This window comes from Rana temporaria, chromosome 5, assembly GCF_905171775.1.
Source record: "Rana temporaria chromosome 5, aRanTem1.1, whole genome shotgun sequence".
Lineage (NCBI taxonomy): Eukaryota > Metazoa > Chordata > Amphibia > Anura > Ranidae > Rana > Rana temporaria.
In genome coordinates this window covers 44,896,543-46,022,698 of record NC_053493.1, presented here as the reverse complement: position 1 = coordinate 46,022,698, position 1,126,156 = coordinate 44,896,543, and the positions used below count along the sequence as shown (strand labels likewise).

Below are 1,126,156 nucleotides of genomic sequence, written 5' to 3'. Positions count from 1 at the left end.
CTCCAGGCCATTTCATGTGGCCCTTGCACCACTCCTGCAGCTGCAGGAGAGCTCCAGCCCTCCTCTGGTCGTTCTCCAGACCCTTACTTTCTGCTTTCAGGCAATGCATCCATCCTCTTCCCAGCAGCAGCATAAGGAAAGGGGGGTGCACTATGATGTAAGAGATAGTGGGGGACTCAACTTCTGATGGTGTGGTGGCGCTTGACATCAAATGTAAGGGGAGGAGATGCGCTGGACATCTAATCTTACAGATACAACCGGCCCTTTTAAAGAACAATCATAATGCTGATGCGGCCCGCGATGAAGTTGAGTTTGACACCCAAGATGGATAAAACTCCAGCTGTGGCTATTTTATTTTGGCACCTGGCTCCTCCAATTGTCAAAATACTTGGATAGTGGCTGAAATTGACTGAATGCAGCCACTTTTAAGCCGGCAATTTTCCATCTGGCTGTTCTGATTTTTCTATCTAGGGATCTTGGGAAGCAGGCGGTTGACGACACCAACCACTGAGCGAATTTCATCCAATTTCTCAGGAACTGGCAAAAATTTGTACAGTGTATGACCAGTTTTTGATAAATGAGATTTTTTTTTAACCAAAAAAACACCCAGATGATTGACCAAAAACAATTATAACAAAAAAGACTGACATTGCCGATCTCTCCTTTTGAAAATACACTGCTGATCAAATGGCTTCCATACGTTTTGAGCCACTGACCTGGAACATATGTGAAGATCAGGAGTTGTAACTTAATGTATTCCATGCTTATTCCAGATCATAAATGATGATGGTCTGCAATGGGAGACCCAGTATTTCTCTCAGTACTGTACCGGGTTTCATATACGGTATGTTGGACTTGTGCCAATCGCGGTTAAATGCCAATAATGTTGTACAAAGACTTTACAATCAGATTGTAAGGTGAGTGGCTTCATTACCCCTTAAAATCTGTGCTTTGCCAATGTAGCGAGTGCTCCCTGAAGTTAACCCCTGCAGCAATTTGTACTCACCTTTTCCTCCCACCCCCCCACCACACCATTCGTTGTTGAAAGGAAAGGAAAGACATCCTATGTAAGGTTCATGTAGATCCTAGCCCAAGCTTTGAAGGGCTCAGGATTCTCTCATTGTCTCCATGTGATAGAGCTGGCCAGTCACCAAGCACCATGGCTGTCACATGGGTGCATACTGCCCTATACTGTTAAGTACAAGGTATTTTTCTTGGCTCCCAATCAGAGTGGTGAAGGAGCAAAGGGAAGATGAGCATGTACTGCTGCAAAGTGAACCTGTTGCTGGCATGATATGGTACAGACACTTATTCCATTCCTCTTTCGAAATAATTGTTCTCAAAAACATATGAAAATAAAGCACAAGGCATATGTACCATACCCATTAAAGTTCAATAGCCACTTTCTATTGCAGTGCTGCTTTAAGTTTACCTAAGCTTTAATACCTGAATGATACTACTGGCTGGCTGTGTAATTGCTTAGCAGCTAACAAAGATAATAAACACTGGAATACTTCCTTGAATGTCCCAGTTGGATGAAGTAGATTATGTGAATCGGATTATTCTATCTTGTTATTAGTATTGCTGATATATAGACATTGGAGGGCTGTATGCTGACAATGTCATGTATATGATACACCATAGACTATGTAGCAGTTAGTGACACTACTAGACTCTTATAGGCAGAAAATATTATTATACAGACTATATCTGGGTGGTGGTGTTAAATGATGTATTATTTTTAATAAAACTAAAGACACTTTATATGCAGTTCAAAAACAGCAGCAAAAAATAAAATGTGTTATCTATATCTTTTGCTAACGTGTATTATTAAAAACCGGTAAACCAACTGCAATTAAAGTTGTTTTTATTATCATTATTTACATATGCATATTTACTGGGACTTGGGAAATGATCATTTAAGTACCAGTTTAAAACATGTTGGATCCTTTAAAGAGACCCTGTCGCCTGATAAAAAAAAGCATGCATTCACCTGTAAAGAAGATATACAAGAATTTCCTCCCCTGCTGCTAAATGCTGCTCTGATCCTGAGAAAACGTCCCCTGAATTCTGCATGGAAATGGAAACGTCCAGAAAGGTCAAGCTCCATGGTCACCAGCCGCGCTCATTGGTTCCTTTTGCTAACCTCCACACCAACACTGTCTCCTGCGGTGAACTCTGTATTGCAGTCTATGGGCCAGATCCACATACATTTCGATCGGCGCAGCGTATCAGAGATACACTACGCCGCCGTACCTTACCTGGCGTATATTCGAATCCTCAGCGAGTTTGCGCCGTAAGTTACGGCGGCATAGTGTATTTTTGGCGGCGGATTTCAAATTGGGTGGGTTGGGGGCGTTTTTCATTTAAATGAAGCGCGTCCCCGCACCAAATGAACTGCGCATGCGTCGTCCCGAAATTTCCCGCCGTGCATTGCGCTAAATGACGTCTCTAGGACGTAATTTTTTTAACTTAGACGTGAGTTATGTCCATCCCTATTCACGGACGACTTGCGCCAAATTAAAAAAAAATCGAATTTAGACGCGGGAACGACGGCCATACTTAACATGGCAAGTCTATCTATACGCCGCAAAATACCAGCTTTTACTATACCCCGGAAAAAGCCGACTACAGACGACGTTAGAAAATGCGATGGCCGCGCGCACGTTCGTGGATCGACGGAAATAGCTAATTTGCATACCCGACCCGGAAAACGATGAGAACTCAACCCAGCAGGCGCCGAAGTATTGCATCTAAGATCCGAAGGCGTACGAAGCCGTAGGCCTGTCGGCTCGAACCCGGATGCTGTTGTATCTTGGTTTGAGGATTCAAACTAAAGATACGACACAGGTAATTTGAAAGTACGCCGGCGTATCAGTAGATACGCCGGCGTACTTCGTCTGTGGATCTGCCCCTATGAGATGTCTATATTTGCACTATACAGATGTCGCCCATGTAGTCACTTCTTTGGTAGCATGAGATGCACAGGAGGTATAAAATGATCTCCTCTGATTAATTACTGGTCTGTGGGAGTTCACAGGCTTGTAACTGTCAGAACGGTAAAAGTTATACATTTTTGCTGCTTAGCAGATGTTTCAGGAAAAAGCATCAATAATCAATGATGTGCCAGACTTTAAACAGATCTTCAACATTTAGGGCATGTTGGTCTGCGAGCGGGCGGGGGTCACACTGGCAGCATTTAATGGGCACACTGGCAGAATTTGATGGGCACAATGGCAGCATTTGGCACAGGGGCAGCATATGATAGGCACACTGGCATCATTTGATGCGCACACTGGCAGCATTTGATGGAGCACGCTGGAAGCATTTAATGGGCACACTGGCAGCATTTGATGAGCACACTGGCAGCATTTGGCACAGTGGCAGCATATGATGGGCACACTGGCAGCATTTTGAACAGTGGCAGCATATGGGCACACTGGCAGCATTTGATGGGCACCCTGGCAGCATTTAATGGGCACACTGGCAGCATTTGATGGGCACACTGGCAGCATTTGGCACAGTGGCTGCATTTGATGGGCACAGTGGCTGCGTTTGATGGGCACAGTGGCTGCGTTTGATGGGCACAGTGGCTGCAATTGATGTTTTTTTTTTATTTTTTGTTTGCACCCTCCATAAATTTTGAGCACCAGCCGCCACTGTAGGTCACACATCCTATTTACAGGCCAATGCCGCATACACACAGTCGGAATTCCCGACCAAAAATGTTCGATGTGAGCTTGTTGTTGGATAATCCGACCATGTGTATGCTCCATCGGACATTTGCTGTCGGAATTTCCGACAACAAATGTTTAAGAGCTGGTTCTCAATTTTTCCGACAAAGGTTCTTGTCGGAAATTCCGATCGTGTGTAGCCAATTCCGACCCACAAAAATCCATGCATGCTTGGAATCAAGCAGAGGAGACGCACTGCCTATTGAACTATAACATCTGTTTTAAAGATATTGTTGTTGTATACAAATTCTCTGGAACTGCCCCCTAAGGGCAAACTATTGACATTGTCGTCTGTCCCTCAGAGCCCTGAAAGAAAACAAAGGTAGGCATCCTGACTAGACTAAATACCTAAGCATTTTTTTAAAGATTTGAACTTCAGCAAATAAATCAGCAATGCAAAAGTCCCTTTGAAAATCTGGGTTCTGGCTCTGCTAGCCAAAGTCCACAAACCCAATAAAAGATGTGGAGTCCACTCAACTAGTACCTGTAGTCAGAGGCGGCTCCAGGCTTTGTGAGGCCTTAGGCAAAACTTAGACATGAGGCCCCATTAATGCCCATAATGGGAAAAAGTATTATATTTTTAGTGCAGAGTCCTTGCATGAGGAGATTGGTACCACACATCCGCAGGCAGTACCATCATTCTTCCCGATGCTGGGCTCTCCCCTTCCTCCGTCAAACAAATTAGGCGATCGCGAGGCCCCTGTGAGCGCGAGGCCTTAGGCAACCACTTTATTTGCCTAATTAAAGAGCCGCCTGTAGTGACACCATCTCTGCAGCATCAGGAGTAACACATCCGCTTCATCTTAGAATAGTAGTTACTTACTTGCTTACAGAAGCCTCTGTGCATAAGCCATTACCTGCCCCCAAGGCAACAGTTCAAAACTAAATTTCCTGGGAATTAACAAGGGTCACCCCTGCACTGGGCAAAAGTTCAGTCCTTGTATGTAGAATCTGAAGAACAACTTCACAAAGGTTTCCTTTTTCACTGGGTACATTTCCTCTTGTGGCAAGCCAATGACTCCTCGAGGATACAGCAACAACTCCCCTGAATTCACTTCAGCATAACATGTTTCAGGCATGAGCCAAAGTACCCTTCTTCTCTGTCACAAGCAGATCAAGGAAGGGGTTTAGGACCGCTTTAAGTTGCAGTTCCGTGATTTTTAAACTTGTAACTTGAAAACAGACTGGAGAAGCTTTAGCAAAATGTCTTTCCTCCGGGACTTGCATAGAACAGTAGTGAGCAGATGTCCTCTGCCACAGCAGCAGCTCACATAAACTTGGCTTGATGAGAAGTAGTGGCTATTAAGCCAAAGGTTATTGCAAAGTGTCTTTTAAAGCGGATGTGCCACTAAAAAAATATATTAAAAGCCAGCAGCTACAAATACTGCAGCTGCTGACTTTTAATATAAGGACACTTACCTGTCCTGGAGTCCAGCGCCGATCGCAGCAGATGACGAGCCGATCGCTCGTCACCCTGCTGCTCCCCCCTCCATCCTCGGTGAGGGAACCAGGAAGTGAAGCGCTCCGGCTTCACTGCCCGGTTCCCTACGGCGCATGCGCGAGTCGCGCTGCGCCCGCCGATTGGCTCCCGCTGTGTGCTGGGAGCCGAGTGTTCCCAGCATACAATGGGGGACGGACGGGAAGGAAGGAAAAAACCCGTCCTTTGCCCGTATCGTAGGGCCGGAAGTGGGTGCAGATACCTGTCTGTAGACAGGTATCTGCACCCCCCTCCCCCCTGAAAGGTGTCAAATGTGACACCGGAGGGGGGGAGGGTTCCGATCAGCGGGACTCCACTTTAGAGTGGAGATCCGCTTTAAGCACAAGGGGTTTACCCCCTTCCAGGTTGTAGCCCTGGGTGGTTGAAGAAAAAAGTCCTCATAGTAGAAGTCCTTTCTCCAGAATATAAAAAACAGACCACAGGTACCCCTTCTTCGATTTGCAAGGATAGAAGGGACAGGGGATTTGGCAATAAAGAGGGATTGCCCCGCAATAACAACTGTAATGAAGAACACTTGAACTCTTCTTTTCAGAAGCTCCAGGCACAGCAGCCTCTAATGCCGCATACACACCATCACTTTATGTGATGGAAAAAAACAACATTTTCTGTGAAGTAAAAAACAACGTTTTTGAAACTTCAATTTTCAAAAACGACGTTGCCTACACACCTTTCGTTTTTTCACAATGCTCTAGCAAAGCGAGGTTACGTTCACCACTTTTTTCCATTGAAGCTCGCTTCATAACTAGCTTCTGGGCATGCGCGGGTTTAAAAACGTCGTTTTAAACTACACACGGTCAATTTTTGTGAAACAAAAAACAAAGTTTTGAAAAACGACACAAAAAATTGAAGCATGCTTTAATTTTTTTGGTCGTTTTTCACAAGACATAAAACAACGTTTTCCCCCACACACGGTCATTTAAATTGACGTTTTTAAAAATGTCGTTTATTTTCATCACATAAAGTGATGGTGTGTACGCGGCATTAGATTCAACAGAACTTCTCAACAGCAAATACTCAGCTGGAACTGACAGAAATTACTTGGTTCAGTAGTAAAAGTCAGGGTGCGGAATCCGACCCTGTCTGCATATTCTTATCAGTATAATTGCATATGGCACATGATTGGCTCCCAGAATTGACACCCCCTCTCCTAGTCTGAGTTATTTTGTACAGAATATAATGTATTATTCAAGTATTGTTGCATTCATTTTTTTTTAGGTTTTTCCTCCTTGGAGTTCAGTTTTAGGTTTACCTAACACTTCCCCTGGCCATGGCCAAAGTACAGGTTCTACACACGATAGGTTAACCAGAGGACAACAGTCTGATGGACCGTTTTCATCGGTCCAAACCGATCGTGTGTAGGCCCCATAGGTTATTTAACCCTAGGGTTAAAAAAAAGCCAACTTGCTTTAAAATAACCTATGGATTCCTTCGGTCCATCGGTTAAAAATCCATGCATGCTCAGTATCAAGTCGACGCATGCTTGGAAGCATTGAACTTCGTTTTTTTTTAGCACATCGCTGTGTTTTACGTCACCGCGTTCTGACACGATCGTTTTTTTAACTGATGGTGTGTAGGCGCGACTGACCATCAGTCAGCTTCATAGGTTAACCTAGGACAACGGTCCTTCAGACCGTTTTCCTCCAGTTAACCTATCGTGTGTACGAGGCCTAAGTCTATATCTCATTGCTAAAGTACACAAGAATATTTTTGGATCTACCTAGCCCAGAAATTTCAATTTTGGATGGATGATCATGGGCCCTTTAAAAGTTTTATTATTTTCTGCATTTTTTAGAACATGTTCAATGGTATTCAGTTATTCATGAAACCAGAGCATGGACGTCACGTGTCTGCAGCTTCCACATTCTACCACCCATTGTATGCTTTTTCTGCCCATTTTATAATGTACTTTTGTTCCATTCAGTGCTGCCTGACCAGTGTCCTAACATGCCCTGCACAGGAAAAACCTATTTTATGATTTGTTTGCATGGATTTATACAGAACATTTGTGCCACAAGCTCCACTAGATTCAGAGCAAAATTCCATTGACTTACAAAGCGAGATTGTTGAGGCAGCCATGGACTGAATCACACGGCTTTTAGAATTTCACCTCCCATGACTTTAGGACATTAAATAGAAGTGAACTACAGTATATTTGATTTGTTTTAACGCTGAACTCCATCCAAACTGCAGGGGCCAACTGTTCGCTTAGATTTAGGGGGCATGAAAAGGGACATTTACTTACTCGATCTTCCGCTCCTTAGCAGTGCCAGACCACTCCTCACAGCGTCTTCTCCACTGTGCTCCACTGGTCCTAGATCCTGGTGTCAAGACATATGCAGGATCCACAGTCCTGTACTGGATGGGAGGACACCAGGGGACAGTCCACCAGAACATGGGGGAGCTCTGCCTGTTGTGGGGACAAGGCCGTTGTAAATGGTAGCAGCAGGAATCAGATCGGCTGTGGCTCTCAGTGGGTAGGTGACACAGCTGATGCTGACCAATTTAACATGCGAGCACAGTCCCAAACACATACTGGCCCGGATTCAGATAGATTTCTCTATCTTTGTGCGGGCGTAACGTATCTCTGATACGTTACGCCGCCGTAATTTTGGGTGCAAGTTCCATATTCAGAAAGGACTTGCGCCCTTAGTTACGGCGGCGTAACGTATCTCGTCCGGCGTAAGCACGCCTAATTCAAATGGGTATTATGTGGGCGTGTTTTATTAAAATGAATCGTGACCCTGCGTATTTGACGTATTTTTTGAACGGTGCATGCGCCGTTCGTGAAAAAATCCCAGTGCGCATGCTCGAAATGCCTCATTGGTTTCGACGTGAACGTAACTTACGCAAAGCCCTATTCGCGAACGACTTACGCAAATGACGTAAAATTTTCAAAATTCGACGCGGGAACGACGGCCATACTTAACATAGGATACGCCGCATATACCCCTCATATAGCAGCGGTAACTTTACGCCGGAAAAAGCCTAACGGCCCTTCATTTGCATGGGGTCACGATTCATTTTAATAGATCACGCCCACCTCCTTCCTACTTTGAATTAGGCGGGCTTACGCCGGCCAATTTACGCTAGGCCGTCGCAACTTACGGAGCAAGTGCTTTGTGAATACTGGTCTTGCCTCTCTATGTTACGTCGGCATAGCGCATATGAGATGCGCTACGCCCGCACAAATATACGCTGCTCTACCTGAATCCAGCCTCTTGTTTTTAATGTGAAATGTAATGCCGCGTACACACGACCATTTTTCGGGTTCTAAAAAATGACTTTTTAAGGGTCTAGAAAAAACAAAGTTTTTTTCAACCCGATCATTAAAACGGCCTTGTCTACACACGATCATGAAAAAAAAATGCTCTAGCAAAGCGCGGTGACGTACAACACATACAACGGCACTATAAAGGGGAAGTTCCATTCGGATGGCGCCACCCTTGGGGCTGCTTTTGCTGATTTCGTGTTAGTAAAAGACGATTCGCGCTTTTCAGTCTGTAACTGCGTGATGAATGTGCTTACTCCATTACGAACACTAGTTTTACCATAATGAGCGCTCTCGTCTCATAACTTGCGTTTTTTTCACATTGTTAAAGCCCACACACGACCATTTTTTACAACCTTAAAAGACAAAGTTAAAAACGTCATGAAAAAATAGAGCATGTTTGAAATTTTTATTGGCCATTTTTTAGATCGTGAAAAATGCTCTGGAGCCCACACACGATAGTTTTTAAAAATGGTCGTGTGTACGCAGCATTAGACAGGACAGGACAATTTGGTTTGTTGCAGGCTGGCTGGTAAGTGAGCTGGGAATTTTGTCTGTTGTTTTTTGCGTCGCCCTTCTATGTGCTCCTGGCTGCAAAGAACAGTAAGGCCCCGTACACACGACCGAGAAACTCGACGGGCAAAACACATCGTTTTGCTCGTCGAGTTCCTTGTTCGGCTGTCAGAAAACTTGTCGAGCCAAATGTTCCCATTACCCAACGAGGAAATAGAGAACATGCTCTCTTTTTGGCTCGATGAGTTTCCCGACGGGTTTCTCGGCGAAAAGTGTACACACGACCGGTTTTCTCGGCAGAATACGTCTCCCATCGAGTTTCTTGCTGAATTCTGCCGAGAAAACCAGTCGTGTGTACGGGGACTTACAGGTTGGAGAAGTTGCCATTTGTTTGTACAATACACACAGACATTGATAATTTGGATTATTGTATCTCGGCTCCAACCTTTTTGAAATTGACATACTACAGCAAAGATGCATTTAATGTTTAGCTTGTTACTAGAATAATCTACAAATGTGGATATTAAACAATTCTGATGAAAATATGGACCAGCAAACAGATAAATATATACATTCCAAATTAAAAAATTTACAACAACAACAACAACTGCGTTCTCTTAAAATTGACTGCTGTTTTGACTGCTGTTTTCCTTTAAAATAAGGGTATCGATTTATATAAACACATACAACTATTATGGGCCCATGTTAAATGTCATAACTATAAAATAAAGATGCCTACTGCCCCCTAGTGCATCATCTTCCTACCAACTCTATCTATTATACCTACGTTTTAAACAAGTTGCTTTTTGTTCATTTGCATCTGCCTAAAAGTCATTTTATATGTTTTTGTAACTAAGGAAAGTTTGTGTTGGTTGCTTCATCAGAAAGTGCTGATTTCATTAGTAGTTCCAGAAAACCTGCAACTAAAGTTATCAAATCATTAAAAAAACAATAAAATTGTTCAGCGCCATAAAAAACGCAGTCTCTGATTGGCTAATAAATATACGACTCCTCACTTAATAGCTGTCTTGTGTTTTTCCAGCTAGTCATTTGTGCATTTTCCCAACAGACTATAATTGTTGTTAGGGTTTCACAAGCCCTCGTTTCATCATTCCCTATTTTTACAGCTTTAGACCACTGAATGATCTTATCCAATATACTGTACATGTAAACCAATGAGGCTAATGCTAGAGAGGGTACATTTTCTCAGGCTTGGTTTATAAATGAACCCCGGCAGTGTGTAGTGGGAATGGGAGCATTGATCTGTATAAGGATAATAGCAGAGATCTCTATTAGCCTAAGGCCTCGTACACACGGACGGACTGTCCGATGGAAACGGTCTGCACACATCAAACCAAAATCCCCGCGGACAGGATACGCGGTGACGTGGCTGCGCCGTCGCCGCGACGATGACACGGCGACGTGCGCGACCCTGGAAGGTCAATGCTTCCACGCATGCGTTGAATCACTTTGACGCATGCGAGGGCTTTCGGCCGAACGGACATGTCCGGTAAGTCGTACAGATGACCGAACATGTCCGACGGACAGGCTTACAGCGGACATGTTTCTTAGCATGCTAAGAAACATTTGTCTGCTGGAAACCTGTCCGATCCGCCGGAAAATTGTCCGGTCGGACGTACAGACGACCGAACATGTCCGCTGAAACTGGTCTGCGGACCAGTTTCAGCAGACATGTTCGGTCTTATGTACGAGGCCTCAAGGAACATGTCCTTGGCTTCTCATTTCTTCTGCAGCAGGCCACCATTCTCCAACCAAACCTGGAGCATTAAAGGGATGATAAACACTGGCTTCAAATAATTCTATTCAAATATTCAAAAATGTACCTGCTATTGTTCTCAGCCTCCTCCAAATCTTCTAATTTCTCTTTTTGTAAGCTGACTTACTTTTAGAGGATGGCCTTGTTCGTTCTCAATAGTCTCACTCCGTGACGGCTGGTGTTAATTTTTTTTTGGGGGGGGGGGGGGGCGCAAACAAACTGAAAAAAACAAGCGCAGCCACTGTGCCCATCAAGCGCAGCCACTGTGCTCATAAATTGCCACCACTGTGCCATAAAACACAGTTACTCTGCCCATTAATTGCCGCCAGAGGAGGCATGTGCTCAATGCTCTGCCAGAGAGAGCCTGTTTGCTGCCTGCAATACAGCAGTATGCTTGGGCAGGTGCCCGTCTCACCCAACCAGGTCAGGCCTTGTCCTTCCAAAAACACTCAGTCTGCGAACTCCAATCACAGTCTGTCAGGATGACAGTCTCTGGTTCTCACACAGGACACCGCTGCACTGGGACACCGTCCGATCACTCCGTCAGAGATTCTGCCTCTTTCCCTCAATGGCGCTCCGCCTGGGTGTAGATAGGCCTCCGGGAAGACACCTCAACAGGTGCCCTCCTGAGTTGAAGAGGCGGTCCAGAGAGAGCGCGCCAAACACGTTCTCCTTAAATTACCTCCCCCAGCAGGCTGTGTAGGGAGAAAAGCATTCTGGGATTGTACAATTGCTCTCTGGGTATTGTAGTCTATGAATAAACCAGGGCAATGGAGTCTCTTTCTCCCTGTACTCAGTTTCCCAACATTCCTTGCTGTACCAGTGCAAAAGTAAATAGAAGTTAGCTAAAACACAACTTGGCCACCGGAGGGAGCTGAGATCCTTCTGGATCAGCAGATGGTAGTCTTTTAATCACATAAGAAAGGTGATACCTCGCTACATATTGAAGCCTCAATACTTCCAGCTGTATCAGTTTACCTCATAAAGGGGATTCTAATTTATGTCCATTAAGTTATAATCAGGTAAGTATTTGTCATTTTGCCCAGTAAAGGAGAGGATGGCCAGAGAGGGATCACTTTCATACAGCTGGTCAGCTTAAACAGGTTTTGCAATACATACAAACCAAAAGGTGATGTTCTCAGTTCTCACAGATCCCTGCTTGCCATTCATGCACTGACAGCATGGCACAGCAGTGAAAGATGCCGATCAATGATCTCCCTGCAAGTGAGAGAGAAAAGCGGAGCTGTCTATTTTGCCGGGAGCTACTAGAGCTGGGCTGGAGTAGGTGAGATGCAAGGAAGCTTTTTTAGGGGGGAAAGATGAGGGCTGTGGAAGGAGATGTACACAGATGTGGGGATGGAGGAGAGTGATGAAGAGGTCATAGCCAAGGAGGAGGGGTGGAAGTGAGATGTGGACAGTCTGTATTTAGTGCACTTATGTAGTGCACTCTTCAACCCTGCACATTGTACACAGCATACCCCTGAACTCTGCACGTAGTGTACTGCTGAACTCTGCACTCTCTATGCTACGTACTCCTGAACTCTGCACTCTCTATGCTACGTACTCCTGAACTCTGCACTCTGTATGTAACGCACTCCTGAACTCTGCACTCTGTATGTATGCACTCTGTATCTAACGCACTCCTGAACTCTGCACTCTGTATGTATGCACTCTGTATGTAACGCACTCCTGAACTCTGCACTCTGTATGTAGTGTACTCCTGAATTCTGCACTCTGTATGCCACATACTCCTGAACTTTGCACTCTGTACACCGCAAACTCCTGAACTCTACACTCTGTACACTGTGAACTCCTGAACTCTTCTTGCGTTGTACTCCTGAACTCTGTACATAACACAACCCTAATGCTGTTGTGTCCCATAATGAAATTGAGTTTGACATCCCCGTTTTATAGGAATTCTACGGTCACGGCTTACATTTTCATTTTAAAAATAAACATTATAATAAAAATACAAACAGTGGTTATATTTGACGATACAATATAAGCTTGCTATAATTTTCTGCTTCTCCTCTGCTGTTTACTTTCCATTTCTAAGGACTATATATCCCATGGTACCTTACTGCCTGCAAGCATTCCTCCTGAAACTCCTCCTCCCAGTACCTCTGTAAACCAGAAGGCGGGCTCTATGAAATGTGTGACACAGCAGTGCCTACTCACAGGGTATAGTGAACACGTGAATATGTGTCACAGAATTCAAGTTACGTAAATGTGTGGGGATCTTTACAAAGTAAGTTAATAAACCTCAAGATCATTCAGATTAATAGGAGATGGCTAAAAATAATTGAAATACAATGTGGAAATGAATATATAATTTTACATTTTTTTCTTTCTTTCTTCTTTATGGTAGTGCCCTTTATTTAAGCTGATAAATACAGGGGGTCCCCGGGTTTACGAACCTGTTAGGGACTTTCCTCCTGTTTGTAGCTTGAAAAATGTTCATAAGTCGGATGCGCAGACCGGCAATTACGGAAATTTCCGATGTTCCATTGAATGCGCGGCCAATTACGGACATTTCCAGAGGCTCCGTCTGGCCGTGCATGCGCAGAACACCAGACGGTCAGCGGAAAATGGCAGAGGGTTCCCGCAGCTCCCGGTTAGTAACTAGGAGAAGTTCCTAACTCTGGCGTTCGTAAGGAGGGGACCCCCTGTAATTATGATTTTACATTTTGACCACAGATACGCTTTTAAGCAAAGATTTGACAGAAATGTATAAGAATGTATAGCATTGTGCTAAGGGCTAAATGAGAACGTTGAGTATACTTTCTTACAGACTATGTACAATCTGCATATATGAGGTAGGTGTTAGCTCCCCAAGGTTACCCATTCATGTTGAGAAATCTTTATACTGTTCCTTTATATTTTTCAAGGCAGCAACCCAGCTGCCATCTCTTGTTCTATGCTTCTGAGTTCAGATTAGGTCGGCTTGAAAAAAGTTTGCATTTATTCTTCCATACAAGAAAAAAGAAAAAGCAATTACAATGCATCTCAAACACATTTGTACACTAGCCCTTAATACAATGAAATCCGTCTACCCGGACCCACACCCACACAGATTTCAAACTGGGAGCAGCAGCTGTGTCCATGCAGCCTCTGAATACCAATAGACATCGATGGGACTGCCTGCATGGAACACCTGTGCATCCCTGTGCAGGTAAACACGACCCACACACAGGTGCGTGCTTTATATGCCCATGTGAATGAGGCCTAAAAGTGGTGCTATTAAGAATTACAGTACCTCAATCTGCCACAGGTGTCAGTAAAGCTGCCGAAACAGGTGTCAGGGATATTTGAATCAGGTGCAGGCCATTTAACAGCTTAGCTACCACCCCACGCAGATATACTGTGACAGGGCAGCCGCTCTGTGCCAGATCACGTACCTAGTACCTAGGTGATCGGACACAGCAGGAGCTATTCAGCTGGTCCGGGCGGAGATCAGCAGAACGGCAGTCTGCCTGTGTAAACAAGGTGGATCGCCGTTCTTTGAGAAAGGAAGACAGAGATCTTGTGTTTCTGCTAAGCAGGAACACCAATCTCTGTCTTTCCACAGTAAATGCATCCCCCACACAGTTATAAAGCACTCACAGGGAACACAGTTAACCCTTTGATCGCCCCTGATGTTAACCCTTTCCCTGCCAGTGTCTTTAGTACAGTGATAGTGCATTTTTTAGCACTGATCACTGTATTGGTGTCACTGTTCCCCAAAAAGTGTCACTTAGTGTCAAATTTCTCCACCGCAATGTCGCAGTCCCACTAAAAATCGCTGATCGCTGACATTACTGGTGAAAAAAAATCCACATTTATTAAATGCCGGCAACGAACCAATTCCAACCTATTGGGGAAAGCAATCGATTCCTACCACCTCTCAATGGTTGTTAGTAAAGGTTGATGATCTCCATTTAAATAGCATTAGGATTAACATGTAGGAATAGGGGGCTGATCAGAAGACATTTCAAGACATGGGCAAAATGGTTTGAATTTAAAATTGTACTATGGATTTATTTCAGACTCCTAAGTGAAGTATGGCAGAATACGATATACCGTACTACAGGGCTCAAAATTTCAAGTCCTGAGCTACTAGCCAGGCCTCAAGAGTTACTCGCCACCAGTTGCCCCACCTAATTCATACACTGCCCTGCGCCTAATTGCACCCGTAAACACGCCCTCGTAGATTATCTCATGGAATGACAATGTTTTATGCATAATCAAGTTACAAAATTAAATATTACCAACAACTTTAACAAAATGGGACAGGGCACTGGGGGCAGACCAGAGGGACAGGGCACTGGGGGCAGACCAGAGGGACAGGGCACTAGAACTGGGTCTCTTCCCCATTCTCTTGCCATTCATCTCATCATCAGGAGCCTGTGTGTGCGGCTCCACGCTTGCATGTCCTCACTTCCCCCTTTTATTCAGGCTGGCAGAGAGGAGAGGAGCTGCAGCATAGCGGGAGGGAGTACAATCCAGCGCTGATATCCACACAACTGCACAGCCGTTGACACCATAGCACAGCGCACACTGACAGCGCACAGCACACATTGAGACCAGTCTGTTCACAGTTCTCAGGCTAAACTGTTGGACACCTACATAGAGCACAAGGAGAAGAAAACTGCACAAACTAGAAGGCTGCCGCTCTCATGTCAGGGCAACTTTCAGTGAGCGCTGCACCGGAGTGGTAATTTTTGCAATCCTCCACCTCACTCATTACTTTCTGCTCTCCAGCTACATTGGTCGGGGCCCGGGGGAGGGGTGCAGGCTCAGAGAGGTCATACTGTTAGGTCCCATGGCTTAATGAGAATTGTAAGGAGAGCACCTGTGTACTGCTCTGCCTGTGCGCGGCTCAACAGACTACTTTTCCCGAGCATGCACCTTTCCTCTTCGGCTGCCAATCTCATCAGGACTCTTAGGCCCCATACACACGAGAGGATTTATCCGCGAATACGGTCCAGCGGACCGTTTCCGCGGATAAATCCTCTCGAGGATTTGTGCGGATTTCCATGCGATGGAGTGTACTCACCATCGCATTGAAATCCGCACCGAAATCCTCTGGCGATGACGTGTCGCGCCGTCGCCGCGATTATGACGCGGCGACGTGCGCGACGCTGTCATATAAGGAATTCCACGCATGCGTCGAATCATTACGACGCATGCGGGGGATCCCTTCGGACGGATGGATCCGGTGAGTCTATACAGACCAGCGGATAGATTTGATAGCATGTCATCAAATATTTATCTGCTGGAAATCCATCCCAGGGGATAAATATCCGCGGAAACAGATCTGCTGGAGTGTACACACCATAGGATCTATCCGCTGAAACCCATTCGCTGGGATTTTTCAGCGGATGGATTCTATCGTGTGTATGGGGCCTAAGTGTAGGCACAGATTGGAGGGAGATTGGTCATGCAGCCCTGTCATCACTCGCCCCCAGCTTAAATCCACTCGCCAAATGCTAGTAGGCGAGTGGAAATTTTGAGGGCTGCCGTACTAAATATATTTAATATCAATTTTTCACAGGATTTTCTCCTATTCTTCTCCCCCTTTTTTCTATTTATTTATTTGTTGTTTTTTCTCTCTTCTTTGATTTGGTTTTCCCCTCCCCCTTCCTATCTTTTTTTTTTCTGAAGGGGAGAGGAAGGGAATTAAAGGTTTGTGTTTGTAAAAAAAATATGCTGAATTACAGGATCAAAACAGGTTGACATCTTTTACTTTAACTACATTTGTATTGGGATATAGATGAGTTATAGTGATGTGAATTCATACTGTTTTGATACTACTTGGGTGTTTTGATATAGATTACACTGTATTGTTTTTCGATTTTGAAATAGCAATAGAAAATTATTTAAAAAAAAAATACTTTTGCTATAACTTTTGCGCAAACCATCATTATACGCTTATTGGAATTTTTTTTTACCAATGATATGTAGCAAAATACATATTGACCTAAATTTATGATGAAATTCGATTTTTTACATTTTTCATTGGGTATGTTTTAGCAGAAAGTAAAAAAATATTGTTTTGTTTTTCAAAATTGTCTGTCTTTTTTTTGTTTACAGAGCAAAAACTAAAAACTGCTGAGGTTATCAAATACCACCAAAAGAAAGCTCTATTTGTGGGGAAAAACGACATACATTTTATTTGGGTACAGTGTCACGCGACAGCGTAATTGTCAGTTAACCACTTAAGCCCAGAGCCTGTTTTTCACACTCGGTGTTCACAATATAAAAAAAAATTGGGCTAACATTATATATATTTTTTTTCTAACACCCGAGAGAATAAAATGGCGGTCATTGCAATACTTTTTGTCACACTGTATTTGCGCAGCGGTCTTACAAGCGCACTTTTTTTGGAAAAAATCACTTTTTTGAATTAAAAAATAAGACAATAGGGATGAGCCGAACACCCCACCTGTTCGGTTTGCACCAGAACCTTTCGAACAGACCGACCTTTTGTGCGAACATTTAGAACCCCATTGAAGTCTATGGGACTCAAACATTCGAATTCAAAAGTGCTCATTTTAAAGCCTAATATGCAAGTTATTGTCGTAAAATGTCTTTGATACATGTTCCCTGGGGCAAGACCCGGGTTCTCAATGTAAATAAGTTTTAATTTAAGCATCATTAAAATCACTGCTCCTGAATCTTTAGGTGCAAACTACAGAGCACACAGCCAGTACACACCAAGTAGCTTTAGGTGCAAACTACAGAGGACACAGGCAATAAACCACGTAAGAATACTGCAGCTAGCACAATCACCTGCCTGCCAGTAAATTAGAAAGAACTGATCTAGCTAAACTATACAGTGTATAAATATATGTACAACACCTGGGATGTATATATATCCTCTACACACTGTAACATTAACTGACTAGCCTGCCTGCCTGCTCTATCTACCTGCAAAAAATGACACTCTTTCTCTCTGTCCTTATTTAACCACCGCAACACACTACACAAGGCCGACCTGCAGGCGGCCTTTTATAGTGTGAGGCGTGTACTAAACCCCCTGAGCCATAATTCGCCAAAGCCACCCTGGCTTTGGCCAATTATGGCTCTCCGTTTTTTGCAGTGCAGGCTTGGCCAATCATCAGCCAGCGATGCCGCAGTGAATTATGGTCTGTGAAACGTAACTCGAATTTGGCGCGAACGACCCATTTTGTTCGTATTTCGACGAACGATCGAACATACGATGTTCGAGTCGAACATGAGTTTGACTCGAATACGAAGCTCATCCCTATAAGACAACAGTAAAGTTAGCCCAATTTTTTTATATTGTGAAAGATAATGTTACGCCGAGTAAAATGATACCCAACATGTCATGCTTCAAAATTGCGCCCGCTCGTGGAATAGTGTCAAACTTTTACCCTTAAAAATCTCCATAGGTGACGTTTAAAAAATTGTACAGGTTCCATCTTTTGAGTTACAGAGGAGGTCTAGTGCTAGAATTAATGCTCTCGCTCCAACGATTGTGGCAATACCTCACTTGTGTGGTTTTGAACACCGTTTTAATATGCGGGCGCTACTCATGTATGCGTTCGCTTCTGCTCGCAAGCTTGCCGTGACGGGGCGCTTTAAAAATATTTTTTTGTTTTCCTATTTATTATACTTGAATTTATTTATTTTTATACTGTTTAAAAAAAAAATGGGTCACTTTTATTCCTATTACAAGGGATGTAAACATCCCTTGTAATAGAAAAAAGCATGACAGGTCCTCTTAAATATGAGATCTGGGGTCAAAAAGACCTCAGATCTCATATTTACACTAAAATACAATAATAAAAAAAAAAATTGTCATTTGAAAAAATGACAACAAAAAAATGTGCCTTTAAGTGACATTTTGGTGTCGCTTCCGTCCTGCTATGCTATGGAGACGGACGGTGTCAGGCCCAAAGCTGTGTAACATTTCTGATGGCTGCCCTGATCCCTACACATGGGACACAGCCAGTCCTCCAGGCAGAAAAAAGCAAGCAATGCCATTGTCTCTGTAGGGACAGGTTATTGTTGCTTTACTAAGAAAGTAAACCTGTATTAGTTCTACAAAGGAGGATTTTTTTTCTGTGTTCCCAACAGTCTTTCTGGACCATACTATGCCTACTGTATATTTATTATATTATGAGATAAAACCAGCTCAGATTTCTTTTTACCAGATACAATTAAAATGTACCCTGAACTAACACTAGATGGCAGGCAAGCTTCAGTTTTCGCTAAATCTGTTCTATATTTCCTTGTGTAACTAACATAACTGTCTTCATACTGTCCACACTCACTGCAGGAGCATCAGCTGTTCAATTTATTCACATAGAACACGAGAACTCCTCTTTCTGAAAGTACCCAGATTGGGTAACTGGTAAAAAAAGTAGTCCTATAAAAAGGAAAAAGTCCTGGTGATAATGTAGTATCCGTTCGTCTGTCTATCAACACAGCAATTAAGAGCACCACAAGCCGCCTGCATGTACTTTAACCACTGGTTAAAATATGGGGCTCCTATCATTTATGGTTCCAGAGATACGGGGCTGCTTGCACAGCCTGTCAGAAGCTACATGCAGAGCGGCCAGTTTAAATACAAGCTGACACACTCTGCAGCAGACTGAGAGGATGAGATCACAGTTCTTATAATAATTGTATATTACTTATGGTAATTAACCCTTTGCCACCCAGGACAATTCTAACACTTCTCTCCTACATGGAAAAATCTTCATTTTTTTTTTTGCTCGAAAATTACTCAGAACCCTCAAACATTATATATATATATATATATAGTTTTAGCAGACACCCTAGGGAATAAAATGGTGGTCTTTGCAACTTTTTATTGTTGCACGGTATTTGCGCAGCAATTTTTCAAACTTTTTTTTTTGGAAAGAAACTGTTTCATTCATTAAAAAAAAACACTAAAGTTAGCATGATTTTTTTTGTATACTAAGCGATGCTTTACATTTTTTTTACTGGTTACGTGTTTACAGTTACAGAGGAGGTCTAGTGCTAGAATTATTGCTCTCGCTCTAACAATGTACTCAAGTCAGTTAATAGGTTGACTTGTGTAAAACCAGCTAGCCCATACATAGATTGGGCTATGGCTGGTCTCCGCTTAATTGGAGTAATTTCATCCATGTATGGCCCACTTAACCACTACACAGTCCCTAAACATCCTTCCACAAACCTTTACATTTTTCCTTGCCAGATTCCTACATCCTCCTCACCTGTACATAGTGCCCGCTGTCATACTCTCCACACTTCTGTCCTGTACGTACTGCTCACTGTCATACCCTCCACACCTCTATCCTATACATAGCGCCCGCAGTCATACCCTACACACTACTCTCCCGTACATAGTGCCAGCTGTGATAACCTCCACACTCCTCTCCTATACATAATGCCCACTGTCATACCCTCCACACTACTCTCCTGTACATACTGCTCACTGTCATAACCTCCACACTCCTCTCCTATACATAATGCCCACTGTCATACCCTCCACACTTCTCTCCTATACATAGTGCCCACTGTCATACCCTCCACACTCCTCTCCTGTACATACTGCTCACTGTCATACCCTCCACACTCCTCTCCTATACATAGTGCTCACTGTCATACCCTCCACACTCCTCTCCTGTACATACTGCACACTGTCATAGCCTCCATACTACTCTCCTATACATAGTGCCCACTGTCATACCCTCCACACTTCTCTCCTATACATAGTGCCCACTGTCATACCCTCCAAACTCCGTGATAGGCGGAACACAGGCACCTATCACGGAACAGCACAAGGAGGAGGCGCGGCTTTTGAATAATGGACGCCTGCAGTACAGGAATAAGGTATGGCACAGTAAGGCATGTTGACGGCACAGTGAGGCATGTTGATGGCACAGTGAGGCATGTTGATGGCACAGTGAGACATGTTGATGGCACAGTGAGCCATGGGATGGCACATTGAGGCATGTTGATGACACAGTGAGGCATGTAATGGCACAGTGAAGCATGTAATGGGCACAGTGAGGCATGTAATGGCACAGTGAGGCATATAATGGGCACAGTGAGGCATGTAATGGGCACTATTCCGCCTATCACGCATGTCTTGTCATTCTCGACTTCGGACGAGAGGACCTCCGTGATAGGCGGAACACAGGCACCTATCACGGAACAAGGAGGCGTGGCTTATGAATAATGGACGCCCGCAGTACAGGAATAAGGTATGGCACAGTGAGGCATTTTAACGGCACAGTGAGGCATGTTGATGGCACAGTGAGACATGTTGATGGCACAGTGAGACATGTTGATGGCACAGTGAGGCATGTTGATGGCACAGTGAGGCCAATGGGCAGAGATGAGTGAAAGGTCCACCTCCTCCATTAATAGAATCCTTTTTACTGATGAATGGAGGAGATGGGTGGCCTTGACGAGTGCCTGTGATGGGTCCAGCCAATCATAATAAACCTCACAGCAAATGAAGATTATAGATGAGGGGGTATGGAGGGAAAAGGCAAAGAACAATGACACAACCAGCAGTTTAATAAAACTTAGGCTTTAAAGTAGTACAGGCAAAACTTTTCTTCATTTTTGGATAGCGAATGGGAGAGGTTTAACCGATCTGTGGGTTTTTTGCCATCTGTGTCCCAATAGGGAGCGTTCACCTCACTTCCTGTCACATAGCCAAAACAGGAAGTGAGGGTAAATCCCTCCAACGTGAGGGAATCCCTGGTTGTCACCAGGCTCACCAGAACCAATGTTCCCATTAGATTTTCCCTCGATTCCTGTTTCGGGGACAACCTAAAATTTAGGATTTTCTTTTACTTTCACTTTCGATGAAAATGGTAAACATGGCAAATAGAGAATGTCAATCCCCCCCAACGGGGAAACAGATAGCATAAAAACCTGACAGGGGTTCTAACCCCTCTCTATTATATCCAAAAAATGCCTTTCATTTTACTTTAAACATATGATTAGAGGGCCGTGTAATGAAGGAATCATTCACCCAATGTGCTTCATCACTCAGATTAAAAGCCTGCAATGTGTGGTTAGCAGTTCTGAAGAGGAAACTATTTACTTCCCCCCATCCATTAATAAAATATCTTGGTGATAAGTTTAGAATGCTGGAAGTTCTCTCCGGTTATGTAATATAACTGTCTGCTGACACTTCCATTGATGTGTATGCTCAGTGCCTGGTAACTCTCTATGAGATCTATTAGCGGAGATAGGTTCAGGCTGGGAGCGATCCTGGTGGGTTTGCGTCTACACCACAGTAAGCAGCTGAGACCATCTTATAATAAGATCTGTGCATTGTGAGGACGGTACACATATGCAGATTGCAGATTTCAGGAAGAATTCCTCTGGACAGCTGACATAAATCCATATCCTTCTGATCATACATTTATTATGAGTCTCTTCCACATTCCCCCATTTATTTTTTATAAATCAGATCTAAGCTGTCATTGAAATACAACTCTGGTAGGTTTCTATGTGGACTTATTTGTGAACAAATATATCAGATTTTATTTTAGATTATATGTAGCCTGGTAATAATCCATCTATACAGGTATATGTCAAATGATGGACTAAAGATATGCTGCCACACAGACCATGGTCAGGCCATTAAAGCTGAATTCTTGGCAAACAAAAAATATAAAAATATTTTTCAAAAGCCACACAGGTTATAAATCCACTTTGTGTGCCCCAATTGGCATTGCAAACCCAGATATTACACTGATGACATCATCACTGTGCTTTACATAGCCTGTGTAGAAAGCAGAGCTGTGGGAGGGGCCACATCAGGCACAAGACCAGTCATCCTGCACAAGGGGAGAGAGCAGCAGTGATTGGTCTTTAGTACAGGAAGCTCCTGCACAAAGGAACAGGTTTGCCTGTGAATTACTGCATAGATCTGGAAGAAATTCCCAAAGCACGCCAAGTTTCAAGGAAGAATACACATGACGAATGTACAGTGGAACCTTGGATTACGAGCATAATCCGTTCCAGGAGAATGCTTGTAATCCAAAGTATTCGCATATCAATGCGAGTTTCCCTATAGAAGTCATTGAAAAACGAAAATTTGGAAATTCGGGAAATTCGAAAATTCGGAATTCCGAATTTTCGGATTTCCAAAAAAGCAAAAAACTAATAAAATGGAAAAAACAAATTTTCCGAGTTTCCGAAAAAACGAATGAAACGAAAACAAAGAATTTTCGGAAATTCAAAAAATTTGGAAATTTCCCATTTTTGAATTTTAGATTTTCGAACTTTAGATTTTCGAATTTTAAAATTTTTCAATTTTGAATTTTTCAATTTTTGAAATTCTGAATTGTCGAATTTTTCATTTTTCGAAATTTCGAATTTTCAAATTTTCACATTTTCAAATTTTCAAAATTTCGAATTTTTGAATTTTCGAAACTTCGAATTTTCGAATTTTCGAATTTCGAAATTCCGAATTTTCAAATCATTGAATTTTCTAATTTTGCAATTTCGAAATTACGAGTTTTTTAATTTTTTAATTTTTGAAATTACGAATTTTCAAATTAAAAATGTTTTAATTCGAAAATTCGGAATTTCGAAAATTCTAAAAAAATGTATTCAAAAATGTGGAATTTCGAAAATCGAAAAATTTTAGAATTTCGGATTTTTGGAAATTTGGAATTCGAAATTTCGATAATTCCGAATTTCGAAAATTCGGAATTTCGGAATTTTGAAAATTCGGAATTTTGAAAATTCAGAATTTCGGAAATTCGGAATTTCAAAACTTTCCAACTTTCCAACTTTCCAACTACAGTTCTTTGGCTGAATTTAGCAACACATTTAGCCACAGAGACATGAGTGAAGCAACAAACAACAAACTTGACATCTTACACAATAAAATAGTACCGTATTTATTGGGGTATAGCGTGCACCCCTAAAGTTGCCCCGAAATTCCTGTAAAAAAAAATGTTATAAGATTTTTATACTTACAGTTTTGGTGTCTTTCCCAGCGTCCATCGTCCGGTCCAGCGTCCGTCTGCGGCCTCGGTGGCCTCGGTGGTGTCCTCCCAGCTTCTCCAGCGCGCGCCTCGAGTCGAATCCCCGCTTCCCGCGCTCAGTTCGAACGCCTCCGCCGACATATACCGAGTGCAGTACACTCGGGTACATTCGGCAAGGCTCGGGTTCGCTCGTGCTCACGCTCTGTGACGTTTATGCGTGAGCACGAGCGAAGCCGAGCCTAGCCGAATGTACCCGAGTGTACTGCAGTCGGTATATGACGGCGGCTCCATTCAAACTGAGCGCGGGAGGCGGCTATCGGCGTATATCGCGCACCTACGATTTTCCCCTTATTTTAAGGGGAAAAAAGTGTGCGATATACGCCGATAAATACGGTATATATATTAAGCTGTATGCATGTATATAATTAAACTGAAAACATAGCCATTGACTGGGGCTCGTTCACACTTGTGGTTGGGGGGGGGAGACAACCACGAGGGTAAGCCCCATGTTTACTGCCCCCCAACAAATACCCTTTTACCTAATTAAGTAGTGACCAGGGGTATAAACAGTGGCGGCCACTCCTTAAGGGACGCAGGGGTGCCGTTCTCCTAATTTCCATGCACCTGGCCCCTAATCTCCATGAGGGCTGTCGGACGCATGGATTTCTATGTGTTTTTTTAAGCACATGATTAGAGCCGAAGGCTCCAATTGGATTAAAAAAGGGTGGGCTCGGGACGCAGAGCACTGCGCCCAGAGCCCACCCAGTTGTGACATTAGCGAATCAACATTCGCTATTGTCTTCCTGCTTGTCCTCCCGGCCAATCAGGACAGGAAGCAGGCCCTAAGACTGAATTGGCCAGGGGGGGAGAAGCAAATGGATTGGTCAAAAGGGAAACCGTTCGCCACCTGGATGGGGTAAGTGCAGGGCTGGCTGGTGGGGGAATGGGCAGGCTAGGGTAAGCACGGGGCTGGCAGGCGAGCGGGCAGGCGGGCTGGTGGGCAGGGGGATGGCGGGTTTGTTTTCCGCCCCCCCAAAAATGGAGCACCAGCCACCACTGGGTGTAAATATCCCGCAGCTGTGCTGCTTTGCTTTATGGCCGCAGCAGAAATTACTGTATACAACATTTCAAGTGAATGAGGCCACTCTGCCACCACCCCACAACTGTGTGCAATATGTACGGTGGTGCAGCATTTACAGGGTTAAAACAGGCAGAGGGGAGGTGAGATATTGCTTCCTCATACCTCTGAATGCCTCTGAAAAGTGATCCGAGCATGGGTCACTTTTCAGAGGCGTGGCAGTACTTGCTACTGACGGAACTGTACGTGGTAATTGTATGGTTCTGCTTACTGTGTTATTAGGACTTTTTGTGGTTGGGGTGGGGTATATGGTGAGAAAAAGGCTTGACAGGAGCGGAAAAGACTGGTGTTAGGGCTTGCAGAGATTATAGTAAAAGTTTTGGGGTTGAAAAAAAGGGGGGGGGGAGCTCCGCTTCAATCGAGGCTACGGACCCAGGTCCCGTCCATTTCCAATGCAGTATTGATATATTGTAAGGCTTCGTGCTGCCCTCTATCCCCACCACCCAAGGTGCTGACCCCACAAGTGCCAATTTAAATACTGCCCTGATTTCTTGCATGTTCATGGTTTACATCTGTGGTTTGCTTAGCGCAGATACACACTGACATCTAAGATGTGTTTCCCAGTGAGACAGTTTCAGGCTACATATGAGTTCAAATGATGCAAGTTATGGGTCACTGCAGAGAATTCATCTCTGTAATGACTGGTATGCACTATAGCATTTGACACAAAGTGAAAGCTCTGGGATGTTTCACGTTCTATTCAATTTCACAGCAAGTTAAGGTGAATCATCTTTACAGTGGCCAACTGTGATAACAGTAACTAGAAACAGTGCCGGCATACCAAGAAATGTATTCTGATCACTAATGTGTGCTAACATGAAAGAAATGGAAAAAGTGGTAAAATGGAAAATCAGGATATTGTCTTAAGAAAACTGTAACCAATACAACCTTTACCACATTTTTCTCTAATTTGAAGTTCAGTACTTGACCCCATCCTGTATGTTTCTACACCCCCCCCCCCCCCCCCCATTACATCACACACAGTGACAAGACAGTTCAAACAGAGCATAGCTCTGCATTGTAAAAACAGCATTATTTTTGGTTTATTCCTGCTTGGATACACAGTTGGTCCTGGAAGGGTACAAGGTAGGGTGACCACATTTCCAAACTACCATTCAGGGACCATGTCCTAGTATGCATCACATACTAGCACATGATGAGAAACTTACCTTAGAAAGAAGCCCTCCAGAGCCATGCTGTCACCATTGAGAGGGCTGACATCTTCCCCCGGTCTTCCTTCCAGGTTTGTCCTCCAGCTACATGAGTGGTTAGGGGTGCAATAACATAATCTTGCGCATTTGCGTGGCAGCCACCATTTATGGCATGGGCTCTGAAGGTCCGGCACCATCACCGGCTGCATGTACTCTGAATATCTCCTCAACTATGCATGTTTAGGAGTTATTAACAGTACCTACAGGTAAGCCTTACTATAGGCTTGCCTATGGGTACAAGTGGTAGAACAGCGTTTACTACCACTTTAAAGTGATTGTAAATGATCACCATGTAAAACAACCTATAAGAATACCTCAATAAATTCTATTGGTGAGATTAAAATATATACCCAATTAGGAAAAAAAAAGGGGGGCTATGTAAGATTAAAGTGTAGAACACCTACTGACAAACCCTATTGTAGATGGTCAAGAATATTAAATTGTTCAATGGCATAATGGCAGGTTTATTGCATCATTAGTTGAGAATCAGTCAACAGGCATATTGTCAGAGAACAAACAAACTAGACTTGTGTTAAAGTGGATGTAAACCCTCCATACATCCAGTGAAGTGAACAGCCTCAGATGATACACAGAGATTAACCAAATCTCCCTATATAGGTATTATATGTATATCTGCTGTCTTCACATTTATATACTGTTTAGAAAGTTGAGATCGTGTTAGGATATTTTCTCTTCCTGGTTAACACAGAGTGTGATGTCCGGGCATGCAGCCAAGATGGCTAACATTGCTGTTTGGAGGAAAGGCACATACCCCCTCTGCTCATAGGCAGAGACTCTCAGAGCTGTTTTGTAATAGGAGCTGTTCTCTGCTAATCTATTTTAGCAACCTCCTTTGACAAAAGAGTCAGGCTGCTTTTGTCTAAAAAGTTAAAAAATATGTCAGGAGTTCTCAGGTTGATAACAGAGGAATTGTTCAGAAGAGAACTATAATGCCCCGTACACACGATCACTTTTTGTCATGAAATAAAATGACATTTTTAAAAACGTCATTTAAAATGATCATGTGTGGGCTTCACATCATTTTCCGTCTTCTGAAAAACGACAAAAAAAAAATTCGAACATGCTTACATTTTTTATGTCATTTTTGAAAATGTAATTTTTCGTGTTGTAAAAAATGATAGTGTGTGGGCAAAAACAATGTTTTAAACCCGCACATGCTCAGAAGCAAGTTATGACGGGAGCGCTCATTCTGGTAAAACTACCATTCATAATGGAGTAAGCACATTCATCACGCTGTAACAGACAAAAAAGCGTGAATCGTCTTTTACTAACAAGTAACCAGCTAAAAGCAGCCCAAAGGCGAATAGAACTTCTTCTTTAGAGTGCCGTCGCTTTGTTCATAATTTTTCAAAAACGATGGTGTGTGGGCAACATCATTTTTAATGATGAAGTTGGAAAAACGTCGTTTTTTTTCATGATAAAAAATTACATTTTATTTCATGCCGAAAAGTGATCGTGTGTCCCAAAGTAAGACTTAGCTCTTTAAAAAGTGATAACAAAATACTGCAGATATATGTGCCCAGCTCAAATTTCATGAATCGGCTTTACATCCACTTTAAATACAAGTGCTTAGGAAACACTTTTGAACAAAGGGGTAGATTCAGATAGATTAGCGGATCTTTAGGTCCGTGTAATCTATCTGATTTACGATCCGCCGGCGCAAGTTTGAGAGGCTAGTGCAGTATTCAGAAAGCACTTACCTCGAAACTTGCGCCGGCGGATCGTAAATCCCCCGGCGGAATTCAAATTCCGCGGCTAGGGGGAGTGTAGTATTTAAATCAGGCGCATCCCCGCGCCGATTTAACTGCGCATGCGCCGTCTGCGAATTTTCCCGGCGTGCATTGCTCCCAATGACGTCGCTAGGACGTCATTGGTTTCGTCGTGAACGTAAATTACGTCCATCCGTATTCGCGACCGACTTACGCAAACGACGGCCATACTTAACATAGGATTGGCCGCATATAGCAGGGGTAGCTATCCGCCGGAAAAAGCCGAATGCAAACGACGTAAAAAAAAGCGAAGGGCGGGCGTACGTTTCTGAATCGGCGGATCTCCTCATTTGCATATTCGTTGCGTATACAAATGGAAGCGCCACCTAGCGGCCGGCGGGAGATTGCAGCCTAAGATCCGACGGTGTAAGTCACTTACACCTGTCGGATCTAAGGGAGATCTATGCGTAACTGATTCTTATGAATCAGTCGCATAGATCCCACCGTCGGATCTCAGAGATACGACGGCGTATCAGGAGATACGCCGTCGTATCTCTATCTGAATCTGCCCCAAGGTCTTTGAGTAAGCTTCTGGTGAAAGTCAACAGGAGGGATATTAACCAGATAATGCACAGTACAAATATGGGGCAACTTTTCTTCATTATGAAAGGACCCAGAACATACCTTGGCATTGTGTTACAGAGAATACACAGCCATTCACATAAGCCTTTGCTCTCAAAGAAGCAAATTATAATATCCCTCCCACAGTCATACAAATATGCACATTTCAGGGTCAATTTGAAGTTGAACCTGGTTACCTTAAAGGGTCACTAAAGGTTTTTTGTTTTTTTTCCGCTAAATAGCATCCTTTACCTTACTGCAGTCCTAGTTTCATGTCCTCATTGTTCGTTTTTGCTCTGATGTTGCTGTAATTCTTCTCAGTTCTGGACACTTCCCGGTTGTCTGTTTCCTGATGACCACAGTACTGGGAGATTCTAGTTTAATTTTCCAAACCATCACTGCTCTATGGCTCTGTCTAGCACAGAGGCAGGATAACATGCAAAAACGAAACTAGATACGAAACTAGAGGTACATTATATGATTGATTTGTATCTATTTTTAATCAATTTTAAAAGGAATCAGTTAACTATTATGTCTCAATACCCTGTAAACAGTCATTTCAGCAAATTTTTTTTTTTACAACTCCTTTAAGTGTGTTTTTGGGAGAGAAACCAAAGGACACAAGACAGCCTCACAATTAAAGAAGCATACTGTACAAGATCATGCACATACTGCTCTTACTGTAAATTAATGAGTATGGGTAGGCAAAATGTTATTTTCAAGTTTGGATAGAGTAGAGAAGGATTAAAACCCCTGCCAATTATTTTTTTGCTGGATATGTACCAGTGGGGAAATATCTTTTTGCGTTTGGTCCCAGAAACATAACAGGAAGTTACAGGAAATATCCCAAAGTGAGGAAAATCCCACATTAGACAGTTGTACCTAGAACAGGTGAACTTGGTAATGGATTTTCCCTCACTGTTATGAAGACAACTCAAAATTGTGGATTTCCCCTCACTTTCTTTCTCAGTGACAATGGTCACCAGCCCAAAGAGGGGTGAGTTTTCCCAAAGAGGACACAGACAGCAATACAAACTTAGAGGGTCTAACCCTTCCCCACTCTATCTAACTGGAAATACTGTATAATTTAAATCCAGTGATGCAGTTCAGCAAAGACAAGAATGCTAATTTATTGGTTGTTTTGCCATGTATATACAGCTATTAATGTTAAAAGTTTAGCTGAAGATATTTTTAAAAAGAGTACTGTCAGGTAAAAAATGAAACACAGCCAGGGCCAGATTAAGAACATCATGGGCCTGGTGCTGAGGATTTTGGTGGGGCCTTTTAGGCTGCATTCACACCTCCGCGACGAGTAACGCCGCGTACGCGGCGTATTTTGCCGCGAATAGTGTAACTTTTTTTTTACAAATCCTTCCTATTGCTTTGTATGGCCGAACGCCAATGCTGCCTGAAAAAAAGGGTCCGGGACTTTTTTTCATGCCGCAGGTGTACGGCGTCTATGAGATGTGAACCATCTCATAGACAGCAATGGGAATTCTCCCCTCCAGCGGCACGAGTGGCCGGCGTCGGGCGTTTTGTCGCGGAGGTGTGAATGGGGTGTAATAAATAATAAATAAATGCGTGGGAATGACATGAACGCAGCCCAGCCAAGCCAAGTGACCAAAGGCACAGAACCCAGAAGGAAGACCGGGTGAAGATGGAAGCGCCCGGGCCCCGCCTGATTCATCACAGCACTGGAGGGCTCAGTCTGAAAATTGAAGTGTACACTAATGTGCTAATATGCTGTGCATACTTGTACGTTGTGGCATAACCTACCCCAGGGCCTCTAAAAAGTAGTAATGTCAGGAAAGTTTACTACCGCTTTATTATCACAGGATCCCAGGAGCCTCTCATGGGGCCCCCTACTGACCCGGTGGACGGTGGCCCTTGGGCAGTGCCTAAGTGCACAGTTGCCAACATTTAAAAAATATTTTCAGGGCCACTTTTTTATATAAGTGCTATATTTAGAGTAGCTGAGATCCCCGATGTTCCTCTATACATCATAGTAGTAATCACAAAATTAAATGAGTACTAATAATGGGGCAGAACAAATATGAGAACTGAGATTTCCTTTAGTTGAACTAACAAAAGTGTGTCCAGTCTAGAGCTGGTAACATTGAGGGTATTCAGTATAATTTTAAAGAACTGTTTTTGTTGGTAAGCGACATAGGGGAGGAGTATGGATGGTATATAAGTGGGAAGTATGTGCAGGCGAGGGAGAGGAATGTGGAGGGTCTAACAGTGGGCACTATGTACAGGAGAGGAGTGCAAAGGGTACGGCAAAATGCACTATGTACAGGAGAGGAGTGTGAAGGGTATGACAATGGGCAGTATGTACAGGAAGAGTGTGGGGGTATGACAGAGGGTAGTACGTACCAGAGAGAAGTGTGGAGGGTATGATGGGGCAGTATGTACAGGAGAGGAGTGTGGAGGGTATGACAGTGGGCAGTATGTACAGGAGAGGAGTGTGGAGGGTATGACAGTGAACACTATGTATAGGAGAGGAGTGTGGAGGGTATGACAGTGGGCACTATGTATAGGAGAGGAGTGTGGAGGGTATGATAGTGGGCTCTATGTATAGGAGAGGAGTGTGGAGGGTATGACAGTGAACACTATGTATAGGAGAGGAGTGTGGAGGGTATGACAGTGGGCACTATGTATAGGAGAGGAGTGTGGAGGGTATGACAGTGAGCAGTATGTACAGGAGAGGAGTGTGGAGGGTGCGACAGTGGGCACTAAGTACAGGAGAGAAGTGTATGACAGCAGGCACTATGTACAGGAGAGGAGTGTGAAGGGTATGACAGTGGGCGCTATGTATAGGAGAGGAGTGTGGAGGGTATGACAGTGGGCACTATGTACAGGAGAGGAGTGTGTAGGGTATGACAGTGGGTACTATGTATAGAAGAGAAGTGTGGAGAGTATGACAGTGGGCACTATGTACAGGAGAGGAGTGTGGAGAGTATGACAGTGAGCACTATGTACAGGAGTGGAAGGATATTTAGGGACTGAGTAGTGGTTAAGCGGGTCATACATGGATTGAAATTACGCCAATTATGCAGAGACCAGCCATAGTCAATCTATGTACGGGCTAGCTGGTTTTACACAAGTCAATCTATTAATCAACTTGAGTACAACCAGCCTGTTTTTTTTTCTTAAAACAATCAGTGCTGCCAGCTAAAGTTAGCAACACTGATCATTGTACGCACTGGCAGAACACAATAACACTGCAGGAGTGATTCCCCCATCCACAGGTCAGCAGGTGAGAGGGTGTGTGGGGACAGGCTGGGGAGAGATACTAGTCAGTGGCTGGGTAGGCACTGGTAGTATCAGAGCCAGATACACACAGGTTACATACGCCACGATCGTTAGAGCGAGAACAATAATTCTAGTACTAGACCTCCTCTGTAACTCTAAACATGTAACCTAAAAAAAAGTAAAGCATCGCTTAGGATACCAAAAAAAATTGTGCTAACTTAACTAACTAACTGTTGTTTTATTGAATGAAACATTTTTTTCCAAAAAAACATTCTTTTAAAATTGCTGCGCAAATACCGTGCTAGAGCTGCACAATTAATCGTTAAAAAAATCGTGATCTCGATTCAACCCCCCTGACGATCTCCAATGCAGAGTTTGCTGATTCTTTCATATAACAAGTGGAGAGACTTTCAGCTGTCAAAAGAAAATATCCGGGCAGTCTGCAAAGTTTTTAACAGGAAACATTGTAACTAACGCTTCCTTCTTAGATCAAAGGGATACACTTCTGTGTGTAAAGAACAAATCTGGGCAGTCTGCCAAGTTTGTAAACAAAATGAAACATTGTAACTAACTAACATTGTAACTAAATTTAACCACTTAAAGTCCAACACTTGTTTCTTAAGTTAAAAAGCAATATTATTTGCTAGAAAATTACTTGGAACTGCCAAACATTATATATATTTTAGCAGAGACTCTAGGGAATACAATGGCTATTGCTGCAATATTTTATGTCACACTGCATTTTCCCACTTCAATGAATAATAAAAACCATAAAAACAAAACAGTGAAGTTGGCCCATTTTTTTTGTTTGTTTTTGTTTTAATGTGAAAGATGATGTTACGCCCCAAGAATCGTGAGAGAATCGTGATCTATCTTCTAAGCAAAAAAATTGCAATTCTCATTTTAGCCAGAATTGTGCAGCTCTGTACCCTGCAACATAAAAAGTGCAAAGACCACCATAGAGTAATTTTCTAGCAAAAAACAAATGATGATTTTTACATGTAGGAGAGAAGTGTCAGAATTGGCCTGTGTGGCAAGGGGTTAATTACCATGAGTAATATACAAATAATTATTATAAGCACTGTGACCCTATCAGTTTGCTGTAGTGTGTCAGCTTGTATTTATATTGGCCGCTCTGAATGTAGCTTCTGACAGGCTGTGCAAGCAGGCCCGTATCTCCAGAACCATAAATGATAGCCGTCCCATATTTTAACCAGTTGTGGGGTAGATCTTCAACTGCCTACCCCCAAATGTGGGGTTTCTGTGACCTCTGGTCATCGAGCTACAACCCCCCAAATTCGATCTTCAAAAAAAAAAAAAATTCTTAAAAAAAAAATATTTTTTTTTTTTTTTTTGGGCAAATGGGCCTATCTTGAGAAAGGGGCCTGGAGCTGCAGCTCCATCAGCCCCATTGTTAATCCGGCCCTGAACACAGCAACAGGTCCTAAAGAGACCCTATCATCTGACCTCACAATTTTTTCATCCTTGCAGCGCTGGATTATAATACGGCCTCAAGTGTTTTCTTTTCCAATGGCTTTTATTGAAATTTTCAAAGAAAGGGTACAAAGAAAACTCAGCAAAATACGACACATTAGACACAATGCTGTGTTCCCCCACAATCAATAGGCACATACAAGAGAGAGAGAGAGAAAAAAAAAGGAAGAGGATACACTCGCATTATACTGTATGCTCCCAAAAACATTTATGCATGTCAAATAAAATACAGCTAAAGAGTTAGTCAACTTGGCCATCCAATGAATTGTTTTATCACAACCAATGAAGAGCTGAGAGACCTTTATTATCATTACCTTAGTGATTAACAATAGCTAAATCCATAGCCAGTGACAGTTTTTGCAGATCCTCATAATTAGCAGACATATATAATAAGGTCATGTGACTCGAGTGTGTGGGGCAACCGCCCCTCTCAGGTGCCATGGGGGCAATTCCACAGCACTGGAAAAGAGAATACAAACAATGAGAAGAAAAGAAAAGGATGAGAGGAGAGAGAACATAGTGACCGACCAGCTGATCCAGGAGGACCCAAGTGTTTTAATGTTCACAGCTGTTCTGCCTGCAGTAGGATATTAATTAAGCTGTTTTGTCGGCAATATCAAAGTTGACCACAAGATGGAGCCAATGGTAAATTTACTGTTTTTGCAGAAACTAGAAACTGTTCACCTTTAACAAAAGTTCCCATTATTCTAGAGTCTAAGGAAGAGAAACAGTTGCATCCTGGGAACTCAGACACCATCTTAGGCCGCGTACACACGGTCGATCTATCCGATGAGAATGGTCCGACGGACTGTTTTCATCGGTTCACCTCTGAAGCAGACTGATGGTCTGATGTGCGTACACACCATCAGTTAAAAAAACGATCGGGTCAGAACGCGGTGATGTAAAACACACGACGTGCTGAAAAAAACAAAGTTCAATGCTTCTAAGCATGCGTCGACTTGATTCTGAGCATGCGCGGGTTTTGAACCGATGTTTTTGTGTACTAACCATCGGTTTTGACCGATGGTCAGCCGTCCATCGGTTCGATTTTAAAGCAAGTTCTAAAACTTTGGTCTGAAGGACAAAAGTCTCATAGGCCGTACACATGGTCGGTTTGGACCGATGAAACTGAACTTCAGTCCGTTTTCATCGGTTTGGACCGGTCGTGTGTACGCGGCCTTAGAGACTGAAAGAAGGAACCAGCTAAAACTAAAATTTGCATCTATTTGCATCTGCTAAATACAGCATCGCTGGTGAGAATTACTTATCATCATCTACAGCCTAACTTATTCATTGTATTTCTGTATACTTCATATATTTATTATATGCATCTGTATCTGTTTTTTCTCAATAGTTCCCCCCCACCCTGTTTTGTCAAAAAGCTTTAGAATTACATTCAGTATGACTTATTGCAGAACAGGACGGTTTAGCTGAATGTCAAGCTACATACAAGAAAATATTTAACAGCGGTGCAGGTTTCTTTAGCATCTGACTCTTCAAGGAAATTTGGGATAGCTGTCATTGTGGGACACTGCTGCTGCTCTCCCTCTCCTCACTTCTATATCAATGCTGCTTGTGCTCAAGTTTATGTTGTCTTTTATGCTCAAACTGATGGTGGGAGCATGCATGGCCAGTAGGAGCCAGCAGCAGCAGTCAGGGCCTAAAATGTGAATGCAAATGATCCTTGTATCTCTACTAGCAACTGCTCTGTATTTATTTACCATTTACATTACTGTTCATCCCAGTAGTACTGTGCATGCACTAAATTAATACAGAGCGCCAAAAGAGTGACGATTAGAGTTGAGTGGACACCTGGATGTTCGGGTTCGGCGGGTTTGGCTGAACTTCGGAAAAAAGTCTGGGTTCGGGACGTGTCAATGGGGACCCGGACTTTTGACTACTAAAATGTCTCTAAAAAACTAATGGAAAGGGCTAGAGGATGGCAAGTACTCTGCAAACAAATGTGGATAGGGAAATAACTTAAAAATACATACAAATAAACTTAGAACTGTCCCTGCACAAAGTGTCATTTCTGAAAGGAAAAAAAGTCATTTAAAACCGGCTTTGCGGCTATAATGAATTGTCGGCTTTGGCAATTCAGAGAGGATTCATTCATAAAAATAAAAAATAAAATAGCGTGGGGGTCCCCCCAAATTCAATTACCAGGCCCTTCAGGTCTGATATGGATATTAAGGGGAACCCCACCGTCAATTAAAAAAAAAAATGACGTTGGGTTCCCCCCAAATATCCATTCCAGACCCTTCAGGTCTGGTGTGGATTTTAAGGGGAACTCCACCCCAATTTGTTTTAAAAAATGGCGTGGAGTTCCCCCCAAAATCCACACCAGACCCTTATCCGAGCACGTTAACCTGGCCGTCCGCAGAAAAGAGGTGGGGACAGAGTGCGGCCCCCCCTCTCCTGAACCGTACCAGGCCACATGCCCTCAACATGGGGAGGATGTCCCCATGTTGATGGGGACAAGGGCCTCATCCCCACAACCCTTGCCCGGTGGTTGTGGGGGTCTACGGGCGGTGGGCTTATCAGAATCTGGAAGACCCCTTTGACAAAGGGGACCCCCAGATCCTGGCCCCCCCCTATGTGAATTGGTAATGGGGTACACCGTACCCCTACCATTTCACGAAGGAAGTGTAAATTCTTGTAAAAAAAAACACACAGACACCGTAGAAAAAAGTCCTTTATTAATAAAGAAAAAAAATCCACTCTCGATCCGACTCCCCGGTCCAACGTTGCCTGTATCCATCGACGGGTGATCTTTCCGGTCCAGCGATGAGAAATCCATCCATCCAGAGCAGCATCGCCGACCTTCTCTCTCCGCTGGAAACAGCCCAGCCGAATGACGCGGCCGGAGTTTTGACATTTCTTATATAGGGGAGGCGGGGCCACCCGTCACATGACCCCGTCCCCCTCTGACGCACACTCTGCTACATCACTGGGAAAGCCCAGACATTCCCCTTGCGTGAGAGGGGGCGGGGTGACGTGACCCCTTCCCCGCCCCCTACTGGTTAACCTCTTCCCTGCCAGTGTCATTTACACAGCAATCAGTGCATTTTTTACGTTGCTTTAAAATTGCCACCACAAGCTCTGTGTCTGTGCCCGTGGGACCTGCGGACTCGATCATGTCACGGGGCTGCAAAATGGGGAGATGTAAACAAGGCGTTTCCCTGTTCAGCCTAGAGACGGGACAGTGATCTACTGCCCCCTGTCATCGGGAGCAGTGATCAGTCATGTCACTTGTAGCCCAGCCCCCTCACAGTTAGAATCACTCTTAACCCCATTCATCGCCCCCTAGTGTTTAACCCCTTCCCTGCCAGTGTCATTTACACAGTAATCAGTGCATTTTTATAGTACTGATCGCAGTATAAATGACAATGGTCCCAAAATATTGTCAAAAGTGTCCGATGTGTCTGCCTCAATATCGCAGTCACAATAAAAATCTCTGATCGCCGATATTACTAGTAAAAAAAAAATTATAATAAAAATGCTATGCAACTATCCCCTATTTTGTAGACGCTATACCTTTTGCACAAACCAATAAATATACGCTTATTGCGTTTTTTTAACAAACATATGTAGAAGAATACATATTGGCCTAAACTAAGGAAAATGTATATATTTTTTGGGGATATTTATTATAGCAAAAAGTAGAAAATATTGCTGGAGAGCAGGAGAGTGATTTTGGGTTGTAATGCAGCGTACACACGACCATTTTTCGGGTTGTAAAAAATTACGTTTTTAATGGTCTAGAAAAAACAACGTTTTTTTCAACCCGATCATTAAAACGGCCTTGCCTACACACGATCGTAAAAAAAAAAATGCTCTAGCAAAGCGCGGTGACATACAACACGTACGACGGCACTATAAAGGGGAAGTTCCATGCAGATGGCGCCACCCTTGGGGCTGCTTTTGCTGATTTCGTGTTAGTAAAAGTTTGGTGAGAGACGATTCGCGCTTTTCAGTCTGTTACAGCGTGATGAATGTGCTATCTCCATTGCGAACGCTAGTTTTACCAGAACGAGTGCTCCCGTCTCATAACTTGCTTCTGAGCATGTGCGGTTTTTTCACGTGGTTAAAGCCCACACAAGTACATTTTTAACGACGCTAAAAACGACAATGTTAAAAACGACAATGTTAAAAACATTGTGAAAAATTAGAGCATGTTTGAAATTTTTAATGGACATTTTTTACATCGTGAAAAATGCTCTGGAGCCCACACACGGTCGTTTTTAATGACATTAAACCCGAAAAAGGTCGTGTGTGTGCGGCAAAAGAATTATCATTTTACTGCTGTTTTTAAAATCAGGTTTTCGCTGTGTGTGAGAAGCAGCAAGAAAAGTGTTCTGTCATCCCCAGTGGGTGCACTCCAGGGTTGCAGGCAGAAAGGAGTGCAGTAAACTGGTGCACTACATACAGTAAACAGCTAGACGGAAATATGTAACTGCTCAGCAGGTGGGCCGTGCTCCCTGTACACAGCTCATATTTTAATTTTCTATTTTTACTAGAGTGTAAATTTCAAGAGAAGAAAAAAAATTAAAACATTTCTCTTTAATGCATAGAGATAAGTTCACAGCAGATGCCATAATTCACATCCTGCAGCAACCTCTAAACGTGCGGCGTTATGAAAGACACGAAAAAACATAAAGTAAAAGCGCTCCATGGAGAAATGAGCTTTCTGACCAATTAAAGATAAGATTATCATTTGGTGGAATTCATCAGGAATTCCTTGCTGCCAAATGAGATGTTTACAACTCAACAGGGATTAAAAGATTCAACCAGGATTGAAAACAACTTCTCAACTCCTTACTTCAAACAAGTCATAATAACTGGGACATCGGTTTACCAACGTCTGCGCTTACATTTTAGCTGAAATACTTTTGCTTGTTAAATTATTTACCAGTGTTTACACTGCATGAGCTGCGTGACTTTGTTTACTGCGTCTTCAAACAGAAACCTTAAGGTCCTTTGCTTGGTGTACAATTATTTAGGAAACAAAGCGGCTGATTTACAGGTACAGGGCAATGTCCAAGGTGCAGTTACCATAGCTTCCAACCAGTGCCGGGACAAGGTCATCCAGCGCCCAGGGCAAAGATGCCAAACTGCGCCCCGCTTTCCCTTAGGGTTAGGGTCAGCGTGCCCCCCATCTTATCAATAAACCGTTGCGCCGGGGAAGCCGTCCCTCCTGCCCACCCCTGCTCCCAACTGTCCCTGATTTCGAGGGACTGTCCCTAATTCGGAGCAATGTCCCTCTGTCCCTCTTCTAAGATGGAATATGAATGGTCGCTATAGTTTACTGTGTGCCATTGCTTTTACATTATTGTTATTATTATACAGGATTTATATAGCGCCAACAGTTTGCACATCGCTTTACAACACAAGGGCAGTCACATCTTGCTATTTGGTCACAGTTGTGCATTGTTTCCAATGGGTCCAGTAGACCATAGGAAGGGTACTACTCAGGGCAGTGACAGGGCGGACTTTTCAGGCAATAACAAGGACATAGAATATTTAGAAAAATATATACGTTTAATTACAAAATACATAGATTAGATTACAATAAAATATGGTGAAAAATAATAAAGAATGCAGTCAAGTGTATTCAATCGTCTCGCCTACGCGTTTCGCCTAGCGGCTTCTTCAGGACGAGAAAATGTTTTAGGCACTAGAGTATCGCTGATTTCAAATCAATTGAGTTGTTAGCCATCCACGTGCGTCAAGGACCAGGTGGAGTAAAGGATGTACAGGTGAGATCAATGGTGGTAAAAGCCCATTGAAAGGAGAGAAAAAAGAGTCTTCTAAGACTGGCAGCAAGTCATTATGTATCAGGATACATCAATAAATGAGTTCTGTTATAAAGGTAAGAACCAGATCAGACCGGGACCAGTGAGGCAAGGAGCAGGTGGGAAAAGCCAAAGGGGAAACAGATCCAGCCATAAGGCAGCCAACACTGCTATGTCTGATTAGTGGACAATCCAAGCAGGTGGAAGCCTCACTGCAGAGAGATCCTTGTGTGTCCCGGGGGGTAGCCTGTGCTGTACGCCCAGTAGACCATAGTTACATATAGGTAGATTCAGTAACATTGCCGCAACTTTGCGGCGGCGTAGCTTAAGGAATTTAAGCTACGCCGCCGTAAGTTAGCGAGGTGAGTACATGATTCACAATGTACTTGCCTGCTAAGTTACGGCGGTGTAGCCTAAAGCGGCGGGCGTAAGGGCGCCTAATTCAAATGTGTTTGAGGGGGGCGTGTTTTATGTTAATAGTGCTTGACCTTAAGTTTTTTACGTTTTTTTCGAACTGCGCATTCGCCGGGCGCCTACATTTCCCAGTGTGCATTGCGGGTAAGTACGCCGCATGGGCCTATTGATTTTGACGTGGACGTAAACGTTGTAAATCCCGATTCACGGACGACTTGCGCAAACGACGTAAAAATTTTGAATTTCGACGCGGGAACGGCGGCCATACTTAACAGTTATATTCCAACTAGTGCCTAGCTCTAACTTTAGGCGGCCTATCTCTAAGGTAAACGATGTAAAAGTTCTGCGTCGGCCGGGCGTACGTTCGTGAATCGGCGTATATACTCATTTACATATTCTACGCCGACCGCAATTGAAGCGCCACCTAGCGGCCATCCGAAATATTGCAATCTAAGATAGGACGGCGCAAGCGTATCTCTGTTTGAGCATACACTTAAACATAGGTTGGCTTATCTACTGATAAGCCGGCCTAACTCTTACTGAATCTACCTAATAGTCAGGTTGAAAAAAGACACAAGACCATCTAGATCACATGTGTCAAACCCAATCTGGCCCTCCAGGCCATTTAATGTGGCCCTCGCACCTCTCCTACAGCTGAAGTAGAGTTTCAGTCCTTCTCCGGTGTTCCTCCAGACTCTTTCTGCCCAGCAACGTCCCCCGCTTCTTCCCAGCAGCAGCACAAGGTAGGGGGGTTGCACCGTATTGTAAGGGAGTGTGGAAGACTCTTGACTTCTGATGGTGGAGTGGGGGCCTCTATATAATGGGGTGCTCTGAACATCTAGTCTTACAGATACAACCGGCCCTTTAAGGGCAATTATAATGCTGATATGGCCCGAGATGAAATTGAGTTTGACACCCTTGATCTAGTTCAACCAATAGAACAAAAAACACATTATTATTATACAGGATTTATATAGCACAAACAGTTTGCACAGTGCTTTACTTTTAATGAGGGCAGACAGTACAATACAATTCAATACAAGCAGGATCAGAGGGCCCTGCTCATTAGAGCTTACAATCTAGGAGGGAGGGTCAAGTGATACAAAAGGTAATAACTATGGGGGATGAGCTGATGGAGAAAGTAAAAAGGCAGCTTATTACTTAGGATAGGCTTCTCTAAAGAGATGGGTTTCAGGGATCGTCTAAAGGTGTGTAGAGTGGGAGACAGCTTGACAGATTGGGGTAGGGAGTTCCAGAAGATGGGAGAGGCTCTTGACGCAAGCATGGGAGAATGTGATGACAGAGCTAGAGAGCAGGAGGTATTTTGAGAACTGGAATGAATGGTTTGGATGCTATTTTATGATAATGCCCTTGTTTTTTTTTGTAGATCATTGTTGTTTGGCATATAACCTCTTGGCCCTGGCTCCACACAAATATGCAGCCTCTCGGTAAATGGGACTTAGAGCTGAGTGGCAAGTGCAAATACAGCTGTGCCAAGAGTGCGCCCTGTGTGCTCCCGACACAGTTATCATGGCTAATGAAAAGCTCCCAACCGCTACTTGTGATTAGGAGCTTTCTGATCATGTGACAGCCAACCACGGCAGTCACATGATCATAAACCCCGCCTTTAAGGGACAAAGGGGCACGGCTCCAAGGAGTTAAAGCAGTATTAAACCCAAAGGCAAACATTTATTACATTGCAGCTTACCAAAGCAACTGTTTGTTGCTTTGTATAAAGTACGGCAAAATATGTAGTATAAAACTCCATAGGTAGTCCACCTATCCCCATGGCAATGGCATAATGACCAATCCACCCACTGCCATGGCAATGGGGCCAACCACTCTATCACCATGTGGGGATAGACCCTTTTATATTCAGGGCAGCAGGATCAATCCCTTTGTTTCCATTGCACCAAGGCAGATTCACCCTATACTATGAAATTGAGGCTCATTCCTCTGTCAGTAAGGCTTAGGGACAGTTCTTCAGGTGCCATGGCAACAACCCAAAACCCTCTGTTACCATGGCAATTGCTTGATATTGTCAAAGTAAAATAATATAACTATTGTTCAAGAATACGTTTTTGCCTGTAGGTACTAACATTTTCTGCATAAGAGAAAGGCACATTGTAATCTCTATACAGGTACTCCTCACTTAACGACCAGGTTCCGTTCCATAGACCAGTTCATTATACGAGTTAGTTGTTAAACGAGGAGTCACAAGGAATCAATAATTTAAGCATTCTTAACTACTGTATTGTACTGTATTGTCACAAATATCACTTCTACCCCAACGCAGGTGGTCAGACACTTTAGCTGGCTACTGTGTGCTTCACCTATACAAGTAGGTCTACCGGTACTTGGTTGCCCCCAGGACTTATACATAATGATATAGTGCCTGGCCACCACACCAGGGAAGACATGAACAGAGCAAACAACAGACTACTTGCAGTTTAGCAGACAGATAGCGTGGTTCTATGACAGTCCAGGTAAAAGGCAGGCAGAGTTCAGGGAATAGTCCAATATCTGATCCAGGTCATACACAGGGAAATCCAAATAAATAAAGCAGGACAGACAGGAAGGCTTGATCAGGAACAATACAGGTATACTGGGCCAAATTCAGGTACAATTGCACCCGTGTAACGTAAGCCGTTTACGTTACACCGCCGCAAGTTTTCAGTTTTAGTGCCCGATCCACAAAGCACTTACCTGGAAACTTGCGGCGGTGTATCGTAAATACGTCCGGCGCAAGGCGGTCCAAATCGAATGGGCGGGTACAATTTAAATTAGGCGCACTCCCGCGCCAGACCTACTGCGCATGCTCCGTTTCTAAATTCCCGCCGTGCTTTGCGCGAACTGACGTAATTTTTGCGATCGGCGACGTGCGTAGCGTACTTCCATATTCCCGGACGTGTTACGCAAACGACGTGAAATTTTAAATTTCGACGCGGGAACGACGGCCATACTTTAGACAGCAATACGTTTGCTGTCTAAAGTTAAGGCACCCAAAACGACGACTAACTTTGCGACGAGAATCTAGACTAGTGGCGATGTAGCGAACGCGAAAAACCGTTGTTGATCGCCGTAACTCCTAATTTGCATACCTGGCGCTGGTTTACGACGCGAACTCCCCCCAGCGGCGGCCGCGGTACTGCATCCTAAGATCCGACAGTGTAAAACAATTACACCTGTCGGATCTTAGGGATATCTATGCGTAACTGATTCTATGAATCAGTCGCATAGATAGTCTGAGAGATACGACGGCGTATCTGAGATACTCCGTCGTATCTCCTTTGTGAATCTGGGCCTAAGTGTCTATCACAAGCAAGGGATAGAGTGTTCTTTTTTCTTATGTCAGGCGACTGACCAGATCAATCACCTTCCAGGTGAACACAGACAGGGGGAAAGCAACAGCCAACCCCCGAATGCTGGAATGAGTAGCAGGAGCACTATGTGTTCCTGACATGTATTGTGAAAAAAGGGTGTAAACACAAAAGTGTGGCTCAATAACATTGTTTTAATTTGCACGAGTACAGTACAGAACACGAATGAAAATTCTGTACTATACAATACAATGATGTACAGTGCGTTGTTCAGGTGGAGAGAGCTGGTCGTAAGTCCAAGAAGTCGTTAAACAGGTAAGTCGTTAAACAAGGAGTATCTGTATATCGTTAACATTATTAAATGGGGTTTACAATGTCGTGTTCTACCCAAAGATTTTGCCACTATCTGAAACTTCATCCTCATTCTTGTGAATGCTTAGTGCATAAGACAGAGCCTGAGTGATCGGTCCTGGCAGTACTTGGGACCCCTATACCTTCTCTCTCTTTATCTTCTGGCAGATTTCTAGCTTCAGCTCTACATCTCCTAGTCTAGTGGAACATAATGGAGTTGGTTTACTAAAGGAAAATAATCTGTTGCAAGTGCAATGTAAACTACACTTTGCACTTTTGCATGGTAAATAAACACCAATATGTTACTTCTTTTTGCCCTCAAGTTTTTTAAGCCCTGCTTCATGATCAACAACTCCCCCTCCATTTTAAGGGTCCCACCCTAGCTGTTCTTCCGATGATCAATGTTCAGTGTCTGCTCATCCTCCTCTTCCCCCATGAACAATTAATATCAGTCTCAATGGCACAGTGTAGCACCATACTAATCCTAGCTTGAGGAGGACAATATAGCAGTAAAACGCCATTGTTCTACATACAGCAATATAGGAACTGTTGTGACCTCTGCAACCTGCATTTATAGTCCACTGCAAATTATTATATTTTGTAATGGAAGTTTGGAAGCATTACAATTGACCTACTGTTGTGGAAAACATTGGATTCACAATGATCAGCCATAACTTCATGACCATCCACCAAATATTGAGTAGGTGCCCCCTCTTGCCCCCAAAACAGCCCTGACCCATCAAGGTATGGACACCATTAGGCCCCTGAAATTATACTGTGGTATCTGGTACCTGAAAGGAATTGTACACTCTGATGAACACGCTGGTTAATGTAGGCAGACCACCAGGGACCCACAGATCTGTGAGAGACAAAATGAGACACGGGAAACAGGCTTGAGTGTGTTCATAAGATCTCTGACTTTATTAAGGAAACAGTAGCTTATATGCAAAAGAAAGAAGGGAGGGGCTGTGTTTTAATGCATATGTTTTTAGAAGTTATACAAACTCAGTACTTTCTTATCATGATTTAAACTGCTGACTTAAAGTGGAGGTCCACACAAAAAGTGAACCCCCGCTTTTTGGATCCCTCCCCCCCTCCGGTGACACATTTGGCACCTTTCAGGGGGGTGCAGATACCTGTCTGAGACAGGTATTTGCACCACTTCCGGGTCTGATCCCCGCGGGGAATCCAGCCTGTGATGTCACTCCCCCCTGCTGTCTTCTGGGAAACACTGTTCCCAGGAGAGAGCGGGGACCAGTTACGGCGTGCCGTGATCCTCGCGCATGCGCAGTAGGAAATCGGGCAGTGAAGCCATCAGGCTTCACTTCCTGATTCCCTCACCGAGGATGGCGGCGGAAGCAGACGAGGACCGAGCGATTGCTCAGCCTCGGCTGCTGACATCGCGGGCGCGCTGGACAGGTAAGTGTCCATTTTTTAAAAGTCAGCAGCTGCCGTATTTGTAGCTGCTGACTTTAAAAAAAAAATTGGCGGAACTTCCGCTTTAACAAGAACTAGCTGATGACTTTGCTGACACAACAGGCTGCTCAGTGAATCAGCTTAACCACAGTGACTCACAGGGTGTTTTTCTATGCAAACTGTTAGTAAAGGTAGTTATGTCAAAACACATACATTCAAAAGTTAATGTCTATTCAAAAGGAAATGGAGGGGAATCTAAAATGGAGTCAGTTATTTATACATTCTATTACAGTATCAAGCTGTCAGTAGCAGATCCTTTAAGTCCATGAAGTTATAAGGTGGGGCCTCCATGGATAGGACTTGTTTTGCACATCCCACAGATGCTTGATTGGATTGAAATCTGGAGAATTTGAAGGCCAAGTCAACACCTTGAACTTGTTGTTTTGTTTCAAAAGCCAATCTTAAACAATCAGGTAATACCCTTTTCATAAAAAAATATACTTGATCAGAAACAATTTTTAGGTAGATGGTACGTGTCAAGTAACATCCACATAAATGGCAAGACCCAAGGCTTCCCAGCAGAACATTGCACAAAGTATCACACTGTCTACGCTGGCTTATATTCTTCCCATAGTGCATTCTGGTGCCATTTATTTGCCAGGTAAGGGATGCACAAGCACCAGGCCATACACATAATGTAAAACAAAACATGATTCATCAAACTGGGCCACTTCTTCAATTGCACTGTGGTCCAGTTCTGATGCTCATGTGCCCATTGTAGGTGCTTTTGGCTGTGGACACAGATCAGCATGGGCACCCTGAACAATGTGTGGACTATGCAGCCCCATATGCAACAAATTGTGATACCTAATTTTTCTGTTTTCAACTCATCAATGTCAGGGACAACTTGTTTAATTGTTACCTAATACATCGCACTGACTTTGAGATGCCATTGTGACGAGATAATTAACGTTATTTATACCCTGTCAGGTCATAAAGTTATGACTGACTGACCGGTGTATAATATATTGTAATTCCAGGGAGACAACTAAATACTGAGCTAAGTAAGAAAATTCAATAAAAAGAAAATAAATCAGCGCAAAAATTACAAATTTTGTATAGCAGCTGAACACCAGGGTCAATAATCACAAAATCCCTGTAGAGAAACAAATACAGATGGTGCAGCGCTCAAATAAAATAATAAAAGATGAATAGAAAGTCCATAAAATCGCAGTACACCTCCAGTGAGTGCCAATGTAGACAGACAGATGACTGTGTAGGTAACTTCACACGTGCTAGACACACATCCACCACCACATGAAATGGCCTCTCACCTCACCACCTGGACCCTTTCATTATGGAGGGTCAAATGCGCTTTATGTGTGAATATCAGCAAATCCAGCAGTAGCAGACGTCACAGAGAAACCGACAGGTCATCCCAGGTCATGTAATAAACAAATAGAAAAAGGAATTTACCCCACGGGGCTTTGTACAGCGAAGGTATAAAAGTGTGAAAGATGTAATTGAATAAAACATGGTTTATTTTGTAGTTGTCAATAACATACATTTTAAATGCAATAACGATTAAAAGAAAACCCTGCTCTTTGCAGGCACCGGCTCCCCTGATCCTTGGAGGGCGTCCATTGTGCGGTTCCTTGCAACCCCCCTGGAGTGTGGTTGCTTCCCTCTCTCCCCCTGGGGTTGTGGGTGGCGCTGGTGGGGATCCCTTTGGATTTCCTAACGGCTCTACACATCTCTGGTTATTACAAAACCAAACTCCATTCGTTAACGGTAAACTTTATTCTTGGGTCAATTTATGTGATATACATTAATATGTTGTTTGATCGCAAACTTTTGTTATATGCATTTTTGTAGAATCAATCATCCCCCCAAAGAGACCACTTGGAGGTCGAAACGCGTCGGGGCACACACACCACACAGCATAATGCAATGTTGTATATAATTGTCCAATATTGTGGATTCTGTATTGCATCACCAGATCCAGAAAGGGTTTTCTTTTAATTGTTATTGCATTTAAAATGTATGTTATTGACAACTACAAAATAAACCATGTTTTATTCAATTACATCTTTCACACTTTTATACCTTTGCTGTACAAAGCCCCGTGGGGTAAATTCCCTTTTCTACACGATTCAATCTTGGGGTTCACAGCATTCTTGTCTCTTCGCATATGTGTCTTTTCATAGCCATGTAATAAACAAATGCCAACACATAGTGCTCTCCGTTTGGAGAAACGGTTTAATCGTAATAAAAGATAAAAAACACTCACAATGAAGGCACCGCGATCGGTGCCGATGTATACAGCGTGTATATTGAGCAAAGTGATATCCGCGGGTGACGTCACGACGCTCCTTCCGTAAGAAAGTAAGAAAATTGATTGTTATTCTCTGAAAGTAGACTTCTGATTATGTAGCGTTGATGGTTAAACCTGGGAGACTTTTATTCTGTTCTAGGGAAACAAGCTATTACAGGTAATAAAGTTCTTGGTTCTGATAATGGTAATAAAACATCCATTAAATGATAATTTGATAAATCTGTGGCTGAATTAAAAAGTAGCATTTTATATCTACCTGGTGATTAGGTTTTATGATTTACATAACTAATGAGAATAAAATATGTATTCATAGTAAGATGCCTGGATCCATTTGCACATTCCAGAAGAAGTCAACTTCAGTAGAAGGCCATGTGACTATTAATGGAAAGCCAAATAATTATCAGTTTACTGTATATATTTTCTATTAATCGTTTCCTCTCTATGATCATATTACAATGACCGTCATAGAACAGTGACACCTTCTACGCAGTAAATGGCATTTATCTGTGCGGGTCAGCCACTGATGCAATGTTAACGTCTAAGTGCTAATTAATGCACATATTCATTTGGCAACTGCAGAAATCTTTTACATGAACTCTGGAGAGGAATGTAGAAAGATGTAACGGCTTCGTTTTGTGACCTTTCACATCGTCTAATAGTGTAATAACACGTCCATCATGTATATCAGTTCCCAGCTGCCTCATGTGATTTCACATTATTAAACGCAGGTAGAACACTGTGGACAAATTAATTCCATTTCATTTCGAGCAGCGTGTCATATTAGAGGCACTGAGCATGCAAGTGTACTGGAAACACTCCGATAATCTGCAGAATTAAAAGGAAACTTTAGTGTATTTCAGGAAGTACATATTTATAGTTACTGTAATATTAATATGAAAGTCATTTTCAAGGTGACATTCACATTTTTTATTTGTTTGCTGTTCCATATTTCGATCACCTTAAAGGTTTCTAAGGCCCGGATTCACATAGGAGATACCACGGCGTATCTCTGAGTCTGAAGCGTCGTATCTTGGCACCTGATTCAAAGAATCAGATACGCCAAAATTTCTCTAAGATACGACCAGCGTAAGTCTCCTACGCCATCGTATCTTAACTGCATATTTACGCTGGCCGATAGGGGCGTGTACGCTGATTTACGCCTAGAAATATGTAAATCAGCTAGATACGCCTAATCACGAACGTACAATAAAAAGGAACCAAAAAGGCTGGCGCTGCGCTGAATTAAAATTAATAATTGATTGTTAAATGACCTAAATGATAAGCTGCTAGCACTATAAATTGTGTACAACAATTCGACAAAATATACAAAAACAAGGGGAAATGCAGCGCTATTCTGTGATAAATAAATAATTAATGTGATTAATAGTGATTAAAATTCGTGAAAAATAAAGAAATAAATAAAATAAATTAAAAGTTCATTCTGGAGTGCAAGGTGAGTCCAGAAAATATAAACAAAGTTCCAAAAAAACGTGAAGGGAGAAAGAAACAATAGCTTAATCCAGCATAATTTTCTCAGAAGAAGGCTGTTTAACCCCCTTGACGGTGAATGAATGAATGAATGAAAAATTTATAGAGCGCAACACATGCGAACTGAATCGCTTCTGGGCGCTAGTTGTTTGTGACTCATGACCTCAAAAGAGCAGAGTTTTGATCCGTCTTCTGAAAATCAGGTGGTTTTCCTCCAACCGAATGCTGGTTGGTAAAGCGTTCCATAGTCTAGGACCCTGGAAAGCAAACCTTCTTTCTCCTTTGGATTTGTATTTAGTTTTTGGTACCCTGACCAGATTTTGGTCGGTGGATCGCAGAACGCGATTCGAATTGTGAGGTTCTATCTTGTCGCAAAGATATTGCGGAGCCTTCCCATGGATGCACTTATGTGTAAGGCAGAGTGCTTTAAATGCAATTCTGTCTTTTACTGGCAGCCAGTGAAGGGTTCTCAACGAAGGTGAGATTGATTCCCATTTTTTTTTCCCAGTCACCAGTCTGGCGGCCGTATTCTGTACGACTTGCAGAGATTTGGTACTTTGGGAGTCCGAGGTACAGTGCGTTGGCATAGTCCAGTCTGGAGTTTATGATTGTTCCCACCACGACTGCTACGTCTTCTTTAGGGATAAATGGAATAAGTCTGCGTAGTAGGCGCAACAGATAGTGCGCTCCGCTGACTACTGACCCTATTTGTGCGTCCATTGTCATGAAGGTGTCAAAGATGACCCCGAGACTTTTGACTTTGGAGCTAGGGTTGATGATTTGCCCCAAAATGGGCGGTGGAGTCCAAGTTGTTACCACTTGACTCTTTCGGCTGGCCTGAAACACAAGGAGTTCTGTTTTAGAACTGTTGAGTTTAAGATGGCTGTTGGTCATCCAGTTGTCAATCAAAGCAAGACATTTCTCTAAACTTGGATGATGATTCTTTTTGTTGCCGATGCGCAAGTACAGTTGCGTATCGTCTGCATAAGAGTGATAGAGTAGTTCTTGGCTACTGATAATATCAAAGAGAGGGCGAAGATAGATGTTGAAAAGCACCGGTGACAGGGGGGATCCTTGGGGATCCTTGCGGTAAACCCGAGCGTGACTCGGGGTTGGTTTTCAATGATAAAATCGGTATCCCCGAGTCACGCTCGGGGTGGACGTGCAGAGTGTGCAGCGGCGCGGCTTACCTTCTCGCTGGATCCACAGGCAAGTTACTTACCTTGTCCCTGGATCCAGCGATGCCACCCCGCTGTGTGAGCGAGCGGGACCTCCTCGCTCGATTCACAGTGTCCCCGTGTGCCGCCGATTCTCCGTTCCCTGCGACGTTACGACGCACGGGGGCGGAGAACGGCGCCAAATTCAAAAAAGTAAACAAACACTTTACATACAGTATACTGTAATCTTATAGATTACAGTACTGTATGTAAAAAATACACACCCCCCTTGTCCCTAGTGGTCTGCCCAGTGCCCTGCATGTACTTTTATATAATAAAAAATGTTCTTTCTGCCTAAAAACTGTAGATTGTCCAAAAGTGTCCCTTTATGTCAAAAATGGTTTTAGATCAGCTAGAAAACAGCGATAATAAATTATAATCACTTGCAGAAATGTGCGATAGCGATTTGTGGGGAAATTCGTCATAAAAAAAAATAATAATAATGACAGCGACAATTCTGCAACTGAGCAAATTTCAGTGATTTTGAGTTGATTACATTATTGAATAATTTTTATTATAATTATATTATTATTTGTTATAATTATTTATTATATTATAATTTATAATTTTGTTTTAAAAAAAAAAATCATACCTGGGATGCCTACAAGACTCTTGCTTGGTCAGATTTAAGTGAGTTATTTCTAAAAATTACAGGCCTACAGTATAAAACGCCAAATTTCCTTGCAAAATAATTGTACCGCTTTTGGTATGTAATTCCAGACAGAATCATACCGCCAGGGAGGTTAAGAAAGTGATGAGATAACTCCAGATTTGATGATAGAAAAGACTCTGCAGTACATCCGTAAGAAAAAATTGCCTGCTTACCAGAATGGAAGACTGTTTTACACCAGTCTCATGGAGCGTGTGGGAAAATAAGGTCTTCCCGCAACCGGTCTGCCTGGATGATCAGAATGGGGCTCAGCATAAGGTCCAAGGTGCACCATAAACGATAAAAAAAGAGGGGATTCTCATAGCGTATAACGTTTCATAAAAGAAGTGGTTTTAATATAAGGTTGCACTTACAATCATGTGATGAATTATGGGCAAACAAATCAAGGAAGAAACTTTCTCTCCGATAGTCCAAAGTCCGATGCTTAGATCAAACACACCGCCGGCGTTCAGAACGGAACGCGGTGACGTCATCGCGTTCCGTTCTGAACGCCGGCGGTATATACCGTATATACGCGAGTATTTCAGCACATTTTTTTGTGTGCTGAAAATGCCCCCCCTCGGCTTATACTCAAGTCTCCTTCCTCACTGTGTCCACCTGCAGCGATCTTCCTGTGCAGTGATATGTAGTCCAGTCTAGGTACATGGTCTCTGGCTGTCAAACATTACTGCTATTGTTTCCGTGAGCAATTACATACTGTACGTGGCACAAAAAGACTACCAATGTGCAGCCTTACGATTTCCCGCACTGTGATAGTCCAGTCGGCGGCCATGCAGTGTACCAAAGCCTGCCCACTGAACCATGACTCCCTGCTGGGAAACTGAGTCAGTGTTCCGTCACGGACAAGGACTAGGAGGAGGCGGGGCTTTGGCACACATGGCCGCTGACTGAACAACATATCACAGTGCAGGAGATCGTAAGGCTGCACATTGGTAGTCTTTTTGTGCCACGTATGTAATTGCTCACGGCAGGGCTGCACTGGGACAAAAATTTGGCCCTGGACTTCATCCAGACTGGCCCACTTTGACAGGTCTTTCCCATGGCGGCTGGACAACTCCCGCAACCCCCCCCCCCCAGGCCACCCAAGCCCCCTCTCCCCCTTCACTAGCCACTAGCCGTTCTACTTTATTAGAGTAGAATGGCTGGTACTGGTACTTTTATAGGCAGTACCAGTGGGGAAGCTAGACATTATTTCACCGGGGGAAAATAATCAGTTCGGTGCCCCTCCTTATGGGACAAGCTTAGGCAGAAGTGAGAAACTCCCAGCTGTCTATCCCTTTCCCCATGCTCCTCTGGTCCTCCCCCTTCTTCTCTGTTCCCCCCAGGTGAGTGCTGCGGGAAGGGAGAGGAGGTGAGCGCTGCGGGAAGGGAGAGACAGAGGAGCGGAGGGGGTCGGCGGTCCGCTGTCACTGAAGCCGGCCCACTGAGCCATCGGCCCACCGGGAAACTCCCTATAGTCCCAATGGCCAGTCCTTCCCTGGCTCACGGAAACAATAGATGCTGTGCAGTAATGTTTGACAGCCAGAGACCATGGGCCAGATTCAGGTAGATCTGCGGAGGCGTAACGTATCGCATTTACGTTACACCGCCGCAAGTTTTATGGGCAAGTGCTTGATTCACAAAGCACTTGCCTGTAAAGTTGCGGCGGCGTAGCGTAAATCCCTCCGGCGCAAGCCCGCCTAATTCAAATGATCTGGGTAGGGGGCGTGGATCATTTAAATTAGGCGCGTTCCCGCGCCGAACGTACTGTGCATGCTCCGTTTTGAAATTTCCCGCCGTGCTTTGCGCGAAATGACGTCGCACCGACGTCATGTTTTGAACTTTGACGTGAGTTACGTCCTTTCCTATTCACGGACGACTTACGCAAAAAAAATATTTTTAAATTCGACGCGGGAACGATGCCCATACTTTAACATGGCAAGTCTATCTTTACGCCACATAATAGCAGCTTTAACTATACGCCGGGAAAAGCCGACTAGCGACGACGTAAGAGAATGCGACAGCCGCGCGTTCCTTCGTGGATGGCCAGAAAAAGCTAATTTGCATACCCGACGCGGAAAACGACGCGAACTCCACCCAGCGGGCGCCGAAGTATTGCACCTACGGTCCGAAGGCGTACGAAGCCGTACGCCTGTCGGATCGAAGCCAAAAGCCATCTTGGTTTGAGGATTCAAACTAAAGATACGACGCGGCAAATTTGAAAGTACGGCGGCGTATCAGTAGATACGCCGGCGTACTTCTTCTGTGAATCTGGCCCCATGTACCTAGACTGAAAGCTAGAGGAACAGTTTTTTTTTAGTTAATGGCAAAAAAGGGCACTAACTCACTGGGCAAGCATCCCAGAGGTTTAAACATAGCCGATGCATTAAATAATAAAGTACATAAAAACATGTAGAATAATAGTGACTCCAGAAGTGCAATTTACAGTATAAATTTATACATGTATTCTCTGCATTATCTGAATGCAGCAAAAATATATTTACCATTTTTGATTTTTTTCACTTCTGCAGATGCCTGTAAACCCCCACAGTAAATGCAGAGTTACATAATTGAGGACAGTGAGGTGTGCAGATGGGCACAGTGAGGCTGCAGATGGGCATTGTTGACCCTCGTTTCAACTTACAGTAGTTTCTGCATTCTCACCCTAGGCTTATACTCGAGTCAATAAGTCTTCCCAGATTTGTATTGCCTAACGTTTATGACCAGGTTGTCTGGTGTTATTTTTTTGTATGTTTTTCTGTTTGTTGGTTTGTCTTAAAGCGGGGGTTCACCCTAAAAAAAATGTCTAACATTACATCCAGCATACTAACGACATTTACAGTATGCAGGTCTTTTTTTTTTTTCGCTGTACATACCGTTATATTGTGATTTTCTCCCCGGCTTCCGGGTTCTGATTCCCGCGGGACTGGGCGTTCCTATCCCTGGGTTAGATGATTGACGTCTGGTGAAACAGTTCCCATGTCGCACAAGGCGCGTCACCAGATTTCCGTAAATAACCGAGCTGCGAGTCGGAGTTATATGGTGCAGTCAGCTGTACACGGCGGGCGCAGGCCTGCATACTGTAAATGTCGTTAGTATGCTGGATGTAATGTTAGACATTACAAAAAAAAAAAAAAAGTCTTCCCAGATTTTTGTGGCAAAATTAGGTGCCTCGGCTTATATTCGGGTCGACTTATACTCGAGTATATACGGTAAGTAGCCGAGTCTAATAAGTATACCCAAAGATTGGGAAAAGTAGTAAGTGTAAGGGACCAAACTGACAACGCTAGAAATACTCACGATAATTGTGCATGGAAACCAAAGGACAAGGACTGTATAAAAGGGTCCACTATGGGAGCTGAGGTTGGGGCACACTGAGGGAGCCAAGAACACTTGTGCCTCATTCAAAATCCCAATCTTTTTTCCATTCCATACCACTAGGGATGGAGGCACATGTGTAAGAGTGTAAATGTGAGTCTCATATACAGTCCCAAACCCTTTTTCCATTTTAAAGGGGTTGTAAACCCTCATGTTTTTTCACCTTAAAGCATCCTTAAAGGTGAAAAAACTCCTGTATTCCCCCGCAGAAGATGCGCTCTTCCTCTCTGCCCGGGGTTCTCGGCTCTTGATTGAATGGATTAATAGAAGCGCAGCCAATGGCTCCGGCTGCTGTCAATCAAATCCAATGATGCAAGTCCTACATTCTGCGTCTATGGACGCAAATGCTGGTTTCGGAAGCGCGCCAGCAAGGTAAACCCCCCCGGGAGAGCACTTCTCCTAGGGGGTTATACGATGTGGAGAGCAGCTACCAGCGCCACCGGAAGACCCCAGAAGTCGAGGATCGGGGCCACTCTGTGCAAAACTAACTGCACAGTGAAGATAAGTATGACATGTTTGTTATCTATGTAGCGCTCACCCCCGAAGGAGCCGCTGAGAATAGATGGGATGGCTGTCTTACCTCATAGCTCTTTCCGTACGTCTAGGGGCGAATGATGTCTGCAGCAGCAGTAAAGAAATATCCACGAATAAATGTCTTTTATGTGCTCTTTATTACCCAGCCGGGTAAAAACAGTTAACAGGTGATGAAAGGGATAGAGATGAGGAGGAGAACAGCAAATTCAGGCATAGTATCTGGAACAGTCCTGTTCCCAATGCGTAACACTTTAACACTTTCTTTACCACTCCTGCTTGATTGGGCTCAGCGTGCCCGGATAGGCCTCTCTCACTGACCTAGCAGCCGGGACACCGCTCGAATCTCTTTAGGACCAAGTCTCTGCCACAGACCTGACGAAATTGTGGATACGGAGGGAACCCTCCTTTCAATAAATTTGCGCCTGAATCCTCTTTGTAATGTCGCTACAGGTACCAACTGAAAGAGGAGTCAATCCTTCAGTGTCCGGTCACCTCGATCCCCGGTGGTTCGTCAGAATCCTATTGGACCGCCAGCCTCTCATTGGCGCTCCTCAGATGGACTCCCCACCGAACAGCTACACTCGCCTGGGATATTCAAAAGTGGAAACCCAGTCGACTACTGAGTCCCCATCCTGCTTGAATGCTCTGGACCAACTTAGGCCCTAAGCCAGGAACACCGCCCGACACGCTCTCCCCGGCCAGGTAGGCCATAACACAGAGCGCTGTGGTGTGGCCACCCTAAAGGTGGGTGCCACACAGGAAGATTACCTGCTAAAAATGGCGTCTGTTCCCTAAGTACCCTCTCCCAGCATGCCCAGCGAGAAAAACTCCTCCCTGATTGGCTTCTGGCAAAAGGCACCCAAACTTGGACTTCACTGGCGCCACCCATCGCCTGGGGTGGTATAACACCCCGGCAACAACAGAATGAGCCCACAGCACAGCACAGCCCAGCTGAAACAGAGACCCAAATTTGGACCAATTTACAATGGTCAGAGTCACTTAACTCTCTGATCCCCTCTAAATTTTAACTAGCACCGGTTATGAAAAGTAACCAGGCGCTACATTTAACAAAAAACAAAGCCTTACAATCACTTTAAACCTAAGAACAATGTTTAAAGCTGAACTGCAGCTTTTGTTACACTTTACATACCAAACTATGTCCCTTACTAACATGTGAGGCCACTGGATGTGCTGTATAACCATTTGACCTCCAGAAGATTTATCCCCTCCCCCCCTTCATGACCAGGCAATTTTTTGCGATACGACACTGTACCCAAATAAAATGTATGACCCGGATTCACAACGGAGTTACGACGGCGTATCTCCGGATACGCCGTCGTAACTCTGAGTTGCGTGGTCGTATCTATGCGCCTGATTCATAGAATCAGTTACGCATAGATTTATATTAGATCCGACTGGCGTAAGTCTCTTACGCTGTCGGATCTTAACTGCATATTTACGCTGGCCGCTAGGGGCGTGTATGCTGATTTACGCCTAGAAATATGTAAATCAGCTAGATACGCGAATTCACGAATGTACGCCTGGCCAACGCAGTACAGATACGCCGTTTACATTAGGCTTTTCCCAGCGTAAAGTTACCCCTGCTCTATGGTGGCGTACATGCGGCGTACCAATGTTAAGTATGGACGTCGTTCCCGCGTTGAATTTTTAATATTTTACGTCGTTTGCGTAAGTCGTCCGTGAATGGGGCTGGACGTCATTTACGTTCACGTCGAAATCAATACGTCCTTGCGGCGTACTTTGGAGCAATGCACACTGGGATATTCCACGGACGGCGCATGCGTGAAAAACGTCAATCACGTCGGGTCACATAACATTTACATAAAACACGCCCCCCTGTTCCACATTTGAATTAGGCGGGCTTACGCCGGCCTATGTACACTACGCCGCCGCAAATTACGGAGCAAGTGCATTGAGAATACAGCACTTGCCCGTCTAAGTTGCGGAGGCGTAGCGTAAATAGGATACGCTCCCCCGGAACAAAGATACGCCGATCTACGAGAATCTGGCCCTATGTGTTTTTTTCCCCCACAAATAGAGCTTTCTTTTTTTTTGGTGGTATTTGATTTTTTTTTGCGCTATACACAAGAATTTTTTTTCGACAATTTTGAAAAAAATAAATACAATTTTTTACTTCCTGCTATAAAAAAACAGCCAATAAAAAAATGAAAAAAATAAAATGTATTCATAAATTTAGGCCAATATGTATTCTGCTACTGTACATTTTTTTTTGGTAAAAAAAATTCCAATAAGTGTATATTGATTGGTTTACGCAAACGTTATAGCGTCTACAAACAATTGGATATTTTTATTGAACTTTTTTTATATTAGTAATGGTGGTGATTGGCAACTTACAGTGCCTTGAAAAAGTATTCATACCCCTAATTTTCCACATTTTGTCATGTTACAACTTAAAATGTAAATGTATTTTTTTAGGATTTTATGTGAAGACCAACACAAAGTGGCACATCATTGTGAAGTGGAAGGAAAATGATAAATGGTTTTCAATTTTTTTTAGAAAAAAATACCTGTAAAGGGTGGCATGCATTTGGCCTGAATTCCAGCGGTGGGGGTGTTTTTTTGAAGCACCTGATTAGAGTCAAAAGGTGGACAGAGCATTGCGCTCGCAGTCCACCCAGATTTGTTAAAAAAACAAATGAATATTTTCTTTTCTAACATTGAACTGCCTCTCCGCCAATCAGGTAGCGTGGTTTAATACCCGCTAACTGATTGGCTGAAGGCATAGGCAGCCCGATTGGATGCCTATCAGACCGAAGAAGAGAGGAGGGGGAAGCATGGAGGACATAGGAGTCGTCTCACAGCTTGCCGCCGCCACCTGCTGCCTGACCCACCACTAAGATGGGGTAAGTGCCGGGCAAACAGTGGGCAGGCAGAGGTCACAGTGGCGGAATTTTATGGGCACAAGTGGCGGCATTTGATGTGCACAGGTGGTGGCATTTTATGGGCAAGAGTGGCTGAATTTGATGGGGCACAAGTGGCTGTATATGATGGGCACAAGTGGCGGCATATGACGGGCACAAGTGGCGGCATATGACGGGCACAAGTGGCTGCATATGATGGGCACAAGTGGCTGCATATGATGAGCACAGTGGCTGCATATGATGGGCACAGTGGCTGCATTTGATGGGAACAATGGCTACAATTGATGGCACAGTGGCTGCATTTGATGGCACAATGGCTGCATTTGATGGGCACAGTGAGGCTACAATTGATGGGATTTTGTTTTCAGTGTTTTTCAGTTAGTTTGCGCCCCCCAAAATATTTTGGGCAACAGCCACCACTGGTATGAAGGAAAGGTGGGAGGACAGCTTTAATTGCAGTCAATGGATGTATAGACACATCTGTCAGGCCTCGTACACACGATAGGTTAACCAGAGGACAACGGTCTGAAGGACCGTTTTCATCGGTCAAAACCGATCGTGTGTGGGCCCCATAGGTTATTTAACCATAGGTTAAAAAAAAAGCCAACTTGCTTTAAAATGAACCTATGAATTCCTAACCGATAGGTCAAAACCGATCGTTAGTAGGCACAACCATCGGTTAAAAATCCACGCATGCTCAGAATCAAGTCGACGCATGCTTGAAAGCATTGAACTTCGTTTTTTTCAGCACGTCGTTGTGTTTTACATCACCGCGTTCAGACAAGATCGGTTATTTAACCTATGGTGTGTAGGCGTGACTGACCATCAGGATGTAAAAAGGGGGAAATACTGCGCTGATCTAAATATCAAGTGAGCAGCCACACAAGCAATATGACAAAAATTGAAACTAAAATAGTGAAACAATATGCAGCGCTGAAAATTCTTATAAAGAACAAATTATGCATCAATGTGATGATAACACAATAACCTGTGAATGAGTGTCCATTTGAAACAACCAGCACAAAAAGAAAAAACACAAAGAAAAAAGTCCATCAATATGGGGTGTATGACCACATCCTCATCTTTGGAAAAACTTTCTGCACGGTAGAATCGGAAATAGATGGAATACTCTTACCAGATGTCGTGGATCTGCTTGTCAGCGACAACAGATCACAAAGGCATGTAAGGGATCGGCTCGGCTCTGCTCGGCTGGATGTTGGTACAATGGTAGACTCACCACGGGGTATCCTGTTGGATGGCTGTAGGCCTAGACTGGAACCTCACCGTAGGTGTACTCGCTCCAACTCGAATCCGTGGACAGGAACCAAGGGTCCGATTCTTTAAACGCCAACTGGTGATACGAACAGTGGTGTCCACTGATGCAAGGTGCACACTGGTATGGAGTTTTGAAAAAACTTTGTATCCAAGCAAGTCATGCAGGGAAGAGAAAGAAAACAATGCTTCGGATGGTGCAGGTAAAAGAGGATAGGTTTTATTGAAATAAAACCAATGACATGAAAGTGATCACTTCAGTAAAAAATTGAATAAAAGCAATATGGGGTGCAGGTATAGCAAGCCCGACGCGTTTCGTCCAAGTGGACTTCAACTGGGGCATCTACCTTCACCCCCATATTGCCACATATATATAATGAAATTGCTTAGTCAAACCAGGTGGGCGGACCAACCAGGTAAGCTCGGTAATTAACCAATCTGATCCGGCAATGCTCCCGACCAGATGGTTACCAATCATCAATCAGCTTTTAAACAAACAGGAAATGAGTAAACAAAACCTTATCTGAAAAACATACAGTTACAAAAAAGGAAAACAAATATTACATCATTCCCATTGTGCAACATGTGTTAAACCCATGAATTCATTATGCAGCCTGTACTAATTTCATAGACTCATATCAGTGATTATTTGGAATAAACAAAAAAGGGGGAAGTGAAAAGTGGGGAGGGATGTTTGCCACCTGTATCTGGGCTGCAATGGATACTCTCCATCTTTCTCTGTTGGAACGATCCATATTGAATCCTCCCATGGATCGAGGTTAGCCTGCATCTAATGCAGGAAGTGTTGACCAATGTCTTGTCTGGGGACACAAGCCAGTGCGCCGCTCGATCTTACTTGCAACGCTAACCTGGCGTCCCCAGACATCCCAGAACCACCCTGGAGCGCAACGCCTGTGTGCGGATTCACGCCGCGTGTGACGTCATCACGCGACGGGAAAGCACACGGCGCTTGGTGGCCAATGGGAGCGCGGCACCATTGAACACATGGCATCCGATGACCAATGGGGGCGCGGCTCCTCTGACGTGTGAGTCTAACAGAAAGGCGCCGCTCAACCATCTCCATCTGGGTGTTGATTTAAAATGTACTGGCAAGGCTGCCAGACTCTTAACATATGAGCGATGAAGTGAATCCTTCACGCTCATAATGTGATCATCCCTGCGTGCTCCTATGTTAAAGAAAAACGTGCATGGGGAATAAAGCGTGGAAAAAAAGGGGGAAATGTCGCCCTCAAGGGGGGAAAAAGGGCAGCACAACCCCAGGACCTTTTACTCAAAAAACATGTGTCACAAAGTGCAAAAAATATGTATATCTATGAATTGTAAATATACATCTCTCAGAAATGTCAACCATATAAAATGTGAATCAAAAGTTGCTGGATCTATTAAGGATCACAGTTAAAAAATATTTTGTATATAAACTCTGTGGTTGGTAAACGCAAAAAAGACAAAAATAAATTAAAATAACTCAAATATTAATAAGATTAGGCCTTGTTTATGAATGAATTAATATCCCATTCTACGTTCATACCGAATGGTTGGTATGTGCGTAATTCATGTATCCAGTATGTTTCTAACTGCGATACACCCCGTATGCGGGATTCACCTCTCCAGTGGGGTACAAAACGATCAATAACCAAAAACTGAGTCCCATGGGGATTTTTGTCATGATATTGCAAATAGTGTCGTGGAACACTATGGTTGGTTTTGCCCAGCAAGATGTTAGCTATGTGCTCGTTCACTCGAACCGTAAAGGTTCTAATAGTCCTCCCGATATATTGTTTCTTGCAAGGGCAAGTTAGAAGGTAAACAACGTATCGGGTGGCACATGTCGTGAAATGTTTCATCTGGTATATTTTAGAGGTGGTCGTAGACTGGAAAGTTTCACTTTTCCGTCTGCCGCTTGTGTTGTGCAGACACACATTACACCTGCGGCAGGGGAAAAAAGCCTTGCAGTCCTGAAAAAAGGTGACCTGTTTCGGGGCATCAATGACATTCGGGGCTATCTGTCCTTGAATGGATCTAGCCCCCCTGAAAATGACGCTCGCCCTATCTGGTATGACCGGACCGAAAACTCTATCATTTCTTAGAACACCCCAGTGCTTTGCAAGTATTTCTTTAATTTGCCTGGACTGGACAGAATATGTGGTGAAGAAAGACCACCGGAATTTGTCATCCGTGGCTTTCTTAGGGCGAACCTCCAGAAGCGAACTGCGATCCAAATGTAGGCTTCGCTCAATTTCTGCTTCCAGTTCTCCTACTTCATACCCCTTCTCTACAAATCTGTCTTTCAGGACCGTAGATTGGGCAATAAAGTCTTCAGTCTTAGTACAATTCCGCCTAAGTCGCAAAAACTGGCTCCGAGGGACGGATTTTAACCACTGGGGATGGTGGCAGCTATCCAGCGGTATGTAGCCGTTACGATCGGTTGGTTTGAAGTATGTACTAAATTCTAGATGTTGTTCGACTACTTTGATCTCCAAGTCGAGGAAATGCACAGAGGTAGAACTAGCCTCATGGCTCAGTCGAATACCTCTGTCATTGTTGTTCAATGTCGACATGAAGTCATTAAGCGATTCTAGGTCGCCTTTCCATAAGAGGAGGATGTCGTCTATATATCTGGCCCAAAGGACCAGTTCTGGTCTTTTAAGGGCATAGACGACATCCTCCTCCCATTTGGCCATGTAGAGATTGGCCAGACTGGGGGCAAATTTGGCCCCCATGGCCACACCCCTAGTTTGCAAATAAAAATTGTTTTGAAACCAGAAATAGTTATGTTGGGCTGCAAAAATGAGGAGCTGCATGATGAAATTACGTTGTATCACCGACAGGGTAGTGCTCAGAGACAGATAGTACTCCACTGCATCAAAACCCAATCGGTGAGGAATACACGTATATAATGCGGTCACATCGGCAGTGGCCAGAATCATGTCATCACTAAAGGAAACTGATTCCAATAGCCGGATGGTATCACCCGTATCCTTAAGATAGGATGGCATGAGTCTGACCAATGGTTGGAGATGGAAGTCCACATATTTGCCTATCCTGGATGTGACCGAATCAATCCCACTGACTATCGGGCGGCCAGGGGGATTAATTGGGTCTTTATGAACCTTGGGGAGGTAATATATAGCTGGAATCCTAGGTACAACTGGTATCAGGAAATCACGCTCTTTTTTATTCAGAATCCCCAAAGAGAAACCCTCATTGACCAGCTCAACGAGGCACTTCTTATATTGGGAAGTGGGATTGGTATGGATCAGAGAGTAGGTTTCTGAATCCCCCAATATTTTATCCATTTCTTTGACATAGTCAGCCTTGTCCAGCACGACTAAGGCTCCCCCCTTGTCGGCCGGACGGATGACTAGGTCCTTTTGTTCACAGAGTTTTTTTAAACCTCTCTTAATTTTTGGGTCAGTATATATTTTTTTATTTTGGAGTTTGTCAAGGTCTTCCAACACCAAACTCCGGAAAACATTAATGGCCGGAGCAATGGCTCCCGGAGGGTTGAATAAGGAGGGGTTGGCTAGTCCCGTGTGGATATGAGCATCCGGGGGTTTAGGGACAGTAGGAGCAGTGATGAAAGGAGGGGATAGAAAATGTCTCTGAATGCTCAGCTTGCGGGTAAATTTCTGTACGTCTATAAATGTAGAGAATTTATTAAGTGTCCGTGGAGGGACATACTTCAAACCTTTATCAAGAATAAGCTTCTCTTCATCTGTTAGAACAACTGAGCTGAGATTAAAGACACCCGCCCCACTCACACCTTTCTTTTTTTTGCTCTGGACCCTGTAACCCCCTCGGGTGCCTCTTCTCCTCTTGGGCTTCCCGGGTAATCTTGCATCACCCTGTGAAAACCCTCATTATAGGAGGGCCCTGAGTGGCCCTGATTGTAACTATATGGGGACCGGGATGTCCAATCGTCATCTCTGTTGTGATGGCTATAGTACTCCCCGTTTCCATAGTCCTCTCTTAGGGGGGGAAATCTATTGTAGACCCGAGTGGGTGTTCTATATTGATATTCACGATTATCTCGATTATCGTAATGATAATCCCCACGACCATCCCGGTGATCAAAGGACCTCCTAGGACTCTCGTGGTATTGAATATCACCTAATTGTCCCCGAAAGGAACCTCCATCCCTTCCTCTGAAGTTCCCACCTTTATTGGGGGGGGGGTGTACAGGGTAGGGTTTGGGTTTGGAGGGTTTATTCTGTTGTCCGAAAGGTTTAGGGGGTCTATTTTTGGGTAAAAGAGAGCCATTGGATGTCCTATTAGGGCCTTCTTTGGTCAAAGGAGCAAAAGTAAGGGTTCTTTCTATATTCTGACTCGCAGATGCCGTGACCTCCATTTCTGATGTTTCAGCATCAGAAATCAAGGATTGGGAAATCTTTTTCTGCCACGTAAACACTGAGCTAGATCTATAGTCGGTCACATCCCTGTTATATTTTTTCTGTTTTTTTAGTCTTTGGTCTTTCTCCTCTTTCTCCAAGTGACTTTTGAGGCTTGTAGAAAGGGAGATATATTCCGCAGAATCTTTATATGGAGTCAATTTTTCTTTTAAATCTTTGATCTCCTTATCAATGAGTGTCAATCTGGTACGCTTCTTTTCAATTAGAAAACCCAGCAGCTTGATACCAACTTGATTGAAATATTGATACCATGACTCAATGTCAGAATCACCTTGTTGGGGGGACACATCCCAACGTAGGCCCCTTGGAACCATGTGTTCTTTCACATACTGCTCCAAAAAGGCCTTGTCCCATTGTATGTGGACCTCTGTAGTCATCAGATTTTTCAATCTGATGAACAGACCACTGATCTCAGTATCTGGTCCGATGGTGACAAATACACCATCTGCACTAAAAGTTTTTGAAAGTCTGTACTCAAACACATCCATATTAATGGAAAAATAGAACAATGAAGATAGCAGCAATAAAAATGTGTCAAAAATGTGAGAATGTAAAAAGGGGGAAATACTGCGCTGATCTAAATATCAAGTGAGCAGCCACACAAGCAATATGACAAAAATTGAAACTAAAATAGTGAAACAATATGCAGCGCTGAAAATTCTTATAAAGAACAAATTATGCATCAATGTGATGATAACACAATAACCTGTGAATGAGTGTCCATTTGAAACAACCAGCACAAAAAGAAAAAACACAAAGAAAAAAGTCCATCAATATGGGGTGTATGACCACATCCTCATCTTTGGAAAAACTTTCTGCACGGTAGAATCGGAAATAGATGGAATACTCTTACCAGATGTCGTGGATCTGCTTGTCAGCGACAACAGATCACAAAGGCATGTAAGGGATCGGCTCGGCTCTGCTCGGCTGGATGTTGGTACAATGGTAGACTCACCACGGGGTATCCTGTTGGATGGCTGTAGGCCTAGACTGGAACCTCACCGTAGGTGTACTCGCTCCAACTCGAATCCGTGGACAGGAACCAAGGATCCGATTCTTTAAACGCCAACTGGTGATACGAACAGTGGTGTCCACTGATGCAAGGTGCACACTGGTATGGAGTTTTGAAAAAACTTTGTATCCAAGCAAGTCATGCAGGGAAGAGAAAGAAAACAATGCTCCGGATGGTGCAGGTAAAAGAGGATAGGTTTTATTGAAATAAAACCAATGACATGAAAGTGATCACTTCAGTAAAAAATTGAATAAAAGCAATATGGGGTGCAGGTATAGCAATCCCGACGCGTTTCGTCCAAGTGGACTTCAACTGGGGCATCTACCTTCACCCCCATATTGCCACATATATATAATGAAATTGCTTAGTCAAACCAGGTGGGCGGACCAACCATGTAAGCTCGGTAATTAACCAATCTGATCCGGCAATGCTCCCGACCAGATGGTTACCAATCATCAATCAGCTTTTAAACAAACAGGAAATGAGTAAACAAAACCTTATCTGAAAAACATACAGTTACAAAAAAGGAAAACAAATATTACATCATTCCCATTGTGCAACATGTGTTAAACCCATGAATTCATTATGCAGCCTGTACTAATTTCATAGACTCATATCAGTGATTATTTGGAATAAACAAAAAAGGGGGAAGTGAAAAGTGGGGAGGGATGTTTGCCACCTGTATCTGGGCTGCAATGGATACTCTCCATCTTTCTCTGTTGGAACGATCCATATTGAATCCTCCCATGGATCGAGGTTAGCCTGCATCTAATGCAGGAAGTGTTGACCAATGTCTTGTCTGGGGACACAAGCCAGTGCGCCGCTCGATCTTACTTGCAACGCTAACCTGGCGTCCCCAGACATCCCAGAACCACCCTGGAGCGCAACGCCTGTGTGCGGATTCACGCCGCGTGTGACGTCATCACGCGACGGGAAAGCACACGGCGCTTGGTGGCCAATGGGAGCGCGGCACCATTGAACACATGGCATCCGATGACCAATGGGGGCGCGGCTCCTCTGACGTGTGAGTCTAACAGAAAGGCGCCGCTCAACCATCTCCATCTGGGTGTTGATTTAAAATGTACTGGCAAGGCTGCCAGACTCTTAACATATGAGCGATGAAGTGAATCCTTCACGCTCATAATGTGATCATCCCTGCGTGCTCCTATGTTAAAGAAAAACGTGCATGGGGAATAAAGCGTGGAAAAAAAGGGGGAAATGTCGCCCTCAAATTGGGAAAAAGGGCAGCACAACCCCAGGACCTTTTACACAAAAAACATGTGTCACAAAGTGCAAAAAATATGTATATCTATGAATTGTAAATATACATCTCTCAGAAATGTCAACCATATAAAATGTGAATCAAAAGTTGCTGGATCTATTAAGGATCACAGTTAAAAAATATTTTGTATATAAACTCTGTGGTTGGTAAACGCAAAAAAGACAAAAATAAATTAAAATAACTCAAATATTAATAAGATTAGGCCTTGTTTATGAATGAATTAATATCCCATTCTACGTTCATACCGAATGGTTGGTATGTGCGTAATTCATGTATCCAGTATGTTTCTAACTGCGATACACCCCGTATGCGGGATTCACCTCTCCAGTGGGGTACAAAACGATCAATAACCAAAAACTGAGTCCCATGGGGATTTTTGTCATGATATTGCAAATAGTGTCGTGGAACACTATGGTTGGTTTTGCCCAGCAAGATGTTAGCTATGTGCTCGTTCACTCGAACCGTAAAGGTCCATCAGTCAGCTTCATCGGTTAACCTATGACAACGGTCCTTCAGACCGTTGTCCTCTGTTTAACCTATCGTGTGTATGAGGCTTTAGTGTGTAGTTTGACAGTCCATAAGACATTTACAAAAAAAACAAACAGAAATAGGACCACAATGTAGTAATGTCTGCTTTAAAAAAAAAAAAAATCATATCCATAAAATCATGTACTTGTCTGCTACTTATCAGCATTTTCATATATTTTCTGGTTTTTTTCTTCCTTGCAGAGTAGCAAGTCACTCCGGGTTGCAAGCAGTCAGCCGTGTATAAAAAAAAAACTATAAATAGTATTTTGCAATAAACAAGCAAAAACTATTTCCTCCTCCTTGCTGGATTTTAGAGCAGCGGAATTAAAGTGAGCTCAGCAAATCCTGAAAAGACTGGAGCATTGCCAGAAAAAGAAAGTCTTCTCATTGACAAGTGCAACTGTGCGCTATTAACAAATACAATTATCTGTCAGCCGAAAAAGTGTTTAATAAACACAAATGATAGGAAGCGTAAAAGTAGCAACGAATTAGAAGTCGCACAAAAACATACTTACAATTATCCAGGAACTGGAAGCACAAAATCATGTAGTGGTCACATAATGACTGTAATGCCGCGTACACACGATCAGAATTTCCGACAAGAAAAGTTTGATGTGAGCTTTTGGTCGGAAATTCCGTGTGTAGGCCCCATCGGACATTTTCTGTCTGAATTTCTGACAGCAAAAATTTGAGGGCTGGTTCTCAAATTTTCAGACGGGAAAAGTTCTTGTCGGAAATTCCGATCGCCTGACGCACAAAAATCCTACGCATGGTCGGAGTAATTGAACTTAATTTTCTCGGCTAGTCGTAGTGTTATACGTCACCGCATTCTTGACGTTCGGAATTTCTGACAACATTTGTGTGTATGCAACACAAGCTTGAGCCAACATTCCGTCGGAACAAAACCTATGGTTTTCTTGTCGGAAATTCCAATTGTGTGTACGTGCCATTAGGCTGAATGCACACAATTGATTTGGTCTGTCAGCATCAGATCCCTGTGTTTTCAGGTACAGGGAAGGTACATGTGTAGCGTCTAGCTCTGCCGTCAGTAGCCTGCAAAATCTTTGACAGGCCAAAATCCATTGCAGCCAGTAATGTCAGTCAGTCAATGGCCCTCAATGGAATCATTCGGATTCTCTTGAGCTTCATTAGGAACCTGGGGATCTGGCTCCTAAACCAATTCCATTGTTTGTGCACTCTTATTTATGAACCCCTTCTGGCAATAGTTAAGAGGAACCTCTGTAGTTGGGACAGAACATCCCTGACTTGGCTGGGGGATTTTAATTTAATAAAAAAAAAAAATTTCCCAAGTATCCTGTTCATTCTACAGATGCTCCTAATCATTTTGGTTAAATCATGTTTTTCATTAGCTGCGTGGCTTGATTTTGATGTTTGCCTGGTCTAACAACAATCCCCAGCTGGCATTCTCCATTTTTAGGCCAGAATTCTTAAGGCTTAGGATTCCTGAATTTATACCTATCCTAGAAAGCTTTTACCCTACAGTATCAATGGCTAGTTCTGGGTTTATAGGGAGAAGTACATGGGCAGAAGGAACTTAGCTCATGCTTCCTGGCTCCAACCGGAATTTCAGGGCCTAGCTTATGCAGATTTGCCACTCATTCGGCCCAGCCTGGCTTTATGGGTTATCATGAACAGTGATAGCTCCGAGGTGCTCAGAAATCCCCCCTCCCCTATTGGAGGGTGCCTCTGGTTTACACCGGGTGAATGCATTACCTTCTTTAGATCTTGGACCACGGACAGTTATGCCACGTACACCTGATCAGAAATTCGGACAAGAAAAGTCCAAGCTTTTGTTCGGAAATTCCAACCGTGTGTAGGCTCCATCTGAATTTTTCTGTCGGAATTTCCAACAAGAAAAATTTGAGAGCTGGTTCTCAAATTTTCCGACAAGAAAAGTTCTTGGAGGAAATTCCGATCGTCTGTATGCAATTCCAACACACCAAAAACCACACATGCTCGGAATCAAGTCGACGCATGCTCAGAATTGTTGAACTTCATTTTTCTCGGCTCGTCGTAGTGTTGTATGTCACCGTGTTCTTGACGGTCGGAATTTAGTGTGACCGTGTGTATGCAAGTTTGAGCCAAGATTCCGTCGGAAAAAATCCATGGTTTTCTTGTCGGTTTTTCCGATCATATGTACATGCATTACACTTGTCTTTACGCATTTTCTTAAGGATAGTTAATGGATTTCTATACAGAAGATAAGGGAGAGCTAGGGTCTCTTCCACATAAACATATGGAGAAACAAACAAACCCAACACTTGTTACAGTCCCAACCTAAATTTATTAGGCAGGCTGGACTGCTCATGACATTTGAATTACTGTTTGCCTCTAATGCCGCGTACACATGGTCGTTTTTCGGCATGAAACAAAATGATCGTGTGTGGGCAAAAACGACGTTTTAAACCCGCGCATGCCCAGGAGCAAGTTATGAGATGGGAGCACTCGTTCAGGTAAAACTACTATTCGGAATGGAGTAAGCACATTCATCACGCTATAACAGACAAAAAAGCGCAAATCGTCTTTTACTAACAAGGAATCGGCTAAAAACAGCCCAAAGGCAAATAGAACTTCCCCTTTAGAGTGCTGTCGTACGTGTTGTACGTCACCGCGCTTTGTTCATAATTTTTCAAAAACTATGGTGTCTGGGCAATGTCGTTTTTAATGATGAAGTTGGAAAAACGTTGATTTTTGGACATGCTGAAAATGATTTTTTTTTTCATGCCGAAAAACAATCGTGTGTACGCGGCATAAGACCCCTCCAACTAGGACCCTATATATGATGTACATTGTTTTTTTTGTTTGTTTTTTTACAAAAGGACATTACGGTTGCCCTATTTTTCAGGAGGGAGTGGAAATGGGACTTGGGTGTAACATTTATAGATCCGCAGTTAATGCAGTTTTTGAAGCTTATCCATACTGTCTCTAACACCACTATGACTCAGGAAACCAGCTCTAAGCTCCTTTAATGCTGGTATAGGGTAGGGTGCCTTCCCAGCTGGGAAGATTTATCTGATGGTGCATCCTTTGTGCTGGAGAGGATACGGGATGGGGTGAAACTTACCACATGTATGGTGGAACTGACCAGTCATTCAACTAAAATTAAAGCCTTCATTGATGTGAATCTCCCAGACACCTCTTTCTTGTTCTTACTTCATTTACTCCCAATGCCTATGAACAGTATAAAGCAAGCTTGCTACCACTCCCTCTCAACACAGCTAAGGACTCGATTCCATTACATTGCATAGGATGCATTAAGGTGAAAAAAACAGGAGGATTTACAAGCCCTTTAACCACTTCCAGACCTTAGGTGTTTTTCAGATTCGGTGTTTGCAAGACTAAAACATTTTTTTCTGCTAGAAAATTACTTAAAACCCCCAAACATTATATATTTTTTTTTCTAACACCCTAGAGAATAAAATAGTGGTCATTCCAATACTTTTTGTCACACCGTATTTGCGCAGCGGTCTTACAAGCGCACTTTTTTTGGAAAAAATTCACTTTTTTGAATTAAAAAATAAGACAACAATAAATTTGGCCCAATTGTTTTATATATTTTGAAAGATAATGTTACGCCGAGTAAAATGATGCCCAACATGTCACGCTTAAAAATTGCGCCCGCTCGTGGCATGGCGTCAAACTTTTACCCTTAAAAATCTTGATAGGCGACGTTTAAAAAATTCTACAGGTTGCATTTTTTGAGTTACAGAGTAGGCCTAAGGCTAAAATTATTGCTCTCGCTCTAACGATCGCGGCGATACCTCACTTGTGTGGTTTGAATACCGTTTTCATATGTCGGCGCTACTCGCGTATGCGTTCGCTTCTACGCGCGAGCTCGTCGGGACGGGGCACTTTAAAAAAAAATTTTTTTGCTTTTCGCATTTATTTTTATTTATTTTAGAATTTTTAACACTGAAAAAAAAAAAAATATCACTTTTATTCCTATTACAAGGAATGTAAACATCCCTTGTAATAGAAAAAAGCATGACAGGTCCTCTTAAATATGAGATCTGGGGTCAAAAAGACCTCAGATCTCATATTTGGGCTTAAATGCAAAAAATAAAAAAAAAATGTCATTTTTTCAAATGACCAAAAAAAAAAATTGTCTCTTTAAGAGGCTGGGCGGGACTGACGTTTTGACGTCACTTCCGCCCAGCCGAGCTATGGGGACGGGCGAAGGAGATTTTTCCTTCAGTCTCGTCCCCGCTCACCAGCCGACAGCATCCGATCGCCTCCGCCGCTACGGACGGCTCCGGTAAGTGGCGGAGGGCGCGGGAGAGCGGCGGGAGGGGGGGGGGGCCCCTCTCCCGCCACCGATAACGGCGATCTCGCGGTGAATCCGCCGCGGAGACCGCCATTATCGGATTCCAGACCGCGCACACTAAAGATGGATACCTCGGTTGTGACAGCAGCTGCTGCCGTTACCGAGATATCCGTCTTTAAAAATAGGACGTACATCGTCGTGCGCAGGTCTGGAAGTGGTTAAGTTTGATTAATTTATATAGTGTATTTCTCACTGTGGATGCAAAGCATTTTATTTGCTGTGGGCAAGGCCATCTTGGGCATGCTCAGTTGGCTTCCTGGGGACCCAAAGCACTATATGCTGTTGGTGCAGCCATCTTGGGTGCATTTAGTTGAATATCATACTAAAACCAGTTTTAGACAGAGTCCAGTTAGCAAGAATAACATGCCACAAATTTGTGGCAGTGTTGAATTGTAGTTCTTGTTAACTTGCTACACATTTTCACTGGCACGCTGTACACTTGCAGAGCATTTGAAGCACAAGTTCTAGTTGATCTTTTTCCAATTTGTAGCAAATTTTAGTGGCAAGTCTCTAGCAAGAGCAAAGTTGTAGTAGTGAGTCTACAGCAAGAGCTTTGCAAGTCACAGTGACCCCTGTGGTGGGATGACTATTGCACAACATAACTGAACCAGAACTTGCAGCAGACTTTCAGAATGTTTGCAAAGAAGGTTGATCTGAAGTCATTCAATGCAGACTTGCTGCAATTGTGCAACAAACTTTTGAAACCTGACAAGTCTAGCAATAGCTTAGCAAGTCATTTTCAAAATTGCAGCTCAATCGCTTGCTGTCTGGGAAGCCAATTAACCTACCAGCAAGTTTTTGGAGTGTGAAAAAGAACTGGAGTAACTAGAGGAAATCCACAGAAGCCCTGGATGAACATGCAAACTGCATCCAAATGGCATCCTGACCAGGACTGAAACGGAGGACCCCAGTGCTGCAAAGGTGAAGTGTAAACTACTAAGCCACCTTGCTGCTCTTTGTCCTGTAAGTAACTGCATGAGGCACTGTAAAGTGAGATAAAGTAAAAAATGTATGACAACTCTCCTGTGTATGTACCCAATGTGAAAGCTGAACAGAGAACAACAGTATAAAAGTTTCTGTATTGATACATAACGCCCTGTGGAAATATATGTTAGGAATATTCTGGAGAGGAAACATGTTTCTCTAGACTCTGGCAATTGATAGAAAGTAACTGTGTGTGACATACAGTATAATAAAGCCCAGAAAGAGAGAAAGAGGCATAGTAGGAATCCAATAAATGATTGAAAGTGAGAACACAAAGGCTCCACTGTTAATACAAAGTGTTGTGTCTCTCATTACTGCCCCACGCTGTGTGAAGAAGGGAACAGCAGGCAGCCATCGGGGGAACAGCAGGCAGCTATCGGGGAAAGCAGGCCCCCATCTCTGAGAGTTGGATGTTGTCATCTTCTTTTCTATTTAAGCTTGAAGCTGTCTATATTACAGAGAAAACAAGGACAACTCTCGTTAGGATTCAAAAACAAAATTGAAAGTTAACTTACAAAACATTATTTTATGCTCATTTGAATTTTTGGTTTTCAATGTAGAAATACCTGAACTGAAGGTATCCTCCAATCTCATGTGAACAGTCATGCCAAATGTTATCTCATACTTGTTTGTGTGACTTTTATTTTAATTTTTTTTAGCATATCCCCCAATGTATTTTTGTAACTTTGCATTCTACAAGTTTAAAGTGGCCTGTATGAATCCGCTTTATTTGTTTATCCCTGCAGTCTATTGTGTTTTTCATAAGAGCTTTGTGGATTGTTAAATTATCAATAATTCATTAAATGCAATTACCCAGATGTTACAAAAGCACAACACCACTTTCCATATCATTTAAAATCATTTTAATTCTCCCTTTAACTATAAAACCACATGAAGAAAAGATAAAGAGGAACGCTTTATGATCATAGATATTGCGTGATAAATATTTATAATACCAGTAGATAACAGGAAGGGAATGAAAATAATGAAAGCTAAGCCTTTCTGAAGCACTCCTTAGGTTAATTGATGGCGTTTGGCGAGCAGGCGTGTGTGCCTCATACTCACACTCTCTCGTTAGTTGCGCCTGACTGGCGGGTTTATTTCATTTGTGACAGACTCTTTTGCATAAATGAAATTTAATAAATTCTAAGTGCTGCTAGATGCTTATCGTCAGAGAGTTTTCAAAACTGACAATCATATCTGTATTGGAGAAATTAAAGAATACGCATAACCACCGACACTCTGGAATTCTCGCCTGCCCAATTCCTTCTTCACCATGCCAAATCGCTCCCGAGGAGATACTGCCGATCCCTAGCTATGCACATGGTAAATGCCGCACGTATGTGCATCCCGCTCAAATGGCTCTCCCCACATCCCCCTTCTCTGACGGACTGGTTTAAATGCCTTCAGAAGATAATGGAGATGGAGGAATTAATCCATCAATCCAATGACACACCTGCGAAGTTCACGGAGACCTGGGCCTGTTGGCTGCATTTCACTTCGACTGACGAATACAAAAGCATTAACCCCTGAAGACAGCGTCTGGAGTTCCCATGACATCAGCCCCCTGACGAGCTGTGGCGGTTCACTCCCCCCTCCCCCTCCCATAACCATGACACTCTACTTCGTCCGGACCCCCCCCATCTCTACCCTTCCTCTTAGCCAGGAAGGTGCTCATATGAGTCCGTAGGATGCCGGACTGGTTGCCATAGGCGGCAGGTTGTTACTACGGACCAGCCTAGGGAATGTTGGCAAGGGTAGCTGTTTGTCTGCTCAGGGTTTGCCATTCCCACGTTCGCGAACCCATGGGGGAAATCATAAGCGGGAATCGGCATCCCTGACAAGGCTCTTCCCATATTTTGACACACTGGGGGGGGGGGGGGGACAAATCGGTGACTGATAGCTATACTCTGTCAATCGATCCCGCTAGTTGTGTTAGTTGCCTATTGTTACCTCTATTGTCTGTTGGCATCCATTATGACGACAAAGTCAATCTTATTCTCAGTTATCCTTTTCTGCTCTAGATATATTGTGGCGGCTGCGCCCGCAAGTGTTTCACACTGTTGGTTTATGTATACTGTTCTTGTAACTGTCATTGCTGATGAATGAAAAATAAAAACTTTTGGGGAAAAAAAAAAAAAAAGGAGAATGGCTGCATAGAATGTTTTATTTTCGAACAATGCAAAAGTGCCAAAATGACGACTGTGTAATGTGTTTGTTGTTAAGCAAATGAGGCTCAAAAGATATGAGGAATTACACATCGGTGATCACCGGACCGATCGGATCAGCCATTTTTTATTGTTCTCTTCAGACTTGTCATCAGCCTCCTACACCCACACCTTTGATAAATGCAGGTTCCCATGGAGCACACACCGGCAGACCCAAAATGTTGAAGAATTAAAGAATTTCTATTCACAAATTAAACCAGAGTGTTACATAGTTACATAGTAGGTGAGGTTGAAAAAAGACACAAGTCCATCAAGTCCAACCTATGTGTGTGATTATATGGCAGTATTACCTTGTATATCCCTGTATGTTGTGGTTGTTTAGATGCTTATCCTATAGTTTCTTGAAACCATCGATGCCCCCCGCTGAGACCACCGCATGTGGAAGGGAATTCCACATTCTTGCCGCTCTTACAGTAAAGAACCCTCTACGTAGTTTTACAGTTAAACCTATTTTCTTCTAATTTTAATGAGTGGCCACGTGTCTTATTGAACTCCCTTCTGCAAAAAAGTTTTATCCCTATTGTGGGGTCACCAGTATTTGTGAAATTGAAATCATATACCCTCTCAAGCGTCTCTTCTCCAGAGAGAATAAGATCAGTGCAGGGACACGCGTCTCTCAAGCCATCTCTCAGGTCCCAATTGAACCTTCTAGAAATCTACATGCATGGGCCATGAAGAAGGGGGTTCTTTTTTTTTTAATTTTCATTCTTTATTATATTTTTATCTCATACAATTTTCTAATAATTCATTAAAAACAGAAAAAAATTTGTTCCTTATATATATATATCATAATTTTAGTACAACTACAAAAAGTGAGATCTCCTGAGTTGATATACTGGGAGGCAAATAATAGCATTTACTGGAGTTGAGGAGCCCACCGGGCCAGTAGTTATAGCTACTTAGTTATAGTAGCTATATAATATTATAATTTCTACTATTTGTCAATCCTCCTCTCTTTTTATTCCTCCCCACTTAGTACTACTCCATTAATCAATTTTACTGTTGGTTTCGTAAATCTATTCCATCGCCCGGTTGTCTCCCTTCCCCCATCTAAATCCAAAGGCTACAATAGTCATAGCTCTACCAAGATATCCCACATGTGACTTTTCAATCAGCTATTATATTTGGTTATTCTCTACCCCAGCTATAATTCTTACCCCCTAGAGAGAAGCACCCCTTTTCTCCAACCATGGTTTCCATATTTCCTCAAAGTCCTTAAGATTACCTCTTTTTATATAGACTGCTCTTTCTTTACAGATTGACTCGTTTATTACCCTGGTCCATTCTCTTACTGCCAGTGGCGTTGTTGCCTGCCATCTCATGGCTATTAATTTTCTGGCTTGAAACAAACATCTCAATATTGCAACTGTAGTACTTCTTTTCTCCTCCCGTTCCTTCCTGTAGCCTAGTACACATAGGGCCAGATCCACAAAAACCTGACGTAACTTAAAAAATCCAATTTAAGTTACACTGCCTTAAAGTTTCTACCTAAGTGCCTGATCCACAAAGCACTTATCTAGAAATTTCAGGCTGTGTAACTAAAATTCCGCCGGCGCAAGGCGTTCCTATTCAAATGGGGCGAGTCCCATTTAAATGAGGCGCGCTCCCGCGCCGGCCGTACTGCGCATGCGCGCCGGCCGTACTGCGCATGCGCGAAGTTACGTTACGCCGAGTTTTGAGGATCGCGACGGCTTAAAGTTGCGTCGGGGATAAAAAAAATGACAGCGGCATGCATTCCTGAGGGAGAACTCCATGCCCATTTTCAAAGAAAAAAACGGCATGGGTTCCCCCCCCAGGAGCATACCAGGCCCTTAGGTCTGGCATGGGTTGTAAGGGGACCCCCCTACGCCGAAAAATTGACGTAGGGGGTCCCCCTACAATCCATACCAGACCCGTATCCAAAGCACGCTACCCGGCCAGCCAGGAAGGGAGTGGGGACGAGCGAGCGCCCCCCCCCCCTCCTGAGCCGTGCCAGGCCGCATGCCCTCAACATGGGGGGGTTGGGTGCTCTGGGGCAGGGGGGCGCACTGCGGGCCCCCCCACCCCAGAGCACCCTGTCCCCATGTTGATGAGGACAGGACCTCTTCCCGACAACCCTTGCCATTGGTTGTCGGGGTATGCGGGCGGGGGCTTATCGGAATCTGGGAGTCCCCTTTAATAAGGGGGCCCCCAGATACCGGCCCCCCACCCTAAGTGAATGGATATGGGGTACATCGTACCCCTATCCATTCACCTGGAGGCAAAAAGTAAGTTAATAAACACACAACACAAGGCTTTTTAAAATATTTTATTATTCTGCTCCGGACGCCCCCCCTGTCTTCGTTATTAGCTCAATTACCAGGGGGGGCTTCTTCTTCCGCTCTCCGGGGGTCTTCCGCTCTCCGGGGGGGCTTCTCCGGACTCCGGGGGGGCTTCTCCGGACTCCGGGGGGCTTCTTCCATCTTCTCCCCTCTTCCGCTCTTGACTCGGCGAACCCCGGTTCTTCTGCAGCTCTCCGGTGCCTTCTTCTTCAGCGCTGGCTGCCTGCTATGTTTGTGTGTTAGCTCGATTTCAAACAGGCAGCCAGCGCGGTCTTCTGTGGCGTCAGGGTCTTCTGGTCTTCTGTTCTTCCGATGTTGCCTCGTCGCCTGTTGTCGCTGTAATGATGGAAGCGCGCCTTGCATCACATTTATATAGGCATCACCGTCCCATCATGCTCCGGTAGGTACCCACGTGGTGGGTGCCTACCCACGTGCACCCACCACGTGGGTACCTGCCGGAGCATGATGGGACGGTGATGCCTATATAAATGTGATGCAAGGCGCGCTTCCATCATTACAGCGACAAGAGGCGACGAGGCAACATCGGAAGACCAGAAGACCAGAAGACCCTGACGCCACAGAAGACCGCGCCGGCTGCCTGTTTGAAATCGAGCTAACACACAAACATAGCAGGCAGCCAGCGCTGAAGAAGAAGGCACCGGAGAGCTGCAGAAGAACCGGGGTTCGCCGAGTCAACAGCGGAAGAGGGGAGAAGATGGAAGAAGCCCCCCGGAGTCCGGAGAAGCCCCCCCCGGAGTCCGGAGAAGCCCCCCCGGAGAGCGGAAGACCCCCGGAGAGCGGAGAAGACCCCCGGAGAGTGGAAGAAGAAGCCCCCCCTGCTAATTGAGCTAATAACGAAGACAGGGGGGGCCTCCGGAGCAGAATAATAAAATATTTTAAAAAGCCTTGTGTTGTGTGTTTATTAACTTACTTTTTGCCTCCAGGTGAATGGATAGGGGTACGATGTACCCCATATCCATTCACTTAGGGTGGGGGGCCGGTATCTGGGGGCCCCCTTATTAAAGGGGACTCCCAGATTCCGATAAGCCCCCGCCCGCATACCCCGACAACCAATGGCAAGGGTTGTCGGGAAGAGGTCCTGTCCTCATCAACATGGGGACAGGGTGCTCTGGGGTGGGGGGGCCCGCAGTGCGCCCCCCTGCCCCAGAGCACCCAACCCCCCCATGTTGAGGGCATGCGGCCTGGCACGGCTCAGGAGGGGGGGGCGCTCGCTCGTCCCCACTCCCTTCCTGGCTGGCCGGGTAGCGTGCTTTGGATACGGGTCTGGTATGGATTGTAGGGGACCCCCTACGTCGATTTTTCAGCGTAGGGGGGGGTCCCCTTACAACCCATACCAGACCTAAGGGCCTGGTATGCTCCTGGGGGGGAACCCATGCCGGTTTTGTTTTTTACAAATTGACGTGGAGTTCTCCCTCGGGAAAGCATACCAAATGCCGTCGCTGGAATGGGCCTTTACAAGGTGTGACTAACTTTACACTTTGTAAAACGAGCCCTAATTTTACACTTGCAAAATAACACTTACGGCGCAAAAAGGAAGCTAGAAAGCTTTGTGGATCGCCTTAAGTGCTAATTTGCATACTAGCAACGGCATTTCGACTCGAAATGCCCCCAGCGGCGGATGCGGTACTGCATCCTAAAATTAGGCAGTGTAATTCAATTACACATGCCGGATCTTCTGTGTAACTTTGGAAAAAGCCTTTTGAGGATCGTTTCCAAAGTTACACACAGACTGAACAGCAGTTAAGTCGGAGTATCTCTTTTGAGGATCTGGCCCAATGTGTGGCCTCCATCTCCAACGGTGTTCCAAATAGAAGGGGGTTCTTTAACCACGTTACCTCCGCAAGTTTGACCTCCCTTCATGACCAGGCCATTTTTTGCGATACGGCATTGCGTTACTTTACGTGACAATTGCACGGTCATGCAACGCTGTACCCAAATAAAATGTATGTCCTTTTTTCCCCACAAACAGAGCTTTCTTTTGGTGGTATTTGATCACCTCTGCGTTATTTATTTTAAAAAAAACAAAAAAACAAGGCCAATCTGTATTCTGCTACATACTTTTGGTAAAAAAATCCCAATAAGCGTATATTGATTTTTTTAATAATTTCTTTATTTTAAAGTATCAAGTAAAAACATACAAAATAAAACATACAGTACTTTTTACATTTTACATAATATGTTTCACAAAAGTACAATCCCACATCTGGTTAAAAAAAAAACGCAATATATTTTACATTCTGCTATAAAACATATCCAAAAAAAAATCGAATTTCTGTATAAAGTTAGGCCAATATGTATTCTGCTACATACTTTTGGTAAAAAAAAAAATCCTAATAAGCGTATATTGATTTTTTTTTTTATAATTCTTTTATCTAAATATCAAGTAAAAACATACAAAATTAAACATACAGGCGCAGATCCACAAAGATCTGCCTATCTATAGGCAGGCGTAGCGTATCTAAGATACACTACGCCGCTGTAACTTACTTTTTCTTCTTGTGAATCCTCAAAGAATCCGCGCGGTAAGTTACAGCGGCGTAGTGTATCTATTGCGGCGTAAGGGCGCGCAATTTCAAATGGGAGTGATGGGGGTGGGTTCTATGCAAATACGTCGTGACCCGACGTAAACAAAGTTTTTTTTGAACGGCGCATGCGCCGTCCTTAAAATATCCCAGGGTGCATTGCAATTGGATTCGACGTGAAAGTAAATGACGTCACATTCCTATTCAAGAACGACTTACGCAAAAAATTAAAAATTAGACGCGGGAACTACGGCCATACTTAACATTGAGTACGCCACCATATAGCAGCTTTAACTATACGCCGGAAAAAGCCGAACGGAAACAACGTAAAAAAATGCGACGGCTGCTCGTACGTTCTTGGATCGTTGGAAATAGCTAATTTGCATACTCGACGCGGAAACGCCACCTAGCGGCCGCCGAAAAATTGCATTTAAGATCCGACGACGTATGCCTGTCGGATCGATCCCAGATGCCGTCGCATCTTGTTTTGTGGATACAAAACAAAGATACGACGTGGGAAATTTAAAATTACGCCAGCGTATCAATAGATACGCCGGCGTAATCCTTTTGTGGATCTGCCCCACAGTACTTTTTACATTTAACATAATGTTTTACAATAGTACGATTCCACATGTTCCAAAAAAATATATATATATATATATAAAAAAATATATATTATATATATATATTTTACTTTCTGCTATAAAACATATCCAAAAAATTTAATTTATGTATAAATTTAGGCCAATATATATTCTGCTACATACTTTTGGTAAAAAAAATAAAAATAAATCCCAATAAGCAGATATTGATATATATTTTTTTATAATTCTTTTATTTAAAAGTATCAAGTAAAAACATACAAAGTAAAACATACAGTACTTTTTACATAATGTTTCACAAAAGTTCAATTCCACATCTTGTTCCACATCTTGTGCCAAAAAAAAAAAAATTGGATTTTGCATCCATGCTTTTTAATTTGTTATCTAAGATGCATCACCCCCAGATGCTGCATTACTGAAGGATCACCATGTGATCTACAAGTGGGGAGCAACCAGGGGCAAAAAAACAGGCCCCACCTATCCATCACCTGGACCCTTGAAATTCGGGTCCCCGCAGCCAATCTTCTTGCACTGCTTGACTCTGCACCACCTACATTAAAAGCTTTCGAGTTATCCTTTGTGACAAATGACCACCGCTTGTAATAGGAGTGTTTGTATTCTCATTCACACTTCTCCATACACTGTTGTTTTTTTGATTCATTAATGCACACTGAGTTATGGCAACACATGGGCCCATAATAAGCCTCAAAACATTAAAAAACATGAACTTACCTGCATTGTGGTGCACTGAAGTTCAGGTGTATTGATTGGCACTGTGTATGTAGATTGGGGTGCCATTCGGAATGACTGACAATGCACATATAGAGCATACAGTGGGGCAAAAAAAGTATTTCGTCAGCCACCAATTGTGCAAGTTCTCCCACTTAGGCCTGTAATTGTCATCATAGGTATTCATCAACTATGAGAGACAAAATGTGGAAACAAATCCAGACAATCACATTGTCTGGTTTGGAAAGAATTTATTTGCAAATTTTGGTGGAAAATAAGTATTTGGTCAAAAGCAAAAGTTCATCTCAATACTTTGTTATATATCCTTTGTTGGCAATGACAGAGGTCAAACATTTTCTGTAAGTCTTCACAAGGTTGTCACACACTGTTGCTGGTATGTTGGCCCATTCCTCCATGCAGATCTCCTCTACAGCAGTCATGGGCGTCCGCTGAAATTTTTTCAGGGGGGGGCGCTTCGGCAGCGGTGACACACAGTCACATTTAACCCTTTCTTCGACCGCTAGTGGAGGTTAAAAGTGCCCCCCCAAGTTAAAATGTAAAAACGCCCCACTGTGCCCCCTGCATCTTTCAATTTCTCTTTGTCACTACTGTGTACCCCCTCTCCACAACTGCACCTCTGGACACCTTTACATTACACAGCACCCCACAGCTCTGGACCCCTTTAAATTACACAGCACCCTGCATCACTGGATCCCTTTACATTACACAGCACCCTGCATCACTGGATCCCTTTACATTACACAGCACCCTGCATCACTGGATCCCTTTAAATTACACAGCACCCTGCATCACTGGACCCCTTTACATTACACAGCACCCTGCATCACTGGATCCCTTTACATTACACAGCACCCCACAGCTCTGGACCCCTTTAAATTACACAGCACCCTGCATCACTGGATCCCTTTAAATTACACAGCACCCTGCATCACTGGATCCCTTTACATTACACAGCACCCTGCATCACTGGATCCCTTTACATTACACAGCACCCTGCATCACTGGATCCCTTTACATTACACAGCACCCCACAGCTCTGGACCCCTTTAAATTACACAGCACCCTGCATCACTGGATCCCTTTAAATTACACAGCACCCTGCATCACTGGATCCCTTTACATTACATAGCACCCTGCATCACTGGATCCCTTTACATTACACAGCACCCTGCACCTCTGGACCCCTTCACATTACACAGCACCCTGCACCTCTGGGCCCCTTTACATTACATAGCACTGCACCTCTGGATCCCTTTACATTACACAGCACCCTGCCTCATCGGACCCCTTTACATTACACAGCACCCTGCATCACTGGACCCCTTTACATTACACAGCACCCTGCATCACTGGACCCCTTTACATTACACAGCACCCCACAGCTCTGGACCCCTTTACATTACACAGCACCCTGCATCACTGGACCCCTTTACATTACACTGCACCCTGCACCTCTGGACCCCTTTACATTACACGGCACCCTGCATCACTAGACCCCTTTACATTACACAGCACCCTGCATCACTGGATCCCTTTACATTACACTGCACCCTGCACCTCTGGACCCCTTTACATTACACAGCACCCTGCATCACTAGACCCCTTTACATTACACAGCACCCCACAGCTCTGGACCCCTTTACATTACACAGCACCCTACACCACTGGACCCCTTTACATTACACAGCACCCTGCACCTCTGGACCCCTTTACATTACACAGCACCCCACAGCTCGGGACCCCTTTACATTACACAGCACCCTGCACCTCTGGACCCCTTTACTTTACACAGCACCCTGCACCTCTGGACCCCTTTACATTACACAGCACCCCATAGCTCGGGACCCCTTTACATTACACAGCACCCTGCGCCTCTGGATCCCTTTAAATTACACAGCACCCTGCATCACTGGATCCCTTTACATTACACAGCACCCTGCATCACTGGATCCCTTTACATTACACAGCACCCTGCATCACTGGATCCCTTTACATTACACAGCACCCCACAGCTCTGGACCCCTTTAAATTACACAGCACCCTGCATCACTGGATCCCTTTAAATTACACAGCACCCTGCATCACTGGATCCCTTTACATTACATAGCACCCTGCATCACTGGATCCCTTTACATTACACAGCACCCTGCACCTCTGGACCCCTTCACATTACACAGCACCCTGCACCTCTGGGCCCCTTTACATTACATAGCACTGCACCTCTGGATCCCTTTACATTACACAGCACCCTGCCTCATCGGACCCCTTTACATTACACAGCACCCTGCATCACTGGACCCCTTTACATTACACAGCACCCTGCATCACTGGACCCCTTTACATTACACAGCACCCCACAGCTCTGGACCCCTTTACATTACACAGCACCCTGCATCACTGGACCCCTTTACATTACACTGCACCCTGCACCTCTGGACCCCTTTACATTACACGGCACCCTGCATCACTAGACCCCTTTACATTACACAGCACCCTGCATCACTGGATCCCTTTACATTACACTGCACCCTGCACCTCTGGACCCCTTTACATTACACAGCACCCTGCATCACTAGACCCCTTTACATTACACAGCACCCCACAGCTCTGGACCCCTTTACATTACACAGCACCCTACACCACTGGACCCCTTTACATTACACAGCACCCTGCACCTCTGGACCCCTTTACATTACACAGCACCCCACAGCTCGGGACCCCTTTACATTACACAGCACCCTGCACCTCTGGACCCCTTTACTTTACACAGCACCCTGCACCTCTGGACCCCTTTACATTACACAGCACCCCATAGCTCGGGACCCCTTTACATTACACAGCACCCTGCGCCTCTGGACCCCTTTACATTACACAGCACCCTGCACCTCTGGACCCCTTTACTTTACACAGCACCCTGCACCTCTGGACCCCTTTACATTACACAGCACCCCACAGCTCGGGACCCCTTTACATTACACAAGCACCCTGCATCACTGAAACCCTTTACATTACACAGCACCCTCCACCTCTGGAACCCTTTACATTACATGGAACCCTTTACATTACACAGCACACTGCATCACTGGACCCCTTTACATTACACAGCACCATGCACTGTGCAGGGCATTAATACATGAGTTTCCATGACCAGTGCAGGACATTTACCCCCCCCCCCCCATGCTGCATAGTAAAAAAAAAAATCACAGAAAGTCATCACAGTTAATAATGCCATACGGAATGCAGTCTGAAGATTATGAACTGTGAATGTGATTTTTTTTTTTTTATATGCAGCATGGTGGGGGGGTAAATGTCCTACACTGGTCATGGTAACTCATGTATTAATGTCCTGCACAGTGCATGACATTAATACATGTGTTATTACTATGACCAGTGCAGGACATTTAGGACATTTTGTGATGAAAATAGATGTTGTTGGTGCTTGCCTGGTTTGTTCCTCGTCGGCGGCGCTGGCTCCTCCTCTCTTCACTCCTCTCATCAGTGCCGTCCCAGTCAGCCCTGAATGATAATCCCCGCCCGCCGTGAGTGACGTCACACCGCCAGGACGGGCGCCGGGCGGGGGTGTAAACTAAGGTTAGCAGCTCGGCAGCACGATCACACGATGATCATATTGGCCAGGCTGGAGCCTGGTGTCGGCAAACAGGGGCGGGCCGCAGGAGCGGAGTAAATACACTGACAGACTGCAGACTCAAATAATCATTGCAGTGACACTCTTACACGATCCCAGGGGGGGTCAAGCGACCCCCCTTGCCCTATGGAGCGGACGCCCATGACAGCAGTGATGTTTTGGGCAAACATGGACTTTTAACTCCCTCCAAAGGTTTTCTATGGGTTTAAGATCTGGAGACTGGCTAGGCCATGCCAAGACCTTGAAATGCTTCTTATGAAGCCACTCCTTCATTGCCCGAACGGTGTGTTTGGGATCATTGTCATGCTGAAAGACCCAGCCGCGTTTCATCCTCAATGCCCTTGCTGATGGGAGGAGGTTTGCACTCAAAATCTCACGATACATGGCCCCATTCATTCTTTCATGTACACGGATCAGTCGTCCTGTTCCCTTTGCAGAGAAACAGTCAAAAAGCATGATGTTGCCACTCCCATGCTTTACAGTAGGTATGGTTTTCTTTGGTTGCAACTCAGCATTCTTTCTCCTCCAAACATGACGAGTTGTGTTTCTACCAAACAGTTCTACTTTGGTTTCATCTGACCATATGACATTCTCGAAAATCCTCTTCTGGATCATCCAAATGCTCTCTAGCAAACCTCAGACGGGCCCGGACATGTACTGGCTTAAGCAGGGGTACACGTCTTGCACTGCAGGGTCTGAGTCCCTGGCGGCGTAGTATGCTACTGATGGTAGCCTTTGTTACGTAGCTCTCTACAGATCATTCACTAGGCTCCTCTGTGTGGTTCTGGGATTTTTGCTCACCGTTCTTGTGATAATTTTGACCCCATGGGGTGAGATCTTGCGTGGAGCCCCAGATCGAGGGGGATTATCAGTGGTCTTGTATATCTTCCATTTTCTAATTATTGCTCCCACAGTTGATTTCTTCACACCAAGCTGCTTGCCTATTGCAGGTTCAGTTTTCCCAGCCTGGTGCAGGTCTACAATTTTGTTTCTGGTGTCCTTCGACAGCTCTTTGATCTTCACCATAGTGGAGTTTGGAGTGTGACTGTTTGAGGTTGTGGACAGGTGTCTTTTATACTGATATCAAGTTCAAACAGGTGCCATTAATACAGGTAATGAGTGGAGGACAGAGGAGCCTCTTAAAGAAGAAGATACAGGTCTGTGAGAGCCAGACATCTTGCTTGTTTGTAGGTGACTAAATACCGTATTTATCGGCGTATATCGCGCACTTTTTTGCCCTGAAAATTTTCAGGGCAAAATAGTGGGTGCACGATATACGCCGATACCCGCTTTCCCACGCCGAGTTTTGAATACTGCGCCGACATATACCGAGCGCAGTACACTCGGGTATAGTCGGCCAGTCTCGGCTTCTTCCGCGGTCACGTCCTGGACGTACAGGACGTGAGCGCGACAGTTGCCGAGCCTGCGCGAGTGTACTGCGCTCGGTATATGCTGGCGTAGTATTCAAAACTCGGCGCGGGAAACGAGCGGGGAGGACGCTGCGAGGACGCCGCAGAAGGACGCCGGACCCGCCGAAGAGGACACCGGACCCGCCGAAGAGGACACCGGACCCGCCGCAGAAGGACAACCAAAGCCGCAGAAGGACGCCGGACCCGCCGAAGAGGACACTCGAAGCCGCAGAAGGACGCCGGACCCGACGAGGCCGCCGATGGACGCCGCGCAAGACACCAAAACTGTAAGTACAAAAATAACTTTTTTTCCACAGGATTGGGGGTCACTTTAGGGGTGCGCGGTATACTCGGGAGCGCGTTATACCGCGATAAATACGGTACTTATTTTCCACCATAATTTCAAATAAATTATTTTCAAATCAGACAATGTGATTGTCTGTCTGAATTTGTTTCCACATTTTGTCTCTCATAGTTGAGGTATACCTATGATGACAATTACAGGCCTCTCTCATCTTTTTAAGTGGAAGAACTTGCACAATTGGTGGCTGACTAAATACTTTTTTGCCCCATTGTATATGTAAAACTAGACCCTGTTGATGTTAAACTATAAGTTTTAGGCTATATTTTTTTATGTGAAATTGTCTATTGTTCCATGCAATACATTTGAAAAAGGAGAAGACCAGAATAGAAAAGAATAGAATTAAAAAACAATAGAATAGAGTAGAAATAATATCATTTTCCAAAATTCAAATATAATCAATTCAAATTTGAATAGGATAGAAAATAACACAATAGTATAGAACAAAAAAAAACAGAATAGAATAGGATAGAATGAATATAACCATCTTCCTATTCTAAGCTATTATTTTCTATTCTATTCAAATTCAAATAGATTTTATTATAATTTGGGGAAATGGTTATATTCTTTCTATTCTATTCTATGTTTTTTAATTATATTTTTTTTCTATTTGTTTATTCTATTCTATTATTTTATTTAAAATGTTTTGAATGTACTGTGAAAGGATTAAAATCCCTGTCAATTTATTTTCTCCCTTCAGTGTGATTTTGATTCACGTACCCTTCTAGAAACACAACAGGAAATTAAAGGAAATCTTTCAAAAGTGAGGAGAAATAGCCTCTTAGACAGTTGTCGCAGGAACATGTGTTGTGTCCCCATTGGGAGATTCTCACCACCTGCTGTGGAGACTACCATAAAAGTTGTGATTTTGTTGCGATTTTGCACAACTTTCTATCCTGTGTAGACACGTGCAATGCTGAAAAAATGTGTTTGTTTTTGTTTTATAAGTTTGTTTTTCCTTACATTTTTCGGGTCATTTGTTATGATCGCAATATAGTTAATTTGTGAATTCGTAATTTTAAAATTTCGTAAATTCATAAATTAAAGTATTCGTAAATGTGAAAAGCCGAAAATAAGAATAACTAACTAACTAATAATAACTAACTATTAACTTAATACATTTGGCTGTTGGTGAACGTAAAGAATACAAATTTATCCAAGGTTACAAATTATCAGAATTAAGGAACGACAAATGGAATAGAACAAATTAATAATAAATAATAATAATAATAATAATAATAATAATAAAAAAGGTTTTATTAGTATTATTGTTATTTATTATTATTATGATCTTTATCATTATTCGTTACGTTCCATACGGCATTCTTTATTTCGGATAATTCGTAACTTTGGATAAATTCGTATTTATTACCTTCACTAACAGCCAAATTTGAAAGGGAATTCAAATACCTACAATTTAATAGTTAAGTTATTATTTTAATATTTCATATTTTCAAATTTTCGGGTTTTTGGATTTTAGAATTTCCAAATTTTGTAATTTACAAATTTTTGAATATTCTAATTTACAAATATTCAGAAAAATTTCTTCAACAAGTTTACGTTAATTGGGCTATTTTTGAATTGACAATTTTTTTTTAAATTTTTTGAACTAAGATTGGAACTAACCAAATTGCACATGTCTAATCCTGTACCAACAGTCACCAGAACAAACAGAGAGGATAGATCTCCACAGTGGGAACGAAAAACTTGGCAGTGGTTTCAGCACTTCTATACTTTACCCAAAAGTAAAAAAAGTGTACGAAAGGGTGTTTATTCAAAACATAGGATTTTATATTGAAAAATTCTGTTCACTAAATGACTTCTGATGTTTCTTCTTCATGATGGAGATTAAAAATTCATTTCATAAAAATATATATAGTGCCTGCAGCTGTCAAGTAGTTGGGATTCCAAAGAGTTTTTGAACATGTCCAGCCGAAACATCAGGTCAATGGGGGAAAAGCAGCTGCAGAGGTCATACACTAGTGTGCAGGTAAGGATGGAACAAAGCCTTTAATCGTTGAGATATTGGCGTGAACATGTCAGACATATGTAAGGAGAATGTATAATTAGATGACTGAGTGACCTTGGAATTCTCAAAGATTATTTATATTAGCAAACCAGCAGTAACAGTTTTTTGAAAAGGTTATGTTAAAAGGTCATAAACTTCTTAAATCAGAATAATTTCTGGATGGCTCTTGAGGATAGCCTACTTGAAGATTCAATCAATATCTAAAGTAATGTTATTGCGCTGGAAATTTTATTGAACTTTTCTGCATGGGCATCTAGAAGGAGCATTATGGTGAAATAACGTTAAAAGAAATATAACTTTACAAGTTTAGAGTCTACTTTGCAGGTTTAAAATTACTTTAAGCCAAAATAATTATTTTGAAAACTTTAGATAAAGTAGGAAATGAATAAAAACCCAGTCAATTTTTTTTGCTCTTTGTGTCCCACTGGAAAAGTTCCATCTATTTCCTGTTCTGTGCACACAACTGTAAAGTGAAAGGATATCTCTCCAAAGTGAATAAACAGATTTCACCTGAGATGATGGGCCAGATTCACATAGGTTAGTGTGATTTAAGATCCGCCGCCGCAAGTTTTTGAGGCAAGTAGGTAATTCACAAAACACTTACCTCAAAACTTGCGGCGACGGATCTAAATCCCCCGGCGGAATTTAAATTCTGCGGCTAGGGGGAGTGTAGTATTTAAATCAGGCGCGTCTCCGCGCTGATTTAAATACCGTCTGCAAATTTTCCCAGCGTGCATTGCTCCCAATGACGTCGCTAGGACATCATTGGTTTCGGCGTGAGCGTAACTTGCGTCCAGCGCTTTGGAGAATCGACGTACGCAAACAACGTAAAATTTCAAAATTTGATGCGGGAACGACGGCCATACTTAACATTGCCTGCGCTTCATAGAAGCAGGGGTAACTATACGCCGGAAAAAGCCGAACGCAAACGACGTAAAAAAAAGCGCCGGGCGGTCGTTCGTTTCGGAATCGGTGTATCTCCTCATTTGCATAATCGTCGTGTAAATAAAGCGAAACGCCACCTAGCGGCCGCCTGGGAATTGCAGCCTAAGATCCGACGGTGTAACACAGTTACACCTGTCGGATCTTAGGCATATCTATGCGTAACTGATTCTATGAATCAGTCGCATAGATACGACCGACGTAAATCAGAGATACGACGGTGTATCAGGAGATACACCGTCGTATCTCTTTGTGAATCTGGCCCGATATCTCCTCTTTTTCTGTTTTGCTGCCAACTCAAATTTAATTTTATTTCCCTCACATTCGATATAGTGGTTAGTTCCTGGAATGGGGCTTTAACTAAAGGTGTACTTTAACAACTTAAGAAAGAAGCTTAAAAATATATTACTAAAGAACAAAACATGAGGTATTATGATTTCTGTAGCCATAAAACATAAGTTGTGTACAGAATATCAACCCCCTCAACGAATAACAATACTTTAAATCAAAACGACTCAAAAAATATTAAAAGCCAGCAGCTACAATTAATATACGGTGGTGGATCTCCTATCAACTTTATTCTCAAGTAGTCACCATTAGAATGGGTTCACTTACTCATTAATAAGACTTATTTTCACCTTTTATTTAACTCCCTTTCTGGTTGTCATTACTAGAAAGAGTTTAAACACCTATTTGGACTCTATATGGACTACTGTATGTTTATATATGCCATTTTTGTATGAGTTTTTCTTCACTACGGTGTACACATTTGGTGATGTTTATTATTTAATATTTTTGATTCTTGTTATCAGAATTTCCTCACACTATAGCGCTACACTTTTTTTTACATATTTTTTGCTCTATACCTCTGAGAATGATAGGAGCAACTTTGTGACAAAGCACTCATGTACCCGGATCATGTTCAGAATATAGAGAATAATGCATAGCTGTCTTAATAAGAACCTCTATATTAGAAGGCAATGGGCTATTTAATCTCCTCAATTTATAGGCTTATTGCCTTCTCTAATTAAAAAGTAAAAACAAGTATTCTAGCTGCATGAAATTATTTATTATCATCACACGGAAAATATAAACTGACATTATTACAGTCGCATTTCTGCAAAATAAGCATTTGTTACATAATTAGAAAAATCATCCAGTGGAACAAATTTGATAAGTCAATATTCAGAAAGTATATGTGTTCTTGGAAAAGGCCATTGCTGCTGGTTCCCTATTCTACTACAGGCACCTGGACACTTGGGGGAAACAACATTTTTTACCCTTGAACCCTGGACCTAGAGAGCCATTGGGTCTATTAAGACTCCAACAGGGACTGAGGTTTGTTGGATTTGGATTTGGGCAGGACGCGACCTGGTTATTACCATACCGAAAGGCCCTGGGCCCATCTTTTCCCTATCCCTCTGGGCTTGAGGAACGCTCAGACGCTACCCTATCTCTAATAAAACTCCTGCAACCAGGAAGGGTCTGTATGCAGAAAGGGACATGGTTTGTGTATATAAAAAAGAACCACGATTTTACTGCTCTTCATCCATGGCCCCTGATGGCGGTCTACAACCAGAAACGCGCCGGGCATATATATATATATATATATATATATATATATATATATATATATACACCATCTACTAGTAGAGTTATCTGTCTATCTTCCACCCCTCGTGGCACATGTGCTGTTTTATTGTTATTGTTTTGTATTTGTATATTTGTTGTTATTACATGCACCTTGGGTGCTTGCTGCATGTACCATCATTAATTGCCATTATGTGTACCTATTTCTATTAAAAAATATTTTTTACTTCTAAACTTTGTTTGGCCTTTAAAGTACCACCTAGGGGGTGATACTCTCTTTTTGCCTATTCTACTACAGAGGAATTTTCTCTTATAGTACCATCCCGACTCATAGTTGAAAGGAAATAGTATGTATTCCAGATGACCATCCTTTCTTATAGATCTACCAACAGGGCCATCAGATATCTGGAGACACCAAATGAACAAGACACGAGAGGCAGGTTGTGTATTCGGAAGATGTCTGAATTATGGTAGCTGTGTCTGAGCTTTTATTCAGTTTACCAAACAAAGAAAGGCGTGATTATAAGAAGGCACACGTAGGCATACGAGTCCTTCTGCTTACACAAGCTTATTCTATTGTGCAAAGTATCATGTGACTTAAAGGGCCAGATTCAGGTAGAATCGCCGCATCTCGGCGGCGTAACGTATCTCATTTACGTTACGCCGCTGCAAGTTTTACGGGCAAGTGCTTGATTCACAAAGCACTTGCCTGTAAAAGTTGCGGTGGCGTAGCGTAAATCCTCTGGCGCAAGCCCGCCTAATTCAAATGATCCGGGTAGGGGGCGTGGATCATTTAAATTAGGCGCGTTCCCGCGCCCATTGTACTGCGCATGCGTCGTCCCTAAAATTTCCTGACGTGCATTGCGCTAAATGATGTCGCAAGGACGTCATTGGTTTCGACGTTAATGTAAATGGCGTCCAGCGGCATTCACGGAAGACTTACGCAAACGACCTTAAAATTTCAAATTTCGACGCGGGAACGACGGCCATACTTAACATTGGCTACGCCACCTACACGTATCTCTTACGGAAACTGCGTAAATTTACTGCGACGGGCAAGCGTACGTTTGTGAATCGGCGTAACGACTCATTTGCATATTCTACGCTGACCGCAATGGAATTGCCACCTAGCGTCCGGCCTAGAATTGCAGCCTAAGATCCGACGGTGTAAGTCACTTTGACCTATCGAAACTTAGGGAGATCTATGCGTAACCTGATTCTATGAATCAGGCGCATAGATATGACTGGCCGGACTCAGAGATACGCCGTCGTATCTTCTTTATGCATCCGGACCAAAGTCTTTACAAGTTAAAATAGACAACATGAGGAAGAAAAGATAACAATTCCAGGAATTGGCTGATCACAGCCAACCAAACTTCCTTCCTATGTGCACACAGTTTTATCACAAGACAAGATACTGCCAAACAACATATATTTACTTAATCAGCAAAATGATAACTTTAACCACTTAAGGACCCCTTCACGCCGATATACGTCGGCAGAATGGCACGGCTGGGCACAATCACGTACCTGTACGTGTCTCTTTAAGCCCAGCCGTGGGGTCGTCACCACATACCAGCTGGCAGCCTGATAGCGTGTAAGCTGTGTAATGCTTTGTATTTTCTATGTTGTGCTGAAGAAGTTTTGTGGAAATAAAATACCATAATTTACCGCACTATCAAGTCCTTTTCTTTCTTCTTAAACAGTGAATATTACTGGATGGATTTTGAGCCCAAAATTTAAAAAGGAGAAATTAAAAAGCTGTTTAAAAGGTTATAAAATCATTGAACCGTCCCGGTGGCCATACATGGAGAAAAGCCTCAGATTTTTTTTAGAAGTGAACCTGGTTGATTATCACAGCTTGTGGATATTAGGCAAGTTTGATCCCTATAGCCTGGGGTCCATCGTGTTCGGTAAGGGGCCATCTGGTCTTTTTGCTTATTTTTTTCCGTTTGGACATCAGGTCACTGCAACATCATCTTTTACGAACCCCAGGGGGCTACATCAGAAGTCACCTTATTTTTACATTTATTTTCACATTCATCACGCTTGTGTTGGGACTTTAATTATGTAAATTATATTTTTAGAGCTGATGGTTCAAATGTTTTAGGAAAACTCTTGAGACTGTTATTGATTTTTCACTCACTACATATATTTAACACAGATTTAATGTGTTTGCACATGATTATTTTCCTCAGGTGATACACAGAGATGAAACAAATCCTCCTACATAAGTTGTACCTGTTTATCGGCTTCCATCTTTTATCTGTTGTTCAAAATACATGGATCAAAGGCGATTTCTGAGCTCCAAAAGGCAGGGAGGTGGGGATCTGATGTCACACACTCCACAGCAAAGAGGCAAAAGCTGAGTGTAATCTGAAACCAAAGTGGAGGGAATGGTCACCCCTTCCTATAAAATGACTCATAGGGAAACATTCACATCTAAAAATGTTAATCACAGTCTACATGCTGGAGGGGGAGGATGGGACTGGCCCCCAGGATTCTGTGGCATCAAAAGTGACTCATGCAGATAGCAGAGGGAGGAGAGAGGAGTCAGAACACTGTTTTATATACTACAGGGGAATATGTTTTATAATTTTTTAATTTAAGAGGTTTACAGCCACTTTAACACCACATTACCTGGTTCCTCTTCCTCCAGTCATGTAGGTCCTGTTATTATTTATTTTCTTCATAGCTAGGGGCTTATCTGGATCTAGAAGTAATGAAGGTCATGACTAATTTGGAGTTTATTTCTGCAGTCGTTTTGTGTGCATTTATGGAGCTATGCAAATTGGTAATTGACTCCTGTCTAAAGGGGTCCCATTATACTGTAAATGTCCCTGAGATAGAGACCTTGGACTGGAAGCTCCTAGAGCAGTATTTCTCAACCAGGGTTCCATGGAACCCTAAAGTTCCTCCCAAGGTTGCCAGGGGTTTCTTGAGCAATGAGCAATTTCTGTCTCTGAGAACATTGCCACTAACAACAATGCTCTTTTAAATTATCTGTGAGGTGGAAATGTTCCCAATGACCACAAATGAATGGAGGATTTTTCCCACTTACCATGACACTAATGTACAATGAGCGGTGGCTACAGTAAATATTAGCAGGGGTTCCTTGAGACCAGAAAGTTATTTCAAGTGTTCCTCAACCTTAAACAGGTTGAGAAAAGCTTTAGTAGAAGGTAGAACTGATGGGAATGTATAATATTTAATGTGCTGTATACAATAACACTGCTATATAAATAAATAAATAATAGATTGTTATTATTATACATTTGTTTTTGCCTTTAGTTACTCTTTACATCACAGTTCTAGCTGAAGGATCACTTTAAAAGGCAGATAAGGATACATTTTTGCTCTGATCCGAGCTATTGAGGAGTAAAAAGAATGGAAAGTCAGACTACACATTATGAACTTTGTTCTTTGATGGCATTTAACAGAACAATTGAGCAATCCCTTCAGGGAAGGCTATCTTAGGCTAAGAGAACACAAATTGTCACCTGTCACTTGGCAAACAGGCAGCACCTTTGTTCGGCATGATGCTTCTATATACAAGAACTATTTTACACAAAAAGAACAAAACTTACAGAGTCTTGCAGGGTACATAATAATGCAGAGAATATAATTCTATCTTTGTCACCATCGTGGAATGATTCTAGTTTTGTCTGTGTGTTGTAAAAGTACCGGGAATAAAATGGTTTCCGCTAGATAGGTTGATGAATTGTTGGGAATGTTCTTTGCAGCTTTTTGTGTTTTTTTGCAATATGGTATCAAATTTATCTTTGCTAGAATTTTTTTATAAACAGGTGAGCTATACATACGTTCAAATCTTCCCACTTGTTTTTCATTTTAGACAGGTTGGGAAAGGATTAGAACCTTGCTGCCACCAAGGTAAGGCTTATGTTGGAGGCAAACATGACATTTACGCACCCTCTTGACTGCTATAGTAGCTAGGAATGTACTGTATGTTTACTTCTTCAGCCAACTGTTGGCTTCCTTGTGGAAGTGACTCAGGTGGCTGTAGGTGGCTAATTACTTCCATGGGTAAGGGAATGAGTTCCCTCCTCAACCCTGCATCATATATCCCAGTTTCCTGAGCACCATTGACAGGAGACAGGATTACATCGTTGGAACCATTTTTTTCATTTTTTTTTTCTTTTTAATAAAGGACTTGTCCCAAACTGTCTTCTGTGGTTTTTAACATTTTGCCATTTTTTTGGTGTGAAATGGTAGGGGTACAATGTACCCCGTTACCAATTCACAAAGGGGGGGGGCGAGGTCTGGAGTTCCCCTTTGTTAAGGGTGCCAGTCTCTGAAGGGAGGGGATCATGCTCCGCTTCAGTATGTCACAGTACATGTTGGCATTCATGGGTCCCTCAATGAACTGTAGCTCCGCAGTGCCGGCAGAACCCATGCACCTCAAGACCATGACACTCACACCACCATGCTTGACGCTGAGCACATGCACTCAACTTCTTTGGTCGACCATGGCAAGGCCTGTTCTGAGTGGAACCAGTCCTGTTAAACCGCTTTATGGTCTTGGCCACCATGCTGCAGCTCAGTTTCAGGGTCTTGGCAATCTTCTTATAGCCTATGTCATCGTTATGTGGAGAAACAATTCTTTTTTTCAGATCCTCAGAGAGTTCTTTGCCATGAGGTGCCATGTTGAACTTTCAGTGACCAGTATGAGAGGGTGAGAGTGATAACACCAATTTTAACACACCTGCTCCATTCAAACCTGAGACCTTTTAACCCTAACGAGTCACATGACACCGGGGAGTGAAAATTAGTAATTGGGCCCAATTTGGACATTTTCACTTAGGGATGTACTCACTTTTGTTGCCAGCGGTTAAGACATTAATGGCTGTGTGTTGAGTTTTTTTGAGGGGACTGCACATTTACACTGTTATACAAGCTGTACACTCACTACTTTACATTGTAGCAACGTGTCATTTCTTCAGTGTTGTCACATGAAAAGATATAATAAAATATTTACAAAAATGTGAGGGGTGTACTCACTTTTGTGAGATACTGTATATTGGATGAGTACAGCCAAAGCTTTTAGGTGCCCTGCAGTGGCCCCTGTTTAAAGTGTTTTATTATCTCAAAATAAATAGAGATTTAATGACAGCCACTCCAGATAACCTATCATTAAGAAAGGACATTGACAACTGTGTAAATTGTGTTTTTCTAAAGATCTCCTGTGTTTCCTTTCTGTTGCTCTTCACTGTCTGCTGCACAGACAAGCTTCATAATAAGTCAATCAGAGGTTAATCTCCATTTTGTCGATTTGTTTGTCTGAATTTTTTCCCGAAACGCACCAAAGTAATCAAAGGCTCACGATGACCCCAATTCTTCGAGTCAACATTTCAATGTTTCCCTTATTTAAACCATCAACAATATGGATAGATTACATGTGTTTATGTCAAAAACATATTTGAAAGTGCAAAAAGGCAAATGACAGAGTCAGTCCTTCCGCTTCCAAATTATCCCCTTTCAGCCGCCCACCACTGATAGAGCAGCGTGAATGTTTTATCTAATTTTGACTGAAAAAAAAGGATAATTGAGATGTGTTTTTTTTCCAACTTGCTTGAGGATGTACTGTGTACACTAAATGGAAAATATGACCATGTGGAAGAAAGAAATTCATCAGAAAGAGAAGAGAGAATAAACTTAAAATTACAGAAAATGCTTTTAAAGCTCCACTGAAGCCACCATTTTTTGTTAGCTTTGCATTGAGTAGTAAAGGGTTAGTACCTCTGCCGGGTTCTTATTACTGTGTCTAGTGGGGGCATTGACTTTCAACTCCTGTCCTCCTGTCACTGGCAGTTCTGGACCAAAGTTTCATCTCATCTGCCTTCCTGTTAGCCATCAGCCTGGCTCTGTGCATGATAAACCTAATATTTATTTACTTCATACTATGTACTGCACTGCTAAATCATGATTTTTAGAAAATGTCCTCCTCAGCACATCTTTGTGGAGTCTCCAGGATGTCTTCCTCCTCTCTTCTTGCATTTCAACTTGGACCAGTGTATCACTGCTCTGCTTTGTCAGTTTGTTCTATATAAGTAAACTGTGCTGTGGAATTAAATGATGTGAATGTGAACGATTAATGTGAACTAGGGTTGTCCCGATACTAGTATCGGTATCGGGAACGATACCGAGCATTTGCGCGAGTACTTGTACTCGCACAAATGCTCCCGATGCCTGATCCGATACCTGGGACGGGAGAGAGAGGCAGCGTGTAATGCCTGTGTCATGCTCAGACGGCGGCCATGCAGTGTACAAAAGCCGCGCCTCCTCCTCGTCCTTGTCCATGATAGGGGAACACTCAGTTTCCCAGCAAGTGAGTCAGTGTTCTGCCTATCATGGATATCCTCGTCCCATGGATGTGAGGATGTCCGTGATAGGCGGAACACTGAACACTAACTTACTGCTGGGAAACTGAGTGTTCCCTTATCATGGACGAGGACAAGGAGGAGGCGTGGCTTTTGTACACTGGATGGCCGCCATCTGACTGAATGACACAGGTATGATCAGAGGTATGCAGATGACACTATGCACTGTCCTGAGTCTCAATATGTTCAGTGCATTGGGAGTCCTGGAGCCAAAGTCTGTGACTGACATAGCAGAAGGACAATACCAAGTTGTCAAAGGCTCTGTGATCCTCAATATGCTGCATAGGTTTACAGACAGGACGGCTCACTTGTCATTGTAGCTGGATGAAATAATTACCGGTAGGATGCATAGTAACATAGTGCCAGCGGTCTGCAGAGGGGGTTTTACAATAGTACTCCTCTCATGTAATTTATTTAAGTGCCAGATATCAGTACCAACCACCTGTCAGTGCCATCCATCAGTGCCATCCGTCAGTGCCAGCCATCAATCAGTGCTGGTCTGTCAGTGCCATCTGTCAGTGTCCAGCCATCAGTGTCCAGCCATCAGTGCCCAGCCATCTGTCAGTGCGATCTGTCAGTGCGATCTGTCAGTGCCATCTATAAGTGCCAGCCATCAATGCGTCACTGTCACATGACATTAAAAAAAAGTATCGGTAATCGGTATCGGCGAGTACTTGAAAAAGAGTATCGGTACTTGTACTCGGTCTTAAAAAAGTGGTATCGGGACAACTCTACCTACAAACCAACCCTGTGAATGATTACTCCATACATGATATGTTACTTTATATCTCATGATAAAGTCATGATACACAATTTATGATAATAAATGTGAACCGCAAAAAAAAAAAAAAAAGTAAAAACAAACCAACAAAAATCAATAGTCCAATGAGTCCGACTGTGAACCGTGCTATTTGTAGTCAAACCAGTAATGCAGGCATGGTTTTGCTTTGTGTCTATCTGTTAACGTTCTTGCGGAAAAACCAAGGAAGCTTAGGCCGCGTACACACGATCAGTCCATCCGATGAGAACGGTCCGAATGTGATGTGATGTGTAGGATATCCGACGAAAAAATCCATCGGATTAGATTCCATCAGATATCCGATCGTGTGTACGAGGCTTAAGTCTATCCAGCAATGGCTCAGCCTATGTGTTCTACCGCTCCACTCTCTGCTGCCGTCTTGCGGTCCAAGCCTCGATCTCAATGCGGGTCAGGGTCCGCATGTGGCGTCAGCGTCGCTCCACTAGCCTCAATGCGTTTCACATTAATTATGCGTCATCAGGATGCTTCCTGTTGCGCAATGATGGCTATTTATTTTATTATATAAGTACATGTGATGGGAGTTTGGTGAGACCAACAGAGAACACGGAGGAATATCGCTGTATCAGTCGGGTGCCACAGGAATAATCCAAACAACCCATGCATTGATCAGGCTTATATTATACTATCTGGTGAGTGCGAATTTCAGATGGTGGTGGAACAATCACTTTTGATTTGGGTGAATCACCATACAGCATAATCATTTGCAGGGAATCACTACTGGCACAGAATAACTTCTTTTGGACTTTATATAGGTTTTGGTCATGGTCAGATGCTCAGATGCTTGGACAATTTACCCACCAATTTATTGTTTAATTTTTCTAACATGTTGAATTAAAAACTATAATATTTTATATATGGGATATTGCAGCTACATATGCACATAGATTTAAACATTTTCTGTAATTAAGGGAAGCTAATTTAGCTGCAGCAATCCACATATCAGGGATTTATATTCCCTTATTCGTTGTTTATATGGTTTGTTTTGCACCAGTGACACACACTGGATTTTATTAAAACACATAAAACATATGTATTTCACTTACTTGCTTTTGTGTCTATAAAAACCAGTACCAGATGTATGCAGTGCTTCAGAAGGAACGATGGCTGCCTTCGCTCCGAACCCGATGTGGTGTGCGCTTCAACAGTTTTCTGTTTCAAATACCGCTTTATACATTGACATACCTCCTTAGACCCAGTCTATCCAGACAGTATGTTCACCTGCTGACTTGGCACCATCCACAGGCAGCTTAACTTTTCAATAAGACACAAGAGTTGAATTGAACGCAATTTTACTTCAGCCAATTGCAGACGCAACTACTTCTTTCCAAACACTGAAGGGACCGTGGAAGCAGAGGGAGGACCAAGGTTACCATAGAGGTAATAGAGGTGGAAATCAAGGGAGAGTGGGAAGACCATATTATCCTTATAGACCTAACAATTATGCTAATCACAATCATGGTTATCAGCAATATGGTAGCCAAAGAAATCAAAGGAGGAGCCCAGGTCCGGTTCATCAAAGATATGAGAACCAACGTGACTATGGTCATCAAACAAGTCCCCCATCAACATACTATAGACATGAACCACAGCAAGATTACTATCATCAAACAAGAAGCCCCTTACCAACTTAAAATAGTTATGAACCACTGAGGGATGATTGGGATGCTAACAGAACCCTGAGTAATTTTTTAGAGGAGTGGAGATAGGAATGGACCCCCAAAAGGATGGATAGAGACAGCAGGTCAAGTAGAAGTCCACCAGGAAGAGGGGATGCAGAGCAGGATATAAGAAACAAGAGAAAAAGAGAACACTAGGAGAGGGCATTTTTAATCTAACGGAAGTACCACTCACCACAGGTCATCTTAGATATGAGAACCAACGTTACTATGGTCATCAAACAAGAAGCCCTCCATCAACATACTATAGACATGAACCACATCAAGATTACTATCAAACAAGAAGCCCCTTACCAACTCAAAATAGTTATGAACCACTGAGGGATGATTGGGATGCTAATAGAACCCCAAGGCATTTTTTAGAGGAGTGGAGATGGACAGAGACCAACAGAGACCCTTGCATCTTTCATCAAGTGCTGAACTGACCTTTATGGATTCTGAGTCATGGGGAAAGCAAAAGAATTGTCAAAGGATCTGCGGGAAAGGGTAGTTGAACTGTATAAAACAGGAAAGGGATATAAAAAGATATCCAAGGAATTGAGAATGCCAATCAGCAGTGTTCAAACTCTAGTCAAGAAGTGGAAAATGAGGGGTTCTGTTGAAACCAAACTACGGTCAGGTAGACCAACTAAAAATTTCAGCCACAACTGCCAGGAAAATTGTTCGGGATGCAAAGAAAAACCCAGAAATAACTTCAGGTGAAGTACAGGACTCTCTGAAAATATGTGGTGTGGTTGTTTTACAAGATGCACAATAAGGAGTCACTTGCAGAAAGATGGGGTGCATGGTCGAGTCGCCTGAAGAAAGCCATTGCTACGCAAATGCCACAAAGTATCCCACCTACAATACACAACAGCACAGAGACAAGCCTCAAACATTCTGGCACAAAGTCATTTGGAGTGATGAGACCAAAATTTAGCTTTTTGGCCACAACCATAAACTTTTCATTTGGTGATACCATTCCTACTGAGGTGGATCGCTGATGTTTTGGGGGTGTGTGAGCGACAAAGGCACAGGAAATTTGGTCAAAATTAATGGCAAGATCAGCCAGGAAGCTGCGCATGGTACGTACTTGGACATTCCAACATGACAATGGTCCAAAACACAAGGCCAAGTCGACCCGTCATTGGCTACAGCAGAATAAAGTGAAGGTTCTGGAGTGGCCATCTCATTCTCCTGACCTCAATATCATTGAGCCACTCTGGGGAGATCTCCAATGTGCAGTTCATGCAAGACAGCCCAAGAATTTACAGGAACTGGAGGCTTGTTGCCCAGAGGAATGAGCAGCTTTACCATCTGAGAAGATAAATAGCATCATCCACAAATACCACAAAAGACTTCAAGCTGTCATTGATGTTAAAGGGGGCAATACACGGTATTAAGAACTGGGGTATGTAAACCTTTAATCAGGGTAATTTGGGGAGTTTCTGTTGTGATTATGATTTAAAAAGAGTAAAAACAGTTGATAATAAATAGCTTCAGCCAAACAATAACAACGATTGAAAGAAAAGTTTTCGTGCATCATTCGTATTCTCTGGAAAATGGGCAAGAAATCATGAATTCTGTCAGGGTATGTAAACTTATGAGCACAATTGTATGTCACTAATGGACTTTGTCATTTGAGAACCTTTTTTTTTCTTTTTTTTTATATTCTGTGATCGTTTGTTCATAATTTATTTTTAGTGTTTATGCAGCGCTGTCACATTCACTCATTTTATACTTCTTTCCAGTCCCTTCATGTGTTATGCCTCGTACACATGACCGAGGAACTCGTCGTAAATGAAACATTGTTTTCCTCAACGAGTTCCTTGTTAGGCTTGTCGAGAATCTTGACAAGCTTTCTTTGCGTACACACTGTCAAGACAAAATCTCGTCGTTCTCAAACGCGGTGACGTACAATGCGTACGGCGGCACTATAAAGGGGAAGTTTGATTCCACTGGCGCCACCCTTGGGGCTGCTTTTGCTAATCTCATGTTACTGCGTGTTAAGTAAAAGTTTAGTGAGAGACGATTTGCGCTTTTCAGTCTGTTACAGTGTGACAAATGTGCTATCTCCATTACGAACGCTACTTTTACCGAAGGCACGCTCCCATCTCATACTTTATTTTGAGCATGCGCGGGTTTCTAAGCATACACACGAACGTGTTTCTCGTCGTAAACCAGCCCGACGAGAAACACGGCGAGGAAATTGAGACTCCCGACGAGGAAAAATAAAACTTGTTCTCTTTTTTTCCACGACAGTTTTCTCGACGAAAAACATACACACAACCGTTTTCCTCTGGAAAAAAGCTCTGCCGCCAAGTTTCTTGATGGATTTTGTCGAGAAAAACGGTCGTGTGTACGAGGCCTAAGAGGACAGTGATTTTCCTAAGCCCTTTCTCTGTGAAGTGCTAACACAACATGAAAGAAACAGGGCGTGTCTAACTAGGACTGTACTAACTAGCACTAAACAGGAGAGGAGGACAGAGGGAGATACCATCTCACATAATTAAACAAGTTTTAGTGGCCCAAAACTGTCACTGCTTGTCAGCATAATACAGGACAATAGCAACCTGAAGCACTTCAATACAACACAGAAAAATTATATATACACCGTAATTATCGGCGTATAACGCGCACTTTTTTCCCCTTAAAAACAGGGGAAAATCGTGGATGCGCATTATATGCCGATCCCCTGTCTCTGAGTGCCACCGCCGACATATACCGAGCGCAGTACACTCGGTTACACTCGGCTATGCTCGGCCACGCTCGGCTCCGCTCGCGGTCACGCCCTGGGAGAGGAGCCGAGCCTGGCCGAGCATACCTGAGTGTACTGCGCTCGGTATATGTTGGCGGCGGCGCTCGGAGACAGTGCGGGAGAAGCGGGGAGGACACCACGAGGGCCGAAGATGAACGGCGGACCGGACAAGGCCGTCGATGGACTCCGGGCAAGACACCGAAGAGGGACATTTAAACTGTAAGTAAATTTTTTTTCAGGAAATTTCCCTCCTAGAACTGGGTGCGCGCTATACGCCGGTGCGCGCTATACCCAGATAAATACGGTAGGTGGGGCAGAACCGACAGCAATGAAAATGTAATACGAGTTTTAGCCTTTCCCTACTTTATTCAAACTAAAATAAAACTTTTTGGCTTGACGTGCACTTTCTTTTAAATATACAAAACAAAGATTTCCCTTCTGCCTTGCACACATTTTTAGACACATAATAAATGAACTTCACAGCGCCACGGAGACTTGCAAAAACACTTTGATGTAGTGCTGAAGGTCTGATATAATATAGAGCACCGGAAAACAGAAATAAAAACAGTGAATGAAGAGCGGTAGAGAACGCAGAATGGTATTGATGAGTTTGTTACGGCCCTCAGAAATGAAAAGGCGATCCTGTAACCTTGGACTGGGCTCATACGAGGAGCAAGAGAAAAAAATGTGGCAAGAAGCAATCAGGCAAAGTTTTGGGAACATTTCTTGAAATAGTGATTTTACCTTGGAGAGAAATACGGAAATATACTTCACAAGAATGCAATCCATACTGTCTACGCTAGTGCTTCCTAAATTATACAGTGGTTTCTCGAGAGATATTTGATTTAAAGGGATTTCCTAATTCACTCATAGATCTATCCAGTTCTCTTCTTTAAAAATGTGTTGAATTTATTCTTTGAACCCCTGTAAAGAAAATGTAAATCCATAACGGAATGCTATTTAAAGCAGAACTAAACTCTCTCAATCAACATGAACTATTTTTAACCACTTGACAACCAGGCCAATTCTGACACTTCGCTCCTACATGTAAAAATCATAATTTTTTTGCTAGAAAATTACATAGAACCCCCAAAGATTATATACATTTTTTTAGCAGAGACCCCAGAGAATACAATGGCGGTCATTTTTTTATCTCACATGGTATTTGCGCAGCAATTCTTCAAACGCGTTTTTTTTTGGAGAAAAAAAAGTTTCATGCTTCCAAAAAATAACAGTAAAGTTAGCCCAACTTTTTTGCATAATGTAAAAGATGAAGTTAAGCAGCGTAAATAGATACCTAACATGTCACGTTTCAAAACTGCAAACGGAATGGCGCCAAACTTCGGTACTTAAAAATCCCAATAGGCGACGTTTTAAAATGTTTTACTGGTTACACGTTTTGGGTTACAGAGTAGGTCTAGGGCTAGAATTATTGCTCTCACTCTAACGTTTGTGGTGACACCTCACATGTGTGGTTTGAACACCGTTTTTATATGTGGGCGGGACTTACATATGCGTTCACTTCTGTGTGCGGACACACGGGGACAGGGGCACTTAAAAAAAAAAAATGTATTGTTTATTTTACTTAAATATATTTATTTTGACACTTTAAAAAAAAAATTTGATCACTGTAAACATCCCTTGTAATAGGAATATGACATGATAGGTCCTCTTTACAGTGAGATATGGGGTCAATAAGACCCCACATCTCACCCACATCTCACCTCTAGGCTAGGAAGCCTAGGTGGCGCTGTTTTTTTGAATGCAGGTGCATGACGGCATAACATCGAGCCCGGCCTCCAGCGATCATAGAGACTCCGGCGACCATGTGGTCCGCCTGAAATCTCTATGGTCAAGAACCGGGGCCGGCGGATCCTGTCACTGACTCACCGATCGCACAGGTGAGTTGGTAGAAGCCCTGGAGGGCAACGGGAGGGGGGACGTCCCCTTTCACCGCCCGTAAGAACGATCAAGCAGTGGAACAGCTGCTATGATCATTCCTATGGTGTGCAGAATCGCCCGCAGAAAGCCCATGCCGTTAATTTACGGCCAGCGGTTGTTATGCTGCTAGCCTTAGTAAATAGATAGGAAGGTATATTATATTTACTTGCTTTAAACAGTTTTTTTTACATTTCTTCAATTTCTTTCTGGTTTCTGGCCTAGGCCAAAATGATGTCATACTTCACAGGAATCTACATTGGAATATTATTTCTCTCATCTGGAGGAGGGGAGGAGGGGCTTTCTCAGCTAAGCACACCCTCCTACCTGCATGCATGAGTTAAAGAGGAAGTAAACCCTGTATTATTAAATGATATTAACAAGACACTAACAGCGCTGGAATGAGCCTATAAATTGGCTTATGAGTCTATCACCCATATACTGCAAATATTACTTGAATAATTGTCTTTTGGACTATATATGTAACGGTGGATACCCCTAGTCAATATTTTACAAGGATTCCTACTCCTTACAGTCCCATTACTAATAGTCCATGCAATTCCTCAGATATCGATTCTCTTGTTGGAAGCAATCTCAAGGTGTAGGCACTAATCTGCTTGAATGCTGATAGGATCTCTCTGTGATATCCCCCTTAAGATTTTGTACTCACCAGAATGTAGTACGTTTAAAGCATTGGATACAACCACTTGCAGTGATCACACATCGGCTCTCCTCCTCTGGTGTATGGTGGTGATGATCTGTATGCTATAATCTGTGTAGCTTGGCAGACATGCAGGGAAGCAAAAGAAACTTTGCATGGTGTAAAATCCTTTTTATTTAAATAAAATACCCCTGCTACCCGCTCATGCTTACACAATAAAAGATAAAATAGGCTTGTCATAAATTAAAGAGAACCTGTCACAAATAGTACATTTTACATAGGGGACTTTTTGTCCCATGTGATATAAACAGCATTTTAGTGAAAAAAATGTTGAACCTGCCTTGCCTCCACAAATGTGCGCACGCAAAGGAAAACGCACTCTTTAGGATGCCTATGTACATATTGTCGTGCATACTGGAGTGAGAACAATTATTCACAGTTAACTCTAAAGTGATGACCTGTAGGGGCTTTCAAAGCATCACCTATAAAAAATACAGGGTACCGAAGTTTGTCATTGTTTTTCGGGCACATGCAATTTTAAAGCTTTGACTTGTTGGGTATCTACTTACTTGGTGTAACCTCATCTTTTATATGTTAACCATAAATAGTGTAATATACAGCTTCCCTGTCCCTGCTGAAGAAAATCATCCCCACAACATGATGCTGCCACCACCATGTTTCACGGTGGAGATGGTGTCTTCATGGTGATGTGCAGTGTTAGTTTTCTGCCACACAGTGTTTTGCTTTTAGGCCAAGAAGTACAATTTTGGTCTCATCTGACCAGAGACCCTTCTTTCACATGTTCGCTGTGTCCCCCCACATTGCTTCTTACAAACTGCAAACAAGACATCTAATGGCTTTCGTTTAACATTGGATTTCTTCTTGCCATTTTTCAGAAAAGGCCAGATTTGTGGAGTACATGACTAATAGTTGTCCCATGGACAGACTCCCCCACCTGAGCTGTGGATCTCTGCAGCTCCTCCAGAGTTACCATGCTTCTCTGATAAATGCTTTCCTTGTCCAGTCTGTCAGTTTGGGTGGACGGCCATGTCTTGATAGGTTTGCAGTTGTGCCATACTCTTTCCATTTTCAGGTGATGTGGGATGTTCAAAGTTTGGGATATTTTTTTATAACCTAACCCTGCTTTAAACTTTTCCACACATTATTCCCAAACCTTTCTGGTGTGTTCCTTGACCTTTGTGATTCTGTTTGCTCACTAAGGGTCTCTAACAAACCTCTGAGGGCTTTACAGAACAGCTGTATTTATACTGAGATTAAATTACACACATGTGGACTCTATTTACTAATTAGGTGATTTCTGAAGGCAATTGGTTCCAGTAGATTTTAGTTAGGGGTATCAAAGTAAAGGGGGCTGAATACAAATGCACACCACACTTTTAAGATTTTTATTTGTAAAAAAAAAAATGAAAACCATTTTTATCATTTCTCTTCCACTTCACAATTATGTGCCACTTTGTGTTGGTCTATCACATAAAATCCCCAAAAAATATATCTACCTTTTTGGTTGTAACCTGACAAAATGTGGAAAATTTCAAGGGGTGTGAATTATTTTTCAAGGCACTGTAATGGGTCTCATACGCTTCTTGGGTATTATAGTATAGGCATGTGAAATATCAATTGATGGTTATTTTCTTTTACATTTGGGTAGATGAATGTTACAAATGTAATGTTACCATATCAGGATTTATGGGACAAACATTCCTCTCTCTTAAGAAGTATCACTAACAGGTATACTATATTACCAAAAGTATTGGGACACCTGATTTTACATGCATATAGGGTTCAACATTGAGTTAGCCCACTATTTGCAGCTTTAACAGCTTCAATTCTTCTGGGAAGGCTGTCCACAATGTTTAGGAGTGTGTCTATGGGAATGTTTGACCATTCTTCCAGAAGCGCATTTGTGAGGTCAGGCACTGATGTGGATGAGAAGGCCTGGCTCGCAGTCTCTGCTCTAATTTATCCCAATGGTGCTCTATCGGATTGGGGTCAGGGCTCTGTGCAGGCCAGTCATGTTCCTCCAACTCAAACTCGCTCATCCATGTCTTTATGGACCTTGCTTTGTGCACTGGTCCAAATCATTTGGTGGAGGGGGGATTATGGTGTGGGGTTGTTTTTCAGGGGTTGGGCTTGGCCCCTTAGTTCCAGTAAAGGGAACTATTAAAACGGTTGTATACCCGCTGAACTTTTTTTTTTTTTTTTTTAACACTGTAAAGCAAAAGGCATAATAAGCTAGTATTCCCCTGCATACTAGCTCATTATGAAATACTTACCTTAGAACGAGGCATCAGTAACTTACCTGGTCCACGCCAAGGGAGATGACATCTTACCTCGCCGTGTCTTCCGGGTATCGCGGCTCCGGCACTGTGAGTGGCTGGAGCCGCAATGTCATCACTCCCGCGCATGCACTCCCATGCTCATTGCGATGGGAATATCTCCTAAACCGTAAAGGTTTATGAGATATTTTTTTACCTACAGTTAAGCCTTATTATAGGCTTACCTGTAGGTAAAAGTAGAACAAATCCCTATACAACCGCTTTAAGGCATCAGCATACCAAGATATTTTGTATAATTTCATGCTCCTAACATTGTGAGAACAGTTTGGGGATGGCCCCCTCCTTTTCCAACATGACTGTGCACCAGTACGCAAAGCAAGGTCCATAAAGACATGGATAAGCAAGTTTGGGGTGGAGGAACTTGACTGGCCTGTACAGAGTCCTGACCTCAACCCGATAGAACACTTTTGGGATGAATTCGAGCAGTGACTGAGAGCCAGGCCTTCTTGTCCACATCAGTGCCTGACTTCACAAACACGCTACTGGAAGAATGGTCAAACATTCCCATAGACACACTCCCAAACCTTGTGGACAGCCTTCCCATAAGAGTTGAAGGTGTTATAGCTGCAAAGGGTGGGCCAACTCAATGTTGAACCCTATGGACTAAGATTGGGATGCAATTAAGTTGATGTGCATGTGATACTTCTAAAGAGAGATCAATGTTTGTCCCATAAATCCTGATATGATAACATTACATTTGTAACAATCATCTAACCAAATGTAAAAGAAAATAACCATCAATTAATTTTCCAACATTCCCATAGCCACACTCCTGACTTTCCAAAATAGTTGAAGCTGTTATAGCTGCAAAGGGTGGGCCAGCTCAATATTGAACCTCACTGACTAAAGGCCTGTACACACGGTCTGACTTTTTGCCAACAAACTTCAAAATCTGCAAGTTGTCAAATTTGTCCGACCATGTGTACGCTCCATCGGACCAACTTTTTTGGGTTTCATCGGACAAAAAGTTCGGTCTGCAAACGGACAAACTTTTCGGCAACAAAAGTCCGATGGTGGCTAGTCCGACCGTGTGTACAGCAAGCCACCTGACTTTTGTACAAAGTGCAAATACGCATGCTCAGAACCAATGTTAAAATCAACCAACAATAGCAGAAGTTAACCAAAGGGTGGCGGTAAAGAGCAGAAAAGAGCAGAAAAACCATGTGATGTTGGGAAAGTTTTAGAAAAGTTTGCGCAAAAGTCTGAGCGTGTGTATGCTATGGGGGTGACTGGACAACTCCCTTCGGACAAAAATCCAAGGGAAAGTTTGTTTGATGTCCGACCGTGTGTACGAGGCTTAAGACTGGGATGTGATTATAGTTAATGTGCGTGTAAAGGCAGGTGTCTCAATACTTGGTAATATAGGGCCAGATTCAGCAAAAACTGCGGCGGCGTAACGTATCGTCTTTACGTTACACCGCCGCAAGTTTTGAGCGCAAGTGCCTGATTCACCAAGCACTTGCGTGTAAACTTACGGTGGTGTATCGTAAAGACGTCCGGCGCAAGCCCGCCTAATTCAAATGGGGCATGTACCATTTAAATTAGGCGTGCTCCCGCGCCGAACGTTCTGCGCATGCTCCGTTTGGAAATTTCCCGCCGTGCTTTGCACGAAATTACGGCGCCCCGGCGTGTTTGTGAATGGCGATGTGCATAACGTACTTACGCCGAATTTTTTTTTTTTTTAATTCGACGCGGGAACGACGGCCATACTTTAACATGGCTGGTCTAAAGTTAAGGCATGAAAAAGCAGTCTTAACTTTGCAACGGGAAAAAACGACTTGCGACGACGTAACGCACGCGAGTACCTTCGTGGATTGCCGTAAAAGCTAATTTGCATACCCGACGCTGGAAAACGACGCAAACTCCACCCAGCGGCAGCCGAAGTATTGCAGCCTAAGATCCGAAGGCGTATGAAGCCGTAAGCCTGTCGGATCTTAGCCAAATGCCGTCGTATCTTGTTTGTGAATCACAAATTAAGATACGACGCGGCAAATTTGAAAATACGCCGGAGTATCAGTAGATACTCCGGCGTATTTCTTCTGTGAATCTGGCCCATAGTGTATATTCAAATTGAACAACAAGCCTTAACTTCCTCTAATTGAAATCAATAATGGGAATGATAATTAACCCTGTCATATTGAAAGAAGATTAGGTAAGTGTGTCCCGCTGATAGTAAAATCCAAAATGCATGATCCATGAGTTACTGCAAATATACAGTACTATACAAAGAGTGCGTGTGATGTGTATTGATTGAGGAATAATACAGTAATGCATTGTTGTGTTATTTTATGAGTGCTATAGAAGTGCTTAAAAGGTAAAAGTACTGTAAAATACATTACAGATGGAATGCATTAAAAAACAACAACACAATAAGGCCTCGTACACACGATAGGATAGCCAGAGGACAACGATCTAAAGGACCATTTTCATCAGTCCAAACCGATCGTGTGTAGGCCCCATAGGTTATTTAAACTTAGGTTAAAAAAATGAGAACTTGCTTTAAAATTTAATCTATGGACTGGTAACCGATAGGTCAAAACCGATCGTTAGTATGCAAAAGCATTGGTTAAAAACCCGCGCATGCTCAGAATCGAGTCAACGCATGCTTGGAAGCATTGAACTTCGTTTTTTCAGCACGTCGTTGTGTTTTACATCACCGCGTTCTGACACAATCGTTTTTTTAACTGATGGTGTGTATGCACGACGGACCATCAGTCAGCTTCATAGGTTAACCTAAGACAACGGTCCTTCAGACCGTTGTCCTCTGGTTAACCTATCGTGTGTACAAGGCCTAACACAGTAACACATTAATGTGTTGTTAAGCTGTTTTACACACAAATGTATACTTAGAGTAATACATAATTTATTGATATGATACTTCTATACACACATTCTATTCTCAAGCACACATACGCTAACTTGATGCATTTTTAAAGCACTAATACAGTAACATGTGTTACTGTATTATATTTATTTAAAGATAGATTACCCATGCACTAATACTGCACTTTGGCATTGACACATTATTGTGCTACTGTGTTCTTTTTTAATATGTTCCATCTTTTTATTGTACAATACTTTTACCTTTCATGTATCTTTCCAGCACCCATACAATAACACATCAATATGTTACTGTGTTATTCCTCAATCAATACACATCACTCACACTCTACAGTAGTACATTTGCAGTGATACATTGATGTGTTACCGTTTATATAAATCAAACATGCAGCTATAGTTCTTTGTTGTCTTTCATTTCATAGTGGATTTTACTATCAGCATAACACCCACACATATTTTTTCATCTTTCTGCTTTCAGCATTATACACACGTGTAACTATATTAATCTGTCGTCACTTACTTTTGTTCATTCACTCTACACTGGATTTCGCTATCGGCAGAATTCCAGTGTAATTCCTCTTGCCTAATTTTTTTAAGGACCAATAATTAATAGTCTTTAGGACTAGTAATTACTATTCCTTGGCTTCGACTCTAGAAAAATTATCTGGAGAGCATAAATGTTGTTTATATTCCAAAATAATGTCTTCTGTATATATAAAGGCATTATTTGGGAATAATGTATGTAGCACCCTCATGGTATTTAATGACCCTTTAGGACCCTCCCACACCCAGTTGCTGTGGCACGCTCAACCCCCCCACCCCCCTACTTTGGGGGAAGGTGTGGTGCGAGGTTGAGTTCCTGCACCTTTTCCCTGAGAAGAATGCCCTGGGTGACACTATCAATTAGCACTGCGGTAGGCTGGGGACGACGACGACGTAAGAGGCATGTAATGCCCTACTGCCTGTCCTTCTGGGGGGGGTGACACCATGTTTCACCGCACCGGGTGACACCAACCCTAGTGACGCCACTGCTCAGAATCCTAAATTTCTTCTTTCTAGAGTGGCTACCACAATTCAACATTCGGCTAGTGCCTTTTCACTTACAACAGATCAGGTCTACAGTATCTGGCCCTTTTATGAAAGGCTGAAAAGTGCCATGTTTTTCTATGAGTCCTAAAACTGGCAAGAATTTTACCAGCTTCTTAAAAAAGAAAAATGCATTGAATAACGAGGGAATATATTGACTAATAGATGCAGTTTCTGCTTTCTTATGTTCAGCCTGACAGCATCAATTTCCTCAAGTGTCAAATAAGAAGGAATAAGTTTGGTTATTTATTGGCATTCCTGCTACCAGAGTATCTGTCAAGAAAATCAGCCTCACCCACATACATAAGCAATCTTAGCCTGACTTATAAATCATAATCCAGGCCTCTTTCTGCCTCTGTCCGATGTCATTTGTCAGAATATCACTCATGATTAAGGATCTTTTGGCATTGGTAGCAAATATTAATAACACATTCTATTCATTGCATTCTATTTTATGTGTGATAGGCCAAGCAGCCACAAGACGTCACACTTGATAGACCTGTCTATTTTTTGTTGCAGAAGAGATACAAATTGAATAAAAAAGGATTACGGCTATCAATCAAACATTCAACGATCAGGACATCCAATCAGGGATTTGCTTATGTCATGAGAGATCCACTTGGTCCTTTAAAACAGTGGTCCCCAACCTTTTTGGCACCGGGGACCGGCACTGTGGATGAAAATTGTGCCAAGGGGGTCTGGGTGACGATGTGGTTATTCGCAGCCAATTTTGTCAGGAAATGGCTGGTGTTCAACTCACCATAATGCAGAATCTGCCACCAGATGCAGCTTGCCACGGTGCCTGTCACCAGATTGCCACTTGCCACATCGCCTGCTACCAGATACAGATTGCCACAGTCACATGCCACCAGATGCAGATTGCCACATGCTACAGTCACATGCCACCAGATGCAGATTGCCACATGCCACCAGATGCAGATTGCCACAGTCACTTTCCACATGCCACCAGATGCAGATCGCCACCAGATGCAGATTGCCACCAGATGTAGATTGCCACAGTCACTTGACACATGCCACCAGATGCAGATTGCCACAGTCACTTGACACATGCCACCAGATGCAGATTGCCACCAGATACAGATTGCCACAGTCACTTGACACATGCCACCAGATGCAGATTGCCACAGTCACTTGCCAAATGCCATCAGATGCAGATTGCACATGCCACTGGCTCCTGCTTTCTAAATGCAAATTGTCACTAAGTACAGTGAGTTCCGCGTAAGAAAGAACAGTGGTGATGCGGGCGGGCCGTGGGAGATGATGTCATCTCTCTGCTCGCCTGTTTCACCCCTAACAGTGTAGTGGCGTGGCTGTGTGGGCGGAAGTGCGGTGGGGCAGTGTGGGCTGAAGTGCGGCGGGGCTGTGTGGGCGGAAGTGCTGTGATGGTGGTGATCTCTCTGCTCACCCGCCGCACCTCAGATAGCGCAGACTTCGCGGCCCGCCGGTAAACAGGCTGCAGCCCGGTAGTGGGCCGCGGCCTCGGGGTTGAAGACCCCTGCTTTAAAATATACATTCCATTGGTTGCTGTGATTGCTTTCCAAAAAAATAAAGGGTAAAAGGGTTGTTTTTAGGTCACGTTTATATTAGATTTTTTTAATGTTTAAAATAATAACTGATCTTTAGATCATTTTACATGATTCTGTATAAAAAAAATCATTTTACAAATATATGATTAATGCAGGGAGCTTCTGTGACAGCTTCTTGACAAAAAGAAAAAAAAAATGAGCATTTTCTTCTCCTTTCTTGATTACTTCTCTGTCTTCAACTGAAATTCATATTGGTAAATCTGAGCAAGAAAAGGGGAGGCAGGTGCAGTTCTCTGGCTCATTCATCTTTGTGCGTGTTAAGATTAGACTTGATTAGCAGGAAATCAAATTACTCAGGCCATTCACAGTATAAAAGCAAGTCAGCAGAAAACTAGGCAAAAGTGGGGCCAATGGCTGGCTGAAATCATAAATATGAAATACTGTATCCATATGAAATATTTGCTTAAAAATGCATGTGCCGAACATGTGTTGTGATGTACTACTTTGCCATTCACAAATAAAGATTTTATAAAAAAATAAATAAATGCATGTGCCTGTGAAACTGCAAAAAACGTCAGTACCCTATATTTTCCATAGGGTACTGACTTTTAAAAACACCTACAGGTCATACGTTTGTGTGTAGGAACCCCCGATGTGTGCATTTACATTTGTACGTGTATGTATGTGTGGGTTGGGCTCCAAATTGAATGGGCACCACTGCCGAAGCGCCTCTAAAGTGCTTCGGCAGCGGGGCTACACGGGCACATTTAACCCTTTATTCGGCCGCTATCGGGGGGCTAAAAGCGCCCTGCTAGTGGCTGAATAGTGCCACTAAAATGACAGTAAAGCGCCACTAAAACTATCAGCATTTCACCGTCAACGCCCGCCCACCCCAGTGTGAAAGCAGCCTAATGCCGCGTACACACAACCATTTTTCGGGTTGTAAAAAATTACGTTTTTTTTAATGTCATTAAAAACAATCGTGTGTAGGCTCCAGAGCATTTTTCACGATGTAAAAAAATGGGCATTAAAAATTTCGAACATGCTCTAATTTTTCACGTCGTTTTTTAAGTCGTAAAAAATGGTCGTGTGTGGGCTTTAACGACGTGAAAAAAACGCGCATGCTCAGAAGTAAGTTATGAGATGGGAGCGCTCGTTCTGGTAAAACTAACGTTCGTAATGGAGTAAGCACAATTATCACGCTGTAACAGACTGAAAAGCACGAATCGTCTTTTACTAACATGGAATCAGCAAAAGCAGCCCAAAGGGTGGCACCATCCACATGGAACTTCCCCTTTATAGTGTCGTCGTACGTGTTGTACGTCATGCACTTTGCAAGAGGATTTTCTTTTCACGATCGTGTGTTGGCAAGGCCGTTTTAATGATCGGGTTGAAAAAAACATTGTTTTTTCTAGACCCTAAAAAATTTCATTTTTTACAACCCGGAAAACGGTCGTGTGTACGCAGCATTAGACCCTTTTCACACTGGAGGCGTTTTTCAGGTGCTTTAGTGGTCAATTTACTTCCATAAACAAAAATTGCACCTTTACCTAAATGGGTTTCAAGTAACACTAGAGTAGAGTATTGGTTGGAAGTGCTTATTGCTTAAAAGCAAATGTGTCTGTCCCTAGAAAGAAATATATTCACTTTAAAAGTTGTAGATAATTGCTACGTACTTTGCTGTGAAAATTTGTGTTGATTAATGAAAATGGCTTTGAAATGGCTTTGACCTATTATTAAACTTCATATATTCTGTGTGCTGCTCATAAAGTAGAATTATAATGTTTTTTATTTTTTTATTTTATTTTAGGGACAAATATGGAACTCTTTATTTGACGAACACAGATGATTTAAGAGCAAAGAAGAAATAAATGAAACGATACCCATTAACGTATAAAAATCACAAGAGCCACATTGCTTGTAAAATACTGATTAACCACAAATGGAAGCCTCCCCAAGGGAATTAGAAGCAAAATTCAGCAGGAGCTCCAGAGTATAAAAGAGTAGAGAGGCGCCTCTAAGTGTAGCAATATGGTTACATTTAATGAAGGTACAACATTAAGCAACTCACATGGTTGATGATTAACAGAGGCACATCTAAGTATGCAGGCATCCGAGGGGGAATTGGCCCACATAGACCGTCCTCCTCAACGCTGGCTCTCACCACTGTCAGTCTGCAATCGTGACCGGGAAGACTACCCTGTAGTAGAGCGATCTGGAAGCAAAGCTTGAACCGCTCGTGGAAGGGAAGACATCCATGGTGGTGAGGAGGATGGTCTATGTGGACAGCTTTACCTCGGATGCCTGCATACTTAGATGTGCCTGTTTTTATCATCAGCCATGTGAGTTTCTAAATGTTGTACCTTCATTAAATGTAACCATATTGCTACACTTCGAGGCACCTCTCTTCTATTTTATACTCAGTTGTGACATGACGTTACTCTTATATCAAGACATCGCTTGTATATCAAGTCAAAATGTATTAAAAAATTTTGCTTGCTTTGCAAAAAGCTCTCAAACCAAATTACTCTCAAACCAAGGTTTTACTTGTATATGCTAACAGGCAACCCCCTACAGGCACTTTGGGAGCATTACGAGCCATTTCCACTCATCATTGATTTAACTTCAGTGTGGGTTGGTGCACAAGGCCCTACATGCCTGTTTTGTTCATATTCCCATCACACACATTCCTGGATTAAAGGCGCATCTGTAGTGGGTGCTGCAGTGATCACCAGATGGACACTGGATATATCACAAATAAATACACATTCACCAGCACACCCCGGATCACAAATTGCAGTCTAAAGCTTTTATTGCAGAAAGATCACATCATAACAGGATAAGTGCAATGTTTCGGAGCCACGCAGGACCCTTGATGAAGGGATCCTGCATAGCTCTAAAACATTGCACTTTTCCTGTTGTGATGTGATCTTTCTGCAATAAAAGCTTTGGACTGCAAATCGAGATCCATGGTGTACTGGGGAACATGACTCGAATGCCATTTTGAGAAAGTAGCATTTACTAACACCACCAGCTTGTCTTGACTTATTGCACTGCACTATTAACTTAAGGCACAGAGGGAAGCCACCAAACTTCACTTTCCAAGGTCCTGCACACTGCAACTTACAGACTCCGTCCCTAGGAAGGTTCTCTACAACAGTAGGCTTCGACATGGATACTAGACCTGCCCTAAGTGATGTGCATGAAGTATTAAGCTGTCCCTCACTACCAGGACCTCTGTCAGCAGCCACCATCACCGCTTCCTTTGCCAGCTGGCTGCTTCTCCTTCTCCTAACCATAAAGGTCAACTGTAATGTTCACTCCTCAACGAAAACTTAGAGTGTTAACAATGGCTTTACTCCTAACTCCCCAATTCTTGGGATACACCATGAATACACTTCAGCTATACACCTTTCCCCACAATTAGTAATGGAGGCCAGACAAATTCTTTAAAGGAGAGTGTACTTCTCCTGTGAATCACAGGAGTGGTCTGTTCTGCACTCCCATGACCTGTTTTCAGCCAACAGTGGGCTAAAGCTCGCTGTTGGATGACATAACAGAGCCGGTCTAGGATGGAGAAAGATCACGACTGTAACAGTCAGGAGTTAACGCCGTTTACGATATTCCATTCCACCAACCCAAAACAGCTTATCCGACACTCCACAATCCAGCAGACACGATCCATATGGATTTTCCCCCAGAATAACGAGACACAGAGCTCTGTTCTCTGGTTCCAAACAGAATGAACTCTTTTTATGGTAAACTCAGCTTGTTATATACAGTTACAAAGCATGCTGCAGCAAACACAATGGGTGCTTAACGAGTCCCCCTCAATCCACATCTTAGGCACATCTTAGGCCCCGTACACACGGTCGGACAAAACCGATTAGAATGGTCCGACGGACCGTTTTCATCGGTTCACCGCTGAAGTGGCCTGATGTGTGTACACACCATCGTTCCAAAAACAGATCGGGTCAGAACGCGGTGACGTCAAACACACGACGTGCTGAATAAAACAAATTTCAATGCTTCCAAGCATGTGTCGATTCTGAGCATGCGCGGGTTTTGAACCGATGCTATTCTGTACTAACCATCGGTTTGGACCGATCGGGCAGCGGTCCATCGGTTCGGTTTTGAAGCATGTTTTAAAATTTTGGACCGAAGGAAAACAGACTAATGGGCTCTACACACCGTCGGTTTGGACCGATGAAACTGAACCTCGGTCCATTCTCATCGGTTTTGTCCGACCGTGTGTACGGGGCCTAAAACAGACTTTCTGACTCCGCGATAGCTATTCCCACCTGCTACATAATCCACATTCCTTTAGTGAACATGAGTCAGACGTCTGACCTTTAGAGTGTGTAAAGTCACAACACATATTATCATCAATAGAACTTCACACAATGAAAGGTTCTTGAGAGGCAGACTTAATTAGCACAATAGACAATAGAATGCAATCACAGCAAGCTTTTATCATTACAGCTAGGTAGACTTAATTAGCACCTTAACAGTCTATGTTCCACATTGAAGGAGACACTCTATTGACCTGTTGTGTTCAGAAGGAACAACTTGTAATATTTCAAGATATCCTGCAATACATAAATTATCATTATTGTCCCATCTCATGTAATCCATGATATCAGTTCTCAGTTATCCTATGCCCCTAATGGACATAGGATGACCCTAGACCAGTGGTTCTCAACCTGGGGGTCGGGACCCCCTTGGGGGTCGAATGATGATTTGCCAGGGGTCACCATATCCTGGGCTGTTCCTGAAGCCCACACTGCTCTCCCAGCCTTTTTGCAGCTGCCAAGAAGGGCTGTCCCTGGAACTTGTGACCACCCAGCTGGGCTGTTCCTGGAGCCCACAGCCACCCACTCAGCTTCTTCGCAGCCGTCCATTCAGTTTACAGCATGGCTTGGGGGCAGAGAATAGATGTCAGCTGACTGGTGAGGAATGTGAAGTGGGAGGGGCTGGAGGAGACCCTATCTCTTGATTTTGGCATAGGTGTCACTGCTACGAAACACCACAAAGTCGGAGACAAAGTGAGTACCTGTGATTATAGTTGCCATTAAAAGTCCCCACTACAGTTCTCAGATCAGCAGGTGACCTTGATTAAGAGCACCTAAGTTGGCTGATCAGAACTTCCCCCAACATTGCCACAAACCCCAACTCCCCGCCAGCACTGCCACTCATCCCATTCCCCCCACACTCCACCAAGGATTAAGAGAAGGAATAATGTAAGGGAGAGGAAAAGAGGGGGAGCAACAAAGAAAAGGGAAAAGAAAGAATAAGAGAAAGAACAAGAAATACGGCTAGAGAGAGGGATGGGGGAAAAAAACAAGAAATTATTATAGAGAGAGATAAACGAGAAAGTAAGGAGAACAAACAGAAATAGTGGCACATCCTAAAATGTACCAGAAGGGGTTTTAATACTGTACGAGTGGAAGGGAATCAGGGAGCGCGAAATGTCCAAATTCCTTTTCTTGCCTTGGGTGCGACAACCCACGCTACGAAAATAATTTTACTGTTAGGGGTCCCCACCACTTGGAAAATGTTATCAAGGGGTCACGGCACTAGAGAGGTTGAGAAACACTGCCCTAGACCCAAGAGTCATTAGTGAAGCTGGCACAGGAGTACCCCGCTTCCTTCAAAAGTCTCTGTGTATCACGGGCCATTCCGTTACATCTCTCCTCTTTCGGTAGGAGACTAACACAGGAGGCGACCCCAGACAGGTTGACTCCGAAGTTAGTCCATAGTTCCATTCCTCCAATGTTGGTATCCAACAGTACCCCAAATAAATTGCTCCAAACAGAGCATTACTCACCCAGCTAACCTCTGCCTCTCTCAGAGAACATGCCTGCCGCTGGGGAGAGTGCTGGACTGGCCCTTCTCCCTGGAGTCCTTTCAGCCGCTGGAGAGAAGACAGGGTGACTGGGCTCAGTTCATCATGCTGTTGGGGATCTGGGCCAACTGCCCCCCCATCCCTGGGGTATACCAGTGGAGACTGAAGTCCCATCCACTTGTGGTAGGTGAAAATCCCCCGGTGCTTGCAAAGCAAGGCTGACATCCTCCTGTCTCAGTGCCGCACCATTTTCTGGGGTTGTGTCAGTGAAGACTGAAGTCCCATCCATTGCCACAGGAACCCCCTCTCCTGCTAGCTGAGAGTAGAGGCTTGTGGCACTCTGCTCTGTTGCCAGCTCATCTGCTGGGTATGCATAAACCGTAACATCCTCTGGACAGTCCATTAAGTCCATGCATTCTGTGATCTGTGGCTGGGGAGATGAGCCAACTGCCCCGGCCCCCTGGAGCTCCACATCATCCGCTTCGGCTTTAGGGATGGCAATCTCCATCTTTTCCACTGCCAATTCATCAGCCAGGATTTCAGAGCTGTCAGCTGAAATTTCCTCATAGTCCCAGGCAACGGGAGCCCCACCCTGCTGTTGAGCAGAGTCTAGCAGCTGTTTGTAGGCGATCTCCAGCTCCCATTCCTGAATGGCCAAAAACTCCAAATCTTCTTGTAACCAGTGCCCTTCCGAGACATTAAATTTTTGCTCTCTGTGCTTCATTATTTCCTCCAAGTGCCACTCCCGATCATCGTCGAAGTCAGGGTCACTGGATATCCTCCAATACATCAATCCCAGGCCATCATAGTCATAGCCTTCCGTGGGGCTGTCATCTGCTGACCACGGGCACTCTTGGGCTACATACCACCGGAGGGCTTTGTAGCTCTCGTCCAAGCGCATCTCTGCCCGGATCAGCCTGCTTAACTCGGCTGTCCACTCCTGCTTCTGTTGTTCCCCCAACAATGAAATTCGTACGTCATACTGCGGGCAGTACCTTACATGGATGGAGGGGAGGATCTTTCCCTGGTGTTGCTGCTCAAGAGCTAGCGCTTCCTTCCAGAGTTGGCAACGGATCAAATCCGACCATCCTAGCAGGGCCTCCTCTGATACTGGTCCTCTGTGCTGTATCCACATCTCTTGTAACCTCCTTCTGAATTCCTCTTCCATGGCGACTGGTATCTATACCTCTCCTCTCTCTTCAGTTGGTGCTGCTGTGACTTCTGCTGCTGCAACACCTCTTTGATGTAGCCAAGTTGCATCCACAGCCGCTATAACCAGGTCTATAATCTCCGGTGGAGGGTTAGGACCATACTGTGCCAGTCCTCATTTAACAGCCCGATCAAAACTTTCTTCCTCGAGTGTCCTGTCTGTTTACGCTGGGCCTTTCAGCTCTATCCATTTCAACAAGTTCTGCGATAATGTCCCTTTTCTTACTGTTGCTGGCCGGTCTGCCCTGGCTCTCCAGTAAGTCCTTGAGGGAAGAGAGCTTCAGCCGTTCATACTGTGTCACCATTGTCCTGTGTCCTTGTAGCTGTTCTTCTGGCTATGGAATCATCCCACTGCTAGCCAACAATTGTAAGGGTCAGGGGTTAACGCCGTTTACGATATTCCATTCCACCAACCCAAGACAGCTTATCCGACACTCGACAATCCAGCAGACACGATCCATATGGATTTTCCCCCAAAATAACGAGACACGCAGCTCTGTTCTCTGGTTCCAAACAGAATGAACTCTTTTAATGGTAAACTCAGCTTGTTATATACAGTTACAAAGCATGCTGCAGTAAGAAAAGGGACAATGACACACTCCACCCACAACATCACACAATGGGTGCTTAACAAGTCCCCCTCAATTCACATCTTAGACAGACTTTCTAACTCCGCGATAGCTATTCCCACCTGCTACATAATCCACATTCCTTTAGTGAACATTAGTGTTGCTCACGAATATTCGTATTGCGAATATTCGTTACGAATATTGCATATTCGATTATTCGCGAATAACTTGAATATCATGGCCAAAATTCGCTATTACGAATATTCGCATTTTTTCAAATTTATTTTTAAAACAGATCACATCCTAGTGATCTCCATCAACGTCTAAAAGCATTGCTGGTATGATTAGAGACCCTGGGCCGAGTAGCTAAGCTGAGGCGATCCTTTTATGTATTACGAATATTCGCGAATACTTTCTCCGCCCTTCTTTTGCATCAGAGCCAATCAGAGTTCTCCTACCACAGTTGTCAGAGGTTAGCAACCTCCATAGCAACCAATAGGAACCTGACTGCACGACCAGTATATAAGATCACTCCCAGCAGTATTTCAGTGCAGATTCTCAAGGTGGCTAGAGAGAGTGGAGTGTTTCTGTGCGTTTTTCCAGTGTATCACATCTTCAAAGAATTTTCCATCTTTTGTCCCGTGTCATCATTTGCATTTCACCTCTTTAATGAGAATAATAACTGTTTAACATAGACATTTAAGAGATGTCAACGTAAACGGTTTACTTGGCTTTTTTTTAACTCAACAGAATTAGGGGCCCCAGTGTGCGGTTGATCTTTACCTAACTCAATACAGGTCAGTCTAGAGGAGAGATCTGTATTTTCCAAATCTATGGTTATTCAATATTTATTAAACTAATCAATATACAAATTGGTCAAAGTAAACCCTCAAATCTATATAATAATGTATTTATTTTATTAATACCTTGTTGTTTGTTGCAGGGTCCATTACGTAAAACCACACTTTTTCCAAAGGGCAGGTGAAATTGAATGTTTCAGAATTTCGCAATCAATTTCGCATTAGCGAAATTTCGCCAAATTTTTTTTTTTATAAAATATCACGAATATTCGATTTTAGCGAATATTTCACGAATATTCGTCTATATATTCGTGATATATCGCGAAATCGAATATGGCGTATTCCGCTCAACACTAGTGAACATGAGTCAGACGTCTGACCTTTAGAGCGTGTTAAGTCACAACACATATTATAATCAATAGAACTTCACACAATGAAAGGTTCTTGAGAGGCAGACTTAATTAGCACAATAGACAATAGAATGCAATCACAGCAAGCTTTTATCATTACAGCCATGTAGACTTAATTAGCACCTCAACAGTTCCACATTGAAGGAGACACTCTATTGACCTGTTGTGTTCAGAAGGAACAACTCGTAATATTTCAAGATATCCTGCAATACATGCATTATCATTATTGTCCCATTTCATGTAATCCATGATATCAGTTCTCAGTCATCCTATGCCCCTAATGGACAAAGGATGACCCTAAACCCAAGAGTCATTAGTGAAGCTGACACAGGAGTACCCCGCATCCATAAAAAGTCTCTGGGTATCACAGGCCATTCCGTAACAATGACAATATGGTCGGGATCCACCCAAGAGCCTGGACCAACAGCCTGAGCCAGCCGCTCCCGCCCCCTTCATAGCCTAGCGCTCTAGTGAGTGCGGAATGTGCAGAGCATACAGCGGTGACTGACAGTCACCACTTTCTGCTCAGAGCAGTGGGGAGAACTGAGTGATCAGCAATGTTTGACTGCTCAGTTCTCAGCCTAATGCCACGTATACACGACCGTTATTCATGTCATGGAAAAAAACAACATTTTTCTTGACGTGATTCCTCTCAATCCTGCCTTGCATACACACGATCGTGATAAAAAATGCTTGAGCAAAGCGCGGTGACGTACAACACGTACGACAGCACTATAAAGGGGAAGTTCCATTTGAAAGGCGCCACCATTTGGGCTGATTATGCTAATTCTCCGTCTCATAACTTGCTTCTGAGCATGCATGAAAAATTACGAGAAAAAATAGAGCAGGTTCTAAATTTTTAATGGCCATTTTTCTCGTCAGGAAAAATGCCCTGGAGTCTACACACAACCGTTTTTAACGAACAATTAAAAAAATAGCATTTTTCTCGTCATGAAAAACGGTTGCGTGTACACGGCATTAGAGATGGTGGGGGACAAATGCAGCACCGAATCAATGCTGCATCCTCCAAGATAAGTATGATTTTAAAAAAATCTCATACTTCTCTTTTAAACAAAAACTTAATGGATCTGTATATTATAGTTGGGGCATTATATAAAAATACTTTAACAGAACTATTGACTACATCGAAATGGCTGTACTTCACATTACATTTGGCTGGGAGAACGAAGATTTGCAGTCCAAAGGCCTCAACTGTGGAACGGTTTTCCAACCAGTATCTGAACGGAAGTGAATCACCAGGCCTTCAGAAAAAAACTCAAAACCCACCTATTCTGAAGGCAAAAAAATAGAAGGAAATGGATACTGTAACGGGAGGGCCAACGGGAATCCAGAAGCTCTTACAAAGTATGAGACAGGAAATAATGGACATATCTTGGATTGCTTTAACATGGTCGGTAATTCACAATATTTTCCAGGATATCTTGAACTATTACTGGTTGTTAATTCTATACTCAACAGATTAATTGAAAGAGTGACTCATTCAATGTGGGAACACATACTGTTAGGTGTTAATGTCGTCTGTTGTGATGTAAATGAATCTAGTATGGCTTCTAAGGATCTGTCATTGTGTTGTGCTAATTGACCCTGTATTGTGTGAAGGTCTATTGATGATAATGTGTGTATTTGCAAGTTAACAGACAGTCTAAAGGTCAGACGTCTGACTTATCAGCTGTAGTTAATTAGCTCATGTAAAGTATGTCAGAGTTGGTGCCAGAATGTCTACCAAAAAGATGTGTATTGGGCTCATTGTGTGATGACGTGGGTGGAGTTGAGTCATTGTTCATTTTGGTTACTAACTGTATATAAGAGCCTGATTTTCTCATTAAAGAGTCTATTCATGTGGAACCTCAAACAGAGCTGTGTGTCTCGTTATTGGGGTTCGTTTGCCTGACTGTGGAGTGTCGATAGCTGTCTTGGGTTTGGGAATGGAATATTTTAAACGGCTTTAACCCCTGTCCCATTTGGGGTTCCGTTACAGATACCAAGCGCCTTGAGGCGATTCAGTTCGCATGTGTAGCGCTATACAAGTTTTTCACTCACTCACTCGCTGTGCAAGGATTTGGCCATGCTATCTGTGACAGAATCACTTTGGGCGGGGGGCGTGGAAAACCTTGTTTTAGCTCCCCATGCACCTCCTATGTCTAAGTCACCCTGTGTCTCTAATAGGGGCACAGGATGACCGAGAAATCCAGTCTGATCTGTGCTAATCGGACTCATTGTACAGCCACACTGGAATGTTGTGTATATTATATATATATAGTATATTGCCTCATTTTGGTTGGGTACGCTTTGCTGGGTCGTTTGGGGTGTGGCTGTATTCCAATGTTCCATTGTGTCTGTCAGCCTTGGATATTATGGGATGTGTATGTAGATTAGCTGTGAGATTGGTGCGGGCGAATTCCTCCTACAGCTTTCACTGATGGGTGGACAGTCTACCCCACCCAGAATGCAAAGGTGGGGAGGGATTGTTCAGAGTATTACCTGTGTACCTGTGTTTTCAATAAACAGTCCATGTTCAGCAACCAAACGAGTATCGTCTTGTTTTGTGCTTGTTAGTGGTTGTAATATCTGATATCTAGATTCAGACTCGGAGGAAGCGGTATGTGACGGAAGCACTCAAGCGGAGTGTGGGACGTTTCGTTACACTATCCCTCCAGTGGTGCTGCCCATATCTTTTAGCTGGGAAAGTCCATCCACGTGATTGCCCAAGATGGGGTGTTATTAATGTGTAATGCTGCTGAAAGAACGGTTTACATAGCACACAAGTCCTCTCTGTCCTACTCCAGTCCAGTCCAGTAGCCTTCATAAAGGGAAGTTAACAAAAGTAGTATAACATAGGCACCTGCCTATAGATAGATAGATAGATAGATAGATAGATAGATAGATAGATAGATAGATAGATAAAACATACCAATATTGTGCTCATTTTGTTTTGCTTTGCCTTTATCCTCTGTGGGCTCGATTCAGGTAGGGGCGCGCATTTTAACGGCGGCGCAGCGTATCATATTTACGCTACGCCGCCGCAACTTACAGGAGCAAGTGCAGTATTCACAAAGCACTTGCTCCGTAAGATGCGGCGGCGTAGCGTAAATGGGGCTGGCGTAAGCGCGCGTAATTCAAATGTGGAAGGGGGGGCGTGTTTTATGTTAATGTGTGATGACCTGACGTGATTGATGTTTTTTAAGAACGGCGCATGCGCCGTCCGTGTACATATCCCAGTGTGCATTGCTTCCAAGTACGCCGCAACAACGTCATTGGTTTTGACGTGAACGTAAATTACGTCCAGCCCTATTCGCGAATGACTTACGCAAACGACGTAAAAAAATCAAAAATCGAAGCGGGAAGGACGTCCATACTTAACATTGCGTGCGCCTCATATAAGCAGGAGCAACGTTATGCCGAAAAAGCCTTACACGAACGACGTAAAAAACTACCGCCGGGCGCACGTACATTTGTGAATCGGCGTAACTAGGTAATTTGCATACTCTACGCCGAAAACAACGGAAGCGCCCCTAGCGGCCAGCGTAAAAATGCACACAATATTACGCCGCCGCATTCAAGTTACGTCGGAGGAGGAAGCCTATTTTTTCGACATATCTGCCTTGGAGAATCGGCGTAAAGATACGCCGACGCAGATTTGAAATTACGGCGGCGTAAATGCTTGCTGAATCTAGCCCTATGTATCTAAGCATCTCCTGTGTTTTGCCTGCACAAACAACACATAAAGCTGCCTGGGAGCGATGACCGGAATGTACTATCAGTAGGACATGTTAGATTGTATGGGTACATAATCTGATAATTCCTCATTCCCATACTGAGACAAATTCCAGTGATACTAGTAAAGTCCTCATTTACATTTTATATGAATTTATTTTTTTCAATTTTTTAGACGTCTATTTTCTTTCTAAAGACGAGTGGATATAGAAGGTCCCTTTTGAATTCCTCTGCTAAATAGCTATAATTTCAGAACTAGTCATTTAGTAGAGAAGTACCCTTATGTGTGTTTTGTGTTTTTTTTTTAAGGTTTACCAGACGAAAAATGCGATCAGAGGGACTGCAGATTGTACACTGTCAGTGGTGCGTTGGTTATTCAGCGAGATGTGCCTCCGGCTTTATAGAGTATAAAATTTTGCCTCAGCCATGGATTTCCTGCACTGCTGGGACAATTTGTTTATTGAAGACGACAATGAAGAGGATTAGACAGGCTAAACGTTACAAACGTAGTTTGTCAAACAGAATATTGTAATTCTTCTAACAGTACATATGCAGAAGGCAAATGGATTCTTAAGGGCTTTTTGTATTATCAGGACAGATTTGTTTTATGTTTGGTGTTTAGATGTGCTGTTTGTGTTCTTTGCTGTGTATTAATGTTCCGAGATATCTTTAATCTGTGTTGCCATATGGATTCAGCACTGCCTGGATCAAGATGGGTTAAAGCCTGAGCAACTTACTAGTAACTGCTTAAGGACCGCCGCACGCACTTATACATCAACAGAATGGCACGGACAGGCAGATGGGCATACAGGTTTGTCCCCTTTAATTTGCCGCCATGTGGTCGCGCGCACGCCGCCGGCAGCGTGCTCGTGACCCTGTCGTGAGCTCCGTGACCGCGGGACCCGCGGACTCAATGTCCGCCGGTGTCCCGCGATCGTGTCACGGAGCTGAAGAACGGGGAGATGTCAGTGTAAACACAACATCTCCCCGTTCTTCCTAGTGACATGTCACTGATCGAATGCTCCCTCTCATCGGGAGCAGCGATCAGTGACGTGTCACTCAAAGCCACGTCCCCTAACAGTTAGAATCACTCCCTAGGACACACTTAATCCCTTCAGCTCCCCCTACAGGTTAACGCCTTCACTGCCAATGTAATTTTTACAGTTACAGTGCATTTTTATAGCACTGATCGCTGTAAAAATGACAATGGTCCCAAAATGGTGTCAAAAGTGTCCGATATGTCCACCATAATGTCGCAGTCACGATAAAAATCAATACATTTTGTTTGGGAGCCACGTTGCATGGCCGCGCAATTGTCAGTTAAAGCGACGCAGTGATGAAACGCAAAAAGTGGCCTGGTCTTTGGCCAGCCAAATGGTCCGGGGCTTAAGTGGTTAAAGAGGATCTGTAGCGCTACGCTGGAATTTTGCCCAGGTTCTTCCTCAGTGGATTGCCTTGCTGGACTAATCCTCTCCATGAAAAGACCCAGAGCCCAGTGTACTCAGAAAATATATACAGTTACCCAGCATGCCATCAGGGCCCAGCTCTCTGAGATTGGCCAGGGCTGAATCAATATTCATGTTGCCATCTGCATAGCTCCACACCTATGATCCAGAAAGTTCTCACAGCTTTCCTGGAAGGCAGAGGGAGTGAACAGACTAGCAGTAGCTGAGAACACAGAGCAGACCTAACTAGTTATAGTCAGCTGCAATGAATACAGTGAGCAACTCAATTTACCTAACACAGCAATTGCAGCCATACCTCCCAACATTTTTAGATGAGAATGAGGGACACCTACTAACAAACGTATGTAGGCATAGGACACACCCCTGCCACACACCCTTAAAGGAGAATTAACCAAAAAAAAAAAGGTTAATTAAATCAACAAGGGCTTTTGTTTGCCACTACTGTTCCTTTATATTGGTTTTTAAAATTTACAAATGCAGCAATTTAGAAATCGGATGAAAGGTTTAGCACTGGGAAACACTTTTTGAAAGATAAAAAGTGCAGTTACCAAGTCTCCATACCATATACACCTTCCTTTTTCTACTGATGGCTGGGTGAAGCATGGAATGAAGAGGATTATAAAGAAGTCAAGTATATGCAGGGAGGAGGAATTACAAGAAGATTTAAATTTAGGAACACACCACCAGTATATACATTCTAAGGCATACACTGGTGACTGCTGGTTGGGTCAGATCCTTAAAAAATACATTTCCTTTTTTTAAGGAGAAAAAATATGTACAAAACTGCAATAAATTGTTTTTTTTTACTAGTGTAGCAAGGTCCCAGGCCTTCTTTTAACTGATGAGAACCTCCAGGGACAACTGACATCCTTCTGTATGTAGTGGGTTGTGAGGCATGGTGGGTGAGAGTAATTAAAGTTATTGGGCGCCAGTAACTTCTTGAATGCAAAAGAAAGCTTATTTCTCTTAACAAACTTTTTTTTTGGGGGGGGGGGGTTAGGGCCTGGACACCCTTTAGTTGCAAGCTTAATTGGCAGACTCCAAGACTTCAATAGGAAGACAGCCATGCAGGGAAAGGCATCAAGCAAGATGCCACAACTGCATGTGTAGGAATTCTGTCTTCTATGGTAACAGTTCCAAACACAAGGCTCAACAGTTCCTTCACTTTCGCTACAATCTCTCTTTGTAGTTCTTCAGCCCACTGAGCTCTGGGTCTCTCACTAGACCCACTGATTCACTGCCACTGAATCCCTTGAGCTCCAATCTTCACAGTGGTATTTTCCTCAAGCATCACCCCCGCTTCTCTGCTCTCTAGATACTTCTCAAGCTTCACCCATGTTGGCCTCCCTGGCTTGACACACAAGGCTGCTCTGCAAGCATCACCTCCGCTGGCAGGGTCCCTGGCTTGATTCCAGATTCTTCACCGTCCCTGGTTGGTGAAAATATTCCCCCGGTACTTGCTTCAGTTACTCACTGTGGTCCCTTACTGGCGACAGCTTCCCCTCCACCTGCGACCACGACGTGTTCTCCAACCGACAGAACTGTCACTTTTGGTTGGACTGCAAGCCGCAATACCAACCCTGCACTGCTCTCTTGCTTCTGGATAGACCCTCACATCGCCTAGCAGCCAGATGTCCCCGGGCAATACATCACACGTCCACCCAGACAACCATCCAGGTGGCCAGAACATAGATCACCTGACTCCACCCGAATATATAGGCTCTCCCAGCAGGCCAAGGGATTCAAGAAAACCCCTGCCCATTGGCTGAGATACACCATATACCCATACACTGACCTTGCGTTGCCCTTCTCATATCTTGTACCATCAAGTACCTGGCCACCTAGTGGTAGAAGAGAAAAGTACCACAAAGCCAAACTTAGGGAGAAATCAATTGATCTCTAACAATCAACCAGGACTGCTGACAAGTAGATTTGTGAGGAGCAACCCTGCCTAAACTCCAGGGTGCTACACTAGCCAAAGATATGAAATGATTGTTGTCTGTTGGCTTGCATGTAGTAAACTTCCACCCCCTCACTGCCCTCATGGGGGGAAAGATCATTCTGATAGGTTTCAGAAACATGGGTAATGACTTTTGTTCCATCAAGATAATAAGATTATATGGAAATTTCTGACCAACATCTGTGGTCCATAGCCACATTTATAATCACAACACCTACATTGCTAAGGAGTCTCTTGTGTTCACAATGAGTTGCATATTCTTTTCTCTTCCTTCACTCAGGGATGGACTGGCCATCGGGAATACCAGGAGATTCCCGGTGGGCCGATCATCTCCAATGGCTCAGTGGGCCGGCTGTCACCGTGTCAGTATCTCTCTCGTGTCTGTGAGTACAGCAGGCATCTCCCACTGTGTGTATCGGAGCTTAGTGTGTTAACTTTGGCCGCGCTGTGAGAAAAGTCCCACCCTCCTCCTAGATCAGCTCGTGTGATAGGCAGAACAATGCGTCTATCACACATGCTGATTTAGAAGGAGGACGGGACTTTTCTCACAGCACGGCCAAAGATTTCACACTAAGCTTCGATACACACAGCGGGAGATGCCTGCTGTGTGTGAAGTGTAGAGGAGGAGGGAGGGGAGCGCTGCAGCCACACTGGCAGCGTGTGTAATAAGTTCTCTCATGTCACGCTGCTCCCCGCTGGCCCCTCCTCTCTTCTCGTCCATCCCCATTTGCTTGTGACATCATCTGGGATGGACGAGAAGAGAGGAGAGGCCCCCAGGGCAGCGTGACAGAACTTATCACAGATGCTTCCTGTGCTACTCTGCATACTGGCTGCCAGGTAAACGCTGTGCCCCAATGTGCTCCAATATGCTCCAATATGACCTGATGTGCTCCATCTCCAATATGTCCCGATGTGCTCCAATATGCCCCAATGTGCTCCAATATGCCCTGATGTGCTCCATCTCCAATATGCCCCGATGTGCTCCAATATGTCCCAATGTGCTCCAATATGCCCTGATGTGCTCCATCTCTAATATGCCCCGATGTGCTCCAATACGCCCCAATGTGCTCCAATATGCCCTGATGTGCTCCATCTCCAATCTGGCCCGATGTGCTCTAATATGCTCCGAAGGGGTCCAATATGCCCCAATGTGCTCCAATATGCCCTGATGTGCTCCAATATGCCCCGATGTGCGCCAATATGCCCCGATGTGCTCCAATATGCCCCGATGTGCTCCGATATCCCCCGATGTGCTCCGATATGCCCCGATGTGCGCCAATATTCCCCAATGTGCGCCAATATGCCCCGATGTGCGCCAATATGCCCCGATGTGTGCCAATATGCCCCAATGTGCTCCAATATGCCCTGATGTGCGCCAAGTGCCCCCAGCCCAGATATGCCATGTGCCGTGTCCTGATTTGCCATGTTCCCTGATGTCCTGATGTGCCATGTGCCTTATGTCCTGATGTCCTGTGCCCTGATGTCCTGTGCCCCGGTGAGCTGTGCCTCAATGTCATGTGCCCTGATGTGCTGTGCCCTGATGTACTGTGACCTGTGCCCTGATGTTCTGTGCCCTTTAACCTGATGTGGCCTGATGTGCTGTACCCTGATGTGCTATTCCCTGATGTGCACTGTGCCCTGATGTGCCCTGATGTGCTGTGCCCTGTTCTCTGATGTGCTGGGCTCTGTACTGTGCCCTGATGTGCACTGTATTTTGATATGTTGTGCCCTGGGTGGGTCTGGATGAAGTCCAGGGCCACATTTTTGTCCCAGTCCAGCCCTGCCTTCACTCCACAATGCTTTATTTTCTTTCTGTACAATGTATATAAGGTAAGTGAAATAAAACTGTAGACTTGTAGCAGTAAGCAGTAAACACAGATCTGAACTTTTGGCCTTTGAGATAAGAGCCTCTTAATATTTCTTGCAGTGTAAAAGGTGTATGTTTGAAGGATTAACCATGGGCCCCCGGAATGGAATTTTAATCAATACAATAAATAGGACTAATCAAGAAATCTATAGCGTTAAGTGAAAAGTACTGGTGCGTGCAATGTTGCTGAGCTATACTGATTTGTCACACGGTTGTTCAGGAGCAAAAAGAATCAGCTTATAAAGTTGGGGGAAAAAAATGCTACTGTTTTATTTTTTTACAGATTTTTCTTATATACTGTGGGGTTACGAAAGGCAAATCCACTTTGCCCTACAAGTGCACTTGGAAGTGCAGTCGCTGGAGATCCGAGGGGGACATAAAAAACAGCATTTTATCTTGCACATGATTGGATAATAAAATCAGCAGAGCTTCCCCTCATTTCAGATCTTCCCCTCAGATTTACATTGACTGCACTTCCAAGTGCACTTTCAGTGCAATTTCAAGTGTAGTTTGCACTTGTAGTGCAAAGTGGATTTGCTTTTTGTAAATAACCCCATGTAAGTTATTAAAACCAAAGTTTAGGTATGAATTTTAATGCATAGATATAGCTTGGGCCAATGTAAGTAGGTAGGTGCCATACTTGACTGATGCCTGTGTAAGTGCAAATTAGTGTAGTACCGTAGTCACTAATATTCACTAGTCCAGTACTGAGCGGCTGGCTGCCTTTCCACATGCTACTAACCACAGGGTGCTTTCTCAGCATGATCTCTATTTACAGAAAGATGTGCATTTTTTCTATGAATACAAGGCAAACTGGACAAAGTGGAGAGGCAGTGTGGTGATGTCTAAATCTCCACCTTGTTCAATAAAGAATGCCTTGTATTCATTAAAATAAATATTAGTATTTCTCTAAATGGTGGCAGTGCCAGTGACCCCCTGTGGTTACTATGCAGAATTGCAGCCGCTTAGCTCAGGACCCAGAAGATGCTGCTATCACTGTTGCAGTGGTGACTACTACAGTGGATTTGCAGCTTCCACAGGGATTGGTCTGCTATGAGATATGTAAACTTACATTGCTCCAGGATGTAACTATGCAGAAAAATTATACCTAATCTTCAGCTTTAAGAGGTAAGTAAACCCAAGAACAAAAAGACTACTAGATACCGTAACTACTAATCCCCCCAGATTAACAAAGGCGGTCATTGTTTTAGTTCAGCCAATGACAACTATGACTTATCTCACAATGAAGTAAGGGAGCATAGCCTCACAGGAACAGTTACTTACAGGATCAACAGGTGAAAAAAGTAAAAAAATGTCTGACAAATAAAACTAATTCAGCCACACCTCATATAAGGACTGTTTTTTTTGTGTTTAAAGCCCACCTTTGCACTTTTTCACTTGTGGTTGGGAGGGGGAGATACAAAAAAAAAACGTACAGTTGAGCTGTGTTTTTACCACTCCACCTTTCCATGTAGTCTCTGTTTAGGTATTCTTGAAGCTGCCACGTGTACTGTGGCTATTTGAATACAATAGGCAGCAGGGGAGATTCCTCCATCCTCGCTGTTGGCGGGGGAATCTATTGAAATCTAAGCATGTATGACTAGCATAACTTTATTTTCATTTATTTTCAACTTTTTTATTTATTTTCAATAAAAGTGGGCTAAGAAGCCCCAAAACAGTACTCTTGGTATGACTAATCTCACTGGGAAGCACTACACTTGAGCTAACAGCCCCACCCCTCAAAACATCACATAGGTTATGCGTGGGGGGGGGGGGGCGCCGGGGTTGCCTAAAGCACCCACATTTACATTTTCGTTTGCTCAATATGCGGACAGTGTGTGTTCAGAACATGTCTGGGAGTGTGCGGGTGCTCATTCATCCCTTAGTGCATAATAGCATACAGCCACATCTTCTAATTCATATAAGTGGACAGCTGTGGGGCCATGTGCATGGAGCCATAATAAGATTAATATCAAAATATGACAGGGCAATACAGTTTCAGCCACAATGTATTATTTATGGTGTTGACGTCTGTGTAATTTAAATTAGATTAAAAATTATTGAACATCTGAAATTGTTATTTAGCAGACAAATGCAAAGGCGGTATCACATTTCCTTATCTCTGAAATGTCCCGTTACCCCCAAATGAACTGCAAGCCCTCCTGGGCAATCTATATTTATGAAGCGCTAAATGTAGAAAAAAAACATGCATGCATTGTATCATTTTGTATAGATACAGGCAAAATTATCAGCCAAGTAACATTCACCAGTTGTATTATCATCCTTTATTTAAAAGGCATGCAAAATTAGCAAAATCACTAAAGCAGAACGCTAAGCAAACTCATAATCTCAAACATTTGTGGTACGTGTATGTCCTATGTTTTCCTACAGTTGCAAGTTTCCTCCCCAAAACCCAGGTAATGGTATGTGCCCATCTGAAGTCTGAACCTGGATTCAGACCTGCCCTAGTGTGGCCTATGCAGAAATCTGAACCTGGATTCAGACCTGCCCCTAGTGTGGTCTATGCAGAAATCTGAACCTGGATTCAGAACTTGTCACTAGTGTGGCCTATGCAGAAATCTGAACCTGAATTCAGAACTTGCCCTTAGTGTGGACTATGCAGAAATCTGAACCTGGATTCAGAACTTGCCCCTAGTGTGGACTATGCAGAAATCTAAAACTGGATTCAGAACTTGCCCTTAGTGTGGACTATATAGAAATCTGAACCTGGATGCAGAAATCTGAACCTGGATGCAGAAATCTGAACCTGGATTCAGAACTTGCCCCTAGTGTGGACTATGCAGAAATCTGAACCTGGATTCAGAACTTGCACCTAGTGTGGACTATGCAGAAATCTGAACCTGGATGCAGAAATCTGAACCTGGATTCAGAACCTGTTCCTAGTGTGGACTATGCAGAAATCTGAACCTGGATGCAGAAATCTGAACCTGGATGCAGAAATCTGAACCTGGATTCAGGACCTGTTCCTAGTGTGGACTATAAGGGAGGTTGTCGTGCTGACGTCACTGCGTATTGAGGACGTGCCTCGTTTGTTTGCCGGCCGGCTATTTTATACATGCTGTTTTTAAACGTCTTAATTGTAAGTGTTCTACTTACTTTATTTTATTAAAAATCCTGGCGATACCTCACTATGAGAGTCTGTATATATTTTTTATGTGACCTGGCTACCCGATCCCTGGATCTAAAGGACCTTTGAGAACGCTTCCTCGCTGATTACCGTTAACACACTACTATGCAATATTGATCCCTAGAGGGTCTCTTAGTTCCGGTAAGGGTCAGTGTGTTCTTTCTGGTGGTGGTGCCCCTTTTTCTTTTCACAGTGTCTGTTATTACTAGTCACTGGGAGTTAGCCAGAGTGTCCGTTCACCATACTTTTTTGCACTATTGTTTTCTTTGTTTTTCTTTTTTACTGGGCCGAGTCCTTTGAAGTTGGAGTTTCTGCAACAATCCAGATTGGATACTTCATTGTTTACATCGTGGATGGCTCATTTTGATCCTTGGGATCTATATTTCTGGTAAGGGTCAGCTTGAATGTGTTTACCCGGATACAGATCCAGCATTATCCACAAGAATTGATCCAGCATTATCCACAGAATTGAACTCATTTATTCTTTTTGGATTAATACACATTTGTTTTCTTCCTTGTTACATGTGTACACATATTGGGACTTTGTATACAGTTGACTGTGGGGTCATCATTAAGAGGTGTCTTTAGCACACTTTTTTATTTTTTTGTTTTTTCATATGGTCACCCATATACCCCCTTTTTTAGCGCAACTCCCATTCTTATTATCCGTTTTTATGTTGTATAACATTTTTGAGTTTGCTGCTGTTCTAGAACCTGTTGTTTTGGTATGCACATTTTTTCACTTTCTTTAGTGTGGACTATGCAGAAATCTGAACCTGGATGCAGAAATCTGAACCTGGATTCAAAACTTGCCCCTAGTGTGGACTATGCAGAACTCTGAACCTGGATTCAGAACTTGCCCCTAGTGTGGACTATGCAGAAATCTGAACCTGGATGCAGAAATCTGAACCTGGATGCAGAAATCTGAATTCAGAACTTGCCCCTAGTGTGGACTATGCAGAAAGCTGAACCTGGATTCAGAACTTGCCCCTAGTGTGGACTATGCAGAAATCTGAACTTGGATGTAGAAATCTGAACCTGGATTCAGAACATTTTCCCCTAGTGTGGACTATGCAGAAATCTGGACTTGGATACAGAAATCTGAACCTGGATTCAGAACTTGCCCCTAGTGTGGATTATGCAGAAATCTGAACTTGGATGCAGAAATCTGAACCTGGATTCAGAACTTGCCTCGAGTGTGGACTATGCAGAAATCTAAACCTGGATTCAGAACTTGTCTCTAGTGTGGACTATGCAGAAATCTGAACCTGGATTCAGAACGTGTCTCTAGTGTGGACTATGCAGAAATCTGAACCTGGATGCAGAAATCTGAACCTGGATGCAGAAATCTGAACCTGGATGCAGAAATCTGAACCTGGATTCAGAACTTGCCCCTAGTGTGGCCTATGCAGAAATCTGAACCTGGATTCAGAACCTGTTCCTTGAAAAGGAGAGACAACTGTTTCCATAATTTGTCAGTAGTTCGGTTCTAGGTTTATGAACTATACATGGTGTGCAGGGGCAAATGATAATGATGGCGCATACATCATTCCCTGTCCAAGTAGAGCGCCCTTAAGCCTCATACACACGTTTGGACTTCTGTCGTACTTCTCTGTGGATTTTGGTCCTAAGGAGCATTGGCTGTGAGTTGTTCTGCAAACACACAGCAGAACTTTTTCAGCTCTTTACTGCCACCCTTTGGGCAACTTCTGCTATTGTTGTCCTATCTTTAGCATTTGTTCGGAGCATGCGTACACACGATCGGATGATCCTCCATTGGACATTTGTTGTCGGAAAGTTTGAGAACATGCACAGTGAACATTTGTCCATTAAAAAACCGAAAACAATTGTCCGATGGAGCCTACACATGGTCGGATTGTCCGATAAAACACATCCGTCAGACTGTTGTTGTCAAAAGTCTGATGGTGTGTATGGGTCTTAACTGGCCACTAGTGTTGTTGGCCAGTGGAAAAGCACATACAATGATATTCTGGAATGTTTTAATATCTTTTAATCAGCAGCACAGTGTCAGGGTAGCAGGATGATGCCCAGGGCAGCCCTATGACCCCAAGCCATAGCTTATGTGGTCTAAGCAGAAATCCGAACCTGGATTCTTGTCTCTCATTGGGTCAGTAGTGGATCCTTCATATCTCTGCCAGTTATGGGTTTAGCTTTCAGTTTTGCAAATTTTCCTCTAGTGCAGGGATATGCAATTAGCGGACCTCCAGCTGTTGCAGAACTACAAGTCCCATGAGGCAAAGCAAGACACCCACAACCACAAGCATGGCACCCAGAGGCAGAGGCATGATGGGACTTGTAGTTTTGCAACAGCTGGAGGTCCGCTAATTGCATATCCCTGCTCTAGTGTGTGTCAGAACGACTCTGTCTGGGACATTAATCTGTAATCTCCTCTATGGTGGGAACTGATGTGAATAGTTCAGTGTTCTTTTTACAATGCAACTAAAAAGTTATTTGCATGTGTAGAGATGATCACCTAGGGAGCAACTGGAAATAATTGGGTTCTCCCCCTTGCCTCTTGGCGAAATGCCTTGTATCTGAACACAACAGCTCACCGACAAACCTCCAGTCACTTGGGCCTTTTTATCTTTTATTGCTGAACAAAAACTGGACAGAGAGTATAGAAGTTGAAAGATACTGAAAAAGCACAAAATGGGATGACAGATATATACTGAATCATCAGTAGGTCCTATGATAGCGACCACTAATAACAGATGCTGGTGGAAGGCCAGATAAACCTGTGACCCTCCTAAGACAGTCACAGGGCTTCCTTGCTCCTGAATCTGACTTTTGTCCCTCTGTAAGCAGAAAAAAACTGAGCTTCTGAGCAATGATCACTTTTCCAAGATCCAAATGGTAGTTCTTATCCAGCTCTCCATTGACACTGCTCAGGTAAGGCTATCTGTGTTCAGCTCAGCTCAATTGAAGCAGACACTTCACAAGTGGCTTGGTATCCAAGAAACATCGTCACATACATTATATTACCAAAAGTTTTGGGACACCTGCCATTACACGCACATGAACTTTAATGGGATCCCAGTCTTAGTCCGTAGGGTTCAATATTGAGTTGGCCCACCCTTTACAGCTATAACAGCTTCTGTAAAAAGAAAATAGACTAGGGGCTAGTCATGGACTTTACGGGCATTATATGTTGGTAAAGATACAGATCAGCACCAAAAAAGGATTTTATATAAAAATGTTATTTATTACAAAAATATATTTTTTAGACAAATTAAAAAATATATATACATTCTCCAAGAAATATGCATAAGATCATAGAACAGCACAGCGTATGGCAGGGATTATAGAGGCTAAAGCATAGAAGGTTTACATCTGGTTATAGTATAATGACTTTAAGATCAAAAGGTCATAAAGAAATAAAAAATAAGTAACAAAATTGTGGTGCGGACACCCGCTTTAAACCATCAATGTGTAGTTTATCTCCTAGAGAAAGCCTGCAGAGTAATCCACTGGAGATCTTAGATGCTGACGCTGGACTGGTAGTGGCCCGACATGTTTCGCGCTTAATAGATATGCGCTTCTTCAAGGGACCCGTTTAGATCAATGTGCTATAATAATGGAGAAGAGGACATAAATATATAGTATAGTTTAACAAGCATATGCATACAAACAGATGTGTAAATTTTGGTTGTTTTTTTGCTATAACAGCTTCAACTCTTCTGGGAAGGCTGTCCACAAGGTTTAGGAGTGTGTCTGTGGGAATGTTTGACCATTCTTCCAGAAGCGCATTTGTGAGGTCAGGTACTGATGTTGAATGGGAAGGCCTGGCTCGCAGTCTCTGCTCGAATTCATCCCAAAGGTGTTCTATTGGGTTGAGGTCAAGACTCTGTGCAGGCCAGTGAAGTTCCTCCACCCCAAACTTGCTCATTATCACGTACCTGGTGCTGGAGGCTAATGGAGAGAGGCCTTCCCTTGCGGCTAAGTTCCAGACTCCCCTGAAAGTGAGAACAGGAGCAGTCAGGCTCAAAGTAGCACAGGTCGCCAGTAATGTTGTTTGCAGAGGAACTCAGAAGGGTTTCTGATGTGCTAAGTAGTGGCTGCAGACAGGTGGTGCCTGTGAGACGTGGCAGGCTTATAGTAGCACTGAGATAATGGGAAGTCAGTTCAGGCCAGAGTTCGGAGCCAGAAGGATCACAGAGTAGGCAGTGTCAGAGGGGAAGCTGAAGTCAGACACTGGAGACAGTAGAGAATATCTGTGAACAAGCCAAGGAAAGGTCTGGAGAAAGGCAGGAGAATAGTCAAGGACAAGTTGGGTTGGTAGCAAGGATTTTCAGGAACAAGGATCACAGGAACACAGTACAAGCTGAAGTCCTTCTCCTACCATTGGTTCCCTGACACTCATCCATTGGACCTTGCTTTGTGCACTGGTCCAAATCATTTGGTGGAGGGGAGATTATGGCATGGGGTTATTTTTTAGGAGTTGGCTTTGGCCCCTTAGATCCAGGCGTCAGCATACCAAGACATTTTGGACAATTTCATTCTCCCAACTTTGTGGCCTGGCTCGCAGTCTCCACTCTACTTCATCCCAAAGGTGTTCTATTGGGTTGAGGTCAGCACTCTGTGCAGGCCAGTCAAGTTCCTCTGGCCCAAACTCGCTCATCCACGTCTTTATGAAACTTGCATTGTGCACTGGTGCACAGTCATGTTGGAACAGGAAGGGGCCATCCCCGAACTGTTCCCTCAAACTTGGCATAATGAAATTGTCCAAAATGTCTTGGTATGCTGACGCCTTAAGAATTCCCTTCACTGGAACTAAACACCCCCCCACCATCATCCACCAAACGATTTGGACCAGTGCACAACATAAGGTCGATAAAGACCTGATGTGATCCCAGGACATGATCCGGAACTCAGCATTGGTCCGACTGAGGACCAAGATGCCGGGCTGTGCTAGTAAATCTGGGACAGTTGACATTGTTGGATTTTCCATATGGTGTTTCGCTGCAGTATTATGTACAATGGGTTTGGAGAAATCAGCTCAGCAGCAATATGTTCCTGGGAGCTATTTAATACTAAACTTCTGAGAGAGAAAGAGGGACACACTTTAGCAAAAAGATATAAAGACACAAGGACACCCCCTGCCAGGCCCCTAATTATGTGGCCATGAAGAAGGATAGCAACAGGAGCTAAAATCGGCGCATGCCCCTAGGAGTAGGACGTGTGGCTCCAGGCAGGCAGGCAGGATCTCAGCATTCCAGCCAGCATCCAGCATCCAGCACTCCGGTATCCAGGACCACCAACACCCCTCGGATCCTGACCCAGTCAGCCTATGGTTCCTTTTCCCTTTCCCCCAGCCCTCCCAGTCCTCCCCTCTCTAAAACAGCAGCCGGCCGCAGCCACCAACGCATCCTAGGCGCTGACCATCAAGCCAGACAGGCAGGACAGACCGTGGCTGCGGCCTGCATTCCATCCACCCGCCCACTCTTTCTCCTCTCCCCCTACCTCCTACCTTCCGACCTTCTTCCTCCCCAGGTACCGCCAGCCACAGAGATCAGAGGCAGAGATCCCCAGTGTGCCGACGGAGCACACTGTAAGGTAAGGCCCGCTCCCCTACAACGATCCGTAGTCCGCGGCGGCCACTGTAGGAAAGCCCGCGGCTGTGGCCTAGCGGCATGCCGCACAGCCTCCGACGGTCCCAGACACATTCAAGTCCCGGTTCCCAGACCCCCCCGCCTCAGGAGCCTCTCCGGTTTCCCCCTCCCGTTCCCTGGAGCCCCCCCCCCGAGCCAACGGCCTCCTTCCCTGACAGGAAAGTCCGTGGCTCGGGCCTAGCTTCGTCCGGCGGCCATCTTGCTACACCCGAGGAACAATAATCACCTTGTTCCTCACCCCCCTCACTATCCACAACTACACCATCCACAAGCAGCACTCACCTGTGAACCCCCCCCCACCCTCGAGCCACCAACAGCACCAGAACACAGCACTCCCCCACTCACTCTTTTTTTTTCTCCCTCCGTGTCCCAACACTGCTCACCTGCAGTGCCTACACCAAAGGACTGTTGGCCGCATAACGTTGTGAAAAGCAGGTACCCAGACCATCAACTCCAACAGGTAAGAACCCACGCTTCGACAGCCATAGTAAGTTGATCCAGGGTTTTCCCCGATCGCCCTTGAGGGATCAGGAAGGAATTTTTTCCCCCGCCGCAGCTGATTGACATTGCTTGGTAGGGTTTTTTTTCGCCTTCCTCTTTATCAACTGGGGGGTTAATTTGGGGATCCACATATTGCCACTCATCAGCGTCACCAGAATTTTCCACCATCGTTTATCAACAGCGCGATCACCACTAACCATTTTCACCATCTTCGGCGCATCTGCTATTATGGTTAACATGCAATACTCTGCAAAAACCATTTGGGGTCTAAGGACAACCACCTCAACATTACCAGATGTCACCAAAAAACTAAAGAGCAACTGCTAAGAACTGATCGACGATCGACAGTCAAAAATAATACGCCAACATTTCAGCTAAAACACATATCATGCGCCTTGATCAACACAAGACCTGCAGTAAAGCGCTGACAGGAAATCCACGATTTCATCATTCAACACAACATTGACTGCCTCTTCATCACAGAAAGCTGGCTAACATTGGATTGTAACACCATTCTAGGAGAACTGGTGCCAGAAAATTATGGTATTCTAACCGAAAACAGAGTGGGGCAAAGAGGAGGAGGTCTAGCGGTGATCTACAAGGCTCACCTCTCGCTCACTAAACCAGATCTACAGAGCTCACTACCATTCATGGAAACCCTCACTTTGCAACTTCAAACAAATCCCCAGGACACCGTTCACATACTACTCTCTTATAGACCACCTGGACCAAAAACCCATCTCCTCACATCATTGACAGAATTCATCTCCACCTATACCTTAAACATCAAACATCTCCTGCTACTTAGGGACTTCAACCTCTGGGCCAACTCCTCACAGGACCCCGTCGCCGACGCCAGCATTGTCCACTTGGAAGGATTGGGTCTGCAGAAACTGGTATGCGGACCCACACACATTTAAGGCCACACGCTCGATCTTATCTTCAAACAAGATTTGGATATTAACATACTGGGAAATGAGCCCCTACCTTGGACAGATCACCATGCAATCAAATTCAAAATCACTATAAACGACAAACCCATTGACAACACACTGGACAAGATCCCAGAAGAAGCTCCACTCGGAACTCTTCAAAACGACATTATTGTACAAAATAAAAACAATAGAACAACGTCAAACAGCACTCAACTCCATCAACAAAGCTCTACTACAGACAGCAGACATAGTAGCTCCGAAACGTGGAACGATCATCCGGAAAAACAACTCTGGTTGGTTCAACGACAATCTCACGTCGTTGAAGCAAGAACGCAGAAGAGCGGAAGCAGCCTGGAGAAGACGCTCAATGGAGGAAAACCACACAATTTACAAACTAATTACTAAGAAATATCACCAAGATATCTTTAAAGCAAAAAAAGATAATTTTTCTAATATCCTCGCAAAAGCCCGTAACCGTCCCCGCAAACTCTTTAACTTAGTCGCTCAGACCATGAACCCAGCCTGCTTAGAGGCTCCGAATTTTAAATCACAAGAGTTTTGCAAGGAATTATCGGATTATTTCATTAACAAAATTGAAAAAATTTGTGAAATTATTCAGCAAAAGAGAACCTCTACCGACTCCCCTTTAAATCAAAAAGGCAATTTTTACAGAAATATGCCGCAATCAATGAAATTTTCACTAAAGTCTATCATCATCGACATCACCAAAAATATCATTGGTACCCTGCGAGACAGTACATCACCTAATGATATCATTCCCACTAAACTGTTGAAAGAATGTGCCGATATTTTGGCACCAGCTATCACGCACCTCATAAACCAATCATTTAAGAAAGGCATGGTGCCGACCCCCTAAAACAAGTCATAATTAAACCTATTCTAAAAAAAAACACCCTCGACCCCAAAGACCCAAACCATCGTCGACTCATAACAGGCCTAAACATTCTCTCTAAGGTAATGGAGAAAGCAGTAGTGCAACAGCTACAACATCATTTAGACACCCACAAACTACTGGATCCACTTCAATCAGGTTTTCGTCCTGGACAGAAAGAGCACTTCTCAAAATATGGGATGACTCTCTCGAAGCAGCAGATGAAGGAGAATCTTGTCTTCTGATACTTTTGGACCTGAGTGCAGCTTTTGATACAGTAGAACACAAATTGTTGCTGACCCGCCTAGCTGAAGTAGCTAGAGTGGCAGACTCTATCCTGGTTCTCCTCCGTTCTGGAAAACCGATCACAGATAGTGAAACTAGGTCCTTTCACTTCTGAAAAATGCACAGTGTCATGTGGAGTCCCTCAGGGGTCTCCCTTGTCGCCCGCACTATTCAATATTTATCTCCCCCTCTCCTCGAAATAATCAGTAACCAGAATTTACTCTACCATGACACCCAACTCTACTTTCGTATCAGCAACAAAAAGGATCATTATCTCGGGCTAGAGAAATGCCTTACTCTGATAGAAAATTGGATGACGGAGAGTTACTTTAAACTCAATGGATCAAAAACAGAACTTCTTCTGCTCCACGCCAACCGAAAGAGACTTGCTACGACAACATTGACACCCCCGCCCATTTTGGGACAGACCATCACCCCTAGCACCAAAGTCAAAAGTCTCTGAGTCACTTTTGACTCCGACATGACAATGGGTGCACAAATAAGTTCAGTAGTCAGCGGATCCCACCATCTGCTGCGCCTGCTACGTAGACTCATTCCCTTCATCCCAAAAGAAGACATAGCAGTCGTGGTGGGAACGATAATAAACTCCAGACTCGACTATGCCAACACCCTTTACCTCGGACTCCCAAAGTACCAAAATGCTCGTCTACAAGTCGTCCAGAATACGGCGGCACGACTTGTAACAGAAAAAAAACCTGGGAATCAATCTCTCCCTCAGAGCCATCCACTAGTTGCCCGTAAAAGTCAGAATTACGTTTAAGGCACTATGCCTGACACACAAATGTGTTCAAGGAAATTCGCCCCAATATCTATGTGAAAAATTTAAATGTCACAACACCAATCGCGTTCTTCGATCTACTAACCAAAATCTACTCCAAATACCCAAGGCCCGATACAAGTCCAAATGAGAACTAAGATTTGCAGTCCAAGGACCTAGACTATGGAACGCTTTACCAACCAGTATCCGAACGGAAGTGAATCACCTGGCCTTCAGAAAAAAAACTCAAAACCTATCTATTCTGAAGACAAAATACAGTAGGAAATGGATACCAAGCACCCTGAGGCAATTCAGTTTGCATGTGTTGCGCTATACAATATATATAAGTTTCTCACTCACTCACTCACTCACTCACTCACTCACTCACTCAAGATGCAAACAATTATTGGTTGACCCCATAAATGCTTTTTGACCACTCTTGCTTTATACTGGCTGTTCAAAATAATAAATGCAATGATATAGAGGTTGGATGAAATGTTCAGAGCAGTGTAAAGCCTCGTTGTCTGGGCTGGGCTCAGCCCTTCCTTCTCTGAGCTGGCCGCTCAGCCGTCGGCTAATTGCCAGCTTCTATCTCTCCACAGTGACTCACCTGTTGATGATCCAGCTCGTCAGTCCTGCCTACTTAAGCCTTCCAGTTCACTTGCTCTCTGCCTTTGCATTGGTCAACATCACAGAGACTTTCTCCTGCGTTCCTGTTGAAGACTTACTTGGCTGATATACCTTCTGGCTCCTGTTTTCTGTTCTACTACGTATATCTCTGGCTCTCTGTCTTTTGGCTTGGCTGACTGTCAGGGATCGGATGGGAGACTGATTTGATGAGGTCGGCCTCTCTTATATCTCCTGTGCTGGCTCCGCTGAAGGTGAGAAAGAGGAAGCCGAAGGACAAGAGGGACACGAGTGCCTGGAGCAGGAGGTCCCGGGAGAACAGCTTGGCAGGGTTCAGCGGCCTGGAGTAGACTGTGGTGAGCTGAGCTAGAACAGGTAACAGCCAGGCAGGTAACCGAGAGTTAACAGCAACCAGGAACATAGACAGGAGCAAGGTCTCAGGGATAGCCAGGTTCGTCAGCAGGCGGGCAGTGAGGTACCAAGTCATAGATAGAGCCAGAGTCAGGAACGGAGCCGGGTCAGAGATGGGCATCAGTACAGGAACAGAACACAGAGCCAAGGTCAAGAGCAAGCTGGGTCTAAATACAGGGAGGACACACAGGATCAGAGCAGGATTCAGGAACACAGCTGAAGATCAGTCAGCAAAGCACAAGAGCCCAGAATCCCTTTAAATAGGCTGTCTGGCGCCAAACGGGATTAGGCTTGTACGTGTGCGTGTGCGTGCGTGCATGCGGGCCAGAGCTCGCGCAATTGCGAGCTCTGGCCCGCATGCGCGCGCCTGTGTGCCATTCTATGGCAAAGGCTATGCGCTTGCGCACGTCTGTGTGCAAAACGTCTCACAGGAGTTCCCTGACACTGACTATCCGATCCGGTTCCTGAACTCTGGCTATGTTTTGACTACGCTTACTCTGTTTATCTTTTTATTATTATTATTATTAAACACGTGTGATTTAACTGTACTTCTATCTCGGCCTGATTCATGGTTTCTGACATTAGTACACACGATCGGATTTCCATTGGACAAATCCGTGGATCTCTGTCAAAAGGGGCATTGGCCATGAACTTGTTTTGCATACAGACGGCAGAACAACATTCACAAAACAAAGTGTTTTTTCTGCTCTTTAGCGCCACCCTTTGGGCAACTTCTGCTAATGTTGTCTGATGGTTAGCATTGGTTTGGAGCATGCGTGTTTGTACTTTGGATTTTAGTCCAACGGACTTGTGTGCACATGATCAGATAATCCGCTGAACACATTTGTTGTCGGACAATTTGAGAGCATGGACAGCCAAAATTTGTTGCTGGAAATTCCGACAACAATTGTCCGATACAGCATACAGACGTTTGGATTATCCGACTAAACCCTTCCATTACACAATTGTTGTTGGAATATCTGATCGTGTGTACAGGCTTTAACAATTTTGGCATTTAAGTAGTACATTTTCATACAAGTCTATACATCAGATTAAAAAGAGGGACAAAGGAGGAGGAAAGAGGGACAATAGAGTTGGCTCTAAAGAAGGGAACAGTCTCTCCATATAAGAAGGTTGGGAGCTATGGTTATTTTATTTCATTGGCAGCTATGATGGTATTTTATTCTTGATGCGCAGCCAAACGCATAGCTGAATAGCAGGCATATTATTTAACAATTTGTAAACGTGCATATTGCATCATTAACCATTTACATTTTATATAGTGTCCTGTCGCACTGTTAAATGTACTGTAAAAAGCTACCAGTAACCTTTTTGACTTTAGGTGTCGATGCGCTCACTGTGTCAACACAAACCATCATGAAACATTACTGCAGTGTGAAAAAAAACTCCCAGCTAGCAATTAATATGCTTTATGTGTGCTGCAATGCTAAAATCCTTCATTTGTTGAATGCCATAAGTGCCCATTAAGGGCGGCATCAATTCTTGCCAAATGAAAGAAGCATTTATGGTTTGTGGAAAATTACAGAGGAAAGAGTGAGAAATAAATCCTCAACTATGCTTTACTGTGACCTGGAAACCCGAAGGTACTCTCCCCGCATCAGTACATGCAAGCATGAGCAAATAATGAAAAATCCACACTGTAGATACAAGCACATATAAATAAGTGCCATGGTAAACCAATATGTAGCAAAAAAAAAAGCACTTATTATCGCTCCCTCGACAGCAGATTTTTTTTCAGTAATATGAATTATTGTATGTGTGAACAAAATTGCAATTAAAAAAAAATCAACTTGGGCAGCATAATGGATAAGTGGTTAACACTTCCACCTAGCAGCAGTAGGGTCGTCAGCTTGAATCCCAACTATGGCACTAACTGCACAGAGTTTGCATGTTCTCCCTGTGCCTGCGTGGGTTTCCTCCAGATACTCTGGTTTCCTCTCAGATTCCAAAGACATGCTGGTAGGTTAATTGGCTAAGTGCCACCTCATCAGTGACCATCAGTGCTGCCTCGCAGTGCCACCTCATCAGTGCCCATCAGTGCTGCCCCATCAGTGCCACCTCATCCGTGCCCATTAGTGCCACATCATCGGGGCCCATCAGTGCTACCTCATCAGTGCAGCCTTATCAGTGCCCATCAGTGACCACCAGTGCAGGCTCATCAATGCCCATCAGTGCAGCCTTATCAGTGCCCTTCAGTGAAGCCTATCAGTGCAGCCTAATCAGCGCACATCAGTAGAGAAAAAAATTACTTATTTGCAAAATTTTAGAACAGAAAAACGTTTTATTTCAACATTTTTGGTCTTTTTTCCATTTATTTAGAAAAAAACTAAAATCCAGTGCTGATTAAATACCAAAAAAAGAAAGAAAGGTACTATTGGTACCATCGGGGTAGAAGGTGGCGATTACGGACTGTTTATTTAAATGGTATGAAGCAACATCTGTGTAAGTACTGGGTACACTTCCTTTGAGAGTCAATCAGCGGAAAGAGAAAGGAGACTCAGCTGCGTAATCTATTTTAAAACTATAAGGAAGGAAGGTCAACACCTTTAACCACTTCCCGCCCGGCCTATGGCCGATTTACGTCCGGGAAGTGGTTATGAAATCCTGACAGGACGTTCTAGAATGTCCTGCAGGATTTCATGCCGCGAGCGCCCGTGGGGGCGCGCATCGCGGCGATCGGTGATGCGGGGTGTCAGTCTGACACCATGCATCTCCGATCTCGGTAAAGAGCCTCCGGCGGAGACTCTTTACCACGTGATCAGCCGTGTCCAACCACGGCTGATCACGATGTAAACAGGAAGAGCCTCTGACAGACGCGAGTAGAGGATAGCCGATCGGCGGCTCTCCTGACAGGGGGGGTTCGCGCTGATTGTTTATCAGCGCAGCCCCCCCTCGGATCGCCACACTGGACCACCAGGGATGCCAACCCTGGAGCACCAGGGTGGGCAAAAAAAAAAAAAAAGCCAGAAAAAAAAAAAAAAAGTTAAAAAATAAATAAAAAAAAAAAAATAAAGAAAAAAGATGCCAGTCAGTGCCCACAAATGGGCACTGACTGGCAACAATCAGTGCTGCCACCCCAGTGTCCATCAGCGCCACCCCAGTGTCCATCAGCGCCACCCCAGTGTCCATCAGCGCCACCCCAGTGTCCATCAGTGCCACCCCACAGTGCCCATCCATGCCCAGTGCCCACCTAGCAGTGCCCATCTGTGCCACCCATAAGTATCCATCAGTGCCGCCCATGAGTGCCCATCTGTGCCGCCTATGAGTGCCCAGTGCCGCCCATGAGTGCCCATCAGTGCCGCCTATGTGTGCCCATCAGTGCCGCCTATGTGTGCCCATCAGTGCCGCCTATATGTGCCCATCAGTGTCGCATACCAGCGCCGCCAATCAGTGCCACCTCATCTGTGCCCGTCAGTACTACCTCATCGATGTCCATCAGTGCCATCTCATCGGTGCCCATTAGTGCCGCCATATCAGTGCCCGTAATTGAAAGAGAAAACTTATTTACAAAAAAATTAACAGAAAAAAATAAAAACGTAATTTTTTTTTCAAATTTTCAGCCTTTTTTTAGTTGTTGCGCAAAAAAAAAAAATCGCAGAGGTGATCAAATACCACCAAAAGAAAGCTCTATTTGTGGGGAAAAAAGGACGCCAATTTTGTTTGGGTACAGTGTAGCATGACCGCGCAATTGCCATTCAAAGTGCGACAGTGCTGAAAGCTGAAAATTGGCTTGGGCGGGAAGCTGCGTAAGTACCTGGTATGGAAGTGGTTAAAGACCTCATTCATATACCTATATACAGAGCTTTTTTTCTCAGAAAATAGGTGCAGGAACTCAACCACGACCCCATTCAGATTTCACAAAGAGTAGAAGGGTGTTAAAGGGGCATTAAACACCAGGATTTCATTACATACAGAGTGCAGAGTTCAGGGGGGTTACGCACAGAGTGCAGAGCTGTCACTTGTAAACACAGAAACCAGACTTCTGTGTTTACAAGTGATTGTGGTGAGCAGGTGCCAAAGGTGGTGGAACTGAGTTCCCCCAAGTTCCCCCTGAAAAAAAGCCCTGCCTATATACCTAAATATACAAAAACACTTACCACCCCACGTTCACACAAGAGACCAGGGAAATCATTCAATAGAGCTGACGATGAGGGGCAGGTCAGGAAGAGGGGGAGCAACTCCAAAATCACCCTGTCTAAGCCTCCCTGATCTGTATAATTCTGTCCATATATGTAAGCATTGATGTTAGAAAATGGGAAATGTATATATTGCAGCATAAGAATCTGGGGGTTGAAGCATGTAAGCTAAATGAAAACAAAAACGATGACCGAGGTTAAATTTATGACATATAATGTAAGAGGACTGAATTCTCCGGAAAAAAGACATATGGTACTCAGAGAGCTGGAAAGATATGCTGTAGAGATTGTCTTTTTACAAGAAACGCATCTACCCCCGGATTCAAATACAAGAATGTATTCACGGGCTATCCCAACCTGGTATTATGGGGATTCCCCAAATAAAAGGGCAAAAGGAGTTGCCATTGGAATAGGGAAAAATATAAGGTTTGAGTTGGAAAATAGAAAAGTAGACCCAGAAGGTCGATTCTTGTTTTTTAAAGGGATCATACAGGGAATTAGGTATACGTTGGTGAATGTCTACTGCCCCAATAAGAACGCTAAAAGATATTTAAAAGGTATCCTAGATGCCAATGCCATAGAGGAGTTTAAACAAGGGCATTTGATTGTCGCGGGAGATCTAAACTTCTTAATGGACCACGGTCTCGATAGTACATCTGGTGCACCGATGAGAGAAAGTAAACAATTGAAACAGATTAGAAAAAACAATGCATAATAACCAGTTAGATATTTGGCGAATAGCCCATTCAAGTAAAAAAGATTATACATTCCACTCGCCGGTGCATGATACATACACGAGACTGGACTACATCTTGGTCAATCACGCAATCTTAGAGTATGTGATGGAAACCGCAATAGAGATAACAATTTCGGACCACGCCCCGATAACAGTAAAAATAAAATGTAAGGATAGGGATGGAAGGAAAGGGACATGGAGGTTAACCACCTAACGACCGCCGCACGACGATATACGTCGGCAGAATGGCACGGCTGGGCAGATGGACGTACCGGCACGTCCTTTACATCTACCCAGCCGTGGGTCGCGGACCCGATCGCCGCTGGTGTCCTGCCATTGGTCCCTGGAACTGAAGAACGGGGAGAGCCGTGTGTAAACACGGCTTCCCCGTGCTTCACTGTGGCGGCTGCATCGATCGTGTCATCCCCTTTATAGGGAGACACAATCGATGACGTCACTCCTACAGCCACACATCCCTACAGTTGTAAACACACACTAGGTGAAACATAACCCCTTCAGCGCCCCCTGTGGTTAACTCCCAAACTGCAACTGTCATTTCCACAATAAAGAATGCATTTTAAATGCATTTTTTGCTGTGAAAATGACAATGGTCCCAAAAATGTGTCAAAATTGTGCGAAGTGTCCGCCATAATGTCGCAGTCACGAAAAAAATCGCTGATCGCCGCCATTAGTAGTAAAAAAAAAAAAAAATAATAAAAATGCAATAAAACTACCCCTATTTTGTAAATGCTATACATTTTGCGCAAACCAACCGATAAATGCTTATTGCGATTTTTTTTACCAAAAATATCTAGGGGAATACGTATCGGCCTAAACTGAGGAAAAAAATGTTGTTTATATATTTTTGGGTGATATTTATTATAGCAAAAAGTAAAAAATATTGCATTTTTTCAAAATTGTCGCTTTGTTTTTGTTTATAGCACAAAAAATAAAAACCGCAGAGGTGATCAAATACCACCAAAAGAAAGCTCTATTTGTGGGAAAAAAAGGACGCCAATTTTGTTTGGGAGTCACGTCGCACGACCGCGCAATTGTCAGTTAAATCGACGCAGTCCCGGATCGCAAAAAGGGGCCTGGTCCTTTACCTGCATTTTGGTCCGGGACTTAAGTGGTTAAACGAAAACCTGATACAAGATATAAAAGTGACCAATAACTTAATAATGGAAATCGACCAATTTTTTTACTATAAACGACACTTCTGATGTCACAAAGGCCACAATCTGGGAAGCCCACAAGGCGTATATTATAGGTAAATTAATCTCAAAAGGGGCAGCAAAGAAAAAAGAAAGGGAAATAAATATGAAACGGGCAATAAGGGAATTAAACGACTTGGAACAGCTACATAAAACTTACTCTAATAGGGAAATATATCAGAGAGTGGTGATAAAAAGAGATCAACTAAGGGAACTAATGGAAGAAGAGACTAGGAAAGTATTTAGAAACGTGGCAAAAGAAAGATATAGATGGGGCAATAAACCAGAAAGATACTAAGCAAAAGTTTCAAGGAAAAAAAAACTTTAAACTATATTGTGAGGATAAAAAATGAAAAAGGAGAAATTAAGTATAAAACAACTGATATCTCTAAGATTTTCAAGGAATATTATAGTTCTTTATATGCAATTAGAAACAAAGAAACAACACAGGAGGAGAACCGCAGGAAACTTAAAACACAGCAATATTTAACAGAAGTAAATCTACCAAAGATAACAGTTGACAATACAGAATTCTTAGAGAGGCCAATAACACAAGAAGAACTTAATGACGCCCTAAAAAAAAAAAAAACAGGGGGGGGGGGGGGAGCCCAGGGCTGGACGACTTTACGATAAAATATTATAAAAAATTCAAAGAGCAACTAGTACCAATATGTACCTATTTTAATAATATAGGAGAAAATTAAGAATTTAGAAAGTAATCTCTCTTAGCAGACATCACAATAATATCTAAAGTAGGCAAAGATAAATCAATCTGTTCCAGCTACCGCCCCGTTGCGCTATTAAACGCAGATGTAAAATTATACGCAAAAGTACTTGCCGCAAGGTTAAAAAACTTGATGCCAGACTTAATAAATGTAGATCAAGTAGACTTCATTCCAGGAAGGGAGGGTAGGGACAATAGTATAAGAACTATGCTACTAATGTGTAGGGACCAAATATAATAAAATAAATTAAAGATTATGGTGAGCTCACAAACTTTAAGATAAACCCCACCAAAACTGTAATTTTAAATTTAGAAATAGAGAATAAAGAAGCAATAGCATTACAACAGGAATTCCCGTTCCCCTGGGAGACAGAGGCACTGACCTACTTGGGAATGAAATTAACCCCTACTATGCCGCGTAAGTGTAAATATGCGCCGTCGTATCTATGCGCCGGACTCTGAAACCAAGATACGCCTGAAAATAGGCTTCATCCGACCGATGTAACTTTCCTATGCCGGCGTATCGTGGGCGCATATTTACGCTGGACGTAGGTAGCGCTCCCATTGATTTCCTATTCAAATATGGAAATGAGGGAGATACGTCGATTCACGAACTTACTTGCACCCGGCGCATAATATACGCGGTTTGCGTAAGTCGTACGTCCGGCGTAAAGTTATTCCCCATAGATGAGGCACAACCCATGCAAAGGTATGGACCAGGGAACACAAGCCGTCGTATCTTATGTCGTTTACGCTGTACGTGAATATGACTAGGCGTAAGTTACGTTAACGTCGTAGGCAGTGATCCGTTGTATCTTAGGGAGTAGTTCCGACGTGATTCTGAGCATGCGCACTGGGATGCATCCACAGGCCGGCGCATGCGCCGTTCGTTATTCGTATCTTTATGGCGCTCGGCCCATCATTTGCATGGGGTCACGCCTCATTTGCATGGCTCACGCCCACTTCAACTTACAAGGACTTACGCCTAAGAAACCCAGCACAGATTTGGTGGCAAGTGCTTTGTGAATTCGGGGCTTGCCTCTCTGCGCTGCGGCGGCATAAATATGCGCCGATGTATGTGAATCCGGGCCTTTGTTAACACAATACCCAAACCAATTAGGGATGATAAAACACTGAACACAATTTAAAAACTTTGCAATCTTAAAACGCCTATGAAGCACGGAACCTCTCAAATGTACGATATACTGACAGAATTGGAAGGAAGCGGGGCACTACCATTTATAGAAAAATGGGAACAAGAACTAGAAATAAAGTTGGATGAAAGTCAAATGATAGAAGCAGTTTATAACTATGCAACTCATATCACCAAAATAGAAGCCAATTATAAATGTATGGTTAGATGGCATCTGACCCTGGAGAGAATCAACCAATTCCAGCCAAATAGTTCCACCCAGTGTTGGAGAGAATGTAAACAAAGAGGAACAACATTACACATTTGATGGGAGTGCCCCAAAATAAAAGGGTATTGGCATAATATATTAGATTACGTTGAGGAAATAACAGGGAAAAGGATCTCACAAAACGCCTGGAATGTGCTGTTTCACGGGACTAATAAAACAAGAAAGCAATACAAAGAAACTCTAATCCCTTCCCTGCTCAATGCGGCAAAAGGTTTAAACAAATGGAGAAGTACGTACGGTAGAAGCTATGATAGAAACTGAATAATTCTGATACAAGCTATGAGGGAGGAAATATTCAAATCTAGGGAGGGATGGGGGGGGGGGGAGGGAGAAACTAATTATAGGATGTTTGGTAAAGATTTTTTCTTTTTATGTACAGCCATGGCCAAAAGTTTTGAGAATGACACAAATACTAATTTTCACAAAGTCTGCTGCCTCAGTTTTTGAGATGGGGAATTGCATATACTCCAGAATGTTATGAAGAGTGATCAGACGAATTGCAATTAACAGCAAAGTTCCTCTTTGCCATAAAAATTAACTTAATCCCATAAAAAAAAAATTCACTGCATTTGTGAAAAAGGCTTCAGGGTGCCCAAGAAAGTCCAGCAAGCGCCAGGACCATCTCCTAAAGAGGATTCAGCTGCGGGATCGGAGTGCCACCAGTGCAGAGCTTGCTCAAGAATGGCAGAAGGCAGGTGTGAGCGCATCTGCACACACAGTGAGGTGAAGACTTTTGGAAGATGGCCTGGTGTCAAGAAGGGCAACAAAGAAGCCAATTCTCTCCAAAAAAACATCAGGGACAGATTGATCTTCTGCAGAAAATATGGTGAATGGACTGCTGAGGACTGGGGCAAAGTCATATTCTCCGATGAAGCCTCTTTCCGATTGTTTGGGGCATCAGGAAAAAGGCTTGTCCGGAGAAGAAAAGGTAAGCGCTACCATCAGTCCTGTGTCATGCCAACAGTAAAGCATCCTGAGACCATTCATGTGTGGGGTTGCTTCTCATCCAAGGGAGTGGGCTCACTCACAATTTTGCCCAAAAACACAGCCATGAATTAAGAATGGTACCAAAACACCCTCCAACAGCAACTTCTTCCAACAATCCAACAACAGTTTGGTGAAGAACAATGCATTTTCCAGCACGATGGAGCACCCGTGCCATAAGGCAAAAGTGATAACTAAGTGGCTCGGGGACCAAAACGTTGACATTTTGGGTCCATGGCCTGGAAACTCCCTAGATCTTAATCCCATTGAGAACTTGTGGTCAATCCTCAAGAGGCGGGTGGACAAACAAAAACCCACTAATTCTGACAAACTCCATGAAGTGATTTTGAAAGAATGGGTTGCTATCAGTCAGGAATTGGCCCAGAAGTTGATTGAGAGCATGCCCAGTCGAATTGCACAGGTCCTAAAAAAGAAGGGCCAACACTGCAAATACTGACTCTTTGCATAAATGTCATGTAATTGTCGATAAAAGCCTTTGAAACGTATGAAGTGCGTGTAATTATATTTCACTACATCACAGAAACAACTGAAACAAAGATCTAAAAGCAGTTTAGCAGCAAACTTTGTGAAAACTAATATTTGTGTCATTCTCAAAACTTTTGGCCACAACTGTATATGTAATTTGTATGATGGAAACCACCTTTAATTCAATAAAATAAATATAAAATAAAAAATAAAAAAAATACCAAAAAAAAATCTATCTATCTAAAAAAAAATATGAAAAGAGAGAGAAGGAGGCACAGATTTGAGATGAGGGGGGATTTTTTTCTGAACGTGAATATTTATGCTGGAAGGGGGAGATGGGGGAGAATTTGTGCTGGGAAGGGAGATGGTGGAGGATTTGTCATGGGGGAGGATTTGTGCCGAGAGATGTAATTTTTGCTGGGAGGGGGAGATGGGGGAGGATTTGTGATGGGAGGGTGGATTTATGGTGGGAGGGGGAGATGGGGAAGGATTTGTGCTGGGAAAGGGGAGGTTAAGGCAAGTGTTTGTGCTGAGAAGGGGGATTTTCACTGGAAAGGGTTATATGAGGGTGAGGATTTGTGCTGAAAGGGAGCATTTTTGCTGCTAGGGGGAGATGGAGGGGGTCTGAAAGGGGTGTGGTTTACAGATGATAGGGCGGGTCTTAAATAGGAAGGGGTGTGGCTTTGACAGGAAGGGTGGGTCATATTTAAATTAGGGGGTGCATGAATTTAGTCTAGGGCCTAGGGCAGAACAAAACCTATATACACCACTGGTTCATTACAATAAAAGTTTGCTACCCATGTACTGTCAGTTTATCACATCTGTCGGATTGTAATTGATCTTGTATCCTTGTCATGCCAACAAAAATAACAAACCAAAGAAGCTTAACAACAAATACTACAGGAAACAAGACAGGAGACACAGAGAACCTAAACAAATATTAATTGCGAAGAGAGAACACACAACGCAGCTGTGATAACATTATTTTAGTGTAATTCTGCAAATATTGTCATTAACTAACTCAAAGAAACAAGTGCAACAAACTAAGAACACAAACAACAAATCAGCCAAAGTCAATAGAACATCTCATCCAGGTTTGCAAAGTTTAAAATTAATCATTAAAGTAAATGTCTTATGTAAAGTAGAAGAATTGCATTCCTTGACTATCGTGGAAATTTTTTTTTTCTTGTAAATGTGTTTACCCAAAAGTGTTTATAATCTTCTTTCATGTGTTTGCTCCTAAAAAAATGATAGCCTTATTTGTACTAATATATTGTGTTGAAACAGTTTTCAATAAAATGAGAAAAATACTCACAGGAAGTCTAAAGCAATTCTTGGCTATATACCGTGATGAGATTAGTTCACATTATTATATTATTATTATATATAAAGAGGAACTTCAGCATTGATAAAAAAATAAATAAAAATTGAAAGACATCAGCTGCAAATACTGGTACAGTAATACTGCGAGCAGTGGCGGCTGGTGCTCAAAATTGGGGGGGGGGGGGGGGCAAACGTAAAAAAAAAAAAAAATTGCAGCCTCACTGTGCCCATCAAATGCAGCCACTGTGCCATCATTTCGCACCACTGTGCCATGCCATCAAATGCAGTCACTGTGCATTGGCAGCACCACAAGGCCCAGAACATAGATGTCCACAGAGCTACAAGTCCCAGCAGAGCCAGAGGCAGAGCATAGATGTCCACAGCACTACAAGTCCCAGCAGAGCCAGAACATAGATGACCACAGCACTACAAGTCCCAGCAGAGCCAGAGCATAGATGTCCACAGCACTACAAGTCCCAGCAGAGCCAGAGCATAGATGTCCACAGCACTACAAGTCCCAGCAGAGCCAGAACATAGATGACTACAGCACTACAATTCCCAGCAGAGCCAGAGTATAGATGACCACAGCACTACAAGTCCCAGTAGAGCCAGAGCATAGATGACCACAGCGCTATAAGTCCCAGCAGAGCCAGAACATAGATGACCACAGCACTACAAGTCCCAGCAGAGACAGAACATAGATGACCACAGCACTACAAGTCCCAGCAGAGCCAGAATCTAAATGTCCACAGCACTACAAAGTCCAAGCAGAGCCAGAATCTAAATGTCCACAGCACTACAAGTCCCAGCAGAGCCAGAACATACCACAGGACTACAAGTCCCAGCAGATCCAGAACATACCACAGCACTACAAGTCCCAGCAGAGCAGAGGGACCCGCAGGTCTCGTGGCTGGTTGCTGTCCATACCATCTAGCAAGTATCCAATTCATTCCATATATGAACAGCAGCTAGGAAAAGGAGATTACACCCTGGCACTTACCTTTCTGGGGTCAGCGCAGCCGTGCTTCTACCGTCCCTCGATGTCCCTCGATGTCCCTCGTCCCGTCCTCCATGACGCTTCAGCCAATCGGTAACCTGATTACCAGAATCAGATTACCTGATTGGCTGAGATGCCTGTCAGTCTTATCCAAGGAACGCACACACCGTGTGTTCCGAGGATAGACTTCTGGGAGACGAGGGCTGTTCTCGGAAAGCCTATCAGAGCCGCTGGCTCTGATAGGCACTTCCCCTCAGCCAACCAGCTGCCGTTATTCAGGTACGCCCCAAGATCCGGCTATCTGAATAGACCAGCGGCAGCTGTCAATATCATACATTCATGCAATGCAATACATGAATGTATGTTATTTGCGAGAGGGGGTGGCGCTGCAGTGCCCTCTATAGACGGCCGCCATCACTGCAGCTAGTAAAGAGTAAAAACTACATTTTAATAAAAATAACAATTCTTAAAGGGCCCGTTTTTTTTTGTGACCGGGCGCCCCCTATGGACGGGCCGCCACTGACTGCGAGTAATGCAGTTTATGAGCGTTTCACAATGCGGTCTATTATTTTTTTTTAATCCTGACTCAGGATTCAAGCCAATGCGGTGTGCAGTACTGCATTTGGCCAGAGGTGCAGGGACACCTGTGACACTCGGATGCTCTCACGCCACTTGGAAACACTCCGTTCCTGAGTGTCTTTATGCTTCTCTGAGTGTCTCCGAGTGCATCCACGCGGCTCTGATGTTTCCAAGTGTCTCTAGTGCCCCGCCACCTCTGGCCACATGCGGTACTGCATACAATAACAGTCACTGTGGAACAAATTATCTTAGTTTCTATGTGGAAACTTGCTTTGATATACGAGTGTGTTGGGTTACAAGCACCCTTCTGGAATGAATTATGCTCATAATCCAAGGTACCACTGTACGTACAAGTGCTTGGAGTCCAGTGGTAAATTCCCACAGCCAGTTCTTTTTACCATTGTGGGTCCTCGGCACCCCCATCTTAGATTTGGGAGGTGGCTGTGACTTCATTAGGAATCATTAGCCAGCTCCCCACTGCATATGCAGATCACATGGCACTGCAGGACTGGTCTTTCAGCCTACTGGCAGTGTGATGTATCCCAGGAGGCTGAAGGCAGGAGGCATAGATGCCACTTTCACCTAGGTGAGAATTCAGAAAGTGGGAGCGGGTACCTGTCAAAAAATACCCGCTCTCAGTAAAAAAAAAAAAAATTGTTAGAGGTGGGGGTGGAGAGGAGGAATAGCGGCACTCTCACTTTTGAGAGAAGGTCCACTTTAAAGACATAGGCCCGGATTCACATACATTGGCGCATATTTATGCCGGCGTAGCATATCTAATATACGCAGACGTAGCGCAGAGAGGCAAGCACTGGATTCACAAAGCCAGTGCTGCCAAATCTGCGCTGGGTTCCCTCGGCGTAAGCCGTCGTAAGTGGAAGTGGGCGTGAGCCATGTTAATGAGGCGTGACCCCATGCAAATGATGGGCCAAGCGTCATAGAAGTACTTAAAGCGAACGGCGCATGCGCCGTCCCGTGGACGTATCCCAGTGCACATGCTCAGAATCACGTCGAAACTACTCCCTAAGATACAATGGATCACTGCCTACGACGTGAACGTAACCTACACCCAGCCCTATTCACGTACTACGTAAACGACGTAAAATACGACGGCTGTGTTCCCTGGTCCATACGTTTGCATGATTTGTGCTTCATATATGGGGAACAACTTTACACCGGGCGTACAACTTACGTAAACCGTGTATATTATGTGCCGGGCGCATGTACGTTCGTGAATCGACGTATCTCCCTCATTAGCATATGTGAATAGGAAATCAATGGGAGCGCCACTTGTGGCCAGAGTAAATATGCGCCCAAGATACGCCGGCGTAGGAAAGTTACGTCGGTCGGATGAAGCCTATTTTCAGGCGTATCTTGGTTTCCGAGTCCGGCGCATAGATACGACGGCGCATACAGTATTTACACTTACGCGCGTATCTCCAGATACAACGGCGTAAGTGCTTTGTGAATCCGGGCCATAGTGGGGAATTCAATGAAGCTGCTGCCCCACTTTTCTAGCATTAATCCTTCTTGTTAATGTATTTCATCAAATTGATGAAGAATTTGCAACTCTTTTAGTTCAGACAGCGATGCGTGCATCAAGCTCAGGTAGTTCTAAAGTCGCTGTGTTGCATTGGATGGGCCGTTTTAAACTGTGTTGCATTGAATGCGCCAAATCTAAAAGCGCAGAAAGTTAAGGCCAACACTCTTTTTGCGTTCTGAGATAAAAACTCTGGCTCAGACAGATTCTGCAAAAGTGTCTCCCGTGCATTCTAAAAGTGGTGCAGCATGAGCCAAATTCAAGTACAAATTCTAGACAGGTACATGAATTTGGCACATTCTTCACTACTTTTAGAATGCATGAGAGACACTTTCGCAAAACATCTGCCTGAGCCAGCCTTTACGAATTCCAGGGATAGAATGTCTGAAAGCCTATGTTAAATGAGTTGTAAAGACAGAAGGTTTTTAAAGACATTATGCATTAAGATAAAAAAAAACTTCTGTGTGTAGCAGCCTCCCCAGCACCCCCTAATTACTTCCCTGATCCCCATCTCTCTCCAGCGATGTCCACGAGTGTCTTAGCCACCGATCCAGGACTCTCCTCCTGATAGGCTGAGACACAGTAGCGGTGCCTCCCGCGGCTGTCAATCAAATTCAGTAAGCCAATCAGAAGACAGAGGGGTGGGGCCGGGGCTCCATGTCTGAAAAAGCAGCTTGGTATGGGGGCACTCGACATGAAGTAGGGGCCAGGAGCACAGATGAGGGACCCAAGAAGAGGAGGATCCGGGCTGCTCTGTGCAAATCCACTGCACAGAGGAGGTAAGTATGTTTGTTATTTTTAATTTACAATCACTTTAGGGCACAGTAAGAAAACATATTTAGTACATCTCTGCTATATATGCACATTTCCCCTTTTTTTTGTCCCTTAAAAATACTGCAAGCTCCATGTCTGAATAAGCAGCTTGGTATGGGGGCACTAGACATGAGGTAAGGGCCAGGAGCAAAGATGAGGGACCCAAGAAGAGGAGGATCCGGGCTGCTCTGTGCAAATCCACTGCACAGAGGAGGTAAGTATGTTTGTTATTTTTAATTTACAATCACTTTAGGGCACAGTAAGAAATCATATTTAGTACATCTCTGCTATATATGCACATTTCCCCTTTTTTTTTGTCCCTTAAAAATACTGCAAGTATAGAAAAAAAAACATGGCACATTTTCTGCACTGAAGTTTCAAGCTGTGTTGCCAGCTGTGCCTGCTGGACCACAGAATTCCCATACCCCCACCCCTCTCTTTCCCGCTTAATGCAGGGCTCGACAAATCCCGGGCGCCAGGTCGCCATGGCGACTAGAAATAGGGTCCTGGCGACTTTGCTTGGAAGGGGGGCAAAAAACAAAACAAAAAACTTTTTTTTTTGTGAGCTGGCGCCATCTGGTGGTAAGCCATTGGTATTACAAGTTATTACCACCAGATGTGTAAGCTGGCGTCATCTGGTGGTGGCCGTTGGTATTACAAGTTAAGCATTCCAAGTTAAACAGCAATTCTAATGTAATTTTTCACTATTTTCACTGCCATCTTCTTCCCTCTAATTAGAACCCCCAAACATTATATACATTTTTTATCCTAACACCCTAGAGAATAAAATGGCGATCGTTGCAATACTTTCTGTCATGCCGTATTTGCGCAGCGGTCTTACAAGCATACTTTTTTGGGAAAAAATTACACTTTTTTTAATTAAAAAATAAGACAACAGTAAAGTTATCCCCATTTTTTTTAATATTATGAAAAAGATAATGTTACGCGGAGTAAATTCATACCAACATGTCACGCTTCAAAATTGCGTCCGCTCGTGGAATGCCTACAAACTTTTACCCTTTAAAATCTTCATAGGCGACGTTTAAAAAAATCTACAGGTTGCATGTTTTGAGTTACAGAGGAGGTCTAGGGCTAGAATTATTGCTCTCGCTCTACCAATCGCGGTGATACCTCACATGTGTGGTTTGAACACCGTTTACATATGCAGGCGCTACTCACGTATGCGTTCGCTTCTGCGTGCAAGCTCGTCGGGACGGGGCGCGTTTTCTGGCTCCTAACTTTTTTAGCTGGCTCCTAGATTCCAAGCAAATTTGTCAAACCCTGGCTTAATGTGAATACATTGATTTTTGCTCCAGCAAAACGTTGCTTCTGCCTTAAAACCCAAGAGCCAACCTGCACAATGTGTGTAGGTGAAAGGGATGTAGTGTTTTTTTCCCCCAAATTCCAATTTTGCCTTTTTGTGATTGTGTAGTGCAATGGGTTATACTTAGCCTGCCTGTGTGCACCTGTTAATTTTTACTAAGCATGCAATGTACTTTCTCTGCCACTTGCTGTACAAGCTTGCTCCAGCAGGGTGTGCTACATAGGTGGCTCTCTGTGTTATGATTGTTTGATGTCTTGATCTTGGGGCGACCTGTTTAGTTGGCTGGGAAGATATTAAATATTTATAACACTTCCTGAGCCTTCTTCCTTTCTTGGCTTTTGCCATGTCATGCTTTTCCTTAGCAGTGAAGCACATGCTATAAATGTGTGTGTATTAAGCTATCTATTTATCTGGAGAACACCAACATTTGGCTAGACTGATTATTAAAAAGTTGGAATTTTTAATGTACTACAAATAACAGATGCTTAGCTAAACTGATCACTGAATGTCTGGTAAGTGTAAATCCACAAATCATTATATTATTGTTAGAAAAAAAGAACTGCCTTTTTTGCAACTATCATTTTATCAGACGGAGACACATCAGGTGACAAAATATTTCCTTGCCCATTACTGTGAAAATGTGTTGTCAATTTCCTAAACTACCTCTCATCATAGTTCATCACTGTCTAAAACAGTGGTTCTCAACCTGGGGGTCGGGACCCCCTCGGGGGTCAAATTACGATTTTCCAGGGGTCCCCGTATCCTGGGCTATTCCTGAAGCCTGCACTACTCTACCAGCCTTTTTGCAGCTGCCCAGCAGGGCTGTTCCTGGAGCACGTGGCCGCCCACTTAGCCTCATCGCAGCTGCCCATTCAGTTCATGGCATGGCTGGGGGGCAGAGACTAGAGGTCAGCTGACTGGTGAGGAATGTGAAGTGGGAGGGGCTGGAGGAGACCCTATCTCCTGATTTCGGGATAGGTGTCACTGCTACGAGACACTACAGAGCTGGAGACACAGTGAGTAACACTACCTGTGATTATAGTTGCCATTAAAAGCCCCCACTACAGTTCTCAGATCAGCAGATGACCTTGATTAAGAGCACCAAAGTTGGCTGATGAGAAGCCCCCACTGCACTGCCACTCATCCCATTTCCCCCACTCCCCACCAAAGAGTAAGAGAATAAATAAAGAATACACGAAAAGAAGGGGAGAAACAAAGAAAAAGGGAGAGAAAGAATAAGAGAAAGAACAAGAAATACGGCTAGATAGCGGGGGATGGGGGGAAAAAAACAAGAAATTAGGATAGAGAGATAAAAGGAAAAAAAAGGAGAACAAAGAGAAAGAGTGATACATACTAAAATGTACCATAAGGGGTTTTAATACTGTACGAGTGGAAGGGACTCGGGGAGAGATAAATGTCTGTGGGTTTGGGGGCGCAAATTACTTGTCTTGCCTTGGGTGCTGACAACCCACGCTACAAAAATAATTTTACTGTTGGGGGTCCCCACAACTTCAGATATTTTATCAAGGGGTCACGGCACTAGAAGGTTGAGAACCACTGGTCTAAAATATTCACTTTCAGAGATATTGTTTTATGTAGTCTGGGCACATAACTTTGGCACCACAGACTTGCATGCAACTCTCACATATTTTTAGGAAATGACACCTTAAATATTCAGTATTTCTTACCCTGACACTGCACAATAGCTGATTGGGTAGCCAGTTCATTAATAACTACCACTGCCACTGCTGTGAATGTTCTTTATAGATGAGTCAACTGCCTTCACAAGACACTCTCAACACTCTTGCAAACCTTGGAAAATGCAGGTTTGCGGCCTGGCCGGTCTGCACCCAAGCGGGAGGATTCCCAGAAGGAATGTCCCTACTCATCAGGAACCTCTCCCTATCGCTTGCAACATTCCCTGACAGGGAGACCTGCCCTTAACATGTCCACTTACAGGAATGGGTGCCAATCCCAGATGCCAGGGTCTCAAATAAACTCTGCCTTACCTAAGATGGCCACCAGAATCACATGGGCTGCCAGAATCCAATTGGATTGCTGTCCCAGTGACCCAGAAAACCATAGAAGAACCGTGTTCCTCTCAACTCCCTCTCCCTCTGCAATGCTGCTGCAGTTGAGCGCCACCTGCAATGGAGAAAATACAGAAGACTGCATCTGCCCACAAGCTTTGTAAACAAGAACTGGGGGGGTGGGGGGGGGTGCTGAGGCAGTGATCTTGACACAATTGCCCATTATCCTGAAAGAAAAGGATATGAAATGATGTGTGGTTAGAGCTGGGCAGTCTAGGAATTATTTGTATGTACTGTATGTATATATGTGTTTTATTGCTGCCTACATCTCTTAACCACATGCCGACCGCCTTCCGGTTGACCGCGGCAAATTGGCTCCCCCGCACAAATCGCAGTAGCTGTACGGCGGCCACTTTAAGGGGTATAGGGGGCGCACGTGCGCTGCCACGTCACTGAGGAGCCCATGCGCGTGCCCGGTGGCAGCGATGGGCACCCGCGATCAATCCTGACAGAGCAGGAACGGGGATGTGTGTGTGTGTAAACACACACACATCCATGTTCTGTCAGGGAAGAGGAGACCGATCGTGTGTTCATAGTATATAGAAACACTGATCGTTCTCCTCCCCCAATCAGTCCCATCCCCCCACAGTTAGAACACACAGAGAGGGAACACATTTAACCCCTTGATCGTCCCCTAGTGTTTACCCCTTCCCTGCCAGTGACATTTATACAGTAATCAGTGGCTATTTTTTAGCACTGTGCGCTGTATAAATGTCAATGGTTTAAAAAAGTGTCAAAAGTGTTCGATCAGTCTTCCGCAATGTCGTAGTTCCGATAAAAAGGGCAGATCACCGCCATTACTAATAAAAAATAAAAAAATTATAAAAATGCCATAAATCAATAACCTATTTTGTAGGCGCTATAACTTTTGCGCAAACCAATCAATATGCGATTATTGCAATTTTTTTAACCAAAATATATTAGAAGAATACATATTGCCTTTTTTTTTTTTATTGGGATATCCATTATAGCAAAAAGTAAAAAATATTGTGTTTTTTTCAAAATTGTCGCTCTTTTTCTGTTTATAGAGCAAACAATAAATACTGCAGAGGTGATCCAATACCACCAAAAGAAAATAGGACATCAATTTTGTTTGGGTACAATGGCGCACGACCGCGCAATTGTCAGTTTAAGCTACGCAGTGCCATATCACAAAGAATGGCCCAGTCAGAAAGGAGGTAAATTCTTCTTGAAGTGGTCAAAATAACATACATCTTAGGCCCCATACTCACGAGCAAACATGTCTGCTGAAACTGGCCCGCAGGCCAGTTTCAGCAGACATGTTTGGTCGTGTGTGGGCGCGAGCGGGCCGAATTCCAGCAAACATTTGCCCGCCGGGCCTTTTCCCAGCAGACAAATATTCCTGGACTTGTTTTAAAACAGCCCGCTGGAATTCAGCCCGCTCGGACATGTACGGTCGTCAGTACAGACCTACCGTACATGTCCAGCCGCCCGCCGTGCCTCGCATGCGTCGAATGACTTCGACGCATGCGTGGAAGCATTTTAAAGGCGGGCCGCCCACGTCGCCGCGTCATTGTCGCGGCGACACCGCGTCATCGACGCGGCGACACCGCGGACACGCCCCGCGTATTGTTTACGCGCGGACTTCTGTACGATGGTGTGTACAACCATCGTACAGAAGCCCTCTGGCAGACATGTATGGTGAAAACGGTCCGACGGACCGCTTTCACCATACATGTTTGTCCGTGTGTACCCGGCCTTATACTTACCTGCTCTGTGCAATGGAATTGCTCAGAACAGCCCGAACATCCTCTTCTGGGGCAACGCTCCCCACTCTTATCTATATACACATACACATACTGTATATATTTTTTCCTTATATTGGTTGAACTGGATTAGGGATGAGCCGAACACCCCCCTGTTCGGTTCACACCAGTACCTGCGGACAGACCAAAAGTTTAGAACCCCATTAAAGTCAAAGGGAATCGAACATTTGAAATCTAAAGTGCTCATTTTAAAGGCTAATATGCAAGTTATTGTCCTAAAAAGTGTTTGGGGACCCGGGTCCTGCCCCTGGGAACATGTATCAATGCGAAAAAAGTTTTAAAAACTGCATTTTTTTCGGGAGCAGTGATTTGAAATGACTTTTTATCCTTCAGAAATGACACTTTGTGCAGGGACAGTCTAAGCACGGCAAACAAGCGCTGCTTCACAGACATACTATACACACCCCCTAGGTACGAAATTTAAAGGAATATTTCACTTTTATTGTTTCACTTTAAAGCGGGGTGTTCACCCTAAAAAAAAAAATGTCTTTATCTACCATACAAATGAGCATACTAGCGTCAGCTGCAGTATGCCTTTTTTTTTTTTGCAGTGTACTTACGGTTTAATCCGTAACTTTCGTTTCAGACTCCGGCCGGGAAATGGGCGTTCCTATGAAGAGGGGTACATGATTGACGTCCAGCTATGGCGCGACATTCCTTCCGAAAAAAGCCGAAATAGGACGCGGACATATACGGCGCCTGCTCAGTCAGCTCCTAGTCTGTGCGCAGGCGCCGTATAGCGCCGTGAAGAGCCGAGTCCTACTCCGGCTATTTTCGGAACGTGTGACGCGCCATAGCCGGCCGTCAATCATTGGCCCATTCCCCGCGGGTGTCTGAAACGAAACTTACGGATTAAACCGTAAATACAGCACAAAAAAAAAAAAGTCATACTGTAGCTGATGCTAGTATGCTAGTTTGGATGGTACAAAGTTGTGTTTTTGGGTGAACCTCCGCTTTAAGCATTATTAAAATCACTGCTCCCAAAGCTACCTGCCTTGTGGATTTTCAAGAGAGTGAAAACAAGGACAGTAAAAACAGGATCCAAACCATCCAATAAGGGATGAGTCACTACCGTGATTCATTCGGTTGTGTGGAAAAAAGTTCAGTTTGAGCTACTGAACCCAAGCAGTAGGCCTTTTCCATCAAAGGGGCTAACAAGACACAGGAAAAAATGTGAACAGAAGCCAAGAGCTTCACTCGCTGACTGCCTCAGGAAATAAAAAAAATTCAAACACAATATTTTCTATTTACCTAACAATTTTTTTTTTTATTTAACTGATTATTTTAAATAATACAAAATGATATGCAATACTTTTAAGCACCAATAGATTTCTTGGCTTTTAAAGTTAATGAATAGCAAGACAGGTAAGTATGTGAAAAGTGAGATAGTCAGTCACCCTGGATGCAGCAAGTTACCTCACCGAAGTTACAAACCTTTCCTGCTCCTCATATACTGCCCATAGGGATCATCCTATTCTCATCTTCACATCCTTCACTGCATGTCAACTGAAAGTGTTACTAAACCAAGGACCCTTCATTTACTATATCTGGTCTCCCACAGTACACAGAACATGGAAATGCAATTATTTTAGTAAGTATAAGCTGCTAAATACCTTTTTTATCAGCAGTATATAGCAGTCTTGTGACTTCTATCAGGCTGTCTGGCTGAGCACTAGTTAAGGCTTGTAGAAAGAGTTTTCATGCTCCTCTGACTGTCCTATAAGCAGGGCCGGACTGGCCTACCGGGATAGCGGGAAAATTCCCGGTAGGCCGCCTGCTGTCTGTCAAAAACCAACCAGTTTAGCTGCCTGTGTGGCCGGGCCACGGCGGCGGCCGCCATGACATTGCGGCCGCACTTTTCAATTAGCCCTCTCCAGTGACTGGTTGGTAATGTCCTCTCACCTCACTCACATGATGTGACATAATCAGTGTATGCTTTTAAAAGCAGCGGCGGCCGGCCGCCGGCGATTTGCGGCCGCCATGCTCGCCGCTGCTCTTTCGCGGCTGTGTGAACTGTCTTTGCCCTTGGAGTTGGAGCGATCGTGTCACGTGGTCTGAGGGAGGGGAGGAGCCGAGCAGGAGAAGAAACGAAGGTCAGAAGTTCTTCCTTCTTCCCGTGCGGCGCTAGCACCGCCCAGTGCAGAGTCACGTGACTCACGTGTCTGTCTTCAGCCGCAGAGGAGAAGAAGATAACGCGCGGGCGAGGTGAGGAAAAAAGTTTGAAATCCTGCTGTATCTCTCTCGACTCTCTCACCATATAACGGTGCACCCCCCGGGCCCCCCCTCCTCTCTCTGCCAGTGCCACCTACCTACCTTTGCTGCCCCTGGAAAATCTAAATTGTCTGAACAGTCTGTCTAATAATCTCAGAGGGGGGGGGGGGGGTTGACCATGGAATGGTGAGAGAGAGAGAGAGAGAGAGAGAGAGAGAGAGAGAGAGAGAGAGAGAGATAATACAGTCCAGATTACAATTTGCAGGGGCAGAAAGGGTAGGTGCAGAGAGGGGGGGGGTTGACCATGCAATGGTGAAAGAGATTATACAGTCCAGATTACAATTTGCAGGGGCAGCAAAGGTGACAGAGAGAGAGGGGGGTTGCCCCTGCAAATTGTAATCTGGACTGTATTATCTCTCTCTCTCTCACCATTCCATGGTCAACCCCCCCTCTCTGCACCTACCTTTTAACCACTTGAGATGGACGTCCTCGGCTTTGCGCGGTGATATCTGAATGATGCCTGCAGCTAGAGGCATCATTCAGATATCACCGTCTTCAGCCGGCGATTCTGTGCAACATAAGAATGATCATAGCGGCGGTTCCGCCGCTTGATCATTCTTATAGGCGGCGGGAGGGGACATCCCCCCCTCCCGCCGCCATCCGGTGCTTCTCCGGGCTCTCCCGTGCCTTCGGGGGCCCGGAGAAAGAATTGGCTGGCGTTCATTGTGAAAGCATAGAGATGACTGGTGACCAGATGGTCACCAGTCATCTCTATGACCGTCAGAGGTCCGGGCGCGACGTTATGACGTCACGCCCGGTACACTGAAGTAAACAAAGCCGCAATCGCGGCTGTCGGGATTAGATTGGTGAATTTTTTTCACCGATCTAATGCTTGTAAGCCTGGAAGAGAGATGTGGGGTCTTATTGACCCCACATCTCTCCATAAAGAGGACCTGTCACCAGGGCCGGACTGGCCTACCGGGATACCAGGAAAATTCCCGGTAGGCCGCCTGCTCTCCGTCAAATTAACCTGCTCAGCGGCGGGTTAAAAATCAGCGGCGGGCCGGCCGCCGGCGGGTTGTGGCCGCCATGCTCGCCGCTTCACTCTCCTTCCTGCACCGCTGTGTGAAGTGTGTGGACTGGAGCGTGTTTGAGGGAGGGGAGGAGCCGAGCAGGAGAACCGAACGTCCCATCGTCCCGTTCCGGCGCCAGCACCGCCCACTATGTTTCTCCACGTGTGAAGGCAGAGCCGCAGAGGAGAAGAAGTGAACGGCGCCGGCCACCCTTGGAGCAGGGGCAGAAAAGGTAGGTGCGGGGGGGTTAACCATGCAATGGTGAGAGAGATTATACAGTCCCGATTACAATTTGCAGGGGCAGCAAAGGTGACAGAGAGAGGGGGTTGCATGGTGCACGGTGCACCCCCTTTCTCTGTCACCTTTGCTGCTCCTGCAAATTGTAATCTGGACTGTATAATGTCTCTCTACCCAGTCCCCTGTCACCCAGCCCTCTGTCACCCAGTCCCCTGTCACCCAGTCCTCTGTCACCCAGCCCCCTGTCACCCAGCCCCCTGTCACCCAGCCCCCTGTCACCCAGCCCTCTGTCACCCAGTCCCCTGTCACCCAGTCCCCTGTCACCCAGCCCTCTGTCACCCAGCCCTCTGTCACCCAGCCCTCTGTCACCCAGTCCCCTGCTGTCACCCAGTCCCCTGCTGTCACCCAGTCCCCTGCTGTCACCCAGTCCTCTGTCACCCAGCCCTCTGTCACCCAGCCTGCTGTCACCCAGCCCCCTGTCACCCAGTCCCCTGCTGTCACCCAGCCCTCTGTCACCCAGTCCCCTGCTGTCACCCAGCCTGCTGTCACCCAGCCCTCTGTCACCCAGCCCCCTGTCACCCAGTCCCCTGCTGTCACCCAGTCCTCTGTCACCCAGCCCTCTGTCACCCAGTCCCCTGCTGTCACCCAGCCCTCTGTCACCCAGTCCCCTGCTGTCACCCAGTCCCCTGCTGTCACCCAGTCCTCTGTCACCCAGCCCGCTGTCACCCAGTCCTCTGTCACCCAGTCCTCTGTCACCCAGCCCTCTGTCACCCAGTCCCCTGTTACCCAGTCCCCTGCTGTCACCCAGTCCTCTGTCACCCAGTCCCCTGTCACCCAGTCCTCTGTCACCCAGTCCCCTGTTACCCAGTACCCTGGTACCCTGCTGTCACCCAGTCCTCTGTCACCCAGCCCTCTGTCACCCAGTCCCCTGCTGTCACCCAGTCCCCTGCTGTCACCCAGTCCCCTGCTGTAACCCAGTCCCCTGCTCTAACCCAGTCCCCTTCTGTCACCCAGTCCCCTTCTGTCACCCAGCCCTCTGTCACCCAGCCCTCTGTCACCCAGTCCCCTGTTACCCAGTCCCCTGCTGTCACCCTGCCCTCTGTCACCCAGTCCCCTGCTGTCACCCAGTCCCCTGCTGTCACCCAGTCCTCTGTCACCCAGCCCTCTGTCACCCAGCCCTCTGTAACCCAGCCCTCTGTCACCCAGTCCCCTGCTGTCACCCAGTCCCCTGCTGTCACCCAGTCCTCTGTCACCCAGCCCTCTGTCACCCAGTCCCCTGTTACCCAGTCCCCTGCTGTCACCCAGCCCTCTGTCACCCAGTCCCCTGCTGTCACCCAGTCCCCTGCTGTCACCCAGTCCTCTGTCACCCAGCCCGCTGTCACCCAGTCCTCTGTCACCCAGTCCTCTGTCACCCAGCCCTCTGTCACCCAGTCCCCTGTTACCCAGTCCCCTGCTGTCACCCAGTCCTCTGTCACCCAGTCCCCTGTCACCCAGTCCTCTGTCACCCAGTCCCCTGTTACCCAGTACCCTGGTACCCTGCTGTCACCCAGTCCCCTGCTGTCACCCAGTCCCCTGCTGTCACCCAGCCCTCTGTCACCCAGTCCCCTGCTGTAACCCAGTCCCCTGCTGTAACCCAGTCCCCTTCTGTCACCCAGTCCTCTGTAACCCAGCCCTCTGTCACCCAGCCCTCTGTCACCCAGTCCCCTGCTGTCACCCAGTCCTCTGTCACCCAGCCCTCTGTCACCCAGTCCCCTGTTACCCAGTCCCCTGCTGTCACCCTGCCCTCTGTCACCCAGTCCCCTGCTGTCACCCAGTCCCCTGCTGTCACCCAGTCCTCTGTCACCCAGCCCTCTGTCACCCAGCCCTCTGTAACCCAGCCCTCTGTCACCCAGTCCCCTGCTGTCACCCAGTCCCCTGCTGTCACCCAGTCCTCTGTCACCCAGCCCTCTGTCACCCAGCCCTCTGTAACCCAGCCCTCTGTCACCCAGTCCCTTGCTGTCACCCAGTCCCCTGTCACCCAGTCCCCTGTCACCCAGTCCCCTGTCACCCAGCCCTCTGTCACCCAGCCCTCTGTCACCCAGTCCCCTGTTACCCAGTCCCTGTCACCCAGTCCCTGTCACCCAGTCCCCTGTTACCCAGCCCTCTGTCACCCAGTCCTCTGTCACCCAGCCCTCTGTCACCCAGTCCTCTGTCACCCAGCCCTCTGTCACCCAGTCCCCTGTCACCCAGTCCTCTGTCACCCAGTCCTCTGTCAACCAGTCGCCCAGTCCTCTGTAACCCAGTCCCCTGCTGTCGCCAAGTCCTCTGTCACCCAGTCCCCTTACTGTCACCCAGTCCTCTGCTGTCAGCCAGTCCCCCTGCTGTCGCCCAGTCCCCCTGCTGTCTCCCAGTCCAAGTGACAAGTGACACGCTGAATCTGGTGACGGGATGGGTAGCAAGTCACACACTAAATCTGGTGGCAAGTGACATGCTGAATCTGGTGACAAGTGGCAAGTGACATTTCCGAGTGTCTCCGATGCTCTCCGGCGCCCCCACCTCTGGGAACATGCGGTATTGCATGCAATTGAAGTCAATGCGGAACAAATTATTTTCGTTTCCATTAACTTCAATGGGGAAACTCACTTTGATATGTGAGCACTTTGGATTACGAGCATTCTCCTGAAACGGATTATGCTTGTAATCCGAGGTTCCACTGTGTAACATATATATATATATATATATATATCTCCCTAGCCCTATGTGCTTTCATATCTGTCTTATCTTTATATAATACGCTCTTTAAATGTTTATTTAAAATGTATGGTTTTCTCTTTTATGAACAAAAAAATAATGACGTTATGATGTTGGGCTGGTATAATAATGCTATGGGGCTGGTATGAAATGTTTTCCAGGGCTGGTTTTTACTCCCAGTCTGGCCCTGCCTATAAGGCTACATGACTCCTGACCCTTTGTTTGAACAGTGCTGATGTGCCGATCACATGCATCCTCCCTAAAAAATAAAAATAAAACTCTCTATCAATACACATCAAACTGAGCATGTGCACAGACTCTGTTCTATCAGCAGATGGATTGGGGACTGTGGAAGAAGGGGATGATCAGAGAAGACAGAATCAAACAGCCTTTTTACACAATTAACCCCTGAGGTTTCACAGTGAGTATAACAAGCATGCTTTACTGCATATACAGACTGATTTTACTGTTGTGGGTTTAGTAACACTTTAAGGGCCCCACTCAATCAATATACGCTTATAGGGATTTTTTTTTACCAAAAATATGTAACAGAATAAATATTGATCGAAATTTATGAAAAATAAATAAATTTTTTCATTGGATATGTTTTATAGCAGAATGTAAATGTAGCACTACCCCCGAACGAAGCTGCTGATTTAGATTTTGGGTTTTGCACGTTACCTCTAATGCCACGTACAGACGGTCGTTTTTTGTGATGAAAAAAAAAAGAAATTTTTAAAAACGTCATTTAAAATGACCGTGTGTGGGGAAAACGTTGTTTTATGTCTTCTGATAAAACGACAAAAAAATTATTCGAGCATGCTTAAATTTTTTAAGTGTCCTAAAAAATGACCATGTGTAGCAAAAACGACGTTTAAAATTACGCATGCTCGGAAGCAAGTTAGGACTCGAGTCCCCTGCTGTCACCCAGTCCTCTGTCACCCAGCCCGCTGTCACCCAGTCCTCTGTCACCCAGTCCTCTGTCACCCAGCCCTCTGTCACCCAGTCCCCTGTTACCCAGTCCCCTGCTGTCACCCAGTCCTCTGTCACCCAGTCCCCTGTCACCCAGTCCTCTGTCACCCAGTCCCCTGTTACCCAGTACCCTGGTACCCTGCTGTCACCCAGTCCTCTGTCACCCAGTCCCCTGTTACCCAGTCCCCTGCTGTCACCCAGTCCTCTGTCACCCAGCCCTCTGTCACCCAGTCCCCTGTCACCCAGCCCTCTAATGCCACGTACAGACGGTCGTTTTTTGTGATGAAAAAAAAAAGACATTTTTAAAAACGTCATTTAAAATGACCGTGTGTGGGGAAAACGTTGTTTTATGTCTTCTGATAAAACGACAAAAAAATAATTCGAGCATGCTTAAATTTTTTAAGTGTCCTAAAAAATGACCATGTGTAGCAAAAACGACGTTTAAAATGACGCATGCTCGGAAGCAAGTTAGGACTCGAGTTTGAATGGAACAGAGTGCCGTCGTACGTGCTGAACGTTGGAAAAAACGATGGTGTGTATGCTACGTCGTTTTTTAAAATGAAATTTGAAAAACATCGTTTTTTTTCATCACAAAAAACGACCGTCTGTACGTGGCATAAGTTTGTTGTCCAAGGGAGGAAGTTTGAAGAAATTGCAATGTCCACACAAGATGTTAAACCTTCAACTGTAGGCTTTATTTTTGTTGCATAAAACTTGTGAAGGAAGCAGAGAGAATAGAGAGAAGGGGAAGGTTCAGGTATGCGGTACAGAATGCACAAAAGTATTCAAAGTTCCAATATTCACCACTCACTCCTGAGTGGGAATTGCTCTCCCGGATAGACACCTGTCACATGGCCTAGCAGCCGGAGTGAAGCACGGACAGTATAGAAACAGTCTCTGCCACAGAACGACTGAGAACACAGAATGGATACTCAGGAATCCTCTTCCACAGGATTTAAAGTCCTGAACTTCCTGCCTTACAGCCAAAGAGCCTTTAAGCCAATCTGGCGGACTGTAAGGTGTTGTAGGTTACGGTGCATCCTTCAATAAGTTACCAGGCCTCTCCCAAAGTACCAGCCTTCCGCTCGCTCCTTTCCAGGACAAGGTCCTCCCCTGGCTTCCTTCATTGAGTGGCTTCTTCCCGCAGGACAAACAGCACAGGATCGCCTCCAAGGCATAGGCCCCAGCCAAGATAACTGGGTCTACTTGTCAGGAACACAGCCTCAGACCAACGTGGTCCCGAGACTGAGATCACGCGCACCCACCTCGTGCCAGTAGGGCCACGAGGCGAAGGACCCCAAAAAATGGCATCTGCCCCTCAAGTATTTCCTCCCAGCATGCACAGCGGGGTCACCACTGCCGAGGAGAGACACCCAATACACCATGGTACACCTGTGTTCCAACCTGGGCTTGAAGTGGTAACGCCACCTACAGGCAACAAGGGAAAATACTCCCAGGCAGTACCAAGGCCAGAACAGAGGCAAATTTGTATATAATTCAACAGGTCTGGGCCCAACTATTGGCCCAGACATCCCTTAAATTTGAAATAGTGCCCCCATCTTTGGGAGCAGGACGCTACATAAAAAATATTGTTTTTTCTTTTTTTTTTTATTGACGGTCCCTTTTATGTTTATAGTGCAAAAAAAATTAAAAAGTAGTGGTGATTAAATGTCACCAAAAGAAAGCTCTATTTGTGGGGAAAAAGGCCATACATTTTATTTGTGTACAGTGTTTCATGATCGCGCAATTCTCAGTTAAAGTAACGCAGTGCCCTATCACAAAAAACGGCCTGGTCATGAAGGGGGGGGGGGGTAAATCTTCCAGAGGTCAAGTGGTTAAGTCAAGTGTTCTCCTGGAGCTAAGCAGCTCCAGCAGCACCTGCCAAGCACTACTTATCTTGGCCCAGATTCTTAGAGGAGATACGACGGCGTATCTCCAGATACGCCGTCGTATCTATGCGCCTGATTCTTAGAATCAGTTACGCATAGATATCTGTTAGATCCGACAGGCGTAAGTCTCTTACGCCATCGGATCGTAACTGCATTTTTAAGCTGACCGCTGGGTCGAATTCCGCGTTGAGTATGCAAATTAGGTAGATACGCGAATTCCCAAACGTACGCCCGGCTGACGCAGTAAAGTTACGCCATTTACGTTAGGCTTTTCCCGACGTATAGTTGCCCCTGCTATATGGTGGCATAAATGCGGCGTAACAATATTAAGTATGGCCGTCGTTCCCGCGTCGAAATTTGAAAAAGTTACGTCGTTTGCGTAAGTCATCCGTGAATGGGGCTGGGCGTCATTTATGTTCACGTCGAAACCAATGACGTCCTTGCGGCGTACTTTGGAGCAATGCACACTGGGAAATTCCACGGACGGCGCATGCGCCGTTCGGGAATAACGTCAATCACGTCGGGTCACAGTACATTTACATAAAACACGCCCCCCTGATCCAAATTTTAATTAGGAGGGCTTGCGCCGGCCGATTTACGCTAAGCCGCCGCAACTTACGGAGCAAGTGCTTTGAGAATACAGCACTTGCCCGTCTAAGTTGCGGCGGCGTAACGTAAATCGGATACGTTACGCCACCGCAGAGATACGCCGCTGGACGGGAATCTGGCCCTAAGTCTTCTCTACATCCCCAGCTCCTGAGGGTGGTTGAATCATGCTGTAAGCACATCCAACTACCCTCACAGATCTACGGGCAGCCCCATTATTACCTAAACCATTTAACATTTAGAGGCCTTCTTATTGAAATGCAAGCCTGCAGGTCATTTGCGAAGTCGGTAACATTGAAAGGTATTCTGAATTTACAGCATTTGGTTCTCAGGGTCCAAATGACCTGCTTGGAGAAAGTTCTACAAAAGCTCTTCATTGCTTTGCTCTATAAAGTTGACCTACTAGCTTGTCACTCATTGTCCACACGGTGCTTTGCACTTTCTTATTACTAGATTAAGCCTTAAGGCTTGTGCTATCAAACCTCTTTCCTTGGGAAGCTCTACAAAGTACTGTCAGGATGTGAGCAGTGAATTCTGCAATGGTTTATCCTAAGTAATTATGCAAATCAGCCCGCTGAACAGAGTTTCAATGACTTCAGCAGAAAAGTACTTTCTATTTCAGTCTGAATTATGAATGACTCAACATTATTATCTCAGCAGTTTTAAGACATCCAGTAATGTACGGTGTGAAGAAAAAATATGTTTTCTGAGCTATAAAATTGATGTTTTCCCCCCTGCTCCACTGTGGGATGGCATTTATTTTACTCCCGGTGACAGGGCAACATTTAGAAACAAATAAGACTCACTACTGCTTTTAAGAAATATAATTAAGAAAAAAAAACTGCTAATGATTTTCCATTCTACAGTTCTTACAAAGAATTCCTTTATGCTATTAAACTTTATGAACAGTTCAATGGAGCTAGTTAGCATTTCTGTCTTAATGTAACATATTGGAAATGAAAGGATGTGAAAGTCAGCGGATACATTAACCACTTGAGACCCGCACTATTGACAAAATACGTCAACAGCGCGGCTCTCAAGTGCCAAGTGGACGTCTTTGGACGTATTTTAAAGTGCATTACCCGCACGCGCCTCTTGGGGGGCGCGCAGCGGGTAAACACTGTCCCGGCGCATCGCTGAAGAGCCGATGCGTGTACCTGGCGGCCGCGATGTCCGCCGGGTACACGCGATCGTCGGGAACACAGCAGGGACGTGGAGCTCTGTGTGTAAACACAGAGCTCCACGTCCTGTCAGAGGAGAGGAGACCGATCTGTGTCCCTTGTACATAGGGACACAGCATCGGTCACCTCCCCCAGTCACCCCCCTCCCCCCACACAGTTAGAACACACCCAGGATGCACATTTAACCCCTTCCTCACCCCCTAGTGTTAACCCCTTCCCTGCCAGTCACATTTATACAGTAATTAGTGCATTTTTATAGCACTGATCGCTGTATAAATGTAAATGGTCCCAAATTTGTGTCAAAAGTGTCCGATACGTCCGCCGAATTATCACAGTCCCAATAAAAATCGCAGATCGTCGCCATTACTAGTAAAAAAAAAATAATAAAAAAAAAAATCATAATTCTGTTCCCCATTTTGTAGGCGCTATAACTTTTGCGCAAACCAGTCGCTTATTGCAATTTTTTTTTATTTTTACAAAAATACGTTAAAAAATACGTATCGGCCTTAACTGAGAAAAAAAATTGTTTTTTTTTTTTTAAATTGGGATATTTATTATAGCAACAAGTAAAAAATATATATATATTTTTTAAATTGTCGCTCTTTTTTTGTTTATAGCGCAAAAAATTAAAACCGCAGAGGTGATCAAATACCACCAAAATAAAGCTCTATTTGTGGGGAAAAAAGGACGGCAATTTTGTTTGGGAGCCACGTCGCACGACCGCGAAAATGTCAGTTAAAGCGACGCAGTGCCGGAAGCTGAAATTTCGCCTGGGAACGAAGGGGGTTTATGTGCCCAGTAAGCAAGTGGTTAAAATGGTATTCAGACTTGGATTCCCTTTTGATTTTATTCTAAAGATGTTGGCTTAGAGAGAACTGTACTGTTCTGTTAAAGGGACACTATTATTTAAATTAGGGACAAAAGTTACTGTAATGTATCAGTAGGAATAATGTCATCAAGGTCTGTACTTACTGTCAAATCTAATAGATCTAAGAATGTCATAGTAGATAATGCCAGCAAAGCTCACACTATTAACTTTGCCCTTTTGTTCCTCTAAACTTTTAAAACAAAGAGCCAGATCACTCCATCATACTGTTGCTATGCTAATACAGTCAGACCTCGTACACATGATAGGTTAACCAGAGGACAACGGTCTGATGGACCGTTTTCATCAGTCCAAACCGATCGTGTGTGGGCTCCATAGGTTATTTAACCTTAGGTTAAAAAAAAGCCAACTTGCTTTAAAATTAACCTATGGATTCCTAAGCGATGGAAAAAAAACGATCATTAGTAGGCCTTCGGTTAAAAATCCACACATGCTCAGAATCAAGTCGACGCATGCTTGGAAGCATTAAACTTCCTTTTTTTTAGCACGTTGTTGTGTTTTACGTCACCGCGTTCTGACGCGATCGTTTTTTAACTGATGGTGTGTAGGCGCGATGGACCATCAGTCAGCTTCATAGGTTAACCTATGACAACGGTCCTTCAGACCGTTAGAGAAAGGGGAACTGCCGCTCTAGGTGAGTGCACTCAGCAATCAGTGTCCTCTCAGAAGCGTGGGTGCTGGCAATGCCCAAATCGAAGACTGGAGAAAAGACTGGACAGCCGCACTTCCACAAAATTCTTAAAAAGTTGCTTTTAATTGTAAAAAATGGAAACAGCACTACAAGTCACAGCAGACAGTGGGGTGGATAGCTGATGCGTTTCGCACTGGGGTATCAGCGCTTAGTCATAGCTAATGGTATAGCATAAAGCTATGACTAAGCTGGTGATGGTGTATAGGCAAGACTGATGAAAGTCAGCTTCATCGGATATCTGATGAAAAAATCCATCGGTCTATTTTCATCGGATGAACCGATCGTGTGTACGTGGCATAATTCTAATTTAGAAGCTCCTGAGGAAGCGATTTTTGAATCGCGAAACATGTTGAGCTACTTTTAATGTTTCAAGAACCCTGGTAGTGTTCACCCAGGAGACACTCTTCTTCTATTCCAGCATGGGCATTCTCATCATGTATATCCCTGCATCAGTGATAATTATCCATTGAGTGCCTTCCTGTGGTTCTATACGTGGTTTCTTCTCTTTATTTGTCGTTTTATGTATTCCATTGGATGCATTTAGCATAAATTTTGTATATATTCATGTATTATTAAAATATTTTAAAGTGGTGCCTACAAAGTCCATTTTTTCTTCACAATCCTCCATTAACCAGTATGTGGCACTGTAGCTAATTAGGGTGTTGATTGCCACCCAAGGGCATAAGTAATACATTTTTTGCTAGAAACGACTATAAACGATCCTGTGTACATGTACTGATAAGATGACATGGAGGAACGTTCAGAAGCAGTTGAAAAAAATGCCCAACTGCTCCTAAACGTCAGTTTACCAGCAACTGGGTACACAAGGCCTTAGTATGCAGGCATCCCCCGCACCACTGGCTCTCACCGCTGTCAGTCTGCAATCGTGACCAGGAAGACTACCCTGCAGTAGAGCGATCTGAAAGAGAGGCTTGAAGCACTTGTGGAGCGCAGAGTGGGATGGATGACGTCGATGGTGGTGTGGAGGATGGTCTATGTGTACAGATTTACCCCAAATGCCTGCATACTTAAATGTGCCTGTTTTAATCATCAATCATGTGAGTTGCTAAATGTTTTACCTTCATTAAATGTAACCATATTGCTACACTTAGAGGTGCCTCTCTTCTCTTTTATACTCAGTTGTGACATGATGCTGCTCTTATATCAAGCCATCACTTGTATATCAAGTCAAACTGTATTTAAAAAATTAGCCTGTCTTGCAAAACGCTCTCAAACCAAGGTTTTACTGTAGATGTAAAAAAAAGGCCCCAACATCAGCGGTCAGAAGAATAGTGTCCTATGGTTGGTGTTGGCAGAAGGAGAAATAGTGTCTGATCACTGCTGTCATTGGGAGAAATAGTGACATATTGTTGGTATCCATAAAAAATAAAGCTGCGCCAGAAAAATCTTAACTGGAAAAATACATTCAAAAAAATGATTTCTGATGTTAGGGCAAGTCCATAAAATGCAAAATGTAAGTATGTAATTCCAAATTTCAATAAGTTCATGCAGATGCAGAATCCTGGAAGCACACACCACCAAAAGTGACAGATATTTCAACACTGAAGTGACACCCTTCACCAAGATGCAAGGCCGCTTACCATAGGGCAAGCTTGATATGCAGTCGGCTATAGCCCAGCCCTCAGAGGTTTGTTGGAGACCTTAGTGAACAAACAGAATTATGAAGGCCAAGGAACACACCAGACAGGTCAGGGATAAAGTTGTGGAGAAGTTTAAAGCAGGATTAGGTTATAAAAAAAATCCCAATCTTTGAACATCTCACGGAGCACTGTTCAATCCATCATCTGAAAACGGAAAGAGTATGGCACAACTGCAAACCTACCAAGACATGGCCGTCCACCTAAACTTACAGGCAATGAGAGCATTAATCAGAGAAGCAGCTAAGAGGCCCATGGTAACTCTCGAGGGGCTGCAGGGATCTACAGCTCAGGTGGGAGAATCTGTCCACAGCACAACAATTATGCCCTGTACACACGATCGGTTCGTCTGATGAAAACATACTGATGGATTTTTTCATCAGATATCCGATGAAGCTGATCGTGTGTACAGGGCATTAGTCGTGTACTCCACAAATATGGCCTTTTTGGAAGAGTGGCAAGAAGAAAGACATTGTTGAAAAAAAGCCATAAGAAGTCCCATATGCAGTTTGCAAGAAGCCATGTGGGGGACACAGCAAACATGGAAGAAAGTGCACTGGTCAGATGAGACCAAAATTGAACTTTTTGGCCTAAAAGCAAAACGATATGTGTGGCAGAAAACTAACACTGTACATCACTCTGAACACACCACCCCTACTGTAAAACATGGTGGTGGCAGTATTATGCTTTTCTTCAGCAGGGAAATGGAAGCTGGTCAGAGTTGATGGGAAGATGGATGGAGCCAAATACAGGCCAATCTTAGAAGAAATCCTGTTAGGCCTTGTACACACGATCAGTCCAAACTGATAAAAAAGGAATGAAGTTCAGTTTCATCGGTTCACAGACTGATGGTCTGATGGTCTGATGTGCGTACACACCATCAGTTCAAAAACCGATCGAGTCCAACGCGGTGACGTAAAACACAACGACGTGCAGAGAAAAATTAAGTTCAATGCTTCCAAGCATGCGTCGACTTGATTCTGAGCATGCGTGGGTTTGGAACTGATGCTTTTGTGTACTAACCATCGGTTTTGACCGATCGGTTAGGCGTCCATCGGTCCGATTTTAAAGCAAGTTCTAAAACTTTGGACTGAAGGACAAAAGACTGATGGGGCGTACACACGGTCGGTTTGGACCGATAAAACTGAACTTCAGTCCGTTTTCATTGGTTTGGACTGATCGTGTGTACGAGGCCTAAGAGTCTGCAAAAGACTTGAGACTGGAGTGGAGGTTCACCTTCCAGCAGGACAATGACCCTCAACATACAGCCAGAGCTACAATGGAATGGTTTAGATCAAAGCATATTCATGTGTTAGAATGGCCTATTCAAAGTCCAGACCTAAATCCAATTCAGAATCTTCGGCAAGACTTAAAAATTGCTGTTCACAGACGTTCTCCATCCAATCTGACAGAGCTTGAGCTATTTTAAAAAGAAGAATGGGCAAAAATGTAATTCTCTAGATGTGCAAAGCTGGTAGAGACATCCCCAATAGGACTTGCAGCTGTAATTGCAGTGAAAGGGGGTTCTACAAAGCATTGACTCCAGGGGGGCTGAATACCAATGCACACCTCACATATTTATTTGTATAAACTTTTGAAAATTATTTTCCTTCCACTTCACAATTATGTGCCACTTTGTGTTGGTCACATAAAATCCCAATAAAATGCATTTACGTCTTTGGTTGTAACATGACAAAATGTGGAAAATGTCAAGGGGTATGAATACTTTTTCAAGATACTGTAATAATCCAACAGTGTGAACAGCTCTTTAGTGGATTCTCCCAAGCAGGGGCATTACTAGTATAGTAAAAAACCTGAGGCACCTTTGCGCACCCCAAAGAGAGTAGTATTGTGGTGTGCTAAACGTGCTGCAGCAAACAGTGGGTGTGGCCAGACTGAATTTACAGTGGGTGTGGCCAGACTGAATTTACAGTGGGAACAATAATACAATTATGCAATTATGAAAAATGTCTTGAACAGTGGAATCTAGGTAAGTAGGTGATTCTAGGCAGATTGGATTTTCCTGCAGATGGCCCTAGGTAACATCAATATGTGATGCTAAGCCCTCATGATCGAAAGAACTGAAATCCATATTATAAAAGCATCAGGCCAGGGGTAGGGGGAGGAAAGTGCTAAAGATGCTGGGCATCTTTCAGCTAGGAAACTAATCTATTTGAGGGAGGAGATTGCCCAACTGTGCAAGACTGAAGAAAAGGCAGCAGTTCAGCTTTAAGTGTGAAACATGCGAGGTATCGGGGCAGTTGGTTGGCTGGAGTTGGTTGGCTGGAGTTGGGTGGGGGGGGGGAAGAACTTGTGTAAAGACCACAGGAATATAGGTTAAGGCTTGGTTCACACTGACTTTGGATCTGACTGGTGAGACCCCCAAGTCACGTGACATGTGAAATCCCATTTGAGTCAATAAAAGCTGTCTTAATTAGCACTACTGAAGTCCCTCCTACTTTAGAAAAAATTCCTGTTCTACTTCAAAGCGACTTCTATCCAACTTGTGCCCATGGACCTTAATAGAAGTTGCCTTCAAGTCTGATCGGCATCTTAATTGATGTGATTTGGATCCAACATTACAGGAAAATTACCCAGGCATTCCGTGAAGTTGCTTCAAAGTCGCTTCAAGTCGCACTGAAGTCACCTGGCAACGTCGCACTGTATGTTGCATGACTTTTACTTTGGGGCAGTGTGAACCGAACCTTAGTTAAAGCGGGAGTTCACCCGGAAAAATTTTTTTAACAGTAGATTGGGCCTAATTACGTGAAGCAGAATCAGGTGTTTTTGATTAAAATCAATGCAGTACTTACCTTTTTTGAGATAGATGTTCTCCCACCGCTTCCGGGTATGGTCTTCGGGACTGGGCGTTCCTATTTGATTGACAGCCTTCCGACGGTCGCATACAGCACGTCATGAGTTGCCGAACGTCAGTGCGGCGCTATACGGCGCCTGCTCACCGACGTTCGGCTACTTTCGGGAACTGGTGACGCGCTGTATGCGACGGTCGGAAGGCTGTCAATCAAATAGGAATGCCCAGTCCCGCAGCCCATACCCGGAGGCCACGGAGAACATCTATCTCAAAAAAGGTAAGTACTGCATTGATTTTAATCAAAACACCCGATTTTGCTTCCCGTAATTAGGCCGAATCTACTGTTAAAAATTGATTGTTTTGGGTGAACCTCCACTTTAAATATAACTGGATCATTGAAAATTCACTAAAAACAAACAAAAGAACAACAAAAAAAGAAACAGTAGTCGATTGGCTGGAGTTGGGTAAAGCAGTAAACACGTGTGTTTTTTGTTCCTTGACTGGAGTTCAGCTATTTTTCTGCATCCACAGCTATCACTGTCAGACAAGCCCATATATTTGTTTTTATACAGCTTGACCATAAAATAATCAATAGAAAGCATTCATTTCAGTTGATAAAACTGGTAAGATAGAATAGGTCTGCTATCTATTATATGGTTATGAAATTATGTAGAAGCCAATATGTACTGAGAGGCTCTATGACAAGCCTTTTATATAGGGTTGATATAGAGCCACGGCTATAACTATTTAATTCTAAAACATTAATGCCACAGTGCCAGCCATGAATACTCAGGAATAGTCTCATTTGTTAGCTCTGCTGTTTTGCAATAAATAGTTTAAAAAGTAATTACAAACTTTTTATGTTCTTTTGAAAGAAAATGTTTAAGAGAATTTTTTTGTGAGGCCCCGTACACACGTCCGAGGAACTCGACGGGCAAAACACATCGTTTTGCTCGTCGAGTTCCTTGTGAAGCCGCCGAGGATCTCGGCGAGCCGAAATTTCCCATTGAACAACGAGGAAATAGAGAACATGTTCTCTATTTCCTCGCCGAGATCCTCGTCGGCTTCCTCGGCCAAAAGTGTACAGACGACCGAGTTTCTCGGCAGAATCCAGCTCCGATAGAGTTTCTGGCTGAATTCTGCCGAGAAACTCGGTCGTGTGTACGGGGCCTGAGAAGTATAAAGTTAGTCTGCATGTAATGGCTGTGCTGCCATAGCTGCCTTTTATTTGTTTATTATACCCATGGTATGTTTGCTACTCCTCTCCAGTTGTATCTCTAGTTAGTACAGTCCCTAACTTGGCTCTCCTTGCCTTTCCCAGTTGCACAATAGTTTCTACCGCAGACAGGGCTTTAGAATGTCATTGTCTTCTGACACTTCAAAAGTCTGGAAAAAGTGTCTTTAGTATAGTACTACTTATCTAAAGTAAAACTACATTGGGTTTAAGTTCTGCGTCTTATTAAAGAGTTAAGCTGCTTGTAGATACTGCCAGGCCAGCAAGTGGTCATCCACTACTAGGTCTAAGGAGATATGCCCAGGCAGGGTACTAGTTATAAGGAAAAGGTGTGATTAGGGTAAGGTCAAATGTTATATCTAGGGGAGTGGTTGTGGAGAGTGGGAAGTTTATGTCTAGTTGTGATCATTATAAACAGAGCAAAAAGAAAAAGTGAACAGATAGCCAGAAGTATTCCATAGTTGCAGACTGCTAGGTCTAGAATTGAAAATTCAGACAGCACTTTCCCTGTATACACCCCTGTTTTCAGCACTTATGCCGCGTACACACGAGCGTTTTTCGTGACGAGAAAAATGAAATTTTTTCAATTGGTCATTAAAAACGATCGTGTGTGGGCTCCAGAGCATTTTTCTCTACGTGAAAAATGGGCATTAAAAATTTAGAGCATGTTTTAATTGTTCTCATCGTATTTGTGAAAAAACGGTCGTGTGTAGGCTTTAACGACGGGAAAAAAACGTGCATGCTCAGAAGCAAGTTATGAGACAGGACTCGGGAGCACTCGTTCTGGTAAAACTAGCATTTGTAATGGATATAGCACATTGGTCACGCTGTAACAGACTGAAAAGCACGAAGACTGAAAAGCGCGAATCGTCTCTCACCAAACTTTTACTAACACAAAATCAGCAAAAGCAGCCCAAAGGGTGGTGCCATCCGAATGGAACGTCCCCTTTATAGTGCGTACGTGTTGTACGTCACCGCGCTTTACTCAAGCATTTTTTTCACAATCGCGTGAATGCAAGGTAAGCTTGACCAGAATCACTTTGAGAAAAACGTTGTTTTTTCCCATGACGGTCGTGTGTACGCGGCATGATACTCAGGAAGCTAACTTATTTTTAAGCACAAGTTTTCACCTAAATTGGTAGGCATGCATTTTTGATTACCTATGGTGGAGAATTGTCTCTGGTGACCACACTTTCTCGAAGATTGAGAATGGCATGGTCTACCTCTTCATCTTTGGTTTAGAATAAGAGGGCTGGAGTATTGTGAGCATTGTGAGTATTGTGAGCATAATTTGTATTCTCATTCTGAAGTTTTTCTCAATGTCAGTGAAAATTTGCTGTTTTGGCAAAATTAACTGGTGCAAATAAAGAAGGTAAAATTAAGGTGGTTGTTATGGTTTTAAGGGTGCAATGGGCTTTTAGTTACTGAGGGTCAAAGATCTATTCTTGTACCAAACAATGACCCCCTTATTAGTCTTATTAATTATGTTTTTCACAACAACAAATAAAAAAACTACACATTGGTTGCAAAACATTACTTTTTTTAACAGAAAAAGGTTTATTAGACAATTCAGCACTACAGTTCAATCAGTTTACAGTAATACAATAACGTACAGGTTCAGCCTGCAATACATCTGTGGTCAAGCGGGGGTTCCCGCCCATTCAATAGCGAGGAGACACAAATTTAGCTAGATTCCAGTCTTACACAATAAGCAGTTCATGTCATCAACCTATCATCTCTAGCAGTGCAATGATATATGAAATCATGTGTAGAGAACTGGGGAGGGGAAGGGGGGGGAAAGGGGAGGGGGAGAGGGAAGGAAGGGGAAAGCTGCGGAAGGCCGATGAAAAAAGGGGGGAGGGGGGAAGCCACACCCCAGAGGTGATATTATCATCTATATTCTATTATCATCTATATTCAGATGGGGGTAGGGTAGAGAGCATCACAGGCATCTATCCACGCAGACCATATTTTGTCAAACTTCCCCCGGGCATTGTCTACTCTCATAAGTCAGCCGGTATAGAGGCAACACCGAGGCAGGGCCGTTTGAAGGAATTTGGGGGCCCCAAGCAAAATGGACATGGAGGCCCCCCCCCATGCACGCACGCAAAGCCTACAAGAAACACAGCATAGCGATACAGTGTAAGTTCACCCACACTGTGCCATGCCATCAAATGCAGCCACTGTGCCATCAATTGCCACCACTCACTGTGCCCATTAATTGTCACCACTGTGCCATGCCATCAAACGCAGTCACTGTGCCCATCAATTGTCGCCACTGTGCCCATGAGCTGCTGGCTCTGATAGGCACTTCCAAAGCCAACCAGCTGCGATTATTCAGATGGCCGGCGCTCACCATGGGGCCGGCCATCTGAATAGTGGGCGGCAGCGACAATACATGGATTCATGCAATGCATGAATCTATGTATTGTTGATCAGTGGCGGTGCAGGAGAGAGAGGGGGCGACTGGGCATATCAATTATGGATACTAGGATAAACATCTTGTACAGTGGACACAGTATATCTAATGACATCTAATTAGATATATCTCATGGTGAAGAGCCCCTACGGCCATGGTCAACTGAGTAGTTTCATGAGTCACGTTGGCAGGCTGTAGAGGTTTTCCATCAATAGCCTCAATGGCAAGTGGAGTGGCATGAAGCTGCAGCGGAATCGGGTACTTAGACACAAAGGCACTGTCTATGAACAGGCCTGCAGCCCGAGAGTCGATTAGAGCCTGTGTATCGATGGATGACTCAGACCACAAAAGGGTAACCGGAACTAGAGGCTTATTCTTTAAGGTAACTGGGGATGTAACAATGCCACCTAAGGTCTGTCCCCTACAGGTGCAAACGTTTCCAAGACGGGTAGGAAAAGACTTCAAGAAGTGACCTATCTCTCTCTCTTCCTAAAGGCCCTCTCATTCACAGAAAGACATGTGAAGCACAACTGCATGGGTTCTACTTCACTGGCAAACTCGTACCAGGAGGCATGGGAGGTGAGGAAGGAAAGGGTGGGACTGCCAAGCTTGGAGCCAAATGTACAGGAGGCTTCCCCAAGCGCTCATTAAAGGAAGGTCTCTGTCGATGACGATACGCTGACAGCCGTAATCACCCGCCTCCGCAATGATCCGATTTTTCGGACGGAAGAAAATCCTATTTTTCTTCCATCTGGCAGATCGGATCAGGTGAACACGGACATACGGTCCGTGTTCATCCGATCCCCCCATAGGGGAGAGCGGAGGAAAGACAGGGCTGTCCCTGCACAGTCAGCCGACGGCTCTGCTGGGATTTTACGAAAGGGGCCTTATGAGGAATATTGGTAATGTAATACATTTAAATAAAATCATCCCTTTTTGGAAAATATAGTAAAGTCACTCAGCAGGCTACATACAAAATGTTTTCTTCTGCACACACCAATTTGCTCTAATTCAGGATCATTAGGGTCAATGGGTGCTAAGCTGTGTTAGTGCCGATGACTGCTCTGGTTACACTTTTTTTTTTTTTTTTTTAATGTTCACATTTCCCTACATTTACATGTACCCTATGTAATTTTAATAAATAGAAACTTTTTCTCAAATATCATTTTTTTTATTAAATTGGGGTCATATTAGGTCATCAGTTTAAATGTACAGTAGAAAATGCGAGGTAAGCTTCCTTTTTTTTTTTTTAGAACTTGTTTTTCAATAAATTGTTTCATTTATATAGCATTCTGGATAGTGCATTACAGTGTACAGAGCCAATTATTTCATCGTAAATCAATAGAATATATGGATTGGGCTTTTCCTCTGTGTCATTCTTTTCCGTAGTTAAGATTACTCTGTTCCTGTTGTACATTGTACACTAATTTTCCTCTATTTACTGAAACCCATGTTTAATGGTCCATACTGGTCTTCTTGTTCGTTCCAAGTGTATCATTGTAGAAAATTAAAGTGAACCTGTTGGTGCAAGATACAGCAAATGGATTAAGCTACAAAAGGCACGGTATGATATATTCTTATTGTTCATTTCATTTCTTTCACTGACTGTGCTCTGATCCCAGGGAGAACCTCAACATAAAATACATTCACTGTCACTTAAAGCCTATCTAAACCCAAAAACAAACATTTAATATACTGCAATTTACCAGTCCTTAAAGGGTTTGTAAAGGAATCTTTTTTTAATCTTAATAACTTCCTTTACCTTAATGCAGTGCTGTTTTCATGTCCTCATTGTTCGTTTTTGCTCTCAAGTTGCTGTAATTCTTCTCTGATCTCCACACTTCCTGGTTGTCTGTTTCCTGATGACCACAGTACTGGGAGCTTTCTCTCGGTGGTTACTAATCAATGAGGTGTGATTACTGTGTGTCTAAAACCCCTCAGCACCAATCAGTTTTGTTTTCCAAACCATCACTGCCCTGTATTGGCTCTGTGGCTATGTACATCACAGAGCAGGAAACAGCTAAACTAAAACTGTAGGTACATTATATGATTGATTTTTATCTATTTTTAATCATTTTTAAAAGGAATCAGTTAACTATTATGTCTCTATACCCTGTAAACAGTCATTTCAGCCAAAACCAAATGTTAAATTTAAATTTTTTAAATTGGTCATTAAAAACGACCGTGTGTAGGCTCCAGAGCATTGTTCTCGAAGTAAAAAATAGGCATTAAAAATGTAGAACCTGCTCTATTTTTTCTTGTCGTTTTTCATGTAGTGAAAAACCGTTGTGTGTATGCTTTAACGATGGGGAAAAAAACGTACATGCTCAGAAGCAGGTTATGAGTAGGGAAATTTGCATAATCAGCTCAAAGGGTGTCGCCAATCGAATGGAACTTCCCCTTTATAGTGCTTTCGTACGTGTTGTACGTCACCGCGCTTTGCTCGAGCATTTTTTTTTTTCACGAACGTGTGTAGGCAAGGCAAGCTTGACAAGAATCACGTCAAGAGAAACTTTGTTTTTTTTCCATGACATGAAAAATGGTCGTGTGTGTACGTGGCTTTAGGGAGAGTTCAGCTCAAAGTGTTACTAAACCCACAACAGTAAAATCAGTCTGTATATGCAGCAAATCATGCTTGTTGTACTCACTGTGGAACCTAATGGATTACTCCTCTGCATTGTCTAAAAAGGTGGTTTGATCCTGTCTTCTCTCTTCCTCCCCTTCTTCCACAGTCCCTAATCCAGCTCCTGAGAGTACAAAGGCTAGGGGACAAGCTTCTCATTTTGGTGTGTATTGCTAGAGAGCTTTTTATTTTCTTGGGAGGGTGAATGTGATCAGCACAGGGCCAATCAGCACTGTCCAGACAGAGGGTCAGGGGTCCTGCAGAGTAGAAAAAAAACTCCCCCTACAAGCTTTTAATCAGACACTAATAGAAGTCACAAGACTGCTATATACTGCTAAAGAATAAAGGTATTTAGAAGTTTATATTTGCTGCATCTGTGTACTGTGGGAGACCAGATATAGTGAATGCAGGCTCCTGGGTTTAGTAACACTTTAGTTTGTTAGTCAGTTGGAGGAATAGTACCCCATCATTGGTGTCAGTGGAAAGAATAGTGCTCCATTGTTGTTACTCCCACTGGACGCCAGGACATTTTCTACTCCTACTGGCCACAGACCGGCCCCCCTAAACTCTGAAGGACAGTAAACTGGCCCTTTGTTTGGAAAGTTTGGTGACTCCTGATTTAAGTTGTGGGGGGAAGGTGGGAATTACCAGAATAACGGAATATATAATTAGAAATGCTTTTGCGTATTCTTCCAGCTCAGAGTTGCATTATGTGACATTGAGCTATAGTTGTTTTATTTATGTAGAGGCATGTATTTTAGTATTAGTGTGTATGTTGTAAAGGTGTTACATATAATTTTTAAATCCCAAGCAGGCCCGTCGAAACAGGAAAGGCAAAACAAGCAACTGCATGGGGCCCCGAGCTGACCTGGGGCCCCAGCAGAGCGCCGCCGCGCCGCCGCTTTCTTTAAATGCTGCAGCCTGTAGCGTGGCCGAGCTCCTTTCCTAATTCCTCCTGCAGTCCAGCCGGGTACCGTAACCGCGTGGTACAGGAGATTCAGTTTCCTGTTCCCGGCCGGACTGACAGGAAGTACACACACTTAGTGCTCACTTCCTTTTAGTCCGGCCGGGAACAGCAAACGGAATCTTCTGCAGCGCGGTATGCGGTAAGGGGGGGTAGAAAGAACATGGGGGGAGCCGGGGAGGCAGTCAGAAGAAGTACTAGCTGACGTTCGGCAGCAGCAGCTGTATGCAGTAGGGAGGGGGGCAGCAGCTGTATGCGGTAGGGAGGGGAGGGGGGGTTAAAAAGAACATGGGGGGAGGCATTTCGAAGTAGTACTAGCCGACGTTCGGCAGCAGCAGCCCCCCCCCCCACTTATCTGGTTTATAGCAGAATAATTTTTTACACTTGTCAACTTACCCCCGCTTCTCAACTTAAAACTCAGCAACACCCCCTCCCCCGCTTCTTGCTTGGGGCCCTCAAATTCCTTCAAACGGCCCTGCTCCCAAGTACATTCGAAAGGCACAGTTCTATAATGAGTGAGAAGCAGAAAAGTTTAGCAAAGTCTGAGGTGATTATGTTAGTAATGTACTGTAACTCGGAGGTCAGACACCGCCGGGTGTGTTCTTGGCAACGCTCGCCCGTGTCCTCATCGATACGTTATTACAATAAACAAGGCGCTCTGTTTTTTAGGAAATGCAGGATGCTTGCTGTTTTCTGCTCTGAATATTCTGCTGGCTCATATAAATAACAATAGGAGGAAGAGCGCGGCGAGGTGGAATAAAAACAAACACACAGTGAAAGTAGATCTGGTTCTTTGGAAGGCTTGCTCCTCCATATGCTATGAGGCAGAGCTCCAGCAACCCTGTTGTATACCGGTAATTTACTACAGATGGGCTTCTCTCTCTATAACCCTAGCTGTTTTTCATGTCTACGTCTTGCTGATCCAGAATAAAATATCTGTATTGATGCCCATCTGCGTTCCCGAGCACTATCAGCAGCATTGTGTCACCTGTAACATTATATTTAACAGACATTTTCTCTGGGTTAATATCTACTTTTCAAACTGGACATTACGTTGTTCATATTACTGCTAGAATTTAGCATTTAATCGCACCTGTGTCCTGACTATGGACTTTAAAGCAATCACAAACTCTTACATATACCCAGTGAAGTGACTAGCCTCAGATGATACACAGACATGACTCAAACCATCCATTATAAGTTGTATCTGTTTATCTGCAGTCTTCTCTCCTCTACAGCCTGCTTAAACCACAGATTTCTCAGCTCCTGCAGGCAGAGGATCTGACATCACATGCCGCACAGCACATATAGGAGAGCTGAATGTAATCAGAGACCTGAGTGGAGGGAATAGACACCCCCCTACAGAGTCTCAATGGCAAATATGAACAGCTGAGGCTGTCAATAACCTTCTTCATGCTGAAGTGGGGCAAGACCGAATTTGTAATCACTTGCTGTCCACCCTATAGCAGTTTTACTGCTACTAGGTGGCAGGTGTGCACGGGATGACGTATATATATGTGATCCCACACTTCCGGGTAGGGGTTGCACTTGTACGCTGCTGGTGGCTTGCTTCTGCTGTCATTACACACACAGTGGAAGCACACGGGTGCTCGATGTCTGTCGGCACCCGCCGATCATCAGGCAGAGACACAGAACTGCGATCCGCCTATGTAAACAAGGCAGAACGCTATTCTGACATTGAGGGAAGGGGTGGAGTTTGTGTCCCAAAGCCGGGAACATAATTCCATCTCTTCCCCCTAGTAAAAGCACCTAAGGCCCCGTTCACATAGGTGCCTCCATCTTGCGGATTTTGCTTGCTCAGCGGGGGGATCGCTCCACCAACAAACAAAAACGAAATATGTACATATACATCGCTCTAAGGCAGTTCCTCTTACCCTGCTGCTCTAAAAAGACTCTATCCCATGTTGAGGGGGCGAGCCCTGTATGCAAACAGATACATAGAAGAAAAGAAGGCTGGATGGCCGCACTCCTGTGCAATTTCTTTATTTAAGTGCCGGATACAAACGTGAACTACAGATATCAGCTTACATGTTTCACACCAAGGTCGGGTGCTTAGTCATAGCTTAGAGTAAGCACCTGACCTTGGTGTGAAACGTAAGCTGATATCTGTAGTTCACGTTTGTATCCGGCACTTAAATAAAGAAATTGTGGCCGTCCAGCCTTCTTTTCTTCTAAAAACTAAACTTGAATGGCCAGCTTTACTCGGTTGGAGAATGATTTCTGGCACAGAAAATCAAATCTAATGCATGGGTCGAATTCTGAACAAATTTTCTTTGAAATACCATTAATTTTCTGCGTTTAGTGATCCGATGATGCCACCATTGATTTAGAAATTCGACCAACCATCCTTCAAATTCATGTTATGTACCTACACATTTTTATTTTTTCGTGGCCAGGGAATATATTTTTCTTTCTGGGAATTTTCTTTTCTTGCTTCATGCTCATTTCTTTTGTGATTATATTTCTCACACGATACTTCCAATATTCATTAGAAAATCTTTTGTTTTTCAAATAATTTCCAACATACCCGATCATTCAAATTCGATGGCCAGACAAAAATCATCTGTTGCTGCAGCCCACTAATGGTGCCAAATCCAAACAAAATTTTTTAGTTTTGATTTTCAAAAGAGAATTCTTTCGGAATTCGACCCATGTATGGCAGGCCTTGGATCTACTGTCTGCCATTGCTGTCAACTACCAGATTTCATGTTGGGGCTGCTTTACTAAAACTGGAGAGTGCAAAATTTGGTGCAGCTCCACATAGAAATCAATCAGCTTCCATGTTTTTTTTTTTGGTCAAAGCTTAATTGAACAAGCTGAAGATAGAAGCTGACTGGCTACCATGCACAGCTGCACCAGATTTTGCACTTACCAGTTTTAGTAAATCAACCCCTATTTACCAGGCTCTTGACTGTGCATCAAAAAATGTAGCTCGGAATTTAATGGGAATGTGTATGCTTTCAAATTTTTTAAGATAAAAATTTAAAAGTGATCAGCTTGATGTAAATACAGTAATTATGACAATCTGTGTTATTATTTTGAAAGTCTTCTTATTTCTGTATGTATTTGTAATGATAAATGTAGCTGTATTTGCTCAATACACTGTAAATGGGGCTATATGTGTGCCAAGTTTCGGGTCCAGGGGACCTACGACCGGCCGGTACCGGGTCACCAAATTCACAGGAGAAATTACCGTATAAAGTGGAAGTAAACCCTCTGATCAATTAAGCCAAGGAAGCTACCATCTTGGCCTCTGTTTAATCTGCAACTGCCATGATGCTGCACATGTGATCAGTTATGACACCAGCCATTGGATGGCTTGACAGTTTGGTTGAGAGCACAAGTAAATGTGACAGCTAGAATTTCCGGCATGGCAGGAATGTTAACTGTTTTTTGAAACTATAAAATTGATGGGTTTACTTCCGTTTTAACATGGGAGTCTATAGAAGGGGTGCCCGGGTTTGAAAAATCGGTGCTCCCTGGCCGTAGGTCCCCCGGACAACAAACTTTGCACACTTGTAGGGGAAGAGTGGGGCTACACGTGTGCCAAGTGTAGGGTTCAGGGGGCATACGGCCGACCAGTTCGGGGTCCCCAAAGTCCGGGAGATCAGGCGCAAAAAGGTGACTCGAGTATAAGCCGAGGGGGGCATTTTCAAAAATGTGCTGAAAGACTCGGCTTATACTTGAGTATATATGGTACATTAGAAATATATGGAAGCTCAGGTATGCTACTGGATGGGCCAAGTGCCAGCTATGGAAATAAAATGTTGCCAGTCTTGTTCTTATGCCTTGTACACACGATTTTCTGATGGGATAAAATCTGATGGAATTTTCCGCCAGAATTCCTTTCAAGCTGTCTTACATACACACTGTCAGACCAAATTCCGACCAGCCAAAACACAGTGACGTAAAACACTACGACGAGCCGAGAAAAATAAGGTTCAATGCTTCCCGAGAATGCATCGACTTGATTCTGAGCATGCATGCAACGGAATTTCCGATAGGATTTTTTTCCATAGGAAAAAAATAAAACATGTTCTATTTATAAACTCCGATAAAAAAGTCTGATGGGGCCCACACACGGTCGGAATATCCGATGAAAAAAATCCGCCAGACTTTTTTCATCAGAAATTCTGATCGTGTGTACAAGGCATTAGTCTTTTTATGCAAACCTTAGGCCCCGCACACACGACCGAACATGTCTGCTGAAACTGGTCCGCGGACCAGTTTCAGCAGACATGTTCGGTCGTGTGTACGGCCGATCGGACAGGATTCCAGCGTACATTTGCCCACCAGACCGTTTTCGAGCGGGCAAATGTTTCTAAACTTGCTTAGAAACATGCCCGCTGGAATCCTGTCCGTCGGACATGTTCGGTCGTCTGTACAGACTTACCGTACATGTCCGAGCGGCCGCCATCCCTCGCATGCTTCGAATGACTTTGACGCATGCGTGGAAACATTGAACTTCCAGGGCCGCGCGGATTTCTGTATGATGGTGTGTACAGCCATCATACAGAAATCTCCGGCGGACCGTTTTCATCGTACATGTTTGCCCGTGTGTACGAAGCATTACCCATCCTTTTCATTATGTAAATTTGTAGTCAGAGATTACAATATCACAAGAAACTGTTCATAAGCCAGTGGATTTAATAAGAAATGTTTACATTTTCTTCTTGATAAATTCAGTCATTATCGGCAACGGAAGACCCTTGCAGTATCTAACCGCTGTTCATCCTAATTAGCGGACTGCATTCTTTAGCGCTTTGAAGATAGTTTAATACTTCCATGCACCTAAAAGAGTTCTGAAAATTTCATGTGGAATGTAAGCAGATTAAACAATTATCAAAGTTTATAGCTTCCCTCTCCAACTTTTATCTTCGATTCCGAGCAACAGGCAACGAAAGTTCATCTCTCGTGGGAGCAATTATTAGAGTTTAGTTTAAGCTTTCACAAATTTTATAACCTTTACTGGCATTCAAACAGCGCTTAAAGGTCATTATATATTACATTACTGGCCAAGGAAAATTATTTCAAACCTTCATCTAATACAAACATAATTATAGGTCAACAAGCTCTACCTTTGCTTACAGTAATAGCAACATCAGAAACATATTAATTGCAAATATGTCTGCTAGAATAGATGAGCAATGTGTTTAATATGTTAAAAAAGTAGACAATAGACCAGTGGTAGCCAACATGTGGCTCACCAGTGCTCAGTGTGCATGCTGGCTGACAGTGACTCCTATAGGTCCTCTTCACCTTCAGTGCTGGAAATATTGGCTCAGTGATCCTATCACTAAGCCCAGGAGAACCTAAGCTTCTGCTCCCACTACAGAACACTCTGTAGCAAGCACTGACCTGAAGAAGACCCTTCTGCCATGCATTTCACCCTGATTGGGCTTTTTTCGTAAATCTCCATGAATAAGCCCAATCAGGGTGAAACACGTCGGAGGGGCCTGGCTGACAGACGGGGACTTTTTTGGGAAGCCAACTTTTGGCTAAAGACTTACTAGGTGACGTTACCAATGTGAGGTTTCAAAGTGTCGTAAATTTCGACGAATAAGCCCAATCAGGGTGAAACACATTGGAGGGGCCTGGTTATCAGACGGGGACTTTTTGGGAAGCCAACTTTTGGCTAAAGACTTACTAGGTGTAGTGTTGAGCAGAATACGCCATATTCGATTTCGCGATATATCACGAATATATAGCCGAATATTCGAGAAATATTCGCTAAATTCGAATATTTGTGATATTTTATCGAAATGAAATGTTTGCGAAATTTCGCTATTGCGAATGCGAAAATAATTGCGAAATTTTGACAACTGCGGTAGGAGCACTCTGATTGGCTCAGAATATTCGTGATATTTTATCGAAATTTCGCAAAATGCGAATGCAATATTTATTGCGGAATTTCGACAACTGCGGTAGGAGCCCTCTGATTGGCTCAGAATATTCGTGATATTTTATCAAAATTTCGCAAAATGCGAATGCGATATTTATTGTGGAATTTCGACAACTGCGGTAGGAGCCCTCTGATTGGCTCAGAATATTCGTGATATTTTATCGAAATTTCGCAAAATGCGAATGCGAAATTGATTGCGGAATTTCGACAACTGTGGTAGGAGAACTCTGATTGGCTCTGATGCAAAAGAAGGGCGGAGAAAATAATCGCGCAATATTCCTATTGCCGAATATTCGCAATATTCGGCAATATAAAATTATCGCTTCAGCTACTCGGCCGGGTCGGCCCAAGGTCTCTAATCATACCAGCAATGCTGTTAGACGTCGATGGAGATCACTAGGATGTGATCTGTTCTAAAAATAAAATTTAAAAAAAATCTGAATATTCGGAATAGCGAATATTGACAGCGAAATTCGAGATATTCGCGAATACTCGAATATGCCATATTCGAGCCGAATATTCGCAATACGAATATTCGTGAGCAACACTAACTAGGTGACGTTACCAATGTGAGGCACCAATGTGTACTTATGCTGTATTAATGAAAAGTTAATTAACATATGGAGGGTCTTCAGGTCAGTGCTTCCTACAGGGTGCTCTGTAGTGGGAGCAGAAGCCCTGTTTGGGACACTGGTCTGTGCCTATGGCATTCAGTTGCCTTTAATCTCATCAACTCTGTTCAGATAAAATAAATGGTGAGGTCATTTTACTCTCCAGCATTTTAAGGTAATTATCTTTGCACTAGTGGGATAATTTTAGGCCTAAAAACTGATTTTACAGTTGGTGAAAATTTGTTGAACCAATAGATTAGCATTTTGGCTCATTGAGCTGCTTAGGTAAATTCTGCTTTGAATAAAAAAATCAAAAGTATAGTTTGATATATATTTTATATTACAGATACAGATGATATGTAGATAAACTTGTGTAACTGTACAGAATATAGTAAATTACCTTCCCCAAACCTACTTTTTTCAAACATTTCAGGAGGTATTGCTTTTTAGGAGATCCTTGGTGCCTGAATTGGGGGAGGGCTCTTTTTACATATTTTGTTTGCATGGCACCAAGAGTCAGGGACCACAATTACCAGAGACACTCTGATGTGGCAGCATGGCTTCACATGTATTTGCAAATGTATTGCACAAAAACCTCTGATTTTCGCCTAAAATTTTGAAATGTTAAAAGAGTCTTTTTTTTAGTAGGCAACAGGAACAATCTGGTAAATTAGAGGACATAAACAATAAGCAAAGTACTGAATTAAAGTAAGAATAAACTCCCATCTCTGACTTTTACCTATAGGTAAGCCCAGTGGCGGCCCGCTCATTACGAATGCAGGAGCGTCACCCCCCTAATCCATGTGCCCGGCCCCTAATCTCCATGTAGGACACCGGAGGCATGGATTTCAATGGGGTTTTTAATTGGCTTAAAAAAGGCTCTAATTGGCTTTAAAAAGGGTGGGCTCGAGGTGCAGAGCACTGTGCCCCGTGCTCGCCCACTTGTGTGACATTAGTGATTTTTTTTTCCGCTAATGTCTTCCTGCTTCTCCTCCCTGCCAGTCAGGAAGCGGGTCCTGAGACCCAATTGGCCAGGGAGTCTTAAGGCTCCCGGGCCGATTGTGTCAGGACCCACTTCCTGTTCGGCCAGGAGGAGAAGCAGGAAGACATTAGCGAATACTAATTCAGGAGGAGAAGCAACCGCCCCCGACTCGGCTCTTCCCTCCACAACCTCCTCACATAAGGTAAGGCCATGAATTGCTGCTCTCTTGTTCAATTGAGTGCTGGGGGGGGGGGGTAGGGCAAGCGAGTGACGGAGGGATAGTGTAAGTGGGGGTGCCAGGTTTGTTTGCCATCACTGGGTAAACCTATAATAAGGCTTATCTATAGGTACTGTAAATATATCCTGAACGTGCACTGTTTAGAAGATATTTACTGTACATGCAGCCGGCCATGTTATTGCAAACCCAGAAGGAAGACTGGGTGAAGATGGAAGTAGGGGAAAAGGGAATAGCCGCTCCAGGTGGGAACCCAAACGAACATCCACCGCTGCAGACAACTCAGGTGCAGGCAATGCACTTTAGCAAAGCAGGAACAAAAATTGTCTCTGGACAGCCGCACTCTGAAAAAATTGCAGCCTTTATTAAATGAAGGACATCACTACAAGTCACAGCAAAGTAAAATAAAACCCAACTGCAGCTACTGTTTTGCACTGAAACTAGTGCTTAGTCATTAGTTTCAGTGCAAAATGCGTCAGCAGTTGGGTTTTATTTTACTTTGCTGTGACTTGTAGTGATGTCCTTCTTTTAATAAAGGCTGCAATTTGTTCAGAGTGCGGCTGTCCAGAGACAATTTTTGTTCCTGCTTTGAAGATGGAAGTACCTGTAGCAGTGACAGCGCAGCCTGGAAGGCTTTGTTTTCAGGTAACTTTAACTTATTGTGCAAGTATGTGATGCATACTAGCACATTATAATATCGCTTTTCAGGTTAGAAAAATTTAAATACCCAGCAGTCTACTACCTCTTTAAGGACTTTGTACACATGTAAGGATGCTTTAGAAGGCACACTGGGGCAATGTACCTAATCTATTTTGGCATCTAAATTGAGGAATTGCCCAAAGATAGTGGCTTCACTCATTAATCACTTGCCGCGAACAGAGGCGTATCTAGTGAAAATAGAGCCTATGGCAAGCACTAAAACTGCGCCCCTGTCGAAACATTTGAAACCCATCTTTCAGATAACCTTAACAAAAAAAACAGCTAACAAAACTAGTGATATTTATCATCCCTTGTGATACATTGTGTAGTGACATATCCTCTTTATGGAGAAATCTGGGGTTTATTAGACCCCTGATCCCTTCTCTGCCCTCCAAGGCCAGGTAAATACAGAACCAATACTGGAAGTTATGAAATCTTCATCACTTAAGGCCCCAGTTTTTACAGAGGAGAGGGAGAAACTGATGTTCCTCCTTCTTCGTTGTGCGCTGCCAATCCGACCAGATGAAATGGGAGAGCCTGGGAGAACAGGGGAGGGCTGTGGCTGAACGCAGCAGGGATAGCGCTGCCATTGTCCATTAGCAAAGCTGCTGAAAAGGAGATCCTGCCTATGCTCAGGAGGAGAGAAGAAGAGACCCTCAGACCCCGGTAAGTGCCTTGCTGCCCAGCCACTCAACAGCGCCCCCTTCATATGGCGCCCATGGCACTTGCCATGGCCACCATACCCTAGATACGGCACTGGCTGCGAACCATCGTAGCTGTACCTTTAAGCGGGATAGAAGGCGCACGCCTGCTGCAGCGGGGGGTGCTGATGCTCGTGACCGGAACTGAGTCCCATAGAACAATGTCTTTCAAAAGCATTCCTCTTGTTTTCGCAGGGACATGGTAAGGTCACCCATAGTCTAAAAATGTATTTTTATGTTGATTACAGTGGCTAGGAAGTGGGCTGAAGAATTATTGTATTGTTCTTCTGACACCCTGGTCACTGTTCCACTTGGGTGTCATTCTTCAACCTCCTGTGATAGGACATCAAACACCATTACTAAGAATGGAATGGCTAAAGAGAGCACACAAGGGGTAGGATTCCATCTCCCGTCTGGTGTGTAAACACTTAGACTACCGTGATGAAAATCTCGTAAAGATGCACATTAAAAATCCATCTAAGATAAATGTTAAAACATTATCTCAAATGGCTATTACCTGAAAATGACTATAATTTTCCTTTAGGTGATCTTAAATAACCACAGTAGGAATTTCTAATTCTCTGTTATTTCACTCTCTGCCCACTGAAGAGATACTTATTCTCTAACTGGATTTTAGAGTACCAGCCTGTATGATGGATGTGGTTCAATGTACAATAGCTTGGCTCTTTCCGAGTCCCCTTTGTACTGACAAGTCGTTTGAGGCACCACGCTACATAGATTTTTATAAGCCGACATGAAATTTGGTGCAGCCCAGTGCAATTATGTTATATAGAAGACACAATAGAACAGTCGGTGCTCCATATTCACCTGCATAGATCTCTAGACACGGTTTTAACTTACTGTAACATAAAATATATGCTTAACTGCTTCCCGACCGCCGCACGCCTATATACATCAGAGGAATGACACGAGCAGGCAAATGGGTACGTCCCTTTGAATTTGCCACCTAGCAGGAGTGTGCCAGCGGGTCCCACAAACCCATGGTTTGTGGACTCTTTCGTTTTTCTACAGACTGAATAATAAACACTGATTTGGGTTGTTTTCACCAAAGAAATGTAGCAGAATACATTTTTTTCTTATCTCATTTATTTCCCTCTTCTTCCCCCACTCCCGTTTTCCATCCTGTAGACTCTCCTCATTAAACATTCACGGATACATATATGTACCTGTGGGTGGGTGCGTTTACATGCGCATAGAGATACATATTTATATAAAAAGATTGTTGTTTGGACAAGTATTCATTCTTTATAGTAATATTAAGTTTTATATTTATTTTTATTACAGGGTCTTTATCCCCACTAAAGGAGGGGGACATCCCTCTTGACTGGGTTCCATCTTGGCCCCGCTAGGCCTGATCTCTGGTCCTCCCCTCGTTGTTTGCCCGCCTTCCCCCATTTTTCCATTCTGCCGCCAACCCCCCTCTCCTGCCTCTGTTCCTGCCTCTTCCCCCCCCACCTTGTGGCGCAGCCCAGACACGCAGTTTGTGACCTCTCGTAGGTCTAGGGGGTGTCTCTCTCTCTTTTGCCTCCCTTCGGAGTCTTTTCCAACTGACCCAGGGGGTCTTCTGTCCTCCTTCTCCCCCCCCCCTCGGTACCCTAGAGTTGTATCCTGATGGTGTGGCTCGGTGCTCGGTCCCGGTCTGCTCTCCGACATGCGTCTTGGTAAGTGGCATTTTTTGGTCCCAGTCACTGTCGTTTTTCTCAACACTGGACATTCATCTGCAATCATCACTGTGGACTCACCACTAGATATTCTCCTGCCATACAGTGCCTCTAAAAAGTATTCATACCCCTTGTAATTTTCCACATTTTATCATGTTACAACCAAAAGCGTAAATGTATTTTATTGGACTTTTATGTGATAGACCGACACAAAGTGGCACATAATTGTGAAGTGGAAGGAAAATGATAAATGGTTTTCAAATGTTTTTTACAAATAAATATCTGAAAAGTGTTGCGTGCATTTGTATTCAGCCCCCTTTACTCTGATACCCCTAACTAAATTCTAGTGGAACCAATTGCCTTCAGAAGTCACCTAATTAGTAAATAGAGTCCACCTGTGTGTAATTTAATCTCAGTATAAATACAACTGTACTGTGAAGCCCTCAGAGGTTTGTTAGAGAACCTTAGTGAACCAACAGCATCATGAACGCAAAGGAACACACCAGACAGCTCAGGGATAAAGTTGTGGACAAGTTTAAAGCAGGATTAGGTTATAAAAAAATATGCTAAGCTTTCAAAATCTCACGGAGCACTGTTTGATCCATCATCCAAAAATGGAAAGAGTATGGCACAACTGCAAACCTACAAAGACAGGGCCGTCCACCTAAATTGATGGGTCGGGCAAGAAAATAATTAATCAGAAAAACAGCCAAGAGGCCCATGGTAACTCTGGAGGAGCTGCAGAGATCCACAGCTCAGGTGCGAGAATCTGTCCACAGGACAACTATTAGTTGTGTATATGACAACGCTGGCATTTATGGAAGAGTAGCAAGAACAAAGCCATTGTATAAACAAAGCCATAAGAAGTCCTGTTTTGCTGTGTCCCCCACGTGGCTTCTCGCAAGCTGAAAACATGTGTTTGAAGGTGCTCTGGTTAGATGAGACTAAAATTAAACTTTTTGGCTTAAAAGCAAAATAATATGTGTAGTGGAAATCATCCTAACTGTGAAACATGGTGCTTGCAGAATCATGTTGTGGGGATGATATTCTTCAGCAGGGACAGGGAAGATGGTCAGAGTTGATGGGAAAATGAAGGGAGCCAAACACAGGGCAATCTTAAAAAAAAAAAAAAAACTGTAAATCTCCAAAAGACTTGAGACTGGGGCGGTGGCTCACTTTCCAGTAGGATAATATTCCACGGCTTTGCCTGATGTAAATCCAATCGCGTGTACGAGGCTTTAGAATAGTCCAGTCAAAGTCCAGACCTAAATCCAATTGAGAAGAATGGGCAAATATATCACTCTCTAGATGTGCAAAGCTGGTAGAGACATACCCAAAACGACTTGCAGCTGTAATTGCAGTGATTACTACAATACTACAAAGTATTGACTCAGGGGGGCTGAATATATATCTTTTTTAAAATATTTATTTGTAAAAAAGTGGGGAGATTTCATTTGAAATCCTTAAATATTTATTTTACTCTGCACCCAGGATTTTACATTTGGGGATATATTCATTTATGGAAGTTAGATAAGAAAGGACTAGTGTGAAGAGATAGTACATCCAGAGATTTTAACTCAAAGACACTTAAAAGAGAAGTATGGGAATGTTTTTTGATTCATAGTTACCTCGGTACCGATGCTGCATCTGTCCCGCTACCTTCAAGTCTGAGAACTGAGCGATCAAACACAGCCGATCGCTCGGTTCTCAGAGCTCCCTGAACAGAGAGCCGGTGACTTTCAGTCACCACTCTCTGCTCTGCCCCCCCTGCTCACTGGAGAGTTGGGCTGTGGAGGGGGGCGGGAGAGGCCGGCTCAGCCTCTCAGCAGCTCGCTGAGAGGCTAAGCCGGGTGTCCTGGTTCAGGCATGTGGGCGGATCGCCACAATATGATCACGATCATTACAGAGCCTGGACCGGCTCTGTGACGTCAGCTGACAGCGGCCTTCAGCCTGCTGTCTGCCGAAAATGGGTCACAGGTGTGCAGAAGGAACTGCACTCCTGTGATCCACAGGAAAGGTATAGTCAAACAAGTGGTTTACTGCCTCTTTAAAAAAGAAAATAATAGTCATGATCTTCAGATTTTTTGGACAATATAGGAAGAGCAATTTAAATTAGATTATTTTTGAAAGAAATAAAACCCCCCCAAAAAAACTTCAAAATATAAATAACGTAAAACCCCAAAAAACACCCTTCAAAACAGAAATAATGTAAAAACAAATACAACACTGCAATTTAATTTTGAAAATAAAGAGATGTGTTACTCTAATGTGCATTGACATACATAAGGTGATGTACAGTATGTCATAACTGATGTGCATAAAAATACAAACATCACCCTTCATGCTACTGAAGATTCTCCTACCATTGGTCATTCTGCTACCATTGCCACTGAAGATTTTTCCACCACTGGTCACCATTGGCTGCCCATATATATGGGGTGCAGGGGAGCTGCCCTCCTAATCTATGCGCCCGGCCCCTAATCTGCATGCAGGAAAGCACATGATTAGAGCCTCTAACTGGCATCAAAAAAAGGATGGGCTCTAGATTCAAAAAAGGGTGGGATCTGCGCCCTGAGCCCACCCAGCTGTGTGACATTAGCAAATTAATATTCAATAATGTCTTCCTGTTTCTCGTCCCAGCCAATCAGGAAGCGGGCCCTAAGACCCAATTGGCCGGGAGCCTGAAGAGCCGATTGGCTGGGAGGAGAAGCAGCAACCACCGGGACACAGATGGAGGGGGAAGTCGCAGCCATGACCTGGATCAGATAAGTGCCGATCGATTGGTGTGGTATGCAACCCCCAACCGATGGAGCACCAGCCGCCACTGCTGGCCACTCTCCCCTCTGTAGCTACTCTATATATCCTCCTCCCACTGGTCATTCTCCTGCCACAATCACTGTGAATTCTCCTGCCACTGTACATTCTTCAGTCCCAATCAATCATTCTGTGGGCCTGCACCCCTCCTTCATCAAGAATTTAATGATGGCACAAGGCTTCTGCTCGGAATCCATTATTCACCTCATTTGCAATGGAAAAGAAAAAGAGCTACTATAGAGGAAGAAATACCAACATGTGAAATTTGAACAACCTACGTAAGTTAATGAAAACATTATGCCCACTTTTGCCTTACTTTTGTTACAGCCCTCATATAAACATGCATGAACATTCCTGCCAAGTCAGCACATGGAGTAAAACAGAAGCAGTTGCCTAAGAACATTCATTTTAGAAAATTTGCCCAACAAAGGCTGGTCATCCAAAGGTTGTCGCCTGCACACATAAAATCATTTCTCCGTCTGGGTCATTTAGTGCTATTTGTAATTATAGGGTGACTTGGATCAGGCACTATTATCTTTAATCTATAAGAGATTGAATAACGACTTGGATAAATTCACAGATAAAGCTGAACTCTAGGCAAACTGCCAAATACAATGATAAAATACTTATACTGGAAGAGAGCTGTTTTACCTGCTAAAGGACACAGGATATTGTAGTGACATAGGGGCCCATAGTAGGAACCACAGTGCCCAGCAGACCATGTAATTGACACAACCAGAAATGTGAAATAGCAGCTGCCAGCTGTGCCCAAAACAATCACACTGAGCTAGCATTTAACACACCACTGTCTAGGAAAGTAAGTAACGCTGAATATACATTAGTATTAGTAGAATTTAGTTAAAAAAAAAATTGTTTTAGGAACGCCTGTTTGATTTTCTAATCATTATTGAGGTCAAAATGACATGCCTGGGGTATTGGCCAAGTACCGGATGTTATGCTATTTTCCCAAAAACACTCTTACCTATTAAAATAAATCAGACCAAACATACTTCTTGGGTTTTAAATAGACATAGCAGCCCTTTTATTACAAATAACAACCATGAAAATCGTTTCTTACATAATATAACCGGCAATAAACATAATATATATCATAAACTCTAATGCCTTGTACACACGAACGGAATTTCCGTGTGCTCCGATGGACTTAGAAAGAGAACATGAAATTCCGTTCGTCTGTATGGAACTCCGACGGAGAAAAAAACATGCATTCTCAGAATCAAGTTGATGCATGCTCCGAAGCATTGAACTTAATTTTTCTCGGCTTGTCGTAGTGTTGTACGTCACTGCGTTCTTGACGGTCGGAATTTGGTGTGACAGTGTGTATGCAAGACAGCTTGAGTGAAATTCCGTCTGAAAAATCCATCGGAGTTTATCCCGATGGATATTCCAATCATGTGTACAAGGCATCAGACTAAAATGTAACTGCCTGTTTTTGTGTTATGTCTAGGATTTTTGAAAGCACCCTTGATAGCTGTATCTGGCACCACCTTGCCCTTTTACGGCCACCAGCAGCAACTTACACTGACTTACACCGAACTTACACTGACTTGAGGACAATTTTTTGGCAACTTCTCCAGCCGATACAGCCAACTGCCCCAATATGTCTTACTTCCACCCTTATTAGGGCAGGAACACCCATACTAGAGATGGGTCAAACCCGTTGTTCACCAACGAACGTAACCATCCACCGTCTTCAAAAACCCTACAACCTCTGCCTGCGGCTACGACCATCCTAATCCCACTTAAGAACTGAACATAATAGAACGATCGATCAACCCATAAAACAGGAGAGGGAGGGAGAATCTTGTCCGGCGCTGTCCCCTGGTCCAACTGATGCTGGAGGGTCGCTTCCCACCAAGTAACACCCTGCCCCACCCCAACCTCCTCCAATGAGATAAGATCTCATCATTCTTTCCCATAGTCACCAATTTTAACTTAACCCTTTTCTGACTATAGCCTCTCTGGACAAAACCCATCATGTGGCCCTCCCCTTATGCCGTGCCTAAGCTCCGGGCCTGTACTTTTGTTTTAGACCGTAGTAACAAGTCATTTGGAGGAGCAAGACAAAAAAGTTTTCTTGAACAAACTAATTTCTAACAACATATGTGGTTTTTGGTGAAGTCTACTTGTTCCAAAATAAAATGTTAAAAGAAAACAAAATTATGAACAACTTTTAAACAATTTATGAATAAAGACTAAGTTTAACGTATATCCCTACAGGGTGATACTGTGGATATACTGGTATTGAATGTGCCACTGTCCCAATAATATGTAGATTTTTGACTAGAGACTAGTCTCTATAAAATAAAATTATCTCGCTTCTTATCATACCCAGGGCAGCCATCAGGAATTATGGGGCCCCTTACACAGCTTCAGGCATGGGCCCCCTGGAGCAGAGTACCGGGGGGGGGGGGGCTGCTGCCGCCTGAAATTGAGAAGCGCTAACTGAGAAAAAGAAAAAAAAAAGGGAAATAAGTAAAAAAAAAAAATATATATATATATATATATATATATATATATATATATATATATATATATATATATATATATATATATATATATATATATATATAAAAGGGGGGTTGCCATCCGGGGCCCTGGGGACCTCTGGGCACTTTAATAAAAATAAAAATAAATAAAGAATATATATAAAGGGGGGGTTGCCATCTGGGGCCCTTTATTAAAGAAATTACAAAAACAAGGGGGTTGCCATCCGGGACCATGGGGACCTCTTGGCCTTTTAATTAAAAGAAAAAAGAAAAAAAGAAACCTCTGGGCTCTTTAATAAAAAAAAAAAAAAATATATATATAAAAAAATATATTTTTTTTATATAAAAAATAAATAAAAAAAGGGGGGGGGGGGTTGCCATCCGGGGCCCTGGGGACATCCGGGCCCCTGGGGATCTCTGGGACCTTTAATAAAAAAAATATATATATAAAAAAAAGGAAATAAAAAGAAATAATAAGAAATAAAAAAATGTGTATAAAATGTTTTAGGGGGGGGGGGGGGGTTGCCATCCGGAGCCCTAAGGGCCCCTGGGGACCTCTGGGTCCTTTAATAAAAATAAAAAAAAGATATATATAAAAAAATAAAAAAAAATAAACATTTATAATAAAAAAGGGGGGTTGCCACATGGGGCCCTGGGGACCTCCGGACCACTTACAGGTGTACTGCCTGTACCCCCCTGATAGCGGCCCTGATCATACCTATCGTGTGCCTTTAAAGTCCAAAATTACTAGTCTCTAGTCAAAATCTACAACTTTTAAACAATGTTGTCAATTTTTTTATACATATTTTTGCACAAAAAATCTAACCAGCTTTAATCTTCTTCTTTTACAGGTTAGTTTAGAGACCCCCCCCCCCCAACTCAGATGCACGTTGCCAGTGACAGGGTCACATTAAATTACTAGCAGTGCTTTTACTGCCCTCACTGGATGGCAGAACAATGCACATAAACAGCACACAGTTGGGCATACTTGGCATTGTTAGGATTACTAAGGCATAAAATCAAATTGCAGCATTATCTTATAATATCATTTGCTAATTTGACGCTGTAGACTCTCCTTGTGAAATCAATGCTTTTTTTTTAAAGGGCATCAAATTAGTTAAGCAAAGGTCTTGTTATAACCAGAAGCAAAAAAAAAAAAAAAAAAAAGTTTACCTTTCAATACTATTCTTCAATAAATATTAATCTACACTACATCATAATTAATGATTTCAGTTGAATTATAATGAAATAAAATGTAACTGCTTCACGACCACCCACCACACATATACTGCAGCAGGGTGGCCGCTCTGCACCAAATCATGTACGCGATCTGACACTTCCAGGTCACGCTACTGGCGACCCGCTCTTACTGTGATCACACACAGCGGGAGCCCGGCAGTGGGTGCCACGGACTCGATGTCTGGCGGCACCGCCGATTGTTTTGTACACAGGCAGAATGTAAACAAGGCAGATCACCGCTTTGTCAGTAGAAAAGACATTGATCCCGTGTTCCTGCTAAGCAGGAAAATGGGTATATGCCTTCTCTTAGTAGAAGCACCTCCCCCACAGTACATACGCATTGACTAGGAACACTCCCCTGCCAGTCTCATTAGTACAGTGACAGTGCATATTTTTTAGCACTGATCACTGTATTAGCGTCACTGGTCCCCGAAAAGTGTCAAAAATGTCAGTTAGTGTCGGATTTGTCTGCCGCAACCTGGCAGACCCGCTATAAGTCAGAAAAAGAAAACTCTATTTGTGGGGGAAAAAAAGACACATAGCTGGATTCACAAAGAGTTACGCCGGCGTATCAGTAGATAGAGTGCACAGAGTGGCCACGATCCTCATCTTTTGGGGTCCCTTGGCGGCTAGCTCGGCTCCTCCCCGCAAGAGCTAACCCCCCCTCTGGGAAGCGCTCTTCCAAGGGGGTCAGCTTGCGGGGGGCGCTCCCGTGATACAGTCAGTGGCCATAGCCACCGACTGTATTACTCGGCCCTGCCCCCGCCAGGTAATTGATTTGATTGACAGCGGCGGGAGCCAATGGCTGCACTGCTATTAATCATCCGATGAAGAGCCGATTAGAGCCAAGAAGCCCGGGCCGAGAAGCCAGCGCTTTCACGATGTGGGACTTTCGAAGGCTCAGGTTAGTAAATGGGGGACTGGGGGAGCTGGGGGGGGGGGGGCCTGTAAGCATTGGATGTTTTTTTTTTTTATGTCACAATGTACAGTATAAGATTTTCTATCATCTGTGCCCAGTCTTGCCACACAGAGTTAATCCAGCTCTGAGCAATCATCTTTTATTGTTCAGTGAAATACAACAGACTTCCAGATAAAAACCAAAGTCCTTTTTGGGTTTACATCCACTTTAATGCATAGGATGCATTAAGGTGAAAAAACACGAAGCTTTACAACCCCTTTAAAACAAACCTATTATGCATCTTACCCTTTAAAGTAAAAGCCTTGCATAAGAAAGATCACCAGAAGGTATCTTCTGTTTTCTACTTTAAGCCATAAAACTCACCTCTATGCACCTTCTGGGCTAAACCCCACCAACCTTGAGAGCCCTTAGATGAAGGATAACAGTAGGGCAGAGCTTAGCACACAATTCAGGCCCATGGAGCTGGCCATACACCAGTACATTCTCCAATGGACATTCGTATGACAATTCGTAAAACATTTGTAAGAAAAATTTCGGTACATTCAATGACTTGACAAATATAGTTTGAAAGCACTTCAAAAACGTTATTGTATTGAACATTCCATTTTGGGAAAAATGGACATTCCCAAACGAAAACTACATTCCATTTTCAACCGAATGGACTTTCCCAAACGAAAACTACATACACTGCTAGAAATTTGTTTGTTCAAGAAATATTTCCCATTCTGCTCCTTCAAAATTTGTCATCACTGCGGACAAAAACAAATGGCGTTTTGACCCTAAGGATTCAACACTAACGATTAGAACATTGAATGAATGTTCTTAAAATGAAAAATTTCCTACAGATGTCTACTAATGTATGGCCAACTTTAGGCTTAATCAGGGAAGAACACAGAGGAGTTTCTGGTTAGTAAAAGTTACAGCAATGAGCTTGTGGAACTTGCTGTTAGGCAGGACTTCATTTAATAAAATTATTAAAACTGATAAGTTTGCCTTAATAATTATTCATATCCATTTAATATTAATATCCATTATTATTTATGGACATACTGCATTATATGGTGTCTTAAGTAACACACTGCTGGAGTACACTTTTTCTTCATAAGGATTTCCCCCCAAAAATGTTCTCTAACGTGTCTAACTTATTTTGCAGAATTAAACTTCAAAGTACCCATACATTTTGTTTAACTGGATTAAATAGTCATGCTTTGTACGCACGACCAGTTTTCCCGTCGGGTAAACTGCCATGAAAGCTTTTAGCCGGGAAAAGTGGCCGTGTGTATGCTCCATGGCAGTTTTCCCGACAGGAAAATCGTCGGAAATCTCTTTTCCTGAAGACTTGCAAGACGAAACAGCTGTCGAGGCGTTACTAGGTTACGCATTAACGCCCCTTTGGTCCCTCTGGCTTCTTGTCGTCTAAGGTGGAACGCACGCCAGAGAACCTCCACTCTGGACATTGTTTGTACATGGTTTCACCACTCTCTAGCCTCAGTGCCTTGTGCCGGGTCCTTTGGCACCCCGTCATGTAAGCAGGCATTTGGCATTTGGATTTTTTATATTGATTTTATTAAACGGGATTACACTATTGCCGTTTTATCTTCATTTCCACATATCCTGATCCGAGCCCATGGTAAGACAGGGTTTCTTTCCACATGCATCATCTCCACGTATGCCAGCAACTGGTTTGCTACAAGCGCTATTGACTTATTTTTTAACTAAAATAGCAAATTTTTTCTGGTAAGCTGGCATCCTTACTTCGAGCACGATTTGGGGGTTTTGGTTTACAATTTTGGTGAAGGTGAACATAGCAAGTTGTCACTTCCGGATATCGATTCACAGGACTCACTTCAGAATCTTTTTCACAAGGACTTGTTTGTGTTGATTTATCAGGACTGTCATAGCCCTGTTTTATTCTGGATTTAGCACATGTTTATTTTTATGATGTTTTAATTTGTATTACTTGGCACATTTATTGTGGGTATTATTCAAATTGTCTTCTTCCATTTGTTTTTATTTAGTGGATGAATATCACTGATTTTTTAAATGTGTGTATCATTTTAGGTTTATAGACAGGCTGGTGTTGTTTTTTATATTTAGAATTTATTATTGTTGTTTAATATAATTAATTATATTAATCTTACTAGCGCTCCCATCAATATATTAATTTATATATATTTGGTTCTACCTTGGTTCCATGCTCTGGAATGTCGGGTATAGCAGCTTTTTTAGTAGCACATTCAAATTCACTTACTTTATATTATTTTTTTGGCGCGAGATTCCCCCTTTTTTTCTAAGCACATCTTTGTACCTTGAAAAGCATAACTAATACTTCCTGAGCTGGCTGCTGCTACCAGGAGCGAACTGACCATTCGGGCACTGCCTGAGGGCCCCATCAGGGTTTCCAGCCTCAGTAAAATCTGTGTTTTTCTTTCCAATGAAAGAGGAGTTACACTTTAAGGACAATTATTAGAGCTACATAACTGACAATTTGTATTCTGGTGGCCAAAGCTCCATATTGAAAAATACCAGCACAGATCTGTTGGTGCAGAGAACTTATGCCTTGTACACACAGTCGGACTTTTGCCCGAGTCTGACGGAAGTCCGAGGGAAAGAAAGAGAACAAGTTCTCTATTTAAGGTCCGTCGGAATTTGGACAAAAAAAGCCAGTCTGTCTTTTTTTCTCGGAAAGTCCGGCCGTGTGTACGAGGCATAAGGCACCAGTATTTAGAATGCGGCTTCTGTATAGCTGTTCATTATAAAAATGAGAATAATCGAAATAAAAAGCTGCTGACTGTCTGCTGCTGACTACTCAGCAATGGCAGCCGGAAAGTATTAAATAGAAGCAAATTCTGCCATCTCAGTAAGTTAAAAAAAACACTGTGATCTTACCTCACATTGACAGATCTGCTTTATCAGAGAGAAAACAAAATCCTTCTGACCTTTAAATGGCAATTGGATAAATCCCTGGATCAACATACTACTTTATATTGTTATAAATAAATAAAAGTAACCCTTTATAGTTTGCTGTAGGTACCATGCTACTTCAGGAACACAGGAATGATGACTCACTTTGTTAAAGGATGCTTTTGTCACTTGATAATTTGGCAGCTAAAGCAAGATATGTGTTGGCATACGATCTGCTTTATATTAAGAGTTATCATCTACTTTCTGTTTCTACAAATGTAGGCTCAGGTTAGAGCTAGGACTGCCAAGATTGCCCATCTGGACTTACTAAGAACTACCCATGTCCTTATGTATGAAACTGACAGGTCTTGGGACACACCATTCTTGTGAGCACCATGGTACACCTTCACCCCCCCCCCATGGCTTTTATAGTGGAGAGAGGCTCCCAAGTGCTAATATTGCTCTCACTGCACAAAAAACAAGTCTTGCTTCATCTATCACAATGTAGAGCATTGCAGCACCCAGAGCAATCACAGATCTGCCCACTGTGATTGGATTATCCTGCAAGATTGGGAGGTCGGTGTGGGGGGTGACATGTGCTGGGGGTGAGTATGTACTGGGGGTGGCCTGTACTGAGGGGTCTGTGTTGGGGGGTGGTCTGTGCTAGTGAAGGTCGGTCTGTACTGAGGGATCTGTGTTGGGGAGAGAGATTGGACAGTGCTGTGGGGGTTGGTTTGACTGTACTGAGGGGTCTTTGCTGGAGGGGAAGCGTTAGTACTGTAGGTTTTGTATTAGGGTGGTTTGTCTGTGCTGGGGGTTGGTCTGCTCTGTACTGAGGTGTCTGTGTTGGGGAGGGGGAGGCATTAGTACTAAGGGGTCTATGTTGTCTTTGGTACTTTGTTTTTTCATTTTGGTTTAATGGGGTTAGGCTTTACTTTTGTTGGAGATCCCAGTGGGAACCTCTCTGTTTGTAAGCATGCATGCTGTGATGTCAGTCTCATAAGTCTTGCATACCTACCTGACTCAGCCGTAGAGTGGAGTGAGAGGTGGAATGTTGAAGAAAGAAGATGTAAACCATGTAAATTAGGGATTAGACCAGCGAGGATGTTGGATGTGACAGCATTGAGATTATGGACTGCCCAAAATGTACCGCGTGTGAACAAAAAACACTTTGAAGCACTATATGGTTTGAACAAGCCTGCAAATACAGCAGGGAGTGTGTGGGGCTGACAACAAAATGAGGCAAATGGGAAAAAGGGACAAAAATACTGATAAAATAAGGAAAATATTCTGGGGAAAAATAGGGAAAATATTGGGTGAACATAAAGTGGAGCTTGGTAGATGTCAGAGCAGATGCCAATGTCATAAACCAGAAACGGGCTTACAGTTCGACCCGCCCCTAAGAGGATGTCAGGGATGACAAAACACATTGGGATTGGCCTGATACTGACTTGCTTTGTATGCTTACAAGTTGCTTCAAGCTACTTTTTACTATTTTAAATAAAAGAGGGAAAGTTTAAATGGGCCTCACTATGTTGTATCACATGCACTTATGAACATTATACATTTTGGTCCATCACTTTTGGTAAGAGGCTTATGCTGAGCGTTTACATCCGGTAGTGGCTCTCATCAGTCAACCTCATCTGCACTTTTGCATTTTCTGGATATTTCACATATTTAACTACTTCAATACCGGGCTTTAAAACCCACCTCCATACCGGGCCTATTCTGACACTTCTCTCCTACATGCACAAATAATCATTCTTTTGCTAGAAAATTACTCAGAACCCCCAAACATTATATATTTTTTTTAGCAGACACCCTAGGGAATAAAATGGCGGTCATTGCAACTTTTTATCTTACACGGCATTTGCGCAATCATTTTTCAAACGCCTTTGGTTTCATGAATTGAAAAATAACAAAACAGTAAAGTTAGCCCAATTTTTTTGTAAAATATGAAAGATGATGTTACGCCGAGTAAATAGATACCTAAGATGTCATGCTTTAAAATTGCGCACACTCATGGAATGGCACCAAACTTCGTTACTTAAAAATCTCCATAGGCGACGCTTTAAATTTTTTACAGGTTAGCAGTTTAGAGTTACAGAGGAGGTCTAGTGCTAGAATTGTTGCACACGCTCTAACGCACGCGGCGAAACCTCACATGTGTGTTTTGAACAACGTTTACATACGTGGGCGGGACTTACGCGTGCGTTCGCTTCTGAGCGCGAGCTACCGGGGACAGGGGCGTTTAAAAAATGTTTTTTTTATATGTATTTTTTTTTTTTTACACTTAAAAAAATAAAAATACATTTCGATCGCTTTTATTCCTATCACAAGGAATATAAACATCCCTTGTAATAGGAATAGTGTGTGACAAGTCCTCTTTAAGGAGAGATGCGGGGTCAATAAGACCCCACATCTCTTCTCCAGGCTGGAAAGAATGAGATTGTGAAAAAAAAACCACAGATCTCATTCTTACTAGCCGCAATTGCGGTTTGTTTACTTACGGGTACCCAGGCGTGACGTCATCACATCGCCCCCGGACCTCCGACTGTCATAGAGATGACTGGTGACCATCTAGTCACCAGTCATCTCTATGCTGCACATCCGGCGGAAGGCGATCATCTCTCTGGATGGCGGCGGGAGGGGGGGATGTCCCCTTCTGCCGCCTATAAGAACGATCAAGCGGCGGAACCGCCGCTATGATCGTTCTTACGGTGCGCAGGATCGCCGCTGGAAGAAAATTATATCTGAATGATGCCTCTAGGTGCAGGCATCATTCAGATATCCCCGCACAAAGTACAGGACGTCATATGACGTCCACCCGGGATAACAGATCCCCTTTTTGGACGTCATATGACGGCGTGCGGTTTTAAAGTGGTTAAAGGCCTTTTTACATATATTTTATATACAGTGGAACCTCAGATTGCGAGTAATACGGTTAATGAGCATTTCGCAATACAAGCACTGTATTTCCTAAAATCCTAACTCGGTTTGCGAGAGTTGTCTCGCAAAACCAGCAGGAATCAGGCCAAAGCGGTGTGCAGTACCACGTTTGGCCTGAGGTGGGGGGGCGCTGGAGTCGAACGGCGCCGATTGCAGCCGATCGGCGCCATTCGGAAATGCACGAAAAGGCAAACCGCAGTGATCTATGCCAGAAAGTGGGAGCAAATACCTGTATTACACAGGTATCTGCTTCCTCCTCCCCCCTGAAAGGTGCCAAATGTGACACCGGAGGGGGGAGGAATCCAAAAAGTGGAAGTTCCATTTTTGGCTGGAGCTCCACTTTAAGTTTGCTATATATTATTTCTTGACCTAGTGTGTTTTTTTTTTTGGTGATCTTACAGTCACAAATGCTAATGGTTGAAAGAGATGGAAAAGCCTGGAAAAAGTGACATAAATGTGTAGAGGGGAGTGATAAGAGAAATAAATCATGGAATTATGGAACATGGACATGAACTCTTAGGAATGTAGTCTATTTGTTGCCAGCTTGTTGTCATAATAGCTTGTTTGTAACAGTTGCCAGTTTGCCAGCCCATGTGTTGTCGGGAATGCCATTCTTTTGCCCAGCGGCGACTGGTGGTTTTTTTTTGGGGGGCACCACCACCCGCTGTCCTTACCCTGAATGCGGGCGGTAAAGAGCGTGGCAGGCTTGGGGAAAGTTGCTCTGGTGTCCTCTCCTGGATCAGCTTCTGCAGTGTCTCCTCGCTTCTCCTCCCAGCGCTAGGCGTCCAATAGAATCATCTGGCGTTTTGGCCAATCGGGTAACAGGTTTCATACCTGCTTCCAGATTTGCCAGGAGGAGGCTCAGTCTTGCAACAGCAAATTTTCATTCACTGTTGCAACACACCTGGGTGGGCTCTAGATGCAATGCTCTGTGTCCAGGGTTCACTCTATAAAAAAACTGGTCCCTCTAATTTAATATGCCCGGTGACCCAAAAGGGGCCGGACACATGAATAGGGGGCTGCCAGCCATGGATAGATTCATGCTATGCATGCTATGCATGAATCTATCCACTGCATATAGGCGGTGGCAAGGATAGGGGCGGCGGCGCCTGGGCGGCCCTAATGGATAGGCCGTCAATACTTTTGCCTATAAATTGTCATAGGATTATCTTACTATTTTATCCCATACTGTCTGTCAAACCAAAGCACTGTTAGCTTTTGCTTTAGCACACTATATATGTAACTATTAAACAATTAAAATTGCACTACAACCACTGCCTCTATTTTGTCATGGGCACTCCATGAATCCTTATCATTTCCCAACCACTGTCCCATCCTCAATCTCGGGTTCACTAACTTTGAAAGGTTTCCAAGTATGGCTACGACAGTTAAAGCATACCTCCCAACATTTTGAGATGGGAATGAGGGACACATACTAGCAAACGTATGTAGGCACAGGACACGACCCCCTGCCACCCCCCTTAAAGGAGAATTAACAACCAAAAAAAAGGTTAATTAAATCCACAAGGGGCTTTTTTTTACCACTACTATTCCTTTATACTGGCTTTTAAAATTTACAAATGCAGCTACCGTATTTATCGCGGTATAGCGCGCTCCCGCGTATACCGCGCACCCCTAAAGTTGCCCCCGAAATTCCTGTAAAAAAAAATGTTATATGATTTTATTACTTACAGTTTTGGTGTCTTCCCAGCGTCCATCGTCCGGTCCGGCGTCCGTCTGCGGCCTCGGTGGTGTCCTCCCGGCTTCTCCAGCGCGTGCCTCAAGTCGAGTCCCCGCTTCAGTTCGAACGCCTCCGCCGACATATACCGAGTGCAGTACACTCGGGTACATTCGGCAAGGCTCGGCTTCGCTCACGCTCACGCTCTGTGACGTTTATGCGCTAGCTCGAGCGAAGCCGAGCCTAGCTGAATGTACCCGAGTGTACTGCACTCGGTATAAGTCGGCGCAGGAATTCAAACTGAGCGCGGGAAGCGGCTATCGGCGTATATCGCGCACCTACGATTTTCCCCTTATTTTAAGGGGAAAAAAGTGCGCGATATACGCCGATAAATACGGTATTTATAGTTTAGATGAAAGGTTTAGCACTGGGAAACCCTTTTTGAAAGATAAAACGTGCATTTTATATACAAGTATATAGATCAGACCAAAATGAGGGACAAATGAGGAGAAAAGAGGGACAGAGGGACATTGCTCCAAATCAGGGACAGTCCCTCAAAATCAGGGACAGTTGGGAGCTATGGTTAAAGCTGGGCTGTGAAGAAAAGCCTTCTCTATAATTCCCCAGACAGCCCAGGGCAGTTTTTTGTAGTTGGCATGCTTACCAACAAGTTGCTTGCTTCTTTTTCATTAAACTGTCTCAAGCTAACACCATGGAGAGTTTTTAAATAAAAATAGATGACAAATTCCTAATAATTAATCCTGACAGCTATATAGAAAATGAGACATGGAAAATGTGTTTTGTTGAAGGTATAATATGATTTGAAGCATGAAAATTCATTATGAATCAATTCGTGTGACACGAGGAACGTAATATGTATTTGAGAGCAGCTCAATCTTGTTTATTTTGCAAAAGAGTAATTGGCGTTTAATAGCAGTACGTAACATTTACAAATTACATGAAGAGTTTTTTTGTTGTCCTCTAATAATTTTAAAGAAGTCATGGCTGGTAAGTCTGAAAAAAAGATGGGAAATGGGTTTTGTGACAAAACGATACAGTATCTCAAAAAAGGGAGTACAGTACACACCTCACATTTTTAGTAAATGTTTTATTATATCTCAGATTCTACTTTGGCCAATCATGGCTCTCACAGCACATTGCACAGTGATTGGCCAAAGAATGCAGGTCAGGTGCATTCTTTGGCCAATCAGCAGCCGTCAATGCACTGCGATCTTGCAGTGCATAATGGGGTGCTCCGCAGTGGGCAAACTCTATGAAAAAACAAACACCCGATGTTCGAGTAGGGGTGTACTCACTTTTGTTGCCAACGGTTTTGCAATTAATGGCTGTGTGTTGAGTTATTTTGAGGGGACAGCAAATTTACACTGTCAGGCCCCATACACACCATAGAATCTATCCGCAGATAAATCCCATCAAATGGGTTTCTGCGGATAGATCCTATGGTGTGTACACGCCAACGGATATTTATCCGCAGATAAATCTCCCCTGGAATGGATTTCCAGCAGATGGATATTTTCTGACATGCACAACAAATCCATCTGCTGGAATCCATTCCAACGGATGGATCCGCTCGTCTGTACAGACTTACCGGATCCATCCGTCTAAAGGGATTCCCCGCACGCGCCGTAATGATTTGATGCATGCGTGGAATTCCTTATATGACAGCGTCGCGCCCGTCGCCGCGTCATAATAGCGGCGACGGCGCGACACGTCATCGGCAGAGGATTTCAGCGCGGATTTCAATGCGATGGTGTGTACACGCCATCGCATAGAAATCCTCTGAAATCTTAGAGAGGATTTATCCGCGGATACGGTCCGCTGGACCGTATCTGCGGATAAATCCTCTCATGTGTATGGGGCCTAAGGCTCCTTTCACACTTGTACGACTTCAAAGTCGCACGATTTTACCACGATTCGCGGCCGCAATTTCAATGAATGCCTGTGTAAGTGGCATCAAAATAAGACCAAAGTAGTGCAAGGACTACTTTGAAGTCGGAACTACTTAAAGTTGTGCCAGTATGAATGGTAGTCATTGAAAATCATGGAGAATGACTTGTCATACGATTTTGCAGTCCAAAATCGTGAGACAAGTCGTATAAGTGTGAAAGGGCCCTAATTCCCTGTATACACGATCAGTTTTTCCGTCAGGAAAACCACATTTTTTTTTTCAGCAGGAAAACGGCTGAAATTTGTCTTGCATACACATGGTCACACTAATCTTGTCTAAAATTCCGAACATCAAGAACGCGGTGACGTACAACACGTACGACGAGCCGAGATCAATGAAGTTCAATAGGCAGTTCAGCTCTTCTGCTTGATTCTGAGCATGCGTGTTTTTTTTTGCGTCCTAATTGTATACAGACGACCGCGATAAGAATTTTTCCTGTCACGAAAATTGAGACCCTGCTCTCAATCTTTTCTTGGCAGGAAAACTGACAGAAAAAGTGTGATGGAGCATACACAAGGTCGGAATTCCTGACAAAAACTTCACATCGCACTTTTCTTGTCAGGAAAACTGATCGCGTGCACGAGGCATTATACAAGCTGTACACTCACTACATTACATTGTAGCAAAGTGTAATTTCATCAGTGTTGTCACATGAAAAGATAAAATAAAATGTTTACAAAAATGTGAGGGGTGTACTCACTTTTGTGTATATACAGTATTTCACAAAAGTAAGTACACCCCTCATATTTTTGTAAATATTTTATTATATCTTTTCATGTGACAACACTGATGAAATTACACTTTGCTACAATGTAAAGTAGTGAGTGTACAGCTTGTATAACAGTGTAAATTTGCTGTCCCCTCAAAATAACTCAATACACAGCCATTAGGCCTCATGCACACTGGACGTTTTTACAGCAGCTGTTTTTGGCAGTAGATGTTTTTTTCTATTGTCAATAAACTCTCCATCATGTTATCCTATGTGTCCATGTACACATAGGCTGTTATCAGAAGTTTTGGGCAGTGGTGTTTTTGAGCAGTAATGAAAACCCAAAACTAGTGGGTTCTGAGAGACGTTTTTCAGCTGTAAAAATGCTCTAATGTTGATAAACGCCGATAAACGTCAATAATCGCTGATAAACGCTCACCAGCATTTTTTAACGTTTTTGATTCATTGGAAAAAAAATAATTTCTTCAACCAAAAAATGCTAAAAAACACTGACACGGAAAAATGCAAAAAAACGCTAATAAACACTAAAAAACACTGAAAAAGCTGAAAAAAGTTGAAAAAACTCACTGTAAAGCCACTGGCCTTTTTATAACGTTATTTTAACGTCCAGTGTGCATGAGGCCTTAATGTCTTAACCGCTGGCAACAAAATTGAGTACAACCCAAAGTGAAAATAGGCCCAACTAGCCATTTTCCCTCCACGGTGTCATGTGACTTGTTAGGCCGCGTACACACGGTCGGTCCAAATCGATGAAAATGGCCTGAAGTCCAGTTTAATCGGTCAGTTGTCCTTCGGTCATAAATTTTAGAACTTGCTTTAAAATCGAACCGATGGACCGCTGCCCGATAGGTCAAAACTGATGGTTAGTACACAAAAGCTTTGGTTCAAAACCCGCGCATGCTCAGAATCAAGTCGACGCATGCTTGGAAGCATTGAACTTTGTTTTTTTCAGCACGTCGTGTGTTTTAAGTCACCGCGTTCTGACACGATTGGTTTTTGAACTGATGGTGTGTACGCACATCAGACCATCAGGCCACTTCAGCGGTGAACCGATGAAAACGGTCCGTTAGACCATTCTCATCGGTTTGGACCGACCATGTGTACGCGGCCTTAGTGTTACAAGGTCTCGGGTATGAATGGGGAGCAGGTGTGTTAAATTTGGTGTTTATTGCTCTCATTCTCTCATACTGGTCACTAAAAGTTCAACATGGCACCCCATGGCAAAAAACTCTTTGAGGGTTTGAAAAAAAGAATGGTTTCTCTCTCTACATAAAGATGGTCTAGGTTATAAGAAGATTGCCAAGACCCTGAAACTGAGCTGCAGCACGGTGGCCAAATCCATACAGCGGTTTAACAGAACAAGTTCCACTCAGAACAGGCCTCGCCATGGTCAATCAAAGAAGTTTCAGTTCTCAGCCTCATATACAGAGGTTGTCTTTGGGAAATAGACGTATGAGTGCTGCCAGCATTGCTGCAGAGGTTGAAGGGGTGGGGGGTCAGTCTGTCAGTGCTCAGACCATACGCTGCATCAAATTGGTCTGCATGGCTGTCGTCCCAGAAGGAAGCCTCTTCTAAAGATGCACAAGAAAGCCTGCAAATAGTTTGCTGAAGACAAGATGACTAAGAACAGGGATTACTGGAACCATGTCCTGTGGTCTGATGAGACCAAGATAAACCTATTTGGTGTCAGATGGTGACAAGCATGTGTGGCAGCAACCAGGTGAGGAGTACAAAGACAAGTGTGTCTTGCCTACAGTCAAGCATGGTGGTGGGAGTGTCAGGTCTGGGCTGCATGAGTACTGCCGCCATTGGGGAGCTACAGTTCATTGGGAGAACCATGAATGCAAACATGTACTGTGACATACTGAAGCAGAGCATGATCCCCTCCCTTCGGAGACTGGGCAGTATTCCAACATGATAACGACCCCAAACACACCTCCAAGATGACCAAAGCCTGCTAAAGAAGCTGAGAGTAAAGGTGATGGACTGGCCAAGCATGTCTCCAGACCTAAACCCTATTGAGCATCTGTTGGGCATCCTCAAATGGAAGGTGGAGGATCGCCAAATCTCTAACATCGACCAGCTCCATGATGTTGTCATGGAGGAGTGGAAGAGGACTCCAGTGGCAACCTGTGAATTTCTGGTGAACTCCATGCCCAACAGGGTTAAGGCAGTGCTGGAAAATGGTGGCCACACAAAATCAGGGCCGGTGCTACTACTAGGCGGATAAGGCAGCCGCCTAGGGTGCACTGCCACCTTGGGGTGCTGCTGACCCTTGCCTCACCTCTTTCTCCTCTTTGTCACTCCATAGGCTCCCGGCAGGGCCGCTGATAGAGGGGCCTGGACAGCAAGGCGCTCAGTGCGGCGGGCGGGTGTTGTTAATTGCAGAGCGGTGTGCAGCTTTCCTCCTCTCCCTCCTATGGCTTTCACATGCTGGAGGGAGAGGGACAGACCAGTGTGACAGGCAGCCAATAGCGCTGCTCTTCTGAGTGGGAGGGCATGACTGCTAAGTTGCTCCGCCTCCCACCACCCCTTAGCCAATCAGATTGCCCAGCCCACCACATTTGATCAGAAGATGCTAGTGACCAGAGCAGGGCGGGAAGCAGAGGATCTGACATACCTGAGAATGAAGAAGGTATGATCATGTCACACACTTGGTAATGCAGAAGTCTAATAATCGGTGTGTTCTCCTGTCCTGTGTGTAGATTAGACAGTGATTGAGGGATGACTTCCCCTCCGTCTTCTCACACTGCTTCTTATATGTGTTTTTATTTACACATGCGATGTCTGTGCGAAGCGATTTCAGCCATACACATAGTATGGCTGATATCACACCGCATTCGGTCCAAACTTTTTTCTGTTCGGACCAGAATCGGATCGCATGGGTGTTCACACATATGCGAACCGATTCATGTCCAAAATGTCAGTTCGCAGTGCAATGCGCAAGCTGAAATGGGGATGTCGTTAACATATAATGGCACTCCCCGGCAGTTCGCATATGGCAGTGTGAAATGCCGTGCGAATCCGGTGTGATGCGGGAACCCGCAGTGGATTTGCAGGGTTCTCGCATCGCACCAGTGTGAACCGGGCCTTATAGTTATATTTGGTAAATTCCTGTTTGCAGTGATCAATGTTTTTCCACACTGGTCACTGCTAGGACACACTTTTACAATGTCTGCAGTCTCTGACCATCTCTTGTCTTATAACCACAGTCTCTGACCTTCTCTTCTATTATATCTGCAGTCTCTGACCATCTCCTGTACCATGTCTGAAGTACTTTTGATAACAGAAAACCAGCCTAGTGCATTATCCTTTGAATAGTTTTTATTAAAAAGGTAAAAAAAAAAACTACTCACAAACGTAGATGAAGGCTCACAATGTAAACAGTAGCAGTAACGAGTCACAACTGAAAAACACTCCAAATGGTCACAGAGGGAATGATGAGGGTCACTGCTGACTGACGCGTTTTGAAGGACAACCTTCTTTCTCAGAGCCCAGCCCTTACTTTCCTTTTCTCGTTTACCATGTCTGAAGTCTCTGATCATCTCCTGTAGTATGTCTGCAGTCTCTGACCATCTCATGTACCATGTCTGCAGTCTCTGATCATCTCCTGTAGTATGTCTGCAGTCTCTGACCCTCTACTGTGGTATGTTTTGCAGTCTGTGACCATCTCCTGTAGTATTTTTGCAATAAAGGGGCTACAGGCACAGTAGGTGGTGAGGGAAGGTATACCTAGGCATGGGGGATAGTGAGGCATGGGGGGCCCAGGCATGTTGGGTGGTGAGAGAAGAGGGCTGTAGGTGCAGTGGGTGGTAAGGCAAGGGAGGCATAGTATATAATGAAGAAAGGGGTCCCAGGTGCAGTGGGTGGTGATGGAAAGAATTAACCACAAGTGATGGTTAATAAAGGCAAGGCTGTAGAGAAAAGGTTAATGTAGCATACAGGGCAAGGGGCATAATCCAGGGCCCACCAAAATCCTCAGCACGAGGCCTATGATGCTCCTAATCCAGGCCAAACGACCAGGCCGCAAAGGTCACACTTGCAATCGGGCCCTGGTGTTCCGCCATCTCTGGCTCCAACAAGACTACATGTATTTACACTTCCTAGTTTATACACTTCCTAGTGTTTACTGGAATTTGTGGTGCCAACTGATATGTGGATTCAGGACCGGCTGGATCCATCTTGCTGACTGATTATATAAGTCTGTTTTGACTTGGGTGGTATACACCTCACCAAGTCAACACCATCTGGTAAGTCTCCCCCTTACATCGGTAGTGGTGTTTCTATCCTCTCACAGAGAGGGTCACATCCATGTGGGACTCTTCATTTCAAAATTGCATTTTTTTTCTACACTTTTGGACTGTAATCTGTGTGGTCACAATAGAGGACTGCTTCGTTCTGATTTTTTTTTTTCACGGATTACACTCCGTCACTTATATACAGGGAGTGCAGAATTATTAGGCAAGTTGTATTTTTGAGGATTAATTTTATTATTGAACAACAACCATGTTCTCAATGAACCGAAAAAACTCATTAATATCAAAGCTGAATATTTTTGGAAGTAGTTTTTAGTTTGTTTTTAGTTTTAGCTATTTTAGGGGGATATCTGTGTGTGCAGGTGACTATTACTGTGCATAATTATTAGGCAACTTAACAAAAAAAATATATATACCCATTTCAATTATTTATTTTTACCAGTGAAACCAATATAACATCTCAACATTCACAAATATACATTTCTGACATTCAAAAACAAAACAAAAACAAATCAGTGACCAATATAGCCACCTTTCTTTGCAAGGACACTCAAAAGCCTGCCATCCATGGATTCTGTCAGTGTTTTGATCTGTTCACCATCAACATTGCGTGCAGCAGCAACCACAGCCTCCCAGACACTGTTCAGAGAGGTGTACTGTTTTCCCTCCTTGTAAATCTCACATTTGATGATGGACCACAGGTTCTCAATGGGGTTCAGATCAGGTGAACAAGGAGGCCATGTCATTAGTTTTTCTTCTTTTATACCCTTTCTTGCCAGCCACGCTGTGGAGTACTTGGACGCGTGTGATGGAGCATTGTCCTGCATGAAAATCATGTTTTTCTTGAAGGATGCAGACTTCTTCCTGTACCACTGCTTGAAGAAGGTGTCTTCCAGAAACTGGCAGTAGTACTGGGAGTTGAGCTTGACTCCATCCTCAACCCGAAAAGGCCCCACAAGCTCATCTTTGATGATACCAGCCCAAACCAGTACTCCACCTTGCTGGCGTCTGATTCGGACTGGAGCTCTCTGCCCTTTACCAATCCAGCCACGGGCCCATCCATCTGGCCCATCAAGACTCACTCTCATTTCATCAGTCCATAAAACCTTAGAAAAATCAGTCTTGAGATATTTCTTGGCCCAGTCTTGACGTTTCAGCTTGTGTGTCTTGTTCAGTGGTGGTCGTCTTTCAGCCTTTCTTACCTTGGCCATGTCTCTGAGTATTGCACACCTTGTGCTTTTGGGCACTCCAGTGATGTTGCAGCTCTGAAATATGGCCAAACTGGTGGCAAGTGGCATCTTGGCAGCTGCACGCTTGACTTTTCTCAGTTCATGGCTAGTTATTTTGCACCTTGGTTTTTCCACACGCTTCTTGCGACCCTGTTGACTATTTTGAATGAAACGCTTGACTGTTCGATGATCACGCTTCTGAAGCTTTGCAATTTTAAGAGTGCTGCATCCCTCTGCAAGATATCTCACTATTTTTGACTTGTCTGAGCCTGTCAAGTCCTTCTTTTGACCCATTTTGCCAATGGAAAGGAAGTTGACTAATAATTATGCACACCTGATATAGGGTGTTGATGTCATTAGACCACACACCTTCTCATTACAGAGATGCACATCACCTAATATGCTTAATTGGTAGTAGGCTTTCGAGCCTATACAGCTTGGAGTAAGACAACATGCATAAAGAGGATGATGTGGTCAAAATACTCATTTGCCTAATAATTCTGCACTCCCTGTATATGTATGTTTACAACATTTGATATGTGTTTTTTAACTGAATTTCTCACAAGAATAAGCGCTACACTTTTTCATATAATATTTCTTATGCATAAAAAAACTAACTTTTCATTGAAGTTTTATAACAAGCTCCCTGACAAGGGATAAGCCCTCATTCACACATTTGAGCCATTGATCTCTGTAAACAAATGACGTTAGAAAACATGAGAAAAGGAGAAATGAGTCCCACCTGCTGTTTGGAGAGAACATTACATAATATTTTGTATTAACTTGCCAAACTTTTTTTTTTTTTTATTGCCATAACAAAGAAAATATGTATAAAGCACTTTTTAAAATCAGTTGGGAAGATAACAGAAACCCTGAAAACATGACCTGTTGAGGAGCAGAGTTGAGGAACACTGCTTCATGTGCTCCAAGTGAAGATATTATGCTGTAAAATATGATTACGTTTTTTCATAATCTTAAGAGTTTTATTTTCCATACTTCTACTGATATAGACAATAAACTGGTGGAGAGACAGCTGGAACCAGGCACAGAGCTGGAAGTAATTCCAATATTGCAAGAATAAAAGGTTCCGGGATTCATTGTTTCTGATGGTGACCTGTAGGTTGAGTGAGAATTTGATGCCGTTTTAGTTCTTTTCTTCGGGAACGCTCGGGGGAAGAAATTTCCTTCCCACTCACATGACTCCATTTCACAAGGGTAAGTTTCCATTTAGAGGTGAGACTCCGGCTGTATGAATACCAAGCACAAGAGTCTACGAGTTGTTTTATGAAACCTGACATTTGCTAGTCATTACTTTCTCCGTGGCACGGGGGAACGTGAAAAGTAGTGTATAAAATATTTAGGCCGAGCAGGTAATATTGATCTGTTTATCTGGTGCCGTCCATCACTCCGCGACTTGCACTGAGCACAGCAGCGGGATTTGATGTTTTTATATGAAGAGTGTAATCAAAATATGGAAATATAAAGAAGTAGCGTCAAAAATTCATTGCCTTTGCTCAGAAATCAATCAAATTTTTTTCCACAGTCCTAGGAAAAGTGTTTATGCGAATGTTTTTTCCCTTTAAATGAAAAGGCAACTTTATTACTGAATGACATGAGCGATGTCCACTCAGTGGGTACAGCAAGGTGGAAGATGTCCAAGGCTTGTTCAGCTGCTATCACACGGCAGGGCGCAGAAGTACATGCTGAGTAATTTCCAGTTTGAAGTCTGTTTTTATGTATAGGTTTCTGATATGTTACAGCAAAATAAGAGTGGTAATGCATGCACCTTAAAGTGAATCAGTGGTTAGGCTACAGAGAGTTAAATATTCTTATATTGTTCATCAGCAAAAAATGAGCTTTAAAACATCACCTGTAGCTGAGGGCACTGTAAAAAAAGCTTTTTTTGTAAAATTAAAAGCAGAAACACTCCTCTTTACTCTCGCCCTCCTCCCCTTCCTAAACTATATTTTTGTTTTTACATTAGAGATCAGAAGGTTGGAATGCTGCTGAGTTACTACTGGGAATGGTGGTCTGAATGACCTGTGCTGCTGAGTCACTGCTGAAAATGGGGGTCAGGATGAGTTGTACTGCTGAGACACTGCTGGGAATGGGGTCAGGTAGGGTTGCCACCTGTCCGGGATTCACCCGGACAGTTCAAGTTTTGAATCATGTGTCTGAGTTTCAGTCCACCTGAAACCCAGACACAATATTCAGAAAATAATGTGGCTCAGGAGGGTGAGGGGGCACTATGCACGACACATTACTATTCCCTTCGGAGCACCCAAAGGTGTCCCAGGTATGTTACAATCTTATAAAAAATTGTTGTGCGCCGCTAAAGTGTTTGGGTTCGGCTTGAGTAAAAAGTGGCAACCCTAGGGTCAGTATGAGCTGTAGTGCTGATTCACTGCTGGGAATGGGGGTCAGGATGAGCTGTACTGCTGAGTCATTGCTGGAAATTGGGGTCAGTATGAGCAGTACTGCTGAGTCATTGCTGGAAATGGGGGTCAGTATGAGCAGTACTGTTGAATCACTGATGGGAATGGGGGTCAGTATGAGCAGTACTGCTGAGTCACTGCTGGGAATGGGGGTCAGGATGAGCTGTGCTGCTGAGTTATTGCTGGGATGGGAATCTGAGCTGCAGAGAGAAAGATCTGAAGATCTTCAGTGCTCCTCCAGATTTCTTGTAGCCACAGAAGACATGTTTTAACACTCATTTATTGCATAATAAGAATATGTAAATACTATAATGCAGGGCCGTCTTTAATATTCATTGGACACTGGGCAAACATTTTCATGGGCCCCCCCATGCAATTTCGATCTCCACCCCAACATTCCAAAAGACTAAAGCCTAAGACTTATTAAAAGAACTTTAATAATGTAAACATAAAAAAATGGTCCACACTAACTGATTGGTTGCTAGATGTTACTGCACATCCCTATCACGCGCTGGTTGCTAGAGGTTACTGCACATTATTACTGATTGGTTGCTAGAAGTTACTGCACATAATTGCCGCTCACCCATTGGTTTCTAGAAGTTACTGCACATCATTACCACCCTCTCATTGATTGCTAGCGGTGTTGTAGAATCTTATATTAGCCAATGTATTTCATATTATTATTTCATATTATTCATATTGATTTGCATATGTTTTACTGATTATATAATTATTATTCATATTGTTATTATATTGTAGTGGTCTTATCAATATTATTAATAGTAAACAATAGTTATTAAATCTTTATTAGTGTACAATATGTTATTATATTTACATATAGAATGTGTTAATTTTTAAGTGTTGAACTTTAAATGACCTCTCTGCTCCATGACAAGTACTTGTACACAGGTGTTCTTGAAAATGTATTAACCCCCCTGGCGGTATCCCCGAGCGTGACTCGGGGTTGACTTTTTCTACCAAAATCGGTAACCCCGAGTCACGCTCGGGGTAGATATGCAGAGCCTGCAGCGTGCGCTGGCTTACCTTCTCCTGGATCCAGCGATGTTACCGCGCTGTATGAGCGAGCGGGACCTCGCTCGATTCACACAGCGTCCTCCTGTGCCGCCGATCTCCGTTCCCTGCGACGTTACGACGCACGGGAGCGGAGATCGGCGCCAAATTCAAAAAAGTAAACAAACACTATACATACAGTATACTGTAATCTTATAGATTACAGTACTGTATGTAAAAAAAAAACACACCCCTTGTCCCTAGTGGTCTGCCCAGTGTCCGACATGTCATTTTATATAATAAAAACCTTTCTTTCTGCCTGAAAACTGTAGATTGTCCATAGCAACCAAAAGTGTCTTTTTATGTCAAAAATGGTTTTAGAGCAGCTGGAAAACAGCGATAATAAATTATAATCACTTGCAGAATTGTGCGATAGCGATTTGCGGGGAAATTCGTCATAAAAAAAAAAAATAATGACAGCAACAATTCTGCAACTGAGCAAATTTCAGTGATTTTGAGTTGATTACATTATTGAATAATTTTTATTTTAATTATATTATTACTTGCTATAATTATTTATAATTATTTATTATATTATAATTTAAAATTTTGTTTTTAAAAAAATGTCATACCCGGGAAGCCTATTAGATTCTTGTTTGGTCAGATTTAAGTGAGTTATTCCTAAAAATTACAGGTCTACAGTAGTGTTGAGCAGAATATGCCATATTCGATTTCGCGATATATCTCGAATATATATTCGAGATATATTCGCTAAATTCGAATATTCGTGATATTTTATCGAAATTAATTGATTGCGATTTTTCGCTATTGCGAATGCGAAAATAATTGCGATTTTTTTAATAACTGCGGTAGGAGCGCTCTGATTGGCTTAGAATATTCGTGATATTTTATCGAAATATCGCAACATGCGAATGCGATATTTATTGCGGAATTTCGAGATATGCTGGAGGAGCGCTCTGATTGGCTCAGAATATTCGTGATATTTTATCGAAATATCGCAACATGCGAATGCGATATTTATTGCGGAATTTCGAGATATGCTGGAGGAGCGCTCTGATTGGCTCAGAATATTCGTGATATTTTATCGAAATATCGCAACATGCGAATGCGATATTTATTGCGGAATTTCGAGATATGCTTGAGGAGTTCTCTGATTGGCTCAGAATATTCGTGATATTTTATCGAAATATCGCAACATGCGAATGCGATATTTATTGCGCAATTTCGAGATATGCTGGAGGAGCGCTCTGATTGGCTCAGAATATTCCTGATATTTTATCGAAATATCGCAACATGCGAATGCGAAATTGATTGCAGATATTTCGAAAACTGCTGTAGCAGCACTCTGAAATCGAATATGTATGATATTTTAACCAAAATACATATTGCGATTGCGATTTTTCGATCGCGCATGCGCAATTGCGCGAACAACACGCGACCATTTCCTGGAGCCTTGCCAGTTTCCAACTTATGATCGCAGCGCAATATTACAGCAACATGGTTGGAAGCAATTTCACTAAGTCTGAGGAAAAGTTGCTGATTTGTGTAAGTATTTTGACCACTGTTATTTCATCATCTTCAACTGCATTTAAGTCTAGTTTAAAAGTTAGTATATATGATCAGATATTAGTATTTAACCAAAAATGTGTCTCCTGCTTTTACAAAACTACAAGTCCCAGCATGCCTGGACAGCTGCAGACACCCTGGTTGGCAAATGTGTATTTAGGCACTTTTCCTTGTTATTTAGCATAATGAATTTAACATTTTATTGGACATAGGACGTATGCGAACGTCCTGACTTCAGTGTCCTCAAGGCCCAAGGACGTTCGAATACATATTGCCCTTTAGATGTTGCAGAACTACAACTTCCAGCATGCCTGGGAATGCTGGCACTTCTAGTATTGTAAGTTCTGCAGGCCCCCATTTTTCAGGCCTTTATGCACGGGTCTCTAAACTGTGGCACCCTAGATGCAGCAAAAGTAAAATTCTTAGCATGCACTGACAGACCGTGGCTGATGGGAGTAGTAGTTTTGCAACAGCTGGAGGTGGACTGGTCTTGAAACCCAGAGTTAGGTAACAAACCCGTAGTGTTTTGCAACCATTCTGCCTCCAGCTGGTTATTTTCTGTTGAAAAGCCTGTGGCGTGCAAAACACAACCCAAAAACTCCACCCGGTGCAAGGAAAAATTTGCACACACCTAAAGAGTGACATCACAAAAAACTGCGACGGTTGCATACGTCAGTGGTCCTCCGAAAAGGTCCCGTCTCTGACCCCCCAGGGCGTTAGGCTCCTGACAGGGAAAAGAGTTACTGTGGTCCATACAGCCGAAGCCATATGGACCCATCTCGGTCCAAGCAGCGCAATCAACACGCGAACAACACGCGACCATTTCCTGGACCCTTGCCAGTTTCCAACTTTATGATCGCAACGCAATCGCAGAGCAAGATGGTTGGAAGTAATTTCACTGTATCTGAGGAAAAGTTGCTGATTTGTGTAAGTATTTTGACCACTGTTATTTCATTATCTTCAACTGCATTTTAGTCTAGTTTAAAAGTTAGTATATATTCATAATTATGCAAATGATAATGGCTGCTATATTTATGTAAAAAAGGTGGCGACCGAAATGGCAGTATATAAAATCTGTCATGTTACCCCTGTCATTGATTAATAAGGCGAGAATGCTTCCAATTGTTGAATAGCATACATTTATGTCATATATCCATAAGGCTGTCAACAAAAGTATTACAATATACTTTGTTCTTCATCTTGCAGAAGTTCCTGGAAACAGGATACGATGAGCTGCGGAGGCAGCAAGAAAAACAGGGAGTTATAAGCTCCCTGATTGAGGAACTAGGCGAAGAACACACTCGCATGGCGATCCTCAAAAAGTGGTCCGACCTGAAGAGGCGCCAGATGAACCGGGTCAGGCGTATCCGGAATAAATATCATCCTGGTAAGTTATTGGTCACAGTTATGTTTTTTTTTCCCTAAAGTGTATTTTGTGCGTGTACTCGAGAGAGGAGCCGGACTGCAGGAGTTGGGAGTAGGCAGGCCTCCCCCAGAGGTAATCTGCCACCTTTCTCCATGCCCCGGGTGGCAATGGCGGGTGTGAGGGGGTCCTCCCACACAGACCGTCCTACCTGCTCCGCTTCGAAGCCCCACGGGGCAGAGGGACTCCCTATAAGGGAGTGAGAGGATTTGCCCGCTCAACCAGCCCCGTTAGTCCTTCGCCTCTCTTTTTAGAGACCGCATGGTCAGAGTGCGTGCATGTTAACCCAATTGCGAGTGCGTGTGTAAGTGTGGTGGTTTTTGTGGGAGGGAGGTGGGCATACTAAGCGCAGGCTTACCTCGCATAGCACACCCACCGGGGGCCGAGCTGAGACCACCAAACTCAATTCACATGTAGCCGAGAGCGGGATCCGAACCCCTAGCTGCAGAGGTGAATGGCTTGTCAGCGCAGTGGCAATCGCGTTGAGCCAGCCCGGGTCCCTTGGGGACAGTTATGTAAGGTCATATGTAATTAATGTAAGGTCAGATGTTGTTAACCAAGACGCCATGTTGTTGTAACATATATCACCACCAGCCAAGGTATTCATAGTACTGTTGGAAAAAAACATGGGACAGCAGACAGGAACACAGAAGTTATGTGGGAACATACTTTTCCCATTGCTTTGCATGGGACTTTAAACAAAAAGCCCGACCCTCACCAATGGGGTTAGTTAAGGGATAAATTAACGATCCTATACTTTAAGTGGACGTATAGATAACATGTGACCAAGTGTTATCGAAATATCTACAGCTGTTATGAAATAACATGTATTTCCCATAGAGTTGAATGGGACTTTAAAGAAAAACCCTGACCAAGGCAAATGGGGGTGGGTATGGGTTAAACCACCAATCCTATATTTGTGGCTGACATATAAGTAACCTGTGTGCCAAGTTTCATGTAAATATCTTTAGCCGTTTGGACGTGATGGTGGAACATACATACATACATGCACACACACGTTGAGTTTTATATATATAGATTCCCACTAAATTCCTGTGTTAGGCGTGGGGTTGTTATAGTAATCCTGTGTACTCCATCAAGTACTTTTTTTTAACATGAGATCGTCTGAACAAAACAAAGGAGACAAAAACAGCTCATTTTACCATGGTGGCAGCCCAGCTCACGCTCAGTCCCCTGTAGTGCCCACAAGACCCTTTAATATAACATTGTCCCATTGGTTAACTGTCTATATAAATTAATTTGTATTCATATACAATACAGTAGAGTACACAGAATTTGCATACGTCATTAGAAAACATTTTTATAATATATGAACATTGTGTTATTATAGGAGCTCCGCTACCAACTGTGCGCCCCAAGCGCACAAGGCGACAGGCCGCAGAGGAGGAGCAGGAGGAGGATGTGGAAGAGGAGGAGAGGGATGAGGAGGAGCAGCCAGGGCCATCCACATCACCACCCCCAGTTCCTGTGGAGGAGCAAGAGGAGGAGCTGCACCCCCCCCCCGAAACTTCTGGTGAAGTAGTGGGTGACGAGGAAGAGGAGCAGGATGAGACGGTTAATTATACCGTCAATCAGGAGGGTAAATATGTGCACATATATTAATAAAATTTCAACAATAAAATGTAGCTCTAAAAATGGACAGCATTTAAAGCAGGGCTGTGGAGTCGGTAGATAAATTTTTCGACTCCGACTCCTCAGTTTTATGTACTTCAGACTCCGACTCCCCGACTCCCCCGACTCCCCGACTCCGACTCCTCTGTATTAATATGCGAATGTATTTTATAGATTCCTTGAGGGAAAGAAACGCAAACTACCACAGGACTACTGGCTGGGAAGCCAACAGTCTACTGTATTGCACAGTTTAAGCAAAAGACAAACACAATGAAAACAATCAAGTGACTGGATAGTAGCAGCAGGCTTAAACATCAGGAACATGATCTTTAACAGTTCAAAAATACAGACCACATTATTTGGCTGTTTTAGAACCAAAACAAAGCTTATCTATAATGAACCCAAAAAAAAAATATGAAAAACCTAGAAATGGTTTATATTAATCTTGAAATGTAGTTCTAGGCTTAGCAAATGCAAATAAATGCAATGTAGAGTTCTAAGGAAGAGAATTGCCTCTGCCAGATCCTCTTTCATAGAGTCTCTTAAGTCAGACTTTATTATTTTTATGGCTGAAAATAATCTTTCGTAACGGTCTTTGAAATCCAAATGTTTTTTTCTTATATCCTAACAGTTCTAAAAAAGCTAGAGGTGAAACAAGCTGCCATGAAAAACCTGACGAAGAGAGTAATGGCAAATGAGCAGCAGATACTGTTTTTGATGCGCCAAAATCAACAACTGGTGCAACAACTGGCGAAAAACATGGATGAGGTGACAGAGCTTCAGAAGTTAATGTCCTAATTTTTTTTTTTTTTTTTTTAATAAAAAATGTTATATTTTGCAAAGGTTTCATTTCTTATTGAAATTGTTAGTTTTTTAAACACATCTAACTTCACATCTAACACATCAACATCAACATCAACATCAACACATCTAGCTTAATAATAACCGAAAACATTTTATACTATTACTAGCTGAATACCCGGCGTTGCCCGGTCTTCCTATCTTAACCTTTTGGGGAGGAAAATCATAGTAATATAAATATACCCATCTTTTATATAAGGGTGTTGGTAAGGGTTAATTTAACTGTTATATATTTTTATTTGGCATATAAGTAATATGTATAGCGGGTATTATTGAAATATCTCCAGGCGTACAGAAGTTATGTGGGAACATACATTTTCCATTGATTTGCATGGGACTTTAAAGGAAAACCCCGACCCTCACAAATGGGGGTAGTTAAGGGATAAATTAACTATCAGTGGTATCAGTGAACAGCAGTGGTAATAGGAGTATATATAGAGTGGGAATTAACTTTTTACATAGGTGTCTTGACTGAGCAGCAGCAGCAGTAGTAGTAGTAGTAGTAGATACAGAGTCATATCACTTGGGCAGGAGGTGCCATGATGAACAGCAGTGGTAATAGGAGTATATAGAGTGGGAAATTACTTTTGACATAGTTGTCTTGACTGAGCAGCAGCAGCAGCAGCAGCAGCAGTAGTAGTATTAGCAGTAGTAGTTGATACAGAGTCATATCACTTGGGCAGGAGTTGCCATGATGAACAGCAGTAGGAATAAGAGTATATAGAGTGTGAAACAACTGCTGACATAGGTGTATTGACTGGGCGGCAGCAGCAACAGCAGAAGCAGCAGTAGTAGTATTAACAGTAGTAGTTGATACAGAGTCATATCACATGGGCAGGAGTTGCCATGATGTACAGCAGTCTTAATAAGAGTATATAGAGTGTGAAATAACTGCTGACATAGGTGTATTGACTGGGCGGCAGCAGCAGCAGAAGCAGCAGTAGTAGTATTAACAGTAGTAGTTGATACAGAGTCATATCACATGGGCAGGAGTTGCCATGATGTACAGCAGTCTTAATAAGAGTATATAGAGCGTGAAATAACTGCTGACATAGGTGTATTGACTGGGCGGCAGCAGCAGCAGAAGCAGCAGTAGTAGTATTAACAGTAGTAGTTGATACAGAGTCATATCACATGGGCAGGAGTTGCCATGCTGTACAGCAGTCTTAATAAGAGTATATAGAGTGTGAAATAACTGCTGACATAGGTGTATTGACTGGGCGGCAGCAGCAGCAGAAGCAGCAGTAGTAGTATTAACAGTAGTAGTTGATACAGAGTCATATCACATGGGCAGGAGTTGCCATGATGAACAGCAGTAGGAATAAGAGTATATAGAGTGTTAAACAACTGCTGACATAGGTGTATTGACTGGGCGGCAGCAGCAGCTGAAGCAGCAGTAGTAGTATTAACAGTAGTAGTTGATACAGAGTCATATCACATGGGCAGGAGTTGCCATGATGTACAGCAGTCTTAATAAGAGTATATAGAGTGTGAAATAACTGCTGACATAGGTGTATTGACTGGGCGGCAGCAGCAGCAGAAGCAGCAGTAGTAGTATTAACAGTAGTAGTTGATACAGAGTCATATCACATGGGCAGGAGGTGCCATGATGAACAGCAGTAGGAATAAGAGTATATAGAGTGTTAAACAACTGCTGACATAGGTGTATTGACTGGGCGTCAGCAGCAGCTGAAGCAGCAGTAGTAGTATTAACAGTAGTAGTTGATACAGAGTCATATCACATGGGCAGGAGTTGCCATGATGTACAGCAGTCTTAATAAGAGTATATAGAGTGTGAAATAACTGCTGACATAGGTGTATTGACTGGGCGGCAGCAGCAGCAGAAGCAGCAGTAGTAGTATTAACAGTAGTAGTTGATACAGAGTCATATCACATGGGCAGGAGTTGCCATGATGTACAGCAGTCTTAATAAGAGTATATAGAGTGTGAAATAACTGCTGACATAGGTGTATTGACTGGGCGGCAGCAGCAGCAGAAGCAGCAGTAGTAGTATTAACAGTAGTAGTTGATACAGAGTCATATCACATGGGCAGGAGTTGCCATGATGAACAGCAGTAGGAATAAGAGTATATAGAGTGTTAAACAACTGCTGACATAGGTGTATTGACTGGGCGTCAGCAGCAGCTGAAGCAGCAGTAGTAGTATTAACAGTAGTAGTTGATACAGAGTCATATCACATGGGCAGGAGTTGCCATGATGTACAGCAGTCTTAATAAGAGTATATAGAGTGTGAAATAACTGCTGACATAGGTGTATTGACTGGGCGGCAGCAGCAGCAGAAGCAGCAGTAGTAGTATTAACAGTAGTAGTTGATACAGAGTCATATCACATGGGCAGGAGGTGCCATGATGAACAGCAGTAGGAATAAGAGTATATAGAGTGTTAAACAACTGCTGACATAGGTGTATTGACTGGGCGTCAGCTGCTGCTGAAGCAGCAGTAGTAGTATTAACAGTAGTAGTTGATACAGAGTCATATCACATGGGCAGGAGTTGCCATGATGTACAGCAGTCTTAATAAGAGTATATAGAGTGTGAAATAACTGCTGACATAGGTGTATTGACTGGGCGGCAGCAGCAGCAGAAGCAGCAGTAGTAGTATTAACAGTAGTAGTTGATACAGAGTCATATCACATGGGCAGGAGGTGCCATGATGTACAGCAGTCTTAATAAGAGTATATAGAGTGTGAAATAACTGCTGACATAGGTGTATTGACTGGGCGGCAGCAGCAGCAGAAGCAGCAGTAGTAGTATTAACAGTAGTAGTTGATACAGAGTCATATCACATGGGCAGGAGTTGCCATGATGAACAGCAGTAGGAATAAGAGTATATAGAGTGTTAAACAACTGCTGACATAGGTGTATTGACTGGGCGGCAGCAGCAGCTGAAGCAGCAGTAGTAGTATTAACAGTAGTAGTTGATACAGAGTCATATCACATGGGCAGGAGTTGCCATGATGTACAGCAGTCTTAATAAGAGTATATAGAGTGTGAAATAACTGCTGACATAGGTGTATTGACTGGGCGGCAGCAGCAGCAGAAGCAGCAGTAGTAGTATTAACAGTAGTAGTTGATACAGAGTCATATCACATGGGCAGGAGGTGCCATGATGAACAGCAGTAGGAATAAGAGTATATAGAGTGTTAAACAACTGCTGACATAGGTGTATTGACTGGGCGGCAGCAGCAACAGCAGAAGCAGCAGTAGTAGTATTAACAGTAGTAGTTGATACAGAGTCATATCACATGGGCAGGAGTTGCCATGATGTACAGCAGTCTTAATAAGAGTATATAGGGTGTGAAATAACTGCTGACATAATTGTCTTGACTGATCCAAAGGAGTCATGGGAGAAAATCATGTGGTCAGATGAGACTATAATATAATTTTTTGATCATAATTTCACTAACCGTGTTCGGAGGAAGAATAATGATGAGTACCATGCCAAGAACGCCATCCCTAATGTGAAGCATGGGGGTGGTAGCATCATGCTTTGGTGGTGTTTTTCTGCACATGGGACAGAAAAACACTGCACTGTATTAAGGAGAGGATGACCGGGGCCATGTATTGCAAGATTTTGGGCAACAACCTCCTTCCCTGAGTTAGAGCTTTGAAGATGGGTCGAGGCTGGGTCTTCCAACATGAGAATGACCCAAAGCACACAGCCAGGATAACCAAGGATTGGCTCTGTAAGGAGCATATCAAGGTTCTGGCGTGGCCTAGCCAGTCTCCAGACCTAAACCCAATAGAGAATCTTTGGAGGGAGCTCAAACTCCGTGTTTCTCAGCGATAGCCCAGAAACATGACTGATGTAGAGAAGATCTGTGTGGAGGAGTGGGCCAAAATCCCTCCTCCAGTGTGTGCAAAGCTGGTGTAAAACTACAAGAAATGTTTGACCGCTGTAATTGCAAAGAAAGCCTACTGTACCAAATATTAACATTGATTTTCTCTGATGTTGAAATAGTTATATTCAGCACTGTAAATACATCAGGTCCGGGGCTTCATCAGGGAATGCATGGCAAGGGACCCTTCAGCGCCCTGAACCGACGACGGGTGCCAGAAAGTCACCGCCGATCCAGGACTCATTCATCTTTATGAATGTGAGTCTGTCCACGGAGTCTGTGGACAGACGGGTCCTCTTGTCCGTGACCACCCCACCTGCCGCGCTGAATGTCCGCTCAGATAGTACGCTGGAGGGGGGGCAAGACAATAACTCCAGCGCATACTGAGCGAGCTCGCGGCAGGTGTCCAATCTGGCAACCCAGTACTCCATGGGGTCGTCGGTGCTCATACTGTCAGAAGCACCGACGGACGCCATGTAGTCTGCCACCATGTGGGCCAGCCGCTGGTGGTGACTGCTGCTGCTGCTGCTGGTGGTGGTACTGGGTCGCTCGGTTTGGAAGAACATCCTCATCTCTTCCATTAGGTCCCCTGCTCGGCTGCAGCTGGGTGCAGCCACCTGCTGGGTGAGATGAGGGGGGACAACTGGAGGCCGGGGAGTTGCCTGCTCCAACCGTCTGACAATGGCTGCCTGCAGTTCCTCCATCCGGTGCTGCCTCCGGCTGGCTGGGATGAACTGCTCCAGTTTCCCCTTGCACCTGGGATCCAAAAGGGTGGCCATCCAGAAATCATCCCTCGTCTTGATGGTCTTAACCCGGGGGTCCCTCCTGAGGCATCTCAGCATGTGGGCAGCCATGGGGAAGAGCACAGCCCGCTGTGACTCCTCAATGCTGGCCAGGTGAATGAGGTGCGACTCTTCTTCCCTGAGGCGCTGCTGGTCAAACTCAGACATGCCCAACCCCCGGACTATCGGTGCCCCCAACACCGGCTCTCCCTCCTGACCAGGCCCTGACTCCGGGACGACACCAGCAACCACCTCCTCCTCCTCTTCATCATCATCCTCCTCCTCCTCCTCCTCGTCCTGGCCCTGGTCTCGGTGGAGCATTGCTGACTCCTCCTGCTCCACCAAGGCACTCTCCCCAGCCTCGAGCAGGCGATCTAGTGTCCTCTCCAGCATGAACAGTATTGGCAGCACGCTATTGAGGCCGATTTGCTCACTGCTGACCATCTTGGTCGCCTGCTCGAAGGAGGACAACACTTGGCAGACCTGGTTTATCTGCCCCCACTCCGCACAGGCGATGAAAGGGAGTTGTGGTGAAGCCCTCTCAGTGCCTAGTTCCATCAGGTACTCCCTCACCGCCCTTTGCTGCTCCCACAACCTCTTCAGCATGTGGAGGGTGGAGTTCCACCGCGTCACACTGTCCACAATCAGCCTGTGAAGGGGCAGATTGTACTTCCGCTGCAATTTGGACAGGGACGCGGTAGCGGTTGGGGAGCGCCTGAAGTGGCTGGCAATCCTACGCGCCTTTGCCACAATGTCACTCAACCCTGGATAAGTGCGCAGGAACTTCTGCACCACCAGGTTGAGGACATGTGCCAGACAGGGCACGTGGGTCAGACTGCCAGCATGGAGGGCGGCGAGTAGGTTGCTGCCGTTATCGCAGACAACCATACCTGGCTGGAGCCTTCGGGGTGTCAGCCACTTCTGGACCTGAGCCTGAAGTGCTTTCAGCACTTCTTCTCCAGTGTGTCTCCGGTCCCCTAAACTAACAAGCTGGAGCACGGCCTGACAGCGCACGTGCCCCACACTTGAGTAGCTACGGGGGCGCTTGCTGGGAGGCTCAGCAGCTGCGGAGACAGTGGCTTGAGGGAGACCAGCAGTTCTCCCCTGGACACCCCGGGGCGGCACCACAAGATCGGTTGCCGCCGATCCCTCACCGACGCCTCGGAGGGAAACCCAATGGGCCGTGAAGCTGATGTAGCGTCCCTGCCCATGCCTGCTGGTCCAGCCATCCATTGTCAGATGAACCCTGTCGCTGACAGCGTGATCCAGCGACAGGGTTACATTCTGCACAATGTGCTGGTGTAGGGCAGGGACACCAGTCCTGGCAAAGAAATGGCGGCTGGGGACACGCCATTGGGGTTGGGCCTGCTCCAACATCTGCCTGAAGGGGTTGCTGTCAACTATGTTGAAGGGCAGCAGATGTTGGGCAATAACCCTTGCCAGGAGCCCATTGAGGGAACGCACACGTCGGTCTCCAGGGGGGAAGGGAGTGGTGCGGTCAAAGGCGTCTGAAATCGACGCCTGGCGCCGGACGGCAGTGCGGGACACAGACGTGGAGGGTGCTGTGGAAGTAGAGGTCTGGCTGCCGGTACCAGTACCTCTACTAGAGGGAGCGGGGGGGCATGACCTGCTGGAAAGAGATGAAGATGTGGCAGGGGCTGCTGTACCCTGCTCACTTGTGGTGGTGGCGCTGCTACCACCACCACGCTTCATCTCGTCATACAACGCCCAGTGGTTTATCCTCAGGTGCTGGTTCAGGGCTGTGGTACCCACCCGAGCCAAACACTTCCCTCTCTTCACCCTCACTTTACAAATCCGGCAGATGGCCACGGTAGGGTTGTCTGCCACCAGGGTAAAGTAATTCCAGACAGGTGACTTCAGCACCGCCCTCCTGTCAGATGGGGTGACGGTTACTTGCACCTGCTGGGACTCGGTGCGCACAGGTGGAGCTGCCTGCTGCTGCTGCTGCTGCTGCTGCTGCTGCTGCTGCTCCTCCTCCTGACACCTCCTGCTGCCATCACCAGTGGAGACCCTGACGATGGTCTCCCTGGTGGTGACCTGGCGCACCGTTTCACCAGGGTGCCTACCTTCCCCGTCGTCACTGACGTAGTGAGCCGACGCGTCAGATGGCAACCATGATGGGTCACCCTCTTCGCCCCCAGAGATGTCAGACCAAGGGCTGAAATGTGTTGGTCTGAGGGAACCACCTGACATGGAGCCTCTAGCCTGGCTCCGCTGTCCCCTCACCCACGCCTGGGTCTGACTAGGTGCTGCTGTTTCCTGCACCAAAACAGCAGCACCAGTTTGAAGGGATGTCTCTGGGATACTGCCAGCAGGTATCCCATCCTCCTCATCCATCCCTTCAAAAAGGTCCTGACCATCAGGACAGAGCTGGAGGTCTGCCTGATGCATGGCCTCCCCCAAGAGATCCCTATCACTGTCGCTGTCGAACAGTAAGATGCTGGACTCTTGGGGGCTGGGGGGGGGTAGTACAGGCACCGGTGTAATGGTGGTACTACTGTGAGTCGGGACCGACGACTCAGTGGCACTGCTGTGCCCCATGTAGTCCACCACTACTTGAGCCTGAGATGGCAATATCGGGCGGCTGCCCGATGGGAAGAACTCCCGGATCAGGCGTACTCCCCTTGCACCCGATCCTCTACCACTAGTAGGGGCACGAGAGGTACCCCGTGCTGGCAGCGATCCAGCACTGGGAGTAACTCCCCTACCCCTGCTGCCACGGCCACGGATGCCGCTCATAATTGCTGATATGTGTGTGGGGGGGTTAAACTTTATTGGGGGGGGAAAATGTGAACAAAATGTGTTTTTGTGTATTTTTTACAAGACAGGCACGCAGACAAAGACGTACACAGACAGCTACTAAACTATAAGAAAAGTAGTACACCAGACAAGGACTACAAAATTAAAGAAAAAAAAAAAAGCACTAAAAAAACACTAACTTTTTTTTTTTTTTTTTTTTTTAAACACAAAACACAGACACTAAACACACACTAAGCTAAGCTAGATGAAATAAATGTACACTAACAGTGTGTACACTTACTACACAAAATTTAACTAAACTGAACACAAAACTTAGCTTTTATAAAAGCTCTTTAGGGAAAACTAAACAAAATGTGAACTGAGATGCCTATCAAATATCACTGAACAGCGAACCTGCAAGATCTAACAGTAACACAAGATGAACAAAACTTAGCTTTTAGAAAAGCTCTTTTATAAAGCTCAGCAAAATGTGTTCTGAAATCTCTTGCAAATATAACTGAACAGCGAGGATTGCAGGATCAAACAGTAACACAAATGAAAAAAACAGCACAAAACAGCACAAAACGTAGCTTTGAAAAAAGCTCTTGGGTCTATTGCTTTGAAAAAAGCAGTTGATATACTGGAAAAGATCCACTGGAATCACTAAATAGCAATGCTGGTGATGATCTAAATCAATCAAGAACAAAGACACAGGAAACCAGGAACACAGAAACAGCCTCCACACTCTATAGCCAGCTTCTGAATCTGCAATGAAATGGTGCTGGGAGTGAGCTTATATAATGTCCATGCAGGCAGGTTCCTATTGGTTGCTAACCTGTGACGAGTGTGGAAGGAGAACTCTGATTGGCTCTGATGCAAAAGGGCGGAGCAAATAATCGCGCAATATTCCTATTGCCGAATATTCGCATTGCGAATATTCGGCAATATAAAATGATTGCTTCAGCTACTCGGCCCAATGGCTCTAATCATACCAGCAATGCTTTCAGACGTCTATGGAGATCACTAGGATGTGATCTGTTTTACAAATGAAACTGTAAAAATCGCTCTGATGCGGAAGATCGGGGCGAGGAAAGTAATCGCGCGATATTGCGTTTGCCGAATAATCGCATTGCGATCTTTCTGGAAAATTCAATGAACGCTTCAGCTACTCGGCCCAGGGTCTCTAATGATACCAGCAATGCTTTTAGACGTCGATGGAGATATCTAGGATGTGATCTGGTTCAAAAAAAAATTGTAAAAAATCGAATATTCGGAATTGCGAATATTCACCGCGAATTTCGAAATATAGCGCGATTTCTCGAATATGCTATATTCGAGTCGAATATTCGCAATGCGAATATTCGTGAGCAACACTAGTCTACAGTATAAAACGCCAAATTTCCTTGCAAATAATTGTACCGCTTTCAGCATGTTTTTTCAGAAAGAATCATACCGCCAGGGAGGTTAAGATAGTTCATTTTAACTTCACTAATTAGAGAAGGAACATTTTGTCAGTTAAAATGTATATAAATTATGAAGATAAGATAAGAGTAAGCTTATTACAACAGGTGGTTTAAAATAATTAGTCAGTTTTGAGAAAGTTATGCACAGAACAATAATCAAGCTTGACGGAGTCTATTTGTGCCCTATTAAAACTTAAAATACATTGTATAAGTTACATTAATATTTAGACAATATTTAATAAAGTAATTAGCTATGTGTGTGTGTATGTGTGTGATATATATATATATATATATATATATATATATATATATATATATATATATATATATATATATATATATATATATATATATATATATATATATATATAATGTATGTATGTATTTGTACATGTATGTATGTATATATAATATAGATAATACAGTACATTTTATGGAACCAAATATATAGATACATACACATAGAATTAGTAAGACATAACAGATAAGGTAACAGGTTTCCAAGAATTGGCAGAAAAGACCCTTTCTGGTTCAAGGTGAGAACAATTCACTATTGTTTCAATTTGGTTATAGGATAAGAATACCAATATTTAATATGCTTGCATTGTAAGAAATTGTATAAATTAGACCTGTAGCTTGTAATACTTTGAACATAAACCTGTATGTTACCGGTTGTTAATAAACCTGCATTGTTAAAGTCCTGCCTGGTTCGAAACTTTGTTATTCTACATCAGCGGTTACTGCACATCATTACTGGTAATGGATTGGTTCCTAGAGGTTACTATACATCATTATTGCTTGCTGATTGGTTCTTAAAGACTACAGCAGGTCACTACTGTTCACTGACTGGTTGCTGAAGGCAGGGGCGGTGCAATCATTTTTGTCTACACAGGCAAAGGTGCATTTTGATGCAACACCCCCCCCCCCCCCCCACACACACACACTCCCACCATCCTCCTGGGAGTGGTTGGATTAAATTGAATATTGAGTGTGACCTAATACAACAAATATTCTGATTAGAAATAATGAAGAGACCTTGTGTGGCAATTTTATAGGCTGTATTTTTTGTTAACAAAAATCCATTGAAAATTACATTTCATCCAAGAATATCTTGTCCACAGAGTGACAGGGCTGCAATTCACTTCAAAATGAACAGCGTAGTCACCCTGTTAGAATCAGAAAAATAAAATATCTACTGGCAGGATCAATAAGTAATAAAAGTATTTTAATGGAGGACTCTTAAAAACAAAGACCGCTGCGTTAATGTCATTGACTTACTACGTCATATATATGACATTTACACATTTAATTACATTAAGTGGATCTGCATGGTACATGTGGAATTTACTGTATATCTCAAATGTTAAAAAAAGGCTGTAGGTCTTCTTTAACACTAAACTCTGGTTTAAAGAAAAGTACAATTAACCTTCTGTTGCTTCCATCCTCCTCCAAACCTCCAAATTCTTTCTTTTTGTTGGTGCCGCAAGCTCAAAGAAGATGATACAAGGAGGCAGAGAAACACAGTAAAGAACAATTTCATGAAAAACAGATAACAGGGCAATTCAGTAATAGACGCATATGGAATATCTTTGGAGTAGAAGGATATAAGTGAATGTCACTTTAAGATTAACATGCAAACAGAGATGACTGATATCCTGCTTTCTATAACTTGTTTAGGTATACCTTTTTTTATCTTTATTTGAAATTCCAAAGTTTGACAATATCTTGAATTATTATGTTATATTGGAAAATTAATTGAAGAATTCTTAAAAATTCTTAAAAAAATTATTTCAGCCCAGAGTTGTGTTACATTGTCTTGAATTATGTAGAGATGTTTATTTGTTAAACTTAACATTGTATCCACATGCATGCTATATTCCTTTTGTTTGTGACATCACAGATCAATCTTCACTGTTTTAAATTCATTGAAATTCAAGTTGGTGCGAACTCTTCTCTGTAATTGATATGGGTTTTTTTTTCCCCACATAAAAATGTGAATTGTCCTTGCTGAGAAGCAAGCCAGTCATCTTGACTGATGGCTTCCATAGAAGGCCCTTAGGGAAATTACCTACAAATGTATGCATCATATATAAATTTTAAATAGAAAGCCTACATAAACCAAAGTGTTCTTCATCTGAAACAGGCAAGGTTATTGTATTTTACCTTTTATGAAGTTAGGGGACTATTTAAAGATAGTCTGATGATTTAAAGTTAAGGCATAACTAAAGGCAAAACTTTTTTATTTTTTGGTAGAGTGGAGAGGGATTAGAACATCTGTCAAGTTTTTATTGCTGTCTGTGCCCAGAAGTTTCACACTCTCTATGTTTAGTCACTGAAGGTAATACGAAAATCCCACATTTTGGGTTGTCCCCAGAACAGGAATAGTGGTTCTGTTTTTTCTCTCACTTCCTGTTTTGGCTATGAGACAGGAAGTGAAGGGAAATCTCCCCAATCAGACACAGATAAAAAAAAAAAACTTTACAGGGATTATAGCAAATGTAACCGCTTTCCGACTGCCAAACGCAACGTACAGTTAGGTTGCTTTGAATCTGCCGCCTAGCGGGCGTGCGTGCGCTGCAACGGGCTCCGTGACCACGGGACCTGTGATCTCGATGTCTGCCGGTGTCCCGTGATCATGTCAGGGAGAGACTTTGTAAACAAGGCATTTCCCTGTTCTGCCTAGTGACAGGACACTGATCTACTGCTCCCTGTGATCGGGAGCAGTGATCAATGTCATGTCACTTGTAGCCCAGCCCCCTCACAGTTAGAATCACTTTCTAGGACACACTTAACCCCTTCCACGCCCCCTACGGGTTAACCCCTTCACTGCCAGTGTCATTTACACAGTAATCAGTAAATTTTTATAGCACTGATTGCTGTATAAATGACAATGGTCCCAAAATAGTTTCAAAAGTGTCCGATGTGTTCTCCGCAATATTGCAGTCATAATAAATATCGCCGCCATTGCTAGTAAAAAAAAAATTATAATAAAAATGCCCTAAAACCTATTTTGTAGACGCTATAACTTTTGCGCAAACCAATTTGAATATACGCTTATTGCTTTTTTTTTTTTACCAAAAATATGTAGAAGAATACATATCGGCCTAAACTGAGGGAAAAAAAAGATTTTTTATATATTTATAGATATTTATTATAGCAAAAAGTAAAAAATATAGCTTTTTTTCAAAATTGACGCAGAGGTGATCAAATACCACCAAAAGAAAGCTCTATTTGTTTGGGAGCCACGTTGCACGACCGCGCAATTGCCAGTTAAAGCGACACAGTGTCGAATTACAAAAAGTGGCCTGGTCATTTGGCAGCCAAATCCTCTGGGCTGAAGTGGTTAAATACATTGACCTGGGATTTTAAATTAAGCACATGACATTTAAATGGTAAAATGATCAATACACAGGGTTACACGTTTATTAATTCATACATCATCATAGCAGAATTCAGTTAAAAATATTATGATGTTTTTGAGCTAATATGTAGTATATATATATATATATGCATTCACATTCAAATTCGGCGTGTAGGGGGCGTGTTTCATTTAAATGAAGCACGTCCCCGCGCCGAACGAACTGCGCATGCACCGTCCCTAAAATTTCCCAGCGTCATTGGTTTTGACGTGGACGGAAATTACGTCCAGTCCCATTCACGGACAACTTACGCAAACGACGTCAAATTTTCAAAATTATACGCGTGAACGACGGCCATACTTAACATTGAGTACGCCACCATATAGCAGCTTTAACTATACGCCGGGAAAAGCCGAACGGAAACGACGTAAAAAAATGCGACGGCCGCTCGTACATTCGTGGATCGTCGGAAATAGCTAATTTGCATACTCAACGGGGATTACGACGGGAACGCCACCTAGCGGACGCCGAAAAATTGCATCTCAGATGCCGTCGTATCTTGTTTTGAGGATTCAAAACAAAGATACAATGTGGGAATTTTGAAATCAGTACATACGCCGGCGTAATTTCATTGTGAATCTACCCCGATCGTTTTTAATGACCAGTTAAAAAAATAGCATTTTTTTCGTCATGAAAAACGTGTGTACGCGGCATAAGGGTAAGGAAGAGGTATTACCCTGGTTAGTTGTTTTTTTTTTTCCATATGTATCCAGATAGGGACACTTCCTGTCCCATAGCCATAACAGGAAGTCAGAAGAAATCCATCCAAAGTGAAGGAATCCCCGGTTGTAGCCAAAACTAGTGTCCCCATTGGAATATTTTCCCTTTATAACTGTTCTAGGGACAACCAAAATTTGGGATTCTATTTCACTTTTGGTGATAACAGTAAACAGAACAAATCAAGAGAAAGAATCTCACTAATAGGGACACAGACATAAAAAAAAATGAGATAGGGGTTCTAACCCCTCCCCTCCCCACCTCTCCCAATCTATCCAGAAAAATAAATAAGAATAAAATAGAAAACAAAAAAAAATATTATTTTTTTGTCAGATTTACAAGTTCATCCATTTTTGTCTGACTTTATAGTTTTTTGTATACAATCTTTTTTCATCAGGTAAACATTACAGAGAGCATTTTTTTCCTAACACTCATTTAACAAACCTTGCCTTGGCTTTCTAACAAGAGAGTCCAGCAGTATCACTAGGTGCCCATTTCTGCCAGATTTTGAAGACTACATTATTTTTGTTTCTATGAAAAGATGATATTCCTTCATTGACTTATTTGTTTTTAGTACAGCTGTAAGTAAAAGCCTATGAAAAGCACAGCTATCACAAAGCTTATCCCGTCTTTCTGCAAGCGGTAAACATGAAATATTAATTTGTAATGTTTTATTTGAATGTGCTTGAAAGAAGTATATATTCCCCTATCTTGTAATCACAGATCTGGTTATATCTCTTGGAATAATGTATTAAAATCAAGGTAAATTATGATCCTGTGTTAGTCGTGAGAAATATTCATAATAGGACTTTTTGGCAACATAGAAAAAGTATCAGACACTGGCATAGAAACACCGCACACACTTTTACGTCGACAGAATGACATGGCTGCGCAAATGGGCATATATATAAGTCCCATTTAATTTGCGAGCCGTGTGGTCGCGTGAGCTCCGTGACCGTGCCTGCGGGAACCGCAGACTCGATGTCTGCCGGTGTCCCGCGATCGGGTCACAGAGCTGAAGAACGGGGAGATGTCAGTGTAAACACAACATCTCCCTGTTCTTCCCCTGACATGTCACTGATCGTCAATTCCCTGTCATCAGGAACAGTGATCAATGACGTGTCATGGCAAGCCACGCCCCCTAACAGTTAAAAGCACTCACATTTTTATAGCACTGATCGCTGTACAAATTACAATGGTCCCAAAATGTTGTCAAAAGTGTCCAATGTGTCCGCCATAATGTCGCAGTCATGATAAAAACCGCAGATCACCGCAATTACTAGTAAAAAAACATTATTAATAAACATGCCATAAAACTATCCCCTATTTTGTAGACACTATAACTTCTGCGCAAACCAATCAATAAACGTTTATTGCGATTTTTTTTTTTTTACCAAAAATATGTAGAAGAATACGTATCGGCCTAAACTGAGGAAAAAATATTTAATTTTTTATTTTTTTTGGATATATTTATTATAGCAAAAATTAAAAAATATGATTTTTTTTTCAAAATTGTCGCTCTACTTTTGTTTGTAGCGCAAAAAATAAAAACTGCAAATACCACCCAAAGAAAGCTCTATTTGTGAGGGAAAAAAAGGACGTCAATTTTGTTTGCGAGCCACGTAGCGAGACCAGTTAAAGCGACGCAGTGCCGAATCGCAAAAAGTAACCTGGTCTTTGGCCAGCAAAATGGTCTGGGGTGGTTAAAGGGGGAACTTTTTTTTATTTTGCACAGGGTAAGAGAGGGCTATAACGCCTTTTTTTGCCCTCTCTGTTTTATTTGTGAGATTTCCCTGCCAAAACAGGGAATTTGTCCCATAGCCAAAACAGGAAGTGAGAAAAAAATCAATTTTCCACTTTCGGCACTTTCGGTTAAACCTCAAAGCATTACAAATAGAGAGGGTGAATCTCTTTAAGGAGGACACAGACAGTGCTCAAAACCCGATGTGTTCTAATCTCTCTCCACTTTATTCCACTAAAATTATATTTTAATACTAAAGCTTTAAATGTTTTTTTACCTTAATGCATTCCTTGCATTAAGGTAAAAAAATATATATTCCTCTGTCCTCCCCTTTCCCTGTGTGACAGGAAAAGACTAGATCCAGCGCTGTGCACAGCTGAATCTCTTCTCCCCTCTCTTCCTCTTTACACAGGGAGTTGCGCCGCAGCAGGAGCCATTGTCTCGTGCTGCTGTCAATCAAATGCAATGAGGAGGAAGTGAGCAGCGGGACTAAGTCCCACTGTGTGTGTCTATGAAGCCTAGCTCCATAGACAGCTCAGGAGCTAGCGGACACCATGTGCCCCCACAGCAAATGGCTTGTTTTGGGGACACACTAAGAAGAGGAGGAGCCAAGATCGCCATCAGGGGACCTGAATAGAGGAAGATTGGGCCACTAATTTGCAATGCCACTGCACAGAGCAGGTGAGTAAAACATGTTTGTTATTTTAATAAAAAAAAATGACTTTGGTAACACTTGAAGTGCTCACAGCTTTGTTTTGAATGCATCCAAAAGTGTTTTTTTTAGGTTATATGTTAATGGGTAGACCCATCGTGACAGCTTATCTCTTGTGGATGTCAGTGGTGACATTTTGGCACAGTAGTTTGTATCTCTGTGTCCTCCTGCACTGCCATGACAAATATGTCACTTTCTTGTAATTGGATCTCCTGTTTACCGTATATACCCGAATATAAGCCGAGGCAGCTAATTTTACCACAAAAAAATGGGAACACATATTGACTCGAGTATAAGCCTAGGGTGTCCATCTGCATGCCTCACTGTGCCTCACTTTGCCTCACTGTGTCCATGTGCATGCCTCACTGTGTGCATGCCTCACTGTGTCCATGCCTCACTGTGCCCATGCCTCACTGTGTCCATGCCTCACTGTGTCCATGCCTCACTGTGTCCATGCCTCACTGTGTCCAGGCCTCACTGTGTCCAGGCCTCACTGTGCCCATGCCTCACTATGCCCATGCCTCACTGTGTCCAGGCCTCACTGTGCCCATGCCTCAATATGCCCATGCCTCACTGTGTCCATGACTAGACTGACGTTTAACATGGGAGTCTATGGAAGGGGTGCCCAGCTTTGAAATCTTGGTTCTCCCCAGCCGTTGGTCCCCCAGACAAAAAACTTTGCACACTTGTAGAGGAGAAATGGGACTACATGTGTGCCAAGTTCTGGGTCCAAGGGACCTAAGACCGGCCATTACCGCCGGGTTCCCAAATTCAATGGAGAAATGACCAGTTAACATAGGAGTCTATGGAAGGGGTGCCCAGGTTTGAAAAATCGGTGCTCCCCGGCCGTAGGTCCTCCGGACAATAAACTTTGCACACTTGTAGAGGAAGACAGGGGCTACATGTGTGCCAAGAAGACCTATGGCTGGCCAGTACCGGGTCCCCAAAGTCTGGGAGATCAGGCGCAAAAAGGTGACTCGAGTATAAGCCAGGGGTTCGCATTTTCAGCACAAAAAAATGTGCTGAAAAACTAGGCTTATACTCGAGTATATATGGTATGTTAAATTATGGAGACTTCCTCAGGGGAGTGCAATGTCTTCATAGAGTTTGTGACAGCTGTTACAGCTGGGCATAAAAGAAAATTCCGGTAGAGATAGGGAGTTGGAGTTTTCAAAAAATACATTTAACTTGCCAGCAACCATGAAAAAGAGAAATATCAATTATAAGTAGAGTTGTTCCTTCCTGTTTCAATCATTTGTATTGAAAACATTTTAACGGAACGTGGAGTTATATGCAAGAACATTCAACAATACAATCTCAATTTTGTGGTGAGAAATACAAAAAAGTTGGTCTGCTTATAGATCATAACAAACGGATTCCATCTTCAGGGTATAATAGAGCAAATCACCACAATAGGATGAACATGGTACTCTCACCATACCTCACAACTGCAGATATATAATAAAAAGACCATTTAAAAGCAAAAAAGTAATACAGACCTGCACCTATCGGAGAGATATAACAGTATTAGGCCCACCACCTTGGAAATAAGCCAAAAGATAAACGAATGCTTCCTGAAGTATAGTACAATATTCCAAAAACAGAAATAGTTAATTTATAATAAATATTCAATCTATCATTGTAGAGTGTATTCAAATTATGTTGTAGAATGCACATCAGAGAAATAAGTACCAGAAAAAAAAAAAGAATGGGGAAAAAGAAGGCACTAAATGGAAAAGGGAAGGAAAGAGATGGATCCACTCAATCCAACCACCAAGGCCCCCAAAATATCCCACTTCAGGTTAGTGATTGTAAATAGTTAATCCAGGGATTCCAGACCCTCTCAAATCTAGTCTACTTGTCTAGTTTTCATGGGGCATAACCCCCCCCAAAAATTGTTTCGTAGCTGCATAGTTAATTGTAGAGCTATAGTCACCCTGACTGCCAGGAGGATAAAAAAAAGAGGGGTTGAAGATGTCTGAGGATCCCATCTGAAATTTCACTAAAGTGTGCCATCTTGCGTTTATAGCTATATTAACACCTGTAACGGTATATAGGAGGATGAAAAATCCTGATCCGGTAGCGTTGGACCCTCAGGCAGAACCACCAGACATGGTACATAGTACCTTACTGATTGCAGCTTCTATAACACAGAGGCAAAGCATCAGGATACATTTTTGCAAGTCTCGATGGATATCAACGGGAACGTTTTCTGCTTCGACTACTGTAGCATCATGTTAGGAATTCCTTTATGCACCATGGCTGACCTTTGAGCCCATTTTTCCTCCTCTATCTCCACCTCCAAGTTCAATTCCCTAGCTATCATGTGAGTTTACCCAGGGGTCTGGAGAAAAGAAAGATGTCTATATTTTAGAGATGTCCCCCTTTGTTTCAGGGCCCCTTAGAAAGTTGTGGAGTTATTGTGGGCCTGCATGCAATAAAAACCTGAAATGTCAAAATATGCAGCAACAGTATATATATTTTTTAATTTTCTATAAATAAAAACCCATGCTTGAGCTCTAGTCGGGTGACTTTACCTAGGCGAAGATGATGCCATTCCTTGGGGACCCCCAGGTCACCAGACCTAGTGTCCCCATTGGAAGATTTCCCCTCTGTTACTTTTCTGGTGACAACCAAAAATTTTGGATTTTCTTTTACTTTTACTCTCAATGACAATTATAAAAACAGGGCTAATAGAGAGGGTAAATCTCCTTAACTGAGACGCAGGCATCAATAAAAACTGACAAATGTTCGAATCCCTCTGCTCTCTATCCAAAACGAATAAACAAGTTATACTTTAAGAACCTGTCCCCAGCCTGTGACTGGACAGTGAAAGGAGAAGCAGCACACTGATGAACTCATCATCTCTTTTCTCAGCATGTCAGTACATGTGGTGACTGACTCTTTGTGCTGCTTCTTTCTCTCCCTCTCTGAGTTCTGCTGTACGGGGATTAAAAATCCCATACTTGGTCACTTTCACATACTTGCTCACTTTAAAAATATATGTTTAACAATGTATTATTGGATCCTTAGCTGCATTCATTGGTGCCTTTTATAGCTGCTTTATTATTGTATAGAGAAATATCAATGACTCTAATACAAATTATATTTAACTTCCCTTTTCTAACAATTCTTCTGAAATAATAATCAGTGTTCTATTAGTAATGAAGAAAGCAATGATAATCCCTCCTTTTGTTTTTAGTTCATGATTCCACCAGGAGCGAATGTCTAATGGCACTTATGGTGAGATGCAATCAGTACATTGTGGTTTATCTTCCAGAAGTAGACCTGGGAGACCGGAGTGGCTCCATATGCAGCGTAAACCATTCACTGTGCTCAGAACACAGACCCGACCATAAAAATATTTCATTGCATCCATGATGAGGCTTTTTATTTATGAAGAAAATGTTGCACCAGCTACTTTGCCTCACGGGAAGCGCAGAAGAAAAACCTCAATCTCCACCAACTGAAATCATAATGAGGGGAAAACAGCCTAATTTCCATACCTGTGTAGAGCCAGAGCCTAATGCAGGCTCACCGGAGCGACAGATGGCTCTGAATTTTCCCCTTTGAGAAATGGCAATTTATTCCGGCTGAATTTGGCAATATTCACACGTTGGGGCGCTGTGTCTATGTGGACGAAGATTGCTGTGTTTTTTCTTTTTTTTGCTGTTTAAGATTTTCTTTTTTTTCTTGGTGTCACTTTGTCAGCAGATGGGGCTGTAGCTTTGAGCGTCCTCTGGATTTGCATCAGGGAATCATTTTAGATAAAGAGCCATTCACAAAAGTGGAATATACAGTATATGGTATTTGTATGTCTATGTGTTATTTCCTTTTTTTTTATATAAATTATATATTTATTTTAATGGATCCATCCTTTCTTTGATCCTGTCTAATTGACAGGGCCGGATTAACATAGGGGCTATTGGAGCTGTAGCTCCAGGCCCCTTCCTCAAGATAGGCCCTCGACTTTGAGGGTTGTAGCTTGGGGATCAGTGGTCACAGAGACCCCACATTGGGGGGTATGTAGTGGAACATCCACCCCACCACTGGTCAAAATATGGGGCTGCTATCATTTATGGTTCCAGAGATATGGGGCTGCTTGCACAGCCTGTCAGAAGCTACATACAGAGCGGCCAGTATAAATACAAGCTGACACACTCTGCAGCAGACAGAGGATGAGATCACAGGGCTTATAATAATTGTATATTACTTATGGTAATTAACCCCTTGCCACCCCGGCCAATTCTGACACTTCTCTCCTACATGTAAAAATCATAATTTTTTTGCTATATAATTACTCAGAACCCTAAAACATTATATATTGTTTTAGCAGACACCCTATGGAATAAAATGGTGGTCTTTACAACTTTTTATGTTACACTGTATTTGCGCAGCAATTTTTCAAACGTGTTTTTCATTCATAAAAAAAACACTAAAGTTAGCACAATTTTTTTTGTATACTAAGCGATGCTTTACAGGTTACATGTTTGGAGTTACAGAGGAGGTCTAGTGCTAGAATTATTGTTCTCACTCTATCAATTGTGGCGTATGTAACCTGTGTGTATCTGGCTCTGTTACTAGCTAGTGTTGCTCACGAATATTCGCATTGCGAATATTCGACTCGAATATAGCATATTCGAGAAATCGCACTATATTTCGAATTTCGCGGTGAATATTCGCAATTCCGAATATTCGCATTTTTTCAATTTGATTTTTAAAACAGATCACATCCTATCGACGTCTAAAAGCATTGCTGGTATGATTAGAGACCCTGGGCCGAGTAGCTAAGCTGAGGCGATCCTTTTATGTTGCCAAATTGAAAAAAAAAAAATTGCGATTTTTCGCTATTGCGAATGCGAAAATGATTGCGAATTTTCGATAACTGTGGTAGGAGAACTCTGATTGTCTCTGATGCAAAAGGGGGGGGGCTTTGTGTATGTGTATGTTATGAATATTTGTATGTTTGATATTATTATTTTTTGTAAGAAGGAAAAAATTGCGCATACCTTAAAAAAGGGGAGAATACAGCAGCAACTCAAAAATGTTATACAACATAAATTAATACAAGACAGAAAATGGAGTCGCTCTACAAGAATAAAAAATATGTCTAGTGACAAGACATGTGGGCAAATTATAAAATAAGCAAGCGCAAATAACTTGTGAAATACACAGTGAAACAAATATATAAAGAAATATAGTCCCAATAATAGAAAAATAATCTTTCATAAAAATGTCTTTGATATGTGAAGTGAAAAAAAGTCCAAAGCATGCAGCATGAACGTGTTCAATCTTCAAGGTGTTTGATTGACAAACGGCTGTGACAGATGGATAGAGTAATATCCGCAATTATTTTGTATTGTAAAATATCAAGAATATTCTGAGCCAATCAGAGTGCTCCTTCCGCATTTGCCGAATATTCGCAATTATTTTGTATTGTAAAATATCAAGAATATTCTGAGCCAATCAGAGTGCTCCTTCCGCATTTGCCGAATATTCGCAATTATTTTGTATTGTAAAATATCACGAATATTCTGAGCCAATCAGAGTGCTCCTACAGCATTTGTCGAAATTGCGCAATAAATATCGCATTCGCATGTTGCGATATTTCGATAAAATATCACGAATATTCTGAGCCAATCAGAGCGCTCCTCCAGCATTTCTCGAAATTGCGCAATAAATATCGCATTCGCATGTTGCGATATTTCGATAAAATATCACGAATATTCTGAGCCAATCAGAGTGCTCCTACCGCAGTTATCAAAAAATCGCAATTATTTTCGCATTCGCAATAGCGAAAAATCGCAATCATTTAATTTCGATAAAATATCACGAATATTCGAATTTAGCGAATATATCTCGAATATTCGAATATATATTCGAGATATATCGCGAAATCGAATATGGCATATTCTGCTCAACACTATTACTAGCCAGGGCCTTCCCAGCCACTGACTAGTATCTCTCCCCAGCCTGTCCCCACACACCCTCTCACCTGCTGACCTGTGGATGGGGGAATCACTCCTGCAGTGTTATTGTGTTCTGCCTGTGAATACAATGATCAGTGTTGCTAACTATAGCTGACAGCACTGATTGTTTTGGGAGAAACCTGACAGGCTGGTTGTGCTCAAGTCAGATAATAGATTGACTTGTGTAAAACCAGCTAGCTCATACATAGATCGACTATTGCTGGTCTCTGCTTAATTGATGTAATTTCAATCCATGTATGGTCCGCTTAACCACTACTCAGTCCCTAAATATCCTTCTCTTCTGTACATACTGCTCACTGTCATACCCTACACACTGCTCTCCTATACATAGTGCCCGCTGTCATACCCTACACACTCCTCTCTTGTACATAGTGCCCGCTGTCATACACTTCTCTCCTGTACATAGTGCCCACTTTCCTACTCTCCACACTCCTCTCCTGTACATACTGCTCATTGTAATACCCTCCACACTCCTCTCCTGTACATAGTGCCCACTGTCATACTCTCCACGCTCCTCTCCTGTGCATACTGCTCAATGTCATACCCTCCACACTCCTCTCCTATACATAGTGCCCACTGTCATACCCTCCACACTCCTCTCCTGTACATACTGCTCACTGTCATACCCTCCACGTTTCTCTCCTATACATAGTGCCCACTGTCATACCCTCCACACGTCTCTTCTGTACATACTGCCCACTGTCATATCTTCCCCACTTTTCTTCTATACATACTGCTCACTGTCTTACTCTCCACACTCATCTCATGTACATACTGCTCAGTATCATACTGTCCACACTCCTCTTCTGTACATACTGCCCACTTTCATAAACTCCTATTGTACACAGTGTTGGCTGTCATACCCTCCACGCTCCTCTCCTGTACATACTGCTTGCTCTCATACCCTCCACATCCCTCTCCTGTACATACTGCTCACTGTCATACCCTCCACACTCCTCTCCTGTACATACTGCCCACTGTGATACCATCCACACTCCTCTCCTGTACATACTGTAACCCATTCTTACCCTCCACACTCCTCTCCTGTACATACTATAACCCAACCTTACCCTTTACACTCCTCTCCTGTACATACTGCCAACTATCTTTCTCTCCACATGCCTCTCCTGTACACATTGCCCACTTTCATACCCTCCACATTCCTCTCCGGTACATACCACCCTCTGTTGTGCATACTGCTCACTGTCATACCCTTCAAACTCCTCTCCTGCATATAGTGCCTTCTGCCATACCCTCCACACTCCTCTCCTCTCCTCTCAGTGCCCACTGTTAGATCCTCCACATTTCTCTCTATCACCTGCACATACTTCCCACTTTTATACCATCCATACTCCTCCCTTATGCCTCTTACCCACAAAAGCAGTTCTTTAACCTCCCTGGCGGTATGATTCTGTCTGGAATTACGTACCAAAAGCGGTACAATTATTTTGCAAGGAAATTTGGCGTTTTATACTGTAGGCCTGTAATTTTTAGAAATAACTCACTTAAATCTGACCAAGCAACAGTCTTGTAGGCATCCCGGGTATGATTTTTTTTTTAAAACAAAATTATAAATTATAATATAATAAATAATTATAAATAATTATAACAAATAATAATATAATTATAATAAAAATTATTCAATAATGTAATCAACTCAAAATCACTGAAATTTGCTCAGTTGCAGAATTGTCGCTGTCATTATTTTTTTTTTATGATGAATTTCCCCACAAATCGCTATCGCACATTTCTGCAAGTGATTATAATTTATTATCGCTGTTTTCTAGCTGATCTAAAACCATTTTTGACATAAAGGGACACTTTTGGACAATCTACAGTTTTTAGGCAGAAATTACATTTTTTATTTTATAAAAGTACATGCAGAACACTGGGCAGACCACTAGGGACAAGGGGTGTGTGTATTTTTACATACAGTACTGTAATCTATAAGATTACAGTATACTGTATGTAAAGTGTTTGTTTACTTTTTTGAATTTGGCGCCGATCTCCGCTCCCGTGCGTCGTAACATCGCAGGGAACGGAGATCGGCGGCACACGGGGAGACTGTGAATCGAGCGAGGAGGTCCCGCTCACTCACACAGTGGGGTGGCATCGCTGGATCCAGGGACAAGGTAAGTAACTTGCCTGTGGATCCAGCGAAAGGTAAGCCGCGCCGCTGCACACTCTGCACGTCCAGCCCGAGCGTGACTCGGGGTTACCGATCCTAACATGGAAAACCAACCCCGAGTCACGCTCGGGGATACAGCTAAGGGGGTTAAAATCATACTAAATGTCCTCAATGTTACCAGTTCTAGAATGGGCACACTTTTGTTAGTTCAACTAAAGGAAATCTTCTTAGTCCTCAAATTTGTTCTGCCCCATTATTAGTACTCATTTAATTTTGTGATTACTACTGTGATGTATAGAGGAACATAGGGGATCTCGGCTACTCTAAATATAGCACTTGTAAAAAAAGTGTCCCTTTTATATTTTTGAAATGTTGGCAACTATGCACCACCGGGTCAGTAGGGGGCCCCATGAGAGGCTCCTGGGATCCTGACCTGTGATAATAAAGCGATAGTAAACTTTGCTAACATTACTAGAGATAGGTTATGCCATAGTGTACACATATGCACAGCATATTAGCACATTAGGGTACACTTAAATTTTCAAACTGAGCCCTCCAGTGCTGCGCAGTGATCAATCCGGCGGGTCCCGGGCACTTCCATTTTCACCCGGTCTTCCTTCTGGGTTCTGTGCCTTCGGTCACTTGCCTTGGCTGGGCTGCGTTGATGTCATTCCCATGCATGCTCATGCGCATCCTCTATCTCTCATCCTCCCTCTCTTACCCCTCACCCCTCTCTCATCCCCTTTCTCTCTTTCTCATCCTCCCTCTCTCTCTTTAATTAAATTTGTTATAACAAAAAATTGTTTGCATATTTATTTATTTATTATTTATAAAAGGCCCACCAAAATCCTCAGCACCAGGCCCATGATGTTCTTAATCTGGCCCTGCTAATTTATTTATTTATTTATTTATAAAAATGCTTATTGGGAGCGCAGTCATTACCCAAAAGGCCTCGATGCGCTCATAGAACCGACATATACAAATACAAACAGTCTCCCATTACTGTACGATAATTATATAAAAACACATACTAACCATTTAAAAACTGAAGTACTAATATCTTACCCTAATTCGGACCATACACTTGAGAAAATAAAAAAGTTTTTAAAAACTTCCTAAATTTTAATAAATCCGTCTCACATCTTATGTATAGAGGTAGAGAATTCCAGAATATAGATCCCTGCACATCCAGTGTCCTCCCTCCACATGTAGTCTTTCTAAACCTAGGGACAGTTAAATTGACCTGATTAGCAGATCTCAACGCTCTGTTGGGAACATAACAGGTAAATTTTTCTTGTAGGTACCCTGGGCCTATCTTGTGGATAGCTTTGTGGACGATACAACCCACTTTGAACAAAACCCGATCAGCAACCGGTAACCAATGCAGGGCTTTCAGAGACGGTGTAATATGCTCCCGACGACCCACACCAGTTAGTAACCTAGCTGCAGCGTTTTGGATCAGCTGAAGCTTATGCAGAAGGATTTTTGGACACCCCATGTATAGCGCATTACAGTAGTCAAGCCGGCTACCAATAAAAGCATTAATCACGTGCACTTTGTCCACCTCGTCAATAAAATGCAGTGTAGAACGCAGAAGTTTCAGTTGGTAATAGCATAAGCTCACCACCTGATTCACCTGCGATTTTAATGACAATTTGGAATCCAGAATGATTCCCAAGTCCCGAACCTGGGTAGCCGGGGTAGGGGATGGCATAAACGAAGCCGGCCAGGAAGGAAAATCATTCAGACTGGCCTTACTCTGATTGCTAATAACAATACACTCCGTTTTAGAGCCATTAAGTTTTAAATAGTTGGCTCCCATCCAGGACTGTATCTCCTCCAGGCAGGATGCCAGATCCACCTGTACTTCCTCCTTTTTAGGCAGCTTGAAATAAATCTGCGTGTCATCTGCATAAACATGAAATCTAAGATTATGCCGCCGAATAATATACAACAGCGGCCTCATATAGATATTAAATAATATCGGCGATAACGCCGACCCCTGAGGAACCCCGCAAGACAAGGAGCTATTAGATGAATAATACGTCCCTAGTCTTACCCTCTGAGTCCTATTCTGTAGGAATGAGGCCATCCATGTCAGTGCCATGTCCTCAAACCCGGCCACAGACACCAGCCTTTCCAAAAGTCTGGCATGATCTATAGTGTCAAAAGCAGCCGACAAATCCAGCAGTATTAACGCTGAAGCCTTATCGCTGTCCATGGCCCATAGGCAGTCATCTTTCACTTTAATCAGGGCCGTCTCTGTGCCTCTACCAGGACGGAATCCAGACTGATACTCATCGAAAATATCATTGGACTCCAGGTGTGGCTGAAGTTGCCACACAGCTGCTCTCTCCATAATTTTAGCTAAAAAAAATTGAATGCCTGTCCCTTCCCATCAGCCTTAAGTGAATCTGTGCTTTGCCCATGCAGGGAAAAGCAACAGAACCATTCTAATGGCAGTCCTACCAGCTGCACTACTCGCCTTCCTTCACTCTCCTTGGCTGCTGGGAACACAATGAATGATCCCTATGTAAGTTTGGGATTTGAAGCTTGGCCAGGGCTAATAATAACTTTCCAAGGAGGGGTTATGGGGGGGTCCAATTCACCCCCAGAACCAGGCCCGGACTGGCCATCGGGCAAACCGGGCATACGCCCGGTGGGCCGCGGCCACCGAGATGCCACCAGGCTGCAAGCCGCGCCGCTCATCTAGCCTCTCCGCGGCCGCTCGGGTGGAAGTAAACACTGAGGGGGAGGAGCTAGATGAGAAGCCTTCGGCCTCTCCACGGCCGGGGGGTGTGACTGCAAAGGGGGAGGAGCCAGAGCCGACACCTGCTGGCTGCTGCTACAACACCGGACCGGATTCAAGAAAACGTGAGTGCAGCCCCCCCTCCCCCCCCCGCTCCTGTAACATGGATAGGAGGAGCAGTGGGGGCGGCTGCATATAAAAAATCTTTTTCTCAATCTCCCTTCTGCTGTATTGGAACGCCTGAGGCTGCGAGAGGTACAGTAAAAGCAGCAGGCATTCCAATACTGCAGAAGGGAGACGATGGAGAAAAAGATTTTTATATGCAGCCGCCCCCACTGCTCCTCCTCCACCCTCCATACACTTTGCCTCCTCGTGATCTCCACCTCCCCCCAGTGCTCTCTGCAACCCCCCCCCCAGGGCTCTCTGCAACCCCCCCCCAGGGCTCTCCAAGACCCCCCCTAGGGCTCTCCACCTCCCCCCAGGACTCTCTGCCACCCCCAGTGCTCTCACCCTCCCCCCAGGGCTCTCACCCTCCCCCCAGGGCTCTCTGCCACCCCCAGTGCTCTCTGCCACCCCCAGGGCTCTCTGCCACCCCCAGTGCTCTCTGCCACCCCCAGGGCTCTCTGCCACCCCCAGTGCTCTCTGCCACCCACAGTGCTCTCTGCCACCCCCCAGTGCTCTTTGCCACCCACCAGTGCTCTTTGCCACCCCCCAGTGCTCTTTGCCACCCCCCAGTGCTCTCTGACACCCCCCAGTGCTCTCTGACACCCCCCATGGCTCTCAACCTCCCCCAAGTTCTCTCCACCTCCCTCCATGCTCTCTGCTACCCCCCCTCAGTGCTCTCTGCCACCCCTCAGTGCTCTCAACCTCCCCCCAGGGCTCTCCGCCACCCCCCCCAGTGCTCTCTGCCACCCCCCCACTTGGCTCTCTCCCACCCCCCCCCAGGGTTCTCCACCTCCCCCCAGTGCTCTCTGCCACCCCCCAGTGCTCTCCACCCCTCCCCAGGGCTCTCTGCCACCCCCCCAGGGCTCTCCACCTCCCCCAGTGCTCTCTGCCACCCCCGCAGGGCTCTCTGCCACCCCCCCCCAGGGTTCTCCACCTCTTCCCAGTGCTCTCAACCTCCCCCCAGGGCTCTCTGCCATACCCCAGTGCTCTCCACTTCCCTCCATGCTCTCTGCCACCCCCCCCAGGGCTCTCTGCCACCCCCCCAGGGTTCTCCACCACCCCCAGTGCTCTCTGCCACCCCTGCAGTGCTCTCTGCCACCCCCCAGTGCTCTCTGCCACCCCCCACAGTGCTCTCTGCCACCCCCCATTGCTCTCTGCCACCCCCAGGGCTCTCTGCCACCCCCCAGTGCTCTACACCTCCCTCCATGCTCTCTGCTACCACCCCAGTGCTCTCCGCCACCCCCCAGTGCTCTCTGCTACCCCCTGCAGTGCTCTCTGCCACCCCCCAGTGCTCTCTGCCACCCTCCAGTGCTCTCAACCTCCCCTCCAGTGCTCTCAACTCCCCCCCCCCAGTGCTCTCTGCTACCCCCCAGTGCTCTCTGCTACCCCCCAGTGCTCTCTGCTACCCCCCAGTGCTCTCTGCCACCCCCAGTGCTCTCTGCCACCCCCAGGGCTCTCAACCTCCCCCCATGGCTCTTTTCCGCCACCCCCCCAGTGCTCTCTGCCACCCCCCAGTGCTCTCTGACACCCCCAGTGCTCTCTGCCACCCCCCAGTGCTCTCAACCTCCCCCCAGGGCTCTTTGCCACCCCCTAGGGCTCTTTTCCGCCACCCCCCAGTGCTCTCTGCCACCCCCTAGTGCTCTTTGCCACCCCCTCCAGTGTTATCCACCACCCCCATGCCACCCCCCCAGTGCTCTCCAACTCCCTCCATGCTCTCTGCCACCCCCAAGTGCCCTCCACCTCCCCCCAGTGCTCTCTGCCACCCCTCCAGTGCTCTCTGCCACCCCTCCAGTGCTCTCTGCCACCCCCAGGGCTCTCTGCCACCCCCAGTGCTCTACACCTCCCTCCATGCTCTCCGCTACCATCCCAGTGCTCTCCGCCACCCCCCAGTGCTCTCTGCCACCCCCTCAGTGCTCTCTGCCACCCCCAGGGCTCTCTGCCACCCCCCAGTGCTCTACACCTCCCTCCAGTGCTCTCAACTCCCCCCCCAGTGCTCTCTTCTACCCCCCCAGTGCTCTCTGCCACCCCCCAGTGCTCTCTTCCACCCCCCACTGCTCTCTTCCACCCCCCACTGCTCTCTTCCACCCCCCAGGGCTCTCAACCTCCCCCAGGGCTCTCCGCCACCCCCTAGGGCTCTCCGCCACCCCCCAGGGCTCTCCGCCACTCCCCATTGCTCTCTGCCACCCCCCAGTGTTCTCAACCTCCCCCCAGGGCTCTTTGCCACCCCCTTGGGCTCTTTTCCGCCACCCCCCAGTGCTCTCTGCCACCCCCCAGTGCTCTCTGCCACCACCCATGCTCTCTGCCACCCCCCCTGGTGCTCTTTGCCACCCCCCTCCAGTGTTATCCACCACCCCCATGCCACCCCCCAGTGCTCTCCAACTCCCTCCATGCTCTCTGCCACCCCCAGTGCTCTCTGCCACCCCCAGGGCTCTCTGCCACCCCCCCAGGGCTCTCTGCCACCCTCCCAGTGCTCTACACCTCCCTCCATGCTCTCCGCTACCACCCAGTGCTCTCTGCCACCCCCCGCAGTGCTCTGCCACCCCCCAGGGCTCTCTGCCATCCTCCAGTGCTCTCAACCTCCCCTCCAGTGCTCTCAACTTCCCCCCCAGTGCTCTCTTCTACCCCCCCCAGTGCTCTCTGCTACCCTCCAGTTCTCTTTGCCACCCCCCAGTGCTCTCTTCCACCCCCCAGGGCTCTCAACCTCCCCCCAGAGCTCTCCGCCACCCCCCATTGCTCTCTGCCACCCCCCAGTGCTCTCTGCCTCCCCCCAGGGCTCTCAACCTCCCCCCAGGGCTCTCAGCCACCCCCTAGGGCTCTTTTCCACCACCCCCAGTGCTCTCTGTCACCCCCCCAGTGCTCTCTGCCACCCCCCAGTGCTCTTTGCCACCCCCCAGTGCTCTTTGCCACCCCCCTCCAGTGCTCTCAACCTCCCCTCCAGTGCTCTCAACCTTCCCCCCAGTGCTCTCTGCCACGCCACCCCCCAGTGCTCTCTGCCACCCCTCAGGGCTCTCTGCCACACCCCCAGTGCTTTCAACCTCCCCACCAGTGCTCTCTGCCACCCCCCCCCAGGGCTCTCTGCCACCCCCCAGGGCTCTCTGCCACCCCCTAGTGCTCCCTGTCACCCCCTAGTGCTCTCCACCTCCCCCATGCTCTCTGCCACCCCCCTAGTGCTCTTTGCCACCCCCCTCCAGTGTTCTCCACCACCCCCATGCTCTCTGCCACCCCCCCCCCAGTGCTCTCCAACTCCCTCCATGCTCTCTGCCACCCCCCAGTGCTCTCAACCACCCATCAGTGCTCTCCACCTCCCCGCATGTTCTCAGCTGGAGGTGCCGGTTAGCATGTCATAGGCTGCTCAATCAAAAATGCCCGGGCCTATTTTTTGTCCCAGTCCGGGCCTGCCCAGAACAAACATGTCGTTACAGCTAGCGCTGACAGTAGATGTTCACCTGAAGCACTGCAGCCATGTTCCTTCTACCTGTCAGACTTCAAATACAGTCAGGGGCAGTTCAGAGTGAAGGAGGCACTTTTTAGAGCTTTCTCAGCTCCAGCCATATTACACATCAGAGGGAGGATTCCCCTTCAATTTGAAAATGCATGGTCTGGTGTCATGGCTGGGCTCCTCTACCTAAAGAGGAACTGCAGTCTGCTGACATAATTTGTAATACAAACATCTTTGCCATTCTGGAGCTTCCCTCCAACCACTTTGTATATTATTTTATATATACTGTGATTCTGTACTTGCCAAATATGCTGCAGAAATCTCCCTCCACTGAGTCTGGCTGCAGCCATTTTAACTGTGGGCAGCTGAAGCTGCTGCCTGTTCACTTCCTGAATTTACACAGAGAGGCACACCTCCAGCTCTGAAGCCCTGCAGCTCTGACTGGCCCTCTTATGACTCACCCCCCTCCCTTCCTGGCAAAATCTCACGAGAGTGAGCGAGAGAGAGAGAGAGAGAGAGAGAGAGAGAGAGAGAGAGAGAGAGAGAGAGAGAGCTGTGCCTGAAGTAATAAGTCTAGGCTTTTTACCAGACAAGAAGCAGGAAGTGGGCTGTATAAGGTATTTACTGGCAGGAAAAAAATGTTTTACTATCCAAAGTTAAAATAACAAGGGCAGAAGATTTAATAGATGGAAAGATGAAAAATGCTAAAGGTCTGCTTTAAGACCCCTTTAACACTGGGGTGCTTTTTAGGCATTTTCGTGCTAAAAATAGTGCTAGTAATGTGCCTGAAAAGTATTTCTCAAGCCACACTAGTGTGAAAGCCGGTGTGCTTAACAAGGGGGCCCCCAGATCCCGGCCCCCCCACCCTATGTGAATGAGTATGGGGTACATTGTACTCAGGAGGGGGGGGGGGCGCTCGCTCGTCCGAACTCCTTTCCTGACCGGCCGGGCGGCATGCTCGGGTAAGGGTCTGGTATGGATTTTGGGGGAAACCCCACGCCGTTCGGCATACAGGGTTACCCTTAAAATCCATACCAGACCTAAGGGCCTAGTATGCTCCTGGAGGGGAACCCATGCCGGTTTTTTATTTAAAATTTGGCGTGGAGATCCCTCTCATGATTCATGCCAAACACACTGCCTGGAATTGGTGGGAATCCAAGTCGGAATCCCGTCACTTCTTTCTCGCGCTCGCTGTAATGTGTTTTTCCTTTTCCAGCCAGCGCGAGATGTACAGCAACCTGTAGTTTGTTTGGGCCAGCTTGGCCTAAACAAACAATTTTTTTATTTAAATCAAAAATCATCTTTTTATTTCTTTTATATACAAACAACAAAAACAGCATACAATCCAGCCCGTATTGAGAGGGAAGACAACCCCAATCCCCTCGGTTTCCATGCTCTCACTCCCCCTACCCCATCGCTTCCTCATCCAACCCCTCCTTTCTCGTCATACCTCCAAAATATCAAACCACTTTCTCCATATTTTTTCATATTTCCCCAAACAGCCTCTATGTAAGAAAGTATACTTTTCCTTAATTAAAGTTTCCCTTACTTGTATTTTCCATTCAGCTATAGTACAGTAGGTGTATGTGGTGATAACCACTTTTGTGCAATGAGCTTACGAGCCTGGAATAGACTTCTATTTATTGAAACAATATATTCCACCGGGATTCTTGATTCATCCAGTATACCCAGAAGACATCCCCCAGGCTCAATAAGCAACCCTATGTCAAGTACACTATTGATCATAGATACCACCCCAGCGATGAAGTTTAGGGCATCTCCATAGCATGTGTATTGAATTAGCTACTCTCCCTTTACATCTTAGACATTGGCTTGTATCTCTACATTTCCATTTGAATAATTTCTCTGGAGGATAAATAATTGTGTTAAATTTTGTGTTGGAGATAGAGAGGACTGAGGTATTGCTGATAATGCCTGTGCCCACTGTCTATCTGAAATTGGCCCTATATCACCTGACCTGGCTGATCTTGCTGTTATAGCCACAGTTTTTTTAAATTTGACAAATAATATATCATATAATTGTGATATCAGACCCTTTTTTTCCCCAATCTTATACAACAAGGCTATTACCACTGACTTAAGAGTGAATTAAGAGTTATTCTTTAAGACAAATGATAAAATACTACATAACTTCATAACTTAGTCATTAACCACTTCCATACAGGGCACTTATACACCTTCCTGCCCAGACCAATTTTCAGCTTTCAGCGCTGTTGCACTTTGAATGACAATTACGCGGTCATGCTACACTGTACCCAAACGAAATGCTGTACAGTTTGTTCCCACAAATAGAGCTTTCTTCTGGTGGTATTTGATCACCTCTGGGATTTTTATTTTCTGCAAAAAATAAAATAAAAAAGACCGAAAATTTTGAAAAACAAATGCTTTTTTTTTGTTTGCGTTACAAAACTTTGTAAATAAGTACGTTTTCTCCTTCACTGATGGGCACTGATGGGGCTGCACTGACGGGCACTGATAGGGCGGCACTGATGAGGTGGCACTGATGAGGTGGAATTGATGGGCACTGATGCTGGGCACTAATATGCAGCACTGATGGGGCACTGATAGGTGGCACTGATAGGCGGCACGGATGGGCACAGCTAGGCATCACGGATGGGCACAGATAGGCTGCACAGATAAGCGACACTGATAGGCACAGATAGGCGCATGGATAGGCACTGATAGGTTGCACAGATGGGCACTAATAGGTGGCACGGATGGGCATGGATGGGCACTGATAGGTGGCAAGGATGTACTGTAATATATTGTACTGATGGATGCCAATCAGTGCCAAACAATGCCTGCCAATCAGTGATGCCCATTGTGGGCACTGATTGGCATCCATTGTGGGCACTGATTGGCATTCCTGGTGGTCTAGGGTGGCATACCTGGTGGTGGGAATCCCCGGTGGTCTGGTGGCATCCCTGGTGGTCTAGTGTGGGCATCCTCAGGGGGGGCTGCGCTGATAATCGATCAGCACAAACCCCCCCTGTCAGAGGAGCAGCCGATCGGCTCTACTCGCATCTGACAGACGGGAGTGAGGAAAAGCCGATCACGGCTCTTCTTGTTTACATCGTGATCAGCCGTGATTGGACACGGCTGATCACATGGTAAAGAATCTCCATCAGAGACTCTTTATCTAGATCGGTGTTGCGGGGTGTCAGACTGACACCCCGCAAGAACGATCACCGCGATGTGCGCCCCCGGGGGCGCGCAGCGGCTCAATATCCTGAAGACGTCATATGACGTCTGGTCAGGACATTGAAACCACTTTGCCGCCGTCGATTTGTAATAGGGCGGGCGGCAAGTGGTTAATAAAACATCACCTCCAGCAAGTCTCACTGTATACTATTTTTTTTTATATATATATGCTCAGTTTTAGAACACAACTTAATTTCCATGCTGACTTTATTTTCCAAGTTCATTGTGCTTAGCTATTTCATTATCATAGTGTAGAGGCGGATTACCATATATAACAGCATTAAACATTTACTGGAAAATGTTCCTTCTCGCGCTCAACTACTTTTTAACTTTGTTAGCTGAACTTTTCTGGCAGTGGAAACGGAGGCAGACTTGTGCGGCAGCGAGTCTATAAGTTCCAAACCTGAAATAATATTTTGATGAAATCAGCACTGCTATTTCTGGAAGGGCTGTGTTCCCGGATATTTTATCAGCCGACTGTTGTGATAGATGTGTCCTTTAAGCTCTCTATCTTTTCAGTTTATTTGCACGTTTTGGTCGAAGGTTCAATCACCGCGGCAAGATGTAATTATGTTCTCCGGGGGCACGGGTGGCATATACCTTAATGCTGAGCTTTTGAATGTGATCTTTTTCCATGGGCACAGTAAAAAAATTGAATATTTGTGGGGATGAAAGCCACAAAAATGTTTTACAGGAGTCAGGTTAAAGGAATAACGTCTGTCGGGAATCCTTGGATGACCCTATTTCAAACTTATGTTTTAAAGACAAATACTGCTTTATATTGTGTCTATTTACATTGTTAACTAATTAATCTATAAGAAGGTATAAGACATATTCTTATTGTTATATGTAGCCTTGGATCCACCCTAGGCTGTATGTCTAGAATTGCCACATGCCAGAGGCAGATATCTAAATGAACAATATGAAAGAGATCAAAGATCACAGGGGTTTGGCTTATTTTTTTTAACTAGCAAGGCCTAACTAAATAGTAAGGTAAACGTAGAAAAATGTATAAGGTGGGATATCTGCGCTAAACACCAACTGGGTATATATATATATATATATATATATATATATATATATATATATATATATATATATATATATAAATATCAATTAATATATATATCGCAAAGGGGAAAGAGGGTGCTGCAACTAAAAACCGAAATATTCGGCTACTAGATATGTACAAAAAAATAGGTGTAAAACTAAAGCAAAAAAATTATAAACTGTGATCAAATGTATACAAACACATTAAACTGTGATAGAATATGTGACAGACTCACCCGGGACATCCCCGAACCATCTTATGTCTAAAATCATCCTATGTCCACTAGGGGCATAGGATGACTGAGAAATTATATCTTGGACTACCTGAGATGGGATTATTATGTAATTATTATCCACAATATATTTCAGGATATCTGTAAAGAACTATTTACTGTTTGTTGATTCTGAACTCAACTGGTTAATTGTAAGAGTGACTCATTCATCATGTTGGAACACATACTGTTAGATGCAAATTGACACTGCTATTGTGTGAAGATGTCCTGTGTTTACACTTATAATAATGTGTATTGTATAGCAGGTGAGCGGAGACGGGACGTCTACTCTGAAATGTCATAACTGAGTCGCCTAGTCTGGGTAAATTATTAGTTAATTAGCTCATGTTAATTTATGTTCTGGTTACCTCCTCTTTAAACTGTATATAAGGTTGCATTCTTGGTTCCATTAAACACTCCATGTTTAGCACACAAACAAGTCTCGTCTCGTTGTGTGTTCAGAGCAGCTGGAATATCTAATATCTATATCTAATCTGACAGGAAGCGGTATATGACGGAAACACTCTAGCGGAGTGTGGCACATTCCGTTACATTGGTGGCTAGCAGCGGGACGCTTCCTGCAGTCAGGGACATCCAACCTCCACCTGGATCCAAGGTTCGGATAGCAGGAGAGAAGAGGTACAGATACCAGTCACCATGGAAGAGGAATTCGGAAGGAGGTTGCGAGAGAAGCAGATACAGTACAGAGGACCAGTATCAAAACAGGTCCTGCTGGGATGGTTTGATTCTATTCGCTGCGAACTCTGGAAAGAAGTGCTAGCCCGTAAGCAGTGACACCAGGGAAAAGTTCTCCCCTCCAACCGGGAAAGGTACTGGTCTCAGTATGGATTGCGGTTGCTGTTGTTGGGAGAAAAACCACACAAGGAACAGACAGCTGAATTAAGCAGGCTGGTCTGGGCAGAGATGCGGCTGGATGAGAGCTACAGAGCTCTTCGATGGCATGTATCCCAAGCATGTCCCTGGATAGAGGATGACAGCCCAATGGAAGGCTTAAGCTACGGCGGCCTGGGACTGTTGTATGTGAAGCTGACAGGGGACTCTAAATTTAGGAGTGATTTGGAGCAGCGGTTGGATGAAATCTCGGAAGTGCACCGGGCACTGGCAGATTTGGTGTTTCTGGCCGTTCAGGAATGGGAGCTGGAGATCGCCTACAGATGGCTGCTAGACTCTGCTCAGCGCCAGGGCTGAGCTCCCTTTGCCTGGGACAATCAGAAAATACCAGTGGACAATGCTGAAATCCTGGCTGAAGAGGCGGCAATGTGGCAGAGTAACAGTGTGCTTTGCCAACCTGCCCCCGCAGCTATGGACGCAGAGGTCTTATGGCTGATGCAGCAAGTGCTGACTGACCTTGATGATCCTGTTTCTGCATGGGATGATCTTGGATGGAGGAATGTTCCTGTCCAGCAGTATGCCAGAGAATCGTCAGCGGAAAATCTGGATATTGCCATCCCCAAAGATGAAGTGCTGACAGCAGGGCAGAGTACTGCTAACCTCTGCCCAGCACCGATAGCATCTTCTGGGTGCCACGGACAGGAGATGGTGAACCCCTATCCCCAGACACCAGTTGCAGAGACAGGGGATTTTATCGACTTTTCTGCTGAGTTATAACAACTTGATGAGCCTCCAGCAGAAGAGCTGGTAGCAGGGCCATACTTCACTATGCTGTGCCCATCACCAACAGCAGTATCTGTGGAGTTGCAAGGAACTTCCCCAGCTCAAGCGCTGGTCACCAGTCAGAGGGTTCAAGACCTCTGCCCCACCCCTGTGGCAGTTCCGGAGGCATCAGGGTGAGAAGGTGGCGATCACTTCCCAGCAGCCGATACAGGGGGAGAAGGGAGAGATGGTGTTCATCGTCCCTCCCCAACAGTTAGCCAGAGTGGAGAACGTGGTCTTTCCTCCTTAGCAAATATCCGTGCATCTGGGAGACAGTACCACACAGACATGTTGTCCCAGCAGCCAGATGAGGGGCCGGAAAAGGAAGCAGCCAGCTCACCTCCCCAATGGCAGCTACACAGTTTGGGTGTGGAGGAATCCAGCCTTCTTCCCCAACGGTTAGCCGAAGCGGATGATGTGGAGTTGCCAGCAGAAGTGCTGGCAAAAGGGCAGGGTGCTGCTGGCCCCTGCCTACCACCTACAGTGTCTCTACAGCTTCAGGAAGCTGGGGCGGTCGGCCCCTCTGCCTAGCAGCAGACCAAGCCCCGGAATGTTAAAAACCACCCAGATGAAGCGCTGGCATCAGGTGATTGGACACCCAATTAAAATTGAGTTCCTCCCCTATATAACCCCTTCTAAATGGAGGGTACCTCAGTTTTCTAGCAAAGCAATAAGTGTCCCACGTTTAGCTCTGAAGAGGGGCGGGAGCTCTGTGTCCCCTGATGTATTCCCAAGAAAAGGATTTTACAGGTAAGCTGTATTAAAAAATTATATTTTCTTGCTCATACATCACGGGACACAGAGCCTTTAATTACTTAATGGGATGTCCCAAAGCAATGCTAAAATTGAGGGGAGGGAGACACAGATCAGAATAAGACCACCATTGGGCGAGAGGATCTATACTGCTGCCTGCAGTACACTACGCCAGAAGGCGGCATCCTCGTACCCTCTCACATCTACCTGGTAGAACTTAGTAAATGTATGGACTGAAGACCAAGTAACAGCCTTACAGATTTGAGCCATGGAGGCCTAGTGATGCACTACCCATGAAGCACCAACTGCTCTAGTCGAGTGCGCTTTCACCTGGAAAGGAAGAATCTTCTTTTCTGAACCATAGGCCTGAATAATGACTTGTCGATTCCAACTGCCTGGCCCTTCCTTGAGCCCTTTGGCAGAATAAACAGACAATCAGTCTTTCGTATCTGAGCCGTAGCTTGTAGATAAACTTTTACTGCTCTTACAACATCTAGACAATGTAGACTCTCTACCTCCCCAGACAGCGGATCTGTAAAAAAATGGTAGGAATATATCTTGATTCAGATGAAATCCTGAAACCACATTAGGTAAGAAAGTTGGGTGAGGACGCAGCACCACCCTGTCATCATGAATAATCATATATGGTTCTTTATACGAAAGAGCCGCCAATTCCAATGCCCTCCTTGCTGAGGATATGGCTACGAGAAAAAAAAGTTTCTTTGTTAAAAGAGTTAAAGAAGCATGGTGTAATGGTTCAAAGGGTCATTTCTGTAAAACAGACAATACCAAATTCAAATCCCTTGGGCACACAGGGAACTTATTATCATTCAGGCGTAGTGCTCCCTGAACAAAGGCCCGGACTAGGGAATGAGAGGCAATCGGTTTTTGAAAGAATACCGACAAGGCCGAGATTTGGCCCTTGATAGTGCTCAAGGCAAACTTCATATTTAAGCCCAACTGAAGAAAGGCAAGAATCATATTAATGGCATACCTCCTAGGTTGCCAACTTCTGGGTTCACACCAGAAAACGTATGCCTTCCAGATTCTGTAGTAGATGAGCCTGGAGGCTGGCTTCCTAGCATTATTCAGAGTGGACAGGACTGGACCTGAGAGACCACGTCTTCTCAGAATGTGGGTCTGAACAACCAAACTGTCAAATTTAGACTTTGTAAGGCAGGATGGAATATTTGATCCTGCGATAGTAGGTCTGAGTGTAGTGGGAGAACTCAAGATCTTCCTACTGCCATCCTTACGATTTCTGCATACCAGCGTCTCCTGGGCCAAGCCGGAGCGACCAAAATCATAGGCTTTTCTTCCCTCTTGACTCTCTGGGAGAAGTGGAACTGGAGGGAACGCATAAATCGGAGAATAACTATCCCATGAAATTGTCAGGGCATATGACCCTTGAGCACAAGGATCCTTTGTTCTTGACACAAAGTTTTGTGTTGAACCTGGAAGCCAACAGGTCCACATCTGGGGTACCCCATTTTTTACATATGATTTGAAATTTGTTGGGGTGTAGAGACTATTCTCCTGGACTCAGCTGCTGGCGGCTTAAAAAATCCACCTGACAATTTTCTACCCCTGCAATGAAGACCGCAGACAGGCAAGGAATATGCCTTTCTGCCTAGGCCAGGATGTGATTCACCTCTCTTTGAGCATCCAGACTTCTGGTGCCCCCTTGGTGATTGATATAGGCCATGGCTGTAGCATTGTCGGACTGAAACTGAACAGGACAACCCTACAGTCTGTAAGACCAGACTCTGAGGGCCAAATGAATTGCCGAATCTCCAGAATGTTGATGGGTAGGAGCTTTTCGGCTCCAGACCACTTCCCTCGGCCAGATGCCTCCTCTAGAACTGCCCCCAAGCCAAGAAGGCTGGCGTCTGTGGTTACCAATTTCCAGGTAATCGGAGTAAAGGATTTTCCTTTTGACAGATTTTGGGGGAGCAACCACCAATTGAGGCTCTGGCAAACCTTTGGAGATAAGATCATGAAAAGATCATGATAAGCTGTGAAAATGTGGAACAGACTCCCTCCAGAGGTGGTTCTGGCCAGCTCAGTAGATTGCTTTAAGAAAGGCCTGGATACTTTCCTAAATGTACATAAAATAATTGAGTACTAAGATTTGTAGGTAAAGTTGATCCAGGGTAAATCCGATTGCCTCTCGGGGGATCAGGAAGGAATTTTTTCCCCTGCTGTAGCAAATTGGATCATGCTCTGCTGTTTTTTTTGCCTTCCTCTGGATCAACTGTGGGTATGGAGTTGGGTGTATGGGATTGTACTGTGTTTTTTATTTTGTTTGTTTATTTTTTGTGGTTGAACTGGATGGACTTGTGTCTTTTTTCAACCTGACTAACTATGTAACTATGTAACTATCATAGGAAGGTCCAGGGCCTGAACATCTTTGTTCCAAGCGGACAGAATTCTGCCCTGTAATGGCCTTGAGTGAAACTGGGTGTAAGGGACAGCCTTGAATGAGGCCGCCATCTTTCCCAATAACTTCATGCATAGACGGATCAAGTCTCCTATGGCTATTGCCTTTGGATCAGGAAGTAATACCTTGCTTTGGGATGTGTCTATAATCATGCCAAAATACTCCAGCCTTCTTTGAGGCTGTAAGGAGGATTTTTCCAGATTGAGGACCCAGCCTAGATACTCTAAATACTCCACTGTGCTGTGCAGCGGACTGATCTATAATTAAAAGATAGTCCAGATAGGCTGTTACTGCTATGCCCCGTGCCCTTAGCCTTGCCAGGGCCGGAGGCCAGTATCTTCGTGAACACTCGAGATGCCGTAGCCAGCCCGAAAGGAAGGGCCACAAACTGAAAGTGCAAGTTCCTTACTTGACTTGGTATCAGCCTTCTCCAATCCCTGTACAGCAGATCTAATGCCGCGTACACACGGTCGTTTTTCGTCATGAAAAACAACGACATTTTTCAGCATGTCCAAAAAACGACGTTTTTCCAACTTCATCATTAAAAACGATGTTGCCCATACACCATCATTTTTAAAAAATGATGAACAAAGCGTGGTGACGTACAACACGTACGACGGCACTCTGAAGGGGAAGTTCTATTCGCCTTTGGGCTGCTTTTAGCTGATTCCTTGTTAGTAAAAGACGATTCGCACTTTTTTGTCTGTTACAGCGTGATGAATGTGCTTACTCCATTATAAATGGTAGTTTTACCTGAACGAGCGCTCCCGTCTCATAACTCGCTTCTGGGCATGCGCGGGTTTAAAACGTCATTTTAGCCCACACACGATCATTTTTTACAACCCGAAAAACGACATTTTAAAATACTACATTAAAAAATGCAGCATGTTCGAATTTTTTTTTTGTCGTTTTTCAGAAGCCAAAAAACTATGTGAAGCATGCACACCATGATTTTAAATGACGTTTTTAAAAACGTCGTTTTTTTTCATGCCAAAAAACGACCGTGTGTACGCGCCATTATTTATTTATTTATTTATTACTATTTGTTTGTGAAGACGGTGGTGCCAAAGTGCTTTGTGACAGATAGCCCGGATGTTCTAGCGAGGGTAGTATAAATAAAGAAACTGCGGCGGAGCAAGAGGTGAAATAAAGGAGAAAAGAGAGGAGGCAAAAAGGAAAAAGAGGAGGGAGAGAGAGACAGAGATCAGTGAGTGGATAAGCGTAGAAAAATAGGCCTATGATTGAAATGCTTGGCAGAATAACCAAGTCTTCAGCTTCTTCCTAAACATAAAAAAGCTTGGGGAGATATAAATGTTAAGAGGGATTTGGTTCCAGAGAGTAGCCCCCGCAGAGCCAATCTGTTTTCCTCCTATAGAAATTAGCCTGTCGGTGTTGCCCATGATTAGGGCTTTGTTGGCTGAGGGAGACAGCGTCTAGGTAAATAGTGTGGAGTCAGATCTGATAGGAACTGTGGGCCCAACTTGTTACTAGCCCCTGTAGATCAGGCAGAGGTTTTTAAAATCGGCACGTTTTATAACAGGGAGCCAGTGGAGTTCTTTGAGCACAGGGCTGATGTAATCTTGCTTTAGACATACAAGAAGGGCTTTTTTTATCACTAACTTCTCTGTCTGTGTTGTAGAACAATCCCAAAAGGGAGGTAATTCCAGCCAGTGAGGTGTTCCTTAAAAGCGCTGCAGTTCTAAACTTGGGCCCTTCTAAACAAATTAGCGTGACTGCTATGAACAGGACTAACCAGGGAACATTGTGAATATGGATCAGTAAATAAATCAGCGAATCAAATCTGCACCAGTTACTCCATTCTGCTTCAATTACTTCAGCTCAAATGCCAGAGAGCAAATGGCACTTCAAACGTAATCATGTATTACAAAGTTTCTGCTGTTCCCAAAGCACTTGAGAAAAACTCCAGACAACTAGTAAAGTGAATCGTTCAGTTGATGCTGCTATTCAGGAAACATTGTTGCTGGGCTGCATCAGAGCTGTCAAGTCTCCTGGGAAACCTGGGAGAAACCTGTTATTTGAGAATATTCTTACAATCTACCTAAAGATGTAACAAGTGTAGCACCCAACTAGTTAGGTAAGGTTGCTAGGAAATTAGGCAAAAGTATTTATTAATTTTTTTGCTCCTCTTTAATCCGTGATCGTTCTTAGCTGTTCTGGGTTATTTTACAGGCTGCGGGTTTGATTGCTCTCCCCTGCTTTCTAAAGGGTTCTAGAACATACAAAAGTATTGGGATGCCTGTTTTACACAAGCATGAACTTTAATCGCATTCCAGTCTTAGTCCGTAGGGTTCAATATTGAGCTGGCCCACCCTTTACAGCTATAACAGCTTCAGCTCTTCTGGGAAGGCTGGCCACAAGGTTTAGGAATGTGTCTATGGGAATGTTCGATCATTCTTCCAGAAGAATATTTGTAGGTCTGGCTCACAGTCTATGCTCTAGTTCATCCCAAAGGTGTTTCATCGGGTTGAGGTCAGGCCAGTCAAGTTTCTCCGTCCCAACCACCCCATTTCTTTATGGACCTTGCTTTGTGCACTGGTGTGCAGTCATGTTGGAACATCCCGAAACTGTTCCCACAACAGTTTGGGAGCATGTAATTGTTCAAAATGTCTTTGTATGCTGACACCTTAAGAGTTTCATTCACTGCAACGAAGGGACCAAGCCCAACCCCTGAAAAACAACCCCACACCATAGTCCCCCCTCAACAAAATGTCCTGGACCAGTGCACAAAGCAAGGTCCATAAAGACATGGATAATCAAGTTTGGGATGGAAGAGCTTGACTGGCCTGCACAGAGTCCTGACCTCAACCCGATAGAACACCTTTGGGATGAATTAGAGCGGAAACTTGAGCCAGGTCTTCTCGTCCACCATCAGTGCCTGACCTAAAAAATGCTCGTTTGGAAGAATGGTCAAACATTCCCATAGACACACTCCTAAACCATGTGGACAGCCTTCCCAGAAGAGTTGAAACGATTATAGCTGCAAAGGGTGGGAAAACTCAATATTGAACACTACCAACTAAGACTGGGATGCCATTAAAGTTCATGTGTGTGTAAAGGCAGTAGTCCCAATACTTTTAGTAATATAATGTGGGAAGCTAGGCAACCTGAATATTTATTGTGCTTCAGTCAATCCATGGAGAGCTGTGCCCAATAGTGGTTGGAGAGCACATACATAGTATGAGGCCTGCAGCAGCCAGGTTCTACTGGGACACTGTCCCTCTGGGCAGACTGCTGGAGTTTGTTGCATGTTCTTCGATTACCCAGCTGTGACCTTAGGACCTGGTCTGGAGAGTTTACTGAAGAGTGCCTAATGGAAATTGGAAAGGGTCTGACTGTCCTGTGGCATTGTGAGCATTAAAGTGATATTAACCTCTTGCCGACCAGCCACCGTCATTATACTGTGGCAGGTTGGCTCTCCTGCACGAATCGCCGTAGCTGTACAGCGGTCCGTGCATGGGAGATAGGGTCTCTCCCCCTTCTGGTCTGCACATCCCCCACCTTCTTTGTCCATGCTGACTCCTCCTCCATGATTAGGTTCCAATTTCTGCGGGTCTTTCATTGTTGCCTTAAAAGACTAGGCCTCCCTTTGCGTGATTTTGCAACCCACTCTTTTCGCATCGGTGCTGCTACCGCTGCTTCTGGTATGGGTTTCTCCGATACAGAGCTCCAGCGTCTGGGTAGCTGGGAATCATTTAGTTTTTCTTTGTACATCCGCCCACATCTGTTGTTTTAATTTCAGGTCTTTGCTCTAATTTGGATTGTTGGAGATTCCTTCATTCACTGGGCAGCTTGTTGGAAGTTTGGAGCTAAGGAATTTATTTTTATTTTTTACCTATGATATCGCCAGGATCCGCTGGCTTGGGCTCCGTGGGTTAAGCTGGCCTCAGGCCCTCCCAGAGTGTTTTATTCCTTCGTTCTCATGTTTCTGGCCCTTTTATCTTGATTCTTCATGCTGGGGGGAATGATGTGGGTTATACGCGCTCCGTGAATCTTATCTTCGCTATCAAGCGAGACATTGCACATTGTTATGCAGTCTATACCAACTTGCTTCTCATCTGGTATGAAAGTGTGCCTCATTTGCTGTGGGTCCGGGAAATTTCTGGCCCACACTTGGAACACTTCTGTCAAAAGGTTAACGCCCAGGTCGCCAAGTTTGTTCGGCAGGTCGGAACAGTGATATGGAGGGGGCTGATATGCTGCGACCGGATGGCGTTCACCTTAATGATATCGGTTTGGACATTTTCTTGACCTTGCCAGCAGTAAAGTTACTGTAATGGGCTAAGCTCTTGATGGAAAATTGGAAGTAAGCTGGCTGTCCAGCATATATGGTAAGGACAGGCCTCCCCATTTTGGAATTGCGTGCTTACAGTGCAACTGTGACTGGCACTGGTTTAAAGTGTTAACATGTTATGTGTTGGAATTTAAATAAATCTGTGGCCTTGCCCTTTCCAACCTAATGGTTGTAAGTGTGTTTATTAATTGGGGTGAGGGGGCAAGGATGTGGGGGGATTTTATCCAATTATGTTACAGTTGATTCGTACCTAAGCCCATTGTGCCTCAGCAGTCAAGAGGCATATTCTAGCCACATTTTGCACCCCCCCTCCCAAAAAACAAACACACATGAAAGACAGTAAACTGGCTCATTGTTTAGGAAGTGTGGAGACCCCTGATCTAATACTATAGGTTACACACCATCTTTTTTGATTAATACCAGAAAGGTTCCTATGGGAATCTTTGCATCTTTCGTTTGGAAAGCATTTTATCGAGGGTTACTGGGCCGATTTGGTGACAAAACAGAATGTTCCGTATCCTCTAAACACAAGGTACTTCTGCAGAGGTGACCTGTCAATTTTCTGCATTTCCAAAACAAATTCATCTTCCTAAGAAAAACAGCCAGAGTAAGACAGATGCTGCCTCCCCCCCCCCGGCATTGGTCATGGATCCACATTACTGTCACAGCATGTCACCATCCTATAAATGAAATTATGTGCTTTCAAGGGATGTTAATTTATGTACAGCCGGCTACAAGTCTTACTTTGACTAAGTGAATGCATTAGCCACATTTAAAGCACATTTTCTTATCGCTCAGGAAAGTAAACAAGTGATAAGACGCCATAGCGGGAGCAAAGCATTGAACCCCCCCAGTGCCGTGTACATGGGCTGTTGTGTTTTATGCCAGCTAAGTAGCATTTGTGAAAAGAAATTATTTGACATTTTATGACTAACTGTATGCATCATATTTGTCATTTCATTTATTCTCTGTGTTTTCTGAAACTCTTTACGCCTTTCTGGCAAGCATAGGAATCAGTGGCAGTGCGTCCATAGTGGGCGCAGGAGCGCCGCCCCCTCTCTCCTGCACCTGTCACTCAACAATACATAGATTCATGCATTGCACCTGATTCCTATGCTTCACCTGATTGGCTGAAACGACATCGAGGGCGGGAGAAGACATCGAGGGAGCGTGAAGGAGGATGACTGACCCGAGAAAGGTAAGTGCCGGGCAAACTGTCGGTATTTGATTGGGCAATCTGACGGCATTTTACGGGGCACACTGGCGGCATTTTACGGGGGAAACTCTCTGCATTTTACAGGGCAAACTGGCGCCATTTTATGGGTCAAACTGCCGGCAATTGATGGGCACAGTGGCGACAATTGATGGCACAGTGGCTGCGTTTGATGGCACAGTGGCTGCGTTTGATGGCACAGTGGCGACAATTGATGGCACAGTGGCTGCATTTGATGTCACAGTGGCGACAATTGATGGGCACAGTAGCGACAATTGATGGGCACAGTGGCTGCGTTTGATGGCACAGTGGCAACAATTGATGGGCACAGTGGCTGCGTTTGATGGCACAGTGGGGACAATTGATGGCACAGTGGCGACAATTGATGGGCACAGTGGCTACCTTTGATGGCACAGTGGTGACAATTGATGACACAGCGGCTGCGTTTGATGGCACAGTGGCGACAATTGATGGCACAGTGGCTGCGTTTAATGGCAGAGTGGCGAGAATTGATGGCACAGTGGCGACAATTGATGGGCACAGTGAGGCTGCAATTGATGGGTTTTTTTTTCGTTTGTTTGCGCCCCCCCCCCCAAAAAAAAAATGTTGAGCACCAGCCACCACTGATAGGAATTTAATAAAAAAGTAAGAAACCCGAGGACGGTTAAACATGTTAAAAAATTATTTACTTTACAAGTAAAGTCCTGTTAAATACACACATGAAATGTGTACTTTTGTCCATCCAATCCTGAGATGTACACAGCTCTGCCTTAAATCACAGCCAATTTTTTTTCTACTGCTGTTAAAGTGGAGCTCTGGGAGTTAAATCGGTGGTTCACCCTCCTTAACAACAGTATAGCATTAAATTCGGCATAGTAGCGCGAGCTACAGTATGCCTGTCTGTATTTTTTTATCCCCGTACTCACAGTGCTATTGTACATTGAAGATTCCGTCTGCCGCGGGGAATGGGCGTTCCTATGGAGAGGGAGGATGATTGACGGCCGGCTCTGGCACGTCACGCTCCCCGAAGACAGCCGGAGTAGGTCTCGGCTCTTCACGGCGCCTGCGCACAGGCTATGCGCAGGCGCCGTGAAGAGCCAAGCCTATTTCGGCTATTTCCGGAGAAGCGTGACGTGCCAGGGCCGGCCGTCAATCACCTTCTCTCTCCATAGGAACGCCCATTCCCCGGAATCTTCAATGTACAATAGCACAGTGAGTACGGGGATAAAAAAATACAGACAGGCATACTGTAGCTCGCGCTACTATGCCGAATTTAATGCTAGAGGAAAAAAATATATATATTTTTTTCTATATAGGGTGAACCCCCGCTTTAACTTTTCTGAAAACTTGAACTGGTCCATCTTGACTCCATGTAAGTATCCATATACTGTATGATATCTAAGGCTGCATTCACATCTAGGCAGACGAAATCGCGGCGTTTTGTCGCCGCAAATCGCGGTAAAAATAGCGGCGTTTTGTACCGCGATTTGCGGCGACAAAACGCCGGTATTGTCCGCCTAGATGTGCCCCAAGATGACCCCCTCTATGGAGATGATTCCCATCTCCTAGCCGAACGCTCGAAGACGCCTGAAAAAAAGGTCCGGGACCTTTTTTCACGCGGCAGGCGACAGGCGTCCGGCGTTCGGCATGGAGATGTGAACCATCTCCATAGAGGGCAATGTGTTTTCACCCCTCTGGCGGCAGCGGCGTAGCGCTACAGGCGTAAAAACGCCTAGGTGTGAATGCAGCCTAAAGGGCCAATCACTGTTGTAGCCCATGCTACATACAATGATAAAAAAGAAAATAGAAAAAAGAGGGAGCACCAGCCTTGTGCATTATCCTTTGATATATTTCTTAAAAGAGAAAGTATTAAAAACTACTCACAAGCATGGGAAAAAAAACACAATGTAACAGTCTTTGGCTTATGACAATTCGTCTACTGATAGCAGTCTCCAGATCCTAGAGAGAGGACATGCGAACCACTGCTGGCTGACGCATTTCGAAAGAATTACCATCTTCCTCAGAAGGGGGTGGGGGTGTTCTTTTACTCGGCACCACTGCCATTCAAAGAATTACTTGTGCCAATTTTTAATGAATACAAGGCATTCTCTAATTTGACAAGGTGCAGATTGTGACATCATCTGCCCCGCCTTTCCACCTTATCCATAAATTTGGAGAAAAGTTATTTCTTGGAGTTCTGCTTTAATTGACTCAAGAAGGTGCCTGGACCTTTGCCTGTGATTGGACATTGCAGGAGAAGCAGCAGACGAATGGCACTGCTCCCGAACCATAAGTGACAGGGACACCAAACTTGGGGAGTACCGAGAGGGGACCCATGACTAAAACTTATCTGATTTTGGGGTCAGCCAGCTAGCCTAAGTAATCTCCCCTGTTGTAGTCCTGGGTCCCCTTAACAAGTTTGGTGTCACTGTCACATATTGTTCAGGAGCAGTGCCATGTCAATTTGACCAAGATTCCCCATACAGCTAGTGTATTTACATGCATTGAGAAGTGAAAAACTTTATTGCTTCACTTTATGCACATTTTCGTTTTACATACATGCTCTGATTCAATTGTGTACTAAAAGTGGGGTACAGTATGTCTGTATATATTCTTTGCAGTGGGAGATCCTGTGTGTAAATTAGGCCTTGGAGCTCATTTACATGTGTGAATCAGTGTTTTTATTTATGCCGCTGGAACTGTGTGTGGGCAGCCTGAGTTACGCTATTTGGACACAGCAACTGTTTGAACACAACCACGGATCCTAATTTGACAGGTGTACGGATGCAGGTTATGGCCTCCAAATACTGACAGTGTGTATTGACACCTGCACACCTATCAAATTAGAACCTGCGGCTGTGTTCACACAGCTGTCGCAACAGTGGCGGCTGGTGCTCAAAACAAACGAAGAAAAAAACAATTGTAGCCTCACTGTGCCCATCAAATGCAGCTACTGTGCCCATCAATTGCCACCATTGTGCCCATCAATTGCCGCCACTGTGCCCATCAAACGCAGCCACTGTGCCCATCAATTGTCGCCACTGTGCCATCAATTGTCGCCACTGTGTTATGCCATCAAACACAGCCACTGTGCCATCAATTGTCACCACTGTGCCCATCAATTGTCATCACTGTGCTATGCCAAACACAGCCACTGAGCCCATCAATTGTCGCCACTGAGCCCATCAATTGTCGCCACTGTGTCCATCAATTGTCCCCACTGTGTCCATCAATTGTCCCCACTGTGTCCATCAATTGTCACCACTGTGCCCATCCATTGTCACCACTGTGCCATGCCATCAATTTTTGCCACTGTGCCCCTCAATTGCCCTGTAAAATGCTGCCAGATTGCCCCCCGCCCGGCACTTACCATTCTCTGGTCAGCCATCCTCCCTCCACTGTCCCTTGATGTCTTCTCCCGCTCTCGATGATGCTTCAACCAATCAGGTTACGGGTAACCAGACCCGGTGAACCTGATTGACTGAGACGCGTGTCAGTGTTAACCAGTGAACGCACACACCCTGCATGTCCCCCTCTCTGCAGCAGCTGGCGGGAGGAAGAGGGACAGACCCCCCCCCCCGTGTGCACCCTACAGGAGGAACGGTGGTACCCCCTTATCGGCAGGACTGCCTGGTTATATGGCATATCATCACCCCTCTAGAAAAAGCTGTCCTCTGGTAACATTACAGTGTAATACAGTACTGAGAGCAACTGCCCTATGCTGCAGTGTGCCACTTGTTCATTCATTGTGACAATTTCAACTGTGAGCAATACATACCTTCCAACATTTTGAGATGTGAATGAGGGACAACTATCAGCAAAACTATCAGCAAAATTATGCAGATATTATGCAAAATTATTCAGACATAAGACACACCCCTTGACATATCCCTTAAATGAGAATTGTACAAAAAAAACAAGATTGGTTAAACCCACAAGTGCTTTTTTTACTATTATTATTCCACTATTCCACTATTATTCCTTTATATTTGCTTCTGGAATTTACAAATGCAGCTATTTAGAAATCAGATGAAAGGTTTAGCACTGGGAAACACTTTTTGAAAGCTAAAAAGTGCATTTTATATACATCTATATAGATCAGACCAAAATAAGGGGCAAATGAGGAGGAAAGAGGGACAGCGGGACATTGCTCCAAATCAGGGACAGTCCCTCGAAACCAGGGACAGTTGGGAGCTATAGCAATATTATAAAGTTTTACTGTGCCAAGGCCTAAATGTGTGTGTTGTCCCCATCGAGTGGGTACGTTGGACAGGTCCCGCCTACATGCTGGACTTTTTATCTATTTCGTATTATGAAAAACGTAACAGAAGGATCCAAAACACGAAAAGGTGGGCAGGAACTCCCCAAACTTCGGAGTTGGACAGGAACAGGGTAGAAAATGATGGCAACTTCTGTAATCAAAATCACTTAAAGAGGAAGTAAACCCTCTCTAAAAAAAAAAAAAAAAAAAAAAACACCCTGGAAGACAAAGGCATAATGAGCTAGTATGCATAGTTACCTGAGATCGAAGTCCCTGCAACGGTCCTCGTTCCCTTCCTCTGTATCGTGGCTCCGGTGATGTGACTGGCAGGAGCCGCAATGACATCACTCCTGCACAGTCACGGCGCGATCACCGTTGCAAATGGCACGCTCAGTGCGCCTGCGCCGTTGTCTGCGCCGTAGACATCGGTGCCTGTATTTTCTGCAAATATCTCCTAAACCTTTTAGGTTTGGGAGATATTTCTTGCACCTACAGTTTAGCCTTAATCTAGGCTTACCTGTAGGTTAAAGCGGTTGTAATGGGTTTACAAACACTTTAAACTCGGTCAATTATTCAACATTTGTAACTAAAATGCTACTTTTGGACTATTTTAATATCCTGTACATTTTATTTGGATGATAATGTGAGTTGTTAGAGTGGATGTAAAGCCACTCTCATCCTTTCTAGACTACTGCCATAGTGCTGATCTATAAGGATATAGATGCCTCCTGCATGTATCCTTACCTGTCAAATGTCTCCCCTCTGTCTGTTGTAAAAACTGAAAAACTGCAGATTCTGTGGGCGGGTCTGTTGTCTGGAGCTCGGTGGGTGGAGTCGTGATGTCAGTAGTCTTCCCGCCCACCTCTACACTCCCCTTGTCAGCATGCATTTTCTCCTGTGTATTCCTTACACTAAATTCTGCTATGATCAAAATCCAGAAAAGTAACCACATGACTTCAGAAAAGGAGTGGGGGTGGGAATTAAAAAATAATGCCTGTCTCAGGCTAGTGCATGAGATATGTAAATAACCTGTCATTCACAGCAAGGGGTAAGAACGGACAAAAGTTTTCTCCTGTTTGTCCGTTTATCTCACTGAACAATAAAGGAGGATTGCTCAGCACTGGATTAACTCTATGTGGCAAGACTGGGCACAGATGATAGGAAATCTTATACTCTAAATCAGTGTTTCTCAACTCCAGTCCTCGGGGCGCACCAACAGGTCATGTTTTCAGGATTTCCCTCAGATCAAACTGCTGTGGTAATTACTAAGGCAGTGAAACTGATAAAATCACCTGTGCACAATAATGGAAAGCCTGAAAACAAGACCTGTTGGTGCGCCCCGAGGACTGGAGTTGAGAAACACTGCTCTAAATTGTGACATAAAAAAAAAAAAATTCGGGTTTTCATCCACTTTAAGGGCCAGATTCACAAAAGAGATACGACGGCGTTTCTCTGAAACGCCGTCGTATCTCTCAGAGTATCTATGCGACTGATTCATAGAATCAGTTACGCATAGATAGCCCTTAGATCCGACAGGTGTAATTGTCTTACACCGTCGGATCTTAGGATGCAGTACCTCGGCCGCCGTTGGGTGGAGTTTGCGTCGTATTCCAGCGTCGGGTATGCAAATGAGGTTTTACGGCGATCCACGACGGTTTTTCGCGTTTGTTACGTCGTTGCTAGTATAGTTTCCCGTCGCAAAGTTAGTCGTCGTTTTACCTCCCCTAACTTTACACAGCCCATGTTAAAGTATGGCCGTCGTTCCCGCGTCAAATTTCTATTTTTTTTTCTTGCGTAAGACGTCCGGGAATACGAAAGTACACTACGCACGTCGCCGTTCGAAAAAATTACGTCACTTCGCGCAAAGCACGGTGGGAATTTCAAAACGGAGCATGCGCAGTAGGTCCGGCGCTGGAGCGTGCCTAATTTAAATGGCACACGCCCCTTTGAATTACGCGGGCTTACGACAGAGGCCGCCGGGGTAAGTTTTCACGCAAGTGCTTTGTGAATCAGGCACTTGCGATGAAAACTTGCGGCGGTGTAACGTATATACGATACGTAACGCCGCCGCGATTCTACGTGAATCTGGCCCTAAGTACTGTAGCTAAAAAAAGAAACAGGGTTGGGTGACACCATTTAGTCTATTAAAACGCTGTGTGTTGTCGGACTTAAGAAAATTAATTAAGTAATTTATTAATTAATCAACATATGATTTTTTCTGTACTTGTAGAGTCTTTAAAGGGATAAAACATGGAACTGCATATTTTATTTTATTTTTCCTTGACATACATTTTAAGTCTTTGCATTGAAACAAGAAAACCCAGACTGATGCATTACAATTCAGAGAACACTCTTCCCCACAAAAAGCATCAGATTTTTAATTATTTATCAAATATATTGCTTTATTCATCCTAGGCATACTTGTTACACAGGACAGGAACATACAGCCCCTTAAAACCTTCCTTCAGGACCATGGATAGCGTCATTACACCAAAGACATTGACCACCCAGCTGCCATCTTGCCTCGCCATCACTTTGAATATTTAAAAACATTACCTGGTAATGGTCATCCCACATTCAATCACAAACCTATATGACTACAATCTTGATGACCACTAAAGATTACTTGTGGGGCAATTTATTTTTAGACATCAATAAAAAAAAAAAAAGAGATATCACTTTGGCCACATTTGTAATATGCAGGAAAAGCACAATACGTAGTAGACATCAAAGAGCCATTTATTATTTTTGTATATGGATCATTGATGCCTATGTGCACCCTTATAGAAATATAAAAAAAAAATCATATATCCAGAGCCACGTGTTTGCCATTCTCCTCAGTATGATCATGTGGCTTTCATCTGTTCATTTGCAATTTTTATGCTGCACAAGCTTTCGTCCATGTGAGCTGAATAAAATGCACAAGCCATAGGAACATTGTTGTATGGAGAGCTCCGGTTAGTGCACAGGTTTGTTCGGAGTCTCTTCTGTAGCCAGTAGAAGAGCCATTGTCCATTCACTACTGTTGTCCAGCTACGATGCCCAGGACCTACTACGTATTTCCACCATAGGAAGATGACCGTGAGTGTCCTTTATATTTCAGAGTGAAGAAATCTTTCTTCCTGATCAGTGATCATGAGAAGCTCTCTTTCTGTCTCCAGACAGGTAGCTCACAGCACTTTTTTTTCTTGGAAAATATATGTAAAATTTATGGGTCTGACACCAGAAACCAGTACTGATGTAATGTTCCACACACAGGACTCAGCATTGCTCGGATACAATGAAACCTTCTTTTTCGCCAACAGGTTCTACTTCAGCGTAAGCGGGATGTCCAGATCCTCTCCGGAACTTCATTGCTGGCCACCGGCTGGGACGTCGCTGTCAAAATACAACATTACGCCTTTTAAATGAGAACTTCAAGAAATGTCATGTTTTTAAATGAACCTATACTTCCTGTCCACCTTGGCCAATTGGCTCTTGATGTCTCCCTCTAACTCTAAGTGACTGGCTTACCTTAATTTAGAGACCGGCTCACGACTAAATACGTCGGCAGAATGGCACAGCTGGGCAAAGTGACGTATATTTACATCACTGTAAATTTCCCACCGTGCGCGGTCTCTCGATGCCAGTACAACTAGAACCAGCAACTTGAAGAACACTAATGCCGCGTACACACGGTCGGAATTTCTGACAACAAATGTTCGATTGGAGCTTGTTGTTGGAAAACCCGACCGTGTGTATGCTCCATCGCACCTTTGCTGTAGAGTTTTCATCAACAAAAATTTGAGAGCTGGTTCTCAAATTTTCCGACAACAAAAAATATTGATCATCACTTTTCACCCAAACTTGCCCTAGTGCAGTGATGGCGAACCTTGGCAGCCCAGATGATTTGGAACTACATTTCCCATTATGCTTATGCACTCTGCAGTGTAGCTGAGCATTATGGGAAATGTAGTTCCAAAACATTTGGGGTGCCAAGGTTCGCCATCACTGCCCTAGTGTGTCTAGTAGACTGTAGCAGGGGTGTAGATTGTAAGCTCATTTGAAAACAGGCACTGATCTAAAGGGCTTGGTATTCTCCAGAGCTATATCGACGATGGGTTCACACTGGTACAACACGGGAGTCGTACGACTGTGGATTGGACTTTGCACTGCCACTTGAAGTCTGACTTCCATCCAACTTCAATGAATGGGATCCGACTTTTATCTTGACAATACCAGGCCCTTTGTGTCTGGTATGAATCTTGAGGGGAAACTCCACACCAAAATAAAAATAAAATGGCATAGCAGCCCAGCAGGGTAGGAAAAGGGGGGGTGACGTGCGCACCCCCCCCTTGGATGATACCAAGCCACATGTCCTCAACATGGGGGGTAGGGGCTTTGGGGAAAGGGGGGGGCCTGTGCCTCTTCCTGACAACCCTGGACAGTGGTTTTGGGCAGGGGGCTTATCGGAATCTTTAAGCCCCCCTTATCCTTGGTGGTCCCCAAATCCCGGCCCCCCACCCTATGCAAATTAGTATGGGGTAAATTGTACCCCTACCCATTCACCTAAAAAAAATCACATAGGGTGGGGAGGCTGGGACCTGGGGGCCCCCTTGTTAAAGGGAGCTTCCAGATTCCGAAAAGCCCCCCACGCGCAGACCCCCTCAACCACCGCCCAGGGTTGTCGGAAAGAGGCCCTTGTCCCTCGCTCGCCCCCCCTTTCCTGACCTGTTGGGCTGCGTGCTTGGTTAAGGTTCTGGTATGGATTCTGGGGGGACCCCACACTGTTTTTTGGGCATGGTAGTTCTACTTAGAAACCATACCAGACCGAGGGGGAGCTCAGTTTTTTTATTTTATTTTGGCATGGGGTTCCCTTTCAAGATCCCTGTTGCAAGCCAAAGTCGGATCAATTAAGACAGTGATCTGACTTTGATCCGACTTCAATGATATTGTTTGTGCTGAAGTAGGATCAAAGTTGAAATAAAGTAGTGTAGGAACCTTTTTCAAGGTCGGACCATGTGCTCCCAATTTCGGAGCGTTTTTCGTACCAATGTGAATACAGCCTAAAAAAAAAACATAAATTTCAGTTTATACCAGCTGCAAAGAAAATGTGTACAAAGTCTAAGGTCTCATTCACACCAGCCCACAAGCTAACACTGGCAGCATTGGGGGGGGGGGGGGTGCACCTGCACAGATGTCAAATTTGGAGCAGTAGCTATGTCTGTGCAGCCGCTGTATCCTAATTGCCATGAATAGGACTGTGTGCATGCAGATGCATGGAACACCTAAACAGACCATCCCCGTGTAAGGTGTAGTATGCCTGTGTGAATGAGTCCTATGTCTTTCTCAGTCCTTTATTCTTTTCTGCTGGTATTTAACTATTTAAGAAGTGTAGTGGATCTCAGCCCCTTTCTATCCCAGCCTCAGAAATCTCCATTCCTCTTAGGATCTGGGTGCTTACATACATACAGTACTGTGTATATTTATTTTTAACATCAGCTAACTTTATTGTTTTTGTTTTTCCTTTGCATTTAAAGCACATTTCCACTTAATACGCACAGCAACGCATTGCTCTTTTTTTCATTTATAAAACTAACTATAGAGTAGAAATGGAGATCGTCTTCTAAACAGAGCGATGCCGCTCCTGGTCTCTGGAGAGCCGTGTGATCAACATTCTGCCCAAGGTTGTCATTCTCACTGAGACTTGACAGATATTTAAGAAGTCATTGTGATGGCAGATAGAAACCCCTTTATCCGACAAAAGACTGATTTGATGTTCATGAAAGAAACATGTCTGTGTACAGTACGCCAGTGGAGGAGACTACACAGGAATAAATGTTTATGGTATTAGAAAAATGCTGGCAAGGCACAGAATGTAACATTCGGGCACCATTTGAGATCAAGCAAACAAGCTTCAGTTTAGGGGGATTATGGGGGAGATTTACTAAAACTGGAGCACTCAGAATCGGGTGCAGCTGTGCATGGTAGCCAATCAGTTTCTAACTTGCTTGTTCAATTAAGCTTTGACAATAGAATCTCGCAGATTTTGCACTCTCTAGCTTTAGTAAATCTCCCACTATGTCTTTTTTTATCTAAAATATACAGTACGTTGTTTTAACCACTTCCAGACCTTAGGTGTTTTTCAGATTTGGTGTTTGCAAGACTAAAACAGTTTTTTTCTGCTAGAAAATTACTTAAAACCCCCAAACATTATATATATTTTTTTCTAACACCCTAGAGAATAAAATAGTGGTCATTGCAATACTTTTTGTCACACCGTATTTGCGCAGCGGTCTTACAAGCGCACTTTTTTTGAAAAAAAATCGCTTTTTTGAATTAAAAAATAAGACAACAATAAATTTGGCCCAATTTTTTCATATATTGTGAAAGATAATGTTACGCCGAGTAAAATGATACCCAACATGTCACACTTAAAAATTGCGCCCGCTCGTGGCATGGCGTCAAACTTTTACCCTTAAATATCTTGATAGGCGACGTTTAAAAAATTCTATAGGTTGCATTTTTTGAGCTACAGAGTAGGTCTAGGGCTAGAATTATTGCTCTCGCTCTAACGATCGCGGCAATACCTCACTTGTGTGATTTGAACACCGTTTTCATATGTGGGCACTACTCGCGTATGCGTTCGCTTCTGCGCGCGAGCTCGTCGGGACGGGGCGCTTTAAAAACATTTTTTTTGTTTTCTTATTTATTTTTATTTATTTTATTACTTTTTACACTGAAAAAAAAAATAAAACAATTTGATCACTTTTATTCCTATTATAAGGAATGTAAACATCCCTTGTAATAGAAAAAAGCATGACAGGTCCTCTTAAATATGAGATCTGGGGTAAAAAAGACCTCAGATCTCATAATTAGACTAAAATGCAAGAAAAAAAATAAAAAATTTAAACTGTCATTTTTTCAAATGACAAAAAAAAAAATGTTTCTTTAAGAGGCTGGGCGGGACTGACGTTTTGACGTCACTTCCGCCCAGCAAAGCTATGGGGACAGGCGAAGGAGATTTTTCCTTCAGTCTCGTCCCCAGTCAGCAGCCGAACGCACCCGATCTCCTCCGCCGCTACCGACGGCTCCGGTAAGCGGCGGAGGGCGCGGGAGAGCGGCGGGAGGGGCCCTCTCCTGCCATGATAATGGCGGGAAGACCGCCGTTATCGTGTACAGGACCGCGCACACTAAAGATGGATACCTCGGTTGTGGCAGCAGCTGCTGCCGTTACTGAGATATCCATCTTTAAAAATAGGACGTACATCGTCGTGCGCAGGTCTGGAAGTCGTTTTAAACAATGGATTTGTTTTAGGTGAAGAACTCTCTTGCCGCGTACACACAAACGTTTTTAATGTCATGGAAAAAACAATGTTTTTCTCAACGTGATTGTCAAGCCTGCCTTGCATAAACACGATCGTTAAAAAAAAAAATTCGAGCAAAGCACGGTGACCTACAACACTTATGACGGCACTATAAAGGGGAAGTTCCATTCAAATGGCGCCACCCTTTGGACTTGATTATGCAAATTTCCTTTCTGATAACTTGTTTCTGAGCATGCACGTTTTTCCCCCCGTCGTTAAAGCCTACACATGACCATTTTTCACAACGTTAAAAAACGACAACGTGAAAAACATTGAGAAAAATTAGAGCATGTTGTAAATTTTTAATGCCCATTTTCACGTCGTGAAAAATGCTCTGGAGCCCACACACGATCGTTTTTAAAGACCAATTAAAAAAATTGAATTTTTCTCGTCATAAAAAACGGTCGTGTGTACGAGGCATAAGGGTTAGCTTACACTTGCTTCAAAACAAGGCTTCGGACACGCTTTGTTAAAGCTCTCTGAACTCCAGTCAAAGCTCCTGTCACTAGATAAAACGGTTAGCTTACAGTCTTGTTTACACCATGGGGCAGATCCACAAAAGCATTACGCCGGCGTATCTCTTGATACGCCGGCGTAATTTTAAATTTCCCGCGTCGTATCTTTGTTTTGTATCCACAAAACAAGATACGACAGCATCTGGGATCGATCCGACAGGCGTACGTCTTAGTACCCCGTCGGATCTTAGATGCAATATTTTGGCGGCCGCTAGGTGGCATTTCCGTCGATTTCCGCGTCGAGTATGTAAATTAGCTATTTACGGCGATCCACGAACGTACGTCCGGCCGGCGCATTTTTTTACGTCGTTTTCGTTCGGCTTTTTCTGGTGTATAGTTAAACCTGCTGTTATGAGGCGTACTCAATGTTAAGTATGGCCGTCGTTCCCACGTACAATTTTGACATTTTTACGTCGTTTGCGTAAGTCGTTCGCGAATAGGGATTTGCGTAGAAAGATGTCACCGTCTGAAGCATTGGCTTTTTCCAGGTTAATTTCGAGCATGCGCACTGGGATACCCCCACGGACGGCGGATGCGCAGTTAAAAAAAACGTTGTTTACGTCGGGTCACGACGTATTAACATAAAACACGCCCCCTTTACATCCATTTGAATGCCGCGCCCTTACGCCGCCAAAGATACACTATGCCGCCGTAACTTACGGCGCGAATTCTTTGTGGATTCTAAATAAAAAAATAAGTTGCGGCGGCGTAGTGTATCTTAGATACGCTGCGCCCGGCGGAAGATTACGCGCAGGTACGTGGATCTGCCCCCTTGTGTTTGCTTTGCTTTGGCTCAAAAAATTATACCCCATGTAGCTTTAGTGGTGCTTCAAAGTGTCTTCAAAGCCTCTATAGAGCTCGATGACAAAGCTCATTTGAAGCACCTGCAGCTTTTGAGAAGCTGCCAAGCTTCAACAAAGCTTCAAAAGAGCACCACCAAAGCTTCATAGAAGCACCACCCTAACATCAAAAACACATCATAAAAGCTTGTTGAAGCAGTACGAGGTGTAATGTCGAAGCAAGTAAAGCCGAAGCAAGTGAAGCCCCACCAAAGACTCATCGAAGCCTCACCAAAGACTCATCGAAGCCTTACCAAAGGCTCATCAAAGGTCCACCAGCCTGGGGTCTCGGGGCCTTGCAGCAAGCATCTCAGCCTCTGTGGTAATAATCCTCTTACAGAAGTTCACAATATATGGGTCCCCAATAGAGTGGATAAAAAACAGCGATAAGAAAATCAAGCCGGCCAGCTCTCGATAGCAAGGTACTGGCGTAAACACGGTGATGTCAGCTTGCTGCTCTTTCCTACGCGTTCCGGCACTCAAAGGATGTCATCTTGGGGCACCACACTATTTGGGACCCATATATTGTGAACTTCCGTAAGAGGATTATTACCACAGAGGCTAAGAGGTTTGCTGCAAGGCCCCGAAACCCCAGGCTGGGTTATAAGCTACAGGCGTTTTTGATCTCCTGAATAAGGGATCATACTTATCTGGTAAGCGGCAGTGCAAGCTTATGGTGGAGGCACTTTCCTGGTTTCACTCCTTCTGCTGCATTTTGGATCACATATGGATGACATTTCTGACATTTTCTCATGGACTGTTACTTTTCGTTTTCACTAACCCACAGACTTATGAGTTATTTTTACCACATAGGCCTTTTTTTCAACAACGTTTTTTTCATTCCGAAAAATGATCGTGTGTACGCGGCATTAGAATTTAATAGCACAGTTTTTTCCATTCACACTATACAACCATGCCTCTTAAAGACAAATATATTTTTACATAGTTACATTGGACCAGCTTGGATATATACCATACCTGGCCAATGCCGCAGGAAGCTGGGAACAACTGCAGTAGATACCGCGATTCCAGTGCATCGAACACTTGCTTTCAGTCTTGTGTCGGGTCTCTGAACACAAAAGGTCAGCTGTTCAGCACAGGCACTGTGCAGAAAATTCTTTGCATTTTCTGAATGAATGCAAAATGTTCTCTGACTGGATGAGGTGGAGAAGTGGGGCGGTGATGTCACACTTTCCACGTCGACCAATAAGAGAATGCTTTGCTTTCATGCAGAAGATACAAAGCATTCTCTGAATGACACCCATGATGAGTGGCCAGCCTACTATGTTCACAATGCAGCAGATTGGCTGCTCGGCATGGGACCCCATAAGTGGAAATCACTGGAGTAGCAGTGGCTACTAAAGGGATTAACAGCATTTTGGGGCATCAGTACCTATGGCATATACATAGTAACTATGTAAAAATATACCATGCCTGTAATTATCCTTTAAAACTGGTATTTTGGCTATACCTCCAAATTGGCATTCTAGTGCAAACTGCTTTCCTAGAATCACAGACCATTAGGATTAGCAAGTATGCATATGCCGATTGTATACGGTTTCTGGGGTCTGTAAACTCCAAATCATACAAAGCACCAGGCACTAATCGTCATTCAGCATGTAAAATTGTACTGACAGTTTAACTAGGTTTCAGAAAACTGGAGGTTGGCAGTGCTTTATACCCAGTACTGTAAATGCAATCATTTTGCTAGTGTGAAAATATGAAATGAAAGGGAAGCAGATTACCTCAATAAAAAAGAGGCTAGCAGATGATGTCGGATGATGGTACATGTAAATTGTTACAAGGATGGCAGCAGCAACAACGAGAACCAGTACGAGTATCCCTATAATTAATCCCGTGTGCAGCGTGCCGTGCGTCTTCTCCTCCGCGCTGTCATCTGTTGAGGCTGCAGTATAAGAAAACATGACAGTATAAAATGAACAACAATACTTTGCTCTCCTACCACTCTGTACATTTAATCAGTACAAGCCTCATTCATGCATTGTATATGAAAGGTATAGGTAATGGAAATTTCCATCAGGAGTCTTACAGTACAACAAACGTGCTGGATGTCTGATGGTTTAATATGAGCAAGGGCCAGGTTTGACGGGCTTGTGTCCATAGGCAAATGCAGTGTGCTATTTTGACATCAGTTTGAGACCCTTCAAAAACAAATCCAAATTCCTTGCCAGGTGCAGTTGACCTTCTGTCTTCAAGCTGCTTTTGCATTTCCAAAATCTTGTATGGAAAAAGAAGCAGTTCTGGCACGAGCAAGAGCCGTTTGACACTGGCCTTCTTAACTTGGGCCTGATGGAGAAACATAATTTTTCTTTGCTTGTGGCTCACTAATGTAAAAGGAAGCCTCCTCCAAGAACTGGTCAAGGAGTCATATAAGGAAAAATGTATATGTTTGATTTACCTTAACTGACCTAATGCTTGAGGAATGCAGGATGATAGAGCCCACTATCCCCCTTAAAAGGTGATATCACTGTCCAAATAACTTTGATTGGTCATTTACTCACATACTAGCCTGTGTCTACCATAGCCCAAACTAGAATAAGCTAGTCCTCTAACAGAATGTCGAGAAGCAAGCGTCTGCCCTGATCATCTGCCAACCTCTAAAAACGGGTGGGGACTTTGGGAAGATCATCTGAATTCTACCTGCAGCTAATTCTCTTTATATATTATTTTGATATTATTGCATTTGTACATGTGTCACTATATCTGTCATTATTCAATTAAATGTTATATACAGTGCCTTAAAAAAGTATTCATACCCCTTGAACTTTTGGGGGGCACAGCAAACATCGGGAAGGTGCTCTGGTCAGATGAGACAAAAATCAAACCTTTTGACCTAAAATCAAAACGCTATGTGTGGCAGAAAACTAACACTGCACATCACCCTGAACACACCATCCCCACCGTGAAACATGGTGGTGCAGCATCATGTTGTGGGGATGCTTTTCTTCAGCAGGGACAGGGAAGCTGGTCAGAGTTGATGGATGCAGCAAAAATACCGGGCAATCCTAGAAGAAAACCTATTAGAGTCTGCAAAAGACTTGAGACTGGATCGGGAGGTTCACCTTCCAGCAGAACAACGACCCTAAACATACAGCCAGAGCTACAATGGAATGGTTTAGATCAAAGCATATTCATGTGTTAGAAAGGCCCAGACCTAAATCCAATTGAGAATCTATGGCAAAACTTGAAAATTGCTGTTCACAGACGCTCTCCATCCAATCTGACAGAGCTTGAGCTATTTTGCAAAGAAGAATGGGCAAAAATGTCACTATCTAGATATGCAAAGCTGGTAGAGACATACCCAAAAAGAGTTGCAGCTGTAATTGTAGTGAAAGGTGGTTCTACAAAGTATTGACTACAAAATATATACTGTACTATTGACAAAGTATTACATTTTGAAAAACATTTATCATTTTCCTTCCGCTTCACAATTATGTACCACTTTGTGTTGGTCTATCACATAAAATCCCAATAAAATAATTTATGTTTTTGTAACATGACAAAATGTGGAAAATTTCAAGGGGTGTGAATATTTTTTCAAGGCACTGTATATAATTACAATTGTTTGTGTGATCTCTCTCTGCACGTATGGAAAAAACCCTAAAAAGTGTAATCTGTCACATAACCAAAACAGGGCCTTATTCCACCTTGAAGGCAATGCAAAATTGTCCCATACACTCCTACACCTTCATTAATGATTGTATCCTAATAATTAACATTGAATATTTCATTTTTCACATAATTAAAAGATTGAAGTAAATATGTCACAAACCTGATCAATTAAAGCCCAATTCCAGCATTTTTCAAATGAAAAAGTTATCCCATCTGTTACAAAAATCATAATACTCAGCTCCTCTCTTACACTGCCCCCCCGCAGACCCAACAATCTGTGATCCAATGCTGGTCTTCATCCCTGTTGAATGTCATCCAGCTTAACTGAACACACTTTCTGTGAGTGCAGGATGTCATGAACCTGTCACCATTGTGCTCTGTACTACTCATAGAGAATGATGAAGAGAACATCGTTATTTTTGGAATCAAATTCTTGTATCTCTTTTGCCTACTGAGTTCTTTTTGGTTTGATGTATACATTTCTATAAAAAATACTAATTTACTACCAAAAATATTATATTACAATTAACTTTTTTTTCAACCTCTAAATGATTGGATTTCCTATTTCCATCACTCAAATAGAAAATTAGCAGTGGAAAAAAATATATACCCCACAATCACTTACCTTTCCTTTTTTTATCTCTCCTCATTCCATTAAAGTGTAACTGAAGGGAAAACCTATCTTTTTTTTTTATAACCCCTGTCAGTTTTTTTTTTTTGCTTTTTTTGCCATCTGTGTCCCAATGGAAAGACTTCCCTTCAGTTCCTGTCCAATAGACAAACAGGAAGTGAGAAGAAATTCCTTCAAAGTGAGGGAATCCTGGTGTGTCACCAGAACAGTGTCCCCATTGGAAAATGTCCTCCTTTTGGTGTTCTAATGTCAACCCAAAATGTGGAATTTTCTTTTACTTTCAATTTTGATGACAACAGTAAACAGAACAAATTGAGAGGGGGAATCTCGCTAATGTGGGCACAAACTGCAAAAAAACAAAAAAAACTGACAGGGGGTCAAATCTCTCTCCACTCTATCCAAAACGAAAAAAAAAAAAGTTTTGCCTTTGTCTACACTTTAAGGCTCCATGCACACTGAAGCTGATAAACTGCAGTTTATTGGCGGTTTGGCTTTTTTTTTTAAAAGCCCATAAATTGAACTCTATGTTAGCCTATGTGCCCATGCACACCTGGGCGTCTTAATGAGCTTTGGAGGTTTTTTGGCTTTTTTCTGAACGCCCGAAATTTGCGTTCAAAGTGCCGTTTTTTGGCGGGGAAAAGCGTGACAAAACGCAAAACGCAGAAAAACGCAGAAAAACACTCAAAAACACTTAAAAACGCTCAAAAACGCCGGTGCCAGAGTTTTTTTGTGTTTTTTAATCCATTGAAAAAAAAAAGTAAAAAAAAAAAAAAAAAGCTACACTGAAAAATGCTGATTAAAGCTATTACAAAAATGCTAAAAAACGTTGAAAGGCTCCCTGCAAAGCTACTGGTGTTTTTTTTATAGCTTTTATCAGCTTCAGTGTGCATGGAGCCTAAATCATGAGTCTTCAAACTACGGCCCTCCAGTTGTTCAGGAACTACAATTCCCATCATGCCTAGTCATGTCTGTGAATGTCAGTGTGTTACAATGCCTCATGGGATGTGTAGTTCTACAACAGCTGGAGGGCCGTAGTTTGAGGATCCCTGCTTTAAATGTTTGTGATAAGACTAATGATTTTTAACACATTTATACAGCACATGTTTGTTTTACTCTGTATTTTATTGGAAGTGTAATAAATATGATTGACTTGAAAGTTTTACCTTTATGCTGCCAATTTTTTTAATATTTCACATACATGTTAAAAATATAAATAAAATGTGGGAATGCTGCGCTGTGTGTTAGAAATATATCTAAAATCTAGGTAGCGAACACATAAGCAGTATACACAACTTACAGCATAAAAAATAGTGGAAGTGTAGCACCTTTAACCACTTGCCGCCCGCCAATGACAGATTGACGTCGGCAAAGTGGTTGTAGAATCCTGACTGGACGTCATATGACGTCCTCAGTCTGACACCCCGCAACACCGATCTCGGTAAAGAGTCTCTCACGGAGACTCTTTACCACGTGATCAGCCGTGTCCAACCACGGCTGATCACGGTGTAAACAGGAAGAGCCGTCGATGGGTAGAGGAGAGGAGAGGAGAGCCTATCGGCGGCTCTCCTGACAGGGGGGGGTTCGCGCTGATTGTTTATCAGCGCAGCCCCCCCTCGGATCGCCACATGGACCACCAGGGATGCCCACCAGGGAAGGGCAAAAAAAAAAAAAAAAAAGTCCAAATAAAAAAAAAAAGTCTGGGGGGAAAAAAAAAGATGCAAAAAAAAAAAGATGCCAATCAGTGCCCACAAATGGGCACTGACTGGCAACAAGTAAATCAGTGCCGCCGCACAGTGTCCATCAGTGCCGCCCCACAGTGTCCATCAGTGCCACCCCACAGTGCCCATCAGTGCCACCCCACAGTGCCCATCTGTGCCACCCCACAGTGCCCATCTGTGCCACCCCACAGTGCCCATCTGTGCCGCCCATGAGTGCCCATCTGTGCCGCCCATGTATGCCCAGTGCCGCCCATGAGTGCCCATCAGTGCCGCCCATGAGTGCCCATCAGTGCCGCCCATGAGTGCCCATCAGTGCCGCCCATGAGTGCCCATCAGTGCCGCCTATGTGTGCCCATGAGTGCCGCCTATGTGTGCCCATCAGTGCCGCATACCAGCGCCACCAATCAGTGCCACCTCATCTGTGCCCGTCAGTACTACCTCGTCGATGTCCATCAGTGCCATCTCATCTGTGCCCATCAGTGCCACCATATCAGTGCCCGTAATTGAAAGAGAAAACTTACTTATTTACAAAAAAATTACAGAAAAAAATAAAAACGTAATTTTTTTCAAAATTTTCGGTCTTTTTTTAGTTGTTGCGCAAAAAAAAAAAAATCGCAGAGGTGATCAAATACCACCAAAAGAAAGCTCTATTTGTGGGTAAAAAAGGACGCCAATTTTGTTTGGGTACAGTGTAGCATGACCGCGCAATTGCCATTCAAAGTGCGACAGTGCTGAAAGCTGAAAATTGGCTTGGGCGGGAAGGTACGTAAGTGCCCTGTATGGAAGTGGTTAAACACAGGCCTACCAATTTTCAAACATAAAACATGTAAACACATACCGTAAGTATTGTTAATAGATCATAAAGGACAGCCCATATTTAATAATTATATCAAGCAGGTAGTAGTCCATGAGAGAGCCACCAAACGAGTGAGTATACTTCAGGGAAAAAGTGTCCAATGGAATGGACTGCCACCAATGGAAAGAATGCAAACTCACCAAATAAAGTAGCTGCCGTTACAGCAGCATGAAAGCCTTAAATGCACATAGAGGTCCCTCTGGATATCATGCAGTGGACCTCTTCCACCAAAAGATCATATCAGGATCCCACTGGGAATAAAATAAGCTCATCCAGAGCCGAGAAGAGGTCTCATATGCCGCGTACACGCGATCATTTTTCGGCATGAAAAAAAAACGTCCTTTTTCAGCATGTCCAAAAAGCGAACTTCATCATTAAATACGACGTTGCCCACACACCATCGTTTTTAAAAAATGATGAACAAAGCGCGGTGACGTACAACACGTACGACGGCACTCTAAAGGGGAAGTTCTATTCGCCTTTGGGTTGCTTTTAGCTGATTCCGTGGTTAGTAAAAGACGATTCACGCTTTTCTGTCTGTTACGGCGTGATGAATGTGCTTATTCCATTATGAACGGTAGTTTTACCAGAACGAGCGCTCCATCTCATAACTTGCTTCTGAGCATGCGCGGGTTTAAAACGGCGTTTTAGCCCACACACGATCATTTTTTACAACCCGAAAAACAACATTTTTTTAAATGTTTTTTTTTGTCATTTTTCAGAAGCCGAAAAATAATGTGTAGCCCACACACGATCATTTTAAATGACGTTTTTAAAAACGTGGGGCCAGATTCACAGAAGAAATACGCGTATTTTCAAATTTGCCACGTCGTATCTTAATTTGTGATTCACAAACAAGATACGACGGCTTTTGGCTAAGATCCGACAGGCTTACGGCTTCGTACGCCTTCGGATCTTAGGCTGCAATACTTCGGCCGCCGCTGGGTGGAGTTTGCGTCGTTTTCCAGTGTCGGGTATGCAAATGCGCTTTTACGGCGATCCACAAAGGTTTTCGCGTTCGTTACGTCGTCGCTAGTCGTTTTTTTCGCAAAGTTACGGCTGCTTTAACATGGCTTAAATTTAGACGAGCCATGTTAAAGTATGGCCGTCGTTCCCGCGTCGAATTTCAATTTTTTTTTTTTGCGTAAGACGTCCGGGAATACGAAAGTACGTTACGCACGTTGCCGTTCAAAAAAATTACGTCACTTCGCGCAAAGCACGGCGGGAATTTAAAAAACGGAGCATGCGCAGTACGTCCGGCGCGGGAGCAAGTCTAATTTAAATGGTACACGCCCCATTTGAATTAGGCAGGCTTGCGCCGGACGCCTTTACGCTACACCGCCGTAAGTTTACACGCAAGTGCTTGGTGAATCATGCACTTGCGCTGAAAACTTGCGGCAATGTAACGTATAGACGATACGTTACGCCACCGCAGTTATATGTGAATCTGGCCCAATAGTGTATTAAGGTTTATTCCAAATGTTAAATACATAGCAAGTGCAAAAAAGTAAAACAATAACAACTCACACAGATTACGGTTGGTGACCCAGAATCACACAGCAGCGAGACATCAGTGCCAAATGTCACCTTGACGCTTTCATCCGAAAGGACATCGTCAAGGGGTTCCGTGTTTGACACAATTATTAAACATGGACTGTCCTTTTTTTTTAATCTAATAACAATACTCACGTGTTTACATGTTTTATGTTTGAATATTGGTACACCTGTGTTTAAAGGTGCTACACTTCCAATATTATGTTAAAATATACATTTATGGCTTGAATATTTACTGGGGAACCCCCCAAAACTTTACATTTTCTGAAAGTAAAGGACCTACAGAATAACATGTTAATTGTCACAATTTTTTATGTCATGTAATGTGCGCAAATGTTTATGAAATCTATACAGTGCTTTCAGTAAAAAATATATTAAAATGTATTTTAGTGCACACACTAAATAATCTTTACATTTTTCAATAATTATAAAAAATTAGATTATGTTGAGTAATAAATACAAAATATGTCAAAACTACAATAGCCAAAATGGCCAAAAAGCAACCTTTTAAAAACCTTCAACCATTGGCCTTGTACACACGAGCGGATCTGTCCGATGAAAACGGTCAGCGGACTGTTTTCATCGGACATGTCCGCTCGGAGATTTTGGTCTGATGGTTGTACACACCATCAAACCAAAATCCGCGCAGACAGAATACGCGGTGACGTGACGACAACGTGAAGGCGACGTGACGGCGACGATGACGCGGCGACGTGCGCGAACCCGGAAGTTAAATGCTTCCACGCATACGTTGAATCACTTCGACGTCATGCGCGGGTTCTCGGGCCAGCGGACATGTCCGATCGGTCATACTGACCATCGGACATGTCCGGCGGACATCGTTCCAGCGGACAAGTTTCTTAGCATGCTAAGAAATTTTTGTCCGCCGGAAAACGGTCGGCTGGACAAATAGCCGCTGGAAAACGGTCCGGTCAGCCGTACAGATGACCGAACATGTCCGCGTAAACTGGTCCGCAGACCAGTTTCAGCGGACATGTTCGGTCGTGTGTACGAGGCCTTAAGAGTGGTTGGAAGGTGTCCTTTCCCTGCGCACACTTTGTACTATAAGGTGTCTATATTTCTCATCCCTGAAAGCTGGGAGGTATATGGTAAAACTGACCCAGAAAACAGTAATGGTAAACCAGAAATTACAAAGCACTTACGCCGACGTATCTCGAGATACGCCACGTAAGTGTAAATATGCGCCGTCGTATCTATGCGCCGGACTCTGAAACCAAGATACGCCTGAAAATAGGCTTCATCCGACCGGCGTAGAGTGGGCGCATATTTACGCTGGACGTATTTGGCGCACCCGTTGATTTTCTATTCACATACGCAAATGAGGGAGATACGCCGATACACGAACGCCCGTCCGTCCGACGCAGTGCGCGTAAAGTCCTACGTCCGGCATAAAGTTATGCCCCATAAAGCAGGTGTAGTACGTAGTACGTGAATAGGGCTGGGCGTAGGTTACGTTCACGTCGTAGGCAGTGATCCATCGTATCTTAGGGAGTAGTTCCGACGTGATTCTGAGCATGCGCACTGGGAGATGTTCATTTATTAATTATTATTACTAGTCAGCCAACATTAGAATTCTTCTATAGCTTATGGGCGGAGTATTTGACCATAAATGTCTGCTCGTGGTGATCGTATGTTTTTAGCTGCTTTCTCTCTATGTCGAATCTTTTCTCTCTATGTCGACTCTTTTCTCTCTATGTTGAATCTTCATGTCTCTATAATGTCGAATCTTTTCTCTTTATGTCGAATAATCTCGGAGTTAGGTTAGGCACATTCAACCGCAGATTTGATAGAGACAAATCGCTATTGTCACCGTCATGTCGAATCTTCTATCTATATTGAACTGCTATTGCAACAAAACGAAAATAAAGCATTTTTTATTGTCGGATCTTTCGGATTTTGGACTCTGCACATTCGTTATCGTTTGTTAAAAGGAACGCAAAAATCCCCGGATGAAAATGCATTCAGACAAAAACGAATGCACATGTCTAATTTCCATCTGCTAAGGCAGCAGGGGAGTGTTGGCAAGATATAAGTGGATGGGTGGGGATCTCCTTTACAGAGACACAGTTTTTTTGGCCCTGAATGGGCAAGGTGTTTTTTTACTTATTCCCTTCCATCCAATTAAAGGAAAGGCCTTCTGTAGGACTTGTTCACACCAGATCCACTTCAAAATGCACAAATCCACAAGCAATGCTCTAATGCTTATGGCCAATCATCTTTAGATGCATTTTAAAGGATCCTATTCAACTGACTTAAGGTGGTCTTATTTGGCTGACTTTTGGCAAATGCCTGCTTAATTATTGTCCATTCCATCAGATACAGTCACTGTTTGGTTGTAGATCAGTGGTTCTCAACCGTTCTAGTGCCGTGACCCCTTGATAAAATTTCCCAAGTTGTGGGGACCCCTAACAGTAAAATTATTTTCGTGGCGTGGGTTGTCTGCACCCAAGGAAAGACAAGTAATTTGTGCCCCTAACCCATGGACATTTAGCGCTCCCTTCTACTTGTGCAGTATTAAAACCCCTTGTGGTACATTTTAGGATGTACCACTCTTTCTCTTTGTTCCCATTTATCTCTCTCTTTCCTCATTTATTTTTCTTTTTTTTTCTTCATCCCTCTCTCTAGCTGTCTTTCTTGTTCTTTCTCTTATTCTTGAGTGGCAGTGCTGGCAGGGAGTTGGGATGAGTGGCAGTGCTGATGAGGGGTGGAATCAGTGGCAATGCTGGGGGAAGTTCTGATCAGCCAACTTAGGAGCTCTTGATCAGGGTCATTTGCTGATCAGAGAACTGTAGTGGGGACTTTTAATGGAAACTATAATCACAGGCAGTGTTTCTCACTGTGTCTCTGGCTTCACTGTGTCTCCGACTTTGTGGTATCTCGTAGCAGTGACACCTATGCCAAAATCAGGAGATATGGTCTATTCCAGCCCCTCCCACTACACATTCCTTAACAGTCAGCTGACCATTAGTCTCTGCCCCCCAGCCATGCCCTGAATGGAATGGGTGGCTGCAAAGAAACTGAGTGGACGGCCACGGGCTTCAGGAACAGCCCAGCTGGGCGGCCACAGGCTCCAGGGACAGTCCTGCTATGTGGCTGCAAAAAGGTTGGGAGAGCGGTGCAGGCTTCAGGAACAGCCCAGGATTCGGTGACCCCTGGCAAATCATCATTCGACCCCTGAGGGGCCCGACCCCCAGGTTGAGAACCACTGTTGTAAAAGTGCCTGAATACAATAGCCAGCAGTGGAGATTCCTCCATCCATGCTGTTTGGCTTGGGTGGGGAATCAACTGATTTTCTCGTGGACTAAATGGGAGAAAATTAGAGGTTTATGGCCAGTGCCACATTTAAATGCAAAATAACAGGTGATCGCATCACAAATGTAGCAGGCAGGACTTATTTTCAACACACCTCAAGGCAGTGTGTTGGTGTAAATGGCTTTCTTTAAAAAAAAAAAAAAAATGGATTTTCTCATGCCTGTGCATTTTGGCTGTATTGGCAAATGCAGCTAAATGCTTGACAACATATTGGCCGAGAATGAACCCTTCACAAATATTTCCACTTTTTTGTTTTTATACTTTTATAAAAATTACTTTATAAAGAAGCTTCTGTTTGCTAAAACATCGGTTGGCACCAGCTGCCGCAGGCTACAATCCAAATAGAGAAGTCTGTGGTCCATTTGGAAAAGAAATTAAAAAACAGGCTGGATAGGGAGACAAGGATGGGGGCCCAGTATGTCACAGACTGAAGATCAGGTCATGAAAGAGGATATCACGTTAATCTACTGTGATATGTTATATCTGTATAACTGGGAGCCAGTTCTGTCATTTCAAAGTGACAAAGCTGAGCATTAAAAAATCGTGATTAGAGCCTCCGGGAGGGAGGCTTTTGTACCTGAATTATCAGAGGACCACGAGAGCAGACGTCAGGTTAATGAAATATACCATAGGCACATAAGGAGAGACTTTTATAAACAGTGTAGCAAAATAACAAAACACAGTAAGTAACTGGTGATTTCCATAATCAAAACTTCATTCCTTCACCTCAAGGTTATTCTCCTCAAGAGGAATTGATTTCAATCTGTTTTCACTGAAGACAATAAACAAGGCTGTCAACTAAGAAAATAAGCTGTGCCGCACACACAAGCAACAGTTTCTATGTATAAGCCCCACCATGCATGGATTCCTGTGGGCCTAGTTGCCAAAAAAAAGTTTATTAGACCCTGAGCAGTCTTTGTTGCAAATGCAGCGCCCCCTTACTTTCAGTATGGGCACTACGCTAAAGTTAGTGGGAAATGGGAGAGTTATTTTGCTCCCATTCACAATTTGCTAAAATTGGGCTGCTGTCATTCCTGAGCTGTCCTGTAGGTCAGTCTGCACTCCAGGGGTACCGATTCCACCCCTGGGCGACAGTTGGCGTTAGAGGGGTTCTGGCAGAGCCACTTTTCCCCAGCAGCCAATTAGAGGAGTTTACCCTCGCGGAGCATGCTGGGGGAGAGTATATCTTTTTTTTTTTTTTAAATATATTTATATAAATATATTTGGATAATTACACCCCCCCTCCCTCCCCTCATGGCTCCCAGGAGTCTCCTGCCCGTCCTATGAATAAACAATACCATAAAGTAAGTATTGAATAAAGAGGTTGACCTCTTTTATTCGGCCAAAGGAGAGGTAGAGATATGGAGAAGAGTAGGTCAAATATGGCTAGGAGAGATGCGGGTGGGGAGATAAGTGCTATGTCTTACTAAAAAGAAATGCAAGAGGGAGCAGAGAATGGCAACATCCCCGCGTAGTCATACCCTTACTCTCTCCGCGTAGCTCCATGTTTTTTTATATTCCTTCCATTTTCCCCATTTCTCCCTATATTCGGTACTCTTCTCCAGATATCCATCCCTTAGCTCCTCTAGTCTATATGTTTCCTCCACTGCATCTATCCAACTCCAAATTTGTGGGCTTTCCGTCTCCTGCCACTTTTTAGGGATAAGTCTCTTGGCAGCGTTTAAAAGGTGAGGGAGTAGGGACTGCTTGTATTTTTTTTACGCCTTCTTGGCTGCAATGGAAGAGGACGGCCCATGGGTCTTTCTTGATCTCCTCTCCCGTAATAATCTGTATTTGGCTCAGTATTATGTCCCAATACGTTTGAATTTTAGGGCAATGCCACCATATATGGGCCATCGTTCCTCTTTCTAGGCAACCCCTCCAGCAGTCTGCGGTATAACCTACTTTGAATTTATTTACCTTATCAGGGGTAATATACCATCCTGAAAGGCACTTATAATTTACTTCAGCTGTCCGTGTATCTATCGCAGAAGTGTGAATTAATTGAGTAATCCTTGAAACAGTATTTGCCCCCCTCATAACCCCCAACTCTCTTTCCCATTTGTCTATAAAAGGTGCTTCACCCCGAGATCCCAATTTAACCAGTAACCCGTACAATTTAGTAATGGTGCCCCTCGAATTTGTAGATTTACAAATTTTCTCCAGTGAAGTCAGCTCCGCCTCCGTCCGTAATGGACGGGGGAGGTGCCGCACAAAGTGAGTCAACTGGAGATAATGCCACCTATCCAGATTCCAACAATCCGTTTTGGCTTTCAAATCTCCATAGGTCATTATCTCTCCGTTTTTTATAATATCACCCAAGTGCACTGTGCTTCTCCTTATCCAATTCCCCCCTATTTTTTTTTCCCCGGGTGGGAAGTAGGGGTTTTCTTTTAGATTCATTAATGGGGAATTAAATTTCCCTTCTAATTGTGCCTGCGTCCTATCCCACATTCTTAAAGTGTCACGTGTTATATCGTGTGTTTTGTGATCTAGTGCTCTGTATTGTGCAGGGATCCAAATAAGATTTTTCAGATTATTGTTTGTTAGCGCCTTCTCTATTTGTACCCACCTTTTGTCTATCCTATCCCTCGCCCACTCTACCGCCCGCGATAGGACCGCCGCCTTGTAGTAACTTTTAATGTCCGGGACTCCCAGGCCGCCAAGTGGCTTACCCTGTTTTATTATGGAGAGGGATAGTCTGTGCTTTTTATTTTTCCACACATAATTTAGTAACAGGGTGTTGAGGATTCTCAAAAACTGCTGAGGAAGAGCAATTGGGAGTAATAAGAATTTATAGAGGATCTTGGGGACTACCACCATCTTTAACATATTTATGCGTCCAAACCAAGATATGGGTTTATTTATCGTTTTTTTTAATTCGTTCTTGATCTCATTTAATAAGGGGACATAGTTAATTTTGTACATCTTCTGTATTGTATTGGCAAGTTTTATTCCTAGGTACTTGAGTTCTTTGGTCCAAGGGTACGCGCATACTTCCTTAACCGAATTTATCTCTCTTTTATTTAAATTAATATTCAAGATCTCTGATTTGGTTACGTTAATTTTAAAGTTGGAGATAGCGCCGTATTGTTGCAATACTCTGGTGAGGTTGGGGATAGATTTAACTGGGTTGGTTACGTAAAATAGTATATCGTCGGCAAAGGCCGATAGTTTATGTTCCTCCCCTTCCACTCTCACTCCGTTGATGTCCGAATCGTTGCGAATGGTGGCCAGCAACGGCTCTAAGGATAGAATAAAGAGGAGGGGGGATAATGGACATCCCTGCCTCGTCCCGTTTTTCATCACAAAAGATTCTGATAAAGAGCCATTGATTTTTATTTGTGCGGTAGGGTGGTGATATAATGTTTTTATCCAGCTGGACATCCTGCTTCCTATTCCCATCACGGTGAGGGTTTCCATCATGAGCCCCCAGTCTACCCTGTCAAATGCTTTTTCGGCATCGACTGACAGGAGTAGACCTGGGGGCTCATTCTGCCTTATGGTCTGGAGTAAAAGGATTGCCCTTAGGCTGTTGTCTTTACCCTCTCTGTTGGGGACAAAGCCTACCTGGTCGGGGTGCACCAATAAGTGCATAACCCCTTTCAGGCGGTCCGCCAGAATTTTTGCAAAGAGTTTAATATCTGTATTTAACAGAGAAATAGGTCTGTATCCCGAACAGAGAGAGCTATCCTTGCCTTCCTTTAATATTATTGCGACCACTGCCGCTGTAGCTCCCCTGCTAGTTTCAAATTCCGACCCCAGTCCGTTAAAATATTTACACAGCCTCGGTATCAGTATGGTACTAAATCTCTTGTAGTAGAAGGTGGAAAACCCGTCTGGCCCCGTACTCTTTCCACCCTTAGTGGAGTTTATGGCCCTTTTTATTTCTTCCTCAGTTATGGGGCGATCGATGGTAAGGCTTTCCATCTCCTCTAATCTAGGAAGTCCTGCATTATCGAGGAACGCACGTGTCTCAGTCTCCCTTTCCCCTTCCTGCCGTCTTGGGTGTTTTATAGTGTATAAGTCCTCATAATATTTTTTAAAAGTATCCGCAATATCGCTAGTTGCATAAACTAGTTCCCCATTTTTACCCTTGACTTTCTCGATATAATTCCTGGCTTTCTTTTTTTGGGCCATTTTAGCTAAAAGTTTACTTGGTTTGTTTCCCCATATATATCTCTCTTTGGATATACAGTTTAGTTTAAACCTTGCTTCTTGTTCCATGATCTCTTTAAGTAAATCTCTTTTTAAAATTAGTTTATGGTAAGTCTCTTTAAGTCCCTGCGCTTTATGTTCGCGTTCTAAGGTCTCTATCTCTTTCCTCAGGGTAATAGTTTTTCTTTTTCTCTCGTTTTTTTTTTTGCGTCCTCAGCGATTAAAATCCCTCTAATGTACGCTTTGTGCGTCTCCCAAAGGGTTGCGCTAGTAATACCCTCTGTATCATTCCTGAGGAAAAATTGTTTTAATTCTGCCTCCACCCTGCTTCCCCCTCCTTCCTCATGGATCAGGCTGTCATCCAGGCGCCACATCGGCCGCTGACTCCTTTGTCTAGCTAATGTAATTTTCATAGAGACCGGAGCATGGTCTGATACAGTCATAATTCCAATTTCCGTCTCCGTGATTGAGTCAATCAGCCTGTGGTCCGCTAGGATGTAGTCGATTCTAGAGTACGTCCCGTGGGGGGGGGGAGAAAAACGTGTAGTTATGTTCTTTTGGATGGTTAATCCGCCAAACATCCACTAGTTGACATTCCTGAAGCTTATGTTTAATTCTCTGCAGATGCCCACTCTCTGTCTCCCTCCCACGGGACGTACTATCATCAGTTGGGTTCAAAACAAAATTTAAATCACCCATCAGGATTATAAAACCCTCGGCGAAATTATTCAGTTTTCCCAGGATTTTGTTTAAATATTGAGTTGGACGTACGTTTGGGGCGTATATGTTAGCTAATGTGTACATAATATTATCGATTCTTAATTTAAGAAACAGGAATCTCCCTTCTGGATCCGACAACCTTGCCTCCAAGGTATACCCAAACCCTCTTATGAACCCAATCGCTACTCCCCTTGCGCGTTTCGAGATGGAGTCAGCGTAGAACCAAATAGGGTATGCCGGGGAGTAGAGCTTGATGTTTGTATCCAGAGTCAAGTGGGATTCCTGGATAAAGACTACATCCGCTCTAAGTTGTTCGATCTCTGCTAAGACCTTTAATCTTTTTCCTACTGAGTTTAGTCCCTTTACATTATAGGATAGAAATTTTACCTCTGTCATTTCTAATAACTAAATCACCTCCTTTGACACAAAGGACTTTACAGGTAGATCCTGGGAGCCATGATCCCCTGTCCGCCCCCCTTTCCCTCCCTCCCCCCCTTCCCATATCCCCCCCCCCCACCTAGGCCTATCCATCGCCTCTGAACCGTAGGGATCCTCGATCTCCCCTACCCGTCGGTTCTCATGGATGAGGTAGAGCCTCCAAAACATCCCGCCCTCCCATTTCCCCCCCCCCGAGGTATTCTTCTGGGGGTTGATCTTACATGGGTAGGGTACGGACCTGGCCTCCTTACTCCCCTTCTCAATCTCAATCCCCCCTCCCTCCTTCCCCCCTTACCCCCCCTTCCCCCTTGATCATCCTAGCTCGACCTTCGTCACACCGCTTGAGGAGGCGGTCTGTATCAAATGAACTATTCATCCCAACCTGGGATCTCCAACACCGGCATGTCCAGTTTGCGACAAAACCCTACCAAGTCCTCAGGAAATATCAACTTTGCAGAAATCCCTTCTTTACGGCCGATCAGACATGCCGGGAAACCCCATTGATACTTAATATTAAGCTGGCGCATCTGTTCCAGGAGAGGTTTGAGAGATCTTCTCCTGGCCAGAGTCTCCCAAGCCAAGTCCGTGAAGATCTGAATTTCAGTCCCGTCATAGCGTAAGGGGGCCTTTCTCCTGAGTTTTGTCCAGATCTCATCTTTGTCTTCGAAATGTCTGAACCTCACAATAATGTCCCTAGGCCATCTACCTTCTCCCTCTCTCATCTTTCCTACACGATGTACACGTTCCATTTTGAGGGAGCCCTCCGTGCCGTTATCGAGGAGGGGGAGGAATAGGTCGTTAAGAATTTTTCTCAGGTCTTCCCCTTTCTCCTCCTTAATAGATCGCACCCTTAAATTTTGTCTTCTGTTACGGTTCTCTTGGTCCTCTAGTCGGTATTGTAACCACCTCTGGTTTTGTTTCATCGTCTGATGTTGGATTTTTAGGTCCATTAATTCTAAATCCTGTTTTTCCATTTTTTTTTCCACTTCCTCCACCCGTTCCAATAAATGGAATAAATCCTTTCTTAATGCGCTAATTTCTTCTTTTATCGCTGTTTCCACTCTTCTTAACATCCCATCCAGTTCCCCCCTTGTGAGGATATGAGTGTCCAGTCTGGGGTCGTCCATTTGACTAACCTCATGTTCACTTTCTATTGAGGTGTCCGTGATTGGGGTGACTGCCCCCCCTACACCCTTTTTAGTTGTACTAGTTTTTTCTGTTTTTTTTGACAGGCCTGGGCTCTTGGAACTCCCCTCAGATGTCATGTAGTGCCTGATCGTACTGGTGGGGGGATTATCTTTGGGGTTTTTAGGGGCGGCCCCCCTCGTAGACTTATTCATATTGTATTTCTTTGTCCCTCTGATACGTTTCCCCAGTTTGAACAGCAGGTGGTCGCCTCCCCGCCCCCCTTTTTTTTTTTTTTTTTTTTTTTTTTGGCAATGGTTTTATATTAATTTGGGAGGGGAGGGTAAAACCAAGCAGCTTTAACCTCACCTTCTGGGGGTTACACTGACGCTCTAGAGGGCCACGGGGTCATCTCCCATTTCTCGAGCTATGGACAAGGGAGATCTCCCACGCACATGCGTGCTTCAGTGGGGATGTTTTACCCCCCACTGAACCAATATCACAAACCAGACAATGCTCAGAACGTGGACACACAGTCAAATGGTGGGGGGTGGGGGACAAAAAGCTGGAAAGATTAAATAAATAAGTAAATGAATGGCTCCAATATCTCCACCCGTGCTTCAGGTCCTACCCGTTGTGTTTTGACGGTATTTGGCACCAAGGGGTATATAATGTCTCTAGTCAGCCGGAACCCTTACAGCCGCGCCCCCTTACTGATGTCCTCAATATTTATGGGATATTTTTGATGTACAAATTAACCGTCCGTGGATTTTTACTTCTTATGATGCATTCAGAGACAGACTGTGTAATGGTTATAAGTTGTATCTTAATGGGTACTAGGCGGCTGAGCCTCACAAAGTGCCCAGAACAGTATTGTACAAGTTAGTTCAAACCAGTTCAAACTATTACCATAACCAATTGCTCTGGCTAAATTGCATAAATTGCATATAGGATGAGCCTTACATTGCAGTGGTATGCTTGCTTATCTTACCACCTCATCCTGCTGTCAGGGCACAATCCCAAGTTGATCACAGAGATTTACCTCCCTAGTCCCATGTCATTTTAATAGGAGAAGGATAAGCAAAGGGTTGATATTACCTGGAAGGTGAATTTTCTTCTTTTTTTTTTTCCTGTTACACAGCTGGATGTAGAAAGCAGCAAATATCACGGCAGGCAGAGGGTGTAACGGTCGGCCGCTTTGTGAATGGAGGCGCCCGTGCCTTCCTCTGCACTATTCCGTGCCTACCTTCTCCTCGGGGGGGGCTGTGGTTTAGGGGGAGGCTGGGTTCCTGGAGAGCGGCGTGGAGCAGCGTGTCGGGTGTCCGGCGTACTCAGCCCCTAACAGTTCCGCAGACTCCCGCTCTGCATCGTAGCTGCTGCTGCCGAGACGCCGTCGGATCTCCCTCCTTCCGTCTTCTGCTCGCAGCTCAGGCCCGTAGCATGGGGAGAGTATATCTGACGCCATTTTCTGTGGTTCTTCGCGGGTTCCAGGTGCGGCACCCACCTTTAGGGTGTGCGCATCCAACGGACCCTGGCGATATGGCCTACCAGGCCGGGGTCGCACGCTACACGGAGCTCCATGTTGCTGAAAGGGGCCCCAGTGACTTACTGGGTCCTCAGCTCTATTGAGGACATCCCAGGCTGTATGTCGTTCGATGGGGGGTCAGCTTGAGGAGAACCTGGAGGCAGGTTGTCCAAGAGGGCTTGAAAGAACCATCGGGGATCTGGTGACCGGGACATTGACAGGTACACTTCAACTGTCACCTGGTGACCCTGACCTAATTTACTGGGAGGATTCGCTCAATTTGTTTAGCTCATCCAAGTACTAGGCCTGTGGCAGAGGTCCCTAGAGCCAGGTCTGTGGCAGAGGCCTGTTCCTCCCAGCAACCTAAAGTGACACTTTGGCTGCCAGGCTTGTGGCAGGAGTCTGTCCAGGGGCACTTCACCCACTCTGGCTAGAGTGGCGACGAACTGAAATTTCTACTAATAAGAGCAGAATTGCTTGGTTCATATCCAGGCCTGATACTGCAAAGTTCTCTCTTGCTTCATAAACCTTTTCGCTCTACCTCATGTTGATGTTGGCCATGTTGGGCCTGGAAATAAAGCATTCAGAAAACCTTATTCGCTGATTGGACATTCGTTTACTGCTCTACTCACTACAATCACCCCTAGACAACGGTAAGAGGTAACTTAATACGCCAATCCCAAAACAAACCAGCGGCTCCTGAGGGGGTAACGCTACACAAACTTAAAGTAAATATGTAATTTTTGAAGACTAGTGTTGTGGAGTAGATTAAAACAATGTAGGAAAAGCATATACTTTACCTACATTTTACATCAGGATATCTGGTATTTGGCACAACCAATGCTCACTTTTAGCTGGAAAATGTTACATTACTTTTTTTCATATCATGTCTGGTAAAGTTAAAATATGAATTAGATTTCCATCTATAAGTTGGGAAATGGCATTGTGTTGCAATTGGTGTACTGGATATGTTTTAACAACAGTTCCATGTTTCTTTCATGTGTGCAGCATAGCCAACAGACAGAGGCGGCTCTTTAATTAGGCAAATTAGGCAGTCGCCTAAGGCCTCGCACACACAGGGGCCTCGCAGCTGCCTTGCTTGCCCAAAGCATTACCCCAGTTTTGAGGGACAGGGGACCTTAACGCTGCTGTGCTCAGGCAGCGTTAAGAGCCCTGACTAAGGAGCGGGGCCGCTAGCGTCCCTAACAACCAGTGAATATCGGTGACACCACACCTTGTGACGTCAATGATCCAGCATGCCCTCAGTCAATGTCGTAACAAGGGGCGGGTTTACCAGGTGACATCACTGGGTGGCCCCACCCCTTAGATATTAAAGAGCAGGATCTGGGGGCCGCCTTGTTAAAGAGGGCCTTCAGATTCCGATAAGCCCCCTGCCCACAGACCCCCACAACCACAAGCCAGGGTTGTGGGGAAGAGGCTCTTGTCCTTGAATTGTTTTTCCCATCATGGGCATGAGTGGGGCCTCATGTCAAGTTTTGCCTTAGGCCTCACAAAGCCTGTCAACAGGTATTGGAAATTGCAAAAGCAGAAGATTTCTATAAAACCATACATGATAGGTTAAACTGCAGGTTTTTTTTGTGATTAGCAGCCAAATTAGTACCCGTGAGTGTCAGAAGCCTGAGATCTGCAAGATGGCATTTTAGGCACGGAGTGAAGCTTAAGGATGGCCGCCGAAAAGGTAAGCATGCATCATATTCTTTTACAGGCTAGGCTTAGGCCCCGTACACACGATAGAATCCATCCACAGATAAATCCCAGCAAATGGGTTTTCTGCGGATAGATCCTATGGTGTGTACACGCCAGCGGATCTGTTTCCGCGGAGAAATCTCCTCTGGGATGGATTCCAGCAGATCGGATATTTGTTGTGCTGCACAACATATCCATCTGCTGGAATCCATTCCAACGGATGGATCCGCTCGTCTGTACAGACTTACCGGATCCATTCGTCCAAAGGGATTCCCCGCACGCGTCGTAATGATTTGACGCATGCGTGGAATTCCTTATATGACAGCGTCGCGCCCGTCGCCGCGTCATAATCGCGGCGACGGCGCGACACGTCATCGGCAGAGGATTTCCGCGCGGATTTCAATGCGATGGTGTGTACACTCCATCCCATCGAAATCAGCGGAAATCTTTGAGAGGATTTATCCGTGGAAACGGTCCGCTGGACCGTATCTGCGGATAAATCCTCTCGTGTGTATGGGGCCTTAGTTTAATTTTTAAAGGTTTGCTTTAATAGGAACGCTTAGATATAGTATATGTAACTTTCCAAAATCCTTCTTTAATTCTCCAACTGTAAAGTGGAAATCTGCATGCAGTCAAGAGTTATACACTTTGCTTCATGCCTGGACCCGGCAGATAATTATTCAGCATGGCCACAAGCATTTTTGCATTATACTGTAATGGTAATCTAGATACAGACTTGGCATAAACATGTTAATTTGTGAAGTTCTGAATGTCCAAGCCCTAATTTAATTAGCAAAGTAGTAAATTAATAAGTAAAATAATTAAATGTGCAATTCAAAGCCTGGATTAGTTAATTCATTAAATAGGTCTGTACTTTCATCCAGGGACATCATTCCAAAATAATAATGGTCATAGATAGAAACTTATAGTGGTAAAAGAGCACCATGTGGCGTCCCAGGGTGGTATGTAACAGAGCAGCAGTGAGAGGACCAGAACTGCCTATCATATAAAAGGGGCAGCATTACTCCACGGGCAGACTTTGCAGCATGCACCGGAAGGTTGAAGCTGAGGTTCCTATATGCAGCTTCAGTGTGCTTATATTAGTGACTATTGTGGCTTATCTCCACTGTGCAGCAGTCTAAAAAGTGGTGAAGAGAAGTGGAGATGCTGTTCTTTACTTCCCATCACAGCACGGTCAGATATTGCCAGTGATTCAACTAAAAATCGCCAGTTTAATAAGGTGCAAATGTAAGAATATTTGCTTCTCTACCTCAAAGAGGTGGTGATAGAAGGACGAATATATATTATATATATTGTGACAGTTCGAAGTCCTGCCACTGTGGAAATGGATATAGAAATGATACAGGGTTCACACTAATACATAGTGTGGGGCTCCAGGGTGTTTATTGTAAGTGGAGAAAACTGTGTTTTTCCATTTTTCTATATTTTTTGTAATCCTGGATCGGAGCCTGGAGCTAGAAGGCTTCAAAGTGTCTCAGCTGGGACAAAGTCTTCAATCCTGGGTTTGGGTCTTGCTGGAGACCTGTAGACCATGTGAGTGCACAAGTGTGTAGATTCATTATAAGAAAGGCATAACCATAGATCAAATGTCCCCTTTGGAGACAGAGCCCTCTCCGGGGAGGGCTGCGTGCTCCACCCAGGGGGCACATGTGTTCCTTCCATCGAGACTGTACCCCATATTGTGAGATTCCTTGCTCACAGGATTGGCAGAGTTGGGACAGCTGCACGAGCCTGGGGAGACTGAGAAAGCAGAGGTGACTAGCGAGTCCAAGTGACTGGAAGATGTCTGTAAGTCTCTGGAGTTATGTGAGAACCCAGGGTTACTGGAGATCCCATATATAGAATCCAAGGAGTGGGACCCGTGTAGCAGGGTTTCTGCATCTGTACTGGCTAAGTGAACCAAGAAGAGTTGGGTGAGCCATGTCTAAGAGACCAAAGTAATGAGCACATTGGTGCTGCTGGAAAGATAGTCTCAGCATTTATCTGTTTAATTTTTCTGCTTGAAACTGAAATTCCCTGTACTTGCAACTGCTGTGTTGGGCTTTTCTTTTCCACTTTGCCTAATAAAAGTAGGCAACCAAGCCCTTAACCACAGTCCTTGAGTTACTACAAACGCATTTACCACATGAGCTAAACATTCCCCATGTGACTATATATCACCATGCTCCCTATGACTCTAAAAGTTGGGGACCTTTTTTAATTCCTGAAAAAAAAACCCTACTGCCCCATACACAAGATCAGAAATTCCGCCAGCAAAAGTCCGATGTGAGTTTTTGAACTGAAATTCCGACTGTGTGTATGCTCCATCAGACTTTTGCTGGCGGAATTTCCGCCAGCAAAAGATTGAAAGCTGGTTCTCACATTCCGATCGTCTGTATCAATTCCGACGCGCAAAATTCCGACGCATGCTAGGAAACAATTTGACGCATGCTCGGAAACAATTTGACGCATGCTCAGAAGCATTGAACTTAATTTTCTCGTTTTGTCGTAGTGTTGTACGTCACCGCGTTCTTGACGGATGAAAGTTCAGAGAACTTTTGTGTGACCGTGTGTATGCAAGCCAAGCTTGAGGGAATTCTGTTGGAAAAAACATCCAAGGTTTTTCTGATGGAAAATCCGGCCGTGTGTACGGGGCATCATGCTTAGTGGTTTGTGTTCCTTATATCTGGGTGTAGTGTGGGTAAATTCCCACAATAGAACCCCTGTAAATTCCCATTCTTTATGAAGAGAGTAAAAAATATACTCAGTACAATTATTTATGAATATTCCCTCTCAGATAGGGATGTTATTAACTTGATTTTTATTTTTTAACTCCTATTTTTTCCACCTTTACATTTTACTTTTCATTGAGCACTATTTCAGCGCTTGGCCTCACACATTTAATACGTAGAGAAAACCAAGATATAAGTCCAATGTAGATGTGCTTTTATGCTTTTAATAAATGATATATGCTGTGGCCACGTTTTCAATGTTATTAAGGATTCCCCTACCTGATAAGCCCTGCTGCACCCCAATATGAGCTGTCATCCAGGGGTCAAGTCCTGGGGAAAAAAGTGTGGGAACTCCCACCCAAGATCCACTCCCCCAAAAAAAAAAAAATGATACACATATGCATAATTACTAAACCGCAAGTTCTTTCTAAATCCCACAATAACTCGCGGCAGACCTCCGCAATGTCTCCTGTGAACAATGACAAAAGCTCCCAGGAGACATTGCGGCATCGAGGAAGTGATGGAATACCCGCACATTACCTGATGAATCCATATACAGGAAGCGGCCAGTAACATAAAGGATTACTAAGGTTCGCCTGTGACAGTGACTCGAGCTGGGCGAAGAAAGATTGGCTTGGGCTCAGCTGCTCTAGTCATGCAAAGGGAACTGAGTTCCTGCTGTGAAAAAAGTGCAGGAACTCCGTTTCCACGCGTTCTTGCAGGACTTGAGCCCTGCTGTCATCCATCCATCCCCACTCACATCTTCTTCTGTGATACATCCCACATTGACTTTCACTAATGCCTAGTACACACGAGAGGATTTATCCGCGGATACGGTCCTCCGGACCGTTTCCGCGGATAAATCCTCTGAGGATTTCGATCCGCTGGATTGTACTCACCATCGGATCAAAATCCGCGCCGAATTTACACCGCGCTGACGTGTCGCGCCGTCGCCGTGGCGACGTGCGCGACGCTGTCATATAAGCAATTCCACGCATGCGTCGAATCATTACGACGCATGCGAGGGATGGTTTCGGACGGATCGATCCAGTGAGTCTATACAGACCACCGGATCGATCCGCTGGAGCCGATTCCAGCGGATAGATTTCTTAGCATGCTAAGAAATTTTTATCCGCTGGAAATCGGTCGGCCCGAGAAAGATCCGCGGAAAAATATCCGCTGGGTTGTACACACCAGCGGATCTATCCGCTGGAACTGATCCGCAGATAAATTCCAGCGGATAGATCCTCTCGTGTGTACGGGGCCTTAGGCCGCTGATTGATGTATTCCAACCTGATCCATTCCACTGGAACCAAGACTCCATAGGAGTACTGGACTTGGAGCCCCTCCGTTACATCTTAAAGTCCCTTCTGACCATGGATCCTTATTCCCGGCTTTAAGGTTTGATGAGCCTGAACTTAGAGCGCAATGAGACTCTTTTCTTCTTTTTAGTATGCATTTTAATAACCTGTTGGAGTCGTGGCCATGAAGTCCATGAACTACAGTTCAAACTTTGTGATTTACATGAATTGATTCTGAGACATGGACATGTTGTATTGGTAGGTTTAATGGACTTCCATTGAGCCTCCCAATGGTTCTCCATTTGATTTATCCTTAATCCACTGCAGAACTATTATGATGTCACCCCTCTGATTCCTTATCTTGCCCTCCTGTTCGCATGTTTACTGTGAAAACTAGTTACACTGAAAAATATATTTATCGTTTCACTGAACACATAACTGCATTAATTGTTTTTTCCTGCTTAACATTCAGATTTAATTATCCTCCACATTTCAGAACCTTTCAATACCTAAAAGATCTTATGAAAAGCGATGTTTCATCTATTTACATTTTTCCACTGAACATGTACCCTGCTTTGAATTTTACTTCATAACAATATCTTTATGTTGCCAGCATTACAGAAAAGGTCAGCACTGGGTATTTTGCCTGGGATGAAAAACGATATTTCAGATTTATTTTTTGGTGGTAGATTTTAAATGAGATAAAACAATGACATTTCCTGTGAAAATGAAAAGTCTAAAGCTGTATCTTCTGCTGTTATATTTCCTTGTAAGTTGTCAAGTCCATGATATGTCACTTTGCTGTAAAATCTTAAACTCTAATCAACAGCTTCCATAAGCAAAGGAATATCGGGATGAAACGTCAACCCTGCCACAGTATGTGGAGAGGGGGGCACAGGATGTGCTGCATGGGTATGAGGCATATGCTGTGTCTCCATTGTCCCTAAAGGCAATGCAACTCCTCCTATTCCCTGGTGGCTTTATAAAAAAAAAATATATATATATATATATATATATATATATATATATATATATAAAATCAGCCATTATATCATGATCACTATCCTAATGTTGAATAGGTCCCCCTTGTGGCACCAACACAGCCCTGACCTGTTGAGGCATGGACTCCAAAGAATTCTCAAGGTATGCTGTTATATCTGGCACTGAGCTGTCAGTAGCAATCCTATAAGTTGAAAGGTGGGGCCTCCATGGATCAAACCTGTTTTTCCAGCACATTCCAAGATGTTCAATTGGATTGAGATCTGGAGAATTTGAAGATAACTTCTTCCATAACTTCTTCCATCATTTCTCTCGTTATTAACTTCCTAAGCATAGATTGCTCTAGTTTTTCAACCCCCACACCCCCAGAGGCCCCCTGTTCAGCAACTTCATCGGTAAATATTATTTTTACCAAGCTGACAGCCCCCCCCCCCAGCCCGGGTCCTGTACTTTGCCTGGCGGCCAGTACTTTGGTTCACCCCAGCAGCAGTGACACCCAGCATCCCCCCCCCCCTTTTTCCCCTCCATAGCCGTCTGTCTTTTGATCCAGGGTTTTGAGCCGATCGCCTTCAGGGATCAGGAAGGAATTTTTTTCCCTGCCGCAGCACATTGGCCAGCTTGCCTAGGGTTTTTTTGCCTTCCTCTGGACCAAAAAAACCTAAACTCCCCTTGAGCTAGGATTCTCGAATCCTCTCTCACCTTACGCCCGCACTCCAGCCCTCGGTGACGGGCAACAATGGTTAAGTTGCGATACTCTGCAGAAACCATTTGGGGTCTGAGACAATTCGCAACTACAATACCTGCCGCCACCACAATAGCCTTAAAATCAGATCAACTTTTGAGGTTCGATCATCGATCGATCATCAAAAATTTCAATCATTCAATACAGCTCAGGCACATATCTTGTGCCTTGCTTAACACTAGATCAGCAGTTAAACACCGATCAGAAATCCATGATTTCTTACTACAAAACGATCTAGACTGCCTCTTTATTACGGAAAGTTGGCTGTCGGACGATTGCAACACCATTCTTGGAGAATTGGTGCCAGCAAACTATCGTATCTTAACGGAAAATAGAATAGGGCAAAGGGGAGGAGGCCTGGCGGTGATTCATAAGTCGCATATTGCAATCACTAAACCGGTCCTTCAAAATCCTCTACCTTTTATGGAAACCCTTACGCTTCAACTTCAAGCTCATTCTCAGGAGACCGTTCACATTCTCCTCTGCTATAGGCCCCCGGGGCCCAAATCGCAGTTGATTTCAGCATTAACGGAGTTCATTTCCACTTACTCCCTTAGCAGCAATCATCTTTTGCTGCTCGGGGATTTCAATTTGTGGGCTAACTCCTCACAGGATCCCATCGCAGATGCCTGCATCGACCACCTGGAAGGATTAGGACTTCAACAACTTATACGCGGACCAACTCATGCTTCAGGTCACACACTCGACCTAATTTTCAGACAAAATCTGAAAATAAACATTTTGTGAAATGAACCTTTGCCATGGACAGACCACCATGCAATTAGCTTCATAATCCCCAGAACTCCATTAGTCATGAAAGTACCCAAGCCGGTGACAATACACTGGGCTAGATCTCACAAGAAGCTCCACTCGGAACTCTTCAGATCTACCCTGGGAAACCGAATTGGGGCTATTCCTCCCCAGCTAGCAGCCTCAGATACTTTGGATGCCATTAATGCAGCTCTGCTACAGTCAGCCGACTTAGCAGCACCAAAGCGCAAACTCCGCAGCCGGGAAAAAAAGTCCAGCTGGTTCAATAACGAGCTGTCGCTATTGAAGCAAGAGCGCAGGAGGGCGGAAGCCGCCTGGAAAAGAAGTCCGTCAGAAGAGCACCTCAACTTCTACAAAGCAGTAACAACGCATTATCACAAGGAAATTTTCAAAACCAAAAAACTTCACTTCTCCAGGGTGATTAACAGCGCAATGAATCGCCCACGCGAACTCTTCAGGATGGTCACCCAGACCATGAACCCTGGATGTCTAGAAGTCCCCACTTCAGACACCCAAGAGTTCTGCAACGAACTATCGGATTTCTTCATCAACAAAATTGAAAAAATTCGGGTAAGTATTCGGCAAAACAATACTCCACACAGCCCCGTCTTCAATCAAAACAACGACAGAACGCCTCTACAATCAACTAAGTTCACTTTGGAACCCATCTCCATTGATACAACAAAAAAATTCATTGGTGTGCTGCGCAACAGCACAGCACCAAATGACATCATTCCCACTAAGCTACTGAAGGAATGTGCCGACATCCTGGCGCCTCCGATCACGCAGCTTATAAATCAGTCATTTAAGGAAGGCATAGTGCCTTCCCTGTTGAAAGAGGGCACAATCTTGCCGATCTTGAAAAAACCTAATTTGGATCCTATGGACCCAACTCACCGCCGTCCCATAACAGGTCTAAATGCTCTGTCCAAGATAATGGAGAAAGTGGTGGTAAATCAGCTGCAACAGCATCTGGACACCCACAACCTACTCGATCCATTTCAATCCGGGTTCCGTCCCGGACACGGGACAGAAACGGCCTTACTGAAAATATGGGACGATGCACTCGAGGACGCAGACGAAGGAGAATCGTGTCTCCTGGTTCTGCTGGACCTAAGCGCAGCCTTTGACACAGTAGACCATAAATTGCTACTGAGACGACTAACAGAAGTCGCCGGAGTCTCAGAAGATACCTTACCATGGTTCTCCTCTTTTCTTGGAAACCGATCACAAACAGTGAAATTGGGATCCTTCACGTCAGAAAAACGCACGGTGCCATGTGGGGTCCCCCAAGGATCCCCCCTATCACCAGTGCTGTTTAATATCTATCTTCGTCCTCTCTTTGATATTATCAGTAGCCATGAACTACTTTATCACTCTTATGCAGACGACACGCAGTTGTATTTTCGCATCTGCCATAAAAAGGATCATCATCTCAGATTAGAGAAATGTCTCTCTTCAATAGAAAACTGGATGACTAAGGCCCCATACTCACGACCAAACATGTTTGCTGAAACTGGCCCGCGGACCAGTTTCAGCATACATGTTTGGTCGTGTGTAGTTACGAGCGTACAGAATTTCACCGTACATTTGCCCGCCGGGCCGTTTTTCAGCAGACATTTATTTCCAAACTTGTTTTAAAACCGTCCGCTCAAATCCTGTCCGAACGTACATGTTTGGTGGTGAGTACACAAAACCAACGTACAAAAACCCCGCGCATGCTCAGACTAAATGAGGCCACGGGAGCGCTCGTTCAGGTAAAACTCACGTTTCTTTGGGATATGGCACATTCGTCAATAGAAAGATTAATTCTAGCAATAGAACACTGAAGCAAAACACACAATAACCAATGCTTGATGCCGTCGTTTTATTCATTCTTCTCTTGCTATAACTAATCAGTTATTTAGCTCATGTTATTTCAACTGAGTTGTTCCATACTGAAAAGTGACATTTGTTAGCTGTGATGTAGTAAGATTTTTGCAAACTTTTATTGGCCCGACGTATCATATTTTTAGTGGTCCTCCACATTTCAAATTTTTTGCTTTTAATGTTTAATGGTTATCTTTCCCACTTTCTTTAGGTGTTTATAGTTATGTCACCATTTAGAATATTTTAATAGGAAATAGTTTTGATTTAGCTTTTGTTTGTATATTTAACATGATTTTTTTGAAGGTTGTTTAAATTGTCTACCATGTTGGCACACCAAATGACCCCCCCCCCCACATGAGTTAGTGAATAGTTTAGATTAAACATTTTATTTGTTTGTAATGTTTGATGCCTAAAATAATACCCACAGTATTACAAACAATAGGCACGTTTTTCAAATCAACAAAAAGGCTTTTATTTGAGCAAATTATAAAAAGGATCAAAAACAGAATGGCAGCACTTGAACAGCTAGCAACATACATGCAAACTTGCATTTCAAACATGGTGAAGGATAAACTAGCCAACCTCAGGAAGCACACAAAATAAAATCTGAAGCAGCAGCACATAACCAAAGGAACCCAAGCTGTGGTAGTCCAAACAAGATGCCATTTGTGGGGGATCAAATGGAAGGCAGGGCATCAACGTCTCCTCTTCCTTGCAACCTTCCTTCCAGGCTGCCTTCCAGCGGGTCTTCCCTGGGCCCTTGCAGGTGGGGATGATGTGGCAGCAGGAGTATGATGTTCAGCAAGCCGGGCCGGGTCACATAGCCCAGTGTCTGGGGTCAGCAGCTCCCTCTGCATCCACCAAAGGGCCTGGTTGATGATGCCCTTGGCCAATTGCCTCTGCTCCTCCGTGCCTTTATTGAGGTCATGTGCCACGGAGGCACTGTAGGCCTCAGTGGGGTTGAGGGGGGCCCTCATGATGGCACTCGCCTCCTGAATCATTTTCAGGCTGGCTTCCTCCACTGCCCCCAATTTCTTCTTACGGCCTGGTGGCCTAATATAAAGGGGAGGAGCCTGGCTGGTGGTGCTTGTCCTGGGGAGCTGCTGAACGCCACTGGGCCCGGCCTCCTCCTGGCTGCCACTGACCCCTTCGTCCTGGCTGACAGTGAGGAGAGGATCTGCCACCTCCTGGCTGGTCTCTTCTTCCTGTGTAAAAAAAAGGGACATGTTGTAATATATTTAGGAATATACTCACTCACATTTTCATGCTTGAATCTTATTTTTTGCCTTGAATTTAAACTTGAAAACAGACTCACCCTCTGACCCCTGCAGTTGTCATCCCTGACACCTATTTGTTTGCCCACGATTTTAGATTTTTACTTCCCAGCTTGTATTTTATTAACCAATATCAAGTCAAGAATCAAACAATAATTAAGATTATTACATAACTAGTTATGAAACTACTATACCTCATCATCGTAGAGGCGCAGATCTGCCTCTCTGTCAGCCAGGCCCTCTTCATCCGACTCTGCAGGGCTGTGGTGATCTGGGGAAGTCCCGCTGGGAGGTAGCGTGGAGGAAAGGTTGGGATTCAGACTTGACATTGATGCCCTGCCTTCCAGTTGATCCCGCAAAAATGACATCTGGTTGTAATACCACAGCTTGGGTTCCTTTGGTGGTCTTGCTGCTGCTCCAGATCTTAGCTGCTTTTGGTGAGCTTTGTACGCTCTCCTATATGTGCCCCTGAGGTTGGCAAGTTTATCCTTCACCATGTTGGCACTGCATTCTGGCACCCATGTCCTCATGTATGCTGCTAGCTGTTCAAGTGCTGCCGCTCGTACGTCCTTGTTATGATAATGGTCCTGCTTTGAATCCCACAGGATGGGCATTTCCCTGAATTTATCCAGCAAATGCTGGATAATGTCTTGGCTCTGCAGGAGATCCATTGTGAAATTAGGATTTACTCTTTTTTTTTCTAGATTGAAAAAATAAAAAGAAACCAAAAACACAATTAAAAAAAGCCTCAGCATTTACATTGATAGAATATGTTGTTTAAAAAGTAGTACCTATATAGAAATACAAACACAGTGTCTCTTGTTTAGAAAATGCTGGCCAGCTCTGCCCCATTGGTTGGTTTTAGCTAACATTTTTTTTATACATGCCGCCCCTTTGGTTACATTGCAGGAAATAATATAAATCTACAACCATACACAATTATTACAAATGACAGCATTCATCAAGCCACTATTGCATGTGTAGATATCCTGCCCCTCAGCATTGATTACATGAAAGAAACTTCCTAATGACCTCTGTCCAACCAACACAGAACAATACTTGGCCTGATCTGAATACACCCTACATAATTGATAATGAGTCACAGCATTTTTGATCTCTCTATTTTGTGATGTCTACAAAAGCATTTGGGTATGAAAATCACATTCTGGTATCCAAGAGACATAATAGCTTAATAAAACTGTGCAACCAACAGACCAAACCCCCATCCCATTGCTCTACATTTTAGAGCCCGCTGCTGATCCCATGTTTAAATTTCTTACCTGCCTCTCTCACAATCCTCGTTTCTTCCGCTCGCTGAATTAACACGTAACCTACGTAATCACGTCAAGCGCCTTTTATACACTCCGCGTATGTATGAAACGCCGCCCTCGTCACCTTTGCCATGCCCCTAATCAATTGAAAAAGTAAATATGGCGTTAACTGTGTAGGTTCTGGAATCGCGCGAATATTCTCCGCGTAACGTACGTCAATACGTTGTTGGCATTCGCGACACTCCGCATATGCAATAATCCCCGCCCTCATCTCCGCCCCTGACGGGACATTTCCTCGTTTCCACGCCCCTAATCTCTGTGGGAAGGAAAGATGGCGATGTCACACGAGCGGGCACGGAGCTCTCATGGCGCAAGTGAAGGGACAGAGGCTGGACCGTCCCGATCCAGGCCTAAAAGATATAAAGCCACTAATATGGCGTTCGAAGAAATGGTGGAGTTGGTTTACATCATGAGGAGGAAGGATTATGATGGTGAATGTGGGCCCTACAAAACACCGAACCGTAGGAAGTCACACATAATGGACAAGGTGGCAAGGAGAATGAGGAGAATGTTTGGTGTCACCAGGTCAAAGGAGCAACTACGGAAGCGTTGGTCCGATTTAAAATTGAGGGAGCCACATCACATGAAGAAGATACTAAAAATTCTGCGTAAAAGTAAGTCCATATTATTTAAGGGGGGGGGGGAAATGTCTGCAATAATGTGTTGACATGTATTTTTTCACATCTGCCTCCTTGGCCTGCTTGTACTTTTGAACACGTGTAGATACTGTATTGTGTTTATGTCAAATAACAACCTTAAACAAATTTGGTGAAATAGTAAACACGCGTAATATGACATTGTTTAGCAAAAATGTGACGTTACTCCAGGAACAACACACCTGGACATGGCTGACTGGCCCCAAACTTGGTTTTCCAACATTGTTGACTAGCAAAATCACAGAAATTAAATTGAGTGAATGTGACAGGCAAACAAGATTCATTCTCCAAAATGCAAATAAAGCTGATGTTTTAACATCTTGAAATGCAAAGCACCTGTGTCTCAAAAATCTAAGTATATTTATTTGGAGGGTCGACGAGAATTAATGTTTTGGGGTGACATCCATTTGTGTCACTTCTTTGCAAAAAAGGGGCAGGATCAGAGCTTGGCCTAGAACTACGCCAAAAATGGAGGATTGCTGAAAGAATAAACAACCAAAAATCATCATAAATGTATCGTCTATGCAATGTGTGCGATTTATGATATCCAATATCTGTGTGCTGATGAGTATACCTTTTGTTTTTTATTATTTCTTATAGGGGAAAGAAGACGCCAGCAATTGGAGGAGGCAGAGAGGGCCAGACACCCGGAAAATCAAACACCTCCACATGTTGAGCAGGAGGAGGCTGGGGAAGGAAGAGAGGAGGATGTGGAAGGAGAAGAGGATGTGGAAGGAGAAGAGGATGTGGAAGGAGAAGAGGATGTGGAAGGAGAAGAGGATGTGGAAGGAGAAGAGGAAGGAAGAAAGGAGGAAGGAAGAGAGGAGGAAGAAGTTATTTTGGACTTAGAATTTATATCAGATGAAGGGCAAGTGGCGGAAGAACAATTTGGCGAATTGCAAGAAGGTGGATTGATGGATGAAGGAGGAGTCGAAGATGATGGGGAGGTGGTGGAAGAAGGAGGAGTGATAGAAGATGATGGGGAGGTGGTGGAAGAAGGAGGAGTGATAGAAGATGAAGAAATTGGGGATGTGGAAATTATCAGGCCATCAGGTCAGTGTCACCCCTATATTAATAGGGCCAAACATATGCAGATAGGCTGGAAATTATTTACATATTTTGAATGCCAATTTGTTTCTTTTTAGGGGATCAAGATGGAGTAGCACATTTTTCACGTGCAAGTGCTTCTATCATTATACAGCAACTAATGGAGTGCAGCACGGAAATGGACATTATGCAGGAAAGGATGCTAGTCATGGAGCAGAATGTGCGAAATGTCATTTCAGAGTGTAGCACGGAAATGGAGAACATGCGACAAAGGATGCTAGTCATCAACCAAAATTACAAAAATATCATGGACATGATGGGCCGTGTCAAAGACTGAACCACAGAAGCCCATCCCCCGCCCATCCCCCGCCCACAAAACCCTTTTTAATTTTTGTACTTTAGAATACGCCAAAATTTCTAAATGCACACACAGTGTGCCAATATGTGCTAGCTGCCATCACAGACTATCTATTGTCTGTGCTTTGTGGGTACAAACCCCTCCTCGATCCTCAAGTAGTTGAGAGGAAGGGTTTGCTCCCACAAAACACAGACATTGATCACCCATGATGTCAGATAGCACATGTGGCCATTTGTCTGTTTAACCAATGACATTTGGCGAGTTTGCACTGAATGTGTGCATTTAGAAATTTTGGCGTGTTCCAGTGTGAAAGCACACCATCCATATGACTGACTGCTGTTATTGTTTTTAATTTTTGTTTGGTGTTGATCTTTTTTGGTTTGTAAATGTTTCCAGTTTCAGATCACAAAACGAACAATAAATCTCACCTAAAGAAAGAAGTTAACTAATTTTGGTAAAAAATTCAAAAATTTTTGTGTTGTGTTAAAATCTTGTTGAAAAAATTAGACACAAACAAATGACAAGCCCAAAAATTCTTGCGTATAGTTTTAGTGAAATTATTCTTACATTGTGTTTCGATCATTATTATTGATAATCACTGTCAATAAAGACAAAAAAATAAATAATTAAAAGCCAATATTTTGTCTCAAGAATTTGCAGGAAATGTTTTCTGCCTAAAAATACACATTTCTTGTTAAAAAATGAATAAACTAAAAAAAAAAATATGAGACATCAAAAGCAGAAAAATGAGTGGCTTCTTATTTCTAGACTGAATACCCAGTTAGTAGATGAGTGAATAATGTGCAAATGTGGTTAGTTTATACATCTGAGTAAGTAAATCTGGCACTAGAAGTGCACTATTTTTGGAGATAACCTGGAAGACAGAAAAATAGAGAAAAAGCAGTAATGACAAACAACTGTATAAAGTCCAATGGTCTAATTATTTATTAGTTGTGAGAATATTCCTTTCTTTGGGGGCCGAATTAGAAAGAAATATGATCTGGCATAGCAATGGCCCCCCGACCCATGAAGTACTCAACATATTTGTCGCGTACCTCACGAGCAGATTGGGGGGCCAAGCCAGCGCGACCAGTGTCCAGGCCAGGAATGTTCTCTGAGGGTAGTCCTGCCTCAGAGCCCATGGAGGCTAGGTACGTCTGGGAGTGCCTGCGTAGAAAATTGTGCAAAATGCAGCAGGCAAATATAATGGTGTTCAATTTATATTCCGCCAAATGTATCGATGTCAGGAACAGGCGGAACCGGTTGCTGAGGATCCCAAAGGCATTCTCGACTACCCTCCGAGCCCTGGACAACCGAAAATTAAACACACTCCTCTCTAAGGTGAGGGTCCTCTGGGGAAAAGGCCGCATTAGGTGAGGTCCAAGGCCGAAAGCCTCGTCCGCTAGGAACACAAACGGAAGTCCTTCCACATTATCTTCATCTGGTGGCAATGCCAGACCACCAGTTTGGAGACGATCATAGAAATCAGTCCGTGCGAACACTCCCCCATCTGACATCCGGCCGTTCTTCCCCACGTCCACATATAGAAACTCATACTGTGCCGACACCACCGCCATCAACACGATACTATGATAACCCTTGTAATTATAATAGTAGGACCCCGAGTGGGGTGGGGGCACAATGCGGACGTGTTTCCCATCTATTGCTCCACCGCAGTTAGGAAAATCCCACCGCTCGGCAAATTGGGAAGCCACAGACTGCCATTCCTGTGGTGTGGAGGGAAGCTGTGGGGACAAACAAAAAAAGAGATTTAGTACTTTGGCACATAAACATTGCAAACATAATCCTACAAGCATCCTTGTGCAACTTTACATTTTTAAAATAGCATTTGCAAATTATGAAGGGAGAATTTCGGGGCACAAATATATAGGCCCACTTAATTAATAAGAGACTCCACAGCCCTCTGATGGGGACAAAAACACTTTGAAGGGGGGGTGGGGGGTGTTAAAACTGTTTTTAGAAAAAAAAAAAAAAAAGTGGCATGGTGGGGGTTGGCCCGAAGATAGCATGCTGGACAGGTTAATATTGGGTAAGATCAAAATATGCAGGTAGGCCAAAATAAAAAGAACATGTAAAAGCTGATATCAACATGCATAGTGAGAAAAGGGAACGTTAGTTAAACACACAGCATATCTGGGAAATAAAATAAAAAGTTAGTTTGCCACATTATTAAAGACACATTGTGAGGTTAAAATGAGGAAACTTACCTTCATATACTCCTCGTGCATAACTTTAATGATGGCAGCACACGTGTCCGGTATGATGACCCCAAGCGCCTGCGGAGAGATGCCTGTCGAGAACTTGAGGTCCTGCAGGCTCCTCCCAGTCGCCAGGTACCGCAACGTGGCAATAAGCCTCTGCTCGGCCGTGATGGCTTGGCGCATCACAGTGTCCTGCCTCATGATATAGGGGGACAGAAGATCCAGCAGACTGTTGAATACGGGGTCCGTCATGCGGAGAAAATTCCTATAATCATTAGGATTATTCTCCTGGATTTCCCTAAGCAGAGGCATATGTGAGAACTGGTCACGCTGGCGCAACCAATTCTTGGTCCAGAAACGCCTCCGCCCCCTGTTTCTGGCCAAAGTACTGGAATAATGAACATATCCAGCAGCCATCCCATAAACAGCACCAACTCGCGAAAATTGACGCTGCTGCTCCATCATGGCTTCAAACCGGCCGGCTGGTCAGTCAAGAACACACTCCAACAGAAAGCACAATCAAATCCAGCGGTACCTGCAAAGAACGCACGACACACAGATACGAACGCACAGTACGAATCTGCTAAGCAGAACGAACTGCACGCCTGTACCCGAATGCCAACTACGTACCCACAAGCACACGCACTGAACGAGAAAATACTACCTGCTAAAGCCTGGAGACCGAGAAGCGCGAATCAGCTCTAACCAAACCTTCACTAACACGAGCAAAGCCGTAACTAGCAAAAGCGGAACAGAGGGTGTCGCCATTGACTTTGGCCTTTCCCTTTATAGTGACGTCAAACGTGGATTACGTGCACGCGTTCAGGTCCGCAGGGAAATATCGTCCGCTGGTGTGTACAAGCCAGCGGGCCAAATGAAAAAACAGCCTTGTACGCCGGAAACAGCCCGTCGGACATTTCGAACGGACATGTTTGCTCGTGAGTACTCGGCCTAAGAGTTATCTCAAACTCAATAGTGCTAAAACAGAACTCTTTATCTTCGATGCCAGTCGGAAGAAACCACCGACAACAAACTGGACACCATCTCCCATCCTGGGACAAATCATCGCCCCTAGCTCCAAAGTCAAAAGTCTGGGAGTCACGTTTGACACCTTCATGACAATGGACGCACAAATAGGGTCAGTAGTCAGCGGGGCGCACCATTTGATGCGCCTTCTACGCAGACTAATTCCATTTATCCCCAAAGAAGACGTAGCAGTCGTGGTGGGAACTATCGTGAATTCCAGACTGGACTATGCAAATGCCCTTTACCTCGGGCTACCCAAGTACCAAATCGCTCGTCTTCAAGTCGTACAGAATACGGCCGCTAGACTGGTGACTGGGAAAAAATCTTGGGAATCAATCTCACCTTCACTGAGATCCCTTCACTGGCTGCCAGTGAAAGACAGAATTGCATTCAAAGCACTCTGCCTGACACATAAGTGCATCCATGGGAAGGCTCCTAGATATCTATGCGACAAGATCAAACCGCACAATTGCAATCGCATGCTGCGATCCACCGACCAAAATCTGGTCAAGGTTCCTAAAACCAAATGCAAGTCCAAAGGAGAAAGAAGGTTTGCTTTCCAGGGCCCCAGGCTTTGGAATGCTTTACCAACCAGCATTCGGTTGGAGCAAGACCACCTGTCTTTCAGAAGGCAGATCAAAACCCTGCTTTTCTGAAAGGCATGAGACACAAACAACAAGCGCCCAGAGGCGATTCAGTTCGCATGTGCCGCGCTATATAAGTTTTTCATTCATTCATTCATTCATTCATAGCTCCATGGTCCAGTTCTGATACTCACGTCAGGTCAGCATGGGCACTTTGACCGGTTTGTGGCTACGCATCCTCATACACAACTAACTGCGATGTACTGTGTGTCCTGACCCCTTTCTATATGAACCAGCTTTAAAGGGGTTGTAAACCTTCATGTTTTTTCACCTTAATGCATTAAGGTGAAAAAACATCCGCTACTTACCGCCCCCCCCCCCCAGCCCCCTTTTACTTACCTGAGCCTGTGCTTGCTCCTTGGCTCTTCTCGGCCCACTCTTCATTGGATAGATTGATAGCAGCGCAGCCATTGACTTGCGCTGCTGTCAATCAACTCCAATGATGCGAGGGCCGGAGGCAGGGCCGAGTCCTGTAGTCGGCAGCTATGGACGCCGATACAGGACTCGGGAGCACGCCCGCAAGGTAACCCCCTTGGGAGAGCGTATCCCAGGGGGGGTTACCAGAAGCGGGGAGGACCCGAGACAGTCGCCGAGAGACCCCAGAAGACGTGGACCGGGGGCACACTGTGCAAAACGAGCTGCACAGTGGAGGTAAGTATAACATATTTTATTTAAAAAAAAAACATACAATCCCTTTAACTGTTTCAGCAATTTGAGGTACAGTATCTCTTCTATTGTATCAGACTACATGGCTTGGCCACTATGGCCCTATCACTGGTTTGCAGGTTTTCCTTCCTTGGACCACTTTTGGTAGATTCTGACCACTGCAGATCAGGAACATCCCAAGAGAGCTGCAGGTTTGGAGTTGCTCGGAAACAGTTATTTAGTCACTACAATTTGGCCCTTGTCAAAGTCACTCAAATCCTTATGCTTGTTCATGTTTTCTGCTTTTAACACCGCAACTTCTGGGACAACATGCTCACTTGCGGCCTAATATATCCCACCCACTTTCAGGTGGCATTGTAATGAGATACTCAATGCTACTCACTTTACCTGTCAGTGGTGATAATGTTATGGTTGATTGGTTTAAATACCCTATAGTTCAATCAATTAAAGCTGCAAATATCCTTGATTCAACACAATTCAACTCCCTTCCCTCCCATGAAGTCAATGGTACTTGTCCATCTGCTGGGTAACTATAGGCAAAAAGTGCTGAAGCTCTAATTACTTGGACATCTTTTAGTGAGAGGACAGTGAAGGCGCAGCAATACACTGTTAAGGCCATTCTGTAAGCCCAACTCATCAGACACAAGGAACCACCTCATTCAACTATCAAATGTGCAACCTGGGGTTCAGCTTCGCCCCAATACCTACAGAAGCCTTTTCTGTGCTTTCCAATATAAAGAACCCCTTAAAATAACTTTCTCATCTCAGGGAACCCCTAATGAAAATTACGATATCTACAACTCATGATAAATTAGTGTGAAGGTCACTGGGAAGAATGTTCCCTAAACATTATGGTCACTGGGAAGAATGCTGCCTACACTTGTGGACACTGTGAAGAATTATCCCCTTTCAGATATCTAAAAAGATCAATGGTATCAGTGTTAACCTATCAAAGAGGCAGAATTTGCTCATTGCTCAAGGAACCCCTGGCAACCTCTGGAGGAACCTTGGGGTTCCATAGAACCCTGGTTGAGAAACCCTAATCTAAAACATATGTGAACCCTAGAATAAAATGTAATTTGTTGTGACTTTTCAGTCCTTTTGTTCTAAGTCTAAATATAGTCAGTTAGTACAGAAAATATCTGTTGATCTTGCCCGAAATACAGTGTCCCTCTCAAGCCCTGTGAATTGAATTGAAATCACAAACAACATTATCTTCTATCCAAGTTACCTTCTGTAAATGACTAATTCCCATGTCCCAATGTAATGGAAATAAATCAAGAATGCAGCCTAGGGTGACAACCATGGCTCCTCCAAAGATACAGTGTAGGCGAGCGTAGTCACCCAGGGACAAAAAAGTCTCTTTGTCTGTCCTGGTAGCTACTGTTACCAGGACAGAAGAAGATGGGAAGCCAAGTTACCAAAGAAGGAGGTAAAGGGAAGTCTTTCAATGAAGACATCTATTGCAGTTATAACTAAGAGAAGATTTCCCTTACTTTGGATTATTTTTTTCTGGGTGGAGTGTGGCTAGGTTCACTTCACTGGCACATTCTTGGTTCCTAGTGGACAAATCTCCAAATCTTGTGTCCAAGATGAGTTGTGAATTTAACCTGTTGCTGAACTGGATTCGATTTTTAAAATCTTAAATTAATTGTCTCCCCTCTTTGAGACACCCATACCCATGACCTCGAAACTCTTCCTCCTGGGTCTCTCTCAACCAAAAATAGCTAAACCCTATAAAACCTACTCCTCATGTCCTTACAGCAGCGAGGTGCTTAATAACCCTCCACTGAAAGAAAACAGTGCCCCCATCCCAGGAGGCCCCTTACGCCAGGGTCAAAGACGTAGAGTTAATGGAAAAAATGACGGCCAGGATACGGGACAAACTGGACGACCACAACGATGTCTGGCATTCTCTGGAGGACCCGCCGTGAGCCAGTGACAAAGTCATTGAGGTACCTTGGTGTTCTACCCTATCTGGCTTTCCCTTTCCTTTCTCCCCTTCTTTTCTTTTCTCTGTTTCTCGTTTATTTTTGGTTGTTTTGTGTGTACATTTAAATTAGATATCAATATCGAAGTGCTGCACATTACATAGTTGATCTGAAATAATTCCACTGCTGCTGGAATGTGTAATATTGAAGATCAGAGGTTGATATCCCTCCCCCACCTGCACTATGTATACTTTAGACAAGTTGATATAATTATTTCTATTTTTGTCTGTTTACTACATCTGAACATGTGTACTGCTGTTTTGTTTTTATTGACATACGAAAAAAAAAAATTGTTATTTAAAAACAAAAAAAAATTAAATTAATCAAATAAACAGTATATTTGTTATAATTTCCTCTGGTACAGTTTATATGTTTTGTATACTGTACCTGCTGTGGAATTTATTTTTATATAATTGATCTTTGTATCTTGTTCTGCTTAAAAATGTTTTCCTTTGAACCTACCTAGACAGATGACAGTGCTGTCCTATCTTCTTCCCTATAACTCATTACATGCATCTTTGTTAATGTGCCCCCAGTTAGGTTTCTGTGTTATGATCTTGGTGTCCATGCTTGCATTTTAATGATTCACATTCTAATTAGTTGCTTCATTGTTACAAGAGATTCCATCACTGACAAATTATCCAGGAGATCATCATAGGTCTTCTTTTTAAATTGGAACTCTTGTGCAGAAAAAGACGGCAGGGAAAACAAGATGAATTAATGAACTTTCTTTTCATTTGTACAAATGTTGCTCAGTTGGAAGCCTATGGGCAACATGTGACCCTTCAAAGTCTCCTGCATTGTACTCCTGAGCTTTAGAAAGGTAAACATTCATTTTATGGCTTCCTTTGTGATTGCTGTAAATTGCAGAAGAGAATGGAGATCCCTTCACCTCCAATGCACTTTACTCTCTTTTGCGTATACCCACCTTACTGTTTCCCAAGCACTACATCCATCTGATGAATTCTTCCCCTTCCCAGGCTCTTTGTTTCACCAACTTCAAAAGTGCCCTTCCTACCTTTCCCAGATGCTGCAATCACTCTGGATCATTGCTACAATGACTCCCCCATTTTATTTTATGTTAGGCCCCGTACACACGACAGAATCCATCCGCTGAAAAATCCCAGCAAATGGGTTTCAGCGGATAGATCCTATGGTGTGTACACTCCAGCGGATCTGTTTCCGCGGATATTTCTCCCCTGGGATGGATTCCAGCAGATCGAATATTTGCTGACATGCCAAACAAATCCATCTGCTGGAATCCATCCCAACGGATGGATCCGCTGGTCTGTATAGACTCACCGGATCCATCCGTCCAAAGGGATCCCCCGCATGCGTCGTAATGATTCGACGCATGCGTGGAATTCCTTATATGACAGCGTCGCGCACGTCGCCGCATCATAATCGCGGCGACGGCGCGACACGTAATCGCCAGAGGATTTCGGCGCGGATTTCAATGCGATGGTGTGTACACTCCATCGCATAGAAATCCACGGAAATCCTCGAGACGATTTATCCGTGGAAACGGTCCGCTGGACCGTATGCGCGGATAAATCCTCCCTTGTGTATGGGGCCTAACAGATAACCCAGCTAGAGAACTCTCCTAGTTATTGCTGTCATCAGGTGTCAAATTGATCAGTCTAGTTTGTAGATCTGCAGTCCCCCAAAGCAGCCAATGGGAGTGTCAATTTGCAAGAATCTGTTTTATAGTTTTTCATTCAGAAGGGCAATTACTTGAAACCAATCTTTGATTTGCCACATGACTACTTTTAAGTAGAACTTCACCGAAAAAGTCCCCTAGGTTTATTCCCACCTCCAGCTTGTAACTGAGGTACAGTCTTTTGGGGGGATGTGGGGAAATACTGTTTTTTTTGCGGTACCTACCCATACTTCCAAGATCCTTGTCTAGGTGAGGATGATGCCCCTTGCCCAGCCCCCTCCCCTTCTGCAACTTCCTGGGTAATGTTGCACATCCCAGAAGGTTGCAGGGCCATTCACAAGGCACCGCATGAACTCGTGTATGCACAATGGGGTCCTGGCTATGATTCCCTTAGGAAGCCACAACCAGCTTTAATATCCAAGATGGCAGTGCCGAGGACTTGCAGTAAGAAGAACTAACTGAATTAAATACCATTTTCTGTTTGTGCAACAAAGTCTACTGTGTGTAGGGGAGGTGTGTAATACTGTAGTAGTTTATACTCTTGGAGGTATCATCCCTAGAATTACAGGAAGTAAAGGAACATCTCAAGAAATGGGAACTCCAGGAGTGTAATATAAACAAAAAAATACAGTATTAAAATATTAACAAATTTTTTCGGACATATCCATCAAAACAGATTAAAATCAATTGTATAGTTTACCCATGCAAAGTTACCTGGGTGTGTGGTCTCAAGATCAAATTGCCTAGGTCAACGTGTTTCATGGGGAACCCTGCTTCTTTAGGATCTGAGATCTCAGCATAAATGATAATTAACTTGTTGGAGAGTAGTCGATAGCAGTGGTCGAGTTGAGTCTTTTTATTGCACGTATAGATGGGATTTAAGTTATAGGATACATAGCAGTCACCTTTGAGTGTGAGGTGACTCAGAATTGGTGTTTCTCCACGGGCCCTGCAGACCTTGCTATTGACCACTCTCCAACAAGTTTATTATAAGCAAATTTTTAGATCTCAATACACAGGAATCACAGGTTAATCCGTACAATTGATTTTAATCTGTTTTAATGGATATGTCCGAATAAAGTGTTAATATTTTAATACTGTATTGTTTGCGTTTATATTACACTCCTGGAGGTATAAATCAAAGTCCCCATTTCTTGAGTTGTTCCTTTACTTCCTGCATTTTCTGTTTGTGGCGCTCAGGTACATTTAAATTCCACTTTAAACTGTATCTACAGCCAACACTTTGTATTAAAGTATATGTGAATACTTTCCTTGTAAACAGACCATTTAGTTAAAAATAGTGGGGCAGATTCACAAAAGAGATACGACGGCGTATCTCCTGATACACCATCGTATCTCTGAGATACGATTGTCGTATCTATGTGCCTGATTCATAGAATCAGGTTACGCATAGATAGCCCTAAGATCCGACAGGTGTAAGTGACTTACACCGTCGGATCTTAGGCTGCAATTCTAGGCCGGCCGCTAGGTGGCGATTCCATTGCGGTCGGCGTAGAATATGCAAATGACTAGTTACGCCGATTCTCGAACGTCCGCCTTGCCCGTCGCTCTAAATTTACGTTGTTTCCGTAGAGATACGCCGCGTAAAACTAAAGCTGCCCTCTAGGTGGTCTAGCCAATGTTAAGTATGGCCGTCGTTCCCGTAAGTCGTCCGTGAATGGCGCTGGACGCCATTTACGTTAACGTTGAAACCAATGACGTCCTTGCGACGTCATTTAGCGTAATGCACGTCGGGTAATTTTAGGGACGGAGCATGCGCAGTACGTTCGGCACGGGAACGCGCCTAATTTAAATGGTCCCCGCCCCATTTGAATTAGGCGGGCTTGCGCCGGGCGGATTTACGCTACGCCGCCGCAAGTTTACAGGCAAGTGCTTTGTGAATCAAGCACTTACGCTGTAAACTTGCGGCGGTGTAACGTAAATGGGATACGTTACTCCGCCGCAGCGTAACACATTTCTATGTGAATCTGGCCCAGTGTGTATACGTGTGTGTATATATATATATTTTCAGTATATATCATTATATCGTTTTTTCTTTTTTTAGGAGTAATCACAAATTTATTTATTTTTTTCCTTGCTTTTTGTTCATTTGTTTATAAATTTTTTTTTATGGGGGTTTTTATTCTGCTCTCTCCTGATACATTGACATGAGGGTGAGGGAACCTTTATGCCATTCGTTGAATTTGTTCATTCTGCCCCCCTATGGGTTGTAGGGATGAGGAGCTATTTTTGAATGCATGGTAACCAAAGTGAATACCTCCACTTGGGGGCACCGTGAGGGGCACACCCCGAGACACTGAGTACATACTTCTTAAAGGAAAAGTGAGTCATTATTACCCTTACATCTTTGGATGGGGGATGGTGATTGTTATTTTTCCAGATGCTTAATATGTATTCATTTGTATTTTGATTTATTCTAGATTTGATACTGTAAATTACCCTGGAGAAGAATGTTTCACATTCGAAACGCGTCGGATTTTCCGTCTTATTTGCCATCGGCCCTTTGGTGATGGGCATCATAGGACAGACAGTATCATTGTTATATATTTTCAAATCCAATCTTTTTATAAATTTCTATGCTATTTTGTGAATTGTATATTTTTCATTTTTCTATTGTATTTATATTTTGTAATAAATCCATATATTTTTTATGACTTTTTGAGTTTAATATTTGTTGCCTTAAAAATCCCGCCTCTTTTGAGTTTTTTTTTTCAGTTTTCAGGAGTAATTACATAACCTCTGCATGATTGGCTTAGAGAGGTGGGGGGTGGAAACTGCAGGGGGACATGTCAGTATAGGGTGATAAGCAGCAATGCAATGATCTTCCCAGTGAATGGCTGTGCAAGGCGGGGTGTCAACACAAGTCGAACCACTGGTGGATGGGCAGGCTGGCTGTGCTCCCAGCACAGTTACAAAACTGACCAGACTGCTAAGGATGTGCTTGATACCTGATATACCTGTGCTCAAATCTCAATAGCTTATACATACAGTATATAACCCATCTAACATGGACAGTTTGAAATAGGAAAGCAAGGGGGGGGGCTGGAGATATGCCGTCGTAAGTCTTTGAGAATCTGGGCCTATGTATGTAATTGCATTATCTTATTAGTTTACAGTATTTATCAGAGAATTGGCGAGCGTAAGCATGCACCAACAAGTGGAGACCTTTCATTTTTAGAAGTCTTCATAGAGCTTGAATAGAACCTGCTTCTGTAAGATGATTACAAAATGGTCACCACATGGTCTAAGCGTGGCACAGCAAAAGCCCAAACTGCCAAATATTTTTTAAGGAGCTCTCCAAGAGCTCTTATTGATTAATCACATTCTTCCCTGCTCCAAAAACAGGTCCTCCTGATTACACTTTTACAAAATCTAGCCTTGAAGGGATTAACGACTCGACATTCATCACGTTCGAAACTATTAAAGATGCCTGCAAGGTTTACAGATTGCATTGAAGTTTTGCTCACAGCAAACATGAATTTTATCTTATTAAAAAATCTTTTGCTGGCACCAAATGCAATGAATAATTGAAGTCTTTTTGAAGAGCCAGTTCTCTGATTTGAAGGTATGTTTTAAAACACAAATGGGAAACCTGTTTACTGATTTGGCTCCATGAGGCTTTAAAGCCTTCGTTTTGTATCAAATATAAGTAATCTGCCCTCGGGATGTGAATCCATAATGAGGTAAAGTCTTGATACAGTTGAGTCACGCTAACTGTTCTCATAAATCATGTTCTCTCACATGAAAGAAAGTCAGATCTTAGCAGCTCTTTTGGTTATTTTATTGATTTCCTCTCTTTGTTTTCCCGACACTGATCAGTTATGTTGAATAATTTAAAGGGCAGATACACTGGGTTACTCATAGACTAAAGACACATGGGGTAATAACGGTTCATTTGTAAAGACGTTTACAGGCAGGGTACACCTTCATGACAAGAACAGATCTAAATATATGCTAAATATGCAAAAACAAAAGCCCATGGGAATTTCATAAGAAACTCCAAACAGAAGAAGAAATATAAAAACACTGAATTTTATTACATAAATATAGAGGGGTAGATCCACAAAGAAATTACGCCGGCGTATCTATCGATACGCCGGTGTAATTTCAAAATCCCTGCGTCGTATCTTTGTTTTGAATCCTCAAAACAAGATCCGACGGCTTCTCGGCTAGATCCGACAGGCGTACGGCGTCGGATCTAAGATGCAATTTTTCGGCGGCCGCCAGGTGGCGTTCCCGTCGTAATCCGCGTCGAGTATGCAAATGAGCTATTTACGGCGATCCACGAACGTACGTCGGCCCGTCGCTTTTTTTTCCGTCGTTTGCGTTTGGCTTTTTCTGGCGTATAGTTAAAGCTGCTATACTGAGGTGTACTCAATGTTAAGTATGGCCGTCCTTCCCGCGTACAATTTTGAATTTTTTACGTTGTTTGCGTAAGTCGTTCGCGAATAGGAATTTGCGTAGAATGACGTCACCGTCGTAAGCATTGGCGGGTTCTGGTTTAATTTCGAGCATGCGCACTGGGATACCCCCAGGGACGGCGCATGCGCAGTTCCAAAAAAACATTCCAAAAAAACGTTGTTTACGTCGGGTCACGACATATTAACATAAAACATTCAAATCATGAATATTCTCAATACATTTTGAGAATCTCAGTTTAATTTGTCAGGAGAACCATTTTTTGACCAGAAATCTATAAAGGAATTATATATTAAAGGTTATTAATCCAATCCACCGATACATTTCACATGTATGATGTGAAACTGGTCCCTTGTGGTTACCGTGGCATTTTGGCCCACTCTTCCACAGCTCTCGGGACAGACACCTTACGGAGACCCTCATGCATTCACTGAATGAGATCCCACTCCCATCCCCTCTTTTTGCAATTTGGTTTGTGTGTATGGACTAGATTTTTTTAATAATGTCAATAAATGTGAAATCTTTGGGGATGCCATAGTTCAGCTATTTACATTTATTATGCTACTGTTGATATGTCAAATACAAATACTTGACAATGTTCATCCTGTTCATCCTTGCACAAAGGAGCAGATACCGGTCCTGCTTATGGGTTAAGGACCTTTTACAGCTCTGCCCAGCTATCCTAGAGTAACTGCCTGTCTCCTGGAATCTCCTCCATGCTCTTGAGACTGTGGTGGGAGACACGGCAAACCTTGTGGCAATGACACATATTGATATGCCATCCTGGAGGAGTTGGACTGCCTGTGCAACCTTTATAGGGTCCAAGTATCGCCTCGTGTTACCAGTAGTGTCACTGACCCTAGCCAAATGCAAAACTAGTGAAAAACAGTCAGAAAAGATGTGTAGGGAAAAAAATGTCAGACACCTCCACCTGAAAAAACATTCCTGTTTTGGAGGTCGTCTCATTGTTGCCCATCTAGTGCAGTGTATAGTTTGAGCAGTGTATATATCATTAGAACAGATGTTAGGAGGGAACATTTTTAAGAGTAATTAGGTTTTGCTTAAAATTCTATTTTAAGTTGACAGAAATTATGATTTCTTAGTTAAAAACCTATCTGCGGCCGCACACTATTGTTCCCTTTTCTATGATGAAAACGGGGGCTGTTAATTTCACGTATGCCACATACATATGAGAGTACAATTGGCAATAAGACTGCAGTAAGTCAGGACAGTTCGAAAAAATGGCTGTGAACTTGTGAACTTGGAATCTGAAAGCTGTGATCAATATCTCCATTTTTCTTTGCTACGGTTTCACTCGATAACCCCTTCTGTGAACAAGGCAACTACATTTGCTCATGCACAGAATAATAGAGTATGTTGCGGTTTGGTTATATGCAGTAAAATGTCCAGTTGTGGATATGGTTTTCTTAAGGTAACCACTAGAAAATCTGAATTTTTTTAGTAAATGGAATGATACAGAATATGAAATTATCTTTGGAAAACAGTTTTTTAACTACTGACAAAAATTGCTCAGATAGTGAACTCTCCACCAGGCCCACAAATATGGAGAAGATATATAGTTTAGCAGGGAATTGTAAGACTAAAAGCCATGCATGTGCTTGGAAAGGTTTTTTGTGATCCATACTATATACAGAGGTCATGAAATGCCTCACCCTTCTCCGAGGTAGAATGCAAAAGTCTCACTGTGCTTTTGAACTAGAGAGGTAACTATCAATCTTTAAAGCTAGCCATAGATGGATCAAAATTGGAATTTGAATCCATCTATAGCAGTTCCCATTTAGCAGAAGTCAATCTAATAATCGACTTCTGTTGAACAGGAATAGGAATTAGCTTCGTATTCGAGTCGAACTCATGTTCGACTCGAACATTGTATGTTCGATCGTTCGTCGAATTATGAAAGTTTTGGGCCGTTCGCACCAAATTCGAGTGGCGTGTCATGGCCCATAACTCACTGCGGCATCGCAGTGCATTGCTGTCTGATGATTGGCCAAGCATGCACTATGACCCGCATGCTTGGTCAATCACAGCTTGCAAAAAACGGAGAGCCCTAATTGGCCAAAGCCATGGTGGCTTTAGCCAATTATGGCTCAGGGGGTTTAGTACACGCCCCATACTATAAAAGGCCGCCTGCAGGTCGGCCTTGTGTAGTGTGTTGCGGTGGTTAAGAAAGAGAAGACAGAGAGAGAGAGAGTATCATTTTTTGTAGGCCTGCCTGACTAGAGCAGGCAGGCTAGTCAGTTAAAGTTACAGTGTGTAGAGGATATATATGCATCCCAGGTGTTGTATATATATTTAAACACTGTATAGTTTAGCTAGATCCGCTCTTCCTAATTTACTGAGAGGCAGGCAGGTGATTGTGCTAGCTGCAGTATTCTCACGTGGTGTACTGCCTGTGTCCTCTGCAGTGTGCTCCTAAAGCTACGTGGTGTGTGTACTGCCCGTGTCCTCTGCAGTGTGCACCTAAAGCTATGAGGTGTATGTACTGCCATTGTCCTCTGCAGTGTGCACCTAAAGCTACGTGGTGTGTGTACTGCCCGTGTCCTCTGCAGTGTGCACCTAAAGCTACATGGTGTGTGTACTGTCTGTGTCTGTGCTATTTTTCTCAATGATTTTCATCCATATTGCAGGGACCAGACATTACATTAAAGCCGCAAGCATTTTTAAATTACTTTTTTCTTATAGTAATCTCATTTTGTGCAGGGACAGTTATAAACACGTGCCACTTCACAGGCATACTATAGACACCCAGCAGGTACGATATTTAAAGGAATTTTTCATTTATTTATTTTTCACTTTCAGCATCATTAAAATCACTGCTCCAGAAAAAACGACTGTTTTTAAAACTTTTTTTTCCATTGATACATGTTCCCTGGGGCAAGACCCGGGTTCTCAAAGATGTTTTACGACAATAACTTGCATATTAGGCTTTAAAATGAGCACTTTTGAAATCGAAAGTTCGAGTCCCATCGATGTCAATGGGGTTCTTAAAGCGGGGTTTCACCCTAAAAGAAAATTCTAACATTGCATGGAGCCGACCTATGAGACCGACAGTATGCTGTTTTTTTGTTTTTTTTTGCGTACATACCATTTTAGGGCTATTTTCACCCCCGGCTTCCCCGCGGGAGTGGGCGTTCCTAATCACAGGCTGTGATTGACGTGCTTCCGACCTGCGCATACTGCACGTCACGAGTTGCCGAAAGAAGCCGAACGTCGGTGAGGTCTCATAGGTCGGCTCCATGCAATGTTAGAATTTTTTTTTAGGGTGAACCCCCGCTTTAATGTTTGCGTGAACGGTCGGTCCGTTCGAAGGTTCTGGTGTTCGGCTCATCCCTAAACAGGAATTTTGGAAAATTGTTATTCAATCAGTGGATGATCAGTGTATTCTGACAGCGGAGACATCCCTCTGTCAGAATACAATAGCACAATGGGAAAGATTCCTTCATACACCTTGCTTAAGAACTAAATAAATATGTACTATCTTGCACTACCTCTTCAATTACATGTATATTATTTAATCACTTAATTCTATTAGGTGGCTGCAAACAAAATGATTGTGTTCCCACACTCCTTAGTTAGAATAGATAAACAAAATTACTAAAACCAGCCTAATGTCTGATTGGCAAAAAAGACTCATCTATGGCAAGCCTAGCTCTTAAGCCCCGGACACATGGGCAGAATATCATCCGAAATCAGCCAGTAAAGTAGAAACCAGCCAACATTTGGCCTGTGTGTACAGGTCCTTATCCAGCAGAAGCTGATCTCACAAACCAGCTTCTGTCGAAGGAGAATGCTGGAAAACCAGCCAATGACTGCTAATGATCGGTGTGTTCTGGCAGGGGGGGCAGAACGTCAATGTGACGTTAAAAAGGGGGTGGTGCCACTGGTGACATACCTGGGTGGCCCTGCCCCTTGCCTATAAGAACTGTCAAAGCAAAAAATCTCCAAGAAACGATACAGTGGATCAGTAGCGATACACATGATTAATGCAGCTAGGCTCTGCATACCTGTCCACTGGAGAGCTGTGAGGTCACCATCTATTAAGGAGTGGGTGACACGCATTGACCACATTTCAGCGATGGAGGAGCTGATATACAACGCACAAGATAGAATTTCCAGATTTACATATATCTGGGATGATTGGCTTAAGTTTCGAGATTCTTCGGCTTACCGTGATCTTACACAGACTGTGAGCTAAAAGCGACTTTGATGCCCAGTCCGGGAAAAAAACGAAAGGTTTGGTGGACCTGCACTGATACCTAGATATAGAAGCCGGAGAGGGTAGTTGGTGGTTTTCCCACCCCCTCTCCCGAATACGTGCATTCAGAATTCCTGTCAATGATTCTCCCCCCCCCCCCTTTTTTTTTTTTTTTTGTTTTCTTCTCTCCCCTCTATTTCCTTTTCCCCCTTCCCCCCCTTACTGATCATCCATTTTATTTTCTCCTTTCTTTAAGTTGTACGGGATCTACTGGTAAGGTTTAGTGAGGAGATAGACCTGCCTTAGGGGTTACTTCTTTCCACTCCTGTAGGGGTTTGGATCTTTTCCGGGAAAGAAGCGATAATGTAAAGATTTAAAATGGATATGGTAGACCCATTGGTCTACATTACCGGGACGAAATTCATGGGAGCTAGTCTAGACTCACATAAGCCTTATTGCCGGGTAGGTTACCTAACTTGTATGTTACATATGTTGCTGCTCATGTTATTTACTGCAGTCCTGATTGGATATTCTAGGAATGCACTATATGTACCTGTGTCCTACATGCAAATGAAGCTCCTTGGTCTGTATGTTTTGACTTATTTCTGATGATGATGCTGAAGATGCCTGTAAAAACTCTTCTTTTTCAATAAAATCTTTATGACACAAAAAAAAAAGAACTGTCAAAGCGCAGAGCAGGCATTTGGGAGGGAGGCCTCCCAAGAGGTGGAGCGTTTTAATTTTCAGGTCTGGTGGGTGTTGTGATTTACATAGAGGGACGCTATTTTGTTATTTTTTTAATAATTGTCAAAAACAGTTTCTTGTGGTTATTACTCTTTGACACTTTTTTTTGTAAATGTACCCCTACCCATTCACATAGGGGGCGTTATCTGGGGGCCCCCTTGTTAAAGGCGGCTTCCAGCTTCCGATAAGCCCCCCTGCCTGCAGACCCCGACAGCCACAGTCCAGGGATGTCGGGTATAGGCCCTTGTTCCCATCAACATGGCACCCATCCCCCATGTCGAGGGCATGTAACATGGTATGGTTCAAGAGGTGACGCTTGTTCGCCCCTCCGCTTTCCTGACCTGCTGGGCTGCATGCTTGGATAAGGGTCTGGTATGGATTTTGGTGGGCCCCTACGCCGTTTAGAAAAAAATTATTCAAATTAATTTCAATGCGGCTTCCCCACTGACAGATGAATGTAAAGAAAAGAATGCAGGCAATTGCCCAGCAACAGAATTTATTTTTTAAAACGGTGTAGGGTCCCCCCTCCCCCAGTCCATACCAGGCTCTTAGGTCTGTTATGGACTTTAAGGGAAACCCTATGCCATTTTTTTTTAGCATTTTTATATTGCTGGGCAATTACTGGCATTCTTTTCTTCACATTGATCTGTCAGTGGGGAAGCCACATTGGAATTCATTTGAAAACAAATACATTAAACTAATTTTTTATGAAAACTAAACTAAACAAATTCCAAAACCAATGTAAACGAATTCCATTATGAAACTAAATTAGTAACATAACAAATCTATCCGAAACAAAACAATTTTTTTTTTTTCGTTCTGCAATCTACACATGTCTACCAGCCATTACAATATCAGCAAACCAAGCCTTACCTCTGTTGTCTTTGAGGTGTAGCGCAATCTTTGTGTCATCTGAAAAAGAAACATGACAGCTATTTGTTATAGGCACAATATAAAGTGGAATCAAATACTGAGTATGTAAACTACAACAATAAACTTTTCTTATTTCCTTTATTTTGATCTGTTAAATATACCAATGACATGTGGTTTTGTTATGTCTGTTTGATAAAAAATTAAAAGACTGGTGCTAGCTTTTTAGTGCATAATTATAAACAATCTCTGTGATTTTATGTGAAGGCCAAGATATTTATATCAAAAAAAGTCCCCAATCACCATACTGTTATATTAATTGTAAAATAATTTTTTCTTCTTTTAATTGAAAAAGTGCTTCTCCACGTGCCCAGGTGAAATATACACTTACCAGATGGCTGCGGCTGATAAGCAGCCTACAAGCCTGATGTATTAAATCCTGTGTATTTGATTGTAGATCTTCTCCATGAAGGTTAAAATACCATCCAGCTTTAAGATGGCACTGTCTTAAAATCCCATTCACTCATATGAGTAAACAAGAACCCAGAAACAAATCATAGTGCAGTATACTTTATTTATAAAGTGGAGTCCAACAAAAATAGTAAAAATACACATTCACATTTTGTGGGTGCCAATAGGGCACCGGCACAACCCACTCGACTGCTATTGTATCCTGCTTCGCCGATCGTGATGCCAGAGCCAGCGTGTATTCCAAGAGCCGGCATACGACGTGGGTAGAAGACTGAATGTGACTCCGGCAGCTCAGTTTCTATGCATTTTTACACAATACGCTTCCTCACGAGTAATTATAATTATGCACTAAAAGATTAGAGCCTGTCTTTTAACTTAATGTCAAGTTGGAAAAGTTTTTACACTTAAAGGGGCAGCTGGGTCTATTCTATTCACACCATTTTATTTACAATATATATATATGTGCAATTATTGGTAATTTTACCCTAACGAGTAACGACAGCGCCTTGCAAGGTTTTTATATCTGTTTGATAAGTGCAAAAAATGTAAAAAGAAAAAAGTCTGCGGATATGGCCAGAAATCCAGTGTTGTTCTGTGCACTTTGCATTATATTTTCAAAACAACGTTATCAGGACCTATGTTACGACTACCTACAAGACACCTCCCTCCTATGGTGTGGTGAAGAGGAGAGGTGTGTGTGTTCTGTAGTCTTGTCCTAGTCCATAGATAGGGTATAGTGAGTGAGCATGGTCCCTCTAGGATTTAAAATATTTTACTACAGACAGGATCATCAGGTAAAAATAAATGAAAAAAGCCTGAAGAAAAAAAAAAAGTAGACTAATGCAGCTTCAATATCCAAGGACTGCTAAGCTGAAATATATTATACTTTTGTTCTTGGGTTTAGATTTACTTTAAAGCCCAACTCCCGGGAAATGTAAAAATTCAATGCAGTAGGGATGTGACCACACTGCAAGGGTTAATTGCTCGTTCAGGTCTAGGGGACATAGAAAAGAAGATCCACCCGTGCTGCTAGACTGATCCCCATGGAGTCTTTCCCCCCAGTGCTCCAGTGGTCTACAGTCCTGATGTCATCAAGATCAAAGCAGGGTCCACAGCCCTGCTTTTGACGTGATGACGCCAAAAGGACAGTCCACCGCTGGAGTGCGAGGGACTGCTATCTGCTGGGGGAGCAGATGATTGAGTAAGTAAAAGTTTTCTCCTCTCCCCTAAACTAGATGCAGTTAACCCTTGCAGTGTGGGCAGTCCCACTGCACGGGAGGATATTCAAATTTACTGGAGTTGGGCTTTAATCTCTATCCCGCCCACCCTGGCATCCCCTTTAAAAGTTCTTAACACCCAGGGGGGTGGACAGAATCGGTTATCATGTAACAAAGATGTGCTGGGGGGGAACAGAAGCGTGCTGGTGCTTGCAAAGCCTTGCTGCAGTGTACAAGGGTGTGCTGGAGGGATACAAAGGATGCTGGGAGGTGCAGAGGTGTGTGTGAGGGGTACGTCCGTTTAGTTTGACACGTCTTCAGTAAGCGTCAAACGAAACGGATGTAGAGGCGTCACCTGGTCACGTACTGAGGTCACCTCCGGTTCCCTTTGGCTCACTGCGGTACAGGGTGGAACGCACGCCAGCGCACACGAGTTGGGACCATCTCCACCAATTTGATTCTATGCCATCCAGCCTCAGTGCCGGGCCTCCTAAAGTAAGCAGCCATTTGGCTTTTTATTTTAAATTTTTTAAGTTCAATAAATGGGATTACACTATTTCGGACCTTATCTTCTTATTTGTATATGCCATCCTGAGTCTCCATGGGTTATGAGGTTGTTCCATTATCTGCTTATTTCATCTGTTAATAGCAAAGTCCAACTTGCTATGAAGCACATTTGACCACTTTTTTCAGTAAAAGGGTCAACTACTTGTGTGAAACAAGGATTGGTGATAAAGCATCAGTGGACAGGAGACATCTCTAACAGAAGAGAATTTCCCTTCCTAGGGGTAGATTTCCTCTCACTTCCTGTTGTCTCCTTCTGTTTGCAAGTAGGAGTCGTTTCTTTACGGTATTACGCTATGGTCCTCTTTTTCATTTTCTGACCATCCGAGACCACAGGCACCACTTCATACATCTTACAGAGGGTCCAGAGGGAGACCTAAAATCCTCAGGTGTGCTGAGATCACTGTAATGGTGACTACATTACCACATTTGGGTTTCTTCCTGGTGGATGAATTTCCTTCTATCCTCTCTCGGTGTCCATTCGGATTTCCTTTCAAGGAATTATCTATCCTGCAAGGACTTAATTCTATTTATTTTTGAAATATCTTGGATGTTACATTCACACAGCGGGACTTTCTTATATTCACTTATTTTTGTCACATTATTTTATTCTATCTTCCAGTGAGAGAATTTTTTCTCATTTCACTATTCAATATTGTATATCTAAGATCTATTATTTTAGATCTTTTTCACTTGTTTTTTTGAGCGCTGTACTATTTTTTACACATGTTTTAGGAATTTTTTGTATCACGATTTTTTGGTACTGGCAGCTTAATATTCATTCATTTATTTTTGGTGTTCATCACTTCATCTTTTTATCTAGCGCAGTGTTTTTCCTTCTGAAAAATTTATTTTCTTGTAGAATCACACCCATTTTAAATGCCCCACCCTTAATTACCCCTTAACGCTTTTCCTCCCATCCCTTTAAGAAGTTTCAGATTCCGGGGGGTGGTGATTGCGGTCATGTGACCACCGCGATTGGCTGTCACAGTGGTCACATGATCAGAATGTTTCTAATTGCAAGAAGCTTTACATAACCCGCTGGTGCACACTCTCAGCACAGCTTTGTTGACACGTTGGTACACATATATGCAGCCTCTTGGCGGGAGGGCACATATATGCGTATGGCCGGCGCAAAGGTGTTTATACGCTCTCTGCCTAAAATGGCTGACAGAAAACAAGAAAAAAAAGGCGTCCCTGAATTTTTTTTGGAAAGGTTGGCAACTATGCAGGAAGGGGGCCCGCTGCAGAACACGTGAAAGGGTCCTGCTGCTAGGACCATAACAAAGAGCCCCACTATGGGGGAAAAGGGTCCTGGAATCAGTAGAAGGGCACCAGGACCAGTGGCAAGGACCTGAGGACCAATGGAAAGGGCCCTTGCATGGGGTCAGGGGGGCACTTCATTGTTTCTACGGGGCCCTGAAGGTTCCAGTTACTCCTCTGTTGCACCGCTTACCCATTCCCCTCTGCCCACTCTGCCATTCACAGAATGTATACTATTACACTCACACAATGCATTGTGTTCTGTGAATATGCAGTGGAATTATGTAATTTAACTGCTCCACTGCCTGCCACAAAATGCATTGTGTTGTGGGAGTGTAGCAATACAAGTTCTATGAATGGTGGAGAAGGCAAGAGAGGGCAGGCAGGTGGCACAGTTTGTCGCAGTAACAGTGGTTTTGCACAGAGCAGCCCAGATCCTCCTCTTCTCAGGTCCCTTGTTCTCCCCTTCCTCCTGCCAAGTGTCCCCACAAAACGTAGCTTGTTATGGGGAAACCCGAGCCAAGCGACAGCTCTGTGTGTCCATTCAGACACAGTGCCATTGTTTGGCCCCGCCCCTCTCTCTCCTGATTGGCTAACCAACTTTGATTGACAGCAGCGGGAACCAATAGTGCTTCTACTGTGTCTCAGCAAATCAGGAGGGGGAGTCCCAGTCTGCCGAGGCACTCGTGCACATTGCTGGATAGAGTTAGGCTCAGATAAAAATTAGGGGAGGGGGGGGTCTGCTGCACACTGAAGGTTTTTTATCTTAATGCATAGAATGCATTAAGATAAAAAGCCTTCTGCCTTTACAACACTTTAACTTACCTATTTTCAGCCCACTTGGGTCACGCGATCCCCTGTGTCAGCCAGTGGCAGCTGCAGGGGAGAAGTGAGTGCTCGCCAATGGCTGGAATACCCAGGAGTGGTGATGTGACATCACCCATCGGCTCCTATGGCCCATCTGTTGTATTTATTGTAAGTTAACAATCATAAAGCGGATATTAGAAGGGTGCTGCGTATATGGTGTGTAGGAGATGTTTAGAAATTAGTAGGTTATTTTTTAAAAGCATACCTTTTGTAATAAAGCACATTACGTAGAAATGGTGGTATATATTCAGTTCAGTGATAAATAGCTAAAATCAACAGTTTTTATATGCCATTCAGTTTCTTAAAATATTCCAAAGGCCACAGCTTCAAAAAAGGAAAATACAGCGTTTCATTGTACTATTTGTCATAGCACACTGTTTATATCAGCTATATTTCCTTTAGTACTGTGCATGGTGTATTAGTTTTATTTACAGCACTGCTAAGCTCTCTTCCATATCATTCTTTTATTGCCAAATGCTTATTGAAAGAGATCTATCAGCTGCCATGAGAATGTTTGTATTTGCTATAAAAGCATAATCTGATCAATGCTCTGTTTGCTTTTATGCTTGGTTGTATGGCATATTCATAATTTAAAAGGCAAAAATAAGACATGCAGGGCTGTAACTATAACAGCTCCACAGTCCTGAAAGCAGCATGACCCTGACTCTCCAGATGTCCACTTTTATTTGCATACATGATGGTGGATACAACCAAGGGTCATAAAGATGGACCAAGCTTCACCAAAGCTCACAGCTCAGTGCCAAAGAGCAGTCTGGCTAGTAAGAGACCAACATTTTCTCTTTATAGTTTAAAGAACTCCAATAAGATCTCCTATATTTCAACTTGCCAATACAGGCAGGTGTAGGCAGGTGCATTTTGTCCTCCCCACTGTAGGTGGAGATTATCAGCTGGCTGCTGTGCAGAAGGGAATGGAAGTTGAGAGGAGCTTATTTCCTCTGAAGCCTCCATAGGTGCCATCAAGGGAGAAACAGTCCAGTTGGATGCTTCTGCACTGGCTGACCCAAGCAGCCATCTTTATTAAGGGCAATGCTAATAAATAGCACTGTCCCACTGCAGTTGGTAAGCATTTGGATAGTGTATGAACAGTATTCCTGCTGACTAGTATGTAGCGCTAGGGAGAGGAGGAATAGTACAAGAATGCCACACCTGGCTCAGCTATCTGGGAATTCTAGAGAGTTGGATCAAGGACCTTCCTATCAGTTCTCTAAAGGCTCCCACACCACTGTTATGCCTATCAGCCACCCTCTTCCCTTAGATGCTGATTGGATAATATAAACCAAATCAGAGTATCTTTCAAGTGAAGTGATTATGTTAAAATACTGCCAACATTTTTAAGAGCTATTGTACGTGGGTTGCCTGTGATATTAAGGTTCCTTTGCCATATTGTCTGGAACTGCTTGCCGCTGTCTTCCACAAGTTATTTGTTACATTATTTATTATTATTATTTATTACAGGCATTTATATAGTGCCATCAATTTACACAGTGCTTTACATACATATTTTACGTTCACATCAGTCTCTGCCCTCATGGAGCTTACAATCTAAGGTCCCTAACTAACATTTATACACTAGGGCCAATTTAGACAGGATCCAATTAACCTACCAACATGTCTTTGGAGGGTTGGAGGAAATCGAAGTACCCAGAGGAAACACATGCAGGCACAGGGAGAACATGCAAACTCCAGGCAGGTAGTGTCGTAGTTGGGATTCAAACCAATGACCCTAGTGCCAACAGACAGAAGTGCTAGCCACTGTGCATCTACTTACACAAATAATAAGTGTGTCACCTTCCTTGGTCTCAGTGTACCTTTATTCTATCTTGGGTACCAAGAAACTGGCCCCGTCCACACCCTGCTCAACTTCTAAGAAAAAATCTAAGCATGGGCAGTGCTACGATTCTAAAATATACAGGTTAATCTTGGTCACCTTGAAGAAACGTGGTGGAGGTTGTACTTAAAGGTGAGTGGTGCTGTTTCCTGTTCCCTGTATCATCTATTTTCTCTCCCTTCACCTCCTTCTTTGCTGTGTTCCTCTCTTGTGTCTCCCCTCCCCTTTATCTTGCTGTAATTCACAGAATTCAGCCATTGGTCAAAACTTTTGGGATTAGAATTAAATTAGCGTTTTTTTCTTTCCCTCTGAAGACGAATTTCATTTTAGTTGTCACCAGAAACTTGTCCTGATTAGAAGATTTCCCTTGCCTTTTTAATCCAATTGAAAAATGGTAAAAGTGAATCTCTTAAATGGAGTCGCAGACAGCAATAAAAATTCTAGCCATATTCTACTATGTCCCAAAAAAACAAAATGGATATAGATATACTGTAAAATAATCATAACTACAGTTTCATAAACATGATGGCTCTTTAATTTACAAAAATATTTACTAAATTCTCAAGATCTCTGAGAAAAATAAATGTAATTATTAGTGGGGGTGTTAATGATGTCCAAGACTAAAAAAAATTCACATCCAAAGCTATATTTTTCATACTGGTAGACACAATTTTTGGAAAGGAGTCTTGAGGCTTTAGTAGAAGACCTGGAGTATATATATGTCCTTCCTGTGAGGGTGTAGCAATTTTTCTGTCTGAGCTCTTCAAACCCAAAGTAGTAATTTGGTATTTTAAGTCCCTGCCTTTAACTGCCATGTTTTAAGCTTAGTTTATATTCTACCTGCGTGTGCAGATGCCCCTTTCATTCAATATATCACTGCCAAAGAGGTAACTCCCAACCAGGGTACATTGGTGTGAAAAGAAGCCAGTAGTATCCAAAACGAAAGAAATGCATGAAGCTTAACAGAGGATAAGCGAAGGGCATGCATGACAAGGTGGAATGCTGTGGGTTAAAATTAGGGGATTTGGTTTTAGACGGCAGTGCTCTTACTTGAATGGACGAGCAGATGGGGTGATGGGAGGAGAGGAGAGATCGTAGTTCAGGGGGAGGATTGAAGGGGACGTCACTTGCAATTTGAAATCGCCCTCCTGCCCACCCTGGTGGCCTGGATTAGTTGATATTTTTAGCCCAAGTGGAAAGGTTAGAGGTTGAGGTCCTTGACGAGGGTCGAAAACATTGGTCGATTGGTGAAAGTATGGAGTCCTCCGGTTGGTCTTGTTCAGTTTTGACTGACCGGGTGTTAGGGTGGTAGGGGTCTGTGGTCAGTTAGTATAGTCCTCAAGGCAGTGTATGGCGGCTGGGGACTGAACTTAGCTTTACAGTATCAAAGACTCCAAAGTTGTGGGTGATGGTGTCGTCAAGGATCTGCAATCATTTTCTTCTTCTTCGATCTGGAGTGTTTATTAATATTCAAGTTTATATTAGATTTTTGATTTAATAAAAGGCCGAACTGGTGTCGTTATTGAAGAATGGGGGGGTGGTATTGATTACTAACGAATAATGTTAATGGGTATATCTGAACTACCTTAGTCATGGTAAGTAATCAGGTTCCTAGAAATGGCTGAATTTTTAGTGGGTCTTTTTTGCTGGAAGGCAGGATTAATATTTCTTTGTCATTAAGTGCATGATATGTCAAGGATAACCCCATCAAGAGCCAAAGTCACTGAAAAGAGTGATGCCTTTCGCTGACAAATTTTGCAAAATTAGAGATATCACTGATATGTTCCTATTAATATGCACCCAAATCACATTGAATAAACTCATTTGCCGCGTACACACGATCGGTCCATCCGATTAAACCGGTCTGATGGACCGTTTTCATCGGTTAACCGATGAAGCTGACTGATGGTCAGTCGTGCCTACACACCATTCGTTAAAAAATTGATCGTGTCAGAACGCGGTGAAGTAAAACACAACGATGTGCTGAAAAAAAGTTCAATGCTTCCAAGCATGCATCGACTTGATTCTGAGCATGCGTGGATTTTTAACCGATGGTTGTGCCTACTAACGATCGTTTTTTTTCTATCGGTTAGGTTTCCATCGGTTAAAATTTAAAACAAGATTTTTTTTGTTAACTATGGATAAATAACCGATGGGGCCCACACATGATCGGTTTGGTCCGATGAAAACGGTCCATCAGATCGTTCTCATCGGTTTGACCGATTGTGTGTACACGGCAATACAGTTGACTGAATGCTAGTAAATCACACTTGTTCCTAGCCAATCTGTTTTATGTATTTTTTTTAGCCCCTAAAATCCAGAAAAACTCACCCAAGTCTGCTGTCACCTGATCTTTGGCATTGGTCACTGGTGATCAATGATACCTCCCTATACTTTCTGTTGATCAGTTGTGAGTCCACTCTTGTTGTGATGTCACAAAAGAAGACTATGGGATCCTGTGATTGACACTTGTGGCATCCATTGGCCAACACCCACATCACCAGCAAACACGTCACCATTGGGCAGCACTCCATGAAGGGCGTCACCAGAAAGTGAGGTGCCCATTGAAGGCCAGACCCTCCCATACTACCTTCTAGAGGAAAACAGTTCTTGGACTGTCACATGACCAGAATTTTAGCCAGGCAACCAGGTTTATATTTGTAGACTTTTTAAATTAATAATAGATTAATCACATTGGAAATAGTGCATTTTTTTGGAGACAAGCTTTAAAATGTATAGCTAGCCAAACAGTTTCTTTGTCATCAATACAGAGAGTTTAGGGAATCCAGCATTTTATGATTATCAGCAGAGCTCTTCTAATGAGGACATCTGTTCTAAAGTCGCGTACACACGATCGGTTTGTCTGATGGAAAAAGACAGATGGACGGTTTTCATCGGACAAACCGATCGTGTGTGGGCCCGTCAGTCTTTTTTCCATCAGTGTAAAAAAATAGAACATGTTTTAAATGTTTCCTATGGATAAAAAAACGATAGGAAATTCCGATCGTCTGTGTGGAACTCCATCGGAGAAAAATCCACGCATGCTCAGAATCAAGTCGACGCATGCTCGGAAGCATTGAACTTCATTTTTTTCCGGCTCGTTGTAGTGTTTTACATCGCCGCGTTATTTTTTGATAGTGTGTATGCAAGACTGATGAAAGTCAGCTTCATCGGATATCCGACGAAAAAATCCATCAGATTTGTTCCCATCAGAAATCCGATCGAGTGTACACGGCTTAAGAGGAATTCTCCTCCATTTTGGAAAGACATCTTCTCACTTCCTGTTAAATGGGTAAATCTCTCCAATTGGTCAAGGAGACTAAAAAAAATCAACACGATTTTAACCCTTCACTTCAATATCCAAAACGAAACAAAAAGGATTTAACTATAGATAACTATACAGGGGGTCCCCTACTTACAAACATCCGACTTACAAACAAATCATACTTACAAATAGAGGGAGACAACAAGAAGTGAGAGGAAATCTACCCCAGGGAAGGGAAATTCTCTACTGTAAAAGTTAATATGGGAAAAAGGTGTCTCCACTGATGCTTTATCACCAATCCTTGCCTCCCTAATAAGCCTAAATTTTCAAAATCCAATTGTTATTGGGACAGAAAGTGAGGTGAAATCTTCTCAACAGGGGCACAGACAGCAAAACAAATGTTACAGGGGTGATAACCCTTCCCTATGTTTTCCAAAAAGCTAAAAAACACTTAAAAAATGTACCTGTTCCGACTTACAAGCAGATTCAACTTAAGAACAAACCTACAGAAATCTTGTTTGCAACCCGGGTACCCCCTGTAGTTACATACAGTAGTTTGTAACGTTGAATATAGACACCAGTCCATCCAATTCAACCTGTGCTTTTGTGTGTGTTTATGTCAATCATAACACTGCCTTACACGGACCTGTGTGAGCTTCACCATTCCAAGAAAAATATTTTCCAACTTACCTTCTGTGGGGAGGCTGCTTGGCAGGTGTGATGTTGTTAGCTTTGCCGTTGTAGTAAAATGTCTGACGGTTGTGCCATGAGGTCCAGAAGTGGTGTGATGTGGGACTTGGGTAGTTGGAAATAAGTCTTCGCATACTTTATCTTTTGACTAATGGAAGAAAAAAAATGAAATAAAAAAGAACTGTCATTACAAATAAGTATATAAATAAATAAATAAATTAGGAAACAAAAGCAAGTTGGGGTTAAATAGACCTCCGATTGATTTTATGTTTACGGAAATAACAAATGTGCTTTCATTCAAGATTGTAAAATGTTTTCACATTTGAAAAGAAATTTCTGCCTTTGCAGCTTCTTCTTTTTTTTTGTATACATACAGTACTGAGCAAAAGTTTTAGGCAGGTGGGAAAAAAATGCTGTAAATTAAGAACGCTTTCAGAAATAGAAGTGGTAATAGTTAATTTGTTTGATCAATTAATCAATGGGAAGTTCATGAACAGAAGCGCAATCCAAATCAAATCATTATTTGGTGTAACCACCCTTTGTCTTAAAAAAATATTTTACTGACAACCTGAAAAATTACAGAACTCCTATTAAAACTAAGACAATCGATATTTAAACAGCATAAACACATGACTGCTGAGGCGCAATGGGCCCAGGCACAATTAACTGTAACATAGAGTCCTGGAAGTGATGGTTTGGCCACCGCAGAGCCCTAATCTAAACATCATTAAGTCTGTCTGGGATTACACACAGAGACAAAAGGATCTGAAGCAGCCTACATCCACAGAAGATCTGTGTTTAGTTCTCCAAGATGTTTGGAACAACCTACCTGCCGAGTTCCTTCAACAACTATGTGCAAGTGTACCTAGAAGAACTAATGCTGTTTTGAAGACAAAGGGTGATTACACCAAATATTGATCTGATTTGGATTTCTCTTCTGTTCATTTACTTTCCATTTTGTTAATTGATAAAAATAAACCATTATCACTTTTATTTCTGAACACATTCTCAATTAAAAAATTTTCACACCTGCTTAAAGTGGTACTAAAGCTTTGTTTTTTTTTGTTTTTAAATAACAAACATGTCATACTTACCTTCACTGTGCAGTTCGTTTTGCACGGGGTGGCCCCGATCCGCCGGTTCTGGGGTCCCTCGGCGGCTCCTCCCCACAATAGATAACCCTCTCTGGGAAGGTCTCTCCCGAGGGGGTTAGCTTACGGGCGCGCTCCAGTGCCATACAATCGGCTTCCATAGCCCCCCGGCGGCCGCGTCATTGGATTTGATTGACAGCAGAGGGAGCCAATGGCTGCGCTGCCATCAATCTATCCAATGACGAGCCGACAAGACCTGGGGAAAGCATCGTGCCCACGGAAATTCGGGGCTCAGGTAAGTAAAACAGGGGCTCGGGAGGGGGGGGCGGTGACTGCAAGGTGCATTAAGGTGAAAAAACACGAAGGTTTACAACCACTTTAAATCCTTTGCAGAGTAATGTATATTTTCATTTATTATTTTATTTAAAGGGACAGCACAACAATGTTTGACAATTCTTGTCTTTCCAGGAAAACATTGTCAGAGAAAAGAAACACAGTCTTTAACTTGGTGTTAAGGATAAATAATGTAAGTTGTGTGTGTGAAATGTATGGTCAATGTCATTATGCGGCATTATGCAGGGTTAAAGAGTTACATTATCTCTCCCTGAACTGTGCTTCCATTATGAATCCATTAGTGGTGAAGAGTTTGAAGTATTCACTTTGAGCCTCCTGTACGGAGCAATGGGTCATACGTGAACGCTTTTAGTCTGGAAAAGGTACAAAAAAGTATACAGCAGTCTCGGAATACAAATGACGCTCTCCAGCATTCGCTAACAACCATTTAGCAAAAACCATCTAATCGTTAATTAGCTCTCAGGCAGAACTCGGCCTTATTTTTATGGACGTCAAAACAAGAAATAATTAGATGTTCATCGATTTCAAGAAACAATGGATTGAATGCAAAGGTGTTCAAAGGGGCAAGTTGTTGAGGAATTACTTATTTTGGAAGCATGTGTCTTATAGATCTTTGTCTTTGTATACATTCTTGTTAAAGCGGGAGCTCACCCGAAATTTTTTTTTAACCTTAGATTAATGCTCATTTTGTCAAGGGGAATCGGGTAGTTTTTTTAAAATCTAAGCAGTACTTACCGTTTTAGAGAGCGATCTTCTCCGCCGCTTCCGGGTATGGGCTTCGGGACTGGGCGTTCCTATTTGATTGACAGGCTTCCGACAGGCTTCCGACGGTCGCATGCATCGCGTCACGAGTAGCCGAAAAAAGCCGAACGTCGGTGCGGCTCTATACGGCGCCTGCACACCGACGTTCGGCTACTTTCGGAAAAACGTGACGCGATGTATGCGACCGTCGGAAGCCTGTCAGAAGACTGTCAATCAAATAGGAACGCCCAGTCCCGCAGCCCATACCCAGAAGCGGCGGAGAAGAACGCTCTCTAAAACGGTAAGTACTGCTTAGATTTTAAAAAAACTACCCGATTCTCCTTGACAAAATGAGCCTCAATCTAATGTTAAAAATTAACTTTTCGGGTGAACCTCCACTTTAAGGAGTTTATTTTCATGAATGTATTAGTAACACTTTTTGTTAGTTTTTATTGTTACAGCCAGAAATCAATCCAAGATAAAAATGAAGAGCCTATATAAAAAAATAAAATAACAAAATCAACTTTGGCTGCAATATTCAGGTTCAATCCAGATTTTTTTTGCATTACTTTTTTCTGCAGCTTGATGTCCTCAGTCTGATGGCCAGCATCATTCAACTCACTTCCTCTGAGCCAAGATCGTCCTGGACCTGCTCCAGCCTGTGACTGGACAGTGAAAGGAGAAGTAGCACAGTAATGAGCTCATCTCTCTGTCACTCTGCTCTCTCCACCAGGTCAGATTCAGGGACCTACACTACTTGTATTTCAAAAGAAAATACATTTAAGGATACGTGTCTTTTATATCTGCATGGGGCTCATCTTTGATAAAAAATAAAGTTGTTGAAATGACTAAATATAATCAATAATTTTTATATGTCCTTATTTATATACAGTAAATACTAAAGCAGAATTCCTAGCAAACATGTATGGTATATGCTTTTTTGCTTACCAAAGTACTATAAATTAAAAGGGTTAGTAAAATATTATTTTTTTTCCTTTAAAATAACAAACATGTTATACTTACCTCCACTGTGCAGTTCGTTTTGCACAGAGTGGCCCCGATCCACGTCTTCTGGGGTCCCTCGGCGGCTGTCTTCGGTTTCCTCCGAAAGTACTGACCACAGTCATGCGAGAGAGCTCGCATGGTGGTGAGTAATTGCGGGCGCGGTCCCGTGATACAGCAAGCGGCCATAGCCACTCACTGTATCACTCGGCCCCGCCCCTCGGCACGCCGCGTTACTGGATGTGATTGACAGCAGCGCCAGCCAATGCCTGGAAGTGAATTCCACATCCGGACCTTACCGCCCTGACAGTGAAACACCCCCTACACATTTTAAGATTAAACCACTTCTCCAATTTCATTGGCCCCGTGTCTTCTTAGACCCCTTTCACACTGGGTTATTTTTAAGGCGCTTTAAGAGCCCTTTCACAGTGCCATCAATGTGATGGGGGAGTTACACTGACTGCCATTGTAATAGAGGAGGCAAGCAGCACTGACCACCAATTTAATGGGGGCATGTTCACAATGTCCCCCAATGTAATGGAGGTGATGGTCTACACTGAACACTAATGTAATGGGGGGGGGGGGGCTACACTGACACCAATGTAAAGCAGAAAGAAGGCACTCCACTGACTACCAATGTAAATGGGGAGGGGGAAACACAGACCACCATTGTAAAGAGTGGGGACTATACTGAACACATATAGGGGGGGTGGGGGGTGGGAAGGACTACACTGACTTACAATGTAACAGAGAGGGGGACTAGACTGACCATCAATGTAATGAAGAAGGGAGGGAAGGAGACTGCACTAATAACAAATGTAGAGGAGGGAGGGGGGCTGCAATAACCACCAATATAACAGGAGGTACTACACTGATCAATGGCAATGGTGCTAAACATGACCGTATCTGGAAAATAAAGAAGATTTTCCGGTTTACATTACCTCATCTGGGCATCCATTTTCTACCCAATCTTGCCGGTGACGATCAAACCCACTTGAACATCTGTAAAAAAAAAAAAAAGGAAATGTAGGATGTAAAGTAGATACCGTATATGCATGAATAAATAAAGACGCTCAGCCAGATTCACGTAGAGCGGCGTACATTTAAGCGGGCGTAGCGCATCTCATATGCGCTACGCCGACGTAACATTGAGAGGCAAGAGCAGTATTCACAAAGCACTTGCTCACAAAGTTACGTCGGTGTAGCGTAAATGGGTCGGCGTAAGCCCTCCTAATTCAAAGTAGCAAGGCAGTGGGCGTGTAGTATTATAATGAATCGTGACCCCATGTGAATGCATGGCCGAATGAACGGCGCATGCGCGCGCATGCTCAGAATCACGTTGCAAATACTCCCTACGATACGACGGCTCAATGCATACGACGTGAACCTAACTTACGCCCAGCCCCATTCACGTACGACTTACGTAAACGACGTAAAATCCGACGGCACTTCCGACGTCCATATCCTAAACGACTTAGACCAGGTGTTTGGTGGTTTAACTTTACGCCGGAAAAACGCCTTACGTAAAACGACGTAGATTACAGCGACGGGCGCAAGTACGTTCGTGAATCGGCGTATCTAGCTCATTCACATATTCGACACGTAAATCAACGGAAGCGCCCCTTGCGGCCAGCGTAAATATGCACCCAAGATACGACGGCGTAGGAGACTTACGTTGGTCGTATCTTGGCAAAATTCAGGCGTATCTCATTTTAAGAATGAGCGCATAGATACGACGGCGCACATTCGGACTTACGTCAGCGTAAGTCTCTGTGAATCAGGGCCACAGTTCCTGATTTATCGGCCTACAATAGCACATATGACCAGAGCTTTTTTTCTCAGAAAATAGGTGCAGGAACACAACCACGTTCAGATTTCAAACAGTAGAAGGGTCTTAAAGGGGCATTAAATATCAGGATTGCATTACATACAGAATACAGAGTTCAGGGGGGGGGGGGTTACACACAGAGTGCAGAGCTGTCACTTGTAAACACAGAAACCAGACTTCTGTGTTTACAAGTGATTGTGGTGAGTAGGCACCAAAGGGTCTGAGCCAGAGGTGGTGGAACTGAGTTCCCCCAAGTTCCCCCTGAAAAAAAGCCCTGCTTATGACATGCCAAAGCTACAAAATAAATAAATGTCCATTTAGCATGCCTGTAGCAATACTTGACACTTATTTTAATGTCCTTTCACGCAGGCTGAACAAATGAATACGGATTCAGGTTACTTCAGTGTGCACATCCGCCTTCAGTTCAGTTTGCACTTAAAGTGGAACTTTGGACTTAAGGGGCCAGATTCACAGAAGGAGTACCCCGGCGTATCTACTGATACACCGGCGTACTTTCAAATTTGCTGCATCGTATCTTTAGTTTGAATATTCAAACCAAGATACAACGGCTTCTGACTTCGATCCGACAGGCGTACGGCTTCGTACGCCTTCGGATCGTAGGTGCAATACTTCGGCGCCCGCTGGGTGGAGTTTGCGTCATTTTCCGTGTTGGGTATGCAAATTAGCTTTTTCCGGCGATCCACGAAGGTACGCGCGGCCGTCGCATTCTCTTACATCGTCGCTAGTCGGCTTTTCCCGGCGTATAGTTAAAGCTGCTATTATGTGGCGTATAGATAGACTTGCCATGTTAAAGTATGGCCGTCGTTCCCGCGTCAAATTTAATTTTTTTGCGTTAGTCGTCCGTGAATAGGAAAGGACGTAACTCACGTCGAAGTTGAAAACATGACGTCGGTGCGACGTCATTTTGCGCAAAGCACTGCGGGAAAATTTCAAAACGGAGCATGCGCAGTATGTTAGGCGCGGGAGTGCGCCTAATTGCAGTACTACTCTTATTGGGGCACCCAAAGGTGTCCCAGGCCTTTTACAATCCTATAGTGTAAACTGAAAAAAAAATTGCTGTGGGCACCACTAAAGTGTTTGGGTTTGGCTTGGTGAAAAGGTGGCAACCCTAGTGCACCCGATGAAGAGGAGGGGCCTGGAGTGCCCGCGGGGGACCCCAGAAAAAGAGAATCAGGGCTGCTCTGTGCAAAACCATTGTACAGTCCAGGTAAGTATAGGCATGTTTGTTATTTTAATGCAAAAAAAATAAAAAATTCACAACCACTTTAAGGATTTCAGCATCTCTTTATTTCAAAACAGTATACTGCGTCTCCGTAAGACTGGAAATGTAAATTTCTGCTAACCACACTGCTTCAAAGTTGTTATTTTCTTTATATAGGAAGAGCATTTTAGTTTCCCCAACGGCTAATACACCTTATCAAAGAATATCATGCACAGATAATTGAACGGATAAGGAGGAATAGTACATGAGCACAGCAGGGAGAACTATAGAAGCGTATATGAACTAATAACACATCCATAACCGGATATGAGGTGCAGTGATACAAGGTAATATTTCCCATGGTACCAGGCTAATATTCCAGAAAACATATAACCTGTAATGATAAACTCAGACCTTTCTTTCATTTATATAGGAACAGCATAAAGGCATTCAGTAGCCACTGAGCATTGAAAGAGAAATCCTCAATTGTTATACACACTGCCTGGATCTTTCTAGGATCCTGCTATTACAATGAAATGTGATATCGGTTATACTGTACAGTGGATCACACAATACACCAGTGGGGATCACTTGTATTTAAAGTGTAGCTAAACCCAAGATCAAAAATGTAATATAATAACAGCATACCAGCCCTTACATGGGGTAACTACATTCTTTTTTTCAGGCTTTTTCCTATTAAAGCGGAGGTTCACCCATAGAGAACACATTTTCCCCTTAGATGAATGCTCGTTTTGTCTAGGGGAATCGGCTAGTTGTTTTAAAATATGACCTGTACTTACCGTTTACGAGATGCATCTTCTCCGCCGCTTCCGGGTATGGGCTGCGGGACTGGGTGTTCCTTCTTGATTGACAGTCTTTCGAGAGGCTTCCGACGGTCGCATCCATCGCGTCATGATTTTCCGAAAGAAGTCGAACAACGGTGCGCAGGCGCAGTATAGAGCCGCACCGACGTTCGGCTTCTTTCGGCTACGAGTGACGCGATGGATGCGACCGTCGGAAGCCTCTCGGAAGACTGTCAATCAAGAAGGAACGCCCGCTCCCGAAGACCCATACCCGGAAGCGACGGAGAAGATGCATCTCGAAAACGGGTAAGTACGGATCATATTTTAAAACAACTAGCCGATTCCCCTAGACAAAACGAGCAGGAATCTAAGGGGAAAAGGTAAAAAAATAAATAAATGGGTGAACTCCCGCTTTAACCACTTAAGCTTTGGAAGATTTACCCCCTTCATGATCAGACCTTTTTTTGCAATACAGCACTGTGTTACTTTTACTGCTTCAGCTCCAGACCATTTTGGTGGTTAAAGACCAGGCCACTTTTTGCGATTCGGCACTGCGTCGCTTTAACTGACAATTACTTTGTACCCCTACTCATTCACATAGGGGGGGGTGGCATCTGGGGGCACCCCTTGTCAAAGGGGCCTTCTAGATTTCAATAAGTCACCCCCCCCCCCACACCGCCCGATAGATTTTGCCATTTTTTTATTTTAGCATGGGGTTCCCCCCAAAATCCATACTAGACCTAAGCGTCTGGTATGGATTTGGATAGGGACCCCACACAGTTTTCTTTAAATTTTGACATAGGGTGCTGTTCTCTAAACCCTTGTGTTTTTTCACCTTGACCAGCCCCCCAACCCCACCCCCCGTTTTACTCACCTGAGCTCGTTCATTCCCTCGGTGGAGACAAGCTCTTCCTCTGTGCCCCAGGTTCTCAGCTCTTGACTGGATAGACTGATGCCGCATACACACGACCGTTTTTCGGGTTCTAAAAAATGACGTTTTTTTTTAATGTCGTTAAAAACGATCGTGTGTGCGCTTCAGAGCATTTTTCGGGTTCTAAAAAATGGCCAACATTTTTTTCAAACAAGCTCTATTTTTTCACAACGTTTTTAACATTGTTGTTTTTAAGGTTGTAAAAATGGTCGTGTGTGGGCTTTAACAACGTGAAAAATCCACGCATGCTCAGAAGCAAGTTATGAGACGGGAGCGCTCGTTCTAGTAAAACTACCGCTCGTAATGGAGTAACCACATTCATCACGCTGTAACAGACAGAAAAGCGTGAATCGTCTTTTACTAACACAGAATCAGCTAAAGCAGCCCAAAGGGTGGCGTCATCCGCATGGAACTTCCCCTTTATAGTGCCGTCGTACGTGTTGTACGTCACCGCGCTTTGCTAGAGCATTTTTTTTCACGATCGTGTGTAGACAAGGCCGTTTTAATGATCGGGTTGAAAAAAACGTTGTTTTTTCTAGACCCTTAAAAACTTAATTTTTTAGAACATGAAAAACGGTTGTGTGTACGCGGCATCATAGCAGCGCAGCCATTGGTTCCCGCTGCTGTAAATCAAATCCAATGATGTGGGCGCCGGGGGGGGGGGGGGGGGGGGGGTAGAGTACGGCATTCTGTGTCTATAGATGCAAATGCTGAACTTGGGAGTGTGCGCACGCAAGGTAACCCCCCCGGAGAGCGCTTCTCCCAGGGGGTTTACCAATGCGAGGAGGAGCCGCGACCCCAGAAGACGAGGTTCGGTGCCACACTGTGCAAAACGCGCTGCACAGTGGAGGTAAGTATGATGTTTGTGAAGTTTTAGTGTCACTTTAAAACCTGTAGCAGACCTGAAGGGCCTGGCATGGATTGAGGGGGGACCGCCATATATATATTTTTATGTCGACATCCTTTTGTTTACATTTAGCTGTTAGCGGGGAATACCCCGCAACTGCAACCTGCATAGATGTGAACCTAGCATGCATAGATATATATTTTTTGGTGTTTTTTGGAGAAGCATGTGAAACTCTTTTGGACTTATTTTTGGAAACAAGGTGCACTCCTCCTTTTTTAATCAGGGTTAACGTCTTCTTTTCCACTTCTGTGTAGGAACAAAAACTTAACATAGGGTCTATCCCTTTCCTACTCTTTCCAAAACTGAAAAAAATATGTTTTTCCTAGAGATGCACTTTAACCACTTAAGCCCCGGACCATATTGCTGGTCAAAGACCAGAGCACTTTTTGCGATTCAGCACTGCGTCACTTTAACTGACAATTACGCGGTCGTGCGACGTGGCTCCCAAACAAAATTGGCGTCCTTTTTTTCCCACAAATAGAGCTTTATTTTGGTGGTATTTAATCACCTCTGCATTTTTTGCGCTATAAACAAAAATAGAGCGACAATTTTGAAAAAAAATTATATTTTTTACTTTTTACCATAATAAATGTCCCCCAAAAATATATAATAAAACATTTTTTTTCCTCAGTTTAGGCCGATACGTATTCTTCTACATATTTTTTGTAAAAAAAAAATCGCAATAAGCGTTTATTGATTGGTTTGCGCAAAAGTTATAGGGCCAGATTCACAAAAGAGATACGACGGCGTATCTCCTGATATGCCGTCGTATCTCTGAGATATGATTGTCGTATCTATGCGCCTGATTCATAGAATCAGGTTACGCATAGATAGCCCTAAGAAATGACAGGTGCAAGTGACTTACACCGTCGGATCTTAGGCTGCAATTCTAGGCCGGCCGCTAGGTGGCGATTCCATTGCGATCGGCGTAGAATATGCAAATATGCAAATGACTAGTTACGCCGATTCACGAACGTCCGCTTTGCCCGTCGCTGTAAATTTACGCCGTTTCCGTAGAGATAAAACTAAAGCTGCCCTCTAGGTGGTCTAGCCAATGTTAAGTATGGCCGTCGTTCCCACGTCGAAATTAGAAATTTCACGTTTTTTTGCGTAAGTCGTCCGTGAATGGCGCTGGACGCCATTTACGTTAACGTCTAAACCAATGACGTCCTTGAGACGGCATTTAGCGCAATGCACGTCAGGAAATTTTAGGGACGAAGCATGCGCAGTACGTTCGGCGCGGGAACGCGCCTAATTTAAATGGTCCCCGCCCCATTTGAATTAGGCGGGCTTACGTCGGGCGGATTTACGATATGCCGCCGCAAGTTTACAGGCAAAGGCTTTGTGAATCAAGCACTTACTCTGAAAACTTGCGGCGGTGTAACGTAAATGTAATACGTTACGCCGCCGCAGCGTAGCGCGATTCTATGTGAATCTGGCCCATAGTGTTTACAAAATAGGGGGTAGTTTTATGGCATTTTTATTAATATTATTTTTTTACTAGTAATGACGGCGATCAGCGTTTTTTTCGGTGCTGCGACATTATGGCGGACACTTCTGACACATTTTTGGGACCATTGGCGATCAGTGCTATAAAAATGCATTGATTACTATAAAAATGCCACTGGCAGGGAAGGGGTTAACACTAGGGGTCAGGGAAGGGGTTAAGTATGTTCCCTGGGTGTGTTCTAACTGTAGGGGGGGTGGACTCACTAGGGGAAATGACTGATCGCTGTCCATACATTGTATGAATAGACAGTCAGGCATTTCTCCCCTGACAGGACCGGGAGCTCCTATTGGCTGCTGGGAGAGATGACGTAGATCTACGTGATCTCGCCCAGCAGAGCCGACCTGCTGCCGTAAAACTGCGGCGGCTGGTCGGCAAGCAGTTAATCTGACCATCTGAGAAGGCCGCTCATGTCTTGATGATTACAGTTTTTTTTTGTTAATTATGACGAGTCTTCTGTTTCCCAGTACTGTCCTCTATTTAACAACATTATCCAGAAATGTGCACAGCACTTGACCTTTATACTCACGATAGCACTTTCATTAATCAAGAACATACCAACTTCCTGCCAGAAATAAATTAAAGTGCAAATAAAAAATGCAGCCTCTGGACACAGAAGAATAAATCCCATCTGTAAACAACAGAATTATTGTTATGGATGTGTACGCCATTTCTACAATATGAGGAGCTGGTAACGGGAGTAAAGCTGTCAGTTTGATAAATGCACAAAATTAATTTTAGAAGAGTTTTGGAGATACAGGTCAAGTTCATTGACCAGCCTCTTGTAGGAATTTTCTGCTCTCATATCTCATCAGGACGCTGGCTTGATACTCTTGTGCTTTCTTATGTTAATCAACTTGATTTTGTACAGTTTGGTGTTCTGGACGACAGGGGATTTATCTTCCACCCATAAATCATTCCATCTTCTATAGATCGACGTGTGAAATCCTGGAAACTCTATAGTTTCAGGAAAAGCTTTAGGTTTATTTCACTGTCCAAATCTCATTTGAATCTGGTTATTCATCACAAACTCTGCTTTGTCTTAACGATTACCTGCCAAGATAAAGTTACTTAATGCAGATCTAAACCCAATTACTAGTAGACTCCAACAGAAGCTTAAATCGTGATGTCATTTTAATTCAATCTTTTTAAATCTGCAGTGTTCATTAAGAATTACATGGTGATCTGACATGAAGGTCCCTGCTTAGACACTTCCTGTTAGGGACAACTGTGTCACAATTCCAGTATGCTCCTGCGTTGCAATCCAGTCATATGTACCCCTGATTAAAGGCAACAGGTGGCTATGCTGATGTAGCGCCTATGTACTTTATGGTACTGGTGCTATTTAAATTTAAGGGTGGATCAGAGTGTAGTTACACACTGATCCAAAATTGTTAGTTGTAAAATAGGGTCTCTGTCTCAGCTTGGCTGTGCTGTAGGCTTGGAACAGAAGGTGTACTGTAGGCCTATAATACACCTCCCGGCGCCAAAATGGACAGAAAATGTACAATAATCAATAACAGAGGGTTGTCAATGAATCGATCATCTGTGTATTACAGTAAATTAAATTAAAAAAAGCAGCCGTTTAATAAAATACAAACATATAAAAAGAGATTAAAATCTATAAAAAACAGAAATTGTCAGCATAGAAAAAATCACAAACAGCGCTAATAGTGGTATGTTCTAGCGTAAATCCCAAAAAGGAACCACTTATACACTCGGTGCAGAATAAAAGAGTGTGTCAGTAAAATAAAGAAAAGTCCATTGATACAGTGTCCGATATAAGGAAGAAATCAGATAGCAAACACCTTCCACCCGAATTCCTTAAAGGGCACCACGTGGGACAAAGTAAGCCCCCTCTGGGGTGCGAACTCACCGAAACACAATGAATACAAGGCGATGTATAATATCTCCAAACTGACAAAACTCTTCAGGTAGGGTAATCAGAAACATCTGCTAGTAGTCTCCCAAACAGACCAAAAAAACACAGAGAAATGCCATAGCGTAATTCCGTTTTTAATGGTAGTGTAAAACAAGAACCCCACAGCACAGATTCCCCTCAATCAATGCGCGTACATGTAAATAAAATCAATAGCGCAACATAGTCACCATCTCCAAGGACTGGAGTAGCATCATACTGGCCTGGTGTAATCTCGTGGGAGACAGACTGTCCTGGTTCCAGCAGAGGCTCTGGTGGAGCGCATAGGTCACTTCCTGAGCGTCGTGATAAGCCACGCCCTGACGCGTTTCGTCATAGGACTTCGACAGAGGGCGTGACTTCACGACTGCAGACGCTAATATAAATAGGCAAACCCATTGAGCACCGCTCCAATCGCCGTGTAGTGGAGGGCGGGCATTGGTGCTTGTCCCGCCTACCTCTAATCACTGCCAGCATATGGGAACGAGCAAACAACGGTCTCCACAGAATAATCTGTCTCGTACACCACAATGCGGCACAGCCACTCAACAGAGCAGAGGGGCAGCATGTGGAGTTTTTTGAGGTCTGTTATTACTCCACATGCTGCCCCTCTGCTCTGTTGAGTGGCTGTGCCGCATTGTGGTGTACGAGACAGATTATTCTGTGGAGACCGTTGTTTGCTCGTTCCCATATGCTGGCAGTGATTAGAGGTAGGCGGGACAAGCACCAATGCCCGCCCTCCACTACACGGCGATTGGAGCGGTGCTCAATGGGTTTGCCTATTTATATTAGCGTCTGCAGTCGTGAAGTCACGCCCTCTGTCGAAGTCCTATGACGAAACGCGTCAGGGCGTGGCTTATCACGACGCTCAGGAAGTGACCTATGCGCTCCACCAGAGCCTCTGCTGGAACCAGGACAGTCTGTCTCCCACGAGATTACACCAGGCCAGTATGATGCTACTCCAGTCCTTGGAGATGGTGACTATGTTGCGCTATTGATTTTATTTACATGTACGTGCATTGATTGAGGGGAATCTGTGCTGTGGGGTTCTTGTTTTACACTACCATTAAAAACGGAATTACGCTATGGCATTTCTCTGTGTTTTTTTGGTCTGTTTGGGAGACTACTAGCAGATGTTTCTGATTACCCTACCTGAAGAGTTTTGTCAGTTTGGAGATATTATACATCGCCTTGTATTCATTGTGTTTCGGTGAGTTCGCACCCCAGAGGGGGCTTACTTTGTCCCACGTGGTGCCCTTTAAGGAATTCGGGTGGAAGGTGTTTGCTATCTGATTTCTTCCTTATATCGGACACTGTATCAATGGACTTTTCTTTATTTTACTGACACACTCTTTTATTCTGCACCGAGTGTATAAGTGGTTCCTTTTTGGGATTTACGCTAGAACATACCACTATTAGCGCTGTTTGTGATTTTTTCTATGCTGACAATTTCTGTTTTTTATAGATTTTAATCTCTTTTTATATGTGCTGTAGGCTTATCCTGTTGTACTGGAGTGTTCTTCCAGCCCCAGTGCTGCAGGTGGCAGCAGTGGAGTCAAGGTCTGGGTGCTCTTTCCCAGCAGCCAATCAGGAGGGTTTGTCCTCGCTGTGCATGCTGGGGAGGGGTATTTATGGGGCAGACGCCATTGGTTCTGGGTCTTCTTCGTCCAGTGTGGCACCCACCTTTAGGGTGGCCACACCACGGAGCCCCGGCGTTATGGCCTACCTGGCCGGGGCATGCGTGCCCCGCGGTGTTCCTGGTTCCGAAGCCATCTTGGTCCAGAGCATCTGAACAGCGACGGGGACCCAGTGAGTAACTGGGTTCCCACCTTTGAAGATCCCAAGCTGTACTGCTGTTCTGTGGGGAATCAGTCTGGGGAGCGCCATTGAGAGGCTGGCGGTCCAAAAGGGCCTGGACAAACCACCAGAGATCGAGGTAACCGGACACTAAGGGATTGATCACCTGTCAGTCGGTACCTGGGCGACAAGTTGAAGGAGCTGTGTGAACCCAGGCTCAGCGACTGCCATGAGGAAAAAAACAGCTGATTGGTTCCAGTATTTGGCCCCCCTGCCTCCCCTCCTGTCCAGCTGTAAATTCAAATGTGACAGGGAGGCGGCATTGACAGGGTCGCCACTGCCACCTCTAATGATTATGGTAGTGTTGGGGTCCCTTCATGTCACACATGCTGGCTCCTTTAACTCTCCCACACATGGGGTGTTCCCAGTATAGGGGGAATCCAGGGAAGTCTCAGTACCACCCAATGTGTAGAAATCCCCCAACCCTGTCAGTATCCTGGACTGTATAATCTTCTCATCCCATCCACATACCCCCTCCTCCCACCCATGCTCCTCTCACCACTTGCTGAACTTGCTTGCAGGATTTCTGTCACCCAGACTGGCTCCAGGTAGAAAGCATGCACCCCCGGCCGTGCCACCGCCATGACTGAGGACAGGTTAGGGGAAGTAATAATTTTAAGAGAGAGGTGTGGAGACACCAGAGGAGACTGAGAGGCAGAGGGAGGTGAGGAGACACCAAAGGAGACTGAGAGGCAGAGGGAAGTGAGGAGACACCAGAGGAGACTGAGAGGCAGAGGGAGGTGAGGAGACACCAGAGGAGACTGAGAGGCAGAGGTAGATGAGGAGACACCAGAGGAGACTGAGAGGCAGAGGGAGGTGAGGAGACACCAGAGGAGACTGAGAGGCAGAGGGAGGTGAGGAGACACCAGAGGAGACTGAGAGGCAGAGGGAGGTGAGGAAACACCAGAGGAGACTGAGAGGCAGAGGGAGGTGAGGAGACACCAGAGGAGACTGAGAGGCAGAGGGAGGTGAGGAGACACCAGAGGAGACTGAGAGGCAGAGGGAGGCGAGGAGACACCAGAGGAGACTGAGAGGCAGAGGTGAGGGGAGGAGACGCAACCAGCTCACAGAGTGGCAGGGGCAGGGAAGACACAGGCAGGCAGCATGGAGGGGTCGGAGATTAGACTGTCCTCTACTCAGCGGCCCCATCACTAAAGGCGCATGTGTGTACAGACACACAAATGGGCAGGAGGCACAGAGAAGGAGACACAGAGAGTGTAATCAGTGGGGGGGGGGGGCAAGTGGAGGAACCGATCCCCTGTATGCAGCAGCTGAAAGCAGTGGGAGGAAGAGGGGAAGACAATGGCTTTCAGCTGCTGCATACAGGGGATCAGTTCCTCCTCTTACGCCCCCCCCCCCCGTTTTAGGGAGGCAGCACTCCCTGCGACCTCTGCAACCCCTGATGGTACGCCACTGAGTATATACTATATACCCAAGGTGGATCACTGTAACTATGTAAATATATCCATACCTGGAATTATACATTAACTGCAGGTGCCTAGAGGTGAACACCACTACCAGTTTTTTTATGGTGACAGCTTCTCTTTCATTATACTGATGTGCATTTCTTTGGAAATGTAAAATATGACACTTAGGGCTTTTAATATCAAAAATCCAAAACATCATCTTTAGAGGACTTTGCTACAAAAATAGATTCTTTTCGATTTAAATGCATGATTGAAAAGCCAAAAGTGATTAGCAAAGCATAAATGATTGATGCTCTTTCAGAAGAAAAGTCTTTGACATAGTGGACATAGCAGCAAAGAAGAGAGGGGAAGCAATCACAGAGGTGACCGACATCAGACAGAATGTTCCTCCTAGTAATAGTTTCCTTTAAAGCAATCACCAAAGGATTGAGTAAGGTCAAAAGTTATACATGTTCAAAGAAAATGGGACTGAGATGTGCATTTTTATAAAGAATAAAAACTTCATAAAGTTTACAGAAATACTTTTTTTTCAGCTTATATCAGTGTTTAAAAGTGAAAACCTTGAAAAACAACCCATTCAGTTCAAAACTGAAATGAAAGTCAAAATTTTTTACAAATTACAAATACCCTTTTTCCTCCCTTTTTAAAAGTGAATACATTGCCTCTGTTCTCAGCTGCATAAGAGCTGGGGGGGGGGGGGGGGGGGAAGAAGCAACAGCACACTGAAATCTCCAGTGAATGGCTGTGCGGAGTGGGGGGGGGGCGTGTCAGCACAAGTCTGATCATTGGAGGACAGCAGGCTGAGTTCCCAGCATAGCTAGGGAACTGACCACAACTGTATGCTTAGTGTGGTCAGTTTCTAATAGAAAAGCAGGGGGACTGGCAGGAACACCAGGGAATTCACACAGAGGAATGAATGAATGAATGAATGACTTGTATAGCGCTACACATGCGAACTGAATCGCCTCTAGGAAGCAATATAATTGGAACAGGATACTTTTCCATACAAGTACATGGTACAGCACGCACAAATCAGGAATATAAAATGCTAGGGTGACAAACACTTTAAAGTTGAATTGTTTAACTGCTTACCGACCAGCTGCTGCTATTATACTGCGGTATTTTGGCGCAAACCTTCATAGGTGTACAATGGCCGCTTTAAGAGCTATAGGGCCTGTGGCGTGACGCCGGATCCGATGTGCATGATCGGCAGCCACTATGTCTTCTGGGACCTGTGTGTCTCCGAAAAGACAGCGGGGGAGGACAGAATAGGCACCGGAAGTGGCGTAGATCACCAAGGTGATCTATGCCAGGAAGTGGGAGCAAATACCTGTATTAGACAGGTATCTGCTTCCCAGTCCCCCTGAAAGGTGCCAAATGTGACACCGGAGGGGGGGAGGGTTCCAAAAAGTGGAAGTTCCATTTTTGGGTGGAACTTCACTTTAAGGCAAATAGACTTTACCCTTTGAAAGTGCAGTTGCTCCCGAGCATAGTAAATGTGGTAAAGCTTTACTTTGCAAGGACTACCCAATCATGTGCAAGGAAAATAAAAAAAACAGCATTTTTTTTCTTGCACGTGATTGGATGATGAAAGTCAGCATAGCTTCAGCTCATTTACTAAGCTCTGGAGCAAATGCACTTTGCAAAGTGAACAGTCTAAAGTAAAACCTTGGATTGCAAGCATAATTTGTTCCAGAAACATGCTTGTAATCCTGAGTACTTGTATATCAAAGCAAATTTCCCCATAAGAAATAATGGAAACTCAAGTGATTCGTTCCACAGCCATTTATTCATAAGTCCTTCAGTTTATAGTCCATATAAAAATATTATAGCAATGTGACCAGGTTGTGTTACCATAAAATGTCCATCCACCAATGGAAGCCTCCACAAGGGGATTAGAAGCAAAATCCAGCAGGAGCTACATAGTATAAAAGAAAAGAGAGGCGCCTCAAAGTGTAGCAATATGTTGCTAAATGTACATTAATTAAATGTAACCATATTGCTACACTTAGAGGCGCCTCTCTTCTCTTTTATACTCAGTTGTGACATGACGCTACTTGTATATCAAGACATCGCTTGTATATCAAGTCAAAATGTATTTAAAAATGTTGCTTGTGTAGCGCCACCCCCTCAGGAGCCGCTTATTGAATTGGAATTGGCGTATTAAGTTACCTCTATGTGTTGTCTAGGGGTGAAGGTTGTGAGTAAAGCAGTAATTGAATGTCCAGTCTGCAGGTGAAGTTTTCTGAATGCTTTATTTCTTGGTCCAACACGACCAACATCAACTTGAAGTGGACAGGAAAGGTTGATGAAATAAAGTGAACTCTGCAGTATCAGGCTTTGAATAGTGAAAAGCAATCCTGCTTTCCTACAGCCGTAAAACTACGTCAACACTTTAGCCAGAGTGGGTGAAGTGCCCCCGGACAGATTCCTGCCACGAGCCTGGCAGCCAAAGTGTCACTTTAAGTTGCTGGAAGGAACAAGTCTCTGCCACCGACTTGGCTCTGATTAATTTAGGATGCCAGATGAGGCCTCTGCCACAGGCTCAATGCTGACAATGTGAACAGCAGAGCGAATCCTCCCAATCAATCACGTTGGGGTCACCGGTTGACAGTGCAAGTGTACCTGTCAATTGTCCGGTCACCAGATCCCCGATGGTTCGTTCAAGCCCTTTTGGATAACCTGCCTCCGGGTTCTCCTCAAGCCGATCCCCCACCAAACGGCATACAGCTTGGGATCTCCTTAAAAGAAGGGGGACCCAGTAAGTCACTGGGGCCCCTTTGTGGCATCAGTTGCTCCGAGCCAGGAGGGCCCAGAGTCAGGAACTCCACGTAGCGCGCAACCCCAGGCCAGGTAGGCCATAGTGGTGGGGCCCGCGATTGTGCGCACACCCTAAAGGTGGGTGCCGCACCAGGAACCAGGAACCCGTGAAGAACTCAGAACAATGGCCTACGCCTCTCATTGGCTGCTGGGAGGTAGCCACTTCTCCTGGACCTCTCTGGCGCCATCTACTGCCCAGGGATGGCACCACATCCCTGGAACGCAGACTGACCCACAGAACAATCCAGAGTTTGGCGACAGCCAAATTTAACAAAATTAAGAATGAGAGCAACTTATCTCTCTCATTCTCCCACTAACTTTAGCGTAGTGCCCTTTCTGAAAGTAAGGGGGCGCTACACTTGTCTTGCAAAATGCTCTCAAACCAAGTTACTCTTAAACCATGGTTTTACTGTACTTGCAGTCTATTTAGTAAATCAGCCCCAGTCTCTCATCTGCAGTAAGTATAACATAAGTAACAGGGACACATTCAATGGAAATCAAATGGGTGGCAGTGTTCCTATCAAAGGAAATTGCATTTGTTGTACTCGGTGAGTGATATGGAATTTGTTTAACAATGTTTGGAATTCCCAAACACAGCCATTAGCTATAATTACATCAATAACTGTCTGTGAAATTTCGTTAAGATTGGATAAACCAGCCTCATCAGTGAAATTGCAGTATGGTTTCCTGAATGACAAGAACGCCTTAGAAAATAATTACCCGAAATCTCACAGAAAGGAAGCTGTTTAAATACATCCCAGGATAACCTTTTCCCTGAGCTGAACATCTTAGAGAGGACTTTGTAAAGTTTAGCCATTTCATATTCATGCTGAAATCCCGAAGATTAAAGAGAAAGCGAGATTGTGACTTATTAGTCATGAACTTATGCAATATAGTTAAAGCCAAATTTTTTTTTTTTTATTAGTTTGGATAGAGTAGGGAAGGGGTAAAACCCCTGCCAGTTGTTTTTGCCTTCTCTTGCCTATTGGGGAGATTTCCCCTCGCTCCATAACCTTTATATACAACAGAAAGTTGTAGGAAATCCCTTCAAAGTGTTCTGTTTCAAATGCTGCTTTATGCATTTACATATCTCCATAAACCCAATCTATCTGGACTGTGTGGTCACCTGCTGACTTGGCACCATTCACAGGCAGCTTAACTCTTCAATAAAACACAGAAGTTGAATCCCACACAATTTTACTTCAACTATTTTCAGTACAGAGTTTTTGCAGTTTTACAGTCTTTTAAAGAAGACGATGGGCTTTGATTTACTAAAACCGGAGAGTGCAAAATCTGGTGTAGCTCTGCATTTTATGTCAAAACTGAATTGAACAAGCTGAAGTTAGAGGCTGATTGGTTACTATGCACAGCTGAACCTGATTGTGCATGTGTAAGGGATGTCTAAATCAGGTACCCCAGAAAAAAAATAGGTAGATTCAGAAAGAGTTAGGCCGGCTTATCTACAGATAAGCCGACCTAACTCTGAATCTGCACCGACCTATGTTTAAGTGTATTCTCTAACAGAGATACACTTAAACATATCTAAGATACGACGGCTTGCGCCGTCCTATCTTAGATTGCAATGTTTCGGATGGCCGCTAGGTGGCGCTTCCATTGCGGCCGGCGTAGATTATGTAAATGAGCTTGTACGTCGATTCACGAACGTACGCGCGGCCGCCGCAGTCGAATTACGTTGTTTCCGTAAGGCCTTAGGCGGCCTAAAGTTATTCCACCTATGAAGTGGAATAACAATGTTAAAGTATGGCTGCCGTTCCCGCCGCGAGGTTCAAATTTTTTACGTCGCTTGCGCAAGTCATCCGCGAATCGGGAGTTACGTCGTTTACGTCCACGTCAAAATCAATAGGCCTGTACAGCGTCCTAAGCCGCAATGCGCACTGGGAAATGTAGGCGCCGGCGCATGCGCAGTAACAAAAAACTTAAAAAAACGTGAGGTCAAGCCTCATTTCCATACAACACGCCCCCCTCCAACCAATTTAAAATAGGCACCCTTACGCCCGCTCGTTTGAGGCTACGCCGCCATAGATTAGCAGGAAAGTAGATTGAAAATCACTACTAGCCTAGCTAATTTACGGCGGTGTATGTAGAAGGTGTGGGGGGTGGTGGCGCTGTCTCAACTGGAGGCTATAGGTACCAGAAAATTGGTACTAAATGAACTTTTATCAGACCCAATGGAGCTACCTCAAATAGGTCTAGGTGTGGAAAAAGGTAAAAGTGCCTCAGTGAAGTGCTCAGAGAGAACCCGAGCACTATGCTATATAACAGAGTGGCGTATTATACAAAATATGACTAACAATCAAAATATCATGGGTCCATAACAGAACAATAATACAATAAAGTGCAAATGATATATGTGTATATGTATAAGTATATAAATATGTAAAGCGGCCTCGCCGCTGGCAATCAAAGCCGGTGTACAACAATCAAGTGCAATGGGCTAAGTGTACACAGAGATTCCAGATCCACAGTCCAGTGAAATCATCTGAAAGTACACAGAAATACCAAATAAATAATCCAGTGAAAAAAATCCAGTGAACAAAATGTAAATGTTCCAGTGAACAAAATATAAATATACGCAATAAAGTGTACAAAAAGTGTACAAAAAATAAATTAATAAATTGATTAGTGGTCCATAGGTGTTAAACTATGTAAATACACAAAGTAAGCATATGGTAGTTCGTGACTATGTGCATCCAATCACAGTGTGTTCACAGTCAACAATTCATGTGACTTCTCGCAGTGGTCCGGTGCTCCCCCTTTGGGCCCCCACTCACCAGAGGCACTCACCCCTGCAGGGGTAAAGTGCATAAAATGATGATTTCCAGATACCTCGCCTTTTCGGGTTGTCCGGATGTATTTTGCTGGTGTGGTCAATACCGGGCCTGTTGATGTTCAACTTCCTCCAATGGGAAAAAATAAAAATAAAAAGGGACTTCTCATAGGGTAGTAGTTCCAAACAGGGGTGGTTTTATTAATGGTACCGCCGCGAAGCTGGCATGTACCAAAGTAAAATGTATATACAAGATTAAAAATTATAAAAAGTCATCAAACTGGGAAAAGGATTCCGATTCAAAATAATAAAAAGCAAGATGAGAGCAGGTAGGCAGCTAGTAAGCGTAGCAAGCCTCCCAGCACAGCACTTGTGACCAGTTGGAGCGATCCACGCCAGCCTGAGGAACGGCGTGCGTTCCACCGTGTGATCAGCTGTGGTCCACTGGTTATCCCGGAAGTGCGTGCCGGCTTGCGTGTGTCCGCTCTACGTACGTTTCGTCTCTTTCACGTCTTCAGAAGCGGGTACACGCATGCCGCTGACAGTGATTTAAATAGCAGACGCCACCATGGAAAGGTCCCTCCCACTACGCGGCGAGAGCCAATCAGTGAATAAGCTGGTGAGCACCCGTCCAATTAGGCTTGTTTAGTTGGAGACCCGGGGTGTTCCTAGTTTCCATGGTAGACGCCAGCTGACAAACAGATGTAAGCATATATACAATAAAGATCAGTACGACAACATACTAACAGAGTAATGCATATTACTATAGACATTGTCTCCTAGTGAATCCCATAGGCAACGTGTGGTTAACGAGGTTGGGTCGTGCCTGGAATCAATGCAGCAAGCATAGTGTAGGAGATGCTGTAACAGTGTATACAGATGTGTGCATGCCAGTGTGTACAGATGTGTGCATGCATGTGTAGGGGCAGAAATTGCCCTCTTAGCATTGGCAGAGAAAATTATGTCCACTAAGGGGTATATTGCTCAAAAGGGATTGTACACAATGCACACACCTTCGAATCAGGAAAGTATGCACAATGCACACACCCTCAGGTCAAGAGGGTGAGGGTGACTGGTCCCATGGTTGTCCCCTAAAGGCAACAGCGCTGTTCTAGTATACATACATGGGCAAATAGGACATACGTAGCGTATGCATAATAATAGATGGCATCATGTATACAATCGTTCATAGTGAGTCCAAAGGGACTATGTACAGGGAAGTGAGGGCATTAGTTGATAGTGCCTCTTAGGACAAGTATGTGTGTGAGCCCAGAAGTGGGAGCACAAATGGAGAACACAAGTGAGTGTGTGGAGTGTATCAAAAGACATATTGATAAAATAAAGAAAGAGTAAAAGGGTGCATAGTGGCACTTGGGGCAGGCTCATGGGGACTTTCTAAGTATTAGATGGTATAACATAAACAGGATCGGTCATAGGCTATATAAGCAATTGTCATGTATGAAGGCTATCTTTGGAGCGACATGCTCCCATCCTATGAAGGAACCTTTGCAATATCATTAACTAAGATGAGTACAACATATGTATTTAGAACTTCAGTAACTCAGGGGTTGGCGAGGAAGCAATTGAGATCTATATCTTTATTCAGCCCATGGGGCACCAAGGATCCCAAACGGTATATCCAGCTCGTCTCGTTTTGGGATATAGCAGTGGTCTTATTACCCCCCCTCCAATTATCCTTAATTGTGTCGATCCCATAGAAGATCAAGCCAGTAGGGTCTTGTTGGTGGAATTCTTTAAAGTGTCTTGAGAGGTGGTGTTTGGGGAAACCTGCTCTAATCCTGTTGATGTGCTCACGGATTCTTATTTTCAGGGGTCGTGTGGTTCTACCCACATATTGCAGATGACACGGGCACTCGATGACATAGGTCACGTGTGTGGTTTCGCAGGTGATGAGTTCCTTGATTTTGTATTCTTTAAAATCATTCCTTGATTTGAAACTTGTTTTCCTTCTCGGTTGTTTTTTAGTGACCCTACATGCTAGACACCTCTGGCATTTAAAAAATCCCTTAAGATCAGGGCAGATGTTGACGGGCTGGGGAGGGTCTATAACATTATGTACAAGATGGTGACGGAGGGAGGGGGCTCTTCTGTAGATGAAACTGGGTTTTTTGCCTAAAACTTTAGTGAGGGCATGGTCTTCCTGCAATATCGGCCAATATTTTTTGACTATATGCTCAAACTCTCTGTACTGGGAATTGAAGCCAGTAATAAATGCCACATCAGTTTTATTCTTTTTGCTCTTCCTGTTTAGGGACAACATGTAATTTACGGCGGTGTAGCCTAAACAGGCTAGGCTACGCCGCCCTAAATTTAATTTAATCTACCTGAATCTACCTAAAAGATTATAGTTTTGCTAATGGAGAAAGTAAAACCCATGGCATTTCTATTAAATCTCCAGTAGATGGCAGCATAGAGTGAAAAGCCTGAATGACTTAGAGCACATTCTAATGGAACCATTGCTAATAGCACAGGAACCAAAAGACTGACCTTTGTTTCTGGTGGGAACGCAATAGCAGTTGCTACCCAGTCCATCAGTCTGAAAGTCATGTGTTTGTGTCATTGCAGGTAAGAGGGAGCATAGTTAAGGTTATAAACAGGGTGAAAGTGATTTAATTAACATATCAACACATGTACAATTGTTTATTATGTTCATTGAGGACATTATTCCTGTATATGTGAATGTTATTATTATAGATATAGATGTGTATTATTTTGTATGAACACAATAGCAGTTGCTACCCAGTCTATCAGTCTGAAGGTCATGTGTTTGTGTCATTGTAGAAACTTTTCAATATAAAAACACTTCTGGTTTCACCCGGCCCGCTCCCTTCTCACATTGGAAGTATTGACCATACTTTCAACATATGTGCAACACACGCTCCAGTTTTAGTAAACCAACCTCAGTGACTTTTCAGTACCGTCTCTGTAAATACCTAACATTGACCAAGGGAGCATTGAAAAAACTGGGAGAGTCTAGCTAGGACTGAACTAACTAGCTTAAAAAAAGTGCCTTAACCAAAGCTCTCTTTATTTTAAATTAAACTTGTAACATCCAGTAATACTCACCTTAATATGTATTAAAGCTAGTTCTGGCTGTGACAACAAGGCCACTAAAGCCAATGTGCATGCAGGTCTATGACTAATTTTGTTGCCACCCCTTTTGGTCAACATTATCAATCCTGCACATAATTGGTCAGCCATGTCATCAGAATAGGTGTAGAATACCACTAAAAGAGGTCTCCTCACACATTCTAGTGCTCGAGATCAGAAGAATGGGAAATTGTGGGACTATGGCTATTGATGTTATAAACTTATAGGTAGATTCAAGTAGAGTTAGGCCGGCTTATCAGTAGATAAGCCGACCTAACTCTGAATCTACGCCAACCTATGTTTAAGCGTATGCTCAAACAGAGATACACTTAAACATATCTAAGATAGGACGGCTTGCGCCCTCCTATCTTAGATTACAATTTTTCGGATGGCCGCTAGGTGGCGCTTCCATTGCGGTCGGCGTAGAATATGTAAATGAGTTGATACGCCGATTCACGAACGTACGCCCGGCCGCCGCAGTCGATTTACGCCGTTTCCGTAAGGCATTAGCAGGCCTAAAGTTATTCCATCTATTAGTTGGAATAACAATGTTAGTATGGCCGCCGTTCCCGCCGCGAGATTCGAATTTTTTACATCGTTTGCGTAAGTCGTTGGCGAATCGAGATTTACGTCGTTTACGTCCACGTCGAAATCAATAGGCCCGTGCGGCGTACTTAGCCGCAATGCATCCTGGGAAATGTAGGCGCATGTGCATTAAATAAAAAACGTAAAAAAAACGCGAGGTCAAGCCTCATTACCATTAAACACGCCCCCCTCCAAGACATTTGAATTTGGCGCCCTTATGCCCGCCTGCTTTAGGCTACGCCGCCGTATATTAGCAGGCAAGTACATTGAGAATCATGTACTTGCCTAGCTAACTTACAGCGGCGTAGCCTAAACACGCTAAGCTACGCCGCCGTAACTGTAGGCTCGTGTACCTGAATCTACCTATTAAATTTTTCCCCATAAATTTGTGCTGTAGTTTTTCAGAGAAAACAGGTACAGAATGTAGAGAAGTCAGAATTACAATGGTATCGACTATGCCAGGGTTCGAAAAAATCCGTGCGCCCTGTCGCAATTGCGACTAGAATTAGCGACCTGGCGCCCAAGGAAGCTTAGGCCTGCAGAAGGCCGCAAGGTCGCGGCCTCAATTACCGGCCTGACACAATCGCGAGGCGGGGGAGGTGGTGGCGCACGGAGACACAGGATACGGTAATTGAGGCCGTGGCTTTGCAGCCTTCTGCAGGCCTAAGCTTCCTTCTGTGATCTGGCGCCATCTTGTGGTAGTAAAGTAAACCAGCAATTCTAATTGAGCTTCCCCAGTGTTTTCACTGCCATCTCCTTCCCTCTAATTAGAACCCCCAAAGATTATATATATTTTTTATTCTAACCCCCTAGAGAATAAAATGGCGGTCGTTGCAATACTTTCTGTCACACCGTATTTGCGCAGTTGTCTTACAAGCACACTTTTTTGGGGGAAAAATACACTTTTTTTTTATTATAAAATAAAACAGTAAAGTTAGCCCAATTTTTGTTTTATATTGTGAAAGAAAATGTTATGCCGAGTAAATTGATACCCAACATGTCACGCTTCAAAATTGCGTCTGCTCGTGGAATGGCGACAAACTTTTATTCTTTAAAATCTCCATAGGCGACGTTTAAAAAATTCTATAGGTTGCAGCATGTTTTGAGTATCAGAGGAGGTCTAGGGCTAGAATTATTGCTCTCGCTCTACCAATCGCGGCAATACCCGACATGTGTGGTTTGAATACCGTTTACATATGCGGGCGCTACTCAGGTATGCGTTCGCTTCTGCGTGCAAGCTCGGCGGGACGGGGTGCGTTTTCTGGCTCCCAACTTTTTTATCTGGCTCCTAGATTCCAAGCAAATTTGTCAAACCCTGGACTAAGCTGTTAATTGAGCTGACTTCTTGAGGCAGGAGGTTTTTTTTTTTTTTTTTATTAATTATACTTACCTAGCTGGATGCAGCATCAGTCCCCTGCTGTCTCTAACACTGAGACCCGATCGCTTGGTTCTCACAGCTCCATTTGTGCAGTTACTGTCAATCACCGCTCTCTCCTCTGCCCACCCCTGCACTCACTGGCGTGCTGGGCTGTGAAGAGGGTGGGAGCGGTCAGGTCAGGCTCTTAGCGGCTTGCTGAGAGGCTAAGCCAGGTGATGTAGCAGGCATTTGGATGGATCCTGACTTCATTGTCGCGATCTTGCCCGAGCCTGGACCGGCTCTGTGACATCAGCTGACAGCGGTCTTCAGCCCACTGTCGGCTGCAAACGGGTCACAGGAGTACAGAATGAACTGTGGTCCATAAGAGAAGTACAGCCAAACAAGCTTTACCAAAATGAAGTTGATGTGGTTTACTACAACACAGAAAAATACGTATAAGTGGAACAGAACACTGAGCATTGTCACTGCAACAAGTGCCCCCATTAGAAGATTCCCCCCTCTCTACTCCTGCTGTCAAATGACAATGGTCAAAGGACAAATAGAGAGACTGAATCTCCCTAGCCAGGAGGTAGCAAGCAAAAACCTGACCTGAGGTTCTACCTCTTACCTATTCTAGCCAAAACAAACAAAACATATTTTTTTGACCATAGATGCAGAGTCCTATTTATATCAAAATTACAGGTTTTTCCTCATAAGGCACCCTATGTCCATCTACTTACCGTACCATACTCCCATGCCATTCCACTCAAATGTAAATGCAATAAAAAAAAAGTCCTTTAGCTGGATTCAGGTACACGTGCCTAACGTTAGGCAGGCGTAGCGTATCTCATATACGCTACGCCGCCGTAAGTTAGAGAGGCAAGTGCTGTATTCACAAAGCACTTGCGTCCTAAGTTACGGCGGCATAGCGTAAATGTGCCGGTGTAAGCGCGCCTAATTCAAATTGTGAAAAGGTGGGCGTGTTTTATGTAAATAAAGCATGACCCCACGTAAATGACGTTTTTAACGAACGGCGCATGCGCCGTCCGTGGACGTAACCCAGTGCGCATGCTCCAAATTATGCCGCAAAGACTTATTGGTTTCGACGTGAACGTAAATTACGCCCAGCCCCATTCACGGATGACTTACGCAAACAACGTAAAAATTAAAAAATTTGACGCGGTTCCGACGTCCATACTTAACATTGGCTGCGCCATCTTTTTGGTGGAATATCTTTAGGCCTGAAAACGCCTTACGTAAACGGCGTATCTTTACTGCGACGGGCAAGCGTACGTTCGTGAATAGGTGTATCTCGCTGATTTACGCCTTCTAGGCGTAAATCAGTGTACACGCCCCTAGCGGCCGGCGTAAATAGACAGCTAAGATACGACAGCGCCGGATGTCCCCAGGGGCCCAGAGGCCCATAGGGCCCCATATGGCAACTCCCCCTTTTTTAATTTATTTTTTATTAAAAAAATATATATTTTTTTTATATATTTTTATTTTATTTTTTATTAAAGGGACAATTTTTTTTTTTTTTTTAGAGGTCCGGAGGTCCCCAGGTGCCCAAAGGGCCCCCGGATGGAAACCCCCCTTTTTTTTATTAATTCTAATATATTTTTATTTTATTTTTTATTAAAGGGCCAATTTTTTTTTTTTAGGGGTACGGGGGGCCCGGAGATCCCCAGGGCCCCGGATGACAACCACCCCTTTTTTTATAAAAAAAAATATATTTTTTATATATTTTTTTAATTTAATATATATATATATATATATATATATATATATATATATATATATATATATATATATATATATATATATATATATATATATATATATATATATATATATATATATATATATATATTTATGTTATTATTATTATTATTATTATTATTATTATTATTAAAGGGCCCAGGGGTCCCCAGGGCCCCGGATGGCAACCCCCCTTTTTTATAAAAAAAAAATATTTTTTTTATATTATTTTATTTCTTTTTTTTCTCTTTTATTTATATATATATATATATATATATATATATATATATATATATATATATATATATATATATATATATATATATATATATATATATATATATATATATATATATATATATATATATATATTAAAGGGCTCAGAGGTCCACAGGGCCCTGGATGGCAACCCCCCCATTTTTTTTTTTATAAATGTTTATTTTATATATATATATATATATATATATATATATATATATATATATATATATATATATATATATATTTTTTTTATTATTAAAGGGCCCAGAGGTTTCTTTTTTTTTATTATTGTTATTAAAGGGCCCAGAGGTCCCGGATGGCAACCCCCCATTTTTGTATCTTTATATATATTTTTCTTTATTTCTTCTTTTTTTGTAAAGGCCCCCCCCCCCCAGGGCCGGCCTTTGTGGTGTGCGAGTTGTGCGACCGCACAGAGCGCCATGGGCAACAGGGGGCGCCATGCGGCCATCACAGCTCGCAGCAGAGATCCCCGCCACCAGCACAGCGCTGGTCGCGAGTGAGAAAATTAGCAAGGGGATCGGAGCTCACCGAGAGCTCCAGACAGAGAGAGAGATGAGCTGGGCGTGTCAACATTTCTCCCCTCCCCTTGCTGCCTATACAACCAGTTAAGAGGAGAGGAGCTGCTTCTACTCCTCCCTCTCCTCTCGTCCTTTGCTCCTGTGTCTGCCCCGCCCACTCTTCCCGACATTGTTCTGCTGCCTAAGGGAATGTGGGCGGGAAGATTCAAGCCCAGCAAACAGAAGGGAAAGATGGAGGAGTCTGATATCCATCCATCCAGTCCCTCCTGGCAAGTGAGTACTGTACGCTGATGTAGGGGTGCCCTTCTTCATTCCCTTCTCTCTCTCTCTCTCTCTCTTCACCTTTCTTTCTCTCTCCCAATTATCTATCTATCTATCTATCTATCTATCTTCCTTTGTTTATATCTATCTATCTATATTTCTATCTACCGCTATCCATCTTTATCTATCCATCTTTATCTATCCATCTTTATCTATCCATCTATCTATCTTCATCTATTTATCTTCATCTATCTATCTATCTTCATCTATCTATCTACCTATCTATCCATCTTTATCTATTTTTCTATCTATCTATATTTATCTATCTATTTATCTATCAATCCATCTATCTTTATCTTTTTATCTATCTTCATCTATCTATCTATCTATCTATCTATCTATCTATCTATCTATCTTTATCTATTTTTCTATCTATCTATATTTATCTATCTATCTATTTATCTATCAATCCATCTATCTGTATCTATATATCTATCTTCATCTATCTATCTATCTCTCTCTCTATCTCTCTATCTATATTTCTATCTACCTCTATATATCCATCTTTATCTATCCATCTTTATCTATTTATTTATCTATCTATCTTTATCTATCCATCTTTATCTATTTATTTATCTATCTATCTTTATCTATCCATCTTTATCTATTTATCTATCTATCTTCATCTATCTATCTATCTATCCATCTTTATCTATTTTCTATCTATCTATATTTATCTATCTATCTATTTATCTATCAATCCATCTATCTTTATCTATTTATCTATCCATCTTTTATCTATCTATCTATCTATCTATCTATCTATCTATCTATTTATCTATCTATCTATCTATCCATCTTTACCTATTTTTCTATCTATCTATATTTATCTATTTATCTATCAATCCATCTATCTTTATCTATTTATCTATCTATCTTCATCTATCTATCTATCTATCTATCTATCTATCTTTATCTATTTTCTATCTATCTATATTTATCTATCTATTTATCTATCAATCCATCTATCTTTATCTATCTATCTATCCATCTTTATCTATATATCTGTCTATCTACATATCCATCTTTATCTATCTATCTATCCATCCTTATCTATTTTTCTATCTATCTATATTTATCTATCTATTTATCTATCAATCCATCTATCTTTATCTATTTGTCTATCTTCATCTATCTATCTTTATCTATCTATCTATCTATCTATCTATCTATCTATCTATCTATCTATCCATCTTTACCTATTTTTCTATATGTATCTATTTATCTATAAATCCATCTATATTTATCTATTTATCTATCTATCTTTATCTATCTATCCATCTTTATCTATCTATATGTATCTATCTATTTATCTATCAATCCATCTATCTTTATCTATCTATCCATCTTTATCTATATATCTACCTATCCATCTTTATCTATCTATCTATCATCCATCCTTATCTATTTTTCTATCTATATTTATCTATCTATTTATCTATCAATCCATCTATCTTTATCTATTTATCTATCTATCTATATTTATCTATATTTATCTATCTATCTATCTATCTATCTATCTTTACCTATTTTTCTATCTATCTATATTTATCTATCAATCCATCTATCTATCTATCTATCTATCTATCTATCTATCTATCTATCTTCCTCTATCTATTTATCTATCTATCTTCATCTATCTATCTTCATCTATCTATTTATCTATCTATCTATCTATCTTCATCTATCTATCTATCCATCTTTACCTATTTTCCCATCTATCTATATTTATCTATTTATCTATCAATCATCTATCTTTATCTATTTATCTATCTATCTATATGTATCTATCTATTTATCTATCAATCCATCTATCTTTATCTATCTATCTATCTATCTATCTATCTATCTATCCATCCATCCTTATCTATTTTTCTATATATCTATATCTATCTATCTATCTATCTATCTATCTATCTATCTTTACCTATTTTTCTATCTATCTATATTTATCTATCAATCCATCTATCTTTATCTATCTATCTTCATCTATTTATTTATTTATCTATCTATCTTCATCTATCTATTTATCTATCTCTATCTATCTATCTATTTATCTATCTATCTATCCAACTTTATCTATTTTTCTATCTATCTATATTTATCTATCTATCTATTTATCTATTAATACATCTATCTTTATCTATTTACCTATCTTCATCTATCTATCGTTATCTATCTATCTATCTATCTATCTATCTATCTATCTATCTATCCATCTTTCTTTCTTCCTTTGTTTCTATCTATCTATCTTCCTTTGTTTCTATCTATCTTCCCTTGTTTCTATCTATCTATCTATCTATATCCCTCTCTCCCTCTTTCTGCCTCCTCTTTCTTTCTTTCTTTCTTTTTTTCTTTCTCCTTCTCTCCCTCTTTCTTTCTCCCTCTTTCTTTCTTTCTCCCTCTTTATTTTTTTTTATTTCTCCCTCTCACCCTCTTTCTTTCTTTCTTTCTTTCTTTCTTTCTTTCTTTCTTTCTTTCTTTCTTTCTTTCTTTCTTTCTTTCTCCCTCTTTCTTTTTCCCTCTCCCTCTTTCTTTCTCCCTCTCTCCCTCTTTCTTTCTTTCTCCCTCTCTCCCTCTCTCCCTCTTTCTTTTTCCCTCTTTCTTTCTCCCTCTCTCCCTCTTTCTTTCTTCCTCACTCCCTCTTTCTTTCTTTCTTCCTCACTCCCTCTTTCTTTCTTTCTTCCTCACTCCCTCTTTCTTTCTTTCTTCCTCACTCCCTCTTTCTTTCTTTCTTCCTCACTCCCTCTTTCTTTCTCCCTTTCTTTCTTTCTTTTTCTGTCTTTCTCCCTCTCTCCCTCTTTCTTTCTTTCTTTCTTTCTTTCTTTCTTTCTTTCTTTCTTTCTTTCTTTCTTTCTTTCTTTCTTTCTTTCTTTCTTTCTTTCCCTTCTCAATTTCTTTCTTTCTTTCTTTCTTTCTTTCTTTCTTTCTTTCTTTCTTTCTTTCTTTTCTTTCCTTACTTCCTTCCTTTCTCTCTCCCCTGACCACGCCAGTTCTCCTTTACCCAATCCCCATCTCCTACCCATTCACCCCCTTTTTCAACCCTCCTCCTACTCCCCTACCCCATGGTTCCCAGCCCCTCAGTCTCATTTTTTCAGGGGCTAAGAAAGAACCCCAAGGCAGAGCATCTTACTATTGCTACTGCTTGTGTGGGTGGGATATGTGCTGCACCAATCCCTGCTGACCCTCCTCTCCTATTCATCACATGTGATTGGTGCAGTACACATCCCACCTACACAAGCAGCAGCAGTAATAAGATGTTCCAACTTGGGGTCCTTCCTTAAGCCTTGCGGCACTCCGCAAGAGAGCAAAAAACTCTGGAGGGGAAAGTCATTCCAGTGTGGATCTAACCTCTCTTTCCGTCGGAGGCTCCAGCATTCAGAGCGGAGGAGGGTTTACCTTCTTCCTCCTCCGTGCCTAGTGGATTTGAGATGGCCGGCTCCACCCACCTCCTCCTGTCCCCCCATCTTCTAATCTCATCTTCTTCTCCAGCCCGCAGCATGGTGTTGAGAAGGCCCGGGAAGACAGACAGTCAAGTGTTGGTGAACTTGTGTGCCAGTGAGTCAGTGCCAACTGCCGTGAAGTTAGATAGGTAGGTCACAACTGATTTGACAATTGTATTTGAATTTACACCTTTGTGACAGTGAGATTCTGGTAGAAACATCAAATGTAAAAAAAACACATGTAATGCATAAACTAATGTATATTTAGGGCCGGTTCACACATATGCGATGTCCGACATTGGGACCAAAGTCACACAGGACCCTTTTTTTGGTCCGCAGCAGAATCGGATTTGCATGGGTGTTCAAACCTATGGATCCGATTCTTGTCCAATCTGACAGATCGCACTGCAAACTGATGAATTTTCCTCTATGTGTATGTTTAGGTGACCAGGGGGCGAGGAGTGAAGATGGGGGGGGGGGCGCCACAGGATTAGCTCGCACAGGGCGCCTGAACACCTAAGGCCGGCCCTGCCCCCCCCCCGCTTCTCAAGTCGCAGCAGCACCCCCAACCATGTGTGGTGCATGCAGCACAGTGGGACAGCATTTTCAGTACTAAAACAGATACCTTCTGACTGGCTGCCAAGCTCTGCCTCTATTGTACATGTTGATGTGTCGGTGGGAAATCCAGCTATATATAGTTCATGAGCATAGAGGGAAGCATGTTTGATTCCTTTTGAGAAGAGCTTATGAAGTTCTTTCTGATTCACCGTTAAACAGATGGACATTTTGATGGTGTGAGCTCCTGTCCGGTAGGTGGTGGGATTGCACCTTTAGCACTAAGTGATATACATTGATGGATTTATTGATTATTCCAGATTGCGCATAAAGATACCGACAATTTTTCTCATGTTTTATTGCTTTTGATTTTGAACATTAAAAATAAACACAGTTTGGCTAAGTACAACATTTTTTTTTCATTTCTAGAGACACAACGGTTCTCTTTAATCTGGCAGTCATGTAATATTTATAAGACACACTCAGCTTGTGGAAGTGTGAAGGTGCCTGTGGTTTTATTGTTTCTGTATTAATTAAAAAAAGGAAAATCACATTTAATAAGCTCACTTTATATTCCAAAGACTTGTATTATTTATAATGGATTTTACATCGAAGTCTCCTATTTATACATTTAATAGGATTATATGTTCTGACATATCCCGCTGTGAACTGTATAAATAAATACAGAAATAGATTAACCCGTGATCTACATGGTTCATGGATTGCGAATATCTTCAATATGTCAAAGAAAGGATGATGCTTTATAGGGCCGCAGCATCAGCGGCTTGGTCCAAAAGTGGTTTTAAATATTTATACACGTTCATATACTACCCTGCTTACATACATCAGTCTATACTTCTTCAAACTCCACTTCACTTACACTTAAGGGAATACATAAATGTTTTGCATATATTTACTTTTTTTTATTAAAGGAGAAGTACAGTAAGGCTTAGTACACACGATAGGTTAACCAGAGGACAACGGTCTGATGGACCGTTTTCATCTGTCAAAACCAATCGTGTGTGGGCCCCATAGGTTATTTAACCATAGGTTAAAAAAAAGCCAACTTGCTTAAAATTTAACCGATGGATTCGTAACCGATAGGTCAAAACCGATCGTTAGTAGGCACAACCATCGGTTAAAAATCCATGCATGCTCAGAATCAAGTCGACGCATGCTTGGAAGACGCTGAAGACCTGGCTATTCTGCCAAGCGTTTCAATCCTAGGCCAATTTTTTCTACGTTCATCCACTCGCTTATTTCTAGTCTATTTCTCCCTCCTCTTTTTCCTTTTTGCCTCCTCTTTTCTCCTTATCTCCCCTTTTGCTCTACCGCAGTTTCTTTTATTTATACTACCCTCGCCAGAACATCTGGGCTATCTGTCACAAAGCGCTTTGGCACCACCGACTGGTGGTATATGTGCGCTTCACAAACAAATAGTAATAAATAAATAAAAAGCATTGAACTTCGTTTTTTTCAGCACGTCGTTGTGTTTTACGTCACCGCGTTCTGACACGATTGTTTTTTTAACCGACGGACCATCAGTCAGCTTCATCGGTTAATCGATGAAAACAGTCCATCAGACCGTTCTCATCGGATGGACTGATCGTGTGTACGTGGCTTAAAGCTCATTTGGCTGTACTTCTCCTGTGGATCGTGTTGGGGACTTTCAGAACCGGATGGCTGAGAAACTCCTGACGGAGCTCCGAGAACACACAATGACACCACACAAGATGAGATCAAAACATGTTTGGTTTATTCACGGGAAATCCCAAGCTTATATGCAGTTAAAACAGAAGGAGGTAAACCATTTGAAACTGGTCTAAATAAGAGTTAAATTCATACGATGCATTCCAGCAATGTTTACAAGTCAAGATGTTCTCGAAGGGAACTGTTTCTGCTGATTAGGCTTGTACGTTCAAACACAATCTCATGGCTATGAGTCATCCACATTTAGATTTAAAACAAAGAAATATATACAGCATAAACACATCATTAAAGGAGAAGTCCAGCCTGGGCTTTTTAGGCTGGGCTTCTCCATTGGGTCACAGGAGTGCAAATTGTCTTGCACTCCTGTGACCCGTTTTCAGTGGGTCGCCAGCTGCCTTGATTGATGGCAGTCTCAGAGTTTCGGCAAGCCTCTCCCTGCCCCTCTATGGCTCCACGCTCTACTTATTATTATGCAAGATGCAAAGTTAGTGAAAACTCCTATGGAACCAGGCTGTCAAAACAGCAATGAAGCAGAAAACTTGATACCCAACAATGACATGTATCGCAGAGCAATCTGCAAGTAATGTTGCCACTGTGACAAGACCAGACATAGCCGCAGCAGTGGGCATACTATGCAGGAAAGCTTTAGTTCCCTGTCAGCGTGACTGGAACACAGTAAAAAGAGTGATGCAATAACTCAAACAAACAATTCAGATGAAGTTACCACTACCAGCAACATCAAATCCAAAACTGGTCAGAATATGTGGATGCTGATTGGACCAGGGACAGCACAGACCGCAAATCCACAAGTGGATTCATCTTCCAGTATGAAGATTGGAACCATAAGTTGGTCTAGTCGAAAGCAAGCAACTGTCGCTCTAGCTTTAACTGAAGCAAAGTACATTGCAGCAGCATATGCATATCAAGAAGCGATATGGATCTGTCAACTTTTTGTGGACATTGGGATACACAAGTCAAAACCAATTCCCATTTTTGAAGACAAGCAGGGATGTATAAAGCTCACGCAATCAGGAAGGGTCAATCCTAGGACCAAACACATTGATGTCAAGTATCCCCTACTGAGGGACAATCAAGAGTAAGGTGTTATTGACATTCAATACTGACCCGTCAGAGGGGATGACTGCTGATGCACTCACCAAGCCTTTGTTGAAGGAATGTCTTAGTTATATCCAGAAGAAGCTGAATGTAATTTGACAAAGCATATACTGTGGAGAAGGGGTGTTGGAAGAACAAGAGCAAAGTTGCTTATATAAACTGACAATATATACATTTGCATTGTACCTGTCTATACCAGCAGGTGGCGCTGCAGTATTATAATGTGTATTTTATGGTAATGTAATTAGAGTAATGCCTCGTACACACGACCGGTTTTCATGACAAGAAAAATGCAATTTTTTTAATTGGTCGTTAAAAATGGTCGTGTGTAGGCTCCAGAGCATTTTTCTCGACGAGAAAAATGGGCATTAAAAATTTAGAACCTGCTCTATTTTTTCTCGTCATTTTTCTTGTCGAGAAAAACGGTTGTGTGTAGGCTTTAACGACAGGGAAAAAAATGTGCATGCTCAGGAGCAAGTTATGAGACTGAAAATGAGCATAATCAGCCCAAAGGGTGGCGCCATTCCAATGGAATTTCCCCTTTATAGTGCCGTCATACGCGTTGTACGTCACCGCGCTTTGCTCGAGCATTTTTTATCACGATCGTGTGTATGCAAGGCCGGCTTGAAAGGAATCACGTCGAGAAAAGCGTTGTTTTTTTCCATGACATGAAAAACGGTCGTGTGTACAAGGCATTAGTGTTTGCTTTCCTTGTGTTCTTGTATGCTCCTTGTTACTGTTTCATGTTTCTCATGCTGTAAGACATGTATTGCAATCCTCCATAAAAGCAAAGCTATTGCCACAAACAAGAAGCTTCCAGTGTATGATTTCAATACTCTGCACAACATTGCTATGATGTTGCTTACCAAAGTTCTATAACTTGTTTCTGCTATTTAAAGGGCGCCGCGCTCAGTAGATATAATGTGACCCCTTTATTGATGTATTCCACTGTTTCAATAAAATTATGACACGTCTGCTTAATTGCCAGTTAAAAGATATAAAATACGGTGGTAATAAAAAAATATTCAATTTAGGAGGCAACTCGTGACGCGCTGTATGCGACGGTCGGAAGCCTGTCAATCAATTAGGAATGCCCAGTCGGCAGAAGACATACCCGGAAGCGGCAGTGAAAATACGGTATGTACGGGGATAAAAAAAAAAAACAGCCGATTGTCATTCTGAAACCGTGGCTGAATGTAATGTTAAACAATTTTTTTTGGTTGAACCCCCGCTTTAACCCCTTTAGCGCCCCCTAGTGGTTAACCCCTTAACTGCCATTGTCATTTTCACAGTAATCAGTGCATTTTTATAGCACTTTTCGCTGTGAAAATGACAATGGTCCCAAAAATGTGTCAAAAGTGTCTGATCTGTCCGCCATAATGTCGCAGTCACGAAAAAAATTGCTGACCACTGCCATTACTAGTAAAAAAAAATATTAATAAAAATGCCATAAAACTATCCCCTATTTTGTAAACGCTATAACCTCTGCACAAACCAATCAATAAATGCTTATTGCGATTTTTTTACCAAAAATATGTAGAAGAATACGTATCGGCCTAAACTGAGGAAAAATAAAAAATTTATTTTTTGTGGATATTTATTATAGCATATAGTAAAAAATAGATTTTTTTTTTAAATTGTCGCTCTATCTTTGTTTATAGCGCAAAAAATTAAAACCGCAGAGGTGATCAAATACCACCAAAAGAAAGCTCTTTTTGTGGGAAAAAATGCACGCCAATTTTGTTTGGGAGCCACATCCCACAACCGCGCAATTGTCAGTTAAAGCGACGCAGTGCCGAATCGCAAAAAGGGGCCAGGTCCTTTACCTGCATAATGGTCCAGGGCTTAAGCGGTTAAAGCAATGTTAAAAGTCTTGCTGGAAAAAATAACTCCAGAATTCTATTAGAAGGGTTTAATACTAACCTTTCCTGAGGTAGGTGCTGTTCCAGATCCCCAGGTTTACAAGTGACAGTTGGCCGAGTATATTTTCCACTCTTTGTTGATTACTTATCCTGATCGGAGCCAATGCACTTTACTTTTCGCCATCTTGAGTAACTCAGCCAGTATATTTCCAGCCAATCAGTAAATAAATCATTCATCACAAATGCCACAGTAAATGAACTGGTGTACCCGATGAGATCTTACAGAAAATTGTACTTTGCTTCTCCAGCCAGTGAAACTTCCAAAACTCTGAAGTCATTTGAGACACATTAGTCCGGCTCGATCTGCCTGAACAGATTTAGTTGCTGTTATTCTTGCCATCTACACAGCAAAAGCAACATGGCTGCAAATTCACGGCGAGACTAAATGAATGCCTGGAGCTGTGAGGCAGTCCATTGTTTCGGCACCCCGGGCTCATTATTTCTGCTACTCTTCTGGATTTATTGGGACATAAAATCTACTACCAACTTTCTGCTCTGAGCTTTTGCTTCTGTCTCTTTTTTTTTTTTGCCAGTGCTGTAAAATGCCAGCGACAACTTTTTTTTCAGCCTGAATAAAACCTGAAAGCTGAACTACGGCCACATTTAAAGCGGAGTTCCACCCAAAAATGGAACTTCCACTTTTCGGAACCCCCCTACGGTGTCATATTTGGCACCTTTCAGGGGGGAGGGAGGGGCAGATACCTGTATAATACAGGTATTTGCACCCACTTCCGGGGAGAGACTCCCACGGGAGTCACTTCACTTCCTGCCCCCCCCCACTGCCTTCTGGGAAACACACTGATCCCAGGAAACAGCGGGGACCACTGGGAGGGCACCGCGCTACTCATGCATACGCAGTAGGAAACCGGGCAGTGACGCCGCAAGGCTTCACTTTCTGATTCCCTCACCGAGGATGGCGGCAGGGGCAGCCGAGAGACGAGCGATTGCTCGTCTTATGCTGCCGACATTACAGACACCATGGACAGGTAAGTGTCCATTTATTAAAAGTCAGCAGCTGCAGTATTTGTAGCTGCTGGCTTTTAATTTATTTTTTTGCGGGACCTCTGCTTTAAAATATACACATGAATGCAACTCTGTATTAATTAATACATCATTAAATGTATTTGTTTTAAATTAAATACCTGTAACTACCTGAATCTGACCTGGTATGAGCCTACAATCCCTCATACAGCAGAATATAGACTGAGAAAGGAAGAAGCTCCAATCAGTTGTGCTGAAGTACACATATGTAAGCAAGGAGCATGTTGATAGTAGGAGACAGCAGATTGGTGAGCTAGTCATCCAACATTTGTTGTCGGAAAATCTGACAACAATTGTCCGATGGAGCATACAGATGGTAGGATTATCCGACAAAAGACGTCCTTCGGACAATTGTTGTCGGAACATAAATATGCTTTGATTCCATTCCATTGTAGCTCTGGCTGTATGTTTAGGGTCATTGTCCTGCTGGAAGGTGAACCTCCACTCCAGTCTCCAGTCTTTTGCAGACTTAAAGCCCCATACACACGATCGGAATTTCCGATGGAAAAAGTCCGACTGACTTTTTCCATCAGAAATTCTGACCGTGTGTATGCCCCATCAGAGTTTTTCCATCGGATCGTGTGTATGCTGCATAACAGGTTTTCTTCTAAGATTGCCCTGTATTTGGCTCCATCCATCTTCCCATCAACTCTGATCAGCTTCCCTGTCCCTGCTGAATAAAAGCATCCTCACAACATGATTCTGCCACCACCATGTTTCACAGTGTAGCATAGGTAAGATTGTACCATGCTAGTTCCCAGGTATATTTGTTATTTATGTACCCCATTGTAAATGTTACTGCTATTTGCATATTACCATAAACTTTAAGTTGTGGGAAAATTCAGTTTGATGATAAATAATGTTTATCTAACTACTGTATGTAACAAAATTTGTCACATAATTTCTGTTCTTTTGTCTTTTCATTCATATTTTCGTGTGAATCTCTCTCTCCTTTCAGCTGCTTCACAAAACAATGATATCAGTCACATTTAATTTCATCCCAACCTTACCCTCTCCAGTGACATGGTGTAAGCATACAGGAAGGATGAAATAAAAAAAAGGGAAACTATTAATAAAACCAAAAGCTAACAATCAGTATCTGTATTTCCATATGTTCATTCCACTTTGTAACATTATAGTTATTGAAAAATGTGAGGTCCACTTTAAAGAACACACATTTGTATTTATGCGCTCAGTTTTACCATAATTCACATTTTACAAAGCTACACCATTTTGTTTCAGACTGTAAAAATTTACTCTGTGAATAAAAGTGAAATGTTTTGTTTTATTTTATCTTTTTTTACCACACTAAACCCACCTCAATAAACTCTATTGATACGCAGACCCTTCTAGTTAAGTGCTGTCCCTGTGCCACTAAACAGGGTTATCACATTCTCAGGAATACACGTTTTTTTCATCTCTTATTTGATGGCAGAAATATTTTGAAGAACTGTAAAGATAAATAATAATTATACTGTACAATAAATTTGACTCTGCTCCTCCTTTTCTGCCCTCTTCTAACCTTCATCTCTTCTCCATTTCATTCCCCCTCCTCCACTGCCCTCGCTTCCCATGATTCTCCCCCCTCTGGCCTACGCTAATCCGCTCTTCTCCCTCCTCCTGTCTTTTCCCTAATCTCTTCTCCTGCTCCTCTCCTTTCCATCTTGTTTCTTCCCCTAACCATCCTTCTGTCTCCCACTCCCATTCTCTTTCCCTCTTCTAATCTACTAATATTCTTTTATTTATCTTTATTCCTCTACACATTCAACCACTCCATTTCCCTCCTAATTCTCTTCTCCTCTTCTTATTCCCTGCTCTTACCTAATATGCTCCTCTCCTTCCCTACCCTAAATGTTCTTTCATGTCTTATCTGCCCTTCTTCCCCTAATCCTCTCCTCCCTTCCTTCTCTCCTATACTGCCCTTTGCTGTCTCTCCTCTCCTCTGTCTCTCCTCTATCACTCCTATCCCCTCCTCTAGCTCTTCTCTCCTCCTCTTCCTTCTTCTCCCCCACTAGCCTTTCTCATCTCTTCACTTCTTCATCTCTCCTCCTTCTCTTCTGCCCCCCCCCCCCAATCCTCTCCTTTACTTTATTTTCCTACTTTGCTTGCCCCCTTTCCTTTCATACAGTACTTGCCCTTCATTCTACACTTACTTTGCCTCCACTTTTCTCCTGCCCTCTCCTTCTCTTCTGCCCTCCCCGTCTTTTCTCCTTCCCTCTCATTCTCTCCTGTCCTCCCCATCTTTTCTCCTGTTCTTCCCATCTTTTCTTCTGCACTCTCATTCCTCTCACCTGCCCTATTCGTCTTTTGCCTGTCCTCTTCTTCTCCCCTGCCTTCCCTGTCATTTCTCCTGCCTTTTCATTCTTCTCTCCTGCCCTCCCCTTTTCTTCTGCCCTCTGATTCCTCTCTCCTGCCCTTCCCGTCTTTTTCCTGCCCTCTCCTCTCTTGCCCCCCCTGTATTCTCTTCTGCCCTCTCATTCTTCACTTCTGCCCTTCCTGTCTTTTCTCCTAGCTCCTCCTTCTCTCTTGCCCTCCCTTTTTTTTCCTACCCTCATTCCTCTCTCTTACCCTCCTCATCTTTTACCTGCCCTCTTCCTTTCTCCTGCCCTCCCAGTCTTCTCTCCTGTCCCCTCTCCCAGTCTTCTCTCCTGCCCTTCCTCCCAGTCTTCTCTCCTGCCTTCCCAGTCTTCTCTCCTGCCCTCCCAGACTTTTATTCTCTCCTCTCATTCTTCTCTTCTGCCCTTCCAGTCTTTTCTCGTGCCCTTCCAGTCTTTTCTCCTGCCCTTCCAGTCTTTTCTCTTGCCCTCCCAGTCTTTTCTCTTGCCCTCCCAGTCTTTTCTCTTGCCCTCCCAGTCTTTTCTCTTGCCCTCCCAGTCTTTTCTCCTGCCCTCCCAGTCTTTTCTCCTGCCCTTCCAGTCTTTTCTCCTGCCCTTCCAGTCTTTTCTCCTGCCCTTCCAGTCTTTTCTCTTGCCCTCCCAGTCTTTTCTCCTGCCCTCCCAGTCTTTTCTCCTGCCCTCCCAGTCTTTTCTCCTGCCCTCCCAGTCTTTTCTCCTGCCCTCCCAGTCTACTTTCCTGCCCTCCCAGTCTACTCTCCTGCCCTCCCAGTCTACTCTCCTGCCCTCCCAGTCTTTTTTTCTCTCCTCTCATTCTTCTCTTCTGCCCTTTCTGTCTTTTCTCCTGCCCTCTCCTTCTTCCCTCCTGCTCTCTCATAATCCAATCCTCACTTTCCCTTCTCATTTCCCCCTTTCCTCCTTTCTAGCCCCAACATTATTTTTTCCACTGCACTCAACTTTCCTCCACCTATCCTCCTCTAATTCTTACCCCCTACCCGAATCCTTTCCACTTCTCTACTCTTCTCCCTACCCTTTCTGTCCTTTCCATCTCCTCTCATTTCTCTTCTCCTTGAGAATTATTTATCTTATTTACTTTTTCAAGGAAATCCTTTTAGAAAGAATTACAAATAAGGCAACAAGTACATCACCATTAAATTGAAATGAATACCGAGATGCGCTAAGATAGATCAAAAAAGCTATTCAACTAAAAACTGCAGTGCTGTTGAATACATTACAGATATATTTCAATGGAATACTCTTTGTGTGGAATAAGATTGATGACTCAATCTGCTTTTGTTTATTACAATCCCAGCAGATATATTTTGGTGTGGAACATTCGTTACTGTGAGTGACCACATTACAAACGTACATGGAACTCTTACAGTTAACTAGATAAAGGCACACAGCAACATATCAATATCTTAGATAAAAAAGTATTGAAATGGTCCCTTTAGCAAAACAAACAACTGTTTAGGAGGTAGAGAAATAATACCCAAGTATGACCCTAGAATTTCCAATATATCATTAAAACCTATCCCTGTTATGCTGCCATGGATCAGAGACCTGCGTTTGAAAGTTATTGAGATCAGGAGCCTCCAAACTTTTCAGTACAAAGGTAAGTCCCCCCTTACATAAGGGTCCTCATAAGTGTCCCCCAGTACACCAAAGTCCCCATCAGAGTCTTCCTTACATCAGGGTCCCCATCAGTGCCCCCCTTACATTGGGGTTACAAACAAAGTTCACTTACATCAAGGTCCCCATCCCCCAACCCTTTTAGAGGTTGGCATATTGTTGCACAATTAAAAGTTTGGTGCATGCTTTTCTGTCCATCCCTGTATGTTTTTTATTTGAAGTGGAGACCATAGGCAGCCTCCGCTGACCTTATTCCTTTAAAGGGTTAGTTCACCTTTACAGAACTGAGACAGTACAGCCTCAGCCCCCACCCAGTTCCTGCTGTACTTACATTTGCCAAACCTGAGCTGTCAGGGATTCCACAGCTTGTCCATCAGTCTGGAGCTTTGAAATGCCCACGCTTCTCAACCTTCCCTGTGCAGCGCTCTTAGGAAGGACTAGATCAATTCACTTTGATGACGCTGACCAATCAGAATTGATTTGGTCCGTTGCAGAAGTGCTGCATTGAGAAGGGGGGAAAGGAGAGCAGGTTTCACGACTGCTTAACTGGCTGCAGGGATCCTGACTGCTCAGCATCATCAGCGGTACTTAGAAGGCATCAGGTGGGGATTGGGGAGGCTGTGCCATCTTAGTTCAACTTTACGTTTTTTTTTCAAAGGTCAACTTAGGGGCAGATCCACAAAGATCTGCCCGGCGCATCGTATCTGAGATACGCTACGCTGCCGTACCTTACCTGGCTTTGGTTCGAATCCATAAAGATTTTGCGACGTAAGTTACGGCGGCGTAGTGTATCTCAAGCGGCGTAATGGCGCGGAATTCAAATTGGGCGGGTAGGTAGCGTGATTCATTTAAATGAAGCGCGTCTCCGCGCCGAACAAACTGCGCATGCGCCGTCCCTAAATTTCCTGCCGTGCATTGCGCGAAATGACGTCGCACGGACGTCATTGGTTTTGACCTGGATGTAAATGACGTCCATCCTGATTCACGAACGACTTACGCAAACAAAAAAATAATAATTAAAATTATACGCGGGAACGACGGCCATACTTAACATTGAGTATGCCACAAAATAGCAGCTTTAACTATACGCCGTAAAAAGCCGACTAGAGATGATATAAAGGAATGCACCGGCCGCTCGTACATTCGTGGATCGTCGGAAATAGGTAATTTGCATACTCGACGCGGAAAACAAAGGGAACGCCACCCAGCGGACGCCAAAGAATTGCATCTTAGATCCGAAGGCGTACGAAGACGTACACCTGTCGGATCTAACCCAGATGCCGTTGTATCTTGTTTTGAGGATTCAAAACAACGATACGACGCGGGAAATTTGAAAGTACCTATCAGTAGATATGCCGGCGTACTCTCTCTGTGGATCTGCCCCTAAAACTTTAGGCTGTTAATATAAGAATACACCACTGACCCTAGCTGTGGGCTTGGGTAAACTATTGTAGTGGGCCAGATATGGCCAACAGGCTGTAATTTAGACCTGATAAATCAGTCCTACATTGCCAAATTATTGCATAATATTGCAAACCACAAAAAACAAATCGCAGGCACCTTTTTTTCCACCAAATCATCTTATGTGCACCTATTAAAAGCTTTGAGTCCAAATGTACTCTGTACGGAAGTTCTCAACTTTTACTGTGACCCACCCCCTGCCACCCAGTGAAAGTGACTCAGTGACCAGAAGCCACAACCTCATTTGAAGAATTTATTCAAGTTTTTCCAGGCACCTAGTTGCTGTTTGTTGGGGAGATTTACTTTCCTGTAGACACATCAAGAAATGATCAGGAAATCTCACCTAAATGAAAGAAGTCCTATGTTTGAAAGCTGTCACCAAAACAAGTGTGGAAGATTTCCCATATATTTCTATTTTAATGACAACTCAATTTTCCCTTACTTTCAGTCTTGGTGAAAATGGTCAAGACGACAAATAGGTATTAGAATACCTGTCAGGTCTTAATTGCAGTATGTGCCCCCATTAGGGAGATTCACCCTCTTTATTTGTCCTATTTACTATTATCATCGAAGGAGAGAGAGTAAAAGAAAATACCAAATTGTAGGTTGTCAGCAGAACAGTAATAAAATAATAGAGAGAAAACTTCCAATGGTGACACTAGATCTGGTGACAACTAGAGATTCCTTTACTTTGAAGGGATTTCCTTTCTCTTCCTGATTTGGCTATAGGAAAGGAGGTGAAGGGAATCCCCCCCCCCCCCTCCCCAAAAAAAAACCTGACATGGGTCATTTTCTACCCTACTCTATCCAAAATGAAAAAAAGTTTTGCTTTTATGTTGTGCACCTCCTAAGTGGGATCCCCCACCCTACACAGACAGGCACACTGAATCTTCACAGGCACACTTGAGTCAGAAAACAAACTACAGGGACAACTCTTCCTATATACAGTCTCTATATAGGCGATTAAGTTCGCATGTTTTGCGCTATATAAGTTTTCATTCATTCATTCATTCATTCATATATACAGCTCTTCTTCCTCGAGCACTCATTTGCTTACAGAACCCAGCTGGAACGCTGTGAATTATTCAACAGTCACTCAGTCAGATGAAGCAATAGCCCATTACAGTTAGGAAGGAACCCGAGGCCCCTTGATAGTGTAGTAAATGTTCAGTGTCCAGCTTGCATTACTTCTGCGGATACTGATTCCAGCACCACCTCTTCAAGCACTGCCAACCCACTTGGCTGTAGCTGCCCCTTTCATTAGCTCTCCAGGCTAACTTCTGCCCACAGTCCTCCAGATTGACACTCACCAGCCCACCTGGCTGACTCTCAAGAGATCTCCCAGATGTGTTGACCTGCTCCTACTGTCTTCTCCTTTCTCCCATGCCTCCAGGAGGGTTTTCTTCTATCTGTTATGGTGGCCTTTTCCAGCTCCCGAGCCCCAGGCCTGAAGTCACCCCCCAGACTAGGGGGTGCCCACAAAGACCACCGACAGCCTCCTCAGCACCCCATCTCCATATTTCTCCCAACTGCTCCTGCTGGCATGACTCATGTCTATTTTGAGGTGGCCTGCCCCCTTCCAGCCCATTGTTGCTGGGGATTGGTCAAGGACCTCATAAATATGAATGGCAGCCCCTCCTTACTCCCACCCTCTAGCTCTGGAAGTTTCTACCAACTTCGAGACCAGGGGGAAGTGTCAGAGAGAGCTGGCAGAAGAGTCATCCAACCCCTGAGTCATTAAATCTTGACCCAGATTCACAACCCAGCCCTGGCTCTCAGCCAAACCAACATTTTCCTACACTAACAACTACTTCAAGCACATACTAGAGGGTGCTACATTTAGTTCTTTAGTATGCTCTTTAGATATATTTACATCTATGCATTGCGGCAACATATGCACTGCAACATATGGTGACACGCCAAAGTGCATTGCAACAAAGATTTTGTGATATGTTCAATATTTAGGGCAATTTTGTGCATTGAAAGCCCATTGACTTCAATGAGCTGCCTTAATGCAGCTCATGATAACGTGTGACACAACACCTGCCAATGCATAGTACAAATGTAAATGAGCTCTAATTGTTTTTGCAATTGAAAACTGGTTTAAGTTGCCAGACACGTGCTGTGCGTTTTAGGGCTTGTTCACACCTATGTAGTTTTTATTTCCTTTCTAGCCAATCGAAAATGGCAACTAAGGACAATGCACATCGATGAATGACAGGTAAAAGGGTGAAAAGTGGATGGAAAATGGGCAGCGGGTGACCTCAGCGTTATAATCACAATCTGGCTTTGCATGAAATGTAATGCCCTGTCTTGCTTTATTCTAAAATGCTCAAATGGTTTAATGCACTCCATTTATAAAGTTAATAAAGCTGCACTAAGTAATCAAAGTTAGTAATACATTTCCTCCATTTAAAACAATAAGCTCTGTCTGTAATGATGGCAGATGGTGTTGTGCTGCATTAGCCTTAAAAAACATGTGTCTATCATTAAAATTGCATGCCCCTACAGCACATAATTGCATTATGATATTGTCCCAGCATTGCAAAACTACATCATCTGGTAACTTTATATTGATTTTGCTTAGTCTTGTAACCATTAGAGCTCAACTACACATGAAAGGATAAAAGATTTTAAAGCAACCCTATCAAGCTATACAAAATCTTTAAGGAAGGTCCGTGGAATATAAAAGCTCTTGTTGTCAACCCAAGTCGCCAACAGGAACAACCTTAAAGGGGAGTTCCAGCCATTTGTATGTTTATTAAAAGTCAGCAGCAACAAAAAGTGTAGCTGCTGGCTTTTAATAAACAGGCACTTACCTGCTCCAGCGCTCCAGCGATGCGCCGGCCGGAGCTCCGCTCCTCTCCCCCCCTCCCCGGCCGGCGTCTTCATTTTCAGTGTGGGCACCCGGCCGTGACAGCTTTCGGCTTCACGGCCGGGCACCCACTGCGCATGCGCGAGCGGCGCGGCCCGGCGCCGCACCGTGTAATTGGCCAGGAGATCGCCTAGGACCTGTGACCTGTCCTAGGCGATCGCCTACAGCAGCCACTTCCTGAAGGCGATTAAGCTTAGTCGCCTACAGGAAGGAGGAAGTGGGACAGGAAGTCCCACTCGTGCTGAAGCCCCCACTCCCCCCCCAAAAAAATTACATGCCAAATGTGACATGTAAGGGGGAGAGGAGTGGGTTAAGAGGAAGTTCCAAATTTGGGTGGAACTCCTCTTTAAGAACATTGGATATGGGGAAGCCTACATGTTTAAGCTTGAGTTACACTTTAAAATAACCCTATTAAAAAATAAAAATGTCTGCACTGGAAGAGCTCTTAAAATTACTTCTGTGGTGGTCCATGTTTTCTACCTTCTCATCTGTTCCAGCAATCCATAAGTCTCTTTGGTATTTGACACCCCTAGGAGTGTTTGATGCCTTTTCTCCCGCTGCACACCGTAGTTCTATCCGCTGCCCCCCTACATCATTACAGGACACAGCAGTGCCTAGGGTTTAGCGGAAACACATTATGGGCGATTCAAGCACTTTCAGGGGTGTCAAAAGCTGTACAGAATGATGGAGGCTGCAAATAAAGGAGACCAGGCCACCAGAGAGGTGAGTATAATAGATTTCTTAGTGCAGAGATCTTTTATTTTATTTTGAACAGGGTCACTTCAAAGTGTAATTTCCCCTTGATCACATCACAAAAAATGCTTTTAAGATTGTTTGTGTTCCTGTTGGAAGCTTGGTGACACCATTGACACTGGGACAGGACATAAGGGAAAAATTCACAAGAAAGTCCCAGACGGCAGTAAAAATGTGACAGGAGTTTTAACCCTTTCCACACTGTCCCAAATGACAAACAAAACAAAAAGTTTTGGCTGAAGACTTATTTTGAAAAGAAATGAAAGCCCAACTCTAGCCAAACCATTAACTTTTTTCTAAAATGTAATTTTGGAAAGAACGCACTAAAGTTAGAGCCTTTTTCGCTGTTTCATTGCCATATGTGTTTCATTGGGGAGACTTCCCGGCACTTCCTATCAGGACAAGAAGTGATGAGAATTCTCTTCAATGCAGAGCATCCCTTAACCTGAAAGACTGAGGACATCTAGTGAACAAAAGGATGTACAGCATTAGAGAGGAGTACAGGAGTTGGAGCTGTCTGGGGCATTTATAAATAAATAATAAAAAATAATAATATATAGAGAGAGAGAGAGAAAGAAAAAGTTCAACCTGCAGCACCTTTTAAATTGATTAAGAGAGTAAAAAATGCATAAAAGAGACATAAAAAATCCCGATATTTCAGATTTATCAAGATCTTTGCTATACCTGTTTAAGGCTCTTACTAGATCTGAAACACTGTGATTTTTTTATGTCTCTTTTATGAGTTTTTTACTGTCTTAATAAATGTACAAGGTGTTGCAGATTAAACTTTTTCTTATTTTTTCTATATACTGGAGTCTGGGTGATTTCCATTGTCTGCTCTGCACCTAAAGGATAAAGGATCAAGTTATATATATATGTGTATATATATATATATATATATATATATATATATATAGTATCTCACAAAACTAAGTACACCCCTCTCATTTTGGAAACATTTTATTATCATATGACAACACTGAAGAAATGTAACTTTACTACAATGTAAAGTAGGGAGTATACAGCTTGTATAACAGTGTACATTTCCCCCCTCAAAATAACTCAACAAACAGCCATTAATGTCTAAACCGCTGGCAACAAAAGTGAGTACACCACTAAGTGAAAATGTCAAGATTGGGCTCAATTAGCCATTTTCCCTCCCCCGGTGTCATGTGACTCATTGTGCTACAAGGTCTCTGGTGTGTTAAAATTGATATTATCGCTCTCACTCTCTCATATTGGTCACCGGACGTTCAACATGGCACCTCATAGCAAAGAACTCTCTGAGGATCTGAAAAAAATAATTATTGCTCTACATAAAGATGGCATAGGCTATAAAAAGATTGCCAAGACCCTGAAACTGAGCTTCAGCACGGTGGCCAAGACCATACAGCGGTTTAACAGGACAGGTTCCACTCAGAACAGGCCTCAGCATGGTCACCCAAAGAAGTTGAGTGCACATGCTCAGCATCATTTCCAGAGGTTGTCTTTAGAAAATAGACATAAGGGTGCTGTCAGCATTGCTGCAGAGGTTGAAAGGGTGGGTCAGCCTGTCAGTGCTCAGACCATACGCAGCACACTGAATCAAATTGGTCTTCATGGCTGTCGTTCCAGAAGGAAGCCTCTTCTAAAGATGATTTGCAAGAAAGTCCACAAACAGTTTACTGAAGACAAGCAGACTCATGCCCCGTACACACCATCACTTTATGTGATGAAAAAAAACGACACTTTCTGTGAAGTAAAAAATGACGTTTTTGAAACTTCAATTTTCAAAGACGAAGTTGCCTACACACCATCGTTTTTCTCACAATGTTCTTGCAAAGTGAGGTTACGTTCCACCACGTTTTACCATTGAAGCTTGCTTCTGGGCATGCGTGGATGAAAAAACGTCTTAGAAAACGACGTTTTTTGCTACACACGGTCAATTTCTGTGAAGTAAAAAGTGCACTTTTGAAAAACGACACATAAAATTGAAGCATGCTTCAATTTTTTTTGGTCGTTTTTTACAAGACATAAAACGACGTTTTCCCCCACACACAGTCAATTAAAGTGACGTTTTTAAAAACGTCATTTTTTTTCATCACATAAAGTGATGGTGTGTACGCGGCATAAGGACATGGATTACTGGAACCATGTCCTGTGGTCTTATGAGACCAAGATAACCTTATTTGGCTCAGATGGTGTCAAGCGCGTTTGGCGGCAACCAGGTGAGGAATACAAAGACAATTGTTTCTTGCCTACGGTCATGCATGGTGGTGGGAGTGTTATAGTCTGGGGCTTCATAAGTACTGCTGCCACTGGGGAGCTACAGTTGATTGAGGGAACTAAGAATGCCAACATGTACTGTGAAAGAGAAAAAAAGAGAGCGGAGGGCGCACCGACCTCGTGTGATACTGATAAAATATATTTATTCCAATAGTAAAATCAATGGTTATACTCACAAAATTGGAGTTAAAATCAGGCTTTAAAAATAAGTACAGCAGATGTCCAGCATCGTCAGTGGAACACGAATAATCGCTTGAACCAATCAGTTGATGTAATAGCTGACGCGTTTCGGGGGCGTACCCCTTTCCTCAGAGCTAACGTGGTCTGCAGTGCTCCCTCGCCGTGGTGATTGTGGGAATATATATACACACACACACACACAAGCACATACACACACGCCCACACATGTGGACAGGCAGACCTATGCTGATAGGTCAGTGTCAAGGTGTACTCCTCCCAGGTAAGAGTGGGGCGTTTTTTCATGGCCCCCTCCTCTAAATCCTCAGAGCACCTATCCCTTACATGAGGGTGGTCTCAAAGCAGCAATGCAGTCTAAATTGTTTATTTCTTAATCTGTCATTTCATATAGACTCTGTCTCCCATCATTGGCTTACAATGTATATTTATTTATGGGCCGGGTATGTGGAGAAAGGGGTGCTCGTCTGTGTGATTCCCAAGTGGAGAAACAAATGGGGCTTACCTGACTTCCCTTTTGCGCCTGTCTCCACAGGATCAATGAAAATGCTCCATATCTGTCTGCTGGAACGCACGCCAGCCATATAGGACGGCGGTGCGTTCCAGCGATGTACCGCGCGCCGTGCACAGTGTCAGTGAGACGTCTCCCTATGTGCAGAGGGGAGACAGACTGCTCCAAGCTCTGCAGCATAAGGGCTGTGACGTCACTGCCACTCTATGGTAGCATTGCACTATAGAAGGTGGACCTCGATGTATGCCCTCTAGTGGTGGAGGGTGCAGAGGTCACTTGTGCTCAATAGTAATAAGATCCTAAGGGGAAAGTAACCCTCAATGTCCACCCTCTAGTGGTTGGAGGGTGGAGAGGTACCATTAGAGTCTAGTGACCAATCTACCATCCTTCATCAAGGATTCGGGACACGCCTTGGAAATCCTCACCTCATACAAGTGGGAAAGAGGATACAGGTGGTTATCACTGGATGTGGTATCACTGTTTACATGTATACAACATGAGTTTGGGCTAAGAGCCATAGAATATTACCTGGCGGAAGCACATCAATTCAACCCGCGTCAAGCACAATTTATTCGGGACTGTATCGAGTTCACCCTCACCCACAATTACTTCTCTTTCCTAGATTGCTTCTACAGACAGATAAGAGGTACTGCTATGGGGGCCAGGTTTGCTCCCAGTTACGCAAACCTATTCATGGGGTACTGGGAGTCCAAATACATATGGGCTAACAACCCATTTGCAAAGAACCTGATATTATACTCCCGCTACATAGATGACATCCTAATTATATGGAATGGCAGCGACAAAGAGTTGGATGGATTCCTGACACATTGTGACAACAACCCGTTCGGAATTTCATTCACACATGTAGTGGACCAAGAGTCACTGATATTCCTAGACCTAGAGCTGAGGGCAGAAGAGAATGGCAAGATACTCTCTAAGACCCATTTCAAACCAAGCGCAGGAAATTCATATTTACACGCCTCAAGTCAGCACCATCCAAGATGGATCAAAAATGTACCATTCGGACAGTACTGTCGTCTTAAACGAACTTGCACCCAAAAGGAAGATTACGAAGCACAGAGCATCATATTAAGAGAAAAATTCAGGGAAAAAGGGTACGGTGAATCACATATTGAGGAAGCCTTCCAAAAATATTTCCAGCTCTATGAGAAAGATGGGACAACAGGTGAAAAAAACGTAAAACATATTGAGAATGAAACCCAGATGGTACGGTTTTGCACTAGATATAATAACAGAGCCCCAACTATACAAAAAATCTTCAAAAGAAACTGGAAAATTTTGGCAGCTGATCCATTCTTAAAGACCTGTATCCCACCCCACCCCACCCCAATCTGGTATTCAGAAGACCTAAGGATCTGAGAAGTATGGTTGCCCCAAGCAGGGTGAAGAAAAACATCAACAAAAACAAAGGATTGGAAAGTCCCTGGACCACAATTTTTGATCAAAAAGGAAGCTACAAATGTGGTGTGAACACCTGTGGCAATTGCATACATATGCAACACAGGAAAAGAGATGTCATTGGGGTGGATGGAAGACGCCACATGATTAAACAGTTCATCAATTGCGGAATTGCCTTTGTGATATACGGCATTATATGCCCATGTGGCCTACTATATGTGGGACGTACATCACGTCAATTAAGAACTAGGATGAATGAGCACAGGAGTAGTATTCTAACTAAAAAAGACAAAGGCTCTATACCAAGACATTTTAGAGAAGCTCATGACAGTGAAGTGGAGGGCCTAAAAGTGTTTGGCATAGAAGCCATCCAAAACGGTCTGGACAGTGGGAAAAAATACCAGATCCTCTGTAAAAGAGAGGCCTACTGGATCTTCACCTTGGGCAGCATGGTCCCGAATGGGTTAAACGAAGAGATCGAACTGCACACTGTGACATGAGTAACTGTACACCAGTGGGACAATAATGAAAGAGGTCGACCAGATTCAAGTCCACCTAGTACCACACTACATCCCCCCTGTTTAATTGTCATCCACCACTAGGGCCTCTTCCTCCTCTTTTCTTCCCCCTTTTTTAAAAAATTATATGAATATACATCAGAAACCTAATTAGATATTAATACATTATTATGAGCAAATAGATACAATAAGTAATTATAACATTAATTTCAACTATATTATTTAAAACTATTAATTACAACAGTAATAGATACAAAACAGTAAATACTATGTTAGGCATTAATGTAACATTATTGAGGGATTTTTGTCACTATTTATTTGTATGTTGCATCTTGTTGTCATTTAGATGTCTAGAGGGTCTGCAGTCCCCCTAATTTAGCCACTATGTGGGATGTGGGTGTCTATACATGGGCACAGATATGCACACCACTATTGATACAGCGTTTCAACTGTAATTCCCTTTGCACGCAGCCCCATCAAAGTTCCTGTGGAGTTCGGCTAAAAGTATTAACCTAGAAAAATAATGTGTCTCTAATGGTACCTTTCCACCCTCCAACCACTAGAGGTTGGACATTGAGGGTTACTTTCCCCTTAGGATCTTATTACTATTGAGCACAAGTGACCTCTGCACCCTCCACCACTAGAGGGCATACATCGAGGTCCACCTTCTATAGTGCAATGCTACCATAGAGTGGCAGTGACGTCACAGCCCTTATGCTGCAGAGCTTGGAGCAGTCTGTCTCCCCTCTGCACATAGGGAGACGTCTCACTGACACTGTGCACGGCGCGCGGTACATCGCGAATGCGGCGCGCGCGGCACGGCGCGCGCACGCGCACTAATCGCTGGAACGCGCCGCCATCCTATATGGCTGGCGTGCGTTCCAGCAGACAGATATGGAGCATTTTCATTGATCCTGTGGAGACAGGCGCAAAAGGGAAGTCAGGTAAGCCCCATTTGTTTCTCCACTTGGGAATCACACAGACGAGCACCCCTTTCTCCACATACCCAGCCCATAAATAAATATACATTGTAAGCCAATGATGGGAGACAGAGTCTATATGAAATGACAGATTAAGAAATAAACAATTTAGACTGCATTGCTGCTTTGAGACCACCCTCATGTAAGGGATTGGTGCTCTGAGGATTTAGAGGAGGGGGCCATGAAAAAACGCCCCACTTTTACCTGGGAGGAGTACACCTTGACACTGACCTATCAGCATAGGTCTGCCTGTCCACATGTGTGGGCGTGTGTGTATGTGCTTGTGTGTGTGTGTGTATATATATTCCCACAATCACCACGGCGAGGGAGCACTGCAGACCACGTTAGCTCTGAGGAAAGGGGTACGCCCCCGAAACGCGTCAGCTATTACATCAACTGATTGGTTCAAACGATTATTCGTGTTCCACTGACGATGCTGGACATCTGCTGTACTTATTTTTAAAGCCTGATTTTAACTCCAATTTTGTGAGTATAACCATTGATTTTACTATTGGAATAAATATATTTTATCAGTATCACACGAGGTCGGTGCGCCCTCCGCTCTCTTTTTTTCTCTTTTATAGTTTCATGAATTCCCACGATTCTGAGGAGGGCTGCAAGACTCTAGATGATAACTTTTAATTGAACTGCACCACTTCATAGTACTCCCTATAAAATATCAGAGCGCAGGAGACTTGTTCTTGTAAACATGTACTGTGACCTACTGAAGCTGAGCATGATCCCCTGGGCCGCAGGGCAGTATTACAACATGATTACGACCCCAAACACACCTTCAAGATGACCACTGCCTTGCTAAAGAAGCTGAGGGTAAAAGTGGTGGACTGGCCAAGCATGTCTCCAGACCTAAACCCTATTGAGCATCTGTAGGGCATCCTCAAATGGAAGGTGGATGAGTGCAAGGTCTCTAAGGCCCTGTACACACGTCCGAGGAACTCGACGGGCAAAACTCATCGTTTTGCTCGTCGAGTTCTGTGTGAAGCCGCCGAGGATCTCGGCGAGCCAACTTTCCTCATTGAACAACGAGCAAATAGAGAACATGTTCTCTATTTGGCTCGACGAGGAACTCGTCGGCTTCCTCGGCCGAAAGTCTACACACGCCGGGTTTCTCTGCAGAATCCAGCTCCGATCGAGTTTCTGGCTGAATTCTGCCGAGAAACTCGGTCGTGTGTAACATCCACCAGCTCCGTGATGTCATCATGGAGGAGTGGAAGAGACTCCAGTGGCAACATGTGAAGCTCTGGTGAACTCCATGCCCAAGAGGTTTAAGGCAGTGCTGGAAAATAATGGAGGCAACACAAAATATTGACACTTTGCGTTTAATTTGGACATTTTCACTTATGGGTGTACTCACTTTTGTTGCCAGCGGTTTAGACAAAAATGTGAGGGGTGTACTCACTTTTGTTAGATAGATATAGTACTATTGTATAGGATAGATAGATAGATAGATAGATAGATAGATAGATAGATAGATAGATAGATAGATAGATAGATAGATAGATAGATAGATAGATAGATAGATAGATAGATAGATAGATAGATAGATCTTGATTAGTCAAAAAATATTTATAATAAAAGACTTAAATGTTATACTTCAGTGTTTAATATTGATGTAAAAATATGGCAACACATTCAGAATTATCCATCTTTCAATAGGATGTTCCAACAATGCAAATGCTCCACAGTTCTCCTTTAGCCGCAAGCTACAGATTTTCTAAACCTACTCATTATTATTCCTGCAAAACACATTTTGTCAGATTATATATTTTATCGATTTACATTAGTTTGCTACTTGATTGCAAGACATAAATCTAGGCCAGAACAGCTATATATAGCCTATATTAGATGACACAGTAAACACAATAAACAAGTATTATCATACAAACAATATACTCAGTGATATTGCTTTGTTTCCTAAGGGAGGAAATGGGAGGGAGATATGGATCTAAACTTCCATTATCATATAATAAATGTATTACCTAAAATATGCACTAAAAGAACACACTTGATGTGGTATATCTAAAGAGAATGCAGGAGTCTGAACATCCAGTGTTAAGTAATTATAGTTCTACAGACTTACTTATAAAAGATGTATATTTATACCCTAATTTAACTTAATTTTATAGTTGTATTAAATGCAAAAACAAAAATATTACATTGCAGCTTACCTATTCTTAGATGTGGTGTCTTCATTGGTTTTAATTTTTAGGCTTGTTTTCCTTTATTTTCACCTGATGATCTTGGCCAGTAATGCAGCGTACACACCATCACTTTATGTGATGAAAAAAAACAACATTTTTAAAAACGTCAATTTAAATGACCGTGTGTGGGGGAAAACGTCGTTTTATGTCTTGTGAAAAACGACAAAAAAAATTTAAGCATTCTTCAATTTTATGTGTCGTTTTTCAAAACGTTGTTTTTTACTTCACAGAAATTGACCATGTGTAGCAAAAAACGATGTTTAAAACAATGTTTTTAAACCCGCGCATGCCCAGAAGCTAGTTATGAAGCGAGCTTCAATGGAAAAAAGTGGTGAACGTAACCTTGCTTTGCTAGAGCATTGTAAAAAAACGATGGTGTGTAGGCAACTTCGTCTTTGAAAATTGAAGTTTCTAAAACGTCGTTTTTTACTTCACAGAAAATTTCGTTTTTTTTCATCACATAAAGTGATGGTGTGTATGCGGCATAAGTCTTTTATTTTTCAACTTACTTTAGCAGACCAAGCGGTCCATACAAAGTGTCAGCTAAAGTGTTGGGGCAAAACATTTACCACTGACAGGGATGCTTACAGTAATAGGCTTTTATTTATTTATGTAAAAAATGTATCCCAAAAGGAAAATAAAAAAACTATTACTGTAACTGCAAAAAAGAGTGTTAGCTGTGTAGCACTACCCCCGAAGGAGCTGTTGGTTTAGATTTGGGCCTACCGTTATCTTACTGTTCCATATGCTCGTTTCAGGGGACCTACTTGAAGAGTTGTCCACAAAAATTGTTGGCACCAAACACAAAGGGGCAGATCCACAAAAGGATTACGCCGGCGTATCTATTGATACGCCGCCGTAATTGTAAAATTCCCGCGTCATATCTTTGTTTTGTATCTACAAAACAAGATACGACGGCATCTCGGAGGGATCCGACAGGCGTACGTCTTAGTACACCCTCGGATCTTAAGGTGCAATATTTCGGCGGCCGCTAGGTGGCGTTACCGTCGAATTCCACGCCGAGTATGCAAGTTAGCTATTTACGGCGATCCACGAACGTACGTCCGGCCGGCGCATTTTTGTACGTTGTTTTCGTTCGGCTTTTTCCGGCGTATAGTTAAATCTACTGTTATGAGGCGTACTCAATGTTAAGTATGGCCGTCCTTCCCGCATAGAAATTTGTAATCTTTACGTCGTTTGCGTAAGTCGTTCGCGAATAGGGATTTGCGTAGAATGATGTCACCGTCGGAAAGCATTGGCTTTTTCCAGGTTAATTTCGAGCATGCGCACTGGAATACCCCCACGGACGGCGCATGCGCAGTTAAAAAAAAACATTGTTTACGTCGGGTCACAACGTATTTACATAAAACACGCCCCCATTACATCCATTTGAATTCCGCGCCCTTACGCCGCCAAAGATACACTACGCCGCCGTAAATTACGGCGCAAATTCTTGAGGATTCGAAAAAAAAAAAAGTTGCAGGCGTAGTGTATCTTAGATATGCTGCGCCCGGCGGATTCTTGCGCGCAGGTACGTGGATCTGCCCCAAAGTCTCTTTCAAGGTTTTTTATTGAACAGTCCTCCAACAGAGGGGTAGAGGGATGGGGAGAGACTCAGGTACCTTTGCTTTGCAGATCACGGGTACAACTTAGATCCAGAGGATTAATTCAGTTCCACACTGGATTTTAGCCACCACCAGATAGGCCCACTCTCACTGGCCTAGCAGCTGGTGCGAAGCTCGTCAAAGTCTCTGCCACAGACTTGATAAGTGTTGTCAGGCCGCCCCACGATCTTCTGCCACAAGATCAGGTAACCACTCGCACACTTTGTATAGTTCCAATAAAGTACATGACTCGTGGAATCTTTCAAGAATCTTTCAGCCAGGCTGGCAGCACAGTGAGGTCAATTTGCCAGGATACGTCCTTCAATTGAATCCCACTGGTTCAGCTTCCTTCCGTAGGCAAGGTAGCAAAGGACCATCCCTGGATCAGTAGGCCCCTGAAAACTCCTGGGCCTACTCTCAGTTGCGAGGCCTCGGACCAGCCAGCCCAGAGGCTACAAAACAGCTCACACATGCTTGAGGCCAGGAGGGCCATTAGGTCAGGATAGGAAGACTCCGCCAAAACGGCGTCTGTTCCTTAAGTACCTCTCCCCAGAATGCACAGCGGGTTGACCACGCCCTCTGAGCTGCTTCTGGGAAAGAGATACCCAATGCATCCAGCCTGCTGCCTTTCCAACCTCGACCTGTGGTAACAGCGACACCCACCATCAAGGGGAAATTTGTGCAACCCAGCTGAACTGAAACAGAACCAACAATTTAGCATACAGTAGGTGTTTGTGATATTGTGTTTTTAGCACGACAGCATCGCGCTGATTCTCGGCGACATGGTGCCGAGATCTCGCACTCACTGGAATAGTGACAGCACATCCCAGCAAGCGCGTCATAGAAGTGACGGGAGATCCGACTTGGATTCCCGCCAATTCTACACGTGTGCGGCGTTTGTTATGAATCCTGAGGGGGAAGTCCCCGCCGGATTTTAAATAAAAATCCGGCATGGGTTCCCCCCCTCAGGAGCATACCGGGCCCTTAGGTCTGTTATGGGTTGTAAGGAGAGCCCCCCTACGCCGAAAAAAACGGCGTAGGAGGTCCCCCTACAATCCATACCAGACCTGTATCCAAAGCACGCTACCCGGCCGGCCAGGAAGGGAGTGGGGACGAGCGAGCGCCCCCCCCCTCCTGAGCCGTACCAGGCTGCATGCCCTCAGCATGGGGGGGTTGGGTGCTCTGGGGCAGGGGGGCGCACTGCGGCCCCCCCCACCTCAGAGCACCCTGTCCCCATGTTGATGAGGACAGGGCCCCTTCCCTACAACCCTGGACGTTGGTTGTCGGGGTATGCGGGCGGGAGGCTTATCGGAATCTGGGAGCCCCCTTTAATAAGGGGGCCCCCAGATACCGGCCCCCCACCCTAAGTGAATGGATGTGGGGTACATCGTACCCCTAACCATTCACCTGTAGGAAAAATGTCAAAGTTAATAAACACACCACACAAAGGTTTTTAAAATAATTTATTTTTCTGCTCCGGAGGCTCCCCCTGTCTTCTTTATTAGCTCTTTTACCAGGGGGAGCTTCTTCTTTGACATCTTCGGGTGGGTGGGGGCCGCCGTCTGGTTCTCTTCCACCGCCGGGGGGGGTCGCTTTTAAAAAAGCCCCCACCCCCCGGCGGGTTTCCTCCGGCGTCTTCGGCGGGGGGGGCTTCTTCTTCCGCTATCCCGACAGGTCTTCTCCGCTATCCGGGGGGTCTTCTCAACTCTCCGGGGGTCTCCTTCTATGTTCGCCGCTCTCCGCTGTTGACTCGGCGCACCCCGGTTCTTCCTCTCGCTGTCCGGTGCCTTCTTCTTCCGTGCTGTACGTCTTCTTCTCCTTCCGTGCTGTGAGTTCTTCTTCCGTGCTGTGACGTCATGTTCTTCACTTCTCTTCTTCTCCCGATGTTGACACGTCGCCTTTCCTCGCTGCAATGACGTGTGCGCGGCTTGCATCGGACCTATATAGGCCTCACAGTCCCATCATGCTCTGTACCTACCCATGTGATACCTACCACGTGGGTAGGTATCACATGGGTAGGTACCAGAGCATGATGGGATTGTGAGGTCTATATAAATCCGATGCAAGCCACGCACCCGCCATTGCAGCGAGGAAAGGCGAAGACGCGGGAGGAAACCCGCCGGGGGGTGGGGGCTTTTTTAAAAGCGACCCCCCCCCGGCGGTGGAAGAGAACCAGACGGCGGCCCCCACCCACCCGAAGACGTCAAAGAAGAAGCTCCCCCTGGTAAAAGAGCTAATAAAGAAGACAGGGGGAGCCTCCGGAGCAGAAAAATAAATTATTTTAAAAACCCTTGTGTGGTGTGTTTATTAACTTTGACATTTTTCCTACAGGTGAATGGTTAGGGGTACGATGTACCCCATATCCATTCACTTAGGGTGGGGGGCCGGTATCTTGGGGCCCCCTTATTAAAGGGGGCTCCCAGATTCCGATAAGCCTCCCGCCCACATACCCCGACAACCAACGGCCAGGGTTGTCGGGAAGGGGCCCTGTCCTCATCAACATGGGGACAGGGTGCTCTGAGGTGGGGGGGCCGCCCCCCTGCCCCAGAGCACCCAACCCCCCCATGTTGAGGGCCTACATAGCCTGGTACGGCTCAGGAGGGGGGTGGGGCGCTCGCTCGTCCCCACTCCCTTCCTGGCCAGCCGGGTAGCGTGCTTTGGATACGGGTCTGGTATGGATTGTAGAGGGACCTCCTACGCCGTTTTTTTCGGCGTAGGGGGGCTCTCCTTACAACCCATAACAGACCTAAGGGCCCGGTATGCTCCTGAGGGGGGAACCCATGCCGGATTTTTATTTAAAATCCGGCGGGGACTTCCCCCTCAGGATTCATAACAAACGCCGCACACGTGTAGAATTGGCGGGAATCCAAGTCGGATCTCCCGTCGCTTCTATGACGGCTCTGTCTCCATCGCGGCAAGCCAGCTCGGCGCTGGCTCCTGCGATGGGGCTCGTAGGTGGTCAATCTCGCCGAGAAAGGGAGCGAGATTGACACAATATCGCGTGCACCTACTGTAATCCTTCTGAGCTAAATTACAGCTCAGACAACTGAAATTTAACACATAGCGCCTACTGAATGGGAGCATGGTGCTACAGCTGGAATTTGGATTAAACCTGTGATGCCTAGTACACACGATTGGTTTTCCCACCGGTCATTTTCAAACTACTTTCCGCCACTGGCCCCCGGCATCTGTTAGCTGTTTTGTGAGTTTGTCTTTATTCAATAAAAATATTGTGAAAGAATATCGGATTGCCTCTCGGGGGCAACACCAACCTCTGTGCTCCACCATCCACTACATAAATCTGCTTGCCAGAGCCCAAAACCTGACACTTCTCTCAGGGGGATGGATGGCTCACAGTCCTTCCAAAAAGGCATGGATGGCTTTCTCACAGCAGGGCATCTCATATATACCAAGAGTATCTCAAAAATAGAAAGAAGAGAGAAGAAGAGACCCAATAGTGTAGCATTTACTTTGTCCATTTATTTAAAAAAGCACATATATTCACATAAAGGATGCAACAGGTTAAAGTGGATGTAAACCCCAATTTTTTTAAATATTTTTTTATGTCACAATGTAGAGTATAAGATTTCCTATCATCTGTGCCCAGTCTTGCCACACATAGTTAATCCAGCTCTGAGCAATCCTCTTTTATTGTTCAGTGAAAATTAACAGACTTCCAGATAAAACCCTGTCTAAATAAAAAGTTCTTTCCTCTCTCCTTGCTTTGAGTGACAGGTTATTTACATATCTAGCTTGGACATGTTTATCATATGTTATGTTATGTTTATCATAATATGAGGTGATCCACACACAGTATAAAAAGTGAGAAATCCACCCCTCCCCCACATAACACATCCTGGTAATATACAATGAACTGTGGATCACCTCATTTTATGATAAACATAACATAACATATGATAAACATGTCCAAGCTAGATATGTAAATAACCTGTATAATCCACTTTAACATTAAAACCTAGAAAATGCTGCTCATCCAAGCTGGCATGACGACATCACCGCTTGACCCTGCCCTTATGCGTTTCTTCCCAAATAACGTCGTCCGAGGGTTGCCAGATGCAACACTTTTCTTTTATTCATTTTATGTACAGTTTCATAGTATTCTGATATCAGTGAGTGCTGCTGTTACTTATAATTTTCTTTTTTCACTTCCTCACTATCGGTAGCTGGTGGGATCGGCTCATGATCATGTGACCACTGTGTAGACCAGGGGTAGGCAACCTGGGGCCCTCCAGCTGTTGTGGAACTACATTTCCCATGAGGCATCGCAAGGCTTGCAGTTACAGTTATTTCCAGAGGCATGATGGGACTTGTAGTTCTGCACAGCTGGAGGGTCCCAGGTTGCCTACCCCTGGTTTAGACTAATCACAGTGGTCGCATGATCGCTGATCTTTCCCACATACCCCCACTCCGAGGCATTCAGATTTTTTTTTAAAGGGAAGTCGGAGCAGTTGGATAGGGGTTAATACTTGTTGCCAATGCATCAAAATGCATGTTATATGCTGCCATTGCCCGAAAAAAAGCTGAAACATTTATATTAAATGTTTTTATTTATATTAAACCTACTCTTTAGCGGCACACAGCTAATTTTTTTATAGTATAAACTATATACATTTATTTTGCTATTAAATAACATTTCTAATCATATGAAGTTAAAAACAAGTGTCCCACTTTACATGGTAATCCACAGAGTTCCCCTTTTACATCTGAATCCGCAGAGTTCCCCTTTTACATCTGAACTCACAGAGTTCACTTTCACTGTAAGGTAAGACTCTGCAGACTCTGATATAAGGGAGAACTCTGGGGCCTCTAATATAAGGGATGCTCTGGGAACCCTGATTTAAGGGGGGGAACACTGAGAACACTGAGAACCCTGATTTGCCTTAGTGTACTTACTCAGAGGCAGGAGAGAAAAGGGGGAGACTTCAGTTACAGACAGAGATGGATGGTGAGCTCACTCACGCCTTGGCAGTCAGCACCTCTCATCCATATCTATCTGAGGCTGCTGGACTTTTCAATCCCTGGTGCTATGCCTCAGAAAAGGAAAGTTGGGGCTGGAAATTTGGAGTGTGGGCAGACTCAGAGAAGTAGGGGTGGGGGGTAGAGGTGCAGATCAAACCCTCTCTCCTCTCCCGTCTGTGTGTGTGTTTTGGGGGGAAGAATGTTAGTGCTGGCTCTTGGCACTGTGAAAGAGTGTAACAGACACTCTCAGCTTAGACACCTGCAGCCAGAAACCCTACTGGGAAGCCATAGTCCAGTCTAAATAATGTGTCCGGGTTTCAGGCAGCTTGAAATCTGGACACATGATTCCAAACCCAAACTGTCCGGCTGAATCCCAGAGAGGTGGCAATCCTAATGGGAACAGACACTATCCTTTATAAGCATGTGTTAATACTCACCAGGGTACAGTATATGGGCCCTCAATGTCTATGTTATCATTTATTTCTACAACTTCCAAGAGATAGAAAGAGACACTCCCAACAGCATTCTCCATAGGAAGCACAGCAGGCATATGTAGAACATACACGCACGGCGTCTCAGGTCGACGTTGGGTGCTCCATGGCTTATCCATCCCGCTTGGCTGGCTGGATGTGTTGGACTCCCGCCGGGGGCTATCTTACCTCGGGCGGGTGTTCGTTTCGTCCCACCATTTAGCCAATGCGATGACGCATGACGCTGGCGGGGACACGCCCCCAGGATGTGTGTATATAGGTCGGATGGCCTCGGCTGGCTTCACTCCACATTTTTTCATCTGATGAGAGGCTCCATGTTATCCACACTCACTGGTAATTGATGATTCCCAGATTAGGACCTACACCCTATGACCCCATAGTGATTGATACTTCATTCATTCACTCTTGTTTTTTCCTTTACCAGTACTCAATGTGTGCCCCATGTGCGCCCACCTCACCTTTTGGTATTGTGCTGTGGCCGCCTTTGCCTTTCCTCGCTAATGTCCCATGTCCTCCTATCCTCAGCCCTTTCTCATCATTGGTCTGTCCTTGGATTGTGGGGGGATCCATCCCCGCCTCAACTCCGGGGTAGACAGTTTAAATCCAGGACCATCATCCCATTCCATTTTTTTTGGGAACGCATGGGCCATTCTACTTGGGGCTCAGCCTATAGGTAATGTTTTATATCATTAGACTTGTTTGTGCTGCTACTATGACCCAACCATTGAGACCGCTTAGACTCACCTGTCTGTTCATCCATTCCCCCCTCTTTTCTAGCTAATTGTCATGCACCCCACTCCTGATGACTGGCTTTAAACTCCAAGAAACGCGTCGAGTTCACGCTCAGGGATGCCAAGATATGCTTGCCCAATCATGTGTTGCATCATATTGTTTTCTTTTATAAACCTTGTTTTTTTTTTTCTTTTGGATAACTATGCCCACTGTATCTATATGTCAATTTACTGTGATTGATTTAATGGTCATGTCCTGGATTTTGAATATTTATTTGTCAATGTGATTATGACTACATGTATTATGCCTTTGTTTGCATGATCTTTGTATTGTATATTATGATACATATTACATTATTAATTATACATTTGACTCCTTGATTTTCTTGTTTCGGATTGATCACTGAGCAATTCCCTTTGACCACAGAGTTTTCCCTGACGGGACTGTGATAGATCATTTACTCTGGTATATCCTCAATAAATTCATACGCCCGTCCATGCCCCATTCAAAGTCCCATGGCCCATTTCTCTTGTTCTCTATCATTACAGGGATGGGGGCACGGTCCAGGCATCTCTGGTTTCCAACAGATCACTTTCTTTCTCTTACAAAATAGATATGGTTGCTCACATGGGCAAATACAGTTAAAGGTTGTAAACTAAAACATGAAAATGAAAAACAAGACCTAATATTTAAATGCAACTGATCAATCTTATGAATATAAATTATAAAAACACAGCACACTGCCCTAAAAAGGTTGATCTTTGAGAGAACTTGACCTTAACAAAATGTTTATTCAAAAGGAAGACCTTTGACCAATGTTAATCATCGATTATCTTTACCAGCCCTGTACTGTCATTTAAAATTCAAATGATAGGATGACCCTAATGATAGAATGAGTTTAAAGGGAAGATGAATTGGTTTAAGAGGCCTCTCATTTGTAACTTTCCAGAGAGGTCATCAACTCCAAGTGCTACCAATAAGCCTTCATTTTGTCATCTCATTAAAGTGAGTGATTGCCCTAATGTGCTATAACTAAGGCCTGGCATCAGATTCATTCTGATAAGAAGTCTATGCAGATTTTGTACAGTGATGGTTATGTCCTGTGAGGTATATTGATTTTATTAGAGAGCAGGAATATCATTATATTGTATGAAAATCTTAAAGTGGTAGTAAACCGCCACTGAAGTTAAAATGAAGTGGGCCCCCTGCAAGGTTAAAGTGATATAAAAGCCTTGTTTTTCTTTTTTTAAATAACAAACATGATATACTTACCTGCTCCGTGAAATGGTTTTGTCCAGTCACACACAGAGCCGTGGCTTGGCCCCGCCACTCCTTCTCCTGATTGGCTCACTGGGCGTGATTGACAGCAGTGGGAGCTAATTGCTTCCGCTGCTGCCAAAAGCCAATCAGGAGTGCGAGTACCCGGAGAGGCAAGGCTCTCTTGGACATCGCTGGGTCGAGAGGGCGAGAGGGGGTTTAGGTAAGTATTTGGGGGGGGGGGGGGGGGGGGCTGCTGCACACAGAAGGTTTTTTACCTTCATGCATAGAATGCATGAAGGCAAAAAAACTTGTGCCTTTACAACCACTTTAAGTCATAATGTACTAGTATGCACTGCATATTAGTACATTATGACAGACTTACATGTAAGGGCTCTTTCACACGGCGCGGATCCATATTGATCCGCCCCGTGTGTGTCCGTCTGCTCAGCGGGGATCATCCGTAAATCCCCACTGAGCTGTCGGCGGACAGGGCGGTCCCCGCACACAGTGCAGAGACCGCCCTGTCTCTCCTCCGCTCTCCCCTATGGGGAATCGGATGAATACGGACCGTGTTCATCCGATCTGTTCCGCCAGACGGAAGAAAAATAGGGTTTTCTTCCGTCTGAAAAAGCGGATCTTTGCGCAGGCGGATCTTTACGGACGTTAGCGGATGCATCATCCGCTAACGTCTGCAATCCCATAGGGAAGCATTACAAGTCCGTAAACAGACTTGTAAAAAACGGACCGTTCGTCCGCCCGTGTGAAAGGGCCCTAAAGCAGATCCCTCCGGCGTAGCGCTGCCATGGATGCCCGGTGCTGACTTCTTCACCCGGTCTTCCTTCCGGGTTCACGCACTCTGGCTGTATGAATTGCCAGAGCCGCTGTGATGGCAGCATCGCTTGTGAATATCTCCTAAACAAGGGCAAGTTTAGGGGATATTCACTGTACCTACTGTACAGGTAAGCCTTATTATAGGCTTATCTGTAGGTACAAGTTCAAAAGTAGAGTTTACCTCCACTTTAATTAGAACCCAGCATGAAGGTTTGCCATCCTCTCAGCCTGATGGAAAAGGCTGAGAGGATGGTAGGACCTGATGTTGGGTCCTCGTGTGTAGATCCCACTTTTCAGTGAACCAGGCACTCAAAGATCCTGGGATGGGGAAAGAGGTGCACATGTCACATATAGTTAATTATGTCTATAACCAGTCAACTGTTTTGATTATTATGGATTTTGCTTATATATTTGAATACAATTACAGTGCCTTCATCTAGGCTCAATCTAGTTTTTAGCTTCGCTGCAGTCAGTGGGGCAGTGATCTATTTTATTTTTCTATGGTTTGGGTTTCCTAGCTGGGTGTTTGCTTTCTCTCACCTGCTGGAAGAAGCTTTCAGAACATAGGGCAGGGAGAGTCAAATGACCAGTATGAATATTTAGCTTGCCCCAGGCAATCCCTGAAAGGTGGCACCCAGAAGATGGCTGGGGAGCTGATAAACCTTTGGGAGTCCTTTCCAGAGTTCCAGTTCTCTTGGGGCTGCTGCCTGGCAGATAGCAAGTGAGACCAGAAATTGCAGTCTGGGCCTCAACAGGTGCTGAGCCGAGGGTCTGAAGTAGATTTCTAATGGATTTTAGCTGAAATACACTATCCTGGAGTCTTGGTCTGGAGAAGGATCTTTTTTCTTACTCACTGAGGATCTACCTGTGGAAGATTCTCCTGGTACATTGTGAGTAAAGACTTTGCTGTGGACTTCTGGGTGTGCAAGTGCTAGAAGGACACAAAGTGTCCGGGACATGGCCCAGATATGGTCTGGGATTTCTCATATAGAGCCCTAGATACACTGTTACCTCCAGGAAAGGCTGCTTAGAAAAGATTAATGAGAAGACATCCTTCTGGTATTTCTGCTATCAGCAATAAATTATATTTGCACTAACATACAATTGCTCAGGATAAGCTTTCGGGGTGTTTTCCCTTCTTCAAGGTCCAAGCAGTACTGATTCACAATTTTTTTGGCAGACACTACAGTATACATCAGAGATGACAAGCTTCACACTTCGATATACAGAAAACCGACTGACCGATGCAGCTATTTTCATAGTTCCAGTTTTCACCCCCAACACACTAAACAAGCCATCATACACAGCCAGGCCATCAGATACCATCAAATTTGTTCAGACCCAGAAGACAGAGATAAACATCTCAGAACACTGGCAGGCTCTTTCCATAAGTAAGGTTACAAAGACAAAACCATCAACAACAGCATAAACAAAGCCTTGAAAACCTGGAGAGAAAATATCCCCCAATACACAGAGAAAAAAAACAAATAACCAAGTCACCACATACAACCCAAAACTAGAAGGGATCAAAAAGATAATCAAAGATTTACAACCCATTATAACAGAGTATGAAACTCTAAAAGGAATATTCCAACAACCCCCATTATTGGCTTTCAGACAACCACCCAACCTCAGACACAAACTAATCAGCAGGAAACTTCACTCTGATAATGAAGTCACTAATAATGGAAGGAAACCCTGCAATAAAAAACGCTGCCAACTGTGCAACCAGATCAATCTATCCAAAAGTGTCACACACACACAAATGGGACCTTCAATATCATGGGATCATACTACTGTACCTCAAGTAATGTTGTGTACCTTATCTAATGCAAAAGGTGTGGCAAAGGATCTTATGTTGGTGAAACAGGACAGAAGTTGCAAGCGAGGATGAATTTACACAGACATACCATCAAGGAATATAAAGAAGACAGTTTATGCACACCTGTGGGACATCCCTTCTCACAACCGGTCCACACGATAGAAGACCTCAATGTTTTAGGGCCAGATTCACATACAAATACGTTACGCTGCGGCGGCGTAACGTCTCCCATTTACGTTACACCGCCGCAAGTTTACAGCGTAAGTGCCTGATTCACAAAGCACTTACCTGTAAACTTGCGGCGGCGTAGCATAAATCCGCTCGGTGCAAGCCCGCCTAATTCAAATGGGGCGGGCACCATTTAAATTAGACGCGTTCCCGCGCAGAACGTACTGCGCATGCTCCGTCCGTAAAATTACCCAGCGTGCATTGCGCTAGAAGTGAAGATAGAGGGCGCTAAGTAACACACATATTAAAAAATAATGAGTGTAAGGTGCCAAAAACAACTAATCAGCAAAATGATTAGCAATGTATTGCTAATACCTACAAACATGTAGAGTAAAAAATACAATATTTAGAATATAAAACAAATTATATACAGTAAAGTCCCATATATTGCAGACGGCGCTGCACATTTGGGGAAAACACAAAGTGTGATTCAATGTGATCAAATGTATATCAAATCTATAAAGTCCCAATATAAAAGAAAATATTGCAATCTTCTTCCTTTGTTGTGATCTTCCTAGAAAGAGAGAAAGTGCCACCACCACACTTAAAATCTTCAATTCCACCAAAGGTGCTTTGTAAATATAATGCTCTTACCAGAGCTTGTTGACCACTTTAATGAAAAAGATAGTCATACAAGCATATGCAGGATTGTGCCTGTGTACATGAAGATATGTATATATCAATCTTAGATCCAGGCGTTCAGAAGGTGCCCACCCGGCACTGAGGCCGTAGACCTGCTACCGCCAATCTGCGGTTCGAATTTTGGGCTCAAGGGGAGGAAGCTGCCGCCGTCACACCACCACGAGATCCTCGCTGTCAAACGCCACAGAGCGGGGGGACGTCACGTGACCAGGACCGCCTCCGACGTACATTTTGTTATTAGAACGTCTTCAGGGGGGCGCTAAATGACGTCGCAAGGACGTCATTGGTTTCAACATTAACGAAAATGGCATCCAGCGCCATTCACGGACGACTTACGCAAACGACGTGAAATTTAAAATTTCGCCTCGGGAACGATGGCCATACTTAACATTGGTTACACCACCTAGAGGGCATGCTTAGTTTTACGCGACACATCTCTACGGAAACGACGTAAATTTAGATCGACGGGCAAAGCGGACGTTCGTGAATCGACGTAACTAGTCATTTGCATATTCTACGCCGACCGCAATAGAATTCCAGCCTAAGATCCGACAGTGTAACACAGTTACACCTGTCGGATCTTAGGGCTATCTATGCGTAACCTGATTCTATGAATCAGGCGCATAGATACGACAATCGTATCTCAGAGATACAACGGCGTATCAGGAGATACGCCGTCGTATCTCTTTTGTGAATCTAGCCCTTAGTTCTTAAAGGGAATTTCAGAACTATTCAGGAAAGGAAAACGTTTGAACTAAGAATGATAATTCTTTTTGACACAAAAACGAATGGCCTAAACTTAGATATTGGTTTCCTTACCCATTATACTACAGTTTTATGACCCCACTCTGTGACTAGCATCCCCCTCAAGTCTATAGCTCTCCCTCTGTCTTATCTAACTAACTCTGCTGCTATCTTTATTACCATTAATTTGTATGTGTTTGTTTTTCTTTTTCTTTCTCTTTCTTTTTCTTCCTTTCCCTCTGAGATTTTTTTTTTTCTCTTGTTTTGTTTTAACCTTCTGCCAAAAAATGTGTGAATCAGTACTGCTTGGACCTTGAAGAAGGGGAAACACCCCGAAAGCTTGTCCTGAAAAATTGTATGTTAGTGCAAATAAAAAAAGCATCACGGACAGTACTCAATTTTCTCTATCACAATTGCACTAATACGGCTTTAATCACGTCAAGTAGCAATAATTTCTTAAAAGGTATTCCCTAGAGCACATGTTGTTGTTGGTGTGAATGGAATTGTGCTTGTGAATGGCAGCCTCTGTACTAGACATGGAGACCTAAAATTATATTCAGTGGCCTCTCCAGGGGTGAGCGCTAAACAACCATTTTATATGTAAAATACAGCAACTAACCATTTGGGTTCCCTGGGATTGAGGAAGCAGGTTTAACCCAAGAAACACGTAGACGGATGGAACCCTGGTTTATGAAATTGTATTTGCCTATGTTTACTGGTTTCTTCATTGATTATAGTGTTATTGATATAAAAGATATTTACCATACAGGTATAGGGTTAATTTGTACACCTTTAAGAAACATGGTATACTTCTGCTATTTTGCTATTTTTTTTACCTTCTTAAAAAATTTTGGAAGAAGAAATATTTGAGTTTTGTGAGATATTCTTTTCTTAAAATGGTTGTAAAGGCAGAATTTTTTTTACCTTAATGCATCCCCTGCATTGAAATTAAAAATGTCCCAGTGATAGTGTCACCCCCTTATCTTCTTAAATACTTACCTGAGTTCTATCTCAATCCAGTGCTGTGCCCACCTGCAGCGGCGCTGCTCTCTGTTACTCTCCTCACAGGACACAGAGGCAGCAGTGGGAGCCATTGGCTCCTGCTGCTGTCAGTCACAATCTATGAGGAGGCAGCAGAGGTGGGGCCAAGCAGAGTTTTGTGTGTCTATGGATGCACAGAGCCCGGCTGAGAAGTGAGCAGACATGTGTGCCCCCATAACAAGTGGCTTGGTATGGTGGGACACGCAGAAAAGTAGGGGCCTAGAGCACGAGGGGGGGGGGGACAAAAAATGTAGGGCTGCTCTGTGCAATTTCATTGCACTGGGCAATTTATTATTATTTCAGCAAGAAACAAGTACAGCCTTTACAAACATTTTAAGAGCAGGTTCACACCGGGATTGCACTGGAACTCATGGGTTCAAGATTTCAAGGAGGCAGAGAGTAACCAAGCCTAGAACAAGGCTTACCTATAGGTTAATGGTGTATCCTGGCCTAGGCCAACAAGGCACAGGCATAGGGCAGCACTTTGCAGGGGGGCAGCACAGAAAGAGCCTTCGCCGACTTGCACTACACTGTTAGTTTAGCGCCAGTCTTATGGGGCAGACTGGGCTGAAAGGAAAATTAGTCTAGCGTCCCCATAAAGCGGCCGCACTGCTTCCTGTATGCAGGCTGCCGGCATTCCGCAACTGTGGAGGGGGGGCGCCGCTTCTAATTTTGACTGTCCTATCATCCTGGACCACAAACCTTCCTCACTGTGCTATATATTTTCTGCTGCACCATTGGCATGGTTATATCTTCTTAGTCCTCTCCATAAAATTATCAGAACTTTGTGCTTAAAGTAGATCTATAGGCAATACTTTCTTTTTTTTGTACCTTTCCTGTCCCATTGCAGAGATTTCCCTTCACTTCCTGCCCCATAGCCAATCAGGAAGTGGAAGAGGAAATTATGCAAATTAAGGTAATCCATTGCCCCCCCTCAGGCCCTCAGAACTAGTGTCCCCACTCTAAAATGTTAGGGCGGGTCCTAAACAAGAAGGGGTGTGACTTTGACAGGAAGGGATGGGTCATATTTAAATTTGGGGGTGCACGCGTTTAGTCAGGCCTAGGGCAGCACAAAACCTAAATACACCACTGCTATAGGTACTGTAAATATCTCCTAAACGGGTGCCGTTTAGGAGATATTTACTCTTTACTATGCTGATAATGTCTCTCTGATGGAACGGCCGCCTGTGCCATTTCTTCAGCAACATGTCCTGTGACCGGCGGGAGTGACATCACGTGGCTCCGACCAGTCACACAGCCAGAGTCCGTGGCCCTGGAAGAAAGACGGGTGAAGGTTTATGTGGCCTGCAACGCGGACGGCGCGGGCTTCGTTTGCAGGTAAGTGTCACATTATCCCTTTACTTTGCAGGGAAAAAGAAAGAACAAAAAAAAAAAAAATCAGGGTTTAAGTGGTTAAGCTTTGACAAAAAACCTGGAAGCTGATTGGCTACCATGCAAACTGCATCAGATTTTGTACTCTCCAGTTTTAGTAAATCAATTCAATAGTGCTGTAGCAAACTAAATGTCATCCAGTTAGGGTTTACATCTACTTTAATCAACATGCAATTATCTCAATAGTATCTTTTAATGATCTGAACATACTCCATCTACACAATACATTTAGAACATTTAATAAATCCAGCATTTTGTATTACAGCTAATGCTGTCATTTCCTTTGGTAGCAGCTTTCATTAAGATATTTAACAAGAGGTTTTAGTATTTGAAGTCAGAATATTGTTCATCGAAGGTTTTCTAGCTCCTCTGTTTTCCAGCATTCTACAAGGCATTTGACTGGAATATAAAATCATCTATTATTAAATGCTAATTCCTATATAGTTGTATGCAGTTTGTGCACACAAATTATCTTGTTACATTAGAACACCACTAGGCTAGGACTGGAATACTCTGGGTGGGGAACAATTTTCTGCTCTATAAACTCTTGAGCTATCTATCGCCTGTTATCAGAAATATGTTTCAGACACTGCATTTCATAATATAACTATTTAAAATATATATTTAGATTTTTTATCAAATGACTAGGATTTATGTTCGGATAATCTATAAAACAATTATTTAAAATTCTATTTTGTGAGCCATAGATTGCATAATCATAAAATATGGAATTATAAAATATATCAAGTATCTGGAAGTCTCAATGTCACTCTCGGAGTGTAGACATTTTTTTTTTCAAAGTCTTCAGGAGTTTTCCTGAGAATCATGTTGGACTTGATTTTCTCATTTTTATTTGCTTTTATATTTTCATGAGTCTACTCTACTTCCAGATTTATAATTCTGCATCCAATAGCTATCAACACATCAGACAATATGATCACCAACAAAGATGAATGACCGCTGTGAAAACAATATTCCCAGAATAAAATTACCTATTTTATTTGGCAAATAATATGAAAAATCTACATATGCAGTCATCTAGCACTCAAAGCTAAATTTAAAGAGTTTGTTACCCCAACACTTCATATTCCTGATATGTGCCTGCTGTACCAAGTACTTGTATGAGGAAGTATCCTTTTCTCTTTGTATTGCTTTCTTTATGTGAAATCCCTGGTGTTCCTGCCAGTCCCTCTGCTTTCCTATTAAACACTGACCACACTAAGCAGGAGAGCTTACCATGGTCAGTTCCCTAGCTATGCTGGGAACTCAGTGTACTCTCCTCCAATGAACAGACTTGCCCTGACACCCCACCCCACCCCACTGCACAGCCATTCTTTGGGAAGCTCAGTGTACTGCTGCTTCTCCTCCCCCCCAGCTCCTATGCAGCTGAGAACAAAGGGAATGTGATCATTTATAAAAAAAAGGGAAAACAATATCATTGATGAATATATATATATATATTGTGAGGGGTTAGCTCGGTAGCGGGGTGTGCGACCCCTTGGATGGGTTCACCACACACTGAACTTATACAGACTGGCAATTAAAAACGGTTGAAAACAAAGTTTCTGGTTTATTTTTCCATCTTGCTGGAAAACAATTTCAAGTATCCAAACAGCATAAACAAAATCAAAACATAAAATAAATCCTAGCCACGCTGGGCGTCTACCTTCCACACAGGAACCTATCTATGAAGTCTAACACAGCCTACCGCTGGATAGACAGTGCCGCTCCTACAGCACAAACAATAGTCTTTGGACTTTTTATCACACAGAAAAGTCAATGGTCTCCTCACCTCTCAGGAGACTGTCTGGCACTGCTTCTCCTGTTCACACAGCCTTAGGAGTGATGCAGCCAACAAGTGGTAACCCTCTGGACTTCTTATAGAGGCTTAATGGGCCTCATTCTGAACAGCTGGAGTCTTCCAACTCCCTTTAGACCTTGTCTGGCTATTTCTGGCAGCCGACGCCTAATAATGATTGGTGTATTGTCTAACCAGGCAGAAACATATGTCCCAGCAGTGACAACACCCATAGATTTAACTGACTTCCTGTCACATACCCCCCCCTCTTGTTTCAACCCTAGGGTTGGGACACAGGTTACCAGGCAGGCATGCACTCGGGACAACCCATCTGCCTTCCCCACTTTAGCACCGGGGCGATGCGTTACCAGTTCAAGCTTTTTAATTTTCTTCTGAAGCTCATCTACCATGCTCTGTTTACTGTCCAGAAGGGACTTGCTCTGTACGCTGCTCATCAAATGTTTCACCCTTTTTCTCAGTTTTTCATTTTCCTTGTTTAATTCATGTTTTCCCTTCTGTTGCTTTTTAATGGTTCTCTGCTTTGTTCGCAACTCTTGGTTTAGGTTTTCCAGGTCTTCTGTGAGGTTATTCTCTCTAGCCTTGCTAGTTTTTAGGGCCTCTTTAAGCTTTAGTTGTAGCTCATTTAAATCTTCAATCAGTGCCTTTAAATCTTTAGTCTGTGCCCTCCACTTTAATGGGGCGTGATCCGTCACCAGTTCAAACGGTCTACCCACGAGGTAGTACCGGAGAGAATCCAAAGCCCATTTCACCCAGGGGATTTGTATTTGTGTCATTATCTCTTGTTTTATTGAATTGATCACCAACAGCAAATTATCATATTCAGTATTCAGGCCGCACAGCTTCACGTTATTGGCTTCATACTGGGCTTTCTTTTTTTGACGGCCAGCTCTGGAAGCCAGCTTGTTTTTCTCCTTACGAGATCGCGGCCTGGCAGTGACAGGAAGCTCCGATACGGGTGTTAGGTCACTGATTACTTTATTCATTTTACGCAGTTCACCACCAATCTGCAGAAGTTTTCTTGGATTTGGAGTCAGGTCTTCCACACCTGTCCTGCGAGATTTGTTCACAGTGTACTTGCCGTGATGCCGACCCTTCTTCTGGTACATATTTCTGGGAAGCGTGTCTCTGTCCCATTCAGACCGTCTCAGTATCCCTTTATGTTGAGAAGGCATTAATTGCTCGCTATATTCCCAGAAATACCTTCGCTTTCCTCTTTTCCTCGATGACACGGCAGTTATTCCTTTCAAATCTTCAACAGAATCATTTTCATAATCTGGCTCTGAAAAGGTATCACTGATATCATGTTTGTCATCTTCATTGTCTTCTTCCACCTCTCTAGTAAACTCCACCTTATTATGTTTGTGGTACCACACAGGATTCATGCTCTCCATGAAATATTTCACATCGCTGTAAAGCTTAATTCCGTCAGCTGTGCCTTTACCTTTCAGTGGGGAGGCAGACATTGCACTTTTTCTACAAATTTCCTGCATTAGATCTTCAATACCTTCTTTGGTAAGATCCATTTCAGTCGTCTCGTCTCCCCTGCTATCTTTTACCACAGCTTTGTAAAGTCCTTTATCTTCATTTGTAAACTTTTTCATTACAAGTGTCCCTGACCCATTTTGATTATCAAATTGTCCATTAGATAGTGGTTTCTTGTCCACAGACCACTTGAGCGTGGTCTCTGTTTTGGTATTTTTAACTTTGCACATCATAATAACGTGGCAGTCTTCTGTGACCTTCTTTTGGGACTCATCATAAACTTTATCAAAATCTTCCCCAGTAAGGGTAACAATGAGCTGGTTTGATGCTTTTCCATTCACTACTTTTTCAGTATACGTTCCTTTATCTTCTTCACCAAAGTCTTCCATAATTATTTCAATAAGTCCATTTTCCTTGTCAAATGTTATTTTTCGTTTCGGTGTATTTTGGATGACTATGTCATTAAGAATCATCTCCAAAACTACATCAGAGGACAGTTTTTCTACTTGTAACCAGAGGCGCACATCTCCATTCTCCAGTACATCCACATTCCAGCCTGAGATTTTCCGTATCAGTGGATGTCGTACATCCTGGCTTTTGCGCATCAGTTCCTCTAGTTCTTCCTTTGTTAGCATGTGACTAGCAGATACTCCATCTGTATTTGGCACTTCAACAGCATAGGTGCCTACATCTTCCTCAGAAGGGTTTGTTAGAATAAGTTTAGACTTATTTCCATCGGTAGAAATGTCTGTTCTCTCTGAGTCTGGAGCTCCCTTGTAGTCCTTTGACCAGAGGAACTGTGGATTGTCAACTGGCTCTGGGTTTTCAAATGAAAGGTAAACAAATCCTTCCTCGTCTACCCCAACCTCAATTTCATTCGTGCCTCTTTTCCCGGTTGGCTCATCATCCGAATCACTGGCAATGTGATTTTGAGCCTCTTCATTTTCAGAGTCACTAGCATTACGACTATTGCTACCATTTTCTACATCGCTGGATGTTTGCTCCCTAGGTTCATCATCTTCTGAATCATCAGAGTCACGCTCATCTTGGACTGAGTTTGCACCACCGTCATCTGAGTCATCCAGACAGTCAGATTGTCCACCGCAAACAGCACTGATTGGAACACAATTAAGATTTTTACACTGATACTCGTTACTTTTGTACATCTGCAGTTTGCAGTGAACTTCATCGCTGCCATCATGGCAGTCCGTGCGACTATCACACCGCCAGAAGGTTGGAATACATTGATCTTCACTAGCACAAGCCCACTGCTCATTTTCACAAGTGATCTTCTCCAATTTACAGTCCTTTTCATTACTTCCGTCTTTACAGTCTTTTGCACCATCACATTTCCAATCCATTAGCAAGCATTCACCAGATGGACATTTAAATTCCCCACTTTGACAGCGGACGTGTTTAGTGACTGTACAGTTTTGTTCATCTGAATGGTCACCACAATCACGGTCTCCACCGCAGTGCAAAGTATAGGGAATACACTGTTCATTATTACACTGGAACTTGTTACTGCCACATTCCTTACGTTCACAGCCTTGTTCATCAGGCTCATCAATGCAGTCTGATTTACCATCACAGATCCAATTCTGAGGCACGCAGCAAGTCTTTGAAAGACACCAAACAAAAGGATCTGTTGGTCTCCAACAGTTTTTTTCATCAGATCCATCAGAACACTGTGGCACCCCATCACAGCGGTATTTCTTCTCAAAACATTTTGTACTACTTTCACACTGAAAAAAGTCTTCATTTGTCTTTTCCTGCTTTTTGGCTTCAGCACCACAAAAACAAGTATTTTCCTTGGCTGCATCTCGAACTTTAGGTACACAAGTGGCTCCACCCACTATGATCACGTGATCAATTTCCTCCATGTTCCTTTCAGCACCACTCAAAGCCTTTTGCACAGGTATGGGGACTCTTTCAAATGGATCTTCACAGAGCTCCTCACTGTTTAGCTGAGCAAGAGTGGGGGTTTTACTGATAACTTTTTCATCCGGATAGGGACTTGAAAAGTCATCAAGACGAAGATAATCCAGCTCTTTTGTTCCCCATGTTTCCAAACTAGTTAGCTTTCTGTACTTGGTCAGATCCTCACAATATGTATCCCACCGCTCTGAGTGAGATGTTAAGGGTGGACTGTTTCCAAGGATACCAGTAAACAAATTAAATATTTCAAAGTCTCTGGACTCCTCCAACAACAGACAATTCTCTGCTGGGCTTTGTTGCTGTGTCATGATGGCCTCCATTTGCTGCTGGTGTCTCTGTTCCCAGCCTGCCATGCTCTTTCGGTGAGCTGCAAGGCTCTCTTGGTGAGCCTGTTGTTGAGCTGCAAGGCTCCGCTCCAAATCTGCATTCATCTGCTGTTGATTTGCATTTGATAAAACCAGCTGTTTCAGTATCTCCTCCATTTTGGATTCACTTTAGTTGCCCGCATTCTCCACCATATGTGAGGGGTTAGCTCGGTAGCGGGGTGTGCGACCCCTTGGATGGGTTCACCACACACTGAACTTATACAGACTGGCAATCAAAAACGGTTGAAAACAAAGTTTCTGGTTTATTTTTCCATCTTGCTGGAAAACAATTTCAAGTATCCAAACAGCATAAACAAAATCAAAACATAAAATAAATCCTAGCCACGCTGGGCGTCTACCTTCCACACAGGAACCTATCTATGAAGTCTAACACAGCCTACCGCTGGATAGACAGTGCCGCTCCTACAGCACAAACAATAGTCTTTGGACTTTTTATCACACAGAAAAGTCAATGGTCTCCTCACCTCTCAGGAGACTGTCTGGCACTGCTTCTCCTGTTCACACAGCCTTAGGAGTGATGCAGCCAACAAGTGGTAACCCTCTGGACTTCTTATAGAGGCTTAATGGGCCTCATTCTGAACAGCTGGAGTCTTCCAACTCCCTTTAGACCTTGTCTGGCTATTTCTGGCAGCCGACGCCTAATAATGATTGGTGTATTGTCTAACCAGGCAGAAACATATGTCCCAGCAGTGACAACACCCATAGATTTAACTGACTTCCTGTCACAATATATATATATATATATATATATATATATATATATATATATATATATATATATATATATATATATATATATATATATATATATATACACACACACAAAAATGTTTTGCATTTAACCACTTCAGCCCCGGACCATATTGCTGGTCAATGACCGGCCCACTTTTTCCAATTCAGCATTGCGTCGTTTTAACTGACAATTGCGCGGTCATGCAACGTGGCTCCCAAATAAAATTGGCGTCCTTTTTTCCCCACAAATAGAGCTTTCTTTTGGTGGTATTTGATCACCTCTGCGTTTTTTAGTTTTTGCGCTATAAACAAAAATAGAGCGACAGTTTTGAAAAAAATGAATATTTTTTACTTTTTGCTATAATAAATATCCCCCACAAATATATAAAAAAACGTTTTTTTCCTCAGTTTAGGCCCATATGTATTCTTCTACATATTTTTCGTAAAAAAAAAAAAAGCAATAAGCGTTTGATTGGTTTGCGCAAAAATTATAGTGTTTACAAAATAGGGGATAGTTTTATGACATTTTTATTAATATTTTTTTTTTACTGGTAATGGCGGCGATCAGTGATTTGTATCGGTACTGCGACATTATGGCGGACACTTCGAACACTTTTGACACATTTTTGGGACCATTGGCATTTTTATAGCGATCAGTGCGATAAAAATGCATTGATTACTATAAAAATGACACTGGCAGTGAATGGGTTAACACTAGGGGGCAAGGAAGGGGTTAATCATGTTCCCTGGGTGTGTTCTAACTGAAGGGGGGTAGGACTGACATGGGGAAATTACAAATCGCTGTTCATACATTGTGTGAACAGACGATAGGTCATTTCCCCCCTGACAGGACCGGGAGCTGTGTGTTTACACACAACTCCGGGTTCTCGCTCTGTAACGAGCGATCGCAGGTGCCCAGCGGTGATCGCACCCGCTGGGCACGCGCGTCGGGATCAGTGGCGAGAGGGGGGGCGATTTGCTAGGTGACGTAGATCTACTTGACCTCGCGCAGGGGAGCCGACATGCCGCCGTATAACTGTGGTGGCTGTTTGGCAAGTAGTTCATTTGAGTCCATCTGATCATCCCTCACAGCTAACTACCCCTTGTTCTACTTGACCCTCCCTTTTAGATTGTAAACTCTAACAAGCAGGGCCCTCTGATCCCTTCTGTATTGAATTGTATTGTGACTGTACTGTCTTCCCTGATGTAAAGCGCTGCGCAAACTGTTGGCGCTATATAAATCCTGTATAATAATAATAGCTCGCAAATGGAGAGAAAGTAGGAGCCCAAATATAATAGGCTGGATATGTGAAATGAACAAAATACAATATATGGAAAAACAGACTAGAGAAGAAGGATACATAAATAGTCAAATGCCAGTAATATGGCAAAAATGGGATGAATTTCGGCTCTGAGGGGATTAAAGAATATATATATATATATATATATATATATATATATATATATATATATATATATATATAAATAAAAATCAGTAGAGACACGAAGAGGAAATGTAAGTGAAACAGAATATGGGAGAGAAATGAGGGGGGACAGGGGTAAATTCCTTTACAATATATATATATATTTTAATGGATGTGAGGATCAATGGATATGGAAGATAGTAGGATAAATGATTAAATATTTTTGTTTTAATAATAAAGTAACTAATAGATATTCATCAAGATTCTATATATTGAATAATTAATGGAAACAATGTATATTGCAAACGAATCTTGGATAAATGTAAACATTTTTGTGTTTGAGAAAAAGATTAATAAAAAGAAATTGAAACACAAAAATGTTTTGCCTTTTATTTCTATTCTAAACGGAGTGGGTGGTTTTACAAGGTGATCGTTTACAATCACTTTAGTTTCCTAAGGCCCCTTTTACACCGTCATTCCAATCAGGTACGCCTGTAATTTTTTTTTTTAGACGGACCTGATTGGAAGCTCTATGGTGTTCTATGGACATACAGATGTAAAACAGACCTCCAGGTCCGTCCGGGTCTGGAGAAAAAAACAGAAAAGGACTACGACCTTTTTTCTGTTTTCAACAACCAGATCAGAGCTAGACTTATGTAAACAGACAGCGCAGCCCATTTACACCCAGCCACTTATAGAGCTGACAGGGATCTGCCCGTGTCTGCCAGGCAGAAATTGAATGGGTACAGATGTGGCATCCATCCCGTTCGAGTCTGATCAGCAGGGAATCTGCTCACAGATCAATTAGACACTGGATCTCTCCTCTGCCCTTCAAAACAGCCGATCAAACAAAGATCGGTTTAATCGACTGCTTTACAAGAGTATTTTGTCACTTCCAGTTTCTGATGTCACAGAAGGGGAGGAAAAACAGAAGTTCTTCTCACTCTATCTCATGCATCTGATGTGACAGGTCGCATCGTTACCTGGCTCACCGACCAGTAAAAGTGGAGGGCGGCCTGGGGGGAACCCCCTTCTGCTGCCCGTATGAGCCAGTTCACGCCATGAATCCTGGATTTATACATGTCACATATGTTGTGCTCTTCATTTTTTTTTCTTGTATTAAAATATTCTTTACTAAAAAAACAAAAACAAAACATAATTATTGCTTGGGGGTGCTTAAGATGGGAAGTAAGTCCTCTGGGGACAGAAGCGCAGAATCTGAAGTTGGGCTTTAATTACCTTCTAATGAACATCTGTCCTATAATTTTTTTTTAAAGGGCTTAATAAAGCTGGAAATATCGGTAGGGCCCTAATTAGGTTGGGGCTACTCCCATTATTCCAATATTTTTATTAACATATAAGATCACAAATGCATATTATAGGCATACACCTTATGTACACAGTTGATCTGTTTACTTGTACTTGACATTTCATTATTTTGTAGACTGAAGGTAGGTAGGTATGCTGAATCTCCACCAGAACTCATCTACTCATCTACATGTGCACTGTTTACTCTTACCTAGAACAGCCTGGTGTGCACAGCATCATGAACAGCCTGAATTTACTAATTATTAGTCAACAAAGCTTTGAGCCGATTCTTTGAAAATGAGCTTAGGACAAACAGCTAAACACACAGTTCAAATACTTTTATGGAAACTACTAAACTTGGAAAAAGATTCATAATTCTGTTTAGACAACCTTATCAGCCAGGTGCCTCTACCAGAAAGCAAGGGGCACCAAAGGGAGATTGATTTAGGGTGCACTCACATTGGGCATGGTTGAATTGAACCATGTCGAATTTGATTGTCCCCTCTTCCTACCCTTCCACTCACACTGGGCAAGTGTTCCCACACACACATACATTATCATCTCTGCCGACCAGACCACATGGATCTATTCCTCTGTGCTCAGTGGCAAACTGTCCTAGACCACAAGTGAACTATGCCAGGAATCACCTCTTCTAGGTGCTTCTGGGCATGGTACGCTTAACTGTTTCTGGGCATGCTTTTGAACAGGAATGCTATGAACCCAACCAAGGGGATGAACCATGCGCAGACATGGTTAAAACTGCCAGTGTAAGTGCACCCATCAAGACTAAAACACGTGCAAGAAGCCTCAAAGTGCTGCACTTCAGCAGTAGACACTGTTTAGGCCTTGACATTGTTCCCTTAAATAGTAGTCCTATCTGTAGCTTTAAATAAGTGTCACGATTGTCTTGTCTACCCCAATGCAGGTGGTCAGACACTATAACTGGCTACTGTGCGCTTCATCTATAGCAGACCCCTTTCCCTTAAGGCAAGCAGGCCTAAAGGTACTTGGTTGCCCCCAGGAGTTAAACACAATGCTACAGAGTTTGGCTACTACCCCAGGGCAGGTGCAAACTGAACAAAGCAAACAGGTACTTGCAGTTTAACAGATAGGGCCAGATCCATGAAGCAGTTACGCTGGCGTATCTATTGATACGCCGCGTAACTGCTAGGTTGCTCCGGCGTATCTTTGTTTTGTATCTACAAAACAAGATATGCCTGAAGCTGGGCTAGATCAAACTGGCGTACGTCTTAGTACGCCGTCGGATCTAAGGTGCATATTTACGCTGGCCGCTAGGTGGCGCTTCCGTCGATTTCCGCGTCGAGTATGCAAATTAGCTAGATACGCGAATCCACAAACGTACGTCTGGCCGGTGCATTTTTTTCGTTGTTTTCGTAAGACTTTTTCCGGCGTAAAGTTACCCCTGCTATATGAGGCGTACTCAATGTTAAGTATGGACGTCGTTCCCGCGTCAAATTTTGAAAATTTTACATCGGTTGTGTAAGTCGTTCGCGAATAGGGCTTTGCGTAGAATTACATTCACGTCGAAAGCATTGGCTTGTTGAGGGTTAATTTGGAGCATGCGCACTCGGATACCCCCATGGACGGCGCATGCGCTGTTAAAAAAAAACGTAATTTACATTGGGTCAAGACGTATTAACATAAAGCACGCCCCCATCTCATCCATTTGAATAGCGCGCCCTTACGCCGACACAGTTACACTACGCCGCTGTAACTTACGGCGCAAATTCTATGTGGATGCGGAAAATACGCTGTAAGTTACGGCGGCGTAGTGTATCTGAAATACACTACGCCGGACGGAAACATGCGCTACGTGGATCTGGCCCATAGTGTGGTTCAAAGACAGTTCAGGTAAAGGCAGGCTGAGTTTAGGGGATAATCCAGTCCAATCTGGGTAATACACAAGGAATCCAACAGCAAGCAAGGCAGACTAGCAGGAGACTTGGTCTGGGACATTGTAGGTAAGTCTGTCTCTATCACAAGCAAGGGATAGAGGGCCATATCCACAAAAGAGATACTCCGGCGTAAGCCGTCGTATCTCTGGTTCTAACTTTGGAACTGATCCTCAGAAGCAGTTTTCCTAAGTTAGGCAGAAGATCCGACATCTGTAAGGGACTTACACTGCCGGATCTTAAGATGCAGTACCGCATCCGCCACTGGGGGCATTTCGAGTCGAAATGCCTCTTCTAGTATGCAAATTAGCACTTAGGGCGATCCTCAAAGCTTTTGTGCCTAGTTTTTTCGCCGTAAGTGTTAGTTTGCCTGGTGTAAAACTAGGGCTGCTTTTACAAAGTGTAAAGTTAGTCACACCTTGTAAAGGCCCATTCAAGCGACGGCATTTGGTATGCATTCCCGAGGGAGAACTCCACGGCAATTTGTAAATTCCAAACCGGCATGGGTTCCCCCCCAGGAGCATACCAGGCCCTTAGGTTTGTTATGGGTTGTAAGGAGACCCCCCCTCCGCCGAAAAATCGACGTAGGGGGTCCCCCTACAATCCATACCAGACCCGTATCCAAAGCACGCTACCCGGCCGGTCAGGAAAGGAGTGGGGACGAGCGAGCGTCCCCCCCCCTCCTGAGCCGTGCCAGGCCGCATGCCCTCAACATGGGGGGGTTGGGTGCTCTGGGGCAGGGGGGCGCACTGCGGGCCCCCCCACCCCAGAGCACCCTGTCCCCATGTTGATGAGGACAGGACCTCTTTCCGACAACCCTTGCCGTTGGTTGTCGGGGTATGCGGGCGGGGGCTTATCGGAATCTGGGAGTCCCCTTTAATAAGGGGGCCCCCAGATACCGGCCCCCCACCCTAAGTGAATGGATATGGGGTACATCGTACCCCTATCCATTCACCTGTAGGCAAAAAGTAAAAGTTAATAAACACACAACACACGGCTTTTTAAAATAATTTATTATTCTGCTCCGGATGCCCCCCCTGTCTTCGTTATTAGCTCAATTACCAGGGGGGGCTTCTTCTTCCACTCTCCGGGGGTCTTCTCCGCTCTCCGGGGGGGGTTTCTTCTTCCGCTCTCCGGGGGGGGGGCTTCTCCGGACTCCGGGGGTCTTCTTCCATCTTCTCCCCTCTTCCGCTCTTGACTCGGCGAACCCCGGTTCTTGTGCAGCTCTCCGGTGCCTTCTTCTTCAGCGCTGGCTGCCTGCTATGTTTGTGTGTTAGCTCGATTTCAAACAGGCAGCCAGCGCGGTCTTCTGTGGCGTCAGGGTCTTCTCTTCCTTTCTTCCGATGTTGCCTCGTCGCCTGTTGTCGCTGTAATGATGGAAGCGCGCCTTGCATCACATTTATATAGGCATCACCGTCCCATCATGCTCCGGCAGGTACCCACGTGGTGGGTGCCTACCCACGTGCACCCACCACGTGGGTACCTACCGGAGCATGATGGGACGGTGATGCCTATATAAATGTGATGCAAGGCGCGCTTCCATCATTACAGCGACAACAGGCGACGAGGCAACATCGGAAGAGGGGAGAAGAACAGAAGAGAAGATGACGTCACAGAAGACCGCGCCGGCTGCCTGTTTGAAATCGAGCTAACACACAAACATAGCAGGCAGCCAGCGCTGAAGAAGAAGGCACCGGAGAGCTGCACAAGAACCGGGGTTCGCCGAGTCAACAGCGGAAGAGGGGAGAAGATGGAAGAAGACCCCCGGAGTCCGGAGAAGCCCCCCCCGGAGAGCGGAAGAAGAAACCCCCCCCGGAGAGCGGAGAAGACCCCCGGAGAGCGGAAGAAGAAGCCCCCCCTGGTAATTGAGCTAATAACGAAGACAGGGGGGGCATCCGGAGCAGAATAATAAATTATTTTAAAAAGCCTTGTGTTGTGTGTTTATTAACTTTTACTTTTTGCCTACAGGTGAATGGATAGGGGTACGATGTACCCCATATCCATTCACTTAGGGTGGGGGGCCGGTATCTGGGGACCCCCTTATTAAAGGGGACTCCCAGATTCCGATAAGCCCCCGCCCGCATACCCCGACAACCAACGGCAAGGGTTGTCGGGAAGAGGTCCTGTCCTCATCAACATGGGGACAGGGTGCTCTGGGGTGGGGGGGCCCGCAGTGCGCCCCCTGCCCCAGATCACCCAACCCCCCCATGTTGAGGGCACGCGGCCTGGCACGGCTCAGGAGGGGGGGGACGCTCGCTCGTCCCCACTCCCATTCCTGACCGGCCGGGTAGCGTGCTTTGGATACGGGTCTGGTATGGATTGTAGGGGGACCCCCTACGTCGATTTTTCGGCGGAGGGGGGTCTCCTTACAACCCATAACAGACCTAAGGGCCTGGTATGCTCCTGGGGGGGGAACCCATGCCGGTTTTTTCTTTGAAAATTGGCATGGAGTTCTCCCTCTCAGGAATGCATGCTGAGCGACGCTGTCATTTTTTTTTTTAATTATTTGTTTTGCCGGCGCGTCTTTTTTTCACCCGTCGCAACTTTAGTGTCCCGTCGCAATCCACAAAGCCGTCCGGCGTCAATTACGTTCGCGCGATGCACGTCGGGAAAATGACGTCACACGCATGCGCAGTACGGCCGGCGCGGGAGCGCGCCTCATTTAAATTGTAAACGCCCCCCGGAGAGGAGGAACGCCTTACGACGGCGGCACTTAACTTACACGGCTTGAAATTGTTACGTAAGTGCTTTGTGGATCAGGCACTTAGGTAAAAACTTTAAGTCAGTGTAACTTAACTGCTGAAAGTTAAGTTACGCCGCCTGGCTGAGGATTTGGCCCAGAGTGTTCAGTTTGCTTATATCAAGAGTCTTACCAGATCAATCGCCTAACAGGTGAACACAGACAGGGGGAATGCAAGAGCCAACACCCGGCTGCTGGAATGAGGAAAAGGGGCACTATGTGATCATGACACTAAGCTTTTAGAAGACGTCAGCAGGTTTCAGTTAGCTTTAATGCAGCTAGGATTCTTTTTGAAGCTTATTTGAAAAGCTTTGTAAATACATAATATTCTTCAGATTGGGTTTACTAGCATTAAACAACATTTGCATGAAGCTTGGTAGATTGCACCTGTGCAATTTCCTCCCATAAGATTGTATTTCTTCCTCCCACCCACAACTGACTAGTGTGAAATACCACAAAAATATAAAAATAAACCGGTGGCTCAACATGCTAGAAACCATATAAAACAAATTTATCCATTTTGGATGGAGTTCTTCAGAATAGCAATGAATGTTATTGTACAATAACAGAATAAAACCGGGAATTTGTGAGAGTATTACACATAGAATAGTCTTAAGACACCGTTCACATACTTGGGTGAGAAGTCATTGCATGAATTACCCAGCAAATCTAACGTTCCTGTGACAAATTCGGTAGCACAGTGTGAAACATGAATACTTTTTACAAACTTTGTTTCTCTGGTTATGGAAAGTACAGCTCACGCTAAGCCTTATGGAGCCTAAACAGAAGTGAAGCTAAAGTACTCCTGATTCATGAAGCTTATTTTATTTAACCCCTTCAAGTCAAAACAGACCTTAATGCCCAAACCCAATTTGGACATGTGTTAGTATAACACAGCCTTTTTCAAAATTTTCAACACAGAGGAACCCTGAAAATAACTTTACAGTCTCAGGGAACCCCTACCAAAAGTTACTATGTCTACAACTCATGACACATATATTGTGATGGTCATTGGGAAGAATTTTCCTTACATTTTGGGAAGAATTACCTCCTTACAGATAGCTAAAAAGACCAATGGTGTTAACAGGAACTGATCTGAGAGACAGAAATTGCTCATTGTGCAAGGAACCCCTAGCAAACTCTGGCGGAACACTAGGGTTCCATGGAACCCTGGTTGAGAAACCCTGGTATAACTGTACACTTCGTCGCAACTGCTTAGTGTTTCTAAATATTCGGAAACCCCTAAAATTAGAAAATCTGAAATTACTTTGGGGAGGGGGGAGTACCTGCATCTATTACATGAGAAAAAAGCCCTGTGTATAAGGCCCCTTTTACACCAAGGTGTTTTTCAGGCGGTTCAGTGCTAAAAATAGCGCCTAAATACCGCCTGAAATACTCCTGCCCTGCAGTCTTCAGTGTGAAAGCCCGAAGGCTTTCACATTGAAGCGGTGCGCTAGCAGGACTGCTCCAAAAGTCCTGCTAGACGCATTTTTGGAGCGGTGGAGGAGCGGTGTGTTTACCGCTCCTCCACCGCTCCTTCCCATTGAAAACAATGGGACACCATGGTAATACTGCAGGCAATGCGCCTCTGCAGAGGAGCATTCGGGCAGTATTAACCCTTTTTCGACCGCTAGCGGGGGTTAAAATCGCACCGCTAGTGGCCGAATACCGCCGCAATTCGTGGCAATTCCGACGGTATAGCGGCGCTAAAAATAGCGCCGCTATTCCGTCAGCGCACCTCCCGCCCCAGTGTGAAAGGGGCCTTAGTATGGCCCAGGTAATAATATTATATATTGTTCACAAGCTCTAACTCTCTCTCTTCCTTTCCTCTCTCTGTCTCTCCTTTTTCATTTCATTACCTTTCTATTTATCTCATGTAATATATCTGGCCTGCCTGATAGGATTATATTAGTGTGTGAGTATGTGGGCCTTATGATGATTTTGAAATGAAGCAGAAAACTCCTGGGTTTAAAAAAACATTTTAGCAGATAGACAATCATTTCATCAGATAAGTGAAAACATAATTACGCAGAGGAATCCCAATCTCACTCTACCTTTGGAGATTATTGCACCAGCTGCAGTTGAAGCCGATCTGGGATCTGACACAAGTGCCACAGCTGCTAAACTGGAGACAAGCTGGAACAAAAAATAAATAAAAATAAGGTGCCGATTCATACAACTGTAAGTCCAAAAAGAGAAAATAGTAAATTGCGCAGGTGGTCACATACAAAAAAATTCAAAACTAGTAAAAAAAAGCAGCAAGAAGACTAAGTGAACCTAGTTAGAAACAATTAAAAACAGACTGTGCTGCGCTAGACAAACAAAAATTTAGTGAGCAAACATAACCCAAAAAAAACAATAAAAAATAAACAATATGAGACTGATGAAAAATACAAAAAAGTGTCCTTTTATATCTTAAAGTCCACATGAAAGAGTGTATTCACCCGTTTTTGTGCGCAGTGTTGTGCGTATTTGTGCGATTTTCTGCTCAAATGTAAAAAATAAAAAATAAAATAGTAATAATATATGTAAAATAAATACAGAAATAACAAAAAACATTATAAATAATAAATAAATAAAATAAATGAATAACATGTAATGATACATAAATAATAATTGAACCCTACTCTTCAAAAAATTATAAATAAATTGATTGTATTTATTTTTAATAATAATAAAAAAAATACATAAACACCCAACCCCCCCCCTAATTTTTTTTTTACTATAATAATAATAATTTATTTATTTGTTTTGTGTTAGGGTGTTTAGCTATTTATTATTACTATATATTACACTGTTTAATATACATCGTCCTTTCTATTTCTGTATGTGGATGATGGCACTGTAATTATTTTGACCCCCTTGCGCCTAAAGGTAAAACAAATCTTAATGCTATACAATTTTTTTTTTATAGTGAGCAAACATAACCCCCCCCCCCCAAATAAAAAACAATGCGAGACTGCTGAAAAATAAAAAAGTGTCCTTTTATATCTTAAAGTCCATATCATTACATTGATTTTCCACTGTAGAGTACCATGAACGAGTGTATTCACCCGTTTTTGTGCGCATTTGCGCGATTTTCAGCTCAAATGTTAAAATGTAAAAAATAAAATAGTAATAATATATGTAAAATAAATACAGAAATAACAAAAAACATAATAAATAATAAATACATAAAATAAATGAATAATATGTAATAATACAAAAATAATAATTAAACCCTACTCTTCAAAAAATTATAAATACATTATTTTTATTATTTTTTAATAATAATAAAAAAAATACATAAGCATCCAACCCCAAAAATAAAATAAAAAATTACTATTACTATAATAATAATAATAATAATAATAATTTATTTATTTGTTTTGTGTTAGGGTGTTTAGCTATTTATTAATAGTATTATTATTATTATTATTATTATACTATATACTATATATTACACTGTTTAATATACATTGTCCCTTCTATTTCTGTATGTGGATGATGGCACTGTAATGATTTTAACCCCTTTGCACCGAAGGGTAAAACAAATCTTAATGTCTTAATTTCTCACTCCCTGTTCCTCCTCAGTAAGCTTGCCCCCATAATCTGAGCCGTTCTGGCTGTGGGTTAGTCAACCAAAACTGACTTACTGAGGAGGAACAGGAAGTGAGAAATTCAGACAAAGAAAAAAAACTATTAAAAGGGAAATTGTAGGAAAAGGTAAGTGAACCAACAATGCACTAGCTTAAATGAACCTATTTAGAAAAAAAAAAAAAAAAACGTTACACTACCTTTAAGGTTATGTTAGAATTAGGAGTTAGGGTACTACTACTATAATAATAAATAAATGTAAACGAAATACACAAATAAATACAAATAATCATAAGTAATTAATAACAAATCCAATTAATGAATGCTAAGCGATAATAAATAAATAATTAAACCCTAACTTAAACCTATAACCCTAATATAACTAATAAAATAATAATAAAAGCTAAACACTCTTACACAAAACAACTAAAAAAAATATTATTATTATTAATATTATTATTAATTTTTTTTAAGGGTTATAGGTTTAACCACTTCCATACCGGGCTTTTATACCCACCTCCATACCGGGCCTATTCTGGCACTTCTCTCCTACATGTACAAATCATCATTCTTTTGCTAGAAAATTACTCAGAACTCCCAAACATTATACATATCTTTTAACAGACATCCTAGGGAATAAAATGGCGGTCATTGCACGATATTTGCGCAATAATTTTTCAAACGCCTTTTTTTAAAAAAAAATTCAAGACATGCAACCTGTATAATTTTTTAAAAGTCGCCTATGGAGATTTTTAACGGTAAATGTTTGTCGCCATTCCACAGGGGGGGCGCAACTTTGAAGCGTAACATGTTGGGTATCAGTTTACTCGGTGTAACATTATCTTTCAGAATATAAAAGAAATTTGGCTAAATATACTGCTGTCTTGTTTTTTAAAAGTGCACTTGTAAGACCACTGCGCAAATATGGTGTGACAAAAAGTATTGCAATAACCGCCATTTTATTCTTGAGGGTAATATATAATGTTTGGGGGTTCTAAGTAATTTTCTAACAAAAAAAATATTTTTAACTTGTAAACACCAAATCTCAGAAAGAGGCCCTGGGCTTAAGTGGTTAATACTGCTTTGAAATTCAAAATATGTTCTTTATTGGTGGCACAGGTGGGGAGGCAGGTAATTGTTTTCTTTGAAGGAATCCCTTTTTATTTATTTTTTTTATATTTTTTTATATATATATAGAGTGTGCAATGTATGCAGAATGATCACTAACACAAGCAAGATCCAAGTGATGGCAGCTTCACTGCTATAAAATACTGTACAGTATATCCTCCATACTGTATATCCATCCATACTGTATATCCTCCATACTGTATATCCATCCATACTGTATATCCATCCATACTGTATACCCATCCATACTGTATATCCTCCATACTGTATACCCATCCATACTGTATACCCATCCATACTGTATATCCTCCATACTATATACCCATCCATACTGTATATCCTCCATACTGTATATCATCCCATACTGTATATCATCCCATACTGTATATCATCCATACTGTATACCAATCCATACTGTATATACACATGGGTTCAATCTGCCACGTTGCTTCTTCTATGCAGTAGAACCTTTCATAAAAGTAACCCATATATTGTTAAAAATTGCATTTTATTTATATTGAATTACCACTGAGTTCATCTTTAATTTATTGGATTGCTTCTATTGTTTCCTATACTGTATGTTCTACAAGACATCCTTCTACACTGGGCCCCTGTCCTCAATGTAACAGCAATAGTACTTTGACAGCTTTATTACATGATTATTACATGATAAACCCAGAGGAGCCCCCATATTAAATTTATCTTCGCAATATCATTTTAAAAGATGTGGAAAAATTAATTCCTCTCTTTTTTTCCTTCAATCAGATATACCTAATGCAGGGAATATTAAAGAAGGGACATTTGCAGATAAATCAATGCGCTTTGTAAAAAAAATGGTGGTGTCAATCGTTGTATATTTAATTTAAAAACAGATCAAGCTAATTAAACAAAGGTGTGACAGAAATGTGACATTTACAGTTAGAAGCATTATACGAGTCAGATCATAATGTATTCCAGTGCATGTCTGATCTATTCCATATTAACCTCCAGCACATGATGCTCAATGTACAATGTAGGGCATGTGTAATAAAAAACAAGTTATGATTCCTCTATTGCAGGGGTGTCAAACTCAATTTCATTGTGGGCCACATCAGCATTATGATTGCCCTCAAAAGGGCCGGTTGTATCTGTAATATTAGATGTCCAGCACATCCCCTCCCCAAATATTAGATGTCAAGAGCCACCCCACCATCAGAAGTTGAGTCCCCCACTCTCCCTTACATCACAGTGCACCCCATTTCCTTATGCTGCTGCTGGGAAGAAGCTGGATGCATTGCTTAAAAGCAGAAAGTAAGGGTCTGGAGGAGGACCAGAGGAGGGCTGGAGCTCTTTTGCAGGTGCAGGAGAGGTGCGAGGGCCACATGAAATAGCCTGGCCCGTATTCGGCCCATGGGCCTTGTGTTTGACACCTATATCCTACAGCATTCCTTCCCCTTAGGATATGTAAGAGGGCATTTGTGGTATTCGTAAAGGCTCATTCTATTTCCCATAGAGAAAAGTTACCCATTGCTGAATGAGAACAGATTTTTTTTAAAATCTGTATTAGACCCCATTCACATCTAGGCGTTTTTACGCCTGTAGCGCTACGCTTCTGCCGCCAGAGGGCTGGAAATACATGTCCCTCTATGGAGATGGTTCACATCTCCACGCCGAACGCCGGACGCCTGTCGCCTGCGGCGTGAAAAAAGGTCCCGGACCTTTTTTTCAGGCGTCTTCGAGCGTTCGGCTAGGAGATGGCAATCATCTCCATAGAGGGGGTCATCTTGGGGCACATCTAGGCGGACAATACCCGCGTTTTGTCGCCGCAAATCGCGGTACAAAACGCCGCTATTTTTACCGCGATTTGCGGTGACAAAACGCCGCGATTTCGTCCGTCTAGATGTGAATGCAGCCTAAGTGACAGCAAACAATAACAAACAAGTTAAAGTGTTACTAAACTCAGGACCCTGCAGTCACTATATCTGGTCTCTCACAGTACACAGAAATATAAAACTGCTAAATGTTTCTCATCAGCCTACCTGACTCCACTAAGTCTGTAATTTTCGGACATGTTATGGGGACAATGCAAGAAGGGGAGGATCTGTGTATACAGAATCAAACAGCTTTTTTACACAATGCAGAGGGTTAACCCCTTAGGCCCCGTACACACAACCAAACATGTATGCTGAAACTGGTCCGCGGGCCAGTTTCAGCATACATGTTCGGTCGTGTGTAGGCGCGAGCGGGCCGAATTCCAGCAAACATTTGCCCGCCGGGCCTTTTCCCAGCGGGCAAATATTCCTGGACGTGTTTTAAAACCGTCCGCTGGAATCCTGCCCGCTCGGACATGTACGGTCATCAGTACATGTCCGAGCGCCCGCCGTCCCTCGCATGCGTCGAATGACGCATGCGTGGAAGCCTTTAAATGGCAGGCCCGCCCACGTCTCCGCCGCGTCATCGTCGCGGCGATGATGCGGACACGCCACGCGGATTGTTTACGCGCGGACTTCTGTACGATGGTTAGTACAACCATCGTACAGAAGCCCTCTGGCAGGCATGTACGGTGAAAACGGTCCGACGGACCGGTTTCATCGTACATGTTTGCTCGTGTGTACCGGGCCTCAGAGTATAACAAGCATGCTTTACTGCATATACAGAATAGTTTTACTGTTGTGGGTTTAGTAACACTTTAATGTTGGCTAAAAAGAATGTCCACTTTCGTTAAAGTGGACCTAAACTCAAAAGGTGAAGATTTACTATGTTGTATCATATAGGGGACATCCAGAAATCATACAGTTGTGCTCATAAGTTTACATACCCTGGCAGAATTTATGATTTCTTGGCCATTTTTCAAAGAATATGAATGACAACACAAAAACGTTTCTTTCACTCATGGTTAGTGTTTGGCTGAAGCCATTTATTATCAATCAACTGTGTTTACTCTTTTTAAATCATAATCACAACAGAAATTACTCAAATGACCTTCATCAAAAGTTTACATACCCCAGTTCTTAATACTGTGTATTGCCCCCTTTAACATCAATAACAGCTTGAAGTCTTTTGTGGTATTTGTGGATGAGGCTCTTTATCTTCTCAGAGGGATAGGCCTTGTTGACTCCTCTCTAAATGTGGTGTTTATGGTTTGTGGCCAAAAAGCTAAATTTTGGACTCATCACTCCAAATTACTTTGTGCCAGAATGTTTGAGGCTTGTCTCTGTGCTGTTTGGCGTATTGTAAGCGGGATACTTTGTGGCATTTGCATAGTAATGGCTTTCTTCTGACGACTCGACCATGCAGCCCATCTTTCTTTAAGTGCCTTCTTATTGAGCATCTTGAAACAGCCACACCACATGTTTTCAGATAGTCCTGTATTTCACCTGAAGTTATTTGTGGGGTTTTCTTTGCATCCCAAACTATTTTCTTGGCAGTTGTGGCTGAAATCTTAGTTGGTCTACCTGACCGTGGTTTGGTTTCAACAGAACCCTTAATTTTCCACTTCTTGATTAGCGTTTGAACACTGCTGATTGGCATTCTCAATTCCTTGAATATGTTTTCATATCCCTTTCCTGTTTTATACAGTTGTATACAGTTCAACTACCTTTTCCCGCAGATCCTTTGATAATTCTTTTGCTTTCCCTGTGACTCCAAATCCAGAAACGTCAGTGCAGCACTGGATGAAAGATGCAAGGGTCTGTCAGGAGTCCAGAAACTCATTGACCTTTTATACACACATACTAATTACAAGCAAACAGATCACAGGTGAGGATGGTTACCTTTAATAGCCATTCAAACCCTGTTTTGTCGACTTGTGTGCATGTTATCAGGCCAAAATCACCAGGGTATGTAAACTTTTGATCAGGGTCATTTGGGTAGTTTTTGTTGTGATTATGATATAAAAAGAGTAAACACAGTTGATTGATAATAAATGGCTTCAGCCAAACACTAACCATGAGTGAAAGAAAAGTTTTTGTGTTATCATTCATATTCTCTGGAAAATGGCCAAGAAATCATAAATTCTGCCAGGGTATGTAAACTTATGAGCACAACTGGATTTGTGCCTAATCAGTTCTCTTAAAAACCTACCTTTCATCTTAAGTTCCTGATATCTCTGACAACCAGTCTCACCAGATTTGGAATGATATTTGGCGATGTCATTACTGTGCTGCTTGCTGTTCTCCTTGCTGGAGAAGAAGCTGTACCTGGGGATCTGCAGTGCAAGGACTTCCCTGCTTCTTCCTTATTTATTCTGTTCTGTAAATTGTTTTTTGTTTTTCTCCTCTCAGTAACTTTTCCCTCTAGAGGTCTCCTTCCAGAAACACTCTTTCTGCTGCCTCTGCATCATTGTTTTTCTTCACCAGATTCAAGTAAGGAAGCATTGCAAATCAATTCAGTTTGTAAAACTAAAATTTTTCTTAACACTTCTATTTTTATTCTGGGGAAAAAAATATTTTACACATGGCTTCAAAATGAGGTACCGATTAGTTTCTGACAGGTGTTGCTGCTGGGCACTGATTGGTACTGTAATGGGCACTGATTGACACTGTGGTGGGCTCGGATTGGCACTGTGGTGGGCACTGATTGGCACTGTGGTGGGCACTGGCAGACTATTATTGCTTTATTATTGCTGGGTACTGATTGGTAGCCGATTGGCAGATCTGAAGGGGCTGGTCTGATAATCACTGTGCTGATTATCAGCACAGACCCCCCCCCCCGACAGGGAGAGCCGCTGATTGGCTCTACCTGTCAGTGCGTACCGAGGAATGATGTTTACAGGCACTTCCTGGTTCAATCAATCAACTGTGATTGGTCACATCTGATCACGTGGTAAGAAGCCTCTGATAGAGGCTCCCTATCACGATCGGAGATGCAGCGTGTCACCGGGATCGCTGCGCGCCCCCACGGGCGTGCGCCGGCATGCTATCCTACTGAACATCATATGATGCCCAGTCAGGATAAAATAACTACTTCACGGCCATCAATCTGCTATAGGCCAGGCGGGAAGTGATTAAATCATTCTGAGAAATAGACAATGTAGTAAGTGCACTCCCCAGATGTTCCAGAGTTGGTTTATTCCATTTGCCATGGCAGATGTTGTTTTTATTGTAAAGCAGGGGTCTCCAAACTTTCTAAGCAAGGGGCCAGTTTACTGTCCTTCAGGCTTTGGGGAGTTGGACTGTGGCCAGTGGGAGTATAAAATGCCCCAGAATCAGTGCCCCATCATTGGTTTTAATGGGATGAATAGTGCCCCATTGTGTCAGTAGGGGGAATGGTGCTCCATTATTGGTGTCAGCTAGAGGAATAGTACCCCAAGGGCCAGATAAAGGCAAGCAAAACCCACATCAGGCCCCCGGGCCGCAGTTTGGTGACCACTGTTGTAAAGCGTCCCCCAAAACCCTCCTTAGCAGTTTATATTTGCATGACACTACTGCTTTATACATTTTTTTCACAACATATGTATATCTTTAAATACACGATCATGTGCATCTCTTTCCTTTGTCTACTGCCAGTGCTTTAAGCTCCTCTTGCTTGCTAATAGGCTACATCGATCAGAACGATTCCATTTATGAAATGGACACTTCATTTGTCATGGTTTGTACTTATTTCCAGTTGACTATGCATTTGTTCATTCAATTATTCATATATTTATTTACAGAATTTAAGTTCTGATAAAATTCACATTTGTCAGTATGTGTTTCCCAGTGGCACCCATTTAGATGTTGCTTTTTTTTTTTTAAAGCTTTTTCATATGAACCAGAATTGTAATGAAAGTTTAGTGACCCTTTAAATGACCATACAATGAAATATCTGCTAACAATTACATCTTCCTGTCTTGCATTTAAAACAAACATCCATAAAACTGAGTAGCAAATCATGTCAGTCCATTCATCTAAGTAATGCAGCACTTTTAAAAATGATATGACATCAAATATAGAAAAAGCGCACTGTGCATAAGAATTCTGTAATGGATCTTGCTTGCTTAGTCTTGATATGATCTGTACAAACTTTGTTTTCTCAGAAGTCCCCTGCATTATGATAATTCCTCATACTCTGAGCCACTTTACTGATCATTAAATCAATAGACTGCATAGTGTCTTTTCTAGAGTGACGTATTATCCAACAACCAAACCACTCACTTGGAAGAGGTAACATTTCCACCGCTGAGTAGTTAGTTATCCTAGACATTTCCAACTCCACTCTGTGATACTCGAAAATCGTTCTTCTGCGAACATCTAGAAAAACACAGAATTATAAAGTGTTAGAGGAATTTATCATATTTATTAAAGCTGAAGCAGGTAAATTATTATTATTATACACAATTTACCGTATTTTTCACTCCATAAGACACACTCCCCCCCCCCAAAATAGACGGGAAATGCCTGTGCATCTTATGGAGCTAATACTGACCAGCCGCCGCCGTGTGACAATATCGGGCACCTCCCCTTTTCTTTCCCCGCTATATCTTCTGGGTCCTGTAGGCTGGCTGGGGTTCATGTCACTGTCGAACGCGCAGTGACGATTTTTCGTCCCTGCTGGATCGGTGACGTCAGACGCAGATCGAACGGGAGATACAAGAGGCCGGCATCTCCAACGTGTCATCTGCTGGAGTGACCATGCGATGTATATACATGTATATACATGGCGACAGGTATCTAGTCATTCTCAGGTCTTTCTTTATCAGACTGCACCTGCAGTGCTGTGCTCACAGCCTGCATGGTGAATTTGTTATAAGATGGTGATATTTCCTATGAATTGTATAGACTGAATTTGATGACAGGGTGATATTTGTTTTCTGCCTGGAAGATATCTGGCACACTTTAAGATGCCTATTTTAAGGCATCAGCTTTGATTTATTGTGATTGGTTGTATGAATTACAAACCATAGTATAATAATTGGGGATGTGGGCATCATCTCCTGTGCTCCAAATCAGCAGAATTTGGTGCAGATTTTTTTTTTGTTTCCCTCCTCTAAAACCTAGGGGCCAGATTCACGTAGAATAGCGGCAGCGTAACGTATCCTAGATACGTTACACCGCCGCAATTTTTCATCGCAAGTGTCTGGTTCACCAAGCACTTGCGATGAAAACTACGCCCGCGGCCTCCGGCGCAAGGCGGGCCAATTCAAATGGGCGTGTGTCATTTAAATTAGGCGCGCTCCCGCGCCGGACCTACTGCGCATGCTCCGTTTCCTAACTCCCGTCGTGCTTTGCGCGCCGTGACGTCATTTTTTTGAACGGCGACACGTGTAGCGTACTTCCGTATTCCCGGACGGCTTACGCAAACGACGTTACATTTTGAATTTCGATGCGGGAACGACGGCCATACTTTAGACAGCAATACACTTGCTGACTAAAGTTAGGGCACCAAAAAAAACGACTAACTTTGCGACGGGAAACTTGACTACGGACGACGTAGCGAATGCGAAAAACAGTCGTGGATCCGCCGTAACTCCTAATTTGCATACCCAACGCTGGTTTACGACGCAAACTCCTCCCAGCGGCGGCCGCGGTACTGCATCCTAAGATCCGACAGTGTAAAACAATTACACCTCTCGGATCTTAGGGATATCTATGCGTAACTGATTCTATGAATCAGTCACATAGATAGAAACAGAGATACGATGGCGTATCAGGAGAAGCACCGTCGTATCTCATTTCTGAATCTTGCCCTAGGTGTCTTATAGAGTGGAAAATATGGTATACAGTATAGTGCCAACAGTTTACGCATCGCTTTACAATTTAGAGGGGGGGGGGGGGACAGCACAATTACAGTACAATTCAATACTGGAGGGTCAGCAAGGCCCTGCTTGTAGAGCTTACATTCTAAAGAGACATAGTTGTATGTTGTATTTGTCATAGGATTTGTTTCTGAGATTTACTAAAACTTGTGCATACAGAATCTGGTGCAGTTGTGCATAATAACTAATCTGCTTCCAGGTATATTGTCAAAGCCTAACCACTTAAGGACCAGAAGGATTTACCCCCTTAATGACCAGACCATGTTTTGCAATACGGCACTGAGTCCCTTTAACTGACAATTGAGCGGTCTTGCGATGTTGTAACAAAATTTGCATCCTTTTTTCCCACAAAAAGAGCTTTATTTTGGTGGTATTTGATCACCTCTGCGTTTTTAGATGTTTGCGCTTTAAACCAAAAAAAAAAAAACGAAAAGTTTGAAAAAAAATCTTATTTTTTACTTTTTAAATAAATTTTCCAAAAAAAAAAAATCTATTTCTTCATCAGTTTAGGCCAATATGTATTCTTCTACATATTTTTGGTAAAAAAAAAAAAATCACAATAAGTGTATATTGATTGGTTTGCGCATCTACAAAATAGGGGATATATTTATGGCATTTTTTTTTTTACTGGTAACGGCGGTGACCAACAATTTTTAGTGTGACTACGACATTGCGGCGCAATGACACTTTTGGGACCATTGACATTTATACAGCGATCAGAGCTTAAAATAGCCACTGATTACTGTATAAATGTCACTGACAGGGAAAGGGTTAACACCAAGGGGCGATCAAGGGGTTAAATGTGTTCCCTGGGAGGTGTTTCTGAATGTGGGGGGAGGGGACTGACTGGGAGTACAGAGAGATCGCTGTTCCTAATCACTAGAAACAGCAGATCTCTTTCTACTTCCCTGACAGAATGGGGATCTGTTTGTAACATTGACAGATCCCTGTTTTGGCTCTCTGAGGAGCGATCACGAGTCACCAGCGTCAACATCGCGGCCGCCGGCCACGCGCACCGACTTCAGCGGCACTCACGTACCCCCTGGAGCCCTTAACCTCCCTGGCGGTATGATTCTGTCTGAAAAAACATGCTGAAAGCGGTACAATTATTTGCAAGGAAATTTGGCGTTTTATACTGTAGGCCTGTGATTTTTAGGAATAACTCACTTAAATCTGACCAAACAAGAATCTAATAGGCATCCCGGGTATGACATTTTTTTAAAAACAAAATTTTAAATTATAATATAATAAATAATTATAAATAATTATAGCAAGTAATAATATAATTAAAATAAAAAATATTCAATAATGTAATCAACTCAAAATCACTGAAATTTGCTCAGTTGCAGAATTGTTGCTGTCATTATTTTTTTTTTTTTATGACGAATTTCCCCGCAAATCGCTATCGCACAATTCTGCAAGTGATTATAATTTATTATCGCTGTTTTCTAGCTGATCTAAAACCATTTTTGACATAAAAAGACACTTTTGGTTGCTATGGACAATCTACAGTTTTCAGGCAGAAAAAAATGTTTTTATTATATAAAATGACATGCATGACACTGGGCAGACCACTAGGGACAAGGGGGGTGTTTTTTTTTTGCATACAGTACTGTAATCTATAAGATTACAGTATACTGTATGCAATGTGTTTGTTTACTTTTTTGAATTTGGCGCCGATCTCCGCTCCCGTGCGTCGTAACGTCGCAGGGAACGGAGATCGGCGGCACAGGAGGACGCTGTGTGAATCGAGCGAGGTCCCGCTCACTCACACAGCGTGGTGACATCGCTGGATCCAGGGAGAAGGTAAGCCAGCGCACGCTGCAGGCTCTGCATGTCTACCCCGAGCGTGACTCGGGGTTACCGATCGTAACATGAAAAACCAACCCCGAGTCACGCTCGGGGATACCGCCAGGGGGGTTAAAGCAGCCAACGTACACCTACGGCTGGTCGGCAATAGTGTTGCTCACGAATATTCGCATTGCGAATATTCGACTCGAATATAGCATATTCGAGAAATCGCGCTATATTTCGAATTTCGCGGTGAATATTCGCAATTCCGAATATTCGCATTTTTTCAATTTGATTTTTAAAACAGATCACATCCTATCGACGTCTAAAAGCATTGCTGGTATGATTAGAGACCCTGGGCCGAGTAGCTAAGCTGAGGCGATCCTTTTATGTTGCCAAATTGAAAAAAAAAATTGCGATTTTTCGCTATTGCGAATGCGAAAATGATTGCAAATTTTCGATAACTGTGTTAGGAGAACTCTGATTGTCTCTGATGCAAAAGGGGGGGGCTTTGTGTATGTGTATGTTATGAATATTTGTATGTTTGATATTATTATTTTTTGTAAGAAGGAAAAAATTGCGCATACCTTAAAAAAGGGGAGAATACAGCAGCAACTCAAAAATGTTATACAACATAAATTAATACAAGACAGAAAATGGAGTCGCTCTACAAGAATAAAAAATATGTCTAGTGACAAGACATGTGGGCAAATTATAAAATAAGCAAGCGCAAATAACTTGTGAAATACACAGTGAAACAAATATATAAAGAAATATAGTCCCAATAATAGAAAAATAATCTTTCATAAAAATGTCTTTGATATGTGAAGTGAAAAAAAGTCCAAAGCATGCAGCATGAACGTGTTCAATCTTCAAGGTGTTTGATTGACAAACGGCTGTGACAGATGGATAGAGTAAAGAATCACCACCAATGCAAAACACTTTTTATTTTCTATTGTAAAATATCAAGAATATTCTGAGCCAATCAGAGTGCTCCTTCCGCATTTGCCGAATATTCGCAATTATTTTGTATTGTAAAATATCAAGAATATTCTGAGCCAATCAGAGTGCTCCTTCCGCATTTGCCGAATATTCGCAATTATTTAGTATTGTAAAATATCAAGAATATTCTGAGCCAATCAGAGTGCTCCTTCTGCATTTGCCGAATATTCGCAATTATTTTGTATTGTAAAATATCAAGAATATTCTGAGCCAATCAGAGTGCTCCTTCCGCATTTGCCGAATATTCGCAATTATTTTGTATTGTAAAATATCACGAATATTCTGAGCCAATCAGAGTGCTCCTACAGCATTTGTCGAAATTGCGCAATAAATATCGCATTCGCATGTTGCGATATTTCGATAAAATATCACGAATATTCTGAGCCAATCAGAGCGCTCCTCCAGCATTTGTCGAAATTGCGCAATAAATATCGCATTCGCATGTTGCGATATTTCGATAAAATATTACGAATATTCTGAGCCAATCAGAGCGCTCCTCCAGCATTTCTCGAAATTGCGCAATAAATATCGCATTCGCATGTTGCGATATTTCGATAAAATATCACGAATATTCTGAGCCAATCAGAGCGCTCCTACCGCAGTTATCAAAAAATCGCAATTATTTTCGCATTCGCAATAGCGAAAAATCGCAATCATTTACTTTCGATAAAATATCACGAATATTCGAATTTAGCGAATATATCTCGAATATTCGAATATATATTCGAGATATATCGCGAAATCGAATATGGCATATTCTGCTCAACACTAGTCGGCAAGCGGTTGATTGAACAAGCTGAAGTTAGAAGCTGATTGGTTACTATGCACAAGAGAAAAATATAAATTGCGCTACCTTAACCACCCTTCTTGACAAACGCAGACGTATGCAAGTGGGTTATCTCTAGTGATATATGTGAAAGCTGGCTGCTATATCAAAAATTACCTATGATGACCACTGGGGTGCAACATGCAGCCACCTCAAAATCCCTCAGCAATCATAGTGATGGTGATTTTAAAGAAAACAAAAACAAATGACACTTAGATCAAAAACCATCAACTAAATATGAATTTTGGCTTTGAATGGGTTAATAAACAGTCCGAAATGTTGACAGTAGAGAGTCCATAAACAGCAGATAAGATGTCAAACACCCGTGCATCTGTGCCACATTACAGATTAGTTGTAAACGTGTCCAAAAGAAGAGAGTGACATGTCCTCCACCAGACTTATAGTTTGGCTTTTTACCGAATTCCCACAATCCCTTATGACATGGGATCAAAAACTGCATATAATAGGTCCCAATCTCATAGTTTCAGATATGCAGTCCTAATGGATCTCGTTTCCAAAGAAATTTCAGCAGTATCAATGCCCACCATGTAAGAAACAGTGACAGCTCCACATAGTGCATTAAATGTGTAGAAATGTATTTAAAAAGTTAAAATTGCACTTACAGTTATGCAGTTTAAAATTCGCCTTGAATTTAATGTGCTGGCCGGTACACAAAACTCTCAGGCCTCGTACACACGTCCGAGAAACTCGACGTGCAAAACACATCGTTTTGCTCGTCGAGTTCCTTGTGAAGCCGCCGAGGATCTCGCCGAGCCAAATTTTCCCATTGCCGACAAGGAAATAGAGAACATGTTTATATGATAATAAATATAATACATTTTTAGCGAACACATAAATTAAAAAATGTTTTTTTATCTGCTTAGAGCTCAGATTTTAATTTGTGAAGATTAATTCTTTGTAGAAAAAAGGGGTGGAGATAAGGGCCGTCTAATGTGAGCCACCCTCACTGCGCGTAGCTGGAGAATAAATGTGAACACTAGTGATATTTATAAAATAAATGAATAAATTAATAAATATGCAAGAGCTGCTGCTTTAAAAATTATAGAATCCAAAATAGTTAATATGCAAATACAGTGATACCTATTATAAATAAGGTGCCAAATGTGATATTAAACAGCGCTCAAAAAAATATGTGAAAATGTAAATATCAACAAATATAATATTGGTACAGTGACATAGTGAAAAATAAATAAATAATCCACCCTCTAAGTGAGTCAATATATAAGTGTCCAAAAATCCGTGCAAAAATCGCATCAAAAAATACCAGGTTGGCAAATAAAGTCCATGAACTGTCTAAGTGAACAAAAAAATATATATAAATAGTTCATAAATGGAGAGCAAAGGAAAAGAAAAATCCTTCCCGATCTTCAATAAGTGCTTTCACCACACCACAGTGACTGCGTGCTTCCACCACCCATCAGAAATGCAAACTCACCGCAACAAATGGCCTGACACTTTCGTGTTTAGGCACACAGGCTTGTTAACTGACCCCCTCAGTTTAGTTGATAGAACTCCTTCTTTTCATATAGAGTGGAGCATTCAGTTAAACAGATGGAGATCCGAAGCAAAAAGAAAACTCCAAGATAACAGCCATATGCAAATAAGAAAAAGAGAGCACAATAGTGTGATACTGTAACACAACTTTTAATAACACACTACAAATCTCCCAAAGAATGCACTCACAAAGGTAACTCTTGTTACAAGCAGTGTATAAATCCAAAAACTGACACGGTGTAAAACAAAAAATAAAGATATCCTCCAGGTGAACTAGTGGTCACAGCGGACCAACGAATAGCCCAAGTGTTACTCACAGCCCTTGTGCAGGTGTACTGGAGCTGCTGCTTAGGTAATTGAGCTGGTGGCAGATTAGACCATTCCACGTTCAAGCTTAGAAAGTTAGGTGTGCGGTTGTGACTTCAGTAATCACTCCCCGACATGTTTCATCGAAATGATTTCTTCATGAAGAAATCATTTCGATGAAACATGTCGGGGAGTGATTACTGAAGTCACAACCGCACACCTAACTTTCTAAGCTTGAACGTGGAATGGTCTAATCTGCCACCAGCTCAATTACCTAAGCAGCAGCTCCAGTACACCTGCACAAGGGCTGTGAGTAACACTTGGGCTATTCGTTGGTCCGCTGTGACCACTAGTTCACCTGGAGGATATCTTTATTTTTTGTTTTACACCGTGTCAGTTTTTGGATTTATACACTGCTTGTAACAAGAGTTACCTTTGTGAGTGCATTCTTTGGGAGATTTGTAGTGTGTTATTAAAAGTTGTGTTACAGTATCACACTATTGTGCTCTCTTTTTCTTATTTGCATATGGCTGTTATCTTGGAGTTTTCTTTTTGCTTCGGATCTCCATCTGTTTAACTGAATGCTCCACTCTATATGAAAAGAAGGAGTTCTATCAACTAAACTGAGGGGGTCAGTTAACAAGCCTGTGTGCCTAAACACGAAAGTGTCAGGCCATTTGTTGCGGTGAGTTTGCATTTCTGATGGGTGGTGGAAGCACGCAGTCACTGTGGTGTGGTGAAAGCACTTATTGAAGATCGGGAAGGATTTTTTCTTTTCCTTTGCTCTCCATTTATGAACTATTTATATATATTTTTTTGTTCACTTAGACAGTTCATGGACTTTATTTGCCAACCTGGTATTTTTTGATGCGATTTTTGCACGGATTTTTGGACACTTATATATTGACTCACTTAGAGGGTGGATTATTTATTTATTTTTCACTATGTCACTGTACCAATATTATATTTGTTGATATTTACATTTTCACATATTTTTTTGAGCGCTGTTTAATATCACATTTGGCACCTTATTTAAGATTAATTCTTTAAAATAATTTTTTACCCTATACAGTATGTTACTAGTATAGTCAGCCAGTTGTTTGCATGTTTTTTTCAGTTTTTCAGATGACCCCGTACTAATGGATTTTGAAGTTTACTATTTTGGCAGTGCTGATGACCTGGTAGCTCCAGTGCTGCACCTGCATACACCGAGCGGTGCTGAGAAGTACAGTTTTGCACTGAAGCAATGCCCAGAGCTATGATGGAGCCAGTCACCCCTTTCCGAAGAAGTTAATTAACTGTTTTATGTATCGTCCCAGAGAAAGGAAAATATAATAATGTTTTCTGTATAATTAGTCCTGCGTACGTGTCCTTGCCAAGTATCTTCGCTAGTTTGTGTTTTCTGAACACCGGCAATGGTGCTATGAGACTGCTGATCACTGCTAGGAGCCTGCTTTAAAAAGTGAATTAGCTGAGGCAGTTAACTTTGCCTTTAATAGTCTAGCATTCTGAAGAAGAAAGTCAATATACACCCCTGAGCTTACTCAATAACAAAGTACAAGGAGCAATATTAAACAGAAACTGTTGCGCTAAAAATCCCTAAATAACATAGAAAGTCCAAACTGTACTGAAACAGTCCAAGTGACAAAAATAGAAAGCAAAACAATGTGATGTTTAATTCAAGCGCTTGTAAGTAGATAATCCAAAAACATCCTCCACCATTAGGGATGAGCCAAACACCCCCCGGTTCGGTTGCCAGCAGATTGCGAACAGGCAAAAAATTTGTTCGAACACCGTTAAAGTCTATGGGACACGAATATGAAAAATCAAATCATATGAATATGATTATCTACTTACAAGCGCTTGAATCAAACATCACATTGTTTTGCGTTCTATTTTTGTCACTTGGACTGTTTCAGTACAGTTTGGACTTTCTATGTTATTTAGGGATTTTTAGCGCAACAGTTTCTGTTTAATATTGCTCCTTGTACTTTGTTATTGAGTAAGCTCAGGGGTGCATATTGACTTTCTTCTTCAGAATGCTAGACTATTAAAGGCAAAGTTAACTGCCTCAGCTAATTCACTTTTTAAAGCAGGCTCCTAGCAGTGATCAGCAGTCTCATAGCACCATTGCCGGTGTTCAGAAAACACAAACTAGCGAAGATAGACTTTTTCAAAGGGTGTTGCGCGGCTTTTTGAATTTTCCGCAAACAACCTAAATTGTTCACTGTTCGGCGAACAGGCGAACAGGCAATGTTCGAGTCTAACTCATGTTCGACCTGAACAGATAGCCCATCCCTATCCACCATGTCACCTCACCAACATTCAGAAAAAAAGGTGTTTTTATTTTTGCAAACATTATGGTATGGGAATGTCTGGAGTCTCTATTTAGGACTGCAACCCAGTAGGTTACAGTTTCCAGGTAAGTGTGATTTAAAGCTTTTAGTTCTCGATGGCTGGTCTGTCCTGCAATGTCTAAAGCTGGCCACACACTGTTAGAACTTTAACCATGGGTGGCCCTGGCGGGAATGCCCGGGTGGAAAAGCTTTGAAAAATTGAAGGAGTCAGCAGAAAACTGGTTGCCGTTTATGTATTCTGACAGCCAGCTGCCAGCTTATCCTACCTCTGGGGTTCCCCGCTAGCTTCCCAGGGTAGGGGACTTACAGTATACACTTATGTAAAATGCTTATTGCTGTCCTTGCCCACATTGGGGATATATCATGTTTTTTCAATTCCTATGACAGCAGGACAAGAATTAGGTAGAGGGGTTGTAACCTGGACAGAGACAGACATAGACAGTGATACTGTTCTTATAGAAGGTCTAACATTTTCCCATTTCAATAAAAAAAAAGTCAGAAAGTGGAGGTGAGTTTCCTTAGCAAGAATACAGACAGTATTAAAGTACCCTGAACTAAAGTTTTGATTGGGCTTGGGCTTTACCGGGCTACTTTTCATTAAAATGTTAGACTCATGTTTTAGAGTGGTTCTCCAGACAATTTTTTATTGAAGTCCTATTTGAAGTTAACACCTTTTTGGGAAAAGATTCCAGCCTTATCATCTCCTTCCTATAAATAACATTGGCAAGAGGCGGGTAAAACACTGGTCAGGTGGTAATTTTAATTTAAAGCATTCATGATTGTACAGAAATCAAGTTTTTATAAAGAAATACATACTTGGAATCTGCTGAATCTTGTGCACCACCACAAAGGCGTCTGACAGTCCCACTTTCACAGGGTGATTGGTAGAGCTTATCTCCATTACCGGTACCGGGATCTGCAAGACAAAGTTGCATTTATGTTACAAAGTGCGGCTCTGGTGACTAGGATAACGGCTCATGATAATAGACATCAGTACAGTACAGTATCATCATAATCATTCTGCTTTATTGAAGGCACTCATGCATCTGGAAAACAGACAAATCAGATATTGTGTAGTCTTTTCTCCGGGTCTCTGTTTTAATTGTCTGCACCCATTCATCTTGGTGAATAACTACTGCTCTCTACACACTGGCAAATTCCTATCACACATCTCCTATGTCAAATAGTTTCTCACTGCACTCTGTATTTTAGAATCTGTCTTTCGAATAGTTCTGTTTTGGATCCACTGTGTCTAAAGCCTAGTACACACGGTTCAATGAAAACTGGCCGACTTTTGGCTCTTGTGTAGGGCAGCTTTGTGCACTGTTTCAAATGATTTGGTGGAGGGGGGATTATGGTGTGGGGTTGTTTTTCATGGGTTGGGCTTGGCCCCTTAGTTTCACTGAAGAGAACTCTTAAGGTGTCAGCATACCAAGACATTTTGGACAATTTCATGCTCCCAACTTTGTGGGGACAGTTTGGGAATGGCCCCTTCCTGTTCCAACATGACTGCGCACCAGTGCACAAAGCAAGGTCCATAGACATGGATGAGCGAGTTTGGGCTAGAGAAACTTCACAAAGTCCTGACCTCAACCCGATAGAACACCTTTGGGATGAATTAGAGCGGAGACTGCAAGCCAAGCCTCCTTGTTCAACACTAGTGCCTGAACTCACAAATGCACTTCTGGAAGAATGGTCAAACTTTCCCATAGACACACTCCTAAACCTTGTGGAGAAGCAGCAAACTGATGATCTATTTTCAATGTTACTCTACTCTCGCCTGTTAACATGCCTATTTGCCCACTTGTTACCATATGAGCACTACAGCACGACTGATTGACTACTTGTACCACATCTCCCTATCCAAGTCTAAGATGTGTTAAACAGTGGATTGCAAGAGTCTGATACCAGGTCATTTTTCACATGCTTATTCTGTTTACATTTACAAAATATATTTAACCACTTGCTTAATGGGCACATATCCCCCCTTCCTGCCCAGGCTAAATTTCAGCTTTCGACACTGCGTCGCTTTAACTGACAATTGCGCGGTCGTGCGACTTGGCTACCAAACAAAATTGACGTCCTTCTTTCCCCACAGATAGAGCTTTCTTTTGGTGGTATTTGATCACCTCTGCAGTTTTTATTTTTTGCGCTTTAAACAAAAAAAGAGCGACAATTTTGAAAAAAACACAATATTTTTTACTTTTTGCTATAATAAATATCCCAATTTCTTTTATATTTTTTTCTCAGTTTAGGCCGATACGTATTCTTGTACAAATTTATGGTAAAAAAACATCGCAATAAGCATATAGTGATTGGTTTGCGCAAAAGTTATAGCGCCTACAAAATAGGGGACAGAATTTTGCTATTTTTATTATTATTTTTTTTACTAGTAATGGCGGAGATCTGCGATTTTTATTGTGACACTTTTGACACATTTTTGGGACCATTTACATTTATACAGCGATAAATATGCACTGCTTACTGTATAAATGTGACTGGAAGGGAAGGGGTTAACACTAGGAGGCGAGGAAGGGATTAAATGTGTTCTCTACTAGTGACTCTAACTGTGGGTGGAGGGGACTGACTGGGGGAGGTGACTGATCTGTGTCCCTATGTACAAGGGACACAGTATCGGTCTCCTCTCCCTGACAGGACGTGGATCTCTGTGTTTACACACATAAATCCATGTCCTTGGCTGTGTAACGGCCGATCGCAGGTAGCTGGCCGACATTGCGGCCGCCAGGCATGCGCATCGGCACCTCAGTGACGCGCCGGGCATGCGCGGCCGGAGGAGCTAAGGAGGTCCGAGGATGTCAATAGACGTCCTCCCGGCATTGTAGAGCCACCTTGTGGCCGTCATTTTACAATGGCCGGGCTCCAAGTAGTTAATAATGCTGTATTAATAAATCTATAGATTCAATAATCTGTGTTCTATATCTTCCTAGAATTCAGCTTTAACCCCTTCACACGGACATCACACAAACATGCAACCCCACTGGACTGGCCTTTTTTCTGTGGGCCGCATATTTGCATACCTCCCTTTGTGCTGGTCACCTGATCACTGCGATTGCCTCTGACTATCACAGTAATCAGTCAATGTGGAGCCCGCACCCATGTTTTCTTTTTCTGTGAATGAAGGAGACGTATACATTTTATCTCTCTCTGCCCTTGCACAGAAAATAAAATTAATTAATTAATAATAATAATAATAAATACGAAACAATACCTAGATCAAGGTTCAATCTAGGTCAGTGCCCGAATTTGTGTTTGGGTCAAGGTCAGGGTCAGTATTTTTTTTTTGGGGGGGGGGGGGGCAAAATGTTATTATTATTTTTTTATTATTATTAGTATCAGTGTCAGGTAGCGTCAGTGTCAGTGTGTTTTAGGTTGAATAAAAAAAAAGCAAAATGCACACTATTGTTTCTGGGTTGTACTACGGGTGCATACAACACCTAACAAATACATATGTGGTATGAATGCAATCGTTAGGAGCAGGAGAATTTATTTTGGGTTGTTCTTTGGTGGTAGGTTATGGTAGTACTAAGAGATATACAGCTAAATGAAAACATAATTTCTTTTTTTTTTACTATTTTGAGCCACTTTTTCTTTGATAATAAAAAAATCAGGAGATATCCATTACCATTTACCACCAAATGAACCGATTAAATGTACAGTTTTACAAACAGATGTCAAAGTCACAAAATTGGGCTTAGGAATTTAGATTTGTTTTAAGGCCCGTACACATGATCCAATTTTACGACAATAAATTGTCTGATGGACGCGTTGTGCCGGATAATCCGACCGTGTGTATGCTCCATTGTTGCCGGAATTAACAACAACAAATGTGGTCTGTTCATGCTCACCAACTGTCTGACAATAAATCTGTTATGTCGCATTATCCGATCATGTGTACACAAATCCTTCCAACTAAAATCCAAAGTACAAACACGCATTCTCAGAACCAATGTTAAACATCAGACAACAATAGCAGAAGTTGCCCAAAGGGTGGCGGTTAAGAGCCGAAAAACCACGTGGTTTGGTGTATGTTGGCTGAAAATGTCCTGCCGTGTGTATGCAGAACAAGTTCACAGACAACACCCTTCGAACAAAAATCCACTGAAAAGTCTGATGGAAGTCCGATCGTGTGTATGTGGCTTTAGGTGCAAAGGGGTTAAATACATTTTAACTTGCATATTTTTTATTTCATTTTGTGTTTCCCTCTGGTATTCTCCTTTAATGCAGGTCCTCTCTGACAATCACATGAGCCTTATTTGAGACTCACAAATTCTTATTTTTGCATATTCTAGATAATAAAGATTTTTCATGTTGTGTATTTGATTGTTATACTCATTTATGAAGAGCAATACAAAGAAAGCATAAGCACCCCCATTTATACTGACTAATAAAGAATACAAATAGAGTTAAAAGAAGAAGAAGAAAAGGATAAAGCAAATTTGTTGGAGAATTCTTATTCAAATTTCCATGTATAAGTAGCAATCTTGTTTTCTGACCTTGAAAGAATTGCATTTGAAGTTAAATGACTACTTAATAGATTCAGAGGAAAAAAGAATGACTCAATTAATACATATCACACAGCCTCTGAGCACTCATAGTCACTTTCTGTTCTTAGATAGATAAATTAACTTTTAATTAAAAAGCAAAATAAAAGAACAAAACAGAGTCTCTCCTAATCTGTTTATTTTGTATCCAGAAGATTTTAAAAAAACTTTAAGGAAAAAACATTATTTGCTGTTTCTCAGGGAAATGATATACCAACAGATATACGGACTTTTTAACAAGTCTTTTTGACCCCAGATCTCTCATTTATCTTTAAAAGTAAAATAATAATAAAAAAATAATAATAATTTTGACTTCAAGAAAAAAAAAGGTTGATGGCAGAGAACCGGAAGTGACGTCAGAAGTCGCTCCGCTTCTCCAAGGGCATAGAGGCAAGTGCGGACCAGATCACTTCTGGGTTTACCAACAGCCCCAGTAAACCCAGAAGACACCAGGAAGGGGAGTAGACTTCTCTTGCTGCCTATATAAGTGATCTTGCAGTGAATCCCCTGCTGGGACCACTTTTATCGGAAAGCCGGTTAAGGCAGCTAGCCATCAAATTAATGAAGTACATTTACAGTTAGGCGGTCGGCAAGTGGAAGGAATTATTAACCTCTCCCCACTCACATTTTGCATATAATAGCATTAATATATCTCCTACTTGCAATATGAGAAATACAATATATATATATTGTTTATATATAGTTTATACTTTATATAGTTTACAATATAGTATACATTTATCTGGAATATAATAAATGTCATACCTAAAGCTCAGTTTTGTGTATTTATTATATTCTGTATACATACATTATATTGTCAAAATTATTGGGACACCTGCCTTTACACGCACATGAACTATAATAACATCCCAGTCTTAATCCGTAGAGTTCAATATTGAGTTGGCACACCCGTTGCTGCTATTCCAGCTTCAACTCTTCTGGGAAGGCTGTCCACAAAGTTTAGGAGTGTGTCTATGGGAATATTTGGAAGGATCCATCTTCACCTGCTCTTTTTCTTGGTTCAGAATCTTCAGACTTCTTGATTGCCCAGGCCAGGATGATGTATGGGCATGGAGGTTATTTTGTACTTGCCATAGGTGTGCGCAGCCTATTGCATTAGGGTGTGCACCAAAGCTCAATCACACATGCCTTTCTCTGCAGACTCAGCTGCACTGGACAGTGGATGGATGGCGAGTCTGTGCTGAGTGGCTCCTGTTCATTCACAAACTGAAGAATAGTAAAAACAGTTCGTTATGCTTCAGTTATGATTGAACACAGTGAGTGAGTGTGTTCACTGTGTTCATTTAGAAAAGAAAGGGGCTGGTAAATTACATATTGATTAGCCCCTTCCCCCACTCTCCATCCTGATTAACCCTCCCCCTTGAAAGGGGAGAAAGGATAGAAGCCAGCAGCAATGCAGTGTGGGAGCGCAACATGGGGGAAGCCCGGACAGTAGGAGGCATTGGCACCACACAGAGTGATTAGGGTGTGCCCAGGCACACCTGGCATACCTCATGCGCATGCCTATTATCCTTGCACAGACTCACGCTGAGAATGTATACTTAGCTGGCATGCCAGCATTTTTTACTAATCCAACTTCACTTCCGCTTTAAGTCTTGTATGATGGCTATTCTTTCACACCTTCTTTCCCTTCATTCTAGTAAATAATACCAATTCCTCATGCTGAAGGAGTTAATGGACGCTTGAATTTATGCCATCATTACATTCGTTTTCCATGTGATATTTTATTTATTTTTTGTCCTTAGATAGGACGCACTGACATGTACTGCAGGAGAGTGTCCTTGTAGCTGACAATTAAAATTAATACATGTGGTCCTATTTATTCAAAACACATATTGTTTAACATCCATTATGTTAATGAATATTTCTGTTTTAATGAACATGCACGTTCAATGACTGAACAAACTAGGGAACAGTCCTATGGTTTGCAGCTGTAATCACTCTAAACATTAGATATTACAATTTAAACAATTTTAACCAATATCCTAACTGGGCTTCCAATAAAAATAGACTAACTTTTTATTAACTCAAGCATGGCTTTGGGGGAGTTTCAAGCTAAAGAAAGCCTGTCAGGTGTTTTTAGAGCCTTGCATTAGAAGACAGTACACTCTTATTAAAGGAAATGCATCATTTTTCTAAGGCATTTTTACTCAAATAATTAATTCAACAATATGATCAAACAGGTTATCACAATGACATTTAGCTTCATGCTGATGATATTTTGATTTCAGTGAAGTGTCTATTGAGAAGAGGAAATTGAGCTTTTGTCAGGTGAATATAAAGTAATACTTTTGACTTAGTTAACTTATCTATTATTTATTTAGTATCTATAATAATCATTGTTATTTTAAACAATAAGAGACAATCATGACTGCAAATGACAGGTATTATGTAATGCCATCCATTTTTATAGGATTATCGGTTCAAACCCCAATTAAAGTGCTAGTTGTGCAGAGCTTGCATGTACTCCTCATGCTTGTCTGGATTTCCTTTGAGTACTCTAGTTTCCTCCTACGCTCCAAAGACATGCTGGTAGATTAATCTTGCATAAAAATGGTATAGCGCCAAAAATAACTGTGATAACGTATAGATATATATCATAAACTTATTGTGAGAAGTCCATTAAAATTAGTAAAATCTAATAAGTAAAATTCCAAAAAAAGTCAAAAAAATGCTAATAATGAATAATGCAGTCCAAACGCATATAGAAGTGAAGAGAAGTGATTCTGATGCAACCACTCCAGTGAATACGAATATATTGTGTCCATATGACTGAACCACCACCATCAAGTGAATTGCAAACTCACCAGAACATAATATGGCTGCCGTGAGAGCAGTATGTGCGCCTTACAGAATACATGGAGTCCAGCTATGAATAAAAGAAGCTCACCCGGAGCCCAGATAGATTTTCCATAGTGTAGTATGTTTAATGTTCCAAAAAGTATAAAAAAAAAATAAGATAAAAGTCACTCACATGAAAAGCCGCTGGCGACCCGGAATCGCACAGCGGCAAGACGTCAGCACCAAATCTCCTACCCAACACGTTTCTTCAAATAGGATGTTATCAAGGGGTCATTTGGGGGCAAGGATTTATGTAAATGCATAACATACAGTATGTAGCACTGCATACATTTTCAGAACTGCAAATAATGAGAAAATAAGGTTTTCAACAGTGAATGTCTATTCATTGTATACTAAGAAAATTATTAAGGGATAATTTACTATAAAAAATAGCATGGAAAAACAAAAACAATTGAAAATCAAGCTTAATATGCCATACCACATAAAATCTGCATCTTGACCTAAACAGCAAATTATATTACAGTGCAGCCACACAATATATAACGGAGCAGCTTAACCCCCAATTTCCTTATGTACAGTATATTTCCTACATAACTATCTACTACCAGTTTCTGTCTACTAGGGTCAGTAGTCAGCGGATCCCACCATCTGCTGCGCCTACTACGCAGACTCACGCCCTTTATCCCGAAAGAGGACATTGCAGTTGTGGTGGGAACAATCATCAATTCCAGACTCGACTACGCAAATGCCCTCTATCTAGGACTCCCCAAATACCAAATCACTGCAAGTCATTCAAAATACGGCCGCTTGACTAGTGACTGGGAAAAAAACACGGGAATCAATCTCACCTTCACTGAGATCCCTTCATTGGTTACCAGTAAAAGACAGAATGACTATCAAGGCACTCCGCCTAATACATAAGTGTATTCAAGGCAACGCCCCCCAATATCTATGCAAAAAAATAAAAGCCCATAACCCCAATCGCGTTCTGCGATCCTCCAATCAAAACCTACTCCAGATACCCAAAGCCAGATACAAGTCCAAAGGAGATCGAAGATTTGCAGTCCAAGGACCCCGCCTGTGGAATGCACTACCAACCACCATCCGACTGGAGTCAGACCACTTGGCCTTCAGGAGAAAGATTAAAACCCATATCTTCTGAGGTCAAGGGGTCCCTTACCCATGAAATGGATACAGCGCCCAGAGGCGATTTAGTTTGCATGTGTTGCGCTTTACAAGGCTCTCTCTCTCTCTCTGTCATGTTTTTCCCCCATTTTATTTATCCGTCGCCTCCTCCTCACATGTAGACTCTACAAACCCCTTCTAATATCCATCCCCTCATATTCAGCCTTCACACCACCTAAGGTGAAGTCCCCTCATATTTAACCATCATCAGCTTCCCTGATGAATATTCAATCACCTTCAATTCCTTTGCAAAGCTCTCGAAACATGTATCCAGCTAATTCAGCCCCAATAAAAAGCAATATATTGACTGTTATACTACTGTAAACACCAATTTAAATGCCCATTGCCTTGGTGGTCAGTGTGAAAGTACTCTTTACATGTGTGGTCAATATGGAATGCTCTGTTACATTGACGGTCAGAGAAGTAGAGCTCCCTGTTATATTGGTGTTCAGAGAAAAGGTCCCATTAAAATTGTAGTCAGTGCAAATGCCCCCATTATATTATTGGTCATTGTAAATACATCCTTGACAGTAATAGTCTGTGTAAAATACTCCATGACCTTGTTGGACAGTTTTAATTGACACAATACACACTTTTGTGGTCAGTTGGAGAAGGGCCCCCTCTTACATTTGTGATCAGTTCTAGAAGTGCCCCTACACTGGTGGCTAGTTGGAGAAGTGCCCCCAAACATTTGTGGTTAGTGTTTGAAGGGCCACCTTATATTGATTGTTAGTGGGAGAAGTAACAATTAAATTGGTGGTTTGTGGTGTCATTCAGGTAGCTGCAGAGGAAACTTTTTTAGGAGAAATTGGGGTTGATTTACTAAAGGCAAATAGACTGTGCACGTTGCAAAGTGCAGTTGCCCCAGAGCTTAGTAAATGAGATAAAGCTTCACTTTGCAAGGAATACCCAATCACATGCAAAATAAAAAAAACAGCATTTTTGCTTGTACATGATTGGATAATGGAAGTCAGCAGAGCTTCTACTCATTTACTAAGCTCTGATGCAACTGCTCTTGCAGAGTGCAACTGTACATTGCAAAGTGCAGTCTATTTTCCTTTAGTAAATCAACTCCATTATCCCTCAAAATATGCTGATATCAATGGACAGAGCTGCATGTAGAGCAAGTCTAGAGTCCAGAGGCTGGGACTTTCATTTAATTTAAGTGATTTGGTCAATGTCTAACCTCTGTGGTCCTGGGACTCAATATAGGCAAGGGTAGTCCTTGACTGTATTGAGTCCCAGGATCTCAGAGGCCCCTTTCTGAGTTCAGATGACACTTCCACCCATGCCAACTGCATTGACAGCGGTTTTGATATCTGTTACAAATCTAAGCATACAGTCATTTCACACTTGTCAGTTAGTATGGATACTGAAAGGGGTGCTGTAGATCGGGGGTGACAAAAGCAGCTTGACCAAAGTGGGGACACCAATAGAATTATTTTACGGGGATTTCTAGTTACATCAATGCCAGTATGTCTGATGTTCTGGGGTCATTCCATTGTGATGGGGTTAATTACATGTCATTTAAAATACAAAGATTGCAAATGCATCTGAAAAAAAAATCCAATCCAAAGTGAACCTCGAAGCTCTTGGGTCGATTCCGTAATCCCTTATTATAAATATTATTTTGCATTGTGCTCAGCTTAATAAAGGTCATCTGCCATAGGTCTACAGTCAATAAACTATTTTAGCATACATTCAAACAAAGAGGTAGGGGCAAGTTCACCATCTTTGCTTATGTAAAGTGGATTGTGCTGAGTTCTATTTTTTATTTACAGTATATTAGATTTCCTCTTAAAAGCCACAGTGTTTATCATACTCAGATGCTGAAAAGAACATGAGTAGCAGGGTGACCTTGTAACTGTCCTGATGATGAACATCTGCCATCATTCATTCTGTAATTGAAAAATATGACTGTTAGGTTTTAATAGGGACAAAATTAATGAAACTAAAATAAAGGACAGATGTACAAGGAGAATAATATGGAAGACGCCACTGCTGCCTTCTCCATTTGGAGATATTAGTGATTTGGCTGTGATGATGATCCAAAGGCTTTGAGGCACTGACCTGGACCAAATATGTAGACCAGGTATTCTAAATTTACTGCGACTTTCTAATCTGCATGCTTGTTTCAGAACACTTAACTTCCAGTGACTCAGAAACAGTGGCATTCCTTGTATATTTCACAATCGTCAGAATGACCCTCAATATAAGAGGCATTCCCCCTTCCAAAGACCTTCTTCTAGTGGACAGTGAGAATAATTCCACATCCCTCCCACTGACAACCAATGTAATGGAGCATTCTTCCCACTGACCTTCGAGGTAAAGGGGTGGTCAGCTTAAAAATGATGCCTCCTTACATTTATAGTCAGCTGAAGCATGATGGTTTCTTACATTAGTGGTCAGCTGAAGAATGATGCCTCCTTACATTGGTGGTCAGCTGAAAAATGATGCCTCCTTACATTTATGGTCAGCTGAAACATGATGGCTTCTTACATTGGTGGGCAGCTGAAGAATGATGCCACCTTACATTTATGGTCAGCTGAATAATGATGCCTCCTTACATTGGTGATCAACTGAAGAAGGATGCCTCCTTACATTGGTGGTCAGTGGGAAAAATGTCCCCTTTGCAGTAGCAATCAAGTACATGCTATCCATGCACTACACTTTATTTGCAGGTTTCCTTAAATCTTACATTAATATAATTGTGTTGGCATGATATATATTTTAAATACCGTAGTTTAATTTCTACAACTGAATTGGCTTAAACAAAAGAATTTATGGTTAAATCTGATTACACAGGAAATTGAAGGGTTGCCAGCATTTGAGGTAGGGGAACACAGAGGAAGGGCTTTTCAGAAAGAAATGAGCTATATCGTACTTTGGGCATGTACTCCACGAGAGCCTAATGACTCCACTGGAAGCATCAACTGAGCCATGCACCAAACATTAGCTCTCTACTGTCAAATTTTCCTATTACTTTTAGTAACCTTTCATTGAGTATGTAGAAGCATAGATTTCTTTTGGCACTTAAAGCAGGTATTTTTCTTTAGCTGAATTTTGTTCGACTGTATGTGTGTATGTGCAGTACTGTTTCTTTTTCTGTACAGATTTATTACCCTGTTCATTATGTTGATGTTTCTTTTTAAATCAGTAATGCTAACTTTTTTTTACATCGTATAGTTGTGTAAATGGCTATTTCTTGGAAATTGTTATAAACCTTTGTCTAGAAGTAAGTACACAAGTGCACCAGACAGTCTGTCTACTTAAAAGAAAATTATAGAGTCTCTGCAATCTCTAATTACACAAAAGTCTTGCATCATTTTTTTTTTAACATCTCACACTAGTTCACCCCACAGAATCGGTGCTCTTTGACCCAGCATTGGTCCTCCTCCAGGTTGAATGACACCCAGTGTCAACCCAATTCCTGTCAGTCCTGGGTGAGAGATTTGATGGAAAATTAGAAGACATAGAAATGCCTTAGGCCTGGTACACACGAGAGGATTTATCCGCGGATACGGTCCACCGAGGATTTGCGAGGATTTTGATCCGATGGAGTGTACTCACCATCGGATCGAAATCCGGCGACGTGCGCGACGCTGTCATATAAGGAATTCCACACATGCGTCGAATCATTACGACGCATGCGGGGGATTGATTCGGACGGATTGATCCGGTGAGTCTGTACAGACCAGCGGATCAATCCGTTGGGATGGATTCAAGCGGATAGATTTTAAAGCATGTCTTAAAATTTTTATCCACTGGAAATCCATCCCAGGGGATAAAAATCCGCGGAAACAGATCCGCTGGATTGTACACACCAGGGGATCTATCCGCTGGAGCCGGTCCGCGGATCAATTCCAGCGGATGGATCCTCTCATGTGTACGGGGCCTTAGGATTACAAGAGTACCAGGTGGTAAGTGTGGATCTTGCTAAAGTGCAGCCTTCAGAATGCCTGGCTGTAGACAGACGACAATTCAGACAGAACCAAGTAAAGTACCAAATATTAAAGCTTTGCTCCAAGATAAGCAAATCTTGTCTAAATAGAAGAGTCATGTGTATTCTTCCATGAATCTTGGTGGGCTTGGTGCATTTCTTCCAGATCTGTGCAGTAATCCAGTGTGAAACTTTGCCTCTATGCAGGAGCTTCCTGTAACAAAGACTGGTCACAGGGTGACTGGTCTTGTCTCCGCCTGCTGGGCCTCTCCCACAGCTCTGCTATGGTATGTACAGCACAGTGACAATATCATTACTATGTTTGCAAGGAAATAACTGGGCTTGTAAAGGCATTTGGCACACACAAGGAATATTTACAGTATATGTTGCTCCTGAGGAATGTATTCAAATTAACATTTTTGTCCCTGAAGTTAAGCTTTAAAGCAGAGTTTTGGTTTTGTCAGGCGAGTAAACTGTGCAGTTGACTAGGAAATAACAGGATTAGGACAAACAGCAGAAAGATAACCAAATAAATAACCCAATCAAGTCACAACCAAGAGTAACTGAATAGTAGCAATCAGTGGGGAAGTTGCTTTCAAGCCAGTGGCTGGTGATCTGGAATTGGATACTAGAGAATAGCAAAATCATAACCAGAGTAACATATCAGAGTAATCTCAGGAATATTTTAGCAAACCCAAGTAACAGATACCTGATCAGAGCACTATCTGCATGGAGTTTGCATGTTCTCTCTTGTATGGGTTTCCTCCAGGGTTTCAGGTTTCCTCCCACACACAAAAAATATGGCTCCTGTCTAAATTGTCTCTGGTATGTGTATGCATGCATTTAAGATGGGGCCCTTAGATTGTAAGCTTCTTTAGGGCAGGGATTGATGTGAATGTACAGTAAAGCGCTGTGTAAAATTGTTGGTGCTATATGTAGCGGTACCCCATAGGGGCTGCTGATACTTGTGGTCCGTCTCTCACCCTGTACAATGACAGAGTTCTCAGTCACTCTTAGGCAGAAAACCAGTCCTTGCACTTTGGTTTTTGCTTTTATTGGGGAAATTCAACTTGGATGGGGTAAGGGTAAGTATGGGATGCCCACTTGATTGAAGAAAAAAATTAAATTTGGGGCTAAAACTATATACACTCCCTTACTTCAAGCACATTACTTGATTACTGCTTATTCCTTACATCCAGCTCCAGCGCAACATTGGATTACTGTTTATCTCGGACCAGCCAGTACCGTTGGTAGTCCTAGTGCTAGCTGTCCACGTGGCTATTGATCCCAGGACCGCATCTTCAGGCCCTGCCTGCCCTCCTGGCTGCAGCTGCCTCTCTCCACTGCCCCCTACACCAAGGTCTACTCCACTGGCTCTGTGCCCATCACAGACTGCACTCTCCCAGTCCACTCAGGCATGCCTCCCAGTCCTCCTGACTGTGTGAACACTCACCAGCCTTCTTGGCTGCCTCTGTGGAACGCCAGAAGACTTTCCTGGCAGTGTCCTCCTACTGTCACCTCTTGCTCCTCTTGTGCCTCCTGGTCAGGACACCCCTGTGGGTTGTAAGAGGGTCCCATCCCAGGCACCCAAGCCCAGGCCCAAGGTCACAAGATTGAACAGCTCCCTCAAAGGCAATGACAGCCTAACACTTCATCTCCAACTTCCACCCGAACACAACTCCTCCCCAGCTGAGCTGACCCTGAGTATTTGAGGGGGCTGCCCCCTGCCAATCCAAGTTGGAGATTGGTCAGGGCCCTCAGAATACTCCAGGCAGCTCCACCCCTCCGCTCCTCCTTTCTTTCCAGAAGATTATAGCATGTTCTGGAAACAAGTGGGAGATCTCAGTGATGCTGCCTGGGAGCCATCCAGCTCTTCCTGGCTTCCTGCCAACCCAGAATCAAACAGACAGGCTTGGCTACCATCCAAGCCTGCCTAAATTTACCTACTCTAACAAAAATCTATCTGTACACACCTAGCACAACTAGAGGGTGGTACATATATAAATACTTATAATAAATGAAGTTTGCATGATCTAGGAAGGGTCCCAAACTGATGTAAAACTTATACCACTGACACGAGCATAAAGACTGATGACACGATCCTAATGTAAGTGAGGGGAGGCAGCGAGGTGTCAGCAGACTACATGTGGTAAGCAGCTGGACGCAGATCATTAAAAGCTAATTATTATTCCTAGCAGTGGCCTTAGAATAAGTCGAGAAAAGATAGCAATTGACTGACCCTGGACTCTTGAAAGCTTAGCCTTCACCATGATTGGAAAATTCTCATTTCTTTATCCACATTACAGCAAAGGAGACATCCTAATGGTTTAATAATAAGCTAGAAGAAGCCTTCGTACTCGCAAGGTAGTTACTGCAAAAGGTATTTGTATACTTGGTAGATAATGTTTATAATGAGGAGATGTTAAGGGAGCTTGGTTCACATTTACATCAGGTCTCAGCGGAGTCTGAAGAGCTTCCTAAGGCAACAAATAATATCAATCAATGCAAGGCTCATGACCATGTGTCCTAAGCCGCTATGATGAGAAAAAGAGGAACTTTTCATACAAAAATACCTAGGTAAAGGCCCGCCCCCCCGGACACACCTAACTGCACAGTCCTGTAAAGGAAACAATCAGGTAAACCATTTAATTCATTTTCATCACAAGTTATCTATTTTACTAGCATTTGAAAATATCAAATCTGATGATTTTAGAGGTTGAATAAAATGTTATGTGCAATATAACACTTTTATTACGTAAATAATACTTTTTTTTTATAAAGATATATACCCCAGATAGAAAAAAAGATGGACAAAACGAAGAGGAAATAGAGATAAAGGAATCTAGTTCTAAAAGAAGGGCACTTGTGACATATTGAAGCCCAGTAGTGTATTTAGGTTTTGTGCTCCCCTAGGCCTGACTAAACTCGTGAGCCACCTAATGTAAATACAACCCACTCTTTTCTGTCAGGGCCACACCCCTTGCTGTTTAAGACCCGCCCTGAAATTTTGAAGTGGGGACACTAGTTCTGAGGGCCTGGGGGAGAATGGATTCCCTTAATTTGCATAGATTTCCTCTGACTTCTTGTTTGGCTATAGGGCAGGAAGTGAAGGGAAATCTCTGCAATGGGACAGGGATGGTGAAAAATAAACTGACAGGGGCTATAACCCTCCCTTGATCTATCCAAAATGAAAAAAACAGTGTTGTCTATAGTTCTACTTTAAGCACACATTTCTGATAATTTTATGGAGAGGACTAAGAGAGGTACAGCAGAAAACATATAGCACAGTGAGGAAGGTTTGTGGTCCAGGCTGATAGGACAGTCAAAATTAGAAGCAGCTTGCATTACACTAACAGTGTAGCACAAGCCGGCGTGGACTCTTTCTGTGCTTCCCCCCCTGCAAAGTGATGCCCTAGGCCTGGGCCTTGTTGGCCTAGGCCATGAAACAGCATTGCTGAAAGTCCCGCTACCGGCTTGCCTTGCTCCTGTCCCACAGACCCACACACAAGGCCCTGATGTGCTCCCTTGCACCATGACATCACACAACGCGCTCAGGCACTGCCTCTGCCACTCGGATGGTCTCAGCATGCGCAGATTCCGAGCTGAGCGTCACAGCCATATTTTTTACTGGCAACCTTTTTCTGTCACTGGCATTTACTGGCAGGAGAAAAGTGAATTCCAAGAGTTGCCACTCTCATGTAGGCTGTATCTGCTTGTACTACAGTGGTGAAAAATGTTGCAAGAGATGTGGTTATTAGCATATTCACTAGTCGATAGCTTGTCAATCAGAATCTGGCCACACCTAGTCCTGTTCATGGCTTTGTGGACTGACAGCACTTCCTCTATTGCTGAAACTCTCCCACTGTGAAGTGCAGTGTCTGCGAGGGGGAACATGTAAGACACAAGTGACGGAGTCAGTAGGTGAAGGAAGCTTTTTGTTTACATTATGGGCCATATGCATCACATAGTAACTGGATTTGGTTTTTGTTTAGACTGTCATACTGGAACCTTCAGTTGTACTCTAACTCCAAAATCCTGTTTTAGCAGTTGTACATTGTTTTTCAAATATGACCGGACAGTACAAAGGGCACAAGAGTTTCATCATACAGTAGAAAGAAAAACTTTAATCTGGCTTGATCTGACACCTTCTGCCCTTGATGCTCCTGGAAGGAAATCAGGGAAGCTTATTTAAATGCTTTCCAGAATTAGCCTCAATGCACTAGGTCAGAAACACTAAGCGGAGCATGCCTTCCAACTGTTATTTTAAGGAGTGTCCTAGCAGAATGCACAGGAACGATTTTATGGGGTTGATAAAGTGTTTCTACAGTCTTCTACATTTTGTACACAGTTTTTTCCAATAGCTGGGGTGTCTACCCCAGTGAACCATACTTATTATGTGCCCAGTGCTCTACTTAAAAAATTATCTTGGTAAACTAACTTTCTTTTTACAAAGTAGGTAATTTTACCATTTATTTTAACCTATGCATAACCACCAGAAACACATAATTAGATTCTGGAGATTGGATTGTGGCATTTAAATTTGAAATACCACTTTTGATTTGAAACTTGAAGAGGGAAGCAACAAGGCATGAAGGTTATTGAACATATTATTGTTACCCATGCATAGATAAGTAAATGAGCCACTCTAGAGATCAGAGTAAGATTTGGTTTTTGTTTAGACTGTCATACTGGAACCTTCAGTTGTACTCTAACTCCAAAATCCTGTTTTAGCAGTTGTACATTGTTTCCAAATATGACCGGACAGTACAAAGGGCACGAGAGTTTCATCATACAGTAGAAAGAAAAACTTTAATCTGGCTTGATCTGACACCTTCTGCCCTTGATGCTCCTGGAAGGATATCCGGGAAGCTTATTTAAAGGCTTTCCAGAATTAGCCTCAATGCACTAGGCCAGAAACACTAAGCGGAGCATGCCTTCCAACTGTTATTTTAAGGAGTGTCCTAGCAGAATGCACAGGAACGATTTTCTGGGGTGGATAAAGTGTTGCTACAGTCTTCTACATTTTGTACACAGTTTTTCCAATAGCTGGGGTGTCTACCCCAGTGAACCATACTTATTATGTGCCCAGTGCTCTACTTTAAAAATTATCTTGGTAAACTAACTTTCTTTTTACAAAGTAGGTAATTTTACCATTTATTTTAACCCATGCATAACCACCAGAAACACATAATTACATTCTGGAGATTGGATTGTGGCATTTAAATTTGAAATACCACTTTTGATTTGAAATTTGAAGAGGGAAGCAACAAGGCATGAAGGTTATTGAACATATCATTGTTACCCATGCATAGATAAGTAAATGAGCCACTCTAGAGATCAGAGTAAAATTCTGCTCCAAGAATGAACAATGACGATCGACTCCTTTCAGCGGTATTCAAAAAATTTCACATATCAGAGCTGCAAATGCAGAGGATCCAAGCCAGAAACTCATACCGGCACTAACAAACAAACCACATCAACTCTGCCAGGTAAGGTGGAACGCAGTGCCAAGTTCCCTGTTAGAAGGATAAATTCACCATATTGCCATTGTCCTATGGACAATACAGAATCTAGGAGGATAAAACTCTCCATCTGTGAACAAAGAAACCCAAACTCCAACACACAAGGTGGTTAGTTAAGCCAATATTTAGATAAAAGAACATCTGTTGTAATTTAGAGAAGAAGCAATCCTGATTAATTAGAAGATTTAAATCAGGTTGCTATAGTGCCAAACATTTTCATGGACAAAAATCCTTCTCTGAAGGATTCCTGAAAATGGAATGGTCTCATATTTTCAAATGAGGAATGTTTAAGGTACAAGAATTGGCATATATATGTTACATCTATCTCATGGCCAAGTTGTGTTTTCAATTGGACACTCTCCAAAACTCCTGACCAAGCAATTCTATGCAAATTAGCAGATTCTCCAAGTCAGACACCAAAACTATTAATCTTGCTGGCCTCATTTCAGGTTCTTTGTGAGGACCATGCTGTGCGTGTACCCTGCCCACATTTACTACTAGCTTATTGGAGCACAGTGTTTTTTTTTTGTTCCTTCCAAACTTGTTGAAAAGAGGGTTCATACCTTCCAGTGCCAGGAAGAGGGTTTTCTAGCACCAAAGGTAACATTGGTGTGCTGTCTCTTGAAAAATATTGCACATACTAAATATCATAAAGTAAACAGTAAATCAGAATTATAAAGTGCAATAAACAAAGTGCAACATGCAAAAAATTAATGATTAATAATAAATAAATACATTTTGGTAACCAAAGCGAAGTTGCCAAAGTGCGAAGTTGCCAACATGGAATGGTCTCATATTTTCAAATGAGGAATGCTTAAGGTACAAGAATTGGCATATATATGTTACATATATCTCATGGCCAAGTTGTGTTTTCATTTGGACACTCTTCAAAACTACTGATCCCCCCGATGCAGCCACCGATGACCACTGTCACCCAGGGCTGGACTGGGACAAAAATTTGGCCCTGGACTTCATCCAGACTGGCCCACTGTTATTCAATAAAATGCTGCCCCCACCCCCTCGAAAAATCCCGCCCACCAAAAGGCCCCTACATCCATTATTGTATATCATGAGAGGGTGAGAGAGAGGGGAATGAGAGAGAGAGGGAGGGTTGAGGGAAAGGGGGTGAGAGGGGGTGGGTGAGAGAGGGGGTGAGTGTAAGAAAAAGAGGGTAAGTGTAAAAGAGAGGGGATGAGTGTAGGACCCCTTTCACACTGAAGCGATTTTCAGGCGCTTTTGGGTTAAAAATAGCGCCTGTAAAGTGCCTGAAAAACTAGCAGTGTTTTACCGTCAATGCCCGCCCCAGTGTAAAAGCAGCCTAAGAGTCAGGGAGTGAATGAGACAGAAGAGGGAGCTGAGAGACAGAGGAGGGGTCTGAGAGACAGAGGAGGGGGCTGAGAGAGAGAGGAGGGGGCTGACAGAGGGGGGGACTGAGAGAACCTCAGTTTAAAAAAACATATATATATTCTTTTTTAAACGGCCCACTGAGCCATCGGCCCACCGGGAAACTCCCTGTAGTCCCTATGGCCAGTCCATCCCTGCTGTCACCTACCGCTGGAGAGCTGGACCACTGCAAAAGTCCAAATCTCATTTTTTTTAACCTTGCAGCAGAAAATACCATATAAAAAAAGAGAACAGCAAATGTGTTACAGTAAGAAATCATGACGACTCAATTGGGCCTTGAATCTAAACTCCAGACACCCAGAATAAAGCATGTGCACAAAAAACAACTCCATGCTAATAAGTGTTCAAAGGATTAAAAAAATTATAAATCACTTGAAAAATTAAGCTTCACATGATAAATTGCAGTTGCTCAAGAGCGCCCTTTTCAACTAGTGTGTCCCAAAATCAACTTCTGCCCAGGGCTACAAAAAGGCATGGACTGGTTCCGGTAAAATGCTTTGACTTCATAATCTTCATTTTTTAAAATTGTCTTGCTTTGCAATTAGACCAGATTTATCCTGTATTTTGACACCTAAAGCTTCCAGCATGCTAAAAATCCATGTAACCAATAATAAAGATAACGCCAGCTAATTCTCCTTAGAGCATATTAGGTACTGAAAGTTTAGAAATGTAAAAAGTCTATAATTATACCAAAAGCAGCTGTTGTTTTTTCAGATATACTCACAAGCTCTGAGTACGGAGGACTATGACGCATAGGATCAGGAACCTCAAGCGTTTACTGCGTGCTGCATTCATGCACCTTATAAAGAACTGATCACTTTTATATTTCTCTACTGTATATATAAAGGAGTTGAACATTACTGTTTTTCTGTGTACATTAGGTGACTCATTCAGAAAGAAGCATTTATTAAACAAATTCATATAAACGCACAATGGCTCCCAAATATAGATTTATTTATGTAAATGAGGGAAGCGTGGGGGCCTAAAGAACACCTGTAAAGAGTAAAATTCAGGCTGCCTTTGATAAAGCTCAACACTGGGTAATAAATATTTTTCTTAAAAAAAAAAAGCATGAGAATCACAAAATTGTACAGAATTGTTTGGCAAGTAAAAACCCAGAGTTTAAAATAGGAAAGTATATTTGGCTGCAATACTTATCACCTCTCGTGCACTGTCACCCAAAGTAAATTCTCTCCACCTGAGGATCTTGACAGACTTCTAGGCTGAATGACGTCCAACATCATTTAAAGTGGTAGTAAACCCTTAGGCCTCGTACACACAACCGTTTTCCTCGACAAAATCCATCAAGAAAAATGCTGGCAGAGCTTTTTTGCCGAGGAAAACGGTCGTGTGTATGTTTTTCGTCGAGAAAACTGTTGTGGATCTCGACGAGAAAAAAAAGAGAACATGTTTACGGAGAATTACGGAAGTAAACAAGAGGACGTCCATGGACGTCCACCCGGCAATTGAGCGCCGCGCTGTAGACGTCTTTTGTCTATAGCGTGGGCGCAAAAAGGTTAAAGTCCAGTTTTTCTAAAGCTTGTCTAAACTGTTAGAAAAAAAAGGGGTAAATAGCTGAAGTTACACTCTGCAGAGCTCAGTGAGGAGAGTTCTGAGAGCTGATTGGAGGGCAGGGATACATCCCCTTCACACAGCAGACAGGAACAGAGCTGAGATTATCAATCAGCTGGAGGCCCCTCCCTGTCAACCTTTCTCTCTTGGTGTCACGAAAACTTGTCAGACGGCAGAGAAATGAGGAAACAGCCAGTTCACACGTGTGCGCTGCAAATTCCGCACCACATCCAAATCGCACACACTGTTCATGCAAACCACTGCAGATGTGTATGTTAAGTTAACAACACCCCTAAACAGGTTCCTGCACGATTTTAGTGCGAATTGAGCACCAAATATTATTATACGGAATAATGGCTCTAATCGCTATGCTGAATAATGGCATGTGATTTCAACAGGAGGGCGGTGCAATTTTTGTTCAAAATCAACCCCGTAGTGCTCTTAATTGAGATTAGTACACTCTATGGAGGTACATGCTTTGCTCATATTTCATGTCTGAGGTTTACATTCACTTTAACCTGTATGAAAACATACCTACTATATTTACTGTATCTGAAGGAGATTGCACAATCAGACTATGACCCATGTGGCCAGCTTAAATCTTCCACCTTCTATTCAAAACATAAAAAGGTCTTAGCTGGTCTTCTACTTTAATGAATAGCCCTGGTGATTTTCAAGTCGTATTATTTCTTGCTGAGCACATAAGAACTTTAAATTGCAAAACCTCTCAGTTGTGACTTATTAAAGAAAGTGCACCATTTGAAGAAAATCAAGACCGAGAAAATGATCCAGGCTAGATTACAGTGATATGAGATCTTTATAACTGTAATTGTCTTTAACCTGTATATTAGGAAGTCGAATATAATATATTTTGGGCTTAAAGTGAAAGGAAATTAGTAAAAAATATCTGATATGTTTATATGGAATACCCAAGCGCTGCTATGTGTGGTGATGAAAATAATAAAAATAGTGTATAAGCAGGACAGCTGCAAATATTCAGAAGTGATTTCACATTTATAATCAATTACAGTGCCTTGAAAAAGTATTCATACCCCTTGACATTTTCCACATTTTGTCATGTTACAACCAAAAACGTAAATGTATTTTATTGGGATTTTATGTGATAGACCAACACAAAGTGACACATAATTGTGAAGTAGAAGGAAAATAATAAATGTTTTTCAAAATGTTTTACAAAAAAATATGTGAAAAGTGTGGTGTGCATTTGTATTCAGCACCCCGGAGTCAATACTTTGTAGAACCCCCTTTCACTGCAATTACAGCTGCAAGTCTTTTTGGGGATGTCTCTACCAGCTTTGCACATCTAGAGAGTGACATTATTGCCCATTCTTCTTTGCAAAAGAGCTCAAGTTCTGTCAGATTGGATGGAGAGCATCTGTGAACAGCAATTTTCAAGTCATACCACAGATTCTCAATTGTATTTGGGTATGAACTTTGACTGGGCCATTCTAAAGCCCCATACACACTATCAGTTTTCCTGACAGTTTTCTCTTCAGGTTTACCAAAACCATCTAATATGAGGTAAAACCTCAAGAGTTTCAATTTGTATGCAATCAGGCAGGCCCTTGCACTACATGGTTTTGGTAAACCTGAAGAGAAAACTGACAGGAAAACTGATAGTGTGTATGGGGCTTAACACATAAATATGCTTTGATCTAAACCATTTCATTGTATCTCTGGCTGTGTATGTATCCTGTCCTGCTGGAAGGTGAACCTCTGCCCCAGTCTCAAGTCCTTTGCAGACTCTAAGGCTGCGTACACACGGTCGGTCCAAACCGATGAGAATGGTCCGACGGACCATTGCGCCGTCCTATCTTAGATTGCAATTTTTCGGATGGCCGCTAGGTGGTGCTTCCATTGCGGCCGGCGTAGATTATGTAAATGAGCTTGTACGCCGATTCACGAACGTACGTACCTATGAGGTGGAATAACAATGTTAAAGTATGGCCGTCGTTCCCGCCGCGAGGTTCGAATTTTTTAAGTCGTTTGCGTAAGTCGTCCGCGAATCGGGAGTTACGTCGTTTACGTCCACGTCGAAATCAATAGGCCCGTACGGCTTACTTAGCCGCAATGCGCACTGGGCAATGTAGGCCCCCGGCGCATGCGCAGTAGCGAAAAACGTAAGAAACGTGAGGTCAAGCCTCATTGCCATACAACACGCCCCCCTCCAACCAATTTGAATTAGGCGCCCTTACGCCCGCCGCGATTACACTACGCCGCCCTAAGTAAGGAGGTAAGTGCTTTGAGAATCATGTACTTGCCTCTCTTACTTAAGGCGGCGTAGTGTAAACACGCTAGGCTACGCCGTCTTAACATTGCACGGCCGTACCTGAATCTACCTAATAGTGTTTTACTTTTAGGCCAAAAAGTTAAATTTAAGGCTCATCTGACCAGAGCACCTTCTTCCACATGTTTGCTGTGTCTGCCACATGGCTTCGCAAACTGCAAACAGGATGGCTTCTTTCAAATGGCTTTCTTCTTGCCACTCCTCCGTAAAGGCCAGATTTGTGAAGTGCACGACTAATAGTTGTCCTGTGGACAGATTCTTCCACCTGTGGATTTCCTCTAGAGTTACCATGGGCCTCTTGGCTGCTTCTCTGATTAACGCTCTCCTTGCCCAGCCTGTATATTTCCTTTTTAGGTGACTTCTGAAGGCAATTAGTTCCACTAGATTTTAGTTAGGAGTATCAGTAGAAAGGGGGCTGAATACAACTGTACACCACACTTTTCAGATATTTATTTGTAAAAAAAAAGAAAACCATTTATAATTTTCCCTCCACTTCACAATTATGTTCCACATTTTGTTGGTCTATAACATAAAATCCCAATAAAATCCATGTACTTTTTTGGATGTAACATGACAAAATGTAGAAAATTTTAAGAGATATGAATACTTTTTCAAGGCACTGTATTTATTGAATTAGCGCATTATTATTCTTTTACCTAATATCTGATATGTTGACTACCCTGGTTCCACTGGGCTCTGATGGAAAAATGGGCCCAGCAACAATAATGACTGTTTTTATAGCTTTTAGAGCTATAGTAAACTTCCACTTAAAGTGATTGTAAAGTCCTGTTTTAAAAAAAAAAAAATACCAAACATGTTATACGTACCTCCTCTGGGCAGTGGTTTTGCACAGAGCAGCCCAGATCCTCCTCTTCTGGGATCCTTCTTTGGTGCTCCTGGTCTCTCCCTCCTGTTCAGTGCCCCCACAGCAAGCAGCTTGCTATGGGGGCACCTGAGCCGAACCACAGCTCCCTGTGGCCAGTTAGACACTCAGCCTGGCCCTGTCCCCTTTCTCTCCTCATTGGCTGACTGACTTTGATTGACAGCAGCGGGAGCCGATAGCGCCACGCTGTTGTCACAGCCAAAGAATAGGGGAGTCCAGGGTAGCCGAGACACTCCTGCAACATCGCTGGATCTAGATGGGGCTCAGGTAAGTATTAGAGAGGCTGAAGGGGGCTGTTGCACACAGAAGGCTTTTTATCTTAATGAACAGAATGCATTAAGATAAAAAAACCTTCTGCCTTTACAACCACCTACAGTTAGGCTTATAATAAGGCTTACCTGTAGGTACAGTGAATATCTCCTAAACGTAAGCTGTTCAGGAAATATTTACATCGCTCCAGTCAATGATACCATTGCCCATGCAGAGTATGCTCTGCAATCAAAGCACCATTGATGGTGCCCTGAATGCAAAGAGCACTGTGCTGTGATTCCCAACTCACTCCCATGTACATTTGCAGAGGTGACGACATTGTCTCCCGCCCATCCAAACAGCTGGAGAGTGTGAGCCCAGAAGAAGACTGGGTGAAAATGGAAGCGCTGGGAGCGTTGACAGCGACAGTTGGAGGGCCCCGTTTAAAAGGTAAGTCTGCCATAATGTGCTAGTATGCAATATATACTAGCATACTATGGCAATACCGGTATCCGTATCAGTGCAACACTAGTATGAACCCAATCTGAGAGTAGCTCAGGGCAGTTGCTGGTGTTTTTTGCTGGAGACTGCATCCCATGTGAGGGGGATTCCTTGCCTAAGGACTGGGAAAGACAGGACAGCTACAAGAGTCTGGGAGACTAAAGCTCCCAGAAGAAGTGGCTGGAGGGAGCCTGGAAGGTTTCTTGAACATGAAAATGAGGTCACTGTACTCCAACGGCCTCCACAGTTACCAGATCAATCCAATTAAGCATCTTTGGGATGTGGTGGAATGGGAGATTCGTATCATGGATGTGCAGCTGACAAATCTGCAGCAACTGTGTAATGCTATCATGTCAATATGGACCAAAATCTCTGAGGAACGTTTCCAACACCTTGCTGAGTCTATGCCATGAAGAATTAAGGCAGTTCTGAAGGCCAAAGGGGGTCCACCACGATACTAGCAAGGTGCACCTAATAAAGTGGCTAGTGAGTGTATATCACTGATGATAAATACATTTACTTACTTCCTTGTATCCAAACACTATCCGGCCATCGTTGATTATGGTGGCTTGAAAAGTGAAGCTCCCAAGGCTGTAGTTATCTTGCAAGTGAACGTGATCCCACTGAACTACTAGTGCAGTACCTGAAAAATAAAAACAAGCTATAAGAAAAAGCCTGGTACGTATGTCAATCCAAAAAAATGTGGGGAAAAAAATTGCGCTAGTTAGAGAAATTTAGACCATGTAGCAGCCAGCACACAAACAAACAAAGTCAAGTATAAACAGAAAACAATAAGTGCAGCGCTAAAGTTGATATTGAGTGGAAAAATGTTGCCAAAATCACATATCATTGGAAGTGAGAACAACAGAGGACTGTGAGGAATGTGAATGTGAATTCACTCAGCATGGGGGCAATGCTTGTAATGAGTCCATGTGTGTATAACCTAACAGGTGAATGGAAACACCGACCAGGTGCAATGAACAATGAAAAGTTCAATGAACAAATGGAAACAGTTCATAGGTATGCTTCCCAGTGGAAGGATAAAACACTTCAAACGTAATGCTGGTTCAGATAAAGAAAGTAGCAGTCATGGCTTGTCTGTAACAATCTTCAGAAAATCATAAAGAGGATGGATACTCTTACCAGCTACGGTGGACTTGCATGTTAGTACTAACATCAAGTCGGATACAGCATGGTGGTCACAGCGGACCCTGGGCTCTGTACGGATGGATCTGTGGGATGGTCTCTCCAACTGGAACGATGGAACCGATCTTGTCAGATACCTCTCTCAGGAACAGAAACCCAAATGGACAGGGCTGATGACTCATGGATCAACACAGCATGTGTGGAAAGGAAAAAAAATGCTCCAATGGTGCAGGTCAAAAAAAACCGTGAAGGCTTTATTTGTAAAAAAATTAAACAATAAAATCACGTGAATAGTTATAAAAGGCAGTATGGGGTACTAAGCATGTTACCCGACTAGTTTCGGCTCTAAGCCATCAACAGGGGCATGTATCTGTACCCCCACACTGCTAAATTTATATGTACCAAACAATCCAAAGCTCCTCCCCAGGGAGGGAGGAGACAGGAAGTTAAACAATCATGGTAATGCATGGCATAAGCTGATGCGTATTTTACATATGCAAAACATGTCATACAAGTATACATCATAAAACCATTAAATAAAAATGCACATATGTAGCACAAAAATATAAAAAATGGCTTGCAGAGGGTAAAATTTGACTTATACCAACTATTTGTGTAGCAAACCGTTTATCACAGTATATGTTAAAACATGTCAATGCTGAGTGTCCAACTGGAAGCTGCAATCCGCCGCCAGCCATAACACATCACCCCTTCTGGAAGAAGCACACACTCTCCAGCACCAACATATATAAAAAAACGCACAGAAGCCCAGAACTTGAGCTAACACAATACACAGCTCCTGGAAATCAATCCGGAGCGTGTATCAGTGTACAGGGGACACCCTACATGATTGGAGGACAACGGAGAAGGCTAGGGGGCGGGGCCGGTGACGCGAACCGATAAACATCCAATCGCTGTCATCAGCCACAGCGGCGCCCCCAGGTCAGGTCCGTATACTGAAGACTAATGGAGGGGGAGGGCCCCAAATCGCAACCTATTAACAGAGAGGATCGTCGATGACTGACAAGCATCAGCGATCCGACGTGAGGTGCAGAGAAAGGGCGCGGTGACGACGAATCGACAGCACGGCCGCCCACTGAACTACCGCCGACACCACGTGCGCTCGTCATGTGACATAAACACCATCAGTCTAGGGAAATGAACAAAAGCTCCGGACGTACAGCGAATTACGTGATAACGTCATAATCGGAGAGCCAATCAAATGGGTGTATCAACAGCCGAGGGCTAATAGAGACAATTCAGCTCTGGGGGACACTCGAAGGGTAGGATGGCAAAACATTGATGCAAGAAACAAAAAATGGTTTGAAAATAATCTGTGTCAGTAGACATCCAAATAAACACAGTGAGAGTGCCTTGATGGAATCATATTTGATGGTGAAACTTTATATTAGATATTCGGTGCACATCAGAATAGGACATGGATGTCACAACAGCCCAATGAATGGACGCACGTCAAAAATAATTTGTGTCAGTGGGCATCCAAATAAAAACAATGAAAGTGCCTAGATGGACTACATGTTTAATGGTGAAACTTAATATTAGATATTCAGTGCACACCAGAATCAGACATGGACGTCACAAAGGCCCAATGGAGGGACGCATGTCGAAACCGGGGGGCACTGAAATCTGTGGCTTTTGAGATAACCTTTTCAAAAAAAGGAGAAACATGACACTTAGGAGCTCACGCCCGGTTGATGAAACAGTTGACATCCCAGTCAACGTTCATGCCGTGGGGCGTGTAGCTCCTAAGTTCATGTATCCAAAAGGTCTCTAAGCGGGAGACCCCCCTCACACAGGAGTCACCCCGCCAATGAGGCACAAATTTATCGATAACTTGGAAAGAGGTACCCCTAGGATCTTTCGCATGGCATTCCAAGTAGTGTCTTGAGACTGTGTGCTTGGGGCAGCCCTTCCTAATCTTACCCAAATGCTCATTCACTCGAATGGCAAAGTTGCGAATGGTTCGGCCCACGTATTGCAACTTGCAGGGACATGTAATCAGGTACACTATATAGCTAGTGAAACATGTAGTAAAATGCTTCATCTGATACGTGCGGTTGGTTACAGTGGAAACAAAAGTATCCGTCCTCCGTCGGCCCAAAACATTGACAATGCATGGGTTGCACTTCCGACAGGGATGGTAACCTTTAGTTTCTGGAAAAAATACAACTTTTTTTGGTGGATCTATGACATTGGGTGCAATTTCACTTTGTACGGATTTTGCTCCCCTGAAAATTACACCTGCCCCACGCATGGGAGAGACATATGAAGCCCATTATGACTTCCGCCCATACCCTCACTACTATGGGGATGGCGAAGACCACCCTAGAGGTTCTCATGATGGGTGGTATGAGGAACCGGGTTTTCCCAGACCACAGGGCTTCCACCCTCCCACTTATCACATACCTCGCAGCCAAAGACCAAACGAGGTATCAGAGGTGGCTGGCGTGTTCAGCGCCAAAAAAAGAAAAATCTCAGAGGCATAGGTCTATTTAACCTCAGTTCAGTTACCCTTTCTGAAGATGAACAAACTGTCCTTGACAAGGGTCTGAAATTTGTTCCTCCCAGGAAGCTCAATGGTTTTTCCACTTTCATCGATGTGCAAAAATTTATTCGTAAATTGAATATACAGAGACACTTTTTATCCCAATCTATGTCCACCCAACAGGGTGGAACTTTGACGTCGTCAGCCATTCCCCCCCCCGTCATATTCAACTCTACCTCACATGCAGTGACCACACACTCTGTCACTTCTAACTCTACCTTGAATGTAGCGACCATACACTCTGGCTTGTCCAATCCCTCTTTATTCAACCCTGCGGCTAACACAGCCCACTCTGTCAACGTGTTCCGCAGTTTGGTTTTGAACGATTTAGACAAGCTACCCAAAAAGAGAATCCATCAAGATCCTACTATACAAGCGGGTCTACAGACCCTCTGTGCCAAGAAAAATATCATCATTCGCCCAGCCGACAAAGGCGGGGGAATGGTGATATTGGACAAAGAAGCGTACCTCCAGGAGATGAATAGATTGCTGGGTGACAACACCACATATATCATCCTCCCTGGAGATCCCACCTCCAAATACAAAAAGGCCTTAACAGCCTTAATTAAAGAAGGTTCAGCCCTCAACATCCTAAACAAAAAGGAAGCAGAATACCTAGTCCCTTTGGCACCGCGTATTCCGGTCATCTATTACCTGCCGAAGGTCCATAAGGACGTTGTCAATCCCCCTGGGCGACCCATCGTCAGCGGGATTGACTCAGTGACATCGCGTATCGGCAGGTATATAGATTTCTATCTTCAGCCTCTTGTAAAATCGGTTCCCTCATATCTGAGGGATACTAAGGACACTATTAAATTACTTGAGTCTGTCCATTATGAGGGTGAAATATTGTTGGTGACGGCTGACGTTTCCGCCTTATATACATGTATTTCCCATCAATTGGGCCTGGCCGCGGTGGAACTGTTCCTTACACGTAACTCTTCCCTTTCTGTGATCCAGAGGAACTTTGTTATGGAGTTACTGAACTTCGCCACAAAGCACAACTACTTCTGGTTTCAGGGGCAGTTTTTTTCCCAAGTCAAAGGCGTGGCGATGGGGGCCAAATATGCCCCCAGCCTCGCCAATCTTTTCATGGCCCAGTGGGAGGAGGATGTCGTCGATACCCTACGTAGACCTAGACCCGAACTGGTTCTCTGGGCGCGTTATATCGACGACATCCTCCTCCTTTGGAAGGGCACGAGGGAGTCTCTTGACTCCTTCATGTCCTTCCTTAATGACAACGATCGTGGTATCGTTTTGTCATACGAAGCCAGTTCCACCTCGATCCACTTTTTAGATCTAGAGATCTTGGCAATTGATGGTCACTTCGAGTTTAAGACTTACTTTAAGCCAACTGACCGGAATGGCTATATTCCGGTCGATAGCTGCCACTACCATCAATGGCTGCGATCTGTCCCTCAGGGTCAATTCCTTCGTATGAAGAGAAATTGTACCAGGAGGGAAGATTTTGATTCTCAGTGCCAGATTTTAAAAAAGAGATTCTTGGATAAAGGATACAGAACTCATGATTTGGACGAGGCTATTAACACTGTTTCTAACCTTGAAAGGTCTTCTTTGCTTATGGACAAACCCAAGAAAGATAGGGACGATAGGTTTAAATGGTCCTTCTTCACTGATTTTTCTGTACAACATAATGACATAAAGAAAATACTCAATAGACACTGGAAGGTCCTCCGTAGTGACAAGATTCTAGGACCCTCCTTACCTGAAAGGGCAGGTGTAATTTTCAGGGGAGCAAAATCCGTACAAAGTGAAATTGCACCCAATGTCATAGATCCACCAAAAAAAGTTGTATTTTTTCCAGAAACTAAAGGTTACCATCCCTGTCGGAAGTGCAACCCATGCATTGTCAATGTTTTGGGCCGACGGAGGACGGATACTTTTGTTTCCACTGTAACCAACCGCACGTATCAGATGAAGCATTTTACTACATGTTTCACTAGCTATATAGTGTACCTGATTACATGTCCCTGCAAGTTGCAATACGTGGGCCGAACCATTCGCAACTTTGCCATTCGAGTGAATGAGCATTTGGGTAAGATTAGGAAGGGCTGCCCCAAGCACACAGTCTCCAGACACTACTTGGAATGCCATGCGAAAGATCCTAGGGGTACCTCTTTCCAAGTTATCGATAAATTTGTGCCTCATTGGCGGGGTGACTCCTGTGTGAGGGGGGTCTCCCGCTTAGAGACCTTTTGGATACATGAACTTAGGAGCTACACGCCCCACGGCATGAACGTTGACTGGGATGTCAACTGTTTCATCAACCGGGCGTGAGCTCCTAAGTGTCATGTTTCTCCTTTTTTTGAAAAGGTTATCTCAAAAGCCACAGATTTCAGTGCCCCCCGGTTTCGACATGCGTCCCTCCATTGGGCCTTTGTGACGTCCATGTCTGATTCTGGTGTGCACTGAATATCTAATATTAAGTTTCACCATTAAACATGTAGTCCATCTAGGCACTTTCATTGTTTTTATTTGGATGCCCACTGACACAAATTATTTTTGACGTGCGTCCATTCATTGGGCTGTTGTGACATCCATGTCCTATTCTGATGTGCACCGAATATCTAATATAAAGTTTCACCATCAAATATGATTCCATCAAGGCACTCTCACTGTGTTTATTTGGATGTCTACTGACACAGATTATTTTCAAACCATTTTTTGTTTCTTGCATCAATGTTTTGCCATCCTACCCTTCGAGTGTCCCCCAGAGCTGAATTGTCTCTATTAGCCCTCGGCTGTTGATACACCCATTTGATTGGCTCTCCGATTATGACGTTATCACGTAATTCGCTGTACGTCCGGAGCTTTTGTTCATTTCCCTAGACTGATGGTGTTTATGTCACATGACGAGCGCACGTGGTGTCGGCGGTAGTTCAGTGGGCGGCTGTGCTGTCGATTCGTCGTCACCGCGCCCGTTCTCTGCACCTCACGTCGGATCGCTGATGCTTGTCAGTCATCGACGATCCTCTCTGTTAATAGGTTGCGATTTGGGGCCCTCCCCCTCCATTAGTCTTCAGTATACGGACCTGACCTGGGGGCGCCGCTGTGGCTGATGACAGCGATTGGATGTTTATCGGTTCGCGTCACCGCCCCCGCCCCCTAGCCTTCTCCGTTGTCCTCCAATCATGTAGGGTGTCCCCTGTACACTGATACACGCTCCGGATTGATTTCCAGGAGCTGTGTATTGTGTTAGCTCAAGTTCTGGGCTTCTGTGCGTTTTTTTATATATGTTGGTGCTGGAGAGTGTGTGCTTCTTCCAGAAGGGGTGATGTGTTATGGCTGGCGGCGGATTGCAGCTTCCAGTTGGACACTCAGCATTGACATGTTTTAACATATACTGTGATAAACGGTTTGCTACACAAATAGTTGGTATAAGTCAAATTTTACCCTCTGCAAGCCATTTTTTATATTTTTGTGCTACATATGTGCATTTTTATTTAATGGTTTTATGATGTATACTTGTATGACATGTTTTGCATATGTAAAATACGCATCAGCTTATGCCATGCATTACCATGATTGTTTAACTTCCTGTCTCCTCCCTCCCTGGGGAGGAGCTTTGGATTGTTTGGTACATATAAATTTAGCAGTGTGGGGGTACAGATACATGCCCCTGTTGATGGCTTAGAGCCGAAACTAGTCGGGTAACATGCTTAGTACCCCATACTGCCTTTTATAACTATTCACGTGATTTTATTGTTTAATTTTTTTACAAATAAAGCCTTCACGGTTTTTTTTGACCTGCACCATTGGAGCATTTTTTTTCCTTTCCACACATGCTGTGTTGATCCATGAGTCATCAGCCCTGTCCATTTGGGTTTCTGTTCCTGAGAGAGGTATCTGACAAGATCGGTTCCATCGTTCCAGTTGGAGAGACCATCCCACAGATCCATCCGTACAGAGCCCAGGGTCCGCTGTGACCACCATGCTGTATCCGACTTGATGTTAGTACTAACATGCAAGTCCACCGTAGCTGGTAAGAGTATCCATCCTCTTTATGATTTTCTGAAGATTGTTACAGACAAGCCATGACTGCTACTTTCTTTATCTGAACCAGCATTACGTTTGAAGTGTTTTATCCTTCCACTGGGAAGCATACCTATGAACTGTTTCCATTTGTTCATTGAACTTTTCATTGTTCATTGCACCTGGTCGGTGTTTCCATTCACCTGTTAGGTTATACACACATGGACTCATTACAAGCATTGCCCCCATGCTGAGTGAATTCCCATTCACATTCCTCACAGTCCTCTGTTGTTCTCACTTCCAATGATATGTGATTTTGGCAACATTTTTCCACTCAATATCAACTTTAGCGCTGCACTTATTGTTTTCTGTTTCTACGTATGTCAATCCATCAGTTAAAGTTGAAATAAAAACTTATAACAAAATTTGTGCTTCAATGTGGTGTTGCCAACCGGCCAGATTGAAACTTACTGACACAACACTCATATTTTACAGCCACATTTTTACTGGCATTTCTAAAAAGTTACAAATTTATAGCTGGATTCAGGTAGGCGGCGCATGCTTGCGGCGGAGTAGCGTATCGTATTTACACTACGCCGCCGTAAGTTAGCAAGGCAAGTACTGTATTCACAAAGTACTTGCCTGCTAAGTTACGGCGGCGTAGCGTAAATGCGGCGGGCGTAAGCGTGCCTAATTCAAATTAGGCTGAGGGGGCGTGTTTTATGTTAATATGGGTTGACCTGACGTGATTGACGTTTTTTAGGAACGACGCATGCGCCGTCCATGTACATATCCCAGTGTGCATTGCGGCAAAGTACGCTGCAAGGACCTATTGGTTTCAACGTGGACGTAAATTACGTCCAGCCCTATTCACGGACGACTTACGCAAACGATGTAAAATTTTCAAATTTCGACGCGGGAACGACGGCCATACTTAACATTACTAGTCCAGCTATTTGATGGAATAACTATACGCCTGAAAATGCCTTACGTAAACGGCGTATCTGTACTGCGACGGCCGGGCGTACGTTTGTGAATAGGCGTATCTAGTGATTTACATATTCTACGCCAAACTCAATGGAAGCGCCACCTAGCGGCCAGCCTAAAAATTACACTTTAAGATACGACGGTGTAAGACACTTACGCCTCTCGTATCTTAGCCTAATTTAGGCGTATCTGGTTACCAGAATACGCTTAAATTTGCGTCGGCGCAGATTCAGACTTAGGCTGGCGTATCTACTGATACGTCAGCCTAAGTCTTTCTGAATCTGCCTATTACAGTTTTAAGTGCAAATGTCAGTTTTAAGCTATAAACAAATACAATATGCAATTAGCAATGTGATTTAAGCAAAAAACATATTTCTTATTTTATTTTCAATATACTGTAGTAAGTAAGTAGCTCAGGGACAGGACTCAGGAGGGCAAGAATGGGTGACACACACACACACATGAAATTGACTCCTACAGTGACACCAACAGCAACACAGATAATGATGACACTTCACCGACACGTCCCCTCCTGAGTCACAGAGACACTATCTCTTCATGCTAGGTGGTCCCTTCAGTCCACTCCAGTCCAAACAGCACTGACAGTCCCACTCCCGGCTTGCCTTGCTCCTGTTACGTAGACCCACACACAAGGCTCTGGCGTCAACCGAACACACTTTAACAGGCACTCGAATGGTCTCGGCTGGCTCCAGACTGGAACTGCGCATGTGCATGTGCAGTTCCGAGCCAAGGGTGACAGCCATATTTTTAACTCGCAACCCTCCTGTCACTGGCATTTACTGGCAGGAGAAATATGCCAGATTTTTACTGTCTGCTAGTAATAATAATAATGATAGTTGGCAACACTGCTCCAATGGTGAAACCTGCTCCTCTGACTAATGTTTGAGGTTTCAGTATTTTTTTCACTTGGATGTTATAAGTTGCAAACGTTGTTGTAAATACAGCTCTATTTGACCATTATTAAACGTGAAGGTGAAAGAAAATTCCAAATGGACACAAGAACAAGCACAGAATAGAAATCTACCCGTGGGGAAACTAGTTGTGGTGACAACCAGGGATTCCTTCACTTTAGATGGATTTCTATTCAATTGCTGATGTAGCTGTGGGACAGGAAGTTAAGAGAAATATCAAGAATGGAACACAGATGGGAAAAAAAACCTGACAAATAATAACCTTCCCCAATTTACCTACTGAAACTGATACTAGAAGAACTAAAGAAAGAAAAAACACGCTGGCTGTTTTTATATGACTTTTTTTTACTAACAATTAAAATAAACCTGGACTCCATTTGGTTTTGGTCTGATACCCCTTTCTTTATTTCTATGCTTTGAGGTTTTGTTTGGTGTCTACTGAGGGAAACCATGCTGTGTGGGAGCCATCTCGCCTAAGCTATTAAGCTTGCTTGACATTTTCCTTCATCTGACTACATGTGCAAGTCTAGAAGTTAGACTTGCACATGTAATCAACTCATTCACATAAAAAATTGTTAACATAAAGGCCATGTACTCAGGAGGGGACTAAACATGGGGGCATTTGCCCCACATCCCTGTACCAATAAGATGACCTTTATTAAGCTGAGCACAATGCAAAATAATATTTATAATAAGGGATTACGGAATCGACCCAAGAGCTTCGAGGTTCACTTTGGATTGGATTTTTTTTTCAGATGCATTTGCAATCTTTGTATTTTAAATGACATGTAATTAACCCCATCACAATGGAATGACCCCAGAACATCAGACATACTGGCATTGATGTAACTAGAAATCCCCGTAAAATAATTCTATTGGTGTCCCCACTTTGGTCAAGCTGCTTTTGTCACCCCCGATCTACAGCACCCCTTTGAGTATCCATACTAACTGACAAGTGTGAAATGACTGTATGCTTAGATTTGTAACAGATATCAAAACAGCTGTCAATGCAGTTGGCATGGGTGGAAGTGTCATCTGAACTCAGAAAGGGGCCTCTGAGATCCTGGGACTCAATACAGTCAAGGACCACCCTTGCCTATAATGGGTCCCAGGACCACAGAGGTTAGACATTGACCAAATCACTTCAATTAAATGAAAGTCCCAGCCTCTGGACTCTAGACTTGCTCTACATGCAGCTCTGTCCATTGATATCAGCATACTTTGAGGGATGGATGAAGGAAACTGTACAACAAAAGAAAAGCTGACGTTTCGCACTATGCCTTAGTGCTTCTTCATAAGCTTCAAGCTATGAAGAAGCACTAAGGCATAGTGCGAAACGTCAGCTTTTCTTTTGTTGTGCTGTTTTTTGCTGTGGCATGTATTTTGTGATTTTTAATTAAAGGAGGAGTTTTTTTGGAGTGCGGCTGTCCCAGCTTTTTTCCTTCATCCTAACCTGCATTTTGATTGCACTGCCTGCACCCTTGGCTCGGACCACAGGAATCAGATTACCTGGTTCTCTTTGAGCGGTTACCCACTCTCTCACCAACAAGATGTGCTGAGCTGGGGGCCTTGAGTTAAGATATTCCCCTGATTCAGGTATCAATAAGAGTTGAAACCATATGAATACAGAAATAAGGGCCAGACCAAAACTGGATGAAAGAGACCAAGATTATTTTAATTGTTGCTTAAAAAAAAGTAATTTTATATGATATTTATACTAACAATTTATTATTATTATTATACAGGATTTATAAAGTGCCAACCGTTTGCGCTGCTCTTTACAACATGAGGGCAGACAGTACAGTTACAATACAATTCAATACAAGAGGAATCAAAGGGCCCTGCTCGTTAGAGTTTACAATCTAAGAGGAAGGGTCAAGTGATACATAAGGTAATAACTGTGGGGGGATGAAGTAGACATAATGTAAATACCATTATTAGGTGTGGGTAGGACAGGCTTCTCTGAACCTGAAATCAAACAAATTGGGGTAAGGAGTTTCATAGGATTGGAGAGGCTCTGGAAAAGTCCTGGAGACGAGCATGGGAGGGGGTGACGGGGGAACTAGATAGCATGAGGTCTTGAGAGGAACGGAGAGAGCGATTATGCTGTTTTTTTTAAACTAAGCTAGTGAGGTAGCTGGGGGCCAAATTTTTGATGGCTTTGTAAGTTGCTGTTAGTATTTTGAATATAATTTGGTGGGTGAGTGGAGGGATTGACAGAGAGGAGTAGCAGACACAGAGCGATTGGTAGGGTGGATGAGTCTGGCAGCAGCACTCATGATGTATTGAAAGGGGATAGCCTATGTAGAGAGAGGTAAGCCAGCGAGAAGGGAGTTGCAGTAGTCAAGGTGAGAGATGACCAGGGAGTGAATTAGGAGCTTTGTTGTATGATTTGTTAGAAGGAGGCATATTTTGCAGATGTTGCGGAGGTTTGGACAGTGATTGGACGTGGGACTTAAAGGAGAGTTTAGAGTCTAGGGCTACACCTAGGACCTTGGCATGCAGGAATGGGCTTATAGTTGTGCCATCGATTTTAACAGACAGATCAGGGGAAGGGGCACGTGGTGGAGGAAAAATTATAAGTTTGATTTTGGATAGGTTGATAGTGGATAGTGGTGTGACATCCAGGCTGATATGTCTGTTAGTAAATTAGTGATACGTGAGAAGTCTGAGGGAGTGAGCTAAGGGGTAGAGCAATAGATGGTATTGAAAGCCATGGAAGGCAATCAGCTGACCCAGGGAGGAGGTGTAGATTCAAAATAGGAGATGTTCAAGAACAGAATCTTGGTTGATCTCAACAGGGAAAGGAAGAGGAGAGGAGGAATTAGAATTGTAAGTAACGCTAAAGGTGCGGTTGCATAAGTAGGAAGAGAACCAGTAAATACTACAGTCACGGAGACCAAAGGTGTGGAGTTTTTTGAGGAGGAGGGGGTGGTCAACCGTATCAAAGGCAGCAGAAAGGTCCAGGAGTAGGAGTACAGAATAGTGTCCATTGGTTTTGGTCGTTAGTAGATCGTTTGTTAGTTTTAGGAGAACAGTTTCTGTGGATTGTTGAGGACGATTTTCAGACTGAAGGGGATCAAGAAGGTCGGTCAGTCGGTTGTAGACTAGACGTTTAAGGAGTTTGGATAAAAAAGGGAGCAAAAAGATGGGGCGTAGATTGTTAAGATTGGTTGGGTCCAGTGAGGGCTTTTTATATATGGGCTGACTAGTGCATGTTTTAGAGAGTTGGGAAAGATGCCAGAAGAGAGGGAGAGATTGACAGTGTGGGTTAGAGAGTGTAGAATAGAGCCAAAGTGTGAACGTAGCATTTGTGAGGGAACAGGATCCAGAGGGCAGATGGTTAGCTGGACTTTAGTAAGTAGTTTAGCAGCCTCTTCTATAGTGGTGGGGTTGAATGGGGAAGTAATAATTGTACCTGTGTGCATGAAGTGTAAGACGTGGATGGTATCTGAACAGCAGAGATCTCCTCACGAATGGTATCAATCTTCTGTTTGAAGTTATTGCTGATCTCCTGTGCAGTGAGTGAGTTAGTGGGTGGAGGCAGAGGAGGGCAAAGTAAAGCGTTGGTAGAGAAAGGTAGAGAAGAGTTGATGGGGACGGGATGATAAGTTGTTAATGAGAGTGATAAAATAAGTCTGTTTGGCGGTGAAGAGGCTAGAATGAAAGCGAAGGGAGCTGTTTTAAGCCCCCCGAGCCCATGGGAATGGTTGCAGAGGGGAAGTTTCTAGGTCCCCCCCTTTCATCTCACACACCTGGGGAATAGTGGGTATGTGTCCAGGCCCAGGGGGGGCGGGCTTATCTCCCTCTCACACCTGTAAGGTAAGGGTTATAGGTGAGGTAAGCTAGGGACCAATAAAGGACAGGATTTAGGTCACATGGTGCAAGGGAACGTTCTGGAAGGTGGGAAACTTATTTAAGGCAGGTTGAGCAAGCTGTGGTGACCAGATTATCAGGTAAACCCTTACCTGTGAACTCCCTCCCCCCTCCTTTGTCGCGGCCTAATTATTATGTGGTACCCCCTTTTGGTTTTGTGAATAAAAAATAGGGGTTAGTTAAGAAAGCGTTAAATCCAGACTGAGTCGTAGTGGCTGGGTTGAGGACTGTTGGTGGTTTTAAGTCAATGAGTGATGTGTTTATTCGTTATATTGCAATGGTTATTTGATTAATAAAATATTGATGGAAAATAAATAAAGATAAAAATAAGTACAGGTCTAATCATTGGAGGAGAGCAGCCTGAGTTCTCAGCACAGCTAGAGAACTGACCAGGCTGCGCTCTCATGCCTAGTGTGTTCAGTTTTTAATAGGAAAGCAGAGGAACGGACAGGAACACCAGGGACTTCACACAAAGGAAGTAATACAAAGAGAACAGGATACAAGTCATACATGGTACAGCAGGCACACATCAAGAATATGAAGTGTTGGGGTAACATTCTTTAACCTGACACCTGGAAGCATGTGCATGTCTGGAAGTTCCTCTTTTGAATATGAGTTTGCATTTGGAAGAAAATATTCTGATAAGGACAAAAAAAGTAAAACATTTGCAAACAGTGTTTTAATAATCCCCTTACCGGCCATTACCTGTCTAAGGGAAGGGTTTCTTTTCCCTTTAGTGTGTTAGAAAGAGATTTTGTGAGTCGTTAGCCAATACACAGAGCTATTATCTATAGACTTCATTAAGTAAGCTATTAGTATAACATTCTTTGTTACAATTGCTTCCAGAACAATGTGTTTTTGTCTTTTGTTTAAAGCACCAGAAGCAATGGTTCGCTTTTGCTTATTATTTAGGTTATAATGGTGATTCTATCTCAATGTCTCTTTTGCCTCACAGCCAAAGCAATGTGTTGTTCAGCACTGAATGACGATTTACCTTAATAGTGTTTCCTTTGCTTGATAATATTACTCGTGGAATACTCTGTGTGCTATATAGAATGAAAGAACCAACAATTTTTTAGAAGGATTTCTAAAACCAAAACTTATATATATAAACACTGAATGAAATTACACTTTTCTTCAATGTAAAGTAGTGAGTGTACAGCTTGTATAACAGTGTAAATTTGCTGTCCCCTCAAAATAACTCAACACACAGCCATTAATGTCTAAACCGCTGGCAACAAAAGTGAGTACACCCCTAAGTAAAATATCCAAATTGGGCCCAAAGTGTCAATATTTTGTGTGGTCACCATTATTTTCCAGCACTGCCTTAACCCTCTTGGGCATGGAGTTCACCAGAGCTTCACAGGTTGCCACTGGAGTCCTCTCCTTCTTCTCCATGACGACATCACAAAGCGGGTGGATGTTAGAGATCTTGTGCTCCTCCACCAGAGCTTCACAGGTTGCCACTGGAGTCCTCTCCTTCTTCTCCATGACGACATCACAAAGCGGGTGGATGTTAGAGATCTTGTGCTCCTCCACCTTCCATTTGAGGATGTCCCACAGATGCTCAATAGATTTTAGGTCTGGAGACATGCTTGGCCAATCCATCACCTTTACCCTCAGCTTCTTTAGTAAGACAGTAGTCATCTTGGAGCCTGGAGGTGTGTTTGGGGTCATTATCATGTTGGAATACTGCCCTGCGGCCCAGTCTCCCAAGGGAGGGGATCATGCTCTGCTTCAGTATGTCACAGTACATGTTGGCATTCATGGTTCCCTCAATGAACTGTAGCGCCCCAGTACCGGCAGCACTCATGCAGCCAGACCATGACACTCCCACCACCATGCTTGACTGTAGGAAAGACGCACTTGTCTTTGTACTTCTCAACTGGTTGCCACCTTACATGCTTGACACCATCTGAACCAAATAAGGTTATCTTGGTCTCATCAGACCACAGGGCATGATTCCAGTAATCAATGTCCTTAGTCTGCTTGTCTTCAGCAAACTGTTTGCAGGCTTTCTTGTGCATCATCTTTAGAAGAGGCTTCCTTCTGGGACAACAGCCATGCAGACCAATTTAATGCAGTGTGTGGCTTATGGTCTGAGCACTGACAGGCTGACCCCCCACCCCTTCAACCTCTGCAGCAATGCTGGCAGCACTCATATGTCTATTTCCCAAAGGCAAACTCCGGATATGATACTGAGCTTGTGCACTCAACTTTTATGATTGACCATAGCAAGGCGTGTTCATAGTGGCACCTGTCCTGTTAAACCGCGGTATGGTATTGGCATACATCGGTATGGTCTTGAAACTGTACTGCAACTCAAGTTTCAGGGTCTTGGCAATCTTCTTATAGCCTAGGCCATCGTTATGTAGAGCAACAATTCTTTTTTTTCAGATCCTAAGAGTTCTTGCCATGAGGTGCCATGTTAAACTTCCAGTGATCAGTATAAGAGAAAGAGAGCGATAACACCAAATTTAACACACCTGATCCCCATGAACAACTGAGACCTTGTAACACTAACGAGTCACATGACACCGGGGAGGGAAAATGGCTAACTGGGCCCAATTTGGACAAAATTTTATTTTGATCTAATCTATATAGTTGTATATAAAATGCACTACTTATCTATCAAAAAGTGTTTTAAAGTGCTAAACCATTCATCCATTTTCTAAATTGCTGCATTTCTAAATGTCCAAAAGCCAATATAAAGGAATAGTAGCGGTAAAAAAGCACTTGTGGGTTTAACCAATCATTTTTCTGTACAATTCTTCTGTGCGTGGCAGGGGGTGGCAGGGGGTGTGTCCTATGCCTACATACTTTTGCTAATAGGTGTCCCTCATTCCAATCTCAGAAAGTTGGAAGTATGCATTTACTTATTCCATCTTTAACCGCTTGTCAACCGCACACCGTCAAATAACGGCGGACGGAAGACTCTATTGTTCTGACAGGACGTCATATGATACAAGACCGATGCTGTGTCTCTTGTACATAGGGACACAGATTAGTCACCCCCTTCCCCCTACAGTTAGAACACTCACTAGGCTACACATTTAACTCCTTCCCTGCCCCCTAGTGGTTAACCCCTTCCCTGCCAGTCACATTTATACAGTAATCAATGCATATTTATAGCACTGTTCACTGTATAAATGTGAATGGTCCCAAAAATGTGTCAAAAGTGTCCGATGTGTCCACTATAATGTCGTAGTCCTGAAAAAAAACACAGTTCGCCGCCATTCCTATTAAAAAATAAACTGAGATAAAATTGTTATTTTTTTTAAAAAAAAAATGGCATATTTATTATAGCAAAAAGTAAAAAATATTGTGGGTTTTTTTTCAAAATTTACGCTCTTTTTTTTGTTTATAGCCCAAAAAATAAAAACTGCACAGGCGATCAAATACCACCAAAAGAAAGCTCTATTTGTGGGAAAAAAGGATGTTTATTTTGTGTGGGAGCCACGTCACACGACCGCGCAATTGTCAGTTAAAGCGACGCAGTGCCGGAAGCTAAAATTTCGTCTGGGCAGGAAGGGGGTGTATGTGCACAGTAGGCAAGTGGTTAAATATCTCAGATTACAATTGTGACTTTCTAAGTAAGACATCTTAAAGCTGGCCATACTGTACACTAGTAGATTTTTGAATAAACTTTTATAGGATGATTCGTATGAAATTCCAAGTACAGTTTATGACTTGAGGAATGTTGTTTTTAAGTACTTCAAAATTTCATTTGCTTTTAACATTTGGTTTTGTATTAACCACTTAAGGACCGGACCAATATGCTGCTACATGACCCAAGGGGTTTTTACAATTCGGCGCTGCGTCGCTTTAACAGACAATTGCGCGGTCGTGCGACGTGGCTCCCAAACAAAATTGGCGTCCTTTTTTCCCCACAAATAGAGCTTTCTTTTGGTGGTATTTGATCACCTCTGCAGTTTTTATTTTTTGCGCTATAAACAAAAATAGAGCGACAATTTTGAAAAAAGTGCAATATTTTTTACTTTTTGCTATAATAAATATCCCCCAAAAACATATATATATCAAAAAAAAATTTTTCTCAGTTTAGGCCGATACGTATTCTTCTACCTATTTTTGGTAAAAAAAAAATCGCAATAAGCATTTATCGATTGGTACAAAATAGGGGATAGTTTTATTGCATTTTTATAAAAAAAATTTTTTTTACTACTAATGGCGGCGATCAGCGTTTTTTTTTCGTGACTGCGACATTATGGCGGACACTTCGGACAATTTTGACACATTTTTGGGACCATTGTCATTTTCACAGCAAAAAATGCATTTAAATTGCATTGTTTATTGTGAAAATGACAGTTGCAGTTTGGGAGTTAACCACAGGGGGCGCTGTAGGATTTAGTGTTCACCTAGTGTGTGTTTACAACTGTAGGGGTGTGTGGCTGTAGGACTGACGTCATCGATCGAGTCTCCCTATAAAAGGGATGACTCGATCAATGCAGCGCCATAGTGAAGCACGGGGAAGCCGTGTTTACATACGGCTCTCCCCGTTCTTCAGCTCCGGGGAGCGATCGCGCGGCTATAAACGAATAGCCGCGCCGTCGTCCCGGATCGCTCCCCGAGGGAATCCGACAGCCGCATGTAGCAGGGGGGGGTCCCGATCGGACCCCTGACCCACATCTAATCAGGCACGTACAGGTACGTTGATGTGCCTGTCCGTGCCATTCTGCCGACGTATATCTACATGCGGTGGTCGGGAAGTGGTTAAAGGATGCATTCACCTTTGGGATAATGTTACATGTTCTACCCATTTATAGGGTGGAACACGTAACATGTTCCCAATGCTGCAGCAGCTAATCGATCCCCCCGTGACAGCAGTATGGGGAGGAGTTCCCTGTACCAGCTGTCACTTTTTGAAATCAGCATGGCCGTGCAGGGCTCCGCCCACACGGCTGCATCAATCATTCACACAATTCTGGGTGTAAATGAACTACAAGCCCCAACATCCTTTGCGGCCGTTGGCTTGTAGTTCTCAATGAACTGTGGGGCACCGTTGGAGTTGGTTGATTTTTCCTGTCAGTGTATCTGCTTGCCCATAAGAGCTGTAAGGCCCCGTACACATGACCGGATCTGTCCGCTGATATTTGTCCGACGGACAGTTTCAGCGGACAGATCCGGTCGTGTGTACAGCCGACCGGACCGGATTCCCGGCCGAGCGGACTTTTTCCAGCAGACTAAAATTTCCTAGCATGCTAAGAAATCTGTCCGCTGGAAACCTCTCCGTCGGACGTGTTCGATCGTCTGTACAGACTCACCGGACATGTCCGATCGGCCGCCATCCCTCGCATGCGCCGTACCGAGTTGACGCATGCGTGGAAGCTTTGAACTTCAAGGCCGCCCACGTCGCCGCGGCCACGTCCCCGCGTATTGTTTACGCGCGGATTTCTGTCTGATGGTGTGTACACCACCGTTTTCAGCGGACTGTCCGTCCGTGTGTACGGGGCCTAAGGGACAGATCTGCAGGAGACCTGCATTACACTAGGGATCTGCTGATCTCTGGTGCAATGCTTTACAGGCTCCAAAAAAAAAAAAAAAAAAAAAATTTTTACCTGCAAATAAAATTTGTATTTATTTTTTTATTTATTTATTTTTTAAAGTGAACTTATCCTTTAAATGGAATTCCCTGAACAAAAAACACATTCACTGTTAGAAATGTGTTTGTTCATTTGGATACTAATATTTATAGGCAAAGTTGATCTAGGGAATATCCGATTGTCTTTTCTGGGTTTAGGAAGGAATTTATTTTCCCCCCAAATGGAGCAAATTGGCCAATGCTTTATTGTTTTTTTTGCCTTCCTCTGGATCAACTGTGGGTTTAGGTTTCTGTATATGGAGGTTTTCCATTTGTTTGTGTGTTTTCTTTTTTCTTTGTAGGTTGAACTGGTCCTTTGAGTTTTCTTATCACTGTGGTTAAAAATTAACAACCAATTTGACCAAATGAATTTTTAGAAAATATTCTACTAGTGCAGCCTTTTTCAACCAGGGTGCCTTGTGGTTTCTTCGGGAATGCCAAATTGTATACAAGCCAGTGGGTGGATGAAACCTGCCTTTTTCATTGTACATCATTACAACCTTCAAGCTGCCAACCTCCTAACAACCAATGACATCATCAGTTGATAAGGAGGATGTCACTTGTGTTACACGTTTACAGACTTCTGAGACGCTATGTTACATAGATACAAAGCAAACTGAAATATATTCATAATTAGAATATTTTACAGCTATTAATGGAGATTTCACATAAACTCAGAAGGCAATACTTGCCTGCATATCATCCTTGTTTGACCCTCCCTTGCCTCTCTCCAACAGCTTTGGGTCATTAGCTAAGTGATGGAGAAAAAACTGAGGGAGAAACACTGGTATCAGTGTGCAAAAGTGTATTTGCTTTGGAAGAATAAATCACCTCTAATGCTACGTACACATGAGCGGGAAAAAAAAAGATGGTTTTCCTGACGGAATCCTTTCAAGCCTGCCTTGCATACACACGGTCACACAAAAGTCCAGTGAATTTTTGACTGCCAAGAACATGGTGACGTAAAAGACTACGACAAGCCAACAAAATGAAGTTCTATGCTTCCAAGCATGCGTCAAATTGTTTCCGAGCATTCGTGTTTTTTTTTTCCGTCAGAAAAGCATACAGACGAACGGTTCTCCCGCTAGGATTTTTCCCTGATGAAAAAAAGAGATCCTGCTCTCTTTTCTTTCCCAGCAGTTTTCCTGTGGGAAAAAGTCAGATGGAGCATACACAGAGTCAGGATTCCCAACAAAAAGCTCTCATCGCAGTATTTTAGATGGGAAAACGGGTCGTGTGTATGGTCGTGTGTATGGGGCATCGCGTTGGGTGTCCTATGTGTATTGATGTTGCTGCATTATCCAAAACTATCAGAATCGTCTTTACATTTTAGAATGGGGAGCCTCAAGACTGCCTTGAAATTGTTCAAAATTTTAAACGAAAATTTACTGAAAAAAGGTTGAGAAACACTGTACTAGTGTATGGCCAGCTTAAGGTTGGGCTTAGTGGCCTATAAATATAAAAGCCAGCACACAAGGTTCAGCACTGAATTCACAAAACACAGCATTACATACCGTTGTCAAAGTATCTGACCGTAGAATTCCGGGACACGCTTGGATCAAAATTCGCCATCAAGGGAGCAATATATTGAGTTGCTGTGAGCATCCGATGCACAACTTCCCCCGTATAGATAAAACCTGAGGAAAGACACACAAATTAGAACACTTTTCCTTTATCCACTTCAACAGCAGGGAATTGAAAATGCTAACACAAGCTTTGTGTGTTCTTTGCAGGAGCTTACTTATCGCTGGCGTGATCTATAATATGCCACAAATTTGCCAATTAAGGATACTTTATATGTGTTTGGTAGAATTACAGAGGTCTGAGTACCGCAAAGCAATGGGAATCACATCTGCTCAGAAGACCAGAGATTGCTCAAAAAGCATATGTTCCAACATATTGCAGGACTCGTTCTCTACTTTTATGCTGTGTTTGCTAACTGGTTTCCTTTGCATTAATTCCAACGCATTCGCATTTTTGTATTTCATTTTATGCTGCTTCAATTACCTTCTCAGAAATATAAAATATCCCCTGAGTCGTTCATGGCTATGAAGCAGATTGTCATGAGAAATGTAGCTGACAATTTAAATACACAGCTTCTGCCTAAACAGACGACTCCTCTTTGGGTTTGCAGGGTTTGTTCCCCAATTGGAGTTTTATATTCGGGGCTTTTTTTTCAGGGGGAACTTGGTGGAACTCAGTTCCACCACCTCTGGCTTAGACCCTTTGGTGCCTGCTCACCACAATCACTTGTAAACACAGAAGTCTGGTTTCTGTGTTTACAAGTGAGAGCTCTGCACTCTGTGTGGAATGCAATCCTGGTATTTAATGCCCCTTCTTAAAATCTTACTGACCACACCCACTATTTTAAGTGATTTGGAGGGTGCGTGTAGGGGGAGGGGTTTTGTGGGGTCGTGGTTAATTTCCAGCACGTTTTGTTTATTGATAAAGATTGAAGGCCCTGACTCAAATCAGGGAAGCCTGTTCTGCCTACTGAGTCAAATTTTGAGAGCAAGAAAATGACAATGTTCCTGCTTCGTTTCCCGTGCTAAGAGACTGGGTGGAGCCTGTGCGGCTCCTTTTACTAACAACATGACATCACAAACATAAGCATACAGATTGGTCAGTTCATATAGTTCAGTCCCTTATTACACGCCCCTGTGACGTCTGTTCTTGGCATTCTGCACATGTTTCAAAGTCTTCAATTAGCACAAACAGTCCATATATGGCATGGAGCCCTCATGGCACATTCTTTCCTTCCACAATCGCCATATTTATTTTACTCGATGGAGGGAGTCATGGGAGGAGCTGTTTTGGAGGGGTTTGAACACATCTGTTCTTGATAATAGTCTTTTTTCTTCCATTTCAAGTTGTAACTTTAAAACATTATATCTGACATAACCTCTTTTAAGGAGAATAAACACTTGGGGCCAGATCCACGTACCTCGGCGCATCTCTAAGCCCGGCATAGCGTATCTCAGATACACTACGTTGCCGTAACTTACAGCGTATTTTCCGTATCCACAAAGAATTTGCGCCGTAAGTTAGAGCGGCCTAGTGTAACTGTGTCGGCGTAAGGGCGCGCAATTCAAATGGATAAGATATGGGCGTGTTTTATGTTAATGCAACTTGACCCCACGTAAATGAAGTTTTTTTTTGAACGGCGGTTATCCCAGTGTGCATGCTCGAAATCACGCGCAAATAGTCAATGCTTTCGACGTGAACTTAATTTACGCAAAGCCCTATTCACGAAAGTTTTACGCAAACGACGGAAAATTCAACACTGGCCCGATGTCCATACTTAACATTGCGTACGCCTCATAGAGCAGGGGTAACGTTACGCCGAAAAAAGCCTTACGTAAACAACGTCAAAAAATGCGTCGGGCGGACGTACGTTTGTGGATTGGCGTATCTAGCTAATTTGCATACTCTAAGCGAAAATCAACGGAAGCGCCACCTAGCGGCCAGCGTAAATATGCACCTTAGATCCGACGGCGTACTAAGACGAATCTAGCCCAGCTTCAGGCGTATCTTGTTTTGTGGATACAAAACAAAGATACGCCGGAGCATCCTAGAAGTTATGCGGCGTATCAATAGATACGCCAACGTAACTTCTTCGTGGATCTGGGCCATGTAGTATATATTTTCAAACATGCATATGTATTATATCTTCTATAGATAAAGAAATAAAAACAATATAAGACTATAAAAAGAAAAACAACATTTCAGTGGTTCTAATCATAACACAAAATAAGAATTTTAGTGAATTCCATCACATTATATCTTTTGTTCTCCTTTGGGACACAGACCTGTTCCTTGTCACAATTGTGAGAGAAGGAGCTTGACTTTTCAGCCAGGCTATTGTTATCACCAATCTAAGTTCTCCATATATCACAATGGTGAATTTACTTTGGCCAATGCTAACAGTAGCTCGGATCAAAGTTAAACTAAGGCCAGCCATACACGGAGCAAATTTCTTTCCTGCAACCATGGGTTGCAGGAATGAAATTTGCTTGATTCCCCCAACACAGACAATGTTAATGCGGGAATTCCTCCTGCCGGGCCATTGTCTTCTCCAGGCTGTGGGGCGGGGGATGGCAGTGGAGGTCGGAAGAAGCGATCCCCACTGGGAGAAGATAGTGATTATTGCTAGCAGCTATAGCAGCCGCTAACAATAATCACAGGTAAAATCTGGCATGCTGGTTGTACCCAAGTTGATTGGTCAATCTATCAACCTGGTACATTCAGCCTGCCCATACACGGTTCGAATCTCAGCCAGTTCCTGCCGAACCGGCCAAGATTTGAACCATGTATGGTCTTCCTAAGTCTCTACCATCTTTGCCGCCAGGTGTGGCTGTAAAATATTGAAATTTGAGAGCATGTTTTATACCTTCCAAGATTTGGAAAATTGCCAGGCCAGCATACTTAGGTATTAGCACATTTGTGATCCAAAAGATCCAAAAGAGATACTGATTGATTCTGGGAAATAGAATGAATAGAGACCGGGAACACGGGTGTATTGCCCTTCACTGAGCTGACACCGTTGTATGCTTCCTGTCTCTGGCTCGTCCCCACCATCCTAGATCTGTCAGCTCACATGCATTGGACACAGCCATAACTTGAGCGGGCTTTTCATCCATCTAGTGCCCTTGCCCTGGGTGTGTCTGAGTACACCTGGCCGCATTGTCTTTTAATGTTATTTTATTTGTGCTGTATGTAGTCAGCTCACTTACATTTATATGTACTTCTGATACCAATAAAGATATTTTTAACTGTTGGGAGAAGACTGCAGATTGCCCAATCCGTTTATCCTGTAGAACTATTTGGGTTCTTTCCCACTACATTCTTTCCTCATATGCTTTCCTAGTTCAGGATCTAAGGTAAAGGGCACCACCCCAACTGGGGTGAGTCGGTATCCCCTCTCCCAGTGCTGGGTACTACATTCACCCAGCACTACGATCCCATGAGATGATCTGGTACCCTTTCTTTCTTCCAGCATGCATAGCTATTAGCACTAGAGCTGCACGATTTTGGCTAAAATAAGAATCACATTTTTTTTGCTTAGAATAAAGATCATGATTCTCGCGGTGTAACATCATCTTTCACATTATACCAAAAAAATTGGGCACACTTTACTGTTTCGTTTTTTTAAATTCATTAACCACTTAACCCCCGGACCATATTGCTGGTCAAAGACCAGAGCACTTTTTGCGATTCGGCACTGCGTCGCAACCTGCACAGATGTCTCTGAAATTGCTGCCAAACTCACACTAACATGCAGGTATGAAATTGTGCGAGTTTAGCTGAACTCGCAAGCTTTCATTCCCTCTGTCAGTGTGAAAATAGGCTAACTGAGTTTATTCTATATATATACATATATATATATATATATATATATATATATATATATATATATATATATATATATATATATATATATATATATATATATATATCACTGAAATGTATACACTGAGTGGATTTCCCTAATGCCTCTTTCACACGGGGCGGATCAGTAATGATCCACCTCGTGAACCTCCGCTTGCTCAGCGGGGATCGCTCCGTTGATCCCTGCTGAGCCGGCGGATGACAGGGCGGTCCCCACACACTGTGCAGGGACCGCCCTGTCTTTTCTCCGCTCTGCCCTATGGGGGGATCGGTTGAACACGGACCGTGTGTCTGTGTTCATCCGATCCGATCCGCAGATGGAAGGGAAAAATAGGGTTTTCTTCCGTCTGCAGAATTGGATCATTGCGGAGGCGGGTGAGATCGGGTGTCAGCGGATGTTCATCCAGTGACATCCACGATCTTATGGGGACCAATGTATGTCCCTTTTTCATCCATCCGTTTGCAGATAAAAAAGGTACATACATTGGTCCCTATAAGATCGCGGATGTCATCGGATGAACATCCGCTGACATCCGATCTTACCCGTCTCCGCAATGATCCGATTCTGCAGACATAAGAAAACCCTATTTTTCCTTCCGTTTGCGGATCGGATCGGATGAACACAGACACACGGCCCATGTTCATCTGATCCCCCCCATAGGGGAGAGCGGAGAAAAGACACACTGTGCAGGGACCGCCCTGTCATCCGCCGGCTCAGCGGGGATCAACGGAGCGATCCCCGCTAAGCATACGGAGGTTTACGGGGCGGATCAGACTAAGGACATTGCATTGTGAAAAGGAATTACTGCAGGAGAAGTAAATATTACAACCAAGCTGCATTTTTTGGCTGCTCAGTCTTGTGTAGAATAGTTCTCAACAGCGACAGTGAACATTTCCTACACACCAACACTGACAAAGTGGCCAAAGCCACCACAAAAAGCCACCACAAAACGTGTTGGAAATGTTAAAATTGCTTCCATAAAGCCTTCTTGATACACACAATTGGTAAACCTCATAAAGAAAAAGGAAAACCACTGCGCTCTGGTTTATTACTGTAAGTAATACCACAAGCTGGTAGAATTGAGATACACAAACTCAAAAAACATAAAAATGAAGTGCAGTGCTAGAAAAACCACAACATATTACATCCATGGTAAAAGAACCACCTTAAATGATAAATAGACATAAACCAAAAAAAAAACTATCAGTCAAGTTAGTAAGATGGGCAGAGATAGAATGTTACCAGTCTATCCTTTGAGGAACAACGCGGATACTATTAGGTTTAGTTGGTCTATGATCACAAATTTTTCTAATCAACATTTTGCCATTAAAAATTGTCTTTAAAAACATTGGGCTGTTTTAAGAGTGACGGGATTATAGGTCCGTTACCTCCAGATCAACCAGTAGTGGTATATAGAGGGGCAAAAGAACACCAACATAGAGTGGCTCCCAATATCATGGACCCACCCATAAATGTATATATTTTTTTAATTCCATGAAAGGTTTCTTCCCATGCTGCAAATATATCAGATGGGGCAATGTACATGTGGCAAACAATATGTTGGACCCACTATGGGTATGCTACATGTGCTTCTCGCAGAACATATAGGCAATATTAAACATGGTTTCAAAGGCCACAGTCTATCCAAACATTATGTGAAATACCATTAAAAACAATAACAGATGGTACGCTTTCTGTGGCATTAGAGAAATACATTCCACGTTGGAGGGGCAGTCATATCAGAAGAGCCATCTCTAGATTAGAGACACTGTGGATTTTTAATTTGAAAACCTAAGTCCCTGGGATGTACATTTTTTAAAAAAAAAACCTTTAGGTATATTTTTTGAATGCACTTGATTAATATTAGACAATAATACCCTTTTATAGAGTTCAGAGTTTATGTAAATGGCATTCCTAGGGTTGTTAATATTGGACCCATTTTTTTTAACATGCTTGTGTGTATATATATATATATATATCTATATATATATATATATATATATATATATATATATATATATATATATATATATATATATATATATATATATATATATATATGCATTATATCTATCTATGCCAGCAGGTGGTGCTGTGGTATTATAGTGTATAGTTCATGTAGTCTATGATATGAGAGGAAGTACCCTATGTATCTGTGTGCACGTGTTTGTGTTTAGCTTCCTGTGTTCCCTCCCGTTCCATGATGATGAAGACATGTTCTTATATTTCTCGATGACAGTAAAGTATTCTCTGTATCCAAGAGGCTTCCATTGCATGATTTTAATACACAGCTAATAGATGGCACTATAACAAGCATATGGGTGCCAACATACTTTGATATTATCCCTCAGTCCTGAGGTGGTGCTGTATGGGCCTCAGTAGCAGTATATGCAAAACGCCATAAGTCAATATGGAGGTGGTACACTATTTAAAGGGTCACTAAAGGAAAAAAAATGTTTTGCTGAAATGACTGTTTACAGGGTATAGAGACATAAAAGTTAACTGATTCCTTTTAAAAATGATTAAAAATAGATTAAATTCAATCATATAATGTGCCTCTAGTTTCACTTTCGGTTTTAAACTGGTTTCATGTTTCTGTGAAGTAAAGAGACCCACAGAACAAAAACAAACAAATCCAGGGCAGTGTTTTGTTTTTAAAATGAATCTGATTGGTTCTGTTAAGTTTTAGACACACAGTAATGACAGCTTAGACCACCGTGAAAAGCTCCCAGTACTGTGGTTATAAGGAGCCAGACAAGCAGGAAGTGTGGAGATCACAGCAGAATTACAGCAACTTCAAAGCAAAAACGAACAATAAGGACATGAAACCAGTACTGCAGTAAGGTAAAGGAAGCTATTTAGCTAAAAAAAAAATCCTTTAGTGACCCTTTAATATGTGATGGCTCGTCTCTAACTTGCCCCCCAGACAACGTAATCTCTAATAAATTGTGTAGGGTGGGGCCTTCGAAAGTGATGTCATCACGCACTATCTTCCTCTTTATTTGTCCTCTCCAAAAATGTTGTTGGAGAAATTTTACAGCTGTTCTGGGCTGTCTATGGAGGACAAGCAAAAATGTTATTGGAAATACATGGACATATGCCTACCCCCAAGGCAATGCCTAATTTTATAGTTGTGGGAGGGCAGGTACTTTTTTGTTTTGTTGCTTGTAGAAGTTTGGGCTTGATGGAGGACTCCATGGACTTTACTACTAAAGTAAACCTGGCCACGGTTGGACTTACATTCGAATGTTCATTGTTGTCAGAACATTCTTTCCTACTATCATTGAATTACCAAATTTTGTTCAAAATCCCCTGAAATTTCGTCCAGATCTGCTATTTGAATAAAATCCCACATTTCATTGTGATTTTTTTTTAACAGAAACCACATTCACAGTTAGGACTTTGTTAGTTTGAGAATAATTCTCTATCCTGCTCTTTTAAACTTTCTTGTCACAATTATGGAAAGCTGGTGTATGGCCAACTTAAAGCGGAGGTCCACACAAAAAGTGAACCTCTGCTTTTTGGAACCCTCCCCTTTCAGGGGGGAGGGGGGTGCAGATACCTGTATAATACAAGTATTTGCACCCACTTCCTGGAATAAACTCCTGCGGGAGTCATGCCCCTTCGCGTCACCCCCGCTGTCTTCTGGGAAACACTCTGGTCCCAGGAGACAGCGGATAACAGTGAGGACGTGCTGCGCAACTCTCGCACGCGCACTAAGGAACTGGGCAGTGAACCTGCAACGCTTCACTTCCTGATTCCCTCACCGAGGATGGCGGTGGGGGCAGCCGAGAGACGACTGATTGCTCGGCTTCGGCAGCTGACATCGCGGGACACCCTGGACAGGTAAGTGTCATTTATTAAAAGTCAGCAGCTGCAGTATTTGTAGCTGCTGACTTTTAATATTTTTTTTCGTGGGACCTCAACTTTAAGTGACACTTATGTGCCAATTTCAAAATCAGTGGTATGGCCTTACCATGACTATAATACAGATTTTCAAAGAAAAATAATCTTTTGCTGCATTTATCAAGTATAGCTATTGTATGTGCTTTAAAATGGGGTATCCTCTTCACTTGCTTTGATATATTAAAGCAAGCAAACCCCCAATTATTCGAAGTCATTTTATAAATGGGGGAAAAACGTGCTGGAGGGAAGAAAGCCCAGCCACATGACTTGGCAAGGTCATGTGACCAAGCTTTCCCCCTATCATGGAGTGTTCTCTGCAGCGTTATGCTGAGCATACTTCTGTATTGTGCTGAGAATATTTCTTGATGCAAGTTATTTGGCCTATTTGTAATTACTAAAGTTTAGTGGGTGGGATTTTTATTTTTGCTTTATGTTTTGTGTAGGGGTGAATCAGTTATTATGGACAAAATAAGAGGTAGATGGGGCCCAAGATGGTGGGGCCCAAAAAATTTGCTTACCTTGCTGGTTATCAGTGCCCCTGATGGAGTCTCAGATTTCAGCATTGCCCATTATGCTTGCAACGTTACCCAAAGCTATCTAATTTGGATGTTGGATCCCCTGATCAGCATACCCAACATCTACAAGCACAATCACCGGTCTCAGTCCCCGTACAACTGAATTGTCTGCTGTGATTTTTATTGAGGATTTCCCGTTCTCATTGCAAAATGTTAAATAAAAAATGTGAATGACCTATTTAATATTGCTCATAATGTTTTTTTCTCTAAATAATATGAGTATTCCCAACCTCCCATTGTTTAACAGGCTGATAGCTCTACTAATTGCAGCCATTACTTAATTTCATGAAGGCACTGATTAAAAGAGTCTTCAACATTCCCCTAATAATTCAGAGCGGGGTACAGTTTGCTAACTTTTAATGCAATTTGCAAATGTATTTGTTATGGCCGCACAAAGTACAAAGTAATTGAAATATAATTTTGAACAAAGATTTATAACAGGCTGCAGCACAGAGAAACACCCTCGCTATTTTTGTATTAAATGGGATAAAAGGGTGAAATGAAGGCTCAACGCCTGCTCTTTACATAATATTTAGTCCTCGGTAACACTGACACATCACATTGATTGAAAATATAATTTATAGAGTATTTTATGGGTTGTACCCTTGAAATGGATTTCAGCTAATTAAATGACAATCCATTGGACATTTCAGCTGTATTTACTTCCATTTGCAAAAAAAGGTCATTTATGCTGAACATAATAAGACAAATGATTGGGAATATCATTTTATTTGCTATGCTAATTTGCAAATCACTCAAGTGCAGACAACACTGACATTTTAATGGATGCAAGAGGTTGGACCCCCTCTACCACTGGCTTTTCACATTTCTCTTTTATATTTTTAAATTTCATATCTCTATTTAAAGCCAAATACCATCCAAACTGCTATTTAATCATTGGCTGGACAGCAAGTTTACTCAATTGAAATATAAATTACAGTTCTCTATATTTCTGTACTACCCACAAACCCATGACAAAGGTGTAATACTCTCACAAACAGAACCTGCGCTCTGAAGAGTCCACCATGAGCATAGCAAAAGAGTGTCACCAACACACCAAGGATCTCCATAATGAGTCCAAAACTTTATTCAGCAATCACATTGTTACAGCAGACAGCACGGTTTTAGAGCCACGCATGACCCCTTCATCAAGGGTCCTGCGTGGCTCCGAAAGTTACTATCTGCTGTAATGATGTGATCGCTGAATAAAGCTTTGGCGTGTTGGTGACACTCTCTTGCTTTGACTAGACACAGTTCTGGCTGGTGGTTGCTTTAGCACCCACTTTTATGCACAGCCATTTCTACAGGAACATGCGTTGGGAATAGTGCGTTGGAATCCGCCATGGGCATGACACCATTATAATGGGATACCTGTTTCTCAGGGACAGTGTTTAGCATCAGCGAGAGGTTCTGGAGGAGTATGGAAAGTGCAGAGACATGTCGTCTTTCCTGGAAAACTCCCCATTTGGGTACAAACCAGCCAGGCTGTATTCTGCTCCTCGAGACAGATGCTGTCAGCTAACCTGAGACTTTCATCTACTGCACATGTGTCAAACACAAGGCCCGTGGGCCAATCTGGCTGGCCAGGCCATTTCATGTGGCCCTTGCACCTCTCCTTAAGCTGCAGAACTCCTTCGCTTGCGCCCCTACCTTGTCTCAACAGTTGGCAGCACAAAGGAGGACAGAACTTCTCAGACAGATACTGGGCCTCTCTGTGGAGTCTCAGTATTTAGCAGACTCTGGCAACTCAATCCAGCCCTCCTTTGGCCCTCCAAACCCTTTCTGATTTTCTGCTTCCCAACTCCACCCCCAGGTTCTTCCCAGCAGCAGCATAAGGGGGTTTCACTGTGATGCAGGGGAGGGGGGCTCTTGACATCTGATGTAAGAGGAATGGGGTGCTCTGGACATATCTGGATACAACCAGCCCTTTGAGGGCAACCATAATGCTGATGAGGCCTGCAATGGAACTAAGTTTGACATCCCTGAACTGCTGACACATCACCTGTGAGAGGATGTGCTACCCGCCAGGCCTGTTGTGTATTGCTAGACTTCTGTTACAATATATTCCTGTTTCCTGCCTGACGCACCATGCTGCACCTACCCACAAACAACTGTAGACCCAGTTGTTGAAGAGCTTTAAGTAGTCTTAGATAAAAAAAATAATATAGAATCAGGGAGGCAAGTAAAAGCAGCCTTTTTTACAGGCACCTTTAAAAACCCTAGTCATAAGGTCTCTTATCTTTATATAAAAACAATAGATGCTCCTTTGGACCCATCTGAACCTTCATCTCGCTCCACCATGCCTCACCAATGTGGAGACAGTGCTCTAGTCTAAAGTGAAGCTCATAGTCAATTGCAGTTCCTCTACCATAAAGAAGATTCTTTATACTGAGATCAGAAATATCAGGAATATGTTAAACCTAGAAGTCTGAAAAAACTCAGCGTGCTCTTGAGCGCCTGTAGCGCAAGACCAAGTCCCAGAAAGATTTCAGCCAGTATAAATCTGCCCTCCAAAAATACAATTCCAGCCTCCTCACTGTCGAGCAGACCTATTTCATCTCTCTCATTAACACCTTATCATCCCATCCCCATCAACTCTTCTCTACCTTCAACTCTCTACTTCGTCCCCCACTGCCTCCACCCACCAACTCACTCACTGCCCAGGAGATCGCCAATCACTTCAAACAGAAGATTGATCCAATTTGATGGGAAATCTCTACTGTTCAGATATCCTCCAGGCTTTACACTTCATGCCCACAGGTACAATCATTACTTGCCTCTTTTAACCCCACCACTATAGATGAGGTTGCTAAACTACTTGCTAATGCCTATCTTACCACCTGCCCTCTGGATCCTGTTCCCTCACAAATGATACGTTCACTCTCTAGCTCTATTCTACACTCTCTAACCCACACCTTCAATCTTTCCCTCTCTTCTGACATCTTCCCCAACTCTCTAAAACAAGCACTTGTCAGCTCCATACTTAAAAAGCCCTCACTGGACCCATCCCATCTTAACAACCTACGCCCCATCTCCTTGCTCCCCTTTTTATCCAAACTCCTTGAACATCTAGTGTACAACCGACTGAGTGACCACCTTGCTGATAATAGCCTTCTTGATTCCCTTCAGTCTGGATTTCGTCCTCAACAGTCCACAGAAACTGCTCTCCTAAAACTAACAAACGATCTACTAAGGGCCAAAACCAATTGACACTATTCTGTACTCCTGGACCTCTCTGCTGCCTTTGATACGGTTGACCACCCCCTCCTCCTCAAAAAACTCCACACCTTTGGTCTCTGTGACTGTACTCTTTGCTGGTTCTTTTCCTACCTATCCAATTGCACCTTTAGCGTTATTTACAATTCTACCTACTCCTCTACTCTTCCTTTCTCTATTGGGGTCCCTCAAGGCTCTGTTCTTGGACCTCTCCTATTTTTAATCTACACCTCCTTCCAGGGTCAGCCTCCCATGGCTTCCAATACCATCTCTATGCTGATGACACTCAAATCTATTTCTTTACCCCTTAGCTCACTCCTTCAGTCTTCTCACATATCACTAATTTACAATTGGATATATCAGTCTGGATGTCACACTACTTCCTCAATCTTAATCTATCCAAAACTGAACAAACAACTACTTACAAAGCCATCCACAACTCTGCCCCAAGCTCTATCACTGACCTAGTCTCTAAATACCAACCTAATCGTTCTCTTAATTTTTCTCAAGACCTCCTGCTCTCTAGCTCCCTCATCACCTCCTCCCATGCTCGCCTCCAGGACTTTTCCAGAGCCTCTCCAATCCTATGTAACTCCTTGCCCCAATCTGTCTGATTATCTCCAACTCTATTAGCTTTTAGACGATCCCTGCAAAAACCTCCTCTTCAGAGAAGCCTATCCCTCCCACACCTAACAACTGTATTTTCATTTTCTCCATCTGATCATCCTCCCCACCACTTTTGTTTCACTTGACCCTCCCTTCTAAATTGTAGGGCCCTCTGATCCCTCCTGTATTGAATTGTATTGTAACTGTACTTTTTGCCCCATGTTGTAAAGCCCTGCGCAAACTGTTGGCGCTATATAAATCCTGTATAATAAAGATAATACTCTAAAGGCACAGCAGAGAAGCTGTTGGACCTCCATACTATCTGTATTGTTTCAGGATCCCATCTGTTCTCTGTGAATTGAGCGATTTATCCTGCTTACTGTCTAAGCATCTTTCTTTACTTCAGTATCCCGCCTCTGACAGGCAATACATTTCCTTCCTGGGGATCATATTGACTTTTACCATATGTGCCTTTTAATTACCGGGCTGAAGGCTGATGTCTGGGAAATAAAAGCATCTTATTTCCAATCGTTTCACAGAAGATGCTAATCTATATTATAATACAGCTCTGTGTCTCTTTGTTAGGTTTTCTCATGATTGGCAATACAATGAGTGGGTTTCTAGGCATCTGTATATTCATAAAATCCTGTGATCTTGTTTTTCTTCCTTCTAAGTGCTGTAGATTTTCTTTTTTTGTATAGAAAATTAGATTTTATTCTCCGCAGGATATCTTCTTGATGATGGCTAGACAATTTCTAACTATTCTGTTCAGCAGAGCTTAGCCAAACAACAAGGTTTCTTCAATCCCATCTCATCTTCTGTCTGCTACTGCTAGTGGAGGTCACCACGGGGCCAGGCCTCAACTGCCAACACTCCGCAGATTGCTCCTGAGAACAGGTGGTGAGAAATCTGCCTGTCTTTACTCAAACTGGTCACCACCAAGACTTGCTGCGATCTCAACTCGACTAAACTGACATGAAGCACACAAAGTGAAACGTCTGCTCCATTTTCTCCATGTCTCTCCCCAGTTAACCTCTGCAGTAGTTTCAAATACAATGATTTTTGGTGCTCTGTATGACCACTCTTTGAAGTGCCAGAGACTAATTCTTCTGGGACATATAACACCATAAAAAGATGGTCAACCTAATACATTTTAGAGATTATTTTTTCTTTAAAATATTAAAATTTATGTTGGTTACACATCTTTATCGATGTCTGAATTGCTTAACCAAATAAGTAAAATGACTGAATCATAAACTACCTATGGCCTCACACAGAGAAAAGCAAGAGGATCCGCAACCCTATCACTTTTTTTCTCCTTAAATAATTTTTATATCTTTAACATACATATACAGCTTTTATTTTGTAAACTGTTTTAATAAAGAACCCCCTGTTTTTTTTCCTTTTAATATAGATAGATTGATAAGCATTTTTTCTAATTAATACATTTTTTTAAATACTGCAATACCATCAGTATATAATTGCCACTATAGGCTGAAGATGGCAGTTTAATCTACATGTAAGCATGTTGAAATAGCCAGAAAGGTACTGTCCTGGTCGGGAGGATAGAAGTTAACGCCTTTCCCAATTCTTTGGTCTTTTGGCAGGTTATTTTTCGAGTCTGGCTCACTAATCCTGTGACACATAAAAAAGTGGTCAGGTAAGAGAGATCCACGGTCAGAGTTCCGGCTGTGGGACAGAGAGTTCCGGGAGTTCCCCCAAGAAGAGTCAGAGGAAGAGAGATAGCTGTAACCGGGGCCCGTAAGGGAGATAGACAGAGAATTTTACCCGTGAGGTGCAGAAGGAGGTCTTCTATCATTATTGGGATGTAAAGTCATATGAATCTGGGGTTTGCCCTGAAGACACTGTGATAGATTATTCTAAAATTCCTATTTTCAAATTAGGCTAATTCTTTTTATTATTAGAATCACTGAAATGTTTTCTCTTTCCTATATTCCTTATACTGTTTATTTGTTTTTATACTCATTATGCATATGTATGTATGTATGGGTATGTGTTGCAATGCAGATATTATGTTTTAAAGAAAGTTATGAACTCAGCATTGAAAATATGAAGAAACAGATATTATGTTGTAAAAGTTACCATTTGAAATGGAGATACAAAGGACTATTATTAAGAGCAGATGTCATCCCCCCCCCACACTTCGCTCTCACTCCCAAACCACCCCTCCCTCCTAAATTCCTCAGTTGTAACAGGAAAGCCGCCCCTCCCCCTCCTTTTCACTTGGATCTCCGTGAAAGCTTGTGTGTGACTCTTGGAAGGAAACCAGCAGAGCTGAATGAACTTTTTATGCCTGTATCTGAACAGTGCACAAAAGACTTACACGTGGATGATGTGGGCAGCATGCTCAAACATGAACTTTCATTTCTTCTTGTCCCTTGCTTCTAGACAGTCCCTACCATTGTCTGAAATCAAGATGGCTCCTGGACTATGGAATATGTGCCATGTTCTACAGATGTCACAGGGAGGGGGAGGGTAAATGGGAGTAAAATATATAATGTGAACCAATCAGCATGCATATGTTTTGTGATGTCATTTTACCAATAAAAAGAACTGGGCAGGCCCAGTCACTTCCTGTTGGGCTGAGAAGCTGGAAGAGGTGAGATGTGAATCTTTGTCTGGTCCACATATTTCACCATATTAATTTGAATCAAACGGCAGAATGGGTTAGCCCTGAGATTGGATCAGGGGTCAAATCGCTATCAACACCAGCACTGGAGCATGCCTCTGAAGAACTTACATATGCATGACAATGACTCCAAAGGACTGTAATTGCTCGGACTTCACATTTGCAGTTGTGCCGGGGGCAGTATGAGTCTGTAGTTAGGAGTAGGGATGCATGAAAAACTTTGCACTTGTACATTGGAATGTTCATTTTGCACTTTTGTTCAGTTCAAGTATTGAAACGTTGTTCTTGTCTGAAGTTACTAAAGAGGTGTATTGTACGTAACTGGCACACATAGTTTACTGAGTGGGTCTTGAGTGGAAAAAATAGTAGTGGTATAGTCACACCATTGTCATATCTTTCTTTAATTCAGGAGCCTAAAGTCGGTGGAGTGCCATTAAATAAATGGCCAGTTATAAAAAAAAAACACAGAGACAATCCCTTAAAAAGTCACACGTGCAACACACGTGCAAACTGTGCCTATTTATTACCTTAATAAGTTATACCTAAGCTTAGGTACAAAAAAACATAAAAGAAGCTAACACAATTTGCATGCAACAAATAATAAAATACTTATAATAAAGGTGCAGCGCTTTCAGTTACACTTAAACAAACATAAGCCCGGATTCACGTACGAGTTACGCCGGCGTATCTCCAGATACGCCGTCGTAACTCTGAGTCCCAGCCATTGTATCTATGCGCCTGATTGTTAGAATATGTTATGCATAGATTTGTGTTAGATCCGACCGGCGTAAGTGTCTTATGCCGTCGTATCTTAACTGCATATTTACGCTGGCCGCTAGGGGCGTGTACGCTGATTTACGCCTAGAAATATGTAAATCAGCTAGATACGCAAATTCACGAACGTAAGCCCGGCCGACGCAGTACAGATACGCCGTTTACGTTAGGCTTTTCCCGGCGTAAAGTTACCCCTGCTATATGAGGCGTACATGCGGCGTACCAATGTTAAGTATGGACGTCGTTCTCGCGTTGAATTTTGAAAATTTTACGTTGTTTGTGTAAGTCGTTCGCGAATAGGGCTGGGCGTCATTTACGTTCACGTCGAAAGCATTGGCTTCTTGCGGGTTAATTTGGAGCATGCGCACTGGGATACTTTCACGGACGGCACATGCGCCGTTCGTAAAAAGCATCATTTATGTGGGGTCACATGAAATTTACATAACACACGCCCACATCTACCACATTTAAATTAGGTGGGCTTACGCCGGCCTATTTACGCTACGCCGCCGCAACTTTGGTTTGAGAATACGTCACTTGCCTGTCAAAGTTGCGGAGGCGTAACGTAAATAGGATACGTTACGCCCGCACAAGGATACGCGATTCTACGTGAATCCGGGCCATACTGTATATAAACAGCAGAAAAGTCCTCCAAGTAATGCACCGTACACAGATTGTTTTTTTAGTGCCTTTTTACTTTTTGCAGAAATGCACTACAGTCCATTTAACATTATTTCCTATGGGACACGGTCACATCTATGCTTTTCAACCGCTGCGTTTTTGGAAAGGGGCAGGCACTTTTTTAAATAGACTTTCTTTTCAGAAATGCATCAAAAGAAAACTGCATGGGTGTGTACCAAACCCAAATTCTTGAAAAAGTGTAAAAAAAAAAAAATACAGTTAAAACACCTTAAAGTGATACTAAAGCTTTGTTTAAAAAAAAAAATAACAAACATGTCATACTAACCTCCACTGTGCAGCTCGTTTTGCACAGAGTGGCCCCGATCTTCCTCTTCTAGGGGCCCTTGACAGCTCTTGCGGCTCCTCCCCGCATTAGATAACCCCTAGGAAAAGCTCTCTCCTGAGGGGGTTACCTTGTGGGCACAGTCCTGAGTCATGCACTCAGCGTCTATAGATGCCAAGTGTATGACTCAGCCCCGCCTCCCAGTGCCCGCATCATTGGATTTGATTGACAGCACCGGGAGCCAATGGCTGTGCTGTTTTCAATCTATCCAATTAAAGCCGAGACTCCGTGGAGAGAAGGACAGCGGGGACGCGCCCACAGAAATTGGGGCTTAGGTAAGTAAAACGGGGGGGCTGGGGGCCGGATACTGCAAGGTGTTTTTTCACCTTAACCACTTAAGACCCCGACCTTTATGCAGGTAAAGGACCTGGCCAGTTTTTGCGATTCGGTCGTGCGACGTGGCTCCCAAACAAAATTGGCGTCCTTTTTTTCCCCACAAATAGAGCTTTCTTTTGGTGGTATTTGATCACCTCTGTGGTTTTTATTTTTTGTGCTATAAACAAAATTAGAGCGACAATTTAAAAAAAAATTCAATATTTTTAACTTTTTGCCTTTAATAAAGATCCCCCAAAAATATATAAAAAAACGTTTTTTTTCCCTCAGTTTAGGCCGATACGTATTCTTCTACCTATTTTTGGTAAAAAAAATCGCAATAAGCGTTTATTGATTGGTTTGCGCAAAATTTATAGCGTTTACAAAATAGGGGATAGTTTTATTGCATTTTTATTAATAATTTTTTTTACTACTAATGGCGCCGATCAGCGGTTTTTTTTCATGACCGCGACATTATGGCGGACACATCAGACAATTTTGACACATTTTTGGGACCATTGTCATTTTCACAGCAAAAGTGCTATAAAAATGCATTGTTTTTTTCCTGTGAACATGACAATTACAGTTTGAGACTTAACCACTAGGGGGCGCTGAAGGGGTCAAGTGTGACCTCATATGTGTTTCTAACTGTAGGGGGGCGGAGATAGACATGTGACGTCATTGATCGTGTTTCCCTATATCAGGGAACACACGATCAATGACACTGCCACTGTGAAGAACGGTGAAGGTGTGTTTATACACACCTCTCCCCGTTCTTCAGCTCAGGAGGACCGATCACGGGACACCGGCGGCGAAAGATTGGGACCGCGGGTCCCACGAGCGAGGTCATGGAGCTTCATACCAGGTCGCGTGCGCATTCCGGCGGTGCGCCCGCGTGACCCCATCAACGTATATCGGCGTGAAGGGGTCCTTAAGTGGTTAAAAGGGTTGTAAACCTTCCCGTTTCATCCTATGCATTGCAAGGCGAAAAAACATCCAAACATCTGATAATTGCTGGCCCACCAGCCCACCCCTCCCCCTGTTTACTCACCTGAGCCCTCGAAAGTCTCTTGATCTTGGCCCGGTCTTCTCGGCTCTTTATTTGATAGATTGATAGCAGAACAGCCATTGGCTCCCGCTGCTGTCAATCAAATCCAATGACACAGGTGCGGGGGGGCGAGGCCAAGTCCGGCATTCGTGTCTATGGATGCAAATGCTGGACTCCGAAGCGTGCCCACAAGGTAACCCCCCTTGGGAAAGCGCTTTCCAGAGGGGGTTATCTGATGCGGGGAGGAGCCGAGACAGCCGCTGAGGGACCCCAGGAGTCGAGGTTCAGTACCACTCTGTGAAAAACAAGCTGAGGTAAGTATGATATGTTTGTTCTTTTTAATTTTTTTATTTTAACCTTTACAATCACTTTAATGCATAGAATGCCCTTTTAAAGTCTGCTCAGAGATTATGAAGTGGTTCCAAAAGAAATTTCCACTAGAGTCAAGTGATCAAAAGCGCTCATACAGCATATTGGTGTGGCTAAACTGTATGACCCCAATGTTCTAAAACCTGTATCTTGCAGACACACTTCCGGGTTAATAGGTCGCTCCTCCAGGGCAAAGAAAAACGGCATATGCCCAAATTCCTATAAAAATATCCCATGTGTAATTTTCCGAACTACAGGCCACCTATAATATGCAGGGTTCTGTAGTTCTGATTCCACATCTGGAATAAAAGACGCAACTTGGTAAATATTCATTCTAATATAAGCTATTAAATGTTGACACTGACAATGAAGAATATCTGTCAAGGTTGAATTCTATTTTAACAACATTTGGCAGTGAAGTATGGCAATAAAATATCAGAGAGAGAACATCTTGATCTAAACATGCACTCGGAAATTTCCGTGTGTTTAACCAGCTCGTTATTAAGTTGTCGGCAATATCACACAGTGTCTGTTCCCATTAGCATACAAGAGCTCTTCTTTGCTTATGCTATCCTGGTTCTTCCAGGATATGATTTCCCAGCTGTGGTCTTAGATATCCTTGACATATCATGTTTTAAGGATTTCCAGAAGCAATTAAGCCTTCTCTGGGCAACATTTGCAGTGGCAGCAATGGTATTCACGGCTTCTCTTCTGAGAGTCAGAGGCTCTGCCATGCAATAGAGCTAAGCGGAGAAGGAAGCGGACTGCTGTCAGGGGCCAGCATGCGGATGTATTAACTATGGATTATTCAGCTGAATCATAAAGGAAATGACCGAGGCATAATATTTTGATAAATCCACAAAGTATTCATTCTGATCCACTTACTAGATTAAATCAGATACATGGCCTTTACCTGATTTAAAAACATCTCCAGTAAAAGTCATTTTATTTTAACATGTCTACATGGCAAGTCCATAGCTAAAACTCAAAAAAAAAAAAGGGTAAGGCCCTATAGGACCAAACACACTGAGTGCATATCGCTGGTAATCTGCCATATAATCGTTTGTCAGATGATCCTAATGAGACTTTTGTTTTGTCTTTCTTTAATTACCGTAAATACTCAAGTATAAGCCGGCGCGACTATAAGCCGAGGCACCTAATTTTACCACAAAAAAACAGGGAAAACGTATTAACGCGAGTATAAACCTAGGGTGGCAAATGCAGCTGCAGAGGGTCAACAATGCCCATATGCAGCCTCACTGTGCCCATTTGCAGCCTCATTGTGCCTCACTGTGTCCATCTGCAGCCTCACTGTGCCCATTTTCAGCCTCACTGTGCCTCACTGTGTCCATCTGCAGCCTCACTGTGCCCATTTGCAGCCTCATTGTGCCTCGTTGTGCCCATTTGCAGCTTCACTGTGCTCATTTGCAGCTTCACTGTGTCCATTTGCAGCCTCACTGTGCCCATTTGCAGCCTCGCTGTGCCCATTTGCATGCCTCATGTATCCGGTCTCCCCTGTGTCCGCTGTGTCGTGCAGTCTTAACTGCAGTCAGCGGCCGTCCAGTGTAACAAAGCCATGCCTCCTCCTCATCCTGGTCTGTGATAGACAGAACACTGATTCAGTTTCCCAGCAGTGAGTCAGTGTTCAGTGTTCCGTCTATCACGGATGAGGATGTGGGGCTTTGTTACCCTGGACGGCCGCCGACTGACTGCATGACACACCTGGAGACTCGAATATAAGCCGAGGGGGGCTTTTTCAGCACAAAAAAAATTGCTGAAAAAGTCGGCTTATACTCGAGTATATACGGTACATTGTCATTATAGAACAGCCATTTTCAGCTAGGGTTCCTCCAAAGTTTGCTAGGGTATCTTGAGCTGTGGCTGACTGACCTCCCATCTGATAGTACCTACATAGTTTTGGGTCCAGCACCAATTAACAGAGGCAGCAGCATGGCACCGATGATTTTATTTGCTGTCTGTAAATCCTAGTTCACACCAGAGCGACTTCAAAATCATACGATTTGGTGCAATTTGAGTGTGACTTTGATGTGCGATTTCGTTGCGTCTTGATGCAATTTAGTTGCCACTTGATGCAATTTTGTTGTGACTTTAATGTGACTTCTGGTGATTTGTTCTTCAACTTGGTTTTGCCCAATCAAAACAACACAGAGTGTGTGACATAATTCCTTTTCCTTCTAGGCTGAGTTTCATTTCCATTTTATGTTCTTATTAACCAGTTTGTGCTGGTTAATGAGAACATAAGTCATTACGGCTGCTGTCACATTATTAACTTATGAGGAGGTGGAGGAGGAGGAACATATGAAAAGGACCAGGGGAAAGCGTAGATACTGGATCCATCCAATCATTGCCAATAGGCAAACAAGAGAACAGTTCTGGGTCATTTATGAAGACCTTTGTGCACATTCTGATAAGTTCTTCAATTACACACGCATGTCAATAACAAGGTTAGCATTATAGTTAGAGGTGACATTCTGACCAACACTGTAAGAACATTCTTTCAACTGACCACCAATGAAACAGGAGTTCCCTGAGACATGAAAATTATTGGGTTCCACTGGGGTAAAAAAAGTTGACAAAAGCTGTCATAGAGTGTTGGGGTGAACTGCTGAGGTCCTCTTTAACAGTTCACTTCCAGGGTTGGAGATTTGAGGGGAAAAACTTTTACTTGCTTTATATTTAGATTCTACATCTGTAGTAGTCACCTTCTTCTAAATGTGAGGCCCTCTATGGTAGGAGATCTTTTTAGGTCAAGTGAAGTAAGGAGACCACACCAGTAACTGATTCCTACAATGGGGAGCTCCATTGAGGAATCACATGGCAGGCCTAGTGGTCACTTATGCCCTGTACACACGACCGGTTTTCCCGTCGGAATAAACTCTGACGGTTTTTCTGCCGGAATTCTGCTCAAGCTGTCTTGCATACACACGATCACATCAAATTCTGTCAAGAACGCGGTGAGGTACAACACTACGACGAGCCGAGAAAAATTAAGTTCAATGCTTCTGAGCATGCTTCGACTTGATTCTGAGCATGCGTGGTTTTTAGTCCGTCGGAATTGCATCCAGACGAACGGAAATTCTGATAGAAATGTTTTTCTTCGAAAAAATTGAGAACATGTTCTCTATCTAATTCCGTTGGAAATTCTGATGAAAAAATGTCAGATGGGGCATACACATGGACGGAATATCCGATGAAAAGCTTTGGTTGGACTTTTTCCATCGGAAATTCCTCTCGTGTGTACAAGGCATAACAAATAGAAAAAGGCATTGTATCCTCAACAGCCCCTGGACTCCCCTTCTCCACCCATCAACCAACACCCTTTCTCTTGATTGAGGAAAAATCTGTATCTTATGCTATGCTACAGTCATAGACTTGATGCAGTTATGTAAGCATTCATTGTAAGCTTCTTCCTCCTCTTAGCACATCACAGCTGAAGAAGAAAATCCAATACACAGATGATAAAATCTAATCACCTGACTGCTTAGTGAGTTCTTATCAACCTGTCTGTGGCTTACCAGCTTGTGTTTAAAATGTATATCATTAGTCCTGGATCACAGACTCAACGTGAATCTACTGTACAGTTAAAGTGTTACTAAACCCATAGTAGTAAAATCTGGTCTGTACATGCAGTAAAGGATGTTTGATGTTTGTTATATTCACTATGGAGCCTAAGGGCTCTTTTACACAGACTTGTCCATGTGCGGGTTCTGCTTTGCTCAGCAGGGATCACTCGGTCGATCCCCACGAGCAGGCAGATGACAGGTCTGTCTCTGCACCCTGTGCAGGGACCGACCTGTCAGAGCGCCGCTCTCCTCTATGGGGGGTCGGATGAAGACGTACCGTAGAGTCCGTTTTCACCCGATCCGCCAGATGGATGGAAAATAGGGTTTCCATCCGTCTGAATTTAGCGGAGCGGGTGGGAGCAGATGTCAGCGGACATGTCACTGCTGACATCCGTTCTGCATGGAGCGTCTGTTCAGGTCCACCTAAAAAACTAATAAAAGTAAGGAGTGAATTCTTTGCATTGTGTAAAAAGGCTGTTTGATCCTATCTTCTCTGGTCCTCCCTTCTTTTACTATCCCTAATCCATCTGCCAATAAAACAGAGCCTTGGGGCTACTCTGCACATGCTCAGTTTGGTGTGTATTGCTAAAGAGCTTTTTTGGGGGGGAGGGTGCATGTGATAAGCACAGGGCCTATAAGCACTGTCCAGCCAGAGGGTCCGGAGTCATGCAGCCTCATAGGACAGTCAGAGGAGAATGAAAACTCCTCCTACAAGCTTTAACCAGTGCTCGGTCAGTCACTAATAGACTGCTATATACTGCTGATGAGAAAAGGTATTAAGCCGTTTATATTTTTTTAAATAATTGCATTTCCATGTTCTGTGTACTGTGGCAGACTAGATATAGTGAATGCAGGATCCTTAATTTAGTAATGTGTCTATATATTTCCACAAAGCCAGGAACATTAGCTGCCACACATGGCAGCCAGGTTCCCAAGGATCTTCTAACCTGCAATCATTTAAAGTGGTGTAAAAGGCAGAAGTTTTTTTATTTTTTATTATCTTAATGCATTCTATGCATTAAGATAAAACACCTTCTGTGTGTGGCAGCCCCCCTCAGCTCCCCCAATACTTACCTGAGCCCATCTCTATCCAGCAATGTTGCACGAGAGCCTCGGCTATCCGGGACTCTCCCCCCTGATTGACTTGTCTCCCACTGCTGTCAATCAAAGTCAGTGAGCCAATGAGGAGAGAGAGGGGCAGGGCCAAACTACGGCTCCGTTTCTGAATGGACACACAGAGCAGTGGCTCGGCTTGGGTACCCCCACAGCAAGCTGCTTGACAGAAGGGCGGGCAATAGCGCCATCGAGAGACCTGAGAAGAGGAGGATCTGGGCTTCTCTGTGCAAAACCATTACACAGAGCAGGTAAGTATAACAAGAGCAGGTAAGTACTGTATAACATGATTGTTAAAAAAAAAAAAAAAACAAGACTTTAATATCACTTTAATGACTGGACACTGACAGATGACACTGGTCCCAGATTGGAATTTATTGGTCTATATTTTTTGTCAGACTCTACAACAAATGTAAATGTTCTTATAGGCTGGAAGCAAGATTGGGAGAACGTCATAGTAAGTCCCAGGTTACAGAAGCATCTGCAGGGGATCATTGCAGAAACTCAGCTGGAGCAAGAAATAAGGTATTTACACCTCACTCATGCACCCCTAGACATAATGAGCATTTAACCATTGCAGTGTGGGAGCCCCATTGCAAGGATGTATGCAGTGGCGTCACTAGGGTTGGTGTCAACCGGTGCGAAAAAAATGGTGTCACCTCCCCACCAACTATAGTCCCCCCTCAGTACAGCCCCCCTGCACTAACTACAGACCCCCCTCCTGCAGTATAGATCCCCCTCCCTCACTACAGACCCCCCTCCATCAGTATAAACCTCCCCTCTCAGTACAGACACCCCCTCAGTCCAGACCCCCTATCAATACAGACACCCCCACCTCAGTGCAGAACCCCCATCGATACAGACACCCCCATCTGAGTGCAGACCCCCCTCCATCAGTACAGACCCCCCTAGTGCACAGGGCAGCGGGCAGTGTTAGTGGTGCTGCTACCCATGGGTTTCACCCCTCTGGCGGGTGGCACATGGGTGAGGGCCGCACCCCTCGCACCTGCCTAGCAACGCCACTGGATGTATGTTTTAAAAATTCATGGAGTTGGGCTTTAAACTGTGTACTTTTTTGTTTTAAGACAATCATTTAGGCAAAAAATCTGAAAGACAACTGAAAAACTACAAACTATTAACATTAGATTGCACACTAGCTCTGAGCCAGATATACTGTAAATATGAACAGATCTGAATACAGAGCAGAAACTCCTATGACCTCCCAGGTTTTCTCACATTTAATACTTTAATAAGCTACCTATGTTTCGTGAGCTGTAATCCTGTGTTTGCTCAATTCGCAATATATTTGTTTAATGCCTCCAGTTAGTTACACGTCCACGTCGTTATTCCCTCTGAAGCTGTTTATCATGCAGGCACTCGTTTCAATGTCTCCTACCAGCAGAAGAAGTGATTGCTCTTCACATGACCAATTTCATAAACATACCAGTATGAGCCAATCCAACATCTTATCGAGCATTCCTCCTGTGGGCACGGCGTATTATTTGTTTCTCCAACATACTTCTCACTCATCATTTATCCTATTTGTCCTTCAGACATATCATCTATAAATCTGTTCTTCATAATGACTGCGTGTTCTATTGCCGCTCTCTAGATACTTTAAGAAGTCTCTGATGCGCTCTGTTTTCTTGTTTATATGGCAAACTTACAAGCTTTTATTTATTAAGGAAGAGCTCAATTTTAATTGAAACACATTGTACTATTATAACATGAGTGTACATCAAATATGAACTCCAGGAATATAGCTTAATACATGGATGAAATATTTATACTGGAGCTATTAAAATGGACACCAACTGTCAGAAAATGCCTACCAGACATTTGGCTAATAGAAATGTGCATACACATAGATTGGCTAATAGAAGCGTGCATTCAATGAATGTTAGCACCAGACAGACTTTTCAAAGGGGCTCATGCTCCAGTGCTGACAGTTTTTTCAGCTGTTCCCTGAGCCCCACTATTATTATGCTTGTTCCGTGGTTGCTAACTTGGCTTGCCTTTGACCTGAACTTGGATCCTGTTTCTGCTCTGTTGCCAGTTCCTGACCCCGGCTCTGTTCTTGTCCACGTCTCTGCCTTATGTCTCAGTACATGAAAAATTGTACTGGGAAGATTTGGGACTTTGAGTGAGGCTGCAGACAAGGTACGGGTAATAGAAGGAAGTACAAATTTATTGATCAAAAAAATGCTATTTCCTACTTCCTTGCCCAGGGATGGAGACTTCTTTGACATGTTGGCAGTTTTCCCCTGCCACCCAAAGTGCTGGGCAGCTCAGTTTGTGGCAGGTTTTGATACCAGGTCCAGACAGAGCACACTCAGGACATGTTACCTGAGATTTAACAGTTTTGCGTTTTGTTATGGATCTAGCATTTTTGATGTGTTTATTGCATGTCCACGGCCTCACTTTGTTTTTCCATTTGGGAGCTGCGATGCGCTCTGCGCGATACCTCCTCCCCATCCTTCTCTCCGCCCCTGTGTGGGCGGGGGGCTGTTTGGTTTGGGGGGGGCGGCGCACACAGTGCATCGGCGCCACATATCCTGCCCAACCTGTGACGCCGGTCCTGGCGTCACTACGCTGAGCGTGAGTACCTTCCATCTCATCTGACATTGCCAGGGTTACAGGAGTGGCAGCTGTGGGCGGAATCCGCCCACTTCGGAACTCTTCTTGGTGTACGTCTAGCCCATGTGACACTGACGGCTTGTCAGCGAGCACCTGTGTAGGGCGGTTATATAAAGGTCCTCCCCCCGCTATCCATCTCCTATGAGCCTGCCACATCGTACCACACTATCCCCTCCTCTGGACGTCCTGGATCCGTAGACACGACCATTAGGTTATTATACCTACCCTCATGTGTGGGTTGGTTGTCTTTTGAATGGTCCCTACAACTATTGATTTTTATCATTTTATTATTTTTAGACTCCAGTTGGCTATTCTCATTGGTCCTTTTTCTGGCTACAGCCTACTCGCCAGCACACTTAACCCAGTGCTGCCTTGTTTTGGGAGGAATCCTTGCTGTCCCTTCCTGGTGTGCGCTGCATTGCTGTCTCAGCTCCCGTGGCGGACATACTGTTTGGGCCGTGGCTCTATGCATGCCGCATTCATTAATTTTAGATTCAATGTGAGTACCCTAGGTGGACATTTTTCCATCTCGTACTGGATATAATATAATCATTAATAATTTTTACCCATTATATCTTACCTTAATTTATATATTCTTTTTAGATAAGTCAAGCATCTGCCCCTGAGGAGTGTTACATACACGAAACGCGTCGGGCTAGTATGGATGCTACACATACTTCATGATGATATATTTGATGAATCATACTTTCCATGTTTTTTACCAGTTCTTCACACTTTATCATTGCGTCAAATACTGTTAAGATGACACCTGTACATATGTATACTCACTCTATGCATTCATCTATCCATGCAGATGACCATGTGGCACCTGGCTAGGCACTGCTGTACCCTTGTTGCTCCTACCACATATGCACATATTGATGTGTTCCAATATGTAGTAATGTCATTTATTTGAAATGTATGTCTTCATTTACATGCTCTCTGTTATGTTGATACATGTTTTGCATTTTTTGATCAATAGATTTGTACTTCCTTCTATTACCCGCACCTTGTCTGCAGCCTCACTCAAAGTCCCAAATCTTCCCAGTACAATTTTTCATTTACCTAATTAGGGATGGAGGTGCTATACTCATAGACCTCATCTAAAGTCCCAAATGTCCCCTTTCCTATTTCCTACTTCCTTATGTCTCAGTACCTCGCTGCCCACCCATTGCTGACCTCGACTAGTCCTGTGACCACGCTGCTGTTCCCATGTCTGCTCTCACATCTGGTCAAGTGGCTGTCATTTGTATCAGCTCTGCCCATTGCAGCTAGTTCCTGTTTCAAGCCTGCTAGAAGCTCTGACAAGCCTTGCATCTGTACCCGCAGCCTGTGTAGAGTGCCGCTTTTACTCCTGCTGGATCAGCTACCGCTCCTGACCCGATGTCCTGCCAGCCTGCCAAGGTCTGTACTTCCTGCTGCAAGCACTCCTATCAACACCTGCCGACACTTGTGTTCCTCCTGTCCCTCGATACCCTTTGTTTCACCTTTATCAGGACTTGGGCTGGAAATACAAGAGAGGCCTACCTCGTCATTTCAGTCTCCGATCTGGTACATGATACCCACATACAGATAAGTAGATGCTGCTCACCCCAAATAGTATACAAGGAAGAAAGTAAATCCCCCAGGGTTTTTTTTCCAGCAAGGAATAAGTCAAACAAGTACAAAAGCTGTTATAAAATAATAATTGTGTTGTGACAAAAATTAAAACCAACATAACCAGACATGATTTGGCCCACTGCTGGCCTTGAAAATCACTCATAACGTCCATAATAATAATTATGTTATGAAAACTACGAAAGGGTCTTGTGTGTCTTTGGTTCCAATTCAGGTGCAAATTTAGGCAAAAATTTGGACCTGAATTGGTGAATAGGGATGCACCAGACCGGACCCCCTGCTGTGAATCGCAGCCGCAGCATATGTGAACCCAGCTAAAAAAACAAAAACAAAAAGCAGACACCATATTATAAACTAAGGGCCAGATCCACAAAGAGCCGCCATAACTTAAATATTCTGATTTAAGTTACACTGCCGCAAAATTTCTACCTAAGTGCCCGATCCACAAAGCACTTACCTAGAATTTTTTCGGCTGTGTAACTTAAATCCGTCCGGCGCAAGGCGTTCCTATTTTCATGGGGCGAGTCCCATGAAACGTACAATTTAAACGTACTGCGCATGCTCACGACGTCATTTTCCTGACGTGCATAGCGCGGTTTTACGTTACGTCGAGTTTTGAGAATCGCGCCGGGTAAAAAAAGTTGCGTCGGGAAAAAAAAAGATACGGCGGGAAAAAAAAAAAAAATAAAAAAAAAAATAACAGCGTCGCGGGTAAGAAGGGTCTACTTTTACAAGGTGTAAACAGTTTACACTTTGTAAAAGCAGCCCTAATTTTACGATTGCAACGTAAGTATTTACGGAGATTTCACGAAGCTAAACCGCTTCATGGATCTCCGTAAGTGCTCATTTGCATACGCGATTCGGCATTTCGACTCGAAATGCCCCCAGCGGCGGATGCGGTACTGCATCCTAAGATCCGGCAGTGTAAGTCCCTTACACATGTCGGATCTTCTGCCTATCTTTTGGAAACTGATTCTGTGGATCAGTTCCAAAGATAGAAACAGGGATACGACGGCATATCAGTAGATACGCCGGCGTATCCCTTTTGAGGATCTGGCCCTAAATCCCCCTATTCTTTACAGCCAAGGAAGCTACCACCTTAGCTTCTGTTTGCAAAAGGTTGATACAAGAACAAATATGGGTCCTTGCATTTAAAAAAAATGTATGCAATGGTATATTAATTAATAAAGAGTTTTATTGTTTTTATATATATATATATATATATATATATATATATATATATATATATATATATATATATATATATATATATATATATATATATATATATATATATATATATCTGCCTGGAGATCTGCTAAACATAAGTTTTTAAATGTCATCACTTACAGCAATAATCCAAAAATGAAAATAGTCATACCTCATTTAAAGGCCATATGCAGAACTATATTAATAATTTCTTTGTGCCTAACTGTGCACCCCGAGCAGCTGTTATACAGCTCAGATGAAGCCTAACATCATACAGAAATGTATTTCAAATTGTACACAGATGTTTAAAGTAACCTTGCTGAAAAAGTTAAAGGCTGGCCAGCCTGTAAGGGCTCATTTACACTTGCTTTGGCTTCAACACACATTAAAGCACCTGCCGCTTCCACATGCTTTTATGATGTGTTTTTGATGCTTCGGCAGGGCTTCAATAAAGCTTTGGTGATGCTTCGGTGGAGCATTATTGATGCTTCTGCGATGCTCTTTTGAAGCTTTGTTAAAGCTTGACAGATGCCCTGCATGTGTGTGGATATCTCATACCTGCAATTTCTCCAAAACAAAACAAAACTGAATTAAAGGGGTTGTAAAGGTTCGTTTTTTTTTTTCTAAATAGGTTCCTTAAAGCTAATGCATTATTGGTTCACTTACCTTTTCCTTAAATTTCCCTTCATAGGGCTAGATTCATAAAGCCCGCCGTAAGTTTGTGCGGGCATAGCGTATCTTTGATACGCTACGCCGCCGTAACTTAGTGAGGCTGGGGCTGGATTCACAAAGAACCTGCTCCCTAATTTACGGCAGCGTAGCGTACATCTGCCGGCGTAAGCACGCCGAATTCAAATTCTGAAGAGGTGGGCGTGTTTTATGCAAATAAAACATGACCCCACGTAAATGACGTTTCTCACAAACGGCGCATGCGCCGTCCGTGAATGTATCCCAGTGCGCATGCTCCTAATCACGTCGCAAATAGTCAATGCTTTCAAAGTGGACGTAATTTACGCAAAGCCCTATTCGCGAACGACTTACGCAAACTACGTAAACGACGCAAAAATCGACGCTGGCCCGACGTCCATACTTAACATTGGCTATGCCTCATATAGCAGGAGCAACGTTACGCCGGAAAAAGCCTTACGCAAAATACGTAAAAAAATCCGCCGGGCGCACGTACGTTTCTGAATCGGCGTATCCAGCTCATTTGCATATTCTACGCTGAAATCGACACGGAAGCGCCACCTAGCAGCCAGTGTAAATATGCAACTAAGATACGACGGCGTAAGAGACTTACACCAGTCGGATCTTAGCCTAATTTCGGCGTATCTTGCTTTCTGAATACAGAAAGAAGATACGCCGGCACAGATTTGAATTTACGCGGCATATCAATAGATACCCCGGCGTACATTCTTGCTGAATCTAGCCCTAAATGTTTTTTTTCTTTTTTTTCTTTGTCTGAATTCAAACAAAGGAAAAAAAAACATTTTGAAGGGAAATCAAAAGAAAAGGTAAGTGAACCAACAATGCACTAGCTTAAAGGAACCCATTTAGAAAATAAAAGATGAACCTTTACAACCCCTTTAAAGCCTCTTGAAGCACCACTAAAGCGACATGGGGTATAATTTTTTAAGCAAAGTCAAACCAAAGCAAACACAAGGTGTAAACAAGACTGTAATTCCCCTGTATACATGATCGGATCTTTGTCCGTCCAAATTCACATCGGAATTCTGACAGAATTCCATCGGAGGAAAAGAGAACATGTTCTCTATGTAAACTCTGATGGAATTAATCGGAATTTCCGATGGAATTTCTCCGATGGGGCATACACACGAATTTGTCTGACTTTTTCCATCGAAAATTCCAATCGTGTGTACGCGGCATTAGCTACCCATTTTATTTAGTGACAGGGGCTTTGATTGGCATTCAGAGAGCTTTAACAAAGCATGTCCAAAGCCGTGTTTTAAAGCAAGTGTAAACTAACCCTAAAAGAAAAAGCGTAAAGAAGAAATTTGACGACTTCTCTTCTTACATCAATGGAGGAAGGCTGTCTTTTTTCAGGTTTTCAGGTTCTTGCAGCCACCCCCCTGATAATGTGCCACCAAGTGCCTCTTTCTCCAGCTGCAGTGTGGAAGGTGATGCCTGCTGGGATGTGTAATGTACATTTCCTAGGAGGCTTCATGGGCAGATTCATGTCATTGTTGCCAACTTTGCCGAGGCAAAGATGGAGGTATGCGGCAGGCTAGACTGGAAGGGTAAAAGGAGGTAAATTAACACACCCACACAAAAAGTCAGCTTTTTTAACTCACGTGGTAGTGTGAGGTGTTACCATGATGAAAATTTTATTTTTGGTGTGAAGGTCAACCCACTGGATAGATTAGTCTTTTGGAGATATTGGCACCAATGCCATCTTATTTATTTCCCCGTCTCCCATTAATTTCAACATAATGAATAAATTTCACTTAATTTAAATAAATTTCACTTAATTTAAATGAAATGGCAAAAGCTTGCTGAAAATTTTCCTAGATTTTGGAGAAATGAACAACCACAATTTCCTTCACCCGTATAAGGAATTCATCTGGAACTATTTTGCCAGACTACTCAAAGCAATGGAGTGCCTACAAACTAAGCAAAGGATTAAGAACAGAAATATTCTATTTCCCTAGAACTCCACACAAAAGGATTCAAGCATTCATGCTAAAAGAAGATGCAATACTATGTCAATATTTCAATGGGTTGGGGCGAGACTATGAGATGAGCAGAGAGGCATTAACAGCTACGATCACTGTCATTAAAAAAGAGGGAAAGGACAATACGAATTGTTCAGGGTTCCGACCTATCTCACTCCTGAATGCAGATACCAAACTGTATGCAAAAATTTTGGCCGAACGAATGAAGGGGGTGATGACTGCCATTGTCCACCCAGACCAGGTTGGTTTCATACCTGGGAGGGAGGGAAAGCACAATGGGGTTAGGGCACTTCTCCTCATGGAGCAGATCAAAGAAAGAGGGACCCCCGGTCTATTCCTGTCAGTAGACGCTGAGAAAGCGTTTGATAGGGTAGACTGGGGGTTCCTGATACAAACACTAGAATGTATAGGAATTGGCCCAAGGATGATCAAATGGATCAAAACGCTCTATTTCCACCCATGTGCTAGGATCAAGATCAATGGATCTTTATCCGCACCCTTCGAGATGAGAAATGGAACCAGGCAGGGTTGTCCCCTGTCCCCTCTTCTATTTGTCTTATCATTGGAACCCCTGCTGGCAATGGTCCGACAAAATCCAGAAATATATGGAATAGAGGTTGGAGAAGATGAGCACAAATTATCCGCCTTCGCAGACGACATTCTATTCTATATAAGCAGCCCAAGAGTCACTCTCCCGAAGTTAATAGCTACCTTAAAACAATATGGTGAGGTGTCAAACTTTAAAATGAATACAGAAAAGACGGAGATCCTAAATATCAACATTCTTAAAGAAGAAGAACAATATCTGCGGAAGAAATATAATTTTAAATGGCAAAAAGAAATAAAATATCTGGGAATAAAACTGGCAAATTCCATAAAGAAAATATATAGAATAAACTTTATCCCCCTGCTCAACGAAATAAAAAGTGAAATTAAAAACATATTTAATAGACCAATTTCGTGGTTCGGGAGGATAAATGTAGTAAAAATGGTTCTCATCCCAAAAATTCTATACAAGTTTCAAATGGTCCCAATATACCTACCACCGTCATTCATCAAAATAATTAACTCCCTCATAATGAACTATATTTGGAATAATAAAAAACACAGGGTGTCTGCTCAAATCCTAAAACGGGCCAAGAAAAAGGGAGGCTTAGCTGTACCCGACATCAGATTGTATTATAATGCTTCGGTTCTCTCACGGGTAATAGAATGGGCTAAAGAATCCCAGGACAAAAGATGGTTAAATATTGAATGCACATTAGCGAGGGCACAGTTAGGGAGATTAATTTGGAATCCACCACAACACAGATTCTTACACTCCTCAACACACACAATTACTCATAATGCATGGAGGATCTGGGATAGACTTCACAAACAATTAAAAACAGAATTCAACTCACCCTTTATTGATTTAAAAGAAAATGAATATTTCATTCCAGGGACAAAAGAAGTAGGGGGAAATTGGATCACAAATAGAACACAGTTAAAAGATATAACACTAGATGGCAAAATTAGGACACTTCACGATATTAAATATAGGATTGGATTTAGGGCGCTCGACGAGTGGAGATACTTGCAGTTAGTCTCATTCGTCAAGCGCCTACCACACCCTTTGAGGTCACAAGAGGATTACACCTTATTGGAACAATTGTGTTGCATCGAAAGCTCAAAAGGAAATATATCTAAAATCTATAATTACTTGCAGAAAACGGAAGAGTTGGACACGCCAAAATACATCCAAAATTGGGAAACAGACTTAGGGGTCCCAAGGGGGAAAACGACCATAGGAAGAATCCTGAAAATGACTCACACCTCGGCAGTAGATGTAAGAACTGCCGAGATGAACTACAAATGTTTGACGAGGTGGTACGCCACCCCAGATAAAATGGCAAAATTCAGAGGGGGAGAGTCAGAGAAATGCTGGAGAGGTTGTGAGTCAAGAGGAACAATGGCACACCTTTGGTGGGACTGCCTGAAAATTAAAGCCTATTGGAAAAAAATCTTGTCCCTGATAAATGTAATAACAAAAAAAGAAGTGGAAGATAACCCATGGGTAGTTCTCTTTCATGGGGGGGAGATTCCAGAGAAGGAGTACAAGGGTTCACTGATCCCTCATTTGCTGAACGCAGCGAAACGATTGATTCCCCTTAAATGGAGAGACGCGAAAAGTCCGCAAATGTGGGAGTGGATCGACTCCGTAGAGGACACTTATAGGAGAGAGAAATTAAAATACGGGAGCTATAAACATAAGGAAGGGGAAAAGGATATATGGGTACCCTGGTTGGAATTTAAAAAGTCCTGGAGGTTCGCAGAAAACCTGAGAGAGGAATAGGAACGCATTTTTCAATTAAGAGAATGAATTCTTATAGTGGAGTCGTGGGATGGTCCAGGGAGGGGGTGGGTAGAGGGGGGATTTAGTTGGGGAGGGGGGAGATGGGGTGCTGGGTATTTTTTTGTCACGCAGATAAAATCTTTTAAAAATTCCGTACTTACTATAAAAGAGTGAGTTCTAAACGGTGAGAAAAAAAAAAAAAAAAAGGAAAATATAAAAATAAACAAATAAATAAAATAAAAATAATAACAAGTATAAAAACTTGCAAAAGAAATACACCACAAATGATGCTAAACCAGATGTAGAGACGGAATTATGAATAAAATCATGAGCAAGTCTCTCGCTGTGGTGAAGTCTGAAGTGGCAAACAAAAAAACAAAAAAACAAAAAAAAAAGAAGATGCAATATGCTTACCTTTGTGGTGGCCCATGCCTTGAACGCCATTGATTCGCACTTGAAGCTGCAAGTATTCCAAGTATGAATTTGCAGTGGTCAGGGAGCAGTGAAGCGGTGGCATTCCAAGACAAGGGATGCCAGAAAGATATATTATCTCTTGCACCTAGAATGCTTTTGTATCCAGGAATGCTGTGCTGACAAGGTCACTTTAAAGGCCCGTACACACGATCGGATATTCCGACAACAATTGTGTGATGGCAGGGTTTTGTCGGATAATCTGACTGTCTGTATGCTCCATCGGACAATTGTTGTCGGAAGCCATGCTCTCAAATTGTCCGACACCAAATGTGTTCCGCCGGATTATCCGATCGTGTGTACACAAGTCCGTCTGACTAAAATCCAAAGTACAAACACGCATGTGCCGAACCAATGCTAACCATCAGACATTAGCAGAAGTTGCCCAAATGGTGACGCTTTGTGAATGTTGGCTGAAAAAGTTCAGCTGTCTGTATGCAGAACAAGTTCAAAGCCAACGCCCTTCACAGCCAACGCAGGAAAGAAAATAGCATAATCTATGGAGGCGGTAGACGGTTTGAATCCCTTAGGCCCCGTACACACGTCCGAGAAACTCGACGGGCAAAACACATCGTTTTGCTCGTCAAGTTCCTTGTGAAGCCGCCGAGGATCTCGGCGAGCCAAGTTTCCCCATTGACTAACGAGGAAATAGAGAACATGTACTCTATTTGGCTCAACTAGTTCCTCGTCGGTTTCCTCGGCCAAAAGTGTACACACGACTGGGTTTCTCGCCAGAATACGGCTCCGATCGAGTTTCTGGCTGAATTCTGCAGAGAAACTCGGTTGTGTGTACGGGGGCCTTACAGTTCAGCAGGGACCAGACAAGATTTGAACCATGTATGGGCAGACTGAATGTACCCAAGTTGATTGATGGATCATTGTGGGTACAACGAGACTGTTGGATATTACACATGATTATTACTAGTGGCTATTATAGCCGCTAGCAGTAATCACTGTGTTCTTCTGGCGTGGGGGAGCACGCAATGGCTCCGTGGGAGGGATTCCCCCATCAACACTGACTTCATCATCATCATCTATGGCCAGCTTTACACCTTGAGAACAGAGTACCACAGTGATGCTTCCTAAGGAGGGTGGAACCATGACAACCTTCACTCACAGTATGTCTTCAGTCTTCTGGGTTCAATGACTCTTGGACATTTGTGATGAAAATAAATTACTGCAGGTGACAGCACCAGTGAAAGTACTGCACTCTTTTTATACACACTAGAGAACATTTGAAAAAAAAAAAGCCTAGAATTGCGCTTTAAGAATATAATGTTTACTCCATAGTCAAAAGGGAGCATTTATGTTAATTCCACAGTTCTTTTGCAGCCATTTTCTATAATGAAAAGTTACTCAAAAAGAAATTTAATTGATTTCTTCTCATAAAATATTAAATTCAATTTTCTTATCACTTATTCTTTTTCTACAACCAGAATAAACTTGCAGAGAGCTTGGCAAGAAGAAAAAAAAAATTCTGAGACTTTTAATGGTATTAAGGATTCCAGACAATGCTTTTTATATTAATCCAATTCCACACTATTTTCTTAATTTAATTTCAATGCATTCATTTGAATCAAGCGCGAGTGACATAGAGCTGTTTAATCAGACACTTCCTCAACCTTAAAAATGTAACCAGCTGCACAGCACCCGACACAAAGACAAAGACGGATTCATGAAAATGGAACAAATGGAAAATAGACTGACTGCGAGAGGTTTATTTATTTTTCTTAAATAAATATTAAGGCATATGTGTGTATTATATTGTTTGCAGATAGAGACGGGAAAATGGCATTTATGTGGTCACAAATATTTGGAGGACAATAAAATCAGCAGACTATGTTATTAGCTAGCGGGCAAAATGAGTCTTCATAATGGACAAGAGATTTCCTATATTACCAGAAAAAAATGCCTTTAAAAAAAATTATAAAACGTATATACAATCTACATGAACCATTTTGTAATTTAATGATGCAGGTCATTACATCGCTGCCCAGTAATCCATTTATCCGTGCCAAAGGCAGCAGGGTTAGAATGGGTAGCTAGCTTTTTCCTTATTTTGTTTAACTCTAGACATGTGCAATTTGTTTCAAATTCGATTTTTTTTTTAACAAATTTCAACAAATTAGTTAATTGGGAAATATCCGAATTAACGAAAACCTGTTTAACAAATTTTTTCGAATATTCGTAAATTCAAATATTAGAAAATGTGTACATTGGTACAATCGTCAATTTGTAAATTTGTAGATTCGTAAATTAGTAAATTCGGAAATCTAAAATAATAAATAACTAATAATAAATTAACTATTACTAACTATTAAATTATAGGTATTGGAATTTCCTTTCAAATTTGGCTGTTAGTAAACGTAACAAATACAAATTTATCCGAAGTTACGAATTATTTTCCAAAATAAAGAATGCCGTATCTAAACGAATGAAACGTAATGAATTAATAACAATAATTAACAATAATAATAATAAAAAAGTTTTATTATTATTATGTATTATTAATTGTGCCATTTCATTTGTTTAGATGCAGCATTTGTTATTTCAGGTAATTCGTAACGTCGGATAAATTTGTATTCATTACATTTACTAACAGACACATTTAAAAGGAAATTACAATACTTATAATTTAATATGGGATGAAAGAAAAATCCTGGATTTTTCTTTCATCCCATGCTAATTGAGCACAGCCAGCACCCTCTTGGTTTGTTGGGACGGAAGCAACGGGGATTAATTGTTTTATAGAGCGGTATACTTTTCTTCACTTATAATTTAATAGTTATTATTTCAGATTTTCGAATTTTTAGGTTTTCGGATTTTCGAATTTCGAATTCCCAAATATTACGAATGTACGACTTTACGAATGTACGAATATACGATTGTACGAATTTACAGACATTTGTGGTTAAATTTAGCCAGAGAACTGTAGGGGGAAAGGGTTCAAGATGAGAGGTTGAACTTTGCAGGGAGAAGGGCAGAGAGAGAGTCAGGAGGTGAACTAAGGAGTGCTGTGCTGCTGAACACTAAGCCCCCCTTTCCCTTTAGGACATATTACCGTGGACCGTTCTTTCCATTGACCCTTTCACTTGCACGAGAAGAATACAAGGCTTACTTTGTGAACAGAGATAGTGCGACCTTTCACGTCCACCCCCATTCCTTTGATATTGGTTTAACCTTTTTATTTTGTTTCAACAGAAATTCTCTTAAAGGGCATATTGTTAAAGTGTTGCTTAATCCAGGACCATGCATTCACTATATATCTGGTCTCCCACAGTACAAGAACAAGGAAATGCAATAGTTTTAGTAAATATAAACTTCTATATACCTTTTTCTCATCAGCAGTTAGAGCAGTCTTGTGACTCCAATCCATGTCTGGTTAAAGCTTGTAGGAGGAGTTTTTTAATTCTCCCCTGATGAGGCTGCAGGACCCTTGACCCTCTATCAAGACAGTGCTGATTGGCCCTGTGCTGATCACATGCACTCTCCCAAGAAAAAAATAAATCTCTGGTAATACACACCAAACTGAGCATGTGTAGCTTGCCCCCAAGGCTCTGTTCTATCAGGAGATGATTTTAGGACATTGGAAGAAGGGGAGGTTCAGAGAAGACAGGATTAAACGGCCTGTCTACACAATGCAGAGGATTAACCCCTTAGGTTCCGCAGTGAGTATTACAAGCATGTTTTACTGCATATGCAGACTGATTTTACTGTTGTGGGTTTAGTGACACTTTAAGGCTCAGTTCAGTTAATGACAGGTCACCATTAGTAGCAGCAGGAGGACCCAACAATCCAGCAGCTCCTTGGGAAGTCATTGCTGCACCCCTTTTTTTCATTGCCTGACCTATAGACGCAATGAGAAACAGGAGAGAAACTCTCTAAAATTAGGAAAATGTCCTCTCAGGCAGTTGTCACCAGAACAAGCGTCATCATTGCAAGATTTCTACTCAACTTCTGTTCTAGTAGCAACATTTGGGGTTTCCTTGTAATTCAGTCCCACTGATTATGGTCAAAAGCACAAACAGAGCAATCCTGGCCAGCAGGGACACAGACCGTAATAAAAACCCGACAGGGATTTAACCCTTCCCTACTCTATTTAAGTTTGACTGGCCAGCAGAGATTGGTTAGCCCAGCTATATAAATGAAAAAGCAATTAATAAAAAATAAACCTTTAAAATAGTATTAAACCCTCTGAATATTTTTAGCTTAATACAATGATCATAATAAAATAAACATTAGCCAGTAATCTACTGTATTTGTTAAAATTATTACCACACCACTTGCATTTTTTTAAATTTCAATGCTGATGGCTTTGCTTTCTTAGTGGTGCTTTCCTGATATATTTCCTGATAACATATCAAACATGTTTTACTTACCTCCTCTGTTGCACATAGCAGCCTTGATCTCCTTCTTCTCGGGTCCCTCTTCGGTGCTCCTGGCCCCTCCCTCCTGTTGAGTGCCCCCACAGCAAGCAGCTTGCTATGGGGGTACCCGAGACAAGCTGAGCTCCCTTTATCCATTTAGACACAGAGTTATGGCCCGGTCCCGTCCCCTTTCTCTCCTCATTGTCTAACTGACTTTGATTGACAGCAGTGGGAGCCAATGGCAACGAGGAGGGGAGTCATGGGCAGCTGAGGCATTCCTACAACATCGCTGGATCTAGATGGGACTCAGGTAAATATTAGGGGGGCTGAGAGGGGATGCTGCACATAGAAGGCTTTTCCTAATGCATGAAGATAAAAAACCTTCTGCCTTTACAATCACTTTGAAAGTGGTCAGTGCAGTCTTGAGCCAGTCTGTTATATTGAAGAAGGGGGAGGAAGGAAGGGGCAAGGCAGTACCTTGCTTTATAGGCTATGGATCTGTGTGTAGGGATGTGTGTTTCTATTTGGAGGAAATCCTCCAAATACATGCACTATTGGCTCCTGAAGAAGCTACAATGTTGTGAAACATGTAGAGCTATCCATGCTGGTGTAAGAAAAATCTAGCACCTGGAGGGACTGGAAGCACGTAATTTACATTTATACAAGCCTCATGGTGTGTGGTATATGCACATTACACCATGTTTAATAATAAAATATTGAATTATATTGATTGAAATTGATTGGTGTATGTGCCTCCAAAGTCCATATTTCAGATTTCTTTAAATTATGCACAATTTCAGGACGTGGCACTGACTAAGACTAAGAGTGCTCATGGTACCACCCAGTGGGCACTACACCTATATGAATATTAATTGCTACTGAAAAAGGGTTAAAAAACTGAGGGTTTAATACCACTTTTACATCTACATCCCAGTTAAAAGCAAACAATAGTGCCTACGTACAGTACCTACTGTTCTTTTTGCGGTGTTCAAAAAAAAAAAACACACCATAGTGAACCAGAAGGGTGCATGTGAACATCCACACAAAAAGTGCACTTAGAGTGTGTCAAGTGGCCCTCTGCCAAATAGGCAGGACCCCTCCCTGACCCCTTGGAGTGGCTCCTAACAGTGAAAAGCCAAAATGCTCAGGAGACTCCACTTCTCATGATCAACCAAAGCTGACCAACGAGTACTGGGTGGGGGGATCACCAGGAGGAGAGACCATCAAGGAAGGGGAGAAAGGAACCTAAGGGTCACACATTCTCCCTCTTGAATTCAGGGTAAGCCCAAAGACATACACCCTACAATCCTTAAATAAAAAGGTGACACCAAAAAAATGCAGTGGCAGAGAGTAAGAAAAAATAAATACAAGGTGCTGAAATGCAATACTATGGCTAGGCAACTGCAGAATGCGGAGTACAAGTGCTATATTATTCACTACTGACTTGTCTCATACTATATAAAGGACAAGTCTGCCCCAGTCTAGGTCCACTTTAACTGTTAACTTAAAGGTGCGTCAAACAATGTGTGGATGATACATCAGTTTTAAACTAAATTAAAATATGTAAAACATTCATTTAAGATTCATGCTTTACTACTCACTGCAACCTGTCCTACAAATGAGCAGCTGTCCTTCCCGGAAGGGGCCAGTTCTGCACAGCATAGGGGAATTATGGGAAAATGTTACACAAGGAAGGTCTCTCCCATTAGTAAGATTGGTCTGTTCCCACACAAAGAGATATCTTCAGGCTTCTAAATCACATTAAAGAAAAAGTATGTAAAATATGCTAATATAGGCATAGAAATTCACATATCCCTTAAAACGAACCAGTCGGAAGCATTTCTTCCCCTAAAATACCTATAAGTGCGTAGCTGCTTGCAGTTCTGTCTGTACATAGTGTGGAATTTCGCACTTACAGATTGTGAATATATTACACAGTACCCAGCAATACAGATAAAACAGGAGTACTTTGTCACAGCCTGGCAGGATTACTGCACATTTGGGTTTTTTGAAATATGTGAAAATGCAATAAATAAAATCCAACAACAAACATGAACCAGCTTCCTAACACATTATGGTAATAGGTGTTTCAGCATATAACTGATACATCGTTATCCTTAAAGCATAACTTAGCTCATTCATTATACAATCCTCAGCCTCTTCGTTTTTTAAATGATATAGGAATTTAGGAACGTAAATATTTTATTGTATAATGCTTTTTGTGGGCAATATTTCAGCCTGCGTTCACCTTTCTGGCCTAGGCCAAAATGACAATGCTGCTCCACCCCACAGACTCCTGGGATATCCTTGTCATACATCCCAGGAGTCTTCAGGATTTTTTTTTTATTGTGAGAATATGGCAGTAGTAAGAGGTGGGGCTTTTTTGTACTTACTCTGCCCTTAGTAAAAAGGGCTTCCAGCCAACAACCTTATGCAGCATACACACGGTCGGAATTTCCGATGGAAAAAGTCAAACAGAATTTTTTCATCGGGTATTTCGACCGTGTGTAATTCCCCATCTGACTTTTTCTGTCTGGAATTCCGACAGATTTAGAAAGAGAACATGCATGCTCGGAAACAATTTGACGCATGCTCGGAAGCATTGAACTTCATTTTTCTAGGCCAGTAGTTTTGTTGTACGTCACCGCGTTTTTGACGGTCGGAATTTGGTGTGTCCGTGTGTATGCAAGATGGCTTGAGCGGAATTCCGTCGGAAAAACTCGTCAGAGTTTATTCCGACGGGAAAAACGGTTTTGTGTATGCGGCATTAGGCTTCATGTACACTACAGCTCCTAAACTTGAATTTAGGAGCTTTTGGTGTGTTTTTTTGCCAAAGCTCCTAGACTCAACTCCATAAAATCCTATCTGTCAATGTACACATAGGCTTTTACCAGAGTTCTGGAGCTTCTGTGATTAGGGGAACTTCAACCTCCCTCTCCTGAACGCGGAAGCTAGAGAAATTATCACGGTGTGTACACTGCTTAGTGTGGTCAGTTTTTGATAGGAAAACAGAGTATTGGGAGGAACACCAGCAATTTCACACAAAGTAATACAAAGAGAACAGGATAATGTTTCATACAGATACATGATATAGCAGGCACATATCAGGAATTTAAATGTTAAATGGTACTTTTTTTTTTTACTTGCAAAGATCGAGCTAAAGCAACAGGAACACCATGCTGTCCTGTAAAGATATAACAGCGTAGTGTGCTAAACCTACCTACCAACCAGTTAGATACCAACCCACCACTCTTTCTGTTTTAACAAATCTACAACTGTATTTAGAATAAGATTCTTTAAATTCTCTGCAACCAGTGATGTCCCAAATGATTGTAGGGACAGAGCAGCCGTTTGGGACCGGTACCTTCTAGTTCCATGTCCTTTTTTAGGGGGGCTGCACATGCAAAGTGTGTACTCTCTTCTGTCCCCTGATGAGCTCAGCAGATGCAAGGGGGAAAAGTACACACTGAGCATGTGCATCCTAAGGCTGCATTCACACCTGAGCGTTTTGTCGCCTGAAGCGTGACGCTCAAATACGCTAGAGGGGAAAAAATACATTATACCCTATGGAGATGGTTCACATCTGCACGCCGATACGCCTGACGCCGAACGACTGAAGCTCAAACAAGTTCCAGACCCTTTTTTGTCGCGCGTATCGGGCGGTTTGGGCGTTTTTGAGTGTTTCCATTTCCCATAGAAAGTAATGGAAACGCTTGATTCGTAGTGTGGATGAGGTCTTTGAAGCTACTTTTGACTTGCTTTGTTTTGCATTGTGTTTCTTTGGGCACAGCACGTCCTACAGAGATCTACTGTATAGATAAAACAGGTAAAGCGCACTACTCATAAGAACACATGTTTGAGCAAATTTTAATGCAAAAAAATAAGTACAGTATTTTACAATACACTAATTTGGGTACCAATGAAATATTGTCATATGGGCACCCAACCCCTGCTCGATATTTCATAGGAATACATTAGAGCAAGGCAACACTTAGGGCCCTTTCACACGGGCGGACGAACGGTCCGTTTTTTACAAGTCCGTTTACGGACTCACAATGCATCCCTATGGGATTGTGGACATTAGCGGATGAGCATCCGCTAATGTCCGTAAAGATCCGCCTCTGCAAAGATCCGCTTTTTCAGACGGAAGAAAACCCTATTTTTCTTCCGTCTGGCGGAACGGATCGGATGAATACGGACACACGGTCCGTATTCATCCGATTCCCCATAGGAGAGAGCGGAGGAAAGACAGGGCGGAATCTGCACAGTGTGGGGGGACCGCCCTGTCTGCCGACAGCTCAGCAGGGATTTACGGATGATCCCCGCTGAGCAGACGGACACACACGGGCGGATCAATACGAATCCGCTCCGTGAGAAAGAGCCCTAAGTAAGGCAGCTAAACTGCCATTAAGCTGAGAACTTTCTGTCACTGGGTGTTACCCTTGGGAGGAGATCTGCCAGTCAAAGTCACCAATTAAACTGTTCTACAAGCCATCCTATGAGAACAAACAATTTTGGATTGCTTTTATGTTTAATTTGTTTTTAGTGGGACAAGTTACGCTTTAAAGGGACAAACACAAGTTTGGTGGTGTTTGACATTTAAATTGTGAATTAAAGCCCAATTCCAGCTTGGGCCAACAATTTTAAGATAAGAAGCGGGGCTCCAACTGCTAAACCTATGCGGGCTATAGATTATACAATTGTCCTTCCTTCCACTATGGAGAAAATAAAATCACTAAATTCCACCATCAACACAGTCAGTTTTGATGGGGGAATGCCTCCCACTATGCTATTGTGTTCTGCCAGGGAAGCGGGGGGTGGGGAGCTTTCCTGGCCAGCAGAATACAATTGTTTCTGTCAACGGTTATAGCTGCTGGCAGTAACCGCATGTGAAAAAATAGAAAATGCTGGTTTTCCCCAAGTTGATCAACTGATCAACTTGAGTTACAATCAGTGTCATGGTCTGGGGTCAGGCTTGGAGACCAGTAGCTATAGCAGTAGGGGGTCATCTACCAACCAACAGGATTTATATACAGGCAGGTCACCCTGGCAAATAACACAGGCTCATCTGAGGTGCGGAGTCAAAGTACTAACTGATGGTGGAGATGGGTTTGGCTACATGTTAGTACCAGGTTGCGGTCCTCAGGATCACCCCACCAGGAGGTGAGCAAGCCGGGGTCCAGTAGCTGATAAAGCAGGCAAGAACCAAACAGAAGTTTAGTCAGTAAACAAGCCAAAGGTCGTTGACAAGTCGTTGCAGGTTGGGATCAAGCTGAAAGGTAGTTGAGGAACAAGCGAAGGGTCAGCAACTAGTGGTAACAAAGATATGGACGGCAGCAGGAAAAATACTGGCTAGAGAGAGCGCAATAATCTGGCAAACAGGAAGTGCAGAGACATGGCTTAAATCAGGATGTTCGTGGGAGGGGCAAAGAGTTCAAGGTTCAAGACAAATAAGGTTCAAGGCAGGATCATTCAAGAAACTGTCCAGGGAACTAGCTCAGCGAGAAAAGTCATTGCCAGACACAGCAGAGGTCCCAGGTTCAAGTCCAGGCCCTGACAACCAGCCTGCCTGTACATGGTTCAAATCTTGACCGGTTTCTGCTGAACCGGCCAATATTCAAACTGTCTATTTCCATTCCAAATCTGCTCTGTCTTTCTCCCATACAGCAAAGGCAATACATGTAGAGACTGGATAAATAAGGAGCAAAACAGAATATGCAAGCTGGAGGAGGGTAAGGGAGCCATCTATACACCCCAGGCTCACCTCTGCTCAAACCAACTTAGTGGAATTCTCAGTGAACAGAAAAAGAAAGATGAGAAGTAAGAGAATGGCCATACAAATTGCCACAGGCCCACAATGTACCGATTCCCTAAAAAGCGGCAGACTGAAGTCAAAGAGATTTTGTGAGTGCTGAAATTCAGCAATGACCTCTGGGAGACATTACTCAATCCTAAGTTCAGTAAGATAACAAGACTCCTGGGACTCTGATCGGGAACTTCACATATGCAATGCTCACTCATACCCAATATTTCTTTAATATTCAACTCCTTAAAACTGAACTGTAGCTAATCTACAAGATGCCACGCAATGCAGCAGGGCTAGCACTTTTCCTGAAAACTTCACTCTTTGGTTCTCTTCTTTTTAATAGCTTTGATTTATGTAAACTCAGCAGTACCCACTACATGGTCTGGAGATGTAATATTTAGAAATATGGGCGTGTTGGTGACTGCACTGTTCTAACTCACAGGGGCTTGTGCACACAGTGGCCACAGACTTTCACTTGGTGCCATGCATACAATTTTAATAGGGGAAACCGCAAATTATTTCAACTACAACTACTTGGAATCCACATGTATAAAATACATTTGATAACTGGGCATCAGAAATAAACATATACTGTAACTTTAGTGGAGTGATTACATCTGCTTCGGAATTTTAAAAAACGTGTATATCACTCGAGTTCTCAGCATCTCCCCTAAAGTAAATTAGATCTATACAAAAAGGTTATGAACACCTGGCCACAATGGGACAACATTTTAGACCACAAAAGTTGAGTGTTTTCACACCCCTGGGAATGCCATCATCCCTTTAAATGTATAAAGAAAAAATATACCGTATATACCCGAGTTTTTCAGCACATTTTTTTGGTGCTGAAAAAGCACCCCTCGACTTATACTTGAGTCAGGTTCTCCTCTCCTGCTGTGTCAGTCTTGATGAGGATGGAAAGAAACCTGATTACGCTGTACATTGTCCCCTCTGATTCACAGCAGGGCTGTATGTATAGGAGGTCCGCGTTGTCCTTGCCATCCATGGTAACAAGGAGGCTTTGTTACAGTGGATGGCGAGGACAGCGTGGACTTCCTGTACATACAGTACAGCCCTGCTGTGAATCAGCGGGGACAATGTTTCCTTCCCTCCTGATCAATACTGACACAGTGGATCAAAGGTAAATGAGCACAGTGAGGCTGCTTATGGGCACAGTAAGGCTGCTTATGGGCACAGTGAGGCTGAAAATGAGCACAGTGAGGCTAAAAAAATGAGCACAGTGAGGCGGCAAATGGGCACAGTGAGGCTGAAAATGGGCAAAGTGAGGCTGAAAATGGACACAGTGAGGCGGCAAATGGGTACAGTGAGGCTGCAGATGGGCATTGTTGGCCCTCTTTTCCACTTACAGTAGCTGCTGCATCTCCCACCTTAGGCTTATACTCGAGTCAATACGTTTTCCCTTTTTTTTGTGGTAAAATTAGGTGCCTCGGCTTATATTCAGGTCGGCTTATATTCGAGTATATACGGTATGTGGATTGGGGTTTTATAGGCATCCAGGCTATGAATTCATAAATTTTTTTTTTTTATTATCAAATATTATAACATATCAGTTAAAAGAAACAAAGACATTTTTTAAAATGATAAGTGATCATAGCAACAGCTTGGGTATTGTAGTCTCTGATTCTGAAGCATTTCAAGACTAGTGTTGAGCAGAATATGCCATATTCGATTTCGCGATATATCTCGAATATATATTCGAATATTCGAGATATATTCGCTAAATTCGAATATTCGTGATATTTTATCGAAATTAATTGAATGCGATTTTTCGCTATTGCGAATGCGAAAATAATTGCGATTTTTTTAATAACTGCGGTAGGAGCGCTCTGATTGGCTTAGAATATTCGTGATATTTTATCGAAATATCGCAACATGCGAATGCGATATTTATTGCGCAATTTCGAGATATGCTGGAGGAGCGCTCTGATTGGCTCAGAATATTCGTGATATTTTATCGAAATATCGCAACATGCGAATGCGATATTTATTGCGCAATTTCGAGATATGCTGGAGGAGCGCTCTGATTGGCTCAGAATATTCGTGATATTTTATCTAAATATCGCAACATGCGAATGCGATATTTATTGCGCAATTTCGAGATATGCTGGAGGAGCGCTCTGATTGGCTCAGAATATTCCTGATATTTTATCGAAATATCGCAACATGCGAATGCGATATTTATTGCGCAATTTCGAGATATGCTGGAGGAGCGCTCTGATTGGCTCAGAATATTCCTGATATTTTATCGAAATATCGCAACATGCGAATGCGAAATTTATTGCAGATATTTCGAAAACTGCTGTAGCAGCACTCTGAAATCGAATATGTATGATATTTTAACCAAAATACATATTGCGATTGCGATTTTTCGATCGCGCATGCGCAATTGCGCGAACAACACGCGACCATTTCCTGGAGCCTTGCCAGTTTCCCAATATTACAGCAACATGGTGGGAAGCAATTTCTCAAAGTCTGAGGAAAAGTTGCTGATTTGTGTAAGTATTTTGACCACTGTTATTTCATCATCTTCAACTGCATTTAAGTCTAGTTTAAAAGTTAGTATATATGATCAGATATTAGTATTTAACCAAAAATGTGTCTCCTGCTTTTACAAAACTACAAGTCCCAGCATGCCTGGACAGCTGCAGACACCCTGGTTGGCAAATGTGTATTTAGGCACTTTTCCTTGTTATTTAGCATAATGAATTTAAATTTTTTTTGGACATAGGACGTATGCGAACGTCCTGACTTCAGTGTCCTCAAGGCCCAAGGACGTTCGAATACATATTGCCCTTTAGATGTTGCAGAACTACAACTTCCAGCATGCCTGGGAATGCTGGCACTTCTAGTATTGTAAGTTCTGCAGGCCCACATTTTTCAGGCCTTTATGCACGGGTCTCTAAACTGTGGCACCCTAGATGCAGCAAAAGTAAAATTCTTAGCATGCACTGAAAGACCGTGGCTGATGGGAGTAGTAGTTTTGCAACAGCTGGAGGTGGACTGGTCTTGAAACCCAGAGTTAGGTAACAAACCCGTAGTGTTTTGCAACCATTCTGCCTCCAGCTGGTTATTTTCTGTTGAAAAGCCTGTGGCGTGCAAAACACAACCCAAAAACTCCACCCGGTGCAAGGAAAAATTTGCACACACCTAAAGAGTGACATCACAAAAAACTGCGACGGTTGCATACGTCAGTGGTCCTCCGAAAAGGTCCCGTCTCTGACCCCCCGGGGCGTTAGGCTCCTAGGCTCCTGACAGGGAAAAGAGTTACTGTGGTCCATACAGCCGAAGCCATATGGACCCATCTCGGTCCAAGCAGCGCAATCAACACGCGAACAACACGCGACCATTTCCTGGAGCCTTGCCAGTTTCCAACTTATGATCGCAGCGCAATCACACAGCAACATGGTTGGAAGCAATTTCACTAAGTCTGAGGAAAAGTTGCTGATTTGTGTAAGTATTTTGACCACTGTTATTTCATCATCTTCAACTGCATTTAAGTCTAGTTTAAAAGTTAGTATATATGATCAGATATTAGTATTTAACCAAAAATGTGTCTCCTGCTTTTACAAAACTACAAGTCCCAGCCCAGCCCAGCATTTAAGTCTAGTTTAAAAGTTAGTATATATGATCATATATTAGTATTTCACAAAAAATGTGTCTCCTGCTTTTACAAAACTACAAGTCCCAGCATGCCTGGACAGCTGCAGACACCCTGGTTGGCAAATGTGTATTTAGGCACTTTTCCTTGTTATTTAGCATAATGAATTTAAAATTTTTTTGGACATAGGACGTATGCGAACGTCCTGACTTCAGTGTCCTCAAGGCCCAAGGACGTTCGAATACATATTGCCCTTTAGATGTTGCAGAACTACAACTTCCAGCATGCCTGGGAATGCTGGCACTTCTAGTATTGTAAGTTCTGCAGGCCCCCATTTTTCAGGCCTTTATGCACGGGTCTCTAAACTGTGGCACCCTAAATGCAGCAAAAGTAAAATTCTTAGCATGCACTGACAGACCGTGGCTGATGGGAGTAGTAGTTTTGCAACAGCTGGAGGTGGACTGGTCTTGAAACCCAGAGTTAAGTAACAAACACGTAGTGTTTTGCAACCATTCTGCCTCCAGCTGTTTTTTTCCTGTTGAAAAGCCTGTGGCGTGCAAAACACAACCCAAAAACTCCACCCGGATGCAGTGAAAAATGTGCACACACCTAAAGAGTGACATCACAAAAAACTGCGACTGGTACATACGTCAGTGGTCCTCCGAAAAAGGTCCCGTCTCTGACCCCCCGGGGCGTTAGGCTCCTGACAGGGAAAAGAGTTAGCAACGCATATCTCCCCTATACGTGTATCCTGTGTTGTTAATAATATATTCATAATTATGCAAATGATAATGGCTGCTATATTTATGCAAAAAAGGTGGCGACCGAAATGGCAGGATATAAAATCTTTCATGTTACCCCTGTCATTGATTAATAAGGCGAGAATGCTTCCAATTGTTGAATAGCATACATTTACGTCATATATCCATAAGGCTGTCAACAGAAGTATTACAATATACTTTGTTCTTCATCTTGCAGAAGTTCCTGGAAACAGGATACGATGACCTGCGGCGGCAGCCACAGAAAAGGGCTGTGGTCAGCGCCCTAATCGCTGACTTTGGCGGCCATCATGACCACAAGGCCATTGTTAAGAAGTGGTCTGATCTAAAGAGGCGCCAAATGGGTAATGTCAGACGTCTTCGGGCTAAATATCATCCAGGTAAGTTATTGTTGACAGTTATGTTTTTTTTAAAAAAAGTGTATTTTGTGCGTGAACTCGAAAGAGAGAGGAGCCGGCCTGCAGGAGTTGGGAGGCCTCCCCCAGAGGCAATCTGCCACCTTTCTCCATGCCCCGGTTGGCAATGGCGGGTGTGAGGGGGTCCTCCCAACCCAACCTCGCATAGCACACCCACCAGTGGCGGGGCTGAGACCACCAAACTCAATTCACAGGTAGCCGAGAGCGGGATCCGAACCCCTAGCTGCAGAGGTGAATCAGTTGTCAGTGCAGTGGCAATCGCGTGGAGCCACCGCAGCTCCTTTGGTGACAGTTATGTAAGGTCATATGTAATTCATGTAAGGTCAGATGTTGTTAACCAAGATGCCATGTTGTGCTAACATATATCACCACCGGCCAAGGTATTCATAGTACTGTTGAAAAAAGACATGGGGCAGCAGACAGGAACACAGAAGTTATGTGGGAACATAATTTTCCCATTGCTTTGCATGGGACTTTAAAGAAAAACCCCGACCATGGCAAGTGGGGGTGGGTAAGGTTTAAACCACCTATCCTATGTTTGTGGCTGACATATAAGTAACCTGTGTGCCAAGTTTCATATAAATATCTTTAGCCGTTTGTACGTGATGCTGGAACATACATACATACATACATACATACATACATACATTTATGCACACACACACGTTGAGTTTTATATATATAGATTACCACTAAATTCCTGTGTTAGGAGTGGGGTTGTTATAGTAATCCCGTGTGCTCCATCAGGCCCTTTTTTTAACATGAGATGGTCTGAACAAAACAAAGTAGACAAAAACAGCTCATTTTAACATGGTTGCATCCCAGCTCACGCTCAGTCCCCTGTAGTGCCCACAAGACCCTTTAATATAACATTGTCCCATTGGTTAACTGTCTATATAAATCAATTTGTATTCATATACAATACAGCAGAGTACACAGAATTTGCATACGTCATTAGAAAACATTTTTATAATATATGAACATTGTGTTATTATAGAAGCTCCAATGCCAGTTATCCGCGCCAAGCGCAGAAGGCGCCAGGCCGATGAGGAGGAGGAGGAGGATGCGGCAGAGGAGGATGCGGCAGAGGAGGAGATGGATGAAGAGGAGCAGCCAGGGCCCTCCCACTCCCCAACCCCAGCTCCTGCTGAGGAGCAAGCTGAGGAGATTCCCCCCCCCACCACCCCAACTTCTCAAGCGGAAGAGCAGGAGGAAGAGAGCGGTCCTGTGAGCCTCGCTCAGGAAGGTAAATATGTGCACAATGATTAATAACATTTCAACAACAAAATGTAGATATAAAAATGGACAACATATAAAGCGCACCTGTCAGATTGTAGAACCATAATATGGTATTGATGCTAGAAGTATACAGGTAGTGCATAATTATTAGGCAAGTTGTATTTTTTGAGGATTCATTTTATTATTGAACAACAACCATGTTCTCAATGAACCCCAAAAACTCATTAATATCAAAGCTGAATTTTTTTGGAAGTAGTTTTTAGTTTGTTTTTAGTATTAGTTATTTTCGGGGGATATCTGTGTGTGCAGGTGACTACTATTACTGTGCAGAATTATTAGGCAACTTAACCAAAAAATAAATAGATACCCTTTTCAATGATTTATTTTTAACAGTGAAACCAATATAACATCTCAACATTCACAAATACACATTTCTGACATTTAAAAACAAAACAAAAACAAATCAGTGACCAATATAGCCACCTTTATTTGCAAGGACACTCGAAAGCCTGACATCCATGGATTCTGTCAGTGTTTTGATCTGTTCACCATCAACATTGCGTGCAGCAGCAACCACAGCCTCCCAGACACTGTTCAGAGAGGTGTACTGTTTTCCCTCCTTGTAAATCCCACATTTGATGATGGACCACAGGTTCTCAATGGGGTTCAGATCAGGTGAACAAGGAGGCCATGTCATTACTTTTTTTTATTTAATACCCTTTCTTGCCAGCCACGCTGTGGAGTACTTTGACACGTGTGATGGAGCATTGTCCTGCATGAAAATCATGTTTTTCTTGAAGGATGGTGACTTTTTCCTGTACCACTGCTTGAAGAAGGTCTCTTCCATAATCTGGCAGTAGGACTGGGAGTTCAGCTTGACTCCATCCTCAATCCGAAAAGGCCCCACAAGCTCATCTTTGATGATACCACCCCAAACCAGTACTCCACCACCACCTTGCTGGCGTCTGAGTCGGACTGGAGCTCCCTGCACTTTACCAATCCAGCCACGGGCTCTTCCATCTGGCCCATCAAGACTCACTCTCATTTCAGCAGTCCATAAAACCTTAGAAAAATCTTTCTTGAGATATTTATTGGCACAGTCTTGACGTTGCAGCTTGTGTGTCTTGTTCAGTGGTCATCGTCTTTCAGCCTTTCTTACCTTGGCCATGTCTCTGGGTATTGCACACCTTGTGCTTTTGGGCACCCCAGTGATGTTGCAGCTCTGAAATATGGCCAATCTTGTGGCAAGTGGCATCTTGGCAGCTGCACGCTTAACTTTTCTCAGTTCATGGGCAGTTATTTTGCACCTTTGTTTTTCCACACGCTTCTTTTGTTTGATGATCACGCTTCAGAAGCTTTGCAACTTTAAGAGTGCTGCATCCCTCTGCTAGATATCTCTCTATTTTGGACTTTTCAGAGTCTGTCAAATCCTTCTTTTGGCCCATTTTGACAAAGAAAAGGAAATTGACTAATAATTATGCACACCTGATATAGAGTGTTGATGTCATTAGACCACACACCTTCTCATTACAGAGTTGTACATTACCTAATATGCCTAATCTGTAGTAGGCTTTCGAGCCTATACAACTTGGAGTAAGACAACATGCATAAAGAGGATGATGTGGTCCAAATACTCATTTGCCTAATAATTCTGCACTCCCGGGATGTGTTAGACACATAACAAGTGTATACACATCATAATGATTGATTAATAAGCAAAAAAAAAATTTTATTTATTTGGTAACGTTATTTTAAATCCAATTTTTTTTTTTATTATATCCTAACAGTATCAGGAAAGATGAGGAGGCAGACCGCGCTGATAAAGACAACCCACCAGAGGATCCAGGCAAATCAGCGCCAGATCCGCTATCTTATTCAGCAAAATGTGCTGCTGGAGCAGCAGCAATTAAAAAATATTGAGAAGCTGGAGCGCCTTCAGAAGCTCAATCAGAGTTATATCTGAAATTATGTTTTTATTAATAAATATTATTTTTTGGAAATGTTTCATTTCTTTTTGAGATAGATTTGTAGGTTTTTCAACACATCTAACTTAACATCAAACAAATCAACATCAACACATTTAACTTCATAATAAGCAAAAACATTTTATACTATTATTTTATTTAACAGTAACCTAGGACAAACTAAAGCACACGACACAGACACGACGAACACAAAATAAACAGTTGAAAAATGAACATAACAAAAGCAACAATATATATATATATACAAAGAGAGAGAGAGGGAGAGCAAGAAAGAGAGAGAATGCAGATGAGCTCTTGCAGACAGCCCAATGGTTGCAGTATAAATGCCGCAAAACAGTGTTTAACATAAGGTTCATTGTTATAGTTACACTTGCTGTTTAGATCCGGTCTGGTAGCTTGTAGCGGAGGCTGTTGGTGGATCCGCTGTGCCAGAGAGGTCATGAAGCTTTACTCAGCATGGAGGCAGCAGCAGGAGTATTAAAATATAATATAACTAGACAATGCATTTCCTGAGGAAAATGCGAGTGGGAATGCTGAATAGCTTAATTGGTGAGCCCCTTGCCAAAGACATTCACCATAACCACTACACTATCTTTAGGACACACAGCTTCTTTCTCTATCTGCAAAGTATAGCGTATGCTGACTTCCTGGTCGCCCCTCCCCCCTCAATAGGTTTCCCCTCCTCCCCAGGTCAGTGAGGAGGAATATTGCACTGAGGTCAGGAAAGTGATTTATAGAAAGAAATAACATTACAAACGCTTTTAATTCACAGATCTAATACATGATTTAAGCCTCCAAACAAAGCTTAATAAATCCTCAAACGTACATGCAATTGATACAACGACTACACCGTTTGAAATACACGGCCCTTGTAAACGCATCGATATGAAATTTATGTAGATAAACTTAAAAATGTGGCCATGTCTGCGATTTAGAAAAGAGCGTCTTTGTGAGTTCTGCAGCAACATTTTTTAGATAATTTAACATGAGAGTCTATGAGACATAATTTCTGGCTGTTGCTCCAATAACTAAAACTAAAATACGTATCGCAGACTTGATCACATTGCCATAAACCAGACAAGCATAGCTACGTTTTGATCTAAAAATTGTGTATGAAAAGTAGATCTTGTGGGCGTGAGACCAATTTGTTTCCCCTTTTTGTAAAGATATTTTTAATTACAAAGATCTAGAATGTTAAGGTCACATGACAGACTCTAAATCCCCTCCATAGGATTACATTATAACCTATCGCATTTTTGTGAAAAATTCGCAAAACGTAAATTGCGTTTTCACCAAAAAATTGTAAACGCTAACTATCTGAAAAGTCATAGCCGGATAGCTAAATATTTTGTGACCGCTTTACAGTTTTTTCAGTGTCTGTAAGTGAAAGTATGAAGTAGCTGAAACTTTTGGCAGGGCATGTGAATTCAAAGGGGAAAAGGATGTTCTCATTGACTTCAATGTTAAAAAAAGGGTCTTAAAAGCTAAAAATTTATAAAAGTGTAAAAAGTAGGAAAAAACTTGAACAAGTCCCATCATTTGCTGAAAGAGACGAACATTTTTACAGTTGAATGGTCTCAATAGCTGAAAGTATGCCGAAGTTACGCTGAACCAAAAAACGTAAGGAATAATAAGATTACTAAATTTACGGATATCAATACTGGAAATGTTTATTAAAGCATTCACACTAATTAAGATTAATACATTTACGGGTATCCATACTAGGAATGCTTATTAAAGCATTCCCACTAAGTATCACACAGGCACGATTTACAAGCAGTAGTGGTAATAGTAATACATAGCATAAAAACACTTGGGGAATACTTTACAGCATTAGTAGTGGTCATAATAGTCAATAGTGTACCAAAAAATTGGGACACAGGTGTCTTGACTGAGCTGTAATAGTAGTAGTAGACATTGACAATACAGTGTCAAATCACTCGGGCAAGAGGTGCCATGATGAACAGCAGTCTTAATAAGAGTATATAGGGTGTGAAATAACTGCTGACATAGGTGTCTTGACTGGGCAGCAGAAGCAGCAGTAGTAGTATTAACAGTAGTAGTTGATACAGAGTCATATCACATGGGCAGGAGGTGCCATGATGTACAGCAGTCTTAATAAGAGTATATAGGGTGTGAAATAACTGCTGACATAGGTGTCTTGACTGGGCAGCAGAAGCAGCAGTAGTAGTATTAACAGTAGTAGTTGATACAGAGTCATATCACATGGGCAGGAGGTGCCATGATGTACAGCAGTCTTAATAAGAGTATATAGGGTGTGAAATAACTGCTGACATAGGTGTCTTGACTGGGCAGCAGAAGCAGCAGTAGCAGTATTAACAGTAGTAGTTGATACAGAGTCATATCACATGGGCAGGAGGTGCCATCATGAACAGCAGTAGGAATAGGAGTATATAGAGTGTCAAATAACTGCTGACATAGGTGTCTTGACTGGGCAGCAGCAGCAGAAGCAGCAGTAGTATTAACAGTAGTAGTTGATACAGAGTCATATCACATGGGCAGGAGGTGCCATCATGAACAGCAGTAGGAATAGGAGTATATAGAGTGTCAAATAACTGCTGACATAGGTGTATTGACTGGGCAGCAGCAGCAGAAGCAGCAGTAGTATTAACAGTAGTAGTTGATACAGAGTCATATCACATGGGCAGGAGGTGCCATGATGAACAGCAGTAGGAATAGGAGTATATAGAGTGTCAAATAACTGCTGACATAGGTGTCTTGACTGGGCAGCAGCAGCAGAAGCAGCAGTAGTATTAACAGTAGTAGTTGATACAGAGTCATATCACATGGGCAGGAGGTGCCATCATGAACAGCAGTAGGAATAGGAGTATATAGAGTGTCAAATAACTGCTGACATAGGTGTCTTGACTGGGCAGCAGCAGCAGAAGCAGCAGTAGTATTAACAGTAGTAGTTGATACAGAGTCATATCACATGGGCAGGAGGTGCCATCATGAACAGCAGTAGGAATAGGAGTATATAGAGTGTCAAATAACTGCTGACATAGGTGTCTTGACTGGGCAGCAGCAGCAGAAGCAGCAGTAGTATTAACAGTAGTAGTTGATACAGAGTCATATCACATGGGCAGGAGGTGCCATGATGAACAGCAGTAGGAATAGGAGTATATAGAGTGTCAAATAACTGCTGACATAGGTGTCTTGACTGGGCAGCAGCAGCAGAAGCAGCAGTAGTATTAACAGTAGTAGTTGATACAGAGTCATATCACATGGGCAGGAGGTGCCATCATGAACAGCAGTAGGAATAGGAGTATATAGAGTGTCAAATAACTGCTGACATAGGTGTCTTGACTGGGCAGCAGCAGCAGAAGCAGCAGTAGTATTAACAGTAGTAGTTGATACAGAGTCATATCACATGGGCAGGAGGTGCCATCATGAACAGCAGTAGGAATAGGAGTATATAGAGTGTCAAATAACTGCTGACATAGGTGTCTTGACTGGGCAGCAGCAGCAGCAGAAGCAGCAGCAGTAGTATTAACAGTAGTAGTTGATACAGAGTCATATCACATGGGCAGGAGGTGCCATGATGAACAGCAGTAGGAATAGGAGTATATAGAGTGTCAAATAACTGCTGACATAGGTGTCTTGACTGGGCAGCAGCAGCAGAAGCAGCAGTAGTATTAACAGTAGTAGTTGATACAGAGTCATATCACATGGGCAGGAGGTGCCATCATGAACAGCAGTAGGAATAGGAGTATATAGAGTGTCAAATAACTGCTGACATAGGTGTCTTGACTGGGCAGCAGCAGCAGCAGAAGCAGCAGCAGTAGTATTAACAGTAGTAGTTGATACAGAGTCATATCACATGGGCAGGAGGTGCCATGATGAACAGCAGTAGGAATAGGAGTATATAGAGTGTCAAATAACTGCTGACATAGGTGTCTTGACTGGGCAGCAGCAGCAGAAGCAGCAGTAGTATTAACAGTAGTAGTTGATACAGAGTCATATCACATGGGCAGGAGGTGCCATCATGAACAGCAGTAGGAATAGGAGTATATAGAGTGTCAAATAACTGCTGACATAGGTGTCTTGACTGGGCAGCAGCAGCAGCAGAAGCAGCAGCAGTAGTATTAACAGTAGTAGTTGATACAGAGTCATATCACATGGGCAGGAGGTGCCATGATGAACAGCAGTAGGAATAGGAGTATATAGAGTGTCAAATAACTGCTGACATAGGTGTCTTGACTGGGCAGCAGCAGCAGAAGCAGCAGTAGTATTAACAGTAGTAGTTGATACAGAGTCATATCACATGGGCAGGAGGTGCCATCATGAACAGCAGTAGGAATAGGAGTATATAGAGTGTCAAATAACTGCTGACATAGGTGTCTTGACTGGGCAGCAGCAGCAGAAGCAGCAGTAGTATTAACAGTAGTAGTTGATACAGAGTCATATCACATGGGCAGGAGGTGCCATCATGAACAGCAGTAGGAATAGGAGTATATAGAGTGTCAAATAACTGCTGACATAGGTGTCTTGACTGGGCAGCAGCAGCAGCAGAAGCAGCAGCAGTAGTATTAACAGTAGTAGTTGATACAGAGTCATATCACATGGGCAGGAGGTGCCATGATGAACAGCAGTAGGAATAGGAGTATATAGAGTGTCAAATAACTGCTGACATAGGTGTCTTGACTGGGCAGCAGCAGCAGAAGCAGCAGTAGTATTAACAGTAGTAGTTGATACAGAGTCATATCACATGGGCAGGAGGTGCCATCATGAACAGCAGTAGGAATAGGAGTATATAGAGTGTCAAATAACTGCTGACATAGGTGTCTTGACTGGGCAGCAGCAGCAGAAGCAGCAGTAGTATTAACAGTAGTAGTTGATACAGAGTCATATCACATGGGCAGGAGGTGCCATCATGAACAGCAGTAGGAATAGGAGTATATAGAGTGTCAAATAACTGCTGACATAGGTGTATTGACTGGGCAGCAGCAGCAGAAGCAGCAGTAGTATTAACAGTAGTAGTTGATACAGAGTCATATCACATGGGCAGGAGTTGCCATGATGTACAGCAGTCTTAATAAGAGTATATAGGGTGTGAAATAACTGCTGACATAATTGTCTTGACTGATCCAAAGGAGTCATGGGAGAAAATCATGTGGTCAGATGAGACTATAATATAATTTTTTGATCATAATTTCACTAACCGTGTTCGGAGGAAGAATAATGATGAGTACCATGCCAAGAACGCCATCCCTAATGTGAAGCATGGGGGTGGTAGCATCATGCTTTGGTGGTGTTTTTCTGCACATGGGACAGGGTGACTGCACTGTATTAAGGAGAGGATGACCGGGGCCATGTATTGCAAGATTTTGGGCAACAACCTCCTTCCCTGAGTTAGAGCTTTGAAGATGGGTCGAGGCTGGGTCTTCCAACATGAGAATGACCCAAAGCACACAGCCAGGATAACCAAGGATTGGCTCTGTAAGGAGCATATCAAGGTTCTGGCGTGGCCTAGCCAGTCTCCAGACCTAAACCCAATAGAGAATCTTTGGAGGGAGCTCAAACTCCGTGTTTCTCAGCGATAGCCCAGAAACATGACTGATGTAGAGAAGATCTGTGTGGAGGAGTGGGCCAAAATCCCTCCTCCAGTGTGTGCAAAGCTGGTGTAAAACTACAAGAAATGTTTGACCGCTGTATTTGCAAAGAAAGCCTACTGTACCAAATATTAACATTGATTTTCTCTGATGTTGAAATAGTTATATTCAGCACTGTAAATACATCAGGTCCGGGGCTTCATCAGGGAATGCATGGCAAGGGACCCTTCAGCGCCCTGAACCGACGACGGGTGCCAGAAAGTCACCGCCGATCCAGGACTCATTCATCTTTATGAATGTGAGTCTGTCCACGGACTCTGTGGACAGACGGGTCCTCTTGTCCGTGACCACCCCACCTGCCGCGCTGAATGTCCGCTCAGATAGTACGCTGGAGGGGGGGCAAGACAATAACTCCAGCGCATACTGAGCGAGCTCGCGGCAGGTGTCCAATCTGGCAACCCAGTACTCCATGGGGTCGTCGGTGCTCATACTGTCAGAAGCACCGACGGACGCCATGTAGTCTGCCACCATGTGGGCCAGCCGCTGGTGGTGACTGCTGCTGCTGCTGCTGGTGGTGGTACTGGGTCGCTCGGTTTGGAAGAACATCCTCATCTCTTCCATTAGGTCCCCTGCTCGGCTGCAGCTGGGTGCAGCCACCTGCTGGGTGAGATGAGGGGGGACAACTGGAGGCCGGGGAGTTGCCTGCTCCAACCGTCTGACAATGGCTGCCTGCAGTTCCTCCATCCGGTGCTGCCTCCGGCTGGCTGGGATGAACTGCTCCAGTTTCCCCTTGCACCTGGGATCCAAAAGGGTGGCCATCCAGAAATCATCCCTCGTCTTGATGGTCTTAACCCGGGGGTCCCTCCTGAGGCATCTCAGCATGTGGGCAGCCATGGGGAAGAGCACAGCCCGCTGTGACTCCTCAATGCTGGCCAGGTGAATGAGGTGCGACTCTTCTTCCCTGAGGCGCTGCTGGTCAAACTCAGACATGCCCAACCCCCGGACTATCGGTGCCCCCAACACCGGCTCTCCCTCCTGACCAGGCCCTGACTCCGGGACGACACCAGCAACCACCTCCTCCTCCTCTTCATCATCATCCTCCTCCTCCTCCTCCTCGTCCTGGCCCTGGTCTCGGTGGAGCATTGCTGACTCCTCCTGCTCCACCAAGGCACTCTCCCCAGCCTCGAGCAGGCGATCTAGTGTCCTCTCCAGCATGAACAGTATTGGCAGCACGCTATTGAGGCCAATTTGCTCACTGCTGACCATCTTGGTCGCCTGCTCGAAGGAGGACAACACTTGGCAGACCTGGTTTATCTGCCCCCACTCCGCACAGGCGATGAAAGGGAGTTGTGGTGAAGCCCTCTGAGTGCCTAGTTCCATCAGGTACTCCCTCACCGCCCTTTGCTGCTCCCACAACCTCTTCAGCATGTGGAGGGTGGAGTTCCACCGCGTCACACTGTCCACAATCAGCCTGTGAAGGGGCAGATTGTACTTCCGCTGCAATTTGGACAGGGACGCGGTAGCGGTTGGGGAGCGCCTGAAGTGGCTGGCAATCCTACGCGCCTTTGCCACAATGTCACTCAACCCTGGATAAGTGCGCAGGAACTTCTGCACCACCAGGTTGAGGACATGTGCCAGACAGGGCACGTGCGTCAGACTGCCAGCATGGAGGGCGGCGAGTAGGTTGCTGCCGTTATCGCAGACAACCATACCTGGCTGGACCCTTCGGGGTGTCAGCCACTTCTGGACCTGAGCTTGAAGTGCTTTCAGCACTTCTTCTGCAGTGTGTCTCCGGTCCCCTAAACTAACAAGCTGGAGCACGGCCTGACAGCGCACGTGCCCCACACTTGAGTAGCTACGGGGGCGCTTGCTGGGAGGCTCAGCAGCTGCGGAGACAGTGGCTTGAGGGAGACCAGCAGTTCTCCCCTGGACACCCCGGGGCGGCACCACAAGATCGGTTGCCGACGATCCCTCACCGACGCCTCGGAGGGAAACCCAATGGGCCGTGAAGCTGATGTAGCGTCCCTGCCCATGCCTGCTGGTCCAGCCATCCATTGTCAGATGAACCCTGTCGCTGACAGCGTGATCCAGCGACAGGGTTACATTCTGCACAATGTGCTGGTGTAGGGCAGGGACACCAGTCCTGGCAAAGAAATGGCGGCTGGGGACACGCCATTGGGGTTGGGCCTGCTCCAACATCTGCCTGAAGGGGTTGCTGTCAACTATGTTGAAGGGCAGCAGATGTTGGGCAATAACCCTTGCCAGGAGCCCATTGAGGGAACGCACACGTCGGTCTCCAGGGGGGAAGGGAGTGGTGCGGTCAAAGGCGTCTGAAATCGACGCCTGGCGCCGGACGGCAGTGCGGGACACAGACGTGGAGGGTGCTGTGGAAGTAGAGGTCTGGCTGCCGGTACCAGTACCTCTACTAGAGGGAGCGGGGGGGCATGACCTGCTGGAAACAGATGAAGATGTGGCAGGGGCTGCTGTACCCTGCTCACGTGTGGTGGTGGCGCTGCTACCACCACCACGCTTCATCTCTTCATACAACGCCCAGTGGTTTATCCTCAGGTGCTGGTTCAGGGCTGTGGTACCCACCCGAGCCAAACACTTCCCTCTCTTCACCCTCACTTTACAAATCCGGCAGATGGCCACGGTAGGGTTGTCTGCCACCAGGGTAAAGAAATTCCAGACAGGTGACTTCAGCACCGCCCTCCTGTCAGATGGGGTGACGCTTACTTGCACCTGCTGGGATTCGGTGCGCACAGGTGGAGCTGCCTGCTGCTGCTGCTGCTGCTGCTGCTCCTCCTCCTGACACCTCCTGCTGCCATCACCAGTGGAGACCCTGACGATGGTCTCCCTGGTGGTGACCTGGCGCACCGTTTCACCAGGGTGCCTACCTTCCCCGTCGTCACTGACGTAGTGAGCCGACGCGTCAGATGGCAACCATGATGGGTCACCCTCTTCGCCCCCAGAGATGTCAGACCAAGGGCTGAGATGTGTTGGTCTGAGGGAACCACGTGACATGGAGCCTCTAGCCTGGCTCCGCTGTCCCCTCACCCACGCCTGGGTCTGACTAGGTGCTGCTGTTTCCTGCACCAAAACAGCAGCACCAGTTTGAAGGGATGTCTCTGGGATACTGCCAGCAGGTATCCCATCCTCCTCATCCATCCCTTCAAAAAGGTCCTGACCATCAGGACAGAGCTGGAGGTCTGCCTGATGCATGGCCTCCCCCAAGAGATCCCTCTCACTGTCGCTGTCGAACAGTAAGATGCTGGACTCTTGGGGGCTGGGGGGGGTAGTACAGGCACCGGTGTAATGGTGGTACTACTGTGAGTCGGGACCGACGACTCAGTGGCACTGCTGTGCCCCATGTAGTCCACCACTACTTGAGCCTGAGATGGCAATATCGGGCGGCTGCCCGATGGGAAGAACTCCCGGATCAGGCGTACTCCCCTTGCACCCGATCCTCTACCACTAGTAGGGGCACGAGAGGTACCCCGTGCTGGCAGCGATCCAGCACTGGGAGTAACTCCCCTACCCCTGCTGCCACGGCCACGGATGCCGCTCATTATTGCTGATATGTGTGTGGGGGGGTTAAACTTTATTGGGGGGGAAAATGTGAACAAAATGTGTTTTTGTGTTTTTTTTACAAGACAGGCACGCAGACAAAGACGTACACAGACAGCTACTAAACTATAAGAAAAGTAGTACACCAGACAAGGACTACAAAATTAAAGAAAAAAAAAAAAAGCACTAAACAAACACTAACTTTTTTTTTTTTTTTTTTTTTTAAACACAAAACACAGACACTAAACACACACTAAGCTAAGCTAGATGAAATAAATGTACACTAACAGTGTGTACACTTACTACACAAAATTTAACTAAACTGAACACAAAACTTAGCTTTTATAAAAGCTCTTTAGGGAAAACTAAACAAAATTTGAACTGAGATGCCTATCAAATATCACTGAACAGCGAACCTGCAAGATCTAACAGTAACACAAGATGAACAAAACTTAGCTTTTAGAAAAGCTCTTTTATAAAGCTCAGATCAATATGTGTTCTGAAATCTCTTGCAAATATAACTGAACAGGGAGGATTGCAGGATCAAACAGTAACACAAATGAAAAAAACAGCACAAAACAGCACAAAACGTAGCTTTGAAAAAAGCTCTTGGGTCTATTGCTTTGAAAAAAGCAGTTGATATACTGGAAAAGATCCACTGGAATCACTAAATAGCAATGCTGGTGATGATCTAAATCAATCAAGAACAAAGACACAGGAAACCAGGAACACAGAAACAGCCTCCACACTCTATAGCCAGCTTCTGAATCTGCAATGAAATGGTGCTGGGAGTGAGCTTATATAATGTCCATGCAGGCAGGTTCCTATTGGTTGCTAACCTGTGACGAGTGTGGAAGGAGAACTCTGATTGGCTCTGATGCAAAAGGGCGGAGCAAATAATCGCGCAATATTCCTATTGCCGAATATTCGCATTGCGAATATTCGGCAATATAAAATAATCGCTTCAGCTACTCGGCCCAATGGCTCTAATCATACCAGCAATGCTTTCAGACGTCTATGGAGATCACTAGGATGTGATCTGTTTTAAAAATGAAACTGTAAAAATCGCTCTGATGCGGAAGATCGGGGCGAGGAAAATAATCGCGCGATATTGCGTTTGCCGAATAATCGCATTGCGATCTTTCTGGAAAATTCAATGAACGCTTCAGCTACTCGGCCCAGGGTCTCTAATGATACCAGCAATGCTTTTAGACGTCGATGGAGATATCTAGGATGTGATCTGATTCAAAAAAAAAATTGTAAAAAATCGAATATTCGGAATTGCGAATATTCACCGCGAATTTCGAAATATAGCGCGATTTCTCGAATATGCTATATTCGAGTCGAATATTCGCAATGCGAATATTCGTGAGCAACACTATTCAAGACACTCTCTTCTTCAAGGGAACAAAGAAGGTACAGAAGAACCCAAGGGATCACTATACATTGATGATATAAAACACATCGCACTAGGGGAAAGCCCACTCACCACCAAGTAGCTGGTTCAGGGACATCGTGTTTGACAGGATCACAGACACTCTTAGCAAATATTGTCAGCCTTGGGGGTGTCTGATGATTATTTGATATCTGACAAAGGCAGCATTATAACTTATGGACACTTATCCTTGTAACTTACTGCACAACTTTGGGCTTCCATATTTTACCCCAGCCTGCAAATGTTTTTTGGTTAAATGGCTTCAAAATTTGCGAAGAGCGGCGCCTGTTAGGCGATCTTGTCAAGCAAGATGTCTATGGACCTGCTGCATGGTGGTGATCTCTTGGGTACTTCTGTATCTTATCTGTTCCCTTGAAGTTAGAGTGTCTCGAAACACATCAGGATATGAGAATACTATACCCAAGCTGTTGCTATGATCACTTATCATTTTAACGTTTGTTTAAGTTATTTTTAACTGATGTTTTATATTATGTGTCAATAATTTTTACATTTTTATAAATTTAATAGCCTGGGGAGCAATCAAGCTGAAACAGAAAAGAGCCGTTCCCAAATTGTTGCCACAGGGTTGGAAGTGCACCATTGTCTAAAATGTTTTTGTATGCTGTAGTACTAACAGTACTACCTAGTGGAAACTAGACATGTGCACAACAAAAAATTTAGTTTTTTTTTTTGTTTCGTTTCGTCTCGTTCCGTAGATTTGTAATTTCGTAAGACGCATGTTTTCCTATTCGGACCCGTTCGTATTTTCGTAACAGTTTTATTTTCGTTGATACTGAATGATTCGTAATTCTGTCTAATTTATTTTCGTTGATTCAAAATTCGTAATTTTGTTAGATAATAATTTTCGTTTATTCGGTACACTATTCATAATTTAGTAATTGTTACTTATGTGAGATTGCCTTTTCCATTGATTTGTAACATTGTTTTGTTTTGTTTTCGTTGATTCGTGTCTATTACCGTGCTTCGAATGTATTCGTAATTTTGTACTTTCGTAAATACATCGCTGGGCGGCCATTCGCAATCTCGTATTTTAGTTTCATTTTCAACACCCGGCTAATCCTTATTAAGATAGACTTTCTCTTAAGCCCCAACAAACTTTAAAATGAGCAAGTTTTCCAAAAAATCCGACCATGTGTACGCTCCATCGAACAAACTTTTTCGGTTTTCATCGGACAAAATTTTGCTTTGCAAATGGACAAACTTTTCGGCAACAAATGTCCGGCCAACTCCCTTCGGACAAAAATCCATGGAAAAGTTTGTTTGAAGTCCGATCGTGTGTACGAGGCTTTACATTGTCCAATGTGACTCAGCACAAAAGACATAGGCTGATTGGCTAAGATATTACAGTAAGTAAGATACATCACTCACTGCCCATTCGAAAGAACGATTCAAGTACACAAATTTACAAACAGACAAAGAAACGGATTTACAAAACACACAAATGAAAATACGAAATTACGAACACACAAAGCATTTAAAATATGGAATGCAAGTCGTTCGTTATAGATGTAATTTTCGTTCTTTTGCTGTTTCGGTGTTTCGTATTTTAGTAAGTTTGTCCAATCGCAAGTTCGTATTTTCGCTTGTTCGTTATTTCGCTTATTCGTAATTCTCGTATTTTAGTACTTTCAGCTATTCGGATGTTCGAATTGATCCGAACGTACGAATACTAACAAATTCGTACGAAAATACATTCGTTACGAACCGAATCGCACATGTCTAGTGGAAACACCTGAACTCAAAATTTGGAAGGATGTCTACAAACTTGTAACCTCATAGAAGTTAAGGAAGTAATCAATGTGACGGCCGTGGCTCGGAGATTCTGAAAATTAATTAGCTGGTAATAGGTTATTTTAGCTTTGAGGTTAGGTAGGCAAGGTAGGTATATTTGTGAAAGCGTAGTTACTCTTGGAGTTGTATACAGCAAAGGACTAGACATGTGCATTTCATTTCGTTGTGTTTCGTTTTTTGGATGGAGATTTCATTTCCAGAGAGTTGGATGTATATGAATCTCCGAATGGACAACGAATGTCAGCAAATCCGAAAAAAGTTATAACGAAATTAAAGAATGCATAAATTTAATTTGGATGACGTCACATGATGCAATAGTCGGTTAGGCCCATAGGAAAATACATTTAATTTTCAAATTTGTTTGAGAATTCGGATTTGGATAATAAATGGATACAAATTTTGTTCTATTCGTTAATTTGGATGCATATGACACCAGCCAATATTGTCCAATGAGCTCATGCCATTTTTCTTGGGGGGTTGAATTAGAGTCCGAAAATATCAAATCCTTCCAATTCCAATTTGTCTGATTCGATAATATATTCAATTTAAAGCAATCTTCTGGAAAAAATGCAATTTCTTTTTTAAATCCACCCGGACAAACTAATATACAAAACGAATGCTAAAGATACGGAACGAAATTTCAAAAACTAAACGGTTTAGCATAACCATTATGACAAAACGAAAGTCTTTAATTAAGAAATGCATCCAAAATAAAATGAAAATTTCTGGCGTGCACATGTCTACAGAGGACTGCAAAGTTCAAAAATCATGCAATGGGGTTAATTTACTAAAGACAAATAGGCTGTTCATTTTGCAAGGTTGTTTTCTTTTAGCTCAGTGAATGAGCTGACTTCTATCATCCAATCATGTGCAAGCATGATTGGATTTTTTTTCCTTGCATGTTTTCGGGTAGTATTTTTCTTACATTTACTAAGCAAAGGGCAAATGCTCTTGCAGATTGAAAATTCCCTTAAAAAATTTGCATCAACCCTGAAAAGTGTAGTATCTCATAGCAATGAATGAGAATAACATTATACAATAAGTCTAATTTGTTATATTACAACCCATGTATATAACATGGCGGTAGTTTAGCTATAATTTATGTTACTGTAGTTATATAGTGTAATACTACCTACCGGCTATCTAGATAGTGAAGATATGTGTAGCGCCTGTGTACTTTCAGGTACAGGTGCTATCTTAAATTTAGGGGGGGATGAGAGAGTTAATTAGCTCTCATTCAAGTGATTTGCACAAATTAGGCCTCTGTTTCAGCTGGGCTGTACTGTCGGTTCATTTTGTGTTCCTGAGGTGCTTTTCCACCCCAGGGGGGCAGGTGGCAGCAGTGGTGTCCAGGCTGGAGTGCCTCTTGCCAGCAGCCAATCAGGAGGAGTTTTCCCTCGCTGGGCATGCTGGGGGGTGGTTCTTCTGGAGCAGACGCCATTTGGCGGGGTCTCTTTTGTTCCGGGTGTGGCGCCCACCTTCAGGGTGACCACACATCGCGGCCCCCGGCGATGCGGCCTACCAGGCCGGGGTGCGCGTGCCACGAGGTGTTCTGTTCCTGGTTCTGGGACCATGTTGGCCCGGAGCATTTGAAGCTATGGCGGGGCCCCAGTAATCGACTGGGTCCCCAATTCTGACAATATCCCAAGCGAGGTAGCTGTTCGGTGGGGAGTCCGTCTGAGGAGCGCCAATGAGAGGCTGGCGGTCCAACAGGGCCTAGACAATCCACCGAGGATCCAGGTGACCGGACACTGAGGGGTAGAAGTTAACTACTTGTCAGTCGGTAACCTAGCTGAAACTACCTGAGCAAGATTCAGGCAAGAAGAGTTCTACTGAGGAGAACAGTCTCCATGATCTACGTTCTAGGGAAGGGTCTGTGGCAGAGACTGGTTTCCCTCAAGTTTTCCGAGTGATACCCTGGCTGCCAGGTCGGTGTGAGAGGCCTGTCCAGGTACACTATACCCACTCCGACTGGAGTGGTGACGAAAGTAAAGTGACGTGGAAGCAGGATCGCTTCCGTTCTGTTAGGCCTGAATCTGCTACTTCTCCTCCTCACCCATCTTTGATCTATCTGCCTCAAGTTTTACTGTTTGCCGTGTTGGGCAAAATAAAAGCACAAGAAAGACACCTGCTGTTTGGACATTCCATCATTGCTACTCTCATCAACTACCCTAGACGTCGGAGCCATAGAGGTAACATGCCATCCCTAAATCAAACCAGCGGCTCCTTCGGGGGTGAGCGCTACATATAATTAATTCTGTTTAGATATTTTATGTTATTATTTTTTATTTATAGTAAATTCTAAGTGCCAGTTCACACTACAGAGACATGAAAGTCGGCACGACTTTGCGAAGCAACTTGAGGCAACTTCTAGGCAACTTCGAGGCAACTTCAAGTCGCCTCCAGGACAGGCAACTTTACCAGTGGCCAATCAAACAAAAATCAGCTTTGTGGAATGGAGGGATTTGCCTGAGAAAACGATTTCCTCTTCCTGTAAAGTTGCTTCAGTTAAGACAGTGATCCGACTTTGGAGGCTACTTCCATTGAAATCAATGGGTACAAGTCGCCTAGAAGTCGCCTTGAAGTAGCACAGGAACCTTTTCTGAAGTCAGAGCGACTTCAGTAGTGTACATTAAGACGGCTCTCATTCATTTTAATGTAATTTCTCATGTCGCGTGACTTGGGGCGACACAAGTACGATCCCAAGTCGCGGTAGTGTAACTTTACGTAAACTTTACCACCTGTATCCTTGTATAAGAAACTAATGTATTTATCTATTAAATGTGTAATCAATAAAAACTTTTGACAAGGAGAATTACATTATTGGAAGTTCGATCCATTAAGAGGTTAATTCTAAATGGTTGCAGTGGGTTATTTCTTTGCATTAGTGACTATTAAGCCCACGAGTGCTTCTTTTGCAGTTCCAAAGAAGTTTTTTTAAGAGACAACATGTGCCTAAGCCTAGAGCTCCTTAACTCAAGCTCCCAAAAGCAGCCAAACAAGCTACTATGGAGGTGGATTCTATGCTACTTTAGCATTTATTTAAAACTTGGATGAAAACACAGAACGATCTGCTATTAACCTTTGATATGTATAGCCATTAGACTGTAGCAATAATTTAATTTTCAGTGCAAGACTACAGAACAATTTTGTTATCCTAATGGATTTCCAAAAATGCCACCGGTAGTGAAAGCCCAACATCATCAAATTATAATAAGTAGGAACTTCCCAGTGGATACTTTTTTTCAGATAATAAGTCAGGCAAAGCGCATAGAATATAAACAAAGTCTGGAGTTTCCGGCTACTAAAATCTAATTTTCTACTTTGTTATTGTTTTAGTTTCTAAACTGAAGTGTGCGGAAGTTCGGAAACTATCATTGGCATATGTTGACATTAATTAGGACAGAAAATTGAGGGAAATATTTACTCTTTCAACAGAGGAATTTCTAATTTGTTCTGGGTTATATGGAGGAGAGAAAAGAAACAACGTTGCAAATTGATTGACATTGTAGGACACTCAAGAGTTTTATTAGAGTCTAAACGGGTCACATGGAGATGATTCAGTTTCCAAGACAACCATTAGAACTACCAACTCTATAATACCCTTACAAAAAAGAAAGTAGAGGAAAATGATACTGCTATGTACAATGCTATCATTTTTTTTATAAATATAGAAATGTTTGTTAGTTTTATAAAAAAAAATGTAAGCTCGCCTCCAGGCAAGCTGCTAAATATTAACTATATTACCAAAAGTATTGGTACGCCTGCCTTTACACGCACATGAACTTTAATGGCATCCCAGTCTTAGTCCGTAGGGTTCAATATTGAGTTGACCCACCCTTTGCAGCTATAATTCAACTCTTCTGGAAAGGCTGTCCACAAGGTTTAGGAGTGTGTCTATGGGAATGTTTGACCTTTCTTCAGAAGCACATTTGTGAGATAAGGCACTAATGTGGACGAGAAAGCAGTCTTCGCTCTAATTCATCCCAAAGGTGTTCTCTCAGGTTGAGGTCAGGACTCTGTGCAGGCCAGTCAAGTTCCTCCACCCCAAACTCGCTCATCCATGCCTTTATGCACCATGTTTGTGCACTGGTGAGCAGTCATGTTGGAACAAGGAGGGGCCATCCCCAAACTTTTCCCACAAAGTTGGGAGCTTGAAATTGTCATAAATGTCTTGTTATGCTGACGCCTTAAGAGTTCCCTTCACTGGAACTAAGGGGCCAGGCCCAACCCCTGATAAACAACACCACACTATAATCCTTCCTCCACCAAATAATTTGGACCAGTGCACAAAGCAAGGTCCTGAGTCCTGACCTCAACCCGATACAACACCTTAGGGATGAATTTGAGCAGAGACTGCGAGCCAGGCCTTCGCGTCCAACATTAGTGCCTGACCTCACAAATGCGCTTCTGAAAGAATGGTCAAACATTCCTATAGACACACTCCTAAACCTTGTGGACAGCCTTCCCAGAAGAGTTGAAGCTGTTATAGCTTCGGACAAAGACTGGGATGCCATTAAAGTGCATGTGTGTAAAAAGACAGGTGTCCCAATACTTTTGGAAATATATTGTATGTGTGTTGTTCATTCGCTACTGGAGACACAAACAAAAGCCCAATTATAGCTACGTAGTTATAAAAGGAAAACATTATAGCTACGTAGTTGTTGGATAAAATTTCCCATCACGTTCACTCCCAGTAATAATGGTCACCTGGACAAAATAGAGAGAGTAAATCTCCCTAGTGGGGACACAGATGGCAACTCAAGCTTGACAGAGTTGCTAACCCATCACCACCCCATCCAAAACTAAAGAAGTCTGTTTTTGCTTCAGACACACTGTAATAATTTAGCATTTTATTATAGTACTGTATATAATTCATCCTTTAGCCATAAAGAGGCACTCTGGTCTAACTGGAGAAAGAATGCCTATAAAAGGTTTTGCAAATGGAAGAACACTCAGTTGGCAGGCATAGTTTATTTTTACCACTACATCCTTTAAAATCCTGACATCTGCCTGCAGCATGCAAAATAATTAATTAGGAGACTGACATTTTTTTCTTTGGTCAGGACTAGCACGTGCCCAGCATTTTAAGGTGCAAGAGGTGAGTTATGTAGGGCTCGTAAGGCTATGGACTCTCCTTTTGTGATGTGTTGGTGCTTTGTATTTAGCCCAGTGCTGACACATTAAGTGAGTCCCCTACTTAGAAGCACCCAGCATTTCTCTTTGGTCCTGGTTGCTGAATGGAGCTGGGGAAAAGAAATGAAAGTGATCCTGTTGCTTTGCTCTGCATGGGAAAAAGACAAGTTAGGTAGATTCACAAAGAGTTAGTAGGCCGGCTTATCAGTAGATAAGCCGACCTAACTCAGAATCTACGCCGACTTATGTTTAAGCGTATGCTCAAACAGAGATACGCTTAAACATAAGTAAGATACGACGGCTTGCACCGTCCTATCTTAGATTGCAATATTTTGGTGGCCCTTCCATTGCGGTCGGCGAGAATATGTAAATGAGGAGATACGCTGATTCACGAACGTACGCCTGGCCGACGCAGTACTTTTACGCTGTTTACGTAAGAGATAGGCCGCCTAAAGTTAGAGCTAGGCCCTAGTGGAATAGTAATGTCAAGTATGGCCGCCGTTCCCGCGTCGAAATTCGAATTTTTTACGTCGTTTGCGTAAGTCGTCCGTGAAGCGGGATTTACGTTGTTTACATCCACGTCGAAATCAATAGGCCCGTGCGGCGTACTTAGCCGCGATGCACACTGGGAAATGTAGGCGCCCGGCGCATGCGCAGTACCGAGAATACGTCCAAAAAAAAATAGGGTCAAGCCTTATTAACATTAAACACGCCCCCCGTCCACACATTTGAATTTGGCGCCCTTATTCCAACCGCTTTAGGCTACGCCGCCGTAATTTGGCAGGAAAGTACATTGAGAATCATGTACTTGCCTAGCTAACTTACGGCGGCATAGCCTAAACACGCTAAGCTACGCCGCCGCAAGTTTAGGCAGATGTACTTGAATCTACCTAAAGTGTGTTTTAGGATCTATTCTTAGTGCATGTGTTTCTGTTTTTATTTTAAATGGCACTCCAAAGCCACTCCACGATGCACTAGATTTGCAGCACACTACAGTGCGTTTAGGTGAACTGTGTTGCAAAAAATGGCACTTAACCCTTTTTGAAGTGTTCTGGTGTGTTAGCAGTCCATTCAAATGAATTAGTTGCACTAATGAAACACATGGTAATGCATGTGCTATAACGCAACGTACCAGAACATGAAGGTATAAATGGACCCTTAAAGCGGAAATCCATTTTTTTAATATATTTTTTTATATTTTTATATTTATTTTTTATGTGCAATACCACTGCAGAGAGCAGGCAAGTATAAAATGTTTGTTAGTTGTATTTATTTTTTATTTAAAGGAGACTTTAATATCACTTTAACCAGTCAGTGGTCATAAAGTTATGGCTAATCTTGTATATCATCTATCTACTGTATAGACTGCTATGTTTCTTTTTTCATCTATCTATCTATCTATCTATCTATCTATCTATCTATCTATCTATCTATCTATCTATCTATCTATCTATCTATCTATCTATCTAATTATTCTATCTATCTTATCTATCTATCTTATCTATCTATCTTATCTATCTATCTTATCTATCTATCTATCTATCTATCTATCTATCTATCTATCTATCTATCTATCTATCTATCTATCTATCTATCTATCTATCTATCTATCTATCTACAGTATCTATCTATCTATCTATCTATCTATCTATCTATCTATCTATCTATCTATCTATCTATCTATCTATCTATCTATCTATCTATCTATCATCACTATCTATCTATTGCTATCTCTCCCTAATTACTTTTTTAGACAACTAAATCAAGGAATCAATGCAATGACATTGACAGAACTTCAGAAAGTCCTTTCTGTTCCGATAATGCTAGTTTATATTTTTAGCTCTTATGCTGTGTTGGGATTATTGGGCTAAAGCTTCCCTGAGCCTCACGGGAAACTCTTGGAGTGCTCTGAATCACCAAAACCAAATAATTAGTAACATTTCAATGTCACTAAAGCATTTGAAATTCCATCGTTTCTACAGAGAAGGACATTTAAGGACCAAGTATTGTAGGAAACACAAAATACTATTTTTTAAAAAGGTAATCATTGGGTTTATAAACTTTAATTGCCTCTAACACAGGGAATGTAGCGGAGTGTGTTTAATGATCTAAAACACATAGACAATTTCCTGGGGATTGAAGTATACAGTATCTCTACCCAGTCAATCCCAAAATCAATAAGCAGTCCCAAAACGTTCAGTAGCACTGAGATAACACTGTCTGGGAGCTCTTATCTAGCTGCTTACAGAATTTAACTGACAAATTGTCAACTTGTTCAACTTTTGCAGGTTTTCTCTGCATGCGTTAGCTGGGGAAATGCATTTTCTCTGGAGAATTCAAATGATTTCAATCTGATAATGGTACGAATTGTGATTCGATGTGATAAAAGGCTGACAAAGTTTACATCTGATAGGCTGTTTTACAACGCTAGCACTTGGTTTTATGCAATCTTTTGTTTTATATACTGCTAAAACGAGGAATACGTCCCCTTCCTCACAGCAAATGTTTTTTTTTTTGGATCCCTATTTACCAGTATAGAAAGAAGGACTCCTGCACTGTCTATAAACTAAGCTAGGGGGCACTGCTGCAGACACCTGGTGATCTGTCCTAACCAGAGAAAAACTGAATGAATAAATAATGATGCCTGCCTACAAAGGGAAGGGAAAGGGATGTGACTGATGGGCACACTGAGTGAATAAATACTAGATATGTAAATCACAATAAGTGGTACACTCTATTTAATAGATTTTATGGGAGACTTCTTTCTCTCTTGATTTAAATTAGCCCTTTGACTTTTTATGTTTTCTAGAAAAATTGTTGTCAAAATATGTATATATTTGTTTTTTTGAACATATTGGCACTCATTGGGGATGTGTGTTGGGTGTCTCTGGATTGTACAGCTCTCTACCTCCCCTTTTTCACCTCGATGCCTGGCGGGTTCTCGGGGTTCCCCAATCCCTCTCCCATCCGCTGCCGGAGGGAGGAACACGAGTATATCCTGTATTTCTATGCCCACTGGGATGTAAATTTACATCCAATAGGGCTACCCCCTGTCAGCGGTGGTTTTTTGATCCTTATGTTACATTGCCCAGGTTTTCTCCATTCAGTACTGGGCATTAGAATATTTTTTTAGAGGGAACCCAATTCCCTCCATATACGTCCCTCCAAGTTATATCAGTAGAGCTCTCTCCCCTCTCTCTTTTCCACTCGTGGGATTTCTCGGAGGAGATAGGGGCCATCTGATATATTTCCCCCTTTTTACAATCTTTTTGAGTCTTGATCCGGTCCTTTAAAATCCAACTGTACCATATCCGGGTGAGTCTCCCCTTTTTGAGGAGTCACCGGGTTTCTGATACAGTGTAGCCCATAAGCAAAATGTCTGCCGCACTATTTCCGGTTCGGGGAACTATGGAATAAACTGTGACATATATGGCCCCCTTTTTTTTAGGGGATGTATTTGACACTTTGAGCATTCCCCCCCCCCTTTTTTTGGGGGATTATGCTGTTTATGCTGGCGGCTGCCAGTCTCCCTGGTTGAGTAGATACCCATAATCAAGATGGCCACGACGTAGTTTACGGTTCCGGATACGACGTTCGCGAAACTCTTCGAACGATGGCTTTCCATGCGGGTCAAGCCTCGATGAAGCGGCACACGTGATACTGTCGAATAATCGATCGTACAGAACGGTCGTCAATAGGAGAGGAACCCACCACCTGGAACGAGGACAAGGTGAGTATTTAAGGGCGCCAAGGGGGTACTTCGGCATAATTTTCCTCCTATCTGTGGGTTAATCAGGAGGGTTTTTCTTGGAGGCTTTTGAACGCTTTTCTTTGAAGGCTTTTGAGGCTCTCTGCCTCCATTAACAAAGACACCCCTTGCCTCTCCATCGGTTGGGGTTTGAGATATATGGGTCCTTACACGGATACTTTTTGGGACTTTTTTCATTCAAATATGGTGAGTACCTTCATGGAACGTCACATCGATGAGTGAAATACTCGTTTCTCCTCTTTGGGGGACATTTTATTTTACTCATTGCTTAATACATTTGTTGGATCCATATCCTCATACTATATGTATATATATATATATATATATATATATATATATATAGATAAAATGGAAACAACTGCGCTATGTTCAAATGGTAGAATCTGGGTTAATAAGCAGCAATTAATATGTGAAACAACATAGGAGAAATAGGAAAAAAGTGTAACTGCGCTAAACCAAAAATTAGTGTTCCTCTTTAAGGAGCACAAATAGAGGACATAAAGCCCAATGAAAAAATACTGTATATTGTACCTGAAAAATCAATAACAGACACAAATACAGTGATACATGTAAATAACAGTGATATAACAGTGATATATTATGGCTCCAACCAGCTGGGAACCTAACCAACAAATAAACGTGTATATAGATCAATATCCTCTCCATCCGATGCAAAGAGAGTTGCAATGTAAGTGAAGATAAATTGATCATGCAAAATAATTGACAAAAACCGAGAAAACAAAGAAAAAAGAGCAAACTCAATCATCAATTGTAAAATAAATGTCCCAGTGAGTGAAGACAGTCCATAGAAAAGTGTCAGATTTAAACACCCGTGCACAATCCAACTGATAAATACTTGTGGTCCCAGCGAACCTCATGTGAATCCACCACCGTTGATACAAATCTGCTTACCAGATGCAAAGGTCCTCATGGACCAAACCCAGCATATCACTCCAAATGGGGAACTGGTTAGTGGTATATTCACGATACAGCAGAGCTTCACACATAGGCTCAATGGCAGCGATCATATGAAAGAAAAAAATGCTTCCATAGCATAAAACCAGGGGTATTTTATTTAAAACAGGCACATAGGTATACAACTCACATTTCAGATGATTTTCATAGGCATTCAAACCTGTAGCGCCGGCCGGCTCTGGACCATTTGGCTGCCAAATGACCAGGCCACTTTTTGCGATTTGGCACTGCGTCACTTTAACTGACAATTGCGCGATCATAAGACGTAGCTCCCAAACAAAATGGACGATCTTTTTTTCCCCACAAAAAGAGCTTAATTTTGGTTGTATTTGATCACCTCCGCGGTTTTTATTTTTTGCGCTATAAACAAAAATAGAGCGAGAATTTTGAAAAATAATCGATATTTTTTACTTTTTGCTATAATAAATATCCCCCAAAAATATATATAAAAAAATTTCCCTCAGTTTAAACCGATACGTATTCTTCTACATATTTTTGGTATAAAAAAATCGCAATAAGCGTTTATTGATTGGTTTGAGCAAAAGCAAGAGCATCTACAACATAGTGGATAGTTTTATGGCATTTTTATTAGTATATATATTTTTTACTAGTAATCTGCGATTTTTAATCATTACTGCAACATTATGGCGGACATATCGGACACTTTTGATGCCATTTTGGGACCATTCAGATTTATACAGCGATTGGTGCTATAAAAACGCACTGATTACTGTAAAAATGTGACTGGCAGTGAAGGGGTTAACCACTAGGGGACTAGGAAGGGATTAAGTGTGTCCTAGGGGGTAATTCTAACTGTGGGGGCGTGGCTACGAGTGACATGTCAATGATCACTGCTCCCGATGAAAGGGAACATACAATCAGTGTCAGTGTCAGTAGGCAGAACGGGGAGATGCATGTTTACACTTGCCCCTGCCCGTTTTGCAGCTCTGTAACCCACATTGAGTCTGCAGGTCCTGTGGGAACGGTCACGGAGCTCGCGATAGGGGCGTGCCTGCATGGCAGGAAGTTCAAAGCGGCATAAATATACGTCATTTTGCCCAGCCGTGCCATTCTGCCAACGTATATAGTCGTGAGACGGTCATTAACCGGTTAATAAAAATAATGAAAAAGGTTTTGAAATACAGCTAATGTAAGTACCTAAATCTATCTTGATGTCAGACCTCTGTAAACCCCTGATGGAGGGTCAGTACTAGGAGCTAATCAGGCTTTATCCCATGCACCTGTGCTTGTAGGGGAGATGCTAACAGTAGGAGAACAGAGTAAACCGAGGGCTAAGCTAATCTCTGTGTTTCTTCGCCTCTTTAGTTCAATCTGCAATTTAAATAAAGCGCATATTGGACCTTTTCCTATGTTACATAGTTATATAGTAGGTGAGGTTGAAAAAAGATGCAAGTCCATCAAGTCCAATCTATGTGTGTGATTATATGTCAGTATTACATTGAATATCCCTGTATGTTGTGGTTATTCAGGTGCTTATCTAATAGTTTCTTGAAACCATCGATGCCCCCTGCTGATAAAACACCACAAATATCGCCGCACATGGCCCGGTTTTTCAACTCTCTCAGGGAGGGAAACACCTTGAGTTTGGACCTGAACTCTGCATATATCTCGGTGATTCCCAAACCGGATAAAGATGCTAGTGAAGTGAGTAATTACCGCCCTATCTCGCTTATCAATAATGATATCAAAATTATGACCAAGATCCTGGCTAATAGGGTGGCTAGTTTTATTGCTACATACAGTACATTCATAAAGATCAGGTGGGTTTCATCCCTGGGAGACAGGGTCCGGACCAGATCAGACGGGCCATTGACATAATTTCGCTTCTCAGATTGCAGTGGGATGGGGACCACCGCAGAAAGGTTTTCTTCTCTCCATAGACCTCCACAAGGCCTTTGATTCGATTGACTGGGCGTACCTGTCTGATATCTTGGGGAGGTGGGGCTTCGGTCCATATTTCTTAAACTTGATCCAAGCACTTTATTCGAACCCCACTGCCCAGGTTCACCTAATGGGCAGATTCTCAGACTCTTTTTACATCGGCAGGGGTACCAGACAGGGATGCCCGCTCTCCCCCTCCTCTTTGCTATGGCCATAGAGATGCTAGCAATTGCTCTTAGATCGAACCCGGACTTTAAGGGAGTGACTTGTGGACAACAGGAGCATAAGTGTGCACTGTACACGGACGACCTTCTCCTTTTTATCACCTCCCCCCTGACCTCCACCCCTGTGACTCTTAAGACACTACGGGCTTTTAGTGAAATTTCGGGACTGAGAGTTAATATGACTAAGTCAACAGCCTTGAACATTACTGTCCCCCCCGACCTTCTTAATCAGCTTTCTAATAATTTTAATTTTAGCTGGGCTTCGGGGACGATTCCTTATCTAGGCATTAAACTGACATCAGACGTAAATAGTCTTTTTAAAGCCAACTATCCCCCTATGATACACAAATGTAGGGGCGATTTGCATACGTGGTCGAAGTGTGGTCTATCCTGGTTGGGAAGGATACATGCAGTGAAAATGACTCTTCTCCCCTGTCTGTTATACCTATTCTGTTCCCTCCCGGTCCCGATTAAGAAACATTTCCTCAGTAAACTGCAGTCACAAATAGACAGGCTACCCCCTTGAATACCATTGATTACCTCCTTTGGTGCGATCCCAGGGCCAGGCCCACAATAATGTCCCCCACTCTCTCGTACTCTGTTGTCTTAAGCTCCAAACTCTTTGGTTTACACTCCCTGATGTCCTCCCTGAAGCCTCTAGCACACTTATTCCATAATGAAGCTTTCCCTCCGGGACTGTGTATCGAGGAATTTCGGTGGTGGATGGACAAGGGTCTCTACCGGATTGGCCACTTCCTTTCTCCGGCGGGTCCGATTTCCCTGTCATTCTGTAGAAAGAAACTGGATATGCCAGATTCTGAACTATTCAGATTTTCCCAAATCTCCCATTTTATACACTTAATCTGGACCAATAAAAAGGTGCCCCCCACAATAACACCCTATGAGCTTTGGTGCTCTAACACATAGGATCAGAGGGGAGGCATATCCTTGATCTATACAGCACTCGCGACTAAAGTGGAAAAGCCAACCTATGCCCGGGCCTAGGCATGTGCATTTCATTTCGTTCCGAATCGAAATTCGGACAAATTTTTCATTATTCGGACATTCGGATGCATACGAATTCCCGAATTGCAATATTAATGAATTTACCGAATCCGAACGAACGTTTTCGATTCCGAATCGAAAACCCGCGGACGAAATTCGATCGGAATTCGAATTTAATTTTTTTTTCGAATTCCGATCGAATTTCGTCCGCGGGTTTTCGATTTGGAATTCGAAAAAAATTTTTTTTTTTTTTTTTTTTTGGGAATTCCGATCGAATTTCGTCCGCGGGTTTTCGATTTGGAATTCGAAATTTTTTTTTTTTTTTTGGAATTCCGATCGAATTTCGTCCGCGGGTTTTCGATTTGGAATTCAAAATTTTTTTTTTTTTTTTTTTTTTTTTCGAATTCGGATCGAATTTCGTCCGCGGGTTTTCGATTTGGAATTCGATTTTTTTTTTTTTTTTTCGAATTCCGATCGAATTTCGAAATTATATTCGAAGAGAGAATTTTCGAATCCGACCGGATTTTTTGAAATTCAGTCGAAAACGAACGAGTTCCGAAAACGAATTTAACACATGTAATGAACCTAACTTAACGAAATTAATTAAATAACGAATTAAAACAAACGAAACGAAACGAAATTTTCCCTTTTGCACATGCCTACCCGGGCCTGGGAGGAGGACCTGGATGGCTCGTTGGACACCACAGAGAGCGTATAAAGGTATTCTCAACATTTCTTTAATAGAAGCTAGTCTAAAAGTGTTACTTAGTTGGTACTATGTTCCTTCCAGGCTGGCAAAGATGTTCCCAGGAACCTCGCCGGTGTGTTTTAGGGGTTGCGAGCTGGAGGGGTCTATGCTCCATACTTGGTGGTCCTGCCCCCGCATTAGATCATTCTGGCAGAAGGTTTACCGTACCATTAGCTCCTTTACAGTGGTGGTGGTAACTCCCCACCCAGGCATAGCTCTTTTAAACCAGTGTATTCCTGATTTACCCAAACATTTCCAGGCTTTATCGTTTTTCATACTTTTGGGAGCCAAAATGTCCATTGCCAAAGCCTGGAAGAAACCCACTGTATCCTTCCGGGGGTTCAGGAGGAAAGTCTCCTGGATTATGGTGCAAGAACAGATAGTAGCTAAACTTAATGATAAAACAGAGAGATTTATGGCTATTTGGGAAACCTGGGCCACCTTCTGTAACATTTCTCTCATACCGGGAGTGCAGCCCGGAGACTCGACCACTAGTGCCACTTCTTGATGGAGCAGGCACGCGTCTCTTCTTTTCATTCCTTTCCTACACTTTTCTCTCCTTCTTCTTTCTGCCACCTCCCTTGGTGTTTCCATTGATATTCAGTTTATTTTTTATTTATTTATTATTGCTGAGACTGAATTCTCTCGGTGCCAACTCTCATGGCTGAGTTTACACATTTAATGCTATTGCCATCCTCACTCATCCACCTAGTGGTAATTTGCTGATGGCCAGGGGTGGGGGCATTGTGTATGCTTTTACCGAGAGGCAGTGTGATCCCGTTGGGGCATTTTCTCAGAAATGTTTTAGGGTTGTTAACTGTTCTATGGCGGGTAGATTTGCCTTGCTTGCGGATGGCCGCCTATTATACTCACTTATGTCATTGGTGAAAGGTTTACGTGATTTTCACCCCAGGATATGGAAGCTACTGTCTTTGTGAATGCCATTAATTTGTTGTAACTTTCCTTTGGATACCTGTTATTTTTTTGAAAATCTTCAATAAAAATTATTGAAACTAAAAAAAAAAAAAAACACAAATATCTGGCCAAGTACAGAGCAGTACCACTCAGACTTGTTGAACCCAAGACAGTTGGCAGGTTTAGATGCCTTGCTTGTCTATAAACATTTGCAGCAGGTCATAAAATATTTTTTCTAACATCCATGAAAAAGTTTCAAGAGATTTTGTAAATTTAAGCACAGTTCACATGTTTGGGATATGTGAGAAAAATGGAAAAACCTTTTAAGAACTATAAAAACCATCAGGAGGACTCTGCTTCCCTTCCTTCATTATACCCTGTAAGTCATTTACATTGATGGGCACTTAAATATCAGTAGGCTTCCATTTCATTTTATACTGTAGCTCTCCGTCTGGCAACGAAACTCTTTACATAGCCAAACATGACAGAAAATCACCATTAGGACGGCACAAGTCTCTTCTGTTGTTGAAAAAGTAATAATACTTCTGCCTGGTTGGGGTGTGATTTATTTTTTTATTATGCTATAGGTGGTACCGAGTGGTACGCGCATTTAGGGCCCTATCTGTTTAGAGACAAATGCCCAGAATGCAGATTACTTCTGCATTATTAAAAATGTTGTCCCACCCCTTCCTGATGCTAAGCCCTGACTCCTGTCAAATGTTAGAGCCTCCATTGCCTACTGAAGCTCTTGCACTTGACAGCAGAATGAAAGGGGTGGGGCTAATATCTAGGAAGGGGTGTGGTTTAGGAATACATGTACAGCCTGGAGCTAGAGTACACGCGACACCAGGGTCAATCTGAAGATTAATACAGGCTCCTGCAGGTACCACAGGGTACTTAAACTTCATCACTTTTAGGCCAGGTCGGGTTCACTTTAAAACTACATTGGGGACAGAAAACCAGTAATTCTGCCTTGTTTAGGAGATTAGCCAATTTGCATACTGGCAGCATTCCCAGCTTCTGAAACTGAGACAACATTTTTAATAGCTTATATGTAGAGATCTCAACAGCTCAACCATTAGAACATATACAGTTTAAAGTTTTTGTAGCACATTTATTTCCAGAAAGCATTATGGTTCTGGAACGTTACTCAAGTCACGTGGCCAGTTTAGATGCAGTATTTATTAGTTTATTATTTATAGGTATAGAATTGGGTATATGGGATTGTACAATATTTTTTATTTTATTTATTTATTTTTTATGGTTGAACTACTGTAGATGGTCTTTTTTTCAACCTGACTAACTATGTAACTATCTCACCAACATGGCTGAAATTCCAGTGATCTACAGTAACAGTTTATCTTTATTGTGTTGGTCCCATGAACATTCTTGTAGGATCGAAAGGAATGTACAGTGAATCTATCTATTCATCTATCTAAAGATACAATAGATATATACAGTATCGCACATTTTTTTATATATTTTCATGTGACAACAATGAAAAAATTACACTTTGCTAGAATGTAAAGTAGTGAGTGTACAGTTTGTATAACAGTGTAAATTTGCTGTCCCCGCAAAATAACTCAACACACAGTCATTAATGGCTAAACTGCTGGCAACAAAAGTAAGTACACCCCTAGGTGACTCATTAGTGTTACAAGGTCTAAGGTATGAATGGGGAGCAGGTGTGTTAAATTTGGTGTTATCACTCTCACTCTCTTATACTGATCACAGGAAGTTCAACATGGCACCTCGTGGCAAACAACTCTCTGAGGATCTGAAAAAATAATTGTTGCTCTACGGAGCATATATAAAAAAAAGGAGGCTTCAATAGTGTAATAACATCTAAACACTTTATTAATAAAAGGAAAAAAGGTGGGTACTCACAAAGGCATAAAAAATTCCAAGTATAGTAGAGATAAGTTTGCAGGCAAACAGAATTCGAATCACCTGCACTTCCAGGGTTATGTGGGAAGTAATGATGTCAGCATGTAGCTCTGTCCGACATGTTTCGTCATATGTGACGTCTTCCTAGGGCACGGGCGATGCACTGAGCCATCACAGTTTATACCATAATACGGAAACCAAGCCTCATTTTTGTTAGACAACCATATTTCGCTGAGTCCATACCTTAATACCACTATATCGCATATATATGTAAAAGAGCCAAGACTCAATATGAATTAAGGATCAAGCATCGATGTGATAATGGGTCAAACCACATGAATTAGAGAGGGCCGGAATCAATAAATTGAATCCAAAAATAAAACATAAAAAATTAAGAAATAAAAAATAAAATTGAAATTAAAAGTTGTGAATAAAATCATAGCACGCTACAATAGATCTAAATTCAATTAAATTAAACATCATTGTGGATATTGTAAAAACTTGGATATCATCCAAATCTACAGAAATTATTTTCTAAAATGAAAATTCATTAATGGGAGGAGACTATATCACATATGGCTTGATATTGTATGCATTGTCAATAAAAGCATTAATCTCCACATCATCTGCATTTAACCCTAATGGTCTAAGGCATTTGATCCTATAGATCCAACTCATTTTGAGTTTTGAAATCTCATGTCTTTTGGATCCTCCTCTCCAATGCAACCTAAGTTTATCTATCCCTATAAAGGAGGTGCCTTTAGGGTTTTTATTATGGACTTCAAAATAATGTCTAGAAACTGGATGACCTCTAAAATCCCAATATGTTGATTATATCTTACCTGTAAGGCCGCGTACACACGGTCGAACATGTCCGCTGAAACTGGTCCGCGGACCAGTTTTCGCGGACATGTCCGACCGTGTGTACGGCCTAGGGGACAGGTTTCCAGCGGACAAAAGTTTCTTAGCAAGCTAAGAAACTTGTCCACTGGAAACATGTCTGTCGGACATGTCCAATGGTTAGTACACCTAATCGGACATGTCCGCTGGTTATGACGTGTAACCAGCGTCCCGAAATCCCGCGCATGCGTCAAATTGATTCGAAGCATACATGGAAGCATTGCACTTCCGTGTTTGAGAACGTCGGTGTCTTCTACGTCACCGCGTTCTCTGTCTGCGGGGATTTTGGTCTGATGGTGTGTACACACATCAGACCAAAAGCTCCCAGGAGACATGTCTCCTCGTGTGTACGGGGCCTAAGGGTTGTACTGTACGTCCAACATATTGGAGTCCACATGGACAAGTTAAAAGGTAAACTACATTAGGAGTCAAACATTAAGGGACTTCATCTGAAATTCCTGAGAAGTATTGATGAAAGTAAATGTAGTAGTTTTTCTGACTTTGATAGCATTAGTAGAACATACAGCACACTTCTTACGTTTGTGAAACCCTATAAAATTTAGAAAAAAACATCAATTTATTATTGTTGGGGGGATCACAAACACCGGGAGCCAGTGTGTTTTTAAGGGAGGGAACTCATCTAAAAACCACCTGGGGTCTGTCAGGAAGAGTAGAACCAAGAATGTGATAATTTTTCAATTTATGCCAATGTTTATTTACAAGTTTTTTAATCATATAATGTTGATGAGAGTATCCTGTGATAAATGGCCAGGAGAAATTGGTTTCTTTATTAGTCATTTTGGGTTTCTCAACCAGAAGCTGGTCCCTGTCCAAATCTTGAACTTTAGACAATGTCTGGCTGAATACATCAACTAAATAACACTTCTCGATAAACCTATTAGTCAAGATGTTAGCTTGTATATTAAAGTCATCTACTCTAGTACAATTGCGCTTTAGGCGCATATATTGACTTTTAGGGACCGAATCCAACCACGAATGGTGATTACAGCTATCACAAGGGATATCACGATGGATAAATTAATTTCTGTCTGTAGGTTTAAAGTAGGTGGAGGTTAGGAACTGGTCTCTCTCAGATCTAGAAAATGAAAAGTATTTAAATCTGCCTCTTATTTCAATTCAATCCTTCTATCATTATCATTTAAGTACTCCATTAAGGTGTGTAAGGATTCCTGTGTGCCATTCCATAGAAGGACGACGTAATGTACCTAGCCCACAAGACTTGGATCTATTGTAGGCATAGGTGACGTCCTCCCCCCATTTTCCCATAAACAGAATGGCCAAAATGGGGGAAAATTTGGTTCCCATGGCCACGCCTCTGTGACAGGAGTCACTGTGGACAAGGGGGCCCATGAAACCCAGAATCCCCTGGGAAACCCTTGTTTCAGCTCCCCATGCACATCTTATGTCTAAGTCACCCTGTGTCTCTCTAATAGGGGCACAGGGTGACCGAGAAATATAGTCTGATCTGTACTAATTGGACTCACTGTACAACCACACTGGAATGTTGTGTGTGTGTGTATATTTATATCGTATTATGTCTCATTTTGTTGTGTACTCTTTGCTGGGTCGTTTGGGGTGTGGCTGTATAGCCAAGATAGTATTGCCTTGTTTGTGTATATTCAGACCGAAAGGAAGCGGTATATGACAAAAGCACTTAAGCGAAGTGTGGGGCATTTCGTTATAGTCCCTATTCTGGAGATAATATTTATTTTTAAACCAGAAGAAGTTGTGCGTACTGGTGTATTTTAAAAGTTCCATAATGAATGTTTTCTGTTTAAAGGGTAGAGAGGATTCCTTATTGAGAAAACATTTAACAGATGTAATCCCTCATTGATGAGGAGTTATCGTGTACAATGATGTAACATCTGCAGTAACCAACCATCACCCTTCTTTTTCAGTAAGTTGATGGTATGTCTACTATCTTTGATATATGCGGGTAACAATTTTATAAGCGGCTGAAGAAAGCCATCAATGTATTTCCCCGCCCGAAATATGATGGAATTTATCCCACTAATGATGGGATGGCGAGGTGGGTGTACAGGATCCTTATGGATTTTAGGTAGATAGTATGATTAAAACGAAATTTCATGTCAAAATTAACACTGATACGTGGAAGTGCAGCCAACTTGGTGTACAGTGGCGGACACAACAACTTTAATGCAGAAGAGACATGGTGGGGCTGATTTACTAAAGGCAAATAGTTTATGCACTTTGCAAAGTGCAGTTGCACTTGCAAAGTGCAGTTGCACTCTGCAAATGCAACTGCTCCAGAGTTTAGTAAATTAGCAGGAGCTCTGCTGACTTCCATCATTCAATCATGTGCAAGCAAAAATGCATTTTTATTATATTATTTTCCTTGCACGTGATTGGATATTCATTGGAGATTCAAGATTTACCTCATTTATTAAGCTCTGGAGCAACAGCCTTTTGCCTTAATAAATCAACCCTGGTACAGTCTCATCTGCATTAAAAAAAACTGTCTGTTCACCTATTTTTATTTTGTCAATAAAGTTCCACTTTAAATTAACCCCATTGCGCCATAGCTTCCAGTATACCCAGAAATGATGGACACCACTGTAGTCCCGGTTCACGGCAAGCCACAGAACCCAAGTGAAAAGTTTACGGGGAGTATTTTGCTCATAAATGTATAAAAATGATAAGTCAGCCAGCTCTAAAGTCTGACTTTGTGAAAACAAGCAGAGCGTTCCCCACCATGCCGGCTGATGAAATAGAATATATGAATGTTCTATTCCAACATCTGAGAGTCTGAAAGTCGAAGCGTCTCACAAGATGCCCTGCATTAATTCTCCAGAGAAAACAAAAACTTCCAAAAGTCACTTGGAAGAATTCCGTCTTCAGCAACCAACTACAAAACACGACACCGGGCCAACGTGAAGTGGATTGTTGGCTGACAAATTGATACATGAAAGCAGTTGTTAAATTTAACATGTTTTATATTTTTAATGTTTAATCTTTAACATTGCTTTTTTTCATTTACTGCAATTCAGCCTGACTTGTAATATCCGCTACAGATGCTGCTACACAGCAGTGGTTCTTAATGACTTGAAAATTCACTGACTTACTTTACTGTGAATACAAAATATCTTTTGTGCTTCTATTGACAAAGCAGAAAGCATTACCGACTGAGTGAACAAACAATGCTAAGCTGGCCACGCACATCACAATCTTATTGTGCAACCTCCTTCAAACTGACCATATACTTGACAATCCAAATGTAGATTCTCTTGTAGAGCTACTACGTACTATACAGTGCAAGGATCTGCCTCAAAGGGTACTGCATTTTGTGCTAGAAAATTACCATCAATTACCCTCAAACATTATATATATATATATATTTCGTATTTATCGGCCTATTGCGCGCTCCGGCGTATAGCGCGCACCTCTAATGTGGACTTGAAATTCCTGAAAAAAAAATGTTTTATTACTTACCGTTTTGGTGTCTTGCCCGGCGTCCATCGGCGGCCTTCGTGGTGTCCTCCCCGCTTCTCCCGCGCTGGTCTCTGAGCCTATCGCCGCTTCCCGCGCTGTGTTTGAACGCCGCCGCCGCCATATACCAAACGCAGTACACTCGAGCTCGGCTCCTCTTGGCTTCTCTCGCATAACCGCGAGGGGAGCCGAGCATGGCCGAGTGTACCCGAGTGTACTGCGCTCGGTATATGTCGGCGACTGCGTTCAAACACAGCGCGGGAAGAGAGTATCGGCGTATTTTCGCGCACCCACGATTTTAAGGGCAAAAAAGTGCACGGTATATGCCAATAAATACGGTATATATTTAGCAGAGACCCTAGAGAATATAATAGCAGCCATTGCAATATTTTATGCTACACTGTATTTGCGCAGCAGTCTTTAAAACGCAGTGTTTTGGGGAAAAAATACACTTTAATGAATAAAAAAAAAAAGAAAAGAAAAGTTAGTAACATTTTATTGTATAATGTGAAAGATGTTGCTACGCCGAGTAAATAGATACCTAACATGTCACGCTTTAAAATTGTGCGTGATCGTGGAATGGTGACAGACTACGGTACTAAAATAATTTTTAAATTGTTTACAGGTTACATGTTTAGAGTTACAGAGGTCTTGCACTAGAATTGTTGTCCTTGCTCTAGCGATCTTGTCGATACCTCACATGTATGGTATGAACACTGTTTACATATGCTGGCCCACTCTTTTTTTTTTTAATCACATTTATTCCTATTACAAGAAATGTAAACGTCCCTTGTAATATAAATAAGCATGACAGGTCTCTTTATTGGGAGATCTGAGGTCAAAAAGACCCCAGATTTCTCATTTACTTTTAAAAGCAAAACAAAAAAAAAATGTTTTGCCTTTAGAGGAAAAAAAATCATTCCTTTACGGCCGAGAGGCGTCAGAAGTCACCCCAGTCCTCCACGGGCATAGAGCCAATTGGGGGCTATCTTGCCCTCACTCGGCTTCCTGCCCAGCAACCGATTGGACAGGATTGCTTTTGGGTTTACCGAAGGCTCCAGTTAACCCAGAGGACACCGGGAAGTGGCAGGAGGGGGCACATTCCCTGCTGCCTATAAAAGTGATCTTGTGGCAAATCCGCCAGAGCTTCACACAGCTGCCCCCTTTTTTAAATTGTGATAGCAGGTGCTGGGAGAGGATCCCCCATCCGCTGTCATGGGGGGGCAGGGTGCATGGAGAGGTGAACAGTAACATGGTACACCCTAAACACTACTTAATTACCATAGCTGAACTTAGCCTTTAACAACAATGGGCTAGATTCAGGTCTCTGGAGATACGCAGCCGTAATTTCAAATCTGCACCGTCGTATCTGTACGCCGATTCTCAAAGGCAGATACGTTCAAAAAATAGGCTTCCTCCGCCGACGTAACTTGAATACGGCGGCGTATAATTGTCTGCAATATTACGCTGGCCGCTAGGGGCGCTTCCGTTGTTTTCGGCGTAGAATATGCAAATTACATAGATACGCCGATTCACAAACGTACGTACGTACGTAAGTACGCCCGGCGCAATTTATTTACGTTGTTTACGTTAGGCTTTTTCGGCGTAAGGTTGCTCCTGCTATTAGGAGGCACAGCCAATGTTAAGTATGGACGTCGTTCCTGCTTCGAAATTTTAATTGTTTACGTCGTTTGCGTAAGTCGTTCACGAATAGGGCTGGACGTAATTTACGTTTACGTCGAAAGCAATGACGATTTGCGGCGGAATTTCGAGCTCGCGCACTGGGATTCTTTCACGAATGGCGCATGCGCCGTTCGTAAAAAAACGTAAAATACGCGGGGTCACCATAATTTAGATAAAACACTCCCCCCTCATCATCATTTGAATTCTGCGCACTTACGCCGGCCCCATTTACGCTACGCCGCCGTAAGTTAGGAGGCAAGTGCTTTGTGAATACAGCACTTGCCTCTCAAACTTACGGCGGCGCAGTGTAAATACGATACGCTGCGCCGCCGTAAGATTTGGCGCAGCTACGTGAATCTAGCCCAATGTAGCACGAAGGCCTATTCAAACAATCTATTTAATTGTTATACAGCTAAGCCTATGCAGTGGTTGATAAATGTAAACGAGATTGTACAATCAGATTACAATATATAGTTTGTGGTCAGTTTTTATCTTGTAGCACACATAAGACAGAAGAAATGTGCAATTTCTAGTCAATCATTCCTCAGTGTGTGCATTTATTTTAATAAACTGATTTTTGCTGCAGACTGAAATCACCAGAAAAATCAATCTGTGGAACAGCAATTTTTTTTTAGCTGTTTTCTGTCAAAAAAAGCTCTCAGTTATTTCACCTTCAGAAAATATATGTGTGCATTTCCTGTAAATGGAAGCATTGCTTCTGTATAGACTGGCACTAGTGTGGGTGAAATTCATCCAAAAGTCATTTGTATTTTTGGAACCAATGCATGCACTTAACCCGGCTTTCTCAACCTTTTCATCATAGAGGAAACCTTGAAATAACTTCCCGGTCTCAGGGAACCCTTCTAAAAATGACTATATCTACAGTACAACTCAGGATACATTAGTGTGATGGTCAGTGGGAAGAATTCTCCATACACTTGTAGTCATTTGGAAGAATTAGGGTAGGCACCACAAAGTTTACATACATACACACACTATTATAAATTCATGTAAACAAACATTTTAACCACTTGCCCACTGCTGCACGAACATTTACGTCGGCAGAATGGCACGGACAGGCAAATGGGCGTATTTATATATATGTCCCTTTAAATTTGCTGCCCCTCCTGCGAGCTCCATGACCATGCCCGCAGGACTTGATGTCTGCTGGTGTCCTACGATCATGTCACAGAGCTGCAGAATAGGGGGATGCCTGTGTAAACAAGGCATCTCCCTGTTATGTCTTGTGACAGGACATTGATCTTCTGCTCCCTGTCATCGGGAGCAGGGATCAGTGTCATGTCACATTTAGCCCAGCTCCCACACAGTTAGAATCACTTCCTATGACACACACGCCCCCTAGTGGTTAACCTCTTCCCTGCCAGTATCATTTAAACACTAATAAGTGCATTTTTATAGCACTGATCACTGTATAAATGACAATGGTCCCAAAATAGCATCAAAAGTGTCCGATGTGTCTGCCGCAATATCACAGTCATGATAAAAATCGCAGATCGCCGCCATAACTAGTAAAAAATTATTAATAAAAATGCAATAAAACTATCCCCTATTTTGTAAACGCTATAAATTTTGCGCAAACCAATCGATAAACACTTATTGCGATTTTTCTTACCAAAAATATGTAAAAGAATACGTATCGGCCTAAACTGAGAAAAAAATAAGTTTTTTTATATCTTTTTTGGGGGATATTTATTATAGCAAAAAGTTAAAAATATTGTTTTTTTTTTCAAAATTGTCGCTCTATTTTTGTTTATAGCGCAAAAAATAAAAACCGCAGAGGTGATCAAATACCACCAAAAGAAATCTCTATTTGTGGGAACAAAAACACATCGCACGACCGCGCAATTGTCAGTTAAAGCGACGCAGTGCCGAATCGCAAAAACTGGCCATGTCCTTTGCCTGCGTAATGGTCCGTCTCTTAGGCCCCATACACACGAGAGGATTTATCCGCAGATACGGTCCAGCGGACCGTATCCGCGGATAAATCCTCTCGAGGATTTCAGAAGATTTCTATGCGATGGCGTGTACACACCATCGCATTGAAATCCGCGCTGAAATCCTCTGGCGATGACGTGTCGCGCCGTCGCCGCTATTATGACGCGGCGACGGCGCGACGCTGTCATATAAGGAATTCCACGCATGCGTCAAATCATTACGACGCGTGCGGGGAATCCCTTTGGACGGATGGATCCGGTAAGCCTGTACAGACGAGCGGATCCATCCGTTGGAATGGATTCCAGCAGATGGATTTGTTGTGCATGTCAGCAAATATCCGATCTGCTGGAATCCATCCCAGAGGAGATTTCTCCGCGGAAACAGATCCGCTGGCGTGTACACACCATAGGATCTATCCGCAGAAACCCATTTGCTGGGATTTATCTGCGGATGGATTCTATCGTGTGTACGGGGCCTTAGGTGGTTAAATAAAACAGATTTTTTTTAGCTAAATGAACAAAAGATGACCATTGTAAGAACCCCTGTCAATGATAAATGGTGTGTCTCAAACCTTTAACTACATGTGCAGGACAGCTTGTTTTGGTTAAAAAAACTGACTTACTGACAGGATCACAAGGCGAAAATAAAAGAAAGAAAGCCTAAAAAGAAAACAAATGCAGCCATCACATCTATATCGTTTATAATTCTTTGTCTCTTTAAACTGCAATTTCAGTTTTGTGATTAATGCTGTCCATTGCAAGGATTTGATCCATTTGCAATCTCTTGCCTGACCTTTTTCTGCTCAACAGAATAAAGGGACTAAAACTGATAAAAACAAATGTAGCCGGTATCTTGTAGCAGTGAGGAAAATGCGAGTGTAGGGTTTCGTTATGCAGTGACAGACCTTTTCAGACTCTACATGCTATCAGCAGTACAGACGTTCTCCTAATTAACAGTAGAACACCTACAACCAGCAGTGTGTAAACTGCAGCACAGATGTCATCCCAGAAAAGAAGCTTCTAGGGCAGGTTTTATAACCCTTTTTAACACAGCAGAACCCTTTAAATAACCTTCAAATCTCAGGGAGCCCCTGACAATAATTACTATATACAGTATGTATATCTACAGCTCATGGTACATTAGCGTGAACACTAAGTTGAGATGTAAAAATAAACCAAGGAATAAGGAATCTGGTGTTATCTATGTACTGTATTTGAAACCTAGAGCTGCTCTAACCGACAAAATAATTTTCAGTAATAATAAAATGAAACAAACAATTAATAATGGGCAAAAAATAAATTGAGACAGTGAACACTGGAATGGTCCCTCACATTGGTGGTCAGTGAAGACTGTCGTTACAATGATGTTCAGAGAAAAGTGCTTCCTTACAAAGGAGGTCAATGAAATGCTCCGTTACCCCAGGGGTTGCCAAACTTCCTAAGCAAAGGGCCAGTTTACAGTCCTTCAGACTTGGGGTGGGGGGGCAGACTGTGGCAGGGAGGAATAGGGGCCCAGTATTGATATCAATGAGAAGAATCATGCCATCGATGGTGTCAGTAGGGGGATTGGTTCTCCATCATTTATGTCAGTTGGTGGAATAGTGTCCCAAGGGCCAGATAAAGGAAGGCAAAGGTTTGGAGACCACTGATCTACTCCCTTGCATTGGAGGTCAGTGGAGAATGGCCCCTTTAGAAATGTGTTCAGAGGAGAAGAACCCTCCTATTTTGGTGGCCACTGGGAGATGGGCCCCTTAGGCCCCGTACACACGACCAAACATGTATGCTGAAACTGGTCCGCGGGCCAGTTTCAGCATACATGTTCGGTCGTGTGTAGGCGCGAGCGGGCCGAATTCCAGCAAACATTTGCCCGCCGGGCCTTTTCCCAGCGGGCAAATATTCCTGGACGTGTTTTAAAACCGTCCGCTGGAATCCTGCCCGCTCGGACATGTACGGTCGTCAGTACAGACCTACTGTACATGTCCGAGTGCCCGCCGTCCCTCGCATGCGTCGAATGACTTCGACGCATGCGTGGAAGCCTTTAAATGGCAGGCCCGCCCACGTCGCCGCGTTATCGCCGCGACGACGACGCGGACACGCCCCGCGTAGTGTTTACGCGCGGACTTCTGTACGATGGTTAGTACAACCATCGTACAGAAGCCCTCTGGCAGGCATGTACGGTGAAAACGGTCCGACGAACCGGTTTCACCGTACATGTTTGCTCGTGAGTACCCGGCCTTACACTCATGCATATGAGCTAACAAGGAACATGCTGACAGGGGAGATGGCAGAGAAATAAAAAGATTATGTTAAAAGTCTGCTGCTCCATCACTATCCAATCACAGGCTGGTGACAGGAGTTCAGTAGGTGAAGGGTCCTCTCCATACATTGGTAGTCAGTGGAAAGAATACTTTGGCCTTGTACACACGGGCCAGAATCTTGTCAGGAAAAAAACGTTGTTTTTCCCGACGAGATTCTTGGCAAGAATCTCTTGCCGCCTGAGGCCGCGTACACACGGTCGGTCCAAACCGATGAGAATGGTCCGACGGATCGTTTTCATCGGTTCACCGCTGAAGTGGCCTGATGGTCTGATGTGCGTACACACCATCAGTTCAAAATCCCATCGGGTCAGAACGCGGTGACGTAAAACACACGATGTGCTGAAAAAAACGAAGTTCAATGCTTCCAAGCACGCGTCGACTTGATTCTGAGCATTTTCGCGGATTTTGAACCGATGCTTTTGTGTACTAATCATCGGTTTGGACCTATCGGTCAGCGGTCCATCAGTTCGATTTTAAAGCAAGTTCTAAAATTTTTGTCCGAAGGACAACAGACCGATGGGCCGTACACACGGACGATTTGGACCGATGAAACTGGACTTCAGGCCGTTTTCATCGGTTTGGACCGACCGTGTGTACGCGGCCTGAGTGTACACACTGACTTTTCAAAATAACCGCAGTTCTTTTGAAAGGCAAGAACGCGGTGACGCCATTGCGTACGACGAGCATGCGCTCGTCACATTCGATGCCGTCGCCGCCATCTTGCTTCACCCTACCTATGCCGTGGAAGATACCGCGCATGCGTCAAAGTCATTTCGAGCATGCGTGGGTTTCCACGGCGACAGGTAAGTATACACACTCTTGGGTTTCAAGAATCCCAACGAGAAAATAGAGAGCAGGATCTCTATTTTTCTCGTCAAGATTCTGGCCAGATTTCCAGACGAGAAACCTGAAAGCCTCGTACACACGCTCGGTTTACTCGGCAAGAAAGCTCTGCCAGCAGTTTTCTTGCTGGTTCTTGCCCAGAAAACCGAGCATGTGTAAAAGGCTTCACAGTGGTGGTCAGTGAGAAAAAGATACTGTAGCTAAAAAAAACTGATGTAAACAGTTACTTATCAGAGAATCAAAAATTGCTCATTGCTCAACAAACCCCTGGCAATCCCTGAGGGGACCAGAGGGTTCCATGGAACTGTGGTTGAGAATGGCTATTCTAGGGTGAAAAGCAAGAAAATTGGTATTGACTAAATATTAAGGCCCGGATTCTTAAAGCACTTACGCCGACGTATCTACTGATACGCCGCGGAAGTGCACGGATGCGCCGTCGTATCTATGCGCCTGATTCTGCAAGTAAGATACGCCTGAATTTTGGCTTCATACGACCGACGTAAGTTTCCAACGCCGTTGTATCTTGGGCGCATATTTACGCTGGCCGCAAGGGGCAATTCCATTGATTTGAGCGTCGAATATGTAAATGAGCGAGATACGCCGATTCACAAACGTACTTACGCCCGTCAGAGTAATCTACGCCGTTTACGTAAGGCGTACGTCCGGCGTAAAGTTAAGCCTCATAAAGCAGGTGTAAGTCATGTTAGGGTATGGACCAGGGAACAGCCGTCGTATTTTACGTCGTTTACGTAAGTCGTACGTGAATGGGGCTGGGCGTAGGTTACGTTCACGTCGTAGGCATTGAGCCGTCGTATCTTAGAGAGTATATTCGACGTGATTCTGATGCGCCGTTCGTTTGGCCCTTCATTTGCATGGGGTCACGCTTCATTTAAATGGATCACGCCCACTTCCTTCCTACTTTGAATTAGGTGGGCTTACGCCGACCAATTTACGCTACGCCAGCGCAACGTAGGGAGCAAGTGCTTTGTGAATACTGTTCTTGCCTCTCTATGTTACTTCGGCGTAGCGCATATGAGATGCGCTACGCCCGCACAAATGTACGCCACTCTGCGTAAATCTGGGCCGTAATGTTTAATTCCTGTGGCATAATCATATAGGACTCATTCAATAAATTTTCCCACATCCAATTCGCATGACAGGTGAGTGTGATCGCCTCTCAATGGAGCTGGTTTACACAGGCCTGCGGTGGCCGCAGAGCAGATTGCAAAAGGGTCCTGTGCGTGCTTGGGTCTGGTTCAGGTGCAAATTCAGGCAAAAATTCTGACCTGAATTGCAACTGAACCGGTGAAGATACACGCACCGGACCCCGGGCATGAACCTGTGGCCGCACATATGTGAACTCGGCCTCAATAACTGGAAAGACACAAATAATTGACATCCTGTACTACTGATGGTCTTCTGTTGGCTGTCTTGTGTAATGCATTGGTAAGCTGTAGAGACTAGCAATGTACCAAGATAGATAGAGACCAACAAAATTATACAAAAATCAGTAAAGGCCAACAGACTGCCATGCTACAATAGGTATTACTGTAATACTAAAAAAGGAATGTGTCAGATATAAAAATAAAAATAAATTATGTACAAAAATCCTCTCCATTCACTGGATTTGGTCATGGTTGATGGAATAACTGTGCATTTTGAAATGGTAAATTCAGAGGATTTGCTGTAAGACGGACATAGCGTTAATAGCCGGGCTAAACGAGAAGAGAAATATTGAGCACTGGAGTCTTATAATGATGTCACTTTATATTGATTGATAGCAAGTTATGCATTAGTGCTCCTTCTATTCACACTTTGGCTCTTCTCTCTAAAAGCCGGCTCTCAGCCCATCTCTCTCTCTAGACTGGGCAGTGGAAATGACCCCATGAGTCACTGAGCAATTTGCCATGCCATTGGTTGGACGCAGGTGCCTTAGGTTAAGGCTGTCTTTTGTACCTTCTGTGAAATGTTCCCTGGGAAGAAAGTATATAAAAACTGCCATTTTCGTCCTCCCAAAATCCCAGCCTCAATGCATTCTAAATCACTGGCTTAATAAGAACAAATGGATTAGATAGACTATAGCCAAAACTCATGGTTGGCATGATCCTTTTCAGTCAGTGACTCAAAATATTTAAGCCAGAGCATCAGCACATATAGAGTGGTGCTGGGGTGGGCTTTATCCCCCAGATTTTAATTGCAACCCCCGCCCCAAGGTTTCAGAGAACAGTGTATCCATTGAGCCATGATCCACTCCCTGATCAAGAGTAGGGATGAGCCGAACACCCCCCTGTTCGGTTCGCACCAGAACTTGCGAACACACCAAATGTTCGTGTGAACTTTAGAACCCTATTAAAGTCTATGGGACTAGAATGTTTGAAATCTAAAGTGCTAATTTTAAAGGCTAATATGCAAGTTATTGTCCTAAAAAGTGTTCTGGGACCTGGGTCCTGTCCCAGGGGACATGTATCAATGCAAAAAAAAGTTTTAAGCAGTGAATTTAATAATGCTAAAAGTGAAACAATAAAAGTGAAATATTCCTTTAAATTTCGTACCTGGGGGGGTGTAAAGTTAACATGTGAAATATTGCATGTTTCCGTACTTAGAACTGTCCCTGCACAAAGTGTCATTTCTGAAAGGAAAAAAAGTCTTTTAAAACCGGACTCGAGGCAATAATGAATTGTCATCACTGGGGAAGCCCAGGAAGGGGGAAGACTGGGCTTACCCAGTGATGTAGCAGAGGGTGCGTCAGAGGGAGCAGGGTCACGTGACGGGTGGCCCCACCTCCCCTATATAAGAAATGTCACAGCTTCAGTCGCGTCATTTTCTGGGCTGTGTCCAGCGGAGAGAGGAGGTCGGCGATGCTGCGCTCTGGATGGATGGATCTTCTCATCGCTGGACTGGAAATCACCCGCACCCGTCGCTGGATACAGACAACGTTGGAGCAGGAAGCCGGGACCGAGAGTGGATTTTCACAGCTGGATTTTTTTTATTTATTTTTTATTAATAAAGGATTTTTTTCTACGGTGTGTGTGTGTGTGTGTGTGTGTTTTTTTCAAACTATTTACACTTCCTTCGTGAAATGGTAGGGGTACAATGTACCCTATTACCAATTCACATAGGGGGGGCAGGATCTGGGGGTCCCCTTTGTTAAAGGGGTCTTCCAGATTCTGATAAGCCCCCGCCCGCAGACCCCCACAACCACTGGGCAAGGGTTGTGGGGATGAGGCCCTTGTCCCCATCAACATGGGGACATCCTCCCCATGTTGAGGGCATGTGGCCTGGTACGGGTCAGGAGAGGGGAGGGCCGCACTCTGTCCCCCCCTCTTTTCTGCGGCCGGCCAGGTTAACATGCTCGGATAAGGGGTCTTGTGTGGATTTTGGGGGAACTCCACGCCATTTTTTTTTTAATTGGGGGTGGAGTTCCCCTTAAAATCCACACCAGACCTGAAGGGTCTGGAATGGATATTTGGGGGGAACCCCACGTAATTTTTTTTTTAAATTGATGGCGGGGTTCCCCTTAATATCCATTCCAGACCTGAAGGGCCTGGTAATGGAATTTGGGGGGACCCCCACGCTATTTTTTTTTTTATGAATGAATTTGCTCTGAATTGCCAGAGCCGACAATTCAAGTCCGGTTTTAAAAGACTTTTTTTCCTTTCAGAAATGACACTTTGTGCAGGGACAGTTCTATGTACTGGAAACATGCGCTATTTCACATGCTAACTTTACACCCCCCCAGGTACGAAATTTAAAGGAATATTTCACTTTTATTGTTTCACTTTTAGCATTATTAAATTCACTGCTCCCGAAAAAACTGCCGTTTTTAAAACTTTTTTTTGCATTGATACATGTCCCCTGGGACAGGACCCAGGTCCCCAAACACTTTTTAGGAAAATAAATTGCATATTAGCCTTTAAAATTAGCACTTTAGATTTCTCCCATAGACTTTAACAGGGTGTTCCGCGGCTTTTCGAATTTGCCGTGAACACCCCTAATTGTTCGTTGTTCGCCGAGCAGGCGAACAGGCAATGTTCGAGTCTAACATTAGTTTGACTCGAACTCAAAGCTCATCCCTAATCAAGAGCCCCAAGCCCAATTTTCTCTGCAGTGATTGGTTGAACCACTGGCATCCTGACAACAAAGATGTCCCATGCTTGACCCACCCCTCAACATTGAAAAAAGGATTAAAGTGGAACTTCCTGCATCCAAACATGCAGCCTGCTCTGCCACCCAACTCCCATCCTCTGCCTTTCCGGCACAACAAGTGTTGGGGGCACTGTGATGGGACAAATGATGCAAGACAGGACTCTGATGCAGAACATTTATACAAGGGTGCATTCTGATGGGGACAATTGATTTAAAGGGTGGCTCTGATGGGGACAATTGATTTAAAGGGTGGCTCTGATGGTGACCCTGATGTAAGGGTGGGACAGGTTCTGTTTCATCATGCTAATTCCAATGAGAGCCTCATACATGTGCTTTCCTGGGCAGTCATATAGAGATGCGGGGAACTAGTGTTCCCTATTCACTCCTGCACCACCTCTGCACTACCTGAATGTAATGTCAGACATTGCTTCTGAATCATGCCTGGGTGAACAAAAAATAGACATGACTGAAACCTTTAAATAATATAAGGACACAGATTCCTCAGTTCCTTTCTCTGCAGCCTCATCTGCACTGAAAATGAATGGAGAGGAGACAGAGGCTCCTCTTCATTCATAAACTGAAGCATTGTAAACACAGTTTACAATGCTCAGTTATAAATGGACAGAGTCAGTGACTTTGTCCATTCAGAAAAGGAAGGAGCCGGTAAATTACATATATATACCGACTCCTTCCTCCGCTCTCCATCCTGAAAGATCTGGGACAGGGGAGGGGCGGAGGAGCATAAAGGGGGACCGGAGGGGGATACAGGGGACAGTCAGGGACAATCGGTATGGCAGTGGAGGGAGTTACAATCACTGATCTCCATGTGTGGCTTTCATTAAAGCAGCTGAAACCCGGGGGGGGGGGGGGGATTGGGAGAAGCGGCTGTCAGATGCTTTATTGAAAGCCCCACAGGGAGATCGGTGATTGTATCTCCACTCCCCACCACCGCCGAACCAAACGTCCCTGACTGTCCAGGTATCGGATCAAGCATCAGAGCATTTACTTGTGAAAATGCTCGTATCGGTGCAAACCTAGTCAACAGTAAATGGCTTCATTCATGCTTGTGATAAACATACATCTATAGTCAGACAACAAAGTTAACTAAAAAAAAAAACAATAAAAAACAACAAACAAACAAAAAGAAAACCCAACCCCCCCCCCCCCCCCAAAAAAAAATGGACTACTCTGTCCAAAATGATTGTACCGAGCAGGTAAGTATAACATTTTTTTTTTTAATTAATTTTTTTTTATTCTTCCCTTTAGAATCCCTTTAACCTGATATAATTGCTATAATTTAGAATTGATTATAGGGTACTAGAATCATCGGGATGCTTTAGACCTGCCATCATAGGAAGGATTGCATACAATAATTATAGTTTACTTTTATTGCCCACATTTTCATGTCTTTACCAGGTAAAGGTTAGGATTGTAGGAGGTGTTGCTGGCCTAAAAGATATATTATTGTGGACACTATGCTCTTGTTTTTATTGGCAGGCTATGCTTTTATTTCATGATTTCGAATTTCACATTATAATGAATTTTTACTGAATTGGGAATACTCTTAAGTGAGGTCCATATCACTTTGCCTCTATAATGTATCCTAGGCTTTACCAGTACTAGAAAGTCATCCTACGAATGCATCAGTCTGGTAAATCCGATGTGTTGCCAAACATGCAGATATCCTAATTGCCAACTGCAGCATCGTCGGAAGAGACTCAGACTCACAAGTGCCAAATTAGAGCTTTCCTGACACATCATCCAACTGAATTACCTGGTATGCTGCAATGGATTTGATTGGTCCTATGGTGATAATTATGTGCACCTACTCAGGGATTAGAACAGTTTAATTTAAATACTGCAAACTGAGCAGACAATTGGTCCAGAGCCAAGTAGCTTATTGCAGCATTTTTATTTTGAAATGTATTTTAAAATTGTGAAAATGTGTACTGTGTTTGTTTGATTACTGTTTTTTTTTTTCATTTTAAAGTGTTTTTCTTCTTTGATTCCTAGGCACCTAGGCATTGACTTCAAGTCTTCTTCAACCTTGCATCACAAGAGCTGTTACAGTAGGCTTCATTGCAGTTGATCCAATCAGGCCAATTATGTACTGTATTCCACACCATATAATTAGGCAAATTAGGCGGTCGCCTAAGGCCTTGCACTCACAAGGGCCTGGCGACCACCTAATTTGTCTAATTGAAGAGCCGCCAACAATGACTCCAGCACTGAGATAGAGAGAACTGACACCAGCATCGAGATAGAGAGCACTGACACCAGTACCGAGATAGAGAGCACTAACACCAGCACTTTAAAGCTTTCAATATATGCAATTTATACAGCTACATTTTTTAACCCTTGAATTATTTTTCCCATTATGAGCGTGAGTGGGACCTCATGTATAGGTTTTGCCTAAGGCCTCACAAAGCCTAGAGCCGCCTCTGCATATGATTCTAGGTTGCGAAGGATATGGAGCCAGGATGTGGAGCTATGTAGAAGCCTTGTAAAAATGGCCTCAAAGTGGAACAAAACTTTCCTACCATTTTCAACCAAGGAAGTTGCCACCTTAACCTCTGTTTGAACTACCATGATGCTGCACATGTGATCAGTTATGACACCAGCTACTTGATGGCTTGGCAGTTTGGTTGAAGACACAAGTGTAGCACTACCAGCCTCTCGGGTACCAAGTGTCCTTCGATGAGCAGATAGGCCTCTCCTGCAACACCAGCCTCATGCTCGGTGTCCCCCAAACAGGTTCTCCATCGACCGTCTTCCTCCACTTTGGCGGACAGCACAGGACAACTTGTAAATTTGTAGACTCAGTCTGCTTACTGAGCCTACGAGGTAGATCAATGCTCCGGACCAACGTGGTCCCGGAGCCAGGAACACAGCAACACACACACCCCGGCCAGGAGGGCTACAAATGGGGGTGGTGGGACGACTGCCCGGGTGGAAGGCGCAGGGCGGCAACGACCACAACCAATGGCGTCTGTCCCTTAAATATCGCTTCCCAGTATGCACAGCGAGGCGATCAACCCTCCTGATTGGCTACCGAGGAGAAGTATCCACACGACCCTGATTCCACTGCTGCCATCTACCGTCTGGGGGGTGAATGAAGTCCCCAGACAGCAGCATAGGCGCACAGTACAGAAGAGGTTGGAACAGAGGCCTTAAATTTAGCCAAATAAACCTGGTCAGAGTCAATTAACTCTCTGACCCCCTTCTAAATTTACAACAGCACCTGCTGTAAAAGTAGTAAAGTACTACAAGTAAATGTGCCAGTTAGCATTCCTGGCATGCTGGGAATTTAACTGTTTTTTTTAAACAGTTAAATAGATGGGTTTAGTTCCCCTGTAAGGTCTGATGCTAGATGTTCCCATAGGTCTTGCCAGTCCATGTGCTAAAAATGAAAGCCAATTGGAAAAAATGTAATCCCAGTATCGTAAAAAAAAAAAAACACTGCATGCCCTCTAAAAAGTCCTCTACACACCTTTTGCCTTGTTGCACTTTATTTAGGTGATTGAAACTGAAACTTCAGTTTAGCTTTAACTTTAAAATACAGGTAATTCCATGGAGTTTTGATCATCTATAGAACACTGGTTACTCTTAAATCCAAGGGCTCACTATAATCTATTTATCTATCTTGCCTCATCTGCCTTTCTACTGCTCTGCCACTGTGATAGATGACATCACAAACAAAAAGTAAGTGTAGAAAAGTAATAGCAACTAGGAACCCCACATTGTGCTCATATACACATTAGTACATGCCCTCTAAAAACAGGTGGCACAGGATTAAAAAAAAGGAATGCGGAATTCTGGATAAATACCCCTCCGATGAAAATGTTGAGAGTTATTAATAATGTAGCAGTAAAACTGGTCAAGCATCACACACTCTCATGAAACCAGTTCTACAGGGGGAATGCAATGAGGATCGTAGGCCAACATGGGCTTTGCATCTTGCATTCTGTTTATGTATATGGGTCGTTAATATTCCTAAGGCTTGCTAGTATTATAATGCATACCAATAATTTTGATTATATTTTGACCTTGTCAAGTGCATCAGTGCCTTTATCTATGAACATTAGCATCACAGATTTTATACTAAATATCCTTTATGCAATACAAGGACCAACGAGAGAAAAAATGCATTATATTATAAAAAATATAATATAGATTTCCTATGTATATCATATCACATCATTATGTTGTATTAAGTGAGTTATTTTGTTTACCGTATTTATCGGCGTATAACGCGCACTTTTTTCCCCTTAAAATCAGAGGAAAATCGTGGGTGCGCGATATACGCTGATCCTGCTGTCTCTGGGCGCCGCCGAAATAGACCGAGCCGAGGCCGAGTGTACTGCGCACTCGGCTAGGCTCGGCCACGCTCGGCTCCGCCCGCAGGACAGCGAGAGAAGCCGAGAGGAGCAGACAGGAAATCCGGCTCTGTACAGCTCGGCTGAGGCGCCAAACTCAAAAATACACGCCGGGCAAGACAGCAGACGTACACTTCCAAGCAAGTCTGCAGACGGACGCCGGACAAGGTCACCGATGGATGCCGGACAAGGCTGCCGAGAGGAGCCAGGCAAGCCGCAGATGGACACCCACAAGGCTGGATGGACTCTGCGCAAGTCCGCAGACGGACGCCGGACAAGGCCGCCGATGGAAGCTGGGCAAGACAGCAGACGGACACCGACAAGGCCGCACCGACGAGCATTCAAAATGTAATTTTTTTTTCATGTAAGTTCTTTTTTCCTTAAAACTTCCCTTAAGCTTGGGGTGCATGTTATACGCCGGTGGGCGGTATACGCAGATAAATACGGTATATTTTCTTATCATCAAAAAAACAAAAACATGTCTTTACAGAAATACAGGAGCTGCTTTTTCTGACTATCTTTTAGAGGTGAAGGCTCAAGGACTTTTATGTTTAACCTGGCTTCACTAATTAGTCAGAGATTGCTAGTTGTTCCTTAACCAGTGAGTAATGATAACTGCTGCCACCTAATATGACTACAAATAACTACATTAAATACTAGTGCCAAAGGACTTTTTCTGACAGCGATCACCAATGTATTGAGGCATTTCTTCACTGACCATCAATGTATGAAGATACAGTATTTTTCCACTGACATTTTTGTGAGAGGACTAAAGGCTCATACACACGGTCAGACATCCAACAAAATTTCCCTTGGATTTTTGTCCTAATTGATTTGTCCTGCCACACCCATAGCATACACACAGTCAGACTTTTCTGCAAACTTTTCTAAAACTTTCCTAACATCACGTGTTTTTTTTGCTATTTTCTGCTCTTTACCGCCACCCTTTGGTTAACTTCTGCTATTATTTGTTGCTTTTAACATTGGTTCTGAGCATGCGTATTTGCACTTTGTCCAAAAGTTGGTTGGATTGCTGTACACACAGTCAGACAAGGCACCATCGGACTTTTGTTGCCGAAAAGTTGGTCCGTTTGCAGACCCAACTTTTTGTTGGATGAAACCCGAAAAAGTTGGTCAGATGGAGCATACACACGGTCACACAAATTAGAAAAGTTGCAGATTTTGAAGTTGGTTGGCAAAAAGTGTGACCGTGTGTATGGGGCTAAAGTCTGTCTTTTCTTTCTGGCCAATATTTTCATTTTTTGTACGGATTGTTGTAAAATATTAAGGGTGTGAAATGTTCTAGGTATACCAGATTTTTTATTTTTTTATTTAAAACTTTCAAAAGCTAAAAGGCTAAGTTCACCTTTTTTTTTTTCTAAATTCCAGCTCTCCATGTACCAATATAGCATTCACATACTTTTTTGCCAAAAATACCAAAGCTTTCCATAAAATCTACAGACACCTACCTTACTGTCCTACATCCATGATTCCAATCGTATCTATTGCTTCTGTCTTACATCCTTACAGACTTTAGGTCACGACACAGGAAGGAGTTGACCAGCTGACCTCATTAGCACACACCCTGCATCATCCACAGGAGCACGTTTTTTAAATGAAATGCAATCAATCACCCTTCTCACTAAATACACAATCGGATTGCATAGTGTATGGCCATCTTTATACAAGTATATAGAAGAGAGTGGACAGAAATACTTAGCTGTCAAGCCCCTATCACATCTCTGCATAGCGGGAACTCGTATTCCCACATGCAATTTTTTAGCGAGGGGGGAGGCGTTGTGGAGAATTTTCACTCATCACACATAGGGCAGCCCATCCACATGCAACAATCGCCATAAGGAAGCTTCAGAACTTTTTTTTAGAGCAGAGCTGCGTTTTTTACTGCAATTTTAGTGCAGCAGATTTGTGAAATGCAAGGAAACACACAGATGTGAATGGAGCCTCACTGTTCTTGTGTTATCACACCAATTTCACTTTCAGGTCCCATTCACATCTAGTATAGTGGGAGTGAATGTTTTGTGGATCGTTTTTCCTGTGACACATAGGGCAGCCCGGTAATTTAAATGGGCTATGCTATATGTGGCTCATGGGATATGTTGGAATTTTGTGTATTGCGTGTTTTTTACTGTGCGTTTGCAGCATTTGCCACTCATTTTTTTTCACATGCCAAAATGCCCTTGGTCAGAGACCTCATGTTATAGGGTAACAATTCTCTGCCCCTGTTTTCCAACTGTGCTACTGTGTTGTCAACTTTTCACAGGTCTTCCAAAAAAGAAAGTAATCCCTGTGCTGTATCTATGGAGAAGCCCTAACCCTATAACAGCCTGTAACACAACTCACATTGTATATCTTATACAATGTCCTTGTGGACACCAATATGTTGGATGGACCAAACAACCACTTAAGAAACATTACTGAGCATTTTCAGAATATTAAAATAGGTTTCAAACACATAGTATATTTCTGAGAATCTATCCGTTTTCTCAGTGACTATTAGGGGCAGTGGTGGGAAGATAATATATACTTATTCTTGCTCTGTAGTCATTGTTTAGGTATATTTTGAGAATATTTCTGCCTGTGTGACTTTATAGTGGGTTTCATTATTTATTATCATTCATAATATTATTTTATCATCCATTTTCCATGTATAGATATGTAGAGTATTTTATTTATGTGCATTAGAGTACATTTGTATTGTTTATCCTATGGCAACATTGAAAAATGGAGGTTAATTGATTAAGAAAGCATGTGTTAGTAGATAAATTATATAAGTAATCTGGTATACACTGATGATTATGAGTTGTGGAATACTTTCATTAGTTGGCAAATAATTTTTTGAGCCTCTCTGTTTTTTTATTTAGGAATCCCCCATTCGCAGTGTGATCAAAAATTGGAATCGATTTATGCTTGATGTATAGTAAGGGCTAAATTATGTAGCCAGGTGATAAAAGCCAGAGGTCCGTGGTGTTCACCCATCCCCTTGATAATGTCGACGATGACAAACCGCGTTGGAGTATGAATATGGAACAAGTTTTTGTAGAAACACGTATATATTGTTTAAGCACGGAGAGGAGGGCGATCAAGGATAAGTTCACCTTTTTTTAGATTGTGACAGCAGGAATGGGGAAAAGATCTCTGGCCTGCTGCCACAGTGGGAACTTGGGGGGCACTGAGGGCACATGTTACATGTTACACCCTGAATGTGAGTGTAACATGTAACATGTTATAAAAGGAGAACTTATCCTTTAAAACACTAAATCACACGATCATGCTCGAAAGGCCTGCAGTTTGAAAAAAAGATAGCCATTGCTGGCCTTTTTCTCAATGCCAGTTATTTTGAGTCACAAACCCACAAGTGAAGTCCGAATGGATTCCTCATACAGGTACCTATACTTGTAATAGAACAGTGACTCAGAAAGTATTGAAGGCTCTGGGACAACACAAAAGTCAGGAAACAAGTATTTTCAGAATGAGGTCACCAGTGGAAGCTAATTTATTATTCTCAGTACAGGTTTCCTTGACTTGAACAAATGGCATTTTTCTAGAGTTGTATTCTACTGCAAAGTTCCGGCAGAAAAATAAAAATAGCAGTTTAAAGTGGAATTGTAGTTAAAAAATGCTATGAGATTTTTTCTAGCAGAAAAGACTTGGCAAAAAAATAAATAAAAAATTCCCAGCATCTGTAAGGTAAATGGAGCCAAGTGCTGGGACAAAAAAACAGGGTTTTTTGTCCACAGGAATTCGGGGGAATGCAATTCCGGCACCTCCAGCACGGAATGTACAGTATGTAATGACAAGGGTTACTAGAGTGTGCTGGAGGGTCTATTGATGCTGGCTGCTGGGGGATCTATTGTTGTTTGTGTGGGGGGGGGGGTCTAGTGTTGCTGGGGAGGTTATGTGTTGCTGGTGGATGATCTATTGTTGCTGGAGAATCTACTGTTTAGGGAGGGATCTATTATTGCTAGTGGGGGTCTATTGTTGCTTGGATGGGGGGTATTTTTTGTGTGGTGGCTCTATTGCTGCTGAGGGCATCTGTTGTTGCTGGGCAGGTCTTTTGTTGATGGTGGGTTTATTGTTGATTGGGGGGGTCTAGTGTTGTTGGCTTTTCTTATTATCAGTTTAAAATTCCAAACACATTTCTTGGTTCTGTATTCTCTAAAAGGGGTCATATTGGAAGGTGGGTAGGGGGTGGAACCAAGGGATTGTGCCCAGATGTGTGTAGGGGATGGAGACAAAGCGTAATATGGACGGAGGGAGTACTTGCACCTATTCCGTGAGAAAAAAAGCCCTGCAACTTATGTGCAACTAAGCACATAAGTGATGAAGACTTTGAGTAGACCTAAACTCTTTTGAGCATCTGTGGGGCATCCTCAAATGGAAGGTGGAGAAGCGCAAGGTCTCCAACATCCACCAACTCTGTGATGTAGTCATGAAGAAGTGGAAGAGGACTCCAGTGGCAACCTTTGAAGCTCGGTTGAACTCAATGCCCAAGAGGGTTAAAGCAGTGCTGGAAAATAATGGTGGCCACACAAAATATTGACACTTTGGGCCCAATTTGGACATTTTCATTTAGGGGTGTACTCACTTTTGTTACCAAAGGTTTAGACATTAATGGCTGTGTGTTGAGTTATTTTGAGGGGACAGACAATTTACACAGTTATACAAGATGTACACTCACTACTTTACATTGTAGCAAAGTGTAATTCTTCAGTGTTGTCACATGAAAAGATATAATAAAATATTTACAAAAATGGAAGGGGTGTACTCACTTTTGTGAGATACTATATATATATATATATATATATATATATATATATATATATATATATATATATATATATATATATATATATATATATATATATATATATATATATATATATATAATATAATAATAATATAATTCATTTAATAATACTACAGTACAACCTCTTTTAAATTTTCCAACAACTGTGTTGTTCAGGAGCCTAACCAATTGAATATAAATTGAAAAGATAATGTGGTAGGTAACGCTAAATGATATTTCACCATAATCACACAATAAGAATGCTTGGTGTATGGCAAGATTTATATATACACAAAGTAGACGTGAAGTTTTCCAGTTTTGTACTGCACTGATAAAACATGCCTTGGTCCTATCTCCTAAAATAATCTCTAAGAAAGGTAAGGGTGAGCTTGTTCTTCTCCGGCAAACACGGATGATAAACTTTCCTATGGCAGTATTTGTGAAGTATGTCTGCCAGGCAAAGTGCCAGTAAAGCAAATGTAGAAAGGAAACAAACATAAATAAACAGGTATAACCTGTATAATATGAAGATAGCTGAATCAGCATTGGCACCCCTCTCCAACACTCCAGCAGTATTATTCATTAAAGTTATCCATGCACTTTCACCGCCACTGAACACTTCATTAATATGCATTAAGAAGTGCATCAGCCTTATCTATATTGTGGAACGTAATACTGGCATTCCAGCCATTACGCTGAAGAACTAAATCCATTATGCTGCTTTAACTACAGGGTGTAATGCTTTTCATTTTGATTCCTGAATATTTCTAGAACCTTTAATAGCAAGGCATAAAACAAACTTATTTTACCATTTACATTACTTTACCTTGACTATTAGAAAAATGATCATAATATTTTAAAAACTCACCAGAGCAGAGACAGATTTGCAATGCTAAGCCGAAATGAATAAAGTTTTGTGTGTCTTTTATCATTTTGTTTCAAAGTCAGGAAAGTGACTAAAAAACTTAAAGGGGTTGTAAAGGTTTGTCTTTTATTTTTCTAAATAGGTTCCTTGAACCACTTAAAGTGGAGGTTCACCCTAAAAATGAATTTTTAACAGGTCATTTTTTTTTTCTCTGTACTTACCTTTATATCCTGATTTTGTCCAGGGCTTCCGCGTCCTGATGACTCCGGGACTGGGCGTTCCTATCCCAGCCTCAGGGTTCCGATGACTACGGGACTGGGCGTTCCTATCCTTTGGTTCGATGATTGACGACTTGTGAAACAGGTCCCCTGTCGCACAATGCGCGTCACCAGATTCCCGGAGATAGCCGAGCTGCGAGTCGGCACTATACGGCGCCTGCGCCCGCCGTAGAGCTGACTGCGCAGGCACTGTATAGTGCCGAATCGCAGGTCGGCTATTTCCGGAAATCTGTTGACGCGCGTTGTGCGACACGGGACCTGTTTCAGAAGCCGTCAATCATCGAACCGAAGGATAGGAATGCCCAGTCCCGCAGTCATCGGAACCCGGAAGCCCTGGACAAAATCAGGATATAAAGGTATGTACAGAGAAAAAAAAAAATGACCTCCCGAAAATAAATGTCCTTAGTATCATTAGTATGCTAGATCTAATTTTAAAAAATATTTTTTTGGGTGAACCCCCGCTTTAAGACCCAGGCCTTTAGGCAGCTAAAGGACCCGGACAGTTTTTGCGATTCAGCACTGCGTCGCTTTAACTGACAATCGTGGCTCCCAAACAAAATTGGCGTCCTTTTGTTTCCACAAATAGAGCTTTCTTTTGGTGGTATTTGATCACCTCTGCGGTTTTTATTTTTTGCTCTATAAACAAAAATAGAGCGACAATTTTGAAAAAAATGCAATATTTTTTATATAATAAGTATCCCCCAAAAATATATATACAGAATACACTATAGATTGTAAAAGACCTGGGACACCTTTGAGTAGCATTGTGGCACGTGTAGCGTCCCCTGATGAACAGCGGGTCTGCCCAAATTATGTTAATAATGGCAGAAGCTTAAGGAGCGTAGTTGAATCAAAAAGGTCAGTCTGTCCCCCAGTGCATTCCCCCACCCCCCTCCAGGTCAGCCTGTACTGCGGTACATCCCCCCAGGTCAGTTTATCCTCCAGTATAATCCCTCCCTGATCAGTCTGTCCCCCGGTACATCCTCGTTGGGCAGTCTGTCCTCCAGTATAATCCCCTCCAGGACAATCTGTTCCCCATATAATCCCCCCAGGTAAGTCTGTTCCCCATATAATCCCCCCAGGTCAGTCTGTCCCCCAGTGAATTCCCCCCACCCCTCCAGGTCAGCCTGTACTGTGGTACACCCCCCCCCCAGGTCAGTTTATCCTCCAGTATAATCCCTCCCTGGTCAGTCTGTCCCCCAGTACATCCTCCCTGGTCAGTCTGTCCTCCAGTATAACCCCCTCCAGGACAGTCTGTTCCCCATATAATACCCCCAGGTCAGTCTGTCCCCCAGTATAATCCCCCCAGGTCAGTCTGTTCCCCAGTATAATTCCCCCAAGTCAGTCTGTCCCCCAGTATAATCCCCCCAGGTCAGTCTGTCCCCCAGTATAATTCCCCCACGTCAGTCTGTACCCTAGTTAAAGTGTCCCCTCTACCAATAGAATTAAAAGCAATGGAAGCCTATGGGAGAGGAGAGGGCGATAGGAGGACTGGTGCTTCGGGGCTGCCACTGATGTGTCCGTGTTTCAGGTGGACTGAAACCCGGACACAGGATTTAAAACCTGAACTGTCCGAATGACTCCCAGACAATGGCAATCCTATGCAGTGGCTCCATGGACACAGCTGCTGCTCCCAAATTGATATCTGTGCAGGTACACACAGACAGTGTGCGTTTGGGGCTTGTGTTTCCACATATGTTAAACTGGGAGAGGCAGCTGTGACTGCGCAGCCGCTGAGTCCCAACTGACATGAATGGGACTGCCTGCAGGGAGATGCATGGAACACCTATGTGGGTAAACATGGTCCTCGCACAGACGTAGGCTATAGAACACCCATGTGAATAAGGCCAAAAAGGGGATGAAATGCCATAATGGGGACAAAAACAACAGTAAAAACCTCATATAGATTCTAACTCTTCCCAATTCTATCTAAAACCAAAAAATGGTTTCTCTTTAGCTAAAGTGAAGGCTGGCTTAGGTCTGCTAGCCCTCACAAACATTGCTAACCTCTGGGTGGACATTACAAAGGAAAGAGTTTGATTGTTCTAAAAAAAGTTAGGTTGGGTGATATAATGTAAAAAATGGAAAAAGTAGAAATGTAAAAGACAAATCCTAATATGTACCTAGGCTAAAAACAAAACATTGGCCTCTTCAAATCACTAATATATCCGCCCACTTCAACCAATTTACAGCCCCATTCTAGCACATTAGCTCTTCCTGCTTTCAACAACTATTTTTGATTCTTTTTATTTTTCACAAAACAATAGGGAAAGTTAGAAGCGCTGCTGAGCACAAATGTCTAAATCAACTCTAATTTCTGCAATTTAGCACAAATTAAGGCAAATTATATACATCCAATCTGCCAAAAGACCAGTTGAACAGTTGGAAAAAAATGATTAAAAGTGTAATTCTTCTAGAACGAAGAGGAAAGAAAAAACAGAGCATCTCATAATCAGTCCCTTTGTGCACAACGCTGAGAAGGATCTTGAAATTGCAATCAAGTTAAAAATCCTTAGAGGAGAACATTACCTTGAACATGTACAATCAATTTTTTTTTCATTGTTTTTTTCTAAAAACGAAGAACGCATTGCAAAAATGTTAAATAAAATAAGAAAAGATCTACATAAATTCCACAATTTTCTGTTTGTCATAAGTAAACAAACTGAGTCCAAGCCACTAAAATAAGAGACAGATTATCTAAGGCATACAGTATTACAACTCCTTTAACCATGCACTTCAACGCCGGACCATATTGCTGGTCAAAGACCAGGCCACTTTTTGCGATTCGGCACTGCGTCGCTTTAACTGACAATTGCACGTGTGACGTAGCTCCCAAACAAAATTGGCGTCCTTTTTTCCCCACAAATAGAGCTTTCTTTTGGTGGTATTTGATCACCTCTGCGGTTTTTATTTTTTGCGCTATAAACAAAAATAGAGCGACAATTTTGAAAAAAATGAATATTTTTTACTTTTTGCTGTAATAAATATCCCCCAAAAATATATAATTTTTTTTTTTTCCTCAGTTTAGGCCGATACGTAGTCAAAAGGAAGGTAGAAGAGCGCAAGGTCTCTAACATCCACCAGCTCTGTGATGTTGTCATGGAGAAGGGGAAGAGGACTCCAGTGACAACCTGTGAAGCTCTGGTGAACTCCATACCAAAGAGGGTTAAGGTAGTGCTGGAAAATAATGGTGGCCACACAAAATATTGACACTTGTTCACTTAGGGGTGTACTCACTTTTGTTAATGGTTTAGACATTAATGGCTGTGTGTTGAGTTATTTTGTGGGGAAAGCAAATTTACACTGTTATACAAGCTGTACACTCACTACTTTACATTGTGTCATTTCTTCAGTGTTGTCACATGAAAAGATAAAAATAAAATATTTACAAAAATGTGAGGGGTGTACTGTATATTTGTATTGGATGATGACCATTCCATATCCATGGGTTCTTTTTAATAGATTGTGTGTTTCCATATCTTTTTTTTCTTCTCAGTGCCTGGTTTACTATTTTTATGGGCCTGACATTGATAAATGACTCTTCAAAGTTTAACAACCATTATTGAAAGGGTAAAACATTGACGCTGTGCTCTCTTTTTACCATACAATATATATGATCAATGAGAGACATATAACACATTTCCTCTACCTTATTACAGTGCAAATTGATGCAAGCCACAAAAAATAAAATTCTCACAGTTCATTATCTTGATGCCCTCAGTATGTTCCAGTATAAATAGCAATTTTATTCCTTTATTCTTTTGTCCTTCCTTGATCTAGCTTTTAAATTGGTGAGCTGATGCAGATGGGAGGAGATGGGTGAGATTCACGTTAAGCTTTTTTTCGCCGTGTGAAAGCAGCAAAATAGGAGGTTTAAAGATCTGCAACTGATTATGCTGAATGTAGGAAAATAGGTTGACAGTTACAGGAAATTATTATTATATAATCATTAAGAAAAAGAAAGGCAAAAATCTAAGCATGAAAAAGAAAATATTAGCTGTAGATCAATGCTTCTAGAGCAATGGTACTCCGCTACAGATTAAATGGATCTTTATTACCCAGCTGGGTATACAAATAAAAGTACAGTATAATATATACATAGAAAACTGGACTATGTTTTTCCCCATATCTATTTGTTACAGATATTTGCTCAGCTTTAACCACTTGAAGACCAGGCCTTTTTATTGGCAGTTTTTGTTTACATGTGAAAATCATTTTTTATTTATTTTTTGCTATTAAATTAGTTAGAACCCCCAAACATTAAATATTTTTTAAAGCAGAGACCCTAGAGAATAAATTGGTAAACATGCCTGCGACAGCAATAGGCTTGTCACAGGTACTCTTTATGGAAGGATCTGGGGTCTACAACAGTGGTTCTCAACCTCAGTCCTTAAGTACTCCCAACAAGCCATGTTTTGGGAATTTCTATTAGATAAAATAGGTGTCCAAAATACCAAGCCATTGACTCTTAAAGCACCTGTGCAAGATAAAGGAAAAACATGCAAACATGGCCTGTTGGGGGTACTTGAGAACAGGGTTTAGAACCACTGATCTATAAGACCCCAAATCCCTCCTTAGCACTTGAAAGCATTCAAAACGCCAAGCTTGGCGTTTTTGAATACTTTTGATTTTATTTAAACTAGCGCCTTTAAGACTCCAGTAAACCAGAGGTGATGTTATGATGGTGTTTCCAGGTTACTACATCCGAGACCTGATCAAAGCCAATCCCGGATTTCTTCAGGTCTCCGGCCAGCCGGCGGACATGCTGGCTGGTTGCTCGGGTCTCCCAGTGGGATGGGAGAGCCTAGGCGAGTGGTGGAAGGTGACGGGAGGGGGAACTTCCTCTCCCGTTGCTTATAACAGCTGCGTGGCTGCTTAGCCGCTCCGGTTGTTTTTACAAGAGAGCCGACCAACGGCTCTAAACGACGGTACCAGGATAATGCCTGCAGCTGTAGGCATCAACCACTTGAAGCCAAATGATTTGCAGGTACATGATTTGGCAGCAAGTATAACAAATATAATTAAATGTATATAAATGATATCTCAAGGCAAAACGTTCACCTTTTTTATGTTGAAAAGAGTAGTAAAGACTAAATCCACTTCTAGGTTGTTGTTTGGGTTTCCACCTGTTTTAGATTTCCTCTCAATTTCCTTCTTGGTGTAAATGGCGCTCGTCGCCGTATTGCGTTGCCGTACGCTGGAACGCATACGGCGACCGCGCGATGACGGAACGCAATACAGGGACGAGCGCCGTTTACACCAAGAAGGAAATTGAGAGGAAATCCAAAACAGGTAGAAACCCAAACAACAACCTAGAAGTGGATTTACCCTTTACTACTCTTTGCATACTGCACACTGTTCTATTATTGTCGGCCGTAGCTGGCCTGGCTACAAATGAACTACAGGTACCATCAATCCCTAAGCTGGAAACAATGCCACGCTGGATCCCTACCTGAATCAAGCTAATGCAGATTGTCATTGCTGGGACACCCTAATCAGATCTGATTTCAGGAGACCCTCCATAAAAGAATCCCATAGCTGCTGCAATACTCTGTTTACTGGAGAGCACTCATCCTCTGCAAGCGGATAAATACTATTACTTACTACTATTTACTGTTCTAGAAATGCTTGCTTCACATATAGCCTTTCCAAGTACTGTATTTAAAATTGGCTTATTTAATGCTATGCTGCTGCTTGGGATTATTTAGTGTGTCTTCAGCTGAATGCTGCAATATCTTAAAGGGACATACACTCTGAAACCATCTTATAATTGCCTCTCTTACGCCAATGCTACTTGCATACATGTTCGCTCTAACTTTTTCATGCTAAGGATTGAAGGTATTTTATACCTCCTCCCTTAGTAGCCCAATACAATTTCTTTATTTAAAGTGATATGATGTAGAGAACCCCCAAACTCCTGTTCTCTGATTGGAGTGACGCCCGGGGTCCGGTACTGATAATCACTTGCATAGAAAAGTGCATTGAAATCTTTTGCTAACTGCAGTTGTGGTTCACTCCCGTTCACTGTAGTTTGTGACACTTGGTGATGTAGCCAGGTGTTTGGCTAGAGAGTAGAGACAGAGAGCAATTTAGAACACTCTCTGTGCTCCCAATGGACTTGAGCTGAATGGGTTAACACAACCTGCCTTCATCCTCCAGGGGGCACTGACAAGCAGAAGGAGCTCAATAGACTTGATGGTTGGCAGCATTGAATCATGGGAGATGTAGTGCAGGGGAAGAGTCATGCTATGGGAGTCAATGGACTATAGGACTACAATTCCCAATGGGAGCCAGGTATGAAGAGAGAGAGAGAGAGAGTGCTGTATTTTCACAGCTAAATACTGTTCACCTCCCTGCTTCTGTGTGTACATCAACCTGCTACAAGCCTGTGGTCATGTGCTAAGGACTGGAGTTGCACACCCCTGCCACTGCAATTCATCCACCCGGCGTCCTGAAAGGGGCTGAACGCATGAATAGGTGGTGGTGTCCTGGCAAAATAGCGGCTGTGGATAGAGCATGGGGGGCCATAGATAGAGGAGGTGGCATTCCAGCGCCCCTAACGGACGGGCTGCCACTGCACAGTGGTTTAAGGAGAATGTCCTTGCATGGCCTAGTCAGAGCCCAGACTTAAACCACATTGAAAACCTGTGGAATGATTTAAAGACTGCAGGCTACAAACAGTCACCATCAAATTTTACTGAACTTGAGCAGTTCTGCACAGAATATTGAGCAAAATTGCAAAGTCTAGATGTGCAAAGTTAGTAGAGACAAAGGGCCAGATCCACAACCAGCGGGCGCAACGTAACTTTTGTGATTTAAGTTACACCGCCGCAAATTGCCCAAGTTAGTGCCCGATCCACAAAGCATTTACCTGGAAATTTGCGGCGGTGTATCCTAAATCAGTCCGGCGCAAGGCGGGCCAATTCAAATGGGTGAGTCCCATTTAAATTAGGCGCGCTCCCGCGCCGGACGTACTGCGCATGCTCCCGACGCTATTTTCCCGACGTGCTTTGCGTTACGTTACGTTGCGCTGAGTTTTGTGAATCGCGACGGGTAAAAAAGAGATGCGGCGGGAAAAAAAAAATTTGACAGCGACGCGGGAAAGACGGGTATACTTTTACATGGTGTACTAACTTTACACTTTGTAAAAGCAGCCCTATCTTTGCGACGGCAAACTAACACTTACGGCGACTTCACAAAGGGAAAAACCTTTGTGGATCTCCGTAAGTGCTAATTTGCATACCCGACGCTGGTTTACGACGAGAAATGCCCCCAGCGGCGGCCGCGGTACTGTATCCTAAGATCCGACAGTGTAAAACAATTACACATGTCGGATCTTAGGGATATCTATGCGTAACTGATTCTATGAATCAGCCGCATAGATAGAAACAGGGATACGACGGCGTATCAGCAGATATGCCGGCGTAACCCTTTTGTGGATCTGGCCCATACAGACTAAGACCCCTTTCACACTAAAGCGGGTTTTGTGCTAAAAATAGTGCCTGTAAAGCTCCTCTTGTGCCTCCCCAATGTGAAAGCCCGAGTGCTTTCACACTGGGGTGGTGCGCTTGCGGGACAGGAAAAAAATCCTGACAGCAGCATCTTTGTAGTTTTCCGGAAGTGCTCCCAAAACACAGTGCTCCCAAAACACCCTGCCCATTGATATGAACGGGCATAGCACTTCGGCAGCACCACAACAAGGTCGCCCCTTTGTTCGGGGTTAAAAAGCACAAAAATGACAGCACAGCCCCAGTGTGAAAGGAGTCTAAAGGCTGTAATTAAAGCAAAATGTGGTCCAACAGAATACTGACATAAGGGGGGGTAATCCTTTTTCCAACTCAGTGACTTACTGTTTCTAATTCTGACATATGTTGGTGTTATATCTTTCACTTGGATGTTATAAATTGCACTGGTAAATACAGCTGGAAAAAACAAAAACTGTGTCGGTTTTCATTTCAGTTTGCAAAGCAATAAAATTGTGATTAGTTTAAAAGATGGGGGTGATTCTTTTCTTTACCCACTGTATGTGTATTACAGCCTATTTTGGTAATGAACACCTCAACGCAGAAATATAACTTGGCCCTTATTATAATTTTCATGTGACGTCATTTTTAAAAAATCTGATCCCCCATTTTCCACATTCCTTTTATATTCACTGTAGCGCTTTTATCAGCATCTTTATGGTCAGATCTCTGTAAAGCTGCGGCGGCTCAGCTGATGCCAAAAGAGTTTATAACAAGTCATCAAAGTTTTCCTTCTGACTTAGGTAGCAAGGCAATTTCAGCGTTTGAATAACTCTACAAGAAGCTATTAATTTCTCTTCATTTTTTTTTTTTGCCTACAATTGTAGGAAAATGTCATCCCATTTGCAGCCATTCAATACTGTTCCTTTCTGTCATCTTCATTAGGACACATAGAATCCTTGAGACTACCCAGCTTCCTGGCTCATTTGCATGTTTCTATTGAGAATGCAGACACAGCTATAGGAAACCGATGTCTGTATGCAAGTCCCTTGCTGCATCCGCCTTTTTCGCCAATTAAATCATCTTCTAAAGGAAGGTGGGGAGGCTGATGCCTCGTACACACGACCATTTTTCTCGGCAGGAAAAAAAACAAAATTTTTCCCGACGTGATTCCTCTCCAGCCTGACTTGCATACACACGTTAATGCAAAAAAAGTCCGACCAAAGCGCGGTGATGTACAACACGTACGACGGGACTATAAAGGGGAAGTTTGTTTCAAATGGCGCCACCCTTTGAGCTGCTTTTCGGCTGCATACTTGATTCTGAGCATGCGCTGTTTTTCCCCCCTCAGAAAAGCATACACACGACCGTTTTTCGTGACGAGAAAAAACTGACGGGAAACATGGTGAGAAAAAAAAGAGATGGTTTTAATTTTTTTCGCGGGCAGTTTTTTCATCGAGAAAACTGCTAGCGAGCATACACACAACCAGTTTTCATGACCAATAAAAAAAATTGCATTTTTTTTCGTCTTGAAAACCGGTCGTGTGTACAAGGCATAAAGCCTTGTACACACGATCAGATTTTCTGTGTGAAAAGCGTAGCGGGCGTTGGCCGTAAATTGTATTGCATACAAACGAAAGAATTGTAGGTCAACAAATATGAAACTACGTGGTTTTTCAGCTCTTTAGCACCACCCTTTGGGCAACTACTGCTAAAGTTGTGTTATGGTGAACATTGCTTCTGAGTATGCGTGTTTGTACTTTGGAGTTATGTCCGACGGACTTCTTGTACACACGATCGGAAAATCCGACAACACACAATTGTTGGCAGACAATTTTAAAGCATGCTATCCCACATTAGTCCGCGGAAAATCTGACAATTGTCCGATGGAGCATACAAACGGTCAGATTTTCCGACAACAGCCTGTCATCACACAATTCCTGACGGATAATCCTATCATGTGTACGAGGCTTTAGATATTATGCAGCGTACACACAACTGTTTTTAATGTCATGGAAAAAACAAAGTTTTTCTCGACGTGATTCTTGTCAAGCCTGCCTTGCAAACACACAATCGTGAAAAAAAATGCTCGAGCAAAGCACGATGACGTACAACACGTACAACGGCACTATAAAGGGGAAGTTCTATTCAGATGGCGCCACCCTTTGGGCTGCTTTTGCTAATTTCATGTTAGTAAAAATTTGGTGAGAGACGATTCGCGCTTTTCAGTCTTCGTGCTTTTCAGTCTGTTACAGCGTGACGAATGTGCTATCTCCATTACAAATGCTAGTTTTACCAGAACGAGCGCTCCCGTCTCACAACTTGCTTCTGAGCATGCGCGTTTTTTTCTCGTCGTTAAAGCCTACACGCGACCGTTTTTCACGACGTGAAATAAAAAAAAATTAGAGCATGTTCTAAATTTTTAATGCCCATTTTTCACGACGAGAAAAATGCTCTGGAGCCCACACACGATCGTTTTTAATGACCATTTGAAAAAAAATTCTCGTCATGAAAAACGGTCATGTGTACGCAGCATTATTCTTTGATAGAGTAAGCACATGAAGCAGCCAATGTGACTATCGAGGAATACATTGATCTCACAGCAGGCATGAATAAACTCAGCTCTAATTATACAATTAGTACCACTAATGACACACTGTATGTATATATATATCACTTCTGCATTGTATCAGTGCCAGAGCTGAGAGTTTATCTTTAGGGACTGGAACTGAAAAACATCAAATGAAAAGGCCCCTACTTCCGTAGAAACAAAATATAGAAAAAAATAAATAATTATAAAGCAAATACTGTACAATTACTACACAAGCCATGTTGTTATTTTACCACTTGACCCCCCTTTATGACCAGACCATTTTTTGCAAAACGGCACTGCGTTATTTTAACTGACAATTTCGCGGTTGTGCAACGTTGTACCCAAACAAAACGTATGTCCTTTTTTTCCACAAATAGAGATTTCTTTTGGTGGTATTTGATCACCTCTGCGGTTTTGTCAATAAATGCCAATAATCATATTTTATTGAGATTTTATGTGATAGACCAACACAAAGTGGCACATAATTGTGAAATGGAAGGAAAATGATAAATGGTTTTCACATTTTTTACAAATAAATATGTGAAAAGTGTGGTGTACATTTGTATCCAGCTCCCCTGAGTCAATACTTTGTAGAACCTCCTTTCACTGCAATTACAGCTGCAAGTCTTTTTGGGGATGTCTCTACCAGCTTTGCACATCTAGAGAGTGACATTTTTTCCCATTCTTCTTTGCAAAATAGCTCAAGCTCTGTCAGATTGGATGGAGAGCGTCTGTCAACAGAAATGTTCAAGTCTTGCCACAGATTCTCAATTGGATTTAGGTCTGGACTTTGACTGGGCCATCCTAATACATGAATATGCTTAGATCTAAACCATTCCATTGCAGCTCTGGCTGTATGTTTAGAATTGTTGTCCTGCTGGAAGGTGAACCTCTGCCCCAGTCTCATGTCTTTTGCAGACCCTAACAGGTTTTCTTCTAATGCCCCGTACACACGATCGGATTTTCCGTCGGAAAAACCTTGGATGTCCGCCAGCAAATGTCCGATGGAGCATATGCACGGTTGGAATTTCCGTTCAAAAGCTCACATCAGACTTTTGCTGTCAGAAAATCCGATCGGGGCATAAGATTGCCCTGTATTTAGCTCCATCCATCTTCCGATCTGATTGGCCTGCCTGCCCTGCCATTCCCTTTTTTTTTCCACATCCAAGATGGTGAAATGCTATGCTTGACGAAGGAGCATGCATGTTCCGAACGCGTGGACGTTACTAGCATCATCTGAACGTGAAAAGGGACTCTTGGACTGACGATTTCCACCTGCACCTTGTTTGCTCTAACCTGGGACACTGGGAGCCACCGGCGCCTCCAGACAAGAACTCACAGCGCTAAAAGATCGCCTCTTGGAGCCCTGCTGTCCATCCTGCTGTCATGATGTGCCTGCTTTTATTCCAGAGTGATTGCATTTCTACTAAAATTAAAAACGTGTGAAAACACTACTGCACTTAGGTTGGCACTGCTTGTTTTCTTTCTTTTGTATCTTCCTATCAACTCTGACCTGCTTCCCTGTCCCTACTGAAGATGGTTTGTTTAGGGTGACGTGCAGTGTTAGTTTTCCGCCACACATTGCGTTTTGCTTTTAGGCCCTGGCTATTGGAAACCATGGGCCAGATTCACAAAGGACTTACGACGGCGTATGTCCGAATGAGCGCCGTCGTATCTATGCGCCTGATTCTTAGAATCAGTTACGCTTGAATTCGGCCAAGAAACGACTGACGTAAGTCTCCTACGTCATCGTATCTTGGGTGCATATTTACGCTGGCCGCTAGGGGCGCTTCCATATATTTCCATGTTGAATATGCAAATGAGCTAGATACGCCGATTCACGAACGTACTTGCGCCCGGCATATTAATATACGCTGTTTACGTAAGGTGTACGACCAGCGTAACTTTACCCCTCATAAAGCAGGTGTAAGTCATGTTAATGTATGGACGTCGGAAACGTCGAGACAGCTTCGAATTTTACGTCGTTTGCGTAAGTCGTACGTGAATGGAGATGGGTGTAGGTTACGTTCACGTCGACAAAGCATTGAGCCGACGTATCTTAGGGAGTATTTGCGACGTGATTCTGAGCATAAGCGCGCATGTGCCGTTCGTTCGGCCCCTAATTTGCATGGGGTCACGGCTCATTGTAATACAAAATGCCCACTGCCTTGATAATTTGAATTACGCGGGCTTACGCCAGCCCATTTACGCTACACCGCCGTAACTTAGGGCGCAAGTTATTTCTGAATACGGTATTTGCCTCTCTAAGTTACGGCGGCGTAGCGTATATGAGATGCGATACGCCCGCCGAAAGTTAGGCCATTCTTTCTGAATCTGCCCCCATGAGTTTTTGATGCAAACATAATACTATCACCCATAAGTCTTTGGAGTGCCCAGGCTAATATAGCCGGTGGGTGACCGCCAATAAAAAGTTTAGAAACATCAACCTCTCCGTCTACATACAATGTAATTTTCCTACCGAAAAGTACAAAACAACATTTTAGTAAAGAAATAAAATAGCATCTTTTTAAGGTATAGAATTTGGCTACGCACTGGATACGCTGGTTGCTTGCTGGGAAATGTCCGGAAAGCACAGAAGAGGAAAATATAATCATCGGTAGAAAACCATGAAAAATGAATTTTCTGCTTAAAAGCTTTCAATCATTTGACTATTATAAAGCATACCGATTATTCTCCCAGGGTTTCAACTCCTAACTTCTCTTGAAAACAGTTTTCTCAAAGCATCAACTGACTTTTTTTTTTCCTTCCCACCACTAAAGAAGCACCACAGGTGTATTATTTTATTCAGATCCTGCAGGAAATTCACACAGCATTTTAAAGTTGAACAGGAAGTCAAACTACTCACCCCCAGTCGCCACGGTAATCTCACGCAGAAAATGGCCGTAAAATGGAAAATCAAATGACAGGTTCACTCTCTGCAAGGGATAATATCAAGAAAAAAAAAAGTCATTTTTTTTTTGTATGTGAAAGAAAATGCTGAATTAAAGTTTTATGTCAAAGTGTTTTATTCATTCTATTCCACCCAACACTCCTTCATTTTAGCTGGTAATAAGACCTAGTTTGAAACGGTTGCCATAGAAACAATGCAGCCCGTGTAATTGAGAATTTCTGTAAAAGGAAATGCTTAGCGCACTCGGAATGTACTTTTCCATCATCAAAATAGTTTAACCTTAAATCTGAGAAAAAAGCAAATCCCCCCATGTTTTGTACTATCAATATTGAAACTTATACATAAATCCAGTATTTATTAGCAAAGAGAAAGGTCGGTACATTGGGCCTGTAGAGCAGAAGAAAGGAAGTCTCTAGTTCTCATAGCAATAAGTCATAATCCCTTTTTCCTGTCTGGCGCTTTTTTGGAAAATGGCTTCACTCTGATTGGCTGCAACAGCTTTGCGCTTGGTTTAGCAGCTACAATATCCTTTGTGTATCCTATTCTCTATCCCAGGTGTATTCTATTCCCTATCCAAGGGGCCTCAAAACTTTCAAAACAAGGGGCCTGTCAAGGTTGCATTTATACCTGAGCATATTGTCTTCAGGTGTTTTTAGGGTGTTTTGTTAAGGCATTTTTTTCTAGGTTTTTTTTGCCCGTTTTTGCAGCGTTTTTGTACAAGCGTTTTGAGGTCCAAGGGTCACCAATGTAAAAAGCAGTAAAACGCCTGTAATCTAATTAAAAAGAAGCCTGAGAGTGTGTATACTTACCTGGTCGCCCTGGAATGACTTTGACGCATGCGCGGTAGCTTCCTAGGCATAGGTAGGGTGCAGCAAGATGGTGGCGACGGCATCGAATGTGACGAGTGCATGCTCGTTGTACGCAATGACGTTACCGCCTTCTTGCCTTTCAAGAGAACCACGGTTCTTTTGAAAGGAGAGTCTGTACACTCAGGCGGCAAGAGATTCTTGCCAAGAATCTCGTCAGGAAAAACAACGTTTGTTTCTTGATGAAATTCTGGCCCGTGTGTATGAGGCTTCACTTTTCAGTTGCCAAGTAACACCACCCATTGTACTGATGGGTCAATATAACGGTGTGTGTGGGGGGGGGGGGCTGAAAGAAGTATCTAGATTTACATACTGGATCACCCTAGAATTTAGGGTTCCCAGGACTCTTCACAAGACACCTAAATGGCATGAGCATTCCAGTCCTGCAGGGTGGTCTACAAAGATTATATTCTACTGACAGGTGTATTATGAACATTTCACTTTGGCTTATACTTAACATGTTTAGTTTTGGATGGCTGTAACTGTTCACACTCATCATCTAGCTGGTTATTATTATCACGGTATTTTATAAGAACTGTGCATTTATCTGATCTATAATCTTTAAAACTGGAGTTCAGGAATGATTTGTGTTGTATAATTACGTTGGTCCAGCTTGGCACAATGAAAGTTTGCAGGTCTCACACCTGATGGGCTGCTAGGGAAGCCAAAAATGACTGTAGTAGTCAGTGCTGCTCCAAAATCCCAAATCTCCTGGGTCTCACTGGGGTTCTGTGCCAGCAACTTCCTCTCTGCACACCAGGGGTCACTTGCTTGGCACCACCACAATCCAGAGAATGCCATGTATTTCTTCCAGTGAAAACCAGGCATTCGCTGACTATACATAGTCAAAACGATTGTTTTGTTGTAAAGGTACAATTTTTTTTCCGTAAATGGCTTCCTTTACCTTAGTGCAGTCCTCCTTCACTTACCTCACCCTTCAATTTTGCGTTTAAATGTCTTTATTTCTTCTGAGAAATCCTCACTTCCTGTTATTCTGTCTGTAACTTCACACAGTAATGCGACACTTTCTCCCTGGTGTGGAGTGTCATGCTCGCCCCCTCCCTTGGACTACATGAGAGTCAGGACGCTCTCTACATTGCAGATAGAGAAAGGAGCTGTGCATTAGTGGGCGTCCTGACTCTCCTGTAGTCCAAGGGAGGGGGCGAGCACGACACTCCACAAGAGGGAGAAAGCCTTGCATTACTGTGTGTAGTTACAGACAGAAGAACAGGAAGTGAGGATTTCTCAGAAGAAATAAGGACATATAAAAGCAAAATGGAAAGATGAGGTAAGTGAAGGAGGACTGCACTAAGGTAAAGGAAGCTATTTAGGGGGAAATTTTTTTTACCTTTACAACCCCTTTAAACTTTAATTCTTCCTGGTTCTGAATCCATGTAAAAAACTCAGTTTCAGCACTATGGAGAGCTCAGGACAGCTAATTTATTCTCTGGTTTCAACCCTCTTTCTCGGCTTACTGCAACTATGACTTTCATTAGATGTTTACTGGCTGTCATATTCACCTGGTGCACCTTGATATTTTCATATTTAGGCCCCTTTCACATGTGCGAACCGTATGTCTGCATTTTCATCCATCCGTTGCGGATGAAAACGGGACATAAATTGATCCCTATGTGATTGCGGGTGTCAGCGGATGACCATCCGCTGACACCCGTAATCACCCGCCTCTGCAAAGCTCCGATTTTTCGGACGGAAGAAAATCCTATTTTTCTTCCGTCTGGCGGATCGGATCGGGTGAACATGGACATACGGTCCCCCCATAGGGGAGAGCGGAGGAAAGACAGGGCGGTCCCTGCACAGTGTGCGGGGACCGCCCTGTCAGCCGACGGCTCAGCAGGGATTTTACGGACTGAGCTTTACGGACACACGGAGGCGGATCATTACTGATCCGCCCCGTGTGAAAGGGCCCTTAGGGTGAATGTGACTAGGAAGTGTCAGGGGAATAACAACGGACACATTTCTGCCAAAAATACATTTCCAGCTTTTCCAGCAAATCCATTCTAAATATACCCAATAATTACTGCGAAATGAAAATATCAATCAATGGAAATTGGGACATTGCTAGACCCTTGCAACCAAGCCCATGCCCTAGATCCTATGCTTAGTGTCCCGGATCTCCTATGAGATATGGAGATGATACATTCTATGCATTATAAAATTTGAAACACAGATTTTATCTACTTTTTAGTTCATCTATTAATTATTTTGTTATCATAACGTGACATTTTCAATTTTTAGACCCATTAGCTTTTGTTCAGGTAAAAATATTATTCAATTTGATCCAAAGTGGTCATCATGGTACCAGCCTGAATATGTACCCAGAGTTGCCCCTGGTCTATTAGGATCTTAGGAATGTCCCGAATGGAAGTATTAAATTAAATTTGTTAATTCTGAAATATCCGAATTTACGAAAACCCATTTAGCAAATTTTTCTGAATATTTGTAAATTCAAAATGTAAAAATCTGAAAATTTGAAAATCTGACAAAATAACGAACTAATAATACCATAACTATTACTAAGGCTGGCCATACATGGTCGAATTTCAAAATATTTTTTTTTCAAAATCAGAAATTTTGTGTACTTTGTGATCCGATGATGCCATCATTGATTTCAAAATTTGACCAACTAAGCCTTCAATTTCACCTCATGTTGCTACAGAAAAAGATTTTCGTGGCCGGGAATTGTCTTTTCTTGCACTCGTGCGTATTTCTTTTTCAATTACATTTCTCGCACGATTCTCCCATCATTGATTAGAAAATCATTTGCTTTTCAAAAAATTTCTAACATTTTATCCAAAGTTACGAATTATCCCAAATAACAAATGCCGAATTTAAACTAATGGAACGTAACAAATTAATAATAATAAATAACAATAATAATAATAAAAGCTTTATTATTATTATTTATTATTAACCTCCTTAGCGGTAATCCCGAGTCTGACTCGGGGTAAGATTTCAATACCAAAAGCGGTATACCCGAGCCAGACTCGGGCTCGCCTCGCAGCATCCACAGGCACAAGTTACTTACCTGGATCCTGCGATGCATCCCTGCTGTGTGAGCAAGCAGCGTCCTCGCTCGATTCACACAGTGCCTGTGTGCCGCCAATCTCCGTTCCCTGCGACGTTACGACGCACGGGGGCGGAGAACTGTGCCAAATTAAAAAAAGGAAATAAACACAATACATACAGTATACTGTAATCTTACAGATTACAGTACTGTATGTAAAAAATACACCCCCCCCCCCTTGTCCCTAGTGGTCTGCCCAGTGTTCTGCATGTACTTTTATAAAATAAAAACTGTTCTTTCTGCCTGCAAACTGTAGATTGTCCATAGCAACCAAAAGTGTCCCTTTATGTCAAAAGTCTTTTTAGAGCAGCTATAAAACAGCGATAATAAATTATAATCAATTGCAGAATTGAGCGATAGCGATTTGTGGGGAAATTCGTCATAAAAAATAAAACTAATGACAGAGAAAATTTTGCAACTGAGCAAATTTCAGTGTTTTTGATTTGATTACATTATTGAATAATTTTTATTATAAGTACATTAGTATTTGTTATAATTATTTATAGTTATTTATTATATTATAATTTATGATTTTGTGTTTCAAACTTCATCATACCCGGGATGTCTACTAGACTCTTGTTTGGACAGATTTAAGTGAGTTATTCCTAAGAATTACAGGCCTACAATGTAAAACGCCAAATTTCCATGCAAAATAATTGTACCGCTTTTGGTACAAAATTCCAGACATAATCATACTGCCAGGGAGGTTAATTCATTCCATTTGTTTAGATGCGGCATTCGTTATTTTGGATAATTTGTAACTTTGGATAAAATGTTGGAAATTTTTTGAAAAGCAAACGATTTTCTAATCAATGATGGGAGAATCATGCGAGAAATATAATCGAAAAAAAAATTACTTTCACTAACAGACAAATTTGAAAGGAAATTCCAATACTTATAATTTAATAGTTAGTTATTATTAGTTAGTTATTCTTTTTGAATTTTCTTATTTTCTTTCTTATATTTGGATTTTCAAATTTACGAATTTACAAATTATCAAATTTACGAATTTTCAAATTTACGAATTTTCAAATTTACAAATTTATGAATTGCGGTCATAATGAATGAAATGAAAAACAGAAAATTCGCTCCACTTTTTCATGTGGAGTATCAGTAAAAGAAACCAGATTTTTCCTCTCTTTGTCTATACTGCCATGCAGTAACAAAGTCTGGATTTGATTGGATAATAAAGTAAACACGCTTTCCTTTCCCTCTGTTTTCATACAGTAGAACGGGTCTGCAGTCATGCTTTATACCTTTATAGCAGAACTGAACAGCACAAGTGTCTGTGACTGGCAACTGAGAGATTTTTGGAATACGACCAAACGTGATCATATGACCCTCCAGCTGTTCATATTATATACCCAGCAGATGCTGTACCTGCTGAATTATTCCAAAAGATGTATAAATTATGCACTGGTGATGGGTGATCAGAACATTTTTATAACTAAAATAAAAATTTAGGACAGACGTAAAATGAAATGTGAAAATGCAGCTTTCACAATGTATGTTCTAAAGGCCAACTATACCATAAACTCGAACTCTAAGAAAATAACTACACACAAATAAAATACATATATGTACATCTACGATAGCTGTTTTACCAGTCAAAGGCATTTTCTATTTCTGTCCATGCAGTCGTAAGTTGTATACAGCTTTGCCACACAGCACAGCCAACATAGGGACCTGACTTTCCTTAACTCACCCATCTATCTATGTCTCTATGTTTTATAACATTGAAAAATCACCTTGTAAAATAGCCCCCCAGCATTTATAGCTGCAGCCATATTGAGTAAGGGCAGAGGATTAATGTAGCATTTACTTCCTAGGATCCATTTCCCGTAGCTTAGGCATACAAGCAGGAGGGTGTGAAATAAATAAATTGCCCATGAAGACTCTTGGGATGTATCATATAATTTCAGCCTAGGCCAGAAACCAGGAGACAACTAAAACACTGTACAATAAAGTTTAAAACAAGTAAATATAATATATCTTCCTATCTATTTACTAATGTTAGCCACATAAGAATTCAAAATAGTTAAGGTTGATTTACAGAGTTTAGTTCCACTTAAGATAAAAAAAAGGTCTTGTCCCAGCCCGCCTGTGAGACAGAGTAGCAAATTTATGAGTTCACCTTACTGCTCCCTCCTCCAATTTAGCATATGAGCACTGCAGCACACCAGATTAACTTTTTGCACTACTTCTCCCTCTCTCTTTTAGTCTGAGTTCTTCTGTAAAAGTATTGCAAAAGTCTGATATCAAGTAAATATTACTTTCTATCTATTTCTATCATTAATATATATGTAGCGCCCTGCTCCTGATGGCCAGGCGCTATGTTAAATTTAGTGTATGTCTGAGCTGGTAGTTAGCTTAGACTTTGGTATGATTAAGGCTAAAACAGCCTCTGTTCCGGCTATGGCTGTGTTTGAAGGACTTCCCACTGTTGCCTGTAGGTGGCGTTACCACCCCAGGCCAATGTTGGAATACAAGCAGGCCAGAGTGTATTGGGTGCTTTTCCCCGGGAACAGTCCAGTGGGAGTGGTCTCCCCGCTGGGCATGCTGGGGAAGGGTACTTAAGGGGGCAGACGCCATTTTTAGGGGCTTTTTGCCTCGTGGCCCTTCGGGCACGGGGTATGTGATGGTTTATTTCAGCCGCCGGGCCACGTAGGCCCAGTTGTCCTGACTGGGGCCTACACTTTGGATGTGGTCCTGCGCTGTCTGTCCTAAAGGAAGGAAGACACTCAATGGAGGAAACCAGGGGAGGACCTGTCCTGGAGAGGACCAAGCAGAAGGCTGGTGTCTCACGAAAGCCTGGTGACTTTATTGGAGGATGCACCATAGCCAATGTTACCTTACAGTGTTCCGGGTCGGCTTAAAGGCTCTAAACTGTAAGGCTGGATATCCGAATAGTAAATCCTGTGGCAGAGGATTATTGAACAGTTCATCTTTATTGCACTAAATCCTGTGGCAAAGGATTATTGAACAGTTCATCTTTATCGCACTAAAGTCTGTGACAGAGACTGTTATTCTTTCTTTTCTTTGTCCGTGCATCATCCCGGCTGCTAGGCCAGTGAGAGGGGCCTATCCGTGTGAGCAGTACCCACTCGGAGGAGTGGTGAGTGTGACTTTTTTTGAAGTGAAAATGACAATGGTCCCAAAAATGTGTCAAAATTGTCTGATGTGTCCGCCATAATGTCACAGTCATGAAAAAAATCGCTGATTGCCGCCATTAGTAGTAAAAAAAAAATATTAATAAAAATGCAATAAAACTATCCCCTATTTTGTAAACGCTATAAATTTTGCGCAAACCAATCGATAAACGCTTATTGTGATTTTTTTTTTTACCAAAAATAGGTAGAAGAATACATATCGGCCTAAACTGAGGAAAAACATTTTTTTTTATTTATTTTTGGGGGATATTTATTATAGCAAAAAGTAAAAAATATTGAATTTTTTTCAAAATTGTCGCTCTATTTTTGTTTATAGCGCAAAAAATAAAAACCTCAGAGGTGATCAAGTACCACCAAAAGAAAGCTCTATTTGTGGGAAAAAAGGACACCAATTGTGTTTGGGAGCCATGTCGAACGACCGCGCAATTGTCAGTTAAAGCGATGCAGTGCCGAATCGCAAAACCTGGCCAGATCCTTTACCTGCCTAAAGGTCCGGGTCTTAAGTGAATAAAAGTTCCCCAGTGATCTGCATTTGAGTGCCTGAACCTTCCCCTGACCCTGCATCCCTCTACCTGTGCAAGTTTGTGCGAAATAAAGCTTAACAAGAAAGGATTTACAACTTGTGTGGACAATGAGGTTTCTATAGACTCTCATCCCCTAGACAACGAATAGTGAGGTAATGTGCAGGCCCAAATTTAAACCAGCAGCTCCTTCGGGGGTAGTGCTACACTATATATATACATATACAACCTGCACACAAAAGAAATGAAAGGAACACTTTGAAAACACATCATACTTCAATGGGGAAAAATATCATGCTTGATATCTATACTAATATGGACTCGGTAATGTGTTAGGAATGAATGGATGCCACATCGTTTGATGGAAATGAAAATGATCAACCTACAGAGGGCTGAATTCCAAGACACCCTGAAAATCAAAGTGACAAAATTATGCAGCAAGCTAGTCTATTTTGCTGAAATTTCATTGCAACAACTCAAAATGGTCCTAAGTGCTTGTATGCATGCCTGACAACATCAGGGCATGCTCCTAATGAGACGACGGATGGTGTTCTGGGGTATTTCCTTTCCAGATCTGTACCAGAGCATCACTGAGCTCCTGAACAGACTGAGGTGCAACCTGGCGGCACCGGATGGACCGAAACATAATGTCCCAGAGGTGTTCTTTTGGATTTAGGTCAGGCGAGCGTGGGGGCCATTCAATGGTATCATTTCCTTTATCTTCCAGGATCTGGCTGCATACTCTTGCCACATGAGGCTAGGCATTGTCGTGCACTAGGAGGAACCCAGGACCCACTGCATCAGCGTAGGGTCTGACAATGGGTCCAAGGATTTCATCCCAATACCTAATGGCAGTCACAGTGCCATTGTGTAGCCTGTAGAGGTCTGTGCATCCCTCCATGAATATGCCTCCCCAGACCATTACTGACCCACCACCAAACCGGTCATGCTGAACGATGTCACAGGCAGCATAATGTTCTCCATGGCTTCTCCAAACCCTAGTCACATCTGTCACATATGTTCAGGGTGAACCTGCTCTCATCTGTGAAAAGCACAGGGTGCCATTGGTGGACCTGCCAATTCTGGTGTTCAATGGCAAATGCCAAATATGCTCCACAGTGTCCGGTAGTGAGCACAGAGCACACTAGAGGATGTTGAGCCCTCAGGCCACCCCCATGAAGTCTGTTTCTGATTGTTTGGTCAGAGATATATTTACACCAGTGGCCTGCTGGAGGTCATTTTGTAGGGCTCTGGCAGTGCGCATCCTGTTCCTCCTTGCACAAAGGAGCAGATACCGGTCCTGCTGATGGGTTAAGGACCTTTTACGGCTCTGTCCAGCTCTCCTAGAGTAACTGCCTGTCTCCTGGAATCTCCTCTATGCTCTTGAGACTGTGCTGGAAGACACAGTACACCTTCTGGCAATGACATGTATTGATGTGCCATCCTGAAGGAGTTGGACTGCCTGTGCAACCTTTATAGGGTCCAAGTATCGCCTCATGCTACCAGTAGTGACACTGACCCTAGCCAAATGCAAAACTAGTGAAAAACATTCAGAAAAGATGAGTAGGGAAAAAAAATGTCAGACACCTCCACCTGAAAAAACATTGCTGTTTTGAAGGTTGTCTCATTGTTGTCCATCTAGTGCACCTGTTGTTATTTTAATTAACACCAAAGCATCTGAAACTGATTAACAACCCCCTCTGTATACACCCCTCCCCCTCTGCTACTTAACTGACCAGAACAATATCCCAGGAGTTTAATTGATGCTATACTCTGATTAAAAAGTGTTCCTTAATTTTTTTTGAGCAGTGATATATATGTGCTTATATATATATATATATATATATATATATATATATATATATATATATATATATACACATATATACATATATTCAGGTATATATACCTGCATTCATTTGTGATTTATTTTATCTGAACAATAGATAACTTTGGAGCCTAGCTGCAGGGCTAGGCTTTGGTTTTGGCTTCCTGGGAGTAGAAATACTGATTACTGATGAGTAAATGTAACTGGTGTCATCTCCGTGAGATATAAGAAATCAGCAGGAGATTCATCTCTCCACCTAAAATACAAACAACTGCATCTAATCTGTATATAGATAGAGGCTTTCTTGCCACAGCTGTATATAAAGCTTCCATCTAGAGTATAAAATCAGACGGCCATGATAATTTTCTCTATGGTGTATCTTTCAAGATAGGTTTTTATGGTTTTGCAAGACTATCCTAAATATTCCCTTTATTCTTCTCCTTATTACTTATTCTTTGGTATAAGCATTCAATATTCCTATATCTACACTGCTTCCAACAATTCCTCATTTAGAGGGATAGTCTCTCTTTGGACCCAAATCCCTTCTCCATCATTATTTATATTCACATTCCTTTTACTGCATTATCTCCTAGTTTGCCTACCAGGGAAAAAAGTCCTGTGTAAGCTCCAAGTCTGAGCTTACACAGATTAAGGGCGCTCTTCCTGCCACACTGTAAAGCCCTGTACACACAATCGGATATCTGATGGAATCTAATCTGGTGGATTTTTTAGTCGGATATCCGATGAAGCTGACTTTCATCAGTCTTGCCTACACACTATCAGACTAAATTCCGACCGTGCCATATTTTTTAACACCGATGGAAAAAAGATGGGGCCCACACTCGATCGGTTTGTCCGATGAAAAGAGTCCATCGGTCTGTTTTCATCGGATAAACCCATTGTGTGTACACGGCTTAACAGTACTCAGACCTTACAATTGGCCACTTAGGCAACTTGCAATGCACTGTGGGAAGAAAAATAAACATTTGACTTCACTTTGGCAGGTGAACTGAGTAGGGGGAGTGAAGAGAAGGTGAATATAAGCAGTAAAAGGGGAACTGAAATTCATGCACATTCAAAACTTTTTTAGATATGGATAGAGGTCGAGGGATTAGACCTCCTGTCTGGTTTTTACTGATCTCTGGAGCTCTGCATCTGTCACAGTGACATTGGTTTTACTAGTCAGAAAGTGGGGGAGCATCTGCAATATGGACAATATATAAAAAAACAATAATTAATTTAATATGTTTTTATTAGGTATACCTATGGATAGGACCACCTTAAAACCTAACTCCGGCAGTGATAAATTTATAAAACTGCCTCTCTCAGCTAATGAGAAATATACTGAATATTTTTCTAGGCGATATATTTCTTAGGTAATACTTTTTTTAGTAGTGCTCACCCCCAGAGGATCCACTGAGAATATGCCCAAGTGCTATTACAAAGGCTGCCAGTCACAAGCACAGTTCCATGCACGCCATGAATACAGGCTAACTTGAAAAAGGAGAGGGGTTCAGGGGTCCAGGATACTCCAAACAATAGCAGAAATAACAGGACAGCTTCTCACTAATCTCCTCTAAGAAGCCTTTCCTGAAGGTAATAGTAGATAGCCAGTATATCTAAGACTCTATAGGAGAAGTCCCAGTCCATACAGCAGCTTCTGGCACTTAGTTCCCTTCAAGCACTTACAGCAGGGATCCTCAAACTACGGCCCTCCAGATGTTGTAGAACTACACATCCCATGAGGCATTGTAACACACTGACATTCACAGACAAAGAGTCCACAGCACATTTTTTTGTCCTGTCTGACACCTAATAACCACTGGTAGTGAGGGAGATAAAAAATGATTCTCCAGACCAGGACTCCAGAACAGTGCCTTTCAGTAAAAATGTCTCTAGTGATCTTCTACAGGCCCTCTACAGACTGAAATTTCTCGTCTCACTAGTGTAGCAACCTTGTCTCAAAACAGGGCTACAGGTAAATTTAACTGTGCTGGGTGGTAGCTAGCCTGGCTAATTTGAAGTTTTATGGATCAAATAGGCTTCTTCCTAATCCTGTTTTAGTTGTGGCTTCTCCCTTTTGTCAGTAGTTGGCACTGTCGCCTTAGGCATTAGTATCGTGAGCTGCAGTGGAGTCAGGTTATGAATAAACATATCTTTCTCAGCCAATCAGACTGGCCTCTATGAATGCTGGGAGAAGGTATTTATTTGGAGAGTCAGGTGATCTAGGTCTTCTCCGTCCAGACTGAGAGGTTTGGGTGGGTGTGTGAGAAACAGCTTCTGGCTGCTAGGCCTTAGCCTCAGGCCTATCCAGGAGACCTCTTGGCCGCTAGGTCTGTTTGAGGCCTATCCCGGTGTTCAAGATTCCCCAGAGGAGACCCTGCTCAATACCTGGAAACAATTCTGAGAGGGATGAAGTTCTAGAGAAGTACCAGAGGGGACTCTTCATGAACCAGGCACCAATGAGGTGGCTGGGAGAGCTTCAAGAGAGAACTCAGCTAAAGAATTCTGTATGACACTGTGAGTAGAGTTCAGTTACTATGGGAGACAGCCTATTCTGCAAATTACATATGTGCTGTTTCAGCTTAAAGGCTCTTTTTTCCTGTACTGTCTGCCCTATCTCACCTTTTTGTCTAAGTAGTCCGTCTGTCTGCTGATTGTTACTATTTTTGACTAAAGGTGTCCTGTGCCCCATCCCCTCGCTCCCACATTTCCCTGTCTGTTAGAAATAAACTACTCTTTGTTCAAGCATAAAAGTGACTGGCGCCCATATTTCTATCTTGTACACCACCCACTTTGCCTAGTAACCTGCACCCTGAGGAGTGATGTCGGCCTTCCCTGTCTCTGGGCGTCACCACCAGGCCCCTCGGAAATTGGGAGGAGGGGGACTACATTTTGGCACCCAACGTGGGGCTTAATGTTGTTTTTGCTGTGGTCGCCCCTAGTGACAGACTGCAATTACACAGATAGCAAGCTACACTAGCTATCTCACAGGGGCAACAGCCCCAGGAGAACTGGAACCTCCATGGAGAGGAAGAAATACTCTGGAAAGGCCTTTCGGCCATTTATTACCTCCCCAGCCACCTTCTGGATGCCTCCTTTCAGGGACTGGCCTAGGCATGATAAATATTCATAATGGACATTTGACTCTCCCTGCCCTGTATTCTGGAAGCTTCTCCCAGAAGCAGGTAGGAGAAATCAAACACCCAGCTTAGGAAATCCTGACCAGACAAAAATAATAGATCCCTGCTCCACTGACTGCAGAGAAACCAAAAACTAAATTTAGCCTGACAGCCTAACTAGAGGAGGGCACTATATAATAATACATAGCCCAGCAGTCTTCCTCCAGTTCTGGTTGTGACAACCGTTCCTCTGAAACCACTCTTTGTGTCAGTCTCCTACACAGGGCAAAAGTAACAGCTGCCCTGGGCCCTGTCATTGTTGTGGGGCCCAAAGCAGCTGCCTCATACTTGCCAACTATCCCAGTTTAAATTCCCTTGTCCCTTGAATTGTGTCCTGATATCTCAGTGTGAAGTGTTGCTACTAATGCTGCCCAGCCATGCCCTATTGTTGTGTGCAGGTGACTCACCTGCAGACCCTGTGTTTACATGTAAATAACAGTCATTCATATGTAAATAAGAGGAGCATTCATATGTAAAATAGTGGCAGCATTCATATGTAAATAGCTGAGGCCGGCAGCATTCATATGTAAATAAAGGCAGCATTCATATATATATATATATATATATATATATCATACCCCTCTGCAGTGAAGAGATGATGTGCTGTAACCTCTAGCAACCAATCAGTGAGCAGTATTAATGCACGTAATCTCTAGCAACCAATCAACTAATCAGTGAGCAGTATTGTGTGCTGAAACCTCTAGCAACCAGTCAGTAAATGGTAATGATATGCTGTAACCTCTAGCAACCAATCAGTGAGCAGTATTACTCTACGTAATCTCTAGCAACCAATCAACTAATCAGTGAGCCGTAATGTGTGCTGTAACCTCTAGCAACCAGTCAGTAAATGGTAATGATATGCTGTAACCTCTGGCAACCAATCGCAATCACTGCCTGATCTTATTCACTAAACAGATTTTAAGTCTAGCTGATATTTATTGTATGTCTCAGAGCTGATGGAGAGCATGGTGGGGCCCCAAGATTTTTTTGCCCAGGGTCCAATCAACATTAAAGACGGCCCTGCTCCTAGAGGCATGGCTTATGCCGCCTTTCCCACCAACATCATCACTTACAATGCAGGACCTGGCTGCTGACCCTCCATTGTATGTGTGGATATAGGATTGCTCACTCATATTCCAACAGTGAAGAGTGAAAGAACTGAATGCTGGCCATGGACCAGGGAGCAAGGTAAGTACTATCCCCTAGAAGAATTCTAGGCTGAGAAGGGGGAGGGGGGTTCAATTTTAATTATGTTGCCACTGACTGAAGTTAATCTTTAATATAAATATACAAAAACAGTATTTTTTAATGCTCATATATAGTTTATAACTGTTTGTGTACAGCACATAGGGGAACCAGTATTTATTATTGCATACTCAGTCTGTACTTTGCCTGTTGACAATAACTGTGATTTACTGCTCCTCTAATCTCAATAGCGGTCTAAAAAGAGTATGAGTAATCTTCATCCTAGCCTGTGCTCCAAAGGAGTTACACAGTAGATGAAGAACCTACAAATCTCTATATGAAACACAGACATGGAAATTTGGCATAGCAATGTAAACATTGCATCAAAAACTCCTTCCAGGCGAATGTTAAAATAACTAATAATTAGCACAATTCATAAAACAATCATCCATATTTGTCCATTGCTGCAAACTATTACCTTATTTTATATTCAAAATTTAGAATATAACTAACAGCAAAACATTTTTTTTTTAGTTTTGGATAAAGCGGAGAGGGATTAGAACCCTTGTAAGTTTTTTTTGTTGCTGTCTGTGGCCACATTAAGGAGATTCACCCCCCTCTATTTGTCTTGTTTACCATTATCATTGAAAATGGAAATAAAGAAAATCCCAAATTATGGGTTGTCCCAAAAAAAGAAATTTTTCTAATGGGGACCCTAGTTCTGGTGACCTGGGGGTTTCATTAATTTGCAGGGATTTCCTCTCACTTCCTGTTTGGCTATGAGACAGGAAATTAAGAATAATCTCCGAAGTGGGACACAGGTGGCAAGGAAAAAAATCTGACAGGGGTTATTACCTGGAAACCAACGGAGTTTGGTGGTCCAGGCCCAGTCCTTATTTTGGCACACATCTTCTATTAGTATAAGGGTAACCTTAACACACCTCATTTTCTTTCTAGTGTGTGTTCACTGGGAGTCCACTGATTATTGGACCTAGCCCTATTACAGGTTACCCGACACAGAGATATTTGTCTTTAGGAACCTACACTCTTCTCACTTGGCTCTTTGATCACCATAGCAGCGCCACTTACCCTTCTTGTGTTCTAATTAATACAGAAGTCTCTTCACTGAGGTTCTTCAGGGAGGCAGCAGCTTTTTATAATTGACCTTAGCGCGGATTCTTTTATTGTAATATTTATAGCACTAATTGCTGTATAAATGTGAATGGTCCCGAAAACGTGTCAAAAGTGTCCGATGTGTCTGCCGCAATGTCACGGTCACAATAAAAAAATCGCAAAACGCCGCCATTACTAGTAAAAAAAATAATAAAATAAAAATGCCATAAATCTATCACCTATTTTGTAGATGCTATAACTTTTGCGCAAACCAATCAATATACGATTATTGCGTTTTTTTTTACAAAAATATGTAGAAGAATACGTATTGGTCTAAACTGAGGAAAAATATTATTTTTTTAAAAAAAATTGTGATATTTATTAAATAAAAAATAAAAAAATATTGTGTTTTTTTTTTTTAAATTCGCTCTTCTTTTGTTTATAGCGCAAAAAATAAAAAACGCAGAGATGATCAAATACCACCAAACGAAAGCTCTATTTGTGGGGGGAAAAAACATAGATTTATTTTGGGTAAAGTGTTGCATGATCGCGCAATTGTCATTCAAAGTGCAACAGCGCTGAAAACTAAAAATTGGTCTGGGCAGGAAGGGGACAGCACAGTGGCTAAGTGGTTAGCACTTACACCTAGCAGCATGGGTGGTTGGTTCGAATCGCAACCACGCCAATACCTGCTTGGAGTTTGCATGTTCTTCCTGCACCTGCATGGGTTTCCCCCTACACTTCAAAGACATGCTGGTAGGTCCTTGTATGTGTACTATATGTATGAATGTGAGCTAGGGACCTTAGATTGTAAGCTCTTTGAGGGTGTGGGACTGATGTGAATGTACAATATAGATATGTAAAGCACTGCGTAAATTGACAGCCCTATATAAGTACCTGTAATTTGTAATCCAGCTATTGCTGGAATGCATGTAGACATAAAGGGCCAGATCCACGTACATCGGCGCATATATAGGCCGGCGTAGCGCATCTCATTTCTGCTACGCCGGCTCAACTCAGAGAGGCAAGCACCGTATCCTCAGAGCATTTTCTTCCAACGATGCACCGGCGCAACGTAAATTCATAGGCGTAAGCCGGCGTAATTCTAAGTAGGAAGGAAGTGGGCGTGTTTCATTTAAATGAACCATGACCCCATGCAAATGAAGGGCCGAACAAACGGCGCATGCGCCGTGACGCTGACTATGTCCCGCGCCCCTCTGCGCATGCTCACAACTACGCCCGGCGTAACCCCTGAGATACGCCGGCCCACCGCCTACGCCCAGACATGCGCCCGTCAAGTGCAAAAGTACACAAGCATTTTTTTCTTTTTCTTTTATACTGAGTTTATCTATTTTTGAAAAGTATGCACACGGGCAGGAGTGCAGGCTACAGTGTGACTGGTGTGTGAATGTGAAGTGGATGTGGTGTGTGTGAGGTAGGGACCCCAGATGGCAAGCCCCCTTTTTTAAAATTTTAGAGAAAATATAAAAAAAAAAGGATATTTTTTAATTTCTTTTTTTTTAATCTTTTTAGTTCCTTTTTTAAAATATATTTTTCTTTAGTTCGTCTTGCTCAATTTGCGGCAGTACCCCCCAGGCACATGCCTGAAGCTGTGTAAGGGGCCCCATAATTCCTGATGGATGCCCCTGGCATGTTGGCATACAGATTGTTATCCTGCAAGTGTGATTGCTCAGCTCGTCCGTAACGGTGCTGCTGCAGCTGCTCTCCGGCTGACCTGTGCATGTCTGCTGCTGACTTACCCCTGCTTTATGAGGGGTAACTTTAGGCCGGACGTACAACTTACGCGCGGCGTGCGTAGCCGGCGTCGGGCGCACGTACATTCGTGGATCGCCGTATCTCCCTCTTTGCATATTTGAATGGGAAATAAATGGGAGCGCCAGATGCGTCCAGCGTATATATGCGCCCACGCCGCGCCGGTGTAGAAAAGTTACGTCGGTCGGAAGAAGCCGATTTTCAGGCGTATCTAGTTCTGTGGATACAGCGCATAGTTACGCATATATACACTTATCTAGAGATACGCCGGCGTAAGTGCTTTGTGGATCTGGCCCAAAGAATCTGCTGGAGATCAGCAGCACTGAGATGAAAAGAAAACAAGTATTATATATTTTTAAAAAGGCAGTTGTCTATAATACATAGTGCTTTGGCAAACTAAATGTCATTCGGCTGGGGCTTACATCTACTTAAAATGTATCAAATGCCACACAATTTGTGAGTGATACACATTTCACAAGGCGTTTTCTATTCTCCAAACTACGTGCAAGTTCGCTGCATGCGATAATGATGGACTTCCAGCTGTGACGTCTGTATCCCTGATGAAACCACACTCAGCCATACAATAAGGTGGCAAAGAGACTGTGTCGAATAAGATAACATATGAGCCTGGCGCCTACGAGTGTCACAATTATCTCTCAATACATAGAGGCTATGCATGGAACTCTATCCAATTAATTTCAAAGTTATTGCATTTAAATATTTCAAAAGGCTAAAGGGGCCCACTGCATTTCTTTAATCAGTAACAAGAAAATATGAAGTGTCAAAGAAAGATGGATGACAGTGGAAGGCATATTAATATGGTAATGCTTCCCTGAGAAAATTGAAGACTATATTTTTTTCATTAAAATGCATGCTAATTCTAGATAATATATGCAATAATAAATGTAGACCCTATTATTACCTGCATAGCTTAAAGAGGAAGTAAACCCCGATGGGTTTTACTTCCTCTTTTGTTTCCCTGCAAAGGTAAAGCATAATGGGCTACATACTTACCTGAAACCGAAGCCTGCGATGTCACCGCTGTCTCACGAAGCGTCCATCTTACTTCCGGGTATCGCGGCTCAGCCACTGTGATTGGTTGGAGCCGCGATGAAGTCACTCCTGCGCATCTGCGCAGGAGCCGCCAGTAACGGCACAATCTCCTTTAGAAACGGCACGCTCGCCATTTCTAAAGGTTTCTAATGTGTACCTGTGCCATGGTCTACGGGCGCCGATGTCTACGTAGACATCCACGCCCATTTCATTTGTAAATATTTCCTAAACCGTGGAGGTTTGGGAGACATTTCGAGCACCTACAGGTAAGCCTTAATCTAGGCTTACCTGTAGGTAAAAGTGGGGTTACAACCACTTTAAAGACCCGGGGGTACTTTCGGGGCGCTATTCGGCCGCTATCAGGGCGGTTTTACCCACCACTAGCGGCCGAGAAAGGGTTAAAACCGCCCGCAATGTTCCTCAGCAGAGCCGCGGTGTCCCATTGATTTTAATGGGCAGGAGCAGAATACACACCACTCCTTCACCGCTCCATAGATGCGGCTAGCAGGACTTTTTTTTACTGAGTAGGTGCTGATATAGTTAAAATACCAAGAGGAAAAAAGAAAAACATTGTATACATAAGTATCAATAATATAAGCACTATATGCACATAATTTATTTAGATATATATATTGAACTGTACATCTTGGAACGAACGTAAAAAAAAAAAGGGAGGAGGGGGTAACATACATATAACAAGATATACATACATAGACCACCACTACATGTATGCTTGCCTGTTAGACCTTGAAAACCAGATAAGGGGTGACACACCACAACAACAAACTGGGAGCCGATTTAATCCATCCACAAATGTAGGGTATTGAAGCTATAGAATTCTCTGATACACCCTGGACAGGGGAAAAGGATAAAGGGAATCCAATTTCTCAAAGTGACCAATTGAATTGATAAAGGGATTTTAGATAGGTGTGATCAATGAGATATCTAAAATTCTAAAATTAAACAACCAGTCTCAGATGAGATGTATCAAGTCTTACCTAATCAAGGTGAGGCAAAGTAGATCACTCTAAAAAAGATATCAGGGGTGGACGAATAAAGTAAACAATATCTCGACCCTTTATGACAATTAAAATCTAAATAAATGATGTGCATATATAGTGATAAAATGATTGATACTTATGTATAAATATTTTCTCTTTTTTCCTCTTTGTATATTTTAACTATATTGGCACCTACCCAGTATGTCCTGAGTGAGCAATGTAAGATTGTGAAACGCGTTGACAAGCTAGCATGGAGGAGATCATGGATTTAATTTGTTATATATACATCATTTTTTGAATTACGGATTTACCATCCCTCCACAATATTCGCTATTGGGTATCTGTTGACCTTATCAAGCTAAGGGTATTGTTTGTTTGGCACTGTATGTGGTTTTAAAAAATGTGTAATAAAGATATAAATTTTTTAATATATATTACTGTTTCATGTTATGCCCATAAAGTCCGAAAATCTTTGAGAGGGTTTCATACTCTTTTTCAACCTTAAGGCTCCATGCACACTGAAGCTAAAAAAAGCTATAAAAAATGGCAGTAGTTTTGCACAGGGAGCCTTTCAACGTTTTTTTGCAATAGCTTTAATCAGCGTTTTTCAGTGTAGCTTTTTTTTTTTTTTCAATGGATAAAAAAACAAAAAAAAAAGCTGGCGCCGGAGTTTTTGAGCGTTTTTCCTGCCAAAAAATGGCACTTTGAACGCAAATTGCGGCCGTTCAGAAAAAAGCCAATAAACTCCAAAGCTCATTAACACTAAAAAACGCCCAGGTGTGCATGGGTACATAGGCTAACATAGAGTTTTCTAGCTGCTCTAAAATCATTTTTGACATAAAGGGACACTTTTGGTTGCTATGGACAATCTACAGTTTGCAGGCAGAAAGAACAGTTTTTATTATATAAAAGTACATGCAGGGCACTGGGCAGACCACTAGGGACAAGGGGGGTGTGTATTTTTTACACACAGTACTGTAATCTATAAGATTACAGTATACTGTATGTATTGTGTTTGTTTACCTTTTTGAATTTTCCGCCGTTCTCTGCTCCCGTGCGTCGTAACGTCGCAGGGAACGGAGATCGGCGGCACAGGAGGACACTGTGTGAATCGAGCGAGGTCCCGCTCGCTCACACAGCGCGGTGGCATCGCTGGTAAGTAAACCATGCCTGTGGATTCAGCGAGGCGAGCCCGAGTCTGACTCGGGGTTACCGATCGTAGCCAAAAAATCTCACTCCGAGTCAGACTCGGGAATACCGCCAGGGGGGTTAAGCAGCCTAAGTAGGAATCATCATCTTATTTCACTTTTATACCTTACTGCATTTATTGCAATATGTTTCAGTTTCAAATTCAAATACATTTTATAATTCAAATACATTTTAGAATTTGGATAATTCGTTTTGTCATAAATTATTTCGGATTCATTGAAATTCATAATATTATAATTAAAAAATTTGGATACATCTAAATCTCGGAATAATGTAAGTTTTGTCCGGATTTTGATTCATAACTAAACGAATTGCACATGTCTACTATTCATACATATGACTGGGTATGGGAAAGACTCTAAGGGGCTATAATAACTTGGGTAGGTATGGCTGTGTAACTCTTCTGGTTGATTTCCCTAGTAAGTCCAAAGGCACATTGCTGATAAATAAAAAGTAATATTTGAAAATGAAAAATGCTTAAAATGTTTGCCTTTGTGATTTTACTTGCAATGTTTTAAGTTGATGACAGAGTCTCTGTAAATCTTACATCTGTCTGTTCACTGCACTTTGTGGTTTCTTCTTATCATTGCCAAGTTTTCTGTATTTTTCATCCTATCCTATTAAACATAGCTTGCCTTATACTGTATGAACTGAATCTGTCCTGACACCCATTCATTTTATTTCTGTCTGCTTAGCCTCAGCCTAGGATGGATATTTAACTTGTTCTGCTAGAAATGTCATTCTCATACTTGCAGCCTTGAGAGAGTGATAATGGAATCGAAGGAGCTTTTCTTGACATACAGAAATAGGGATTTACGTTTCACATTTTAGCTATTACTAAATATGTTCTTATTGGATAAGAATATGCACAGATATTAGTGCTGCAGCTTTATGGTCACCTAAAAACTTTAAAAAACGAAGAAATGAAAAAATCAACATTAAATAAAAATAAAAAATCAACATTAAGTTACATTTATGCAGGGAAACCAATTACCACCACGCAGGGAAAAAATATTTTAAAATACATCTAATATACTACTTTTTGGATGGATGGAGTGAGGAAGAGTTTGAACTATGGATGAGCTTTAGGTTTAGTCCAAACGCAAGTTTGGATTTTTTGGATTTTAAGATTCTAAAATGAACAGGCGTCGTCGCTAGTGTAGCAAAAAATAAGGCAAATAGCATGCAGTGTCTGGAAAGTTTTAAAATGCAGCAGAAAACTGAATTGACATGGATGTCACAAAAGTCAAAGTTGAGGACGGGACTTGGCACTGGTTTTGGCAAAGGTTGTGGCCATGTGTAGAGCATATCCAGGCCACCTAGAAGCATAGATATTGATTGGAAGATTAGCACAGGTACTTGCAGGTGTCACACAAAGGCTGTGTTTAAAAGTATTAGACACCTTTTGGACTTAACATATTTACTTTGAGGCCCCGTACACACGTCAGAGGAACTCGACGGGCAAAACTCATAGTTTTGCTCGTCGAGTTCTGTGTGAAGCCGCTGAGGATCTCGGCGAGCCAACTTTCCTCATTGAACAACGAGGAAACATGTTCTCTATTTGGCTCGACGAGGAACTCGTCGGCTTCCTCGGCCGAAAGTGTACACACGGCCGGGTTTCTCTGCAGAATTCAGCTCCGATCTAGTTTCTGGCTGAATTCTGCCAAGAAACTCGGTCGTGTGTACAGCGCCTAACAGATTGATCTGGCATGCAAAATCAGAAGTATTTCACAGTACAGTACTGAAAACCAGTGACATTTTAAGGGCCACATTTTTAATCCTGGACATATAAAAACAGCACAACAAAATAACTTACAGCTGCTTGCCGATGTGTATTGGAAAGAATTCCATGAATCTTGACCTTCTCTTTTTCCATTTCATCTATGTTGACCCATAAATCCCGGCTGGCAGGGTCCAATGGACCAAATATTCTGGAGGTGTAATATTTATGATCTCTATCCTCCTGAAACAAACAAAAATACAGACTTATGAGGAGTGAATGTCAGTTGCACGATTTCTTGGCAAAAGCAAAGTTTTGGATGGAGTTACAGTTAAACTACAGCTTAGTTGTACGTTATTCCAGGAAAATCAAAGTGAAACAAAAGCAGAAATCTGTACATACAGTAGGAGTGGAATAAATGGTTCTTACTTATACTTTTTTTATTGAATTAGATGTAAGTGCTCTCTTAATGGTATTTCGTTTTGATAAAGTTATGTTAATTATTAAACAGTGCAAAACTAATATTAAATGGTCACTAAAGGAAAACAATTTTTTTGCTGAAATGACTGTTTACAGGGTATAGAGACATAAAAGTTAACTAATTCCTTTTAAAAATGATTACAAATAGATAAAAATCAATCATATAATGTGCCTGCAGGTTAGTTTCACTTTTAAACTGGTTTCATGTTCCTGTGAACTAGAGAGACACATAGAACAAAAACAAACAAATCCAGGGCAGTGTTTTGTTTTTAAAATTAATCTGATTGGTTCTGTTAAGTTTTAGACACACAGTAATGACAGCTTAGACCTACAGTGAAAAGCTCCCAGTACTGTGGTTATAAGGAGCCAGACAAGCAGGAAGTGTGGAGATCACAGCAGAATTACAGCAACTTCAAAGCAAAAACGAACAATGAGGACATGAAACCAGGACTGCAGTAAGGTAAAGGAAGCTATTTAGCTAAAAAAAAATGTCCTTTAGTGATCCTTTAATTGACAAAAACAATAAAAAAATTCAATACAAATGAACAGTGATCAGAAGCAATTATTTTTGCTGAGAAAGACTGATATTCTACTAGACTGAAAAAATGATTTCTGCAAAAGAAGGCTCTTAATACTGATGCCGTGAACACACGATCAGTTAAACCGATGAGAATGGTCTGATGGGCCGTTTTCATCGGTCAAAACCGACCGTGTGTGGGCGCCATCGGTTATTTAACCATCAGTTTAAAAAAAAGCCAACTTGTTTTAAATTTAACCAATGGATTCCTAACCGATAGAAAAAAAAAACGATCGTTAGTAGGCACGACCATCGGTTAAAAATCCACGCATGCTCAGAATCAAGTCGATGCATGCTTGGAAGTATTGAACTTCGTCTTTTTCAGCACGTCGTTGTGTTTTACGTCACCGCGTTCTGACACAATCGTTTTTTTAACCGATGGTGTGTAGGCGCGACGGACCATCAGTCAGCTTCATCGGTTAACCGATGAAAAAAGGAATTCGACGGAAACGCCACCTAGCGGCCGCCGAAGAATTGCAGCTTAGATCCGACGGCGTACTAAGACGTACGCCTGTCGGATCTAGCCGAGATGCCGTCGTATCTTGTTTTGTGGATACAAAACAAAGATACGATGCGCAAAATTTGAAATTATGCGGCGTATCAAGAGATCTTTAGGCAACATCTGCAATTTAAATGCATTTTTTGCTGTGAAAATGACAATGGTCCCAAAAATGTATCAAAATTGTCCGAAGTGTCCACCATAATGTCGCAGTCACGAAAAAAATCGCTGATCGCCGCCATTAGTAGTAAAAAATAAATAAATAATAAAACTATCCCCTATTTTGTAAACGCTATAAATTTTGCGCAAACCAATCGATAAACGCTTATTGCAATTTTTTTTTACCAAAAATAGGTAGAAGAATACGTATCGGCCTAAACTGAGTAAAAACAAAAAAATGTTATATATGTTTTTGGGGGATATTTATTATAGCAAAAAGTAAAAAATATTGCATTTTTTTCAAAATTGTCGCTCTATTTTTGTTTATAGAGCAAAAAATAAAAACCGCAGAGGTGATCAAATACCACCAAAAGAAAGCTCTATTTGTGGGGAAAAAAGGACGCCAATTTTGTTTGGGAGCCACGTCGCACGACCGCGCAATTGTCTGTTAAAGCGACGCAGTGCCGAATCGCAAAACCTGGCCTAGGCATTTAGCTGCCTAAAGGGCTTAAAGAGTCACTAAAGGAATTTTTTTTTTTAGCTAAATAGCTTCCTTTACCTTACTGCAGTCCTGGTTTCATGTCCTCATTGTTCGTTTTTGCTTTCATGTTGCTGTAAATCCTCTCTGTTCTGGACACTTCCTGGTTGCCTGTTTCCTGATAACCACAGTACTGGGAGATTCCCCACGGTGGTCACTAATCAAGGAGGTGTGATTACTGTGTGTAAAACGAAACTGGATTGGTGCTGAGGAGTTTTAGACAAAGTATCACTGCTCTCTATTGGCTGACTGCCCTCTAGTGGCTCTCTGTACATCAGAGAACCAGCAAACAACAGCAAAAACGAAACTACACTGCAGGCACATTATATGATTGTTTTTTTATCTATTTTTAATAATTTTTAAAAGGAATCAGTTAACTATTATGTCTCTATGCCCTGTAAACAGTCATTTCAGCTAAAAAAAGTTTTTCCTTTAGTGACCCTTTAAGTGGTTAAGATGGAAACAGGAACATGCATTATCAGGGTGGAAACAGATGTTTTGCTAATGATGTCTTGTGTCTTTACCTTGATAACATATAGGATACGTATGCATTATACAAAACCCCTCCTAAGCCCCCACTTTATCGTCTTTACAACTACATAAATACTCTGTACTTGTGTCCAATATAAAGCAGACATCTGATTGATACACTTAAGCAACTGTTCCGTGTGTATTATTTCCAGATGTCTCTCAGATCTGAAGGGTCATTGAAGGTTATCCTGCATTACCTAAGTACACCTGCATGGTCGTATTACCTGTTCCTCTTCAGTGTTATATTTTTTTAGCCATCTTGTACAAGAACTATAAAAACTTTGTTTGATTAGCCATAATATATCATTTTAATTGTTGTTAAATAAAGAATATTTGCGATTTTAATATTTTGCATGAATTCTATTATATACATATAATAAATTCTCAAGGTGCCTATAAAGTCCCAGCCACATGCTTAATATTTTTTAAAGTCATTATTTATTTGGAATGTTGAAACATTTTAGCATTGAATAATTCCCCTTTTTATTCTGTATAAGTCATTTGCAGGATTTTTTTTTTTTTTTTTTTTTAATTAAACAACAAGTTTTTCCAGCAAGTTCAGAGCCATATTACAAGTGAATAGAAAATCATTTATGAAAAGGAAAAACACTACAAACAAACATTTTGAATGCTTTATTCTTATTAAAAAGCTGCTACAGATATGACTCAAGATGAAGCTGTTTTATTGGAAAAAACAGTAATACAGAGACAGGATAAAAAAATCATAACCATGTAGCTCCACTAGAAAGAACATTCTATTATGTAGCTAGTAGCAGTTAATCACATCAAACTGGACTTGTTCTGTAATGTTGTCAATATTTTGTGGTTTCTCCAAGATACTTCTTCAATTCAAGGAACCAATGAAATGGCTTGGAGAAGCTAAGAAACATCTTCAATAATCAAGAATTATTGACCTGGATAACTTAGAACCTTCTCAGAAATTACTTCATGCAAGCATCAAACACAGCACCGCGAACTAGAGGCAGAACCAATCACATTATAATATAAGGACTGTACCAAGAGTAATACAAAAGTGGGCATAACTATTTTTATTAACTTACATAGACCATTCTAATTTCTTCTTCTTCTTCTTCTTCTTCTTCTTCTTCTTCTTCTTCTTCTTCTTCTTCTTCTTCTTCTTCTTCTTCTTCTTCTTCTTCTTCTTCTTCTTCTTCTTCTTCTTCTTCTTCTTCTTCTTCTTCTTCTTCTTCTTCTTCTTCTTCTTCTTCTTCTTCTTCTTCTTCTTCTTCTTCTTCTTCTTCTTCTTCTTCTTCTTCTTCTTCTTCTTCTTCTTCTTCTTCTTCTTCTTCTTCTTCTTCTTCTTCTTCTTCTTCTTCTTCTTCTTCTTCTTCTTCTTCTTCTTCTTCTTCTTCTTCTTTCCAAGCAAAAACAATAAACTGTCATTGAGTTCTTGATGAAGGAGGTGCATGCTGGTCAACATTTACAAAAGGCTTCAGAATGTTTATGGAGCAATGTCTTGCCATTGGTGACTTTTATCAATGTCTCATCTCCGTAAACATTCTGTAGCCTTCTGTGGTTGTCGGACAGCCTGCACCCTCCTTTGTCAGGAAAACAATGATGGCACCTTACTTCTGCTTGGAATACATTATTTACCTATAGAAGAAGAGTTACGCCTCATACACACGATCAGATTTTCTGTGGACAAAGAGTAGGACAGGAACTTGTCTTGCATACCAACGGCAAATAATTGTCGCCACCCTTTTGGCAACTTCTGCTAATGTTGTGTTATGGTGCGCATTTCGTCTGAGCATGCGTGTTTGTACTTTGGAGTTTTGTTCGACAGACTTGTGTACACAAGATCGGAAAATCCGACAACACACAATTGCTGGCAGACAGTTTTAAAGCATGCTATCCAACATTCGTCCGTGGAAAATCCTACAATTGTCCTATGGAGCGTACAAACGGTGGGATTTTCCGACAACAGCGTGTCATTACACAATTCCCATCAGATAATCCGATCGTGTGTATGAGGATTTAGTCTACCAACATGTGAAAAAAAAAAACCTATGGAAGATAATAAACAAGCTATGCCACTCTTACATTACTTTCGGCATAGTACTCATATATTATTATTAGGGCTCTGCAAATTAACTTTTAATTAATCGATTAATCTTTATTTTCAAAATCTTTTTGATCGATTAAAATTCTTTTGATTGGTACTCACCTCTCCGCCGGCTTCTGGGCCTTCAGGGAGTTCCGTCGGAGATCCGGTGATGTCACGGACACCGGCGGGGCTTGCCGTGTCCATCTGAAGGGCTCCTTTGCTGTGCCTTCATATCTGCATGCCGGCGGGACCTCACTATCTGCCACACGCAAGGGCTGTTACACTTCCCTCTATCACTTCCCTCTATCAACCTGGGATCCTACAGCCATCCACTGGGAGTTGTGATAGTTCCCTTCACTGGACATCTACATGCCGACAGACTGATGTTAACCTCTCCGCATCTGGATTCAGCAGTGGTATCGTTGTACACATTTTTATACCAATATCATACTTGGCTACATGTTTTTATGACTGCTTTTGCTACCGTTTGGTATTACTCGCACCATTTTTACAGTTTATGTAGCTACATCGATTTTATCTCCAGTGCAATATTTATTTGGTTACCTACTTGAAGACTTTAAAAGTTTTAATGCTGTTCCCATCGAGCGCTGCCTTGTTTTTTTTATCCTGCTATCCATTTTTCCAGTGGTTGGTACCTGCACTGGGAATCACCCTGCAAGAAGATCAGCTAAAGGTAGTTGGATCTGTATGTGCGTTATAATTAATCGAAATTAGTCGATTAATTGATAAAAAAAAACGATTAATCGAACAGAAAAATTTTGATCAGTAACAGCCCTAATTATTATTATTATTATTATTATTATAATACAGATTTTTTATAGCGCCAACAGTTTGTGCAGCGCTTAACAAAATAAAGGCAGACATTAAAGTTACATTACAATTTGGTACAAGAGGAATCAGAGGGCCCTGCTCAATAGAGCTTACAATCTAAAAAGGGAGGGTGAATTGATACAAAAGGTAATAGCTGTGGAGGATGAGCTGATGGAGGAGGTAAAACAGTGTTAGAAGCAGGATAGGCTTCTTTAAAGAGAAGAGTTTTCAGAGATATATGAGAACGGTTGTATAAACAGCAGGCTAACAATTTCAGTGCTTTTAATTTATTACCATTTTTTAAATTGGTAACAGGGTTTCTCTAAGGAATATTTCATTGTTGCAAATTGCGATCTTTTTTTTTTCATGACTGACATAGTAAAGTAATAGTAAAACTGACATAAAAGAAACATTAAATATTCAACTCATTTATACACATTTGTTAAATTCAAATTTGATCTCTTATCATTTAATTATTTTGTGATAGTAAGATGATAACCCCAGCTGATGGAATTAGGCAAGGCACCACAATGAATTCAGAGCCATCCTCTCCTTTTTAGGTCAAGACAATTTATTTATTATTAATTCTTCCTCTTAAAAGACAGCCAGCGAAATTTCATTAATTGTTTCAAGGATAATCTTCTTGAGGTTAATTAGCTTATACAGATATATAAGAAAAAGGATTTCAGCTTCAATTAACCTATTAAATAATATAACTAAAAGGCATAACACAAAGGTTCGCAGAGCAATTAAACAATAAATTAAGCTTCTAAAACTCCTAAAATGCATTAATCGAACGTAGAAGAGTTAAACCGTTTTAAGGCATTAATTTACAGAAGTAAGAGGAAAGTTCGTAGGAGGTCAGGAAAATAAACCCTTGACTCAGAACGTACAGAGAATAGAGAAGAGCAGATAAGAGCAAAAAGCTTTTACCAATGAATTTGCTTAAAATGTTATTCTGTGGTGCCTGATGATCTGTGGATGCCTGCAGATGCCGCTGGCTGGTCACTGTAGGAAAGAATGGTTGATCGACAGCATTTACCCTCATCATTGCCATAAATTTGCATGCTTAGCAGAGTATACAAGAAATATTGGATAAGGATTACAGTGAACCCTTATGTCACCAAAGGTCATTGAAGCTTAGAATTTAGCCAAATTTGGCAGCCTCAGTTATCTTGGTTTTAACTTTATGACTCATATGTCTGTTTGACACGTGGGTCTGAGAAATAGGAGCGCACACAGGTGCTTATTCCTTTTTTTTGGCTGCAGCTTTGATTAATGTTCTCACAGAATAGAGTATTGTGCATGAAGATTTATAAAGGTGTATCACAGTCACAAAATGGTTACTGTATATACAGTATAAGCCAACCCGAATATAAGCCGAGGCACCTAATTTTACCACAAAAAAATGGGAAAACATATTGACTTGAGTATAAGCTTAGGGTGTCCATCTGCATGCCTCACTGTGCCTCACTATGTCCATGTGCATGCCTCACTGGGTCCAAGCCTCACTGTGCCCATGCCTCACTGTGCCCATGCCTCACTGTGCCCATGCCTCACTGTGTCCATGCCTCACTGTGCCCATGCCTCACTGTGCCCATGCCTCACTGTGCCCATGCCTCACTGTGTCCATGACTAGACTTACGTTTAACATGGGAGAATATAGAAGGGGTGCCCGGCTTTGAAAAATCAGTTCTCCCCGGCCGTAGGTCCCCCAGACAGCAAACTTGCACACTTGTAGAGGAGAATTGGGGCTACATGTGTGCCAAGTTTGGGGTCCAGGGGACATATGGCTGGCCAGTACCGGGTCCACAAAGTCCGAGAGATCAGGCACCTATGTTCTGACAAGAAACGTGCTGATAGGAGAGCGCAGAGTAAGCAGAGAGATGACCTCATCAGTCTCCCGCTATATTACTATGAAATCAACAGGCTGTGGCTGGACTGAGGACATCAATAATACCCCTTCTACAGTCCCTTACTATAAAAGAGAAAGTAGTCTCATCTGCCTAGCTGTGCTGTGTAAATCTAAGAACTGGATGGACAGAAATACGAATTCTTAGACAGATCCCTTCTATGTACTGTAAGGGGTTAGCTCGGTAGCGGGGTGTGTGACCCCCTGGATGGGTTCACTACACACTGAATTTTACAGACAGGCAGTCGAAGAAACAGGCTGGAAACAGGAAACAGGTGCAAGCATCCAAACAGCATAAACAAAATCAAACTTAAAAAAAAAACCTGGCCACTTGGGGCGTCTACCTTCACCACACAGGAACCTATCTAGGGAGTCTGGCACAGCCTAGTGCTGGGCAGACACTGCTGGTCATACAGCAGAAAAACAATAGTCCAATAGTCTTTTGATTTTTATCACACAGAAAAATCAATCTTCCTCGCCTCCTCAGAAGACTTTCAGCTACTGCTCTCCTTCACTCAGAAAGCCTCAGGATGCAGCAAATCAGTGGTAATCCTCTGGATTGCTTGTAGAGGCCTTAATTGCCTCATTCTGAACAGCTGAAGTTTTCCAACGCCCTTATCCTTTTCTGGCTACTTCTGCAACCGACGCCAAATAACAATTGGTGTATTGTCTAAACAAGGCAGAAATGTATGTCCCGTCTGTGACAACACCCACAGATTTACCTGACTTCCTGTCACAGTACCTTCTATTCATCTGTTTTGTCTGGATTGAAGCTTGAAGCTGATCACATAAAAACAGGGCTTTTTTTCAGGGGGAACTTGGGGGAACTCAGTTCCACAACCTCTGGATCAGACCCTTTGGTGCCTTCTCACCACAATCACTTGTAAACACAGAAGTCCGGTTTCTGTGTTTACATTTACAGCTCTACACTCTGTATGTAATGCAATCCTGGTATTTAAATAAAAAGTGTTGCCTATAGTTCTACTTTAAGCATACATTTTATGGAGAGGACTAGGAAGATATAGCCATGCCAATGGCACAGCAGAAAACATACAGCACAGTGAGAAAGGTTTGTGGTCCAGGTGATAGGACAGTCAAAATTGCGGAATGCTGGCCTTCCGCATACTGGAAGCAGTGCAGCTGCTTTATGGGGGTGCTAGACTAATTTGCCTCTCAGCCCAGTCCACCCCATAAGACTGGCGCTACACTAAGAGTGTAGCGCAAGCCAGCGGGGACTCTTTCCGTGCTGCCCCCCTGCAAAGTGCTGCCCTAGGCCTGGGCCTTGTTGGCCTAGGCCAGGATACAGCGTTGGGGCAGCCTATTGAAATTAATGGGATGCCCTAAACGGCAATGCACAGGAATGTGCAAAAAGTGTGTGCGCACATTACAGCACCTCCTGGTGTGAACAAGCCTAACACCTGGACGATAGGGGTTCCTCTTTCACACAGCCGGCCCTGGCCCTGTGTACAATCCTTGTATTAGGCTAAACAAATGACGGTAAGAGGCACAGTTCACTTTTTCCCTCAAATGACGGTAAGACTCAATGTATCATTTAACTGGCCAATGCCAATATTATTTCAGTGCAATGTTATTTGGTTGCTTTTGCAGAAGACATTTCAGTTTATAGAACGCGCCCCATTGAAACAGAATTACAGGACCACATCCAAGCCAAGAGGTGTTTTCACAGAAGACAAAATGAGTTTTGAAAGTGGGACTTCTGAGAGCTGGACGTTTGCCCAAAAGCAATTTAATATCCCTCCCGACACTTCCCAGTCTACATAATGCTGCTGTAAGCTCAATTTCCAGGGAGGGCACTCAGAAGTGCAGCGACAGAGAACAAAAAATATATATTTCATTGTACTAGGTATATTAAATTTCATCATCATTTGTTTTCTTCTTTATGAAAATTATTCAAAGGGGAACGCCAGCTCATGTTGTTTTCACGTAACACAAAAGTGCCAAAAACGACCACTGTGTGTTGTTAAATAAAACAAAAAAGTAATGAAGGAGGAATAACAGACCCTATGACAATGCGCTACTTAGATCTGCATCTTAAAACTCTCCAGCTTCACTGCTCAGCCCTTGATCCCCTGGATCCATCTATATTAAAGCCCATCTCTGCGGAATTTGGAAAATTCTCATTTGCAGTATGTCTGTGCCCACAATGCAAAGGTTAATGCTTAGTTTTACTTATCCAACTCCACCAGCAGGTGGCGCTACCCCACACTTTGGCCTTGGACTGTCCCTTGATATCATCACATCCAATAGAGGGACCTGCATTAGCCTTGATGATGCCAGGACTACTAGAGTATCAAGGAAAAGAGACTGCTGGGACTGGAGGAGTGGAGGACTTGGTAAGTGTTTCTTCTTTTCTAAGCCATTAGACCTGAACGAGCAGTGACCTTTACACAGGGCTTTTTTTCAGCAGGAACGCGGGGGAACGCAGTTCCGGCACCTCCAGGACTGAATGTGTGCAAGGGGTGCTGGGGTGTGCTGAAGGGTCTGCTCATGCTGGCTTCTGGGTAATCTATTCTAGCTGGGGGGTCTATTTTTAGCATGGGGGGTCTATTGTTGCTGAGGAAGTCTGTTACTGGTGGGAGATCTATTGGTGGGGGTGGGTCTTATGTTGCTGGGGGGGGTTAGTTGTTCCTGGGAGAGATCTACTGTTGAGCCAGGGGTCTATAGTTGATGCTGGCTGTGGGAATATCAGTTGTTGCTGCCGGGGGTTGATAGTTGCTGGGGAGTCTATTGTTACTGACTGTCTATTTTTGCTGGGGGATATTTTGCTGCCGGTGGTCCATTATTGTTGTAGGGAGATCTATTGTTGCTGGAGGTTCTATTGGTGTTGCTGGCTGCAAAGGATCTATTTTACGGTTTTTCTTGTTATTATTAACAAATTCCATACAAATTTCTTGGCACCAAAAAATTATACTTGGTTCTGTATTCTCTATAAAGGTTCTGGAAGGTGGGCAGGGGGTGGAGCCAAGGAACGGTCCTTGGAGGTGGGTAGGGGAGGATAAATTAACTCAGAAAGGGGAAGTTCCTGCCCCTATACTCTGAGAAACAAGCCCTGCCCTTAAATATACCCAGTGAAGTGACTGGCCTCAGGTGAAACACAGAGATTAAACAAATCTTCCTACATACGTTGAACCTGTTTATCTGCAGCCCTCTGACCTTTACATCAAAGTCCAGAACTTTACCAGCATTTTTTAGCTTCAGATGGCAGGGGGCGGGGATCCAATGTCACACAGTGCACAGCAAATCTGAACTCCTCTGCACCAGGATACCCCCGCAGCAGTAAGCTTCCGGTGCTGTGGGGTTAATATGAGTGGCTGCCTGGTGACGACTATACTCGTTCCCCCCCCAGTTCCCCCACCCTATTCCCAGAAGTCATCCTATTGGCTCCCTCAATGAAAAGCACTCTATGACATGAAGACAGTCATATGAATGAAAGGTCATCCCCCTACAATCACAAAATGCTTTTACTGTGGGAACCAATAGTATGGCTGGAGGAGGGAGCAAAGAGTGGTCATAGGGTGACCATGTGTCCCGGATTGCCCGGGACAGTCCCGCATTTTGCAGGTCTGTCCTGGGCACCTTCATTCCAGGACAATACAGTGTCCCAGAATGAAACTGACACCCCCCCCCCCCCCCCCCGGGCCAATCTGATGCCCCCAAAAAAAGGACGCCACATCACTGCTTTACTCACTGACAGTACTTGTCCTGGCCGGGAATGCCTGGAGGAGCACAATCCCCACCCCCTGCTTGTGATTGGAGAAATCATAAATCCTGCCTCTTGTGTCCAATTACTGTGCTGTGATTCGTTACAACACAAGCTGATTTTTGGGAAGGGAGGGTGTCCATGAATGGTGGTTTGGAAATGTGGTCACCCTAGAATAGCAGGTGTGTTAAATTTGGTTTTCTCGCTCTCACTCTCTCATACTGGTCACTGGAAGTTCAACATGGCACCTCATGGCAAAGAACTCTCTGAGGATCTAAAAAAAAGAATTGTTGCTCTAAATAAAGATGGCCTATAAGAAGATTGCCAAGACCCTGAAACTGAGCTGCAGCACGGTGGTCAAGACCATACAGTGGTTTAACAGGACAGGTTCCACTCAGTACAGGCCTCGCCATGGTCGACCAAAACAGTTGAATGCACATGCTCAGCATCATATCCAGAGGTTTTATTTGGGAAATAGATGTATGAGTGCTGCCAGCATTGCTGTAGAGGTTGAAGGGGTGGGGGGTCAGCCTGTCAGTGCTCGGACCATATGCTGCACACTGCAGCAAATTGGTCTGCATGGCTATCATCCCAGAAGGAAGCCTCTTTTAAATATGATGGATAAGAAAGCCTGCAAAAAGTTTGCTGAAGACAAGCAGACTAAGGACATGGATTACTGGAACCATGTCCTGTGGTCTGATGAGACCAATATATACTTATTCGGTTCAGATGGTGTCAAGTATGTGTGGCGTCAACCAGGTGAGGAGTACAAACACAAGTGTGTCTTGTCTACAGTCAAGCATGGTGGTGGTGATAGGGAAAACATAGAACTGAAAGCGGTTGTATACCCACTGAACTTTTTTTAACCCTGTAAAGCAAAATGCATAATGAGCTAGTATGCACAGCATACTAGCTCATTATTATGAAATACTTACCTTAGAACAAGGCGTCGGTAACTTACCTGGTCCACGCCGAGTGAGATGACATCTTGCCCCGGCGTGTCTTCCAGGTATCGCGGCTCCAGCGTTGTGAGTGGCTGGAGCCGCAATGTCACTCCTGCGCATGCGCGCGGGAGACTCCTTTCCGGCAAGGTCCGGCGTCTGCTGGGCCTTATTCCGAGAATCCCCTGTGCTCATGCCCCGCTGCATTCGGCGGCTCTTGGCAAGGGGAATATCTCCTAAACCGTAAAGGTTTAGGAGATATTTATTTTACCTACAGGTAAGCCTTATTATAGGCTTACCTGTAGGTAAAAGTTAAAACAATCACTATACAACCACTTTAAGGGATCTCAATAATATGTTTACTGCTGAATCCACAAAAAATGTATTTAATATTCAAGCCTGTAGTTGTAAGCTACAGCCAAGGAGAGCAAGCATAATGTCACAGTACATGTTCATTTCATAAATAATTGCTCTGAACTGGCTGAGAACCATGTGATACAAGTTATACATTCTGAAGGGGGTGGCACCTTGGCACCTGGACTCTTTTGAAGTCTTTAGTGACATTCATTGATATTCACCCTGGTCATTTCACATATACGTCACTTCCAGAGTTCTCAGGGAAAAGCCAAAAGTCTTCAGAGCTGGAGGTGTAAATGGCACTTGAACACAACCAAGACAGCTGTTACATCAAATAGCCCAGATTCTCGTACATGGGCGTAAAACTGTCCGGGCGTAACGTATCTGGTTTACGTTACGCCGCCACAAGTTTTACAGGCAAGTGCTTTATTCACAAAGAACTTGCCCTTAAAGTTGCGGCGGCGTAGCGTAAATCCCCCGGCGCAAGCCCGCCTAATTCAAATGAGCCGGGTAGGGGGCGTGGAGTATTTAAATTAGGCGCGTTCCCGCGCCGAACGTACTGCGCATGCGCCGTCTGGAAATTATCCCAGGGTGCATTGCTCCAAATGACGTCGCAAGGACGTCATTGGTTTCGACGTGAACGTAAATGGCGTCCAGCCCCATTCACGGATGACTTACGTAAACTACGTAAATTTTTAAATTTCGATGCGGGAACGACGGCCGTACTTAACATTGGTTGCCCCTCATATAACAGGGGCAACTTTATGCGTCGCAAATCTAACGTAAACGTCATAACTTCACTGCGTCGACCGCGCGTACGTTCGGGAATTTGCGTATTTTGCTAATTTTCATACTCGACGGGGAAAACGACGGAAGCGACACCTAGCGGCAAAAAAAAAATTGCATTTAAGATCCGACAGCGTAAGAGCCTTACGCCTGTAGGATCTAATGGATATCTATGCGTAACTGATTTTAAGAATCAGTCGCATAGATACGATGGCCCAGATTAGGACTTACGACGGCGTACATTGCGTTGCGCCGTCGTAAGCCCTTTGAGAATCTGGGCCTATGACTTCTAACATATTTGCACCAAGTATATCTGCTTAATCAGAAACATGTTTTGATACTCATAACTAAATGTTTGATAAATAAAATGGCTATTCCATTTACCCTATCAGTGGGAGTGTCATGGTCTGGGGCTTGCATGAGTGCTGTCGGTGTCTTGTTGAGCTGGTTCCTCCATCGGATAGGTTCCTGCCTCGACTGCGTAGGAGCGGGGCATGCGCAGTAGGAGCCCACGGAAATCTCCGAGCCTCAACAGCTGATTGTCGGCTTAGACGAGCTCGCTCCCGATGCCTGGGGCGGATGTGAGACGTCTAGTTTATTGAGAAAACCATCCCCCAAAGACTGCTCAAAATCACATCTGCCCCTTGCTGTAAAGAGCGGCGTGGATAATCAATCAAAAAAGCATTGCACAATATCACATCCGCCCCTTGCTGTGTAGAGCGGCGTGTACTATACAGTGTATAATTAGGCATCGGGAGCGAGCGCGTCTGTAGCTGACGAACAGCTGTTCCCGCCCGGAGAGAACCATATCGATAGGAGGAACCAGCTTGGCAGAACACCGGCACTGGTGAGCTACAGTACATTGAGGGAACAATGAATCGGTCCTGGGCGATCGGGTCCTGTCCCTGTATGGGTATGGAAACGAGTGAGGGGAAGATGGCCCCCACCCGTCTCCATATCACTGCAGGGCGGAAGCAACGTCAAAATGTCACTTCCGCCCATAGCTTTTAAAGGGACATTTTTTTTTTTTTTTTTTAATGACATTATTGCATTTTAGTCTAAATAGGAGATCTGAGGTCTTTTTGACCCCGGATCTCATATTTAAGAGAACCTGTCATGCTTTTTTCTATTACAAGGGATGTTTACTTTCCTTGTAATAGTAATAAAAGTAGGGTGACCATGTGTCCCGGATTGCCCGGGACAGTCCCGCATTTTGCAGGTCTGTCCCGGGCACCTTCATTCCAAGTCTCTGTCACAGACCCTCCTGGAATGGACTGGAACCTTTAAGGAAAAGTCTCCTGGAAAGGATTCAGAAAGAGACTTCTGCCACAGGCACTCCTGATTGTGGTTTCGGGTACCGACTGACAGGTGACCAGCCTCTCAGTGTCCGGATACCTCGATCCCTGGTGGTTTGTCGAGACCCTATTGGATCGCCAGCCTCTCATTGGTTCTCCTCAGATGGACTTCCCACCGAAAATCTACCTCGCTTGGGATCTTCAGAATTGGGAACCCAGTCGACCACTGGTCTCCCTGCCACAGCTCAAATGTTCTGGACCAACATGGTCCCGGAATCAGGAACACAGCATGGCATGCACGCCCCGCCCTGGTAGGTCATACCGCAGGGGCGCCGTGGTGCAGTCACCTAAAAGGTGGGTCCCACACTCGAAGAAGAAAACCCAGAACCAATGACGTCTGCCCCATAAATACCCTCCCCCAGCATGCACAGCGAGGGCAAGTCCCTCCTGATTGGCTGCTGGGAAAAAGCACCCAAACCTTGACTCCACTGCTGCCACCTACCGTCCTAGGGTGGGAAGAGCACCCCAGTAACAATAGAATTATCCCACAGCACAGCCAAGCTGAGACAGAGACCCAGTTTTGAACATAATAATTGGATCAGAGTTTAACTAACACTCTGATCTCCCTCTAAATTTAAATAGCACGGGTACTTTAAAGTAACCAGGCGCTAAACCAAAAATGCATGTTTGTCATACATCCCAAGAGTCTTCATGGGCAATTTTTTTCTTTCACCTGGAGGAGAGCAGGAGGGACTTTCTCAGCTAAGCACACCCTACTGCCTCCATGCCTAAGCTAAGGGCAGATAGATTCCAGGAAGTAGATGCTACATGAATCATCTGCCCTTACTCCAGATGGCTGCAGCTAGACATGCTAGGGGGTTGTATATCAAAGTGATTTCTCAACAAAATAAAGCATGGAGACATGGATGGATGGGTGAGTTTGCTTTGAATATTAACAATTAATTATGTAGCTTTTTTTTTAGGGTTGCGGAAATTAACGATTAATTCCTTGATTGACTGTTAATTTTTTTGATCGTTCAAAATTCTTTTGACCGGTACTAGTGGTGCAACGGATCGTAAATTATCCGTGATCCGAACGGGTCACCATATGCGGATCGGCACATCACGTGATCCGCGGAGTTCCGCTGCTGCCTCAGCCATAGGAAAGGCCGCGGCTGCAGCCTAGCCTCCTCCACCCGGAGGAGGCCTAGGTGAGCCTAGAGCGGCGCGCTGACATCATCACTCGGCCTCAACTGCTCGTGTTCAGCCGTGTTAAGCAAGCACTAATCTTCTCTATACAGTAGGGGAGATGTGGATCATATTACAGTGGGGCGATGTCTGTGGATATTACAGTGGGGGAGATGCCTGTGAATATTACAGTGGGGGAGATGTGTATGGATATTACAGTGGGGGAGATGCCTGTGGATATTACAGTGGGGGGATATGTCTGTGGATATTACAGTGGGGGGATATGTCTGTGGATATTACAGTGGGGAGACGTCTGTGGATATTACAGTGGGGGAGATGTGTATGGATATTACAGTGGGGGAGATGCCTGTGGATATTACAGTGGGGGGATATGTCTGTGGATATTACAGTGGGGAGACGTCTGTGGATATTACAGTGGGGGAGATGTGTATGGATATTACAGTGGGGGAGATGCCTGTGGATATTACAGTGGGGGGATATGTCTGTGGATATTACAGTGGGGAGACGTCTGTGGATATTACAGTGGGGGAGATGTGTATGGATATTACAGTGGGGAGATGTCTGTGGATATTACAGTGGGGGGATATGTCTGTGGATATTACAGTAGGGAGATGCCTGTGGATATTACAGTGGGGGAGATTTCTGTGGGATGTCTGTGGATATTACAGTGGGGAGATGTCTGTGGATATTACAGTGGGGGAGATGTCTATGGATATTACAGTGGGGGAGATGTCTGTGGATATTACAGTGGGGAGACGTCTGTGGATATTACAGTGGGGGAGATGTCTGTGGATATTACAGTGGGGAGATGTCTGTGGATATTACAGTGGGGGAGATGTCTGTGGATATTACAGTGGGGAGACGTCTGTGGATATTACAGTGGGGGAGATGTCTGTGGATATTACAGTGGGGAGATGTCTGTGGATATTACAGTGGGGAGATGTCTGTGGATATTACAGTGGGAGAGATGTCTGTGGATATTACAGTGGGGAGACGTCTGTGAATATTACAGTGGGGAGATGTCTGTGGATATTACAGTGGGGAGATGTCTGTGGATATTACAGTAGGGGAGATTGTGGATATTACTGTACAGTGGGGGAGATGTCTGTGGATATTACAGTGGGGGAGATGTCTGTGGATATTACAGTGGGGGAGATGTCTGTGGATATTACAGTGGGGGAGATGTCTGTGGATATTACAGTGGGGGAGATGTCTGTGGATATTACAGTGGGGGAGATGTCTGTGGATATTACAGTGGGGAGATGTCTGTGGATATTACAGTGGGGACTATATATGGTGGCGATCCGAAAAATGTATGTGCGTTATAATTCATCTAAATTAGTCGATTAATCGATTTTAACCACTTAACAACCGCCCTATAGACGAAATACGTCTACAAGGCGGTTGCTTAACTCTGGGAGGGTGTCAATGTACGTCCTCCCAGAATCGCGCTCCCGCGCGCCCTGTGGGGCACGCACACGGGAGTCTCCGTGACCGCCGGGTCCTCCGGACCCGGCTGATCACGGATCACGGTAAATCGCCGCTGATAGCGGCGGTTTACCACGTGATCGCTCCGTCCAATGACGGAGCGATCACTAGTAAACAAACCGGCGTCATGTGATGACGCCGGTTCCTCCCTCTCCTCTCTGTACCGAACGGTACAGTGTGAGAGAGGAGAGGGGAGAGAGCGGAAGCAGCAGCAGCTGCTGCTGCTGCTGCGGGCTGGATCTGTGACACATGCAGTCACAGATCCAGCCATCCATCCCTCCCTGTGCAATACTCTGCAATGCCCCCATACTCTGCAATGCCCCCATACTCTGCAATGCCCCCATAATCTGCAATGCCCCCATACTCTGCAATGCCCCCATACTCTGCAATACCCCCATACTCTGCAATGCCCCCATACTCTGCAATGCCCCCATACTCTGCAATGCCCCCATACTCTGCAATACCCCAAAATACTCTGCAATGCCCCCATACTCCGCAATGCCCCGCAATACTCCGCAATGCCCCACAATACCCCGCAATACCCCGCAATACTCCGCAATACTCCGCAATACCCCGCAATACTCCGCAATACCCCGCAATACTCCGCAATACCCCACAATACCCCGCAATACTCCGCAATACCCCGCAATACCCCACAATACCCCGCAATACTCCGCAATACCCCGCAATACCCCACAATACTCCGCAATACCCCACAATACTCCGCAATACCCCACAATACTCCGCAATACCCCACAATACCCTGCAACGTCGTCTATGGGGATTTTTAAGTAGCGAAGTTTGGCGCCATTCCACGAGCGTGTGCAATTTTGAAGGGTGACATGTTGGGTATCTATTTACTCGGCGTAACTTCATCTTTCACATTTATGCAAAAGAATGAAGAAAAAATACAAAATTTGCCAAATTTTATAACAGAAACAGAGAATTTTTTTTTTTTTTTACAGAATTTTCAGTCTTTTTTCTCTTATAGCGCAAAAAATAAAAAACCCAATGGTGATTAAATACCACCAAAAGAAAGCTCTATTTGTGTGAAAAAAAGGACGGAAATTTCATTTGGGTACAGTGTTGTATGACTGAGTAATTGTCATTCAAATTGTGAGAGCACCGAAAGCTGAAAATTGGTCTGGTTATTAAGGGGGTTTACGTGCCCAGTGGTCAAGTGGTTAAAAAATTGATTAATTGAACACAAAAATTTTAATTAGTAACAGCCCTACTTTTTTTGTTTTGTGGTGCTCAGATACAGTTAAGTTTCACTTTATTTCATCCAGTGCATAAAGCAGTACAGGAGTTGTTGTGTTCTGTTCTGGGACTCCTACCCTGTTGCTTTAGGTGCACCAATGGGTGTCCTATAAGACAAATATTTCAGTATATTTGACAATGTTATACATAATGATGTGGCTGTAATTTGATAGATAAAAATACAGCACTCAATAAAATCTATAGAGAACAGGCTACACGTTTTACCCACCCACATTCTTATTATCCAATTTGGGAGATTCCTGGCCTATAACAAATAACTCTGGCCTACACTAACAGATTGCCATGTCAGAGAGCAACCTACGAACCAACAGAATTGGCCAAATCCAGATGGAATACCGGGCTTAATGACAACAGTATTGCAGACAATGAGCTGGAGATGGAACAGAACAAAGTGTGCCCACGTTCCTAAAGAAAAACATGATTTGGACATTCATTCTGTCACCCAATTGTGTTCACAAAAAGCAAACAATGTTTTCACAAATAGCTTTTCAGTCGAACACACATTTTTTTTTTAAATTAAAAGGAAACTCCAAGTTTGAAGGATCACTAAAGTAAAAATGTTTATTTTTTAAAAATAACAAACATATTATACTTACCTCCACTGTGCGGCTTGTTTTGCACACAGTGGCCCCGATCCACGTCTTCTGGGGTCCCTTAGTGGCTGTCCCGGCTCCCCCCCCCCTCCGCAAGAGCTTTCCACCTTCATGCGAGCTCGCATGGTGGAAAGCTCTTGCAGCACGCTCCCGTGATACAGCGCTGGCCGTAGCCGCCGACTGTATCACTCGGTCCCGCCACCCGGCGTGCCGTGTCATTGGAAGTGATTGACAGCAGCGCCAGCCAATGGCTGCGCTGCTTTCAATCCATCCAGTGTAACCAATCAACGGCCAGGCTGAGAACCGAGGAGGATGACAGGGACGAGCGCGGGACTTTCGAGGCGTCAGGTAAGTAAAACGGGGGTTCGGGGAGGGGGCAGTACGTCGGATGTTTTTTCACCTTAATGCAAAGGATGCAAGGATGCATTAAGGTGAAAAAACATTTACCTTTACAACCCCTTTAAGCTGAAGTTGAGGTATGGCAAGCAATTTCTAAATGGTTATAGTACATTGGTCTGGCTTGGACAAATGTGAGTATGTATGAAGCATACCATAGGATCCCCATGGAAGCTGAAAATCACTGTAGTAGGTACGGCTACTTCAGTTATCTCCACTGGATTCTGGATCTCATGGTGAGTGTCTGCCCTGCTGTAATGTGAACACATGAGGTCGCTTGCTCAGCACAGGAGAAATTAAACACTTCTCAACCACCCTATAGTAGCCAAAAGATGGCTACAGTACGGTTGGCTAGTTCAGGGAGGCCTGTGACCGATGTGTCTTTCGGACATAGCTGATCACAGATCACGGTAAAGGGCCAATCCCAGCAGCCCTTTGCCATGTGATCAGCTTTGTTCAATCACAGCTGATCACATGTAAACAGACTTGTGGGGCTAGGGGTAGTCCTTTGCTCACAGGCTGTGTCTGTTTGGGGAAAGAACAGCCAATACCCAGCAAGGATGTCAGTTTATTGTGTACACTGATAATCAGGGAAACCCTATCAGCGCCAATCAGTGCCCATACATGTCCATCAGTTCAGCCTCATTAGTGCCCATAGGTGCAACCTCATCAGTACCCATCAGTGTAACATCATCAGTGCCCATCAGTGCAGCCTCATCAGTGCCCATCAGTTCAGCCTCATCAGTGCCCATCAGTGCCACCTCATCAGTGCCCATCAGTGCAGACACATCAGTGTCTATCAGTTCAGCTTCATCAGTGCAACCTCATTAGTGCCCATCGGTGCCACCTCATCAGTGCCCATCAGTGCCACCTCATCAGTTCCCATCGGTGCCACCTCATCAGTGACCGTTAGTGCAGCCTCATTAGTGCCCATCAGCGCAACCTTATCAGCGCACATAAGTGAAGAAGAAAAATTACTTATTTGCAAAAGTTTTATCACAGAAACGAAGGGCCAGATTCACAAAAGAGATACGAAGGCGTATCTCCTGATACGCCGTCATATCTCCTGATACGCCGTCGTATCTCTGTGTTGGGGCCGTCCTAACTATGCGACTGATTCTTAGGCCTCGTACACACGGCCGAGGAACTCGACGTGCCAAACACATCGAGTTCCTCGGCCAGTTCAGCACTGAAGCCGCCGAGGAGCTCGGCGGGACGAGAGCTCCCATAGAACAACGAGGAAATAGAGAACATGTTTTCTATTCCCTCGTCGAGCTCCTCGTCGGCTTCCTCGGCCGAAAGTGTACACACGGCCGGGTTTCTCGGCAGAATTCAGCCAGAAACTCGGTCGGAAGCTGAATTCTGCCGAGGAAACTGGTCGTGTGTACGGGGCCTCAGAATCAGTTACGCATAGCTAGCCCTAAGGTCCGACAGGTGTAATTAAATTACACTGTCGGATCTTAAGGATGCAATTCTAGGCCGGCCGCTAGGTGGCGAGGCCATTGCGGTCGGCGTAGAATATGCAAATGAAAAGTTACGGCGATCACCGAACGTCCGCGCTGCCCGTCGATCTAACTTTACATTGTTTCCGTCGAGTTACGCCGCGTAAAATTAGGGCTGAGCCCTAGTTGTTCTAAGCCATGTTAAGTATGGCCATTGTTCCCGCGTAGAAATTTAAAAAACAACGTCGTTTGCGTAAGTCGTCCGTGAATGGCGCTGGACGCCATTTACATTCACGTCTAAACAAATGACGTCCGTGTGACGTCATTTAGCGCAATGCACGTCGGGTAATTTACCCGATGGAGCATGCGCAGTACGTTCGGCGCGGGAACACGCCTAATTTAAATGGTGCCCGCCCCATTTGAATTGGGCGGGCTTGCGCCAAGCGCATTTACGTTACACCGCCGCAAGTTTACAGATAAGAGTTCTGAGAATCAGGCACTTACGCTGTAAACCTGCGGCGGTGTAACGTAAATCACATATGTTACGCTGCCGTGGAGCAACGTAATTCTACGAGAATCTGGCCCTAAGAAACGTATTTTTCTAAATTGTAGGTCTTTTTTCGTTTGTTTAGCAAAAAATAAAAAACCCAGTGGTGATTAAATAGAACCAAAAGAAATCTCTACTGCTCTCAGAAAATGATAAAAAATTTAATATGGGTACAGTGTTGTATGGCCATACAAATGGAATTTAAAGTGCGACAGCACTGAAAGCTGAAAATTGGCCTGGACAAGAAGGGGATGAAAAGACTTAAAGCGGTTCTCCACCCTAAAGTGAAGTCCCGCTGATCGGAACCCTCCCCCCCTCCGGTGTTACATTTGACACCTTTCAGGGGGGTGCAGATACCTGTCTAAAGACAGGTATTTGCACCCACTTCCGGCCCAGGAAATTCACGAGCAAAAGACGGGCATTGCGTCACGTCCCGTCGCCCCCCCCCCCCCCCCCGTTGTGTGCTGGGAACACTCGGCTCCCAGCACACAGCGGGAGCCAATCGGCGGGCGCGGCGCGACTCGCGCATGCGCCGTAGGGAACCGGGCAGTGAAGCCGCAGCGCTTCACTTCCTGGTTCCCTCAGCGTGGATGGAGGGGGGAGCAGCAGGGTGACGAGCGATCGCTCGTGCTCTGCTGCGGACGCCGCTGGACTCCAGGACAGGTAAGTGTCCTAATATTAAAAGTCAGCAGCTGCAGTATTTGTAGCTGCTGGCTTTTAATATTTTTGTTGGGGCGGAACAAAAGTTAGACTGGACAAGTTAGAGAGGCAGGATGGTGACACCACAATTTCCACCTTGTCCAATCAGAGAAAGCTTTATGTTCCCTGGGAAAATGCATGTCTCTGAATGGTGCCCGTGCTAAGCGAGCGACTTCCTTTGTTCAGTGAGCGGCAGGGCAGCCCCTCAGCACAGAACCCAGAAGTCAGCAGAAATCACTACAGTAGAAATGTTACATGCTAACGTGCTAAGACAGCAGGGAGGTGGGCATGTAGAAGTTTTGACTTTTGTTTCTGTAATCCTTTGATCAGCAGCTTTAAACCATTTCAGAATTCTATGGGCTGTATCATTAATTTCCATGAGTGTTGGAGATTTCTGCTTAGAGCTTATGTGGCTGACATTTTCTTTAGATAAAACCAGTGGCATCTCGTCCATAGAGGGTGCACGGGCGCTGCCACCCCCATCCATGGGTCCAGCCCCCTGATCTACATATCAGTGGCGTCAAACCACCGGATCATGGATTCCAATGCAGGGGGTGTTTTTTTTTTAAGCACCTGATTAGAGCCAGAGGCTTTAATAGTCTTCACAAAAATGTGGCCTCTGAACACAGAGCATTGCGCTCCGAGGCCACCCAGTTGTGTGACCATAGCGAATTTAATTTTCATTATTATCACACTAAAGTTCTTCCCCGCCAATAAGGAGGCAGGTATGTGAGACCTGTTTCCTGATTGGCCAAAAAATCAGGTGATCTTTTTGGATGGCTAGCACTTTGGCGGTAGAGGCGACACCGCGGAGGAAGCCGGAGGAGCGGACACTGCTGCCCGCACTCCTGGAGAGTAGGAGAGTACACCACAGCCCCGCCACACGTGCAGGTAAGTGGCGGACCGTCCGCGGGCACGTGGGGATGTTGTTCCAGTACCGTGCCATGCCACAGGGGGGTTTGTTTGTTTGCCGCTCCCAAAAGAAAAACCCACCAGCCGCCACTGGATAAAGCCATCTGATGGTAAACTTAAAGGCATGAAGGTGGCTATACAGAATGTACAGTATGGTACAGTATGGTATAGTCTTTTGAAGGGTAACACCACCTTTAAATATTTGTCAGTTTGTAGTTGACATACTCGGTTATTATGTCTTTTGTATACTTCAGTAGGGAGTCAACTGCTGTTTTGCCCCACTTTCATATTATCGTATATTAAAATGCATCAGATTGTTATTGTTTTGTAGTATGCTGGCATCCAGGGCAGTTTGGGGCAACTACAGTTTGTTTACTAATGCAATCTGGGTATCTTCCTCTGTCTTTCCCTCCAATTTACAGCTAATTAGTTTAGTACTAGCTAGACCCTTTCCACTTCTTTCATGTTTCCTCAGTCAGTGTTAGCTATTTACAGAGACAGGGCTTAGGGAAGTCATTTGTTTCTTACACTTCAATAGACTGGAAAAACCATCCTCTGTACTGCTATAAGCTAAGATAAAATGTAATTAAACTTTTGTGCATCATTGAGTTAAACTGCCTGTAGATGGTGCCAAGTCAGCAGGTGACTATATTGCTTGGACAAACTGGGTGTAGGGAAGTATGTAAATGTATAAAGTAACTTTTTAAACAGAACATCAATTCTGCATCTGAGTTCCCAGCTTCTCCCAGATTTACCCAAAACAAGTAAAAAATGCGCAATAAACCAATGCCTCAGGTATCAAATCAGCACCATAAATATGTGTAAGATGGGCAAAGTCAGCAGGCAATGGTTTACAAGTTATATACCCCTGTTGAAGTCTATTTCAGACGAAACCGGTCGGGTACACAGGTCCTACCTCTATCTTTGCACTATATTGGAAACACTTCTGTCCATCTATCCAGGGTGGTGAAGTTTTTTGTGCTTGCTATACAAGTGTGTATTTTCTACTGGAACTTTTTAGAATTTTTTTTATTTTGGAGTGTTTTTTGTCATAGATGTGGAAAAAGTTTTTTTGGCATTTTTTATAGTGATTTTATTAAATTTGCATACTTTTTTACACTAAGAGGATTTTTTTCCTTTTTTCTTTTTTACCTCATTGTTGTGATCGATATCGTTACCATTACGGTTCACACTTTGCTTACTGGAACATTCTGAACATCGGGCTGAGAGTACAATCTGTAACCGCTCGGGCACCCTGCAAGTTTGGAAAGGCTCCCGGAGGATACCATCTGAACGGTAACCAGAGAGGTAATCGTCCCGTACAAGGCCTATGGGATTGTGTTTCTACAAATATATACCCAATCAAGTTCACCGAGTGGAAGGATTACATTCATACCACCATCAGGGTGGATGGACTAATGATCTGGTTCTCATTCACTTTTGATACAGTGATTTGAGGGGAAATTCTTCCAAACTTTCCCAATGCAGGAGGCTTGTTACCAGTATATGATTGATCCAACTTGTTTTCCAGTATTATGTGAACCGTTTTTTGTAAAAACATTTTTTTACTAACATACCAACACTGTAGTCTTGGGACATGTATGTTCGGATGCATATATGATCACTTAGAGGTCAATTTACCAATTTATATTTATTTTTCACGTAATTAATACAGCACTGTGTTTTTTAGTTGCCTTTTTTGGGACACTTGAAATACACTTATATAGAAGGATAAAGTCTGTAAGGTTTGATGGGGGCACACACTCTCAGGGCTGCCATCAGAGGGGAACAGAAACCATGTTCCAATTCTATGGGAAAACAACAAGGTAAGAGGCGCCTCTGGGTGTAGTAGTTTAAAAACTATTTTTTTTTCCTTGAGAAAGGAGTGCGGCAGCCGTGTCATTCGCTGCCTGACCACTCAGAAACGCGTTGCATACCCGGTGACGTCATCATCCTCCGCCTGCTGTCCATCTGCGCTCCACGCCTCGGTTTGAGGATCCCCCATCGCAGCTGGCTACTCTTCATCAGCGGTGGAAGTTCAACCTCCCCACACAGCGCTCCAGCAGGACCCGGAAGAAAGTGATGGCCTGATGACACCCATGCCTCCTTGGGAATATCTTTTACATACTTACCTGTCACCTCTAAAATGTGAGTGACCATTACCTATGCTTTTATTATTAAAAATTGTTTTAAACTACTACACCCATTCCGAGCATGCATCGACTTGATTCCGAGCATGTGTGATTTTTTTTGTGCATCGGAATTGCATACAGACGATTTGGAATTTCCGACAAGAACTTTTCCCGTCGGAAAATTTGAGAACCAGCTAACCAGAAAAAGTCAGATGGAGCCTACACACGGTCGGAATTTCCGACCAAAAGCTCACATCGAACTTTACTTGTCGGAAATTCCCACCGTGTGTACATGAAATTAGCCTATAAATTACTAACCTATAGTCTATGCACAGCAATTTAGATAGAATATGGATATTTTAGAAGCTCTGTTAGGATGTTATATTGTTTGTGTCCCTGCTAGGTTGATTCAACAGGGGTTGATTTAATAAAGGCAAAAAGGCCATTTACTTTGCAAAGGAGCTTCCATTTTGTAAGGAAATGTTCCCTTAGCTTAGTGAATGTGATAAAATACCCAATTGTGTGCAAGGAAAATAAGAGATTTTCATGGGGACACTTGTTCTGGTGAATCCCGCTCTCTTTGTAGAAATTTCCCCTTGCTCCCTGTTACATCTCTGAGACAAGAATTAAGGGGAAATCTCTCCAAAGGGACACAAGCCCAGGGGTCAAGTCCTGGAGAAAAAAGTGTGGGAACTCCCACCCAAGATCCACTCCCCCACCAAAAAAAATAAATTATACGCTCATACTGTATGTATAATTACTAAACCGCATTTTTTTTTCCGATCCACTGTACCTTAGTAATCCTTTATGTTACTGGCCGCTCCCTGTATATGGATTCATCAGGTAGTGTGCGGGTATTCCGTCACTTCCTCGATGCCGCAATGTCTCCTGGGAACAATGACAAAAGCTCCCAGGAGACATTGCGGCATCGAGGAAGTGACGGAATACCCGCACACTATCTGATGAATCCATATACAGGAAGCGGCCAGTAACATAAAGGGTTACTAAGGTTTGCCTACCCCTGACAGTGACTCGAGCTGGGCATCGCCGCTTAGTGAAGAATTGGCTCAGGCGGCTCGGCTACTCTCGACTGCTCTAGTCCTGCAAAGGGAACTGAGTTCCTGCTGCAAAAAAAGTGCAGGAACTCTGTTCCCACGTGTTCCCGCAGGACTTGAGCCCTGCACAAGCCATTAAAAATACTTTCACGAAAATGAAAAACACTCTGGAGTTGCCTTTTCAAATGCTATTTGAAAATTTATGGAATTCTAAAATTAGGTTCATTAAGTTGTACTTACATTTTAATATATTTTACAGAATACCTGCAGATAGAAAAATGTAAATCATATTATTAAGTAAATATTTGAAGGTTAAAGAGAGGTTGAGTCTCAAAAGACAAATATTAGAGTCATGACCCGGCTTCTTTTGACTTTTTAAAAACAATCTGAGACCTGTTATGATATTTAACATGTAAAAATGGGGAATGACATTTGATGAAGGAAAAGGACAGTGGAAGAATGATGAATCAGAAATTACATCTCATTAATGGAAATAGCTGGAGGAACTTTGTCTGGTTTAACTTAAGGCCAAGCCCCAGGTACACAGCTAAAAACACAGTCCAAATAACAAGAGGGCCCCCAGATCCTGGCCCCTCAATATATGAATGAGTACATTGTACCCCTACCCATTCACCAAAAAAGTGTCAAAAAGTAATAAAAACAAAAATCTGTTGTTAAGGATGCCACAGCCGGCTTCCCAACCCTGCTCCTTAACAACCAGATTTTATGGCAGAATGCACTGTGCAGTGTAAATTTGGGGCGAACAGCCAATGTTCGGCCAAACTTATGCTTGGGCTGAACCATTCGCCCAACACTAAACAGAAGAATAAATTGTGGTCAGTTCTCTAGCTGTGTGGGGAACTCAGTCTGCTCTCCTTCAATAATCAGACTTCTCCTCACATCCCCCCTCTGCAAGGCCTTTTACAGGGATGCTCAGTGTGCTGCTGTTTCACCTGCCCCAGCTCTTATGCAGCTGAGAACAAAGATTATGTCACTTAAAAAAAAAGGGAAAGGGTATTTATAATGTTTTTTTTTTATGTATACACAAATGTTTTTCCTTTAATTTCTATTTTAAACTAAATGGGTTATTTTACAAGGTGAGGGTTTACAATCTCTTTACCTCAGACCTCCAAGACATGGCTCGCATTACCCAGAGAAAACAAATCACAGATACATGACCCAATCTCTCAAAAGCAGCAATTAATTTTTTTAAATTGAAGATATTCACAAACGTAGATGTCAATATAGCATAATATAGCATCGCCACCCAACCAGCGCCATGCGTGACGACATCATGAATGGGCTCCGCCCCAACTTGTTTCCTGGCAACAAACGCTCTCCAGCCCTTCGCAAACAAACTGTCTCCTGTTACAGCCAAATATTTAACATTTTCACTCATCAGTCCAGAGAACCTTCTGCCATTTTTGTGCACCCTAGTACTATGTTTTAATGCATAGTTGAGTCGCTTAGCCTTGTTTCCATATCCTATGTGTGAAAACATAGGAACTTGGGTGCAGAAAAAGAGCAACAGGTGCTCTGGACTGATGAGTCAAAATGTGAATTATTTGGCTGTAGCAGGAGGCATTTTGTTCACCGAAGGGGTGGATAGCAGTACAATAATGATCATCTGCAGACAACAGTGAAGCATGGTGGAGTTTCCTTGCAAGTTTGGGGCTGCATTTCTGTAAATCGAGTTGGAGATTTGGTCAAGATCAATGGTGTCCTCAATGCTTGAAATACAGGCAGATACTTATCCATATCCATCATGACATGCCATCAGGGAGGCATGTAGGCAACTATCTTCAGCGTAAAGAACAAGGGGCCAGATTCACAAAAGAGATACGACGGCGTATCTCCTGATACGCCGTCGTATCTCTGTTTCTATCTATGCAACTGATTCATAGAACCAGTTACGCATAGATATCCCTAAGATCCGACAGGTGTAATTGTTTTACACTGTCGGATCTTAGGATGCAGTACCGCGGCCGCCGCTGGGGGGAGTTTGCGTCGTAAACCAGCGTCGGGTATGCAAATTAGGAGTTACGGCGATCCACAACGGTTTTTCGCGTTCGCTACGTCGCCGCTAGTCTAGTTTCCCGTCGCAAAGTTAGTCTTTTTTTTTGGTGCCCTAACTTTAGTCAGCAAACGTATTGCTGTCTAAAGTATGGCCGTCGTTCCCGCGTCGAAATTTAAAAATGAACGTCGTTTGCGTAAGCCGTCAGGGAATACGGAATTACGATACGTGCGTCGCCGTTCGAAAAACTGACGTCACGGCGTGCAAAGCACAATGGGAATTGCGCAACTGAGCATGCGCAGTAGGTCCGGCGCGGGAGCGCGCCTAATTTAAATGGCACACGCCCATTTGAATTGGCCCGCCTTGCGCCGGAGGCCGACGGCGTAGGTTTTCATCGCAAGTGCTTGGTGAATCAGGCACTTGCGATGAAAAATTTTGGCGGTGTAACGTATCTACGATACGTTACGCCGCCTCACCTACGTGAATCTGGCCCAAGGAGTCCTGAAAGTGATAGTCAACATCATGAAGTCTGTCTGGGATTACATGAAGAGACAGAAGGATTTGAGGCAGCCTACATCCGCAGAAGATCTGTAGTTAGTACTCCAAGATGTTTGGAACTATCTACCTGTTAGGTTCCTTCAAAAACTGTGTGCAAGTGTACCTAGAAGAATCAATGCTGTTTTGAAGGCAAAGGGCGGTCACATTAAATATTGCTTTGATTTGGATTTCTCTTCTGTTCATTTACTTTCCTTTTTGTTAAATGATAAAACATTTTTAAAAAATAACAATTCTATTTCTATTTTCTATTTCTGAAAGCATTCCTAATTTAAAAAAAATGTTCCCAACCTGCCTAAAAATTTTGCACAGTACTGTATATGGTGACTTTCTCTGCTGGGTGATAAGGCTGCCTGCTGACAAAATGCCAAAAAATGACAAAAGCTGCCTGTGTGTTTTGGTGAATTAATTGGGGGCACCCTGTTAGTTAGGAATGGACTTGAGTTTAGTTTAGTTAGTGGCTTAAATGAGCAGAAATTTTGTTTATTTTATGCCATGGCCGTACTGTACAAAGCCATCCTATATTTGTTTAAGGAGAAGATTGGGGTTTGTTAAAAAACAAACATATTGGGGTTGATTTACTAAAAGTAAATAGCATGTGCACTTTGCAAAGTGTAATTGCACTCTACAAGTGCAGTTGCTCCAGGGCTTAGTAAATGAGGGGGAGCCCTCCTGACTTCCATTATCCAATCATGAACAAGCAAAAATGCACGTGATTAGGGCATTCTTTTCAAACTGAAGCTTTAACTCATTTATCAAGCTCTGGAGCAACGGCACTTTGCAAAGTCTATTTGCCTTTAGTAAGTAAACCTTATATACTGACCTCTATGCTCCAGCATTGGTGTGATGCTGTATCTGCCTCTCATCAGCTTATGCCACGTACACTTATGCCACGTACACACGACCGTTTTTTATGTCATGGAAAAAACAAAGTTTTTCTCAACGTGATTCTTGTCAAGCCTGCCTTGCATACACATGATCGTGGAAAAAAATGCCAGAGCAAAGCACGGTGACGTACAACAGGTACGACGACACTATAAAGGGGAAGTTCCATTCAGATGGCTCCACCCTTTGGGCTGCTTTTGCTGATTTCGTGTTACTGCGTGTTAGTAAAAGTTTGGTGAGAGACGATTCGCGCTTTTCAGTCTCCGTGCTTTTCAGTCTGTTACGGCGTGACGAATGTGCTATATCCATTAAGAAAGCTAGTTCTCCCATCTCATAACTTGCTTCTGAGCATGCATGTTTTTTTCCCGGCGCTAAAGCGTGCGCACAACGAGAAAAACGACGATGTGAAAAACGACAAGAAAAAATAGAGCATTTCTAAATTTTTATTGCCCATTTTTCACGTCGTGAAAAATGCTCTGGACCCTACACATGACCGTTTTTAACGACCAATTTAAAAAATGAAATTTTTCTCGTCATGAAAAACGGTCGTGTGTACGCAGCATTAGACCAAAAACTGAACAATCAAATGATCACTGACTAATCAGTTCTCAGTCTGCTCAGAGTGGAGGGAAGTGAATGTCAGTCACCGCTCTCCGCTCTGCTCCTCCAGCGCTCACTGAAGCGCTAGGCTTGCAAGAGGGCAGGCACAGCTGACTCTGGGTTACAGATGAGCAAAAGCACTCATGTGCTTTAATATTAGGACACTTACCTGTCCTAGAGTCCAGCGCCGTCGGCTCACTGGTCCCGCTGTGTTCTGGGAACAGTGTGTTTCCCAGAACACAACGGGGGGGGGGGAAGGGCGGGATCTGACGTCCTGCCCGCAGTCTACCCGCAGACTGTGTGGCCGAAAGTGGGTGCAAATACCTTAAAAGGTGTCAAATTTGACACCGGGGGGGGGGGGGAGGGTTCCGATGAAAGGAAGTTCCACTTTAGGATGGAGCTCCGCTTTAATGGTGTGATTTTAACTGCATTTTTAGTCTCCATCTGGTTTATGGTTCCAGACAAAGAGTGCAGGACAAACCTGCTTGGACTGTTAATAGGAGTCTCTGTTTTGTGCATGATTTATCGTTGCCAGTACCAGTTGAGCCTGTCCCTGTATAATATATATAAATGTATATATATACCCCTATGCCCTAAGCAAAACATTCTTCTTTATAACACTTACTGGACACATTTATTGATTGGTGAAGGTTCCTGAAAAAGATATATTGCTTTCGGCTTTCTCATGAAAAGTAACCCCATAGAAACACACAAAGAGCGCCTTGCATATTGTATAATACTGGGGGGCATGATGTGTGTCAATTGCCGATGGTGCAGAATTTAAGAAATCCGTTCATCTCTAGTCAATGATGCACCCATCTTTCCCATATCCATTATTTAATGTAAATCCCGTTGTCAAGGCAATATCAATATAACATTGTTCCCTGTGTGGCACAAAATGCGATAACCCAGCCAGATATCATAACAACAACAGGAAAACAATGCAGATTCATATTTAAAATATATACAGTGACCCTCAGGAGAGAGAAGAGATGTAATCCTCAACTTAGAACACCATATTCCAGGATATTTTATTTTACTTATTTTGCAAAGGGTCATATTCCTGAAAGTCCAGCAATCAATACATATGTCAGGTTGAAGAATGATCCAATTATTACTGCTACTCCTATCCGACAAGTGATCACAATAAAACAGGAGCTCCATTACAGCTTTCGTCATTGCCCACTGAAACCCACCAGAACATATCCAGAGTTAAAGTGAAACTCCACCTTCGTTAAATGATATTAAAATCCCAAAACAAAATGTAATATAATGCAACCTACTCTTAGATGTCATGGCTGCATTTGTTTTATTTTTTCAGGTTGAAGAACATTCTTGCCAGAAACATCTTGTAAAAAGAGGAGAGATCAGAGTGATAGAGAGATGAGCTCATCACTGTGCTACTTCTCCTTTCCCTGTCCCAGGAAGCTCAGAGGAAGTGCTGAAAATGCCCCCCTCGGCTTATACTCGAGTCACCTTTTTGCGCCTGATCTCCCAGACTTTGGGGATCCGTTACAGGCTGGCTGTAGGTCCCCTGGACTTGGTACACATGTAGCCCCACTCTTCCTCTACAAAGTTTGTTGTCCGGCGGACGTACGGCCGGGGAGCACCAATTGTTCAAAGCCAGGCATCCCTTCCATAGACTTCCATGTTAAATGGTCATTTCACTGGTGACTTTGGGGACCTGGTACCAGCCGGTCGTAGGTCTCCTAGACTTGGCACACATGTAGCCCCGTTTCTCCTCTACAAGTGTGCAAAGTTTGTTGTCTGGGGGACCTACCGCTGGGGAGCACTGATTTTTCAAACCGGGCACCCCTTCCATAGACTCCCATGTTAAACGTCAGTCTAGTCATGGACACAGTGAGGCATGGGCACAATGAGGCATGCACATGGACAAAGTGAGGCACAGTGAGGCATGCAGGTAGACACCCTAGGCTTATACTCGAGTCAATACGTTTTCCCATTTTTTTGTGGTAAAATTAGGTGCCTCGGCTTATATTCGGGTCGGATTATACTCGAGTATATACAGTTTGTGTGAAAGTTATAGCGCCTACAAACTATGGTATATATACCGGAATATACTGGAAATTTTTATATACTACTAATGGCGATGATCAGCGACTTATAATGGGACTGCGATAGTGCAGTGGGTGATATGACACTAACTGACACTGAGTGTGAGATGACTAACTGACATTACCAGTGACAATAATACAATGATCAGGTGATAATAATATACACTGTCAGGCCTCGTACACACGTCCGAGGAACTCGACGGGCAAAACTCATCATTTTGCTCGTCGAGTTCTGTGTGAAGCCGCCAAGGATCTCGGCGAGCCAACTTTCCTCATTGAACAACGAGGAAATAGAGAACATGTTCTCTATTTGGCTTGACGAGGAACTCGTCAGCTTCCTCGGCCGAAAGTGTACACACGCCGGGTTTCTCGGCAGAATTCAGCTCCGATCGAGTTTCTGGCTGAATTCTGCCGAGAAACTCGGACGTGTGTACGAGGCTTCACTGTTGCGGGCTGTCCACAAGTGATTTAAGAAGGACTTGACCAACCCCCAACCCCCCCCCCCCCCCCATGCCCCAATGTTAAATTTTTGTAACACTTTGGCCATACTTCTCTTTTAACTTTGCATAATAGCCAGAGAAGGAAAGTGGGGCAATAAAAACCTCCATACATCTCCCAGTATGACTTTTCTTTAATAATTATCTCCAGTGTTCAGGCGCGCAGTAGTGTTGAGATTGTCTTTTTTCCACTACTGACTATTTAGCAATGATAATAAATAAGAGAACAATCTTAATTTATGACCAAAACAATTTTTTATTTACAAAATTATTCATGACCACATCAGTGGAAATAGACACTGGCAAACAATAAGTGGCAATTCACAGCCAGCCAGTGATTATTTTTTTATCCGGATATAATTTTCTGCTATTTAAATAAGAGCCATCTCTATCTGCAATGCTCCTACAATTCTCCCAGGTCCATCTGCTGTTTCTTTTCTTTCCTTTTCAGTTATGAGCTGCTTGTTGGTTTAGTCGATGTCAGGGCGCTTATTGGTTTTGTCTGTAAATACTAGTTAATGAGGCTCTAAGAGACTTGCATTGCCTAATCATTTGGAAGTGACATAATATTTTACAGATATCAGAGGATATATTAATACACCTCTGAGGGGCTGGGGCTAAACATAATGCTCTCATCAGGTATAAAGAACAAAGAGATTGAATAACTAATAAATTAAATACTTCTTTGAGATGAGCCTTCAAGTGAACATGGTTGGCAATTCCGAGAAGGCGGTGGCTTTCTCTCAGGAAGTTTTTTCCCTTAGTCTTTCTGTTGTCAGCCAGATGGGGCAAATGGCGCCACATAAATATAACAGGAAAAGTCAATTGTTTTCTGCAATTCTTTTTATCCACATGGAGGCACTAAGAAGGATGGGTCCACCTGGAGAACTTGGCATGATTATTATAGCAGGTAGGGATTAAGCAGAAGTGTAGTCAGTCAACAATCCAAAAATTGGTAACGAGTGGTTGCAGGATGGGTTAAGCAGAAGCCTAATCGAGGAACAAGCCAAAGGTCAGCAACAAGTGGTAGCAAAGATACAGATAGCAACAGGAGAAACAAGAGCGAGATATTAGCTGGAGAGAGCAAAATAATCTGGCAAACAGGAATGCCCTGTACACACGACCGATTTTCCCGTCGGATAAAAAAACAATGGTTTTCCCAAAATAATTCCTGTCAAGCCCCCCTTTTTTTCCTGTCAAGCCTGCCTTACATACACACAGTCACACAAAAGTCTGGTGAACTTTTGACTGCCAAGAACGCGGTGACGTAAAAGACTACGATGAGCCGAGAACCTGAAGTTCTATGCTTCAAATTGTTTCCGAGCATGCACGGTTTTAAACCCGTTGAAAAGGCATACAGACGAACGGTTTTCCTGCTAGGATTTTTTCCTGACGGGAAAAAAGAGATCCTGCTCTCTTTTTTTTCCCACCAGTTTTCCAGTCGAAAAAACTGCGAGGGAGCATACGCATGGTCGGAATTCCCAGACAAAAGCTCTCATCGCAGTTTTTTTTCCGACGGGAAAACCGGTCATGAGTACAGGGCAGAAGAGAGATGGTTTAAATCAGGAAGTTAATGGGAGGAGCAAAGAGTTCAAAGTTCAAGAAAAACAGAATTCAAGGCAAGATCGTTCAAGGAATTGTCCAGCATCCTAAGGCCCCGCACACACGGTCGGACAAAACCAATGAGAATGGTCCGACGGACCGTTTTCATCGGTTCCCTGCTGAAGTGGCCTGATGGTCTGATGTGTGTACACACCATCAGTTCAAAATCCGATCGGGTCAGAACGCAGTGATGTAAAACACACGACGTGCTGAATAAAACGAAGTTCAATGCTTCCAAGCATGTGTCATCTTGATTCTGTGCATGCGCGGGTTTTGAACCGATGCTTTTCTGTACTAACAATCGGTTTGGTCCGATGGGACAGCGGTCCACCAGTTCGGTTTTGAAGCATGTTTTAAAATTTTGGACTGAAGGAAAACAGACCGATAGCCTATACACACGGTCAGTTTGGTCCGACCATTCTCATCGGACCAAACCGACCGCGTGTACGGGGCCTAAGTGGCTCATCAAGAGAAGATATTGCCAAACACAGCAGAGTTCGCAAGTTCAGACCTGGGTCCTGACAATGTGTTTGTACCAATATCAAGCTGATTCTGTCTCTGCGGACATGCTTGTAGCTGTATCAGTACGGTATTGATTGTGTATCGGCAGACATGTTTGTGATCAGTTTAGCAGAATCAAAAGGAAGCAAAGTACAAGGGCTGGGGAGGTCTGTAATAAAGTGAATTGTTGGCTTTGTTCTGCAAGTGCAACAGGTTCATTTTAAAGCGGACATAGACTCGAGGTTCCCCTGTTATTCTGTAGTCATCTCTCCACGTAGCCATTACATGAAATAGAGTTTAATTTGCCAAACAAACCCTCCCACCATTCCCCCACCAACAAACAGCTGCCGTTGGCTGCATGTGTTCGCTGCAGCCCACAATCAAATAAGAAGAAGCAGAAAGGGAACACAACCTGAGTTTATATATGATTTTCTGGAGGTTTTTATCTTGGCTGTAGCTCTCCTTTAAAGCTCAAATCAACAAAAGTGCTGTACAACTTATTTCTTCTTATTTGCTGGGTTGTCCATATGCCAATAAAATCATTCTATTATAGTTGATGTTTGTATTGATTTCAGCTCCTCTTCACGAACATGTCCGTGGCAATGCTTCCCTGGAGGTTTTAATAAAATGAACCTATTTTTTATATAATTGTTTTTGTTTTCTGTCGGGAAGTTTCTGAAGTGTGCTATTTTATGTTACAAACTGCACAACTGGGAGACATCCCATATTCATGTTACTGCAGTTACTTAGTTTGTATACAAGTATAGCAAGTTCTGTTCTAAGATGTCCATGTACACGGCAATTCAATAATTCTGGGAAGAAGTAATACATGCAATAATTTTGTATATACAGTATATTATATAAAGTAAATGGGACTTTACCAATACACCAGCATGGGAATATTTAGAATTTATATTTATGGTATCAAATAAACACTTAAAATATTATACTTTTTATTTAACACACCAATATTTGAAAAATAATTTCCCCAGCATTTCCAGAGAAACAGGATCTTTATATAAAAAATAACGCATATATACAGTGCCAAAACCTAGAAAGCTTTATATGCAGTCTATTAGCTAGATTCAGAAAGATTTACGCCGGCGTATCAGTAGATACGCCGACGTAACTCTGAATCTGCGCCGTCGTAAGTTTAAGTGAGATACACTTAAACCTAGCTAAGATACGACAGCCTGCGCCGTCGTATCTTAGGGTGCAATATTTAGGCTGGCCACTAGGTGGCGCTTCCGTTGAGTTCGGCGTAGAATATTCACGAACGTACGTGCGCCCGTTGCAGTAAAGATACGCCATTTACGTAAGGCGTTTTTCCGGTGTAAAGTTATTCCATCAAATAGCTGGACTAGTCAATGTTAAGTATGGCCGTCGTTCCCGCGTCGAAATTTGAAAATTTGACGTCGTTTGCGTAAGTCGTCCGTGAATAGGGCTGGATGTAATTTACTTTCACGTCGAAACCAATACGTCCTTGCGGCGTACTTTGGAGCAATGCACACTGGGATATGTACAAAACGTAAAAAACGTCAATCACGTCGGGTCACAAGTAATTTACATAAAACACGCCCCCTCATCCTCATTTGAATTAGGCGCGCTTACGCCGGCCCATTCACGCTACGCCGCCGTAACTTAGGAGGCAAGTGCTTTGTGAATACAGCACTTGCCTCTCTGACTTACGGCGGCATAGTGTAGATGCCATACGCTACGCCTGCCTAACGCTGCGCCCGCCTACCTGAATCCAGCTATATGTTTTTGCTGTGTTTCTGCTTCTTAAAGTGGATGTAAACCCACTCTCATCCTTTCTAAACTACTGCCATAGTGCTGATCTATAAGGATATACATGCCTTCTGCATGTATCCTTACCTGTCAAATATTTCCCCTCTGTCTGTTATAAGAACCGAAAAACTGCAGATCCTGTGGGTGGATCTGTTGTCTGGCGATCTGTGGGTGGAGTCGTGATGTCAGTAGACTCCCCGCCCTCCTCTACACTCCCCTTGTCAACATACATTTTTTCATATGTATTCCTTACACTAAATTCTGCTATGATCACTAAAATCCAGTCAAAATCCACAAAAGTAACCACATGACTTTAGAAAAGGAGTGGGGAGTGGGAATTAAAAAATAATTGCCTGTCTCCAGGCTAGTACATGAGATATGTAAATAACATGTCACTCACAGCAAGGGGGCGGAACAGACTAAGGTTTTTCTCTGTAAGTCCGTTTTATTTCACTGAATAAAAGAGTAAATTGAGGGGTTTCAGGGAATCCCCACAAACCCTGAAGCGCCGACAGGCAAAAGTGGGCGGGGAGGACTATACCGGTACTACATATGTTGGTTGTACTCAACCAGAATAATTCACATTGGGTAAATTTAGAAAAATTTATTCACATGAAAAACATCAAAGACAGAATAAAAAATACATGACATTAAAATACAATACAAAAACACTTGACCACAATCAGGTCACCGGTCGTGCAATCCCTTCAATTAAAAGAGGGGGGTTTTCGGTGAAAAAATTTAAGCCATGAGACAGGCAGTCTCTAGTCTCAACTAGTTTTGCAAATTTTGTTTTCGCTTCGTCAGGAGTCAATCTAAAATATAATACAAGACATAAATAAAGCATTATTTATGTCTTGTATTATATTTTAGATGTGAATTATTCTGGTTGAGTACAACCAACATATGTAGTACCGGTATAGTCCTCACAGCCCACTTTTGCCTGTCGGCGCTTCAGGGTTTGTGGGGATTCCCTGAAACCCCTCAATTTATTCTAGAATACTAGGACGATGGTACACCCCCTATATTGTTGTATTTTTCTAATTATGAAATGTTAAATCATATACTGAATAAAAGAGGATTGCTCAGAGCTGGATTAACTCTGTGTGGCAAGACTGGGCACAGATGATAGGAAATCTTATACTGTACATTGTGACATAAAAAATAAAAAAAACATCCACTTTAAGGACTCAGACATTAACTTTCTGGTACATGTTGATGAAAGATGAACATCCATCTCACTCACTAAAACCAAACTGATAACCTGGGGTATGAAGGCTGGTCTCCCATCACCTCCCTCCAGCCTGTGGGGTGGCACAAAGTTCAAGAAGGGGAGGAGGGGGGTTCTTACTCAAATCTCAATCCCAGTTCAGAGATTTGAAATCCAAAAGTGCGATACGATCAATGGCCACTGTCATAAGACAATTTAAAATCCTTGCATTGGTAGTCAGATTCAAGTAAGAACCCCCCCTTTCTTGAATCTTATGTGCCCCTCACAGACCAGGGGAAGGGGGTGATGGGAAGTCAGCCTTCATGCCCACCTACGTTGGGGTTATCAGTTTGGTTTTAGTGAGTGGGATGGATCTTTATCTTTTATCAACAAGTACCAGAATGCTAATGTTTGAGTCCCGAAGAGACGCAAACACTGTGAAATGCGTAGACTTAATTTGATTTTGCATGTCTAGCTTTCAAGATTTTGGCACTGTACATATTCGCTATTGCTAATTCTCTGGATATATCAGGGAAAATTATTTTAAAATATTGTTGCATTAAATAAAAAGTATAATATTTTAACAGTATTTCTTTGGAAATTATAAATATTCGATTTTCCCAGGCAGGCGTATTTAAAGTCCTATGTATGTTGGTTGCTGTTTACATTCGCACTAAATAGGACGACGCCCCCTCCCCCTAGTGTTATATTTGCATTCCATATTTGTCATTGGCCCTACATATCTATGTTTGTCTATGTTTTTATATACATTAACTGTTCAAGTTATGTTTACACCTTTTAAATGCTATCTGTAAAGCTCCTATGTTTCTCATTGTCACCTGAGCACCAGCTGAAATAAAAATTTTCTTCCAAAGAAAATGTCCTTAGTGACTTTTATTCATCTTCTCTTCTCATCTCCTTTGTATTTTTTATACCTGTTTTATGACACACTCCAGTTAAAATTGAAATGTAAATGAATTCAGAACATACAGTGCCCTGTCCAATTTCAAAATAAATCTTCAAAAACCTGAGGCCCTTCATATAAATATTCTGCAAGGAACTCTTGAAAAATATTAAAAGTCAGTTCTCATTCAATTGGGTGCAGCAATATGGGTTAATACTTCTCCATCTTTCTGACTCGGTGGATTAAATGCATCTTTTCTATTCATTTTCCCACTTTCGTAACTAAAATTAGACGGGCCCTTTGGAAATGGATGTTGAAATTTTCCAGGTTCAGGAGAAACCACATTCTCAAAATGAGCGTCTTTTCTAGTCTTCTATATCACCATTACACCCTTCCAATAGGGATTGTAAAAACATTCCTTACAAGTTATATACCGGTACCTTTCTGTAAGCTCAAAAAGCACACAGGTTGAATCAAGCTCTCCTGACCCAACCTCAACAGAGAGGAGGACCTTCTTAAGGGTCCTTTCACACGTGCGGACCGTTTTTTAGATCAGTTTTTTATCATCAGTTGATCAGTTTTTTATCATCAGTTGATCCGTTTTTCATCCGTTTTACATCCGTTTTTCATCAGTTGTCATCCGTTTTTCATCCGTTTATATCCTTTTTTCATCCGTTTTTTCATCCGTTTTTTTATTTTTTTATCATTCCAAGTTTATTTCCCGGAAATTCCAAACTAAACCTTGTTTGTTAAGTACTAAGGTTGCCTAGGGGCGAGAGCCACTGACTTTGGGTACTTCGGAGCAGTAGGCCCCGGTCCTTATCCTTCTCCAAAGAAAGAGGAGAAAAAACAAAAAAAAACAAAAGGAAACAAACATCCATAGACATAGCACCTCAGAATAACACGTACCTATGGTGATAATAGCAAACTATTTCCAACAAGCAGCCGCTGCTATAAGCAGTAAACATAGCCAGTAAAGGTAGGAGGAAAAAGAAAAGAGGAGGGGAGGTATAGAGAAGACATGGTAATAGTCAATGTAACATATCCGTGCCCGGACCAGGACAGTTCCCCAGGAACCTCTCAGGCAGTCGTCTGCGCCACACCAGCATCGTATGCAGAGGAATACCTGAAAGCGACCCAGGGTTGCCAAATTTTGTGGAGTTTTTCTACTCGGTCAGAAGCCTGGGCTAGGGTCTCTTCCATGGCATGCACATCCGAGACCCTCCTAAGCCATTCAGCTACGGAAGGAACCCTTTGCGATTTCCAGTATAGCGGAATTAGGGATTTTGCTGCATTCAATAAGTGTCTCGCCAAGGAGTTTTTATATCTTTTCAGAGAGAAATTTGTGACATGAAGTAAGCAGTTGGCTGCATTCAGGGAAAGGCTCGTATCAGTGATTTGTCTAATTAGCCGAATGACTTTTTCCCAGTACCGTGCAATATATGAACAGTGCCACCATATGTGGATTCATCCATTTTTTTTTATCCGTTTTTTCATCCGGTTTTTTTTTGTTAGAACTTTATTTTTATTACATATTTTGATGAAAAACTGATGTTAGCGGATCGGATGTTAAACGGATCGTCCGCTAACATCCGTTTTTCGTCCGTTCCGTTTTTTTGACGGAAGAAAATAGGGTTTTCTTCCGTTCAAAAAAAAACGGAGCTTAACGGAGACGGATGTTAACGGACGTTAGCAGATGCTCATCCGCTAACGTACGCTATCCCATTGGAAAGCATTGTAGTCCATAACGGACATATGAAAAAACGGACGAACGGTCCGCACGTGTGAAAGGACCCTAAGTATTACAAGATGGTTCATATGGCCAGGATCCTAGATTGGTAAAAAAACAGGGCCAGATTCACAGAGGAAATACGCCGGAGTATCTACTGATACTCCGGCGTATTTTCAAATTTGCCGCGTCGTATCTTTAGTTTGAATCCTCAAACCAAGATACGACGGCTTTTGGCTTCGATCCGACAGGCGTACGGCTTCGTGCGCCTTCGGATCGTAGGTGTAATTCTTCTGCGCCCGCTGGGTGGAGTTTGCGTCGTTTTTCCGAGTCGGGTATGCAAATTAGCTGTTTACGGCGATTCACGAAGGTACGCGCATTCGTTGCATTCTCTTACGTCGTTGCTAGTCGGCTTTTCCCGGCGTAAAGTTACAGCTGCTATTTCGTGGCTTATATTTAGACTGCCCATGTTAAAGTATGGCCGTCGTTCCCGCATCGAATTTTTTTTTTTTTTTTTGCGTAAGTCGTCCGTGAATAGGAAAGGACGTAACGCACGTCGCCGTTCAAAAGATTACGTCGGTGCGACGTCATTTCACGCAAAGCACGGCGGGAAATTTCAAAACGGAGCATGCGCAGTACGTTCGGCGCGGGAACGCTCCTAATTTAAATGACACACGCCCCATTTGAATTAGGCGGGCTTGCGCCGGACGGCTTTACGCTACGCCGCTGCAAGTTTACAGGCAAGTGCTTTGTGAATCAAGCACTTGGGCTTAAAACTTGCGGCGGTGTAACGTAAAGGACATACGTTACGCCGCCGGAATTGTATGTGAATCTGGCCCACAGTGCTTTCTAATGTTGGATCCAGCTAGAACAAACATTGATCAATATTCCTCTCAATGGCCTCCTCTGACTCAGAGAACATCTTCCTCAGATACTCAACCCCACTATAATACAGTAGCTGCCACCCTTGAAGGAGTTCGGATAGACAGGGTATCCTTCATGTATGACAATAATCATCGGCAATCCAGGTTTTGTACTAGGATTACTAGGATAAAGAGTTTCAATCTCTCCACGTAAATGTGAGGACCTGAGTCAAACATTACTTGTCAGCCAGTAATTCGTTTACAGATGTTTACAGATATTTTACAGATATATATTGAAGAAGTGAGATGAGGCAACGTTAAAGAGGAGATATGTATATCACAAACAGAGCTGCTGGGAGACTCCAATGAAACAATGCCAAGAATTGGGTTTTAACTTATTTTGAGCAATCTCAGTTTATCAAAGTTTTAGAACAAAACGTTTAAAGTTATTTGTCATATTACATGTAGTTAGTGGGGGGGGGGGGGGCATTAATTGCTGATGGTGACCCTCTAAATGCATACACATTATTGTTTGAAAACATAGTATGAGCTAAATTTTTCTTTACACGGCAAACCACGGCCCCATTCACACCTGAGCAATTTTCAGCTTGTAAAATGCTTTGCATACCAGCCGCTAATCATTATACTGGATGTCCGCCGGCAACGCGCGGTTGCTTCTCAGAGAGCCAGAACAGGGATCTCTCAATGTAAACAGACAGATCCCCATTCTGTCAGGGAAGTAGAGAGAGATCATCTGTTCCTAGTTATCAGGAACAGCGATCTCTCTCTACTCCCAGTCAGTACACTCACCCCACAGTTAGAAATAGCTCCCTAGGGAACACTTAACTCCTTCATCACCCCCCCCCCAGTGGTAACCCCTTCCCTGCCAGTGACATTTATACAGTAATCAGTGTCTGTTTTTAGCTCTGATCGCTGTATAAATGTCAATGTTTCCAAAAAAGTGTCAAAACTGTCCGAAATGTCGCAGTTCTGCTAAAAATCGCTGACCATTACTAGTAAAAAAATAATAATAATAAAAATGCCATAAATGTATGCCATATTTTGTAGACGCTATAACATTTGCGCAAACCAATCAATGTACGTTTATTGTGATTTTTTTTACCAAAAATATGTAGAATAATAATACATATTGGCCTAAACTGATGAAGACTTTTTTTTTGGATATTTATTATAGAAAGAAAATATATATAGGGCTAGATTCACATACCTTTAGGCGGGCGTAGCGTATCTCCTATACGCTACGCCGCCGTAACTTTGAGAGGCGAGTATGGTATTCACAAAGATTTTGCGGCCGAAGTTACGGCGGAGTTGCGTATTAGGGCCGGCGTAAGCCCGCCTAATTCAAATGTTGAAGCTGTGGGCGTGTTTTATGTAAATTAAGTGTAACCCCACGTAAATTACGTTTTTAATGAACGGCGCGTATCCCAGTGCGCATGCTCCAAATCACGTCGCAAATAGTCAATGCTTTCGATGTGAACGTAATCTACGCCCAGCCCCATTCACGGACGACTTACGCAAACAACGTAAAACGTGAAAAATTTGATGCGGTTCCGACGTCCATACTTAACATTGTCTGTGCCATGTTTTTGGTGGTTTATCTTTACGCCTGAAAACGCCTTACGTAAACAATGTATCTTTACTGCGACGGGCAAGCGTACGTTCGTGAACAGGCGTATCTTGCTGATTTACATATTCTAGGCGTAAATCAGCATACACGCCCCTAGCGGCCAGCGTAAATAGGCAGTTAAGATACGACGGCGTAGGAGACTTACGCCGGCCGTATCTTAGCAACATTTAAGCGTATCTCAGTTTGAGCATACGCTTAAAGTTGCGACGGCACGGATTCGGACTTACGACGGCGTATCTACAGATACGCCCATCGTAAGTCTTTCTGAATCTGGCCCATAGTTTTTTTTTTCAAAATTGTTGCTCTTTTTTTGTTTATAGCGCAAAAAAAAACAAAAAACTGCAGAGATGATTAAATACCACCAAAAGAAAGCTCTATTTGTGGTGAAAAAAGGACAAATGCTGCTGTATGGTGGGGTTGAGGAAATGAGTTGAGTCTGCACTGAGGATGGAGTGTCCAGTATGCCACCCTCCACCATGCTCCCATGCAACAAATTCCTGGTTGTTGACTTAAATCTTGTTTGTGTACGTCGCATGACCACGCAATTGTCAGTTAAAGCGACACAGTGCCGTATTGCAAAAAATGGCCTGGTCATTAAGGGGGTAGATCCTTGCCGTCCTTAAGTGGTTAATATAAACACCTGACGAGCAGAAAAATGCTCTTAAAATGCTGAAATAACAGCTTCCAATCCCTAATGTCCTCTTCCTCTCCTCCCCCTAGTGCTTTCTATTGGCTAAACAAAAACACCTGAAGCTGTAAAATGCTTGTAATACACTTCTTAAATGCTTTAAGTGGGAGTTCACCCATAAAAAATGTTTTACCCTTAGATTGATGCTCATTTTGTCTAGGGGAATCGGCTAGTTGTTTTAAAATCGAAGCTGTACTTACCGTTTTAGAGAGCGATCTTCTCCGCCGCTTCCGGGTATGGTCTTCGGGACTGGGCGTTCCTATTTTGATTGACAGTCTTCTGACAGGCTTCCGACGGTCGCATCCATCGCGTCACGAGTAGCCGAAAGAAGCCGAACGTCGGTGCGGCTCTATACTGCGCCTGCGCACCGACGTTTGGCTACTTTCGGAAAATCGTGACGCGATGGATGCGACCGTCGGAAGCCTGTCGGAAGACTGTCAATCAAAATAGGAACGCCCAGTCCCGCAGCCCATACCCGGAAGCGGCGGAGAAGATCTCTCTCTAAAATGGTAAGTACTGCTTCGATTTAAAAAAAAATAGCCGATTCCCCTAGACAAAATGAGCATGAATCTAAGGTTAAAAAATTGTATTTCCGGGTGAACCTCCACTTTAAATAAAAGCTTGTAAAAAGCTGCAAAAAAAGCATAAAAACGCTTGAAAAATGCCAGTAAATCGATATGCTCAGGTGTGAATGGAGCCTAAAACATTTCTAAGACAACGGAAGCATTTCCTAATATTCTGCTTTGCATTTCTTACTTGTAATAGGTAACACATAACAGAAATATAACTAACAAATCTGCTTTAGGGTATATGAATCTCACTTGGATCAGAATGTGAATCAATGGTATAAGAATGTGATAAAACAATGGAAAAAGCAGATATGAAGACAAGAAGATGGTAAAATGAAGTCAATCATGAGAAAGGCATAAGAGGTCAGTTATGGGGGCAGAGTAAATAGGGAATGAATATTGGAATTCTAAATGACAAAACCATGCGGCAATGGGCACTTGAGTGACATTGAGTGACAGAAAAGAAGAAATTATATCTGCACAAAAATGTGATATCTAAGGCACTGAGAGGCTGAAGAGGTGAATAGAGAAGAGGACACAATGGTGGAGATGGATGTCTAAGTATGAGGAAGGAAGTTGGTCTAACATGTTGAAGTTATGATGTTAAAATGGTTGTGGGATTTAAGACACTGATTGTAGCAAAGAACTGTGGTCTAAGTGTTAATTCTTGCTTTATTTTCTGCTTTATTTTAGAATGGCTTACACTATGAGGACAGCTTGTTCCTTTTATATATACATATGTTCTATTTATTCTAGAGCTTCTGCTTTAACCACTTCACATCTCTCACCTGCTCACTCCCTATGGACCACAGCAATTTTTACATTTCTACTATGGGCCTGTTTATTCAGCAATAACTTTGTCACTACCACAGATAACAAGGTAACACATATATTTTATTTTTAATAATGAAAATTTTTTTTTTCTTTATTGTGTTGCAACAATTATTTTTTTTCCACAATCCTTAGGCAATAAAATGCAACAAAACTAAACAAAACGCACTTTTTATTTCTTTTAGCTGTGTTAGTTTTAAAATAAAGTGATACTACGCATAAAATTTATGCATTTTATTCTGTAAAATTCCTAAAATTATGATCCTGGTACACAGCATTGTAAAGTTACTTACAAATTAAATTAAGCGTTTTATTTTTCAATTTTGCGCTCTTTTAAATAAGAAATGTGTAAATATATGTTAAATGTGTAAAAATATTAACAAACAAAACAAAAACAGTTTAAATATTAACAGTTAAAGGATACGGTAACTCCATTATAGTGGGAAACAAAATTCATCAAATAAAAAAAAAATATATATAGGTGGATTCACACAGAGCGCCGCAACTTTAAGGCGGCGTAGCGTATCGTATTTACGCTACGCCGCCTTAAGTCAGAGAGGCAAGTACTGTATTCTCAAAGTACTTGCCTCTTAACTTACGGCGGCGTATCGTAAATGCGGCGGGCGCAAGCGCGCCTAATTCAAAATAGGCTGAGGGGGCGTGTTTTATGTTAATATGCTTTGACCTGACGTGATTGAAGTTTTTTTGGAACGGCGCATGCGCCGTCCGCCTACATTTCCCAGTGTGCATTGCGGCTAAGTATGCCGCACGGTCCTATTGATTTCGACGTGGACGTAAATGACGTAAATCCCTATTCACGGACGACTTACGCAAACAATGTAAAATTTTCGAATTTCAAAGCGGGAACGGCGGCCATACTTTAACATTGGCTATGCCACCTAGGGGGCATCTTTAACTTTAGGCGGCCTATCTCTTACGGAAACGGCGTATCTGTACTGCGTCGGCCGGGCGTACGTTTGTGAATAGGCGTATCTAGTGATTTACATATTCTACGCCGACTGCAATGGAAGCGTCACCTAGCGGCCTGCCTAAATATTGCACCCTAAAATAGGACGGCGCATGCCGTCGTATCTTACATATGTTTAGGTGTATCTCTGTTTGAGAATACACTTAAGCTTAGGTCGGCGCAGATTCTGAGTTAGGTCGGCGTATCTACTGATAGGCCGACCTAACTCTACCTGAATCTAGCTAATAGCATATACAATTGCGATAAGTCATATTTTAATTAAATGTTATTAAAAATTGCCTTTTCTCTTCAATCTGCAGCGCTGTAATTTTCTACAAAATGCAATGCCATATGGCAACTTGGAGGAGATGGTGTACAGAACGCCTCCCGGAGACATAATTTCCTGTTGTGTGATTGGTTCACTTATTTTCTCAGAATTCTGCAGTAAGATACAGATCAGATTTTGAGCATTGCCTTCATTAAAAATGTCATTTTTGGTGAGATACTCTTAAAAGGAAATCACGTCTAAAGAAAAGCAGACCCCGCAGCTTTCCTTATTAGAGCCCTGCAGGTGCAGCAGCTGATTGATAATTATAAAACTACTCGATACAGATTCACTTAGCATGTGGACACAACAAACAGCTATTTCTTTAGAATAACAAAAGGTAGGACTCAGCAACAAAGTTTGTTAAAATCCTTGCACTCAACAAAAGAGGAGTTACTTTTCAATAAAATAGAAACAAACAAAAAATCTCCAGGAAAATAATAATTGAAGAGAGAAGGAGGCTAAGGAGTTAGGGCTAATTAGAGTAAACTAAGGTCAAACAGAGGAACATTTTATTAAAAATCTAAAAAAAAGGCAAGGAGAGAGGCGCCTCTGGGTGTAGTAACTTAAAAACAATTTAATAATTAAAATCATACACATGTGGTTATTACACTCACATTTGAGCAGTATGGAGCAGGCATGTAATGGTTTCTTTAAGCAAGGTGAGCTGTCATCCGAGGAGGGGATGTAGATGGGATGTAGATGGTTCTCAACCCGAGGTCTGGAGCGCACGTGGAGGGCTGGCGAGGGCGGATGACGTCACTAGTATGCGACGCGTTTCAGAGTCTCAAAGCAGCTGATGGATTGGCTGCTTACACTCCTTTCTCAAGCATCTGTGCTTGAGAAAGGAGTTGAGAACCATCTACATCCCCATGGATGCCCTCCTTCTGATGAAGCAGTGACCTCCCCGCACAGCGCTCCCTCTGACTGGAAAAGGAACTCCCCTCCTCGGATGACAGCTCACCTTGCTTAAAGAAACCATTACATGCCTGCTCCATACTGCTCAAATGTGAGTGTAATAACCACATGTGTATGATTTTAATTATTAAATTGTTTTTAAGTTACTACACCCAGAGGCGCCTCTCTCCTTGCCTTTTTTCTAGAAACCGGAACATGGTCTCTGTTCCCCCCTGATGGCAGCCCTGGAAGTGTCTACCCATTTTATTCTTAACACAGACTTTTGATCAGTTTATCCTAAACTGTCATCTCCTGACTTTTGTCCCCACCTCCCGCTGCTTTGATATTTGATATTTATGCTGTATCTGACATTAGAAGTTTTTGTGTATTTATGCGCATTATTTACTTGTCTCTATTAAAAATCTAATCTAAAACACATTTTCTCCCGAGCTTAGTAGATGAGCAGAAGCTCTGTTGACTTCCATCATCCAATCACGTAAATGCAAAGAAATTTTTTTTTTCCTTGCACGTGATTGGGTATTCTTTGCAAACTAAAGATTTACCTAATTTACTAAGCTCTGGAGCAACTGCACTTGCAGAGTGCACATTCAATTTGCCATTAGTAAATCAACCCCTAAGTCTTTGACTATAAAGCTGACTTTGAGTACAGGACACTGTACACCTAAACACCCTTTTCTTTATAAAAGCTATTATTTAATTTGAGCGTTTTCAGAAAGTTACAAATAGGGATGCAAGTCTTCAGACCCATGCATGGCTCCCTTACTAAACCTTCATCTTGCATGGTTTCTGAAATGTTGTATTTGTGACTTGCTGAATATAAATAAATATAGTCATTTAATTTATGAAGAAAAAGGTGTGCTGGCGTCATATATTTGCTGAACATGGCACCATCCATTGGTTGCTACAGCAACCTGCAAGGCCCAGTACCAGTTTGGTGTGAAGGTATCTCAACAAACAAAACAATGCCAGCACTTTGGGAGGATTATCTGGTTGTATACTTATGTATCGCACCACCTAAAGAGCCACCGGTGAATTTGGTCCTGTCCCCCCCCTAAAGCACATAGGCCCAGATTCACAAAGGAGATACGACAGAGTATCTCTCAGAGTATCTATGCGACTGATTCATAGAACCAGTTACGCATAGATATCCCTAAGATCCGACAGGTGTAATTGTTTTACACTGTCGGATCTTAGGATGCAGTACCGCGGCCGCCGCTGGGGGGAGTTTGCGTCGTAAACCAGCATCGGGTATGCAAATTAGGAGTTACGGCGATCCACAACGGATTTTCGCGTTCGCTACGTCGCCGCTAGTCTAGTTTTCCATCGCAAAGTTAGTCGTCGTTTTGGGTGCCTTAACTTTAGACAGCAAACGTATTGCTGTCTAAAGTATGGCCGTCGTTCCCGCGTCGAAATTTAAAATTTCACGTCGTTTGCGTAACAAGTCCGGGAATACGGAAGTACGCTACGCACGTCGCCGTTCGAAAAAATTACGTCACTTCGCGCAAAGTACGGCGGGAGTTACGAAACTGAGCATGCGCAGTAGGTCCGGCACGGGAGCGTGCCTAATTTAACCTCTTCCCCACCGCGCCATAGACAAAAGACGTCTACAGCGCGGTGGAGTTATTCTGGGAGGACGTCCCTGGGACGTCCTCCCAGAATCCTTCACTCGCGCGCCCCCTGGGGCGCGCTCTCGGAATCATCTGTGAGCGATCACTTGTAAACAAACAGGCGTTATGTAATGACGACGTCTCCTCCCTCTCCTCTCTGTACCGATCGGTACAGTGTGAGAGGAGAGGGGGGGAGCGGGTGGCAGCAGCAGCTGCTGTGGCTGGATCTGTGACACATGCAGTCACAGATCCAGCCATCCTTCCCTGTGCAATACTCTGCATTACCATCAATACTCTGCAATACCCCCATACCCCCCATACTCTGCAATAACCCCCCATACTCTGCAATAGCCCCCCCATACTCCGCAATAGCCCCCCCATACGCTGAAATAACCCCCCCATACTCTGCAATAGCCCCCCCATACTCTGCAATAGCCCCCCCATACTCTGCAATAACCCCCCCCCCCATACTCTGCAATACCGCCAATACTCCGCAATACCCCCAATACTCTGCAATACCCGCTAATATGACAGAGACAAGATTATTTTTATTTATTTTTACAGAATTGTCAGTGTTTTTTCTTTTTTAGCGCAAAAAATAAAAAATCCAGAGGCGATCAAATACCACCAAAAGAAAGCTCTATTTGTGGGGAAAAAAGGACAAACATTTCAGATGAGCACAATGTTGTATGCCTGAGTAATTGTCATTTAAATTGTGAGAGCACCGAAAGCTGAAAATTGGTCTGGTTAGGAAGGGGATTTAAGTGCCCAGTGGTCAAGAGGTTAAATGTTACCCGCCCATTCGATTTGGACCTCCTTGAGCCGGACGTATTTACGAGACACCTCCGCAAGTTTCCAGGTAAGTGCTTTGTGGATCGGGCACTAAAACTGAAAATTTGCGGCGGTGTAACGTAAACGGCTTATGTTACACGGGCGCTAATGTACCTGAATCTGGCCCATAGAGCACACACAGCATTTATGGTACTCTCCAAAGAACAGTCTAGGGTTTTATTTGTTTTTTTTCATTGGGAACAAAGAACTTGGATAAGGAAAAGGAACATGGGATACCCCTCACATCTGGTTGCACTGTACAAAACAAGGAATGTCCCACAGGATTTCTGTGCTGATGGTGACCTCCTTTCCAAAGTTAAACACTACACACACTTACTACTATCCAGCACTGGGGTCATTTGCTCACATAGCCACATGATCCCCGGTTGCCTCCTGTCGATATCCAGCAGGATCTTCCTAGTAAGGGAGATGTAGACTCACACCACCATAGGACAGCTTGATTTTTTTCCACCAACCTCTTCCCGGCTCTCTCTAGTGAGCTTTTTAAGACACAACTTGATCCCCGGACTTGAACTTGCAAATAGGCCACCCAATCTATTAGCTGGAACCTTGGTGTTCTCCTAAAAGCTTCTTCTAAGGTACTGCACCAGGGACAGAGCCCCTGCACAGGAATCTCCTCCTGCAGGACTGGACCCAGGAAAACTGCAATCCGCTGCTCAGGGCCCAGGCTATTTATTGGCTCCCTCGCCACCTTCAGGGCACACCTCCCAAAGGATTGAATGGAGCCTCATTAATATTCAGGCTGGATACCCTGATCTTCCTCCTATTTGTGAATCCTCTAGAACAGTGGTCATCAACCCTGTCCTGCAGGGCCCACTAACAGGCCAGGTTTTATGTATTACCTTGGGGAGATGCAGTCTAGAATACTGCAATCACTGAGGAGCAAATGATATCAGCTGTGATGTATTTCAGTTATCTTGCAAACGTGGCCTGTTAGTGGGCCCTGCAGGACAGGGTTGATGACCACTGCTCTAGAAGACAGGGGGAAACAACAGAGCAGCACCCTGTGAAACACTGAACAGCCCTAATTAATCAACTCCTTGTGCCTCTGATTACAGAGGAGCTAACTACTCTACTCCAGGTGCTACATTTATATGAGCCAGATTTTATATGTCAGCTTTAAAAACTTTTTAAATGTAAACATTTGCACAAAGGTACGTTCGTGAACAACCATCCAAATGTGTGGTAATGATGTCATAATAAATTGAAAGTGCATAATAAGCATTACTACAGATTCTATTATTCAAGGGTGCAAATAGTCCATTATTTTATAACTTGTTGTAGAATTACCTAATTTACTTTATTGGTTATGAGCATGGCTGGAGTTTACTAAACAATTTCCTCAATTGAATTAAAAGGGCCTCGGGTGATGCTGGGAAAAGGCAATCAAAGCCGTTATCTCAAGAATAGCAGAGAGAGCTTTATTGGCATTTCTCAATATCTTCCCTTGCTGTGTAATAGTGACACAGAGCCCCTTCTGGCATAAAGTGAAATATTCTGACTTATTCGCACAGTGTGCTCTTAAAGCTCCATCTGAATTAATCCTCAACTAATCCAACTAGGGTACATCAGACATCAGAGACATGGCTACATTTCCAACCGTGATCTCTGAACTGTCTGTGCATGTGTGTCTATCACATATACATGATTCTGGAGTGATCAATAGCTCTTCATTATTTAAAGGTCATGTATAATTTAATAGCAGGAATAATGCTGTGAAGGAGGGTAGTAGAAAAGATAGACATAGTCCTTCGTACGTCCATTGATTAACCAGCCAGACCATCCAAAAGGGATATTTTACTTAAAGGAGAAGTACAGTCAACGCTTGTTTGGCTGTACTCCTGTGGATTACAGAAGTGCAGTTCATTTTTTCACTCCTGTGACCCGTTTTCAGCAGAGAGCGGTCTGAAGCCTGCTGTCGGCTGACATCACAGAGCCGGTCCAGGCTCAGAAAAGATTGCAACCATATGGTTGGGGTTCACCCACATGCCTGGAAGGCGAGCCACTGAAAGCCTGAGCCCACCGCTCCTGCCCCCTCCACAGCCCCCAACGCTCCAGTGAGTGTGGGGGGCAGAGCGGAGATCTGGTCGATGACAGTCACCAGCTTTCTGCTCAGGATGAGATCTACATTGACGAGAAGGTGGAAAGCAAAGATCCCAGGGGGTGGGCTGGCTAGCAGGGTTTACTATGCAGTGCCCTTTGAAAAAATTACAACCATTAAGCTCCCAATAAAAAGACAGCATCGCAGTAGTGTCCCACTTCCCATCACCCTCCCACTGTAGTGTCCTCTGCCCCCCATAGCAGTGTCATCTGTCCCCTCCCCCCAGAGTAGTGATCTGTACCCCCATAACGCAGTGTACCCTGCCCCCTTCACATCACCCACGACTGTAGTGTCCTCTGCCACCTCCCACCAGAGTAGTGTTCTGTACCCCCCAAATGCTGTGTCCTCTGCCTTCTTCCCATCATACCCACCCCACTATAGTGTCCTCTGCCCCCCATAGCAGTGTCCTATACCCCCCTTCCCCCACAGTAGTGTTCTTGACCCCCCCAACACAGTGTCCCTTCACATCACCCTTCCCACCCTGTAGTGTCATCTGCCCCCCAAGGGGAGTCCTGTACCCCAAATGCTGTGTCCTCTGCCTCCTTCACATCACCCTTCCCACCCTGTAGTGTCATATGCCCCTCCAAAAGGGCTAAGCCTTAGCTATGGAATGTGGGTCAGGGTTCAGTAAAGTTCAGGGTTGGATGACTCATCCTGGCAGCTTTCTGGCGCCTCTCTCTGGTCTAGAAGGTGTTGTGCAACTCAAGCGGGCATCCCAAAACTTCCCATCACTTTCCAAGTTATTAACTCAATAAATAACAAAAGCAAATTCACAGACTGTTCTCCGACTCTGAGTGCTTGTAAAAATTTGGTGTGCCTGTCTGTGCAGGAGTGGGTTATCCTAGTTCATCAGCAGTCCCTACAGGTGTGTGCTACAATAGCAAGGCGGTGATTGGTTGCTAGGACCACGTAGCAACCAATCACTGAGCAGTCCCCATCCTCCATCCAGCTACCACCTCCTGCTCTCCGCTCTGCAGTTAACAGGAGAATGGCGGAGGTTGGGGGGAGGTAGAGCCGTGGTCATGATCCATCTGTCTGCCCCCCCATGGTCAACCTCGATGGCTTGCTGACCCCCGCTTTAAGTTTAAAATAACGAAAAATTACAATTTTATCATATAAAAAAGTTTATAACAAAAATACTATGGTATTTATTAAAACATCAAACAGAGACCTTATACATCCTTAAAAAAAAAAACATGAAAAAAATGATGTAGGTAGGCCACGTGAGTTGAAGTAGGTTAATTGGCTTGCTCCTTCCATTGGCCCTAATTGAGTTAGGGACATTAGAATAAGAACTTCTGGGACCAAAGTCTAATCTAGTCAGTTCTGTGTACTATATAAAGCATTGTGCTATATTATTGGCATTATATTAATATGAGAAAGGGAAAAAAATAATGTTTAAATCTTAAATTCTGTACTAACTTTATACATTTTTAAAGGTAATAAAATACTAAGAATAATTTTAACCACTTCAGCCCCCTTAGCCCTTTTCTGACCAGAGCACTTTTTACAATTTGGCACTGCGTCACTTTAACTGACAATTGCGCGGTCATTCAATGCTGTACCCAAACAAAATTTTCCTCCTTTTATTCCCACAAATAGGGTTTTCTTTTGGTGCCATTTTGATCACCTGTGTGGTTTTTATTTTTTGCGCTATAAACAAAAATTTTTGCTATAATAAATATCCCCCCCCAAAAACAAAAAAAAATATTTCTTCATCAGTTTAGGCCAATATATATTCATCAACATATTTTTGGTAAAAAAAAATCGCAATAAGCGTATATTGATTGGTCTGCGAAAAAGTTATAGCGTCTACAAACTATAGGAAAGATTTATGGCATTTTTATTATTACTTTTAATGGCGGCGATCTGTGATTTTTAGCGGCACTGTGACAATGCGACGGACAGATCGGACATTTTTGACACATTTTTGAGACCATTGACATTTATACAGCGATTAGTACTATACACATCCACTAATTACTGTATAAATGTCACTGGTAGTGAAGGGGTTAACACAAGGGGGCGATCAAGGGGTTAAATGTGTGTTCCCTCTGTGTGTTCTAACTGTATGGGGATAGGACTGAGTAGGAGAGGAGACATATCGCTGTTCCTACTTACTGGGAACAAACTACTTGTCTCCTCTCTGAAAGCACAGGGATTTGTGTGTTTACACACACAAATCCCCACGCTGGCGCACATGCACGCGATCGCGCATGGCTGGCGGTGGTCGTGCCCGCCAGCCACGCGCATCGGGTCTCCCACCATGCGGCGGGTGCGCATGCTCTCTGGTGGCCAAAAAAGGGAAGGACGTACCCGTATGGGATTTTGCCCAAGAGAGCCATTGTGCCGCAGTATATGTGCGTGAGCCAGTCGGGAACAGGTTAATAGGTTAAAGCAAAATAATTTTAAAATTTTTAACCCATTTCAAGCTGCAGTCTATAGATTATGTTCTCAGGCCTCATTCTCCATGCTGAGAGAACATTACTCACCTTTGTCCTATTACAGACATGCTGGTCTCTCAGTGATCAGGATAGCAGCCTATTGTGTTTGTTAGAAGTAGAGTAGGTAAATTGTAGTTTAGATCAGGGTTAAGCCTGAGATATGGAATCTGGGTCAGGGTTCAGTAAAGTTCAGGGCTGGGTGACTCATCCTGACAGCTGTCTGGTGCCTCCCCCTGGTCTAGAAGGTGTTGTGCAGGAGGCAAGTGAAGGAGACTGTATATAGGAAGATGCCCCTGAAGTTTTGCTGAAATTTTGCTGAATTCAAGTGGGCATCCAACAACTTCCCATCCCTTTCCAAGTCATTAACTCAATAAATAACAAAAGCAAATTCACGGACTTCTTTGGGTGCTTGTAAAAATTTGGTGTGCCTGGCTATGCAGTAGTGGGGGATCCCAGTTCATCAGCAGTCCCTACGGGTGTGTGTTCCAATAGCAAGCTGGTGATTGTTTGCTAGGACCGTCAAGCAACCAATCACTGAGCAGTCCCCACCCCGCCCTCCATCCAGCTACCACCTCCTGCTCTGCAGTTAGCAGGAGAGCGGTGGAGGTTGGATGGAGGTAGAGCCGTGGTCACGATCCATCTGTCTGCCCCCCGTTGTCGACCAGTCGATCGCGTTTAACGGCTTGCTGACCCCCGCTTTAAGTTTAAAATAACGAAAATTACAATACCAGTTTGTTGCCTTATAAAAAAAAGTTTAAAACATAAAAAATAGTATGGTGATTATTAAAACATCAAATAGAGACCTTATACAACCTTAAAAAAACATTACAAAAATGATGTAGGTAGGCCACGTAGTGTGTGTTTTTTCTCTGAGTGAGTTGAAGTAGGTTAATTGGCTTGCTCCTTCCATTGGCCCTAATTGAGTTAGGGACATTAGAATTAGAACTTCTGGGACCCCAGTCTAATCTAGTCAGTTCTGTGTACTATATAAAGCATTGTGCTATATTATTGCCATTATATTAATATGATAAAGGGAAAAAAATTGGTTTAAATGTTAAATTCTGTACTAACTTTATACATTTTTAAAGGTACTAAAATACTAAGAATAATGTTAACCACTTCAGCCCCGGAAGATTTTACCGCCTTCCTGACCAGAGCACTTTTTACAATTTGGCACTGCGACATTTTAACTGACAATCGTGCGGTCATGCAATGCTATACCCAAACTAAATTTGCGTCCTTTTATTCCCACAAATAGAGTTTTCTTTTGGTGATCTTTTGATCACCTCTGCCGTTTTTATTTTTTGCGCTATAAACCCCAAAAAAAACTTTTTTTGAAAAAACAATATTTTTTAATTTTTGCTATAATAAATATTCCCCAAATTTAAAAAAAAAATTCTTCATCAGTTTAGGCTAACATATATTCTTCTACCTATTTTTGGTGAGAAAAAAAATCGCAATAAGCTGATAAGTTGATTGGTCTGCGAACAAGTTACAGTGTCTACAAACTATAGGGAAGATTTATGGCATTTTTATTATTATTTTTTTTACTAGTAATGGCGGCGATCTGCGATTTTTAGCGGTACTGCAACAATGCGACGGACAGATCGGACACTTTTGATACATTTTTGGGACCATTACATTTATACAGCGATCAGTGCTATAAAAATCCACTAATTACTGTATAAATGTCACTGGTAGTGAAGGGGTCACTGGTAGAAGATGATCAACGGGTTAAATGTGTGTTCCCTCTGTGTGTTCTAACTGTATGGGGATAGGACTGAGTAGGAGAGGAGACATATTACTGGGAACAAACAACATGTCTCCTCTGAAAGCACAGACACACACAAATCCCCGCGCTGGCACTCGTGCACGCAATCGCGATTGGCTGGCGGTGATCATGTCCGCTGGCCACACTCATCGGGTCCCCCGCCGTGCGGCGAGTGTGCACGCTCTCCGGTGGGCGAAAAAGGGAAGGACATACCCGTATGGGATTTCGCCCAGGAGAACCATTGTGTTGAAGTATATCTGCGTGAGCCAGTTGGGAACAGGTTAATATGTTAAAGCAAAATGATTTTCCTCTTTCTAACCCATTTCAAGCTGCAGTCTATAGATGATGTTCTCAGGCCCCGTGCTCCATGCTGAGAGAACATTACTCACCTTTGTCCTATTACAGACATGCTGGTCTCTCAGAGTTGGGAACCAATCATCGTTGTTCCTGATCATGTGATCAGGATAGCAGCCTATTGGCCGCACTTACCACTTTCCCTAGCATAGAATTTATTAAAGTAGTACCAAATAAAATAAAAACAATGTAAAAAGGATGTAGGATAGACAAACTAGTCAGAGTTAATGTCAAGTAATATTCTGGAACACTTATCTTGTATCTATTACTATTGAATTGGATTTCATTAAAGTAAAACTATAGGTAAATATTTTTTTCGTTTCTTTTGGATAGCGTTAAGGCATGTACACACGATCAAATTTTCCGAAGGGAAAAGTGTGATGACAGGCCGCGGACAAATGTGAGATAGCATGCTTTAAAATTGTCCCCCACCAATTGTGTGTTGTCGGATTATCCGATCGTGTGTACACAAGTCCGTCAGACAAAACTCCAAAGTACAAACACGCATGCTCAGAAGCAATGCTCACCATAACACTACATTGGCAGAAGTTGCTCAAAGGGTGGCGCTAAAGAGCTTAAAAACAACGTAGTTTTCGTATTTCCCTTTTCTATACTCTGGAGCTCCTGCTGGATTTTGCTTATAATCCCCTTGGGGAGGCTTCCATTTGTGGATGGACATGTTATGATTACACAACTTATCACATTGCTATAATCTTTTTATATGGACTATAAACTGAAGGACTTCTGAATAAATGGTTGTGGAACTAATTATTTGAGTTTCCATTATTTCTTATAGGGAAATTTGCTTTGATATACAAGTGCTTTGGATTACAAGCATTTTTTTTGGAACAAATTATGCTCGCAATGTAAGGTTTTACCGTATATGCAAAGTGCTGTGTAAATTGACAGAGCTATAAAAGTACCTATAATAAAATAATTTTGATTATTTACTTTTAATCCTGGGATTTCCCCTGCAGTACTTTTTTGTGCAGCTAGACATCCTCAGTCTGATGGTCAGAATCATTCAACCCACTTTCATTTGAGCCCAGCTCACCCTGAGCTAGGGTTGCCACAACATCCCTTTAATGCAGGACACATATGAACTACACAGGTTCTGAGGCTGATTTAATGCAGATAAGGCACCAAGTGAGTTTAATTACCACCTTAATCAGCCACAGAACCTGTGTAATTAGTGTCCTGGATTAGGCCGGGTTCACACTTGTCGGACAAACGCTCCGACATTAGGAGCTCATGTCGCATGACGTGTGAAAATCAATGTTTCCCTATGAGAGCCGTCTTAACTGGTCCGACACAAGTCGGTCCGACTTTGAAAATGCTCCCTGTACTACTTTGGTCCGACATTGATCCTACTTCAGCCCAGTGACGGTTCGTCCATAGAGTTCGCTGGAGCACCCCCCCCCCCCTCTGGCTCTCGCCCGCCACTGAGTCTAATAACATACATTCATGCATTGCATTGTTGCCAGCTGCCGCTGGTCTATTCAGAGATGGCCGGAACTTGAGCGCCGGCCACCTGAATAACGGCAGCTGGTTGGCTGTGCGGAAGTGCCTATCAGAGCCAGGTAAGGTAAGTGCATTTTACAGGGCACATCGGCGACAATGAGCACAGAGGCGTCAAAGGGCACAGTGGCATCAATGGGCACAGTGGTGACAAAGGGCACAGTGACATCAAAGGGCACCGTGGTGGCAAAGGGCACAGTGGTGACATTGGGCACAGTGGCAACAATTAAAGGGCACAGTGACATGCACAGTGGCGACAATTAAAGGGCACAGTGGTGACAATTGGCACAGTGGCGACAATTGGCACAGTGGCGACAATTGAGGGGCACAGTGGCTGCGTTTAATGGCATGGCACAGTGGTTACAATTGATGGCACAGTGGCTGCATTTGGTGGCATAGCACAGTGACTGCGTTTGATGGCATGGCACAGTGGTGCGAATTGATGGCATAGTGACTGCATTTGATGGCATGGCACAGTGGTGATAATTGATGGCACAGTGGCTGCGTTTGATGGCATGGCACAGTGGTGACAATTGATGGCACATTGGCTGCGTTTGATGGCATGGCACAGTGGCTGCGTTTGATGGCATGGCACAGTGGTGACAATTGATGGCACAGTGGCTGCATTTGATGGGCACAGTGAGGCTGCAATTTTTTTCTGTTTTTTTTTTCCGTTTTTGCCCCCCCAAATATTTTGAGCACCAGCCGCCACTGCTTCAGCCCATTGAATATCATTGAAGTCGGACCAAATTAGGAGCCTTGTCCTTACCATCTGACTTTTGACATCTGACATGTGATTACAGCAGCAGTAAAAGGAATTTATCTCACACTGGGATAGTTTTAATTGGTCAAAGAACAATTCAGACTATCACAAAGTCGGATCAAAGTAGTATCCTGTTCATGAAAGTCAGATGGATATAGGACTGATGTGGCAGAGCAAAGTAGGATGAAAGTCGTACTGCTGTCGTGTAGTATAGTGTGAACCCAGCCTCAAAGGGATGATGTGGCAACCCTACACTGAGCCAGTGACTGGACAGTTAAAGGAGAAGCAACACAATGATGAGTTCATCACTCTGTCACTCTCTCCTCCTATCAGCATGCTTCTTGGCAGCATATAAACAAATTGGCTACTAGTATGGCTTCTCCCAGTCTGATTTTTGCTGTACAGGGACTGTAAAGGTTAAATTCACATACAATTCTTGTATTTAATAAACATATGATTGATTACAGAGCTACCATAATGTTTATATATATATATATATATATATATATATATATATATATATATATATATATATATATATATATATATATATATATATATATATATATATATATATATATATATATATATATATATATATATATATTAGGGCTGTTACTGATCAAAATGTTTCTGTTTGATTAATCGTTTTTTTTTTAATCGACTAATTTCGATTAATTATAACGCACATACAGATCCAACTACTTTTAGCTGATCTCCTTGCAGGCTGATTCCCAGTGCAGCTACCAACCACTGGAAAAATGGATAGCAGGATACAAAAAACACACAAAGGCAGCGCTCGATGGGAATAGCATTAAAACTTTTATAGTCTCCAGTGCAATAAATATTGCACTGGAGATAAAATCGATGTAGCTACATAAACTGTAAAAATGGTGCGAGTAATACCAAACGGTAGAAAAAACAGTCATAAAAACATGTAGCTAAGTATGATACTGGTATAAAAATGTGTACAACGATACCACTGCTGAATCCAGATGAGGAGAGGTTAACATCAGTCCGTCGGCATGTAGATGTCCCATGAAGGGAACTATCACAACTCCCAGTGGATGGTTGTAGAATCCCAGGTTGATAGAGGGAAGTGATAGAGGGATGTGCAACAGCCCTTGCGTGTGGCAGATAGTAAGGTCCCGCCGGCATGCAGATATGAAGACACAGCAAAGGAGCCCTTCAGATGGACACGGCAAGCCCCGCCGGTGTCCGTGATGTCACCGGATCTCCGACGGAACTCCCTGAAGGCCCAGAAGCCGGCGGAGAGGTGAGTACCAATCAAAAGAATTTTAATTGATCAAAAAGATTTTGATCGATCAAAAAAATTAAAGATTAATCGATTAATTAAAAGTTAATTTGCACAGCCCTAATATATATATATATATATATATATATATATATATATATATATATATATATATATATGCCTAGAGCTCAGCTTTAAATTTGATCCAGGGTTAAATGGTTAAGCTCAGCATGTTAACGCATCCATATGAATAAATGTAAAAAGCCTAAAGTTTTCATTTAAACATCTTTTATGTAGCTAAACCATAAACTTTATCGGTACATTGCAAACTCCATGTGGTCAGATCTTAAAAACGCTTCAGTGGTTCCACAGAGATAAAAAGTCACAGTAACTCTAATTAATGGTGCTAACTCACAGCGTCTGCTTGTCTCCATAATTTTTTTTTTAATTGATAGTCTCTTATCTGTGACAGATCTCGGAAATATTGTAAACTTATTGTGGAGGGGCACTTGTGTGATAATTAAGTGAAACCATTAATAGAGTGGACACAGCAGAGCACCATAACAGGCCAATAAATGAATTATATGTTTAGAACACTTTGTTCAGAGTTTGAACCGCTTGTATTTCTAAATCATCGTTTTTAATTAACTTCTACAATTATGGGAATAAGGGAGACTGAGAGAGGAAAGAAAGTTACCAAAGAGGTGAAATTCATTACTGGCCAGCCTGCATGGAGTGTTAGAATTGCCCTGGGGGTTTCATAAAAAAAAGATATTAATCACTAAAAATAAAATAGCTCTAAACCCTAGCTGGAGAAAATTTAGTTTGTTAAATCATTGTATATCATTAGCAATTTCCATTTTCTTTCTTAACCACTTCAGCTTCGGGAGATTTACCCCCCTTCATTACCAGGATGTGTGACGCTGTACCCAAAAAAAAAAATTATTTTGGTGGTATTTGATCATCACCTCTGCGTTTTTTCGGGTTTTTTTGTTTTGTTTTTGTGCTATAAACAAATAAATATGTCTTACTTTCTGCTATAAAAAATATCCAATAAAGAAATGTTAAAAATCAAGGCCCAGATTCTTGCACATCGGCGTATCTCTGCGGCGGAGTAACGTATCCGATTTAGGTAACGCCGCCGCAACTTACACGAGCAAGTGCTGTATTCTCAAAGCACTTGCTTCGTAAGTTGCGGCGGCGTAGCGTAAATCGGCTGGCGTAAGCACGCCTAATTCAAATGTGGAGGGGGGGGGTGTGTTTTATGTTAAACTACTGTGACCCGACGTGATTGACGTTTTTGCGGAACGGCGCATGCGCCGTCCGTGGAATTTCCCAGTGTGCGTTGCTCCAAAGTACGCTGCAAGGACGTCATAGGTTTCGACGTGAACGTAAATGACGTCCAGCCCCATTCACGGACGACTTACGCAAACGACGTAACGTTTTCAAATTTCGCCGCGGGAACAACGGCCATACTTAACATTGGCTGCGCCTCATATAGCAGGGGCAACTATACGCCGGGAAAAGCCTAACGTAAACATTGTAACTTTACTGCATCGGCCGCGTGTACGTTTGGGAATTCGCGTATCTAGCTAATTTGCATACTCGCCGCGGAATTCGACGGAAGCGCCACCTAGCGGTCAAAAAAAATGCAGTTTAGATCCGACGGCGTAAGAGACTTACGCCTGTCGGATCTAATGGATATCTATGCGTAACTGATTCTAAGAATCAGGCGCATAGATACGACGGGTCGGATTCGGACTTACGACGGCGTACATGGCACTACGCCGTCGTATGTCCTCTGAGAATCCGGGCCCAAATGTCTTCCTCAATTTAGGCCAATATGCATTCTGCTACATATTCTTTGGTAAAACAAATCCCAATAAGCGTATATTGATTGGTTTGCGCAACAGTTATAGCGTTTACAAACTATTTGATATACTTATGAATTAGTAATGGTGGCGATCAGCGACTTTTAACGGGCCTGCGATATTGCGGAGGACAAATTGCACAATAACTGACACTTTTTGCACTTTTTTGTGGACCAGTGACACTAATACAGTGATCAGTGTGTACCGAACGATCAGCGAACACACTTGAGCCCGATACCCGGAAGTGCAGGATCACGTATATATATATACTGTATATATATATATATATATATATATATATATATATATATATATATATATATATATGTGTGTGTGTGTGTGTGATCCTGCGCAGCACAGCCGTCCTGTAGCAGTAGAACTAGCAGAATAGTATCATCCCTTCCAACTTTGTGAGATGGAAATGAGGGACACCTATCAGCAAAATCATGCAGGCAGAGGACACACCCCTTGTCACGCCCCATTAAAGGAGAATTGTACAAAAAAACAAGATTGGTTAAACCCACTAGTGCTTTTTTACCACTACTATTCCTTTATATTGGCTTTGCGAATTTACAAATGCAGCAATTTAGGAATCAGATGAAAGGTTTAGGGCTGTAAAACACTTTTTGATAAAAAATAAGTGCATTTTATATACATCTATATGGATAAGAAAAAAAAAGAGGGACAAATGAGGAGGAATGAGGAACAGAGGGACATTGCTCCAAATCAGGGACAGTCCCTTAAAATCAGGGACAGTTGGGAGCTTTGTAGTATAGAAGACTATTTTCACCATATTTCCTTCCCTTTTGTATCTCAATGCTGCTGATATCCTACAACCTCTTTCAGTCACTTCCTGCCTGCATGAACATCATGGCTCTGGACTGTATTTCTTATCATGCCTGTGCAGTGCATAGCTCCCAACTGTCCCTGATTTCAAAGGAACTGTCCATGATTTGGAGCAATGTCCCTCTGTCCCTCTTTCCCCCTCATTTGTTCCTCATTTTGGTCTGATCTATATAGCTGTATAAAAAAAATGCACTTTTTATCGTTCAAAAAGTGTTTCCCAGTGCTAAACATTTTTCCAAATTATAAATTGCTGCATTTGAACATTTTAAAAGCCAATATAAAGGAATAGTAGTGGTATAAAAAAAAGCACTTGTGGATTTAATTAAGCTTTTTTGGGGTTAATTCTCCTTTAAGGGGGTGTAGCAGGGGGCATGTCCCATGCCTACATACGTTTGCTGTTAGGCGTCCCTCATTCCCATCTTAAAATGTTGGGAGGTATGGCAGTGGGTGTCAGCATAGCTGCTTGTAGTCTCCATCAGGGGTCCACGTGACAACGCAGAAGCAAAAATGGGAGATGGTTGTCACCCCATAGCAGGAAGTGCCTGAACAAGGACCTTCATGGCAGAATCCCAAGGTATTCTTGTAATCAATTAAAACAATATACAGTGCTTTAAATAAAGTGATTATTTTATTTATTTATAGAGCTGAATATTCAGATTATTGATTTTTTTTACATTTGATCATTTTTAGGAGTACCAAATACTTTATTTGATATTATTTTAATGAAACTGCAGATTTAAAAAGATCAAAAAAGTTGTGCATTTTTCTATCTTTCCATTTTCTCCCTTTTAGTGCAGCGTCAGCATTGATTATTCTGGGAGTGTCACTACAGGACAGAGAAGTCATACATGGGTTAGAGGAAGGAACCCTATCATGCAGTAGATGACACACATGATGTGTCAAATGCTGAAAACAATAAGAGGCTGCAGATCTGGCATAGAGGGGAGGTAGGACTACCTTTACACCTATGGTGGCCACACACACATCAGTAAATTATCAATTTCCTTTGATTAGGATTAATTGAGTTAGCACCCTCCTAGTTAGGTTGCTAAATTTAGTGTTTGACTCCTCTGTAATCAGTGGAGCAGTTGTTGATTGTTTTTGGCTCACAGGCTGCAGGTTTGATTGCTTAACCCTACTTTCCAGGAAAATAGATGGTTGGACAAGGCAAATTGGCAGCCTGAATATGTATTGTGCTCCAGTCAAATCCTGGGGAGCTGTGCCCAGAAGGTGGCTGGAGAGGCATCTACATAGTCTGAGATTTAGAGCAATTTAAGGGATTCCACCTGATTGGCTGGGGGTGGCTACCCCCATTCGCAGCAGCTCTCCTGACTCCAGCTGATTATTCATTGAGGTCCCAGCTGTGGCTTAGATGGGGGGGGGGCTACTTCTAGCGATCCAATTTTGAAGCTAGTCAAAGAAACCCCACTTATGAGTTGGGAGAGCTCACTGAAGAGTGGCCAGTGGAAGTTAGAAGGGGTCTGGCTGTCCTATGGGATTGTGAGCTCTAGGTCCCATTCACACAAGCAAACCAATCGGGTCGGCCTGTCAGTTTTTCAGGCGGATCTGACCGGACCCTCCAGTCTCCACTATGGAGATGCGGGTGTCAACGGACATGTGTTTGACACTTGCTGCCATTCAACATATTCTCATCTGCTAAAAATATTACCATTACCCCATCCATCTGTATAATCGGATCGGATGGCAGTTGGGTGTAAACGGAAAGGCCTATAGAAGAGAGCATGCCGTGTTCGTGTCCGTTTAAAGGTGCAAATCTGCAGATATTTTGATAAATGCCATCTCTGGATGCAGTAACACTCCATGCTATGACTACATACAGACTTACTAATTACCAGGGCATAATTTTGTGCATCCAAAACTCAGCCGAAACGCTGACCCTGGACACACATTGTCTGCTTTGAGGGTCGGTCGGAGACCAACAAGCGAACATTAGCAATGTCAATCATTGATTTGTACAAAGCACAAATCTGACAGCCCCTGCTGGTCATAAAGAGTGTGTGCAGGCAGCATTTACAACAGCCAGAAAAAATCTACCGATTCTTGGCCGTCTGCCCCCAGCTGCTCCCACCTGGCCGTATGAATGTAGCCTAACCTTTGCAGCACTGCAGTAAATTTTCAGTACTTCCACCATAGAAAAGTGTGCTTCATTTCCTTTCCCTTTACACTAAGCCCTTGATTAGACTCGTTCTGGAACAGAGATGGCATCTGCCAGTCATATCGTCTGCTGATGGCTGGGTTGTGATTTCATATAATTAGAGGTAATCATTTTACTTTTATGTTAAACGCTTGCACAAGGCACTCGGATGAAACACTGGCAAGATATGCACACAGGAATCTATGCATATTTAATAGCAGCAGTATAATAGCGTGAAGGGTTTCAGGAGAGAAAGTAATATGCAGCAAGAAAAAAAAATAAAAGAATAAAAAATATTTTACAAACTTGCACAAGAGCGAATCTGTGAGGCAAATACAGAAAACACTGCAACTGTGCGAAGATCTGTATTATTGTCGGCTAACATTTAGGCCTCATGCATTCACACCTGGGCTTTTTTAATGCTTTAATGTTGATTTATTAAAACTGGAGAGTACAACATCTGAAATAAAAATTGCACTTACATCAAGGACAATGAATTAGAGCGACATGGGATAAAATCTTGCACGGCCGTCTGAAGTGCAGTCCGCGCTAGTTGACTTCAGTTTGCTAGCTCCAATCCAAACTTTGCTAGTTTCCTCTCAGAAGGCATCAAGTGGGATGGAAGACCTAGTCGATGCCTTCTGAGACGAAACGTGTGGTTAGAGCTAGCAAAGTGACGTCAACTAGCGCGGACTGCACTGCAGGATTTTATTCAAAGGGTTAACTGTATGCCTAGCCAGAACTTAGTAGAAGTTTGGTGAGAGACTATTCGCGCTTTTCAGCCTCATGCTTTTCAGTCCGTTACAGCGTGACGAATGTGCTATCTCCATTACGAATGCTAGTTTTACCAGACCGAGCGCTTCCGTCTCGTACTAGATTCAGAGCATGCGTGGAATTGTGTGTGTCGGAATTGTCCACACACGATCGGAGTTTACGAGAACGGATTTTGTTTTTTGGAAAATTTGAGAACCAGCTCTCAAATTTTTGTTGTCGGAAATTCCTACAGAAAATGTCCGATGGAGCCTACATATGGTCGGAATTTCCGATCAAAAGCTCCGATTGAACATTTGTTGTCGGAAATTGCAAGCGTGTGTACGCAGCATTTCAGTTAATAAAATTGAGGAAAAAAATCTCACAATTGCCTTCTTTGGAACCTACCATTTTATTTTACAACAAATGAGGATTATCATTCAGTTCAGTTCAAATTTGTATTTGTCATATAATTTAATTTCTATGTTGAGGGGGCCCTGAACTTGAAGTGTCCCCCCCCCCCCCATTGTCTAATTCCAGCACTGCCCAGTGTGCATGAGGTCTTTGTGGTAAATGTGAGGCATTAAAAAAAAATAAACACTTAAAGGGATTGTAAAGGAAAATGTTTTTTTCCCTAAATAGCTTCCTTTACCGTAGTGCAGTCCTCCTTCACTTACCTCATCCTTCCATTTTGCTTTTAAATGTCCTTATTTCTTCTGAGAAATCCTCACTTCCTGTTCTTCTGTCTGTAACTACACACAGTAATGCAAGGCTTTCTTCCTGGTGTGGAGAAAGCCTCTTGAGTGGGAGGGGGCGAGCAGGAGGGTCAGGACGCCCACTAACACACAGCTCCTTTCTCTATCTGCAAAGTAGAGAGTGTCCTGACCCTCCTGCTCGCCCCCTCCCCCCTCAAGAGGCTTTCTCCACACCAGGGAGAAAGCCTTGCATTACGGTGTGTAGTTACAGACAGAAGAACAGGAAGTGAGGATTTCTCAGAAGAAATAAGGACATTTAAAAGCAAAATGGAAGGATGAGGTAAGTGAAGGAGGACTGCACTGAGGTAAAGGAAGCTATTTAGGGAAACATTTTTTTTACCTTTACAACCCCTTTAATTTGTTCTGAATGGATAAGGTGGCAGTGTCTCCTTAAAGTCTATTTGAGATTGATTGCTACTACATGCTACTTGTGTAGCCTACTCCATGGGGAGCAATTTGTTCCACCTGTTTGCCCATTGATTGCTGTTCTTAGCGATTAAACAGTAGCAATTTTAGCTGCATAATTGACTACTAAAGGCCACCACTGTAGCACACACTCCGGGGCTCCTATCACAATCTCCGGGACATTTATTCATATATACAACGGCATTTGTGATCGGAATGTATGCTGTTATATAAGAACCGATTCAAAACTCAAACATTGCTTTCCTTTTGCATCAAAACCCTTCACCAACTAATAGAAGTAAACCTCAAATGCTGTGTGCATTATTCTATTCATCACTTTCCCTTCCATTCCTGCTGTGTTGTTATATTTATCTGTAGGAACAATCTGCTGTTTGGTTCCTATATTATATCTCCGTAGTAAAAGTTTTTTCTTTCTCTTGAACAGATGCTTTCACTATATTCCTTATTCTAGCAGTTGTCTATGGTTATATAACATCACCTTTTATTTGAAGGTTTCAGGTACATCAGTTTTCCTCGTCTATCATGTTCGCTTCCAACGAACACATTGAAATGTTTGCGACATGCTGTAGTATATGATCACGTCAAACCTGCATACAATTCTTTGCATAAAACAGCAACTGCAGGCAGGTAGATTGTGCTGCCCATAAATGTAGTATATATTTGTCTTTCCCACGCTCTAGAACTGTTTGCTGCAGACTATTTATCACTATCTCTTCCTTTCCTCTGCGGTCCTTTCTATTCAGTTGGTGTCTTCAGTTGTTGGGCCACGGGTCCAGTGTTGCTTCTGCAGCATGTAGGTTGGACAGGCCACTGCATTTCATGACTAATAGTTTCGTTCATCGCCGTCCGCCTGATGACAAACCACAAATAATACGCACTGACTTCACAACAAGGATTTGAACAATTTCAGAAGCCTTTTATTTTACCATGAAGAACAAGTTACAGTTCCAAGTAATCGATAATATAATGCATGTTGTTGGTTAGGAAGGTGGGTCCATGGTGAGCAATAGTCAAAAAGGCTTTTCTAATGCACTCTGTCCCCCATCTGCACTCCACTAGCTCAAGGACAGCTCCAGAATTGACTATAGTTGACTTCCAAGGAACAAAGGGCCAGATTCACGTAGAATCGTGGCGGCGTAATGTATCGTAGATACGTTACACCGCCGCAAGTTTTCATCGCAAGTGCCTGATTCACCAAGCACTTGCGTGAAAACTTAGGCCGGCGGCCTCCGGCGTAAGCCCGCGTAATTCAAAGGGGCGTGTGCCATTTAAATTATTCGTGCTCCCGCGCCGGACCTACTGCGCATGCTCCGTTTCAAAATTCCCGCCGTGCTTTGCTCAAAGTGACGTCATTTTTTCGAACAGCGACGTGCGTAGCGTACTTTCGTATTCCCAGACGTCTTACGCAAGAAGAAAACATTTTTACATTTTGACGCAGGAACGACGGCCATACTTTATACAGCACATACGTGTGCTGTTTAAAGTTAGGGCACCTAAAACGACGACTAACTTTGCGACGGGAAACTAGACTAGCAGCGACGTAGCGAACACGAAAAACCGTCGTGGATCGCCGTAACTACTAATTTGCATACCCAACACTAGTTTACGACGCAAACTCCCCCCAGCGGCGGCCGCGGTATTGCATCCTAAGATCCGACAGTGTAAAACAATTACACCTGTCGGATCTAAGGGCTATCTATGCGTAACTGATTCTATGAATCAGTCGCATAGATACTCTGAGAGATACGACGGAGTATCTGAGATACTCGGTCGTATGTGAATCTGGCCCAAAGTGTAGTGCTACTCCCGTAGGAGCTGCAAGAAATATGCCCATGCTCTTCCCTATCAGGTGTTCGGCTTGCAGAAAATGCACATGGATGCAGAATTATTAGCAGAATAGTGAACAGGTGTGCTCAGGAAATCGGACGCGCACAGGCTCACACTCAGTGCATGTTAACATCATACGGCTATTTAAGGATAGTCCTGCTCATGTTTAAGTATTGACTGGTCTTTCAGCTATTTCTGCATCCTGCTGCTACTCTGCTCATTCCCTTATTGTTGATCCAGCTTGCTTCTGACTTAAACTTGGATCCTGATTCTGCCCTGTTACCAGTTCTTGACCCCGACTCCCTTCCTGACCACGTCTTGCTTCATGATTCTGCATCTTGCTGCCCACCTTCTGGTGACCTTGGTTATACCTGTGTGACCACAGTTCTGTTCCTGGCTCTGTTCCATATCTGGTTCGAGTTCCTACCTGGCTGTCATCTGTATCAGCTCTGCTCACCACAGTGAGTTCCTGTCTCAAGTCTGCTGGGAATTCTGACAAGCCTCACATCTGGAACCTACAGCCCATGCAGAGTGCCCCTTTAACTTTGTCTGGATCTCTGTGCACATTTACTGTTCCTGACCTAATGTTCTGCCAGCCTGCCTGGGACTGCATCACCTGCTGCAAGCACTCTTATAAACACCTGCTGACACATATCTTCCTCCTGTCCCTCGGTGCCCTCTGTTCCATTTTCAGTGGGACCTGGACTGGAGGTTCAAGAGAGGCCTACCTCATAATTTCAGTCTCCGATCAGCTATGTGACAGGTGTTTTTTTTGTTGTTGTTGTTTTTTTGTTTATTTTTTCGAGAACTTGGATAGGGTTGAGGGAACTGAGTGGGATACTCCAAAAAACAGAAACTATGTACAGGTTGAGGACAGTGAGCTCCTTTCTGTAAAACTGAAGCAGAAGTACTTCCATATAGCGGACTATGAACTTGGCTTTGGAATTGAAGCAGTTAACACCATACAAGCTTCTTCCTTTAGAGCGCCAAGAGCAATGTCCCTTCACAGAGAACCAGACTAAGCTCATTAGGACAACAGCCAATGTCCCCTTTGAACAGACACACACGTCTGACTCTCTAGCACAAGAGGGATGGCAGCAGCCCAAAAGTCTCTAAAATCTCTCCCAATCATCTGTCCTCACAAAAAGGTCCAGGGACAGTTGGTTCCCTCCTTCCAACTTTCAAGCGACACATTTCTCCAGTGATATAAGACCTGATCTTTAGTAGACAGCCCCTCAGCCAGCTCTCCTTAGCTTCAGCATCCAGGCCCTCGGGTCGCTCACCCGAGGTCTCATGAACAGCAAGCACATGGCAGCACTACCCTGGAGGGCAGCAAGCCCTCCTGGCTGGACTAATCCTCTCAAGCAAAAGACCAAGAGCAAAGTGTGTTTAGAGAATATTCACAGTTAGCCAGCATGCCATCAGGGCCCAGCCCCCTGGAATTTGACAAGGCTGTATACATATTCATGTTGCTATCTGCATACGGTCCACACCTATGATCCAGAAAGTTCTCAAAGTTTTTCTGGAAAGCAGAAGGAGTAAACAGACTAGCAGCAGTTGAGCGCTGAGCAATCCCAACTAGTCCAAAGCAGGTACACTGTATACAGTGAGCAACTAAATTTACCTGACACAGCAATTGTAGCCACACGAGCTACAGTGTGACAAGCTAATTTTACCTATCAAAAACACAACTCCACAAAACACAGTGAGCCAACACTAAATCTATTTATCTAATCCTAGCACCTATCTAAGAGGGCAGTGCCGGCCCAAGACATTGTGCTGCCTGGGACCAAGAATGAAATGCTGCCCCCCCCCCCCCCCAGAAAAAAAATCACGCCAACCAAAAGGCCCCCACATTCATTATTTTATATCATGATAACTAAAGGGGACCCGTCATGTCTCTATGCATGTATAAAGGAGTATAAAGAGGACCTGTCATTACTCTTTACATGTAAAGGAATATCAAGAGGACCTGTCATGGCTCTATAAATGTATATAGGACTATAAAGAGTACTTGACATGGCTCTATACATGTATAAAGGAGTATAACGAGGGCCTGTCATGGCTCTATAGATGTATAAAGAAGACCTGTCATGGCTCTATACATGTATATAGAGGACCTGCCGAGACTCTTTAGATGTAAAGGAATATAAAGAGGACCTGCCATGGCTCTATAAATGTATATAGGAGTATAAAGAGGACCTGTCATGGCTCTATACATGTATAAAGGAGTATAACAAGGGCCTGTCATGACTCTATAGATGTATAAAGAGGGCCTGTCATGGCTCTATACATGCATATAGGCGTATAAAAGGACCTGCCATGGCTCTATACATGTATCCAGGAGTATAAAGGGACCTGTGAATTGCCGGCGGCCACAATGTCTTTTGCGCAAACTAATCAATGTACGCTAATTGTGTTTTGTTTTTTTTTGGTACCAAAAATATGTAGAAGAATACATATTGGCCTAAACTGAAGAAAACTGTTTATTTTTCTAAATTTTGGGGATATTTATTATAGCAAAAAGTTAAAAAATATGCTGCCCCCCTAAAAGTGCTGCCTGGTACCCATGGTACCACCCGGTCCAGTCATAGGGCCGGCCCTGTAGGAGGGTGCTAAATAGTAATGCACTGATACCGATACCAGTGTTGGTATCGGTGCCGATACTAGGCATTTTTGCGAGTATCAGTACTCGTGAAAATGCTCTGATACTGAAAACCGATAAGGAAAGTGACGTCGGCTGGGGGCGGGACACCTCCCCCTCCACTCAGTGAGTGGGATTTTGGGCAGTATGCACCTTACGGCACCAGGACAGGGGGGGTGGGGGAATTACAAAGCACAGTGGAAACAGGCTGACAGCTGGCCACACTGACACTCCTGCTCCCGGCTGTCTTTTTTTCATTATGCAGCACCGCCGCAATCCTACTTCTGCCTCTATAAACAAGAGAGTGGGTGATATCATGACTCCCCCAATCCTGTTCCTGCACAGAGAGAGAGAGAGCTAGAGCTGGCTGCTATCCAATAACAGAGAGTGGGTAGGTCGCCAAGGGCAAGGGGCTGGACAGCATCAGCACATGTGTTTCTATGTGAGGCAGCTGTGAAAGCATCCCTGGAAGCAGAACCCAGAAATGAGGAGAGCAAGTCCTGCAAACAGGTTAGTGTAGTATGTACAGGACAGTGTCAGCCGGGTACAGACCAGTCTTATACATTAGCCCCATACAGTATTTACAAACCAGTCTGTACCCCAACACTGTACTGTATATGTTATACACACACCAGTCTGTATATGATTTACAGTATGGTGTCAGTGTATAAGACTGGTCTGTACCTAATGCCCTCCCTGTGTTGCCTCCTCCTTCCCCCACCAGCTGTCACTGATGCCCCCATGTCTCTCAATGATCCTCCCATCCTCTTCCCCCAGCAAACACAGCCTTTTTCTTCACAATTCTCCCTCCCACAATCCCTCTTTCACCCCACCCTCAACTACCCTACCCTCACTTACCCCTCTACTTCCCAACCTGCCCTCACCCCAGCCTCGGCCAACTCCCTAACCACTCCCCTTGCAAAAAAGAATCGGTACTTGTACTCAGTGTTTAAAAAGTGGTATTGGTGCAACCCTAGTGCTTAACAAGTCTTTAGTTGAAAAACTTTTTTAAAGTCTACTAAGTGTGTATCTTTTTGTCTTTGGGCAAACAATGCAAAGTACACCTATCAACATTGAAATCAAAGCAATCCGCAGCAATGTATTCTGTCTACAAAACGAGGACATTCTGCATCCATTCTGAATGACAAACGACCCTTGTATCCATTTTATTCCTGCTATTATTAGGCGCTGCAGAGCTTGAAACTTTTAATTGGACTCTGACCGTTGAAGTTATCCTGAAGGAAATGCAGTTTTTATAGTTGGAATTGAAATTAATCGTCTAATTGTGTAATATCGTAGGTAATTTACCACAATGTTCTAGTGGAGTCTTCAGAAAATAGGTCACAACAAAAGACTGACAATTAGACGGCCAGTGATACAGGCTTGCCACAGCAGGTTACTAATAAAGAGAGTAAAAGCATTTACGTGGGTCTAAAACTCATAGCAAGAGGGTACATTAGGCTGCTGTGCTCATAGTTAGTGTAGCTGTAGATTTATATCTTCAGAGATGAATTCTGTTCCTTCAGGCATAAAGAGAACAGAAGTGAGAGCTGTTTTATTTTATTTAAGTGCCCAAATTCACACAAAGGGAACAAAAAAAAAATACTGTATAAAGTGGTTAGGGGGAGGCGATTTACCCAGGGATGGTTACTTTGCCCTAAACAGACCCTGATTCCCTTCTCCAACCTTGTTATACTTACTGTATATACTCGAGTATAAGCCGAGTTTTTCCACACCTTTTTGCGCCTGATCTCCCAAAATTTGGGGACCCGGTACCGGCTGGCCGTAGGTCCCCAAAATTGGCACACATGTAGCCCCACTCTTCTTCTATAGGTGTGCAAAGACTCCCATGTTAAACGGTAATTTTTCTTGTAACTTTGGGGACCCAGTACCGGCCGGTCGTAGGTCCCCTGGACCCAGAGTTTGGCTCACATATAGCCCCATTTCTCCTCTATAAGTGTTGTTACAGGAAGTCAGGTAAATCTGTGGGTGTTGTCACAGACGAAACATACATTTCTGCCTTGTTTAGACAGTACACCAATCGTTATTAGGCGTCGGCTGGAAAATGTAGCCAGGAAGGCTAAGGGCCGTTGGAAGACTCCAGCTGTTCAGAGTAAGGCAATTAAGGCCTCTATAAGTAGCCCAGAGGATTACCACTAATTGGCTGCATCCTGAAGCTTTGTGAGGAAGGAGAGCAGTACTGAAAGTCTTGTGAGGAGGTGTGAAAAAAATCAAAAGACTATTGTTTTGTGCTGTATGACCAGCACTGTCTGCGCAGCGCTAGGCTGAGTCAGACTCCAAAGATAGGTTACTGTGTGGAAGGTAGACGCCCAGAGTGGCTAGGGTTTATTTTATGTTTGATTTTGTTTATGCTGTTTGGATGCTTGCAATTGTTTTCCAGCAAGATGGAAAAATAAACCAAGAACTTTGTTTTCAACCGTCTTCGACTGCCAGTCTGTATAAATTCTGTGTGTAGTGAACCCATCCAAGGGGTCACACACCCCGCTACCGAGCTTACCCCTTACAGTGTGCAAAGTTTGTTGTCTGGGGAACCTACAGGTGGGGAGCACTGAGTTTTTCAAAGCTGGGCACCCCTTCCATAGACTCCAATGTTAAACGTCAGTCTAGTCATGGACACAGTGAAGCATGGGCACAGTGAGGCACGGACACAGTGAGGCACGGACACAGTGAGGCACGGGCACAGAGAGGCATGGGCACAGAGAGGCATGGACACAGTGAGGCATGCACATGAACACATTCAGGCAAAGTGAGGCACAGTGAGGCATGCAGATGGACACCCTAGGCTTATGCCCCGTACACACCATCACTTTATGTGATGAAAAAAAACGACATTTTCTGTGAAGTAAAAAATGACGTTTTTGAAACTTCAATTGTCAAAGACGAAGTTGCCTACACACCATTGTTTTTCTCACAATGTTCTAGCAAAGCGAGGTTACGTTCCACCACGTTTTTCCATTGAAGCTTGCTTCATAAGTAGCTTCTGGGCATGCGCAGGTGAAAAAACATCGTTTTAAACAACGTTTTTTACTACACACGGTCAATTTCTGTGAAGTAAAAGTTGACGTTTTGAAAAATGACACATAAAATTGAAGCATGCTTCAATTTTTTTTGGTCGTTTTTTAGAAGACATAAAACAACGTTCCCCCCCCCCCCCCCCCACAAACACATGGTCAATTAAAGTGACGTTTTTAAAAACGTAATTTTTTTTCATCACATAAAGTGATGGTGTGTACGGAGCATTATACTCGAGTCAATACGTTTTCTCAGTTTTTTTGTGGTAAAATTAGGTGCCTCGCCTTATATTTGGGTCGGATTATATTCGAGTATATACGGTACCTTTCCTTTGCTCCACTTCCTCTGTATTTCTTCCTCTGTGCCTGCTTGTCATTTCAAAATACTTGGGCCCAACTGAGGGAGGAAAGATTATCACCAGCCAATTTCGGGACATCTTCCATACCCCTGACAGTGGCCAGTGGGTGGACTTTCCACAGGCACTGTCACTTTGCTCTGGATGATGACATTGGCTCCTCAAGTTTTGCAACACATACATTTACCACAGGGCTTCAGTTTTCTTCCACATATTGATACAGTGCAGCAGCCTGGTCCACTCCTTTTTGACTGTAGACAAGTAATCTGAGCACCCCTTTTTTCTTATGATGGAAGCAATTGCTAATAGAATCAAATAGAGATTCCTTATGCCGTGTACACACGATCGGAAATTCCGACAAGAAAACCGTTTTTCGACAAAATGTTGGCTCAAACTTGTGTTGCATGCACACAGTCACACAAAACTGAAAATAAGCTTCATCCGACCGACGTAACTTTCCTACACCGGCGTATTGTGGGCGCATATTTACGCTGGCCGCAAGTGTTGCTCCCATTGATTTCCTATTCAAATATGGAAATGAGGGAGATACGTCGATTCACGAACGTAGTTGCGCCCGGCGCATAATATACACGGTTTTTGCGTAAGTCGTACGTCCGGCGTAAAGGTGTTCCCCATATATGAGGCGCAACTCATGCTAAGGTATGGACCAGGGAACACAGCCGTCGTATTTTACGTAGTACGTGAATAGGGCTGGGCGTAGGTTACGTTCACGTCGTAGGCAGTGATCCGTCGTATCTTAGGGAGTAGTTCCGACGTGATTCTGAGCATGCGCACTGGGATACGTCCACGGGACGGCGCATGCGCCGTTCGTTTTAAGTACTTGTATGGCACTCGGCCCATCATTTGCATGGGGTCACGCCTCATTAGCATGGCTCACGCCCACTTCCACCTACGACGGCTTACGCCGAGGGAACCCAGCGCAGTTTGGGAGGCAAGTGCTTAGTGAATTTGGTGCTTGCCTCTCTGCGCTACGTTGGCGTAGCGTATAGTAGATACGCTACACCGGCATAAATATGCGCCAATGTATGTGAATCCAGGCCATTGTGTTTTTTTCAAAATTGTCGCTCTATTTTTGTTTATAGCGCAAAAAAAATAAAAACCGCACAGGTGATCAACTACCACCAAAAGAAAGCTCTATGTGTGGGGAAAAAAGGACGTCAATTTTGTTTGGGAGCCACGTCGCACGACTGCGCAATTGTCATTCAAAGCGTGACAGTGCCGAAAGCTGAAATTTCACCTGGGCAGAAAGGGGGTATATGTGCCCAGTAAGCAAGTGGTTGACCAATGCTGTATATCTAAGGTGATCAGAAAAAGCAGAGCAGTGAAAAAACAGAGACTGGCATTCCCTTCGCAGTAGTTGAGCTGAATAATTATAATTGTCTCCCAGGTTCATAGCACGCTTAGGTGAAGGGAAGATAGCTTATTAGAAATTTGCTGTAACTCTCACCAACAAATCCTTTAGAAGTAACATTGCAGATTCATCAGTTTCTCATGATCCTAAAACTAATTGTCTGTAACTCCAAAAAAATAAATAAAAAAAATCTAGCTGTGGCTAGGAAAAAGGAGAGAAAAGAGGGAATTATAAGAATCATGTCTACTTCAAGGAAATCTCTGCCTTAGAAAATATGTATATCTGCTACACAATTTATTTTGCAATATAGTTATTAAAATTACTTTTACATTTCAATCAGCAATGAAAACCAAGCCATAGTTTTCTATTATAAAAATAAATAAATCTTATTTCTCATTCCTCCTGCAACCATGACAACAATATCCCACTTACAAACAAGGGGCCAGATTCACATAGAATTGGGCTACGCTGCGGCGGCGTAACGTATCCCATTTACGTTACACCGCCGCAAGTTTACAGCGTAAGTGCTTGATTCACAAAGCACTTGCCTGTAAACTTGCTGCGGCGTAGCGTAAATCCGCCCGGCGCAAGCCCGCCTAATTCAAATGGGGCGGGGAACATTTAAATTAGGCGCGTTCCCGCGCCGAACGTACTGCACATGCTCCGTCCCTAAAATTACCCGACGTGCATTGCGCTAAATGACGTCGCAAGGACGTCATTGGTTTAGACGTTAACGTAAATGGCGTCCAGCGCCATTCACGGACGACTTACCCAAACGACGTGAAATTTTAACATTTCGACGTGGGAACGACGGCCATACTTAACATTGGCTAGACCACCTAGAGGGCAGCTTTAGTTTTACGGAACTACGGAAACGACGTAAATGTACAGCGACGGGCAAAGCGTGTGTTCGTGAATCGGCGTAACTAGTCATTTGCAAATTCTACGCCAACCGCAATGGAATCGCCACCTAGGGGCCGGGCCTAGAATTGCAGCCTAAGATCCGACGGTGTAAGTCAATTACACCTGTCGAATCTTTGTGAGATCTATGCCTAACCTGATTCTATGAATCAGGCGCATAGTTACGACGGACGGATCTCAGAGATACGACGGCGTATCAGGAGATACGCCGTCGTATCTCTTTTGTGAATCTGGCCCAAGATTTCCTTATCCCCCTTTTTCCTAACCATTACAGCGCCAGAGGATTTGGCTGCCCAGTGACCGAACCATTTTTTGCAATTGGGCACTGCGTCGCATTAACTGACAATTGCGCGGTCATGCGACGTGGCTCCCAAACAAAATGTACGTCCTTTTTTCCCACAATTAGAGCTTTCTTTTGGTGGTATTTAATCACCTTTGCATTTTTTTTTTATGCAATATAAACAAAGATAGAGCAACAATTTTGAAAAAAAAGCAATATATTTAACTTTTTTTCTATAATAAATATGCCCAAAAAATTATATAAAATAAAATTGTTTTTTCAGCCGATCAGGTGCGCCTGGTCTGTGTTACCTGTCACCTGATTGGCTGAAATGACAAGCGCTGTGATTGGATCAGGCGTCCAATCATAGCAGAGGAGGAGCGGGTGGGGGAAGACAACAGGTTGGGGAAGAAATGGAGGACACTGGACACCGCTCGCTGCCTGCCGCCGTCACCCGCTTCCCACCCGAGACAAGGTAAGTGTCGGGCAGACGGGGGGCACAGTGGCAGCATTTCGGGCACAGTGGTAACATTTAATGGGCAAAGTGGCAGCATTTGGGGCACAGTGGCAGCATTTGGGGCATGGTGGCAACGTTTGATGGGCGAAGTGTCTGCGTTTAATGGGCAAAGTGGCAGCATATGATGGGCACAGTGGCTGCGTTTGATGGGCACAGTGGCTGCATTTAATGGCACAGTGGCTGCATTTGATGGCACAGTGGCTGCGTTTGATGGGCACAGTAGTGGCATTTGATGGCACAGTGGCTGCGTTTGATGGCACAGTAGCGGTGTTTGATGGGCACAGTGAATGTGTTTGATGGGCACAGTAGTGGCGTTTGATGGCACAGTGGCTGCGTTTGATGGCACAGTGGCTGCGTTTGATGGCACAGTTGCTGCGTTTGATGGCACAGTAGCGGTGTTTGATGGGCACAGTGACCGCGTTTCATGGTACAGTGGCTGCGTTTGGTACAGCGGTCGCGTTTGATGGGCACAGTGAGGCTGTAATTGATGGGTGTTTTTTTTCAGGATTTGCGCCCCCAAAAAAAATTTGACTGCCAGCCGCCACTGCCTAAGACATGCTAACTCTCCCCTTCAAAGATAAGCAGTTGTCTAATTCAGTTGCCCACCCACCACTAAACTGTACTTGGAATGGACACTATTTATTGAATGTCAAATGAGTATTGTTCTAAAAATTAGTCAGAAAAATTAAGAAATAAAACTATTCTAAAGCACCAAATGCCTTTCATACGATCCCCTGGCTATTTGAGTTTGTGTGTGACATTTCTGGGTTTTGCTAACTGCCGAGCACTTTGACAAAAACACAAGAACAAACACAACAAAACTCACCATGAATCTCCCCAAATGTCATTACCGTATTTTTTATATCTCTGCTCCTAATTCCAACTAAGCCCTGTTTTCTTGCAAGTTAAACAATTAAGTACACAGATATCATTTCTGTGTGTCTTCGAAATATAATTTTAGGAATAAAAATAACCATTGAATAGTCAACTCAAAACTAATATTTCAGTGTTTGGTAGATGGTGGAGCACTGAAATACTTGACAGTTTCTTAGATTTCTCCAAGTCTGTACACTTATAGAAGAAACGTGGCTCCTATTCTGGTGGATGTTTGAGTAAGTGTGCATGTTCCTGAACAGGTTATTTCAGGTTCAATGGGTTTTAGGTTGTGAGAAATTTCTTGTTAGACTGGATCTCGCCTGGCTAAGACTATGTGTAAAAAAAGCTTATATAAGTTACGAATTTCAGAGCAAATGAGGCATTGGACCATAACCAGGGCTCAAGTCCTGCGGGAACGCGTGGGAACGGAGTCCCTGCACTTTTTTCACAGCAGGAATGCAGTTCCCTTTGCAGGACTAGAGCAGCCGAGCCGCCCGAGCCAATCCTTCACCAATCGGCGATGCCCAGCTCGAGTCACTGTCAGGGGCAGGCGAACCTTAGTAATCCTTTATGTTACTGGCTGCTTCCTGTATATGGATTCATCGGGTAGTGTGCGGGTATTCCGTTACTTCCTCGATGCCGCAATGTCTCCTGGGAGCTTTTGTCATTGTTCCCAGGAGACACTGCGGAGGTCTGCCGCGAGTTATCACAGGATTTACAAAGAACTTGCTTAAAAAAAACATGCGGTTTAGTAATTATGCATATAAGCGTATCATTTTTTTTTTGGTGGGGGAGTGGATCTTGGGTGGGAGTTCCCACACTTTTTTCCCCAGGACTTGACCCCTGACCATAACCTTGTTGACAGAGCAACCTGTCACCTTGCCAACATTTCACCTCAGGGTGAAGTCCTCAAACAATAGTGGAGCAATGTGTATAGATGGATGCCAGTCACTTTTAGAATGCAAATTAAAAGAAGTTTATTGACTCTTTTGAAAAACTCTAGGGAGAGAGGGTAAGGATGCAGGACACCCTAAGACCAGCAGTTTTCACAGATGGAGAACCTTTACGCCAACCTGGCATTCAGTGACTGTAACTCTAGACTGTAAAGCACTTATCACCTCAGCTTCCAACAGAATGAACCAAATACTTCAGTGAGGTCCAAGCTTCACATCCAAACTTCTCCAGTCCCTTAATACATCTGGAGTTTCTCCATCGCTCCTCAGTTCCAAGGCTAGGCAAGCTAGGCCTCAAACTCAGGCATTTGCCCAGCCATATGGTTACCCTCTCTGGCAGCAGGCCTAAGAGGATTCAACAGCCAAATATATGCCTCCCCTAGGCAGGAGCCGCAGGAGAGAATTGAACAGCAGTAATTCCATGGAGCGGTTTCCATGGAGCAAAGTGTCATCGTGTTTGGCGGCGCCAGTGGTTTCCAGTGCCCCAGGCTAGATGAGGAGGGTGCAGGAGGAAGCCATCATACAGAAAGTCCATGGAATCTGGGGGAGGAAGCTGTGACATGCATGCTCCTACATTAGGCACTTTCACTTTATGTATGACGGCTTCCTCCTGTGCCCTCCTCATCTATCCCGGGACACAGGAAACCATTGGTGCCACTGAGCATGATGACACTGCGCTCAATGGAAACCGCTCTGGATCACTGAAACACATCTGCTGCCTCAAAGATGTGCCTACTTTAATCTACCATCTAGTGATGCATTACTGTTTAAATAAATGTGTTATTAATATTGCTATACATATACTGGTACTGCTTGTCTGTTTTCTTGGGTTGCTACACTAGCACATTTCTCTATAATAGAGCTTTAGATAGCAGTAAATACCTAAAGAAGTTGTAATCCTCCCCCACTCTACACTATCCAAACTAAAAAAAAAAAATGGGCTTGTCATACACTTTAATTTTCCTTTCCCTTTTGAGGTCAATGCAGTTTGCCAAAATTTCGAAATTTTACCCAAATTTCCTGATATTTGGGGAAGTATAAATCATCAGTTTTACCCATTCCTGTCTTGGAGATGGTAGGATGTGTAACAATATAATATCCAGTATATTCAAATGAACTGGATGAATATGATTACGAACTGGATGAGTTAACATTTTAGTGACTCTACTTGGATTTGGATTTGACATAAAACCTTAAAGGGGTTGTAAAGACAAAAATATTTTCCACTTAAATTAAAGTCTGACAGTAGCTGGTAAAGTAAAAAGTAATGTTTTGCATTATAACTAGTTTGATACCTGTTGAAATCGAGCTGTTTTATTCACCTCCAGCACTCCTGAATCGTTATTCTCACTGACTTCCTGGTTTGCGGTGCGCATTCATTCTTGCTACATCACGGCCTAATGGGAACTGCAGTTCCCATTAGGCTTAGCCTCCATGCCTGTGAGGGATAAGAGAGCATCTTCACGCAGGGCTGTAGTCATAGGGAGGGGGTGAGCACATTCTGCTTTCCACAATGCAAAACGGCTCAGATGCTGGTGGAAAGCAAGAAGAGGAGTGACAGAAAATGGCATTTTCAAACCTGGATTACTGTATTTTGGAGGTCAAAAGGAAAAACGAGGTAAGTGATATTTAAATGCTCTAGCTTACAGCAATCAATTGATCTAATAAAAAACGAACCTTTAGTGTTCCTTTAAATGTAAGCATATTTAGCCAGGTAATACAAAGTTATGATACATAGCGTGTGAAGAGTTTCTAAGGAATTGCAAAAAGTATGCCTCCTTTCTTTTCTCATACGTGAAAAGTATGTATTGTACCTCAATATCTGTTCCATTATCATTTCCTTCATCCAAAAACAAATCTGAAAGACCGGCGGCTTCAGAGAAGTCATGAACAGTGCTGGGACGGTTTGTGTCCACGGAATGCCTCCTCCATCTGTGCCTGGACAAGTGCAAGTCCACGGAAACACTTTCATCCACTCTGGATATGGGGGGACTGATGAAATAAGATGTGTCTAAAAAATAAAAAAACACAAAGAAGATTGATATAGGGATTACAATGTCATTTGATGTCAATTTGAAAGTTTCATTTCTCCTAAAACTGTAAATCTTAAGTCAAGGCACAGAGAGGGCAAAACATTCATTAGGGAAACAAATTGAATAACAGCATAGTAAAAATAAGTCCAGACAACGTATACTGTAGGTTTTCCTCTGCAACACAACCTTTCTATGCAAATACCAACTTCATACCTACATCCGTCATGTATGTTTATTGGCATACAGTGCGCAGAAATGGCCAGCGCTGAACAGATTTTCATTGGATGGGTTGTAAATAGAAAAGAACGTATCAACATACCGCCCAACTTTTTGAGATGGCAATGGGGGACACCTATCAACAAAAGTATGCAGGTATAGGAAACACACCCTGCCACGCTCCCTTAAAGGAGAATTGTACAAAAAAAAAAAAAAGATTGGTTAAACTCACGAGTGCTTTTTTTCCACTATTATTCCTTTATATTGGCTGTTGGAATTTACAAACACAGCAATTTAGAAATCAGATGAAAGGTTTAGCACTGGGAAACACTTTTTGATAGATAACAAGTACATTTTATATACAACTATATAGATCAGACCAAAATGAGGGACAAATGAGGAGCAAAGAGGGACAGAGGGACATTGCTCCAAATCAGGGACAGTCCCTCGAAATCAGGGACAGCTGGGAGCTATGGGCCAGATTCACGTAGCCCGGGCGCAGCGTAACGTAACCGATTTAGGTTACACCGCCGCAAATTTTCTGGCTAAGTGCCCGATCCACAAAGCACTTACCTGGAAATTTGCGGCGTTGTATCCTAAATCTGTCCGGCGCAAGGCGGGCCAATTCAAATGGGGCGGGTACCATTTAAATTAGGCGCGCTCCCCCGCCGGACGTACTGCGCATGCTCCCGACGCAAATTTCCCGACGTGCTTTGTGCGAAATTACGACGCACCAACGTTTTGTGAATCACAACGTGAAAAAAAGACTTGCGCCGGGAAATTTAAAAAAAAAAAAAAAAAATCAAAAGCGACAAGGGAAAGACAGGTATACTTTTACATGGTGTACTAATTTTACACTTTGTAAAAGGTGCCCTATCTTTGCGACGGCAAACTAACACTTGCGGCGACGTAACGACGGGAAAAAGTTTTGTGGATCACCGTAACTGCTAATTTGCATACCCGACGCTGGTTTACGACGCAAACTCCCCCCAGCGGCGACCGCGGTACTGCATCCTAAGATTCGACATTGTAAAACTATTACACCTGTCGGATCAAAGGGATATCTATGCGTAACTGATTCTATGAATCAGTCGCATAGATAGAAACAGGGATACGACGGCGTATCAGCAGATACGCCGTCGTATCCCTTTTGTGAATCTGGCCCTATGTATCAATACTGGAACTGGAAGAAGGGGAAAGGTACTAAAAAGGTAACAAAAGTACAGCTACCCTATAAAAGAAAAGACCAAACATGGCAAAACATACTACAAATCATCGTCACAAAAGCTGTTTTTGTCATTAAAAATTACCTTTGCATTTTGCGCCACAGCTGCTATAATTTTCAATAAAAAAGTCAAAGAATTAAAATGTCTCTTCCTCACAACTTTGGCTGTAAAAATTTAATAAGCATACTTTGATTCTGTTTACTAGAATTTTTTTTAAAAGGTGGAAAAAAATCCTAAGAAAAAAAAAAAAAAGAAGCACAGCCAGTACGTGGAATATTTTGTTGATAAGATATATGAAATTTAAATGACTCCGTATCTAGCTTAAGCAGTACATGCAGTTTATAATTGAAAGTGTCGGCTTAGACATTCAAAGCATATTATGAGCTTGTCAAAGCCTCTCTTGTACAAGAGAACATTAAATTAAGCTGAGGTTCCATCAGAATAACAGAGGAGAATAAATATACTTTTGGAAGTATCTTCCCTGTCTCTGCTGGTTGCCACAAAATTAACCAATGTTGCAAGATTAAAATCAATATAATAGGTTTATTGAGTATATTTGGACTTTTGCTGACATATTTGCCCCCTTAATAGAAAGCTGTTACAATAGAAATATTGCTGCTCGTCAACTGCCTTACCTCATAATAATACGGGGGGGGATCTCTGGACTGAAGATGAATATTGAAGCAAAAGTCTGATGTTGAAATGTTATCTTCGGCCCAATGCTTTTATCTTGTTATTTCTGTCTGGAGTTCAACTTTAATAGGACATATATTCTAGTCAACTACAGCGGATCCTTGGTTTACGAGTAACGCAGTTAACAAGCGCTTTGAAAGACGAGCAACTTTTTTTTTAAATCCTGACTCGGTTTGCTAGTGTTGTCTTGGAAAACGAGCAGAATTCAAACTAATAGGGTGTGCAGTTCCGCATTTGGCCAGAGCGCCGGTGACACTCGGAACGTTTCGGAGCCGTTTGGAAATACTCAGAAACACTCAGCCCCCCCCCCCCCACCTCTAGCCACATGCAGTATTGCATGCCATAGAAGTCAATGCGGAAACAAATTATCTTTGTTTCCATTGACTTCTATGGGGAAACTCGCTTTGATATGCGAGTGCTTTGGATTACAAGCATTCTCCTGGAACGGATTAGAGGCACTTTATAAGAGAATGCTTGGGAAATTTACAGAGAAGCTGCAAAATTAAGCATATATATATATTTTTTTTTTTTTTACGGTATACGAGGTGAGATACTTGATGGTCGCTATATTTTACCTTTGATTTGTTCCACTGTAAGGGATTGAACCAGAGTCCGGCTTGGTTTTTCCAGCCTCTGTGGCAGGCTGGATTCCGGTCCGGATGTTCTGGTCCACTGGAGTCCACACTCAGCTAGACATAATGGGCCAGATTCTCAAAGAGTTACGCCGGCGTATCAGCAGATACGCCAACGTAACTCCGAATTTAAGCCCGTCATATGTTTAAGTGTATTCTCAAACTGAGATACACTTAAACATGCCTAAGATACGACGGCCTGCGCCGTCGTATCTTAGGGTGCAATATTTACGCTGGTCGCTAGGTGGCACTTCCATTGCGGTCGGCGTAGAATATGAAAATGAGTCGTTACGCCGATTCACGAACGTACGCTTGCCCATCGCAGTAAATTTACGCCGTTTCCGTATGAGATACGCGGTGTAAAGATAAAGCTGCCCCCTAGGTGGCATATCCAATGTTAAGTATGGCCGTCGTTCCCGCGTCGAAATTTGAAAATTTTACGTCGTTTGCGTAACTCGTCCGTGAATGGGGCTGGACGCCATTTACGTTCACGTCGAAACCAATGACGTCCTTGCGACGTCATTTAGCGCAATGCACGTCGGGGAACTTTAAGGACGGCGCATGCGCAGTATGTTTGGCGCGGAAACGCGCGTAATTTAAATGATCCACGCCCCCTACCCGGATCATTTGAATTAGGCGGGCTTGCGCCAGGGGATTTACGCTACGCCGCTGCAACTTTACAGGCAAGTGCTTTGTGAATAAAGCACTTGCCCGTAAAACTTGCGGCGGCGTAACGTAAATGTGATACGTTACGCCGCCACAGATCTACATGAATCTGGCCCAAAAAGACCAGGAAGAGAGCACAGCAGAGCTCTGGCCTGAGACTCAGAAGGGAATCTGAGTGAGAGGAGCGCTGTTTGTTTGGATTGAAAGAAAAGGTTTGTTTTGCTTCATGTTTTGTCGGCGACGGGGACCAGCCCCGCACCGTATAGAGAGCAGTCTTCTGTTTAGTTTAGCGGCGGACGGCAAGGATTTGATTTACTGTTTTCGTTATGTTTTTTCTGACTTTGCACACCACCTGTAAATAAAACTGGCATGTACGCTGACCTTCATTCAGAGAAAAGGTGATCCCCACAAGCTAATCTCCCACAATATATATATATTTTTAATAAATTATTTGTAGGGCAGCAAACTACAAGTCCATACACTATAAAAACTTTGATGACAACATAGTAAATTATTGGAAAAGGCTGTGAAAATAAAATTTTGAACTGTAAAAAAAATAACCAACTAGAACAAAACCCTCAAACTATTACACTATCCCGGAGATCGATTCATTAGTAGAATCCCCCCAGAAGAGGATAAAGCAGGAAAATACCATTTCACCCATCGATGTCTACACAGCTGGATAATTACCCCTGACTTTGTGTCCCCAGTGACGGCGGTCATCAGAACAAAAGTGATTGGAAATCTCTTTAAAAGGGTCCTCAAACATTTCTTCCTAGCGCAAGTAACGTTAGATAGAAATGATGCTTGTATTTATTGCTATGTCCCTATTAGGCAGAGTTTCCCTCACTTAAAGAAGACCAAGAGGCACATATGTTTACACTGTCTTTCACGGATTGCTGTTCTAGCCCATAAACTGGGCAATAAAGTATAATTAGGCTTGAAGCCTAACAAGGCTATGAGAGAGCAGATGAAAAAGAGTGGAAAATGAGAGACAACATAATCAATTAATGGGGAAATGTTGGGGTTTGAGTATGGAAAGGGAACCTGGGGGGTGGAGGATCAAGCAAGGTTATACTTGGCATGGTTTGAGGCATATGGTTTCACAGATAGTTGAGATACAAGTAGTTCAATGAGGATATGATGTATTAAATCCAGTTGTCCCATCATTTTTTAGAAATTTTATGTTGGAGTCATTTAGGAAGCTTAACAGATTTCCATGGACCAAAACATGAATTCAGTTAGTTAGTTTTTTTTTCTACTTCTTCTTCTTCTTTGCTTAGCTTAGAAAATAAAAGTTTCTATTTTTTGTTCACTTGAATGCAGGCTATCTACAGGCTAGTACAAAAAATACAACCTAGTGATTCTTAAGGACTACAATGTGAAAAATCATAGGAATTAAGCAAAATATTCTAGACCAATGGCTACCAGTTTTGGACAGGTCAAAGCTTTGATAAAAGTTTCAGTCCTCCTTCACTCAATTTAAAATAGGTGTGAGCAAACCAATAAAAAATAAGACAACAGTAAAGTTAGCCCAATTTTTTTTATATTGTGAAAGATAATGTTACGAGTAAAATGATACCCAACATGTCACGCTTCAAAATTGCGCCCGCTCGTAGAATGGCGTCAAACTTTTACCCTTAAGGCTCCATTCACACCTAGGCGTTTTGACGCCCGACGCCTGACGCTATTGCAGCCTGAAATACGCTGGAGGGGTGATTTAACATTGTCGGCTATGGAGATGGTTCACATCTCCACGCCGAACGCCGAAACGCCATACGCCTGAAGTTCAAAACAAGTCCCTGACCCTTTTTTTCAGGCGGCTTCGGCGTTCGGCCATAGCCGACAATGTGTAAATCACCCCTCCAGCGTAAACCGCAGTAAAAAACGCCGCGTTTTGTCGCGGCAAATCGCGGGACAAAACGCCGCAATTTGTCGCGGCAAATCGCGGTACAATACGCCGCGTTCAGGTGTGAATGGAGCCTAAAAATCTCTATAGGCGACGTTTAAAATTTTTTTTAGGTTGCATCTTTTAAGTTACAGAGAAGGTCTAGGGCTAGAATGATTGCTCTCGCTCTAACAATTGCGGCGATACCTCACTTGTGCGGTTTGAACATTATTTTCATATGCGGGCACTACTCACGTATGCGTTCGCTTCTGCGCGCAAGCTTGTCGGGACGGGGCGCTTTACATTTTTTATTTATTTTTCTTATTAATTTAATTGATTTTATTCATTTTTACACTGTTTAAAAAAAATGGGTAACTTTTATTCCTGTTACAAGGAATGTAAACATCCCTTGTATGGAAAAAAGCATGACAGGTCCTCTTAAGGCTCCATGCACACTGGAATAAAAAATGTTGCTTCTAAAGGAGTTTTGTGTTCTGCCTGTAGAAGCAACTTAATGTTATCCTTTGTGTCCATACACATTAGGACGTTTACAGGCATATTTTTGAGAACAGAGGCAGGAAAAAAAAACCTTCTCATTCGCGTTTCTGATTTGAGCTCACTGTCAGAAAAATGTAAAACTCTCCTAAAACTCGTCTAAACTTTGTACAAAAAATGCTCCATATGGACGTTTCTTACTCCAAAAAGAACAGACTTTTTTTTAAGCCCAATGTGCTTGGAACCTTAATATGAGATCTGGTGTCAAAAAGACCTCAGATCTCATATTTAGAAAAAAATGCAATAAAAAAAAAAAATATTGTAATTTGAAAAAAAATACAACAGAAAAATGTGCCTTTAAGAAGCATGGGTGAAAGTGACGTTTTGACGTTGCTTCTGCCCTGCTATGCTATGGAGTCGGGTGGGGGCCATCTTTCCCTCACTCGTATTTCAGCCAAGCAGCGTGAAGGACCCGATCGCCTCCGCCGACGGCTCGGGTAAGCGGCGGAGGGAGTGGGAGAGGGGCCCCTCTCCCACCGCCGATAACGGTAAATTTGTGGCAAATTCGCCACGGAGACCACCGTTATTGTTTACAGGACTGGCCACGTTAAGGATGGATATCTCGGTTGTGGCAGCAGCTGCTGCAGTTACCGAGATATTCATTTTTAAAGTGATGACATATATGTACGTGAGCCGGTGAAGTATTCCAAGTAACTTTCTCACAGAATCAGAGGCCCCAATGTGTGACTTCACTTCCTTATTAAAATGGCATCTACTTCCTTATTAAACTGATGACATCACAGGGGCTGGGCATCTTAACCCAACGTGGTCTAAAAAATCAGGAACCCTATTAGATTTTCCATTGTTTGCTCATTTCTAAACCATATTTCTAAAACAGGGTTTTAAATTGAGTTTAATTGTATTTCATGTAACTTTATAGAAAAAAAAATCTAAAAAGTCACTCTAAAGGCAAAATTAAAAAAGTAACTCAAAAGTCCAAAGTAATGAATTATGCATAATGTAAATGTTAATCTAAAATAATAATCATATTGCTTCTGGTATGTAATAACTGGAGAAGCAATACATTCTTCAAACCACTTTTAACAAAGTCTAGTAATTAGACAAGTGAAAAATGATACAAAAACCAGGGAAATGTAGCTGTAGCATTTTTAAATTAATTTTTTTTTCTTCAAAAGATGAAAATGGTTAATGAGTTTCTGAAGCACAGATGAAACTATCTTGAAGAAAAAATAATGAACTTTATTATTCATGCCTGCTGGAGCTTGACATTTTGCACCAATTATATGAAGGTTAAATGGATTAATATTTTTTTTACCTTGAAAGGTGTGTCTTTTAATAGCATATGGTTTGTCCTTCAGTTTATGAACCCCAAAGATGAACTCATTTTAGACTCTAAAGCCAACCGTAAGATCACTAGAGAGCACTGCTTAAATATTGTTGCTAGAAGAGTCAGCAAAAGCCCTGACAAGTTATGGTGCCAGAGCCAAAAGGAATAAAAAACTTAAAAATAAATACTCCATTAGAAGAGCAGCACAGCCTAGCTACGTCTTGTCCTCGTCTCCAACCCAGGTTTTAAACTTGATGGCCCGGATTCACAGACAGTGGCGCACATTTATGCCACCGTAGCGTATCTCCTGTACGCTACGCCGACGCAGCGCAGAGAGGCAAGCATGGAATTCACAAAGCTTCCTCCCAAAACTGTGCTAGGTTTCCTAGGCGTAAGCCGACGTAGGTAGAAGTGGGCGTGAGTCATGCAAATGAGGCGTGACCCCATGCAAATGATGGGCCGAGCGACAGACAGATACGTATTATGAACGGCGCATGCGCCGTCCCGTGGACGCATCCCAGTGCGCATGCTCACAAATACGTCGGAACAACTGCCTAAGATACGCCGGATCACTGCCTACGGCGTGAACGTAACCTACGCCTAGTCATATTCACGTCCTACGTAAACTACGTAAAATACGCCGGCTTGTGTTCCCTGGTGCAGACCTTTGAATGTCTGCTGCTGAGTTACACCTCCTTTATGGGGCTTAACTTTACGCCGCGTAGCCTGCGTCGGGCGCACGTATGATCATGAATCGCCGTATCTCCCTCATTTGCATATTTGAATAGAAAATCAATGGGAGCGCCAAATGCGTCCAGCGTAAATATGCGCCCACTCTACACCGGCATAGGCAAGTTACGCCGGTGGAATGAAGCCTGTTTTTAGGCGTATCTTAGTTTTGTGGGCCCGGCACACAGATACGACGGCGCATAGTTGCACTTACGCAGCGTATCTCGAGATACATCGGCGCAAGTGCTTTGTGAATCCGGGCTGATGAGTTTATTTCTCATTTAAAGCTAAAGTCCCAGTAGATATGAAAAAAAAAAATCTGTAATCTATTTATTATTAGTTCATTTAGACTATATAATATACAGTATTTTAAAATGTTAAATGCTGATCCTGAAAAATCTAATAACTGTTAAAAGAAGTATGCCCAAATACCTTGTATACCTTTCAGTATTATCCACTATAATTTTCTTGCATAAAAATGTTCCTTTATGTGCTCAATTCTTTCATCTATTCTTCTCTCCACACAGATTCCTTATTTGTGGGTATTACTCTTGTAGACAGTGGCAGACCACAGCTGCCACTGTCCCTTTGTGTAGTTGCCATTGGCCCCCCTTGTGTAGTGAGCCACGGTCTGTGCACTACAGTTAGAAGCAACCTCTGATTCTCCCTTAACATACATGGACCAAGTGTGTGTAAGTAGCAAAGGTGGACCTCTGATGGGAGTATGCATGTGTTGTTCATTACATGACAGTGCACCCCACCACCACCACCACCATTACATTTTCCTTTTTGTGATTTCATGGAGACCAGTGCTGCATTGCCGCTTTTCCTGGAGACCAGGGCTCCAATTTTTACCAGCAAAATTAGGAAATTAAAGTGGAGTTCCACCCAAAAATGGAACTTCCACCCTTCACATTTGGCACCTTTCAGGGGGGAGGAGGGAGCAGATACCTGTGTAATACAGGTATTTGCTTCCACTTCCTGGCATAGATCACTGCGGTGATTGCGGTGACCTATGCCACTTTCGGAACCTACACTGTCCTCCCCCGCAGTCTTCTGGAAGACACACAGGTCCCAGAAGACAGCAGGGACCAGTGAGGACGCGCAGCGCGACTCGCGCATGCGCAGTAGGGAACCAGTAAGTGAATCCGCACGGCTTCACTTCCTGATTCCCTTACCGAGGATGGCGGCGGCAGCAGCCGAGAGCCGACACAGATTGGCTTTGGCTGCAAACATCGCGAGCGCACTGGAGAGGTAAGTGTGCTGATATTAAAAGTCAGCAGCTGCAGTATTTGTAGCTGCTGGCTTTTAATTATTTTTTTTGGCGGACCTCCGCTTTAAGGGGGCTGTCATACATTGGTTCTCTGCTGCTACAAGACCTATAAGCATGGAGCTAAGTGCCTAGCAAGCTGCATCAGCAAAAGAAGGACCTGGTGATACTTCTTCTTTATTACATATTTCTTGACCCCTGACCATCACATCTACAGTATATGAGTTTCTTGGAAATCCTGTTCCAAAACCAGGGGCAATAATATGGAGTTTTTTTCTCCCATCCTCCCTTCCCTTGTGCCTGTACCTCTAAACTCTTCTGGGGAGGGTTTCCTTATGATTTTGGCAGTGTTCATTTTGTCGATGAAAATATTTTTCGGCATAATTTTCATCAGCGACATGTTTCCAGTGCCGAAAAACTAAACAAAAATCAATTCAAATTTTCATCAACAAATGAAAACGGAACAAAAATGTGAGGGGGGGACGTTTACTCAAGTGAACTTTACATAATGGCTAAATCCATGTCTGTAGTTTGTTCAAACCTTAATACCATAAATAGTAACATTATTAGATTTTTATTCCAGGAGTATATAATGAGCTTGAGAAATGCTGAAATTATGCATTACAATTTAACTAAATCCATTTGATTTTAGTAGACTAAAATTGTTTTAGTCAACTAAAATGTACTGGAGATTTTAGTCAACCAAAATACAACTAAAACTAAAACAGATGACTAAAATGCAACTAAAATAGCATTTTAGTCAAAAGACTAAGACTAAGGGCCAGATCCACGAAGTGCGGCGCTTCTTTACGGCCGGCGTAGTGTATCTCAGATACACTACGCCGCCATAACTTACAGCGTATTTCCCGTATTCTCAAAGAATTTGCGCCGTAAGTTACAGCGGCGTAGTGTAACTGTGTCGGCGTAAGGGCGCGCAATTCAAATGGATGAGATGGGGGCGTGTTTTATGGTAATACGTCTTGACCCGACGTAAATGACGTTTTTCCTGAACGGCGCATTTTCCGTCCGTGGGGGTATCCCAGTGCGCATGCTCGAAATTAACCTGCAACAAGCCAATGCTTACGACGTGAACGTCATTCTACGCAAAGCCCTATTCGCGAACGACTTACGCAAACGACGTAAAATTTTCAAAATTCGACGCGGGAACGACGTCCATACTTAACATAGGATACACCTCATATAGCAGGGGTAACTATACGCTGAAAAAAGCCTTACGAAAACGACGTAAAAAAATGCGCCGGCCGGACGTACGTTCGTGGATCGCCGTATCTAGCTAATTTGCATACTCAACGCGAAAATTGACGGAAACGCCACCTAGCGGCCAGCGTAAATATGCACCTTAGATCCGACGGCGTACTAAGACGTACGCCAGTCGGATCTAGCCCAGCTTCAGGCGTATCTTGTTTTGTGGATACAAAACAAAGATACGCCGGAGCAAACTAGAAGTTACGCAGCGTATCAATAGATACGCCAGCGTAAACGCTTCGTGGATCTGGCCCTAAAACTACATCGACATTTGATGTCAGAATTAACACTGGATTTTGAAGTGTGTCTGTGGGAGTTTGTGCCTATTCAGACAAAATCATGTTTCATCAAGTACCGATGCTGGACAAAATGGCCTGGCTCACAGTCAGTGCTTTATTTCATCTCAAATGTTGAGGTCAAGGCTTGTCAAACCATGTATTATGACTCCTGTTGTCACTCACTTAGCTCAAGCAGCCTCTCCTTGAAATTCCCCTTCCTGTACTTTCCCTCCTCAAAGTCTTTCCACAGAAATGCTCTATCAGAAAGTTATGGCTTTGTACACAGGGGCCCTGTCGTGCTTGAACAGAAAAAGGCCTTTGCCAAACTATTGCCACAGGGTTAGAATGGTCCAAACTGTCTTTGTATGCTGTAGTACCCTTCACTGGAAATACCTGAACTTAATATTTGGGAGGGGTGTCCATATACTATTGGCCTTATAGCAGTTGTGAGAGTCTGGTGTCCACAAACGTTTGGCTATATAGTGTAATTGGGGAATCCAGATACAAGAAAGTGACTTTTATTATGGTCTATCTTCTTCATAGAGATAGTGTGACCAGGTGCCTTGGCTTTAGGTTAGGTAACAAGCAATGGAAATAACCTGTAAAAACATTCTCTCCAGGAAGGTACTTTTTTCCCTCCTCTTTAATGACCCATGGTGTTCTGTTGAATAGTGCCCTCTATCGAAAAATGGCACCTCCGGCCTGCACTTGCTCAGTATGGAGTGGCACAACAGCTGATTTCCAGATCAGCTGTTGTGACGGCGCATGAGCAGTGCATTGGAGACATTAGCCAACCAGCGCTGAGGGACAGAATTATTCTCCGATTCTGCCTCACACTTGCGGGGCATGTTCTGTGTTGTGCAGGACGTGTTTTTTCATGTTGATTGGAGGGTTCAGTGCTGCAAAGGGACAATGTTATTCTCTGATTCTGCCTTGCACTTGCAGGGCATGTTCAGTTTGCTAAAGGGTAGTTTTATTTTTTGTTTGCGAGGCAGAATCAGAGAATAACATTGTCCCATCGCAACACCGAACCCGCCCATCAACACAAAAAAACATGCCCTTCACAACACAGAACACGCCCCACAAGTGCGAGGCAGAATCGGAGAATAATTCTGTCCCTCGCCGCTTGTCGACTATTGTCTCTTACAACAGCTGATCAGGAAACCAGCTGTTGTGCCCTTCCATACTACGCTTGCGCAGGCCAGAGCTGGCATTGTTCGATAGAGGGCACTATTCGACAGAACACCAGCACAACTGATCACATAGCTTTATGCTAATATTTGAGTACACGTTTACAGTTAAACTGCACTCAAGTGAATGGAAAAATGCACTATTGCGGTGGGGTTGCCTCCACATTGGAGGGGTTAAATGCTCTTTTAGGTTTAGGGTGATGCAAAAAAGTTTTTTTAATTACCCAATCCCTGCAGGCTCCCTGCAGGTTGTAAGACCCCACAGCTTCTTCTCCCCTATGCTCTGGCACTTGCAGGTCTTCTGATGTCATCTAGTCCAATGGAGAGCCTACAGCTCTACACGGGACGAGTACAGGCTGCCAGGGGAGCATTGGATCCAGTAATATCAATGGCTTCTAGACCTTAACCTTCACAGTATGAGGTCATCCCCACTGCAAGGGAGCATTTTCCTTTCCTTTAAATTACCTTGATGATACTGACATCATTTTGAAGGCGCAAGTAAAGGAGGAATGAAATCTCTAGATGCCACCATCACATCACCTAAGGCCATTCCAGAGCACATTCCAATGGAATATTTTTTTACATTGAGTCAAAGTTGTAAACCTTAAATAAATCCATGGCCACTTTGCTCCTTCTAAGAACGTTGTATGAGGTACTGTCTAGACATGTTTCATTTAACCTTCATTATCACATGCTTATTGAACTTCATCATTTATTTTTTTACATTTTAAGTTCGTGACTTTGCTAAATATTAAAAGTCAAACAGTAAGGACAAACAGCTAAAAGGAAGTTGAAAGAATTACATGGTGATGAAAAAGAGATAAAAAATAAAAAAAGATTATGACTTAAGAGACAACAGAAATTGCAGCTTTTTATTGTTCCACATTTATAGACCAGCCTTCATCGAGAGACTACGCAGGGGTATATTTGTTATCGTTGAGAATCTAACAGGAGGAGTGATAACGCGTACACACGATCAGAATTTCCGATGAAAAAAAATACTTTTTTCCATCAGTGTTTAGAAATAGAACATGTTTTATTTATTTTTCCGATGGAAAACAAAATTATAGGAAATTCCTATTGTCTGTGTGCAACTCCGACTGAGAAAAAACCCACGCATGATCAGAATCAAGTCGACGCATGCTCAGAAGCATTAAAATATTTTTTCCTCAGTTCGTCGTAGTGTTTAATATCACAGCGTTTTGGACGGTAGGAATTTGGTCTGACAGTGTGTATGCAAGACAGCTTGAACGGAATTCAGACGAAAAAATTCCATCGGATTTTAGGCCATGGGAAATTCTGATTGTGTGTACGGAGCATTAGACTATATTTTTTTTATAGGAATATGTTGACTAGCTTTTGTTTGTGTCAGAATTAGAAGTCTGATGTCTGAAGAAGACGGACAACTGCAGGTCAAATGCAACTGTCAATCACATTCTAAATGCTCTCCGAAGTGTATGAAACAGATGTCAAAAGCTACCTCATTGATATGAGCCAAAGTCCATTAACTCAGACCTTTACAGACATTTATACCTTATAAGGAGTAACTTAAGGAGTTAGCTAATACAACAAAAAGTGATACCACCTTAAATAGTTATACACCATAGGTGCGCAGCCTATTGCATTAGGGTGTGCACCTCAAAGCTCAAACACTCATGTGCAGGGGATGGTGTTAGTAGGAATGACATTGGTAACAGTAGATTTTTTTTTATATAATTTTATTATTAATTTTTTTACAGTTTTTTAAACACATTTTTTTCATAATTTTTTTTTCTATAATTTTTTTTTTACAATGTGTTAGATGCCCCATTGAGGAGCATTGGTGAAATAACAGAGAAAGGGACTGAGGACAGAGATTCCCCAGTCCATTTTTATGTAGCCTTAGCTGCGATGGGGGTTCAGCAGGGGGAATCTGCATTGCACAGGGTGATTAGGGTGTGGCCAGGCACACCTGGCACACCCTGGTGTTTTACTTTTTGCTATAATAAATATCCCCCAAAAATATATAAAAAAACATTTTTGTTCCTCAGTTTAGGCCGATATGTATTCTTCTACATATTTTTGGTAAGCGTATATTGATTGGTTTGCGCAAAATAGGGGACAGATGTATGGCATTTTTATTGTTATTTTGTTTTTACTAGTAATGGCGGCGATCTGCAATTTTTATCATGACTGTGACATTGCGGCGGACATATCGGACACTTTTGCCGCTATTTTGAGACCATTCACATCTATACAGCGCTCAGTGCTATAAAAATGCACGGATTACTACGTAAATGTGACTGGCAGAGAAGGGGTTAACACTAGGGGGTGATCAAAGGGTTAAATGTGTATCGTAGGGAGTGATTCTAACTGTGGGGGGAGGGGACTCACAAGGGGAGGAGACCAATCGTGTTCCTCTTTACTGAGAACACACAGATCGGTTTCCTCTCACCTGACAGGATGTGGATCTGTGTGTTTACACACACAGATCCACATCCCTGCTGTGTGGCAGGCAATCGGGCATGCGCATCAGCTCCCGAGTGATGCTGTGGGAGCGCGTGCGCGCCCCCTAGAGGCTCGGGAAGCCAAAGACATCATATGACGGCGGCCCGGAGGGACAAAGGGTTCCTGCCGCTGTCATATGACAATGCGCGGTAGGGAAGTGGTTAAGGTACCGCTTGAAATCTCCTATTTTACCCACATAAAGGTGATCACATATAGTAGGTGTAAGGCTGTGCATACATCCTGCACTGGATTCATAATAGTGCTAAATTCTGCCTAGAAACTCGGTCGTGTGTACACTTTCGGCCGAGGAAGCCGACGAGTTCCTCGTTGAGCCAAATAGAGAACATGTTCTCTATTTCCTCGTTGTTCAATGAGGAAAGTTGGCTAGCCGAGATCCTCGGCGGCTTCACACAGAACTCGATGAGCAAAACAATGAGTTTTGCCCGTCGAGTTCCTCGGACGTGTGTACGGGGCCTAAGTGTCATTTCTGTCTGCTGTCTGGACTGTACGCTGCCTAGACATACTGTACTGGACTTATAATATAAAAATATAGTGTGTACTTGTCTTAATACAGAACACTAAGTGTAATCAGTAGGAATCACTTCTGACCAATTTTCCTGACACCAAATAAAAAATGGTGACAGGTGAAAGACTTCCAGTTGATGGACAGCCTCAGCTCTGTTCCTGTGTGCTGTGTGGCGGGGGGGAGGGGGCGTGTCACTTCCCTCCAATTAGCTCTCAGATCTCTCCTCACTGATGTAACTTCTGCCGTCCACCCCCTGCTTTTCAGAGCTTGGAGATCCAGTGTAAATTCTGCACTTTATTGAAAGTAGAGGAAAGGCGGCTGTAGATAAACTGATGTAGGAGGATTTATTTAAAGGGTCACTAAAGGAAAACATTTTTTTTGCTGAAATGACTGTTTACAGGGTATAGAGACATAAAAGTTAACTGATTCCTTTTAAAAATGATTAAAAATAGATTAAATTCTATCATATAATGTGCCTCTAGTTTCAGTTTCGTTTTTAAACTGGTTTCATGTTTATGTGAAGTAACGAGACCCACAGAACAAAAACAAACAAATCCAGGGCAGTGTTTTGTTTTTAAAATGAATCTGATTGGTTCTGAGGAGTTTTAGACACACAGCTTGGACCACAGTGAAAAGCTGCCATGAGATTTTTCATAAGGAGCCAGACAAGCAGGAAGTGTGGAGATCACAGCAGAATTACAGCAACTTCAAAGCAAAAACGAACAATGAAGACATGAAACCAGTACTGCAGTAAGGTAAAGGAAGCTATTTAGCTAAAAAAAAAATTCCTTTAGTGATCCTTTAATCTCTGTGTATCACCTGAAGTCAGTAACTTCACTGGGTATAGGGGTGAGAGTTTACAACCACTTTAAACTATTTTATAGTCCTGTATCTTCTGAAGGTCAAACTCCTCATTGACTAGCCATATCATTTGAATTGGGGCCTATGTGTTGTGTTAGCTATCAAATACAGTACATATTACCATTATTATTTTAATTCCCATAGAGAAACAAAATTACACAGATTGACCTTTGCATATAATTTCCTTTTTTTATAGAATCGTGTTATGTTCAACAGCCAGAACCCTTTATATAGACAGTATAATTGGATATCAGTGTGGCTGAACACATGTATATGTGGTTTGCTATATAAATAGGAAAGATGATGAACTGTATATTGCTGCAGCAGAGTTTGTAAAACTAAAAAAACGAATTAATAATGAAAAACGCAAAGTGATTTGTTTTGAACCACTGTACAAATCACTTTTTTATTTGTAGACACAATCTAAAAATCTAAAACCACATTACCCTTACTTAAAGGCTAAGTTCAACATCTGAAAATAAATAAATAAATGCATCCATATTGATTAACCACTTTAAAAAAAAAAGGTTTCGCCTATAGTTCTACCTTACCATCAGGGACTATTAACTAGTTATGGACCGAGCCTATTTTTCAAAATTGTGCCCGCTCGTGGAAAGGGTCGACAAACTTTGACCCTTAAAAATCTCCATAGGTGACGTTTAAAAATGTCTACAGGTTACCAGTTTAGAGTTAGACCTCGTACACACGACCGAGGAACTCGTCGTAAATGAAACATCGTTTTCCTCGACGAGTTCCTTGTCAGGCTTGTGGAGAAACTTGACAAGCTTTCTTTGCATACACACTGTCAAGACCAAATCTCCTCGTTCTCAAACGCGGTGACGTACAACACATACAACGGCAGGGGAAGTTCGATTCCACTGGCACAACCCTTGGGGCTGCTTTTGCTAATCTCATGTTACTGCGTGTTAAAGCCGTGACCGGCAGTTGGCCGCGAGCGATCTCCAAGCGCAAGAGGTAGAACAGGGACATGCGTGTGTAAACACATACATCCCTGTTCTGTTCAGTGAGGAAATGCAGATTGTGAGTTCCTAATAGCTAGAAACCACGGATCTGTCATTTTCTATAGGTCAGTCCTATCCCCCTTCAGTTAGAACACACATTAGGGAACACAATTAACCCCTTGATCGCCCCCTAGTGTTAACCCCTTACCTGCCAGTGGCATTTTTACAGTAATCAGTGCATTTTTAAAGCACTGATCGCTGTATAAATGCCAATGGTCCCAAAAATGTGTCAAAAGTGTCCGATGTGTCCGCCGTAATGTTGCAGTCCTGATAAAAATCGCTGATCGCCGCCATTACTAGTAAACAAATATTATAATAAAAATGCCGTAAATCTTTCCCCTATTTTGTAGACGCTATAAATTTTGCGCAAACCAAGCAATATATACGCATATTGCGACTTCTATTACCAAAAATATGTAGAAGAATACATACTGAGAAAAAATGTCCTTTTTTTAAAAAAAAAATTGGGGATGTTTATTATAGCAAAAAGTACAAAATATGAAAAACTTATGAAACAAAAAAAAATAAAAAAATATTGTGTTTTTTTTTCGAAATTGCCGCAATTTTTTTTGTTTATAGCGCAAAAAATAAAAACCGCAGAGTTGATCAAATACCACCAAAAGAAAGCTCTATTTTTGGGAAAAAAAGGACGTCAATTTTGTTTGGGTAAAGCGATGCAGTATCGCAAAAAAAATGGCCCGGTCATTGGGCAGCCATATCTTCCGGGGCTGAAGTGCGTATCTAAGCCCCAAAACAAAAACTTAATAGATTTCAGCTTGTCCTTGGAAATGGTGGCTGCATTAGTTCTTTAATTCTCACTTTGTGATTCTGCCAGTAACATACTGCAGGTATGTTTTAGGATAACAACTGGGGGAAGGTTTTGGGAGAACAGCACTCACTCTTTTGTATCAGGACAACAGAAAGAGGATAGGTCTATGGAACCCCAACCCTCTCCTAGTATATTAGTAAACTGGACAGTGCAGAATCTGGGGCAATTATGCATAGAAACCAATCAGCTTCCATTTTTTGTCAAAGCCTAATTGAACAAACTGAAGTTAGCAGCTGATTGGCTACCATGCACAGCTGCACCAGATTTTGAACTTTCCAGTTTTAGTAAATCAACCCCATTGTGTTCAATGGTACACTTAACAGATCAAAATGGACCAAATAAGAGAAGTTCAATGTTGTGGTTTACATACACTTCAACAGCAACTTATGGAGTCCCTTTTTTCTAATTGTAATGCGGTCAGTAAATTTGTCGCCCTGGTTATCACACCTTGCAGAATTTCAGCGGCGTGGGCCTTTTTCTGCACTGACATCGCCCCGAGGTGATTATACTAGCAGCTCGCCACGTTCATTATCAGACTGATTACACCACCGGATAATTTAAAGCTGCTGCAACGCACAACTTAATGACTTAGTAAATAAGCTTTCAGAACCAATTTACACACAGCCATTATTTGGTAATAACATGTTTGTAAATTAAAAGAGCCATTTCACGGCAAAATAGAAGAGAAATCCAGCTGGTACTTGCAATTCCTGCAAGGCAGTTGAGACTCGGGAGGCACAGGTGTCAAAAAGGGGCTCTCTGCAGGTCTAACTGATGCCTGTTGAATACTTGCTGAAGTCCAAGAAATAAAAGGTGTATTAAACCATTTGGGTCTGTACTGTTCTGTAATTTGCTTCACTACAGGCTCTGACTATTATTGGTGCCTGCAGCATTAGAAATGCATTGATGCACCTGATCCTGTGAGTGACTCCTCTAAACATGGCCTAGGGCTCAACAGTGTTAATTTTGGCAGTAAATTTCGATTTAGTTTTTCGATTTAGTTTTAGTCTAATGCCGCGTACACACGATCATTTTTCGGCATGAAAAAAAACGTCGTTTTTCAGCATGTCCAAAAAATGAAGTTTTTCCAACTTCATCATTTAAAACGATGTTGCCCACACACCATCGTTTTTAAAAAATGATGAGCAAAGCACGGTGACGTACAACACGTACGACGGCACTCTAAAGGGGAAGTTCTATTCGCCTTTGGGCTGCTTTTAGCTGATTCCTTGTTAGTAAAAGACAATTTGCGCTTTTTTGTCTGTTACAGCGTGATGAATGTGCTTACTCGTAATTTTAGCCCACACACGATCATTTTTTACAACCCGAAAAACAAAATTTTTTAAAACAACGTTAAAAAATGCAGCATGTTCAATTTTCTTTTTTGTCGTTTTTCAGAAGCCGAAAAATGATGTGAAGCCCACACACGATCATTTTAAATGACGTTTTTAAAAACGTCGTTTTTTTCATGCCGAAAAATGATCGTGTGTACGCGGCATTAGGACTAAAATGGCATTTTAGTTTTAGTCCCAATTTAGTCTTCTGCAATTGTTTAGGTTTTTGTTGTATTTAGTCGACTAAATCTCCATGACATTTTAGTCGACTAAAACTCATTTTAGTCTTCTAAAATCTAATGGGTGTAGTTAAATTGTAATGCATTATTTAAGCATTTCTCTTCAATTTCCAAACTCATTTTATACTGCTGGAGTAAAAAAAAGAATATGTTTTTTATGGTATTGATGTATGAACATGCACTACAGACCAGTGTCAATAAAATTTTACGGATTTTACGTTGGGGAAAAAAAAAACGGATGTTTTTTCCGACGGAATTCCGCTCAAGCTTGGCTTGCATACACACGGTCACTCCAAATTCCGACATGAACGCGGTGACGTACAACACTACAACGAGCCGAGAAAAATTTTCCAATAGGAATTTTTTCCATCAGAAAAACTGAGAACCTGCTCTCTATCTAAGTCCGTCAGAAAAAGTCAGATGGGGCATACACACGGTCGCAATATCCGATGAAAAGCTTCCATCTGACTTTTTCCATTGGAAATTCCAACCATGTGTACTTGGCATTAGTCTTTTGACTAAAATGGCATTTTAGTTTTAGCCCCATTTCAGTCATCTCAATTGTTTTAGTTTTAGTTGTATTTAATCGACTAAAATGGTATTAAGTTAGTCGACTAAAATGTTTTAGTCAGTTTTAGTCGGCGAAATTAACACTGGTGTTCAATAAGGCTCAGCAGGCACAAAGGGCCAGATCCACAAAAGGGATACGACGGCGTATCTGCTGATACGCCGTCGTATCCCTGTTTCTATCTATGCGACTGATTCATAGAATCAGTTACGCATAGATATCCCTAAGATCCGACAGGTGTAATAGCTTTACACTGTCGGATCTTAGGATGCAGTACCGCGGCCGCCGCTGGGGGGAGTTTGCGTCGTAAACCTGTGTCGGGTATGCTAATTAGGAGTTACGGCGGATCCACAACGGTTTTTCGCGTTCGCTACATCTAGTTTCCCGTCGCAAATTTACACTTTTTTTTTGGTGCCCTAACTTTAGTCAGCAAGCGTATTGCTGTCTAAAGTATGGCCGTCGTTCCCGCGTCGAAATTTAAAAATCAACGTCGTTTGCGTAAGCCGTCCGGGAATACGGAATTACACTACGCGCGTCGGCGTTCGAAAAAATGACATCACGGCACGCAATGCACGGCTGGAGTTCGGAAACGGAGCATGCGCAGTACGTCCGGCGCTGGAGCGCGCCTAATTTAAATGGGACTCGCCCCATTTGAATTGGCCCGCCTTGCGCCGGCCGGATTTAGGATACACCGCCGCAAATTTCCAGGTAAGTGCTTTGTGGATCGGGCACTAACTTGGAAAAATTGGGGCGGTGTAACTTAAATCCGAAAAGTTAAGTTGCGCCCGCTCGTTGTGGATCTGGCCCAAAGAATTTAAAATCAATGGCCCAGATTCTCGTATCTGGGCGTAAAACTGCGGCGGCGTAACGTATCTCGTTTACGTTACGCCGCCACAAGTTTTACAGGCAAGTGCTTTATTCACAAAGAACTTGCCTGACTTACGACGGCGTACATTGCGTTGCGCCGTCGTAAGCCCTTTGTGAATCTGGGCCAATGTCTTGAGTGTCCAATGCATGCGGCACTTGGTTTTAAAGTCAACATGTGCAGGGCAAAGAAAAAGGTTCAAATATAATAGACCCTTAAAGGCATTGTAGATTTTCAAATGTGTTTTTTTGTTGTTGTTGTTGTTGCTTTAACTACAATAGGTATTGATGTAGCTACACCCTCTGTGATGTTTGTTTGCCTTGTAATGATGGGTTGACATGTTGTGGCTGTAGTTTGTAGTGTCATGGATTATCAATCCCTCTATGTCTATGGATGGCTTCATCTAGCTTGTCCCCTATCCGCCAAAGGGGACAAGACAATTTCTTGTTCCAAGTCATACAGCATCCAGTGAATGCCTAATCACCATCCTCTGTGTTACATGACAGATATGGGAGTGCTAATGTGATGAAACACATCTCCAAGTTGAGTGAGAAAAAAGTATGAGGTCTCTGTGTGTCTGTGAATGCTTTGCCTGCTTGTGTATGTGTCAGATCTAACTACTGTGTAGCTCTCACCTGCCACCAGCACCAGCCTGAGAGACCTAGGGATTGTAAGATATGTAGTTTCTTCAGAGGAAATGTCAGGTCTCACACTACAGACAGAGATTATAGTTATGGAACAGAGAATCTTTGGATCAATAGCACACTCACACAGAAAGTGAAGTAGAAAGTCTTTATTGAAGCATAAATATTAAAAGCAATGGATGAGTACAGACAGGCGAAATGCAGGTATGTTGACGCGTTTCACACTATGGAAGTGGTTTGTGAAAACCACAGGAGTTGCAAAATCTACAATCACATTTATAATACATAAATCACATGACAGCTTTAAAATCAAACTCAGCTGTTGCAACTACAAACCCAATAAAATCTCCTGTTCAGAAAATTGTTTAAAAATTAGAAACAAAAACACAAAAAAGAAAGAGATTCTAATCCATATAGCAACCTTTAAAGAGCAGAGGAGAAAAAAGAAAATTACATAATTCCCCCGATCTTAAAAAAGGTTAGACGCTACTCAAAAAAGTGAATGTTCCTTAAATCAAAAGGAATGAGATGCCAGATACACAGAAAAGACTGAAAACATGACCAGCAGAGGAAAAATGATGGAAAAATAAAAAAATTACCAAAGAAAAAAATTACTTTTTATTATTAAAAAGAGATTATAGTTAGTCTGTGCAGTACCATGCTAAATGCCTCATGTTTCAACACAAACTAAAACTGCTGACACCAGAATGTGAAGATTTAAATTACTATAGGGCTGTACATACAGGGCAACAAATTACACCATGAAACTACATGATCAATGTACATCTTATGCAGGTGAAACACACAAGCTGCATGTAGGATGGTTTACCTTGCCTTTAAGGTATAAGCCCATGGAGTTGTAGCTTGTTTAGGGCTATAGAACCCCCATGTGACAGCGGTCATTGACTCCATGCTGTTATATGGTGTCACACTGTTCTCCATATCAAGAGGTATGAGCGTGGTACTTCCAGTTCCCATCACTGAACAGAGTGACAAAAGACCAAAGGTAAGTATGTGCTAATACAGGGGATGGCAGGATAAAGCAAACCAGTTGCTTTGCCATGAATGTATAAACGGTAGGTTTGTTTTAAGGCTATGTGTCATTCACAATCACTGGAGGCAGTCATGATCAAACATCTTAAAGAAGACCTCAGGCTCCCCCCCCCCCCATCTCTCTAACTAATCAAAAAAAATGAAATATAAATAGCCCTTTTACTCACCTAAAGAGTCTTTGCTCTTCTTCTGTATACAGAAGGTAGGCTCATTCTCTGATTGTCCATGTCACTGCATGTGTGACTTGGGCATTGGCTGTACAGTGGTGTGGTCCTCACAAAATCTAGTGTAGAAGCCTCAGCGGTGACATCAGCACCAGCATGGACACAACTGCATCTGACACCAATGATGGGGCACGATTCTTCCCACTGATAGCAATGATGGGGCACTATTCCTCCCACTGACACCAATGATTGGGCACTATTCCTCTCACCGACACCAATGATGGGCACTATTCCTCCCACTGACACCAATGAGGACACACTATTTCTCCCACTGACATCAATGTTGGGGCATTGGTACCGACACCAGGAACTTTTCTACTCTAATGCCTAGTACACACGAGAGGATTTATCCGCGGAAAATATCCTCCGGACCGTTTCCGTGGATAAATCCTCTGGCGGATTTTGATCTCCTGGTTGTACTAACCAGGGGATCAAAATCCCCGCGGAATTCCATCTGCGGTGATGCGTCGCGCCGTCACCGCGATGATGACGCGGCGACGTACGCGACGCTGTGATATAAGGACTTCCACGCATGCGTCGAATCATTACGACGCATGCGGGGGATGGATTCAGACGGATTGATCCGGTGAGTCTGTACAGACCAGCGGATCAATCCGTTGGAATGGATTCCAGCGGATAGATTTCTTAGCATGTTAGGAAATTTTTATCCGCTGGAAATCCATCCCCGGGGACAAAAATCTGCGGAAACAGATCCGCTGGATTGTACACACCAGGGGATCTATCCGCTGAAACCGGTCAGCGGATCAATTTCAGCAGATCGATCCTCTCGTGTGTACGGGGCCTTACAGGCCACAGTCCAGCCCCTCTAAAGTCTGAAGGATAATAAACTGGCTCTTTGTTTAGAAAGTTTGGAGACTCCCTGCTCTACAGCAATACAAGAAAGCATTAGGATATGGTTTTATTCATTCCAAATGAGGCACCATGAACCTTATCTCATGCATGCACCATACAATATTACACTTATCTGTTGAAAAATTGCGTTATTTTCACCCCTGAAATGCCTCGAGATTTTGCAACAATTTGGAAACTAGATCTTCTTGGAAGGCACTGGTAACAAAGCCTATCCAGGGTGCATCTGTGAAGCGCTGGCTACATGTGGTGCCTTAAAGGGTCACTAAAGGATTTTTTTTTCTTAGCTGAAATGACTGTTTACAGGGTATAGAGACATAATAGTTAACTGATTCCTTTTAAAAATGATTACAAACCAATCATATAATGTGCCTGCAGTTTAGTTTCGTTTTTGCTGTTGTTTCCTGGTTCTCTGATGTACAGAGCCAAAGAGCCAATAGAGGGCAGAGATGCTTTGTAAAACGAAACTGGATTGGTGCTGACACACAGTAATCACACCTCCTTGATTAGTCACCACAGTGAGAAATCTCCCAGTACTGTGGTGATCAGGAAACAGACAACCAGGAAGTGTCCAGAACAGAGAGGCATTACAGCAACATCAAAGCAAAAATGAACAATGAGGATATGAAACCAGGACTGCAGTAAGGTAAAGGAAGCTATTTAGCTAAAAAAAAAATCCTTTAGTGACCCTTTAAGCCTCGTACACACGATCAGTCCATCCGATGAGAACGGTCTGAAGGACCGTTGTCATCGGTTAACCGATGAAGCTGACTGATGGTCCGTCGCGCCTACACACCATCGGTTAATAAAACGATCGTGTCAGAACGCGGTGACGTAAAACACAACGACGTGCTGAAAAAAACGAAGTTCAATGCTTCCAAGCATGCGTCGACTTGATTCTGAGCATGCGTGGATTTTTAACCGATGGTTGTGCCTACTAACGATCGGTTTTGACCTATCGGTTAGGAATCCATAGGTTACATTTAAAGCAAGTTGGCTTTTTTTTAACCGATATGAAATAACCTATGGGGCCCACACACGATCGGTTTTGACCGATGAAAACGGTCCATCAGACCGTTGTCCTCTGTGTACGAGGCCTTAGGGAAACTTTTTTTTGTGTTTAGGGGTATGGGTCCGGTCTACCAATTTGTCAGAATCCATTTGAAGGTATAATTTTATCTAGTGACAAAAAAGTACACCGGCAACAAGCTGCTTGTAAGTATTAACAACAAAAAATGAATACAGTACAATGTGGTGATCAAACACATCTTTATAACGTTCAAATAAACTTTTCTGAAGAGACTGATCATTTGAAGAAAGTGCTGAATCTGGAAGTAAATGTAAGAATTAATGATATATTAAGATGAAGTAATGCATTGGCAAAACTTTCATCAAAACAGCTAAGCTGGCAAGTTATGTTTCGATCAATACAAGAGCCAAAAGTTAAAAGCACGAGAGAAGAAGAATTAGAAAAGAATGTTGACCAATGAAACATGAGTCCCTGCTCCAGACAATTTAGCTGCTTCTGTTAAACCCTTTTAAAAAGTAAGTGCACATTTAAAGGGGTTGTAAAGGCAGAAGGTTTTTTAATCTTAATGCATTCTATGCATTAAGATAAAAAGTCTTCTGTGTGCAGCAGCACCCCCTAATACTTACCTGATGTCCCTATCTGAACAGCAATGTCCACGAGTGTCTCAGCGTCTGATATTCTCCTTCCTGATTAGCTGAGACACAGCAGCGATGCTATTGGCTCCCGCTACTGTCAATCTAAGTCAGCGAGCCAATCAGAGGAGAGAGGTGTCGGGACCGGGTCGGGGCTCCGTCTCTGAATGGACACAGCAAGCTGTGACTTGGCTTGGGTGACCCCATAGCAAGCTGCTTGCTGTGGGGGCACTGAACAGGAGGGAGGAGTCAGGATCATAGAAGAGGACAGGAGAAGAGGAGGATCGGGCTGCTCTGTTCAAATCCACTGCAACAGAGGAGGTAAGTATAACATGTTTATTATTTTTATAGGGAAAAAAGGAAACTTTACAATCACTTTAACAATTGACCCCAAAACCCATCCTACACTCTTTAAACAGAGGGAGCAATCACTGTTTAGAGCTTCCTGTGATATTTTCCCATTTTCTAATTGGGCTGAAAAAAAGCAGTGTCAGAGTGTTAAACCAGAATAAATCTGTTTCTGAGCACCACAAACTAAATTTAAAGATTGGCCCGGAGTAGATTGGACAAAAAATGAATGCAGGGCCAACATGACAGAGTTAAAGGGGGGTTTGCTTGGAAGTAGGGGCTTCTTGTCGGTGGAAGCATTATTTAAATAGTAGTTACATGATTGGTGGGGAAGGCTGTAGAAGGTGGGGCTCCAATAAGGGGATCTGTAGGAGGGTCTTGGAAGCCAGCAGTCAGAGGAGAGCATGCTTGGGACAACAGACCGCCCTCCTGTACCTTTATTGAGTTCCAGGTTTCTTGAGGAATGAAGTTACCTAAGATTGCAGAAAAGGGGACGGAACTGTCTGGTCAGGTTAGTCACTTAGTGCTAACAGAACATATAAATTGTAGCGCTGGGTGATGATGAGGTTTTAAACACTGAGGGCCAGATTCAGGTAGACTTACGACGGGCGTATCAGTAGACCACCAAACCACCAAAAAGATGGCGCTGCCAATGTTAAGTATGGACGTCGGAACCGCGTCAAATTTTTCAAGTTTTACGTCGTTTGCGTAACTCGTCCGTGAATGGGGCTGGCCGTAAGTTACGTTCACGTCGAAAGCATTAAAGATTTGCCGATGTGATTTGGAGCATGTGCACTGGGATACGTCCACGAACATCGCATGCGCCGTTCGATCGAAACGTCATTTACTTGGGGTCACACTTAATATACATAAAACACACCCACAGCTTCAACATTTGAATTAGGCGGGCTTACGCCGGCCCTAATACGCTACACCGCCGTAACTTCGGCCGCAAAATCTTTGAGAATACCATACTCGCCTCTCAAAGTTACGGCGGCGTAGCGTATAGTAGATAGGCTACGCCCGCCTAAAGGTATGTGAATCTAGCCCTGAGTGTCTAATAAAAAACAAAAGTTATAAACCCAAAAAAACACCAAGTGAAAGATGTGTTGGAAAAAAAAACTGATCAATATAAGAATAAAAGTCCAAAATATATTGTAAATAGTAAGAAAGCTTGATTGATTTATGCGACTAGGTAAATAGTCCTAGATCAACGATAATTCACACTTGAAAGTAATGCACACTTGTGAAAGAACCCCCACCAGTTATACAGAGGATTACCTAACTTGTTGAACCCTGAAGAGCCTACGCCCAAAGGGTCAACAAAGCTGAATGTACACAATGGATGTGACAGTGCAGGACCAGATCTTTACAAGGCAAGAAACAGCAAATCCACCAATCAAAAGGGAGAGACGTCTAGTGCTTGAAGATGATGACCCACAAACGGTCAAACCATGGACCCAATGTATTGGAAAAGAGTAGAACAGAAGAAACACATAGCATAATACTGTAGGCAATGAGCGTTTGATAATGGTTGGAAGCACTTACATGAAAGTGGAAGAAAAGAACACTTTGATCAAATGTGCGTGGCAGCAGTGGAGTCTCCCAAGTTACTTAGTGCTGATTACAAAGGGCGCTGGGTCTAACCCTGGTGCCTATTGGACTGTACATTGATATTTAGCTTTCATACACAAATACTGTAACTGTAAATTAGGGCTAAGGCTATGAAAAAATAATTTGTTTAATAAGTATATTTATCTAACTGCATATGTATCTGTCACCTCAATTGGGCCACAAAGCTTTGTTAAGGAGAACATTTTTGTTTTCTGAACGGGGCATCTGCAATAAAAAATAATTCAGACTTGGGTTAAAAACAAACTGTTCACATTGGACATTTATTGTTGAATTTTATGTTTTGCCGGGAGCCCTACGTTAAAAATAACTTCCTGTAAAGTAAAGGAACTATAACCTGCCGTTACACTTCCATCATTTCAGTTAGAAAAATATCAACTAAAGCCAGATACATGTGGAAAAGACACATTTTCATGCACTGGCAGACACATAATAGTTAACATCAAAAAGAGGATATTGCAAAATAAAAAGAACAATTCACATAAACAGGAGAAGGGAAAAGCATCCGCTAAAGGAAATAGAGGAAGAAAGATTGTGATCCACGAGAAGCGTGGACTGGTCCACCAGACCATCAGAGGAATGTCTCTCATCACAATCAGAACACAGTGGGAACACAACGTAACAAAAAAAGTATCCTCTAACTGCAAGTTCATGGATGTATAAATCTATACAGTACGGATGGGGTATTATTATAAAATGCTCAAGTCATTTAGCAGCACTCAACTTGGAGCAGAAATGGACTTCCATGCGCCATTCAAACTTTATCAAAGATAGTAGTAACCCTAATAATCTAGCCAAGAAACATCACTTTTTGTATTGGCCGTGACCATGGCTGAAGACGTAGACTGACCAGAAAAATATCAGTGGATGCTCTGCATAGTTCCAGGTCTTCATCATAAATAGGACCATATGGAAGCCTTAAAAACAAGCATTCCCTATCTACATATACGTACATCAACATAAATATTAAAAGTGTTACTCAACCCAGGACCCAACATGAATTATTTTATGTTGACGAAAAAACAACAGATATAATGTAAAGTTGCTTATAAACTGACATATATATATATACACAGGGCTTTTTTCTCAAAAAATAGGTACAGGTTCTCTCTCCACCCTGACCTGTCAGCACCATCCCTAGACAACCCCTATAAACCTCCTAGGGCCACTCCATTCAGAGAATACAGAGCCAAGTATCATTTTGTGGTGTTAAGTCATTTGTATGGAATTGGTTAATGATAATAGATCCCCCTCCCCAGCAACAACAGATTCTCCAAGCAACAATAGATCCTTCCTAGCAACAATAGATTCCCCCAGAAAAAATAGATCCTTCCCTCAAGAACAAAACGCACCCCCCAGAAACAATAGATCTGCCCCAGGAACAAAAGACCCCTGCTAACAGCAATAAATCCTCCAGCAGCATCAATAGACCCTCCCCTGTCAACCCACCCCCCCCCCCCCCCGACAGCATCATAACCCAAGAGCCAAAGATCCCCCACCAGCAACAATAGTCCACCCAGCAAAGGTAGATTCCTTGGGCAACAATTAGCACCACCTAGCAACACTACATCCCACTCCCAGCTACAATAGATCCCCAGCAGTCAGCATCAATAGACCCTTTAGCATACCCCAGATACATTCTCTGCTGAAATTGCTGGAACTGCGTTACCCCACGTTCCTGCTGAAAAAAGCCCTGTATATATATATATATATATATATATATATATATATATATATACATACACACACACACATATGCATTACACATATCTATGTTAGCAGGTGGTGCTGTAGTATTATTATGTATTCTATGATATGAGAGGAAGTATCCTCTGTATCTAAGTGTGCACTTGTTTGTATTCTCTTCCTGTTTTCTGTCTACATGATGTAAAGCCATGATAAAGATATCCTCCATGAAAGTAAAGGTGTTCTGCTGTATACAAGAAGCTTCCAGTCCATGATTTCAATACTCTGCACAATAGTACATAGATAGGAAAGTATATTATGTACTTGTTTTAAACTTTTTTTTTTACATTGCTTCAGTTGCTTCCTGGTTTTCGGGCCTAGGCCAACGTGATGACATACACCCCAGGAGTCTTCGTGTTTTTTTTTTCTTTCATCTGGAGAAGGAGGGGCTTTCTTAGTTAAGCACACGCTCCTGTCTGCATGCCTGAGCTAAGGGCAGGTTGATTCCAGGATCTAAATGCTGCATTAATCATCAGCCCTTACTTAAAGGGTTTGTAAAGGATTTTTTTTTATCTTAATAGCTTCCTTTACCTTAATGCAGTGCTGTTTTCATGTCCTTATTGTTTGTTTTTGATCTCAAGTTGCTGTAAATCTTCTCTGATCTCCACACTTCCTGGTTGTCTGTTTCCTGATAACCACAGTACTGGGAGCTTTATCTCTGTGGTCACTAATCAAGGAGGTGTGATTACTGTGTGTCTAAAACCCCTTGGCACCAATCAGTTTCGTTTTACAAACCATCACTGCATACCTCCCAACTTTTTGAGATGGGAATGAGGGACACCTGTCAGAAAAAGTATGCAGGCATAGGACACACCCCTTGTCACGCCCCCTTAAAGGAATATTGAAAAAAAAACAAGATTGGTTAAACCCACAAGTGCTTTTTTTTACCACTACTATTCCTTTATACTGGCTTTTGGAATTTACAAATGCAGCAATTTAGAAATCAGATGAAAGGTTTAGCACTGGGAAATACTTTTTGATAGATAAAAAGTGCATTTTATATACATCTATATAGATCAGATCAAAATGAGGGAAAATGAGGAGGAATGAGGGACAGAGGGACATTGCTCCATATCAGGGACAGTCCCTCAAAATCAGGGACAGTTGGGAGCTATGTCACTGCCCTGTATTGGCTCTGTTTCTCTGTACATCACAGAAGCAGGAAACAACATGCAAAAACAAAACTGAAACTAGAGGCACATTATATGATTGATTTTTATCTATTTTTAATCATTTTTAAAAGGAATCAGTTAACTATTATGTCTCTATACCCTGTAAACAGTCATTTCAGCAAAAAAAAAATGTTTTCCTTTACAACTCCTTTAGGATAGCTACAGCTAAAATTGCTAGGGGTCGTTTTTCAAAGTAATTTCTTTAAAAAAATAAAAAAAAAGCATGGTGACATGGATGGGTGAGTTTGTTTTGAATATATATTTTTTTATTAAATAGTGTTTTGGTTTGTGGTGTTCAGACACAATTTAGTTCTGCTTTAATGTATTAAATGGGAGTTTAGTATAATTTTAAGTAAAACTATAAATGCAGAGAGCAGCGCCACATAGCAACCAATCAAGATTAATTTGCCAAAAGCACACCTTACACAGTTTTTTTAATGAGCTTGAATGTCTTCTGGCTAGCGATTTCCTATGTATTTTGCCTTGAACTTGTGTCTAAACACTGTACAAAGTATAATGATGTCAATTTAGCCTGTAAAGCAGAGTTCAGCACAGAGTAAAGCCAATGTGCCACAGGTGATCAGCGCGTCTGATGTTGTGTACTAGGGCTATAATTAAGCTCAGCTGCAGCCTCCTTATGATATTAAAAATGTCACCGGCAATGAAGCTAATTTGTGCCTGACCAAGGCGGCTACAGTAACTGATTACTCACAGATGCCAAGTCTCTGAGTGAAATTTCTGCCACCTGTTTTCAATTTCCACACTGCGATTTTCACACTTATAAAGCTGGCTGGCACTGACTTTGCTGGACCATCTGTTACAGAGAAGGCTTTGTCCAACCGTTCCTTCCTACCTGTTGTCTGCACCAGTCCATGGTTGGGTTCCTCCGGGGCACTCGGGGAATTGGCAGTGTAGGGGTTACCATGCTCATTAGTTATATTGCTGATAGTGTTTTCATAGTGTTAATGCACTCTGCATCCACCGGTGTGGTCACGGTGTATAGAAGCATGGCACATTGGAGATTTGGAGACTGTACATTTCCACTTATAAATTATTAAATATAAATGTTTTATTTGTAAAAAATATTTTAACTCTTATGTTTAAAACAGAATTAGGTTTTTGGGAAAAAAAATAGATAGAAAAAAGAAAAGAAAATATTTCTATTTCCAAAATCTCAATCTACACTGTGCTGCCTTGGTAAAGCAGGCTGACTCGCCTAAGCCTGACCATTGACTGCAGGCCTCGCCAGCTGGGAGATAGAATTCCACCAGCATGACACAAGGCTTCCTTCCAGCTGAACATACGTAGTACAATTCAGGATGCGATACATTTGTTTTCAGCCTGGGGTTGGGAGTTTTTAGCAGAAGGCATCCGCCTCTGAGAATCAGTGTGAATAGCGGAGTTGGCCAAAGTATTATCCTCTGTACTAGGCACCCTTCTAACATTAACCCTCCCCTACCAGAACACTTAAAGCTGAACTCCAGGATAAGCTAATATTGTCTAAATACAAGAGCCATGTGTATTCTTTACTTGAATCGTGTTGTGCTTTGTGCATTTCTTCTAGATCTGTACAGTAAGGCCTGGTACACACGATAGGATTGATCCGCGGATACGGTCCGCCGGACCGTATCCGTGGATAAATCTTCTGAGGATTTTGATCCGATGGAGTGTACACACCATCGGATCAAAATCCGCGCGGAATTCCCATCGCGGCGACATGCGCGACGCTGTCATATAAGGATATCCACGCATGCGTCGAATCATTACGACGCATGCGAGGGATGGGTTCGGACGGATCGATCCGGTGAGTCTGTGCAGACCACCGGATCGATCCGCTGGAGCCAATTCCAGCAGATAGATTTGTTAGCATGTCTACAAATTTTTATCTGCTGGAAATCGGAAATATCCGCAGATAAATATCCACTGGAACGTACACACCAGGGGATCTATCCGCTGAAACCGATCCGCTGAGATTTTTCAGCGGATGGATCCTCTCGTGTGTACGGGGCCTAATACAGTGGGAGACTTTACCTATGTGCAAGAGCTTTCTGTAATAAAGACCGGTCACCTGGGCACACCCTAATCACCCCATGTGCATTTGTACTATCGCTCTGTGTGCCAGCAGGAAGTGAGAGGAAGTGTCATCTTACTATGTAGGGTAACATCAAACTGATCCTTGGCGGTAACTGTTTTGATGGTTGTATTTACTGAAAATAGATAAGGACTACAAAGTGTACCTTTAGCCATTTAAGAGATTTGATCAGCAACACAAAACATGTTCCATATAGAGAAGAAAAGGGAACTCCAGTAGTGCAAGTAATGTCTGAAAATCTTTTACAAAAATATAAAAATACCAATAAACACAATATACAGTAGAAGTGCTAGGGTCTGACGTCAGAACTGCTGAAGCTCCACCCTACATGTTTTGTCTGAAAAGTTAGTTGTCAGGGGCTAGGGTACTGACATACTACACCCTTCTAAAGATTATCACAAATAGGGATGGTCCCGATGTTCGAATCAAACTTAAGTTTGACTTAAACATCTGGGGTTCGGTTGTTCGCAGATGAACCGAACATATGGGGCATTCGTGGCAAATTAGAGTGCCGCGGAGCACCCCATAATGCTCTGCAAGATCGCAGTGCATTGACGGCTGCTGATAGGCCAAGGCATGCACCTGACCTGCATGCTTTGGCCAATCACAGCGCAATCTGCTGTGAGAGCCATTAATGGCCAAAGGCAGGGTGCCTTTGGCCAATCATGGCTTAGGGGGCTAAGTCTACACCCCATACTATATAAGGCTGCTTACACAGCAGTCGTATGTAGTGTGATAAGGTGGAGATTACGAGAACTTGAGCTAGATTAGGCAGGCTAGTTAGTGGTGTGCAGGCAGATTAGTATATATATATATATATATATATATATATATATAGTGCAGGGTATATAGTGCAGTGCAGAGTATATAATATGGTGTATTGAAGTGGTTAAGGGGAACCCTATGACAAAATTAAGAACAAAAACAGCATGGGGGTCCACCTAAAATTCATACCAGGCCTTTGGGTCTGGTATAGATTTTAAGGTGAACTAAATGTCAAAAAAATTTGCCCCCACCCCTATCCTGTCCTCCATGCTGCATGCTCGGATAAGGGTATGGTATGGATTTTGGGGGGAACCCACGCCAACTTTTTAAAAAAATTGGTGAGGAGTTCCCCTTAAAATCCATACGAGACCCAAAGGGGAACCAATGTAAATTTTTTCCTTTGATTTTTCATCTATATTGAAAAATCAAGCAAGTTTAAATTTCATTTTTTCATTGGAAATGTCATTTTGCTGTGGCACTGTTCTACACATTGCACAGATGCGCCACTTTACAGGCAAACTAAGGGGACCCCCCAGGTACAATATTTAAAGGAAACTTTCATTTTGATTGTTTCACAAGCATTATTAAAAGCACTGCTCCTGAAAAAAATGTAGTTTTAATTTTTTTTTTTGCATTGATACATGTCACCTGTGGCAAGACCCAGGTCCCCAAATGCTTTTTATGGCAATAACTTGCATATACGCCTTTAAAATGAGCACTTTTGATTTTTCATGTTTGTGTCTCATAGACTTTAATAGGGTTTGCACGTTCGCTAGAACTTATAGCCTGTTTGCATGTTCTGGTGTGAATCGAACTGGGGGGGGGGGGGGGTGTTCGGCCTATCCCTAATCACAAATAATAAGTCTCTCCTCCTTTTCAAACTCAGAGTTCATCCGTAGCTAACACCAGCTCATTTGGCATCTCAACCAAAGCAATGATTTTATATTGAGAAACTGAGATTTTTACGATCCTCTCTATTTTTATGGCGCGTAGCCAAGCAATTTAGCTAAGAAACTTCATATCCTGTACTTGCTACTCAACTGTTCATGATTGGAGGTGAAGACAGAGATACAGACTAAATGGTAAACCACAAACCTCACTTGAAAATTCAGCTTATGCTTGCCAAGAGCCAGCTGATACAGTGTCAGCAAAACCTTCCACCCACAGCCTTATATTCCCTCTATTCATCACTCATGAACCTAAGATACCTAAATTACACTACAGTATATAAGGTAGTATTCTCCTATGTAGCTCGAGCCTGAGACGTGTTCTGCAAAATTACAGCTTTCAGTAGAAATAAGTAACATGTTTTATATTATTGTTTGGTGGAATCTTCCTTTAAAGCAAACCTGAATAGCAATCAGCCTGGTAAACTCTCAGCATGCTTTAAATGCACCTTTAGTTTATGATGACCCTGTATACTCCTTTGAGGTAGAGGGTGCTGTACTAGCTACAGGCAAGCAGTATTGTTTTTTAGACATGTGCATTCGTTTTCGTCCAAATGCACTTTCGGCCGAATTTCGGGTATTTTCGTTATTGTTTTAACAAAAAAGCTTGATGGCCAATGCTCTGTTTGTACTTGGTACTGTATGCAAAAAAGATGGGGGAGGGGAGGGGGTGCGATCTTTAGATGAGGTGTGTGGGGTGGAGCCAGACAAAACCGTATACATATGTAAAAAATTATATTCTTTATTAGACCAAACTAGAGCATTGGTCCTTTCCTCAGCTCCCGTGCTGGACATATCTATCTGGCCAACCTCCAGCAGGTGGAATCGCATGGTCTCAGTATTGGTTCTTATGTGAGTACTCTCAGTTATGGCCGTTCATCTGTTCATCATTATCCTTAATCCCGCCCCACAGTCTGTGGTTATATCAAACTATAATGGCGATTTTTATCCCCTTTTTTAGTATATCGATGCACTTGCTCCTGATGAATGGATAGTCCATGAAACATCGTCAAGCTTAGTTTGATGCATCCATTAATATTTATGATTCTAGATGGTTTTATTGCTTTACCACCTTGATATAATGTTATGTCTACTCCATTTGGGGGACTGTGATGTACAATATTTACTTTCTGTGTCATGTTGGTTACTATCCCCAATATGTATGTTGATACTTTGTATTTTATATGCCAATGTGCTATTATGCATTTATATGGGTTGATCCATGCCCTATTTTTGGTCTAATAAAGAATATAATTGAGAACGTCCAATTGATGACGAAATGCGTCTGGAATGTCACCACGCTAAGGAGGAAGGGCTCCAACAGTTGCCGGCCGGCACTTTCGTTTTACATGCTGTCTTTTTATCGATGTTTGTAAGTACGCTTACGCTTTTATTAAATGTAAACTTTTATACGGAATTACGCTATGGTGCATCTTCTTTCCATCCTTATATCCGGATGAGCTTGAGATCGTGCCTGGAGTATTCCTTGGGAACCTGTCCCCCCCTGTATTCCTGTGAGTTCATAAAGGCGGCGGCTGGGCTATAGCCGACTGCACATCAAGCTTGCCCTCTGGTAAGCGGCCTTATATCTTGGTGAAGGGATCACTTCATTGTTGCAATGGATGGTGTATGCTTCAAGGATTCTCTACCTGCATGAACTTTATTTGGAGCTATATGCTGACAATTGCACTTTATGGACTTGACTTAACATCATATCTTGAATGTAATTTACTAATTAAGAGTCTCTGGTGCGGCTTTGTTTTATATGTTAATTTTTTATATATGTACCGGTATATGGTTTTGTCTGGCTCTACCCCACACACCTCATCTAAAGTCCCACCCTCACCCACCCTAGAAACCAGGGATGGAGGCTCAATATTCCCTGTTGTGTCTCATTCAAAGTCCCACATATTCCCTTTTTTCTTTGGTACTTGGTACTGTATAAGCTTTTTTTTCAGAACGGTGTAAAATGCAGCCATATACTGTTTTGTAAAGTAAATAGAAAAATTGTGTATGTTAGAAAAGTTCAGATATTGCCTATTTTCTTATCCTATGTAAATGTTTTAAATGTTCCCATAGTATCCCTGTTGGCAGAAAAATATCCAGAGTGCCCTGCTGTCCGTATCCTAAACAACAATCTTGAATTTCAAGCATCAATTATTGTACGCTATATGGAACAAGCTGCTTCCTCCACCTTCATTCCTGCAGCGCTGTCACTATGACATTGTGGGCTGAAGAGCTCCTGATGCAGTGTATTTGGACTATTCAATCCTATCAGCAAAGACAAGCACTGATCAAACTGTGCCATTAGCAACAAGATGCTCCCACGCATCACCTCCCACTCCTCCGCTCCTTCTGCTCTCCCCACACCATGGCTGGAGACATCTCCTCTCCCAATTCACTTAAAGCAAAACCATCAGATGAACATTTACTTTTCATTTTTAAAGTTTATATCAAGGGAAAAAAAAAACATATTTAGAACCATTCTGTTATACATGCACATTTCTCCATGTTATATTTCATTAAAGGCACTACACAAGAGAAAAATACCAGAATTTAGCCAAAAAAGTCATGTTTGAGCTGCCAGAACAAGTTTTTCGAGCTCAGATTACTATACATGTGGAGTCAGCCCTACGTATTTCAGTTCTGGTGCTTATAAAGAACATGGACCTTTCCCTATATCTTCCATCCTTCTAATCTCTATAACTCCTCCTTGTACACAGGAGTATTCAGAATCTATAGATATTTTTTTGTTGTGCATTTATCTAACAAGTATAACAGAACTCTTTCAATTGTATATTTAGCAGACCAGGGAGAGTTAAGAGAAGTTATTTATTAGGGTTTACATACACTTTAAAGTGGTTATAAACATTTTACAACCACTTTAGCCTATAGGTAAGCCTAGATTAAGGCTTACCTGTAGGTTCTTGAAATATCTCCCAGACCTGCATGGTCTAGGAGATATTTGCAAATCACCGTAGGGCGATTTTTCCCGCACATGGGCCGGAGTCAGAAAGGGCACGCTGTGCCGTTTCTATCTCAGGTCATGCAGTTAAAGGCGGCTCCTGCACGCATGGGCGGGAGTGATGTCACGCGACGTAGCGCAATTCCGGCCAGTCACAGTGCCGGAGTTTGCGGCCCCGAAGGAAGAGGGGTGAAGAATGGCCGCTCGCTACTAGCGAGGAAGACGGGGACATTGCAGGCTTCCCTGCAGGTAAGTGTCACATAATGGGCTACTATGCGATGCATAGTAGCCCATTATGCTTTATCTTTACAGGGAAACAAAAAAGAAGTAACACCCATCAGGGTTTACTTCCTCTTTAAATCTGAACTCCAGTAACCATTTGTATTATTGCATACCTACATTGCTCTAAGTATATCTCGCACCTGTATGATAGATAGCAAGATGCTGCTCCAGGCGGGCCAGCCGCCATTATCCCCCACACCCTTCTGATATGCGGGTGCCAGCCCAGTTCATTTATCCGCTTGCTGACTGTGCTTTAGTGAAATGACGGTTACAGTGCGGTCCTAGTTCTGTGAGGGCATCATAAGACATCTTCCCATGATCGTGTCCCCCGCGTGCCCGCTGCAGCGCGCATCCAGCGTGCTCTATGATTGCTGTGTCCTTCAGACACAGCTGATCACAGATCAGGGTAAAGAGCAAATCACAGCGTCTCTTTACCATGTGATCAGTGGTGTCCTATCACAGCTGATCATGATGTAAACACACTTGACGGTTATCGACATTCCTTTTATCACGCTTACAGCGTGAGGAGAGGAGAGAGATGGTAATCGGCTAGTATGAAAGGGGACATCTGCACTCAAAATCAGGGCATCAGTGCAGCCCCAACAGTGTCCAGTGCTGCCTATCAGTGCCAATCAATGCCCATCAGTGTTGCAAATCAGTGTCCATCAGTGCTGCAAATCAGTGCCCATCAGTGCTGCCAATCAGTGCCCACCAGTGCCACCTCACCAGTGCCGCCTGTCAGTGCTGCCAATCAATGCCCACCACTTCCGCCCCATCACTGCAGTCTATCAGTGCCCACCAATGCCGCCCCATCACTGCAGTCTATCAGTGCTGCCTCATCAGTGCCTATAAGTGCTGCCTATTAGTGTCTATCAGGGCAGCTTCATCAGCACACATCAGTGATGTAGAAAAATTTCAAGTTTGCAAAAAAAAAAAAAAATGTTTTAATTGTTGGTCTTTTTTTCATTTTCTTTTAGCAAAAAATAAAAACCCAGTGGTGATTAAATACCACCAAAATAAAGCTTAATTTGTGGAAACAGTGCTGCATGACCGCGCAACTGTCATTCAAAATGCAACAGTGCTGAAAGCTGGAAATTGGCCTGGGCAGGGAGGGGTTAAAAGTGGCCAGTATTGAACTGTATGTAGAACATAATCCACAGGTCGGGCTGTACTCTGAAAATACATCCAACGTTATTGTAGTAATAAAGGCAGTCCAATAAAGCATGGTAACACCATGGGGACCGAGGAAAGTCAATGCATTGACTTTCCTCAGTCCCCATGGTGTTATCATGCTATAGTGGAGTGAATTTATTACTACAATAAAGTTGTATGTATTTTCGGAGTGCAGCCGCCCAGACCTGTGGATTATGTACTATATCTTATACCTGATCGACCACTGGGAATGCTGGAAAGTAGTCAACGTTGCTACAGTTATTGTGGTAATCTTCTGGGTTATGTGCAAGCAATTTCCCCTGTGTCCACTGACCTCAGGGGATTGCTTGCTTAACACCAGTGGTGGCCCATCCATTAAGGGTGTCCGGGCACTGTCTCCTCTATCCACACCACCCCCTATATGTATAATGGATAGATACATGCATAACATAAATCTATCCACGGCCACCGCGGCCACCCCCTATTCAGGTGTCCGACCCCATTCAGGACGCCGGCGCCTGAATTACAGCAGCAGGGGTGTTTTTTTGAAGCACCTGATTAGAGCCATAGGCTCTAATACGTTTAAAAAAAAGGTGGGCTCGGAGCGCAGAGCATTGCACCATGAGCCCACCAAGGTGTTACAACAGTGAATGAATATTCGCTGTTGTAACACTGATCCTCAGTCTGGTCAATCAGAAGCAGGTCTGAGCCCCGTTTTCTGATTGGCCAAAAAGAGAAGACTACCGAATGGAGGAGGGAGGGAACAGAAGCCACCACGGAGAGCAGAAAAAGGGAAAGCTTTTGCCTCCTCTTCCAACCAAGGGAAGCACTGCATAGATGGGGTAAGTGCACCAGACTCACCGCCGACCGGGGGGGAGGTTGGTACTGATTGCTGCCCCCCCAAAAAACATGACCACCAGCCGCCACTACTTAACACTGCCACTATTCATAGAAATACTTGTATTTTTTTCATTGAATACAAGGAGTTCCCTGATTGGATGATGTGAATGAGTAATCCACTCATTGCGTGTAACTTTTATATGTTTCCCAATAAGCTTTATTTTCATCTGCTACACAGTTTATTTACTATTATGTATCCTCTTGCTTCTGCTTTCTGCTTCTGCTTTCTTTCTTGCCTTAAAGCAGGCAGCAACAGTGTTCATTTTGGAAGCAAATTTCGATTCAGTTTTAGTCTTAAGCCGCGTACACACGGGCGAGAATCCCGTTGAATAAAAACCGTTGGTTTTCTCGACGGGATTCCTGGCAAGATTTTCTTGCCAAGCCCTGTGTACAGACGCACATTCAAAAGAACCGCCGTTCTTTTGAACAGCAAGAACGCGGTGACTTCATCGACTACGACGAGCATGCGCATCTTGCTTACCCTACCTATGCATTGAAAGCTACCGCGCATGTGTCAAAGTCTCATTGAGCATGCGCGGGTTTCCATGGAGGCAGGTAAGCATACACACGCTCGGAAAACATTGCCGAGAATCCCAATGAGAAAATAGAGAGCAGGTTCTCTATTTTTCTCGTTGAGATTCCCGGCAGTTTTCTCAATGAAAAACCACACGAACGGTTTTCTCGGCAAAAAGCTCTGCCAGCAGTTTTCTTGCCGAGAAAAACGGTTGTGTGTACCAGGCTTTAGTTTTAGGACTAAAATAGCATTTTAGTTTTAGTCTTATTTTAGTCTTCTGCAATTGTTTTTGTTTTAGTCATATTTAGTCGACTAAATCTCCAGGACGTTTAAAATAGTCCCGCAGCGCATACCCGGAAGCGGCGGAGAAGATGCATCTCGTAAACGGTAAGTACGGATCATATTTTAAAACAACTAGCCGATTCCCCTAGACAAAACGAGCAGGAATCTAAGGGGAAATAGTGTCATGTGCGGGTGAACATCCGCTTTAATATAGACTTACCTGTAGCATTAAGTGGTTGTAAAGGTTTAAAACCACTTTAATGATTATCGGTTGTGTGTTTCATCAATGGATGCAGTCTACCTGATTATGGAAGGGTCCCAATATGTATATATTTGTGTTTAGGTGATGTGTTTATCTTTGTGAGCTGTGATTACAGTGATGTAAGTGCTGATCAAGCACAAATCACGTTAGCTGTTTGCTTCTGCTTTTTCCCTGCTGAATTGTGGATCTGTAGATTATAAGCTTTAACAAGCAGGGCCCTTTAAATTCCTCCTGTATTGAATTGTTTTGTAACTGTAATGTCTGCCCTCATGTTGTAAAGCGCTGTACAAACTGTTGGCGCTATATAAATCCAGTATAATAATAATAATAATATGTGATTTTAATCAGTATGAACAATAATGGAGATTTTAGATGTGCAGCCAACCACTATTTTCCTGCTTTATTGGGCTTCTATGTATGTATGTATGCATATTCGTAGCATATTACAATCTACAGATCCACAATTGAGCAGGGAAAAAGCAGAAGCAAACAGCAAACAGCTAACGTGATTTGTGCTTGATCAGCACTTAATCATAGCTGACAAAGATAAACAGTAATGCATATTTGTAGCAATCAGTTTGTCTTGTATTGTCTTGGTGTAACCGTAAATAGTTTGTATATTCTGCATTTCTGTTTAGTATTATTATACTACTGGGTTGTTTCTTTGGCTTTACTGCAAGAATTAGACAAACAGCAAGAATTAGCAAAACCGATTTGCAGTGTGAAGAGCTTTTTTTAACCACTTGCTTACTGGGCACATATACCCCCCTCCTGCCCAGGTGAAATTTCAGCTTTCGGCACTGCATCGCTTTAACTAACAATTGCGCGGTCGTGCGACGTGGCTCCCAAACAAAATTGACGTCCTTTTTTCCCCACAAGTAGAGCTTTCTTTTGGTGGTATTTGATCGCCTGTGCGGTTTTTATTTTTTGCGCTATAAACAAAAAAGTGAGACAATTTTGAAAAAAATACAATATTTTTTACTTCTTGCTATAATAAATATCCCAATTTAAAAAAAAAATAACATTTTTTTTTCTCAGTTTAGGCCGATACGTATTCTTCTACATATTTTTGGTAAAAAAAAAAAAAAAATCGCAATAAGCGACTGGTTTGCGCAAAAGTTATAGCGCTTACAAAATAGGGGACAGAATTATTTTTTTTTAATTATTTTTTTTACTAGAAATGGCGGCGATCTGCGATTTTTAATGGACTGCGACGTTATGGCGGACACATCGGACACATTTTTGGCGCCATTCACATTTATACTGCGATCAGTGCTATAAATATGCACTAATTACAGTATAAATGTGACTGGCATTGAAGGGGTTAACACTAGGGGGTGAGGAAGGGGTTAAATGTATCCCTGCTTAGTGTTCTAACTGTAGGTGGAGGGGGGGTGACCGATCTATGTCCCTATGTACAAGGGACACAGATCCGTCTCCTCTCCAGAGACAGCACCGCTGTCTCTGTGTAAAACGGCAATGAGAGATGATCTCATATGTTTACATATGAGATCCTCTCTCATTGGCCGCACAGATCGCCTCGCGAACGGCCACTCTGATTGGCCGTTCGCGGCGATCTGTAATTGGCTGTGTCCGAGGGACACGGCCAACACAGATTTTCCCCGCAGCGCGCTCTGGAGCGCGCGCGGGGACCGCCCTAAGGGGCGGCCGTCAATTGACGGCGGTTTGGAAATTGGGATCCGCACTGTAGCCGTCAATTGACGGCAGGCGGATCCCAAGTGGTTAAGGCTTCTGTTGAATCGCTCAATCACTCCATTTGCTTGGGGGGGAAAAACCGGAAGATAGGCAGATTCACAAAGACTTACGACGGCGTATCAGTAGATACGCCGTCGTAAGTCCGAATCTGCGCCGTCGTATCTTTAAGCGTATGCTCAAATTGAGATACGCTTCTCTGTTGCTAAGATACGACCGGCGTAAGTCTTCTACGCCGTCGTATCTTAGCTGCATATTTACGCTGGCCGCAAAGGGCGTGTACGTCGATTTACGCCGAGAATATGTAAATGAGCAAGATACGCCTATTCACGAACGTGCGTACGCCCGTCGCAGTAAGCTACGCCATTTACGTAAGGCGTTTTGCAGGCGTAAAGATAAACCACCAAAAAGATGGCGCAGCCAATGTTAAGTATGGACGTCAGCCGTCGAATTTCACATAGTTTACGTTGTTTGCGTAAGCCGATTCAGAATGGGGCTGGGCGTAGGTTACGTTCACGTCGAAAGCATTGACTATTTGCGACGCTTTAATTTTTTTTACAGGTTACCTGTTTAGAGTTACAGAGGAGGTCTAGCATTAGAATTATCACTCTCACTACAACTTTCATGGCAATATCTCACATGTGTGGAGCAAACACCTCTTTATGGAGAGATCTGGGTGCCAATAAGCCCCAAATATCCTCTTCAAAGCAAAGCAATCAAATAATTTTCTTTAGTTAAAAAAAGGGTTTACTTCTGCCCTAGACCGGAAGTGACATCATGACGTTGCTCTGGTCCTTCAAGACCATAGAGGTGTTCATAGACGATCTTTTCTCTGGTAACCTCTATGGCCTGCCGCGTGAACCATCGGATCATTTCTTGGGCGTGCTGGTAAAACGGTATGCCCGAGAAACACCAGCAAGCTGCTGGAGGGGAGGGAAGTCCCTTCCCGCTTCTTCTGATGAAAGTGATCCAGTGGCTAATTATTCATGACAAAGCCAATCATCAACTGAATAAAAAAATACCGGGGTTATGGCGGATACCTTCAGCCATAACCATGGTAAACCACTTGCAAGCTGCAATGTATATATACAGTATGTATTGCGGTCGGCGAGTGGTTAATAATGAACCATACCAGTGGTGGCTCTCTCACTCATAGTACACCCCCCGTTTGTCTTACCTTAAAAGGCTGAATCCGGTTGTGCTGGATCCAGAGTAGTGCTTATGGAAGCTGGAAGAGGCTGTTGCTGCCCCTCCACAACCTCCACCTACTGATCCTCACTGCACATGACCCACAGCTTGCCGAAGTAAGAGCCGGGGCTGTTGTTTCTCCTCCCGACCAAACAGAAAGCAGGTCCTGAGACCCGATTGGCTGTGAGTCCTAAGACTCCTCCTCCTGGCAGTTGCTTCTCCTCCTGGCCAATCGGATCTTAGGACTCCCAGCCAATCGGGTCCCAGGACCCCCTTCCTGGTTGGTCGGGAGCAGAATCAGGAAGACATTAGCGAATATTAATTTGCTAATGGCACACAACTGGGTGGGCTCAGTGCGCAGTGCTCTGTGCCCCAAGCTCACACTTTTTTAAGCCAATTTAAACCTCAGCCTCTAATCATTTCCTTAAAAAAAAAAAAAAAACATTGAAATCCATGCGTCCGGCACACTGCATGTAGATTAGTGGTCAGGCACATGGTTTAGGGTCCCCCCATTCAGAATAAGCATGCAATCAATCTGTAAATCTAAAATCTATTTCAACAGCAACAAAGAGTAGGAATCTGCTACAAAGTTGGTTAATATCACCACAATGTACATTCATCACTCAGAGGGGCTTGTTTATTTCTCAACAGAAGTGGAGTTACCCTTTAAAGCTGATCTTTACCCCACAAAACTCAAACTCCCTGGTTCATGCATCTGGGAATGATGTGGCCAAAACATTTGCCAGTCAGTTTAAAATCAATATGAACAGAGGGAACAGATTTTTCAGGCCTCGGATGAAAGCTGGTGTTAAAATAATGATGAAAAGGAATATTAAAAATGAAACATTTTACTATTTCATATTCTAAAACATCGGCACAGTGTATAACCACAAACATTAAAGTAGATGTTACCATACAAATTTTCTTTTTTTCTATGTGTGCTTTAAGTGGTTAAAAACAGCTTTTTGGGAAAAGACACTTTCATGAATTAAAAAAAAAAACGAAAAAGTCAAGTTAGCCCAATTTTTTGGTATAATGTGAAACATGATGTTACGCCGAGTAATTAGATACCAAACATGTCACGCTTTATTATTGCACGCACTCGTGGAATGGCGACAAACTACGGTACCTAAAAATCTCCATAGGTGGCGCTTTAATTTTTTTTTTACGGTTACCAGGTTAGAGTTATAGAGGAGGTCTACGATCAAGGTGATACCTCACATGTGTGATTTGAACACCGTTTACATATGCAGGCGCGACTTCCGTATGCATTTTCATTGCTGCGCAAGCTCGCGGGGATGGGGGTGCTTTAAAAAAATGTTTTCTTATTTATTATAATATAAAATTGTGTTTTTTTTTTATTTGATCACTTTTATTGCTGTCACAAGGAATGTAAACATCCCTTGTGACAGTAATAGGTGGTGACAGGTACTCTTTATGGAGGAATCAGAAAGACCCACAATCTCTCCTTTGCACTTCAAAGTATTCAGATCGCCAAAAACGGCGATTCTAAATACCGTGTGCTTTTTTTAAAACTGGCACCATTGGCAGCGAGTAAACCGGAAGGAACATGGTGAAGAGACTGTTTCAGTCTCTCTTTAGGCACTGGAGGCAGTGGATCGTAGATTGTGTCAACCAGTGGGACAGGAGGCCCGGTAAGAGCGGCGGAGGTGGCAGGAGGGGGGCTTTTAACCGCATTGGTTGTTATCGCTGGAAACCCAATCGCCGGTTCGAAAAAATGATACTGGGATGATGCCTGCAGCTACGGGCATCATCCCGGTATAACCCCCGAAAGCTGAGGCTGTATATGTGCGTACGCTCGGCGGCAAGGGGTAATATAGCTGTAATGCCTGTACATAGGTATAAGATATCATAAGAACAATCCAATATAGACATAAAGAGTAACTCCACTTTTGTTGAGAAAAAAAAATGAAAAAACATGTGCATTACAAGGCTTTTAAAAAATGTTGTTGTAAATTCCTACCTTTTGTTGTTTTTAAGAAATCCCTGTGTGTTTCTCTGTGTCCATGTGGAGAGTGAGTCTAATGGGAGTGGCTTCATAATTATCAATCAGCTGCTGCACCTGCAGGGCTCTAATGAGGAAATCTGCTGGGCCTGCATCCCCTTAGGCCTCGTACACACGATAGGTTAAACAGAGGACAACGGTCTTATGTGTGGGCCCCATAGGTTATTTATCCATAGGTTAAAAAAAAAGACAACTTGCTTTAAAATTAACCTATGGATTGGTAACCGGTAGGTCAAAACCGATCGTTAGTAGGCACAACCATTGGTTAAAAATCCACGCATGCTCAGAATCAAGTCGACGCATGCTTGGAAGCATTGAACTTCGTTTTTTTCAGCACGTCGTTGTGTTTTACGTCACCGCGTTCTGACACGATCGGTTTTTTAACCGATGGTGTGTAGGCACGACGGACCATCAGTCAGCTTCATCGGTTAACCGATGAAAACGGTCCGTCAGACCGTTCTCATCGGATGGACTGATCATGTGTACGAGGCTTTAGACGTGTTCCTATTGGGAGTATCTCAGGGGATGCCACAAATCTGACTTGTATCTTAGTGCAGACTTCTGGGAAAATCAGTGAGCCAATCACACAAGCAGGAAATGATGTTTCCGGAGGGTGGGGGGTTGTTCTGTACATATTCTGTGTACAGAAGACCTCCAGGTAGTCATATTGCATTTTACAGAAAATTACAGCGGCTGCAGATTGAAAAGGAAAGGTAATTTTTAATAACATTCGATTACAAATGATTATTATTTTTTTGCCATTTTTTCCCCTCAGGAAAGTGGAGTTACCCTTTAAGACCCCTGAGAGTATATCATACATGGACTGTAAAGGGGCACAGTAGTTGTCACACCACATACAGTATATTTCTCATTAGGTAAACATTCACAACTGCATATTTTTGAAAGTTCTTATGTAAGGCATTGTAGCATATGGCATCCATTATGTTGATGCCTGCAGATGATGTCAGCAGCCCAAATTAGCAAAGCAAAATAGTAAACTTGATATATATGTATAGCATAAAGAATGGAAGCGCTAAGTGAGATTTTGTTAATTCACGCACAGATCTGTTTATACCTCCTACTCATATTGTGCGTCATCAAGGGGGGCGGCCAGAAGAGATCCCTGGGAAGCAAAGGAAGAGATAATGCTCAGCTCATTATAAAAATAGCCACCAGGAGAAGAGAAAAGACCTCTTGCTGATCCACTGGCAGTAGATGCACTGCAAGTGGGCAGCATGGCCAGTACTTTTGCGGTGTACGTCCTGTACTGTCTGGTACTTATTGGTTTGGCAGCACAGGCATGCTTTCTGCTAACCCGTGCTGTGATTGGACACAGCACAAGTTTGGCAGCAAATTTCAGCCAATGATTTTGGCTGAAACCTGCTGATCAGCTGTGGCCAATCACAGCACAGAGTTCTGTGTTGACAACTCTGATTTCAGGGAGAAAAGCAGACAGATCTGTTCATAAATGTAGTACACAATACTAGGGGTGCTGAAATGAATCGCTGCTTCGATGCATCGTGATTCGGGTGTCCCCGATGCGGCATCGATGCATGCGACCAGGCATCATCCGGGTACCATTTTTTAGAGCGGGCGGTCGGCTTTCAAGGTATAACAACCGATGAGGCTAAAAGACACTCGGCTGTTATAACGGAGGAGCAGGAGGGGACATCCCCCCTCCCGCCGCTGCCTTTTTCGCCACTCTTAGGCCCCTTACAGACGACCGAACATGTCTGCTGAAACTGGTCCGCGGACCAGTTTCAGCATACATGTTCGATCGTGTGTAGGCCCGAGCGGGCAGGATTCCAGCAAACATTTGCCCGCTGGGCCTTTTCCCAGTGGGCAAATATTTCCGGGCTTGTTTTAAAACAGCCGCTGGAATCCTGTCCCCTCGGACATGTTCGGTCGTCTGTAAAGACCTACCGTACATGTCCGAGCGCCCGCCATCCCTCGCATGCGTCAAATGACTTTGACGCATGCGTGGAAGCATTTAACTGGCAGGCCCGCCCACGTTGCCGCATCATCGTCACGGCGACGGCGCGGGCACGCCCCGCGTATTGTTTACGCGCGGATTTCTGTATGATGGTGAGTACAGCCACCATACAGAAATCCCCAGGCAGACATGTACTGTGAAAACGGTCCGACGGACCGGTTTCATCGTACATGTTTGCTCGTCTGTACCCGGCATTATTGGGCCTCCCGTCCCACCGGGAGACCCGATCCACGAGCCGCCACTTCCGGTGGCTAGACACAGACTGGCATGAAGCCAGAAAAGATGTGTTGTGCATTTGTATTCAGCCCCCTGAGTCAATTCTTTGTAGAACCATCTTTCTCTGTAATTACAGCTACAAGTCTTTTTGGGGATGTCTCTACCAGCTTTGCACATCTAGAGAGTGGCATGTTTTGCCCATTCTTCTTTGCAAAATAGCTCAAGCTCTGTCAGATTGGATGGAGAGTGTCTGTGAACAGCAATTTTCATATCTTGCCACAGATTCTCAATTGGACTTAGGTCTGGACTTTGACTGGGCCATTCTAACACATAAATATGTTTTGATCTAAACCATTCCATTGTAGCTCTGGCTGTATGTTTAGGGTTGTTGTCCTGCTGGAAGTTGAACTTTCACCCCAGTCTCAGGTCTTTTGCAGACCCTAAGGCCGCGTACACACGATCAGTCAAAACCGATGAAAACGGACTGAAGGACCGTTTCATCGGTCCAAACCGATCCTGTGTGGGCCCCATCGGTCAGTTATCCTTCAGTCAAAAAAAAGAGAACTTGCTTTAAAATTTGACCGATGGGCGCCTAACCGATGGGTCAAAACCAATCGTTAGTATGCAAAAGCATCGGTCAAAAGGCTGCGCATGCTCAGAATCAAGTCGATGCATGCTTGGAAGCATTGAACTTCGTTTTTTTTAGCACGGTGTGTGTTTTACGTCGCCGCGTTCTGACACGATTGTTTTTTTAACCGATAGTGTGTAGGCACATCAGGCCATCAGTCAGCTTCATCGGTTAACCGATGAAACGGTCCTTCAGTCCGTTTTCATCGGTTTTGACTGATCGTGTGTACGCGGCCTAACAGGTTTCCTTCGAAGATTGCCCTGTATTTGGCTCCATCCATCTTCCCATCAACTCTGACCAGCTTCCCTGTTCCTGCTGAAGAAAAGCATCCCCACACCATGATGCTGCCACCACCGTGTCTCACAGTGGGGATGGTGTGTTCACACGCTACATTTTTCAGATATTTATTTGTAAAAAAAATGTGAAAACCATTTATCATTTTCCTTCCACTTCACAATTATTTGCCACTTTGTGTATTGTGTTGGTCTATCACATAGAAAACCCAATAAAATAAATTTACATTTTTGGTTGTAACGTGACAAAATGTGGAATATTTCAAGGGGTAGGAATACTTTTTTAAAGCACTGTATATCTTAAATGTAACAATTAGATGGTCTCCCCTTTGAAAAACTTAGAACATGTTTTGTATTCAGCAGGGCTCGGTATCCTTTACCAGTTACACGCCAGATTTTATTCCATGTGTCAGGTATTTTCATTGTGGATCATTCTCACACCAGGGGGTTGTCTGTGAAATTGCGAATAGAATAGTGCTGCTGCAAATGAGATATGGCAAAAACCTGAAGTCATCACAATATATACAGTATATATAACAAGGGAAAGGAGATATCGCTGATACATTTTAAAGTGCTGTAAAAAAAAATATATATATTTTAAATTGAGAATACACCCACACATACCTCAAGAATCGTGTTTCAGTTTACTAGCTCTGGCAATTATACTATTAATGTCAAACATGGCAATTTTGCATTTAAAGAGATCCCATGGGTACCATTTTTAAAAATCACCAGCTGCTGTTACTGGTAAGGGCAGAACACGCTTTTTCCTTCTCATGCAGAGTCCTTACACTGCTCAGCTGGTTTTTAGGTGTGCTGGCAGCCTGCTTATTGCTTTGTGTGAGCTGGAGAAAAAGGAGATTGTGGCCGGCAGGAGATCACGGTGACTTCTCACTGGCCGGACACACGTAGTAAAGAAGTCATCAATAAAGTATGGTTCACTTCTGCATCAGAAGCACGGGGAATGCAACAATTCAAATTTGCAGACACTACAAATTCCCTATAAACATTTTTGTGTTTCATTATTTTTCATTAGAATGCATAAACTAAGGGGTTATGGTAAGGTTGGCCAAAGGTAACTAAAAAGCCTTCCAGTGAACCAGTGCAAAACACATTAGCGTCTTCTTAGAACAGAAAGTATTTACAAGTCACAGTTATTCTGAAATTCCAAAAATAAAAAGATTACTTCTCATTTTAGGATAGTGGGTGTAGCCATGCAAATCATTTCCTTATGTCCCTTAGCTAACTCTGCATTTAGTACGACAGATGCAAAGTATGGATACAACTTAAAGCGATGTTCCACCCGCAATTCTTTTTTAAGTCAGCAGCACTGTAGCTGCTGACTTCTAATAAGGACACTTACCTGTCTTAGGCAAACGCAATGTTGCCCCCCCCCCCCCCCCCCGGGCTGATCGCTCAATCCTGGCAGCTCCCGGCGCCACCATCCTTACTGAGGGAAACAGGCAGTGGAGCCTTGCGGCTTCACTGCCTGTTTCCTACTGTGCATGCATAAGTCTTGCAACGCTTTTGTGAATGGGTAGCTGCTTTCTGGGATACACACAGTTCCCAGAATGCAGCGCGTCACATTCCCCAGAAGACAATGCGGAGAGGATTAGGAAGAAGACCTGCCGCAATATGGGAAGAGGCAGATTAGGAACTTCCGCGTAGCAACCGCCATTTCTGGTAAGTAAAACATTTTTTTTTCACATTTTTTCAGGATTTTTGTGTATTTTTTGGACCTCCACTTAAGGCTACATGCATATGGCCCTTTGGCCCCTTCAGCATCAAATCCTGCCATATTTGGGCACCAGAAAGCTCAGGTGCAGCATCAAGCTTCACAGCCAAAAGCCCCTTCACAAACAAACACAAATAAAGGGTGCAAACGCCCAGTGCATTATCCACAGCACTTTATTAAAAGTAGTATATATATATATATATATATATATATATATATATATATATATATATATATATATATATATATATATATATATATATATATAGTAGTATATAGTAATAGTAGTATATATTCCCAAAAGGGGATATAAAAATTTCAGCATTTTCAACTGTCCAAAAACCCAAATGTTAGCCCTTTGATGGAACACCTCTGGTTCAACTAGATATCTTATAGCCTGGATTGGGAGACTTGCCCTCTTCCTCAGAGCAAGGCTGGTATACTCATCACCTCCAATCACTTGTATAAAAGGACTAATCACACCCCCTAGGGGGGGGGGGGAGAGGAAGGGGGGAGAGAGGAGGGATGGGTCACAAAATTGTGCCAAATCCAAGGTTATTAGTCCTTTTATATATAAGGGACTGGAGGAGGTGAGTATACTAAAAATACTTTTGAAACTCCTGCCACAATAATGTTTAAATGAGATCTTAATGATTGGGTTTACATATACTTGTGCACCTCAACTAACGAGGTGTTGATAGATATCTTTGAGGTCTGAATTTTTCTATTTAGCCATTCCTGTAGTTTTATCGCCATATTTCATCCTTCACATAAGCCTTGAATTTGGCCCATTACTTAATTTAAATCTCCTCCAGAATTTAAATGTACAGTGCTCATTCTTCAGGGCAAGGGTGAAGATTAGGGCAATAGCTACCAATGCATTTTTGGCTTTCCTGGAGGTTCCACATCCAGAACAGTTATTCTTCAGGGAGACACCTTTTTCTGCTACTCTGCACCCAGTGCAGTATGAATGATGTTATTACTCATCATGCACACCGATTTACCTTTACCACCTGGGGCAACATTTCAAATGGATATTATTATCGGAGTCAACCATTCCAAATGATATACAGTTGGACACACTAATGTGAGGCTGTATAGTTTTTGAGATAGCCGTGCCGTTATATTTTCACTACAGGTTCTTTGGTCAGCTGTAGTTTTGAGTTCTCTGCTAGATAGTTTAGTGAGTCTCATAAGGTGTTGGAGGTTTTCAAGGTTATTATTTTCCTAATAATTGCTATCATTGCAGCAATACAGAAAACTGTGCCACCTGCCTATATGTGTTAAATGCATACTATAAAGGTTCAAAAAACGATATCTCACCTCCAGCATCAAATTATTTTATACTGACACAGAACGTGTTACCAGGAGACAGCAAAGTAACAGGGCACAGCTTTCACAGAAACAGGCTAACACCAAACGGTACAAAATGAATTGGGCTTAAGGGAGGCAACACAAGTACAGGGATCTCACATACAAACGCCATGCAGATGGTTATGCTGACTTTCTAAACAAAATGGGAAACTTTCTTCAAAACATTGTGTGACTATTGATTTTAAAGTGGAACTAAACTCTTCTAATTAGCATTAACTATTTTTAATTCTTATGCTGCTAGGATTAGTAAATAGATTGGAAGGTATATATATGCAGGTATATTTATGTAGATATATTTACTTGTTATGAACCTGTTTTCAGCAGACAGCGGGCCGAAGCCTGCTGTCGGCTGATGTCACAGAGACGATCCAGGCTCAGGTAAGATGGTGACCATATGGTCGAGATCCGCTCATGTGCCTGGACTGGCACCTGGCTCAGTGAGCCACTCCCGCCCCCTCCAAAGCCCAATGCTCCAGTGAGAGTGGAGGGGCAAAGCAGAGAGCCACTGACTGACAGTCACCAGTTCACTGCTCAGGGAGCTCTGAGAACCGAGTGATCGGTGGTGTTAGATCGTTAAGTTCTCAGTCTTAGAGCCAGTATTGGACCGCTGCTGCATCCACCTAGGTGCATATAATAAAAAAAAAAAAAAAACATTTCCAACTCTTAGTTGCTTTCTGATTTCTGGCATAGGCCAAAATTATGTACATCCAAGGAGTCTTCCATGGGCATTTTTTTTTTCATTGGGAGGGGAGGGGGGGGGAATGGTTTCTTAGCTAAGCACACCCTCCTGCCTGCAAGCCTGAGCTAAGGGCAGATGCTACATGAATCATCTGCCCTTACTCAAGATGGCCACAGCCAGAAATGCTCGAGGGGTGTTTTTCAAAGTGATTTCTCAATAAAATAATGCATGGAGACATGGATGGATGAGTGAGTTTGCTTTAAATAATAAAAATAAATTAAACAGCGTTTCAGTTTGTGGTGCTCAGATACAGTTTAGTTCGGCTTTAAATAAAAGTGAATGGCACTGCGGAAGATGTGGTAACACGTGTTGCTGTAATACAAGTTTTCCCACACTGCAAAAGTCTGAATATGCCCCTAATTAAAACAAAAGAACCAGTAATCCAAAAAAGAATGATACTGGCTGCATTAAGAATGAAGCCCACTAAATTTTTTTTCCTCTGGCCTTCTTCTTCTGTGGAATGGATAAGTTTGTTCTCATTCCAGCACCTGGCACAGGTGGTTATCATGAAGGTTGGACTTTCGTATTCAAAAATCAACGTGAGAGATGAAATTGCAAAATCAACAGTAATTCAAAACCAACAGAAGGTTTAAAAACCCTTTCAATGTAAAGTAGATCACCTACAATCAACTGGAGTGAGGCCCCGTACACATGTCCGAGAAACTCGACGGGCAAAACACATCGTTTTGCTCGTCGAGTTCCTTGTGAAGCCGCCGAGGATCTCGGCGAGCCAACTTTTCCCATTGACTAACGAGGAAATAGAGAACATGTTCTCTTTTTGGCCCGACGAGATCCTCGTCGGTTTCCTCGGCGAAAAATGTACACACGATCGGTTTTCTCGGCAGAATATGTCTCCCATCGAGTTTCTGGCTGAATTCTGCCAAGAAACACGGTCGTGTATACGGGGCCTTACACTTTAAATACATCTTCCAGGTAAAGCAGGAAAGAGTTACCAGCGCATCTAAAAATGAATATCGGTAAGATGGTTTTAATAAGCACAAAATCCACCTATACTCCAGAACTTTTTTTTCAGAAGCCACCATCAGCATTATCAATTTGATAATCAGATCAGATTTTATTGCCAGCTGTAAACCATTTTCTTTCTACCAGGCAGACATCCGACCTGAGTTCTATTAATCTTTACATAAACCTTACTCCTGAGCGCTCCGTTGAATCAATGCCATTACTCCTTATTGAAATATTATAGCATTTTCTTGACTGTTCCGTCAATCACTAATGCCAATACATCTTTTTTTTTTCTGTGCCAGCAACATATTTGGCTCCTTGTTCCATCTGTGGATAACTCATTCCGTTGTTGTTAGCTTTCATTAAAAATATATTACATCAGCTGGTGGGTTCGCTCTGCAAATGGACAAACTTTTCGGCAACAAAAGTCCGACCAACTCCCTTCGGACAAAAATCCCCGGAAAAGTTTGTTTGAAGTCCGATCGTGTGTACGAGGCTTTACACTGTCCAATGTGACTCAGCACAAAATAGATAAGCTGATTGGCTAAGATATTAAGTAAGATATATCACTCACTAACTACACTGTCCAGTGCCCATTCGATAGAACGATTCGAGTACACAAATTTACAAACAGACAAAGAAACGGATTTACAAAACACACAAATGAAAATACGAACATATAAATGAAAATACGAATATACGAAATTACGAACAGACAATGGATTTAAAATACGGAAAGCAAATCGTTCATTATAGATGTTGTAACAGGAGTGACTTTAGGGGCACAGGGTGAATGAGAACCCCACTATGGTCTGTGCTAGTCACATTTAATGCGGTCAGATATTGTATATATTGTATATAAATATATTGTGTGTTGGCTGATGTATACTAGTAAGCTTGCTGTGATGAAAGGGGTGGGGTGTGATTGCATTCCATTGTCTATTGTGGTAATTAGGTCTGCTATGTGGATTGGAGCTTGGTAGACAGTCTGAATACCTATTATGGGATGTTAAAGTGTCTTGCTGTGAGGAAAGGGGGGGGGAATCACTCCAGCAAACCCCCCTCCCCTGCTAAGACTGTTTACTGAAGGAGAAGTTTGAACACACCTGACCTGTATCACCATTGTCATTGGACAATTTAACCCACCCTGTTTCCCAAGGGTGGGAGGGATGTATTTTGAAGAGAAATGTGTTACCATGGGCAGATAATAAAGATTCATTCCCTGTTTTGAACCTCAACCAGAGCTGTGTGTCTCGTTTCTGGGGGGAATTCTTATCGGTCGTGTTCGTTTGCCTGATTGTGGAGTGTCGATAAGGGGTCTTGGGTGGAATGGAATATCGTGTACGGATTTAACCCCTGTCCCATTTGGGGTTCCGTTACAATTGTTGGCAAGCAGTGAGATGATCCCACAGCCTTAAAGGACAGCTACAAGGACACAGGACAATGGAGACACAGTAGGAACGGCTGAAGCTCTCTACCCTCAAGGACTTACTGGAGAGCCGGGGCAGAGCAGCCAGAAACCATAAGAAGATTGGACGTGATCACAGAACTTGTCCAAATGGATGGAGCGGAAAGACCCAACATAACGGAAAGGCCCAGCGTAACAGACAGGACCCCGGAGGAAGAAAGTTTTGATCGGGCTGTTAAGCTAAGACTGGCACACTATGGTCCTAACCCTCCACCAGAGATCATAGACCGAGTTATAGCTGCTGTGGACGCAAATTGGCTACGGCAAAGACGTTCTGCAGCAGCAGAAGTCACAGCAGCTCCAACTGAAAGGAGAAAGATACATTTTGCTGCTTTTAAGAACTTCATTGAAACTGAAGGGGAGATTGATGGGTACCTTGCTGATTTTGAACGGCAATGTGCCCTACACCGGGTGCCCACAGAGGAATGGGTTACCATTTTGTCTGGGAAATTGTCCGGCCGGGCCAGTGAAGCATTCAGGGCCATTCCAGACAAGGATATTATTAACTATGGACTGGTAAAAGAAGCACTTTTGGCCAGGTATGCCGTCACACCAGAGGCATACCAGAGGCGGTTCCGAGAGACGAGCAAGCAGACTGGAGACTCATATACCGAGTGGGCATGCCGCCTACACCGCACAGCATCCCACTGGGTCAATGGATGCCAAGCAGAATCCGGGGAAGAGGTGCTGCAGGTGTTCCTGCTGGAGCACTTCTTTGACAAACTGTCCCGGGAAGTCAGAGAATGGGTCCGGGACAGAAACCCTTTCTCCTTGTCTGAAGCAGCTCGCCTGGCGGACGAATACACAGACGCCCGCAAACTGGACAACTCTGTGGTCAAGACCACAGCTCGGGTGGATTATGGATCAGCGGCACCCCCGCCGCCTATTGCCTACAAACCCCAGTCGGACCGTCCTACAACACCACCTCCAGCGGCCACTTATCCTCAGAAGCCTAGGTTCAACTCCCAGGACTACTCACAGTCCATCAGGTGTTTTGGGTGTAAACAGCTAGGACACAGAAAGCTAGACTGTCAATTGAATCCACCCAGGCAGTCACAGTCATGGAGACAGCCAGAAAGGGGGAACCCCCGCACACCCATGCCTGCGGCCCACCGCGTTGAGGAGGAAGAACATTGGGACGTTCTGCACGAGGCAGATCCGATACAAGCAGCTAACCAGGACAACAGACAGCAACACAGGCAGACTATCTGGGTCAATGGAAAGGTAGCCAATGGACTACGCGATTCTGGGGCCACGATGACCCTGCTACAGAAGAAACTCATCCCAGAGAGCCAGCACACCGGAGACACCGTAGCCGTAAGAGTAGCGGGAGGCACCGTCTTCCGGCTACCTGTTGCCCGGGTTCACCTGGATTGGGGGGTTGGTTCGGGACATGTGAATGTGGGGGTGATGAAGGATTTGCCAGCAGATGTACTACTGGGGAATGATTTGGCCCCCCTTATTTCTGCGTACGCCCCGATGTGCCCCGCTGAAGCCCACACAGTGACTACCTGTGCCCAGACCCGCGTTGCTGGAACCAACTCGCTTGCTGCTGAGACCCGGGTAAGACTACCTTCCCCGACATGTACTGTAGATCCGGCACAATATCACAGTCTAAAATGGGAATGTGACAAGTTGGCCAGCGAGAAATCAGAGATGCAACGACACTATGTCATGTATTATGAGATGTCCCGTGGCTTGAACATTGAAGTGCACAAACAGGCGGAAATTGTCAAAAGATTAAATGGGATTTGCATCCAGGTGGTGCCTTATCTGTCCCAAGAGCATCAGCAACAGGTTTTGGGAGCCATTGAGAGAGCAAAGCAAGTGACTGTTCCAGAGCTGAACTCCATTATTCACCTTCACCATCAGCTACCGACCTGGTAAGCCAGATGGCAATGCTGATGGTTTATCCCGGCAAACAGACGTTATCCCGGCCTCCTAGTTCCGGACATCCCCAAGTTGACCCGAAAAGGATCAAGCTGGGTCTGCCAGAGTGTTCCACAAGGAGGTAACCATGTAACAGGAGTGACTTTAGGGGCACAGGGTGAATGAGAACCCCACTATGGTCTGTGCTAGTCACATTTAATGCGGTCAGATATTGTATATATTGTATATAAATATATTGTGTGTTGGCTGATGTATACTAGTAAGCTTGCTGTGATGAAAGGGGTGGGGTGTGATTGCATTCCATTGTCTATTGTGGTAATTAGGTCTGCTATGTGGATTGGAGCTTGGTAGACAGTCTGAATACCTATTATGGGATGTTAAAGTGTCTTGCTGTGAGGAAAGGGGGGGGGAATCACTCCAGCAAACCCCCCTCCCCTGCTAAGACTGTTTACTGAAGGAGAAGTTTGAACACACCTGACCTGTATCACCATTGTCATTGGACAATTTAACCCACCCTGTTTCCCAAGGGTGGGAGGGATGTATTTTGAAGAGAAATGTGTTACCATGGGCAGATAATAAAGATTCATTCCCTGTTTTGAACCTCAACCAGAGCTGTGTGTCTCGTTTCTGGGGGGAATTCTTATCGGTCGTGTTCGTTTGCCTGATTGTGGAGTGTCGATAAGGTGTCTTGGGTGGAATGGAATATCGTGTACGAATTTAACCCCTGTCCCATTTGGGGTTCCGTTACAGATGTCATTTTCATTCTTTTGCTGTTTTGGTGTTTCGAATTTTAGTAAGTTTGTCCAATCGTACGTTCGTATTTTCGCTTGTTCGTTATTTTGCTTATTCGTAATTCCATAATTTTTGTATTTTAGTGCTTTTTAGCTATTCGGATGTTCGAATTGATCCGAATGTACGAATACTAAAAAAATTGTACGAAAATCCATTTGTTACGAATTGAATCGCAAATGTCTAATGAACCCTGCCCGGCACAGCTTGATCCCCATGGGGGTGCCGGGTGTAAAGGGTTCTACCTTGGTCCGCCCTGATCTCTCTACGTCTGATTTTTGCCTCTACGACACCCAGAGACCCTACATACTTTCCTGAATATATTTGGGTCATGCTCTGGGTTCAGACACATGCCTTATGGTTATACATTTTGCCTATTGTTTCCTCAATATGTTTTTGTATTCAACTTGCTGAGTTATGGTTCGCTCCTTCGAAGTTACTCCTATATTGTGACACAAAACTCTGTTATCGGTATACTGCTGTCCAATTTCTAAATGTATGTTATATCTTAAACTGAAAATTAAAAAATTTAAGAAGTAAAAAAAAAAAATGATTAGGGGGACTGGAACTCCACTTTAATTGCAAAGAAAAAAGGTAAAAGTATTAAACAGAATATTTCAGAATTTTAACAGGCCTTTATGTTTGAACAAAAGAATGATTCTTTATTGGACATAGGTTGTATTCTAGTGGTTTCCTTAATGATTAAATGGAACCCACCAGCTGATGTAATATATTTTTAATGAAAGCTAACAACAACGGAATGAATTATCCACGGATGGAACGAGGAGCCAAATATGTTGCTGGCACAGAAAAAAAACGATGTATTGGCATTAGTAGATTGATTGACGGAACAGTCAAGAAAATGCTATAATATTTCAATAAGGGGTAATGGCATTGATTCAACGGAGCGCTCAGGAGTAAGGTTTATGTAAAGATTAATAGAACTCAGGTCGGATGTCTGCCTGGTAGAAAGAAAATGGTTTACAGCTGGCAATAAAATCTGATCTGATGATCAAATTGATAATGCTGATGGTGGCTTCAGAAAAAAAAGGTCTGGGGTATAGGTGGATTTTGTGCTTATTAAAACCATCTTACCGATATTCATTTTTAGATGCGCTGGTAACTCTTTCCTGCTTTACCTGGAAGATGTATTTAAAGTGTAACTCCAGTTGATTGTAGGTGGTCTACTTTATATACATTGAAAGGGTTTTTAAACCTTCTGTTGGTTTTGAATTACTATTGGTTTTGCAATTTCTTCTCTCACGTTGATTTTTGAATACGAAAGTCCATCTTGGATTCAAATATCTTGCGATTTCATTAGGCTTCCCAAAGACTCCTGGGATAGATGACGTGGATATCCCGGGAGTCAATGGGAATCGCCTAATGATGTCATTGTCTAGGTGACCGGGACAAGAAGTGCTGCCCGAAGATATCAAAAAAGGTTTTTAGAAACAAAAAAGTATCTATTTAGCACCGTACACCAGGTAGGGTTGCCACCTCATCCCTTTAAACCCAAACACATATGAATGACACAGGTTCTGAGACTGAACAGAACCTGTGTAATTAATATATATAAAAGTAAACTGCGCCATGTAGGAAACCAGATATCAGGCTGGTAAAAAGCAATGATAATAGATAATATGAATAAAAGCACATTCAGTCCAATAAAAAGTTTGTAGCAGCACCACCATGTGTCAGCAAAACTTCAGTGTGAACACACCACCACCAAACTGAAAGCCGCTTACCAGAACCACCCAAACATTAGGCATGTAGACAGATTCTATTCAATGAGCTCCACATCAGATTAGTATCAGACTGGGGAGGGATCCAGGGAGCAGATCTCAAATTGCACCACATCGATGATTGAACATATCCTCGGTATATAAATAAAAACGGACCATAGCGTGATACCGTACAAAATATTTAATAAAAATGCATAAGACATTTACTCACAAACATCTCATGATTAAAAGCGTGTATGTATGCCGGCCGGCAATAGGAGCCCTTCCTCCTTCAGATAGCACGCGGTGACGTCAGTGTGCGCCTTCCCAGACAAAGTTTTGTCATTAACAGACGTTCTCAATGGGGACCATTCTTAATGGCACCACAGTGTGCCCTCGAGAAATAATATGTTTCTTTTGAGCCGCAGGAATACAATTTTGCTTACATCCCTACAAATGTTGACTGAGCCTCAGGCTCAACTCTTGGCAGATAGTATAGACAAAAGTTATTGCAGCTCTGTAATCAACTAATTATTCAATTTATCTTTATTGTAATCAGTGTTAAGCCCTGTACACACGGGCAAGAATCTCGTTAGGAAAAAAACATTGGGCCAAATTCTCAAAAACATGTGTAAATTTAGGATTATCTAACTTATGTCATTTAAGTTACGGCGCCCTAAGTTGGTGTCGTAAGTACCGTATTCTCAGTGCATTTGCGCACAAAACTGCGCCATCCTTAACTTAAGTTTCAATGCGTAAGGCGTGGTTATGGCAAGTGGGAATGAAGTGGGCGTGCTTCATTGTAATGAGCCGTGACCCCATGCAAATTAAGTGCCGGCCGTACTGCGCATGCGCGCACGAATCTGGACCTCACTGCGCATGTGCAGAACTTTGGTCAGCGCAATCAGTGAGATAGGTAAAAGGCCAAGCGTACTTAGTTTGAAGATCGCCCTGTGTCTAAATAGCCCCAGTCAAACAGACTTCAATTGCAAAAGTATTTCCCTGTGTTCCCTTCCTAAAGCAAGTTGCTTCTGCTTTGAACGTTTGTCAGTGTTTGTTGGTAAGATTTGTTTGTGAGAAAAGTGTTTGTGGAGTTGGAGGGTATAGTTGGTGTTTGTTTTTGATAATTTGTTCTTTGTTTTGATTGTTTGCGTGTTTGTTTTTGATAAGTGTTTTTTTTTGGTTGTGTTTATATTTTTTGTTTTCCTTTTTTGCCTGTTTGTTTTCGAATTAATAGTAGCTGTCTGTATCTTTTTTATTTTTGCTTGTTTGTATTTTCTTTGTTGTGTGTGTGTATTGTTGTTTGTTTTTTGGGTGAGTTCCCTGTTGCTGGGTGTTGTCTGTCATGGCTCCCAAGCGCAGGAAGCTTAATTTTACCCTGGCAGAGAAGCATATACTTGCTCAGGGCGTCATTAAATTTGGGCGATTTCTCCATGGCCCTGAGAGCCACACCACCACCCCGGCCAGGAGGAAGGAGATCCTTCAAAAGATCACCGATCGGATCAATGCGGCGGGGGGGGGGGGAGACCAGGACCATCGCTGGAGTTCAAAAAAAAATAAATGACTTGAGGAGCGTGTCCCGGAACAAGCTGGCAACGCTGCATGCCCATACCAGGGGCACTGGAGGAGGGGGACCCTGCCCAGTCAGGATGAGTGAGGAGGAATGGGCAGTGGCCCAGTGTTTCCACCCACAGCAGGTGGTGGGCCTGCCTGGCTTTGACAATGATCCTCTTATGAGGACAGGTAATTTTTTTGAATTTCTATCTGGTGATTAGCATGTGTGGGTGGGGGAAGGGAAGATGTGCCAAGTGTGTGGATTCAACAACCTGTGATTGTTTTGTGTCCTCCCCAGATGGCCAGGAGGTTGCAGCCCCATCAGCCCAGGAGGTGGCAGCCCCATCAGCCCAGGAGGTGGCAGCCCCATCAGCCCAGGAGGTGGCAGCCCCATCAGCCCAGGAGGTAGCCCCATCAGCCCAGGAGGTTGCAGCCCCATCAGCCCAGGAGGTGGCTGGCCCATCAGGTCAGGAGGTTGCAGGCCCATCAGGGCAGGCTGCTGCACCACCCCCAAGACAGGCTCATGCAGAGTCCCAAGAAGGGCAGGATTCGCCATGGGAGGGGAGTGCCCACAACTCCCCTAATTTGGATGTTGAGTGGGAGGAGGATGAGGGGGAGGAAGATGACAATATTCTGATTGGGCAGGAAATAATGATGGGCCAAGATATGACCTTTGAATCATCCCCTGAGGGAACCCCACAGGCGCCCAGCAGTCAGGCCACCATCATGGGTCGCCCCTTCCAACCCTCCTCCAACATGCAGCAGCACCCAAGGCTCACTCCAACTCCTCCTCCAAGGCCACAAGCCTCAGGGGCAAGTAGGATGCCGACCCCTGAAAACAGGGGGGGGTTGGTGCGTCTGCCGGTCAGTCTGTTGAGGGACAATGTCCGGCAGACCCGCAGTCTGTCTGCAATACAAAAAACAATGACCAAGGTGGAGCGCAGCCTGGGTGCAATGAGGGAGTCACTGGGTGACGTGGCCACCAACTCCGTGGGGGTCATCACCTGTTTGTGGGACCTGAGGAACGCCACAACAGGTGTGGCCCAGGAGGTGACTGCCCTCACCCAGGCTGTGCAGGCCAATACCCGGGCTGTGCAGGCCAATACGGCTGACATTACTTCCTGTCTGACAAGGATAGCCGTTGCCTTGGAGGGAAGGCCAGCAGGAGGACAGACACCAGGGGAGGCTGCTTCCTCCCCTGTACAGTCCCCCCCCTGAAAATACTCCCTCCCCTGCACAGCCCCCCCCCTGAAAATACTCCCTCCCCTGCACAGTCCCCCCCCCTGAAAATACTCCCTCCCCTGCACAGTCCCCCCCCCTGAAAATACTCCCTCCCCTGCACAGTCCCCCCCCCCGTGAAGATCCCCCAGTCGGCCGTGGCCGTCCCCGTGGCCGTGGGCAGCCCAGAAGGAGCACTCGACAACATCCTTAATTTGCAGGGGTACTTTTTTTTTTTTTTTTTCTTTTTTTTTACACTGTACTTATGATTTGCTTTATGTGTGTGAATGATGTGTGAATGTGGGGGGGTGGCATTCCTGAAAACATAAGGGTGTCACCCTCAGTTTTGGTGGAGTAGGGATCCCCAGGACCAGGGAGAAGTCATCCTAGGTTCCTGAATGGTGTATGAATGCACAGTGACATAACTGGAGCCGTGGTGGGGCGTTACTGCTCCCAAGTACCAAAGGGGGGGGGGGTACTTGGATCTAATCCAATTCGATGTGCATGTGATGTGTCTGTGCTAGGGGCCACAGTGACGTGCATTCATGCATTCTCATTGTGAGATAATTAATGTGCGTTTTGTAACAAAAAAAAAACATTCTCATTGGCATATAAGTAATGTGCATTTATTTTGCAAAGTAAAGATTTAAAGGTCACATAATCTCTGTGATTTGTTCTGGGCAAAGCAAAAACAAAAATATAATTAGGATCCATTTACTGGGCAAAGATGCCTTCAGACAGTTGTCTCCTGATTGCCTGGCCCTCAGCAGACCGGGTAGAGGGGTTTGGGGGGGGGGGATTGCCTGGGTGGGGGGTTAGGTCAGGACATATCTCCACATGCATGCCCCTTCTTAAAGCAAAATTGTGCAGTATGCAACATGCCCCAATAATTTGGCATACAAAGTCTGGGGAATACAATAGTGTACCCCCAGTCTTGTCAAGGCATCTGAATCTTGACTTTAGCAGGCCAAAAGTCCGCTCTACTATAGCCCGGGTCTGGATGTGCACCTCATTGAATTTTCGTTCTCCGGGTGTTTGGGGGTTCCTAAAGGGGGTCATCAGGTGGGGTCCCAAGGCATATCCTGAGTCACCTGTAAGGGAAAAGACAGGAGGATATTAGTCATGCATGTGCCCCTTGTGATGTCTGCATCATGGGGGGGGCATACCTGACACCAATGTCACTCACCAATCAGCCAGCTGTCTCCATAAACGTTCATCTCAAAGTCTCTGTAGATCTTGGTCTGCCTTAGGATGTAACTATCATGGCACGAGCCGGGAAACTTGGCACAAACGTGCCAGATGAGGCCATGGGCATCTACGATCACCTGGACATTGATCGAATGCCAGCCTTTCCTGTTTCTGAACAGGTGTTCAGTATCATGGGGGGGCTGTAGTGCCACATGGGTGCAGTCTATCGCCCCGATGGTCTTAGGAAAGCCAGCAATATTATAAAAGTCTGTCATTGCTTGCACACGCTGGTCCTCCTGGGTGGGCATGACAAACTGGTTGCTCATGCGCCGCAGTATGGCAGGGACCACCTGATGTAGACATTTGCTCATGGTTGACTGCACCATCCCAGCCACACCTCCAGATGCTCGCTGGAATGAGCCACTCGCTAAAAAATGGAGGGTTGCCATCACTTTTTCAAGAGGTGTCAGGGCATGGGAACGTAGGGTTGGGGCGATTAGATCCTCATGAAGGAGTTGGGTGATCTCCAGGATGGCCTCCCTATCAAAACGGTAGTTGCCAATCACCTCATAAGCTGGCATTTGCCAAATATCACGCCGTGGACGATAAACTCGCGCCTGTGCCCTCATCCTCCTCCTCTGTGCCCTCCTCCTCCTTTGTGCCTGTAAGGCAGCAAGTGCCGTCAAAATCATCGCTGGTCCTGGCATTTTTAAACAAAAACCTTCACAACTAGAGCTCTAACCTCTAGTCACTACCTTCAGCAAACCCTTCCACAGCATGTGTAAAATTAGGGCTGGTTTTATAATGTGGAAATTTAGTCAGAAAAACTAACAGGTGCGCACAGGGCGGAAAATACGGCACACACACTTAATTCTGAGAATCGCCCTAACTCCCTCATTTGCATCTTTGCCTATCAAAAACAGCGGCGAGCCTAGCGTAATTTGCGCCCAGGAATGCGCAGGTGTAACTAATTTAAGTACGGCTGAAAATACGGAAATCTTTGCTTAAGTCGTTTTGACGATCGTGCGCAAATATACGCGCCGTGTAAATTTAGAAAAATGGAGTTAAGTCTGTGTATCTCTTTTGAGAATTTGGCCCATTGTTTTTCCTGACGAGATTCTTGGCAAGGATCTATTGCCGCCTGAGTGTACAGACTCTCCTTTCAAAAGAACCGCGGTTCTCTTGAAAGGCAAGAATGCGGTGACGTCATCGCGTACAACGAGCATGCGCTCATCACATTCGATGCCGTCGCCGCCATCTTGCTGCACCCTACCTATGACTAGGAAGCTACCACACATGCGTCAAAGTCATTTAGAGCATGCATGGGTTTCCACGGCGACCAGGTAAGTATACACACTCTCGAGTTTCTCGGCAGGGAAATCTCACGACGAGAAAATAGAGAACATGTCTAGATTCTGGGCAGTTTTCTTGTTGAGAAACCTGAAAGCCTCGTACACACGCTCGGTATACTCGGCAAGAAAGCTCTGCCAGCAGTTTTCTTGCTGGTTCTTGCCGAGTAAACCGAGCGTGTGTACGAGGTTTAAGTCCCTAAATGTGATTTGGTATTGACTGTATAGTAAAGCTGCAGTGTGAGAGGAAGAAGCAGAACAAGAAGCCAATCCGTTCATATGCTAATAACAAACATGCTGATTGACAGAGAGAGGAGCTTATCACTGTGCTGCTTCTTCTTGACTGTCTAGTCACAAGCTTAGAAGGGTCCAAGGCAACCTGGGCTCAGAGGAAGTGGGTTGAATGTTTCTGGCTATAAAACTGAGGATAGCGGCCAAAAAAAATACTGTGTTGGGATAATCAAACAGGTTAAGGGGACCTAAGGAAACATAAAAAGCACCTGAAAGTCTCCATCTTCTGACTGAACATTTCATAATGACCTAATAAAAATTAGAACAAAGCATATTCTCATATAGTGTGTACTTGCCTCAGTCCAAAGAACCTGGGGCCAGATTCACAGAGGAAATACGCTGGAGTATCTACTGATACTCCGGCGTATTTTCAAATGTGCCGCGTCGTATCTTTATTTGTAATTCACAAAAAAAGATACGACGGCTTTTGGCTAAGATCCGACAGGCGTACGGCTTCGTACGCCTTCGGATCCTAGGTGTAATTTTCCGGCGGCCGCTGGGTGGAGTTTGCGTCGTTTTCCAGCGTCGGGTATGCAAATTAGCTGATTACGGTGATCCACGAAGATACGCACGTTCGTCGCAATCTCTTACGTCGTCGCTAGTCGGTTTTTCCCGTCGCAAACTTAGGCCTGCTTTTTCATGGCTTATCTTTAGAACAGCCATGTTAAAGTATGGCCGTCGTTCCCGCGTCGAATTTCAATTTTTTTATTTTTTTGCGTAAGACGTCTGGGAATACGAAACGACGTAACGCACGTCGCCGTTCAAAAAATACGTCGGGGCGCCGTAATTTCGCGCAAAGCACGTCGGGAAATTTTCACACGGCGCATGCGCAGAACGTTCGGCACGGGAACGCGCCTAATTTAAATGGTACACGCGCCATTTGAATTAGGCGGGCTTGCGCCGGACGGCTTTACGTTACACCGCCGTAAGTTTATACGCAAGTGCTTGGTGAATCAGGCACTTGCGCTGAAAACTTGCGGCGGTGTAACGTAAAGGGGATAAGTTACGCCGCCGCAGATATTCGTGAATCTGGCCCCTAGTGTCTGCTCTCTATTTCCTCTGCTATCTGCATGAATCACTTCTGACAGTTTTTTCCAGACACCAGGTAATCTTTGGAGATTGCCCACACCAGCTTATTGACAGCCTCAGCTATGCATATTTCCCAGTGAGGCTGTGTAGAGGGTGCGTGTCTTTTCCCTCCACTCAGATCACAGATTACACTAGCTCTGTGCTGTGCAGTATGTGTCATCAAATACTCACGCCTCGGAAGCTCAGAAATGTTGTGTAAACTGTGTACCTTGAATAGCTGTAGATAAGAGAGCAATGAAGTTAAACAGGTACAACTTATATAGGATGATTTCATTAATCTCTGTGTATCACCTTAAGCCAGTGTTTCTCAATTCCAGTCCTCAGGCCCCCCAACAGGTCAGGTTTTCAGGATTTCCATTATTTTGCACAGGTGATTTCATCAGTTTCACTGCCTTAGTAATCACCACAGCCTTTTCATCTGAGGGAAATCCTGAAAACCTGACCTGTTGGGGGGGCCTGAGGACTGGAATTGAGAAACACTGCCTTAAGCCATTCAATTCAGTGGGTTTATGGAAGGGTTTATTATCACTTTAAAGCAGCTGCCAGCCAGGACATTGTGAAGGGAAGTTTGAACCCCCATATCCCCCATTATCTACCCCCCTGTATGGGTGCAGTTTCTTTTAACCAGTTCCTGGGCCATGTACAAATTTCCCTGTAAGTTTGCTTTCTCTCTACCTCGTAGGCTAAAGGGGTTTATTCAAAACACACTAAAAGGGGAAAAATGTACAGCTGCAACCAATTTGATTTAACTTTACTGAAGCCGGTCCAGGATAAGATGGACTCTGCCTCTTTGTCATGGTACTCCACTTCATTCTTTAACCCTGCAGCTATTTTACTGATTGGGCCCATAATGTACAGTTTTGATATCTGTATGAGTTTTGTCTCTTTGTAGTTTAATAGTCTCTATTTTTCCTTCAAACGCAAAATTCATTTTTCTTGAGGCTCGGAGGTCAAACTGAAATGCGTTTTCCGCCCTCAGAAACTGATCTATTCTTGATATCACAACAAGTGTGAGCGATTTAATGAGAAGGCAGTCATTGCACTGGAGATGATAGCACCGAGTGATAGTGAATTACCTTTTACCTCCTAGCACAGGGGTCATAGATCAGGCAACCTGAGAAATGCTCAGGGCCAAATTCAAGTGTTCTGTATGTATCAATCCTCATTCTATTTACTGGTTCCAGCGCTAATGAGATTTCGGCTAGATATTATCTGTGGATAGAGGAGATGATGATTCACTTCCCGCAGACCTGAACATCAATGACAGCTGTCCAGCTTTGCCTGAGGATAGAAGACCTTGATTACTGACGTTTTTCATTAACCCCTAAACATTGGGCCATGATTGCAGAATCGCACTAGCATGAAACCTATTTTTTTATTTACTTGTGTCTATTCGTTTTACAATGAAAACTCTACTGCGTTTGAGGTGATTTATTGCAACATAATCCTGAGTGTCATTTTCATTTTACTTCTTTACTTTATTTGCTTACTGTGACATAATGTAAAACTTTTATTTAGTATACAGCTTTGTAGTCTCATCCATATTTCCAGACTAGTACTCACATCCCTGCTGTACAGCTACTGCAGTAAATGAATTGCAGAGTTAGGTGATGCTTCATAAAAAAAAAAAAATGTATTTGCATGAAAAATTGTTCCCAAAAATAGCGCATGTAGTTTTAAATTACTTTTTTTTCTTCAAAAATGACATTTGTGCAGGGAACCAAAATTAAAAAAAAAATGTGTGAGGTTCCACCCAAATTCCATATCAAGCCCTTCAGGTCTGGTATGGATATTAAGGTGAACCCTGTGTAATAAAAAAAAAAACTGCGCCAAAATAGAAAAAAAATTATCCAAGCAAAATGTGTCCGGCAATACAGATAAAAGTCATTGAAAAAAATGATTTTTTTTTCAATGACTTTTATCTGTATTGCCAGGAGCCGACAATTCATTATAGCCGCGAGTAGTTTTAACCACTAGAGTACCGGGCCATCGTCAAATGACGGCTCCACGGTTACTCTGAAAATTCAACAGGACGTCATATGACGTCCTGTATTCTTGCGGCCACTGGGGGGCGCGCGAGCGCGCCGGCGGGCGCGCGCGCGCGCCCGGCGCGTCCCCGAGATGCCGATGCGCGTGCCTGGCGGTCGCGATGTCCGCCAGGCACTCGGAATCGGCGGCTACAGGGACAAGACGTGGAGCTCTGTGTGTAAACACAGAGCTCCACGTCCTGTCAGGGGAGAGAGGAGACCGATCTGTGTCCCTTGTACATAGGGACATAGATCGGTCACCTCCCCCAGTCACCCCCCTTCCCCCACAGTTAGAACACAATTTAGGTATACATATTAACCCCTCCCTCACCCCCTAGTGTTAACCCCTTGAATGCCAGTCACATTTATACAGTAATTAGTGCATATTTATCGCATTAATCGCTGTATAAATGTGAATGGCGCCAAAAACGTGTCAAAAGTGTCCGATGTGTTCGCCGCAATGTCACGGTGACAGTAAAAAAAATCGCAAATCGCCGCCAATACTAGTAAAAAAAATAAAATAAAAATGCCATAAATCTATCAGCTATTTTGTAAACGCTATAACTTTTGCGCAAACCAATCAATATATGATCATTGCGATTTTTTTTACCAAAAATATGTAGAAGAATACATATCGGCCTTATTTATTTATAATATTTATTAAATAAAAAAGTAAAAAATTGTGTTTTTTTTTTAAATTGTCACTCTTCTTTTGTTTATAGCGCAAAAAATAAAAACCGCAGAGGTGATCAAATACCACCAAAAGAAAGCTCTATTTGTGGGAACAAAATGATAAAAAAATTGTTTGGGTACAGTGTAGCACGACCGCGCAATTGTCATTCAAAGTGCGACAGTGCTGAAAGCTGAAAATTGGCTTGGGCAGGAAGGGGCGTAAGTGCCCAGTATGGAAGTGGTTAAATTACTTTTTCCTTCCGAAATGACAGTTTGTGCAGGGACAGTTCTAAACATGCGCTACTTTACAGGCATACTATAGACAAAATATACAGTTACAAAATTTAAAGGAATATTTCACTTTTATTGTTTCACTTTAAGCATTATTAAAATCACTGCTCCCAATTTTTTTTTTCTTTTTTTTGCATTGCTAGATGTCCCCTAGGGCAGGACCCAGGTCCCCAAACACTTTTTATGACAATAACTTGCATATTAGCCTTTAAAATTAACACTTTTGATTTCTCCCATAGACTTTTAAAGGGTGTTCTGCGGCTTTTCGGATTTGCATCGAACATCCCAAATTGTTCACTGTTCGCCGAACGGGCAAACAGCCAATGTTCGAGTCAAACTCATGTTCGACTCAAAAATAAAGCTCATCCCTATACAGGAGGGCCCTGCTCATAGAGCTTACATTCTAAAGGAAGAGGGTGGTGGTAAAAAAGGTAATAGCTGCAGAGAATGATTTGATGGGGGTGGCTCGGAGACAGTTGTTAGGTGGGTGTTGGATAGGCTTCCCTCAATAAATGGGTTTTCAGGGATCTCCTAAAGGTGGACAGGGTAGGGGCTGATCGGACATACTGGGGCAGGGATTTCCAGAGGATGGAAAAGGCTCTGGAGAAGTCCTGAAGGCGAGCATGGGAGGAGGTAACAAGGGAGCTAGAGAGCAGAAGGTCCTGGGAGGAGCGAAGGGGACGAATTGGGGCGATGTCTGCAGATGTTGTGAATGGCCTTGTATGTTATGGTTAGCATTTTGAACTTTACATGCCAGGGTAGGGGAAGTATACTATTTATACTATCGTATTCCCTATAAAAATATAAACTATTAAAGTACATGCATCCTTTATAATTTATTAAAGCACAAGAAATTAATAAATGTTGTGGAAAACATTATATATATATATATATATATATATATATATATATATATATATATATATATATATATATATATATATATATATATATATATATTTTTACAGTATATATACACCATATTTCCAAAAGTATTGGGACACCTGCCTTTGCACGCACATGAACTTTAATCACATTCCCAGTTGGACAAGAAGGCCTGACTTGCAGTCTCCGTTCTAATTCATCCCAAATGTGTTCTATGGGGTTGAGGTCAGGACTCTGTACAGGCCAGTCAAGTTCCTCCACCCCAAACTCTCTCATCCATGTCTTTATGGACCTTGCTTTGTGCACTGGTCCAAATCATTTGGTGGAGGGGAGATTATGGTGTGGGGTTGTTTTTCAGGGGTTGGGCTTGGCCCCTTAGTTCCAGTGAAGGGAACTCTTAAGGTGTTAGCATACCAAGACATTTTGGACAATCTCATGCTCCTAACTTTGTGGGAACAGTTTGGGGAGGGCCCCTTCCTGTCCAACACGACTGCACACCAGTTCACAAAGCAAGGTCCATAAAGAAGAATGGTCGAACATTCCCATAGACACATTTCCTAACCCTTGTGGAAGCCTTCCCAGAAGAGTTGAAGCTGTTATAGCTGCAAAAGGTGGGCCAACTCAATATTGAACCCTACAGACTAAGACTAGGATGTCATTAAAGTTCATGTGCGTGTAAAGGCAAGCATCCCAATACGTTTGTACTTTTTGTATATATAAATGCATTGCAAAATAATAATGTCTTTGGTGGAAGTTTCTTACATAATTGTGATCTTCTTTTCACTTAAAACTAGGTGCTCAACTTTCTCCCAGGTGAGTGCTCCTGTGTCAGATTGGAAACACACTCACTAGTTCTATTACTTTTCTATCACAGCGATGTAAGAAAAACTCGATAATCCCTTTGGTACTCCAGAATCCCTTTTTACATTATAAAAAAGTAATAATGTTTCACCACTTCTCTTCTTCTCACCAGGTGGATAAGATCTTATATAGCAATACCTGATAAATGATGCAATATAAACCTTATATAGCAAAAATATGTTTAATAAAATGACATAAAAACCATATAGTTGTAAGGAGAGTTCTTTATCCCACTGACCACCAATTTAGGGGACATTCTTCTTATTATTAACCGAAAATTGCAAGCCTGCAAGGAAACAGTCTTCCTCCCATTGGCCACCATTATAAGGTGACATTCTTCTTTCCACTAGCAACCAATTTAAGATACATTCTTCTTTCTACTGACCACCAATGTAAGGAGGCATTCTTCAACTGACTAGCATGTAAAGGAACATTCTTCATCTCATTACCACCAATGTAAAGGATCATTCTTTGCCACAGACCACAGATCACAGACCACCAATGTAAGGGGATATTTTTCCTCCCACTGGTCGCTAATTTCAGGGGACATTGTTGCACTGACCACTTATATAAGGGGAAGCCTTCTTCCTAAAGACCAATAATATAAGAGGAAATTTTCTCTCCCACCAACCCACAAAGTAAGGTGGCATTCTGGGCCAGATTCACGTAGGAGAGCGTATCTTTGTGCAAGCGTAGCGTATCCTATTTATGCTACGCCTCTGCAACTTAGACAGGCAAGTGCAGTATTCACAAAGCACTTGCTCCGTAAGTTGCAGCGGCGTAGCGTAAATCGGCCGGCGTAAGCCCGCGTAATTCAAATGTGGAAGAGGTGGGCGTGTTTTATTAAAACGAGCCGTGACCCCATGCAAATGAAGCGCCGATCGTACGGCGCATGCGCGCGGATGCTCAGTATCACGTTGAATTTACTCCCTAAGATACGCCGGCTCAATGCCTGTGACGTGAACGTAACCTACGCACATCCCCATTCACGTACAACTTACGTAAACAACGTAAAAAGATACGCTTGTTCCGACGACCATACTTTGCATTGGCTGCGCCTCATATAGCAGGGGTAACTTTACGCCGGACGTAAGCCTAACGTAAATGGCGTAGTGGGCGCAAGTACGTTCGTGAATCAGCGCATCTACCTAATTTACATATTCAACGCGTAAATCTACGGAAGCGCCCCTTGCGGCCAGCGTAAATATGCACCCAAGATACGACGGCGTAGGCGACTTACCTTGCCCGTATCTTGGCCAAATTTATGCGTAACTGATTCTAAGAATCAGGCGCATAGATACGACAGGTCACATTCGGACTTACGATGGCGTACGTGGAGATATGCCGTCGTAAGTCCTTTGTGAATCTGGCCCTCTCTCTCTCTCTGGTTTGAAATGCAAATTAATAAAAAGCCTAGAAAACATAAACAGGACCTAAAGCTTCATCTGCTGGCTCAAAAGGACAAAACAAAATAGAAAAATCTGACAGGGGTTATAACCAGGGGAGTTGCTAGGTGGCAAAAAGACCAGGAGCTTCAGCCCAAAGTCCAAGAAATGGGGGGGGGGGGTGTTGTATGTGGCGCTGGGTGGTGGGGTTGTGTGACTTGCAAGTGCCCATCAATGCTGACCACTAAACACACCTGCATGACACTGACCATTACACTGACCTGCCTGACCTACATACACTGACCTACCTGACCTACATACACTGACCTACATTATACACTGACCTACATACACTCACTGACCTACATACACTGACCTGCCTGAGCTACATACACTGACCAGTGACCTGCCTGACCTACATACACTGACCTGCCTGACCTACATACACTGACCACTGACCTGCCCGACCTACATACACTGACCACTGACCTGCCTGACCTACACACACTGACAATTACATAAATACACACACTCACTGTCTGACCTACCTCAGCTCAGCCATGGTGTGCGGTCACAGCAGGCAGGCAGTCAGTCACTCATCACTGTCGTCAGAGAGGACCCGAGCCGAGGAGGAGAGGAGAGCCGGCCACCCGAGCGGTGAGCAGAGATGTGGCGTTCCCACCTTCTGGAGCCTGCAGGCTAAGATGGATGTCACGTCACACGTCCCACGGCTATGGCACTCGGCCACACTCGGCCACGTTCGGCCGCACTCGGATACTTTTAGCCGCAATGGCACTTGGCCACTTTCGGCCGCACTCGGGCGCTTTCGGCCGCAGCCGCACTAGGCCAGTTTCAGCCGCACTCGTGATCAGATGCAGCATTCCATAGATTCTGGGCTTTTCGGGATCAGCTCCCCCTAGCCACCCCCTCCCGACACCCTGGTTATAACCCTCTCATTCTGCTTTAGATAAACTTTAAAGTCCAACTCTGGGCTATTTTTTTTATAACATTCCCCAGAAATGTGAAACAAAAACAAAATGTGGCTGCAATACCTTCAAACCAGAATCATTCTGAAGAGCACCTCTTTTCCACCACAAGATGTACCTCAAACCAGAAGACTGAACGCATCATTGACTATCCCCCTGGGGCATCATGTCAGCACCACTCTCTGCATCATCTAGAAGCTCTGCAGAAAGCCATAAAGTCTATCAAGAGAACATAAGGAAATGTACATTTGCAATGTATACAGAGGTTGGACAAAAATATGGAAACACTATATGATTTGCTGGTGTGAAAGTGACGATGTTAGAAATTCTGTATATAGCCCTACAGAACAGACAGTGCACAATCCACATGGACTTTTCTGCTTAAAGTGATTGTAAAGTCTTGTTTTTTTTTTCTTTTAAAATAACAAACATGTTATACTTACCGCCTCTGTTGCAGTGGTTTTGCACAGAGAAGCCCCAATCCTCCTCCTCTCGGGTCCCTGGTTGGAGCTCCTGGTCCCTACCTCCTAAAGAGTGACCCCACAGCAAGAAGCTTGCTATGGGGGCACCCTAGCCAAGGTGCAGCTTCATGTATTCATTCAGTTATAGAGCTACGGCCCAGCCCTGCCCCCTCTCTCTCTCCTGATTGGCTGAGTTTGATTGACAGCAGTGGGAGCCAATGGCACCACTGCTGTGTCTCAACCAATCAGGATGGAGAGCCAAGTGGACATCGCTGGATAGAGATGGGGATCAGATAAGTAATAGGGGGGCTGAGGGGGGCTGCTGCACACAAAATACGTTTTATCTTCATGCAAATATTAAGCACCAGCCGCCACTGGTAAAAAAGTATAATAGTTGAGGTGAGCTGAATTTATATTTAGTTAAAGTCGCTTGAATGCCTTATTTAGTTTGCACTTACTAGCCCTGTGAAATTTATTGTGCTCTGTACCACCAACAGCTGGAGCCATCTGGAGGCCAACCGTTGTCCATGACAGTTATTCCGAAGCTGTCAAGGAAGCACTGTTACACACTAATGAATAACTAAATCTGAAATACTGCATAATAAACATTCAGCACCAAACAAACATGCTTTGATGTTAATGAGAGGAAGAACTACAAGAATATGCCTTTGACAAGCGCGAAGGGCCCTCCGGGTTTCATTAACTAGTGGCTGTTTTCACACATTTTTTCCTCAACATGTAATTCATTCCAATGTAAGATTTCCTGAACATGGGAGATTACTGAGAATTACATACTCGTATTCAGCTGCTTCGCGGTGGAACGGAAGAGGCGATAAATCACTCATAATAGCACAGTGTATTGTGTAATACATTTTGCAGAACTGCGTACAACGACTCTCTTAATTGTGTCGTTTCTAAAACATGTCAATTTCTTTAGGAACTGATTTGTAAACAGAGAAGGCATACATTACTGGCATTATAACAATGTTCATACATTTCATCTGTTTAATATTTCCCATAGCTACTCCGTGAACCTGTACTTTGCCCACACTAGAGGAAAAAAAAGGTTCACTTAAAGTGCATGTCAGGGAAAAAAACATATGCACTACATCTCTGCAGTGCTTGCATATTTCCCCAAATGTTATCCTAGTAAAGGCCATGCAAGTACAATAACTCATTTGCCAAAAATGCACTTAGCTCTTAAAGGGGTTGTAAAGGAAAAAAATTTGCTTTTAAATGTGCTTATTTCTTCTGAGAAATACTCACTTTTCTGTTCTTCTGTCTGTAACTCAACACCATAATGCAAGGCTTTCTCCCTGGTGTGGAGAAAGCCTCTTGAGGGGGAGGGGGCGAGCAGGAGAGTCAGGATGCTCACTAACACACAGCTCTTTTCTCTATCTGAAAACTAGTGTCCTGACTTGCCTGCTAGCCCCCTCCTCCCTCAAGAGGCTTTCTCCACACCAGGGGCCTTTTTTCCACTGATCTCCAGTGTGCGGAGCATTTCACTGCTGACCACAAATTTAAGAGGGCCCTTTAATGACCGTCAACGTAAAACCACGCCTTTCCATTCACTACCAATGTTCGGGGATATTTCTCCACTAACCACCATTGTGGTAGGGAATACTAACATTTCTTTTCTGCCTATTATTATTTCCTTTTTATTTTCATTGTAATTAATTCATTGTAATCTGTGTCAATTATATTATTTATGTATGCCTTACATTTCTTTGCATTTCCAGAAGCACTTCAATGCTCAACATCAAGATTCCCATTATATTCATTGGTGCCCGTTCTCTCCTAAGCAGCATATCGCTAGAAGCTTGAAAAACTTAATGAGCTTCTTTGGGGCAGAGTTGCACGTCGAAACATTGGGTGTAACATGCATGGCAGTTTCTTATCTCTCCTCCTCTGAACTACTGAAAAGACCCAAAATACACAAAAATGACTTAGAAATCACCTGAAAACACTCACATTAAGGTGAATGGCAGCTTAATGCTCACAGTAAAATCCCATAAGCTGTAGTTTAGTAATTGTAAGTAACACTTCCCTAGGACCTGAAACATTTTTGAAGGGTTCCTCCAAATTATAAATGAGGCTGCATAATAAATATGTAGTCACAACATATGAATATTTATTCTGCTTAAAACATTGCAAGTAGTGTGCATAGGACACAGGACAGCTCTCAATAATGAACATGATCAACAGGTTTTTCTTTTTTTTCGAGAAAACACTTCCAAAGGCATGTTTAACAGATCCGCAAGAAGTAAAAAAGTGAAGTTCATTGTTAGGGTTTGCATACACTTGAAAGCAAAATGCAAGCCCTATTAAAAATGCAATATTATTCAGTGCAGGCATCGCAATATCGCATGCAATTGCTGTCTTTTTAAGCTTTAGCCCCCTATATATTTTTTATTCAGGTGTTTATAACTGCACTCACGTGGCCACTTGCTTTACCATCTTCCTCTCAATGATAGGGATTTTGTGTGGGCTGCAGTGGCACTGTGGCAGAGAATTGAAATTAAAGCACCACACCACTGGTAAGAGGTCCAGATACAACTTTATTCCATTAAAAAGTTTAGGGTACAATCCAAAAAAGTATCCCATGCATTTTGGGTTCCAAGCGCCCCCTTCATCAGGACTAGAAAGAAAATATGAAGATTTCCATATCAATAAGATATCGATACCATGTCCCTTCCTTAGGGTCACATGGGATATTGTTTCAATATCAAATTGATATGGAAATCTTCTCATGTTCTTTCTAGACCTGATGAAGGGGAAGCTTGGGCCCCTGAAACAATTTGGATACTTTTTTAGACTGTACCCCTCGCTTTTAATAGAATAAAGTTGTATCTGGTCTTCGTAGCATTGGGGTGGCACTTTAATTTTAATTCTCGTTACATTACACTTCAAGCCAAGGAGACTGTAGAGATCCTCTAGGGTGTAGAAGTAACCTGCCCAGAAACCAGATCATTTACACCAAAATAAATACCTTACGCTAACAATACCAGTAACATAACCCTATGGGTCCAGAGTAGGGCTGTTACTGATCAAAATGTTTCTGTTCGATTAATAGTTTTTTTTAAATCGATTAATCGACTAATTTCGATTAATTATAACGCACATACAGATCCAACTACTTTTAGCTGATCTCCTTGCAGGCTGATTCCAAGTGCAACTACCAACCACTGGAAAAATGAATAGCAGGATACAAAAAACACACACAGGCAGCGCTCGATGGGAATAGCATTACAATTTTTATAGTCTTCAAGTAGGTAACCAAATAAATATTGCACTGGAGATAAAATGGTGCGAGTAATACCAAACGGTACCAAAAGCAGTCATAAAAACATGTAGCAAAGTATGATACTGGTATAAAAATGTGTACAACGATACCACTGCTGAATCCAGATGAGGAGAGGTTAACATCATTCCGTCGGCATGTAGATGTCCCATGAAGGGAACTATCACAACTCCCAGTGGATGGTTGTAGAATCCCAGGTTGATAGAGGGAAGTGTAACAGCCCTTGCGTGTGGCAGATAGTAAGGTTCCGCTGGCATGCAGATATGAAGGCACAGCAAAGGAGCCCTTCAGATGGACACGGCAAGTCCCGCCGGTGTCTGTGACATCACCAGATCTCCGACGGAACTCCCTGAAGGCCCAGAAGCTGGCGGAGAGGTGAGTACCAATCAAAATAATTGTAATCGATCAAAAAGATTTTGATCGATCAAAAAAAATTAAAGATTAATCGATTAATTAAAAGTTAATTTGCACAGCCCTAGTCCAGAGCTATCTTTCCATTTTCCCCAACTATATAAAATCCCAATGAGCTTTGTTGTGCCTTTCATGGTTGCTCATCAGGAGATCGACAAGAAAAACTCATCTGAAGGTAATTTCCTCATGCCAGTAGCTGAGATGAACTCTAATGCTGCGTACAGACGGCCGTTTTTTGTGATGAAAAAAAACGACGTTTTAAAAAACGTCATTTAAAATGATCGTGTGTGGGCAAAACGTTGTTTTATGTCTTCAAAAAAACGACCAAAAAAAATTCAAACATGCTTGAATTTTTTGTGTCGTTTTTCAAAATGTCGTTTTTGTTTCACAGAAATTGACCGTGTGTAGCAAAAAACGATGTTTAAAACAACGTTTTTAAACCCGCGCATGCCCAGAAGCTAGTTATGAAGCGAGCTTCAATGGAAAAAAGTGGTGAAACGTAACCTCGCTTTGCTAGAGCATTGTGAAAAAACGATGGTGTGTAGGCAACTTCGTCTTTGAAAATGATGTTTCAAAAACTTTGTTTTATTTCATGATTTAAAACGTTGTTTTTTTTTTCATCACAAAAAACGACCGTCTGTACGCGGCATTAGAAACATCTTACATTCAGGACATAGAGGTGTGTGACCAGCCTCCAGGGTGACAGTGCTGAACCATAAGGTTACATCACCTCACAGTGCAGTAATTCTGAGGCATCTGAGTGTAGGGTTCCAAGGTTGTCACCCTAAAGCAGGAAGGAGCTTTAACTGATAGGATAAACAATAGAGATGAGCCAAACATACCTTGGTTCAGTTGGAGTAGGGTTTGACAAACATGACTAAAGTTAGGGTGCGGAATTTGAACCCCATTAATATCAATAGGACCAAAATGTAAAAAAAAAAAACAGTTCTGGTAATTTTCCAAACTAATAGACAATAGTGTTGAGCGGAATACGCCATATTCGATTTTGCGATATATCACAAATATATAGACGAATATTCGTGAAATATTCGCTAAAATCGAATTTTCGTGATATTTTATAAAAAAAATATTTTTTGCGAAATTTCGCTAATGCGAATGCGAAATTGATTGCGAAATTTCGCTAATGCGAATGCGAAATTGATTGCGAAATTTTGAAACATTCAATTTCAATTTCAATTTCACCTGCCCTTTGGAAAAAGTGTGGTTTTACGTAATGGACCCTGCAACTAACAACAAGGTATTAATAAAATAAATACATTATTATATAGATTTGAGGGTTTACTTTGACCAATTTGTATATTGATTAGTTTAATAAATATTGAATAACCATAGATTTGGAAAATACAGATCTCTCCTCTAGACTGACCAGTATTGAGTTAGGTAAAGATCAACCGCACACTGGGGCCCCTGATTCTGTTGAGTTAAAAAAAAGCCAAGTAAACCGTTTACGTTGACATCTCTTAAATGTCTTTATGTTAAACAGTTATTATTCTCATTAAAGAGGTGAAATGCAAATGATGACACGGGACAAAAGATGGAAAATTCTTTGAAGATGTGATACACTGGAAACACTCCACTCTCTCCTATGACAACTGTGGTAGGAGAACTCTGATTGCAAAAGAAGGGCGGAGTAAGTATTCGCGAATATTCGTAATACGAATATTCGCGATTGCGAATATTCGGCAACATAAAAGGATCGCCTCAGCTTAGCTACTCGGCCCAGGGTCTCTAATCATACCAGCAATGCTTTTAGACGATAGAGATCACTAGGATGTGATCTGTTTTAAAAATAAATTTGAAAAAATACGAATATTCGGAATAGCGAATTTTGGCCGCGAAATTCGAGTTATTCACGAATATTCGAATATGCCATATTCGTAACGAATATTCGCAATGCGAATATTCGTGAGCAACACTAATAGACAAGAGATTGTCAAACAAATGGCATGACGTGCTGGGCACTGCTATAGGAAATAAGTACAAAAGTACAACTTTTTAATCATTTCCCTTGGCTAGGAGTCAAGTTATACAAACTTAAAGGGGTTGTGAAGGTTTGTTTTTTATTTTCTAAATAGGTTACTTTAAGCTAGTGCATTGTTGGTTCACTTACCTTTTCCTTCGATTTCCCTTCTAAATTTTTTTTTTCTTTGTTTTCTTTGTCTGAATTTCTTACTTCCCGCTCCTCCTAACTAAGCTGTTCAGTAAGCTGTTCTAAATGACTTTCCACCGCTCAGATGATGGTGGATAGCTTACTGAGGAGAAACAGGAAGTGAGAAATTCAAACAAAGAAAACAAACATTTAGAAGGGAAATAGAAGGAACAGGTAAGTGAACCAACAATGCACTAGCTTAAAGGAACCTATTTAGAAAATAAAAGACGAACCTTTAGGAAATCGAAGATTTGCAGTCCAGGGACCTCGCCTGTGGAATGCACTACCAACCACCATCCGACTGGAGTCGGACCACTTGGCCTTCAGGAGAAAGATTAAAACCCATCTCTTCTGAGGTCAAGGGGTTCCTTACCCATGAAATGAATACAGCGCCCAGAGGCGATTCAGTTTGCATGTGTTGCGCTTTACAAGTCTCTCTCTCTCTCTCTCTTTACAACCCCTTTAACAAAATATGCTGAATGTGCTTTCCCAAACATTGCAATTGCTTAGAAAGTTTATTGTATACAAAAAAAATGACAGTCTATACTTTCTAAAAGTGTTGAAAACTTCTATCGCCATAACAAATCACTTTCGCTATCGCCTTCTCTTTTAAACAAACAATTTTCTAAAATTATTGTTTTTTCCCCCCTTCCATCTTTAAGGCAGATCGAGACAGTTTTTACGCTTTATTAAACTGGAAGGTCATAACATATTTTACAACTGCTGACAAATATTCCTATTAAATGGAGCTGCTTGCCAAACAAAGATAAAGTAAACACAGACGGCAAAATCACCTTCGCCAGCACCAAAAGAGACGATCCTCTGTACTTATTTTGTCATAAATCTACAAAGCACATTGATTTTGGAACCACAATGCCTCATGAATTTTCAGTATTACATCTGATATCATAATTTTATTGGCATCGTCTAGACTGGTCTTCTAGTAGACTTGATGAGAATGACCCGCTAGGGGGGAAATGAATCAAATTCCTGTGTAATATTACCTTTAAAATTAAATCACAGGTGAAAAAGTTTGTATTAGAAATTAATTCATCAGACAAATACATCATTAAGGTCAAAGTGTTAGGCCCCATACACACGGGAGGATTTATCCGCGGATAAGGTCCAGCGGACCGTTTCCACGGATAAATCCTCTCGAGGATTTCCATGCGATGGAGTGTACTCACCATCGCATGGAAATCCGCGCCGAAATCCTCTGGCGATGACGTGTCGCGCCGTCGCCGCGATTATGACGCGGCGACGTGCACGACGCTGTCATATAAGGAATTCCACGCATGCGTCGAATCATTACGACGCATGCGGGGGATCCCTTCGGACGGATGAATCCGGTGAGTCTGTACAGACCAGCGGATCCATCCGTTGGGATGGATTCCAGCGGATAGATTTGATAGCATGTCATCAAATATTTATCCTTACAGTTTGAGGTGGCCATAAGGAAGAATCTATGGGCAGTATTCCCTTAGAGGTAGAGGCCAGTGGATTGTAGAGGTGAACTAATGGCGGATGATTAATGCCAGTTGATATCCGTTTTATCACTGGCGTAACTGGCTCTCGTAATTTTACGCCTTGAGGCGATTAAGTTTGCATTTGCTGCGCTATACAAGTTACTCACTCACACAGCAAACCTTCAAAAAATAACAAGGAAAACTAAGGCCTTGTACACACGATAGATTAACCAGAGAACAACGGTCTGATGGACCGTTTTCATCGGTCCAAACCGATCGTGTGTGGGCCCCATAGGTTATTTAACCATAGGTTAAAAAAAAGCCAACTTGCTTTAAATTTAACCTATGGATTCCTAACCGATGGGAAAAAAAACGATCGTTAGTAGGCACAACCATTGGTTAAAAATCCACGCATGCTCAGAATCAAGTCAACGCATGCTTGGAAGCATTGAACTTCGTTTTTTTCAGCACGTTGTTGTGTTTTACGTCACCGCGTTCTGACACGATCGGTTTTTTAACCGATGGTGTGTAGGCATGACGGACCATCAGTCAGCTTCATCGGTTAACCTATGACAACGGTCCATCAGACCGTTCTCATCGGATGGACTGATCGTGTGTACGAGGCTTCAGTTGTGTTTCATTAAGTTGTCCAACCTGCGGCCCACAGGCTGTATGCAGCCAAAGATGGCTTAAGCCCCATACACACTATCAGTTTTCCTGATGGTTTTCTCTTCAGGTTTACCAAAACCATCTAATATGAGGTCAAACCTTAAGCGTTTCAATTTGAATGCAATCAGGCAGGTCCTTGTACTACATGGTTTTGGTAAACCTGAAGAGAAAACCAGCAGGAAAACTGAGTGTGAGTGTGTATGGGGCTTCAGAGTCGCCTCTCTTCTCTTTAATACTCTGTAGCTCCTGCTGGATTTTGCCCTTGTGGAGGCTTCCATTTGTGGATGGACATTTTATGGTTACGCAACTTATCACATCACTATAATCTTTTTATATGGACTATAAACTGAAGGACTTATGAATAAATGGTTGTGGAACAAATCATTTGAGTTTCCATTATTTCTTATGGGAAAATTTGCTTTGATATACAAGTGCTTTGGATTACAAGCATGCTTCTGGAATGATGCTCGCAATCCAATGTTTGACTGTATTGACATACTGCACTTAGAGTGTGTTCCAGCTATCTCAGAAGACCCTTCTTATTCTTCCACTGGGCTGCTTTCAAAAGTTGCTTTTAAAGAATTGTATGGACTTATTTTCTAAGTCATTGTTTTAAACATTACTTTGTATCATTTCCACTTCCTTCTACCCTGAGCAATCAGGTTGGTATGGTCGCATTGTGCTTGGTGTAAGCAATGCTGTATCCTGGCATAGGCCAACAAGTCCCAGGCCTAGGGCAGCATTTTGCAGGGGGGCAGCACAAAAAGAGTCCCCGCCGGCTTGCGCTACACTGTTAGGCAAATTAGTCTAGCGCCCCATAAATCGGCCACACTGCTTTCGGTATGCGGGCAGCCGGCATTCCATAACTGTGGGGGGGGGACGCCGGTTTTACATTTGAATGTCCTATCATCCTGGACCACAAACCTTCCTCCGTGTGCTATGTTTCTGCTGCATCATTGGCATGGTTATATCTTTTTAGTCCTCTCCATCAAATTATCAGAAGTTTGTGCTTAAAGTAGAATAGATATTGGATAGAGTAGGGGAGGGTTATAGCCCCTGGGCCAGATTCTTGTATACCAGCGTAAAACTCGGCGAGCGTAACGTATCTGATTTACATTACGCCGCCGCAAGTTTTACGGGCAAGTGCTTGATTCACAAAGCACTTGCCTGTAAAGTTGCGGCGGCGTAGCGTAAATCCCCCGGCGCAAGCCCGCCTAATTCAAATGATCCGGGTAGGGGGCGTGGATCATTTAAAGTAGGCGCGTTCCCGCGCCGAACGTACTGCGCATGCGCCGTCCCTAAAATTTCCCGACGTTCATTGCGCTAAATGACGTCGCAAGGACATCATTGGTTTCGACGTGAACGTAAATGGCGTCCAGCCCTATTCACGGACTACTTACGCAAACAACGTAAATTTTTAAATTTCGACGCGGGAACGACGGCCATACTTAACATTGGCTGCGCCTCATATAGCAGGGGCAACTTTACGTGTCGCAAATCTTACGTAAACGTCGTAACTTCACTGCGTCGGTCGGGCGTACGTTCGGGAATTTGCGTATTTTGCTAATTTGCATACTCGATCGGGAAAACGACGTTGGCGACACCTAGCGGCGAAAAAAAAAATGCAATTAAGATCCGACAGCGTAGGAGCCTTATGCCTGTCGGATCTAATAGGCGCATAGATACGACGGGCGGACTCAGAGATACGACGGCGTATCAGGCGATATGCCGGCGTATCTCTTTTGAGAATCTGGCCCCCTGTCAGTTTATTCTTACCATCCCTGTCCCATTGCAGAGATTTCCCTTCACTCCCTGCCCCATAGCCAAGCAGGAAGTGAGAGGAAATCTATGCAAATTAAGGGAATCCACCCCCCCCCAGGCCCTCAGAACTAGTGTCCCCACTCAAAAATTTCAGGGCGGGTGTTAAACAGCAAGGGGTGTGGCCTTGACAGAAAGGGTGGGCCATATTTAAATTATTGGGTGCACGAGTTTAGTCAGGCCTAGGGCAGCACACAACCTAAATACACTACTGGGTGTAAGCGCCAACTTTTTTCTTTATGTGTGCAAAGACAATGAGTGAATTTGATCACCGAACCCAATTGATTGGCTATCGAGTTCTTTGATTCCAAGATCTTGTTATGTTCGGCAACACTTGAGCGCTGGTGCAGTGTTTCTTTTACTTCTTTTACTTTCAAACTTTTATGAGTTTGCAGTGTTTCTTTTACTTATTTAACTATAAAACTTTAATGAGTTTTAGACATCTTATTCCATACCCATAAGCAAGGTCATTCGTATGGACCCCCCTCCCCTCTTCACCCACCCTTTCAGCCAAATAGAAGCAACGCACACACTTTAGCTTACACAGCTGCATAAGCAAGTTTTATTCTTCTGCAGCAGATTAGAATAGAAATATATTATATAGACATTTCAAAACACCATTTTATATTTAGCTGCAATATGGATGAAATCCTTTATCACTTTCAGGCGGAATGGTATTTAAATGCACTCAGGTTCCTCTACTTAATCCCCCTTCTTGTTTTATCTCTGGGAAAAATGGTGAAAAGAAAATAATTACATTTTTTCCTTCTGTATCTTACAACAAAAATGAAAGTACTTTGCCTGAAATAATACATCTGTGAGTCCCTAAGGAGGATTTTCTCTCTCAAAGAGCACATTTAAGCAAGACGGATCAAAACTCTATGCATATATATCTTCATGTCTGAAATCAAAGTCCAAGCTAAACACTTCCTTGGTGCTCATTTTCTTGTACATTCCAAAGGAGAATGGGACCAATAACGGGAGAGGAGGAGGCAGCCAGAAAGGCAATACAAAAGGCCTTCACTGGCAAGCTGGCCACTCTGGCAATTCTTATAATGTATTTTTAGTTGGACTTCTAGGCTAATATGCATTCCAATGTGCTAAGCCCCAACTATAACTATTTTCATAAGGTTACAGTCAGGGCTCAAGTCCTGCGGGAACGCGTGGGAACGGCGTCCCTGCACTTTTTTCACAGCAGGAACGCAGTTCCCTTTGCAGGACTAGAGCAGCCAAGAGCAGCCTAGCCGCCCAAGCCAAGCCAATCTGATGCCCAGCTCGAGTCACTGTCAGGGGCAGGCGAACCTTAGTAATCCTTTATGTTACTGGCCGCTTCCTGTATATGGATTCATCGGTTAGTGTGTGGGTATTCCATCACTTCCTCGATGCCGCAATGTCTCCTGGGAGCTTTTGTCATTGTTTCCAGGAGACATTGCGGAGGTATGCCGCAAGTTATCGTGGGACTTAGAAAGAACCGGGTGCAGTCCTCCTTCACTCATCCTTCGATTTTGCTTTCAAATGTCCTTATTTCTTCTGAGAAATCCTCACTTCCTGTTCTTCTGTCTGTAACTCCACACAGTAATGCAAGGCTTTTCCCCTGATGTGGAGTGTCAGGACGCCAACTAACACACAGCTCCTTTCTCCATCTGCAATGTAGAGAGCGTCCTGACTCTCCTGTAGTCCAAGGGAGGGGGCGAGCACGACACTCCACACCAGGAAGAAAGCCTTGCATTACTGTGTGGAGTTACAGACAGAAGAAAAGGAAGTGAGGATTTCTCAGAAGAAATAAGGACATTTAAAAGCAACATCGAAGGATGAGGTAAGTGAAGGAGGACTGCACTAAGGTAAAGGAAGCTATTTAGGGAAAAAAATTGTACCTTTACAATACGGTGACCAGATTTTTGGGGACATATTTTTTTTGTTTTACTAGTAATGGCGACTATTCTGACTCCGATTGTTGTGAAGCGATTTATCCCTTGTGAGACCTCTATGCCTGGCCTGTATAAGCAGATATAATCACTGAGGACAATCCTTATCAGATAGCTTGAACTCACCAATACCGATTCTATTCGCAGAAGTTGCTTTAATCCAAAACATCAGAACACATTAGATGACAGGTTACAACAGATGAACAGGTTGTAGTATCGTGCGGTCAAAAGATGATACTGTCTGTAGCCTTCTTATGCAGAATACATGTGCCCATGTTACATGAGACCTGTTAAAGGGGTTGTAAAGGTAAAAATACTTTTTTCCCTAAATAGCTTCCTTTACCTTAGTGCAGTCCTCCTTCACTTACCTCATCCTTCCATTTTGCTTTTAAATGTCATTATTCAGATTTTTTTATTTTATTCTGCACTGACTGTCATTGAAATTGCCTCAGCCCCTGTTCAAATCCAATCTGGGGACAAAACCGGGAAAGACTTGGTCCGGGGACAGTGTCCTCAATCTGGGGACTGTCCCCTGAAACCGGGGATGTCTGGTCACCCTACTTTACACCCTCTTTAAAAGGGAGGTTTAGTGACAACCTTAATGTCAACCTTGAAGTCTCACTCCTCCTTCATGATTCTATATAATAACTAAACATGACAAATCTTGGGCGTTGAAGAGCCTAAACATGGCCATGGCAAGTGGGCTGTCAATTCAGGTTCTAAAATCTTACCACTGCATTCCCTGCCAGATAAAAGAAGGTTGTTGTAATTCAACTTTCTGACTTCTACCAAAAACTGAGCTCTAGTTTCTGGGAGGACTGAACTTTTTATGATCTGTCTCAGCTGTCACCAAAGAAATAGTAACACAGTGTGCGACTTGGCAGTGCGGCTTTCATAAGGCTTTAGCTGTTTGATGTTTCTTTCCTCCTAGAAAGAAATAAAAGGAAAACCCCTAGCAATATCTTAGCATACTTTTCCTTCGAGCTCCGGAACACGTATCCATCACGGATTACGTTATGATGGCTTCAATAAAACAAAATGCCAGAAAAGCATTAACTCGTTATTAAAATCAGATCAATGTGTTTGAACAAGTATGTAATGTGCTTATTGTACACTTTGGTAGGCTCCAGAAAATGAAATGACAAGTGTAGGCCAAATTCCTCTAACCTTTGACGGGAATAAAATATAAATCGTCAGATACAGTCATCCAGAAAGCTATTATGCGCAGTGTGCATTAAATAGGGACTTGCAATCAGACCTCACAATATTGGGACAAGACAATCTGCTTACAAATGTGCATTTTAAAAAGACTGATGCAGCGTACGCACGATCATTTTTCAGCATGAAAAAAACTTTGTTTTTAAAAAACGTCATTTAAAATTATCGCGTGTGTTTTTCAGTTTTTTTAAAAACGACAATTTTTTTTTTTCTGAACATGCTGCATTTTTTAACGTCGTTTTAAAAAATTTCGTTTTTCGGGTTGTAAAAAATGATCATGTGTGGGCTAAAACAACGTTTTAAACCCGCGCATGCTCAGAAGCAAGTTATGAGATGGGAGCACTTGTTCTGGTAAAACTACCGTTCATAATGGAGTAAGCACATTCATCACGCTGTAACAGACAAAAAAGCGCAAATCGTCTTTTACTAACACGGAATCAGCTAAAGCAGCCAAAAGGCAATTAGAACTTCCCCTTTAGAGTGCCGTCGTACGTGTTGTACGTCACCGCGCTTTGTTCATCATTTTTGAAAAACGATGGTGTGTGGGCAACGTCATTTTTAATGATGAAGTTGGAAATACGTCGTTTTTTAGACATGCTGAAAAACAAAGTTTTCTTTCATGCCGAAAAATGATCGTGTGTACGCGGCATTAGAGCTCATAAAGTAAAATTAAATGAAAAGCAATATGTTGGATGGTGGATGTTGGATGAATAAAGCAAAAAAGTCAACTCCAAGCACAACTTTTTATTTCGGACAGAGGGTAAAGTGTTAGAGCCTCTGTCTGGTTGTTATCACTCTGTGTGTTCTTGTAAATTCAATCTGATTTTGTGCTGTGGGGAGAAACTAAGGCCAATCATGAGTTGTCACCACAACAAAGAAGTTTGAAAAAATCTTCCAATGCGGACATGTTCTGGTGACAAATGTCTAAGGTAAATTTCTCCTAATTTCTCCTAAGGCCCCTTTCACACTGAGGAGTTTTTTCAGGCGGTACAGCGCTAAATACCGCCTGAAAAACTCCTGCCCAAAAAAAAGATCAATTAAGGAGTGGGTCAGTGAGATGGATCAGATAGAGAAGATGGAATCACTTTTGGCACATGAACTAGATACACATGAGGAACACCTCCGGAGCTGGGTCTCCTGGAGGACATACAGAGAAACTATAAGAAATTAGAAAGTTCTTAGGGAAATAAAACAAAAATAAGATGCAAATGGGGGGGGGCTTTCGCTGCCATCCATTAACCCCCCCCCCCCTTTTTTTTTTCCTTTACCCTTTTCCCCTGTATTGTCCTGTTTCGTTTTGTTCTGTTTTTTATTGTCCTATTTTGTTATGTCATGTTTTGTTTTGTTTTTGCCCTGTAGATCTTGTTATATATCTATATTGCCTAGTTTTGTTCGAATTATATTTGGAAATTATATCCGAAACTGACTAGATGAGACGATTGTATTACTTTTATGAACTCATCAATGTTTGTACTATATTCTATAGTGTTATAATTCAATAAAATTAGAATGAACTAAAAACTCCTGCCCAGCCCGAGGGCTTTCACACTGAGGCGATGCGCTGGCAGGAGAAAAAAAATCTCCTGCCAGCAGCATCTTTGGAGCGGTGAGAGGAGCGGTGTGTATACTGCTCCTTCACCGCTCCTTCCCATTTAAAACAATGGGAAACCGCGGTAATACCACCCGCAATGTGCCTCTGCAGAGGAGCATTGCGGGCGGTATTAACCCTTAATCGGCCACTAGCGGGGGTTAATACCGCACCGATAGCGGCCGAATCCCGCGGCAATTCCGACGGTATAGCGCCGCCATTTTTAGCGGCACTATACCGCCACTGCGCCTCCCGCCCCAGTGTGAAAGGGGCCTAACTTTCAGGGAAATTTCCTTTCAGTTCCAGTTGTGCATTTGGGACAGACAGTGACAAGAAATATAATGGTCAACAACTGTCTCCTTGTGTGTAAATAGATTGCTTGACTCTCAAGCCTCGTACACACGCTCGGTTCAGGCCTCGTACACACGACCGAGAAACTCAACGGGCGAGACACATCGTTTTGCTCGTCGAGTTCCTTGTGAAGCCAATTTTCTCCATTCCCGTCAAGGAAAGAGAGAACATGCTTTCTTTTTGGCTCGTTGAGTTTCTCAACAGTTTCCTCGACGAAAATGTACACACGACCGGTTTCCTCGGCAAAAAAATATCTCCCAGCAAGTTTCTTGCTGGTTTTTGCCGAGAAACTCGGTCGTGTTTACGAGGCCTCACTCAGCAAGAACCAGCAAGAAAACTGCTGGCAGAGCTTTCTTGCTGAGCATACCGTGTGTGTGTACGAGGCATTCCGGTTTCTCGTCAAGAAAACTGCCTAAAATCTCGATGAGAAAAATAGAGAACCTGCTCTCAATTTTCTCATCGTGATTCTCGGCATAATTTTTTGTCGGCTTGTTGTAGTGTTGTACTTCACCGCGTTCTTGTCGGTCGCAATTTCCGACAACATTTGTGTGACCGTGTGTATGCAAGACAAGTTTGAGTGAACACCTGTCGGAAAAAAATCCACCGTTTTGATGTCTGAATGTCCGATCGCGTGTACGCGGCATTAGGCAGGCGATTATCAAAGCCTGAATTAGGGACAGATTTGAGATACTAATGCCTGCTCTGTCTAAAAACAAATTCATGTTATATTAACAAACCTACAACTAAAGGGCTAGATTCAGGTAGCTGCGCGCATTATTACGGCGGCGCAGCGTATCGTATTTACGCTGCGCCGCCGTAAGTTACAGAGGCAAGTGCTGTATTCACAAAGCACTTGCCTCCTAACTTAAGGCGGCGTAGCGTAAATGGGGCCGGCGTAAGCGCGCCTAATTCAAATGAGGATAGGGGGGCGTGTTTTATTGAAATTAATGTTGACCCCGCATATTTTACGTTTTTTTACGAATCCCAGTGCGCATGCTCGAAATTCCGCCGCAAATCGTCATTGCTTTCGACGTGCACGTAAATTACGTCCAGCCCTATTCGCGAACGACTTACGCAAACAACGTAAAAAATTCAAATTTCGAAGCGGGAACGACGTCCATACTTAAAATTGGCTGTGCCTCCTAATAGCAGGAGTAACCTTACGCCGAAAAAGCCTAACGTAAACGACGTAAAAAAAATTGCGCCGGGCGTACGTACGTTTGTGAATCTAGGTCATTTGCATATTCTACGCCGAAAACAACGGAAGCGCCCCTAGCGGCCAGTGTAAAAATGCACACAATTATACACCGCCGTATTCAAGTTACGTCGGCGGAGGAAGCCTATTTTTTTCGACGTATCTGCCTTTGAGAATCGGCGTAAAGATACGACGGCGCAGATTTGAAATTATGGTGGCGTATCTGGAGATACGCCGCCGTATTTTCTTGCTGAATCTAGCCCAAAGTGTTTCAAAATTTGTCTGGAAATCATCTAAAAAAAAAAAATTAAAGTGACCATAAATCCTCCAATCAGACATATGCCTTGTTAGATTTTTAGTAAGCCTTTTAGCATACAAATATTGTTATTGAACTAATTATTATGTCAGTGATTAGGGCACGGCTCCCAGACTAATTCACCAGGGTGCAAAATAAATAAGAGAGGAAAAGATCAGAGATGCTAATTAAAAATATCTACAGAGCAGGATTTAACTATTTTGCAAAGTTCATAACTGTCCTCATCCTGAGAAATACACCGTCCTCCATCCAGGCAATAAAATGTTCTGTAAGGGAAGGTGTCTCACAACCAAGTGGAAATATTGTATGTGAAGGAGGTTTCTCTATTCACAGGAGAGCTACTTGTTTATTAAACAAGCAGAATTTTAATTAAATCCCTTTAATTAACAGCACGGAAGATAGAATTTCTGCAGAGTAGAGATTGTGCGTCTGGTACGTTTCCAATCAGCAATGGTTCTACTCGTGCCAACATCCTGTTTGAAAATGGCACTATGGCTCCCTCCCTCCCATACGCGTGTCAGACGAGGAGAACAAGCTAAACGCTGTGATGACTCGGCCCCCGCCTCCCCATGTGTTCCCATATCCACAGCTGAATAAGCACTTGGAGCAATATTATACTATTTTATTTGTATATTACATTATTTTATATTATGTTATATTATATAATATTTTATTATATTATTTTATACTATATTATATTTAATTATTTTATATTATATTAATTTATATTATATTATATTATATTATGTTATATTATATTATATCATATTATATAATTTTATATTATTTTATATTATATTATATTACATCATATTTCATTATATTATGTTATATTACAGGGCTCAAAATTTCAAGTCCTGAGCTACTAGCCAGGCCTCAAGGGTTACTCGCCACAATTTGCCCGGCCCAACTTCTACCATGTCCCGCCCCTGGACACACCCTCATAAATTATCTCATGAAATGGCACTTAAATGTTTTATGCAGAATTAAGTTATAAAAATAAATATTAACAACAACTTTATCCATGCCCATAGAAATTAATGGAAATGCTTGATTCAAGCGACTTGCGCGACAACGAGTGTTTGCTACGGTCGTTTCGTCGCTTTAATCAATAGAACATTTCACCCAGGCAGAAGGTTCAAAAAATCTACCAACATAGCAACAAGTGATGAAAAGATGATCATTTTTCCTATTGGCTAAAATAAAAACGTCGAAGTTCAAAAACGTCGGACGACGCTGTCTGCAAACGCGCAAATAAGCATGAATACGCGCGACAAAACGCTAGAAAAAAACACCGGATAAAACGACCGACGCTCAGGTGTGAATGCAGCCTTAAAGCGATAGTAAAGTCTTGTTTTATTTTTTGTTTTTGTTTAATAACAAACATGTTATACTTACCACCTCTGTGTAGTGGTTTTGCACAAAGCAGCCTGGATCCTCCCAGTCTCGGGTCCCACTCCGGCGCTCCTGGCTCCCCCACTCCATCTTGCTCTGGGGGCTCCCAAGCAGGACCACTCCAGATCCGCGGCCCTGTGTGTCCATTCACACACAGAACCGTGGCTCGGCCCCGACCCCTCCGTCTCCTGATTGACTCACTGGCTGTGATTGACAGCAGCTGGAGCAATGGCTCAGTTTGCTGCCATAAGCCAATTAGGAGTGCAAGTCCCTGGAGAGGCAAGGATCTCGTGGACATTGCTGGATCGAGAGGGGACTCAAGTAAGTAGGGCAGCTGCACACAGAAGTTTTTTTTACTATCATGCATAGAATGCACAAAGGTGCTTTTACAACCACTTTAAATTTAAACCCCCTCCCCCAATTTTATTTAATGACAATGTTCAGCAGGACTAAATGAGGGGTAAATGTCCCCAGAAGGGAAAAAGACAGCAATAAAAACGTGACAGAGGGTCTAATCCTTTCACTATGGGGTAGATTCACATACAAATAGATCGGCGCAGCGTATGTGAGATACGCTACGCCGCTGTAACTTACATTAGGCCTGTTCGAATCCCCAAAGAATTTACGCCGTAAGTTACGGCGGCATAGTGTATCTCAAGCGGCGTAAAGGCGCGGAATTCAAATCGGCGATTAGGGGGCGTGTTTCATTTAAATGAAGTGCGTCCCCGCGCTGAATGAACTGCGCATGCTCCGTTTCTAAATTTTCCGCCGTGCATCGCAAGGACGTCATTTTTTAAACTTAGACGTGACTTACGTCCATCCCGATTCACGGACGATTTCCGCAAAAAAATTTCAAAATTTCGACGCGGGAACGACGGCCATACTTAACATGGCAGGTCTAACTATACGCGACGAAATAGCAGCTTTAACTATACGCCGGAAAAAGCCGACTACAGACGACGTTAGAAAATGCGACGGCTGCGCGTACGTTCGTGGATCGTCGTAAATTGCTAATTTGCATACCCGACACTGAAAACGATGCAAACTCCACCCAGCGGGCGCCAAAGTATTGCATTTAAGATCCGAAGGCGTACGAAGCCGTACGCCTGTCGGATCTTACCCAAATGCCGTTGTATCTTGGTTTGAGGATTCAAACGAAAGATACGACGTGGGAAATTTGAAAGTACGCCGGCATATCAGTAGATACGCCGGCGTACTTGCTCTGTGAATCTGGCCCCAAGTATAATTTTATAGTGCTAAGTATTTTGTATGGAATTTGTTAATGATAACAAGAAAAGCAGTAAAAAGGATCTAGCAACAATGGACACTCCAGTGACAATACAATCCCAACAGCCAGCATCAATAGACCCTCCAGCAGCCAGCAATATAAGACCCCCTCCCTCAACAGCAGATCCCACAACAATGAATGACCCCCTGCAACATAAGACCCACCCCAGCAACAATACAACCCCCACTGGCAACAACAAACTTCCACAGCAACAAAAATAAGTCCCCTCCAGCAAAAATAGATTCCCCAGTAGCCAGCATTAATAGACCCTCCAGCAGCCAGCAACAAAGACACCTTCTTCGACAGTAAATCCCCCCCAGCAACATAAGACTCACTCAGCAACAATAGATCCCCCATGAACAACAGAAGACCAACGCAGCAACAATAGATCCCCCGTCCTCAGAAAATAGATTCCCTTCCGCAACAACAGATTCCCCAGCACCAGCATCAATAGATCCTCCAGCACCCCTTGCCATTACATATATGCAGTTCTGGAGGTGCCGGAACTGCGTTCCCCCGCGTTCCCGCTGAAAAAAAGCCCTGACTAAAACTATTGCATGTCCATGTTCTGTGTACTGTGGGAGACCAGATATAGTGAATGCAGGATCCTGGGTTTAGTAACACTTTAAGAATTACATTTTCCTTTTCAATCTGCAGTGCTGACATTTTCTGTAAAATGCAATATGGCAACCTGGAGGCCTTCTGTATACAGTTGGGGCCAGATTCTCGTAGAATCCGCGGCGGTGTAGTGTAAGCCATTTACACTACGCCGCCACAACTTACTGGAGCAAGTGCCGTATTCTCCAAGCACTTGCTCCGTAATTTGCGGCGGCGTAGTGTGTATGGCCGCGTAATTCAAAGGGGGCGGCTTGTATTTAAATTAAGCGCCCCCCGCGCCGATCAAACCGCGCATACGCCGGCCGTAAAAATAGCCCAGTGCGCATGCTCCACCTCACGACGGAAAACGTCAATGAAGCCGACGTGAGCGTCATTGACGTAAAGTCCTATTCGCGAACGACTTAGTAAAACGACGTAAACGACGGAAAAAGACGACGCTGACCCGACGCCATACTTAACATGGCATATACGGCGGACTGACGTAAGGTTACCCCTCATATAGCAGGGGTAACCTTACGCTTATGGAAACGATTATTATGACGACAAGGCGGCGCAAAATCGTTCGGGAATCGGCGTATGAGGCTCATTTGCATGGTCAAATGAGAAATCACCGTAAACGCCACCTAGCGGCCAGCGTAGAATTACATCTAAGATCCGACGATGTAAGTGACTTACACCTGTCGGATCTACGCCGTATCTATGCGTAAATGATTCTAGGAATCACTCGCATAGATTCCCCGGGCTCAGAAACAGAGATACGACGGTGTATCTGGAGATACACCGTCGTTTCGCTTTTGAGAATCTGGCCCTTGGTGTACAGAATGCCTCCTGCTCGTGTGATTGCCTTACAGATTTTCCTGGATTTTGGGCATCCCCTGCAACAAAAAAAATGCATTTTTGGTGAAATACTCTCAAAGGGAAATCACGTCTAAAGGGATGCAGACCCTGCCACTTTCCTAATTAGAGCCCTGCAGGTGCAGCAGCTGATTGATCATTCGAAATACACTCCTATTAGATTCACATGGACACAGACAAACAGCTATTTCTTCAGAATAACAAAAGGTAGGAATCTGCAACAAAGTTTGCTAAAACCCCTGCAATGTACATAAATCACCCAGAGGGGAATTTATTTATTTTTAAATCAGAGAAAAAGCGGAGTTATTCTTTAAGATTGCCATTACCTTCTTGCTGCACTGTGTGTTCTACTCTAACATAAATCCATAAATCAGATGTATGGCGCACTCTGTTTCCTCCTGTACAAATATGCCCAGGCAGTCAGGTGGGATGATGGAGAAGAGAGATAACCTTCAGGGCTGCTAATCACAGGAGTATTACATGAATTATGTCCAAGCTGTGTCACAATAAAAGGTCACATTTGTGCTGTTCTCTGTCAGCCTTCCCTGGGACAGTCTCATCAGCTGCAGCAGAGGACAATGGAAATGGAAATACATTGAGCTATAACCTGCTGTAACCTTTAAAGTGAGCCCAATACCTTCTCACTGCCTGGGGCAGCATCGACATCCCTCCCCAGCACTTCATTCACCACCAGCTCCCCGTAATAATGTGTTACTCACAGGAGGACATCATTCTTCTACATTCCCTCCTGCAGACCGGTAGCATGACTACTTAAAGCTGAACTCTAAAGAAACAGCTCAATACAATGATGAAATACATATACCTGCCAAAGGAGTTGTATTTCTGTCCAGTCTTACGTTTTACACAGCTCTGCCAGATAGCACATTTATCCTGGTGACCTGATTGTTCTCTACTTAACCACTTAACCCCTGGAAGAATTTACCGTATTTATCGGCGTATACCGCGCACTTTTTTGCCCTGAAAATCAGGGCAAAATCGTGGGTGCACGATATAAGCCGATAGCCGCTTTCCCGCGCCGAGTTTGAATACTGCGCCGGCATATACCGAGCGCAGTACACTCGTGTATAGTCGGGCAGTCTCGGCTCCTCCCGCGCTCACGTCCTGGACGTACAGGACGTGAGCGCGACAGTAGCCGAGCCTGCCTGAGTGTACTGCGCTCGGTATATGCCGGCGCAGTATTCAAACTCGGCGCGGGAAACGAGCGAGGAGGACGCCGCAGAAGGACGCCGGACCCGACGAAGAGGACACGCGAAGCCGCAGACGGACGCCGGACCCGACGAGGCCGCCGATGGACGCCGCGCAAGACACCAAAACTGTAAGTACAAAATCCTTTATCCCGACATTATGGCGGACCCATCGGCCAATTTTTACACACTCAGTGTACGTCACAGCGCTCGATGTGAAGGAGGAAGGGCTCCTATAGTGCCGGCCGGCATTTGTTTTACATGCTTTTTAACGATCTACGTTTGTAAGTACATTTCTTTTTGATTTTATTAAATTGGTATACAGAATTATGCTATGGTCCGTTTCTTCTTTATACCCATGACTCTTGATTACATGTTCGTAAGAGTATAACATCCTCAGCATCGGGAGCAATAATGCTGGGGTTCCTGTAATCCAACGTTCCAGCCTGTGGACTACTTTGCTTAATGCTATATAAGCTTGTCTTTCTGGTAAGCGGCTTTCCATGTGGTGGTCTTCTCACGAAAGTCAAGTTCACAGTGGTGTTGTTCGTCTTGATTATGGACATTAATTACTATTAATTAGTTAATTAACTAATTAATTAGTTACTCAATCCGCACATTTGGGACATTAATCTATTTATTATTTCGAATTTATTCATTTATATTTGAAGTTATATAAGTAATTTATTTTCTACATATACCTACCTTTCGGTTGCTAGCTAAGATTTGCTGGCACAGTTTTTTCTGTTTTTTTTGTTTGTTTGTGTTTATCCCACTGAATTGCAGCCTTCTGGTTTTTATAGACCATATTTGATATCTAGATAGGTTGATTAGCGCAGTCTTTTTTTTTACATTTACATGTGTAGCGCCTGGTTACTTTTCAGAACCGGTGCTATTGAAATTTAAAGGGGGTCAGAGAGTTAAGTGACTCTGACCATGTTAATTAGTTCAAATTTGGAGCTTCTGTCCCAGCTTGGCTGTGCTGTGGGCTCATGCTGTTGTTCCTGGGGTGCAGTTCCACCCCAGGTCAGCAGATGGCAGCAGTGGAGTCAAGGACTGGATACTTTTCCCCAGCAGCCTATCAGGAGGAGGCGTCCTCGCTGTGCATGCTGGGGAGGGGTATTTATGGGGCAGACACCATCCTGAGTTTTCTCCTCGTGTGACACCCACCTTCAGAGTAGACATTCCACGGTGCCCCAGCAAATGGCCTTCCGGGCCGGGGTGTGCGTGCTATGCAGAGATCCTGGCTTCGGGACCACGTTGGCCCGGAGCATTTGATCTGCCGCTTGGGACTCAGTAAGCGACTGGGTCCCCACCTAAAGAGGTCCTGGGCTGTCCGTCCTGTGTGGAGGAAGCTGTCCGGTGGAGAGTCTGGCTGAGGAGTACCAAGAGAGGCTGGTGTTCCAATAGGGGCCTGACCATCCATCGAGGACCAGGGGAACCGGATACTGAGAGGCTTAACCCTGAGTTCCGAGTAATATTCTGGCTGCCAGGCTTGTGAGAGAGGCCTGTCCAGGTGCGCTATACCCATTCCGGCTGGAGTGGCGAAGTGAAAGTTTGTCGCTGGAAGCAGGACTGTTTCCTTTTACCTACACCTGAATCTGTGTTCTCCATCTCCGCTATTCTTCTATTCTTCACCAAGTTCAACTGTTTTACCTTGTTGGGTAAATAAAAGCACAAGAAAGGGACACCTGCTGTGTGGACGTTCCATTACTACGGCTCTCATCAACTACCCTAGACGGCGGATTCACAGAGGTACAGTAACATGCCACCCAAAACAAACCAGCAGCTCCTCCGGGGGTAGTGCTACACATAAATAATCAAAAGCTGATCATTGTAAGCACCCCTATGAGTGGTAAATGGTTTGTCTCATCCCTGTAACCGCAAGAGAACTTTTCTGTTGGAAAAAAAAACAGACTTACTGGCCGAATCGCCAGGTGAAATTAAAAGGAAAGGAAGCCTAAAAAAGAAAACAAATGCAGCCATCACATCTAAGAATTGGTAAGCTGCAATATAATAAATGTTTGCTTTTGAGTTTAATACCACTTTAATATTAACACACTGGGGAGGTGATGCACCTATTTATATTATTGGCTTTAACATATTTTGTTTTTCCATTAGGCCTCTTCTTTAATACAGACTTATTTTCTCTCTATAACTATGGAAATGAGCTTTTAAAAATGTAGCACAGGAATGCAGAGCAGCAGAGGAGTCGCCAGATCTAGAAGATGGAAGAAAATATTTTCTGACAGAAAGTTCATTTAATTTGCTGTGCTTCATCAGAAGGAATCTCAAGGTGACAGGACGGCGGTGAGAAGTCTCTGCTCCGTGTTTGCTTCTCTCTTGTACTATCAGGAGTTTGAGTCCCTCTAATGAGACTGCTTTGCATTTCACTGAAGTAGCATGGAGAAGTGAAAGGGCTTCCTCTGATTGTCTCATAAATGTGTCATTTCACCTCCCTTTTCCTGCAAAGGATTAAGAAATATGGTAACAGACTGGACTAGAAGGGATCCTACCTGGGAGCCAGCAGGCCCGGATTCACATACATTGGCGCATATTTATGCCGGCGTAGCGTATCCAATATACGCTACGCCGACGTAGCGCAGAGAGGCAAGCATCGAATTCACAAAGCACTTGCCTCCCAAACTGCGCTGGGTTCCCTCGGCGTAAGCCGTTAAGGTGGAAGTGGGCGTGAGCCATGCTAATGAGGCGTGATCCCATGCAAATGATGGGCCGAGTGCCATCCAAGAACTTAAAACGAACGGCCCATGCGCCGTCCCGTGGACGTATCCCAGTGCGCATGCTCACAATCACGTCCGAACTACTCCCTAAGATACGACGGATCACTGCCTATGACGTGAACGTAACCAACGCCCAGCCCTATTCACGTACTACGTAAACAACGTAAAATACGACGGCTGTGTTCCCTGGTCCATACCTTTGCATGGGTTGCGCCTCATATATGGGGAATAACTTTACGCCGGACGTACGATTTACGCAAACCGCGTATATTATGCGCCGGGCGCAAGTACGTTCGTGAATCGGCGTATCTCCCTCATTTGCATATGTGCATAGAAAATCCATGGGAGTGGCAAATGCGCCCAGCGTAAATATGCGCCCACGATATGACGGCGTAGGCAAGTTACGTCGGTCGTAGGAAGCCTATTTTTAGGCGTATCTCAGTTTGTGGGCACGGCGCATGGATACGACGGCGCATATTTACACTTACGCGGCGTATCTCACTTTATGTGATGAAAAAAAAAGAAATGTTTTGTGAAGTAAAAAACGACGTTTTTGAAACTTCAATTTTCAAAAACTACGTTGCCTACACACCATCGTTTTTTTCACAATGCTCTAGCGAAGCGCAGTTACGTTCAGCACTTTTTTCCATTGAAGCTCGCTTCATAACTAGCTTCTGAGCATGCGCGGGTTTAAAAACGTTGTTTTTTACTACACACAGTGATTTTTTTTGTGAAACAAAAACGACATTTTGAAAAACGACACAAAAAATTGAAGCATGCTTCAAATTTTTTTTTTCGTTTTTCACAAGACATAAAACAACGTTTTCCCCCACACACGGTCATTTAATTTGACGTTTTTAAAAACGTCGTTTTTTTTTAATAACATAAAGTGATGGTGTGTACGGGGCATTAGTGCTTTGTGAATCCGGGCCATATTTTCATGGCACTAAAGCATTCAAACTCTCGACTTGCATCTGGATCTAAAGCTAACCATGGATGGAGCTGTTATACCTTATTTGCATTTCTGTCTATACAGTTCTAAGATTTACACAGTTCAGCCATACAACACAGTCCTGTCTGGCAGGGAAAGAGAGCCCCTTTTTCATTGGTTGCAGTTAAAGGGGTTGCAAACCATTACATATACCCAGTACAATCACTAGTTTCCGGTGATATACAGAGATGAAACAAATCCTCCTACATAGACTGTACCTGCTTACCTGCAATATATAGGAGAGACTATATAGCTTTTCAAAGTGCACTGTTTAAACTGCATAAAGCAATGAGCTGAGTGTAATTTGAGACCCGAGTGAAGGACTTAGAAGTTGATTTACTAAAGACAAAAAGACTGAGCACTTTGCAAAGTGCAGTTGCACTGTGAAAAAGCAGTTGCTCCAGAGTTTAATAAAATGATCCGATCATCCAATCATGTGCAAGCAAAAATGCTGTTTTTTTTTTGTTTTTGTTTTCCTTGCACGTGATTAGATACTATTTGCAAAGTGAAGCTTTAATTTATTTACTAAGCTCTGCAGCAACTGCACAGTCAATTTGCCTTTAGTAAATCAACCCCTTAGTCTCATAGGGTAACATGCATAGCTGAGGCTGTCAATCACATGCTGTGTGCTGGAGGGGAAGGGAGAATCAATGGTGCCGCCATAATATTTGGTGCCACCATAACCTTTGGTGCCGCCATAACCTTTGGTGCCGCCATAACCTGTGACTCATGCAGATAGCAAAGGGAGGACTCGACAGATAGAAATCATACTAAGTGCTTTGGACTAAATCAAGTGCACACTAGAGAGGTATATGCTTTGTTCAGATTTTTACAACCATGTTAAAGGGGAGTTCCAGCCTTGTTTATGTTTATTAACTACTTGCCGACCTGCCGCCGTCATTCTACGGCGGCAGGTTGGCTCTCCTGCGCGAGAGCCCGTAGCTCTACGTCGGCTCTCTCGCAGGTAACTAGGCGCACGAGCGCCCCCCCGCTCGCCCCTGACTCCTGTGCGCGTGCCTGGTGGGCGCCGATTGCCGCCGGGCACACGCGATCGCTCGTTACAGAGCGGGGACCGGGAGCTGTTTGTGTAAACACACAGCTCCCGCTCCTGTCAGGGGGGGAAATGCTAATCCTCTGTTCATACAACGTATGAACAGAAGATCAGTGATTTCCCCTAGTGAGGCCACCCCCCTACAGTTAGAACACACCCAGGGACATACTTAACCCCTTCCCCGCCCTCTAGTGTTAACCCCTTCACTGCCAGTGGCATTTTTATAGTAATCCAATGCATTTTTATAGCAAACAGGTAGAAAGACCGCCGCTCCAGGTGAGCACATACAGGTGATCAATGTCCACTCAGGAACCACACGGGTGCTGGCAATGCATAGGATTATGCAGATAAGGAAATGGATGGACAGCCGCACTCCAAATAGGTCTTTAAAAGAAGACGTGCTCTTTATTTAAAAAGGAAAAATGCACAGCATACAATCAGCATACAGTGGGGAAAACAGCTGACGCGTTTCGCATTAGGAACTAATGCTTAGTCATAGCTTCCGTAGCTATGACTAAGCATTAGTTCCTAATGTGAAACGCGTCAGCTGTTTTCCCCACTGTATGCTGATTGTATGCTGTGCATTTTTCCTTTTTAAATAAAGAGCACGTCTTCTTTTAAAGACCTATTTGGAGTGCGGCTGTCCATCCATTTCCTTTTCTGCATTTTTATAGCACTGATCGCTATAAAAATGCCAATGGTCCCAAAAATGTGTCAAAAGTGTCACCCATTGCCTGCCACCAGATGCTGCTTGTCATATTCCGCCCATAGCCTGCCAGCAGATGCAGTGTGCCACTTGCCACCCATAGCCTGCCAGCAGATGAGTGTGCCACTTTCCACCCATAGCCTGCCAGTAGATGCAGTGTCACTTGCCACCCATAGCCTGCCACCAGATGCTGCTTGCCACTTTCCGCCCATAGCCTGCCAGCAGATGCAGTGTGCCACTTGCCACCCATAGCCTGCCAACAGATGCAGTGTGCCACTTTCCACCCATAGCCTGCCAGTAGATGCAGTGTCACTTGCCACCCATAGCCTACCACCAGATGCAGTGTCAATTTAGAGCATGCTGGAGCCAGCCCAGAGAAGATAGAGGAGGTGAGTGGCAGAGGCGCCACTAGGGTTTGTGTCACCCCATCGGTGCAGTAAAACATGGTGTCACCCCCCTCCACCAAGTATAGTCCCCCCTAAGTATAGACCCCCTCCCTTAGTATAGACCCCACTAAGTACAGACCCCCCTCCCAGTACAGGCCCCCCTCCCTCAGTATAGACCCCCCAACACTCAGTACAGACCCCCCACCCTCAGTATAGGAGTGGTTTAAGAGGAAGTTCCACTTTTGGGTGGAACTTCGCTTTAAGTAACATTTACAGAGCTTGTTCCTCCCCCAGCTTGTGACTGGACAGTTAAAGGAGAAGCAGCATGGCTGGCTCTGTGCTGCTTCTCGCTTTCCAGGTCTGAGCTCTTCTGTAAAGTAGAGGGCAAGAGGTTGTTGCCAGTTAAAACTGCATTAAAAAAGTACATCTATTGATATAGTAATAAATACAGTACAAAACTGCATTTATTTTTGTCTTTTATATCTGCTCGGAGTTGAGCTTTAAAGTGTTACTAAACCCAGGACTCTGCATTCATTATATCTGGTCTCCCACAGTACACAGATAACGGAAATGAAATAATTTTAGTAAGTATAAACTGCTAAATACCTTTTCTCATCAGCATTATATAGCAGTCTACTGTTGGGTGCCCATAAAGGCTCCCACACAGCAAGGCTTCCCTTTATGGGCACCCAACAGTAGCTCAAACCAAAAAGGAGCACCAAACCAAAATTGGATGAAAAAGTCCAAAATAATTTTAAATATTGATAAAATAAAGTGATATTAAAAAATTCAATGTGTTTCGCTCCTTCTTAATCATGGCTCAACACAGGGGAAAACTTGGATGGACTCAACAGAAATTTCACGGATCCATATTAGAACCAGTAATGAACTCTTCTCAAGGAAGAACACCCTTATAACAGTTGCTGAGCAGCAAAAGTATTTATATATATTGTCCTGAAGAAGTGGACTTTGTTTCACGAAACGTGTCAAGAAAGTCAAATTTCTTGACAAACTTCAGTGAAAAATTCAACTTAGAATGTTGGATGGTTTGATTTTATTTGAAACAAATGTGTTGATTTAATAAAGGCAAATAGATTGTGAACTTTGCAAGTATATTTGCACTCTGCATAAGCATTTTCTCCAGAGCTTAGTAAGTGAGGGACAACTCTGCTGACTTTCGCCATCCAATCATGTACAAGCAAAAATGCAGGTTTTTTTTTTTCGTTTTTTTCTTGCATGTGATTGGGTATTCTTTGCAAAGTGAAGCTTCCCCTCATTTTCTAAGCCATGTAGGAAATGCTCTTGCAAAGTGCACAGTCTATTTGCCTTTAGTTAGTCAACCTCAATGTTAATGGGTATATGATGTACTCAACTCTCAAATAGCCGATATATATGCTTTTTAAAGCGGATTTCCGGCCACAATTTCACTTTTTAAATATAAATACCCCTGTAATACACAAGCTTAATGTATTCTAGTAAAGTTAGTCTGTAAACTAAGCTCCTTTTTGTTAGGTTGTTACAGCATATAGACACTTTATAAAATAGAAATTGACTGGGGCCATCTTAAGTGTGGGCATCATGAAGCCAGACTGTATGACTTCCTGGATTTCAGCCTTGCAGATCTCGCACATGCTCAGTGCTGCACAAGCAGTGTCAGATCAGGTTTCAGCACCTGTGCTGTCCAAGTCACATGATTCTTTGAGACTGGGGAGTGCACAGACTCCTGGAAAGTTACACCCAGTACATTCCCAGGAGTCTGTGCGGTGTAGGTTAGGAAGCATTAAGCACCTAGGTGCAGGAAGTGGGAAGATTAACTATTCTGCCTAGCAACAACACTTTGAAGGCATCTAAAAAAAAAAAAAAAAAAATTGTAAAGGACTAATGATTTGTTTTTAAAACTACTGATGTAATGTTATATTTATGGGTGGAACTCCACTTTAATGACGATGGTTTTTTATGTATATACAGTGGAACCTCGGTTTACGAGTAACGCGGTTAACGAGCATTTTGAAAGACCAGCAACTTTTTAAAAAAAATTCTGACTCGGTTTGCGAGTGTTGTCTCGCAAAACAAGCAGAATTCAAGCTAATGGGGCCTGCTGTACCGCATTTGGCCTGAGGTGGGGGGCGCCGGAGCCGGGCAGAGCCAGGAGGAGCCGATCTGAGCCGTTCAGAAATACTGGGAAATACTCAGTTCCCAGGTGTTTTACGAGCCTCTTTGGAGGTTTCCGAGGTCAGCCGAGCTGTCCTCGGGCCTTTCTGAGTGTTTCCGAAGGCACTCCGGTGCCCCCCACCTCTGGCCACATGCGGTATTGCATGCCATTGAAGTCAATTGGGAACAAATTATTTTTATTTCCATTGACTTCTATGGAGAAACTCGCTTTGATATGTGAATACTTTGGATTACGAGAATTCTCCTGGAACGAATTATGCTTGTAATCCAAGGTTCCACTGTTTGTTGTACTAACAAAAGAATGCGTTGATGAATGCAGTTGTAATTATGTACCTAAAAAGTCCCGCTTACTTTATTTGTATGTCTTGATTAATAAATATACATCTGCAGTTATTTCTGTTTGCTTGGAGTTGAGCTTTAACTGTCCCAGCAGACGGACACTCACACAAATTAGAAAGCCTTTCTATAACTTTTATTATTATAAGCAATTATAAGACCTCTGCACTAATTACAAGTCATCTAAACATGATTCTAATCTGATTAGGATAATTTGGCCGGTGAATATGGAAATGTATTCATAGAACTATGGAGGAATCATAAAGATGTTTTATTGAATAATAATAATTTCGGTCCTCAGGAAGCCTGTGCATGCCTAGCTCAGTCTTTTCAAATAGATTCCCTCTTTGTGTGTCCTATAATAAAAGAAGATTACATAAATTGAAGCATAATATAGTTATTTTAATTAAGAACATTATGACGGTGACAGTAGTGTAGCATTTAGGCTCCATGCACACAGAAGCTAAAAAAAAAAGCTATTAAAAAACGCCAGTAGCTTTGCAGGGAGCCTTTTAATGTTTTTTTAGCGTTTTTGCAATAGTTTTTTCGCGTTTTTCTGCGTTTTGCGTTTTAAACGGCACTTTGAACGCTAATTTCGGGCGTTCAGAAAAAAGCCAATAAACTCTAAAGCTCATTAACACTAAAAAACGCCCATGTGTGCATGGGAACATAGGCTAACATAGAGTTCAGTTTATGGGCTTTTTAAAAAAAAATGCCAATAAACTGCAGTTTATCAGCTTCTGTGTGCATGGAGCCTAAAACTGATACATGTATCACCCTTCTAATATAGGCACATCACTCCAACTAACTATGTTTGGGCAAAGTCAGGCCCACTGTGCTCAGCCACACTTCTGATGACCAAAATGGATAAAAAGAACACAAATTAAAGTTTTTTAAAGGGAAACTACTATGATGATTCTGAATGTTGCTAAGGGGCCCCCGAATAGGCAACCATAATCCTGTGAGATGGAAACCGCGTTATGGGTGCAGGCAGGGAGTGTTCAAGCAGCCGCACACCTGTCCAAGCCATGTATTTAATAGGTGAAAGCATCCTCAGCTCGCTCCAACTGAATCCACGCTCCAAACACGTTTCGCCCCTATCATGATTAAGCCTTGGGGGCAGGGTGAAACGTGTTGGGGGTGTGGCTTCAGATGGAGCGAGCTGAGGCTGCTTTTACCTGTTAACTGCATGGCCAGATAGTTGTGTGCCTGCTGGAACACTTTTCCATTTTTACAGCGGAAACTACTATGGGTTTAAATCATTTTTTATTTATTTATAAGTTTTAAAGACGAATTCCAAGATGGATTTTTTACATTGGCCCAGCTTGAGACAATGTAACTATGCATATATCATATCTGCGGCATCCCCTTGGAAATTGCAAATAACTGCAGTAACCTCCACTAGCTTTCAGGTCCCGGGCTGAGCGACTGCCCTGCTGCTTACTGAACACAAGAGGTACATTTATTGGCATGGGCACCATTTAGAGAATGCTTTGCATTTTCTCGATGAATGCAAAATATTTTGTGATTGGACGATGTGGAGATCTTAACATCACTGCCCCACCTCACCATCTCATCCAATTGGAAAATGTTTTGTTTTTATTGATAACATAGCTATATCTGAATGATTTCCATGCCAAGCAGATGACCTCCTGTGATTACAATGCATGGCAACGCTCAGCACGGGACCCAGAAGCTAGAGGAGACCACTGGAGTAGCAGTGCCCATTGAGGGTACAGACAATAACATTAGGTTAACTACATGGTATTTTTTAAGCTGAGCTTAGAAATGCCTGTACTAAAGAATAACAATTCTTCCAAAGCAGCTCGAAAAATTTGCAAGCAACAACAGGATCACTGCTTTAGAAAAAAAGTCAAGCCTTCAATGGGTAGCAACACCTACCACAGCCAAGTGATATATGGTGGCGTAACGCGTAGGGGAGGGACCGGCTGACGGAATACAGTACTGTTTTTGGATTTTGATATATGCTTTTAACAGTTTGGAGCACTCATGGCACCCTGCAAATGTGAGTGTATTATTATTAGCTTTTAATAAAAATATTGAATGAATGAATGAATGAAAAACGTATATAGCGCAGCACATGCGAATTTAATCGCCTCTGGGTGAATGGTTTTAAAAGATTGAGCACTATGTATAGTTTCTTTTCATGAGGGCTTTATTGAGAGGAGGTGAGATGGAGGAGAGCAAATAGGAGTAAAGAGCCTGGAGGTGTCTATATCATTAGAACATCAATGTCCCCTGTAGTGGGAAAAGGGTCCATAATGACCATTCATTGATCATATCCCCCAGGTGAGGGCACATCTGGTGGAGGAAAGTCACAATTGCATGGTGTTGATGTGCTACACAAAGTGCTGGTTATTTGTAGAGGATCTTGACAACAAATCAGGACTTTGCTAGTGGTGATACAATAAAGACTTTAGAACTTGTTTTTTTTTGGATGAACTCCATAACATATTTAAGTTCAGTTGATGTTTTTGCAATTTAACAAAAAGGACTTGAAGTTTGTATTTTGTACACGTTTCATATTCTTATATGTATTATATTTTACTATATATTCATATAGTTATGTTTTGGTTAATGTTTGGCTGCCATATCTCAGCCCCCCCAGAGTGCACTACAAGTCCCAGCATAGGAGGCTGCCATATCTCAGCCCCCCAGAGTGCACTACAAGTCCCAGCATAGGAGGCTGCCATATCTCAGCCCCCCAGAGTGCACTACAAGTCCCAGCATAGGAGGCTGCCATATCTCAGCCCCCCAGAGTGCACTACAAGTCCCAGCATAGGAGCCTGCCATATTTCAGCCCCCCAGAGGGCACTACAAGTCCCAGCAGAGCAGGCTGCTCTTACAGAACAGGAGAAGGAGCTGGGGGGGGGGGGGGGTTGTACTGGGAGGGGAGAGAAGGAGGCACAGGTTTGAGGTGAGGGGGGATTTTTTTTCTGAACTTGAGGATTTATGCTGGAAGGGGGAGATGGGGAGGATTTGTGCCGAGAGATGTAATTTGTGCTGGGAAGGATGATATTCACTGGAAGGGGTTATATGAGGGTGAGGATTTGTGCTGAAAGGGGGTATTTTTGCTGCTAGGGGGAGATGGAGGGGGCGGGGTCTGGAAGGGGTGTGGTTTACAGATGATAGGGCGGGTCTTAAATTGGAAGGGGTGTGGCTTTGACAGGAAGTGTGGGTCGTATTTAAATTAGGGGGTGCATGAATTTAGTCAGGCCTAGGGCAGCACAAAACCTAAATACACCTCTGACCTAAAGTAACCAGAGATTTCGCCCACTCTGCATTGCGCAATGATCTTCCTGGAGGAGCGGTGACATCACGTCCAGAGATGAGGAAAATGGGGGTAAAGGTAAGTATAAGTCTAACTTTTTTCTTTGCCGATACCTTTTGATTTTTTTTTTTTTTTTTTTAGGGGGAGGAGGTCTGGATGTTGTAAGCAAACCTTGCATTGTACTATTTTTACAATATTTTATGACAACATAACTTTTGAGTAGGGATGAGCCAAACAACTACCCCCCCCCCCCGTTCGGTTCGCACCAGAACTTTCGAACGGACCGAACGTTGGCACGAACATTTAGAACCCCATTGACGTCTATGGGACTCGAACGTTCGAATTCAAAAGTGCTCATTTTAAAGCCTAATATGCAAGTTATTGTTGTAAAACTTCTTTGAGAACACGGGTCTTGCCCCAGGGAACATGTATCAATGGAAAAAAAGTTTTAAAAAAAGACCTGCAGGCGGCCTTTTATAGTGTGGGGCGTGTACTAAACCCCCTGAGCCATAATTGGCCAAAGCCACCCTGGCTTTGGCCAATTATGGCTCTTCCGTTTTTTGCAAGCTGTGATTGCCCAAGCATGCGGGTCATAGTGCATGCTTGGCCAATCATCAGCCAATTATGGTCTGTGAAACGTAACTCGAATTTGACGCGAACGACCCGTTTTGTTCGTATTTCGACGAACGATCGAACATACGAAGCTCATCCCTACTTATGAGCCAAAAAACAATTATTATCAAACACTGTAATGCCAGGGATCTTGTAGGAACAACTCCCCGTGTATCTGGAATGTACAGGCACAAAGCACACTTGAGAAACCAGACGTAATGCAGCAAAGAAGATTTACAACACGTACATTTCTTTGTAGGGAAGATTTAGCTCTTCAAATATTTAGACAATTAAGGCTCAGCACGTTGTAGAATGCTGAATGTTTTCACTTTGCAATTTGCAGTCAAACATTGGGGCGCGATGAGTGAGTGATGCTTCTGCTGGGTCTCAGCTGTCACTCTTATAGTTTATATAACTGCTCCACTAATTTACAATTCGCTTAGTTTTAATCACAGGGGCGCCTGAGCAGCGCTGTATTATATCACTGAACAATAATGGAAGAGCCTATCCAATGATGGACAGAGTGTATATAACTCTACAATTGCAAACACTGACATTATTTAATTTTGCAGCCATATGGTATTCGGCACACACACACCACTGCAAATGCACTTTCATATCTTTAACGTCACTAGGCGAAGAATAGAAGTTACTTGTGAACCCTAAGTGAATGATATTTAGTTTGATGAAGTCCTGCGATTTATAAATAACTGGCATTTTTTTTTTATAAAAAAAACATTTAGCCATTTTTTAGATCTCAGGCCTCGTACACACGACCGAGAATCTCGTCGTAAGAAACATCATTTTCCTCGACCGTTTCTTGTCAGGCTTGTCGAGAATCTTGACAAGCTTTCTTTGAATACACACTGTCAAGACAAAATCTCGTTGTTCTCAAACGCGGTGACGTACAAAACGTACGACGGCACTATAAAGGGGAAGTTCCATTCCATTGGCGCCACCCTTGGGGCTGCTTTTCCTAATCTCATGTTACTGCGTGTTAAGTAAAAGTTTGGTGAGAGACGATTCGCGCTTTTCAGTCTGTTACGGCGTGACGAATGTGCTATCTCCATTACGATCGCTACTTTTACTGAAGGTGCGCTCCCGGCTCATATTTTATTCTGAGCATGCGCGGGTTTCTAAGCATACACACAAAGGTGTTTCTCGTATAAACCAGCCCGACGAGAAACACGACAAGGAAATTGAGACTCCCGACGAGAAAAAAAAGAACATGTTCTCTTTTTTTCTCGTCGAGATCCACAACAGTTTTCTCGATGAAAAACATACACACGACCGTTTTCCTGATTGATTTTGTCGAGGAAAACGGTCGTGTGTACGAGGCCTCAGGGTGTTAGGTGTAATCCTGGACTCTGACCTCTCCTTTAGACCCACATCCAGTCACTGTTCAAATGTTGCTGGTTCAGTTCTTTAACATTTCCAAAATACACCTCTTCTTAACCAATGACAACACCAGGCTACTAATTCACTCTTTTGCTATTGCTCAATGACTATTGTGACTCCCTCCTTGTTGGCTTACCTCTACACAGGCTACCCACCATTAAAGTAGAGTTCTACCCACTTTTACAACTTTGTCCTAACAGAGGACATTAGCCAGCCGTGGGCCGAAAATGGGTCACAGGAGTGCAGAACAAAACGCACTCCTGTGGCCCACAGGAGAAGTATATCCAAAAAAGCTTTGGGGGTTGATTTACTAAAGACAAATAGACTGTTGCCCTCCAGAGCTTAATAAATGAGGCAAAGCTTCACTTTTCAAATAATACCCAATCTCATATTTCCTTAGACAATTCCAATACCACCGCCCAGCATCATCTACAGTGCCAGTGTGGGCTTTACCATCCCGTTGGAGGTTCAATGTTGGGGTCCGGTTTCCTTGGGGCTCCTCGTCCCCTCAGCTCCCGGGTGGGATGCAGGGTGATTTCCGCCGGTATGGCGCCACCAGCACATCGAGTGCTTAAACGTGTAAGTATGAGGCAGGATTATCTCCTTCCTCCATATCCTTATTCGTTTTCTTCCCCTTTATATTCTATTTTTACCCCAATTGGAGAGTATTAAATACATTTTACTGGCCCTCATACACATATAATATATCTTTTTCAGATTATATGCATTGCTCCTGATGAGGCGATATAGTCGCCGAAACGCGTCAAGACAACGGGCCATTCTAATCTATAGGCCATCCTAGATGCATTACGTTATCATATATGATGTGATTTAGCTATTTTTTTATTTGATGTTAATTTATATCTTTATATGGAGCCTGATATTTGTATAACCTGTGTTCATTTTATTAAACTTGCTTTTTTCAAACTGATCCATTGTTCCACTCATGTGGCTCATTCAAAGTACCGAACCTTCTCCTTTTTGTTATTAATACCCAATCACATGCCAGGAAATTTAAAAAAAAATGCATTTTTGCTTGCATACGATTGGATGATGGAAGTCAGAAGAGCTTCTGCTGATTTACTAAGCTCTGGAGCAACTGCACAATCTATATGTCTATTGTAAATCAACCCCATTGTCCCTACTTCTCCTTTAAGAATGAACTGCCCATAGCACTTTTAGGAAAGTTCTAGATATTTTCCATCACCCACATGGAGCCCAACTCAGTAATGTATGAACAATCCTTCAAAGCAAAAAGATAAAACATTTTCTAATTAAGGATAAAGAAAAGAGATTGTAACAATCAGAAACACAAGTCAGTAGAGACTTTATTCATCATCTTTTCAGCCTCCTAATTAATGATTTTCAGGTTAACCAATTATTTCACATAGATAAGAGCAAAGATCAGAGATAATGCATGAAAGTTATTTATGTGTGGCATGCACGGCTTAAAACACTTCTCCTTTTCAAAGTTAAGAACAAAACACTGGACGCTCTTTAGTGTGCTAATGACTTTACCAATCACTGTATTGACAACTAGTTTAAGACTTGGGCCTTATGTATGATGTGTCCAAGTGAACAACAATCTGTATTTCTCACCTAATAAATAATCAGCTTCATCTTCTATTGTTCCAACATGCAGTCAACAGGAATGTGAGAATCTTATTGGTTGGTTGAGGAAAAAACAAAAGAGACAGTCGGACATTTTGTGGATAAGATCGGAAATTGAAGGACCAAAACAGCTGTTGATTGCAAGTGCTTGGTACCTAAACCATCATTACAGATCTTAGAAGGAACCTGGCAGGACAGAAGTATTTTTGAGGCTGTCAAACTTATCCTTTCTTCACTACTTGGTAAACTATAGACCTGGAACAACATGACACCAGTGAGGGGCAGATAAAGTACTGTGTTTCTATTCTGGTTATCTTTATTTATTTATTTTCTGGTCAAAGAATTTTATTGAGATTAGAAAGTCAAGTAGGTACCAGCATTTTACTATAGGAGGCATTGGTGGACTACAAGGCCCAGCATTTTACTATTGGAGGCATTGTTGGACTATAAGGCCCAGCATTTTACTATAGGAGGCATTGGTGAGATTAAAATGCTGGGCTTTGTAGTCCACCAATGGCTCCTATAGTAAAATGCTAGGCCTTGCAGTCCACCAATGTCCTCTATAGAAAAATGCTGGGCCTTGTAGTCCACCAACACCCCTATAGTAAAATGCTGGGTCTTGTAGTACACCAATGCCTCCCAAAGTAAAATGCTGGACCTTGTAGTCCACCAATGCCTCTATAGTAAAATGCACCAATGCTGTAGTGTCAGTGTGTATTGTATAGTGGTCTGTGTGTATTGTGTAGTGGTCTGTGTGTGGTGGCCAGTGTGTATTGTGTAGCGGTCAGTGTGTATTGTGTAGTGGTCTGTGTGTGGTGGCCAGTGTGTATTGTGTAGCGGTCAGTGTGTATTGTGTAGCGGTCAGTGTGTAGTGGTCTGTGGGTAGTTTATTGTGTAGTGGTCTGTGTGTATTGTGTAGTGGTCTGTGGGTAGTATATTGTGTAGCGGTCAGTGTGTATTGTGTAGAGGTCAGTGTGTAGCGGTCTGGGGGGGGGGGGGGGGCGCCACAGGATTAGCTCGCACAGGGCGCCTGAAAACATAAGGCCGGCCCTGTCCCCAGAGCCCAATAAATAAATAAATAATAAGAAATAATAATTAAATGAATAAAATAAAAAAGTAAAGAATAAGAAAAATAATAAGAAAAGGATATTAAAATTTTTAAAAAGTAAGCGACAAGCTACAAATAAATAAAAATAAAAAAAAGTGATAAAAAAGTTAAAAAACAAACAAAACATATTTGAACTAACCGTGCCGCACATTCTCCATTGATTTGGGAGGGGGGGGGGGTTGGTTGTCGGGGAGGGGGTGCATTGTGGAACCTGGCCTTGGGGCTGCAGGGAGAGCAAATCCGGCCCTGTGTACGAGGCCTGAGTCTGTCAATAAGGGAATCTATACAGGAGAGAGTCATCTGATCAGAGCCTGCAGTCCCATCTGAAAGCCTACAAATAAGCTTCTTAGCAACTGTCAACTCTGAGAACTTAAATTAACGTAATACAAGTGGAATTTCTGACTTTTTACAGCTGTAATGTTCCCTGTATATAAATGACCGATCGCCCGAAGTCTGGAGCTGCTCTTCGCTCTGCCAGTTTTTGAGATAATATTGAAACAAAAATGAAAGTTTACTCATTTGAAGAAAACATATCTCAGCATCCAGTCCGCTCTATTTCTTTTCCCTGATAATTATCTGCTAAAGCTGCCATTGCGAGACGGACACAAGTTCCAGCCCATGCTGACAGCATCCCTGCGGCTTCCCGCTATGTCAGTGTTGAGCCGGGGCTTTAATTTTTAAATCCCTGCAGATGAAACAACTGCAGCTGGAAGATCCCCAGGAAGCGATATTTCACCCGCACTCTATAGGCCAGGTTGGCTGTAAACGAGGATTGCGGCCTGAAGTTGTAGTTTTCAGCACGAGATGCAAAAAGTAATTTTGAAAAACAGAAAATAAAATGAATTGTCTTCAAGAGTCAAGGGAGGTGAACAGCAGTGGACGTGACTTTGAATTTTGTTTATTTAACTTTTATCAGCCTGGTAAGATAAACTGATGTGCAGCATTGGCAGAGAAGGCATCCTATGGCATAGCTTCCAACTGTCTCTCGATTACAGGGCCTGACCCTTATTTGGAACCTACCCTATTTGCCGGCGTATAAGACGACTGGGCGTATAAGACGACCCCCTAATTTTCCAGCTAAAATGTTGGTTTTGGGATATACTCGCCGTATAAGACTACCCCCTTCCTACTAGTCATGCCTCGCCTCACGGTGCCACCATTACATGCCAGACTGTGCCACTACATGCCTCACTGTGCCCCATTACATGCCAGACTCACTGTGCACCATTACATGCCAGACTCACTGTGCCCCATTACATGCCAGACTCACTGTGCCCCATTACATGCCAGACTCACTGTGCCCCATTACATGCCAGACTCACTGTGCCCCATTACATGCCAGACTCACTGTGCCCCATTACATGCCAGACTGACTATGCCCCATTACATGCCAGACTCACTGTGCCCCATTACATGCCAGACTCACTGTGCCCCATTACATGCCAAACTCACTGTGCCCCATTACATGCCTCACTGTGCCACTACATGCCAGACTCACTGTGCCCCATTACATGCCAGACTCACTGTGGCCCATTAAATGCCAGATTCGCTGTTCCTTTATGACATGCCTGACTGTGTCTTGACGATCCCTTACCTTATCCTAAGACATGCAGAATCGCGGCCGTCCGTTTTTCAAAAGCCGCGCCTCCTACTTCTTCTATTCCGTGATAGGCAGAACACTCAGCTTCCCAGGAGACACTGTATTTAGTGTCCGCCTATCACGGAGGCCCTCTCGTCCTCGGACGAGAGAGCCTCCGTGATAGGCGAACACTGAACACAGTGCCTCCTGGGAAGCTGAGTGTTCTGCCTATCACGGAATAGAAGAAGTAGGAGGCGCGGCTTTTGAAAAACGGATGGCCGCGATTCTGCATGTCTTAGGATAAGGTAAGGGATGTTAGGTTATCGGTGTATAAGATGACCACCGACTTTTAAGAAGATTTTAAGGGGTTAAAAAGTCGTCTTATACACCGGAAAATACGGTAATTCCTCTGTCCCTCATTCCTCCCCAGTAGTCCCTGTTTTTGGTCTAATGTGTAGCCCTCTATAAAATAGAAATTAATTATTTATCCAACAGAGTGCTATACTGCACCAAATCTTTCATCCAGCCTCTAACACAAAGAGGTTGATTTACTAAAGGCAAATTGACTGTGCACTTTGCAAAGGGCAGTTGCCCTCTGCAATAGCAGTTGCTCCACAGCTTGGTAAACGAGCCAAAGCTCCGCTGACTTCCATCATCCAATCATGTCCAAGCAAAAATATATATATTTTTATTTTCCTTGCACGTGATTGGGTACTCTTTCCAAATTGAAGCTTTACCTCATTTACTAAGCTCTGGGGCAAATGAACTTGCAAAGTGCACAGTCCATTTGACTTTAGTAAATCAACCCCATAGCATTTACTATTTTAGAATACCAGTATAATTGCAAAGTTGTAGTAAAAAAAAAAGCACTTGAGGGTTTACCCAATCATGTATTGCATATTCATTTTTCATAGTCTACCCAACTGGGGGCATGGCAGAGGTGTGTCCTTTGCCTACATACTTTGTGCCTTACAGCAGTATTAAACCCAAAGCGAAAAATGATATATATTGCAGCTCATCAATCATTAGATGTGGTGGCTGCAGGGCTGCTTTTAGAAATCATGGGGCCCCCGTACAGCCTTTCTGATAGGGCCCCCTAACCATGCCTTCACCCCCCCCCCAATGTACAGTAGAACAGCGGCACTGATTGTATCCATCCACACCCCAAAAATGGAAAAAAAAGTCCCTCTATGTTGACCTGATGGGGCCCAGGAAATGTAATATAAGTCCTGGTAAGCATTTAGGAGCAGGGGTGTGATCTAGTAAATTATATTTAATTATTTAGGTGTAAATTAACAATAAAGCTACCCTGGGTCCCCTGTTTAGCTGATGAGGCCTGGGCCCAGTATAACCGGACCAGTTGTAATGCCTTATCAGCGGCCCTGGGTGGCTGCATTTGTTTTCTTTTTTTCCTTCTGCTTTCACCTAATGATCCAGCCAGTAACACACCTCTTGTATTAATACAACCCCTTTAAAGTGGAGGTTCATCCGGAAATACGATTTTTTAACCTAAGATTCCTGCTCATTTTGTCTAGGGGAATCGGGTGTTTTTTTTAAATCGAAGCTGTACTTACCGTTTTAGAGATGCATCTTCTCCGCCGCTTCCGGGTATGGGCTGCGGGACTGGGCGTTCCTATTTTGATTGACAGTCTTCCGACAGGCTTCCGAAAGTAGCCGAACGTCGGTGCGCAGGCGCAGTATAGAGCCGCACCGACGTTCGGCTTCTTTCGGCTACTCGTGACGCGATGGATGCGACCGTCGGAAGCCTCTCGGAAGACTGTCAATCAAAATAGGAACGCCCAGTCCCGAAGACCATACCCAGAAGCGGCGGAGAAGATCGCTCTCTAAAACGGTAAGTACTGCTTCGATTTTAAAACAACTAGCCGATTCCCCTAGACAAAATGAGCATCAATCTAAGGGGAACACATTTTTTATGGGTGAACTCCCGCTTTAAGATTTTTTTCATAGTTAAAATACCTTCTTCAGCAATATTTCAAATTCCATCACAGGAATACGTTCACAGTCAACACGACAAGAGGATTAATCAACTTTACATAGCTGACTTCTAACAGTTAACGGGCAAACATTTCAATGTGTTTGGAAATACCTGGCTGGATTCACCATAGCTGGGGGACTGTCTGGATTTATCAGGCAGCCACACAGACAAAAAAGGTTCTTCTGTCTATTCAAATAACGTCTCTTATTTTTCTGACAAACGGTGAATGACATAATACTGCCTGGAGCAACGGGAAAGGAGCAGAAGACAATAATGATCAGACATGAATAATGGTAAACACGGAACATTGCACTTAGACTGGAGGCCTGGTGCCTGCCAATAAGTTTTACTGACTTGCCTAAATGTTACCAGACGCATAAAAATGATCAAGTCTTCAGTTAGGGTCTTGGGAAGGGTAAAACAGTTATGTCTATTTACTGGCGGTTGAACCTTGAGCACACTCATAACGACAAGTGTATTTCTCTGCACCTTAGAGGGAAAGAGCAACAGAAGTGGAAGCATTCTGCTCCCTGCCAAAGGAGATAATTACCACGGCTCATGCCTCGGATCTTCTCTCTTTTAGAGCTACGCCATCCAAAGAATATTCCCCGTCAAGGAATGTTGGCTGCTCTTTGGTTCCATCAGGACACAGTAGTGATAGCATAAGGTGGAGCCCCAGGCATTCAACACACACAAAACTGTGAACCTGGACCACAAACATAAAGAAGAAGAATCTTCAGAAGGGGTCGTTTTTAAAGACAGCAAAGATCCAAGACACAGATGCTTTAATCTCCCTGGCAGTATGATTCTTTCAGAAAAAAGGTGCTGAAAGCGGTACCATTATTTGCAAGGAAATTTGGCGTTTTATACTGTAGGCCTGTAATTCTTAGGAATAACTCACTTAAATCTGACCAAACAAGAGTCTAGTAGGCATCGGGTATGAAATTTTAAAAAAAAACAAAATTATAAATTATTATATAATAAATAATTATAACAAATAATAATATAATTATAATAAAAATTATTCAATAATGTAATCAACTCAAAATCACTGAAATTTGCTCAGTTGCAGAATTGTTTTATTTTTTTATGACGAATTTCCCCACAAATCGCTACCGCACAATTCTGCAAGTGATTATAATTTATTATCGCTGTTTTCTAGCTGCTCTAAAACCATTTTTGACATAAAGGGACACTTTTGGTTGATATGGACAATCTACAGTTTGCAGGCAGAAAGAACAGTTTTTATTATATAAAAGAACATGTAGGACACAGGGCAGACCACTAGGGACAAGGGGGGTGTGTATTTTTTACATACAGTACTGTAATCTATAAGATTAATGTATACTGTATGTATTGTGTTTGTTTACCTTTTTGAATTTGGCGCCGTTCTCCGCTCCCGTGCGTCGTAACGTCGCAGGGAACGGAGATCGGCGGCACAGGAGGACACTGTGTGAATCGAGCGAGGTCCCGCTCGCTCACACAGCGCGGTGGCATCGCTGGATCCAGGGACAAGGTAAGTAAACCAAGCCTGTGGATTCAGCGAGGCGAGCCCGAGTCTGACTCGAGGTTACCGATCGTAGCCAAAAAATCTCACCCCGAGTCAGACTCGGGAAAACCGCCAGGGGGGGTTAAAGATTAGTTGAGGGAAAAGGTTAGGTTTTTGGTATTAACCTTGGAGTATATTACATATTGTAAGTGGTTGTAAAGTCAGAAGTCCATTTTTCATCTTAATGCATTGTATGCATTAAGATAAAAAGTCTTCTGTGTGCCTCAGCCCACCTAATACTAACCTGAGCCCCATCTCGATCCAGAAATATCCACGAGTGTCTCAGTCGTCAGGGACTCTCCCTCTTGATTGGCTGAAACACAGCAGCATTGCCATTGGCTCCCGCTGCTGTCAATCAAGGCCAGTTAGCCAATCAGGAGAGGGAGGCGGCCCCGAACCAAAGCTCCATGTCTAAATGGATAGCAAGCTGCTTGCTGTGGGGGCACTCAACGGGAGGGAGAAGCCAGGGGCACAGAAGAGGGACTCGAGAAGAGGAAAACCACTGCACAGAGCAGGTAAGTATAACATGTTTGTTATTTTTATAGAAGAAAAACAATTAGACTTTACAATCAATTTAAGGATTGGTAAACTGCAATTTATAATATTTTATAATATTTTAGTTTTTGGGTTTATTACTGCTTTAACCGCTTAGGCTTGGAAAGGTTTTACCTCCTTCATGACCGGAGCATTTTTATCATGCCCTCCCCTCCCTTGAGGTCAGGACTTTGTGCAGCCCAGTCAAATTCCTCCACCCCAAACTCGCTCATTGACATCTTTATGGACCTTGCTTTACGCACTAGTCCAAATCAATTGGTGGAAGGGGGGGTTATGTTGTGGGGTTGTTTTTTAGGGGTTGGGGCTTGGCCCCTTAGTTCCAGTGAAGGGAACTCTTAAGGCGTCAGCATACTAAGACATTTTGTACAATTTAATGCTCTGTCCCCTTCCTGTTCCAAAATGACTGTGACAGGTCCAATCCCCCTGCAGTGAAGCCAGAGGAAGAAAGAGGAGGAGAAGTCAGCAGAGCTTCAGGGGGAGCAACAAGAACTGGCAATAAGGCAGTACAATAAGTACAATAAGACAGTACAATAAGGCAGTCCTGCTCTAGAGGTGCCTGGCCCCCCCCTTTGAACTGAAGGGGCCTGGGCCAGGTATCAGTGGCCCTGGGTGTGTGCCCCTTTGCTATCTGATCCTAATGTAATGCTTGTGAACGTGACATTGGTCGCAAATCACCAGCAACAGGCTTACTGAAGAGAGTAGATAAAGGGGTTGTAAAGGTTTATTTTATTTTAGTTTTTAAATATCATACGTCATACTTACCTCCACTGTGCAGGTCGTTTTGCACAGAGTGGCCCCAATCCTCGTCTTCTGGGGTTCCTTGGAGGCTGTCTAAGCTCCTCCCGCAAGAGCTAACCCCCCTCTTGGAAGCACTTTCCCAAGGGGGTTAGCTTGCTGGCGTGCTCCCATGATACAGTCGGAGGCAATAGCCGCTGGCTGCATCACTCGGCCCGCCCCTGGCGCACCGCGTCATTGATTTGATTGACAGCAGTGGGAGCCAATGGCTGCGCTGCTATCAATCATCCAATGAAGAGCCGAGAAGAGCCGAGAAGCCCGGGCCAAGAAGTGGCGCGTTCACGACACAGGACCTTCAAGGGCTCAGGTAAGTAAACGGGGGTCTGGGGGGGCCTGTAAGCATCGTATGTTTTTTCACCTTAATGCAAAGGATGCATTATGTTGAAAAAACGCAAAACTTTACAACCGCTTTAACTGCTTTTACGGCATTGAGTCCTTACTGGTTGTAACCCTGCAAAACCTTGCTCACCAGTGATGGAATGCGTAATATCTTACTAGTTCATCCAACGAGGGCGCAATACCGCAGAAGCTTGCGATTGATAGTGTAACATGGAACATAGTATGGACATGTCGATATATGTACCTGTCAAGCCCGCTTTAACCAAACAAGTGATGATATGAAGCTTGTATACATAAATCATACTGCAAACCCTGCACAGGCTAAAGAGCCAGCAAGCCGACAGGCAACAACTGCTAGCACAGATCCGCTTTAAAGAAATCACTCTGAGCCGCTCACACATACAGTCCAGGGGAATTCTACATCGATCTGTGCTGGCAGAACTTTCAAATCTCCAGCTTAAAGGCACAGCGGTGGCATCTCCCATTGATTGTCAGGAGAAAACATGCTGATTAAGTTGTGTAAGTGCTCCACGTCGGCTGTATCAGCGGCTGGCAGAACAGGTCTGCAGAAAAGAGGCTTTAACATCCTTTGAATGTCACCGGGTGACATGGTCGCTTGATCAGCACTTGCCAGGAAAGTGTGAGACCTCAATTGCATAGTCAGTGCAGCCATTATAGTTCATATTCATATACATGTCAGGTTGGTCCAGTTGCCTGGAAACCCGTAATAACGGTCTGTTTAAATACAGAGTTTTATGCAAATAGGGAACAGAAACATGCCAGTGCAAATGAGCGCAGGTATTAAAAACCCATCTCTCTAATTACCCATGATAACAGATGCATGTGCAATAGTCATGGTCGCTTCAGATGTTCAGTATACAGTAGTTTTGCTACTTAAAGTACAAGTCCCTGAACAGTTGCCCTGGAGCCCTATGTGGTTTTCAGCTACTCTTTTATGGTAAGCGCTCTGTACCTATTTAACCACTTCAGCCCCAGAAGAATTTACCCCCTTTATGAACCAGAGCACTTTTTGCGATTCGCCACTGCGTTGATTTAACTGGCAATTGCGCGGTCGTGCCACGCTGTACCCAAACAAAATTTACATCCTTTTTTTTCCCACAAATAGAGCTTTCTTTCGGTGGTAGTTGATCACCTATAAGGTTTTTATTTTTTTGCGCTATAAACAAAAAAATAACTTTTTGCTATAATAAATATCCCCCAAAAAATTAAAAAAAAACACATTTCTTTTTCATAAAGAGAAAATAAAAAGGGGTTTCCCCTGGGTGGACTTTTAAATCACTAATAGTATTCCAAAATATACAGGATATTGAGAGTAAAAAAAAATAGTTTAATTTAGTTACAATTGTACATATTTATCAAAAAAATTTAATATTGAATTAAAATATACAGTTCCAATGATTGTCACCATATAAGTAAATTAGGGCTGTGGAAATTAACTTTTAATTCATCGATTAATCTTAAATTTTTTTGATCGATCAAAATTATTTTGAATGGTACTCACCTCTCCGCCGGCTTCCGGGCCTTCAGGGAGTTCCGTCGGAGATCCGGTGACGTCACGGACACCGGCGGGACTTGCCGTGTCCATCTGAAGGGCTCCTTTGTTGTGCCTTCATATGTGCATGCCGGCGGGACCTTACTATCTGCCACACGCAAGGGCTGTTACACTTCCCTCTATCAACCTGGAATTCTACAGCCATCCACTGGGAGTTGTGATAGTTCCCTTCATGGGACATCTACAGGCCGATGGACTGATGTTAACCTCTCCTCATCTGGATTCAGCAGTGGCATCGTTGTACACATTTTTATACCAGTATCATACTTGGCTACATGTTTTTATGACTGCTTTTGCTACCGTTTGGTATTACTCGCTCCATTTTTACAGTTTATGTAGCTACATCGATTTTATCTCCAGTGCAATATTTATTTTGTTACCTACTTGAAGACTATAAAAGTTTTAATGCTATTCCCATCGAGCGCGGCCTTTGTGTGTTTTTTGTATCCTGCTATCCATTTTTCCAGTGGTTGGTAGCTGCACTGGGAATCAGCCTGCAAGGAGATCAGCTAAAAGTAGTTGGATCTGTATGTGCGGTATAATTAATCGAAATTAGTTGATTAAAAAAAAATCGATTAATCAAACACAAAAATTTTGATCAGTAACAGTCCTATAGTAAAAACATGAAGAACCTTCTTTACACCCGACACGTTTAGGGATAACCTTCTTCAGGGGTGTGTAGAGAAGGACAATTAGTTCATCTAAGCCAGGGTTTGACAAATTTGCTTGGAATCTAGGAGCCAGCTAAAAAAGTTAGGAGCCAGAAAACGCACCCCGTCCCGACGAGCTTGTGCGCAGATGCGAACACATACGTGAGCAGCGCCCGCATATGTAAACGGTGTTCAAACCACACATGTGAGGTATCACCGTGATTGGTAGAGCGAGAGCAATAATTCTAGCCCTAGACCTCCTCTGTAACTCAAAACATGCAACCTGTAAAAAAATTTAAACGTCGCCTATGAAGATTTTAAAGGGTAAAAGTTTGAGCGGACTCAATTTTGAAGCGTGACATGTTGGGTATGAATTTACTCGGCGTAACAATATCTTTCATAATATAAAAAAAAATGGGGATAACTTTACTGTTGTCTTTTTTTTTAATTAAAAAAAATTGGGAATTTTTTCCCAAAAAAGGGCGCTTGTAAGACTGCTGCGCAAATACGGCTTGACAGAAAGTATTGCAACGATCGTCATTTTATTTTCTAGGGTGTTAGGATAAAAAAATATATATAATGTTTGGGGGTTCTAATTAGAGGGAAGAAGATGGCAGTGAAAATAGTGAAAAATAGTGAAAAATTACATTAGAATTGCTGTTTAACTTGTAATGCTTAACTTGTAATACCAACGGCCACCACCAGATGGCGCCAGCTCACACATCTGGTGGTAATAACTTGTAATACCAACGGCTCACCACCAGATGGCGCCACCTTCCAAGCCAAGTCGCCAGGATGCCATTTCTAGTCGCCATGGCGACCTGGCACCCGGGATTTGTCGAACCCTGATCTAAGCATAAGAATACATAAAGTTAATTACATGCATTTAGAACATTATTAAATATATACAAAAAATGTTCTTTATATGTGATGTATATACATGTAATCATTCACTTACGTATTATAAAAGATGATGAATATTTCATTGGATACGTTTTTTTAAAAGAATTGGAAATATAAACAGCTCACCCAGGGGAACCCCCTTTTTCTTTTCTCATATATACTCTTGCCATTCACCCCCCTCTCTTTCTTTTTCATAAAAGGCAATTGGATAGTTTCCAGAGACAGAAAACCATGCAGTCTCCCAGTCCCACATGAACAGTAAATGAAAGAATATGGAGACAGACAATGCTCTCAACAAAAAAATCGGGATTTTAATGGGAGACACCGGTTCTGTTTGAAGGTGAGTACACTGAGACAATAATTTAGAAAAATATACATTTATTAATAACAACGTTAAAAGAGTTGATACATTTTACATGGAAGATATAATAATATAATTGTAAAATGTATCAACTCTTTTAACGTTGTTATTAATGAATTTATATATTTCTAAATTATAGTCACAGTGTACTCACCTTCAAACAGAACCGGTGTCTTCTATTAAAATCACAATTTTTGTGTTGAGAGCATTGTCTGTCTCCATATTCTTCTATTTACATTTCTTTTTCAGTTTAGGCCGATATGTATTCTTATACATATTTTTGGTAAAAAATAAATCGCAATAAGCGTATATATTGATTGGTTTGCGCAAAAGTTATAGCGTCTACAAAATAGGGTCTAGTTTTATGGCTTTTTTATTAATATTTTTTTTACTAGTAATGGCGGCGATCTGCGATTTTTATCGTGACTGCGGCATTATGGCAGACACATCGGACACTTTTATTGCTATTTTAGGACCATTGTCATTTATACAGCGATCCTTGCTATAAACATGTACTGATTACTGTGTAAATGACACTGGCAGGGAAAGGGTTACCCACTAGGGGGCGAGGAAGGGGTGAAGTGTGTCCTAGGGAGTGATTCTAACTGTGGGGGGGGGGGCTAAGCTACGAGTGACAGGAGATTGATCGCTGCTCCTGATCACAGGGAGCAGTAGATCACTGTCCTATCACTAGGCAGAACAGGCAAATGCTTTGTTTACACAAGGAGAAAGTCATGGTCCTTCCTCTACTGGTTCTTACCGTTGCACTGAACGGTGCTTGTGTAATGATATGTGATGATCAGTGCAGCATTACTCTGAGCCCTGGCTGTGTGATGGCGCACCCCAGAGGGCAGGTCCATGATACTATGGACTAATGCCCTGTACACACGATCGGTCAAATTCGATGAGAGCGGTCTGATGGATTTTTCCATCAGTTAACCGATGAAGCTGACTGATGGTCAGTGATGCCTACACACCATCAGATAAAAAACCTATTGTGTCAGAACGCGGTGACGTAAAACACAACGACATGCTGAACAAAAATGAAGTTCAATGCTTCCAAGAATGCGTCGACTTGATTCTGAGCATGCGTGAATTTTTAACCGATGGACGTGGTATCCATCAGTTAATTTTAAAACAAGTTTCAAATTTTTTAACCGATGGATAAATAACTGATGGGGCCCACACACGATCGGTTTGGTCTGATGAAAACGGTCCATCAGACCGTTCTCATCGGATTGACCGATCGTGTGTACGCGGCATCAGGGTAAGTGCTGGTCTTCATTCAATCCAGAAGAATGAGGACATCCAGCGGAGAAAGCAAATTACTTTTTAATGCAGTTCAAGGTTAAAACTCAGGGGGTTATTTATTAAAAGTGCAAAGTGCACTTGAAATTGCACTGAAAGTGCACTTGGGAGTGCAGTTGCTGTAGATCCGAGGGGGACATGCAAGGAAAATAAAAAACAGCATTTTAGCTTGCACGATTGGATAATAAAATCAGCAGAGCTTCCCCTCATTTCAGATCTTACATAGTTAGTCAGGTTGAAAAAAGACACAAGTCCATCCAGTTCAACCACAAAAAAAATAAACAAACAAAATAAAAAACATAGTACAATCCCATACATCCAACTCCATACCCACAGTTGATCCAGAGGAAAGCAAAAAACCCCAGCAGAGCATGATCCAATTTGCTACAGCAGGGGAAAAAATTCCTTCCTGATCCTCCGAGAGGCAATCGGATTTTCCCCGGATCAACTTTACCTACAAATCTTAATACTCAGTTATATTATGTACATTTAGGAAAGAATCCAGACCTTTCTTAAAGCAATCTACTGAGCTGGCCAGAACCACCTCTGAAGGGAGTCTGTTCCACATTTTCACAGCTCTTACTGTGAAGAAACCTTTCCGTATTTGGAGATGAAATCTCTTTTCCTCTAGACGTAAAGAGTGCCCCCTTGTCTTCAGTGTTGACCGTAAGCCCTGGTTCACACTGGGTACGATTTGGAACGATTTGAGATGCGATTTGACATGTCAAATCGCATCTCAAATCGGCGGCAATTGTCGGCAATGGCACTGTCCTAATCAGTGCGACGCCGCATCTGCGATTTCAAAAAGTAGTTCCTGTACTACTTTTTGCGATTTCGGGCCGCGATTTACATTAAATTGCGGCCGAAATCGCGGCAAAATCGCGGCCGCGAAATCGCGGTAAAATCGCGCATTTTACCGCGATTTTGAATTCGCAGCAGTGTGAACCTAGGCTAAAGTGAATAACTCAACACCAAGTTCACCATATGGACCCCTTATATATTTGTACATGTTAATCATATCCCCCCTAATTCTCCTCTTCTCAAGAGTGAATACATTCAGTTCCTCTAATCTTTCCTCATAGCTGAGCTCCTCCATGCCTCTTATCAGTAAATCTTCCCCTCAGATTTAGAGCAACTGCACTTCTAGGTGTACTTTCAGCGCAATTTCAAGTGCAAAGTGGATTTGCCTTTCGTAAATAACCCCCAATGTGTTGTTAATTGAGCTGCTTGCTTAAAGCTTGCTTAAAAGAAAAAAATAATCTTTTTGTGTTTGGAGGGTTTTTTGGTGTATTTGGTGTCATTCAGTTTATTTCATGTAGGGCTGAATCACACAATTGTATCACGGTATTGTGTGATCTTTACTGCGGGTTATTGTAACGTGCTGCACATAGTGCAGTGTCATTTATTTTAAATCTCACCCCTATTAACCTAGGCAGTGTAGCACAATGTAATTGCATTTTTGTGAGCTGTGTTAAAAAAAATTAGTACATGTCAGTTCTTTTCTGCGCAGGGGCACTGCCAACCAAACTGAAAAGGCTTTCCGAACTCAGTGCATCTTAATGCATAATGTGAATGGGCCTTTATATTTGTGTGGTTATTTTTTTATTCAAATTTTGTCTATTTGGTTGCTATTTGTGTGTATTTTACTTTTTTCACTGTCTGTTTTTCTTTCTGTAAAAAAAGTAAACTAGTTAAGCTAATGAGGTGCCTTAACCTGCCTGGCGGTATTCCCGAGCGTGACTCGGGGTGGGTTTTTCATGTTGCGATCGGTATCCCCGAGTCACGCTCGGGCTAGCTATGCAGAGCCTGCAGCGTGCGCTGGCTTACCTTGTCCTGGATCCAGCGATGTCACCACGCTGTGTGAGCGAGCAGGACCTCGCTCGATTCACACAGCGTCCTCCTGTGCCGCCGATCTCCGTTCCCTGTGACGTTACGACGCACGGGAACGGAGAACGGCGCCAAATTCAAAAAAGTAAACAAACACAATACATACAGTATACTGTAATCTTATAGATTACAGCAGTGGCGGCCCGTCCATAGAGGGCGCCCGGGCGCCGCCCCCCCTCCCCAATCAGTAAAAAAAAAAAAAAAAAATCTAAAAAAAAAAAAAAAAAAAAAAAAGTTTATTTAAACATGTCCCTTTAAGGAATTTTTTTTTCCAAAAAAGGTCCTTCGGTGCACTGTGTCCCAGCGCCGGACACCGGGCACAGTGCTGTGTGAGTAGCGCCACGTCTGTGCAATCGCAGACGAGGCGCTACATTGGCCGGAAAAAAATGCCATTGTGGCGTTCTCCATCGCGCCACTTGCTTCCGGCGCGATGGACTGTGTTGTTATGGCTCGGGTGCACACTTTCTGTGTGCACCCGCACGTCTCTATGCTAGTCCCGACGTCTCAGGAAGAACCGGAAGTGACGTCGGGACTCTCGAGCTCGCCTGGAAGCTGAGCTATGCTGCCAGCACGCCTGCATTAACAGGTATGAACCCCCTCCCTGCCTAATCAAAGTATTGCAAATAGCGGACATGTATGTAATAGCGAGCAAACGGACCCCTTCCTTCACCCGGCTCTTAAAAAACTTAAATAATAATTGTGCGAAAATATCGGCCGCATCGGCCCCCCCCCCGCTTATTTAAATGTGTTTTTTTTTGTTAATCGACCCCCCCCCCCCCGCTTATTCATGTTTTATTTTTGGGCTTGTTAAAAAAATAAAGTATTTAACATTGGTTTTTTTAATTTAACTGGTGGAAATAGCAGCCGCAACGGCACCCAAAGCCCCCCCCCCCCCCCCCGCTTATTCATTTTTTTCCTACCCCATCCAATCCCCCCCCCCCCCTCGGGCTTGTTAAAAAAAAGTATTTAACATTTTTTTTTTTTTTATTTAATTGGTGGAAATAGCAGCCGTAACGGCACCCAAACCATCCCAACCCCATCCCCCCCCCCGCCGCTTATTCGTTTTTTTTGGACCCCATCCAATCATATCTGTGCAACTTCAAGTCACAGTGACTTCGAAGTAGTCCCTGCATTACTTTTGTCCCACTTTGATGTGACTTGAGGTGCATAGACCTCCAGAATACATAGGCATTGCTTCAAGTCGCTGCAAAATCGCAGCAAAAAATTGTGGCAGAATCTTGCGACTTTAAGGCTAACGCAGTCTGAAAGTTTGATGCGACTTAAAGCAATGCCTGTGTATTCTGGAGGTCTATGGACCTCAAGTTGCATCAAAGTGCGACCAAAGTAATGCAGGGACTACTTTGAAGTCGCTGTGACTTGAAGTCGCACAGATATGAACGGTTCTCATTGGAAATCATAGGGTACGACTTGTCATGCGACGTTGAAGTCCCAAGTCGCAGGACAAGTAATGCAGTATGTCTGCAGTCTCTGGTCATCTTGTGCAGTATGTCTGCAGTCTCTGGTCATCTTGTGCAGTATGTCTGCAGTCTCTGGTCATCTTGTGCAGTATGTCTGCAGTCTCTGGTCATCTTGTGCAGTATGTCTGCAGTCTCTGGTCATCTTGTGCAGTATGTGCGCAGTCTCTGGTCATCTTGTGCAGTATGTGCGCAGTCTCTGGTCATCTTGTGCAGTATGTCTGCAGTCTCTGGTCATCTTGTGCAGTATGTCTGCAGTCTCTGGTCATCTTGTGCAGTATGTCTGCAGTCTCTGGTCATCTTGTGCAGTATGTGCGCAGTCTCTGGTCATCTTGTGCAGTATGTGCGCAGTCTCTGGTCATCTTGTGCAGTATGTCCGCAGTCTCTGGTCATCTTGTGCAGTATGTCTGCAGTCTCTGGTCATCTTGTGCAGTATGTGCGCAGTCTCTGGTCATCTTGTGCAGTATGTGCGCAGTCTCTGGTCATCTTGTGCAGTATGTGCGCAGTCTCTGGTCATCTTGTGCAGTATGTGCGCAGTCTCTGGTCATCTTGTGCAGTATGTCCGCAGTCTCTGGTCATCTTGTGCAGTATGTGCGCAGTCTCTGGTCATCTTGTGCAGTATGTCCGCAGTCTCTGGTCATCTTGTGCAGTATGTGCGCAGTATCTGGTCATCTTGTGCAGTATGTGCGCAGTCTCTGGTCATCTTGTGCAGTATGTCCGCAGTCTCTGGTCATCTTGTGCAGTATGTGCGCAGTATCTGGTCATCTTGTGCAGTATGTGCGCAGTCTCTGGTCATCTTGTGCAGTATGTGCGCAGTCTCTGGTCATCTTGTGCAGTATGTGCGCAGTCTCTGGTCATCTTGTGCAGTATGTGCGCAGTCTCTGGTCATCTTGTGCAGTATGTCCGCAGTCTCTGGTCATCTTGTGCAGTATGTCTGCAGTCTCTCATAATCTCATGCCCATTTAGAGTCCTTCATAACTAACAGTGTAATTTTTTTGTTTGCGCGATCTGTAAGGCTGCGCTATATACCATGATTTGTGATGCTGGGGCTGTATACTCTGTGCTGTGATGCTGAGCTGTATACTCCTGACACTATGAGGGGAAGCAAGTGGAATACAGGGGACGGAGTGAGTGTATTCTATAGGGGGTGTGGCTTATGAGAAGTGGGAGGGACCAAATGTGGAGGGGCGGGATCTTGCGCCCCCCCATTCTAAAATGTCACCAGCCGCCACTGGATTACAGTACTGTATGTAAAAAAAACACACCCCCCTTGTCCCTAGTGGTCTGCCCAGTGTCCTACATGTCATTTTATATAATAAAAACCTTTCTTTCTGCCTGAAAACTGTAGATTGTCCATAGCAACCAAAAGTGTCCCTTTATGTCAAAAATGGTTTTAGAGCAGCTAAAAAACAGCGATAATAAATTATAATCACTTGCAGAATTGTGCAATAGCGATTTGTGGGGAAATTCGTCATAAAAAAAAAAAAATAATGACAGCGACAATTCTGCAACTGAGCAAATTTCAGTGATTTTGAGTTGATTACATTATTGAATAATTTTTATTATAATTATATTATTATTTGTTATAATTATTTATAATTATTTATTGTATTATAATTTATAATTTTGTTTAAAAAAAAATGTCATACCCGGGATGCCTATTAGAAGCTTGTTTGGTCAGATTTAAGTGAGTTATTCCTAAAAATTACAGGCCTACAGTATAAAACGCCAAATTTCCTTGCAAATAATTGTACCGCTTTTGGTACGTAATTCCAGACAGGATCATACCGCCAGGGAGGTTAAAGGAGTTGTAAAGAAAAACATTTTTTTTTTTGCTGAAATTACTGTTTACAGGGTATGGAGACATAATAGTTAACTGATTCGTTTTAAAATTGACTAACAATAGGTAAAAAATCAATCATATAATGTACCTCTAGTTTAGTTTTTGCATCTAGTTTAGTTGTTGCATGTTATCCTGCCTCTGTGCTAGACAGAGCCATAGAGCAGTGATGGTTTGGAAAATGAAACTAGAATCACCCAGTACTGTGGTCATCAGGAAACAGACAACCAGGAAGTGTCCAGAACAGAGAGGAATTACAGCAACATCAAAGCAAAAATGAACAATGAGGACATGAAACCAGGACTGCAGTAAGGTAGCTAAAATATTTTTTCCTTTAGTGACCCTTCAAGTTTGACACAAGAACAGGTCCAGGATACATAAAATAAGTTTCAAAAAAACAATTTAACTACTTCAAGACCAGGTCTATTTATGACATTTGTTGTTTACAAGTTATAATCAGTATTTTTTGTTAGAAAACTACTTAGAACCCCCAAACATTATATTAACATGGCGGTCGTTGCAATATTTTATGTCACACTGTATTTGCGCAGCAGTCTTTCAAACGCATTTTTTTAAAATGAAAAATACACTTCAATTAATTAATAAAAAAAAAACAGTAAAGTTACCCCAATTTTTTTTATAATGTGAAAGACGATGTTACGATGAGTAAACAGATAACATGTCCCACTTTAAAATTGTGGAATGGCGATAAACTACAGTACTTAAAAATCTCCATAAGCGACACTTTAAAAAATGTAAACGGTTACCTATTTAGTTGAGTTACAGAGGAGGTCTTGCACTAGAAGTATTGCTGTCACCCTAATGATCGTGGCGATACCTCACATGTGTGGTTAAAACACTGTTTACATTTGCGGCCGTGACTTACATATGTGTTTTCTTTTGCACGCAAGCACGGAGGGATGGGCGCTTTAAAAAAAAAAAAGTTTCTTCTTCATTTTATTTATTTATTTATTTTACACTGTCCCTTTAAAAAAAAAATCTGATCACTTTTATTGCTGTCACAATCATGTAAACACCCCTTGTGACAGTAATAGGCATTGACAGGTACTCTTTATGGAAAGTAGTCCTGACGTCGCTTCCAGGTTTCAACATCGGAGACCGAATCCAGCTTTGTTTGAGGCTCCGGCCAGCAGGCAGACTGACACTAGCCAGCTAAACACAATGGGGGATGGGGAATTACATATAGATTGATTGAGGCTTTACCTCCCTCTTATTCTAAAGCCTCGTACACACGACCGAGGAACTCGACGGGCGAAACACATAGTTTTCCTTGTCGAGTTCCTTGTTAGGCTGTCGAGAAACTCGACAAGCCAATTTTCTCCATTCCCGTCAAGGAAATAGAGAACATGCTCTATTTTTGTCTCGTCGAGTTTCTCAACAGTTTCCTCGACGAAAATGTACACACGACCGGTTTCCTCTGCAAAAAAATATCTCCCAGCAAGTTTCTTGCTGGTTTTTGCAGAGAAACTCGGTCGTGTGTACGAGGCCTGAGACACAGGCTGGAAGGGCGCGACACAGCCTATGACTTGCAGAAATCAGACCATACCATGTTATTGCCAAAAAACGAATAAAGATTTAATTTCAAATATATATTTGTATGATGATTTAAAATAGTATATTGATATTAATTACTTATTTTCACCCTGTATTTCAAAGGCTGATTTTTTTGTTGTACATGTGACCAGCAGCAAAGGACTTAAAGCTCCTCCTGCTTTTGTTTCCCTGCAAACAGGCTGGGAAAGAGCTGGGTCATGTGAACTCTGTACTCCGTTTTTTTTTTATTTAAATAATTACAATACCATCATTCACATACAGGAAAAGAAGGGACAATGTAAATTAAACAGCGTGTGTTTAGTATCACTTTAAATGACAAATATACAGTAAAACCTTGTTTTCAGAGTAGCTTGGTTTGAGAGCGTTTTGCAAGACAAGCAAATAATTTTTTTATAAATTTTGACTTGATATACAAGCAATGTCTTGATATACAAGTAGCATCATGTCACAACTGAGTATAAAAGAGAAGAGGGGCACCTCTAAGTGTAGCAATATGGTTACCCTTTAACGAAGGTACAATATTTTGCAACTTATTGCTACACTTAGAGGCGCCTCTCTTCTCTTTTATACTCTGTAGCTTCTGCTGGATTTTGCTTCTTTTTTTTTTTTTTTACTTTATATGTTTATTTGTTTTTTCTTTCCTTATTGTACATAAAACAACATATGGGTAGGTACAGAGCAAATTCAATACCAAAAAACAAATAAGTATACAGTCCTCTCGTCTAATAGTACATACCCATTCGCTCTAGGCCGTCCCATAAGTTCCTTCTCTAAATCTTCCCGCTCTAATCTTCTTCTTAATCCTAACTCTCTCTCACAGAGAGACCAGTGGGGATTTTGCTTCTAACCCCCTTGTGGAGGCTTCCATTTGTGGATGGACCTTTTATGGTTATACAACCAATCACATTGCTATAATCTTTTTATATGGACTATAAACTGAATGACCTATGAATAAATGGTTGTGGAACCAATCATTCGAGTTTCCATTATTTCTTATGGGAAAATTTGCTTTGCTGTACAAGTGCTTTGGATTACAAGCATGTTTCTGGAATTAATTATGCTCGCAATCCAAGGTTTTACTGTATCTTGAGTTTAAATTGCACCAGGGCCAATACATGTTTGGACAATATGGTTTTTGTAGTAGAGGTAATTGCACAGCAAGGAAGAAACTGTTGGAGTTGGAAAATCTCTGTCCGTGGTGATGGGCACTTTTGATGTTCTGAGATGCTTTTTATGGTCCCCTATGGAAGCCATACAGAGCCCAATCATCACAATTCATGCCTTATTTTGGTGTTAGGCTGCATTTGGCTACCATAATAGCAGATAAAAGCAGCAAGTCAGCTCTACATTTTAATTGCATTAAAGCTCATTCACAAGAGAGTCGGCTCCATTCATCATTCCGTGCCAGCGAGTTAAGAAATTACTTTCCTCTCCATTAATTCTTCCATTCTGCGGTATACTAAATATAGAGGAGAACGGCACCATGCAACACATATTCATGGCAAATAAGGTGCCCTTAACACTAAAATCACATCATTGCTACTCAAATGTCATTCTAATAATAAAGAATATTATTATTCGGTAATATAAAAGCACAGTCATAATCAGCATAGATGATAAAGGAAAATATTTGTAGATGTTAAATATCTATACTAGCATGCATTTGGGAAATTTACTTTCAGATGTAGATCTCTATCATAAAAAGAACATTAAAACAACTTTTTGTATATATAAAAAAGAAGGATTACGTTTTGTTTTCCTCGGGAGCCTTGTTTTATTTTTAGCATTTAGGCTGTAGGGTTGTGAGTTTTTGTTTCTCTGAAATTTTGATGACAATTAGGAGATTTAAAGCTGACCAAAATATAATAAAATATTTTATGGTAAAATATAGTAAACTATTTTATAGTCAAATATAATAAAATATGTTATAGTCAAATATAATAAAATATTTTATAGTCAAATATAATAAAATAATATATTTTATAATATTTTTAAGTAATTTGACAAAAATATATCAAATAAACCTATTACTACCTAATAAAAAATAAATCTGCAGGGGTAATACATCTAACTTTTTTTTACAGGTACATTTTACAATAACTAACAGTAGGTGATGTATTAAGGGGGAGGATGCCTGGGTAATGTGAGTGGACCTGGAATTGTACTGCAAGGTTTTCTTCAAGGTTTTGATGGCTTTTAGGCTTTGTGCACACCAGCATGCTGCATTAAATGTACATGTTATTGTAATATCGGTTAATGCACTGCACACATGCCTTCAAAATAAATGGCAATTCAATGCTCTGCACATTTCAGAATTCTACATTACAAAAATAATCAGTCTGTTAAATGGGCTGACTTATTTCCACACATGTTAACACGCAACATAACAACTTGTAACCCATGTACATTAAAAGTACTGCAACAGACTGGGATGGTGTAAAATGGCCCATAAGGGCCAATTTAAATGGTTCCTGAGTGTTATAGAATCTTCTTTAAAATATCTTGGACCTGCTATCATGCCAAAAAATAGCCCCTCATTATTTTATTCTTTTGTTTAAAAAAATAAATAAATAAATACAAACAAATAAAGCAAAAAAAAAAATAATAATAAAAAAAAATAAAAAAAAATAAAGACTAAACGCAAAAAGGAGAAACCTTTGGTGGCTTTGTGTGGTAGACCTTTGAATGCATTCTCTCTCTGCCCTTTCCGCCTTTCTCTTACCCCTATCCCCCTCTTCCTCTCCCTTGCCCCCAGCCCCCTAGCATGGCGTCCCCCAGTTTATCAACAGCTAAGACTTGTCGGTGAAGTTTTGCCTGGTTAGTGATGGCATCAACATTTTTCTCTTAGACCCCTTTCACACTGTGCCGCACGGGGCATCGGCGGTAAATCACCGCTACTTTAATCAACGCCTTACCGTCGGATTTGTGGCACTTTTCGGCCGCTAGCGGGACGTTTTTACCCCCGCTAGCGGCTGAAAAAGGGTTAAAACCGTCCGCAAAGGCGTTTTGCCGGCGGTAAGGCGGCGCTGGCTATTGATTTCAAAGGGCAGGAGCGCATTAGGAGCGGTGAGTTCACCGCTCCTAATGCGCTCCAAAGAAGCTGCTGGCAGGACTTTTTCTGACGCCCTGCCAGCGCACCACTGCAGTGTGAAAGCCCTCAGGTGAATGGAGCAGCTGTTTTAGGGCGTTTTGCGGGCGATATTTTTAACGCTATAGCGCATGCAAAATGCCCCTAGTGTGAAAGGGGTCTTATTCCTCAATCTAAGCATATGAATGGGTATCGTCATGTCTCTGCATGCCCTTTCATTGATCTTTCCCTGCGTTGTGCATATTTATTGTCCTACTTTGTACTTTGACAAAACTTTAAATAAAGAATAAAAAAAAATGCGAAAAACACAAATCCAAAACAAACCGTATAGATTAAAAGAACTAAACTACCTTAACTACTTCCCTCCCGAATAACATAGTGGACTTGAAGTGGCTATATCTGGATGATGTCTGCAGCTACAGGCATCATCCAGATATATATTTTTTTTCAGCTACCGATTTAAAGTGTCACCTATGGAGATTTTTAAGTACAGTAGTTTGGCGCTATTCCAGGAGCTTGCACAATTTTAAAGTGTGACATGTTAGGTATCTATTCACTTGGCATAACATCATCTTTTATATATTTACAAAAAAATCGGGTTATATACAGGCAGTTCCCGAGTTTTGAACACAATAAGAACTGTAGGTTTGTTCGTAGGTGGAATTTGATTGTAAGTCGAAACACTGCATTTGTAAGTGTAATGTCCGCCGGTGCATGCATGTGGGATGTTCCGGGTGCTTGCTGGCCATTTAGTACATGTAGTACATGTGTCCGGAGATGCTCGGAGGTATCCAGGACCACAAGTGATCGGCATTTGAGGCGATTCGTAAGTAGGAGTCGTTCATAACTCGGGGACTGCCTGCCTATATTGTGGGTTTTTTTTTTGCATTAAAGGGCAACTCCATTTTCGTGGGAAAAAGCAGCGTAGCAAATAAAGAACAAATATTATAGCATATACAATTGTGGCACAAGTCATATTGTAATTGAATGTTATTAAAAATCACCTTTCCTTTTCAAGCTGCAGCCACTGTCATTTTTAGATAATGCAATGCAATATGGCGGAAATCTGCACCTGTGGCGGCCGGTGGTAATTTTCTTTGGGGGGCGACAAACAGTACCACCCCTATGGCTCAAATTAGGTGGTTCAAAAAATCACCCCCGCCGCTGCAATTCAGGCGCCCGTCGTCCTGAAAGGTACCGGACGACTGACTTATATAGGGGGTGGTGTGGAGAGAGGGGGTGGAACCCGGGCGTCCCTAATGGATGTGCTGCTGCTGATCTGCCCTAAGACACAAGTCATATTTTAGACATCCCCTGCAACAAAAATTTTATTTTTCGTAAGATACTCCCAACAGGCAATCACGTCTAAATCACGGTCGAATTTCAAACAATTTTTTTTTCAAAATCAGAAAGTTTTTTTTTTTTTGTGATCCGATGATGCCACCATTGCTTTTCGAAATTCGGCCGACAAAACCTTCATGTTGCCGGGAATATTCGTTTCTCTCCGGGAATATTCTTTTCCTGCACATTTTTTTTTCTATTACATTTCTCGCACGATTCTCCCATCATTGATCCGAAAATCGTTCATTTTTCAAAAAATTTCCAACATGTCGGATTTCCCAAATTTGTTTGCCTTAAGAAAATCGGCTGTTGCTGCAGCCCACTAACGGTGCGAAATTTGTACGAAAATTCTTTGATCAGATTTTCGAAAGAAAATTCTTTCGAAATTCGAACGGTGTATGGCCGCCTTTAATGGATGCAGACGCAGCTGCTTTCCTCATTAGTGTTGCAGCTAATTGATAATTATGAAACCACTCCCATTAGATTCACTTGCTCACATGGACACAGACAAACACACAGGGTTTTCATCAGAATAACAAAATGTAGGAATCTGTTTTTGTTTTGTTTTTTTAAACAAAAGTGGAGTCAGGCCTCATACACATGATAGGTTAACCAGAGGACAACGGTCTGATGGACCGTTTTCATCCGTCAAAACCGATCGTGTGTGGGCCCCATAGGTTATTTAACCATCGGTTAAAAAAAAGCCAACTTGCTTTAAATTTAACCGATGGATTCCTAACCGATAGGTCAAAACCGATCGTTAGTAGGCACAACCATCGGTTAAAAATCCACGCATGCTCAGAATCAAGTCGACGCATGCTTGGAAGCATTGAACTTAGTTTTTTTCAGCACGTCGTTGTGTTTTACGTCACCGCGTTCTGACACAATCGTTTTTTTTAACCGATGGTGTGTAGGCGCGACGGACCATCAATCAGCTTTATCGGTTAACTGTTGACAACGGTCCTTCAGACCGTTCTCATCGGATGGACTGATCGTGTGTACGAGGCTTCACTCTTTAAAATTCATTAAAATGTATTTTTTCCCAAAAAATAGCGTTTGAAAAATCCCTGCACAAATACTGTGTGACATAACAAATTGCAACAACCACCATTTTATTCTCTAGGATCTCTGTTTAAAAAAAAAAAAAAACATATATAATGTTTAGGGGCTCTGAGTAATTTTGTAGCAAACAAATACTGTTTTTTACACATAGGAGAGAAATGTCAGAATTGGCCTGGGAGGGAAGAAGTTAATATCTGAATTGCTTTTAAATAATTTATTTATTTTTTCCAAGCGGATTTTGCATGAACAGCTTGATAAACAAAACTGAAAGCTTGAGCCTCTGGCAAAGTTTACCAATACTGTAATTTGTGGGAAAATTGATTTTTACCAAAACCACCCAGGTTGTTGCAAACCTAGCAGGAGGAGTCACACCGTGATTGGACTTCTTGCTATGGTGAAAACAGCCCATGTGCATACTGTAGATAAAAAGTAACAAAAAATAAATAAATAAAGAGAATGCATGCTGATTACCCTGACCGGTGCATATTAGTTTGCTCATCCATTGAGAGCACTGATAGTCGGCAAGTATAATCTGTGGCTGTGATGGATGAGGATGGGAATGACATAGAACTAAGTGGAAGCATTGTGACAGTGACTGATGGAAGCATGGTGAAGAAGAGTCCGGGATCTCTGCGTTTAGAAAACACTGATAACTGGGCACCTGTAATGCTGTTATATGGAGCTTGTATCCAATGACAGAGGCCCGGATTCACAAAGCACTTGCGCCAACGTATCTCAAGATACGCCGTCGTAAGTACAAATGTGCACCGTTGTATCTATGCGCCGACCCACAAACTAAGATACGCCTAAAAATAGGCTTCATCCGACCGACGTAACTTGCCTACGCCGGCATATCGTGGGCGCATATTTACGCTGCACGCATGTGGCGCTCCCATTGATTTTCTATTCAAATATGCAAATGAGGGAGATACGCAGATTCACGATCGTACTTGCGCCCGACGCAGGCTACGACTGGTGCGCGTAAGTTGTACGTACGGCGTAAAGTTATGCCCCATAAAGGAGGTGTAACTCAGCAGCATCCATGCAAAGGGCTGCACCAGGGAACACAAGCTGGCGTATTTTACGTAGTTTACGTTGTACGTGAATAGGGCTGGGCGTAGGTTACGTTCACGCCGTAGGCAGTGATCCGGCATATCTTAGGCAGTTGTTCCGACGTGATTGTGAGCATGCGCACTGAGATGCGCCCACGGGACGGCGCATGCGCAGTTGGCGATATGTATCTGTCTGGTGCTCGGCCCATCATTTGCATGGGGTCACGCCTCATTAGCATGGCTCACACCCACTTCCACTTACGACGACTTACGCCTGAGAAACCCAGCGCAGATTTGGGAGGAAGTGCTTTGTGAATTCAGTGCTTGCCTCTCTGAGCTGCATCGGCGTAGCGTAAAGGAGATACGCTACGGCGGCATAAATATGCGCCAGTGTCTGTGAATCCGGGCCAGAGTATTTACTGATTGGCTGGGGAGGAGTGGTGGGCTTATCGGTGATTGGGAGACCACGTAATTTTTCTAATTGTTTCCTTACCTCTAATGCCAATAAAAATGAAGAGTGGTGGAAATCATGAAAAAAATAAATGGAACACTTTTACTTCCTTTGCCTAGAAAGGGAAATGCAACTCTGTTTTTTGACACCATTGCAAATTATGCAATTTAAAATCCTGCTTGTGACAAATATTTGGAAAACATTTTAAAATGTATTAAAACACGGATGGGGTCAGTAGAGCAGTGAATGTGCCAGTAGTTTTGTATTTTTATTGTTTAACTACTTCAGCCCCGGAAGAATTTACTCCCTTCCTTACCAGAGCACTTTTTGCGATTCGGCACTGCGTCGCTTTAACTGACAATTGTGCGGTCATGCGACGTGGCTTCCAAACAACATTTTTTACTTTTTCCTATAATAAATATCCCCCAAAAAATCTCTAAAAATAAAAATTCCTCAGTTTAGGCCGATACGTATTCTTCTATATATTTTTGGTAAAAATCACAATAAGCGTTTATTGATTGGTTTGCGCAAAATAGGGGATAGTTTTATGGCATTTTTAATCATTTTTTTTTTTTACTAGTAATGGCGACGATCAGGGATTTTTATTGTGACTGCAACATTATGGCGGACACATCGGACACTTTCGACACTATTTTGGGACCATTGTCATTTTTACAGCGATCAGTGCTATAAAAATGCACTAATTACTGTAGAAATGACACTGGCAGTGAAGGGGTTAACCTGTAGGGGGCTCTAAAGGGGTTACGTGTGACCTAGGGAGTGCTTCTAACTGTTTGGAGGGGTGGCTTGCCGTGACACGTCACTGATCGCAGGGAACACGATCAGTGACAGTGTCACTAGGCAGAACGGAGAGATGGAGGGCCAGATTCTCGTACGATCGCGTAACTTTGTGCGGGCATAACGTATCTGATTTACGTTATGCCTCCGCAACTTAGACGGGCAAGTGCTGTATTCTCAAAGCACTTGCTCCGTAAGTTGCGGCGGCGCAGCGTAAATCGGCCGGTGTAAGCCCGCCTAATTCAAATTTGGATCAGGGGGGCGGGTTTTATGTAAATCTTCTGTGACCCGACGTGATTGACGTTTTTCCCGAACGGCGCATGCGCCGTCCGTGGAATTTCCCAGTGTGCATTGCTCCAAAGTACGCCGCAAGGACGTCATTGGTTTCGACGTGAACGTAAATGACGTCCAGCCCCATTCATGACTTACGCAAACGACGTAACTTTTTCAAATTTCGATGTGGGAACGACGGCCATACTTAACATTGTTACGCCGCACTTACGCCACCATATAGCTATAACTATACGCCGGGAAAAGCCTAACGTAAACGGCGTAACTTTACTGCGTCGGCCGGGCGTACGTTCGGGAATTCGCGTATCTAGCTGATTTACATATTTTGACGGATAAATCAGCGTACACGCCCCTATCGGCCAGCGTAAAAATGCAGTTACGATCCGACGGCGTAAGAGACTTACGCCTGTCGGATCTAACAGATATCTATGCGTAACTGATTCTAAGAATCAGGCGCATAGATACGACGGCACAACGCAGAGATACGACGGCGTATCTGGAGATACACCTTTGTATCTCCGCTAAGAATCCGTGCCGTTGTGTTTACACTGACATCTCCCCATTCTTCAGCTCCGTGACACGATCGTGGGACACTGACAGGCATCGAGTCCGCGACTCTCGCGGGCACGGTCACGAAGCTCGTGGCAGGGTGGCGAGTGCAGCGCCGGCGCATGCGCGACCACGCAGAGGCAATTTAAAGGGGACGTATATATGTCTTTTTGCGCAGCCGTCCCATTCTTCCGACGTACAAATTTGTGTGGCGCTCGGCAAGCGGTTAAAAATATAACTACTTAAAAAAAATAAAACCGATTAAAGTTTTCCTTTATTAAAAGCCAAATCATTCTTCCATTTCTCATTTTGTAACACAGATTAAAATAGTATCATTTTTTATTAGTATTGATTGTGAACAAGTACGTTTAACACCACCCTGCAAATGATTGTGTAATCTGATCTTTGGTTGCTCGGGACTGATCAATACACATACAACAGGGACCTAAACGAGCGTTCTATTGAACTGACTGCAAATTTCTAACAGTGGAAAAAAATTGGCAATTTCTGCTGTAACCTGCAGGCATAGTAAATAAGCCCCTTGGGGGGAGAAGGTGACTGATGAAAAGAATGAGCTGAAAAATTAACAGGTTTACAAGTACAACATACGCAATTTCCTCACATGGCTTGACATGATCACAAATAAATTGCTCTGACGTGAAGCTTCTATAATAAGCACACATGTATTTTCATAGCAAGTGTAAGACTGAGAAGGGAAAGGTGGTACGCACTGTACATTTATTAACGAAAACCTGTTATGATTAATGATCTGCTTATATGGCTGCTTGGCACGTACCTACCTACAGGTGTCTGTGCATAACCCCAGATTGTGATTTCATATTCTGAGCTCAACTTCCAACCTCCATGTCAGGAAGGTGCCACCACCTTCTCAGCTAAGGAATACATTGGTGGCACTTCCTCTCTGATTGCTTGTGATCTCCCTTAATCTAAATGCTGCTTTACAAAAGATTAAAGAGCTGATACAAAAAAAAAATTGGCATCTATACCAGCTGCATTTTAAGAAGAATTCCAAGCTGGACCAATGTAACTATGTAAAGTAAGGGCCAGATTCACATAGAATTGCGGCGGCGTAACGTATCGCATTTACGTTACACCGCCGCAAGTTTTACGGGCAAGTGCTTGATTCACAAAGCACTTGCCTGTAAACTTGCGGCGGCGTAGCGTAAATCCGTCCGGCGCAAGCCCGCCTAATTCAAATGGGGCGTGTATCATTTAAATCAGGCATGTTCCCGCGCCGAACGTACTGCGCATGCTCCATTTTGAAATTTCCCGCCTTGCTTTGCGCGAAATGACGTCGCACGTAATTTTTTGAACGGCGACGTGCGTTACGTCCTTTCCTATTCACGGATGACTTACGCAAAAAAAAAAAAAAATTAAAATTTGACGCGGGAACGACGGCCATACTTTAACATGGCAAGTCTAAATTTAAGCCAAGAAATAGCAGCTGTAACTTTACGCCGGGAAAAGCCGACTAGCGACGACGTAAGAGAATGCGACGAACGCGCGTACCTTCGTGGATCGCCGTAAACAGCTAATTAGCATACCCGACGCGGAAAACTACGCAAACTCCACCCAGCGGGCGCCGAAGTATTACACCTACGATCTGAAGGCGTACAAAGCCGTACGCCTGTCGGATCAAAGGCAGAAGCCGTCGTATCTTGGTTTGAGAATTCAAACTAAAGATACGACGCGGCAAATTTGAAAGTACGCCGGAGTATCAGCAGATACTCCGGCGTACTTCTTCTCTGAATCTGCCCCTAAGTGCCTTAGAAAAGTATTCATAGCCCTTGAAATATTCCACATTTTGTCATGTTACAACCAAAAACATAAGAGCCGGTTCACACTGGGGCGACTCGTCAGGCGACTCAGCCGCCTGACAAGTCGCGTCCCATTGTATTCCATAGAACCTTTCTAATAGGAGCGACGCAAGTCGCTCCGACTTAGAAAAAGGTTCTTATACGACTTTGGGGGCGGCTCGGGGCGACTTGCATTGACTTCTATACAGAAGTAATTTTGCAAGTCGCCTCTGAAGTCGTCTTCAGGACGCCTTGCCGAGTCGCCCCCAAAGTCGTGCCGCCACAGTGTGAACCGGCTCTAAAGGTATTTTATTGGGATTTCATGTGATAGACCAACACAAATTGGCACATAATTGTGAAGTGGAAGGAAAATTATAAATGGTTTTCCAATTTTTTTACAAACACATATCTGAAAAGTGTGGCGTTCATTTGTATTCATCCCCCTTTACTCCTAACTAAAATCTAGTGGAACCAATTGCCGTCAGAAGTCACCTAATTAGTAAATAGAGTCCACCCGTGTGTAATTTAATCTCAGTATAAATACAGCTGTTCTGTGAAGCCCTCAGAGGTTTAGTAGAGAACCTTAGTGAACAAACGGCATCACAAAGGCCAAGGAACACACCAGACAGGTCAGAGATAAAGTTGTGGAGAAGTTTAAAGCAGGGTTAGGTTTTAAAAAAAATATCCTAAGCTTTGAACATCTCACGGAGAGCACTGTTCAATCCATCATCTGAAAATGGAAAGAGTATGGCACAACTGCAAACCTACCAAGACATGGCCGTCCACCTAAACTGACAGGCCGGGCAAGGAGAGCATTCATCAGAGAAGAAACAAAGCGGCCCAGGGTAATTCTGGAGGAGCACAACAAAAATCCTCCTGCGCTCTGGTGTGTCGCCAAAAATGGGTACTGCAGTGTAGTGTCACGGCGAAGTCTAGAGTCTTGCGGCCCTCCACAGAACAAAGGATGTTCATATAGCTGAAGACAAAGAGAAAAGAATGGAGGGCGCACCGACCTAGTGCATAACCACTTACATTTTTTATTAAAAACAGAATAAAAGCAATAGTCCTACTCACAAGGAAAAAATAAGCGAAAAATAGGCGCTTTTCAGACAGCTGGACTGGATCTTGCGGCACCTGCCAGTGGAACCTCAGACATCTGGACAGCTGACGCGTTTCTGGGGCGTACCCCCTTTCTCAAAGACTAAGTGGTCCGTTCTCTAACTCCTGTGTCTTTCTGCTGCTACATTCCTCTGATGTCAGCATAATAACTTTGGATAAGCTCTCTGACACAGAAGATAAAAGCAGCTGGAAATAGGCATGTGCATTTCGTTTCGTTCCGAATTGAAATTCGGACAAATTTTTCATTATTCGGACATTCGGATGCATACGAATTCCCGAATTGCAATATTCATGAATTTACCGAATCCGAACGAACGTTTTCGATTCCGAATCGAAAACCCGCGGACGAAATTCGATTATTTTTTTTTTTTAATTCCGATCGAATTTCGTCCGCGGGTTTTCGATTTGGAATTCGAATTTGTTTTTTTTCGAATTCCGATCGAATTTCGAAATTATTTTCGAAAAGAGACTATTTGTTGTCGAATCCGGTCGAAATACTTTCGAATTCAACCGGATTTTTCGAAATTCGGTCGAAAACGAACGAATTCCAAAAACGAATTTAACACATGTAACGAACCTAACTTAACGAAATTAATTAAATAACGAATTAAAACGAAACAAAACAAAATTTTCCCTTTTGCACATGCCTAGGTGGAAATTTGTGTCGGGGAGGAAAATTAGAGATAAATAAGCAAAAAGCTTGTATATTCACAGCACAGCTCTGCATATTTCTTCATCCCTCTGCCTATGTGGAGGGGTGTGTGGGTATAGGTGCTCTTTAACCTCCCTGGCGGTATGATTATTTCAGATTTTAGATGCTGAAAGCGGTACCATTATTTGCAAGGAAATTTGGCGTTTTATACTGTAGGTCTGTAATTCTTAGGAATAACTCACTTAAATCTGTCCAAACAAGAGTGTAGTAGGCATCCCGGGCATGACATTTTTTTAAAAACAAAATTATAAATTATAATATAATAAATAATTATAACAAATAATAATATAATTATAATAAAAATTATTCAATAATGTAATCAACTCAAAATCACTGAAATTTGCTCAGTTGCAGAATTGTTGCTGTCATTACTTTTATTTTTTTATGACGAATTTCCCCACAAATCGCTATCGCACAATTCTGCAAGTGATTATAATTTATTATCGCTGTTTTCTAGCTGCTCTAAAACCATTTTTGACATAAAGGGAGACTTTTGGTTGCTATGGACAATCTACAGTTTGCAGGCAGAAAGAACAGTTTTTATTATATAAAAGTACATGTAGGGCACTGGACAGCCCACTAGGAACAAGGGGGGTGTGTATTTTTTACATACAGTACTGTAATCTATAAGATTACAGTATACTGTATGTAAGGTGTTTGTTTACCTTTTTGAATTTGTCGCCGTTCTCCGCCCCCGTGCGTCGTAACGTCGCAGGGAACGGAGATCGGCGGCACACAGAGGCACTGTGTAAATCGAGCGAAGTCCCTCTCGCTCACACAGCGCGGTGGCATCGCTGGATCCAGGGACAAGGTAAGTAAACCATGCCTGTGGATTCAGCGAGGCAAGCCCGAGTCTGACTCAGGGTTACCGCTCGCAGCAGAAAAATGTAACCCTGAGTCAGACTCAGGAATACCGCCAGGGGGGTTAAAGCTGAACTCCAGGCAGAAATAAAAGATTCAGATTAACACAGCACAGTATGTGTTAATAATTCATTACATTGACTTTTTAAGTTCAACTTATGTAAGTACTTGAATTTGACTTTGTATCAGCCTCTTGCAAACCCCATAGCAGCAGAACTCAGACTGGGAGGAGAGGCAGGACTTTGAACCAGGTATGTGTGCTGCATACAAATATGTAGACATGGAAGATGCTGATTGGAGGATATGAACAAATGAGCAGGGAGATGACCTTATATTCCCGCTGCTGCTCTTTCAGTCTAGTCAGCAGGCTGGCAGTGAAGTAAGGACACCTTTGTAAATTTTGTAAGGGGTGTCACCCGCAATGCTGTATCTTGGCCTAGGCCAGTGTTTCTCAATTCCAGTCCTCAGGCCCCCCCAACAGGTCAGGTTTTCAGGATTTCCCTCAGATGAAAAGGCTGTGGTGATTACTAAGGCAGTGAAACTGATCAAATCACCTGTGCAAAATAATGGAAATCCTGAAAACCTGACCTGTTGGGGGGGCCTGAGGACTGGAATTGAGAAACACTGGCCTAGGCCAACAAGGCCAAGGCCTAGGGCAGCACTTTGCAGGGGGGCAGCATGAAAAGAGTCCCGTGGCTTGCGCTACGCTTTTAGTGGTCTTGGGGCGGACTGGGCCTGGAGGCAAATCAGTCTAGTTCCCCCATAAAGCGGCCGCACTACTGTCAGTATAATAATACTGGCAGGGCCACCATCAGGGGGAGGGACAGCCCATACACATGGAGGAGGCTAGGGCGGCATACCCCAACCAATGGGTTGTTGTGTGGGCGGGTGGCGTTCCGCAACTGGGGGGGGGGCTTTGCGTCGCTTCTAGTTTTGACTGTCTTATCATAACAATGGACCTCCCATCTGAGTTCTCAGCTACAGAGAGACAGATGCCTTGTCGGGAAGCTAAAAACTGTAAAAAAAAGTCAGCTGACGGGCTCCATAGCAAAACAGGAAGTCAGAGTAAATCCCTGCAAATGAAGGGACTCTACTGCCCACTCAAGGACCTCAGAACTAGTGTCCCCACTGGAAAATGTCAGGGCGGGTCTTAAATGGGGGTGTGGCCTTGACAGGGAAGGGGTGGGTCATATTTAAATTAGGGGGTGCACGAGTTTCGTCAGGCCTAGGGCAGCACAAAACCTAAATACACCACTGGTCATCCGTCTAGCTGTGCTAGATAAATGTGATCAATGCACCAATAATCCTGAGGGAATATTGTTTCACAAAATGAGTGACCTGGTAACAGGTTCTCTTTAAAGGTATTGTTCATTTTTTCTAGCGTTCAGAATGTTACAGCAAAAAGTATAATCTGTTTGTAGAACTACGACCGCCGGTCACCAGTCATGTGAGCTCTCTGTCCTTCCAGAAGGAAATCAAATCGTGTGCTGGCTATTATGATGGCTTCAGGGGTTTAGGCCAAGTCAGGGTGTGTGGTTTTGCAATGTTCAATTAGAAATGTAAGATGCAATTATCTTGTATGCAATGAGGGAGATTACTCATGTACAGCGGCAGCAAAGTGTACTCCTAATAATAAGCAAAGTCTGCAGAAAAGCCGTTCTTTAACCTGAGGGACATTGTGCTGCTTTTCTCCATGGAGCAGAACAGCGAGTATTGATACATGGCTGTGGTTATTATTAAAAGTCCTGATGAGGTCAGAGAACATGTGTTACTGTGTATGTAGCCCTCACTCCAGGAACCGCTGGAAGTGTCGGGTATCTCTGCTCTTCCCACTGATGGTCCACCCCTTAACTTGACCTGACATCTCATAACCCAACACAATGGGCTTTATTTAAGAAAGAACAAGCCCTGCAATAGAGGTTCTGCTTAACCACTTCAGCCCCGAAAGATTTGGCTGCCCAATGACCAGGCTATTTTTTGCAATTCGGCACTGCGTCGCTTTAACTGACAATTGCGCGGTCGTGCGACGTGGCACCCAATCAAAATTGACGTCCTTTTTTTCCCACAAATAGAGCTTTCTTTTGGTGGTATTTGATCATCTCTGCATTTTTTTTTTTTTTATAAACAAAAAAAGAGCGACAATTTTGAAAAAAAAAGCTATATTTTTTACTTTTCGCTATAATAAATACCCCCAAAAAATATAAAAATTATTTTTTTTTCCTCAGCTTAGGCCGATATGTTTTCCTCTACATATTTTTGGTAAAAAAGATCACAATAAGCGTATATTGATTGGTTTGCTAAAAAATTATAGCGTCTACAAAATAGGGGATAGTTTTATGGCATTTTTTTAATGAATTTCTTTTTTTTAGTAATGGCGGCGATCTGTGACATTATGGCGGACATATTTTTTGACGCTATTTTGGGACCATTGTCATTTATACAACGATCAGTGCTATAAAAATACATTGATTAGTGTGAATCAATGCAAACAAAACGGTAAAACGCCGCCGTTTTACCGCCAGCGCACCCAGCGCTTCAGTGTGAAAGTAGCCTAAAGCCTCGTACACACGGCCGAGGAACTCGACGTGCCAAACACATCGAGTTCCTCGGCCAGTTCAGCACTGAAGCCGCCGAGGAGCTCGGCGGGACGAGAGCTCCCATAGAACAACGAGGAAATAGAGAACATGTTCTCTATTTCCTCGTCGAGCTCCTCGTCGGCTTCCTCGGCCGAAAGTGTACACACGACCAGTTTCCTCGGCAGAATTCAGCCAGAAACTCGGTCGGAAGCTGAGTTCTGCCGAGGAAACTGGTCGTGTGTACTGGGCCTGACATAATGGGGGTTATTTACGAAAGGCAAATCCACTTTGCACTACAAGTGCGCTTGGAAGTGCAGTCACTCTAAATCTGAGGGGTAGATCTGAAATGAGGGGAAGCTCTGCTGATTTTATCATCCAATCATGTGCAAGCTAAAATGCTGTTTTTTATTTTCCTTGCATGTCCCTCCTCGGACAGGACTGGACTAGGACAGAAATTTGGCCCTGGACTTCATCCAGACTGGCCCACTTTGACAGGTCTCTCCCATGGCGACCGAACAACTCCCGCACCCCCCCCCCCCCGGACACCCAAGCACCCTCTTCCCCTTCACTAGCCACTAGTCGTTCTACTTTATTAGAGTAGAATGGCTGGTACTGGTACTCATATAGGCAGAACAAGTGGGGAAGCTAGACATTATTTCATCCCGGGGCAAAGAATCAGTTTGGTGCCCCCCCCCCCCATGGGACAAGATTAGGCAGAAGGGAGAAACTCCCAGGCTATAGCTGTTGAGTCAGCTGTCTGTCCCCTCCTCCATGCTCCTCGGCCAGTCCATCCCTGCCCTCGGATCTATAACGACTGCACTTCCAAGTGCACTTTCAATGCACTTTCAAGTGCAAAGTGGGTTTGGCTTTAGTAAATAACCCCCAATGTCGTTCAGATTGTTAGAGCACTGTGTATCAATAAAATTGGTTAGTTTTTAATTTTCATTTTTTGTTGCTATTTTTGTTACCCTTTTTTTGCATCTCGGTGCTGATTATCTCCTCTGGACTCTTGCAGCTACTTCCTTCTAGGCTGCACATCCTTGTCTGGACAGGCTTCCTGATAGTGACAAGGATGGACCGTGCCTGTGCCGTGTGTGTTGGCACGGCCTTCTGTAGTCTCCACCAGAATTACATTTTATCACTGGATCCATTTCCCACCAGTGAATCTCCATGGAGGTTCTGCTTTGGAGATTGAAACTTTCTCCCACAGACCAAACACAATTCATAGCGTCCAGTTATCCTTCCTTTGGTGATATGTTAGCGTTCATCGACATGGGAGTTTTTGACGCAGTTCTGCCAGCACAGAGAGCAATATCATAACTTGTCTTATAGGGTGAGTAATGATGTGTGCTAAGTGTATTGGGTTCCATGGTGGGGTGTGCAGTGTGGGGTCAATCAATGTCACTTTATCACTGCCAGAGGGATGCCAAGAAGGATTACAGTAGAAAGCTAAGTGTGTGACATTTGTATTACTCTAAACAAAAACAACCAAAAAAAATGTAAATTTACATTAAAATACAGGCCTGTTCTAAAACAATGATGTATCATTATATTTCAGGTCCTACTTACTTTTCTAAAAGATCCTAAATTACACTCAGTCTGGGAACCATTACATTTGTATATTTTTCAGTTCACTTCAGTGCAATGTCTGATGTATCCTTTGAAATGTTTTATTCAACCTTCTCTCTCTTATAAAACCGAGATTGTGGAATAAAGTATTTTAGTAACTATGAGAATAATTTGACTGATTTATATGCTCAGTACATTGTTGTTTTAAAGGCATTCCTGTTGCAATAAATATTAATACAGTAAAACCAAGTCACTGAATTAATAATAAAAACAAATATATAGATATAAATATATCTAACTATATCCATAGATAGATAAATAGATAGATAGATAGATAGATAGATAGATAGATAGATAGATAGATAGATAGATAGATAGATAGATAGATAGATAGATAGATAGATAGATAGATAGATAGATAGATAGATAGATATTAGGAGTGCACAGAATGGAAATCTTGGTACCGAAAATGCAGGATGCACTTTGGTGAAAACTGAATACGAAAATTACAGTTTTTAAAAAATATTTATATTTTTATATATAATTGTATTATATTCGATCTTTTAATTAATATTATCACCTTTTGTGCAAGAAAAGCTCAAGAAAAATGCAGTCTCTGACCATCTCTTGTATCATGTCCTCAGTCTCTGACCGTCTCTTGTATCATGTCCTCAATCTCTGACCATCTCTTGTATCATGTCCTCAGTCTTTGACTATCTCTTGTATCATGTCCTCAGTCTCTGACCATCTTTTGTATCATGTCCTCAATCTCTGACCATCTCTTGTATCATGTCCTCAGTCTCTGACTATCTCTTGTATCATGTCCTCAGTCTCTGACTATCTCTTGTATCGTTTCCTCAGTCTCTGACCATCTCTTGTATCGTGTCCTCAGTCTCTGACCATCTTTTGTATCATGTCCTCAGTCTCTGGCCATCTCTTGTATCATGTCCTCAGTCTCTGACCATCTCTTGTATCATGTCCTCAGTCTCTGACCATCTTTTGTAACATATCCTTAGTCTCTGACCATCTCTTGTATCATTTCCTCAGTCTTTCACCATCTCTTGTATCATGTCTGCAGTCTCTTACTTACACACTGCTAATTGTATTATCAAAATTTCATTTGGTGCACCTCTAGCAGACATGATACAAGAGATGGTCAGAGACTGCAAACGTGATACAAGAGATCAATGCAGCCTCACCAGTTCCGGTCAGATGTAGCCTGACCCATGCCTGTCAGATGTAGCCTCATCCGTGCCTGTCAGATGTAGCCTGTCAGATGCAGCCTTCCAGTGCCTGTCAGATGCAGCCTGGAGGATAAATTTTCTGTTTGGGGGGATTTTTGCTAGCAGGGATGATGGGGGGGGGGGGAATTTGTGCTAAGAGGGGGATGTTTTTGGGGGGTGGGGGATTTGTACTATTAGGGGGGGGGGTGAGGGGATTTGTCCTGGGGGAATTTGGGGAATGGGGGGCTTAGATTTTAGCTGGGAGGGAGGATTTCAGCAGGGGGATCAATTTGGAGGGGTATTTATGACTTGGGAGTAAGCATGCAGATTTTTTTCTTTGGGGGGGGGGGGGGGGGGGTTCTTGATAAATAATGCTGATACATCTTGGGGTGGGGGGGGGGGCGCAGTTTGGCATATTTTTTTTAAGACAGGGTTTACTTCCTCTTTAAATGATAATGAATGCTGTTTAGGCTAAAACAGCCCTCTAGTGGTTAAAGAAGATTACTGCAGGGGACAGAGCTGGAGACAGGAGCACATACCATACAGGTAAGTACAGGGGACACAGATGACACTAAAAGCCTGACAATATTCTAAAACTGTTTACAAAAGTTTGGAAGGAAAGTTCAAAAGACAAAATACAGTCCATGGTTTTCTTGTTTTATTGTTGGATGGAGTGGGGAAGGGTTAGAACAGTGTTTCTCAACTCCAGTCCTCAAGGCACCCCAACAGGTCATGTTTTCAGGCTTTCCATTATTTTTCACAGGTGATTTGATCAGTTTCACTGCCCTAGTAATTACCACAGACATTTCATCTGAGGGAAAACCTGAAAACATGACCTGTTGGGGCGCCTTGAGGACTGGAGTTGAGAAACCCTGGGTTAGAAACTCAATCACGTTTTCCATCACTTCCTGCCATGCAGCAGGGGGTCACAAGGATATCTCTCCAACTGGTACAGAGACAGCAATAAAAATCATTTATAGTGCCAGCTAGGGAGCGGGCATTGATTCCTGATGCTCTCTGATAAAGAAAAGCAGCTTACTATTGTTGCTGTTTACATATATATTCACAGATTTCAGCCTTCAGCAGATTCCAGATGAGACAAGTAACAAATAAACAAGGATAATGCTAATGGTAAATAATTAGCAGGATTGTATATTGCTGGTTTTGTTCCAATGTATACACTGTGCTGGCCAACATCAGACTAGTAATTATCATTGCGACCCCCCCTGTGCCGGAACAGGCGCACGTTTACTTATATATGTATACTGCATATTGCAGTAATTGCAAAGAGAATGAATGGTGTTTTTGTAAATATAATTATTTCTGAATAATTAATAAAGGAGATGTAAACCTACAACTAACGCACATTTAGTTTAATAAAGCTGTCTTTTTGCAGCTAGTTGCTGTCAACATACACATGCATAGTTCCCAACTGTCCTTGATTTCTAGGGACTGTCCCTGATTTCTAGGGACTGTCCCTGATTTCTAGGGACTGCCCCTGATTTTGAGGGACTGTCCCTGTTTTGGAGCAAAGTCCCTCTGCCCCTCTTTCCTCCTCATGTGCCCCTCATTTTAGTCTGATCTATATAATTGTATATAAAATGTACTATTTATCTTTCAAAAAGTGTTTCCCAGTTTTAAACCTTTCATCCAATTTCTAAATTGCTGCATTTGTAAATACCAAACAATATACTGTAAAGGAATAGTAGTGGGGAAAAAGCACTTTTGGGTTTGATAATTTTTTTTATACAACTCTTCTTTAAGGTGGGGCGTGGCAGGGGGTGTGTCCTATACCTACATACTTTTGCTAATAGGTGTCCCTCATTCCCATTTCGGAAAGTTGGGAGGTATGTACACATGCTTTAGTATAACGTATAGATTGAGAAATATTTTAAAGGATACCATTTTATTTATAGAATTATCAGTGACCCTTGCCATGTTGGAGGTTGGATCCCCTTTCCCCTCCTCTCCGTTTGGGGGTCACATACGTATGTTGAATGCCTTCAATACCCAGAAGCTGATCCCTAGATCCCTAGCAGGATTGATTTGATTAGTATTGGGTCTTGTGTGGTATCATCCAATACCTGGTTTCAAGGCCTATCAGGCAAGCATATATGTGGTGTTGTGGTGTGTTTTTATTTTTATATGTAATTTTCCAAGATGCAAATATATATATATATATATATATATATATATATATATATATATATATATATATATATATATATACATATACAATTGTTCAATATATTTGTGCATATACAAATGTTTAAAATTGTGGATACTTATACTTTTCTTTTTTCTTCTGTAAAAATTTTTTATTTTGTATCAGCGCCTATCCAGTAAGTCCTGAGAAAGCTATTACATTGCGAAACGCGTTGACAAGCAAGCATGGAGGAGTTTATGGACCGTACCTTCTGATATATATACATACTAGTTTTGTATCTATCACTGACTTTTCATTTACTCCAATGAAAGGATCCATACCTCTATGTCTGTTTTATTGGGTATCTGTTGACCTTGTCAAGTAATAGGGTGTTGTTGTCTGTTATATGTTATGTTATGTTTATTTATTGTGTAATAAATCAATATATTTTTTTATAATTACTGCCTCATGATATGCCCACAAAGTCCACCATTTTTTGAGCAAGCTTTCAACTCTCTCAATCCTTATATATATCCATTGGATGTTGGCATAGTGGGGGTCCTCCCTTTCTAGTAATAGCAAATCAAAATATTGGTTGAATGTCCCATATAGTGAGTGGATAACTTCCTGGTCTTGCTGTTGTTTTAATTAGTTAGCATTAATCCTAGATTGTCCTGTATTTTTTTTTTATTATTATTAAAACGTAAGGAGGGTTTGAGGAGTTCAGGGGTCAGTAGTAAATAATGCAGAGTTCAGGGGTCAGTAGTAAGTTACAGAGTGCAAAAGTCAGGAGTAATACAGACTGCAGAGATAAGTAGTTTGTTGGACAGTGCAGGGGTCTGAAGTAAGTAAGGCATAGTGCAGAGGTCAGTGGTATGTAAAGCAGAGTTGGAAGCCAGTAGTATGAAACACATAGCTCCAGAGGTCAAGAGTTTGTAATGCAGAGTACAAGGATCAGTATAAAATAATGCAGAGTCCAAGGGTTAATAGAACATAAAACAGAGTGCAGCTGACATGAGTAAATAATACAGACTGCACAGATCAGTAGTTTGTTGGGCATAGTGCAGGGGTCAGGAGTAGGTAAAATACAGTGCAGTGGGTCAGTAGTAAGTATCACAGAGGTCAGAGGCCAGTAGTAAGTATTGCGGATTGGTGGGGTCAGGAGTAAGCAGAGCAGAGTGCAAAGTTCAGGAATAAGTAATGCAGAGTTCAGATGTCAGTAATATGCAAAGCACAGTGTAGGGGCTAGGAGTATGTGCAGGGGTCAGTTGTATGTAACACATTGCTCAGAGGTAAAGAGTATGTAATGCAGAGTCAAGGGGTCAGTAAATAAATAAGGTAGACTTTAAACATCAATGGAGTGTAAGACAGAGTGAAACGCTTAGTAAAGCAAAGTGCTGAGGTCAGTAGAATGTAATGCACAGTGCAAGGGTCAGGAGTAGTAAAAACTCATCTCACCCCCCCTTCCCCACATCTATCTACCCATGACCGATGGGTAGATAGATGTTGCTGAACCCTACCTTACTTACCTTATTCAAAACTAAACACAAAGGTGCCACTTTTCTGGCATTAATCCCTCTCGTTAATGTGTTGCATCAAATTTAGGGAGAATCACTGACATCCGTGGCTCCATAGACCTGCACGGAGCGTCCGTTCAAGGTCCGCCCGTGTGAAAGGGGCCTAACTGTGTTGCCTGCGTTCTAAAAATAGTGCAGCATGTGCCAAATTCAAGTACTCAAGTTCTAGCCAGGTATGTGAAATTGGCGCATGCTGGGCCACTTTTAGAACACATGTGAGACACTTTTCCAAATTCTGTCTACTCCAGTCTTTATGATTTCCAGGGCAAGTTTGGACTATAAGTATACTTTATCAAGTTACAGATTATATGAGGTTTTGGTAATTTTGGTTTACATTTACTTTAACCACTTAAGGGCCTGCAGATATACGTCGGCAGAATGTCACGTACCTGTACATCCCCTTTAAGTGCCCAGCCGTGGGTCGTGGGCACGCGCCCGCGACCCGGTCCGAAGCTCCGTGGCCGCGGGACCCGCGGACGTGGGACCCACGGACCCGATTGCCGCTGGTGTCCCGCGATCGGTCACAGGAGCTGAAGTACGGGGAGAGGAACCTTCCCCGTTCTTCACAGTGGCAGCTTCATTGATCGTGTGTTCCCTGATATAGGGAAACACGATCAATGATGTCACACGTCAAGCCCCGCCCCCCTAATGTTAGAAAAACATATGAGGTCAACCATAACCCCCTACAGCGCCCCCTAGTGGTTAACTCCTAAACTGCAATTGTCATTTTCACAGTAAACAATGCATTTGTATAGCATTTTTTGCTGTCAAAATGACAATGGTCCCAAAAATGTGTCAAAATTGTCCGATGTGTCCGCCATAATGTCTCAGTCACGAAAAAAATCGCTGATCGCTGCCATTAGTAGTAAAAAAATATATATTAATAAAAATTTCATAAATCTATCCCCTATTTTGTAAACGCTATAAATTTTGCGCAAACCAATCGTTAAACGCTTATTGCGATTTTTTTTTACCAAAAATATGTAGAAGAATACGTATCGGTCTAAACTGAGAAAACATTATTTAAAGTTAAAGTGACGCAGTGGCGAATCGCAAAAACTGGCCAGGTCCTTTACCTGCATAATGGTCCGGGTCTTAAGTGGTTAAAGTAGAACTATAGGCAAAAACTTTATTTTCCATTTTGGCTGGAGTAAGGGAGGGTTATAACCCCTGTCAGATTTTTTTTCACCATCTGTGCCCCATTGGGGATATTTCTCTTCACTTCCTGCCCCATAGCCAAACAGGAAATGAGAGGAAATCCCTTAAAATTAAGGGAATTCAATGGGGACCCCAAGGTCACCAGAACTAGTGTCCCCATTGGAAGATTTCCCCTCTAATCCTTTTCTGGGGACAACCCAAATTTAGAAGTTACTTTTACTTACAATGATAATGGTAAACAGGACACATAGAGAGGGAGAATCTCTCTAACAGGGACACAGACACCAATAAAAACTGATAGGGTTCTAACGCCAGTCCACTCCATCCAAAGCTAAAATGAAAAAAACCTTTGCCTTTAGTTATACTTTAATCAAACATCTTTGTCTGACCTGTTTTCCATTATAGACAACTATAAACATTAGTGTAGCTGATATCCAACTATTGTCATGGCAGGAACTGTTTATTTTGTCAGATGTCAAATGAAGAAAAGGAACCATAAGGAGAGACATAGAGAGGAAACAAGAAAGCAGGGATGGGGGTGACACAATATTCTCAAAACAGCATTTGATGAATTCATATTTGAAAGCAGGCTGGAGAGGATTGCACTTGGATCCAGCATCTTCTGACAAATATTTTCCACAGTGCGAATTCTGATGAATATTTTCCAAAAGGCGTGGCGTGTCCCTCTCCAAATTTTCATGCAAGCAGACAATGTAATAAATTAGTTTAGTATTTGTTGAAAATCTACTTTTAAGAAGTGATGTTAATGTAAGCAGAGAAAGCAGCTGAAATATTTATTTGCTATATCTGCATACATGGAGGGTCTCATGCAGAGAGGTAATTACAGAACATGATAACCTGCTTGGAGTTATATTTACCATAATGGCACTCATGGGCTGGTACCTAGAATAGAAGGGTTTTCAAATTGTGACAACTGTTTACCTACACTAAATGGCAAAATGTCTGTGACCACCTGACCAAGCTTGTTGGACATCCCATGGGCATTACTATGGAGTTGGCCTCCTTTACAGCTATTATTTCCTCAATTATTCTGAAAAGGCTTTAACAAAAGATTTGGGGCCAGATTCTCGTAGATCGGCGTATCTTTGCGCGGGCGTAAGGTATCCGATTTACGTTACGCCTCCGCAACTTAGACGGGCAAGTGCTGTATTCTCAAAGCACTTGCTCCGTAAGTTGTGGCGGCGTAGTGTAACTAGGCCGGCGTAAGCCCGCCTAATTCAAATTTGGAACAGGGGGGCGTGTTCTATGTAAATAACTTGTGACCCGACGTGATTGACGTTTTTCACGAACGGCGCATGCACCGGGAAAAGCCTAACGTAAGTGGCGTATCGGTACTGCGTCGGCCGGGCGTACGTTCGTGAATTCGCGTATCTAGCTGATTTACATATTTCTAGGCGTAAATCAGCGTACACGCCCCTAGCGGCCAGCGGAAATATGCAGTCAAGATCCAACGGCGTAACAGACTTACGCCGGTCGGATCTAATAGAAATCTATGCATAACTGATTCTAAGAATCAGGCACATAGATACGACCGCCCAGACTCAGAGATACGACGGCGTATCTGGAGATACGCCGTCTTATCTCCTTTGAGAATCTGGGCCTTGGAGTATATCTCTGCAAATTTGTGGCCATTCATTAAAAAAAATAAGCTTTTCTGAGGTCAGGTACTGATGTTGGATGGCAGAGCTGACTCATAATAAGCTTTCTAATTCGTCCAAAGGTGTTCAGTAGGGTTGAAGTCAGTTTGCACCTAAGCTAGTTTTGACTAGTTCTTGGGTGTAATGCTCAGCTATAATACCTGTTTCCTGTATCACTGTTTAATTAGATTAGTGTTTATGTTTATGTTTATGTTAGCTGTTAATTAGATGTACTGACATTACTGTTTACAGTTTGCTTTGTTTAGGAAAATGTGATCAAGCTCTTACCTGATCTTGTGTGGTATAATGTATATTCTGTGTGAATTTACAATAAAGTCACTTCCAGTTTACACCTAAGCTAGTTTTGCGTCATGACGTCATCGCCGCATGCGTTCCAGCCTGGAACGCGGAAGTGCGCTGCGGATCAGCGCTGTTTCTCAAGGCACCTGTTAGCTGCCTATAAAGAGAACAGTGTGCAGACTGCACACTGTTATAATATTGTCGTGCCGTAGCCGGCATGGCTACAAACGAACTATAGGTACTACCTATACTTAAACTGGAAACTATCCCCCTCCTGGATCTGTGCTGCCCAGCTTACTAGATCTACTGTGGACACCCCAAGATATCCCCCACCAGGAGACCCTGCACTAAAGAAACCCTTGCTGTTAAGAAACTACAACACAGTTCCTCTGCAAAACGGATAAGTAACAACTACTCCTTTAGAATTAACCTGCTTCACTTATTGCCGTTACCAAGTACTGTATTTAAATCTAGCTTATTGAATACTATTTTGCTGCCTGGGATTACTTAGTGTGTCTTCAGCTGTCCGCTGTAGAATATCTTAAAGGGACATACACTCTCAAATTACCCAAGCTACATTTGCCTCTCCTACGCAAATAGTAATTGCATACAGTATCTTTAATTGCTACGTGCCTGACATACGTTCTAAAATGTATATATGCTTTGTCCCTAAAATGCTGAACATGTTCGCCTTAACTTTTCTATGCTATGGGTTGAGGGTATTTCATACCAACACCCTTAGTGGCCTAATGCTTTTCTGTATGTTAAAGGTGATATGATGTAGAGAACCCCCTAACTCCTGTTCTCTGATTGGAGTGACGCCTGGGGTCCCGTACTGATAATCACTTGCATACAGAAGTGCATTGGAATCTTCACGTGTATCGTATACTTTTAAAAGGCTAAGGTTTGGTCGCATGTTGTAATACGTCCAGCCTTAGTAGCTCAATATATTCCCTTATGTGAGAGAGAGATGATGTAGAGAACCCCCAAACTCCTGTTCTCTGATTGGAGTGATGCCTGGGGTCCAATACTGAATTCTCAGGCCTCGTACACACGACCGAGAAACTCGACGGGCGAAACACATCGTTTTGCTCGTCGAGTTCCTTGTGAAGCCGTCGAAACTCGACAAGCCAATTTTCTCCATTCCCATCAAGGAAATAGAGAACATGCTTTCTTTTTGGCTCGTCGAGTTTCTCTACAGTTTCCTCCTCAACGAATATGTACACACGACCGGCTTCCTCTGCAAAAAAATATCTCCCAGCAAGTTTCTTGCTGGTTTTTGCCGAGAAACTCGGTCGTGTGTACGAGGCCTTACATAGCGAAGTGCATTGAAGTTCTTGCTAACCGCAGTTGTGGTTCACTCCCATTCACCAGAGCTGTTACAGGGTGCAATGCTCAGCTATAATACCTGGTTCCTGTATCATGGCGGAGGCACCCAAATGGGGTGCCAAGTAGTACATCACAATGGGAAATTGCCAACACTGGCATATTGGAGCAGGGGAAAGTCCTTAGCCATATGTGAGTTCCAACTTACCAATTTGGAGCTTACACAGGCTATTTACCCATGACTCTGGCTGAGGAGTGTTGGGAAAAAAGGTATTAGTAGAAAAGAAGGTATGCTTTCAAGACAACCTGTCACTTTGCCCTAGGTGTCAGCAGAACCACGCTGGAGAGATCCAATAGGATTCTCACTTTTTACATTAGTTTAAAAAAATATCAGCTATTCCTGGGATTATACCATTTATTTCATCAAAGTAACGCAGTGCCGTGTCGCAAAAAATTCCGGAGCTGAAGTGGTTAAAAGATATCCAATGGAGGACATTTTATTCACTGCAATGTCATAGGGAATGCCTAATTTAGACCTTGCAACTCAGAGTTGCTTTAAAATTATAATCTTTAGTATAGTGTGAATTAAATAAATGCAGAATATGAGATTATGCAAATTTAATATGCAAACTAAGGAGAGGTTTTTTTTCTCATTTTGCTCAAAATTAACAAAAAAAACATGGACCAGCCTGTTCATTCTTCAAAGTCTGGGACAGCAACTAGGGATCATTGACAGCTGGCAGTGATCATTAGTGACAAAGTGTCAAAGTTGTTTGCAGTCGAAAGGTATCTTGTTACACTACATCATTCCGATCGGGATTTCCATTACCTGCTTTTTATTTTATAATTAAATTCTGACCTACAAGGCAATCAATACGTGTTTTATTACTCTTCCAGGAGCACTTACTGCTATTTAAATATATTTATCAATTGCAGGCTGATCTGGCATTTCGCGATGACCTCATACTGGTTCGAACCAACGGGACGCCATGCATGCCTTGCTAATGATCTGTGCAGCCAAGCATGAGGCCTGACCGACAAGAGATACACAAGCAGCACTAAATCAGGTACCACAGAAACAAGGTCTGAATAGGGGATGATGTTTGTTACAGAGTTGTTTGTGTGCAAGAAAAGCTTTATTGCCAAAGCGAGGAATAAACACGACAATTCACTGTCACCTTATGGAAATGAGCTTGCCATTCCTCAATAGATGTCTATCACGCAGCACAATGGCAGAAAGTTGTATTGACGGGGTTTATAAATGGTTATATTGGGCCAGATCCACAAAAACCTGACGTAACTTAAAAAATCCAATTTAAGTTACACTGCCTTAAAGTTTCTACCTAAGTGCCTGATCCACAAAGCACTTATCTAGAAATTTCAGGCTGTGTAACTAAAATTCCGCCGGCGCAAGGCGTTCCTATTCAAATGGGGCGAGTCCCATTTAAATGAGGCGCGCTCCCGCGCCGGCCGTACTGCGCATGCGTGCCGGCCGTACTGCGCATGCGCGAAGTTACGTTACGCCGAGTTTTGAGGATCGCGACGGCTTAAAGTTGCGTCGGGGATAAAAAAAATGACAGCGGCATGCATTCCTGAGGGAGAACTCCATGCCCATTTTCAAAGAAAAAAACGGCATGGGTTCCCCCCCCAGGAGCATACCAGGCCCTTAGGTCTGGCATGGGTTGTAAGGAGACCCCCCCACGCCGAAAAATTGACGTAGGGGGTCCCCCTACAATCCATACCAGACCCGTATCCAAAGCACGCTACCTGGCCGGCCAGGAAGGGAGTGGGGACGAGCGAGCGCCCCCCCCCCCCCTCCTGAGCCGTGCCAGGCCGCGTGCCCTCAACATGGGGGGGTTGGGTGCTCTGGGGCAGGGGGGCGCACTGCGGGCCCCCCCACCCCAGAGCACCCTGTCCCCATGTTGATGAGGACAGGACCTCTTCCCGACAACCCTTGCCATTGGTTGTCGGGGTATGCGGGCGGGGGCTTATCGGAATCTGGGAGTCCCCTTTAATAAGGGGGCCCCCAGATACCGGCCCCCCACCCTAAGTGAATGGATATGGGGTACATCGTACCCCTATCCATTCACCTGGAGGCAAAAAGTAAAAGTTAATAAACACACAACACAAGGCTTTTTAAAATATTTTATTATTCTGCTCCGGACGCCCCCCCTGTCTTCGTTATTAGCTCAATTACCAGGGGGGGCTTCTTCTTCCACTCTCCGGGGGTCTTCTCCGCTCTCCGGGGGTCTTCTCCGCTCTCCGGGGGTCTTCTCCGGACTCCGGGGGGCTTCTTCCATCTTCTCCCCTCTTCCGCTCTTGACTCGGCGAACCCCGGTTCTTCTGCAGCTCTCCGGTGCCTTCTTCTTCAGCGCTGGCTGCCTGCTATGTTTGTGTGTTAGCTCGATTTCAAACAGGCAGCCGGCGCGGTCTTCTGTGGCGTCAGGGTCTTCTGGTCTTCTGTTCTTCCGATGTTGCCTCGTCGCCTGTTGTCGCTGTAATGATGGAAGCGCGCCTTGCATCCCATTTATATAGGCATCACCGTCCCATCATGCTCCGGTAGGTACCCACGTGGTGGGTGCACGTGGGTAGGCACCCACCACGTGGGTACCTACCGGAGCATGATGGGACGGTGATGCCTATATAAATGTGATGCAAGGCGCGCTTCCATCATTACAGCGACAACAGGCGACGAGGCAACATCGGAAGAACAGAAGACCAGAAGACCCTGACGCCACAGAAGACCGCGCCGGCTGCCTGTTTGAAATCGAGCTAACACACAAACATAGCAGGCAGCCAGCGCTGAAGAAGAAGGCACCGGAGAGCTGCAGAAGAACCGGGGTTCGCCGAGTCAAGAGCGGAAGAGGGGAGAAGATGGGAGAAGCCCCCCGGAGTCCGGAGAAGCCCCCCCGGAGTCCGGAGAAGCCCCCCCGGAGAGCGGAAGACCCCCGGAGAGCGGAGAAGACCCCCGGAGAGCGGAAGAAGAAGCCCCCCCTGGTAATTGAGCTAATAACGAAGACAGGGGGGGCGTCCGGAGCAGAATAATAAAATATTTTAAAAAGCCTTGTGTTGTGTGTTTATTAACTTTTACTTTTTGCCTCCAGGTGAATGGATAGGGGTACGATGTACCCCATATCCATTCACTTAGGGTGGGGGGCCGGTATCTGGGGGCCCCCTTATTAAAGGGGACTCCCAGATTCCGATAAGCCCCCGCCCGCATACCCCGACAACCAATGGCAAGGGTTGTCGGGAAGAGGTCCTGTCCTCATCAACATGGGGACAGGGTGCTCTGGGGTGGGGGGGCCCGCAGTGCGCCCCCCTGCCCCAGAGCACCCAACCCCCCCATGTTGAGGGCACGCGGCCTGGCACGGCTCAGGAGGGGGGGGGGGCGCTCGCTCGTCCCCACTCCCTTCCTGGCTGGCCGGGTAGCGTGCTTTGGATACGGGTCTGGTATGGATTGTAGGGGACCCCCTACGTCAATTTTTCGGCGTAGGGGGGGTCCCCTTACAACCCATACCAGACCTAAGGGCCTGGTATGCTCCTGGGGGGGAACCCATGCCGGTTTTGTTTTTTACAAATTGCCGTGGAGTTCTCCCTCGGGAAAGCATACCAAATGCCGTCGCTGCAATGGGCCTTTACAAGGTGTGACTAACTTTACACTTTGTAGAACGAGCCCTAATTTTACACTTGCAAAATAACACTTACGGCGCAAAAAGGAAGCTAGAAAGCTTTGTGGATCGCCTTAAGTGCTAATTTGCATACTAGCAACGGCATTTCGACTCGAAATGCCCCCAGCGGCGGATGCGGTACTGCATCCTAAAATTAGGCAGTGTAATTCAATTACACATGCCGGATCTTCTGTGTAACTTTGGAAAAAGCCTTTTGAGGATCGTTTCCAAAGTTACACACAGACTGAACAGCAGTTAAGTCGGAGTATCTCTTTTGAGGATAACCCCCATGATTCTCTGTTCCTGTATCCTGTTACAGTTGCCTGCTAAACCAAAAGTTGGTATTTTCATCTGTCAAGTTTGGCAACAATTATTGGCTTTTAAAACTGAAACTCTAGGCAGATATACTGTAGAACATCAAATATTGCATTTATGTACTCATTAAAAAATCAAATGTATTTTTAAATGCACCTAGTAAGCATTGGCTTCATATATTACCTTTTATAGCAGCCAGTGGCGGCCACTCTTGCAGCAGGATGCAGGGGCGCCGCCCCCGCTAATCCATGTGCCCGACCCCCAATCTTTATGCAGGGCACCGGACGCATGGATTCCAATGTCTTTTTTTTTTTAGAAGCACATGATTAGAGCCTGAGGCCGCGTACACACGGTCGGTCAAAACCGTTGGAAACGGACTGAAGGACCGTTTCATCGGTCCAAACCGATGGTGTGTGGGCCCCATCGGTCAGTTATCCTTCGGTCAAAAATTTTAGAACTTGCTTTAAAATTGAACCGATGGACGCCTAACCGATAGGTCAAAACCGATGGTTAGTATGCAAAAGCATCAGTTAAAAACCTGCGCATGCTCAGAATCAAGTCGACGCATGCTTAGAAGCATTGAACTTCATTTTTCTCAGCACGTCGTTGTGTTTTACGTCACCGCGTTGGACTCGATCGTTTTTTTTAACTGATGGTGTGTAGGCACATCAGACCATCAGTCAGCTTCATCGGTTAACCAGATGGACCGACCGTGTGTACGCGGCCTTAGGCTCTAATTGGCTATAAAAAAGGGTGAGCTCGGGGCGCAGAGCACTGTGCCCTAAGCCCACCCAGTTGTGTGACATTAGCAAATTAATTTTCGCCAATGTCTTCCTGTTTCTCCTCTCCTGAGACCCGATTGGCTGGGAGTCCAAAGACCTAATTGGCCGCAAGTCCTAAGTCCTAATTGACTGGGAGGAGAAGCGCCCTCCAGGACTCAGGAGGAGACACAGGGGGGAAGCCTCCGATGCCAAGACCTGGATTGGGTAAGTGCAGGGCTGGCAGGGGGCCTTGTGGGCAACGGGCGAGCGATGCTGTGATCAAAATGTTCTGCTTTTCAAACCAAATTTCGTATCACTTCAGTATAACAAACCTTGTCCCCCCCCCCTCCTTTTTGCTTCTACAATGAGAGGGGTAACCCTACTGACCAATAAAGAGGCTCAAACAGCAGGAGGAGGTGGATCCAACCTCAAATTTGACATGAAAATCTGAGAACTTCATATCATTTCATATGCATATATCTCTAGATTTGTGGGTCAATTTAAGGTACAGTAACTTTTTCTTTTCTCTTTGTTACCATACTGATTAGTTTTGTGCAGAGCTTTTTTTCTCAGAAAAAAGGTGCAGGAACTCAACCACGACCCCATTTAGATTACATTAACAGTAGAAGGGTCTTAAAGGGGCATTAAATACCAGGATTGCATTACATACAGAATCCAGAGTTCAGGTGGTTACACACAGAGTGCAGAGCTGTCACTTGTAAACACAGAAACCAGACTTCTGTGTTTACAAGTGATTGTGGTGAGCAGGCACCAAAGGGTCTGAGCCAGAGGTGGTGGAACTGAGTTCCCCCAAGTTCCCCCTGAAAAAAAGCCCTGGTTTTGTGACAGGTTTATGGTTTTTAGATTCATCCTTTTTGTACATTTATTTATATCTATCAACACATCAGCTCCAAAGAAAGACACTTGCAGAGGAATGAGGAAGATAAGGATTTTGCTTGAAGCTAAGAACAATACAGTAGAAAAGTAAGTGTCCATATTTATATTTTTTTCTATAGATACAGGCCCGGATTCAGATAGATTTGTCTATCTATCTGCAGGCGTAACGTATCTCAGATACGTTACGCCGCCGTAACTTTGGGCTCAAGTTACGTACGCAGAAAGAACTTGCGCCCTTAGTTACGGTGGCGTAACGTATGTGTGGCGGCGTAAGCCCGCCTAATTTAAATGGGGATGTTGTAGGCGTGTTTTATTTAAATTTCACTTGACCCCGTGTATTTTACGTTTTTTGTGAACAGCGCATGCGCCGCTCGTGAAAGAATCCCAGTGCGCATGCTCGAAATTACGCCGCAAAGCCTCATTGGTTTCGACGTGAACGTAACTTACGCAAAGCCCTATTCGCGAACGACTTACGCAAACAACGTAAAATTTTCAAAACTCGGCACGGGAACGACGTCCATACTTAACATTAGCTACGCCTCATATAGCAGGGGTAACTTTACGCCTAACGTAAACGACGTAAAAAATGCGCCGGCGGGACGTACGTTTCTGAATCGGCATAAATACCTAATTAGCATATTCCTCGCGTAACTATATGGAAGTGCCACCTAGCGGCCAGCGTAAATATGCAGCCTAAGATACGACGGTGTAAAACACTTACGCCGGTCGGATCTTAAGGAAATCTATGCGTAACTGATTTTCTGAATCAGGCGCATAGATACGACGGCCCGCACTCAGAGATACGACAGCGTGTCTGGAGATACGCCGTCGTATCTCCTATCTGAATCCGGCCCACAATTTACAGCCAAAATGCCAACACTCCTCACCTGTCTTGTTCCTTATAGACAAATCACTCTGTACAGCTTTTCAGAAAATCTCTATTAATAAACGTTAATGTATTTGTTTTTCTCATGCCAAGAGAGTTGACAGTTAAATACTGTATGATATTTGAAAAGACTATAACAATCTTGTGTATTCTCTCCTGGGTATTTCTATGTTTATGGCATTCACAAAAATCTTTCAGTGCGCAATATCTCAGAGGCATGGAATGACAGCGTGCATTGTTTCGGCAATCCGTGGCAGAAATTTGATATCCGTTTAATGAACTTGTCCAGTCCATAACTGTTTGTAGTAATGGTTCTGCCAATCGGATGCTGCACTGTTATAACTTTTAAGTTATTACAGTAATTGTCACAAACGTTCTGTGCTGCAAAACTGTCTACTGTTTATATACCGTGCATTAAACAATTATACACTACTGCAGTGAGGCAGTTTATCGAAAATGTTGAGATAACACACATTTGTTCGGTTTACACTTTTTAGGTGCTTAGGTTTTAGAAAATGCCAAATCTATTGGACCAAAAACTGAAAAAGAGTAAAAAAAAATAAAAAGGCTTCATACAGATCCCCCTGCAACATGTTAAAAATTATAAACATGAACTGGGAAGTGAGGAGTGAGAGAAGCAGTCAACCAGAGCTAGGCATGTGCATTTTGTTTCGTTCCGAATCGAAATTCGGACAAATTTTTCATTATTCGGACATTCGGATGCATATGAATTCCCGAATTGCAATATTAATGAAATTACCGAATCCGAACGAACGTTTTCGATTCCGAATCGAAAACCCACGGACGAAATTCGATCGGAATTAAAAAAAATAATAATTCGATTGGAATAAAAAAAAAATATATATACATCGAATCGAATTCGAAAACAAATTCTATTCGAAAAGAGACTATTTATTTTTTCGAATCCGGTCTAAATATTTTCGAATTTGACCGGATTTTTCGAAATTCGGTCGAAAACAAACGAATTCCGAAAACGGTCGAAATATTTTCGAATTCGACCGGATTTTTCGAAATTCGGTCGAAAACGAACGAATTTCGAAAACGAATTTAACACATGTAACGAATCTAACTTAACAAAATTAATTAAATAACGAATTAAAACGAAATGAAACACATTTTTCCCTTTTGCACATGCCTAACCAGAGTACTCTGGAAACCCACAAGCCAGGGGCAATATATTTAGGCCCAGATTCACAAAGCACTTACGCTGACGTATAACACGTTACACCGGCGTAAGTGCTAATGTGCACCAGCGTATGTGTGCGGCAGACCCACAAACCAATATGCGCCTAAAAACAGGCTACACCCCGCCGACGTAGCTTGCTGGGCGCATGGTTCTGCTCCCATTGATTAGCCATTCAAACATGCAAATGAGGGAAATACGCCAATTCACGAACGTGCTTGTGCCCGGCGCATGCTATGCGAGATGAGCGTAAGTTGTACGTCCGGTGTAAAGTTATTCCCCATAAATGAGGTGCAACTCGGCAACAGACATGCACAGGTCTGCACCAGGGAACACAAGCCGGCGTATTGTGCGTTGGATGTGTGTCTGGCTGGGCGTACGTTATGTAAACGGCGTACGCGGTGATCCGGCGTAGCTTAGGCAGTTGTTCCGGCGTGGTTGTGAGCAGGCGCAGGGGGGTGCTGTGCATGCGTCCACGTCACGGTGCATGCGCAGTTCGTGATACGCACCTGTCTGGCACTCGGCCCATCATTTGCATGGGGTCACTCCCACTTCCACCTACGCCGGCGTGCGCCTTCGAAACCCACGCCACGCTGGCGCAGCGTTGGGAGCACTGGCTTGCTGAATGCAATGCTTGCCTCTCTGCGCTACGTTGGCGTGCCGTAAAGTGTGTGCTCTACGGCGGCGTAATGTGCGCCTTGCTCTCTGTGAATCTGGGCCTAAGTAATTGGTAGTCACATTTAACTGGCTCTGCTGGTCCCATTCAACTGGACATTCATTATGCAAATGTGAAATGAGCTTCAAAGTCAGAGTTTTGACACACCTCACCTGTAGGGATGATTTTGCAGAAATGAATTTAGCTGCAAAAATACAAAACAATTGCCATTGCGGAAAGCCTAAATTTAGCATATCAATCAACTTTGTTTTCTTTCTTATTTTTATTTGGAGGGTTTTGGATTTGGGGTATATTTAAAGTGGAAGTAAACCCTTCAATTTGATAGTTACAAAAACAGTAAACATTCCCGGCATGCCGGAAATGCTAGCTGTCACATTTGTTTGTGCTCTCAACCAAACTGCCAAACCATCCAATGGCTGGTTTCATAACAGGTCACATGTACAGCATCATGGCAGTTGCAGATTAAACAGAGGTCAAGATGGCCGCTTCCTTGGCTGAAAACGATAGGAGGGTTTACTTCCACTTTAAGTAAGTTTATATAACTGCTTGAGTACCAGCATGTAGAACAGGGTTCAAGTCCTGGGGAAAAAGGTGTGGGAACTCCCACCCAAGATCCACTCCCCCACCAAAAAAAAAACTTGTAACCCTGCCCAGCCCGGCATTGACTTTCAGACACTCCAAGACAATGAAAAGTCCATCAGCTTTGGGATGCCCAGAAAATATTTTTGCATGGCTTGGGACAATTTAGATACTCTCCTCCTGCACAACACTTGCTGCAGACTATCTCTCCTTTCATCCTCCAGCACAGTTTTTCAGGCGCAGCTAGCACATTGTTAGACCTAATACTGATTTCAGCCGGCCTTAGCAGGGTGCCTTATTACAGGCAGGGACCACGGGCAAGAAAGTTCTGGTGCTAACTGCCCTCTTTGGTGGACTACTGATCCCAGTCAGCCCTTTGCAGACCCTGACAGCCCTCCTGGCTGCAGTGGCCCGACTTCACTGCCTGTAACATCACAGTCTCTCCGCTGGCTCTACATCCATCCCAGACTGCACACTCCTAGTCCCCTAAAGCATGCCTCCCCCAGCTCTCCTGACTGTGCCTGCACTCACCTTGTGGATCCCTCCTGGAGACTTGCCCTGCAGTATTTCCCACTGTCCCCTCGTGCTCCTGTTCAGGACACCCCTTGGGTTGTATGGGGTTCCCGTTCAGCTCGAGCCCCTGGCCCAAGGTCACCCCCCCCAGAGTAGGGGGGCTTCCTCCAAGGCCCCGACAGCCTAATACTCCATCTCCAGTTCTTCCACCCAAACCACTCCTCCCCAGCTGGGCTGACTCTCAGTATTTAAGGAGGCCTGCCCCCTGCCAATCCAAGTTGGGGATTGGTCAAGGCTCTTTAGAAAACCCCAAACAGCTCCACCATTCTTCCCCACCTTCCTTCTAGAAGCCTCTAGAATCAGAAGGGGGTAACCAAAAGGTGAAACTAGCTGAGAGTCACCAGCACACTCTAGGCCACTCCCAGCCCACAGATCAAAACAAACAGACTTAGCTTTTGGCTATGCCTGTCTAAATTTACCTGTACTAGAGAAAAATCCACCTCTAGCACCTATCTAAGGTAGAGGGGGCTACAAAACCTCTTATAGTTGCATAGTTAGTAAGGCTGAATAAAGACACCAGTTCATCCAGTTCAACCTGTGAATCTCAATTGACTCCAATGTACTTTGCCTAAATTACCAGATTATTGCCTAAATTTACCTACACGCCTGCACCGTGCTCTGAGGGGTGTAACGGATCAGAAAACTCACGGATCGGATCGATCCTCAGATCAGGAGTCACGGATCGGATCATTTTTCGGATCAGCAAAAAAAAATACTAAACTTGTTACACCCAACAGAGTTTTAGATTCAGTTATTTTCAACACAAAACGGAGCTTAAATACAGAATATGTAAATCTGACGGACTGTTTACATGTTACATTTTAAAATCTGCAGCAAACCTTACATGCGTGCTAATGTGACAGAACACCTCCGATTTTCACATTAAGTTAAATATTAATATCAGAGAAGTTCTGTCACATTAGCAAGCATGTAAGGAAGGTGCCATTAAACGCAGCTATTCACAAAAAAAACTATTTGTTTTTTTACCAAAAAACATTTATCAGAGTACATATTGGCCTAAATATATGAGCGACACAGTACCGTATCGCAAAAAAATGCTCTGGTCAGGAAGGGGGGGGGTAAATCTTCAGAGGCTGAAGTGGTTAAACAGGGACCTGGACAATGCCATACACAGTGTGTGAAGCAAAGGAACGGTGTACTGTGACATGCTGTGTATACAGTGGGGGAAGTGTCTCAGTGTAGCACACACACAGACAGTAGCGATGTACAAGCACACACTGACAGGTTAAGCCCTCTCCACCCCTCCTAAGGACTCTCATGATCCCCTCACAGCCCGGTGTGATTGTTCCAGCACGGCATTCCAAGCAGGCAGGTTAGGGAGAGGAGAAAGTGAGTGAGAGGAAGTAACAAGCTGAACACACACTGCTGGCTTAGTTTCTCACCTCTCTATACAGTGCACTTGTTCCCGATCCCTCACCTAACATTATCTTATCTGCAGAGCAGAGGCTGGCCGTTCCCCCTTCCAGACACTTACAGATTACTGTGTAATCACGGGTGAGTCGGTGACATCCATCGCTTCTGTCGGAGCAGCCAGGGGAATTCAGTCCCATGCTGTGAAGGGTCACTGGCAAGCACACGCTCTCCACTGGGCTGGAGCAAGATGGCCGCCAGCTCCGGAGCTAGGCCGAAGCCGGGGACTTTCCTACGGCCGAGGCTCCGGAGCGATCCGCGGATCGTGTGGTGTGCCGATCCGAACGGGGTGGCCCGTTCGGATCACGGATCGGTGACGATCCGTTACACCCCTAGTGCTCTCCTTATTCAGAAAGGCATTGTGCATTGCACTGAGAAACACGGCCATCGGAATTTTTATCCAAACCATAATATGCACACAGAATGTTTCCTTATCTTAGGTAATGAAGGATATTATCTGGGTTCTCTAGAAGATAAAGGTAGGTACAGGCAGAATTTAGACAGAGACAGGTTTGATTTAAGATGTCTGCACGAATTTGTTTTCTGAAAGGGAGACTTATTAAGCGAATTCAAAATTCAGTAATGAATGTCAGAGTCGTTCCTGAATCCCAATACTCGTGAGCCACAGTCTTGCAAGATATCAGTGAATCCTGGTTATAATTTAAGTGCCAGAGGCAGTTAAGAGGGTATATTATAATAGGATTCTGTTATGTGGCCATTTTACTTACCAATATTGCTGAACAGATTTCTTGTTTTTTAAGAGACAGTGATATATAACAATAACAGCAATGCCCTAGGCTTATTCAATAAAGCAAGAGCAATATGCTAGGCATCCTAATCCCCTGCAAAAACTCTGGATTCATCCTTGACTGTGTGTCTTCAATAAACTGAAATCTAATTGGCTGTGTGAAAAAAAGCATTTGTGTTTTTTTACATGTGTAAATATATCATGTCTTTTTAAATCATTTTATTTTTCACTCTGTTTATTATTAAACAATATGCAATTTTTTGTATCAACTCTCCGTCACTGCACACGAGCAAGGATGACGCCAAAATGTCTTTATCATCCTTATGCAGTACCCAAAGTTGAGGACAGCTATATGAATAGAGGTTGCAATAGCAAGGACATGCACAGAATGACACTTGCAATTGATGGGCATATTGTTAGCAAATTCTCAATTTTTGTGTCCCTGAGTAGTCAATGAGAAGGTCAGAACACTTAAGTCTATTTTACACTTGCAGTTGGAGGAGGTAGTAAACATAGGCAGTTAAGCTACTTTTTTTTTAACCACAGCAACTTTTCCTCCTGAAGCTTCAAAAGCAGCCGCATGGGGTATAAATATGCCATGGCCACGATGCTTTGTCTTGCGGCATGGCAAAAATGATTGCCCCTCATGATTGACAGGCAGTACTGCCACCGAATGCAATCTATTCAAATAAAGCCAAATGGTAGCCTTGCAATTGTCCATTCAACTGTCAACAACATAGAGCATTCAGGGGGCAGAAATATTGCCTTCTGAACTCCGGTAAGCCTCCCCCTTGCAGTTCTGTAAAAAAAGGGATCCAAGTGTAAATGAGCCCTTAAAGTTCCAGATTCATGGATTTTTTTTTCATAGAATAAATGCAGGAACTCTAAGGCCGCATACACACGGTCGAACATGTCCGCTGAAACTGGTCCGCGGACCAGTTTCCGCGGACATGTCCGACCGTGTGTACAGCCTAGCGGACAGGTTTCCAGCGGACAAAAGTTTCTTAGCAAGCTAAGAAACTTGTCCGCTGGAAACATGTCCGTCGGACATGTCCGATGGTTAGTACACCTAATCGGACATGTCCGCTGGTTATGACATGTAACCAGCATCCCGAAATACCGCGCATGCGTCGAATTGATTCGACGCATGCGTGGAAGCATTGCACTTCCGTGTTTGAGAACGTCGGTGTCTTCTACGTTACCGCGTTCTCTGTCCGCGGGGATTTTGGTCTGATGGTGTGTACACACATCAGACCAAAAGCTCCCAGGAGGCAGGTCCGATGAAAACGGTCCGCGGACCGTTTTCATCGGACATGTCTCCTCGTGTGTACGGGGCCTAAGTCTCTTCTGAGTCACCCCTTGTCCCTGCCCCCTACCCCACCCCTTCAAGCACCGTCCCTTGGTTCCTCCCTCAACCCACCTCCCAGACCCAGTGCCACCTTTGTTGGAGAATACTTAATGAAGTATTAAACATCATGCAATAATAACTATAAGTGACTATTTATCCTTTACTGTAACTTATAATATATATATATATAACTATTGCATCTGTATTAAAATGCATGAGTCCCTTGTTTGCTAGTTTATAAGACCAGAGTGTATATTAGGCTTACGGCTATAATGCTAGTTATAAAGACAGAAGCATTGCTAGTTCAACATAATATATTTATTTCCTTCAAAGTAGGAGCATCACATTCTAACAGAAAATGTCTATGGCCTAATAAACAATACTGGCAAATAATATAGAAATATACTCAACACTTTCTCTCCTCACTGGCTGAGCTCACAATGTAAAAAGAGCGAAGGCCTCGGCCTTGGCCACATGACTAGGCCCAAAATACAGGCCAGGTCCTCACTCAACCTTGCATGGACGATAATAGAGAACTCTGTATTCCAGCCACCCTCACTCATCACTCATTCAAAACTCCCTCCCATTTGCCTTTGGACCAATCACTGTTCCTAGGGCAGCCCCTTTCTCCAGCTGGCCTGCAGGATATTGTCTTACAAATCTGAGCCAGGCCTCCCTGCTGTGCAGACTTTGCCTGAGGACAAAATCCTCTGTGCCGTTAAAGATTGCAAGTGTCATTCGTTGTAAAACCAGCTGAATTGCTCTGCAACACTGAACCAAGTATCATATTTTCGTGTTAAGTAATCTGTATGGAATATGTTAATGATAACAAGAAAAGCAATAAAATAGACCCCCTGTAGCTAGCAACAATATACCCCCAGCAACAATAGATCCCCTGTAGCTAGCAACAATAGACACCCCAGCAACAATAGATCCATGCAAAAAAGAGAGAAAGGCTGGTGCCCTGGAAGTCGCATAAAACAACGTTTTATTAATGCAGGTGAACAACAGTCAAAAAAGCCTTTGGGTTTCGGTCAGCAGGCCTTAATCATGGACAGATAGAGGAATATAACCACCCCAGCAAGAGTGGACCCCTCCAACAGCCAGAAACAATAGACCCCTCCAGCAGTCAGCAACAATGGACCCCTCCTTCAACAGTAGATCCCTCCCAGCAATGATTGACTCTCCAGCAAACAAAAGACCCACCCCTGCCAACAATAGATCCCCATCAGCAACAATAGATTCCCCAGCACCCCTTGCCATTTCATACATTCAGTGCTGAAGGTGCCAGAACTGTGTTCCTCTGCGTTCCCGCTGAAAAGACCCTGTCCAGATTCTTGAGAAGAAGCCAAGAACATTTGAGATAAGAATCTAGCAGATCATAAAAATATTGGGCTGGGGGAGGACATTTGCTCCCTGGGTCAGGACTAATAAATATGTTGGGCTGATGACCCTAAGTAGAGATTTTTACCATAATGCATCAATCAGAGAAAGGCCTGCAGTGGCACATGGTAGGCATTGAATAGTTATTCACTCCCTGCTCCTTGGCCTGATCACAGAGATCGGCAGGGAGTGGATAACTATATTCATTCGCTATTGTCACACAACTGGGCAGGCTTGGGGCACAGTGCTCTGCGCCCGGAGCCCACCTTTTTTTAAGCCTATTGAAGCCTCTGGCTCTAATGCTTAAAAAAAAAAATGGAATCCATGGGCCCGGAGCCCTGCATGTATATTAGGAGGCTGGATGCATGGATAGAGGATGGCGCCCCTGCAGCCTGCATTATGGGCCGCCACTTAGTACATCAACCCCTATATGTCTTGGACAGAACGTTATGGTTTATATTAAATAATTTTGGTATTTTGCTTATAAACAAAGCTAAAGATTCTTCTAAAAATTTTAAAAAAAAAAAAGTTCTGAGATTTATAGAGATTAGACAGTTGCTATGAGTTACTGCACTTTATGGAGTACCTGCAGGTCTGAGAATACTACCACCGGGGAATGACATTTGCCAGACCGTCACAATGGTCTTTGTCAGGGGCTATTATGAATGTTCCCTAAATAGACAGCCTGCATTTACATTTTTATTGGCTGACAAGGTCTTGGCAATGCTTGATGAACCTTACCTTGCAATTTATTTTAAGAGCGGCTCCAGTGTTCCTTTGTGACTCGTCTCTCTTTTTTTCTTTTTTTTTTGCCCTAGCCATTATCAAGCCTAGACTTTGCTATCATTTTAAGGAGAACCTTCTGTATTCACAGAAAATAAAAGACTCAAATAGACGCATTATAAATGCATTCTTGAATATATAAATGAGTTTAATTTATGAATGTGTTGGAATTTACCATATAACTTAATAGCATTGTTGAAAAAAAACATTAATGTGCTACAGAAGACTAATGGCGAAAAAAAGAGGCCCCGAGGGGGGGACATGACGGGGACTGTGACATTATCGCACAGCAGGTTATGATGTCAGTGTGTATAAAATAACAGCAGTGTGCAAAGAATGACCAACGGCTGATTGTATATTCTAGCGTGGTGGCCAAAAGGATATCATAGATCGGGGAGATGACTAGTCATTTGAATGCTTTGTGATCCTAATAGACAGAAGTACTGCATAATTATGTGCTGAAGAATTACATGTGCCATGCAGAAAAGACTGTACAGCCATGGCCAAAAGTTTTGAGAATGACACAAATACAAATTTTCACATAGTCTGCTGCCTCAGTTTTTGAGATGGGAAATTGCATATACTCCAGAATGTTATGAAGAGTGATCAGACGAATTGAAATTAAAGCGGGGGTTCACACAAAAAAAAAATGTTTCTACTATGTCATCCAGCATACTAGCGCGAGCTACAGTATGCCTTTATTTTATTTTGTTGTGCCGTACTCACAGTTTAATCGTGTAGTTAAGTTTCAGACCCCCTGCGAGGAGTAGGCGTTCCTAGGCAGAGGGGAACATGATTGGAGAGTGGAGAGCCGAGTCCTACTCCGGCTATGTTCTGGAAGCGTGACGCGCCATAGCCGGCCGTCAATCATGTTCCCCTCTGCATAGGAACGCTCATTCCCCGCGGGGAGTCTGAAACTTAACTACGCGATAAATAAATAAAAGCATACTGTAGCTCACGCTAGTATGCTGGATTTAATGGTAGAAACTTGTTTTAAGGGTGAACCACCGCTTTAATTGCAAAGTTCCTCTTTGCCATGAAAATTAACTTAATCCCATAAAAAAAATTTCCACTGCATTTGTGAAGAAGGCTTCAGGGTGCCCAAGAAAGTCCAGCAAGCGCCAGGACCGTCTCCTAAAGAGGATTCAGCTGCGGGATCGGAGTGCCACCAGTACAGAGCTTGCAGGCAGGTGTAAGCGCATCTGCACGCACAGTGAGGCGAAGACTTTTGAAAGATGGCCTGGTGTCAACAAGGGCAGCAAAGAAGCCACTTCTCTCCAAAAAAAAACTCATGGACAGATTGATCTTCTGCAGAAAATATGGTGAATGGACTGCTGAGGACTGGGGCAAAGTCATATTCTCCGATGAAGCCTCTTTCCGATTGTTTGGGGCATCAGGAAAAAGGCTTGTCCAGAGAAGAAAAGGTGAGCGCTACCATCAGTCCTGTGTCATGCCAACAGTAAAGCATCCTGAGACCATTCATGTGTGGGGTTGCTTCTCATCCAAGGGAGTGGGCTTACTCACAATTTTGCCCAAAAACACAGCCATGAATAAAGAATGGTACCAAAACACCCTCCAACAGCAACTTCTTCCAACAATCCAACAACAGTTTGGTGAAGAACAATGCATTTTCCAGCACGATGGAGCACCGTGCCATAAGGCAAAAGTGATAAATAAGTGGCTCGGGGACCAAAACGTTGACATTTTGGGTCCATGGCCTGGAAACTACCCAGATCTTAATCCCATTGAGAAATTGTGGTCAATCCTCAAGAGGCGGGTGGACAAACAAAAACCCACTAATTCTGACAAACTCCAAGAAGTGATTATGAAAGAATGGGTTGCTATCAGTCAGGAATTGGCCCAGAAGTTGATTGAGAGCATGTCGAATTGCAGAGGTTCTGAAAAAGAAGGGTCAACACTGCAAATACTGACTCTTTGCATAAATGTCATGTAATTGTCGATAAAAGCCTTTGAAACGTTTGAAGTGCGTGTAATTATATTTCACTACATCACAGAAACAACTGAAACAAAGATCTAAAAGCAGTTTAGCAGCAAACTTTGTGAAAACTAATATTTGTGTCATTCTCAAAACTTTTGGCCACAACTGTACATGAAGAATACATGTTATAATTGTACAGAAAATGTTGTGGTCCACCATGTACTGTACTTAACCAGCTTAGCCATACAGGCTCAGCATTCAATTTGCCCTGCATCTGAAAGTTGTCACTGGGAAGAAGGTTTGCCTTCCAACATGACAATGACCCAAAGCACACAGCAAAAATGACCACACAGTGGTTGAAAGAGAAAAAGGTGAATGTCTTTGTATCGTCTAGTCAGAGCCCAAAATTAAAGGGGTTATAAAGGTTTGTTTTTATTTAAAAAAATAAAAATAAAATGTTATACTTACCTCCTCTGTGCAAGGGATTTGCATAGAGCTGCCCCAATCCTCCTCTTCTGGGGTCCACCGGCGGTGCTCCTGGCTCCTCCTCTTCTCGAGTGTCCCCACGGAGAGCCGCTTTCCATGGAGGCACCCATGCGGGGGCGCTCTCGAGTCCTGCTGCTGCGCTAATTGACGCAGTAGGACCTGGCTCCTCCCCGACTCCCGTGTCACTGGATTTGATTGACAGCAGCAGGAGCCAATGGCTCCTGCTGCTATCAATCTATCCAATGAAGACCCGAGACAGCGGCTGGAACGATCAAGTTTAGTTAAGTAAAAGGGGGGCTCTGGGGGGCTGCTGCACTTAAGAAGGTTTTTCACTTTCATGCATAGAATGCATTAAAGCGGTTGTATACCCGTTTATCTGTAGGTAAAATGAATATCTCCTAAACCTGTAAGGTTTAAGAGATATTCCCTTTGCATGCAGCCGCTAACGTCAGCGGGGCATGCGCTCTGAATGACCGGCTGAAGGTCCGGCAGACGCTGCCGGACCTTGCTGGGAAGAAAACTCCCACACACCATCACGGCACTGGCCGCTCACAGCACCGGAGCCCCGAACCCGGAAGACATGCCGAGGGCAAGGTTTCAGCTCCCTCAGCGTGGACTGGTCTCTGATACGGGGTCTTCGTTCTGAGGTAATTATTTCATAATGAGCTAGTATGCGCTGCATACTAGCTAATTTTGCCTTTGCCTTGCAGGTTTTTTTTTTTTTTGTGACGGGTATACAACCGCTTTAAGGTAAAAAAAACTTGAGAGTTTAAAACCCCTTTAAACCCCATTGAAAATCTGTGGAATGATTTGAAAACTGCAGTCCACAAACAGTCACCATTAAATTTAATTGAACTCGAGCAGTTCTGCAAAGAAAAATGGACAAATATTGCAAATTCTAGTTGTGAAAAGTAGACATATCCCAACAGACTATAGGCTGTAATTAAAGCAAAATGCGGTCCAACAAAATACTGACATAAGCGACTGATCCTTTTTCCAACTCAGTGAATTCCTGTTTTTGAATTATTTTTTTTTCTGACATGTTGGAGTTATATCTTTCACTTGGATGTTATAAGTTGCACTAATAAATACAGCTGGATGAAAGAAAAAAATGTGTTTGTCTTCATTTCAGGCAGGCAAAGCAACAAAATATGATTATTTGTATACCCAGTGTAAATCCATAAAAACAACACAGCACAGCAGGAGAGTATGCGTGGAGGTGAAGCGTGGTGCAGTGCCAGCAAACATAAAGTCCAGGTGCAGTAACAAGAATATATCATAACAGAGGTCTGGCAAAAACAAACAGGCCGGTGGGAAGGCAACACAACCGGGAGCACTCACAAGTTGTAACAGCAAGGTGGCATTAGAGTGGTGGACCAAAGGTGCCGACAGCATCTGTCTCAAGGGGCATGGCCGGTCTGCATCCAAACTTGAAGGCTTCCAGGAAGAATGCCATGTTCCTACACTTTCCCTACTCCTCCAGAACCTTTCCCTGCCATTAAGCATTGTTCTTTACAGGCGGGTGACCTGTCCCTGCCCTACCCACTTGCACAATGCGTGCCAAACTGAAGTCAGGAACTTAAATAGGTTCTTCCTGAACCAAGATGGCCACCATAATCACATGGCGTGCCAGCATACAATTGGATAGCTGCCTCCCTATGATAGGGTAAACCATAGAGGAACTAGGTTTCTCTCGACTTCTTCCTCCCCTTGCAGTGCTGCTGTAGACGAGCACCACTGTGGAGAAAGTACCTGCCTACAAGATGAGACTTCCAATGCGTTTCACACTACAGAACGCTTAAATTAATCACAATTAGGTGCTCTGTAGCATGAAATGCGTTGGCAGTCTCATCTTTCCTGCCGTGCTGTATTGTTTTTATGGATATATTACTCATGAAATTAGTATTTTTACTGGAGCCCGGTCATCCACCTATGTTCTATTGATGTCTCAGTGAGGAGATGGGCTGGCACCCACTGTACAGGCAGAGAAATGTGGACCAACCTGGAGTGATATATATTTATATTATATATTTTTGAATGATGCTCAGCAAAACACTGAAGAAAGACTGTTAGTATAGACAACCATGGCCCCGGAGCACAATGCCCCTCACTGTTTATTGATACAGAGTGGCCCTTACGTCATCATATCAGTACCCCTCTCTGTATCATCAGGGATCAGAAAGACCAACAAGGATTGAGATTCTGCATGTCATACAACAGGCCCAAAGACATTGACAATGGTAAGTGAAAAAAAAAAAAACATATAGGTAGATTCACAAAGAGTTAGGCCGGCTTATCTACAGATAAGTCGACCTAACTCTGAATCTAAGCCGACCTATGTTTAAGTGTATTCTCTAACAGAGATACACTTAAACATATCTAAGATAGGCTGGCTTGCGCCGTTCTATCTTAGATTGCAATGTTTCTTTTGGCCGCTAGATGGCGCTTCCATTGCAGCCGGCGTAGATTACTTAAATGAGGGGATACACCGATTCACGACCGAACGCAAACGTACGCCAGGCCTACGCCGTCGATATATGTCGTTTCCATAAGGGATAGGCCGCCTAAAGTTAGAGCTATGCTCTAGTGGCCTAGCCAATGTTAAGTATGGCCGCCGTTCCCACCGCAAATTTCGAAATGTTAATGTTGTTTGCGTAAGTCGTCCGCGAATCGGGAGTTACGTCGTTTCTGTCCGCGTCAAAATCAATAGGCCCGTACGGCCTACTTAGCCGCAATGCGCACTGGGAAATGTAGTCGCCCGGCGCATGCGCAGTGTAAAAAAACGTGAGGTCAAGCCTCATTTCCATACTACACGCCCCCCTCCCAGTCATTTGAATTAGGCGCCCTTACGCCCGCTCGTTTTAGGCTACGCCGCCGAAAATTAGCAGGTAAGTGGTTTAAGAATCACTACTAGCCTAAATAATTTACGGTGGTGTAGCCTAAAAAGACTAGGCTAGGCCAACCTAAAGTTAGTCCTCTGTACGTGAATCTACCTAATAGAATATTGCTTGTGAGGGCTCTAATGGGGGTGCTCTGGTGGTTGGTTGGAGTTCCAAGGGGGTGCTCTGGTGGTTGGTTGGGGCTCCAATGGGGTCCTCTGGTGGTTGGTTGGGGCTCCAATGGGGTCCTCTGGTGTTTTTTTGGAGATCCTCTGGGGGTGGTGAAGCCCGCAGTTGGGCTTTAATTAAGTTTCTGTTAACGCATTTATAGAATACACTACACCAGAATTTAAAATTTAAATTGAAATGCTCTTTCCTATTAAATATACCACAAAATTGGTATTTCTTTCTTCTCTAGGCTGTTACCCATAAAAATCAGACACCATCGTGACAAACTGCTAAAAATCATCTGGGCCAAGCTGAAACTCATCATTTGACAAACCCAAGTCTACAATGACTTTCCCGCTTGATCTGCCAAACTGCATACTCTCTCTCTGCAGCGAGACGCACACACAGCATGGAATCCTTATATCTTAAGGCAAAACAGTCCCTTTAAATGTCACCATGATTAATATTCTAGGCAAAGTGGCTTCTGCACAGAGCTGAATGCAGTACAAATTGAACCAAATGGAAAAAAACAAACAAATATGACTTTGTCTGTTTGAAGATTATTACTGCAGATTACTTTCTGTTTTTGTGCGTATTTTTAATCTTATTGTTCTTCACCCTTTATGCTTTTGTAAAGAGACTCAATATATGGAAAGTACCCATTTTTGTACTTATGGAAATACAGCACATTAACGAATAGAGAACATAAAAGAAAGATAACTAGGGAGTGTGCATAAGCAGCACATAAAGAAATTCTGTATAATTAACAACTTAAAGCTGGAACAATTTGGCCAACTATCAGAATGTAAACACTGTGCGCCGCAAAAATATAAAATCACGAGGGCGAGCCGGTCTATCTATTGTGCAGCTAGATATGTGCGGTTTTTGCCTATAAAACTTTGTTGTTTGGTCTGTGCCTGGGGTTCTAATTACAGTTTCCTTAATGAAATAGGAATTTCCACATCGTTTGTCCCATGCCAAGCTATTGCTGAAAACTTTAGGAGAAACACAATAGAAAACCACAGCAATAGTTTACAACAATATCTAAACTGTGCAAGAAGCAATAATAGACTATAGCTAAAGTTACAGCAGTTTTATTGTTTTCATATTTTTACATACAACAATAGCATTAAAACACGACATTTGCAAAAGATGATCGCTCGCCTGACTTTTCTTCTGCCTAAAAATTATAATTTTGTCAACCGCCCTCCAGGGTTTTTGAAAGAAGAGGGCATAAGAGATGTGCAGTATCTCACAAAAGTGAGTACACCCCTCACATTTTTGTAAATATTTTATTCTATCTTTTCATGTGACAACACTGAAGAAATGACACTTTGCTACAATGTAAAGTAGTGAGTGTACAGCTTGTATAACAGTGTAAATTTGCTGTCCCCTCAAAAAAACTCAATACAACCTAAGTGAAAATTGCCCAGCTGTTAAGCTCAAGAACGCCCGACAAGCCAAATCCTATTCATTTCAATGGCCGCTGTTCACATATGAGGCCCCGTACACACGACTGAGAAACTCGACGAGCAAAACACATTGTTTTGCTCGTCAAGTTCCTTGTGAAGCCGCCGAGGATCTCGGCGAGCCAAGTTTCCCCATTGACTAACGAGGAAATAGAGAACATGTTCTCTATTTGGCTCGACGAGTTCCTCGTCGGTTTCCTCGGCCAAAAGTGTACACACGACCGGGTTTCTCGGCAGAATACGGCTCTGATCGATTTTCTGGCTGAATTCTGCCGAGAAACTCGGTCGTGTGTACGGGGCCTGAGAGTTCTGTTGCCTGAAGCAAAATGCCTGTCGCTCAAAAAAGTACATGAGCTTCTTTTTGGCAGGTTACAAGCATTTTTGGCTCCATAGACTTCAATAGAAATGCCTGAAAACATGTGACTTGAGTGCAGGGCCATCTTAATAGCATCATGGGTCCCTGGGCAAAGTAACGCTCTGGGGCCCCTACAATGATGACAGTGCAGGTAAACAGACATTAAGTAGGTAGGAGGCAGACTGCCTCCCCTGTGCATCTATCACTCTCAGTGCCATCATGGGGCCTCCAATTGCGGGGCAGCGTGGGCTCACGGACCAGCTGCTTTGGGGAAAGTGCAGGGGCCCACCATGCAGCTAGGGCCCCTGGGCAGTGCCCAGGTGTGCCCTCTCATTAAGACAGCCCTGCTTGAGTTTTTCACAAATGGTTTGTCGCTCGTTTTCAGCTCAAACAGCATCTCTACACCCCTAATTCAACATGTGCAGAACAGAAAATGTGTTTGTTTTTTTCCATTTCTTTTTCCTGTCAGTGACGTCACAAGGGGGCGGGGTCACCCGCTGATGTAATCAGGTTACTCTGCCCCTTAGCTTTTTAGGACATGTCACATGGAGGAGCGGGCAGTCGGCGGTTAGCCTTCATCATTTGCAGAGGTTTTTTTTCCGGGTTCTGCGGTGGCGGCGGACAGCGTGATTCACGATGAATCTAAATCAGGGGACATTGTTTTTTTATTTTTTAATAAAGGAATTGTCAAAAACTCTTTATTTACTTTTTTGTGAATAGGTAAGGATACTATGTACCCTATACTCATTTACATAGGGGGCGCTGGGGGTACCCTTTTTAAAGGGAGATTTTAGATTCTGATAAGCTCCACCTCCGCAGATCTTAATTCCTTTGTCTATGTGGAGGGGGGGTGTCCCTTTCTGCCAATCTGCTTTCACACAGTGCTACTGCAGCCTCATCTCTGTCACAGTCCTTAAGGTGCCATGCAAACGGCCAGGCGTGGTCATGCCCCAAGTGGCTCAAGGAGGTATTGAACTCATGATCTCCCTCTGTTTAGGTTAAATCCTAGTGCTGAACTCGTGGTCATTTGCCTTGGACACCAAAACTACTAGCAAAGAGGCTGTTCACTTTGCAAAGGAATTTGCTCTTTGCAAGGGAATTTACCTTAACTCGGTCAATGAGTTAAAACTCAGCTGGCTTCCACAATCCAATCAAGTGATTGCAAAAATGCTGTTTCTTGCCTACGATTGGATATTCTTTTATGCCGTTGCGAAGTAAACAGACTATTTTTCTTTGGTAAAAAAACCTCAATGGTGGCCACCTGTTAGATCCAGTGGCTAAAGCCTCGTACTCACGGTTTGATTGTTGGACAACCGAGCTTCTGATTTTTGTCAAAAGGGCGTGCGCCAGGATCTTGTCTTAAATACTAACGCTACGCAAATTGTCGTTTGACAAACACGAACGTAGTTACATACCATGAGTGTATAAAGAGGAAGTTAATTCCTCAAGCACTACCCTTTGGGCCCCTTCTGCTAATTTTGTGTTAGTAGAAGTCTGGTGAACGTTGATTTGTGATTTTCAGATCGTACAAAACAAATGCCTTTTAAAATACGTTTGGCGAAACTACATGCAAAGCAGCTTCATTGATATTATTAGAATTTTGACATTTCATCAATTGCTGCATCACAAATGTTAATTCTAGATTACTAAAGGTAGTTTACAAACCAAACTCTTCCCAGTCGTTCCTTGATTCCACACATGCATGTTTGTACTTTCGACTTTTGTGTGATGGATTTGTGTACTGACCATCCGAAAATCACACGTGGAGCCGTCTTTTGCTAAAAATGTACTAGCTTGTCATCCAACGTTGGCCAAAAACTGGGAAACAATTGTTGAAGGGAGTGTACAATCTCTGATTTTTTGTACCATGTGTACGAGGCTTAAGAGCTTTTTTATTTCTCCAATACAGAGGTTTAGAGCTTGCCTATGTAGTCATTTCCATTGTGTTGGGCAAATGTCAAAGCCGTTATGATTCCTCTTGTACCAAATTGTACTGTAACTGTAATGTCTGCTTTCATTTTATAAAGCGCTGTATAAATCATGTATAATAATAATAATAATTATGTCATAGTTGTCATAGTAATATCTTAGCAGTGGTGTAAAAAGGAAAGTTTCAATGCTGATAAAAAAATTTTAGGCTTGCAGGGAGCGCTAACTAAAGCCGCTTACACACGATCAGTCCATCCGATGAGAACGGTCTGATGAACCGTTTTCATCGGTTAACCGATGAAGCTGACTGATTGTCCGTCGCGCCTACACACCATCGGTTAAAAAAACAATACTGTCAGAATGCGGTGACGTAAAACACAACGACGTGCTGAAAAAAACGAAGTTCAATGCTTCCAAGCATGCGTCGACTTGATTCTGAGCATGCATGGATTTTTAACTGATGGTTGTGCCTACTAACAATCGGTTTTGACCTATCGGTTAGGAATCCATCGGTTAAATTTAAAGAAAGTTGCCTTTTTTTTAACCGATGGTTAAATAACCTATGGGGCCCACACACTATCGGTTTTGAACAATGAAAACGGTCCATCAGACCATTGTCCTCTGTTTAACCTATCGTGTGTACGAGGCCTAAGAGTTGGCATGTGGTTTCCCTACTCTGTCTCTGGTTCCCGGTGCCTTTTGTCTACAGCTACTTCTGGAGGTTTCTCCCCATATTAGTACATTATAATTGCCTAGTTCGGACCCACACCTCTTTCTTTCCTCTGCAGCTATTGTTCATTACTCATCATGCTGTGTTGGAGTGCTCAATGAGTAACAGCTGAAGGCTAAATAAAGGGTTCAAATCTCAATTTAAGTAATTGCCAGTATAGGAGTTTCCGGCAACGTTGAGCCTCTGGAGATGAGGGACGCTAGATGCATTGGGTAGCCCCAAGTCCTTCAAATGGGCATGGGGAGTAACTCTTTCACTTCTTGGATTTTCATTTAGTAAATTCCTAGGGGGATTCCGACAACATCTGGAATACAGAATATTTAACTGCATCCCAATTGTTCAGTTGAGGAATTTTCAGGTGCTCAGAGAACAAAAGCAAAAGGACCAAGGGTCACTGGCAGTAAAAACTTCATCTTCTCAATAAACCTTTCTCCAGCCTTCACAACATTTTCAAAGGATATAAAAAGTTTCCTGAGCCTGGGCTGTTTCAGGGTTTCAGCATAACATTATTCCTGAAAATATGTCATTGCAACAATGGCTGTTATCATTCCAGACCATGAGTGAACACTAGCCTTTTTGTCAGTGTACCGAGGCAAGTGTTTGAACTTTAAACTTGGCATAATGATTAGGATAACTGTGGGAGCTGATGGAGATGCTGCAGATGTTCAGCAATTCATGCTTTAGCATTATTTCTGGGAATCGAAGAGGTCTCCAAGATTCCAGGCAGTGGACAGAGTTTTATTACATAAAATATTCCACTCCCCAGGAGAAATTGTGTAACTCTGTGTTTGAGAGAAAACATATCACTAATTCAATTTAACTTATAATAAGGAAAGCAACTAAGAATATATTTTACTCGGCTGCTATGGTGGTGTGATTTAAATATATACTAAAACAAAGAATTGCAGAAAATGATGCTTTACATTTATAAACTGCTAACATTTTTCTGCTGAGTTAGTGTTTCTTTTATTTTGTCATGCACATTACTGTATTAGAGAAAGGTGAGACACTGTATAATAAATGGTGATACGTTTACATTAATTAAAAAAAAAAAGGTTGCATTGTAAATTTTTATTTTCTTTCGGCATTAACCTAATTTTCCAATGTCAAAGCAATGCTAAAGGAATCCAATATTGAGATTCTTAAAATGCTTGTTTTTTCTTGTTATCATGCACATTTAATGAATTCAATACTTTCAGGGCTTCTGGAAAAGTGCAAGTAGGAAAGCACAAGCTATACCTTTACTTTAAATGTACCTTCTCTATATTTTTTATTTGTGATTAGCATGCAGGCCAGGCATGTAGCATTTTTAGAAGGGTATATGCAATAGTAGCCTACATAAGCATAGTTTTACTTTAGGCACTGAATCTATTAGGCAAACATAAGTGCTTGAATCTAATGCTGAAATCCATGGACAAATCATTATATCCTGAAGCCATTCCAAAAAAAAAGAGACAAAAATGGTGACAGTCCCCCAACTATGCATAAGTAAAAATATACATTTTTGTAAAGTGCTATAAAGTACACCATTTAATATGTAAATAGTACAGGCTGGTAATCATACTTCCTGTTTAAATGCAAAAAGTAGTCACTAGCTTAGCCATGTTCTCTGGCAGGGGTGCTTAGATCGCATAGAGTAAGAACAAGCCGTGCAAATAACGTGATAGTTTAAACATCAAATCAACTAGCATACAAAATTATGACGTTGTGCCATTGTTAAATTGAAATCACTTAAAGCGGATGGGTTGCCCCATTCGTGATGTATTTAAATGAGTCCCAGTGAAAAAAATCAAAGATTAAAAAACTGAAAAAATCAATGTCTTATTTTCAAGAAGAGGACGCATCTGATGTTAGTTTGGTGACTGGAAATATACCGCTCTCGTTCAAATAATTGGTGACATCAAACCAAAGGGAACCATAGAATAGTGAAAAGATAGAAAGGAAATCCTCCACCTTCCAAACAAACTGCCTCTTAGGCCCCGTACACACGACCGGATCTGTCCGCTGATATTTGTCCACGGACCAGTTTCAGCAGACAAGTTCGGTCGTGTGTTCTGACCGTTTTCCGGCGGACATTTGTCCAGCCGACCGTTTTCCAGCGGACAAAAATTTCTTAGCATGCTAAGTAACCTGTCCGCTGGAAACCTGTCCGTCGGACATGTCCGGACGTTTGTACAGACTCACCGGACATGTCCAATCGACCGTCATCCCTCGCATGCGTCGAAGTGATTCGACGCATGCGTGAAAGTATTTACCTTCCAGGGCCGCGCACGTCGCCGCGTAATCGTCGTAGCGACGGTGCGGCAACGTCACCGCGTATCCTGTCCGCGGGGATTTTGGTTTGATGGTGTGTACAACCATCAGACCAAAATCCGGCACCAGACATGTCCGATGAAAACGGTCCGGCGGACCGTTTTCATTGGACAGTCCGTACGTGTGTACGAGGCCTCACCGAAAGGGAAGATCCCAACCAGAGATCTTCTGTTGGCGTGTGGCTTTCTACCCAGCCTAGGGGTTTATGTAGCAGGATATCCGGTATCCGATAAATCTCCCACCGCTCACAGATGATCAATATTGATTATAGCCAAGGTGAGGAAATAGGGCTGCGCTGATAATCAATGTGCTGAATATTAGCACAGACCCCCCCCCCCCTGACAGGCAGAGCCACAGATTGTCTCTCTCTGTCAGCGTGAACCAAGGGAATGCCATTTACCAGCACTTCCTGGTTCACGCGATGATCAGCTGTGATTAGTTACAGCGGATAACGTGGTAAGAAACCTCGGTCAGAGGCTGCATACCACGATCAGATGTGCAATGTTTCAGACTGGCACCGCCTTCTTATCCTGATCACGTCATTTGACGTCCGATCGGGATAACTAAACCACTTTGCCGATGTCATATTGCTATATGGTGGGCGGCAAGTGGTTATTGGTTAAAGTTCATGTGCGTGTAGTGGCAGGCGTCCCAATAATTTTGGTAATATAGGCCCAGATTCACAGAGATCGGCGTATCTCTGTGCGGGCGTAACATATCTCATTTACGTTACGCCGCCGCAAGTTTTTCAGGCAAGTGCTTTATTCACAAAGCACCTGCGTGTAAAGTTGCGGTGGCGTAACATAAATCACCCGGCGGAATTCAAATTTGGCGGGTAGGGGGCGTGTATCATATAAATGATGCGTGTCCCCGCGCCGAACGAACTGCGCATGCGCCGTCCCTAAAATATCCCAGCGTGCATTGCTCTAAATGACGTCGCAAGGACGTCATTGGTTTTGACGTGGACGTAAATTACGCCCAGCACCATTCACGGACGACTTACGCAAATGACGTAATTTTTTTAATTTGCGACGCGGGAACGACGGCCATACTTAACATTGACTGCGCCTCATAGACCCAGGGGCAACTTTACGCCGGGAAAAGCCTAACGTAAACGTTGTAACTTTACTGCGTCGCCCGCGTGTACTTCGGGAATTCGCGTATCTAGCTAATTTGCATACTCGACGGGCAAATCGACGGAAGCGCCACCTAGCGGGCAAAAAAAATGCAGTTAAGATCCAACGGCGTAAGAGACTTACGCCTGTCGGATCTACTGAATATCTATGCGTAACTGATTCTATGAATCAGTCGCATAGATACGACGGCGCAAGGCAGAGATACGACGGCGTATCTGGAGATGCGCCGTCGTATCTCTTTTGTGAATCTGGGCCATAGTGTATATTTGCACTATACTAGTGGTCACAATTGGTTTATGGCATCAAATGGTTAAATCAGTCTGAAGCTACACAAGGGAATAGCTTGCAGGTATTACTATATGGGACTAAGAGACAGAGATGTCCAGGATTCAATGTTGTCCCATCATAAGGTGGTAATATTGGAGGAGACCAGTTATCTTCCCAATCCACAGAATAAGAATGAACCCAAAAGGGAACTACAAATTCATAGAAGGCCTGGCCATTGCCACCCAAGGCTACTCTGATGCGTCTAATAACCCAAACAAAACTATTCATTAGGTGGATAAAATAGAGCTGCCACCATCCCTACATCTTCTACACTCTATGCAGAACCATCTTCTACAGCTAACATAGAGCTGATGATGATGAGTGTCACACAACTCTCCAGTATACAGATGATGGAGCAGTATAGCTGGAACAGGAGACATACTTCTCAACTGAATCACTTGAAAATCCAGTGAAATGAAGTTAAAGGGACTCCACATATATCTTTCCCCCATTTACCTCAAGGCAAGAAATAGAAGAAAAAATAAATGTCTATTAATGTTATTGTGGCAGCAGTTATCCTCTAAACTGATCATATTATCTTTTTCATTATTTGTTAATCCAGCCAAGAATAGCTAGTCAAAAATAAATCACCAGATAAAGGATAAAATAACAAAATCAGATTTTGCTGCAATATTCAGCTTCAATCCAGAGATTTCCCTCCAGGACTACTTGTCTGCTGCTAGATGTCTTAAGTCCAATGGCCAGCATCATTCAACCCATTTCCTATGAGCCTAGGCAGTCTTGGACCTGACTCCACCCTGTGACTGGACAGTGAACAGAGAAGCAGAACAGTGATGAGCCCATTTGGTTTCTCCTCCTACCGATATGCTCAATAGACTTCCTAATAATTTAAGAGGAACTAAACCCTACTTTCCTTTACAGCTGCCATCTTAGATTCTTGATCTGCAGTTGCCATGGTGATTAGTTATAACACCAGTCATTTGACAGTTCAGTTGAGAGCACAATAAAATGTGACAATTAATATTCACAGCCTGCCTTGAATGTAACTGTTTTAGGAAACAGGTAAATCAATGGTATGTAGAGCAATTTCTTCTTTACTGTACTAGATAGGGTAGTCTTAGATTGTGGATGCCTGTAGGTTTAGAGATTTTAGTATTAGAGTGAACCTCTACTTTAAAGGACTTTTTGAAACATTTGATGGTTAAAAGCATAAGACACAGACAACGCGTTTCTAGGGAAAAATCCTCCTCCTTCAGGGCTTGAGCAATCGGTGTTAATAAGATCACAACAGAATGCATAAAGGGACCTGAGTTAAAGGCGTTGTAAACAAAAACATTATTTTTTTTAAACAACAAACATGTTATTCTTACCTCAACTGTGCAGTTCGTTTTGCACAGAGTGGCCCCGATCCATATCTTCTGGGGTCCCTCGGCGGCTGTCTCTGGTCCTACCCGCAAGAACTCCACACATTCATGCGAGCTCCCTCGCATTGTGTGAAGTTCTTGCGGGCGCGCTCCCGTGATACAGCGAGCAGCCATAGCCGCTCACTGTATGACTTGGCCCCGCCCCCCTCGGTGTGCCGCGTCATTGGATGTGATTGACAGCAGCGCCAGCCAATGGCTGCGCTGCTTTCAATCCATTCGCTCTAGCCAATCAACGGCCAGGCTGAGCGGCAAAGGGGATGTCGGGGCCGAGCGCGGGACTTTCGAGGGGTCAGGTAAGTATAACGGGGGGCGGTATAGTCTGAAGTTTTTTCACCTTAATGCATAGAATGCATTAAGGTGAAAAAACTTTTACCTTTACAACCCCTTCAAGGCTTGATAAAGACTAGTGCCCCCTGATGGCAGTGTAATTAGCCAAAACATTTTGGCAACAAAATGCTATCTTCTAAATATTTACTGCCACTTCTTTATGTGAAGAGAAGGTGGAAATATACCAATGTTTTTTTTAAAAGAATATTGTAGATAGGTATCACCTGATTTCAAAGGAACCAGAGGTGGGGTCTAAGCAGGCCTTGTGCGCTATCATATGTTTAAATCCTGCTGTGATTAATATACCGGTAGCTACAACATTCCATTAAAAGGGATGCATGGATAGGGTAGAGTGTGGCATTTGCATTACTACTTATATTTTCCTAATTTGAATATTAACGTACCTTTTAATGTCTTGTACAAATGTAGTTTGTTGGCTCCCTGTTAAGTCGACATATAAAACTTTTGTGAAGTTTGGCTGTGATGATAACTCATATTCTAAACAGTATTTTGGCTCAGATGTCTGCTGGCTACATTCCCTTTAAACATGTTACGATGTTTGCAGCTCTGCATATCAAATGCAAACCTTAAGATACTCTGTCGACGATAACATCAGACAACACAGTCCGGACCCCGCCTGAAGCTTCTGCTTCCTGACGTTCACCCTGGTGCCTTCAAGATTCTTTCTCCTAAAGCTAACCGAGCTGCAAAGAAATTCAGTAACGAGCTCAGAATATCAATTTATTGGAGAATATCTTATGCTATGCAACTGCAAGCAGGAAAGAAGCACCTTAAACTATATATTTACCCAAACACTGTCTTAAACCAAACATGGAGCCTAACAATTTCTTTTTATATGTCCGACTTTCAGTTAAATAGTAAAAGCAAAGTATATCCACAGGCACTTTCTTTCCAAGAGTGACAATGCTTACACAGTTTAGCTCGTAGGCAGTTGGTATGTTGTGCAGCTGGTTCTGCACTTGACAGGTGGTAATCTTTGCTCTGGCGGGTGGTGGTGTAGGTAGTATGGCAGTTATCTACAGATCACTTACTTCCTGGTAAGCTGCCAGAGGCAGACATCATCCAAATATTCATTGGCTACTTCTGATGCTAGGGGAACCATTAAGAGGACTGATTTGTCCTCTGCACTGGGCTCCAGGCAACCATTTTGGGGAAGCCTGTATCTAATTGGACACAATGTTCTCCTGAAATTTGGGTAGCCATATTGGACACAGAGAGACTATAAATAACCCGTCCTGGGTTATTTTGGGGCCCCGCAATGTGGGAAATGTGGAGTCATCACAGACAGACACCTACTGGTAAGGGTAATGTATACTAGTCTAGGGAAAGGTCCAGAGGAGTAGAGATAGCTTAGAAATGGGCCTGCATCTGGGAAACTTAATTAGGCCTTAGTCTTGGGCTTTTTTGGTGGTTATTACCACTTACTATAACTTATGGCCCTCGTGTCTAATATACTGTTCTTGCAATTGAGATATATGTAAACTTGGGATATATATAAACCTATTTTATCTCATAATTGATGGCCTATTTCTACTAATTGTTTCAAATGTTCTGCTGTATTATCTTTAAATGTATGAATAAAGATTTAATTAAAAAAAAAAAAATCCCCAGATACTATGTGACATTTGAGAAAAAAACATTGTCACATAACTTACTATCCAGATTGTCACATCCTAGCTTCAGTCCCCTGGAAGTACCTTTTTCTCCTGCAAGATGTCCTCAGTCTGATGGCCAGCATCATCCAACCCATTTCCCCTTAGCAGAGGTCTTCTTGGACCCGTCCCAGCCTTTGACTGGACAGTGAAAGGCGCATCAGCACAGTGATAAGCTCATCTCTCTCCTTAGAGCCGGTTCACACTGGTGTGGCACGACTTCGGGGGCGACTCGGCAAGTTGTCCTGAAGACGACTTCAGAGGCGACTTGCAAAATTACTTCTGTATAGAAGTCAATGCAAGTCGCCCCGAGTAGCCCCCAAAGTCGTACAAGAACCTTTTTCTAAGTCGGAGCGACTTGCGTCGCTCCTATTAGAACGGTTCTGGTGAATAGAATGGGACGCGACTTGTCAGGCGGCTGAGTCGCCTGACGAGTCGCCCTAGTGTGAACCGGCTCTCACACAGCATGTTTCTTGTTAGCACAAGAATTTTATGTCTCCTTGTAATGCTTCTTGTTCTCATGTTTCAGCCCTGCTGTACAGGGGCTGCAGTGCTTGCATTTAAAATATGTGTTTAACAATGTAATACTGATACAGAGCTGAAATAATTCATAGTGTTTAAATTAGCCTGGAATTCAGCTTTAAATAAGACAGTAAAACAGACATTTTTGCAAAAACTTAAAGAGTCGGGAGGAGCAGCGCTGAGATATAAAAAAAGATAAAAAAAAAAAGAAAATCAGCATTTTGTGATATATACATTGAATGGGGTTAGTTTGCTCATAATTTGATTACCAAACCAAATCAACCAAATATGAGCACCTAGTCATGGAGGTTTTGAAAGCTGCAACCAAATTTAAGCCAACGGTGGTCTACCCACTAGCAGGAATGGCTCAGGCCAACTTACCGACTCCTGCTGAAGGGCACCCATGTGCAAGAAACATCAAAACGACAAAAATAAACGGGCGCACCTGTCTTGTGTATTATCTTTGGCACTATTTCTTAACAAAGGAATACAATAATACTTACAAAAGAGTTGCATTCACAAGCATAAAAGGTTTTAGAAACCCCAGCCTGAGAACAGCTACAGAACTTTCAAAACTGGACCTGGATGACACATCTCGGCAAGACAAGAGCTTACACGTTTTGTGGCATTTACCCTCTTCTTCAGAGCTAACTTGTCAACCACATTTTTTTGCATTTATATAGATTACATGCACCAAGAACTACTGACCGATGAGTCCTAAGATTTCACCCAAGATTCAGCTCTTGACTATGGGATTAAATAAGCCTTGAGACCGCTATACCCTTTTCCATAGTAACCACACCACACCGAGTAATGGGCCAGCCGTTTATTAAACAAAATATAAATAACCAATAATTAACATATAAAAACATAACCAGACAGTTTAGGGCCACACGGTCCCAATGGGCATAAACCTCCCCCACCCAGGACGGTACCTGATAGTCACTTGACCGGCCTCCAGCCACAAACCGCCAACTCGGAGACAACTAGCAAGTACGCATCCACCAGGGAGCCATACCTCAGATGGGTCCCTACACCATACCATTTGAAACTACTAAGGACCTTGCACCCCCACCAATCAGCCACCACTGACTAAAGCACCCCCAAGTTTCCAATCAGTAAAAAACTCACCACATGTATGGCGGGAGGGTGGGAAGTTCCTCTGCTCTGCTTCTCTGACTGAGCCCTTCCCCTCCAACTTCCTGCTAATACTCACCTACTGCTCCACCCTGCACAGCCTAAACACCGCCCACTAGATGAACTTGCTGATGATGCCCTGTCACAAGCCCCCTCAACCCTGTCATGCCAGCCCTGCGTTTATGTCCCTTTTGTTCTTTTACTCCAGGCCTCTCTTCAGAGCAACTGTTCAAGATCAAATTTTGGAAACAAGTTCAACTTGTATCACCTCCACATTTGGTTTCACTGAGGAAACAGTACATAGAAAATTATTTTATTGCAGGTGTATTTTTTTTAACCAAAAGTGGCAAGATATATATAAAAAAAGCCTCCCCTTTCTTGTAAATAAATCATTTCATTTATGTCATTTTAATTGCCACCGCAAGCCCTCCAAACGTGAAAGGAGAGATATTGGCTCTCACCGTCCACTTAGAGCCCTGTTAAGGATGATGTTTTGTGGATTTAGTGTTGCAGACATTCTTTCTGCTTGATAGCTTCCCTGTAGAACCGTGCCTGTTGTTTTGTCATTGCCACTTTGATAGATAAAAAAGCAGCATGTGTGGATACGGGCCATTGCTCTTGCCGCTAATAACCTGCCAGGTGAGCATCAAACATTGTAACAGCAGAATAACGATGACTAGTTTGGGTGGAAAAATTCAGCAACATGTAGGAGAAGATCCTCTTCTTCGTATCCTACGCTAAATTGCAAGCGGAGGAGGTTTATTCCAGACAATATTGGTTTTACCAGCTTTAAGTGGTACAGGAAAGTGGTATTATCTTGTAAGCCTTTCCGTGAGATTTATTAAAGCTGAACATTCAGTCTTGCACAGCTGTGCAGGCTCTCTATCATACTGAAAATGCTTACTCCAATTTTACTGCAGACTACGAGCTTCTCATAGTGTGCATTAGAAGCTGCAGCACATCAGGGGAAGTGGAGAATCAGGTGGAGAATCAGGTAAGTGCTTTTAACCATAGATGGTACAGACCCACTAAAAAGGGGATGTCTCAGGTTTCTTGGAGATGGGCTTTAAGGTATGTAATGAAAACACAAAGGCCCGGATTCACATAGAAGCGCGTATCTTTGGGCGGGCGTAACGTATCCTTTTTACGTTATGCCTCCGCAACTTTGAGAGGCAAGTGCAGCATTCTCAAAGCAAAGTTGCGGCGGCGTAGTGTAAATAGGCCGGCGTAAGCCTGCCTAATTCAAATGTGGAAGATGTGGGCGTGTATTATGTAAATGTATGGTGACCCCACGTAAATGACGCTTTCTCCGAACAGCGCATGCGCCGTCCGTGAAAGTATCCCAGTGCGCATGCTCCAAATTAACCCGCAAAAAGCCAATGCTTTCGACGTGAACATAAATTACGCACAGCCCTATTCGCGAACGACTTACGCAAACGACGTAATCAACAGAAAAAACGACGCTGGCCCGACGTCAATACTTAACATTGGTACGCCTCATCTACGCCTCATATAGCAGGGGTAACTTTACGCCGGGAAAAGCCTAACGTAAACGGCATATCTGTAATGCGACGGCCGGGCGTACGTTCGTGAATTGGCGTATCTAGCTGATTTACATATTTCTAGGTGTAAATCAGCGTACATGCCCCTAGCGGCCAGCGTAAATATGCATTTAAGATACGACGGCGTAGGAGACTTACGCTGGTCGTATCTTATACAAATTCTGGCGTATCTGATTCTTTGAATCAGGCGCCAAGATACAACGGCTCAGACTCAGAGTTACGACGGCGTATCTGGAGATACGCCGGCGTAACTCGTACGAGAATCTGGGCCAAAGGTTTCTTTGGAAATTTAATTTTAATTGTTAACAACGAGGGGATGGAGGAACCCAGGAAGGCTAAATGTGAGCAGATTAAACTTCAACTTGAATTCCTGACTGGTAAAAGATACGTTTTCCCTAAAATAATCAGCGTCTTTATAATGAGAACCTTCCAGAGGACCGACTGTACAAACCTACAAACTTTCTCAGATGGGAAAGAGGGACACATTATAGCACAAGGTATGTATGCAGAGGAAACCCTCACCCCCTCTCCCCAATGCCATTGGCTCCCGTTACTGTCAATCATAGCCAGTGAGTAAAAATAGTATAGTACAGGTATTTGCACCCACTTCCGGGAATGACTCCCACGGGAGTCACTCCACTTCCCACCCCCCCTCTGCCTTCTGGGAAACACACTGGTCCCAAGAGACAGCGGGGACCACTGGGAAAACGTTGCGCTACTCGCGCAAGGCTTCACTTCCTGATTCCCTCACGAGGATGGCGGCGGGGGCAGCTGAGCGACGAGCGATGGACAGGTAAGTGTCCATTTATTAAAAGTCAGCAGCTGCAGTATTTGTAGCTGCTGGCTTTTAATATATATTTTTTTCCGCTGGACCTCCACTTTAAGAGAGTTTAGCTCTGCTTTAAGAAATGATTGGTTAAACCTACAGTTTTCTTTATACTGGCTTGACTTTTCAAAATATGAAATGCAATACATTTTTGGTTGGATAAAAGTTCTTGTGCTTTCTGTATTATCTAATCAGCAGGCTCAGAATGTGTTCTTGATCAAGCTATACACAGTAGGGCCTGTTTTGTTTTGCTTTTTTATCTTTTATGACAAATTCACATTAAACTTCCTTTACTTACAGTGAACATGTCTGAATATAATAATTCTAAATGCAACCACAGATCACTTCTAAATTGTGACTATTTTAAAACACCAAATTGTGGCTTGTAATTATGAGATTTTAATGGATTCCAATTATAGTAATTGCTGTTCATTAGTGATATTTTCGAATATTTATGTACAAGTCAAACAAAACTTAGAGGAATTACTATCTTGCCCCCCTGGCCCATAATAGTGGGATTAATTATGGTTAAAGGACTAAATATAAAAAAATGTTATTCGCAGTTTTCACATGCCGCATTGGAAGTCCCCACCCTTTATTGGACCGTTCTACGGTTCTACCTTGCCAGCATTATGGTCTTTGGTTGATGCCATTGGTGTGCTTTGGACAGCCCAATATTGAATCTTGAATCTATGGTTAGAGCAGGCGTTTAGGCTATGTCATGCCAATTTGTGCATAACATAACATAGTGGTGAGCAAATCTGCATGTGTTCGGGTTTTCAAACCTTGCTCAAAGTGCAGCAAAAACGATCGAAGTCCATAGGGGAGGGTATTCTTTTATGGACATTTGTGGGTCTAGTAAGCAAGTTATTGTCAACAAAGGCATTGGAAACCAGACACTACAATGGAGGGGGGGGGGGGGGGGGGGCAAGTACAGTACAAATGCCAAAATGAAAACCACATTTTAGCACAGTATCTTTCCTCATACAGAATAGTCAAATCTTCCTAATAGCAACACACGCTGACAATATGGTTTCTGTGAGCCCGTTATTTTACAATTAGGGTTTGGGGTTACCAAATCCTTCAGATTATTGGCTTTTGTGAATCAGTAGACTAGGGGCAAAGGTTATGCACTACTTTATGAGTTGTTCCTTATGTCTGGTGGCAAACCTGCAAAATTTCAAGTCAAAAGTTTGTAATATCAGAACATCTGGGACTTGCCACAAACTCATGGTAGTCACAAACCCAAGCCTCATCTCTACTTACAGATCATTGATGCATGGGGTCTATTTGGTACACATATGCTGTGTACACTTAAAACTGTGGCCTTACCTCCAAGTGAAGCAGTTTGGGTTTTCGTTGGGAATGGTTTAGTACATATTGTTATGCCTATTCTTCTCCACAGTCAAGGCCTTGATATATATCATTCTTCTACATTACCACATAATCACTCCTTGGTTATTTCCTGCCTCAAATACTGCAACTCTCTCCTCACTGGCCTACCTTTACACAGGCTATCCCCCCTTCAGTCTAATATGAATGCTGCTGCTAGACTAATACACCTTACTAGTGTTGAGCAGAATACGCCATATTCGATTTCGCGATATATCTCGAATATATAGTCGAATATTCGAGATATATTCGCTAAATTCGAATATTCGTGATATTTTATCGAAATTAAATGATTGCGAATTTTCGCTATTGCGAATGCGAAAATAATTGCGAAATTTCGATAACTGCGGTAGGAGCACTCTGATTGGCTCAGAATATTCTTGATATTTTTTCGAAATTTCGCAAAATGCGAATGCGATATTTACTGCGCAATTTCGACAAATGCTGTAGGAGCACTCTGATTGGCTCAGAATATTCGTGATATTTTATCGAAATTTCGCAAAATGCGAATGCGATATTGATGGCGAAATTTCGACAACAGCGCTAGGAGCACTCTGATTGGCTCAGAATATTCGTGATATTTTACAATACAAAATAATTGCGAATATTCGGCAAATGCGGAAGGAGCACTCTGATTGGCTCAGAATATTCTTGATATTTTACAATACAAAATAATTGCGAATATTCGGCAAATGCGGAAGGAGCACTCTGATTGGCTCAGAATATTCGTGATATTTTACAATAGAAAATAAAAAGTGTTTTGCATTGGTGGTGATTCTTTACTCTATCCATCTGTCACAGCCGTTTGTCAATCAAACACCTTGAAGATTGAACACGTTCATGCTGCATGCTTTGGACTTTTTTTCACTTTACATATCAAAGACATATTTATGAAAGATTATTTTTCTATTATTGGGACTATATTTCTTTATATATTTGTTTCACTGTGTATTTCACAAGTTATTTGCGCTTGCTTATTTTATAATTTGCCCACATGTCTTGTCACTAGACATATTTTTTATTCTTGTAGAGCGACTTCATTTCTGTCTTGTATTAATTTATGTTGTATAACATTTTTGAGTTGCTGCTGTATTCTCCCCTTTTTTTAAGGTATGCGCAATTTTTTCCTTCTTACAAAAAAAAATAATATCAAACATACAAATATTCATAACAGAAACATACACAAAGCCCCCCCTTTTGCATCAGAGACAATCAGAGTTCTCCTACCACAGTTATCGAAAATTCGCAATCATTTTCGCATTCGCATTAGCGAAAATTCGCAATTTTTTTTTTTTTTATATTCGGCAACATAAAAGGATCGCCTCAGCTTAGCTACTCGGCCCAGGGTCTCTAATCATACCAGCAATGCTTTTAGACGTCGATAGGATGTGATCTGTTTTAAAAATAAAATTGAAAAAATGCGAATATTCGGAATAGCGAATATTCACCGCGAAATTCGAAATATAGCGCGAATACTCGAATATGCCATATTCGAGCCGAATATTCGCAATACGAATATTCGTGAGCAACACTACACCTTAATAACCAATCCGTGACTGTTGCTCCTCTCTGCCAATTTCTTCACTGGCTTCCACTACCTCACCGTATAAAAATTCTAAATACTAACCACAGCATACAAGGCCATCCACAACATTGCCTCCAGCTATATCACCAACCTTATTTGCAGATATCACCCAAATTGTCCTCTCCACTCCTCCCAAGACCTCATGCTCTCTAGCTTCCTTCTTACCTCCTCATATGTTCCCCTCCAGGACTTTGCCAGAGCCTCTCCCATCCTCTGGAACTCCCTGTCCCAGTATGTCCCATCATCCCCTACCCTGTCCGCCTTTAGGCGATACCTGAAAACTCAAGTTATTTAGGGAAGCCTATCACACTTCCACCTAAAAACTGACCTGTTAGTGGGCCCTGAGGACAGAGTTGATGACCATTGCTTTAACCTCCCTGGCGGTATTATTCTGTCTGGAATTACGTACCAGCGGTACAATTATTTTGCATGGAAATTCTGTGTTTTATACTGTAGGCCTGCAATTCTTAGGAATAACTCACTTAAATCTGTCCAAACAAGAGTCTTAGTTCTTTAGAATTTATCTGCGGATCAGTTCCAGCGGATAGATCCGCTGGTGTGTACAACCCAGCGGATATTTTTCCGCGGATATATTTCGGGCCGACCGATTTCCAGCGGATAAAAATTTCTTAGCATGCTAAGAAATCTATCCGCTGGAATCGGCTCCAGCGGATCGATCCGGTGGTCTGTACAGACTCACCGGATCGATCCGTCCGAAACCATCCCTCGCATGCGTCGTAATGATTCGACGCATGCGTGGAATTGCTTATATGACAGCGTCGCGCACGTCGCCGCGTCATCATCGCGGCGACGGCGCGACACGTCACCGCGGTGTGAATTCGGCGCGGATTTCGATCCGATGGTGAGTACACTCCATCGGATCAAAATCCTCAGAGGATTTATCCGCGGAAACGGTCCGGAGGACCGTATCCGCGGATAAATCCTCTCGTGTGTACTAGGCATAATAGGCATCCCGGGTATGATAAAGTTTGAAATACAAAATCATAAAATTATAATATAATAAATAACTATAAATAATTATAACAAATGATAATGTAATTATAATAAAAATTATTCAATAATGTAATCAAATCAAAATCACTGAAATTTGCTCAGTTGCAGAATTGTCGCTGTCATTACTTTTATTTTTTTATGACGGATTTCCCCACAAATCGCTATCGCACAATTCTGCAAGTGATTATAATTTATTACCGCTGTTTTCTAGCTGCTCTAAAATCACTTTTGACATAAAGGGACACTTTTGGTTGCTATGGACAATCTACAGTTTGCAGGCACAAAAAAAAATGTTTTTATTATATAAAACTACATGCAGGACACTGGGCAGACCACTAGGGACAAGGGGTGTGTGTATTTTTTTACATACAGTACTGTATTCTATAAGATTACAGTATACTGTATGTAATGTGTTTGTTAACTTTTTTGAATTTGCCGCCGGTCTCCGCCCCCGTGCGTCGTAACGTTGCAGGGAACGGAGATCGGCGTCATGCGGGCACTGTGTGAATCGAATGGAGGACGCCGCTCGCTCACACAGCGGGGATGCATCGCTGGATCCAGGGACAAGGGGCCAGATTCACGTAGAAGTGTGGCGGCGTAACGTATCGTAGATACGTTACACCGCTGCAAGTTTTCATCGCAAGTGCCTGATTCACAAAGCACTTGCAATGAAAACCTACGCTGGCGGCCTCCGGCGTAAGCCCGCATAATTTAAAGGGGCGTGTGCCATTTAAATTAGGAGTGCTCCCGCGCCGGACCTACTGCGCATGCTCCGTTTCGAAATTCCCGCCGTGCTTTGCGCGAATTGACGTCATTTTTTCGAACGGCGACGTGCGTAGCGTACTTCCGTATTCCCGGACGTCTTACGCAAACGACGTGAATTTTTAAATTTCGACGCGGGAACGACGGCCATACTTTATACAGCACATACTTGTGCTGTGTAAAGTTAGGGCACCCAAAACGGCGACTAAATTTGCGACGGGAAACTAGACTAGCAGCGACGTAGCGAACGCGAAAAACCGTTGTGGATCGCCGTAACTCCTAATTTGCATACCCGACGCTGGTTTACGACGCAAACTCCCCCCAGCGGCGGCCGCGGTATTGCATCCTAAGATCCGACAGTGTAAAACAATTACACCTGTCGGATCTTAGGGCCATCTATTCGTAACTGATTCTATGAATCAGTCGCATAGATACTCTGAGAGATACGACGAAGTATCTGAGATACTCCGTCGTATCTACTTTGTGAATCTGGCCCAAGGTAAGTACAGTAACCCTGCCTGGAAAAGGTAAGCCAGCGTGCGCTGCAGGCTCTGCACATCTACCCCGAGCGTGACTCGGGGTTACCGATAATTGCATTGAAAATCCACCCCGAGTCACGCTCGGGAATACCGCTAAGGGGGTTAAGTGTAGTGCAGCATTTTTCTAAAACAGTAATTTCACACCATTGAAGTGGTTGTATAGTACATTTTTTTACTTTTACCTTCAGGTAAGCCTATAAAAAAGCTTACCTGCAGGTAAAAAAAAATATCTCCTAAACCTTTACGGTTTAGGAAATATTCCCCTTGCAATGAGCCACTGACTGCAGCAGCTCATGCACACAGGCATTGCCGGAACAAAGATTCCCGCGCATGTGCGGGAGTGACGACATTGCGGCTTTAGCCACTCACATCGCACCGGACTGGCAGAGATACCGACGCCTCGTTCTAAGGTAAGTATTTCATAATGAGCTAGTATGCATACTAGCTCATTATTCTTTTTCCCTTACAGGTGGCACAACATTTTTTTTTTTAACTATACAACCGCTTTAAGCTGCAGCAACCAATATTTTGTTGTAGGGTTGGGTTATTTTGATCTTTAGTTTTTTTTCCTTTGCACAAGTGATACATTCACATTAGCTGCCACAGCTGGGACCTCGAAAAGCAAAACATTTCAGCTGGCTAAGCCAAAACGGCAACAGCCCTTGAGGCTGGGAACCTATCCTCCTGGACCTGAACAGGGCTACTTCAGGCCCCAGGCTATTTATGCACTCTGTAGCCACCTACTGGGAACCCTCCCCCAGGGATTTGCTAAGACCACATAAATATTCAGACTGCGGGTTTGCATTCTCCCAACCCACCATATGCCAGAATCCTCCAGAAGACAAGGGAGAGCTATCAAGCCTGCAAAACACGGAACAGCCCAAAGCAAGCACACACTGCTAGTTTAGTTACAAAGCCAAAAAACAACATTTTCCTAGCTTTCCTAGCAACCTATTCAGGAGGGTGCTACATATGTCACATCTTTGCCTAACATTCTGCAAAATACATTATATTTAATTGCAAATTGCTGAGGAAAGAGGCTACAAAACACGGCTGTCAGCATTTTTCAAGATCCAGTCAAGATACAAAATATATGCACAGTTCCTGCAACAGCCTGCCTTCTGTATTTTGATTAATATTCCCTCTAACTCTGACAATATCATTTGCATAGTCTACTTATGTGGGCAAGATTAAATTACTAGCCATGAATACTGATTAGGCTAATATGATTATTGTAATCAATAGTTCTTGATTTTCTCTACTTCCATACTTTACTTAACTTCGTGAATTACATTTCCATTAATGTATTCTTTCAGGGATTGTTTCTGAGTTTTCTGTACAAGCAGGGAAAGGGACTTTTTTATATTGCTCTAGGAAAGTGAATTTTGCGCTTTGTCTGAATTAGAACAGGCTCTGGACTTGTGAGTAGGCGGCAGAGGCATAAGTCTACAGTGCCCTGATACACAAGGTCATAACCGAACCTCACTGCCGAAGTGTGCTGACTTTAGTCTGGTAATATATGTCCCAATCTAAACCAAGTAACAAAAAAGTAATACATTGCATACTTACCAGTCCTTAGATGCGGTGGCTGCATTGGCTTTTTTTCGTACTTTTTACCTGGTGATCTTGCCCGTGTAGCATTACCCCCATTGGAGCTGCTGGATTTGTGGGTGGCGTGTTACCTCGTGGCTCCTCCGAATTCTCTAGGGGTGAGTGATGCGTATGTGCATAAACAGAAGTAAAGGAATGTCCACGACAGGTGCTCTTTTGCTGTGCTCTTTATTACCCAGCCGGGTAAAAACAATAAACTTGCGGTGAGGAAAGTAAAGTTGAAAGGAGGAAGAATAGCAGATTCAGACGTAATGATAGAAAACAGTCCTACTCCCAAACATAACACTTCTCTTCACCACTCCCACCGGAGTGGGTTTAGTGTACCCGGACAGGCCTCTCTCACTGACCTGGCAGCCGGAGTATCACTCGGACAATCATAGGAATAAGTCTCTGCCACAGACCCTGCTTGGTGAACTTGAACTTGGGAGTAAGTCTCTGCCACAGACCCCTCAATGAGCCTCAGAAGATACCTCTGCCACAGACCCCTCAATGAGCCTCAGAAGATACCTCTGCCACAGGTCCCCTCTGGGAAGAATTCTTGGAGATATGCCTCATTGGTTGAGTTATGTCTGGATCTCCTTTAACTTATCGCCCAGGAACTGACTGACAGGTGATTAGTCCCGCAGTGTCTGGCTACCTGTGATCCCTTGTGGTTTCGTCCAAGCCCTTTTGGACCGCCAGCCTCTCAATGGCGCTCCTCAGACCGACTCCCCATCGAACAGCACACAGCTGGTTCAGATGCTCCGTGCCAACATGGTCCCAGAACCAGGAACACCGCGTGGCACTCACGCTCCCGCCAGGTATGCCATAGCACCGGGGCGTCGTGATGTGGCCACCCTAAAGGTGGGTGCCACACTGGACGAAGAAAACCCAGAACCAATGGCGTCTGTCTCATAAATACCCCTCCCCAGCATGCACAGCGAGGACAAACCCTTGTGATTGGCTGCTGAGAAGAGCACCCAAACCTCGACTCCACTGCTGCCACCTGCAGTACCGGGGTTGGAAGAACACCCCAGCACAGCAGAATGGGCTCACAGCGCAGCCAAGCTGAGACAGAGACCGCAATTTACCACTAACAATCAGGATCAGAGTCTAACTATACTCTGATTTATACTTAAATTTGACTAGCGCCAGTACTGCAAAGTGCATGGGCACTACACCAGCAATACACTTCATGCCCTAAGGGGACAATGCCCACCCCTTGTTCTGTATCTATGGAGAAGCAGAATTATCAACTATCTGGCTTTATCCACCTTCTCATCAACGCTGACCAGCTTCCCTGTCCCTTCTGAAGAAAAGTACCCCCACAACATGATTCTGCCACCACCATGATTCACGGTGGGGATGGTGTGTTCAGGGTGATGTGCAGTGTTAGTTTTGCGCCACACACAGCGTTTTGCTTTTAGGCCAAAAAGTTACATTTTGGTCTCATCTGATCAGATCACCTTCTTTCACATGTTTGCTGTGTCCCCCACATGGCTTCTCACAAACTGCAGGATTTCTTATGGCTTTCTTTCAACAATGTCTTTCTTCTTACCACTCTTCCATAAAGGCCAGATTTGTGGAGAGCACGACTAATAGTTGTCCTGTGGACAGATTCTCCCACCTGAGCTGTGGATCTCTGCAGCTTCTCCAGAGTTACCATGTGCCTCTTGGCTGCTTCTCTGATTAATGCTCTCCTTGCCCGGCCTGTCAGTTTAGGTGGACGGTAATGTCTTGGTAGGTTTGCAGTTGTGTCATACTCTTTTCATTTTCAGATGATGGATTGAACAGTGTTCAGTGAGATGTTCAAAGCTTGGGATATTTTTTTTAGAACCTTACCTTGCTTGTTGTTTGTTCACTAAGATTCTCTAACAAACCTCTGAGGGTTTCATAGTACAGCTGTATTTATTAGGCATGTGCATTTCTTTTCGTTCCGAATCGAAATTCGGACAAATTTTTCATTATTCGGACATTCGGATGCATACGAATTCCCGAATTGTAATATTAACGAATTTAACCGAATCCGAATGAACGTTTTCGAATCGAAAACCCACGGACGAAATTCGAATCGAATTCGAAAACAAATTCTATTCGAATCGAATTCGAAAACAATTCGATTCGAAAACAAATTTGAATGAAAATTGAAAGCAAATTTGAATCAAAATCTAAAAAATATAAATCGATTTCTAAAAAAGAATGCAATAAAATAGAATATAAAATAATAAAACAATAGAATGAAAATCAAAGAATAGTAAAGAACAGAATGGAATTTAATAGAATGTAATCAAATACAATAGAATATGACCTGGCTTCTTCTATCTTCTATCTATCTTCCATTTTCTGAAATTCGAAATTCATATAGAATGAACTCAAATTCGAATAGAAAAATATTAGAATAGAGTAGAATAATATATATATATATTATTCTACTCTTCTAATATTTTTCTATTCGAATTTGAGTTCATTCTATATGAATTTCGAATTTCAGAAAATGGAAGATAGATACAAGAAGCCAGGTCATATTCTATTGTATTTGATTACATTCTATTAAATTCCATTCTGTTCTTTACTATTCTTTGATTTTCATTCTATTGTTTTATTATTTTATATTCTATTTTATTGTATTCTTTTTTAGAAATCGATTTATATTTTTTAGATTTTGATTCAAATTTGCTTTCAATTTTCATTCGAATTTGTTTTCGAATCGAATTGTTTTCAAATTCGATTCGAATAGAATTTGTTTTCGAATCCGGTCGAAATATTATCGAATCCGGTCGAAATATTTTAGAATTCGACCAGGTTTTTCGAATTCGGTCGAAAACGAACGAATTCCGAAAACGAATATAACACATGTAACGAATCTAACTTAACGAAATGACATGTACCACTGACCCGGTGCACCTGATTGGCTGAGAGGCAGTTCAATGTTAGCCAAGCAAAATCCTCCACTTTGCTAACATACAGCTGAGTGTGAAGCGAATGCACAACGGTGCGCCCACTTCTCACATTGTTGGGCACCTATTGGAGCCTCTGGCTCTAATCAGGTGCTTCCAAAAAACGCTCCCACTGCTTTAATTCAGGTGCCCAGTGCCTGAAAAGGGGCCGGACACCTGAATAAGGGGTGTCAGCAGCGACCATAGATAGATTCATGCATTGCATAAATCTATCTATGGTGATTAGAGCAGTGCCAGGAGAGGGGGGGGCGGCGCTCTTACGCCCTTTACCGCCACTGAACTCCAATGCAAGCAGAATGTAACTGAATTTGCCCATGAACATAAACCCAAATACAGCTACCTGCTGCAGAAGAATGAACAAAAGTTTGATGGATTTATTTAATTACAAGTAAATATTTTAGCTATTTCATGTACAATATACAGCTCAGTGACCTTTAATATATCAATGCCAAACAATGACTTTCCGCGCTCCTTATAAATAGAAGAATACTTGAATTTCTTTGCTCGCTTTAATACAAAACATATGCTAAACCCAAGGAGCCGTGGAGGCGATCTGAGTCACGGTACTTCAGCCATTTATCACGATCAAAACCGTAGATATGTGTTTTATTAAAAGAGCTTTATTTCTTACTGTGTTTAACAATTTAATATAGTTTTGGCCCGGGATGTTGAAGTTCAGCCCTCGCTGGATTAACCTGCGCTTGTAAATTCACCTCCGCGTTGGAACGCAGCACCAGGCGGCTCTGCTTAGGGTCACGTTAAGATGTTTCTGATACAGCTGAACCTGCGTTATTCCTGACCCTTGTCTCCAGCCAAGATACCTTCATTTCTTCCACAAACAGGAGCTGGTTTAATTCTCGGAATCATGACGAGGATGGATTACAAATGTAATCAGCTGAAAAATTGGTTTCCAGTTGGGTTCTGACCTTACTTGGAAGAGGAAGTGCATTGGGCAGACGTTTAGTCATTCACAGTCAAAGATAATTAAGGTTTCTAGGAACTGCTGGAGAATTCAGCCCCTCGACGTTACAAGAAAGACGGCTACATATTGTGGCTTGTAAAAAGGGAGGATTACAATCAAAATGTAATTTTTGGTATGCATTGTTTTGACAGATTAGACATTAACCAGGCGCTTTTTGGAAAATAAATGGAAATTTCTGTACAATGGATATACTGTATTTAAAGAGAACCACTAGTGGCTGGGCCTATGACCTTGCTAAAGCTCATGATGAATGTTCAGTCTAAAAATAGAAATATGTTCAAAAGCAAACACTATGGGCCAGATTCACAGAGAGCAAGGCGCACATTACGCCGCGGTAGAGCAAACACTGTACGCCAACGTAGCGCGGAGAGGCAAGCATTGCATTCAGTAAGGCAGTGTTCCCAACACTGCGCCAGCGTGGCGTAGGTTTCAAAGGCGTACGCCGGCGTAGGTGGAAGTGGACGTGACCCCATGCAAATGAGGCGTGACCCCATGCAAATGATGGGCCGAGTGCCAGACAGGTACGTATACAAGAACTGCGCATGCGCCGTTACGTGGACGCATGCACAGCACCCCCCTGCGCCTGCTCACAACCACGCCGGCACAACTGCCTAAGCTACGACGGATCACTGCGTACGCCGTGAACATAACGTACGCCCAGCCAGACACACGTCCAACGCACAATACGCCGGCTTGTGTTCCCTGGTGCAGACCTGTGCATGTCTGTTGCCGGGTTGCACCTCATTTATGGGGAATAACTTTACGCCGGAGGTACAACTTACGCACATCTCGCGTAGCATGCGCCGGGCACACGCACGTTCGTGAATCGGCATATTTCCCTCATTTGCATGATTGAATGGCTAATCAATGGGAGCAGCACCATGCACCCAGCCCATATGTGCGCCCACCCTACACCGGTGTGTGCAAGCTACGTTGGCGGGGTGTAGCCTGTTTTAAGGCGCATGTTGGTTCGTGGGTCTGCCGCACACATACGCCGGTGCACATTTGCACTTACGTCGGCGTAACGTGTTATACATCGGCGTAAGTGCTTGTGAATCTGGGCCTATGTACATGAAGCAGACATTTTATAGAATTAACCCAGCAGTTTTTTTTTTCTAAGCCCTCTATTACCTGTCGATCCTGCCAGCAGATCTGTTGATTTTCTACTTCCTGTAATAGGGTGGCAATGCTATTTGTTCTACACGACTCACAGTACAGCTTATAACCACTCCAGCTCCAGAAGATTTACCCCCCTTCATGACCAGGCCATTTTTTTGCAATACGGCACTGGGTAAAGCCTCGTACACACGACCGAGGAACTCGACGGGCGAAACACATCATTTTCCTCGTCGAGTTCCTTGTTAGGCTGTCAAGGAACTCGACAAAGCAAGTTTCTCCATTCCCGTTGAGGAAATAGAGAACTTGCTCTCTTTTTGGCTCGTCGAGTTTCTCGACAGTTTCCTCGACGGAAATGTACACACGACCGGTTTCCTCTGCAAAAAAATATCTCCCAGCAAGTTTCTTGCTGTTTTTTGCAGAGAAACTCGGTCGTGTGTACGAGGCCTTACTTTAACGGACAATTGCGCGGGCATGCAGAGTTGTACCCAAATAAAATTAAGTCTAGATTTAGAGAGGGGTACTCATTCAACCAAAAACTGTGATGTTGGCCACATCCCTGAGTAACATGTGATGAAAAAAGGGTTTACCCCCTGGGTGGGACTTTAAAAGCCAAACACAGTATGAGTGTAAAAAGATTATTTATTGGGACAGGTTGACCATGTTGGCACTTAATGCAAGCGCACAATGTGCATCAAGGTACATAAAAACAGCAAAAGTGCGAATGGCCGCATAAAACCACCAAGAACAATGGGCCAGATCCACAAAAGGGATACGACGGCGTATCTGCTGATACGCCGTTGTATCTCTGTTTCTATCTATGCGACTGATTCATAGAATCAGTTACGCATAGATATCCCTAAGATCCGACAGGTGTAATGGACTTACACTGTCGGATCTTAGGATGCAGTACCGCGGCCGCCGCTGGGGGGATTTTGCGTCGTAAACCAGCGTCGGGTATGCAAATTAGCAGTTACGGCGATCCACGAAACTTTTTCCCGTCGTTACGTCGCCGCAAGTGTTAGTTATTGTCGCAAAGATAGGGCACCTTTTACAAAGTGTAAAATTACTACACCATGTAAAAGTATACCCGTCTTTCCCGCGTCGCTTTTGAATTTTTTAAAAATATATATATTTTCCCGGCGCAAGTCTTTTTTTCACGTCGCGATTTACAAAACGTTGGCGCGTCGTAATTTCGCGCAAAGCACGTCGGGAAATTTGCGTCGGGAGCATGCGCAGTACGTCCGGCGCGGGAGCGCGCCTAATTTAAATGGTACCCGCCCCATTTGAATTGGCCCGCCTTGCGCCGGACGAATTTAGGATACAACGCCGCAAATTTCCAGGTAAGTGCTTTGTGGATCGGGCACTTAGCCAGAAAATTTGCGGCGGTGTAACCTAAATCGGTTAAGTTACGCTGCGCCCGGGCTACGTGAATCTGGCCCAATGTGTATGCCAATAGTGGCAGAAAAAATACAACACAAAATAAAAAACAGAACATAGAAGCACTCTCCAATGGGCGATGTGGAATAGCCCAGCTTCTATGTTCTGTTTTTTGTTTTTTGTTTTGTGTTGTATTTTTTCTGCCACTATTGGCATACACATTGTTCTTGGTGGTTTTATGCGGCCATTCGCACTTTTGCTGTTTTTATGTACCTTGATGCGCTTGCATTAAGTAGTGCACAGTCGCCGAGGGACCCCAGAAGACGTAGATCAGGGCCACTCTGTGCAAAACGAACTGCACAGTGGAGGTAAGTATAACATGTTTGTTATTTTAAAGACATTTTTTTTTTCCTTTAGTGACCCTTTAATTGCAATGTTTTTCAAAGCTAAGTAAACAAGGTGGATCTCTGCAAGAGAAATACTGTATGATTATGTTAGGTTTGCTAAATTATAATGTTTACTGTAACAATAATATTTCTGTCTGGTGCTAATAAAGGTTAGCGAGCAATCTATGAATCGAGGTGGGGGTCAATAAGTTAGTATGGTAACAACTAATTCTGAGCTTAAGTCTTCGCCTGTATGTCGTACGGTTAGACCAATTGAGCATTGGAATTTAATGGAATCAATCACTATTGGGTGTAGTTCATGATATAAATCCTAGACAAGAGGAGAGAGGAAGAGAAAAGAAAAAAAAAGTGGGGGGGGGGGGAACAGAAAAATAAAAAAGAGGGGGAGGGGAGTGGAATCGAGGAAGGGCCAGGATGCAATGCATGAATCTATCTATGGTCGCTGCTGACACCCCTTATTCAGGTGTCCGGCCCCTTTTCAGGCACTGGGCACCTGAATTAAAGCAGTGGGAGCGTTTTTTGGAAGCACCTGATTAGAGCCAGAGGCTCCAATAGGTGCCCAACAATGTGAGAAGTGGGCGCACCGTTGTGCATTCGCTTCACACTCAGCTGTATGTTAGCAAAGTGGAGGATTTCGCTTGGCTAACATTTTATTTTCAACAAAAATATGAAGAAGAATACACATCGGCCTAAACTGAAGGGAAAAAAAAAATGTTAAAAAAAAATAAAAACAAAAAAGGGATATTTATTACTGCAAAAAGTAAAAGATGTTGGGGGTTATTTACTAAAGGCAAATCCACTTTGCACTGCAAGTGAAAACTACAAGTGCAAAGTGCACTTGAAATTGCACTGAAAGTGCACTTGGAAGTGCAGTTTGCTGATTTTATTATCCAATCATGTGCAAGCTAAAATGCTGTTTTTTATTTTCCTTGCATGTCCCCCTCGGTTCTACAGCGACTGCACTTCCAAATGCACTTTCAGTGCAATTTCAAGTGCACTATACACTTGTAGTTTTCACTTGTAGTGCACAGTGGATTTGCCTTTAGTAAATAACCCCCAACATCTTTTACTTTTTGCAGTAATAAATATCCCTTTTTTGTTTTTATTTTTTTTTAACATTTTTGTTAACATTGTGTTTTTTCCAAAATTGTCGCTTTTTTTTTGTTTATAGCACAAAAAATAAAAAGCGCAGAGGTGATCAAATACCACCAAAAGAAAGCTCTATTTGTGGGAAAAAAATACATAACGTTTGGGTTCAACATCGCACAACCACGCAATTGTCAGTTAAAGCAACGCAGTACAGTTTTGCAAAAAATGGCCCAGCCCTTGGGCAGCCAACTCTTCTGTGACTGACGCAGTTAAAGCAACAGGTTTTTTGTTTTTCTGGTTCAGATCTACTCAGCCCTGCTAAGCAGAGGGTGAGGTTGTGTTGCATACAGTACATGGGTCAAATATATTTTTTTTGTATATATTTGAAGATTTTCACTTGGGGGTGTACTCACTTTCGTTGCCAGCGGTTTAGACATTAATGGCTGTGTGTTGAGTTATTTTGAGGGGGTAGCAAATTTACTCTGTTATACAAGCTGTACACTCACTACTTTACATTGTAACAAAGTGTCATTTCTTCAGTGTTCAAAGATAGAATAAAATATTTAACAAAAATGAGAGGGGTGTACTCACTTTTGTGATATACTTTATATATATATATATATATATATATATATATATATATATACACACACACAATATATTTAGGGAACAACTGTCATTTTTCTGAGCTTGTCTGCACTGTGCGCCCATAAATGCAAACAAAACTCAAGTGGAAAAAAAAAACTGCGCAATTGCGTGAGTTTCCCACTCACCCGCTCCTCCCTCGTACATCGTTGAGCGTTAAGCTTAGAAAACATCTGTTTAGATGAGTAAGCTTTCCAATCGCAGCGGTTTTACCGCAGAAAGCGGCTGATTCACCACTGATTAAACCTGAAAAGTGAAAACAGAAAAATCTGCAAATTCAGGGTTTGTGAGTTGAGGAAAATATTCAAGTTTCCATAAAAGCGGAGGCCAAAAATTTGAATAATATCTGCCATGAGTAATACGCTGGATGGGCTTATTCAAAGTAAATCACATCTGAAATGTAGTTAGCGATGATTTCTTCTCGCTGCTCTGCAATTTGTGTAATTTAACCTGTAATTCTGCTAGTATGCATTAAACAGGTCAAATACGCAGGAAAGAAAAATACTAATAGTAAAACTTTCAATTCGAGTTTAGAAAGTGACAGTTGCAGCGAAAATACAAAAATATTCAGGTGGCCAGCCTCCCCCTGTACCCCCTTACAAGACATTGGGGGTTATTTACGAAAGGCAAATCCACTTTGCACTACAAGTGAAAACTACAAGTGTAAAGCGACTGCACTTCCAAGTGCACTTTCAGTGCAATTTCAAGTGCACTTTGCACTTGCAGTGCAAAGTGGTTTTGCCTTTAGTAAATAACCCCCATTGTGACCAACCATCCTATTGTAGTTGCAGGTGGTGGGAGAGGATGTGCCAGTCCTTGACTCTCCTGGCAAAGTCACTACATTCCTCTGGGGCTTTTAGGGTGCTCCTGAAGCTGATAGGTACATTTAATGAAAACAGGGAATGATCTACCAAAATGCTTTTAGTTTTGAATAGAGAAAATGTTTAAAACCATTGTCATTTTTTTTCCCATTTAGGAAATTTCCCTTAAAGTGGTTATAAACCCCTGAAATGAAATTTGAACAAAGCATTGCCCTTCTATAGTGTGTACTAGCCTCAATCCAAAGCACCTAATCTGATTTATGTCTCCCCTCTCATTCCTCTGCTAACTAAAATGTAAATGTTTCTACTTACCATTCAATCTCAGTGCCTTCAAAGTCCAGTTAGGGGAAATTTCCTCCTTTTGTCTAGTTATTTGGATGTGGCAATTTACAGAGACATACCCACCGATAATTAGCATTGCTGCTATCTTCAGGAGTCACTTTTGACAGCCTATGCCGAAACCAGACATTCTAAGGACCCATCACCCCTCTAGCACACAGCAGGTGATTGAGAGCATGTTTCCCCACAAGAGGGGATGTGTCTATTCCCTCCACTCGGGTCCCAGATTACACTCAGCTCTGTGCTGTGCAGTGTGTGATATAAGATCCTCTTCCCTGCTTCTGAAGCTCTGAATTTGAAGGGATGTGGATGGATATGTCCCCTGTTTCTTGTTTTATCTTTTTCTCACTTCCTCTTCTCCTAACCATTTCCATCTTGTCCTTTCCTCCTCCTTCCCTTATCCTTTTTTTCCCCTCCCCCTCCTCTTTTCCACCCCCATTTATTCCTTCCCCCCCTTTTTTATTTTTTATTTTTCCCCTCCCTTCCTCTCTTGCTTTGTTTTTTTGTCTTGAGTAGCCTTCCTTTTCCTATTATAGAATTTCTATATATACTGTGAAATCCATACAATTCCTGTATTTTTTATTTAATAGATGATCAACATTCTTTTTGGTACATTTGGAAGTAGTATAAATCAACTTTTTGATAATTCTGCATACCTCTGCGGAATGCTCTGAACATTCTGGATGAACATATTCGCCATGATGTGCTAGGTGACGTAATCATGTTATATGTGTATATATATATATAGATGTTTTAACCTTGTTTTTTTCTGTAAAACCATTAAAGATGTTATAATGCTGTGCTAACGTAACATATATCGTTTCAGACTATGAAACAATACCTGTATATTGTCAAAAATCCCTTTTGTCTCGTCCTGAGGAAGCCCAGCGGCGAAACGCGTAGGCAACTTCAAAGGATTTGTCCATATTTATTTATTAATCTATATGGTTTTATTTATTTTCATCAATGCTGTAATTTTTCTATCTTTGTAATAAATATTTTTTTATACATACTTCCGTCTTGCCTCAAAGTCCGACCATCAATAACTCTAGTGATTGTTTTCTCCCTTTTTCTACAGTAGATGGATATAGATAAACAGGTACAACTTATGTAGGAGTATTTCCTGCACTTCTGTGTATCGCCTAAGCCAATCACTTCAGTGGGCTTATGAAAGTGTTTACAACAGCTTTAACTCCTGTCCTAGAAACGTAATAGGAAAGGAAAGGAAGTCTCTCCAAAGTGAGGGGCAAACTGGTTACCTGAACAAGTTTCAGAATATTTATTTAGAATATTTTATAACAAATGATTTCTAGACAAGCGCGTTCATTTTCGTCCGAATGCATTTCCGTCTGAATTTTGGGTATTTTCATTATCGTTTTAACAAACGAAAACAAACGGGCAGAATCTGAAATCCGAAAGATCTGACATGAAAAAATGCTTTATTTTCGTTGCTACAACAGTTCGATGTAGATAGAAGATTCAACATGACGGTGACAATAGTGATCTGTGTCTATCGAATCTGTGGTCGAATGTGCCTAACCTTAACTCTATTAGTCCAAGATTATTCTACATAAGGAGGAAAGATTTGACATTATAGAAACAGTGTTGGGGTGGACCATTCGACATGAATGACGAAGATTCGACGAAGCAGCGAAAAACATACAAACGTTGAATCTGTCATTGAAGGCTTATGGTGTCTGTCGAAAGTTCTAAGAAGATTCGACAAGCAGCTAAACTGTACGACGCCACAATTGCAATCAAATGCTCGGCCCCTAGGCTATAGATGAATTCTAATGTTGGTTGACTAGTAATAATAATTTATAAATATAATTATTACTAGTGTCATACAACATTAGAATTCTTCTATAGCTTGTAGGCGGAACATTCAGCGGGAAATGTACAATTGCGGCATCGTACAGTTTAGCTGCTCCGTCTTAGGACATTCGACAGACACCATAAGCCTTCAATGACAGATTCGACCTTAAAGCGGAGGATCACCCAAATAACATGTATATAAGATCATATTCTTTATACTTCCAACATGTACAGTATGCCCTTTTTTTTTTGGCTCTACATACCTTATTATGGCTATTTTCCACCCGGATTCCGGGTACTCACTCCCGTGGGAGTAGGCGTTTCTATGCAGAGGCGCAATGTCACCTGGGACTTCGCCCAGACGATTGACGTCCTTGGGAAAAAGTTCCCCCTCCACGCCCACCTATTGCGTAGGCGCGTCACAAGAGTCACGGAGTTTCCGAAAGTAGCCGAACTGCGAGTCAGCTCTATACAGCGCCTGCGCAGTCAGCTCTACACGACTCCTAGTCGGTGCGCAGGCGCCATGTAGAGCTGACTCGCAGTTCGGCTACTTTCGGAAACTCTGTGACTCTCGTGACGCGCCTACGCAATAGGGGGCGCGGGGGGAACTTTTTCTCAAGGACATCAATCATCTGGGCGAAGTCCCACGTGATATTGCGCCTCTGCATAGAAACGCCTACTCCCGCGGGAGTGAGTACTCGGAAAGCCGGGTGGAAAATAGCCATAATAAGGTATGTAGAGCCAAAAAAAAAAAAGGGGGCATACTGTACATGTTGGAAGTATAAAGAATATGATCTTATATACATTAATTGTTATTTGGGTGAACCTCCGCTTTAATTAATTCGGATTTTCGGACGAATGCATTTTTTTACGAAACAAAATAAATAAAAAGGAATTTCGGGAGTAACTAAATAAAAAAAAATTCGGACGAAAACGAAATTCCGAAACAAAATATTTCAGTGTGCACATGTCTAATTATTTCCTTGCACTTCCAGCCCCGGTGACTACTGTAATATTTTTATTTCCAGTAATTTTATGTTCCACTGATAGTGGTCACTGAGACAAGTAGAGAAGGAGAGTTTTCCCATTGGACAGCTATAAACACCTGTAGTAACCCAATCCCAATGCTTCCAGTGCCTTACTCTGTCTATCTATGGTGAGCGGCGCAAGGCAAACTGTGCAATGCCATGTTACAGCTCTTTGCCTGTCACTTTGAGAAGGAGTCTGGCGTGACCCCCACAATAGCATGTCATGATGCATTGTGGTGCGTTAGCAATTGTTTTTATGCACTGTTCTGGTGTGAACACGGCACAAAGAGAATAATCGTTTGTAATGTGTCTGTGTTGAGCCTACACTGATCAATGCAGTTCAGCACACCTACTGTATATACTCGAGTATAAGCCGACCCGAATATAAGCCGAGGCACCTAATTTTACCACAAAAAACTGGGAAAACGTATTGACACAAGTATAAGCCTAGGGTGTCCATCTGCTAGCCTCACTGTGCCTCACTGTGTCCATGTGCATGCCTCACTGTGCCCATGCCTCACTGTGTCCATGCCTCACTGTGCCCCTACCTCACTATGCCCATGCCTCACTGTGTCCATGACTAGACTTATGTTTAACATGGGAGTCTATGGAAGAGGTGCCAGGTTTTGAAAAATCGTGCCCCCAGCCGTAGGTCCCCCAGACAACAAACTTAGTACACTTGTAGAGGAGAAATTGTGCTACATGTGTGCCAAGTTCTGGGTCCAGGGGACTTGGGTCCCCAAAGTCACCAGAGAAATTACCGTTTAACATGGGAGTCTATGGAAGGGGTGCCCGGCTTTGAAAAATCGGTGCTCCACGACCATAGGTCCCTTGGACAACAAACTTTGCACACTTGTAGAGGAAGAGTGGGACTATAGGTGTGCCAGGTTTGTACCGGGGTCCCCAAAGTCCAGGAGATCAGGCGCAAAAACGTGACTCGAGTATAAGCTGAGGGGGCATTTTCAGCACAAAAAAATGTGCTGAAAAACTCGGCTTATACTTGAGTATATACGGTTATATGAAAAGCCCTTAAACTGGCCATAGATGGATCGAAATTTGGCCAGTTCAGCAGAAGACAGCTGAATTTTCTTTTTTTTGTTTACAAACTTTTATTGCAAAAGATAGAGAGCGGTACATAGTTGGAAAAATATAAAGATACAGCATAATTATAAAAGATGTGGTAAGTTCATATCAGAAACAGAAATATAATATGACACAGCAAAGCAATTGGGGTTAACAGGCTTTACTTAGAGATGGGAAAGAACCATGGAGGATCTTGAAAGAATATTGAGGGAAGCCATGTTAAAGGGAATGTGGTATAATAAAGAAATTAGTTTGTATTAAAAAAGAGAGGTGAATATTCAGACCAGGGGGACCATTTATTGTTGAAAATGTGCATGGTGTTTTGTAGCGTATGGGAGATTTTTTCCATCAAATTTATCTCGTTAATCCTGTGTTTGAGTGGATTTAGGAGTATTATTGGGGATTTCCATTGAGATGCAATCAGCCAGTGTATGGCTACACATAATGTATGGATGAGTCTCATATGGCATGTGGAAAGGTCCGTGATGGGGGAGAAAAGTAAACAGTTATGTATAGTGAGGGTGATTGGTTTGTCTGAAATTTTAGAGGCAAAACTTTCAAGCTGTGACCAGACATTCTTGACCTTATCGCAAGACCAAAAAATGTGGGGGAAAGAACCCGAAACATCGCAGCCTCTAAAGCATGAGGAGGGGATTGAGGGAAAAATGGCGTGGAGTTTGGTCGGGGTATAATACCATCTGATAAACACTTTTAGGGCTGTTTCCTTGATTGCAATAGATCTGGTGCATTTGTGTAGATTGGTTATACAGTTGTCCCAGTTTACTGGGGAGTACGTAAAGTTAAGGTCTTGTTCCCATTTTAGCATATATGATAATTTATTGGGCTCTGTGTTGTTAGACATGATGAAATAAAGTTCTGAGATGAAACCTTTCATCCTGGGGGAATCGCGACAGAGTTTTTCAAAATGAGAGGGGGATTGGGTGTTTGTGGTTTTGAAGTGAGTTTCGAAAAATTGTTTGATAAGGATGAAATTATCGAATTCCGAATCCGGAATCTGATATTTAGCTTTCAGGGTGGAGAAGGGGATGAAGTTTGTACCTATAATAAATTTGTTAAGTGTAGTGAGGTTTTTAGTCTTCCACCATGAAAGGTCTATTGGGGAGTTTTGTATGAATTTTGGGTCTCCTATGAATGTAGCAAACGGTGGGGATTTAGAAACGAGGTTATATTTTCCATTATGGAGCTTCCATAAGTGATAAGAATGTGCTACAATTTGGTTAAGGGAATTTAGGGATGGAATTGAGATTTTATTTCCCCAGAGAATCCCTGAGATGGTGAAAGGGGATATTGAGGATTTCTCGAAAGCTATCCATGGGATCTTGGAATGCGGGATGTGCCATTGTGCTGTTTGGGTCCATCTTGCTGAGAGGTAGTATAGCCAAAGGTCTGGGAGGCCGAGGCCGCCAGATCTCTGAGATTTGTGCAAGACTTGTCTAGGAGAACGGGGGTGGGAGTCAGACCAAATAAATTTGTTAATATCAGATTGGAATTTGGTGATAAGGGATTTATTAATTCTAATGGGGAGTGCTCTAAATAGATAAAGTAATTTTGGGAGGAGTGTCATTTTAATCGCTGTGATTTTACCGAGGAAAGAGATCTTGAAAGATTTCCACATTTTAAGTGTCGCCCTTAATTTTTGAAACATCGGGATGTAATTTTTACTTGCAAGGTCATCAAGATTAGGGGTGAGATAAATACCTAGGTATGGGAGAGAATCTGGGGTGTAAGAAAATTCGAAGGAGGAACGTATGGAGTCTAATTCTAGTGGGGGGATGTTGATGGGCATGCCTATTGATTTTGAGACGTTGACTGTGAGGCCTGATATGGATGCAAAATTGTTTAGGGTTTGTAGAAGGTTAGGAAGTGTATTGACCGGTTGTGTGAGGAAGAGTAGCATGTCATCTGCATACATGCTTAGTTTATATGTATCGGGTCCAGATGAGTAACCTTTAATATTAGGGTTGGACAGCTGAATTTTCGATGCATCTATAGGCAGGCTGGTTGTACTGAAGTCGATCTATCGATCGACTTCAGTACAAGCAGCATGACGGTTTTTTTTCGTACAGTCACTGCCACTGGCTGTAGCCGGCAGCATTGATTCCTGTATTCTGACAAGGGGGAAACTTCCACTGGCAGACTATAATAATGTAGTGGGAGGAATTTCCCCATCAATACTGATGAGTGAAAATGCATAATATATGGCCAGCTTTAGTGCTGACCTTCAAGTGTTACTAAACCCACAACAGTAAAATAAGTCTGTATATGCAGTAAAGCAGTGGTCATCAACCCTGTCCTCAGGGCCCACTAACAGGCCAGGTTTGAAAGATAACTGAAATACATCACAAGTGATATAATTTGCTGCTCAGTGATTGCAGTATTCTAGTCTGCGTCTCCCCAACGTAATACTTAAAATCTGGCCTGTTGGTGGGTCCCGAGGACAGGGTTGATGATTACTGCAGTAAAGCCTACTTCCTCTACTCACTGTGGAACCTAATGCCGCGTACACACCATCACTTTATGTGATGAAAAAAAATGACGTTTTTAAAAACGTCACTTTAATTGACTGTGTGTGGGGGAAAACGTCATTTTATGTCTTGTAAAAAACGACCAAAAAAAATTGAAGCATGCTTCAATTTTATGTGTCGTTTTTCAAAAGTGCACTTTTTACTTCACAGAAATTGACCGTGTGTAGCAAAAAACTTTGTTTTCTAAGACGTTTTTTCATCCACGCATGCCCAGAAGCTACTTATGAAGCAAGCTTCAATGGTAAAACGTGGTGGAACGTAACCTCACTTTGCAAGATCATTGTGAGAAAACGATGGTGTGTAGGCAACTTCGTCTTTGAAAATTGAAGTTTCAAAAACGTCATTTTTTACTTCACAGAAAGTGTCGTTTTTTTTCATCACATAAAGTGATGGTGTGTACGGGGCATAAGAGATCAATCCTGTGCATTGTCTAAAAAGGCTGTTTGATCCTGTCTTCATCCACTGTCCCCAATCCGTCTCCTGAGAAGACAGAGCCTTTGGAGTCACTCTGCACATGCTCAGTTTGGTGTGTATTGCTAGAGAGTTTTTTCTCTTGGGAAAGTGCATGTGATCAGCACAGGGCCAATTAGCACTGTCCAGACAGAGGGTCTGGAGTAGGCATGTGCATTTTGTTTCGTTCCGAATCGAAATTCGGACAAATTTTTCATTATTCGGACATTCGGATGCATACGAATTCCCGAATTGCAATATTAACGAATTTACCGAATCCGAACGAACGTTTTCGATTCCGAATCGAAGACCTGTAGTTTGATACAATGCTAACAACTTCTGCAAAGAGGAGCAGGAATGTGACCTGGCCAGTTCTACCCAACTGTGAGTCTTCCAAGGTGGAGATAAGGTAACGCCTACACTTTCCGTACTCCTCTGGAACCTCTCACTGACGCTAAATGCTGTTCCTGCCAAATGGGAAACCTGTCCCTAAATGAAGCAATTGCAGAATGTGCACCTAATAAGGGGGGCAGAGGTTAAAATAAGCTCTGGCTGTGAAAGTCACAAGGGGTACCAGTGTCCAATCAGACAGCTGTTCCACTAGTGACATAGAGCACAGATGTCAAACCCAAGGCCCGCGGGCTGAATTCAGCCCTCTGGGCCATTTCATGTGGCCCTCCAGCCCTCCTCTGGTGCTCCTCCAGACCCCTACTTTCTGCTTTTAAGAAATGCATCCAGCTTCTTCCCAGCAGCAGCATAAGGAAAGGGGGGTTCACTGTAATGTAAGGGGAGAGTGGGGGACTCAACTTCTGATGGAGGGGTGGCTCTAATGTAGGGGGAGGGGATGCGCTGGACATCTAATCTTACAAATACAACTGGCCCTTTTGAGGACAATCATAATGCTGATGCAGTCCACAATGAAACTGAGTTTGACACCCCGACATAGAGGAACCAAGTTCCTCACAACTTCGTTCCCCTTCTGCATTGCCACTTCGGTTGAGCGCCACCTACAGTGAGGAGTACAGACTGCACATGCCAACATGCTGGCAGGGGACAGGATATGGATGCAGGTACCTTGTGGCATCACATTCCTGAAATAACTTTTACTATTATTATGTCTGACAGGTTAAAAATCCGCCTGCATCAATCAACCCATAAATTATGTCCAGTAGCCCTTTAATGGCCATCTGCATGACACATGGAACCTCTTTATGGAATTTTGTAAACAGCCTTCCACTCTCCAACAAGCTGCAAGTAATATTACCAGCCAGCAGACAATTAGCATAGAGAACATAACCAAGGGGTAAATTATACAAGCGACAAGAGCAAGAGGCATGCTGTGCCGCCTTACAGCCTTTCCAGGAACATATTACACAAGATTCTATCTATTCTCCGCCACATGCCATTAACATAACGCGTAATGAAATGATTTAATTAGAAATTCCAATATCCATATGTAAAATCATTATTGCAATGAAGTTTATTAAAAAAGGGCTTGGGGAAATGCAAAACCACCAGATAGAAAATGACAAGTACATGAGCAACATGGAAAAGCCTGTAGAAATCCGCTAAATCTTTTGCATTTAAGCTGAACTTTGGGATAAGCAGATATTGTCTAAATAGAAGAGTCGTGTGTATTCTTCCTTGAATCTTCGGCCTTGTACACACGACCGAGAAACTCGACGGGCGAAACACATCGTTTTCCTCGTCAAGTTCCTTGTTAGGCTGTCAAGGAACTCGACAAGCCAATTTTCTCCATTCCCGTCAAGGAAATAGAGAACATGCTCTCTTTTTGGCTCGTTAAGTTTTTCTCGACAGTTTCCTCGACGAAAATGTACACACGACCGGTTTCCTCGGCAAAGAAAAATTCTCCCAGCAAGTTTCTTGCTGGTTTTTGCAGAGAAACTCAGTCGTGTGTACGAGGCCTTAGGCTTGTCGAGGAACTCGACAAGCCAATTTTCTCCATTCCCGTTGAGGAAAAAGAGAACATGCTCTCTTTTTGGCTCGTCGAGTTCCTCGACAGTTTCCTCGCTGAAAAATGTACACACGACCGGTTTCCTCAGCAAAAAAAATCTCCCACTGAGTTTCTTGATGGATTCTGCCGAGGAAACCGGTCGTGTGTACGAGGCCTGAGTGTGCGTTGTGTATTTTACCCCAGATTTGTGCAGAAATCCAGTGTGAAACTTTACCTCTGTGCAGAGCTTCCTGTAATAAAGACTGGTCACTGCTGCTCTCTCTTCGTGTGCAGGGTGACTGGTCTTGTCTCCGCCCCTTCCTTTAGTTTTCTGCAGGCAACCTGTAGTGGGTGGAGCTGCTGATTGCTTAATGGTATCCCTTGACTGCTCAAATTTCATTCCAGATTTATTCAAAGTTAGGCAAGACTACACCAACATATACGGTATATATTTTATTTATTACAGATACAAATATAGTGCCATCAATTTACGCTGTATATTTTATATATTCACATCAGCCCCTGCCCTCATGGAGCTTACAATCTAAGGTCTGTATTTCACATTCATACATATACATACTAGATCCAATTTAGACAGGATCCAATTAAAGGAACACTAAAGTTAAAAAAAAAATTTTTGTAAAATAACAAACATGTTATACTTACCTCCACCGTGCAGCTTGTTTTGCACAGAGTATCCCCAAACCTGGTCTTCTGGGGTCCCTCTGCGGCTGTCTCGGCTCCTCCTCACAAGAGCTTTCCACCTTCATGCGAGCGAGCTGGTGGAAAGCTTTTGCGGGTGCGCTCCCGTGATACAGCGACGGGCATACCCGCCGACTGTATCACTCGGCCCCGCGCCATGTCATCAGATGTGATTGACAGCAGCGCCAGCCAATAGCTGCGCTGCTATCAATCCGTCCAGCCTAGCCAATCAATGGCCAGGCTGGGAACCGAAGAGGATCATGGGGACGCGCGCGGGACTTTCGAGGGGTGAGGTAAGTAAAACGGGGTTCAGGGGGGCGGTACCGTCGGATGTTTTTTCACCTTAATGCATTAAGGTGAAAAAACATTTACCTTTACAACCTCTTTAACCTACCAGCATGTTTTTGGAGCGAGGGAAGAAACCAGAGTACCCGGAGGAAACCCACGCAGGCACATGGAGAACATGCAAACTCCAGGCATGTAGTGCAGTGGTTGCATATATATATATATATATATATATATATATATATATATATATATATATATATATATATATATATATATATATATATCTTCTATCTTTTCTTGTTCCTCACCCCGCTATGTTGTTTAAAAAAATATGCCCTCTGGTGATTATATTCAGAACAATGAATGATTTATCTTTATGTAAAACACTGTTTGCCACAATCCATCTGTGTATGATATATTGCAGAGACTTTGTCCTATCTATTCCGTTGACTGAACATGTACAACATTGAAGTTGTTTCTTTATACCCATTTTAATATGGTTCTTGGTAGATGGATCAGTTGCAGAATTTAGAAGAATTTTGTTGCAGAATTGCAGCATGATACTTACATGTGCAACAGAATTTACTCCAACATGGAAAAGTTCTTATTGACCTCCACATTCCTTATATCTATAGATATATTTATATATAGCAAAGCTTGGGTTCAGCAGTATGTCCTCTAATATCATTTGTTGGGAATTTGCTGCAGAAATCCTATCTAATCTTGGTATTATATCCCACACACAAGCAATAAATTAGTATTGATGGTTGGTGTGTGTGATTGGAACAGCGCCCCACTTTACAGGGAATGAACAGATTCAAGGCTACCAATAACTATGCAAATGGGTCACCAGGTTCCTGGTGTATAATACATTTTATATCTCTTTAAATTTGCATAACAATATAAACATTGCAAAATAATGTGGCAATACTATTGTGTTCCCAAACCCTCCATATGTATTTCTAAAATTCTTTAGCAGTGCTTCTCGTAGCATTATCACATCTGAAAGCAGTGAGGTCTTTCCCAAACGTGACCATCATCAATGGTGACAACTGAAGAGAGGATGGCACGAGGTGGGACTGGTTCCATCATGCTGAGAAATTCCATCCTGTCAATCTTTCATTGCTCTGTTCAGGTAATAAGAAGGGACAGACTTTTCATTATGTGGACAGGACATGCAAGGATCAGTAGCACTACATATCACAGGACCTCATTTTCTGTTAAAATGTATCAACTCTAACTTCAACAAGTTGCTTTTTTTATCCTCAGTCCCTTCCACCCCCATCAATCTCCCTCTCTCACCCTTTCATCTCTCCTCTCTCTCTCTCTCTCTCTCTCTCTCTCTCTCTCTCTCTCTCTCTCTCTATCTCTCTCTTTTGTTCTTCTCTCCCATCTCTCTACTCTTTCTCTTGTAAGAAAAGAAATGGCTGCACATCCAGGATTTCCGATTGCCTTTTATTGTTCAAAGTAATAACACCAAAGACACCAACACAAGGTCACTGTAGACGCGTTTCACAAAAACATCTTGTGCTTAATCATTACCATTCTACTCTTTCTCTGCTTCTCTCCCCCTCTCTTTTTTCTGTCTTCTCTCCTCTCTCTCTTCTCTCCCCTCTCTCTACTCTTTCTCTGCTTCTCTCCACTCTCTCTCCCCCTCTCTCTTCCTCTCTCTTTTCTTTCTCTGCTTCTCTCCTCTCTATCTCCCATTTCTCTATTCTTTCTCTGCTTCTCTCCTCTCTATCTCCCCTCTCTCTACTCTTTCTCTGCTTCTCTCCTCTCGCTCTCCCCCTCTCTCTTCCTCACTCTCTCTCTCTTTGCTGTCTTCTCTCCTCTCTCTCTTCTCTCCCCTCTCTCTACTCTTTCTCTGATTCTCTCCTCTCTCTACCCCTCTCTCTTCCTCTCTCTCTTTTCTGTCTTCTCTCCTCTCTTCTCTTTCTCTGCTTCTCTCCTCTCTATCTCCCCTTTCTCTATTCTTTCTCTGCTTCTCTCCTCTCTATCTCCCCTTTCTCTATTATTTCTCTGCTTCTCTCCCCTCTATCTCCCCTTTCTCTATTCTTTCTCTGCTTCTCTCCCCTTTATCTCCCCTTTCTCTATTCTTCCTCTGCTTCTCTCCCCTATATCTCCACTTTCTCTATTCTTTCTCTGCTTCTCTCCACTCTCTCTCCCTCTCTCTCTTCTATCTTCTCTCCCCTCTCTCTCTTCTCTCCCCTCTCTCTAATCTTTCTCTGCTTCTCTCCTCTCTCCCACTCTCTCTCTCTCTCTCTCTACTCTTTCTCTGCTTCTCTCCTCTCTCTCTACCCTCTCTACTCTTTCTCTGCTTCTCTCTCTCCCCCGCTCTACTCTTTCTCTGCTTCTTTCCTCTCTCCCCCATTGTTTATTATTGTTTATTGAATATTTTTGTTAAGCGTTAAATCACATAAGTATCAAAACACTGCCCGGCGACGGGACCAGGTGCAATTCACCGTACATACAATGACAACAGTAAAATCATAGACATCAAAGCCGTTAAAACAAAGAAACATTAAAACATTAAAAAGCAATAGCATAAATCAAATAAAAATAGGAAAAAAACAGTAAAAGTGTAAAAGAGCCCAGAGAAGAAAAGAACCACTATCACCCCGTCAGTTTCCACCCCCTGTCGCACACCCATCTACTCAGACTCAGTCCACAGAAGGGTTTTCAATCCCTTCTGGAACTGGAGCAGGTTTGAGGTCTGCCTGAGAGCCAACGGCAGGAGGTTCCACTCTCTATGTCCCAACCTCGAGAATGCTCTGCCCCCCCCCCACTTTTTTAATCTAAACTTTGGGACCTCCAGGCGGAATTGAGTGGCCGCTCTCAATGAACGGCCAGTGAGATGTCTTGTCAATTTTTCCTGGAGGTAAGTAGGACCTAATTTATTGAACACCTTAAAAACTAAGATTAAAACCTTGAATCTGATCCGCTGCCCCACAGGCAGCCAATGAAGGGCTGCCTGGTGCCCAGAGGTCGGCAGTGGCCTCTCAGATTGAGGGCTAACCTTACCGCTTGATTCTGGACTTTCTGTAGGCATTTGATCTGGTAGAGAGGTACCCCTATCAGCATCGTACAACCACACCCACAGATGAGGTCAACTCTATGACGAAACGCGTCTGGGTTGGTTGGTACGGCTGTCCATCATAGTGACGTCATCACGTCGATCGTTACTGGCGTGTGATTACAGCGCAGCGGGAGAAACAGTTTTGAACCGAGTGGTGGACGCCGCTCTGGATGCTCGTCTCCTTGATCAAATGATGCAAGCTGTTATGTACATTGCCTGACTTACTTTATTCAAATGTAAGTGCACATTTTATATATTTCTGTCGTTTAATATTAAACCAAACGGAATTATGCTATGGGCCACTGTTTGTTTCTTTTCACACATGGGAGAGGATATCTAATGAGGATTGGATTGGATTTAACCCCTGCTGTGATTTAAGTTATAATACAACGCTTATTACCCAGCGTTGTCTGGTAAGAGTTTTACTTGCTCATTGCACGAGTGGTGGTGGTTTTAAGGATATCGCTGGATTGTCTCTAGTGGGGATTTCTAAGTCTTCTCACGGAACATCTTGTTTGGGACTATTCTTTTCACCATAGGCTATTCAAATGAATGTTTGGACTGTCACAAAATAGCATTCAAATTCCATAAGGAGCGCTGCTGTATACATATATTGTTTTTATATGCTGTTTTTCTATAGAGAGGTAAACCAGCCAGCAGCCCGTTACAGTAGTCCAGATGCTGAAGGATGAGAGCGTGCACCACAGCGATCCTGGCCTGATCAGTCAGATAGGGCAGAAAGCAGTGAAGCAGCCGCATTTTAAAGTGGCAAGTTTTGACAACCTGGTCTACGCGTGGTCCCAGGGTAAGGCCTTTATCAATGTGGACACCCAGCGTCCTCACCGTAGATGCAGATTTAGGGAACTCTCCACCTTCGTCAGGCCATGATAACACCTAAACCTCTCCCATAATGTTGCCGGACCGCAGCACCTCCGTTTTGGCCTGGTTGAGCTGAAGGAAATTGAGCCCCATCCATCTTTTGATGGCGTCCAATCCCTCAATCAACCTAGCCTCAGCCACAGGAGAGTCAGCCGAAATTCTGGAAAAGAGTTGGGTGTCGTCAGCATACGACTGAAAACAGAGTCCCATCCTCGCTATCAAGGCGATGAGTGGGCGAAGGTAGATGTTAAATAGGAGGGGGGAGAGGGGAGAACCTTGGGGGACACCACAAGTCACCTTTTTAGGGTCGGAATAGTGATCCCCCATCTCTCTCCCCTCTCTCTCTCTCTTATCTTCCCTCTCTCTCTCTTCTCTCCCCTCTCTCTACTCTTTCTCTGCTTCTCTCCTCCTACTCTTTCTCTGCTTCTCTCCCCTCTCTCACCCCCTCTCTCTCTCTCTTCTATCTTCTCTCCCCTCTCTCTACTCTTCTCTGCTTCTCTCCTCTCTCTCTCTCTCTCTACTCTTTCTCTGCTTCTCTCCTCTCTCTCTCCCTCTCTCTCTCTCTACTCTTTCTCTGCTTCTTTCCTCTCTCCCCCTCTCTACTCTTTCTCTGCTTCTCTCCTCTCTCTGTCCCCTCTCTCTCTTCTCTCCCCTCTCTCTACTCTTTCTCTGGTTCTCTCCTCTCTCCCCCCCCCCCCTCTCTACTCTTTCTCTGCTTCTCTCCTCTCTCTCTCCCCCTCTCTACTCTTTCTCTGCTTCTCTCCTCTCTCTCTCCCCCTCTCTACTTATTCGCTGCTTCTCTCCTCTCTCTCTTCTTTCTCTGCTTCTCTCTCGCTCTACTCTTTCTCCTCTCTCTTCTATCTTCTCTCCTCTCTCCCCTTTCTCTACCTTTTCTCTGCTTCTCTCCTCTCTCTACTCTTTCTCATCTCTCTTCTATATTCTCTCCTCTCTATCTACTCTTTCTCTGCTCCCCCCCTCTCTCTCTCTCTCTCTACTTGTTCTCCTCTCTCTCATTCTTCTCTTCCCTCTCTCTACACTTTCTTTGCTTCTCTCTCCTTTCACTCATTCTTCTCTCCCCTCTCTCTACACTTTCTCTGCTTCTCTCTCCTCTCTCTTCTATCTTCTCTCCTCTCTCCCTTTTATTTCCCCTCTATTTCTTATCATCTCCTCCCCTCTTTCTCTCCCCTCTCTCCTCACTCTTTTTTCTCACCTCTCTCTCATTTCACTTCACTTTTCCTCCTCTCTCTCTGTTTCTCCCCTTTTTCTCCTGTCTCTCTCTCCTCACTCTCTATATTCTCTGTCTCACCTATTCTCTCCCTTCCTTTTCCTTCCCTCCCTCTTCTCTCTCTGTCCTCTTCCTCACACACACTTTTCCTCTCCTCTCTTTTATCTTTCCTCGTCCCCCACCCCGCTCCCCTCTTTAGAATGATGTGGGACCCCAAAGCTGCTCAGTGCATAAAGTTTTTTTTTAATTGTCTTGATTAAAAAAATATGCCCTCTGGTGGTTATATTCAGAACAATGAATGATTTATCTTTATGTAAAACACTGTTAGCCACAATCCTTCTGTGTGTGATATATTGCAGAGACTTTGTCCTATCTGTTCCTTTGACTGAACATGTACAACATTGATGTTGTTTCTTTATACCCATTTTAATATGGTTCTTGGTAGATGAATCAGTTGCAGAATTTAGAAGAATGTTGTTGCAGAATTGCAGCATGATACTTACATGTGCAACACAATTTACTCCAACATGGAAAAGTTCTTATTGACCTCCACATTCCTTAGCACCATCGCAACAATATCACCATACAGTAAGGCTAGGTTCAGATTGATGCAATACAATTTTGGTCCGATTTTCAGTGCAATGATCAGAACTATTTTTCTTAGAGCATAGAGGCAGGTACTCCTTCCTTCTGAGTCCCCCCTTGTTTCCACCACTGAGCACCGTCCCTTGGTTCTACCCTCTATACACCTCCCAGTATAACCCTTTTTGGAAAATACGTATCATTTTGTGGTGCTATGTAAATTGCATGGAATGTTTTAATGGTAACAAGGAAAGCAGTAACATAGATCCTCTGCAGCCAGCAGTAATAGACCTCCCCCCACAACCAATAAACCTCCCTCAGCAACAATAGATCCCCCAGCAACAATAAACCTCCTGCCAAAAACAATACCTCCGCACAACAAAATAGATCCACCCCAGCAACAATCAATCTTCCAGCAGTCATCATCAATAGACTCCTCCTTCAATATCAGATGTCTCCCAGCAACAATATATTCCACACCATCAACAATCGTCCCCCTGAAACAATAGATCCCCCTCAGAGCAGCCAGCAATAGATCCTCCAGCACACCCCAGCACCCCTTTACATTGCATACATTCAGTGCCAAAGGTGTTACCAGTGTTCCCGCTAAAAATAAAACCCTAGCAATGATGTAGTGAAACTTGGATGCAACGTTCATGTGGATTGCATATTCTATGGAGTCAAAATCAGTTTGGAATTGCACCAAAGTAGTACAGGAATCTTTTTCAAAATTGCAACGTGCCGAGTTGAATTGATGTGACTGGATACGATTAATGTGGTTGTAAACTCTTACATGCCACTTTTACCTACAGGTAAGCCTATCATAAGGCTTACCTGTAGGTACTGGAAATATCTCCAAAACCTGCATGGTTTCGGAGATATTTGCCATATACTCTTGCACTGACGTCATCGGCGTTGTGAACAAAGGGCACGGTTGTGCAGTTTGATCAGCAGTGTCTGTGAAGGCCAAGTGTATCACACGGGAGCACGTCCACAAGCTAACCCCCTTGGGAAAGAGCTTCCCAGAGGTGGTTAGCTTTAGCGGTAAGGAGCCGGGACCCCAGAACAGGCAGATCGGGGCCACTCTGTGCAAAACGAACTGCACAGTGGAGGTAAGTATGACATGTTTTTTTTTTTTAATCGAACCTTTACTATCACTTTAAAGCCTCATACACACGATAGGTTAACCAGAGGACAACGGTCTGAAGGATCGTTGTCATAGGTTAACTGATGAAGCTGACTGATGGTCCGTCACGCCCACACACCATAGGATAAATAACCAATCGTGTCTGAACGCGGTGACGTAAAACACAACGACGTGCTGAAAAAAATGAAGTTCAATGCTTCCAAGCATGCATCGACTTGATTCTGAGCATGTGTGGATTTTTAACCGATGGTCGTGCCTACTAACGATCGGTTTTGACCTATCGGTTAGGAATCCATATGTTCATTTTAAAGCAAGTTGGCTTTTTTTTAACCTATGGTGCCCACACACGATCGGTTTTGACCGATGAAAACGATCCTTCAGACCGTTGTCCTCTGGTTAACCTATGGTGTGTACGAGGCCTAACTCCTTCCCACTGACAGTACACAGATATTCAGCCTCATGGAAGCAGATCTGTATTCATGAGTCCACCTGACTTTGTGCTGGGATCACGCCGCACAGCACAGAGGCCAAACTGTTACCGAGAGCGCCAGGTCTCCAACCAACAATCCAGACTCTGGACTCCCAGTACCAGGTCATCTAATCGCTGTGATAGCCCCTGATTGGTTATTACAGAGAGGAGGAGGCACTTAAACTACTGAGCTCTATACACAAGTTTCATTCAGCAAAGCAGAAAATTACAGCCATAAAACATATAAACAGGAGTCAAGAGTACCACCTACAGGCTGAAAATCTAAATACAAATGATTTATAAATATAATAAACTTACCAGGCAAAATATTTACATGTTTTAGTTTTTGTTTTAAATATCTCATCATAGCAAATAAAAAAAATCTGTTCAAAGCAACTAAACCCTTTAGATCATGGATTAAATCTCAAATGATTAAATGTATGTGTAACTATTGCACAGCAAATGTATCCACCTACAAAAATGTTCTGTATTGTTTCAATACCAGGGATTAATCCATCAGCACTCAGAATCCAATTAACTGTAATGTTTCCAGCGGCCCTAAAATGCTTCAAATCAGTACACACCTGCAATGTCTATAAAACAGACATTAACTTACCACTGATATTAGTTTATAGCATCTGTACAGCCGTATTAAGCTAGATGCACATAAAGCACACAGGCAATCTTAGGACATCAACAATATAAAATAGACATGCACAGCTTCCGTGGCAAAAATTCATTTAACATTAATAATCCAGTATGTCACATAAAAATGCAATTATAGGTATAACAATGTGGGGAAAATACTCAGCCTTTAGATCCATAAACATTAATTTGGGGAGGGAACAAACTGAAGCAGATTTTCTGTTTCCACTGAACAGTACAAGCATTCAGGGCCACCGTTATCAATTATGAAGCCCCATATTCTACCCATTCAAGACCAACAAAAGTGGTTCATGGAAGGAAAACTGCAGACAGAGTCATTGGCGTCCAAGACTCTTTGATGGCGGTGGGAAGAGAGAGCTGACCAGTGTAGTCCAAACCAATAGAAGAGTAATTCCCTGTACACATAAGCGGAATTTCCGTCGGAAAAAAGTTGGATGTTTTTTCCGACAGAATTCCACTCAAGCTTGGCTTGCATACACACGGTCACACAAAAGTTCTCTTTTAAGAATGTGGTGATGTACAACACTATGACGAGGCGAGAAAAAGAAGTTCAAAGCTTCCAAGCATGCGTCAAATTGTTTCGACTCGGAATTGCATACAGACAAACGGATTTTCCGATAGGAATTTTTTCCGTCTGAAAAATTGAGAACCTGCTCTCAAAATTTTGCCGGTGGAAATTCCAACAGCAAAAGTCTGATGGAGCATAAACACGGTCGGAATTTCCGATGAAAAGCTCACATCAGACTTTTGCTGGCGGAAATTCCGCTCGTGTGTATAGGGCATAACTGTAGTGCAAATTGCTAAAAAAGTTGTAGCTGGTTCCTATAGAAAGGTGTCAGAATACACAGTGTACGCAGTTGGGGCTAAGTAGCAGTAGACCATTCAGAGTGCCCATGATGTGCCTGTGCACTTTCCTCGAAGGAGCTGCTGGTTTGTTTTGGGTGGCATGTTACCTCTATTTCTCTGTCATCTAGGGTACTGGATGAGAGCTGAAACAAAGTCACTGTACACATGTTGCGTTCCTTTTTCTCTGCTTTATTTACCAAACGTGGTCAAAGAACGAACAGTGGATTGAAGAGGTGAAATAGGGTATAGGTAGTGGGTTCAGGTGAAGAACTTGATCGGAAGCACTCATGCTTCCAGACAGAAACTCTCGTTGCCACTCTAGCCAGAGTGGGTAGTGTGCCCCTGGATAGGCCTCTCTCACTAGTCCTAGCAGCCAGGGCGCTACACGGAACCTTGGTACAGTCCCTGCCACTGACCTTCCCAAAGGTGGAGATATGTTCGGTCCAGAATCCTCTCTCTTTAGGATTAAGCACCTGTATCTCTTCTCAAAGTAGTTACTTGTGAAATCAGGAAACTGACGGGCGACCAGTGCTCAGCCTTTCAGTAGTAATGTGTCCTTTAATGAAGTTCAGGCCTCCCCTGAGTGTACCAGCCTTGTGCTGGGTGCTCTCCAGACATTCTGTGGCTTCCTCCCTCTAGGATGGATAGCGCAGGACCACTTTGTCAATTCTGGGCAGAATACTGTGCCTGCTCAGCAAGACAGGACTCCAGACCAACATGGTTCCGGAGCCAGGAACTCTGAACACGCACCCCCAGCCAGGTGGGACGACTTCCCAGGGCAGACGACGATGACCCAGAACCCGTGACGTCTGTCCCTTAAATACCCCTCCCCAGCATGCACAGCGAGGCGATCAACCCCCACTGATTGGCCACTGAGAAAGAATACCCAACACACCTGGATCTGACTGCTGCCACCCATGGCCTAGGGTGGAACTGACACCGCAGACAACAATAGTGGTCACCTGCAGTACAGCCACAGCTGGAACAGAGGTCCAAATTTGAAAACAAATTGGTCAGAGGTAACTAACCCTCTGACTAACCTCTAAATTTAGAGCAGGGTCAGCAAAGAAAACAGCTGCCCGCTACATACCTATATCTACAGCCAAAAGCGCCTACAATGGACACATGAGCATCTAAACTGGACCACAGAGCAATGAAAGAAGGTGACCTGGTCTATGAATCATGTTTTCTTTTACATCATCTGGAAGACCGGGTGTGTGTGCATCACTTACCTGGGGAAGAGATGGCACCAGGATGCATTATGGGAAAAAGGCAAGCCGGCACAGGCAGATACAACAGCAAACCTTCAGAAGTCTAGAGGAGTCTATGTCTTGGTGGGTCAGTTCGTTTTTTCACAGCAAAAGAGGGACCTTCTCAATATTAGGTGGGTGGTCATAATGTTATAGTGGGTGGTCATAATGTTATGGCTGATAGGTGTATTTGCTGCATACGATTTGTAATAAATCTCAAACTAAATACCTGTTTTTGTTTTCCAAGCAGTCACATGACAGCAAAGCTCTGCTGAATGGGCTTGTGTGTGCAGGGCAGACAACGCCACTGATGTCACCCCACCGGCATCCATGACACTAAGGTGTCGTTGACCCTGAGATAGTTAACACCTACCAGCTGCACAGATGAACTCGTCAGAGCTTTGTAAACACATGACGCCTTGAAACAGAATGAAAATTAGTATATGCATTGAGATTTATTACAAACTGTATGCAGCAAATAAAGCAGTGGGTAGGTAACATTTAAAAGGTGTGCTATCATTTAAGGTCAGGTCAGCCAATCAGGGAGTGGACAGCTAATTAGGGGTAGGTCAAGAGGTAACTCCACTACATATCTATAACTCAAGCTTAGGGTTCCTCCTTTGTTACTCTGGGGGGGGGGGGGACATTCATATCCCTGGCCTAGGTGTCTCTGCTCTGCTAGTCCCAATGGATATCTACTAGACATGTGCATTCATTTTCACCCGAATATATTTTCGTCTGAATTTCTGGGATTTTCGCATTGGTTTTAACAAACGATAACGAACGTGCAGAATCCAAAATACGAAAAGATCCGACATAAAAAATGCTTTATTTTCGTTTTGTTGCGACAACAGTTCTATATAGATAGAAGATTCGTCATGACGGTGACAATAGCGATCTGTGTCTATCGAACCTGCAGTCGAATGTGCCTAACCTAACTCTAGTCCAAGATTATTCTACATAGAGAGAAAAGATTCGACATTATAGAGACATGAAGATTCGACGAAGGAGCTAAAAACATACGATCGCTGCGAGTAGAAATGTATGGTCAAATGCTCCGCCCATAGGCTATAGAAGAATTGTTGGTTGACTAGTAATAATAATTTATAAATATAATTATTACTAGTCATACAACATTAGAATTCTACTATAGCTTGTGGGCGGAGCATTGGACTGGAAATGTACGATTGCGGCGTCGTACAGTTTAGATGCTTCGTAGAATCTTCTTAGAACATTCGAACAGACACCATAATTCTTCAATTGACAGATTTGACCTAAATTTTTTAACGAAACAAAATAAATTAAAACAAATTTCGGGAGTAACTAAATAAATTTATTTTTTGGACGAAAACTAAATTCCAAAACAAAATATTTCAGTGTGCACATGTCTACCACTCACTAAGCCATTGGGAGTTGTCAGGTGAGAGACATTGGTGACAGAGAGTAGCAATTATATCATGGGAAGACGGCTGCTCCATCCCTGATACACTAGACAAAAGATATCTCCCATGGGACTTTGTTACAGCAATAGAAATCACACAATTACAAATTGGTGTATAAAATGTAAAAAAAAAAAACTTTTATTGAACAATAGCTTAAAAATTTGCTGGTCTAGACATTTCATGTCCTGATCTTATACCATTCCTACAATATACACATACTGCAGGGATACGTGAAATTATTAAAATAAATTGCATATCCACCAAATCAACCCAATCAAGTTGAAACACGTTGGGTAGACCTGCTGGATATGCAATTTAGTTTAATAATTTCACTTATTCCTGCAATATATGCATACTGTAGGAATGGCATAAGATCAGGACGTGAAGTGTCTAGACCAGCCAATTTTAAACCTGTTGTTCAATAAAAGTTTTTTTACATTTTATTCACCAACTTGTGTGATTTTTATTGCTGCAACAAAGTCCCATGGGAGATATTTTTGGCTAGAGTAGACATTGGTGGGACTAGGAGGAGCCCTCAACCAATCAGAGGATGCATCTCCCTACCTCCACCTGCAGCATGACAAATAAAAAAGCGAGCTTAATCGGCCAGTGAGGTAGGTTGTCACTGGAGGGCCAGGGAGTGAGTTAGGAGAACCTACATCATTACCTTGAAGTCCTGTGATAGCTGAGGGAGCTTGAGCTCTGCCACATTGCCTGCTTCCAAGTCAAGCCTGGGATCTACTGCTGACCCTATGGGGCCTGGAGCTCAACGATCCTGCAACTATTGCACAGCAGAAAACTTTGCGTGCACATGTATTTTAAACTATACAGCTGTAGCCACCCTGTATTAAGAAGACAAGTTGCGGCGGCTTAGCTTAAACGGGTCCGGCGTAAGTGCGCGTAATTCAAATGTGGAAGGGGGGCGTGTTTTATTTAAATTTATGATGACCTGACGTGATTGACGTTTTGTACGAACGGCGCATGCGCCGTCCGTGTACATATCCCAGTGTGCATTGCTTCCAAGTACGGCGCAACGACGTATTGGTTTCGACGTGAACGTAAATTACGTCCAGCCCTATTCGCGAACGACTTACGCAAACGACGTAAAAAATTTAAATTTCGAAGCGGGAACGACGTCCATACTTAACATTGGCTGCGCCTCCTAATAGCAGGAGCAATGTTACGCCGAAAAAGCCTTAACGCAAACAACATAAAAAACGAACGCCGGGCACACGTACGTTTGTGAATCGGCGTATCTAGGAAATTAGCATATTCTATGCCGACAACAACGGAAGCACCCCTAGCGGCCAAAGTTATATTGCACACAATTCTACGCCGCCGCAATCAAGTTACGTCGGTGGAGGAAGCCTATTTTTTCAGTGTAACTGCCTTTGAGAATCGGCGTAATGCTACGCGGGCGCGGATTTCAAATTACGGCGGCGTATCTGGAGATACGCCGCCGCAAAAGGTATGTGAATCTACCCCACAGTTGTAAAGGTCCCTTTACGTAGACGTATACTGTTTTATACACTTGTGTTTCATCTTTATTTATTATGGTGTGGCTAAACAAAAAAAATAAAAATTGGAAAAAACTTCAAAAGCTAAAATAGTACAAAAAAAAAGGGTCCACTCTCACCGGGTCTTCTCTCTGATGGAAAATATATTCAGCGAAAAGAACATGTCCGTAATCAATGACACAGTGACCATTTCATGCAGACACATCAAAGAGGCCCTGTTCAGAGTACAAACGTTGTTTATGTCATGCCACCATTATGTAAAAGAGGTCACTAAATGTTCCTTGAATTTACAATGAGGAGAGACGCCATCTAAACTACAATGAAAGCCAGGAAGACCATAAAAGAATATATAATGGTTTTGTACATATTTTCTTTCTTAATTATTATTATTAATATGCTTAATATGCTCAGTGCTAACAAAAAAACAAACACATACATCTGTTCATATGTTTATATAGTATTTTATTCAATCAGCAAGTGGAGCTCTCAGCAACATTTCACATTATCCGCTGTCTCTTTACCACCTGTTATAAAAAAAAAAATCCTGCTGTGTATGGAGATCAATAGCTCATGCTGAAATTTACACACACAATAAAATAGGGAGTGACTCGTCCCTTATCAAATGACTTATTCCTGACGGAGGTCCTGAAGTGTCTTTTTAGATAACCTAAAATGCTCTAGGGATTCTTTGTTATGTTAAAATATATTTGTAAAATAAAGATGTACTGTACATACACATGACTACAACATACATTCACATTGCAACTCACTGCATACACATGCATATGACATACATACACACTGCTCACACAAATTCATACAATATTCATACAACACACATACTCATGTATGCATAAAATTATACACACGGTATATACAGTACATGCATAAAACATATATACACATTCATACAACATACATACACACACATATGTACAGTGCCTTGAGTACCCCCTGAAATTTTCCACATTTTGTCATGTTACAGCCAAAAACGTAAATGTATTTTTTTGGGATTTTATGTGATAGACCAACACAAAGTGGCAAATAATTGTGAAGTGGAAAGAAAATGATAAATGGTTTTCCAATTTTTTTACAATTAAATATCTGAAAAGTGTGGCGTGCATTTGTATTCAGCAGCCTTTACTCTGATACCCCTAACTAAAATCTAGCGGAACCAATTGCCTTCAAAAGTCACCTATTTAAAAAATAGAGGCCACCTGTGTGTAATTTAATCTCAGTATAAATGTGGCTGTTCTGTGAGCCCTCAGAGGTTTGTTAGAGAACCTTAGTGAACAAAGAGCGTCATGAAGGCCAAGGAACACACCAGACAGGTCAGGGATAAAGTTGTGGAGAAGTTTAAAGCAGGGTCAGGTTTTAAAAAAATATTCCATGCTTTGAACATCTCACGGAGCACTGTTAAATCGGTCATCTGAAAATGGAAAGAGTATGGCACAACTGCAAACCTACAAAGACATGGCCGTCCACCTAAACTGACAGGCCGGGCAAGGAGAGCATTAATCAGAGAAGCAGCCAAGAGGCCCATGGTAACTCTGGGGGAGCTGCAGAGATCCTCAGCTCAGGAGGGAGAATCTGTCCACAGGACAACTATTAGTCGTGCTCTCCACAAATCTGGCCTTTATGGAAGAGTGACAAGAAGAAAGACATTGTTGAAAGAAAGACATAAGAAGTCCAGTTTGCGAGAAGCCATGTGGAGGACACAGCAAACATGTGAAAGAAAGTGCTCTGGTCAGATAAGACCAACATTGAACTTTTTGGCCCAAAAGCAAAACACTATGTGTGGCGAAAAACTAACACTGCACATCAACCTGAACACACCATCCCCACTGTGAAACATGGTGGTGACAGCATCTTGTTGTGGGGGTGCTTTTCTTCAGCAGGGACAAGGAAGCTGGTCAGAGTTGATGGGAAGATGGATGGAGCCAAATACAGGGCAATCTTAAAAGAAAATCTGTTAGAGTCTGCAAAAGGCTTTGGACTGGAGTGGAGGGTTACCTTCCAGAAGAACAATAACCCTAAACATACAGCCAGATCTACAATAGAATGATTTAGATAAAAGAATATTCATGTTTCAGGATGGTCCAGTCAAAGTCCAGACCTAAATCCACTTGAGAATCTGTGGCAAGACTTGAAAATCGCTGTTCACAGACGCTCTCCATCCAATCTGACAGAGCTTGAGCTATTTTGAAAGAAGAATGGGCAAAAATGGCACTCTCTAGATGTGCAAAGCTGGTAGAGACATCCCCAAAAAGCTGTAATTGCAGTGAAAGGAGGTTCTACAAAATATTGACTGGGGTTGGGCTGAATACAAATGCCCCCCACACTTTTCACTTATTTATTTGTATAACATTTTGAAAAACATTTATCATTTTCCTTCCACTTCACAATTATGTGCCACTTTGTTTTGGTCCATCACATAAAATCCCAATAAAATACATTTTTCGTTTTTGGTTGTAACTTGAAAAAATGTGGAGAATTTCAAGGGGTATGAATACTTTTTGAAGGCGCTGTACATACACATTGGGGGTTATTTACGAAAGGAAAATCCACTTTGCACTACAAGTGTAAAGTGCATTTGAAATTGCACTGAAAGTGCACTTGGAAGTGCAGTCGCTGTAAATCTGAGGGGTAGATCTGAAATGAGGGGAAGCTCTGCTGATTTTATTATCCAATCATGTGCAAGCTAAAATCCTGTTTTTTATTTTACTTGCATGTCCCCCTCGGATCTACAGCGACTGCACTTCCAAGTGTACTTTGCACTTGTAGTTTGCACTTACAAATGGCCAGATTCGCGTAGATGAGCGGCGGCGTAACGTATCGAAGATACGTTACACCGCCGCAATTTTTCATCGCAAGTGCCTGATTCACCAAGCACTTGCGATGAAAACCTACGCCGGCGGCCTTGGGCGCAAGGCGGGCCAATTTAAATGGGCGTGTGCCATTTAAATTAGGCGCGCTCCCGCGCCGGACCTACCGCGCATGCTCCGTTTCCCAACTCCTGCCATGCTTTGCGCGAAGTGACCTCATTTTTTCGAACGGCGACGCGCGTAGCGTAATTCCGTATTCCCGGACGGCTTACGCAAACGACGTTATTTTTTAAATTTCGACGCGGGAACGACGGCCATACTTTATACAGCGATACGATTGCTGTGTAAAGTTAAGGCACCAAAAAAAACGACTAACTTTGCGACGGGAAACTAGACTAGCGGCGACGTAGCGAACGTGAAAAACCGTCGGGAATCGCCGTAACTCCTAATTTGCATACCCGACGCTGGTTTACGACGCAAACTCCCCCCAGCGGCGGCCGCGGTATTGCATCTTAAGATCCGACAGTGTAAAACAATTACACCTGTCGGATCTTATGGCTATCTATGCGTAACTGATTCTATGAATCAGTCGCATAGATAGAACAACAGATACGACGGCGTATCAGGAGATACGCCGTCGTATCTGCTCTGTGAATCTGGCCCATAGCTCCCAACTGTCCCTAATTTCAAGGGACTGTCCCTGATTTATGAGCAATGTCCCTCTTTCCTCCTCATTTGTCCCTCATTTTGGTCTGATCCATATAGTTGTATATAAAATGCACTTTCAAAAAGTGTTTCCCTAATATAAAGAAATAGTAGTGGTAAAAAAAAGCACTTGTGTGTTTAACCAATCTTGTTTTTTTTTGTACAATTCTCCTTTAAGGGGGCGTGGCAAAGGGTGTGTCCTATACCTGCATACTTTTCTGATAGGTGTCCCTCATTCCCATCTCAAAAAGTTGGGAGGTATGCACTTGTAGTGCAAAGTGGTTTTGTCTTTAGTAAATGAACCCCATTGTATACATAAGCATACACCATAGAGGCATACTGCATACACATGCAAACACTTACCTCTCTGGTGGTATTGCTGGTATCTTCAATTTCTTGTGCCTCTGCTCCTGTGGGCATGTAAATTTCTACCTATATGCCCCTGCCCCATCAACTTTGCTCCCACACTGCTCCTCCCCCTCTTCTTCCTGTCCTGCCAGTTGACGAATGCAGGGTGCAGCGTGTGTGAGAAATGACATCACTGTGCTTTGTTTACATTCCAGTAATGACCCGGCAACTTGAGCAAAATTCTGGCTTTGCCAAGTCAATTTCAGGAAGGCTCCCAGTAGGGTTGTCCCGATACCGATACTAGTATCGGTATCGGGACCGATTCCGAGTATTTGCGGGAGTACTCGTACTCCCGCAAATACCCCCGATACCGAAATAGGGGGACATGGCTGCATATGGGGGGGACATGGCTGGATATGGGGGGGGCATGGCTGGATATGGGGGGGACATGGCTGGATATGGGGGGACATGGCTGGATATGGGGGGGACATGGCTGGATATGGGGGGGGACATGGCTGCATATGGGGGGACATGGCTGATATGGGGGGACATGGCTGGATATGGGGGGGACATGGCTGGATATGGGGGGGACATGGCTGGATATGGGGGGGACATGGCTGGATATGGGGGAGACATGGCTGGATATGGGGGGGACATGGCTGGATATGGGGGAGACATGGCTGGATATGGGGGGACATGGCTGGATATGGGGGGGGACATGGCTGGATATGGGGGGGGACATGGCTGCATATGGGGGGACATGGCTGATATGGGGGGACATGGCTGGATATGGGGGGGGACATGGCTGGATATGGGGGGGACATGGCTGGATATGGGGGAGACATGGCTGGATATGGGGGGGACATGGCTGGATATGGGGGGGACATGGCTGGATATGGGGGAGACATGGCTGGATATGGGGGGACATGGCTGGATATGGGGGGGACATGGCTGCATATATGGGGGGACATGGCTGCATATATGGGGGGGACATGGCTGCATTTGTGGGGGGACATGGCTGCATTTGGGGACACATTTAAAAAAAAGTATCGGTATTCGGTATCGGCGAGTACTTGAAAAAAGTATCGGTACTTGTATTCGGTCCTAAAAAAGTGGTATCGGGACAACCCTAGTTCCCAGGTATGATCATCAGTAAACCTACCGTGAAAAAAAAACATGCAGCCATGACTGGAGTGTATGTAGACAAGAAGCAAGTGCAAATAGTCTGCAGGAGATAAGCATCACTAAGATGCAACAAAGAATAAAATAAATGACAGTTGTTTATGATACACAGTGCTATAGCAAACTAAATGTCAGTTGAAGTTTACATCTGATTTAAGAAAGCGCACACGCTCATAGATCATTAAACTCAACAATCGACCCTACAGAATCAGTGTAATTGGAGGTATTTTAACCGCTGGTGCCTCATTACTTGAAAATCCCATGGAGCTTGTCATCAATTAATAATTGTCAGCGACTGTATATATGGAGTGTCTGCAAACAGAAAATGAAACGAGGTGACTCGCTTTAACCAAGTCGCTTATTAAAAAGGCAAAACAAATGGGCAATTAGCAGAAAGGAGACGCGAGTACAGCTGTGACAAAGGAAAGGCTTACACCAAACATTATTGCTGTCACTCGGCGGTCATGAACCGCTTCTCAGCGGCACGTGACGGGTAATTGTATGGCAATGTAAAGTACAGTCAGAAGATTCAGGGTTTTTTTTTTTTTAAACAACCACTTCTTGTCAGCAGCTCTCAGCAAATTGTCAAAAATCTGGTGGATGGCCAACATGGCCAAATAAAAAATACAAATATTTTCTAATTATCTATTGCACATCTACTGTATATTATTATATTATTAAATATATACATTGGTGCCCTGATTACAATTACCGTATATACTGGAGTATAAGCCGAGGCACCTAATTTTACCACAAAAAAATGGGAAAACGTATTGACTCGAGTATAAGCCTAGGGTGTCCATCTGCATGCCTCACTGTGCCCATGCCTCACTGTGCCCATGCCTCACTGTGCCCATGTGCATGCCTCACTGTGCCCATGACTAGACTGACGTCTAACATGGGAGTCTATGGGGCTACATGTGTGCCAAGTTCCAGGTCCAGGGGACCTATGATCGGACGGTACCGGGTCCCCAAAGTCACCGGAGAAATAACCGTTTAACATGGGAGTCTATGGAAGGGGTGCCCGGCTTTGAAAAATCGGTGCTCCCTGGACAACAAACTTTGCACACTTGTAGAGAAAGAGTGGGGCTACATGTGTGCCATGATTGGGGTCCAGGGGACCTACGGCCTGCCGGTACCGGGTCCCCAAAATCCGGGAGATCAGGCGCAAAAAGGTGATTTGAGTATACGCCAAGGGGGGCATTTTCAGCACAGAAAAAATGTGCTGAAAAACTTGGCTTATACTCGAGTATATATTGTAAGTGTCCACCATTGCCAGCAATTAGTGCCCACCACTGCCAGCAATCAGTGCCTAACAGTGCCCACAAGTACCAGCAATTAGTGCCCACAAGGGCAGGCAATCAGTAACCATTAGTGATGCCAGTCAGTGCTGGCTATCAGTGCTGCCAATCACTGCTGCCCATCAATGGCCATTACTGTTGCCCATTAATGCCCATCATTGCTGCCCATCAGTGCCTCCTATCCATGCCGGCTATCTGTGCCCATCAGTACCCATCAGTGGCGCCTCATCAGCTCCCGTCAGTGAAGGAGAAAAATGACTTATTTACAAAATGTACTGACAGAAACTAAGAAAAACGTTTTTCTTTTTCCCAATTTTTCTGTCTATTTCTTTTTTTTAATAAAAAAATTAAAAACCCAGAAGTGATTAAATACCACCAAAAGAAATCTCTATTTGTGTGAAGAAAATGATAAAAATTCCACATGGTTACAGTGTAGCATGACCGCGCAATTGTCATTCAAAATTGACAGTGCTGAAAGCTGAAAAATGGCCTGGGCAGGAAGGGGGTGTAAGTGCCTGGTATTGAGGTGGTTAAGGGGAGATGGTTGGGAGGGGAGTGCAAAAATTGCGGACCAACCACGCATTTTAAACGCTCCCCCCCCCAACCACACGTCTAAACTTAGACTAACTGGCCCAGATTCTGAAAGGGCTTACGACGGCGCAACACCATGTGCGCCGTCGTAAGTCCTAATCTGGGCCGTCGTATCTATTCGACTGATTCTTAGAATCAGTTACGCATAGATAACCATTAGATCCGACAGGCGTAAGGCTCTTACGCTGTCGGATCTTAAATGCAATTTTTTTTTTCCGCCGCTAGGTGTCGTTTTCCCGATCAAGTATGCAAATTAGCAAAATACGCAAATTCCCAAACATACGCGCGGTCGACGCAGTGAATATACGACGTTTACCTTAGATTTGCGACGCGTAAAGTTGCCCTTGTTATATGAGGGGCAACCAATGTTAAGTATGGCCGTCGTTCCCGCGTCGAAATTTAAAAAATTACGTTGTTTGCGTAAGTCGGCCGTGAATGGCGCTGGACGCCATTTACGTTAACGTCATTTAGCGCAATGCACGTCGGGAAATTTTAGGGACGGTGCATGCGCAGAACTATCGGCACGGGAACGCGCCTAATTTAAATGATCCACGCCCCCTACCCGGATCATTTGAATTAGGCGGGCTTGCGCCGGAGGATTTACGCTACGCCGCCGCAACTTTACAGGCAAGTTCTTTGTGAATAAAGCACTTGCCTATAAAACTTGCGGCGGCGTAACGTAAACGAGATACGTTACGCCCGCGGAGATTTACGCCGAGATACGAGAATCTGGGCCACTGTTCCCAGGTTCCTTTGAGTTCCATTATGTCAATACAGATCCTAAAAGACACGACCCTATAAAACATCAGCTGAGTGGATGTTTCATGCTACAAATATATAAACAGAGAAATACATAAATACAAATTTCACAGCTTTTTCCATCTAACTTGCCATGTCTGGGGACTGGCGGACAGAGCAGGCGTTATAAATCTCGCGTGCTTTCCATTGACGATCAGTCCAAAGTATGCGGCTGACCATAAATTTGCTGTTTGTTTGTGAAATATTGAACGGGTCTCTCTCTCGGAATAGCTGGCAGACAGTGGGATATTATAGAGAAACAGGACAAGAGGTAGAGATTGCAGCACAATAAGACGGATTAGGGGGAAGCAGAGCGACGGATTTATCCAAATAACGAGGTGAAATGACAGCTAGAGTGCCGGGTAGCCTGGCATGACCTGTCCTGCGCTGAAAACACAGGAAGACGACACTAATTTGCACGGCAGCCGGCGAGGTTCCAAGTCAGGATTCCACCCGGCAGATTCTGAAGCCCAACAGAATGTTCAGGCAGAAGGATAATGATCTGCAGTGGGGAGATGACAGGCTTCCTAGAAAAAGCTCTGTAACCCTCAACAGCAGAACACAAAGGTTCACGTTGGTCTGCAAATGTTGAAAGCATATTTCTGATTGGCTGAACAAAAATAAGGCTAATTTTGAGCCAATTGGACTCCTTTATATAGTATCTAAGTAGAGGTCTCCTCATCCACTTTACTATCCGATCCATGGCCATTGACCCTCTCTGACAATTCCTTTACTCAGGGCTGTCTAAATGCATGGGCACCCCTGGGAACGGCCCAGGGGCCCAAGGTGCATGGGGCCCCACAAAAATCTGGCATTACATCATACTTGCAAACTGTCCTGGATCTGATGGGACAGTCACGCTTTTTATTAAGCTGTCCCGGGATGGCCGTGTTCTGTGCAGCTTCCTGAAACCTGTACTGTGCCCTTCTGATCCCAGTACTGTGCCCTTCTGCCTTCCCCCTGTACTGTTGCCTCCTGATCCCAGTAATTGTGCCCTTCTGCCTTCCCCCCTGTACTGTGCCCTCCTGATACCAGTATTGTGCCCTTCTGCCTCCCCCCTGTACTGTGCCCTCCTGATACCAGTATTGTGCCCTTCTGCCTCCCCCCCTGTACTGTGCCCTCCTGATACCAGTATTGTGCCCTTCTGCCTTCCCCCCTGTACTGTGCCCTCCTGATCCCAGTATTGTGCCCGTCTGCCCCCCCCCATGTACTGTGCCCTTCTGATCCCAGTATTGTGCCCTTCTGCCTCCCCCCTGTACTGTGCCCTTCTGATCCCATTATTGTGCCCTTCTGCCTTTCCCCCTGTACTGTGCCCTTCTGATCCCATTATTGTGCCCTTCTGCCTTCCCCCCTGTACTGTGCCCTTCTGATCCCAGTATTGTGCCCTTCTGCCTCCCCCCTGTACTGTGCCCTTCTGATCCCAGTATTGTGCCCTTCTGCCTTCCCCCCTGTACTGTGCCCTTCTGATCCTAGTATTGTGCACTTCTGCCTCCCCCCTGTACTGTGCCCTTCTGATCCCAGTATTGTGCACTTCTGCCTCCCCCTGTACTGTGCCCTTCTGATCCCAGTATTGTGCACTTCTGATCCGCCTGTACTTTGCCCTTTCTGTTGATTAGTCTGTCACTTATGGCATGTTTAATTGTCTAAAATCTTTTTTATTGAATGTACTAATAAATATATGTTTAATTCTATCAACTACTTATACTTTTTCTTGGCAGTAGGTGCGTAAATTGGGGCAGGCTGGTAAGGGCTCCACTGCATTACTTTGCCCAGGGGCCCATGATGCTATTAAGTTGGCCCTGCCTCTACTGCCTTCCTCAAGCCCAGCGGTCTCCAAACTGCGGCCGGACGTGGCCCTATACTTGCCTTTATCTGGCCCTTGGGGCACTATTCCACCAACTGACACCATCAATGGGCCAGTATTCTTCTCATTGATAACAATGGGGCATTTTCTAATCCCAATAGCCACAGCCCGGCCCCCCTAAAGCCTGAAGGACAGTAAACTGGCCTTTTGCTTTGAACGTTTGGAGACCCCTGCACTAGCCCAAAATATAAAATTCACCTACAACATTCAAAGCCATCCACAACACTGCCCCCAACTACATCACCAACCTCATCTTGATATATCTTCCAAATCGTTCACTCCGTTCCTCCCAAGACCTCCTTTCTCTTGCTCCCTTGTCACCTCTTCCCACACTTGCCTCCAGGACTTCTCCAGAACCTCTCCTATTCTCTGGAACTCCATACCCCAATCTGTCATGTTATCACCTAATCTGTCCACCTTTACAGGATCCCTGGAAACAAATTTATTCAGAGAAGCCTATGTTGGCTCCACTACAAAAAACTACATTGATCATCAGACAGCCCCCCCCCTCCCCCCCACAGCTTTTGTACCACCACCCCTTCCTTTTTAGATTGTAAGCTCTATGGGTAGGGCTCTCCCATTGCTTCTGTTTTGAACTGAATTATAACTGTACTGTCTCCCTTTATATTGTAAAGTGCTGCAAAAACTGTTGGTGCTTTATAAATCCTGTATAATATTTTTTTTTATAGTAATCTCTTCAACAGCCAAGGAATTATAAGTACTGGAAAGTCTGCCTGCATACCTGAATTATATCAACTCTGTTTCTGACTGGTCAGCAGATATATTAATACATATTCCTTTAGGTATTGGTTACGTAATACTGGCCAAATAGCTAGATTCAGAGACGTTTATGCTGGTGTATCAGTAGATACGCCGTCGTAACTCTGAATCTACGCCGTCGTAAATTTAAGCGTTTTCTGGAAACAAGATACGCTTCAATTAGGCTAAGATAAGAGCGGCGTAAGTCTCCTACGCCGTCGTATCTTAGGGTGCACATTTACGCTGGCCGCTAGGTGGCGCTTCCGTGGATTTTGGCGTAGAATATGCAAATAGGCTAGACACGCCGATTCAGAAACGTACGTGCGACCGGCGCATTTTTTTACGTGTTTTACGTAAGGCTTTTTCCGGCGTAAAGTTAGTCAAACAAAAAGCTGGCCTAGCCAATGTTTAGTATGGACGTCGTTCCCGCGTCAAATTTTGAAATTTTTACATCGTTTGCGTAAGTCGTCCGTGAATGGAGCTGGACGTAATTTACGTTCACATCGAAACCAATACGTCCTTGTGGCGTACTTTGGAGCAATGCACACTGGGATATGTCCACGGATGGCGCATGCGCCCATTTACGCTACGCCGCCGTAACTTAGGAGGCAAGTGCTTTGTGAATACAGCACTTGCCTCTCTGACTTATGGCGGCGTAGCGTAAATACGCCGGGTCAAAATTAAGCCGCCCTACCTGAATCCAGCTATAAGTGTACAATTTCTATGCAATCTCCCTAAATTTGAGTTACAGTCTGTAAAAAATAATACAAATAAAAGTCAGCAGCTACAAATACTGCAACTGTTGACTTTTAATATAAGGACACTTACCTCTCCAGGGATCCCATGATGTTGGCACCCCAAGCCGATTTGTCAATCGGCTTCGGGTGGAGGCGCCGGCATCTGTAGGAAACGGGAAGTGAAGCTTTGAGGCTTCACAGCCTGTTTCCTACTGCGCATGCGCGAGTCGCACTGTGCTTTCTCAATGGTCCTTCCATTTTCCGGGACCTCAGGGTGTCACAGAAATTAGAGGAGAAAGTAATGACGGAGATCGCCCTGCGGCGACCATACCAGGAAGTGGTAGAGGGTACCTGTCAAACAGGTACCTGTTCCCCCCCCCCCAAAAAAGTGCCAAATTTGCCAGGGGAGGGTGCAAAAAAGCGGAGCTTCCCCTTTTGGGTGGCGCTCCACTTTAACCTCTATTTTACTGCAGATGGGTGGCTCCTAAAGGCACAGCAACATACCTATACATCGCTGGCCTCTTCTGGGTACTGACTGTCAACTCCCGATGTGAAGAGACGCTGTTGATCAGCTGTGTCCAATCACAGCACAGAGCCCTGTGTTCACAAACAACACAGGGCTCTGTACAGAGAGGGAGAAGGAGCAAAGAGATTTTTAGTAAATTGCAGCACATACACAATACACACATTAACACTTGTTAGGTACTCACTTGACCCCTTGATTATCACGAGATGTTAACCCCTTCCCATTTGTATTGTATGCTCACTGTATTCGTATCACTGGTGATGTCATTGTCCGTTAGTCAGCTCCCACCCCATGTCAGTTAGTGTCAGATTGTCTGCCGCACTAACACAGTCCTATTATAAGTCGCTGAACACCGCCAATACCAGTATAAAAAAATAAAATAAAAATCCAGTATATATATATATATATATATATATATATATATATATATATATGTAGATGCCATAACTTCCACACAAACCAATCAATATACACTTATTGGGATTTTTTTTTTTTACCAAAGACATGTAGCAGAATCAATGTTGGCCTAAATTTATGAAGATTATTTTTATTGTTGTATATGTATGCTGTCGGGAAGTTGAAAGGAGCCTTGCACCATCAAATTGTAACATGTGGTCAGTTTGAGACGTTAAGCATGCCTTGTCAGTAATCATGATGGGAGTTTTAGTCGTGCAGTACAAGCAAGTTCGAATATTTGTACAAATGTTGATTTTCTATCCAATAGTGAACATTGGATTCATATAGCAAGTTAAAAAACATTAAGTTGGAGAGTTAAAAGAGGCGTAACGTACGCAGACATGAAAAGCAAGCATTTGACCCTGCTGTGATGGAGGGACCATCTCGTGACTATTAGGTATCCATCAACACCAATGGCAAAGGCACCTTGGGGGGGAAAGTGGTCAGGTTAGAACACCTCACCCAATCGCTCTTGGTTTTTCCATGATAAATGATGTTACATGTCTGCAGGACATCTTCTCCACCTGACTCCAATGGATAAACACAAGCGGGCAGCTGAGGAAGACACCTGAGGGTGTGCACCTCTGATTGCTCTCTATGATCAGTTTTAGGGCCATTGCACATGAGCCTACATGCAGAGCATCAAGAATGCATCACGAGGCATATACCGTGTTTCCCCGAAAATAAGACACCGTCTTATACTTATTTTTCCTCCAGAAATCACACTATGGCTTATTTTCGTGGGACGTCTTATTTTTTTTACCGGCAAGTATGGTACAACAGTATGGAGCCGACCTTTCCGTATTTATGGGGCTGCCGACACCTCTCCGGTCACTTAGAGATACCGTGGAGCAGATAAGAAGGGCTGCACGACTTCTTTACAGCTCCTGAGCTCCGCACCAGTACAGTACACCTATCACGTCTTGTTTTCCCGCCCGCGCCGCTACACATACGACACGCCATCGCTACGTCTTATTTTCGGGGGTTCGACACGCCATCGCTACGTCTTATTTTCGGGGGGATGTCTTATATTTCGATCTTGCGTCGAAATCCCGCTACGGCTTATTTTCGGAGTACGTCTTATTTTCGGGGAAACACGGTAGTGGTAAACTACACAAACATGTGCACCTCAGAAGTTTATTACCCAGCAAAATTCTGAGTCTGATTACATGTACCTACAATTCCCTTGGATAGGGCCATGCAGAAGCTTTGTCACTTAGCAGCAAGTTTGTAAACTTTCATCCAGTTCTCTGTTCTCATTTGCTAGAGCAAAGATGTAGAGCCAGAAGCCAGAAAAGAAACGTACTGCCTCCTAGGCAATACATATGGGATCACCCCACTCTATGCAATAGTGGATGTATATCCTTCTATATAATGCAAGATTATTGGGGAAACTTCACTGCGGGTGGTCAACAGATTCCTGTATTATGTAAACTCTAGAGCAGGGGTCTCCAAACACTCTAAACAAAGGGCAAGCTTACTGTCCTTTAAACTTTAGGGGGGCCACACTGTGGCCAGAGGGAGTAGAAAATGTCTTGGCATCAGAGGGGTTTTAATATTGACCCATGATCGGTATTACGGGGAGTAATAGTGCCCCATTGTTAGTTTCAATAGGAGAAATAGTGCACCATCATTGGTGTCAGTGAAAGGAATAATGTCAGGAACTACACCCCACAGGGAATATTGCCCCAAGGGCCGGATAAAAGAAAGCAAAGGACCATATCTGCCCCCCTGGCCACAGTTTGGCAGCCAACTAAAGCAGCCATTCTCAACCATGGGTCCATGGAACCCTAGGGTTCCCCACAGAGGTGGCTAGGGGTTTCTTGAGCTGTGGCTAACTGACCTCCCATCTTATTATGCCACCATAGTTCCAGGTTTAACACCAGTTGGCAGAGAGACTGGCATGATTGCAAGAATGCCATTCTGACTATCACTGTAAGGGTATATTCTTGCAAATGACCACTACCAATTTAAGCTGCTTTTTCCAAATGACCCCCCCCCCCCCCAATAAACTGATCTTATCAGGGGTTCTTCGGAGACCTGAAAATCAGTTCAAGGGCTCCCCTGGGGTAGAAAAGATTGTCAAAAGCTGGTCTAGAGTGCATAAGCATGCACACAGGGTGTGCCAGGTGTGCCCAGGCACACCCTAATCACCCTGTGCAGCACAGATTCCCCCTACTGCCCTGGTTTCCTCCCCTTTCCCCCCCCCCCCCCCACAGCGCTTCCAGTATCCCTACTCTCCTCTCCCTCCAGTTGTTGCTGCGGGATGTTTTAGGATGAGTGGGGGAAGGGGCCGGTAAATATGCAACTTATCGGCCCCTTCCCTTTCAGTGAGTGATCGCTACTATGTGTTTGATCTTTGGGGTGCACACCCTAATGCAATAGGCTGCGCACACCTATGCGAGAGCGTAAGAGTAAACACCTGGCAAACAAAAAGGGATATTTCACTTATAGATGTTGTCTGCTGGTCATCTGGCTTACTGTATTTACTGAGTTCTCCAGCTGTGAGAGAGGAAATCCCTTGCAATGACCACAGTAGCCCTGAGATATAGGGAACAGTAGCCCTGAAATATAGGGAATAGTAGCCCTGAGATATAGGGAACAGTAGCCCTGAGATATAGGGAACAGTAGCCCTGAAATATAGGGAACAGTAGCCCTGAGATATAGGGAATAGTAGCCCTGGGATATAGGGAACAGTAGCCCTGAAATATAGGGAACAGTAGCCGTGAGATATAGGGAACAGTAGCCCTGAGATATAGGGAATAGTAGCCCTGAGATATAGGGAACAGTAGCCCTGAGATATAGGGAACAGGAGCCCTGAGATATAGGGAACAGTAGCCCTGAGATATAGGGAACAGTAGCCCTGAGATATAGGGAATAGTAGCCCTGAGATATAGGGAACAGTAGCCCTGAGATATAGGGGACAGGAGCCCTGAGATATAGGGAACAGTAGCACTGAGATATAGGGAACAGTAGCCCTGAGATATAGGGAACAGTAGCCCTGAGATATAGGGAACAGTTGCCCTGAGATATAGGGAACAGTAGCCCTGAGATATAGGGAACAGTAGCCCTGAGATATAGGGAACAGTAGCCCTGAGATATAGGGAACACTATCCCTGAGATATAGGGAACAGTAGCCCTGAGATATAGGGAACAGGAGCCCTGAGATATAGGGAACAGTACCCCTGAGATATAGGGAACAGGAGCCCTGAGATATAGGGAACAGTAGCCCTGAGATATAGGGAACAGTTGCCCTGAGATATAGGGAACAGTAGCCCTGAGATATAGGGAACAGTTGCCCTGAGATATAGGGAACAGTAGCCTTGAGATATAGGGAATAGTAGCCCTGAGATATAGGGAACAGTTGCCCTGAGATATAGGGAATAGTAGCCCTGAAATATAGGGAACAGGATCCCTGAGATATAGGGAACAGTAACCCTGAGATATAGGGAACAGTAGCCCTGAGATATAGGGAACAGTAGCCCTGAGATATAGGGAACAGTTGCCCTGAGATATAGGGAACAGTAGCCCTGAGATATAGGGAACAGTTGCCCTGAGATATAGGGAACAGTAGCCCTGAGATATAGGGAATAGTAGCCCTGAGATATAGGGAACAGTTGCCCTGAGATATAGGGAATAGTAGCCCTGAAATATAGGGAACAGGATCCCTGAGATATAGGGAACAGTAACCCTGAGATATAGGGAATAGTAGCCCTGAGATATAGGGAACGGTAGCCCTGAAATATAGGGAACAGGATCCCTGAGATATAGGGAACAGTAACCCTGAGATATAGGGAACAGTAGCCCTGAAATATAGGGAACAGGATCCCTGAGATATAGGGAACTGTTGGGTGATTTTAAGGAAAACTCTAAACCTAAAGAAATATTAGGTGATTTGACAAGTAACTGTGTAGGTTAAAGTTGTTAACCAAATAGTAAGCCTAAAAGTAGGGCACCTAGATTTGCACATTCAATTATCTTGTAGAGCTGCTTTTGAGTTCTCAAACCTTAGTTCTCCAAACAGTAACTTTGGGTCTTACAGCTCCTGTCTTCCACATCTCACTATTGGTACTGTATGTGACACCACCCATGACAGATATGGACTAATAGTGAAATCGGGTGGGACAGATATGATTTTGGGTTCTATGTAGGGTTGCCACCTTTTCTTCCAGTCAAACCTGAACATTTAAGCGGTGCACAGCAATTTACAGACTCTGATGTAAGGAAGAACTCTGGGGACTCTGACATAAGGGATGCTCTGGGAATCCTGATTTAAGGGGGGACACTGAGAACTCTGATGTATGGAGAAGACTCTGATCTAAGGGGGAATTCTGGTGTAAAGGGGAACTCTGATGTAAGGGGTGCTCTGAGAACCCTGATTTGCCTTAATGTACTCACTCAAAGGCAGAAGAGAGAAGGGGAGACTTCAGTCACAGACAGGGATGAATGGTGAGCTCACTCATCCCTTGGCAGTCAGCACCTCTCATCCAGAGGCTGCCGGACTTAAAATGTACCATCCTCACTTTCCTTTCCTGAGGCACAGCCCTCGGGATTGGAGTGTGGGCAGACACAGAGGTGTAGGGGTGGGGGAAGAGGTGCAGATTGAGCCCTCTCTCCTCTCCCGTCTGTGTGTGTTTAGGAAGGGGGGGGGGGTTTAGTGCTGGCTTTGGGCACTGTAAAGTGTAACAGATACTCTGAGCTTAGACAACTGCAGCCAGCAACCCTGCTGGGAAGCCATAGTCTGATCTAAATAATGTGTCCGGGTTTCAGGCAGCCTGAAACACGGACACATGGTTCCAAACCCAAACTGTCCAGGTGAATCCCGGACAGGTGGCAACCCTAGTTCTACGTATAGTTGTAATGGGCAAAACAAAGCACCATAGATTTTTGACTGCCACTGAAAGTCCTTCTTAAAGCATGCTTTTTAATCTTACTGGTAGTTTCAGAACTTTTACCTGTGCGCACAGGTTCACGGTAACTCTCCATCATCTACCACAAAACAAGATTCACCCAGTTAATGAAGCAGCTCTGCTTCAGACTTCTAAGAAAATAAAGCTTTCCAAAAAAAAGCGTAATAAGCAATTCTAGCGCCATCTGATTTGATCTTCGCAGTGAAAATAACGACTCCTTTACCAAATTACTAACATTGGCCAAAAGCCATATACAGCTCGATAAAAAACAAGCGATGTACAAATTTCCTGCCACACTTTTGACAGTTAACAGCTGAGCCATAACGAGTTCTCTCGAGCATCAGAAGCACTCGTTATCGCATCCCGAGATTTTCCAATCCATCCTGGAAAATCTCTGAGCAATCGATCCACTAACCCTTCACCCCACTTCTGCTCTCCGAGTCAAGGATTAGATGGTGGTTTGTGAACATTTTTCTCACTCTTGTATTTCTTGGTTTGTTGACGGTACCTAAAAAAAATACACTTAAAGGTCGAAGCCTTCTTTCCGATATATTCTGAATCAATCCAATCTGAGTTACACGGCTAAATCTGGTTGACCAAGAAGACCATTGCTGTACCACAAGGGAAATCATAATACAGTGATTGCATACGTTTAATAATCTTTCATATCATATAAGGCAGGGGTGCCCAACCTTATGAAGAGCGAGGGGAACCGGTCACGGGCCACCCGGGCCACTGGTTGGGCACCCCTGATATAAGGAATATAGGGCCAGATTCACAGTGAGAGTATGCCGGTGTATCTCCTGATACGCCGGCGTACTTTCAAATTTGCCGCGTCGAATCTTTAGTTTGAATCCTCAAACCAAGATACGATGGCTTCTGGCTTCTATCCGACAGGCGTACGGCTTCGTGCACCTTCGGATCATAGGTGCAATACTTCGGCGCCCGCTGGGTGGAGTTTGCGTAGTTTTCCTCGTCGGGTATGCAAATTAGCTTTTTCCGGCGATCCACGAAGGTACGCGCGGCCGTCGCATTCTCTTACGTCGTCGCTAGTCGGCTTTTCCCGGCGTATAGTTAAAGCTGCTATTTTGCGGCATATAGATAGACTTGCCATGTTAAAGTATGGCCGTCGTTCCCGCGTCGAATTTGGAATTTTTTTTTTGCCTAAGTCGTCCGTGAATAGGAAAGGACGTAACTCACGTCTAAGTTAAAAAAAATGACGTTGGTGCGACGTCATTTCGCGCAAAGCACGGCGGGAAATTTCAAAACGGAGCATGCGCAGTTCAATCGGCGCGGGGACGCGCTTCATTTAAATGAATCACGCCCCCTACCCGCCCAATTTCAAATACGCGCCGAGAAATACACTACGCCGCCGTAACTTACGCCGCAAAATCTTCCTGGATTCGACTTAGAGCCAGGTAAGATACGGCGGCGTAGCGTATCTCTGATACGCTGCGCCTGGGCAGTTCTATGTGAATCTTTTGAAGTTTTGAATATATTCCATTCTTTCCTTACCTTGCTCCAGTTCTCCAGCTGCAAACTGGCACCAATCCGCCAACAATTTAAAAAGGAATAAAACTCCAAAAACCAACTTGGTCTTCTTAATCCGACCCATATCTCCGATTGGAGTCAAATCTCCTTCCTAGGGGTCGAAGCAAAGAAAACAACGGCAATTTTTTTCCTGCTTCCAAACTCCCGAGTCCCGATACATCCAATGGGAACACTTCAAGGAAAAAGTTCTACAACCAAATATCATCAAGGGCAAACGTGGAAAAGGAACATCTTCATTTTCGGGAATGTCGTAACTTGTCCAGACACAATCCTGATGCTTAGAGAGTGAAAAGGCAAAAAAGAAACTCCTCTTGGTGTCCTTTATCCCGATCACAAATTACCCCTGTGGCAACTGTCAAAGCCAAACAATGAATGGAAAGCAATTAAACGCCTGCTGGGAACTTTTCACGAGACACCTCCAGGCTGCAAGGGGGTGTCAGGAGTTGGATGGTGGTGGGGGTTGTTCTGCACAAGTCGAAGACTTTGAGGGTCTGTCGTGAAAAGCGAACGATACAGAAAAACACAATTTGCTAAATGAATTCTCACCTTATCCAGGCGCAGAGTCCTGAAAAGGGGGTCGAAGGAGTTAAGGCGCTCTTACTTTCCGACTGGCACTACCCATGGAGACGAAAGGAGTTTTTGATCAAGCTCAGTCTTCTTCAGCCCCCCCCTATTTAATTTTATTTTTTCACTTTCCTATCGCATTGCCCTGCCTCTGCACCTTCCCCTTTTATTCTTCACGCTGTCCGATGGATGCACTTGTGTGACAGTGACATAGAGAAGGGTCCCTCAAGTCTTCTGCTGGGGGGCAGAGATTTAGCTTGGAGGCAACTAGGACTCAGCAACACCTTCTCCTCCTCCTGCTCCAGCCTCGCCACTGCTGCTGCTGCTGCTTCTCCCACCTTACAAGCTGATTGAGCTTAGAGAAAAAAAAATAGGAAAGAGAAGAGAAGAGAAGAAAAGCCACTAGCAGGCTGCCTCCTTCCTCCTCCTCCTTCTGGGGAGCTTCCTCCTCCTCCTCAGCTGCATGCTACAGCCGGCTGCCTACAAGGCTCTGTGTTTACAGCCTAGAAACACACACAAAGCTCAGCTCATCTCTAGGCAGGACACTTGTGAGCACATAGAACCCCCTGGTGCGGACGGCAGTCCCCCCCAGTCCCCGCAGTCCCAGCACTTGTGGGGAGGAGGAAGGATACAGAGATACATTGTTCCTATCGAGAAGCATGAGGAGCAGCACATTCCACCGTGCAGGTTGTGCCTGTGTTATGTTTACGGCGTTTGGTAAATACATTCACAGAAAAAGTACGCCGGAGTATCTGCTGATACTCCAGCGTACTTTCAAATTTGCCGCGTCGTATCTTTATTTTGAATTCACAAACAAAGATACGACGGCATTTGGCTAAGATCCGACAGGCGTACGGCTTCGTACGCCTTTGGATCTTAGGATGCAATACTTTGGCGCCCGCTGGGTGGAGTTTGCGTCGTTTTCCACATCGGGTATGCAAATTAGCTGTTTACGGCGATCCACGAAGGTACGCGTCTTCGTCGCGTTCTCTTACGTCGTCGCTAGTCGGCTTTTCCCGTCGCAAAGTTACGGCTGCTATTTAGGCGGTGTAAAAATAGACAGCCCATGTTAAAGTATGGCCGTCGTTCCCGCGTCGAATTTCAATTTATTTATTTTTTGCGCAAGTCGTCCGGGAATACGAAAGTACGTAACGCACGTCGCCGTTCAAAACATTACGTTGGGGCGACGTCATTTCGTGCAAAGCACGGCGGGAAATTTCAAAACGGAGCATGCGCAGAACGTTCGGCGTGAGAACGCGCCTGATTTAAATGATACACGCCCCATTTGAATTAGGCGGGCTTGCGCCGGACGGCTTTACGCTATGCCGCCGCAAGTTTACAGGCAAGTGCTTTGTGAATCAAGCACTTACGCTGAAAACTTGCGGCAGTGTAACGTAAATGGGATACGTTACGCCGCCGGATTTCTACATGAATCTGGCCCATAGAATGTAGCGATTGTTATCATTTCCTATATTGTTTATTTATTTTTATTTTTTTGTAAACATTTTATACTTTGTAGCACTTCACCGTTACGGCCCGTACACACGATCCCAATATCGGACGAAACCTACCGTCAGAGGAAGAATCGTACGATTTTCGGATCGTGTGTACACTACTTTCGAGAGCCGATCATGACAGTTCATCCAATATTATTCGATCGGACAAGCACGGAAATTTTCCTCGTGTGATGTCAGATCGTACGATTTTCGTTTAGTCAGTATAGTTGTCGTCCGAAAATACAATACAAATACATTACAACACATGACATCACTTCCGATTATTTTTATCGTACAAGAATTTTCGTGACTTTAATAACCTATTTCATTTTACTTGCCACTATTAACCACTTAAGGACCTTAGGTGTTTTTCAGATTTGGTGTTTACAAGACTAAAACAGTTTTTTTGCTCGAAAATTACTTAAAGTGGAGGTTCACCCAAAAATAATTTTTTTAACATTACATTCAGCCGAGTTGTCCTAATGACAATTGGCTGTTTTTTAGTTTTTTCCCCCCGTACATACCTTATTTCACCGCCGCTTCCGGGTATGTCTTCTGCGGGACTGGGCGTTCCTATCTGATTGACAGGCTTCCGACCGTCGCATACTACGCGTCACGAGTTGCTAAAAGAAGCCGAACGTCGGTGCGCAGGCGCCGTATAGAGCCGCACCGACGTTCGGCTTCTTTCGGCAACTCGTGACGCGCTGTATGCGACGGTCGGAAGCCTGTCAATCAGATAGGAACGCCCAGTCCCGGAGAAGACATACCCGGAAGCGGCGGTGAAATAAGGTATGTACGAAAAAAATAAAAAAAAAACAGCCGATTGTCATTAGGACAACTCAGCTGAATGTAATGTTAAACATTTTTTTTTGGGTGAACCCCCTCTTTAAAACCCCCAAACATTATATATATTTTTTTCTAACACCCTAGAGAATAAAATGGCGGTCATTGCAATACTTTTTGTCACACCGTATTTGCGCAGCGGTCTTACAAGCGCACTTTTTTTGGAAAAAAATCACTTTTTTTTATTAAAAAATAAGACAACAATAAATTTGGCCCAATTTTTTTATATATTGTGAAAGATAATGTTACGCCGAGTAAAATGATACCCAACATGTCACACTTCAAAATTGCGCCTGCTCGTGGAATGGCGTCAAACTTTTACCCTTAAAAATCTCCATAGGCGACGTTAAAAAAATTCTATAGGTTGCATCTTTCGAGCTACAGAGGAGGTCTAGGGCTCTAACGATCCCGGCGATACCTCACTTGTGTGGTTTGAACACCGTTTTCATATGCAAGCGCTACTCACGTATGCGTTCGCTTCTGCGCATGAGCTCGTGGGGACGGGGCGATTTAAAAAACATTTTTTTTGTTTTCTTATTTATTTTTATTTATATTATTAATTTTTACACTGAAAAAAAAATGGATCACTTTTATTCCTATTACAAGGAATGTAAACATTCCTTGTAATAGAAAAATACATGACAGGTCCTCTTAAATATGAGATCTGGGGGGATCCCTCTCCCGCCACCGATAACGGTGTAAAATGATACCCAACATGTCACGCTTAAAAATTGCGCCCGCTCGTGGAATGGCGTCAAACTTTTACCCTTAAAAATCTCTATAGGCGACATTTAAAAAAATTCTATAGGTTGCATCTTTTTAGCTACAGAGTAGGCCTAGGGCTAGAATTATTGCACTCACTCTAACGATCGCGGTGATACCTCACTTGTGTGGTTTAAACACCGTTTTCATATGCGGGAGCTACTCACATATGCGTTTGCTTCTGCGCGCAAGCTCGTCGGGACGGGGCGCTTTAAAAAAAAAATGTTTTTGTTTTCTTATTTATTTTTATTTATTTTATTATTTTTTACACTGAAAAAAAAAATTGATCACTTTTATTCCTATTACAAGGAATGTAAACATCCCTTGTAATAGAAAAAAGCATGACAGGTCCTCTTAAATGTGAGATCTGTGGTCAAAAAGACATCACATCTCATATTAAACTTAAATGCAAAAAAAAATAAAAAAAATATGGAAATGTTGTCATTTGAAAAAATGACATTTCAAAAATGTGCCTTTAAGATGCATGGGCGGGACTGACGTTTTGACGTCACTTCCGCCCTGTCAGGCTATGGGGACGGGTGGGGGCCATCTTGCCCTCACTCGCATCCCCCACACAGCAGGCTGAAGGACCCGATCGCCTCCGCCGCTACCGACGGCTCCGGTAAGCGGCGGAGGGCGCGGGAGAGCGGCAGGAGGGCCCTCTCGGTGCCGATAACGGCGATCTCACGGCGAATCAGCCGCGGAGACTGCCGTTATCGTTTACAGGACCGCTCATGCTAAAGATGGATACCTTGGTTGTGGCAGCAGCTGCTGCCGTTACAGAGATATCCATCTTTAACCACTTCCATACAGGGCACGTATACACCTTCCCGCCCAAGCCAATTTTCAGCTTTCAGCACTGTCGCACTTTGAATGGCAATTGCGCGGTCATGCTACACTGTACCCAAACAAAACTGGCGTCCTTTTTTCCCCACAAATAGAGCTTTCTTTTGGTGGTATTTGATCACCTCTGCGATTTTTTTTTTTGTGCGCAACAACTAAAAAAAGACTGAAAATTTTGAAAAAAAATATGTTTTTATTTTTTTCTGTAAATTTTTTTGTAAATAAGTACGTTTTCTTTCAATTATGGGCACTGATATGGCTGCACTGATGGGCACCGATGAGATGGCACTGATGGACATCGATGAGGTAGTACTGACGGGCACAGATGAGGTGGCACTGATTGGCGGCGCTTGTATGTGGCACTGATGGGCACACATAGGCGGCACTGATGGGCACACATAGGCGGCACTGATGGGCACACATAGGCGGCACTGATGGGCACACATAGGCGGCACTGATGGGCACTCATGGGCGGCACTGATGGGCACTGATGGGCGGCACTGGGCACTCATAGGCGGCACAGATGGGCACTCATGGGCGGCACTTATGGGCACTGATAGGTGGGCACTGGGCATGGATGGGCACTGTGGGGTGGCACTGATGGACACTGTAGGGTGGCACTGATGGACAATGTGGGGTGGCACTGATGGACACTGGGGCGGCACTGATTTAGCTATGTTGCCAGTCAGTGCCCATTTGTGGGCACTGATTGGCATCTTTTTTTTTGTAATGCTTTTTTTTTTTTTTTTTTTTACAGACTTTTTTTTATTTTTTTTTACAGACTTTTTTTTTTTTTTGCCCACCCTGGTGGTCCAGGGTGGGCTTCCCTGGTGGTCCATGTGGCGATCCGAGGGGGGGCTGCGCTGATAAACAATCAGCGCGAGCCCCCCCCCCCTGTCAGGAGAGCCGCAGATCGGCTCTCCTATACTCGCGTCTGTCAGACGCGAGTGAGGAAGAGCCGACAACGGCTCTTCCTGTTTACATCGTGATCAGCCGTGATTGGACACGGCTGATCACGTGGTAAAGAGTCTCCGTGAGAGACTCTTTACCGAGATCGGTGTTGCGGGGTGTCAGACTGACACCCCGCAACAACTATCGCCGCGATGCGCGCCCCCGGGGGCGCGCAGCGGCTCAGAATCCTGAGGACGTCATATGACGTCCGGTCAGGATCAGACAACCACTTTGCCGCCGTCAATATGTCATTGGCGGGCGGCAAGTGGTTAAAAAACCGACGTACATATACATGAGCAGGTCCTTAAGTGGTTAAGCGAAAAAAGTCGTACGATCCGTCGTACGATATTCGGATCGTGTGTACGAGGCATAAGGATGTTTGTCCATTAAGGCTCATGCACACTGCGGCTCAAAAAAAAAGAAATAAAAAGCTGATTTTGTAGGCTTCTATTTCAGCTTGAAGAAGCGTGTGCTTTTTTGTGCTCTTGTGCACTATTTTTGAGCTTCTTGGAGCTTTTTTGAGCATAAGAATTTTTTGTTTTTTTTTCAAAAACCCTCCTAGATAGTATTTTCTTAACCACTGTATAAACAAAACAAAAGGCTGGAACAAACGTTTTTGTGCGTTTTGGAGCTTCTTTGAGCACTTTTGAGCTCTTTGGGGCACTAGCTCCTCTCAAAAATGTGAGCATACCTCGCAACTTTTTGAGATGGGAATGAGGGACACCTATCAGAAAAAGTATGCAGCAGGGGGGGGAATGACAACTCATGGGGCCCCTGGGCAATAGGAGATTATGGGGTCTCTGGGCCATAGGAGATTATAGGGCACCCGGGCAATAGGAGATTATGGGGCCCCCAGGCCATAGGAGATTACGGGGCACCCGGGCCATAGGAGATTATGGGCCCCCCGGGCAATAGGAGATTATGGGGTCTCTGGGCCATAGGAGATTATAGGGCACCCGGGCAATAGGAGATTATGGGGCCCCAGGCCATAGGAGATTATGGGGCACCCGGGCCATAGGAGATTATGGGGCCCCCGGGCAATAGGAGATTATGGGGTCTCTGGGCCATAGGAGATTTTGGGGCACCCAGGCTATAGGAGATTATGGGGCCCCAGGCCATAGGTGATTATGTTGCTCCCAGGCAATAGGAGATTATAGGGCCCCAGGCCATAGGTGATTATGTTGCTCCCAGGCAATAGGAGATTATAGGGCCCCTGGGCAATAGGAGATTATGGGGCCCCCGGGCAATAGGAGATTATGGGGGCCCTGGGCAATAGCAGATGATGGAGCCACACAGTATACACACACATACAGTATACATACACAGTATACACACACAGACACACAATATACACACACAGTATACACACATACAATATACATACACGGTATACACACACAGACACACAATACACACACACATACAATATAAATACACAATATACACACACACATATAATATACATGCACAGTATACACACACACACATACAATATACATACACAGTATACACACATACAATATACATACACAGTATAGACACACAATATACACACACAGTATACACACACACAGTATACACACACAGACACACAATAAACACACACGGTATACATACACACAGAATACACATACACACACTGAAAAGGTACTGGAGTGGCGGGGCAGCTGTAATCTTGGGACTTTTAAAAAAACACAGATTTTTACATACTGTCCCTGGTTTTACTGAGGCTGGCAACCCAGATGGGGTCCCCTAGTGGCATGGGGCCCTCGGGCAGTGCCCAAGTGCCCAAATGGTCAGTCTGCCCCTGGTATGCAGGCATTGTACTCACCACTTACCACACCCCCTTAAAGGGGAATTGTACAAAAAACAAGATTGGTTAAACCCACAAGTACAATTTTACCACTACTACTCCTTAATATTGGATTTTTGAATTTACAAATGCAGCAATTTAGAAATCAGATGAAAGGTTTAGCACTGGGAAACACTTTTTGATCGATAAAAAGTGCATTTTATATACAACTATATAGATCAGACCAAAATGAAGGACAAGTGAGGAGTAAAGAGGGACAGAGGGACTTTGCTCCAAATCAGGGACAGTCCCTCGAAATCAGGGACAGTTGGGAGGTATGATGTGTGTTTGCATGGACACAGTGGGGGTTATTTACGAAAGGCAAATACACTTTGCACTGCAAGTGCAAACTAAAAGTGCAAAGTGCACTTGAAATTGTACTGAACGTGGCACTTGGAAGTGCAGTCGCTGTAAATCTGAAGGGTAGATCTGAAATGAGGGGAAGCTCTGCTGATTTTATTATTCAATCATGTGCAAGCTAAACTGCTGTTTTTTATTTTCCTTGCATATCCCCCTCGGATCTACAGCGACTGCACTTCCAAGTGCGCTTTTAGTGCAATTTCAAGTGCACTTTGCACTTGTAGTTTGCACTTGTAGTGCGAAGTGGATTTCCCTTTCATAAATAACCCCCATTGGCTAACATGGAGGGGAGTTTCTAGGCTGAAAAAATGAGAGCTCAAAAACCTGTAGGAGCCGCTTCCTTGAGCTCCTTTGAGCTGCAGTACACATGAGCCTTTGTACAGTGTGCAATGTTTATTCACGTTTATATTTTTCAAGAAAACAATAAAACTACCTTTAGGCCTCATTCACATTGACTGTGGCATTGAAATCGTGCAACTTCATCTGAAATCGCACGATTTCAAAGCCACATGTCAGTGCGACTTGGAAGACATCTGTGCGGCTTCATGCACAGATGTCTAATTGTCTATGCAAGTCGCACCTAAAATCACCAAAAGTAGTGCAGAACTACTTCTTCAAAATGATGCGGCACCGCGAAGTCAGCGTCACACCAATTTAAACGGTGCGGTTGACGGAAATAGCATGCAATTTGTCATGCGATTTGACCTGTCAAATCTCAGGACAAGTCACTCCAATGTAAACCAGAGCTTTAAAAATAAAATGTTATATTAGCAGCCTATCATCATTTGCCATTGTGCCACTTGCAAAGGTTAAAGCGGGGGTTCACCAGAATTTTTTTTTTTACCCTTAGATTGATGCTCATTTTGTGAAGGGGAATTGGGTAGTTTTTTTAAAAACGAAGCAGTACTTACCGTTTTAGAGAGCGATCTTCTCCGCCACTTCCGGGTATGGGCTGCGGGACTGGGCGTTCCTATTTGATTGACAGGCTTCCTACGGTCGCATACATCGCGTCACGAGTAGCCGAAAGAAGCCGAACGTCGGTGCGCCTGCGCATCTACGTTCGGCTACTTTCGGAAAATCATGACGTGATGTATGCGACCGTCGGAAGACTGTCAATCAAATAGGAACGCCCAGTCCCGCAGCCCATACCCGGAAGTGGCGGAGAAGATCGCTCTCTAAAACGGTAAGTACTGCTTTGATTTAAAAAAAAAAACACCTGATTCCCCTTCACAAAACGAGCCTCAATCTAATGTTAAAAATTAACTTTTCGGGTGAACCTCCACTTTAAAGCGGGAGTTCACCCATTTGTAAAAAAAAAAAAATTCTCCCCTTAGCTTCCTGCTCGTTCGGTCTAGGGGAATCGGCTATTTGTATTAAAATATGAGCAGTACTTACCCGTTTTCGAGCTGCATCTTCTTCCGTCGCTTCCGGGTATGGGTCTTCGGGAGCCGGCGTTCCTTCTTGATTGACAGTCTTCCGAGAGGCTTCGGACGGTCGCATCCATCGCGTCACTCGTAGCCGAAAGAAGCCGAACGTCGGTGCGGCTCTACACTGCGCCTGCGCACCGACGTTCGGCTTCTTTCGGAAAATCGTAACGCGATGGATGCGACCGTCGGAAGCCTCTCGGAAGCCTGTCAATCAAGAAGGAACGCCCATTCCCGAAGCCCATACCCGGAAGCGACGGAGAGGATGCATCTCGTAAACGGGTAAGTACTGCACATATTTTAAAATAGCCGATTCCCCTAGACAAAACGAGCAGGAATCTAAGGGGGAAAAGTGCCCTCTAAGGGTGAACCCCCGCTTTAACCTTTTCAGCTCCGGAAGGTTTTACCCCCTTTTTGCTATTTAGCACTGTGTTATTTTAACTGGCTATTGCACAGTCATGCAACACTGTACCCAAACAAAAGTTACCTTCTTTTTTTCACACAAATAGAGCTTTTTTTTGTGGTATTTGATCATCTCTAATTTTTATTTATTTTTTATATAATATAAATAAAAAAGACCGAAAATGTATGAAAAAAAAAAAATGAAAAAACATTTTTTATTCCTAAAAAGCACATCCAATACAAACAAATAAAAGAAAAATATAATTTCTTTATAAATGTTTATCAAAATGTATTCTTCTACAGAAATCCCAGTAAGTGCATATTGATTGGTTTGCATGAAATGTATAGCGCCTACAAACTATGGGAGATATATATATATATATATATATATATATATATATATATACACATAAAAGATTTTTATTTATTTTTTTACTTTTTTTTATACTACTAATTGCGGTGATCAGCGACTTATGATGGGACTGCGATGGTGCGGTGGTCAATCTCACACTAACTGAAGCTGCGGGGGGGCTACTGAACTAACTGACATTACCAGTGACATTATAATGCCGCGTACACACGATCATTTTTCGGCATGAAAAAAACTTTGTTTTTCAAAAACGTCATTTAAAATGATGGTGTGTGGGCTTCACATAATTTTTCAGGTTCTGAAACACGACAAAAAAAAAATCTAACATGCTGCATTTTTTAACGTCGTTTTAAACGATGTCGTTTTTCGGGTTGTTGAAAATGATCGTGTGTGGGCTAAAACGTTGGGAAAAAAACGCGCATGCTCAGAAGCAAGTTATGAGACGGGAGCGCTCGTTCTGGTAAAACTACCGTTCATAATGGAGTAAGCACATTCATCACGCTGTAACAGACAAAAAAGCGTGAATCGTCTTTTACTAACACAGAATCAGCTAAAGTAGCCCAAAGGCGAATGGAACTTCCCCTTTATAGTGCTGTTGTACGTGTTGTACGTCACCGCGCTTTGCTAGATCATTTTTTAAAAATGATGGTGTGTGGGCAACGTCGTTTTAATGATGAAGTTGGGAAAACTTTGTTTTTTAGACATGCTGAAAAACAACGTTTTCTTTCATGCTGAAAAATGATCGTGTGTACGCGGCATAACAGTAAACAGTGCTAATACTATACACTGTTACTGTACTAATGACACTGGTTGGGAAGGAGTTAACATCTAGGGGCGATCAAGAGGTTAAATGTGTGCCTAACTAATGTATGTATTATGTGCTGCTTTTAACTAAAGATCTCTCAGTTTCTCATCCCTGCAAACTGACAGATCGCTCCCTCTGTACAGAGCTCTGTGTTGTTCACCAACACAGAGCTCTGTCCTTGCTAACAGACTTTTGCTGTGTACGATCACAGCGGGGGGTCTGCGTGCGCGCACCCTAAACATACAGATACGCCGCTCTGCCTACAGCGGCCACTTGCTGGCATTATACTGTGGGCAGGCAGATGGGAAGCAGTTATCACCTAGCGTTCCACAAAGACGCATTTTTGCGTGATTTTTTTCCTCGTTTTTGCATGTGATTGCTCTACAAGCAGAAGGCAGATCATTCAGTTCAGCGACAAATACATGTAAATGTGTGTCTGCTTGCTGTGTCTGGAGTGCCATTAACCACTTAAGCCCCAGACCAAAATGCAGCTAAAGGACCAGGCCCCTTTTTGCAAATCGGCACTGCGTCGCTTTAACAGACAATTGCGCGGTCGTGCGACATGGTTTTCCAAACAAAATTGGCGTCTTTTTTTTCCCACAAATAGAGCTTTCTTTTGGTGGTATTTGATCACCTCTGCGGTTTTTATTTTTTGCGCTATAAACAAAAATAGAGCAACAATTTTGAAAAAAATGCAATATTTTTTACTTTTTGCTATAATAAATATCCCCCAAAAATATATAAAAAAAAATGTTTTTTCCTCAGTTTAGGCCGATACGTATTCTTCTACATATTTTTGGTAAAAAAAAACGCAATAATCGTTTATCGGTTGGTTTGCGCAAAATTTATAGCGTTTACAAAATAGGGGATAGTTTTATTGCATTTTTATTAATTTTTTTTTTTACTACTAATGGCGGCGATCAGCGTTTTTTTTTCGTGACTGCGACATTATGGCGGACACTTCGGACAATTTTACACATTTTTGGAACCATTGTCATTTTCACAGCAAAAAAAGCATTTAAAATGCATTGTTTATTGTGGAAATGACGGTTGCAGTTTGGGAGTTAACCACAGGGGGCGCCGAAGGAGTTATGTTTTACCTAGTGTGTGTTTACAACTGTAGGGGGGTGTGGCTGTAGGTGTGACGTCATCGATTGTGTCTCCCTATAAAAGGAATCACTCGATCGATGCAGCCGCCACAGTGAAGCACGGGGAAGCCGTGTTTACACGCGGCTCTCCCCGTTCTTCAGCTCCGGGAACCGATCGCGGGGCCCCAGCGGCGATCGGGTCCGCGGGTCCCGGAGCTTCGGACCGGGTCGCGGGAGCTCGCCGCGACCCACGGCTGGGTACATGTACAGGGCGTACCTGTACGTACATCTGCCCAGCCGTGCCATTCTGCTGACGTATATATGCAGGAGGCGGTCCTTAAGTGGTTAACAATGAATGAACACTTTTTCGCACGTTCACAGAATGCTCCTGTGGGGGTGCAACTTTAGGGCTCATTCTCATATGTGACAACCCTTGCTACTAGCGTTGCCACTTTTTCTTCAACCCAAACCCGAGCACTTTAGTAGCGCACAGTAATTTGTATTTGTAGTATACACTATAAGATTGCAACAGACCTGGAACATTTTTGGAAACTCAGAAGAGAAAAGTAATGCAGCGCACATAGCTTCCCCCTCACCCTCCTGTTGAGCTCTATCCTCAGCCACATTCCTGTCTGATTACTATGTCCAGGTTTCAGGTGGACTGAAAGCTGGACACAAGATTCAAAACTTGGACAGTTCGGGTGAATCCTGGACAGGTGGCAATCCTACTTGCTACCCCTCAAAAGCAATCCACAGGAGATCGCTTTTCAGAAAGTTGTTGACAGATGGTTGGGAGATATGTCTCTGTTATAACCGCACCCCAAGTGTGTTCATTGCACGTGGCTGCAGGGCAATTTTGGCATGGTACTGTCTGTCAGGCCGGGTTTCCACGCATTCAATTTGCATAGCGGGAGAATGTGACTGGCTCTCTATGGAGCCGGTTCACATATCTCCGCAGCGGGTCTGGTGCGGTGTGCCGGAAAAACGTGTGCCTTTTTTGGTGCATTTCAGGTTCTATTTCAGCCCAAAATTCGGGCCGACCTGAACCGGTGAACCAGCACGCACCGTACCCCTGCTGTGAGCCGCATGCAGGGACAGTGTGAACCCGGCCTCAAATGTGAGGGGGGATTCAAAGCCAGGTTCAGCAGGGACCAGTCATGGTTTGATCCATCTACGGGCAGGCTGGAAAATCGCATCATCTATGGCCAAATTTTTTTTTTTATTATTATTGCAAGCATGAAGTATCGCGCCCGTGGCATGTGTACAGCCCTGAGCTGCTGCCACCAAACAATGGCCCAGATTGAAGTAGCAATTGCGCCTGTGTAACCATAGGTTACACAGCGCAATTGCTTACTTGCTCCGGCGTTACGAATGCTCCTGATTCAGGAACATCGTAACGCCGACTGCAACCTAAAATCTGCGTGGCATAAGGCTCTTGCCCGCGCATATCTAGGCTGCATTCTTGCGTTGACCGCTAGGGGGCGTTCCCATTGTGGTCAGCGTATAGTATGCAAATTGCATACTAACACCGATTCATAATGTTGCGCGAGCCCTGCAATTTACGTAGTTTCCGTACGGCGTGTTTAGCGTAAGGCTGCCCCTTCTAATAGCAGGGGCAGCCAATGCTAAAGTATACCCGTCGTTCCCGCGTCGCGACGTTCGAATTTTACGTAATTTGGGTAAGTGATTAGTGAATGGCGCTGGACGCCATTCACGTTCACTTTGAAGCAAATGACGTCCTTGCGACGTCATTTGCCGCAATGCACGTCGGGAAGCGTTTCTACGCTCGGTGCGGGAGCGCGCCTAATTTAAATGATTCCCGCCCCCTACGGGATCATTTACATTAGGCGCCCTTACGCAGGGCAAGTTTACACAGCGCACACGCAATTTACGGAGCTACTGCTCCGTGAATCGCGGGTAGCGCAGTAAATTTGCGGGGGCGCAGGGCAAAAACGCTGCCCTGCGCCTCCGTAAATAAGGGGCAAATCTACCTGAATCCGGGCCAATGCCTTTGTTTAGGTGGGTGGTAAAATTGAGCCCCCCCTGGTGTTCAAGTGAATGAATATCAAAGTAAAATAAAACATTTATAAACTGCTGTTCATTTTATTTTACCTTCCACTTCTAGACTTCACTGTGCTTCTGGGCATTAATAAGTTATCAGGTGTTTTCAGGCACAAGTCAGGAGATGGATAAAAAAAAATTCAAAGGCTTATCAATGATAAAACCTTTGTAAAAAAAATTGTATCCATCTCCTGACTTGTGCCTGAAAACACCTGATGCTTGTAAACAGAGCTTTTTTTCTCAGAAAATAGGTGCAGGAACTCAATCACGACCCCGTTCAGATTTTACAAACAGTAGAAGGGTATTAAAGGGGCATTAAATACCAGGATTGCATTACATACAGAGTGCAGAGTTCAGGGGGTTACACACAGAGTGCAGAGCTGTCACTTGTAAACACAGAAACCAGACTTCTGTGTTTACAAGTGATTGTGGTCAGCAGGCACCAAAGGGTCTGAGCCAAAGGTGGTGGAACTGAGTTCCCCCAAGTTCCCCCTGAAAAAAAGCCCTGCTTGTAAACACTTAAAGGGGCTGTAAAGGTTCGTTTTTTATTTTCTAAATAGGTTCCTTTAAGCTCAGACAATTATAGGATAAAGTCTCTGCCACAGACCCTCCTTGGTGAACTTGAACTTGGGAGAAAGTCTCTGCCACAGACCCCTCTCAATGAGCCTCAGAAGATACCTCTGCCACAGATCCCCTCTGGGTTGGATTATTGGAGATATGCCTCCTTGGTTGAATTACGTCTGGATCTCCTTCAACTTGCCGCCCAGGTACCGACCGACGGGTGATCAATCCCTCAGTGTCCGGCTACCTCGATCCCCGGTGGTATGTCCAGGCCCTTTTGAACCGCCAGCCTCTCAGTGGCGCTCCTCAGATTGACTCCCTACCGTCTGCCCCATAAATACCCCTCCCCAGCATGCCCAGCAAGAACAAACCCTCGTGATTGGCTGCTGGGAAAGAGCACCCAAACCTCGACTCCACTGCTGCCACCTGCAGCACCGGGGCTGGAAGAACACCCCAGTACAGCAGAATGGGCTCACAGCACAGCCAAGACTGAGACAGAGACCGCATTTTGCTACTAACAATCTGGATCAGAGTTTAACTACACTCTGATCTACACATAAATGTAGCTAGCACCGGTACTGTAAGGTACATAGGCGCTACAGAAGGAAAAGGTAAGTGAACCAACAATGCACTAGATTAAAGGAACCTATTTAGAAAATAAATAACAAACCTTTACAACCCCTTTAAAGTGGAGGTTCACCCAAAAAGTTAATTTTTAACATTAGATTGAGGCTCATTTTGTCTAGGGGTTGTCGGGTGTTTTTTTTAAATCGAAGCAGTACTTACCGTTTTAGAGAGCGATGTTCTCCGCCGCTTCCGGGTATGGGCTGCGGCACTGGGCGTTCCTATTTGATTGACAGGCTTCCGACGGTCGCATACATCGCATCACGATTTTCCGAAAGTAGCCGAACGTCGGTGCGCAGGCGCCGTATAGAGCCGCACCGACTTTTTGGCTTCTTTCGGCTACTCGTGACGCGATGGATGCGACCGTCGGAAGCCTGTCGGAAGACTGTCAATCAAATAGGAATGCCCAGTCCCGAAGACCATACCCGGAAGCGGCGGAGAAGATCGCTCTCTAAAACGGTAAGTACTGCTTTGATTTAAAAAAAAAACACCCAATTCCCCTAGACAAAATGGGCATGAATCTAATGTTAAAAAAAAAAAATTCGGGTGAACTCCCGCTTTAAGCATTTAGGTGCAGTTTTTTTTTATTGTATTTTGTATCGGGTCGTTCATTTTAATCTTGTAATTTTGGCCGGCGTTCTACTTTATACATTCATTCCATTTTAAAAGTAATTTTCAATATTATTAATTTACAGCTTTTATTAAAATAATGCCTGGTGATCCTGGCATGGCGGTGTTTGTTTAGGCGCTTCCTGTCATTGGGTGACAACTAATGTTCTTGTCTCCCAGTTGTACTCCTGTGTTGTCATTTGTCACATTGGAGGTTTGGTGGTCAGTGACTCAAAGCATTGAAGTCATTGAATTAACATGACAGCCCCTGGATTTCACTCAGCACAGATTTCCTTTAAAGCTGAACTCCGGGCAAACAGCTAAATGCAGAGAATAATTGTATATGGGGGAGTTTATTTATCTGCCAAAAGATTTGCATTCATGTCCATCCAGTCCTGAGATTTATGCAGCTCAGCCACCCAGCACCGTCATGTCTGTCAGGGGAGGGTATTCATTCTGTCTCTGCTGAAAACTTTACTTTCACTTTCAATGACATGTCCCCTCCCCCCCCCCCCCCCCCTCCATGAATGAACAGCGAAAGGAGTAGCTGATGAGCTTATATTTCCTTCACTCTGCTCTCTCCTATCAGCTTGCAGTGCAATGCACTCGATTCCTTGTGCTGCTTTTCCCCGACCTTCTCTGAGCTCTGCTGTACAAATAAATAGTCTGCTGAAAGATAAAAAAAATATAAGTGATGGGAGTGCTTACAATGACTAGATTTTATACACATCTTTATCCCAAAAGGAAATAAAAAAACGTGTTGCTTGAACTGCTTATCAAGTGTTAGCTGGAGTTCAGCTTTAATTTGTAAGTCTAATCCACATGCAGGGCCACCATCATGAATTATGGGGCCCCTTACACAGCTTCAGGCATGGGCCCCCTGGAGCAGAAAACCAGGGGGGGGGGGTACTCAAAATAAGAAGCGGGGGGCACCCGCGAATTGAGAAGCGGGGGGGTGACGCTGCTAATTGAGAAAATCGAGAAGTGGGGGGCTGTGTGAATTGAGAAGCGGGGGTGCCACGAATTGGGGGGTTGCCCTGGGGACCTCTGGGCCCTTTAACCTCTTGACCACTGGGCACTTAAACCCCCTTCCTAACCAGACCAATTTTCAGCTTTCGGTGCTCTCACAATTTGAATGACAATAACTCAGTCATACAACATTGTGCCCATCTGAAATTTTTGTCCTTTTTTTCCCACAAATAGAGCTTTATTTTGGTGGTATTTGATCACCTCTGGGTTTTTTATTTTTTGCGCTATAAAAGAAAAAACACAGAAAATTCTGTAAAAAAATAAAATAAAAATCTTGTTTCTGTCATATTAGCAGGTATTGCGGAGTATTGGGGGTATTGGAGAGTATCTAACCTTTAAAGGGGTTGAAAAGGTTTGTTTTTTCACCTTAATGCATCCTATGTATTAAGGTGAAAAAACACCTGGCAGTCACCGGACCCCCAGCCCCCCCCCCCCCCCGTTTCACTTACCTGAGCCCCGTATTTCCCTCAACATGGACATGCTGTCCCTCTCTCCACGGGGTCCCGTCTCTTGATTTGGATAGATTGATAGCAGCGCAGCCATTGGCTCCCGCTGCTGTCAATCAAATCCAATGACGCGGATGTCGTGGGTGTGGCCGAGTTCGCCTTTCGCTTCTCCCAGGGGGTTATCTCGTGCGGGGAGGAGCCGCGAGAGCCGCCGGGGGACCCCAGAAGAGGAAGAATGGGGCCACTCTGTGCAAAACGAACTGCACAGTGGTAAGTATGATATGTTTCAGTATAAGTGCTGTAAGGAAAAAAATACTCTGATGCAAGAAATATGAACATTTTTTTTCTCTGCAAAGCAACGGTGCAGAACACTGCCCCTAGCGGTCAGTGCGCTGGTACTGCGGCAGTTCAAATTTCAAAGGTGAAAAAGTGGCAGCAAAGGAAAGTAAAATAAAAAAAAGGGAAATAGTTATTTTCCTCGCTGAATTCTCTCCAAAGCTGCAGTAAAGAAGCTTACAAGGTCCCACTCTAACTGACTGAACCCAAACCCCTCCCAAGAGTCCTTCACACAAAAGTCTATGTGGATCTGGAGGAGTAGGGGGGAAAGGGGAAACTGGGAGGAAAGTTCAAAACAGAGTGGGGGCATACTTGTCCGTAACTTCCCTTCAGGTGAGTGCCTGGCAACACAACAAAAAACTTACTCGGCCACGTAGGAGAAAGGGTCGGTAACACAGACATCGGGCGCCCGCATAAGATGGCATGTCCCAGGTTGGAGGAGCGGTGAGTCAAAGAAATCACACAACACAAACTCACCAGCTCCTCAAGGCAGACACGCAGTGCTCGGTCACAAGAAGCACTTCGGGCAGGGCGCTTCTTCTTCTTTCTCCTCGTTGAGGCCCAAATTCCCCCAAAGCCCTGTTGTTCAGGAAACCGTGGCTCGAAGAGATGGTCGGGCAGGTCATTACAATCTGTCTGTGATCCGCTTGACCAAAACTCGGGATCGGATGAATCCTCCGCTCCAGCAGGGAGGTAGTTGAAGGCCTTAGTTGGGGCAGTGATGAGTGATGAGATTTTCTCCACGCATCCCAGTCAATTGGCCGGGGAGGCCTTCCTCCCGTAGCGATACACTTGATGGAGGCTGCACCGATGGAGACGGCCTCGTGGATGATCTCGGCCTCCACGCATGCTGCGCGGGCCATACAGTCACTGGCATTCCCCATCCCGTCCAGCGGGCTTACCTTCTGAGGGTGGGAGAATAAGGCAGCCGGCAATGAAGTCTTAGTACTTCCATCACTCTGGGCCTCCGACCCCACGTTCTCCTCGGAGGGGAGAATTTCTGGCCATGGGGCCTCCACCTCCGCGGTGACCTCTCCTGAGTAACGATCCACCCGGTAATCTTTCGGGAGACCGACAGACAGGACGACATTGAATAGAAGTGCCCAGCACCCAGGACACCGGGAAAAGGGCAGGAGGCGGACGGCCAACTCCTGGCACCGATGACAGGCCAGGCCCAACATTTCTGTCCCTTCGTAGGACAGTAACGCAAACTGTCCTTTAGTGGACAGCCGTATGCCCGTGTCTGTCATGGGTACTCCGTGCGGGACAATCACAGAGGGTATCCCGGGTGTGGTTATCGGGTGTCTCAGCCCAGGAGGGGCAGCAAGGTATGTCATGTCAGCAGACATCTCTTCCACGATCCATCCTCCACTTAGGAAATGGTAATTCTGCCGAATTGGCGCAAAAATGGGCGTTTCCTGCTCTCTTGGTGCGAAATCCCACTGCACATCTCACGCAGGGGAGGGTGGCTCCTCCCACTTGGAAGAACTTGACCTGACACGTTGTGGGCGCGTGGCGTGCTGCACGTACGCCCAAGCTTAGCGATGCAGGGTTAACTCCCTCGCTGCAGGACAGTTCAAAAACAAGATACCGAACACTTTTTGCTCTCCAATAAATTGTCACTCACTTTTCTTGTTGCCAACGGTAACAGCCGAATCCCGGACGAGCCCCCACGTGTAGTGCTACCCCTGAAGGAGCCGCTGATTTGTTGTTGGGATCGGCATATTAAGTTACCTTGGTGTGGTCTAGGGGTGTAGTTGTAGAACAAAGTAGTGAGCGAAGGTCCAGACAGTGAATGGAGATTTTCCAATGCTTTATTTCCAGGCCAACACGGCCAACATCAACTTCAATGGGAAGAGAAAGGTTGATGAAGAGAGGGAGAAAACTTTGCAGTATCAGGCCTGGATATGAACCGAGCAATCCTGCTCGCAGTGGGCCATATTCTTGAAGAAAGTAGGCGGGCGGCGCGTAAGCCATTTACACTCCGCCGCCCCAACCTACAGGAGCAAGTGCTGTATTCCCCAAACACTTGCTCCGTAGTTTGGGGCGCCGTAGTGTATTTGGCCCGGCGTATCCCCGCGTAAATCCAAGGGGGCGGCTTCTATTTAAATTAAGCGCGCCCCCGATTCTAACGAACTGCGCATGCGCCGGGCTTAAAATAGCCCAGTGCGCATGCTCCAGTTCTCGGCATAAAACGTCAATGACGCCGACGTGTGCGTCATTGACATAATGTCGTATTCAAGAACGACTTAGTAAAACGACGTACCCGACGGGAAAACACAACGCGGACCCGACGCCATACTTAACATGGGCTACATGGGAATGGCGTAAGGTTACCCCTCATATAGCAGAGGTAACCTTACGCCTACTCAAACGACGTAAGCGACGGTTACGCAACGCGAATTCGTTCGGGAATCGGCGTATCAGGCTCATTTGCATAAACAAATGAGACCTGAATGTAAACGCCACCTAGCGGCCGGTGGAGTAATTACATTTAAGATCCGACAGTGTAAGTGACTTACACATGTCGGATCTTCAGCGTATCTATGCGAAAATGATTCTAAGAATCACTCGCATAGATACACTGGCCAAAAAAGAGAGATACGATGGAGTATCCTGAGATGCTCCATCGTAACTTTACTCAGAATATGGCCCAGAATTATCAAATTATTGTTCGTCGCCACTCTAGCCAGAATGGGTGAAGTGTCCCCGGACAGACCCCTATCGTAAGCCTGGCAGCTGAGATGTCACTTTAGATTACTGGGAGGAACAGGTCTCTCTCACAGGCCTGGCTCTAGGGCCCCTGCCACAGGCCTATTATTTTAAGTGAACTGAATAGATCAATGGAGCGAATTCTCCCAGTAGATTTCAACAAAGGTCACCGGATGACAGCAAAACTTACCTGTCAGCATTCCGGTCACCAGATCCCCGATTGGTTCGTTCAAGCCCTGTTGGACAACCTGCCTCCGGGTTCTCCTCAAGCCGACCCCCAAATCGAACTGCACACAGCCTGGGATCCTCTCAATAGAACTGGGGATCCAGCAAGTCACTGGAGTTTTACCTCCGAATGAGGTTCTGCGTAGCTTGCAATTTTGGCCAGGTGGGCCGCGCTGGCGGGGTCCATGGATGCGCGCACCCTGAAGGTGGATGCCACACCTGGAACCGGGACCCAGCGAAGATTTTAGAGCACATGACATCTGTCACAGATATACTCTCCCCCAGCATGCCCCGCAAGGGAAAACTCCTCTGATTGGCTGCTGGGGAAAACTTGCTCCGCCAGAACCCCTCTGGCGCCAACTGCTGGCCAGGGATGGCACTACATCCCTGGAATACAGACTGACCCAGTGGACACTTCTGGAATGACAGAAAGTCCCAATTTAGTAAATTGTGAATGGGAGCAAACTAACTCTCCCACTCCCCACTAACTTTAGTGTAGTGCCCATACTGAAAGTAAGGGGGCGCTACATAATGTATTGTGGATTGCAAAAAAAAAAAAATATATATTCCCGGAATCCCGCTTTAAGTGTAAATCCAGCAAATGACTTTCCTATAGGTATTGTCAGTGTTTCTGTATCATGTTTATAATGTTCAAATATTCACTGTGTTAGTTTTCAATAGGAGTTCTGTAATTTCTCAGGTTACCAGTAAAAATTGTGCTCCGCCAGTACATTTTCCATGTTTTGTCAGTAAAAAATGCTGCGGGAGGTTGGCAACCCTGCTTTGAACTCTATTACAGGATAGGTGATGTTCTTCCTATAAGGGGAAATCCGCTCTTACACAATCCTTCTGTTTCCAGATCTTTATGTTGCCATCCAAGTGAAGACACCAGGAACACCCAGTCGGCTTTTACAGATTAATTACCGTGTAGCCGGTGAATGGCGTTTGTTTCCACTTTCCTTTTCTCCTTCCTCGGGGCCAAGTGAACTTTTCTATTCTTTATCTTCACATTGGTGTTGAAGTTGGCACCTCAGTGCTACACATTTAAGGCGATTAAGTTTTAGCCGTTTAACTCGAAGAAAACTCCTTTCTTTCTGCTGCTAGAGAAGAGCAATTGCACAACTTTAAAGTACAAAAAAAAAAGACCTTTAATGAGTATTAAAGGAAGAGAACGGCGTGTGATTATTGTGCTCTATAATGGGCTGTTTTGTGGGTATAGAGGACAGATCTAGGAGGGGCTGGGCTAGGGGGTGTCCTAGGCTCACACCAATACCGGTGTCAGCATATTACATGATTATTATCAAAAGAAAATTATAACCAGAATGGAGAAGTGCAGAATGTTGTCTGGTTAATATGAGCTGCAATTGGACTACAGAACCCAGCAATCAAGGGAAGAATAAGGACCCATTCACACCTGGTGCAGAGGGACTGCATTGGGTAAAAGTGCAGTACATCGCCATTGGCACTGCAGCTGTCTCGCCGCACAGCCACTGCATTGTACTGCTGAAGTTGGCGTAAATAGACGCTAATATTTCAGTTCTGCACCTCACCCCCTCAATCCTGCAGCTGACCTTCCTAGCTCTGCACCTCACCCCCTCAACCTGACCTTCCCAGCTCTGCTCCTCACCCCCTCAACCCCAAACCTGACCTTCCCAGCTCTGCTCCTCACCCCCTCAACCCCAAACCTGACCTTCCCAGCTCTGCACCTCACCCCTTCAATCCTGCACCTGACCATCCCAGCTCTGCTCCTCGCCCCTTCAACCCTAAACCTGATCTTCCCAGCTCTGCCCCTCAACCCCAAACCTGACCTTCCCAGCTCTGCACCTCACCCCCTTAACCCTAAACCTGGCCTTCCCAACGCTACACCTTACCCCCTCAACCGTAAACCTGACCTTCCCAACTTTGCACCTCACCCCCTCAGCCCTAAACCTGACCTTCCTAACTCTGCACCTTACACCCTCAACCCTAAACCTGACCTTCCCAACTCTACACCTTACCCCCTCAACCCTAAACCTGACCTTCCCAACTCTGCAATTCACCCCCTCAACCCTAAACCTGACCTTCCCAGCTCTGCACCTTACCCGCTCAACCCTGCTCCTGACCATCCAAGCTCTGCATCCCTCCACCTCAACCCTAAACCTCACCTTCCCAACTCTGCACCTTACCCGCTCAACCCTGCTACTGACCTTCCAAGCTCTGCACCATACCCCCTCAACCCTAAACCTAACCTTTCCAGCTCTGCACCTCACCCCCTCAACCTAACCTTCCCAGCTCTGCACCTCATCCACTCAACCCTAAACCTGACCTTCCTATCTCTGCACCTGATCACCTTCCCAGCTCTGCACCTCACCCCTCAGCTCTGCCTCTGATCCCATAAACTCTGTACCTCACCTCCTCAGCTCTGCACCTTACCTTTCCATTTCTGCACCTCAGCTCTGCATCCCACCTACCCACCTCTGTACCTCACCCCTCAGCTCTACACACACTCTCTTAGCTCTGCACTCAACTTCTTATCCATGCACCCACTTCCTTATAGCCCTACACCCCCCACCTCTTCAACACTGCAGCTCACTCCCTGAGCTGTACACCTCACCCCACCAGATCTTCACCTGATCCCATCAGCTCTGCACCTCACCCCCTCAGCTCTTCCCCCCACCTTCCCTCAGCTCTGCACACACTCTCTTAGCTCTGTACCTCACCCATTCAGCTCTGCACCCAACTTCTTATCCATGCCCTCACTGCCTTAGTCCTACACCCCACCTCTTCAACACTATGGCTCACTCCCCGAGCTATACACCACCCCCCCCCCAGCTATGCACACACTCCTTCAGCTCTGCACCACACCCCCTAAGCTCCACAAACCACTCCCTCAGCTCTGCACTCCCTTTCTCAGCTCTGATACTAGATTTGCCCTGAAAGCATTTTATACTTGTAAATCTTTTTGTTGTTTTAACTAAGTATTAGTATAGTTATATTCTCTTTGTCCTTACCTACCTACTTGAAATGATGGGCGCACATGTTTTGGCTGAATGGCTGATCAATTTCCCTATGTCCATGTATTGCTGCATCTATCTTGCCCCCATTCACGAAAGGGACAGGCAACATCCAATCCATGCCCTGCCATTTCCTCTGTGTTGCATTACAAATGTGGGGGTGCTAATGTAATGAAAGCCTGCATGGTGATCTCTCTGTTAATTGCCTGTTTGTGTCTGTATCAGATCTAATTACTGTTTAGCTCTCACCTGCTGAGCAATGAACTTAAAAACCCAGGGACCGTGGGATATATAGTTTCATCACAGGAATTGAGATTAGGCATTAACCCGTGCCATGCCATGTAGCATACATCATGCTTAAACACAAAAAGAAAACCACCTGCATCATGGATACCCATGAAACGTGTCATAATAATTGCAATGTTTCCCCCGAGTGGACCCTAATTTCCATCTGGGAGCCTCACTGTTGAATGGAGGGAAATTATTAGCAATTGACTGTCAGACGGCTGTGCACGTTTCCTCCTCTGACCACATAAATTGTATGTATTCACAAAGCCACTGCCAGCTTTTCAGTAGTATCAGTCTTATTTTAAATGGATAAGAGAGTGGTCCACAGATGAATGGCACTTAGCTGAGTAGTTAGCTGATAAAGGAAATCAAGGCAGAGGAATGAGTGCAATCTATCAAGGAAAGCTGATACCCACTGATTGGATTTTCATAGTACACATCCACAAGTCCAGCCGTTTGTATTCTTCGCAAGCCCGAGCATTATCAAGGCGTCCTGGAAACACCTGCTGGAGATCCGGCAATCAGTTTATCTCTGTGCTGACACTGAGGCCCTGCTGCCATCTATGGTACAAATAATATATGAGGATGCATGCTCTGTGCACTTTCCTCCAGTATCTCTGAATACAGAACACACAGAAGATCTGTCCGCTTATGTATGCTGCCTGGTAATCAATGCAGCTGCTGTATAGAATGTTTTTTTTTATTATCAATGTTATTATTTATGCCGTATCTATGAAGGGTACAGAAAGTGCAACTGCTTCTGGGACCGGGAGATCAGACCGACCAACCATGACTGCGGTTTCCATTTATTTACCAGTTGTGTGATCACATTACATTATGTACAGAATACTCTTTTCTGAAAGAGAACCAGTCACCAACGGCATCAGTAGTAATCTGAATCTCCATTCTTGACTTGTTATACAAGTGCAGCCTTACCTCTTAGGGATTACTAGCCTCACATTTTATTATGACTTGGCATTTTTTTTGCCCTGGGGGGGGTGTCTGCCTGATTACGTGGCCACTGTGGTCATGTTAATAAAGTATGGGAGCCGTCTTTGGCAGCTTGGTGACTGTGCTGGGAGTGCACACTATCAGCACAGAAACCTAAGCTATCCATGTATTAATATATGCGTCAACAAAGAGGGTTGGCTTTAACACAAGAGGTTAAAAAGCAGTAGCTATGTGCACTGTGGAGTAAATTGTTCACAAAGTTCACAGCAGAAGCACTGAAGTTCAAGTCTATCTCTGAGGCAGCTCTGTTGCCCTGCTCCCCTGTCCCAGCACTGTCTGTGTTGTTCAACTCTACCTGCAACCCACTCCTAAAATTAACAATTCATCTTAGCTCTCATTGCTCCCCCTCCTATAAGTGACTCTGCAGCCCAGGTTCCCCCTTTCCAGAAGTGACTCAGCAGCTCACACCCCCCCCCCCCCCCCAAAAGTGACTCAGCTCCCTCTGCTCCCTGCATTGACTTAGAAGATCAATCCACCCTGCTTTCTAATCTCAAGTGGAAGACAGAAGAACAATTAGTGCTGCTAAGTCACTGCTGGGAGGGGGAAGCTGATCTGAAAACGGTAATATAACAGTATAAAAAGAAAATGGTATGCTGTTCAGAAAGAATAATAGACCCTTAACAATAACCAAACTCTAATAAATAGCATATATAATGCTGTGAAAAAGTATTTGTCCCCTTTCTGTTTTTTTTTTGCATATTTGTCAAACTTAAATGACTCCGATCATCAAACTAATTTTATTATTACACAAAGATAACCCGAGTAAATACAAAATGCATTTTTTAAATAATGGTTTCATTTATTAAGACAAAAAAGCTCCATTCACCTCTGCAGCTAGAGGTTCGGATCCCGGTCTCGGCTTCATGTGAATTGAGTTTGGTGGTCTCAGCCCGGCTCCCGGTGGGTGTGCTATGCAAGGTAAGCCTGTGCTTAGTACGCCCACCCCCCTCCCACAAAAACCACCACACCTACACACGCACTCTAAATTGGGTTAACACACTCACATTGACCACGCGGTCTCTAAAAGAGAGGCGAAGGACTAATGGGGCTGGTTGAGCGGGCTAATCCTCTCACTCCCTTATAGGGAGTCCCTCTGCCCCGTTGGGCTTCAAAGCGGAGCAGGTAGGGCGGGCTGTGTGGGAGGACCCCCTCACACACCCGCCATTGCCACCCGGGGCATGGAGAAAGGTGGCAGATTGCCTCTGGGGGAGGCCTGCCTACTCCCAACTCCTGCAGTCCGGCTCCTCTCTCGAGTACACGCACAAAAATACACTTTAAAAAAAAAAAAAAAAGACAAAAAAGCTGTCCAAACCTGCCTGGCTTTATGTGAAAAAGTAATTGCCCCCCTAAACCTAATAACTGGTTGTGCCACCCTTGGCGGCAACAACTGCAATCAAGCATTTGCGATAACTGGCAGTGAGTCTTTCACATTGCTGTGAAGCAATTTTGGCCCACTCTTCGTTGCATAATTGTTTTAATTCAGCCACATTGGAGGGTTTTATAGCATGAAAAAGGTCACGATAAAGCATCTCATTTGGATTTAGGTCTGGGCTTTGACTAGGCCACTCCAGGTCACTCCAAAATCGAAATTTTGCTTTGTTTGAACCATTTGGAAGTAGACTTGTTGTGTTTTGGATGATTGTCCTGCTGCATAACCCAAGTGCACTTCAGCTTGAGGTCACAAACTGGTGGCTGTACATTCTCCTTTCGGATTTTCTGGTAGAGCACAGACATCACGATTCCATCAATTATGGTAAGTCGGAATAGTTGATTTATATCATGACACACAGTGGTACTGTGGATACACGCAAATATAGACGTGCCACGTCCTAGTAGATTAATTAGAAAATAAGGAGGTGGGGCTTTGGACTTTATAGGCACAGTTACACAGGTATTAAAGCAAAAATATAAATTTATTAAGAAAAACATGTACTTTAACAAACACTAAAAAAAACACATTCGATAAATATACAAATATGATCTCTACAGCCGCTAATGTATACAACCACAATTCTAACAGAAACTGATGCCGCGTACACACGGTCGTTTTTCGGCATGAACAAAAAAACTATGAGCCAGATTCACAAAAGGGATACGACGGCGTATCTGCTGATACGCCGTCGTATCCCTGTTTCTATCTATGCGACTGATTCATAGAATCAGTTACGCATAGATATCCCTAAGATCCGACAGGTGTAATAGTTTTACACTGTCGGATCTTAGGATGCAGTACCGCGGTCGCCGCTGGGGGGATTTCGCGTTGTAAACCAGCGTCGGGTATGCAAATTAGCACTTACGGCGATCCACGAAATTTTTTCCCGTCGTTTGGTCACCGCAAGTCTTAGTTTGCCGTCGCAAAGATAGGGTACCTTTTACAAAGTGTAAACTTAGTACACCATGTAAAAGTATACCCGTCTTTCCCGCGTCGCTTTCAAATTATTTTAAAATTTTATTTTTTTCCGGCACAAGTCTTTTTTACCCGTTGCGATTCACAAAACATCGGCGCATCGTAACTTCGCGCAAAGCACGTCGGGAAATTTACGTCGGGAGCATGCGCAGTACGTCCAGCGCGGGAGCGCGCCTAATTTAAATGGGACTCGCCCCATTTGAATTGGCCCGCCTTGCGCCGGACGGATTTAGGATACACCGCTGCAAATTTCCAGGTAAGTGCTTTGTGGATCGGGCACTTAGCCAGAAAATTTGCGGCGGGGTAACTTAAATCAGTTAAGTTACGTTGCGCCCGGGCTACGTGAATCTGGCCCTATGTTTTTAAAAACGTCATTTAAAATCATCGTGTGTGGGCTTCACATCTTTTTTCGGCTTCTGAAAAACGACCAAACAAAAATTCGAACATGCTGCATTTTTTAACGTCGTTTTTAAAAATGTCGTTTTTCGGGTTGTAAAAAATGATCGTGTGGGCTGAAACGATGTTTTAAACCCGCGCATGCCCAGAAGCGAGTTATGAGACGGGAGCGCTCGTTCAGGTAAAACTACAGTTTATAATGGAGTAAGCACATTCATCACGCTGTAACAGACAAAGAAGCGCAAATCGTCTTTTACTAACAAGGAATCAGCTGAAAGCAGCCCAAAGGCGAATAGAACTTCCCCTTCAGAGTGCCGTCGTACAGCGCTTTGTTCATCATTTTTTTAAAACGATGGTGTGTGGGCAACATCGTTTTTAATGATGAAGTTGGAAAAACGTTGTTTTTTGAACATGCTGAAAACCTCGTTTTTTTTTCATGCCGAAAAACGACCGTGTGTACGAGGCATTTAGAAGGTGCAATATGTCAATGTTGAGGAGCGATAATAACGAAGGCTTGACATGTTGCGTGTGCAGCCACGCTTCTTCAGGAGCATAACATATTTAATGCGCATTGTAGATTGTAGGGAAAAATAGTCATATAAAAACAGCAGCCTGATAACGAAATCAGGAAGGAATTGAGGTGTTGACCAATGAGGAAGTTAGAAAGATAGTAGAAAAGGGCTAGCTGATAATGAATGCAATTTGACAGTTTAAAACTAAGGGAAGCAACAACCTAGAATGGGCGATGGGGCCATAGATAGACAAGCCGCATTGTAGGAAAATTAATCTGTATAAGACTATAAATGGTAGATTCCTAAAAAATTGTCCTCAGAGCCCAGAAGCTAGTGGATCCCGGCATTGTTAGTGCGGCAGAAAGAGAGTATATAGCATAGCCTTAATATCGCAGTCCTCCCATGAGCAACAGCCTCCTATTGCCAAGTCCACACTGAATGGAGCCATGAGTAAGCATCTCATAATGTGAAACGCGTTAGCCTTGTCCCTGTCTTCATTTCAAGTTTGACTGTATGCTGTGATTTGGATTTTATCTTCAATAAAGAACGTCTTATACAGAGTGCGGCAGTCCAGGACGATTTCCTTTCTTGCAAAACTTGTGCAGAGCCAGCACCTGTGTGTTCAAAGTAGGGCAGGAGCTTCTAAAAGACTCAGAGGCTTGGTGAGCGGTAATCCTTTCCCCCCGTTTTACTTACCTGATCCCCGATTCTCCGTGGGTGCAATTTCGCGTTGCTTTCCCCAGCTCTTGTGGGCTCTTTATTGGATGATTCATAGCAGCGCAGCCATTGGCTCCCGCTGCTGTCAATCAAATCAATGACGTGGCGCGCCAGGGGTGGGGCAGAGTGATACTCTCGGCAGCTATGGCCGCCGACTGTATCACACGGGAGTGCGCCCGCAAGCTAACCCCCTTGAGAGAGTGCTTCCCAGAGGGGGGTTAGCTCTTGTGGGGAGGAGCCGAGACAGCCGCAGAAGGACCCCAAAAAGACGAGGATCGCGGCCACTCTGTGCAAAACTAACTGCACAGTGGAGGTAAGTATGGTATGTTTGTTATTTTTTATTTTTTAAAATTAAACCTTTACAACCAGGGCTCAAGTCCTGCGGGAACGCGTGGGAACGGCGTTCCTGCACTTTTTTCACAGCAGGAACTCCGTTCCCTTTGCAGGACTAGAGCAGCCTCGAGCCGTATCTATGTATCTATCACTCTCAGTGCTATCATGGGGCCCCAATTACGGGGCAGGGTGGGCTCAAGGACCAGCTGCTTTGGGCAAAGTGCAGGGGCCCCCCATGCAGCTGGGGCCCCTGGGCAGTGCCCAGGTGTGCCCTCTCATTAAGACAGCCCTGTACTGTAGCTGTTTGCCCGCAGTTCAGCTTTGAGTATCGATCCTTCCACTATGAACCTTTTTCTCCCCTAACGTTTCTGCTTTTTCCCGGCCATGTTGTCTAACAGGACACTTCGTCCTGATTCCATCACAATCCATTTTCATTTTGCAGCATGTGTAACCTTTCTAAGTCATAAAGTGATTTTGGTTCACAGGAAAGCGCATGGAGCTCGTCCTTCTCATGCCGTCTCACCTTGCCTCCTATGTCTTTCAGGAGATATTAGAGGAAGGTCGCTACAGATTGCTCTTTTTATTCCTTGTCAGAACTGAGCAGTTTCCAAATGAGAGAGCTCGGGAGAGTGAATTGAATGTTATGGGAGGTTATGTTGTGCCAAGGATTTACAGTGGAAAAAAACATGTTGTGTTAAACTGGATTCTGTACAGATGCAGGAATGTGTCTGGGTAGGCTTATAGGCTAGATACATGCAGCCTGGTCATACAAAGAGACAAATCATTTTTCTTTTTGGACTCTGTAAGTACAACGAATGTGTTGTGCATTGGTTAGAAGGCAAGTTCACCATTATTAGTATAATACATGATTTATATAATGCAAAAGTTTGCACATTGCATTACAATATAAAGGGACACAGTACAGCTACAGTACAATTCAATTTACAGTGAAACCTCGGATTGCGAGTAACGTGGTTAATGAGCATCTCGCAATAAGAGCATTTTTTTTTTAAATCCTAACTCGGTTTGCGAGTGTTGTCTTGCAAAATGAGCAAGATTCAAGCCACAGCGTTGTGCAGAACCGCATTTGGTCAGAGGTGCGGGGGCGCCAGAGCCAAGCGAAGCCACTCAGAGCCGTTCAGAAATACTCAGTTCCCAAGTCTTTCCGAAGGTTTACGCGTTCAGTCGAGCTGTCCCGAGTATTTCCAAGGCTCTTCGGCACCCCCCACCTCTGGCCACATGCGGTATTGCATGCCATAGAAGTCAATGCGGAACAAATTATTTTTGTTTCCATTGACTTCTATGGGGAAACTCGCTTTGATATGCGAGTGATTTGGATTACGAGCATTCTCCTGGAACGGATTATGCTTGCGATCCAAGGTTCCACTGTAAGTTAATTATGAGGGCCCTGCTCAGAGCTTACAATCTAATAGGGAGGTGCAAGTGGTGCAACAGGTAATAACTGTGATAGGGATGAGCTGATGGAGAATTAAAAGTAAAACATTTTTGGTGGAAGTAGGTAGGCTTCCCGAAAGGGATGGGTTTTCAGGGATTGCCTAAAGGCAGACAGATGAGGGGATAGCTGGGCAAATTGAATAGGGAGTTCCAAAGAGTGGAAGAGGCTCTAGAGAAGTCCTGGAAGTGAGCATGGGAGGAACTGATGAGGGAGCTATAGAACAGAGGTCTTAGGAGGTGCAGAGTGCATGGTTTGGGTGATATAGTGAGAAGAGATAGGTGATAAAGCCTGGGGAAGAGTTGTGGATGTTTTTGTATGTTGTTGTTGTTAATATTTTGAATTGGCAATTGGAAGCCAATAGAGGGTTTGGTAGAGAAGGGTGGTGGACACCGAGTCAAGCAGCAGCATTCATGATAGACTAAAGCGGGGACAACCTATGTAGAGGTGAGTCTATGAGAAAAGAGATGCAATAGTCAAAGAGAGAGAGAGATAACAAGGGAGTGAATGAGTAGCTTGTGGTCTCTTTGGTTGGAAGGACCATATTTTGGAAATGTTTACAGAGGCAAAGTCTGAAAGATTTGGACAGTGATTGGATGTGGAGCTGAATGAACCTTTATAATATTTATTTATGTAGCCGATCTGTTGTGTGTTTTTAAAGGGAACCATTCGATAACTTTCTAAGTCTGCACAAATAAATTCCTGACATGTTCCAACATACAGGAACAGTATTATTTAAAAAAAAAAAAAAATTATAGAAAAAAATCTCTATCTTGTATCACTAAAAGGTCCGTATGTGCCAGTCAAATGATTATACCTGACCTTGAAATAATTTTTAGGCTTCAGGGAAGTTTAGTCAATCAGGGTTATTAGGAAATAGCACCTTACATTACTGGTCAGTGGGTTGAATGCCGCTCTTACAGCGATGGTTAAAATGCCCCCCTACAGTCAGCTTAAAAGATCATTGGTGTCATGGTACTGGCTCTGCCAAAAGGTGTTGGCCCTGGAACTATGCAGGCACCATCAGATGGGAGATAAATTAGCCACAGCTCTAGGAACTCCCTAGCAACTGTGGAGGAACCCTAGTTAAAAGGGTTGTAAACCTTTGTGTTTTTTCATAGGATGCATTAAGGTGGAGTTCCACCCATAAATATAACATTACATCAGTAGTTTTAAAAAAATGTCATTAGTCCTTTAAGAACATTTTTTTTTTTTTTAGATGCCTTCAAAGTGTTGTTGCTAGGCAGAATAGTTAATCTTCCCTCTTCCTGCACCTAGGTGCTTAAGCTTCCTAACCTACACCGCACAGACTCCTGGGAATGTAGTGGGTGTAACTTTCCAGGAGTCTGTGCACTCCCCAGTCTCGAAGAATCATGTGACTTGGACAGTACAGGTGCTGAAACCTGATCTGAAACCTATTACACTGCTTGTGCAGCACTGAGCATGTGCGAGATCTGCAAGGCTGAAATCCAGGAAGTTATACAGTCTGGCTTCATGATGCCCACACTTAAGATGGCCCCAGTCAATTTCTATTTTATAAAGTGTCTAAATGCTGTAACAACCTAACAAAACGGACCTTAGTTTACAGACTAACTTTACTAGAATACATTAAGCTTGTGTATTACAGGGGTATTTATATTTAAAAAGTGAAATTGTGGCCGGAACTCCGCTTTAAGCTGAAGAAACAACTTACAGTGTCCGACCCCCCAACACACGCACCCGTTTTACTTACCTGACCCCCGATTTTCCATGAGCACGTCCCCACCGTCACTCTCTCCATGGGTTCCTGGCTCTTGATTGGATAGATTGATAGCAGCGCAGCATTGGATCCTGCTGCTGTCAATTAAATCCAATGACGCGGGTCCTGGGGGGCGGGCCAATTGAGGCATTCAGCATTGGGTGCGGAATGCTAGACTCGGAAGCGTGCCCGCAAGGTAACCCCCTCGGGAGAGCGCTTCCCAGAGCGGGTTCTCTGATGCGGGGAGAAGCCATGAGAACCGCCGTGGGACCCCAGAACAGAAGGATCGGGCCACTCGAACTGCACAGTGGAGGTAAGTATGACATGTTTGTTATTTTATTTTTAACTAACCTTTAGTGTCACTTTAAGAATAACTAACCTAGGATGTTGTCAGCAGGAGGAAGCATTTTCTCAGTCCACTTGATCAGTGTGGATGGACGGTGTGGTGGATAAACCGCTGGCTGAATGGAAAAAACATGACTAGGGTAGCTCAGAGGTGGCAACAAGACTTCTACATAACCCCTCTAAAACTCCACCCCCCTTTACCGCAATAAAACGCATAACACATGGTGTAGTTAAATGGCCATCGGGCCTTTTATTAAACAAAATTAGTAATTAATAACATTAACCAAAGATAGATGTCCCCAACCGTAAAACACCACCTCAGGGACATTAACACTTGCCCACAGACCTTACAGGTCTGCCCCTATCTGGTCCCTCTTATTGGACCACCCCCAACCAGGGGACACCATACCAACAATGGTTCCCCACTTGTATCCCACCAACAAAATGATTTTCAACCCCACCCAAGGGGTCACAAACGCCATCTCAATACCTACATACCTCCAACCTACTTACCCTATCTCGGGGAGGGAGGGTGAGACGTTCATCCGATGGCTTCTCAACTCCTACTGTTACTGTCAAACCCCTTCCTACTGTCACGTAGACAGTAGGAAGGCCTTGCATACAACCCCGGTTCAAGGGCCACGATGTTACAACAGTGGCCACAAGAGCTTGGCAGAGTATGGTGGCCTGGATCGTCTTCTGTGCGGCAGATGTGTCACCAAGGTAGGCCAGCAGGTATATGGCAGGTGTAGTCACTTCAGCTGATGTAGACAGGAAACAGAAACAGGAAGAAGGTATGCGCAGAACTGAGGAGACACTGAATGCATAGTCAACAAGCCAGGTTTGGTAAGAGACGATCATGCAGATATAAACGACAGGCAGAGAATTGTCAGGAATCAGGATGCAGGTGTTCCGTCGGATATGGCGACCCGTCAGAAACTGGTAACGGAAGTAACATTCCATCACCACCATCTTTCTACACCCCGCACTCCTCCACAGTAAGGATACACCGAGAGGGGGGCAGGCAGACATCTTGTTACACCCACCGGAGTTTTGCATTTCACAGTTATTTTTAGCAGTAAATGGAGCCTATAAGGTGAAAGACAGTATTAGAAACAAGATGGACTGTTTAGATGTTAAATTTTAAAAGCAGCGGCTGATCTCACAGGTTTGCTAATGTGACAGAACACAGCTGCTATTATAATTCAACATGTAAACAGTCCGATGGATTTCTAAATACTGTATTTCACCATATATGCTCCATTTCCTGTTAAAAATTACTGTGAAATGCAAAACTCTGGTGGGTGTAACAAGATGTCCGCTTGCCCCCTTCTCCATGTATCGTTAGTGTGGAGGAGTGCGGGGTGTAGCAAGATGGCGGCGACGGAACACAGGCAAGGTTCAGCAACAGGATATCAAGCAGTGGAGAGGTAAGCAGAGTCAACAAGGCAAGCCGGGGTCAGGATAACAGAGAGCAAACACAGTCAGATCAAGCCGAGTCAAATGCAGGAACCAGATCAGGATCTCAGGAACAGGTTTTCACAGGTACAAGCTTCAGATCAGACAGCAAAGTTTCTGTGCAGCTGATGGGTTTAAATAGGGTGGATTGGCACCAGTCTCACTGATGTGTGCGGCCGGGGGCGTGCACACGTGTGTTCCCACGTGCACGCGCACATTTCCACATGCACGTGCACATTCGTGCGCCGGGTAAATCCCTAACACCTACAGTCTACTCTCCTATGCTCCTCCCCATCATCCCATCTCCTCAACCAATCATGTAAATAAACCTCACACCTATCCATTTGAACACAGTAACTCTATGCTGTCTGGTTTACCTTCCACCCTGTCATGCCAGCCCTACGCTTCATTCATTCCTCATAGCCCTGGGCCTTCCTGACTCATCTATGTGCTGTTTAGGGTATTCCGGCAACAACAGAAGCAGATAATATAAGGCAGAAAAAAACCTAAGGTGTTTCCTAAAATAAATTGAAACAAAACCACTAAAAATAACACTGAAATGTAGATTCAGGTCAGGACATTGAGATTTTTATTAGATCATTTATATTTATAACTGATAAATCTAAATTTTTATCAAAATTTTTGATTAATGATTTTGGTCAATTATCAAGTGCGGAACAATAATGTGTGTGTTGCATTGCTAAATATTTTAATCAATGATGAATTACTTGTTCATGATCGCTTTAAGCATATATATAAAAAAAAAGAGATCTGAATTGAATATTCAGAAATGTATAATTGTCTCCTTTTTGGGGTGCAATGTAGAACTTAAACTTTAAATGGTGGCTTGTACCTTGGGTCTTCCAGAAGCGTTTTGCAGATAAAAGAACTATTTACTGGTTATATCCCAATGAGCCGTTTCATCTCCTACAGACAGAATTATTAATCAATATTTCATTGAACTCTTTCTGAATGAAATGCTCTGACTTGTTATTGATTGTATTTAGTGAAGCATTAGTATACTGTGGTTCATATAAATGCCATTTAGAAGTGTACTTACTGATTAGTGTCCATGCTAGAGCTGCACACAAGATGGTTTTAATTGCTTTAATATTCTACGGGGGATTTTAATGCATAATTAAATGTCAAATTTTATTTGCAGATGCGTTTTCCTACCAGGAACTCTTTTATTGTTTTACTATAAACATTACAATCATGTAATAAGCGATAAGAACAATAAAGGAAGTGAATTAATGAGCCACAAACTTTTTTTTTTATGGTTAGCGAGGGGTGGGCATGTATAAAGCCTTCAGGGACTTGTCTCAAATACATTTTCCCATACCTACCAATTTTGCCTGAACAGTCCTGCTCGGCAGTGCCGATCCTGACCTCCCTGGGGCCCTAAGCAAAATGACATGTCACATTAAAGTTGAGAAGCGGGGGGGCTGGCGAAAATGACATGTCGCATTAAAGTTTAGGCTGCATTCACACCTGAGCGTTTTGTCGCCTGAAGCGTGAAGCTCCAAAACGCTAGAGGGGGAAAAAATAAATTATTCTCTATGAAGATGGTTCACATCTCCATTCCAAAACGCCTGACGCCGAACGCCTGAAGCTCAAGCAAGTTCCGGACCCTTTTTTGTCGCGCAAATTGGGCGGATTTGGGCGTTTTAGAACACTTGTATTCCCATAGAAAGTAATGGAAACGCTCAATCCAAGCGTCTAGCGCGACAACGAGCGTTTCTACGGGCGTTTTGTCGCTTTAATCAATAGAACATTTCACCCAGGCAGATAAAAAAATCTACAAACATAGCAACAAGTGATGAAAAGATGATAATTTTTCCTATTGGCTAAAATAAAAAACGTCGAAGTTCAAAAACGTCGGACGACGCTGTATGCAAACGCGTGAATACGCGTGAATACGCGCGACAAAACGCTGTGTGTAAATGCAGCCTTAAAGTTGAGAAGCGGGGGGAGGGGGTGTTCTGCTGTCGGAAATGAAATCTTACATTAAAGTGAGAAGCTGGGGGTGCTGACTTCTTACCCTCTTCTCCCGTGCAGTCAGCGAGTTAAGAAGTGGGGTGAGGGGCTGAAAATGACTTCTCACAAGGCAGGGCCTCTAGTAATTTGGGGGGCCCTCCGCAGCTTTGCGGAACCCCAAGCGGCTTGCCTATTGGGCGGATCAGCCCTGGTCCCAGGACTACTGTATTCTGGACTGTGTCGCGTGGTCACAGTGTAAGGCTAGCTGTCTGCATTTGTTGTCTTGGCCAGGGGTCACGTCCCATTCCCTCAATTGCAATTACTGGCTGTATGGAAGATAGAAGGGCACTGCCTACTGTGTTTCCGATGTGTAGTCTGATCATTAATCACAGCACAGGCTGCTAAATAATCCATTAATTAATCAGCACCTTGCAAGATGGATGGCTCTACTCTGCTGATAGCCACATTGTTATGCTATACAGTAAAACCTTGGTTTGAGAGTAACTTGGTTTGAGAGCGTTTTGCAAGACAAGCAACATTTTTTAATACATTTTTCCTTGATATACAAGCGATGTCTTGATATACAAGTAGCGTCACGTCACAACTGAGTATAAAAGAGAAGAGAGGAGCCTCTAATGCCGCGTACACACAATCGGTGTAGGCAAGACTGATGGAAGTCAGCTTCATCGGAATTCCGAAGGCAAATTCCATCAACTTTTATTCCATTGGAAATTCTGATCATGTGTACGTGGCATTAGTGTATCAATATGGTTACATTTATTGAAGGTACAACATTTAGCAACATATTGCTACACACATCCGAGAAACTCGACGAGCAAAACAAATCGTTTTGCTCGTCGAGTTCCTTGTGAAGCCGCCGAGGATCTCGGCGAGCCAAGTTTCCCCATTGACTAATGAGGAAATAGAGAACATGTTCTCTATTTGGCTCGACGAGTTCCTCGTCGGTTTCCTTCGGCCAAAAGTGTACACACGACCGGTTTCCTCGACATAATACGGCTCCCATCGAGTTTCTGGCTGAATTCTGCCGAGAAACTTGGTCGTGTGTACGGGGCCTTAGAGGCGCCTCTCTTCTTTTATACTCTGCAGCTCCTGCTGGATTTTGCTTCTAATCCCCTTGTGGAGGCTTCCATTTGTGGATGGACATTCTATGGTTACACAACCTGTCTATAATCTTTTTATATGGACTATAAACTGAAGGACCGACCTATGAATAAATGGTTGTGGAATAAATCATTTGATTGTTCATTATTTCTTATGGGGAAATTCACTTTGATATACAAGTGCTTTGGATTACAAGCATGTTTCTGGAACGAATTATGCTCACAATTCACTGTATAAAGGCTGGCAGATCTGCCAGGAACATTTAGGTGGAGAGTAAAGACTAGAAGGGGTTAAATTAAAGTGGACACAATTTCACTTTTTATATATAAATACCCCTGTAATACACAAGCTTAATGTATTCTAGTAAAGTTAGTCTGTAAACTAAGGTCCGTTTTGTTAGGTTGTTACAGCATTTAGACACTTTATAAAATAGAAATTGACTGGGGCCATCTTAAGTGTGGGCATCATGAAGCCACACTGTATGACTTCCTGGATTTCAGCCTTGCAGATCTCGCACATGCTCAGTGCTGCACAAGCAGTGTAATAGGTTTCAGATCAGGTTTCAGCACCTGTACTGTCCAAGTCACATGATTCTTCGAGACTGGGGAGTGCACAGACTCCTGGAAAGTTACACCCACTACATTCCCAGGAGTCTGTGCGGTGTAGTTTAGGAAGCTTAAGCACCTAGGTGCAGGAAGTGGGAAGATTAACTATTCTGCCTAGCAACAACACTTTGAAGACATCTAAAAAAAAAAGAAAATTTCTTAAGGACTAATGACATTTTTTTAAAACTACTGATGTAATGTTATATTTATGGGTGGAACTCCACTTTAAATTAGGAGTAATCTAAAGTGGTAGTAAACTCTGTATGACAAAAAAAAGTTTCCACCTGCAAGGTAATATCATGTGCTAGTATGCCCCATACCAGTACATAATGAAAGACTTACCTTTAACCAAAGCCCTCCACAGCCCCCTGTCACTGCTGCAGAGGCTTCCATCCTCACCTGGTCTTCCATCCGGGTTCGGGGACTCCGGGTGTCTGATTGGCTGAGCCGAGATGGCATCATTCCTGCGCACCCGTGGCCCACAGTTCTGAAGGAACGGCACAGGTATGCCGTTCCTTCAGAGCTTTTGCGCCGGTGACGTCACTGTCTGCTGATCGCAAGAATGTCTCCTAATAAGCTTTATTATAAACGTACCTATAGGTAAAAATAACATTCCAGGGTTTACTACCACTTTAACACCATATGACATTAGCAGGGTTAATGCAGAAAAAAAATATCCAACAATACAGTGGAGATCACAGTGGTGTGCTGTCCTATTTCAGCCTCTCACAGCCAGGGTTCCTCCAGAGACTGTTGGGGTTCCTCAAGGACCAAAGCACCCACCCCCCATGTTGAGGGCATGCGGCCTGGTACAGTTAAGGGGGGGCACTCACTCGTCCCCACTCCCTTTCCAGACTGACCGGACTGCATGCTCAGATAAGGGTCTGGTATGGATTTTGGGGGAACCCCCACAACGTTTTTCCGGCTATGGGGTTCCCCTTAAAATCCATAGCATTTGGTATGCTTTATGAGGGGAATCCATGCCGTTTTTTTATTTAAAATTTGGCGTGGAGTTCCCCCTCATGGTTCATACCAAACACAGTGCCTGGTATTGGCAAGTCGGATCCCTGTTCAATATCGTGCTGCAGCTAAACGCAACTGCATGTAAACACAGCTAATCGCACTGTACAAATGCAGCTGATCGCTGTGCTGATCGCCAGGCCCGGACTGGCCATAGGGCACACCGGGCATTTGCCCGGTGGGCCGGTAGCCGCCGGGCCACGAGTTCATGTCTCCCCACTCTCAGCTGCTTGGTCAGCCTCTCAGCGACACGGGTCCCCACTCTCAAGGCAGCGAGCTGGACTTCTCCTTGTGCCGGTGCTGGCGCCGCTCACCACGGCCAGCTCCACGGCTGTCCAGCCAGCCTTCTTCTCAAGCTTAGAAGGAGGAAATTAAGAGGTCAAGACCGGTCATGTGACCATTAAGGGGGAGGAGATGCCTGGAGGAATCTCCTTCTGCCTGATGTCGGAAAGATGTATCTGCAGCCACAGATACCAGGGCCTGGAAAAGACTGCTAAAACGTAAGTGATGGCAGCAAGTCTGTTTTTGCAAAAAAGTATGTTTTACACCCGCATTTACACAGCACGATGAGAGCATGCTTTGGTCTGGCCAGTGGTCTCTTTTACACAGTAAAAAATAGTTCAGCATCACTCTTTACTGTGTAAAAGAGATCACTGACCAGACCAAAGCATGCTCTCATCGTGCTGTGTAAATGCGGGTGTAAAACATTGTGTGAGAGAGGGACAGTTCTTGGGCACAAAATGTGTCCTGCATTTAAAGTGTATATGTGATTTTTAATTTTATTTTTGTGTTTGTAATTGTGGTATATTTTGTACTGGTTGGCTTGGTAAGTGTGGTGCAGTGTTAAAAAAAAAAATCATACAGTATATACACTTTAAATGGATTATTTTATATATAATTTTGGGTAATATATTTTTAATGTGCCCTTAATTAACTGTTGTCTCTTAGCCTGGGTTCACACTAGATGTGAATTCACAGAAAATTTGCTGCGGTTTCAGCACTGAATCTAAAATCACAACCTGTCCATGTGAACCAATTGCAGAGTGTATGTTAAATTAACGACACCCCGCAATCGGTTTACAAAACGCAGCTCAGTTTGACGAATCGGATCGCATGGGTGTGAACACCCATGCGATCTGATTCTGGTGTGGACAATAAAGGGTCCTGCACCAGTTTGGTTTGAATGCAGTGCGATTTGAGCCATACAAATCCATGGCTCAAATCGCACCCCAGAGACACCACATGTAATTCACGCAGGAATGTGCTGTGATTCCTGTGCGAATTACATGTGGTGTCTCACACCGCAGTAGTGTGAACCCGAGCTGAGGCCCTAAAGCCAGCTGCAGCATTTCACTTGGCAGGAGTGAGCTCAGGTGTGTATGGATCCCAGTCTAAACTATCCTGAGCTTTCCAGCCAGGATAGCCCCGCAGCTGCACACTCCTCTTGTATATGTACAGCTGCAGACCATGAAATGTCTCAGATGCTTACAATTGGGGCGCACTGTGACAGGAGGGGGCCGGGGTTTGATTAACCACTTGACACCCGCCCGCCGTCAAATGACGGCGGGCGGAATGCTCTATTGTTCTGACAGGACGTCATATGACGTCCTGTCATTTTAAGCCTCTAGGGCGCGCGCGCGCACACGTCGCGTCACTGGGAACACAGTGCGCATGCCCGGCGGCCGCGATGGCCGCCGGGCACCCGCGATTGGCCAGTAACTGTGCAGGGACGTGAAGCTCCGTGTGTAAACACAGAGCTCCACATCCTGTCAGGGAGAGAGGAGACCGATCTGGGTCTCTTGTACATAGGGACATAGATCGGTCACCTCCCCCAGTCACCCCCCTCCCCCCACAGTTAGAACACACCCAGGATACACATTTAACCCCTTCCCCGCCCCCTAGTGGTTAACCCCTTCCCCGCCAGTCACATTTATACAGTAATCAATGCATATTTATAGCACTGTTCCCTGTATAAATGTGAATGGTCCCATAAATGTGTCAAAAGTGTCCGATGTGTCCGCTATAATGTCGCAGTCCCGAAAAAAAAAACGCAGATCACCGCCATTCCTAGTAAAAAAAAATCATTATGTCCCCTATTTTGTAGGCAATATAACTTTTGCACAAACCAGGTTATTGCAAAAAAAATTTTTTTTACCAAAAATATGTAGAATAATACGCATCAGACTAAACTGAGAAAAATATATATATTTTTTTAAAAAAATGGGATATTTATTACAGCAAAAAGTAAAAAATATTGTGTGTTTTTTTCAAAATTGACGCTCTTTTTTTGTTTATAGCCCAAAAAATAAAAACCGCACATGCGATCAAATACCACCAAAAGAAAGCTCTATTTGTGGGGAAAAAAAGGACGTCAATTTTGTTTGGGAACCACGTCGCACGACCGTGCAATTGTCAGTTAAAGCGACGCAGTGCCGGAAACTAAAATCTTGTCTGGGCAGGAAGGGGGTGTATGTGCACAGTAGGCAAGTGGTTAAATAACAAACATGTCACGCTTCCCCGATCTGTATTAAAAAAAAAAAAAAAATGGGCTGCTCAGCCTAAAATGCCCGGGCCTATTTTTTGTCCCAGTCCGGGCCTGCTGATCGCTGTGCCTGGAGTCTTGAATTTCACAGAAAATATACATGCTTTTAACAGAACAGCCGTCCGTGTGAAAGGAGCCTAATGCTGATTGAGTAAGGCGTTTTTAGTTTTTGCAGAAACACACTACAGTCCATTTAACATGGTTTTCTATGGATGTAGTTCACATCTGTACATTTTATGGAAAGGGCCAGGGATTTTGTTCTGTTATTTGGTTCCATAAACTGGGAATTAAAAATTGTGTATTGAAAAATGCACCTGGAATATGCAAACTGCAACCTGTATAGATGTGAATCAGGTCTTATGCCCCGTACACACTTACGGGTTTGCCGGAGGACTTTTTACCACCAGGGCAAACCCAAGGGGAAAGCCGAGAACCGTCTCGGCAGCTTTTGCCCCCTACACACGCCTGGTTTTCCTGGCAGGAAAACTGCCACGAGAGCTTTGGCCGGGAATCCTGGCCCCCGGGAATCGCGGCAGGAAAAAAAGAGAACATGTTCTAATTTTTCCCGCCGGGATTTCCGGCGGGTTTTCCTGTTGGGAAAACTGCCATGGAGCATACACACGGGCAGTTTTCCCAACCCAGCAGTTTTCCCAGCTGTCATGTCAGTTTTCCTGACGGGAAAACTGGTTGTGTGTACGAGGCATTAGTATAACAGACTGGAAGCTTTAAAAGGAGGGTGGTGCTTAAAATCATTGTTCTTCCTTTATGGTTACCTGCAAGGAAACACGTGCTGTCATTGCTTTGCGCAAAAAGGGATTCACAGGCAAGGATATTGGGCCAGATTCACAGAAGAAATACGCCGGAGTATCTACTGATACTCCGGCGTATTTTCAAATTTGCCGCGGCGTATCTTAATTTGTGATTCACAAACAAGATACGACGGCATTTGGCTAAGATCCGACAGGCTTACGGCTTCGTACGCCTTCGGATCTTAGGCTGCAATACTTTGGCCGCCGCTGGGTGGAGTTTGCATCGTTTTCCAGCGTCGGGTATGCAAATTAGTTTTTTTACGGCGATCCACAAAGGTACTCGCGTGCGTTACGTCGTCGCAAGTCATTTTTTCCCATCGCAAAGTTAAGTCTGCTTTTTCATGGCTTAACTTTAGACCAGCCATGTTAAAGTATGGCCGTCGTTCCCGCCTCGAATTTCAAAATTGTTTTTTTCCTATGACGTCCAGGAATACGTTACGCACGTCGCCGTTCAAAAAACACGTCGGGGCGCCGTAATTTCGCGCAAAGCACGACGGGAAATTTCCAAACGGAGCATGCGCAGAACGTTCGGCGCGGGAGTGCGCCTAATTTAAATGGTACACGCCCCATTTGAATTAGGCGGGCTTGCGCCGGACGGCTTTACGTTACACCGCCGTAAGTTTACACGCAAGTGCTTGGTGAATCAGGCACTTGTGCTGAAAACTTGCGGCGGTGTAACGTAAAGACGATACGTTACGCCGCCGCATTTAAACCTGAATCTGGCCCATTGCTGCTACTACGGTAGGGCTGTCTGTACTGCCTTATCAGCAGGGGACAGAGCTTCAGCCCGACATATTGCACAAAAGTCATTATATCATTTTCCATTTTCTCTTGGCTTTGGATATACTTTAAATGCCACTTTTATTTAGCCTTTCCCATTGACCCCAATTTATTTTGCCAAAGTGGGGAAACTTTTTTTTTACTAATCCCTATTATTCACAATGTGTCAAAGAATACATCTGGACAGAGTTACACAATTTCTAGAAACCTATTATCTGTAAAGGGTGTATTTTGTGTTTTGGTCAGTAGTTTTCCAGGGAACACTGGAATTTTCCTGCAGGGCGGAAAGAAAAAATTAATGTCCTCATGACAATTGCATCATTTTTTGACATCTGCTCAATGTCTTCATGGTATGGGCAGACTCCAAAAAAAGATCTCACCGGCTTTTTATTATGTTGGTCACATTTGTATTTGTTTTGTACTCAGAAAGTAACATTATAATACATCTGTTAATTTTCTGGATTTCCTTCCCTGTGGAGAACAACAGAGTTGCCTTCAAAATAAGGATATCAGGACAACAGCATGAACATAAAGAAAAGGTATATCTCAACATGTTTATCTACATTGATTTTTTTTTAATAGGTTTGGATGCAGTAAGGGATGGTGAGAACTTGTGTCAAGGGGAATTTCTCATTACTTTCTGTCCTGGAGTCACAAGAGGATGAAAGAAGAAAAATCTCCAAGGGAAATTGCAACCCACTTTTAGACTTGCCACAGAAAGAGATGTCCACATTGGATGATTCTATAGATGGAGATTGGGAATAGAGAAGGTAAGTGGATCATGAGTACAACGCACAGGCGCCTGCATACTCTTCCTTCAAGTCTATGTTTGTACCAAGGTACAGTTTTTCAGTTAGAGAGCTGGAGGAAGTGTCAATAGACTACAAGTGCATTAAAGGGGTTGTAAAGGTACAATTTTTTTTCCCTAAATAGCTTCCTTTACCTCTGTGCAGTCCTCCTTCACTTACCTCATCCTTCCATTTTGCTTTTAAATGTCCTTATTTCTTCTGAGAAAGCCTCACTTCCTGTTCTTCTGTCTGTAACTCAACACAGTAATGTGAGTCTTTCTCCCTGGTGTGGAGTGTCGTGCTTGCCCCCTCCCTTGGTCTACAGGAGAGTCAGGACGCCCACTAACACACAGCTCCTTTCGCTATCTGCAACGTAGAGAGCGTCCTGACTCTCCTGTAGTCCAAGGGAGGGGGCAAGCACGACACTCCACACCAGAGAGAAAGCCTCACATTACTGTGTTGAGTTACAGACAGAAGAATAGGAAGTGAGGATTTCTCAGAAGACATAAGGACATTTAAAAGCAAAATGGAAGGATGAGGTAAGTGAAGGAGGACGGCACTAAGGTAAAGGAAACTATTTAGGATAAAAAAAATTGTAACTTTACAACCCCTTTAATCACTGGACTTGTGTTCTATTGAAAACAACAAGTCTTTCTGTGATGGTGGCAGATGGGACTTGTATTCTTTTCATTCACAGATCTCTAACATGGCTGTGTGGGCACAGTCATGCACAGCCACGCAAAATGTAAAACTGGCAGCTATCACTGCGGTGAGGAATCCCTGCACTCTGTCAGAGGGGGGCATTGGTTTAGGAGTGGAGGGAGGTAGCTTGGGACCATGTTATATCCTAAATATGGGTGTAACATGCTGTAAAAGGTGACATTAAGCTAGCCATACACTGTGGGCCAGATCCATGAAGCGCAGCGCTTCTCTCCGTCCGGCGTAGTGCATCTCAGATACACTACGCCGCCGTAACTTAATTTTTTTTGTATCCTCAAAGATTTCCCGCCGTAAGTTACGGTGTCGTAGTGTAACTTAGGCGGCGTAAGGGCGCGCAATTCAAATGTATGTGATGGGGGCGTGTTTTATGTTAATAGGTCGTGACCCAACGTAAATCACGTTTTTTTTAACGGCGCATGCGCCGTCCGTTAAGGGGCATCCCAGTGCGCATGCTCGAAATTAAACCGGAACAAGCTAATGCTTATGACGGTGACGTCATTCTACGCAAAGCCCTATTCGCGAACGACTTATGCAAACGACGTAACATTTTCAAAATTCGACGCGGGAACGACGGCCATACTTAACATAGGATACGCCTCATATAGCAGGGGTAACTATACGCCGGAAAAAGCAGAACGCAAACGACGTAAAAAAATGCGCCGGCCGGACGTACGTTCGTGGGTCGCCGTATCTAGCTAATTTGCATACTCGACGCGGAATTTGACGGAAACGCCACCTAGCGGCCAGCGTAAATATGCACCTACGATCCAACGGCGTACTAAGACGTACGCCTGTCGGATCGAGCCCAGATTCCGTCGTATCTTGTTTTGTGGATACAAAACAGAGATACGACGGGGGAACTTTAAAATCCATAGATACGGCGGCATAATTTGTTTGAGGATCTGGCCCTGTTAGTTTATTTATTCTTTTCATTCACACTAAAAAGGTGGAAGGAAGAATAACCCCTGCAGGTGCAGTCAGCAGAATTGACTCAACTGACCATGTAAACTGTTGCATTGATACGTACTTGTAAAAAGTTGGAAAAAGCCAGGCAGAAGAATTATTGCTAGAATACTGAAAACGAGAGGTTGCACCGATACTGATACTGATATCGGTATCAATGCCGATACAAAGCTTTTGAATAAGTATCAGTATTCGTGCAAATGCTCCAATACCTGAAACTGATACTTTCAGGCTACATTCTTTTAGCTGTCAGCGGGATTTCCCCACCGACAGCTGAAATGTAAAATAAAGCTGGCAATTACCGCTTGTTAAGAGGTTGTAAACCTCCCTGTGTAATTTTTACCTAAAGGTAAGCCTAGAATAAGGCTTACCTATAGGTACTGTAAATATTTCCTAAATGTGTGCCATTTAGGAGATATTATACTGTATACTGTGCCAATGATGTCATCGGCACATGCGCTCTGAAGGAATGGCCGCCCGTGCGTCTCTTCAGGAGCATGTGCTGTGACGGTCGCTCCCGTGCACATGTGCAGGAGTTACATCATGTGCCTTCGGCTAGTCACACAGCCAGAATCTGTGGCCCTGGAAGAAAGATGGGCAAAGATGGATGCGGCCTGCAGTTGAGACGACGTGGGCTTCGTTTGCAGGTAGATGTCACATAATGTGCTAGTATGCAATGCATACTAGCACATTATGCCTTTACTTTACAGGGAAGAAAAAAAACACACAGAGTTTACTTGCTCTTTATGGAGCAGGGCCGCTTCACCCTTAACAACCAATGACTCATTCAGAGCTGAAGCGTAAACAAAGTCAGCAATTGGAGCTTTAAAAAAATAAATAAAAAGCAGCCAGGGAATGTTTATCAACAACATTGCTCGGCTACTGAAACAGAAAGATAACAAGAAACATTGTTTCTTTTTGTGTGTTTCTTTCTGTTATTTCATCTACAGATCCAAGGTATAAACTTCGATCTGCAGATGTAGTCAGTTTAAAGCAGGGATAGGCAACCTTTTGGGCATAGTGCTCTGAAAAATATTTTTTAAGAAATTGAGAGTGACGGCAAAAGAACAACTTCCCACACTCAATCAGCAAAAGGATTTTTTGTAAACTAAATGCTGTAAACAACAAATAGTTCTATAAAATTAATATTGAGCTTTGCGCCTTCACACGTCAAATCAGCCAAATTCATGCACTATAGACTGCAGAAAACCCAATTTCCTGCACCTTCACACCTCAGATCACCCCAGTTCCTGCACCTTCACACCTTAGATCAACACCAACTCCTGAACCTTCACACCTCAGATCAGCCCCAACTTCTAAACATTCACACCTGAGATCAGCCCAGTTTCTGAACCTTCACACCTCAGATCACTCCAATTCCTACACCTTTACAACTCAGATCAGCCACAATTCCTGCACCTTACACCACCGCAATTCCTGCACCCTCACACCTCACATTACCCCTGTTCCTGCACCTTTACATCTCAGATTAGCCTCAATTCCTGCACCATCATACTTCAGGTCAGCCCCTGTTCCTGTACCTTCACACCTCAGATCAGCCCCAATTCCTGAACTATCACACTTCAGATCAGCCCCAGTTCCCACACCTTCACACCTCAGATCAGCCCCAGTTCCCGCACCTTCACACCTCAGATCAGCCCCAGTTCCCACACCTTCACACCTCAGATCAGCCCCAGTTCCCGCACCTTCACACCTCAGATCAGCCCCAGTTCCTGTACCTTCACACCTCAAATCAGCTCTAATTCCTGCACCTTTACAGATCAGATCATCCTCAACTTCTGCACTATAACACCTCATTTCAATTCCCAATTCCTGCATTATTACACATCAGATCACCCCTATTCCTGCACCTTCACACCCCACATCACCCCAGGTCCCGAACCTTCACTCCTCACATCGCCCCAGGTCCCGCACCTTCACACCCCACATCACCCCAGGTCCTGCACCTTCACATCTCAGATCAGTCCCAATTCCTGAACCATCACACCACAGATCACCCCAATTCCTGCACCATCACATCTCACATCAGCCCCAGTTCCTGCACCTTCATACCACAGAACAGCCCCAATTCTTGAACCTTCACACCTCATATCACCCCAGGTCCTGCACCATCACACCTCAGATCACCCCTGTTCCTGCACCTTCACACCACAGATCAGCCCCAGTTCCTGAACCATCACACCTCAGATCACCCCAGTTCCTGCACCTTTACACCTCAGATCACCATAGCTCCTGCACCTTCACACCTCAGATCAGCCCTAAAGTCTACACTATCACACCTCATATCAGTCCTAATTCCTACATTATCACACATCAGATCACCCCAATTCCTGCAGCTTCACACCTCAAATCAGTCCACTTCTTGCATCTCTGATGTAGTAGTACCCAATAGCTGGTTAATTACCAATCCAAAATGAGAGCAGGCAGCTTGAAGCACACCACCCCCTAGTGATGTGGGCGGGAATGGAGGCAGGCAGTCAATTAGGTGATCCCAGTCTCCCTCTTGTGTAGCCAGCCGCAACTGCAGGCCAGATTTGCTGATGCATGGGATTTTTTTAATTAACTATTAATAATTAAAACATTTTATTTTGTTAACCAATTCAGCTCCGGAAGGTTTTACCCCCCTTCATGACCAGGCCATTTTTTGCAATACGGCACTGCATTATTTTAACTGACAATTGTGCGGTCATGCAACGATGTATCCAAATAAAATTGATATCCTTTTTTCCCCACAAATATAGCTTTCTTTTGGTGGTGTCCTGGTGATTTACATTGGCATAAAAAGTAAGTGAAAATCCAAAATGTACAGGTGTCACCAGAACAGGAGGTAAAACAAATCCCCTAGTGGGGACGCCCATTCTGGTGATAAAAAATTGATCTCTAACTTCATTTTGGGGAGACTTCCTTCCACCCACTGAGGCAGAAAGTTATGACAAGTCTTCCCAAAGGGGACACAGAATTAAAATAAAAACCGCCAGAAGCTCTATCCATACATATTCCATAATCCATCCATACTCTTTTCAAAACAGGAAATAATGTATTTGTTAAAACCTACAAAAACTCAAGTAATGCTTTCCAACCAATATGCAAAATCTTGCATAATTCACCAAGGAGCCAAACCAGCTGTGTGTTTCACCATCACACCAAGATCTATTTATTGTCGATGTTCCAGGTTTCCACATATCTTAATATCCCAACAATCGGAATATAATTCAGCTGCAACATTCTGGCTGGAACAAAGAGGTAACCAGCAAGAAGATGATTGAAAATGTAGAAGTGGAAACATATGTTAGTGCGAAATACATTTAGTATAAAAAAAAATGCACAGCTAATAATCCATCATGTACTGTGTAAATTAACTACATTTGCACAGTTTTAGGAATTTTGTGCACAATGTAAAAAGGGCTGATGTGCAAACGGCACAAAATTGAATGGTCCTTGGTTCCATGTGAACGTTGCCATTGGGCTAATTGGTACAAACTAAAATGTTTATTTTATTGTGAATACCGGCCAATCCAAAAAGAAAACAAATATTATTGATCAAATGTTCTTATGTTTTTTTCTCTTCTGATCTAATGTTCTTTGTGTATTTTCTTTTAGGATCATAGGGCCAGATTCACAAAAGAGATACAACGGCGTATCTCCTGATATGCCGTCGTATCTCTGAGATACGATTGTCGTATCTATGCGCCTGATTCATAGAATCAGGTTACGCATAGATAGCCCTAAGATCCGACAGGTGTAACTGTGTTACACCGTCGGATCTTAGGCTGCAATTCTAAGCCGGCCGCTAGGTGGTGATTCCATTGCGGTCGGCGTAGAATATGCAAATGACTAGTTACGGCGATTCACGAACGTCCGCTTTGCCCGTCGATCTAAATTTACGTAGTTTCCGTAGAGATGCGTCGCGTAAAACTAAGCATGCCCTCTAGGTGGCCTAACCAATGTTAAGTATGGCCGGCGTTCCCGCGTCGAAATTTTAAATTTCACGTCGTTTGCGGAAGTCGTCCGTGAATGGCGCTGGATGCCATTTACGTTAACGTCGAAACCAATGACGTTCTTGCGACGTCATTTAGCGCAATGCACCTCGGGTAATTTTAGGGACTGAGCATGCGCAGTACGCTCGGCGTGGGAACGCGCCTAATTTAAATGGTGCCCGCCCCATTTGAATAAGGCGGGCTTGCGCCGAGCGGATTTACGCTACGCCGACGCAAGTTTACAGGTAAGTGCTTTGTGAATCAGGCACTTACGCTGTAAACCTTCGGCGGTGTAACGTAAATGGGATATGTTACGCCGCCGCTGCGCAACGTATTTGTCTGTGAATCTGGCCCTAAATTCTTAGGGCAGTTTCTTTTAGGATCAAATGTTCTTATGCCACGTACAGACGGTCATTTTTTGTGATGAAATAAAATGACATTTTTAAAAATGTCATTTAAAATGATCGTGTGTGGGCAAAATGTCATTTTATGTCTTCTGAAAAATGACAAAAAAAAAATTCGAACATGCTTGAATTTTTTATGTCATTTTTTAAAATGTCATTTTTTGTGTCATAAAAAATGATCGTGTGTGGGCAAAAATGACGTTTTAAACCCACACATGCCCTGAAGCAAGTTTTGAGACGGGAGGTAAAACTACCATTCATAATGGGGTAAGCACATTCATCACGCTGTAACAGACAAAAAAGCACGAAACGTCTTTTACTAACAAGTCCAAGGGCCAAGGGCCTAGACTATGGAACGCTTTACCAACCAGCATTCGGTTGGAGGAGAATCACTTAGCATTCAGGAGAAAGATCAAGACTCATCTCTTTTGATACCAAAGGAGACAGGAACAACAAGCGCCCAGAGGCGATTAAATTTGCATGTGCTGCGCTATATAAGTTTTCATTCATTCATTCATTCATTCAGTAACCAGCTAAAAGCAGCCTCAAGGCGAATAGAACTTCCCCTTTAGAGTGCCGTCACTTTGTTCATCATTTTTCAAAACGATGGGGTGTATGCTACATCGTTTTTGAAAATGAAGTTTCAAAAATGTCGTTTTTTTTCATCACTTCAAACTTCATTTTTTTTCCATCGCAAAAAATGACCGTCTGTGTGCAGCATTAGGGTATTTTCGCTTAGGATCAAAGGGCCAGATTCATATACAATTACGGCAATAGGGCCACAATTTTTGTAAAATGTATGATTATCTGCTATTTTTTTTAATACGTCATGTGTGTTGTACATTACGATAACAAGTACCAACATCGCCCTTCCCCCAATAAATAAGTACAAAAAGAGTTTTGAGACATTTTTTTATGTGTATTTTGTTGACAATATGTTCAGGTTCAGCAGGATCTGGCTGATATACATACAGTAAGAATAATAAAAGGTCATTTCATCCTGGGGTGGATTTCCAGCCATTCTGAGGACACAGCTGACATTCCCCAGACCCGGGTGTCCTCGACCTTTACTGTGCTAAATGTCCTGGAGGAAGCATGCTGTTCTATGGTATACACAATATTGGTGTTATGTCTGTAGGATGTACTAAGCCAATCATTGTATTTTATATACACCATGAAGGCAAAAGGTAAACCTCCTCTCTGTGTGCGGAACTAAATCAGAAATTGTGGTTTTAATGAAATATGTTTTCTAGTATCACCCACTGCCAGACCTGGGAATCTATATTGTGTGATGGTAGAATAACATAGAAGGAATGGGTGGAAGAAAAAAAAAAGAAGCTAGACAGGAAGAGAAGGAAGGAAGGAAGCAAAGGAAGGATGGGAGGGAAGTAAGGAAACAAGAAGAGAAGGGAAGGGAGAAGAGGGAGAGAAGGAAGGGAGTTAAGGAAAGAATGAAGGGAAGGGAAGAAAAAAGAAAGGAAGGGAGAGAGAGAAGGAAGGAACACAAGAGAGGGAAGGTTTAAGGAAGAGGAAATGAGGAAGGAAGGTAAGGAAAGAAGGAAGAGAGGGAAGGAAAGAAGGATGCAAGGGGAGGAAAGAAAGAAGGCAGGGGAGGAACAGAAGGAGGGAAGGGAAGGAAGGAGAGGAAATAATGAAGGGAGGGGAGGAAAGAAGGAAGGGAGGGAAGGAACAGGAGGATGGAAGGAAGAAAGAATAGGAAGGAAATGGAGGGAAGGCATAAAGAAAAATGAGGAAGGAAGTAAACGGTAGACATGTGCAATTCGTTCTGTTTCTAATTCGTTTTTTTACGAAAATTTTTCAATTTTCGAATTTTCGAATTTTTCAATTTTCGAATTTTTCAATTTTTCAATTTTTCAATTTTCGAATTTTTTAATTTTCGAATTTTCGAATTTTCGAATTTTTCAATTTTCGAATTTTTCAATTTTCGAATTTTTCAATTTTCGAATTTTTCGAATTTTCGAATTTTTCAATTTTTCAATTTTCGAATTTTTCAATTTTCGAATTTTTCAATTTTCGAATTTTCGAATTTTTCAATTTTTCAATTTTCGAATTTTTCAATTTTCGAATTTTCGAATTTTCGAATTTTTCAATTTTCGAATTTTTCAATTTTCGAATTTTTGAATTTTTCAATTTTCGAATTTTTCAATTTTCGAATTTTTGAATTTTTCAATTTTCGAATTTTTCAATTTTAGAATTGTTCAATTTTAGAATTTTTAGAATTTTCGAATTTTTCAATTTTTCAATTTTCGAATTTTTCAATTTTAGAATTTTTCAATTTTCGAATTTTTCAATCTTCGAATTTTTCAATTTTCGAATTTTCGAATTTTTCAATTTTCGAATTTTTCAATTTTTCAATTTTCGAATTTTTCAATTTTCGAATTTTCCAATTTCGAATTTTTGAATTTTCGAAGTTTCGAATTTTTCCAATTTCGAATTTTTCAATTTTCGAGTTTTTCCAATTTCGAATTTTTCAAGTTTCGAATTTTCGAAAACTGAAAAATTCGAAATACGAAATTACGAAAATATGACATTTCGAAAATACAAAATTTCGAAATTTCTCCATTTTCGAATTTTAACAATCACTTTTCCAATTTGGAATTTTTCAGAAATTTGGAATTTTTCAAATTTCGAAAATTCGAAATTTCGAAAATTGAAAAATTCGAAATGTCAAAAATCGAAATTTCGAAAATTGAAAAATTCGAAAATCGAAATTTCGAAAATTGAAAAATTCGAGATTCGAAATTTCGAAAATACAACATTTCGAAATTTCGAAAATTGAAAAATTCGAAATTTGAAAATGGAAAAATTCGAAATTCGAAATATCGAAAATTTAAAAATTCGAAATGTCAAAAATCGAAATTTCGAAAATTGAAAAATTCGAAAATCGAAATTTCGAAAATTGAAAAATTCGAAATTTCGAAAATTGGAAAATTCGAAATTCAAAAATTAAAAAATTCGAAAACTGAAAAATTAGAAAATTCGAAAACTGAAAAATTAGAAATACGAAATTGGAAAATTCTTTTTTTTTTCGTTTCATTCGTTTTTTTCGTTTCATTCGTTTTTTTTTCGTTTTTTTGCTTTTTCGGAAATCCGAAAATTTCCCGAATTTACGAATTTACGAAAAAAGCAAAAAAACTAAAAAAAATTTTTTTTTTCAAAATTTACGAATTTCCGAAAAAATAAAAAAAAACGAATGAAACAAAAACGGAAAAAAATAATTTTTCGAATTTCCCGAATTTACGAATTTACGAAAAAATAAAAAAAACGAAAATAACATAAACGAAAAAAACGAATTTTTTGGCAGTGCACATGTCTAGTAAACGGATAGAGGGGTGAAGAAAAGAAGGAAGGGAAGAAAAGAACAGAAGCAAGGGAAGGAAAGAACAGAAGGAAAGAAAGAAAAAGAGGGAAGAAACAGAAGGATGAAAGGAAGGAAAGAAAGAAATATAGGGAAGAAACAGAAGGATGAAACGAAGGAAAGAAAAAGAGGAAGGGAAGGCAAGGAAGGAAAGAAGAAAAGAAGGAAAGGGAGGGATGAAGTAAAAGAGGGAAAGCTTAGAGAGGCAAGGAAAGAAAGGAGTGGAGTGCAAGAAAGAATAAAGGGAGGAGAGGAAAGAAGGGATGGAAGAAATAGAAGAATGAAATTGAGGAAAGGAAGAATGGAAAGAGAGGGAGGGATGAAGGAAAGAAGGATAGGACAAAAGGAAGGGGGGAAGCAAAGAAAGAATGAAAGGAACAGAAGAATGTAAGGGAGGAAAGGGAGTGAAAGAAAGGAAGGAAGGGAGAAATGAAGAAAGGAAAGAAAGGGAGGGAGGGATCAAGGAAAGAAGGAATGAAGAGAGGGGAGGAAAGACAGAATGGAGGGAATGAACAGAAGGATGGAAGGAAAGATAGGAAGGAAAGGGAGGAAAGGAAGGAATGGGGGTGAAGAAAGGAAGAAAATAAGAAAGGGGGGGAAGGAAGAAGGAAAAGAAATAGAGTAAGAAAAGAAGGAAGGGGATGGGATGGAAAGAATGGGGGAGAGGAGAGATATTATTAGAATACAACAGGGGCATACATCATTTGTATTTTTATAGACAATTCTAATAATCGTCACTGTGAGCTGGATGCCTGCCTTCTCAAATGTGAAATAAAACCATATTCTTGTTGTTCTTGAAATTACAGGCTAGGTGTGAAGATGTCATCAAGTCATGTTCACATTCACGTCAAGTGGAATCCGAGTGTGATGATGCAGTGGCTCGCTGATGGAACTGACAGCTGCATTTTTATCTGTAAACTTTTTACATTTAAAGAGTGAAAAGAAGTATTTGTGAGATGAAATCTGAGCTAATTTTCAGTGATCAGCCATGTTCCAGATCTGATTGAAGTCCTATTTTTCCTTAGGGTCTTAACCATCTTTCCCTCCATATCAGTGACAAGAGCAATAATCAAACCTGTCTGCAATAAATTACTTGAACAGGAACACACAGCGCCGTGCCTACACCGAGAGTATTAAATGCATATGTAGAATTTTTTTACAGGATTTGATGTTCATGTTAAATTAGTAGCAGCACATCAGTTTATTTATAGACCAAGCCCTGTTATAAAAGGTGATTGGATTCGGTGGCCATGGAGGGTTTGATGGGCCCTTATGGATGGATCTTCTGGCTTACCCTGATAGCCTAAGGCTCAGAAGCTGAATCACTAATTTTCTGAGCGTCTGAACATCTATTACGCCAGGGCTCAAAATTTCAAGTCCTGAGCTACTAGCCAGGCCTCAAGAGTTACTCGCCACCAGTTGCCCCACCTCATTCATACACTGCCCTGCGCCTAATTGCACCCGTAAACACGCCCTCGTAGATTATCTCATGGAATGACAATGTTTAATGCAGAATCAAATTACAAAATTAAATATTACCAACAACAACTTTAACAAAATGGGACAGGGCACTGGGGGCAGACCAGAGGGACAGGGCACTGGGGGCAGACCAGAGGGACATGGCACTGGGGGCAGACCAGAGGGACAGGGCACTGGGGGCAGACCAGAGGGACAGGGCACTGGGAGCAGACCAGAGGGACAGGGCACTAGAACTAGGTCAATTCCCCATTCTCTTGCTGTCTCCTCTGCAACTCCCATCCATCCTCTCTCTCTCTCCCATTCATCTCATCATCAGGAGCCTATGTGTGCGGCTCCATGCTTGCATGTCCCCACTTCCCCCTTTTATTCAGGCTGGCAGAGAGGAGAGGAGCTGCAGCACAGCGGGAGGGAGTACAATCCAGCGCTGAGATCCACACAACTGCACAGCCATTGACACCATAGTACAGCGCACACTGACAGCGCACAGCAAACATTGAGATCAGTCTGTTCACAGTGCTCAGGCTAAACTGTTGGACACTTACATAGAGCACAAGGAGAAGAAAACTGCACAAACTAGAAGGCTGCCGCTCTCATGTCAGGGCAACTTTCAGTGAGCGCTGCACCGGAGTGGTAACTTTTGCAATCCTCCACCTCACTCATTACTTTCTGCTCTCCAGCTACATTGGTCGGGGCCCGGGGGAGGGGGGCAGGCTCAGAGAGGTCATACTGTTGGGTCCCATGGCTTAATGAGAATTGTAAGTAGAGCACCTGTGTACTGCTCTGCCTGTGCGCGGCTCACCAGACTACTTTTCCCCAGCATGCACCTTTCCTCTTCGGCCGCCAATCTCATCGGGACTCTAAGTGTAGGCACAGATTGGAGGGAGATTGGTCATGCAGCCCTGTCATCACTCGCCCCCAGCTTAAATCCACTCGCCAAATGCTAGTAGGCGAGTGGAAATTTTGAGGGCTGTATTACGCTATTGGATCCTTCCAGCATAAAGTTTTCTAAATAAAAGAGTCATGCATATTTCTTCCAGATCTGTGTAGTAATCCAGTGTAAAACTTTCCCTCTGTACAGAGACTTTTTATAATAAAGACTGGTCACTCCTGCTCTCTCCTTGTGCAGGGTGACTGGTCTTGTCTCCGCCTCCGCATATCTTTTTTTGTAGTGAGTGGATCTTTTCGGCCATTCCCACAGCTCTTATCTGCATAGGCTATGTACAGCAAAGATAATATAATCTGGGGAGGCAAACAAGCATATAATATGGATTTCTATCCATTGTGACAGTTGAGGAATATATGTCAAGGAATGTTTTTTGTGCCCAGCGTTCAGCTTTAAGGGATATTTACTATATTTGCTCCACATTAGTGAGTCACAAAACTCAGCATAACAGCAACTAACATTTTACAATGGCCACACCCATATTTCTCTCATAAGAGGTTCTGTTGATAGGGCTGTGACACCAAAACAGAATAATTAGTTCAACATGCTGTGCTCAGTTTTTGTAATGCAGGATATCCATTTTTTTTTATAAGGAATTGCACTTAAAGCTGAACTCCAAGCAAACAGTAAAGAGATTGAATACATATGCAGTAGCTTCCCCTGCAGGAGTTGCTTCATAACGTGGGTTCTTTATTCTGCGCCTAGACCCCAAAAACAACATCAGCCCCTCTGCCACACCTGGTTGAGTAAAAGTCGCCACAAACACAAGTGTGGATACCTTTAACCCCTTCACGCCAACGTATTGCAAATATGCAGCCTTTGACTTGAAGGCGTTTTCCCGGGGTGATGCCCGCAGCTACACGTATAACTACTGGCGTTTTTATAATGTCATTGAGTGTCCTCACGGGATTATTTAGCAGAAGAATAATTAGCTGCAGTTCCATTTTAATTAGTCCATGTGTAAATGTGATTTCTATCAAAACGGAAGATTTTAGTTTTTCTTGCTGCGTCTGTTTCCTGATCTCTTCAGGTCTTGTCTGTGATTTACACCTATTCTGGCTTCACACATTTTCTTCAACCATCGCAGTCTCACTGCTCACAGTTGTGTTTATCACGTGCCGATCTGTGATCGCATTTCATCTGTTTTGTTTTTTCAGCTTTTTAGGAAAAATCTAATTTATATTTGTAAAGTTATTTATTTTTTTCCTTTTAAAGTTAAATTACCAATGCTATTAGCTATTTACTGCATGGTAACGTTTGCCATACCCTGGTACATTTCCCCCCCCCCCTCTGCTCCAGGGGGGCCCTGCCTAAAGCTGTGTAAAGCCGCGTACACACGATCGGTCCATCCGATGAGAACGGTCTGATGGACCGCTTTCATCGGTTAACCGATGAAGCTGACTGATGGTCCGTCGCGCCTACACACCATCGGTTAAAAAAACGATAGTGTCAGAACGCGGTTACGTAAAACACAACAACGTGCTGAAAAAAATGAAGTTCAATGCTTCCAAGCATGCGTCGACTTGATTCTGAGCATGCGTGGATTTTTAACCGATGGTTGTGCCTACAGACGATCGTTTTTTCCCCATCGGTTAGGAATCCATCGGTTAAATTTGAAGCAAGTTGGCTTTTTTTAAACCAATGGTTAAATAACCTATGGCGCCCACACACGATCGGTTTTGACCGATGAAAACGGTCCATCAGACTGTTGTCCTCTGTTTATCCTATCGTGTGTACGAGGCCTTAGGGGCCCCAACATTTGTGATGGCTGCCCTGCCTAGAAAAGCAAATTTTGTCTGAATACAAGAGTCATGTACATTCTTCCTTGAATCTTAGCGTGCTGTGGGTGATTTGTGTATTTTTTCCAGATCTGTGGAGTAATCCAGTGTGAAGCTTTGCCTCTGCGCAGCAACTTCCTGTAATAAAGACCGGTCACTGCTAATCTCTCTTCTTGTGCAGGGTGACTGGTCTTGTCTCCGCCCCTTCCTGTAGTTTTCTGCAGGCAGACTGTGGTGAGCGGAGCTTTGAGACTCCTCCCACAGCTTTGCTCTCTCCACAGGCTACGAACAGCACACTGATGATGTTACCACTAATTCTACAAGGTAATATTTGGACTTGCAATGGCATTTGGTTAACACAAACTTGATTTTGATCCTTTTGAGAAAGGATCTTTAGGTGAACGGTATTGGAGTTTAGTTTTTTTTTTTTTTTTAAACAGAAAGAGGTTCAAACCCTTCCAACATGTTATCCTAAACTAAAAGTAAATATTTATCATTAAATTTGTATTTTTTATTTTTATGTAACACTATAAATAAAATAAATACTGTGTAAAAAAAGCGAAGGATTGCTGGCGTGAACATTGTCAGCCACAGTGAAATAATCACGTTCAAAATTGCAATAATTAGTTCCCAAGCCACAAATGTATTGGCAGAATAGCTGAAATGTGTGTGAATGTTTCTAATCCCCTGTGTTAAATCATATATTCTTACATACAGCATTGTTTGGCTTTTACAGTTCTTGGTGTTCATCTTTGAAAAAAAATTTAACAGCTTCCCAACCGGCCGCAGTATAGATACATACAGTGTCTTGCAAAAGTATTAACCCCCCCTTGGCTTTTTTCGTGTTTTGTTGCCTCACAACCTGGAAGTAACATGGATTGTTTGAGTATCAGCATCATTTAATTTACAGAACATGCCCAGAACTTTGAAGATTTTTAGTTTTATTTTGAAGCAAACAACAAATAGGACAAAATAACAGAAAAAGTCAATGTGCATAACTATTCACCCACCTAAAGTCAATACTTTGTTGAGCCACCTATCACCACTGAGATTTTTGCCCATTCCTCCTTGCAAAACTGTTCCAGCTCATTCAAGTTGGATGGTTTGAGCTTGTGAAAAGCAATCTTTAAGTCTGACCACATATTTTCTATTGGATTGAGGTCTGGGCTTTGACAAGGCCATTCCAACACATTTACATGTTTCCCCTTAACCTCCTTGGCGGTATTCCCGAGTCTGGCTCTGGGTAAGATTTCAATACCAAAAGTGGTATCCCCGAGCCAGACTCGGGGCCGCCTCGCAGCATCCACAGGCACAGGTTACTTACCTTGTCCCTGGATCCTATGTTTGTGTCCACGTCTGCCGCCGATCTCCGTTCCCTGCGATGTTACGAAGCACGGGGGTGGAGAATGCCGCCAAATTAAAAAAAGTACATAAACACAATACATACAGTATACTGTAATCGTACAGATTACAGTACTGTATGTAAAAAATACTCACCCCCCTTTGTCCCTAGTGGTCTGTCCAGTGTTCTGCATGCACTTTTATAAAATAAAAACTGTTCTTTCTTCCTGCAAACTGTAGATGGTCCATAGCAACCAAAACGGTCCCTTTATGTCAAAAGTGATTTTAGACCAGCTAGAAAACAGCGATAATAAATTAGAATCACTTGCAGAATTGAGTGATAGCGATTTGTGGGGAAATTTGTCATAAAAAAATAAAAGTAATGACAGCGACAATTCTGCAACTGAGCAAATTTCAGTGTTTTATTATAATTACATTATTATTTGTTATAATTATTTATAGTTATTTATTATATTATAATTTATGATTTTGTTTTTCAAACTTTATCATAACCAGGATGTCTACTAGACTCTTGTTTGGACAGATTTAAGTGAGTTATTCCTAAGAATTACAGGCCTACAATTCAAAACTCCAAATTTTCATGCAAAATAAATGTACCGCTTTCAGCACCTAAAACCAGAAAGAATCATACCGCCAGGGAGGTTAAACCGATCAAGTGTTGCTTTAGCAGTGTGTTTGAGGTCATTGTCCTGCTGGAAGGTGAACCTCCGTCCTAGGCTCAAATCACACACAGAGTGGCACAGGTTTTGCTCAAGAATATCCCTGTATTTACCACCATCCATCTTTCCCTTAACTCTGACCACTTTCCCAGTCCTGAGTGCTGAAAAACATCCCCACAGTATGATGCTGCCACCACCATGTTTTACTGTGGGATGGTGTTCTTTGAGTGATGTGATGTCTTGGGTTTGTGCCATTGGGGCACTATTCCTCCCACTAAAACAAGACACTATTATGCCATCTGACACCAAAAATGGAGCACCATTTCTCCCACTGACACAAATAATGAGGGCTCTATTCTTCCCTAGGATACCAAAAATGGGGCACTATTCCCCCCCCCCAATACCAAATGTGGGAATGCTTACCCTCACTGATGCTAGGACAATTTCTATTTCTGCTGGCCACAATCCAGCCCTCCTAAAGTCTGAAGGACAATAAACCGGCCCTTTGTTTAAAATGTTTGAAGACCCCTGATCGACATCCATAGAAACCACCCGGGACGTCACCCGTGGTCATCTTTTCGGTTTCTATGGATGTTTTGAGCGCTCTGTTTAAGTGCCATAAATATAAATATTTTACTTTTGGTTCTGTAGCACTAACCCCGAAGGAGCTGCTGGTTTAGATTTGGGCCTGTCGTTACCTTACTGTTCCATATGCTCGTTTGAGGGGTTCGCCTTGAAGAGTCATCCATAAGGATGTCTGCACCAAACACAAAGTCTCTTTCAAGGGTTTTATTAACAAAGTTCTCCAACAGAGGGGTAGAGGGATAGGGATAGACTCAGGTACTTTTGCTTTGTGGATCACGGGTACAACTTAGATCCAGAGGATTTACTCAGCTCCACACTGGATTTCAGCAACCACCAGATAGACCCACTCTCACCGGCCTAGCAACAGGTGCGAAGCTCATCAAAGTCTCTGCCACAGACTTAATAAGTGTTGTCCGCTCATCCCAAGACCTTCCGCCACAAGATTATGTAACCAACTGCACACTTGGTATAGTTCCAACAAAACTTACACAACTCACGGTGCCAAAAAAAATTTCTGCCGGACCGGGAACACAGTGAGGCAAATCCGCCAGGGTACGTCCATTAATTGAATCCCTCTGGTTCATCTTCCTTCCGTAGATGAAGAAGCGAAGGACTATACCTGGATTAGTAGACCCCAGAAACTCCTGGGCCTACTCTCAGTTGCGAGGCCTCGGGCCAGTCGGCCCTGAGGCTGCAAAACAGCTCACACATCCCTGAGGCCAGGAGGGCCCTCAGGTCAGGATTGGAAAACCAACCCCGCCAAATGGTGTCTGTCCCTTAAGTACCCCTCCCCAGAATGCACAGCAGGTTGACCACGCCCCCTGAGCTGCTTCTGGGAAAGAGATACCCAATGCATTCAGCCTGCTGCCTTTCCAACCTTGACCTGTGGCAACAGCGACACCCACCGTCAAGGGGAAACTTGTGCAACCCAGCCGAACTGAGACAGAACCAATAATTTAGCATAATCCTTCTCAGCCAAAGAAAATGCCCACCATTTTATTTTCTAGGGCCTTTGCTTAAAAAAATATATAAAATGTTTGGGGGTTCCAAGTAATTTTCTAACAAAGAAAAGTAGATTTTTTACATGTATGTGAGAAGTGTCAGAATTGGCCCAGTATTGAAGTGGTTAATGAATCATCAGTAAAAAAAATTATATTGGTTATAATGTAAACTTCCATCCCATGGTGGGCAGAAGTCAGAAAGAGCGGACAGTACACCCTCCCCTTCATACAACCACCAATCCCAGGAGGCAAATCTACAGAGTCAGGAAATTACAGTCTATGGAACTGTCGGGTTTTATTTGCCAACATGTTGGATGATGCTGGTATGCTTACGGATGTGAATAGAACATTTTTATGATAATGTTAATATAATATTAATAATTATTATAATGATATTGGTAAACAGGAAAAAAATGTAGAGGGTGAATCTCCCTGACGGGGGCACAGACAGCAATAAAAAACAATGTTCTAATCCCTTCCTACTCTGTCCAAAACTAAAAAAGTGACCAATGGCTGATCAGTTTCAAACAAGTTGGTAATCCCTACAAGCAGGGCTTATTTTCAGTGGGAACGCGTAGGGAACACAGTTCCGACACCTCAAGCGCTCAATGTATTTCATGGCAAGGAGTATGCTGGAGGGTCTATTGTCACTGGTGAGGATCTATTTTTGTGTAGGGGTCTATGGTTGCTGGGTAGGTCTATTATTGATGGGGTGGGGGTCTATCAAATTACTTAGTAACACAAAATGATACTTGGTTCTGTATTCTCTAAAAGGGTGGCACTGGGAGGTGGGTAGGGGATGGAGCCAAGAGGTGCATACCTCCCAACTTTTTAAGATGGGAATGAGGAACACCTATCAGCAAAAGTATGCAGGCATAGGACACACCCCTGACCACGCCCCCTTAAAGGTGAATTGTACAAAAAACATGATTGGTTAAACCCACAAGTGCTTTTTTTACCACTTCTTTTCCTTCATATTGGCTTTTGGAATTTACAAATGCAGCAATTTAGAAATCAGATTTCTTTTTGATAGATAAAAAGTGCATTTTATATACATCTATATAAATCAGACCAAAAGGAGGGACAAATAAGGGGGAAAGAGGGACAGAGGGACATTGCTCCAAATCAGGAACAGTCCCTTGAAATCAGGGACAGATGGGAGCTATGGGGTTGGGTAGGGGCAGAGACGAAGGGAGACGCCGAAGGAGGGAGTTCCTGCACCTATTCTCTGAAAAAGGAGCCCTGCCTACAAGAAAAAAGGGGCACACATTGCCTAACTGCTGGAAGCCATGTTTGAATAGTTTTCATGACTTGTGAGTATCAGGAAAAAACTTCACGGCCTCTAAAACATTTGCATTGCAATAAACCTCACTGACAACACAGACTTCTTGGCGGCAGTGCATCTCCTTGAAAAATGTTCAGTAAATGAAATCACAAATTCCTATATTACTAGACTTATCTCCAATCCTTTATACTTATCTAGTTTATTTTTTACAGATCCTTTTTAATCACAGTGGAATTCTGGCAGCATTCTCCAAGCAAATAAATGTGCCTTGGGTTTTTTTCCTTTGAGAAAGACTAAATGGATTGCTGCCCAGAAGCCTTTGCTCTCTCTAACGGGGAACGCATGCATTCATATTCGTTTGGCGACTCTATCATGGAGGATTCTACTCGCTTGTCAGTGTGGCGTCTAGGATGTACCAAAAGGTCATTTTTACATACACGCAAATTTAAAGTTGGCTTTGAAAGAAAGATGTAATTTATATACTAATAATTATAGGCTGCATCATAAAAATAAATAACCCTGTAAAAATATATATAATTTATTTTCTCTGAAAAGCAGCAGATCTTAATGGGTCAGTAATTCAATTTTGTGATTTCTCAAGATGTTATGCCGCGTACACACGATCATTTTTCGACATTAAAAAAACATTGTTTTAAAAAAAATGTAATTTAAAATGATCGTGTGTGGGCTTCACATCATTTTTCGGCTTCTGAAAAACGACAACATTTTTTTTTGAGCATGCTGCATTTTTTAACAACGTTTTAAATTATGTAGTTTTTTGGGTTGTAAAAAATGATCGTGTGTGGGCTAAAACGACGTTAAAAACCCGCGCATGCTCAGAAGCAAGTTATGAGACGGGAGCGCTCGTTCTGGTAAAACTACCGTTCATAATGGAGTAAGCACATTCATCACGCTGTAACAGACAGAAAAGCGTGAATCGTCTTTTACTAACACAGAATCAGCTAAAGCAACCCCAAGGGTGGCGCCATCCGCATGGAACTTCCCCTTTAGCGGGCCGTTGTACGTGTTGTACGTCACCGCGCTTTGCTAGAGCATTTTTAAAAAACGATGGTGTGTGGGCAATGTCGTTTTAACGATGAAGTTGGAAAAACGTCATTTCTTCTACATGCCGAAAAACGTCGTTTTTTTTCATGCTGAAAAATGATTGTGTGTACGCAGCATCATAAATGGTAACCGTAGAAGAAAAGGATCAGCATTAGAACAAGAAGACCCTTTGCACCTTTATATGATATCTAAAATAAAAACATATGCAATTCAAAAAGGTTACTGCTGAAAAGGAATGCAAACAATAAACGTTGAAATGTGGTTTTATACAAGTGACATGCTGTATGAAGATTATAACAAAGCACAAAGAAATGACTAGCACATCACCAAGTTGGTGTGTTGGCCATTTTTTTCTTTGTTGTTTTTATCCTTTTTTTTTTTCTTTGTTGGATTTACATGATATCATCTTTGACCATGCATCCTTTTTAAAGGCATGAAGGTGAAGATGTGACATGGATTTGTGTGGACTTGAATGGAGAATATGTTGGAGCTGACTTGTTAATTTCCACATGCAGAATAATCCACCAGGACATTAATCTGATATTAAAGGTTCGGCTTTAAAAAAAATATACTTATCTGCTCTGTGTAATGGTTTTGCACAGAGCAGTCCTGATTCCTTTCTTCTTGGGTCCCCCGCCGGTGCTCCAGACTCTTCCCATTTTGACCAGTGCCCCCAATAGCAAGCCACTTGCTATGGGGACACTGGTGCATGCTTGATAATGAGACACATAAGACACACAGTGCCACTGTCTTAGCCAATGAGGAGAGGGAGTCACGGGACAGCCGAGAGGGAGCTCAGTTTAGTATTAGGGGGGCTGTGGGGGGAGCCAGGGCCATCTTAATGCATGGGCACCCCTGGGCACTGCCCAGGGGCCCCACGTGCATGGGGGCCTCATTATAATCTTGCTTTACATCATAATTGCCAACTGTCCTGGATTTGCTGGGACAGTCACGGTTTTTACTAAGCTGTCCCGGCATGGCTGTGTTTCGGGGAGCATCCCTTCTGATTCCAGTATTGTGCCCTCCTGACCCCCCTCCCCCACCCCCATCTTTTCTTAAAATAGATTTTATTGAAAGTACCAATAAATAGTGTATATGTTAAATTCTATCAGCTATTTATACTTTCATTTTTGAGAGTAGGTGTAAATTGGGGAAGGCTGATTGGGGCTCCTGTGCATTACTTTGCCCAAGGGCCCATGATGCTATTAAGATGGCCCTGGGGGGAGCAGCACACAGAAGTTTTTTGTTACCTTCATGCATAGAACCACTATGCATGAAGAACAAACCTTCAGCCTTTACAACCACTGTTTAAAAAAAAAAAAAATCCATTGCAATCCAGCAGTTAGGCACATAAGGAATAAGATTTCACACATCCTTGGCTGGTTCAAAACTTGTCTGGACAACCAATATGGTGGGGCAGGGAGCGAGGACCAAACCAACTGGTGTGGCAACATAGCGGTGTACAGTGGGACATGCCCAAAAAAAAAAAACATACATTACAAAAAAAAATAGTTAAATTTAATTGTGTTCTCTCACATTAGCAAGCATGTAAGGCCAGCAGGTTTGCTGCGGCTTTTAAAATGTAACATATAAACAGTCCGTCAGATTTACATATACTGAATTTAAGCACATAAGGTAAGCTCTGTTTTGTGTTGAAAATAACTGTGAAATCTAAAACTCCGGTGGGTGTAACAAGATTAGTCTTTTTTTTTGGTGATCCGAAAAATGATCCGATCCATGACTCTGATCCGAGGATCGATCCGATCCGTGAGTTTTTTGATCCGTTGCACCCCTAATTGTTATCGGAATATCCAATCGTGTGTACGGGCCTTAAGATGTCAGCTTCCTTGGCTGTAATGGATAGGAGGATTTAGTTCCACTTTATGGGTGTCAGGCTCTAAAAATGGCCTATAATTAGGCAGAGCCAAGCATTTATTGTTTACAATTATGTAAAAATGCCTTTCCCAGAGTAGCACTGGTATAAATAATGGGGAACCTGAAGGTTGGAACTAAACCCTCCTATCCTTTAAGATGGGGACTTCTTAGACTCTATTTCGATCTGCAGTTGCCATCAGCTATGATCAGCAGCTATGGTTTCTTCTAGGTGCCAGTCTTCAGCCATCATGATTGGCATTGGATTGATGTGAAATGATGTCACACATGTAAGAAGTTCAGTCCTCCTGGCACACAGGAACTGTGCCTGAATGTAAAGTGAGCTGCGCAGGTGCATTCTACAGAAGACTATGAGCAGGCAAATATTTTTATTTTTATATCTCGTCTGCAATAAAGTCAATGAAGAGCCTGGAGTTTTTCAATTTTAGACTTTATCAATGTTTGAAATGAGAGTCAAAAGTTTTTAGAAGCATAGCACTAAAGCCTGTGACTATTCGGCCACTAGGCTGCCAGTCATAGAAGGTAACTCCCATCATGGTAAATTGGAGCCAACGCACCACAAAGCAGGTAGGTTGGAATTCTTACTGCCCATCAACATGAATGTACAGAATGAAATTCCCAAACTAGCGCCAAACTCCTCTTCAGGGATCACCGGGTGGAACCCTACTGAGGTGAAATAAGAAGTCCTGGTGGATGTGTATTGATTCCAGGCACTCTGAGGTCATGCTTGTATAGTTGCCAGTGTCTCTGCTTTTCATTAGGAAGTTCTATTTTAATAAACTGTTTTGTAAGAAATCTGATTGGCTAATGGAGGTGTTTCTCTACTATGCAATAATAATTTAATAAAAATAGTTACAATGAACAAACAAAGTTGGGCATACTTTTTTTTCTTTTTTCTTTTGCAACATGCAAGGTGATGTGACATTTTATTTATTTACGTACTGTAATTTAAAGCCTAAGTGCAGCCAAAATCACAAACAGAAAAATCAGCACAAGGGACACAAGGGTATCACTTGTGCTAAATCCTTTTCTGTTAGTGAAAATCATCCTCTTTCCTGCTCCCCAGCTCTACCCTCGCCACCACAATCTTCCAGTGGGATGGGGGAGGGGGGGGGGGGTAATACAGCTAATGGGCTGTCATAAAAGCCTGACTATGCCCACCCTTTCCGCCCAGTTCCTGCATTCAGAGAAGCAGCTTCTATGAATAAAACAGAATCTCTGAATGGAGGGGGTGGAGCTATCAATTATCCCCCGTCATCCATTCATAGATTCTGTTTCGTTCATAGAAGCTGTAGCATACCTCCCAACTATTTGAGATCAGGACGAGGGACACTTAGACCCCTTTCACACTGAAGGCGCTTTTCATACATTTTAGCGCTTCTCAAGCATCCCCAGTGTTCTTTCACACGGGGGCGGTGCACTTGCAGGACCAGTGGGGGCGGTGGGGGAGCGGTATATATATTATTGATTCGATCCGTTGCATTTGTTTAGATGCAGTATTCAAATTTCGGATAATTTGTAACTTCGGATAAATTTGTATTAGTTAAGTTCAATAACAACCAAATTTGAAAGGAAATTCCAATACCTATAATTTAATAGTTAGTTAATATTAGTTAGTTAGTTATTATTTTCGAATTTGTGTTCTTTTTCAAATTTTCTTTCTTATTCTCTTTCTTTCTCTTGAGAAGAGGAGAATAAGGGGGATACGATCAACATGTATAAATATGTAATGGGTCCATATAGTGAACTTTGTGTTGAGTTATTCACTTTACGGTCAACACTGAGGACAAGGGGGTACTCTTTACATCTAGAGGAAAAGAGATTTCATCTCCAAATACGGAAAGGTTTCTTGACAGTTAGGCCCCGTACACACGGTCGGTTTGGTCCGATGAGAATGAACCGAAGTTCATTTTCATCGGACCAAACCGACCGTGTGTTTAGGCTATCGGTCTGTTTTCCTTCGGTCCAAAATGTTAAAACACGCTTCAAAACTGAACTGATGGACCGCTGCCCCATCGGACCAAACCGGTTAGTACAGAAAAGCATCGGTTCAAAACCCGCGCATGCTCAGAATCAAGTCGACACATGCTTGGAAGCATTGAACTTCGTTTTATTCAGCACGTCGTGTGTTTTACGTCACCGCGTTCTGACCCGATCGGATTTTGAACTGATGGTGTGTACACACATCAGACCATCAGGCCACTTCAGCAGGGAACCGATGAAAACGGTCCGTCGGACCATTCTCATCGGTTTTGTCCGACCGTGTGTACGGGGCCTAAGAGCTGTGAAAATGTGGAACAGACTCCCTCCAGAGGTAGTTCTGGCCAGCTCAGTAGATTGCTTTAAGAAAGGCCTGGATACTTTCCTAAATATACATAATATAACTGGGGACTGACATTTATAGGTAAGGTTGATCCAGGGAAAATCTGATTGCCTCTCAGGGGATCAGGAAGGAATTTTTTCCCCTGCTGTAGCAAATTGGATCATGCTCTGCTGTGTTTTTGCCTTCCTCTGGATCAACTGTGGGTATAGAATTGGGTATATGGGATTGTACGATATTTTTTATTTTATTGTTATTTATTTTTTTATGGTTGAACTAGATGGACTAGTGTCTTTTTTCAACCTAACTATGTAACTATGTAATTTTCATATTTTAGAACGTTTGGATTTTCTAATTCACAAAATTACGAATATACAAATTTACGAATTGCGATCATAACGAATTACCCCAAAAAAATATTTAACAAAAACGATGTAATTTTTCAGCAGTACACATGTCTAGTATGTAGTGCTACCCCCGCAGAATCCACTGGTATATAAGGGATCCGCCACATCGCATAGCCAGACAAACCACATCTTCAGAACACTTGAGTCAAGGAACAGTTCAATGCTTTGTTTTTGTTCAGGACATCCCGGTGTGTCATGAAGAGGTTCCCTTCCGCACACGAGCCCAGGCCCAAGGTCACACCCACTCCAGACTAGGGGGCATCCCCAAGGGCCACCAACAACCTAACACTCCATCTCCAGCTTCCAGCCGAACTCCCCTGCCCCAGCTGGCTAACCCTGAGTATTTAAGGGGGCCTACCCCCTACCAACCCATCTGCTGGATAGTGGTCAGGACCCTCAAAATATTCCAGACAGTTTCTCCTCACCTCACTCCTATTCTTCTGGGAGTTTCAAGCAAGTTCCAGAAGTAGGGGGGTGTCTCAGAGATGCTGCCTGTGAGTCATACCAGCCTCCCTGAGTCACTCACTCGACCCAGATCAAAACACAAGCTTGGCTGCCAGCTACCTGCATTAACAAAAAACGTATACATTTCTACTCTAGCACATTAGAGGATGCTTCATGTTTAAAATATATTGTGGATTGTTGTCTAAATGAATGGTTTGGTGACTGGGTCTCTTTAAAGTGGAAGATAAGACTAAAGCCCTGTAAACACGATCGGATTGTCCGATGAAAACAGACCGATGGACTGTTTTCATCGGACAAACCGATCGTGTGTGGGCCCCATCGGTTTGTTTTCCATCGGTGAAAAAAAATAGAACATGTTTTGAATTTTTCCTATGGATAAAAAACTGATCGAAAAAACGATCGTCCGTGTGGAAGTCCATCGGTCAAAAATCCACACATGCTCAGAATCAAGTCGACGCATGCTCGGAAGCATGGAACTTCATTTTTTTCAGCACGTCGTAATGTTTTACGTCACTGCATTTTGGCACGGTCGGATTTTTGACTGATGGTGTGTAGGCAAGACTGATGAAAGTCAGCTTCATCGGATATCCGATGGAAAAATCCATCGGATTAGATTCCATTAGATATCCGATCGTGTGTACGAGGCTTAATTCTAACTATTCTTAACAACACCCCCCCCCCCCCCCCCCGTTACCTATCCTTATACCCTGCATATGGAAATCTGCACCAGTCTAATCACGTGAGCCAGCCGCTCCAGCTCCCCTGTGTCAGAGTAAGTGGCAGCTGCAGGGGAGAGGAGGAAGTGCTGACAACAGGGTGCACAGGATAGGTAGGGAGCATTTTAAGAATAGTTAGAGTTACACTTTACTAACACACTTGTGTGGATTAGTAATAGAAGCAGAACCAGACAAAAGCCCTCCATGTGTCTGACCCCCTCCAAGAATACTTGCCTTACCCGCAATCATCAGTGTGCTGTAGTTATTTTCTCTCCCTATTGCTACCTCCAGGTTTATGTAACATCTATTTCTGAAACAAGAATCTGCCTTCAAGCCATGATTTGTATAAATCAGGAAACATCAATAAGCATTAACTAAGTAACTAACTGTCTAAAACAAGGACGTTTTTGCAAAAAAGAAAATTCATTTTTATGTTCTGCAAATCACATTTTCTGTACACAATACACTGTCTCACTTTATAATTCAATAAAATAAATAGTTTTTGGATGTCTGCAGCAGACAAGAGTGAATTTTGGATTTATTCCAGCCTGCGGAAGAGCCCCTAAACCATTTGTGGGCACAAGAGGAGAAAATATGAGCCGTATTTGTTCAGATGGAAAGCAGTTCCAGCAATACAAATGAACACTGCCGATGCTTAATGACATCGGGGCAAGGTCGGACTTCTCTATCGCTGCTGTCATTGAAAACTGCATATCAGACTTGTCTTTTCAACTATAAGGCTAGGAGTATTTCTTACAATTTTATTGAATGGGTTGACTTAAAGTCCAGCTCCACTTTCCCCTGCCCCCCATCTGCCCTAATCTCCCTGAAACTACTTCCCCACTACTTAAAAAAAAAAAAAAAAAAATCATTATTACCTTTTTACTTGCAGTTTTTTGATATGTGGAGGAGGAAGTCGAGAGGAACCAAGTTCCTCTATGATCCCCTTGGTCACAGAGAGGCAGAATTTGATTGAATTCTGCCAACCCATGTGATTTTGGTGGCCATCTTGGGTCAGACTAAGTCTATTTAAGACCCCTGGCACATATTTTGCATGTGGCTAGAGTGGGGACAGGTCACCCACCTGTCACAGACAGTGCTTAGCTTCAGGAAGAGGTTTCAGATGAGTAGGGAAAGTGCAGGAACAATCCACAATTACGCTCCTCGAGACAGACACTGTCCGCACACCGGACACCTAGTGCTACTACTCATCACTGTTTCATTCTGTGAGTGTGCCCAGTTGAGTTTACTTCCCGCCAGGCTTTTGGTATATTACTGAAGTTCAATTTCAATAAGTTCTGCTTTCTGCAACTGGACCCTAAATGTTTACTGCCCCTGCACAAAGCCGAATCTACCCACTAATGTAATTGCATGTGAGTACTGTGAGCCCAAGCCAGCATTCACCTCCCAGGGGTTTACTTATGACAGCTAGGGCTCCCAGGAAGTACAATAGGCTTTACTTAGAAGACTGGTGACATCTAGTGGCAGAGAAGGGGTACGGCTGGCAACATCTCTGGATTAGGGATGAGTATTGTAGCAAGAGTTGCTTTTTTATTTTTATATTTCATAGGTTTCTTTAAAAAAAAAAAAAATTAAGTTGAGCTTTAAAATATAACTGAAGGCAAAACTTTTTCTTCATTTTGAATAGAGCGGAGAGGGATTGTCAGGTTTTTATCGCTGTCTTCTTCTGGTTAGGGAGATTCACTCCCTTGCAGTGCAGCTACATTCACTTCTATAGGGCCCATTGCCAGGTGGTATTGCCTCTATAATATGAAATGCCCTACTTTTTTTGCCAATACACAAAGGGGTTGATTTACTAAAACTGTAGAGCGCAAAATCCAGAGAAGCTTTGCATAGAAACCAATGAGCTTTCAGGTTTTTTTTGTCAAAGCTTAACTAAACAAACTGAATTTTGAAGCTGATTGACTACCATGCACAGCTGTACCAGATTTTTCACTCTCCATTTCTTGTAAATCAACATCAGGGCCAAGACAGAGCCCATCCTGCAATCATTGCTGGGTTCCAGCATCCTGGTTTTGGCTATGGTATTCGACTTGTCTGTCTGTGCACCTGCAAGGTGATTGATGTGGCCAGGCTCTGGGTGGAGACTAAACCTGATACAAGCCAGACAAGCCTGCAGTCTCATGCTTGAGATACAGTGTGCAATACCTGATCAAGCTGCCTGTTTATCTGCACTGCTATGCTAGATTGAATTTCCCGGTGTATGACCTTGGATAGGATATCGACTATTCTCTGAACTCTGTGTGCCTTATACCTGGACTGTCATTGAACCACTCTGTCTGTCTGCCAACTGCAAGTTTGCTTTGCTCATTTTGCACCTGCCCTGGCATGGTGGCCAGGCACTGTAGTATTGTGTATAAGTCCTGGGGGAAACCGGATACTGGTAGGCCTGCTTGCCTTATGGGAAATGGAACTGGTTCCCTCACCGTGGATGGCGGGGGGAGCAGCAGAGTGACGAGCGATCACTCATCCTCTGCTGCGGACGGCGCTGGACTCCAGAACAGGTAAGTGTCCTAATATTAAAAGTCAGCAGCTGCAGTATTTGTAGCTGCTAGCTTTTGATTTTTTTTTTCATGGCACATCCGCTTTAAGGTGAGCTGCTAGGAGTATCACTGGTGGAGGTTGTCACTCAGTCACCTAATCTATCAATATTTAATCACTTTGTTGGACACTTGTTGGTGCTTGCTGATCATCCAACGTGAAGATTTTATGTGAAGAGCATGGACTGTTTATTTTCATCATCATTCATCTTAGTATTGTTTTAATGTTTTGCGCTGCACTGCTTTTTTATATAGTTACGATTGGGGATTGGATCATTTGACCCTCAGGGTTCTAGCTGCTGTTTTAGGGTTTTCTTCTTGCGCTGGTTGATTTACTTTTATTTGATTTTGTATGTTTGCTCACTGACAAAGAAATGATAAGTCTATCATTTTAATGGTAGGTTTATTTTAACAGTAGGAGACAGAATAACAGCAGAAAAATGCATTTAAAAAAGTTATAAATTGATTTGCATTTTAATGAGTGAAATAAATAATTGATAACCTATCAATCAGCAAGATTTCTGGCTCCCATGTGTCTTCTATACAGGTAACAAGCTAAGGGAGTGCTCCTAATCTCAGCTTGTTACCTGTATAAAAGACACCTGTCCACAGAAGCAATCAATCTCTCTACCGTTGCCAAGACCAAAGAGCTGTCCAAGGATGTCAGGGACAAGCGAACGTCAGCCTCGAAACCTTAATGACTTGGAGAGGATCTGCAAAGAGGAGTGGGACAAAATCCCCCCTGAGATGTGTGCAAACCTGGTGGTGAGAATTGTCTGACCTCTGTGATTGCCAACAAGGGTTTTGCCACCAAGCACTAATGCCGCGTACACACGATCAGGCTTTTGCCCGGCCAAATCACACCATTCGGAAAAAAATAGAACATGTTCTATATTTAAACTCTGATGGAATTTATCGGAATTTCCAAAAAAAAAACTCTGATGGTGCTACACACGATCGGAAAATCCGATGGAAAAAGTCCATCGGAAATTCCGATTGTGTGTATGGGGTATAAGTCTTGTTGTATGAAGGGGTCAAACACTTATTTCACTCATTAAAATGCTAATCAATTCTAACTTTTTTGAAATGCGTTTTTCTGGATGTTTTTGTTGTTATTTCGTCTCTCACTGTTAAAATAAACCTACCAATAAAACGATAGATTGATAATTTTTTTGTCAGTGGGCAAACATACAAAATCAGCAGGGGATCAAATACTTTTTTCCCTCATTGTATATATAATATTTCAGTTTTTTTTTTAGTACACTTGAGATAGTAGCACTGCTTATCACTTTTTCATATATACTGACCTGTTTTTAAGCAGGATTGAGGGGAGCCTTAGCTGAAAAAAATTATTTGATGTGGAGTTAGAAAACCCTCCATGATCCATCCATTACATGCCTTGCTAGGCCCCATGTGCATCGTCTACATGGTGCCGTATACTCACAGATTCCCTTTAAATATTTTTCAAAGCCGAAAAATTCATCTCCTAGGGATTTTATTAGTACAGGAGAAGATCTACATTACTCACTGCTGCTTTATCACTCGGGGAGATATAGAAGATACAACTGAACAGGATTGTACCAGCGCACAATGCCACACTTGAAGCTGCAGTGCTTCAATGGGATTGTTCCCTTGATGTAGGGAGCTTCCAAGCACCATTGTGTCTCTGTGTGTCCTGTTTAGATTTCCCGATACTTCATTTGTTATGCCGGTCCAGCATCCACGGCATGTTTTTCTTTGTCGTATGTCTTGTGGGGGTTTAACTGGATTGTAGCCGAATTCTTTGTAGTGATGAGCAGTAACGTAGCATGCCTTGCAGTTTTTTCCTATTGAACCGCGTTACAGTAGTTTAGTCAATCAGAATTATACATCTAATACCAAATCGAGTGCAGAAGCAGTTATGATGTAATAGATTTCAGTTTGGGGCAAAAAAAGTTATAGTTTAAAGTTATTTTTTTTATAATTTTAAGTTTATAGTCAAACCATTTATAGTATAATATATTTTTCTGTTGATAGTATATACTTTACATTTTGGGTTAAAACGACATGTCTGTAGCTAAAAAGGTGTGTTTTTTAAAAAAAAAATCTTCCTGCGGCTTAAAGCTGAAGTTGAGGTATGGCATTTGCATAGTTACTGTACATTGGTCCAGCTTGAACCAATGTAAGTATGTACTGTATGCCATACTTGGCTGATCCCTTTAGAAGCTGGGCATCACTGTACTAGATATCGCTATTGATCTCCAATAACTTCCAGGGTCGGCTGCCCTGCTGCATTGTGAAAAGGGCACCATTCAAGGGAATTCTTTGCATTTTCTTAAAGTGTAGTAAACTCATTAATAAGCTCATTATGAAATACTTACCTTGGAACGAGGTGTGAGGAACTTACCTGGTTCACGCCGAGGGAGATGTCATCTTGCCTCGGCGTGTCTTCCGGGTATCGCCGCTCCAGCGCTGTGATTGGCTGGAGCGGTGATGTCGTCGCTCCCACGCATGCGCGAGAGACTTCTTTACGGCAAGGTCCGGTGGCTACCGGCCTTTAGCCGAGGATCTCCGCTGCACATGCGCCGCTGCAGTCAGCAGCGGATTGTGAGGGGAATATCTCCTAAACCTTACAGGTTTAGGAGATATTCTTTATACTTACAGGTAAGCCTTAGTATAGGCTTACCTGTAGGTTAAAGTGGTAGTACAGAGTTTACTACCACTTTAAGAAAATGCAAAGAATTCCCTTGAATGGTGCCCTTTTCACAATGCAGCAGGGCAGCCGACCCTGGAAGTTATTAGAGATCAATAGCGATATCTAGTACAGTGATGCCCAGCTTCTAGAGGGATAAGCCAAGTATGGCATACAGTACATACTTACATTGGTTCAAGCTGGACCAATGTACAGTAACTATGCAAATGTCATACCTCAACATCAGCTTTAAGCAGAAGGAAGATTTTTTTTTTTTTTTTAAAACACCTTTTTAGCTACGGACATGTCGTTTTAACCCAAAATGTAAAGTATATACTATCAACAGAAAAATATATTATACTATAAATGGTTTGACTATAAACTCATAATTCAAAAAAAAATAAAAAAAATAAAAATAACTTTAAACTATAACTTTTTTTGCCCCAAACTGAAATCTATTACATCATAACTGCTTCTGCACTCGACTTGGTATTATATGTATAATTCTGATTCACTAAACTACTGTAACGCGGGTTCAATAGGAAAAAACTGCAAGGCATGCTACGTTACTGCTCATCACTACAAAGAATTCAGCTACAATCCAGTTAAACCCCCACAAGACATACGACAAAGAAAAACATGCCGTGGATGCTGGACCGACATAACAAATGAAGTATCGGGAAATCTAAACAGGACACACAGAGACACAATGGTGCTTGGCAGCTCCCTACATCACACTGCAGCGGCGCATGCGCAGCGGAGATCCTTGGCTAAAGGCTGGCAGCCGCCGGACCTTGCCGGAAAGAAGTCTCCCGCTCCAGCCAATCACAGCGCTGGAGCAGCAATACCCGGAAGACACGCCGAGGCAAGATGACATCTCCCTCGGCGTGGACCAGGTAGGTTCCTCACACTCGTTCCAAGGTCAGTATTTCATAACGAGCTAGTATGCGGTGCATACTAGCTCATTATGGCTTTTGCTTTTCAGGTGTGAAAAAAAAAAAAGCGGCAGCGGGTTTACTACCGCTTTAATGCATGCAATGTGTTCTCTGATTGGACGAGGTAGAGAGGTTTGGCAGTGACATGTTCTGTTCTATCAGTGTCAAGTGCCATTAATTGTTCCATGCACACAACTTTTTGAGATGGGAATGAGGGACACCTATCAGCAAAAGTATGTAGGCATAGGACACACCCCATGCCACGCCCCCTTAAAGGAGAATTGTACACAAAAAACAAGATTGGATAGACTCACTATTCCTTTATATTTTCTTTTGCAATTTACAAATTCAGCAATTAAAGCGGAGGTTCACCCGCACATGACACTATTTCCCCCTAGATGGATGCTCGTTTTGTCTAGGGGAATCGGCTAGTTGTTTTAAAATATGATCCGTACTTACCGTTTACGAGATGCATCTTCTCCGCCGCTTCCGGGTATGGGCTGCGGGACTGGGCGTTCCTATTTTGATTGACAGTCTTCCGAGAGGCTTCCGACGGTCGCATCCATCGCGTCACGATTTTCCGAAAGAAGCCGAACGTCGGTGCGCAGGCGCAGTATAGAGCCGCACCGACGTTCGGCTTCTTTCGGCTACTAGTGACGCGATGGATGCGACCGTCGGAAGCCTCTCGGAAGACTGTCAATCAAGAAGGAATGCCCGAAGACCCATACTCGGAAGCAACGGAGAAGATGCATCTCGAAAACGGTAAGTACGGATCATATTTTAAAACAACTAGCCGATTCCCCTAGACAAAACGAGCAGGAATCTAAGGGGAAAAGATAAAAAAATATATAATTGGGTGAACTCCCGCTTTAAGAAATCTGATGAAAGGTTTAGGGCTGGAAAACACTTTTTCATCGATAAAAAGTTCATTTCATATAAATCTATATAGATCAGAACAAAATGAGGGACAAATGAGGAGGAATGAGGGACAGAGGGACATTACTCCAAATCAGGGACCGTCTCTCAAAATCAGGGACAGTTGGGAGCTATGCATAATGTTATTCATTGGCTTCAACCCATTCCACCAAGGTGGGAACTACTTGCAACGTCTAGCTGCTATATATATAAAAAAAAATCTTAGGGTTGATTTGTTCATAAACCTTAAAGGACCTGGCATAGTGGGGAGGTTAGTTACTGCACTGAAATTGTGGTCATTAATGTTCAGATATTTAAAAAGAAGAATAAAGATACATTTTGATAATAAAGTTGTATTTTATTGTATAATAAAATGGCTGCTATGGCCTCTTCAAATCCAAAAGAAAAAAAACTGTTTTCGCCTGTTGATTGTGGGATCTCAAGTAGAGGGTTGGGGTTTTAAAAGGTTAAAGCAGCCGTAATATCTGCAATAACTCAGTCATGAACAAAACATACAGCTAGCTATCCTTAAAAACTAGACCAGTTCCATTCAACACTTTCACATGCCACTTTATACATTTTCATCTTCACTTTTATAAGGAGGACGTGAAAAGAAGGGTAGAATGCGGCAAACTCTGCAATTTCTTTCTTTTACAGGCTTTGCCAGAACGGTGTTTAGCTATAGGTGTTGTATGTGAGTGGGTGACACAAATTAATTCACCTATCTCCAAAAGCGTTTATTTCCTGCTATTGCCTCTCTTTAATAACGAGTTATACCAACAATCACAGAGGCTGTGGATTAAATTATAATTTATCTCTAGGACATTTCAGCACACAAGATGACGACAGCATGGAAATTAGGCTTCCGACTCCTTCCCGTACAGTGGGTTGGAGAATGAATCGGCCTTCAGTGCTTTCTTGGAAGTCTAGAAGATAAAGAAAGGAACAACAAAGTAAATTAAAAGTAGGAATGAATAGAAATACAAAACTTGCTGAGCTGATGTGTCTCCTACTGTCCTCCAATCTGACTGACTGCAGTCTGAGTGAGTGAGTGAGTGAGTGACTTATATAGCGCAGCAAATGCGAACTTAATCGCCTCAAGGCGCTTGACATCCAGAGTCGTACCGGTCCTTCAAGTCTAAACTTGCAGTCTTGTAAAAAATGACGTTTTTTTTATGTCATTAACCACTTGCGGACCGCCGCATGTACATATACGTCGGCAGAATGGCACGTACAGGCACATTGGCGTACCTGTACGTCCCTGCCTAGACGTGGGTCGGGGGTCCAATTGGGACCCCCCCCGGTACCTGCGGCGGTCCCCGTGGCTGTCCGAGCGATCCGGGATGAGGGGGCGGCTGTTTGTTTTTGTCCGCCCCCTCCGGATCGCTCTCAGCCAATCCGCGTGCTCCTCCGTGTGTCACTTCCTCTGCCTGTGTAAACACAGGAAGAGGGAAGTGATGTGATCTCTCCTCTCGGCGGTATTTTCAACCGCCGCTGAGGAGAGATCACATCGCATAGTGAGTCTGCACAACACTACACTGACACCAGGACACACAGGCACATTAACCCCTTGCGATCACACCCCCCCCCCCACCCCCCTGTTACAGTGTCACTGAATGCAGTGATCATATATGTACTGATCACTGCATTTAGTGTCAGTGTGACAGGCAGTGTGACAGGTAGTTAGTGTTAGGTTCAGGGTAGCCCCCGTACCCCCCCTAATAAAGTTTTAACCCCTTGATCACCGCCCTAGTTAACCCTTTTACTCCCTATTGCCAGTGTCACTAAGCGATAATTTTTCTGATCGCTGTATTAGTGTCGCTGTTCCCGCTAGGTAGCTATTTTTTTTTTATTGTGATTTTTTTTTACTAAAGACATGTGGCTGAATAAATTTTGGTCTAAATGTTTGACTAAAATTTAGTTTATTTGATTTTCTTCTAACAAAAAGTAAAAAATATTGTTTTTTTTCAAATATGTCGCTCTATTTTTGTATATAGCGCAAAAAATTAAAATCGCAGAGGCGATCAAATGCCACCAAAAGAAAGCTCTATTAGTGGGAAGATAAGGACGCAAATTTTGTTTGGGAGCCACGTGGCACGATCGCGCAATTGTCTGTTAAAGCGACGCAGTGCCGAAATGTAAAAACCCCTTGGGTCATTTAGCAGCATATTGGTCCGGTCCTTAAGTGGTTAAAAACGATCATGTGTGGGCTTCAGAGCATTTTTCACGATGTAAAAAATGGGCATTAAAAATTTAGAACATGCTCTGATTTTTCACTTCGTTTTTAACGCTGTAAAAACTGATCGTGTGTGGGCTTTAACGACGTGAAAAAAACGCGCATGCTCAGAAGCAAGTTATGAGTTGGGAGCGCTCGTTCTGGTAAAACTAGCGTTCGTAATGAAGTAAGCACATTCATCACGCTGTAAGACTGAAAAGCGCAAATCGTCTTTTACTAACACGAAATCAGCAAAAGCAGCCCAAAGGGTGGTGTCATCCGAATAGAACTTCCCATTTATAGTGCCATCGTACGTGTTGTACGTCACCGCGCTTTGCTAGAGCATTTTTTTTTCACGATCGTGTGTAGGCAAGGCCGTTTTAACGATCGGGTTGAAAAAACTTTGTTTTTTCTAGACCCCTAAAATCGTCATTTTTTACAACCCGAAAAACGGTCGTGTGTACGCGGTATAAGTGTCAGAAATGGCCATGGCAAGAAGCTCATCCCTTTGATCTGTAGATGTATAAACAAAAAGAGACAATGGGGGTTATTTACGAAAGGCAAATCCACTTTGTACTACAAGTGCTTAGTGCACTTGAAATTGCACTGAAAGTGCACTTAGAAGTGCAGTCGCTGTAGATCCGAGGGAGACATGCAAGGATAATAAAAAACAGCATTTTAGCTTGCACATGATTGGATGACAAAATTAGCAGCGCTTCCCCTCATTTTAGATCTACCCTTCAGATTTACATCAACTGCACTTCCAAGTGCACTTTCAGTGCAATTTCAAGTGCTATTTGCTTGTACAGGTACATTGGCTTATAGTTGCGGCGGCGTAGCCTAGCCTGTTTAGGCTACACCGCCGTAAATTAGCTAGGCTAGTAATGATTCTAAATCAACTTACCTGCTAATCTACAGCGGCGTAGCCTCAAACGAGCGGGTGTAAGGGTGCCTAATTCAAATTGGTTGGAGGGGGGCGTATTGTATGGAAATGAGGCTTGACCTCAAGTTTTTTGACGTTTTTTGCTACTGCGCATGCGCCAGGTGCCTACATTTCTCAGTGCGCATTGCGGCTAAGTATGCCGTACGGGCCTATTGATTTTGACGTGGACGTAAACGACGTAAATCCCGATTCGCGGACGACTTAGGCAAACAACGTTAAAATTTCGAATTTCGCGGCGGGAACGGCGGCCATACTTAACATTGGCTAGGCCACTAGAGCATAGCTCTAACTTTAGGCGGCCTATCTCTTACGGAAACTACGTAATTCGACTGCGGCGGCCGTGCGTACGTTCGTGAATCGGCGTACAAGCTCATTTACATAATCTACGCCGGCCGCAATGAAAGCGCCACCTAGCGGTCAGCCTAAACATTGCAATCTAAGATAGGACGGCTTGCGCCGTCCTATCTTAGATATGTTTAAGTGTATCTCTGTTAGAGAATACACTTAAACATAGATCGGCTTAGATTCAGAGTTAGGTCGGCTTATCTGTAGATAAGCCGGCCTAACTCTTTCTGAATCTACCTAGTAGTTTGCACTTGTAGTGCAAAGTGGATTTTCCTTTTCGTAAATAACACCCAATGTTTCCGTTTATCTTTCTGTTTCAATGGCTGAGCAATGTTGTTGATAAACATTGCCCAGCTGTTTTTTTTTGACAGCTCCAATTTCTGGATTTAGTTTACACTTCAGCTGTCAACAGGGGAACCTCACTGATGCGACGGCCCCTGCTCCTTAACAACCGATAATTGCCATTTTTTTCTTACATTTCAGTGGAGGAATCCCACTGACAGATGAGAGAACCGAGCCTGAAAGTATTGGTTTCAGGTATCAGAACATTTGCACAAGTACCGATACTTAGTATTGCCACTGATACCGATATCGGTACAACCTTAATTTCTAGGTAATCTTTATCCGTGGCAAAGAAGTCTACAGGGGCTTGCTAAGTTGCTGCTCCCTTGACCTTTTATGATTTATTATTATGTATTTCTTCATTTCACAAGTGGTTTATTATTTTACAGTACAGCGTAATTTGCTGACTAAGTGACCATAACTACCATGCCTGTCCCTCTTCAGATAAAAATCTCTCCCTCTTCTTGCTCAAACCTTCAAGTTCTTGTTTCTAATCTGTGTGCTGGAAGCAATTCCCTAGTTGCCTTTTCAATTATGATTCACAGTCTAACATTCATGCAAACAGGCGAGAGAAGGAGAACATCAGAGACGAGCCAGGTAAAACTATGAAATGCAGATCTTGTATCGTACGAAGCCTCATGTCTCTGTGGTACTGTGCAGACAATGGCAAGCACACCCTCTCAGTTCTTTTATTTGTATTCCAGAGGAATAGCCTGTCAAAGCGCGGCTGATTGAAGGAAATTTTCAGTTTTAGCTAAGAACACTTGTACAGCACTGAAGGAGGAGAAAGTGAGCCTAGAAACCTGTTATTACTATCAGCATCTTATATTATACTCATTATATTTTCTGTGCCTCGGGATCTTGCCATGTTTGGCCTTTTTTTCCAGGTTTTCTAAATATGGCAGTGAATCGTTGCATTTTGTTGGTTTCTGCCACCCTTCACAGTCCAAAACGAATGCCCTGAGGCCCCGTACACACGACCGAGTTTCTCGGCAGAATTCGGCCAGAAACTTGATGGGAGCCGTATTCTGCCGAGGAAACCGGTCGTGTGTACACTTTTGGCCGAGGAAACCAACGAGGAACTCGACAAGCCAAATAGAGAACATGTTCTCTATTTCCTCGTTAGTCAATGGGGAAACTTGGTTTGCCGAGATCCTCGGCGGCTTCACAAGGAACTCGACGAGCAAAACGATGTGTTTTGCCCGTCGAGTTTCTCGGGGCCTCACAGGTTCCTGGGACAGTCTTATAGGACAGGAGAATGGCAGTTGGCAGGGCTTAGCCTCGGGCTTGAGAAAAGTCAGGCACCAGTAACAAAATTAAACTTTAAGGGGTTGTAAAGGTTTGTTTTTTATTTTCTAAATAGGTTACTTTAAGCTAGTGCATTGTTGGTTCACTTACCTTTTCTTTCGATTTCCCTTCTAAATGTTTTTTTTCTTTGTTTTCTTTGTCTGAATTTCTCACTTACTGTTCCTCCTCAGTAAGCTGTTCTGGCTGACTAACCCCCAGCCAGAATGGCTCGGATGATGGGGGCAAGCTTACTGAGGAGGAACAGGAAGTGAGAAATTCAGACAACGAAAAAAAAAAAAACAGTTAGCAGGGGAATGGAAGGAAAAGGTAAGTGAACCAACAATGCACTAGCTTAAAGTGGAGGTTCACCCTATAAAAAATTTCTAACACTACATCCAGCCCAGTTCTGCAAATAAAATTATACTGACCTTTTTTTTTTTTTCGCCGTAGATAGCGTTTAACCTTAGAATTCACTGCGGCTTCCGGGTAGGGAATCCCGCGGGAGTGGGCGTTCCTATTGACATGCCAATTGATTGACATGCTAAACGACGGCGCACACAGCGCGTCACGACTTCCCGAAAGAAGCTCGGGTCGGCTCTATTCGGCACTGGTGCGCAGGCGCCGAATAGAGCCGAGCCGACCCGAGCTTCCTTCGGGAAGTCGTGACGAGCTGTGTGCGCCGTCGTTTAGCATGTCAATCAATTGGCATGTCAATCGGAACGCCCACTCCCGCGGGATTCCATAAACGGAAGCCGCGGTGAATTCTAAGGCTAAACGCTATCTACGGCGGAAAAAAAAAAAGGTCAGTGTAATTTTTTACGCAGAACTGGGCTGGATGTAGTGTTAGAAATTTTTTATACGGTGAACCTCCCCTTTAAAGGAACCTATTTAGAAAATAAAAAAAACAACCTTTACAACCCCTTTAATCAGAGAAGGCAACATAATATTCCTTCCTTGCAGCGCTAGGGTCCTTGGTTTTAATCCCAACCAAGATACTACTTGAAGTTTTCAGGTTCTCCCTGTGCTTGCATGGGTTTCTTCCCACACTTGAAGGACATACTGGCAGGTTTCGTTGCTCCTATCTCAATTGGCCCTAGTATTGGTCTTTGTAAGCTCCTTATAAATACCTGTAATACATAATAGAAGACATTGTAGCACCCTCCTAGCAATGGATGCTAGGTAAATTTAGTTTGGCTCCTTCTGTAATCAAGGGAGTAGTAATTGTTTGTTCTGGCCTGTTCAGGGTTTCACAGACAGAGTTTGATTGCTTCCTCTGGCTCTGGGAGAAGCTTCCGGAGTTTACGGCAGGAGGTTCAAAACAACCAGCCTGAATATTTATTATGCTCCAGCGATTCCTGGAGAGGAGTGTAGAGAAGGGGGCTGGAATGATGATAAATAGTCTGAGAAACCCGAGAGCAGGGTTCCTTTTTCCTAGCAGGGATCTTGAGCCAAAGGGTCTGATGTGCTTGGGCAGTCTATGGACTGTACAGCTGAGTTAGATGCTTCAGCGGTGTCAGGGTCGAGGGCCTGGATGGACTCTGCTTGAAGCTGGCTGCAGAACTTCACCACAAGGGAGCTGGTCAGGTAGCAGCAGCCCTGGGGCTTGTGGAGTAATGACCCTAAATTAATCCCTGTGAGCGTGAACTGTTCTGGAGACTGCATTGGGTACCAACAGTTATGCAACAGTGCAAGGTGCCCAGATGCCAAAAGGACTTGATTCATGGTCCTCAACTGTGGGGGTTTAAACTGTCCAACATCCATGTTTACATAAGGAAAAGATTGTCCCTGGGGTATAGATTGTTCTCTAACCTAGCCCTTTGGGTGTTTCCACTTCTTTTTTGATATTAGGCAGACTATAAATAAAAAATACAACAGGCAGAGTAGGAACTCTTCAATATGGTTGCTCCAGGTGTGCAAACGTGGGAAATAAAGCACACAGATCTTGTCCCAATTTTCGAAGACATAAGAAACATATCACTTATCCTTCAAGTATTCACGAGGAAAATAAAATGCATGTTTTGACAGGACTATTCATCTTTCACTTTACGTGAGCAAAGTGTTAGATAAAAAATACAAATAGAAGAAAAGATTACCATAGATAGATAAAAATGTGAGAAACCTACCTTGTGGGTAGATGTCCATGGAAAAACACTGATGTGAACATTGGGGTGCTCAGTTTCAAAAAACTATAAAGAAAATCATATACATGCATTTAGTATACCAATGACAATCACAATACTGAAAATAGTTAATTTTAATGCAAGAAAAAAGGGATAAATATCCTAAAATGTGTAAATATTTCATTTGGAGAGCTGTCTGGGACTGTCTGATAGGAGAAAAAATAGCTCCTTGCAGAACAGACCTCGGAACAAGTCCTAATGGAAGTCTAGAACAGCTGTCTCCAGGTATTTTAGTTTGCTGTCTAGCAGAACTCTGGGTGAAATAAGGACAGAAACTTGTCTAAGAGCTTCCAGCATGCAAAGAACATCGGAGAGAGAAAACTGTAAGGCCTTGTACACACGGTCGGACCAAACCGATGAGAATGGACCGAGGTTCAGTTTTATCGGTCCAAACCGACCGTGTGTATAGACCATCAGTCTGTTTTCCTGCGGTCCAAAATTTTAAAACATGCTTTAAAACCGAACCGATGGACCGTTGCCCGATCGGTCCAAACCGATGGTTAATACAGAAAGCATCGGTTCAAAACCCGCGCATGCTCAGAATCAAGTCGACGCATGCTTGGAAGCATTGAACTTCGTTTTATCCAGCACGTCATGTGTTTGACGTCACCGCGTTCTGACCCGATCGGTTTTTGGAACGATTGTGTGTACGCACATCAGACCACTTCAGCGGTGAACCGATGAAAACGGTCCGTCGGACCATTCTCATCGGTTTGGTCCGACCATGTGTACAAGGCCTAACACACTGAGATTAACATAAATGTCACTGATTAAACTGTAAATAAGCACTCTATATACTGTAAGTCCCTTGCTTCTTGTACGAATGTCTGTATACGTGTCCTGTCAGTGGGCCATTTCTCCTATGGCTACTATGAGAACGCCATACTCCTACACCTTGAGTTTAGCTTTACTTTAGACAAGTTGTCTCCACACTGCTGTCCAGGGGCCGGATATGGCCCTTTGCTTGCCTTTATCTGGCCCTTGGGGCACTATTCCACCACCTGACACCAATGATGAGCATTCCTCCTACTGATACCATTGATGGGCCACTATTCTTCTAGATGATATAAACAGTTGGGCACTATTCTTCCCATTACAACAAATGATGGGGCACTGATCCATGCTACTCCCACTGGCCACAGCCCACCCCCCTAAAGCCTGAAGGACAGTACATTGGCCCTGCTTTAGATTATAGGGAACACAGAGGGAAAAGTTAGACTTGTTGACTGGACTTACTGGCCCTACCTGTACCCAGGGTAGGACCAGTTTGGGAAAAGTCAGTTTACATTAGACTGACAGACATCTGTGCTGCAGCTTTTTGGCTGGGGGAGAAGATAGAAAACTGACATCACATGTGCTGTAACCATCAGACAAATATATCTGATGTTCCATAACTGGGATGTCTTCGGAAAAGTGTTGACATGCTTTGGGGTTGTGTTTATGGGCAAATGCTGCTTCATTGACAGGTATATTTGATCTCGTTCTAAGTTGCATTAACTTGCTTCAAGCTTCAGTTCTGTAGCAAACAAAAGCCCATCAACACAGGATTTTAGCAGCATGGCATCCTCTAAATACTAAACTGAAAGAGTACTATAAAGTGCAAAAGGTCACACTCATTAGACCAAAAAACATATTTTTTTTATCAAAGGTCTCATTTCAAACCATGGGTCTGCATAGCATAATGTTGATGGGGTTCCTTACTACTTATGTCACGCCACCCACCCAACCCTTTTACCCACTGAAAGCGATATTGCCCCACTTCTCCTCTTTCACCCTCTTACACATAAAAAGGGAGCGACAAGGTGGATCGATTCAAAGTAATCTGATCAATTTGCTACAACCTGCCCCGTCATCTGGAGAAACACTAAAAATGAAATGGAGAGAAGACAAGGAGCTTCACTCAACTCCAGCAAAGTTAAACATAGGCCTGTCCCCTGCGTAAATCCAGACCTTTTAGTAACACCCATCCCAATATGTAGGGTTATACACATCATGCCAGTGAAGATTAAGGTTTTGGGCTTTGCTTTAATGGAGGACAGGAAAAGAGAAACCAAAGTTGGGTTAATAAAGCTTGTTATGGCAAGGGGGCAGAGGAGCCAAAAAGCCTTAGGCCGCGTACACACGGTCGGACAAAACCGATGAGAATGGACAGAGGTTCAGTTTCATCGGTCCAAACCGACCGTGTATAGCCCATCGGTCTGTTTTCCTTCGGTCCAAAATTTTAAAACATGCTTCAAAATCGAACCGATGGCCCGCTGCCCGATCGGTCCAAACCGATGGTTAGTACAGAAAGCATCGGTTCAAAACCATGCTCAGAATCAAGTCGACGCATGCTTGGAAGCATTGAACTTCGTTTTATTCAGCACGTTGTGTGTTTGACATCACCGCGTTCTGACCCGATCGGTTTTTGGAACGATGGTGTGTACGCACATCAGACCATCAGGCCACTTCAGCGGTGAACCGATGGAAATGGCCCGTCGGACCATTCTCATCGGTTTGGAACGACCGTGTGTACGCGGCCTAACAGACAATGGTTGCCGACCTAAATAATAGGCACCTCCTATGTCCACAGGTCTATGTGGGCTGCAATAGCTATTGTTACACCCTTGCATTTCAATTACTAAATGAACCAGAATGGGAAATGTGGATTATGCAGCTAAAATATCATGTTTTCATACAAGGTCTTCTTTTTCTACAGGTTAATGATTCTAACATATTAACTGTATCAACAAATGTACTGTATTTGTAAATAAACTTCCATATAGTCGGTATGCATTTGTATATTCATGGGATAGACAATTACACACAAGCACATTAAAATTCTACCTTTTACTAACCAAAAAACACATTCCAGGAATAAATAAGAGCGGGAGCTCTGCTGTTCTGCTTTGCCATGGCTCAAAGCAAGTGCACTGTAATGGCTGATAAAGATTTTATGTACCTCGTTCTCTGAAGTCATGCTGCCTCCTGCATAATTTGGATTGGTAAACCCACGGGTAATATCGCCTTTATGTTTCCTAGTGGAAAATAAAATGAGGAAAAACATTAGTTTTAATTACAGGGTTGTGAAGTTTTAAAGGGGTGAGTCATTTTAACATGAGTCCAAAACTGTTCTATGCTATGTAAATGACCTCATGACAGACTTGCCAAGAGGTGTGCATCATATAGCTTTCTTTAATGCTGAATTCCGGGCAAGCAGCAAAATACACTGAATAAATGCATATACAGGAATTATGTTACCTGCTACAGTTGTAATTCTGTTCAATCGGTTTTGTGATCCAGACATCCCTGCAAGGCAGTGCAACCAAGCCATGGATCTCCTTCGCAGCGGGATGGCTTAATCAAGAACACAAGCCCAGCCTACTGATTGGACGAGTGCAGGAGCATACTGATGAGATCATACCTCTGCTCCTCTCAGCATGTTCCTGACACTGGCACTGCAACAGAGCCTAATTGGCTTAGAGTGCTGGCCCTTCCATTTCACTGTGACATACGCATTAAATCAGAACCAAAGTATCTGTTTTTGAATGCAAACGCTTTGAAATTGAAAATTAATATTAGTGCATGCATGCATACTTTCAAATCTATGTTACCTTTTTGCTTTATCAATATTTTAGACCAGCCTTTCTCAACCTTTTTCACCCCTTTATATCCTTTAGACCCTTTAAATAATTCTCAGGTCTTGAGGAACCCCTGACAAAGATGGTTAACCCTACAGCTCATGGTACATTACTGTGATCAATAAGTTAAACAAAGTTGTGAATTAGGAAATAAGTAATGTGGCAATGCTAATTGACACCCAAGGCAGATCATTTTTTTTTTTGTATAATCAGTATTTATTGAAAAATTAAATGGAAAACAGAAACATAAAAGGGGGAGGGGGAAGAGCGTATAAGCCAAAAGTCAGATACACCTAACAGGTTATTATTACATAAAGATCTGGCCACGCAGGGCCGCCAAACAGTGGAGCTATGTATCAAACAATGCACATTGTGTGAGCAGGTATGGGCCGCCAGTGTCAGACGTAAACTCAGCCATGGGGGCTTGTCCAGCAGCCAACACCCTAAGGTCGTCCGCGGCCGGCCCGGCCCCCCCTGCAACATGGAGGCCACATGGGCCACAAACAGAGATGGTGTGGGAACGAGCATCTAAGGTGTGATATCTCAGAGGGGGAGGAGCAGAACTGTCCGCTGGACCGCCCAAACCCGGGTATGAGCCAGGAGGGAGGTCCGCGCGAGAGCCCTACCAACCCAGGCGAGCCATAGGGCTCAAAACCGAACCAGAAGCCCACGTCCGGGGCGGAGGGGGGGGGTACTGAGACCTCCAACTAACCACCCACCACCCCCAGGTGAGCTCCGGGTCAGGGCCAGGGATCGGCAAAGGCCCCCAGGCGGGCAATGGGGTATACCAAGATCTAACAATTTGCTCGAACTAGCCCATCACCACACTCAATATTCTCAAGGAGTAACATTCCATCACTGGTCACAAGCCGTATCAATAAAAAAGGGGGGGAGCAGACTTTTGGGAGGGGAGAGGGTGAGAGGGAGATAAGGGTCTGGGAAGAAGAAGGAGCACAGGTAAGACATGTAGGGAGAAAGGGGAGGAGAGGGGAAGAGGGGGGGAAGAGAGAGAGAAAAAAAAAAAAAAAAAAGAGGGGAAGAGTAGAGAAAGGAAGAGTGCGTACCTTGTTAGTAAGAAAGAATAAAACCTGTCCGCTTCCACACCGCGCGCCCCACTCCAACAACAAACATCAGTGCCGGATGGCCATCTCCTTAGCCATGTGCTGGTGGATCCAGTCGCTCCCCAGCGAGAGCTTGCAGCCTGCGAGTCTTAAGGGAGGGCTCCGCCAGTTCCAGCAAAGCCACGTCTAGACTAGAGGGGACAAAAACAGGGTCCGAGACAAAGTCTGTCCACGGTGCCCACACAGCCATATGTCGGTCCTGTCGGTCGCGACAGGTCGCCACCCATCTCTCAGCCTCTCCGATGTCACTTACCGCCCGTATCCAATCCTCGCGACCAGGTACTCTAGTCTGCCTCCAGTACACCGGAAGCAACCTCCTGGCCGCATTGAGTAAGTGTGGAATTACACTTTTCTTATAGTGACTAAGAGGAATTGTTGGGACATGGAGAAGGAAGTGCACCGGAGAGAAGGGTATGTCAACCCCGGTGATCGTCAGTATCTGGTCTTTAACGTCCGCCCAGAAGGGCTCAATCAGAGGGCAGCTCCACCATATGTGGATGAGTGTGCCCCTGTGCCCGCACCCACGCCAACACAGCCCGGACTCAGTTGGGTAAATACACGCCAAGTCCGCCGGCACACGGTACCAGCGAGACAATAGTTTAAAATTTGTCTCTTGTGTTTTAGAGTCCACAGAGGAAGAATGAGTGAGGCAGTATAGATGGGTCAGTTGTGCGTCCGTAAGGACCTGATCCATATCTCTCTCCCATTTCCGTATGTAGGCGGGCACGGGCAGAGGGGCAGCAGAACCCAGCAAACGGTAGAGTTCAGACACCAGGTGTGGGGTAGGCTCATCAGTAATGAACAGACCCTCAAACGGGGTGACAGAAGAGGGATCTCTTATCCTGTGACCCTGTTTTTCAAAAAAGTGGTGTAGTTGCCTGTACCGCCAGAAATTCATCCGTGGCCCCTGTCTTCCCGTCGGAAGGGTCTCGTAATCCAGAATCTTACCGTCTTTCATGAGGTTCCCGCAGCTGGCGTTCCCGTCCTCCACCCATGGCCCAAAAAAGGCCATTTGCTCCCCCGGAGGGAACCAAAGGAAGCCACCTAATGGGGCCAGCGGCGACACAGGGGGAGACAATTTAAGCGAAGCGTTTAATCTATCCCAGAGCGCGAGCACATGGGTCGTCAATGGGGAGGTTGTCTCTGATAGACCTCTGTGTTCCCGCTGTAACCACGGTGCATACGATAGGTTCCGCCCCGCAAGGCATTTCTCCAGGGATACCCAGAGCTTCGATTGAGAGTGGAAACGCCAGTTCAGTATCCTTTGGAGAGCGACTGCCCTATAATATCGTCTAATGTCAGGAAGTCCCAGCCCACCCTCTGTCTTAGAGCGCTTTAACGTCTTGAGAGCTATTCGGGGCTTACGCGCGCTCCAGATAAATTCAGTCAGCATGCTAGAGAGGCGATCAAAGAACAGTCTAGGCAATCTAATCGGGAGCATCTGGAAATAGAAAAGGATGCGCGGTAGAATGTTCATCTTCACCACGTTCACCCGGCCAAACCAGGTGAAGGCAGTGCGAGTCCACTTAGTGAGATCATCCTTAATCGCAGCTAGCAAAGGGGGGAAGTTTGTCTTGTACAAGGCTTCATACCTATCCGTGAGTCGCACTCCCAGGTAGCGTAAGGATGTGTTGGCCCACGAGAAGGGAAAGGCAGCCTTGAGTCTGTTTGTTAAGTCTGGGGTCAGGTTAATGGGGAGGATCTCCGATTTGTCAAAATTTATTTTGAAATTGGATAGGGTGCCAAAGTGATTAAGTTCCTTCAGCAGGACCGGCAGCGAGAGCAGCGGGTTCGCGAGATGGAAAAGAACATCGTCAGCGTAAGCTGAGAGTTTATGTTCCATATTCCCAACCTGCAAGCCCCTAATATCACCATTAGCCCGAACTGTACGGAGCAGGGGCTCCAGTACCAGAGCAAAGAGGAGGGGTGAAAGTGGGCACCCCTGCCTCGTGCCGTTCCTGATGGGAAAGCGGGAGGAGAGGGTACCATTCACCTTCACCTGTGCACATGGATCAGAGTACAGAGCCAAGACGGACGCCAACATACGGGGGCCCAAGCCCAAGTGTTTAAGCACCTCCTGCAGGTACGACCAGTCCACCCGGTCAAATGCCTTTTCGGCATCGGTGGAGATGATGAGGTAGGGCTGGGGGTCTGCACAAGAGCGGGCCCAGTGAATGAGCTGGACCGCCCGTATGGAGTTGTCCCGCGCCTCCCTGCCCGGGATGAAGCCTGTCTGATCAAGGTGCACAAGTCCAGGCAACAGGTGTTTGAGCCTATTGGCCAAAATTTTTGCTAGGATCTTCACGTCTAAGTTAAGACGCGAGATAGGGCGGTAACTCTGTGGGGCGGCGGGATCCTTGCCCTCCTTGGGGATCACGGTAATATGGGCTAGTAAAGCTTCCGACGGAATTGCCGTACCCCCCGCTATAGAATTAAAGTAGCGCAGTAGTGGGTTTTCCAAGTGGGAGAGAAAGGTTGCAAAGTATGCCTTGGTAAACCCGTCTGGGCCCGGGCTCTTCCCAGCGGGTAGAGACCCAATAGTCGATCTAAGTTCAGTCAGGGTGATTGGTTGTTCTAAAGCTGAGGATTGGTCTTCCGTGAGTGAGGGGAATGCCGACGAGGTCAGGTAGTCACGAATCGCCTGACATTTCGCGGCCCGCGCTGGGGAGGAGAGATCAGGGTTCAAATCGTACAAAGCGGCGTAGTACTCCCGAAAGCCCGCTGCGATTTTAGAGGACAGCACCGTCGATGCCCCTGAAGGGGAATTTAATTTGTGAACATGCATCTGCGCCGTTCGTGTCCGGAGCGCCCGTGCTAGCATGCGACCGCACTTGTTCCCATGTTCGTAGAACCTATGGGACATGTGGCGGAAACGTTTGTGTGTCTGCCTGTCCAGAAGCCGCAGGAACAGCTCCCGCAGCTCCGTCAGGGTACGCAGTGCCTCTGGGCCCCCCGTCGTTTTATGGTCGAGTTCAGCTTTCTGGAGGGCGGTGTACACCCTGTGAAAGTCCGCCATGCGTTCTCGCTTCAGACGGGAGCCTTGAGAAATCAATGCCCCCCTGATCACGGCCTTATGGGCCTCCCACACCGTGCCCTCACTCACGTCAGCCGTGGAATTCTCGGAAAAATAGTGGGACAGGGTGTCTGCGATTTCTCCCACCACCCCCGCGTCGTCTAATAGGTTGTCATTCAGTCTCCATGTCCAGGACCGACGTGAACCGGAGGGTAAAGCAAAGACCGCCGACACCGGCGCATGGTCCGAGATGGTGATCTGTCCTATGGAGGCAGATCTCAAAAGCTCCAGGGTGTTCCGGTCCACGTACAGGTGATCTATGCGGGTGTAGACGTCATGTACCTTAGAATAGTAGCTAAAGTCGCGGTCAGACGGGTGTAGTGTTCGCCAGCTATCCGTCAGGAGGAGGGATTGGAGGGACTTACAGAAATGTTTAAGGAACGCGTAGGAGTGTGTGGGTCTAGCATGAGAAGTGTCAAGTAAGGGGTCAGGGCTGACATTGAAGTCCCCTCCCAGGATCAGGGAGCCCTCTCTAAACTCGCCCAAACGTTCCAACATAGTGTCGAGGAACCCCAGCTGATTAACATTAGGGGCATAGATAGATGCGAACTTGTAGGTGTGCCCTGCCAGGGAGCCCTTCAGAAATACGTAGCGGCCTAGGGGGTCTATTCGGGTGTCAGTGGGCTGAAAGGGGCATGACCTGTGTATAGCTATTGCGGTACCCCTGGATTTAGGGGTTGGAGATGTACTAATAAACCACTGGCTAAAGAGGTGTTTAGGGAGCCTGGGAAGCGACTGTGGCGTAAAGTGGGTCTCTTGCAGGAAGACCACCTGCGTTTTGAGCCTCTTCAACTCCCACCAGAGCTTGCTGCGCTTGTGGGGGGAGCATAAGCCTCTAACATTGTAGGAGCTTACCTGTAGGGTGGCCATAGGCGTGTCCGGAGAGGACGGAGTCGCTGATAGATACGGGGCGCACGGTGTGGAAGGCGGAGCAGCAAGACGCACCTGGGAGAGAAAGGAGTAGGAGAAGGGCAAGGGGAGGAGAGAAGGAAAAGGGAGAAAAGGATAGTTGAAAGGGTGGGAAAAGGGGAGACAAAATGACAAGCATCAATAGTTAGGAAATGCATAGTAAACACGGCAAAAAACAGTAAAAAATATAGGAAAAATAAAAATAAAGGGAGAGGGGGGGAAAGGCCGAGACCAAACAGTCTAGCCAAGTCACTATGGACCCTGTCCGGGACCTCGATCCTTAACGGAGGGGGGGCCCGGACCCTAGTCCAAGATCCCAAAGGGGATCAGTACCCAAAAAACAAAAAAGGGTAGCCTACTGGGGGAACGTGGCTAACACAACAAGAGGGAAAGGAGGGGTCGTCCGCCACCGGCCACCGCACCAGGCGTGGAGCGGTATGTATGGGAGGAAAGGGAGCCAAGTGTCAAAGGTGGCAGTCCCAAGGGGTATAGGCAACAGGGAGCCCAAACAGTTGGGAATGGGCACATCGGTATAGGAATCATCAAGCATCTCCGGCCGGAGATGAAGTAAAGGAGGATCAGTCTCCAACTGGAGCAGGTCCTTGCGAGGACTCGGAAAGGCGTTGACTCCGTCTCCGTCTGCGGTTCCTGCGTTTAGCCGTTTGCCAGGGGCCCGAAGGCGGGAGGGCGAGGTTAGGGACCTCCGACGACGTCCGCCAGTCCGGGAAGTCCACCGGGTCCAGGTCAAGAGACGAAAGGAAGTGTGGCAAATCATCCTTCGTGCGGAGAGTCACAGTTCTGCCATCTTTGGTAGCTTGAAGATAGAAGGGGAAACCCCAGCGATATGTCAGGCCTGCGTCTTGTAAGGCCGCCAAAAGGGGTCGCAGCAGCCTTCTCTGCATAAGGGTGCGCCTTGAGATGTCCTGGTAAAATGTCAGACGGGCACCATCAAAATCGTAGTGGGTTTTACCTCTCATCTTCTGCATTATACGGTCCTTAAGTGTGTATTTATGGAGTTTGCAGATGACATCACGCGGGTTGTTCACGTCTTGCGACGGTGGTTTAAGTGCTCTGTGTGCGCGGTCAATCTCCACCACAGCCGTAGCAGGCAGGCCCAAAATGTCCTTAAATATGTCTTCTAATGTAGGGGTTATATCCCTTGCTCCGGTCGCTTCAGGCAGGCCCCTTATTCTGATATTCGCCCTTCGGCTGCGGTTCTCCATGTCATCTAAATGACACAGCAAGGCCTCAATTTGATGGCTCTGAACCGAACATTTCTCCTGTAGCTGCGAGATGACTGGGAGCACATCTTCCAGCTTCTGCTCCAGGGCTTCTACCCTATTGCCCAGATGGGTAGTGTCCGCCTTTAATTGGGCCACATCCTCTTTCAGGGCCTTCTCAACCCGGTCTGCAAAGCGCTCTAGGTCGGCTTTGGTGGGGAGGGCCCAAATATGGCGCCTGATGTCTGCGTCCTCCAGGGGGTCAGGCTCCTCAGAGAGGCCCAGGAGAGAGGAGGGCGAGTGCGGGGAGATCGGGGCCGTCAGGTCACTCACCAGCGACGGAGAAGGCCCGGGGGAGCTCGGTTGCAGCTGGGATCGGGTCGTCGGGGCCTGCGAGGCTGGGGCAGCGCTCTGTGATCTCCCGGCCGGCGCCATCTTGGATGCCTCGCGGCCGCCTCTGGTCGGCTCAACGAGGAAAGAATCGAGCTGTCCCTGTCTCGAGCGGTCTCCCCGAGGGGTCTGCGGGGGTGCCCGGATCTTCTGCGACATGCCAGGGAACAAACGGCAGGCAATCCTCCCTTGTAGCTCAGGTTAGGTGCGGCGGTGAGTCGGAGCGGCAGACACACGCGTCCTTACTCCTCCATAGCCAGGACACGCCCCCAGGCAGATCATTTTTACTACCCCTCTCCACAAAATAATTTTCAGTAATATTCTTGAAATGAAAAGAACAACAGAAAAGAAAGGCAGCCACTCAGCCAGTATAAATTGTATAGTCCTGTAACTTAGGGGTATACGTATAAAACTTTCACTGTGCAAATTTGTTAACTATTCGCATAGGCACCACAAATGTTTGCTGCATTGTTTGTAATAAATGATCTTCTATGATCGTCAGCTCCATTTAGTGGCTATAATGTGGTATTTTTTATTGAGGTAATACAAGGAAAAACGAATTATGATCACTGGATGGGGCTGACAATCAAAGATGATAATTTTACTACAAACAATACAGCAAATAGTCATAGTGCCCATGCGAATGGTTAGTGCCCTCTAATGCCGCGTACACATGATCTGGCTTTTGCCTGGCAAAATCACATCGGAATTCCGACAGAATTCCATAGAAAAAATATAGAACATATGGAATTTCCGATGAAAAAACTCTGATGGGGCTACACACGATCGTATAATCCGATGGAAAAAATCCATCGGACTTTTTCCATTGGAAATTCCGATCGTGTGTATGGGGCATAACACAGTGGCCCGGATTCAGAGAGAATTTACGCCGGTGTATCCATAAATACGCTGCGTAAATTCAAATCTGTGCCGGCGTATTTTCTTTCTGTATTCAGAAAGCAAGATACGCCAAAACATCGTTTGCATAAGTCGTTTTCGTCGTAACGTTGCTCCTGCTATTAGGTGGCGCAGCCAATGTTAAGTATGGACGTCGTTCCCGCTTCTAAATTTGAATTTTTTTTACGTCGTTTGCGTAAGTCGTTCGCGAATAGGGCTGGACGTAATTTCCGTTCACGTCGAAACCAATACGCCGTTGCGGCGTACTCGGGAGCAATGCACACTGGGATATGTACACGGACGGCACATGCACCGTTCGTACAAAACATCAATCACGTCAGGTCATCATCGATTTACATAAAACACGCCCCCCTTCCACATTTGAATTCCGCGCGCTTACGCCGGCCCCATTTACGCTACGCTGCCGCAACTTACGGAGCAAGTGCTTTGTGAATACTGCACTTGCTCCTGTAAGTTGCGTCGGCGTAGCGTAAATACAATATGCTGCGTCGCCGTAACTTAAAGCGCAGCTACGTGAATCTACCCCACTGTTTCTCAACCCCAGTCCTCAAGGCTCCCCAACGGGTCATGTTTTAAAGGTTTTCCATTATTTTGCACAGGTGATTTGATCAGTTTCAGCGCCTTAGTAATTACCACAGTCGTTTCATCTGAGGGAAATCCTGAAAACATGACCTGTTGGGGCGCCTTGAGGACTTGAGTTGAGAAACACTGTTCTAACATACAATAGTGGTCAGTGGAGAAGTGACCCCTTAATTGTATGTTAGTGGACAACTGCCCCCTTGTGATCGCTGTTGATCACTGTTTGTGGAACCTCTAGCAAGCTCAGGAGGAGCCCTAGTGTTCTATGGAACAGTGTTAATTTCATCAAAGCTTTTTTCGTTAACGAACGAAAAGGGGACGAAATGGGGACATTAACCCTTGTGAACTAACTTGTGGTTTCCATGGAGCTCCGCCTGCTTTCCACTCCCAGCAAGCAAGCGACTGTGTGCAACGTGACACATGCCAGACACAACAGAGCAGCACTGCATTACCAGACGTCCCAACCTGCAAAAACTCATTTCAGGGAGGTGGTGCTTCGCGCCTGCAACCCCGAACCCCCCATCCCGCGGAAAAATTGTTCAATGGGGGTCTCTGCCTCTTATGCAAATATAACATACATAGACTTGTGTGAAAAGCCTATGACATCTGAGCTATACAGCAAGCAGAGCTATAGCCAACAGGTCATAGAGAATCCATTATCCTGCTGTTAGGCAGCTGTGAACCATATTAAGAAAGCATTAAGGAGCCTATTTCAAGAAAAAAGAATTCGCCCAGCAAATCTGCATGTATATTCACCCTGTACAAATTGGGCAAAAACAAATTTTCTTTAAAGCGATTTTTCTATAAAAATAACAAACATGTCATCTTATCTGTTCTGTGCAGTGGATTTGCACAGAGAAGCCCGGATCCTCCTCTTCTCGGGTCCCTATTCGGTGCTCCTCACCCCTCCCTCTTGTTGAGTGCCCCCACAGCAAGCAACTTCCTATAGGGGCACCCGAGCCGAGTTACAGCTCCCTGTGTGCAGTCAGACATGGAGCCCCAGCCCCGCCCCCTCTCTCTCCATAGTTAGCTAACTGAATTTGAGTGACAGCAGTGGGAGCCAATGGCGCCGCTGCTGTGTCTCAGCCAATCAGGAGGGAGAGTCTCGGATGGCCGAGACACTTGTGGACATCGTTGGACAGAGAGGGGGCTCTGGTAAGTAGGGGGACTGAGGCTTTTTATCTTAACTACTTAAGGACTGCCGCATGACGATATACGTCGACAGAATGGCAGGGATGGGCACATGGACGTATATATACGTCCCCTTTAAGAGCCCAGCTGTGGGTCACAAGCGTGCCGGCGGTATGCTCGCGACCCGGTCCGAAGCTCCGTAACCGCGCCTGCGGGACCCGCGGACCCGATCACCGCTGGTGTCCCGCGATCGGGTCACAGGAGCTGAAGAACGGGGAGAGGTGAGTGTAAACAAACCTTCCCCGTTCTTCTCTGTGGCAATGTCAGTGATCGTCTGTTCCCTGATATAGGGAACGACAATCACTGACGTCACACAACCAGCCCGCCCCCTACAGTTAGAAACACACATGAGGTCACACTTAACCCCTACAGCGCCGCCTAGTGGTTAACCAATTCACTGCAATTGTCATTTTCACAGTATTCAGTGCATTTTTATAGCATTTTCGCTGTGAAAATGACAATGGTCCCAAAAATGTGTCAAAAGTGTCCGATGTGTCCGCCATAATGTCACAGTCATGGAAAAAATCACTGAACGCCGCCATTAGTAGTAAAAAAAAAATGCTATAAAACTATACCCTATTTTGTAAACGCTATAAATTTTGCGCAAACCAATCGATAAACGCTTATTGCGATTTTTTTTTTACCAAAAACAGATAGAAGATTACATATCGGCCAAAGCTGAGGAAAAAAAATGTTTTTATATATTTTTGGGGGATATTTATTATAGCAAAAAGTAAAAAATATTGAATTACTTCACTTTCCTATGTGGCTCAGAGGTAGTGAGATCTGGACATGGAGATCGACCCAGCAGATTGGAGCAAGGCCTGGTTTTCCATTGCTAAATGTTCACTTATTACTGCCACTTTAGAGGCGGCGTACAAAGTGTTATTGTGGTGGTATTGGGTTCCAGTCCATATTGCCTATGCTAATCGGACTTATAGTGATTGCTGCTTTCGGGTGAGGCCATCGTGGGGATGCTCTACATATCTGGTGGACCTGCCCTCGACTGGTGGGCTTCTGGTCCAGAGTGTTTGGTCTGCTGTATTCTTTGTTACACTTAAATACTCGGAAGGAGGCTAAATTCACTTAGGCCGCGTACACACGATCAGTGAAAACCGATGAAAACGGACTGAAGGTCTGTTTCATCGGTCCAAACCGATCGTGTGTGGGCCCCATCGGTGTCCTTCGGTCAAAAAAAAAAAGAACTTGCGTTAAAATTGAACCGATCGACGCCTAACCGATAGGTCAAAACCGATCGTTAATATGCAAAAGCATCTGTCAAAAAACCTTGCATGCTCAGAATCAAGTCGACACATGCTTGGAGGCATTGAACTTCGTTTTTTTCAGCACGTCGTGTGTTTTACGTCACCGCGTTCTGACACGATCGTTTTTTTAACCGATGGTGTGTGGGCACATCAGACCATCAGTCAGCTTCATCGGTTAACCGATGAAACGGTCCTTCAGTCCGTTTTCATTGGTTTTGACTGATCGTGTGTACGCGGCCTAAGTTGCACTGCCCTATTCTGGGCCTATTCGCCCGTCAGAAAAAAAATGACATATTTATAGCAGCTGAGAGGATGATTGCTTGGAAAAAACCCTCAGTCCCCTTCCAAGGAGTGAGGGATCGCATTGCAACTCCCAAAATGTAATCAGATAAACTACAATTTCTATTTAAGTATCTAGTAGGAAGATCGATTTGAGAATTGGGTATTTACTATGATTTTATAACGGGACCCATAAAATATATTTGCCATATATATTTGTTTCAAAACAGACATCATAGCTGCAGTATTTTGTAACTTTGCAGCAACAGAGGCGCACGTCAGAGTTGAGTTGCACACTGGTGCCCTGTTTTAAGGGGCACATGCAGGTTAACTTGGAAAGTGGTGGAGTATTGATTTTTATATGTTCTTATAAAGAACATTTTGTGTCTGGAGTAAAAGAATCCTTTGCAGCAAACAAATGCTGAACTCTTTTAGAAGATAGTTCCTGTGGGACTTGGCTTGGCTAAAACTACTTTGACAAGATCACCAATCGTTACAATGTTAATATCAGAATCTAAGGGAAAGCGTAATTGGAATGTTTGGTAATTATCGCATGATATTTCAGGTATAAATGCTTAGAACACCGATAAGCCTTGTGCATTTAAATTAAAGTGTTTATGTCGCCCACGCCCACAACGATCCCCCTCAGTTCAGCTATTTCCTAGTACAAAGTATAAAGGGAATAATAAAAAGAATGGTAACTGCAATATGTTCAATTTCAGGCATTTATATTTAGGTCAATGCTTGCCATAAGCCCCTCAAGAGCCCAAGTCTGACAGTAGGGTTAAAGAGGTAATACGAGGGATTGGGTTGCATTTGACAGGCAGCTGGAAGCCAAAAGGAGAGATCTAATAAAACTGGAGCGTGCAAAATCTGGTGCAGCTGTGCATAGTAACCAATCAGCTTCAACATTTTCTTATCAAAGCTTATTGGCTACCATGCATAGCTCTGTGTGCACACGTTTTAGTAAATCTCCACCTTTATGTCACCTCTTAACTGCCTGTTTTTACCCTGTAAAGCCCAGGCCACTGAGCTGCAACCATGTGCACTGCATGCAGTTGCAGCATGGACCTTATTCACTTGAATGGGTCATGCTTGGTGGTGGTACTGCCCCCCAAAAGTGAAAAGGGGTATCATTTTTATACCATGTGTACAACCTTGTCCAGCCACTGTGTTAGGTTTAGACTGAAATTCTACTTTAACCACTTAAGCCCGGACCATTTGGCTGGCCAAAGACCGAGTCGTGCGACGTGGCTCCCAAACAAAATTTACGTATTTTTTTTTCACAGATAAAGCTTTCTTTTGGTGGTATTTGATCACCTCTGCGCTTTTTATTTGTTGCGCTATAAACAAAAATAGAGCGACAATTTTGAATTTTTTTTTTATATTTTTTACTTTTTGCTATAATAAATATCCCCCAAAATATAGTTATACAGTTTAGGCCGATACGTATTCTTCTACATATTTTTGGTAAAAAAAAATCACAATAAGCGTTTATTGATTGGTTTGCGCAAAAGTTATAGCGTCTACAAAATAGGGGATAGTTTTAAGGCCTTTTTATTAATACCTTTTTTTACTAGTAATATCGTGACTGTGACTTTATGGCGGACACATCGGACACTTTTGACACCATTTTTGGACCACTGTAATTTTTACAGCGATCAGTGCTATAAAAATGCACTGATTACTGTAGAAATTACACTGGCAGTGAAGGGGTTAAACTGTAGGCGGCGTTGAAGGGGTTAAGAGTGACCTAGGGAGTGCTGGCAGAGACTGATCCCATAGGGATTGGCCATATTACTAGCAGCATTGTTTACTGCATTCAGGCTTTACTGGGACAGTACTCATTGCACGACTGTATAGACTGGGCCCCAATGCTAGCCTGCTGAAGGTTAAACTACATTCTTTGCTGCTATAGCCTAGTGAACATATTGTTCAGTGAACTAGGATTGACCCAATCCTTTACTTACTTATTTATGTGCATACTGCTAATTACTGCAACCGATGACAATATATTGGGTTCATTCACCACTAACAAGTATGATGTTTGCTTTTTGATACAGAACCTTAGTTGTGTGCACAATATCTATATTTGTGCTCCCAGTAGCAGTGCAGTATCCATTTGCTTAACCTGGTGTGTCAGTGAGGCTGAGGAGGATGAGTCGAGGCAGAATAACAGAGAAACCAATACATCAAATGGTCCCTGTGGAGGTAACACCACACATGCAATGTCCTTTATGAAGGGCTTTTTTTTTTTTCAGAGAAAAGGTGCAAGTACTCCTCCTCCCCTGAGTTAATCCTTGTCTCCACCACCTTCTTACCTCCAAGCACCATCCCTTTTTTCCATCACTATCCACCTCCCAGTACTGCCCATTTTAGAGAGTACAGAACCAAGTATAATTTTGTGGTGTTAAGTAATTTGTATGGAATTTGTTAATGATAACAAGAAAGGCAGTAAAATTGATCCCCTTCAGCCAGAAACTATAGATTCCCCTTGCAAAAATAGATCCCTCACAACAATAGCTCATCCCAGCAACAACAGATCCTTGCCATCAACAATAGATCCCCCACATTAACATTAGAATCTCCCTAGCAACAATAGCTCCCCCCAGCAACATTAGACACCCCCAGGAACAACTCCTCACCTCCCAGCAACAATAGACCCCCCCCAAACAACATAAGACGCCCAGAGAAACAATAGATCTCCAACTAGCAAAAATAGACTCCTCCTTTGCAACAGTAGGTTCCCATACACTACACCAAACCAGAAACAGATCCCCCAGTAGCCAGCATCCATAGACAATCCCAGCACCCCTTAATAATGAATACTGTACATTACTTCTCCATTACTGCAAAAAAAAAAAAAAAAATTAGCTAGTCTCTCACAGATCAGTCTTTATTTCTTATGCTAATATTGTGATGCGCTACTGTAGCGCCCCTTGCTTTCAGCATGGGCACTACGCTAAAGTTAGTGGGAATGGGAGAGCTACTTTGCTCCCATTCGTGGTTTGTCTAAATTTGGGACTTCTGTCATCCCAGAAATCTCCACTGGGTCAGTCTGTGGTCAAGGGGTACAATACCACACCTTGCCGGCAGTTGGCGCCAGAGGGGTTCTGGCAGAGCGAGTTTTCCCCAGCAGCCAATTGGAGGAGTTTTCCCTCACGGGGCATGCTGGGGGAGAGTATATCTGTGACAGGGGTCATGTGTTGAGAAATCATTGCGGGGTTCCCGTTCCAGGTGCGGTATCCACCTTCAGGGTACGCGCATCCATGGACCCCGCCAGCGCGGCCCACCTGGCCAAAGCTGAATCGAACCTCATCCTAAGGAAAAAAGGGACCCCAGTGTTTCGCTGGGTTCCATGACCTGTTGAGAGAATCCCAGTGTGGGATCGGGCGTCCGGACCACTGACAGGTATGCTTGCTGTCATCCGGGGGCCTATATAGGAAAGTCAACTCGGAGGATTCGCTCTCTTTATTCACCTAAGTCCTTTATTGAAACTGGCCTGTGGCAGAGGCCCTAAAGCCGGGTCTGTGAGAGAGACCTGTTCCTCCCAGCTAGTTCAGAGTGACGCTTCGGCTGCCAGGCCTGTTATAGAGGTCTGTCCGGAGGCATTTTACCCACTCCAAGTAGAGTGGCGACAAAATTGGTACTATACAGAGCAGTATTGACTGCTCCATTTAATATCCAGGCCTGATACTGCAATGTTCTCTTCTCTTTCCTTCATCAACCTTGACCTTCCCAATACATGTTGATGTTGGCCGGGTTTGGCCTGGACAATAAAGCATTAAAAACCTTTTATTTGGCTGTCTGGACCTTTGCTCACTACCACTGTTCTCACAACTACACCCCTAGAACTTAGAACCGCCAGAGTAACTTAGTAGGCCGACCTTAAAATCAACCAGCGGCTCCTTCGGGGGTGAGCGCTACACTACAAAACAGCACTGTTACAGTCTGAGTGATCACTATGCAAAAGGAGACAGATTGTGCCATTTCTGATTGCAGCTGGCTGATGACACCATTCCTCCAGGTTGTACCTGCCATGGAAGGCATAGATGCTTGTCTGGATCTCAGAGACTGATTTTATTATTAAAAGTTACATTAATAAAAGCACTAAATTAGGAAACAGTGCTTCACTTACCTTTTGCAGAAGTGACATAAGAAGGCGATGACAAGTTCAAGCAATAAAAAACACAGTCCAATTCCAACACCAATCCACAGACCTGTTCAGAAGTAAAAGAAGAAGACATGATGGGAGGATTCAAGAAGACAGTTTTTGGTGGTATGGCCCATTTTAAACAGCCTAATTAAGCCTGAAGCCTGAAGAGTTTAAGTCAGGAAAGCCTTGCAAGAGTTTTGCAAGGTCTTCTGAAAAGGTGCACTCCAGCCTTAGTGCCAAGCCCAACGCCCCCCCCCCCCCTCCATGCAACAAATTCCTATCGGGTACACAAATCTGTCACCTGCACTGACATTTGTTGCGCCAAGAAGCACCAGATTTCTAAAGAGTGTCTACAACACTTTATGAGTTCCACTGTATATGTATTTACACAGTGCTGCATCAAGGGTTCTAAAGAAACAGCACAGATGAAGCAATTAGCTTTCAGGCTTCCTCTTTCCGATTGAAACTTCAAACATTCCCTTATGAACAGAGCAGGAAAAAATAGCGGAAAGAGTTATTTTTCTGACCCATCCAGTGTGGTAGCAGCAGGCTTTTATCAAGAAAGCTGCTCAGATTAGCCTTGCAAATAAGAAAAAAAAACTCTAGCACCACCTGTTAGTCAGAAGTGTAAACATGAAATATTCACATGCAAACATTTATATTTACCAATCAGAATATGAAAACTTATTTTAGGCCCCATTGACACTTGAGCGTTTTCAGCTAGAAAAACATTCGTAAAACGATCATCTCAAAAGTTCCAAAGTGCCCAAAAACCAAAATCCCATTAATTTCAATGGCACCTGTTCACATATGAGCGTTTTGTCGCCAGAAGCTCAAAAAAGTACATAAGCTTATTTTTTGGTAGATTACAAGTGTTTTTGGCCCCATAGACTTCAATAGAAGTGCCTGACTTAAGCAGAAAAACGCTCAAAAACGCACCTAAAACACCAAAAAAAAATCTCAAATAGAATCTCTCCACCCCTAATTTCCTCCTTCTCTCCTCCCCCTAGTGCTTTAAATTGGCAAAACGAAAACACCTGAAGCTGTAAAACGCTTGTAGTACACTTCTAATATGCTTTAAAAAAGCTTGTAAAAAAGCTTAACAAAACGCCTGAAAAAAAGCGCCTGAAAATTATATGCTCAGGTGTGGATGCAGCCTAAAAGAAAATGTATGTTTTAGTCCTGAAAATAATTAGGAAAATGTATATAAAACCACTACACATTCTATTTAAGCTACTAGTATACTTCCGAATGGTGGATGGAAACAATGCAAACATGGGGACATCTTACAAATGCCAGCAGATTTTTTTTTTATTATTATTTTTATTGCATATTTTATAGACAAATGAGACACATACAATTTAAGTGCCTACAGTATGCATAAACAGACATGGTGATACACTACAATTCTGCAAATGTGGGTATAACGGATGGAGATGCAACAATTGAGTGACACGCATCAACTTGCCCAGGACGTAACCGTGGGAAATGCCCAAGTGGCCTCCTAACAAAAACATCTAACAATAGCAACTGACAAAATCAATGCCCAAAACTACATCCCACTCCCAGATGTTGGCCGATACATCAACAAGCGATCAATACATAACCCCTATCCGTTTCAGGTTCAGCCAATCAAATTACGCCAGACTTTATCGTACTTTTGTGGGCAGCCTCTATTTACGTAAGTATCTTTGTACAAAGAAAGGCTGTTATTTATCAAACGTTTCCACTGTACTAACGAAGGGGAAGTAGTTTTTTTTCACTGCATTGCAATGTTTTTCCAGGCGTAAAAAAAAGTAACAAGCCAATCAATGTGCGCTTAGCCATGGTTGGTATAATGGTTTCTATTAGACCCAGAAGGCACACCTCCATCGCCAATGGAGGTGTGACTGATGCAACCTTGTTGATCAACTGGAGTACCTCCCCCCAATACAGCTGGACTTTACGGCAGCGCCAGAAAATATGGGAAAAATCTCCCGGCGAGGCCCCACACCTTCAGCACTCTGAGGAATGTGCAGGGTCCATCTGATGAAGTCTGTGTGGGGTGAAGTATGCCCTATGTACAATTTTAAACTGTACCAGTCTGTCACGAAAAGAAACTAGTGAACTAAAAGGGAAATCCCAGACATCGTCCCAGTCATCATTGTTTAGTGTGGCAATGTCTTGCTTCCAGCGAGACCAAAGCTTGTCAAGGGGGGGGGAGAGACACAAAGATCAAGTGTGCATACAAATGTGAGATGGGTTTCTCGGCACAGCTAAACCTGAGGGTCCTCTCCAACTCCGACTGGGCCATGATGCACGAGGAGTGTGGGAATTTGTGAATGCATGGGACAGTTGAAGGTAACGATAAAGATAATGATTGGGTACATTATAGAGGTAGGAGAGACGAGATAAGGAGATTAGGGAATTCTGTGATACAATGTGAGATATGAGTTTAACACCATACTTAGTCCATGCGTAAGGGTCCAAAAGTTTGTAAAGATGGGGTAGACTAGGGTTCAGCCAGATTGGGGCATTCGGGGGAAACCTTGGAGTGTTTGCATTTTTCAAAAGCAAGTCTGCCAGCAGATGGTTTCCATAATGTGACTTAGCCCAGGACCTAAGTGTGACAAAGGCACAGTATTAAAGGAGCAGTGCCATTGGCTCCCGTGGCTGTCAATCAAAGTCAGTTAGCCAAACGAGGGAGAGGAGGTGGGCTATGTGTCTGAATGGACACACAGAGCTGTGACTCGGCTCGGGTGTCCCCATAGAAAGTTGCTGGCTGTGGGGGCACTCGTCAGGAGGATGGGGCCAGGAGCAGCGAAGAGGGACCCGAGAAGAGGAGGATCTGGGCAAAACCATTGCCACAGAGGAGGCAAGTATAACATGTTTTTTTTTTAAAACAAGACTTCACAATCACTTTAACCGCCACCACAATTCCAACATAAAAACAGATATTCAAGTCTGTTCTCTATACTGATATAATCACTTATTGAAAAAAAGTCTTACCCCTGGTATCAGCTTCTGTGACGGGAGGCGATATTTGAGGGGAACAGATTTGGCAGCGGGTTCCAGTCCATTTTTTCCTACACCTGTATAACAGAGAATATGACAAACTTCAGCTACTTCTCAACTCTGCAGAAGAAAACAGATTGCAGTGGGGCGGCTCGGCTTGCTGCTTGTGCCGATAATCTCCTTGGAGAAACATGCTTTATGAGCATCAGCGGCTTCTGTATAGTCGCTCTTGGTTAGATTATTGTTCAATATCTGCGCTTGTGATGAGCTGACTCAGCATGTGGGCAATCCCAAATGTAATAATAAACTAATTTACCTTGGGATGCACCTGACTTTTACTTCTATTCCAGCAACAGCCATGTGATGGATAAGGCCATCGAGATGTGCCAGGAGACCTATCAAAGCTTACATTTACAAGACACAAGCCAAGGATTTGTCAACATTAGTTGTAAAGGTCAAGTAGAAGATGTTATATGGGGAGAAGGATTTTAGAGAAGAACTCTAATTTGATTAAAAAACTGAATATTATTTTAAACCAAGGAGTTCTTGATATTACTGTATACAGCCTATTCAGAGGGCCTTAAGAGCATTTACTATGAGCAGATGTGTTGATTACCTTCAGGCAGGGCCAGATTTATACTTGTCTTTCCTAGGCCAGCTACCTTTACCCTTACCCAACATGTGCCATATAGATAAATACTTTCTTCTACCTAATAATAAAGAAATAAGCATTTCCTGGTCGTCCTACGGCGGCACACAATGGGTTAAGCTTTCCATCTAACCCCTAAAGGAAGAAAACTTAAACAAGCAGTGAGACAAGTTAAATCAATTAATCAATTAATCAAGCACAGCAAGTCCACCTGTCCTGAAGCTATAAACCTCCCCCAAGAACACACACAGACGTATTTTTTTCTTTCTTCTTACCACAGATGAAGAAGACGTGAGGCAAGTGCTCACACCCGGTGCTTCTGGGTTGCTGAGCTTAGGGGCGGCTGTATACTGGGTGCTATCCTCGGTCCCTCGGCCTGCACCCCCACATCCCCTGGTCCGGCAATAAAGGACGTTGTTTTCCTGAGGAGGCCGCCATGTATTCCCCGCTCAGCGGCTGAATGGATACCGGGGATGTTTGCGCTCCATAGGCCGGAAGTCGCCGCAGAGGACCGCGCAGACCTATGACGCACTTCCGGGAGTTCCGGAATTCGCGTCTAGGACCGGAGGAAACGGTAAGCGCCGATGGCGAATTAAATACTCGTTTTTGGATAGCGATTGCTGACCGTCAGCTTGCATGAATATGGTGTACAGTATAGGCGGCTGGGGTCCGGAGATCCCAGTGCTCTGCCGCGTCACTCCCGGTCCGGGTCCCTGGCTTATTTCTGACCGGCGGGATCTGCAAATGGCTGCACTCAGCCTAGGCAGCAGATCCCTTGGCCGGTCAGAGGTAGGAGGCATGGTCCTTATTTTTTTACTTATTTTAAACTTAAAATCTGCAGCAGCATATTATTTAAGTGGCAACTTATGCAACAAATGTGAAAAACGCATCTTGTTTGAATCAATCTGATAATGCTAGTTCTTTCCTGTCATGGTTTAAGGGAGAAATGTGTAACACATTCAAAGAAATTAAAGACTCTCTGGTGCCCAAAAAGGAAGTACCAGAGATATATCCCCTGCTGCATCTAACTCCTCATCTGGGGAACGTAGTGCCTCCTCATCCAATCCGGAAGTTGTTTTTGATGATTTGGATGACCACTTGTACTTGTTACCCAAAGATAAGATTCCCAAGTTACTGTCTGCGGTAATGAATACTATAGAATCTTCCAAAGATGTATCGGCTAGACTAAAGAAGGATCAGCTATATTATTTTCCTCAGATCCCAGATATGAGATTCCCTTCTCATCCCATTCTGAGTGACTGGTTCAAAAAGGTCTGGGCCAATCCTGACAGAAAATCTGATGCGGGGGCCCGCTTTAAATCCTCTTATAGGCTGGACTTCCGAATTTTCATCTGAGTGGGAAAATCCACCTAAGCTGGATCTGGCGGCTGCCCGGATGGTTAAAAATCTCTGTTTCCCTCAGAAGAATCCTCCAGATTGTCCGACCCTTTAGAGCGCAAGGCAGATAGCTTGGCTAAAAAGAATTACCTAGCGGCGGCTTCCACCCCAAAAATTGCGGCTTCCTCAGTTCCGGTAGCCAGAGCCCTAAGGATGTGGCTGAGGAAGGGGTGTCTAGAGACTCTTTGTTGAAAGGAGTTGACATGATGAAGTCGGCCGCAGAGTTTTTATGTGATGCTCCTGTGGATGTTCTAAAATTTTCGTCCAGATCCCTCGCCTTGTCCAATGCGACCAGGAGGGCGCTTTGGATAAGGGAATGGTCGGGTGACATATGATCAAAGTCAGTTTTGTTAACATGCCTTTCCATCCTTCATCCATGTTTGGCCCTCATCTGAAAGATATTCTCAAATCTTACAATGAGGAGAAAGACGCTGCCTTTCCCTTAGAGAGGAAAAGGTCGAGTAAGCCGGTTTACGGGAGTTCCAGATACTCCACAAAAAGGAACTATTCCTTTCGGGGCAGAAGGTCCTACTATAAAAAAAGGCAAGATTCAGCGACAGCCAAGAAGCAGCCTTTCAATAAGCCCAAAGAAGCCTGACGCCATCAGCGCCTCTCCTCCAGTGGGAGGCAGGCTGAGGTTTTTTTCTCAGATCTGGCAAAAGACGTTGTTGGACTCCTGGGTAACGGACATCGTCTCAAGAGGGTACTCTCTAGAGCTGGGGTCTTTTCCACCACAGAGGTTCATGCTCAACAAGCCCTCCAACCCAGTAGTTCTAGAGTTGGTGGAAGATTTCATAAGAAAGCACGCTCTAGAAAAGGTTCCAGATCAAGAAAGATTCCAAGGTCTCTACTCCCCGATATTTCCAGTACCCTAAGCCTCAAGAGGAGGGAGGCTAGTAATAGACCTGTCTTACCTAAATCAGTTTTTGTCAAACGCAAATGCAGAATGGAATCAATTCGTTCTGCCATTGCGAACATAGAAGAAGGAGACTTCCTAGCGTCAGTCGACCTTCAGGACGCATACCTGCACGTCCCTATTCTCAGGGCACACAGGAAATATCTACGGGTCGTTCTCCTCTTCAATCTCCAGATTCTCCATTTTCAGTTCACATGCCTGCCATTTGGCATTACCTCGGCACCTCGAGTTTTTACGAAAGTGGTGGTGGTCCTGACTGCAGCCCTGCGGCTACAGGGGATATGTGTGACACCCTATCTAGACGACTGGCTAGTCAGAGCTCCCTCAGAGGCCATGTTGAAACAACATCCTCACAAGACTCTACAAATGCTGGACGCCCACGGTTTCATAGTAAACGTAAAAAAGTCTTCTCTGAACCCTACTCCAGTCATTCCCTACCTCGGGTTCACAATAGACACCCTTCAAATGAAGTTGTTCCTTTCAGATCAGAGGGCTACCAATCTTCAACAGGCGGTACAAGATCTCTTGCAAATCGATCACTGCTCAGTGAGGAAGGCAATGAGAGTACTGGGAATGATGACATCATCCTTGGAAGCTGTTCCTTCGGCCAGGGCTCATTTCAGAGTGCTACAGGACTGCATTTTGACCCAATGGGACAAGAGCCCAGACTCTTTGCAGAGAACTATCAACATTTCTCTGGCAGTGAAGCAGGATCTCCGTTGGTGGATGCACCCACAACATTTCCTGAAGGGCAGATCCCTCAAGGCTCCGTCTCAGACGGTCCTCACCTCGGATGCCTCAGGCTTAGCCTGGGGTGCCCATGTGGAGGATCATTGGGTACAAGAAGCCTGGTCGCAAAGGGAGCTTCTAATGTCTTCGAACTTGAAAGAGCTCACGGCAATCAGGAAAGCACTCGTCCATTTCAAGTCCAGAATTCTTCACAAGGCGGTTCAGGTACAATCAGACAACTTAGCTGCAGTATTCTACCTGCAGTATTCTACCTGAACAAACAGGGGGGAACACAAAGCCCTTCCATGCAGAAGGAGTGTGCCCGCATCATGCTCTGGGCGGAGGAAAACCTCCTTTCTCTAACGGCCATCCACATCAGAGGAGTGGACAATGTGAGAGCGGATTGGCTCAGCAGGAATCCGATCGGCCCGGGAGACTGGGAGCTGAACCCTCTGGTCTTCAGGAAGATCACCTCCAGGTGGGGTCTGCCAGATTTGGATGCGATGGCCAACTCTCAGAACAGGAAGCTTCCCCAGTTCTGCTCCCTATCCAGAGTGGGTATTCCGCTAGCGATAGACGCTCTGTCGATAAGCTGGAGGAAGTTTTTCGTCTATCTTTCCCCCGATTCCACTGATCCCGAAAGTGCTGCAGAAAATTCGGGACGAGGAGGTGAGAGCAATAGCAATCCTGCCATTTTGGCCCAGGGGGGCATAGTTCCCGCTAGCCTTGAATATGGCAAAGGATCAGGTCTGGAAGTTACGCATCCAGAAGGACCTTCTTCTCCAATCGGAGATGCTCCACCCAGACCTCGAGAAACTCCAGCTGGCGGCATGGAATTTGAACTCAAAGCCTTGACGGCTCAAAGCCTATCTCAGGAGGTTATTGCTACCCTTCTAGCCTCTAGGAAGCCTGCTACCTTAAAAGTCTACAGTAGAGTGTGGACCCTCTACTCGGCCTGGTGCGCCAGGAATTCATCTTCTCCTGAGCAAGTGGCATCTCTCTTGCAGTTCTTACAAGAGGGCTTCCAAAAGGGTCTGAAGCCGAACACTCTGAGGGCACAGTTGACCGCCATTAACTCCTGCCTGAACGGAATATTTTCAAAAACACCTCTCGTCAGCAGGTTTTTCAGAGCAATTATTAAATTACGACCATCCTTCCATAAGCCATTACCAGCTTGGAGCTTACCTTTAGTGCTAAAAAGGCTAACATCACCTCCCTTCGAGCCTCTGGAGAGTTCATCCTTAAGGTTCCTCACTTTCAAATGTATCTTTCTGGTAGCAATTACATCCGCCAGAAGAATAAGTGAGCTTCAGGCCCTCTCATCCAAAGAACCCTATCTCAGGTTTCTATCGGATGCAGTTATTCTAAGGACTATGCCGGGTTTCCTTCCCAAAGTCTCCACGTCCACGAATATCAATCAGGAAATTGTATTGCCTGTGTTTGAAGATGTTTCTGAGGATAACCTACACCTCTTGGACGTAAAAAGAACCATCTCTACCTACTTACAGAGAACCTCGGGGTTCAGACAGTCCGAGGCACTGTTCCTACACTTCCAAGGGCCAAACAAGGGGAAAAAGCGAGTAAGTCATCGCTAGCAAGATGGATAAGGGATACCATCAAGCACTGTTATTTTCTAGAAAACAAAGAATCCCCTCTTCTCTTAAGAGCTCACTCCACAAGGTCTACAGCTACGTCCTGGGCTGAGAGGTATCATGTTCCAATGGACCAGATCTGTAAGGCAGCTACGTGGGCTTCACCGAACACGTTCATAAAACACTACAGAATCGATGTAGTTTCGTCCGAGGGATCGGCCTTTGGCTCGAGAGTGCTTCAGGGTGCCATAAACCATTGATGTCCCTCCCTTTCTTTTCTTGCACTGCTTTGCAAATCCCATTGTGTGCCGCCGTAGGACGACCAGGAATAGGAAAATTTATTCTTACCTGAAATTTTCTTTTCCTGTAGTCCGTAGGCGGCACAGGTTTTCCCTCCCATTAAAATTACTATATTGCTGCATAAGATACGTCTGTGTGTGTTCTTGGGGGAGGTTTATAGCTTCAGGACAGGTGGACTTGCTGTGCTTGATTAATTGATTAATTGATTTAACTTGTCTCACTGCTTGTTTAAGTTTTCTTCCTTTAGGGGTTAGATGGAAAGCTTAACCCATTGTGTGCCGCCTACGGACTACAGGAAAAGAAAATTTCAGGTAAGAATAAATTTTCCTAATACATAGTGGGTTGAACATCTTTTCCGCATTGAAAAACATGATTGCCCAAATAAGAGAAATAATAAACAAATAAGAAGTCACTCATCAATAAATAATTATTCATAAGTAAATGTGTCCACAGAAACACCTACCATACCAGAAAGGTGTCCACAGAGACAGAGCCAGTACCATGCTGGAACAACCAGAAATGTGTCCACAACAACCTCTGTACAATACTAACACAACCAGAAAGGTGCCTGCAGAGGCACAGTTTGTACCATAGGGACACAACAAGAAACAGTCCTGCAGGCAATCAATATCAAACTGACATAACCAGAAATTTGCCCACAGAGACACAGTCAGTAATGTACAGACATAACTAGAAATGGGAAGGCCTGGAAGAAAAACAGAAACATTAAAAAGGTTGTTTTTTTTACATTTTTTTTTTATTTTTAAAGCCATTTTTTTTTTTTCTGGAAAAATTGGAAAAAGGTGTGCAATATGTTCTTTTACAATGATACGTAATATATCTAAGACATTGTATTCAAACTATATAACAAGTAAAGTCCTGAATTATTACAAGTTCCCTTAGCCGAAGACAAGCAAATCCTGGTTAAGTAAAACTGTACTTCTCAATGCTGTTCTCAAACAAGAAATATACATTTCTGCCACTAGGGGACACCACAGTGGAAAGGCTCCAGTTTAGTATGCTAGTGGGCTCCACCTTGAACCTCCTACAGCTGGGTGATTGTTGGGATACAGTAAATGATAGTTTTTGTCCTCTCAGGCCCTAATTGACAGGTAAGAGGGTTCATTTGTCTGACAAATTTGTTTATCTTATTTAACCTTTAAATTATTCATATTAATGTTCTCTGACTCATCATAATGTTTCTCTATAGTTTTTATAGTATTGTAATATGAGGCACTGAAACAATTTTTGGTAATTAACGTTTCCCTTCTTTTGGACATACAGTTTATCTGAACACTACTTAATAACTTTTCCCATCCATAAGGCTTTGCAATAGGCTCCTGATACAGTGGGCCTTGATGCCCTAGACATAAGATCACTATATTGAATAGAGACTGTATGTTAGGCCAAACTTTATTGCCAGATATGCATTCTGATTATTACACTAAGTTCATTGAACACTTCGGAGGGTGCATCCTCTTGTTGATACTTATGTTGATATTGTATACGTTTTTTATACATGATATTTAAAACTCTGCAATAAAAATTATTGAAAGAGAAAAACAAATGACAGTAGAATCGATAACAAAACAATTGCAAAAGTCGTCAACACTGGTAAGCAAGGGTTATACAGAAACAGTATCCCGTATAATCATCTTTCCAGTGGTGTAAGATAAGGAATTGTGAGAAAAGGTTGAGAGGAAAAAAGAAAGAAAAAGAAGGTAAAGAATAGAAGAGCGAGAGAGAGGCCGATGGCTCAGAGCAAACACAGGATTCAGGTATAAGAACTTCAAAAGATGAGGACTCAGGGTTCCAGGAGAGATTCATCGAAACCAGGTGGTAAGAAGTGATCCACCCTGGATTACCAGATTGTAAGATGGTTAGGAATTCTATCTTGGATAGTAGCTTCAATTTTACTATAAATCATTGTCTGGGTGGTCCTATGCTTGGTTTCAACAATACAGAGTTTAGGGGACTTCCCAGCTCACGCTACGTTTTTTTTTTTAGCTGCCATCATGACCTGCAATAAATCTCTGGTAAATCCAGGGTAATATGGTTCAGCAATGCAAGGGATGGATCTAAATCCAGTGTGGGGATCAGGGTAGAGGCTTACGGAAAATCGCAGCCCAAAATTGCTGCACAACAGGACAAGTCCACCAGATATGTGCATGTGTGAAATTGTTTTTTCTTTTCCTCCAACGTCTAGGATTTGTAAACATTTCCAGGGTGCAATTTTTGCTGAGAGCAAAGCTGCAATTTGCAAATATTGTGAGAAGAAATATTATTTTCCAAAGGCTGCAAGGTTGCCAAAACACATCCTGGGATGCCAGATGTGCCTAAAGACATTACAAATACTTTATGGAATGAAATGATGAGAATTAGAATGAAAGTGTGAGTAGATTTTTACTCCAAAGTACTTATTCCAGAAAAACTTTTTCTGCTGCTTCTGGATTATCACAAAGTGTTTCTTCACTAGCAGCATCTTCAAGTAAGGAAATACTACAAACCACAGCCTCCAAAAAATGCACAATCCCTTAATTTATAGAGAAAATCACACCTGAAAATTTAGAACAACATTGATCAAGCTCTTCATAGATCAATATATGCTTCTGGATCAGCATTGTCAATAACTGAAAATGCATATTGGTTTGGCAGGAAGCTTTTAAATGATTATGCGGGAAGGCAGGTGATTACCTGTTCTCATGTATAGGTGCAATGCTCTTGTCATACAAAGTCCTTGTTATTCCATTTGTAATAAAAAATATTTTAAAAAGCAAGTTTTGTTTATTTACTGAATAAGCTGTACTTTCATTTCAAGCAACTTTTATATACACTGCATTTCACCTCCCCAGTGTAACAAAATGATTTTAAATGTGTAAAACTACTCCACACTGAACCGAATTTGTAAAACTACTCCACACTGAATTATTAAAAAAAAAATCAAAAATTACAATATTTCCCCCAAAAAAACAGGGACATTTTTTTTTCCCTTGGCTTCAACATTTCTGGAAATCGTACATCTCTAGACATAAGCCAGAAGCACGTCAGCAGGGACATAATTTGGCGGACATACAGGGTCCTGCTCCCCTATAGAGCTGGCAAAAAGGGTGGTGGGAGCGGAAGTTGGTGGATAAAAGGTTGGGCCTAGTAGGTACGATAGTTAAGATGTAAATACAAATGTGCAGGAGTTAGAGGGATGAAGATGATGGTCCCGCTCAGCTTCCCTTTGTTTATTTTGTCTGGATGGCACATACAATCCAATTGTACAATTTTCTGTCGATATACCATCAATTAAGCAGTATAATAGGCTACTTAAATAAATCAATACTGAATGGATTGCTTAAGTAGGCCCTTATATGACACAGGTTTAATAAACCTGGAGCTTGTACAGAGATTACCCAACCAGACATGTACAAACAACATGTATGGCCAGTTTCAAGTTGTCTTTGAAGAAATGCAGTACATGCTCAGTCATAATGCTGTTGTGATCAGTCTGTGTACCTGAGAAGGGTACAACTGTCTGAAACAATAAAAAAAAATCATGTTCTCACTTGTTTTACTACAATAGAGGCTTGCACTGAGTTATGGAAGTGGATATTGATAAATGACTTGCATGCAGAGATGCTGGAACAGTCTGCATTTGTGCTGACCGAGCACAGTCACCCTATCAGTAGGCACAGACTAATTACCGTGTGTAATTGCATAGGGTGTTAGGCAATGAATCTTTATTTAGACTCCCACTAGAGCCGTTACAACACTGAAAATTAATCTCTACGATATAGAATCCTTCCCATTAGTCATAATGTCTAGCACTGTACAATATAAATACACATTTACAGGTGCAGAATCTATTTCCTGGAATATTTGCAAGATTTTTTAAATAAAATAACAGGAAGTTATGCTCTTTGAATTACATTTAGCTTAAAGGAAAACCATAAAGATTTAATTTTGGTAGATTTTAAAGGGGTGTTCCACCAAAAAAATACACATACTGTAGCTGCTGACTTTTAATAAATGGACACTTAACTGTCCTTGATTCCAGCGATGTCGGCACCCGCAGCTGTTGTTCCCATCAGCTGTCGAGTGCTCCATCGCCATTGCGGGTACGAGAACCCTACTGCACATGCGCGAGGCCCCGCTCCTCTCTCCTATTGGCCCGGCGCCAAAGACGTCACGGCTCCGCCGCAGGGACTCCCGGAAGTGGGAAAGGATACCTGTCAAAGACAGTTATCCTGTCCCCCTGACCTCGAAAGGTGCCAATTGTGGCACCGGAGGGGAGGAGAAATAAGATGAACGGAAGTTCCACTTTTTGGTGGAACTCCACTTTAAGTTCAGCTCGTAAGGTTTTAAACTTGTTATATTATATATACAGTATTTATACAGTGCTCAGCATAAATGAGTCCCCCCCCCTTTTGAAAAGTAAGATTTTAATCAATATCTCAAAGAATACAAGAACAATTTCCAAAATGTTGACAAAACTGAGTTTTATAGAACATTTGTTTAGCTCATTGCATGAATGTAAGGTTAATAATATAACTTAGATTAAAAAAATTCTCAGTTCAAAATTGAATACACCCCACAACAAAAAAATTCTCCTTCTAGTATTTTGTATGATCTCCATGATTTTTAAGGACAGCACCAAGTCTTCTAGGCATGGAATGAAGTTGGCGACATATTGCAACATTTATCTTGTTCCATTCTTCAAGAATGACCTCTTTTAGAGCCTGGATACTGGATGTAGAGTGATGCTTGTCTCTTCAGAATTTCCCATAGGTGTTCGATTGGGTTCAGATCACGTTCACCCTGTTCTTCTTCAGAAATGCAATAGTGGCCTTAGATGTATGTTTTGGATCACTTTCATGTTAGAAAAGTGCATGACGACCAAAGGCACAGAGGGATGGTAGCATCTTCTCTTTCAATATTGAGCAGTACATCTGTGAATTCATGATACCATCAATGATATGCAGCTCCCTGACACCAGCAGCACTCATGCAGTCCCATAGAAGGACACTGTCACCATGTTTAACTGTAAGCACCATGCATTTTCTTTGTCTCCTCACCTTTGCAATGCCATACAGTTTTAAAGCTATCAGTTCCAAAAACATTTATCTTGGTCTTGTGACTCCAGAGTACAGAGTCCCAGTAGTCATCTTCTGGGCATTGGCAAATTCTAGGTGGGCTTTTTTGTGCATGTGATTTAAGAGAGGCTTCCTTTGTGGACGACACCCATGTATATGCCATTCCTCTGCCGCGTACACCGTATTGTGTCACAGGAAACAATCACTCAATTTGGCTTTCTACTTCTTTAGCAAACTGCAGTGAACTTGCATGCCAATTTTCTTCAGCCTCTCACATCAGAAGACGCTCCTGTCGAAGTGTTAACTTCCGCGGACGGCCTGGATGTCTCTGTGAGATGGTTGAAGTTTCGGCTTTGTTAAATTTTTGTATCACTTTTGCTACAATATTCTGACTGTCAGGTAAAGCTTTGCTGATCTTCTTGTAGCCTTCACCTTTCTTGTGTATAGAAAATATTTTCTTTCATTTTCTTGTGACATTTCTCTTCCATGTGGTGCCATTGCTGATAGCATGAAATGGGAAGGGGTTTACTTTGTTAAGCACAGGGGTCAAGTCCTGGGGAAAAAAGTGTGGGAACTCCCACCCAAGATCCACTCCCCCACCAAAAAATAAATAAAAATGATACGCATAATTACTAAACCGCAAGTTCTTTCTAAATCCTGCGATAACTCGTGGCAGACCTCCGCAATGTCTCCTGGGAACAATGACAAAAGCTCCCAGGAGACATTGCGGCATCGAGGAAGTGACGGAATACCCGCACACTACCTGATGAATCCATATACACGAAGGCAGCCAGTAACATAAAGGATTACTAAGGTTCGCCTGCCCCTGACAGTGACTCGAGCTGGGCATCGCCGCTTAGTGAAGGATTGGCTTGGGCGGCTCGGCTGTTCTCGGCTGCTCTAGTCCTGCAAAGGGAACTGAGTTCCTGCTGTGAAAAAAGTGCAGGAACTCCGTTCCCACGCATTCCCGCAGGACTTGCGCCCTGGTTAAGCAACGCCCTTTTATAATCAACTGTCTGCTGGACACCTATTAATGAATAATTAGACTCACCTGTAGTTGAATTCTTTTTGATTAATTTGTTTTATTCCTTTTCAACTCCACGAAACACAAAAAAAAAGGTTTTGGCTATATATATATACTTTAATACACGACAAAAGATTACCATGGGTAATCTAAATAACAATAAAGCAGAATGTATCTGCCATAATGCTAGCTTTGTCTAATTGAATCCTATGATAGAATTGTTTGATGGGGATTGGTCACTGCTCTGACTTTTTGCTTGAGCTATGTACCTCTGTTATCAAGCAAAAAACAGCATGCATAAAAAGAATAGCCCAAATTATTAAACTGGCTGATAGGGCACCTGCCTCTGCAACATTTCCATCACACTTGAGAACCTTGTTGTTTTGGCTGCAGGTTAAAGAGGAGATCCAGGCCCCCTCAGAAAATATAAAAAAAATCAGTGTCCTAACTCGGGGCAATTTTTCAATTGGCTCTCGGGTGCTGCCGCTGCCATTTTAGCTAAGGGAAACTGGCAGTGAAGCAGGCTGTGCTTTGTGAATGGCCAGGCTGAGGGGGGAGGAGAAGAGATCCAAATTCCAGTCAAAGATGAAGCTAGGTACCTGCCCCCCCCCCCCCCTCCCCCCCAAAAAAGATGTCAAATGTGGCAGTGGTAATGAGGAACTGTTCCCACTGTTTTTCTCCTGGTTGTGAATGCTAATAAGGTGGCTCTGGCATGCAGCATCTATATAATACTTCACATATTCTTGGAAAAGCTAATTATCTGTCTATTTCTACAGTATGGAACTCTGTTTCACTAATGGCAAGTTGGCAACCAATCATATTTCAATTTCCATTTGGAGCAGTCAGATTAGTAAAGGATGATTTGTGATTGGTTACTGTTGTTTGGTGCACTTGGCACAATGCCTTTTTCATTGTTAAATTAAGTTTTATAGTTTGTTTTGATCTACATATGTCCTGTTTAGTCTGAATTTCTTAGCCTTGCATGGTCTAATAGCTTTGTGCATTAAAACACAGTTTACGTAGGATTATAAATCATTTTGTCAGTCCCAGACAATCAAAAATTCATCTCTCCCCACAGGAGACAACATTAAATCATAATGCCTAACTGTGTCTCAGCTATGTATTCTGGAAGTCGGGGCACAACTGAAGCTACAATCTAAATCAGGAGTATGTAATTTATTTTTTAGTAAAATAGTATTTAATGTGTGCTCCTGCCAATAAACTCCCAGTTATTTATGACTTTTTTTACAGCATCTAGGAGGAAGACAAAGGGCCGGCAGAAAGAACTTTACAAAAATGCTAGATAGGAGCCGTCACTGAATATTGCAAGGTTTGACAAGGCTCCAAAATTGGAAGAAAAGATTGTAGGTAATGACAGAGTCTTTTCAAGTGAAGCATTACATTCTCACTGCAGATTGAAAGAGTAAGGAGGTAAAAGAGAGAAGGAGAAATATATAGAGATGGAGCAGGGAGATAGATGGTGAAGAGGGGAAAGAAAGCCACAGGAAAGGAAGAGAGTGTGAAGAGAAAGAATGGAGATGGTGAAGAGCGTGAGATGAAGAGAGAGGGAGTAATGCCGCGTACACACGATCTGTTTGTCTGATAAAAAAACGGTCTGATGGACTGTTTTCATCAGACTAACCGATCGTGTGTGGGCCCCATCGGTTATTTATCCATCGGTTAAAAAACTAGGAACTTGTTTTAAAATCATCTGATGGTTAACTAACCGATAGAAAAAAACGATTGTCTGTGGGTACGTCCATCGGTTAAAAATCCACGCATGCTCAGAATCAAGTCGACGCATGCTCGGAAGCAATGAACTTCATTTTTCTCAGCACGTCTTTGTGTTTTACGTCACCGCGTTCTGAAACAATCGTTTTTTTAACCAATGGTGTGTAGGCACCACTGATGAAATTCAGCTTCATCGGATAGCTGATGAAAAAATCCATCAGACCGTGTGTACAGGGCATGAGGCGTAATTATGAAATGTGACAAGAGAGGGAGGGCATAGAGGGTGAAAAAGGAGGAGAAAAGAGAGGAGATGAAGATTAAATGGAGAGGGGATGGAGATAAAATGGAGAGGGGATGGAGATAAAATGGAGAGGGGATGGAGATAAAATGGAGAGGAGATGGAGATAAAATGGAGAGGAGATGGGAGATAAAATGGAGAGGAGATGGAGATAAAATAGAGAGGAGATGGAGATAAAATGGAGAGGAGATGGAGATAAAATGGAGAGGGGATGGAGATAAAATAGAGAGGAGATGGAGATAAAATGGAGAGGAGATGGAGATAAAATGGAGAGGAGATGGAGATAAAATAGAGAGGAGATGGAGATAAAATGGAGAGGAGATGGACATAAAATGGAGAGGGGATGGAGATAAAATAGAGAGGAGATGGAAATAAATTGAGATGAGAGGATGTGGGGATTAATAGACAGGTGAGGGGATGAGATGCAGACAGGTGGACAGCACATCGGAGGAGATGGGATAAACTGAGAGGAGAGCAGGTTGGGATAAATGGACAGGAGGGGAGATAAGGATACAAGGAGAGAAAATAAAGACACTTGGAGAGGAAATACAGAGTTTTCTTCATCTTTTGTAAAAGGCACGTTCTTTTAGGCACAATGAGTTTCATATTTTGAACAAAAAGGACAACTGATTTGCAAGAGGTATGAAACTATCATCTACTTCAAAGTGGAACAAGCATTCATGAATGGGGCCTTCAACACCACCAGGCTAACAAATATAATGCTGTTTTAACATCTCTACCCCATCAATTATGACAATTCACACCTTCAGCAATGTGGATAGGATTAACACCTATACATCAATTGTGACTTCAACCACGAGGTTATAGAACTAGAACATTGTGGTTCCACTATTTTCACACCTCCCATTCTGTTCTTAGACAATCAACACCCAACTTGACACATTCAGTGGTGATTGGTTTAAGGGTATGAGTGGCCTACACAAAGCCTGACCTCAACCTTACTGAACACCTTGGTGATAATTTGGATCTGTACCTGATCTCACAAATGCTTTTTATGGCACAAATTCCCAGAGACACACTGCAAAATCTTGTGGAAAGCATTCCAAGAAGAGGATGTTATAGCCACAAATGGAAGGGGGCAACTTAATATTAATGGCCATAGTTTTGGAGTGGGCTTTCCAACAAGTTCATATAAGTATGATAGTCAGGTGTCCCCAAACATTTAACCATTTAAAGGGGTTTTAAAGGTTTAATTTTTAAAAAAAATAACAAACATACCATGCTTACCTCCACTATGCAGTTCGTTTTGCACAGAGTGGCCCCCGATCCTCATCTTCTGGGGTCCCTCGGCAGCTGTCTTGGCTCCTCCCCACAAGAGCTAACCCCCCTCTGGGAAGTGTTTTTCCAAGGGGGTTAGCTTGTGGGCGTGTGATACAATCGGCGGCCATAACCGCTAGTGTATCACTCGGCCCTGCCCCCGCATGTTGCGTCATTGACTTGAGTGACAGCAGAGGGAGCCAATGGCTGTGCTGCTATTCATCATATCAATAATCCAATGAAGAGCCCACAGGAGCTGGGGGAAAGCACTGCGGGATCGTGCCAGGGTTCCTGTTGATGAGGAAGAGCTCACACTGACCAGTGTGTCCCAGTGTGATTCTTTTGCATGCATGCATTCACATCACTTTGAATTTGGATCAGAGGCAGAATATAACATATATCCTGAAATTGGATCAGGGATAAATCTAAAACAACTGTACTTCCTCTCCTAAGGTGACAACACTACTCCTCTATAAACAGAGTACAGTGAACAAGTGTTGTCACCCTAGGACAGGAAGTATGTAATTGGCAGGATCTCCAGATGAAAATTAAGCGACAAAATGTCTGAAGAAAGAAAACAAATGCAGCCACAACATCTAAGGACTGCAATAAATGACATTTTCATTATTGGATTTAGATGCATTTTAACAAACCAGGTGCCACAGTCTTTTTTCTAAAGACATTTTTTTGGGATACTTTCTTTCCAATCAGGCCACTTTGTCTTTGGATGCCAGAATGAAGGATTAATGACGGGAGGAGAAGACAGACTACACAGAGGAAGAAAGAAAAGGCATAATTACAGCCCGAGATCACTCAGTCATTCCCACAGAGCAATCTTTAGTGAATCAGCAGCCAGTGTTATTCAAACAGAGCTGCACAACACCTGCAAATACGGAGATACCGATAATTAGAGGCATGAGTATAAACCGTCACAGATACCAATACGTAGGGGTTCTTTTAAAAATATAAATCCACAATTCTCATTATATTCATAATTTATTATTGACAATAAACTGGCTTGAACCACATTGATTAATGGTTAAAAAGACTTTACAGTGTTTGTACATGAAAAATCTTCTCAGTAGATGATATTTGGTGATAATATGAAATCTGGAAGTTTTATTTAGCGATATCCTTAAGCCCTGGTTCACACTGGGTACGATTTGGAACGATTTGAGATGCGATTTGACATGTCAAATCGCATCTCAAATCGGCAGCAATTGTCGGCAATGGCACTGTCCTAATCAGTGCGACGCCGCATCTGCGATTTCAAAAAGTAGTTCCTGTACTACTTTTTGCGATTTCGGGCCGCGATTTACATTAAATTGCGGCCGAAATCGCGGCAAATCGCGTCAAAATCGCGGCCGCAAAATCGCGGTAAAATCGCGCATTTTACCGCGATTTTGAATTCGCAGCAGTGTGAACCTAGGCTTAAACCAATTTTTACACAGCCCACCTTCAGCTTTTTTTGCTTACTATTTACAGCAGCTATTCTTAACTAGGGTCCCATGGAACCTTAGGGTTCCACCAGTGATTTTTAGAGGTTCTTTGGGTTGTGCTCATTAAAGCAGAGTTTTTTTTTTAAATCATCAGCTACAAATACTGCAGCTGCTGACTTTTAAAATATGGACACTTACCTGTCCAGGGCACTCGCAATGTAGGCACCCAAAGCCGGTCTGTCCCTCGGCTCTCAGGTGCTGCCACCGCCATTTTCGGTAAGGGAATCAGGAAGTGAAGCCTTGCCGCTTCACTTCCTGCAGCTTCACTTCCTGGTTCACTGCCTTGCAGCTTCACTTCCTGGTTCCCTACTGCGCATAAGCAAGTCATGCTGCGCGCTCTGAATCGTCCCTACTGTCTTCTGGGACCTGCGTGTCTCCCAGAAGACAGCACGGGGGGGGGCACTGGACGTTGCGTAGATATCTGCTGATATCTATGCCCGGAAGTGGGAGCAAATACCTGTATTATACAGGTATCTGCTCCCCCCTGAAAGGTGCCAAATGTGACACAGGAGGGGGGGGGGGAGGAGGATTTCCGAAAAGCGGATTTTTTTATTTGGGTGGAACTCCACTTTAACTTCCCATTTGATAGCACCTGTAATTCTGGGTCCAACCCCAATTGGCAGAGACAGTATCATGACACCAGTGATCTTTTTAACTGTCTGTCAGGCCTCGTACACACGACCGAGTTTCTCGGCAAAAACCAGCAAGAAACTTGCTGGGAGATATTTTTTTGCCGAGGAAACCGGTCATATGTACATTTTCGTCGAGGAAACTGTTGAGAAACGCCTGCCTTTAATGGCATCCCAGGATTCTTTTTCCCTAGGTGCATTATTTTACATTTAGAAACACACACTATTTAGTCCATCGGGTTCAATATTGAGTTAGCCCACCCTTTGCACCTATAACAACTTCTGTGAAGACTGTCCACAAGGTTTAGGAGTGTCTATGGGAATGTTTGACCATTGTTCCAGAAGCACATTTGTGAGGTCAGGCACTGATGTGGACGAGAAGGCCTGGCTCGCAGTCTCTGCTCTAATTCATCCCAAAGGTGTTCTATCGGGTTGAGGTCAGGGCTCTGTGCAGGCCAGTCAAGTTCCTCCACCCCAAACTCGCTCTGCCATGTTTACATGGACCTAGCTTTGTGCACTGGTGCGCAGTCATGTTGGAACAGGAAGGGGCCATCCCCAAACTGTTCCCACAAAGTTGGGAGCATGAAATTGTCCAAAATGACTTGGTATGCTGACGCCTTAAAAGTTCCCTTGACTGGAACTAAGGGGCCAAGCCCAACCCCTGAAAAATAACCCCATACCATAGTCCTCTTCACCAAATGATTTGGACCAGTGAACAAAACAAGGGCCTGGATTCTTCTGTAGATTTACGCAAGGAATATGCAAATTAGGTAGATACGCCGATTCAGAAATGTACGTCCGCCCGGTGCATTTTTTTACGTTGTTTACGTTAGGCTTTTTCCGGCGTAAAGTTACCCCTGCTATATGAGGCGTATCCTATGTTAAGTATGGAAGTCGGGCCAGTGTCGAATTTTTCGTCAATTACGTCATTTGCGTAAGTCGTTCACGAATAGGGCTGGGCGTAATTTACGTTCACGTCGAAAGCATTGGCTTTTTGCGGGTTAATTTGAAGCATGCGCACTGGGATACGTTCACGGACGGAGCATGCGCCGTTAGCCAAAAACGTCATTTACGTGGGGTCAGCCTTCATTACCATACAACACGCCCACTGCATGGAGAATTTGAATTCCGCGGGCTTACGCCGGACCACATACGCTACGCCGCCTTAACTTAGGGTGCAAGTTCTTTCTGAATACGGAACTTGCGCCCTAAGTTACGGCGGCGCAACGTATCTGAGATACGTTACGCCCGCCGATAGATACACAATTGTATCTGAATCCGGGCCAAGGTCTATAAACATGGATGAGCGAGTTTTGGGTGGAGGAACTTGACTGGCCTGCACATAGTCCTGACCTCAACCTGATGGAACACCTTTGGGATGAATTAGAGCAGAGACCGTGAGCCAGGCCTTCTCGTCCAATATCAGTGCCTGATCTCACAAATGCACTTCTGGAAGAACGGTCAAACATTCCCATAGACACACACCTAAACCTTGTGGCCAGCCTTCCCAGAAGAGTTGAAGCTGTTATAGCTGTAAAGGGTGGGCCAACTCAATATTGAACCCTACAGATTAAGACTGGGATGCCATTAAACTTTATGTGCTTGTAAAGGCAGGTGTCCCAATACTTTTGGTAATATAGTGTATGTAACTATCTCTCTATCTATCTATCTATCTATCTATCTATCTATCTATCTATCTATCTATCTATCTATCTATCTATCCAGGGCTTTTTTTCTCAGAGAATAGGTGCAGGAACTCCGACCTTCGCCCTTCATTTCTGCTCCCTACCCGCCCCTGAGCACCGTTCCTTGGTTCTTTCACCTACCGGCCTCCATATACCGCCCGTTTTAGAGAATACAGAACCAAGTATTATTTTTGCTACTAGGTGATTTGCATGGAATTTGTTAATGATAACACAGAAAGACAGTAAAATAGATCCCCTGCAGTGAGCAACAATAGACCCTACCCCAGCAACAGTAGACCCCTCCAGCAATGATAGACCTCACCCCAGCAAAAAAAGAGCCCCCCACACAACAAAATGCCACCCCAGCAACAACAACAGATGTCCCAGCAGACTGCATCAATAGACCCTCCAGGAGGCAGCAACCAGTAGATCCCTTACAGGAAGAATTGCTCTCCCCTAGAAACATAAGTCCCCAACTAGCAACAATAGATCTACCCAGCAACAGAAGACCTCCACGCAAAAATAGATCCCCACCAGTGACAATAGATCTCCCAGCAGAAAGCATCAATAGACCCTCCAGCACACCCCAGCACTCCTTGCCATTACATACAATCATTGCTGGAGGTGCCGGAACTGCGTTCCCCCACGTTCCTACTGAAAAAAAGCCCTCTGTCTATCTATCTATCTATCTATCTATCTATCTATCTATCTATCTATCTATCTATCTATCTATCTATCTAAATGAGTATCCATCCATCCATTTATATACCACTAGCAATATAGATTCCCAGGAAGGATAGTGGTTGGTACTTGTACACACACGAGGTTTCAATAAAAACGGATTTTCCGATACTCTGGTCACCCACACTGAAAAGAGGAAGCTAAACTGTTTGCTGACATGTCTCTGGTGGCTTGGACAGAGGCCTATTTTCTTGAGTCTTTTGCCAGAGCCATGCTGGAACAGACAGATAATATATTGAGGATGGTTATTTCAATGCAAATGAGGAGCCACAGATTGAGCGTGTACTCTGTGGTGGCTGCAGACAGACCACATTTGTGGTGATTTAATGAACACTTGTTGGCATTACAATGTAAAGGCTTGAGTCTAGGCATTTATTTTGTGGTTACATTGTAACAGAGCGAGGTACTGTCTAAGTTATTCAGGCAAACATACACAGGTTTGCTTTTCCCCATAACAGTCTACTGAGAAAGCCATCCAAAGTGCAAGTGGATGAATAATATTTATCTAAAATTTGAAGAAACTTTACGGATAGTTTTTTAGATATTACAATGAAATTAGTGGCAGTTATTGAATACATTAACATAAGAGAACATATAATTAATTCAGCACTGTATAAAAAGTCTGTAAACGTCCAAAAAGTATATTAACCTCTTGACCTCAGAATGCTTTACCCCCTTCATGACCAGGGCATGTTTTTGCTATTTAGCTCTGTGCTACTTTAACTGGTAATTGCGCTGTCATGCAACACTGTATGCAAATTAAATGTATATAATTTATTTTCATACAAATAGAACTTTCTTTTGGTTGTATTTGATTACCAACTAGTTTTTTTATTTTTTATTATATAAACAAAAAAAACAACAATTTTGAAAAAATGTTTTTTTCTACTTTCTGTTAAAAAAACATATCCAATTAAAAAAAAGAAAAATCTAATTTTTTAATACATTTAGGCCAAAATCTGTTCTGTTCCATGTCTTAGGTAAAAATAAATCCCAATAAGTGCAGATTAATTGGGACGATAAGCCTCTCGTTCCGGGAGAATGTCATATGACAGGTATAAGCAATTAGCGGACCTCCAGCTGTTGCAAAACTACAAGTCCCATCATGCCTCTGCCTCTGGGTTCATGCTTGTGGCTGTCAGAGTCTTGCTATGCCTCATGGGAATTGTAGTTCTGCAACATCTGGAGGTCCGCTAATTGCATATCCCTGTCATATGACATCCTCGCCTTCCCGAGCCACTAAGGGGTGCGCACACGTACCCGCCGTGTCACTGGGAACCCGATGCGTGTGCCCTGCGTGTGTCCGCCGGGCACCCGCAGTTACCCAATAACTGAGCAGGACTGTGGATTTCTGTGTGTAAACACAGAGATCTGCATCCTGTCAGGGAGAGGAGGCCGTTGGTGTGTCCCTTGTACATAAGGACACCGATCGGTCACCTCCCCCAGTCAGTTCCCTCCCCCTACAGTTAGAATCACTCCCTAGGGAATACATTTAACCCCTTGATCGCTCCCTAGTGTTAACCCCTTCCCTGACAGTCACATTTACACAGTAATCAGTGCATATTTATAGCTATAGCTGTATAAATGTAAATGGTCCCAAAATAGTGTCAAAAGTGTCCGATGTGTCCGCCACAATATCACAGTCACGATAAAAAGCGCAGATCGCCGCCATTACTAATAAACAAAAAAAAGAAAAATATATATAAATATATATAAATATATCCCCTATTTTGTAGCCGCTATAACTTTTGCGCAAATCAATCAATATAAGCTTATTGTGATTTTTTTTTCACCAAAAATATGTAGAAAAATACGTATCGGCCAAAACTGGGGGATATTTATTATAGCAAAAAGTAAAAAATATTGCTTTTTTTTTTCAAAATTGTCGCTTTTCTTTTGTTTATAGCGCAAAAAATAAAAACCGTGATCAAATACCACCAAAAGAAAGCTCTATTTGTGGGGGAAAAAAATATTAAAATTTCATTTGGGTACAGTGTTGCATGACTGCGCAATTGTCATTCAAAATGTGACAGCGCTGAAAGCTGAAAAATGGCTTGGGCAGGAAGGGGATTAAAGTGCCCAGTATTGAGTTGGTTAAACTATGGTATATATATATATATATATATATATATATATATATATATATATATATATATATATATATATATATATATATATATATATATACACACACAGTACTGTATACTGGAATTACACAGCTATAGATGTTATACTTGTAATAGCAGTGATCAGCAACTTATAGTGTGACTGTGATATGTGTGGTGGGCAATCTGGCACTAACAGACACTGGCTAGGAGTATCATTAACTAACACTGAATACAGATACAGTAATCAGTAATAATACTGTACATTGTACTAATGACACTGGCTGGGAAGGGGCAATCAAGGGGTTAACTGGGTGCCTAACAAGTGTAATGTGTGCTGTTTATACTTATTGATCTGGCTGTTTTTTCCCCCCTGTCTTTCAAAGGAGAAGAAACTGCCAGATCACTGCTCTCTGTACCAAAGTTCTGTGTTGATGAACACAGAGGGCCAGATCCACATACATGTAGAACGGCGCAGCGTATCAGAGATACACTACGCCGCCGTACCTTACCTGGCACATTTTCGAATCCTCAGCGAGTTCACGCCGTAAGTTACGGCGGCGTAGTGTATTTCTGTCGGCGGATTTGAAATTGGGCGGGTTGGGGGCGGGTTTCATTTAAATGAAGCGCGTCCCCGCGCCGAATGAACTATGCATGCGTCGTCCCAAAATTTCCCGATGTGCATTGCGCTAAATGACGTCGCTAGGACGTCATTTTTTTAACTTAGACGTGAGTTACGTCCATCCCTATTCACATCCGACTTACGCAAAAAAAAAAAATGTAAATTTTGACGCGGGAACGACGACCATACTTAACATGGCAAGTCTACCTATACGCCGCAAAATACCAGCTTTAACTATACGCCGGAAAAAGCCGACTACAGACGACGTTAGAAAATGCAACGGGCGTGCGTACGTTCGTGGATCGTCGTAAATGGCTAATTAGCATACCCGACACGGAAAACACCACCCAGCGGACGCCGAAGTATTGCACCTTAGATCCGAAGGCGTACAAAGACGTACACCTGTCGGATCTAACCCAGAAGCCGTCGTATCTTGTTTTGAAGATTCAAAACAACGATACGACGCGGGAAATTTGAAAGTACACCGGCACACACCGGCAGTACATCAGTAGATACGCCGGCGTACTTCGTCTGTGGATCTGGCCCAGAATCTGTGTGTGATTGGACACAGCCAATCAGCAGGTTTAAGACAAAATAAATCAGAGAAATCTGCTGGCAAGCTCATGCTGTGTCCAATCAGAGCACGAGTCAGCGGGGGTCACACACATGTACGTCAGCAACATACATGTACAGTACATTACCAAACTTGCACTAGGTATGGAAAAATTTTCATACAGTAGTTACATTGGTCCAGTTGGATGTATGCCATACCTGTGGGATCCCAGCTAAATCTGGAAATCACTGTAGTAGACACAGGCACCGCTTATAAATGAGCATATCTATCTTTGGGTAAAATTTGACTTGAAAAGGACAAAACAGCCACAATCTGATAACTACACAGTGTTGCCAACCTACCAGATTAAAATTTACTGGCACGACACACAAAATTTACTGGCGCAGCCAAGTTTTTACTGGCATTTCACAAAAGTTACTAAATTACATTTTTAGGTGCAAATTTCAGTATTTAGGCTACAAACAAGTATGCTGGGCAAATAGCAATGTAATTTAAGGTAGATATTAAGGTAAAAATACTTATTTTTGATATAATAAAGGCACATTTTTTAGTCCCATCACCCCCTGCCTCCATCCCCCTCTGCCACCAACACCCCCTGCATTCACCCCCCTTTGTGGTGCCACTTACACCCCCTGCCTCCAATCTCCCCCTGCCACTAACACCCCCTGACTCCAATCTCCCCCTGCCTCCAATCTCCCCCTGCCACTATCACCCCCTGCCTCCAATCACCCCCTGCCTCCAATCACCCCCTGCCACTAACACCCCCTGCCTCCAATCACCCCCTGCCTTCAATCTCCCCCTGCCTCCATTGCCCCCTGCCTCTATTCCCCTCTGCGGTGCCACCGCAGCCACCATCACCCCCTGCCTCCAATCTCCATGCGCAGTTCCAAGCCGAACCGATCTCGGCTGCTTTTACTGGCACATTCCTGCAACCACTAACATTTACGAACAGGGGAAAAAAGTGCCCGTTTTTACGAACTGTCCGTAAAAATACGGACGGTTGGCAACACTAACTACATCATTCAATAAGATATACTGTATTGTATCAAACAGTACAAAGATCCTTCTAAGGCCCCGTACACACGACCGGATCTATCCGCTGGGATTGATCCGCGGATCAGTTCCAGCAGATAGATCCGGTCGTGTGTACGTCCGAGCGGACATTTCCCAGCGGATAAAAATCCAGCCGACGGATTCCCAGCGGATAAAAATTTCTTAGCATGCTAAGAAATCTATCCGCTTGAATCTAGTCCAACGGACTGATCCGGTCGTCTGTACAGACTCACCGGATCAGTCCGTCCGCTCCCATCCTTCGCATGCGTCGTAATGATTCGACGCATGCGTGGAAGTATTTACCTTCAGGGTCGTGCACGTCGCCGCGTCATCGTCGCGGCGACGGCGCGGCCACGTCACCGCTGATGTATTCCGCGGGGATTTCGATCTGATGGTGTGTACAGCCATCAAATCCAAATCCGCCAGAGGATTTATCCGCTGGAAGCGGTCCGGCGGACCGTTTCCAGCGGATATCCTCTCGTGTGTACAAGGCCTAGGATACTCCTTTTGACGCATTTCACCCAAAACAATGGGCTAAGTCACGGAGATGAAGGAAAATAGGAAAGACTGGAACCGTACATTATCGTTCATTCCTAAACAGTTCTCCTAAAGGTACAATGAAGTATAACACATAATGTATTATAAAATGTGGCCAAGGTTGCTTTAGATTACAGCCTACTATGCATCTAAATATATGCAATACCTAAAAAATAATGAACTTATATAAATGGAACTTGCCGTTTATCTTCATTAAAACTTCCCCAAATTCTAAAACTAAATAATAACCCTGAGCTCTTATGACAGCTCCCTGCATTAATTGGCTCCATTTCCATTTGTGTCATCATGGCAGGAATTAAAAGAGAGAAATGGCTATAGCGAAGATATAGATCTCATTTACAACAGAACAATAGGCTTTAATGAAACATCCAGCTCTGCAGCTCGCCGCGACAACATCTAGTTAAAAGAACGCTCTGCTGTGTTTTGTAAGCCTTTCATCTGCCATCTTCCTGAACAATGCAAATACATGCTGAGTATTCACAATCACAGAGGCTTTATATTTCGTGGCTCCAAAGTTTACAGATGATTATGAATATTACCTGCACATCTAAACGGTGTGCTTCTCCTGCCTGTCATATGTGGGGAAAGTAGAAGAAAGAAAGAAAGATCAACTTTACTTCATTTCAGAGTATCACACATTGAGCTGCAACATTAACAGAAAGAACTAACAACCTGCGGCCCTCCAGCTGTTGCAGAACTACAAGTCCCATCATGCCTCTGCTTCTGGGAGTAATTGTAAGGGCTCTTTCACACATGCAGAACGTATGTCCGCTTTTTCATCCATCCGTTTACGGATGAGAAAGGGACATACATTGATCCCTATGAGATTGCGGGCGTCAGCGGATGAACATCCACTGACACCCGATCTCATCCGGGTCCGCAATCCTCCGATTCTGCAGACGGAGGAAAACCCTATTTTTCCATCCTTCTGCGGATCGGATCGGGTGAACACGGACGGTCTGTGTTTATCCGATTCCCCTATAGGGGAGAGCGGAGATCTGACAGGGCGGTTCCTGCACAGTATGCAGGGACTGCCCAGTCATTCGCCGGCTCGGCGGGGATCAGTGGAGCGATCCCCGCTGAGCAAGCGGAGGTTTACGGGGCGGATCATCACGGGCCCTGTGAAAGGGCCCTAACTGTCAGTTTTGCAATGCCTCATATGAAATGCAGTTCCACAATGTAGTTCCACAAAAGCTGGAGGGCCACAGGCTGCCCACCCCTGGTAATCCAGTTCACACCACTCTCCTTACTTTCCTGAGATAGTCAACTGTCCTGGCTTATCCACTAAAGCCCCAGATCATTTTGCTGGGCAATGACCGGGCCACTTTTTGCGATTCGGCACTGTGTCGCTTTAACTGACAATCGCGCGGTCGCACGATGTGGCTCCAAAACAAAATTGACGTCCTTTTTTTTTACCACAAATAGAGCTTTCTTTTGGTGGTATTTGATCACCGTTTTTATTTTTTGCACTTTAAACAAAAATAGAGCGACAATTTTGAAAAGAATTCAATATTTGTTACTTTTTTCTATAATAAATATCTCCCAAAAATATATATAAAAAAAAACATTTTTTTTCTCAGTTTAGGCCAGGGATCCTTAAACTACGGACCTCCAGCTGTTGCGGAACTACACATCCCATGAGGCTTTGTAAAAGGCATGATGGGAATTGTAGTTCCTGAACAACTGGAGGGCCATAGTTTGAAGACCCATGGTTTAGGCCGATACATATTCTTCTACATATTTTTTGAAAAAAAATCGCAATAAGCGTTTATTGATCGGTTTGTGCAAAAGTTACAGGGTCTACAAAATAGGGGATAGTTTTATGGCATTTTTATTCATAGTTATTTTTTTACTAGTAATGGCGGCGATTATTGTGACTGCGACATTATGGCAGACACATCAAACACTTTTGACACATTTTTGGGACCATTGTCATTTTTACAGCGATCAGTGCGATAAAAATGCACTGATTACTGTGAAAATTACACTGGCAATGAAGGGGTTAACCACTAGGTGACACTCAAGGGGTTTAGTATGCCTAGGGATGTGTTCTAACTGTAGGGGGGCTGGGCTGTGTGTGACATGACAGTGATCACAGCTTCCGATTACAGGAAGCTGTGTACACTGTCCTGTCACTAGGAAGACTGGGGAAATGCTTGTTTACATAAGCATTTCACCCTTCTTCCTCACCGTGACATGATCGCGGGTATGCCCACGGACATCGAGTCCGCAGGACCCACGGTCGGAGTCACGCTATTGAAAACATGTATGAACTTACCTATTTTTAATCTTCTTCAGTCCAGTGATTCTGCAGCTCCGGCTTCCCTGTGTCAGTAAGACCCCATACACACTATTAGATTTTCTGCAGATTTTTGTCTTCAGATTTACCAAAACCATGTAGTGCAAGGGCCTGCCGGATTGCATACACATTGAAGCTCTTAAGGTTTGACCTCATATTATAGGTTTTGGTAAATCTGCATACAATATAATAGTGTGTATGGGGTCTAAGTGGCTGCATCAGGGGAGAGGAGGGAGCACCAACAACAATTTGCCCTTGGGAGCCTATGGGTGATATCATTGCTCCCGGAACTCCCAGCCATTGTAGAGCGTTCCCTGAGCCGAAGCTACAAGATCAAGTGACTCAAACAGAGCAAATTAAAATAGGTAAGTACACACAACTTTTTTTTATACAGGTAGCATAGGTAGGAGATGGGAGGAGAAAACATTTAAAAAAAATTGTGTATTTCCATTTTTGCAGTGTAAACTGGTAATGGAAGATGCGTTCTCTTTAAGCATATGCATGTTGTAGATATCTGGTGCCCTGATACTCATTTATTATTCTCCTAAATTACCACATCCATCCAATTCACTATTTAATAACCCTACCATACACTAGACATGTGCATTAGTTTTCGTCCGAATGCATTTTCGTACGAATTTCTGGTATTTTCGTTATCGTTTTAACAAATGAAAACCAAACGCTCAGAATTCGAAATCTGCAAGATCCGACATAAAAAAATGCTTTATTTTCGTTTTCGTTGCTACAACAGTTTGATATAAAAAGGAGATTCAACATGACGCTGACAATAGCGATCTGTGTCTATCGAACCTGCGGTCGAATGTGCCTAACCTTAAAGTGGATGTAAAGCCACTCTCATCCTTTCTAAACTACTGCCACAGTGCTGATCTATAAGGATATAGACGCCTCCTGCATGTATCCTTACCTGTCAAATGTCTCCCCTCTGTCTGTTATAAGAACTGAAAAACTGCAGATTCTGTGGGTGGATCTGTTGTCTGGAGCTCGGTGGGTGGAGTCGTGATGCCAGTAGACTCCCCGCCCTTCTCTACACTCCCCTTGTCAACATGCATTTTTTCCTATGTATTCCTTACACTAAATTCTGCTATGATCACTAACATCCAGTCAAAATCTAGAAAAGGAGTGGGGGTGGGAATAAAAAAGTCTCCAGGCTAGTGCATGAGATATGTAAAAAACCTGTCACTCACAGCAAGGGGGCGGAACGGACTAAGGTTTTTCTCTGTAAGTCTGTTTTATTTCACTTAACAATAAAAGAGGATTGCTCAGAGCTGAATTAACTCTGTGTGGCAAGACTGGGCACACATGATAGGAAATCTTATACTGTACATTGTGACATCAAAAAATAAATAAAAAAAAATCGGGTTTACATCCACTTTAACTCTATTAATTCAAGATTATTCTACATAGAGAGAAAAGATTTGACATTATAGAGACATGAAGATTCGACATAGAGAGTAGGGTTGTCCCGATACCACTTTTTTAGGACTGAGTACAAGTACCGATACTTTTTTTTATGTACTCGCCGATACCGAATACCGATACTTTTTTTAAATGTGTCCCCAAATGCAGCCATGTCCCCCCACATATGCAGCCATGTCCCCCCCATATGCAGCCATGTCCCCCCATATATTCCAGCCATGTCCCCCCCATATATTCCAGCCATGTCCCCCACATATTCCAGCCATGTCCCCCACATATTCCAGCCATGTCCCCCACATATTCCAGCCATGTCCCCCACATAATGCAGCCATGTCCCCCACATATTGCAGCCATGTCCCCCACATATTGCAGCCATGTCCCCCACATAATGCAGCCATGTCCCCCACATAATGCAGCCATGTCCCCCACATAATGCAGCCATGTCCCCCACATATTGCAGCCATGTCCCCCACATATTGCAGCCATGTCCCCCACATAATGCAGCCATGTCCCTCACATAATGCAGCCATGTCCCCCACATAATGCAGCCATGTCCCCCACATAATGCAGCCATGTCCCCCACATAATGCAGCCATGTCCCCCACATAATGCAGCAATGTCCCCCACATAATGCAGCCATGTCCTACATACCTTGATGATGCCGCACGTGCCGCCGTTAATCAGCGTGCGGGGAACATTACAGCTTTCGTTTGAATAGCTGTATCCCCGCCGCGTATAGACACTCCCCCATGCGCGGGATTGGACAGATCATCCGTCCAATCCCGCGCAAGGGGGAGTGTCTATACGCGGCAGGGATACAGCTATTCAAACGAAAGCTGTAATGTTCCCCGCACGCTGATTAACGGCGGCGGCTTTGCGGTTTGCGGGGGGAACAAGTATTCTATTTCAGTATCGGGGGTATTTGCAGGAGTACGAGTACTCCCGCAAATACTCGGTATCGGTCCCGATACCGATACTAGTATCGGTATCGGGACAACCCTAATAGAGAGAAAAGATTCTACATAGAGAGGAAATATTCAACGTTATAGAGACAGTGTTGGGGGTAGACCATTCGACATGAATAACGAAGATTCAACATGAATGACGAAGATTCAACATGAATGACGAAGATTCGACGAAGCAGCGAAAAACATACAAACGTTGAATCTGTCATTGAAGGCTTATGGTGTCTGTTGAAATTTCTAAGAAGATTCGACAAGCAGCTAAACTGCACAACGCCGCAATCATACATTTCCGGTCAAATGCTTGGCCCATAGGCTATAGAAGAATTTGAATGTTGGTTGACTAGTAATAATAATTTATAAATATAATTATTACTACTGTCATACAACATTAGAATTCTTCTATAGCTTGTAGGCGGAACATTCGACCGGAAATGTACAATTGCGGCATCGCACAGTTTAGCTGCTCCGTCAAATCTTCTTAGAACATTCGACAGACACCATAAGCCTTCAATGACGGATTCAACCTTAATTAATTTGGATTTTCGGACAAATGCATTGTTTTAACGAAACAAAATAAATAAAAACGAATTTCGGGAGTAACTAAATAATTTTTTTTTTTTTGGGCGAAAACGAAATTCCGAAACAAAATATTTCACTGTCTACTATACACACACACAAAAAAAAAAAAAAAAACCTCCAAATATAGAGAGTTTTTGTGCTGTGGTGCATATCGGCGCACTTGTGGTGCGAATGGGCCCTGAGCCAAACAGAGTTACAGCTTCAGCAAAATTTTGTCAAAGGCTAAATTATTTTGGCTGACCTAACTGGCACTATAGAACAGTGGTTCTCAAACTCAGTCCTTAAATACCCCCAATGGGCCATATTTTCAGGTTTTACTTTACTTTGCCCAGACTCTTTAAATCAATATCAATGACATGGTATTCATAAGGGCTTTTTTTTTCTAATGCCGCGTACACACGACCATTTTTAACTACTGGCCGACTAGCCGCCGTCATTCTACGGCGACAGGTCGGCTCTCCTGGGCGAGAGCCCGTCATACTACGTCGCCCCGCGCTCGTCCGTGACTCCCGTGCGGGTGCCCGGCGGGCGCGATCGCCGCCGGGCACCTGCGATTGCTCGTTACAGAGCGGGGACCGGGAGCTGTGTAACCCCTTCACTGCCAGTGGCATTTTTATAGTAATCCAATGCATTTTTATAGCACTGATCGCTATAAAAATGCCAATGGTCCCAAAAATGTGTCAAAAGTGTCCGAAGTGTGCGCCATAATGTCGCAGTACCGAAAAAAATCGCTGATCGCCGCCATTAGTAAAAAACTAGTAAAAAATATATATTAATACAAATACCATACAAATACCCCCTATTTTGTAAACGCTATAACTTTTGCGCAAACCCATCAATAAACGCTTATTGTGATTTTTTTTTTTACAAAACCTATGTAGAAGAATATGTATCAGCCTAAACTGAGGAAAAAAATGTTTTTTAATATATTTTTGGGGATATTTATAATAGCAAAAAGTAAAAAATATTCATTTTTTTCAAAATTGTCACTCTATTTTTGTTTACAGCGCAAAAAATAAAACCCGCAGAGGTGATCAAATACCACCAAAAGAAAGCTCTATTTGTGGGGAAAAAAGGACGCCAATTTTGTTTGGGAGCCACGTTGCACGACCGCGCAATTGTCAGTTAAAGCGACGCAGTCCCGAATCGCAAAAAGTGCTCTGGTCTTTGGGCAGCAATATGGTCCGGGGGTTAAGTGATTAACCACTTACCCCCCGGAACATATTGCTGCCTAAAGACCAGAGTACTTTTTGCGATTCGGGACTGCGTCGCTTTAACAGACAATTGCGCGGTCGTGCGACGTGGCTCCCAAACACAATTGGCGTCCTTTTTTTCCCACAAATAGAGCTTTCTTTTGGTGGTATTTGATCACCTCTGCGTTTTTTATTTTTTGCGCTATAAACAAAAATAGAGCGACAATTTTGAAAAAAATGAATATTTTTTACTTTTTGCTGTAATAAATATCCCCCAAAAATATATAAAAAAACATTTTTTTTCCTCAGTTTAGGCCGATACGTATTCTTCTACATATTTTTCGTAAAAAAAATCGCAATAAGCGTTTATTGATTGGTTTGCGCAAAAGTTATAGCGTTTACAAAATAGGGGGTATTTTTATGGCATTTTTATTAATATTTTTTTTACTAGTAATGGCGGCGATCAGCGATTTTTTTTTCGGTATTGCGACATTATGGCGGACACTTCGGACATTTTTGACACATTTTTGGGACCATTGGCATTTTTATAGCGATCAGTGCTATAAAAATGCATTAGATTACTATAAAAATGCCACTGGCAGTGAAGGGGTTAACACTAGGGGGCGGGGAAGGGGTTAAGTATGCCTGGGTGTGTTCTTACTGTGGGGGGGGGGGGGGTGGCCTCACTAGGGGAAACACTGATTTTCTGTTCATACATTGTATGAACAGAAAATCAGCATTTCCCCTGCTGACAGGAACGAGAGCTGTGTGTTTACACACACAGCTCCCGTTCCCCGCTCTGTACCGAGCGATCGCGTGTGCCCGGCGGCGATCGCGCCCGCCGGGCACACGCACGGGAGTCGGGGGCGAGCGGGGAGCGCGCGCGCGCGCCTCCGGCGGCGCGCACGCGCCCCCTAGTGGCGGCTATACGATAGGACGTATAGCTACGGGCTCTCGCCCAGGAGAGCCGACCTGCCGCCGTATAATGACGGTGCGCGGTCGGCTACTAGTTAATGGTCTAGAAAAAACAATGTTTTTTTCAGCCTGAATATTGTTAAGCCTGCCTTGCCTACACACGATCGTGAAGAAAAAATGCTCTAGCAAAGCGCGGTGACGTACAACACGTACGACAGCACTATAAAGGGGAAGTTCCATTCAGATGGCGCCACCCTTGGGGCTGCTTTTGCTGATTTCATGCTAGTAAAAGTTTGGTGAGAGACGATTCGCGCTTTTCAATCTGTGTGCTTTTCAGTCTGTTACAGCGTGACGAATGTGCTATCTCCATTACGAACGCTAGTTTTACCAGAACGAATGCTCCCGCATCATAACTTGCTTCTGAGCATGTGCGTTTTTTTCACATCGTTAAAGCCCACACACAACCATTTTTTACGACGTGAAAAATGACAATGTGAAAAATGATGCAAAAATTTAGAGCATGTTCTAAATTTTTTATGGCCATTTTTCACGTCGCGAAAAATGCTCTGGAGCTCACACACGATCGTTTTTAATGACATAAAAAAAAGTAATTTTTCACATCATGAAAAACAGTCGTGTGTACGCGGCATTAGGGAAATTCCCAAAACATGGGAGTGTGCTTGAGGACTGAGGTTGAGAACCACTGCTCTAGAAGACACAACCACCACTTGACTATGGAAACGGATTGGACTAAAATATTATATAGATTCAACTGCTAAGGTTCCCCTTTATTTGAACACCAAACAGGAAGTGCATGGAAGGTTAGGCTAATATAACACGCAGGTGTAAAACTGAACACCTTAACCTGCCTGGCGGTCTTCCCGAGTCTGACTCGGGGTTTGATTTTCCTGCTGCGAGCGGAAACCCCGAGTCAGACTCGGGCTTGCCTCGCTAGATCCACAGGCACAAGTTACTTACCTTGTCCCTGGATCCAGCGATGCCACCGCGCTGTGTGAGCGAGCGGGACCTCGCTCGATTCACACAGTGCCTCCGTGTGACGCCGATCTCCGTTCCCTGCGACGTTACGACGCACGGGGACGGAGAACGGCGCCAAATTCAAAAAAGTAAACAAACACCTTACATACAGTATACTGTAATCTTATAGATTACAGTACTGTATGTAAAAAAAACACACCCCCCTTGTCCCTAGTGGTCTGTCCTGTGTCATGCATGTCATTTTATATAATAAAAACGTTTCTTTCTCCCTGCAAACTGTAGATTGTCCATAGCAACCAAAAGTGTTCCTTTATGTCAAAAATAGTTTTAGATCAGCTAAAAAACAGCGATAATAAATTATAATCACTTGCAGAAATGTGCGATAGCGATTTGTGGGGAAATTCGTCATAAAAAAAAAAAAATAATGACAGCAACAATTCTGCAACTGAGCAAATTTCAGTGATTTTGATTTGATTACATTATTGAATAATTTTTATTATAATTATATTATTATTTGTTATAATTATTTATAATTATTTATTATATTATAATTTATAATTTTGTTTTTAAAAAAATGTCATACCTGGGATGCCTATTAGAATCTTGTTTGGTCAGATTTAAGTGAGTTATTTCTAAAAATTACAGACCTACAATATAAAACGCCAAATTTCCTTGCAAATAATGGTACCGCTTTTAGCATGTTTTTTCTGACAGAATCATACCGCCAGGGAGGTTAAAGTCAATAGGAAAAAAAAATGAGCCAAAGACAATAAGATTTGGAATAGCTTTGTTTCTGACTTGTGCCCCTTCCAGTATAATAAGCAATAACAATGGTGACATGGTTTCAAGTTTACCATGCAGGCTGTGTGATACCAAGAGTTTCATGTTGCCTGGTACCTATGAGGTCAAAAACATTTCAGCTGTCAAACTGGAATGCAGAAGCATTGCTTGCTTTTATAGGTCTGTTAATGGGCAGCCATACCATAAAAAAATAAAAAATGCATAAAAAAAACGCAATGCAATATTACCAAATGTGAAAAACATGGGCAAACCTCCCATTTAAAAGATACGATTCAAAATTATATCTAAGCAAAATTTTGAGTTTTCCACAGAGGCTTTAGCATGTTTGCAGGGATTACATCTGACAGAGGACACCACTATAGTCATAAAAAAACAACTTTTATTAAAAATCCTTCAAGCTTTATTCGTTTCCTGGGATATAAGCCTTCCTAGAGTTGTGCTTTGATATCTGCAACCAGAGAGAAATGCAGACACAATACACAGTGCACTTACATCTCCCCCATACCAAGCCGTGGCTTAATCTTCAAAAGAAAAACACAATAATCTACCCAATTCCGTTCAACCAAACCTACAGCTCTTAGGTAAATAGACAGTCCAGCTCAAGGAGGAAAAAACACACTATTTTGACTAAATTATTATTTTCTTGCATATACATATAGTGGCCTGTACTAGCAAAACAAATTGTAATAACACAGGATAGAAATCAGGCAACATAAGTAGCGTATTTCACAGGTTACACTGGTCAAAAGCCTACCAAGGCCCATGCCAGTACAATTTAATTTAGTGGCCAGTAATTTGATAGACCTTTGGAAAAAGATACATTTTGCAGTTATAAGTTGGGGATGTGGTGCCATGTGATCACTCATCAATCCTCTCCACTGATATCTGCTCCATAGACCTCTGACCATCATGGTGCCCACCTAGGAGATTGAGGTAGACACCTATCCACACTTATCTAGTAGTGCTGTGCTCAATGTCACATGACAATTCTGATGGGAAGGGAAGGGTATGCATTCTAGTTGCAAGTCTGGATAGCGAAGGGTGGAACTACTTCAGGTCTCAATATACAGATTTTGTAAACTACACAGTAAATGTATATATTCAGCTATGCTAGGCGCCCCTAATTGCCTATACTAAACACTCCTCATCACTGTATGTTTCCACCTCTAATGTGATGGTGCTCTGGCACCTTTGGCATATTTTAACTATATTTGGGCTGCTGTCTATTCTTTTAACTGGTCCATCTTGAAGGGTCTCTAGTGAATGGATAGGCTGCATTTTCAGTGATGTCATCTGTCTCTAGTGAATGGATAGGCTGCATTTTCAGTGATGTCACCTGTCTCTAGTGAATGGATAGGCTGCATTTTCAGTGATGTCATCTGTCTCTAGTGAATGGATAGGCTGCATTTTCAGTGATGTCACCTGTCTCTAGTGAATGGATAGGCTGCATTCTCAGTGATGTCACCTGTCTCTAGTGAATGGATAGGCTGCATTTTCAGTGATGTCACCTGTTTCTAGTGAATGGATAGGCTGCATTTTCAGTGATGTCACCTGTCTCTAGTGAATGGATAGGCTGTATTCTCAGTGATGTCACCTGCCTCTAGTGAATGTATTGGCTGCATTCTTGGTGATGTTACCTGTCTCTAGTGAATGGATAGGCTGTATTCTCAGTGATGTCACCTGCCTCTAGTGAATGTATTGGCTGCATTCTTGGTGATGTTACCTGTCTCTAGTGAATGGATAGGCTGCATTCTTGGTGATGTTACCTGTCTCTAGTGAATGGATAGGCTGCATTCTTGGTGATGTCACCTGTCTCTAGTGAATGGAAAGACTGTATTTTCAGTGATGTCACCTGTCTCTAGTGAATGGATAGGCTGTATTCTTGGTGATGTCACCTGTCTCTAGTGAATGTATAGGCTGTATTTTCAGTGATGTCACCTGTCTCTAGTGAATGGATAGGCTGTATTCTTGGTGATGTCACCTGTCTCTAGTGAATGTATAGGCTGTATTTTCAGTGATGTCACATGTCTCTAGTGAATGGATATGCTGCATTCTTGGTGATGTCACATGTCTCTAGTGAATGGATATGATGCATTCTCAGTGATGTCATCAATGTTTACTGAATAAATCCGCTGCATTCTCAGTGATGTTACCAGTCTCTGGTGAATGGATAAGCTGCATTCTCAGTGATGTCACCCATCTCTAGTAGATGGATAATAAATCGATAAGCTGTATTCTCAATTATGTCCCTAGTGAATGGATGGGATGTATTCTTAGTGATGTCACTAGTCTCTAGTGAATAGATAGGCTGCATTCTTGGTGATGTCATCCATCTCTATTGAATGAATAATCTGCATTCTCAATTACGTCCCCAGTGAATGGTCCCCATATTGATGTCACCAGTCTCTAGTGAAATGATGGGCTGTAATCTCAGTGAGGTCACCGGTCTCTAGTAAATGGTTAGACTGCATTCTAGGTGATGTCCTCCATCTCTAGTGATTGGATAGACTGCTTTATCTATTATGTCACCTGTCTAGGGAATGGATAGGCTGCATTTGCAGCCTTGTAAATCATAAAGTCTTGTTCTGATATTCTTCCCTTTCAATAGTTTGCGTCGTTCAAACACAACAGCAGTAAGAAGTACAGCACAGAATTTTCCATCACAGCGTGTGACTGACAGTCAAGGGCATTTCTCACTGAAGCCACAAATTACTGGGTGTCAGTAGCAGCAGACCATAAAGGTTAAGAAGGATCTTCCAGGTAGAGTACATTTCTTACACATAATTGATGGTCACATGTTCTTCCACCACCCAAAACTAAATTAAATCTTAACTCCATCCACAGCTTTTATTTTTCACTTACCAATACTCAAGACAGAGAAAGAGAGAAGACATAGGAAGCTAAATTGCTAACTTGCTAAATTGTCTGTGCACTGGGGAAGAATTAAGAATCAAGTATAAGTCATGTTACACAATAACCATTAATGCATTTCGATTTCATTTTTAGCAGTTTGCCTGGAGTTCTTCTTTCATCAGTATTTACTGCCATATACATATCAAATATGTCATAATAAAAGGTCTAGTAATCTGCCTATACAAATACAGTTTGGATGCAGGAATGCTAGTGAGGAAATAGGGTGAATTATTTCGAAATGAGGACGTTTATGTCATCTAAATCACCTATTTCAGTGCAGGCCTCTGGAGGCCTAATCTGTTCAGTTCCATAAGTGGTAAAATTTCCACCTGGGATCTGAGAAATCGAGCAGATGAAATCACATACAGCAGCTCCGACAGGCCATTTCTGAGTGATTAATGACTACATTGTGCAGGTAAAAATAGGTTGTAAAATAATGTCAAAATGTGGAGAATAAAGAAGCTCAGCATTCATCTCTGAATGTGCTGGACCCAGCAAAATGCACAAATATTGAGCTGAAGGCACACAATGCTCTGGGAAATATTCACAGTCAATGTGACCACATGCTCTGGGGGCCTATTGTAAAGCCAGGGCTCAAGTCCTGCGGGAACGCGTGGGAACGGAGTCCCTGCACTTTTTTCACAGCAGGAACGCAGTTCCCTTTGCAGGACTAGAGCAGCCGAGCCGCCCGAGCCAATCCTTCACTAAGCGGCGATGCCCAGCTCGAGTCACTGTCAGGGGCAGGCGAACCTTAGTAATCCTTTATGTTACTGGCCGCTTCCTGTATATGGATTCATCAGGTAGTGTGCGGGTATTCCTTCACTTCCATCACTTCCGCAATGTCTCCTGGGAGCTTTTGTCATTGTTCCCAGGAGACATTACTATTCCTTTATATTGGCTTTTGGATTTTACAAATGCAGCAATTTAGAAATCAGATGAAAGGTTTAGCACTGAGAAACACTTTTTCATAGATAAAAAGTGCATTTTATATACATCTACATAGATCAGACCAAAATGAGGGATAAATGAGGAGGAATGAGGGACAGAGGGACATTGCTCCAAATCAGGGACAGTCCCTCAAAATCAGGGACAGTTGGGAGGTATGTGAGTGGGACCAGTGTGTGGATGGACCAGAGGGTCCAAGTTTTCTAAAGATTTCCTGTATTGCAGTTGCACCAGCCATCAGAGGAAGCAGCATAGTATGACGGCGCCAGCTAGGAACAGCTTGAAACACCAAGAGAAGAGCCTGGCAAACATCTGGACTTGTTTTGGTGAGGGGGCACTTGCCCAGATAAATACAGTGCACTGTTACTATTTAAACTAGTTCCAGACTGTCGCTGGCATCAAAAGTCCCACAGGAGTAGTTCACTCAGACATAGACTGTGTATAGTACAACTTCAGGGTTGGTCTCCCTGCACTGCAAAGTAATATTGAGTTGCAACCTTTATTGAAGAAGAAGCTTTAACAGTGTTCTATGTGCAAACTTTCAGCTACCAACACATCAGTTCTATTATTCCTTTGCTACCTGCTAATTTCCTTACCTGGATTTACAAAAACTGTAGTATAATCTAATTAAGCTAGCCGAAGAGGAAGAAGGAAAAAAGACATTTCCTATACAGCATCACAACTTCAGGTTGATAGAGCTGAACAGTGTACTGAATTCTAGGGGGAGCCCTTGAGTACATTATATGGACAAATGTATTGTATTTCACTGCAGCATGGTGCCTAATATTTTACTACAGGTGTAGTGTGTGCTCTGAGGAGGAAGTGAGAAGGTGCTCAGTATCAGGGTTTTATCATATTGAGCATAAGTCCCACCCTTTGCCTGTTTGCATATGCTCTTAAAGTAACCATTGAATTTGGGGTTTTGCATACACTTTGATTGATATTGCTGTCATTCTTTATGTTGTAATGACCCCATGTGTCTAATGTGCTAAATACATTTCTTCAGTAAACCGTTTAAATGGTTAATTCGCAATTTTTGTGAGACTCTATCTCTTACTAAATGTGGGAGAGGTGACGAGTACCAGGGTAATGGTAAATATACAGTACAGTGTGATATTACTGTGTTTCTCTTTACCATTGTGTATTACACTAACACTGCTATACAGTTGTGCCAAGGGGGGTCGAGACATTTTTCTGGGGTTGAGAGGCAGAATGCAGGCCCAATCAATTATCAGCAGCTCCTTAGGGGGTCAGTGCTACACTTGTTTGAGGGTTTTTGTCTCAAGTTATTGAAGCTAGAGGGTTAGCATGACAGCCGGGCAGTTAGCATCTCTATTATTCTGAAGCCTCGTACACACGACCGAGGAACTCGACGGGCGAAACACATAGTTTTCCTCGTCGAGTTCCTTGTTAGGCTATCGAGAAACTCGACAAGGCAAGTTTCTCCATTCCCGTCGAGGAAATAGAGAACTTGCTCTCTTTTTGGCTTGTCTAGTTTCTCGACAGTTTCCTCAACGAAAACGTACACACGACCGGTTTCCTCGGCAAAAAATATCTCCCAGCAAGTGTGTACGAGGCCTGAGTGTCTGTTTCCTTTATCTAAAGTCAAAACCTTGTTTGTTTTTTTAAACACTTGTCTACTGGCCACTTTTACCCCCTTCCTATCCAATTGCAGGGTGATGCAACACTGTACCCAAACAACATTTTTATCATTTTTTTTGAGACAGATAGAGCTTTCTTTTGGTGGTATTTAATTACCACTGGGGTTTCTTATTTTGTGTTATAAAATTGTGTAAATAAGTAATTTTTCTCCTTCACTGATGTGCACTGATGAGTTCATACTGATGAGCTTTGATGAGTTCATACTGATGGGCACTGATAGGCTTCACTGATGTGCACTGATGAGGTTACACTGATGGGCACTGATAGGCTGCATTGATCGGCACTGATGAGGAGGCACTGATATGTGGCACTGATGGGCCCTGATAGGTGGCACTGACGGGCATCCCTAATATGCACTGACAGGCAGCACTGATGGGCACTGTTGGAGCTGCACTGATCATCAGGAAACTGATGATCAGTGCCCTAATTATCAGTGTAGATATCACCTGTGTGGATTGCTGCTTACTGGCTCTCCTCTCCTTGCGTGCTGTCAACCAGCAAATCCTGTTTACACTGTGATCAGCTGTGATTGGACACAGCTGATCACATGGTAAAGAGCCGCTGTGATTGTCTCTATACCCCGATCTCTAATCAGCTTTGTGTGAAGGACGCAGTAATCACAGATCACTGCCGATGCACGTCGCCAAAGTGTGTGACCTTGCTGTAGCCGTCATTATACTATAACGCAGCCGTGAAAATGTTCAATTGTGGGTAGGGTTGGAATGGGTTCAAATGTTTTTATTTGTCCCAGTGGGGAGATTTTTCTTTACATCCTCTCCCACAGAGCCATGTAAAAAGGGAGAGGAAATCTTTCCAAAGTGAGAAAAACCCTCTATGCTACCCATGATGTCTCCTTGAGGACAATGGACTTTTAGACATTTGCGCATCCTCGGGAACACTGACCATTATGACAGCACCCCTTTGTTCATCAATAAAGAGGAGGGATTAGCTCCATATACTGTAGATTTCCCATCAAGTTGGAAAAGCTTCTTGCTAGATTTTGAGCACTTATGAGTACATTTTTGCTCCAGCCTCAGATAACTATAAATAGCCTTCACTAAGTCTAAGGGCCCTTTCACACGGGCGGACGAACGGACCGTTTATTACAAGTCCATTTACGGACTTGTAATGCATCCCTATGGGATTGTGGACGTTAGCGGATGATGCATCCGCTAACGTCCGCAAAGATCCGGGTCCGCAAAGATCCGCTTTTTCAGACAGAAGAAAACCCTATTTTTCTTCCGTCTGGCGGAACGGATCGTATGATACGGACACACGGTCCGTCTTCATCCGATTCCCCATAGGGGAGAGCGGAGGAAAGACAGGGCGGTCTCTGCAAAGTGTGCGGGGACCGCCCTGTCCGCCGACAGCTCAGCAGGGATTTACGGATGATCCCCGCTGAGCCGACGGACACACACGGGGCGGATCAATACGGATCCGCTCCGTGTGAAAGAGCCCTAACACACGATAATTTTTCAACATAAAAAAAAACAATGTTTTTTAGCATGTAGAAAAAAACGAATCAGCTAAAGTATCCCCAAGGGTGGCGTCATTTGCCAACTTCATCATTAAAACGACGTTGCCCACACACCATCGTTTTAAAAAAATGCTCTAGCAAAGCGCGGTGACGTACAACACGTACAACGGCACTATAAAGGGGAAATTCCATGCAAATGACGCCACCCTTGGGGATACTTTAGCTGATTCTGTGTTAGTAAAAGACGATTCGCGCTTTTCTGTCTGTTACAGCGTGATGAATGTGCTTACTCCATTATGAACGGTAGTTTTACCAAAATGAGCGCTCCCGTCTCATAACTTGCCTTTGAGCATTAGCAGGTTTTTACAGTCGTTTTAGCCTACACACGATCATTTTTTCCAACCCGAAAAACAACGTTTAAAACTTTGTTAAAAAATGCAGCATGTTTGAATTTTTTTTTGGTAGTTTTTTAGAACCCGAAAAATGATGTGAAGCCCACACACGATCATTTTAAATGACATTTTTTTAAAACAACGTTTTATTCATGCCGAAAAATGATCGTGTGTACGCGGCATTAGAATAGCCAGTTAAATAGAAGCTAAGATCAGACAGTGTTTTCTGATCCAGATTGTTGAATATCTACATTTCATTTACTGCACATGGTATTACAGATAAGTCAATAAATGTTTCCATATAAAGCAAATCAGAACTTTGTAAAGTTGTAAAATTACCTGCATACAGGAACTTCATTTTTAAGAACACATGTTCCGTCATTTTTGCAATATTCTTTAGGGCATACTAAAAAAGATAAAAATAATAATAATAATTTTTAGATGTTAAAAATGTGTGTGTCCCTTCCTTTGCCTTTTCCTTCCCAACTCTTACCATATTTTAAATTGAATGCATTTGCATGAACATATTGGTAAATTGTAAACACTACGACCTTGGCGTTTGTAGTTCCAACATGTTCTCTTACCTACATCCATTCTGTTCCTACTAACTGTATATTATCTTTCATTGAACAATGCACATCCTACACAACAAATGTGGGTGTGCTTCTATTAGTAGTTACTGATTCTCATAGCTCTGCGCCAGGGCTAGAAACTTCTACTCCAAATAGGACTAAATGAGTGTACAGACTGAAGCCTCGTACACACGCTCGGTTTTCTCGGCAAGAACCAGCAAGAAAACTGCTGGCAGAGCCGAGTATACCGAGCGTGTGTACGAGGCTTTCAGGTTTCTCGTCAAGAAAACTGCCTAAAATCTTGATGAGAAAAATAGAGAACCTGCTCTTGTCGAGATTCTCGGCAGTGTTTTCCTGACGAGAAACCAGAGAGTGTGTATACTTACCTGTCGCCGTGGAAACCCGCGCATGCTCGAAATGACTTTGACGCATGCGCGGTAGCTTCCTAGGCATAGGTAGGTTGAAGCAAGATGGCGGCGACGGCATCGAATGTGAAGAGGGCATGCTCCTCGTACGCGATAAAGTCACTGCGTTCTTGCCTTTTAAAAGAACCGAAGTGCTTTAGACTGTAGATTCAACTAGGGTTTAATATAGGGTTATACATACTAGGTTGGTGTTAAGGTCACAGAATGGGAAATGCTGGGTACATGTTTACCAGTTTACATACATGTTTATGCTTGGACAGTATTTGAATTGGGGTGGGGGGGGGGGGGAATCATTCTTGTACAGGCTTTTTGGTGACTATTTCTTCCATTAGAGTTTATTAATGGTTAAGCAGGTGCTTTATCGTAGGGGTCACTTTACCGCAAAGCAGCTTTGTTACAAACGTAGTATACAAAATAGCATTTTTTTTTTCGGTAGTCCAAGGGTAATTATCAACATTATGTAAAAATGACATACGGTCAAACCTTTTGATAAAAAATAGACATTTTATCACTGTAGCCTACTATGCAGATACTGCAGATTCCAAAACAGCCAACTTTTTTTCCCTTGACTTTGGCTTGCAATTCATGTTCATTTGATTGTATGTATCATATGTAATGCACAGGTAGCAAAACTTTTCTTTTTCTAGTTTTGGATAGAGTGGGAGGAGTTTGGAGCCCTGTTATGTTTTTAGTACTATCGAGGGCTCCTCTACAGACAGTTTTTTTCTCACTTAACTGTCCCATTGACAACAGTTTCACCAGAGAGGAAATCAGGAAAAATCTGCAACAGAAACAGACTTTTTTTTTTGGAAATACTCACAATAAACAAGGGAACATTTCTTTAACAAAACCACAAATAGCTGTAAAAACATAAAAGGGTTCTAATCCTTACCCACTCTATCCAAAACTAAAAATTGTTTTGACTGGACTTTCATGTTTTATGGTAGCATTCATTGGCTGAATTTACACCAAAACAGACAGCTGCTAGAGCGCTTTACCTGTCCAGCAGCCGTCTGTTCCAACTGCAGTAAGGGGCAGTGCAGTGAGCGTTTTTTTTTTTGTACAAACTTTATTTGAAGTGTACAAATTGCGCTGTACAGCAGCATGATGCAATGTACTGCTGTACAGTGACATGTGATCCTGTACGGTGCCCTGCAATAAAATGCACAAAGTCTGCATTTTCGGGCAGCTCTGGGCCACGTTGTAGTGTGAATGGGACACACATAAATCGTTTTCTCTGTGTTCTTGCTGTGACCAGCCTTTTACAATGATGTAAAATGTTGGTCACCACAAATAGTCTGAATTCAGTCTTATTTATATATACTGCAGGCAGGATCTCATTACCTGAACAGAGAGACTCATCTATGTAGTTGCTGCAGTCTGGTTTTCCATCACACCTCTGATCAACAGTCAGCCATGTATTGGTGGGAATGCATAGAATGGAACCATTGGCAGAAACTAGAGAAGCTAGAGAACATAACAAAACAATCAGTTTAAATGGATACAATGGTTACACTCGGGGTCATTCAATAACAAATGCAAATCAGTCCTAAACAATTTATTGGAGTGAATAGGACTTTCAAGATAGAAAGAGCGAGAGCGCCTAATTACTTTACTAGGCCTGTAGCCAAGCAAGCTTATGATTAGTATGTGACCAAGCCAGCAGCTCCCGTGCAGCTAAAGTACCTGGAACCTCCTGGAGCTAAAATATTCCAGCTTTATTCTTATTTTTCAATCCATAATGTCCACAATTGATTACAACTGTACTCTTATTTTTCCTTCTATGTACTAAACACATTTTAGGCCTTATCAGGGTTTCATGCCAACAGCTGCCTTTGGGAAGCCCCATTTAATGCAATGAGGGCCTGACAGCGCACATTGGCATTCACATGTAGTTAGACATGCCCTGATTACCTGTGGATGTTTGTCACTGAATGCAGACAGTTTGCATTTAGAACCGATCATCCAGAGATAATTGCTGAATGTCTGATTACTTGTGAATGGCTGCAGTGCCAGTAGGCATTATCAGCCTCTTATTGCTTTGAATGAGTCAGCCCATAGTCAGACCTAAATGCATGTGAGAATGAGGCCTTGCTATAACATTGGTTAGTTGCAGCAATCCTCCTCCCTTTTCCAAAATGGTGCATTACAAGTCAAACTGCCGGCACCAATTTGGTAAACTTTTTCTTACTCTCATAACTGATTGTTTCCCTAATTTTCGGGTCACTGGTATTTAGATAAAACACTCTCTTGTGGAATATAGAGGGCATTCATCTCTTGGTATGCAAGTTCAGATTAGCAATGCATGACAAATGTGTGCACTAAGCCATTCTGCTCAGGACATTCTATCAGACCCAGCAGTTAGTGGGCACTTGGTGGGTTTAGATGCAATTGGCAAGTGTTGAGCACTTGCACTTAGCTCATTCTTCTTGTGTCCATGTGAACACATCTTTATAGAAAGTAAACATGGTATGTGTGCAGAAGTGTGCTGACATGTTCTGTAGACCATGAAGACAAACTGTTGGCCAGAAAACGTATCAGCTGTTTAATTAATGATTATATAGACGGGAGCTG

At 43.2% G+C, this 1,126,156-nt stretch overlaps 3 protein-coding genes across 3 annotated transcripts in view; 1 reads left to right on the top strand and 2 right to left on the bottom strand.

The window, feature by feature from the left end:
- Positions 1-281,084: 281,084 nt before the first annotated feature.
- Positions 281,085-977,338, bottom strand: PLXDC2 (plexin domain containing 2). Its single transcript, XM_040352492.1, has 14 exons — positions 976,329-977,338; positions 725,207-725,403; positions 643,628-643,774; positions 621,781-621,850; positions 502,047-502,169; positions 481,958-482,076; positions 457,301-457,400; positions 447,087-447,182; positions 438,324-438,405; positions 354,811-354,871; positions 350,682-350,829; positions 340,499-340,537; positions 289,284-289,444; positions 281,085-282,216 (listed from the first exon to the last, which is right to left on the bottom strand). Exons 1-14 carry the CDS (start codon positions 976,426-976,428, stop codon positions 282,100-282,102), a joined length of 1,560 nt encoding a protein of 519 aa, XP_040208426.1. The 5' UTR covers positions 976,429-977,338; the 3' UTR covers positions 281,085-282,099.
- Positions 977,339-995,120: 17,782 nt separating this feature from the next.
- On the top strand, positions 995,121-999,096 carry LOC120941053 (vegetative cell wall protein gp1-like). The gene is made up of 2 exons (XM_040354292.1): positions 995,121-995,172; positions 998,294-999,096. Exons 1-2 carry the CDS (start codon positions 995,121-995,123, stop codon positions 999,094-999,096), a joined length of 855 nt encoding a protein of 284 aa, XP_040210226.1.
- Positions 999,097-1,052,862: 53,766 nt separating this feature from the next.
- The window catches only part of MALRD1 (MAM and LDL receptor class A domain containing 1), a 529,217-nt gene continuing 455,923 nt past the window's right edge, over positions 1,052,863-1,126,156 (bottom strand). Inside the window, exons 35-41 of the mRNA XM_040352491.1 lie at positions 1,124,927-1,125,049; positions 1,122,925-1,122,991; positions 1,081,547-1,081,629; positions 1,078,541-1,078,622; positions 1,062,779-1,062,854; positions 1,059,781-1,059,843; positions 1,052,863-1,053,451 (exon numbers count right to left, since the gene is read on the bottom strand). Coding sequence (XP_040208425.1) covers positions 1,053,383-1,053,451; positions 1,059,781-1,059,843; positions 1,062,779-1,062,854; positions 1,078,541-1,078,622; positions 1,081,547-1,081,629; positions 1,122,925-1,122,991; positions 1,124,927-1,125,049 — 563 coding nt within the window. The 3' untranslated portion in view covers positions 1,052,863-1,053,382. The remainder of the gene's footprint in view (positions 1,053,452-1,059,780; positions 1,059,844-1,062,778; positions 1,062,855-1,078,540; positions 1,078,623-1,081,546; positions 1,081,630-1,122,924; positions 1,122,992-1,124,926; positions 1,125,050-1,126,156) is intronic.

Excerpts from the sequence above, each read along its gene's own strand:
- PLXDC2 (XM_040352492.1), bottom strand. The coding sequence starts at position 976,428 with ATGGGTCGGATTAAGAAGACCAAGTTGGTTTTTGGAGTTTTATTCCTT. Across the intron at positions 457,401-481,957 it reads TAGTGTTTGGATACAAGGAA|ATCCCGGTACCGGTAATGGA; the intron begins GTAAGTAAATGT and ends TTTGTCTTGCAG. Across the intron at positions 438,406-447,086 it reads GGAAATGTTACCTCTTCCAA|CTTGTCTCCAGTTTAGCAGC; the intron begins GTGAGTGGTTTG and ends TTTTTGTTCCAG.
- LOC120941053 (XM_040354292.1), top strand. The coding sequence starts at position 995,121 with ATGTCATGTCAGCAGACATCTCTTCCACGATCCATCCTCCACTTAGGA. Across the intron at positions 995,173-998,293 it reads CATCCTCCACTTAGGAAATG|CTGACCTTCCTAGCTCTGCA; the intron begins GTAATTCTGCCG and ends TCAATCCTGCAG.